Below are 1,153,433 nucleotides of genomic sequence, written 5' to 3'. Positions count from 1 at the left end.
GTTCATTATATTCCATAAATGAGTGAGATCATGTGATATTTATCTTTCTCTGACTGGCTTATTTCACTTAGCATAATGCTCTCCAGTTCCATCCATGCTGTTGCAACATAACATTTTTAATATTAATTACAATTTTTTTCTCTCTCTGAAAGCCATTCTTAACTGTTTCTAAACTAATAAAAGTTTAGTGTTGTCTAATTTTGGTGACTGTTTGCTTACAAGTGAATGAATAGATAAGAACTAGTCATTTAAAAAAGCATTAAGCTATAATTTACAGGCTCTGTATCTTGGCCATTCTGACTTTTAACCAATATTTTAACTTTCTTGGGCTTTTATTTCTTTATCAGTCCTCCTATATAATAAAGAGGTGATATGCAAATTAACCCTTACACCCTCACAAGATGGCTGCCTATGACCAGGCTGGCAGGGGGGTTAGTGAGGGACAACCAAATGACTGAACAGCAAGCTGCATGGGACAACCAGGCCAGTGAGGGGGCCGTGAGGGGTGACCAGGCTGGTGGGGGGGGGGGGGGGCAGTTGGGGGTGACCAGGCCTGCGGGGGGGCGGGGGCAGGGGGGGGTGACCAGACCAGCAGGGGGGGCTGTAAGGGACCACTAGGCCGGTGGGGGGAGGGGGTAGTTGGGAGCGAAAGGCCAGCAGGGAAGGGGCAGTTGGGGGTGACCTGGCTGGCAGCGGGGGTCAGTTAGGGGTGGCCAGACCAGCAGGGGGGGCAGTTAGGGGTGATCAGGCCGGCACACAGAGGCAGTGAGTGGTGATCAGGCCAGCAGAACGGGGGGCAGTTAGGGGCAACCAGGCAGGCAGGCAGGCAGGTGAGCAATTAGGAGCCAGCAGTCCAGGATTGTGAGAGGGATGTCCGACTGCCGGCCTAAACTGGCAGTCAGACATCCCCCAAGGGGTCCTGGATTGGAAAGGGTGTAGGCTGGGCTGAGGGGACCGACCCGCCCCCCATGCACACATTTCATGCACTGGGCCTCTAGTAAAATATAAACAGTGATAACTTATCTGGATAAAACACTCATATTTAGAATTATTTGGAAAATGGCACTTTATACAGTGGTGCCTTGACTTACAAGTGTCCCGACTAACAAGTTTTTTGAGATACCAGCTGTCTCTCAGCTGATTTTTTGCATTGAGTTGACAGAGTAATTTGAGTTAACGAGCTCCTTAACGAGCTCCTTAACGAGCTCGGTCTCCGAACGAATTAAACTCGTAAGTCAAGGCCCCACTGTATTATATCATTTTTACTCACACTCATTTTTTTAAAGCATATGACAACATTTAAACTGAATAAACATGTGTCACTATGCAGGAAAGAGTAAAATATCAGAAAATTTTCTCAAATGTATTTGGATGTCTGATCCAATAAAGTCCACACATATGTGAAGGACAGGATGGGCAGGGCTGGATACAATACTAGTGTTCTGATTACAAATCATCCTGCTTTACATTCATTGCCTAAAATATTTTGACACAGCAATGCCGTGAAATACCCAAGTATCTTGATCACTGTTTATAGTGTTAATGTGAAAAGCACTGTTATTATAATAAACTGAAATAAGCAGAAATACACATTTTTGCTAGATGTTTCTATTTATAGTCTATTAGAACATTTCTCTAGGCTCCAAAATTTATATTAGAGCATTATAAGATTTTAATATCTCAAGAGAATGGTTTTCTTAACTTTTTAGTTTTAATATTAGAATATGTATATATTTTTTAATGAAGGTAATATAATAAAGTAAAGAGCACACTTGTTGGATTGGGTAGAAATCTCTGCACATGGGCAGGTAAATTGGGACTTTTCCATACAGATTTCCTGTTTGCTTCATAGGCATTTACATATGTGCTCATATACTTTGTTTTGTTTTCGTTAGCAAATGAGGACATCCTGTATATTGTTATTCAACCTGGGTTTGTTTTTTTTACTTAATATTTGTGATGAAGATCTTTCCATATTATCAATACATACAAGTCTATCTCATTCTTTTTTTAAAAATATATTTTATTGATTTTTTTACAGAGAGGAAGGGAGAGGAATAGAGAGTTAGAAACATCGATGAGAGAGAAACATCCATCAGCTGCCTCCTGCACAGCTCCTACTGGGGATGTGCCCGCAACCAATGTACATGCTCTTGACCGGAATCAAACCTGGGACCCTTCAGTCAGCAGGCCGACGATCTATCCACTGAGCCAAACCGGTCAGGGCCTATCTCATTCTTTAATGGCCTTACAGTATTTCACAATATCTTCTTAGACAGATGTTGGAACATATGGATCTTTCTTTTTCTTCTAACTCGGTGACCTTAAAAAAGTTATTTTACTTCTGTGCTGCCGTTTCCTCATCTATAAAAATGGGGGATAGAGCCAATTTGAGAATTAAGTGAATTACACACACATGTACAAACACAAAGGCATATATAGTAAGGCTTCAGTAAATGTTAACTTTAATGGTGATGATGATGATGATCTTGTCTCTTAACTTTTCTCCTGTATGTGAATCTCATTGTTCTTTTTCACTATATTCAGAGAAAATTCCTTAATAGGATATTCCAACACATGCATTTAATATTCAACTCTATTTCTCCTGCTTTTCAGTTCATTTATGGAATTCTTTATTGATGATCGCAATTTAATTTTCAAGGTGCAGTTAATATCTTATTAAATCACTTTAAAGGCATTTACACTGAGTCTAAAAAATTCTGTTTGCCTTGTCGACTCTCATTCCTCTGCTTTGTTGTTCTAGAGTGTTATTGTTTGTGTTTTGTCTCTCATAGGGTTGGTTTTCCTTGAGTGTCTGGTAATTCTAGGTTGGCTGTTCATTTTTATACTTGACGGTCCCTGTAGTCCTGCCATTTCAACTCATTATACCCAATTCCATTGATCGTGTCAGGAGACAAGGTGTGTTGCTAGTAAGAACACATTAGTAGCTTGTCAGTCCTTTAGTCATTTGTAGCGACCAGCCCTTGCCTCACTGGGTTTAGTACCTCCTACACGCACTGCTTTAACCTGTGTTCCAGTAATAGCTATATCCTATTTACCCTGCAAGGGAGGTGCCATTGTTCAGCTGCTCCATTCATAATTCCCTATTTAACATTTGCCCCAGGCAGGCCTACCTCCTGTGCTTGGTTTCTACTGACTCTAAAATTGAAGTGCCTTTGGAGTTTCTCCCATATCTGTGTAAGTCTTCTGAATATGATTGGGCTGTGATTTCTTCTAACCATTTTTTCCATAGATTTGAACCTGTATGCTTGCTATTTTTTAAGAATTTCTCAACATTTCTGGTCTATTCACGTTGGTACAATTTCAGAAATTGGGCTCCATATGGAAAAGAACTCCCAGATGAGATTTCCGCAGAGGAGAAAAGTTAAACCCTTATTAAAAGATCTTCTCTGGGAATATTAATACAGTCCTTTCTGAAAGTAGGGGATGCATTGAATACCTTGTCAGTCCTTTTTATTTTTTCCAATTCTTGACCTAATTGATTTTCTCTCATAGGGCATGTAAAGTTCTTCCCTGAATTATTTAAAATCTGACTTAAGCAAACAGCCACAATAATCTAAAAAGTCCTATATCTGTGGAATTTTTAAGTAAAGTCAGTAAAGATGAGAATAAGTTCTCATAATATGCCCTTGACACCATATACTGAATAGTCCCCTACTTCACCCCACATCACCTCTACAGCTGGTCTTCTAATCTCCATCATTCAAATGAAATGGCCATAGGAGGCTTCTTTTCTGAAAGGAGACTTCACTTTAGAAAGAACAACATAATATTTGTGTTAACTTTCAAAGTCCTTTTTATTCACTTGTTTAGGAAATATTCATTGAACACTAACTGTTAACCTCCAAATTTCAGCATCTTAAAACAATAAAAATATATTTTGTATAAGACAAGTTATCAGGAAAGCATTTCTGTTCCTTGTAGAAATTAAGTGACCCAGATTTCTTTTATCTTGTGGTTCACCATCCGTAGGTCTTCTGTTCAGCCAATGAATGGGGAAAGAAAATGAGGATTACATGGGAGTTTTTTATAAGCCAGGTATGGAAACATGATACCCATCACATATGTTCATATTCCATTGGATTGAACTCAGTAAATAGCCCCACTTAACTTCAAGGAGATAAGAACATGTAGTCTGGCTAAACACTCATGAAAAAGAGAATACTAACAATTTCTGTCACTTATACTAATGTGCTCAGCTCTCAAGGAGATGGATATTTCTGTAATGAAGGAATAAAGTATAAACATTTCATAAGGAAGGCATTGAAGTCCCTACGAAGCAAGGAGGGAGCAGTCAGATCCACTTGGGGACATAGGGCATTGATCAGCGAAGGTTTCAAAGAAGAGCATGCCATTTGAACTAAAACTTTCTGGTGAAATTTTCTCAGTGAAAAAGTGAGGTAGGGACCCCAGTAAGAACAAAGGCATGATAATACAAACAAAAGGCAGGATGGCCCAGCAAGGCCATGTATCCTTGAAGTAATGAAAGAAGAGTGGTGAGTGATGAAGCTGGAAGTTACATTGAAGTCAGACTGAGAGGGGCTTTAGATGGCATCTAAAGAGTTTGGATTTGATAAAGATGTGGCTGGTTAGCTGTTGTTTTTTTAAAGGACAGACTGTAACAGGATAAAACTGAGGCAACTATTAAATTTGGCAATTGCAGAGTTTTTAGGGCCTCTGGCAAAAGCTGTGAGGACAAAGTCTGTTTGGAAACAAGAAGAGGCAGTAACTTGGTTGAAAGAAGAGTTAATATTGTACAGGATTTGTGAGCCTTGAATGTATTTATAGTCTAAGCATAGACAAGAGTGAGTGAATCTTAAGAGGCAGAAAGAACCCTAAAGGAAATGGAAAGGAATAGATTCTAAAGCACAGGAGAATGGTTTACTTTCCATTCAAGGCAAAAAGAAGTAAGGGTTGATTAAGATATAGAGGTGAATGGGTGTGAGGCTGAAAAAAATTAGTGAGTTGGGGGAGCGGGTATGAGGTTACTGGCACTTGTAGTAAAGAAAGCATTATAAGTTGTAGGAAATGAGCATGTAAGCCAACCAGGGGTGCTGACTAAGGAGGAACAACAAGGAAGGATCCATGTTAATTTCTAAATCATTGGTAAAAGCAGTAACATTTATATACCATTTTGTAAGCTGCCTCTGCAGCAAAAATAGGAAAAATTGGTCAGATGTATTGGTAACAGCTTGGCAAAACAACAAAGGAATCAGGAAAATAAGGGCATTATGAACATGGAAGTGAAATGGTTGCCTTGTGCCAGGGAAAGAAGCAAATCCCAGAGGGTACTATTAGCCTGGGGGTGGGGGTGGGTTGGAAGAGCCAAGGGATTGGAAGTTGTGAACAAGGTTAGTGGAAGATGTAAGTATTTTTGGTAAATGTAAAATCCAAAGGGAATGATCAGGAATCATAAAAATAAAAAAAGATAGGTCTTACCACTTTAGTATCATTTTTTTTGGTTCATCTAATGAGATTACTATCATCATTTATAAAATGGGATTGCCGCCTTTTAGAGAATATTAAAAAAATTACAATAAACTAAATCATGTATGAATGACCATACATTTGTTCCTAATCCCATTTAAATAATAATATAATAAAGCAGACATAAAGAAAAAGATTTCTTCCCAAGTCCCTTAATAATCAATGAGTTTATCCTAATGTCTCTATTTGAATAAATAAATTTTCCTCAAATGAATTTATTTAGAGTCTTTGTAGAAACGCACTGATTATTAATAAAATTCTCAAATGTGTGCTTTTTAAATTGATTACCTATGCAATTTTGATATAATTCAAAGTTTTTTATATAAACATGCACATATGCACATACTTGGGAATCTTGATTGACAGCATGAAGTTCAATTACATAAAATATTTAACCACAGCACAAGAGCCATTTGCAGTTTAAAAAAAAAAACATCTAAAACAATATTCCAATGAATTGTCCATGTATAACAACAAATCAGTAAGAAAGGACAAACCGGCATAGTGAAATAGATAAATCAGATTTAGGCAGGGTAGTTTATTGAATTTAAATTGTGCCCAGTTGGCCCAAGAGCTATATATAAGCAATCCATCTTACATTGTTAATGGAGGTTCTTGAAATCCACCTGATGTTTGCATTATTAAATTTCAGTTTAATGAGCTCCGCTAATACATATTGAAGATGGTTGTAAGGAGTAGAATGTGAATCTGAGCGGGATCATTTGAAAGAAACATAAGCTGAGCATTTTACATGACTCAAGGGGTATATCTACAATTACACATATAACCAAAATTGAATTTAAATGGAATTTCTATTATCCTTGTCCTTCTACTAGGGAGAATAAAGTGTAAATGAAGTAAAAGTCTTTAGAGTTACTGGTGGTTTGTTTTTATTATCTAATTTAATAGATTCTTGCAGTGATACAGAGTGGCATAAAAGTTTTAATATTTCATGACTTTAAATGCAGCCTAAGTATGTATTAAAGCTTGTAAATGGAAACAGATGTCTGTGTAATTGGATATAGCACTTCACAACACCATTATATAAGTTTTATATTTTAAGAAAGTGTCGATATTAATGGTGAAGAAAAATAAACTTTGAAGAAAAATAGTTATGTATGTGATGTGTATTTTCTTTAAATTCCCCCTTTAAGCCAGGTTTTATACTTCTGAAGGATATGTTGATTTTGCATAGGAAAAAGATATGCAGCAAAAACTGAAGAGCAAGTGTGTTTATTTTTTAAATCACAGTTTACATTACTGTTATTATTATAATAAAGGCTCATCCAAAGTTTAATGCTGGCACAGTTTGATTCTTTTTCTTTTGACAAGGCAATACTTTTTTAACTTAATATTTCATCAACTATAATGCTATTAGAGACTTATTTTCACTTAGTTCACTCATCAGGCAGTGAGACGGCAATAAAGGAGAATCGCTCCTTTGAGACGTTAATGCTTTGGAATAAATGATGTGCTAGAACAGAAATTTAATTAATTTACAGAGTATATTGATAGTCCCTTGTTACTGTGCTGTATATTTTTAATCTTCTTTAACATCTGTAGTAAAGTGTTTGAAAACCCCTGCAGTTGAGCAACTAGTAGATAATTAAGTAATAAGGGAAGAGGTTTCTAGAGGGAAAAAGATTCTTTTTACCAAATGCTGTCATAACATGAATAAAGAACTGCTACTATGATATGCAATGGGGGAAAAAAATAATATGCTACCTAATTTGATACTGTTCCAAAGATACTGTAAGCTTCTCATATTTAAAATGTGAATTGTAGCTTAAGAATTTTTCTCTGAAGTTTAAAACAGATGCACTGTACTGACAAATCAGATGACCAAAAGCTTTCCCCAGTTCATATGCCATTGTTTAAACTTATGCTGCTTAAATTCATTTGCCTTTTTGTACAGAAATTAGCTTGAACTAAGCTTCAAAGTTTTGAAATAAATATTCTAAAATTCTGAATAAGTATTGTAAATGGTATATTTCAGATTTTCAGCCCTTTTGTTTTTTTCTTCTGACAACTTCACAAAAAATATATAAGGAATTTCTTTTCCCTTTCCCCAATATTTTCACTTATGATACAGACATAAAATAAGTGCAGAAATTTTATTGTTTTTATTTCAGCAAAAGCTGATGAAGCATTGAAAGCCAAAGAAAGAAATGAAGAAGAAGCAAAGAGAAGAAAGGAGGAAGGTAAAGGCATATGTTCATTTTGTGTTGAAGCATTCATTATAATGAGGGATCGCTACTGGGCATGTTTTTCTTCATTTATTTAAGAATAAACCGCCCTAGCTGGTTTGGCTCAGTGGATAGAGCATTGGCCTGCTGACTGAAGGGTCTTGGGTTCGATCCCAGTCAAGGGCACATGCCTGGGTTGCAGGCTCAATCCCCAGTAGGAGGCGAGCAGGAGGCAGCCAGTCAATGATTCTCTCTCATCATTGATGTTTCTATCTGTCTCTCCCACTCCCTTCCTCTCTGAAATCAATAAAAATATGTTAAAAAAAAAAAAAAAAGAAGAAACCATAAAATTTAATGAAATTAGGAGTACCTCATGCTACTGCATGAGCCTAAACTATGACACGATATCACACTATACTCAATATCTTAGACACTAATTATTGTTTGTTAACATAAATGTTAGTTTATTAGCATCCTAATATATATTCTGGGGAAACTAGGAAGATATAAAGTTATAAAGTAGAGCTGGTGTTGGCTTGTTTCCTTCTGACTTTTATATTTATACTTAACAAATCATCAAAACCAGTCATAGAAATGGATCAAACTTATCTGTACGTTTTGATGTTTTGCCAGTGATGAAGAAAAGTCCCCATGACAAAAAACAAACAACAAAAAAAACACTTTAAATAGAAAAGCTCTTAAGAGGAAACAATAAAATATGAAATGTCAGAAATAGTCATAGACAAATTAAGAAATTCGTGTCATAGTTTTTTAGATTAAATATTTTCTTTTAATTATATTGAAATCACCATCCAAAGGTACTATGCAAAGAAATCTAACTCATTTTTATCTCCCCTAAAAATTTTTATTTCCCCTTTAGTTTGCTGTGACTTATGTAAGTGAAAATGTTGCGTTCTTTTCTTCACATAGGCTTTATAGATAACTGTTCTGAATTACAGTGCTTAAAGCAAGATCCAGGCAATGCTTTCCCTGTGAGTTAAGTTGATTCACTTGGACTGCAATCATGTCTCTTTACTGGCTAATTAGCAGAGTAACTATTTCCTCTGTGAGCTTTCAAGAAGTTGAAGCCTGATAATGTGTTTTGAATATTGGCTTTGAGTGCCATTTCTAAATCTGAAAATTGAAATTTTTGCCATAATACATATCTTTTATGTATTATGCCAGAAACATTTTTTAATTCCCAACTTTCAAATGTGAGCTGAGAACCAATAGAACCTAAAATGTTTGAGTATGATGGGTTAGAATGATTAAAAGCAGTATTCCATGAGAGCCATGCCCCAAAAGCAAATCAACAAATCAAAAAAAGGAAGAAGATAACATAACCAACCTGTGTAGATTTAAGTGTCAGAACCCAACAAATAAGTAGATTCAAACTACGTGTGGACTATTTAATATATATAAATGTGCAGCATTCTTATCTTATTTGACCCCCATAAGTCTGGCTTTATGTTCTTGTCCTAGATCAACTAATTTTATGGTTTAGAAAACAAGTGAATTCCAATGGCAAAAATCCTAAGTAGAAAACTCTTCTTTGGACTTGCTGAGTGTACATTTTGACACTGTTAGTGGAAGCAATCTATCTGATTTCAGTTATGCTTATGGTCACCCATAGTACAAATAGATATACCACTAGATGCAAAATAGTCCAAGAAAATTAGAATATTTGAGTGCTCCAATAATATGTGGTATTCTGATCAATGAAACTAACTAATAACATAATAGCCCTTATAAAACACTGTGGTACTGTAAATTATAAGTGTGGTACTTCTTACCAACCAACATAGTGAATATATCTTTCAGTAGTTATTAGTCTAATCCCATTAATTCAAATCTTAATTGGAGTTATAATCAGTTGGAAAAGGATGGTACTGTGATTATTTTGAAATATATATATGAACACATGCCCTAGTGAAAGAAACATTTCAAACACTTCAAAATCCCTCATTTATGCAAAGAAATCTAACAAACTTTTAATGGTGACATTGATATTTCTAATAGTCTCTTTTTTTTTCATTAAATTGGTTCAGTGTTTAAAAGGATATTTTGTTAAGGCTTTTTTAAGTACAGTAACTGGAAATACTTGAATGTTGTATTTTAATTCTTTTGAAAGTATTTTTTCACATAGACTTTCACTAAGTCATACAGACCTTGCACTTAGTCTGTCATCTGAGAGTTATTGAAAAAGCACATCCTCCGATCATAGCTATTTCAAGTCTCTTTATCCTAACTAGTGTGGACTTTAGGATTATATAGGATTTAGTATCCACAATGCCTAGCACATAGTAGATACTCAGTTTCTTGTTTATTGCATGAATGAATAAATGATCAGTTCACTCTTCATTCTTTAAATCCATGCTTACATAAATTATCTTGAGCTTGTAGTTTATTCCAAATAACCCAACTCTGTTATGTCCCTTTTCTAAGACAGGACCTCACTCAGTCTATTTCTCAAAAGAATTATAGCCATTCAAAAAGAAGCCAGTGAATTTCAAAATACTATCAATGTTTGCTAGTATGAATTTATCAAGTCTTTATCTGAGCTCACTGAATTTTCTGTGCATACAAAAAACATAAGAAAATTAATACTACAAATGTTGAAGGAAAATTCTGGTAAAATAACATGACAATAATTTTAAAAGATAAAATATGTGTTTTATTCAATAGTTTTCCTTTGCTTATACTTTGTAGGTAAAAGAAAAAGTAAATCACTGGCTACATTCTTTTTTTTAAAATATATTTTATTGATTTTTTTACAGAGAGGAAGGGAGAGAGATAGAGAGTTAGAAACATCGATGAGAGAGAAACATCGATCAGCTGCCCCATGCACACCCCCTACTGGGGATGTGCCCCGCAACCAAGGTACATGCCCTTGACCAGAATCGAACCTGGGACCCTTCAGTCGGCAAGCCAACGCTCTATATCAGGGGTCCTCAAACTTTTTAAACAGGGGGCCAGTTCACTGTCCCTCAGACCGTTGGAGGGCCGGACTATAGTTTAAAAAAAAACTGTGAACAAATTCCTATGCACACAGCAGCGGCAAAAACACCCGGCAGGCCGGATAAATGTTTTCGGCGGGCCGTAGTTTGAGGACCCCTGCTCTATATCCACTGAGCTAAACCAGTGAGGGCACTGGCTACATTCTTTGTTGTTGTTATTGTTGTTGTTGTTTGCTTTCAAAATTTTTTCTTTTCGGTTGCCTAGAGGCTTGAATGCTATCAAGTTGATCTTTCTGAAAATGATTAATGTATAAACTACATTTATTTTCCTTATATAATTAACCTAGCTGCAATTAAAATCTGAGCTAATCTATATGTGTATGTGTATATATTTCTGTATCTGAAAGAATAATAATCTTTAATTTCCAATCTATAAGCCACTAGTAACTCATGCTATCATATCATTAATATAGTTCATCTCTTAATTTCTCAGTATGCTAATATACAGCCAGGATTGAAAGCATTGTTAAAATGTAGATAGATGTTATCTACCCAGCTCCGTTTATCCACTCTCTGTTATCTCAAAAGAGCTACTATTTTAGTATAGCAAGATCTGTGCCTTTCAAATACAATCTATTATGCAACCCTTTTCTTTGAATGTTCTTAAATCCATATCATAATTATATTTGCAAGTATAGTATCCAAGATCAAAGTCAGGCTACTCACCAAAACTTGTCCAGGGTAACTACTTTGCCTTCTACCCTTTAAACGATGGGTCCCCATTTAGAGTGCTCTTCATGGTCATTGTACAGCTCAATAGATGTCCTGAACATCACCAGTACGTTAGAATGGACCCTCTTTCTTGAACCATTTACTCTCTATCTCTTTCCATATTAGCTGTATTATGTAAAGAGTACATTATTTAGTAGTAAAAGTCAACTGAATATTTAAAGTTTAGGTTTATAGTTTCCTTCTTTAAAACTAAGCACTGTTTTCTAATTCTACATTATATTTTAGGAAAAATGAATACTATTAAATCTTTCTTATTCTTTGACCTACTAAATACTTGAATTCTACTTTCACTTTTTTCTCTGTATGTGTTTGAAAATGTTCAGACTACACAAAATTAACAATCATTTCAACCCTTTTGATTTATTTTTGTATTATAAATGCTTTAGCATAACTTTCGATTTTCTGTATTTTATTTTTATATCATTGTATGCATTTAAGCATTCTAATTATGTTTTTTATCCAGTTATGAGCCTAATAGTCTTTTTTGCATTTTAATTTCTAATATGAATTTATATGTGGCATAAATATAATAGCTTTTTCATTCTTTCTCCCCTTGTGTTTATTCACAATAGCTCTGCCCATCTGTTAGTTTCCTATTTCAAATATTTTTGTTTCCAAAAGTATTAGGCAACCCATTCTAAATTATCAAGGCAACAGTGGACAGTGATAATAGGAACATAATATGAGGTAGTTCCAGTTTCATTTGTTTCATTTGAAATTCATCAATCCTTTTGCCACATCCTATCCACAAGAGGGAAAATAGATTAGCCTTAATTTTATCTTTGTTGTTGTTAATCCCTTGGCCAAGATGAAGGTAAAAGTACCATTAGCTAAAAGGAAAAACAGGTGCCAGGCAGTGTTCTAAGTACTTTACATATTTTAACTCTCTTACTCCTCATGAACTCTCTGAGGTTTGTGCTGTATTATCTCTGTACTATAGGGAGGATAGGAAACTAAGGTACGGAGTTTCCTATCCTTGTATAGCTTGCTCTATAGCTAATAAGTGGTGAAGCCAGTACCCAAACCCAGGCAGTATGACTCCAGTACATATTCCCTTTCTTTCAACAGTCTACACAAATCACAACCTTTACCATTAGTGTTCAAATAAATATGATTCAACTCAGTCTCCTCTATCCTTTGCCTTCCTCTCTGGATCTTGCCCTTTAGCTCTTAAGCATTTGTTTACTTTATTTTCTTGTCCTGAGATCTGTACCCATATTAGGTTGACTCACTTGGGTTTCTGGGCACCCAACAAGTGAGGTACTCCAGTAGATGCACAGTTTTCTTTTTTCATAATCTCTGTTTGCTTTTCTCCCTAGTGACTGGCCTGTCTGTGTAAGTCACTCACTTGTCAAATCCACACCAGCCTTTGGAGCCTGGACCAGAGCCAGACCTGAGCATCTAGTTTCTCAGGTTCCTTTCTCGGAGGTCCCGGCTCTCCTAGAACTTGTAAAACATACTGAGTATCAAGTCTTAACCACACTCGGGAGAGAACTGTTACAATCCCTTTTTTGCCTCCACTGTGGTTCCCTGCCTAAGACCAGAGAAGAAGGTGAATGTTTGGGATTCTAACTATCCTTTATTCCTTCTGGAGACCCTTTGTAAGAAGGTTGGAGTGAAGTTAGTAGGGTAAAGTTAACAGGTGCAGAGTTATCATTTGGCATTCACTGTTTTAGTTGGCATGTTGACATAAGTAGGTTAGATAGAGAAGTAAGGATCGTCCTTTTTGTCTTGTCCTGAATTGGCTACCCATTGTAATATTAACTTTGTAATACTATTTCTTTATTAGGTTTAAATATATGAAAATCTATCCCCATCCCCATCCCCTCTTTGTCTTACTATATTAGGTAGTTCTATTCCAAGATTTAAAATATCCCTTTCTGAAATTTGTGTTCCTGTGTATCAGATTTAATAGTCATACATTTTTCATAATGCAGTATTTTTAAAATGACTGAATAGTGCCTTAACACATTGTTAAGAGCTGTTTTCTTTAAGTAAATTAATCTGCTTAGTTTGAATGCATTGCTTTAGTCCATATTTTTTCAAGTTCTTATTTACTCAAAAATCACTCCACAACAAGTACTCAGTTATTCAGCCTCACCATCTGTCTCACTCCCTCGGCAGTGATTTGTCCTTTACTGTCCTCTTGATTCCAAGTCAACTTTTCTTTCATACATAGTTTCATCTGTGTCATATTTCATATCATTTATTCCTTAATTTTGAAGCTTGTGTACTAATAAATGTGTACTAATTCATTTTTAGCTAACTTTTTAAAAACGAAAGACTCCTTCCTTATTTTCTTAATAACTCATCGATAATGTTTTTGCTTCATATGCATTCAGCTGTACTCTGTATGGACTTGGAAACCAGTTTAGATTACATTTTACTTATTTTCAATAAGATGTTCATGTATATGGAACAAAGATGTGCTGATATAGGCCTCCAGTGACCAACCATTGTGCATTTCTTTAACAGTATAAATATTTTCAGTGCTCTACACTCACAAATTTCAAAACAAACTCAGAGCTACAACTTTCTTTTTTAATCAAATACTTCTGAAATAAATTAAACACTAGGAAGCTGACATACATATTAAATGCCCACAGGTGTACAATACTAGGAGTAACCTAGGGAAGCCATTGTGGTATGAAGGTCAATTGTACTCTAGTGGAAATAGCCCTGCTTCTTCTAGCTGAAGGAAATGAAGGAGGTTCAGAATCCCAGCTCTGCCATTTACTGGCTCTGTGACTGAATAAGTCCCTTAACTTCACTATGACTCTAAAGAAAGAATATGATAAAATCTGCCTACAATTGTTAAAAATGGAAATGGCATATAGTATTTAAAAATTACTTCACTACTACATAGTACTGCATACCTCAGAATTACAACACAAAAGAGTATCATTATCATCCTTTTAGCATGAATTTCTTTAGTAACTTTGATAAATTCAAAAAGTACATTCTTGGCACTGTTCTAAGCCATATGAATAGAGCAGTGAAAGGGAAATTGAGGCCCCTGCACTCAAAGAGCTCACATTCTAGAGGGGGAAGACAGAAAATAAACATGAAAACAAAAGTACAGTATATTCAAATAGGGGTTAGTGCAGCGGTTCTCAACCTGTGGGTCACGACCCCTTTGGCGGTCCAACGACCCTTTCACACGGGTCACCTAAGACCATCCTGCATATCAGATATTTACATTACAATTCGTAACAGTAGCAACATTACAGTTATGAAGTAGCAACGAAAATAATTTTATGGTTTGGTCACAGCATGAGGAACTGTATTTAAAGGGCCAGAAGGTTAAGAACCACTGGGTTAGTGTTTTCTCATCCTCTTTAAGGTGGACCCTTTAAATCCACTTTCCCCATCTATACTAATAAAAGGGTAATATGCTAATTAGACCAGATAGACTGGACATCATTCCGGACGTCCTTCCTGACAAAGCCGGGGCCCGGGCAAAGTCGCCTGGGGTCCTGGGTGCCTGCGGCCGGCCAAAGGGAGGGAAGCCCAGGTCCGTGTGCAGGGGCCGAGGCAGAGGCGGTTATGGGCAATCAGGCAGGCAGGCGAGTGGTTAGGGGCAATCAGGCAGGCAGGCAGGCAGGCAAGCAGTTAGGAGCCAGCGGTCCCAGATTGGGAGAGGGTGCAGTCTGGGCTGAGGGACACCCCCCCCCCCCCGCATGAATTTCATGCACCGGGCCTCTAGTCTGTTAATAAATAAGGATGATCTAACATCTAAGAACATAGTTGTGATATAGTAGATTTGAAACCATTGTATAGACTTTATAAAATATTAGTTGTTCTTTTGTTATTTATTTTAAAAATACTTTCACTGGCCCTCCTCAGTATTCATAGGTAAAAAAGGAAATCACAGTGGAAAATATAAAACCATATATCAAAACTTAATGGGAAGAAGGTAATATGGTCAGACTAGCTTAATTGAACTTCCCCTCCTTCTCAGAACAGATAGAAAGGCTGGCCAAAATGTTAAAATATGTGTTTGAAGGCACCGGAGAGTTACTAAAGCAGTGGAGAAGTATGTGTCCCATTTCCAGGAAAGAAGGTGAGCTCAATATTTGGAGCCAGTTTCTCCTTAAAGATGATTCTAGTGGTGGCATCTGTCTGTCACTTTTTAAAATATTTTTATTAATTTCAGAGAGGGAGAGAGAGATAGAAACATCAATGATGAGAGAGAATCATTGATCGGCTGCCTCCTGCATGCCCACACTAGGGATCAAGCCCACAACCCGGGCATATGCCCTGACCAGGAATTGAACCGTGACCTCCTGGTTCATAGGTCAATGTTCAGCCACTGAGCCAGCCAGGCTGTCTGCCATTTTTTGAAGAAGTTACTGAAAGGTTAAAAATCTGGGCAGACCTTTTGAGAGACTCATGGAGCTCTGGGGACAAAATCTAGACTTCAGAGCCAGTCAAGGAAGGGAAAACTCTGATAAAACCACCAGGCTTTGGGTCGGATTCTTAACAGGTTGCTCCCTAAAAGTAAGGATGAACCAGAATTAAATAGGCCCCAATAGGGACTAGAGCCCAGCGTTGAATCTCCATTCCTGATTGATTTAAGATGATTTAAGCTTGCTAGTGCCCTAGTCAATTACCAGAGCAGACATAAATTCTTTCTGAAAGAAGGTAGCATTATAGAAGCCTCGGATTATCTTTATAGTTGTTTCTGTCTGACTTCAATTAAAAATAACCAGGCATATGAGAAAACAAGACAAGATGAAAAATCATGAAAAACAAGAGGACAAGAGACACAACAGTTAATGGGAATAGATACACAGAGGATCAAAATAATGGAGTTGTTAAATACGGATTTTAACATCACTCTGCTTAATTTGTTCATGAAAATAAAAGACAATTTCAGGTGAGAATTGGAAACTATTAAAAAATAAAAAGAGGCCCTAACCGGGTTGGCTCAGTGGATAGATCATCGGCCTGCGGACTCAAGGGTCCCAGGTTTGATTCCAGTTAAGGGCATGTACCTTGGTTGCAGGCACATCCCCAGTGGGGAGTGTGCAGGAGGCAGCTGATCGATGTTTCTCTCTCATCGATGTTTCTAACTCTCTATCCCTCTCCCTTCCTCTCTGTAAAAAATCAATAAACTATATTTTTTAAAAAAAATAAAATAAAATAAAATAAAAATAAAAATAAAGTATTGAAAGTACTGGAATATACATTAACTGAAATCAAAAATTAATGAGAGCTTAAGCTTCAATTAGGCAGAACAAAAAATTAATGAAGAGAAAACATCTTGAATGGAGCACTGAAAAACTACAGCATGGAAAATCCAGGAAGGAGCTAAAGAAACATAAAGGACATGATGTAAGTTTTACATTGAATATAATTGTAGTCCCAGAAGAATACAGAGATTTTTAGGATAAGCAGTATTTGACAGGAAATGGCTGAGAATTACCCAAAATTTCAAGACTTCAAGCTACAAACGAGTGAAGCATGACAAACTCTTATCAAGCTATACAAAGAAAATTGCACCTAAGCACATTACAATAAAAGTTATATAGTCCAAACACAAAGAGAAAATCTTGAAACAGCAGGTAAAATAGATTCTAATTCAAAGGCATTATTCACAGTAGCCAAAAAGTAGAAACAAAATATCCATCAACAAGCTGTATTCGAATAGTATTCTGATAGAATACTATTCGGTGCTAAAAAGGAATGAAATACTGATACATGTTACATGTTACCACATGAATGAAACTGAAAAACATTGTGCAAGGTTGAAGAAGCTAGACACAAAAGACTGTATCTTACATGATTTCATTTATACAAAATGTCTATAGAGGCAAACATATAGAAATCACACTAGAGGTAGGAATGGGGAATGTTTGCCAAGCTTCAGTTGGCCTCTTCCCGTGTTCAAAAAAGAAGGGGGGGTTGGGGACTCCTCCTATAGGGGCTTTACCTGTGCAGCTCTCTATACCTAGAAATTCTCCCTCTTCTTTGCCTGGCTAAGATGTCAGCTTAAATGTTATGTCTTCAGAGGAACTATATTCTTACTTCACAATTGAATCAAGTCTTCTTATGATTCTCTCTTCTAGCATCTCATGCTGTGTTTTTGTAGTATTTATTACAATTGGTAATCATTTATTATTCAACAAGTGCACTATTCCAGTCCTAGGCTACAGTAGAAAACAAAACTTGGAGCGCATTATAGTGGAGAAAGATATATAATAAGCAAATGAGTAAATCTACACTAATAAAAGAGAAACATGGTAATTGGCGTACGACCGCTACCCTTTTCATTGGCTAATCAGTGAGTATATGCAAATTAACTGTCAGCCAAGATGGCAGCCGGCAGCCAGGCAGCTGGAAGCGAACATGAGGCTCGCTTGCTTCAGTGACTATGGACTCCAACTTCCCCACCTCACTTTCCGGCCTCTCAGTTGTAACTCTAAGCAACTATCTACTATGTTGCAAATAAGAAAATAAACAAAAGCCCAGAAACCAGCTTTCAGTCAGCCGGGCTTTAGCAACATTGTATCGATGTTTTCAGCAGCGAGGCCTCAGAGCTAAAGCTGGCCCAGAATAAAAAAAAAAAAAGAAAACAAGGAGCGGTTGGAAGCTTCAGTCACTCGCTTCTGGAAAACAGCCCTCAGCCCCTCACCCAGACTGGCCAGGCACCCCAGTGGGGACCCCCACCCTGATCCAGGACACCCTTCAGGGCAAACCAGCCGGCCCCCACCTGTGCACCAGGCCTCTATTCTATATAGTAAAAGGGTAATATGCCTCCCGGCACCGGGATCAGCGTGACAGGGGGCAGCGCCCAAACCCCCTGATCGCCCTGCGGCTCTGTGTGTGACAGGGGGCGGGGCCACAACCTCCCTATCTGCCCTGCTCTGTGCCTGATAGGGGGGAGCTCCCCAATCCCCTGACTGCCCTGCAGCTCTGTGTTTGACAGGGTGCAGCGCACCAACTCCCCCCCCCCCCCCCACGGGCCCTGCTCTGTGTGTGACAGGGTAGAGCCATAACCTCCCCATTGGCCCTGCCCTGAGTGTGACAGGGGGCAGCGCCCCAACCCCCTGATCCGCCCTGCTCTGTGTGTGACAGGGGGTGGTGCCGCAACCTCCCCATCGACCCTGCCTTGAGTGTGACAGGGGGCGGTGCCCCAACCCCCCAATTGGCCCTACCCTGAGCGTGACTGAGGGTGGCATCGCAACCTCCCCATCCGCCCTGCTCTGTGCATGATGGGGCGGTGCCCCAACTCCCCAATCGGCCCTGCTCTGAGCCTGACCAGGGGCTGCACTTAGGAATTGGGCCTGCCCTCTGCCACCCGGGAGCAGGCCTAAGCCAGCAGGTCTTTATCTCCCGAGGGGTCCCAGACTTCGAGAGGGCACAGGCCGGGCTGGGGGACCCCCCCCCCCCCCGGCCCCGAGTGCACAAATTTTTGTGCACCGGGCCTCTAGTATATAATAATGTTCTATTAGTAAGGAAAACAGTAGAACATGATGACAGATAGGTTGGGGAGGGATGTTGTTTTTATATAGTATCTTCAGGAAAGGTCTATAATAATATGATATTTGAGCAGATTTGTGAATGAAGAATATACATTCTTTTCAAAATAATACATTCTTGGTTTCCTCTTTTTCTTGATATATCGCACTCTTGTAAATCAATATTCTTAAAATTTGAATTGTTCGATATTGTGTCTGTTTGATAATTCTTCAAAGAAGAAGATGCAGAAATGTAACTAGTATAGTTATAAGGCATACCTATATAATAAAAGCCCAGTGACCATTACAGCAAAATGACCAGAACGACCGGTCGCTATGACATGTACTGACCACCATGGGGGGAAGAGGCTCAACACAGGAGCTGCCCCCTGGTGGTCAGTGCACTCCCACAGCGGGAACACAGCTCAGCCAGAAGCCAGGCTCACAGCGGGAGCCTCTCCCACCTCTGTGGCAGCACTAAGGAGCAGTGAGCCAAGCAGTAAGGACCAAGCAGGCGGACAGTAAGGAGCGGTGAGCCAAGTGGTAAGGAGCGAGTAGGCAGGCGGTAAGGAGTGAGCAGGTGAGTGGTTAGGAGCAAGGGGTCCCGAATTGTGAGAAGAATGTCCAACTGACGGTTTAGGCCTGATTGGGCCTAAACTGGCAGTTGAACAATCCCCGAAGGGTCCAGGATTGCGAAAGGGTGCAGGCCGGGCTGAGGGACAGCCACACACACACAAATTTTGTGCATCGGGCCTCTAGTCTATACTAATAATCGACAGATATGTAAGTTGACTGTCCCTCCACGACACCCACAGCCAATCAGGAGTGAGTATGCAAATTAACCAAAGATGGCAGAGATGTGGGCAGTGTGCAGGCACCGAGCGGCCGGGGGCGGGGTGGGACGCCCGCCCGCCATGTAGCCAGGGTGACGCTGTGGGCATCCCCGGGACCTTGCCCGCCCTGAGCCTGTGGCCAGCACGCATGTGCGCTGGCGCCAAGCAGCCAGGGTCCTGGGGACACCACTGGAGTGTCCGGTCCTGTCAGCCTGGCCTGGGGTCAGCTGGAGTTCCCAGTCCTTTTGGTTTCTGCAGCCCCTGGACCGGAAGCAGAAGCCCAGAGCACAGGAGCACCAGGAATGCTGGAAATCATAGTTCTGGTGGCAGGCGCATTGCAGGATCTCCTAGACACTAGAGCAAAGTGAGCCTGGAGCAAGTTACTGTTGTGGGTGGGGGACGGAAGGAAAGCAAAGGTGAGAGACATAAGTAAAGTCAGAGTGTTGAGGAAAAATTAAAAGGAAGATATCCTGCAACTTCTAGGAAATCTCCACCAATGGAGCAAAGAAAAAAAAAAGAGAGCACCAAACCAAACTGGGTTGGGGTCTCAGACAATTCGCTCATATGATTGTAAAAACAGACAGAAACTCCCAGATTGAAGAGGGCTCCCCTGAGGGCTTCCAGATTGGAGAGGGTGCAGGTCGGGCTGAGGGGCCTACTCCCCCACTCCCCACCCCCACCCATTGCACGAATTTCGCTCACCGGGTCCCTAGTATAGTTAAAATGCCTTATAACTATACTATTTACAACTAACATTTGTAAATTTGTATTACATACCATCTTGTCACTCCAACCACTTTGGCAAGTTAAAAAATATTAGCATTTTCTCCAGAAGGTCAGAATCACTTTACATTATTACCAAATTCTATCCCATATCTATGAACTTATATAAAAAAAAACACAATAGTAATTTTTTTTGTAGAGATGTCAGAGAGTCAGAAAAGAGCCTAATTTGCTAAAACAAGAAAAATTCTAATTTTCACACATAATGAAATTGAAACGCTTAAACATCATACAAAAACACAATTCTGATTACTTCTCTTCCCTTCCTACCTTAAGTTATCAATCTACTCATTTTGATGTTCATCTTATATATCTGTAGAGAGCCATATGTCACCTACTGAGAGTTATTTTTACTGGTAAGGACAGTCTTGTATATCTGCAGAGAATATTTCACTTTTGTAACTCCCTCTCCCCTTCTCACCAGGTGTTTTTTTTCAGCAGTAGCTTAAACTAATAAGGTCAAAACTTGGGTAAATTTCTGAAGTAAAGAAAAACTAGTTAGTAGAGATGATTATGAATCACAAATCTGGTCTGTTTTATCCTAGAAATTATTTTCAATTTTAATATATGACTCTTCAGTAGTTATTTTCAGAAAGAAATATATCTAGGGAAAGAGGTTGAGAATGGAGAATGCTATTGATTTCATTATTTAATATGTAGAAGGTTGTTGAATAAAATATAAAAGGGAAAAATTAAGCAGAAGAAACATATTAACAAAAAGAAAACAAATTTATGGAAGATAATCAGCATCATATGTCATTTTATCATTGTGTGTATCCTTATTTTTGTAATGACTAATTATAATAAATTATATAAATCCATTGGATTAATGAGATAGTATCAACCAAATAACAGAAAACAATTGCTTTGTGGGCACAGTCATCAGAATATCCTGAGAGCCTTTTAAATATAAAACACAGATTCCCAGGCCTCGCCTCAGACCAGAAGAATCAGGACAGACCCAGTGGTTGTTGTGATTTAACCAGCTAACCAACACCAAGCCGTCAATGGGCATTTTTGAACCACTGCTCTAAACCACTCAATTTTGCAGCTAAGAATTTGAGGTGGTATATTATGTTCTTTACACATGAGATTGGCTTTAAGGCATCCAAGTTATTTCTCCTTCAGTGGAATGGGTTTTCAAAACATACAATGGACTAAGTCTCATGACGTTATAATGTCACCCAATCTTGTTTTTGTGTTGTTACTAAAAACAGCTTAACCAAGCTTGATATCCCACTTTGTTCACCAGATACGATCCCAAATGCCTAACAATACTGACAGAAATATAATCCAGCCTCCAAAGATTGAGTGTTTGACAACATTTAGATTATTCAAAAGATTGTTTGGTAGGCTTTGAAAATCACATTGTGGTTGTGTGGTAGGCTATAAAAACCAAAGTATTAAAGCATCATCTATTTCATTCGAATAAGTGATATTTGAAGACACTTATGTGTTCTGGTTTGTTGTTGTTTTTTTCTAAAATCAATCACATTATTTTCAGTCTATCTCAGCAGAATTATAGAACCTTAAATACAGAAACCATGTGATTCATACTTACTTTGTAATCTCAGGCTTGCACAGTACCTTACTCAGAATAGTCACTCCTAGTGTTTGCTGATAATATTTTCCCATTAGTGATGCCTCTACACTGAACTAACAAGCCTTTTACCTGTGACATTTTGTAATAAACCACAATGACTTGTTAGGGCTGTCAGGTTGGTGTTATTCCCAGTAGCTGTAAAATGACTTATTTAACTGATCCATCACACCCTTAACATTGGCCTTATTACTAACAGATTTTTGACCCAATAGGTATCAAATGCTATTCTAGAAACCCAGATTACCCCTCATTTTCTCTTCATTTTTAAAATTACAGATCTTGTTTCAAAAAGCTTTCAATGTTTTTTATTCAAAAGTATATTTTCCTTAGCGTAAGTCAAGGGAAACTATTTTGCAGCTGCAGGTTCATCTTTCACATGTATTTTCTTATTGCTTACCTTTGGAACCAGGCAAAATTCTCCTAGCATATAAAACTACACAGGGACCTAACCGATTTGGCTCAGTGGATAGAGCAGTGGTTCTCAACCTGTGGGTCGCGACCCCTTTGGGGGTCAAACAACCCTTTCACAGGGGTCGCCTAAGACCATCGGAAAACACATATATAATTACATATTGTTTTTGTGATTAATCACTATGTTTTAATTATGTTCAATTTGTAACAATGAAAATACATCCTGCATATCAGATATTTACATTACGATTCATAACAGTAGTAAAATTACAGTTATGAAGTAGCAACGAAAATAATTTTATGGTTGGGGTCACCACAACATGAGGAACTGTATTAAAGGGTCGCGGTATTAGGAAGGTTGAGAACCACTGGGATAGAGCGTCAGCCTGCAGACTGAAGGGTCCCTGTTTCGATTCTAGTCAAGGGCATGTACCTTGGTTGCAGGCACAATCCCCAGTAGGGGGCATGCAGGAGGCAGCTGATCGATGTTTCTCTCTCATCGATGTTTCTAATTCTCTATCCCTCTCCCTTCCTCTCTGTAAAAATCAATAAAATATATTCTTTTTTAAAAAAGAAACTACATGTGATGAAAAATCATACAAATAGGAAATGAGATTTTTTCCCCCCTAAAAATTAAAGTTGTTCATCTGTTAGTATATAAGGATGGAGTAAAATTCTAACTATAATTTAAAGAAATCTGTGTTATTTTAGAAGATGTGGAATCAGTTACTTTGGGAGGATAGAGATATATCATAAATTAATATAAATTACTTTGGACTTCTTTTAAAAGACCTAAAGTTGAGGTCAACCAGTTGTACATTTTTAAAGTATTCTAGTCTCGCCCTGACCAGCATGGTTCCATGGTTAGAGCGTCAGCCTGCACACCAGAGGATCTCAAGTTTGGTTCCTGATCAAGAGCACATACCTGCATTGCAGGTCTGATTCCCAGTCCCATCAGGGTCATGCTGGAGGCAACAAATGACATGTCTCTCCCACAATGATGTCTCCCTCTCCTTCCACCCCCCACCCCTACCCCTCTCCCTTTCACTCTAAATAGCAATGAGTAGGGGGGGAATAAAGTATTCTGTTCTCTCTAGATTAATATAGTCTTTAATTAGCCTGGTCATTTAATTAATTTAGAATGTAATGTATTTAAACTCAAAAAGATATTTTAAAGACCTTCCTTTTATTGCTGAAATACCTATGGAAGTATTTGAAGAAAAAAAAAATGTATGCATCGAATTTGAAAGTTCTTTGAGAAAATTGGTGTGTTTTTTTCCTAATTTTTATATTATAGTCTCTTAGATGGAAATTAAGCAAATTATAAACACCCAGCCTGATCATCAGTAACTGACATTTGGGCATAACTGTGTAGTGTATTGAAAACTTATTATTAAATTTGTGCATTTTTCATGAATTGGTCTTTGAACTATTTTACCTTGAATTGTGACCATCACAAAAACTATAAATGCATGTGATTTTGGTTTTGGTTTTGGAAAAATACCACCTTAATTTCACTTCCACTGCAAAATAAAACAAAATTTGTGTGTGCTTTTTCAAACTCTCAGATTGTATTTAAAGTCTGTGACTGATTACAGAGCTATGTTATAATGCTTTTAAAAATGATTTAATTCATTATCATTAAGTGGCCCTAACCGGTTTGGCTCAGTGGATAGAGCATCGGCCCTCGGACTGAAGGTTCTCTGGCTCGATTCCAGTAAAGGCACATACCTCAGTTGCAGGCTCGATCCCTGGCCCTGGTTGGGGTGCATGTGGGCGGCAACCAATTGATGTCTCTCACATCAACCTTTCTCTCTCTGCCTCTCCCCCTCCCTTCCACTCTCTCTAAAAATCAGTGGAAAAATTCATTATCATGAAGTGACTATCCAGGATTATTGTAGTCTGTATAATCCAGAGCATATCATCACGGCTATATTTACATAGGAACTCTGTGAATCTCTGAGGAAGTGAAATTACAGATCCTTAAAACTGCTAATTTGAATCTAACTCAACAAAATTAAGATTTTCACATACAAAATTTAGAAGGAAAGACAGATTTGAACCCTTGGGAGCAGAAAGCCAGCTTGCTATTTGAGGAAAGACACATTTGAACTTTATTCTTATAGGCTGCTAGGAAGAAGTGTCATTTATACTGTCCTCTGACTCAGCCCCAGAGAAAGTTTTCAGTTTCCTTGATCATAGACTGCTCTTTGTTAAGCATATATCTAAGTAATGTTAGGTGTCAAGTAAAGCTGTCTTATGGGTCCCACCAATTCCTGATACCCATCAGGCTAGAATTGGTGATTCTGTTCTGTGCATTCAGGTCACCCTGTACTGTTCTGTTCACATCTCTAAGTACTAAAAGATGAATCATAGGCACTCATTAAAACTTACTCATTGAATAAATAAGCTTTAATGATTTTCTAGCCTAGCTCTCCCATCTTACACATTGGGAAATTGAGTCGAAGGTGGTTAAATTGTTTACACAAATACATAGAAACTAAGTCATATGATTGGGGAAGGCCTGAGTTTGGAATTCAGATTGGTCAATAGCACTGAAGCTTTGGGTTGTTGTTTTTTTCCCTTCACTATATCAGCTACATTAAAGTTGCCAATCCTAAGAGAGGTAGAGCAAAAGCAGCCCACAGAGCTGCTATGTCACAAACTGAAGAAAGACAGGAATTAAGCAAAAGTAATAAAAAAAAACACCTGAGGTTATTTTGAATGTGAGCCTGTGTACAGACAAATGTTGAAAGCTTCTTGAAATTACAGTGTCCTGTTTTTCTTTTCATACTCTTTTCATTTTTAATTGGATCAACTTGCCTTTTTATCATTTATGTAATAACAATAATAAGTGCACCACTAAAATGTGATTTGCAAGATAGTGGAGACCATGCTAGTGTGTTGACATTGGGTATACCCAGCACCCAGAACAGGGCAGTTAGTGTAATAAGTAACAATGATGACTCCCCAGGAATTCTACAAACTCAGAGAGTAATTTAAAATATGTGACATTGGATCTTATCAATCTAAAAAGTCAGCTTAAGAAAATCGTTAGTGTTGTATTTCCTATTTATTGTCTGAATGTGATTGTCTTTGTTTTTGTCCTTAGTTTTATTGAAATAAATTCTTCTTTAATAGTGAGTTACAAATTAGTGTGATAAACTTCACATTTATAAAGAGAAAGCTACCACTCAGTAGAAGGAAAAAGAAATAGGTTTATTTAGGTGTTGAGGATCTTATACAAAAAATAAAACAAAAGATTGAAAACTATAAAATCAAAATGCATTTGCATTTCTGCATATTTTCGTATGATTAAGAAGTCTAATACTCCTTTATGTTTTACCTGTGTAACATAAATCTTAATCCAGCAAATATTATTTTTAATTCAATTGTTAATGTAAACTTTATGATCAAGTCCATGATGTTATAAAGAAACTGAGTTTTCAACTTCTAGTTTTCCATTTAATTATTCTCTTAACTAACATTAAGATGCAGTCTGTTCTCCTAAAATAGCTCTTGGATTTTTCAACAGATGGACATTTATCTTAGATCAAAACAAAGCTTCTGTTTTAGTGTAGTGTTGCCTAAAGGCAGGAGAATGGACTAGAAAACTTCTTAAAATCTCCTCCCTCCATTTCCGTATGTTTTGTTAGCACATCTCACAGCTTTTTAATGATGCAGCCTATGGATGCAACCTATGTGCCCATTAAAGAAGATAGAAATTACACACCTTTCTCATGAACTATCACACTTTGTAAAACATTTTTACCATTATTATTGAAAACTTAGACCTTAGAAATATAGTAAACAAATGTAATACTTTAAATAAAATTATTGCTTCTCAGCCCATTGGAAAAGAAGTTCTTGTTCTCTATTTTACAGTTGTAATGTCCCTACATTATTTTTATTGTAATTGTATTGCCAAATCAGGTGTGAGATTAGGTGCTGAATGTTACATGTAATCTGCACAGAAATCAAATTATTTAACCTCTAAGCCCACAGTACCCCCTCCTGCTGGTTTGCTGTTAAATATTCAGTATTTTCTTGTCATGAATACAAATGGAGGACAAATTAGAATCTACAGACAGCTGACCTGAGCTTCAGATTAGAGACTGGGGGGCTTGTGCTGTTTTAAATGTTTTAATTATCATAGTCCCAGTAGCCAGTTGAAGGACAAACATAAAATCATTTTTTAACAAAAGGAAAAGTAAAAGCTTCATCTTCCTTCCTCCTCTTAATGTGAATGTTTGAGAGTGATTACATTTGCACTTCCATTGGAACTATACTAATTTGCTGCATTAAATTAGGTCTATTAGTAGTAATAATTTTTAAACCACTAAACACTTATTGTAATATTGTCAGTTAATATGTGTTTTCCTTGTAGGAGAGATGATATATATTTCTCATTTTATAGACAATAGATCTGTGTTTATTTGTCTAGCCTAATTTAGATAACAGGTCTGTCTGATAGTTCATATTCAATGTGGCGAAAATACATGGAAATAATAGACTAATTTAGATGTGATAGCATGTATTTGTATCAGCAAAGCATAGAGAACCCAAGTAAAATGAGCTAGAAAGATCATTCTGGGAATTAAAAATATTTAAAGTTTACTTGTTTGAGATTTATTTTTAAATTTTGCTGTTTAATTGAAAACTTTTACAATTCTGAGTTGAAAGGTTATGAGGTAATTAAAATATTGTATTGGCTGATGAAATAAAAAATTTTATTGGCATTTACCCAGCAAAGAGATAAACTTTAAATCTTAAAAAGACAAATTTAAGTAAGTTTTATTTTATTTTAAAAGTAACTTTACATTAATATTCATTCTGAAGAATATATTATTCTGATGCCTACAGTCTTGGATTTGCATTTTTTGTTTCTTGTATATGTTTGCGTAATGTTGATTTGATTAGTTATGCCTGACTAGTAAGCAGTGAAACATTTTTATACACGCTTGGGAAATAAATTTGGCAGAAAATCAGCATGAGTAGATTTAATTATCACTCTGAGACCTTTTCCTTTTCTAGCTTAGTGATCCTGAAACTCCATGTGTCGCACTGAAATCTGTGTGGACGCTAAGCTTCGCTTCCCAATTTGTTCCTCCATGCAATGATAAGCCAAGCAATTACTGGTTTATTGATTTTTCATCATGGCAAATTTAAAGTTGATTTTTTCCTGAAAAGGACGGGGTGATTAAGTGTTTCCCCTCGGTTCAGTACAAGAGAGCTATGTGGCAGAATCTAATATCCTGAGGTCAACCTCTGCAGGCAGATAATACGGTGTCTTGGCCACGTGTTAAAGAGAGGAATCAGGGCTACAAATGTGATAGGATATATGTGGAGACAGTTTAATTTGCTCCATTTATATGAACAAGTCATGTGGCACAGGCTTGGAAAACATCATTTTGAATGAGCTTAGAAGTGAAACCCACGTGGGCAGAAAGAATGAGTGAGTACAAACAAGAAAGATGTTACTGGTTATTAAGGGAATTTCACTATCATTTTTAAATGAAAATAAATAAACCATTGGTATAAAAAGATGTTCAAAACAGGTTGAAATCCACATATACCATTATGAAGATTTGCTGGTCTGTAAAATGTAAGAATAAATAACCTGTCATGTAAGAAAATCATGATTAAGCTGTGCATACTAGCTTTAAAATGTCTACTTCTAATCTCTTCAGGCAGTCCTCTAGCAGCAGTGTATATTTGTGCTTTTCAAAGGCAGAAATTTTTGAATCAAATACTCAATGCTTGATTCCAAATAGTTGATAAAATGCTTTAATCAGTATTTGGAAATAATATTTCCCAGAAGTTACTAATTACTAGTTATAACTAGGAGTATAGATAAATAAGTAGACATTGTTTGGGAAAGCTTTAAATCTAAGAATGGTAAGAAAGTTCATCAATAACATGGTTGAACTTTTATTGTAATCCATAGATAAAGGGAACATTCTAGTTTTCTCCAGTTATAACAAACTAATATATTTGCTAAAATGTAAAACAGAAGACACAACTCTCTGTGTGGTAGTTTTTCTTAATCTATTATTTGAAAGCTAAATATTTTACCCAAATGTTGAACAAATTAAACCCAGTCCTAAATCTATAGAGCCTATTTTTCAGCTGGTTTCATTATTTTTCTGTTTGATTCCTCAGTATTTATTCATTAGCAATCCACATTATTGTACCTTTATCAATATGATTTAGAAAAATTCTAATTGTTTTTCCCTGGTAACCTATAAATGAAGATTGTAGGCCGCTTCATGTATCTTGTTTACTAAAAAGTCCATTTGGTTGTGTCATTAGTCATTACCTGAAGATAATTGTAGGCTGTACTTTGGGAAAATAATTCCATATTTTTAATATTCAAATGTTTTTATTTCTAAAAAAAAGATAACCATTTAAATCCCATTAGAAACAATGGAGCTAAAAGCAAATATGTTATTACATACATTAAGCCAGCTTAGTTCTGATTCTAATATATCTTTTTAAACCTTCCACAAAGGATGTAATATGAATATATTAAGATCATTAATAGCATCTGTTCTCTCACTGAGCACCCAAGCAACCAGAGTCTGCCTCTAATCAAGTCTTTTCCTGTGAATTAAAGCCCATGTGGCTAGAATGAGATTGCACTTTCCATTTAAGAACCCTTTTCCACTTCATCAGTGTATGAGCTCTGAAGTGTTGTGGATTTTATTTTTTCTCACATCTGACAGTAACTATCTGGCTACTTTTTGCAACTGGCGACTGTACCACCACGAAGTTATGTTTAGAAAGATTTGTAAATTATATTTTAATCATATGGTAGATTTACATGAGCTTATTATTTTCCATTACAGGCTCTTATAAATTAGATGGTCATTATTTTCACTGACCTGAAGTTTTTATTCAAAGATGTTTTCCCCTAAAACAGGGGTTCTCAACCTGTGGGTCGCGACCCCTTTGGCGGTCCAACGACCCTTTCACAGGGGTCGCCTAAGACCATCCTGCATATCAGATATTTACATTACGATTCATAACAGTAGCAACATTACAGTTATGAAATAGCAATGAAAATAATTTTATGGTTGGGTCACAACATGAGGAACTGTATTTAAAGGGCCAGAAGGTTGAGAACCACTGCCCTAAAACAATAAAAAACACAGAATAAAACAAATCACTATATCGTACACCTGACAACTTATATAATATTGTATGTCAACTATAATTTAATTGCAGAAAAATTTCTAACTTTAATTAAAAAGAGTTTTCTGCCTAGGTTGATGTGTAGTCCTCATGTATGATTCCCACTCAGTACTTTAAAAAACTTAGATAATCTTAAAGGTTTATTTACAAGCATCAAAGAAAAGATTAAGTTTTGTTTCATCAGATATGCTCACTTGACTATATAGCAGCCATACCAATTATTTCTTTATATGCTAAGGAGTACTGTACCACATCCTCATCCTTTCCCCAGAACCATTACAGGTATTTTAGACTAAGAAAATGCAAATATATTGCTCTTTCTTTAAATGTCCTTCCTCCTACCAGCCTTTAAGTAAATGTGAGTTGATCTCATGAGTAATTGATAAATCACACTGTGATGCCTGACTTTTAGTGTTGACTGAGCAGTAGTGACCTCTTACAGTAAATGGTGGTTTAAAGGGAGAGGTCAATATGGAAACTGGATCTCTGCCTTGCTCTTTCATTCATATCCTTCTGTTAGCAAACCCCATATCTGTTCCAAGGGCTGTGTTAAATGTGAGAGCTCTGCAGACAAATTAGACAAAGTTCTTGCTCTAAAGAAGTTTTCAACCTTTGGCGGGGGGGTGGGGGGGACGTGCAATATATAATGTGCATAAGTAAGTATTAACAGAGTAGAAATAAGCTCCAATAAGGAAATACAGGTAGACTGCGTGTGAGACGGAGGGAGATTACTTGCAGCTGAGAGAATTGGGGAATGCCTTGAGGAAATTGCTTACATTTTTCAAATCTGTCAGTATGAACAAGCCTGGAGTAAACATGTAGGTGGTGGGGGAGGTGAGAGAACATTTTTTTAGTTTATACCAAGTGTTTTTACCAGTGCTGGTACCTAATCACAGATTACCTAATTTCAGCTCCACAACAACCCTATGAATTACGTATTCTCATTTTGTAAATAAGGCAACTCAACCATTTAAGTGACTTACTCAAGGTCATACAACTAGTCAGTAGTAGAGCTGGAACTGAAAATTTATGTTCTAATTTTATATTCAGAGCTCTTTTTGCTATGTTACAGCTAACTAGCCCGCACAGCAATTGGACCTTGATCTAGACTTCCACAGCAACAGCTCTAAACTCTACTGGTACTTTCCAAACCTGGCATATATCAGAATCACCTGAGGGTGGTTTTTTAAATATTTACGTTCCAAACACCTTATATTTTTCAGAGTTTTGAGGGAGTCGACCCAGGAAGCTATATATTTTCTTAAAGTTTCTCCACTGATTTTGATTTTTAGCCAGCAGTGATGCATAGACAAGCATTTGGAAACTCAGCTCTAAGCAGTTGAACTAATCAGTTACAGTCGTGATTTACCGCAAGAATGAATACGTAGTCATGTATTCATATTTAATCATATTTCATTTTTTAACCAGTCACTGATAATTTATTCAGTGGTATGATTTTATAAGTGCCAAAATTTTCGATCAGACTTTGATTTTTTTAATTTCCAATCAAAACTTGCAGAACAAGTGTCAGTAACTTGGCAGAAAACCCCAGAGACGATATTGGAGCACCCTTTTAGGAAAGGTGCCTCACTGTCTTGATGTCAAAGAGAACATTATCTTCAGCAAAAACATAGACACCAACAGGCCTAAGTTGAAAGATTCGGAAAAGTCAGGTTTTGAATCAGAAAAAGTTTTAGAAATACCCTAGGCAATTTGTTTTTCGTTGTTTTATACATAAGAATGATACATGATTTTTAAAACTCTGTTTTTAGCCTAAAAGAGCTATTTTAATGAGTTAAAAAAAATCTAAGTGATAAGAAAGCATCATGCCTTCGTTATATTGACAGCTTTTTCTTTCTTACTGAGGTATAAAAGAATTGTGTATTGCAACCAATGGCATCTTAGTGTCGATGAAATACAATATTAGTACCTGTATCACATTATTTTATTGTACTGTTTTATCATTTAATTTCTCTGTTGTGACCAGTCATGTTCAGCTCTGATAAGCAATTCTCTGTGATGATGACTGACAAAAGGATTTTTCTCAGCCAATGCTAAACATATTGGAAATTTTAGATATTAAAGAGGAGGTGCTTAGATATCAGTTTATCAAGATGTTACTAGAAACTTTAGAAGCTCTAGCAAAGTGTCTGTTATTGAAATAATATTCCCTGGATAATTTTTAAAATAAAATTAATTTCCTTTTTGGCAGGTGAAAGAGGCCATTCCCACATTAACCTCTACTGTTAAATGAGTAGCTTATTTCTAACTAAGTTAAGCCAGGAGTTGATTCTCTTTGTTTAACACTTCTTAAAGTAAAAGTTAACATCCTGACTTTATCTAATTGCGATCAAAGACATTAGCCTATTTGGCTCTGGCATGATTCAATTGTATGAGGTCATGCAGCCTAGCTGTAATAACTTAAAGTGCTTCACTTGGTGATAAGAAAATATATTAAAATGCTCTCAGGTTCATTAGTTATTGCCTAAGGTCATGCTTTATGGTTGTTCCATTTACTAACCTGAACTCACATTTTTGAGTCTTTTGATATAAGAAACATAATAAGTCCTAAGAAATTATGTTTGTATTTTAATCCCCTTAAAGAAAAATTATTTATTTTCATGTTTACCACTTGGTAGAGAAGTTGGAAATATATTTAATGTCGTGTCACAAAAGTACACATAAAAGATTTTTTTTCAGCCTGAATTTTGAAGACAAAATGTAAAACCTTTAACAAAAAAACCCACACCATTTCTGCTATATACATGGGAAGCCTTGGATTTAATTTCATTTTTACTTTGATTTCAAATCCTTCTGTACACTTTCATAAATAACTAAATGAGAGCAGGTCCCTCCAAGTCCACCCTCTGCATCCCTCGTGAGAATGTGTTGCTTCATTAGGCTGGCGCAACCACCTGGTGTGGAATCTTCCATCACCAGAGACTCTCTCAACATCTGGCATTAGCTGTGATCTTTGTATACGTATGCTTAATCTTTTTATTGACATTTTATAAGAAAAAGAATGTGGGACAAATTAGGAAGGTGTATAGAACAATATAAAATAAATCTGTAGTGGATGTGAGATGCCATAGTATTTTACAGTACATAGAAGAAACAAACCAGTAAAAAGAATATCAATAAGTATGTCAAATTACTTTACTTTAAAACTCAGTGTTTTGTATATGATATAAAAGAAATTTATTTTATCTGGAATATTGTCAGTTGAGTTATTGTTAATCTCGTGTCAAACTTCAATCATCCTTTAAAAAAATCACATATTCTTCTATTAAACTATTGTAGCTTTTTAATATCATTTTTAACAGATAAAGACATTTAGGATGATTTGATAGTAAACAGGAAAAGGGGTTGGTATCTTATTAACTTTCTGAAAAATAATGTAGATGAGTTTATGAACTAGGAAATGTTTAGATGATGTATGAAAGTGTTTTCTTATCACACACAAAAAAAACAAAGAACATTATCTATTATGCCCTGAAAAAAAGTAAAAATAGTTAGTGGGTAACTATAACTGAACTAGTTACAACCAAAACAAGAGTACTCTGGTGGCTTCTCTTAATTGAAAATCAATTTTTTTATCACCTTAAAATTTTTTAAAACAAAATGAAATTATTTTTAGTGTGATTCTTTCAGTTATTCTGTGCATTTAAAATGAAACTAAGTGGGCACCTGTGCAGAAAATAAAAGCAATGTGTAGTGATGCAGTGCTATGCTTTTGTTTGTATATTTATAGATATAGTCATTCCCTATAATAGTATTTAATACCTTTATTAGAAAAAATTAAAAATGAATTATCAAATAAGGTATAACAGTCATTTGTGTCTATTTAATTTAGATAAAGTAGACATAATGTATATATTTATTTATGGTACAATGTTGAGATTGCGTGTAATAGATCTGTAGGTGTACTAAGAGAAATTTCAGCCTGGAGCCCAGGACATGGAGACTGACTCTGATTCTAATCTGCTGACCTGCTGAGTGATCTTGATTAGTGTTCATCTACATGTACAGCTAAGATTGTGATGATTGTGCCGCTATTAAATGCATTGCTTTTATAACTTAATGGGACAAAGATTAACAGCAGCATCGAGCACTAATTTAATATAACAGATTCACTAAGTGTAATTTTAGCAGTTGAAGACAAACCTCTCTAATAATTTGTGCAGGGAATGCAGACATCATTTATTATTCTGTTACTTAAGTGAGTTCAGTATGTTAAATTATATAAGACTTTTGCTTTTCAATTATATTTTGCTGCCCTATTTTGAGGTCAACTGAAACCGGAAATTTTATCATGATTTTCCAAGTTATGTGATTTATATAATAGATATCTTATGACCTGTTGTCTGCTAGGATATAGGCCCAAAGAACTCTAAAATAAATAAAATAATAGCTATAGCAGCACTTTCACTGAAAACTGTGCCCATTAAAAGGCATTTGTTTGTTTTTAATTTGGCAGATATATAAATGAGAAGTGTCTTTAATGTAAGTACTACATTAAGTGGGTATATAATGTATAAGTGTATAGTACCCTATTTGTAGAAAGATGTAAACTTAAACTGGCTTTCACAGCCCAATAATTCAGTCAATTTCAAAGTTATCCAGGATATTGGGAGCACCAGGTTTTCTGTTTTTGTTTTTTGTGGAGTTTGGTTGTTTTTTGTTGTTGTTGTTGTTGTTGTTGTTTTGAGGGGGTGGGAGTTGCCTGAGTAGGTGTGGCTCTTTAGGTCCCAAATAAAGAAGGTTAATGGTTTTAATATAATTGACCTTGTTAAGATTCTATATTTTTAACTGACAGGCAATTCCTGAAGGGGGACTTTAACTTAAATTTTTAGTTAGACTTGGTAAGCATTTTAACACTTTAATATTATTAGGCAACTACTGTCATCTTTGATTATCAAATTTTATGCCAAAATAGTAAAAGTGAAGGTAACTCTGTCATTTTCATGTATGATCATAGAACATACCAGCAGTGAAAACCTTTAGTACTTTTGGCACCTAATAGTGTATGGGTTGGAACAATCTCAGTAGAATGTTCTTATATTCTTCATCCAGAAGTTTTGCCTTCTATGTAGAATATAAGGATGAGGGCAATTATATGTTGAAGATAATTTTTCATATCTCAGTAGCATTTGTTTATGAAGGTTTTTTTTGTTAAACTTCTAAGTTGTATCCATTTTAATATAAGTCTTTCCTAACAGTGTTAACTAATAATTTAAGACAATTTTTAAAGTCATAATATATTTTCAGTTAAAGAGTGCTTTCATTCTGAGATTGGATAATTTTGAACAAATCTGGCCAAAGCTACTCTTAGGCTATTTTCATTACAGAATGCTCTCTAGCTAACTGCAGATGGAATAGGAAATTGATCTAAATGTGTTCTGCTCCAGGACATTCCCCAGAAGTAGGCTCGGGGGTGGTGAGGTTCTGTTATTTTTCCTTTCTTTTTTTTTTTCCCCCCCCTGTAAAGTAATTGCCAATAAGTTCTGGTTAAATGACTTCTGTCTCAGGTACTTTCTATTAAAATTTTATTTCTCTTCTAAGTTCCATTTTGTTTTTTCTCTTTCCCATTAGAAATAAGTATTGTCATAAAATAATAGATCTGTGAGGAATCCTAAAGATCATGTGTAGTCCAACTGTCTCATTGCTGTTTTTATAACTGAGAATTCATTTTCCCCCATCTCCTCCACCCTCACCTCAACCCCACCACACCTCCCTACCCTTGAACCATCAGAAATGTGCAGTGCTAAAGGAGAAAAAGCAAAACCAGGTTTAGGGGAGGAAAGTGTTTCTAAGAATATGGTTCAGAGAAAGAAGCTCTAAATGTCACCTGCTTTTTAAAAAAAAAAAAAAAAGTGGCCATTTCTATCAGGAAAATTCATTCTGGAAGGACAAGCTTCATTACAGAAATAGGCAGAAAGAGACAGTCTAGTATTTTATGTTAATTCACTCTACGCAGTGGTTCCTGACCTGACTCTGGGGGGTTTACAATAGTGTACACCTTCATTTATCTTCAGCAGAGTCAGGGGATTCTGGGAAGCAGATTGAAGTAAAGTAAGAGTTGTTAAATCCCTTTTAACAAATGCTACAAGAAGCCCTAATCATCACCTACTGAGCTGAAGCAGTGGGTCATTGTTCACAACTAAGCAATTGCTGAGTGAGTTACCTTGCATTGGAGGCGCCAATAAACTCTCCCACCCCAGGAGTAGGAACCTTTGAAGCAGTTTTAGTCAGGTTCTGCATTCATGCCTTGAGATTGACTTTTAATTTGTTTTCTGTTGGGGGCTGAAAAGGGAAAGAGAAGTCTGAGCAGAGAATATAGGAAGTATTTTTTGCCCTATACCTCCTTTTTGGAGGTACTTCAAAACAACTCTTTCTTTTATAAGAAATGCTCCATACATGGACAAAACTAGAAAAAATAGATACTTTTATCTAGCCAGATCAATCATATTAATAAAGATTTAAGACTAGGATGAAAATCATACTTGAGGTTATAAAAAAAGGGGGAAGAGGGTGCTTAAAAGGTTTAGCAATGGAATGCTTGAAATTATGTTATCGATCCACTTTTATAATATTCTTCCTTTATCTTGAATGCAGTTAGCCAAAAATTGAAATATTTTGTTGAGTAATTTTCCTGTAGTCATACCAATATGACAAGAATTAGGATTCGAACTCAGCTTACATATCACAAACCCTTGATTTTTTTTTAAATATATTTTATTGATTTTTTACAGAGAGGAAGGGAGAGAGATAGAGAGTCAGAAACATCGATGAGAGAGAAACATCGATCAGCTGCCTCCTGCACATCTACTGGAGATGTGCCCGCAACCCAGGTACATGCCCTTGACCGGAATCGAACCTGGGACCTTTCAGTCCGCAGGCCAACGCTCTATCCACTGAGCCAAACCGGTTTCGGCAACCCTTGATTTTTTTAATGTTGTCTCCATACCTAAAAAATAATTAATTTGGCTCTAAACAACAATTGACAAAGTAGACTATTTCTATTGTCACAAAGCCCACCAGTCATTAAATCAGCAAATATAAATGAATACTTATTAAGTACATAACACCTTATTAGGCACGAACAGGCACTTTAAGACCTTTCCCCTCAAAAAGCTTTAACTTTGAAATTTAATTCTGTGGATGCCTTGAAAGGAATATACATAACCTTAATTTATCACATTATCTGTATTTTATTCTTATAAAGCAATATCTCCAGTGTGAATTATTCATGAAACGTTTGGTTCCTGATTATGCACACACGGCCCTCAGTCACTCAGGAAGCTCAGGTAATGGAAATGTGTTTTAATGACAGCTTAAATCAGGGGTCAGCAAGTACAGCTGACCTGCCAAATCCAGCCCACCACCCAGTTTTGTAAATAAAGTACTATTGAAACAAAAGCCACACTCATTGTTTACATATTGTCTATGGCTGCTTTTGTGCTCCAACAGCAGAATCTATTAGTTACGACAGAGACTATATGGCCTGCAGAACCTAACCTATTTACTGTCTGGCTCTTTATAGGAAATTTTGCTGACTCTGGCTTAAATCAACATCATAAGAAAGCAAGTCTAATACCATGATATAATTACAAATAAATGCAAAATATAATTATATGCGTATACACACTATACATCTCCACCCACGTAGATTTCTTAAAAAGTATAGTTTAGTGTGCCTCAATACCACCTGGAAATTGATAGCAGTACTCTCAGAGTTTCTGATTCAGTAGGTCTGGGATGGGGACTGATAATTGCATTTATAACCAATTTCTAGGTAACGATGATGCTTTGGTCTAGGGACCACACTTTGGGAACCACTGGAATAGACCTTGAAGGTGATGAATGGTTACAGGAACTCATGAAAGCATTCTCTGAGATTAGCCTGTGTCTTCTGAAAAGGTAGCATTCTTTCCTAGAGCTGGGCTGTGGCGTTAAGAGGATTTGTTAAGTAGGGATGAAAAAGCATGATACAAAGTATAATATATACAGTAAAAATTAGTAATGGCATAGTCAACAAATGTATGGTAATCAGTGAAAAAAAATGTGTTAAAAGTGGAAGGATGAAATCGTTTGTTACTATTTTATATTATTTTTTCATTGAAAGACATACATGTACACACTGGCCTTTCTACTTCCTGGTTGAGTGACCCTGACCATATCACATAATCACACTGAACTTAGTTCTTCGTGTAAAAATGAAGAAAATAATGCTTGTCTCTCAGGAATTTTGTAAGAACTAACTATATGAAGCTACTTTGTAAAGTTTATCTAAGTGTCAGCTAGAAGCTATATAATTTTATAATCCTGATTTTGGAAGGAAAGAAAGAGCATACCCATCATTAGGATAAAGGAAACATTAAAAGTTTTTTGGGGTAATGATCAACACTGACTTCACTGAGTTATAGGATGTATTAGTTCATTTGTTAGGTATTTCATTTAAATTCTGAGGTTTGCCCTCAAATTTTCATTCATTTGGACTGTTTAGACTTTTGAGGTTTTCATTTGTCAAAATTGTTCGCTCTTGGGTATTACTAACACAAATATTGATGTGTAGCTTTGGCCTCTTGGCTATCAATGGAAATCAGAAAATCAATAAACTTAATAGCTGTTCATTACATAGTTGATGCATTTGCAGTACTATGTTGAGTACTGTCAGTGAGTAATCAATTCAGTCAAAATCTATTACCAGATCACTGCCAGAAATTTTTTATAATATACTATTTTATTTATGACTTTATACAGCTGCTACAGCACTTTTTTATGAAGTAGTTCTTTGTCTTATGGGATTCATACTGCTTAAATTTGTGGTCTTTCCACTCAATTAGAAGCGCCTTCCACCTAGGAGGTATCATTCCTAGATTAGTCCTGTCTTGGTTTAAGTAGGGCTCTAGCTCTCAAGTCAGCTTTCAACCTAGGATTAATTTCATGTAGTCCATTCACTCAGCCAACTTGCAGTTACTGAATCCCTCCTATGTGCTAAGTATTATGGAAGTACACGTATCTTAGCTGTCTGTAGTATGTCAGATAGTGGGGGAGAAAATATATAAAACTATAATACAAGGAAAATAAAATAAATGCCATGTTGGGGTTCAAAGAAACAATTAACTCTACTCAGCAATTCTACTCTTAGGTGTATACCCAAGAGAAATGAATATATGTATCTGTACAAAAATTTTTAGATGCATGCTCATGGCAGACATTAATAATTGGCAAGAAGATAAAGCATTTCAATGACCATCAAATGATGAATGGATAAATGAAATGTGGTAGATTCATACAAGGAGTATTATTCAGCCATAAGAAGGAATGAAAAACTGACATATGCTATAACATGGCTGAACCTTGAAAACATTGTTAGGTGAATGAAGCCAGTCACAAAACACCATATATTGATTGATTTCATGTACATGAAATGTCTAGAATAGGCAAGTTGTACAGGCAGGAAGTAGACCGTGTTTGCCTACAGCTTGGGGGTGAGAATGGGATGAGAAGTGACTGCAAATAGGTACATGGTTTCTTTTACCCTTTTTGCACCTGCACTAATGATTTGCTTGTATAGATTTTTCTTTTTTGTACTATTATTAACTGGTTTTGAAAGCACATTTGTGCTAGCCTAATAAAATAAGTTAGGAAATTTTTGTGTAATATCAAAATTATCTTTTACTTGACGGTCTGGTAGAACTTTTCTATGAAAGTTCTTCTGAGCCAGTGTTTATTTTAAAAAATGTTCAGTGTTCAATTATAGTTTGCATTCACTATTATTTTATTAGTTCATAAAAACATTTTTTGCAAATGATTCTATTTCTTTATGAGTTAGAGGACAACTAGGACTTATTTACTTCATTTTTTTATATTTGTGGATTTCTTACTTTATGTGATCTCAGAAATACATTTAATTTGATTTTTAAAAATATTTTATCCAGTATTATTTGTTGTCGTAGTCACCAGAAGTATCATTTAGACGCAGTGGTTCTCAACCTTCTGGCCCATTAAATACAGTTCCTCATGTTGTGACCCAACCATGAAATTATTTTCATTGCTACTTCATAACTGTAATGTTGCTACTGTTATGAATTATAATGTAAATATCTGATATGCAGGATGGTCTTAGGCGACCCTTGTGAAAGGGTCGTTCGGCCGCCAAAGGGGTCACGACCCACAGGTTGAGAACTGCTGAATCTTATCCTCCATTATCTAGGAAACAGAAGTCTTCATTTAAACTTCATCCCTATCCAAAATGACCTACCATATCACTCCATTGAAACTGCTCTTTTTTCTTTTTTAAGTTTATTTTTATTGTTGACACTATTACAGATGTCCCCATCACCGTCCTCATCTTTGCCACCCTCCCCCCACCTCACTGTCACCACACTGTTGTCTATGTGTTATGCATATATGTTCTTTGGCTAATCCCTTCACCATCTTTCATCCAGTATCCCTTTCCCCCTCCCCTCTGACAGCTGTCAGTCTGTTCCATATATCCATGCCTCTGTTTCTATTTTGTTCATCAGTTTATTATAAGCCAGTAGGTGAAAGACAAAACTGCTCTTTTTAAAATAATCAATACTCTCTAATTTGTCAAATCTAGTATGATTGTCCTCATCATATTCAACTTGGCAGCAGCATTCAACACAACTTATACCATTCTTTATGAAGCACCCCCTTTTTCACTTTATAATAAGTATCTGATTTTCCTGCCAGCTCTGACCAGCACTATCTCTTCTTTTTACCCAATATCCAAGTGTTGGCTTTCACTAGAACTTGGTTCTTTTCTATCGCTATAATTTTTCTCCTGAGATGAATTTATCATTTTTTCATTGGAGTAATTTCTTGTATGTCCTTATTACTTCCAGACATATATCTTAACATACAAGCATCTCAATGTCATCATCATTAAAACTGAACTCTTAATTGCACCTCTAAGTTTTCTTCATCTTAGTAAATGGCACTGCCTTTTATTTAGTTACTTGATCCAAAAAATTGAAAATCAGCTTGATTTCTCTCTTTCCTTCACCCTCAAGAAATTTCTTGTTAATTCTTCATCTAAAATATGTCTCCATCTTCTCTGGTACCCCTGATATGGGTAGTCATCATCTCTTGCTTACACTCCTCTAATAACTGCTCAGTTCACTGGTTACTCTTGTACTAGAGAGTGACTGTGGCCACTTTTCACTGAGTGCTCTGGGAATGCCTCCCTGAGGACCTGGCATTTAAACTAAATCTGAACACTGAGAAGGAACTTGCCATGCAAAGAACATTCTAGGTAGAGAGAACAGCTTCTACAAAGAACCTAAGAGCAAGCACTTTTAGAATGCTTGAGAACCATAAAGAAGGCCAGTGTGACTAGGCCAGTGATGGCGAACCTATGACACGCGTGTCAGAGGTGACACGCGAACTCATTTTTTTGGTTGATTTTTCTTTGTTAAATGGCATTTAAATATATAAAATAAATATCAAAAATATAAGTCTTTGTTTTACTATGGTTGCAAATATCAAAAAATTTGTATATGTGACACGGCACCAGAGTTAAGTTAGGGTTTTTCAAAATGCTGACACGCCGAGCTCAAAAGGTTCGCCATCACTGGACTAGGGCAAAGTTTAGAGATTTGGAGCCAGATGATGTAGGGTTTTGTAAATAAGAGTATGGGGTTTGAAGTGTATTCTAAATGTGATAGGAAGCAAGTGAAAAGTGATAGTTTAAATTTAGGGGGTAAGAGAAAAATCAGGGTCTAGAGTTTGGTAAAGATGTCAAAGACTAGACCTAAAGATTTGAGGGTTATCATCCTATAGATGGTATTTATAGCTATGGGTCACATAGAGAAAGATTAAAGATAGAGAAGAGGAGGAGCCCAGGCTGAATATTGGGAAAACCTAACATATAGAAGGGCCAGGATAGGAAAATGAGGAATTGTGACCAGTGAGAAGAAAGAAAATTCAGAGTGTATGGTATCATAGACGCCAAGTGAAAAAGTTTCAAGAATGAGGAAGTGGTCACTTCTATTGAATGATGGGTTGGAGAAGAAATAGAAATACAACCCTGCTCCTATAAAGCTCATCATCTTGTAGTTCCAAGGACAGTGAAAGGTTCTTTTAAGTACTCACGCATTTCTTGAGGGCAATAAACAAGTATCTGCCATATTCCCAAAAAGAGAGAATCTTCAAGGAGTTTCCCTCCCCAACAAAGGAATGCCGTATTCTTTAGCAGCAATAGCCTATATTCAACCCATCATTCAACAAATACCTACTGTATCTCTTTGTGAATGCTTAGCATGATCCAAACACTGTTTTTGTTAGACTGTCACACATGTTTGGTTCCCTAATGCCTGCTGGTTGGCCCACTGCTGTTTTGTAGAAGAACTTTCAGGATAGTTGATAACCTTTTGAACCAAATCCGATTCCTGTAGAGCTTACAGCTTTGCAGTATCTCAGCCTTGACAGACACAAAGAAATAAAGATGTTCTCCCTGGCAGTCAGTAAACTTGTCTTCTTTAGAAGAACCTTCCTTCAATCATCACTTTTGAAACAAAGACTTTTTGCAGTGAGTAATTATTGTTGGAGGTAGTGACTGGCTTTATGAATGTATTTACTAAATAAGATTTTTAGAAAGGGCAGTGGGGAGAATTTGAAACTTATCTTCCGAATCAATTTTCGGACAATTTTGGTCCAAAGGCTTTCTGACGTGTCAGACAGTAATTGCTTCCAGGGACTTACTTTGCTGTCTAATCGCCGTCTCACTGATTCTGGATCATTGACCTCCTCTGTCCATCTGGCTGCCAGGACCAAGCCCTGAGTCAGTCTGTACAAACTCTACTTGAAATATTTAAAATTAACTGTGGATTCACAGTGGTTTCATTTTCAAAGATTTATTTTTAGTACTAATATTTTTATATGATATCAGTTTGGGTTTGTTAAGTGAGTTTAAGTAGGCCCAGAAGTGTGTGTGTGTGTGTGTGTGTGTGTGTGTGTGTGTGTGTGTGAAATTTATATTTGTAGTCAATCTAAGTGTTCATGCATTAGAATTTTATTCATATTTTTTTACATTTTTTATTCAAAGTTTGCTTATATCCAACATAACTAATATTTCCTGGTTATTTCCGTTACAAGTACTACACATTGGCAAATACACCTTAAGAGGCTTATAAATTTCTCCACTTGTATAGATCCATTATAGATTTTTCTGCTCAGATTTTGAAATACTACAAAATGATTGCCACTAGCACTGCCATCTCCCCATTCCCAAAGATCACAGTTCTTTAAAACACCAATCACATATTGGTAATTGATGTGGATCTATAAGAATTAAAATGTGTGAAGAGTAGATTGGTCAGAAAGGATGTTCCTGTGGGTAGAGATGATGCCCTAGAGCCACTGCCCTCCCACACTGGGCTGTCACTGGCAGATCTGCTTAGATTCAGAACTGTTGTAACTGTTCTGTCACCATCACACTTCCCTTTTTTTGTCCTGCCTCCTCTCCTCACATCTTCAGAACCCCTTGCCCTACCCTATTTCCAAGGTTTACTTCCCACGCAATCCTGATCTTTCTGTCATCACTTCCGTATCTCCTGGATTTTTTTCTTTCTCTAAATGTATCAGTCCTACATGGCCCTGTTCTCTTCTTTGGAACAATAAGCTCATCGCTGCTAAATGCTTCCTCCATCCTTAGATGATATTTGCACTTTGGTAGATCCCATATCTTAACTAAGAAGTTAGAAATTTAATGGTAAGGCTTGCTAATGATAGTATAGTTAGTTATGAAGCTAAATTTTAAGAATAATAATCTTAAGTCACTTTATCTGTAATAGAGCTAGATTGCCTATTATTTTGCAACTTCTCGACTTAAAGCATTGTGTCATGAAAAAAAACACTCTTAGAAGCAAATGAATGGTTAATATTACTTTGTTCTGAAAGCTGATTTCTCTCAAAGTCACAGAGGAATGGGCTAAATTATGTATCTCATTTCCTATCTGTTAATTCCTTTATTTCTTTGTTTATATTCTGCTCCTCATCATGTCTCTACTTATGTCTCAGTTTAATATGGTAAATTTAAGAATTGGGTATGATTTGTTTTATTGATATCATACTGTAATGGAAACAGGCTAGAACATTTGGAAATGTTCTCCATTTTTATAAGAGGTATGATCATTAATGATGTGAGATTTCCAACTTAAATGTTTGCAACTCTCTTTTAAAGTAGAATTTAAAATATCAAATTATTGGGCTATCTCACCAAAATATTTTAATTGAAAAAACTGTAGTTATGCATTATAACTCATAGCTATGACTACCATATAATTTTCATAACATTATAGAGGAGATTTCAGGTCTATGCAAAGTTAACAGCAATAAATTAAACCAAATAATAATTGTATCAATTTCTCGATGCAGCTTGACCAACTATTTCAACATACAGAAACACACAGAGCCTCACACTACTTTAATAACATAGATACTGTGGCTTTTAGGGCTTTTCTTGATTAAAAGCCAAGAGTCTTATTTACATTTCTTGAAGGAAAAACTGTAATAAGGTGAAATTTTTGGCATAATGATTGACCAAATAGAGTAGAAATTATAATTTCAGAGTTCAAGTTAGAATACATATGTACGTTGCTTCTTAAATAATGGTTGAGGAATAGAGATTATTCATCCATTTGGTTTGGGACCTACATATCCCAGTTCTGTTCCCTGTGCAGCTAGAATTTCTCCAAGTAATTCAGACTCTTAAACATATACACTCACCCTGGCCGGTGTGTCTCAGTTGGTTAGAGCCTCGTCCAATGCATCAAAAGGTGGTGGGTTCGATCCCCATTCAGGGTGAATGCGGGAGGCAACCAATCGATGTTTCTCTCTTTCCCCCTTCTTCTCTCTAGAATCAATACACACACACACACACACACACACACACACTTATTCTTGGTTCTTTACAATCTCTGAAAAATTGCTTCTTCTATTAGTCTGTCATTCTTTATTCTCCTTTTTGGTTTTCCTTTTATCAGTTACACCTGTAGTTTATATTTATAAACTACATTCATTGACAAAAACAAAACAAAATCTTGCCATCAACATTTTTTAGTCATTTAAAACATTATTTCATAATGAAGTAGCATGAATGTGGCTCAGTTTTTTATTTTAAAACCAGAAGAAATAAAATTTAAGATAGCAGCATTTGTTTGTGATAAATAACATTTTTACAACTTGGTCAGTCCCAGAAACTATTTTTAAAGTTGATTTAATCAATTGGCAATGTTTTCTTTTCTTATTTTAAGTGTTGTGCTTAACAAACTAATATTTGGAGAGTATCTAATTTTAGTAATCATTTGTATTTCAACTTATCACTGAAACTGAATGTTATTATGTATTATACTTTTGCATCGTAATGCTAAAATTCAATGTACATTGTTAGGAGCAAAGTTTCTACTAAAAAAACTCAAATAACATAGAATAATCAACACAGTTTTTTAAAAGAACAAAGTCAGATGATTTACACTCTCTGATTTAAAGACTTACCATAAACTACAGTAATCAAAACTGTGGATAACTCTAAGGATAGTATATAGGTAAATGGAACAGACTAGAAAGAAATCAACCCTCATATATATAACCAATTAATATTCAGCAAAAACTACCAAGGCAGTTCAATGAAAAGAAGAAACCATTTTCAATAAATGGTGCTGAAAACACTGGGAAGCCTTATGGGGAAAAATGAACATTAACACTATACATAGGAATTAGCTTGATATGTATTGTAGACCTAAATATAAAGGCTAAAACTATATCTCCTGGAAGAAAATATAGGAGAAAATCTTTGCAGCCTTGAGGTAAGCAAATATTCCTCTTTTTTTTTCTTTTTTTTTTTTTATTGCTTAAAGTATTACAAAGGGTATTACATATGTGTCCTTTTTTTTTCTTCCCCGCCCTTGACAATCCCCTGGCCCCCCCTACCCCCCAGTGTCTTATGTCCATTGGTTATGCTTATATGCATGCATACAAGTCCTTCGGTTGATCTCTTACCCCCCTCCCTCCTGCCCCCTAACCCTCCCTGGCCTTCCCGCTGCAGTTTGACAATCAGTTTGAGGCAGCTCTGCCTCTGTATCTATTATTGTTCAAAAGTTTATAATGGTCTTTATTATCCATGAATGAGTGAGATCATGTGGTATTTTTCCTTCATTGACTGGCTTATTTCACTTAGCATAATGCTCGCAAATATTCCTTTGATAGACACAGAAAGCACAAATCATTTTTTTAAATGATAAGTTGGACTTTTTTAATTTAAAAAGATTTTGCTCTTTGTTAGACACCATTAAAAACAAAAAAGCAAGTAACAAAATGGGAGAAAATATTGGCAATACATATTACCAAAGGATATATATTCATTATATCCAAAAAATTCAATAATAAGACAACCTAATTAAATAATGAACAAAATATTTGAACACATTTTTAAAAAGAAGTGAATGGTCAATAGTACATTAACCAATGCTCAGTATCTCTAGTCATCAGGGAAATGCAAACCTACCATATAACCAGCCATTTCAGTATTACATGTTTACCCAAAAGAAGTGAAAACATATCCACACAAAAACTTATACATCAATATTACAGCAACTTTATTCTCAAAAGCCAGAAACTAGAAACAACTCAAATGTCCATCAAAATGTGAATGAATAAACAGATTATGGATATCCTCCTATATAATAAAAGGCGAATATGTAAATTGTCCCCTCAGGAGTTCGACTGCTCGCTATGATGTGCACTGACCACCAGGGGGCAGCGCGGAACAAAGGAAGGCCCCGGCCAGCAACTGGCAGCCAGGAGAAGGAAGGCCCCAGCCAGCAGACAAAAGGCCCTGATCGGCCCTAGTCGTCGGCCAGGCCTAGGGACCCTACCAGTGCACGAATTTCATGCACTGGGCCTCTAGTTCATATAATAAAATTCTACCAGTAATAGAAAGAACAAACAGTAGATGTTCCTAACAATGTGGAGCTATCACAAAAATATGCTGAGTGAAAGACATCAGATGAGAAAGAGTATGCCATTTATATGAAATTCCAGAAAATGCAGACTAATACACACTGGCAGAAAGCAGATTTGTGATTGTCTGGGATCAGGGTATAGAGATAGAGATTGACCACAGAGAGGCACAAATAAATTTTTGGTGTAATAGAAATATTCTATATCTGGGTCATGGCATTAGTGACATGCTGTATACATATGTCAAAATTTATTAAATTCGATCCTTTAAGTGAGTGTTGTTGTTATACATAAACTATAGACCCAGTGCACGAATTCGTGCATGAGTGGGGTCCCTCTGGGTGTTCTGCAGGGATCCAGCTGAGAACTGCAGTCCAACACCACCTGCAGCTCCTACCTGCCGTTCTTGCTCATCCCAGCCCCAATGTGCCTGCCGCAATTGATTGGGAGAGGCTTGGGCATGGCCTGCAGGATTGGGCTTAAACCAGCTCTCTGACATCCCCCAAGGGGTCCAGAAAGCAAGAGGGTGCAGGCCAGGCCAAGGGACCCCACCAGTGCATGATTGGGCCGGAGAGGGATTAAAGGAGGGCTCCAGGGCGTGTCTGGCCCTTCTCGCTCAGTCCCGATGGGCCAGACCCCAGCAGCAAGCTAACCTAACATGTCAGAGCATTTGCCCCCTGGTGGTCAGTGCACATCATAGCAGCTGATTGACTAGTTGACTGTCTACCCCCTGGTGGTCAGTGCATGTCATAGTGAGCGGTTGAGCAGCCATAGCATATCATTAGCATATTACACTTTGATTGGTTGTTTAATTGTTCTGCTGTTTGGTCTATTTGCATATTACTTTTTTATTATATAGGACTAGAGGCCCGGTGCATGAAATTCGTGCACGGGGATGGGGGGGTTGTACCTCAGCCCAGCATGCACCCTCTCCAATCTGGGACCCCTCTAGGGATGTCCAATTGCCCATCGGGCCTAAACGGGCAGTCAGACATCCCTCTCACAATCCAGGACTGCTGGCTCCCAACCGCTCACCTGATCACCACCTAACCACTCCCCTGCCAGCCTGATTGATGCCTAACTGTTCCGCTGCCGGCCCAATCGCCCCCAACTGCCCTCCCCTGCCGGCCTGGTCACCCCCAACTTCCCTCCCCTGCCAGCCTGGTCACCCCCAACTGCCCTCCTCTGCCGGCCTGGTCGCCTCCAACTGCCTTCCCCTGCCGGCCTGGTCACCCCCAACTGCCCTCCTCTGCCGGCCCAGTCACCTCCAACTGCCCTCCCCTGCCGGCCTGGTCACACCCAACTGACCTCCCCTGCAGGCCTGGTCGCCCCCAACTTCCCTCCCCTGCAGGCCATCTTTTGGCGGCCATCATGTGGCCACATGGGGGTGGCCTCTTTGACCACATGGGGGCAGCCATCTTGTGTGTTGGAGTGATGGTCAATTTGCATAGTGGTTGTGACTAATTAGCATATCCGGTCATGACTGTGAGGGTGTCATGACCAATTTGCATATTACCCTTTTATTAATATATTAGTATAGATAATACCCCAATAAAGCTAATTTTTTAAAATTACAATTTGAAATATATAATGGTTTCTTCAAACATTATACTCTGCTTTTAAGAATGAGAAATTAGTATCTTCTATCATCCACTACCATTCTCCCTGGCCCGCTCTCTTTTAAAGTTCAAAATTGTATAAATTTGATAAGCATTTAAAATAAGTATAAGAAATCATAACTATTCATCATACAGGCTATCAGAGATTCGAAGGCTAAGGAGCCACCTGGTGCAATGGGAAGCGTACAAAGATTTGGTTTGATATCCAAACTCAGCCTCTCATAGTATCTCTTAAATTATCAGAGTATCAAATATTTGATTTGAAGAATGGGGGTATCGTTTATTACCAAAAATCATCTCTGTTTCAGAATCTAGTGAAATAACAGGTGCAAAAGCACTTTGTAAGCACAACAAATCCCTATTCTTACCAGCTTATAACTGCCTGCAAGTAAAAATTCTAAATAAAAGTTAGCTCCATTTTGCCCATGGACTCTGTGAGAACAAAAAGCAAGTAATTTTCCACCAGAAATCGCTAGCACCTAGTCTAGCACCTGGCATTAAAAGGCACTAAATATATGTTGGGTGAATTAACTTCAGTTTCAGTTTCTGAACCCCAACATTTTCATCAATATGATCAGGGAAATATGTGAAGCCATGGACTGCCTTTTTTAAGCTCCTGAGCCCAAACACAAAATGCTTATAAGAAGAGCTATTAGAACTCACAACTTTATACCAACAACTTAAATATTCAATACATGTGTGGAGGTGCCTATTTTGCTTCTGACGTAATGAAGGAATGATCACAAAATACTTGAGTTTAGGCTGTCTACTTATCCTGACATTACAAGCCCCTTGGTTCAGAGAATCAAGTCCCTGTAGAATTAAGCCTCACTGTTTCTAACCCATGTATAACTTCCTATTAAAGATGAAATCTAATAACTAGCCATGAAAGGAAACATAAGATAAGGCAAGCCAATCATCACCTTTTTTATATCTTAACTAGAGGCCCCGTGCACAAAAATTAGTGCACTCGGAGGGGTGGGGAGGGGGGTCCCCCAGCCCGGCCTATGCCCTCTCGCAGTCTGGGACCCCTCGGGAGATAACGACCTGCTGACTTAGGCCTGCTCCCGGGTGGCAGAGGGCACATCCAATTCCTAGGTGCAGCCCCTGGTCAGGCTCAGAGCAGGGCCGATTGGGGAGTTGGGGCGCCGCCCCGTCATGCACAGAGCAGGGTGGATCGGGAGGTTGCGATGCCACCCTCAGTCACGCTCAGGGTAGGGCCGATTGGGGGGTTGGGGCACCGCCCCCTGTCACACTCAAGGCAGGGTCGATGGGGAGGTTGCGGCGCCACCCCCTGTCACGCACAGAGCAGGGCCGATCAGGGGTTTGGGGTGCTGCCCCCTGTCACTCACAGAGCAGGGCCGATAAGGGGGGGCGCTGCCCCCTGTCACTCACAGAGCAAGGCCCATCAGGGGGGTTGGGGCTCCGTACCCTGTCACAGAGCAGGGTCGATCAGGGGGTTGGGGAGCTCCCCCCTGTCACGCACAGAGCAGGGCCGATCAGGGGGTTGAGGAGCTCCCCCCTGTCACTCACAGAGTAGGGCCGATAGGGGAGTAGGGGTACCGCCCCCTGTCACACACAGAGCAGGGCGGATCAGGGGGTTGGGGCGCTGCACCCTGTCACTCACAGAGTAGGGCCGATAGGGGAGTAGGGGCACCGCCCCCTGTCACACACAGAGCAGGGCGGATCAGGGGGTTGGGGCGCTGCACCCTGTCACACTCAGGGCAGGGCCAATGGGGAGGTTATGGCTCTACCCTGTGACACACAGAGCAAGGCCCGTGTAGGGGGGTTGGGGCGCCACCCTCTATCACTCACAGAGCAGAACCAATCAGGGGGTTGGGGCGCCGCCACTGTCACACTCGGGGCAGGGCCGATGGAGAGGTTATGGCTCTACCCTGTCACACACAGAGCAGGGCCCGTGGGGAGGGTGCGGGGTTGGGGCGCCTTCCCCTGTCACACACAGAACAGGGCAGATCAGGGGGTTGGCGCACTGCACCCTGTCAAACACAGAGCCGCAGGGCGATCAGGGGATTAGGGAGCTCCCCCTTATCAGGCACAGGGCAAGGCTGATCAGGGGGTTGAGGCGCCTTCCCCTGTCACGAACAGAGCAGGGCGGATAGGGAGGTTGTGGCCCCGCCCCCTGTCACACACAGAGCCGCAGGGTGATCAGGGGGTTTGGGCGCTGCCCCCTGTCACACTGATCCCGGTGCCGGGAGCCTCGCTGCTCCGCTGATCCCGGTGCCGGGAGGCATATTACTCTTTTACTATATAGAATAGAGGCCTGGTGCATGGGTGGGGGCCGGCTGGTTTGCCCTGAAGGGTGTCCTGGATCAGGGTGGGGGTCCCCACTGGGGTGCCTGGCCAGTCTGGGTGAGGGGCTGAGGGCTGTTTTCCGGCTGGCGAGTAACTGAAGCTCCCAACCGCTCCTTGTTTTCTTTTTTTTTTTTTTTATTCTGGGCCAGCTTTAGCTCTGAGGCCTCGCTGCTGAAAACATCGATACAATGTTGCAGTCCAGCTGGCTTTCAGTCCGGCTGGTTTCTGGGGTTTTGTTTAGCTTCTTATTTGCAACATAGTACATAGTTGCTTAGAGTTGCAGCTGAGAGGCCGGCAAGTTAGGCGGGGAACGTTGGAGTCCGCAGTCACTGAAGCAAGCAAGCCTCCCTGCTCGCTTCAGTGCATGGCTGCCTGCTGCCATCTTGGCTGACAGTTAATTTGCATAAGGATATGCTGATTAGCCAATGGGAAGGGTAGCGGTCGTATGCTAATTACCATGTTTCTGTTTTATTAGTGTAGATAAGTTAATGGTTCAAAACCTTTTTTGGGGGGACACAACTCCTGAATATACTCTCTACTCCCTACCCCTATCCTATAGAGTTAGGGGTAGGCAACAGCTGTGTATCTCCAAAAGGTGACTGGGCTGGCACCAACACCAGTGCTACTGACATTTCCCCATTCAGTTTTATTTCATTAATCTTAATGCCATATATGCAACCTTTCTCTTGCTAGGGGGAGGCCAGAACATAACCTGCAAACACATGCTAAAGCATTACTGGCATAATACAAGAAGAGAGTTGTAGATTTTTATCTCCCCTGCACCCAGGAATGAGCATAACCAATGCTTTTGGGAGACTATGGAGAGTCCATCTTATCTACCTTCCCTGGGATGGAGGGCTGAGTGGATGTTGCCTCTTGGTTCAGTATTTTTGTTTCTGGAATTCTGTCTTTGCATTCTATTATTATCCTCTAATAAACTGATGCATCCACTTTGCAAAATATAAGAATATGAAGTTATTATATGTGCTTAAAACATGTTTTTGGATAAATGGTTCTTTTTATTTTCTAGTACTCTTCATTTTCATATCATTAATTTTCAGGTTTCAACAGTTATTTTTTAAAGTAAGGATTTAAACATAAAACAATAACCCTAGGTAAAGAACTAAGGAATTTTGATATTTCATAATCATTCTTTCTATTTTTAGTAATTGTTTGACCCTACAAATGTTTATAATAGCCAGCCACTGTTTCTATTTTCTCTCCCTTCTTTGTTATAATAATGCATTACATTTTAATGATAAGAAACCATAATGAAGTCTTTATATTTGAACATAAATTACAGTATGAATTTGTGAGATCCTATATTTATAATAGTATTTATATTTTGTGATATATGTGATATGTCTATATGTGTATATATATGTTGTACATACATTTGACTACATTTACATGTTCAGAGATTTATATAAAGGCATTAAAATAACAAACAGGCATAGTCATTCATGGGTGTTCGTTATATATAAAGGTTATTGGTGATGCAAAGATATAAAAGATAGAAGAACCTAGTAATTGCCTTTAAGATCAGAGCACAAAGCATTAGTTTGGATTTTACAAGGCCAGCCAGCAACAAAAGAGCAGTAATTTATGAGCTCAGCGTAAAAGAATAGCATAATTGCATTAAAAATTAATGCTAATGAACACTAAAATGGGGAAGGTGGTTATGATGAAAGTTTGTATTCATCTTCTCTGGTTTGAATGATGGCTAGTGGCTTGATTAATGGCTTAATTTCTATCAATTAGCGGGGAAAAATCTCCTGCGAGACAAGGGTAAATTGAGCATTGAATTACATATCTTGCTTTTGTGTGCTAAGAAAAAAGAGCTGCGTATCTCTGATATTAGCCACAGTGACAAATGTGGTGTGCCCTGCGATGTCTGTGTTAGCTCTCCTGACAAGCGAGCTGTGTGTGGTTATGGGGTGTTTGGAGATGGCTGGCAGACAGCATTCACTGCAAGTTCCTTACAAACATACAGTGCTTCCATCTACAGAATTTTAATTAGAGTCAATAAGAATTCTAGAATTAAAATGGACAGCAAATGGCAACTTCAGAGTTTGTATTCTTCCCTATTAATCTTGTACACCTCAAATTATATTTCTTCTATCCTATTAAAATGAGAAAACTTCCAGTAGCTTTAGCTTTGTTGGAATGATTATTTCTTATCACTCTATTGAAGTGGATTTGACTACCCATGTTTATCACATTTGAAACAAGCATAAGGCAGTAGTCTCTGTTGTTGGACTACATAGTGATTATTGCTCAAAAACTATTCTAGATTTTTGTAACACCAATGTTATGTAATAGATACAGAACAACTCTGAAGTGGTAATTTACTCAGGTTGATTTCATGCTTAAGTGAAAGAATGCTAGGTTTCCTAAAATTTTTATTTTTCTTATTTATTAATAAAGGTTTTTGGAATGTGACATTTTTTTAAAACTTTTTCAAATGTGAAAGATTCTGAAAATATACATCTGTAATCTAGCTCAAGATAATACCAGAAGACCAAGATAATTTATATGGCATCTCCTCTACAAATAAAACTACATTGCATTTTACTGAATGAATAGCATTAAAATGTAGAATAAGAACAAAACCAAGAACAGTTATTATTTCTTGTAAATGGATGGGAAGGAGGAAAAAAATAATTTGTTGTTTAGCAGGTGTGGGTCAAGAATTTATTTCAACAGGAAATAATGACTGGATCACAATTCAGAGATTGGACCTCATTTATATGGCTAACTAGTCAAGTGACCTTGGCTAAAGTTACTTAGCCTCAGTTTCTCATCTGTACAATGGGATTGAAAATTGTTCTCTCGCCCTAACCAGTTTGGCTCAGTGGATAGAGCGTCAGCCTGCAGACTCAAGGGTCCCAGGTTCGATTCCGGCCAAGGGCATGTACCTTGGTTGTGGGCACATCCCCAGAGGGGGGTGTGCAGGAGGCAGCTGATCGATGTTTTTCTCTCATCGATGTTTCTAACTCTCTATTCTTCTCCCTCCTCTCTGTAAAAAATCAATAAAATATATTTTTTTTTTAAAAAAAGAAAATTGTTCTCTCTCATGGTAGTTAAATGAGGTAGTTCATGTGAAGTGTTTAGCTCAGCAGACTGCCATAAATGTAAACTTTTGTTACTTCTGCTACCAGAATAGCTCATCTGGCTTTTTTAACAGCCATTTAAATGAAAAATTAGCCTCTATGACCTTACTCACTAGAAAGGCACTCCAAATACTGATGATCAAAACAAAGTGCCTGTCAACCTACGGGCAGTAAACTAAAACATGTTTATTTTATAACACAATGTCTACCACACAACTACCATTTTGGGTAGTTCGTGTTACTAGACATCCATTAGGAAGTGACAGGACCTCCCATCTCTTGAATCACTGGAGCCCAGGAGGCCAGGCATCAGCAGAGCACTGCTTCCCCACTCACCCTGTAGCATTCAGTGAGTCAGGATGGACTCCATGTCCTGGTGGGTGATGACATCCACCTGGGCCTTTTGTGCCTCCTCAAAGATACGCACAGGCCTGGCCCCTCTTCCAATTATTCCCACAAGGCTGCCACACCACAGGTGATGCTGCAAGAAGTGTGAGCTAAAGCTGGTTACTACCAGCTGAAAAAAGGTTGCCATCTTCAAACCATATGGTCAGCAATTGAGTTTCTATGCAAACTTTTCAGCCAACTTCCATGTCTGTGGTACAGTTACTAAATTAGCTCCTTAGCCCTGTACTGAGCACAGGTGTCCTCTCCCTGATTTTCACAACTTGCTCCTTCACATGATTCTTCTCTCTGCTATAATATCATCTTGTCAGAGAGTTCTTCCCTGGTGACCAATCTGAAATAGTGCCCTTCCTCCTTTCTAGCCCTCTACCCTGCTCTATTTTCCTTGATATATTGTGTATTTACATGTTTATTATTTATCTCCCTGATTAAAATATAAGCTCATAAGAGAAGGAATTCTTGTTTCTAAACCCTAACATATCTGACAATGCCTGGTACATTGAATGGGCTCAAATATTTGAAAGAAGAGAGGGAGGGGGGGGGGAGGGAAGGAAGAAGGGAGGGAGGGAGGGAGGAAGGGAGGAAGGGAGGGAGGAAACCTCTTGACTACCCTGTGATGTTTAGCTATTATCCCCATGCCACATTGGAGAAAACAGAGACCAGCACAGCTTGAATCACTTGCCCAAGGTCACACAGCTAGTAAGTAGCAGAGATGGGGTTTAACCCAGATAGTGTAAACCTATAGCTGTTAAAACTAACCAACCAGTTAATGAAATTTAATTTTGTTCAATTATAGTTTATAGTCAATATTATTTGGTATTAGTTTCAGGTGTACAGCATAGTGGTTAGACAGTTAGATACTTTACAGTGTTCCCCTGTATTCCCAGGATCCAACTAGCACCATACATAGTTATTACACTATTATTGACTATATTTGCTATGCAAAAACATTTAATTTTGTAAGTTAAAGAAACTTCTGATATTTGACAATCCCCATGAAGTTTTTTTAATGGTTACTTTAATTCCTCTAATTTTTACTTTTTCAACAAATGTTTATTGACAGTTTACTAAATAGTAAAGCATACGACACTAAGTCCTAAATTGACACAAAAAGGTATGTCTCCTATAGTTGGAGAAATTAAGCTTTCACTCATGAAGAGATTACTATCAGTGCAAAGCAACAAATGGGGAAAGCCAAACGAATTATGGAAGAGACCCCTTTTCTCACAGGTGGCAAGGGAAAGCATCACCAAAAGGATGGCCTAAAATGACGAAGGATTCAGAAAAGTTGAGAGCATTCTAGGTGAGAGGAGCTAAATGAGGTTCAGTGTGATTTTATTTTTTTTACATATATTTTATTGATTTTTTACAGAGAGAAGGGGAGAGGGCTAGAGAGTTAGAAACATGAATGAGAGAGAAACATCGATCAGCTGCCTCCTGCACACCCCCTACTAGGGATGTGCCTGCAACCTAGGTACATGCCCTTGACCGGAATCGAACCTGGGACCCTTCAGTCCGCAGGCCGACGCTCTATCCACTGAGCCAAACCAGTTAGGGCAGTGTGATTTTATTTTTAATAAAGCCTCGCCCGGTACCCAATTCACTTGCACTTATTGAAATGTCTATCAGAAATTCTTCACCGGTACGTCCACATTAAAGTTACTCCTGTGACCAAATCTGATATGGAAAGCAGTTTAATGTAAGACGCGTCTGTCTGGGAGTCTATCCAAGGGGAGCTGCTGTTAGAGATTCTTCAGGAGCCTCATCAACATATGGAACTTGGTTCTGTGTCATAAGCTTCCAGAAGACTAACAAAGAAGCCACATTCTACTGAAGAAGTTTTCTCACCTTTCAAGTTATTTGTGGACATCAGTTCTGAAAATTTATGACCAGGGATATGGGACTTATGAACACAACCTTAAAATGTTAAGGTTGGATGAATTTCTGACATGTACTTTGTATGCTTTGTTTTAAAAGACAAAGCAGTGACTGTCTTCTGTTAAAATTTGTGCTCATAGGAAATTATTTTAATAACTAAAATTTCAAGTAAGTTTTATGGTATATTTTATTTGTTTATAGATTTTATTGAATAGCTTTATTTATTCATTCATTCATTCATTCATTCATTGAATAGCCAGTTTGATACTGTTTGCTTTTTTCATTCTTGAAAATGCCTCACATTTCAGTACTTGCATGTTTTGTGTTCAGTATATATATTTTACTCTAAAAAGGAATTTCAAGGATATTTGCATTCTTGATGAAAATTTAAGTCAGTTTAAACTGAAGAAATCCTTTTGTATTATTCATGGATTTGTAGCAGTGCTATTAGTATATAAATTTTTTTTCCTGGAAGAGAAGAGTAAAGTAGCATAAGTAACTCAATAACTATGAGGCCAACCAACCCAAACTCTTTGTAACATAAAATGCATTTTAACTTTGGATAAATTCATAAAATATTAATATTCAGAAGGAGTCAGTTGAAGATGAGATTTTCATGTGTGAGATATCTTCCATGAAACTCCCATTCTTTTATTCCATGATTACGTCTTGGGTAATAGTGCCATCTGCTGTGTTCAGCCTAGCACTGCTGCCAGTTTAGAGATCTGTTTATGTTTATTGTCTATAAATGGCATACAGATTGAAATTTTGTCTTTTCAAATAAAAGGTTTATATTGGACTTTGTCATCTTGATTTACTAATTTTAAATGTGTATACCTTTTGATAACATTTTAAAAGAAAATTCTGTAAACGTTGTAACATGTAAAATTGTCAAATATATAACGAAGTAGCAGATGAGCCTAATTTTTATAATATAACATCAGTGGTAACTAATAAGCTTTTTGATTTTGATTTTTCATCACAAAAGAAACAAAATGATTTTCCATGCAGTGAGTTAGTATTGATTGTTTTAGTCTGTAGTGACTTAGCTTTCTGACTCCATTATTTGTTATTTTACTACTAAGAAGTATGTCTCCCTTCTACTGACATCTTACAGACAGCCTATGAAAGTCATTATATTTACCAATGGTATGTTTATCAAAAAGCATCAAGTGCTAGATGTTTCCTCCGTATTTACCACGTTAATATTTTTTAATCCTATAATTTTAATTCTCCCAGTAACTTTGTCACTTATGTTTACCTCATGGTTGATGAATGCAAGATACTTTGTATGGTAGGCATTCATGCCAAGTATATAAACAATAACTAGTTTTCACTCACGTTTTTCTCAGTCTTAAAATTGGCACGGGATTTTAAAATGACAAATTGGCATGTATAGCTTAACCTCAATTTAAAATAATTTAGTATATATTATCAATGTGCTTTATTCTGCTGCCAAAAATGACAGGGTTAGACTCAAGGCATACATTTGTGGGCATTGATATTAGAATTTTGAGTATGAAGCAATGTAAACATTGTTGTGCCTGTTGTTTCTAGACAGCATGGAGCTGAGCTATTATGAGACTGAAAATGTGAATCTCCCATGAATCTCACAATCTTTCATTTAAATATCACTTTTACTCTTTAATTTAAGTATCATACTCTTTAGTTTAAATACCACCCGTAAAATGGTTCCCACATGGAAAGGCAAAAGCTTTGCTGGTTTATTTTCAGATTGTGAGTCAGGCAAACTGGCTTTCCCCTATCTGCCTGTCACTGTAGTCCTGGATGATCACTGAAGAACCCAGAGATCATGTTCTGTTTTTCTCTAATCTTTCTCCTTCCTTTCTTTATAATTTCTCCAGTGCTATTTTGTTAAACATACTGGCTGGTTGTATGTCCATATTTAAATCTATGAACACTATAAGCTTTATACAGCAAGTACTGTTGGTGAGCTCACCTCTGACATTTAATACTAATGATGTGCTTTGTAAATCTGAATGAGAGAATATGTTAAGGAAAATTCCAAAGGGTCAAACAGTTGATACATATGAGACATCCTGAAGTCAGAAATATTTGACTTCGCTTGGGAATTAGTGATTTTGAAATAATAGAGAGCTAATGAAGACCTATACAGACAAATTGTTTTCATATTGGCAAATTAAAGTTGGATCATGTGGAATGGTACACATGATAATTTTTCTCTGCTATATTAACACTAATAAACATGCTATCCACTGGTATGGGATGTGTTAATATTAATAAATTCACTGAGCAAAGAATCTCTCATTTCACATGCTCAATTAGTACATTGCATAATTAAAATCCACAGGAGCTTTTATTCTAAAGCATGTGGAGCCATTAGCTCTTCCATGATACTCCAACAGTGCTTGCTTTTATGAGGGAAAATATATTCTTCCAAAGATGGGAGTGTTGGCTCTGGCTCTCGCTGCAAAACAAAAGCTGGATGTTATTTTCACTTTTGCCTTTTCCATAAAAGTGAAATCCTCTTCAGATTTTTCAGTTAACAAAAGCATGTACTAATGTAGATCTTTTGTAAAAGTGGAGTGGAGTGATGGGAACTTTCAAGAAGCAGAGGGAATATTTGTATTTCCTCTCCCACCCACTGACAAGGCTGGCAATCCAGTCGCAGTGAGCACCCCTGCTGCCCAGGCTATTCTCTCTCAATACCATTCCTCACTAAAAGGAGCCCAGGCTCTTTGGAGATATGGCTAATTTCAAGTCCTGGATGGAAACTATTAAATGAGCCTGGAACATCTTTTCAAACCTTAACTACTAGGGATCATATCGAAAGGATGCAGAAACCAACCTGAAGAGGTAGACTAATTTAAAATATGAAAACAACTACCATGGACTAAAATACATTAAAAATACAAATGTTAACTCATATTGGTCATCTTTGTACCAAAATTGATAGAGGGAAATAATTGAAAATACATTCTGCCTTTTCCTGTATAGACTATATTTTACAATCACCAAATCGTCAATGAGGCAAGTTCTTCATTATAGAGGAATTAGAGCTAATAAATGCAGGAAGAATAATAGAATTAGAAATCACCAGTTTCAACCTCTAGTGCAATGATAGATCTAAGCAACAAACATTTATATCTGCTAAAACCTTTCGATGAAAGGTCATAAAGAACTTCATAACAGAAGGGTCAGGCTGACAACACCTTGGACCCACTGCTCAATCTTAGCCTCACTGAAAGTGGGAGAAGCGCATCCTGATATGATGTAATAGGATTGCACAGCACCACCTTTGATGTATTCTTGGTCAGAAGAAATTGAAACTGAATCTAGATCTAACTACTGGTTTACACAAACTACAAAGGGTAAAGGAACATGTTAAATGACACCATGAGAATAAAAATTAGCCAGACCCAGAATGTGGAAATTGTTAAAGGATAAATGATCTGTTTTCTTCCATAAATAAATGGCAATGAAAGGAAGGACAGTGGACAGGAAATGATTAAAAGGGATTTAAGATACTTATTGACCAAGTGTAATGTGTAGACCTTGTTGGGATCCTGTTCCAAACAAGCCAACTATAAAAAGACATGTTTTGGGACATTTGTGAAAAATAAACATGGACTGTATAAGATGATATTAAGAGAATTATCTATAACTAGAGGCCCGGTGCACAAAAATTTGTGCACTCAGGGAGGTCCCTCAGCCCGGCCTGTGCCCTCTTGCAGTCTGGGACCCCTCGGAGGATGTCCACCTACTGGCTTAGGCCCACTCCCTGGGGGGATTGGGCCTAAGCTGTCAGTCAGACATCCCTCTGGCAGCCCGGCAGCCCTCGGGGGATGTCCACTTGCCAGCGGGGAGCAGGCCTAAGCTGCAGTCGGACATCCTTAGCGCTGCTGAGGAGGCGGGAGAGGCTCCCACCACCACTGCTGTACTGGCAGCCGTCAGCCTGGCTTGTGGCTGATCAGAGCTTTCCCTGTGGGAACGCACTGACCACCAGGGGGCAGCTCCTGAATTGAGCGTCTGCCCCCTGGTGGTCAGTGTGTGTCATAGTGACCAGTCATTCCCAGTCGTTCTGCTGTTAGGGTCAGTTTGCATATTACCCTTTTATTATATAGGATAGAGGCCTGGTACATGGGTGGGGGCTAGCTGGTTTGCCCTGAGGGTGTCACAGATCAGGGTTGGGGTCCCGCTTGGGTGTCTGGCCAGCCTGGGTGAGGGGCTGATGGCTGTTTGCAGGCTGGTCACACCCCCTTCAGGGTGGGGGTCCCTCTGGGGTGCCTGGCCAGCCTGGGTGAGGGGCTGATGGCTGTTTGCAGCTGGTCACACCCCCTTCAGGGTGAGGGTCTCCACTGGGGTGCCTGGCCAGCCTGGGTGAGGGACTGATGGTTGTTTGCAGGCTGGTCAAGCCCTCCTCAGTGGGGACCCTCACCCAATGGAGGATTGGCCAGCCTGGGTGAGGGACTGGTGGCTGTTTTCAGGCTGGCCACACCCCCTTTAGGGTGGGGGGTCCCCACTGGGGTGCCTGGCCAGTCTGAGTGAGGGGCTGAGGGCCATTTTCAGGCTGGCTAAGCCCCCCGGCGACGGGAGCTCCCAGCCTCTCCTTTTTTTTCTTTTTTAATTATATTCTGGGATTTATTTGCCTTCTGTAATTGAAACTGTTGCTTTGAGTGGAGCTCAGAGCCAGCCAGGGTGGGCGTGAGGGAAGCCTCCTGCTCGCTCCAGCTCTGTGGCCACGGCCAGCTGAAAGCAGGTATCTGGGGTTTATTTACCTTCTATAATTGAAACTTTGTTGCTTTGAGTGGAGCTCAGAGCCAGGCCACAGCAAGTGGGAAGCTTGGCTTTCTCCATCATTGAGGCAACCAAGCCTCCTGCTCGCTGCAGCTCCGTGGCTGCCAGCCGCCATCTTGGTTGGGTTAATTTGCATATGGTCACTCTGATTGGCTGGTGGGCGTGGCTTAAGGCATAGCGAAAGGCACGGTCAATTTGCATGTTTGTCTTTTATTAGTGTAGATCAGTGATGGTGAACCTATGACACGTGTGTCAGAGGTGACACGCGAACTCATTTTTTTGGTTGATTTTTCTTTGTTAAATGGCATTTAAATATATAAAATAAATATCCAAAATGTAAGTCTTTGTTTTATATGGTTGCAAATATCAAAAAATCTCTATATGTGACACGGCACCAGAGTTAAGTTAGGGTTTTTCAAAATGCTGACATGCCGAGCTCAAAAGGTTCGTCATCACTGGTGTAGGTAATAAAAGCGTAACATGCAAATCGACAGAACAGCAGAATGACCGTCCAAATTAGGACTAAGCCGGGGCTGTGAAGGCCTACTCTTACACAGATTTCACGCATAGGGCCTCTAGTTGGTAATATTGTTGGATGTGAAGATGGTATTGTTATGGTGCTGTTTTTAATTTTTTTTCTTAAGCCTTATCTGAGATGCCTCCTGAAATATTTAGTGGTCACATGGTATGATATCTGGGATTTACTTTACACCTGGTCTACCAAAACACACATACACACTGAAGTGTGATGGATAGATTAATTAAGAATAATGGAAAGTTAATGATTATAGAAGCTGGATGGTGGGTACAGGTGTATTTATTGTGCTCTTATTTTAGTTTTATGTGTATTTTCAAAATAATGAGGATTTTTTTTCACTTGTTTTTTGAAAGTTCTCCCACCAGATTAGCCCAGATTGGCTTAGATCATTATAGCGGTGCCTTCTCAGCAGTATTTTAGGTTTTAGGTGAAAGTCTTAGTATGTAGGGACATTATACTTTCAGATCATAGGGGAAGAAAGGTTTCTTGCTGTAGCCTAACTATTACTATAGCTTTTCATCCAGTTAAATTTTTCTTTTCATCCAGTTAAATTTTGTGAGTTAAAATTACTTCATAGAAATAAAGAACTCTGCTTAGGTGTAGTGTCGTTAACAAGTTTATATGCCAAAAATACACTGACAATTCCCCCCCCCCCCTTTTTTTTTAGACCAAACCACCCTGGTAGAACAAGTAAAAAGAGTAAAAGAAATTGAAGCCATTGAAAGTGATTCTTTTGTTCAGCAGACATTCAGATCAAGTAAAGAAGTCAAAAAGGTAAGTTTTCATCCAGGTATTATGAATAAACCTTTAGATTCCAACTGAAGAGATGCTTTATTAATGGATTTCACTTAAATGTAAGAGCTTCTGCTAATAGATAGATGAAGTAGGGTGAGAGAGTGTCAGCATGTTATTGAGAGAGAGAGAATGAACCAGTGAGAATCAGTTTGTTTAATTTGTCAAAAAATATACTGTAAAAATGTGTCTGATGCCATTTTTATTTTAAAATTCACTGAAAAGACCAAGTAAAATGTCAACACAGTTCTACAACAATAATATGCATTTCATGAACATATATGATTTTCTTTTCAAGCATATATACTGGTATCTACTTTTTGAATTCGCATTGCTAGAGAAAAGTTAGAAAAGGCCTTTAACAATGAAATTATACCCAAATAGTAACATATATTTATACTCTTGCCAGATAGGTATCTAGTAAAAGGGGCTTTGATTAGCATTTTATTTCTGTTGAATATTTTGTGTGTACTTTCAGTCATAATTAAGGCTGCTTTTGGGAATATATGTTCCTTTGGTAGGAAAAGACATTTTACTATGAAAATACATGTAATCTTTAGTAACACATCTGACAAAGACATGGTATACTTACCAATTACTCAGAAATATTCTACATGTATACATAAGCTAATGACTGAGAGAACCAAGATGGAGCAGGGGCCTCTGCCTCCACAAGGAACCTTTTTAAGTCTATGTGAAGGAAGCACATCTTCTGTTTCAACTATTTTTAAAACAGTTTTCCCTTCACAATGATCATAAAAAGCAATAAAATCAATTCTGGAAACCCTAGAAATGCTAGATTTAGGTTGGATAAGTATGACAGAGAAGCAAAAATAGCCTAGAAATGTTATTAATTCAGCACTGTGAGTTGAGTCCGTTAGAAATGTATTTAGTTAAAATACTTTACCAACAATTTTATTTCTTTCCTCCAAAAGCAAAACCAACTTGCAGACATCTTGGGTTTAGCAATTGGGAAGCAGTGGTCAAAAAGCATAAAATGTAGAGTCGGACAGACTTGGAAACACATTCTGATTCTATTTACTATCTACATCCTTAAACTATATAACCTTATTAAACCTTGGCTTTCTTATCTTCAAATGGGGATAATACCCATGGCAGAGGTCTTTAAAAGATAAACAAGATACTGTACGTAGAACAGTTAGCCAAGTGCCTGGCACACAGGAAGACTCCAGAAATGAAAGCTGTTTACTACTCTTCTTCTCCTGCTCCTGCCCCACCTCCTCCTCTTACTGAACACTGAGGGATATATTTGTCGATGGCTTCCTAAAGAGGAATTGTAGGTACAAGGATTCCCATTGTGGTTGGACCAGAGATTGTTGTAATATGGTTTCTATACCTTGACCTAGTGTATTACCAGCAAAATAGTTAAAAATTACTTCAGAGCTTTATGTAGCTTTAAATTTGCTGGTTTAAAGGCATCAGCTTTGGACCAGTTTGTTTCAACACAGCAATTTGAAAACATTAAAGCACTGAGCAAATTATGAGAAACAATGTTGTATCCTAGCCCCACTTTTTAAATTTAACTTAAATGTCTGCCATTAATAGCAGACATTTAACATATATAATTTATCTAATATCCCAATAACCCTTATTTATAGCTAAGGAAGCTGAAGCTCAGCAAATTTTATAACCATGGTCAAACTGCTAGTAAATGACAAGAAGCAGCATCTAAATCAAATTTGTCCAACTCCAGAGCCTCTTTTTCCTATTATTAAATGTCTAGTAATTGTGAATGCAATGAACCTTCCCTGTTGTAATATAAAGAAAGCATGCATTGAAATATAGTAAGTGGCACCAACAGGGGAATATGCTAAAAAGCCTCAGAAGATGGCATTTACCTTGGTGAATGTACAATAGGATTAGCTATACAACACTGGACTTTTATTAGTCACTGCATTTCAAAATTATCAGAAAAGCAGTGATGGGCCAACAATGAATAAATTCACATTCGACTATATATAAAACAGGACCAATCTTAGTTTAGAAAGTGAAATTCTGTTTTTAGTTTCTAAAATGTCTGTGTCTCCAGTATATGGTAGGAATTCAGGATGCCCACGAAGCTGAATTATTTATTAGGAGATTACTTAGCAAAGGGAGGTAAATTATCTTGAGTACTGTTTAATCCAGATCATGGGAGAGGTGATGGGGTATCCCTGATGCATAGCAAAGACTCTCTTGAGGACTAAATTACCCACGACCCAAGTTTCAACATCTTTCTCTCCTGGAAAGTTCTACACTCATTGGTATAAAGTTTATATCTAAAAAAGGCTTTTCTATACTATCCACCCTTTCAATTGGTAGAGTCTTTAGCAATGTTAATTCCACTAATTAAGCTAGGGAGCCGTTACCAGAAAAGTGGCTGTTACTAATGACATGCTAGACACAGTGTCGTCTGCAACACTTATCGATTGGACTAGTTTCACCCTCTGCAATCATGTTTCTCTTGTGAGTAATCTAATAGCTCCCGGTATATCATCAACATCAGGAACAAGATGCAGCTTGTTTTCAGATTGCTGTCCATAATAATATTACCAGTTATTCATCCCTTAAATTGTTATATCTGGCAGATATCCGCCTCTGTTTAAAAAGAGGGTAATTTGTTCTTTAACTTGAAGTACAATTTGAAAACAATTTTTTCCAAACTGAACCACCAGGTGGCAGTTCTGTTCAAAGACGGATGTTTGATAGTGGCCATGTTGAGGGTTTTTTAATCATCAAATTTTATTTTCTTCACTTAAATAAAGAAGCAATTAATGATTGTTTTCACACATTTTGAATTATGTATTATTATATAATAACTTCCATGTTCTGATTCAAACCTCTGAAAACTTCACTTATATTTGCATAAGAACTTCTCAAAAAAATATGTACAGTGAAGATAAAAAATAGAATTAGGTTACTTAGTTTTTATAATAAAATATTATCTCTGCCATACTTTTGGCAACTAGAATAACAGCACGCCACAATTTTTCAAGGCAGTTGCACACAGACAGCTAGTCTCCTAACTAAGCCCTATCAAAGAACGGCCGAGATATGCAGAATGGCATGCTCTTCTAGTCTCTGCACAGCAACATAGACTACCAAACAGTGATGTCCTGGACCTCACTGGATTAGGATACTCCCATTTTTCTCCTTGCAGAATATTGGGTTTAATCTATGTCTTCAATTTTATAAAGAGTCAGTATAATATCTTCTAAATAAGGATTGCGAGTCTTCTAGACCCAGTATGTTGGAGTCATAGAAATATTTGAGACCTGGGGGGGGGGGGGGGGGGGGAGTATTGGCTCCAAAATATAAGAATAGAACTTCCAATTCAAATTTAACAAATATTTCTTTAAATATTTCTTATGTCGCTTGTTACAATTTGTGTTTATATATGTATTATTATGTACTAGAGACCCTGTGCATGAAATTTGTGCATGGGGACGGGGTTCCCTCAGCCCAACCTGCACCTTCTCCAATCTGGGAGCCCTCAGGGGATGTCCTACTGACGGCTTAGGCCTGCTCCGCATGGTTCTCTGCTCTCTGCAGGGCCTGCCTGCTCAACGCCGCAGCGACGGGCAAGCAGGCCCTGCTGTCTGTTCTCTGCAGTGCCCACTTGCCAGCTCGCCTGGTCGCTGTGGTGACCCACAAGCAGACCCTGCTGTCTGCTCTCTGCAGGGCCCACTTGCCGGCTCGCCCCCCGGAGGGACTGAAAGGTCTGGAGGACTCCTGGGGGCGGGTCCAGCTGCACCGCCTGCCGGCTGCTCACCTGGCGGGGCTGAGAGGACTGGGCACTGCCATCTTGTGGCTATGGGCACCGCCATTCATATTCCCTCTTTATTAGATAGGATTATTTGTTAGTAATCTGTCAGTCCCATTAGGAAAATGTAATCTCCAATTGGGACAGGGAACATAACTATTTTATTCTCTTTGTGTACTCAGTGCTTAGCAGTTAGTAGTACTTAATAAATACTGGTTAAATAGATGGATTTTTAATTCTAAAATAAGTTATTCTAAGAAAGGATTAACTCATTCATGCCTATTTCATTTTTTTTCTATATGATTTTCTCAGTGAAATCTGTTTTGCCCTTCATTTAAAGAAGTGAGTGTTCAGAAGTAGACAGGTCAAAAAGAAAATGGAAATTGAAAAAACAATAGGTGTAGAACCAGTAGGTATAGAAAGGGAGCTAAGAAGTTGAATTAATCTCCCAATTGTCTTCATTTTTTATTTTAATTTTTAATTTCAACTTCTCATCTAACCCATTTCATATTATCCCTGAAACCTTGCTGCTAATAACTGCTTCCCTGGCTTTCTCCTTTCTTAGGGGAGGAAATATTGGAACCATCCCGAGTTAGCACCAAACTGCTGCCTCCTTCCTGGCAGGAACGATGATTTATTAGTCTTTTTGTCCCCAGCCCTTAACACAGTGCCTATATTATTCAGCAATAAAACTGAATGAAGTACTGATATGTGAATAACATGGATGAGCCTTGAAAACATTATGCTAAATGAAAGAAACCAGTCACTAAAAAACACATATTGTATGATTTCTTATATATGAAATGTCCAGAATAGACAAATCCATAAAGACAGACAGATTAGTGGTTGCCAAGGGTTGGGAAGAAATGGAGAGTAGTGACTTTTAATGGGTATGGAGTTTTGGAAAGGATGATGAAATGTTTTAAAGTTGCTTGTGGTGATGGTTACAAAACTCTCTGGGTATGCTAAAAGCTATATGATTTTCAATATGTGAATTATATCTCAGTAAGACTGTTATTTTAAATAAATAAATAACCTATGACTTTGCTTTTTATACTTAAAGAGGCCAACTAAAGGCTGGAGATTTGTTGCAACCTTGTTTTGTAATAGAATTTACATATATGAAATATATTTTTTTAATAGTATGGACTCCAAGTACCAATTTCTTAAAATTATGCTGATCATAAGAAATGATAAGCATTTTCCCAATGTTATTGTATTTGTTTGCTTGTTTGGGGAATAATTATTTTTTTTAATAACCTAGGGCTTCTTCATGATGACTTTCATCTCAAAAGAGACTATTGAGCAATTATTATTCAAAATCAGAAATACTATAAAAGCAGAATTGTAATTGTATATTGTGATGCAATTAATAATACGTGTTTTATGTCAGTCGGTGGAAGCCAGTGAAGTGAAGCATGTACCTGCAGCATCAGGACCAGTGTCAGTAGCTGCTGATCTACCCAGTAATGAAAAAGAAATAGATGCGAGCAGCATCCCTACTGCTATCAAGTACCAAGATGACAATTCTCTGGCTCATCCGAACGTAAGATCCTTAAACCTAAGACTGTCAGTTGAAGTCTAGTTGACTGAAATGAATTCAGACTGTTGCCCTTTTGTGCTGGCAACAAGATGACCATTGAAGGAGATGGATTCATATGTTCCAATTTGCTAAAAGTAGGCAACTGACCCCCCACACCCCAGCCCTTGGAGCTGTTACATGTATTTGACTATGGTATGTCCAACTCATGTTGCCTGACTTCTAGAAGAAGTATTTATATGACTAAGAAAAATAGACAAAAAGAGGAGTTTTGTTGTGTTTTTAATCTGGCACTAAAAGATCTGATTCAGGCTCAGCTTAGATGGTTCATTGACTATGAACTTGTCATGGACATACTTTGCTGTCTTCTGTGAAATGCTGTCATTTCACTCGGTCTCTCAGAAAGATTGTAGGAAATGAACTTCACAAAATCCTATATAATAAAAGGCTAATATGCAAATAGTCTGAACGGTGGAACAACTGAACAACCAGTCGCTATAACATGTGCTGACCACCAGGGGGTGTGCGCGGAAAATGACAGGTGTTGGCCGTGGCAGGATGGTGGAGCAGGTGAGCAGGGGCACCAGACCAAGGTGGGGCACCAGTCACTGTCATCAGGGCAAACCTCTGGTGGTTACTAAAAATTCTTTGCTCCTGCATGCTGCGGTCCCACCTGGCGCTCACACCTACTGCTGGCGCCAGCCCCACTCGTAAGGTATAAAATTGTTAACCAAATGATGTTGATATTAGTCCTTTTAATCCAAAACTATCTGATCATTATTAATTCCAAATAGATGATCTTCAGTTAAGAAGTCATAGAGTTAAACAGTATTCAAATCTTGTGCTAAAAGATATATTTCATAAAGGTGCTTTGCATCATGTAAGGTCAAACCCCAGTGATTAGTACACAATAACATTTTTTCTTTTTTCTTTTTATTTCAGTTATTTATTGAGAAAGCTGATGCTGAGGAGAAGTGGTTCAAGAGATTAATTGCTCTTCGACAAGAAAGGCTAATGGGCAGTCCTGTGGCCTAATTAATACATATGGTTGAATTAACAGGAACATTGGAAATTTAGGTTTTTATATCCCATTTTAACTTTTTACTCTTATAAAGAATTGACCCAATTATATAAAAAGGTAATCTCATTTAATTCATTTCTCATGTGGGCTTGAATATTTGTTGACTTGAACTTAAACACTGTGAATATTAAAACTAGTGTAAAATTGAGGAATGCATGAAAATCCCTGCTGTTAATAAAGCTAATCCTAAAAATATCAATGTTAAAGTAAATGGCACACAGTATCATTTCTAAGTACAATTTTTAAAATATCAAACTGTCATTTAAAGACACTATTTGATCATGCATATATGAGAATCAAACTATATGCTATAAATATGAAATTTTATCTTCCATGTCTTTGAATCTTTTATTTCACCTTACTGGGAAATTTTAGGAACAATAAAAAGGATTCTTAACAATCTAAGCAGAATGATCATGTTAGTACTTTAAAGAATAACATATTTATTGAAAAAAATTCTTAAAGATTAAATAAATTGATGTCTTATTGTTTAGAGATCAGCTTTTACTAAGTTCCTTTTAAACATGTTAGCAGATCCCACTCGTTCTTTTAGAAATCACATGCTCATGCTAGACCTAACCACTTGGAAAAATGTCCATGACAGGGAAGTCATTTCCAAGGAAACAGGTAAGAGCTCTCGCTTCAGTCTTACTTAGCCATCTGCTGTTCTCTGTAGAGGAAGCCAACTAGTTGTAATGCTGAGAAGGCTCTGTCACTGTAGAATACCTTTCTCTAGTGGCTGAATGAAAATCAACTATGCATTCCATACTGAACATGCCAGAGATAAGGGCTTTTAGTCCTTGCCTTTAGTTTTCAACAGCTGACATCAATATTTCCCTCCCCTATTTTGTTCTGTTGTTTGCTCTCACTCTAATTTAGTCTCTATGAAGACTGTACCTCAGAATACAATATAAGCATGAACAGTTTGGGGGATAAAATTACCAATTTATAGGACATCTGATGATTTTTTTTTTCTGAAACCACTAAAATTTAATCCTTGTTAAAAATAAAAAATATAAAGCCCTGGCCGGTATTTCTCAGTGGGTAGAGCGATGGCCCATGCACTGGGGGATCTTGGGTTCAATTACCGGTCAAGGCCATGTACCTGGGTTGTGGGTTCGCTCCCTGCCCCCTCCCTGGTTCAAGGCACATGTAGAAGGCAACCAGTTGATGTGTCTCTCACATCAATGTCTCTGTCTCTGTCTCTCTCTCTCTCTCTCTCTCTCTCTCTCTCCCTCTCTCCCCCCACCCCCATGCCCTTTCTCTCTCTCTCCCCTCCGTCCACTCTCTCTGAAAAGCAATGGAAAAAATATCCTATGGTGAGGATTAACCAAAAAAAAAAAGACAAAAGCTATAAAGAGCTTACGTTTAATTGCAAAAGGTATGGAAAAGAGACTGATGATAAATACGTGTTTTTATACAAACATGTTTTCACATTCTAAATAAATGCTAGTGTTCTTTTTCTTTAGCTGTTAGTGCCCAGTATGAACTCAGGTTTGTATGGTTTTTAATCTAGATATATACATTTTTAGTGACTTTAAGAAAAGATTACAGTTTCTGAAATATTTTTTAATTTTATTCTTTGCATAACTTGTAAGTTGTAAAAGTATTTTCACCCTTCTGAAAAGTATACTGTAGTGGTCCAGGCAAGAATGTGGGTTGTCATTGGGCCTATCAGTGATTCTCCAAAGAACCTGAACTAGGTGTTTTTTTCGCAGTATGACTGACATTCCTCGTCTATAAAATAGTGAAAATATTATGATCCACTCTAATTATATGTAACTCCAGTGTTCCTCTGTGGTAAGTAGCTCAAATACAAAAACTTGAACTGCAATAGATTTGTATTTTAAAGGTACATTTTTTTATAGAAATAAAGAATCGGTTATCTTTTTAATTAATTAAACTTTAGTCCCTGCAGGAACTCAATGACTATTCGCCCTTCTTGCTGATTTTCAGTATGATTAATTTTAATGTATTAACTGCGCTTATCTGTGTTCCTATTGAAGACTACAATATTACCACACATGCCAAATCAAATTTAATGAAAAAGACTCATAGAACACCATCAAACACATCACCAAGCTCAGGCCTTCTTTAGTATCCTAACATAATAAGTCTAAAACAGAATAGTACCTTTCATGTCACTTGAATAATGATAACAATTTGGACCTACATGAGACCTCAAAGTGTTTTTTGAAATGTTGATTTTGTGTAAAATGATGAGTACTAATAATACAAGTTGGATTTTCATTTCTGAGGTGAGTACATTCTTAGGGAAAATGAATAAGAGAACTTTCCTGGCACTCCCTAATTAAGAGAATAAGATACATAAGGATATAAGGACAGGACACACTTCAGGCATCCGAGCCTGTGAAATGAGGATACCAATAGTGGACTTGCCTACTGTGATTTATTTTCAGTAAAATTACCTAAAAGAAAGCCATTCATAGGAAAAGTTTACTATTTATGCCAATGTAACATTTTCGCATGGTAGCCATCTTAATGAAATGAGCAAATAGTTGCACGGATAATAATTTAAAAAGCTACATCCTAATTTCAATGTAGTGTACTCCCTCTGTTTGTATTTGAACTACTATGGCCAATAGACCCCATTCCAGCTCTCCCCAGTTTTCCCACATTTCCCTCCCTGCCAAGACCACAGGAAACCCTACTTACTGCACTGTTAGTGACCTAACTGACTTAAGGAATCGTAGGTCTTCTTTGGTCAGATTTACCCACTTTTTAAACCTGTTTTTAAATACCTAGCTTGGGCCAGGCACAGTAAGGGCAGTTGAGTATACAAAGGCTTAGTTGTGAAGCCCAGCATGTATATGGCATAAGAGATACAATATTTAGTAGCAGAGGAGAGGACGTGGTTGCAAAGAAGAGAGAAATTACTCCAAGTTATAGAATTAAGGAGGGCTTAATAGAAGAATTCACAACTGAGCGAAGATCTGAAAGGATAAGAAAGCTCCTGAAGCCACAAGAACTCACATCCATCCCCTTCCTTCCTTCTGATAGCTGCTCTAGAAGGCTGGGAACTGCTGCAGCTCTAACCCAGGGAAGAGTCCCTTTTGTGAAAGACCCAAGTGGCCCTTCCCTCTCAATCATTAAAAATCCAGGCATCATTTTAGATGCCTGGTCACTCTCTGGCATTCTCTGGCCATTCCTTCCTCTTGGTGGAGAATTGGCTGAATAAGCTTACTCTTCATTTGGCCCCTAGCATCAGCAGTCTTGCATCACCCACCTCTGCTTGTCAGCCAAGATGACATGAGCCGAGATGTGCAATAGCACCTGAAAGGAAACTTTCACTACCTCTAAGAATGAATTACATCTGCCAATAAGGCCTTGCCTGGCCATGTGGACCACTGTGTGGTCCCTGATACTCTTTGTCTTTCTACTGTATGTTACAGAAAGCATCAGTTTGGAGTAAAAGACACAGTTCACTTGCCTGTGGTTAGATCCTTCCACAAATTTCCTTTGGTTTGGGCAACAAGTGAAAAATCTTTCAGTGAGCAAATAAGATAGGGAAAAAAAGCTAGAAATGAAACAAGACATGGAAAATTTTGGGTCACTAAACTATGGATGAATTAATCTAGAATTCTTACACCCATGTTACTCCTTTCCCCCTTTTCCCACCCCTTAAATTCCTTGTATTATTTCAGAAGAGATTTTAAATCAGCCCTTGGCCATTACTCAATTGATACCATGCTTGAATTACTTAGTAAATGTTTGAATGCCATCCTTTAGAACTTCCTTATGGAATAACGGAAAAACAAATCATCTTGATCTGAGTCCTGACAGCAGAACAGGAATAAAAGTGGAGGTAAGAAAGAACACAGAATTCTCAAATCATCTTCATCTTTTATCACAGGGATGGACATTGATCAATATATTCAGCTCTGTTTGGTGTGGGGGGAGGGGGGTGCTTCTAAATCGAAAGTGTTCTGTTATAATATATTTCTAAGTTATTTTTGCTATTATTATATCCCCAGAAACTAATTCATGCCTGACACCAAAGAAAGCTTTCAATACATGTTTGTTTTTTTATGAAAGAAGAGTGTATTTGTTCATGTCAAATGGGCAGTCTAATTTACAGTCTGGTTATTTAAATTACTCAAGTTATTTGGAGCCAGTGCAAAAATAAATAGGTGTTTGGGTATACCTAAAATAATTACATTATGCCAAGTGAAATAATCCAATTACAAAAAGACAGATACTTTATGATTCTACTTATATAAGGTTCTTAGAGTAAGTAGTCAAAATCATAAACAAAGAAAATATTATGGTGAAAGTATAATGGAGAAAAAGGTGAATTATTGTTTAATGAGTATAAAGTTTCAGTTTTAAAAGATGAAAACAGTTAAGGGAATGGATGGTGGCGATGGTTGCACAACAATGTAAATGTATTTAAAACCCTGAACTATACACTTAAAAATGGTTAAGATGGTAACTTATATGTGTATTTTACCACAATAAATATATGTAAATATGTATACATGTATATAAGATAAATAAATAGATGAGGTTTATAACCCAACTAGAGGCCTGGTGCACAAATTCGTGCATGGGAGGGGGCGGGGGGTCCCACGGCCTGGCCTGTGGGATCCAACCAAAACCGGCTCTCCAACATCCCCTGAGGGGTCTGGATTGCAAGAGGGCACAGGCCAGGCCGAGGGATCCCACTGGTGCAGGATCGAGGCTGTGTGAGAGATGCAGGAGGTTGGCCAACCAGAGAGGGACCACGGGAGGGCTCCAGGGCATGTCTGGCCCATGTCACTCAGTTCCAATCGGCCAGACCCCAGCAGCAATAAGCTAACCTACCAGTCAGAGTGTCTGCCCCCTGGTGGTCAGTACATGTCATAGTGAGCGGTTGAGTGGGCTTAGCATATCATTAGCATATTATGCTTTGATTGGTTGAGCAGATGACCAGTCGACTGGACACTTAGCATATTAGGCTTTTATCATATAGGACTAGAGGCCCGGTGCACGAAATTCGTGCACTGGGGGGTGGGGTCCCCTCAGCCCAGCCTGCCCCTCTCACAGTCCAGGAGCCCTCGGTGGATGTCCTACTGACGGCCACAGTCTGGCAGCAGAGGCTCGGAGCAGGCGCTGTGTGTGTGTGTGTGTGTGTGTGTGTCTGCTTGGGGCCTGCCCTCAGCCACACCGTGGAGGCTTGGAGCAGGCGCCCCTCTGTGTTGATCTCTCAAGCTCCTGGCCTCCACTGCGTGTTTTTCTCTCCCTTGAGCTGAGGCCAGGGTGGGGTGCTGCCTGCAGGTTGCACTTTCCTGCTCAAGGATCACCAGATCTCTGCAGAGACCGGGGGCAGGCCCTGCTGGGTGCTGCCTGTGGGGAACTTTCCTGCTCTGCCATGGTGATCCCAGAGCAGGCCCACCTGGGGGCCGCCCGCCCTCCGCACTTGCCTGCTCTGGGATCGCCATGGGGTCCCAGCTGGCAGTGGGGCTTAGGCGGCACAGTGGGGTCCCGGCTGGGGTCGGAGCTTAGGCGGCACACGGGGGTCCCGGCTGGGGCGGGGCTTAGGTGACCCGATCGCACCGCCTAAGCCTGGCCTCCCAGGGCCGCACACGGGGCCCGGATGGTGTCTGGCGCTGAGCCCTGCCTGCGGTATGCAAATTAGCCGTCATCTTTGATGGCGTTAATTTGCATATGGCGCTGGTTAGCCTATGGGAAGCGTAGCGAAGGTACGGTCAATTACCCTTTTTGTCTTTTATTAGATAGGATTAGTTTGGTTTTTCTGATTTATATCTCCAAATGTCTCGGAGCTGACAGAGGCCTTTGGAAGGGTACAGAGTACATAGGGACTAACAGGAGGCTAGACTGTAAGCAAGAATCTTACTTATTCTATCCTTGCCCAAACTTTCTTTCTGGTTTAATTTTTTTATTGTATAAATAAAACTTCAAATGATGTGGATGTGGTCATTCAGGGTCCCCCTACTGTCTCCTGTGGTTGCTCTCCATGTAAGCTACAGGTCAGTTTTCAAGGAATAAAGGCTACCAATACTATAAGACAACACTTTAAACTCAACAGTGTCCCATTTTATTTTTAGGTCTCGAAAAGGAATGGCAAAATGATCCTGCTGCAGTTCTCAGAATGATGAACTGAATTGACCCTCTCGTATTTGTATCTTGCAACATGGTCCTCAGGTTTAAATCCCACAGAGTAAAAAACCTAGTATACTGCAGGCTCCCTCTGTAATCTTTGAATAGCTAAAATCCCGTGTTTTCAAAATCCATAACTACAGTCTATCTACCTGTGCATGTTCCTCGAAAATTATGTCATAAACATAAAATAGAATTTAAAACATAAATATTTGAGATAAATGTTTTCCAAATGCCAGCACAATAGATTGAATGACTATATTAAAGATTGAGTAGATTTTTTAAAGCAATTCTGTAACTGGATAATTTAGCCTCAATGTGGCTTCTCTCTTTCCTCTTTCTACTATAGTAAGTCTAATTGACCTGGAGAAGATAACTCATGAGAACTTATTTATTAATAGTTTGAAAAAAAATTTTTTTTCAAATAGCTGTGTATGAAGTAAAAATAGAACAACATCCAAAATTATAATCTCTCATAAATATAATTTTCTCCATATTGAAATATTTCATTTTTAAAAAATGTTATACCCGCCGAAACCAGTTTGGCTCAGTGGATAGAGCGTCGACCTGCGGACTGAAAGGTCCCAGGTTCAATTCCGGTCAAGGGCATGTACCTGGGTTGCGGGCACATCCTTAGTAGGAGATGTGCAGGAGGCAGCTGATTGATGTTTCTCTCTCATCGATGCTTCTAACTCTCTGTCCCTCTCCCTTCCTCTCTGTAAAAAATCAATAAAATATATTTTTAAAAAATAAGATAAAAAAATAAAAAATGTTATACCCTACCATACAGCATAATTGGCATCCAAAGTCATATGTTACTTAATAGTTGTTGAATCAAAAACACTTGAACCTTCAATGAGAAAACCATTTTAATGTTAACAGTTGTTCTCCAACAACCATACAGTGGGGCCTTGACTTACGAGTTTAATTCATTCCGAGACCGAGCTTCTTAAGGAGCTCGTTAACTCAAATTACTCTATCAACTCAATGCAAAAAATCAGCCGAGAGACAGCTGGTATCTCAAAAAACTCGTTAGTCGGGACACTAGTAAGTCAAGGCTCCACTGTACTTGCATTTCAAAGATCATGTGGGCTGTTTTCAGCAAAGGTGCTCAGAGACTTTTAACTCACCTTCTTTATAATTAATAAGAGAAGGTGACAAGTGATTGGTAAATAGGTTAGCATTCACCACAGCCTAGAAAATACCAGAGACTTGATTTCTATTTGAGGTCCTTAACTCAGGCTTACACTTTCTAAGGATTTTTATCTTGCTATAATAACTGTGCATTATAATTCCCAAGAGACATTGTTCATTAATTTCTAAATCCTTTTGAAAGGCATTTACAGAGACCTTAGAACACTTGGAAAGAGTTATAAAAATATTGTGCTTTAAAAAATATAAATATTGTGCTTTTTCTCTTATTTTTTGAAAAACCTGTGTTACAATTCCCACAACCTATGACAAAAATCTGTTCTTTTACTAACAAAGGCAGCATAGATTTGAAATGTATTGTTACTTTTAGAGTGAAAAAAGGCAATATAATTTAAATATCAGTGAGGGGGGTTTAATATTGGATTCCAGTTCAGATATGCAATTTTTAAATTAAATATAAATGACCACCACTTTACTAAACTAATGCTCTTTCTGCTCATTACTTCAACCTGTTTTCAATATTCATTTATATATTTTCTCAAAATTATATAATTTAAACATGACAGCAAATGGTCGTGTATAACTTATTAAATCTGCTCATTTGCTAACCTCAAATAAATACATGCAACCTGATAAAAGAATACACAAAATAAAAGTTACATCAAGAATTCAGCTTTTTACATGATGGTTTCCATGTTTTTGTGATTTGGGTTTAATGTTTTCATTGGAAAATACTAAAAGCACAGAGGGAAAGTTACATTTCTCATATGCAACCAGTTTGTAAACATGAAGAAATGCCTGCCCCTCCTATTCTGTAGCTGCTTTGTCCTTCTTGCCTGGTGACACTGTCCTTCCCAGCCTTTCCCTGTTTAAACAACCACATCTCTGTAGATAGTGACACGTGGCTCCCTATTCAGACCATGAGAACACATTGGTCTGCCGTTAACTCTTTCCCTAAATATATGCCTTGGATAATTTTCCAAATGGTGCTTTATTCTTTTTCATGGCTGAGTAGATTCCTAAAAGTGGCAGTGCTGGGCTACAGGATATGTACCTTTCGCACATAAACTAGTCAATAGCAGCAACCATAAGTAAACTTTCAAATAGGTGATTTCATGCAACAGATCCAGAGACAGAGAAGCATCGATCAGATGCTCAAACCTCAGATGGAAGGTAGGGGAGGGTGGGGAAAAGAAGGAGAGATCAACCAAAGGACTTGTATGCATGCATATAAGCATAACGAATGGACACAGACACCAGGGTGGGGTAAGGGCATAAACGGGGAAGGGGGGGCAATGGGGGGATAAGGACACATTTGTAATACCTTAATTTAAAAAAATTTTACTAATCTCTTCAAATTACTTAAAAACTAAAAAGTCGTTTTATGATTAGAGCATATTGTATGTAGCTAGTTCTCTCCATCATCCCTTCAGAATCATTCTTCACTCTTTATTTTTCTCTGCAGTGTTCCAGAAGTCTGACCTATAAGTTGGCCTCACCCCCTTTTCCTTGCCCTCTGCTTCTGGTTAGGTTCAGCTGATAAGAGGCGCTGGTGGGAAAGCAAAAGAAGAAGGAGAGAAATGGGTATCTGTACCCCCGCAGGGCCACATGTCCCTTGTGGCTGCTTTCCCAAGGCCACAACTCTGGTAGGCCAGCCCCTCTCCCAGGAACACAGCTCTCACCATGTTGTAGTAGCAGCTCCTCCTTCTGCCCCTCAGATCTGGAGGCAGTTTCCTGTAGCTCCTAGCTCTGATTGGTTCCCCTGGCCCTGCTCACAGCCCTGTATGTAATGCCTTCATTAACCTTTGGAGTATGTAATCTGTTTACTGCTAGGACAGCCACTGATAAAATTATCTTCCATGCCAAAACCGGTTTGGCTCAGTGGATAGAGCGTCGGCCTGCGGACTGAAAGGTCCCAGGTTCGATTCCGGTCAAGGGCATGTACCTGAGTTGCGGGCACATCCCCAGTGGGAGATGTGCAGGAGGCAGCTGATCGATGTTTCTCTCTCATCGATGTTCCTAACTCTCTATCTCTCTCCCTTCCTCTCTGTAAAAAATCAATAAAATATATTTAAAAAAAAAAAAAAAAAAAAATTATCTTCCAGGGCAGTGTATCAATTGGGATTAACTAAGTACACCAATTAGTTTTTCCTAAACAGTGACAAAAGCAGCAGCAATGATCAGTGGCTTAAATAAGAAAAATGTTTATTTCTCTCTCAAGAAAAAGTCCTTTAATGACAGGTCTGGTGGGTTCATAAATCCGGAACCCAGGCTCCTGTTCCACCATTCTCAGTAGGTGGCTTCCACCCCTTTGGGGCAGTGCGGCTGCTGAGGCTGAAGCCCTCACGCTCACCTTCCACATGCCTGCCTTCCAGGCAGCATGAAGGGTGTGCTCCCTTTTAAGAAGACTCTGCTTCTTAAAAGGTAGTTGAACATTGACCTATGAACCAGGAGGTCATGGTTCGATTTCTGTTCAGGGCACATGTCCCGGTTTCTGGCTCAATCCCCAGTGTGGGGCATGCAGAAGGCAGCCAATCAATGATTCAATGATTCTCTCTCATCATTGATGTTTCTATCGCTCTCCCTCTCCCTTCCTTCCTAAAATCAATAAAAATATGTGTTTTTTTAAAAAAAGACTCAGATATTAAAATTAAAGGTACTTTGAAGTCTATACCTCATTAACTAGAACTTAGTCAAATGTCTATCCTCCCACCGCTGCTGCAAGAGAGATTGGAAAATGTATTTCAGCTCATCGTAACAAAATATCCTGATAATTATGAATCATAAGATAATATTTCCTTTAAAAAATAAAGCAAAATCCTGAAGAAACCTAGCTATATAGCATATCTACCCATTCAAATGTTCGTTAATTCTGAAAGCTATGGTGCTGGGTGGCATATTCCCTCTCTCAGCTCCCAGCGGCTACTAGACAAGCACCTTCGCATGAGGTTATATTAAGCAGGAACAATAGCTGTGTGTGTACACATTTCAGGCGGAGTAAGTGGCATTTAGACCCTCAGAATCCTAATCACCATTGCTGCTCAGCTCTCTGTTCCAGGCCCATGCTGATCAATTAAGAGTGGTTCTCTGACCCTAAATACTACTATATATAACTTAGATCTGGCATGAATGTTTCAGCTTGTCTTTAAGTCATAAAGGTATGATGCCTTGGGGTAAGAGTCCAGGGGAAAAGAGGCAACAAGTCATCAATTTAACTCTAGTGCCTCATCTTCTCTTTCATTTAAGTAGTTTCTATGTCTTTATTCAATGTTTCATCCGTTAGAGGTTTTTAAAAAACCACCATTCATTGATCTTATATTGTAAGCACATGGAAAATGCTCAATTCCATTCTAATTCTACATTTGTCAACCAGCCTTTGATCAATGATTTCTGTCTCCACCAGCAGGGTCTTCCTGTCAGCAAGTATTTTCATTTACTAAAGATTGATTTAACCAAGTACATGATCTCACGTCAGTGAAGCAATGCATTTACATTTTTTCAGCCTGCTCTTGCTCCTGAAAAGCCAAGAGAAAGCATCTCAGGTGAGTGACAGGCAGATTCTGGCTCTCTCTGGCTCTGGAAGAAAAGGTTGAAAAGGCCAATTTGTCAAGGTAACAGATCAGCTAGAAATTAGGAGCAATCGCCCCCACTAGTAATAGAGGCACATTTGCCTGGAGCATGCTTATATTTCTGGAAAGCAAGTGAGCTGGCAGGAAGGGGCAGGGTCCAACAAGGGACATAAATAAGAACCCCAACTCCAACATATAAGCCACAAGTAGCGATATGAAGTTACCCATTGGGATGCCTTTAAAACATGTCTGCAAATTCTTTGATACTTCTCTCATTGAGAAGTGGGGTCTATGTCCCCTTCCTTGAATCTGGAATATTCTTAGTGACTTGCTTGTAACCAACAGAATTCTCCAGTGGCACATCATAACTTCCAAGGCTAGTTCAGAGATAGCCACCCCTGGAGCCCTAAGCTGCCATGTAAGATGACAACTCAGTGGCTGCCCAATTGTAAGAAAACCAAGGCACTGTGGAAAGTCTGCACATTGGTGTCCTGGCTGACAGTCCCAACTGAGGTTCCAGTTAACAACCAGCCTGTGAGTGAAGACTCCTCCAGCCAGTCTCCCAAGCTGAGGCCCTTAGAGATACGCCATCTTCATTTCCCTGTGAACCTATGAGCATAATCAAATGGTTCTTTTTATTATTATTAATCCTCACCCCCAGGATATTTTTCCACTGATTTTTAGAGAGAGTGCAAGGGAGGGGGAGAGACAGAGAGAGAAACATCAATGTGAGAGAACACATCAATTTGTTGCCTCTGGCACGTGCCCGGACCAGGGCCGGGGATTGAGCCTCTAACCAAAGTACGTGCCCTTTACTGGACTCGAACCCAGGTTCCTCCAGTCCATTGATGGATGCTCTATCCACTGAGGCAAACCGACTAGGGCTCAAGTGGTTCTTTTATACCACAAAGTTTTGGGTGCTTTATTGCACAGCAATAGTGACCAGAACACCAACCCTATTGAGTCACTGGAAACCTGTTTAAACCACATACTGATAAACACTGATGTTTATTGGAGTTCTGCTGAAAACTGGGTGATTGCCACAGCTGGTAGCGAGGCTGCATGACATTATGCTGTTAATATGAGCTATAGAGTTGACCTCCTGACCTCTGTTCCATGACCTAGTAAACAGGAACAGGAATCCTTCTCTTGCAGAGGTCCTTTGTGGATTAGAGTTGATGTGCATAAAACACTCAGCATAGTGCCTAGGAAAGAACCAGAATCAGTTTTTTTAAAACTTAAAAACAGTAAAGCTATAATTTCTGGATTTTACATTTCCTGTCATTTCACTTAGAATTAAAATTACACTCTTGTCAGTGATCTTATTTTATAAAACCAACTCACCAAATGCAGATAAGTTGGACAGACAAATCTATAAAAGTGTTTGGGTTAAATGATAGATATAATTAGAAAAATGAGAGCATGGTGTAAAAACAAATACAGGGCTATTTAGCACCTTTAGCTCAAAATCGGCATGTCCTATAGAGCTGACTGCCGTGAGTGAGATTGAATGAGCTGTAATCGTCAAAATGACAGAAATAAGAAAGAAAATTAATTCCTAAAGGAAATCACTGTAGATCTCATTAGCTCAGGAATAACCCACCTTAGGACTTTAATTAAAAATAATATTTATTCCAAATAAATGAGTGCTGGCAGGTTTCTGTGGAATCCGTAATCTTGGCCATGCTAAATCTTTTCTTATATGAAGGCAGACATCATTAATCTCATGTGAGATGCCCTCCAGTCTGACAGCCCTCGCAGCACTGGTGCGATTCTTGCTGCGGCCTTTTTATCTTCACAAAAGAGTTATAACTCATGCAGATACCTCATGTAAAAAGGTCCAGGCAATTAGAGACATCACTCTGGGATCCATGCTGGCATTTTATCATGTTAGGAAACATCTCATAATGAGTTTGGTCTCAAATGGAGGCCAACATCTCAACACTACCGTCAAATTAACAGTGATATTTTATTGGTTTACTTATTTCTACCAGTCTTTGTTCCAGAAACGTATCGAGTGTTTTATAAACACATATTCATAGAATATGATCAAATAAAGGACATTTCAACAAGTCAGTGAAGAAAATAGGGCAAAGGAGAGAATGAGCGTGGAAAAGGTAGGAATTCCTGAAGTTACAAGGAATGAGGTTAATATCCAAAGTGCATACTGTAAAGTAATGAAATTCTGTAAAGTTAACACACTTTCTAGCTTGACATCTGATTGCTGACTTATATGATGATTCATTTAGAAGGTTTTGTTCTGTCCCTGTTCTTTTTTTTTTTTTTGAGGACATAATCCATATTTTATTTACATTTTTTTAATTGAAGAAAATTTTAAATTTTTATTGAAGTCTCTCAAATAGTACTAAATGCAAAATAATAAAAAAAACAAAAATTCTTTTAAGATTAATCCCAAAATCATACACCTAATTCCTTTTTGCTGATTTCACTTAAACTTATATGCATGGTTTGTCAAACAAAGACTAAACAATTATTTACCAGGTCTGTTACATGTAATGTATAGAAACAGCTTTTAATAGTGTCCCTATTATTATTTGTGTATCTATATATATAAAAGCTTAAGCAACCATTACGAACGAACGACAGAAACGACTGGTAGACCAATCGCTATGACTTGCACTGACCACCAGGGGACAGACGCTCAATGCAGGAGCTGCCCCCTGGTGGTCAGTGCACTCACAAAGCCAACTTCCAACGGCCTCTCCCCACCCCCGGCCAGCTAACCTCCACGGCCCCTGCCCCCCCCCCCCCAATGGCCCTTCCCCCAAGTCGGCTGGCCTCCCAATAGGCCTTGATTGCCGGCCAGGCCGAGGGACCTCCCCCGTGCACAAATTTGTGCACTGGGCCTTTAGTAAGTTACTAAAAGATGTATGCACTGCGTTGAATAATGCAGTCCCATGCCTCCCAGGATCCTGGGAATGTGACCGTATTTGAAAGGACCTTAAAGATATAATCTAGTTAAGATGAGATCATACTGGATTGGAGTGGCCCCAAATCCAGGGACTAGTGTCTTTATAAGAGAGGGAGATTTGGATTCAGGCATACAGGGGAGAAAGCCACTTGATGACTGATAACAGAGGCAGAGACTGGGGAGATAGAGGGACAAGCCAATGAACACCAAAGCTTGTCGGCTAGGAAGAGGCAAGGACAAATTCTTCCCTGGAGCCTTCAGCGGAAACGTGGCCCTGCCCACAGCTTGACTTCTTTTTTAAAAAATATATTTTATTGATTTTTTTACAGAGAGGAAGGGAGAGGGATAGAGAGTTTGAAACATCCATCAGCTGCCTCCTGTACACCCCCTCCTGGGGATGTGCCCGCAACCAAGGTACATGCTCCGGACCAGAATCGAACCTGGAATCCTTCAGTCCCTAGGTCGATGCTCTAGCCACTGAGCCAAACCGGTTAGGGCCACAGCTTGACTTCTAACCTCTAGAAATGTGAGAGAATAAGTTTCTGCTGTTAAAGCTACCCAGTTTGTGGTGCTGTTATGACAGCCTTAAGAAACTAATATGACACTTAATTTTCCTAAGAACCTACCCAGGATAAATATAAAGGTTTGAGGGGAAACAGTGAAGAAAAAGAAATGAAATTCTAAAAACGTTGCCTAGTAACTTTTTGTTTAAAACCTATGGCTCTCCTGTACATGCTGGCTGGTGACAAAATGAGTAGCAAGTAAACATGTGTCTAATAGTAAGAGGGAATAAACAATCTGGGAAGCATCCAGTCACATTGAGTTTAACATTGTTTGTATATGGATGAACAGGCTTTATTGCATACATTAGAGGCTAATATTTCCAAAGCTATACAGGGAGGACAGTGTTCAACAAATACAAAATGGGGATGCAAGCATTTTAGAGCACAGGCAAGATGATTTCAGATCCACTTTAAGACAGAACAGAATTAGAAAGGTAATGTAATACGCAGAACCGGATAAACTTGTGCTACACTTCTGCCGATCAGATGAAAACAATAGTTTGTCATCTAAATATCCTGCAAAAGTGAAACTACTGCCTATTGGACCTGATATTTTAAGATATGGACAGCCGGCGATGAGGTAGTGCCTGGTGTCCACTCACAAAAGCTTCTGCTAGGAGTCGGCGCACCTCCCAACTCTCACAACACAGGGTTCTCCATCAACACGGTTTTGAATTACACTCAGAAGCCCATCGTGGCTGTTACTGGGTTCAGGTGTCCTTCCAAGCCATGAAAACACACTCAGTAACTGGATCACAGGCTCAAAGCCCGTGGGCCAGATTCAGCCCAGGAGCTGGTTTTGTTTGGCCTGCTCCGGTATTTTGTTTTTAAGTAATTGCTAACTAAAATATTGGGAGTTGCCATGTGAAATTCCATATTACCAGCGGGCATGAATTTCTGCAGGACAGCCACCTGGAGCTGAATAGCTGAGGTCAGGCCCCCTCCAGTGCCTCTTGTTCCCCACCCCTCCAGGTGCCCCTGGCTGTACAGACAGCAGAGGGGTCAGAGCAGGCTCTTGGTCTGACTCCAGGAGGTGTGACCTTGAGCAAGGTCTCTTCTCTGAACTTAACTTCCTCTCTTGTCAAATGGACATAATTATACTGTCTATCTCCTTAGATTGTTGGGGGGATTAAGGTAATTAAAACACAAAGCACTTGGAGCAGTGCCTGTCACACGGAAACTCAATACATGTTTGTTTTTATTCTGATGATTATTAATTCTTATCATCTTACCTATCCCATTTCTTTCACCTTTATTTCTTGTGTGCCTCTCACTGGTGTTTATGTTTTTTACTCCAGCTCTAAGTAAAACCTTACCCTCAATGGGAGGGAGAGGAGACATTTAGTCTGTGCTCATTCGGGCAGCAGGGTGGTACTGGGGTATTAAGAGCCCAGATTCTATAGCCAGACAGCTGGTTTCCAATCCCAACTCTTCTACTTCCTAACAGTATGTCCTTAGACAAATTATTTAACTCTTTAAAGCCTAGGTTTACCTCTGTGTCATAGTAATGGAACTGTTTGAATCAGTGTGTCTAGCACATAGCACACTTTAGCTTTTATTATTAAGAACTCACAGCAGGCCACAGCATTTTCCTGCCAGCCAGCAACCTCAGGCCTGACTGCCTCAGTTTCCCCCAACAGGCTGCCAGCACCGTTCAGCAGTATGAGCCTGGTTCGAGGCTGTGTCCACAGGGGGTTTCCAGATCCAAAGGAGAAATGAATTAGAAGGAAAGCAGGTAAAGCTTGGAGCCACTCATTATTTTTTCCCTGTTGCCCCTTTATTTTGTCACCTTAAAATATAAGCCCCAGATTGTATTAAAACTTGCATGCCCTTGAAATTAAGAACAACTCTTCTAAAATGGAAGCAGATTTTCCCCCTACCATTTCAAATAGTAAAAGTATCTAAGCATAATGACAAAGGGATGAAGGCATTCAAAGTTCTTGGTGTTTTCCAAAATAATTTTCTCGTTCCCTAGACAGACTTCTCAAATGATTGCCTTCTCAGTGGGACATTCACCCACAGTTTGAATTCTTTCCAAATCTTATCAGAGACTTAAAAATAACTCTTAAAATAATGCTTTAGACAGTCACATCAAACAGTTCCTGAGGTAGATGACCTCAACAGTATTTCTTAAAGAATGCTTTCTACTGTTCAACTTGTTTTAGGCTCTATGGTTCTAAAATTACTCATTTTCTTAAAGAAGCAACAAAGTATTTCTTCTATTCCATATACAAAAGAAATAGAGACAGTCACAAACATCAAAGTGTTGACTCAATAAGAAAATCCTCCTTCTGAAATTGTCTGCAGAAAAAAAGGTTTTCGAATCTCACTGACAATAAAGATTTTAAAATAGCTGAATGTTAGATTGACTTTAAAAACTAATCAAGACATGCACAAGAATGGTCATAGAGCTTTGGTCTTAAAAGCAAAAGAGAAAGAAATCATCCAAAAATCTATCAATAGTAGATGGGCAAATTACTTGTGGTAAACTCATACAATAAAGTACTACACAGAAACAAAAAAGAGTAAACTACCGCTAAATACAACAACATGAATTAATTTTGCAGGCATAATTTAAGCATAAGAGGCAAGTCTCAGAATACTGGTCACCTTTGAAAGACACCGACTGAGAGGGAGCACGAGGGGATTTTCCGGGGGATTTTGGAAATGCTTAATAACTTCAACTGGGTGGCGCTGGCCTAAGTTTATTCGTCTGTAAAAATGTATTGAGCTGTACACTTAAGGTTAGTGGACTTACCCATTTATAAGTCATACCCCAGTTTAAAAATGAATTTTAAAAATTAACCAGGTTTTAGCTGTGGATTTTCATCAACCACACATGGCTCCATTATGGGCTCTGTGGGAAGTTTGAGTTTTGTTGCTTAATGAAAAGTTAGTGTAACATATTTGTATTTTACATTGTCATTCAAATTCTTTGTCTTTAAAATCTAATAATAGCCTTGATTTTATTAATTAAAGAACATTTTGTTGTTTGTTTATCAGGAAGATTCAAAAACCTTGTGTAATTAAACCCAAAAATCTATGTCAAAATTTGGACAGCCTGACAATTTCAGGTCTATGTAATTTCGCACCATCGAATCCTTTTTCATTATAGCAGCTTACTCTGGGTGTAGTGAAACAAAAATGGCTTTGACATGGTCATACCTGGATCCAAATCCCTGTTCTACCAGTTGCCAACTAGAGGAACCTGGTGACCAAATTGCTCCATCTCCCTGAATCTCTGTGCTCTCACCTGCAAGATGGAGATGATGCCTCCCTCATAGGGTTATTGAGAAGATTAGTTGGGATGATGTTTGTAAAAATCTTGGTAGACACTTTTGAAATGGAAACTAGCGCTAAATGGAAGTGAACACTTTTCGGTGTCTTTATTTTAAAAAGATTATGATATGCTCCAAAGTAGCCAAGCCTCGAAGATTTACATTTAAGAAATAGAAAAGGCCAAAACTTTTGCCCATGTTATCAACAATAATAGAATCTTTGGCTCAGCCCTGTCCCTACTGTGGGTCCTCACACCCTTCCCAAGATTTCCTAGCATCTCCATCCTCTCTGGCCTCCCATCACTAGAACAGAAGATTCTGTGGCTTCTCTCCTACCAACTCCCTCTCTGCCACCTGAACCTTAGGACTCCACCCCAGGGACTGAGGCCTCAGCTTCTGCCCCCAGAGGCCGCCTAGAGCATCTTTCCACATAGGCATATCTCTTGTTACCAACACCCCTGAAGGCGACATTTTCTGATCTTTTTCCAAATAAAATATGACCCAGTTAGAATGTATGCAGAATAAACTCCCAGCCATGAATATAGACATCCTTAGAGAAAATGAGTTGTAAAAGTTAACACAACTGGAAAAGTCCACTGCTTGTTCACAGTTTGGTGTGAACAAGACTCCTGGATCTCACCTCTATAGCAGGCACCAAAAAGGAGATTTAACATTGGGAAATTCCCTCGGTGAACTCAAATTTGCTTTGGATTTTTACTTCCCTGGAGGAAAACCGTGCTCTGGAGAGTGTGCTTCTCAAGGGAGAAGGTGCTGTTGGCATTTAGGACAAGACGATTCTTCATTGTACCCGCCTGCTCCCCACACTGTGAGATGCTCAGCATCGTTGGCTCCACCCAGTGAGGGAAATATAGCTTTTGAAACTATAAAGCATTTCCAAAATACAGCCAACTAACTACACCTTGACATTTTCTCCTAGAAGAAAGGGGGTGTAACTCCCATGGAATGGGAGTAAACTTTATTTATATTAAGTTTATTTGCAGAAAAATAAAACTACATTTTTTGCACAAGAGTTTGTGGATGGAGTTTGGCACTCATACACTCCTGTTAGTGAAAAGGTCTCAGGCTTGGGAGTGGGGCTGCCATGGACAAGTGTGCAATACCTAAGAGGGCCCCCATCATATCAAACACCTTATTGATTTGTATACTTATTAAACAGTTTTTCCCATAATAAAAGTATCTTGAAAAAGGCACCTGTTCCTAGTTGAACAAAGATGCCATATGGCCTAGAGGCAGCCCTGATGGGGAGTATGAAGACCTTGGGACCTATGCTCTTACTAGTTAAGTCATTTAATTGCTATGCACCGTTCCCCATCTTTCATAAGGGAATAATGCAACTCTGTTAGAGGACTGGTAAGAGCTGGCTAGAAAGAAGATAAACACTAAAAAGAAAGATCATACCTTTTAGAGAAAATTAATTCATAAGACAACTTTAAATTTTAAAAAATAAATTTGAAAATGAGAAAGGTTGTGGGGTTAGACAGGGTCCCCAAACTGTAAGTGCCTTGGTAATATTTTCACTGTGCCCCATAGGGCCAAGAAAACACCGAATAGTTCTGTTTATTACATAGGGAGGTCCAAACAAACTTAAGTATTTATGTTCTAAGTACTCAGTAGTCATATAGAAAATAATACACATAAGTCAAAAGGAAAAAAATGTATGTCATTCTTAAATAATCACACTTACTAACGGATGTGTGCTGGTCTAGCACAGCTCAACTTCTCAGACTTTGGAAACGGACTGAACTCTGCCACCAGCGTTTCCTGTTCCACATTGATTTCCACAGGTACTTCCTTTTCATCATATCAACTTTTTTAAAAATTGATTTTATAGAGGGAAAGAGAAAACACCAATTTGTTGTTATTTAAGCATTCATTGGTTGATTCTAGTACAAACATGTCAAACTCAAAGGCTAACATGGGTCAAATAAACAAGGTTTACGTTTATGTGGGTCACAAAAAGACAAAAGCTTCAATTTTCATAGAAACATAGGTTTATTTCAATAGAGACATGCTGAATACAAAGGGCTGAAATAAATGAGTAATCGTTAACATAAAATAATAGAACATTTTAATAAAAATTAATATTTTTTCTTGAACATTAACTTACCAAACACTGAAAAGCTGCACAAATTAATAATCGTAATGCAAATAAACCTATTTCTTTTGTTCTCCAAAAGCAAAATTTTTCCTGTTGCACACAAGTCAGCCCAAAACTAATGACATGGCAATCAGCTGCTAAAATATTCACTACTAGTATTAGTGGAGAGAAATGGTGCACCTGCACATAAGGCGCGTAAGAGAAATGAATGCAACACAATTATAGTAATAAGTCATTAGTGAACATTGTAGTTCGTTATTAATAACTAGAGCCCCAGTGCACAAAATTCATGCACAGGGCAGGGGGTCCCTCAGCCCGGCCTGCACCCTCTCCAATCTGGGACCCCTCGGGGGATGTCCAACTGCCTCTCTCAATCCAGGACTGCTGGCTCCTGCCTGCTTGCCTGCTTGCCTTCCTGATTGCCCCTAACCCCTCTGCCTGCCTGCCTGATCACCCCTAACTGCTCCCCTGCTGGCCTGATCACCCCTAACCACCTCTGCCTCCCTGCCTAATCGCCCCTAACTGCTCCCCTGCTGGCCTGATCACCCCTAACCACCTCTGCCTCCCTGCCTAATCGCCCCTAACTGCTCCCCTGCTGGCCTGATCGCCCCTAACCACCTCTGCCTTGGCTCCACACCCGGGACCCAGGATTCCCTCCTCTGGCCGGCTGCAGGCACCCAGGACTTGGGCTTCCCCCCCTCTGGCCGGCCACAGGCGCCTGGGACTGTGGGGCGGGTGGCTTTTCTCTGTCTCCCGGGCCGTAGCCACAGGCACTGGCACCCGGGATCCTGGGGCGGGTGGCTTTGCCCTGCCCGGCTTTGTCAGGAAGGATGTCCGGAAGGTTGTCTGGAAGACGACTGGTCTAATTAGCATATTACCCTTTTATTAGTATAGATTATGTATAACAGGATATTGTAAAAATTAAGTTATGAAATTTTTATTAAAATGTTTCTTACATACCATTATATTGACTGGACTGCAAAAATAGTCATTGTGGGCCACATGTGGCCCGTGGGCCACGAGTTTGATATGCTTGTTCTAGTAATGACATGACAGGGAAATGAACCCACAACCTGGGCATATCCAGACGATGCTCTAACCAACTGAACTTCCAGGCCAGGTCCTCATAAAAACTTTTTAAAACCTAGCTTTTCAAAGATGACATCATCTAAAGGAATATAGCACAATCTAATATTACAATATGTGAACTATATCAAGCTAGTAGTTTGTACAATGTCCAACAAATGTCAAGTTTCTGTTTCTCACAAAAATTTTAAATGCCCCATGGCACCCCCTGTGAATTCGCTATGATGTCTCACTTCCAGACCACCTCTGTTCATAGTTTAAGACAAAGGGTCTAGGACAATGAAACCCCAGACGCAGACACATTGAAATTAACTGAAGTAAAGGTGTTTATAATGGGCTAACACCCATGGCTTATGGAGCTATAATTAAGTCTGAAAGTCCAGCACTCAAGAGCCTGTTTATTTCTTCTTGGGCACTTGAGATAATGTCTTTAAAAGCATTTGGAAAATTCCAAAGTGCTGTAACAAGGGTGATCGCAGAATTGGCTGGTGAAAGAGCTAGCCACTAGGATGTAAGCTCCAAGAGGCCAGAGAGTTTTATATCCTCGATGCCTACAATCGTGCCTGGGAAATAATTGGGCCTTAAGAAATATTTGGTGAGTTAATGAATAAAGAAAAAAGGACTCATTGACATTTGGAACTCTTAGTGTTTTTAATAGAGTTGTATTGTTGGCTTGGGTTTCATCCTTTTCTCTGTTCTCTCAACTTGGTCAATAATGTTCCAAGTAAACCATAAGTACTAGTGTAGTTATAGCTTATATATCTAAAAGTACCTAGTACATAGAGGTGCTCAGGAAATGGTTAATTTTTTGAGGACAGCAAAGTTGGATGGTGGAAAGAATATACATATTGGAATAGAACTAATTTGGATTTGAACTGACTTTTGGATTTGAATGGACAATCACCAAATTTCTCTGGGTCTCAGTTTTTTCACACATAATGTTGGAGTAAACATATTATAATATACAGGGTTGTGACAAGGATTTCATGAGAAAATATATGTAGAGAACTTAATGCAATGCCTGGAACAAGGAAGTATAAGCAGGAGCTATCGTCCTAATATGTAATTTTCTCTTTACTTGGTTTATCTCATTTATCTGAAGGTAAGGTTCAAAACATATGAATGGACTGCACATGAAATACACCAACTATATGCTCTCTCAGGGCCTTTGCACTGGCCTGGAATGCTCTTCTGATAGATGTCCACTTCCTTCTAGGAAGTTTGCTCAAATTCACCTTCTTAATGAGGCCTACACAAGACTCCCTGCTTATAATTGCACACCTCCATCTCCCTTAACCTGCTCAGATTTTTCTCCTTTTAACACACTACTTTCCATGTCCTTTATTTTCATTCTGCCCTCACAAGAATATAAACTACAGGAACAGGGATTTTTGTTTGTTTTGTTCACCAATGCCACAGTGACTAGATCAGTGCCTGAATAGGTTAGGCACTCAATATTTGTAAAATTGAATAGATTTGAATATATTCTCACTGAATTTCAGACTTTTTGTTTGGTCCCATTATTTAGTTTGTCAGCATGATTTTGAGAACTGATTACCTGCTTTCATACTGAATCTGTAAGTGTGGCCCATCATCCCCATTCCCAGCAAACAGCCCACACTAGGGAGAACTTCAGGCACCCAGCCCAGTTCAGTCACTATCTGTGTGAACCGTGGCAATTTACTTAGCCCCTCTGTGTGTTGGTTGCATCATCTATAACTGGGGATAAACACCATCTCTACTCCATACATATCTTGTAAGGATTCGATGAATTAACACACCTGAAGTGCCTACAACAGTGCCTGGCACACATTCAATAAATATTAGCTATTGTGATTCTGTTTACAGACAAGTCTGGATCCTCTCCCTTTTAGTCTTGCTCTGCATCTCTATTCTCCCCTGCTTACTCATCCTCTCCTGACTGACCCCTTCTTTTCTTTCCCACTTCTTACCCATCAGATCTGAAATGATTGAGGTCTCTTTAGCTTCAACTCTATTTCCTCCACTAACTTTTTTTTAAGCATTTGTCATTAGGCCAAAACTGCTTTTAGAAGCTCCAGGTAACTCCCTGACTAACATGTGCCATTAAAGCTTTCACGGTTTAATGATGTGAGTCTAAGAAAAATCACCATGGGAACAACAGGGGAAATTGTCTCATAAGTTGCTTTATTTGACCTTAATCCAGAACTATTTTAATATTGTCATTCATCATAAATAACTTACCCCATCTCTTTTAAGTTTTTTTGTCCCAAGTATGGCCTCCTTAACATCTTGGGTCATATTATTTTAGAGAGAAAGTAATCCAGGTCTTCTAAAACATTTTTTTTTTGCCTTGAAACTAATTTAGAAATGTCCCAATATGTATATGCCTCCTGAGCTTCCTTCTGAGGCCAGAGGAGAAGAGCTACACTATCTTCTCGTGGGCTGTGAAGTCTGCCCTACCTCATGCCACCTGTCTCAGAAAAAGGAGGCTACCAGAGAACTTGGCTAAAGGTGGGGAGGTAAAAAGTCCAAAGGATTAGATTTCCGGCTCCCAAAATAACCCCTGAGTACTCCTGCCACCTCCAAATCAGGCTCTGCACGCTTCTGCACGCTGGCTGAGTGCCACTTCTCTGGCTCCATCCCAGGAAGCCCTGTGGAGCCAAGATGGCCCTCTAAACCCACAGAACATCACCCTGGAGAGGTTGGGGAGTCCAGGAAACTAAAGGTGGATGTGCAAGGTGCATTTTTCCATCTTCTTACAGTCTTATCATTCTTTCTTTAATGTCCTCTCTTCTATCTTCTCCTCCACCTGCCTCTAGGTTCCTGGAAGACCTCAGGACAGTGTTTTGCAAAACTCAATAATATGAGTACCATTGTCATGATGTCTCTCCCACCATGTTCAAATTCCACCTGTTCTGTTTCTTTAAATTATCTCACTTTTCACTTAAACTGTTAAAGACCAGCTATTAATGTGTGCTTTAAATTTAAAACCAGTGTCACTTGCCTTAAAAAAAACACTCCCATCCTATATAATAAAGGCCTAATATGCTAAGTGTCTGGTTGACGAGTCGTCCGTTCAACCAATCAAAGCGTAATATGCTAATGATATGCTAAGGCCACTCAACCGCTCGCTATGACATGCACTGACCACCAGGGAGCAGACACTCTGACCAGTAGGTTAGCTTGCTGCTGGGGTCCAGCCGACCAGGACTGAGCAAGATGGGCCGGAAATGCCCTGGAGCCCTCCTGTGGTCCCTCCCCAGCTGGCCAACCTCCCACATCCTTCCCCTACCACAATCGTGCTCCCGTGGGGTCCTTTGGCCTGGCCTGTGCCCTCTCACAATCCAGGACCCCTTGGGGAATGTCAGAGAGCTGGTTTTGGCCTGATCCTGCAGGCCAGGCCAAGGGACCCCACTGTTGCACGAATTCGAGCACCGGGCCTCTAGTATAATATAATTAAAATAAAAATGTATATAATGGAATTTCAGTTGGATAGAGTTGCTTGCTGCAAGCTTCATGCCTGAGTCCTGCTGTTAGGTTAAGGAATGGTGGAGCAATGTTGAAGACCTGCCATCAACAAAGTGACACTTGTTCCTTAAAATAGAGACTGGAAAGAGGATCAAAAAGAAAGCAACTTTTTTTCTTTCTCATTTTAAATACCATGTGTACTTATAATTTAGGCATTTCCCACTTTGCTATATACTGCTTTGGGTTTTAGACTTACAAAAGGCAAATACGTTTGTTGAAATTTGATAGGCCCCATCCATCCTGCTACCTTCAAGCACTGAGAACACTATTTACTAACTGGACCCAAAAACATTTGCACATTTTTTAAAATATATATTTTTTTTATTGATTTTTTACAGAGAGGAAGGGATAGGGATAGAGAGTTAGAAACATCCATGAGAGAGAAACATCGATCAGCCGCCTCCTGCACATCTCCTACTGGGGATGTGCCCACAACCAAGGTACATGCCCTTGACCGGAATCGAACCTGGGACCCTTCAGTCCGCAGGCCGATGCTCTATCCACTGAGCCAAACCGGTTAGGGCGCACATTTTTTTTCTCATTATTTGTGCACAGCTTGGACCAACTACCACAGATTACGTCAGTTATAAGACACTCTCGTGTGGGTCACCCAATGTGGCCCGCGGATGGGTCTTTGGATACTATCTGGCTCAAATCTCGACCCATCTCCACTTTCCTGGAAAGAGACTTGGAGTTCGAGGCCAAGGGCGATGTGCCCAAGGTCACGCAGAGGGCGGTCTAATTTTTGTGTGCGGGCGGGCCTCAGAACAAGCTACCTCGTCCCGGGGGGAGGCTGAAGATGGGTTGCCTGGCTGGCACCAGGCCGAACTCGTACCTCGGTGTTGATCCCAGTTGTCATGGCAGCGGCGCATTATCCCCGCCTCGTCTCTGTGACGTCGGGGAACCAGCGTCCAATGGGAAATCAGCGCTGCGTCCGGCTCCGCCTTTCCGGGCGGCCACCACCGACGGAGCCGAGCTAGAAGCCGGGACTGTGCGGGGCCGGCCGGGTCCAGCCGTGGCTGCGGCGAGTTACACCGTCCTCCGACCTGTCCGCTCCGCCGCGGCCCCGACCGCCAGCATGTTCCGGATGCTGAACAGCGGGTTTGAGGATGACCCCTTCTTCTCGTGAGTGTCCCCGCCAGCGCGCGGCAATTAAGGGATTTTTCTAGGGAACTATTTTAAGGGGAAAGAGCGAGTTTGAGAGGGCGAAAGGGAGGCAGTTTGAGGAAGAGGAGGAATTTGGGGGGGGGGGGGGCGTGAGAAAGAAGGGAGAAGAGGACTTAGGGGTGAACGAGGGAGGGGAGAGGAGGTTTGGGGGGGGGGGGCGTAGAGAGAAGCAAGAGAGTTTGGGTCCGTGAGGTGAAGTGAGAAGAGTTTGGGGAGCTGGGATGGGAAAGGACTTGGGGGGGAGGAAGGAGGAGGGAGGATTGGGGCTTGCGGAGAGCCCAGATCTGAGCAGCCCTCCCCTGCACCCCGCACCCGGGGTGAGAGCTGCTCTCACTTGGCCAGACTTCGGTGCCCGCACCCCGCCCTTGGCTTTCCTCCTCGGGAGTGCGGCTTCCCCGCTGCAGGGGCTTTGCAGGGGCGGTAACTGCCTCTGGGTAACGGCCATCCCCCGTGGAACTGATGGCGAGAAGGATGCAGGCTCTCAGGACCTCCCCACCCCTGTGGCAACTCCAAATGAGGGCTGCGGAGTGCCTTGTAGGAGGGCAGTTCTTTGACAAGGGAAACATTCTCTAAAACAGCACTTTTAATCGTGTTTCTGCGCGCACCACGAAGTTCGAGAGGTGTGCTGCCTCTCACCTCCAGGGGCGTGGGAGTTGCCATGTGCAATGTTTGTTTTCCGAGCTCGCTTTGTTGCAAAGCTGGCCTTGTTCGGGAAGGGACTCTGCCTCGGTCAGCAGTGCGAGAGGGCAGGGAAACAGGGAGAGGGAGCATTTAACACCCCAGGCAGCAGGTGCTAACCGGTGGACCGGTCCAAGTGAAATTAATGTGATGCCTTAGGAGGATGACATCCAGAAATGAATTAGTTGTTCCATTATGATCTAGTTTTCTGGTTTTAAAAAAAAATTCTGCTTTTGGTGATTATAGAAAAGTAATGATCTAATGTAATTGCGTCCCTAGAACAGGAAGATTTGTGATCTGTTTTTGCCCAAGTGTTTTGCCCGTTTGAATTTTGACTTGGTGTCCTTAATTTAATGAGCTCTTTCTTTTAATTAAATTTAATTAAATTATTTCTCTAGGCAACTTAGGGACCCTGTTTTTTCAAGGTTAAAATGTTAACAGTTTACCTTCCGTGTAGATTTTCTTAAAGGAAAATATTGACTTAAATGTTTAAAACCGTATAACATCAAAGTAATAATTGAGAGAATAATTAACAGTGGAATAGCTACACCCACATTTAAGGAACCAAAGCTAATGAAACAAAGAGGACTATAGAAAATGTAATTAATACCTTCAGGAGACTTTAATTTCTAGTGTGACCGAGAAAGCTCAGTTGTACCAACTCTTTTCTGAAGGTTATTCACTAAACAGCAAACTCATTGTGCTGTTTTAGTTCACTTGTCTAGAAGCTATCGGGACATTTACAACCAGTGCCATTTTCACAGATTTCAAAGTTTGTATCCTGATCTGCTCTTTGAAAAGCCTCTGAGAGTAGAGACTAAATATATCCATAGATTAGTGGAGCTGTTGAAGTGGTTCATATGAAATTGTGACCTCAGTACAGTAGGTTAAGAAGATTATGATACACAGCTTTTCTGTTGTATTATGTCCTTGATCGTATCAAAAAGAGCAATGGCCTTAACTAAACTGTGGATGTATAATTAGTACCTTCTTTAAGCTGTCTAGCAAAAGTGTAATTTAAACTCTTGGGTGACTCTTTTGAGCAAAGGCAATGAACCCAAGGGTCAGGGTCAGAAATAGTAACAGACCACAAATAGTAGGCATGCCTCAAAGAACACGCTTCCCTGTGCTTAGGGTGGAAAAGACCATCAGTGACATGCCCGTGTAACATCAGTTCAAGTCATCCCTTCTTTAAATGTAGGAAGCTGTATCATAAAAATGTAAGATAAAATTATTGTCATTAACTTCATAAAGCTGATTCATGCTTGTAATTTCTTTGCTCCACAACTAACTATATAGAGAGTAAACACACTTTGAAGAGGTTAGAGGAAAATAAAAAAACCCTGTGAGTTTATATATATTTCAGGTAATGTCATTTGACCTACCCATTTTAACCCAAACTCAAATGAAGTGAATATCCATTAATTAATATAAGTCGAACATAAGGAATTCATGCCATCTTTATATAAGCATTATCCCTATTGCTGACATTATGTGTCTGGTCACTGGGTTCCCTGTGGGTAGTTTAATGTCTGACATGTAGAAAGTTTTCAATAAATATTGTGTAATGATAATCTGGTGTCCTTGACTCTTTGTCTTGTCGTTATTCTGGTATTTATTGCTGAAAGCAATGATTTGCATTCAACAGATGCCCTTACTGATGTGGCACTTTCTAATTTGAACAGTACCATTTCCTAAATAATCAGTTCGGAACCAAGGATATCAATATAAGCACACTTTGTTACTTTACTAGTTATTTAAAAGTGAGAAGATTAAAACTATATAATTCTTGGATATAAAATTATAATTATTAAATAGTTTGGGACTGGTAAAATACTGTGGTCAAATTGTCAAATGCTTAAAATATCTGAGTAAAAACACAGTTAAAATATGTGGTTTTAAGTTCAAATATATTCATTTTAAATGTTTACCTTCACATAATAGCACATATTAAATTTCAACCAAAAATTAAAGGGAAACTTTCAAAGTGATATGTTAGTTTGTTTTATATATTTGGGATTTTTAATATTGGTATCTTCTTACGTTGCTGAGCTGAAGTTATTTCAATGAAAATCGACTTATGGCATACCTTCATATATACCTTGTAAATAAATAATACTTGTAATTTGGTTAAAAACACAAAGGCTAAAAAAAATGGGTGGTACTTCCTGGCATGCAGTTTTCTCTCAAAGATGCTACTTTCCCCTCCCATTTGTATTTGCTAAAGAAGAAATAAAAATATGTGTATATTTGGGCAGGAAAACTAATTTTTTTTTTAAATATATTTTATTGGTTTATTACAGAGAGGAAGGGAGAGGGATAGAGAGTTAGAAACATCGATGAGAGAGAAACATCAATCAGCTGCCTCCTGCACACCCCCTACTGGGGATGTGCCCACAACCCAGGTACATGCCCTTGACCGGAATCGAACCTGGGACCTTTCAGTCCGCAGGCCGACGCTCTATCCACTGAGCCAAACCGGTTTGGCAGGAAAACTAATTTGAGGTTAAAGTTATTTTGGTATCTATCCTATACCCTAACAGAGTTGATTATCTACACTAATAAAAGAGAAACATGCAAATTGGTGTCACTCTGCTACGCCCGCCAGCCAATCAGGATGAGCATGCAAATTAACCCAACATGGTTAATTTGCATATGCAGACGCAGAGCGAAGACTGAATACGACTGAAGACAACTGAAGACTGAAGAGGCTTAGCTTCTCCACTGCGGCCGGAGTGAAGGCCTGGGTCCCAGGTGCCAGAGGAAAACCGGTGCCGGCAACCAGGGGAAGGAAGGCCTATTGCACAAATCTCTTCATGCAATGGGCCTCTAGTTTACTATAAAAGTTTGCATATATTACAATCTAAAAATTTCTACTTTGTACAGAAACATGGTCTTCTGAGCTACAGAAATGGAATTCTGATCGTGCAAGTCTGAATATTTAAGCTATTAAATATTCAAGGCTCAGAAGCAGGTTGACATATCTATCAGCCTTATTTTTAATCATAAATTGTTAGCATTTCCTTAATGCACCCAACTCTTTATATGGGCACCATATGTGTCTTTGGTCAAAGAACTGCATATATTCATAGGATGTTGTTTTTCCATTTCCTTAAGATCTTCACAGAAGCTAAAACTTACATTTTTATAATCTCTACTTAAATTTTTTAAAATTTCATTTTGCAATTTGGAGATAATTGGAGGACACTTCTTTTGGCATATTCATTGACTGAGTTGAAAGTAAATGTATTTCATATACAAGAAAGATATAGACTGATAATTTCTTTTCTTAATATGTTCTTATTGATTTTTTAGAAAGAGAGGGAAAGGGATAGAGAGATAGAAACATTGATGAGAGAGAAACATTATCAATTGGCTGCCTTTCACTGGGGATCAAGCCCACAACCCAAGTATGTGCCCTGACAGGGAATCAAACCGCGACCTCTTGGTTCATGGGTCAACATTCAACCACTGAGCCACACTGCCAGGCTTGACTGATATTTTCTTGATTGAGAATATTGTCATAGCAGGAAATAAAAAGTACCTTACTAGATAAACTTTTGTGAACAATGTTTGAGGTTACTTACATATTTGTTTTCAGACATATAGTTTGAAGTAAGGTCTTCATTAAGATGATGTAGTTTGGTGCTAAATAGTATTCTAATTCTAATCATTTAATAAAGTTAGCTTTATAGTACTCAGCTAAAATTTAAAGTTTTCATTTTCAGGGTCCCATTTTAAGACTCCTAACAGCTACTGTAAGTTTTAGCACTTAAAAATTTATGTTCTCAGAAATACTTTTATAAGGACATTTCTTATAATTTAATTATACATATTTTAGGATATCATATTTATAGAATGAGGTACTATAAACCCTACACTGAAATAATTTTTAAGGTGTACTTGATTTGGTGCATTTTTTGGTTCATTGGGTAGTTAAGGAGTACAGCACATTTATGACATAGTTGGCTGGGTCAAGAAATGCCATTTCATAGCATCTAATCATATCTTAATGCTTAGTTCTATCAATAAACATTATAGCCCGGCTAGTGTGGCTTAATGGTTGAGCATGAACCTATGAACCAGGAGTTCATGATTCGATTCCCAGTCAGGGCACATGCCAGGCTTGCAGCTCAATCCCCAGTAGAAGACCTGCAGGAGGCAGCTGGTCAATGATTCTCATTATTGATGTTTCTACCTCTCTATCCCTTGCCCTTCCTCTCCAAAATCAATTAAAAAATACATCTATGATAATAAAAGCATAATATGCTAATTAGACTGGAAGTCCTTCTGGACGACCTTCCAGACGAAGCCAGGGCTGTGTGGGAAGCCCGAGTTCCGGGTGCCAGAGGGAAGCCCGTGCTGGCAGCCGGGGGAAGGAAGGCCTACTCTTGCACTAATTTTGTGCATCGGGCCTCTAGTATTTAAAAATAAAACATCTATACTAATAAAAGCCTAGGTGGCCCTCACATGCGACATCATCACAAGATGGCCACCACAAGATGGCCACACGCACAGCGGAGGTGGGGCCCAGCAGCTGCTTCATGCAGTGAGGCCTGGGAGTCCCGCGGCTCCATGCAGCGTAGAGGAGGCTGGCCATGGCGTCTTCACCACCTCGCGTGGAGGAGGCGGGTTGCAGTGGAGAAGGCAGGTCTCGGCAGGAGAGGGCAATTGTGAGCAATCGGGCTGGCAGGCGAGGGCAGTTGGGGACCATTGGTCTGGCAGGGGAGGGCAGTTGGGGGCAATCGGGCCGGCAGGGTAGCGGTTAGGGGGCAATCAGGCTGGCAGGCAGAAGTGGGATCAGGCCTAAATCAGGTCTAATCCCCCGAGGGGTCCCAGATTGGAGAGGGTGCAGGCCGGGCTGAGGGACATTCCCCCCCACCCTCCTGCATGAATTTCGTGCACCAGGCCACTAGTTATAAATATTCATGCAAAAGTAGGGGAGTACTTATAGGATGGGAGGGATCATAGACATTCCTACAACTCAGTATCAAAGGTTTATGCCATACTACCATTTTAAACTGTGCTTCTAATTATTGGGAAAATAGATTGCCTGTAGCTATGTAATTCATTCTCCACATATTTCTTAAGTTTATACTATATGCTCAGCCCTGTGGACTCTAACATAAATTTGTAGAAGTTATGGTCCATGCCCTCAAGATTTTCTTGAATGTTACATGTATTATTTCTAGCTTTAAAATTTGGATCGCCTGATGTATTTTCTTTATGTACCCATACACCTCATTGAAACTAGGGAACATTTTTTTATTATTATGTGAATCATAACAATCTGCTGGCTAAGCAATCTTTTGTTACTAGTATGTATAGTGGAAGGAGAGAAGGAAGGAAGGAAGAAATGGAGGGAGGAAGGGAGGGAGGGAGGGGGGAATTTCCTTTGATGAATGGGACTGCCATATCAATCTGAGACCCTTATGTAATAAGTAATGTAATGGTTTTGTTTATAAGTATAAATATCTATATTCTTATACAGACTAAATAAAATTAGAAGCTGTGCCCTCAAATATATATATGTGCGTGTGGATATATACATATGTGTATTTGTATTTGAGTCTTAAAAGCAGGACTTATTCTGAAGTGAAACTATACCAGCCCTTAAAAAAAAAAAAAAAAAAAAAGCCAACTTTCATGCCCTGGCCGGTGTGGCTCAATTAGTTGGGCATCATCCCGTGCACCAAACAGTTGCTGGTTTGATTCCCAGTCCGGGCATATGTGGGGGTTGCGGGCTTGATCCCTTGTAGGGGATGTTCAGGAGGCAATCAATCTATGCTTGGCTCTCGCATCAATGTTTCTCTTTCCTTCTCCCTTCTTCTAGCTCTAAAAAAAAAAAAAAATTAAGTTTTAAAAAAAGTTTATGTTGAAATTATTCCAAACAGGCCCAGAATCAATTTAAGAGTTAAAATTTGATGGGATGGGGGTAATAATTTATTTTTCCTAGCTTGTGATAGATTAATAACATGGAGTAGGAAAAGTACATTAGGACCAAATGTCACTATGTTTGGTTGTGGTTTGTGTCAGTGATCTTGAAAGAGGCAGTATGGCCGTCATAATAAATAAAATTATAATAAATAATAAAATTTAATAAATAAATAATAAAGTTTTCCTGAAAGAATGAAACATTAATTTCAAAGGAGAACAATATGAATAGATAGAAATATATAAAAACTATTAACTTCTCACCTGATAAACTCTGTAGGAGGTTAATTTAAAAACACATTAAAACACTTGGTGACTACTGCAAGAGATTTTTAGCGCTGATGAAAAAGAATTCAGGCTTGAACAAGAGAAATCTTGAAGTCTTATTTGCAAGCTGTTGCTGTTCTGGGTAGACATGAGTTGCACTCACTTCAGGGTCCAGCCAGATTTCTTCCTGAGTGGTCCCGACAGGTGCAAAAGCCAGGCTGCAAGCCCACTTTCATCTTAATGCCTTTTCCAACAGGCTGCCTTTTGTTCATGTCACTCAAAAAATAAAGATTTCTTTTTTAGCATTTGCCCTACATATAAATATACCTACTCCTATTTAAATAAAGAGAACCCTGGGCAACATTTTAAATTAGCCACATTTAGTTGCTAAATTTCTAACCCAATTGTATGTAATGCAATCAGAAAAACAAGACTCACTAAATTGCATGTTTCTATAGGAAACACTTTATTTTCAGAGATGTGTTACTTTGTGTTTAACATTTTTATATCATAAAGGATAAATAAAGATATTTTTATTATTATTCATAAGTGAATTATAGTGAATAAAAAGAACAGTCTGTATTTGTGCATAGTAGGTCTTTATTAGATATCGATTGTCTATAAATTGTATTTATGGATAGTAGGTTTTTATGATATAACTAGAGGCCCAGTGCATGGACTTCGTGCATGGGTAGGGTCCCTAGGCCTGGTCGGCGATCAGGCTGATCTATGGGGCGACCGGCAAGGCGATCGGGAGGCCCCCACTGGCACCCACCTTGGCCGGCGTGGCACCGCCCACTCACCAGCCCCGGCCCCCCACTGCCGCTGGTCACCTTCTCTGCGAGGCGACCAGTGGGGGGGGGGGGGGGGGGTGCTGCTGGCACCCACCTGACCCTTGGTGGTCTGTGCGTGTCATAGCGACTGGTCGTTCTGCCTGTCGTCCCACCATTTGGTCGATTTGCATATTAGGCTTTTTTTGAATAGGATTCTATTATAAAGTGTTCTTTTGTCACTTTAACAAACATCTTAGCTCAGAATACTTCATTGTTGTATTTATCTGCCTATTACTTATTTAAATTCCAACACTTATTTTTACATGATTTTCAACAGTGATTCTTTTCATGCACACCGAGAAAGTATGCGACAGATGATGAGAAGTTTTTCTGAACCTTTTGGAAGAGACTTGCTTAGCATCTCTGATGGTAGAAGAAGAGCTCATAATCGTTCAGGACGTGATGATGGGGAAAATTTTTTGACTGTAAGTTCTTTATTTTAAAGTTAGTGGGAATTTGAAGAAAGGTATAATAGAAAAATGTATCTATCATGATAGGATATGACTAAGACTTATGTTATGGAAATAACTACTCTATAAAGGGAGGGACTTGTTGGAAACCTTAACCCTTTAACAATGAACTGATAGCTATATAGCATTTCACTATACTACCTAAACTTTTAGTATCATATGGTTATATATTATAAGCCAAACTTAAAGCATTGTTTTTCATATGCATATGTATGATTTGTTCTCACCTTAGAAATGCCTCCCATGTCTTAAATTAGAATAGGCAAGGACATGTATTTCCTGTCCCATACAATACTTTCTTTTCTACTTCAAAATAGCAGCCAAAACTCTAGCATAATTATCACTATTGGACCAGGAAGAGCCAATCTTCTTCATAGTCAATTGACTTCTTCAAAGCCAATCTAAAGTTTTAGATCTTCAAAATTTAAATTAACTTTTAACTGTATTCAAAAGTCTTGCATAATTGCAGTATATTTTCATAAGTCTTATCTGAGAGCAAAGCTAAGTTGCAAACATACTCAATAGCAACAACAAATATCTCAGGCCTGGCCGGTATGGCTCAGTGGTTGAGCATTGACCCATGATCCAGGAGGTCACAGTTCGATTCCTGTTCAGGGCACATGCCTGGGTTGTGGGCCCAATACCCAGTGGGAGGCCTGTGGAAGGCAGCCAATCCATGATTCTCTCTCATCATTGATGTTTCTCTCCCTTTCCCTTCCTTTCTCTGAAATAAATAAAAACAAATTTTTTAAAAAATCTCAGGGTATTGCCAAAACCGGTTTGGCTCAGTGGATAGAGCGTCGGCCTGCGGACTGAAAGGTCCCAGTTCGATTCCGGTCAAGGGCATGTACCTGGGTTGCGGGCACATCCCCAGTAGGAGATGTGCAGGAGGCAGCTGATCGATGTGTCTGATCGATGTTTCTCTCTCATCGATGTTTCTAACTCTCTATCTCTCTCCCTTCCTCTCTGTAAAAAATCAATAAAATATATTTAAAAAAAAAAAAAAAAAGATTTAAAAAAAAAAAAAAAATCTCAGGGTATTTAATATATCTTGACTATTTCCCTTTCTGTTTATTTCTATTGCTTTTTCAGCCTTAGGAATGACAGTTCTAGAGTAACAAATCCATAGAAGTTTCTATAAAGATGGATCTCTGCAATTGGAATGTAGATATTTGGAACTCAGTGAACATTAAATTGATCAATTAGAAAACTTCCAGAATCTTCCAGGAAAAAAAAAACAGAAACATCTTTTCATATTTTCTGTTTTCAATAATTTTAAATAGAGCAAAATATCTTAAATACTTCTAAGAAATTTAATGGACGGAATTACATTTACCATATATATATATATATATATATATATATATATAATCAACTTCTATAAAAGTCTAATATTAAAATCAAAGGATAAATTATCAAAGAGGGCAGAAAAATCAAATGTGACATTCTAAAATTTTATCTTTCACATGACCATTGAAATAGTTTGTATATCTGCTATAACCAGAGCAAGGAAAGAATAGAGTTTTATATAGTGCTTTGTATTTATGTCCTAAATGAGCTACTCATAGCTTTTGTGAAAGAAGGAAGAAGTGACAATTTTATTCCCTTGTAAGTAAGTATACTGCATAGATCTGTTTGTAATTCAGCTATAAAGTTCTTACTGAGGCTGCCTGGCCACATCAGCTGTAAGCTGCTGGTCATTCACTGGAAATGGAACCTAATCTTTCTTTTTTGGGTACTTGTGCTTAAAACGAAAATTAGAAATTGACTGCAGACGATGAAAGAGAGTAGTGCTAAGTTTGAAAGAACACAGCCAAAACAACAGTAGGCTTTTTGAGCATGCTAGCTGACCTATTAATACAAAATTTCTCTCTTTTTGTGAAGTTATGTTTCAAAATGAGTGTTTTGGTGGAGCAGTAAGCCATTTTGCTGATGCTTTTAAATAGACACCTTGAACCTGTTTTTCTTCTTTTGGGGGGGCCATTTCTTGACATTTGTCATCTTCACCAGCCATATTATGAGGGAAAACAGAGATTCCTACAAAAGTCGGAGAAGCATCAGCTATGCCATTTCCTTGGGTTTGTATTGTTAGCATTTTCTTCAGTTCGTGATTTCTTTATGAGGCTATTTTTAAGCCAGTTGTCCGTTTTGAGAAGATTAATTTTATTTAAAATTAGATAACTTAATCTTTAAATGTATTTAATTAGGCAATTTATCATTCAAGATGTGACATGTGAGCATCTGACATTTAGATTGAGTGTTGGTACCAGAATCAATAAAAAGAAATAAAAAGAGGTATTATTTTTCTTTCAGTGACAAGAAATAGAAGAATTTTATTGGTGCATCCAAGACACTTTGGAGATTACTGTTGTAGATATACAGTAATAAGTATATATCATTTGATATACAATTTTTAATGTAAACACAGTTTTTTCTATTTTTCAACATAAGTTACACAGGAAAAAAATTATCACTGAATTTTATATATATATAAAATTTTTACCCAGAAATTCAAAATTTATTTTCAACATTTGAAACTCTCAAGTAATGAAAGTTTTTCATTTGTATACATGTGTCTAAAATTTTTTTTCATCTTTACCTATTGAGGAATATAATTTTTGAACTATAAATTTTTATTATTCCATCTATTACACAACATTCTTTTGCCTATTGAAGACCTTAAATACACATCTATGTGTGTGATCCTTTCTGAAGTCTGTATTTTTTATTTCATAAATTAGTTCTTAGGAGGTATTTATTAAAATTTTTGTCCAATATCTCTACTAATCTTTTGAGATGTTATTAATTTAGATAGATTTTTACTTTTAATCAGTTACAGGCAAGATTAACTGATCTTTTAAAAATATGGAATAGCTGAGCAAAGGAAAGATGATATAATCTTAATCATTGTACATTATGGTTTAATTAATTTTGGTGTGAATTTGCTTTTCCTTTGAGATATGTGAGTATTAAGCCATAGCAAATACTTTTTAACTGCCTTTAGTAAATACTAGAGTAGTCATATTTAAAAGTGATATATGGTGTCTCCTATTTGCCTGCCAGGCTCCTGTCAGGCTGTGCAATGAATAATAAGCAGGGAATTTTAAAAATATATGCTGAGTTCTGTTTGATTAAAAGGTTCCATAATTTTACTAGCACTGAACTAAGTGAGTATATAGTGCATTTCTTTCTTTTCCCGGGATTATCGTATAATAAATATCATAACCAAATTAATTGGATTTTTTTCTAGGCAGTGAATTCTCTTGTGCCTTTTGGCAGTTTTGGTGGTATGGTTCGTATCATGAGACAAAACCATTTTAGCACTATTTCCTAACATATTTATTTTTCATTAACTCAAGCAAATTGAATTGGCATGCAGCTTTACTTTTATAGTAGTGGCTTTTTAGTATTTGTACTGAAAACCTGTTTCACGTATTAAGTTTATTTTAGAGTGTGTTAGCATGTGTTTTCTGAAGTAAGTCCTATCCACATATATAAAATCAATCCTCAAAAATAAAAAGTACATTTTAATAGATGAATGAGCGTTCACTTGATTTCCGAAAGGGATTACAAGTTGGAGACGTGCTTATGATGACTTTCCAGCAGGCGAACAGCACCAGCCCTTAGGTGGACAAACACGTTCGGCAAAGCTCAGATCGGCTGCTTTCTCTCGGTCTCTACTGGCAGCTTGTGCTGCTTTGTCTTCCCCATGTCCAGATGTGCCTGCGCTGCACCCAGCTTTTCTCCCACCTTGTTTCTTTGGGCTCGTGTCCTATTTTCTGTAATGCTACTTTCTAACACATTGGAAGGCAGTCTGAGGAGTGGCAGAGAATAGCATGACTTTGGAACATTTCCTGTGGATGCATCTACACTCTCATGAAAAAGTTTTTTTTTAATTCTCTTGTGCCTGACTACAACTATTTGTCTCCTTAAAGTTTAACCTTCCTGATCAGAGTTTTCAGTGGAACAAAGAAAAGAAGCATTTATAACAGAGTTATCAGTAAAATGATAGGAAGTCTGACATGCTGTGGGAGCACAGATAGGAAAAAGCCTGTAACCCTTTGGGGGTGGGGGATAGAGGTCAATCAGAGAAGACTCCAGGAACCTTAAGGATTAGGAGGAGTTAGCCAGGAAAAACAGGGAGGGCAGAAGAGTCCTCAACACAGAGGAAGCAGCAACTGCAAAGACCTGGAGGCTAAGGAGCGCAAAAACATTTAGGATCACTTGGCCCCAGAGTATGAGTTGGAGAGTCGATGTAGAGGAGGATGGAGGGGTAACCGAGGACTTCTTTCAGCCTGGTAAGGACTGTGGACATTATCATAAGAGCAGAGGAAGCGGTTGATCAATTTTCATCAAAATAGTAATAGAGTCAGGTTCTCATTTAAACAGATCATTGTGCTTGAAGGGGAGGGAGAAATTAGAAGGGACCGCAGTGGAGGCAGGGCGGTCATGAGGCTGTTAAAGTGTTGTGAGTAGTATTCAGGATCACTGCTACTTGGGTGATGGCTGTGCTGATCATGAGAAATAATCTCATTGAGAGAATTAAAGAGGTGAATGGATAGAACTTGGTGATTGATAGGGTTACAGGAGCAGAAGAGAAAGAGAATCCCACTGAAATAAGAAACAGAGCATTGATATGCTGTAGATAAGAGGGCAGGAATGGCCAAAAGGATCATTTCACTTTGGGGCCTTTTGTATTTGAGGCATTTGTGGGTTGTCCGGGTAGATTTACCCATCTCGTAAATAGTTGGATATAGGGGCATGAGCTGAGCTAGAGAGAATTTGTTTATTCATTCAGCAAATATTTATTGAGCCTTCCTATATGCCAGGATGTGTTTCTAAAGTATTGGGAGTATAGTAGTGAATAAGACAGCCCTACCTTCTCAGAGGTTCTTTTTATCGAGTGGGAAACAACTGCACGACTTCAGGTCATCCAAGTACTTCCAAGTACTCTGAAGGAGATGACGCAGGGGAATGATACAGTGAGGGAGGTGAGCAGAGATTAGTTTAGATAGGGGGTCTTTCTAAGAAGGTGGTACTCGAATGCTGGGCGGGAAGTACCTATGCTGAGTCAGGGGAAAGCGTTCTGGGCAGAGAGGAGAGCCTGTGTACGAAGTTCCTGAAGGCCTTGCGAGCCCACTGGACTCTCAGCTGTACTTTGTACTCCTACTTTTGTCACTCCAAGGTGCTGGGCCACCCAGAGAAGGTACAAATACATCTCTCGATGGCTGATTTGACAGTGAACTGAGCATAGGGCAGAATATACCCAAACATCCTATCTTCTTTTCTTCCTTCTCCCTCTTCTCCTCCTCTTCCTTGGGCCAGCTCCCTTTCAGCTCTTTAAGAATTGTGTCTCTCCTACAGCCTGGTTATTTAGAATGTTTCCTGAATCTCTGAAATGCAGGTTAATTATATTGCAGCCCAAGGATGTATCAGTATCTCCTCAATGTGCATTTGTGTTCTGTACTGTGTTAAGGGCGTGTTCTAAATATTAACAAAATTATGGGAATATGGTTTTCCCATCCATTTTTTTTTTTTACTAGCAATAAAAACCCAGCAGCAGGCAAAACCATAAATAGGCCTATGATAATTTTTTGGTGAGTCCCAGCTTGGCACACAGCAAAAGGACCTCTAGCAGGGCTGAAATATCAGCATGAATCACAGTGCCTAACAGGACTCGAAAGACTCCTCCTGCTTGAGTGACTTGAACCAAACTTTCTCTCTGTTTAATAGTAGTAGACAGTGCATTGGGTGGCACATTAGAATGTGTGCTTTGCTTTTTAATTTCTGGTGAATATTCCAGTGATAAAACCTAAAATTATTATAGATTTTTCTAGAGCAGTTTCTCAGATGTGACGCTGCTGACACTTTGGACTGATAATTTTTTGTGTGTTTTAATAATTATAAAGTCAGTGTGTTTTTTACTCCTTATTGTTGAAAGTATTACATAGGTCCCCTTTTTCCCTCATTGACCTCTCTCACCCTGCCCCGCCCCTCAACCCAGGCCTTCACTACCTTATTGTCTGTGTCCATGGGTTATGCATATATACATATGAGTTCATTGGTTGATCTCTTCCCACCCACCCATGCTCCCCTGCCTTCCCTCTGAGGTTTTTCAGTCTGTTCGATGCTTCTATGTCTCTGGGTCTGTTTTTTGTTCATCGGTTTATGTTGTTCATTAGATTCCACATATGAGTAAGATCATGTGATACTTATCTTTCTCTGACTGGCTTTATTTTGTGTAGCATAATGCTCTCCAGGCTGGGGGCTGCCCTATGCTTTGTAAGATGTTTAGTGGTATTCCTGGCCTCTACGCACTATATGCCAGTCATACAGCCTCCTCAGTGTAACAAACAAAACTGAGTATTTCCCTGGATAACCCCCCTGGAGTCAGTCTCTCTTGGTTGAGGACCACTGTTCTAGAGGAATTCTCAGCTCTCCTCGTAAAGGAGCATGCGTCAGGCGTCAAGGGTGTGCCCTCTGAGCCCTCAGTGGTAGGCAGCAAATTAGTAGAGTGAGCGAACCTCTATCACCTGGACCCCACAATGATGAAAAGAAGGGCCAGCTCAACTTCTGTCAGCCCTGTGGTCCTGGTGGGGGTGACACAGGTATCTTATGCCCAAGTTTTATTTATTTGCATGGTGGGGTATTAAGAGAGGGACGAAGGAAAGATTTGAAGACTAGTCTATGCTAGACCTGTCCCAGCCCAGAATACATCAGTGTTTATATATTAGCTAAATATGTTTTAAGAAAGTTGATGAATGATACTGTGTATATATTTATATGTTCTTGCACATACAGGGTGGGGCAAAAGTAGGTTTACAGTTGTTCATATGGAAAATAATACAATAATCTATATATATAAAAGCCTAAGCGACCGGTTGGCCGGCCAGCGAGCGGGCCAGTAGCTATGATGCACACTGACCACCGGGGGGCAGATGCTCAACGCAGGAGCGGAAACTACAGATATGGAAACATGGAACAGACATGGAGAGGGCGGGAAGAGATTAACCAAAGGTCTTATATGCATACTAGAGGCCCGGTGCATGGATTCATATACCAGTGGGGTCCCTCAGCCTGGCCTGTGGGGATTAGACTGAAACTGGCTCTCCGACATCCCCCAAGGGGTCCCGGATTGCAAGAGGGCACAAGCCAGGCTGAGGGACTCCACTGGTGCACCAATCCATGCACCGGGCCTCTAGTTAATAAATAATAATACAAGAATAAACTCTGTGTTTTGCATACTCACAACTGTAAACCTACTATTGCCCCACCCTCTGTATCTGTGTGTTTGTGTGTGTGTACATACATGTATGTATGCATGTATTTATAGTGTTATGGCTCCCTAATCATTTATATGTTGGCTATTTGGGATTTCTGTGTATGCTTTAATTATATTCTTTGACAAATCATTTTCATTGTATAGTCTTTAAATTATCTTTGCTTGGTCAATTACTGCATGAGATCCCACTGCATAAATTGAGAAAAAAAGTTTCAGCTGTTTTGGAATGGGTGATTTGTTTCCATCCTGTTATACTTATAGTTAATAACATACTTCCTAATATCCTGTAGCATACAGATGTCAGCCCTTTTCAGGCAGTGGACCGAATGATGTTAAATATGCGAAACAGTATGCAGGAATTACAAAGAAACTTTGTAAGTACTAAAACATTGATGAGAACATTATTTTCAGTTATTGGTACCCGATATTATAGTGGCTTTCAAAATCTTTTAAACCATGATACACAGTAGTTAAAAATATATCTTATTCATAGCATCTGCCTTTGATAGTGATGTGATAAAATGACACTTTCACCAAAAATATATATATATATATGTCCTATGTCATGATACAGTACACAATACTTGTGTGCTAAAAAAAATATACCTGGAAAAAGTTTAAGAAAATGATCATATTATTTACAATATGTGCTGATATATTCTATTTTATTTCAGATTTTAAAAAATCCTGGTCACAACCCACAAAATTGATTCCACAACCAACAAGTTTGAGAAAAATAGCATGAATTAACTGTCAAAATTTTAAAAATTCAGCCTCAAAAGCATTTGTTCTGCTGAAGGTCACTATTGTAAATGAACATTTTAAAAGAATTTAGATTTTTAAATTATTTTATAACTTGTCTACTTAAAAGCAATTGTATCATCTAAGTAATTAAGTTTTAGTGTTTAAAAAATTCTGAAAATTTTGGAATGATGTTTAGACACTGAATTAGATCCATGTCATCCAAATACTAGTCCTACCATTCTTACTTTTCTACTCAATATTCACATCAAAACAATAACTTGATTCAATCTGAAGAAGGCCCATGTTATTTTAATCTTCTAATTTGAAATCTAAGGATCATTTCAGAATGATTTTAGTAATTAGCAATCTGGTACCCACAGGAGGTATAAAACTCTTGGTGTATGATTAATTGGCTCAACCTTGGCAAACTAGCACATAAGCGTCAACCACTGACTAAAAGTATCACAGCATCTATATTTAAGTCTAAGCCATAGGTCTTTGATCCCAAAGACTTAAGGATCTTTGAGTGACGCGCTTGTATTTCTCACTAGGAGGTGGGAATTGGTGGCTAAAAAGGAAGGAAGTTAGGACCTTCCTGGTAGTGCCATTTGGATATACCATACCGATAGCATAGTATCCTTAGGAGAACTTCTGGTTGTGTTATTGCTTATTTGAGTTCTCTGACATTAGTTCTGCATATTTGACTAAACTTTCTGAATTTACAATTTATATTTGTAGGGTAACCTTTCAATGGATCCAAATGGACATTCGTTTACTTCTTCCTCAGTTATGACTTATTCCAAAGTAGGAGATGAACCGCCAAGGATTTTCCAGGCCTCAACTCAAACCCGTCAGGCTCCAGGCGGAGTAAGTATTTTCTAAGCAGTGTTAGAGCTTTATAGAGTTGTGGAATGATTGGCTCTATCAAAGGTTAATTATTCAAACTTGACCTGGTTCTGTGGGGGGGGATGTGGAGGAGAGAAGACCCCTGCCACTATGAAAAACAATAAAGCATTTTTTTGTCTCCCCACCCAACCTTTATTTATGTGAATATCTGTTGATGTTTATCAACTTTACATGTTGACAGATACATAGACACTAAAAGAAATCTTTGTCAACAGGGGGATGAGAGCATGAGTGGGGGGGGGGGGGTTAATGGGGGGATGAGGACACATTTATAACACCTTAACCAATAAAGAAATAAAAAAAGAAATCTTTGTCTCATGAAACAAATGTCTACTTTTAACTTATATTTGAAGTAAATGAATTTTTTAACTCATGGAATATTTCAAGTATACAGAAAGGATATAAAGAATAATATAGGGTCCTCTGCCAGCGCCCGCCAGAGCCTGTTCGCGTCGACTGACCAGAGTCCACGAATTCTCCGCTCCAAGCCGGTCCAGACTGCCCCGACCCCAGCTTTCTATCCTTTGAAACCACTGAGAATAATGTCCCTGCATCAATTTTTACTAGAGCCAATCACCTGTCATGCCTGGAACAGGGATCGTACCCAGATTGCCCTTAGCCCCAATAATCATGAAGCCCACATCTATAAAAAGAACGGGAGCCAGTGGGTGAAAGCTCACGAACTCAAGGAGCACAATGGACATATCACAGGTATCGACTGGGCTCCCAAGAGCGACCGCGTCATCACTTGCGGGGCAGACCGCAATGCCTGTGTCTGGAGTCAGAAAGATGGTGTCTGGAAGCCAACCCTGGTGATCCTGAGAATTAACCGTGCAGCCACTTTTGTCAAGTGGTCCCCACTAGAGAACAAATTTGCTGTGGGAAGTGGAGCAAGACTCATTTCTGTTGTTACTTTGAGTCTGAAAATGACCAGTGGGTAAGCAAAAACATTATAAAAAGCCAATTCGCTCCACGGTCCTCAGCTTGGACTGGCATCCCAGCAATGTTTTGCTGGCTTCAGGATCATGTGATTTCAAATGCAGGGTGTTTTCTGCATACATTAAAGAAGTGGATGGAAAGCCAGCCAGTACACCCTGGGGCAGCAAGATGCCTTTTGGTCAGCTGATGTCAGAGTTTGGTGGCGGCGGTACTGGTGGCTGTGGTACTGGTGGCTGTGGTACTGGTGGCTGGGTGCATGGTGTCAGCTTCTCCGCCAGTGGGAGTCAACTGGCCTGGGTCAGCCATGACAGCACCGTGTCTGTTGCCGATGCCTCAAAAAGAGTGCAGGTCTCAAGTCTGAAAACAGAGTTCCTGCCCCTCCTGAGTGTGTCATGTGCCTTGGAGAATAGCGTTGTCGCCGCCCGCCATGACTGCTGCCCAATGCTCTTTAGCTATGATGACCGCGGCTGCTTGACTTTCATCTCCCAGCTAGACATTCCAAAACAGAGCATCCAGCGCAACATGTCTGCCGTGGAACGCTTCTGCAACATGAGCAAGAGGGCCACAACCTAGGACTGCAATACAGCCTCGGAGACGCTGCACCAGAGTAGCATCGCTCAAGTGTCTGTTTATGAGGTGGACAAGCAAGACTGTCACAGATTCTGCACAACTGGCATCGATGGAGCCATGACAATTTGGGATTTCAAGACCTTAGAGTTTTCCATCCAGGGCCTCCGGATAATGTGAAGCTGAGTGAGCCTCCCAGATCCAGCATGACAAACTGACAGACTGACAGACTGCCCCACGGCAGCTCCACCGTGTGCATGATGGTGAGGAGAGCCAGCCGCAAGGAAACTCTGAAGACACATATCGCGCAAATGTTGTTTGTGTGGTTTTGTTTGAATATCATTGGTGAAAGTGTTGGATTTTTAAAAGCAGCAGTGATTGAGTTTTGTTTGTATTTTGGTTTTCTGGGGGGTTTTTTTTGGTTTTGGTTTTTGCTATTTCATTCCATTTTTGACCAAAGCTTCTCTTTTAGTAGTTTATTATGGAAATTGTCACACTAACTTAAAAGAAAGGGTGGAGAGATATGTAAATTGTTAAAAATTTAAATAAAAATGCTGAATATGTAAAAAAAAGAATATTATTAATATTTATATGTCTTAAATCACAACATTTTTCTCTATTTAAGTTGTCTCTTGTTTTGTTTTGTTTTTAAGCAAAAAACTTTGCAGATTCAGTTAAAGCTTCCAATGCCTTCCTCCCTCCTTGGTCCCTTTTCCTTTTCTCCCTCCCCCAAAGAGCACCATTTTCCGAAATCTGGAATTTATCATTCTCATGCATGTATTTATAATTTTGTTTCTTATATATGCTTCATAAATAATATAATGAATTATTTTCAAGTTTCTAAACTTTATGTAAATGGTGTCATTTTGCATGTGTCCTTTGCAACTTGACTTTGCTCAATAATATGCCTCAGATTTATTCAAGTTGATATGTATGTAGCTCTGGTTTCTTTATCTTCTTAATAGTATCCCAAATATGATTGCATAGCAGTTTTTTAATCTATTTTTCTACTGATAAACATTTGAGTATTTCTAATTTTTCATTTATTCATATTTACAAAAGTCTCCTTGTGCAAAAGATCTAGGAATGGCATTGGCTGGGTGTAGGAGGTATGTATCACTTTGCATTAGAAATTACCAAGTTACTATCACACAGTGATTGAAACAGTCAGCTTCCACAAACTCTGGTGTAAGAGTTAACATTTCTCCATTTCTTTGTTAGTAATTATAGTAAAAGAGTTAGGTTTGCCTATCTAATGGGTGTGAGTGGTTAATTTCTTTAGTTCTTACATATTAGTTATATCTTTTAATGATGCTTTTGCAATAGTGCAGCTAATTCACCTCTGACATTTTAATTTTAACTTGCTGTAAATTACATGCATCATAAACATAAACAGAATACACATGTAGATGTCCCTTAGAGAACCATGTTAATAGCTTTGGCTATCATAGATAGTCTAATAACCCATAGAATTCATAGGTAGGAATCATGAGATTCAGTCTCATCAACATGACTGCTGAATAATTAGCTGCCCTTATTTATAGGAATGCTAGCATGTATTACTATTACATTGTCAAGGGCAGTGTCAAAGGCACTAAGTTTTCTATAATTAAGTTATTCTTTGTTTTAACATTTGATTACAATTTTGAAAAAATTTGGTCCTATTTGTCCTAGACATTTTAATTTCACACAGTTCAGGAAATATCAGAGAATTATTACCATAATTTTACTGCAAGTTGGTAGTGGAACTGAGTGCCCATTATTTTTAGAACAGTAGATTGATGGACTAATCTCTGTAGTAAACAGGGCCTGAGGAGTTTAGAATTAGAACCATTCTATGTATCTATATATATAAAAGGCTAATATGCAAAGTGTCCCCTCAGGAGTTCGACCAGGAGAACGGTAGTTTGATCGCTCGCTATGACGTGCACTTTCCACCAGGGGTCGGCACAGAACATGGCAGGGGACCAGTGGTGGCGGCAGGGCGCTGAGGGAGTGAGAGAAGGAGGAGGCGGGGAGGCAGGGGAAACCGTGTGGTGGCAGCACGTGGGTGGCGAGGGAAGGAGGAGGTGTGGAGGCGGAGGGAACCACACCATGGCAGTGTGCAGGCAGTGAGGGAAAAGGAGCCAGGGAGGTGGGGAACCTGATCAGCCTTGATTGCCAGCCAGGCCTAGGGACCCGACCCATGCACGAATTTTGTGCACCAGGTCTCTAGTATTTAAATAATAGCTCATTTTTATTTCCTTTACTTTTACAGATAAAGGAAACTAGGAAAGCATTGAGAGATTCTGACAGTGGACTAGAAAAAATGGCTGTTGGTCATCATCTCCATGACAGAGCTCATGTTATCAAAAAATCAAAGAACAACAAGACTGGAGATGAAGAGGTCAACCAGGAGTTCATCAATATGAATGAAAGTTAGTGTTTGCAGAAAATAGCGTTCTTCCTAGTAAAGTTAACACTTGGATTGCGGGAAACGAGTTAAGTCGGCTCGCGTGAATTGCGCGTACTCCGCGGGAGCCGTCTTAACTCCGTTCATATAGATTTGCGGTGGAGTGCGGGAAACGTGTAAACTCGGGCCGATTGTAACTGCGTATTACCAAATATTTGTTTGTTTGCCGTTCACAAAGATACCTACCTGCGTATGCGAACCGCCATCTTATATTTTGGCGGGAAATTCACCCGACACCGTAGTGTTAAAATAGCACCTGCACTGGTGGAACTTGAATATTTTTTATAGAAACATTTCATAAGAAGTCATTTTGAGGTAGTTTATGAATGTGTAGGAAATACCTTATCAAAGTAATAACATTGTGGTTTCATAATTTCATAGTAGATCTGTTTTTATAGTAATTTTTGGTAATACTGAGTACCATTTTATGTTTTCTATTTGGGAAATGGAATATTTTGAATTGTTATTTAATAAGATTCAGTAGGCAAAATGAGTTCTGATTTTCAAAGAAGTACATTTGAAAAGTGTAAAAAAGTATAAAGAAAATTATCCATAATTTCAACCCAAAATAACTACTATTAATGTTTTAGTGTATTTCTTCCTAACAATGTTATGTATATATCAACATATATACTTTTTTCAAAGTTAATATTTTAGTGTTTATATAATTTATATAGTGCTTATTTGAATTCTCCTTTATAATTGTGAACAGTCACCTATGATATTTTCAAAAACATTTTAAATGGTTACCTAAAAGTTTCATCATGAATAGGCCATAATTTATTTAAATGATTTGGTATTTTTGGATATTTAGGCTTTTATATCAAGATTTTAATTTCTGGTATTGTTAGAAATAAATGTAATGTAATATATAACATATCATGTATATATCAAGTAAATTTTTTTCATTTTCTAGATTTTACATTCATTTTGAAGTGAATTTGTCTTTCCCATATCCTAATTCTTCTGGTTGTAATTTTAAAGTTATATTCATCTCCTATTTTCAGAAAATATCCTGAACAAAAATATTTTAATACCATAAAGGGTTTGAATTATTATATAATTTTAGAAAGAGAATTTCTCTTAAGGTTGGAGTTTGATAAACTTATTCTTATGCAATGAAATGGAAGCCACAACATCTTAACCTTTCTTTACTTTTAAGCTTTATAATTTTGTCATAGCCTATCTAATAAAAAGGGAATATGCTAATTGACCCTCACACCATCGCAAAGATGGCGGCGCCCGTGACCAATAAGGAGGGAATATGCTAATTGACTGTCACGCCCTCATAGATGGCAGTGCCCACAGCCAATAGGGAGGGAATATGCTAATTGACTGCCCCGCCCTCAAAGATGGAGGTGCCCATAGCCAATAGGGAGGGAATATGCTAATTGGCTGCCACATCCTCAATGATGGCAGTGCCTACAGCCACAAGATGGCATCGCCCAGTCCCCTCAGCCCCCCCGGGGCAGCAGGCGTCCGGCCTTGCCACACGCCTGCCTACAGAGTCTCCCAGTCCCCTTGGCTCCCCAGCCGCCCAGGGCTGCTGGAGACTCAGGTAACCAGGGCTGGCTGAGGCTTGCACTGCCGGCAGTGGCAGCAGCAGAGGTGTGATGGGGGCATCGCCTTCCCCTGATAACTGGGTCGCCTCCCACCCGTGAGGGCTCATGGACGGTGAGAGGGGGCAGGCCGGGCTGAGGAACCCCCCCCCCCCCCTCCAGTGCATGAATTTTCAAGCACCGGGCCTCTAGTTGAAATATAATTAACATACTAAAGAAAGATTTAGTGAAGGAATACATTATTATAAAGGCAGTCTGAAAGAACCAGTATTACCATTTATCAGTTGTTATTATGGAAGTGAGGTTACCTACTTCATAACAACATAAGTTGACAGTCAAAATGAGTAACCTGTCTTAGGAAATTGACAACAGAAGCTTGTGAGGCCAAATTACATAGGAAGATGGTGAGGGTAATAGGAGTGCTAGCCACAGGAGGAGTGCCCAACTACAGAGAAAAAGGACGATCATTACAGGAAGACCCAGGAAGAAAGACTGAAAGTCGGTATAATTGGGTCCAGGGGTCCATTGGGTAGAATAATGTGATATCCAGGCAAATGTGTGAAAAACCAGATCATCAATGACAAAATTATCAATAGGAATAGGAGAGGAACAAACAGAAAAGGAAATATCACCCTGAGCCAAAGACCTTTGTATTTAAAGCAGTTTCCTGCCTCTATCTTGAGGTTAGATTGATGGGAACATCGGGCTAGAATGAAGTTTGTGGGGAGCAAGACATTTACTGACCGACTGATACCTTAGTCTTACTCCTTTGTTTCGATATTTAATGTAGGTGATGCTCATGCTTTTGATGATGAGTGGCAAAATGAGATTTTAAAGTACAAACAAGGGAGACAGTGGTGCAATCTGGAAAACACCAGGATGCGAAGTGTTGGGCATGAGAATTCAGGAGCCCGAGAACTTAAAAGAAGGTAAGAGTTATTTCTAAAATAAATTGTGTTGTTCAAAGAATAGTTAGGAAAAAAAGTTACCTAATTTTACCTCTGTTATCAAGAAGTTCTCATTAACATCCAAGTTGTTTTCATCAACAATTTTTGTGAAAGATGTCATTTACATTACATCTGAGTATTCCACACCAGTTTAATTGTATACCTAAAAAACAATAATATTTCAGGATTACGTGACTAGTAACTCACTAGCAAATTATGCTTCAGAAGATAAGGGCTATATCCTCCTATAAGGAACATGCTATAATGTAGTTATTCATGTGAAACAGATTTTAATGTATGTCAGAAGCCTTGTGCAGAATTTCACATGCTAGCATCTTTTATTTTTAAAATACCTGTTTAGAGTTTAGAGCACTAATATTTTCTGTAGGAAATCTCCCATATTAATTTTAGATAGTATTTGTCTCACTTTGAAAAGTTTATTGATAAAAGCCTAACAGTGGTAAGAGTGACTATGAAATCCAGGTCCCAGTGAAAGAAAGCATGTTCTTTATAAATGACCTATAATTTATGGTCCTATCGGGCATTTTCTGTAAACTAGAACCATGTGATAAGACCTTCTGAAGTGATTTTCCGCAGTGATGAAAATGTTCTATATCTGTACTGTCCAAAAATGTAGCCACTAGTCACATGTAGCTATGGAATCACACATCCTCAGTGGCTGGTACAACTGAGGAACTGAATATTATTAAAATATAAATGACATTTCTAGTGGCTGCCATGTTGGGCAGCATGGTTAAACCAGGCATAGTTAAATCTATCTCGGGAAAGCAGCAGCGGCTTTCTTAAATGTCAAGGGAAATGACATATGTTTTTCAAAGCTATTGAGAAATTGTTAAGATAAAACCTTGCTTAAATCACAGTGATTTTTTAACATGTTTGTATTGATTTGTAAACCGTTGACCATTTAAAAAAATAGTATTAATTTTTATATGTATATTTCTCAGGGAGAAATCTCATCAATATCCAGGCATTGAACGTGGAAGAAGATCAAATGTTTTCGTGGACAAACTCAACATCAAAGGATCACCTGTGAAAATCAACAAAAAATAAACAGTCTTGCATTTGATGTGTTCAGTTTAGGTTGTTTTACAGAGAAAGTAATGGTGCTGGGTAATACACATAAGACCAATCTCCTGTTGTTAAATCAGTACTGTACTTAGCAACTTTCCTCTGATATCTCAATGTTCGTGGAAGGCCAAGCATTGTGTTGTCCCTACTTTAGAAATAAAACTTTGATTTTCAGCAATGTGGCAAAGTTGTTAAATATTTAATCAAACTCTTCACTTTAAAACATACTAATTTTCAAAGCTCACGTGCTGATTTTGCTTTCCCGGTTATTTTCCTGTTGGCTGTGTATTCTTTTATACAAGATTGAATATGGCGCTAGTTCTATATAATTAGTTTTAAGAAAGTTAAATGTTTAAAAAATTGTCTCAATTTTCATTTAACACCACTCGAGGGTCATGTTAATGAGGTTAAAGTCATTTACTTCAAATTTTACAATGTGTTATGTAGCCAACTAGCTTAAAGATTTTTTAAAAATAAAGCAGAGCTATATTAGTACTGGCTTGTGATAAATTTGTTATCATTTTGATAAAATAAAGAGCAATCAAATAGTTCATTTTCAAAGTATTTTAAACTGCTAATATACATGAGTTTTCTTCTTGTAGTGTCTTTATACAGTATATTTTTCGCTCTATATTGCATTCTTAGCATTTATCAGACTTTATACTGACCTTTCTGTGTATCGTCTTAAGATAGCGTATTTCTACTCTCCTTTCCTACAAACACTTAATCTGTCTCCACAGTTAACATTCTGAAGTTGGAGTATCCTTGGAGAAACTCTGCTCAGCCTTTCTGTGACATTTAGAAAAATGCATTTGGTATTCTGCAAACTTGAGTGATTGATTGTCTCAAAATTTCTTAGACAGGTGATGTGTGTGTTTGACTTACTAAGTCAATTGGTCCCTTTTTAATTAGACCATTTAAAAAATCATCTCTAGCATTTTTATTCTAGAATTAAAGCATTAATTCATTTTTATAAAAGTTAGGTTTGAACTCTATTAGAATATAAAATCTTATCTCTTAAGTCTTTGTTGTTTCAAGGGGAAAAATAGGACAAAAAAATCCACTGTCTTCCTTTTTTAACTTGGGAAGTAGAATTACATGATTGTGCTTATACTCTTGTAGTTTTCTATATCATATCCTGTTAATTTTACTAGTTGTTTCATGCCTTTAATGAGTCACTAAGATAAGATGCATATGTATCAATTAATTTTTATAATGGAAAGTGATTTAGCATGTATTAGTTAAAGATGGTAAAATTTTTCTTTTCCATATACTTTAGTGTACTAATAACATAATATAACATATTTAGTGGTTATCAAAAGGCAAAAATTTTAAAGAACACTTTTGCATAAATTCACTTGTTAGAGCAAAATCTCGAGTAGGTACTGTCATTATTCTCCTTTTGCCTAAATCATTATACTGATAACTGGAATCACTATATTCAAATATGAAAACACTTTATAAATAATTGTTCTTAAAACAGTATAACTTCTGTGCATCATCTAACCATTAGATAATTCATGGATACTTTTTTCCTCCTAATTTATCATGGAAATTAAGAAAAAACAAATTAAATATACCTATTTCTTATCCCAGAGTACTTCCTAAGGGGCCACTAGACAAATCTTTATGTTCACATGATGCTGAAAATGACGTTTTTCAGAATTTAGTCTTACCATAATGCTGATGTCAACCAGTATAAAAAAGAAGGCTCTCTGTAGCCTGTAGCTCACATATGATTTTTCCTTAACGGACATTATTGATCTTTCTGGAACCCTGGGTCTTAGGGGGTTGTAAGGATATGAACAATTGGTGAGTGTGGCCTTGGTAATAAGGCCAAGTTGCATAGTTAGGCTCCTTGCCACTTTGGAGGTCTTCCTGGTGCTGGCAGTCTCAGGGATAAGCTTTCCTTACCTTCTCGACTACATTGTCCGTTACTGTCACGGGGCAGTGCTGGAGCACACTGGAGTCAGATGGTGCCTGCAAGCGGCATTGTGATGGTCATTGGAGATGGGGCTGTTGGGTGTGATTAGGTCATGGGGGTGGAGCCCTCATGAATAGAATGAGTGACTTTATAGGAGACCCAGAGAGCTTCCTTGCCCTTACTTCCATGTGAACACATATATATATACTAGAGGCCCGGTGCACAAAAATTTGTGCACTCGGGGGGTGGGGGGGGGGGGCGTCCCTCAGCACGGCCTGTGCCCTCTCGCAGTCTGGGACCCCTCAGGGGATGACCACTTGCTGGCTTAGGCCTGCTCCCGGGGGGATTGGGCCTAAAATGGCAATCAGACATCGCTCTGGCAGCCCAGCAGCCCTCGGGGGATGTCCACTTGCCAGCGGGGAGCAGGCCTAAGCTGCAGTCGGACATCCTTAGCACTGCTGAGGAGGCAGGAGAGGCTCCCACCACCACCGCTGTACTGGCTTGTGGCTGAGCAGAGCTCCTCCCATGTGAGAGTGCCCTGACCACCAGAGGGCAGCTCCTGCATTGAGCGTCTGCCCCCTGGTGGTCAGTGTGTGTCATAGTGACCAGTCATTCCCAGTCCTTCTGCTGTTAGGATCAGTTTGCATATTACCCTTTTACTATATAGGATAGAGGCCTGATGCACGGGTGGGGGCCGGCTGGTTTGCCCTGAAGGGTGTCCTGGATCAGGGTGGGGGTCCCGCTTGGGTGCCTGGCCAGCCTGGATGAGGGGATGATGGCTGTTTGCAGCTGGTCACACCCCCTTCAGGGTGGGGGTCCCCACTGGGGTACCTGGCCAGTCTGAGTGAGGGGCTGAGGGCCGTTTTCAGGCTGGCGGGTGACTGAAGCTCCCAACCTCTCCTTTTTTTCTTTTTTTTTTATTCTGGGATTTGTTTACCTTCTATGGCTGTCACTGGAGCTGAGAGCTGGCTTTAGCTCTGAGGCTCGGCTCCAGCTCTGAGACCTTGGCTGCTGAAAGCAGGTATCTGGGTTTATTTGGCTTCTATAATTTAAACACTGTTGCAGCTCCAGCTCTGAGGCCCGGCTGGCTGAAAGCAGGTTTCTGGGTTTGTTTAGCTTCTATAATTGCAACATTGTTTCTTAGAGTGCAACTCAGAGGCCGGCAGCGGCAGGCGGGGAACCTTGGCTTCCTCAATCACTGGAGCAAGCAAGCCTCCTGTTCGCTTCAGCTGCTTGGCTGCCGCCGCCATCTTGGTTGGCAGTTAATTTGCATATCGCCCTGATTAGCCCATGGGAAGCGTGTCAGAGGTACGGTTAATTACCATGTTTGTCTATTATTAGATAGGATACATACATGTATATATACACATACATACCATTTTAAAACTTAACAGAGGCAATTATGTGCACTTATAAAAATTGAGCTAAATAGTGCTTGGTTTTCTATCTTGCAGTTTTCTATGTAAATAAAACAAAGTTGATTACTTTGGCTACAAGTGGTATTAATAAAATAATTAAGAATATACTTGGCTTGCCCTAACTGGTTTGGCTCAGTGGATAGAGCGTCAGCCTGCGGACTGAAAGGTCCCAGGTTCGATTCCGGTCAAGGGCATGTACCTTGGTTGTGGGCACATCTCCAGTAGGAGGTGTGCAGGAGGCAGCTGATCAATGTTTCTCTCTCATCGATGTTTCTAACTATCTCTCTCCCTTCATCTCTGTAAAAAATCAATAAAATATATTTTTTAAAAAAAGAATATACTTGGTTTAATTACAGAAAAATAATATATATACACACAAGATAATGAGTATGCATTTTTACTAAAGGAAATTTTGTTAAAGTGGTAATAGATACACTTTTATTTAACACTAGTGGCCCAGTACACAAATTCATGCACATTGAAAGGAAATTAATTAGAAGATCTATTTTAATATCGCTATTCATCCTTTATAACACAAGTATCAACCAAATTCATAATTGACAATAACAGATCAAAACACACACGTGTGATTGGTGCCAGGGAGAGCTTTATATGTATCGTGCACATGTGAGTCATCTTAGCCTTTTATAGATATAGAATAAACTTACTTAATTAGACCTGCTTTCTGATGTAGCTAAACTTTTTCCAGCCCAGTGAAGCATGCCAACTTCTCTTTCAGGTAATTGTCAGCAACACAGCAGTAAATATCAACACGAAGCAGATTTATTATTGTAGATCACGCAGGGAGAACAAAGGGTAAAATATTTAACTGCAGCAGTGTTTGACTATATTCTGTGCAGTGAGAAAACCTGAAGTCATTTTCAAGGTCCACCATTTCTTCTTTTCAGTTGGGTCAAGTTTCTAAACTTTCTAAATCTCTGTTTTCCAGCTAATGAAAAGAAAATAGGATTCCACCGAGTCTCCTATCTACCTACTCCAGGACTTATGTGCACATCAAATGAGATGAGGCATGGGAAAACGCTTCACAGATATTTGGTTAAAGTGTAAAATGTTTGCACCTGACTATAAGGCAAGTTGTGTTCCTGGGCTGAAGAAACTCCAAGGAGGCTAGTCGCTAGGGAGAGTAAGCTGGGTGTTGCTACGTGCCATCATTACCCAATGCCCACAGTGACCGTTTCTGGGCTGGGCTGGGCTGTGGCTGCATTTTGCGCCACTGTGACTTGGTAGGCTGTCGCTCTGGGATGGTGGCAGGGCCTGTGTCGCACTTGGGGGAAGCTGAGTGTTGCTTTGTGAGAGCCAGGTCCGTGGTGCCGTTTCTTTGTAAATGGCCAGTGCACATCATGGCAGCTCCTGCGTTGAGCATCTGCCCCCTGGTGGTTAGTGAGCGTCATAGCAACCAGTTGGATGGTCGGACACTTAGCATATTAGCCTTTTATATACATAGACTAGAGACCCGGTGCACAAAAATTTGTGCACTCGGGAGGGAAGAGTGGGGTCCCTCAGCCCGGCCTGTGCCCGCTCGCAGTCTGGGACCCCTCAGGAGATAATGACCTGCTAGCTTAGGCCTGCTCCTGGGTGGCAGAGGGCAGGCCCAATCCCTAGGTGCAGCCCCTGGTTGGGCTCTGAGCTGGGCTGATTGGGGAGTTGGGGCGCCACCCCCTGTCATGCACAGAGCAGGGCGGATTGAGAGGTTGTGATGCCACCCTCAGTCATGCTCAGGGTAGGGCCGATTGGGGGGTTGGGGCACCCCCCCATGTCACACTCAAGGCAGGGTTGATGGGGAGGTTGCGGCGCCACCCCCTGTCACGCACAGAGCAGGGTCGATCAGGGGGTTGGAGCATTGCCCCCTGTCAGTCACAGAGCAGGGACAATCAGGGGGTTGGGGAACTCCCCCCTGTCATGCACAGAGTAGGGCCCATCAGAGGGTTTGGGAGCTCCCCCCTGTCACTCACAGAGCAGGGCCAATCAGGGGGTTGAGGAGCTCCCCCCTGTCACTCACAGAGTAGGGCCAATAGGGGAATTAGGGCACCGCCCCCTGTCACACACAGAGCAGGGTCTATCAGGGGGTTGGGGCGCCACCACTGTCACACTCAGGGCAGGGCCAATGGGGAGGTTATGGCTCTACCCCATCACACACATAGCAGGGCCCGTGGGGTGGGGGTGGGGGGTTGGGGCACTGCCCTGTATCACCCACAGAGCAGGGCCGATCAGGGGGTTGGGACGCCGCACCCTGTCACACACAGAGCCGCAGGGCGATCAGGGGGTTTGGGCGCTGCCCCCTGTCACGCTGATCCTATGCCAGGAGGCCTCAAGGCTCTGATGATCCCGGTGCTGGGAGGCATATTACCCTTTTACTATATAGGATAGAGGCCTGGGGGCCGGCTGGTTTGCCCTGAAGGGTGACCTGTATCAGGGTGGGGATCCCCACTGGGGTGCCTGGCCAGCCTGGGTGAGGGGATGATGGCTGTTTGCAGCTGGTCACACACCCTTCAGGGTGGGGGTCCCCACTGGGGTGCCTGGCCAGTCTGGGTGAGGAGCTGAGGGCTGCTTTCAGACTGGCGATTGTTGACTGAAGCTCCCAACCCCTCCTTTTTTTTCTCTTTTTTTAAATTTTATTCTGGGCCAGCTTTAACTCTGGCTCTAGCTTTGAGGCTTCCGCTGGTTTGTTTGCGTTCTACAATCGAAACAATGTATAACTCCAGCTCTGAGATCCCGGGGTTTTGTTACAAAGTTTCAAACTGCCAGCTCAGAGGCCGGCAGCGCAGGCAGGGAACGCTGGAGTCCTCCTTCACTGCAGCAAGCAAGCCTCATGTTCGCTTCCAGCTGCCTGGCTGCCGGCCGCCATCTTGGCTGACAGTTAATTTGCATATACTCACTGATTAGCCAATGAAAAGGGTAGCGGTCGTACACCAATTACCATGTTTCTCTTTTATTAGTGTAGATAATTATCTTAAAATTAAAGTAAAAACCTTAATTTTATTACCATTTACATAATTATATATTTTAACATATATTTTAGCCAAATACATATAAAAGCTTATAAAGACTACATTTTTAAAAGTCTATAAATGAAAAAGTTTATTTAAAGATATATTCAATTTAATGAATTTGTCAAAGCAGCTTACAAATCCTTTATTGTAAATTAATACATAGATGATATGCATAAAGGTTCAAAATTCATCAGTGAGTCTGATTTTTTTGTCTTTGTAATTTATTTATTTATTTTTTTTGATTTTTTTTTAATTAATTAAATCTTTATTGTTCAGATTATTACATTAGTTACTCTTTTTTCCCACCATAACTCCCCTCCACCCAGTTCCAACCCCACCCTCTGCCCTCACTCCCCACCCACTGTCCTCATCCATAGGTGCACGATTGTTGTCTAATCTCTTCACTCACCCCCACACCCCTTCCTCCCCCACCCCCCAAGAATAGTCAGTCCATTCCCTTTCTATGTCCCTGATTCTATTACAATCACCAGTTCATCAGATTATTTATTCACTTGATTTTTAGATTCACTTGTTGATAGATGTGTATTTGTTGTTCATAATTTGTATCTTTACCTTTTTCTTCTTCTTCCTCTTCTTACAGGATACCTTTCAGCATTTCATATAATACTGGTTTGGTGGTGATGAACTCCTTTAGCTTTTTCTTATCTGTGAAGCTCTTTATCTGGCCTTCACTTCTGAATGATAGCTTTGCTGGATAAAGTAGTCTTGGTTGTAGGTTCTTGGTATTCATCACTTTGAATATTTCTTGCCATTCCCTTCTGGCCTGCAAAGTTTCTGTTGAGAAATCAGCTGACAGTCGTATGGGTACTCCCTTGTAGGTAACTGATTTTCTTTCTCTTGCTGCTTTTAGGATTCTCTCTTTGTCTTTTGCTCTTGGCATTTTAATTATGATGTGTCTTGGTGTGGTCCTCTTTGGATTCCTTTTGTTTGGGGTTCTCTGCGCTTCCTGGACTTGGAAGTCTATTCCTTTCACCAGGTAGGGGAAGTTTTCTGTCATTATTTCTTCAAATAGGTTTTCAATATCTTGCTCTCTCTCATCTTCTGGCACCCCTATAATTCGGATGTTGGTACGCTTGAAGCTGTCCCAGAGGCTCCTTACACTATCTTCATATTTTCGGATTCTTTTTTCATTTTGCTTTTCCGGTTGGGTGTTTTTTGCTTCTTCGTATTTCAAATCTTTGACTTGATCCTTGCGACCCTCTGGTCTGCTGTTGGGAGTCTGTATAATATTCTTTATTTCAGTCAGTGTATGCTTAATTTCTAGTTGGTCCTTTATCACAACATCGAGGGTCTCATTAGATTTCTTGAGGATCTCACTACATTTATCGGCGGTCTTACCAGTCTTTTCGAGGGCTTCTAAACAGTTCTTTAAAGACCTTAAAAGTGTGGTTTTGAACTCTATATCCAACAGTTTGCTTTCCTCCAATTCTGTCATTTGTGTCCTGTTTCTTTGTCTCGGCATTTTTTTATGCTTCGCTGTGTCGATAGAGTGCCTTTCTGTGCTAAGTGTCCCAATTACCTAAGGTAGACACTCTTGGTGCACCCCCTTGTGGGCTTTGTGCACAGTCTTGTTGTGGTTAAGCCTTGATTTTTGTAGTTATCACTGTGAGGAATTGACCTCCAGGTCAATTGGCTGTGAGAATCAGCTGTGTCTGCGGTGGGAGAACTTCTGTGCTGGAGACACCCCTCTGGGGCTAGACTTGCTTCGATGGGGCTTTGGTGCTCACTGAGTCTGCCTCCTGAGTGTGTCTTTTATGGTTCCACGGAGCTTAAAGCTGGATGGTCCCACTCTGACCTCTGGGCTTCCTGGCTCCTGGATCTCTAGGGAGGTGGTAATCTAGCCTTTGCCTGAGGCTATCCAGCAAAAGCCTCCCTGCAGGGCTTGGGCGGGGCCGGTCCCACGGGATCAACAGGGCGGGGTTAGCAATTATGGCTGCTCTCAGTCTTGCCCTCAGAGGCTCTGCTTCTCAGTGTCCCAGTAGTCACTGCAAGCCCCATGGAGAGAAAGCTGCCCTAGGGTTCTGAGCAATGCCAGACAGTCCCGCTTCTCCCGTATGAGTGTGGGTCCTTAGAGACTCGCCCGGACCTGGAGCTCAGAGCCTGAGACTCCCTCCCGATTGAAAACAACCGCACCCTCAGCCTCCAGCCCGCTCCACATGCACTCCGAACCTTAGTATTTTACTTCAGCACTGCGCCTCCTCTGAGCCTCGGTATGCTTTTCTCTTTCCTCCTAGTTGTAGAACATCCACTCAGCCAGCTTTCCTGTGGTTCTGGATGATGTCCGTTCCGTCTTTTAGTTGTATTTTTGAAGTGGTTGTTCGAGGCAGCAAACTCCCGTGTTTACCTATGCCGCCATCTTGGTTTCTCCCCTGTCTTTGTAATTTATTTCTATTTATTTAATCTTATTCATTCATTCATTTTAACAAATACTTCTTGAACATCTAGTACATACAGGGTTACAGCAATTAACAAAACCCAATCACTGCCCTTATGGAACTGATATTCCCATCGGTACTCAGACAATGAACAAGTATGTATAATACCTGGATATATCTAAGAAGTGCTCTGCAGGCAAATGAAGCAGCCTGAGAAATGGAAAGGGAGGAACTTGCTGTTTAGAAGAGTTGGTCAGGGAGCAGCTCACTGCTAGAGGCTCTTTGAACTGATAGAAGAAAGTAGGGAAGAGGCACGCTGCTGCCTGGGAAGGTCCGAGGACTCTGGTCCCGTGAGGGTGAGCGAAGAGGCCATGTGGCCGGAGGAACCCGGCAAGGGGAGTAGAGCTGCATTGGCTTAGCTGCTCAAGCAGGGCCGTAGGTGCTTCCTGTGACATATCCATTTCACTTTATGAAAAATTTCAAATCTACACAAAAGTACAGATATCAGCCACGATGAATTCCTGGATGGAGGGTCTGCAGCAGGGAACGACAGGACCTGGCGTAGTCACCGTGTTGAGAATACGCAGCTATCTGTTGCAGTTTTCCTGTCGAGGTGGCAGTGCTGGAGAGCTAGGGAGAAGGGGCAGCTTCGGATCTATTTTTGAAGGCAGTGCCTATAGCATATGTTGACAGATTAGGGTGTCAAAGAGGGGTGTCAAAGTGACGAACGTTTGTGATATGGGCAACAACGGAGTTTCTATTTATACAATGAAGACTGCGGAGGGCTTGGGAGGAAGACCAGGAGCTCCGTTTTGGACGCTAAGTTTGAGATGCCGCTAAGAGATTCAAGCGGAATCATCCAGGATACTGTGTTCCTTGGACTGGACATATAACGTCTAATTAACAACAAACAATGACGGAACATCTCCAAATGAGAAAATGCACAAATAATGGATCGTTCTTATCTTTCCTTGTTCTCTTCAGGTCATGTTCTTCAGATAATTATTTTTTATATTTGTTATAGCATAGATAAAAAGTTTGCACCTCTTTCACTTAAATTCTGTAATAAACATTTCTCCACATTGCTATGTGGGGAAAACTTTCACGTTTAAAGGCTTGCATCTTTCTGGGAATATGCAAAAGCTTGATTAGAGCCGCAAAGCGATTGCACTTTCTCTTCCGAACCGGCAGAGGGCGCCCGGACAGCGGAGGGCGCTGCTCTGCTCTGACGACCGGAAGCTCCTCCCTCTTTCCCTTCGGTGCCCCCTCGCGTCCTTCGCCCCGGAAGTGCTCCCCGGGCCCTGGTCGCCGGCGTGACTTTGAACGCTCGGGCTGCGGTGCGGGTTGCGGAGCGGAGCCGGAGCCGCGGGACCTTCGTACTTGCTCCGTGTTTGCCATGAGGCTGCTGGGAGCAGCCTTCGCCTCGGCGGTGGGCCGCGGGCCGCTCCCGCGGGTCCCGGCCGCCCTGGGCTGGCGGGGGAAGCAGGTATCCGTGCCGGCGAGGTAGACCAGGGGGCGGCCCTGGGCCCTGGCGGCCCTCGGGGGCCGGGTTGGTGCTGCACCCCTCCCCTCCCCGGCGCCTCCTCTCTGCCTGTGCTGACCAGCCCCTTGTGCCCTCGCCGCTGCTGGTGCCCGGGGAGGCCGGGCGTGCCCTCGGTGTGTGATGGAGCCTGTTCCTCTGGCTGCACCTGAAGGCGGAGTGACTGGAGGGAAGATGAAGACAGCTGAGCACGGAGTGTGCCTGGGGCTCGAACCCGGGGCCTCCGACTCTTCATCAAGTGCTCTTTTCCCTCTAGACCAGTGGTTCTCAACCTTCCTGATGCCGCGACCCTTTAATACAGCTCCTCATGTTGTGGTGACCCCCAACCATAAAATTATTTTCGTTGCTACTTCATAACTGTAATTTTGCTACTGTTATGAATCGTCATGTAAATATCTGATATGCAGGATGTATTTTTTTAAAATATATTTTATTGATTTTTTACAGAGAGGAAGGGAGAGAGAGAGAGAGTTAGAAACATCGATGAGAGAGAAACATCGATCAGCTGCCTCCCGAACATCTCCTACTGGGGATGTGCCCGCAACCCAGGTACATGCCCTTGACCAGAATCGAACCCGGGACCCTTCAGTCCACAGGCGGATGCTCTATCCACTGAGCCAAACCGGTTTCAGCAGGATGTATTTTTTCATTGTTACAAAGTGAACATAATTAAAGCATAGCGATTAATCACAAAAAACAATGTGTAATTATATATGTGTTTCCCCGTGGTCTTACGCGACCTCTGTGAAAGGGTCGTGACCCCCAGCTTGAGAACCGCTGCTCTAGAGTGTGGCTGGTCCGACTGCCCTCCCCGCCCCCGCAGCTTGCACTGGGCCGTTTGATGGGGCTGCGCGAACCCCGGGTGCTTTCCTGTGGTCTGGCTTCTGCCTTCTGCCGGGCGCAGAGAAGCAGGGTTCGGTGGGAGTGGAGCCTGTCCTGTCGTGCAGACCTCAGCCGCCTTGCTCGCTGGTGCCCCCGGGGGTTGGCTCAACTTCGTGCCTGACGCCCGGATTCCATTGAATACTTTACCCACCTTTTCCAAGGCCTCGGCCTTCCTTTCCCCAAAGGTGGCCGCAGTGCATTCTGGATGTACAGTCCTATAGGAAGAGGTATATATTGTGTCTTGATTCCACACATGCAAGATTTGGCCCCCTCCCCCGATTAATAGAAAGTATGTTTTTTTTTTAATGCCCTTGTTTTGGGGCAGAAGGAATTGGAAACTTTTTTGTCAGCTGCCTTGGAGCTCTTGGCACCAGTGCATAGAGCACATGAGGCCTCAGACATTCTTGCTCGCTGTGAACCACAATAAAGGTGTGTGTGTTGGGGAGGGGGGGGAGAATCAGAGTAAAATTTAAACTAAAAGCTATTTCCTAGCCAAGTAGCTGTTGGGAGCTGTCTTTCTGATTTTTATCAGCCCCGGCGTATATTTTCATAAACCTGTAACATTCCCCAAAAGTGTCTGCTCCTTTTGTTTAATCAATTTATTTTAATACTAGAGGCCCGATGCACGAAATTTGTGCAAGAGTAGGCCTTCCCCTGGCTGCTGGCACTGGCTTCCCTCGGGCACCTGGGATCCGGGCTTCCCTCACAGCCCCAGCTTCATCAGAAGGTCGCCTGGAAGGAAGTCCGGAAGGACATCCAGTCTAATTAGCATATTATGCTTTTATTAGTATAGATAGCTTTTTTTATTTAATCCTTTTTAAGAATATATATTTACTGTCCTCTCTTGCAGTCTCTCCTTTGATTACAAGAGTTGCAGGTTGAGACATTTACTCTTCCTTTCCAGATGATCTCAGATGACGTTTTGTGTTCCTTGAGATTCCTTGGAGAAAAGATGTCCACCAACCCATTTTAGTTGCCTGTTGTTACCTTGTAAAATGTGCAATAAGTTGAGCTTTTTATCCCTCCCTCCCCCCCAGGTTAATTGGAAGGTCTGCAGATGGTGTTCATCAGGGAAGATTCCTAATGAGAGGATAAGAAATATTGGAATCTCAGCTCACATTGATTCTGGGAAGACGACATTAACAGAACGAGTGCTTTACTACACTGGCAGAATTGCAAAGATGCACGAGGTAAATGGTTTGTGTTGATCCCGATTAGTTGGAGCTTGGCTTTAATTGTTTTGTGGCTATGATTTAATAAACTTTACAAAACCTGAAAGGTTTAAAGAATGGTAGCAGTGGATCCTTAATCAAAATCATATTACACAGTGTATAGCTCAAGTAGGCTTGAAATATTGCTCTGAGGAATCGATCTAGTGATCATCATTGTAGGTATACTGAGTAGGTGGTCTTTTGAGAATGTTAAATTACGTAATGTGATGTATCCTTAAGCAGCCATTAAAATAGGTATTTACATACTTTTTTTAATGTTATGGAGAGATGTTTATAATGTTAAGTGGCAAAAAAGATTAAAAATGATGCATAGTATGAGCTTAATAGTTAAAAAATTAGGTATCAGGAAAAAAACTTTTAAGAAACTCTCCTGAAGAAATTATATATCAATGAGTAGCTTAACTCTCCATTTAAAAATATTCCTTCAGATGAAGATCATCGTTTTAAATCGCATACTTTAAAAGCTGAATCCTCCCCTCCCGGGCCTCGAAATCCACATATAGCTGAGCAGGCAGAAGCTGTTCTCTGAACAGCTCCTCACAGACCAGCAGAGGGCTGGCGGGCAGGAGCAGTGCCGAAGGGGCAGGGATGGCTCTAAGACTGGGTGACTGCTCTATGGCAGTAGTTGCTGAGAGCGGATGAAAAAAGGGTTAGGCAGGTAATGGAGGGCAGAATCTGTAATCAGCTTTCTATGTCGTGAGATGATACGGTTTGACAAATGAGACTTCTCTGCTAATTGCATCATTTAACTACCTGCGCTCTGGTTCCATCTCTGTAAAAATGTCTTTGCTTCTTAGAATGCAGGGACAGAGAACTCTGAATTGCTGTGCTTGTGTTTAGGTGAAAGGTAAAGATGGAGTTGGTGCTGTCATGGACTCCATGGAACTAGAGAGACAAAGAGGAATCACTATTCAGTCAGCGGCCACCTATACCATTTGGAAAGATGTCAACATCAACATCATAGATACTCCTGGTGAGGTTTCTGCTTTATTGCAGCTTGTTTGGGCAGCACACAGTGAGCTCTTTCCTCTGCTGTGCCACAGCTTATGTGTGTGTATCAAATAATACTCAAAAGCGTGACTGAGTCTCTATCAGAGAAGTTTGACGTGGGACCTAGAGCGCCTCATCCTTTTGTGGTTTCCCTGAAAAATAGTGCTAATCACTTGTGAGTAGGAAGGTTCGTGCCTTTTGCATGTTGCAGCTGATTCCAGAGGTTCCCATGCCCATGTATCTTTTTGAAGTGATCTTGTTGGACCCCTGGACCTTATGGTGAGTGAATGGGATTGGTGATTTTTAAAATTTACTTTCTAATTAGAAGCCTTATGTGATGAGCAGAGATACAGAAACTTTTAATTGTGCATGTTATAAAACTTCAGGCTGCTCTCTAAAACCCTCACACACTTGTCTCATTTAGGGCATGTGGACTTCACAATAGAAGTTGAAAGGGCCCTGAGAGTGCTGGACGGCGCGATCCTTGTTGTCTGTGCAGTCGGAGGGGTGCAGTGCCAGACCATGACTGTGAATCGGCAGATGAAGCGCTACAATGTTCCGTTTCTCACTTTCATTAACAAACTGGACCGAATGGGCTCCAACCCCGCCAGGGCGCTGCAGCAAATGAGGTACTGATCCTTAGAAGAACAGGGGTGTGATGATCTGCATGATAAACTTTATATCCAGAACAATTAATTCAGTGTCATTAAGCTTTATCCTTATATCCCCCCCCCTCCCCCCCTTTTAAATTTATTGAGTGATTTAGTAAATGGTGCATTGAAGTCAGTAGTTTGGTTTTGGATTATGGTGTGACCTCATCAACTGCCTTCTCTGTAAAATGGGGAAAATACTACTTGAATTGTAGGGATGCTGAAGGTGAAGTCAGAAAGTAATCTGGCAATTTATGCTGTTTTGCTATAATTAGAGAAGTTATAATCTAAAGTAGATTCTAAAAGTACTTTGTGTTTATTTAGACAAATCTAGAGGATCCCCTTTAGTTTAACCTTTACTTGAAGAATTTAATTAATGTCCTGAAGTAGTATGCTGTATTTCCTTGCTCTCATGGTCAAATACCTGCTAAGACAACAGGAACACTTCCGCTCTGTGCCAGGGATAACCCAGTGGTATTTATAGCGTGTTGCGTTGCACAATTCTATATATTTTCAGATAGCCTTTGAAAAGAGTCAGTCTCACTTTTCACCTCTTGTAGATGTGTAAGTGGAGCTCATTTCACAAGAGAGAGCTGATAGACACAAGAAAGACACAGGCAGCAAAGTTCATGATAATGGAAAGACTGAGAGTGATGTGTCTGATGACAAAAGATCCGGTATTGAGGAACTTTAAGTGACTGTATTGCTGTATGCACTTTGATAAAAGTGATATATTTGAGAATATGAGAGTAAAATTTGTCCTTTATTGGATACTTGTAAAATTTTCTTGGGAAAAGGAAACATTTTTACTTTTCATCTTTATGACTATATATTAATTGTGGTTTGCAATATAGGTACTCTTTCTACTAAGTCTTTTTCTGAATTTTAGGAGTATTCTCTTTTTGCATCTATTTGACTAATTTGGTTTACTCCACTCCCTTTTTACCTGTTTTCTCATTTTGTAACTCCCTTTAAACAGATTTTGAAACTTCATTTGGTCTCTGTGTTTTAATTTCTGCATCTGGTCTCTGTGCCATACTTTCTCTGTTTTGGACTGGGCAATGACTAATTCTTGAGGTCAGTCTTCTAGTTCACTAATCTGCTATTCATCCGCATCCCTTCAGTTATTTAGCCTGTTTGTTCTTTTTAATTTCAGCAATTATATATAGTTAATTTCCATACACTTTCTCTTTTATTGCAATATTTTTATTAATAGAGATAATTACTTCTCAGACTTTTACATTTTATTTTCTTCTAGTATCTCTCTCCTTGGAGGTTAGTACTATTTCTTGAGCTCAGACCTCTCTTTCAAGCTATTGATTTCCTTCAATTATTTGTTGATTCCTAGTTATCTAGCCGTAATCATAGATGGGCACCTAGAATCTAGGTAGCTAGAACATATTTCTCTTTAAGTGAGAATCCCTGTCTGTGAGTGTAGGTTTTATTCAGTAGATGTGCCTGATGTAGTTATAGGCTGGTAATAAGGGTCTGACTTTAACACCTGCTCTGAGAGTTTTCCCCCAAGAATTTCCCTTCAGATAGCTGTATTCTGTTTCGCTAGAGTCAGCTGTTCAAGAATGAGATGTGGACATAGTTATCCTACTATCCTTTTAGAGTTCTTTTTATTGCCCAAATAGGGTTGTAGCTTCATGAGCATGATGAGTTTGGCTGTCAGTCTGTTCTCAGCTGCTTTATATCTTCTGTTCTGACTGCTGATGACACCCCCTCCCAAAGTAAACAGCATCTACCATTACATTTTTTTTTTTTTAATTTCAAAGGGATTTGGGGAGAAAAAAGGAGGTAAAAGTGTGTATTTTTATTTTTCAGGTCTAAACTAAATCATAACGCAGCATTTGTGCAGATACCCATTGGTTTGGAGGGTGACTTTAAAGGTATTATAGATCTTATTGAGGAACGAGCCATCTATTTTGATGGAGACTTTGGGTAAGTATTAAAAACATTAAATAACTCTTACATTTTAAAAGATATTGAAGAGAAGGAAAAGGATGAGTTATTTAAACAAACAACTTTTGAAATATGGCTGGAAGAATATCCTCTATGATGATTTTGTTTTACTGCCTTTAATCCTAGTTGCTTCCCATTTTGCCTAGTATTCATTCCAAGGGAGAGTACGTTACTTGTTGGGTAATATATTTGAATTGTATTATGACCTGCATGGTATGGTGGAAGGAGGCCTTCAGCCTGAGCTAGTAATGTAATGTTGCATTCATTCATTCAGTCTGCGAACTTTTAGGGGGGCAGCTACATCCTGGATATTGTGATAAAAACTGGAAAGAAAATACGCATCATAAATATTCCCTCTACCTACTTCATGGTATTGCAAAGATAAAAAGACTACTATGTAAAAAGCAATTAAAGATTGTACAGATGTGGTTTAGGCAATACAAGAAGCAAATTGGTAAATGACATGGTATTTGGTTCATCAATCAACTTTTGAGTGACTTTTGCATGTAAATCACTATGGTTTCTCAGTGATTATCAAACCATGGCATTCAGGAAAATCACCTGGAGAGCTTTAACAAACACATATTCCTGTGACCACCTCCAGAGATTCTGATTCAGTAGCTCTTAGGGTGGGGCCTGGAATGTGCATTCTGGAAAGCTCTCAAAGACGCTGATGTTGCAGGTCTACAGACCACACTTTCAGTGCCACTAATCTAGACAATGTGGGGGAATCATAAATGACCCTTTGTTCTGAGTAGTGGTCTCAGCAGCCTGGCAGTTTTTCCAAAGGTACTTCTTGAGGGGTTTCCTTCCTTTGCTATGGAACTAGGATTGCTGGTCTGGTGGGTAGGTAAAGGGTGTCGTGATCAGTTAAACAGAATTTATCTTGATCAGCCACCTTGTGGGCAGGAAAAAGATGGGAGCTGTCCAGCAGATGAAGTGTTTCTCACACCTCTTGTGTTACAACTGAGTAATGACAACAAGTTTGTTTATTGTTCCTTACAATGTAAGGCCCAAGAGGACAGGGATTTTTTATCAACTTTATTCATTGCTATTTTCCCCAGCCCTAGAGGTGTCTGGTACATAATAGGGACTCAAAAAATGTTTGTAAATAAACAAACAAATCCACTTCCCCAGAATTACCAGGGCACAAGTTTCTGTCTTCTAAATTAGAGGCTTTTAAACTTGTTGCACATCAGAACTGGAGATGGCACTTCTTAATATACCTGCCCCCTTTTCCAGCCTGGACCACTGGATTTGTATATTTTGATTCTGACATAAAAGTCTAAGCACTAAAGAGCTTAACAGAAAGGAAGAAATTAAGTTCTAAAGACTATGAAGAACATTCTTTAGAAGTATTTGCAATTGGCTTTTGCTTTTTTATTTAGGTACATGTTTTCTGAAAAGATTATTATTTTTTTTGACATTAGTTTCCATTTTAAAGATACTTTGAAAACTTTCGTACTAATATTTCTAAATATCAAGTATATTCACTTCTTGGTTGTATATATTTTATCTGTGTCTCTTACCTATTTGGCCTCTACTAAGGAATGGAGAATGGGCTAAGGTTGAAGTGTCTGTCGTTTTTATTTTTTTATTTTATTTTATTTTATTTTTATTTTTATTTTTTAATATATTTTATTGATTTTTTACAGAGAGGAAGGGAGAGAGATAGAGAGTCAGAAACATCGATGAGAGAGAAACATCGACCAGCTGCCTCCTGCACATCTCCCATTGGGGATGTGCCCGCAACCCAGGCACATGCCCTTGACCGGAATCGAACCTGGGACCTTTCAGTCCGCAGGCCGACGCTCTAACCACTGAGCCAAACCGGTTTCGGCTGTCGTTTTTAGTAAACCTTTTTTTTCCGTATTTTTTTCCTTTATTGATTAAGGTATTACATATGTGTCCTTATAACCCCATTGCCCCCCCCCAACTCATGCCCTCACCCCCCTGGTGTCTGTATCCATTGGTTAGCCTTATGTGCATGCATACAAGTCCTTTGGTTGATCTCTCCCCCTTACCCCTGCTCTCCCCCTTACACCCGCCCTCCTCTACCTTCCCTCTGAGGTTTGACAGTCTGATTGATGTTTCTCTGTCTCTGGATCTGTTTTTGTTCATCAGTATGTTGTTCATTATATTCCACAAATGAGTGAGATCATGTAATATTTATCTTTCTCTGGCTGGCTTATTTCGCTTAGCATAATGCTCTCCAGTTCAATCCATGCTGTAGCAAATGGTAAGAATTCCTTTTTTACCACAGCGTAGTATTCCATTGTGTAGATGTACCACTGTTTTTTAATCCACTCATCTGCTGATGGGCACTTAGGCTGTTTCCAAATCTTAGCTATGGTAAATTGTGCTGCTATGAACATAGGGGTGTGTATGTTCTTTCTGATTGGTGTTTCTAGTTTCTTGGGATGTATTCCTAGAAGTGGGATCACTGGATCAAATGGGAGTTCCATTTTTAGTTTTTTGAGGAAATTCCATACTGTTCTCCACAGTGGCTGCACCAGTCTGTATTCCCACCAGCAATGCATGAGTGTTCCCTTTTCTCCACATCCTCTCCAGCACTTGTCGTTTGTTGATTTGTTGATGATAGCCATTCTGACAGGTGTGAGATGGTACCCCATTGTTGTTTTGATTTGCATCTCTCGGATGATTAGTGACTTTGAGCATGTTTTCATATGTCTCTTGGCTTTCTGAATGTCCTCTTTCGAAAAGTGTCTATTTAGGTCCTTTGCCCATTTTTTTGATTGGATTGTTTATCTTCCTTTTGTTAAGTTGTATGAGTTCCCTGTAAATGTTCGCGATTAAAACCTTATCGGTGATAACATTGGCAAATATGTTCTCCCATGCAGTGGGCTTTCTTGTTGTTTTGTTGATCGTTTCTTTTGTTGTGCAGAAGCTTTTTATTTTGATATAGTCCCATTTGTTTATTTTCTCTTTAGTTTCCAATGCCCTAGGAGCTGTATTGGTGAAGATACTGCTTCGGCATATGTCTGAGATTTTGCTGCCTGTGGGTTCCTCTAATATTTTTATGGTTTCCCGTCTTATGTTTAAGTCCTTTATCCATTTTGAGTTTATTTTTGTGTATGGTGTAAGTTGGTGGTCTAGTTTCATGTTTTTGCATGTATCTGTCCAATTTTCCCAACACCATTTATTGAAGAGACTGTCTTGACTCCATTGTATGTTGTTGCCTCCTTTGTCAAATATTAGTAAACTTTTTTTACTACAAAATGGAGTATTCTGTGTTAAAATTGTGTGATTGGGTTTGTTACTTTGGGAAGGAATAATTGGGTCTCTAATCCTGCCTGTAAGAGACTGTGATGTTTGGAATAATTTGGTTAATAGAATTTTCAGGTGCTCACATGGAGCCAGGTTGGCTTTGCATCTTGGCTCTTCCGTTTACTAATAGTTCAATCTGGAGCAATTTGCTTTGCCTGTTTTGCCCATTATCTGTCTGAATTTTAAAGATATACATTAGTGTTATTTGCCATATTAATACAAATATATCAGAGCTCTTTCTCATCTAAAAAGATATTTTAGCTATTAGTTTAACATTTTCATTGGTGCTTTATATATTTGATTGTACATCCTTAAAGTACCAATATAAACATTTCTTAGTCAGATTGTTCGCTATGGGGAAATTCCAGCGGAATTCAGGGCTGCGGCAGCTGACCACCGCCAGGAGCTGATTGAAAGTGTTGCTAATTCAGACGAGCAGCTTGGTGAGATGTTCCTGGAAGAAAAGATCCCCTCAATTTCTGATTTAAAGGCAAGTACTTTCAAAATAAGTCCTCACTCAATATTTTTCCATTGATTTTTAGAGAGAATGGAAGGGATGGGGAGAGACAGAGAGAGAAACATCGGATGTGAGGGAGACACATCGATTTGTGCCTCCTGCAGGCGCCCTTACCAGGGCCAGGAATTGAGCCTGCAACCAAGGTACATGCCCTTGACCGCATGCACCCCAACTAGAGATCAAACCCGCAACCGGAATATGTGCCCTAACCAGAATTCCAACCCAGTGACCTTTCAGTGCATGGGTTGATGCTCAGCCCCAAGCCACACCAGCCCGCGTTGTATATATATTTTTTTACCAAATTAAAAATGAGTGACATTTCAAGAGTGTTAAAGCAGCTTCCTAGGCCTGAAAAAGGAACTGTTTTTTTTTTTTTTTCTCCTTTGTTTTGAATTTTGACCTCAAGTTATAGAGGGCCTACATGATCCTAGTCTCCACTAGAGCCAGTACTCCAAAGTGTATTAATTCATTTATTTGTTGGTTTGTAATTGATCTGAAACACAGATGTAATTTTTAAGATTGACTAATCATTACTTTTTTTTTTTTCCTTTTGTAGCTTGCAATCCGCAGAGCTACTTTAAGTAGGTCATTTACTCCTGTCTTTTTGGGAAGTGCCTTGAGGAACAAAGGAGTTCAGCCTCTTTTAGATGCTGTTTTAGACTACCTCCCAAATCCATCTGAAGTCCAGAATTATGCTATGCTCAACCAGGAGGAGTAAGTCTTGGAAATTGATTCTTAGTTTATGCAGAAATAGTTTCTCCACTATTACTCTTTTTTCCCCCCTTTCTATACTGACTTTTACATTTGTGCACTATGAAAGAATGTAAGAATGATTTTTCTAGTTATGTTGTATTTGTGTTATTTTTCATACTTTACAAAAACAATCACCATTTCTATTTGGGTAACAATTTTGGAATATACAAAAAATATTCATTATCCCATTTCCCATATTGTATTTTATTTGTGAGTTAGAAGTGTGATATATTATCCCTCAAGATTTAAATCTTTAGAAAATTCTCTACAAGACCATTTCTGTGCGGTTTTTTCCCCATTTCCTCTGATCTTATCACAATGTAGTAACTGATGTGCTTTTTCTTAGATAATACTCTGATGAAACAAATTGATATAAAAGAAATATCAGTTGTTGCATCTCACAGTTATATTTCTTTTATTTTAAGTGACTCAAAAGAAAAAACCAAAATCTTAATGAACTCCAACCGAGACAATTCCCACTCATTTGTAGGCCTGGCTTTTAAACTGGAGGTAAGTTGCTTGCTAATGTACTTAACTGCTATATATAGAAATCTTCTTTTAGGCTTTCATTCCTATTGCTAAGTGACTCTTCTGACAGATTTGGCTATAAGTTTCTCCACTATTACTCTTTTTTCCCCCCTTTCTATACTGACTTTTTAGAAGGAAGTTACTATGCACATCTCATACTTGAGTGGGGAATTATGCTCTACCTCCTTGAGGGAGCAGTATCTCCTTATTTGATACTAGAGGCCCAGTGCACTAATTCGTGCACCAGTGGGGACCTTCGGCCTGGCCTGCAGGATTGGGCTGAAACTGACTCTCCAACACCCCCCAAAGGGTCCTGGATTGCGAGAGGGCGCAGGCCACGCTGGGGGACCCCACCGGCGCACGATCTGGGCCGGGGAGGGATGCGGGAGGTGGGCCAGCCGGGGAGGGCCCAAGGGGGAGCTCCAGGGCATGTCCGGTCCATCTCGCTTAGTCCTGATTGGCCGGACCCCAGCAGCAAGCTAACCCACCAGTCGGAGCGTCTGCCCCCTGGTGGTCAGTGCACATCATAGTGAGTGGTTGAGTGGCCTTAGCATATCATTAGAATATTATGCTTTGATTGGTTGAATGGACAACCAGACACTTAGCATATTAGGCTTTTATTATATAGGACTAGAGGCCCGGTGCACAAAAATTTGTGCGGGGGGAGGGCGGGGGGCCCTCAGCCTGGCCTGTGCCCAGTCACAGTCCAGGACCCCTTGGGGGATGTCCACCTGTTAACTTAGGCCCACTCCCCGGGGGATCAGGCCTAACCTTGCAGTCAGACATCCTTCTGGCAGCCAGGGAGCCCTTGGGGGATGTCCAACTAAAGGCTTAGGCCCCCAATGGATCAGGTCTAAACCATTAGTTGGACATTCTTAGTGCTGCCACGGAGGTGGGAGAGGTTCCCGCCACCACCACTGCGCTGGCCAGCCATGAGCCAGCTTCTGGCTGAGTGGCACTCCCCATATTGTTCTTCTGGGTCCCGCCCTGCCTTGCCTTTTTTTTTTTTCTAAGACATTTCACTTTATTTAAAAGAAGCCAATATACAGGATATAAAGGGTATGATATTTAAAACAGTACAGTAAACAGGTTGGTTTCCCGGTAGGATCAGTAGTCTTTCAGTAAGTATAAACCTCCCCTTCCCCTTGATGCTCGACCCAGCTTGCAGACAAACAGTAACAGTGGGGTGGGATGGGACTGCAGGATAGAAAGTCTCCCTGAAGGGATTAAAAATCATGTAGATGCTAAAACGTCCACGAAGGGGTCTTGGGGGTGAGGGGTGCCTCTGCCTCATTCCTTTGAGGGCTTGGCAACAGGAATGTTGAGGGATTTGCCCCAAACTAACACATGGCCCACCCTGAGCCTGTAAATCTTCCATCCATGGAATATTCCCTTCCCGAGAGAATCAGCCCTAATCCCTCAGCCAGGGCCTGGAGGAGCAGCCCAGGCCATGGGCACAGCCAGGACTGTGGACATTTCATGGCCTTTCCACTCCCACTCCAGCTGCCTAACAACTCTGCACTGCTCCCCTCACCCACCTCCCCCGTCACCCCATCAGGACACCGTGCACAGGAGGGGACACTGGTTTTCCCATGCCCATTGGGAACTGGCTGTTTCTGTTTTCTGGAGTAAAAAGGTTCCTGTGGGTCGGGTAAGGTCTCTGCTTGGCAAGAAGTTCTGAAACAGAGCCACTGACCACACCCACCTCCTCTGGGCATGGAGCAGCTCTGGCCCTCAGAGCTCATCTCTCCAGCAGAACTGAAGGGAAGGCCATGTATACCCTTCTGTCCCTCACCCTTCACATGCCCAGAACCATCAGTGTCACACTTCCTAATTCTTATCACTGTATTTCATTAGTTCCATACTGTTTTACTAATCCTGAATCTAAACAGATTGGTTCAAAAAGAGATCATTCTATTTTAAAGTATTTAGTGATGTACCTGTGAGCTTTGCGTGGATGAACTAAGCACATGACCCTTTCTTGTACATCAGAACCTGCACACACATATAAAAAGAGGACCCGTTTTTGACAGATGTGAAACCACTGTTTATTTGTAATAAATAATTACACAATCTAAAAAAGAAAAAAAGACCTGGCTTCCGCGTGTTCTAGGTCCCTCCCTGCCTCATCGCCAGGGACATGATCGGTCCCCCACGGCCAGGCAGGACGCCTTCCGCGTGTTCTGGGTCCCTCCCTGCCTCATCACCGGGGATGCGATCAGGTACCCCGCTACCAGGCAGGACGCCTTCCATGTGTTCTGGGTCCCTCCCTGCCTCTAGGGGTCACCGATCACCACCAGGGTAGGGGGCAGGGAAGAGGCAGACACTGGCGGCCTCTTCTCTGCCCCGCCCGGCTTCTCTGATCACCAGCTGGGGGGCGGGCCTTTGCCCGGGTTCTTGGATCCAGGGCAGGGGGTAGGGCAAAGTGCCTTTACCCTGCCACCTGGCTCTTGCCTGCTGCCTGGGTTTCCGATCACCGTTCCTCCGTCCTTCCCCTCTCCCCTCCCATCATTGAGCCTACGTATGCAAATTAGCCGCCATCTTTGTTGGCAGTTAGCCGCCATCTTTGTTGGCAGTTAATTTGCATATCGCCCTGATTAGCCAATGGGAAGGGTAGCAAAGTTATGGTTAATTACCATGTTTGTCTATTATTAGATAGGATTCTTCTGTATGGGAGAGTTGTCTTTTCACCCCCATTTATTTATTTATATCAGTATGAACTAATGGGTATTTATTTTGTACTTTGAGTTACAGTTGAGTAGTATGTTACTTATTTTGGTGCCTAGATTGACTGATTTGGCCATTGCAGCTCTTGCAGTTGGCTCCTGAGTCTCTGATTCTCCAGTGTTTGCTTTCTGACTACTTTCTCACTTGCTGGCACTACAGGATGCTCCAGGCTTATCTGATATATTCCCTGCCTCAGCCTTAGAATCAGCCACTTCTTTAGGGGTCCTGGTTTCTTTTAAGAGAGAATGGTTTTATAAACCAAGATTTGATCACTGGGTGTGCTTTTTGTTGGGGTATTGTTGCTTCTGTTCATAATATTTTAATGTGAGAAGAAAGGTAGATAAGTTGGAAGTATTAACAGTGGTATAGATGGAATTATATTTTGGGGGCTTTTTCCTAGATTTTTATTTTTAAAACTTTACAATATACTTCTTATTACCTCTAAAATGAGGAAAAAGTAATTTTAAATTAAAAAGTAGAAGTAACATTGCAGTGCCAATTTTTTGCATAAAGCTTTTAAAAATGTGTTTAGGAATATATTCTTAGGATCCCTAGAATAGCAATTATAGAATTAAAGGTATGGAATATATTAACATCTGATGGTTTGTATTGCCAAATAGTTTTCATACACTCAGAATTAATGTATTGGATTATTTCAGTGAATCTTTATTAGCAATGAATATTATTTATTAAAAATTATTACTGAATTCATAAATGAAAATATTTTAATATTTCATCTTAATTCCTAATGATAGAGAATATTTTTTTCATATACTGTTTTTATTATGCAGTTGTATTTTCTCTTTTGTAATTGTCTTTATTTCTTTTTCTAAAATGAGGATCAAAGTATCTTACTTATTTGTAAGAACTTTCTCTAATAAAGATGATTTGTTAAAAACAATTAGTACTTTAAGATTTATATAGTCAAATCTATCAGTCTTTGTCCTTAGTCATTCTTAACCTTAGAAACCCTCTTCTTTGAATATATTTAATAAATATTTTTCTACTTTTTTATGGTGGGATTTTTTTTATTGTTAATCTAATTGGAATTTGATTTGCTGTGTGCTATGAAGCAGGATCCAAATGTTTCTCCAATCCAAGAACAGTTGTCCAGTTACCAGTTTTGAACAATGTTGTACTTTTCCATTGACGGTCATGCTTTCTTTATCATTATTGATAAATGAATTTAACATTTTAGACATTTGTACTATATATTTGTGGGTTGTTCAGTCTAATTTGTGCTAGTTCTATACTTTTTAAATTTTGGAATATTTAATATGTTTTTATATTAGTCTTAGTTTCTTCTCATTACCATAGTTTTTCAAAACTTTTTATTTTTATCCATTCTTCTAAGTGACTTTTAAAATCACTAATTAAATGTTTAAAATTTTATCTTGGGATTTTGATTGCTGTTGTGTTAAATTAATATGGGAAGCATTGGCAACCTTTAAATACATATCTAGTTGTTATTCAGGAGAAATTGATCCTTAATCATTCATTTTATATTCAGTCACTTTACAAAACTCTTATTGTATAACTTTCCAGGTGACTATCAAAGTATTTTAAATGTCTTGCTATTTCTAATGATGTTTTTGTTGTCTTTACAATCATTATACCTTATTTTTATATCTATGTTAAACTGAACTTACAAAATAATATTATAAGACAAAAGGATAATTCCTTACATAAGTAATTTTAAAATTTTTTTCTAATAACTTTTATTTCAGAGGAAGCACAAGTAGTATCTCGGATTGTGATGCCGAAAAGAATAACACAATAGTTTAATTTACCTGTGTTGAAAACTACTAAAATTGATAAGATAATATTTGGAGATAGTTGTGAAGTTTTCCTCCTGACTTTGATTCTTATGTTTCTTTTTTATTCTTTCTGCCCTTACCCAATCTTGACTTCTAGGCAGGTCGATTTGGACAACTAACTTATGTTCGCAATTATCAAGGAGAGTTGAAGAAGGGGGACACCATCTACAACACGAGAACAGGAAAGAAAGTGCGGGTACAGCGGCTGGTTCGCATGCATGCTGACATGATGGAGGCAAGTGCCTGGTCACTGAGAGGTCAGAAATTCTCTAGTGCAGGTGAAATAGATCTGTCTTCTTGGTATTCTGAGCCCCACAAGAAAATCACTTCCAGTTGAATGTTTTCCTAGCTTCTTCCTTTTTAGTTAGGTGTGCTGCAGTTTTGATGTAGCATTTTAGTATAGGCTAAATTAGTAGATGTTAAGAACACAGTTTATACCACTATTTGTGAGTTAGCTGTATTTCCTCAATGGCCAAGGTTAAGGAGAAGGGGCAATTAATTCCCTATGACTCAGAACCACAAATTCAACATTTTCCTCAAGAGCCATCATTACAAAGAGGATAATAGGTTTCTGGACAATGGAACTGTTCTTCTCAAAGGTAAGTGAGAGTAGTAAACTCACATATAATTTCACACATTGTTCAGTGAATTTACTTTCTAAAATATGGCAGGTCTGAAAGTTCTGTTTAACACTAAAGCTTTATATTTGTAGAACCAACCCCAAGAAGGGCCATAATGGTGTTAGACTCTATCTGAAGATTTAAAACCTCTCAAAGTGTGGTCTGGGAGATAAATTTCTCTTGAATTCTTGAATTGGCTCTGAATCTGTCCTAGCTTTCTGTGGTCCATAGGATGATTAGGCCTTGGTAGGAATACTGAGTGTGCAAGGTTGTCTCCTACTCTCACCCTTTCCCAGTTCAGCTCTGTATTCCTGGGGAAATTTATTAATTGAGCAGAATCTTCATATGTTCAGTAATTTTTGGTGTCCATAACCTTTGTATCTCCTAGAAGATGAATAGGCAGTCTTTCAAAATTGGACAGAATTACTGTTTTAAGAGATAGGCAGCAGGGGGCAGCCAGAGGGATTAGAGATTGTCACAGCTGTTTCATGGACCAGAAGGTAGGAGAATTGTACAGCTGTATAACTATTGAAGTATGACACACACATACTTGCTCATTCACAGCCACAGCTGTTATGAATGAACTGTCCATATAAAAGGACAAAAACAAGGAAGTTTAGAGGCACAATGCTTTGTTCTTCGATTTCCTGTTTTTTTAACTGCTTGAATCTGTGAGAAATTAAGATTATTTTAAGTAAAGTGGGCTCCATTGTCCTGCCTTTGTTTTCAAAACTTCCTTTGAAGGTTTTTCTTGTACACCTTTGTCATACATATCTGATTATTGGACTGTGGCAACATATAGTACATGCTTTTTAAAAAATATATACTTTTTATTATTTCAGAGAGGAAGGGAAAGGGAGAGAGAAACATCAATGATGAGAGAGAGTCATTTATCGGCTGTCTCCTGCATGCCCCCAACTGAGGATTGATCCTGCAACCTGGGCATGTGCCCTGACCGGGAATCAAACCGTCATCATCTGGTTCATAGGTCACTGCTCCACCACTGAGCCACACTAGTTGGGCTATAGTACATGCTTTTTAATTCCATAGAAATAACTTTAGAACTATGAGACTCTGTTTTTTCCATACTGCAGATACTCCAAAATGATGCCATAACTCTGAGTTTCCGCTTAAAGTAAAATCTTGTCTATTGAGAGGTGGCTTAAATAAGGGCCCAGTTTAAGGTCTGGCTTGCTGTGGTTGATTGTTGATGTTGCATTGGTTTAGCTAATTCTTTATAAAATCCATGGTAAGATTCTGCCATATTTATTTATGTGCAGTGTGCTTATTGTGCAAGTACTCTTTAGTCACCCTGTTCTGATTGGTATTACTTGTAAGTGTCATTTTTGTGTTATTTCTTTATTTAGGATGTTGAGGAAGTATTTGCTGGAGACATCTGTGCATTATTTGGCATTGACTGTGCTAGTGGAGACACATTCACAAACAAAGATAATAGTGGACTTTCTATGGTAAGTCATTTAATTTCAAAGCTGTGTTTCACTTGTGTCTCAAAAGTGTGTGTTTTTATGTGATACATTTAACATTTCAGAAAAACAACCACAAGTTTTCACTGAGTAGTGCTGCAGGCATCAAGTAAGCTTGGTTGTGGCTCTTTAAATGTCAGGTGGACAGGTGTTCTGTGTAAACTAACTTATCTGGGTGTTTTTTAGTAAAGTCATTCCATGATTCTTCAACATTTAGATGCACCTGACTAGCTCTGACTCTACCCTGAGATTTTTTCCCATTGTGGGTACCTCTCTAATTGCTATCACCATCATCAGGCTGGTCCCCATGGGATGTTCCTTCCTTACTAACTCAGCAGCCAGAGTAGACCCTTCCCTCAAGAATTGTAAGACCAGACTAACATTTAGGCAGGCTTGGGATCACATAACAGAAGGGCACCAAATGCAACTAGACTGTCTGACTTAATGGTGACAACCTGCTCTGTGGAACTCATAGGTCCCTTTTCATCACGGAGGGACCCTGAAGGGAAGAACATGCTCTTAATACACGTAGACCCTAGAAAAGCCCTGACCCTGAAAATCTACCTCTGTAAATGGAGAGCAGGGAAAAACTGAAGAAAGAGGCAGGCCACTCCATTCTGGCAACTAACAGAGTTCCTTAAGGGAAAATTACATAGGAGGCACTTTCTGGGCAGCTGCAAGATGAAGTGGACAGTCTCCACCCTCCTTACAGGAGCCAGAAAATTATCATATGGGGTAAAAACGGGGAATAGTCACAGTTACTAGTACATGAATGTTACCTGGTGTGGAAATTACTTAACATGCATGACCAGGTCAGGACAACAACCTGTTCCGGGAACCAGCTCATTGCTTATTTATGTCAGAGTGAACATTAATTACCGTCAGATAGTCTCTAAGGGGGGTTTGCGGTCAAGCAATCTCCGTTCTGGCCCAGTTCAGCTCGTGGTCCAGACAGAGGTCACATCATGGAATAGTCTCTCCTCCACACATGCTTAGGCAGTTCTCGCCTTTGAATTCCCTCACTTTCCATTTGTGCCCCTTTAGGAAAGCAGGCTGTGCTACAGTAAGACTCTCTACTGAATTCAGTAAAGAAAGAGTATGAGTACTTAGGGGTAGGTAACTTGCAGTGAGCAAATTCACAATGAGTCATTTATGTAAGAACTGGTCCATTTATGTAAGAACAGGCACACACTATAATGTTTCCTAGATCATATAACAGATCCATAATTTTATAACTAGTGTTTTAGCATAAAATATTCTCTGATGTCTGGTTTAATGTTGATTTAAGACACTACAAAAGTCATAAATATGTACAGGCTTTTCGGGGTTGTACATAAGAGGAATGCTTTATGAGTATGATTATAAGGCTTTCTCTCCAGGCTTGTTATGAGCAATATGAAGGGACTGGAGGCTGTGGAAAATACTGAGGCTTTGAAGCAAGTAGGCCCTGGTTAGAGACTCACCTCTGCACTATATTACCCACTAGCCTTTAGTCACATTACTTTATATTCTTTCCATGCCTTTAAGATTTTATTTGTATGGTGGAGATAATATCTGCCTTTCAGAGTTGTGGTTGATTAAATGAGGTATCACGTATAAAGAGTCTAGTGCCCTTTCTCTGTTTCTCTTATCAGTGATCATAATAAATTTGATTAAATAACTTACCAGAAGATACCAACAATAAATGTAGCTGCCAGCTGATAAGAATTCCACATCTCAGCATTTGGATTTATTAAATGATTATGTTAAACTGAAAGTGTCAATAAACTTAAGGGTCTTAAACAGTTAAGTAAATAAATAAATACTTTATTGTTTTGGGAGGAAGGAGATCATATAAGTGGACACCTTTATTAAAATATTATATTAATATATTTGTTTATTTAATTCAGACAGACCAAGATATATATATTGTCTAGCCTAAAGATATTGAGTGCTTTTGTTCTTTATAAGTAGAACATTAACACATTAAGCACCATGTCAGTCACCGGTGACTGACACTATATTTTCCGTCCAAACCTCATCACTTACTGGTGAAATCTGATATTGCGGGCTAAACGGAAAGGAAGACAAAACATGCTTAGCACTTAACGTGTTAAAGTTAATCCATCCCTGACCCTGACCCATACAGTGCTATATTTGAATTCTTCTCTTTTTTTTTAACAATATTTTAGGAGTCAATTCATGTTCCTGATCCTGTTATTTCAATAGCAATGAAGCCTTCTAACAAGGTAGGACTTTGATTTAACATTCAGTATATCACAATAAAACTTGAGCTCTTTTTCATCTGTCTCCACAATGCACATGGTACCTTGTGGTAACCAATAATCTTATGATCTCTATTTCTCGTTTGGTGTGGGGAAGCATGGGACTTGGTTAGAAAGGCTGTAAGGAGGATTCTCTGAAAGACGAGGGCCTCTGGGGGGAACTTGCTGAAGGTGGCAGCCCCTCCCTTGACTTTTCCAAACAAGTCCGAGCCCCCGGGTGTTTTGCTGGAATCTCTATGTTTAGTCTTTAAGACTGGACCTTGTAGAACAGCGGTTCTCAACCTGTGGGTCACGACCCCTTTGGGGGTCGAACGACCCTTTCACAGGGGTTGCCTAAGACCATTCTGCATATCAGATATTTACATTACGATTCATAACAGTAGCAAAATTACAGTTATGAAGTAGCAACGAAAATAATTTTATGGTTGGGGGTCACAACATGAGGGACTGTATTTAAAGGACCAGAAGGTTGAGAACCACTGTTGTAGAAGCATGTGCTTTCTCAAGGATACTTACCCTGCTGATTGTTTCTAGAGGTTAATTTTAGTTCAAGCTGTTGTTACAAAAAAAGCCTAAGGAGGCAGGCAATCTGGCTGTTTTGGTTCCTAAAGTCAAACAAGCCCCTTAGCCTTCTCTTTTACAGAAATGAGTGTCAGAGTAATCTATTCATCCATCGCTCAGGGTCTGCTGGTCAGCCCCGGCATTTTGGTATTGAGATCACCTTTTATATAAAATTTACCAGCCAGTCACTAGTAATTACTCCTCAGTATTTTGAAGAAATTAATGGTACTAAAGTGTTTATCAGACTGTGCTTAATAACACTTTACTAAGTAAAGGTATAATATTTGCTCCAGAATGGTAAGTTAACTTCCTAGATTTATAAAGGGATGGAAGAGGGGAAATGGCCATTTGTCCTAAATTGTAGAAAAACCTCACTTTAAAGTACTTTAGAATATTGCATAGATTAACTGCCTCATGGATTAGAATACATCTCTAAATTTGTGGTAGTTATAAAATAAGTGCGTGATTATAACATCGAGAGCCTGCAAATAAGACTGTTTTTTCTCACTTTCATAACAAGCTTATGATTGGATTTTATGTCATTTAGCTTTTTACAAAGCCAAGATTACTTGAATAAGTTCTGTATTCCCATTACCTTGCCCTTAGAATTAGTTCTGATCTTGAACTGTAATCATTTAGTTCTTAATGATTTTGATATGTCTTAGTTTTGACATTCATAGCAGTCATGTTAATATGGTGTATTGAAACGAACTCATTCATGCATTGAGTGAACATTTATGACCTCTTGTCATCTGGGAAATGTCATTTACAGAACATACTCTGGTTTGTCTTATGGATGCATTAACAGCTTCTACTTATTTTATTTTGAGGAACTTGAGATTTTACAGACCCTTTTCATTGTAGAAAGGAGAATGTTGAGGTGTCAAGAAACATTAAATTACTCCATCTCAGAAATCTGAGGAAAGGCAAGTCTTATACCAAATGCCACAGTTTGTTCTGAGTGCTTTGCTAAATTTTTTGCTTTTCCCTTCAGAATATACAGGGCTAGAAGGTAAAGATGTAATGCTCTTCATTCCTGAATTCAGAGTTTATGTAAGACTTTTGTCTTGATAGTTATAATAATGGAGGGAAATCAAATGTATCAATATCCAAAAGGTTGTTTTGGTTTGTTTGGTTGGCTTTTTTGGTGTCTCAGGATTATCTGCTTGCTGGAGTAAATTAAGTTAAATGAATAAATCACTGCACAAAGCTGTGAACCTCAGTAGTGGAGGTAGGGATGATCTAGAAAGCTGAGAGTGCCTGCAGGCGAGTGCAGGGGGAAGGGAAAAGGACTTTGGAGATAGACCAACCCAGGATTCATTCTCAGCTTTGCCATGCACTGTCTGTGTAGCCTTGAGCAAGTCAGTTGAGTTATCTGTACCTAGTTTCCTCACCTGTAAAATGTGGATAATTCCATCTTGCAGGTTTGTGGTTAGAATTTGAAGTAACACATACAAAATACATGACACACAGCTCCAGGCACATGTAATAGCTATTGATGCTGGTGATTCAAGGATGTGTTAGTTTTCTGTTGCTACTGTAAAAAATTACCACAAACTTAGTGGCTTAAAACATCACAAATGTATTATTTTATAGTTATGTAGGTGAGAAATCTGATACGGTTCTTAATGGGCTAAAATCAAGATATTGATTGGCAGCGTTCCTTTCTGCAGGCTCTAGGGGACAATTTATTTCCTGTTTACTCCGATTGCGGGAAGAATTCAGCTCCTTGTGGTTGCAGGGCTGGGGTTCCCATTCCTTGCTGTCACCTGAGGGCTGTTCCTAGCTCCTAGAGACTGGCCCCCTTCTCCTATCTTCAGTGCCAGCAACAGTGAAATGAGTCCCTCTTGTGCTTCAGATATTTCCTGCCTTTTTCCCTCTTCACATCTCTTTCACCTACCCTTCTGCATTTCTCTTCCATTTTTTTAGAAGCCGATGTGATTACATTGGGCCTACCCAAATTATTCATATCTGTGACCTCAATCACATCTGCAAAGTCCCCTTTACCATGTAAAGTAGCATTCACGGGTTTGGGAGGGGTTAGGGCATATCCTTAGAGGGCCATTATTCTGCTTACCACATGAGGAGATTACATCTAAGGAGAATAAAGATGCATGAAACCACATCCAAGCAGATTGTTTTGAAAGTCTCAATGCAGCATTTGCCTTACTGTTGGTCTTAACTGTCCTCTTGAGTCTACAATAGAATCTTGGTAAACATGCTGATTCCTTTGATTATGTAACAGTAACACATATTCTACTTTCTGCTCTACGGGCAATTTTCCACAAAGGGACAGTTTTTGTCAATATAATAGGAAAGGACACAGAGTTAAGTCTTGGATTCTTGTATCTTGTATGGAAAGAAAATTCTATCAGCTAGCAATATCCTCCCTGTTCGCTGTGTGGTGTCCAAGCTCACACATTCAGAGGGTATGGCCTAGGAACTAGATGGTAGAGTATCTTTACTTCTTCACTACATATATATTTAATTTCATTCAGTAAAGTTCTTTCAACAGTGTCATTGCATATCACAATTAGTAAAATATGTAATGACTTTCTTTTTTTTAAGAATGATCTGGAGAAATTTTCAAAAGGTATTGGCAGGTTTACAAGAGAAGATCCCACATTTAAAGTCCACTTTGACACCGAGAGCAAAGAGACAATTGTATCTGGAATGGGAGAATTACACTTGGAAATCTATGCTCAGGTAATGAATAGCATGGAAGTTAAATTAAGTTCACTTTATGTCTGTGCTTTGTTAAGAACAAAAGTCAATAATTCTAATGTCCATAACTAATAGCGGTTGTTCAAGCTCACTCTTGTTTGTATCCAGATGTGGTATACTGCTTCCTCTACCGAGTATTACAAAATAATTATTTGTGATCTCTAAATCTTTTTATTTGTAAAACATGGCAGACTTCCAGAATCAAGAGGCAGGGGACTTGCAATTACACCATCCATCCATCCCTAGGAAATGGTTAGTTCTGTTGAATATATCCTGGTCCCAGCCTTAGGAAGACAACCTATAGGAAGAAACTTGCTGAGAACGTTGGCCCACCAATTCCCACTCTTCAGGACATTTCTTGTTTGTTTTTTTCTCTAAGTCAGTACTTGGAGATCATAATGTAGATAAAATAATGGATAGATGGGACACGTACTTTCCTAGGAAAGATCTGTATATCTGAATGAAAACAAGATATATGATTTAAGATTAAAAATTCTGGTTATGATCATACCTTTGAAGTTGAGAGAGTACAAAATTCTGACAACAGATTCATATACTGTTCCAGTTAATATGTAATAAGATGAAACAAAAATGAAGTTTTAGTGGATATATTAAGGATGTATGTGTAAATTAATCAGTCTAAGTTAGAATTCACTTATATAACAGTTTGTATTTTTTAATATCATGTATCTAATCCTTATAAGATACTTAAATGATTTAAGATTGATCATTTGCTTACCTATTGTATTTAAATGAATGCTTCTAATAATTAAGATTCTTAGGACTTTTCTTCTGCTTATTTTTTAAATTTAAATATACCCATGAAATTATTTCTCCTGCTATTTTTAGAGGATGGAAAGAGAATATGGCTGCCCTTGTATCACAGGAAAGCCAAAAGTTGCTTTCAGAGAGACCATTACTGCCCCTGTCCCGTAAGTATGCAACACAGTCAAACCTATTATGAGGCTGGAATTGAAGCTTTTTATTGTGGGATATACATAGTACTACTACTGTTATTAAGACACTTTTACATCATGACACTCTTTATTTTGGAAGCTATACAGTTCTGTGCTGTAGCTAAGACATTTATACAGAGTGACGTTAGGGATTTGTTTGGCCCCTTCAGCTCGATATCAGTGAAGGTTGACATACACATCATTAGTAAGCATACTGACACTTCATCCAATGTTGGGGGTCTTCTTTCATTCCAGTTGTGCTTCCTTTGGCAGACGGCTATTATGTTTTACTTTAGTGCCATATTGTGGATGCCAGAGAACTTGCATTTGCCAAGGAATAATCTCCTGCAAATAAAGGAAACTAATGCTAGAATAAAATTCAGAAAACCCTTAAAAAAACAGAGTTGGGTTTATGTCTTGTTAGAAACAAAATAGTCCTCATAAAGAAGAGCACAAAACAAGTTAAATTGCAAGAATACTTCAACTTGGTGCCTATTGAATTTACATAAATTGTGATTTAGAGTCAAAATTAATACAGCATACTGTGGTTATAAAACAGGTCTCAATTTTCAAAGTGGCATCAAATAAAAGTAAATAAATGGTACTTTACCTGAGATGCAATGTCATGAAGTAGAATGGTGTAGTCTAACTCAATGAAGTCATCATTTCTTTGCTATAATAAATTAAAAACCTGGTGTATAAAACAATATCATTGGCAAAACAATATTTTAATTTCAAAAATCATGTTTCATTAGATGCTTATAATACTACCACTTAAGTAAAAATAAAAATTGAATGTCATAATTTAGCCTGTCAGAAAAACTTTCTCTTACAAATGTTTTTTTCAAACTACAATTTAAAATTATGACTTTTCATTTGTTACTCTACTTTCTGTTTATAGTGTCCTAGTTGTGGTAGCTCCTTAAGAGTATTACAGTCTATAGTTGGTCATTTAAAATGGCTTAATGTTTACATTGTTCAGAAAAGCACAATTGAAGGGATAAACTACTGAAATAAGTGTTTACATGAAAGGAAACCAATTTTATTATAGAAATTATTTTTAAAAAACTGAAAATAACCCTGGCTGGGTGGTTCAGTTAGTTGGAGTGTTGTCCTGTACACCAAAAGGTTGAAGGTTTGATCCTGGTCAGGGCTCACGTGGGAGGCAACTAATTGATGTTTTGCCTCTCACATCAGTGTTTCTCTCTCTTTCCCTTCTTTTCTCTCTAAAATCAAGAAAAACATATCCTCGGGTAAGGATAAAAAAAAATACACAAAAAAAGCCTGAAAATAGTAAAATGTAGTGAGTATAGTTATCTGAGTTTGTAATTAAAGCTTTAATCTGTGCTTACTGCTTTGTGCATATAAAGTATTTATACTATCAGCAACACAAATATTGCATCTACCAGAGGCAGGACTCTTTAGGGCTTACATCAGGGGTCCTCAAACTTTTTAAACAGGGGCCCAGTTCACTGTCCCTCAGACCGTTGGAGGGCCGGACTATAGTTTAAAGAAAAACTATGAACAAATTCCTATGCACACTGCACATATCTTATTTTGAAGTAAAAAAACAAAACGGGAACAAATACAATATTTGTATTTGCATGTGGCCCGCGGGCCGTAGTTTGAGGACCCCTGGCTTACATAATCGATATACTGAAATAAGCCCTGGACTCCAAGCAGCACAAGCTCCTGTAGTACACCCTTTGGTGAACAGTGATTATAAATGTGGCCCCAGGGTCAAATAAAAGCATACAATTCTCTCCTTATGGTATCCTGAAGTAATTCTTTCTTAGAGTATATCAGCAAAGAATGTCCTTTAAAAGATATGGTAAAAATCAGTATTAAGGTTTCTTACATGTTGGGTCTTACTAGGTAAGATATCCTATATAAAAGGGTAATATGCAAATCAACTGAATGGCGAATGACCAGTCACTATGACACACACTGATCACCAGGGGGCAGACGCTCAATGCTGGAGCTGCCCCCTGGTGGTCAGTGCTCTCCCACAGGAGGAGCACAGCTCAGCCACATGCCAGGCGGACTGCTGGTGAGCCCACTGGCCCACCTCCATGGCAGCTGGCAGCGCTTAGATCAGCAGTGGGCAAACTACGGCCCGCGGGCCGGACTAAAAAAAAAAAAAAGACCGTACCCTTTTATGTAATGATGTGTACTTTGAATTTATATTAGTTCACACAAACACTCCATCCATGCTTTTGTTCCGGCCTTCCGGTCCAGTTTAAGAACCCATTGTGGCCCTCGAGTCAAAAAGTTTGCCCACCCCTGGCTTAGATCCATGGGGAGCAGGCATAGGCTGGACTGAGGAACACGCCTTCCCCCTCCACCCCGCCAGCACGAATGTCATGCACTGGGCCTCTTAGTAATATATATATAGCCTGAAGCAGGGGTTAAACTCTTCTGTTGAGATTTTCATTAATGCCTTAAAACTACATTTGGTGAAGGGTCATAGGAGTTTTCTTTCATAAAAACTACTAGCCCTGTCTTTGTGCATATTTTGCTATTAAGACATGGCTTGAACAATTATGATTATGTAGCCTCTTTAACCTGGACCAGTTATTTGAGGCCACAGTACCCCTATAGGAGTGTTGTAATCAGGACTGAGGTCTACAAAAATGCACTAGAAAAGGGCAGTTTCTTAAAATGTTGTTCTAATATTTATGTTAGGTATCTGACACCACACTCTGAGTGCTGTAATAAGGTATCCTGTCCTCCAGTGCCTATAGGTATCTAGTAACTGGTTGCAGAAGCCTTTGGAGTAAAGGTGCTCCAAGCGCTGCTGCAGTATCAACAAGCTGGAAAGTCTGTCCTTTCTGGAGCCGACTGAAACTGTTGTGGTGGTTTCTTTGTACACTGTCTCCCTTCTTTCCATTAGATACCACAAGTAGACTTTTTTTTTCCTCTCTTTTTAACCCCTTAATGAAGCTAAAATCAAAGAATTTATTTTTATCTCTTTAAGGTCTAGAAAGAGGCAGTTCAGAATAGTCAGACTTAAGAAAACACAAGGCTAGCAACAAGTAAGATAAGAGGTTGTAAACTGTGACTCATTGGGTTATAAAAGAAAATTACATACAGCAAGCTCCACAACCCTAAGATGCTAATATTTTTGGTCTGGCTGATCCCCAGAGAAAACGGCAGCCATGTTTCTAATAGCTCTGGCACTACCATTTCAGTAGAAGAAAACAGCAGAGATAGTTTCTTTTTTTTTTTTTTTTTTTTCAGCAGAGATAGTTTCAATATTGCATGGCTAGTAATTTGTATACAAAACTCAGGTTGCCAAATTATTTATAACAACACTTCACTCTCTTGATACTGCAGCTTCACTTTCTCTGGCCTTGACTGTAACTGACCTCTCCTTCAAATTACTTGGTACACTATTTTAAATGCAAAATTACTAATGGGGCGCTAATGATCTAATAATGAATCAGAGCACTTTCAGTAAACATTAACCCTATTACAAGTGAATTTTATAGACATTACTTACCACTTGCTTGACAGTTTGAATTTTTACCATTTTATACCATGTGTTTTCAGTAGAATTCTGCCATATTATATAACCACAGGCAACCCAGGCTAAATGTCGGATTGGCTTCATTGCTGGAGATATATTTCCAAAACTGTCTGGAGAGGGAAGCATGATAAATGGAATTACTTTATACTTACAGTATTAACCATTTACAAAATCTAAATTCTAAATCATCTCTTTGTTTCCTTCAAATGTGTTTAGAAAATAATTTAATTAGGCCATGGGTCTATAATGTTTCAAGAGATTCTGTTGTTGAATTAGATTGGTAATGGATATTTTTGCAAAAGTCAATATGTTTCCAACATAATATTAACATGTAATAATTTTGAGCATAGATCATTGATATTGATCTTAAAGTTCAAAAAATATTTCTCCGTGCCATATTTAAATACCTGGAATATTTTCTGCTTCTAGTGGTTCCTTCATGGACTTGAGTTTTTGATAAAATGTATTATCTTCTTCATCAGGGTTCTTTCCAATTTCTCCTTCAAATGTGAAGTTGACTTCTGGTGCAGTATCTTGTCCCATTGTAGGGTAAAGAACTTCAGCTGTGCAGTTCACTATCACTTGCTGTTTGAGACATTTTGCAAAAGATCTTTACATGTAAATCCATTACTATTGTTCTCTGAGATATAATATTTAAATCATTGGCCCCTAACAGTGTTGTTTCAGTCTTGACTTCAGAATGCCTACTTCAGAGGTAATCTAATTAGGGCTGGCCTAGTAATTTTCTTAGATGTGTCTAAAATACATCTACATGTGGTCTCATTATCTTTTAAATTTGTCTTAAAACTTGGAATATATTTCAGTATTAATGAGATGTCCATTTTCAATGCTAGATTTTAGTCTGACTATATCCCATCTCCAAACTCTGGTTACTTTGTGTTGTTAATTCTTACCAGAGCATATTTTTCCATTGATTTTTAGAGAGTGGAAGGGTAGAGATGGAGAGAGAGAAACATTGATGTGAGAGAAACACATTGATTGGTTGCCTCCCACATGTGGCCCAGCTAGCGCCAGGGATCAAGCTTGCAGCTCAGGTCTGTGCCCTTGTCCGGAATAGAACCCAGGATCCTTCAGGCTGATGCTCTATCCACTGAGTCAAACCGGCTAGGGCTCTGGTTACTTTTTAATTCTTTCCATTACTCTTACTCTCTGCTCTTGTAATAACAGTAATTTTCTCAAACTCAGATACAGCAACTTGCATCTAGATGTAAAATGAGAAGATTGTAACATTGGTTCTGCTTTGTAAAGATGGTTGTCTAGCAGCTGCCTTTTAATGAATCTCCTTATGTTAATCTGTATCTCTTCTCTTCTGAATATGCTCAACAAAAGGGCAAGCTTTTTTAAATTTCAAGATGGTTGCGGTACAAAGTGCAAGTCCTTCCTTTTAAATTTGTCTCATTAATAATTTGAGAAGTATATAAAAATTTCCCTCCCCATTACTGAAAGATTCTCATGTGAACATGACGATATCAGTTGGCTATTATACTGCTCATAAATATCTAAAAACACTTGCTTTCTTTAATTACAAGAAATTAAAAGCAGAATGAGAAAAAGGCAAAGAGGTGATGATTGGAGAGTAATTTTTTTCACTTGTTAATATTTGGCATGAGTTCAGATTGCCCTATGAGTACGTAACATTTTAAAGGGAATTTATTTGAACTGAAGTATATAGAGTCTACTTTTTAAAAAGCTCAATAGAAATACTTCATGTATCTCAGAATACACAAAAAAAGCAAAAACTGACCCTTGTATGCCATTTTTTTTTCAAGGCAGGGTTTCACAACTTACAAATTTAACAACTTACAAAATACAAATTAATCCTATGATTTGATCAGCCAAGGTGATCTGGATTATTTAGAATTAAATTTTATTTAATAATAAAGGACATTTCACTTACTTTTTGGATAATTTCTTCCACAGAAAACTTAAGGCAATACTTATGTCCTCTTCCTGGAATATCCTAAAATTAAGAAAATGTAGTGAGTTATTATAACAATAACTCAATTCTCTGCATTGTTAGAAGAATCCATTCTTATTCGATTGGGGGGGGACGGTGCCTGACTGGTGGGGGTAAATAATTAAAGCCTTGGACCATAAAAGCATATTGCCATGTATATAACATCTAATTTAGCAGGACCCCTATCAAGTTTATTTTGGATGTGAAAAAAGGGTGGGATGAAAGCATATATAAATAAAATGGGTTCCAATTCACTTTCAGTCAGAGGACTTCAACCTCTGAATAGGTGATCCTAAATCTCTATAGAAGAAATTTTGAAACAGCTTTTAAGTCTAAAGATGGCAAACAGGATACATCATTGAAAAGATTTTTCACAGAGTCCTATGGGTACTTTATGTCCAAACCGTGTTCAGTGATAGTGAATTCCATTTTGAGGCAGATTACTGCAAAGTGATTAGACATGTTAAGTTCTGATTTTACCTGTATATTATTGGGCCTGAAAAATGATACTTTAATAAATTTTATAACAGTAAGACAAATGTTTAGGTATTTCACTTTTGAATCAAGATACAATCGGGCACTTATACCTAATTATGTTATCTAGTGCAGTTAACATCTACTCCCTTTCAGCTCTTAAAGGCTGTTAAACTAATGTCAGATAAATAATGAAAAATCTCAAACCCATGAGATTTTAGTAAAATGGAAACAAGACTAGTGACTGCTGAGGTCTTATGCATTTAATTTAACCCTTTAGCCAGAGAGAGCAAGCACCTCACTTCTGGTTGGTTGTACTAGTGCTTTGGGTGGTTAGAGTGAAGCTTCTCACCACACTGATACTGGTTGTCATCTTGCTCTGTTTCCCCCATCATTTTGGTCAAGGGGCCTAATAAGGGTTGCTCGTAAAATGAAGAATCGTTTGCAAGATAGGGGCTTCTGTTGATCCAGATTGTGTAGTAGGTGAGTAATGTCATAGCAGTTTTCAGATTCTTTTGAATGGTTCCTACAGGTTTCACTTGTCGGAAGGAAAATGCTGCCTCTCATTGGGAACATTTTCCCCAGATCCTTGTAACAGTGCCCATAAAAATATCGTGTCTCTGCCTTCCCTTGAAAACAAACAGGCCCCAGGCTATCCCCAGAGACTGGAGAGTCGACTGTTCCCCAGAAATGTTAACCCCTGTAGACCTGAAGCCAGCAGCCAATCCCAGAACGAAGAGGGAGGGAGGGGACCCTTGGGAGTATTGAGAGCCGGTGTGGGCGCCGCTAGACTCACCTCCATGCTGGCCTGTTTGACTGTCTGCACCAGGAACACCTTGTTGGGGGTCCCTTGCTGGTAGTTGATGCAGTTCTCCACCACCGAGGCCGCCCTCGAGGCTGGGTAGTGGGTCGGGGGGATTTCCATTCTTGCCGAGCGAGCGGCAGCTGGGAGAGCACGGGTCTGTTCGTACGAGTGCGCCGCCTTCGCCTCCCAGCCTGCAGCCGGTTGCCGAGGAGGCAGAGGAGTCGGCTGGCCCCGCTGGGCTGGGCGTGGGCGGGCTCGCCTGCTTCTTCCCTCCTTCCTTCCTTCCCTCCTTCCGGTTCAGGAAGCTGCGCCAGGGCGCCGGCTGCGGGACTGGCAGCTCCTGTGCCCCGCCCTGCTCTGCGTGCTTTTACTCTGGGTTTCCGCCGCCTGGAGAGCCCCTGCATCTGGCGGGGAGGGCCCAGAGTGGGGAGGGGCTGGGGGACTGGTCGGCCGGACGTCACCCTTCGCAGAAGTGCGGGAGGGGCTTTTTGGCCTTAACCTTCATGGAGCCTCTAAATTCCTCTCCGTGGAAAGACAGTTCGTTTGCTTCACTTGCAGGCTGGAACACAACTTCCTTATGCACCACCCACAGTGTCACACACAGGACAAAGTGCAAAGGAGCTCCCTGCAGTGAACAGATGCCTATTACTTCTTAACCCCTCCCATTGTGAGTCCAGGAACAAGCCTGCTCTTACCCAGCTTTTGTGGGGTTGGGCCAGTTCTGCCCAAATCAGGGTATGAGAGACTGCACACTATAGCATTAATTTGGAGGATTATGTAATTTGGATCAGGAGAAGTTTAAAAAATGCACTGGCACCCCTGTCTCCCTTCACTTAGATTCTCAACCTGAGGGTCGAACGACCCTTTCACAGGGGTCCCCTAAGACCATCGGAAAACACATATATAATTACATATTGTTTACAGTAGCAAAATTACAGTTATGAAGTAGTAACGAAAATAATTTTATGGTTGGAGGTCACCACAACATGAGGAACTGCCAACAAGTGTTAAAGGGCCGCGGCATTAGGAAGGTTGAGAACCACTGACTTAGATAAGATTTTGATATAACACTGCTTCCAACTTCCTCTAGTCACTGAAAATTTAACTTTAAGGATTAAAGCACCCTTAAAGACTGAACTTATACAGAGCCAGGACATTGAAGAAGCTTCTAACAAAAGCAGGGGTTTCTAAAGCTCCTTTGTTTAAGCAAGCCCAAACTTTTAGTAGGCAGTGCATTTTCACTCTAGATTTTTTAATTACCTTCTTGGGTCACCTTTAAAGAGGCTATAATTTAGGCTGTTTGGATTTTCTTTAGATCAGAAAGCTAAGGTTTCTTTTCATCAGATGTATGGTCAAACCTGCCCTTTAGCTTGTTGGCTTAGAAATAAAGATTCTTTTGCTCTTTTTCTCAAAAATGTGTTTTTGAAGGGGTATATTTTTGTTTTTGTGTTTTGCTAGGCATATGTTTTGGTGGTACTTTAAAAAAGTGAAAAATGTATTTGTAATGTGTTGTCTTCCTCAAATACCCTTTTCACTTTACTTATAGTCTTTCTTTGGAATAAATGGATTTTTTTTTAAAAAGGAAGCAGTAAGGCATTTCCATCTTTTTTAGTAATATTAGCCAACAACTGTCAAGTAACTAGAGGACAAAGAGGTTAGCTTCTCCTCAAGACTTTTTCTAAAAAAATTGAAGGTTGTTTTTCTTTTGAGGGGAAAGGGTATGAGTCATTCATCGTTCAGCCAACCTCTTAGGGTGAGTGTGTGTGTGTGTGTGTGTGTGAATTGTTTGAATTGTGTGCTCCTTTGATAGTGTCCAGGAAAGAGTGACTATCACCTTTTGATGATGCAGAAAGAGCTTTTTCCTGAAAATGAACTTTAAAGTTTCTCAAATAGCTAGTTAGCATCTGTGTTAGATAAGGTCACCATTTGGAAGCTTTATGAATACAGTTGCCATCTCTGTAGATCAAGGTTAATAGTAAAGGTTGTGATGTAACCAGCATTTATTAAAAGCACACATCTCAATTTAAGTTTTTTAAAAATATAATTGAATTAAAAAATTAACTGCCTATTTAAATGTTAAATAAACTACATTAAGAAAATCTCCTTATATAATTTCTATATTTGAGTCCTTGAAATCTTACTAAAGCTTCATGAATGGTTATCAAGAGATCACTATCCTCAAATAATGTATGGGTTATCTTAAAAAGAACAAAATTATTATTGGTCTCTGGGACCAGATAAATTAAACTATGATTTTATATAACTGTATAAACATAAAACTAAGTAAAAACACCTATGGTTTACAACTTTGGTCCGACTGTAAAGTCCAAATGAATCTATAAAGTAGAAATAAACAACAAAACCAGCACAATTTTAACTAACATTAATTTTAATGTGAGACGTGATGTTTTGCCAAAACGAAATTGCCTTTTGCAGCATGTCAGTGAGCTGACCACAGGCGCCTGGGTTCTTTAACTCTCAGCATGCCTGTAGTCTCCCACCTGTTCTCTATTTGAACTAGTGTACAGTCTATTTGTGCAGCACCCTCTAACGGCTCTTGAAGTGAATGCATCATTTGCAGTTTAAATCACTTTATATTCTTTTTTTATTAGCCTTCTAGAAAAATGTTTGATTAAGAGCATTGGATTTTGCACATGATATAACTATGTCATGTTTGGCAAGTTACATACCTTCTGTGATCCTTAGGTTTCTCATCTGTAAAATGATAAAAACAGTACATTAATTGGTGGTATAGAACAAGTAAGTGCTTGGTACAAACCTGGCACACAGGTGTTTTGTTATTTGGCATCCACTTGATTTTAAATTCACACATGGTCCCCGAAGCTGCATGGGTGACTTGTTTGTGAGTGGGTCTTCCACAGCAGTTCTGCCATAGAGCTTTGAGCAGTGATGAAAATGTTGTCTTGCTGTCCTGTACAGTAGACATTCTCCACATGTGACTACTGTATCTGAGGAACTGAATTTTACATTTTATTTAATTTCTATTAATCTATATATATATAAAAGCCAAGCAACTGGAACCACCAGAAAGACCCATCGCTATGACGCGCACTGTGGCAGCCAACTGGCCCAACTGGAGCCCCGATCAGCGCCCCCAACACTGATGGAGGGCGAGACCAGCTGGCCAGACCTCACCCGTGAACGAATTCGTGCACCAGACCTCTAGTTTAAATATAAATATCGGTGTTTATGGATTACCATGTAGATAGCACAGATCTAGATTATATTGTGTAGATATTATTTTATTATCAAATTGAAAACAAAATGTAAAATGTCTCAAAAACTCAGGCATACCCGAGAATATGTCAGTGGACCACAGTTTTGGAACCTTCAGTAAACCTGTGGTGACTTGGCAGTTGTTTCTCCTCTGCTTTCCTTCTCTTCGTTCTGATGGCTGTTTACATCCCTCCCAGGAATTAACCTTTTAGCATTTTGTTTATCCCAGGCCATCCTGAAGCTCTTGACCACTGGAAGATTATTTAAAGGCATTTTATCAGACACTGTTGGGGCCTCTTTATGAAATCTGCTTATTCTAAGCTAGCATCTCCTACCAAAATTGATACTTATATTTTCCAAACCACTCAAAGATATGTATGCAGGAACATGCACTCATTAATGTCCACCACTCTACAGTTATCTTCAGACAATTTTGAAAGGAGCTGATCTCTTCTACCTGATGTCTTGAGGAAGGTTTTATTTTAAAGGACGAAATGCCTTGTAAACAGTAGATACTCATGAAATGTTTTTTAAATGAAATAGTAGCCTATGTAAATATGCTTAGTATGGCCCTAGCCGGTTGGCTCAGTGCATATGCTTAGTATGTATGTAAACTGCTTACTTTGTTCTACTTATATTGCTCTTTGTGGTTTAAAGTAGACACCAACCTGGGTTTATATATGTGTCTCTTTGAATGACTTATGTTTAGTCATTATCTTTTTGCTATTAATCTTTTTGGGGTGTTATTTCACCTAAAACTCCCTTCTCTTGTATTGCATCAGTCCATAATGTCCAAGTAATAAAACCAGATAGGAACTATCTGAATAAATTAACTGCTGAGCTTCCATTTTCAAATAACTGTCCTTGGTTGTAGAGGTTTAAGGAGAGAATACTATCCCAGGAAAGGGAGGCATTCCAAAGAAATGGGTAAGCTTTTCAGAATGTCGGTTACTAGAATAAGAACCTTAGACTGACTTACTTAGTATTTTCTTTTTTTAATCCTCACTGGAGGATATTTTTCCCATTGAATTTTTTAAACAGAGTAAGGGGGCAGGAGGAGAGAGAGAGGGAGAGAAATATCAATGTGAGAGAGACACATCGATTGGTGGCCTCCCACATGTGCCCCAACCAGGGCTGGGGATGGGAATCAAACTCTTTGGTCTGCAGGCCAACCAGAGCTCTAACCACTGAGAACAACCAGCCAGAGCCTGACTTATTTTAATTACTTGACTTTTACTTTTCTACTTGGGGAATAAATTCAGAATTGGTGGAATTTAGGCCATGGGTTATTTTGGTGGTATATCCCATCCTCACTTCTTAAGTAAAAACAGAAAGGAAAGGATCCTTTTTCAAATAAATTCTACAATAAAATTTTATAGCAAGGCCATCATATTCAAAGAAAAAAGTAAAAATAATGAAATGTGGTTTTTCATTTAAATCGGTAGGAGTGATTTAATTTGGTAAGTACATATGGTAAATCAAATGCTATGTTGATTTTTTTTTTCTCTCCTAAATCTCTTTTAGGTTTGAGTTTACACATAAAAAGCAATCGGGTGGTGCAGGCCAGTTTGGAAAAGTGATAGGTGTCCTGGAGCCTCTGGAGCCAGAGAACTACACTAAGTTGGAGTTTTCAGATGAAACATTTGGGTCAAATGTTCCCAAACAATTTGTGCCTGCTGTAGAAAAGGTGAAAACAAAACAAAAAACACACATAAAAATAAAAAGCATGAGTTTATTAGGTATCAACTCACATTTCTCTCACATTGTCTTCCCTCGTTCATTTTAAAGTACTGCTTCTTTATCTAATTGCTAAGCTTTCTATCCAATTTAGAATCTTCAATTCATTAAGTTCAAGAGCTATAAATGTATGTATAACAATGAAGGGAAATCATTTTGTTTCTTAATCATCATTATTTTCTCTTGTTAAGTTGATAAAGTTATATATTTCTCTTGATAACTTGAAACTACTCCAGTGATTGTAATCAGTGATTGAAATTTGCAGTAGTCATTAGGGATTTATGAAGATTTTAGGCAACTTTGTAGAATGAGCTTTAAGATTCCCAACACCTGGGTGCTGCTGTTAAATCTGCTCTAGTTACTGTGCTCTTTGGTAAATCACAGTGTTCAGAGACAGTTTCTTTATCTGTCAAGTGAGAGTGAAATACTTAAACTTGAACCCCTCACAAAACTGAGGACCAGATAAGACTGTGACATTTCTTTGTCAGTTGTGAAGTGCTCTGCACATGTAAGTGGTTTGTGTTTTGTTTGCTTTCTAGGTCACTGGCTTTAAGACAGCTGTAAACTTTTAACAGCTATCTGTTCTTATAGATTGAGGTTTTTCGTTGTTGTTTTTTTAACCTTGTAACTTATATATCTTTATTAACAGATTATAATTTTGGTATCAGTGGTGATAGCATTTTTTGTGATTAGCATATTTTATTCATTATTCTTTATTTCAAGACAATATTTTGTCATTCACACACTTTTTGAATTATCTTCTATTCCTCAAGATTAATGTAGATGAATGAGAGCCAGATTGTTTTTTAACATACGGAGTTTACAGTTTTTAAATATCAGAGAAATATATTGTAGTGTATGTGCAGTCATGTGATTGTTTTGCCAAGAAAAACTAACTTGAATTGTAGGAGCTCTACATATATATTTTAAGTGGTTGGATGAAAAAGAACTGAACATATCAATTGTACTCTTTAAATATGTGTAGTTTATTGTATGTCATTTAAACCTCAATGAAGCTATTTTTTTTAAAAAGAAGAATTGCAGCTGTTGAATAAATGCCACTTTTGGAGGGGGGTTTCTTTTGGGGAGTTCCTTTGATTTGCCTTTCATCTGTTTCCACCATGTAAAATTAAGATCATGCTGTCTCTATCGTGGGTTATGAGAGTTATATAATTCCCGAAAATGAGGTTTTGAAAAAGTGATTGTTACCACCCTCAGCATCACTTTCAAACCAACTAACACCTTTAACTAATACCCTTTTCCTAGAGATTATTCATCTAGATGCCAAAATAATTAAGTAGGCTGTTCAACTTTTTAAAACTTTTTTAATGAGGCATGAAATATAGCATATATAAAAATGTTAAGCTTCTGAATACTAAAATGTTTGGGGGCTCTTGGTAATGCATCTGCAAGGGAAATCCACTCACTCCAGAAGTGGTGTTCATTCATTAACAGGGGTTTTTGGATGCCTGCGAGAAGGGCCCTCTGTCTGGTCACAAACTCTCTGGGCTCCGGTTTGTCCTGCAAGATGGAGCGCATCACATGGTTGATTCCAATGAAATCTCTTTCATCCGCGCAGGAGAAGGGGCGCTTAAACAAGGTATGCTGTGTCCCAGCACATGCCACATCACTCACTGTTTTTGCTTGCTGGTTTGGTCTTCCCTCCCCAGAGCACTGGGTGGCACACCAGAGAACCTGGCTAGTCCTGAGCAAATATTCATAGAACAAAAGTGAGGATAGAGTACTATATAAAATTAAAAGCCTACTTTGTTCTCCTAAATTACCTGTTAATTTTTATATGTTTAAAATCACAATCTATATGTTGTTTTTCATAAAAAGATAGAAATATTCAGAATTCCAAGAAATATTTTAAAGACACATTAACTACAGTCATAATATTTCTTTGTGATTTAGTCAGATATAAGGAACTCCATAAATTTATAAATAATTTTTTCTTATAGGACATTGAAGGCTTTTAGGCATTTTGAGGATGGCACAGTATTTTGAAAGAATTCAGTAAACCTTATTCACAGTGCAGACTTCTTGCTAAACTGCTAAAATTGCCAGCCTTTCTCACACAGTATAATATGTATATTAAAACGCATTTGAACAGCCCTAAGCAATTGCAAACATATCTGATTCATTGTTTTTAAGACAGAAAAGCAAATGACAACACAGCAGTTTGGCTTCAGGGTTATTTAACGAAGAAATTTCGAAGTTGTGTCCTGAAATCAGGTGGGGGGCAGTGGTTGGAAAAGGTTGCTCAGATCTTGACTAGATTGCTAATTTCTTATTTTACTGAAACTAATGGAAGATATTAGTAATTTGTGTTTTTGTCTCTCAGTTGTGAAAGAGAGAGAATCTTCCCATTTTCTTTATGCCAGCTGTCTATTAAAATTGCATTTGAAATCTGTGATCTAGAAATCCTGTCAGTCTAAAGATTATGTTAAACTAGAGGCCTGGTGTGTGCACCAGTGGGGTCCTTCGGCTTGGCCTGCGGGATCGGGCTGAAACCGGCTCTCTGACATCCCCCGAGGGGCCCTGGATTGCGAGAGGGTGCAGGCCAGGCTGAGGAACCCCACCAGTGCATGATCAGGGCCGGGAAGGGACTCGGGAGGTTGGCCAGCTGGGGAGGGACCGCGGGAGGGCTCCAGGGCGTGTTCAGCCTGCCTCACTCAGTCCTAATTGGCTGGACCCCAGCAGCAAGCTAATCTACCAGTCGGAGCGTCTGCCCCCTGGTGGTCAGTGCATGTCATAGTGACAGGTTGACTGCCCCCTGATGTTCAGTGCACATCATAGCGAGCGGTTGAGTGGCCTTAGCATATCATTAGCATATTACGCTTCGATTGGTTGAACAGACAACTGGACACTTAGCATATTAAGCTTTTATTATATAGAACAGGAAAAGGGAAATAAAGTTACAAAGAAAATAAGACTTTTTAGCCATGGTTGAGATTAAAACACCTGCCTCTTCACTTTAATCTTAAGCTGATAGCTTAGTTGGACTAACGTAATATTCTTTTCAGCTTTATTGGAGTACTAGAGGCCCGATGCACGAAAATTCATGCACTGGGTGGGGGGCTTAGCCTGGCTTGCCCCCTCTCACAGTCCAGGAGCCCTCAGGGGATGTCCTACTGACAGCTTAGGAGCGGGCCTAAGCCGCAGTCTGGTCTCCCTCTGCGGGAGGCGACAGAGCTGATCAGGGGAAGGCACCACCCCCATCACCCTCCTGATGCTGCCACTGCCAGCCTCAGCGGCTCCGAGGCCTGAGCACCAGGCCTCGCAGTTGCTGGGGCTCACGGCTGCCTGAGCCCATGGCTGCCATGAGCCCCAGGCCTCGCAGCCCCTGTGGCTTTGTCTGATAGATGTCCAGATGGACATCCGGAAGACATCTGCCCTAATTAGCACATTACCCTTTTATTAGTATAGATAATTGACAAAATTGTAAGATATTTAAAGTGTGTAACGTGATGATTTGGTAAATGTATGCCTTGTGATACTTTTTAAAAGTACAGTTAAACCAAATTAGAAGTCACCAATAGTTCTATGCTGGTTCTCAACTGGAAATTGGTAGCTTTCCTGGAGATAGAGGTTAGAGGTTACATAAAGCAAGAGAATTGGTATGGTTATCAATTAGCAAAGCCTCGTCTTTTTTAATTGTTCCTATTTGAAATATAGATATAGATGTATATGCCTATAATATACACATATACATCCATGAGAAAGCCTGTGTATTTGTGAATATTAACTAAAAGTTGAATATGTACTATTAATTTTTAATTATTTAAGTGTATAGATATGGTTAAGTATGGATATGCAAAGGAAAAGCACTAGATGATAATTGAATTGAGAAGTTTTTGGGAGGGGGGCCGTTATTGTTGTTTGCCAGGTAAACGTGCAAATAGGCAGGGTGTTAACATGAAAAGTTAATTACTTTGCTGTTTCTTCATCCAATTCTTATTTCTCCATGAAAGACAGAAATATAAAGGGTAAAATAAAGTTTTTGCCAAGCTCAGTAAGAAAATCAGCTTTTAAGCATATATCTCCATTGAATGCCATCTGAGAGTTTTAGGGTGAACATTTTGGGTAACCAAACTTCTCAGTTCAATTATCATCTATTGTTTACCTACAAGAAAGAATTGGCTTACCTTGGTCAAAGACTTAACAGTTAGTGTCTTTACTCCTGCAGATTTTCAGAGAGAATAAGTAACTCTCAACTGCATGATTGAAATGGTAAAGGACTTTAGTATTTAGTATGGTTTTAAGACCCCTTTTATATTATCCTCTGTAGCTTAATGATTTTTAAGGTTAAAAATACAGTAATGAAATACTAAAACTTAGCTTTGTCTTATTGGAATTTCCATTTGAAGAGTGACTGTTACTGATATCAGAAAAATGAGACCAGATTAAATATTTTAACCTTGTCATTTTTGTGTGTACATTTGGGAGAGTACCTTCTATCTCCCTTTTTGTATATCTGGATAGAAAAGTGTTCCAGTTTGTTTAAATATTAATAAACTATTTTTTTTTTAAAATCTAGCCTTAGCAAATGCAACATTATGTATTCTTGAACCCATTATGTCTGTGGAAGTTGTGGCCCCGAATGAATTTCAGGGAACAGTGATTGCAGGAATTAACCGGCGCCATGGGGTAATCACCGGACAAGATGGAGTTGAGGACTATTTTACACTGTATGCAGATGTAAGTACTGTTGGTCACTGCCAGTCTTGCTTTTATTAACCACAGCAGGAAATTAGAGTTAGCTTTTGTTCTGGGAAACTGTAGAACGAATTGACACATTTCCCTGGCTATTTGAGTGTTGAATTTGTGGGTTTTATATATATATGGCAATTTCTATAATTGCATGTGCAAGGGCCTGTTAGAGCCACTCTTAAGTGCAAAAGCTGAAAATATAGTTCATTTCATGTAGGCCTTTTGTGAATATGTTCTTTTCTTAGATATTTAATTATCTTTCTCATTAGGGCTTTATTTGCAAAGGTGCTTTATTTATGTTCTAATTTGTTGGGCTAATATTTAATTTCCTTTCTTGACTTAAATCTCCTGGGAGAAAGTCTTTTATCACATTCCAGAAAGCTTCCTAGAAGACAGTGCGGTCAGCATGTCATCAAGGTGTCCCAAGGAAAGTTGTTTTAACAGTTTCACAGGAGAAACAATTCTGAGTGCTGAGCTGGCCAGAGAGTGGAGTGGGGATGGGGGGAAGGCTGTCCGTGATGGCCACTGTGTGCAACCGAAACATTTGGTCTCTAGTTGTGACTGTCAGGAAATTATATTCAAATAGGATTTCTACTTGCAGTAAAACAAAAATAAGTTTCTCTTTGGCTAAAGTTCTTTTAAAATAGAGTTGTTAGTAGAAACCTAAGTCTATCCAGTGGTCGGCAAACCGCGGCTCGCGAGCCACATGTGGCTCTTTGGCCCCTTGAGTGTGGCTCTTCCACAAAATACCACGTTTTTAGCAAAGGCCAGCTTAGGAGTACCCTAATTAAGTTAATAACAATGTACCTACCTATATAGTTTAAATTTAAAAAATTTGGCTCTCAAAAGAAATTTCAATCGTTGTACTGTTGATATTTGGCTCTGTTGACTAATGAGTTTGCCGACCACTGGTCTAAAGGAATTAAATGGCTATTTTCTGTTTTTATCTCAAATATTTTCAAAAAGCAGTGCTAAAATATCTACTGTGTTTGTTTCTAGGTCCCTCTAAATGATATGTTTGGTTATTCCACTGAGCTTAGGTCATGTACAGAGGTAAGCAAGTGTTTAAGTTTTACTTTAGTGCCCTTTAAGAGACTACTCTACAAAAGCATGGAATTTGTGAAATCTTGTCTTTGCACGACTTTACCTGATAGTTATAAAAAGTTTTTTTGAATCTCTGTTATTTTTTTTTTAACTCCCAGGGGAAGGGAGAGTACACAATGGAGTACTGCAGATATCAGCCATGTTTACCAGCCACACAGGAGGACCTCATTAATAAGTATTTGGAAGCTACAGGTCAACTTCCTATAAAAAAAGGAAAAGCAAAGAACTAACTTTACTCATTTACATCGGCTAACTTCAACTGAATCTGCAGGGCTTGGATATTTTAATAGCTCGCAGTGGAATGAATTCAGGCAGAAACAAGAAATTTTAGAAGCCCTTTCTATTATATTCAGGAGCTCCTATCATATCAAAGTTAATTCTGTGTACCAGGTATATCTCAACTCGATTGAATGGTTTTATAGTTCACTGAAAAAAACTCAAATAAAATATGATTATTACTGTTATATATTTTATATTTATTTTAAGCAGGAAGAGACATATCAGTTACACGTCTAGGCTTAGGATGTGTGTAACCTTCCTTTTCAAATTTTTATCATAAGAATTTTTAACAAAGAAAAACTGAAAGAACAACCATATACCTTCCATCTAGTTTCAACAATGAGCAATTTTGTTAACAATTTGTTAATCTGATTATTTGTTTTGCAATATTTGTTTTATCTGTTTGTTGTCTATATGTCTCATACTTTTATATTTTTAATTTTTAAAAAATTATTTTTTTGCTAAACACTTGAAAGTGAATTGCACATATCATGACACTTCTTGGAGTGTCATCTTTAACAGGCAGGCTTTTTTATTTAAGAGTAGGTTCCATATGGTCTTAATAGAGTACATTTTTCAGATTCTTCATTGGTATATTAAAATGCCTGCTAAATTTCTAGCTGTTTTATGTAGAGCTGATTGTTTTCATCTGCAAATGTGTAGCTGCCTTCTTTTAGGAGTGTTGATGTTTCTTTCTTGTGGACCTATGAGGTGAAAAACAGGCCCTTGCACATGCAATTCTCACTTATGTTCATCTGAAGGTTTCTGCAGCTCTAAATAATGAAATACACGTTTCAGAGTTCCTGCCTAATCAGTTCATTCACCTACTGAGTGCTAGTTGAATTTGGAATTTATCATATTATACTCATTGAGATCATGAAAGAACAAATGTTAAGCTTTTGTTTTTGAAATAAGTTGGACTTCCCTGGCAATTCTACCATATTGTTCAGAATCGCTTCATCCCGAAATCATGTGATGTAACAGACATATCCAAATTATTTTCCTTAGTGAATAATGGAAATAAAATAACGTTTAAATTCCTTTGTTTTCCTTGATTTGGTTTTATAACTTAAGGTTTCTAGAAAAAAGATTTTTTAAAAGTATTGAGCACATGTTTTCAAGGCATTTGCTAAGTGCTTTAAATGCATTATCTAATTTAGTTTTCACTCCCCTGTGAAAGTAGGTACTATTGGTCCATTTTGTAATAGAGGAAGCAAAAGTGCAGAGAAGGTAAATCACTTGTCTAAGACCACGCAGCTCGGTCAGTTTTCAATTGATAACTTAAATTCATCATCTCAAGCACATTTTCCCCATGAATATGTCTGTTGCTACAATACCATCAAGCCTGAAAAATATTGTTGCATTGGCATTTCATCAGCATCTCATGCCATTCAAAATAACATAGAATATTGTTCCTGAGGAAGAAATACTTCCATGGAATTTAGCACAGTTCCTCTCGCTATTGCCAGCAGTCATAAAAATTAGAACTAAGATGGGCAAATGTTGATGTTTTTAACTTGTTAAACATTCTGGTCATAAAGATATAGTGTCAGAAAAGAGCATAGTTATCTAATCCAACACCAACATTTCATAGGCAACAACACAGGTCCAGCTGGTGGGAGTAAGTAGAATAGGATTTCATTGGAACAAATCCAGGACCAGAACCCACACTTCTTGCTAACTCATTAGGTTATAGTTGATTAAAGACCACATATCAGCCAAGGTCTGTAGCAAGAAAGAAATCAATGGGGACTACTACAGTTGTGAAGCATAATTGTTGGTTAATTTAAAGAAAGACGGTATTGCTTGTATTGAAGAATGGTAGCAGCACAATCAGTATTGCCCTGATTCCTGTCCCTACCACCCTTAGAAAGTCACCTGGGGAGCTTTGAAAGAAACACCCAGGCCAACCCCAGGTGGTCTGATTCTCTGGATCAAGATAAAAAGTTTCCCAAGTGATTATAATAGCAGGTAAGGTTAAAGACAACTGCAGTGTTGCCTGCACCTTCAAGATATGAAATGGAAGATTGATTCAGAAGTGTCCTATAACTAAGTCTTTTGTGTGATGTTAGAGTTTGGGCTAGTTGTTCTTAGTTTGGTAACTGAATCTTAAAAGAAATACACGCAATTTTCTGTTATTACTTTCCTCCTTGCTCACTCTCAGATTGTTTAGTTGTGAAATCACTGAAATTTTGTTAATTCTGAAGTTTTATTTTAATATTTTTGAAATATGGATGAGTCTTAAAATTTATGTCAGTGAAACTAGGCAGCCACGAGGTAGTAGTAAATTATGACATGATGGAATACATCTCTTTGTAGAAGACAGCTATTTGTATTGCTAACACTATAAGTTGTTGAATTTGAGCTTTAATTGCTGCTTAAATTGTTTTCAAACAAATAACACTGGAATGCATCATTGAAACAGTTAATTGTATTCAAGACAATTTATTGTGAACATTTATTCAAGTAAGTGCCAGGGAACATTATTCAAATAAGTTAGGTGACTGTAGCACTCTGAAAGCCAGGGAAGGTCACAGAATAGGTTCTAAGCTGAGAAAAAATTGATGTAATAAACTCCTGTCATGAAGGACTATCATTCAAGGGCAACTGTAGAAACTTCCAACTGACTCTGAAAAGAACTTATTTAACTTCTAACAATTCATAATTCAGGTAAGAAAAAATGAAACTGAGTAGAATCAAGTAGAATGTAGACAAAATCCTGGTACTATTGGGTATGTTTTAAAGTTCTGAAAGAGGCTAAGAAAATGAATGTGATGCTCTATGTAACTGTCATTGGCTCAGAGTGATTCAGAATTTGGACTTAATGAAAGAGGGCTTGGGGAATTTAGAGTTTTTCATGTTATGTCAAGGTCAGTGAAGTAATTTTCCTCTGCAGTAAGCTAGCAAAATCAGTATTAGTAAAATCAAATCAGCAATTTTTAGAGTTTTTGTTAGAAAAGATGTTCTAATGTGATACGGAGAAACTTTTAGTAGGTTTAACTTTTGTGGGTTTTGTAAATTAGGTAATTGTGTTTGTACGTTGTCTCTGTGTGTATAATTCCCCTTCATAATCAATTACACTGAAATAAACCTGTTAAAGGGTTACCTTAGAGTTCTTACCTGCTTGAATGATGGTTATACTTGAGTGTAATCTCACTAATTAAAAATGCCTTTATGAGGGTGAGGTGAGACTCTGGAAAGCTGAAACCCTTCTAGCCCTTAAGCTAAAGACCACAGGGCATTGAATATGCCATTCCAATGCTCTTAGCACCATTTTTTAACATTATGTAGGGAACTTCAGTTAGAGGAGTTTATCCTTTGGTTTGGGCATGACTTAATCATTATAGATTGCTATTTTAGAAAAATATTTTCTCTGCGTTATGACACAGGTGGGGAATCTGATGTTTTCTTTAAATGACTGTCTCCCAGTGCTTCAGAATACTTACTGCTCTTTAAGTCGAGTGAGTGGATGTTGGGAAGATAAATGTAGAGGGTTGGGGTTTTAAAAATATATATATATATATAAACTAGATCTACTAAAAAGTAACAGTATCATCCATCTTTCATTTTGTAAGACCCATGACTTTAAATTGTTTCTCTTCTGTGTGAACTTTTCCAATTTTCTAATAGTGCAGACTTAAAATGAATGATTTGGTATATTTTAAGGCTGATGCTTCCTAACCAATTTACTAGCCAAGGAATCTGGCTGCCGGTTTTCACCCACAAATGTAAGCGTTCCATTAAATGACACTAATTTTGAGAGGCGAGTGGTGGCTACATTTCCTAGACCAATTCTGCCTATCTTTGGGGAAGTAGGTACTCCGCAGAATCGGATTACATACATATTGTGTCTGTTGTACATTTTTCCCTTTTTAAAAAAAAATTTTTATTGTTAAAAGTAAAAGATGTCCCCTTTGTGTTTGTTGTTTTTTTCCCATTGACCACCTCCTCCCCACACCCACCCTTCGCCACCCTGTTGTCTGTGTCCATGGGCTATGCACTTATATGCATATAAGTTCCCCGGTTAATCTCTCCCCCCTGTTGTTGTAAATTACTATGCCAACACTGGGTCCAAGTTGTCCTTAAAAGTGAAAACTGTAAATACTTTCTATACTTAAAGTTACATCACTGTCCCATTTAATACATGTTTGCAGACACTAGGCTTTATCTGTGAGACGCTCTATTTTTATTTGTAAAATATGAATTAAACAATATTAAGAGTTCATTTAAATCCATCTTAGCACAGAATTTGCCTACAAATCTCTACAAACATACTTAACACAGTTGATTCAGAAATGTAAACATTTATTTAAAAGTAGCTATCAAGTTATAAAAGAATACCTGCTTAAAATCATAAAAATAGTATAATTCCTTTTAAACAGATAATATTTTCCCTACAATTGGCTTTCATTGAAATATATTATCTTTTAAAAACCCCAGTATCTTTTCATTGTTGAGCATCGCAGGCTTTCCGAATTATTAGGATGCCTGAGACACTGTTTTACTAGAATAATGACTTAGGCTACTTTGTACAGTCACTGTGTTTAGATTTGGGATAGCAGGTCGTCTTCTTTCCTTTTCAGTAATTGATCAGTCCCGTCGTCGGTGCCGCAGCTGACCCTTCTTCAATTCCAGAGGCTTCCTCTGGTGCCTGCGGCCCCTGACAGTGGTACTTCACTTTAAGGGGTTTGTTCGGGTGCCAGACCAAGTGAATACGACAGGAAATGATTTCCTAGAAAATAGGGGTTTTAAAACATTAAGAGCTGCAAAAAATTCTGGTAAAAACAAGTCTATGTATAACGTTGTGTTTTACCTGTGTTGAGAATTCATGGAGTAGGACCGTATAGTCAAAATCAATGGCATCCTCATCTGTTTTCTAGAGAAAGGAAAAAAGAGTGAGTGTAACAAACAGGTAGGTGTAGATCAGCTCAGAATTTGGAAGGCTTATCTTATAAACCGGGTGATGCCTGGACTCTTCTTCTGTCTCTTGGATTTTAGCCGTGTTTCCCTTGGATAGGATCCTGCATCAAGATACGGAAGTCATGGATTCTTATTGTTTTTTCACTGAGTTCTATGACAATCTATTGACTGTCTATCACTTTTTCTTTAATACCTATGGTTTTTGATGGAGGCTAAGGTCGGTGGGGATAGGGAGAATCTTTTGGCAACCTTAGGAATTAGATACTGTATATACACCTCAAGCTGATATGTTAGCCCTGATGTGCCAGGCAATAAGACAAGGGGCAGGGCAGCCAGTCCTTTGAGGCTGCCACATGGGCCAGGTTCTGTGCTAAGCACTGGAGTCAGGTTTTCATGTAATTCTGACTGCCTTACAAGAGTACGTGTTATGAGCCTCATTTTACAAGGGAGATAGCTTGAGGTTGCAGCTAGTAAATGGCAAATGGGGATTCGAACCCAGATCTACTGACTCCACTGTCCGCACTGCCTCTTCCACCAGTGCACTGCTTATTTGTAAAGTGGCAGGCAATCTTTCTCACCTCTTATTCACTTGATTTCTGTAAGTTTTACTAGTAACTAAACCAATTTCCTATTTTATTTTTGACAATTCCTGGTTTATTGGTGGGTTTTTTTGGTGGCGGGGGGAGTGGAAGCTAGGGTCCTTATCTATTGTAAAAATGGAAGGGAAGAAAATAAAATAAATTCAACTTGGATTATAATTTTTTAAAATATATTTTTATTGATTTCAGAGAGGAAGGGAGAGGGAGAGAGATAGAGACATCAATGATAAGAGAGAATCATTGATTGGCTGCCTCCTGCATGCCCCCCACTAAGGATTGACCTTGCAACTCGGACATGTGCCCTGACTAGAATCGTGACCTGGTTCATAGGTCCACACTCAACCACTGAGGCACACTGGCCGGTCCATAGTTTTAATTTTATAATTTCAATCTACTAGGTTTTATTGAGACTATTAATGTAAAAAAGCAAAGTCAAACAAAAGGATTTGATATTAAATTTTGCTTAAAATGATGGAGATTTTTACAAACCATGAACTTTCCAGCAGGTGGGGAGGGTGCTAGAGGGAGAGGAAATGAGAGGGCCTGGTTTGATCAGAAATTGACTTTTTTCTGTGTGTCTGCATCATGGGTAGATTTCCTTCCCTCCTGCCTGGCAGTGAACATGCGAATAGTCAAAGCAAGTATCTGAGGCACAGGCTGTACAGTCAGAACTCATGAGAGGATACCCAGTGTCGCTTTTATAAAAATACAGTTTCTGGAGACCCCAGTGGTCAGTTTGGCATTATTGGGTTTAAGGGTGTAGGTAGCCTTGCTTGACCTTCGTCTGGTAACTATCTTGACCTTGAAAGGAAATGGTGGCCTCAAGATGGCCCATACCAGCAGGCCACTGCATTGTATGACTTGTCTCAAGCTTTTGTGCTGCCCGCACTATTTCTCAAGGCCTCTCTATTAACCATGTATTCTTCTATCATAAAAAAATTGGTTTTCCTTATAAACAACATGTTTTTCAGGTCAATGCCTTCTTATTCTGTTTCTGCAAACAGCATTTCTGAATCATGGCTGTCTACAGATTTGAGGCAAAAAAAACAAACAAACAGGCAAGTCTGGAAACTGGGATTCCAACTCCATTTAACAAACTATTCTGCTACAGTGTTACCCATTTTTTCATACAAAAAAATTGGATTATTATAATGCTTGGAAACCAGGTACTACTTCGTGAAGACCCTCCTCAGTGAAGTCACTGAAACAGACCCTTGCATTTCTGTTTTATGGGTTATTCCTCCTCCAGGTGGAAACACCCTTAAACCAAACAAAACAGCGGGGCTTTTTAGAGAACTACAGAGGGGACAGTGTACACCCCAGCTGGCAAGGTATTCCAGGGTTAAACTGTCCTCGCCGAATGGAGCTCTGCCAAGAAGTCATTATTTTTAATATTATTCAGAAATAATCTCCTTGGCATCTATTCAAATCGTCACAAAATGCCACATCATTATAGTCCAAATTGACGGTGATTTTCTGTGACATTTTCTGGTAACTCAGCACTTTAATCTTCCTAGAGGCAGACTGGAAGTATTTTGTTTGTTCCCTTTTACTTTTGCACCACCCCTCCGCCTCCACCCTTACCCAAATCCCCCCCAAAAAGAGAGAATGATCCTTAGAAGAACCAGTGTGGTTTTAGTAGAAAGTGAGTAAGCTCAGGCTATTAATATAAAGTAGATGTCTTAGCTGAACACATAAGGTAGATAAGATGGTTTCTGTAATGTGCCTTGGCCACCGGGGGCCTCTTTCGACAGCAGGACTTGAATTGATTGATAGTGACGGGCTGCAGATTAGGTAGTCTGGGTTGCTGACAATGTCTGGTGTTGATAAGAGTTGGAACAATGCTCAGAATTACTATTCTCAATTCGTATTAAAGGCAAGAGTGTAGGGAAAGTCCTTGTCCTTTTTCTTTTTCTCTAGCCAGCAAGTATCTCCCCTGCCCTTGGCATAGTCCTCATGGTATTGGGAATGACATCCGTTGTTCGGTTCTAACGCAATAATTGTGCCAGTAAGATGGTCTTACATTGGTATTCAATCCTTTCTTTCATAGCCCGCACGCCCCTCAAACTTTGCTTATATGAAGCTGTGGGTTTATAAGCCTGCACTTCCTGGCACACTGCATTGAAATGTGAGTTTAACCCTAAGTGTAAAGATGGTAATTCCCACCCAGAAAGCATTTGGAAAAACAATAATCGCTATACTTTCTGAGCTACCAAGGGCCACAGAGCACCTCCAGTCACTTACTGTTTCTGTGCTGAACGGCCGTGGCTTTATCAGCCCTGCCATCCTGCTTCTAGTCTCTCGGGACAGTACCTAGATTTTCTGATCTTAGTGACTTTTTAAAAATCGTTGCTTGCCCTACCTGATTTGGCTGAGTGGATAGAGTGTTGGCCCGTGGACTGAAGGGTTGCAGGTTCGATTCCGGTCAAGGGCATGTACCTTGGTTGCAGGCTCTATCCCTGACCCCCAGACAGGTTTTGTGCCGGAAGCAACCAATCGATGTGTCTCTCTGGCATTGATGTTTCTCTTTCTGTCTCTCCCGATCCCTTCTACTCTCTAATAATCAATAGAAAAATATCCTCAGGTGAGGATTAACAAAATAAAATAAAAATAAAAATTATTGTTGGCCCTGGTTGGTGTGGGTCAGTCAGTAGGAGTGTCATCCCATACACTGAAAGGTTCCTGGTTTGATTCCCAGCCTGGGCAAATGCCTAGGTTGTGGGTTCAGTCCAGTCAGGACCTGTGATTGGGGAGCATGTGGGAAGCTACCACTCAATGTTTCTCTTTCTCTCTCTTTCTCTTCCCCTTCCCCTCTAAAATGCAGTGAAAATCACTGCTTTTTGTTATGTTGCTGCTTTTGCTGAAAGATCACAGGAATCTTTAGTGGCCACCGAATGGCAGAATTTAAAAATAAGAGAACTCTGAGCTGAAATGGGTTATCAACCTTGAAACCAAATTTCCCAATTCAGTGATTTAGATTTATGTTAGCTTCAAGGACTTCAGTAAATCCTCCATTAATGGGCCCTAAGAGATGAAGTAATTTGTCTTGGGTGACCCAGCAAGTCAGTTACATATTCACTTATTCATCCAAAACCCAAACCCCACAACGCAAGAAACTCTCAAGCTCCTAATCTGTGACACTGTTTCTGATGAACCAGCGTTTTTGTTTTCCACGACTCCATTGTTCCTACTTTCCCACGTGCAGGGTGGTTGAGGGACATGGATAGACAGATAACGGCCTGCCTAGAACGGGAGAGAAATGGGCTGCTCCCACACTGTGGTATGTCCTGGTGCTTATTTTGGCAATGTGTCATGCACAACTGTAAGAGAAAGGAAAACACTGATGTTAAAAGGTCCTAATTTCCTCTCTGTTGTCTCTGTGTTGATTGGCCCCTGTTGAGTTTTCCTCTCATTATTTCCTTGAGTTCATTATCTTGGCACCGCCTTCCACACCGTAAACAAAGTTTCGTCTGGCTTCTCAGGGCGAAGACTCTTGTTAAGGATATGATTGTCTTGGGAGATGAGAGAGAAAGAAGGAGAGTGTTTTATCTAGTTATATAGCAACAACCAATTAAGTGGTAATTTCTATTAAAAAGCACTATTTAAAGGGAAAGAGGTGTCTATCTAGAGAAAAACTGTGTTTGTAGTTGTCTGATCTACAAGTGGCCTCTGCAAGGCCCACCAGAGTGTTAGGGGCATTCCTAGTGCTGACGTGATGCACGAGTGCAAGGACCCGTCCATGGGTGAATGCCCTGCTTCACACGGCATGAAGGAAGCGATTTGTAGACATTTATACTTGCCGTCAGCTCAGCTTGCCTCTCACCGTAGTTGTTTACTCTGGAAATGCCTCTCTCTCTACATCACACTTGCCTGACAAGAACTCCAACACTGGCTCACTCCATGCCCTCACCACCCAGCCAAGAGGGACTGGTCCTTCTCTAACTCCACGACCACAGATGACCCCGGGGCCTGCAGTGCACTGTGATGCTGAAGTCCTCGCACTCCCAAACCTGTCTCACGCTTGCTCGCAGCTGGTGGCTGCCTCACTTTTCACTTAGAAGACATAAGCCGTTTGAAATAGAACTTCCACACCTACCTCCATGCCATCCACCCTCCTCCCAGCATCTCGGCCACTCTTCTCTGCCTCCTGCCCAGGTGCGCTCTCCACGGTCCTGCCTCAGATCATCTGGATTGATCTTACCTGCTCTTGCCTGCTCAGAGATATTAACTCCAACTATCTCCTTCCTACAAGTCCACTTTGCCCCCTCTCCTGGATTTTTCTCATCAACATATAAATCTACTGCTAAATCTCCTAGAATACAACTGAAACCTAGAAATACAACTGAAACAAACGTTCTTTCAACTCTGTGCTTGCCCATCCTCCAGCTATAGCCCCTCCCTTTCTTTTACTCCCTTTATAGCCAAATTTTAAAAAGAGATGGAGTGTCCACTTCTCCCCCTATTCTCTCCTGAGCCTACTCCAGGCAGGCTTTGCCCACGCTGTGCGGGGGAGACGGCTGTGATAAGCTCCCATTGACTTCCCACCGCCCGAATCAAATGGTTAATCCTCAGTCCTCATCTCACTCGACTTACCATCCGATTTTGATACAATCAGTTTATTCTCATCCTTAAAACACTTTTTCTGTCTTCAACCTCTAAAGTTAGAAGCGTTCCAGGGCTCAATCCTTACATAACTTCTTTTCTTTTCTATGTAACACTCATTCTCTGTGATGGCCGGTCTCGTGGCCTAAAAAAACAACTACCGTGTGACAAGTCCAGCCCCGACCCTTCTCTGTTCTGAGACTCCTATGTACAGATGACTACATATCCTCTACTTGGACACAGAATTTAGTATGCCCCAAATCAAGCTAGTTTCTCCCTAATTCTGTTTTTCCTGTAGTCTTCTCCAATCAGTTAATGAAATCTCTCTTTCCAGTTACTCAGGCCAAGATCCTACAAATCACCCTCAACTTTTCTCACCCTTTGCTGTCCATACCCAACCCATCAGCAAATACTATCAGTCTGTCTTCAGAACATATCCTCAATCCAAGTGTCTCGCCACCTGCACTGCCACCCCCTGGCCCAGGCGCCCGCCAGGCCGTGCCTGGATTATTGCAATGCTTTACTGGCTGTCCTGCTTCCACCTTCGTGTCTGTACAATCTGTTCTCAACAGAGCAGCCAGAATGATCCTATTGTAAGTCAGATCATGTCACTCCTCAGCTAACGTCGCATAATGAAAGAGAGGGAGGGGGTGGGGGGGGAGGGGGAGAGAGAGAGAGAGAGAGAGAGAGAGAGAGAGAGAGAGATCTTCTAACAGCCTCTGGGCCTGACATGAACTGGCCCTTCCTGGCCCGCTCCCCCTCACTGTTCCCGCCACACTGGCTTCAATGATCTCTCTCCAACCCATCGGCCACACCATGAAGTCCTCTTCACTGTCGGAGCAGGGCCCTCTCTCACTTCTCTGGGCCTCTGCTCCAGCGTCACTTCTGCTCAACTCCGAAGGGCCCTCCTTTAGACTATACTTAATTTTTCTCCACAGCACCCACCACCATTTGATACATTTTTGCTTGTTCATCCGTTCACTGTCTTCCCTCACTAGAATTCATCTCCCTATGGGCAGCTGCACTGTGTTTTCTGTCCTCTGCTATATCCGTCCCTAATAGGATGCCTGGCCCATTGCAAGCATTCGCATATTTATTGAATGAGTGAAATGCAATTAAAACTCTTGCTGTGAAAGTGGAAACTCACATTAATTTAGTCTAAGCACACTGCATTTGGTTTTATCTCTCGTGGCACAAGTTAATTTTCCATTTCTCTTACCCACTGCTTCACACTGCTGAGCTGTGCCATGTAGTAGTGTAAGAACTGCGTTGTCTTTTCCCACATCACATAAGAGCTGCCAAGAAAAGCTAAGTCCCAGATGGGTCTGAGCGAGGGATCAATATGTCCATGACTGTCTGAGAACACACACACAAAAAAAATTATATTAAGCATTTTGGGAACAAAACTTCAGAAATTTCAGCAATTAAACAAGGGCTTAGTCATGTCAGTCATCTCTCTCACAGCAGGACCTTGAGCAATATTTGTTTGTTTCTACATCATACTGAGATTTACGTGCTTCAAGTCAGGTTGCTATAAGACAGTTTCATGGCTATGTGCTGTACTATATAAATGCAAAAGAAGAGCTATAATGATACTCAGTTAATCTAACATCTTTTAGTTGAGAAGCCTTTCCTAATGAGATCAAAACATCTCTCAGTGATCTTCGCCACATAACCTGGTTTGGGGTCTACTGTCATTATAGCCATAGAAAGGTCTCTGCCGATCTGCCTGATGTCTTTGTCCATTCCTGATAAACGCATTGGCAACATTTCTATCACTTTTTAACACATCAATCAGGTGGGGTTTTCCTGTGGCATTGTTTTTGTATCTGCAATCTTTTTAATTCAGCAAACATTTGCCAAAAAACTCTACTTAATATCAGACACCACTAGAGGGAGGGATACAGTGATTAATAAAGGACCTCTTGTGACTTTTTGGAACTCACATTTTAGCAAGTAATTTGTGTGATAACTGTTCGTGGACTTGTGAGATGAAAACCCATTAGCAGAGAAGATAAATTAGTTACACTGAACACAGTGACTAATAAGGAAATTTGAAAGTATAAATGCTGGTGGCCCTGCCCTAGAACCCAAAGAAGGACTTCACCTCAGTCCTTTCCTTCGTCTGCAGTATACTTGGGCTCGTCTAATAGAAGCTTCTGAATTCATTAGGAAAGGTGAAATTTTTACACATAATAAAATCCAGACAACTCTTTTAGGGGGAAAACAATGTGGAGCAAGGATATCCTGAAGTGGATTTGATGGTCTCACATCAATGGTAGAGAAACTGCTCTATGATGGCCCAGAACTGTGGACGGATTAACTGCTCAGGAGAATCCGCTGAGATTGGACCTGGCTACTCCATGGATAACTCCATGGTTTTTATTCACTTCGTCTAAAGCCAAACTCTTTTTTTTCCGTTCTAAGTAGATAATTTTATATACATGGACAGGCTATAAACAGCACCATTAAATGTCTCTGCTGAATTGAAAGTGACAAGAGAACTTGTAAATTTTGTGGATGAAAAGGTACATTCTGTTAAAAAAAATTTTTTGATGCTTCATAGCCACATTGAGTTGGCTTGTTATCGAACGACCCTTGTGGGCATACAGGCTTTATTAACTGAACAAGAACCAATTAACCTGCACTAACAAGTGTCCAAAATCTAGTGGTATTGTGGCAAATCTTCAGAGAAGAGGTCCTATACATTTTCTAAAATTTGTGTTTTAAGGCAGATATATAAAACCCTATTTCCCCAACTAATGCCAAGGGGAGAAGAAAAATCCCTAAATAACTATATAAAGTATTTGCCATTAGCCCGTATATTTCAGGCAGTGCTAAATATAAGCAAATTCTATAACATGGGATTTGAGTTGCTCCTCACAATTATTTGGAACAGGGTTTCATCTAAGTCATCAGAGAGCTACAATAGGAGTTATCTGAGCTTCTGAACTTGAGGAACGTGAGGATCCGAGCCCACCTCGGGTTTTAAGAACATTGATGGGGCACCGACAGCTCAGGAATGGAGACCGTGGGCCCCCACGTTGAGGCGGATCTGTCCCAGTCTCTGAGCGAACAAGTGAGCTGTGACAGGCGGTGGGAAGGGAAGTGCTGCAGCACTGGTCAGATGTCAAGCTTAATACCCCAGTGCAGATCCAGAGGTGACTCTTGTGGTTTGGAAATTGAATTTGCTGGTAAGAGCTGAGCGTCCATGCTGCCCGCACCCTGCTGAGAGCCAGAACAGATGGGCTCTGCTCCACGCTGCTGAGTCACTCAGGGCAGAGGGCAAGTCTTTTATTAGAGATGCACCGCTGCCCATTAGCTCTCGCTCTAAAATAAGATCAACTCGATTCCTCTGCGGCCCCTCAAGAAGGCCCCACGACGGTCGGCTCGCTCAGCCCTGGGCCGGACAGCTGCAATGGGCACAGTGCAGGCCCTGGATGGGGTCACCTCGAGTTTCCAAAGCCACCACCAGAAACTGCTAGCAATGTCACTTCAGGTTCTAGACTCTCCCCGGAAAAGTGCACCCCTACATGTGTGTCCTGTTGCAAAGACTTCTACCCATTCCTTGGAGAGGCACCTCTTGCCTTGCCCAGGTCCCGGAGAGCACAGATCCTACATTGTACCGGAGGTGAAGAACAGGAAAATGTACTTCTGAGTTTTGTTTGAATAACAAGTTTTGTTTAAATGCCACATTTTATAGTTGGATTAAAGTGCCATTTTGGGGATAAAAACTTAAATGATCATTCTTTTTTAAGACTTAAGACTTCATAATTTCATGCATTCCTGGACAGAGACATTCCAGATCAGCTGGTCCATACCAGGTATGCTGATGACATCCAAGGGGTCTTTGAGCTGCTTCATGTGCTTGTAGAGCAGGTAATCCTCTTGCTGTCTTTTGCTCTTCTCCATGAACCGCGTACAGGTGACATTGATGGCGGGCCTGGGTTTCTCATTCTTGAAAAACACTTGAGCGGAACATTTTCCCAAACGTTCCTCGCCTTCCTGAAATAAAGAGTTTGGAATTAAATAGCTTGGTTCCTTCTCCCCACCACCCCACTACACAAACACGCAAAACTGAGAAGTTCCTTGTACATGGCAGGTATTACTGGCTCAACAGATGTAGTGGCATTTGCTTTATAGAAAATGATTTTTGTGCTCATAGCTGAACACAATTGTCCTTCATTCTTTGCTGTCATTTAAACTACTGCTTTCTGCCTGGCCTCTGTGGCTCAGTGGTTGAGAGTTGACCCAGGAACCAAGAGCTCGCAAGTTCAATTCTGGGTCCGAGCACATACCCAGGTTTCAGGCTTGATCCCCAGCAGGGGGCATGCAGAAGGCAGCCGATAGATGATGTTTCTTTCTCGTGGATGTTGCTCTCTCTCTGTCCCTCTTCCTTCCTCTCTCTAAAAATCCATTAAAAAATAAAATGATGCCCTTACAAAACAACGCTGCGCCTGTCCCAGAGAAACACCACCCACGCCCATGAGTACTGCCTGCTCAAGCCTCGAGGAGAGCGGGCACTTTACTCTGCTGTGGACCAACATGTCGAGCTGGATCTCGGCTTTCTAACTGGAACCCGAAGGTGAAGCTGGTTCCTGTGAATAAAAATGGCCACATCTTCATGCTGCCCTATGAACTCGGTCTTGTTCCAATTTTACAGATGAAGATACCTCAGTTTAAAGAGGAAGCTACTGCATGTCACGCCAGGAAGTGGTGAGTCATAGCTCCAGCTCATGTCTGTCTTGCAAAGCCCTGGCTCTGTACTAACTCTATGTCCATTCACATCTAATGCAGATGAAGTGGAGGCAGAGGTCACCCAAATGGGACTAATCCAACTACCCGGGTGACCTAGCTGTGCCTGCCTGCATTCACATGTAAATGTGCACGAGCTGAGCATTCTGGGATCACCCTAATGTTCCACTCAGAGACAGCTGGGGCGGGAGAGGGGGTGCTTCAAGGGCACTTGGGCGTCTGACTCATTTCACCCTTTTGCAAAGGTCACACAGTCCATAACCCCACGTCAAAAGCCAGGGAGCCTAGTCCCAGAAAAACCCCATCGACACGGCCTGGAATTTGAGGAAGTTCCCGGGCCTCTAGCCATGGCCCCACTCACACCCATTCGTGGGCCCCGAGGTAAGAACTCCTGTCACAGTGTGGTTGGTTAAGCTGTTGAATTCTTTCACGTTTTCAGTCCCTTAAACTGGTGGAGTTTCAAATGGCAACAACAACCAAAAAGAAAAAGAAAAAAAGCCCCCAAGGAAACAAACTGTTATTAAAACGGGATCTGCTTATGGGCTTTCCAGTGGGCAACTGTTCCTCCGTGAGCTGTGAACCAGAGGAGATGCCTGTGGTGCGTGAAAATCCTGATAAATAGTGCAACGTGGAGAAAGAGGTGGCGGGCGACAGGAAGAGGATTACCAAAGGCAGAACACAGGCCGGCACACAGTCTGCTTTGATGTCAAAGCCATTTCCAAGGAAGAGAGAAAACCAGGTATCGCCCCTTTTTGTTTTCCTCTCCTCTCTCTACCCCCCAGAACAGCGCCACAGAATCAAAGCCGTTGTCTGGAGATGAAAGACTCCTCACCCCCTGACATGGACACTTCAATTAGCGAGCTGTGCTCGTCAGAGACACATATTGTTGATCAAAAATAATCTAGTAATTGTTCCCCTTTAGCTTTAATCCAATGCTTTCAGTTCGCAGCTCTAGAAATGAAAGGCATCTTCCTTAAGCTTTAAGAAACATTTTAATTCTTAGGTTAATTAGCAACGTGGGAGTATATTGTTGTCTTGTTAGGGCTTGTTTCTGAATACTGGCAGCGTTGTTCCAAAAGCATCGGGCTGGGGGGTCACGGCTGTGCCGCCTGACCCCCCAGCTCTGCCACCCAAGACCCTTCAATGCTGGCCGCCTCCTGCTCTTCCCTGGCTGCTTCCACTCAGCACCACGGAGAGGGGATTTTGGCCTCCACCCTGCTGCTGCCTCCCAGCCTCGCCCAGCGCATGGAGGTTCGTCTGGTCTAGTTTCTGTATGTTCTCTGTTTACTCTCTTCTTGGGAACAGGGAAAAGGGAAAAGGGAATTGGCAAACCCTGGCTGCCTGGTTAGATGTGGAGGCCGATGACGCCTGTGGTGAGCACTGGTCCCGCGCTGTGTCTCACAGGAAGCCTCCATGTAAGGCAGCTTCTGGAGCTAGCCGCGAGCTCTGCTGCTCTGCTAACGAGAAATGTCACCAGCTGACGGGCAGAGGAACAGGTTGGCATTTGAGAGTGAGTCATTCGGAGGCCTCTGAGGTGCTAGGGAGGGTACCAGAGGGAGCTGTGAAACTCCCTCCCGGGCCAAGGAAGGAGGGGGGTGCTGTGTGGACTGCTGTACACAGCCCCCCAGAAGGCCGTGACATGGCAGGAGTGGAATCGAGGTCCTGCCTAGCTCTGCTCCTCCGTTCTTGAAAACAAAGGCAGAAAAAACCCACCTCTACGTCACCATATATTAGTGTTCTTACTCAGAAAAATAAATTCATACAAGTTGCTAATAAGATACCAGTTTGGATAGAGTATTTGCCCCAAGGACTGAAGCATCCCAGGTTTGAGTCCAGTCAAGGGCATGTACTTGGGGGGGTGGGGGTGGAGGTTCGATCCCCAGTCCTGGTCAGCCTGTGCAGGGGGCAACCAACTGATGTGTCTCTTTCACATGGATGTTTCTCTCTCTCTCTCTCTCTCTCTCTCTCTCTCTCTCTCCCCCCCCCCCCCGCCCCCTCCACTCTAATAAGCAATGGAAAAATATCCTCGGGTGAGGATTAACAACAACAACAAAAAGACTCCATGAATGACAGCAGCTTACCTCTGGGTTGTAGTGCTCTGTGGTGAACTCCAGGTCAACTTGACATTCCTTCTTTGAATTAATCTGAAATATAGAAACTGACTCTTAGCCGGTGGAAGCTCTGCTAACATCTGCATACCCCAAACTCACACTCCTGGGATAACATGGCACAGAAATGGTTGCTGTCACAGTCGTACCTGAATAATATGGGTATTTTTTTAGGAGAAAAGATCTCGTATTTTGGTCTGATCATACCATGTTGCCTGCTAGCTGACACCCACTCACAAGAGGGAGGATGAGAAAGGGGAACAGTTGCATGGAGGCTGGAGGCTGGCTGTACGAGAGCAGCTGCAGGAGAGTAGATGTGTGTGCAAGGCTGTGCAGGGAGGACCTTCGTCCCCCACCTCAGTGCCCGTCCATGCCCTGCCTGGGCCCAGGGCTGCCACTGAGGGGGACAGACCCCTCTCCCTCCTCTGCTCCTGGTCGAACAGGTGTACCCAGTAATAAATAATGGTTTTCAGATGGTGATAACCAAAGAAATGGAGTGGTGGGGGCAGAGTGACTACTTTTCTCTCATAAGGTGGTGTGGAGGAGAGGCTGTTCCATGGCACAACCATTGCCAGACCAACGAGCTAGCTCAGGGCCAGAACAGAGATTGTCTCCCTAAATCCCTCAGAGACCGTCTGATGGACCCTCTCCCTGTGCCCCCCGAGTGCTGGTCCCTGCCCCGGGCAAGCAGGTAAAGCAGTTTCCGTTCTCTGACACCGGCACCCCACCCATCCTGCCCTGCTCCAAATAATTCTTTAGGCCCAAGTCTTGCCTCGAATGTAAATTTCCTCTAACAGACTTAACTGGCAGACTGGAGTGGCCTGGCCTTTCCTCAGTGTTTCCCAGCCTTCCTTACAGAGGTAGGTTTTCCGTCTCGGGGCTTTTCCCGGTGTCTGTGTATACCAACAGGTGGTTGAGGAAGGTGTCTGGGAGGAGATGATACATTAGCTTCGATCCAGGGGACAGAGGGAGCCAGCCACACCCGTACTCAGGTGTGGCAGAGGGAGCTACCAGTGGGTCGGAGGAGGGACAGGATGAATTCCCGCCATTGGACCAGACCTCAGCTGTTAGGGCCTCTCCTTCCCTTGCAGCTTCCACAAGCAGACATATTTCTACACTTTGGACATGCATGTTGAGCCTTTTTAAACTTTTGAATTGATCCCAATGCATATTTTTAGAGTATATATGCCCAGACCATTAAAGCAATTTGAACTGTTTAGGAGACCTTTATATTGTTTGCCATCATCTTTTTTTTTTCTTTTTCTTTTCAGAGAGCTGCCTCCTGCATGCCCCACACTAGGGATCAAGCCCACAAGCCGGGCATGTGCCCTGACCAGGAATCAAACTGTGACCTCCTGGTTCATAGGTTGATGCTCAACCACTGAGCCATGCCGGCTGGACACCATCATCTATTTTTGCTTCTATCATTTTTTAGTGCGAAATGATCATTCAGTAAAAGGAGAATTTTCTAGAGAAGAGAGAAGTTTGTGCTGCGTGGAGCTGAGGTTATTTCACATAATCCCGATTAAGTTAATGCTGGAAACATCCATTTCCTTTGGCTCATCCCAGGAACGTAATAACCAATCAGGGTTATCTTATCTTAACTAGACCAGATAGCATCCCTTACTGTTGTAGTTTCTTAAAAGATCCCGGGAAACTGGAGAATGGAGGGATAGGATCCTGTGGCAGGTATTTGTGTAAAGAACATGTAAACACATGAGTGTATCTATCAATGTTTCTGGGGGAGGGGAGCACCCAGCGCCCAGGAGCAATTTGCTTAGGACTCATTTTCAATCTTAAAACAAGTTCCAGTGTAAACTGAAACATTTTAACCTCAATTTACAAAATTCATAAACATCTGTCTTCTCACTCATTCGCTGTTTGCCTGCTCCTGTGGCAGGCACCCAGGAGATGTAACATCCAGGCCAGTCTTACCAGTACCTGCTTCTTGAGTGGACACGCGGTGTAGCTAGCTCATCAGTATGGCCGAGGGCAGCCTACAAGCAGGCTTTCTAGGGCAGGTGAGGCCTCAACTAATTCTCTGAGAAGCAGGTGCTGTCCAGGCAAAAGCATGGGAATGGAGTTGTGGACGAAAAGGGGGTTCTACGGAAGTAACTTCACAGGGAGATCTGATCATAAATTCCTAACTGGGCAGGTCATGCACTTCTTTAGTGAAAGTTTTTAAGCCATTTAAGGTGTGCATCTAGGTTAACACACCTTTGAGATGCCAGAAGCAATACCCCTCGAAGGGGATACTACACAGGAGTCAGGGATGCCCCTCAGGCTGCTAGTGGGGTGAGTGGGGTCAGGGCCATTCCTGAGAAGAGGAGGAGGAAGCCGAGTTGGCAGGTGCAATCTTTGGTGCAGGGGGACATCGCAGCCGCCCCGGAGGCAGCTGAGTGTATAGAAGTAGATTCAGGAGGAGCCACTGAATCTGATGCCATCGCCCAGGGAAGACGTGCACAGGGAGAACTCTGAGGACTAGCGACAGTCGCATCAGGACTTAACGGGCTTGCCCACCTGAGGACTTGCAGTTCCGTCAAGCAAGATCTGATCAGACATTCCTGACTGGGCAGGTCATGGTGAGGACGCACCCCAGGCACGTAACATTTTTAGTAAAAGGCTTATCTTTGCACAGGATGGATGCGTATCCTGTGTGGGGGAGACTGGGTGGCGGAGCCTGAGAGTTATTTGCCTTGCCGATTTGATTTCCTTACTTTGTTTTAATTAGGCTTCTTAAAAGCGTCTACATTTTGTTCAAAATAAGATGTTTATATTTTTGATGGTCACTTATCAAGATGCAGCCCTTTTATCTCCCCCTGAGGCCTCTCCTCTCTCGCTTCCTCTGAGTCACAAGTTCCCCAGAGGCTGCTTGGCTGATCTCCTGAGATAAATGGCATCTCGGCCTCAGCCTTCGGGCCTTCATCAAGGACACTGTCTGTGCAAAGTGTCTCATGCTCCCATTTCTTTAGGGTTGTGCTCCGTGTGGGTTAAAGTTATTCTGCCATAAAGAGGTCTTTGTTGTCCAACATCCGCCCTAAGATGTGTTGGGTGTCTCCCTGTTGGGAGCCTGTGCGAGGTGCAGAGTCCAGGGAACACAACGGAAAGCCCCGCCCCTGGGCGGTGAGGTCCGGAGGAGGACTTAGGGCCCATCACTGTGGAATCTGACTGTGGGTGATGTAAGAGCTATGAACGGTCCCCGGAGAACTGATCCAGCCTCGGGATGGGGACGTGAGCTGAACTTTTGAGCTAAACACTGAAGATGAAAAAGGCATTGCCATGGGGGCTGGGGGCTGGGGGCTGGGGGCTGGGGGGAGGGGAGCTGGGAAATCATTCAGCACAGAAGGAGCAGATGGCTGAAGGCTGGAGGAGCAGCCAGGGGGCCAAGGACGGGCTCAGGAAGAGGCAGGAGCGGCCCCTGCAGGCTCCAGCGAGGGTTTATGCTTAGAGAAATGGAAAGCCCTGGGAAGCATTGTGAAAAGATCCCTCCGAGATGGAAGGCGAGAGCTGGTGCTGCAGGGAGGAGGTGTCCAGTGTCAGTGCAGGGACTGCAGGGGGCCAGGTGACCAAGGTGAACCAAGGTGGGGACTGGAAATGGAGAGAAGCATGTGGTGGGCAGACAGGAGTCTTACTAGGATGTAAACACAAACAGTTTTGTAATTCAAGATCAGAAATGATCGCTAGAATGCACGTTTCCTATCAGGACATTATTAAACCAACCACATTTAAATGATGCTTGTATTACAGAAGGCCAGCCAGCCTGCCGGGCCAGAGGGGACCACCGTGAGCACTGCACGGGTCTCTATGCCAAAAGCTCTGAAGGCCAGCTCAGCCCCATGAGCAACTGGAGAAACGCAATGAAGGAAGCAGTGAGGTACCCCTGCACAATGAGCAGACTGCAATGAATTAGAAAGTGGACAGGGCCAGTCGTTTGCCGGAATGGGGGAGATTGCTCCTGCGTGGCTGGTGGGAGGGTGCCCAGAGGCAGCCTGAGGGTGGGGGTGGGGGGCAGTCTGGCCCACTGGGTCAAATCTAGTTACCTACACCCTACGAATTGGCTACCCCACTTCTGGTTATGTCTCCATGGAAACTGGCACAGGCCCTCCTAAGGGCCTCACAGGAGGATGCTCCTGGAGGCAATGTGTGTGTGGTGGGAAGGTGGAGGCAATCTGGTGTCCCCTCCTGGGGGCAGGGGAGGGCAGGTAAACTGGGGTGCCTGCCATGGAGTGCCATGCAAACTAGCCACACATATGGTAACACAGATAGACCCTAAATGCTGTGCTTGAAAACAGAAACAACAAAATGCATGGCATACATATCACGTACAAACATTTTTTAAATTAAAGTTTGCACACAAACCAACAATATCTTTTCTAAGAGCACTTACAGACAGAATAATACACATAAGACCGTTTCTAGTGGTTGCCTCTGGGAGGTTGGGATGAACAAAAAGAGGCACAAAAGAGAATAAATACACAAACACAAACGGAACCAAAAAGCCGCTCCCTCCACTTTGTACCTGGACCACAAGCACACCACCAGGCTTTAAAAAAGATAGAAAGTCCCCGACCTGCGTGGCTCAGTGGTTGAGCGTGGGCCTAAGAACCAGGAGATCCCAGTCAGGGCACATGTCTGGGTTGTGGGGTTGATCCCCAGTGTGGGATGTGCAGGAGGCAGCCGATCAATGATTCTCTCTCATCACTGATGTTTCTCTCTCTCTATTTCTCTGTCCCCCTCCCTTCCTCTCTCTGAAGTCAATAAAAATATATTTGGGAGGGAAAAAAAGATAGAAAGTCATTTAACAGCATATTAAGTCCAAAGCAACTCCTATGGATGTCCCCTCCCCAAATCTTAAACTTGGGTCTTTGTTTTTTACGTTGCTTCATTAGATTTGAGGAGTACAGTAAACTGCCCACTGTGTGTTGGCTTCCAATCTAGAAGCTCAAGGTCAGGTGGTCCTCCCTCTGTGGCTTGTACACCAGTTGCTACAGCCACATGGTGCAAAGCTAATATTAAAAAACAAAAGCTAATCAGACATTTTTTGCAAGAGCCGACCTGGCGCTGGGGAAGGGGCCAGCGGCTGGCTCCTGAGGGAAGGAGCGTTCCTGGAGCAGCGATCACAGCCCCAGCCCCTTCATCCCCGCTGCCAGGACTGCCCATCTGGGAAACAGATTAGGAAGTTCCACAGCCCTTTCTTAGAGCACAGCCGGAGGCCAGCACATTGCTCTAATATTTTCCAGAATTAAGGCTCTTTATATAAAGGAAAACTCGGCAAACAAAGCAAATGACCATGACTGGATACCCTGAAGGGAGGAATGAGCAGCTCTTTGCCACAGATTTTTTAAAAAAATATATTTTATTGATTTTTTTACAGAGAGGAAGGGAGAGGGATAGAGTTAGAAACATCGATGAGAGAGAAACATCGATCAGCTGCCTCCTGCACACTCCCCACTGGGGTTGTGCCTGCAACCAAGGTACATGCCCTTGACCGGAATCGAACCTGGGACCCTTGAATCCGCAGGCCGACGCTCTATCTGCTGAGCCAAACTGGTTAAGGCCACAGATTTCTTTTTAATTAAAGTCCTCCCTGCTTACCTGAGGGGATACCATCCAAGACCCCCAGTGGATACCCGGGACTCCATATATATAAGTTATTTCTATACATGCCTACCTACCTACCTACGATAACGTTTAACTTGTAAATTAGGCACAGGGAGAAATTAGCACCAGTAACTAATAATAGGGGGAGAGATCAACCAAAGGACTTGTATGCATGCATATAAGCCTAAGACAACAGGTGGGGGGGGGGGGGGTGAGGGCCTGAGTGTGGGGGGGATTGGGGAGGTGATGGGGGGATGAGGACACATATGTAATACCTTAATCAATAAAGAAATTTAAAAAACTAATAATAATAAAATAGAACAATGTACTGTAATAAGAGTTATGTGAATGTGGCCGCTCCCTCCCTCCTTCTCTCCTAAAATATCTGATAACGGCGGTGGCTGCTGAGTGACTGGCAGCAGTGTATACAGCTAAAGGATGATTCATGCCTGGGGCAGAGATTTCATCACGCTACTCAGAATAGCACTCCATTTAAACTTATGAATTGTTTATGTCTGGAATTTTCCATTTAGTATTTTCGGACCAGCGTTGACCGCAGGTAACTGACACGGGGGAAGCAGGACTGGGGGGGGGGGGGGGGGGGCGGGGAGTCCTGCTGTCTGCAGAAGAGGGGACTCAGGCACTGTCCCCAGGACTAAATGCTGGACAATCAGGGACCTTTAACGACATGGTTTAGGTTCTAACCTGGTTTTTGTCTTTTATTTATCTTTTTAGGTTTCTTGTTTTCCTTGCTGCCACTGGCCATGAGTAAGGGCAGAATCCAGCCTCCCCCTCGAGTACCTCCCACCGCCCAGGCCTCACCACAGGCTCCTTAGGGGAGCGGTCAGCACTTTGATTGGGGGCTTTGCTTGCAGTCAGTTTGGAGGCTGGGGAGGAGACAGGCCATTCATTTCCTTTTGGAGAAAGTGTATCAGGAATGCCTTCAAAGGACTGAACTCATCGTGTGTGTGTGTGTGTGTGTGTGTGTGTGTGTGTGTGTACTTTCTTTGGTAGAAAAAAATGGCCCTCAAGTCCTTATCAAATCAATACCAAACACTTATTCACTGCTTGTGTGTAAAGCATCCCGCTAGCCACTGGGTGGGAATCATGATAAAAGCAGTAACAGTTGAGCTCTCCCACATCCACACGTGGTTCTTACACGGTACCCGTGTGTCACTCATTACATCACCAGGGCCCTTGGGTGTAAAGACTGTTGCTATCCTTGTTTTTTTCTTTTTCTTAGAGCAGCGGTTCTCAACCTGTGGGTTGCCAACCTGTGGGTCGCGACCCTTTGGGGGTCAAACGACCCTTTCACAGGGGTCGCCTAAGACCATTGGAAAACACATATATAATTACATATTGTTTTTGTGATTAATCACTACGCTTTAATTATGTTCAATTTGTAACAAGGAAAATACATCCTGCATATCAGATATTTACATTACAATTCATAACAGAAGCAAAATTACAGTTATGAAGTAGCAACGAAAATAATTTTATCGTCTGGGTCACCACAACATGAGGAACTGTATTAAAGGGTTGCGGCATTAGGAAGGTTGAGAACCACTGTCTTAGAGGGAATGGAAGGGAGGGAGGAGGAGGAGAGAGAGAGAGAAACACATGGATTGGTTGCCTCCCCCCGGCACCCCAACTGGGGCTGGGAATCGGACCTGCAACCCAGGTATGTGCTCTTGACTGGGAATCCAACCCATGACCCCTCTGTGCCCAGGTCGACGCTTTATCCATTGAGCCACACCGGCCAGGGCGCTATCCCCATTTTAAGGATGAAGAAACGGAAGCACTTGCCCAGTCACAGAGCTAGTGGTGAGGAAGCCAGGCCCCAGGGCTGCCACTCTCCCGCACACAGCAGCAGCCTCTCTCAGGGAGGGCAGAGAAAAAGCTGCCTGGGAGGTGGTGTGCCTGTGTGTGCGCGTGAAGGGGGGGGGGGGGGCTGTGCTTACAACCACCGTGCCTGTAGACAAGACCCCCCAAGCCGCCGGAAGGGAGGCAGCCAGGCAGGGCATGGTTCTGTCTATGAGTTTCCTAGGGCAGCCGTAACAAAGCCCCACAGACTGGGAGCCTTAAACACAACAGAAATGGGTTCTCCATTTCAGAGACTAAGTCCAACATCAAGGTGTGGTCAGGCCGTGCTCCCCGTGAGCCTGGGTAGAATCCCCTGCACCCTCCCCAGCTTCTGGTGGTGCCCTAAGTCCTTGGCTTGCAGCTGCCTCCCCCAATCCCAGCTTCTGACTCTAAGTGGCATCTCTATCTCTCTCCCTTCCCCGGGCCTCAGAAGGACAGTCATAGGATGGGGCCCATGCCCAGCCCCTTTGGTCTTATCAGGATCCCTTCTGCAAACACTATTTTCCAGGTCATATTTGCCACATGGGGGTTAGGACTTCACCCTGTCTTTTTGGAGGACACAACTCAACCCACAGCGGCATGGAAATGGAGATGCTCTTCGAGGAGGAAGGAGTCCCTGGCCGCACCCGTTCAGGTGAGGAATGCAGGGAACAGGAGCCAGTGCGGTGGACAAGGCTGAGGCCAGCGGAGAGGAAGGGGGGCCTTCAGCACAAGGTGAGCAGCCGGGTTGAGGAGATGAGCGTTAGCGGAGGGGTAGACTTGCAGTCGAGGTCACGATGGTGGGTGGGGGCCAGGCCAGAGAAGGTCTCCTGCAGGGACTTGGGTCTCAAACTTGAGCTGCAACAGGATCTCCTGGCGGCTAGACCTGCGTGCTGCAAGGTCTGGTTCCGTGAACCTGGGTGGCGCCTGGGAACGTGCATTTTAACCCGTCCCAGGGGCGGCGGCTGCTGCTGGTCCAAGCACCTCACGTGGAGGAATTCTCTCTGGATGCTGAGACACTGAGGCCCTAAGGATGCGGTAGGAAGTGGGGAGTCGCTCCAGTGATGGTCACGGTCACTAGAATGCAGCCGGGTGCGGACAGGGCCATGCGTTCTCTCCAAATGCCTGAGGGCATCACGAGGACTAAATTAAGTGGAGGAACCTGATCTCAAAGTTGGGTGCCCTGGAGTCTCTGGGAAGTCAGGTCCTGGCACCTTAGAGCAGTGGTTCTCAACCTCCGCTGCCCATTAGAATCACCTGGGAATCTTTTTAAAATCCTGATTTCTGGGCCTCATCCTCCGGAAATTCTGTTTCTTTGTTATGGGGTGGGAGCCACAACATTAGTAACAAAGAAACAGAATTTCCGGAGGATGAGGCCCAGAAATCAGGATTTTAAAAAGATTCCCAGGTGATTCTAATGTGCAGCCGAGGTTGAGAACCACTGGCTTAGAGGCAGGTCTGCCCCCTGCTCCCTCCTAGGATGTGCGCTTCCCCAGCAGAAGGCAGGCTGCGCTAAAACAGTCCGTGAGGAGCCTGCACTCCTGGCTTCACGGGAACAGCCGTCTTCCCCATAAAGACATTTGCATGCGCACCGCGCACGGGGACAGTACATCTGCGCATTCCAGCAGCAACGCCACAAAGTCGGGCCTGCTGTCAGCAGGAGGCTGTTCCCTGGAACACACAGAGCTTTGTTCTCATGTGAATGGATCAGAGATCATCCCTCCAGCGCCTGTCGGGAGTGTATTTGTATTAGATAAGATACACTGTTTGTTTAAGTAACAATAAACCTGAGGAACGAGGAGCGTGAGGAGGGATGGAGAAAGGTGTTGTTTATTCCAAGGGCACATTGTACAAACGTAACACCCCTTGTCAAGTGACTCCAAACCTCGGAGCAAAGGGAACAGCTGGGAGGGTGCCCCAGACGCCTGGCTGTCCGCTGTGGAGGGAGCCACAAAACGCCGGCAGTCTCCCCGGACACGATTCTGCTGGAAGCGACTCTGCAGGCAGAAACGCTGTGCTGTGGGGAGATGCTGTCCCTTGTTTTTCTGCCTTTGGGTGCTAAGCAGGGCCCCTCCATGTTGCCTCAGAGCTGGTGGTGACAACTTCAAATTCACGTTTGCAGGTTGGGGTGGGCGGTGGGCGGTCAAGAGCTCCCAGGTGACGCCCATCTCCCCTCCTGCGCACACTGGGCCTCCCTGGCCTAACAGACTCGCTTCTAAATGTCCCCTGCGGCCCCCACAGCTGGGAAGAGCACATAAATGTCACGTCCTTCCAGGGAGAGCGAACTTCGTCATTTGATAAGGTTAGCTTTATGAGTCAGGCTTAGTTGGAGACCAGTAAACAGCTCATTTGTGGATAAAAACTGCTGTGCTCTTCTTAGGTTCCGGACGGAGCGAGTGTCAGTGTATTACATTATAGCCCAGAATTATCTTACTGCATCTCCCCTCTCTCGGGCACCGCCAGACAGAGCGAACGTAGTGTACAGTGTATGCAGCGGAAGTTGGCGACTTTCAGATCAGGGCCCGGCCCGGGGTTCCCAGCAGATGTTGCACAAGGACACTTGGCTCCAGCAGGTTAAGGCGCAGAGAGAGAGAGAGAGAGAGAGAGAGAGAGATGGTACCCCGTGTATCCATCTTTGTTTTGCCTATTGTGGGTGCCAGACCTTGACCCTTAGACAGGAGCCAGAGTGGGAATGGCCACAGGCAGTGTTCTCTGCTTCGCCTCCAGCTCAGGGTGGGGCTAAGTCGGGAAGTCTGGTTGCAAGAGGGATGTGAGGAGTGGAGTCTCCCTCCCTCCTCCAGTAGGGCAGGAATGGTTCGGCCTGGCCTGGCCTCCTGTTCCAGGTGTCCAATGGTCCCAGCACCTTTCCAGCTACCTTTGCTTTCATTTTTCATTTTAAAAGATTTTTAAATCTTTTAAAATATATATTTTTATTGATTTCAGAGAGGAAGGGGAAGGGAGAGAGAGAGAGAGACAAACATCAATGATGAGAATCATTGATTGGCTGCCTCCCACAGGCCTCACACTGGGGATCGAGCCTGCGACCCAGGCATGTGCCCTTGACCGGAATCGAACCTGGGACCCTTCAATCCGAAGGCTGACGCTCTATCCACTGAGCCACGAGGGCCAGGCCATTTAAAAATATTTAATATTTGTCTCTTGCAGGGCCCTATGCTAGCTAGTGCCGTGGAGGAGATAAAGAGCCATACTGCCTTCTGCCCTGCAGAAGCAGACACACGTGCAGAGCGGAAATAAATTGGCTGTTGAGGAACAAGCAGAAAGCAGCACCCGCCAACAACAGGGTGTGAAGGACAGGCACTGTCAGAGGTAAGGAGATCACCTAGGTTGCAAAGCTTAGCCTGGCAAGAGGTGGAGCAAGAGCTGCCAATCCTTCCCTTGTCCAGCAGTGTTCCTGCATGAGTTCAGCCCCTGGGAGCTGGGTGTGGTAGGCTGACCATCACCCCCAAAGGTGCCCACAGCCTAATCCCCAGGTTCATGTGAATGTTACTTTGCATGGCAAAGGGCACCTGGCCGTGTGATGGGCAGAGTATCCAGGGTCCTTACAGGAAGGAGCCGGTGGGGTTGCAGTCAGGGGACGCTTCGCTGCTGGCTTTGAAGATGGGGGATGGGGCCATGAGCCTAGGTGTGCAGGTGGCCTTTAGAAGCTGGAGAAGGCAAGGAAGTGGATCTCGTCTAGAGTCTCCAGAAAGAGTGCTGTCCTTCCAAAACCTTGATCCATTTTGGAATTCTGACCAGAATTATATGAGAATAAATATGTGCTTTCTTTCACCTACCACGTTTGAAGTAGGTGAAATTTGTTACAGTAGTGAAGCTAATACAGATACAAAATTATGTGTGACCATAAATGTCCTGTTCTGGGTGGGCAGGTCCCCTTGGGGCCATCATGGAATCGCATGCATCAGTACCCAGCGATGGTACAAGAACCCCTTTCATAACTTGGCTTTACTGAGTAGAGACATCCCAAACAACCACAAGCAACCCAGAGTGGAGACCTGCTGTGGCTACTACCCAACCGCCGTGGGTCCAGCTCTGCACAAACCTCTTCAACTCGGGCGCCATCGCAAAGGCAAATAAATGTCAAGGCCGCATAAATCTCTAGGGTGAATCGTTGCCAATATGCTGAGATCAGGGGTCAGGCTGGATTTGGGAGTGTGTGTGTGTGTTTGTGTGTGTTTGACATTCCATGACTAGTTATATCAGTCATTCTGGGGCTGAGTGTTTACATTTGCTTTTCAGCAGAACAACTTGGGCCCTTTGAGGGAGAGTGTGCAGCCAAGCCCGCCTCCTGGTGGTTACATTCACAACCTACCGCCAGTGGACTTTATGTGGGGCCATGACTAACGCTCTGATCACATGCATCCTTGCCTATGACTCCACATGTGGCAAGACAAGTGGGAACGTTGCCGGCTGGTAAAGAACGTTTGTGGTTCAAACACAATTTCTTACCAGCTGGTTAAAGGCATCCAGGAGCAGTTGGCCCGGGCGACCGGGGCAAAGAGCCAAGGAGGCCAAGGCCAAAATTCAGGCCCCAGGGCCAGATGGCCTGTCCTACCGCAAGCTGGACTCAGACTCTGCAGTTAGGGCCTGCAGTCCAGGGGGGTGCTGTGGCCGGAGGCAGGAGGCGGGGCAGAGGCGGTGGGTGCACCTGCGCCGCCAGCAGGAGCAGGGCCAGGGGCGGAAGGAGGGCCAGTGCCTCTCCCTTCTGTGCTTTTAGGATTAGAAGCCTGTGTTCCTCTCGCAACCCCGCCCCCACTCTTGCTCTTTCATGAGGTCTGTAAAAGCACTTAGGAACCTTCCTCGTATGAAAGTAAAGATTATTTCACTTCAGTATTTTATTACTGATCTTCCCCCCTCCATTTTCATTGTGGCCTGTTTCACTCTCCAGTTTTTCCTTAATGTGTTGCTTTCCTATTCTTGTGAACAATCATCTCTGAATTATCGACATTAATGGAGAGAAGACTTGAAGGAGAGCAGTAATTAGATGAATTATGCGGTGCTGTAGTGCTTTCTAGATGGAAAGGCGATAAAGGAAGGTTTTTCTTAGCAGGGTAGGTGGTCACCTAACTGCCTGCGGCTCAGATGACAGACTCCTGTCTGCCGACGGCCACAGGGACAGGCGCCCACAGGAATCGGGACGAGCCCAGCCTGCCTGCACTGGGGCCGCCTGATGCTCGACCAAAGCCATTTGTTTTGCTCCCAAACTTGCTTAAGGCGGGTGTACTTATAATCTCATTGCATAGTTAAATATTATATAAACTGGCATAGAGAGGGCAGCAAGAAAGATGCCATGTCCATGAAATCCAAGTTAAACGCTGTAGAAGGAATTGATAAAGTTAAGTCTCTCAAACTCTGGCTGTTGAATTGGGTGTGGGTGAGTCAAGATTGGGCAAGAAAAGGGAAGGAAAAGTAGAGGACTAAGCACTGTAATCTTTGCAATGTGCTCCCTCCACGGTAAGTAAACAACACAAATCACAGATCCTCCTGGGTGTGTCTTCTTGCTATAAAGACTACAATTCAATAGCCTTAGCCCTACACCCAAAGACAGGTGGTACCTTTACATTCATATGGATTTTAATTTAAATGGAAGCAATTAAGGTATGTGCATAACTTTCCACCACACTTTGATTAATTGTTTCAATTATGTTTCTAACTACAGATCTGGTCCTGGCCAGAGGGCCTTCATTCACCTTGAGCGAGTGACCCAGCCCCAAACACCAGCTGATTCCTCAGTGGGTTGATGTAACGAAGTGTGTGCACACAGAGCTCTCAGCCCGCCTCTCTCCACGTCAGGAAGGGCTGGCCTCTCGCGGGCTGCTCCGGCTGGGCCAGTGGTCCCAGGACTTGCTGAGTGGCCAGAGGAGAGAGTAGTGGGGAGTGGGGCTGACCCAGGGTACCCCAAGTAGCACCACTCACAATCGCCCACCGTTGACTCTGAGGCTGTGCCATGTGGTATCACAAAAGTAGCAGCTTCCCTGGTCATGGAAGACGAGGGGAAGGCCAGGAAGGAGACGGCAGCAGGCGGGGGCAGCGAGGGAACAGAACCCAGGGTCTGTGACTTCTCCCTCTATCAGTAAACAAAGCAAAACAGAAGGCTCACTTGCTCTTCACCAGTTAGCACTGATTTCTTAATACTTAGTTGTGGTTACTGCCACAGCCATTACTACATTTCACCACTAGAGGGCAACAGTGTGTCTATAATGAGGGATTCTTGCAGAACCAAGCAATCACTTAGCATCAGGGCATTTTGGAGCTGGGAGAGATCTTAATCATTTGGTTCACTGGCTTTCAATTTTGTTCAGCTGAGAAACCCATAGAAAGAACCACATTCTTCAGCCACATGAACCAGAAGGTCACGGTTCGATTCCTGGTCAGGGCACATGCCTGGGTTGCGGGCTCCATCCCTGGGGGGGTTGGGGGGGAGGGGGAAGCCGATCAATGATTCCCTCTTATCATTAATGTTTCTATCTCTTTCTCCCTTCCTCTCTGAAATAATATATATATATATATAACCGCATTCTTCATAATGACCTAGTTCATACATATATATTTGAAACATTTTGAGGTACTACTTACCATATTTCTGCAATTTACCCTAATAGTTGGTATTCCAAACGATCACAATAAAAACAAACAAAAACCACACAAAACAACTGCGACCAACTAAACTGATTCCATAACCCCCTAGTGGGCCATTCGTTTGAAAGCGCTGACTTGGCCCCAGCCTCTGGTCTTACACAGGGATGTGCTGACCCCGAGGATGGAGAGGGATCCCTCCAGCTGTATTTTCACCCAACCAGCCACCTGCTCACCCTGGGGTCAGTCCTGGATGCACCACAGACATTGTGCACCAACGGGGCACTCACTCTGCAAATGCACTTGCTAGGTCTGATCAAATAATAGAATCAATACCCCCTCCCCTAGGAACCGACCTTTAGACCACTTCACATGGACATTCCACTTGCCTAGACCACAGCCCACTTGCTAAGACCATTATCTCTCCCATCGAACTGCCCAGAATCTGGACCTGCACAGAGAATTCTCCGCCCAGAAAAAGCCCGCCAAAAGCCCTTTAAAAACTGCTGACTCCTGTCATTGGGCGCTGGAGCCATCCAGGCTCAGCCACCTGGTCTGCGGATGATTGAATAATGAATTCGTAATCCCTCACCCTTCTGGCCTTGTGCATTCCTCCTTTGGTGACCTAACAGCACTGACTGGGTGAAGAATGCAAAACTGAGTTTTGGGGCCCTACCATGTTCACTTATCAATGCCATGACTGCCCTTGTAATGGAAGCAGAAATTCCTAAATCGCTACGTTGAAAGCTTCATGAGGGTGGGGTCGCTGTTCCTCACTAAGGCAGCCGAGTGACTGCTAAACTGAGTGAATCTCAGAGCCTTCCTAATGATCCCACCCCGATCTGGGTTAGGGCCATACTTACTATCTAGCCCAGAGCCTGGCACATAGTAAGTGCTCAATAAACGAATGGATGAATGGACTGTCCCTCAGCATAATGGTAACTAACCTTTTCATACTTTACAATTGGTGCTCAGATCACCTTATACGGCTCTTAAGAATAACTGGCACAGCGGGCAGAACATGGATTATTTCCATTCCAAATGGAAAAATAGCCGGAGAAGACTCATAGGACCTTCTCTGTAAGTTATGTGGCTCATTGGAGGCACAGCAAGGGGCTGGAATGTGGGTTCCCTACAGTACCTCACCTGCTGCTCCCCCACTCACTCTCGGCCACCTCTTCTGCTTCTGCCACCCCCAAGGATCCTGGCATGCTGTTGTCACAAGTTGAAGACACAGCCTGCCCCAGGCTGCCTTGATCACCCTGGAGGTGGGCCCTCTTTAGTGGTGATATTTGGAGGAGGCAGAAAAATGGAGGAAAATAATTCACTAAATTCCTGGGAGAAACTGAAACCACTTTAGCCTCTAGAGATTCTTGGCACTGAAGTCCCTAAAGACACCTGAGCTTGGTATTCTGTAGGGCATCCTCCCTGCTGGTAACCCGGGAGCTGGTATCAGGCACGCCCTCTTGGGGAGGTGCCTGCTCTCTCCCACTTTGATACTAAGTTCTAAGGCTCTGTGTACTCACTCATCTGTTGGGCTAGTAAAACTGAACTGCTTTTTCCTCCCCAAGACAGCAAGGATTTTTAAAACGGGTGACACGAATAGGTTGCCTTTTCCTAGAAACGATTTGATTTCATCATTCAATACATGTAGCCACTTTCGCTGCAGAATTAAGTCTTTGTGGAACCAAGGATGAGCCTCCAGATGGCCTTCCCTACCCCTGTGTCTGGCACCAGTTCGAGAACAATCTTCAACTAAAATCCTACTGCCCCGCTTTAAAACTCTACCCATTTACACACCACACTCAAGCCTAGATTCTCTGAGCCCGAGTCTGCAGGCTCTGTGGAATATTTGAGAATCAGTGGGAAGAGAAGGGTTACGTTGGGGGGCAGACTCAGGGTAGTTCTGTAACTTTGTAATCTTCTAGTTGATGAAGAGAACAATGGAGCGCCACAGACAGCACAAAGCTACAGCCAGTGCCTGGTAATCAGCAACCCAACAACCAGCTGTAACGTTCTCATTCATCCTGTTCACGTGGAAAACAGCCTTGGTTCGCTCACTCCCATCAGATTAACGCAGACGCCAAATCACCAAGGTTCCTACCCAGGAAGATGGGTAAACTCCAACCACATCCCGAGCCTTTGCCTGGTGGCCCGCAATCGTCAAGCCAGTCTGTCCGCGGCCAGGCGTGAGTATTGGCTTAGAATTTGGAAATCCCGCCCAGGGCTTCTGCTAGAGCCACTGGGTGTCGCGCCCGCTGTGGCCACCCCAAGTCTTGCCTTTTGGGTCGGTTCCTCAGTTTCCCCAGACACCTCGCCCAGGTGTAGGAGACGCCCGATGGAAAATGAATGGCCTCGCAAATGAAAGAACCAATCAGTTTTACGCGGACTCTGAGCACCGACGCGCGCCTTCCGCGCCTGGATACCTCGGGGGCGCCCAGGCGCCCCCCTAGCCTCGGTGGCGGACCCGCCGCCAGGCGGACAGGCGCGCGCCCAGGCGTCACCACCCACCCGGTGCGTGGCGCTCCCGCACTCACCCACGCGCGGCCCTGCTGCACGGCGGCCAGCACTCGCAGGGCGCTGGGCGAGCCCGCGCGGAAGTTGAAGAAGTGCAGCGCCGCGCGCGCCGCCTGCTGCAGCAGCCCGTGCGGGAGCTCGGAGTCCCGCTGCCACGCGGAGTCCTGGGGACCCTCGGGTGCCGCCGCCGAGCCCTGGGGACCCTCGGAGCCCGCGGGTGCCGCCGCCGAGTCCCGGAGGGCCAGCAGCAGCAGCAGCGCCAACAGCGGGGCGGTGGAGCGCGGGGCGGCGGAGCGCGGGTCGGCGGGGCGCGGGCCCCCGGGCCCAGGCGCGGGCAGCGCTTGCGGGCGGGGCTGCATGGACGCGGGAGGGCTGGCGCTGCGTTCCACGGGCCGGACTCGGAGCGGCGCTCGAGGAAATAAGGCCGCCGCGGGCCCCTCCCCTCCGCCCCCGGGCGGCCAGCGGCAGGGAGCGGGTCCCGATGGGCCTCGCCCCCTCGGGAATTCCCGCAGACCCGGTGCCCCTGCGCCCCGCCCCACTGCGCCTGGGCAGCCGGTGGCGGGGCCTGGAGCCGGGACGCGGCGCCTGGGCGACGCGGGGTCGGGGACCCGGGGGCCATGGAGACTCCTCCCCGCAAGGGAGCGCGGACCACTCGGCGCCACCCGGCGCCGCGCCTCCAGCCCGGCTCGCGGACCTAGCTTTTCTCCCCTGCGGTGGCTGCGATTTCGAAACCCAGGGTTTTGCTGCCGCAGTTCTCCAGGGCTTGGCGCTGTGACCTCGCAGGGGGTGAAACTGGGGACGGGTTGAGAAGGGGCCGGCATTAGTGGGGTCCCTGGGGCTCGGTGACCTTGGAAGGGGGCAGGTGGCTGGAGCGCTGGGGCCGCAGAGGCTGGAGTTGTCAGCGGGGCAGAGTCAGATAAGGACCGAGAGCCCCACTGGACTTTGAAACAAGTAGGTCATCGATAACCCTGGTGCGAAGCCCATTGGCTGGGGGTGGAAGCCGGATTCCAGCGGTGAGGCTGGATGGGGCTTAGGGCGCTGGAGGGAGCGCGGGTGTTGACAGATGTTTTAGACACGTGGCAGTGAAGGGATGAGCTGGCCATTGTTTTAACCCACGGACAAGAGAGAAAGCCCAGCCCGGCCTGTGTGGCTCAGTGGTTGAGCTTCGACCTGTGAACCAGGAGGTCACGGTTGGATTCCCATCAGGGCACATGCCTGGATTTCGGACTTGATCTCCAGTAGGAGGCGTGCAGGAGGCAGCCTATAAAAGATTCTCTCTCACCATTGAAGTTTCTCTCTCTCTCTCTCTCTCTCTCTCTCTGAAAAAAAAGAAGAGGACCAGGGGTTAGAGGGCAGAGCTGGTACTACTGAGCATTCCCAGCATCCATTTCTCCATCTCTCTTCATTTTGTTCAGGGGCCCACCCCTCCCGGACACCCACTGACTCCGCCCCCTGTGGAGCTGAAGGAAGATCCTTCTCTTTGACAGCGACTCCTGGAGACCTGGCCTGTGCCATTTTGGATGAGATGCTGGGGGAAATCTAGGCGCTGATGGATAGATGGAGGTGGGGGCCCATCTCTGAAACTATCCCCCCTCCCTCAGTTCCTCCAGTGGATGTTGACCATCTCCGGTCTGTCTTTCCTTGCTTCTGCAGATAGTTATAGGACACCTACTCCGCTAGGCCCTGGGGACCGTGAGGGGGGAGGGGGGGAGCGGGGGAGAGGAAGAGGGGCAATCAGAAAAGCATCTCTGTGCTAGGCAGGCGGGGCCCAGACCCTCACAGGCAGGGACTGTGCCCTGTGTTGGATGCAGTTACGCACCGTGGAGAAAATTCAAGCCAGAAAGGGGATGGGGAGTTGGGAGATGGTTATGATTGTAAGTAATGCGGCCAAGGCAGGCCTCGCTGGGAAATGCTATCTGAGCAAGGACCTGAAGGAGCTGGGCAGCCAGCTGCAAGTGTCCGAAGAGCACTGTGGGCAGAAGGAACAGCAGGGGCAGAGGCCCTCAGGCAGGAGTCCACCCAGCACGTTTGAAGAAGAGCAAGCAAGTGCAGCTGGAGGGGGAAGACAAGGGGGAGAGAACGGGGTGAGAAATGGGGATAATGGGGGGTGGGGCTCACACGGGACCCCACAGGCTGTGTCACAGCTGAGTGTGCCACCTGGAAGCACACTCCTGTCTTGCCAGCAGCCGAAGAACGAAGCCCATTTAAAGACTGGCTGAGCAGAGAGAGGGGAGGAGCCTGGGTTCCTGACGACATCATTGAGCAGCCTACTCAACTGATCCTACAGCTCGCTGCTGCTGCTGCTGCTGCTGCTGCTGCTTCTTCTTCTTCTTCTTCTTCTTCTTCTTCTTCTTCTTCATCTTCTTCTTCTTCTTTAACAAATATTTTTATTGATTTCAGAGAGGAAGGGAGAGGAAGAGAGAGAGAAACATCAGTGATGAGAGAGAATCACTGATCAGCTGCCCCCTGCACACCCCACCCTGGGGATCGAGCCTGCAAACTGGGCGTGTGCCCTGATGGGGAATGGAGCTGTGACCTCCTGGTTCATAGGTCAATGCTGAGCTACTGAGCCACTGCAGTCAGGCTGGAGCTCATTTCATATTAAGTTCCTTGAAGTTGGAGTTTGTTTCTTGCCATCAGCGATCGCCTAACACAGACAGCTATCTCCTCAGAACCCCGTCTGCGTCCCTTCCAGAAGGTTACGGTGGAGGGCTTCTTGAGACTGTTTCACCTTCAGGCCTTATAAGGATTAAATTTTCCTTAGTTTATGTCAGTGCTTTGTCCCCTGTGGGCATTAGGCTGCTTTCAGCTGCAAGTATCAGGAAAACAGGTTAACACTGCGGCCTGTTCAGTGGGGTGGGGTGGGGTTGCAGGTCTCGGGATGGTTTGATGACTCTGTGGTTTTTGGAAGGGTTCAGGCTCTCTCCGTCCTTCTGCACAGCTACCTTCAGCTGCTGGCTTTTTGTCTGTAGACTTGTTGCTTCTTGACTATAGAATGGCTGCCACAGCTCCAGACATCACATCTGATAAGTAGCAGAGAGTAGGTTGCCAGGGTGACAAGAAAGCTCTGTGTCATGTACCTGATTTTATTTTTGTTTCTCCATCTGGGAAAAAAAATCTTTTCTAGGACTTCTTTCCTCCAAACTTTCTCGCCACCAGAACTTCCCTATATCTCATTGGCCAGAGCTGGGTCACATGGGCAAAACTTAGCTGCAAAGGAGGCAGGAAAGCAAGTATCCGCCTTTGTTCAGCCTCTGTAGTGGTCTGGACTATAAGTTTGGGAACATATAACAAAAAATCAAATGACATTGGGTTTAAAAAGAGAGAAACTTATTTGTCACATAAAAGAGGTTGGGATGGGGGTGGTGGGTGATGTGTGCTTGGTAATGCGAGGTCCGTGATGTTGCCAGATCTTTTATCCCACATCCCAAAGGCATGCCCCCTGTCTTAGGGCAAGATGAGCTCTAGTCAGCAGCTCCGGACTTCCTACAAGTCCCACAGCACACTTCTGCTATATTCCATTGGCAAGAACTGAGTCATATTCTTAGTTGCAAAGGAGGCTGGGAAATGTAGCCTTTATTCAGGGGGGGCATGTGCCAGGATAGAAGTCAGGACTTTGTTACTAAGGAAGAAGATTGTGTCTTACGTTGGTGTCCCAGAAGTGGGCCTTGAAACAAAGATTGCGTGCACGTGATTTCAGAAGGAAACACTCGCAGGGGAAATCAGCAGAAGGAGAGTAGCAAGCAAGGATCTCAGAGGAAGTCACAGGAAGGGAGACTTCACCTGACCTGCAGGAAAGCTTCGGAATGTAAATCACGCCTTAGAGTTGTCCCCAGCCCAGTAAGGGATCTGGGCTTCCATACTTCTGTGTCTGTCAGTCATGGCTAAGGGCCACCCTGGGTGACAAAGCCCAGGCACTTCAGGCTCTCTTTATGTGAGTGCGAAGAGACAGAAGGGCAGGACGGCCCTCCTGGGGAGTCACAGGTGCCTCAGGTTGGAAGCAAAAGCACACCAGATGGTAAGTTCAAAACCCAGGAAAGGGATCCCAGGGAGCCGGGCAGAGCCCCCATGGGGTCGCTGCAGGGAGAGTGGATAGTGGAAGGCAAGTAGCAATCTCTGTGGCTGAGGTGGGGAAGGGGTCAGGGGTCAGGGTCAGGCACAGCAGCCAAATAGTGCCTGTGAGGTAGTGAGAATCCTGGAGGCCATAACAGGGGGGAGACAGACACAGGAAACACCAGGGGAACACGAGCTGCTGCGAGAGCACAAAGGGCTCTTCCAAGGCCCGCTGTTTTGTGTAGCAGTGATAACTACAATTGGGGCAGATTGATATTGATCAGGAACACATATTCAAACATTTTTAAATTCTAGTCTTCATGCCTCCCCAGTGGGCAGAGGTGAGTTACTCACGCACACCTCACGCCGGTACATCCTCCAATAGTTGTTGGTGAGGTTCACGTGTGCTCATGTCTATGCATATGTACAGCACTCAGGACAGTGCCTGGCCCACAGTAAGGGCCATCTACATCTGTGATCATGATTATTCGTGCTCAGGTAGGGTCCCTCAGCCTGGCTGGTGACCAAGGCCTATCGGGGGCCAGCTGGGGGCAGGGGGGGAGGGAGGGAGGGGGGAAAGGGCTGCAGGAGGTTGGCTATGGGAGCGCACTGACCACCAGGGGGCAGCTCCTGCATTGAATGTCTGCCCCCTGGTGATCAGTGTGCATCATAGCAACTGGTTGACCAGTAGTTCTGGTCATTCCAGTAGTTTAGCTGTAGCAGTCTCTTAGGCTTTTATATATATAGACTAGAGACCCGGTGCACAAAAATTTGTGCACTCGGGGGGGGGGGGGTACCCCAGCCCGACCTGTGCCCTCTCGCAGTTTGGGACCCCTTGGGAGATAATGACCTGCTGGCTTAGGCCTGCTCCCTGGTGGCAGAGGGCATGCCCAATCCCTAGGTGCAGCCCCTGGTTGGGCTCAGAGCAAGGCCGATTGGGGAGTTGGGGCGCTGCCCCCTGTCATGCACAGAGCAGGGCGGATCGGGAGGTTGCGATGCCACCCTCAGTCATGCTCAGGGTAGGGCCGATTGGGGGGTTGGGGCACCGTCCCCTGTCACACTCAAGGCAGGGTCGATGGGGAGGTTGCGGCGCCACCCCCTGTCATGCACAGAGCAGGGCCAATCAGGGGGTTGGGTGCTGCCCCCTGTCATGCACAGAGCAGGGCCCATCAGGGGGTTGGGGAGCTCCCCCCTGTCACTCACAGAGCAGGGCCAATAGGGGAGTTAGGGCACCGCCCCCTGTCACACACAGAGCAGGGCGGATCAGGGGATTGGGGCGCTGCCACCGTCACACTCAGGGCAGGGCCAATGGGGAGGTTATGGCTCTACCCCATCACACACAGAGCAGGGCCTGTGGGGGGGGGGGGGGGGTTGGGGCGCTGCCCTCTATCACCCACAGAGCAGGGCCGATCAGGGAGTTGGGGCGCTGCCACTGTCACACTCAGGGCAGGGCCGATGGGGAGGTTATGGCTCTACCCTGTCACACACAGAGCAGGGCCTGTGTGTGTGGGGGGGTGGTTGGGGGCTGTACCCTGTCACACACAGAGCAGGGCCGATAAGAGGGTTGGGATGCCGCACCCTGTCACACACAGAGTCACAGGGCTATCAGGGGGTTTGGGTGCTGCCCCCTGTCATGCTGATCCGGTGCCAGGAGGCCTCGCGGCTCTGCTGATCCTGGTGCTGGGAGGCATATTACCCTTTTACTATATAGGATAGAGGCCTGGGGGCCGGCTGGTTTGCCCTGAAGGGTGTCCTGGATCAGGGTGGGGGTCCCCACTGAGGTGCCTGGCCAGCCTGGATGAGGGGATGATGGCTGTTTGCACCTGGTCACAGACCCTTCAGGGTGGGGATCCCCACTGGGGTGCCTGGCCAGCCTGGATGAGGGGATGATGGCTGTTTGCAGTGGGTCACACACCCTTCAGGGTGGGGGTCCCCACTGGGGTGCCTGGCCAGTCTGGGTGAGGGGCTGAGGGCTGCTTTCAGGCTGGCGATTGACTGAAGCTCCCAACCGCTCCGTTTTTTCTTTTCTTTTCTTTTTTTTTATTCTGGGCCAGCTTTAGCTCTGGCCCTAGCTTTGAGGCTTCCGCTGCTGAGAGCAGGTACCGGTTTTGTTTCGGTTCTATAATCGAAACAATGTATAACTCCAGCTCTGAGATCCCAGCGGCTGAAAGCTGGTTTCTGGGGTTTTGTTTAGCTTCTATATTTGTTACAATGTTTCAAACTGCCAGGTCTGATGCCGGCAGCGGCAGGCAGAGAACGTTGGAGTCCGCCAGTTACTGGAGCAAGCAAGCCTCCCTGTTCGCTTCAGTGCATGGCTGCCAGCCGCCATCTTGGCTGACAGTTAATTTGCATATACTCACTGATTAGCCAATGAAAAGGGTAGCGGTCGTACGCTAATTACCATGTTTCTCTTTTATTAGTGTAGATTAACTTGCCAATGTAAAAAAATCCAAACTTGTGAGAATTTTTATGAGTTTATTTGAGCCAAACTGACAATTGCCAGGAAGCAAAATCTCAACGGATTGAGAAAATGCTCCAGAGAATGGCGTTTACGCACTTGGTGAAATTCATTGGGGATGGATTGGGGAGACAATAGAAAGCCAAGAGGGGAAATCTCTGCGATTGCATAAAAAGTAAAATGAGTAGACACATACTTCTTTTACATTTGTGGGTATGAGATAGCTCACAGTCAGTAAGTAACATGGTAACAGTGAAAGGATCTGTGGTCTCCGCCTTGGTGCCATAGTAAGGGAAGTCACTTTGACATCCCAAAGGTATGTTATTTTAGAGGCAAAAAGACAATAGACAGGCTCAGCTAAGGTAGAGATTGACCTTTGTCAGGGTAGATACCAGCCAGGACTCCCTTTTAGTTAAGAAGTTTTAATTTGAGATCATCCTATGTGGTTACGTTTGGCCTCTGAGTTTGAAGGACCTTGATGCAGGCATCCCCTGAACTTGTCAGGTTTAGAATGTGGCTCCCTTTTAATCCACACACTTAAAAAAATTAGCCATACTCTTGAAAAGAATGCAATCAGCTGTGGATGTCTTTTCATAAATGATGAGAAAGGATGGTTAGGACTAAAAACTGCTAGGCCATTAAACGAAATCTTGGCTATTACTTTTAGCCTCCTTGATCCTAATCTTGAGCTATTAGCAAGTCAGAAAATGTGTGTGACTCTGTAGTCTTTTTTTATTCTTCTTCTTGGCAGAGGTGCAGGTTGGTGGGGTTGGGAGGAGAATATGAGTAATCAATCCTTGACTATTGAAAGCTGAATAGCCGAGCTCGGGTGTGACTGAGACAATCCTTATCTCCAAGCCTCAGAATTAGGGACACTGGTGGAGAAAATGCAGCTCACCTGGTTCTTTGGGTCTGCATCTTGCATGCTCTGCTTTGTTCCGGTTTAACAAGCCCTGTGAACCTACATATTTTCCATGCTGTGTCCCCGGCCTGTAATGTGTGTCCTAAAAACCCCGGGGGAAAGAACAGAGGCCACGCTTGATGGAGTGAGCTGCTTTCCTAGAACATTGGGCTTCCTGATCTCTTCCTTTAGGTGCTTGGGACTCTTGGGGAATTTACAGGGTCCTAAACCCTGGGCCCATGAGCTGCCTGAGGCTCTTGCTGGCTGCAGCAAGTCCCCAAAGATGGCATTTTGCTTTGGGAGTAAGACCCAGGGCTTGGGACTTTCAGCATGATGCCTACCCTCTCCATTGCAAGCAGTTCCAAGGGCCCCAGAATGCAGGTCTGGGCAGTGGTGGGGCAGCTAGTTATAGTTTCTGAATCCGTGAGGTTATGGAGAGAGCATTTCTAGCCTGAATTCTTTGCGATGCAGATATGGAGACAAGGGTATTAATAAAAGAGATGTGATAGGAAACAGAGTGGTCGCATTTATCTTGTCACCAAGAAAAGACTTGCCGAAACCGGTTTGGCTGAGTGGATAGAGCGTCGGCCTGCGGACTGAAAGGTCCCAGGTTCGATTCCGGTCAAGGGCATGTACCTGGGTTGCGGACACATCCCCAGTAGGAGATGTGCAGGAGGCAGCTGATCGATGTTTCTCTCTCATCGATGTTTCTAACTCTCTATCTCTCTCCCTTCCTCTCTGTAAAAAATCAATAAAATATATTAAAAAAAAAAGAAAAGACTTCACAAGGCATAGTTTAGGTAGAGACTGACAGGGATGTGTTTGGAAGCCTCAGAACCCAAGTGAACAAGGTAACCAGCACTGTCCAATGGAACTTTCCGATGAAAATGTTCTACATCTGCACAGTCCTGCTACAAGTGGCTACCGAGTGTTTGAAATGTGGTTAGTACAGTTGAAGAGCAAAATTTTAAATTTTAATGGATTTAAGTATACATAGCCACTTGTGGCTAGTCATTACCACATTAGACAGCACAGTACAGAGAACTGACTTTTCCAATAATGATTTGGGGAAAGAAAGGGAAAATAATATTTTGGGGAGCTGGGTTTCAGACAGGATGCTAGATGCTTTTGTTATCAGAGAAATTGGGGTACCCTCTTCCCTACTGAGTGCTAGGGGTGAGGTCATTATATCTGGAGAAAAATGTTTTTCTGAGACTCCCATGGGAGGATGAGTGATTTTCATTTACATGGAATTACATTTCTGTGTTTCCAAAGTCCCGTTTCCCTTAGTCCAGCCATAGGAGAAGTATAGCTGAGGTTTCAGTAAAGCTAAAAACAAAGCCAGTGTCCAAACAAAGCCATGTTGGAACCAGGTCCAGCTGCAATCCATGAGTTCACTGCTTGTGGGGTCCATATGGCTTTGTGTGTGCAGGCCCCAAGCAACAAGAGTCCCGAGAGCATAAGAGGAACCAAGAGAGCGAACTCCTTTGTTTAGGGGATTAAATGTCCCAAATGTTGTGCCCTTGCAGTGGTCAGGCCCATTCTGGCCAATGACCTGTTCTCAGGTGTGACTGATAGAGAAGCACCTTCCTGACATCACCCCAACTTCATTGGGCATGCGTCTGACTTCCCTTTGTCTAGTCCCTGGGGAATGTAAAGTTGTAGCTTCCTGGTGAAGCTGCCCATATGACGTGCCTGTAATAGTTGGCCTTCCCTTTGCTCCTTTCCTATAACTAGGTTAATGACAGTGGTATCATTATCTCATTTACTCTCCACAATTTAGAGGAGTAAACTGGGGGCCATAGAGAGGTTAAGTGACTTGCCCAAGATTGCGTCACTAGCAAGGGACAGGGAGGGAAGCCACACTGAGGTCTGGCCACCCTTTCTCAAGGCACTGTCTTCTATGTTGCACCACCAGAGATGCCAGATGGACTGGAGGGATTCAAACACGGCAGCAATGCTCATTAAGGGCTGGAAAAAAAATCCAACTTTGTGGTTAGGAAACTCTGTTTTATTTTATTTCAAGAGAAGAATACTGAAGAAGTCACTCAACCGTTCAGTCAATTTGCATATCACCCTTTTATTATATGGGATAGCTAAGCCCACATGTCTGTCAGATGAGTGGATAAAAAAGCTGTGGTACATGTACACAGTGGAATACCATGTGGCTTAAAAAAAGAAGAATACCTTGCCTTTAGTGACAGCATGGATGAACCTGGAGATTATTATGCTAAGTGAAATACACCGGTCAGATAATAATCAAATACCGTATGATTTCACTTATATATGGAATCTAATGAACAAAATAGAAACAGAAGCATGGGTACCTGGAACAGACGGATAGTTGTCAGAGGTGAGGGGGAAGAGGGAACTGGATGAAAAAAGGTGAAGGGATTAGCCAAAGAACATATGTGCATAACACATAGACACAGACAACAATGTGGTGATGGGCAGAGGGAAGGAGTAGTGGGGGCTGGGTAGAGGTGAGCAAAGGGGGTGTGGGATGGGGACTTTTGTAGTAGTGACAACAATAAAAATGAAATTGGACAAGTAATGGGTCCGGGCTGCCTGTCACTACTTGAACCAATTAAGCAGATACATGGTTGAATCATATATGAGTGTTTATTCCAGCACTTCGGGGAGTATGGGAGAGCAGCAGGTCATCCATGAAAATCTGCTCTGGCCTTCCTCCTAGCTGGCTGATTATATAGGGACTAAAGGCCTGATGCATGAAATTCATGCAAGAGTAGGCCCTCACAGCTCCAGCTTTGTCTGGAAGGTCCGCCAGAGGGTTATTCCAGTGTTTGGCCGTTCGGTCGATTTGCATATTATGCTTTTATTATTATAGATAGGGAAGAAAGGCTGCATGCAAGGAGGAAGAGGGTGGGAATGGCTGCAGGGTCCATGGTACCTGTGTCTACTTCCAGGATCTGAAGTCCTGATAACAAGGTAGATAATTTTCAATGATGTTAAAACCTTGCTCCGCCAGGTCCTGGGATGGAGAATGGTCAGCATTCCTGAGGCAAACTCCCGGAGGAGGTCAGGGTCCAGGCACAGCAGCCAGATCTAAGTGTGCCCAGTCCTTTGTTCTCAAAGTGTGTTTTCTTTTCTGAACAATGGACCCATCCTGGCCCCAAGTTGTCTCTTATACAGCCCTGTCTTTCTCTTTGTAAAACACCCTACAGTTTACCAGGGTCTGTAAGAAAACCTCTTATCTACAGTTAGTAAGGTGAATAATTAAACAATGGTGGTCCTATTCTTATTGTGTGCCCTTCCCCCCCAAAAAATAAAGTATAAGTAAATAAATAATTTCTGTATTGCCCTAGCCAGTTTGGCTCAGTGGATAGAGTGTTGGCCTTCGAACTGAAAGGTCCCAGGTTCAATTCCAGTCAAGGGCACATGCCCAGGTTGTGGGCTCGATCCCCAGTGGGGGGGCTTGCAGGAGGCAGCTGATCAATGATTCTCTCTCATCATTGATGTTTCTCTCTCTCTCTCTCCCTCTTCCTTCCTCTCTGAAATCAATAAAATATATTTAAAAAAGAGGTGAATACTTAAAAAAATAGTTTCTGTATTAAAAAAGACACCATTGTGATTAATACATTGTATAATAGGAATTCCTTTGAAAGTATTACTGCACTTGGACGTTCTGGCTAGAATGAATTTTCTGATGTGTTGTGAGTTCAGAGAGATTTCAGACCCCAGGATATGAGCTCCTGCTCATGCAGACCTGCCGTGTGCTGCTCATTCCTCTGAGAAAGCTCCTCAGGAACCTTAGTCCTTCCTCAGCTGGAGGTCAGCTCTTCCCGTGGGTAACTAACTTCCACCATTGCCCTGGTTCACTTCAGTGCAGCTGAGAATGAGTCCCTCCAACATTTGGGGATCAGCGGGGTCATGTGTCCTGCTGCTGAAAAGAGTGGTTTCTTTCCTGAGCAGGATGCAGGGTGATTTCTTTGCCGGGTTCTTGTCCAGGTGGATTTGAAGAATGAAGCCACAGACAAAGGTGGTAGATGAAAAGGGTGGAAATTTATTGGAAACAAGTACAGACTCCCACATGGGGAGGGGGTCCCAAAGGGGGTGGCCCACTAAGGCCCTTTTCCTAAGGTTTATAACGGCTGCAGTTCTTGGTCTCTTTTTTTTTTTTTTAATATATTTTATTGAATTTTTACAGAGAGGAAGGGAGAGAGATAGAGAGTTAGAAACATCGATGAGAGAGAAACATCAATCAGCTGCCTCCTGCACATCTCCCACTGGGGATGTGCCGGCAACCCAGGTACATGCCCTTGACCGGAATCGAACCTGGGACCCTTGAGTCTGCAGGCCATCGCTCTATCCACTGAGCCAAACCGGTTTCGGCAGTTCTTGGTCTCTTGATGCTCCCTTCTGATTGGTCACTATATCAGCTTCAAAGCTCAAACCCCACATGGTGCTCCCCTCCTTCTCTTCCCCGCTCAGTGGTAGAGTTCTCTGTCTCCTGTGAAAACCTGTTCTCCTCTTTCTCCCCTTTGTCAGCATTTCTCTGTTCCCTGCAAAAGCTTGTTTCCTCCTTCTCCCCATGCCCTGTGGCCTGTCCCTGTCTTCTGTGAATGGATGTCTTCCTCTCCTCTTATCCTGTGGCATCTTTTGCTTTCTGTGAATGTATGCCTTTTGGCAGCTCCAAGCCCCCAACCAACTATGTCTTTCTCCCCCATGGACCCCCTAATTCCTAAAACTCTCTAAGCCTGCCTATTTTACCCCTAAAACTCCTTTCACTGCCACTTCTTACCCCACTGTCCCCTCATCCTAAGGCGGCAGACTGTCCTGGTTTGTCTGGGACTGCCCCAGTTTTAAAATGGAAAGCTCTTTGTCTGCATACGTTCTCAGTCCTGGACACGCTAGGAAGGTTGGCCACCTAGCCTGTGTCTGTCTACTCTTTCTCAGGCTAAAGAATGACTTTCCTCAAGTGTGTGTAGTGGAGTGAGGTGTCTACATCTCCTACCGTCCTGGTCCTCCACTCCGGCCTACACCCAGTCTGTCAGTGTCGCTCTTAAAATGCAGCTCCGGGAACCAAAGGAGATCGTCAATGTTGAGTTCGGTGGACACGTCTGTCAATGTGTTCAGTGTTTAACCAACTGCACTGTGTACCATTGGCTCTGAATTGCATGGGGATCAATTGTTGCTGTCAGGTTTCACACTCCCACCCTGGGTTTGACAATTCTCTTTTTTGTCTAATGGCAGTTTGCCTTTTAACTTATTCTACTTGAACTTTTTGACTTGGGCCCAGTCATTATTCTAGAAAGAGCCCCGAGGCATACCCCTTGAGATACCCATTTAAATTAACATCATGCTGTCAACCAATCAAGAACCTATAGTTTTCTTGCCCAGCCATCTAGAAATAGGTCTAATTGTATTTTGGCCTTCAGGGCCAACCCCAGCGGCTTTGAGCACATGCTCCTGAAGACTTTAGATCCCTTGCAGGCTGAGGCCTTTTCCAGAAAGTCTCAGGAGTCACCAAGCCCACCCCATTCTGCATGAGCACAGGTAGTTGAGGCGTTGACCTTGTAATTCCTTGTAATTACGTGGGTGGTTTACTCCCAGCAAAGCCTAATCTTCAAGTGACTCCCTTTTGCCATTCACAGGCCTCTGAGTCAGCTCCTCTCACCAGTAATTATTTAGCAATCTCCTGGGGAGTTCAGATCAATTTTCTTAGCATTTCAAGGTTTTGTTCTGTCACATAAAGACGTTGGTATAGAGAGTACAGTAACCTTCAAGTGTAACCTTTTAGAACTTGTGTTTTCACTTTTTCAGTCCTCTGCATGTTCCTATAACTGCAATTAAAATGGAATGAATACCCACAGAGACATGCCCAGGTCTTAAATGTATAACTCCATGAGTTTGACAAATGTTTGGATCCATGTAACCTGTACCCCAATCAAGATGCAGATCATGTCCCCAGAAGATCCCCTGCCTTACCCTTCACATGGACTCAGGCTCCAACACTCTGACAGCTCTTAGACATTATCTATAATAATAAAAGGGGAAAATGCTAATTAGACCAGACATCTTCCGGATGTCATTCCGGACGTCCTTCCTGATGAAGCCGGGGCTGGAGGGAAGCCAGTGCTGGCAGCTGGGGGAAGGAAGGCCTACTCTTGCATGAATTTTTGTGCATCAGGCCTCTAGTGCAAATATAATAAGGGTGGAGTAAATGTCCTATAAAATAAGATAGTTATACATGATTTGAAAATACCTAAAAGTTTAAAATTTCCCATATTTCCCCATGAGTCAGGTAACCAAGTGTTTACTACATGGTTTTCCCACAATTCCTATTGTATAACTTTCTTTAAATAGTTCAGTATGCCATGCCAATTAAAACATTCTGTGTTGTAACTTGTAGTGTTTTAAAAATATGTGTGTAAAATTGAACTTACATGGGAACACTCTGCCTGGCCATGGGGGTCATTAGGTATGCAAGGACCAACGTCCTGGTCATTGGCTGGCAGAATCACCCTGGAGGTTTGCAGCCAGCAGAGGTGCACACAGGTGCAGGAGTGGCCGGCCTCCACCGCTGGTTTGTGTTGGCTGCTGTTTATGGAGACCTGCGTTTGCAAGCTTATCACTGACTTTTGTGGCTGACATACCTGCAGGTGTCTGTGGAATGTATGATTGGTGTGGCCTGGACTGAAAAATAATGAAGGCTTCTCTTGTTGCAGGAGATAAACTGGACTGGCCCATTCATTATAAGTGGAGAGAAGACAACTCTATGTCATTCCACTTGGCAAAGAGTGTTCAACATTTACTATCATGGTGCCCTTAAAAAACTCTGGGGAGCTCCTCAAGTCTGATAGCAAATTAAGTCTTAGTTATCCTCCTTAGGTTTTTGCCCAGCTAGGGTTGGGTGCTACTTAGATGACTGGGTAGCAATGAAGACATAGTTGTTGTAACAGCAATAATAACCCCACCATCATGATAGCCATACCTACCATCCACTGAGTGCTCACCACGCTGGGTGCTGTGCTGAGGAGCTTACGGGTGACGTAATTGGAGTCCAACAGGTGAAGTAAGCTGCCTAATAGCTGTCGGAAGCTTGTGCTCCCTCCTGATTGAAAAAGACAACCGCTTTCTCAGTTGCCAGCCCTTTCTGTGCGCGCCTCCGTACCTCTGCACTTCCACACCTCCTCTGAGTCTCAGTGTGCTTTTCTCTTTCCTTCTAGTTGTAGACTTTCCACTCAGCCAGCCTTCCTGTGGTTCTGGATGATGTCTGTTTTGTCTTTTAGTTATATTTTTGAAGTGGCTGTGCGAGGCAGCAATTTCAGGTGTTTACCTATGCCGCCATCTTGGTTTCTCTCTAAATATATATTTTTTCTTTAAAAAAGAGGATTTTAGGATCATAGCAAAACTAAACAGAAAGTACAGAATTTCCGTATGCTCCCTACATGACTCCTGCCTTCCCCCACTACCAACATCCCACGCCAGAGTAGTATATTGGTTACAATTGATGAATCTACAGTTCATCACCCAAAGTTCACAGTTTCCATTAGGGTTCGCTCTTGGTGTTGTGCTTTCTATGGGTTTTGACAAATGTATAATGACATACATTCACCATAACAGTATCATACAGAGTACTTTTACCGTCCTAAAAATCCATTGTGTTCTAGCTATTCATTCCTCTCTCTTTCTCTCTCTCTCTCTCTCATCCCTCTAGCAATAATTGATCTTTTACCTGTTTCCATAGTTTTGTCTTTTCAGAATGTCATATAGTTGGAATCATATACTATGTTTCAGATTGGCTTCTTTTATGTAGTAATGTGTATTGTTTTCTCCATGTGTTTTCGTGGTTTGATGGCATTGAGTAATATTCTATTGTGTGGATGTACCACTAGTTTATGTATCCATTTGCCTACCCAAGAACACCTTGGTTGTTTACAAGTTTTGGTAATGATGACTAAAGCTGCTATAAAACTCTGTGTACAGATTTTTGTGTGGCCATAAATTTTCAACTTCTTTGGGTAAATACCAAGGAGCCTGATTGCTGGATCATGTGGTAAGCATATGACTATAGTTTCATAAGAAACCATCAAACTGTCATCCAAAGTAGCTGTGCCATTTCGAAGATTTGTTGCTTTTTTCAATTGATTTTATTTATTTATTATTGATTCAATTTGTTTTTAAATGTTTAAAGGTCTTTTCAGGGTTTTTAATTCCCCTAAATCAAATTTAAAAAAATATCTGTCTAGCAAATTATCTAATGTATCTAATTATTTACTGTCATATAATTCATTGTATTTTTTCATGAAATTAAATTTTTCTGTACCATTTTCATATTTAATTTTCATATTGATCTGTGCAATTTCTCATTTTTTATTGCCCAGTTTTGTTAGAGTTTTATCCATTTTACCAGTCTTTGTAGAGTCAGCTTATGACTTTATTAAACCTGTTTAGTTAATATGTTTTTTCATCCATTTCTGTTCTTATATTTATTAGTCCCTTCCTACTTTATTTGTTTTATTATTTTCATGATTTCTTGAACTGAATGCTTAGGTTTTTAGTTTTTAATTTTTCTTCTTTTCTATTATATCTATTTTTTTCAAGTTCTGCATTAGTTACCTTCCATATGATACACAGGATTTTCTTTGGCATCCAACTCTAAATATTTTGTAATTTTAAAAATGATTTATTTTTTTAATCATATGTAGAAAGCTGTTTCTTATTTTTCAAATACACTGGTTTATTTTTTAAATTTGTTTTTTATTTTTTATTGTACTTTCCAAGGGTTAGAGAACTTTATCTGCATAGTACCAAGTCTTGGTAGTTAGTGAAAAACAAAATTCCTTTCGCTGTTGGTCAGAGATCAATTTTGTAAATGTTCAACTTTTATAAATGTTCCAAGTGAGACAGAAAAAAAAATATGTCCCTAGTGTTGGTCCATGGCTTATCTCACAGGCTTGAAACCCTGACTCCCTTTTGGTTGTCCCTACAAAGGAGTTTGTCTTTTATGAGATAGCAGGGCTTTGGGGCTCAGATTAATCCTCTGGTTAATATAAATGTGAATCCCATTTCCATGAGTGGAGTAGGCTTGAAGGTTTGATTTCACATGAAAAAAAAAATTACTCTCTTTATCCATAGTTGAGTCAGATGGCAAACTCCCTGGATACCCATACATTGGAGGGAATATATATTTAGGTGTATAGCAACATTTTTATGGAGGTGTTTCACAGGGAGTTCCAAAATTTGTGTTGCATTTATTAGAAATCTGAGAGGCGAATATCTCAATGAACACTTGGTTGGATGATATAGAAGCACCAATTATAAAATATATAAGCTTAGGTGATATATTTTATAGTTAATATCTATATATATAAAAGCCTAATATGCAAAGTGTCCCCTCAGGAGTTCAACAGACTGGGACTTCAATCGCTCGCTATGATGTGCGCTGATCACCAGAAGGTGGCACAGAATGAAGGAAGGCTGTGGCCGGTGGCCGGCAGCTGGCAGCCAGGGAAGGGAGGTCCTGGCTGGCAGCTGGCAGCTGCTAGGGATCCTACCTGTGCACGAATTTCGTGCACTGGGCCTCTAGTTTATACATATAAGCGTAGGTTTTCATTGTAGCATTTAACCTAGCACCTATTTCCAATACTGTTTTTTTAAATAAATCTTTATTGTTCAGATTATTACAGTTGTTCCTCTTTTTCCCCATAGTTCCCCTCCACCCAGTTTCCACCCCACCCTCTGCCATTACCCCCCCCCCCACTGTCCTTGTTCATAGATGTATGATTTTTGTCCAGTTTCTTCCCGTACCCCCCCACCCCCTTCCCCCCGAGAATTGTCAGTCCACTCCCTTTCTATGCCCCTGATGCTATTCTATTCACCAGTTTATTCTGTTCATCAGATTTTTTATTCACTTGATTTTTAGATTCAATTGTTGATAGATATGTATTTGTTGTCACTTTGTTGTTCATAATTTTTATCTTTACCTTTTTCTTCTTCTTCCTCTTCTTAAAGAATACCCTTCAGCATTTCATATAATACTGGTTTGGTGGTGATGAACTCCTTTAGCTTTTTCTTATCTGTGAAGCTCTTTATCTGACCTTCGATTCTAAATGATAGCTTTGCTGGGTAGAGTAATCTTGGTTGTAGGTTCTTGCTATTCATCACTTTGAATATTTCTTGCCACTCCATTCTGGCCTGCATAGTTTCTGTTGAGAAATCAGCTGACAGTCATATGGGTACTCCCTTGTAGGTAACTAACTGTTTTTCTCTTGCTGCTTTTAAGATTCTCTCTTTGTCTTTTGCCCTTGGCATTTTAATTATGATGTGTCATGGTGTGGTCCTCTTTGGATTCCTTTTGTTTGGGGTTCTCTGCGCTTCCTGGACTTGTAAGTCTATTTCTTTCATCATGTAGGGGAAGCTTTCTGTCATTATTTCTTCAAATAGGTTTTCAATATCTTGCGCTCTCTCTTCTTCTGGCACTCCTATAATTCGGATGTTGGTACACTTGAAGTTTGTCCCAGAGGCTCCTTGCACTATCTTCGTATTTTTGTATTCTTTTTTCATTTTGCTTTTCTGATTGGGTATTTTTTGCTTCTTTGTATTTCAAATCTTTGACTTGATTCTTGGAATCCTCTATTCTGCTGTTGGATATCTGTATATTATTCTTTATTTCAGTCAGTGTATGCTTAATTTCTGATTGGTTCTTTTTCATATCCTTGAGGGTCTCACTATATTTCTCGGAGGTTTCTAGAAGATTCTTGAGTAACCTTATAACCGTGGTTTTGAACTCTATATCCAGTAGTTTGCTTTCCTTCATTTCTTTCATTTGTGACCTGTTTCTTTGTCTCTGCATTTTGGCTGCTTCCTTGTGTTGATAGAGTGGCCTTGTGTGCTAGGTGTCCTATAGGGCCCAGTGGCTCCGCCCCCCTAATTACCTGAGGTGGACACTCTTGGTGCACCCCTTTGTGGGCTGTGTGCACAGTCTTGTAGTTAAGCCTTGATTGCTGTTGGTATCACTGGGAGGAATTAACCTCCAGGTCAATTGGCTGTGAGGACCAGTTGTGTCTACAATGGGAGAACTTCTGTGCTGGAGACACCCTTATGGGGCAGGACTTGCTTCAGTGGGGCTTTGGCGCTCACTGAGTGTGCCCAGGTTTTTAGGCGGAGAAAGGCCAGGCCATTCATATGCAAAAGCCTCTGCGCACAGCTTGGGTGGAATTGTAAATTGAGTGGGGCAGGGTCTCAGGGAATCACCAGGACGGAGCAAATGCAATGGCTGCCAGTCTGCTCTGCCTCAGAGAGGTACCCGGGTCTGTGTCCTGCGGCCTGTGCAGGAACAATGACTGCTGCAAGCACCTCTGCGAGAAAGCCGCCCTCATGTTCCGGCCCTATGCCAGACAGTCCAGTTTCTCTCCGTATGAGTCTGGGTCCCCAAATTCCACCCGGAACTGGAGTTCAGAGCATTTGGGAACTTGTATCTCCCTCCCAATTGAAAAAGACAGCAGTGTACCCAGCTGCCAGCCCCTTTCGCGCGTGCCTCCGTACCTCCACACTTCCACACCTCTGCACCTCCTACCAGACTCCATGCGCTTTTCTCTTTCCTTCTAGTTGTAGAATTTCCACTTAGCCAGCCTTCCCGTGATTCTGGATGATATTCGTTTTGTCTTTTAGTTGTAGTTTTAATGTGGTTGTGCGCGGCAGCAAGTTCAGGTGTTTACCTATGTCGCCATCTTGGTTGCCTCCCCCCAATACTGTTTTTGAGCATGATAGGAAGACTTCAATCATATAATATTTTAAAATTATATTTTAAAATGTCTTCCCAATTGGCTGCAGTTACTAATTAGGTCACTCAAAGTTATGCTAAGTATCTTATTCTGTACTTGAGAAATTAGGAACATGCCAAAACCGGTTTGGCTCAGTGGATAGAGCGTCGGCCTGCGGACTGAAAGGTCCCAGGTTCGATTCCGGTCAAGGGCATGTACCTGGGTTGCAGGCACATCCCCAGTGGGAGATGTGCAGGAGGCAGCTGATCGATGTCTCTCTCATCGATGTTTCTAACTCTCTATCTCTCTCCTTTCCTCTCTGTAAAAAATCAATAAAATATATTTAAAAAAAAAAAAAAAAAAAAAGAGAAATTAGGAACTGAAAGGAATTATTTATTGTCAATTTGTGCCACTGTGGACAGAAACTGAGATAGCTTTGACTAAAACAGATTGGCTGTGTACCAGCAGTTTGAGGGTTTTCCTTCTGCTTTTTCAAAAAGGTTGATTTTATAGTATGTGGTATGGGAACTCTTCAATTTTCTCTACTGTAACATTTCCACAACCTTCTGAGCTAAGTTCAGTTTATTTGATCTACCATGCCTAAAGCTAGAAGGCCATTTAGTGGACCTCAATTTGAGAATATAATCACTCTGAATGAAAAATCAAACAAACAAAAATAGTGTACTTTATTGGGAGGAAGTAGGATTGGATAGAGTAGGCTCTTTTTATGTGCTAAAACCAAGATTGTCCTTTAACTTCTTGGTGAAGAGAAGCCATCTTAAATGCTTAGACCATTTAACTTAATGCTTAATAAGAATGTGCATTTAATTAACTTTAATCCATGATAGTTCTGAACTCAATTACTTTTTGACTCATTTATTTTTCTCAGATCATGAAAGAAGGTGGGGGAAGCTCGTCACTAAAACACGCCACATGCATCCCATTCCTCAGAGCTGGCTGACCCCACCCGCTGCCAGCCCTTCTCCTCCTTACTCAGAACAACACCCTGTGACCTGTATCAACATTTCTATCAATAAAATTAATCTGTTAGAAAGACGATTGATATTAGTGGATAGGCAGGATTGTTTGTTTATACTAATGCCAGTTCAAATCACTATCCTGTATACATTGTAGGTGCCTCTAAAGTGGCCGGTTCAGAAAGAAGGAATAATACTACTAAAGATTACTGACATTTTTTGAGCAATTGCTCTGTGACAGATGCTGAGCCAAGAGCTTTAAATGGGCTCTTATTTGATCCACAGGATAATTCTGTGAGGAGAAAGCAGACCCTTTATTCTGAAACTTGAGCTGGGCAAGATTTGATTCCTCATTTACCTTTGCTCTGCTGGCTTGTCCTGTTCAGGTTATTTCTTTTGTTGTTCACTTACACTCCCCTATTTATCCTGTCCTTGACCTTGAAACGTGAGGTAATTTGATTGCCTTGAGAGAATAGTTCTTGAAGATATAAAAATAATTTAAAAAGTAACTCTTTTTCAGTTTGATGTGACCACAGGAGTTTTTCTTCTCTTCATCATGGGCAGCGTGTCCAGAAGGGGCAGGTGTACTCCAATCATTTTACAACAGGTGACAAGGGATGGAGAAGGAAAGGCAAGTCCTGAGCTATAAGGGACGACTGGTTCGTGGAATAAATGAAAAATGACCAGAACTATAGCTTCTCATCCACTGAGGGCTGTGGAACGGAGAGAATGAGCTTTGGGATTAGACCAGGTTGGAAATACATCCTCTGCTTACTGATGATGTCATGCCGGGCATAGCACATAAGCTCTCGCAGCCTCAGTTGCCTTGAGGAAAGTCAGAGTAAAAAAAAATGTTGGTAAATGAAATCTCATATATAAGAAAAGTAGGTCACAACAATATGATATGACTACAAAGCCTTAACAACACTTCAGTACAGCTAACGATGGAGAACAGTAGTTGGGGCGCTCCTCCTGGCACTCATGCTCTTGTGCCCAGATTGGTCTCTAGGAGGAGCCAGGTGTTGGGGTCCAACCCCAACAGGTCCAGGGGTCCCCAAAGGTGTGGACGGAGTCAGCGATGAAGGAAGGACTCAAAGACAGCATTCAGTTGATCAGCATGGTTGGGTTCTCCCTCCAGGATCTCCAGCCAAGTTCTGTCTAGGTTCTCCAGACAAGTTCTGTAGCCAGGTTCTGTCCAGGATCTTTTGCCATGTTCTCTTGCTAGGTTCTGTCTCTAGGTTCTGTTGCCAGGTTCTGTGTAGGATCTCCAGCCAAGTCCTGTCTCAAGGTTCTGTGTCTGTTGTCTTGTTACATCTGTATTTATACCAGTTGATTTTAATCCTATCAATTTCTATTCCAAAAGTTAGGGCGTTTCTTATCTCCATTCCAGGGAGTAAAGATTATGTAGCTTAAGCATGATTGTTTGTAGTTAAAGTGATTAACTACCCGCCTGGCACTTAGTTAAGGGGTTTTATCCCCTCCCCAACTTCAGGGAAAAATCCCTACCTGGGGAAACAACCTTTCTCGGAGAGGTGACCTTGGTTAAAACACATAGCGCTAAGGGGAGCAAACATATTAAGAACAGTATGCTATATACGCCAGGTCCCTTGAAACATATGCTGTGCAGATGTTTCTTCCCTGCAGCGACTGTGTCAAGCAGCAAGGATGGACTGGCTCCCAGCAGCCAGGGCCCCTGGAGGGTAGCTAATTCTCTGTCTTGACCTGAGAAAACCTCAGGATTGATCTGGAACAAAACAAGAGTGACTTCCAGGACTCCAGGGGCTGTGCTAAAAGAACATAGGAGTTGACCTGGAGCACTTCCCGCCGGCCTTCGGCAGTGCGAATATCACAGAGAAAATGGTAATTATAGTTCACTGGAAGAGTTGAGTTTGTAAAAAGCTAGAGATATGTAAAGGCAAAAAGTTAAAACAAAGTGAACACAACAATCATAGTGGAAGGGTCAGTGCCATGGAGTGTGTTTAATGTAGTGTTGTTGGCAGTAATTAGGAGAACAGCAATACATGTGGGCTTTGTATTTCTTCTCTGGGCTGCGTCTACTTACAAACCCGGGGTATGGGCACATGCTTGTTCCTGCCTGGGAGGCGAGGCGGTGAAGAACACTGCTGGGTTTGGCTCTGGCCCTGACGGGGTGGGCTCTGTGTTGGTGGGAGGGTGAGCTCCCTCTTCCTGGAGGCTGTGGTGGCAGTGGGGTGCTTGGGAGCCTCCATACAAGGAGCACCTAATTCTGTGTCGGCAATACTCCCAGTGGGTCTGGTTTTCCCAACCGGACACTGAGTGATAGTGCCTGCCTTTGGCCTGAGATATTTGTATAATACTTGAAAAGGCATGAGAAGTATAGAAATAATTAGAAAATGAATTGGGCTAATATTTTAGAATCATTTTAAGAATTTTGTAGTCATTGTGTTTGTGTGTTGGAAGTATTCAAAAATTAGTTATGCTATAATTTTAATTGTAGCTTAAGTAATTTAAGGTAAGTTAAGTATATGATCATTGCTTGAATGGGTAAGAAAATTTGATTTTCAAGGTTTTGGTTATTAAACTTATAAGTTTAATAAATTGAGCATTAAACAAAATACAAATAACAATGAGTATCCTGTCTCTGAGAAGTTTCTTAAATATAAAAATATATCACTTTTAAAAAATATATATTTTTATTGATTTCAGAGAGGGAGAGAGAGGGAAAAAGAGATAGAAACATCAATGATGAGAGAGAATCATTGATTGGCTGTCCCATGCATTCCCCACACTGGGGATCAAGGCAGCAACCCAGGCATGTGCCCTGACCAGGAATCGAACCGTGACTTCCTGTTTCATAAGTCAGTCATCAACCTCTGAGCCACACAGGTCGGACAAGAATATGTCACCTTTTAATGTGCATGTGCTAGAGATATTCGTGAGTATTAAATGAATTATGGTATGAAAAGCAGGATATAACTTTCTCTTGAAATGAAAACTCAACTTTTGCTGTCTTGCTTTTTTTGGATGGTAAAAGAGCTGTTGGGTCTATTCTGGGTGGGAGGGCAACTTTCTCCAGGGCTGAGAGAGAACCCCTCTCCGCTCTCCTTGGAGTGAAGATTAGACTATTGGGTTTGAGGAAGACTGAGCAGCACTGGCCCTTGAGGACTGACATGGTGATGCCAGTTGCTAACAGCTGGGACTCACCATTGAGGTGGTTGAGAACTTTCCCAATAGGCCAACAATAGATACTGTGAGGAAAGAGAAGAGACCACGGTTTGGCTCAGTGGATAAAAGGGGTAATGGCCAGAAGACAAGAGAGGCTGGGAAATCCCAGAGAAACCAGGCACTCTGGGATTGGGAGAGCCATCCTTGAATGGGGCCTTGGCCTAGAAGCAGCCTCAGTGGGTCAAGTATACCCTGGGAGCCATGACAGACTTCAGCCCTGAACAGGCACTGGCCAGGGTTTGCATTGTGGGGATCTCACATTCTTCTTTCTCGGCTAGTGAAACAGAAGTCTTGGCACTAGTCACATCAGTCATCACAGCCCTAGAATGTATTTAATATTTGGCAGAACAAGCTCATCCATACTCTTCTTTTCAAACAAACTTGTTTTTTTCCAAGACGGATCAAGTTGAGAAGAAAAACCACCTTGAATAAAGGGATTGAGTCAGAAAAGGTGGTTGTTTATTTCAGAGAAAAGGGGGAAAGTGGGCATCAACTACGCAGAGAGCTCTGTGAACAGTAAGGAATGTATTGCAGCTACACATGGTTGACCTCCATGTCCCAGGCAGTCAGTCAGAGGGATGGCACATGAAGAGCAAGGAGGAGTTTCCTTTGTCTGTTGGGGTGAACACAGATCTAAGTGGCATTTGCCTGGGCTTCTTGGTCAGGGAGAGGGTCTCTAACAGTTGAAACATTTAGGAAGCTCAGTTATCTTGACTAGATGGCTTAACATTTGCCTAATGTTTAAACTGTTCAGTCAAAATAACTGAGTCCCCTTTAGCACTAGAAATCTGATGACTTTCTTTCCTTTTGAAAGATGATGCATGGATTGAAGTAATCAAAATACTATTAAATGATAGAGAATCTGATATGATTCAGTCTTTACTGTATTTGGGATAGAGATTTGCATGCTGACTATGCCCGGTGCTGGAGAGGTAGGAGTGAACCCAGATATTACACGTATAAAGGACGGGACAGCCCATTACCACTTGCGCACGCAACAAGCATTCAGTGAGAGCCTATGAGGTACCTGAGCCAGGCATTAGGAAATAATTCTGAGCAAAGCGGATGTGGGCTCTTCGGAGATCACAGCTTACGTGGAGGAGGAAGACATCAATCAGATCATCATGCACATGACTGCATACTTGCATATTGTGATAAATTCTTGAGGGAAAGCCTGGCTTTCATGGCTCAGGGGTTGAGCATTGACCTATGAACCAGGAGGTCACGGTTCAACTCCTAGTTAGGGCACATGCCCAGGTTATGGGCTCGATCCCCACTGTGGGACGTGCAGGAGGCAGCTGATCAACAATTCTCTCTCATCATTGATGTTTCTATTTCTTTCTCCCTCTTCCCTCCTCTCTGAAATCAGTAAAATGTATTTTTAAAAAATTCTTGAGGGAAAGATCATTGGTGCTGGGAGAGGTAAACCAGTGTGGGACCGGACATTTATTGAGGAACAAACCTTTAAGCTGAGAACTGAGTACATGTGTGAGGCAGGCAAAGGCGGGTGGAGGGGGCAGAGTTCCTACCAAGGGAACAGTCTGTACAGAGAGTTCCTGGCAGAGGAGTGGCCTGTACTCTCTGTGGTAGGAAGGAACCCTCATGGAACTGCTTGTGGAGCTTATAATGGTCAGTGTGCAGGAACAGCAAGTAGAAGATGATGCTGGAGAATTGGGCCAGAGGGGATGCCAAGCCCTGAAGACCCTATTATGATTTGATCTTTGTTGAAAGATTGATGTGAGGCCTGAATGTTAGCAGCAGTGTGATGTGAGCAGACTGCAAAGGGTCACCTGGCCCCCTGCGGTGAGCATATGGAATAGGCATACATGGATGCCGGGAAGCTCAGTGAGGAGGGTGTTAGGTGGCACTCAGTGCTGGTTTCTCCCTCCCCCATGCTGTCCACCGGCGTGGGAGACATCAGGTCACATGATATTTGTAGCAACGACCTTTCTCAGCAACTCAGTGGGTAGGGCTTTGAGGGCCTTCCAAGGTTTCGAAAGCACTCTAGGAGTGATAAATTGTTATTATTATGGACTCAAGAGGCACAAGGCCTCCTCAGTCATAACTACCATGTCCTGCGCTCCCCCGCATGCTTTTTGGTGGTGTTTTCTTTGGGTTCTCTCCAACCCTAACTCCACTTTGCCTGAGAACATGACCCCGCAAAGCTCGAGGGGGTATGGCTTTGGGCCACACCTTGAGCAATCTTAATACTTCATGAAATTCATTCCTATTTTCCTCTTTATTGACCCTCAGAACTCTTAAATCACTTGGGGATTAATTACGAATTTTGAAGCAATCTCCCTGTAAGCTGATATGCTGTCTTTCAAACTATAATGAGAAGTGAAGTTATTTTTCTTGGGTGGAATTATTAGTGAAACTATTACTTTTTTGTAGTGTTAATTTTTCATCACAAAATAATAAATGGTACCAACAAAATAATGTGGTATAAGCCTTCTGGAAATTAAAGCTAGTTTTAAAAGAATCTGAGTAAGATTTAGGGCTACATAGATCACTACATCTTCGATTTGACAATCAGAACACTTTACTTTGGGACAAATTGTACTTAAAAAGTACTTTGTTCTTCTCTAATTAGAGAGAGATTCTAATTCTATCAAAAGGGACCAAGTCCACTCTGACCACCACCTTGGAGCCCGTGGAAGGAAGCCTGCCAGGAATAGGACTGCCAGCGCGGTAGCTGTGTTGGGGAGGTTGGAGTCCAAGGGCATTTTTGCTGGCTATCAGCAAGGACTCCAGAACCAGAGGGGACACATAGCTCATCTTAAAATTACAGGTGTTTATGCCCGACATGAAACTGCATTTTTGACGGAGATATATTTTGGGCAAGAGATGTGTTAATGAGCATAAAGTATAACAGTAACTCTAGGCAGCAAACTGAACAAACTGGGGCACCTGGAGAAAATTAACTCGTGTCCATGGACACAGTGGCCTGCTTCCTGTCAAACTCCAAAGTAGCCTTCCTGCCACAGCCATTGCACAGCGAAACCGTGAGATGCTGTGCCCTCGAGAATTTAAATTTATTGAAAAGTATAAAACAAGACTGTGGATTTTTTTCTTTAAACAAAAACAAGCCCAAAAGATATCAAACTCTGATGCGTTCAAAAAGCCGAACAATGGATTATGGAGTTTTGAGATGAGGGCGACAAGTTAGGGTCCTTCCTCTGACCTGCCTTGTGTCACCAGAGCTAAAGAAATGCATTTGGTGAGGACTTTATAGTTTGAAGTTTGCACAAGCTCAGGCTGAGACCAAGACTTCTCCTCCATGAGGGTGTTTCTCCTAGAACAAATAAGGAAGGGACTGCTATGCTATGAATTGGTGGGGCTAGTAGGGGACCTGGTGGATTCCTGAGGACACAGGAGTGTAGACACAGGATTCCAGAATAAGTAAACACCCAAAGAAGTGGCCTAGACCAGGTTCTCTTAGCCACTCCTGGATAACGATTTGGTCATTGTTCCAGTGGGAAGAAATACCCAATGATTTTCATCTGCAGTCACGGAGCGAGTAGAGCTGGCAGCCCTCAGGCAGGCCTCCCCGCCTCCCCACTCCCTGCCCCACTTCCCTCCTAGCAGGAAGGAAAGGCTGGTGGAGAGATTTTATCACCAGAGGAACTCCCATTTCTTTGCCTTAGAATAAAATTGCTAAGGTAAACATGAGAAGGCTTGCAGGAAGCCAACCAATTGCTCTTTGTTGACTTTTGTAAACAAGTGTGTCACTTGGTGTGACCCTCTATTCCCAGTTTCCCACCCTCCGTGTGAACAAAATACTTGGAAAAGACTCTAGGGACTTTGCAGCCAGTGCTGGGAAAGTCACACCTCCCTGCCCCAGCCTCTCATTAAGGTTATGGGTTCAAGTCCACAGTAACTTCTTCCTCTGCACCCATCCTCAACTGTCTGTGGCCATGAGTTTAAATTATCCTTTATTCACATTTTGCCTTCCCAAACACACGGTAGTTCTTTGAAGACAGGCATGTCTTCACATGAGAGGTGCCTGCCTCATATATAGCAAAAATACATAAGGGGCAATTAAACTTCCGAGTGAATCAGAAAGCAGCACTAAAGGCAAACCCTGTGGGTCCTAACATTTGTTCAGCATCTACGATGTGTGAAAATGAATGGGCTCATGGCTGTTCACATGTTGATTCTTTCATTCAGTCAAACATGTCCTGAAGCCACTCAGTTCTTCATGTTGATAAAAACGTAGGTGCAAGAGGCTCAGGGAACAGACCTTCTGCACTAAACCCCACATATTTGTGTGGGCTCTGACTCCTTCCCTATCTGTTATGACACTTTTGGCTTAGAAACAAAGTTCAAGTGAAGTTCATTGTGTGTGTTTGTGTGTTCCTTAGAGCTTACACTTGGTAATTCTCAAGGGAGGACTTTGGCTGAACCCAGTGAAGGAGGGGGAAAGAATCATGAAAATCTGGGGTTTTGGGATGAGAAAATTCCCTGTGGTCTGACATTACCATTTCCCATACATCCTCCTCATCAGAGAAATGAAAATTTCGCTTTCAGTTGGCCTCTTGGCTTCTCCTGACTGTGCCTCCAAGTGTCTACATAACACGCTTCTGGACTGATTTTTCAGATTTAGATATAAACTCGACTTCCTCCCATGAAAGATGAGAATTTAGCACACTTGTTCTCCCCATTCTTCCAAAGTAGTTTTATCATATTTTTTGGTTGAATCAGAAATTAACACTGTTGTGATTATTATAAATATTTCTCCCAGCTAAGGCATGCAGTGTACACTGATAATGTTTCCTTTGTAATACCACGTTTTCCTCCCCTAGAGTTCAACATCCTATATAATAAAAGGCTAATATGCAAATCGACCGGACGGAGGAATGACCGGTTGCTATGATGCACACTGACCACCAAGGGGCAGATGCTCAATGCAGGAGCTGCCCCCTGGTGGTCAGTGCTCTCCCACAGGGGGAGTGCCACTCAGCCAGAAGCCTCTCCTGCCTCCATGGCAGTTGGACATTCCCCAAGGGCTCCAGGTCTGTAAGAGGGCACAGGCCAGGCTGAGGGACCCCGCCCCCCCATCCCCCCCCCAGTGCATGATTTTCATGCACCGGGCCTCCAGTTATCTTATATTTTGACTCATACCTCTCCTTTAATGCTCCTCCAACTCTTTACCACATTGGTTAATCTTTCCTAATAGTTCCAATGTGTCAGGCAATCACTGATGTTTTACTTTTCACACACCCCTCTGGAGCCCACTGGCCTTCTGCTCTGATGATTTCTGTTTCTTGAATTCTTTTCTTTTTTTTATTGTTTCAAGTACTACATATGTCTCCTTTTTCCTCCATTGACACCTCCCCGGCCACTCCCACCCCCAGGACAAGCCCCCACCGCCCCAGTGTCCATGTCCATTGGTTATGCTAATATGCATGAGTTTCTTGAATTCTTTGTCTCATGGTTTACTCCCTCATTTGGGTGGAGTACAGCCTCCAGTAGCTTCCTAATAAAGTATGCTTGGATTTTCTTGAAATTTCCCCTATTTTTTAAAACCTGAGAAATCATTTTTGTTCTATGAATATTTTCTATGACCTCTCTGAAGATATTAATTATGGCTTTCCTAAAAGTTTATTCTGCTGTTTGTGCTGTTTTGGTTTCCTCTGAATTTTTATGTTTGATTAGGATTCCCAGTAAGCATTGTCTAAAAGTCTTTTCTCTGAGGGTCTTGGTTTCCCTAGAGAGGAAAGTTCTAGCCAGGTGTCTAAGCTGGGCCTCCAGACTCTCAGCTGCAATAGTGAGGTATTGGGGTGGATCTCAGCATTTATTCAGCATGCCAGCTTGCCCTGAATCCCCCTTTCCAGTATGTTTTCTGTTGGATGAGTGAGCTGTCTGGCTGGTGGAATGGAGAAGAACTCTAGGGATCCTCTGCATTTAATTTAGTCTTTTAACCAATACCCCACCTTCTAAGAGATTCCTGGGGTATCCAATCCTATGCCTTTCAGGGGCTCTCTGGGGCCAATCTGTTAGCTCCCCGTGTTCTCTCTGCAACCCATGCCTGGTCTTTGAATCACTCATCACTCACCATCTGCTTCCCAGTTGCCAACATTTTGTTCAAAGCTCTCTTTCCATTCTCGTTGCATTTTCTTTCATGTTTGTCCTTGATGATTTTGTTGCCTTTAACAAAATCTTTATATTGTAATAGGTTTCAAGAGTGAACGGAAGCAAAAGATGGTGTTCAATCCATCCTGTTTCCTTGGATGGTTACCCAATCTTTCTTCAGTTGAATAAGAAAGTACTTAAAATAAGCTTCAGTGGAAATTCCACACTGTTTGAAAATGTTGCTGAATCCTCATGTCTCCAGGCCCAGTTCACAAGCCTCACTGGGCTGGTGTCTACCAGCGAAAAGGTTAGCAATTACTGTTTGTTGGCCATTTGAATGGTAGTGCTGTTGACTCCTCTGGAAGCTAAAGGTCTTTGGAAACTCAGAACAGGGGACAGCGCAGCAGGTTCGGTGAACTCCAGGACATTAGCTCCCACAACTGAATGCAAGTTAGGATCACCTGGGAGGTCATTGGAATTGTAGATCTCTGAGACCATTCCACAACGAACTGAATCCTGTTCTCAGGAACTGGTTCCAGGGAATCTACATTTTTACAAAGCAACTGCTACTCTTCTTGTTACATGAGAAAAATAAACCTCTAGTGTTTAAAAAACTGCTAATCATATTTTTTGTTGCTTGTAGCTGAAAGTATTGTTAACATTTAGGGCTCAGAGAGTCCTGGAACACTGAAGGCATTTCCTAAAAGATGGAGCTTGGCAAATGTCTCAGGGATATGCAGTCCTCAGGGATATGAGGGCCTCCTGGGGATGGGTGGTGATGGGGAAGACTCTCAGGGGCTCGCTTCCCAGTCTTCCAATGCTGACCTGCTCTTCCCCACGTGGCCCTTCCTGCTCCTCCCCGTGCTCTGCCCCCAGAGCTACTCTGGGAGGCTTTTGGGGTGTGGCCGCCTGGTTATTTCTATAGTCTGTCTCCTTGTTCCATGTTTCTCCGTGTGCTTCATGCTCCAAGCTTCACTTTTTGATTCTCAAAAGCTGTTCGGGAATCACAAAGCTCCACACTGACTATTTTTGGCCCCTTTCAATCTCTCTCTCTATCAGTTTTTCTCTTTCATAAGGCCACTTGGTCACTGTACAGGGAAGGAGGGAAAGAAAACCCCACAGATTAACATCTCAAGACATTATCTCACCATGTTCATTAATAACAACCCACCCATTATTGCACCCACCCTTAACCCCATCCTTAGCAAGAGAGGCGGGGTTTATCCCCTGAACTGCTGGAGGCAGATTATGAGGGACCCTGCAGAGATGGCAGAAATACAGGGTGTTCTGGGGAGAGGGCAGTAGCTGGAACCCAAGAGAGTTCCCTAGGGACTAAAGAAGAGCAATGGTGTGGTTCCTGGGAGCAGAGGTGAGGATGAACTCCAGAGCCAGAGCCCCATGTCAGGGAGGCAATGGGAGAGGGACAGCCCAGAAGGATGGTGCACATGGATTGGGGGAAGTGACAGGTATAGGTGGGTAGCATCAAGTAGCTCTTTTTATTGAAGAAGTCATAAGGGCCAACCCAAGGGAAGGGACATAGCTCCCACCTCTTGCTGAAAGAACAGCAAGGTTCCAGATGAACATATGAAATCAGAAATATTTTACAGCCACTTTTAGAAAATACATCTGTCACATCAAGCATCCATTCAAAGGCTGGCGATCAATGGGGTGCATGGTTTTATAATGGAAGGGACTGCGTTTACAACAACAGAAAACACCATCAGTGGTGTTTACCATAGTTAACTCCCTTTAATTTGCCCTCTGGTCTTGATCCATAAAAGCAATTGCTATTGGACATTTCCACAGGATGACCCAGGAGTATCTCAAATTTAATGTGTCCTCACTGCCCCGGCTTCCTTCTCTGTACTCTAACTCAGTCATTAGCACCACCATCTGTTAGTACACATGGGCCCAGGGAAAATCTCCGAGACTGAAAAATCTACCTCCATAAACAGAGGACAGAGAAAGACTGAAGAAAGAGGAAGGCCAAACCAGAGTTTATTAAGGGAAACGTGCATATAAGGTGCATCTTGGGTGACTGCAAGGTGAATGAAATTTCCTCTGTGTAGCTTGACAGGTGCCAAAGAATTACATAGAACAAGGCAGGATGGATAGGGACACTGGTATGGGATCAGTCTCAGGTATGGGAAAACGTCTTACATGCTTGACCAGGTCAAGACCACGGCCTATTCCAGGAACCAGCGTGTGTGGGACACAGGGGAGAGGCACTGGTTTATGTCAGAAGAAAAGCATCAATTCTGATCAGACGGTCTCTGGGGATGCTTACGGGAAGCAATCTCTTTCTGGCCTGGCTCTAGCTCACGGCAGCAGTCACATCGTGGAACAGTCTCACTGCTCACCCAGCTGCTGAGCTAAGAATCTGGGGGTTATCGTTGACTTCTTTCTCTTTCTCACCCCTTTCCTCACCAAGTCTGATTGGCCTGTATCCTAAAGGTCTCCCACATCAGTCACATCTCTCTGTCCTCACTGTCTCAACCCTGTCTTGTCTGTTGCTGTATTTAAAAGTGGAACAGTAACTGAACTTGCAGAATGAATGAGTGTCCACTACTCAGGGAAACAAACATTTAAAGATAAACAATGACTTCCCTCTTGCCATATCAATTAGCCTCTTTCCAGATGCTAAAGGGTCCCCCAAGGGCTGTGATGGGAAAGATTAGATACAGCAGGAGGGATTATAAAGAATATAATGTTTTACCTTTCTGTGGGGCCTGTGCTTCTCTCCTCATAGCAGGAAACAGAGCCATCCCTGGAGGTTATATTAACTGAAGTGAATAAACCCTGAAAGCCAATTTTCAATTCCCCAGTGTATTGGTTATCTGGAATTTTCAGTGGACTTGATGGATCAGAGTAATGCAAAAAAAGCGGGACCTCCAGCCCCGGGGTTTTATAGCCCCTATAAAACATGTTTTACAGTTTCTGCTCAATTTTATGCTGTTAAGCTAAACATTTGATATCATATGGCACCTTAAGCACATTGATTTATGGTAAGTCAGCAATTGCATCTGTAATAAAAAGTCCAAAGTATGGGTTTTAAAAGTAATCTACTGTATTTATTATTGACATAAACAGTTACCTGCACTCCATTTGACCATCATCTTAGATTTAACTCATGTATTAAAGATATTATGTTTCCCACTCAGCAAGGTCATCACCAAGGTGAAAACTGTATATGGTTGGAAATGAAAAAGATCAAATGTGTAATGATAAATATTTTTCAAATAAATGATATATAGGATTTCATCTTTCTACAGTCCCGATTAATAATCATGTTCTGTTTAGTTTATTTTTTACACTTACCTCCTTATCCCAGTTCCCAACTCAGGCAACCACTAATCTTTTCTTCATCTTCATAATTTTGTTATTTCAAGAATTATGTATGAGAGGACCAATTTCAAAGGAGACCATCTTTCTTTGAGAGCAACATTTGTTTTCCAACTCTTTTGAAGTTATCTATTTTACAGAAAAATGATTATATCAGCACAAGCTATAAATTTAGGCTGGAAAACTTAAAAAAAATTATGTATAAATGGAATCACACAATTTGTAACCTTTTGAGATTGGCTTTTCTTTTTTTTTTTTTTAATTCAACATAATTCCCTTGAGGTCTGTGTAGTCTTATGCAGATTATCTCATGCTTATTTTGCCAGTGTGGTTACAACTAGGGTGGCGTAATTCAATTAATTCAAAAGCTGCTTCAGTACAAATCAAAGTAAGAGAGTCTACAGTCAAAGTAATTTCGGGACAGGAGAACATTATCTACAATTGAGTCCATGTGAATGAGTGAGAAATATTTATTTCTAGACAGTGTTAGAGCTATTTTCGATAAAAATAAATCTAATTCACCGAACCGGTTTGACTCAGTGGGTAGAACGTCGGCCTGCGGACTGAAGGGTCCCAGGTTCGATTCCAGTCAAGGGCATGTACCTTGGTTGCGGGCACATCCCCACTGGGGGGCGTGCAGGAGGCAGCTGATCGATCTCTCTCATCGATGTTTCTAATTCTCTATCCCTCTCCCTTCTTCTCTGTAAAAAAATCAATAAAATATATTTAAAAAATAAATCTAATTCATCTATGAGATAGTTGGCAGTGTAATTTTAAAAATACCCATTTTCTCTAATGCTAATTTAAGAGATGTTTATTTAAACATTCGGAAAAAATACTAAAAAATTTGGAAAAGATTCTGTTTTTATTTTTTGTTGCATAATGTACATTTTTAAATATGTAAGCATTTATTGAGTTCATCCTGGGTGTACACAGTAATCCCCAAAGTCATGAGAAAACACTATTTGCATGGGCAAAGGCACAGATTCCTGTTGCCTTTCTTTGACTAGCAGGGGTGTTTCTTGCTATTATTCTTAAGATATCATGTGTGGGGTTTTTATTTTTTTCTTTTTAAAAAAAGTTATTTTTATTGTTGAAAGTATTGTGGGCTTATTTTTATAAATAAATTAAAAGTCTGGGGTCTTTCTTTTCAAATGCCTCAACAAAGGACGCTCTGCAGTCTGCAGTTTGGGGTAAGTTTACTTCAGGGAGTATTAGTAGGCCATGTTGTGGGGATCCCAAGACCACCCCCAGGTTCAAGGACTCTCTAGAAAGGGGAAGGGGAACCTTTTCTCTGCCAAGGGCCATTTGGATATTTGTAACATCATTCATGAGCTATACAAAATTATCAACTTAAAAATTAGCCTGTGCCTGGCTGGTGTGGCTCTGTGGTTGAGTGTTGACATATGAACCAGGAAATCAGTTTGATTCCCTCTGAGGGCACAAGCCTGGGTTGTGAACTCAATTTCTAGTGTGATTCTCTCTCATCATTGATGTTTCTATCTCTCTCTCCCTCTCTCTTCCTCTCTCTGAAATCAATAAAAATATCTTTTTTTTAAAAATTAGACTTCTATATTTAGTCAAACATTTGATTAAGTCACCCCTAATGCCTTAGCAGGGCCAGACCAAATGATTTCGAGGGCCTTATATGGCCCGAGGGCCGGACATTCTCCACCTCTGCTCTCGAAGGGTTCACAGAACTCAGCATATAGTGGTAGTCATGATTATAATTTATTACAGAGAAAGGATACAAAGCAAACTCAGCAAAGGGATATGGTGCACTAGGTGAAGTCTGGAGGAAACCAGGTACAAGCTTCTAAGAGTCCTCTCCCAATGGATCATACGGGACACTGCATTCCCCCAGCATCACATTGTGGCAATGCATGTGAAATGTGCCAACCAGGGAAGCCCAGTAGGGAATCAGTGCCCATAGCCTTCCTTGGGGGCTGACCACATGGCACTATTTATCTAGAATATACACAAATTCCAGGCTCTAGAAGGAAAGCAGATGTTCAGTATAAACCACATCATTTGGCACAGTGACCCACATTTGTCAGTTAATGGGTGGGAACCTCCTGAAATCGAAGTTTCCAGATGCCAGTCCAGGACCTACCTTGCAAGCTGCTGTTTTCAAGGACAGCAGCGTAGGCCTGCTATGTTAACTTTTTTCTGCACATAGGCCCACTTAGTGTAATAGCTATCAATTTTAGCTCCATCTCTCTGACTACTCCTGTGTCTTAGAGCACAGGTGGATAAGAGACAAGTGTTATTTGTTAACTCTCAGCTAAATAATATGGCCGGTACAGCCCGGGCTGGGTAGCTCAGTTGGTTGGAGTGTCATCCCCATGCAACAGGTTTGCAGGTTCGATCCCTGGTTGGGGCACATGCAGGAGTCAGCCAGTGAGTGCATAGATAGGTGGAACAACAAAGTGATGTGTCCATGGTTTCTTTTGTTTTACCTCTTTACTAGCTCAGTCTAATTAGTAGGATCAATAGAGGCTTCCTTTTCTACAGAAGGGGTGCCTAGCCTGAGCCTCTGGTTTTTCTCTCAAGGCATTTGACTCCTCCATCAGGCTTCCCACTGAGGGACACACTCTGTATCTGGGTATTGTGTGGGTCCACTGGGGCTGATCCACCCCACCTACTCTTGGTAGAGTGCCTACATTCCCAAAACTCTCTGGCTTACCTACAGTGTGCTCATTCTACCTTTTCCTAGTTTGGGGATGTTTTTTGATTCTTCCCTGACTGTGGCCAGCACTGCACACGGGAACATGTTTGGGCCCACGTCTGGGCCCATGCCGCTGTTATAGAGAGGGAGTGCGTGAACAACTGGGTTAACTAACCAATGCGGGCTACTGAGAGGGGCCTTTGTTAAGCTTTGACTATAGAGTAGGTCCTCAGGTTACATCGGAGATCCATTCCTAAGGCACAACATAACGGGTTTTCGCCCTAAGTTGGAACCCATCTACATAGGCACCGACATCACTCACATGGAGCACATACACAGCAGTAATGAAGTGAAACAGTAAAAAAAAATTAAAAGAAAGGTCCCAATTCCTGACCTTTACTTGTGGTAAATAAATAATAAAAAACATAAAGCACATATGTACATACATCGAAATGGCGGAACTTTTTTTAAAAAATAAATAAATGGGAGATGGTGACGTAACCATGAAACGACATACGTCAAGTCCAACATAACCTGAGGACTGTCTGTATTACCTTGGGCTTTCTTTCACTCTAATCAATCTCTTTCCTAATTCTTTGCAGACTTGTGTTGGGTCCTCCCCCTATCCAATCCCTTTTCTGGATCTTTAAGTGTTTCCTCATCCCTTGTCCAATCTGATCCTTTTCCCAGGCTAGACTCTGCCCCTTTATGTCACCATTTTGGCTCTTACTGCACATGACTCAAGTTTTGCCTCCTCATCTGGTTTCTACTGCATGTGTGCTTACCTCCCCCTGGGCCATCTTGGCTTCTACTGCAAATGTGTCTAGCAAAGGAGATTCCATTTATTATTTACTAGAGGCCCGGTGCACAAAAATTTGTGCACTCAGGGGAGGAGGGGGGTCCCTCAGCCTGGCCTGTGCCCTCTCGCAGTCTGGGACCCCTCGGGGATGTCCACCTGCTGGCTTAGGCCCGCTTCCTGGGGGATCGGGCTGAAGCTGGCAGTCAGACATCCCTCTGGCAGCCCAGGAGCCCTCGGGGGATGTCCACTTGCCAGCGGGGAGCAGGCCTAAGCTGCAGTCGGACATCCTTAGTGCTGCTGAGGAGGCGGGAGAGGCTCCCGCCACCACCGCTGTGCTGGCAGCCATCAGCCTGGCTTGTGGCTGAGCAGAGCTTCCCCTGTGGGAGCACACTGACCACCAGGGGGCAGCTCCTGCATTGAGGGCCTGCCCCCTGGTGGTCAGTGTGTGTCATAGTGACCAGTCATTCTGTTAGGGTCAATTTGCATATTACCCTTTTATTATATAGGACTAGAGGCCCGGTGCACAAAAATTTGTGCACTCGGGAGGGGAGGGGGGGTCCCTCAGCCCAGCCTGTGCTCTCTTGCAGTCTGGGACCCCTCGGGAGATAACGACCTGCTGGCTTAGGCCTGCTCCTGGGTAGCAGAGGGCAGGCCCAATCCCTAGGTGTAGCCCCTGGTCGGGCTCAGAGCAGGGCTGATTGGGGAGTGGGGGCGCCGCCCCCTGTCACTCACAGAGCAGGGCCCATCAGGGGGGTTGGGGCTCCGTACCCTGTCACACACAGAGCAGGGCGGATAGGGAGGTTGTGGCCCCGCACCCTGTAACACACAGAGCCGCAGGGCGATCAGGGTGTTTGGGCGCTGCCCCCTGTCACGCTGATCCCGGTGCCAGGAGCCTCGCTGCTCTGCTGATCCCAGTGCCGGGAGGCATATTACCCTTTTACTATATAGGATAGAGGCCTGGTGCATGGGTAGGGGCTGGCTGGTTTGCCCTGAAGGGTGTCCTGGATCAGGGTGGGGGTCCCCACTGGGGTGCCTGGCCAGTCTGGGTGAGGGGCTGAGGGCTGTTTTCTGGAAGCGAGTGACTGAAGCTTCCAACCGCTCCTTGTTTTCTTTTTTTTTATTTTTTTATTCTGGGCCAGCTTTAGCGCTGAGGCCTCGCTGCTAAAAACATGGATACAAAGTTTCGGTCCAGCTGGGTTTCAGTCCTGCCGGTTTCTGGAGTTTTGTTTACCTTCTTATTTGCAACATAGTATATAGTTGCTTAGAGTTGTAGCTGAGAGGCCGGCAAGTGAGGCAGGGAACGTTGGAGTCCACAGCAAGCAAGCCTCATGCTCGCTTCCAGCTGCCTGGCTGCCAGCCGCCATCTTGGCTGACAGTTAATTTGCATATACTCATAGATTAGCCAGTGAAAAGGGTATCGGTCGTACGCTAATTACCATGTTTCTCTTTTATTAGTGTAGATTCCTCCCCCTCATAGTCCAGGAAGTGGACCAGTTCTTCTCTGGGGAGATTGGAAAGTTGGTCCCTCCTCCCTACATGGGGACGGGAGGATATTAATCACCTTTATGAGATTCAGCTGTCCTCTGGGGTGTCTGAAGCTGTAATTGCAGACTTAAGCCTGATTAAGTATAACTTCCATACTCAATCAGGCCCAGCTAGTCTAGCTCCCTTCTCTTTTGTTAACTCGTAGCTGCTTACACTAACAATATGTGATTTAACAAGCGTAGTGGAAGGAAGAAGACACTCCTGGGAATTCTTTTGTGAAGAGAGCACTTCAGATTGAGGCAGGGTAGCAGAAAGCGAGGAAAATTCCCTGGCAAGTAGAATGGGGAATTGAGACAGATAGCTGCACAAACTGGCTAAGCAATTAGCAGGCAGGTACAGAAGCCTGGGTGACCTTTCCTCCCCTGGCATTTCACTGGTCCTGTGGTTTGGACCCTCCCCTGGCCTTTCCCCCCTAGAGATAAAATCAAGGCCTCAGCTGTATTTCAGCTCCAGGCCCACAAAAGCAGCAAAGCCAGGTGGGTGACACCAGGGCCAGCTGCAATGACTAATGACCCCCTTCCCTGGTGCTGACCCATCAGTGGAGACCACAACTCTGAAAGGGCACATTTGGAAAAGCTGATGAATATTCTACTGAGATCTTCCCTGAGACCTTCCCTAAAGCCCTCACCTTGGAAAAGCAGATACAGCCCCTTACAAAGAAGCCAGCACATCTTCTTTGGAGCTCACCCACTCAAATCTCCTTTTCCAGTGAATTTTCTTTCTCCTAAACTCTAAGGGTCCTCACAAGAGTTGCAACCAAGGCAGCGTCAGCTTCTCTTGGACGAAATCCCTGAGTCTGTTTCCAAGGACCCCTTTTCTCTGACGTCCAGTGAGCCGACAGCAGCCCTGCCCAGGCTCACTTCTTTCCCATAACATTTCTAGAGAGCCAAAGCGGCCTCTCCTAGGCTCACCTCTGGTTGCTTCTTCTACGCTAGGGCCTTCCTTTTTTTTAATGTCCCAGCTTTAATAATACTCTCAGAATTACCTGGCCTTGTGTTGTGAAATCTTTCCTACACGAAGTCCAGAACCCACACACTACTGGCAGGCCTTGGAATGAGGACATGAGCAAGAACTCAGGACTGTCTGGCACTGGAACAAAGGCTGTCGGACCTAACAAGAATGGAGCCTGCAGGTGAGGACGTGTGGCAGGACTTCCACGGTGCAGAGAGTGAAATTCAGGATGGATACGATTTTTCAGCCACACCTGGCTAAGGGTTGTCATGAGGAGAGATTTAACTGTTGATGTCAGAACTCAGTGTCTTTCCTTTGTACTCAGTTTTATTAATCATGGTTATGCTCACTGAAAATTAAACTTATTCTAGAATGGGTGTGTGGGTTCACCCCATTCTTTAGCACACTCTTTCTTACCCAGGAACATGTGTTACCATGAGGGTCTGGCAGCTGACTGGGGTCCGAGGCAGACCGTGCAGGCTCCAAACGACTAAGGCTTATCATGAAACAGAAACTCTGGACACTGACCTTTGTTTTGGCCTTGATGAAGACAAGATTGGACCTTTTCCACGATGGGTTGGGTGGAGATGGGACATTGGGAACGAAGGAGGGGAGCCTTCTATTTCCACCTGAATAAAGCTTGCCACACCACAGTCTCCTGTGTGTGGGTCTGTGAAATGCTTTACTCGAGGTCTCGTGGAAGAACGTGATTTGCACTGGCGACATGGGGAGCTTGGCTTTTCTCAAGTAAAACTAATCTTCTGTGGTCTCCATTAAGTCTCTTAGAACCGTTTTTGAAGTATCCTAATTTGAGTATGCTATCATTTTTTTTTCTGCTGGGACTATTGATAAAAATACCTATTAAAATTTCATCTATATGGAATTTAATGATTTTTTTCTTTTAAAAATATGTTTTTATTGATTTTCTTAGAGAGAGAGAGGGAGAGAGAGATAGAAACATCAATGATGAGAGAGAATCATAGATCAGCTGCTTCCTGCACAGCCCCTCCCCGCTCCCCCCGAAGTGGGGATTGAGTCTGCATCCCGAACATGTGTCCTGACCGGCAATTGAACCCTGACCTCCAGGTTCATGGGTCAATGCTCAATCACTGAGCCACACTGGCTGGGCCATGGATGGGATTTTAAAAGAGAGTTATTGCCCTAAATTATATGAACCGAGAGGGTTGTGCTGGAAACTGACTCTTAAAGTAGCACTGGAGTGACATCCACTGGCCAAACAGCCTTGGTGACTCTGTGAGAGACAGCTAACCTCTGATGAGTGACAGAGAAAGAAAGCATTTGGAGACAGATACTCTACATAGCAGAATACATCTACTTAAAAAGCAAATGACGTCTGCCTTTAACAATTTATATCCACTATTAGATACATTTCTTCATGTTATTTTTGAAAACCTATGACACCTATGCCAAACCTGACTGGTGAAAACTCAAAAGCTTGACAATATATTCTCTTGGTGAGGTTGTGGGAAAGCAGGTATTTTCCTGATGAAAAATGTTACAACCTCTCTAAAGGAAATTTGACAGTGTCTGCCAAAGCCATATATGCATTTATCCTTTGACCTAGCAACATAAAAATATACATGCACAAGATTATTTATTGCAACATGATTTATAATAGAAAAATACTAAAAACTTAATATTTAATTTACATAGGAGAGTGTTTGAATAAACTATATTACATACATACAATATAGTACTATGCAGGGATACAAAAAGAATGAGTAAGGTCTACATGAACCGATATAAAGTGCTTTTCAGACTATATTGTTAGCAGAGAGAAACAACTTTGAACAACTTTTAGCAATGTTGTTTTTGACCTGATTCAGGAGATAGTTGAAATTTCCAGTACTAGAAATTTGTGGTGAATCAGGCATGATACCTGTCTCTGCCTTCCACTGGCCAGCCCTCCTGACCTGCTCACTATTGCAATCTATTGGAGCAGATCAGATAGATAGAAAGGTAGATAGCTAGCTAGATAATAGATGATAGATAGGTAGATAGATAGATAACAGATGATAGATAGATAACTCACACAGATAATAAAATGTGTGTCCAGGTTTAGGTGTATGATTTGAACCGCATGCTGTAGTATCCACAGACAAATCACTTCAGCAGGTGGCAGCAGGTGGACCAGAGTCTAGTAAGTTTTCACTCCCAAGATTTTACACTGATCTGTTTGACGTGGACGTGTGTGGATTTAATTCCAGGGTTAGAGTACTTCCCAAGCTGTAAAATCTGCCGGACTTCCGTAGAGGATTGCTCACATGTCCCTTTCTATGATTGTTCTTCCAACAGACTGGCTATTTTTATTAATTTAGTTTACTTTCTTTTTTCATTCCTTTCTCTTTTCTCACTTTAACTTCCAGAGGTGCCTTTGTTATAAGTACTATAATTCTGTTATGGTGCTTATTTTATAGATTTATTTAGTCTATTAAGCTCTGGGTTTCTTAACATTTTCCTTAAAGGAAGTCCATCGGTGCTACAGGAACTGGGCATGAGATGCTGTGCACGCCTTGGCCAAAGCTGTGAGTGAGCACAAACTGGAGGCAGAAAAGCAGGTGAAGGGTTAGCTGAGGAACAGATATGCATAACCCATGGACACGGACAATAGTGAGTGAAGGCCAAGGGAGCGGTGGCAGGGGTGGGTGGAGGTGTCAAAGTGGGGGCTAAGGGGGAAATCTGCAATAATGTAAAGATTAAAAATTTTATTTTATTTATTTATTGATTTTTAGAGAGAGAGAGAGGGAGAGAGAAAAAGAAACATCAATTTGTTGTTCCACTTATTTATGCATTCATTGGTTGCTTCTTATATGTGCCCTGACCTGGGATTGAACCCAAAGCCTTGGTGTGTAGGGCCAATGCTCTAACCAACTGAACTACTCATCCAGGGCTAAAATTTTTAATAAAAATAAAACACACACACACACAAAAACGCTTTCTGCCTGAGATGTTTCTTCTGCGCCATCTACTGACCAAGCTTAACATTGTGCCAGTTGGCAAAGGAAACATTTAAACATTTGCATAGACTAGGTGGAAAGGGTGACCTTGCAGCTCAGACAGTAAGTCCATAATCTACTGGCAGTGCCATATACTTCCCATGGCTGTTCCTTCAACAACTGAATATTAAAAAATATTTTCTCATCCTCTGTCTTTCTCTTCTTCGATATGTAATTCATAAATATGTGCACAATTTTCACTGCTCAATATTTGTATATGTACACATATATACATATGTATATATACATATATTTTTTCTTCTACCAATCTGGAGATTTCCTTTACATTTTTTCAACCAGAAAATATAATATTGCCTGTTCTCTCCTGACCCCCTTCATCTGTTATGAAGAAGGAAAAATATCATTAGTTTATCTTTATAATTTGTCTATAAAACAGACTTCTATAGTCATGATAAATAAATAGATAACTGTATAAGTAGAGGGAGGCATATGGATGATCGCATAGCTGGACACACACAGAAAGAGAAAAATAGAAATAGATTAAAAGATGAATGCATGCATTGGTATTTTTTCATATGAGGACATTAACATGGTTAAAAATCCCACAATAAGCTTGGCATCCCAATAGAGTATGCAGGTCACAAGTATGCTTTTTACTGATGGGAAAGTTAAGGTGCATAAATGTGCAAAGAGCCCAAATCATATAATATCTTTTCTTATTGAAAAAAGTCTATTTTAGGCAACTTTTTAAATTAAGCTTTACAAGACATCATTTCAGCTGTATAGCATGCTCTAGTTCTTTACAAATGAGTGAATTTTATATTCTAGGCAAAGGAAGTAGGTGTTCGGAGTGGACTGCCTTGCAAACATATTGCTGAGAGAAATGTTAACAAATGAACAGGTTATTTACCTGAATCCCAGAGCTGAGAGGTAAAAGAACAGTCCATTTAGTTGAGTCCTGGAGCTGAGAGGTGAAGAGAATGCTTTCTCCATACTGGGAACAGTCAAAGGCAAGGTACCAGGCAGAATGACACAGGTTAGCACCCATGACACTGATTCTCAGGTCACGGGTGCCCATGCAAAAATGAAACAAGGTAAAGGAGGCAATTGAAGAATGATTAGTAAATATTAGCCAAGACTCCCCAAACCTCTGAGTGTATGTCTTCCCATTATCTGGGCCACTGATTTTGCTTATTCCATTCTAAAAATATAAGGGCAATCTTATACTACGAAACTAAAGCACATCTTTTTCTTTTGAAATGTGTCCCTCACTCAAATAAGAACATAAAAAATTTCATTCCTGTGATTATATAAACTTGACCAGAGACTACAAAATAATGTTCATGAGTTGATATATAGGAAAACCAGACTTAAATTCGAGTCCCATAACTCAGATCATATTCTAGTTATTTTTACCAGACACTCAAAGCTTCCCGTTGCACAGCTTCACAGAGAGTTGGATGAAGCTGATATGGCCATTGATGTGGTTTTGTAGCCCTTTCTGAACCTTTGCATGTGATGTTGCCTTCGCCTGAAATAATCTCATTCCTCTCCCATCCCTCTTCCTTCCCTTCAGTCTCTTCCATTCTTTGAGATCAAGCTTGCTTATCATCGCTTCTGGGCTCCCAGGCAGAGTCAGACACACCTCCCTCTGGTCCCACTTAGAAACTCACACTGCTTGGGGGAGAGGATGAGGTGGGAGCAGACCGGGGAGGGAAAGAAGGCATGGAAGAAGGCTGTGAGATTTCCTGCTGGGCTTCCACATAGCATGGTGAGAGGGGAATTTTTTGACCCACACAGCCCTCAGGAGGAGTGGTAGGAAGTAAAGGCACAAGAAGGCTGAGTCTAGAACTTAGATTTTTGAGAGAACCCAGTATTTTTTTTCTGTCTGGGGGGCTAACTTTGCTCCAGAGGCTGAGGCCATGCCCACATCAATGAAACCGGCTGGTCAATCCAGTGGCTGTGTGTCCCAGATAATCAAGTCTATACCTATCCCCTGAGTCATTCTCACTTTTTCATCACTCGGTAATTACACAACAAGTGCAATTTGCTTTATTAATAATAGGTCAGCGCAGTTAGAACGAGCAAGTTCATTGTGTAGGCAGGAATGAATGTTTCCATGACAGTAAGCTTTCCTTGTTACACCACTCGCTGCTGCAACTCTCTCCTGATTTAAGGGACTCATCTATTCACTTAAGCATTTTTCAAGCTGGGTCCTTTACTAGGTATTTGAGATACAAAGACTCACAAGGCTCTCAGGACGTCAAAGTCTGTGGACAAAATCTCAGACTTACAGAAAAGTTGTAAGACTAGTACAAATAATTCCCATATATCTTGTATCCAGATGTACCAATGTTTACACTTTACCGTATTTATTTTCTTTCTTTTTCTCTGCGTACATATATACATATATATGTTTGTGCCTACACACACATATACACACACAGTTTCACGAACCATTTGAGAGTAAGTTGCAGGTATATTGTTCTTTGACTTGTAAATATCCTAATGTGTATTTTTTCATAATCACAGTATAATAATCAAAATCAGGAAATTAATACTGATAGAGTAAAATGATCTAATCACGGACCTTATTCAGTTTTTGTCAACTATCCTAATCATGTCTCTTATAGCTAAAGAAATCCTGGACCATGTGTTGGGTTCAGTTGTCATGTCTCTTCATCACCCTTAACCAGCAGCAGTTCCTTATGACATTGACTTTTTTCGATAAGCAGAGGCCAGTTATTTTGTAGAACATCCCTTATTTTGGGTTTGTCTGATGTTTTCCTCATGATGACATTTAGTTATACCACAGAGTGCTGTGTTCGTTTCAGTGCATAATGTCAGGAGGCACATGATGTCAGTTTGTCTCAACACTGGGCCTTGGAGCTCTTGAACATTTAGATTTGAGGTAGAAGAGGAGGAGCTGAGAAACGAGATAGCAAATGAGAGGTCCCAGTAAACTAGGAGGAAAACAAGACGAATGTAGTGTCAAGGGGCCAAGAAAGAGGGAGCTGCCAACGGCATCAACTGATGCTGAGAACTCGAGTAAGATGAGGACAGAGAAGTGAGCACGGTAAGTGGGAAGATAGCATTGTTAGTCATCTTGGCAAGAGGTTTCACTAGACTGGGGGCGCCTCCTGTGGAGATGAAGAGAGCATGGGAGGTGGAAAGTGGAGATATCATGTATAGACATCTCAAAGGCAACACTCCCAAACTGATCTATCTATTGACACTCCCCCCTGCCCCCCATATTCCGATCTCTATTGGGGCCCAAGCTAGGAATCTGGGAGACATTCTCAAATTCTTCCTTTCCTTCAGACCTCATATGCTTTTATTTATAAAGTCATCTCCATCTCACCTCGTAGATACTTATTTCATCTTCTTTGCTTCATGCCTGTTTCCCCAGTATAGGCCCTTGCTACCTCCACTTTTTCCAATCTATAATAATAAAAGCCTAATATGCTAATTAGATCTGACATTCCTGACGAAGCCGGATGTGAAGCTGGATGTGAGGGCGGAGCCCCTTGCACAAATTTCGTGCATTGGGCCTCTAGTATTTTATAGTCCTCATGGTTATTCAACCTTTAACCTTGTCACCCTCGAAATTCTGTTGGCAAAGCCTGGGGACAACCAGAAAAAGGGGAGGGGGTCAGGTTGTGTGGCCAGATTGAATTTTTAAACACACAGATCTTTCATTCTTGCTGCTCTGCTCTAAATCCTTGCATGGCTTCTCATGGACCAGGTTTAGTGTTTTCTACTCTTGCGTTCCTTCGCTCTCATTCCCAGATCAATAGGAACTTCCCCCCCCCCCCCCCCATACACCCAGTCCTGTTTTATGTCGGCGTCTTTATTACCCCTCCTAACCGTCTCCCCCAACAGCCCCTTCAAACAGGCACCATTTCTTTGCTTTCTTACTAATCCTGGCTTAGACATCCACTTCAAGGGCTTCAGCGCTCCCCAGCCTCTCTGCTGCCACGTTCCTCCAAGGCTGATTAAACTAGTCACCTGGTCTCCCTTTCCCAGATGGTATCCCCAGGCATTTTAATAGAAGGTAGTGCTCCTTTCTGTCGTCATTCTCATTACATTCATCCATTCCGCAGGTTGCTTTCTAAGTATCAGTGTCTGTTGACCTCTCCGTGAACCCTGAGGTCTGAGACTAGCGCGGGAGTCACTAAGTCGAGTCTGTGAGTATCAGAGCAGCCGACGGGCCTGCGGGGAGCCATGCTGCCCGAGCGTGGCGCGCGGGTCGGTGGGCAGGAGCCGGGCGCTGAGCGGCTGGACGGGGGCCCCCTCTCCCCCCGGGCAGAGGCCGGTCTGCAGTGGGTGCACCTGTAAGCAGGTCGGGAAACCGCAGCACACGCGGTAAGCGCCGGAAGGCGGGGGGCAGACGCCCCAGGGACCGCAGCCCGGAGACACTCGCTGCCCAGCGAGCACACACCCACACCCCGCCTCCCGGGCTCCCCCGCCGGCCCCGCCCACCGCGTGATCACGTGAGCGCAGCCCGGCTGACTTCCGCGGCGTCACGTGAGCGGCCGCGGTCACGTGCCCTCCGTCTTGCCGGGGCTCTGGCCTGGGCGACCGTGTGAGGTTCCCGGTTTGCCGCCGCTCTCGCTTCTCGGTCTCCCGCGGGCGCCATGGAGGAGGAGGAGGAGGAAGCGCGGGGGCTGCTGGCCGACGGCCCCGACGAGGCCGGGAGAGATGCCCCCGCCGTCCCCGGGGCGCTGCCCGCGCTCTGCGACCCCAGGCGCCTGGCGCACCGGCTCCTGGTGCTGCTGCTGATGTGCTTCCTCGGCTTCGGTGAGCTGCCCGGCCGGGTCGGGCGGGGCGGACCATCAGGAAAACCGCGACCGTCCCCCTCGGAGCCCTGAGATCCGCTCACACCGGGGCCACCGGGCCTCCGCGCAGCCGCTGGGTCAGCGCCTGGGCCCCGCTGCTTTCCCCTGGGCGCCCCCATTCAGATCCGTGGCGCCCAGAGGCGGGGTCAGGGGCTGCGCTGGGCGAGCGGCGTCCCTCGCTACCCCTGGGCTCTCAGCCTCTCACTCCGGAGCCGCAGACCGACGGGATCTCCAGGCCAAGTGCCCTCTCCCGGCGCCTTGTGCAGAAAGTTTGAACTGCCCCTCTTCCCTCCGCATGGGAAAGACTTTTTAAAAATCAGGAATTCCGTGGGTAGCGTCATATTTTCTCTCCCGCTTTTGGGACTTGAGGGTGGCTCGCTGGTGGCTTCAGCGAGTAGCTGTGTCCTTCCTCTCCGCCCGGCCACTGCGCTGCCCTCGTGCTGGGTTGGGCTTGCGGTCTTGGCGGTGGTTGGTCGCACTTAGGCAATCTGAAGGCAGTTTTTTGAGATAATTTTTGAAACACCTTCCCGTGTTCCAGCAGCTAACTTATTCAGCAACTTTTCAACGTCACTATTCGTTCGGTATGGAAGTCACAGTGTGTTTTCAGGGCGCCCACCGGAGCCGGTGTAATCAACAAGTGTTAGAGCCTTATGGCGGGTGACTTGAGGCTCCTGCTGGGCTACCTAAGCGGGCGTGGAGGATGCTCTGGGCTTTGGTTTCTTTGCCAGCCTTTTTGAGCGCCCCCCTCCCCCGCCCCATCCTTTAAAAAAAATTGATTTGTTGTTCCAGTTACCCACACATTCATTGGTTGCTTCTGGCAAATGCCTTGACCAGAGATCGAACCTGCAACCCTGACGCATCCAGAGAACACTCTAATCAACGGAGCAAACTGGCCAGGGCCCCCAGTCCCTTTTTGGAAAGAGATGCCCATCCATTAACTTTAAATCATGATGCAATGGCGATTAAAGCAGGAACTACAAGTTGCTGATTTAGGAACAAAAAAGAACAACACAAAACACTTAAAATGATCTCTTTTGAAGTAGACAGGTCATTTTTGGTAAATTTTGGCTATTTGCCTGGGTTTCAAAAGTCAGATTCTTACCCTTCTAAGGACAATTTCCCCCCACTCTTGAATCTGTACTTTCTAATATGTACTTTTAGAGAGAGTGGGGAAGTGGAGGCAGTATTATCTTGAAGCCTACCATAAATCTGTCAATTGTAGTACTTCAGGAATAAAGCTCAGTGAATGAATGTCAAACCTCTCTCCACTTCTCTCTTATCCGTCAACAGATATTTTTATGTCTTTAATCCTTTAGAACTCTCTTTTATTTCTCTTCACTCCTGGCACTGTGTTTGCTGAGTTATTATATTTAGAGCAATCTGTTTATAGAATTAGAGCTCTTGTTTCAAATATTAGTCAGAGTAGTTAAGCTCCATTCCTCTGCTCTCAAGGTAAATAGTGATTTCAGGTAACGTTACCAGGAAACTGCTGACAAAGTTTGAGAAATTTTTAGTGTGTGTGTTTTCATAATTTTAAATAAAGAAAATGTAGTGCTTCATGAAGATGCCAAGAAAGTAATAGATATATGAAGCATCATGAAAATAAAATGGAAGAACAATTAGTTGTTAACTTCATGGTTCAGGTCCCCAATACTTGCTGTATATCAGTGGTTCCCAACGTGGGGCACACACCCCACAGGGGGGCAATTTGATTTTTAAGGGGGGCAATTCGAGAATGAGTTACTAACAGAGAATTTTTTTCATTTCTTATGGTCCTAGGGGGCCTCACATACAGTATCCTATATAATAAAAGCCTCATATGTTAAGTGTGCTGTTGACAGGTCAGCCATTCAACCAATCAAAGCGTAATATGCTAATGATATGCTAAGGCCACTCAACTGCTTGCTATGACATGCACTGATCACCAGGGGGCAGACAGTCGGACTGGTCGACCGGTCGACCAGTTGCTATGATGTGCACTGACCATCGGGGCAGAAGTTCCAACTGGTAGGTTAGCTTGCTGCTGGGGTCTGGCTGATCAGGACTGAGTGAGAAGGGCCAGACATGCCCTGGAGGACCCTCACGACCCCTCCCCAGCTAGCCAACCTGCATCTCTCCCCAGTTTCGATCGTGCACTGGTGGAATCCCTCGGTCTGGCCTGTGCCCTCTCGCAAGCCGGGACCCCTCAGGGGATGTCAGAGAGCTGGTTTCAGCCCAATTCCACAGGGAGAGCACTGCTCAGCCAGAAGTTGGGCTCACGGCTGGCGAGCGCAGTGGTGGTAGCAGGAGCCTCTCTTGCCTCCACAGCAGCGCTAAGGATGTTCGACTGGTGGCTTAAGCCCACTCCCCCTGGATGGGCCTAAGCCATCATTCAGACATCCCCTGAGGGGTCACAGACTGTGAGAGGGCGCAGGCTGAGCTGAGGGACCGCCCCCCCCCAACCGAGTGCATGAATTTCGTGCACTGGGCCTCTAGTATAAATATATTGTGACATATTTATGTATTTCAGTTCTCTATTATATGTTTTGAGACTTTATTTGCTATTTTTTCATGTCAATTCATATTATTATTATTTTTTAACAATTTAGTGATTTCTTCCTCAGTACTTTAACTGTCCTTTTGTTCTTTTAATTTTCTCTTTCATGGATGCCATGTTCTTTGGAAGCCTGTTTAGACAAGTTAATTGCCTTTTAGGCTTCCTCCACATGAATAGGAGTTCACTTTTTGAATAATAAGAATTCTGTGTTATGGGGGGAGGGGAACATCAGGATTTTAGAGATGCTTAGGTGGGGCATGGCCACAAAAAGTTTGGGAACCACTGCTGTATATGCTGGCTAATAATTTGTAAGTGATTTGACATGTGTTCTCTGGATTATTTGGCTACAGCTTAGAAAATAATGATGGGCAGGGAAAAGATTCAAAAAGTTTCCGTAGTGTCAGTCCTCGAACCTCAAGTATAAACATTTAAAAATCACCATTTGAGTAGTAATTACAAGTTGAAACTCTTAAGTGGATAATATTTGTGCTTAGAAAATATTTGTTCTTTCTTTTTTCTAGGCAGCTATTTTTGCTATGATAATCCTGCTGCCCTTCAGACTCAGGTTAAACGGGTAAGTTGATTTTTCACCTTTGTTTGCTTTAGGGAAGGTGTATTTGTTGAGGCTTCATTAGCTCTCAGGTTGCCTAGTCTGCAACAGTCTCCAGTGAGTCCATTTTAATATCTGTAGTCACCAAGGAGTGTTTGTGAGTTGGAATGAGTGGTCACAAAATTCGTTTATAGCACTCATGTGTAACTTGATATTGTTTCACACTCAGATAAATAATTATGTGCTATTTCCTCAGTATTACCGAAAGTATTAGGAGACTTTTGTTTGCCTTCCACTCTCCCTTGGAGTAATCACCTGAATGACAAATGATTTGCTAGTATGTTTTATTGTTGTTTTTAAAATGTGGATACTGATTGCAGAGGATTGTCCATGTTAGTTTTGTAAAAATGAATTTGATAGTCCTAATTTCTTGTGCATTTTGATAGTCTCTTTTCTTTGTCTTTGGACAGGGAGAAATGCATAGATTGGCCCTTCACATTCTAGAATGAAAGGGAAAGAAGGTATGAGTTAGTAGGGGGAGGCTAAGATTATTTTTTCCGTGTGGTGGGGAGCCCCAGTGCAGTTAGTATAGGGCAAAGCGAAGATAGATATTTGGGCAGCTGCAGACAGAGGTGGTCTCCATAGTGGGGGATCTGGAATGGCATGCTGACCCAAGAAGGTCCCAAATGTGACCTTTTTCTCAGGCAGAGGCCATAGCTACCATGAGAAACCAAAGCACTTAAGTGACTACAAATGGTTAAGAAATTCCTGCCCTATACAGAAAAGAAAAAAAAGGTTTTAATTTGTTAGTTACTAATTTTAACTATTTGGAAAAAAATAGTTTTTGTTTTTTTTCCATATAGGATATGCAGGTGAATACCACGAAATTCATGCTGCTGTATGCCTGGTATTCTTGGCCCAATGTAGTTTTGTGTTTCCTGGGTGGCTTTTTGATAGACCGAGTATTTGGAATACGGTAAGCTTGAAAAAAATATTTCACCTATGGCAAAAATCTGATTATTAGGAAAACACAGAACTAAATTAAATTTCTAGAAAGAACTGAATAAGATTCTGTATTGCCGTGATAATCTGCTTTAGTGTTTATTTAAAGATATTTTTATGTCTCTGGAATTGGTTTTTGAAAGTAGGCTGGTATTTCAGTTAAGGTTGGGGCTCATGAAATAAGGTAGCTCAGGTATGCCCCCATTTGGGATCAGGCAGGCCACGGTCTGAATCCCATTACTGCCACTTGCTCAGTTTCCAACTCTCCGAGCTGTTCCTGGCTTTCTGAGCTCCAGTTTCCTTACTGGTAGGATATGGATAATAATTCCTGCCTTGCAAGGTGGTTATGAGGATTGAGATTGATGTACAGTAACCAGCACATCTGTAGTATTTGCCTCTCCCTATTGAGACTTTCCCTTTCTGCTGTTCTTAGGGTTGAACTTTGTGACCACTTCTGTTAGATACTGAGGGAGAAATCACACTAAAAGCTTTGTTACTTTTCATTTTTATGATTATAGGTGTGTTGTTAGTGGAGGCTTTAAGAGGGGTGTAGACTGGGAATATTTTCAGGAGACAGAGGGCAAAATGATGAAGAGTCTCCCAACCATGTCTGGTGGAAAAGAATTGAAGAAACCGAGTGTTTAGACTTGGGGACTAACTTTAAAACATTTTGAAGAGTTAGGGTATAAAGGAAGAATTACGTTTATTTTGCTTGATCTAAAAGGATAGAATTAGCTGGAAACTGCAGGAGGATAGATTCTACTTTGTATGTTACAGGCCTTGCTCACTTAGGTTGACAGGATAGGATGGGCCATGAATTGCCTTGGGGCCATAGTGGGTTTTCCAGTGCTGAGTGCAGTGTGGCCATTTCACCAGGTGGGGAGAGGGCTTGAGTTTCGGAAGGACGTTTACTCCTGTGCTCGTTAAGGGTCTTCTAACACAGGCATGTTATTACTCTGGGGAAACATTAATCAGATGTTCCAAGTGTAGAATCTTTGAGTGAACTGTATTAACATGGTTGATATTTGTCCTTTTAAAAAGAGAGGGGTCAAAGAAAACATGACTGAAAGATGTAGTGACTGACATACTCTTAATTCATATCCTCTCCCAACAGATGGGGCACCATTATTTTTAGCTGCTTTGTTTGCATTGGACAGGTAAGGAAGGCGAAAACATTCATTGAGTAAGTGATAGTGACATGAATTCTTTTATAATTCCGGCAAAGATATCTTTAATGAATGCCTAACTGAATTAAGCAAGGCCCACAAATGCCCATATAGTAGAAGGCATAATTCATTTTAAGGCTTGAGACAGATGAACATTAATGTTTTCTTAAAAAAAATATATTTTATTGATTTTTTTACAGAGAGGAAGGGAGAGGGATAAAGAGTTAGAAACTCAGCCCCAGGAGGCCCTGGAATGGGGGCCAGCCTCTGGGGGACCCCCTTGGGATGGGGCAACAGGGCAAGGTCAGCCCCTCAGCGTTCAGAGGCAGGCACGTGCTGTCCTCACCAGCTGGGGCTGAAACAGGCGCTCTGATCAGTGGGTTCCGAGGGTGGGTATGAAGTCATTCTTCGCATCCAGGCCAGCACCTACCTGCATTCTAGGGCAGGGTGAGCATTAGGTCCTCCCACCTACACCCACACCCTCACCCAGGAAAAAAAAAAAAAAAAAAAGAGTTAGAAACATCGATCAGCTGCCTCTTGCACACCCCCTACTGGGGATGTGCCCGCAACCAAGGTACATGCCCTTGACCGGAATCGAACCTGGGACCCTTCAGTCCGCAGGCCGACGCTCTATCCATTAAGCCAAACTGGTTAGGGCCATGGTCGGCAAACTGCGGCTCATGAGCCACATGTGGCTCTTTGGCCCCTTGAGTGTGGCTCTTCCTAAGCCTTAGGAGTACCCTAATTAAGTTAATAACAATGTACCTACCTATATAGTTTAAGTTTAAAAAGTTTGGCTCTCAAAAGAAATTTCAATCGTTGTACTGTTGATATTTGGCTCTGTTGACTAATGAGTTTGCCGACCACTGGGTTAGGGCGAACATTAATGTTTTAATTTCACATTTTTACTAACAAGGAATACTAAAATTATGGTAGAAGCTGTGACTCATCATAAGTTACTTATTTCTCTTGAATACCTTTAATTAACTTTTTAATTGATTCTATGTTATATTCTATATTATAGGTTATTTTTGCTTTGGGTGGAATATTTAATGCTTTTTGGCTGATGGAATTTGGAAGGTTTGTGTTTGGGTAAGTTATGCATAATTTCATTTGTCCTAATATATTGTTTTTAGTGTTTAGCTATCAGTTTATTAAGGATTTAAAAAATATATTATTGTCTCTTATGGAGAATTACTTCAAGTCCTTGAAAAGTAGCTACATATACACAAGACTGTTTATTGGTTGTCTTAATTTTCCTTTAAAGTAAGTAACAATTTTGAGTGACCATAGTTAATTTAACTCTGTGTGGGTTTGAATATTAGATAGTTCTCTAGAAATGATGTTTTTCCTAGGTGTTTTGCTGTTCTGATACATTGAAGACTATGATTTAAACCTCATTTGTAGATGATAGTGTAGACCATCAGTTTCTAGGTTGGTGATTCACAGACAGTTTGCTGTTTCTTAGTGGCTAAGCGCAGGTCCTTTTGAACCTGTTGAAAAGGCTTGAATGAACAAAATACCAATAGCCTTCATGAATTTCAGTGTTGTTCAGTAAGCCCATTCTGAGTCCAGCCTTGGGCTTCCTAACCCAGATGAAATAACTTATTTAGTTTTTAACTTAAAAGCACAATTCATTCAATATTTTCATTTGTACCAAGGACCTGTAGACACGTGACATACTCCAAAAACTGTTCTAAGCGAGAGAAAAGGAAACAAAATGTATATAAAAATAAAGGATTCATGTGGAACTGTGGTCAGAAGTGGCTTCATGGACAAAGAGGGCCTTGATATCAGTGTAGGGTTTGGATAAGCATAAGAGAGGGGAAGTGTTTTTGAACTAGGACGGAGAGGTGAAGAAGGCTCAGAGTTAGGATATGGAAGAGAAGCTGAAGGCCTGGGTGTGGGGCTGGTCAATGTGTAGAACTTACAGAAAGAAAGTAGGAGAACGTTACATATGGAAGGTATGCACCTGAAAAGTGAATTTTTGTGTTTTCACAAAGCATGGCTCACTCTTCACATGAACATTTAAAAATATATATATATTTTTATTGATTTCAGAGGGGAAGGGAAAGGGAGAGAGAGATAAAAACATCAATGATGAGAGAGAATTATTGATCAGTGGCCTTTGCACGCTTCCCTCTGGGGATCGAGCCCACAACCCGGGCATGTGCCCTTGACCGGAATCAAACCCGGACCCCTTCACTTCACAGGCCGATGCTCTCTCCACTGAGCCAAACCAGCCAGGGCTTCACATGAACATTTTTATGTCGCATAGATGGTGATGTGGTAACTCAGAGTCCTTTTCTTGCCTGTCATGGTTATTATCGCAGCACATCAGGTTCCCCGAAGCTTCTCAGTGGTCTGTGTGGGTCAGGAATTTGGACAGGCTACAGTGTGGACAGCTTGTCTGTGCACCTGCTGCCTGGAGCCTCAGCTGGAAAGCTGCATGGACGGCTCCGGGCTGGAGTCATCTGAGAGCTCGTTGATTCACTTGGCTGGCACCTGGCTGGGGCAACTTGAAGACTTGCACTGCCAGCTGCAGTGCCTGAGGGTGGCCTCTCCGTGTAGCATGGCTTGGCTCTCTCACCACATGGTGAACTCAGGGTAGTTGGACTTGTTACAGGGTGACTCAGGGCTCCATGTGTGAGTGTTTGATGAAAAAGCAGATTCATCTTCTATGACCCAGTCTTGGGTCACACAGCGTCACATTTACCGTAGTCTATGGTGGATTCAGGGGAGGAGGCAGCGACACCACCATCTATAACTTTTACCATCTTCTTATGGACAGTTAGAGGGGTGTCAGAGCTTTAAACCTGCTGCTGCTGACTGTGGTTTTTCTTCAAAAGCTTGACTTTTCTTCCTTTCTCCACTTTTAGGATTGGTGGGGAGTCCTTAGCAGTTGCCCAGAATACATATGCTGTGAGTTGGTTTAAAGGCAAAGAACTGAACCTGGTGTTTGGGCTCCAACTTAGCATGGCTAGAATTGTAAGTACGGCAAACCGAATGAAGCCAAATAGGAAGCACAGGATTGAATATCACAGGGATCTCTTAAAAATTACAGGATGAAGGGTCGTGTATGACAGATTAGGTATTGATTTTTTAATATATTTCTGTAGACCACAGTACATGTACCTTACTTTAAGGCATTTCTAACTTTACTTCTGTTAGAAACAGTCTAACATGGCTAAATGAACATTCATTAGTTCAGAGAATCTGAGCATTGGAATGGATCTTAGCAGGTTTCATGCTCTAATGTCTTAGCCATTTGGGCATCCCTGCTATGAAAGTCCTCACATACGGTCATCTCCTGGCTCTGCTTGCCTGTTTTTAGTGATCGAAGCTCACTGTGTGATGGGGCAGCCCATCGACTTCAGTTAACTTTATGAAGTTCAAGTTCACATAGAGGTGAATCTGCCTGCACAAGTAGCTTTTACTGATTGCTCCAAACTTGCCCTCTGTAGTTAATGTCTACCTCCTTGCTGTGCACCAGCATTTTGCTTATGAAGACAGCTCTGGAGTTGTTGGTCAGACAGGCTCATTTCTTGTGGTTGGCTGTTCCTTATGCCTGGCTTGCTGTTCCCCCAGATGTCCTCACAGCTAACTTCCTTCAGGCTTTTACTCCAAAGTCACATTCTCGGGGAGGCCTCCACTTCTTTATATTCTCCTTCCCTGTTTTATATGTTCCCCCCCTTTTTTTTTCAAGCATTTTTAAGCACTATTTAATATACTATATAGTTTACCTCCTCTACCCACCCCACTAAAGCGTAAGCCCTATGAGAGCTAAAATTTATTTTTTGTTCTGTTCCTTATGGTTTTTCTGATACCTAGAACAGTGATTGACATAAAATTAGGGCTCAGTAATTGCTACATGAATGAATAAACGAATGAGGATGTTATCTATAACTTTTACCATCTTCTTATGGACAATGAGAAGACGCATTCTTTTTCAGATGTCAATTCCAGGAAGAGCTGTGCTTTTTCTGAGCTAAGGTTTTTTTTGTCAATTTTGTAACTTAAGTTTCATGTTTTGTTTAGGCTACTAGGAAGTTACAAATGTACTGTGCTATTTTGAATACTAGGCATTTTCTATAAATTAGCATTTTTTGGTATGTAGTAATCTCATCTGTGGCTTTACTTTAGTTTTTTCCTTTCTAGTGTTTTTAAAAAAATTTACCTCTGTTTAATCTGAGTCCTATATATCTATTCTCTAAGCCACCTCACATCCTAGTTTTTGAACAAGGCAGGGCGATATAGAAGATATAGGTTGATTTTCCCCCCTCTCTTGCAGGGAAGTACAGTAAACATGAACCTCATGGGATGGCTGTATTCCAAGGTTGAAGCTTCGTTGGGTTCTGCTGGTCACACAACCCTTGGAGTCACACTTATGATTGGTTAGTGAATCCCGGTGTCCCACGTTCTGTCATAGGAAGTATCGCGGCGGAGAGGAAGGAACCCTGGAGTCAGGGTTAGACCACGTTGGTTATAATTTTGCCTGCACAATTCATGAGTTACTTGACCTGATTAGATACAGCGAGGCACTCATGCTTTTGGTTTCATTTCTGTGTTCTTAAAGAAAAGGAGGATCTTGTCCTATTCTTGTCTACTTAGCATTGTCCTGATGATTAACTGAGAGCATGTATGTGAAAACTCTGAAACCATCAGGAATTTAGAAATGTAGAGCTTAGATTTTGTAGAGATGATACAATGTGGTGGGAAATCCACTAAGTTGGGGGTCAGGAGCCTGGGTTCTAGTCCTGGCTCTGACAGGTCAGTCACCCTGGACAAGGAAGGTAACCTCTGTGTCTCATTTTTCTTTTCTGTGAGATTGCGGGTATTGGGCCAAAACTGTACAGGTTCCTCCTGGCCCTAAGTTCTCTTAGCTGAGGCTCCACCTGCTGATGGCTGGGCGGGTCACTGGGAAGCGAGTGGATTCCACCACCGGTGCTTTTTCTCTGAGCAGTGAACTTGTCTACCTGAGCCCCATGATGTGAAGAGGGCTGCTTACAGAGCCCTTGAGTGACCTCTGAGGTGGGGTGAATGTCCTGTGCCATCTTTCATTCCTTAGATTTCCTTGCTACAGCCTGGTAAAAAGAGGACAGTGGAGTGGTAATCCTAAACAGGAGACTTGTACCTAGAGACTCCTCCTCCTCCCACGTCTCCTCAAATCCTTTGCCTTACTTAAACCCTCTTTCTTACTCTAAATGCTCTTTAGTATTTCTTCTCGTTCCCTCCATGATGGAGAGTTTGAGAATGTTAAAGAATTTTAGAGCCAGAAAAGACCTGTGCCATTATGAATCAAAGTCTCTTATTTTACAGTTGGAGAAATTTAAGCCCAGAGAGGTTAAGTTCTGTGTTTAAGATCATTCAGCTTGTTAGTGGCAGAAACAGAACTAATGTCTGCTGTCTGTCATTTCAGGAGTTTTTCCACTGGACCATATGTCAGCTAGTTAAAGATGCATTTATTTTACTAAACTTTTATTTTTTTTTTTAAATCCTCACATAAGAATATGTTTATTGATTTGAGAGAGAGAGAGAGAGAGAGAGAGAACGAAGGGAGGGAGAGAGAGAGAGAGAGAGAGAGAGAGATATAAAGAGAGAAACATGGATTAGTTGCTTCCCATATGTGGAATCTGAAACCTAGGAATGTGCCCTGACCAGGAATCGAACCTGTAACCTTTTTGGTGTATGGGACACCACTCAACTAACTGAGCCACCTGGCCGGAGCTACTAAGCTTTTTTTTTTTAAAATTCTTGACAACTGTAAACTTGATTAATTATCTGATTCACAGTAGTAATATGAGGTCAGCGTTAGTGAGTAATGCTGAATATGCATAGGAAAGAGAGTCTGAGTGAGCTATGCGTGGGAAGGTGGGGCCCCCAGGCTGCCAGAGGTTAGGAGCAAGGGTGACGGACTTTGGGAAGGAATCAGAAGGAAAATGAGGTGATCACGGAATCAGACTTTGCTTTTATAACCTCCCCTCCCCCGACATCCATTAACAATTGGTGCTTAGACTGAATTAAGAAAGTAGGACTAACTTGCTAGCTGGTTATCAGCTTTCTTCCATTTGTATTCTGCATTAGAAGAGTGGACTAGTTTGTTCTAATCTTTTCCATCTATTCTCCAACCTTCTACTGGGAAATAATGTAGTAATAGTGACTACTGTTTGTTGAATGCTTACCGCATGCTCTTCCCTCCCTTCTCTCCTCACTTGTAATTGTGGGCTTTTCTTACATGTATCGAAAGACTGTCCCCTTTGGTTGCTAAGTTTTTCGGCTGTTAATGTGATGTGCTGTGTTTTAAGGAACCTTCAGTCTGGCTCTCTTGTAAAAATCTCTCTCTCTCTCTCTCTCTTTTTTTTAATCACAGGGGGTATAACCTGTATTCTTTCACTAATTTGTGCCTTGGCCCTTGCTTACTTGGATCAGAGAGCAGAAAGAATTCTTCATAAAGAACAAGGAAAAACAGGTGAGTCTCAATGTGAGAAGAGTGGGACTTTGGGGAATTATGGCCTTTTTGAAATAATGTACAATTATGCAAGTTGCTGATGCAGTGTTGTAAACCCAGTGAGGCTTAAAACGTGTCTTTTGATCTCTTATTTCCAAATCTATTTCTATTTGTCTAAATTTTGGGGTACACGTTCCCCCTTATATGTTCTTTGTGTATTTGCAAAATGACGAGTATTCCTCATTAGGTAGGTAGATACTAATCTTAGGTTTTGCTTTTTCTCATGTCTTTTTAAGTTATCCCAGAAACTATGTCCCAGTTATTTACTGAGAAAGTGTTTTTCGACTGAATTGCAGAGGTTAATCACATGATCAATGGAAAATGATCTTGTTATGTGAAATTATACTGATGCCTCTTCCCTTTCTTGTCTAAGGTGAAGTTATTAAGCTGACCGATGTGAAGGACTTCTCCCTTCCCTTGTGGCTCATATTTATCATCTGTGTCTTCTATTATGTGGCGGTGTTCCCTTTCATTGGACTGGGGAAGTGAGTATTCTCTAGCATTCCACTTCTGCTGACTAAATTATAATGAGATTCCAATCACATAAATGTAATTGTTTAAGCTGTTAATCTTGCTTCTCTGCTTATAGTTTATATATATACACAGGAATTGTTTCATATCCTGGGATACAACTGATTTTCTTAGCCTAAGGTTTAGTATTGTTTAATATATTTTTAATATTTTTTGAAGAAATACCTAATAACAGTTTTTGATTCAAAATACTGGTTTATTTTACTGCTTGATTTTAGGTTAGTATTTTTTGAAATTTCCTCTTTATTCCTTGGTTAGGAAGCTTCTTATTGAGAATGGAGACAGCATACTGGCTTATAGTGATTGGGCATATTTTTATTTCTTAGGACTGTAATTCCTCCACATTCAAATTCAGGATTCAAATCAAATTTTTCTTGCTTTATCTTCTACCTTTCTGTCTTTTTTCTTTGGCAGCTGCTTAAACAGAACAGTGTGTGAGCGTGAATGTGTTTATGGGTGTGTGTGTTTGTAATAAAATCCTTAAAATTCAGGCTGTAATTCTAAATAATTTGAGACAAGAACCCTATGCATTATATAGCAAAAAACCTGGTCAGTACAGCTTTTACGGAAAAGAAGCTCTCTTAATCCCCTGTGGTAGTGCATTGGTTTTCTGAACATTTGTGTGTACTGTTTGCAGTATATGAAAATAGGGGAAAAAATAGGCATCAGTATATTTTATTTAGTTAGTGAAATATTTACATAAACACTAAAGTTTTAGCCAGTTACTTGAATGTGAATAATTTCAAATTAAGGTGGGAAAATAGTATCAAGAAGAAAAAGTTGACTAAGCTTAGAATTATTGTATTCAGTTTTTATTCTGCCTTTATTCAAAAACAAAACAGAAAACAGAGTAGTTCTCCCTAAAGTGCTTATTTCTCTCTCTCTTTATTTTAGAGTGTTCTTTATAGAGAAATTTGGATTTTCTTCCCAGGCAGCAAGTGCTATTAACAGGTATTTCATTAATTCTGTAAGTGCTTATTGTGTGCCTAGTGTGGATCTTTAATGATAACCAAATGTTATAAGACATATGTGATGTAACATCCACAGTGTGAAATCAAAATTAAATTGGGACTTGATCCTGAGTGGCCATCTTTGCATTAATGGAAAATCAAAGAAGTGTTGGACCACTTTTTATATCTTTATATTCCTATTTACCAATGACCATTTTAGAAGATTGTTAAACTAAATGTGCTAGGGTTTGCTTTGCCTAATGGATTTAGGGACTTGGATTTTTTTTTTTTTTTTGGTAGCTGGGATATGTTTCATTAAATAATACCTTTTATATTTTCTGGGCAGTGTTGTATATGTCATATCAGCTCCCATGTCCCCAATATTTGGGCTCATGGTGGATAAAACAGGGAAGAACATCATCTGGGTTCTGTGTGCAGTGGTGACCACCCTTGCTTCCCACATGCTGCTGGCCTTCACACTGTGGAACCCTTGGATTGCTATGGTAATGTGGCTGTTCACACCTGGGGGGCTCGGGGCTTCAGGGGGACCCTGTAAATTGCATGTCAGGAACCACTCAGCTCCTCTGATAGCAGTGCTTTGTGACAGTGGGGAAAACAATGAGTTGATTTCAGTGTCTACAAAATAACTACTAGTATTTTTAAAGTGCATAAATATTAATTACTAATGCATTGGGTATTTTTAATTTCATTTGACTTATTTAATAGGGTAACCTCAATGCCAAAATAGTATCTGAAATAAAATAGTCTTTTGAAAGCCAAAGTGTTTATTAGTTCCATTTATTTTTCTGTACTTCATGAAAAGTTGTCCTTCCATTATAGGTGGCAAAAAAAACTATCGGCCCAATATCCATGATTTCACATCCTTTTGTCTTTGACGTTTAGCAGGTCAAAAAGTGATAAGGAATTCATCAAATTTTTGTGATTGTTCTTCAGAGTGTCATTTTTAAGACCACAGGGTGAAGTGCTGTTTTCCTTTCCTGTAATAAAAGAATATCTTGAAAATATATATATATATATATATATATGGTGGGGCAAAAGTAGGATTACAGTTGTTCTTATGGAAAATAATACAATAATTAAATAATAATACAAGAGTAAACTCTGTTTCGTGCACTCACAATTGTAAACTTACTTTTGCCTCTGTGCACTAGGTGAGAATTCGGTAGGACAGGTTCCTAGAAGTAGAAATGCTATAGTAGAGGCTTTGCACAGTTAACATCTTGGTAGACATTCAGTAGAGCTCTGTCAGTAATATAAGAATGTATTTGTTTTTAGTGTTCTTTTTTAAAAAATATATTTCTTTATTGATTTCAGAGAGGAAGGGAGAAGGAGAGAGAGAGATATAAACATCAATGATGAGAGAGAATCATTGATCAGCTGCCTCCTGCAAACCCCCCACTGGGGATCGAGCCCGCAACCCGGGCCTGTGCCCTTGGCCGGGATCGAACCTGGGACCCTTCAGTCCACAGGCTGACGCTCTATCCACTGAGCCAAGCCAGCCAGGGCTGTTTTTAGTGTTCTTGTCATTGTTGGATATTGGCATTATTTTAATCTTTACTCACATGATAAGTATAACTCTTATTTTAATTTAAATGCTAAAGTTCCCTTTTTAATTGAAGAAAAATGATGTTGCCTTGGTTGTTTAACTTGAGATCCCTAATAAATATTGGAAAATTAGCTTGTCTAAAACATTGGCAACAATTTTTTACAAATTAGCTTTGTTTTCTTTCTTGGTTCTTAACTGTACCCTGGGCCCAGGCAGTTATGTATATCTATAAATAATGTGATTAAGACAGTGTGCATGTATTTTCTCACTAGAGGGATACTTCTAAGGGAGGGCCAGGACATTTTTGGATTAAATATGAGTTTTAACCTGATTACACTAACATTTGCATGAAGATTCATATGTTAGCTAATATGCCACTCATGCTAATCTGCGTCAAAGGAAAGTCACTTTGGTTAGTATAAGACTTGTACCCTTTTCTGTATCACTTTCTATAGAGTCTCCTGGGACTCTCCTATTCATTGCTTGCCTGCGCATTGTGGCCAATGGTGGCGTTTGTAGTTCCTGAACATCAGCTGGGAACTGCATACGGCTTGTAAGTATTTGCACCAGGAATCATGTGATGTCTCTCTGCTGTACCAACTTATTATCATATGAAACTCCAGGTCTCCTGAATCTAGTCGTCTTTAGGCTTCTGGGACAGCTCTAAACCTGGAAATAACTAAAAAATTCAGTTAACTTGTTTATGCTTAACTTGGAGCAACGAAAATGCTCCAGCAAGGGAGCGGGAGGCGAGCTAACCCAGAGAGGTAATTGCTGCCGTTATCACCCCACTGCCTGTGTATCTGAGGGCTTCTAGTGAGAAGTTGAGTTCTGGTTTGTATTCACTTGGTTTTGAGTTCATAATGCACTTAATAAGGCAAGCTCCCCTACCTTTGAGCATGAAGTTTAGTAGAGGAAACAGTCATGGGATTTAAAAAAATCCCTGGTTGAAAATGTCTCAACACTAGTACCATGTTGTTTGTAGATGTTGATATTTATAGTGAATTGTTCCTCTATGAAGACTTGAAATTGAAATGTGTTTTTATATTCCTTCGATCGCAGCATGCAGTCCATTCAGAATCTTGGTCTGGCGATCATTTCTATCCTTGCTGGCATGATACTGGATACTCGGGGATATTTGTTTTTAGAAGTTTTCTTCATTGCCTGTGTGTCTTGTAAGTGTGCCATGTGGCAACATTTGTTTACTTTCTTGTAATATGTAGCAGAATGTTGTTATTTTGCTTTTAGGTGTTATTGTTACTTTCTGTTTTCCCTTTTAAATCAAATATCTAAGATGCAGCTCTCAGATTTGCCTGATTGTTAGCCTGTGCATCAGAGCTTCCCAGCTGGTGACTTTGTAGTTCTCTGAAGATTCACAGGCATTTTTCAGGAGATTCCTATTCTTAAAGGCAGCAGTAGAATATGTGCTATCTTCTGTTTTAAATATTTACATTAAAAAAAAAATGTACTCCTTTAAAGTAGAACCCTTTGAAGGGTCCTAGGTGTGACTATATGGATATATGTGTGATTTAGGTGTGCTCAGGGTTAATTCATCAGGCAGTTTTAAATTATTTTTATTCTTAGTCCTTTTATGCAATTTTTACCTGTAATGATTTGTTGGTTAAAAATAGCATGTGTTAGAATACAGTTGAAAACTATAAAAATAAACCAGCATTTTTCCTTTGATTGTCTTCACATACACAAATTGTGTTCATCTGAAAAAAATTCTCATATAATATATTAAGATGCCTTTTATACTTTGATAACATGTATTTAAAGAGGCAAATCCCAGTGAAAATATTATCAGGCTTCGTTTTCATTTACAGGAAATAATGACTATCTATACTTGAAGTATGGTGTTTGCAGAGAAATGCTTAGGAATATAGCCTGAATACATTTTATCTCATATTTTAGAAATAAGCACACCAAATTTTAAAAAAAGCTTTATTTGTTTTAAGAAAGTGTTTAAGAGTTTAAAAAACAGTCATGAAAGTGTTTTTGTCTATTTTTTTAAAACTAAATATATTTTTGATTTCAGAGAGGGGGATGGAGAGATACAAACATCAGTGATGAGAGCCAATTGATTGGCTGCCTTCTGCTTGTCCCCTACTGGGGATCGAGCCCACAAACTGGGCATGTGCCCTTGACTAGAATTGAATGTAGGACCTTCAGTCCATAGACCGATGTTCTATCCACTGAGTCAAACCAGCTAGGGCTGTTTTTGTCTACTTTTAATGCTGCAACATATGGTTTAATTTCAAGCTTCAGTTTCATATTATTTGGTTCCCAAACCAAATAGCACATCATTTTAAAATGTTTTTGTTGCCATGTTAATTTTAAATAAACTAAGTGGGCCTTACCTGTTAAGGTAAAAAACCAGGCATCTGACTTTCTGACGTATGAGCTGGCTCTGGGCTTCTGGGAGTCTAATGACCACATCCTAATGTTTTATTAATTTGTAAAATGAACATGGTATTTTCAGACCTATCCCCCCCCCCCCCCGCCAAAAAAAAAGATTTCTTTTGTTTGGCTCTCTGTAAAATAATAGTCTAGGGGCTGGCAGGAGTTTGGGGGAAGTGCTGGGAAGGACCAGCACTTGTAAGTGAGAGGAAAGAGTGGCAAGGATGACCCATGGGTGGGCCCGTCCCTCTCCTGTGGGTGTCTGCTTCTCCTTTTCTGGCCTTGCCGTCCCTGAGCTCAGGCAGCCCCTGGAGAAAATGGTGTATGACTTATTTATAGTGCTTTCAGAAAAATAATGTAAATAATGATTTTATTTTTAAATTCCAGTTAATAAAGGTTTATTTGATTTGTCTAAGTTTTACTTCGTAATTATGATGACATAGGAATCATTGGGAAAAAGTGTATGTCTTTTAAGGGTCCTGTGTTTTTTTACTTCCAGTGTCACTTTTAGCTGTGGTCTTACTCTATTTGGTGAACCGTGCCCGAGGTAAGTAGAAGTTCAGGCATTTTCTTCTTAAACCACGATAGATAATCTTGTGGGGTCACTGGGATGTCTGCATGCCTTTCTAGAAGCCAGCGAGTGTTTTAGGTCAAGTATAACGACATTCTGTCTGTAGTGATGGAAACATTTCATTATGTAACTAGAGGGCTGGTGCATGAATTCATGCACGGGTGGGGTCCCTTGGCCTGGCCTGCGATCAGGGCTGTCCGGGGCTGTCTTGCCCAGTCCCCATCAAGGCGGATCAGGGCTGGCCGGCAAGGGAGAGACCAAGGGAGGTTTCTGGCCTCTTGCCCAGTCCCGATTGGCCAGACCCCAGCAGCAAGCTAACCTACTGGAGCATCTGCCCCTGGTGGTCAGTGCATGTCATAGTGACTGGTCGAACAGTCAACCCAACGGTCCTCTGATTGGTTGGACACTTAGCATATTACGCTTTTATTATATAGGATTATGTATTCTGGACCTTCACGTTCATTAAAATTGTTGTCATGTTCTTTCTGGCCTGTTGAATCTAAGTTTTAGAAAATTTTGGATTTTTAAAAATATATATTTTTATTGATTTCAGAGAGGAAGGGAGAAGGAGAGAGAGATAGAACCATCAATGATGAGAGAGAATCATTGATCAGCTGCCTCCTGCACACCCACATTGGGGATTGAGCCTGCAACCTGTGCGTGTGCTCTGACCGGGAATCGAACCATGACCTCCTTGTTCATAGGTCAATGCTCAACCACTGAGCCATGCTGGCCAGGCTAGATGTTGTTTGTATATGAGCATAAAGGAGCATTTTTTAAAAAATATGTTTTTTATTTATTTTAGAGAGAGAAGGAAATGTTTCAGTGTTCAATCACTGAGCCACACTGACTGGGCCATAAAGAAGCATTTTTAAAAAAAAAATATTTTATTGATTTTTTACAGAGAGGAAGGGAGAGGGATAGAGAGTTAGAAACATCCATGAGAGAGAAACATTGATCAGCTGCCTCCTGCACACCCCCTACTGGGTATGTGCCTGCAACCAAGATACATGCCCTTGACCGGAATCGAACCTGGGACCCTTGAGTCCGCAGGCCGACGCTCTATCCACTGAGCCAAACCGGTTAGGGCTAAAGAAGCATTTTTAGAACCTAAAGCCCTTCCTGTGTTATTGTCTTATATTAAAAAAAAAAAGTAAATAAATTTTCAGCTGAAATTTTCATTTTAAGGTTAAAAGTGTTTGATATAGAATGAGAAATTGCAGATTTTTTCTTTTGTAAATATATGTGAGCTACATGCATTTGTGCTTTGTGTGTGTGAGTTCTTTATAATTTTAGGTCTTTAATTTTTCTAAGTTTTCACTATTACTCAATATCAATACAATGTCCCAATTAAGAAAACCTGAGGTAATACATAAGTTCAAACTTTAAAAAAATGCTAAAGTTAAGGAGTGACTACTTGTATCCTATAAGGATTTAAAAATAAAAACCATTTTTCTCTTGGGATGGTTCCAGGAGATAAACTATTTTTTTCTCATCTTTCATAGTATATCAGTGCAAATATATTTTTGTGTGTGTGAGTGTGTGTGTGTGCTTGAGCTTGCGTGCATGTTTGAATTTTTATAATAGTTATATTGAAAAGATTTTATGCTTATTTGTGTTTTAGGTGGGAACCTAAATTATTCTGCAAGACAAAGGGAAGAAATGAAAGTTTCTCATGCTGAGTAAGTATTGAAAAAGAAAAAAGTTGTCTTTATTTTGAAAATCTTGGACATTAGCATTGTATTTCAAAGTATTAGGGTTGGATTTTTAAGAAATCAGTCTTTTTCTTGTGTTTCGAGAGCTAATGATTATCTCTGGAACTATAACAACATTCTTGTTTGTGTCAGAAAATTGTGAAAGGTGGATATCAAGGTCTCAAATGAAGGCAGGGTGGGAGAATTTGGCTTTAAATTGCCTTCTGAGAGACAGAGATGTGTAGTATTTGTAATTTATTGGAGCAAAGGCCTTTGTCCTAAGTTTCTCTGTTGAGCTCACCCTTCTATTCTCTCTGATGTTTTCTTTTTCTTAACTAGTTGAGATCATTTTTCATCTTTTCTTGGTACTAACATGCTATTCTGTGTTCTTTGACTCATTTGGAACAAATTAAAGTATATAGTGTGTTTAAGTTAAATTAATTTTTTTCATGAGTATATGCTACCATCTAATAGTGATTCTACATGCTACAACATAATGGTGATTCTATTTCCTATCATTTGTACAACATAATAGTGTATATCATACACTATTTCTATAACATAATAGTGATTCTGTTTCCTATTATTTCTAATTTTTTAGACAGTGAATACTTTTTCACTTTAAAAATTTATTTTTAAATATATACCATTTAATTGTAAGTTTTGTGAATTTTGAATAAGTTAAAATCTGGTAGAACAATGCTATTTAGTTCCGGGGGTGATTCTTGATCATGTCAAATTCCCTTTTAACATAGTAATTGTATTTCTAGAAATACATTTTAAGAAAATAATCAGAAGTGTTGTGAGTTTTAAATATATTTACGATAGTCTATTTATTATGTAAAAAAATTGGAAATATCCCAAATGTCCCATGATAGGGAAATGGTTAAATATATTATGATACACCCATATAGTATGTTTTTAAAATTATGTTTTAGAAGGACTTTTAAAGTCAGAGATATTTAACATGCTACATGTTAAGTAAGCAAAAGATAGAAATGCAAATATGATATTCTAATTTAATTATTTTTTAAAGTATGCAAACATGCGTATTTCTTAAACCTATTATTTGTATATAATAGAAAAAATACGAAAATAGGAAAAAATGAAAGAAAAGCCCCCAAATATTAACAGTTCTATTTGAATGATAGGGTTATAAGAGTTTATTTTTTTCTTTGCTTTTCTATATTTTCTAAATTGGTCCTGTGTTACTTTTACAATCATGAGGAGTTAAAAGATTATTCAGCAAAATGTGGACTCTCAGTATTTGGCGCTATGTGTTTTGTAATGCTTCTGGTTTTTATTCTGTAAGCCAGATGGGGCTTTGTGTTTTTTTCTCCCCTTTTTGATAATATATTGCATTCTGTTTTGCAGATGAGAAGTTTAAATGACTGTGTCATGAGAGTGGGCTGCACACATCATTGATCTGAAAACCTCCATTAAAAAATTGTATAGAGTTTAGTCAGTAGGAAAAATAATGGTCTGGAAATTTATATTTATATTTCAAGTACACCTGTTTCTAAGTATATTTGTGAGGACTATTTTACTCTCTGTCTTTTGTGTGTTGCTGAAGAATTTTACTTCAGAATAGGCTAATCAACAGTGAAGTTTAGGAAATTGCTCTGGGACTTGCAGGTGAATTTCAGTAAGGATAGTAAATAATGGAGATCATTGGATTTATGTTGAGATGATTTTTACAAAGTATATCATAGAGATTTGGCATTTTCTTTATCTTAAAGCCAAGAATATTTTTTTAAAGCTTTTGAGGGGGTAAAGGGATGTTTTATAATAGTGTAAACCACCGCATTTTAATAGGCATTCCCTTTGTAATAGGGACTATTTGAAATATACTTGATGAAGTCTCTTCATTTTCACAAATAGATTGTGTTCTGCTCTTTTTACTTATGAGACAGGCTGCTGAGCGGTGACCCTTTTGAGCTTCTCTCTCTCTCTCTCTCTCTGTAACTGAGCACCTTTATTACTTAGGGACACAAGTTTGTGGTATGAGCTTTCTGTACAGTTTTTTAATATAGTCTAATTACTGAAAATGTCCTCTAAATGATGATAATTCCATTTCTACATGGATAAATAAAAACATTGTAAAAGGAATCTACATGATGTCTTATAACTTTTGAGTTTTTAAAAAAATCTTAAAACACTGATTTTAACTCTTATTTATGTGGAAGATTATAAGAAAATCTGTGTTGGACTAAAGAAAATTTACCTAATTATTCGTTGAAAGATTATGGGGATTAGCTTTTTCTCTAGTGTAGGACCTTAAAGTGACATTTATGTTTTTCACATTAAATAAAATGTGGATATGAAATTTCTCTGACAGATTTAAGTGCTTTTTAACTGACTTATTAGTCTTAGTGTATTAAAGTCAAGGACTTTTTCATGTATTTTGCTATCTATGTGCACACAGATATTTTAGACAACTATTAAACTAATGACTTTAGCTGATTATATTGTTTAAAGTACATGGCATAATATTGTATGCCTAAAGTTTCTGGGACAGATTGAAAGTGCATTCCTTTTCAGGGTAAGTTTACTTTCATCCATGTTTCTGATTTACAGTGTATGGTGTCATTATTCAGTTGTTGGTTCTGTGGGCTTGACTCCCCTGTGCCTGTTCTAGCCCCTGGTGAGTGAAGGCTGGCCTCACAGTTGGGGAGGGTGCAGGAGGTCAGCTGCTGCTGCTGCCGGAGGGCTGTGGTCTGGCCCTGCCCTCGTCTTTCCACTACCTCTGCCCAGCACAGTGACCTGCTTACATTGTTTTCAGTTGAATCAGGTACCGTCCCTTCTCAGGGGCTTTGCCCATGCTCCCTTTGCTTAGAGTATTTTGTCCTGGATTCTCTATGACCTGGTTTCACCTGATTTCCAACAATCTTAGCCCCAGCTCAGAACTTATTAGAACTAATTATTCCTATGGTCTTGGGAAAACCCTGTACTTTTGCTTGTGATGGTGTGGGTTTCTGTCTTTTCCTTTAGATTGTAAGCTCCTTGAGGGCAAGAACTGTGTCTGTTAATGTTAATAATGATTATGTCGATAGTGCTCAGCACTGAATAAATATTTTTTGAATTATGCATAAATAATATGAGTAAATTTGAGTATCTTTTTTGAAGGATAAATTGGAAATGTGAATAAGAAGACCTAAAAGGGGTAGAGTGGTAGGCTGCAAGACTTTTGGCTTAGCAATTCCATTTCTAATAGTTTATCTTAAGGAAACCATCAGATAGATACACATTTTTATATATTTTAAGGAAGTATCTTCTTTGCATGATTGCTTATAATAGCCTAAAATAGGAAACCTCCCAGTCAAGTACATCGTATCATGTGCCTAAAGTGAAATAGGAAGCGCCGTTTCATGGTTTCGTTGGTGTGCATACTGACTTAGGCAATGATGGCTTTATTATGTGGGAGACTCAGTGCTGCTGTTCCTGTGAAAGCAAACACCAACGTGTCTGAAGGGTATGCAAATGTCTTTGAGTCGGAAGAAAGTGGTATTAGTGTTTAGAAGGGAGGAAGGTAACAGATAGTGTTTTCCAAAGAACTTTGAGGATACAGGAAGGAGTTAAACAGAACCCTGAGTTAGAAATAGAATTTGCACTTACAGGAAGAAAATTGCAGGATGAGAACTGTAGGAGACAAAGCAATAGAGAATGGGGTATGGGCTAAATGAAATAATGCACTTACATTTTGATCCCAGTGGTAGCAAAGAACAGCTGTAAGTTGTCTACAAGCTGCCCAAGATTTCTGGAATGCCTCCACCTCAGCCTCTTACTACCCCTGGCTTCTTCCCTTTGCTTGTTCTTGGAGAGCTCCCCTGGGGGCAAGGGTGGGGAGGTTGGTGAACACTGAGCAGGGATTTGCTGTTAAGAAGTTGGTGGGGAAAACTTTGATGTTTTGTAAGAAATACTGAAAAGTCCTTGAAAAGTGCAGGTAGGCCAGAGAGCCAACTTAGGACACACTTATTACCACTTATTCCCCTGAGGTGTTTGTGTATATGATCATGTACTCAAGTGATGAGGCATCTCCTTGGTAGATCTTTGTTAGTCTCACATCAGGGCAGCTGTTCTAATTTACAATATTCCCTAAACTGACTTCCCCCATTGGTTTGACTGCAAATCAATTGTGAAATGAAAATCAGTGGACCCATTTGGGATTAGCATGAACTTGGTAGGAGCTGGTCTTTTTGGAATGGATCATCTCTCGCACTTGTCACCTGAGTTTTACTAGGTAGTAGTTCTCTGGGCTTCCATTTCCTGATTAGCAAAGAGTATCAGTTCGCTCAGCTCTCCAAGGAAAAATCTGATGATGTTGGGGTTCTATGTGTTACCACATTTGGGTGGTTTTAACCTTTCAAAGCAGATCCTATCTGCCCTGGGGAAAAGAGGTAAATAAAGGTGTCAGGATAATAGGTGATCCTCTTTCCTCCATCCAAGCCCAGTAGAGCCCAGACTTCAGAGGGTACAGTGGACAGGAGCTGGACACACTGTCAGTGGAATGAGGTGGGAGAAGGATGAGAGAAGCTGGATTTGAACTGGGAGAGCTGGAGATGGCTAGAAGGAGAATGGCCTCGTTAATTAGCAGCAGGAAGCCTGGGTGGGACATGAAGGTAGTCAGCAGATGGGCCTGGAGACAGGTTATCTCAGGTTTTAACAGTCATTGCTCATGAAATGGAGCGAGTGTCAGAGGAGAAATATGTGTCCTCTTTGGATTCTTGTGGGGTCTGTGGGGATGGATCCATTCCAGACCGGGTAGATGGGAGAGAGGGGGAATGGGCGTATTTAATGGGCATTTAAAAATGTTTTATTTTCATGACTTTATAGATCTGTGAATTTCAGTAGATATTAGATTTGTGTTCTGGCTACCACACCAGGATATGGAACAGTTTCTTAATGAACATTTCAAAGGGGGAACTATTTATAATATTTTAAGATAACATATATGTGCTGCCTTCATTTAAGAGTTATTTTAGAAAGTTTTGAGTTGTTTTCCAGCACTTGGACTTTTTAAATGCTTTTCTAATCGAACGACAAAGTGCATAACTTTTTTATGATTCTTTTACTTAAATAAATATGCTGTCTTTCAGAGACTACAATATTTCACCTTTTAATGTTTCTGAAATTGGCTGTATCTTGTCTTTGACATCATCTTATGATTCAAAGAAATGTAGTAATGGGGAAAACCAAGCATCCTATATAATAAAAGGCTAATATGCAAATTGCCCCCTCGGGAGTTTGACCGACTGGGAGTTCAACCGACCGGGAGTTTGCTTGCTATAACTAGCATTGACCACCAGGGGGCGGTGCAAAATGAAGGAAGGCCTCGATCAGCCCTGATTGCTGGCCAGGCCTAGGGACCCTACACATGTATGAATTTCATGCACCAGGCCTCTAGTGAGCCTATAATAATGCTTGATAATGTAAGATATGCAGATTTCTGTGTTATCATTCCTTTCTGGCATCACTGAACCTAGGCTCTTTAGTAGAGGTGGTAATTCAGAGATGTGGAAAATGTGGAACACCTTCCTTAAGGGTCTCATTGATGAAGGGGGGAAACGGACAAAGGACCAGTGGCTGTGATTGTGGTACAGCCTGATGAACACTACCATAGAGCAATGGCTATTCAGAGCAATGGTATTCAGAGATGGTCTTTGAGCTGCATCGTAAAGGATAAGTAGGATGATGCACCTAAGCAGAGGAGGTGTGGGTAAAATTGGGGGAGGGTCAGAGGTTCCAGAGCTAATCCTTAGAGAGTCTGCTGGTTAATGGAAGTGGGATGAAGGGTGCGCATGAAGAGTTTAGGTTGAAAGCTTTCATATGAGGTACATTGCTGAGGGCTTTTCATTCCATGTTCATTTTGATTTTTTTAAAAAAAATCCTCATTCAAGGAAATGCTTAGAGAGAGGAAGAGAGAGAGAGAGAAACATTGATGTTAGAAACATTGATTGGTTGCCTTCCATATGTACCCCAATTGGGGATCGAACCCACAACCCTCAGGCCTGTGCCCTGACGGGGGAATTGAACTGGCATCCTTTCTGTGCACAGGACGATGCTCAACCAACTGAGCCACTCTGGCCTGACTCATTTTTTTAAAATCTTAATCCTGAAGGCAAATGGGAGCTTTTGGAAGATTTTTATGTTGGGGATTAAGAAAGGATTTACATTTGGGAAGATGACTCTAGCAGAAGGAAGGGAATGAATTGCAGGTTGAGGGGGACAAATGTGGAGTCAGTAGGTTGGAGCAGTGAAGCCCACGAATTTGAACGAAGGCACTGGCAGTCGAGAGGAAAGGAGAGAACAGGTTCTAGTGATGCTTCTAACTGACTGTGAGCACGACTGTGATGAGGGGGAGAGGCTGGAGTTGAGGATGACTCCCAGATTTCCGGTGTGGATGGATGGTGTTGCCACGTTACCAGAAAGAGCAGGTTTGGGAGGAAAATGATTTCAGTTTTGGCTTTTTGAAGCTTGCAGTGCCCAAGGGTCTGTTGTATGGGTGGAAGCATAGGTTTGAAATATAAGAGAATTTCCAGCCCATCAGTGAGTCAGTGAGATTGTGCAGGAAGAGTGTGGGAATGAGAGAAGAGTGCCAAGCCCGGCTGGTGTTGCTCAGTGGTTGAGTGTCAACCCATGAACCAAGAGGTCACCAGTTCCATTCCCTGTCAGGGCACATGTCTCAGTTGTGGGCTGGATCCCCAGAAGGGGGTATGCAGGAGGCAGCTGATCAATGCTGTGCTCTCACATCAATGTTTCTCCCTCTCCCTCTTTTTTCTAAAATCAATAAAAACATTTAAATTAAAATAAATCAGAGGACAGAATCCTAAGGCACACCCACCCACACTTACAGGGTGGGAGCAGGACAAGATGAGAAGGGAAGTAGGGGAGGGTTCATTCTGTGGAAGAAAGTGGGAGTTTAAGAAGAGAGTGGGTGACAGTGGCAAATGCCCTGATGCTCAAGCAGGATAGGGTCTCGGTGTCCATTCAGTTGTAACTGGTAAGTCATTGATGCATTGTTAAGAGCAATTGCAGTGGGACGGGCAGCAGCTGACTTGTAAAGATTTGGAGTATAACTTCAAGGTAGAAATTGCACAAAAAAAGAAAAAAAAAAAAAGAAAAAAGTATAATCTCCCCTTGCAAGAAACTAGGCTATAAAAGAAGAGAGAACATAAGGAGTCTTGAATGGCTGTTTCTTTGATTGTTGGGATACACTTCTAAAGTTCTCATTGTTAATGTATTTTTCCACTTGTGGAGTGGAACATTCTCAGACTCTCTGATTCGTTAATTTTCTTGGAGTGGCACTTCTTGCTTTTTGTTCATGATTTAACCACTATAAAAACGCCCAGTTATAGCTTGCTGCAGGAACATAAGTTCTGCTCTTATCATGGAATAATTCTTAAAGCCATTACCTTGGAAGTTGTTTGATACATTAAAAAAAACCAACCCTCAAAAAGTTGAGAAATGGAAATACTACAGAAATTTGGCTTGTTTACAAGAAAGTAAATGATAATGAGCATACATGATTTTATAAGCTTAGGTTATGCTGGATTGCAAATGACTTTGTGAAAAATTTCCCCTCTTTATCGTCTTTGAAATGTGGGCTAAAAAGTGAGAATGCTTGTAGGTATTGTGTGTCCTGGAATTGCAGTGAATTGGAGTTGGTGTTAGAACAAATAAATCCCAAACAACTTGTGATTTAGTTTTATAGGCACACATTTATAAATTGGGTTTAGGCAGTAATTCCAGGGAAGCATACACAGGAGAACTGTTTGCTGTATATTCATTTATTCCACAAAGATTTAGTGAGTCCCCATGTGTTCAAGCCTCTGCTAGATCCTGCAGGAAGGGAGAGAAGAGGATTTAAATGACGCTGCTCAGACCTGGCAGGAGGGAAGGTGTCCCTTCACAGGGATGGCTGATGGGTCAGAGAAGGAATAGGGCCTTCTGATGGGCGATCAGGGGAGGCTCCTTAGAAGAGAACATTTGAGTTGTTTGCTGAGAGACATCTGTTTGTGCTTTTTTTGCCTCGTCTGTTTTATGTAACACCCTTGACAACTCTCTTAAAACCTCATTTGATTTTCCAATGCTCTATTATCTACCCCCACCTCCTATCCCTATATTCCCTGTCAGAAGGTTTTATGATTCCTATATCTCCTAGGTCCTCTGTTTGTTCATTCTTTTTTCTTCTCCCTCAGAGATATTATTTATGTCTGCAGTCGTAAATATTTGCCTGGACAGATAACTCTAAATCCAGAGCTTGAGCCCAAGCTGTCTCAGATCCTCCATCCTACATTTTCAACTCGTCTCACAGGCAGTTCACGTTGCACTTGTCTGAGTCTGAACTGTCCCCCACAATGCACAGCCTCATTCCATTCTTCCCACCCATCCCTCCCTCCCTTTCTTTCCTTTTCTTCCCCCAAGACTATTGAGCACCCACTGTGTGCTAGTTTTCTTCTGGTTCCTCAGGCTGAGAATCTCAGAGTCATTTTTATGTCTCTTTTACCACTTGTGTCCAAATAATCATTTTATTTCTCCTCATTCTTTCCAATATATCTTAAAATCTTGTTAGTTCTACTCGTGCCCTTTATCTGTATGTTTGGATCATTGCAGTGGTCTTCTAAATGTTGACCACCTTCTTCTTCCTCCATCATCAGCATCACCATTGCTTATTAAGTGTCTACTATGTTCAGAATGTTACTAGGATGCCATGTTCTATAGATTGAACAGTCAAATAGTGGGGGAGATAAAACAGACTGAAATGATAAAGGAGCCCATCATCAACTCCAAGGTGATAAGCCCAGTGGGTCAAGATGGTAAGTCAGCAGGCAGAGTGAGATTGGGGGTAGCTGGAGGAAGTAGAACTCATGGTCTGTGAAGATGAGTACTTAGGCATTTGGAGAAGGGATTATTGTTTTTTGGCAGATGGTGGCCCTGTGGTAAATGTGAGGGGTAGACGTCCACGTGGTGTGGTAGGAGACTTGTGAGTTGAACAGTTCACTTGTAGACAGTGATGGGCTTAGTATGCCAACAGGAGAAATCTGAACTTTGTTGTATGGAAATGATGGTATAGGAAGGAAACTGACAAAATTGGGGAGGTGGTGATGTATGAAAAACGCTGTTTTAAGGGAAATCTGGAGGTGTTATGTAGGATGTCTTTGAGGGAAAGGAAGACCAGTGAGGAGACCTTGAAGTCTGCTGTCACATTTTGTTTCTTTTTTCAAATTCATTCAAACATGGGGGCTGCCAGTACACTTCTAAGTCACATCTCTGATCTTATCACACTCTCCTGCCCAAATGCCCTGGGTGGTTCCCTGTGCCTTGAACAGTGGTTCTTTCCCTCCCAGAATTATCTCCCTCTTCCCCTTTAGGAACCACACATTGGCTTTCACAAAAGTGCTTCATTTTCTCCATTGCTTGGGGAATTCCAATAATTGAAATTTCATGCAGTCTTCAGCAGACTCATAATACCTTTCTTGGCTCTCTCAGCTGAAAGTGCTCTCACCACCCTCCCCCAAACTTCCCTGATATTTTCTGTCTGTATTGTTCATTTGGATTAGTCAGTAATTGACATGATTTCTTCCGTAGCTGCTGAAGTTGTTTAGTGTGCGTATTGTTGTTTGGTTTTGTTTTGTCTCTCCTGTAGCCGTCTTACAGACTGGCACCATGCTTGATACTTTTGTAGGTGGCTACCGCATCTAGTACTCCTCCGCATTCATGGTATTTTGAACATGATAATATTCACTGACTTTTGATTTGATTTTAAGCTGCCAAACAACCAGGCAGATCATGCAAGATGCTCGGGACCCAGGGGGATACACATTTGGAGATCCCAGCTTTCACCAGGGTGGTGGGTAGATTCGGGAAGAACTTTTTGTTTTTGTTTTGTTAATCCTCACCCGAGGATATTTTCCCATTAATTTATTGTAGAGAGAGTGGAAGGGACAGGGAGAGAGAGAAGGAGAGAAACATATGTCCTGTGAGAGAGACACTTCTAACATGCTGGGGATCGAGCCTGCAACCCAGGTACGTGCCCTTGACCGGAATCAAACCCAGGACCCTTCAGTGCGCAGGCCGACGCTCTCTCCACTGAGCCACAGCAGCTAGGGCACAGGAAGAACTTTTGTTTCTTCTAGTCTCCTTGTCCCCTTCTATGGGATGGGTTTCCCGTAACCACAGGAGAAACTTATGTTGGACAGTGCGTCCCCTCTTACAAAGGGGACCCACTAGTCTAGTTTGTTTCTTCTGTCTTAACGGTCCCCGAAAACCAGGATACAATGTCAGCTAAGTTGAAACTTTTTGATCCCAACTATCCAGAAAAAAGTTAGAAATGGATGCTTATACTCTTTGCTGTTAAGGAGGTCAAAAGACCACAGAAACAATTAGCATTATATGGATCAGAGAAGTAATTGCAAGCATAGGTTAGCTGGCACATGTTGGCAGGGGTATAAAGCACTTGGTTTTCAGATAAAGGCGATGTATCCTGAGTATTCTAGGTTCATTTTCTTCCCACTTCCAGGACTGGTGGGCATTAGAGGTCATGGCTAAGTGAGGTGTGGGGTGGGTTTAAGCTGCCAGGGGAGTCTAGTGCACCCATTCTCCAGTAATGTTGAACTTCATTCATTTGTAAGGGGTGAAGATTCGGACTCTAAGTTGGCTGAATCTTCCCTGTGTGTTATGCAAAGAAAGAGACAAAAATTAATAAGCTAAGCGAATGTTCAAAAGAGCAAACAGCTTTAAGCTCTCTCAGCTACTGTAGAAGCACTTACTTATGAGGAAACAGCTGACCTGCTAATCAGAAAACATCCTTCCCTATTCATTAAGCTAATTATCCCAAGGAAATCTGCTGGCAACACTTCGTCTAGCTCTAATTATTGTGTGCCCTTGAAAGCAATAAACTGCACTTTTAGAATAAAATTTTATACTCTAGACATATATATGGTTTACTTAGACATTTTCAGTAATTAGAGTGGGGTGGTAATGAGGGGTTTCACTTTGTTTTTTATGAAAAAGGTTTATCCACCTCTTCATAAAGAGATTATAATGAATTCTTAAATAATATATGATTAGATCTGAGAAGTCTTTGGAGATCATTATTGTTTAAATATGAGGGTTTTTTTTAAAGGTCATCTTTTTGAATTACCTTGGCTTTTAAATAATTTTTATTTTAGAGAATGAACATCATATTGTGATTTAAGACAGTGGTAAAACTTATCTGTCATAAACTGAGACAGCATGTTCCAACAGAACCCTTCATTCATGAAGTCACTTTAACCTGCACCCCCCACTTTACCTGCAGAGCTCTCTCTAACCTCAGCCAGAACACTGCTTCGTAAGGTAGTGAAAGAGCTCCTCCTATATATGCATGGTCTGCAGAGAACAGCAATTATGTAAGAGTGAACTGACATAAAACCGGCCGACTCTGTCGAGCACGGGCTGGCTCGGACCAGTCTCTGGACGGGGCCACGTGCTCCCATCTTAGGAGTGTGCCCTTCAGTTCCTGGGTCCAGAGCTTCCAGGCAGCACTGTGGTGTGGGCCTTCCCCAGGTGATCTTGGACAGGTTACCCCGAGCTCTGTGCTATGGTCCTCTTATTTGTAACCGGGGCCAACAGTAGCTCCCACCTCCAAGGGCTGTTGTGAGTATTCAGTGAGTTACTCCATGTAAAGTGCTCTTACTTAGCAGTTCATAGTGATTCCGTAGTAATTCACTCACCCATCCATTTATTCCTTCACTTATTCATTCAGCCCCCTTCTCCTGTGCCCTCACCATGTTTTGGGCCCTGCTGTGGAGACTGGCATTAGAGGCACAGCAGTCAGACCAGGTCCCTGTCCTATAGGAGCCCATAGTCTAGGGGGCAGAGATAGATCATAAATAAGTAAACTAGTTAACAAGCCCAGATACTAATAAGTGTTAACAAGACAATGGGTAGGGAAATACAGTGACTGCGTTATGGGAAGAGATATCAACATTAGCTTTGATAGGCTGGCATGGCTTCTGAGGAGGTGACATTTGAGCTGAAAGACCTGAATGATGAGATAAATGTCAGCTGTCATTAAAATAAAGATTTCCTTTGTGTTGGTGGCTCTCTTCATATTCTTTCTTTTCTTTTGTCAATTTTGTGTATGTTTTTTAAAACTTATTTATTAAATCTTTATTGTTGAAAGTATTACATATGTCCCCCATTGATCCCTTCTAGCCCCCCCGCCCCCCGTCTGTCCCCTCACCCCGCAGGCCTTCACCATCCTATTCTCTGTGTCCATGGGTTATGCATATATGCATACAAGTTCTTTGGCTGATCTCTTCCCACCCACCCACCCACCCTCCCCCGCCTTCCCTCTGAGATTCAACAGTCTGTTCCATGCTTCTATGTCTCTGGATCTGTTTTGTTCATTAGTTTATTTTGTTCATTAGATTCCACATAGGTCTCTCCATATTATTTTAAAATCTCAACTTCAATGTACAGTCCTTTCCAGCAGGACACCAATAGGCAATTGTGAGTCCCTCTCCCACCAGCACAGGACTGTCTTCCAACAAGTCATTGTAACTGTAACATCTTGGAGCTCGCTTCCCTCACCTTCATCTCGGCACTACCCAGATCTGCCCACCCCGGGGTCTCTCTCCCTTGCCTCCAGCTGGGTGCTCACCCACCTTGTCATGCCTCAGTTTTTGGAAGAGCCTGACTCTGTTGTTCCCAACCGACAGGAAGTACAGGACCGGGTTAAGGCAGCTGCTCATGCTCACCAGAGGCCTCCACACCTTGTAGGCCATGCTGCCCACCGTCAGGAGCTGGCAGTCCTGGGAAGCCAGGAAGCGGAGTGTGATGTAGAAGGAGCGAGAGACGTGGAAGGGCACAAAGCAGAGGGCGAAGAGGCTGCACACCAGCAGGATGGTCCGGATGGACTTGGCCCGGGTGGTGTTCCCCGTCTTCTCGAGGGTCTCCTCCGGCTTGGCCAGGCTCCGGACCATCAGCGAGTAGCACACCAAGATGACCAAGGAGGGCAAGACAAAGCCGGACAACGTCAGAATCATACTGTAGGCAAAAAACCGATCGAAGTTCTCCGGACTGGTCATATCGTAGCAGACCATGTGGCCGCTGATGTAGGCCGTGTGGGAGAAGCCCAGCGTGGGTAGCAGCTGGAGGACCACCAGGGCCCAGGTGGCAGCTACACCCAGCAGGGCGTTCCGGCGGGTCCGGTAAGGCAGCGACCTCAGGGGGTGGCACACGCCCAGGAAGCGGTGCACAGAGATGCAGGTCAGCAGCAGGATGCTGCCGTAGAGGTTGGTGTAGAACAGGAAGCGCACCAGCTTGCAGAGCAGCTCCCCAAAGGGCCACCAGTCGCCCAGGGAGTAGGCGACGATAAGGAAGGGCAGCGTCAGCACGTACAGCAGGTCGGCCACCATCAGGTTCACCAGGTAGATGGTGGCACAGCTCCAGCGCTTGGTTTGGTTCCAGGAGAGCCACAGGACGCTGCCGTTCAGGGGCAGCCCTAGCACAAAGATGATGCTGTAGGTCAGGGGGAGGTAGATTTGCTTGTAGTCCTCCGAGAGCTGGCAGAATCCCTGTTCCTCTGAGGCATTCGTATCCAGCTTCTCCATCTCCTGGGAGGCTCCTTCTGGGAGCCCAGCTGCTCCTGCTGCTCCTACTGCTCCTGCTGCTCCTACTGCCCCTGGGGGGAAGCAAAAGGGACCACAGCCCTAGCCAGTTTAGCTCAGTGGATAGAGCATCGGCCTGTGGACTAAAGTTTCCTGGGGTTCGATTCCGGTCAAGGGCATGTACCTTGGTTGCAGGCTCCTCCCTGACCCGGGGCCCTGGTTAGGGCTCGCACAGGAGGCAACCAATCCATGTGTTTCTCTCACATAAACGTTTCTCTCTGTCTCTCCTCTCTTCTACTCTCCCTAAAAATCAATGGAAAAATATCTTTGGGTGAGGATTAACAACAACAAAAAAGGGCCTAGCTGGTTTGGCTCAGTGGATAGAGTATCGGCCTGCGAACTGAAAGGTCCCAGGTTCAATTCTGGTCAAGATTGTGTGCTCGACCCTTAGTGGGGGACTTGCAGGAGGCAGCCGATCAGTGATTATCTTATCATGGATGTTTCCATCTCTCTCTCCCTCTTCCTTCCTCTCTGGAATCAATAAAAAAAAATATATTTTAAAAAAGATGGATTTAAAAAAAGGGGGGGGGGGGGGACTGCAGAGCATCATGACCTTGGCTGGATCAGCCTCTACCTGGATCAGCTCTGTACGTGTGGTTCCACTCCAAAGTGTGGTCAGAGTCCTAGTTTGAGAGAGACCAGCTCCAGGGGGTAAAAAAAAAAAGAATTAAACTCGTGTCTTCAACACGAGGGCTTCTAGGCTTACCAGGTCCCAGGGCTGGCCCTGCACTGGCTTGTATGTTCTCCGCTGTGGGCTGGGTTGTGCTAGGAAGCTCAGGTGCACATGGTAGCCGGTAGGTGCTGCTGCATTTAAACAGGGCACACAGCCTCGTGACTCCTCCCCTGGCGAGAATCCTTTGCATAGAGTCAGGAAATCTCCCAGGGGAGATCTCCCAGGCTCGCATTCTCAGTCCTAAGCCCACTTGCCATGGTGGAAAAGACGGTGATCCTTAGGGGTTAAGGGAGATTAGGGAAAGCACAGGTTTTGCCTACAGGCGCTGCTGGAAGATTTGGATTTGTATCTCTTTCAGGATTTATTAACTGCGTATTTGAATACGGAGACTGATTTGCCTATTAACCACCTCAGCACCCTGAACAGCCAAGAAAACAAGCCTGAGCCATGAAGCCAGGTGCGGCTTCTTCCTTACTCCCATCCCTGCGGACAGAGCAGATCCAATGGGCAGAGCCACCAGCCGAGGAAGCTGTGTGTAGGGCCCGCAAATTTGGTCCCATTGGGAAGTCAGTGGGTTGGTCAGCCAATCAACATGGAGCCTACAGGGATGGAAAGATGTTTATTTCTAGGACTTAACATTCAGAAAGATGAATGAATACAGGGCAAGAGAGAAAAAATTAAGATAGGTAAGTTTAGATACATTGAAGGTTGATTGTAAACTTAAAATATATAGAACTTCATTCACAATAAAAAGAAGAGAGACCTCATTCATTCAGTCAGTCAACAAACATTTATTGAGCATCTATTGAGTCAGGCACTGGGACTGCAAAGTTGAATAAAACAGCCCTTGTGCTCGCAGTCTGGCAGGGAAGACAGAGCCCAGAAGCTAATGGTCAGACAATGTGAAAAATGGTCCAAATGCTGTGAAAACCGGCAGGATGTGGTAGTTCTCCCCCGAGAGGGTGGAGTGGAGGCTCCCTAGACCAGGCGCCCTGTGAGCTGCTTAGCTGCTTGGGAGAACAAAGAGGAGCTTGTGAGGCAGAGAGGCTCGGATGTTCCTGGGTGGGCAGCGCAAGCAAGGAGCTGGCGGGAGGGCTCAGTGTCCTGGGATGGCAGGAGAGCCAGCGTGGAGCACGAAACTCAAGGATGCCACCATAAGGAGGGGGCATATCCTTAAGCAGGACGGTGATGGGAGAGGCTCTGCTTGAGGGAGATGACCGGCGGCAGCAGCACGGGATGGGCCTGGAGCAGTGAGACTAAGGGGGGGCTGTAGCGGTTCATGTGCATGTGCATGCTGAGGACCCCAGGTGAAGCCATGCAGGGTGGACAGAGAGGAGGACCTGACCCTAGAGACGCTGCTGAGGCAGGAGCGACAGGACTGATTGGACATGGGCATGAGCCTGAGGAGGGTTTGGGGGTGTCCCTGAGGCTGGGAGGGGAGTGAGGCCCGTGCCTGGGCTGAAGCCTGAAGCTTGAAGGCTGGGACTGGTGTTCCCAGGTTGTGGGCAGTGGCTCCCTGCTGCAGCCTGCCAAGGAACGGACAGCTTGCCCACTGGCTTTAGAATCCACCCCACTGGGAGGGCAGGACTTTTTGGCTGGTGAGTAAAAGGAATGGAGTTTTCATTCATTTTGTTCCCTGTAATCTTTCATGTGGGAGGCTGGCAGGTGCTTAGTATTTCAGGCGAAGCTGCCTTCCCAGGTCTGGGAGGGCCTCAGAGGGAAGCCGGGAGGGAAGCAGCCTGGTGGAGCCCTGGCTCGGCCAGCAATTCACACCTGTGATCTTATTTAATCTCAGAACAGCCTTGCGACGAAGCATTAGTGTCCAGTTTCACGGAGGAGGGTCAGAGAAGACCGCCCGTAGGCTCACGGCGTCCTCTACTCTAGTGGGCTGTCTCCTGCCGGGCATCCTGTGTCCACCCCTCACGGCGTGCTATGGGTGGTCCAAAGCACTGAAGTCCCACCCTGCCAGGACCACAAGGACCATCTGAAACAAATCACCTTGTCTCAGCCAGGGACTCCTCAGCTGTAGAATGGGACGTCTCTCTGGTGAGGTTGCTCCAAGAATCAGTGAGGAGAGGCTCAGGCACCACAAGGAGAAAGCCAACACATGCTGTTCCCTACCCCCCCATCCCCCTTTCTCCTTGTTGTCCTAGAGACTGTGGTGCCAGGGAACCAGCACTCTTTGGCTTATGTGAGAGGACGGGAGATCAGGTCTGGCTTCACTACTGGAAAGCTGGGTAAGGTCACTTTTCTTCCTGGTTATTACCTTCTGCTGTGATCGGAACTGTGTCCACTACAACATTAGAGGTGGAACGCCTAGCCCCCAGTGTGCATTTGGAGTAAGGAAGTAATTGAGGTTAAAAGAGGTCATAATAATGGGTCCCAATCCAATAGAATTAGCTTCTTTATAATAAAGGACAGTAGATCTCCACCCCCCCCCTCCCCCCAGTGAGAAGGTGGCCTGCAAGCCAGGAACTAAACCCTACAGTTCCTGATCTTACACTTCCTAGTCTCCAGGACTGTGAGAAGTTCATTATCTGTTGGTTAAGCCACCCAGCCAGTAGTATTTTGTTACAGCAGCTTGCAGACTAAGATATGTTCCACGCGCTTGTAGGCCTACCCAGTGTGGAGGGACAGCTTTTTATGTGTGGATATCCATTCTTAGTCACGGCATAAGTGTAAAAGAACTACACAATGTTCAGACTATGCATCATTGAAGTTATTATGGAGAAAGGAAGAGGGAGAAAACCTCAGGCCATGAAGTATTAATTTACCTGCCAAAAGCTGTGACAATGTTGACCTGGAAGGTCCCTTCTCTAGCCTCTGTCCTCCCAGAATTCTCTCCTGCCTCCCTAGAGGCATTCACTGGGATGAAGAATTGGAGGCTATGTAGCTATTCATAGAACCAAGGAAAAGACCCAGAGTGAAGGAGAGGCCAGCTGGGGGTTAGAGAGGAGAGAATTTGGGGGACAGTGGCCATGGTGGATGGGATTCTAAGGAGAAGAGATGTGTACACCTCTAGAAAGTGAATGTGTACTGCAGAATGCAATTTTCCCTCTTTATCACCATTTCTTCAAGAGCTTTAAAAAAGACAGACACAAATTAGAATTGGAATTTGTTTCTTTTTAAATGAGCTCACTGGGGAAGGGGCCTTGAGAAAAGAATGAAGTGAGAATCCAGACCAACTCTGGTTTAAATGGACCCTATGACTTCTGACCTTGGACCCAGTGTTCTTCCCACTGTGCGGCCCCAAGAGCCTGGTTCCATTTCTGGCCCCTGATGAACAGAAAATCCTCCTGGGAGCAGCCTTGGTCCCCGAGTACCACGGTGGGCCTCTTCCAAAGGGGACAAGAGGTCTTTGTCGCTTTAATGGTCTGAAATAGTTATCACTGCTCAGAGAAATGACATAGCTAAGATGAAAGCACTGTTCTCTCTTTAACAAGTGTTTATGATACATGTTTCCAGAGTTTGGATAAAGGAAAAGTTATGAATAAATTTGAGTGACAATAAAATGTTATTGCTTTTCAACTGTAGAGGTGTGATTGGGTCAAAAATTTTGAGACAAAAAAGTAGGCATTGCTCATTTTCATTTTAAAATGCCACTACTGTATCATAAATATGCTTAAATATATGAATTTCCTTTTAATATTAAATATTTTACTTGCATCTGGAGACCTTTCATAAACAACTAAGCTACTTAATGGACAATAAGAATTCGTTTTTAGAAGTTATTCTGAAAAACTATTGATTCATGTATGCGTTTCTTAATTTACAAAGATAAATTAGGGATTTATTGTTCATATCACAACTTAATTATTTGATTTTTCAGCAAGCTTTTAAAAATGGGGGCCCCAAATACATTTAATCAAGTGGTAGATTTAAGTAGTCTGAATTATTTTGAATTACTTTCCCCAAGTCTTTCAAATCCACTGGATAACTTGGTGTTATTTGGCCAACAGACCACTGGATGGCGTGGAAGACCGACAGACAGGTTGCAGTTTTCTCCTGCAAATGGAAGCAGGAATTGGGGTAGGGCTCAAGTCCAGGAATAGCAGCTGTGGGTGAGATATGATTCATTGAGAACATAGAGAAATTCCACCAACAAACCACCTCCTCTGGGTCTTTTGTCTACAGTTACAGTTCAATTTGCACAATGAATTGGTATTACAGTTAGTGAAAGCAATCTGTTCCTGTGATTGATTTTCCAAAGGATCCTGTGAGATAAGCATGGCAGGCATTCTCCCATTTTACAGCTAAGCAAACCGAGGTTCAGAGAGGTTCTGTGGAAGTTCTATATGCTATGATCTGGGGAAAACCCGGACTACTTTTAAAATTATATATATGTTGATTTCAGAGAGGAAGGGAGAGGGAGAGAGAAATATCAATGATGAGAGAGAATTATTGAACGGCTGCCTCCCACACCTCTTACTGGGGATCGAGCCTGCAATCCCGGCATGTGCCCTGGTTCATAGGTAATGCTCAACCACTGAGCCACACTGGCAGGGCTCAGTGGTTCAGCCAAGCCTGAACTACTTTTACAAAGTAGAGAGACTCAGCCAATTCCCAAATTCACACATACACACACACACACACACACATCCTATATAATAAAAGCCTAATATGCAAATTGTCCCCTCAACCGGGAGTTCGACTGCTTGCTATGATGTGTGCTGACCACCAGGGGGCGACGTGGAACATGGCGGGCGTTAGCGATGCTGTGTTGGCAATGGGCGGCAGTGGAGGCACTGCCGGCCTGATTGGCCTCGATGAGAGCAGGACCACTGCGGGATGGTGGAGCAGTTGAGTGGGTGGCGCCAGGCCAAGGTGGGTGTGAACAGTGCCTGATCGCCCCACTGATTGCCCTGCAGATGGCAACCAGTGGTGGTGGCAGGGGGTGGCACCACCACCCGACTCCCAGGTGCTGAGGGAACCAGGAAGGGGCCTGATGACTCAGGTGGAAGGGGGTGTGCGGGGGCCCGGGGGCCCAGGTGCTGCCCAGGGCCCAGAGGTCAGCTGGGACCTGCCCTTCCATGCCAGACGCTCGTGCTTCGATTGCCAGCCAGGCCTAGGGACCACACCGGTGCATGAATTTCATGCACTGGGTCTCTAATCTCTATCTCTATCTCTATCTCTATCTCTATCTCTATCTCTATCTCTCTCTCTCTCTCTCTCTCTCTCTCTCTCTCTCTCCATCTCCATCTCCATCTCCATCTCTATATCTATATCTATATCTACACTGAGTGGCCAGATTATTATGACCACCTGACGTTTGTAGGCAAATTAGCTATTTTGTGCTGAACTTGCTGGAAGGCCAGATCATTATAAACGTCTGAATAGCACAACATACCTAAGTATCATTGCTGATCAAGTTCATCCTATCATGTTGATGGTGTATCTCAATGGAGATGGCTTCTTCCAACAAGACAATGCACCATGCCACGGTGCTTGTATTGTGCAGGAGTGGTTTCAAGAACATGAAGGAAACTTTACCTTGCTTAGGTGGCCCCCACAATCACCAGATCTCAATACAATTGAGCATTTGTAGGATTAAGTTAAAAGAGCCATCAGGCAGCTGGTTCCACAACCATCAAATCTCACAGAATTGGACAGTGCTATTCATCAGGCATGGTGTCAGATTCCTCGAATCACCTTTCAACATTTTGTGGAGTCAATGCCAAGAAGAATCGCCACAGTATTGAAGACAAAAGGTGTGTGTGTGTGTGTGTGTGTGTGTGTGTGTGTGTGTATATATATATATATATATATATATATATATATATATATGGAGAGAGAGAGAGAGAGAGAGAGAGGAGAGAGAGAGAGAGAGAGATGACGTGGAAATAAAAGTGCAGGTGACCCCTACAGTCACTAGATGCAGTGCCTTTGTTGTAGGTGACAGAACCCTATCTTGAAAAGCATGGTATGGAGATAATGGTAAGGAGAGAAGTAACAGAATAAATAGAATTAAAAATCCTGTCAAGAGTGAGACCCACATAGCAAACCTATATAGTTATAGTTTAAACTATACCTCGAGTCTTAAGAGAAAAGGCACTGACATCGCTTTTTACTGAATTTGTTATAAATTTACTGTGTGGGCTCATGCCTGCTGTGTGGCTGGACCCCTCTTCCATGTCTGAATTGTCCCCAAATGTAGGAGTCTGGGGGCTGTGATTTTTTTTCCATAAGGAAAGCAAATTGGAGTCTTTAAATAATTTAGAAGACTACCTAGAGACAGGGACTACTTCATGTCAATAATTAATTTAAATAGCAGCTTGCACCATTTTTGTTTTCTGTTGACAAGGATCTGACATAATTGGCAGCGTCAAATGGGTGAAAGCACAGGGCGTGATGGGAAACACTGCCTGGCATTGTCTTGTCACCACAGAGAAGGTGCTGCTCTGCAACTGATGTGACTGCCCAGAAAGCTTGCTGCTAAAAAAATAATCTCTCGCTCCATCTATGAATGATGATCCCCCAAATGATTTTTCAATCAGAATTTTTTAAAAAGAGAATATTTGTTTATAAAGTCACAGAGGTAGAAGAAGCAATTCATAGAAGAAAGAAATGGGCTTAGGAACACGTTATAGAGGCAAAGGAAGGGCCCTTCGAGCTTGGGAGTGAGGAAGATAAAGGTAACACACCTTGGGTGTGGAAGGGGTGCCTGGGGTGGGAGGGGGTGCCTGGGGTGTGGAGGGGGTGCTTGGGGTGGGGGGGATGCCTGGGATGGGGGGATGCCTGGGTATGGAGGAGGTGCCTGGAGTGGGGAGGGGGAAAGGGAAGTGGAAGGAAAAGAGAAAGGCACAGGTGTGCTCCAGGGAGGGAGAGTGCCCAGCATTTTTAACTTTAATCAATGGTGCAGTAAAAGAACAGTAGCTATACAGTCTTGTGGTTGTAGAAGTCCATCTTTGCCTCTGGGCTCACGACCCTAAAGGGAATCTTTATTAAACTTTTTCCTTTGCCTTTCACTTAGCATCAGACAAAGACCTTTAAAGGCATCACAACTCTTTCCCTGTGTGCTGTGTGGAGAAATGTAGAAAGCTGGTTTGGTTTGGAGCAAGAGAGGAGATCAGTAGCAGAGCCCGGGGCTCTAGGCCTAGCGGTAAGTTGCCCAAGGCATTTCAGAGTAGAGGGCTTGTATCCCAGGACCTCTTCTTGGATCCACTCTTCCCCTCAGGCAGCCAATTCCCTGCACAGCCTGCCCCTAAAATGCCGTTCACGTGGTAACACACTGTGTGTTCTGTCCACCATCATAGCCTTTCCTGTTGCTAGGGTGTTGCTAGGGTGGGGGTGGTGTGGGAAGACTCCACAATGGCTCTGCAGTGGGGGAGGAGGAGAATGATGCTGTCCTCACCTCAGTCACCCAGAAAGCAGAGCCCAGGTTCACTGTGCAGCCGTTTTATCTGGGAGTGCAATCCCAGGGAGCAGGAGTGAGGGGCCAGCGGCATGACCTGTGCAATGAGGAAGGGGGGGCGGGAGACTGGGCGGGGCGGTGTTGAGTTAGCCCACCAAAGGCAACCGAGTGCTCAGGCCCAAGGGATTGTCCTCTGAGAACCTGAATCAGTGAACCTCAGGAGCATCCTCAGAGCCAGAAAGAAGGAGCATTTGTTCAGCAGCTGCGTCTCCCACTGGCCAGGCCATGGTGGGTGCATGGCATGGTCTCTGCAGACAGGAGAGCATCAGAAAGAAGAGCCACACAGAAGAGATGCATTCTCTCGCCCAACCCCTTTTTCCTTTTGCCTTGCAAGGTGCCCCCTCCCTCCCCAGACTCTTCTGTGTTGCTTCTGTGTGGAGGATGAGGGGCTCCTGCTGTAACCTTTTGTGTGAAGTGATTCTTCTAGTTTCTTCTTGCTTATTTTTTTTCCTATTGGGTTGTCTGTCTTTTGGTAACTGATTTCTAGGAGTTCTTTACATCCTATATAATAAAGAGGAAATATGCAAATTAACCATCACTCTGCCACAAAGATGGCGGTGCCCACAGCAGAGGCAGGGGGTTTCTGTAACACAAGATGGCTGCGCCCACACTGGAGGCGGAATTCCCATAATGAGCCTTAACAAGCAATCAGCAGGGACCTGAGGCTGAGCGCCCCCACAACCCATGGGGCTTGACAGGGGACCTCAGGCCATGCCCCCCTCCCCAGCACCAGGCCGGGGACCTCAGGTCTCACCCCCTACCCAGCGGGGCTTGACAGGGGACATCAGGCTGTGCCCCCCATCCAGCAGGGCTTGATGGGGGACCTCAGGCCACACCCCCTACCAGGCAGGGCTTGACAGGGGACCTCAGGATACGCCCTCAGCCCCAGCACTGAGCCAGGGGACCTGTGGCAGTGCCCGCCGCCCAGCAGGGCTTGAAGGGTACCTCAAGGTGTGCCCTCTGCCCAGTAGGGCTTGATGGGGGACCTCAGGCCGTGCCCCCCGCCCTGGCACAGGCCAAGGGACCTAAGGCTGCACCCCCAACCCTGGCGCCAGGCCAGGGGACCTGAGGTCATGCCCCCACCTGGCGGGGCTTGACAGGGGACATCAGGCTGCACCCCCTGCCCAGTGGGACTTGATGGGGGAAATCTCAGGCCATGTCCCCCGCCCCAGCGCCAGGCCAGGGGACCTGAGGTCACACCCCCCACCCCAGTGCCGGGCTGGGGGACCTGAGGCCACGCCCTCTGCCTGGCAGGGCTTGACAGGGGACTTCAGACCGCACACCCCTCCTGGCGGGGATTGACAGAGGATCTCAAGGTGTGCCCCCTGCCCCAGTACTGGGCTGGGGGACCTGAGGCTGCTCCCTCCCATCCAGCGGGGCTTGATGGGGGACCTGAGGCTGCGCCTCCCACCTGGTGGGGCTTGACAGGGGATCTCAGACTGCGCCCCCAGCCTGGCAGGGCTTGATGGGGGATCTCAGGCTGTGTCCCCATCTGGTGCCAGGCCAGGGGACCTGAGGCTGCGACCCCACCGGGTGGGGCTTGACAAGGGTGGGACCGGCCGGGTCTGGATCTAGCCCAATGGGGGTGGGGCCGGCCAGGTCTGGGTCTCACGAGATTTTGAGGCACACTTGGGTGGGTAAGGACTTGACTCTGGGTCCTGGTGCACCCCAGACTCTGACAGGTGGAAAATTTTCATATACATTTTACTAATTTTCTTTCATCTCTGACACTTCTATTATAGAGAAGGGGCAAATAGCAATATTAAAATATTTTCTCTAATTCCCTTTTAATGTGCACAAATTTTGTGCACTGGGCCACTAGCATTTTCGATAAAAGTCTTTTCAGTTACTCATGGCTACAGATATTCTTTCCTACTCTGTGGCTTTCCCTGGCTTAATGATATATATACTTTTTATTTAAGGAGTGAAAGTTCTTAATTTTAACATAGTTGAAATGGTCAATTTTCCTTTATGGTTTGTGCTTTCGTATCTGGATTAAGAAACTTTCTGTACCTTGAGGTCATAAGGATATTGTTCTGTATTAATATATGAAAGCCTTCCCCATTTACATCTAATTGATGTTATCTTACTAAAGCCTTTAGTGTGTGTATGTGTGTGTGTGTGTGTGTGTGTGTGTGTGTGTATAAGAAACAGATAAACATGATGACTAGATTAGATGCTGTTTGGTGAATAGAGATCAGGGAGCACTTGACAGATCAGTAGCATTTGCTCCAGTCTAGGAGGGACATGCTGGTGGCTTTGATGTGCGCGGTGAGGCTGGGAACAGAGAGAAATGGGTGAAGTCGGTGGATATTTAAGGAGTAAATGAATATGACTTGGTGATGAATTAAATAATCGGGGTAGGGGAAGAATTAGTGACTCATTTAAAAAATATTTTTCTTGATTTCTGAGAGGAAAGGAGAGAGAGAGAGAGAGAGAGAGAGAGAGATCAATGATGAGAGATTAATTGGCTGCCTCCTGCACACCCCCTACTGGGGATTGAGTCCAAAACCTGGGCATGTGCCCTGACCTGGAATTGAACCATGACCTCCTGGTTCTTAGGTCAATGCTTAAACATGGAGCTATGCCAGCCAGGCTAGTGACTCCTTTTTTTGCAGCTACCAACCAATGCCTTCACCCTTCTTCTGTCAATTACTTCTCTGTTTCATTGTTCTCTATTCAGTTTCTGCTTCTTCCTTGCATCTCCTGACTCAGCTTTTCCTCTGGGCATCCTTTGGCATTCACTGTTGCAGATGGGTAACTCTGCACAAAGCTATAGAAATTTTCCCAAGAGACTCTGACTGACTGGGTATTCACTGTTATTCCTGTTTGGATAGGACTGTAACAGCCAGGCCTCTTACACACACACACACACACACACACACACACACACACACACACACACACTGTGGCTCTCTCACATATTGGCTGGTGGGGTGGCCCCTCCATCATGGCCTGGGCTGCTATGATGGATCGCAGAGTTGGAAGCAAGACCACACAACATGGTGAACATTGAGAGTTGCTCTTTCTGCAGGGGATTTGAGAAACGCATTCTTCTCAGAGGGCACTGTGGGCAGCTGGCCTTTGGTGCATCCTATGAGTACAGAAGAGCATTAGAAAGAGAAGACACACTTGGGAGAGTGAATTTTCTTTTTCACCAAACTCCATTTTTTTTTAGCATCTAGATTTTGAGCCTGCTTTCTAAAATACATACTTAGACACTTCTCATGGCTCTAAAACAATTGTGGGTAGTAAATATACTATTTGGAGTTGGTCTCCAACACAAAAGAGTTTCATTTATCAATCGTGTACCAGTCAGAGCTTTGACATGGAGATATTTTGTTCATGCATAAACCATACATTCGAATCGACAGTCCTGTTAATGATGGAATGCAGTTATGTATGTTTATCGCAAAAGAACCAAGTGGATATTTTTTTGAACCTCATCATGTGTAAGACCGATTAAAACCAGTAGTTATAGAGAATGAAACAGGCCTTGATGTCATGTTCAGTAAAACATGTCAGCGATGAGGTCTGGGAAAGCGCTCCGGTGAAATACGAGGGGAAGGTGTGGAGTTGCGAGGAGTTTCATTTAAACACAAGGCTCCTGTATTAATTTTTTCACTGATTTATTTTCATGCCAATACATCCTGACATAAATATGGTGATCCATAATGTATTGGCCATAAAAGTCAACATTATTTTTAAAGCTGACTCAGGGAAATAAAAGCTCATTGTTAGTGCTGATATATACAGTATGTTACCACATTGAAAAATTAACCTCTCCCGTCCTGCTCCTGATTGAGATGAATAAGGGATGCGTTTTAACAACTGCTGACCTTTTGTGCGTGTTTTGCTTCATGGCCAACGTCCAGTTTGCCATTGGACTGGTCCATGGTGTGATGTAAAAAGCAGTGCATGATCAACATTTCAGAAAAGACTCTGCCAAGAATGAAAGCTGATCAGCAAAGCACTCTGTCTTTTAGAGGCTCAAGAGGCCCATGAAACTCCTGAACAGACACTGGAGCCATATCTTGTGTCTGGAAAACAATGAGAGCAACAATGAGTAGAAATGGAATACGGACCCCAAAACAGAGAGGACATGTGGGCACAATGTCAGTATGGATGATCACAGAGAAGAGATCAATTTGGAAGCCAGAGCCAGGGGGCACACCCCAGCGCTCTACACAAGCTGACCACAGCAGTGACATGGCCTTCAGTGAAATGCTTCTATGAAATGAAAATTGCGCCAAGGAGAATTTAATTTAGCAGCACAGGAGAGAACCTAGTGAGAATGCTAATGGATGACTTCTCCCATGAAGTTTCAGAACAGAATAACTTTGCTGAAAATAACAAAATACCGAGAATTTTAGTGCTACAGGGCCCCTGGGTGTAAAGCAGGGCTGATTACTTGCTAGGCGAGGAAACTGTTAAATCGCAGGAGGTTAAGTGAGCAGTTTGCCCAAGGCCCCCCAGCTGGTTAGTGGCTGGTCTGTACCTGGAGTCCAGATCTCCTGGTTCTCTGACTCTTCCTGCTCTGTTTTATCAATTAGGAGCCTTGATTGATAATACATGTGCATGGCGGATCTCCCACATGACCCCCTGAATCTGGTTTCCAGCCCACCTGTGCACTGAAGCTGATCTTGCCCAGATTCCCGATGGCCTCCATGTTGCTAAATTCTGTGGAAGCTTTGACTCAGTTTAAACCTCTAATCATGATATGCTGATGTCGGGCACTCCTTGTAGCAGTCACTTCTCTTGCTTTCTCTGTTAGTTAGGACTTCATTGCCGGTCAGAGAAACCCATGCCAAAGATGGCCAAGAAAAATGGTAATTTATTGGCTCATATAATCATTGTCTTGGTGAGGCTGACTCTAGGTATGGTCTGAGGCAGGAGCTCAGGTAATGTTACTAAGACTGCTTTCTCTCTATTTATTTCTTGGCTCCACGTCCTCCAAATGGGCTCCATTCTCATAGACATTCTCCCCTCGTAGAGGAGAGGCTGCCATGAGCTCCACTCTTTCATTTAATTATGTGCAAATCCTGTAGGAAAAGTTATGCCTTCGGCAGGAAGTCCTGAGATTAGCACTGATTGTTCATAGTGTCTTGTCCTAAGCTCTGTGTTCATCCCTGAACCAACCACGGTGGCCAAGAGGATGGAATATATGGATTGGCCTAGGCCCGTGGTTGGCAAACCGCGGCTCGCGAGCCACATGCGGTTTGACCCCTTGAGTGTGGCTCTTCCACAAAATACCACGTGCGGGCGCGCACATACAGTGCAATTGAAACTTCGTGGCCCATGCGCAGAAGTCGGTATTTTGTGGAAGAGCCGGTATTTTGTGGAAGAGCCACACTCAAGGGGCCAAAGAGCTGCATGTGGCTTGCGAGCTGCGGTTTGCTGAGCCTCAGTTTGCCGACCACTGGCCAGGCCTTTGTTAAATTCTCTGCCCCTAGGACTTAAGAGAGAGTTAACTTCACCCACATTCCTTGCTCCTAGAGTGAGCATATCTGTGATCCTGTTACCACAAGAAAGGGACTGAATACTGGGCAGCAATGCCCATTACAACTTCCCTAACACCACATTTTTCTAATGCGCATCCTACTTCACGTTTTTTTCATTCTCCTTCACTCTCTTACCCTTCTCAACTGAGATAACGTTGGAGTCCCTCCAGGCCCAGCTCCAGCCCTTTTTCCCTTCCAGGTCTGTACTTCCTCTCAAGGTGATTTCATCCAGTCTGTAGTGAAAGCTTAGATTAACATAGCCCAAGGAAGGTACGTGGAGTCAACCTCAGCTAGCATGGAAGTTGACATTGTAGGCTGTGGAATTTAATGAGAAATAGTATTTAATGGGAAATCTTGAGAGGAAAAAAGATAGTTGACACAAGTGTATTATATGAGAATGCAAAGCACCGAGCTACTTCTTATCCTTTGCTCCAAAGATAAGGGATAAGGTTGAAGAAGTTATCATATAGTTACCACAGAGAATAAAGTGTATTGGCCAGGTGGGTTAAAAGTCCTATTAAGGTTAGATCTATATGTACTTGCTTTTCTCCTTGTGAAATCGAATTTATGGCTGGTTTGTTTCCTGGGAACGTAAGGAAATCTCTTGAGACATTTCCCCCTTTATTATAGAGGTTTATTATAATCATGTATAGAATACAATCTTTAACCTTGAGGCGATAGTTACTGCAAAACTTGTTTTACATATTTGTTGTGGGGAATTGAATTTACTCACTATATGTCTTATATAAGAAACTGTTTATATTAGAATATGTCTGGGTGGGAGATTGAATTTATATACCTAAGCTGTCATGTACCCACCAACACTGTTAATGACCTTGCTAACTTTATTTCATAACTCTATTTCTACATAAATTCAAAACCCAATTTCTAGTCAGAAACCATAAGGTCCTTTGTCTTGGTTTTCTGGTTATTGATTTAGCTGAGAAAAATAAATTTGTGATTCTAGAAGAATAAATTCTAACAGTATATAAACTTGTTTTCTTCACAGCATTCATGTCTTGATAACTCCCTAATCCACATCCACAGCCTTGTTCTATGCCCTGAGCTCCAGACTTGTATGTCTCCCTTAGCACCATCTGGATATTTTACAGATTTCACCAGTCTAATGTGGCCCAGAGTGAGCTTCTAACTTCCTTGTTTTTTTTCTCCCACTAAATCTGTCTCTGGTCAACAGTCTTCATCGTTTCAGTAAATGGCACTGTTAGGTATCCAGTCTCTCAAGCAAACATCCGGGAAAGCATCTCCATGTAGTCCATCACCAAGTTCCATCAAATACCTGTCAAACCATCCACTTCTGCCTACTCACTGCCACCACCCTGGTCTTACCCACTCTATTCTCTTGCCCCGCCCACTTCAACTGTACCCCTCACTAGTCTCCATGCTTTCTTCGACTCTAAGCACAGCACAGATATACATGAAGCATAGATCAGACCAGGTGCCCTCTAAAGACTTTCATCTCTCTTCCTACTGTTCTTCAGAATAAACCTCAAATGTCTTCCCAGGACTATAAACAAGGTCCTGCATAGTCTTGTCCCTACCTCGAAATTCAATCTCACATCTTCCATTCTAACCCTCAGTCACGGGGCTGCAGCCAACCCAGCTCGAGGCTTTACTGAAATACAATAGTTCTCCCCTTACCCAAAATTTCACTTTGGTGGCAGGTAGGTTATGGAATGGCAACTGGAGAACACACACACACACACACACACACACACACACACACACATGTGTGCATGTTCTGATTGGTATAGTCAGGACCCAGAAACTTTTTCAGGAAAATTTTGGCCACAGAACATGAGAGCAGATGCAGGGTATTCTGGTCGGGCTTTGCCTCATTGCTGGTTCCTCAGTGTAATGTCCACTGGAATAGGATAGGGTCTTTCTGGTCCTAAGAAAACAGCCAGGTTTTTGCTATACAACAACTCTTTTACACATAGGACTCACATCAAGACTTAGCCTAATATTCTGTGTACTGTGCACTTAGATTTCCCAGGTTTGAACCAAATTCTGCATCAGCAAAGCCACATCCTCATTGGAGGAGAGTTAATACAACCTGTGGGGGACACATTTGAAGACTTAGTGAATGCCTGAAACCACAGTTAGTAACGAACCCTATATATACTATTTTTTTCCTATATATACATGCCTATGATAGATAAAGTTTAATGTATAAATTTGGCATGGTAAAATAATAATGACTAATAAACTAGAACAATTCTAAACATATCTATAATAATAAAAGCATAATATGCTAATTCAACCGGACAGCCAAACAACCTTCCAGACATCCTTCTGGATGACCTTCCAGATGAAGCTGGGGCTGCAAGGGCCGAGGCAAGCTGCCGCAGCTGCGGGGGCCGAGCCCCTTGCACAAATTTCGTGCATCAGGCCTCTAGTACTGTAATAAAAATAGTGTGAATGTGGTCTCTCTGTGTCTTTCAAAATGTCTTATTGTACTAAACTCACATCCTTCTTCTTCTTGTGATGATGGGAGATGATACAATGCCCGCAGGCCAAGATGAAATGAGCTGAATTATGTAGGCATTATGACAAAGCATTGGGCTATTATTGCCCTTCTGACGGTAAGGTTACTTGAGCACAATCACTGCAATATTGTGACAGTGCATCTGATAATAGAGATGGCTACTAAGTGACTAGGTGGGTGGTGTTTACAGTGTGGACATGCTGGACAGAAGGTTGATTCACAACCTGGATGGGATGGAATGGGATAGTGCACGATTTCATCACACTACTCAGAATGGTGTGCAATTTAAACTTACACATTGTTTATTTCTGGAATTTTCCATGTAATTTTTTGGACTTCAGTTGACTGTGGATAATTGAAACTGTAGAAAGTGAAACTGTGGGTAAGGGGAGAACTATTGTATTTCAGTTAAGCCTCAAAAGTGTGTCTGCCTTTAGCTGTTAAAGTATTCTAGAAAGTCTGTTTTCCCACAGTCCACAACAACTTGACTCTCATTTAGTCTGGGTTTTGCTGATGCTAAGTTTGGTCCTAGGACCCAAATAAGAAGTCCATTTTTCTAAAAGCTGTTTTCTCCCTGAACATGTCATGCTCATTCATGCCCCAGAGTCTTGGAGATTCCCGCCTCCATTACTTGAAACATTTCCCCCAGCTCTTTCTCTGCATCGTTGAATTCATTGTATCCTCAGATCTTAGCTGGAATGTCATGTTCTGAGAGGGGTTTTTACTATCTAAAACAACCTGTGCTGAAATTCCTTACAGTAGCACCTTGTTTACTTCCCATATTTTTCACAAATGTTTTCATATGTTTGGTTTTTGTCTGCCTCTCATTAAGATATAACTTAGCCCAGGCCGGTGCAGCTCTGTGGTTAGAGCACCAGCCCCACACACTGAAAGGTCTTGGGTTCGATTATCTGTCAAGGGCATGTACCTGGGTTGCAGGTTCAATCCCCAGCCCAATCAGGGCACATGCAGGAGGCAACCAATTGATGTGTCTCTCTTACATTGATGCTTCTATCCCCACCTCCCTCCTTGCCACTCTCTAAAATCAATGGAGAAAATATCCTCTGGTGAGGAATAACCTAAATAAATAAATAAATAAATAAAATATATAATATAAATTAATTGAGGTCAGGACCTTGTCTTCTTCTTATTTATTTATTTATTTATTACATCTTAACAGGCCTAACTGACTTGGATACAGTAGGCACTCAACAGATCTCAGCTGCATGAAGAATTAGAGACAAGTGTCTTGCTCAGGATGGACTTTATTGCTGGATTCCTACAGATGATAGCAGGCTGGCCTCTGACAGAGTGGTTACTGGGTAACTAGGTCATGGGTAGGCATAGAGATAAGTAGCTTGAGCCTTCAGCCTTGAGGGTCTTGGCTCTTGTTGTTTTGAGCTTCTCTATGGCCCCTTCTCTTCAGCCTCCTTTATAGAAACCATTGGTGATGAGGTGGAACATTGCATTTTCACATTCACAGTCTTAATTCCTTTGATATGAGATGTGTGTTCTTAAGAAGAATTAGTGAAAAGCACCTATTAGTGATCCCACAGTCAATGTTTCACACTGCTCCTGGAAAGGAAGTTATGTGCATTGTGGACGTGAATAAATAAAGGGAAAAAGTGAACTATGACTTGCCTTCATCTATAAAAATAACATATTAGGTTGATCTCTGCTCATAATTTACGAATTGTTTTGTGATGACTGACCAAGCATTTTTGTTGTCTCTGCTGTTTGTTAGTAACTGTATCAGTCAGTTTTTACTAGGTTATGCTGCAATAACAAAAAACCCTAATATCTTTATGGTTTAAAATAGTAAAGGGTTGTTTCCATTCACAGTGTATCAATGTGAGTGAGGGTCAGCTCTTCTCTATGCCTCTTCTTCATCCTGGGATTCAGGCTGAAGGAGTGGTCCCTATTTAGGATGTGCTTTTCTTACAGCATGGGCAAGGGGGCGGGGCAGGGGAAGAGAGAGACAGAAAATATGCTTAGAAATGGCATGATTTAATTCTATTCACATGACTTGCCAAAGCAGGTCACATGGTCAAGTCTGTCATGAATGGGACAGTTTAATCCAGGGAGGCAGAGCAAATTATTGAGAATCCTATATAATAAAAGGCTAATATGCAAATCGACCAAACTGCGGAACGACTGGTTGCTATGATGCGCACTGACCACCAGGGGGCAGATGCTCAATGCAGGAGCTGCCCCCTGATGGTCAGTGCACTCTCTCAGGGGGAGTGCTGCTCAGCTAGAAGGTGGGCTTATGGCTGGTGAGCACAGTGGCAGTGGTGGGAGCCACTCCCACCTCCAAGGCAGCACTAAGGATGTCCAACTGCCAGCTTAGGCCCATTGCTTGTGGGGCAGTCGGACATCCCCCAAGGGCTCCTGGACTGCGAGAGGGTGCAGGCCGGGCTGAAGGACTCCCCTCCAGTGCACAAATTTTGTGCACTGGGCCTCTAGTGTTAGTATAATCTTCCAAGGGAACTATCTAATGGTGATCTAAAAGTACTGCTGCTAAAAAATTTTGGCAACTTCTAATGAATGAAAGTTTTAAAATGAATGAATATTTGTAATTGTCATAATGCATTAGCATTATATACAAGCTGCATGATGCAGGACAAAGAGCATGAAACCGAGAATGTGGAGTTTTTGTATGCCAGTAGTTTCCTGTATGAGCTTGGACAAAACATTTAGTATCACTGTGCTCCCATATCTACAAAACAAAGGATTTAAATGAAGTGGTCTCTGAGTTCACTATAAATAAAAAAGTCCATGTTCCTTTGATTCCAAGTGCACACTGGTGGTGTGTCTGAGTGACAGGCAGTATTGAGGGCTTGATGTGCAGGGCCTCCTTGGGCTGTTAGAAAGTGGTGCTCTGCACTTTGCAGGCAGGAGGCGAGATATAAGATTTTCACCCTGAGCCAACATTAGAGAGGATGGATCTGCACTTATTTTCTTCCACTGAAACCTTGCCACTCACCCACATGGGACTTCTGCTCAGCTTAGAAGGATTTTTCATTCTCGGTTCAGTTAGCCAAAGGGCAAGTCTGACAAGGTGGCTGTTTGAGTATTGTCAATGAGTGATGATGAAAAAAGCAGCAGTAGGATGTGAATGGAAACCCTGACACCAGCCTGGCCCTAAATTGTTAGTTTTTGGAAGAAAAAAAATTAAGGGAAAAAATCAGACTTTGAAAAACCCGTTGGTCTGTAGCTAGTTCTGTAGAATTCTTCATGTTAAATAAGCCTCAAGGGTTGGGAAAGTGAGATGCTAACTTGAACCTGTCAAGATTTTTTCTCTCTCAGTACATCTATTCCCATTTTTCTCCTTGCTATTTGGGTCTACTTGGCATATATCTTAAATTAGAAATGCTCAGCTCTTTCAACCACATTTTCAGCTTCAATCGGACCCTGCAGAGCTTCAGCTACTGAATTAAAAACTTGACCAAGTCCTGCTTGACCTCTACATGCCAGTTCTTCATCTCAGTCTAAGTGATTTAATATGTTTTTGAATATAGGTCAAGTAGTGGCTTTGAACTATCCAAACACATCACTCTCATTGTTATCACTACTGGCAATTAGAATATTACTTCAATTTAGTGGACTACTTTCCTCTAATCTGTTAAAACATTTTCCATACATGTTGTCCCTTAGGGAAACTCCCCCACATGTGCATCAAGAGATGGACAAATGCAAGGATGTTCACTGAAGTATTGTTTGTGATTGAAGGGAAAAGAATGTCTACATATTTACCAGTAGGAGAACTGATAAATACATTGTGCTGGAATCATACAATATTTATGCAGCAGTAATATAAATGAGCTAGAACTATATGTATCAATGTAAATATATCTCAAAAACATGGGTGAAAAAGAGCAAGGTGCAGAATTGTACAGACAGTATGAAACAATGTACTTGAAGTTTAAAAACATATAATACAAGACTCAATATTACATATAGCTACACACATTTATAATAAAAATAACATGTAGAAGAAGGATATACAAGAATTTCAGAATAATGGTTACCTCTGGGGAAGGAAGGGAAGAAATATACCAAGGGGGTTAGTTTATGTCTGTAATGTTTTATTTCTAAACAAACAAACAAACACCACCAAATATCATAGATGTTAACCTTGGCTAAATCTTGCTGATGGCCTGACGGTATTTGTTATTGTTTCTTTATGCTTTTTGATATATAGGAAATATCCTATATAATAAAGCCCTGATATGCAAATCTACTGAACAGCAGAATGACCGGTGGAACAACCAGTTGCTATGATGCGCACTGACCACCAGGGGGCAGACACTCAATGCAGGAGCTGCCCCCTGGTGGTCAGTGTGCTCCCACAGGGGGAGTACTGCTCAGCCAGAAGCTGAGCTTACGGCTGGCGAGTGCAGAGGCGGTGGTGGGAGCCTCTCCTGCCTCTGCTGCAGGCAGGCAGTAAGGAGCGAAGGGTCCTGGACTGCGAGAGCCCTGGACTGTGAGAGGGCGCAGGCTGGGCTGTGAACCCCCCGCCCCTGAGTGCATGAATTTCATGCACTGGATCTCTAGTTTAATAATAACAGAGTCATCCCCCTTCCCCATCTTCCCCCTTTTCCTCACATAAACTTCAGAGAGATGGAGTAGCATTGACTGTGAAAAACAGCCTCTAGTAGATGCGCTTTATTACTTCATGTGGTTTTGAGAAGGTGACCTCTTCTTTCTTTTTAATTTAAAAACATCACCTCAAATTCAGATTTGAGATAGGTTTTGAAAAAGAGCTAGACTCTCAGGGCTTTTTCATTCATAATAATTTGTTTCACATGTCCCTGAGGCCCTTCTCCTGCTTCTGCCACCCCCATGCTCAAAACCCTCCATGGCCTCCTGCTGTCCTCAGAATGAATGAGCCTCAGGTGGCCTGCAGCCCTGCAGCATTGGCCCAGGCTTCTCTCCTGCCTGTTGGACTTTTCTCTTCTCCTGCCACAGTCCCTGTTCTCTCCCACTGGGGTCTTCAGAGAGGCTGGTAGTTCTGCCCGGCTTACTGTTATCCCTCATGTTTCTTCAGCTCTAAACTCTGGGTGCTTCTTCACGAACATCTTCCTTGCCTGGCCAGTGTGCCTCAGTGGTTGTGTTGACCTATGAACCAGGAGGTCACAGTTCGATTCCAGGTCAGGACACATGCTCAGGTTGAAGGCTTGATCCCCAGTAGGGGGCATGCAGGAGGCAGCCGATCAATAATTCTCTTTCATCATTGATGTGTCTATCTCTCTCCCTCTCCTTTCTTCTCTGAAATCAATAAAATATATCAAAAGCAAACAAACAAAAAAACAAAGCAAAAGAGAATATCTTCCCTGATTCCCTTTCTTGGAGTCTGTGCTGGTCTCACCTCTGCTGGATCCCTAGTGCTGGGCATAGTTACTAGTATGTATGATCAATACATACTTATTAATTCTCACTAACTAATCTGAAATTAGAATTGTAGAGGTTAAATGAATCAGGTCACACTCTAACACTCACTTATCCCTCTTTATGAATGGCGATATGCCTATTTAATCTTGCTTCATTTTTGCTCTACATAAGATAATAATAGCTATACAGTTAATTATCTTACTCAATTAATAGAAGTTCCTATGTTCTTGGGACATATCTAAATTTAACATTACTTAGTATTAGTAAATGACACCTAACATAAGAGGAATGATGAAGTATTAGTAGTTATTTTTAAGTCCGTTACCTATAAAATAGATGATCTGGCCTCCAATTCAGGAGCATATGTTGGCAATAAAAATTCCCAAGAGTTTCTGTTGAGTTTAATATCAATATTGGCAAGTGCTATGCATGGAAAGGTAATCTCTGAAACACATTCCAGGAAAGTAGAAGTCTACCTAAAGCAGGCTTGTTTTAAACCAAATTGTTTAATTAGTAAAGTAAGGGTAATTTTTGGATTGTTTCATTTATCAGGCACTTCCTTGGAAAGGATTTACAGGGCAGTGATAGAATCAGAATCCTCCGAGCTCAATAGTGCAAGAGAAAATTTACGTAGTGTCTCTCTTGCTTTTCTGTAAGGGGCTGAAAGTCTGTGAATCTTAATAGGAGATGTCTAATAACATGTTAATAACTCAAAAATTGCTGGCTTTGGACTATGGATGTTGAGTGGAAAGGACTTCATAAATTATACATATCTGACAAATAGGTGATACATTTTTCAAATTACATAAGCTCTTTGGAATCAAGTCTGCCCTGTGGAGATAATTAAAGAAAATCGATGTGTGTTGATTGATAGATATTTGACTTGAAAACACATTCTCCATGCTGCCTCAGACAATGGGGCGCCCAGGCTTCAAGGCCACTGTTCTCTGAAGACAGCATGAGAAGGTGAGTGGGGGGCTTGAGTTTGTGGGGTGTAGTGCTGATTTCTCCACTCGCTGCGTTCTCACCTCAGTGCTGGCCCTGACCCTAACTCCCCATGGAACTGAAGGCCATTGACTTGACCTCCTAGCTCTGTCTTCTTCCCCAAGTGAAAGAGTCCGACTCTCTGTTTTAGTCTCACTGGGACCACGTGAGGCTTATTTCATCAATGTTGGTAAAGTGCTAGGAAGATTAGAAGTGCTGTGTCCATTCTAAGCAACATTATTGATTCATTTTTTTCCTTGTGGTTAATAAAAAATTCTTCACATATCAGATAATGGCTCAGCATTGCATAAACAGCCAAGAATTGCTGGCAGAAGAGATGTGGCCTATGTTTTCCCCTAGGAAAATTGATGTCTATAAAATGCCTTCAGTTTCTCTACAAAGACATTATTACATGATTGAAACTGATTATATTGTTATTGTATTTTTAGTTGCCTATTGGAGTATTTTCTTTTTATTTGTTTGTTTTGTTTTGTTTTTCAGTAACTATCTGTGATAATGTGGAGCCCAGTAAAGCTTTACATTATGAAGGTCTGGATTGGTAAAAGTTTTGCTCCATTTTGGATAATCCTGTTCATCAAATAATAGCAGGACACACACATGCATGTGTGTGTGTATGCAAGTGTACATATATAAATGTGTGAATATGTATACATATACACACAGTTGTACACATGTACAAATACATATATATCATTCTAATATACTTCTCTATGTCTACATTATTATTCTACTGAAGTAATAAAACATGATAAATAACCACTAATTATGACATTTAACTAATTCACCATTCTAGAAAACATTTTAGGAATCACACTCTTGAAATTACTTCCTGCAGGCATTTTAAAAGCATATGAGAAATCTAGGCCAGTTACTATATCATTATAGTTAAAAGAAACTGAAATGGCATAGTATGGCTGGATCATCTAATGTGTTATTCATTAGATTTGATCCTGGACCACTTCCCTGCTTCCAAATTCCAAACATACCCTGAAAAGATGGAAGACTCAATACCACTGGCTACTGTAAGGGATGTGCAGTGGGCTGTGAGGATTGTTTTGAAGGTGAAGACTCTCCTTTGGGTACATAGGTTCTGAATTGTTTGCTAAAAAACCAATCTGTTTCTAACGCTGTTATAATCATGGCTTTTGAAAAGTCTTTATTTTCTTATAATATACACTGGAAAAAGAAATCATCTTATGGTCACACTATTTTTGTGTAGCACAGCCATGAAAAAAAAATATACTACATATATGCTACCAAGGTTTTAAGAATTTGCTTGTTTATTATGCATTAATTCTTTCTCTACATCATTTATTGGATGCTCGGTGTGTACTAGATGTCATGAAGCGCAGTAAAGAAGACAGGCCTTATTGTTAAGGACATTGTGATCTAGTTGAGTTAAAGAAAATGTTCTGAAAACAAGAGATTAATTAAATTGTTATGGACAGAGGCTGGTAGTTGTCCACCAACATCTATTTTCCCCCCTTTTCTCGGCAACATAACTCCTACATTTTAGCAAGGCACATGGCTGCCCAGAGTAAAGATGCATCTCTCAGCCTCCCTTGCAGCTAGGTGTGGCCAGTGCCAAGACTGTGTAAGAGGGACTGTTCTTCTGAGAACCTCCCTTATATACCAGCTACACTCCCTTTGGCCCTTCTTTATCCTGTCCTATCTTTGATTACAAGGTGTGTATGTAACTGTGACCATGTTGGACCATGCAGATGAGGGCCTCACCTAGGAATGGAGGAGTAGAGTCTGGAAGAAGCCTGGGTCTCTGCATTTGAGGAACAGCCAGACTGCCCTGAGCAACTTACCCCTAGGCTTCTCTGTGAAAGAGCAATAAACAGATGTTTATCTGTTATTTTGCATATCTGATACTTCTAGCCAAATATTACCCTGACTGGCACATCCTACAAAGTCTGCATTTTAAGTGTGGAGGGGACAGTAAGTAGGGTGGGATCAGAATGGGTAATTGTCATAAGGTAAGTCTCCCTGGAAGAATATGCTACCCTATCCTGACTCTTCTCTGACTTCCTCATTATTTCTTCCATGTCACTGTTTCCTGAACATGACAACCTTTCTCTTCCCTACCTTCACTCATGCTGTTCCTTCTGCAATGCTTTATCTACATATCTTCCTGCCTGTTGAGTCATTTTTATGATTATATTAAGCTATATAATCCACATAAGCACTTAACACAGTTAATTAAACTGTGTAGACACTCTGTACTCAGCTGTTACCCTCATCATCATCACCGGTCAGCTTGAATTTTGCTTCTGTTCTGAAACCCCCCCTTGAACATTCTCCCCCTTTGCTCAGAAATAGCTGTCCCCTCAGTGTCCTAATACCTGGCCCTGAGCAGTACTTTGGGAATTAAATTATTTTGGGGAAGTGACTGGCTAGTTATTTGTGTAGCTACTGCTCGGAGGAACGGAGGGGCAGGAGGAAGGTGGCCCTCTTACCATTCCTTCCTCTTTGCCTTCTGGCTGTTTCTCTGCCACAGTGTCCCTCCCTCTCCCCAGGCTGCTGTTTCTATGGCCACTTCTGAGAAGGAAGGCCATAGCAACACAGCTTCAGTCCTGCTCTAGCTCCACCTCCCGAATCCTGAGCTTTGCCAACATTAATTCTTTCCTCTGCTGTTTGGGGGTCAGGGGAGTGGTGGCAAAGAGATCGGAGTATAGAGCCGGGGGTAGGCAAGCTGTGTTTGTAAGGTTACTCCACCTCCTCTGTGGATAACTACAGGCCTGGCACTGTAACCCCAGCTTTATGACGATCTGTGCTGCTCCTTGCTTTCAGGTGCTGCTGCTCAGATGGGATTGCTAGGTCAGCACGACATGTGCCATGTGTGGGGGTCATGCTCCGACAGGCCACTCTCAGCTCTGCTCAGATGTTCTCCTTGCACTTGCCTCCCTCCAGCCTGTCCTGTCCCTCGGGCTGGAGGCACAGCCACACAGGAGTCTGAGCAGCTGTCCATGGGTGGCACAGCAGGCACTGTTCCGGTGTCTCGGTTGGGTTTGTGCAGAGACTTCTTGCTTGGTCTTCGGGGTTCAGACACACTAAAAAAATCCCCCTGTTGAGAATAATGAAGGAATGAGTCGGATTTCACTCCAGGTGGTGGTCATTGGAAAAAGAAACTGATGCTATCAGACTTGAGTTTTTAGTCATTGAAAAAGAAGGACTGATTTTGAGGTTAAATTCTATCATCTCTCCCCCATTTCTTGGCCTCGTCTCTAGACAACTGAGTGAAGACGTCTGTCCAGCTTCCTCCTGTTGGTGTTGACATACCTGTGCGGGGTAGATTTTTGTACCACATCCCACAGTGGCATGTGTCAGGTTCCTGAGGCCAGCATACATTGGGGACCATATTTCATGAGGCCTTTTAATCTTACCTTCTTTACCTAGTAGGGGGGATTCTTACTTCCTTGTTCAAAAGCTTTCTCCTGATAATAGTTAAGTAGAATAAGTTCCTTCATCTAACCCATGATTCTCAAAGCTCCCAGGTGAATATTGGCTATCTGTTATTTTTTCTTTTCTTTTTAATTTTATAAAGAGGTTAAGAAGATTGAGCTCAAATATTTCTTTCAGTGCTACTTTTTTTGTTTTGTTTGTTTTTGTTAATCTTCACCCAAGGATATTTTCCCACTGATTTTTAGAGAGAGTGAAAGGGAGGAGGAGAGACAGAGAGAAACATCCACGTGAGAGAGACACAGCAATTGGTTGCCTCCCACCCTGACCAGGGCTGGGGGCAACAGTCGAGCCTGCAACTGAAGTAGGTGCCCTTGACCAGAATTGAACCCGGAGCCCTTCTGTCCACAGGCCAACTGAGCAAGGGTAGGGCAGTGCTACTAGTTTTTCAGTCCACATTCAGGCATAAGGGCACATTTTAAATCACAGCTAGTCCAGGCCTCCAATATGAAAAACAGCATAATTTGCATTTAGTAGAAAATACCAATAAAAAAAAGTTGAATTAAAGTGCTTCTGGAATTGTTAAGTTAGAAAATACCCTTAAATGAATCCTCACTGTACAGGTGAGGAACCACGTAACAGCTGACATGCAAACTAAGAGTAGCTGATGTCTTCTTAAGTGTTTTTCCAAAACACCCGATGAAGTAGGATTTTCAGGTCTGGGGGCAAATCTGACCTCCAAATATGGGAAAACACTTTTAGGGTCTCATCTTACCGACGGACAGCAACCGTTTCCTTTTCAATGACCACCACCTGGAGTGATATCTGACTCACCCTGTCCACGTCCAAGCCTTCATTATTCTCAACAGGGGGGCTGTTCTTTTAGTGTCTGAGCTCCCAAGACCAGCTGATTGAAGGCACAGGAGAAATGTCATGATTTTCCAACAGCTCTATTGTTAAATCAGGACAGACTAGATAGAATCTTTCATTTCGTGACATAGGTCCAGTGGTTCTCAACCTTGGCTGCTCATTACAATCACCTGGGAATCTTTTTAAAATCCTGATTTCTGGGCCTCATCCTCCAGAAATTCTGTTTCTTTGTTATGGGGTGAGGCCACAACATTAGTAACAAAGAAACAGATTTCCGGAGGATGAGGTCCAGAAATCAGGATTTTAAAAAGATTCCCAGGTGATTCTAATGTGCAGCCAAGGTTGAGAACCACTGGGTTAGAGGAACTCATCTTCTAATTAACGAAGGCCCCTGCGCACGGAGCTAGAACAGGGCCTGCACCTGCCCGGCTGCGGCAGGCTCCCAGCGCAGAGCATTGTGGGAGAGCCAGGCCCGGCCTGAGCTCGCGCTGGACCAGGAGGACCAGGGAGACAGCCACACCCCAGGCCTCGGAATCCGGAGACTCCAGCCGCCCTGGAAGGAGCTCATGCTGTAGCGCGTCCCCTGTTCCTGTTTGTCGGAAGTCATACTCCAGGATGGAAAGGCAGGTAGTTGAGTTTCTGTTCAGAAACCTGCTTTCCACCCCTCCCCCCCTCCCCACACACATCCCCCCAGCAGATGTGATGTTGGGGTCAGGCGTGGAATGAATGTGATGTTCTTGGTCAGATCCGAAGCCTCTCCCAATGCCGTGCAATGTGCAGAGCAAGACTTGAGGCTTCCGGGCTAGCCTTGCCCGAAGGGATAGAGGGTGGAGATGATGGCATTTGCACCACCGGTGCTCCGTCTTTCCATGCTGGTCTTTATTTTTATTTATTTTTATTTTTATTTTTATTTATTTATTTTTTATTTTTTATTTTTCGCTTAAAGTATTACAAAGGGTATTACATAAGTGTCCTTCCCCCCCCCCCCCCCGCCCTTGACAAGCCCCTGCCCTCCCTTACCCCCCAGTGTCTTATGTCCATTAGTTATGGTTATATGGGTGCATACAAGTCCTTCGGTTGATCTCTTACTCCCCTCCCTCCTGTCCCCCAATCCTCCCTGGCCTTACCACTGAAGTCCGACAATCGGTTTGAGGCAGCTCTGCCACTGTATTTATTATTGTTCAAAAGTTTGTAATGGTCTTAATTATCCATGAAAGAGTGAGATCATGTGGTATTTTTCCTTCATTGACTGGCTTGTTTCACTTAGCATAATGCTCTCCAGTTCCATCCATGCTGTTGCAAATGGTAGGAGTTCCTTCTTTTTAACAGCAGCATAGTATTCCATCGTGTAGATGTACCACAGTTTTCTAATCCATTCATCTACTGATGGGCACTTAGGCTGTTTCCAGATCTTAGCTATGGTGAATTGTGCTGCTATGAACATCTGGGTACATATATATCCTTTCTGATTGGTGTTTCTGGTTTCTTGGGATATATTCCTAGAAGTGGGATCACAGGGTCAAATGGGAGTTCCATTTCCAATTTTTTGAGGAACCTCCATACTGCCTTCCATAGTGGCTGCACCAGTCTGCATTCCCACCAGCAGTGCACAAGTGTTCCTTTTTCTCCACATCCTCTCCAGCACTTGTCGTTTGTTGATTTGTTGATGATGGCCATTCTGACAGGTGTGAGATGGTACCTCATTGTTGTTTTGATTTGCATCTCTCAGATGATTAGTGACTTTGAGTATGTTTTCATATGTCTCTTGGCTTTCTGAATGTCCTCTTTTGAAAGGTGTCTATTTAGATCCTTTGCCCATTTTTTGATTGGATTGTTTATCTTCTTTTTGTTAAGTTGTATGAGTTCCCTATAAATTTTGGAGATTAAGCCCTTATCAGATATGACTTTGGCAAATATGTTTTCCCACGAGGTGGGTTTTCTTGTTGTTTTGTTGATGGTTTCTTTTGCTGTGCAGAAGCTTTTTATTTTGATGTAGTCCCATTTGTTCATTTTCTCTTTAGTTTCAACTGCCCTAGGAGCTGTATCAGTGAAGAAATTGTTTTGGCATATGTCTGAGATTTTGTTGCCTTTGTATTCTAGAATTTTTATGGTTTCCTGTCGTACATTTAAGTCCTTTATCCAGGACTTAAGTTTGGACTTTGAGTTTATTCTTGTGTATGGTGTAAGTTGGTGGTCTAGTTTCATTTTCTTGCATATATCTGTCCAATTTTCCCAACACCATTTATTGAAGAGACTATCTTGGCTCCATTGTATGTTCATGACTCCTTTGTCAAAAATTAATTGAGCATATTGGTTCGGGCTAATTTCTGGACTCTCTATTCTATTCCACTGATCTATATATCTGTTCTTGTGCCAGTACCAGGCAGTTTTGAGACAGGGATGCCCACTCTCACCACTCCTGTTCAACATAGTACTGGAAGTATTAGCCATTGCAATTAGGCAAGAAGAAGAAATAAAAGGCATCCAAATTGGAAAGGAGGAAGTAAAACTGTCCTTATTTGCAGATGACATGATATTATACATACAAAACCCTAGAGACTCCATCAAAAAGCTACTAGACTTAATACATGAATTTGGCAATGTAGCAGGATACAAAATTAATGCCAAGAAATCTGAGGCATTTCTATACACCAATAGTGAACTTTCAGAAAGAGAGATTAGAAAAACAATCCCATTTACCATCGCACCAAAAAAATTAAGATACCTAGGAATAAACTTAACTAAAGAGGTTAAAGACCTCTACTCAGAAAACTACAGGACGTTGAAAAAAGAGATAGAGGAAGACATAAACAGATGGAAGAACATACCATGTTCATGGATTGGTAGAATCAACATCATTAAAATGTCCATACTACCCAAAGCAATCTATAAATTCAACGCACTTCCCATTAAAATACCAATGGCCTTCTTCAAAGATCTAGAACGAACTCTCCAAAAATTCATCTGGAATAAAAAAAGACCCCGAATAGCTGCAGCAATCCTGAGAAAGAACAAAGTAGGTGGGATCTCAATGCCAGATATCAAGCTGTATTACAAAGCCACTGTTCCATGCTGGTCTTTAATGGGACCTGAATCCCAAAGGCTGAGGCGAAGGCTGGGACGTGGCAGAAAAGCTGTTAGTTCTTTGTTAGGAAGCCAGGTTCACAGGTACAGCCCAACTATTCTGTGTGTGTGTGTGTGTGTGTGTGTGTGTGTGTGATAGAAAATGGCTACAAAATAGCTTCTCACTGTGATTTGCTTGTTCTCCACCCACCTCCTGGGGTGGTACAACAGAGCTTGCAAAATGGCAGCTGTAGAATGGCATGCTGTTATTATTGACATAATGTGTCAATTTTAAGAATATAATACATCTTAAAAAATAAAACTATAAGGTTGCTATACTAGCTATGTCTTTAAAATATCCAGGAGAATAAATATATAACTACTAGTTACCTGAAATTACGGCATGTTTGCTACCCTTTGGGAACTCTGCTTCTGATGGAAAAACCATGCAAATTGCAACTTTATATTTGTGTCACTAGTGAGCTTTCCTGGCTCAGTGTTAGAAATGTATAATGCATAATGCAACAGGCCCTGAAAAAAATCCTTGGTGGACTTGACACACCTGTGCAGTTGTCACAAACTGCCGGGTCTTCCTAGGATTTTGTGTGGTGATGGGCAGTGCTGGCGCTTTGGCAGACATGGGATATGCTGGGCAAATATAATGACCGATGTCCTCATGGGAGATCCTGCCCCCAAACTGGGGAGCTGCATTCTTCACCTTGCTTTGTGGAGAAATCTAAGTTCATCCTGGTTGATAACCTTCATCTCTAAGAGGTCACAATAGGAACTGTCATATGAATATTTATTTTCTCTAATCCAAGATGTTAACTTGATTGGTTTAAGAGCTGTAGGAAAATCGTCTTCATGTCTTGAATATATTGAGTTTAAATATATATTAGAGTTGCAGCACTAATTCACTTATCACTTATTTCATATACTTAGACTTTGAGCCTTTGAACTCAATTAAGCAAATTTATGCACATCATAAGCTGGTTATGAATCTTAACAAAATGTTGTGATTTTTAAAAAATAGCATTTAAGTGCTGAAGAAAAAGTGAGAAATTTTTTTTTGTGTATTTGTTTGGAAATATCTGAATACTGAAAGCAGCATTAAAACCAACAGGAATTCTTGTGGTTTATATGGTAGAAATTCACATTGCCTGGATACCAGTGTCTTCTTAGGTACTGACTTTGTTGAGGTATCCATCTGGTTCATCTTAGTAGGGGAAGGTGGGACCATCTTATAGGCTCCAGAAAAAGGTGCCCAGAGAGGTGCCCTCTGGGCTACATAGAGGGAAGAGGACTTGATAGCTCACCCTGCTGTATATATTAGCTCGGCTTTTTGAAGCCCAATAAAACAATCACCATATAACATTGCTTAATACCGTTTTTAAAAAGCTTGTGTTGTTATTTAAACATGTTTACCCATTATAATAGCCGCTGTGGTCTTCTGAAAAATAACTCATAATTTGTAATTTGGAAGTGATTGTATTTTTTAAATGTGTGCACTCAGTACAGAATGGCTCTCAGAGGATATACTGCACATATAAATCCCAGGCTGCAGACAGGGCTTGGATTAATAGACCACAGAGGGCTATTTTTATGGAGAGTTTAAAGTGCATATGATTGTTATTCCTAAACTGTATTAATAATAATATCCTACACATGTCCAGCATGTGTATGGCATTTTACTGTTCTACAGAGTGTCACTGTGTACGTCATTTCATTTGTTCCTCTCAACAAACCTGGGAGGAAAATAGCCATGGTTTCAAGTGTTGACACTGAAGTCTTTTGCTAGAGATAAAGTCCTGGTAATGCAGGGGAAGAAAAGGATGCTGTAGAGACACAAGCATTCTTTTTACTGTGTTTTTGACCAGTGTCATAGTTAGTGTGCAGATTGGTTTTGGACATGCCAGTCCCCAGGGAGAGACCATATTTCATCATTTCTTCTGCCTGGTAGGAGGGAAAACAAGAACAAAATATATACGTAATTTTTTGGTGGAAAAACGGCAAGATTAAGGGAGAAAATTACCTTCCACTTCACAGCAATTATAAGCAAACCCTTGAATTCCCTATTGAACACTTCTCTATATCCCTCTTGTGCCATTTGTGGTAAAATCTGAATACTCGAGTAAGCATGTAGAGATTGTCAGAGGAAACGGATTATTTTGTTATTATAGTCAATAGTGATTAAGTCCAGACTTAATATGTATGGAATATTTTGGGCTTTCCTGTTTTATCAGAGACAACAAGCTGCATGGTGTATTGATAGCTAAGATGGAATAGTGAGCCCAGGACTCCAGAATCCTGGACTCTGTGCTGAAAAATATTTAAATAATTTATCATAATGATTATTTCTACAGGATACAACTCGAGGATTAAATGCTAATTTTATTTGACTTACATAAAGGGGAATCATTACTGCAGTTACTTTTAAAGAGCTCCCTGGGTTTGCTGGGAGTATCTGAATTAACAGTAAATTGAGCACCATTACTTATTAATGGGGCCCAGCTGATTTATTGGTGGTATAGCTGGCAATTAGCCATTCTGCATAGTGTCTTCTGTTTGGCCATTATTTTTTCACTATTGAGTGCAAGTTCAGGGATGAGTACCTTGAACCAATGGGAAGTCTGCCTGTCAACCTAATAGGGCCTTGCATCATCTTAATGGTGAGTTATGATCTGTCTTGAAGGATATCTGGACACACTTAATATCTTTTGGATGGCAACCATTGGAGGCATAAATGAAAGTACATGTTGTCATTGAACCACTAAAAATCTTTATCCAGTCACCAGGTAGCCATTATATGATATGAATCTCTTTGGCTACTTCTTTCATGTTTTTAAATTATACAATTGCTTTTAGTTTCCGTGGCACTTATAGAATGAATTGTTGTGAGTGAACTGTAGCACAGCGAGTTATGGCCAACAGTATTTATTTGCAAGAGTCACTTTGGGGTGCCTAATTTGTCCTCAGGAGAAATATTTTTTGCTCAGCCTGCAAAATGTTGTAATAAAAATTGGTGATTGATGTTGATTATAAGATTAAATGGCTGGGCCACAGTAGCCAAGGTCGTAAATCAAAGCAGCCCAAAGTTGTGATTGGCCACTAGAGAAGGTTCTAAGGGAGAGCGTTTTTTAATGAGTCAATATATTTCAAGTCTTTGTAGTAGTGGCTCCTAAAGTATATTGAAACTGTATTTAAAACATAATTCTACGGTGTTTTTAAGAAGTTTCTAATATAATTTGTTTTTGCTTATCTAAGCATACAGTAATGGAAGAAAATAGATGAAAATTCTCTTCTTTGAGGTAATGCAGTATAAGAGTTGGTGAGAAGAGGTTAATGGGGGAAAAAGAAGGACCTTTGTAATACTTTCAACAATAAAGATTAAAAGAAAAAAACAGTCAATAGGTGATAAGAAAATGGACACAATAAATGTAAGCAACACATTAAAAAAAAGTTGGTGAGGGTGCGGGAGTTGCTTAACCCAAGTTAATTGTTTGACCCTTTGATTGTAGAGTTTTGTATTTGGTTGTTCAGAATTTCTCCCTCCTAACAAATTCCTTGGGGGATCAGACGGACACCTTTCCCATTGTCTATAGTCTGATGCCATTGTTCACTGTCCAAGGGGCTAGCTCCTGACCTGACATAGACCCTCTCTGGAATTTGACTCTTGAACAGAGGGACACACACTGGAAAAGTTTGGAGTCCCTCATTTCCAGTTAGATGAGAATGTTCTGGTCCCTCCCTTTTCCCTGCTATCTGACTGACAATTGTTTTCCAAGTATGTTTCTCTTTCCTTTGACAATTCTGACAGCTTCGTAATAGCATCCCCCACAAATCCCCCTTTGTTTAAACCATAAATGGTTTCTCTTGCATAAGACAAACCCCCCCCCCCCCCAAATCCTTAATATATAAATTGAGCACCTGTGAACCTACAGGAAACAGGGTTTCTGATTGGAACTGTGAATATTTGTTCATTTATTCAGCAAATACTTCTTGAGCACCTACTATGTAGTAGGCATTCTTCTCATCACTTGGGAAACAGCAGTGAATAAAACAAAAAGAAAATCTGTGTTTTCATGACATTTGCATTTAAATGAAAGGAGACAGATAATAAGCAATGTAAATAAGTTAAGCATGTGTATTTATTTTATATAAAAATATATGACATATGTTATAGTGATAAATGCTATGCATATGTAAAATATTTCTCTTAATTAGTTCTTTCCTTATTAAAGTTCCTTGAATCACATAAGCCTATATGGGGGTGGGTGATGACCTGGAATGACCTAGACCCGTGGTCGGCAAACCATGGCTCTCGAGCCACATTCGGCTCTTTGGCCTCTTGAGTGTGGCTCTTCCACAAAATACTGGCTCTTCCACAAAATACCGACTTCTGCACATGGGCCACGAAGTTTCAATAGCACTGTACGTGCACGCCTGCACGTGGTATTTTGTGGAAGAGCCACACTCAAGGGGTCAAAGAGCCGCATGTGGCTTGTGAACCACGGTTTACCGAGCCGCACTTTGCCACCCACTGACTAGACTGAGGCACTGTCACATACCTTGCTTCAACACATATCTGCATAATTCTTAAAGGGGTTTCAGTTGAGTTCTGAGCCATGGCAGAGGGATGCTCTAGCTGAGTGAGGGTGAGTGTCTGCTGAAAGCAAAGAGCTATAGAAAGGGGGACTTTGATTAGACATGGAAGTGGCAGGAGTTGAGCAAGGCTATCGTCTTGAGTGGGGAGGTTATTTCTTTTGGGGCTCTGCCTTGGTTCAGGTAGACAGGTATTGAGAAAGCTAGGCTGTGACTTGGGCCAGTGTCCTGGAACAAGGATCCAAGCTGATATGTGGCAGGGAAGGAGAATCCAGGTTAGAAAGGCAAGGACGCATCATAGGATTGATTGTGTGAGACAGAGAAGGGTAGCAGTCCTCAGAACCTGTCAGGGCTGGTGCAGGGGATGAGCATCTGCCACCATTAATCAAGGGATCCCACAAGGGATGAAAATCCAAAAAGAGAAGCCTCCAATGAGAGGAATAAAGTCTGAGGGGATTAGAAGGAGTGTTTGTCTTACTGCTCCAAATGAAGTGAGGGCATACTCTAAGCAGATGTCCATACTTGAGTCAAAGTGAAGAATGTTAGAGAGTGGTGCTGCACTTTAGCTTCGTAGAGAGAATGAAAAATATGGGGAAGGTGGTTATGATAAGGTAGGAGGGATCAAAACCAGCACCAAGAGTTTAGAAAGCAAGAGAATGTGACAGAGCAGATGGATGAGATAGGAGACTCCTGATGGGTGTGCTGGTCACCCATGGAAGGGAGCTGAATATTTGGGGGAAGAGCACATGCCAACAAGGAAGAGTCCTAAGCATTTTCTGGCCACCCGTCACTGGCCTGGAATGAAGAGAAAAGTCATGGTGTTCGGTGATTTCCTATTGATGGGGAGGCAGGAACAGAACAGGCTGAACAAATACCTGATAGGTTCAGTTGGGAAACAGGTATATGAGATTGTTTTCTGAAATATACTTAACCCTCTCCTGATGTTTTTTTATGGGAACAAATGACACTTATAGAAGAGAACCTGGAAATGACTTTAACAAGCCATGCCACAATGTAGTGGTTTAAAACAACATTTTCTTATTGCCTGTTACAAGTATGGACTCAACTTTGTTCTTGCTGCAGCCAGATTGTGGTTGGGCTGAAGCCATCTGAAGATTTAATGGGATGTAAGATGTATTTTCAAGATGGCTCTTTCCTCACATGCCTGGTATAAGGGCTGGCATCTGTCTCTCTCCATGTAGTCTCTTTGATGGTTATCTTGGGCTACCTCACAGATGAAGATCTCAGCATAGTTGAGCTTTTTACACAGTGGCTGGCTTTTCTCAAAGAGAGTGTTCCTTGAGAGCAAGGAGGAAGTTATGAGCCTTCTCATGACCTAACCTCAGAAGGCACCCAGCATTACTTATACCACGTTCTACTGGTTACACAGGACTGGCATACATTCACTTTGGGAATGAGCTGTACAAAAATGTGAATTCCCAGAGGTGTGATTTATTATGTGTGTGAATACATGCATGTAAATATGCACACGTGCACACAAGGAGTCTGCTATCACAAGCATGGTATTTTTTTTTCTAGTTGACATCTATTTTGACATTGGAAGAAAGAGAAGATATTTGGCCTTGGATTTCTACAATAGGATTTAAGATTCCTTAATGATAGGCTCTTGCAAAAAGTCACTACTAAAATGAAAAGGAATCTGTTTTTCTCAGGTATCCCAAGATTTACTGGAATAGGGCTCAATTTTAGGACATAGTGACAGAAAAGTGAATCACATTTACACTGTTAAGAGGGGAATTTGACTAATATAAAGACTTTTTTTTAAAAAAAAACCTATGTAGATAGGAGGGGATAGATTTTTTTTGGAGAAAGTAAATGGATGAGAATAAATGGAAGAAGAAGAAATAGGGGGAGTGGGTAGAGGAAGGAGGAGGAGGAGAAAAACCAGAGGAATCACATTGCACCCTGATGGAGCATGAAGAATGTCTTCAAGAAGTTCAGAGATAGCTGCCTGATACCTAGCATGGTATCCGATAAATTCAGTTGGGAAATACATTATTCTGGAGTGTACAACAAATTTTTTTCTGAAACATGCTTACCTACTTGTGTGTGTGTGTGTGTGTGTGTGTGTGTGTGTATAAATGACACTTTTAGAAGTGGGTATTGCTTTAAGGCTATGAAAAACTTGGCCCTTGTCATAGCCAAAGACATGATAGTAAGGGGACCTTTTATTCTCTGGGTGTCTGCGGCAGCCACTTTTGGCCTAAAGGAGACCATCTCCAACATTTTTAATGGAATGTATTTTTTTTTTCTCCACTGAAAAAAGAGGCAATCAAAAGGGAACCATCATGGTTCTAATTCTGGCCATTAAAGAAGTTCTGGTTAATGCCATGGGAGAGGTAGAGAGGTCCAGGAGAAAGAGGCATCCCTTGGTAAAGAGTTCATGTTTCCAGGGAAGGAAGCATAATCAGACTGTGTAAAAGATGTTAAGAAGTTCAGAGAAATGAAAGGCATGGGTATGTCAGTGGAATGATACTCTGAAAAGGAAGATGGTCCAAGGAATGGAAAGCTCAGAAAAATTGCATTCTAACTCTGAAAAGGTGGTACCAAGGGGTACTTTGGAGGGACCCCTAATTAATCTCCATTAGCCCCCTAAAAATCCTAATAATGGAAGTAATAAAATATTATTTGTTGATATGGATATTTATTCTCACTACTTTTATTGATCTGTTACATAAATATAGGTAAAATATATTTGCTTATTATTATTGTCACCTCAAAGCAAGACCCAGCACTTATTTCAATCATATTGCTATCAGCCCCAAGTCCCTCCTATAATTTGGAGCCACCACTGTGATTGTCCAATTGCTAATCATCTGGAAGAGCAGTGGAAGAACCTAAAAAAACAAAATTCAGATTCTTAAAACATTTATGAAATAAAAGAGATGGAAGGAAAGCTATGCACAAGAGTAATGATTAGAAGGTGGTATGTGTCTATAAGAATGGTGTTATGGAAGCTAAAATTCCAAATGACTTGGAACTTGAAAAAATGACAAGAAAAATAGAATATTTTTTAAAGCCATGCTCAGAGCAAATAAATGTTGATTGTTTAGCAAAAATCTATCTTTTCAATCCATATATATATTTTTTTTGTATCATGAATAATGTTTTTGAACATCAAAAGGCAGAATAAGTAGTGTTAAAAGGTTTGGTGAGGTGGTATTATAAGAGGACACTGTGATTCATACAGTGAAGGGGCTTTTCAAACCCTTTTATGATTTGTGCCTGTTGATGAGCAATATACTTGACAAGTAGCACAAGGCTTAAAGAATCAAACATATAGACCCGATTTTAGAACTGCTAGTAATTTTTCCCCTTCTTTTTCCTTAGTGCTTATAAATCTCTGTTTAATATGACTCTAGTTTAGAAACTCTAGCCTTGAGGTTATAGCCACTCCTTGAATTCACCCTTGGTCCAGCTGTTCTTGGCTATGATTGAATTTCGATGTTGTAGCACCAATAGTATTTCTATTTAGTGAATGATTTCATTAACTGAATTTTTATATAGCCTTCTACTGAAGTCATTATTTCATAATTCTAACTTAATTGGGTTTTCTTTCTGCTTCCAACAGAAGCCAGAAGGAAAGGTAACATACCTGTTTTCCCCCAGTACCATGTTCCCAGCCAGTAGGATAATGTTCTAATTTCCTTTTAGCAACCGAGAGAGCATTCCTTCGTTCTTCTGTCTTGCCAGGTGCTAGTGGAAATTTGCAGATAATTTAAGTACAGTGGTTAAACATACTCATTAGCCACTTCACTGAAGCTCAAACTCATAAACTTGGTTCAGAACACAAACAACTTTCTGTTATAGGGGTCGTATCTCTTCCTAGTAACAAATCCAAGCTTAACCAGCTTGTATATATCTAAAACACATCCAAAAGGAATTTAAAAGGTTATAAGAACAAAACTACATTGAATTTCCACCCAATATGTTGTTATTTTTCCCAGATCATACTCTTGCCTTTATAGCAGGAACCCTCAAGGACTGAGCCCAAAGCAATGCACAGTGGGGTGATTTTCTAGGACCTGGAAGGATTATAAGAGAGAATGTTTCAGTAGGGACAGTTTTGTTGTCTTTCAAATGCTTCTTTGGGGTTGTTGATTACCCATGTCCAGGTCTTATCTAGAATCCTAAATGATAACAAAGCAAAAATCCTACTGACCCTGATTCCTGAGTTATATAAGAGAAAGCCATGAGAAAAAAAACTCAATGTCCCATGGCTCTGCAAAAATATGACTTATGTCAGTTGAGAAAACCTGCTTGATCTTGGTCTTTCTTTTCCATTTTATGATAGACTGTTACTACACAGTTAGCCTATGGCTAGACAGCACCCAATTCATGATGGGAAGCTCAGGCCTCATGGTCACCTGATGTCCCATTGTAGGACAGCAATTTCTGTCAAGACCCAGGAGCAAACCAGACCTGTTTGTCAAAAGGAAAATAATTACCCACAGAAGGGGGCATACATTTTCTCCACAACCCTAGTGGTCTGCATTGTGAGCTGCCTGTTCATACTTGTCGCAGGTTCTAACAACACGCCGATATGCCACAGAAATTATGAGTGTTACTGAATCTGCTAAATAATAAAGATCAAATGACAGAAAGCCTTGAACTTACTACAAACCTTCTCTTGCTCTGGTTTCCACTTGAAATTGATAGACTCATGGGTGATGCTCTGGAAGAGTTAAAATAACACACTAAAGTATGGTATCTGTTGCTTCCAAAATTCCAAAAGTCCTCGCAAGTGTACTGTACCTTTTATTTGGTGGTAGGTGGTACAAAGTACAGGAACTTACCTTTAACTATGGGGGAAATACCTGGACTTGCTCCATACCCTTAACCCCCTAGACACGCCACTGAGATTGGGAGGAGGGAAGAGGACTAACGTTTTGTGGGGTTTATCATTTATTTGTCTTACTAAGACATTAAGTTCTTGCTCATTCCTGCTTATTAGATTCTATCAGCATAATTTTGTCAATGCCATTTGAATAAGATAGTGGTAATCCACAGTCATTCTCTTAAATCCACTTGACTTCTGCACAGGCCAAATTGGTGAGTTAAATGGCCATGCAATAGTCATCATATGGTATTGTCCTTGCTTCTTCTTTGATAGTAGCGCTAATTTTTGAAATTTCCCTGGGTTTTCTCTCTGGGTAGGGAGGGGAAATTTCAGTAGCTTTCATTCCACAGAGATTCTTCCAATTGCCAAGTGTGTCTATTCTAATGGTACGTTGAGAAACTGGGGAATAACCGTAAGGTCGGTCCATAGACCTGGTGGGCCCACTGTGATTTGAAATGGATGTAATACGCCATCTATCACCTGACCAGTGATATTTTGGTTTCTAGAAATTAGTGTCACTTCAGAGCCAGTGTTTAGTGGTTGAAATATTTGGGTCTTTCCTTTTTTCAAGTGTACAGGCACTCTAGTAAATGGCCACAGGTCCTTGGGGGAAGACTTCGAGGAATATTTACAATGTGAATTTGTGGTCTCTTTTGAGGCAAATTCCATCCCTAATTTAAATAACAAGGAAAAATTCAAGAATTAACTTATCTTTATCTGAAAGCCAGTTTTATTTTTCTCCAAAAGGTAAGGCATAGGAGGAAACCTTTGCCTGACTTTCCAGCTGAAGTTAAGGTCCGGGCCATTTCAAGGGCATCATCACTCAAACCCCGGTTCTGGGCAGACTTGTGGAATAATATTTATAATGACTCAGAGCTGATATTAGAAACAGTAAATGAAAGATGAAAGAATTGTTCTCTTATAGACCAGAAAGCAGCTGGTTATTATGACAAAGGTCTTTGCAGCCAGCAAAGGTCAACTTGTCACCTTTGCTCTAGCTGCAAATCCTTTTCAACGTGTTGCCTTTGAAAAGTAACTGAGGGCAATAGACCAAGCACGCGCTTTCTGACTATCTGAAAAGACAAAGCAGTAGTGAGCCCAGACCTTTTAAACATAAAAGCTGACCAATTTAAGGTGAGCAAGATGCTTCGACAATGTTGCCAAGTTAGGGAAAAACTCAAATCCACACTTGATCCCTCAGCCCAGTTGAAAACCGTGGATTCAGTTGTTCACCCTATTGTCTGTTTGACAAATCACACCCAGATAGCTGGGCCTGAGGGTCACCTTTCCCTTTCTGAACGTACACTGTTGCTGCTAATAAGCAAGGGTATGGCTCAAAGTGGGGGAGAAGAAAAGAGCTTTGGAGAAACCACAAACTAAAAAACCTGAGGAAAAATTGACAGTGTAGCAGCCCATGCAAGTGATACCCAGAAGCCTGCTTCGGCAAGTGCAGAGGGCACAGCGTTACTTTCCTGAGAGGGAAAGTGACCTTTGAATTATGCGCTAGAAGCTTTCACAGTGCAGACTGGGCTGCCTATTAGAGAGAATAATTTATTCAAAATAGCTCATTTGAAATCTTTGTTGCCAAGGTTCATTTGTCCAATGCCTCTTTTAAGAATAATCTCATTTCCAGTTTCAGATAATTTTAGAACCATGGGGTTTCCCCCTCCTTTTCTCTAATTTAAGAATAGATATTAATACTTATTAGATATTTCATCTGATTAAAGCTTAGATCTGGCTTGCTTTTTAGGATTACTTCCATGTGTTTAAAAATAATAAGCACATTGGTGGTAGTGCATTACTGGAGTTGTTTTCCTCTGCTCTTCACCTGTGACCACTATCACTAATTGCAAAATAAGAAATGAACAAAAAAACAAAAACAATGAATTCTTTGACATACCATACTAGGATGTCACACTTTAAAAACCCATTTATATTTTTAAGAATCAGGTTCACATTAGAATATTATGGCATATAGCTTTAGTCATTAGCTTCTATTGTTTTTGAAAATGATAACCATACTGAAACCATTTCTTATACTTAATTTTTGTCCTAATCTTTTTCTTACCTTACATTTGCCTATGTCTATATAATCTCTGCCCATAATGTATAGTATAACTGTCAAATTATTTCATGTGTTGGTGAATTTATTTCAAATTTATATATTCAACAGCTTTGAACCTATCGATATTTTTCACTGACTCTTAAAAATTTATGTTTAAAGGTCACATACAATCCTGTCTTATGAAATTTCTTTCTTTTTTTGCTTATTATGGACATTTGACACTTCTGGAGTGGGGGAGGCATTTTGCAATAGTATAAATTATCACCTTGCTATTTACTTATAGAAATACCTTAATACTCACACTTATTGAGGCACTATAGAATGCCATTTACCTAGCTCTGGGAGAAATAGGGATTTATTCTGAGGAACTCTTAGGTGTGTTTGAGTCTCTGTATGGAGAATAGTCTTCAGGCCATAAGAGCTAAAACACAGTTTCGTATGAGGAGAGCCCGAGGCACACGTAGGCATTGGTAGGAGACTACCCCTCAGTTAGAGTGAACAGGTCTCGGTCGCCAGGTTCAAGCAAATGGCATCCTAAGTGAAGAAGGAACCTGCACAGGTGAGCTGTTAGTTAGAGAAGACCTGGGCAAATATCTTTATTTTTGAGGTGGAAGATGGTCGTTTTTGGACACGACGGAATAGAACCAGTATAGATTCTCTAAGGAAGGTACTGATAACTTCAGAAACGAAACATTCGTTAGCTATTAGGGGAGTGCTTTGCATTAGGTTGAACCACATGAACTTGCTGATAATAGAAGATTTTTGGCCTAGAAAAATGGCAATTTCATAAGATTCAACCCACTAAATACTGTGTTTTTATTTCAACAAAGCATGTTTAAAAAGCCTCCCCAGAGTGAAATGATGAACTGTAACTGGGTTAGCTAACCAGCCCTGAAGCATGGATAATGGCTCAGTGTCACCTTGCCCAGCGCCTCTTGCTGAGTACTAAATTAAAGGGCTCCAACCTTGGCTCCAGCCTGTCCGACGTTTTCATTAATGTCTTAGGTAAAGCTGAACAAGGCTGACTTATTAAATTTAGGGGGAGCATGAATTAAGAAATATAACATGCTGAATTTAGACTACAAGTGACCCCAACTAACTGAATATCAAGGCTGATTTAAAAATTAAGGAGAAAGAAATGGATGGAGGCTGCTGAATTTAAATTTGTTTAGTTCATAAGCCCTTATTGAGTCCCTACCATGTGCTAGACACCATTTCAAATACTGGCCATACAGTAATGAACAAACCTGCTAGGGTCCTGCTCTGGGACTTAGGATAAAAAAATAGACAAAGACCAAACTACCCATTACCCAAAGTAGTATAGGAGAGGAAAGATTAAAAAAAAAAGGCCAATGAAATCTTAGGACTTATTATCACAAATGCAATGTCCAGCCTTTTGAAAGTGACCTGCACACAGTTTTCTGGGCCTCTCAGATCACCACAAGGGTTGTTCAGTGGTGGGGTGGGTGGGAGGGATAACATTTTAAAAGGGATGTTGACAAACTAGTGTATATCTAGACAAGGGGAATCAGGATGTCAAAGGATCTGAAGTTATATATTTTAAGAAATGGCTGAAGGAACCGTAGAAAAAATATACACTAAAGAGACACATGCTAATTGTCCTTAAATATTTGAAGTGTTGACAAGTATGGAAGGAAGCGTAGTCTTTTTTGTTTTACTTAGCAGAAATAGCATAAGGCAGTGGAGACTCCCCGGAGAAGACTTTTTGTTTTGGTATAATAATGACACTCCTCAGATATAGAAGGTGCCCAGTAGTAGAACACATGGAGCTTGAGGTGGTGAGCTTCCTATTTCTGGAAGTATTTAACCAGAAGCTGGTTGATTCTTGGCATTGGATAAGAGTAGGAGGAGGTACCCTGGTGGTGTGTCTCTAATGCCATGTGTGTATGCTTATGTGGAGATGTGGGTACTGTGTAGGTTTCCCAAAGGGAAAAAGACCAGTCTAAGTTGGAGTTGGAGAGTCACTTCAAGTTAGGTATAGAAATGCTACAAAGGGGTGAGGAATGGCCATAAAGCTGCTCCAATGGGCTTTGGGCTAGGACCATAATGGGAACAGGCAAGACACCAGTACCAGGAGGCGAGGCTTTTACTCCATGACCTGGGGCTGGGCGTGGGGTGCTAGTTAAGGCTCTTGATCGCAAGAGACAGAAACCTCAACTCAGACCACCTTAAACTAAAAAGAGAGCTACTCATTCATGTAACTAAAAAGTCCAGGCTTGGATCTAACTTCAGGCATGGTCGAATCCAGATGCTCCAACCATCTGTCTCCTTTTTTTACTCCCTTTTTTCCCCCTCTGTGTGGCTTACATCGGCCATCTGGACGGGCTCCTGGCGGGATAGATATCTAACAAAGAACTGCTGAATGCATACACGGATGAGCCCTTCAGCTTAGCAATCAGGTAAAGTCCTGATAGCTCAAGTCCCAGATGGATTCCAGTTTGGCCCAACCTTGTTCATATGCTTGACTTTAAACCAGAAACTGGCAATGGGGAGGGTGGAACATATTGATTGATTAGGCCATTAGGCTGGACTGACCAGGCTTGGGACTCAGCAATACCTGGTTCCATTTTATCTCTCTCTCTTTTCTGTAGGCTCATTAAGGGAAGAGGGAAGGCCCTCTTACCCTTTATTTTATGCCCCATAGAGACTAGTACTAAATGCATTGTTTTTAATGGACAAGTATTTATTCTTTCCCTCTAACCAGAATGGCTCTTAATAAACAAAGGTGCTGAAATAATGCAAAAACTGTACAACAAAAGATTTAAATGAGTTCAGTTTGATATATTGCTTCCAAATAATTTTCATGTGCATAAATATAACTGGTAAGTAGGAATTCTGAATTTATCCTGGTCACTATGGAAAGTTATCCTTTCAGATTTTTTTCATACAATTAAAAGATTAAAATGGAATGAATATTTTTTACAACAGGAATAATTTTCATGGACAAGTTTATATTTTTATTGGGGGTATCTGACTTCTATCTCTGGAGCAGAATTGAGGGACGATTACTTTTTTTATATTCTTTCACCCAATTTTTAGTTCCTCTGTAACCAGAACCTGTCCCCAAGGGGGACACTGCTCTGTTTGCCAGCAGTAGGGCTGTGCTGCACGAATACTAGAAAATTGTACTGAAAATGAACTCAAGTGAATAAAGGGAACTTTACCAGTAGGCTCTTCTTTTTAAGTCCACGGGGAGCTGACTTTTTTCAAACACTGTACTGTGTCAGTGATCTGGATTGGCAAGGATATGATGGGAAATAGCCTGATACAATGTGCATGGGGCTAGGTTTTTCTAACAGCAAAAGGAAATGATTCTTTTTCCTTAGAGAATCCTTCTATTTTATATTTGAAATGGCCTTGCAATGACGCAATGGAACCACAGTGTGTGGTTCCTTCCTAGTCTAATTTAACAGAAACTAGAACATGCTCATGTTTTATGGAAATAAAGTGTATTTGCAGAATATTTATCCTACCTAATCACTCGTTAGTTTTTTTTAACCATGTTCCTCCCATATCATTATTATAGCGTTATCTTCCGAGAGATACTGCTTGTAAGATATGCGATGATTTAAAAATATTGATTGACACTTCAAATAAAAACAGGCCTGTTATTATTTTATGGGCAGACCTCATATTAGAGTGTCTGAGAATCAACAGTGACTACATTGATAAATGTAGCTCTAGCATTCAGAATGAACAGATATTAAACATCATTTTACTTGTGTATATATTTATCTTTTGTTAAATCTTGTCTTTCTCTGTCAGCTTCTCAGAATTGGGATCAGATAACTGTTTGAGAGAATGAAAACGAGGATAATGTACTGCGGCATAACCAGAACATGTTGGGAGAGTTTTATGAGTGCTATTTTATTTATATTCTGTATTTACATGATGGCCACAGATGCTATTGTTATTCTCATCTATTATGCCAGATGCAATCTGTGGTGGAGAATGTATATATAATTAACTTCTTGCAAATATTGTATTTTTCAGCTAGATGGAAAAAATCTACTTACCAAGTCTGAGTATCTTATTATCTTCTATTCAAAAAGTCTAATGATCTAAACAGCATTGGAGCCACTATTACCAAAAGAACTGAACAGGTTACAAAAGACATGACTAGTGAACTGCCTGTTGGTTTGACAAATAATCTTACCTTGAGGAGGAGAGAGGTATGTCTAGGAGATTGACTGATCAGATTGCTTGTTCAAGCCTTTCACTTTTCTGCGTGTAGCATTTTGTAAGTGCTATCAAACAACACTTTCCACTTGAGGAAATTATTGCTTAATGCCTTCAGAATCTTTACAATTACCACTTGGGTATTCAAATACTTTTTCTAGCTTGGATTTTAAGCTACAAATGTAGCAGGTGGAAAGGGCAAATGGAACATTTCATAAGCTTGAACATTTTCTTAAAACCAGTCTCTAAGGATTTTTATTGTAATTTTGAACATTAGCTGCATCAAGAAGAATTTTAGTAAGTATAAAACATTTTTTGAACCATAGCTTAATTTTTGAATCATTCAGAAACCCACCTTTCTCATACAAACCATCACTAATACATTGCCATTTGAAGCTTGAGTGATCACGTACTAAACTGCGATAAACAATAAAAATTTAGTCAATATTCTTTAGCATTCCTCTCGCTTAGTACCTTGTATTCATTTGTGGCTTTCTGATGTCAACCTGATGGGTTTTGCATAATTTGGGTCCCTGTGCATTTTGAGAAGGAAGGCTAGCTTTCCAGAATGTATTAATATTGATTGTCATTACACTGTGGCCAGAGAGATTAATGTGCACTTCTTAGAATTTCTCTCAGTTTGGTTAGGGTCTTGGTTGGTAGCGTTTGATTTATGTGTAAACATTGTGGATGGTCTCTTGCAGATATATGAGGGCAACAGGAGAGTCTTGCCCAGAAAACTTTCCCATAACTAGGGTACCTGAAATTTAACTTTATGATACTACTTTGGGTTAAGCATTTTCTTTGGCTAATCCTTTTGTAAAACTAAAAACCTTAGCAGAAAGTAGTTGCCTCTAATTGTTTTTGTTCTGTGAAATGAAAGCCATATTGTCTTATTTTATTTAGGACTCTAAAATGAAGAATAGAATTATATAGAAAGAGGTCTGATGAAGGTAAATTCAAGTTTCTTCAAAATTTTTGCTAATGGTCAACATTGATGGGTGAAAGAGATCCTTTCAAGTGGCTCTTTCCCCCCTATTACTATTATTTCTGATTAACCAATACAATAGATTACAAAGCAGTAAACAAAAACCACAGTGACCCCAATTTTGCAAAACAAACAAACAAAAAGAATAGCGAAGGTTACAAATACCGCACTTTAAAACAGATTGATCTCCTTTTTTCTTTTTTTTGTAAATAAAATAAACCCTTTTTATTTTCTGGGAAAGATTAATTGTGTTTTGAATTAACAGTGATAGGCATAATAATAAACAGTGTACTAGTTAAAGAGTAGCATTTCTAAAATGAGCGAAAACATGTATGTATTAGACTTGTCTTTTGGAACTACATGTCACTCTATGATAGTAAATCAATTTTCTGGTAGGGAACAGTTGATGAAAATAACATTAATTAGTGGCTTGACAGAAATGGCTATAAGTTGAGGATTAAGGCACTGAGGGATAATGATGCTGCTATTGCCTGGAGTGATCCTAGCCTGGAGTGATGGAGGAGATGACACTATGGAGGCTCTTGAAGGGGACCTGGGGGCAAGGGCAGAATTCCTGAGAGTGGTGATGGCTGGTGGCCAGTGAGTAGAGACAAAGTCATGTGTAATGCTGGCTTTTATTGTCTGAATTATCTTGCTGGATCCTTTAGAAGATGGAATGATCATTTGCTCACAGATACACTGATGGTGCACAGGCTTTTTTAAAAATAAGGAGAGATCAGCTATGAAATTGAGTAACAATACAAGTTTACATAAGAGCAACTCTAGCATAGTAAATATTTAAAGATGTTTCATCATTAAATGTGCCTCCTATTGACTGGTTCTCTTTTTCTTTTCACTGTGATTTGTGATGGACCATGACTTCCTTCTCGCAGACCCCTATTATTGTTGATTGTGTGTCTAGAATAGACACCAGAGGAAAATGCACCGGTGGTTTGCAACAGTTATCTCTAAATAGAAGCATTATGTATGATTTTTTATTGTCTTTTTTGTTTTTCTCTATTTTCTAAATTTTCTGTTATGAACACTAATGACTTTTGTAGTATGTAAAATAGAAGGCAACAGGTATTTTGATCTCCAGACATGAACATGTTGAACCTAATTCTGCCAGCTGAGGAGGCTGCTTCCTTTGCACAAATTGGACTCGTTGGCAGACAGAGTTGTATTCTTCATAAATGTGTCAAATCCCTCTTCACTACTCTAATTGCTTCCCCAAACGGCTGAAACTTTTAAATTATCAAATGCTTAATTTACTTCAGGGAGTAATTCACTGGCCTGGCAGGACTGTATAAAACAAACATGTCTTACCATTTGTATTAGAAACTTGGCCCATTTATAGAAGGCCACCCCACTGAAAATTTCATTTGGGATTTAAAAAAAAAAAAGAGAAAAATTGAAAAGGGGAGAGGATTTCCATGAGCGAGAAATATAACCGTTGAAGCAAGTTAAGAGCATTACCTTAGTTTTTAACACTCAATTTTAAAAGACTGCTTTTAGTTCACTGTTAACAGAAATGTTTGTGTAGTATTTTGAGTTCTTAAAAATACAGATCGAACAGGGTATCAAAGTCTTATTCTTGCTTTGGGAAGATTCTGCCAAATTGTAAATAGGTATGTATATATACATGAGCATATCTTAAAAATGTTTTACTCATAATTTATTCATAGACTGCTTAATTTTAGAAAGGGATTTCGTGTGGCTTGTCTCTACTTACTATTGAAAGAAATGCAGTTGTTTTGCTTCTTCAAGCAAAGCTGCAGTTAGCATTTTTTATTCACATACCTGAGCGTTTATTGTACTATTTCTAAGCATAAATAGTTAGAAGTAGGGTTACTGGATCAAGTCACAGGCTTATTGGGCTGCAGTTGTGACTATTCATGTTCTCACAGTAGAGTTTGAGGTGTTATTGCTTTTATACGTTGTGCCATGGAGCATTTTAATCATAAACTTTTGTTGATACCCTATGAGTTATAAACAACAAAATCCATCATCTAAACACCTTAAGGGAGTTATGCATTTTTTAAATTTATGTATTTTCTTTAATTTAGCCTGATCCAGGTTCATCAGCTATATCATACATAATCAGTTTACTTTTGACTTAATGCTATTTTATGATATATATCTGTGGTGGCTCACGTAAATGAAATTGTATTGGCAATCTTTCTAGACATAAATATTAGCAAAGAGTCATGAGATTTTATGTACTTGGTAAAGGTTTTTAAATGGCAGAATTCTTATTTAATGTAATATTCTTGATCTCATTTAAGAAGGTAAATTGATTTGAGATTATTATTTAATAGGCTGCTGTCCCACAGATTTACATATCACCCATGTGACTGGATTAAAACCAGTCCTTGAAAAAATAATTCTAGAAATTAAGCAGGTAGACATAGGATCTTTTTACTAGAACTAAGGGTCTTAATTTTCTTCTTATCTTTTAAATTTTGAAGATAGCTAATATAAATAAGTGTTTTAAATTCTTTTTGGTTATTTATTTTATCCCCAATAACTCAGAAATAATCAAGACTAATAAAAGGCTGGGACTCACAGTCAGTGTAAATAGGTATAACTGGATTCTGGCTCTTCTCCAGGCATGCTGTTCAGTGGTGTTTCTGAGTACAGCAGTATTTTTTATTTTATTTTAATTTTTGTTTTATTTATTTATTTATTTATTTTTTTATTGATTTCAGAGAGGAAGGAATAGGGAGAGAGACATAGAAACATCAATGATGAGAGAGAATCATTGATGGCTGCCTCCTGCATGCCCCCTACTGGGGATCGAGTCTGCAACTTGGGTATGTGCCCTTGACTGGAATCGAACCCGGGACCTTTCAGTCCACAGGCCAGTGCTCTGTCCACTGAGCCAAACTGACTAGGGCACAGCAGTGTTTTCTTACCCATGCCTCCTTGTCATGAGCCCTAGTGATAATCATCACTGCTGCTTACAGACAGCCCCTCAGCTGGACACATCCCAGAAGCGATTATTCCTCCCTGTCCCTGTGAAATGAGGTGTTACCATGTGACTTGCTTTGGCCAATGAAATAGAAATGGAAGTGACATGTTTGCTTCTGCGCAAGCAAGTGAGAACTGTGTGCAACTGTCATGTCCTGTCTTCCTCCATTTCTCCATTTGACCGGAGACATTTCTGAGGCTGGAGGTGATGTCAGCCTGGTGTCCAGGGTGTGGATGACATGGAGAAGAGCTCCCTGCTGACCTGCAGTGACATGGAGTGTGAATGGGAGAGAAACCTTTGTTGTGTGAGGACTTTGAGATTTGGAGCTTGTTTGTTGCTACAGCATAGCCAAGTTTATTCTAGATACAAGCCTCTTACTAATGTTGGGAAGCACTGAAAGGCAATAAGTACATGTTTAGGTTTCTTTCAAGCTCATTATGACACCCCACCTCCCACCCTGATCCCCATGGAAATGAGCACTCAGAAACCAATTTTATACTAGTTTCTTTTCTTTTTTTCTTAATTTAAATTCTTTATTGTTTAAAGTTTACCTAAGTCTCCTTCCCCCACCCCTCCATTGACCACTCTCCCCTGCCGCCCCCAACCCCCAGCAATGCCCTCCCCATCTCCCTGTCTGTGTCCATTGGTTATGCTCTTATACATGCATACAAGTCCTTTGGTTGATCTCTTACCCCTGCACCCCCCGCCTTCCCTCATAGGTTGGGCAGTCTGTTCGATGCTTCTATGACTCTGGTTCTATTTTTGTTCAAAAGTTTATGTTGTTCATTATATTGTACAAATGACTGAGATCATGTGATATTTATCTTTCTCTGACTGGCTTATTTCACTTAGCATAATGTTTTCCAGGTCTATCCATGCTGTTGCAAATGGTAAGATTTCCTTATTTTTTACAAGCAGCATAGTATTCCATTGTGTAGATGTACCACAGTTTTCTAATCCACTCATCTGCTGATGGGCACTTAGGCTGTTTCCAAATCTTAGCTATTGGAAATTGTGCTTCTAAGAACATAGGGGTGCATATATCCTTTCTGATTGGTGTTTCTGTTTTCTTGGGATATATTCCTAGAAGTGGGATTAATGGGTCAAATGGAAGTTCCATTTTTAATTTTTTGAGGAAACGCCATACTGTTCTCCACAGTGGCTGCACCAGTCTGCATTCCCACCAGCAGTGCAAGAGGGTTCTTTTTTCTCTGCATCCTCTCCAGCACTTGTTGTTTGTTGATTTGTTGGTGATGGCCATTCTGACAGTTGTGAGATGGTACCTCATTGCTGTTTTGATTTGCATCTTTCAGATGATTAGTGACTTTGAGCACGTTTTCATATGTCTCATGGACTTCTGTATGTCTTCTTTTGAAAAGTGTCTATTTAGGTCCTTTGCCCATTTTTTGATTGGATTGTTTATCTTCTTTTTTGTTAAGTTGTATGAGTTCCCTATAAATGTTGGAGATTAAACCCTTATCAGAGATCACATTGGCAAATATGTTCTCCCATGCAGTAGGCTTTCTTGTTTTGTTGATGGTTTCTTTTGCTGTACAGAAGCTTTTTATTTTGATGTAGTCCCATTTGTTTATTTTCTCCTTAGCTTCCAGTGCCCTAGGTCCTGTATCAGTAAAGATATTGCTATGACATATGTCTGATATTTTGCTGCCTATGGCTTCTTCTAGGATTTTTATGGTTTCCTGTCTTACGTTTAAGACCTTTATCCATTTTGAGTTTATTTTTGTGTATGGTGTAAGTTGGTGGTCTAGTTTCATTTTTTTTTTTGCATGTATCTGTCCAATTTTCCCAACACCATTTATTGAAGAGACTGTCTTGATTCCATTGTATGCTCTTGCCTCCTTTGTCAAATATTAATTGAGCATAATGGCTTGGGTCGATTTCTGGGTTCTCTGTTCTGTTCCATTGGTCTACTAGTATATGTCTGTTCTTGTGCCAGTACAGGCAGTTTTGAGAACAGTGGCTTTGTAATGTAGCTTGATATCTGGTATTGTGATCTCTCCAATTTTGTTCTTCTTTCTCAAGATTACTACAACTATTCGGGGTCTTTTTTTATTCCAGATGAATTTTTGAAGAGTTTGTTCTAAGTCTGTGAAATATGCCGTTGGTGTTTTAATGGGGATTGCATTGAATATATAGATTGCTTTGGGTAGTATGGACATTTTAATGATGTTGATTCTTAATCATCTAAATCGTGAGGAAAATAGTATGTGGCTGATGCAGTACAGTGAAAACTGTTGATTTTTGGTGACCTGTCAGAAAATTTAAGATATCAAAACCATAGAATGTTATTATAATACTAATTTTGGAAGACACCCATTGCATATAGGGTTTCTCATTAGAGGGAAAGAGGTACATGATACGTATGCCACCCTGACATAGAACCACATAGTGCAGTGGTTCTCAACCTTGGCTGCACGTTAGAATCACCTGGGAATCTTGTTAAAATCCTGATTTCTGGGCCTCATCCTCCAGAAATTCTGTTTCTTTGTTACTAATGATGAGGCCCAGAAATCAGGATTTTAACAAGATTCCCAGGTAATTCTAATATGCAGCCAAGGTTGAGAACCACTGACATAGTGGTAGATACCTTTCTGATACTGGGGGAAATTTTAGATTTAGATAGGAAGGACATTGCAGTCAATATCTACTAAGAAAGCCTAGAGGAATAGAGAAGAATATGCAGAATCCAAATTGTGAAATGATATCTCCTACTCAATGAAAAGCCACCTAAATTCCAGTTGCATCCTTGAGGCCTTCCCAGAGCAAGCAAAAAAGTGAAGGTTTGCCAGTGGGGTGGCATTAAGGCTAAACATGTATTTACATTAAGGTTGCTAATTGTCAAACAGTGCCTTGGGGCCAATATTAACAACTACGTTTTAGACTCTACAGTAAAAGTGCACAACCTAGGGAGAGGGCAGAGTAAGAATTGCAATTAACCCTTATATTCAGAGTTTTGTAAAAACAAAACAGAGAAACTTCATTGAAGTTGGGAGGACTTCACCTAGATCTTACACTCTTTTTAAGACTCTTCCAACTAAAATAACATTTTACAGTTTAAGTAATTAATTTTTTCACTCATCCATTCATTCAACAAGTTTTTATTAAACACATACTTAAATACAAATAAAGATATTTGTAAATGTAGATGGGAACATTGAAATGGTTTACTTAAAATCTGCTTTCAAGGCTGTTCTAAGCTATTTTGATTAACAAGTTAACCAGTTTTTTTTTTAAACACCCAGAAGGCATAGATGGCTTACTCCAGTACCAGATGGTATTACTTGAAGGAAGGGACATAGCAATTGTGGTACCTTGTTGTGACTTTCTCTGTGGAGCAGTTATTCTATAGACTGGTCCAGCTCTTGAAATAGTGTGTTACTAATAGAGTCTCCTAAGACTATGTTTATTGGTTGACACTATAATAACAGTATTGCATGCCCAGTGGTTGATATACGGTCTTGGGTCACTGTTTCATATTACAGAGCCTTTATCCAAACTCTCATCCAGCATAGTCAACTACATTAGGAAAGGAAGGCCAGCTTTTGTTCAGCATGCATTTGATAAGTTCAAGTTTCATTGGAACTAGGTGATGATATGGCTAGTCAGTGTTCAAATGGAAAATAATTTATTGTTACTTTTGGCATGCAATTTCACCCCTGCTGTTGGAGAAACTCATTACAAGGTAGAAGTGATTGCTAATCATTCTGGGCTCCATTCTCTCTCTGATAAGCCTTCTCATTCCTCCCACTCTCTGTATTTTATCCCAATTTTGAGCTGATGTCAGCATGTAGCATGTGTTGCCCCATAAGAAATAAAACCTTTAGGAGGGTTATGTGATATTTTAAAGTATTAGGGAACAGTTGTAAATAATGTAAAATGATTTTTCTTTGTTTGAATTTTCTAATCATGACATCTCTGTAATGGGAATGTCTGAATTGGAGGAATTGAAGTATTAAAATGGCCCATTATCTGGAGACTCATTTCCTCGTGGTCTATAAAAGCTTGAAAGGTACCCTATGGAGCCTATTCTATAGCCATTCATTCCTGGAGCCCTGACAAAAGGGAAGAGGGTAGAGGGGGTTGGTATGTACTGTGGTTGGGGCTGACATAGCATTTATAACTGGTATGGGGTATTTCCAAGGCATTTAGAAATACAGGATAGGGGAAATGGTTAAAATGGGATTTAGAGTGGGACCATATGGGAAAATTGTTACATGTGTTTTCACTTTTAATTATTTCACAATTATTATTATTTTAAAAATTGCAATAGGTAGGGTAGTTTTGATACTTGAATCCATTAAAATGAAATTAATAATAGTTAATCCATATTCCCAGAAAATAATAGCGTTTATACTGTTGTATGTTTTGCACAAATATTATTCCTGTTATTATTATTTCAAAAGAGCTATTTATTTTGTAGATCACAGTGTGGCCATTCTCTAAACTTGGAGGGTGTTTGTTGTTTTGATACCTATGTTTTAGCAAAGTCTTAAGGAACAAAGATATAACTAAATAATGGGTGGATGGTTGTACTTTCCTAATATCTTCTCTATATACGAACATGTACATTATATCTCCATAAATTATGTTTAAATGCATTCAGAGAAGGTTGCTATTTAAAGATATCTTTAATGAAAGTTTTTGTAAAGCAAATTCTCACCTCCTAATCAGGATATTACGTGTTGGGTTTGCTTAAAGCAATGCATGCAGTTGTATATAAAATTCAAATAGAGATTTGGAATCCAACAGAAAGCATTTTGGGGTTGGGGATAAATTCCAAGGTGAAGTTATTTTGCTTTAATTCTCAGTAAGATTTTACAACACATTCAGAGTGGCTCCCTCTCCCCCAAAGAAAATAAATCAGAAGGTGAGAGCCTATTTAGATGAAAACGTGGGAGGCAATTTCTCTCCTCAGAGCACTTTGCCCTATAGCCCGCCAGGCCTGTGCGGCAGGGCCCTTGGCGCACAGAGTGGCACCAGGCTGCCATAAGCTGAGCTGAACCCGGGCTGGACATGGGCAAGCCTTGCTGAGCCTCCCGCTCTACTTCCCGGAGAAGCACTTCTGATCATGGCTGCTCCAGGCTGAAGTTTGAAGTAATAGAATGTCCAGGTGTTTTCTTCTTTCAAATTAAAATTATGTTTGCTCCGTATTTTACCTGACCCCACAGAGAGTCACACAGGTCAGGAAGCCAGAACTATATGCAACTTGTTTTTAGATGACCCATACCTTGTCTTCCTACTCCTGCTTTCCCTGGTTTTATGCATGTTCTTAAAACACTTTAACTTCATTTGGATTTCTGGCTCCAAAGCACAACTAAACATCAATAAATCTTTAAAATATTTAAAAAATAAAGGAGCCCAAACCACAGCATAAAGGACAATGGCTCTCACAAAGATGCAGCTGACAATTCTGTCAGGTTTGAGTTACATTAACAGGTGGCTGATTCCATCTTACTTAACATTAGGTAAAATGTCGTTATATCCATGGCAGGCCATGTGCCCTCATATCAAGCTTCCTTGGTAATGTTGCTCTCTGGGTAGAGTGAGAATGGCCTTAACCCCTCCCACTGGGGTCTCTCATTCAATCTTCATTGTGGCTACATTTAAGGACTTTGCTAGAGTTTAGAAAAAAGCTAATTGTTGTGTGTGATCCTCACCTCCATCAAGAGAGTCACAAATATCCAAGTGTGCGTGCGTGCGTGTGTGCGTGTGTGTGTGTGTGTGTGTGTAACCACAATGTGTGGTTGCCTTAGGATAAGGCATTATGATTTATTTAATATTACTAGGGTATTATTACTTAGTAATATTACTCATATTACTAAGTTTCAGTATTAGGATTATATATATTTACTAGAGGCCCCATGGACAAAATTTGTGCACTGGGGGGGAGGTGTCCCTCAGCTCAGCCTGCACCCTTTCCAATCTGGGACCCCTCAGGGGATGTCCGACTGCTGGCTCCCAACTGCTCGCCTGCCTGATTCCCCCTAACTGCTTCTGCCTGCCTGTCTGATCACCCCCTAACTACTCCCCTGACAGCCTGATCAACACCTAACTGCTTCCCTGCTGGCCCGATCACCCCCAACTGCCTTCCCCTGCTGGCCTGGTTCCCCCCAACTGCCCTCCCCTGCAGGCCTGGTCACCCCCAACTGTCCTCCCCTGCAGACCTGGTCGCCCCTAACTGCCCTCCCCTGCTGGTCTGATCACCCACAACTTCCATCCCCTGCCGACCATCTTGTGGCAGCCATCTTGTGATGACATGGGGGAGGCCATCTTGTGCAAGGATGTGATGGTCAACTTGCATATTATCTCTTTATTATATAGGATGATTTATAAAATAGTAAAAAAAAGCACTATTACAAAACAGTAGACAATTTAAACAGGAAGAAAATACATTGTAAAGGCAATGTGGCCCCCTTTCAATGGACTTTGTCAATGGTGTGGAGGGCAGTGATCTCAGGGCAAGCATATCTATGGAGACATTTTCTCCCTAAAACAAGAGTTATTATTCTGGGTTTGGTGTTCATGTATAGAACTCAGGAAGTGCCTGACCCTTAAAATTATGTGCAAACTTTTGTAGGGATCTTTATATATAAACTAGAGGCCTGGTGCACAAAATTCATGCAAGAGGCTCGGCCCTTGCAGCCCCAGCTGCTGCCTTGGCCCTCCCAGCTCTGGCTTCATCTGGAAGGTTGTCCAGACAGTCATCCAGAAGGTCATTTGGCTCTTTGGTCTAATTAGCATATTAGCTTTTTATTATATAGAATATTTCTGGAGATAGGTTTATAAGCGTGTACCTCTTTCTGGGGATAGGTTCTGTAATTTTCATCAGATTTCTCAAAGGGGTATGTGACTACTCCCATACTGGTCAAGCAACCATAACCTAAACTATTTAGGATTTTAGGTCACAGGGATGGTATATTTCATTATTATCCAAAACTATTCACTATACCTCCCTGTTCCTTCCCTTCCTGAAGAAGCCTTAGAGTCTTACTCACTTATGTTGGACTTGGCCATAGATTTGCTTTGGCCAATGAAATGTGAGTAGAGGTGGCACATGCTACTGCTGAAAAAAGCTGTAAGAGCTATTACTCTTTATCTCTGCCACAAGACTGACATGCCCTAGAAAGGAGCTGTGCCTGTTGCCTGGGCTAGGAGTGAAGATGCCAGGGCTGAAGTTGACTCTTGAACATGCTACATGAGTGAGAAATAGACCTTATTGTTGTAAGTCACCAAGATTTGGGAGTTCTTTGCTGCTGGCAGCATAACAACCTGAGCTGACCGGTCCTACAGGTGGCAGTCGTAATTACATTCACAATCCAACAGGGCACACTGGAAAACTCTAGTCTAATGAACTTCCTGTGGTTTGGCGCATTTAGAAGTGACACCTTTTTCCTATGGATTCTGTGTGGTTTTTCAAGGTTTCCCCATGGGGTCAGAAATAAGAACTCAGTCCTGTGGGGTTAGTCTACTAAGGGCCAGAGAGCCCATTTTGTTGGGTTAGAATCCTCTCTGATGGAAGGGAGCCCTCTGGATCTGTTTCTTCTGTCTGCCTAGTGGATAGTGTGAACAAGAATTACTGATACAAGGAGTGTCTGAGGGCAGGAACTGCTCTCTGAAGCATAAACACAAACCACCTAACACTGTACATATGAACACATTGAAAAATTATAGGGTGCATATAATCTGTGGTGCAAAGTATAGTACAGGTTCATTTTCTAAAACGCTCTCTTACTCCAGGCATGACAAGGATGAAGAATAGGTGTTGCTACAATAGAGCACAATGAAAGGCCACCCAAGAAAGAAAACAGATTTCAGAGGTGACTCATAAACAAAGTTCTGCCTTCCAGAAAATAAAGAAGCCATCCATTACCCACACAAAGTGCATAATAATAAGGACAAGTGCTTCATCACCTCATGCTTGACAGCTAGAGGTCAGAACTCCCACAGAGAAACTCTAGAAAACTTCATACTTTAGTGAGAATGGACTGCACCTGAATCAAAGAGCCGTTCTGTTTTTGGAGAGATTTTATTTATACCATACCCCGGATTCTTTAACTATTGCCACCATTAAATTTCAGTTTTTAATACATTTATTGTTTAAAAATACCTGTACTAGGTTAATTATTCCTATTAAAATGGGGAAGGATGATGGTTAGCTCCTAAAAAAATCTGCCCTAAAGCTTTTAATGCAATGGAAAATGATTCTAAGACACCATATTGATACAGTTATCAATACCCCCAGCGAATAATTTTTTCCTAGTCTAGGACATCAAAGAAAATGTTCAACATCTTTCATCCTAGATTATAAGACTTTATTTCATTTACTTGATGATACTTATCACTTATTCAACAGTTATTTATTGAATGCCCACTCGTTGCCAGGGACCATTCTTAGAGCTGGAGCTGTTCTTTGGAGATTCTGCCCAAAAGGTGGTCATATTCTAAGCGGAGAAGACACAAATTAAGTATTAACAACAAAAACAAAGAACTATATCATCTGTCAGATGGTGCTAAATATTCTGAAAGTCAAAGCAGAGTAAGGGAAGAGAGAGAATCATGGGCCTGGGATCCTGATTTATACAGGGTGGTCAGGGCAGCCTCACTGATTGTGGGCATTTGAAGATCCTGATTGAAGAGAGGGAATGGCCATGTCAGTGTCTTTTGGAAGAGTGAGGAGTTGGATTTATGTTTCATTTTACTCAGATATATTTCTGAGAAATTGTAAGTAAATTGAGTTTTAGTTTAAGAATATTATAGAAACTCTATCTTATAGCTGTTTTTCCCTTGTGAATCTTTCTCTAAAATGAAAGATCTCATAGGTAAAATGAAGTTATGCCCTAAATGTATATAAATTGTGAGTGTAAGTTTCCACATATTGAGTTCACTTTAAACAGGTTACATATGTTTAGGATAAGATGCTATAGATGAATGATGGACAAGAAGAACAGTTTGATTGAAAATTCTTGGATGTAGATTTTTAAAAAAATGATTGTTTATTTTATACTATAGAAATAAACAAATCAACCATGTTGCATGGTTGAGGTTCTTACATTACCTCTTTGAATTAATAACCAGAATGCTTTATTATTAGTATATGCAAATCACATAAATGCTTTTGAAATATCCAACAGCCGCCCTAACAGTTTGGCTCAGTGGATGGAACATCGGCCTGCGGACTGAAGGGTCCCAGGTTCAATTCTGGTCAAGGACATGTACCTTGGTTGCGGGCACATCTCCAGTAGGAGGTGTGCAGGAGGCAGCTGATCAATGTTTCTCTCTCATCGATATTTCTAACTCTATCCCTCTCCCTTTCTCTCTGTAAAAAATCAATAAGATATATATTTTTAAAAATAAAATATCCAACAGCCCTTAAAAAATGAATTTGTAGTAGGGTTAGCATTCTCTTTGTACTTTTATGTACCCTAAGGATGTGCTAGAAACACACATGTTTCAAAACAAATGCAAACAATTCAGCCTTCAGACTGGGTATCTCAATTTCCAAATAAAGGTATCTAAACCTATGACATTGTGCTCTGTCCTTTAGGTTCACCCTTCCTGGATTTAGTGATTTTTTTTGGGGGGGGGGTGGTGAGAAAGCGTAAACTGTTAACAGAATACAGTGAATTACTAAACTTGTCATCATTGCATTTTTAAGTAACCCTTATATATAAACTTGGACTTCATAATACAAATTGTGTGATCTAGTGATTGCAGTTGAAGCTTCAGGGAATGTGAGCTTTGATTGCTTTTGCTATTTTAGAACATTAGGGTGGCTGTTAATTTGTAGAACAGCACAACCAGCGTGAGCATGAGCAATCAAGAGAAATATGGTTCCTCATCCCTTTCACTCCCTGAAACCTTCCCCTCACCCCCTTTCAGTAGGTGAAGTAGATGTCAGATGGTAAAGAGGTAGAATCAGGCTCATCCTTTCAGCATTTATGACCAGTGCCAGGATTGGGCATTTCGGGGGAGTGCTTGTGTGACCGTCATTTTCCTCCCGCGCTGACCACAGACCACTCAGTGGATTATGCAGGTTATTACACTCTTGCTGTCACAAGTTTACCATTTATAGCCACCTTTCTGAGGGTTACCTGAGATGGTGTTTTTGCATGTTACTTTCTCTGTTGAGTTAAATAACGCAGCTGTTACTTTTAATATGTAAAAACATTTGTCTCTTCATGGCAGAATGGTATTTTATAAGCAAAACACTTCATCTTTAATTTACAGGTGTACCACACCAAGCTCTTTGTCTTAAAAAAATGCCCAAACTTGGTTTATTTCCCTTTTCTAAGACATCTCTTTTTTATTGTCTCTGTGTGTTGTCTCCTAAAGAGTCAAATTATTCCTATCTTGGCCCTGAAATAGGGCTTGACAGTATTATAAAATAAATGGATCCTCTTTAGGCACCAAACACAATCCAGGTGGTTGAGACTAAGATGTCAACTTTCTTCCTGGTTTCAGACAAACATGCATCCCCTCCCCTCCCCGCCTCTCCCCTGCCCTTACCTCCTCTTCCCTCTCCTCCCCTCCTCTCCCCTCCCCTCCGGATGCTTATTTTTAAAACGGGTTTTCTTTTCCATCACTCTTTTTTTTTAAAAAAAAATATTTTTTTGATTTTTTACAGAGAGGAAGGGAGAGGGATAGGGAGTTAGAAACATTGATGAGAGAGAAACATCGATCAGCTGCCTCCTGCACATTCCCCACTGGGGATGTGCCCACAACCAAGGTACATGCCCTTGACTGGAATTGAACCTGGATCCTTGAGTCCCCAGGCCGACGCTCTATCCACTGATCAAATCGGTTAGGGCTCCATCACTCTTTTAACATACACATTTGGAAATCCTTCATTTTATAATGGACTTTTGGCTTATGGATACCCCCTTGCCCAAATTAGTTCATTATATTGAGGTTTTACTTACTATATTGTTTTCATTACTATAGCTTTATAATATATCTTTATATCTAGCAGTATAAGACTGCCATGTGTGTTATTTTTAAAAATTGGCTTGGCTATTCTTGGCTTTTTGAATTTCAATAATAATTTTTGAATCAGTTTATGAATTTCTAAAGAAAATACCACTGGGAGTTTGATTTGGAGTTATTGAGTATACAGATTAGCTTGAAGAGAACTGACATCTTTATAATGTTGAGTTTTCTAATCAATGTAAAATATATATTTCCTCTATTTCAGGGGTCAGCAACCTTTTAAGGAATCAGTAAATATTTTAGGCTTTCTGGGCTGTATACAATCTCTGTCATATATTCTTCATTTTACAACCTTTTAAACACCTGAAAATCCTTAGTTCATGGATAGTTAAAAAACCGGTTGCAATTTGCCAACCCTTGCTCTATTTATTTAGGTTTTCTTTAATACTAATATATCTTATAATACTTCATAGTTTTCTACGTAAAGTTCTGGCATGGTATTTGTTACATTTACTCTCAGCTATTTGGTAATTTTTGATGCAATTACTAAGAGTATTTATTTTTCTAATTGTTTTTGCTCCTGTATACAATTGAAATTGATTGTGTATATATTTACTATTTATCTAGTGATCTTACTAAATTTATTTATTAGTTAATAGAGGCCCGGTGCACAAATTCATGCATGGGTATGGTCCGGCCGGCCCGCCCTGATGGGGCCTGATTGGGGCTGGGCCAGCAGGGGAGGGGGGACTGTGGAAGGTTGGTGGCCGGGGGGAGGGGCTGTGGGCGGTTGGCCAGCTGGACCTGCCCGATCAGAGTGGGGGGTGCTGATTGGGGCCACAATGCATGTGAAAGCAACTGGTTGTTCTGGTCATTCTGGTGTTCTGGTCGCTTGGCTTTTATATATATAGATACTAGTTTATCTAAGATTCTTTTGGATATGCTAACTATAGAGATCTTTATTTTGCTTTCCAAACTTTATAGAATTTGTTCATTTTCTTATCTCATTGTACTGGCTGGGATGTGCAGTAAAAGAATGAATATAAGTGATAATTATGAATATCTTTGTCTTTTTAAACGTTACAATTAAGTATAATATTAGCTATAGCATTTTTATAGAACTCTTTAACCAGATTAAACAAGGTCCCTTCTAACAATTATTTTTAAATTATTAATAAGTATTGAATTTTATCAAATTCTTTTCTGTATTAAGATGGTGATATGATTTACTAGTTAATGTGATAAATTATAATTTTCAAATTATATTTTAGTTTCAAAGGTTACTAGTAACTTTTTTGTAGATTCTTCAGCATTTCCACATGATTTTTACTTTTAATAGTCACACATATTTTTAAGAATTTAAAAAGATAAAAATAATCTGTTATATTTATCCAGATAATTATGATTTTTGTTGTCTTCTTTCATTCCTGAAGCTCCATGTTTTCCTTTGTTATTACTTTTCTTCATCTGGAAGCATTTTTTTTTAAATACCTTTATTGATTTCAGAGAGGAAGGAAGAGGGAGAGACAGAAACATCAATGATGAGAGAGAATCATTGATAGGCTGCCTCCTGCATCCCCCATACAGGGGATTGAGCCCGCAGCCCAGGCATGTACGCTGACTGGGATTTGAACCACGACCTCCTTGTTCATAGCTTGGTGCTCAACCACTAAGCCACGCCAGCCAGGCCTGAAGCATTTTCTTAAGTATTTCTTTTTTAGCAGATGTTCTGCAAAAAAAAAAAAACTCTTAGTTTTCCTTTGTCTTAAAATGATTTTATTTGGTGTTTATTCCTGAAGGATATTTCTGATAGAATTTAGGGTTAACAGTTATACTTGCATTCTTTTCTGGCTTTTATAGTTTCTGATGAAAAATCTGTAGTCATTCATCTCACAGGTCTTTTGTATATAATGTGTCATTTTCCACTGGCTGCAGTTTGAGTCTAAGGTGTCTGGGAACGATTTTGATTTTATCCTGTTTGAAGTTCTCTGAATCTCTTGAATTTATAAATGAATATTTTTTCCTTAAACTAGAAGTCTGTTCATTTTTGTTTTTCAGTCTTAAGTGTGTGAGCATGTGTGTGTGCACACTTTATTATTATTTTTAAACATTTTTTTATTGATTTCAGAGAGGAAGGGAGAGGGAACATCAATGATTAGAGAGAATCATTGATTGACTGCCTCCTGCATGCCCCCCACTGGGGATTGAGCCTGCAACCCAGGCATGTGCCCTTGACTGGACTCGAACCTGGACCCTTCAGTCCACAGGCCAATGCTCTATCTACTGAGCCAAACTGACTAGGGCCACATTTTATTTTGGATAATTTCTATTACTGTTTCTGATATTTTTACTGATATTTTCTTCTGCAGTGTCTCATTGGATGCTAATCCTACCCAATGCATTTTCATATCATATATTCTAGTGTTTAATCTAAAATTTCTATTTGACTGTTTTTATATAATGTCATCTCTTTCTTTGGTAATTGTGCTCCTGTTTTTCATTACATCATTGAATATATTCATAAGATGGTTTTAGTGTCTTTTTCCGCAAATTCCAACATCTCTGTCATTTCTGGTTCTGTTTCAATTAATTGATAAAATTCTTTGTCATGGGTCATATTTTTCTTGTTTGTCACATGCCTAGTAATTTTTTATTGGATTCCAGACATTTAATTTTCCATTGCTTATGCCCGATATTGTTGTATTCCTTTAAAGGATGTTGGACTTTGTTTTTGCCTTTGCAGATCAGTTTGATCCCTTTGAAGCTTGTTTTTCAGTTTTCTTGTGGCAGGTCCAGAACAGTTTTTACTCCAGGCCTAAGTTACCCACCACACTAAGGCATGACACTTGAAGATTCTACTTAATGTTCTGTATATTATGAAGTTTATCTACTTTGAGTGATGGGTGTGAGCTATTCCCATTACTGTGTGATTTCCGCCAAATTTTCAGTCTGTTGCTTTTAGGTAGTTCTTTCTCCAGTCGTATGGAGGTTTACCTTAGGCAAGTACAGATTAATACTTAGCCACAGACTTGAGGGGACCCCTTTGAAGATCTCTGGAGCTCTCTTTCTGTTTAGTTCCCTCCTCTCCAATGTTCTGACCTACAAATTCTATTCACCATGGATGATTTAAACTCTGATATTTGTCTCTTCAACTAAATAAGATTGTCATGTTCGGTGTGAGTTCCTGCTCTTTGAGCTGCAGTTTGAAAATGTCTCCAGGTGGTTATCTGGGGCAAATATGTAGCACATTTGCATTGTTTCTCTTCTCTTTGAGATCACAGCCCTGATCTGTATATTGCCTACTGAAAAGTTGTTTTATATATTTTCCCCAGTTTTCTAATTGCTTATTCAAGGAGTCGCTGTAGCAATTAATCCTTTATGCACAAGAAAGTCCAAAAGTAGACTTTTGAGCATCTTTCATATACAGGGCACTAGGCTAGAGTCCAAGGCTAAATACAGTCGTAATTGTTTTGAATGTGTGCAAAGTTGAGACACACCCTCTGATGGCATATCTATTCATTTCCTTTTCTTGGCCCTTAATTTTTGGTACTTTCAATTTGTTCATTCTTTCTGCACAATTGATTATGTTTTAGTATAAGTAACTATAGATGCAGGTCAGAACTATTGAAGGTCTCAGCCATTTCATGGATGGGCTATTGCAGTAGACTCCTACTGATCCTGATATTTTCAGTGGCATTCTCTTCCACTCTTGTCTCCCTATTGTCTCCAGAGTGATTTTTAAAATAATGTAATTTCCTGAATAATTGCAAATACTTACTAATTCTCTCTCTGTTTCTACTTTGTCCCCTCCTATACCACAGTCTATTCTCAACACAGCATCCAGAGTGATCCTTTTAAAAAGAATTCCAGTCAAGGTATCCCCCTATGTCTCTCTTGTACATATGTCAATCCTTCAGGGTCTCCCCAGGACATTCAGAATGAAAGTCAAAGTCCTTCAAGGGTCTTTAAGACCCCAGCTGATCTGGCTCCTTCTGACTCTCCTTCCCTTTACTCTTCTCCTCTCATTCTGTTCCAGCTACACTGGCCTCCAAACTATTAAATTCATCAGGTAGGATCCTGCCTTGTGGCCTTTGAACTGACCATCTTCTCTGCCTTGAATGCTCTTCCTTCAGATTTCTTCATGTTCAATTCTGTTAGAGAAAACTACAGGCCCCAAATGGCATCACTCTTGCTAAAAGCCCCTGATACCAAACTCAGATATAATACCTGATCTAAATGTAGTTTCAACCTCCCCCAGAAACACAATCTTAATCAACTAGCCTGAGATTTTCTGGTCAAGCAACAGTAAGTCAATCAATCCTGTGGGCCCTCTCCATCACCCAAAGAATTAAAGTGCAATCTACATCAGAAGTACCCATCCCGCTCTCTTCCTCCAAAGAAAAGATGTCCTGGCCCAAGAATAATCTTTTCTTTTGTTAATAGCTCCCTTGCCCCACTCTTCTCCCTATAAAATCCTTCTATTTTGTACAACCCCTCTGAGTGCCCTTCTAGTTGCTAAATAGGAGCTGCCAATTAATAAATTGCTAATTAAAGTCAATTATATCTTCAAATTTAGTTGGTTAATTTTTATTTTATTTTTTAACAACTCCTCAACTCCTTCCAGTATTTGGTGAAATGTCGCCTTCTCAATGTTGTCCTGCCAGTTTAATGATGAAATCTGACCCATCATCCTCTCTGCTTTAGCACTTCCAACCCATCATACCCTGCTCTATTTTTTTTCCATAATAGCTTTTAACATATTAGATACTAAAAAATTACTTGTTATGTTTATTATTTGTTGCCTCTCTCTAACTAGAATGCAATCTCTGCAAAGGCAAGGGTTGATGTCTGTTTTTTCCTCACTGATGCACCCCCAGTTCCTAGAATAGAACCTGGCACCTCATAGGTCCATAGTAGGTATGCGTTGATTGCATGTAAAGCTGATGTCATTTCTTTAAGTAAGATGCTTTAAGTATTCTTGAACATCCAGAGGGTACAGTCCAAACTCTTCACGAAGCAGAGTACATTTCTTATGAGCTTCTCCCTTTCCTGTGTCTACCTTTTTAGCCTTTCCATTCTGCCACTCCCTGAATTCCACCCATATTTAAGTAGTAATTTCTTAAACATGACTGGCTCTCCCACATTTCTTGGCAATATCTCAGGAGTACCCATTGTTTTATAGTCACTTTTAGGCATTAGAACAATTTCACATTCAGATGTGAACAAATCCAGGCCAATATAACCCCAAAGTTTATTGATTGATTAACTGTTAAGCTTCTTCCTCTTCTCCTGCTAAGGATGTGAACTCAGGGACTTATAGCGGAGAAGGGGGTGTGGTTTGCTCTTTCATTCTCTGTCCTTCTCTTCCCTTGACTTCTTTTCTCCCCAAAGTCCAATGAAGAATGAAAGAGAAAGAGTAGAGACTTATCAGTTGAGGTTATAATCTAGGTCTTGCTACCATCTCTGAGGCAGATGCACAGAAGCCTGACATAGGTGACATCATCTCGACTGATTTCTGGCAGGACGACCTACTTGCCACCTTTTTACTGAGATATTCTCATGTTGATAAAAACCCTCTTGGTCAGGATCCCTTCAAGATATTTTGGAGGAAATATTGGATGTAAAACTCAGTATACAAAGACAGGCCTGATACCTAAAGCATAATTGTCAATACAGATTATTCTATTGCTATTATTCCTGTCCTGGAACCATGATGCCATTAATTAGAACCTAAGGAATTATTTGAATCTATGGATCCAACAGAGAAGTGGAAATAGTTCTAGGTGGGACTCTATCAGTGACTTCTATCTGGATGGGTATAAGTTTCTAAACCTTGGTCTTCTTTTTCTTACTTTTTATCTTTATTGTTGAAAGTATGATAGATGACCCCCCCTTCCTCCCACCCAGGCTTTACTGAACTATTATCTGTGTCCATGGGTAATGCATATATGCATATAAGTTTTTTGGTTAATCTCTTCCTGCTCACCCTCTACCCTCCCCGCCCCCCTGAGATTCATTACCTTGGTCTTCTTAACATTCAGATGAACAAATGAGTATATGCAGTCTTTTGCTACTGGTTAGTTGTGTGATTATAACAAAGTAACTTCATCTCCCTGGGACTCAGCTTCATCATCCATAAAATGATGTTGAATATTTAAGTTAGGATCTGACTGTAACAGCCTATGATTCCCTTTGATTTTCTGTCTCTTGGTTTCTTGGATGCACCATGCAGATTGTGCTTCGCAAGGTGCGTGGAGCTGCTTTGCTTTACTCCTCTGCAAGATGGCAGTTCTAGCACTCTGAAGCATTTGTTTTAAAACTTATATTGAATTATTAATAAAATACCATTTGTGGAGAGTAAGGATATGACACAGTGAGAAAGCCAAGCATGACTATCTCAACTAGAGAATAGCCCATCCTTTTCACTTAGGCAGTAAACTCTGCCAGTGACAGAGTGGCCACTGGAGATGAAGAGAGGACCTTGGTGGCACGGGCTGGGCATGCCTGCCATGGGTCTTGGAAAACAGAGGTTGCTTGGTAGAGGGGGGTGATATATCTTCCCGACAAAGCTCCTGCCAGGAGAGAATGTACATAACGCAGCCCTGAGCCTTTCTATAAGCTCTGCCAAATCCGACAGGCAGGTAACAAAACAATGAAAAGAAAGTAATGTCAGCTTAGCTTAAAGAAGGCCAATACCGCACCTTAATTACTCTACCTAGTGGCAAAAGCTATTCATCAAGCTTGAAATAAAGTGGTTTTAAAGTAAAAAATTTATGTGACAGCCAGTCACAGGTTGTAATTTTTGGAGCATTGGTTTAAAGGGACATAAACTAAAATGAAAACGAATTGAAAGCTAAGCAACTTGACATATGCACAATAGTGCCATGAGTTTTGTCTGGTTCTTTCTGATTTTCCTACTATGTCCTTGCACCCATGTTTCTAATCAATTACTACATTTTATTCAAGCTACAATCCCACCCTGGACCCAAGAGGAAGAAATTCTGTCTTAATTCATTTATCCAGCAAATATTTGTTGTGTTAAATGCGTATAGTTGATAGCAGCATTATTTACAATAGCTAAGATCTGGAAACAGCCCAAAGTACCCATCAGTGGATGAGTGGATAAAAATGATGTGGTAATGATATGTGGGGTTTGGGGTGCAGACTTCTCGTAGGTTCTTGTCCGATGAAGATGAAGAATAAGTTCGTGGACTAACAGATTTCTTTTTTTAAATTTGTTTTTTATTGTTTAATGTATTACATAATTCTCCCCCCCCCCCCCAATTAACCTCTCTCCAGCTGCTCCCAACCCCGAGCACATCCCTCACCCCCCACCCCTGTCTGTGTCCATTGGTTATGCTCATATGCATGCATACAAGTCCTTTGGTTGATCTCTTACTCCTTCACACCCCCGCAACCTTCCCTCATAGGTTGAACAGTCTATTCGATGCTTCTAAGACTCTGGTTCTGTTTTTGTTCATCAATTTATGGTGTTCATTACATTCCACAAATGAGTGATATCATGTGATATTTATCGTTCTCTAACTGGCTTATTTTGCTTAGCATAATGCTCTCCAGTTCCATCCATGCTGTTGCAAATGGTAAGCATTCCTTCTTTTTTTACAGCAGCATAGTATTCCATCTTGTGGATGTACCACAGTTTCTAATCCACTCATCTGAACAGATTTCTTTAATAAAAATGTGGAAGTTTATTAGAAGCATATACAAACTCCATCTGGGCAGGGGTTCCCCCAAAGGGGACCCCATGGAGGGGGGGTCCCCATATGGGAAAAACTGCTCTCTCTCTCTCTAATGGGAAAAAATCTAAGTCCAAAAATCTCTGTCTCGTGTTCCTTTGTCTCTGGTTTATATATGCTGTAGTTCTTTGTCTGAACCTGACTCTTTCCAATTGGACCCTTTCCTTCATTTAGGACCCCCATGCTTTCCTCATTGGTCACTCTGCTACATAATATCAGTTTCAAAGCTCAAAGCCCATGTGGTGCTCCCCTCTTTTTCTCCCCTTGCAACAATCCTCTATCCTCTGTGGAAATATGTTTCCCTCTTTCCCGTATCCTGTGACTTTTCTTTATCCTCTGTGAATGTATGTCTTCATCCCCCCTTATCCTGTGGCATTATCCTTTGTACAAGTAAGATAAGCATTTTGGCGTCTTGGAACTATTAATGCCCTTCACATATGCATTCCTCTCCCATGGGCCTCCCTTATCTCCTAAGACTCCCTGTTCTGTCTCTAAAATTCCTTTCAGTAAGTTTACACCATGGGATACCATGCAGCAGTAAAAAAGAAGGGTCTCTTACCTTTTGAGACAGGACCTGGAGAGTATTGTGCTAAGTGAAATAAGCCAGTCAGAGAAAGACAAATATCACATGATCTCACTCATATGTGGATTCTAATGAACAAAATAAACTGATGAACAAAATAGATTTAAAGATATAGAAACATTGAATCTTAGAGGGAAGATGGGGATGGGAAGAGATTAACCAAAGAATTTATATGCACATATGCATAACCCATGGGCACAGACAATGGTGTGGTGAAGGCCTTGGGGAGGGTGCGGGAGTTGAGTGAAGGGAGTTAGTGGGGGGAAAAAGGGGACATCTATAATATGTTCAACAATAAAGATACATTTAAAAATAAATAAATACATGAGTATAGTTGAAAAGAAGGCTGAAGAATCCTAGAGGAATTAATTCATTTATTCAACAAAGTGAAAGAAGCAGACTTTGAAAAAGCACTAGAGCAGGAATAAACTTGGGGCACCTGGCAGCTGGAGAAAAGAATCAATGTGGCTGGAATGGGAAAGAGTGACAACAGACCAGATCAGATAGATAAGCAGCGGCCAGACTAAGAGGGCCTTGTAGGCCAGGATGAGGAGTGTGGCTTTTATTCTAAGTACAATGTAGGCCATTGAAGAATTTTAAGCAGGGAGCCATGATCTGACCAGCAGTTCATTGAAAGTGAAGGAGTGGAAAAGGTTTTTTGCAAAAGAAGAGGCATTCATTACTTAACAGTTGATTGATTAAAAAAACATTTATTGAACTTTCTCTGTATGAGAAATACTGATGACAGAAAGATGACTAAGACTCCCCTTGTCCTCAAGATGCTCGCAGTCCAGTGGTGACAGTCCTGTGTGTGAACAGGAACAGCATGGGAATAATGAGCAGCCAGGCCTTGTGGGCCAAGTCCTGTGCAGTCACGCTCCCATTTTATTAACAAATAGAACATGGCCTCTCCAAAGAGGCTTTTCTGGGTATGATTTTTTATGCTAGAAGGTACCTACTGTATTCCAGACGATGAATCTGTGTTAGCTCTTCCAGTGGAAACACAAGCATTCTAAAGCGGTACAGGGCAACCAAAAACCGTAGGACTAGTGTTCACTTTGCTGTGTGGCTGTGAGACCAGAGCAGTCTTCTCAGGAATCTGGCTTCACTTTATCTGTAAGAACTGAAACAGTTGCTCTAAGTCCCCTCCAACTCTATCAATCTGTGATTTCGGGGATGCTTTGTCTTGATCATTCCTTTTAGGCTACATTTCTGCCACAATAGTAGGAAAGAATAACTTTCAGCCCCAATTAAGCAAAATGTTATTCCCAAAAAAAGAATTTCAATCTTCTCATTAGTATACCTGTTTTGCACAAAAAAGCCTTCACTTATGATTATTACATTTTGAGTTTTATCAATAAAATAGTTTCAGAAATTTGTCTTCTCTCTTGTATCTAAGTACCTATATTGTACCCTTGGTTTTGCTTAATGATCTGCTACTTTAAGATCTATTCTTGGCAACTTTCTAGCCCAAATCAGCTGTAGTGTCTGGGAGCATGTTTTATTGGTCATTTCTGGTATTTGAAAGGTGCTTACTAGAACCCAAACAATTAGTTCTTAGAACGCTGGACTCACTTTTTGGAAACGACTGCACTAGACCTTATTCTGGAGAGTCTTGCATTTCTGCTTTTGGGGACTATACTCTCGGCCCCGAGTTTTACTGTGTTTTCTTGTTCATCGTCTTATCGTGAAAACACAGTGAAGACAAATGAGCTATTTATAATTTTCTTCCTGGAGCCATTTCAATTAAAAGTTAATTAAATGTCTTCACATCATAATTTTAAAGCATTCTTTCAGTAATAGTGAGACAGTGTGAGAGCTATAAGAATCCCCAAGTCTAAAATAAACTTATGCAAATACCTTTTCAAAATGCCATGGTATGTGTAGACAGCCTTATTTAAACATGATTAGTATTTATTCATTAAACTATTGAAAGTATGAGCTTGTGGATTAGTGGTATTCAGTTAAGACATTCTTGAAATGTTGGAATATAGAGGGTGAGTGGGCTGATGATTCTTCTTTTTATAAATTTCTTTATTGATTAAGTTATTACATATGTGTCCTTATCCCCACATTGTCCCCCATCCTCCCTACTCATACCCTCACCCCCCTGGTGTCTGTGTCCATTGGTTAGGCTTATATACTTGCATATAAGTCCTTTGATTGATCTCTCCCTCTTACCCCCACCCTCCCCTGCCTTCCCTCTGAGGTTCGATGGTGGTCTGATCGATGCTTCTCTGTCTCTGGATCTTTTCTGTAGCTAACTTTGCTTTAGAGTCAGTGGTTCTCACATTCTTGTGACTATAGGAAAACACCTGAAGAGCTGATAAAAACACAAAGGCCTAGGCTCATTGGAGCACGGCTTGGGCCTTTCATATGTGATTTTGATAACCACCAAAGTGTAAAAACCACTGCATTGGAGCATCAAGCTGCTTTAGTGGTTCAGGTCAATGTTTTTGGACATGATAAGCCAAGGGGAAAATCTGTTATGTGTTTCCCAAGGCCACATGGGTGCTTGAGTGTGATATTTTACTTCTTGCATTCTACAAATGTGAGTCTATTGTTTACAAAGTGACTAAAAAACTTCATGCCTAGACACACTTCTTTGAAACTTAGTTGTGGAATTCTGGAGTTTTATTAATAAGACTGCAAATGTGTGGATTTGCAGGTGATGTATTGGCTTGTGCCAAAGCAATTCTCTCATTTCCCTGCCAAATGCATCTCCTGCTGTGGAAGCTCCCAAGTCTATTTATCTGCTAAGGAACCCATGGTGGTTGTAAGTGGGAGCAGCTTCTATGGACCAACTCACGGGGGATGAAATCTTCCCAAATAAAAGGCAGCCAGCGATTATACTCTATAGTCAGGGAGGGTGGGTGTTTCTGCAGGGTTCATTCCTTTAAAAAATGGAGGTAAAGAGAACTTGCCCATGTCCACCTCAGCCAGTTGTGGGACCTGAGATTCAAATCCAGATGGTCTAGCTCCAGAGGTTATCATTTTCACCACTATGCTGGGCTGTCTTGCAGTCTGGGAGGATTTATGCTCCCCTTTTCATTATGCTGGCCTAGGAGTCATAAATGGGGGTGATATAGAGACGAATCACCCTGCAGAGAATTGAGAAGTCTGGTGGCAGGCCAGACCATTGGGAGCTCCAGGAGCCCTCCCTCACCTGAGCAATCAGAGTTGGAGGTGGGTGGGGAGGTGGTGGGGCATGCAGGGTGACATTTAGCAGTAAGGCTGAACTTGCTCTTTACAGGTTGCATCCATTCTGATTGGGCAGTGCCATGACATACCTATTGTTGAATGTTTTGAATATTGCTCCTGGGTGTATGTTTCTCTTCCTGAGAGTGGTGGCTGGCTTGCTGATAAGCCCCTGAAGTCTCATGGCTGCTTTCTGGGCCAGGATACTGAAAGGGCCAGTTTACTGGGGCTGTTCAGGTGCTGCTGGCAAATAGCAAACTGTAGGCCGCAGGGAAGCCTGTGGGTTTCGGGGAGGGAATGGATGGAGGGCAAGGGGGTGCGGTGAAAAGGATGGGTGACATGATCTAGGGCAGGATTTCTACAAGTTGCTAGGGCACTAACTCATTAATCTGAAACAGTAAATGATAAAGAGAAAAGAATCCAGCATTTATTCTGCCATCCTTGTATACACTGTATTTGAAGCCAAGCATTATTAAGGAGGAAAAGTTTCTTATAGAATAATTTCAGCTAAAATGCAGAAGGAAATCTAAAACTATTAAGAAATGGACCTAGGCCATGTTCATCAATGGGTGGTGAAACCATTGAGTACAAGGCAAATGTAGAACTTCATGATGGATGGATCAGGCTGACAACACCTGAACCCACTGATCAGCAGTCTCAGCACCACTCAAGGTCGGACACTAGATGGGAGGGGCTCAGTGTTTTATTCTATTTTTGTGATGCTTGAAACTTTCCATAGTAGATTTTTAAAAGACAAACATGTTTATTCATTAACAAAAATGTTTTATCTGTAACTACAAATAGAATTACACTCCTTATATTGCTCTGCATTTTACTTCACTGAATTGCTTTCTGTGGGTTCGCTATTGCTCAATTTACTAGTCTCTGGACTTTCATACAGGGCTTTACTGAGGGTTTTTATTTATCAAGACTGGTAGTGAGTCTAAGAGATCAAAAGATTAGGGGCAGATTAGCACAGTTCTTCCCAGACAGGTTTGCAAAGTACACTCAGGCAAGGACCTCTGGAATCCTAAGAGGTAAAAAGGAAACTTTAGGTGAACAGTGTCAGGGAAACAAAAGTATTTGAAGCTGTTCCTGAGCAGAGAAGAGATCCACAGACTGTTCATGATGCCATTTGGTGATGTAACCTGGGGAGCTGCTGGGGGCTGCTTCTGAAGCCCATCTTCAGCATCTCCAGCTGTGCTGGCGGCCAATCAGTTTAAAGCCTTTTGCCTGGGTTCCATCTCCAACCTCAGCAGTTCTTCCCAGAGAGTCTGAATCTTTAGGTCTGGAGTTTTGATAGGGGCAGAAATAGAATGTTGGGGACCAGCTATAATTGTAAGAAATATTAATCATGCTCTGTTGACTGTGATTGTTCTGATTAAAGAAGACACATTCTAACCTGGCTGGGAGTTGCACATGGGACCTGGCAGCTCACCTGGAAGTATAGCCCATTCTCCTCATCCGGGAGCTGCTTATTATCATGGAAAGATTAACAGCCTCGTTGCAGAAGTCAGAGCTGAAGACCCCCAGCCTTTGCATACCCGCAGGCCTTTGCAAATCTCCAACCCCCATTACCTATAAACTGCCCATTTGGCATACCCTTTGGCCTACTTCCCCACGTAATCTTTGTCCTTCTAATATAAGCAGCTTATGGTGGGGGAGGGGCGGGCAGAGCAGATCCCAATACTGTCGGCAGTATTGGAATAAACGCTCATGTATGATTCAACCCTGTCTCTGCTTAATTGGCTCAAGTAGCGACAGGCAGCAGGGACCCATTGATTGTCCAGTTACAAACACAAGTGGGCAGGCTTAGATGGAAATCTAAAGAGACAGTTCTGTTGGGAGGTCTTCTGACAGGTAAATGGGAGAGCAGTTGGTGTCCATGGAAAGAGCATGGACTTTGGAGTCAGGCCCGAGTTTGATTGGTGGTTCTTGGATCAGCTGTATTTCCACGGGCAAATAATTTAGTCACTCTGCATTTCTGTTTTACTCCTCTGTAAAATGCTGATGAGAAACCCTCCTTCTTATGGCTGTGGTAGGGCTCCATGATGCTATGTAAGTAAAGCCCATAACTTTGTCAGGTACGTTACTAACACCCAGTCTCTATTTCTAAGAACAGGGCCACTAGAGGTATCAGAAACTATGCTATAGACATGGGGGCCTAAGAGATGGAAGTCAAGGATCATGAGTAGGTCACTGAGAGGCTGGGAAGTGTGGACTGAAAGCAGGTTTCTGAAAGAGACTGAGTGGATCTGGGACAGGGTTTCTCAGTGATGAGGATGCTGCCTCAGGGAAGCTTGCTGTGTCTTAGCCACGAAGTTCCAGGAAGATAGGGGCCCACATGTCTCTTCCTTGCCAAGGTGTCCTGCTGGTTCCTTTGTAATTATCTGCACATGAGCGAATTATATTCATGGAAGAAATTCAAATACAAATCAGAAAAAAGAAAAACTACCCCTAACCTAATCACCAATTACTTACATTATGGATTTCTATCCTTTTAGTCCTTTCTTATAACTTACTAGAGGCCTGGTGCACGAAATTTGTGCACTGGAGGGGGGGGGGTCCCTCAGCCCAGCCTGCGCCTTCTCACAGTCAGGGAGCCCTCAGGAGATGTCCAACTGATGGCTTAGGCCTGCTCCCCACAGGAGGGGAGCGGGCCTAAGCCGGCAGTCAGACATCCTTACCACTGCCGTGAAGGTGGGAGAGGCTCCTGCCATCGCCGCTGTGCTCACCAGCTGTGAGCCCAGCTCAGGGCTTCTGACTGAGCAGCACTCCCCCTGTGGGAGCGCACTGGCCACCAGGGGGCAGCTCTTGCATTGAGCGTCTGCTCCCTGGTGGTCAGTGTGCATCATGGCAACTGGTCGTTCCAACGTTTGGTCAGTTTGCATATTAGCCTTTTAATATATAGGATAATTTACAAAACTGAGGTCTTACTATTTTATAATAGAGTTTTGTAAAAACATATTGTGAACATTTTCCCAAATTGTATATTCTTTCCTATGAAGTCATTTTAATGGCTGTGTAGTATTTTTTATATATGCATATGACAGTTTTTATAATAAACACATTCCTTGTCATTAGAGATTTAGGTAGTTTGTATAACATCTTGCTCATATAAGCAGCATTGTGATGGACATCCTTATTGCTATATTCTTGAACAAAGAGCTGATTAGCTTCTTCACTTCAATACCAGCTCTTTTTTGAGATAATTGTAGATTCACATGCATTTGTATGAAAAAATAGAGTCCTTCCTCATACCCTAAACCCAGTACCCCCCACAGTGGTAAATAACATATTGCATACCTGTAGAACAATATTATAATCAGGAAATTGACAGTGATGCAACCCTTCAATACCTATTTTAAAATTTGTAGTTTGCTGTGGCCAGACAGATGTTGTAGACACACTGTTGGGAAACTCTTCAAGCACATTTCTTTCTTGTATCAACCTTTCCCTTTCCTCAGCTGAGCCTTGTCTACCAGCAAGTCTGCCCTATGGCCACACTTTAGCAGTCTTTGCACAGGGGCATGAGTTTGATTCTCAGAATTCTGAGCACTAATGTTCTCCAGAGCCCTGTGAAACAAGGGCAGAGACTGTTTCTTCTGCCATGAAACTGTGGCCATCTGTTGGTTTTTACTCTTTAATGCCAAGGCAGATATAACGCCCAGGGTATCAGAGCCAGCAGGCATAATAGATACACGCTGCTGCTGATCAGATTCACTAATTAATGCTGTGAGATAGTCTGGAAGGTTACATTTCCTTTGTTCTTATTTCAGGTCCTTCGTAGTCACATTTTATGTACATCTGAAAGCGTGACTATGAAATAGCAACAACATTTCACCTATGTACACATGAAATAATGCAAATATTTCAAATAAAAAATATCAGGAATTATATAATTTCAAAGCTAAACTGGCAGCTTGAGTGACATGGTAGGTGCGTTTATCTTTTGCTTCATGGTGGCCCATTGTAGTGCTGTAAGTGGACATCCCATCAGGCTTTGTCAGAACAGGAACTTCTGCAGGTGATGTTGGTCACTCTTGTGCCTTTATCTGAATATTTACTGTTAGTATAATTGAGTCCTTTTTTGTAATCATAAAATAATATCATACATGAATCAATTTTTTAAAAATATATTTTTTGTTGATTTCAGAGAAGGAGGGAGAGAGAGATAGAAACATCAATGAGAGAGAATCATTGATTGGCTGCCACCTGCACACCCCACACTGGGGATTGAGCCTGCCACCTGGGGCATGTGCCCTGACTGGAATTAAACCGTGAATTCCTGGTTCATAGTTTGACACTCACCTTATGAGCAACATCAGCTGGGCATGCACCTATTAATGAGTGATATTGATGCTGGTTCTAGTTCTAAAAATATGCCTGAAAGCCCTAACTGGTTTGGCTCATGGATAGAGCATGGGCCTGCGGACTCAAGGGTCCCAGGTTTGATTCTGGTCAAGGGCATGTACCTTGGTTGCAGGCACATCCCCAGTAAGGGGTGTGCAGGAGGCAGCTGATCGATGTTTCTCTCTCATCGATATTTCTAACTGTCCTTCTCCTTTCCTCTCTGTAAAAAATCAATAAAATATATTAAAAAAATGTGCCTGAAAACCACTAACTGAAAAGGAAGGTAAATGTGATAAAACACTATTGAGACAAACACATGCTATGATACGCTGTGCTGTTAATTTCAGAGAGAGAGCAATTTATGAAATATTATAGATAATGATGAAATAAAAGACTGCATTAAAGCAAAATATACTACAGTGGTTGTAGATTTATGTGCCAGCATCTTCATACTTTATATTTTTTTCCAATGGGAAAATTAGTTGTGAATTATGCAAGTTTTGATTTATGCAAGTCTTCAGTAATTCATCCCTTACATAAAATGCATCCCCTATACTGGATTTACTTTGTACTTTGTCCATGATTCAAGTGGTATGTACATTTAAGATAGGAGTTTAAAACTTCTTTGTCCTAGTGGAATTGAATTTTTAATTTTATTTTTACAATTTATAAGTGAAATTGTTCAGTCAGTTACTTGACATTCAAGAATACATACATTTCTCAAAGAAACAGTCATTACAGAGAAACTCGCATTTGTTGATTACTTATTATGTATGTGTCAGTGCTTTACATATTAGTTCCATTTTAATTTGTTCTTACAATAACTCTGGGGTTTATAATCACTTTGAATTTGTAGAAGAGACTTCTCAGAATTAGAAAGGTGAAGTTTAAGTCCATACCCTGAAAGTGGGAGGGCCAGGATTCAGATATAGGTCAGATTCTAAAATCCATTTGGTCTGGGAATCCATGGACTCCTTGGAAGTCAATAGAAGGGATGCAGGGGTTGTTCACTAGCTCTAAAATTGTCAGCAAAATTTTGTTGGCTTGTGTATTCATTTTTCTGGGCAGAAGGCTCATGGCTTTCATCAAACATTCATGGTGTTTGTTTACCCTTTCTAGTGTTATAAACCCCGGAACCACACCAAAATCCCTCCTAAATGACTCTCAGAACCCTACTTCACTCTAATCACATATCAGCCACGGCAGTCAGCTATATTAGGTATTAATTAAGCATCGCAGCTTATGGAAAAACATCTCACAACATGCAGTGACTAGAAACAGGGTTTCTCTCTGCCTAACATCCATCCTCTCAACAGGTCAGAGTGCTGGGTAAAAGTCCATTCTGTGGCACGAAACTCATGATGACCCTCACAATGCATTTGCTCCCTGGTGTCTAAGGGGTCCCAGACCTGTCCTCAGTGGTGCTGGCATCCATTCAAATGTCTAAGACTACTAAAGCGTTCATCTGATTCCTTGTCACTCTGCACTTGTTTCTCTCTGTGGCACTTTCCACACACGATGTCGCCTTAAAATGATTATGTTCATGCCTTATTTCCCTATTCAAATCACCTGGCTTCTGAAAGCAGGAGACTTTTTTTTTTTCTAAATTATTTTTTACTTCTTGGAGTTCCCCACATGCCCAGGATCGTTGTTACAGGGACAAACACATTTAAGTATCAGATTCACGGCAGTCTTTCTCTCCAGGTTCTGCGTTCTGTGGAGGCCTGTGTACTTGTTGCTATGGCTCCTGGCCTTTGTGGTGTGGATGTGGTAATGGGTGGGTGGTGCAGAATATCAGTGGTGGGGTAGCACATCAATTTCAACTACTCCTGGGAAAAGAAACAACCAAGGGGTCTGAAAAGAAGGGTAGTTGAGGAAATGAGGTAGTGCAGGATGGAGATTTAAAAGGAGAGGAGGGAGATGGGCCTGTTCTGACAAGGGGGCTCTGGGGAGAGACAGGGCGAAGAGGATAGTGGAAGATTGTTCTCCCCTCCCTGACCCCACCTGCATGCATCTGTTCAACTTCCAGAATTCCAAGGATCTCCATGGCTTCTGGGACTAGGCTTCCCAATACATTTAAATGTGTAGCCAGGCTCATCCTGATGGGGGACATGCAGATTTAAGTTAATCACACATATCCTTTAAGAGCAGAGTAAATTTGGAACAATTGAACAAATTGATTAGGTCGGGTTTTAGTAAATATGGTTGCATTTTAAAAAATATACTTTTTTATTGATTTCAGAGAGGGAGGGAGGGAAGGAGGGAGGGAGGGAGAGGGAGAGAGAGAGAGAGAGAGAGAGAAATATCAATGATGAGAGAGAAACATTGATCAACTGCCCCCTGCACACCCCCTACAGAGGATCGAGCCTGCAACTGCGCATGTGCCCTGAACAGGAATAGGACCGTGACCTCTTGGTTCATAGGTCAATGCTCAACCACTGAGCACCACCACTGGACTGTTTATACTTTTAAAAATTTAAATTATAGAACATAGTATTTTCATGAAATTTAAGCAATAAGGAAGTATATAAATTAAATAGTAAAATTTCCCCATCCCTTCTCCTCCCCTTCTCCTTTTCCTATCTTCGGTAACCTCTGCTAATAATTTGGATTTGCTCATCAAACCTCTCTGTGCAGTGTTTTTCTGTGGACAAAACTCCACAGAGTTTGGAAAATATCTCTTCTTGAGGAATATGAAGTCTGAATAATGACAGACATAGAATTTCTTCACCCAGTTTGACCAGAAATATAATTGCTTCTTCTGTCACACTCGAGAGACCACTTATATCTCTCTGGCAGGAAACCATCTGTGTGCATAGGTCCAGAGTTCAGAGGTGTGAACTCAGAGCGTCGCATAAGGAAATCCCTTAAGTCTTTGTTGCCCTCTCCTGACCACACAAAAATTGCCTCTTCCCACTGCCACTCACTTTGTTAAGCTACAGCTGCTCCTGTGGCTGTTTTTCTTTTCTTCCCTTTTTTTTTTTTTTTGGTTTGACAGTGTCTTCTCAGTCAAAATGTCTTAGCAAATATGCTTTTCTTTGCAAAGCTCCCCAAGGCCGTGTCAAGTAGAGCACCAGGAACATGCGAAATAAAAACATCATCCGTCATGGTGTTGATGCTGACTGTAAATCAGCTTTGGAGAGGTTTACCAACACGGCTGACACTCTTCAGAGGCTGCCCACTCACTGGGGCGAAGACTTCCATACCTAGTGGGACTCTACAGATTGCCAGCACTGTCCCTAGTATTTCATGAAAATACTATGTTCTATAATTTAAATTTTTAAAAGTATAAAGTCCAGTGGTGTTGCTCAGTGGTTGAGCATTGATGGAGGCATATGTTTGGATTGTCCGGGCTCGTCTTGTTTCATCTTACCGCCCACATCCTGGTGGGGTCTTACTCTATGCTCTTGCCTTAGATCTTTTGGACCTGCTGTGTCCTTCCCGGAATGCTTTTATCCTGCCTTCCCTGTTCCCTAGTTTCATACCCTTTTTGCAGGGTACAGCTTTATGTAATTTCCTCAGGTCCCCCAGATCAGGGTAGCTGCCTTTTCTGATTCCTCATGTTATTTAGTACTTTACGCAACACTCTTCATACTTAGGATTCCCCGGTCAATGTCTCTTTTCCTTTCTAGGTGGTGATCATAATGAGAGTAGGAACTGTGTCTGTCTCCATCTCTAGCATCTTTCCCGGAAGTTGGCACAGAGGTGATGCTCAATAAATAAATGATCAAATAATGGGATGAAGTGAAAGCAGGGTTTTCCAGACTTGCTTAATCAGAATCACCTGGTGAAGCTTGGTTAGGCTCTTCTACCCTGGGGATTCTGATTTATCAAATCTGGGGGTAGGGTCCAGAAATGTAGGTTTTTAACAAGAGTCCTTTGTGATTCTTATGCTTGAGTTAATGTGGAGGACTGCTGGGAGACACTTGAGGAGGAGCAGAGAGAGCAGAAAGAGCACTGGCCCGCGACTTCCTTTGTGGGCTCTTGGCCATGGCACATCAACTTTCATAGCCTTCATCTCCTCATCCATAAACCCAGAGATGTAGATTGAATAATCTTTAAATTTCTTTTCAGCTCTGACAATCCCCATTTCTAAAATCTCTGATGAATACTCCATAAATGTATACGTCTTCTCCTATCTCCACCTTCCTTTCCTTTGGGCCCAAGCAATGGAAATGTGACTAGTAGGAAAGCAGGGAGATACAGTGCATCTGGTAGCTCACATTATTCACTAAGTCGTGGTAGAATCATTGGCCTGGGAGGAAGGAGCATAGTAGTGATGACATTGGTCTACTATAGAAAAACTTAAAGTTGACTCTGATGATCCCTGCTTCTTCTTTTTTTAAAATATATTTTTATTGGTTTCAGGGAGAGGAAAAGAGAGAGAGATTAAAATATCAATGATGAGAGAGAATCATTGGTTGGCTGCCTCCTGCACAACCCCTACTGAGGATCGAGCCTGCAACCTAGACATGCGCTCTTGACCATAATTGAACCTGAAACCCTTCAGTCCACAGGCTGACACTTTATCCATTGAGCCAAACCGGATAGGGTGAGCCCTGCTTCTTGGTGTTCATGCCCTTCCATGATCTCTTCTCCTTGAGTGTGGATGGGACCTGTAGAATATGTAAAGGTGATAGGATATCACTATTGTGATGCCATTAAAGTACTTGTGATGGTTTTAAAAACATGTGTAGTAAGATTACATCTTACTAGTAGACTCCTTTAGAGTCTTTTTATTGCTAGCCTTGAAGAAACAAGCTACGAGGAATCCTATAGCTGCAGGGAAATTAATTCTGTGAACAAGCTAAGGAAGGTTGAAAAGAGACCCTTCCTACTGAAGCCTGTGCTGAGAACCCAGCCTTGTGTGACACCTTGATTAACAGCCTTGTAAGACATTAAACAGAGACCATATCTGAGCCATGTCTGGTCCTAGAAACTGTGAGATAATAAATGTGTGTTGTTGTAAGCACTAAGTTAGTAATTTGTTATGTAGCATAGGAAACGAAGATAGAGGTTGACACAACAGTGCTGTATAACATACCACCCCAGAATTCAATGAAAATTTGTAATAGTAAGCATGTATCCTCATGCTCATGAGTCTGCAGGTGTATGTGGCATGGCTAATGTAGGCTAGGCTCAACTGAATTTAGCTCCTGGTTGTGAGTTATGTTTTGGTCTGTTCCAAATGTGTTGGTCCAAGGGAACATGTTTTCTCACTGGTGCTCAAGAACCAAGCAGAAATGTACAAATACATCCAAGGCCAAATGTCACATTCTCTGACATTTCATTGGCCAAAGCCAATCACATGGCCAAAACCACAACATAAACAGTTTTCTGATCAATAATCACAAGTATAAAAATTAGCCAGGCCTCTTAGTTTTGTTTAAAGTGCCCTCATGTACACCAGCTCATTCTGTTTTCTCTGAACTCTTACGAAGAAGGCAGAGAACGGTTTTTTGTTTGTTTGTTTGTTTGTTTGTTTTTTTGTTTTTGCATTTTACAGATGAGGAAAGAAGGGCTCGTACTGATTCAGAGAGAGATTCTCACATCCAGATGGCTGGTTCCTGGCAGAGTTGGGACTATAATGAATGCCAGCCCACTCTCTGTCTAGTGCTCTTCCCGTGGTATTAGGATTTCTGAGATGTAGATTTTGTTAACAGTGCATAACAACACTCAATTTTAAATATTTTGAAATTCATTAAATATTTTAAGCCAAGCTGTACTGCCTCACTTCCCTGAATGTTCCCTCATCCGAGGCCTTTGTGCTGGTCATTCCCTCTGCCTGTAAGGCTTTCCCTGACTCCTGGCAACCTCCAATGCCTTAACCTAACATCCCTCCTTAGTGTTCAACTTTCTGGCCTTAGTTTAGACTTTTACTCCTTTGAGAAGCCTTTTGGACGTGTGCTCTTTCCATCTTCTCCCATCATAACCTGTACTTCTCCCATTTGTAACAGGTAACCCACTGCATTGCAGTTACATTACAGTTACCTGTCTCCCAACAGGACTGTGAGCTCCTACAGGACTGTGGGCTCCCTGAAGGCAGGGACTGAAGTATGCTTCCTTTCACTATCATGGATCACAGTATCTAGGATGTAGTAGACATGAAGTGTTTGTTTACTGATTGACTAATTAATTAATGCTTTCCCCAGAAGCTGCAAATGCTACTGTTTATCTGTGACACCTCTAATGTTTTTATCCTATTGTTTTATTTACTTTGCATAATCTGGCTTTGTTCCCCTAATTATTAACTAAAACCTGGATAATGGAGTCAACTAGCTATTTTTAAATAACTTGTAAAGTCTCCTAGACTAAGAATAATAAAATGTTTAGTGCTGGGTGTGGAATAAAAGTTCAGCTAACCAAATCCAGTTATTGTTTGGCAAGAACCAGGGCCTTAGGCCAGATCATAAAAGTTCTAGCAGGGCATATTTAGAAATTTAGACTAATTTGAGAGCAATGGGGAGTCACATGATCACACGAGTATTCTAGATAGATCTAAGAGGATGAGCAAAGCTGAATGAGAGGTATCTATGAAAAGTTGTTGTCCTGCTAAGAAATCCTGTTGGCTTAGACCAGGATAGTGCTAGTGGGAAAGGAAAGGAGATACAGATTCTAGAGATAATCAACCCTACTCACTAGGACTTTAGGATAAAGATGTGAAACTCCTGCCAACCACAGGCATTTTGTGTTCTATGTAAAAATAAACTCAGTCCAGAAATCTGTGATTTAAAAAGAGCAACTCTCATGTGTAATGCAAGCAGAATGGCCTTTGGAGTCAGAGACAAGTTACTTAACTTCTCTGAATCTCAGAATGCACAATGAGAAAGTTCAAACGCCTGCCACAATTCAGGGAGATATGTAAATGTGATCAACGGGTGCTAACCCACCACTAAACATTCCTAACTCTCACTGCCCTCACACAGGCTTGTTGGCATCCTCCATGGTCGGCTGAAATTGCTACCTCTTTCTTGACCACTCCCATCTGAGTGGTTCCTACCTCTGTGCTCAGAGCACTATTATCTGTTCCAAGCACAGGGCATCTGTTTTGTTTTGTCTTCAAGAGCAGGCAGAGTTGATCACACTCCTCACACCCTGTATTATTAGTACCAGGGAGACCACTCTCTTGCTTTATTTCTTTCTTTTTTTTTTTTAAATATATTTTATTGACTTTTTACAGAGAAGAAGGGAGAGAGATAGAGAGTTAGAAACATCGATGAGAGAGAAACATCGATCAGCTGCCTCCTGCACACCCCCCACTGGGGATGTGCCCGCAACCCAGGTACATGCCCTTGACCGGAATCGAACCTGGGACCGTCCAGTCCGCAGGCCAACGCTCTATCCACTGAGCCAAACCGTTTTGGCTCTTGCTTTATTTCTGTTTATTCCTCTACCTCCCTGTGTCCTGCCCCTGCCCCTCTAACAACCATTCCAATGTGTTTTAGTGTATATCCTTTTGTTCACATGTATTCTTGCAAAATGTCTTGTTGTTCTGCGAACATATATTTTTAAATTGCATAAATGATAGTGTTCTATGTCCCCTTCTGTTTCCTTTCTTTTCCTCAGGACTGAATTTTAAAGCACCATTCATGTTGCCATGGTGTACATCTAAGTTATTGCATTTGGCAGCTGCATACTCTTCCATGCTGGGTATCCCTCGCATTTTACTTGTTCATTTTTCTAATGACAGACAATAGGGTGGCTCCAACTCCTCTTTTCACAAATGATGCTGCAATAAGCATCCTCAAGCAAGTCTCCTCATGACAGTGATTATCAAGTGGGGATGGTTTTGCACCTCCTGGGACACTTCACGGTGTCTGGAGACATATTTGGTTGTCATAAGGACGCTACTTGCATCTAGTGGGTAGAGGCCAGGGGGGCAGCTAAACATCCTGCAATACACAGGACAGCCCCACAACAAAGAATTGCTTGGTCCCAAATATAAATAGTGTTGAGACTAAAAACTCTGCCTTATGGACAAGTAGGAGGATTTCTTGGGACAGTTCCCAGGAGCAGGCTTGCTGGGCCACAGTGTATGTGTATTCTTGATTTGAGCAAGTAGTCATAGCCTGCTGTCCTATGTGGCTATACCAGTCCACACTCCCAAGTGTAGTTCATAAGTCTTCAATGCCCCACATCCTGACAATGCTTGGATTACCCTGCTTTTAATTTTTTGCTATCTAATGTGTATAAAATGAGATTCATTTTGTTTTCATTTACCTTTTTTCCAATTATTAAAGAGTTAGTCATCTTTTCATTACGATATTCTAACTTCTTGGGAGGCCAAAATAACACACTTTTCAAGTTGAAAAGCTTGAAGCCTGCTGTTTTGCTTTCTATAAAATTTTCACCAATTACCTGGTCTCTCAGTTTTCTTATCTGTAAAATCTGGAATAAAAATAGTAACCATCTCATAGTTATTGTTATCTCATCATCATAAATGAGATAATAAAAATAAAGCGTTGCCTGGCACGTAGTAAGCACTAAACAAAAGTGCTATTATTATAATGATAACATAATATGATACCTTTCTTACTAAATTGTATCTTCCAGTATCTGGCACATAAAAATGCTTCATACAGTATTATTGAGTAAAGAGCCAAAAACTGAAGGAAGAAGGGAGGGAGGGTGGAGGACAGGTATTCATATAACCTAACTTACCTTAGAGCTGGAAACTCATTGCTACCACAGCTGCTATAAATCTCAGGGCAGCCAAATCCAGGGCTACAAGAGACAGCTCCATTCTTCTCATCTTCTAATTATAAACAGTCACAAAGACAAAAGAGTTTGCATCTTAAGGGAACTTTCTGTTCCCTTTTACTGGGAGCTTGTGTACCTGCCCAAGCCACTTTGCTTCATAAACAGTGGATTTGAACTTGAGATGTTCTGACTCTGTTTACCCCTGTTCCCTTTTGCCCTGAATTCAGGTGGGCTGTCAGAGAATATGTACTTTAAGTGTTTAGATTACACCACAGAGAACATGATTTGGGGAGTCCCAAGTCTCAAGTTCTTTTATTTCTTTGAAAATTTGTCAGATATGTCTGACTATGTGCAGGGGGAAGAACTCCTAGGAAAACTGGACCCAGAAGAAAAGGTTTAAGAATCTCTGAGCGAAATCACAAACGTATGCCGAAGGAATTTCTTCTCTGATAATGCTTCTAGGGCAATGGAAACTAAAGAGAAAATAAACAAATGGGACTACATCAAAATAAAAGGCTTTTGCACAGCAAAAAAAAAAACCATCAACAAAACAACAAGAAGACCCACTTCATGGGAGGACATATTTGCCAATGATATCACCGATAAGGGTTTAATCTCCAACATTTACAGGGAACTCATGAAACTTAACAACAGAAAGATAAACAATCCAATCAAAAAATGGGCAACAGGCCTAGATAGACACTTTTCGAAAGAGGACATACAGAAGGCCGAAAGACATATGAAAACATGCTCAAAGTCACTAATTATATGAGAGATACAAATCAAAATGACAATGCAGTATCATCTCACACCTGTCAGAATGGCTATCATCAACAAATCAACAAACAACAAGTGCTGGAGAGGATGTGGAGAAAAAGGAACCCTCGTGCACTACTGGTGGGAATGCAGACTGGTGCAGCCACTGTGGAGAACAGTATGGAGCTTCCTCAAAAAACTAAAAATGGAACTCCTTTTTGACCCATTAATCCCACTTCTAGGAATATATCCCAAGAAGCCAGAACACCAATCAGAAAGGATATATGCACTCCTATGTTCATAGCAGCACAATTCACCGTAGCTAAGATTTGGAAACAGCCTAAGTGCCCATCAACAGATGAGTGGATTAAAAAACTGTGGTACATCTACACAATGGAATACTATGCTTCGGTAAAAAAGAAGGAACTCTTGCCTTTTGCAACAGCATGGATGGAACTGGAGAGCATTATGCTAAGTGAAATAAGCCAGTCAGAGAAAGATAAATACCTCATGATTTCACTCATTTGTGGAATATAGAGAACAACATAGACTGATGAACAGGGACAGATCCAAAGACAGAGAAACAGTGATCAGACTATTAATCCCCAGAGGGAAAGTAGGGGAGGGAGGGGGCAAGGGGAAGAGATCAACCAAAGGTCTTGTATGCATGCATATAAACCAAACCAATGGACATGGACAACAGGGGGATGAGAGCATGAGTGGTGGGGGGAGGATGGGGGTTCAATGGGGGGGGGGATGAGGACACATTTGTAATACCTTAACTAATAAAGAATTTAAAATCTAAAAAAAAAAAAAAAGAATCTCTGAGTGTTATGATAGGAACGCCTCTAGTGTCCCCAGGCAAACAAAATACTAAACCAGCAACATGGTGTGTATGGGAGGCAATGTTTTAATTCTCTGTGCTTTGTGCAGCTATGCAAATGATCTCTGAGCTTGGTCTTGAATCATCTCAGATTCAATGCAAATGCCACCAGCAGTTTAGAAATAGAGATGAATAATGTACATGGCTTGTATTCCCAATCCTTGAGTTCCCTTCACAATTGGATTTACAAAATACCTTTATGATTCTGGTGATCTGATGGAAATACTGTTTGCCTGATTGCTATAAAAATTGACTTCAAAAAAGACTAATTCTGGGCTATAAAAGGACTAAATCTTTTCCTTAACAAGCTTATTTCTTGCAACAAATATAATGAGCTAATTAATAAACATGAGACCAATTTGGCCAGTCTTCCTGCAGCAGGCAGATTTTCACTTCTGAGAGTTACAAAAGGACAAGGAGAGCTTCATTATTAAGTGCTAAGTGGAGTCACCTTCCTTTGTACCTGGTTCCTTATAACTTTTCTTATTTAAAGGCCAGAAGCTCAGGTCTGACACCTAGAAGGTTGAGAACTTGCCTACAATACCAAAAGGAAAAAGGGATACTTAATTACTTTCTTGCACCCATCAGCTTCACAGGGAAGGCCGACCCAGGATAATGACATCGACACCCTGAAAATGGTGTCTTTGTGCTTCTTTCTGATAGCTATAAAATGCACTGGCATGTTTCCCTGCAAATTACTTCTTAAACCATTAACCATAACCTAATACAGAGACATTTTGATGGAATAAAATGAGACTTGTTTTTGTACAATGAAAAAGCATTTATGAGTTGATATAAAAGTGCGGTTTAAGTGGCATAGCTTGGTTTGCCTCAACATCCAGCATATGTAAGGCAGGCTCCTCCTTAGAATGGATTCAGTATTCTTGAATTTTTTTTTTGCGATGTGACCTAGGATGAACCATACATTTGGTTTTAGCACAGGATTTTTTGAAAGACCCGGTAGCAGGATGGCTCAAGATAGAGGCAACAAGGTGCAAATGAAAATTTCCCCCACCTCAGAGCTGCCAGGGACAGTAAGACTTAAAAGTTGGAGCTTTGGATGGACATTTTATGAACAGCAAGGTTCTTAGTGGTGGGCTTTGTTTTGGAATGGTTGGATTCTGGGTTCCAAAGCCAGAAACACAGAAACATCGGGCCCACTGCTTTGATAACGGTTCTACAGAGGGCAGGGCCACCCTGGGGTGTGTGGAGACCCGAGAAAACATATTTTGCAGGGCTTCTGACTATAAAAACAAGTATACTTAAAATGTCTTAGAAAATTCTTGAGCCCATGTGAGGTGACTTAGAAGTGGTACTGACTCAGGTGTTGGTTCATTGTCTGTTCAGTGCCAGCGAAGGCCCAGTTGGTGTCTAGGTACCAGCTCTTCCTGTTCACATCCCGAAACCATCCCTTTGTGCTCTTCATTGTTAAATGTGCTCTTCCTGTTTTGTATCTCACACCATGAGGAAAAGGTAGCAGTGCTACTATTGCTCACATTGCTGTGGCCCATTGCAATCGTGTGAAGCCACCATTCGTAGAGAGGATAAGGCTGGGTCCTGTGGGAAGAGTGAGGAAGAGGGTCCTAAGTGAGCAAGGAGAGTTTGTTCTTCATCCGGCACAGCTTAGCACCAATGTCACTATGTCAATGAGGTCAAGTGAGGACACAGATCAGAAGGGCCTGTTAGCCTTGCAGAGGAATTGTCTTGAGAACACTTGGAGATGGACACAGCCATGCTCGAAGCGCTGCCTGACAGGTGGTGCAAAGCCCGAGGGAGTGGGCATGAGGGGATTGGGATGGCCACCCTGCTAGCCAGCAGCGGGGTCACACAGGATAGAAGACCCCTGCTAACACCTGAACCATCTTTGGGTGCTGTAGACTGGAAATGGCATCCTGGTCAGAACACAGACAGGTGAGAACCATAGAAGAGGCCCAGGCTTGCAGCTCAGGCTGTGACCCATTGTATGCGACCTGTCCAACATAAGTGAGAGTCAACCCAAATCAGTATGTCAGCACCTTTCATGGGCCAATCTTGTATTATCTCATGAATGAATAGTCCACTGGGCAGATCACTCGCTTGGAACTGGAGCTTCCCCAAGACAGCTGGAATGGGGGACCTCTTTGCAGCATCTGGTGGAGTGAAAGGAGAGGATGTGAAATGAGAGAGGAGGGATGAAGGGTCTGAGCATGGAGGGATGTGTGGATCACAGTTGATTTAAGTCTCCCGATCTCTCCCAGGCTCCTCTTGGGCATTCCAGGAGTGGAGACTGAGTCAGTACTCTGGGATCTGTATCCACTTGGGTGAACACCTGCTTTGCCGGCATGAATGAATTGTGGGAATGACTGTTCCTGTCATTATCAGGTGGAGACTTCCTTTCCGCAGTAGTCAGTGTGCCGCCATTGGCCATGGGGCAGGAGAGGTACCCACACAGTGGCTTGGTCCTCTCACAGCATGTCAGCACCGCCCCTTCAGTGTTCCTATATGCTTGTGAGCCCTGAGATGCAGGAAGTTCCCTGGTTGCCCAGAGTGGTGCCTGTATTTCAAAAGGTGGAACTTGTATTAGTTTGCTAGGGTGGCTGTAACAAGGCACCATAGACTAGGTGGCTTGAACAACAGGAATTTATTGTCTTACAGCTCTGGAGGTTAGAAGCCCAAGATTGAGGTACTGACAGGGTTGGCTCTTTCTAGAGCTGTGAGGGAGACTCTGTTCCATATCTCTCATCTAGCTTCTGGTGGTTTGCTGTCGACTATGGGCATTCCTTGCCTTCTACTGCATCCACCCCAATCTTTGCCTTCATCTTCACGTGATTGTCCACCCAGTATGCAGATGCTGTGGCTCTTGGTTGTGTACTCAATGCTCAACAGTTACTTGCAATCCCTTTTTTCTTGCTCATGTCCTACTACAAAGGCTAGGAAAATCAGAATTACCCAATTTCTCAGCTTCCTTTGCAGTTAGGGGTGGTTGTATGACCTAGTTCTGGCTAATGAGATGTAAAGGGACATTAGCTAGTGATCTCTGGGAAAGCTTTTCTTCCCAGGTGAAGGGAGAGAGAAGCCAGTGGGGAGATATTATTTTTCTGCTCTTGGAATGTTGCTGGGTGAGACTGTGATGCTTAATGATGCTCCAGTTTTCCACCACCCTAGGAAAGGCCAGCAGAATCACAGAGCTTCATACCCAGCACTGTGACTGCCCTGAGACCCTGGGCCAAATAAGAAAAACCTTCCTAGTGTGATATGTGAGATATGTAAATTTCTATATTGCGTAAGACATTGTTGGCTAGGTATTGCCACTCACGGCCAATAGCATGCCAAATTCTATAGATGTCCTGCAAAAAGTGGTTAAATAGATTAGGGAAATGTTGAATATTATCATTTCTTTAAAAGCATTATAGTGCATAAAAGAAACTCAAGGGCTTTAAGAAGTTCTGCTAACCCATGTTTCCCAAATATTTTTATCCATTAAGGCTTTATTCTCTCTCCTCCCCTCTCCCCATCCTTTCCCTCTTTATCCTCCCCGCCGCCGCTCCTGCTCTCTCCTATGACATTTATTGAGGTAACCATTATCTTTTTAGTATAAAATCTCGATGGAACTCATTTTGGAAAACACTAAAAGAATAGTATCAGAATATGCTCAAGTTCTTTGCTGAAGCCACGCTTTCTGACTTTCGATGCCACCCACACCACCTCTGTAAATCACCAGCTCCAACACATCTCTCTTTCAAGGACAGGGACCCACTTGCCTGGAGGGACAGGGCTGCACATGTCCCCCTCATGTTGGGAAGATAGCTGACTCCACTGAGGGGCTCCTGTGCGCGTGAGTGATCTCCCTAGATGTGGCTGTGACCTCTCCCCCACTCCCCCACCACCTCTGCACTTCTCTCAGAGACAAGCAGAAAAATGCTGGAGCCAGAGGCTGTGCTTAAGCTGTCAGCTCTAGAAGAGCCATGGTCTCCCTGGAGCTAGCAGAGACTCAGTTCGGGGAGGATGTATGTGCTCCCTCTCCAGGAACTGGAATGGAGCAGATGGCCTATTAGCCAGAAAGCAGTTTCATTAGCAGCAGCTAAAACAGCTACAAAGAAGCGGCTTTGGTGAAAACCACTTGCAGCTTTTAGGGGGACTCAGTCGCGTGTCGACAAAACAACAACAAAAACCACCACAGTTTCCTATCTTATGTTTTGTCATTCCTGGGCTGGCGCGGTGGAGAGCTTTATGTGTAGTACGTTCAATGTGTGTAAAATTATTTCACCTGCTTCCAATGGAGAGTTTTCTTTGCTATCCCCTTATCACAGAAAGGAAAATTTACCCTTCTCATCCCTTAAGCCTGTCAGGATTAGAATTTGCACCTTATGAGCTGCTTGGGGGAGGGGGGAAGGGTACTTCATAGAGCCAAATATCTCAACTGCAGAATGAAGTTCACACACTTAACGCAACGGGTAGTGAATCTTGATTTGGAATTAGACCAACCAGACACTAATGTCTTGGCCTATTTAGTACATGTGATTTTTTAGGAAGTGACTAAGCCTTTGTTCTATATCTTTGTGTCCTCATTTGTAAAGTGGGGACGATAGTATCTGCCCTGACTCCTCCATAGCGTGTGAGGGTTCTATTGAGAAAGCTGAGCTCCTTGTCTTATTTATTCTTGTATCTTCAGCATCGAGCTTCTTCCCTGGCATGCAAGAAATACTCAATAAATGAATGTTGAACAAAGGATTGAATGAATGAGTAAGGTTTATTGTTTCTCACTACACCTCTAAATTTTATTCCTAGCATGTATAAAAATTGGCAATTATGGATATAACTGTTTGGTTCGTGAAGTTTAATATTAATATTGTTTGGTTTAATATTTTAACACTTGCTTAACTATAATTTTTTTCTTTTAGCACAGATTATCTGGAATATAGATAATCAAAATAGAAGTTTTATCAATTCCTGCTTTATTTTAGATTCTCTAGCCCATATATTAGTCATATGCATGTCATAACATAGACCCACACCATTTCATGCTTTCTTTCCTCTCAGATCGTACTCTCTGTTTTGTATTTGCTACGAAGTATGTGAAAGTTAAAGTGCTTCCCCCAGGGTTAGGTTCAGAAGATAGTGGGGATAATAGTAATTCTTAGGGTATATAACTTAATACTTTTGTATGATAGCCATTCTAGCTGGTGTGAAATGATATCTCATTGTGGTTTTATCTTTAGTTCAATGAAAGCTGTTGAAAGGTTTTCAACATGGACGAAGGCTTACATTTTTCAAAGATTGTGTTAATGGAGGTATGGAGAATAAATTGGGTCAAGTAAGAGAAACAATTAAGAGGCTAATGCTGTAAATTAAGCAAGGGATGGTGGTATTGGGATGAGAGAGGTGAAGGTTGTTTTGCTTAATCCCTTCACCTTTTTTATCCACTCCCCCAATCCCCTTCCTCTCTAATAGCTGTCAGTCTGTTTTCTGTATCTATGAATCTGTTTCTTTTTTGTTTATTTGTTTACTTTTTTCAATAGATTCCACATATAACTGAAATCATATCGTATTTGTCTTCAGCTAACTGGCTTATTTCACTTAGCATAATACTCTCCAGGTCCATTTATGCTACTGCAAAAGTTAAGATTTCTTCCTTTTTTAATGGCCAAGTAGTATTCCATTATGTAAATGTACCACAGCTTTTTTATCCACTCACTTGAGCACTTGGGCTGCTTCCGGATCTTGGTTATTGTAAATAACACTGCAGTGAACATGAGGTGCATATATTCTTTTGAATGAGTGTTTCAGATATATTCCCAAAAGTGGAATTGCTGGGTCATAAGGCAGTTCCATTTTTAATTTTTTGAGGACACTACATATTGTTTTTTACAGTAGCTCCACCAATCTGCATTCCCACCAACAGAGCATGAGGGTTCTCTTTTCTCCACATCCTTGCCAGAAGTGTTTTAATTTCAATGTAGTCCATTTTACCAATTATTTATTTCATGGATGATGCCTTTGGTGTGGTATCTAAAAAGTCATTGCCATACCCCAAGTAATACAGATTCTCTGCTATCTTTTTGTTTAGGCTTGTGATCCATTTTGCATTTTGCATTTAGGTCTTTGATCAATTTTGAGCTAGTTTTTGTGAAGGGTGCATGTGGATGCCCAGTTGTTCTAGCATCATTTGTTGAAAAGAGTGTTTTTAATCCATTTGTCAAAGATCATTGACTATATTTGTGGGGGTCTATTTTTGGACTCTCTATTCTGTTTATTGATCTATTTGTCTTTTTCTTCCTCAATACCACACTGTATTGATTACTGTAGATTTATAGTAAATCTTGAAATCAGTTACTGCCAGTCTTCCAACTTTGTTCTTCTCCTTCAATATTGTGTTGGCTATTCTGAGTCTTTCGCCTCTTCATATAAATTTTAGAATCAGTTTGTAAATATCCACAAAATAACTTACTGGGATTTTTATTGGAATTTCATTGAATCTATTGATCAAGTTGGAAAGAACTGACATCTTGACAATGTTGAACCTTGCTATCCTTTAACATGGAAGGATATCCTGTCTTTAATATTTAGAAGCATATCTGGGTTGTTTTTCAGATTCAACTTCCCATATTTTCTAAGCAGCTGCAAAATATATTTATTGAGAAGGGAAATGAAATTTACATTTGTAATCCTCATGTTTTGATTTTTAAAAACAAACTTGCCATTGGATGTGTTATGTTTCTTTGGAGCTATAATGCAGATCTTGAGACAGATAGGAATATATTAACTACTGCACATTAATTCTTTTGAGCTATGTCATGAGAAGTGTGGACAAATCACTTGTACTTCATAATGAAAGCAAGTCTACTTGGCATTATATGGCAAAGATGTTGGTTAGATTTCTCAGATTGTAGGAAATACAGAGCAATTAAAGTGGAAATTTCTATTTACTTGTCCAGAGTGTCAGGAAGACCATTAAGGATCAGTCTTATTGAAGATATTTACAGTGGAAAGAAAGGCTGAAGGTGGATTGTGTTCAGAAATGCACAGGTTTCTTTTTAGGTCTTTGTTGAGATTTCACCAGAATCTTCTCATACTTGACAACATTAGGCAAATACCATATATTAGTCATATGCATTCATATAAGGCAGTGGTTCTCAACCTTCTGGCCCTTTAAATACAGTTCCTCATGTTGTGACCCAACCATAAAATTATTTTCGTTGCTACTTCATAACTGTAATGTTGCTACTGTTATTAATAGTAATGTAAATATCTGATATGCAGGATGGCCTTAGGTGACCCCTGTGAAAGGGTTGTTCAACCGCCAAAGGGGTCGTGACCCACAGGTTGAGAACCCTGATAGAAGTACTATGGTAGTCTTGTCTTCGCCTTGAAAGGTGCTATGAGTCACATTGAGTTCCCACTGAAGTATTTACTTTCACAAAATGATTAATTCTTAGGTCTATGAATCAATGCTTATTTACTTGGTAGGGATAAAATACATATTCTTATGTTTCACCGAAAATTTTAAACAAAACTCATCTATTTTAAAACATTTTGAACAAAACTCATCTATTTTAGTTGGGGATGAAATGATAGATTCAAAGGATATTTTAAAAAGAATCATGTAGCTCTGACTGGTTTGCCTCAGTGGATAGAGTGTCAAATTGTGGACTGATGGGTCCCAGGTTCGATTCTGGTCAAGGGCACATGCCCGGGTTGCAGGCTCAATCTTCAGTTGGGGGGCGTGCAAGAGGCAGCCAATCAAAGATTCTCTCTGATCATTGATGTTTCTATCTCTCTCTCCTTCTCCCTTCCTCTCTGAAATCATCAAAATATATATATATATTTTAAAAAGAATCATGTAAGGCACTTATTTGCTCCAGTCAATAATATGTATCAAATGACATTGAAACACATTGCTAGTTACACTGAAATGTCAAAATTGGATACCAATCACCAACAATTCCAGTATCAACATATTTTGGATCATTTAGAAAGTATTTTCCAAGTTGCCTATTTATAGATTGTATGTCAAAGCACATAGTTCAAAAATATCAATTTTAAGGTTTACTTTCCACCTATTGTTTATGCAATGAAAAAGTTAAATCATTATAAAAAAATATTACATTAACTTGATATCCAGTAGGAAGATGTTGAGAATGCCATGTACATTTAAACTTTCTTAAATTATTTAACATATGAAAACCCATCTGTGTTACTCTTTATGTAAAAAAGCTTTTCCTAGTTCCTTGGCAGTAGCAGTAATGCTTCATTTTCCATGTCAAAACTTAATAATCACAAAATATGGTGCAAATGCTCAATAAATTTACTTATGAAGAATACTAAATCTTCCTTGATCAATTATGTATCTTTGAAACTCTCCTCCCTCCCCGGAATTTAGACATTTCAGATTTCTTAAAGGCCATTTGAGAAATAGTAGGGTTAGGACAGAGGAAAAGAGAGTGTAGCTGTGGGCCATAGATTAAGTGTAAAAAATAGTTTTGCAATTAACTAGTCCATTATTGAGAGTAAGCAGAGGTGATCGTACTTGGACACAGTAGAGAATATTCATTTAATTTGTTATTGTAACCTGGGTGATGTATTAGTTTTGTAGTTCTGCCATAACAAAGTACCACAAACTGGGTGGCTTAGAACAATGTAAATTATTCTCTCACAGTTCTGGAGGCCAGAAGTCCTAAATCAAGGTTTTGGAAGGTTAGCTCCTTCCAGAAGACTCTAGGGGAGGTTTCTTCCAGTTTTTGTTGGCTCCTGGTGTCCGTTGACTTGTGGCAACAAAACTCATCTCTCTGCCTCTGTCTGTACTGGCGTCTCCACTGTGTTCCTCCTCTTCTGTTTATGTCTTCTTATAGAACACTTGTTATTGAATTTAGGGTCACCTGGTTCATCTAAGATGATATCATCTTGAGATCCTTCACTTAATTACAGCTAGAAAGACCATTTTTCCAAATAATACCACATTCACAGGTGCTGGGGATTCAGACTTGGAGTTACTCTTTTGGGGCCACAACTCAACCCATGCAATTAATTAAAGGCATTGTATAATATAAATGGTTTCAAAAATTGTATCATGATTGCCTAAGATTCTGATAGTTGGAAAGCTGGGTGTGTTATTATTATTATTATTTTAATTAAATCTTTATTGTTCCTCTTTTTTCCCACCAAAACTCCCCTCCTTCCAGCTCCCACCCCACCCTCCGCCCTCACTCCCCACCCACTGTGTTCATCCATAGGTGCACGATTTTTGTCCAGTCTCTTCCTGCATCTCCCACACCCCTTTCCCCCCCAAGAATAGTCAGTCCATTCCCTTTCTATGTCCTTGATTCTATTATAATCACCAGTTCATTCTGTACATCAGGTTATTTATTCACTTGATTCTTAGATTCATTTGTTGATAGATGCATATTTGTTGTTCATAATTTGTATCTTTACCTTTTTCTTCTTCTTCCTCTTCTTAAAGGATACCTTTCAGCATTTCATATAATACTGGTTTGGTGGTGATGAACTCCTTTAGCTTTTCCTTATCTGTGAAGCTCTTTATCTGACCTTCAATTCTGAATGATAGCTTTGCTGGGTAAAGTAATCTTGGTTGTAGGTTCTTGCTATTCATCACTTTGAATATTTCTTGCCACTCCCTTCTGGCCTGCAAAGTTTCTGTTGAGAAATCAGCTGACAGTCGTATGGGTATTCCCTTGTAGGTAATTGAGTCTCTTTCTCTTGCTGCTTTTAAGATTCTCTCTTTGTCTTTTGCTCTTGGCATTTTAATTATGATGTGTCTTGGTGTGGTCCTCTTTGGATTCCTTTTGTTTGGGGTTCTCTGCGCTTCCTGGACTTGGAAGTCTATTTCTTTCACCAGGTGGGGGAAGTTTTCTGTCATTATTTCTTCAAATAGGTTTTCAATATCTTGCTCTCTCTCATCTTCTGGTACCCCTATAATTCTGATGTTGGTGCGCTTGAAGCTGTCCCAGAGGCTCCTTACACTATCTTCGTATTTTTGGGTTCTTTTTTCATTTTGCTTTTCCGGTTGGGTGTTTCTCGCTTCTTCGCATTTCAAATCTTTGACTTGATTCTTGCCCTCCTCTGGTTTGCTGTTGGGAGTCTGTATAATATTCTTTATTTCAGTCAGTGTATGCTTACTTTCTAGATGGTCCTTTATCACACCATCGAGGGTCTCATTAGATTTCCTGTACATCTCATCAAGTTTATCGATAGACTCTAGAAGCCTCTTGAGAGACCTCAAAAGTGTGGTTCTGAACTCAATATCCTCCCTTGATAGTCTTGTCCTGTTTCTTTGTCTCCGCATTTTTTACGCTTTCTTGGTACACCCCCTAGTGGTCTTTGTGCACAGTCTTGTTGTAGTTAAGCCTTGATTGTTATAGTTAGTACTAGAGGGATTTGACCTCCAGGCCGACTGGCTATGATAATCTGGGTGTATTATTTTCACAACTTTTCAGTAAGTCTAAATATTTTTTAAAAAGAAAGAAAGAATGGTCTTTGAACCTCACTTCAAACTTACTGAATCCAGATCTTTAGGGGAGGGGATGGGCGAATTTAATATTAATAAGTATTCCAGATAGTGTTTATGTAGAATGCGAAATTATAATTATTCTTATAGAGAAATGAAATACAGCATAAAATAAGTGTCTTTTTGTCCAGCATTGGTTAAAGGAGAATTTAAAGTTATAATTTAGTATGTGGCTTTAATGAAAGTGGATGACACCACCACTGGAGTTTGCATGATGGCCTTGGATTCCAAGAGGTTTTCTAAGATTAACACATCAGTGCTACAATATATTTAACACCTTTATAAGCTTTCATTATTTTAGCAGTGCTGGAATCTTTTCCAAAATCTCTTGTACAATCACTTGTTTGATGTCATTACCATTGATTGATTGATTTTGAGGTGGCATTTCAAGCATTTTAGAGGAAAGTATAATTTTACTTTACTCTAGTTACCAAATAATAATGTTTTTTCTTTCTTTTTAGTTTAAGTGCTTTGCATTGCAGCCTGTCTGTTACTTAGTTATTTCAAAAACCTGACTCACTAATTATTGAGATGACTGCTTCTGCTAAATTACCAGTTGGAAAGTGAAAGATTTGACTTAACCAGCTGCTTTGTGGACTCAACATCAATATAATAGGTTCACTGATGTTTTCATTTGAATAAATGAGTTTCTTTGTGTCAATTGCTGGAGGTTCCAGTGTCTACAATCTAAGCTTTAATCTACTCCAAGGTATGCACCATCTAAGTCCATTGCCCTTTATGACTGCATTAAGAAGGCCTTATCCAGAAGAACAGGTAGCATAAGAGGTGTGCTCATGCTAAGTCAGTAAAGCTTTTTCCAAATCCTGGAATAGGCCACCAAGGAGGAGGAGCCTTTGCATCAGTGTGGACTGATATGGGAGCTACATTGGCCAGAGAAATTATATAAATACTAGAGGCCTGGTGCACAAAATTCATGCATGAGGGGTTGGGGGGTGTCCCACAGCCCGACCTGCACCCTCTCCAATCTGGGAGCCCTCAGGGGATGTCCTACTGACAGCTTGGGCACACTCCCCATGGTTCTCTGCTCTCTGCAGGGCCTGCCTGCTCCACACCATGGCAATGGGCAAGCAGGCCCTGCTGGGTGCTGTCTGCGGGTGCACTTGCCTGCTTGCGGGTCGCCGCGGTGAAGGCCAAGCAGGCCCTGCTGGCCGCAGACACTCAAGGGGCGGCAGAGCAGTGAGGCTTGATCCACTACCGGAGTGGGCGGATCCTGCCTCTCCGCTTGGTCCCCACAACTCCTGGCTGGGCTGACAGGCCCAAACACTCCAGCGGCAGGGCTTAGGGGACTGGGCACCGCCATCTTTGCGATGGAGTGATGGATAATTTGCATATTGCTCTTTTATTAGATAGGATTAACAAGCTTCCAGTACCACATTAAGAGATAAAGTGAAAGGAAAGAATAAAACAATTTTGCCTGTGTAGAGATGTGTAGAAGCATTTCCTTCTTGGAGAATGAGTGTAATTCATAGCTAGTGATTTGCAAGTGGAGGGAATGCTTGAGGTTAAAACAGTAAAGATGAAAGGGGGTCTGGTAGAGAGAAGAAGAGAGAATTAGAGTGAAAGAAAGCAGGAAAAGGATGAGTCCCCCTGAGTTGGCCTGAGAAGTCTTACTGTGAGATAAACTGCTCAAATCTTTGAACCTTTCTCTTAAATTTAAACCTTAGGTTCATTAATTACCTATATGATTTATTTGATCACTCCTAATATCCCAGCTTGACATGCTACTTTTTAAAAAATCTTTATTGTTATAATAATAGATACAGAGGCAGAGCTGCCTCACACAGATTGTCAAACTGCAGCGGGAAGGCCGGGGAGGGTTGGGGGGCAGGAGGTAGGGGGTAAGAGATCAACTGAAGGACTTGTATGCATGCATGTGAGCATAACCAATGGACATAAGACACTGGGGGCTAGGGGAAGCTGGGGTATTGTCAAGGGCGGGGAAAAAAAAGGACACATATGTAATACCCTTTGTAATGCTTTAAGCAATAAAAAAAAATTAAAAAAAAATCTTTATTGTTGAGATTATTACAGATGTCCCCTTTTTTCCACTCATTGTCCCCCTCCACCTCATGCTTGAGTGTCCCTTATGGATATATAAAGTTATAATCTGGTATGGTCTGACACTGACCACTGGGTACACTGGCTCTTGGGTCTCCAGGGAGGTGCAAAGTCATCCACAGCCTGGGGCCACCCAGCAGGAGCTACAGAGAGATATGCAGATTCCTCTTCTTTGTATCGGGTTTGGGAGTGCCCAGATGAGGCCCAGCTATGAAGCAAGGCAGGCTGGTGCTAGTGCTGGATCTTGGGCCTTTTTATTGATAGGTTTGGAGCTCCCTGATCCAGCTTCAGTTTGTTTGAGAGATTTTAGCCTGAGCAAAGACAGGCCATTCATATGCAGAAGCAGTGCCACAGAGCTTGGGTGGGATTGTAAGTTGGATGAGGTAGGGTCTTAGGGAATCACCAGGGCAGAGCAAACAGAAATGTCTGCTAGTTAGCCCTGTGACCAGGAGGTCCCAGCATAGGAACAATGATCCCTGCAAGCACCTCCGTCTGGGAGAAAGCTGCCCCTGAGTTCCTTACCCAATGCCAGACAATCCAGTTCCTCCTCATATGTATCTGTGTCCCCCAAAGCCTCACCCTGGTGCTGGAGCTCAGAGGAAGCGGGAGTTTATAAGTTCAGTTCATGTTGCTGGCCTTTTAAGAGGAACAGTTGGGTCTTCAGCAGCCTCTGTGTCACTGAGCCCCAATATGCACTGTTGTTTTTTAAAAAAATATATTTTATTGATTTTTTTTACAGAGAGGAAGGGAGAGGAATAGAGAGTTACAAACATTGATAAGAGAGAAACATTAATCAGCTGCCTCCTGCACACCTCCCACTGGGGATGTGCCCACAACCAAGGCACAAGCCCCCGACCGGAATCGAACCTGGGACCCTTCAGTCCGCAGGTCGACTCTCTATCTGCTGAGCCAAACCGGTCAGGGCTCTGCACTGGTTTTTACAGTCCGTAGTTATGGGGACTTCTCTTCCCCTAGGCTGGGACCCTGGGCTGGGCTTCTGTTGTCGGGCTGAGACCTCTAGCTCCTCCGGGTGGCCTCTGCAGGGACAATCTCCCTCCCAATTAAAAAAAGTGGCACATGTGAGTGTCACCAGCCCAGTCAGTGCCTCCGCACTTCCTACCAGTCTCAGTGTGTTTTCTTCTTTACTTCTCTAGTTGTAGGACTTTCATTCAGCCAGCTTTCCAGTGGTTCTAGATCAGTGATTCCCAAAGTGGGTGCTACCGCCCCCTGGTGGGCACTGCAGCGTTCCAGGGGGGCGGTGATGACCACAGGTGCATTTGGGGGCGATGAGTAACTGCTGTTAAAATTAAAAAAAAATTAATTTCCAGGGGCTGAGTAATATTTTTTTCTGGAAAGGGGGCGGTAGGCCAAATAAGTTTGGAAACCACTGTTCTAGATGATAATTATTCTGTATTTTACTTGTAATTTTGATGTAGTTGTTGGAGGTGGCGAGTACAGGTATTTACCTATGCTGCCATCTTGGTTCCTCCTCTGACATGTTACTTCTTTTAAGTTGTCAGCTAACAAGGTTAAATTCTGTGTTTAAAGAAAACCAGCAGAAGGCTTCATAATTCTTCTCCTGGCACTTAAATCTAATCATGAATTCTGCACTCAACACAGATTACAAGTAGTAGACTATTTTACTCACAGACAATTTGCTAATGTTGAGCCATCTTCCTTCAATGTCTGTAAGTCCATAGTTGGTGGTATCAAAGTCTTTTTCTACATTCCACAGCCAAGGATACTATTTGGAGAGACTTATGGGGATGATTCTTAAAAACTTCATTTTTTCAGTGTTCACTACAAAGTGATGATGTATACTATTTATGGCTAAAATTGAATTATGTTAACATTTTAACATTTTTGCTATGCATATTGGCATCTATAAAAATGATTACTTTCATGTTTTGGGTCACCTCACATTAATTGTTGGCTTTAATTTTTTCTATATATTCACTCCTATAGTAATATCCTTCCCCTTCTCTCCACCTGTCACAGTATCTTGCAAATAGTAGGTGATCAATAAATGCATGTTTAGTAAAAACCGAAAGTGTTCAGTCACTGAAAAGTTTTCCAAACTTTCATCTACTACAAAGTGCATATTTTAAAGGAAAGAGCACGTAATTTGCTTTTAGATATTATTGTGAACTTTACTACATTCCACATATTTTTCTAGGGAACCAATGATGACCTGGTCCTTGAGCTCACAAATTAGGGAGATGTGTATAGGTGCAGGGCTATCAACATCTTCAGTTCTACTTAAGGTTTCTAGTTTCCTCAGTTGGTGAATGCTCCCTACCCCCTATGATAACTCTGGGCTTTCCCTACCACTAAGTGTTCAGGAATCCTTGCCCATATGGCCTATGCATTTTCCAGAGCGTGGAGAGGTTTAATGGGATGAGAACTAAGTAATATCTGGGGGTGTGGAGTGTATTGGGCAGTCAGTGGTGAGTGCACTCACAGATGTGTAGTGAAGCAAAGGAGGGGAGGGGAGAAGGTTGTCCTCTGATGTAAAAGAGGGATTATATGGCTTAGGTCCTGAGTGCAGAAAATAGAAGCCTCTTCTTGAAGGTGAAAGCTGAGCTGTCCTTGGACAAGGACTCATTTCCAATATGGCTTCTATCAGTTTCCAACCCTCAGAGAACCCCAACTCTTTCCATCTCTATCCCTTCACTTACTATCCTTTCCCATAGGCCTCTTGAGTTTCACCCTCCCCTCTGTATTTCTGCACATAAATTCTCTTTTATAACAGAACCTATTGGCAAGCTTTTACCTACCCCAATTTTTCCCTAAGTTTCTGGTCAGAAATAAAATCTTCAAGTCTCTCAGATAGTGAGGGAATATATGGCCTTTCATTCTTGGTTTGCAGCAAAATAGGAAAAGAAAACAGACCATTTACTTTTCCACATTGAAACACCTTGCACATTGATGTTCACACATATATATAAACAGATGATTATGGTAGGAAGCTACTTGAGCTTTGGTAGAGGCGTATAGAAAAGCCTGAGTGCAAATAGGAGGGAGCACAGCCTCCTCTGAGGAAATGATGCTGGAGCTGGGCTTTGGAAGATGTGTGGGGTTTCAGAGAGAATTCCAGGTGGAAAAAAGGAGTGCATGGACCCACAGAGGTCAGAGTTTTGGGTAGGCTGGGGTGGATTTGGTAGGGGAGTGGTGAGCATTGAGGCCGGGCATCTTGGGAGGGGCCAGCTGTAAGATATACTAACCAGTGGGTTTTGACTTTCCAGACAGTGGGAAACTATTACCTAAAATTCTCAGAGGCACCTCTTCCTGCCCTTCCTCTAAATCAGTCTAGATGTTAAAAGCATCCCTCAGTCTCACAATAAATATGGGGTCATCCTGGCAACTTGGACTCACCCTGAGAAGCTAGTGAACATCTGTCATCTAGTGAATGAACCACACTTTAGCTATGCCTCCTCTCATTCCTTTCAGCCTGTCTAGTTAATCTATACTTGTATATCAACAGAGCTGAAAAAAAAGGAAGATAAATTATAGTTGTTGAGTAAGATGGAGCCTTCAGATTCATGGAGGCCTTAGGGAAAAGCAAGGTCTAATTGGCATTTCTTATCTTCTTGGCTTGGGCTCAGGTGATGAATGAAAGTGGATTGATGGACACAGGTGACAAGGCCTGATGCTCCCAGAGTGATGAACTACTGCTGCACTCATCCACTCACTTTCCTGGAAAACAGGGAGTTAGCTCCACTTTTTCCTTTGTTTTCTTCTTGCTGTCACGTAAAAAATTCATTTAAATATGTATTAAAGAGTTATCACTTGTCATGCCATGTTGGTCAAGAGTAGGTTTAAATCCAAAAATAGTTTTAAGATTTAAGTAGTCCGCTTGGAAGTAAAGACAAAACAGTTAAAATTTACCAGGAAAGACATAAAGTTTTACCCTTTTTGGATATCACCTGGGGGGATATTTATCCTTTCAGGTCTCACTTTATCCACACAGTTTTCATCTTGAAACTGTTTCAGAGCCTCTCAAGTCTGCTCTGGTGTATTTACTGTGGTGAAGCTTCTGTAAATCTCTTTCACTGATGGGTACAGCCAGCTATGGCCTGGATGAGTTATTATATATCAGTATTTCAAAAATGACAAGTGTCTGTAATTGTGATTTCAAGTAGGACATCCTAATTAAAGGTGATAGGCATCATATTAAAGTTGCAATTCATATGCTTGAAACTTCACTTCACTTAGAATTCTACCTGAAATTTAATTTAGAAAATTTTCTTGATTACCCCAAAATGTCTTTCTATGGTTGTTTTGTTTAAATCTATCCAAACAAGGGTCAAGCTTTGCAGTTGGATGCGCTATGTCATAAATGTCTATTCTATATGACTCCCCAATTTTTAAGACATTGATTTGCAAAGGGAACAGACCTTTTCTATTTTAATGTGCCTATGAATCACCCGGGGACCTTGTTTAAATGCAGATGCTGACTCAGTATATTTGAGATAGGCCTGAGAGTCTACATGTCTGACAGTCGTTCAGGTGATGCTAAAGCTGCTGAAGGTAAGAATGTCCCACATTCTGGATTTGTCTGAGCCCATTCTTGGTGCTGTATAATTTGTTCTAACCCATGTTGCCTATAAATGGCAACATAGATATAGAGGCTTGATTAGATTCAGTTTCAATAAAAAAAGTTTGGCAGTAATTTTTTATAATCTGAGTTATCTACTTCTTATTGTAGCATAAATTGTATCATATAATGCGGCACATAATATCTATTTCATTTTTTTGTGAGGCTAAGATTGATCAATGGGTTAGATTCCAGGTGATTCTGATTTAGAAGTTCCATGAATGATAATATGAGAAACCAACCTAAAATAGGATTCTGGTTGAAAATGATTGCAATAGTCACTGCTTATTAAGTGCTTATTGTTTGTCAGGGACTATTTTTAAGTATTTAAATATATTACTTAATTCTAACAATAACCCAAGGGATAGATACTATTATTAATTCCCTATCTCAAAATAGGGAAACTGAGTCTTAGAGATGTTAGCTAACTTGCCCAAGTTAGTAGCTGGCAAAGCAGGATTCAAACCCAGGCAATTGGGTGCTATTTACTGCCTATCAATTAAAATCCCAAAGTCTTAGGGCAACAGCATTTATACTACCTGGCCTGTCTAGTGGCCCATTTTTATTCTGTAAGGTGGTATCAATTTAAACACATTTGTATAAACAGATTCCCCTGGTCTTTTCCATAGTCGGTTTTGATAAGTGAGGAGGAGAAAGATGGCAGTGAAATTGGAAGTGGAATTGAGAGACAGGGTAGGGGAAAGGAGAGAGAATAGGGGGACACTCAGTGCTGAGAAAAGTAGGACATACATCAGGTCTACCTAATTCAAGTCAGTTGATAGCTCTGACCTGCTGTACAAGTTAGCCAACTAAAAAGTTAGAGGGAACAAAATTCACGCAAGACCACTCTCACTTCTGGAATTAATTGTGAGTGTGGAGGGAGTTTGAAAACCACCCTCATCTTTGATAACTTGGACGCACAGAACTCACTGACACCATACTTAAGGTTTTTTACAGGGAGGTTACAGATTAAAATCGGCCAAGGGAAAAGATGTAGAGGGCCGAGCCCAAGAAAAGAACCAAACACAGAACTTCTCCCTATGGAGTCAGGATAGTATTACTCTTCTGGCATCAATTTGTGACAATATACAAGGGGTAAGAACGCTCACATGAGTCGTAGAGTTTTCATGGAGCACCATCATGTAGGCATTGCGCCCAGGCTGATCTCAGTCTCTGATCTTCAGCTCTCCTGAAGGTTGGCTGATACCACTGATAAAAAGCTTCCACCCTGAAGTGTGCTGTGAATACCGGATGTGGCAGCTTCCACCTATGGCAAACTGGTGTGGCCAGTAGCTACTCAAAATCCAAATGCTAGGATATGTTATCCACATTCTGTTAGCACATTGGGCGAGTGGTTTGGGTAAACATGGGGTGAACATGGCAGATTCTATTTAATAAGTTTATTTTTCTCAGAGGGCCTCTGAGATATTAAAGCAAAGAAAACCAATGCCATGCTTGATTTTGGCAAAAGTGATGAAAAGCAGCTGCATTATAAGCAGCTGCATTATAAGTAGTGATTAGGTTTGAATTGAGGGATTATAAAATTAATGGATATTGTGGCATCTCAGTTTTTTCCTGAACCTTTAGAAAAGTGATGCAGATTTTACAGCTGGAATTAAAAATATCTAAGGTGACTTAACTCTTCCTTTAGCCTACTAGAACGCCACTTAATCTCCTCAGGTACCAGTGACCTCTCCTAATTGCCAAACTCTGAGAGAATCTGTGAGATGGGCCCCTGTGTCACTCTATCAGATATAACTGCAAAAATGTGCATTAACCATAGGCCACTGAGCAAATACCCGACTGCCTGCCTATGCTAGTAGCATTCTGGCACCCAGATGGGAAGATTGATCCTACACATCTGCCTTTGGCCAGAGGAGGGAGCTTTGGTGATGGATCCTTACTAGCAGAAACCTCTTCTTACCAGTGTCCCTAGTGTCCAGCCCAGGGCTTGGCAAACAGCTTGCCTCTGAGCTTTCCAAAGGAACCCTGATGATAATGGTTTTTATGTAAACTCCTGCTGTGTCCAGGTTAGCGTTAGTTTGGAAAACTCTTTCTAAAAAACTCATTTTATTAGTTACTGAAATAATCCAGACTATGTAGGAAAAAACCCAATGGACAAACTTAAACAAAACAGGAAAACTTTCATAGCATAAAAGGTTGGGAAACCATAGCTCTAATTTGTTCTTAAGGAGCTAAAGTACCACTGAAATAACAGCCAGTTGAGGGGCTGATGTGAAGAATGAGAAGAGAGTATAATAAAAGTTAATAAATTAACATAATCAAGTGATTAATAAAACTTAATATATCAACTTAATTAACTTAATAAAATCAGAATTATTTATTTATTTTTAGTTTTTAAAAACCTATCAAGTGATGAGGCATTGTAGCCTTATTGATCCTTTTACTTAAAAAGTATTTTAAACAGCTTTATTGAGATATAATTTACATACCATACAATCTACCCATTTAAAGTGTTCAATTCACTGTTTTTTATATATGTCTACATATATGTGCAACCATCACTACAATCAATTTAGACTATTTTCATCACCTCAGACAGAAACCCTGCACTCCTCAATTGTCATCCCCTTATCTCATTCCTTCCCCAGCCCTAAGCTACTTTCTGTCTTTGTATATTTTTCTGTTTTGGATGTTTAATATAGCTGGAATCACATACTGTGTGTGTGTGTGTGTGTGTGTGTGTGTGTGTGTATGTGTGTGTCTGAACATAAATGTTTTAAGGTTTGTCTGTGTTGTAGCATGTATCAGTCCTTCATTCATTTTTATGGCTGTATATGCTTCCATTATAACACATTTGTATAACACATTTTGTTTTTCTATTATCAGTTGATGGATATTTAGGTTATTTCCAGCCCTGAAAGCCAAAAGAAGGATTTAGTCTTTTTTTCTGTGGGCTATTGGAAGTGATTAAATGATTGTTATTAAGGGGATAACGTGACTGGATTTCTGTTACTGTGTCTGCACCATGGAAACAAAAGGAAATGGGCCTTGGAGGACTGGGGAGACCAGTATAGACAAAGGCTTAAAAGAGCAAGTTGTAGGGGTCCAATGAGGTAGATGACTCTGCTGGCATGATTTGCCTTGGTAAGACTTGGTTATTTTTTTCCAAGTCATGCTGTGGGCTGTCTTCCAGGTGCCAGCAGGCATCTGACAGGAAAAATCAATTTCCCAGACACATATGCCTGTGACCCAGAGATAGAACATGGAAATACTGAGCCCATCCTGGATGCTGTTCTGTTATAAATCTCAGATGCCCGAGATACAGCTTCTTTCTCAGGGTCATTTTAGCTCTAGGCATCCTGCAGTACCTCACTTTACATCCATCTTTTCCTCAATTTCTTTTCCCAGCACTTTTTCTCCTTTAAACTCTCCTTCTCTGAACTCCTATTGGATTTTGTACTCTAATACCAGTTCGGGCTTTGCAAGGTCAGGGCTTAGATTCTAGGTGGACCTCCTGCTGCCCCTGGTGAATATACCTTCTTCTTTTTTTTTGAATATACATTCTTATGACCTCATGTTTCCAACAGCTGGGTTCTTCACAGGGAAAGGTTAATAACGAGGGATAGCAGCATCCATTTCCACGAAATTACATGCAAGAACAATGGGCATCAGATTTACTTTTATTAGCATCATTGAACATATTAGCTTATGTGAATTATTATTGAATTTAAATAGATTATTATCACTACCATTGAGATAGAGGCTTTTTCTTTTCTCTATGCTGTAATCTGAATACCTAGAAAAGTGCCTGGTACATAATAGTTGCTCAATAAATGTTTGTTGGATGAATGAATGAATAACTGAATAGATGAATGAATGAACACAAGAATGAAGAACTTTCTATATGTCAAGCACTATTCTAGGTGCTTAACTTGGATAATTTCATTTACTCCTCATAGCAACCCTAGGAGCTGAGTTTATCATTATTCCTCTAAATCAGCACTGTCCAGCAGAAATATATGGAATTTCAAATTTTATGGTAGCTATGTTACAAAAAATAAAAACACTATGTAAAATTAATTTTAAGGTATATTTAATGTAATATGTCTAAAATATGTTAACATGACATTAATATAAAAATATCAATAAAGTATCTTACTTTTTTTGGTACCAAGTCTTTGAAACCCAGTGTTTATTTCACAATTATGGCGCATCTCCACTTAGAGTAACCACATTTCTAGAGCTCAGCAGCCGCATGTGGCTACTGGTCTTGTATTGGCCAGCAGAGCTCTGGAATGTAGGATGGTCCATGTGCCCAAAGTCCCGAGTTAGCAGGTGGCAGATCTGGAATTTAAATCTAGGCCACTTGGCTCCAAAGCTGTGGCCTGAATCACATGCATGCTGCCTACTAATGAAGCACTTCAGAGCAGATTTAAGAAACACCTGGATATTATTAGGCAACTTATTAAGTCTTAATCATTATCAGTTTGAATCAGTGTAACCGGTAATTCTCGGAGGCATGGATAGAAGATATTTTTCCAGTTCCCGCTGAACCTTTTCTTGGAGTCGGCCTCCTCTGGGACTGGCTGCCTTCAGACCAACTTGCTGTTAAAACCTTAAATCCACGACTTCAGGCCAGCTTGCTGCAAGCCCTTCCAAGGGGCTGCCTCGAGTCCGGTGTCTCTCTGTGATAGGCACAAATGGATAAAGCATGGCCGTCTTCCTTACCAGACCTGCCTGGTCCTGCTCACTGATCTCTGCTGGGTTCTCCTCACTGCCCGGCTGTTTCCTGTGCATTTATGATCAAATTGCAAGGGGGAGCAAACTACAGTTGCTCACGAATAGTTTTTTCACCAGAAAGAAGTCTTTTCCTATCACTTTGAATTTAGTGTTCTATCATTTCCATATTTAAACTGAATAATTCTTTGTCGACTCTTACAACCCTGGATATGATACTTTAATTTGGACAAAGACTGCTTTTGAAAAGGGGGAAATCTCATTTTTAAATTTTTTTTCTGTTAGAAATTAGTGCTTAAATTTTGTAAATATCAGAAGGCATTACCATTTCTACCATTTAGCACTTGGTCATTGTTCAGCTTTCCATTGCTGAGAAACCACGCCAAAATTTAGAGTCAGGAATTTTGGAAGGGTTCAACTGGGAGGTTCATCTCATGGCTGGGGCAAGATCTACTTCTTGTAAAGCTTTTCACCCACATGTCTGCTTCCTCAGTGCTTCTTTTTAAATTTTTTTTTTATTGAGAGAGAGAGAGAGAGAGAGAGAGAGAGAGAGAGAGAGAGATCGGCTGCCTCCCACACATGCCTGGATCAGGGATAGAATCTGAAACTCAGGTATGTACCCTGATTGGGAATTGAATCTGCAAACCTTCTGTTCACAGGATGATGCTCCAACCAACTTCTTAGCCTCTCTTTCATTCCATATGACATCTTGTCCTCCAGGGTCTCTCCAACATACCTTGGGTCTCACAGAAGAGCAGTTTCATGGTGATTGCTATTCTTACTTGGTGACAGCAGAAGTTGTTAGGCCAGAAACATCCCTGTAACTGGCATTTCTGCTATATTCTTTTGGTCAAAGCAGTCACTAGGCCCAACCAGATTCAAGGGAGTGGAGAAATAGATTTTACTTTTATTTTATTAATCCTCACCCGAGGATATTTTTCCATCGATTTTTAGAGAGAGTGGAAGGGAGGGAGAGGGACACACACACAGAGAAACATCTATGTGAGAGAGACACATTGATTGGTTGCCTCCTGCACTCTCCCAGACCAGAGCTGAGGATCAAGCCTGAAACCAAGATATGTGCTCTTAACTGGAATTGAACCTGGGACCCTTCAGTCCACTGGCTGATGCTCTATCTACTGAGCCAAACCAGCTAGGACAGATTCTACTTCTTGTTGAGGATGTGCTGAAGTCATAATGCATAAGTACATATGGGGTTGGAAATATAGGTGCAGTCTTTTTTGGAAAATACAACCTGCTAGTTATATGACATTTTGTCCATTTGTTTCATATCTTTTCTGTCATTGAAATTGTAAGCATCTTCTTATACTTTCTTTTCTCTTGTTTTATATAGAGGCCAAGCACCCCATAATACACACTAATTAATTATTGTTGATTTGCGGATATAGTATCCAAAGATAAATTAATAGTTGACATTTTAGAGGAAAATACGAATACCTACTTGTACCTTACATGAAAACTAGTTTATCCAAATGGTTTACTTAGTTGCCAGTGTGTTTTCTAATTTTCCCTTATTGTGCCTGCCCTTCTTATTTTTTTTAAAAAAGATATTTTTATTGATTTCAGAGAAGAAAGGAGAAGGCTAGAGAGATGGAAATATTAATGATGAGAGAGAATCATTGTATTGGCTGCCTCCTGCACACTCCACACTGGGGATCAAGCCTGCAACCTTGCATGTGCCCTGACCGGGAATAGAACCATGACCTCCTAGTTCATAGGTTGACACTCAACCACTGAGCCACACCAGCCAGGCTACCCTTTTTATTTTTTTTCACCTTTCTAAATCATTTTTTGACTCATAGCCATCCCTTCCATGAGGACTTTTCTAGTTAACTCAGCTTGCTGTGATCTATCCAATATCACTACCCTAGCCATTTGTGCTGATTACAAAGATATTTTCTTTCAGCTCTCTACCCTGTTTTGTGATATGGAGATTGGTACTATGTAAACTAGATTTCTCTTTTGTAGCTGAGTTCCTATTAGGTTCCACTAATAGAGCACAGTAGGCAAGAGTGGGAAGGAGTGGACTGACTTCTTCCTGTTTGCCTGCTCTTCCTGCTAGACCCTCAACAATGGTTGTTCACCCTGGCAGCAGCAGCGAGTTCTAGTTTCCAATTCAACCACTCACTGTGTGGCTTCTCAGAGGCACCAGTGCCAGTCGGACAGTGACCTCTCCCAGGGAATCTGTAACCTGGCTCCACCAGGCCACTCCTCTAAGCTCCTATGGCCAACATTGTGGATAGTGCCCCCTACCAGAGGTCTGGGTCTCAGCTCCACAGTCCTCTCCTCCAAGTTCCTACATCTGCTATCTGATATGCCAGCTGCTTATTCCCTCATCCTAGGGAAGGTAGATGCAATTACTATCTCTGTGTAACATCAGCATTCCCTTTTTGTTTTCACCACCCGCCAACACCAATCTATGATATTAAATTCTCTGGGTTGAAATACACGGTGGTCTCTGTGTTTCTGACAGTACCCTGACTGATTTGATAATTGTATACTGATTAGTGGTATGTTTTATAGCTGCCCAAGCTGTTAATTACATTTCTAATTAATATTTTCCCATATTGTTCTTGTTTCTCCATTTTATATTTTAAAGCTCATATCTCATGGTTCTTTGTGTTTTACATAAAATTTTGCATGGCTTCTTGTCCTGGCTTATAGTTAGTGTAAAATAAATGTTTATCAACTTTTTGAGTGGATTTGGCAATCTAGGAGTCCAAGTCCTTCCTAAATGGTCAGGGCAAAGGGATTGATTGCTCATAGGGATGGAGACGTTTCCTCCTGAGCTGTCATTAATTGTGAGCTATGTGGATGGAACACAGTTAGAGGATGGTTACCGAGGGTTATTGGTTTGGAGGTCACATTCTGTGTTGGCTGAAACCCTTTAAACCAGTATTTAAAAGAACCCTGGTTTCCTTGAGGTATTTCCCCTCAAGTTGAGACCATTCTGGTTTAGGATCTCCTAGGTTGCTGAAGTCCCATGTTTTATTTGTTCAGGTTAGTTTTGAAAGCAGCTTCTCTCAAGCAAATGTCACACATAGGTTGTGAAAATTGACCCTATTTAAATAAATTAAGTTATTTAAGTTTGAGCTCCTGAAGTGGATAAGGGATGATTTTTGATGTTGGTGATATTTTTCTTATATGAAGGGAAGAAACCTCTTTACACTTGTATTTAATAGCTTCCTTTCAAGACAACATCTGTAATTGCTTATGCATCAGCATTTTATTGTAAAGTGGAAATTACTTTGTTAAACGATATGACTTGTTTTTATTTATTTATTCCAAGAAGCCCAGACCTTCCATTTTGTCAGAGTTTAATTTTTGCTTCCCTGTGTTGAACTTCCAAAGCCTGGCCTTTTCTGTTTCTCTGGGTTCTCACATAGTTAATGGAGGTAATCAAACACATAAGTTCTACCTGATTCTTGACTTTGCTCTGCTCACCTGGATGTGAGTTTTGATAAAATAATGTATTCAATCAGGTGTCAATGTTTGGATAATGGAGATTTTTGCGATGTCTTTTACTTTATTTTTTGTCAAATGTGTTGATGTCTTTCTTGTTAATGATTCATGCCCAGATAAATGTATCATTTGGAGAAGGACTAATGACACTGTGGCATCAACACTAATTGTAAGCCCAGTCACCTGATGGGGTGCATCTCTGCTGAGTATCAGAGTGAGTAGACAAAATTAAGAATTCTCACCTACATGGCTTTCTTGTTATTAAAAACTACAAATTTAATCATCCGTTTCTTAAATTTGGCATTATTAAAGATTATGTTTCATTTTGCTTTAATTAGATTTTAACTTGAGGAACTATATCCATGAAATAAAACTAATTACCAGTCTTCATTATTCATTTTTTTTGCAGCCATCCCAGCACTTCTTTTTGCCTGAAAGGTAGATTCATTTTTTGTGTGTTTATAAATAATTTCAGTGCTTTAATAATATTTAGTGTTTTCTGATTTTATGGTGTGATTTAAAATAAATCTAATTTATTAAAAATTTGGGGTGCTTGCACAATTGTTTGTGAATCAGAAACTAGTAGTGTGTCCATGGAGGGATAAATCAAAGCACCAGAGGAAAGTTCATGGACTGTTTTAAAGTTAAAAAGAGGTGTCTTTATAGCTTTCAAAAGTGCTTGGAAATTAAATGTTTGATTTATAAGGGCTGTGTACACACAGGGCTCAATTTATTCATGTATCATTTGGAAAATGTAAAATGCTTAATGTTCTGACATTATGTGATAATTGCTATTCTAATATAGAGTGTCTACTAAATCTTTCTGGGAGCGGGTAAGGGTGGCATTGATATACAGGAGCACATGTTTCATGTGCTAGTAAATCAGTCTTCCATTGAATTAAGGCCAAGGAGGGAGCATTGAGTGGAACTTAAAGTGATATTATAGTATCTGGTGCTGTTCTAATCAAGAAATATGTAGCAGTGCTAGTGAAAAGTGGGCAGAGGCACACAAAAATCTACTAAGGAGAAAATGCAATCAGAGATGTATCAGTGATGCTTTTTTGTGAAGTTTTCAGGAATCATGGTCATCACTCAGAAGCGTTGCTTGTCAAGGTTGATTCCATCTTAATTCTCTCTTTTGGGTTGGTACTCCTCTGATGACATGTAATAAAATTAACTGCTCTTTATGGTACTAATTCATTAATGAGTTATGAGTCCTCTTGGCTCTATCACTAGCCAGCTGGGTGAATTTGGACAAGTTCCTTCACTCTCAAAGCTTCAGTTTCCATAATAGTCATAGTTATCTCATAGGATTAATATGAATAAATGAGATAATTCATGTTAAGCACCTAGCACACAGTAATCACTCAATATTTCCACTATCACTATTTACCTATGTAGATACCTGTAGAACTGCTGCAGATATAATTATTTTGATTAAGAGTGAAAGGGTGGCCAAAACCAGTTTGGCTCAGTGGATAGAGCGTCGGCCTGTGGACTGAAGGGTCCCAGGTTCGATTCTGGTCAAGGGCATGTACCTGGATTGCGGGCACATCCCCAGTAGGAGATGTGCAGGAGGCAGCTGATCGATGTTTCTCTCTCATCGATGTTTCTAGCTCTCTATCTCCCTTCCTCTCTGTAAAAAATCAATAAAATATATTAAAAAAAAAAAGAGTGAAAGGGTGCATTGTGAAAGGGACTAGAGAAAGAACTATGGAGGCCCTACAGAATTGGTAACTTATCCCCACATTGCCAATGTATGCAGATGGAGCCATCTAAATAGGCAAAAGGATATAGGAGGCTCAAACACAATGTATGTAGGAGCTGGTTGACTAATTCCAATTCTTCTTTTTGGGATGTAAGCAGCTCTAGATGTACTCTTTATATATTCTAGCCTGTTCCAGGGAGCTCAGTTCCTGCCCTTGATAATATAGTGCTCAGTTCATATGGGGAAGGGATGTGCTCCTTAGCTACAATCAATCTCTTTTTCTTTGCTGGAAATCAGAAGTCAGGGAGACAGGCAGTACATCTTAATTGAGGAAGGTGATATAGGAATGTGTATTGGGGGTGTCGGGGTGAGGAATGAGAGGTGACAAATTAGGTTAGGTACTCTATGTCAATATTAGGGTGGTAAATTCATTAAGCATCTTCAAGAGCCAACTCTACAAGGAGTATTTTACCAAAAACAGGAGAAAACACAAAGATAGGAGATGAATTCCTTGTTCTTGAGATTTTACCACATAACAGCTAACAACTAGAGGTTCTGAGAGGATCCAGAAGTGAGGCTATCACCCCTTCTCCCGCCACACACACACACACACACACACACACACTCACACACTCACACACACACACAGACACACTCAGATGGAAATACGGGGAAGGTCATGACACTACGCACACCCATCTGGATTACTCCATCCTCCTTGTTCTTTCCTTGTCCTTTGGCACCAAAACTGTTAAAGCCCTGGCTTGTTGGTCTTGGTTGGTGTTGGGGAGAGAGAGAACCTAGACTCTAGTGGAGCTAAGGGTAGTAGTAGATCCTCTAAAACAGTGGTTTTCAAACTTTTTATCCTCAGGACATATTTACACTCTTAAAAATTATTGAGGACTCTGAAGAGCTTTGTTTGTGTTTTATCTGTTGAGATGTATCATGTTAGAAATTTAGAAGAGTGGTGTTGTTTTACATTTTTGTGCAAGTCTCTTTAATTTCTGGCTTAAGAAAAGACAGACTCTCAGTCCATTGCGATCTCACACATTAACTTGGCTCTGGAAAGCTCCAGTGTACACTTGTGAGAGAATGTGAGTGCAAAAGGCAAATAACATCTTAGTATTATTATGAAAGTAGTTTTAACCTCACAGACACCCTGTGATGAAGGCTGGAAACACACTCCTTTACCTAATTTCAAAGGTAGGATAAAGGGCGGGTTATCTATCTCTTACTTTGGGGACTGTCAGGAAGCTGGCAGGCAGTGCCAGACTGAAAATAAGGCTGTAACTCTAGACTCAGAGCCCTGATACAGCTATGTGACCTTGGGGGAAGTTATTTAACTTCTGTATGCCTCAATTTTTCCATCTTTAAAATGGAGTTCAGAATAGGTCTTCCCTCTAATGGCTGTTTTGAGGCTTAGGAGATAATGTAGGCAAAGTATACAGCTAATAGTAAATGCTTAATACTAGTTTTCTTTTTAAAAATTAATATTAAGGTATCAATCTATTATGAACCTCAGTTTTCTCATCTAATAAATGAAACTATCCAGATATTTTTGAAGGTCTTACCCAACTCTCACATTCTGTGGTTTTGCTCTGAAGATTTTCTTCCTCCATTAGGGGTGGACAGTAGGGAGAAGATATATATCATTCTAGTTTTCTTTCTTTCTTTTTTAAAAAGCAAGCAAGAATTTATTGACTGCAGCAAAAACATAGGTCAGTGAAACAAGGACCAATGAACTCCTGTCCCATAGAAAGTGTGTTCTCCCCTGGTTGCAGGTCTTATGTGGTCCCTTAAAGGTAGGGGGTACCTGCCTGTGAGGGAAGGAGAGGGGGAAGGGAATGACACGGGCATGCTCCCTGGGACCTTCATTTTCAGGGGTTTTCCAATTCTAGTTTTCTTATCACTGGAATTGTTGTTAAACATTAGCCACTCTCAGCTCCCCCCCCCCCCCTTCCCGCTTATAAATGTATTAAAAAGTTTCAGGGGCTTTAAGAATCAAACTTGGTGAAAAAATTTGTTGTTTCCTTGGAAAAAATTAATTTTAGCTCTTTCAGTTGGAACCAACATTGATATCAGAGCAAACAGAAATTTAAAAATTTGTTTCCAGGTTCCATGGTGGTTTCAGATCAAAGTCATAATAGGGTTTATCTCGTGTGTAAATTTAATTGGAGGCAAATGAAACTATGTTGTGAGATTTTGCTGACTCCCCAGTTTACAGAAATATACTTTTAATGGAAGAGAAAAGCAAGGAGCCTGGATTCATGGAACCTACAGGAGAAAATACAGGAGTGGAAAGGCATGTTGAAAAGGCATACCTTAGAACTACAGTTTCACTGAGGAACCAGATTAAAAAAAAAATCAATACAAATGCATTGGTTTATATTTTTTTCAGTTTTCACTTAAGTATTATTCTCTAATGCAATGACAAGATATTAGGAAGGAAATAAGACAAATGGTCTCAGAAGTAATAGGAAGCGCAGCACGTGTTGTATGCTACTTAGTTTAAATGACTGGATCCTTGCTGCAGAGCCTGGTGGGAAGCCTGAGGATTTGCCTTTAAAGGACTTTAGTGGAGGGGATTCTTAGAGCAACTATTGAAAACACCGCAGCGAAAACACTATTGCTCGTCACGGGCTCTCAAGGACAGTATAATAGCAAGGCTTGACTGTGGTTTAAAAACGTACTAGAATACAAATCACAGAAACTTGTGTTGATAACAAGAAATAATAGCACAATGCCAAACAAAATGGAATAATGCTAAAAATTTACACGAATCGGCGACTGTCAGGATAGCATCTTTAGAGTTTATAGATAGAATTGTTTATCTGATATGAGATTATGTTGGTAATTTTGATACCACTGACATTACTAGGGTGATGCGTAATGTTGATTTTTCCATCAAAAGTCATCTGATATAATGATGGAAATCATGGGGTCTTGCAGGGTGAGAAATGAGTTCAAATTGAAGCAAACTGCTTCTGACAAAGAGGGATGTGTTTATGCTCAAAGGAAAAGGATAATAGCCATAATTAGATAAATTAAGAACCCCTTTACTTGTGGTAATCACTGGAAAAATGAATACTATTTGTCATCATTTTTAAAAAAATGTAGATCTGAAGGAGTCAAATCTGGTTTGTTGCCATTTGCAGTAATTATCTCTTGACCTTACCTTATATAGAACGAGAAGTCATCCTCTTGCAACTTGTTTCATCATCAGAGCTGTTATCTGTCCGAGTCTCTCATCTTTCTTAGTAATGGAAAGAGTTCTAACGTGGCAGAGTCCCAAATGCACTCTGTGCATCCTTCTTTTTGTGCTGAGCCATTATGTTCCGGGCAGCTCACCTGAAGTGGAGATGCTACAACTCTAGCTGATGCTTTCAGAGCTTGGAAGTGGTTCTGTGGTTACCTGGTGCCACGGCAGGTGTGTACCCTGATGGCTGTGTCTGGGAGCAAGCATCCAGGCAGCAGCCCATCAAAATGTCAAGGGGTGGGGATGAATAGGAAGAGGAGCAAGAACAACTTTTCCCTCTGGAGGACTGGGTTAGTGGACCTGTGGAGCAGACAGACTTCTGTTGATGCATTAGAACATGCCTCGTATTCTTCTGGGCACGTAGCATGTGCTCCTGTAACAGCTTCATTGAAGTCTTCAGACAGTGCAGCTGAGTTGGGCACATCCATGCATTATGTTCCTGTGATGATGAATTCAGAGGAAAGGTCACAAACTGGTTTCTTTTCTCTGTTTATACACTAGACAATCTGCTTCACAAAGTAAATGATGACATTTATATTCCAATACTGTCTGTCCTTTGTGACAAATGGCACTTTACCAAAACTCTGCTGAAATAGGAAGGATTGTAAGATTTCTGCTTCCTTGAAATTGGACAGAATTTAGAGAGGAGGGTTCCCAATATTGATGTCAGTATTCATTTGGGAAAGTAGCTTAACTTCCCTGTCCCTCATTTTCTATCTTTTGAAAATGAGATGCTTCCCTGGGGGAGATGTCTCTAATGCTTAGCTTACCCACATCTAGTTCTTTTCACCTTTTGGATAATGTGAAAAGTTTGCACTTCCTAACCCATTTTTGCAGTTTGGTGGCACCAGGAGATCAGTATTGGCCAGACTCGTGGGCAGAAGTATTGTGTGTCATTCCCCTACCAGAGCATTTCATTGCTTGTAGATGACCTCTAGCATTCTCTTGCCCTTGCTGCTGCACCCAGGGGTGTTCCAGATGGTGGAGCCTCCACCAGCCAGGATACCAGTGAGAAGATGTAGAGAAGAGGTCCCTCCCACTTTTACCCACATCACCATTAATGCATGCAGGACATGTAATGTGAGCAAAGCCTAAAGTTTTGTTTCAAGTCTCTAGGGTATGAAGGCCAGTTGTCACCACAGCATAACAGTTGATTCTGATTGATGCATGCCCATTGCTTGATTCTTTAATTAGAGGAATATTTTATTAGTTTTAAAAAATATATTCTTGTTGATTTCAGAGAGGAAGAGAAACATCAGAGGATGAGAGAGGATCATTGATCAGCTGCCTCCTGCATGTCCCCTACTGGGGATCGAGCCTGCAACCCAGGCACGTGCCCTTGATTGGAATCAAACCTGGGACCCTTCAGTCCGTAGGCTGATGCTGTATCCACTGAGCCAAACCCCCTAGGGCTATTTTATTAGTTTTTAATCCCTTTCAACACACATGCCTCTGGTTCTCAGGCTTAAGAGTACACTGGAAACACATTCTGTTGGTTTAATTTACAGATTCCTGTACCTTATTTTCAGAGGGTCAAACCTCAGTGTGTCTGATGTGAGTTCCAGGAATCTGCTTTAAAAAACAAAACAAATAAATAACAGCAAAATACTCCAAGGTTTTTATGTGATGCTGATTCAGGAGGGAGGACCACATTTCAAGAAATGTTGTCAATCTGTATGATGCTATAAAGACTCTGGCTATTATTTCTCAAGTTCTCCTAGTCAGATATCCTCAGGTATTAGTAAAAGATTAAAAGCATTTAGGACACATATGTAATAACTTAATCAATAAAGAAATGTAAAAAAAACCCCCAAAACCCTAAAAAATAATAAAAATAAAAGCATTTAGGGCAAAAGTAAGTGTAATGAATACAAAGTTCATCAGCTCTGTTTCATTGCTGCGTGAAGCAGAGATAAAGCCCAGAAGTGGTGGTTAATATACTTAACCACTTTCTAAATGAAAATTCTGAATCATTTGGAATTTGAAGGGATGACCTGTAAAACAAGTCAGAATTAGGAAATATCAACTAAGAAATTGATTGGAGAGGTAAAAATAGAAAATGTAGACAATTCCCTCACCATTGATTTGGGAGGGAGGTAGAGAGCAGGCCATGGGGAACTTAGTGGAGGGTGTGAAGGAGAAGGAAGGAGGATGTTATGTTTGGCTCCACTTTGTGGACTCTGTTTTATATCTAGAACTCTGGGGTTGACTCAACATTTTGATATAGTACTGCCATTTACAAAGATTATAGTTTTCTGTGGCTCCAAAGGAAATGGTTTTTGGCCCCATGGAGATGGGTTTGACTTAGTTCACAGAAGGAATTTGCTCCTTTAAGTTATGAAACTGGCATGGCTCAGTGGTATGAACCAGGAGGTCACAGTTCGATTCCTAGTCAGGGTATAAGCCTAGGTTGCGGGCTCGATCCCTAAATGTGGAGTGTGCAGGAGGCAGCCAATCAGTGATTCTCTCTCATCATTGATGTCTCTATCTCCCTTTCTGAAGACAATAAAAACATATAAAAATATACAAAAATTTGAAACCAAAAATTTTGTGTGTGAAGATAATGGGAAGGCAAATATATGAGGAAACTGATGGAAGATAAGGGCTAGTTGATAAGGTATTTCTGTGCCATCTCATCTCCAGTGATAAGGTTGTTATCCCCTTCCTGGTATGGGCAATGGGGTGGGGAGGAGACACCTTCACAAGGGGAATTTACATTGTGCTTTCAGGCAGGTGGGGGAGGACCAATAATTCATCCTGTGTCTTTTTCTCAACTGCCTTCAACACAAAATAATCCTATTGCCAGAATGTCATGTTTTAGATTAGCATACTCCAAACCCCTGTAGGTAAAGGTGGGGGTACAGAGTGGAAAACCCAGGTCAACACTCAGTATGGAATCCAAGCAAATAATGCTTTCCACAGCTTCTAGCCCCTCCTCAGATGTTTATACAAATAAAGTTTGTTTACTAGGAACAGCAATGGTAGCCTTGCAGGGGAAAATTATATCAGTAATGGTAGGGCCAGGTAGAGCCCGGGTGATTTGCCTTGAAGACTGTAGGGGATGGAGAAGATGAGCTGTTCAGTGTGTAAGACCATGATTTCAGGACATCTGAAGTCAGAACCAACTCCATTTTTGCTAGGCTGTCTCCTTGATTTAATGCCCCAGATAAATATTGCTTCCTGCTTCCCTCTACCAGAACCCTGACAAACTCTTCTCCATTTCTCATGGATGGTTCTGCTATGGGCAGTTGGTTCTTCTCTAAACATAAAATTCTGAAGCAAGTAGACCCCACAGGTTCACCTGGACTACACTACCTTGAAACACTGTGCTGCTGCTGGCTCTGCCTCCACTGCTACTTCTAGAAGTTGTAAATAGTCACCCATGATAAGCTGCAAGGGGAAGGATCCCTAAATGTTTTAGAAATCATGAGAAAATTTGCATAATAGGATTAATATTGTTTCTTATTAGTAATGTTAACATAAAAACATTCAAACCTATAAAGAATTTTTGTGAGTTTATTTGAGCCAATCTGTCGACAATTGCAGGGAGGCAGAATCTCAACGGATTGGGATAATACTTCGGAGAATGGTAGGTTACATCTATATTTATACATTGCAATCAAAGGAAGGGATGTAGGTAGGTTACATGAAATCCATTGGTGATAGCTAGAGAGGTGAGAGAAAGCAAAGTGGGGAAATCCCTGGGATTGGATAAAAAATAAAATGATAGACACATACTAGGTGGGTGCAGGAACAATTAACATGATAACAATGAAGGAATTTGTGGTATCTGTCCTGGCACCCAGGCACATTAGGTTGTGCCCCAAGGGGTCCATAAAAAGGGAAGTTACAAGTTACCCAGACATTTCAAGGGTATGTTATTATAGATGCAAAAAGAAAGATAAACTCAGTTAAGGTAAAAGTTGACCTGGTCAGTGAAGATACCAGCCTAGGATGTAACTGCCCACCATAATTGCTTTTAGTTAAAGTTTAATTTCAGACCATCTTTTGTGGTTACTTTAGGTCTCTGAGTTTGCAAGACCGCCAGGCAGGCCTTCCCTGAGCTTGTCAGGTTAGCATGTGGCCCCTTTTGTCCACAGTACCACAGAGTCTAAAGCTCTTTAGGATTTCTATTATGAACTTTATTTTATTCTAATATCCAAATTTGTCATTTTTGTCAATGAGAGTTATATTGTCATATGCATGGTGTATCATGTATGTCATTATTTTATATTTGGTACAAGACTCCTGACTGCTTTTTATAATGAAAGCCACTAGTTATTATTCTGAGAGATGTGAAGTAACATTTACCTTGTTATTGAGGAAATTTCACTGGAAATAAAAATTCTACAGAGCTTTTCTGTGACAGAGTCCTTTGCATTCTTAAGTGTAGTATTAAAAAGGTGGGCTCTGGTCAAACTCCAATCCCCCACTGGATGAATGACCTGGGTGACTTCAGTCAAGGCACTTAATCTCATCTGTAAAGTGGGATATAAAAGAACCTCTCTCCTAGTGCTGTATAAGAACTGAATGAGTGAACACATGTAAGGCCATATGAATAAATATATACTCCCCAGGTGGAGAGATGGAGAAGGAGGAAGGCGAGGAGAGAGACTAGGATGCCAGTTTGGGGCTCGTTAAATTTACTCTGTTGTGTTTTCTTCATTCTACATTCTACTCTGTGGTGTTACTGACCCCAGTTTTGTGATCTGACTTGAGTCTTTCATGTCTCCCTTTTCCAGCTTCATGATACTGAACTGCTTCTGAGTCAGATTGACTCTGACATGATACCGTGGGTCTGTGTGTGAGTGCTTCAACCCAGGATCCAGACCAGCACATTTGGTTAGGTCAGAGATGTGGAAAAAATTCCTTCTTTAGTTGTTTAACTAAAGTGAGCTTTGAATCTAAGAGAAAGGGAGGCTTGATATTTCCATTAGGACTTAATCTCATGTGACCAATAGACCAGTGAAAGTATTGTGGTTTAGGAATTCATCGATATCAGCATAGCATCACAAATAATGGGACTATCCTTCAGTTGGTTAGTTTAGTAAAAAATGTCAGTTGGACTGAGCATTTAAATGAATTGGCCCTTGTGATGCTTGCTCACATACTTTTTTTCCTCCAAGCTTTTATGCTTCAAATTTGTAGAATTTCCCTAGGAGGAACATTGGATTATCTTGGCATCAATGACCAGGTTACTACAAGATCTGTATAAAAGCAGAGAACAACCCAAATAATTTGTTAAAATAAAATACAGTTGTCAATGAGTCTCTTATTTCTTGTGTGAAGTGGTTCGTTATGTAGGATAAAACTTAAAGAACTGTCTAATGTAATGGGCTTCAATAGTTATCTATTCTTACTTATTTTACCCTGATTTCCCCAAATTGGTTTTAAAAAGAAAGCTCTTAAAAGCCATTTCTTAGTGTATTTTTTAAACAATAAAAGTGATAAATTTGGAACACTACGAAGCTATTAAAAACAATATACAAAATTTACACATAACATTGTAGATAGATCATAATATAGTTCTGACTGATAAAAAGTAAAAATGAAAGAAATATCACAACACCATTTATGTAATTAAAAATACAAAATCAAAGCAACAATACACATTTTACCACACAGTAACCATGGTTTCCCTGAGAAGGAATAGGAGTGAAAGAGAAGAACAAGTAGAAAAGAGAGAGGCCTTGTAAGAACAAATGGTGATAATGTATATGCTCCTGAAGACCAATAAAAAGAAAATTTAAGTGTAGTAAATACTTACTGTAAAAAGGTAAATAAAAACTTATTCATCTTACTCTTCTAACAATAACCACTATTGGCATTTTTAATCTATGCATTTACAGCCTTTTCTCTTTTTTTTAAGAGAGAAATCATGAATGCTTTCTACATGATTTCCTAAAGGACAAAAATGTATAGACTTATTCATAGCAACTTGAAATTTGTGAGCCTGTGGAGCCAACACAAGCTACTTTATTCTATTACCTGGTGTCACCCCTGCTAATTTACAATTCCCCTTTCTTTCTATCTTCCTGCAAGAACATCTGAGTTGAAATGTCCAGGGGCAGTTGGAAATAGGCTCCAGACCTCAAGGCCTGGGTCATGATAATGATGTGGGTTGTCAGCTTTTAAAGGACATTCATTTAGCATATAGTTATTAAAAACTGCATTTATTAATTATTGTACAATTAATTCTACAGTTATTTATTGAGATTTAACTGTGTGCCAAACACTGAAATAGGAGAGGGGACTAAAAGAGGATTAACAATTCTGTAATTGGTATTTAATGTGTATTTTCCATGTGCACAGCTTCCTAATTTGCAATTTTTAAGGTAATTTTCAATTTTTAAAAAATCTTCACTTGAGGATATTTTTTCCATTGATTTTTAGAGAGAGTGGAAGGAAGGAGGGTGGGAGAGAGAGAGAGAGAGAGAGAGAGAGGGAGATTGATTGCCTCCCGCACATGCCCCAACCACGGCCAGGGATCTAACCTGCAGCTCATGTACTTGCCCTTGACTTGGAATTGAACCATGACCCTTTGGTGCATGGGCCAACTCTCTAACCAGAGCCACACTGGCCAGGGCATAATTTGCAATTCTTAAGGCAAAGTATTTGGGAATAAAGTGAACATGAAGCGAGTGTTCTTTCAGGAGGGAGGCTTTTCTGATGGAGGAGTGTCTTTCTGAGCTCTAAAACACTTCAGTCTACAGGTGGGCCATAAGAATTCTCTTAAGAAGGCTATGCAGACTTTTACCTTTGCTTAAACTGGCTAAGAAAAATTAAACTGCATACAAAATTGTGAGGCAGTGTTTGAAATTACCGAAGCACATGTTCAAGCATCTTTGCACATTTTTTTTAAACTGTGGGAAAATACACATAACATAAAATAATACAATTTTAATCATTTTTAAGTGCACAGTTCAGTGGCATTGAGTACATCCACATTCTTGTGCAGTCATCACTGGGATCAGAAACACCACAGAGCAGAATGTGGAATGAATTTCATCTTCCCAAACTCCATACCCATTAAACAAAAACTTTCCGTCTCTCCCAGTCCCTGAAACCATCTTTTTGCTTTTTCTCCCCATAAATTAGACTGCCTAGTGCCATAGACTGAAGTTTGTGCCCCATCCCCAAATTCAGATGTTGAAACCTAATCCCCTATGTGATGGTATGTGGAGGTGGGGCCTGTGGGAGATCATGAGGTTAGATCCCTTATGAATGGGATTGGTGTCCTTATAAGACCCAGAGAAGGAGCCCCATGAGGACACTGTGAAGAAGGCTGTCCATGAACCAGGAAATGAGATCTTACCAGGTGCTGGATCTGCCAGCGCTGTGATCCTGGACTTCCCAGCCTCCAGAGCTGTGATAAATATTTGTTGCTGTGTTATTTTATTACAGTAGCCCAAGTGACTAAGTTACCTACGTACCTCATATAAATGGAATCATACAGTATTTGTCTTTTAGTGACTGGCTGGGTTTGCTTAACATAATGTCTTCAGGGTTCATCTATGTTGTGGCATGTGTCAGAATTTCCTTTTTAAGGTTGAATATCCATTGTATGCATATACTACATTTTGTTTATCCATTTATTTGTTGATGGACACTTGATTGTTTCCAACTTTTGGCTGTTGTGAATAATGCCACTATGAACATGTGTACAAATATCTGACCGAGTGACCGCTTTCAAATCTTTGGGTGTACACCCAGAAGTGGAATTGCTGGATCATATGATAATTCTATGTTTAATGTTATGAGGAACCATTATACCATTTTTCACAGGAATTTTACATTCTTACTGGCAATGCACAAAAGTTCTGATTTCTCCACATCCTTGCCAACATGTTATTTTTATTTTTTAAATGATAGCTGTCCTATTGGGTGCAAAATAGTAGCTTATTGTGGTTTTAATTTACCTTTTCCTAATGATTAATGTTATTGTTATAAATTTTATTCCATCAAAAAGTGTGTCAATTCACCTCTTTATAAAATTCTGACTGAATTTACTTTTTAAAAAAAATCACTGCACTTTCATTTTAAATGTCATTTTTGTACCTTTATGATACAGAATAAATAAAAAGTAATTCTCAGCTTACTTTGTCATTACCATATTTTAAATTTGATCAAATGTGAAACATTATTCATACATGATATTTAGAATTTCAGCAAGAAGGTTAGTATGAATTTTCTACAACTTCAAGTGATTGCTTTTAATATTCTAGAAAGATTTTGATAGAGTAAACATTCCTCTATTTTAAAAGCTGACAAGAGGTGTTGATCATGAAGAAAAAATATATGTAATACCATGATTCTAAAGTTAGACTTAAATTTTCAATCTTATCCTTAATTTATTTTAGTCATTGAACTTTGATTTTGCTTATCTGTTTAAGAATTGATTTTGGGTAGCATTATTCTTCCAAGGAGACAAAAACAGAGCAGATAAGTCAGATTCTTTCAGTGCATAAGTGTTTTTTTGTGAATACATTAGATGTACAGGCTATCTATAAGGCTGCTTATTAGTCATACATGATGATAAAAATGATGATGGATAATAGCTATGTGTTTTTTTATAGTTTACAATGCACTTTTGCCTATATTATTTCACTTATTCTCATAGGAGCTTTGTGAAGTAGGTATTATTGTCATCACTTTCACTTTGTAAGTGAGGAAATAAAGGCAAAGAGAGTTTAAGTGACTTGCCCAAGATCACTGGGCAAGAGCTTGGACCCAACTCAAGCCTGGGAACTGCAGACTGGATACCCTTTCCATCAATGGCCACATCTCCTTTTATCTCTCTTAACACATGAGTTGGCTTTTCTTTAACAACTTAAGAAGCCTCCACTGACCTGAAAAAAAAAATCACTTATGATAGCCTTTAGCAGTGTCTTATATGACAAAGTAGACCTGTGTCATTCACAGGAATAATTTGGTTATTATTGTAGAAGGAATGAATTCTCAGTGCACCAACTGAATTATTTAACTTCTAGTTCATGGTCCCATGTTGTTTAATGTTTCCTAATGGGAAAAGCTCAATAAATTTGGGATACATATATTCTTTTGTTTTCTTAGTTCAAGATTTTCTTCTCCCATCCTTCTCACGAAGGCTGCTTCTAAAGCCTAGAGTGAGGGCATTTAGGGCAGGTGGGGGAAGGAAGCATTAGGTCTGTGATTTCATCTGTCCTGCCTGGCATCTGCTAAACAGCACATTGGCCCATCTGGTCCCCAAGCATCATCTCTCCCTGCCAGCATCTGCTGAGATGTCTGAGCTCCCAGATGGCCTCTGGTAATCAGCTTCCTCTGGCATCCGCTGCACTGTCTTTCTTGTTCTTACAACAAGGCCCCTCAGGTCTGCTTGCCTTTGGTGCCAAGTCTTCCTGCTCCTTAGGTCTTGCTCAGAGCCTGTGAACCTATGGTGGGGGTGTCTGTGCACATTGCTATGCAACTGTTCAACAGTTCTGCAAGGCAGGGGAACTTTCTACATGGCTTGCCCCTCACTGAGCTGGACCTGGGAAGGGTGTTGCCTTACCTGTTATTTTCTCCCTTTTCCCAACTGTGGCTCTGCTTGGTGGTGGGCAGTGTGCAGGCGTCTTCCCAGGAACATTCAACATTGGCCATCGATCTTGCTTCCCCAAGACTCTGTTCCATTCTCTAGTTCAAAGATTTCTTTTTTCCTATATGATTCCCTTGAATGTTTAATTTAATTGTTACTTAAGTATTAATATTAGTTACTTACTAAATTATTGAATGGACATTTTTTAAAAAATCCCCATACCCTATTCCTTTTTTCTCTTCCTTATAACCATTTCAACTTGTTTAATGTGTAAATTTTTGTTGGTATATATTCTTCAAAATGCATATTGTTTTGTGCGCATGCATTTAATTTACATGGGTTAACATTTTTATTAATAGCACATAGTATAGTCATTAATAATATTACAGCTAATTTTATTAAAATAGCATCTTTTTTTAAATCTGTTTTGTCTTCATACTATGTAGGTACAGATGGGGAATTGGCACAAGAACCAGATTGCTTTAATTTTCCTGTGAGCACTTGAAATGTTTTTGCTTATTTAGATAATTTATTTGTTTTTAAACAGATATTGGGGACTTCATATTAGTTGGACAATGGCAGAAAAACAAATACAGTCTCAGCTTTTAGTAGCTTCTAGTCTTGAGGGCTTTAGTGTGGATGGGTATCATGTTGACTGTGAGACACCTCACATGGCCTGCCTCCAATTCCATTTCTGAAGGTGTAAGAGGAGCCAGTGTCCCCCGGCTCAGGTTGAGATGAGATGCCATCACTGCAGGTTCTGCAGACCCCTCACTGCCGAACCCTGTGAGTCCGTCGGCATCAGAATGGCTGCTGCTACCAGTTATGGAAGCCATAGTCCTGGAGTGGCTCAGTCCTGGTTTAAGTGAAATAAAATGATTCCAATTATCAGCAAATAATCTAGAAAGGTATATTGTGGATCGAAATCCTTCTCCACACTTAAGCTCTATAAATACTAAACTCTGAACTTGAAACCCGTGCGATTCATGCTCTTCTGGGTTGAGTGTATTCTCTTTCTGCTGCTGTGAAAGATGCTCCAAGGCCAGATGTGAATGTGGGGTAATTTAAGCACTGCAGGGATTAACCATTTTAGCCTCATTTTTCTGGCTGCCAATGTCATGGGGGTCAACATATGGCTCTTTTGCCTCTCTCACCGTTAACCTTCAGCATAAGGATGACCAGGCCAGAGAGGAAAAATTCCTGTAAAAACTGAACATGTACATACACACCTCATAAGACTGAGAGATGGGATTAGAATAGGGGTCCATATTGAGTGTGTGTGGGGTAATGATTATTTGAAATAAATTTTTTCCCCATTATTTCTTTTCCTTGCTTCCTGGGTACTCGCAGGAAGTCCTGACACTACCCCCTCCTCCCAGCATTCTATGTGCCTACATTCAGGCCACTCAAAAACACATGGTAGACTATGCCTTGTAGAAATAATACTTATTTTTCTTTCTTTTTAGGAGATTTTACATTATCTTGGGAAATGGTGATGCAGAAGCCTTAGTCTATGGTGATTTGATTTACATAAAACTCAATCACTCAGATGTTTCTGTGATATTTATGCTCTGGTTAAAAAAAATATAGTCTCTCAGTGAGTGTAGGATGGTTTCTGTAATAAGTTTCCAAATTTCTTAAGAAATTCAATTGGGAGACCATCTGGCTCAAGGGTTTATGTCCTTGTCTTGAGATAATGAAATTATCTATACATCTACAGTGGCATCCTCCTTAACTAACAGAGTCATCTCACAATTTCTGAAAATATTTTTATCAGGTCTTTATTTTGGATTAAAGGACTCATCAGAGCAATGAAACCTTCTCAAAGGATGTTCACAAAAAAGATTGAATATAGTATTTTTCTGGCTTAATTTTTTAAGTAGAGCTAGATGGATTTCTTTTGCTTTTGTGGTTTCTTCCCTTACCCAACTGTAATTTTGGAGAAAATTTTACAGGACATAGCAGAAAAACAAATTAGTAAATAACGACAGTAGGTAAAATGATCATTTAAAAAATTATAGCCCTGGCTGTTGTGGCTCAGTTGGTTGGGCGTCATCCTGGAAAGGTCTCTGATTTGATTCCTGGTCAGGGCACATGCCCGGGTTGCTGGCTTGATCCCAGTACGGTGGGTGTGTGAAGGAGGCAGCTGATATATGTTTTACTCTCACATTGATGTTTCTCTCTCTCTCTCTGTTTGCAATTCAGGCATTTAATGAATTTTGACTAAAAGAAAGAGAGTTGGCCCTGGCCTGTTTGGCTCAGTGGTTGGACCAAAGGGTCATGGGTTCAATTCCACGTCAAGGGTAGGTATCTTGGTTGCAGGTTCAATCCACGCCCCTTGGGGTGTGAACGGAGGCAACCAATTGATGTCTCTCTCTCTCTCTCTCTCTCTCTCTCTCTCTCTCTCTCTCTCTCTCCCTTCCCCCGACCCTTCTACTCTCTCTAAAAATCAATGGAAAAATATCCTCACTCCTTGGGTGATGATTAAAATAAACAAAGAAAGAGAGTTGTATGTATATATACTGAGATGAAAGAATGAATCATGGTGGACAGATCTAGGTAAAGGAGAAGTAAAGGGGATGGGAGGTGAAAAAGGAAAAGCTATTTAGGGAGTGAGAGTGAAAATGAGGTGGGGTTAATAGGAGAAGCCTGAGCGTAAAACATAAGGGGAAATTATTATTACATAATAAAAATTTCAATTCAAAGTTTGTAATTAAAAACATTTTAATTTATCAAAAAAGTGAAAGTAGGAAGGAAACCAACTAGAGGACAATAAATCACCACACTCATAGTCTAGTTATTTATTTTTCTATTGGAAACACTGATATGGGCCTAGTTGATATGAAAGCCTGTGATTTAGAGACCAAAGCCTTGTATCTCATTCACAATTTTTTCAGTCACCTTAAAGAAAGAAAATTTGAAGGGCAAATGAAACATGACCCAGAATAGCCTGGAACTATGAACTGAATGGGAAACTGAATGAGAAATCTGACCTGTTGAAGTGAAAAAGCAGGTGCCTCGTATGTTTTTCTCCAGTATTTCACATTTGGCATGACAAATGTGAGTGGTGTGTGGATAAATTGTTTTGGTAATGTTTCTGAGTCCTGCTCTCCTACACAATGGCAAAGAGTTTTACTTCTCAATCCTTCTTCATTGCCCTTCCATTTTGACTTTTAAGTTTTGCAAATATATTTATTGCAAAAATATATTTATCCATAAATATAAAGTTGTTAGAAATTCCTTTATAGGATTGTCTCCTCAACAAGCTCACACAGACAGCCAAATATGTATGCCATCCGTGTAGCATTATTTGTAACCACAAAAGAAACATGAGATGTCTACCATCTGGTAGCATCTACAAGCAACGGGGGTAATATTTAGAAAATTATTATTATACTTTTTTCTGTTTTCTTTTCGGGCCTGTGAGCTTCTCCAGTTAGTCTGAAAGCCCATGCCTGGTGAGGGAGCATAGTCAGTTTCTGACAGGCAGAGTAGTGTAGCAAGGTGATGGCCTCTAAAGCCAGGCTCCTGTGTCAAGAGAGGATTTTGCAAATATCACTGTTTCCCTCCGTCAGCGTAGGAAGGAATCAGGAGTGATCCTCCTGCCGCTGACAGCAAAGCCACAGGGCTTCCTTCCGTATCTTTCACAGTAGAAGGAGCCTTTAAAGCAAGGGAAATCAGACAAAGCCTGACCCTTTTCTACTCTGGGAGATTTGGGGAAGAAGAAAGGAAGGAAGTCAGTGGAATAAAAGACATGTGATCCAGTGTTCCCCCTTCCTGAGTCTTGCAAATGAGGAGCAGAACATTGGGTAGGAGAGGCTAACACTGAGGGTGCTCTGCTTCCCCTCCCCTGATGGGGTCCAGAGAGCCACCTCCTGTGCCCTCATGCATCTGGGTGAGATCATTGATATAGCACATCTGCAAATTCTATATGGTTTCAGCAAACAGGACAAAAAGAACTGGAGGATTTTTTGTTTGTTTTCCTTTAAGAATTCTTCAGTCAAAGCAGAATTCAATGCTATCATTCTTACCTAAAAGCATTGTGCCCTGCGGCCAAGGAGGCTGAGTTTGGGCAACTGGCCACTGATGTGAAATTCCAGAAAGAAATATTCCAATCTTCATTAGTGACTGCCAAGGCTCTTTACCTATAATTAGAAAGGATTATCAAAGGGGAATGTTAAGGTGTCCCCCTTCATCATTGGGGGGAGTTTGCAGTCATGATTCCAAACCACTTAGACTGTTAGTCCGTCCTCTAGGCCTCTGTTTGTCCTGGTGACTCCTGCCCTTAGCTGGAGCCCCTCCCCTTCCCAGCAGGCTGCACTGACATTGCTCCACACCATGTCAAGGGAATGAAGATAAGTCACCACTTAGAACATTCCAGCTATTTAGAGCATCGCTATTCTAAGTAACTAAAAGGTTTACACTAAGAAATAGATGGTGGTTTATCTTCATTTTTTTTTTCTGCTGTGGGATGGCATGGGCACTCAGGCCCAACAGCAGCTGCTCTCCAAATGCCTGTACCCAGGAGTCTCTGAGAGCTGGGCTCCATGCCCAAAAAAGTACAAGCACAAAAAATGAAAATACACCCAAGAAAGTTGGGCAGAAAACAACCTCAGCTCAGAATTAATGAGCCCAGCAAATCCCTTTCCTAAGAGGAGAATTTCACGTCTACTGTGTCTAGAGGTTGATTTTATTTTTGAATAAAATTCTGTTTCATTTTAAGGAGAGCTTATAGATATTTCTTATATGCGTGATATTTCTGAGTCTGGTGGCAAATACTGATTCATAATTCTTTTTTTTAAAATAAAATTCTGGAAATAGAGGAAAAGCACACTTCTCCCCTCTCACCCTGAGTTAAAATACAGGTTTTAAATTAAACACTTCATTGATAAGTAGACTAGGCTTCTGTTTGTAGATTTTCTATCTAGTTCTGTGACCTTGAGCAAGCCACTTAACTAACCTGTTTGGACTTCAGTGGCCTCACCTTAGCAATAGGAATGGGTTTTGAGGAGCTTACTCCAAAATGTCTTTCAGCCCTGAGAGCCTCTGGGTTCATGCACACACCTCACCTCCCGCTTCTGTGACCTTTTCCACGCTCTGAGGTGCCTTCTTACCTTTCCAGGCATTCAGTAACCTTAGGCTTGTTGCCTGTCCAGACCCAGGCCCTTACCACTTCCACAGTGTTTTTGTTCCCTGTCCCCCTGCTTTGCACCTGATCTCAGATGGTTGAGGAAGCCAGAAAGCATTTGAGTCCGATGACCCCTGAGAGCTTTAGTGCTTACCTATTTCAGTTTCCTTTGTTATACTTTCCATAGCAGTCACCAACTGTAACCCTCTATTTCTGTGGCTGTGTACTTGATGAATGCCTCTCTCCCTCAGAGACAGTAAACCTCATGTGGGCAGACACCACGTGTCTTTGGCTTGCTTGCATTCCTAGTGCCCAGCAGTGTCTGGTACATTGAAGGGGCCCGGTAATTTGTTTGAATTAATTAAATGCGTCCTTAAATCACATTTGGCAGGCAGCTTAAGGTGGACCTTGCTGGAATTCTTGGTTTATGTAGGTTCATCCTGACCCCAAATCTAAAATGGTCACCAGTCTTCCTCCCTTCCACTCATCCCCACTCATCTACCATTGGACTTTCTCTGTTCTTTGATCTTGTCTTATTTCATTACCCAGCACTTACACTCTTAATTTCATTTAATCCTAGTAAGCTTCATGAGGGAAAGGACTTTCTGCACCTTACTTAAGTTTGTATCTTCAGCACCTAAAATAGCTCCAGCACATAATAGGCCCTTAATACATGTTTGTTGGCTGAATGAATGAAAAATGGCTTCTTGTTTGTGGCTTATTCAAATGACATGGACTCTCTGGTTTGATGTCAATTGGAAGCCTCTTCCTTACAGTATCCCAGGCCATTACCAGGTACTATTCTTCTCCCTGCTCTTAAGAGCATATTGGCTTGTTGTATTTTTGCCATTTCCCCTACAAGGCTCAGAGCAGACGCTGTGTTCTTGAATGGGCGGTTCAGAATAGACTATCTTCTCTTTCACTTACTTTACTCTTTGCCTTTATTTTAAAATTTTCAGAACTCTGATGAGAGAGAGAGAGAGAGAGAGAGAGAGAGAGAGAGAGAGAGAGAGAATAAGAGACTTGAACAGAATGTACTAACTCTTCAATCTAGTAATACTTCCTTCGCTGGGCAGGCAGGCATGCGTGGTACCCAGGCCTCTCTGGTGAACAAGAAACATCTGCTCTAACTAAGCCTGATGTCTCGCAAAAACACTCAAGGCTCCTAGCTGCCTGGAGCACAGCACCCAGGATACCCTCCCTGCCTGCTGTTACTGCTGCCTATTTGGTGGTTGATTTTCTCATTCTTTTGTGCCTTTGGGTGTGCATTTTTTGTTGTTATCTACAGAACCTCTGAGCTTTCTTATTGTAAAAGCCAAAGAGAGGAACTGGATTAGCAGATGTTTTTGCTTTGCTGTGCAGAGGAGAATGAATGTTTTCCTTGTTCAATAAAGAACATTTCCATACTGTGTTAAATATCTTTCTTGCTTAATTATGTACTTAAGAAAAATGGGGGATATGAGAGTAGGTGTAGGGGCAGTGGAACATTTAAAATTATTTCTAAGGGAAAGACTTTCTGGCTTCTAATATATCATAAACACACTTCTTCATGCTTCTAATAAACTCTTGTATTTATGTAGCAGGCACAAATGAATTTGAATTTAATCCAAAGTGGCTAAATGATCAATTCATACTGTCCCTAAAAGCATGATAAAAAGTTTTAAACATTGGGAAAATAAGAGGGAATTTATAAGGTAAAAGAAAAATGCTTATGTTGCAAACTGTTTATAATGAGTTTGATAGAATTAGAAGTCACACACTGACTACTCTTCATATTATGTTGTCCTTTAGTGCTGGCTTTCCTGGGTTAAAACCAGCTTTAGTTTAGAAAAACATTCTACTTTAAAAAAGTACAGTTAATTTTCAGGACTGTTTGACTTTATTAAAAAACAGGTTATTCTTTTAAGAAGAATAATGGGTTATTCTTAGCAATAAAGTGAATATTGAAAACAGTTTCTCACTAGTATGATATGGATTTGATGAAAAAGGCCTGGTTTCTGTAAACAATACAGTAACACCTTAAAGAAACTGTTGTTTAACCTATTTACTCACTTGCTCTGCATTGGAGTAGTACCATATAAATTACTTCTACCAAGGATGTGCTGTTTTATGACTTTATTGTTAACCTTCTCCTTCAGATTTCTTCTATAGTTAATTTAGCAAAAACTGCATTTAAATCAGTCCCCGGTGGGAGGACCTGGAGTTCACATTTTTGCTTTTAATAGACACATTAGTCTTCTTCCTACATGGTAAGATTTCCTAAATGGCTCCTTATTCTTTTCTGGGGAGATAGCTATTATATATCACTCAGTGCATTTCTAGTCTTACCTTAGGGAATTTTCAGGGGTTGTCATTGCTTTGGCTTCAGCTGAAACACACAGTGTCTTAAATTGGATGTTGTATTTGTGTTTAGGATTAGTAAAACTCTCTGCGTACATTTTAACATGAGTCCTGTAAAGGTTATGTTGGCTAAGCTAATTTGAATAACCAAATATTACTTTAACACTTAGTTATTTGCAGGTTGCTTCCCCCCCACCCCCAGGAAGAATAGGAAAGAAGGAAGGAAATAGAGGTAGAGATGAGGTGAGATTACTGGGAGGGTTGTTTACATGTTGGCCTTGGGGCATAAAGTCTGTGGGAGGTTGAGGGAGGTGTTACCTTGCCAGGTGAAAAGATATAGTTTATTATAAAACATTACACAATGTAATTCATGTTCATATTAGAAAAAAGGCAGTACAAATTCATAAAAATAAGAAAAAAAGATTATTCATAATGTTACCATCTAGAGATAACTACTGTTAAAATTTTGTATGTAACCTTTTAATGATTTTTAAAACATTTGTCTTTTTTAACACAAAAATGGGATCCTCTGACTAGTTAGTGAAGAATATATATTTTTATTTTAGCTATTTAATATATAACCCTCACCTGTGCCACATAACACAAATAGTGTTTACAAAAAGAAGAATGCACCAATCATCCCAGCTCCCCAGCCCCACAAGTGACTGGTCTGAGATAAATTGGAAGAGCACATGTTAACACCAGAGGGTCTTCAAGAGAGAGAGAGAGTAATATGCAAAAGCTGCCTCAGTGAAGCCTTTGGTTAAAAAACACACAAAAATCCTAATTATGTATATTCAGGAGTCACAAAGTAGGATTAGGACATTTACATGAAGACTCATAAGCAAAATGTTTTGGCTGAGGAAAGTGGAGAGATGGGTGTTAGCCTATATAATAAAAGCCTAATATGCAAATTGACTAACAGCAGAATGACCATCAAAACGACCGGTTGCTATGACGCGCACTGACCATCAGGTGGCAGGTGCTCAATGCACGAGCTGCCCCCAGCCCACAGGCCCCAGGCCAGCCAAGGCAGGTGTCAGCGTGGGCCCCCGATCGCCTCTCTGGTCACCCCACAGATCAGCCCTGATCACTGGCCAGGCCTAGGGACCCTATCCGTGCACGGATTTCATGCACTGGGCCTATAGTAAGGTCTATAATTCTTACCCATTTACTTGCCATTTGTTAGGAAGTGGTGAGGGTGGGGAATTAGATCCTACTTGCAAGCTAATAAATTAACCTGCTACTGTTTCATGGATGCTGCCAGAAGACACGAGAAGTTTGGATCAGAGGCAAGGGATGTGTTTCTCATGGCACAGCAAGAAGCATGAGCTTCCTGTTCACGTCACCTCAGGTCTAATGAGGTGACCCAGAGAGCCCCAGGCGGATGTAGCCCATAAAAATCAGGCACCTCTTTTGGTTTCCCCATAATGGTTGTCTCTTAAAACTTAGGCCTCAGTCTCCTTCTTTGTATATCTTTACACATATGTTCCTTCCTGGTAGAATGTTTTCTACCCTCGTAGAGTTTTCCCTCAAAAACGTGTTATTAAAATTTGGTTGCTGCTTTTCAAAACAGCCATCAGCTTTGAAGGACAATTAATCTAAACATCCATGAATGCAAACAAAACTGGGTAAGTTCCCTGTTAAAAAAGAATGTGCTGGGTATCTGGGCCTCCTGCAGAATTTAAGGGGCTATTTTAGACCTTGGTTGGGGAGAATCAGTGATTAGGTTACTGCTTACTTAACAGGATACCAGATTATTAAGTCTCCCAGGAGACCCAGGTAGTTTACAGTTGAGGCTAACTGCTCCTTTTATGACTAAAGATGGCATCTAATTTGGAGAATAAACACCTTTATAATTAGCTCAGAGGCCTGGAAAGCTATTTGTTATTTGCACCTTTGTTATCAGGATTTGGCTCTATCAGCCACAGTGAGTTTTGAAACTCAGAAGGTAGAGCATGTATCTATTCAAGAAATTCCATCATGGAATCTGTAATTTGGATTAATTTCCACCCTGAGTGTTCAACTAACGTAATTAATATAGTGTATTGTGACTTGGTTTGAGGTTAAGAATTGTGATATTTCTAATTTCACAGTGTGAGTCTGGGGATGATGAGGGTTTGGGTTTGGGAGATGTGATTTCAGGCCTGGGGATATCCATGAGTCTCACCAGATTCTACTTACCTTTTTGGTGAGGGGGGGTGTCTTTAAAAAATAGCCATAAATTCTTGTATTAACCTTCCTTCCCAACCTTATTGTTTATTATTCCCATTGAAAGGAGTTGCACAGCCAGGCTATTTACTATGTGGCAACTCACAGTGGGTATTTCTATCTTCATGACTTTGCCCATACCTTCCCCTTCTCCTCCTTCATGGAGGAAATTCCTAAGAAAGCCAAATCAAGTCTTGATCCTTCATAAACCTTTCTCTATTCATATCATTTCTCAGCGATTGCTCTCAGATCCAAAAGCATCTGTTTTGTTTCCTTCCTTCCTTCCTTCCTTCATTCAAGTATTTTATATGTATTGTATCCAGGGAACCATATAGATGCTAGCTGTTTTTGCATTTTGGAGTTTATTTTCTAAGGGAGAAGACAGACCCTACAACACAATTATAGCATTAATAATTTAATTATTATAATAAGCTCTGGAAAGGAGAAAAATGACACTAAGAGGGTCATTCACATTTGGCATGTGATACTATCTTTAGGGAGAGAGAGATTATTTATAAAATGTATGAAATACCGGGACAGGCACAAGGCACATATCTCATTCCATCCTGCCAACAACTTTATGCATAAGATAATGTTACCACCATATTTCAGAAAAGGAGCCAAGGGCTTGCCGAAGTAAAGGCACTTCATCTTTTAAATGAACAGTGGAACTGAAATTTGACTTTCGGATTTCAAAGTCTATGGGCCTACTAGTATTTGTTGTTCTTGTAGGTGAGTTTCTTAATTGCCTCAACTAGTGAGTAAGAAGTTTTGAAGAAGGAAACTCACCTTGCTCCTTGCACAACATGTTGCCTTGCAAATAGGAAGATCTCAGTGACCAGCTGGCAACATAACTGAATTAATCATGAAATGAAATAATAGTGTATAGTAGATTGAAGGACTTAGGCGCTGATTCAGGAAAAAGATAGGGCCACAAGAGGCAATGACACAAGTTTTATTGCATGGTTCTTAGGATTGCAGGAGAGGGGAAATCCTCTCAGCATGAGACTGACAGGGACAGAAATAGAATATTGGGGACCAGCTAGAATTGTAAAACATATTAATCATGCTCTGTTAACCATGATTATTTTACTCTGATTAAAGAAGGCACATTCTAACCTGGCTGGGAGTTGCATGTGGGCCCTGGGAACTCACCTGGAAAAGCAGCCCATTTCTCCATTTGGGAATTGCCTATTATCATGGAAAGATTAACAACCATGTTGTAGAAAACAGAGTCGCCAGCCCTTTGAAGACCCCCAGTCTTTGCATACCTGCAGGCCAGTTGCAAATCTCCAGCCCCCATTACCTGTAAACTGCCCATTTGGCATACCCTTTGACCTACTTCCCCATGTAATCTTTATCCTTCTATTCAATATAAGCTTCTGGTTTATGGTAGGGTGCAGAGCAGATTTTTGTGGATGACCTGCTGCTCTCCCATACTGCCAGTAGTATTGGAGTCAACACTCATGTATGATTCAACGCTGTCTCTGCTTAATTGGCTCAAGTAGTGACAGGCAACGTGGACACATTGACTGTCTGGTTACAAGACCACACAGAGGCCTAGGGCAGTGGTTGGCAAACTGCGGCTCTCGAGCCACATGTGGCTCTTTGGCCCCTTGAGTGTGGCCACGCCACGAAGTTTCAATCGCACTGTACGTGCGTGCCCACACGTTGTATTTTGTGGAAGAGCCACACTCAAGGGGCCGCAGTTTGCCGACCACTGGCCTAGGGTATGGGGATCACCATCCAGAAAGGGAGAAGGGTAATGAATTCTGGGGAAAAGGGGGATCAGGAAAAGGTTTGTATATATACATGATGTCATTCAGCAGCCAGATGGGGAATCTCTGGGTCAGAGAGCTCTGAAAGGCAGCCTTGGCTGGGGCCTAATAGTTACAAGGTCCTGTCTTATCACAAGGCAACAGCTGTTAGGTGAGGTTTTGTGGGTTATGCAAAACAGGCTCTGAACGACTAAAATTTGCTGGTTTGGGCTATTTTAAAAAAAATAATTGGAAGTGTTAAAATTTGAGTCTGGCACTGGTGGGCTTTTGAGCTAATGAGTTTCAGATTGCAATGAATACACAGAGGCCAATTTAGGCTCATTTATATAACAGTGAAATGTGGCTGTTCTGAAACTCAGATTTAGGCTGAGTAGTGGACAATTTTATGAGAGGAGTTACTTCTGCTGTTGATTGTCTGCCATCAGCACCAAAAATTGTGTTTTTATAAAAATACTCACCAGTGAAGGATTTGGTGGTTGTGAGCTCTGCTGGCTCCAGGCCTTGCCTTTTTTTAATGAATATTCACTGAAGACTAAGTGAGGGAGGAAGTTGGATAATTGTGGGCACTGAAGGAAGCCTTTGCTTGAGATGTGAATGGTCAGTTCAGGCCTGGTAGTGGTGACTGTGGGTAGTCCTGCTGTATGATGGGCAGAATATTGGAACAGGTTTGGATGTAAAACATTAATCTCCAGGTTATTTATTTTATTTCATGGTTTCTACACACTTTACTTCAGGAGCATGAGTAGGACATGCATTTGGCTTCAAACTCTCCTTTCCTAGTCTTCTTTCAAGAAGGTTAAGATATTCTGGCTTTGACAGCTATTACTCAATCACAGTATTGTCACTGCATTAAATAATCTTCCTAATTTTTACCTTGCGTTTCTTCTGTGGGGCATTAGAACTCAAGAAAAGATAATAGTAAAGAATTAATAATTCATCATACTAAGTTGAAATAGGCATTGGTTCTTTAAACAAAAGCATGAATTGAATATTGACCATTCCAGTCTTATTCTTCACTTCTCTAAGAATTCCTAAAGATCTCTCCCCTCCCCTACATGGAAGATTTAATTCGTATAACCTTGCTAAACTACTGATAGGCAAATAGGTGGAGATTAAACAACATGCTTCTAAATAACACATTTCAAAGAAAAAATCTCAAGAGAAAGTAAATTTTTTGAACTAAATGAAAATGAAAAGGTGACTTATCAAAGTTTGTGAGATGCAGCAAAAGCAGTGCCCAGAGGGAAATATATGGCAATGAATGCATATGTTAGGAAAGAAGAAAGATCCAAAATCAATAATCTGAGTTTCCACTTAGGAAACTAGAAAAGGAAGTATAAATTAAGCAGAAGAAAAGAAATAATAAGAATGAGAGGAGAAATCAATCAAATTGAAATCAATACACAAACCCAAAGAAACCCAAAGCTGATTCTTTGAAAAGATGAATAAAATTGATAAGCTCATAGCCAGGGTAACTAAGGAAAAACAGGGATGACACAAATGACTAAATTTAAGGACATCAAATAAAAGCTAATGCCCAAAATACCAGGTTTCCATGTACTTCTTGTTTGACTACTTTTGTAGTTTCATTTCTTTAAGTTTTCATACTATAGCTTCTGGTTTCATCCCTATTCCCCCTGCCTAATCACCTCTAGCTAAGAGTTAAAGGCAGGAGAGGGTAATGTTCAGAGAGGTTAGAGAGCGGCCTCAGCAGTGAAATTTGCCTGCCATTCATTCTTTGATGCCCGAAATCACTGTAATGGAATTTCCTTCTTACATTGAATTAGTTCTCTTTGGAGGGCAGAGGTCTCAGGTTATTAGTGTAAAGCAGCCTCTCTTATAGAGCAGCCAGGGAACAGGCCTTGATAGGGAAGAGGTGAGAGAAAGTTGGGTGCTTAGCAAGGTCAGGCTGGAAGGAAACTGATTCAGACCTGGGAGAGAAACTGAGAGTGGCATTGGACAGTAGTTAATCATGGGCTTCCCTTCCTCCCATCATACCTCCTTTGCCCCTCTTCTCTGATGCTGCTGTCACAGGCCACCCTTCTCCCAATCTTGCCTCTCTATCTCTCCTTAGGCACCATGCCCCTTCTTTTCTTTGTTTTTCAAGGGCCCTGTGAGCTCTCCAATGCCAAAGGCCTCTGTGCTCAGCTACTCAGGATGGTAATGGCTCAACATTACTGACCATGATGACCATGAGGACTGGGTCTGTTGACTCGTGATCTTTTCAGCCACAACATCTGTTAAAACCACCGGGGTTGGGAGATGATTGGGATGTTTCATTTGAGATGACTTTCTTGCTCTTCCGCTAAAGAGATCTATTCTGTTGAGAGAGGATGCCTTTGTACTTTTTCTGACCCAAGTTTTGCCTTAAAGAGCTTAGGGAGATATAACTCCTTTCTGGCTTGCTCGCTGGGCATTTTGACTACAGTTCAACTGTAGTTATGGTATTTCTTGGCGGGGGAGAGGGCTCATTTCCTCTCACATTTTTTATTTTGGTGAAATCTTGTTAAAATTAAAACCAGGGTAATCTTGGGGAAAGCTATACCTAAAAAAGGTGTCAAGCAGCCTGGTACTCTGCATGTGAGAAGAAAAAGAAGGGACTACTTAGGCTCCCCAGGATTGTCCTTGCCTTGACTGTATGAACATGAGCACCTCAGATCCTTTATTTCTCTAGAAAGGCAGGCAGAATAGGAAGAGGTTAGAGTACGGGCTATAGCATCAAAGTACCTGCATTCATGAGGGTAAGCAGGTAGGGTCTCCTCAAAAAACTGAATAAGATCTGAATAAGAAAGGGGGCAGCTATGCACCAATATGGAGGAAAACATCCTAAGTAGAAGGACACAGTGAGCGCAAGCATTGTGAATAAGCACGTTATGTTTGAGAAAGAACAAAGCGTGGAGTGGAGCTGGACCACAGTGAATGGGGAGAGAGTAGCTGGAGAGGAAGGTGGAGACAGCTTGTGTATGGCCTTATAGGCTAGGTCAGGGAATTGGATATTACTGTAAAAGCAAGAAAAAGTCCCTGGAGAGTTTTAAGCAGGGAATGGATGATTTGATTTGGGTTTTTAAAAGATTACTCTGGTTATTGTATGATGAATGGGTTGGAGAAGAATGAGTGGAAGCAGGGACACAGTTAAAAAATGATTATAATAGTCTGAGAAAAGAGAAGGTGGTGTCTTGGACCGAAGTGATTCTGGTGGAGATAAAGTGAAGTGGGTAAATTTCACTAGAGTTTGGATGTGAGGTCCCCAGGGTTGCTCATGTATTGAGTATGGGAGGGAGAAAATGGAAAAGGAGGAATTACTGATAACACTAACATTTTAACTTGAGCAGCAATTGGGTGGGTGTTAGTTAAGATGGAGGAGACAGACTTTTTTGGGGGGTAGAGGGGGCAGGAGACTGTAGGTATAGTATATGGAATTCAAGAGTTCTGTGTTAGCCATAAATGTGTGACATTAAATCTTAGACATTAAACATCTAAATGGAAATGACATGTAGGCAGTTGGATATTGGATTTGTAGTTCAGTGAAGATATAGGAACTGATGGTACACATTTGGGAGTGATTGGTATGTAGATGGTATTTAAAGCCTTGGGAATAAATGTGATCTTGTAGGGAGAGGGTGTAGAGCAAGCAGGTCAAAGTCATGGCCCACGGGCCGCATGCAGCCCACAATATTTTTGTGGCCCAGCTAATATAACGGTATGTAAGAAATGTTTTAATAAAAATTTTGTAACTTAATTTTTACAATATCCTATTGTACATAATTATTAATAACGAACTATAACATTCACTAATGACCGATTACTACAATTGTGTTGCATTCATTTCTCTTATGTGCCTATGCACAGGCACATCATTTCTCTCCACTAATACTAGCAGCGAATATTTTAGCAGCCGATTGCCATGTCATTAGTGTTGGACTGACTTGTTTGGTGTGTGCAACAAGAAATATTTTGCTTTCAGAGAAAAAGAAAAATAGGTTTATTTGCGTTACACTTATTAATTTGTGTGGTTATTCAGTGTCTGGTAAGTTAATGTTCAAGAAAAAATATTTTTATTAAATGTTATATTATTTTATGTTAACGATTACTCATTTATTTCAGCCCTTTGTATTCAGCATGTATGTATCAAAATAAACCTACGTTTCTATGAAAATTGAAGCTTTTGTTTTTTTGTGGCCCACATAAACTTAAACCTTATTTATTTGGCCTGTGTTAGCCTTTGAGTTTGACATGCTTGGTGTCTAGAGGGAGAAGAAAAGAGGGCTGAGATTGAGCTACTGCATTTAGAGGTCAAGCAGAAGAAAAGAAAACTTAGAGGACTCAGCCAGCGTGGTAAATAATGTACTTCACCTAGAGCTTGGCATGTAGTATGGTAGGCACAATTACAATCATTACCACTGCTACTGTTTTATAAAAGAACGAAAATGTATAAATTTGTAATTTCACTTTTCCTTAGACATTATCTTTGATTATACAGTGCCAGCATTTCATGCATGTTCTTTAATTTTCTTATTTGTCTTCACAGTTGAAGTCACAGGCAACTGGCTTGAGTCCAGTGAGCTTCCAATTGAGCCTAAAGATTTGTTGTTTTCAGCACACCTAGTGATTTCCAAGTTTGTACCGATCATTTTAACTTTATGAGAATTGTACTTCCTATGACTAGTATCAGCACTTTCATTTTTACATTTTCCACTCATTTTATAAACCAATAAGGACAAAATGCAATAAAGTAGTCCCGTAATTGCACAAATAGCTGTACAAAGATGGTGACTGCCAAAATGGAACTGGATGCAAGCAGGCAGTGCCATAGTGTGATAGATTTAAATGTGTATTACTCATCTGAGGTATGAAAATATGCATATGAAGGCAGTTTTGTGAGGGCCTATGCATTATCTATAAATGCACTCCCCCCCTCCGCAGAAGTCAAATGTATAAGACAAGACCCATTTGTATTTGTTCATCACCAGGCAGATAGACTTCCGTTCATGCACCTGTCTAACCATTCTTCACAGAAGCCAAAAATCAAAAAATATGGCCCCCATCTGTAGCACTGGTACTTGACTCAGTAGTCAATAGCTCAAAATATCATTTAGTTGATAGTCCTCTTGCTTAATAAGGAGTTAGAGATTGGCTAACAAAAGGCATCACAGATGGTGAGCAACAGACTTGAAGGAGCCATGCCAGCCACTAATTACTAAGACATATTTATAAGAGCTCTGGTAGTTGTCTTAACCCACAAGTGAGAACTTCCATGGCTTCAGGCTTCCTTCCATCCCCATAGTGTTTGAGACATGGATTAAAATCAAATGCTTTAGCAATTGGCTTGGCTTTCCAAACATCAGGCCCATTTCAATTCTAAAAATATAATACTCTTGCTCCACAATAGATTAAAGAATTTTAATTTCTCTAAGAACTCAATTTCCTCATCTGACTTACCTGCCCCCCCACCCGCCCCCCGATATCCCCAAGCAATGGCAGTTTACTAAGGCATTGTTTATAATCTGTGCAGACTTTCCTTTGGAATCTTTACATTGATAAAAAGAAGCCTTCAAATTTACATTGGTGACCCATTTGTGAAGGCTGATAATTTTTGTAAGGGTTATTCCATTTTACAGATTTTGCTGGATATTGTAGTATTTATTTACAGATAGGTGGGGGTGAGGAGATAATTTCTTAACACTCCTTAACTCTTTTTTTGTTAATCCTCACCCAAGGATATGTTTTCCATTGATTTTTAGAGAGAGTGGAAGGGAAAGAAGGAAGGGAAAGAGAGAGAGACAGTTAGAGAGAGAGAGAGAGAGCGCGAGAGAGAGACATCAATGTTAGAGAGACACATTGATGGGTTGCCTCTCATATGAGCCCTGGCCAGGGTTGGGGATAGAACCTGCAACTCAAGTACATGTCCTTGATCGGGAATTGAACCTTTGACCCTTTGGTGCACAGGCCAGTGTTCTGCTCTGAGCACACTGGCCAGGACAACACTCCATAATTCTTTAAAAAAAATGTTTTAAAGTGTTTTAAAAATATGTATCACATATGTACATTATCTATGCTAATAAAAGGGTAATATGCTAATTAGACTGGACATCTAATTTTTCAACCATAAAATCTTGTTGAGAAGTTTGATTTTAATTTTATTTTCAACCATAAAATCTTGTTGAGAAGTTTTATTTTAATTTTATTTTCTGCCCCTCATATGTGACCTGGTCTTTTTGTTTGAACGCCCTAATAATTTTTTCCTTTTCTTTGAAATGTGGTAGTTTTAATAGAATATTTCTTGGTGTTAACTATTGTAGAATAGTTTTCTTGGATATTTGGTAGGGCCTTTTTGTATGATGATTTAGTTAAAAAAATTTTATTTTATTTTAGGCATGCGTTCTTGAATTACCATTATTTTTTTATGTTTTATTTGTTTTGGTTTTATTTTAGGGGACTTTTATGCATGTTTAGCATTTTTTGTCCTATCTTTTGTTTGTCTTTGATCTTTTAATCACTTCTCTATTTTCATATGATTTTCTTTATATTTCCCTTTTTATTGTATATTTAGCTCCTTGACTTTCTATGGTGATCTATTTTCTCTTGTGTTCTTTTTATTTTTTTCCCTAATTCTATCTGATTTCTGATAGTCTCATTTTATTCTCTTCTTGTCTAGCCATTTTATTTATGACTTTATAGCTGATATGTACTACATTTTTTAAAAATTATGCTTTCTTGCCAAAACCGGTTTGGCTCAGTGGATAGAGCGTCGGCCTGCGGACTGAAAGGTCCCAGGTTCGATTCCGGTCAAGGGCATGTACCTGGGTTGCGGGCACATCCCCAGTGGGAGATGTGCAGGAGGCAGCTGGTCGATGTTTCTCTCTCATCGATGTTTCTAACTCTCTGTCCCTCTCCCTTCCTCTCTGTAAAAAATCAATAAAATATATTAAAAAAAATTATGCTTTCTTGATTTCTTTCAGTTCATTTTGAAATACTAGATTTTAGTTTTCATCTATTTTGAGTCTGCATTTTTTTCTGGTTTGTTTTCATTATTTGTTGGGATATTTTATAGTTCATTTAAATGTGTTTTTTTCTGGTAATCTATAGGGAATTAGAGTGTATTCCTTTCATATGTAAATGAGATGGGTTTTCTTGGGCTATGAGGAGATTTCAGAGGGAATGGTGATTGTCCAAAGTAGCCTTCATACCTTCATAGTTTAAAGGCTCCCTCTTCTATTGTTACCATAAGGAAGTTAATATATATATGGCCTTTCTGTACAGCTATTTATGTGTCTCTTGGAGCAAAATCTGGTTCAAGAACATTTTCTATCTCCAGCCCTGTTTTTCATAGAATTTTAAAGACCTCGTCTTCAAGAGAAATGCTCTTGCCTTTAGATGCACTATTTTTGCTTATCAGAACTTTTTGGGTCCTGCTTCCTCTGGACTCTTGAAACTTTTGATCTCCATGACCCCCAGGGTCCTGAATTGCTCACCTTGTTTTCCTTTTTTACTTCCAGCAAAATTTCCTTGAGTGAGGCTCTGTCTTTCTAGAAAAGAATTTGCTATATAATACTTTTTTTGTTAATCTCTCTTTTTTAAAAAAAAAAACACACCTGATATGAATATAGCTACCCCAGCTTTACCTCACTTAGTACTTACATGCTATATCTTAGTCCATACTTTTATTTCAACCTTTCTGTAGCCTTCTCTTTTAAATATGTATCTTGTAAGCAGGATGTAGTTTATTCTTTTACAATCAGACAACTTCTGTTTGTAACCAGCAAGTTAATTTTATTTATATTATTTTATTTCTGATAGTATCTGGAACTGTTCCAACCATTTCACTTAGAGTTTATATATGTGCAGTTTCTACCTTGTGCTCTTTCCCCCCTCTTGCCTCTTTTTATGTTTTGTTTATTTTTCTTTTACAATTTCGCCCTTTAACAGGTTAGAATATATACAATATTCTATTCTTTTAGTGTTTTTTCTTGAAATCTTACCGTGAATATTTAACAATCCAACAAAGTCTAAAGTTCCTTAGTATGTCAAGCTCCCTCCAAAAGTAATAGGAGCCTAAGGTTTCCACCCATTTCTTAGCAAGGAGAAGAAATTAGATGTTGACATCAGACTCTTGTGTGCTTTTGGTTGTTCTACTTATCTATGTTCAAGTTAATGTGGGGTAGATGTTATGTAGTTCTCATTTTAGATTGTGGGATCATTCATCCTTAAAAATGTTTTATACATTGCTTTATACATTAAGTGGTATAAGTTCCATAGAATATTTCCGTAACTGTAATTTTTCATTATGGTATGAAATTCTAATGAGAGCAATAAATCATAATTTCCTTAGCCATTTCTTCATTGTGTACATTTAAACCATTTCCAACTTTTGACTATAATATGTAAATCTGTAATAAACCTTGGTGTGTTAGACATTTTTTCCAGTTTTAGCTTTATTTCTTTGCACTTGGATACTTAGATTTGGAGTTATTGGAAGGAGTGGCATTGACACACTCCTGATGAGGATTGTCAAATTGCTTTCCAAGAGGCTATACCAGCCGTGGGCAAACTACGGCCCGCGGGCTGGATCCCTGCCCGTTTGAAATGAATAAAACTAAAAAAAAAAAAAAAAAGACCGTACCCTTTTATGTAATGATGTTTACTTTGAATTTATATTAGTTCACACAAACACTCCATCCATGCTTTTGTTCCGGCCCTCCGGTCCAGTTTAAGAACCCATTGTGGCCCTGGAGTCAAAAAGTTTGCCCACCCCTGGGCTATACCAATCCACACTGCTGCCAGCAATGTAAGAATATCATTCAGGGCACCCTGGTCAGCATTGGGCATTATCATTTATATATTAGCAATTAGTGTTCCTATTGATTTTTTAATTTTCAGCTATTGGATTCTACTGAGTTTACTTAAAGAGTTTTCAGAAAGAACAGGGCTGAGTGAAGAGGGAAGAGATGTAGGTCAGAGAGCATCCCAATTGTTTGGTCATACACCATAGACTCTAACCAGCATCTATTTCCACTTGATCTACTAAAGTACAGGTCACTTCTTTTTCTTTCAGCTTCTCTTTTCTCGTTTATGAAATGAAGAACTGCCCCAAGATCCCACTTGGCTTCAAGGTTCTGATTCACCCCTTGGTGTGAATCTCACATTTCAAATCTGTGCAGATTTCTCTGTTGTCTTGTCAGAAGCTATAGGAATTTGTCTGTCTACCATGCATATTATATTCTTTTCTTTGGTGTACTCAGTAGAATGTATTTTGTTCCTTCTCTGTTCTCCCTCCCTCTTTGGAAAATTCTTATTAAAAAAAGAATGCAAATATGGTATATGAATATTTAAAATGTGATTTGCATTTAACAAATTACATATGATCAGATAATTCCCAATGTGATTTTGCATTAGGGAAGAAGTGAGAATATGTATTTTATATTAAATGCACAGCACTTAAATACTTTAATACAAACAAACTGTATTTGAATATTAATCTCTCCCCAAAAGACCTTGCCAGGCATATTAAATATTTAAAACTTTTCCTCATTACAAAGTTCTTGAACCCCTTAAACATTTACACTTTTCTATGTAAGTTTAGAGAATCTCGTTTTTTGTTGTTTTTAGAGAGAGGGAAGGAGAGAGAGAGAGAGAGAGAGAGAGAGAGAGAGAGAGAGAGAGAGATTGGTTTCCTCAGCTTACATGCCCAAACTGGGGATTGAACCTGCAACCCAGGTATGTGCCCTGACCAGGAAGCAAACCATCCACCTTTCAGTATATGGGATGATGCTCCAACCAACTGAGCCACACCAGCCAGAGCAATCTCAGTATTTTTTAATGTATTATTGTGAACTGTGAATCTTTACTTGTGAAGTGTTTCTTCCACCAGAACAAGGGTGGATTAATAGGCCAAGAATTCCCCAGGGCACAGATTATAAAACCCATCTAATGAAATGCAGCAATCAGGAGAGCTGAGTGTGAGGTAAGGGAAAGGAAATTGTCTGCTATCAGGTGTCCTGCCTAAGAGTGACAGAAACATAGAGTCTTAGTGTTGGACATGACCTTGGAAATCATCAAGTTGAATCATCTATCTAATGCAGAATTCAGATATCACATCTCCAGGTGGTTGATCAGCTAATCACTTCTTGAATGTTTTTAGTGTTTGGGAGCTCACCACCTAACAAGCCAGCCCTGACTATATTATAATTGGGCAATGCGTATTTTGGGAAAGTTCTGATCATCTTGAGTTCAATTCTACCTCTAAATGAGTCACTAATTTTAGTTTATTCTCCTATATCAATTACATGGGGATTAAGTAATTGCCAAAGTGATTTTGAATAAAATAATATTCTAAAGGCATGTTTGCTGTTCTTAATAATGATTAAAAGTAAGTTCCATTAAAAGGAATGATTTTCCAAGTATGCATTGAGGGAACTGAATTCAAGAACAAGTGAGATGATTTTTAAAAAATTTGGCACCAAAAGCAAAGACAACAAAGGCAAAATAAACAAATGGGACTACATCAAACTAAAAAGCTGCTGTGCAGCAAAGGAAACCATCAACGAAATGAAGGGGCAACATACAGAATCAGAGAAAATATTTTCAAATCACATATCTGATAAGGAGTTAATATAGAAAATATATAAAAAGAATTTATACAACTCAATAGCAAAAATAAAACAATTTGATTAAACATGGGCAGAAAAACACAATAGAGACTTTTCCAAAGAAGACATCCATATGGTCAACAGGTACATGAAAAATGCTCAAAACCTCAATGTGATATTATATGCCTGTTAGAATGTCTGTCATCAACAAGGCAAGAGATAAGTGTTGGTGAGGATGTGGCGAAAAGGGAATGAACTCTTGTATACTGTTGTTGGAAATGTAAATTGGTTACAGCCACTATGGCAAACAGTATGGAAGTTCCTCAAAAATTTTAAAATAGAACTATCATATAATCTGGCAATTCCACTTTTGGGTATATATCCAAAGGAAATAATATCACTATGTCAAAGAGATATCTGTACCCCCATGTTATTGCAGCATTATTTATTTACAATAGCCAAGACATGAAAACAACCTAAGTGTCCCTTAGTATCCATTGACATATATATATATATATATATATATATATATATATATATATATATATACACACACACACACACACACACACACACATTTATATATGTATATATGTATATATTGTGTTTATCCTATATAATAAAGATGTAATATGCAAATGATCATTACGCCGTGAAGCGTAACGACCGACCACATAATGACCAGATCATGGATCAGCAGGAGGGTGGGGCAGCAAGCTACAAGTGGGCGGCGGACAGCTACAGGAGAAAGCAGGGCAGCAAGCTATGAGGGGGGCAGGAGGAGCTACAGGAGGGTGGCAGCGAGCTACTGGCACACGGATTCGTGCGCAGGGCTACTAGTATGTATATATGTATATATATGTATATATTATGTTTGATGTATGTGTATGTGTGTGTATATATATATGTATATATATAATATTATTCAGTCATAAATTAGAAGGAAATCCTACCATTTACAACAACATTGATGGACACAGAGGGCATTATGCTAAGTGAAATAAGTCAGAGAAAGACAAATACTTTATGATCTCATTTATATCTGGAATCTAAGTATACCGATCTCATAGAAACAGAAAACAGATTGCTGGTTGCCAGAGATGAGGGGTGAAGGGAGGAGAAATTGAAGGAAGGTGGTCTACTTATAAGGTAAATAAGTTCTGAGAATGTGATGTACAGCATGGTGACTATAGCTAACAATAATGTCTATTTAAAAGCTGCTAGGAAAGTAGATCTTAAAAGTTCTCATCACAAAAAACATTAACTGTGTGAGGTGATGCATGTTAACTAAATGTTAATCGTTTCACAGTATAAGCATAATTCAAATAATTTTGTTGTACACCTTAAACTAATACAATGTTATATGTCAGTTATATCTTAATCGAACTGGAAAAAAGTAACCAGAAGTCAATAAAGATCTTTAAATCAGTGATCATGACATACTAATAACCACCATAGAGTGTAGCTCTTTATGGCCACAGTACTTTCTCATAAAAACTTAATTGTTTTTTTTAAAGAACAAGTTAAGCATTAATAATAATGACAACAACAAAAACAAAAATCTAGCCTGTATTGTTTCCTCTGTGCCAGCCACTGCTCTAAGTGTTTTATGTATGTGGACTCATTTAATCCTTGCCATTTATGAGGTATGTATTATTATCCCCATTTTACATATGAGAAAACCGAGGCACAAGGAAGTTAAATAACTTTCACCAGTTACTTCTACATAGCTACTTAATGGCAGTGATTGATTTTAAGCCCACTACTTTGATCCAGAGTTTCTGTTCTTATCTATGATGCTACACGTAGGGTGGCCACATTATTTACCATTCAAACCAAGACACTGTTGAGAGTGAAATGAGGTGCTAACAATAACTACTCCAGAACAACACCCCAGCTATACTACTTCGCAAATGACAGGCAGGCTGATAAAAACACATTGAGCCCAGCCCAGCATGGCTCAGTGGTTGAGTATAGATCCAAGAACCAAGAGGTCACAGGTTTGATTCCCAGTCAGGGCATATGCCCGGGTTGTGGGCTCAATCCCCAGTAGGGGGTGGCAGGAGGCAGCTGATGGATGATTCTCTCTCATTGATATTTCTATGGTTCTCTCCCTCTCCCTTCCTCTCTGAAATCAATTAAAAATTATTAAAAAAAGAAAACATATTGAAAGTTCTCAATATCACCATGAGAGGCAGGTCCACGTTTTCTAAGGACTGGATATTATGCATTCTTGAGTGCTCCCTGTTCAGAAAAGGAACACAAAATGACAAATACTTACATATCAAAATGAAATTTTGTTGAGTGAGAAAGCAATAGTAACAAATTAGCAGAAGTGTGGGAATTCAGGTCCCTTTCTTCTGAGACCTGTTTGGGAAATGTACCCGAAGTCCTTGATTGCAACTTGGCTTCCCTTTCCCTCTGGAACATTCTATAACTTCCAGATTTCAGATGGGTGGTGCAAATCAGGGGTCTTGAAGCTTTAGCTTCAAGGATCACCCCTACTGGCTGTCCTGCAAAAATAAATATGAGAAAAAAGTTCCTCCTTACTGTCCTAATACCTTTATTAGATATGAGACAGGAAGTCTGAAATCCAAAACTAGCTACTGCTTGTCGCCCACATTGTTCATTATATTCTTGTTTGTCTTGTTTAGATTATACATCCCCTGGGCAAGAGGCCGGGTGGTTTTATTACAGTACCCATCGCTCTGTCAACACCATCGAAATTAAAGCAAACACTCTTCTCAAATGGCACTTTTGATCACATGTCTCTATGCCCAGACTGCTTAGGACTGGGAGGTTTGAGTTAGCTACGTCACGATGAACACGGACTGAACCCCAAATGACAGGGATGGTCTTGAGAAAATTCATTTTATTTTTCTGACACGGGCTGCGGAAGACACATTGAAGCTGTAAAACACAGCTTGGAAATGACTGGACTAATTTTAGAACCCGTTTACACAGCTGCTCCACTGAAAAGCTGACTTTCATCGCAGTTCTTGCTCGGGGAGGGCTTGCCTTTATTTAATTAAAAGTGATCAACAAGGCAGGCTTTGCTATAGCAAGGTCCACGGCAAAACTGCCAGGCGAGCGTGGTTGCTCTCTGACATTCTGCTTTATTAGATGTCAGTTTATAATTAAAAGTTTGAGTGGCAGAGCTCCGAGTACCCAGCAAAATGATTTTGAGGATCTTAATTATTTCCAGCTATCTTCCTAGCAAATAAATATATGAGACTGTGAGATTTCAACATGGAGGGAGACTTTTGGCATTGCCCATACATTCCCTTTGAAAAATGCAGAAATAGAAAATGCTCTAGGGTTTAGAACCCGAGAGAGGGAAATTCATATTTTGAAAAGCAATTGAAGTCATCCCCTGCCAGGGGAAGGAGGTATATGTTTGAAACAACAGATATTAGAAGCAAAACAAAGGGAGTCAAATATCCTAGGGAAAGACATCAGTCTCGCTTATGAAGTTAATTAGGAAAATAAAAGTGCCTTTTCCTTCCAGGTATGTTTATTACTTATGCCTCCATATTCATTTAACAGGATTTTTTTTTTAGAGATATCTAGATTTTATTGAAAAAAATGGTTTGAGATTTTTTTCCCCATCTGTGCAAACTAATACAACAATTCACTGAACTTTGGGAATAATCAAATACTCTTATTATTTATTTATTGTCAACTCATCATGGTGTATATTTCATTTGTTTCACTTTATTTTTCAATTGCAGTTTAATTTATTTTGTATTACTTTCAGGTGAACAGCATAGTGGATAGACAATCATGTACTTTACAAAGTGGTCCCCCCGATATTTTTAAGTACCCACCTGGCACCATACATAACAATGTTGGAATGCTCTTTTATTTTTTGACATCTAGTTGCCCTGAACTGAATCACAATCATCAAATGTTTTTCTCATAAGGGCTATTTATATGTCTGAAATTTTGCACATCTAAAACTTTGCACTTCAGATGTGAGCCAGTTAAAAATTTCTGGAGAACCAACCAATTCAATTGTTAGTATTATTAGCAAATGACATAATATAATAGTTACATGTAATTTATATTAAAAAAACTCAAGATTACTTGCTATTTACTTAAGATTGCTACTTCAATACTACCAAATTTTAAAGACCAAGTCAAGTTTTATATCAAAAAGGATTCTGGTAAAGGTGGCAGAGTAGATGCAGTACTTACATCCTCCCACAACCACATAAAAAATACAACTAAACTACACAACAACCATAATTCAGAACCACCTGAAACTTATCTTAATGGAAATCCTACAAGTAAGTTTATAAAGAAGACTCATCCAGACTGGTAGGAGGGGCAGAGCCCCAAAATGGGCTGGTCACACCCTATGTGAGGCAGATAAAAATTGGGAGGGATATTTTATCTGCCCAGGTTTCAAGTGCTAGCAGGGATTGTGGTTGAGTGAGGTGGAGGGCTGCTGGAGTCCCAGGCAGTTCCTCTTAAAGGCCCAGGCATGGACTTACTCAGCCTCATTCCCTCTGAGTTCCAGCACTGGGATAGCAGCTCAAAAGACACCAGGGACATCCTATATAATAAAACGGTAATATGCAAATTGACTGAACGGCAGAACAACCGGTCACTATGACGTGCACTGACCACTAGGGGGCAGACACTCAGTGCAGGAGCTGCCCTCTGGTGGCCAGTGTGCTCCTACAGGGGGTCCGCCACTCAGCCAGAAGCCCTGAGCCAGGCTCATGGCTCACGAGTGCAGTGGTGGTGCCTCCTCGGTGGCAGCGCTAAGGATGTCCAACTGCCGGCTTACGCTCACGCCCTGTGGGGAATGGGCCTAAGCCGACAGTCGGACATCCCCTGAGCGCTCCTGAACTGTGAGAGGGTTCAGGCTGGCCTGAAGGCCCCCCTCCCTGAGTGCACAAATTTCGTGCCCTGGGCCTCTAGCATAGTCAGTAATATTCTAATAACTACATATGGTGTCATGTGGGTACAAGATTTATGAGGATGATCACATAGTAAGTTATATAATGTCTAATCACTGGGGTGTACACCTGAAACTAATATAATATTGTATGTCAACTGTAATTGAAAAATATAAAAAAAGATAAAAAAAAGACTTATCAACAAGGCTACAGTTGAATCTATGTCAAAGCTATTTTAATGGATCAAAGTTGAGGTTTATGGACTTCATTGCTCCTTTGTTACCTAATATTGTTTAATATAGAGACTGATTAATTGATATGGCAGAAACATTGTAAAGAGATGCTACAGATTCTAAATCACAGTAGACCTGCTTGGTGATTTGGAGTTTTTGCATCCTTGTTCTCTAGATCGAAATAGTAGCAAGCAAAAAGAAAATGGCCATTTTCTATGCCATCACATTAACAAGTAGCTGAAATGTCTGCAAACTAAATGTGTAAGCCAATGTTCAGAAAGTATTAAACCACACATGTTTGCAACAACCACAAAATGGCACATTTTTAGAACTGGTAAATTCAAACATGAGAGGTAAATTACATTTTTAAATGAAGTACATGTGGTGTTTGGAGATGACTTTTCTAGCATGCGAGTTCTCCACTAATTAGCTCCCAGGAGGTGAATGAGAGTTTTTGTTGTTGTTCTGGGTTCAGCTTGAAAAAAGCAAACCAAGAAAGTTAGCCACCCACGGGCATTCAAAGTATTTCTTAAAACACCTCCATCCCCCCAAAAGAAGAGAGAATATGCTACAGAGGAGGTAAACTAACTTTGGTTTACAAAATATACTTTAAAAAAAATTGTGTTTATTACGGCATCTCCTCCCTAGAATTGTCATATTTTTAGAATCATAAAATTAAACACTATATTGTCTTTTAAAAAAATCTGGCATGCCCTTTCAGAATACTTTCATTTGAGAGTGAGTCCAAGTTCTACCATGTTTTAAGGAAAAAGCTCTGTGAGCCCCAGGTGGTGGCATTATAAAGGTTGAAGAAACTGTTAAACACACTGGCAGAGAGCCTCTTGGCCAACTGTTGGAAAACAGTGCCCCTCATCAAGTCCTTATCCAAATTCTGTATTGTAGGGGCCAGCTTGACTAAGTCCCTCTCATTAGGTTAATTGGTAATGCACAGAAAAAACAAAGAAGAAATTATCTTCTATAGTGCGGGTATGAAAGACCAGATTGGGCTTTAAAATTCTTGGCACAAAGTGATAATGCTCCATGTACTTTCTGACTCTTTATTCTTTGTCATTTCTTTCTTGATGCACAGTATGTATTTTTAATTTAGGTTTCCTTTAATTCCATAAAAATAACACTCAAATCCTATTGGGATGAGTTAAGCCTTTTTTCTTCTTCCAATTTTAATGACTGCATGCATTAGGTCTAGCTAAAGACTTTGCTTCTGGAAAGCTCTGAACTTTTAAGGTTGGCCCTCTCTTTGTTAAAAAAGGAGATTTCTGGTATTAGGGAGGTGTCAGAGCTATACTAGCACCACGCTGAGACTGTCTCCTTGACCTTCTTAGAAAAGTTAAAAAGAGCATTGAAAAGGAAATAACTTTCTTGTTTTGAGAGTCTATATTATTTAATACTTTTTACCAATTCACTTATTACTTCTACTTGTATAGATCTTAAACTTTGAAACATGTTAACTTAGTTTAATGTCCTTAGTTTTCAAAGTAAAAGACAGACTCACCAAGATCACTTATTGGGCAAGTCAACTCTGGAACCTGGGTCTCCTGATCCCTAGTTTGTTCCCTGCAATTAAAACAACAGAAAAGTGTGATGCTTTATTTAGAGTTCACCTGTCAATTTAGGGGACAGCCCAACTGAACTCTCTTGTAACTGGTTATTGATGATGCCTTTGGTAATGGAGCGACTGATCATTGCTTTCTTGCCTTCTTTGAGTGGATTTACTATTCCCTTTAAACACCTGCTTGCTTATTTGTATATACTTATTTGTATTTAAACATAGAATATGTGGAATTTGAATTTTGGAGGTTCTTGAAATTAAGAGACTGAATTCAACTCAACAAATCAGCAATAAGGATAAGTACAATACCTTCCTCCCTGCTACCTTCCTACACTGCCAATAGGAAGTGATGAACAGCTGGAGTTTTGCTATTACCCTGGGAATGGTTCATTTTGACCTTGTCACAGTCTACCTGCTTGCTATTCCTAGTACAGTACCTCTTCTCATCAGAGAACTTGAAGCAAATATTATATTATGCTCTTTTAAATTAAAGCTAAAGTAGGGCTTAGGACTACACCAAAGCAATACACTGGGGGAAGGGAGGGCTAAGGCACATTACCATTTTCTCTGAGACACATTTCATCCCATTTTTCTTAAGGTATTTTACCCCTTGCTCCTTACTATGAAAGAAAGATGCTACACAGTAGCCCAAAGAGGATGACTTTAAGATCACAGAAATGCTTTTGAGTTTTAGGTCTTTTTTTCCTGGAAAACAATATTATTCTATTTGGGCTTTGTTGTTATTGTTACTTTCATTGTTCTTGTTTTGGGTTTACTTGTTTTATTGATGTTGCAAACTAATTTTTAAAAGTGTGTATTTTCTTTCATTTTTTAGTGAATTTGAGATTAATGTCAAATAAGTAGTAAGTCTTAAGGCTTTTAATATGTTGAGTATTTGTATTAGCTTTCTATTGCCGCTATAAAAGGTTACCATAAACTTAGTGTGTTAAAGCAACACAAATGTATTATCTTACACTTCTGGAGGTCATAAGTTTGACACAAGTGGCACTGGCTAAAATTAAGATGTCAGCAGAAAAAATAAAGAAGGCATCAGCAGAGCTGTGTTTCTTTCTGAGGCTGTAGATGAGAATCCATTCCTTTGCTTTTTACACTTTGCGGAGACCCCCACATTCCTTGGCTTGTGGCCCTCCTCTATCTCCAAAGCCTCTAATTGCTGGTGAGTCTTTCTCTGACACTAGCCCTTCTTCTTTGTTCTTCCAATTTTAAGGCCCACTGTGATTATGTTGGTCCCACCTGGATAATCCAGGACACTCTCTAAAGGTCAGCTGATTAGCAAATTTAATTGCATCTATAACCTTAATTTTCATTTGCCAATTAATGTTATGTAGTTATAGTTTCAACGATGTGGACATCTTCGAGAGGCCATTATTCTGCTATTGCAGTCTTTTCTTCATACTTTTTATACTTTTAAAATAAGTGTATCTTGAACAAAATATTAATTGTTTGTAAGGTGATTATAATTAATTCATTTAAAAATCAAATATACTTCATTATGTAAGTTAACATTTTTCTGTGTGTGTATTTGCATTTTAAAGGTTTGACTCATTATGAAGTCTGATTTTTCACAATAGAATGGCATCATGGTATCATTAAAAATTTTTTTCTGACTGGCTCTTCATTCTTAATCTTTTTTATGCTGTGTGTATTTGGAAGTGAAGTTTGAAAACTATTAGCCAACTCTTTGGTAGATGGATTTGTGAAGTTTGGGTATGATGTGCTTTTCAATCCATTGGGCTTTCCTTCTCTCCCCCAGTCCATTCTGTCCATATCATTCCTGTGTTTCATTCAAAGTTTTTCCTGTAATTATTGATACAAATCAACCCTAGCACTTCCAATAGAGGTCTCAGATCCTCAATTATAGACAGAAGACTATATTCTAGTTTGGATTTACTTTTAATCTGGCTTGGCTTAATCTAAAAAGATTCCAAGATTCTGACCTTGGCTGGTGTGGCTCAATTGTCTGCGTGTCACACCATGCACAGAGAGGTCAATGGTTTGATTTCCAGTCAGGTCAGATGTCTGGGTTGCAGGCTCGATCCCCAGTAGGGGGCATGCAGGAGGCAGCCGGTTGATGGTTCTCTCTCATCCATGTTTCTTTCTTTCCTCTCCCTTCCTCTATCTTTCTAAAAAAATAAATTAAAACATATTTTTTTTTTTTGTAAAAAGATTCCCAGATTCTGAATTCATTGATTACATTAACAGATATTACAATTAGGCACTTATTGTGTGCAAAAGAGCTTTTAAAGAAGTCAAACATGTTAGGTTTTTTGGTTTGTTTGGTTTCTGTTCTCAGTATTAGAGAGGCAAGATGAAGAAATTAAACCAGCATAAGAATAATGTATTAATACAGATTGACAAGACAGGAAATGTCACAGGCAGCACATGATCAATGATTAATTGGCAAATCAGTGGAATAGGAAATAAGTATAATGAGTTCTGAGAAAGTAGAACTCTCTTTGTGTACCCCATGCCCATATATTACTCATTGCCACTTAATTAACTCCATCAAGCATGTTCCCAAAGCCTCCACATCATCATTAGCCTGTCCTTGCAAAAAGAAAAAATCTGGTACCAGATGCAAGTACCCTTACCAAGCTTATGCCCAGATTTGGAGTAGTTGTAACTATTTTCAGATATTGGGGATTAATTGGATCATTTGTAAGAGGTGGTCAGCACACTCATGGTGAGTGCTCAGCAAATATTTATTAAAATGAAATGATATTAACTCAGCTCTTATTTTTTTTCCAAGTTGATAGACACTTTCCTAATTTTCTGCTATACATTATTTTAATCTTTTCATGACTTTCATTTATTTATTTTGGGGAGATGTTCAAGTTGTTATATGCATTACTCAATTTAAAATCAGTGATAAATTTAATTTACACAGTGTTTTCTGGTCATTAATGACTATTATTTAAATAAAATCCAGCCTGATATCTTAAGTAATATTTTCTGTTGAAGGAGTACTTGGACTGTTTTCATTTATCCCAAACATTGATTTATATTTATTCATAATGTTGCTATTATTTCTGTATGAAGGGGGTCATTTGACTTTATATAATTTTAGCTCCTACAAAACTTAAAACTAGAATTTGTAAACCATAGACTTTGTTTATATTTACGTCTAGAACTATCCTTTGGTAATTGTGTTTTTCTTAGATATGTATTGCTTTTGAAAGTTTTAATTGGTCTTTTTTTATATTGAAAAAGATTTTTATAGAATAATCCAGTTTAATTACAAGGCTCTAACTTCTTGCCTCATTAACACAGATATTTTCTTTCCATTACTTGTAATTGAATTTTATAACAATAGTGACACCTCAGTTTTTTTTTTTTTTTTTTGGTTTGTTTGTTTTGCATATGTGACCTCCATATGATCCTCACAATAATCTGTTGAGATGCTGGAGTAAGAAAATGTAGAGAGAGCAACTGGTTGTCGGCTTGCAGCTCTTGTGAACCAGTGGGGGCAGATGAAGTGGGGTGATATGATTTCCTGTCTATGAATTTTCCTTCATCACAACATATCTCTGTTTGACCCTTCACTCTGTTATAGGTGTCTCTCTTTCTCCATTATTCCAATCTCAGTAAGATTAAACTACTTGACCAATAGAATGTGTTTTAGCTGGCAGCAGATAACTCGGAATTCTTCTTTCTCTTTTATATTGTTACTAAAGGCCCGGTACACAAAATCCCTAGGTGGGTACAGTCCCTAGGCCTGGCCTGCAATCAGGGCCATCTTCCCCGGCTGCCAGCAGCCTGCCCTACCCCCTGCCGCCACCCACCCGCGGTTCCCCATTCGCCATTGGGCTGGCTACCGGAGCCTGCTCGCCAGGGGGAGGGACTGAGAGGTCGGCTGTTCCCATCTGCTTGCCAGCCTCGCCCCTGCCATGGGTCACCCTCTGTGTGTGGGGTGATCTGTGAGGCAGGCCTTGGCCTCGCGCTGCCTGTGTCCCCCGCCACTCACTCCTGGTTCCCTGTTTGCCATCGGTGATGGGAGCCTGCCGGCTGGGGGAAGGGACTGAGAGGTGGTCAGTGTGCCTCATAGTGATTGGTTGAGTGGTCATTATGGTTGTTCCGCTGTTAGGGTCAATTTGCATATTACCCTTTTATTATATAGGATTAGCACCAACTATCACTAAGACAGAGATAACTTTATAGAGAGCATTATATCATACCCACATATGTGTATTGCAAAGGAAGAATGCACAGGCTAGGAGGAAGGTGACTTGACCTGCTAGAGACTGGCTAGGTGCTCACCAAATCCCTTTTCATCATTTTTCTGCTGGACTACATTTTCCGTCTCCTTTGTTGTAAGTGACTAAACAATAGCGAAAATGGAATTGATGGTTGACACTTCAAGGCATGGCCTATTTTATACTCTTCCTATATGTGATCCTTCATAATCTCTTCCTGTCGACACAAGAAATTGACACCTGGAGTGATCCTGGAAGCTGTGGAGTTGCAGATGACAGAGACACAGTATGAGGGGATCCTGGGATCCTGAATCACTGCTTGAAGGAGAGTTCCCCGCTGCTCTGGAATGGTATATGTCTTATTTACAAAAGTAAGACATATACTTTTCTTGCACTGGAGTATTTGTTCATTTTGTTATAGCTGCTACAATAACTGATACACTTGGGTCTGCCAAAGTTATTTCTCTAGGCCTTAATTTCCTCTTTTATAAAATGAATGAATTTGCCTTATTGGCCTCCTTGATCTTCCCAAACACACTGAACTCTCATGCTTCTTCACTTGCTGTTCCTTTGCCTGAAAATTCTTTCCTCAGAAACTCACATGGCTTATACCTTCAATCTTCAGTTTAGCCTAAATATAACCTTATCATTGAGTCCTCCCTGGCTACTCTAAGTATAATAACATTTCCTGTTCCCCATCACTCTTTTTTCCTCTTATTTTTCTCTAGTTTTCTTTATAACACAATCACCAACTTATTTATTTATTTGGCCCTCAATAAAATATTTGTTGAAGAATTGTGTGAATAAAGTGCTCTCTAAGGTGCCAAACAACTATAAAAGATTATACTCCTTAAATTTGAGAATTTATAATCCAAGGGGAAAAATAAAACATTAAAAAGTCACAAATTTATATACACAAAAGGGCCCTAGCCAGTTTGTTCCTGTGGTTGGAGTGTTGGCCCGAGAACTGAAGGGATGTCGGTTCGATTCAACTAATCAATGTGTCTCTCTCACATCGATGTTTTTTTCTCTGTCTCTATCCTCCCTTATGTTCTCTCTCAAAAGAAAAAAAAAATCAAGGAAAAAATTTCCCTGGGTGAGGAATAATAATAACAACAAAAAATACACAAAAGGCATGTAAATTTTGTCAACATTATATTGCCAAATATGAAAGTAATATAGGAATTCTAATAATCATTGAATACTTATTAAGTATTATATAATAAAATTTTCAAAACATTATTTTATTTGATGACTTTGCACAGTAAGTATTATCTTATTCACTTTATAAATGAGGAAACAGGCTAATAGGGCTGAAATAGAAGCTTCATGAGAGTAGGATTACCACTTATTCACTATTGTATTTCCGGCATCTAGCAAACCTCTGACAGATAGCAAGAAACAATTTTTTTGTACAACATAGAAATGAATTAAGTAACTTGTTCGTGGTGGGACAATTGAGATTAGAACCCACACTTGCCTGAATACAAAGTCAGTGTTTGTTTTACTATTTGAAGATAAATATGTGGCACACTGATCCCCTTCCTGACTCTGGGCTGTTGCTTTTGCTGTTCCCTCTGAAGAAAGGCTGTGCCCTTAGTAATAACATGTCTGGGTTGTTTCCACTTTTTAGGTCTCAGCCCAGCCATCACCTCAGTGGAGAGGCTTTCCCTAACCACTTGGTTGGAAGTAGCCCTCTCCATTTACTCTATGCGTCACCTGTTTGTTGCCTTCATTGTCTTCATAGCATATATAAAATTATCACTACATAGATTACCTTGTTTATTGGTTTACTTTTAAATTGTCTATACAGCTAGAATGTGAGTTCCATGAACATAGGGATTTTCACTGTCTTCACTCTATCCATGGGGCCTGATACATAGTACTCAATAAATATTTTTAAATAAATCAATGAATCATTAATAATTTGATCAATGTTGCCATTCTCTATTCCCATGCTTATGGCAGACATTATTAATTGATAACGTCACTCTCTCCTGATAAATCCAAACTCATACTAAAAAGAGTTTTGCTATATAACCTTCTAGGCACTTAGTACTCTAAGTATAATCCACTGATCAATAACATCACCATCATCTGAGAGCTTGTTAGAAATGTAAATTCTCAGGCCCCACCCAGAATACTATATAAGAATCTGTATTTTAACAAGATCCTCAGATGGTTCCTGTACTATGTCAAGGTGTGGGAAACATGACTCTAGGAATATAGATACTAATATCAATCCATTAGGCTTGGCAAATTAACTGAGTTCTTTTTACCATCTCTGTGTGCTTCTCTATTGTACTCATACAGAGCTAGAGCCCCAACTTTGGAGCTGTTATATATTATCTGGAGTGATTAGGTCTGTGGAAATAGTTCATAGAAAAGATGAGCTTCAAGTGTTTAAAAACAAACTATGGATTTGAGTTGCTGAAAATGTGGAGAGGAACGCTATGGGTCAAAGAAAATTGAATAAGCATGCTTGGCTCAGCTAACCATGGGAATAGATGAACACCTACGTGTAGAGTTGGAAGATACTTGGTTCATAGCAGTGCACTGAATGGATGTAGGAGGAAGAGAAATAAAAGTAGTGGCAGAGGAAATGAATGATGTTAGCATGAAAGGGGCACAGGGGCAGAACAAGGCTAGATGGAGGGAAAAACACCTGCTGGGGGAATTTGAATTTGATAAGGCGAAAATCCTGAGTGTTCTTAGAGAAAATAATGATGCTCAGTGGTGAGGACACAGATTATAATGTGAGAAGTTGTAAAATTAAAGGCTCTAACAAAGAAGAAGCTGATGAAGAAATGAATCATGGATATAGATCACGTATTCATCAAGTTAAAGGAATCATAGGGAGAAGAGTTTAGCTGGAAAGATAATGGATTTCAGAATTAGACCTAAGGAACCATGGTCCTTGCCCTGAGCCCTGCATCTAAGAGGGCCTGCCTTGTGACCTCTGGGCATGCCCTTTCCCATGGGGTGAAAAGTCAAGTAACAAAGGAGACACCCACATAGAGTCTGTGGTCACTTTTTAGAGCCTGGTTCCACAGGCTAGATTGCAGAAGCCCCTATATAAATGATGGAAGGCAATTTCCAGGGCCTTCTGGTCTAAAATGTTGAAGACAGGACTGTGTAACTAGTATGCACATATATAAGCCCAGGAGGTGTACAATGTGGGCATTTTGGACGATGAGGTTGGGGTGGTTTGATCAGAACTTGCACCTGTCTTCTGGGTTGTCTACACACATGCATATGGGGCCCCACATTGCTGAAAGAGGTGGCATGTGAAGAATGAGAGCCAGGTCATGGGTTAAGGGTGGCAGGTTCCAATTGCATAATTGCCTGGCCTGGTAATGGACTCAAAGCAGTGTTGTTGCTCCATTATATACTCCACAATTTTCCCCCCTTCGAGGAAAAGATGTCTTAATGACATAGATTTAATTAATTTTATTTGAATCTTCAATTAAGGAAGTCGAATGATATACTGCCGAATGCAATATATTTACTGATTCTTCAAACATTCAGAAGGCACTAATGTGGTATCTTCAATAAATATTTGTACTTTAAATGCAGATGTGAGATTAATCAGAGTGCTATAGGGAAAAATATAGATTAGACTGAGCCTCTATTTTAATGCACATTCATTTTTAGAAAAGATCTTTTATCATGAGAGCCATTCCTACTATACTAAAATTAACCACCATGTGATTGTAGCATTTACAGTAACATCATGCTTGCATCTGGCATCTGTGTTTGTCTCCTTGTTAATTCCTCAACCTTTCCATTTACTTTTCATGTTCACAAAGGTTAATTGACGTTGACTACTGTTTATATGAAGAATTCCTTGGTGAGTCTTAGTGGTGGCCACTTTGCAATGCTTCAGTTCAGTTGAGCAAGAACTTTGATAGTCTGTCCATACAGCTCTCTGTAATTGAAGTATACTACCCCCGACTGGGCTGGATTGTTAGGCACAACGGGGATGTTTGATTTTCTTGGCTCTGTCTTTAATATGGCTTAATCCTTCACACACTGACTTCCTCTTAAGGTTCTTATAGGTACTTTCTCCTTTCACAAAGACATTGTGTTGATGAAACAGTAATGATTTTCAATGATGCTCTCATGCCTTGTGCTGAGGTAGGGCAATAAGGCCTCAATGCATTTGTATACTGCAAATTAGCATATGTGTTGTTCTCTGTACATTAACACTAAGAAGTAGGCAGGGCTGACATGATCCCATGACACTGATGGGAGATCTGAAGCTGAGGTCACAGTGCCAGGAGATGGAGAAGCAACTGAGACCCTGGGTCCTCTAACTCCTGGTCCTGTGCTTGCCCCCTACACAGACGGCACGTGGACCCATCTTCTTTGGCATGAGGATCACTTGTGCCTGTTGTGGACACCCCCCTGTTCTGTACACTCTGAGAATCATAGATGTCACTTCTTGACTCTGAGTTGGTAATTGACTCCTGGTTACGTACTTTCCATGTCTTAGATTTCCATAGGTGGTGCTTGCACGTTGTTCTCATTTTCTTTTATTGGCTGGCCTTTCAAGGCTTGGAAGTATTGTCACTTGCTGTTGTCAAAGATTACAATATATTTCCCTTATAGTAAAATATGTAAAAATAAATATAGAGTTATCCTATATAATAAATGCCTAATATGCTAAGTGCCCAGTCGACTGGTCAGCTGTTCAACCAATCAAAGCGTAATACGCTAATGATATGCTAAGGCCGCTCAACCGCTCACTATGATGTGCACTGACCATGGTGGGACAGTCAGCTAGTTGACCAGTTGCTATGACATGCACTGACCACCAGGGGGCAGATGCTTCAACTGGTAGGTTAGCTTGCTGCTGGGATCTGGCTGATCGGGACTGAGTGAGACGGGCCAGACACTCCCTGGAGCCCTCCCACATCTCTCCCCAGCCCTGATCATGCACTGGTGGGGTCCCTTTGCCTGGCCTGCACCCTCTCGCAATCTGGGATCCCTAGGGGGATGTTGGCGAGCCTGTTTCGGCCCAATCCCACAGGCCAGGCCGAGGGACCCCACTGGTGCATGAATTTGTGCACCGGTCCTCTAGTGTGTGTTATAGCTCATCATTTTATATTTATCATTACAAGCTGAAATTGATGTAGAAAACTAGGTTGCAGGTGATTTAGCCTAATTGTTTGATGGTTTAATGGATAGGGTTGAGGTATCTGTCCAGCATGGTATCTCTCATAAAACCTCCTTATCCTTTGTCCTTTGGATCTGGAGAAAAAACATTTGTAATGTCAGGGAAATGGGGCTCATACCACTACCCAGGTTCCTGTTTCACATCCACAGGCCCAGGATTGGTGCCCAGCAAGCATCTTGGGTAAGGCTCTACATAGACCATTGGCAGCCTCTCTCTCAACTGTCTTAGTAGGGTACCACCTGTGGTTGCCGGCCCTATGAAGTGCCACAGCCTCTGGGGATGGGAATACCAGAAGTTTCTAAGCTTCTGGCCCTGCTACCTGAGGTCATCTGCCAGCTGCTAATAGGCCTTCCACTATCCATTTCACAGTACTTAAGGACCCCAGAAGGGCCTGAAATGGGCACGAGTCACCCCTGCCCACACCAGTGTGGTCGTAGGACTTTCGGGTTCATTGAAAAAGCAGGTGGCTTTGGAGCTCACTTTTCTGTAGCCCCTGACTGGCTTGACGAATGGGGATTATCAGGGACTTTCCAAGCAGCAAGCATGAATTTATGAAAACAAAACAAAACACGTGGGTGGAATAATCTTGCCAAACTGCCAGGTATGCTATTGGGGCCTCATTTTATTTTACATTTCTTTACCAGTGAGTGGCGTAGAATTGCAGTATCCCACATGGTGCCTTTCTCTGAGGTCTGTGGTAGACATCTGCTGACCGGCACTTGGAGAAGTTGAATTCTTATCTAATGCTGTTTGCAAGGGAGTCTTGTGGTTAAAGCCTTTTAAATCAAAGGGAGTCATCAGGGAAAACAAAAGATACTCTCCTGCTCTCAAGAGACAGGCCTTTGTGTTGTTCTACTAACTGTCTGCCTTAAATAGGTGGATGGTTTAAGTAACAGAGTCTCCCTGACTCTGTCCTCATTATGCAGGCTGAGCATTATACACGCACACACGTGTGCACACATGTACACGTGCAAACACATCCATCCTGCAGTCTGGTTCCTTTGAGGGTTCAATCCATGTCACTTTTTATCACTCATCACAATATATGAAATCTCTGTTATGAAATGTTCCATCTCCAAAAACAGATATTGTTTCTCTTTTAGAAAAATATCCTTGGTTGGGTCCCTGAACTTTAATTAAAATCCAGGGTGCTCTTTAAAAAAAACTTATTACATTTCAGACAGCTTGGATGTAAAACAGTGAGGCCAGGAACCAGAACGTTTTGCCGGTGGGATGGAAGGGATGGTGAGGACAGATCAAAGGCTGCCTGGGCTAGCTATCCCCTGAGACAGCTCCTAGGGAGAAACCTGCCACTTAATGAGAGCCAACCATTAGCCCCAAGTCTCAGGTTTGAAGGTAATTATCAGAAACAGTCACAAATTTTCTTCCATTTGTGCCCTTGACATTGTCTGGGCTGTTGTAAACAAAAGACTAACAAGATTTATCATTAACTAATTAGTTAATTCATTTATATTTGTTATGGAGAGAATGTTGGTGTCCTTCCAAAATTCATATTATTGAAATCCTAATCCTCAATATGATGCTATTTGGAGGTGAGACTTTTGGGAGATGAGGTCATGGGGATGGAGCCCCATTGGGATTAGTATCCTAGTAAGAAGAGGAAGAGCTTCCTCTGTCTGCCATGTGAACAATGAGTGAGAAGGTGGCTGTAGACAAGCCAGGAAGAGGGCCCTCACCAGGAGCCAAATCTGCCAGCACCTTGATCTCAGGCTTCTCAGCCTCCAGAACTGTGAGTAATAAGTGTCTGTTGTTTTAGCCACCCAGGCTGTGGTATTTTGCTATGGCAACCTAAGATAACTAAGACATATATTTTAGTTATTCATGGAACTTACTTAACTTTTGTGTCCATCACTGGGCTGTGAGCCACATGAGGGCTGGAGCCACCTGTCTTGTCCTCTGCTATGTCCCTGGTACCTAGGTAGGAATGTGGGAGTGGTAGGTGCTCAATAAAAACTTGTGGAATGGATGCAGAGGCACATGGCATAGTGTGTATGAGGGATATGAAAATGATTAAGACATAGTTTCTGTCCTCACAGGCTAATGGGGGTATTGAAGGCATTTGGACACTTTAAAAAATGTTTTTATTGATCTTTAGAGAGAGAGAAATGAGAGGAATAGAGAGTTAGAAACATTGATGAGAGAGAATCATTGATTAGCTACCTCCCACATGCCCCCTACTGGGGATCATGCCTGCAACCCAAGCATGTGCCATGATTGGGAATTGAACCAGTGACCTCCTGGTTCATGGTTCGATGCTCAACCACTGCGCAACACCAGCTGGGCATTTGGGCACTTTTTTTTTTTTTTTGCTAGAATGTTTTTATTTCATTATTACATTTGTAAGACATCTTTATTACTTTTAATAAGCTGAGGGTTAATTAAATATATGCAAATGCATGTATTCATTTAATTACTATTTCATAAATATCTACTCTCCCTCATACTGTGCTGGTCTTTGAAAAACAAGGACCCTAGATTTTAAAGAATCTCAGAAAAGGGAATGGCTTATCTTTTCCTTAGGGGACATTTAAGGGAGGTTCTAAAGAAAAGGTAGCTCTTGAATTTGACCTTAAACATGAGTAGGAATGTGGGCACTTTTGATTATTATAATTTGAACTCCTATTTCTTGAGTAACTAATTTTGTGCCAGCATGTGCTGACAGTCAAGAAGGGGTGGAGTGGTATGGCCATAGTCTTAAAATTTTTTTAAAGGGCACCCTGGATTTTAATTAAAGTTCAGGGATCCAATCAAGAATATTTTTCTAAAAGAGAAGCAATATCTGTTTTTGGAGACAGAACATTTCACACAGATTTTAACTCCCCAAATAACTTGATAAGGTAGATATTTTTTCTTTTACAGAGGAGGGAGTAGTATGAGGGAATTTAAATGGCTTATGCAAAGACATGTGGCCACTAAGTAGAAAATCCTGTCTACATACTCAGGTCTGTCTGTCTTCATTCTCTCTGCAATGCTACGCTTTTGAAAAGTTGTGCTTCAAGGTTGAGCTTCCCTGATTTTCTTAACTGAGAACTAGAGGAGATAGAAAACATTTGTTATTTAGTAGGGTTATTACATGAAGAAGTTTATCTTTTAGTTGGTTGCATGAACTTTGTCTTTAAAATATCTGTGAAGGTTGGCTTCTTCCTGAGTGAGTGACAGTGGAGCTGAGCTCAGAGCAGTCAGTGGGGGAGGCTGGGTGAGCGTCCCCTCTGAACTTCTTTTATTGTCACCTTGGGTGGGCTTGCAGGACACAGAGTGAGCCTATGCTGACAGACAAGGAGGGGCGGAGTGGTATGGCCATAGTCTCCTCTATACCTCTGAGGAGTGGCATGGGACACCATGAAAGATTAGAACTAGAGCCTAGAGGAGCTGTTCTTCTAAGCCATAAACCTTCCTCCTCAGGCTCTCATACTTATTTGAAGGGGATTGGCCATGGAGGCTGTGGGCTGGGTGGCAGCCTGGCCTCTGGCTAGGTGACCACTCTGCTTGAAGTTTCCAGAATCTGTCACTCACTAGGGTTCCTTTGGGACTGGAGCTGAGGCCACTGCTGAAGCAAAGGATGGAGGGAGTTGACAGATAACAGGCTTGTTCTATGCCCTGCATTCTTCAGTGGCCCTCCATGTGGGGAAGTGGAGAAGGATAAGCCGATGATGCTAGGTCCCTCGTTCTCTGGCTGAAGCTTCACCCTCATGAGATTCTTTTTTGCTGAGCAGGTACCATGAAGCAGTAAGTTAGTAGAAGTCAGGACTTTTTAGCTCTGACCTTGGGATTGTACTTGTATAGGTGCCAACATAGCATAGAACCGGCTTCCTCAGAGAGAGCACTGCCTGCCCTATCCTGTCATTGTATAGATAAGGAAACAGCCCAGAGAAGTTATATGAATGAACCAAAAGGCTACCTTTTCTCTTTAGAATCTTGCAGACCCAGCCTGTGGGTCACACTGAGTAGGCATGGGCCTCTGCCATGGTCCCATGATCAGCAGAGAAACAGACGTGCAGGTCAGCTTGAGTAGCTGTGTAGCTTGAGTCTACCTGCAGCAGTGGGTGGCACACCCTCCTCTCCATGGTTAGAGGGCTTCTAACATTTCCCTTGAATTGTAGTTCCTCCTATGGAGTGAAGAAAGAGACCAAGGCTCACCTGGGGAGATTTTTTCAAAACAGGTGCAAATTCTGCTTGCCTCACCTCCCCAAAAGTGAATCCAAAGTGGAAAAAGAGATGGCAGTGGGTGTGGGTATTTGTAAGTAATTATGATATGCCCACCCCTTCCTGAGACCCGTTGTGGTACTCTTTAACAATGGGAAGCTTCTTGAGGGAGGGTCTTATCTTAAGTGTTCTTGTGTTCTTCATAACATTAGGTGGAGTATCTACTTCACTGAATATTTGTTGAATGAATAGATGAAGAAGATGGCAGTGGAGAGATAAGGGAAAAATCTCCCAGACAAAAAGGACTGGGTACTGGAACGTGAGGAGGCCTGGAGGCTGCTCAGTCAATATGAGTTCATTGAGCATGCTTAAAGGGGAGCCTGGCCATCTTTAGCGGTCTTGCCATCGACCCTTCATCAATAAACATAAACATTGTTCTGCCCTTGACTTCAAGAGTTAAAACAATAAATAGCTTAATTGGTCATTATTAATTCCACTTTGAATTTATTATAGATAAATGTGGCCTTGAAAATAATCACTCCCACACTCAACCCAGACATTTTATCCTGAATTCTGAGCCTCCCAAAGGTGTGTGTGTGTAGTAAAACAAATAAAATCCGCCTCCCACCTCCACTCTCCCATCAATAGCACGTTTGCTATTGAATTCAGGCAAATGGCCATCTGCAAGGTTGGATGAGTAGTTAAGCCACACAGGCACAATGCAACATGACAACATTTTTCATGGTTATATTGTCCTTTCTCTCATTACATTTGAATATATATTGCCAGTGTGTGATGCTTCCAAGCTCGCTCTGTTAGTCAGCTGAGGAATTCTTCAGGCAAGGTGAGGTCCACGTGTGCTTCCCAGAAATTGCTAGCCTGTTTGTAAGCCCAGACAGAGTCACAGCTATTGTCTGTGAGAACTTAATTTGCCAAAGCTCTTTTCTCCATTCCCTTAATTATGTATATATTTATAGACTTGAGCCACCTGCCTGCTCAATGCTTGTGTGTAACCATTTCTCTTATGTGCCACTGAATGGCTCAGGGCTCTTCCTTTATACTCGCTTTGCTTCATACACCACATTTAAATATATACGTACTCAGCTCAGCTTCTGAGTATTAAAACATTTTTCTCCACTTCCTTGAAAAGCTGTGAATGAGCCTTTTGGCATTATTTTTTTTTTTCTGGACAAAACAGTACTGGTTTTACACAAGAAATGAGAACTCTGTAAGTAAATCTACGTTTTTATATGACTAAAGTGCATTATAAAGACAAGCAATAAATCCAGTTTTCTACATAAAAGGAATTAGATTTTCTAGCTTACCTCTGCACTGGGATTAATAAAATGTGCAACAAATAGCTAATGGAATGATCCATTTGAAGTTTGTAAAGGCATCTTGGGAAGCTGGCTGGAGTAGCCTTTTGATTTTTTCAAAAGAGGATGCCTGTTAATTTTTTGATCCAGTCTTTTCCTGAGTGACTGCTTCAAAATGAGCTGAGAGACTGTTACCTGCCCATTTCTGCATGGCTGAGCAAACCCACGCGTAAATCCAAGTTTCTCTTCATTTCCATCACTATGCGTCTCCAAATTACAGAGAATTCATTCCTGAGCTGGAGAGGTGCCAGAAGTTTCTCATCTAGCTGTCTGTGGGCTGCCTTTTTCTTTCCCCTCTTTGAGGCTTTCTGATGCCTAGAGTGAGCTCAACTCAAAGGTTTCCAGCCTCACACTCGCCTCATATTCCCCCACAGACTCAGCGAGCTCTGTGATTCTGAGGAATACCGTGTGCCAGCATCTGACTCACAGTCTGCTTTTACCTGCAGGTGTTCCAGAAACTTCAAAATGCGTCTGGTAATGTATTTGCTCCTCTAAACATGTCACTTTGGCATGCATTATATGCAGCTGCTTATTAATTTTTTAAAGATCTGTCTTCTGAATAATCTGCATGCTAAAAAAATGTCAAAGGGGGCTTATAGAACAGTGTAAGCTTAATGACTGGTCTATGTGTGCGTGCGTGTGTGTGTCCTTGTTAATGTAGGCATGTTTGCATAAGTATGTATTATTTATGTACACATGTGTCTGTGCAGGCAGATATCACTGAAGGAATCTCATTGAAAGCACTACTTTTTATGTACATCCAGGTTCTCTAATCAGATCTGTAAGCATCTTACACGGCAGCAAGTAGAGGAAAAATATATTTTTCATCCCCATGCAAGTGGCATGTTTTAGGCATCTATTTGAAAAACCCTCCTTTCTTTCTTAAAAAAAAAGGTGAGTGTGTCTGTGTCTATAGGAAGGGAGTGTTGTTTTTGAAAATTTGGAGAGAAGAGTTATCTTGCTGCTGCACGAGAGAATTTCTACCCCGTGTTGCCTGCCTTCTTAAAACTCAGTAATCAGCGAGGGGAAAGATGTGGTTCTGCTTCGGAGTCACCTCAGGGGATGTTGAGCTGCAGTGTTCAGCAGGCACTTTAGGTATTCTAAATACTAGTGCTTGAATAATAAGTAGATGGGCGAGACTTGCTATCGCCGGGTCCTGCTATGTTTCTCGGCTTGCAGAAATCACATCCACAGGGCGCATTTAGGATATCCGTGTTTCTTAACTCTAGTGAAGCAGTGTGAGAGTGTGGGCTCATAAATCACATTGTTTATTTGCCAATGTTGGGTGCTACATCCTAAAATTAAGAAATTTAGCAATTAATTATACATTCAGCATCTCTTGTCTCATTCAGTGAGACTTACATCCTTGCGACTTGCTTTTCTAGTTATAGAGATGAATGATTTAAGGTTCTGATTTAATTGCTATTTCAAATCCTTAAGCTACAAAGATGCTTACGTTACTTGGCTTTATTTAAAGGACTTATTTTGAAAAAATGTGTATGTATATTTCTAACTGTGGTGAGGAGATAATTATGACTGTCCTGTGCTATATGTTTAGAATAAACATCTTGTCTTGAGTATTGTTCACTTGTAGAGTAGAAATTAATTCTCTTGTCTTCATATTATAATTCTTTCACTTTGCATTATGTTTTTGCTTTTGGAGAGATAAATAATTACTAATTGTTGTGAAGATGAGAAAAAAAGTAGGAACTCAGAATTCATAAGGTAAAGTAGGTTAAACTAGGAGTTTTCTAAGAAACTAAATAAAATAGGTTTTTCATAACTGGGTTTTCTAAATGCACAGTGGGTATTGATATTGGAAATGGAAGAAGCTTAAATGTAAATTTGTTAAGTGGAATATATTAGGACATTTTATAGTTTTTCACTATATTTAAAATGAGGTAGTATATAGGTTAATTATTTTACATTTGCTATTATTTATTTTTGCATAATGATGTTGATTAAAAAACAAACAATTGCTTTTGATTTGCTTTGAATTGTCAACTTTGGTAAAAGAGTTTACCGAAGTGTAACAATAAAAATGTATATTCTTGAAAATAAGTGTGGAAACCACTTTTACTTTTTAGTGTTTGAGATCTAGTAGTTTATCATTTATAGAGCTCTATGCTTATAGAGGATTATGTGTATTTCAAACAATTACATATTTCTAAAGCTTATTTTATCAGCCATGTTCCATTCATAATTACTCAAAGTAATATAGTAAAAATGAACTTCAGTATGTACTAAGGGTTCCTTGAAAGGGCATATTATATTAGGAGCCATTAAAAATCTGTGTAGGCTATTAATGTTATACTCATGTATTGCTCTATGTGTAATGGATTTTTTTTAGGTACTATTAATTTACAATATTTAAGTACATACACCTAAGATTGCAACCTATTTGATGTAGGAATCTTGGCTTTGAATGTAAACAGCTTGATGAGAATTTCAAATTGAATGTACAGGAAGGCTGAAGCTTTAGTAGTACTTTTTTTGGTATGTATTGCAATATGCATTAATGCATATATGTAAATGTTAAGCTATGTATAAATATTTATTCCATTTAACTCCATACAAATCATGTTCATCTTACTTTTGAAGTTGGTTATTTTGTTGGAAATCAGTTTCATAGGCATATAAAGAGCTTTATTCTTTTGAGCTTATATGGTACTGGGTGGTCACATTCAGTGCCATTTTATAGGGAACATCATATGTCCAAAATAGTGAGAGGAAAGAATACCATGTTTGCCATCTGTCTCTAATTATGATTTTTTACTGGATTTTAGATGTATTATAGACCCGGCTTTTATTTTATAGAACAGCTTTATGTTAACTACAATACCTAAAATGATTGTAAAACACTTCCCCCATATAATTGTTTCCCCTTTATATGACCAAGATTGTCTTATAAAACATTTATTTTTTAAGGCTCACATAATAGAAAGAGGATGTAAAAAATATAGTTGCAGACTGACCATGCATCCATAGCTGAAAACATTCATCCTTAAGTAAGCTTTTATGAGCATTGCTTTGCCAACCATCTCAGCCTTGGGCAAAAGGTTAGGTGGGAGAGGAGAGGTCTTGCCTGTTTCATTACTAACAGTTGCTTATGGAGGCACAGAGATCTTCAATATGGTTTGAGAATTAGTTTATTTTTTGTTCTAGTTTCAAAATGATACCATTCTTAGGCTTTGCCAGTAGAGAGGAATGATCATAGTTGGGGAGGGGAGGGAAGGCTGGTCAAGGAAACTCTGGAGAAGGTGGGTTCTCAACCAACTGGAGAAGGAGATTATTAGCAGAAACGGATGGAGAGATGAGGAATAGGCACTGTGAGGGGATAGAAAGGAATATGGGAAGAAACAAATCAGGGCAGGAGACAGCAAGGTGATGACATTGGGTAGAGAAGAGGACCTACATTTGTAATTAGAGGAAGTGTAACTGAAAAAAAAAATACAGGGTTGGGTTTGAAATGTTTTTAATGAATTCTTGTTAGCCTTATTATATCCTTTGGGAAACCCTTTGAGAAAGTGAAAATTTCTTCTATTCTATTATATCCAACAAGCTCTGTAAATGGCATTTCTAAGTCTGTAAAATAACAATGAATATTTCTTGAACATTTATTATGGGCCAGGTACTGTGCTAAATACTTGAAAATGCATTATCTCACCTAGTCTTCTCTTGCTACTGAAACCCTCATTTTACAGATGAAGAAACTGAAGTACTGAAAAGTTACATAATCTGTAAAAGGTTATACAGGTCAGAAGTGGTAGAGCTGGGATTTGACTGCAAATTCAGGAGCCCAGCCTCCTAAACACTATATGGCAAGGCCATTTCAGCATATCAATCCATCTCTAGCTCCAGGTCCAGGCTGGCAGGACCAGTTGCTGACTAGTTATGTCATTTATGTTTTCTGGAAACAGATACTGAAGCAGAGTTACTGAATAAGTAGTGTATTGGAGGATAAAAATAAAAGGAGATAAAAGGAGATAAAAGGAGGAGGAAGCCAATTCTGTTTCACACCACAATGCAGTCGCCTCCAGAGGAGATTGCCTTATTTTATATTAATGGAGCCCCATGTTGTACAGAAATGGCCAGGCCTAGTACCCCTAACATGCTTAGTCACTGACTGGTGGTTCCTAGGAAGAACATGGCTATGACTCAAAACTTGAGACAGATCCTGAATGTCCTGTAGCTGGAGACTGGCAGCTAATTGCACTTTTTGCAGCTGAATAGCAAGTTCTTTCTTGAAGGGAGATCTGAGTGGTGGGCCTCCTTGGCCAAGGGAATATCTCTACAAAATGTACCATAGAAGCTCAGGGTGGGGCAAGCTAGCCACTTAGGGTGAAGAATTTATAGAAGCCCTTACTCTTAAGAGCATTTAAGTGCAGGGTGGGCACCTGAGAGTGAGTGCCTCCTTAGTTTTGCAATTCAGGAAATATTCCTGGGAAAGCAAATCAGAATCGATCAAATAACTACCCATGGAGTTTAAGTCTTCCCTGGAAAGTGTTGGAGCAGAGAAGTGATATGATCAAATGGTCTTGTGGAAGGTGAATGTGGTCATGATGTAGAGGCTACACTGAATGGAGAGCCATTAGGAATCAGGGAGATTAGTTAGAAGGCAGTTTTGCGATTATAGAGAAGAGGAAATGAAATCTTGAACTAGGTGTGTAACAAATGAAAAAATATGAAGTAAGGGTGAATAGGATTTCAAGATTGATGAAAGAAAGGGAGTAAGGGGAAGAGAGAACTCAAAGAGGACTTAAAAGTTTGAACTGGGTGGCAGGAGGCAGGTGTATAGGAACCAGAAATGGACAGGAAGGGGGTCTTGCTAAGGGAAGCTAACAAGAGCCCCAAAACTGTCTCCTTTATTGCCCCAAATAATGACATACAAATCTTTATTTTTTTCTTATCTTTGACACTGCTTATTCAACCCTCAAGTTTTGCCTGATTTTTAGTTCACTGTCTTAATCCCTAGAACAAAAGATTAGGGCATGGAAGACAAAAGTTATCTTTATAGACAGCAACCATTCTGACAAAATGTAGCTTTCTTTTTAAAATGCAACTGTGAAAATACCATTTTTGGATCTACACAATTTCTAACAGCCAGTTTGAGAAATTATTATTATTATTTTTATACTTTATTTTTCAAAATGATGTCTTGACTTCATATAGATCTGATTCTGGCCATCAGAGCCTAGCAAGACTGGCATTGCTCATTGAAAGTCTTTGTTCACAGGGTGATAGAAGAGCAGACACCGATCTCATGAGATGCAGCTATCTTCTCATAGAGAAAACCTTAAACAATTGCTGCTCTCTGCCCAGCTCATATACCTCCCTACAGAGGTAATCGATCTCACATAAACAGAAAAAAGACTAAATTTATTTGCAAACAGAGATTCACATAATATAAGTCATGATGTATTACTGAAAGCCCAATTTTCAGTGAAAGAGAAATAATGGCAATAACTTAATGCTAAATAAGCTTTAGGGACAGAAATGAATAGTAAGTTTTTTATGGATTTGCAATGCAATGTGAGGAGCTCAAAGTAAATATTTAATTGCCCTTAAAACTGGACAGCATAATGGAAAAATTTGCATATTCTTCCAGGCTGACTTATTTTACTATATACAAACACAGGAAAACACTTGCAGTGATATTACATTAGCATCCATGGTGTACAAAAAAATAAACTTTTAGGAGACGATCAAATTAACCTCCTAAGCCTACTAAGCAACCATACTGAGAGACTTATGCCTAATACACTATGATAAGGAAAAGATAAGCTCTGATGACAGGTTTGTTTGTTTTGTGACAGTAACATAGCTCTGATGCCCCATTCATGACCTGGGCTGCCAGACACAGAAATATAGGATTTGCACACTCTGACCTCAAGAATATGAATCTGTCATAAGAAGATGAGTAGACATTTTTCCCCAGTCTCCGACTTACTAGTAGATATAGGAGAGTGTTTTTCTGATTGCATTAACCCAAAACTCAGTAAGACACTGCAGCATGAAAGGGAGGGGATCCCCCCAGGTGGGCTTCTGTGATCTGTGCTTCACTCTCAACCTTCAGGGCAGTGATATTGAATCTTCATGACAGACTAATGAGGTAAGGACTATTGATTATCCCTCCCTTTACAGATGGGGAAACTTTGGCTAGGGAGGTTCAGTAACTTGTCCCAGGTCACACAGTGGGTAATAAGCCTAGCAGATTTGAATCCAGGGCTGTGCTGGGCTTGGTGGGTGTGAGCAGAGCAGTAATTGGTGGGCTTTCCCACCCAGAAACCTCTTCTCTGAAGCTCTCCTTCATCTCTTGGGTTTTCTGTAGACAGTAAGGAGATACAGTTGTAAGCTCAGGAACCAGCACCGGAGATGTTTTTGTTATTGTCTTTTGATGGGCTGATAATGCGTTGCTCACTGAGATTAAAAATACGTTGCTATCGCATTGTAGTGATGTATGTCCCGGAGCGTGGGACCTGCTCATCCTCACCCAATATGTCACATTTCCTAAACAGGCATTGTTGACATTTAGAATCAGGAGACCTCAATTTTGCCTTCATTTTTCGTCCAAATTGGACAATCTGAAGACACACTTTATAAGATAGAGCAAGTCGCCGTTGTATGACCACAAGCATGTGATTAAAAGTATGTGAGCATTCTAATGTATAGAACTATGATAAAGGAAGAATTAGGTGTGATGAAGCCCCCAGTAAGTGCTATTTATTCACAGGATGGCTCTCATTTAGCCTCCTTATACATCTCATTGTGAAGAAATGGTGTAGGAGGATAAATATAAGCTTCTGGTACAAATCCTCTTTCTGTCACTTTGGTGAGCCATTTTAATATCTCTGAGGAATAGGAATAATGCTTTGTATTGCTGTGAGGATAAGATGGTGCATGTATTGTTCTTGGCATAGAGTCTGTGTTTAACAAATGTGATTAGCACATCAGTAGGAGCACAGAGGCAGAGGCATTCATGGTTAAAAGTGCCTGACTCTGGACTCGAACTTCTGGTTCAAACCTGAGCTCTATCACTTATGAGCTGAATGAACTTAGCTTCTCATGCCTTAGTTGTCTTGACTGTAAAATGGAAATGATGAAGTACCTTCCTCAGAGGATTGGCAGGAGGACATGGGTTAGTGTAAGTAAAGCACTGAGAACAGTGCCTGGCACCCAATGAGCACTCGGGAGTGTTAACCTCTTTATGAGACGTGGTTCACTGCAGCCTTGTTTCTCATCAGAGTGAGAAGCCTGGCAATTCACAGTACACCTCACGCAGGTATTTCCAGTTTTTAAATATCTAAGACCTAGAAATGCTTATTTTAATTCAGTGTTCACAGAATCATTGATATTATGCACCTCAGTCTAATAGTTTCTTGTACAGTCCATACCCATTGTTGGTGAAGGTCAGGCTCTCACATTCCAATTGTGGGGAAAGGAAATTAGTATTATCTATCTATCTATCTATCTATCTATTTATTTTCTTTTAAATGAATCCATTGGGGTGACGTTGGTTCTCAAAACCACACAGGTTTCAAGTGTACAACTCAATAAAACATCATGTGCACACTGCATTGTGTGCCCATCACCCTAAGCAAAGTCTCTTTCCATCCCTATTCCCCCCTCCCCTTTGTCTACACCCACCTACCCCTACCTCCTTTCCCTTGGCTTTTACCACACTACTGTTTGTGTCTATATGTTTTATATACATCTATAATAATAAAAGCATAATATGCTAGTTAGACCAGATGTCCTTCCGGACAAAGCCAGGGCTTAGAGGGAAGCCTGGGTCCCGGGTGCCAGAGGGAAGCTGGTGCTGGCAGCTGGGGGTAGGGAGGCCTACTGTTGCATGAATTTCATGCATCGGGCTATATATATATATATATATATATATATATATATATATATATATAATTTTTTTGCTTAATCCCTTCACCTTCTTTCATCCAGTCTCCCAAACCCCCTCCCCTCTGACAGCTCGTAGTCTGTTCCATGAATCCCAATTTTTAATATCTATCAACATTTTAAATGCACATCTCTTTTGACTTATCAGTTTTACTTCTAAGAATTTTCCTACAGGTTTACTCATATCACCGAGCAAAGAAATGTGGTGGAGTTGGTTGTAGCATTGTTTGTGATATTAAAAATCTATGAACAACAAAATATACATCCAGAGGAAAGTACTGAAATAATTTATGATATTTCATGCAATGGAATACTGCAGAGATTAAAACTGTCATAACTGTACAAGGGGACACACTTGTAGGAGAAGACGGGCATTTTTCAGAGCATTGACTATATAGTATGAATTATACTGTTTTGTGTTAAAAAGTAAACAGATGTGTGCTTACATCCACTGGCTTGTTTAATCATAGAAAATTCTCAAAATGTATATGAGAAATCATTTGTAGTGTTTACCAATGGGAAGTGGCAATGTGCATTGAGTTGGTACTTTTACCTTTCACCATATGCTTTCCATTTGAATTGTTCAACATGGGCATGTAATGCTTTTACAATTTAAAAATGGTTAGGAAATCCCTTCCTGTTTCTTAACCCTAGATACTAGTTTTTTAAAAAGATTAGTCCTTTATGCAAGTATAATCCTTAACCTTGGCATAATATTTTTGAATTATTGAGCCAAGTATCATCCTAAATTCAAACAGAATGTGTATGAACTCACTGCCAAAGCTCCAATCCGCCCCCGGGGAGCAGAAAGCACATGACTAAGGAGATTTCCTAACATCAAGTCACAGGAGAGTCTTAAGTCCTGTGGCAGAAATTCCTGTTGTTCAAAAGTTCATGCACTTAGAGAGAAATCATTAAATAAAGAGCATTTATTGGGAGAAGGGAACACTGAGTAAATGACTTTTCCTCAGAACTTAATAAACTGAATTCTAAACAAGGGGGAAACATTACACATGGGATTTTTTCACATTAAGGTTTCTCTGTATTTCTACAGCCCCTCTCTGTCTTTTGCAAAGTGGTATATAAAAGTTGCATTGCCTTTGGGTTTTCCAGCAAAAGCGATTTGCATGCAGGGTTAATCAAGATTCCTTGCCCTTTGTACTTTTAAAAGTGCTTACACATACGTTGTCTCCTTTGGTATTCACAAATGAGGTATTTAGGACAAGTATTATAAAGCTCATCTTCCACAGAAGGCCCTGAGGTTCAGAGAGGTTAAGTGATAAGTTTAAGCCAGTCAGTGTGTAGCTGAACACGAAGGACCCTCGGTTATGTCTTGGCTGTCCTTGCCTCCAGCAGCCAAGGGCACTGCGTGTAGCAGAATCACTCCTCTGGTTGTGAAGGCGGTTTAGTATTTTCTTGGAATCACTTCTCCTCTGGTTTAGGAAGACCCAGGAATGGCCAACTGAACTTTCTTCCCAATGGGAATTATGAACATACGGACTTTAAATGGTTAAGGGGCATCTAATAAAATCCAGATGGTATGGGTTTCTATTTCAACTCTACCCCTTACTACCTGTGTCATCTTGGGCAAATTGTTCCCTCCTCTATAAATTGGGAGTAATGAGGGTATTAATCTTCCAAGGCTGCTGTTAAGAATTTAAGTAAAATAATGTATGCAAAGTGTTTGACAGGGTGCATGGGAAGGGTTAATATGCACTAGCTACAATAATAATAATCCTATATAATAAAAGCGTAATATGCAAATCAACTGAACAGCAGAATGACCAGTTGCTATGACACACACTGACCACCAGGGGGAAGACGCTCAACGCAGGAGCTTCCCCCTGGCAGCCAGTGTGCTCCCATAGGGGGAGCGCCTCTCAGCCACAAGCTGGGCTGACGCCTGGTGAGTGCAGTGGCCCACCTTCGCGACAGTGCTAAGGATATCCAAATGACGGCTTAGGCCCACTCCCCGTGACATCCCCCTGAGGGCTCCCAGACTGTGAAAGGGCCTCTCCCAAGTGCACAAATGTTGTGCACTGGGCCTCTAGTAATAACAATAATAATAAGTTAGATTTCAGGTCAGTGCAGCAGGCATAGCAGCCAGAGCTTGTGTCCATTTGGTGACAGCAGCCCAGAGTGGGCACTAATCAGTTTCTTTCCTTTTGAAGGAAACTTCCTTGGAACCACAGAGAACTGAGAACGGGCAGCAAAGCTGCCTAAAACTTCACTGAGCTTCAGGGCACGGGCTTGAGTATCTCTGACAAAGCCACCCCCATCTTGACACCAGTTTTCCAGTTTATGGTCAACAGTAAGATGAGGTCGGTAAAAAGAGCCCATCACCCAGGTCTTTAACACAAGGATAGTCACCTCCCCCGAGAGAGCAGCCCTAAGATCTCCTTGCTCTGGGAGTTCAGCTTCGCCTCTTAAATTTTTAAAATAAGGAATCTCAAAAGCCAGAGCTGAGAATTCACATAATAAATGAAGAAGTGATCAATTTGCTATTTAGCTCAGAAGTACTTTACTAGTTCTTCTTTTGAGTTTTTGAAACTTATTTTTCTTACTATACAATTAATTTATGCTTACTGCAGAAAATACACAGAATCAAAACAGAATAAACGAAAGTCCTTAGAAAAAAGCATTGTTCATATTTATTTTGGTGTATAGTTATTGAGACATTTTAGGCATAAATATATTTATTTTTAGAAAACCTGTGAAGCACTGTGTATATAGTTTATGACCTTTCAAATACCAACAATATCTCATGCACCTCTTCCCATATCAATAAATGTTTTTCCATAACTTCATTTTCAGCAGTTCACAGTATTCCTTTGGGTGGATATTTCAGTTTTACGAATCTTCTAGTATTAAATGCTTAGGTTTCTTTTTTTTTCTGCAAGAAAAATTCTTCTTGAAAATCACTGTAGAAATTCTTGTCTTTTGTTAAAATAAATTTCTAGAAGGAGATTTTCTAGCACACATTGTGTGAATGCATTTTTAAGGCTTTTTGTGTCAAATTGTCTTCTAGTTATATTTTACCAATTTTATCCTTACTATTTGTACAAGAAAACAACTAGATCAATGACTGTCTAAGTGTAAACATGACTTCTATTCATTTATCATAGAAGGTAGATAACTTTACAAACACCTTTATGCCAAGAATAAAGAATCCTTCTTGTTAATGCCAACTTCTTCTTTTGTTTTTATATTCCATGCACAACATATCCATAAAATAGTCGTTAATTATGTTCAGGAGGTTGGAAATGACATCAGTATAGTATGATTATCTTTTGATGGAATATAACAGAAAATGTGGAAATAATTTGGAGGGAAAGTTACTATAAGCACACTTGCCCGCAAGCCCATCAATTCCACCCACTTGCCCTTTTTAAGATGTGAGAATAAGACAATCAAGGGCATATAAACCCTTACACTGTGGTTATCGTCACATCAATTTTCTCTAGGGTTGAAAGTAACCCGCCCGATCCCTTCTGTTGCACACTAGGCTTCACAGCAGAAACGTTAAGATTGGAACCTTTTCAGTAGAAATTACTCTGGATGACACCGGCCTGCTGTCAGAGTAATTCCTGTTGGAAAGGAAGTGTCTGAATTAATGGTCTAATAAACAGAGTTAGTGTTTCATCTTGGCACAGGATTAATTATGGGAAGAGAAACTAATATTTATTTGGGTTCTTATTTGACAGGCCTTTTATTACATTATTGCATGTAATACTCCCTATAAACCCATGGGGTAGGTATTCCCGTGGGCATTTTACAACACAGGGATGGAAGTTCAGTCAAATAAAGGGTCTTCCCGAAGGCCACACAGCTGGTGAGCCTTAAAGGTGGGGTTTGCATTTGGGTTCCCTGCTTCCGGAGCCTGTGTTCGCTGTACTGCTCCTTCTCACCAGTTTAGGCAAGCCTGAGTGTTTCTCTTCTAGAATAGTCATTGTCTATATGAATACACTTTTAGCCAATGAAACTATAGGTTCCCTTGTAAAAATAGGTGTTTAGGCAGACTTAGAGACTCGATCCACTTATCAATGCTGTGTCAGTTAAGATACTGTTGTAAGCCAGAAACGGAAAGTCTGCTGTCTTGCTTATCAAGATATCCTGAGGCAGAGCAGTTCTGGGTTTTGTCAGAGGCTCAGTAATTTCATTAGGGACCCAGGTATGTTCAATCTTGCTGCTCTGCCATTCAATGCTGGCTTCTATTTCCCTTTCATGTTGTGTCGGAGCTCTGAATACATATTCATAAAACTATATCCAGAAACAGGAAAATGGAATGGTGACGGTGTCCTCCTCCTCCTCCTCCTCCTCCCCCTCCTCCTCCTCCTCTCCTCCTCCTCCTCCTCCTTCCCCCTCCTTCTCCTCCTCCTCCTCCCCCTCCTCCTTCTCCCCTCCTCCTCCTCCTCCTTCCCCCTTCTCCTCCTCCTCCTCTTTCTTCTCCCTCCTCCTCAGCCTCCTCCTCCTTCTTCTTCTTCCTCTCTCTCTCTCTTCTAAGAGCAAGACAACTACCCAGCAGAGTCTCTGTTGTGCCGCACAGTCCAGAATTGTGTCATAAAGTCCTTTCCTGACCCAAACATTGCTTTGGAGAATGGCTGAGGCCAATTAAGACTCACTCCCAGAGCTGGGGAGGGTGAACCTGAAACCAGAGCCAGGCTCAATGACAGGAAGAAGCAACCTAAAATGCTGCCAACGTGGCTTTCATGAGATTTCTTCTCCTAAGTAATTGAGCATATACTCAATGGGAGAAAAGTGTACTATTGCTTTACTATAAAATTTTACTCCTGTGCAACCACCATGTACAAATGAGCATGTCAGTTTTTCAGTGTGCTCCACCATATATTCCCATTTCTATCGTTTTTCTCTAATATAATTCTGTGTTGTTGTTTTTCACCAGAGTGTTCAACTACTCTAACTCTTCTGCATTAGTCCTTCTTGATATAACTTCTAAGAATGAGAGTAAAGTAAGATTTTAATGGAAAGTGAAAATGGCTCCAATAGTATCTGTCTATGATGTCTAGCAACAATTTGTTGCTTTCTTTCTTTTTTTTTAAAGAGTATTGCCTTAAGTAGAAAAAAACCCACCACACTTTCTATAATGAATAAATACTACCTTTTATTTCCACAAGTAATTTAACCCTCATGCTTGTATTAGCACAGTAAAACAAAAATGGAAGTGTAGGGATGTCTATCAAATGCCAAAATAATTAGTTCAGTAAAATAATTTGGTGATTGAAGGGGGAGAAAATCAGCAAAATAATTTTTAAATTGAGTTGGCTTATTAATTGGATTATAACAGTCAATTCAGTTCAAAAATGTTTTTTAAGAACCTACAATGTACTAACATAGAATAAATAATATATGCCATACAAAACCTTATAATCTGGTGGAGGAGAATGCTGCTGGGATAAATGGATGACTACAGGTGTAGAGTAGAAACAATACAAAGTGAGTCTGTAGCACCGGAAATCAAGGCACTTCTCTTCCTGATTTCAAACGGTATTACAAAGCAATAATAATCAAAACAGTATGGTACTGGTATAAAAACAGACACATAGAGCAATCAAACACAACAGAGAGCCCAGAAATAAATCCAGGTATACAAGGCTAGTGAATTTCCAACAAAGATACCAAGAATACACAATGGGAAAGGATAATCTCTTTAATACCAGTAAATGGTGATGGGAAAATTGTATATCCATGTGCAAAAGAATGAAATTGGACCCTTGTCTTACACCACACACAAAAGACTTAAATGTAAGACCTGAATATATAAAACGCCTAGAAGAAAGCAGGGAAAGGTTTCTTCACATTGGTCTCAGCAATGATTGCATGTGGGTTTTTTATTTTTATTTTTTATTTGACACCCAGAGCAAAGGAAGAAAAGCAAAAATAAATACACCAAACTAAAAGTTTCCATACAGAAAAAGAAACAATAAAATAAAAAGTCAATCTATGGATTGGGAGAAAATATTTGCAAACCATATATCCAGTAAGAGATTGATATCTAAAACATATAAGGAATTCATATAACTCAATAGCAAAAACCAAATAACTCAATTGAAAAATGGCTAAAGGACTCAGACATGTCTCCAAAGAAGACATACACACAGCCAATAAATATATGAAAATTTGCTCAACATCACTAATCATCAGGCAAATGCAAATTAAAACTATAGTGAAATATCACCTCACATCTATTATCAGAAAGACAAGAGACACTAAATGTTGGTGAAGGTTTAGAGTACAGAGAACCCTTGTATACTGTTGGTAGGAGTGTAAATCAGTGCAGTCATTTTGAAAAACAGTATGGAAGTTCTTCAAAATATTAAAAATAGAACTATAATATTATCTAGTATTCTCACTTCTGGCTATATATCCAAAGAAAATAAAATCACTATCTCAAGATATCTACTCCCATGTTCATTGTACCATTGTTCATCATAGCCAAGAAATAATCTAAGTGTCTGTTTATTGATGAATGGTTGAAGAAAATGTGATTTACAAAGAATGTTATTTAACCTTAAAAGAAGAAAATTCTGCCATTAGGACAACATGGATGAACCTGGGGGGCATGATAAGCCAGAGAAAGACAAATACTGTGTGGTTTCACTTATATGTGAACTCCTAGAAATAGAGTAGAATGGTGCTTGCCAGAGACTGGGGGGTATGTGAGAGCTTGGTCATGGACACAAATTTTCAGTTATAAGATGAATAAGTTCTGAGGATCTAATGGACAGCATGGTGACTGTAGTTAATAGTACTGTGTTGTATACTTGAAATTTGCTAAGAAAGTAGATCTTATTCTCACACACACAAAAAGATAGCTGTGTGAGGTGATGGATTTGTCAACTTGATTGTGGGAATCCTTTCACAATGTATACTGGGTATCCCAAAAAATGTATACACACTGTATCAGCTGATAGCTCAATTTTGAAAATGAAATTTAATAAACACTGTCTTTATATTATTAGAAGTGTGTGTATACATATTTGGGACACTCATAAGTATCAAATAATCACATTGTACACTTTACTAGTAAATTATTACAGTTTTATTTGTCAATTATTTATAATAATAAAAGGGTAATATGCTAATTAGACTGGACAGCCAAATGACCTTCCGGACAGCCTTCCGGATGAAGATGCCATGGCCGGGGCCGAGGCAGAGGTGGTTAGGGGTGATCAGGCAGGCAGGCAGAGTAGTTAGGGGCGATCAGGCAGGCAGGCAGAGTGGTTAGGGGCAATCAGGCAGGCAGGTAGAGTGGTTAGGGGCGATCAGGCAGCAGGTAGGTGAGCAGTTAGGAGCCAGCGGTCCCGGTTTGAGAGAGGGATGTCTGACTGCCAGTTTAGGCCCCATCCCGCAGGTCTAAACTGGCATTTGTACATCCCCCGAGGGGTCCTGGATTGTGAGAGGGTGCAGGCCAGGCTGAGGGACACCCCCTCCCTGTGCACGAATTTCGTGCACCTGGCCTCTAGTATCTCAATAAAACTGGAAGAAAGAAATCAAGGCAGTTTTTATAATGCATAGATGTCATTAACCCTCCGCACCCCCATGGACCCACACACATACATGAGAGACAGGTTGAAGGGACTTCGTTTGGCAAAATCTGGCAAAATCTGAACATCAAAAACACTAAAGTATTTCAACTTATTAAGTGAAATTTTCAAAAGTCCAGGGTCATAGTGATACTAAAAAGAGAGAGAAAGGAGGAAAAATGGGTGAGGAAAGCTAGTCCTCAGCTGAAGAAATGATGGAATTAGACAAAGCGTTAATGTTTTGCACAGCAAGAAAATTGATGGCTACATATTTTGAGTGCCTTCCTTTTTCTAGTTATTATTATAGTTCCTAATTTCATACCATTAATTACACAATTCTCCCTCTAAAATATTCTCATACCTTAGAACATGGCAAACTGACTACTAAAACTATTCAAAATCATGACATCAAGTGAAAACTCAGTCTTAGTAGTTTTCTAGTTAAAGTGATAAAATTAAATGTGTATAATGTTCATATTCCTGAATGATTGACAGGGAGGCTGCCTCTTTTTAGAGTACAGATTCTGTCAGTCAAGAGGAAAATTAGGAAAGAATCAAGCAGAATGTAGCCTTGCATACTTCAAGCACTCCATGCTTGTTGTTAGATCATCCTATGGGGAATGAGGCTATTCCACTTGGAGGGAAGAGCTGATGAGTGCCAATCTGTTTTTAAACAATGGCAGCCTTCCCCAGTCATTGAATTCTCTTGACTCCATCTTTGTCAATAGAGCTCTAGGAGTTGTCTTTAGCTATTTTCTCTAATGATCTTTCATGAACCATGGCCTCAAACTTATTTAATGCCTTCCAGATCTAGACTCTCTTTGTCTACTGGTTTCACCAGAAAACCCTAGGTCTTTCTAGGATCAACACGTTCATATGTCAATGCCTCTTGTTCCTAGCTCATGCTCAGTTAAACATGTTTCTTAAGTATATGAAATGCTAAACTCATTAAATTATTTTATAGTCCAAGTGAAATGTATTTCTATTCAAGTCTCTATGAGAGTATGCTTCTTTATACATTTATTTTTATTTATCTACTATTTATACATATCAGCTGCACATTTTTAGCTACTGGGGTATTATATTGCCATTCAGATTCAGAAAAAAAGTAATTACAGTTGGCATGAGAAGTGCAGAAGAATGGCTCTCTTGGTATTTTCTCTTGCTCTTTTGCTATGATGAGAGTCAATCATAGCCAGTCAAGAGAATGTTCACCTGAAATGGTTCTTTTTACAAATAAGAAACTTTGAGTGCTGTACATCAGTTGCCAAGTTAATAAGATAATCCTCTTTTCATTTCAAAGCCTGTACTCTAATCTTAAAACAGAAGTCTCCTTTTCGCTTCTTTTTGCAAGTTACTGGATAAAGATTCTGTTATCGTAATCCTATTAAAATGTATTCACTTTTGTAGTACACTTTGATAATAATGTTTATTCTTCTAAGCACCTAGGGAGAAGAGTGACAAAAGACAAATCTGTTCCAAATTTTGGGAAAAAAATAGTTGCAGAGAGAGGAACTATGTTAAAAGCATAGAAATGAATAGCAACTAATATCCATAGCAGAAAAGAACAATCATTAATTCATGAATTAAGCTTCTGTTGTACCTCTGTTTGGTAAAGATAGTAATTTTCCAATTGAAATGCCCTGTACCTGATAACATATGTCCACACAGGCAAATGTTGGCTAAACTGAATTTCCTGAGCACTGAAATATTAACTGATCCTCACCTGTGACATTTCTAATACATCACCACATCACCTTTTATTGGCACTAATGGCTTTGAAGCTGCTAACACCATTAAAAAATAAACAAATAATTAGCTTTGACAGAAGATGGGTAAATGGAGCCATAATTAATGAATTTATTCTGTTGAGAACATTAGCTGGTACTCAGTCTCTTAGTTAGTATAGATAGTGTGCTTTCTTATTTTCATTTTGTATAGGAGCAATGAAAGTTCCTGGGGACGTGTGACATTTTTGCTTTGAGTGAGGGGTTCTCTTTCTCTCTCAGAACCAGTAGTAGTAAAGTTTAGTTCTCTATTCCTGATGTGATCATCCTGTATTCCTGTGTTCATCCAACTTCATTTATGTAAAAGCTGCCTGAAATGATTTGCCATTTCTACAAGCTTTCCTCTAATTTTTTTTGTTTCAAATCCAAGTGCATTTCTAAACATCTATATATTTAACCTCTAGTATTAGGCTTTTCATCTATTTTTATGCCAAGATTGAGGCTAGCCTTTATTAATGGTTTATTTCAGGTGTGTCTAGTTCAGATCATTGAGAAAATATTAACTTTGGTCACAAAGATTCCACCTGAAAGTTATCTACAAGGTAGTACACACTTAATGTTTATTTTTTTCTATAAATTTACTCATTTGTTTTTTTAAATTAAATTAAATTTTTAAGTTAAACTTAATATTTTTAAGTGTCCTTACAGTTGTAAAATGTGTACATTATTATATATCTGCAGAAAATCTGTGCAGTGTCCATTTAAATTTCTTATTGTTGTCATTCATCCTTACCCAAGGATATTTTTCCATTGATTTTTAGAGAGTGGAAGGGAGGAGAAGAGACACACAGAGAGAGAAACATCAATGTGAGAGAGACACATTGATTGGTTGTCTCCCACATGCATCCCCACTGGGATGGGGATTGAACCCTTCACCCTTAAATCTGCCAGGCTGACAGTCTATGCACTGAGCCAAACTGGCTAGGGCTGTCCATTTACATTTTTAACACCTAGAGAAGTACTTCTTTTGTAGGTGAATTAGGACTTATGCTTTCCACTTTTAGGCACTGCGTGTGATTTGATAGACAATTATAAAGATACCTGAAACATGTCATATTCCACTCTTGAGGTATTTGGTGACTAAATTAAACACAAATGGAGTTTTAATAGCTTATGACTTGATTTCAGGATATTTTAGGATCTGCATTCTCCTTGACTAAAGAGCAAATATGTTTTATAGGGCAATTAATGGCAAAAGTCCAAACTAAAGCTTACCATTTTGAAATAAAATATGAAACAAGTTTTATATTTTTCTTTTCTCAGCTAAGTCTAAAATTCCATAATACTATTTCTTATAGCAGTTTGGGAGGGATCTTCCCCCAGCTGACATTTAATCACTCACTGTCTGCAGTGTTTTACATCTGCGTTGTTGGTTGGCTGGGACACATGCATTCCTCATTTCTCTTTATATCAGGCAGAGATACTTTAAATTCCTAGTAACTGCCGAGGCTTAAACATGCAATAGATATAACTTTTTCGAGAAGTAATAATGCTGGGTAGATTTAGATTCCCATTTTTGAATGGAAACCCTGAAGTGATTTAGTTTAATGTATATTAAAATTGCACACACCTATATGGGTTTCTTTGTTTCATTTCAAGACCAAGCTAGTGAGGCAGAGAGAGCCTTCATTCGGTCTCTGTGCTTCTTGGCCATGAAGCCTCAGCAGGGCTGGTTGGTGGGGAGTCGACAGTTCAGAAATGAGCAAAGCAAATGTGGCCTGTGACCTCAGGGGATGGGGCGGAAGTATCAAGCCACACAGGACAATTTGCTCTTCCCCAGCCTTAGAGTTCTCGCCTTAGCTCCTGGAGATCTAGTTACTGGCCTCCCAGTCTATTCCTCCTTTTCTTCCTTCCCTTTGGACTTGGATTTAGAAGTGAATTAATCTCACTCCTCAGTTCATTAGCAACCTCAGTAATGGGCCATGGAAGGTCCTTTTTTTATTTTGTGTATTTATTTACCCGTTAATCCCTAATCACAACTTATTCTCCCTCCCAAGACATCTACTCAAATGTGTTTGATGTTAGTATGATGATACTGCTGACTTCTCATTGTATCCATGTTTTTGTGTGTGTTTAAATTTGTATAAGTGTTATGTTGAAGCTCTCATTCTTTTTTACATTTTCTCCTTAATACAGTTTAAATATCTGTGTGTGTGTGTGTGTGTGTGTGGGTGTGTGCACTATAAGCTAGTTCATTTCTTCTAATTCTGCACAGTGTCTGTAAAACCACCGTACTTATCTATTCTCCTAGAGTCCTGCTCTCTGCATGCGATTCACTGGCCTCCCTCCCTTTCTCCACACCCTGAATTCTAGACACATTGACTTCTTTACATTACTCTAAAGCAACAGAAGTCATTGCATATCCTCCTTGGCCCCATGCTCACCACCCATGTAATACTTATTATTACACATCTTTTGTATTTCTCCTTAAGTGTAAATTCCTGATCTCCTCTCCAGAGTATGCTTGGGCTCCTGTCCTTTGCTCACTGTACGCAATACTCTCCTTATTGAAACTAAGGTGGCACTTGGTTATAATGATATATTAGCCAAAAAGCTCCCAAGGGTCTGTATTATGTCTGCTTTGCTCAGTGTTGAATGGTTAACTTCTCAGTAATTAGCCCAATGTCTAGAACACGGTAGATACTCTATAAAAATTTTGTTGTTGATTGAATGAACAAATGTATAAACAGAATCAAGACATGACTGCTGAGTCCCAGAGGCTCTTAGTGCTCTTAATGATATGGCCAGTTGGTAATAATATCTCATTTTATTTGTAACCGAAGCTTAGAAAGATGAATTAAATTGTTAAAGTTACAATTTAACTTTAACATGAGTCATGGAGATGGGTTCAAATACATATGTCTTTGTGTACAGTGGTGGAGGTAACAAGCAAAATATTTGTTGCAGTGGCACTGACATACTCATGGGAGAGACAATGAGTAAGTAAACATATGGTTTTAGGTGGTATTAAAGGGCTTGAGAGAGATCTTGTGGGGGTAATGGATAATTTGAATTGGATGGTCAGGACATTTGAATAGACAGGAATGAGAAGGAGCCAGTCACAGAAAAACCTAGGGCAAGAGTGTTCCAGGCAGAAGGAAGAGTAAGTGTAAAGGCTAGGAGGGGAGAACAGGCTTGGTGGGTTGAGGAACAAGTGGGAGGCCCCTGAACTTGCACTGTGGTTAACAAGAGGTGGGGCGGAGGGGAGTGGAGATGAAGTAGATGGTTTCTTAGTGCATTTGGGCTACTATAACAAAATACCATAGACTGGGTGGCTTAGACGGAGAAGAAATGTATTGCTTACAGTTCTGGAGGCTGGGAAGTCCAAGGTCAGGGTGCCAGCATGGCTGGGTTCTGGTGAAGACCCTTTTCCTGGCTGCAGACTGCTGACTTCTCATTGTATCCTCACATGACAGAAGGGGCAAGAGCGTGCTTTTAGGCCTCTTTTATAGAGAGTACTAATCCCATTCATGAGGGAAGGCCTCCCAAATTCCTCACTTCCTTATGGCATCGCCTTGGGATTAGGGTTCAACATATGAATTTGGGATGAGCATGAGCATTCACACTACGGCAGGTGAATAGTATGTGACACATCACATAGGACCTTATAGGCCGTGATGAGGACATTGTGAGTATGTCAGGAAGTCTTTTGGAAGTTTTAAGCCAGGGAGCTACATGACCTGACTTATGTCTTAAACAGATCACTTTGGCTGATTATAGCAGCAAAAAGATTGGATGAAGAGAGACCAGTAGGAGACTCTTGCTGTAACTCAACATGGTAGCTGTAGTAGTCAGATCTGAAATATATTTCAAAGTAGGACAAATATGAATTGCAAATTGGTTGAATGTGTGTGTTTGGAGAAAGAGAGGAGACTGGGTGTGGGGGAGGTGAGTGAAAGGAAGGAAACACTTTCAGTTGCCTATAGAGAATGATGGAGCCATTGACTGAGATGAGAAAGACTGAGGATGGGACAGATTTCAAGTAGAAAGTCAGACAATGAGAACTGTCTTGGAGATGCTTGGTTTGAGATATCTCTAGATATCCAGGGGTCTTGTCAAATAGGCATACAACCCAGGCCATGGAGGAAAGGTTAGGTCTTGGGATATAAGTGTGAGAGCTGTCTGTGTAAAGGTAGTTCTAAATCCAGGTCTCAGGAAGCGAGGTTAGTTAGAGAAGAAAGAGAAGAGGGCTAAAGGAATGTCCAGTGAGGTAGGCAGAGAGAGAGAGAGAGAGAGAGAGAGAGAGAGAGAGAGAGAGAGAAGAAAGTGTGTTCTAGAACAGCGGTTGCCAACCTTTCAGACCTCAGACCACCAGTGGTCCTCAGAACACTGGTTGGCGACCGCTGTTCTAGAAGGAATGTGGTCAGCTATGCTGTATGCTGCTAGGTATCATAAAACGAGGAAACTGTTGACTGGGTTTGGCAAAAACTGTGCTCATCGATGACTTTCCCAAGACCCACTTCCCATACTGCGGCCGAAAAGCTAGAGTCCATGCTTTTTGATTTGTTGTTTGTATTTTTATAAATCAAATTCTGTTTTATAGGCATCAGAGGATTCTGTTACTTAATATCATTTTCTAGAAGGAAGTCATTTTGTGAAGTTGAATATTGTTTTACTGCAAATTAATGCCCTCTAATTTTTCTAAGATTGTGAGTCATGTAGCGGCTGTTACTTCTTTTTTCTTTCTTAAGTAAAACTCATTTCTTTATCCGACCTACCTAACTGCTTGATGTGCTTAAAGTCTTTAAATTTATTCTCTTTAAAATAACATTCTACCAGCTAATGAAGCTTCTGTCCAGTGTGTTTAAGGACAATGCTAATGAACCTGACAGATATATTAATAAGCTTATAAGTAATATCAATAAGTCTGATAGTAATAATGATTGTTTATTAAGCATTTACCATGTGCCAGGCATTGTTCTAAGTGCTTTAAATTTATTTACTCATGTAATCGTCACAACAACCTATGAGCTAAATACTGTTATTACTCTGTCATATGGATGAGGAAACTGAGGCCCAGACAGGGTAATAAGCAAATTGTCAAGGTCAGGCATCTCATAAGTGGAGGGCCTGAGCACCCAGAGCCTGAGCTTTCTAACCACCAAAGTAGAAAGTCTTCATTTATTCATTCTCTCATTGGGTGCTCTCGATGTGTTGGGCACTGGTAATAGATAAGGATAACAGGCTTCCATGCCCTAAGAACATCTCATGCTTACCAAGGTTTTCCTGAATAGTTGTGTGAACTGAGAATGTACATGTTGCATCTGTGGTTTTCTAAAAAATTTTCTAGAAAACCACTTGATAGGCATGAAAAACTTTAATATTGGGTTGGCAAAGATGACACTAGTTCAAGTTAATGAAATGAGAACTTGCATAATGTAAGTGCCTGTCAGGAGCCCTAAGAAGCTGCCATTGTGATTGCTGTTTTATTTAGAGGTTGTAAATATTGACAAATTGTGATTAAATTTCCCAGCTCCCCTTTTCTGTCAGCAAGAAGGACACTGAAGATCTGGTTAAAATTAATTACTTGATTTGCATGCATTTTGTTAATCACTCATTCCCTGCAAACCTGAATATTTTCTCATCTTGTAGAATAAAATAAATTTTAAAGATGGCAACAAGACTAAAGGAGATAAAGGCTTAAACTTATAATAGTGTCTGTTTATTTAAAAGTAGATGCCATTCTTTGGCATCTCAGTTGTTTAATTTTTGGGGTTGAAAAGGAGTTTCCTCCTCCCTATATAAATAGGTGATGAGGAAAGAAAACAAAAAAGAGGTATTATTATTTTTTTTGATTGTTGTAAAAATACCTTATGTTCTATTTGGTTACTTAAATTGAGTCTTATTAAAAAACTGTAATTTACATAGGTGTATTAGCTGCGGTGATTTATTGGTTAATTTCAAGCCCCAAGATACCTGTCATCCTGAAGCCCTCCCAACAGCTACCTCCAGGTCGCAGAAGCAAATATTTGAAGTCACATCTGGACAGTGTTCTAAGCAACTGAGCTACTTCCTTTAAACACATAATCTAAATTAATCATCCCAACAACCCTGAGAGGTGGATAAAAAAAAAATCACTCCTAATTTACCAATGACAAGCACTAAGATGAACCGAAGTTTTCAACCTGGGCATTTCTGCTCATCTCCAGTCTTACAGCAATCTGGAACCCAGGTGCAATGAATTTTGCACCTGGTCCTTACTGAGGAGGTTGAAATTTGTTTGCCTTCCTGCTGTTTTTGTTATGATTTTTCCCTTTTGTAGGGTAGAAGGGATTAGATCCCCTACAAGGCCTTTCTCCAACTGTGGTAATTTGAATATGTAAATCCATCCTTTCTGTCAGGCTCACTTGAGGAGAGTAGAACATTTATAAGGAAATGATCATATAACCCACAAGAGGTTTACTAAGGAACCTTATGTTAATTACATTTACAGTCACAAATAGGGAGACAACTGTACTTTAATAGCCAAATTTAAAAAACAGCAAATATAATTTCTCAAAGACTAAGAAAGCACATAGTGCCATGGGCTATTTTTTTATTGCTTTAACTAAAATTATGCCAGTTCTTGTGATTTTGTGTTGTATGCCAGCTAAAGCTCTACTTTTCTAGAAAGAAAGTGTGTGTGTGTGTGTTTGTGTGTGTGTGAGTATTTCTGAACATGGAATTGGGACACATAGAATAATAAAGGATTTGTCTAATTGGTGATTTATTTACACATGAGATGTTCATCAAATCCACTTCAGTATTTAAATAATAAGTAAACAAACAAAATTCCCACCTTTCCTAAGAAGAATGAAATCAGAAGTTGGCATAACAAACATCTCTAATATTTATAAAAATTAATAACATGGATTATGTGTGATGCATCACTCCTATCTTTGGCAACAACATCTGAGAGGGTTTTATTATCTTACCTAATAATAGACAAACATGTAAATTGACCATCCCTCCGCTATGCTAACCAGCCAAACAGGAGAGTATGCAAATTAACCCAACAAAGATGGCGGTTAATTTGTATACGTAGGCATGAAGTGGCTATGCTCTCCGGCTGGAGCAAAGGCCTGGGTCCCAGGTTCCGGAGGAAAACCGGTGCGGGCAGCCAGGGGAAGGGAAGGCCTATTGCATGAATCTTTTTGTGCAACGGGCCTCTAGTAGTTCATAATCATACATATAAACGTTGATAGAAATGTAGTATTCTAGCAATCAGATGTGTTTTTTCTTTTTGCTTTTACTTCATCCTTTAGCAATGTCAGACTTTTTATAGTTTCCTGAACAGTAGAGCTGAGAGGTGGAGATGTAGGCTGCAAATACCTTGTTTCTGGTTTGACCTGAACTTTGCCACTTATTAGCTGTAGGATCTTGGGCAGATGAATCTCTCTAAGGTTCATATTTCTCATCAATAAAATGGGGGATAGGTCTGTTTTGAAGATTAAATGAAACAGTGCACCTAAAGTGTTTAGCACAGTGCCTGGCACACAGATCCGCTCAGTGAAGATTAACTAATATGATTATCAGCACTGTCATTGAATTATAAACTGGTTTATCCTTATGTATCTTTGTATCTGTGCTCCCTTTGCATCTTCTCCCACTTGGTCTTTTTTCCTAGTGAACTCCTTTTCCTTTTTTCAAAGCTGGCTAGAATGTCACTTCCTCTGGGAAGTCTCTCCTCACCTCTAGCCCAGGTATAATAACTTGTTCCTCTGCAGGGCTCCTTCCTTACCTTGTGCTTGATTCTTCTGTTACATTAGATGCCCTGCCATGATGATGGTTTATGGAGTCAATCTCCTCTCCTTGTCTAGATGGTGACCATTATGAGAAACTGTTTTTTCATGTTCATTGTTGTATCCCCAGCGCCCAGTGCATTACCTGGCAGACAATGGACACTCCATGGATGATTACTCAGATGAATTTTTAACAGACAAGTGGAGCTGTGCTGCACTTGGTGTAAAAGAGACCAAGGACTGTGAATCTGAAAATCGAGGGCATTTAACAATAAAAAATATTTTTCCACCTGCTGCGTCAAGTTGAGATGGTTTCCATACCCAGAAAAAAAGGAAAGTATAAGATCTGAAATTGTGGTCGAAAGGATTTTCATGTGACATTGGACACAATGGAACTTAAAAGAAAATGACCTGCATAAGAAAATGACTAGATCCCTTATGATAATAGAAGAGGCTAACAGCAGACCTTATTGGTGTGGTTTTGCAAGACATAGTTTCATATGTTTGTCCTAGGCCTCACCTGCTCTTACTACACGTCTCAAGGTGGCTGATATTCCTACCCAGTGGTTTAGTCCTCACTGGAGACTTATATGTAACTGCCACAGTTTTTATTTATGTTTATGATTTTCATATTCTCCATAAGCTCTAGGACAAGCCTTTTGAATACAAAGTGTCCTCTAATCTCTTAACAGAAAATGGGTGGAGTACATTTGTGGTAGGGGATGGAGTTCAAGTATTAAAATGATGCTGTAACTTGAAATGATATGAAATTATCCAATTGTCTTGTCTGGGTAACTCAGTTAGTTGGAGCATTGTTCTGATATGCCAAGGGTGTGGGTTCTGTCCCAGGTCAGGGTACATACAAAAGTTAAACAGTGAAAGCATAAATAGGTGGAACAATGACTCAATGTCTCTCTCTCTCTCTCTCTCTCCCCTCCCCTTCCCCTCTCGCCCCTATTTCCACCCCCTCCCTCTCTCTAAAACCAGTAAGTAAATAAATAAATAAATAAATGGTAAACTATCCAATAACATTCTTTTGTCTTAATCATATTACATTGAAAATATTTCTATTTGAGCTTGTTTTATACTCTGATTATATGATTTAAAATGGAAAACAATGAAAAAAAATAAAGTAATAAATTGACCAGTATCTCTCAAACTGGTCTGAGGCTATATTTTTGAGGCACAATGGATGTTCGTTGAGAATCTTTAAAATTAGGTCTTTTATTTTTATGATAGTCTGATAATTAATCTCAGCATGTTCTGGGCCATTCATTCTGTAGCTGAATGCTGGGCTTGCATTTCTGCTTGTGTTGGTGCCAAATGACCCCAACATCCTAGACTGGGCTAAGGAGGAAGATCAGAGCTGACCAGTTGACATCTGCACATGGCAGAATGGGCCTGCTCAGCCCAGAGAAGCTGTACCTGGCAGGCAGTATAGGTACATTCCCAAAGAGATTTGGTTTCAGTAAAAGCACATACATTTGTCACACTAAAGTAATGCTATTAATTGGATTTTATTGGTTTTGTAGTCTTATTTGCATCTAATTTGAAAATTTGTTCTGGTTTGATAGTTGCTTAAAAGAACAAGAAGCATAAGGGGTTTAGTTTTACATTCATACATATATAAATAACATAATTTTTAATGTAAAGCAATATTGTGTCTTGAGGTGTATTTTCCCTTCTAATTCTTTGAAAGAAAACCATATAACTAGTCCATTTTGAGAGATGCTATAATGGGTTCCACTTATGATGCTGATTTTGGAGGAAAAGTTTGTCAGTGACCCAAGAGCCCCTGGCTATATGGCATACCACAGGCCATAGGTGCTCAACAAATCCTTACCAGCTTGTGGAGATCCCTCGATTCTTACCCTCATTCCGCCACCTGCTCATTGGGCAACGGTGAGCAAGTTGCAGATAAGTTTCCTTTTCTAACCTATTTGGATTTATGGATCTCTAGCTCCTTCTGTCTCTGAAATTTGAGCCAAGCCCTGCAGATTTCTACCATTTGTTTACCTTTCCACTGCATCACCCAACCTGACCCATAAAATTGGATTTTTTCATCTTCTTAGACATCACTGACAACACTGCAATGTTTGAGCTCTTTCCATCAATTTTATTGAAACATGAACTCACCTTTCTTATTGGAAGTTGTACAGTCTTTTATTTTTTTCCCTTGAAATAAAAGAAATATGAAAGGAAAGCACTTAGCCCAGACCTTTGGGCATATAGAACTAATATATCCCCTTTGAAAGAACTTTAATATCTCTACAAACGCTGCTGGACAGAAGGCTGGGGAGTGTTAACTGTCCCCTTCCTCCCTCTGATCCCGGGGCCATCAGTTCTCTTAATTGGTGTGAAATCTCTTGGGCACCATGGCAGACCTGGGGCTTGAACCACAGCTTTGCACATCCTTGCATTGGGGCTCTGGGGAAACTGGAGCAACTCAGCTATGGGCAACACAGTTTTGGTGTCTCAGGGCAGATCTTGTGCTTAATGAACAGGGGAGCTTGTTTGAGCAATCTCCACGCAGTCCCAGGTTATTAGCTTCTCTAGTCTCTCTGGGGTGGGACCTGCAGAGCTGGAGGGAAAATGAGAAAGAAAGAAGGAGCCCTTTCCCAATGGGCTCACCTCTGACCCAGTCACCTAGCCCCAACTAGAGGCCTAAATCCACTGTTGAAAGTTTCCAAATAAAGGGCCCATTTAAGAACAGTTCTCTTCTAATGTGTGATTAACTCAGGCTATTGTGTGCTGGGTGGCAGATTGGAAAAGGGGAATGCAATCTTAAAATAACTTTGTGGTCGATGGGCTGTAGGTGTACTCAGGTTTGATTTGAAGCAAAAGGCCATGCCATGAAGAAAAATGTTTATAGTTGCCGTTTGGTTTAAAGAGCCCTGGGGCTCCCATCTTTATTATGAAATATAGTCTGAGAGCAAAAATATTTAGCTGCACTTCTGTAAATTAAAATCTAGTTTCTCCTCAGGCTTATGATTTGAAGTCAAGTTTCTGACTGAAGTGAGATAATTAAAGGAAAACAGAAGCACGAGGATGATGGATGGGGCCCACAGCCTCGGCATACAGAAAAGCCCCAGCTATTTTTCTTCTGCTCAGCGTCGACTGCAGATTTATCATCAGGACAGCAAACATAGTCAAGGGAGGAAAAGAAAGAGAAGTTACATAGAAGCCTCGTGACAGCATCTGTCACAGAGAAGCAAATGAATATTCTTATAGGAGCATTCCATTTAAAGAATTGCTTTTTATTGTCCTTTGAGTTGCTTTATGTTCATTTAATAAGCAACACTGAGTCCAAAGATAGCTCTGCCCTTACAACACTCCCAATACAGAGTGATGTTCTTGGCACCTTGATCCAGTGGGCTGAGATAGTAATTACATCATCGGTACCTGTCAGAGGCCGGAGCAGCCAGGGGAGGGGTGGGTGGGAAAGCACTTAGGGATGGAAGACTCGCAGCTCTAATTAACTACTGCTTACTCAATGATCTCTGTTCAGATAAATTGTACGGACTCAATGGAGCCTGGAATAGCATATAAGACGGATGGCGCCATAATAGGGGGAAACGTCGAAAAACATTTATTTTTATACGCTGAAAAAATTAAGAGGCAGTGCTAGCTTAAGGATAGATGTAAATACTTGACAGCATAAGCTTGTTGGAAACAATGGAAAGTCAAATCACAGTTCAGGGGGATTGTTCCTTTCAGCTCGGCACTTGGGGGCCAAGGGTGAATTTGCTATTATTTCCTTCTCCTTCTCTCCATCCTGAAGAAAAAACACAAAGACATTATTCAGAAGTTTGTGTACTTAAAATCGACACTTGTTAATTTGCTGTCCTCATTTTTATCAGTTGAAGAGCGACTGAAACAGGTCCCATGTTCCCTGAATGCACTGGGTTTCCGGGTAGTCTTTGCATAGAAAAAGTACCCTGTATTTTCTGCGGGTCTTCGGTGAGTGAATAATTCTCTTGTATTTCACACTTATCAGTAACAGAGGTTTAATTTCACGCAAGACTTCTTGTTTCTAAATGGTTTTAAGTTGTTTTAAGTTGTTTCTTTGGGCTAAAGCCTGAGTTCCTTTGCACCCTCCACCTAAGGAAAGAGGACTGGGGGAGCAAGGAAGAAACCACGGCCTCTGCCTGGCCTCCTGGGTGCATCTGCAGTGGAGAAGTGTGAGCTGCTCCTGGTTTCTCAAACTGCCCCCAAAACAGTATCTTTTTTAAAAATTTTTCTTAGCTTTTCCACTTCCTCTTTTTCCCCCTGCTCTGTTCCTGAATCTTAGATGAAGATGAAGACCTTTGGCAGTAGAATCAAGCAAATCTAAGAGGCCAGGTCTCTCAGCTCCCTTCACCTTGGATAAAGAGCCAGTGTATAAACGACCAAGTCAAACCAGGTGACCAATTTGAACCAAGAAAAAGGAGAATAGAGACATGTTTACTCTGAGGATCTTTAGAATGTCGCTTTGCTCATAGATTCTGTAGCGCATGATTTTTTTTTAAAGGCGTTAAGCAATATGATCCTCTTTCTAATTAGAGTCTCATGCAAAACCTCAAGACTGAGCCTTCTCCTCCCTTCCCTGTGTAGCCTCACTTCTTGGGGTGTGGGACAAAGCGAGGTGGGGTTTTAGACTCCTACCCTCATTAACCAGAGTCGCAGTGCCACACCTGTTATCTATACTCTCCTCGCATGGATGTTCTCATTTGAAGAACTAGTTGTGTAGCTTTAAAAAGTTAAAAAAAACCCTCTAGAACAATGTTGTGTGTTTTTAAAGTATTGTGTATCCCATTAATAAAAAGTTGAGCATACTTTCAGTATAAGCATATTTATTGTTTTATACATTTAGCACTTTACCAACATATTGTGTGCATTTAAAATGGCCAAAATTGGTTAAATTAATTTAAAAATGCAATTAAGTGGAAATTATAATATTTTATCCCTACCCCATTGGATCATTTTGTGTCCTCCCTCCCCGCCCCCCAGTGCTTGCCTTCCACTTTGGAGACCATTCCTAGAGTTCTATAAGAGCAACCTCAAAATCTTGGTGACATAACATAGTAAATGTTTCTTCTTGTGTGTGTCCCCTGGGGCAGGGACCTGGATCTCTTCCTCTATGTGACTGTCATTTTCCATGAACTTGTCCTTCACATTCCACTGGAGGGTAGGGAAAAGTGAGCATGGTGAATGGGGGGAGTAGGCACTGAATCTGCAAATGGTATATATACATCGTTTCCTTCCCTGACTCCCTGGCCAGAACTCAGCCACATCTGGCGAAAGCTCCAGAATGTACTCAGCCGTGAAAGCAGCGTTTGGTGACTACCTACAGCGTTTCTGCCAACAGAACGAATGCTCCACCAAAGGGGAGGTTCTCTTCTGCGTCTCCCTTGTGAAGTCTCACTTTACTTTTGGTTTGTTGAATGAGACACTCAGAGAGGCGGGTCTGTGCCTATTTTTCAGTTAAGGAGTATGTTGTGCCTATTGTAACAAAAGCCCACCTAGACTGGCTGACTAAGAAGGGTTTCGTTTTTCTCATGTTATAAGAAGTGTGGTGTGAGCAGTCCAGACTGGTGGGCTGCTCGAGGGAATCAGCAAGGGACTCAGGCTCTTTCCTCCTTTTCCAGCGTTCTTATTTCTGTTGTTTAGACTCCTTTACCCAGATGGCTGGTCTTTTCCCAGACATCTTGCTGTGTTTTTTGTTCCTGTTTTTTTTGTTTTTAAGATGAAGGATGAGAACAAAAACAAAAGCAAAAGCAAATGATAGTTGAGTCTGTCCTATTTAGCAAGTCTCCCAGAGACCCCTCCTTGTAGACTTCGCTCATACCTCCTTGGCCATAACTGTGTCTCAAGACCAACCTACCCAGCCATTGCTGCAAGGGAGTATGCAAAACGACTGTTTTAAGCTGAGCATTTTGCCAACCTGAACAAATTAGCATGTCTGTTACCTAGAAAGAAGAGAAAAAATGGCTATCTGCATGCAGTCCTTTGATAATTCAAAAAATCTCAGCTTCTGCATGAGTCCAGCCTGGTGAGAGGAGGCTGTTCTGCAGCCAAGTGGAGTGTATATCAAGGCGTAAGTTATGCTTTTGCAATTTATTGGTCTGAAGTCAAGTTGGCTGCTAAGATCTCTTATAACTGGTTCTGTAAATGAAGCCATAGTTTCTTTGAGGTTGACATTCTTTACATGTGTATTTCCTCTTAGTTAACTATCATGTACGTCTTTTGAAGCACATTTTCTAAGTAAACTGGAGCACAAGCATTTAAAGCCCCATCTTGTATTAGTTACCAAATGCTCCTCCTGACAACTGACACGAGATGGAGAGCATCAGGGACTCCGCACCTGTCCCTCCCTATTCTGGTTTCCCCGATATTGACCCCTGCAGCAATCAAGTGCTTCAGGAAGCATGTGCTTGGCATTAGCTTGTTCTCTACAAACAGGCCTTCTTGTTACACATTTAGATTATATACAGGACTCATGATGAAACGAAGAGAATTTTGCAACCCTTATTACTGCTACTTGGAGGGAGTGTTTGGTATAACTTTGATGACAAGAGAAAATATGTCTCTTTTAACAAAATGGAGATTATGTTTATTAGCAGGCTTTGAGAGATATGGTGCTCTCCTCTGTTTTGTTTTTTTCTTTGCCTTGGCTGCTAGGAAACTCAGAGCCAATTTAGTGCTCACATGAATAATGTCTTATTTCAGATTCCCGATAAAATTATTTCCTTTTTCTCTCTAAACAATTTCTGATATCTTTTTCTTAATTTCACTTTAACTATCTGCTGTTGCATATGGATTTTTATCATAAGCCGCCTTTTGAAATATAGAATAGAAATGACAAATAAATAAAGTAAAAATAAATGAGGAAAATTCATATGGTTTATTAATGTCTTATTCTATCAAAACCATATTGTTTGGTAGGGAGTAATTTGGGCTGTCAGATTTGTCTTAAAGTCTTTGGATTGAAGAATAGCACTTTTACTTTGGAAGTAATAAGCTACATTCTTCAATCTGTTCATCTCTATGCATTTTAACTAGAGTTTAAATCTTGAATGGGTAATTACCACCAAAATGAATAGTGATGATGTTTATTATGATGGTGGTTTTTCTTTATATGAACTTTCAAAGGAAAGCAATGTTTATTTCAGTCAGTCATGAGATTTGGAAAGGTAGGGACATTAAATTTTCCCCTTCTTTCAAAATAGTACATTTTAAATGTGACAGGCAGTAGGTGAGTTATGATCAAGGTCATACAACAGTAGTGTTAATGGGGAATGCAATTGAAATAAGCGCCAGTGGGAGAAGAGTTCACACTGCCCACCCGGAACATAAGATCCTCTTACAGACCTCACCACAGCTGCCTAGCACCCTGGACACTCTTGTCTAATTGGCTCCTAGAATCTGTGTGTAAGTGGCTAAGGAAGGGGTGGGCAAACTTTTGACTCGAGGGCCACAATGGGTTCTTAAACTGGACCGGAGGGCCGGAACAAAAGCATGGATGGAGTGTTTGTGTGAACTAATATAAATTCAAAGTAAACATCATTACATAAAAGGGTACGGTCTTTTTTTTTTTTAGTTTTATTCATTTCAAACGGGCCGGATCTGGCCCGCGGGCCATAGTTTGCCCATGGCTGGGCTAAGGAATGGCTGCTTTTCCTGGGGGTGGTGAAGGTGCATGTTTTGGAGCTTGAATGAGTTGGCTGGATCATCCGTAGACTTGCACTTGAGGTCTTTCATGATACAGGGTGGGTATGGAGATAGGCCAGAAGGAGCAGGCAGGCCAGGGGCTAAGGGCCAGGAGTCCTCTGGAATGCCCTGGAGTTTTTCCTTTTCTCATTTCTTCGTGGCCACCTGTCTGATGCAAGTTACCATCATTTCCACATGGATCCCTGCAGTAGCTTGGCCTCCCCACATCTACTATGACCCCATCCAATCCCAACTGTATTCTGTGGCCAGAGCAATCTCTTTGAAACTGATACTGAATCAGGTCACTCCTTGCTTGAAATCTGCAATCAGCCACAGGCTCCACCTGGTCTCATCCAGCCTACCTGTCCAGCCTCTCCTCATACCACTCTCCTCCTCACTCTCTGCACCCTCATCATACTGCCCTTATCACATTGCTTTCATAGTTATGTGTCCCCCCAGGACTCCATTCTTCGGCTGCCATCTCAACTCACTTCTTCAGAGAAGAAATAAGTAGGTTCCCCTGGAACATATCCTCATAGCACCACATGACTTTTCATCATTGCACTTCTTTCTATTTGAAAGTATGGGTTCATTTGTGTGATTACTTCATTAATATATCTCCTGCTAGACTGTACTCTATTCTGTAGGTCAGGGGCTGATTTGTTTTTGCTTATCATCATAACCCCAGGCTCTATCACTGTGCCTGGCACAGAGTCAATCTCAAATCATGTTTGTTGAATGGATGAATGAATAAATGTATGAATGACTATCTCAATGTGTTTTTCTAAAAGGAAGCTGGAATAAAAGGAAAATAACAGTAAGAGTCATTAATACTTACTGTTTATTCTGTGCCAGCCTCTGTTAATAATGCTTTACATATATTAACTTAATATGTACAACATATCCACAAAGTATGTTTATTATTATCCCCAATTATACAAATGAGGAAATTGTGGCACAAAATGGCAAAGCACCCACTTTTTCAGTGTGGGCTGCACATAGTGACTTGCTCCCAAACAGTACACTATAAAGACAATAAAAAAGAGTACCTATGTAGTGGAGGACCCTGACAAACATGACCTCAGCCAGGCGATCAAGGTCAACATCAACAGTCATCATCATCATCGATAAGTTATATTGATAGTATGTTCCCTTGATATGATATGATGAAAATAGTGCTTTTCTTCTGTGATCTTCCTTCCCAAACACAAGAATAATCATGAGGAAAACATCAGCCAAATTCCAACTGAGGGACACTCTAAAAAATACCTGATTTATCCATCTCAAAACTGACAAGGTCTTTAAAAACAAGGAGAGCCTGAGAAACTGTACAAACTAGAGGAGCCTAAGGAGACATAAAGATTAAAGTAGTGTGGCATCCTAGATGGGGTCCTAGGACAGAAACAAGACATTCGGTTAATACTTAGGCAGTCTGAAAAAAAGAAAAGAAAAAAGATTGGCTTTCATTACTAAGAATGAATCAATATCAGTTTATTAATTGCAAAAAATGAACCATACTGATAATATAAGATGTTGAAAATATAGCACACTGGGTGGTGGGTATATGGGAACTTTCTGTTCAATGTTTGCATTTTTTGGTAGACCTCAAACTGTTCTAAAAACTAAAATTTAATTATAAAAAAATGCAAGGTCACAGAGATGGCAATGGACATAGCCAAGATTTGGTTCCCTGTTATCTGACCACGTTCCTTGCTCTTAACCTCTGCACCACTCTGTGAAGTTCTTTTTAAGGCTGTCCCTGAAAGATAAGACAACATGCCAAATTCCAGGGTGCCAATTTGGCACCATCAGTCCAAATCTGGACCTGATTTGTGGTATTCTCAACTCCCCCAGTGCACCAATCTGGGGACTGAGCCACGGGTGTGCTTTAGGAACAATGTTCTAAGCAAGTTGGAGCAGGATTGTAGGTAGTGACTAATGGGACATGGGGACACTCCTTACACTTTGATCTGGGCTCATCTGAGGCTGCTAGTATGGCAATTTCCCCAACAACTTATGCTGAAGAAGGAATGGATTCCTTGCTGATGTCTCAACCATCTTTTCCTCAGTTTCCTTTTGTTGAAATCCCACCTATGTCATCCATGAAACTATTCTGATCCTCCTAGAAAAACTTAACCCTAGTAGTGTGAAGTCACCACAACATGAGGAACTGTATTAAAGGGTTGTGGCATTAGGAAGGTTGAGAACCACTGTCTTAGAGGCTCAATTTGCTTCTCTAAAAAGCAGGGATAGAAATCCTTACCCTTAGGGTTGCTGTGAAAAAGGAAAGAGAACAGTGACTGTGAAAGCATCTAGCTCAGTGGCTTGGACATAACATGTAAATGCTGAGTAAGAGAGTTCCTTCGTCTCTTTTCCATTTTCCTCTTTATGGGGTAATAGTACATTGTATTATTAAGAACTGGTTTCAGTCTCTGCTATCAGTTATAATGACTGTGCCTCCACAAGACCACAAACTCTTTAAAGGGGAGAATCATGTTTAATTCATCGTTGTATTCCCAGTGTCTGGTAGAGCAGGGTGGGTTCTGAACAAATGATCCATTTAACTAAACTGAATTGAATTGAATTAAACTGAACAGAAAAGGTTGGGTATTTTTCAAGTGATGCTTACTTGTATGGAGTTAGATAAAAGTGGATAAACCCAACTAATGACCCCTGGGAGGTACCCAAGGCTTTCTTTCAACTTACGTAGAGATTCTTTTGACTGACATGCTGATATTTGTTTCAATTGGTTGATAAAGAACTTTTATCATCAGCTGTTAATAAAATGCTTCCAAGTTATAGAAATCAACTCACAACTACACTAATGCATTTGTTTCAGCCTGAGCTGATCTACTTGGAGGGCAGATAAGTAGGTCCAGCCAAATACTGGTGGTTAACACAGGTGAGTCAGTCAGTGGTAGACAATGCCTAGCTGGAAGCCCTGGGCAGATTCGCTTGGCCATTGGCCACAGTGGGCACTAATGCTTCCTGGGTACCATGTTCATGTGTTTTTGGTCCCTGCATTGCACAGATTAGAGGGCACCGAGGTGAGGCAAATGGGCATGATGCTAACATGCCTCTGTTAATTTGGTAACAAGGAGTTCCATGAAGTTAACAAGCATGTTTTGAGTGTCTGTTGTTGGCAGAGCATCAGCATAGACAAGTGGATGTGATGTTATCCAAGCTTTGGTTCATTTGGCCAAATTACTGCCTTCCTCGTTTATCCAGTGAGTGAACAATGTTTACCTACAGAGGGAATTGGTGAGCTGTGCAAAGGGCACAGTCTTTGGGATTCTGGCTCCACTAATCAGCTGTGGGACACTGGACCAGGTAGCTAACCTCTCTTTGCCCCAGTAGGCCTGTGCATATTGTATTGATTCTTATTTTATAGTGAGCACTCATGACAATGCTCATAAAGATTCCTAGCACAGTGCCTGGTACAAAAGAGAGCTCAGGAAACCAGTTTTAAATCTTGGCAGTAGCTATTTCTTTAACCATGTGACCATCAATTTCACGTGATTTGTGTTTTAAAGCTCTAGAAATGGAGAGACTGATTGCTCTTGGACACAGAAGGCATAGTACATTTAGTTTAGACAATTAGAGAGAATATTATCAAATTTATGATCAGTAATTACAAAATATAGTTTGAACCATTATTATCAAAACTTTAAAGGAAAGACATGTTTTGATAGCATTCTTGTTAACTCAGTGGGAATGACACTTAATTAAAAACCAACAGGGGCCTGCCTTTGGGTTTTCTGTACAATGTTTACCACAGATTTTACTGCAATGCTGAAGTGTAATAAATGCTTCTCATTTAATCTGGGAGTTCTGTAACTTCACAGTGCATATTTATGTGATAAATGGTTATCATTGATCTCTCATAAGTTATTCCTGCTCTCTATGTAAAAGAAGAGACCTTGGTCACTTTTATTACAGTGTTTTTGAAAAGCGATAGAAGGAAATATTGGAAATCATTGCTTCTTGGTTACCATCTTCATAAACCTATAAAACAGTTCAGAAAATTTTAAAATTTCATTTTGGCTGAATAAACCATAGACTAGCGAGAAGGCTCTGTTTTATTATCAGGTAACCTTACATGTTAAAATTCATGGGACAATACGCTGAGACTATCAAAGAATACATTTATAAGAGAAATTTTGGAGTCTGCAAATTTGAAGTATATCCTGGGACTGAAAATTAGTAATAACTGAGATTGGAATTGCTTATGGATATGCCTATAAAGGAGTCAGAGAAATGTCTAGAAATCCAGATATCAAGCATTAATTTCAGACTGCTTATGTCATTTCATTTAGTGCAGACAGAATTATTCCGATCCATTTGATAATGAAAAGAAAGTTAGAGATATATTATTCCTCTCTTGTTATCTGGGAATACACAAGCAGAGTTCACAAATATTTTTCTAGTAATGGCTGTTAGAATTTCCCTTCTCAAGTGGAATGTGGAGTTTCATCCCCACATTCCACATTCTTTGCGGTGTTGTTCCTAGACTTACACGTCCCTCTGCTGGAGGCTAATTCCAGCATGTCATAAATGCAAGAAGTTTTATCCAAAAGGTTGGGTGGAGGGAAGTTATGGTGGGAAAAAAGAGGAACCAATGTAATAATCTGAACAATAAAGATTTAATTAAAAAAACAACAACAAAGGTTGATGGAATCTTGAGCCTTCAGCAAGGGCTGAAGATACATATTATTGCCTGCTGGAATAGCTGAAGGCATTTCCCCAAACCTGAAGATACATAAATAATTACCTGTTGCCAGACAGCTGAGGGCATTTTAATCTACATGTTATTGCCTCCTGCTGGCCAAACACCTGAACAACTGAAGGCAGTTCCCCCAAAACTGACAATGCCTACTGTATACTAAACCTTACCTTTGATATGTATATCTGCTTTGCTATAGGGCAAAATGTAGGAATAAAATGAACCCTGGATCCAGAGATGGAGAGAATTTAGCTACTACAGCTAAGCTTCCTCTGGCTCCCCCATGGATTACAAATTTATATTATATTCCTAGTCTCTTTATTAATTTATGCCGCAGTGCCTTCTCCAGATTCCTGAACCCTTCTAGATGCTGGATATCACCCTGGCATTATCCCTCTTGGTTATGTCTTGCCGGGCCTCTGGCGGGAGAGGCCTCTCACTGCCATTCTCATCTTCCAGTCCACAAACATTCCAGTCCTTCTGGCCTGCCTGTGTGGCCAGATCAGTCTCCCCAAAGCTTCAGTCGAAACTTATGGCTCCACTACATCTCCAAAACACACAGAACACTTTTCTTCCTGCAATGCCTTCCACACAGACTTCCTCTTCATGATACAGCCCAACTCAACTTCTTCTACAGCCCAACTCACACATACTCCTTCCTGTTTCATCCAGATGGGGCTCCCCTCATTTCCTGAACGCACACTCTCTTTGCTTTCCTGCCTCAGTGCCTTTGCTCCTCCTGCTCCTTTAGCCTGTAACACCCTCTTTGTTATCCCTATCTTCATCTGCGAATGTCCCATCCACTGGAAAAACCAACTGCAGGTGCCAACCCATCACATATTCAAACATAGCAACACATGTTTTATTTTAATTAGAAAATTCACAATACCAACCTTACTGACAAGTTGGAAACTAGAAAAGAGAAAAATTACAACAAAGTCTGATGTAATTATTAATGCTTCCATTTTAAATTTTGAGGTAATTGTGGATTCTTATGCAGCATTAAGAAATATTACACATAATAATCCCATATTCTTTTCCCCCAGCTCGCCCCCTGTAGTAACATCTTTAATATTGCAACCAGGAAATTGACATTGCTACAATCCACTGCACTGACCTTATCTGGATTCACCAGTTTAATATACACTCATTTGTATATGTGCATCTGTGTGAGCATGTATGTGCTAACATGTTTATTTAGTTCTATACAATGTTATACACGTATAGACTGGTTTGACCACCGCCCCAGTCAAGACACAGAACAGATCTAGCATGAGGATTCCTAGTGTAGCCTTCTGAATTCACAGCCACCTCCCTCCCATCCCCTCCCCTGACCTCTGGGAACCATTAATCTGCTCTCCAGCTCTATAATGTGGCTGTTTCAAAAATGTTATATGCATGTAATCATACAGTAAACAGAAAGCTTTAACAGGAATATTTTTGGGAAGTATTGTATTGGAAGCTCCTCCACCATCTTCCTCATATCATCTCAAGACAGTCTACGCTGCTCACTGTTGCCTTTACAACTGATGCCATGCAGAGAAGGTATGAGATGGAATGTGAGTTCTTGTGAATTGGCAGGAGTTTGCAGGAGCTTTGACTTTCAAAGACATAGATTTAGATCCTAGACCTCCTAGATCACACCTAGATCTACAAGGGGCAAGAGGGCAGAGGTGGCATTGCATTAAATAATGTTTGCCATAGAGTGCCTTCTAACTACAGCACTTGCTAGCTGAGTAAGCTCAGTTTCCTCATCTGTAAAATGGGGTGATAATCACGTTAACCTCATAGGGTTGAAGTGAAGATGAAATGCATACTTTGTGTTCCTTCTCTGGCACATAGAATTTGAAACACAGTATCTCCTCAGGTGTATTTTTATTTAACAAAAGTGTATAGAGCATATGTTATATGCCAAGAAGTGCCAGGATCAGATATAATGATGGGCAAGGCTAGATGGAGCTCTGTGAGATATCCACTTTTAGTTAAGTGGGGTCTGTTTTCAGATAACATATGAAAGCAGGATTAAAACATAATATAGTTTGATCTACTTTTCTACAGAAGAGCTGTGTTGTTTATCTGTTTGTTTTTTTAGCAAAATCATACTTCTGGATAAGAGTATTTTATAAATTAAAAGTACCCCTTGTTTGTTACCATTTTATAATCCTTTCCAAGGTAATTAAGAAAGATTTAGAATGGGAAATAGTTTTGCATCACACCTTGAAATTTGTTTTACTGGGTGATCTTTTTTTAGAAGTCATGCCATTCGAATAGCAGCACTTGGCTAGATGTTAATTCTTATCTGTGTTCATAAATTCCTAGGGAAAAATAAAATTTAGACAATGATGAAAGATGCATGCAAACCTAACAAAGATTATCATAATAAATAACTGTTAGTTCCTTCTTCATTTTAAATTTCGAGTATTATCAATCAATGCTTAATCTTTTCTATTTTGCTAACTTATGTACCAGGCAGCTCCTACCCTCTATTGCCTGTTTCTTTCTCCTGTTTGATCAAAGCCATTAATTATCACCCACCTTTTAGAAGAAAAGTGTTAATTGCTTCTTTGATCTTTACCTCCTTCATCTGTAAAATTGAACTAAAATCTAACTTTCTTACCCCTCAGGGTTATTCTAGGGAACAGACATATACAGTACGTGAAAGAATTAGTAAATAGCAAAGGGCCTGCAAATGTGAGGTATCACGAGAGTAGCATAGAGGAATGAGCACATATTTAGAGCCAGTCCTGGGTTCAAATCCCAGCTCAGCCACCTTGTGCTAGTTTGTGGCCAGGAACAAGAAGTTGAGCCTGTTTTCTAACATGTCCCCCAGGAATGCCATTGCATATATATGTCTCTCTTACGGTTGTGTTCTGATTACTCTCCCTGCCGCCTTCCTCCCTATGCCAATCCCATCTCTGCTTTTCTCTGTATCTCAGGTGTCTGATCCCTATCAATACATTATCCAGGCTTCTTTGCCAGTTGGCTACCCATTGAGTTGGCCAGTGGGAGGCACTGGCAGATCAGACAGTGATAGGAAAGAGGTTGGGCGCTTCTTTGATCCCTCTAGCTTCAATGCCTTGTCTCTGGCAAAGGATGTGTCTGTCTTCTAGAACTCAGCATCCTGGACAGCCACAACCCTCCCCTCTCCCCCAGTTGCGGTTCTGCCTGGGTTCTAGAACACTATCCTTTCCTGGAGGGTGGTGATAGCTTCCTCCTGTGGCTAGTCTCTGGGTGCCTAGCCAGCCCTTACTGGTTCCCTTAATCCTATCTATACCTCTGTACCTTCATTAGGTCTGTTCCTTTGAACCAGCTGCACTGATTATTATTCCTGCTGAAATTCCAACTGGTACAGGTGGGAAGGGCTTACACTGAAATATAAATGAACATTATTTAACTTGGACCTGGCACATAATGATAAACAAGGGTTGATAGGCTCTCATTTTGTTTATTTTTTGTGCTTCATTTTTGTGCAGAGTAACTGCCTTTTGTTCCTCATGGCTTACATCAAATTCACTCTCTTACACTAAATGCACAAGAAGTAGAGTAAGCCTTAGACGGTTTGGCTCAGTGGATAGAGCATTGGCCCACAGACTAAAGGGTCCTGGGTTTGATTCCAGTCAAGGGCACCTACCTCGGTTGAAGGCTCAATCCCTGATCCTTGGCCCTGATCAGGGAGTGGGCATGAGGCAACCAACTGATGTCTCTCTTTCTTTCTCTCTCTCTCTCTCTCTCTCTCTCTCTCTCTCCCTCTCCCCCTCACCTCCCTTCCACTCTCTCTCTAAAAAAATAAAATCAATGGAAATATCCTTGGGTCAGGATTGGAAAAAAAAAAGAAGATGAAGAAGTAGAGTGAGCCTGATTGCCTGATTTCCCACACAGAGATTGTGCTGTCTCAGATTTTTCCTCTACCTGCCCTTCTAGCCAACCCTAGACCCTCATCCCCACCCTAGTTTTTAAACTATGATTTTTTTTTTGTATTAAGTGCTAAAGGTCATGTGCTACTTAGCCTCCCTTCTATAGTTTTTAGAGCCTGTTTTAAGGTAGAGAACATTCTGTTGTTGCTTTTAAGATTCAGGCTCAGAACTGGAAGCTACCTGGGGTGTATGTCCTTCAGCTTCCCTTCTTTATACAACCTCAACATCACTCATGGCAGATGGGCATCCAGTCCTTTCAAACTCTAGGTAACTAAGGAATATGATTTGGAGAAAAATGGAAAGAAATCTATCCCCTTCCCCATGATGTCCAGGTAGGGATTAAGTGCTGCTGTTTGAATACCTTTCTGATTAGATGTTTCTTCTTCCCCTAAATGATTGAATGAATATAATTAATTTTACAAATATCCTTTGGTAATTGGAAATGATTTTTTGTTATACAATTTCTAGGAAGAGAAAGACTAATGAAGTTGTGTGACCAGAGACAAAGAATATGATTGCTAATATTCAGGGTCTAATTCAAGTCTGTTTCTACCTTTGGATACTTAGAGTCCTGGGATTTCAGAGATGGGAGGAGCCTTACTGCTTACAGAAAGGCAACTGTGAGGCTCACAGTCAGGAACACACTCACTCACTGGAAAGATGTCCTTTCTAGTTTGTAAGGATAGTTGTGGGGAAGCATGGGACTTGGTTGGAAAGTCTGTAAGGAGGAATCTCCGAAAGGTCGGGGGACTTCCAGGGGTATCTGGCCAAAGGCTGCAGCCCCTGCCTTGACTTTTCCAGCTGTCAGCTGGAGGCTGCCCTTGACTGATCCCCTGGGAGTTTTACTGGAATCTTTATGTTTAGACATTCTTTAAATGTCCTTGCTTAAAGGACTCTGCAGACGCATGTGTCTTCTCAAGGATGCTTACCCTACTGCTAGTATCTAATAGTTAATTTTAGTTCAAGCTGTTGTTACAATAAAAGCCTAAGGAGGCAGGCGAATGGGGCTGTCTGGTTCCTTTAGCCGGGCAGTTCCTTTGCCCTCTCTTTCACAGAAACATGTCAGAGTAATCATTCACCCTTCGCTCAGGGTCTGCTGGTCAGCCCTGGCAGGTAATGAATTCAAAAGTGTAACCTAAGTGTTGCTATTGACCTCAGGACCTTGAGCGTAGAGAAAGTTCCCATTTTCACAGACTCTTTTGGAAAGAAAAACAGAAGCTTGAGAATGCCAACCCACATGCCTCTCAGTTTAAAATTAAGATGAAAATCCTGGTGTGTGTGTGTGTGTGTGTGTGTGTGTGTACATGCTTGCTTTCTTTGTGTTTTTGGCTAACAATCTCTGAAAACTAATTATTGGCTTCAGTTTCCTTTATATCTGAATGTGTGTATCCTTTCATTTTTTTTCTTTAATAACTTTATCTTTGACCTATTCATGGCATTTGCTTATGTGAAAAATTATAACTTTAATTAAAAAGGAAAGATATCTGCAAGAAAAACGGGGTATTTTATTCATCAGGTATGACCAGCACAAGGTCCAGGTCAGATGATGTTCTTAGGAGAACTCAAACAGACTGAGATCTGAAAGAGGAATAATTGTCTCCAAAAATGCTTAGAGAATGTCTCAAAAATGAAATTAATAAATGTTTAATTAAACATCTCCCAAAAATAACATCATGTCAACTTCATTAAGTGTTCAATCAAGTATATATGAAAATTCCATTAGATTGTAAAACATTTGAAGGTGAGAGGTTCTCCTTTCACAAGTTCCCAAGCATGCATGATAATTGCTACGAAATCGCTGACATTCTAAATTAAATGAGTTTTTGAGCCAAATAATTTGCAAGGTAAAATTGTAAATTAAAAAAAATGTTATGTTCATTTTCATTTTCTTCCAGAGAAAAATATATTTAATGTGTGACGTGGGTGCAATTGATATTATTTATGTGATGTGGGCTGAAGCCTCCAAAAATATTAAAATACATGGGAACTTTGAGGGACTTAAAATGTGTTCGGGGGTGACGGGGATGTAGGAGCAACATTTTATAGTTTGCTAGAATGGAATTCTCTAGCTGGAATTGTGGTCACTGTTTCTGTGAATAGAGTGTATCAGTTATCTCTTGCTGTGTAACACATGGCCATGCACGTAGCAGCTCAGAACAACACATCAATTATCTTATGGTTTTTGTGAGTCAAGATTCAAGGCATCACTTAAAAGGGTCCTCTGCTTAGGGTCTCTCTCAGGCTGCAGTCAAGGTATCACCCAGGCTGTGTTCTCTTCTTCAGCCTCAACTGCAGCAACATCTCCTGAGCACATTCAGGTTGTTGGCAGAATTCATTTTCTCGTGGTTGTAGGACAAGACTGAGGGTCTTGCCCTCTTACCTGCTGTCTGCTGGAGGCTGCCCTTGGCTTTCAGAGGCTGCCCAATGTTCCTAGAGGCTGCTGCCATTTCTTGCCCTTCTGGCTTTCCCAGTATGCCTGCTTTCTTTGTCAAGTCAACAAGAAGAGTCTCCAGAGTAAGTCTGATAGCAAGACAGTCTTATATATCCTAACGCAATTGAGGATGAAATGTTATTGCCTTTGCCATATTCTGTAAATTAGAAGCAAATCAAAAGTTCCCTCTACACTCAAAGGGAGATGATTACATAGAATTGTCGATACCGGGAGCTGGGAGTCACGGGGGAGTCAATTTAGAGTCTGTCCAACACAAAGAGAATGCTAAGAATCTCTTCATTTGCATGAATTGAATCAGCCTTTTTGATTAGGCATTTAGAACAGTTCTGCTTGTCCAGAGGACTAATCTGGGAGTGACCAGAACCACACTTCTACGAAAGGCTTATATATCCTCCTTTCAGTGCCCTTGCCTGTCTTCCTGGGACCCTTAGCAGAGGCTTGCTAGCATTCAAATGACTCGTATTTCCCCTAAAAGTGACATACCTAAAGTTGCCTTTCTTGGCAGCATCCACAGAGAAGATGAGCCCTCCTTCCATCAACAAAAATAGCCCTCACTTCCTTCCATTCCCTCAGGTCCCTATAAGCCAGTGTTTCTCAACCTTGGCTGCACATTAGAATCACTAATGTTGTGGCCTCACCCCATAACAAAGAAACAGAATTTCCAGAGGATGAGGCCCAGAAATCAGGATTTTAAAAAGATTCCCAGGTGATTCTAATGTGCAACCAAGGTTGAGAACCGCTGCTATAAGCAATTAGGAAACTGTTCTTATAAAGCAACAGAACCCAAGAATTTAGAGTTGAAAACAACCATAAAGACTGTATTTGTTATGTAACACAGATTGCATTTCCATGGTAATAGGGGACAACACTATTATTGGCCCATGGTTGTAAGAATTACAGGGATTTTACTCGCAGAGGCAAACCCACTTGGGAAGATGTTTGGGCACATTATGACAAATGAAGGCCTAGAAAATTATGCTTCAAAGACAATTGGCTGTTCTCATGGGAATAGGAACTCTGGCAAAAAGAAAAAGACTGTCTTCTAGGAACTACCTGAAGCCAATTGGATCAGTGCTTGTTCTTATACCCTTGGCAGCTTTGCTAATGCAGCCATCTTTCAACTCGTACCTTCTCCTAGTTGTCTGTGCTTATCCTTTGGATTTGATATTTCTTGCATGGTTTACTTTCTATCTGTCTCTGGTTTCCCCATAACTCTACTTTGATTTCTAGATAAGGCTTTTCTGTGTCATCCATGCTTTCCTGGCATTTGATCTTGGCTCAGCCCCAGTTTTGACCCAGCCATCCCCTCTAGGCACTGAAGGATGTAGTTATTTACCTCAATACACAGTAATAAAGAAATATCAGACTGTATGGTTAAGACAGCATTGCTAGCTGCTGAAACAAAATATCAGGAAATTAACACAGTTATAATTTATTTCTTCTTGACACAACAGGATAACGCAGACATTCCTGTCAGGCATCTCTCTTATAGATGCAGAGATGGTGGGACCCAGGCTCCTTCCATTCTGTGGCTCTGCCATCTTTGACACACATCTGTCCAATTACTATGTTTATAGTCATAAAGCCATGGGAGATTATGGAAGGTTAGGCAAAGAAGATTGCATGGGCTGAGGTTGGAGGAATGCTCATCACTTCTCATTTTCACAGGCCACACCAAGGGGATCTGGGAAATGTGGCTAGGAAAAAGGGGAAAATTTAGCTAGCAATTTCTGCCACATGGAACCTTTTGGCAGCCCAAATGCATGTTGGGAAAACTCAGTAAGCATCACCTTTGAGAAAAAGAACAATAACCAATGCTTTACTTATTGAACATTTATGTAGAACTTAATATGTTCCAGATATTGCTTTAAGCGATTTTCAAACAATACCTCATTTAATTCCTATACGGCCCTACAGGGTAAGGTACTGTTATTATCCTCATTTACAGGCGGGAAAACTGAAGCGAAGAGAGGTTAAGTAGATTGCTGAAGATAATGGCACCCGTATGTGGCAGGAGTGAGAGGACAGACACAGGCATCCTGGTTTCAAGGTCTGTGTTGCACTGCTATGCTACATAGATTCTGATTTCATCAGCACTGTGACTCTTTCATCACAATAACATCTTATAGGTAAGGAAATTGAATATCTAATGCCTCCTGAGGAGAGACAGTGTGTTCCCATTTTATAGATAATGCAGGAGTCGAGGAAACTCCCCAAACACACAACCAGAGCAGTACATTGCTGTGTCTCTGTCAGAAGAATTCCACCCTGCACTGAACTTGACATTTCTCATGGCCACATATAGTTTTTATAGATTGAGCTTTGAGTGTGCACCCCTCAGCATTTTGGTGTTACTTTTTTATTTTATTTTTCAAAATATATATTTTTATTGATTTTAGAAAGGAAGGGAAAGGAGGGAGAGATAGAAACATCAATAATGAAAAAGAATCATTGATTGGCTGCCTCCTGCATGCCCCCTACTGGGGATTGAGCCCGCAATCCAGGCATATGCCCTTGACCGGAATCGAACCTGGGACCCTTCAGTCTGTAGGCCGACGCTCTATCAACTGAGCCAAACCAGCTAGGGCTGGTGCTACTTTTATAGGCAAAAATATGAGTATTTCATCTGAGGCAAAAGAGCATTTAATCCAAGAGGGACAGGGCAGGACTATGAATTAACTTCCGGTGTTGTTACTGTCAAGCTGTCATGAGGTCTTCAGCATGGTGTGAATTAACAGCACAAAGACTCAGAATGTTTCTGTCGGGTGATGCCTGCAACCCCTGGGATTAAGGAATTTAGTAAGTAATACAGAATCCCTCACATGACTCACATGTACTTATTGTTAAAAAATAATACATAGAGATATTGATGTGACCTTCATACTTCTGTATGACTGAAGGTTACAGAGTATTAAAGAATATTCTGCAGCCGGTGATCTGACCTTTACACTTCATGCAGCAGTCTATGAACAACACTTAAAGATCTGTCTTTTAAACTGTTACCTTGAACTTTCAGATTTTTATCAGAGTTATCATAGGAAAATGATACCTTTAAACAGAAAAATTTGCGATAGTATTTTTGCTTTTGCATTTCAATTACATTTGAAATAAATCTAGAATTCTAGCAATTTTTAAAATGTTTCACATAACTGTCTTAGTCCACCTCTATAATAAAATACCAATGACTGGTGGCTTATAAACAACAAGCATCTATTGCCTACAGTTCTGGAGGCTGGGAGGTCTAAGGTCATGGTGCTGACAGATTCAGGCTCTGGTGAGGAGCTGCTTCTTCATTGATGGCTGTCTTCTCTCTGCTTCCTCCCATGGTGGAAGGGAACTGCTTTTATAAGGGCACTAATACCATTTTTGATGGCTTCATTCTCACAACCTAATCACCTACCAAAGGCCCCATCTTTAAGTACTATCACATTGCGGGTTAGGTTTTAACATGTGAGTTTTTGAGGGGGACCTTTTAATTAAGTTCTAAGACCATATACCTGATCTCTTTGGATTAAGTTGTGAGCATATTAGAGCCTATCTTATAAATGACATGATTCTACCATCATTAACAAATGAGTCTACTTTATGAAGTCATTTTTTTTCATCTCTAATGCTCTCAATATAACAGTATAATGAATCTCTTAAAAAAACACACAAACACCAAAGTTTTTGTTAACCTTACAAGATTTTAAAAGAAATTTAAAAGGCAAAACAAATAGGTATAGGGTACTTGTCATTCCAACATAACCCTTTGAATGTTTTTATATCTCCCTTTTGTCTTGATCTGTACAAAAATTCACAATATTTTCAAGGTTCTTTGAAATTGATTTCATACACATAATTCCATCTCATATGTTCACCACAATTTTGGGAAGTAAAAGGAATTATAACCCTCGGGCAGGAGGGAAGGGTTATCTGCATCTTCCCAAAAATCTGCCAGGAATTCAGCCCTCCTCAGAAGAAACTTCATCCTCATCATAACACTTTGGAGTTGGTGCTACTATTATTCTTTCTTATAGGTGAAAACCCCTAAAATTAAGAAAAATGACACGACCTACCCCAAAGTACATGGTTAATAACAGTAAAATCAGAATTCAAGCCTCTGTTTATCGATAAAAATTCTGTGTTTTTCCTGTATTTCTTTCAAAATAAAACTTTTATTCTAAGTACTCTGTGTGCACTTAGACCTACCTGTTTAGAGTTTAACATTAAAGTTTAGGTGGCTAGGCACTGGTACTGGTGTGGGGCTTAACCAATATTTGAGGGAGAAAATGGTCATTTGCATATGACCATGTGGAGGTCATATGTGCATTATTTGATTGAGTGGGTGTGCCTATGTTCATGCTGTATTTCTTTACACCTAGCGTCTGAGCTTACCTGCTGGGTGTGTTCCAATGTTTTCAGATGAAACTGTTCCCTTTTATGTTAGGGACTGATACTCTTGATCTGATATTTCATACTTGATTTTGCATATATATTTATTTATAGTGCTCTTTAATTAGAAGTAATTTGGAGATTTCTTCATAAATTAGTGATTGTTTTTATATGAAAGGCAGTTATTTGTTTCTAAGGATACTGAAAACAAGATCTAGGACTTATTTGTCACTCAGACTAGAATTAACAGTTATCTTTTCTCTGATGCTTTGAAACAATATTTTATTTCTGTAAGAAGCCAAACTAACACATAAGGAAATCTATACATTTGCATTCATATCTTTATAAAATTAATTTTTCTGAGTGAGGAAAGGATATGAAAATCAAGAAAAAAATTTTCTTCCTTGGGTTCTGCTTAGTAAGAATGTTGGGTTTTTATTTAGCAGCCCAATTAATGAAAAGTGAATTCTAAGTTAGTTCTGTTGACTCTTTGGCCCTGCAGTAACAATTTAAAAATTAAATGAAGTAGCTGTTTTGTGTTTATTTCCTTTTTTATGGGGCTGTATTTAAAAACAGCTTTACTTGGAAAAATGCATTTTGTATGATGGCATATTATTATTAGCTCTTTTACTGTGAGACTGTGTGACCTGGGTGTGTCCCAACTTTTCGCTCCTGGGTCATAGACAGTTCCTTATTTTCTGGGTTTATTTACACATATCTTTACTGTGAAGCTGCTAAATGATCCCATTTCATGAGGCCTGGCTCTATGCTCTTCCCCTAGGCCAGTGGTTCTCAACCTTCTGGCCCTTTAAATACAGTTCCTCATGTTGTGACCCAACCATAAAATTATTTTCATTGCTACTTCATAACTGTAATGTTGCTACTATTATGAATCATAATGTAAATATCTGATATGCAGGATGGTCTTAAGCGACCCCTGTGAAAGGGTCGTTCAACCGCCAAAGGGGTCATGACCCACAGGTTGAGAACCGCTGCCCTAGGCTGAAGCCCACTTTCCAAAGTCCTGTGTGGCTGGCTGACCCCACACAGCAACCCAGGGAGAATGGGCACCAACTGTTGGGACAATTGCAATAAAGACAGCAGGAAAAATGGCCTGTGGGCTTGCAAAGGAGCCCAGGAACCCAGCAGCAGTGGGCAGATACATCTGTGCGTGGCAGCTCAACAGAGCGATCCTCCTCATACACTCACCTTCATTTGAGGCAATTGACAACAAGGCAGGCCTGGAACAAATATTTATTGAGAACTTATAGTCTCTACTAGGCCCTGCACTCAATGCTCTCCTATACCTGTGTCACAGATCATGAGAAGATTGGATATAGGCTCATTTTATTAATGAAAAATATATCCTATCCTATATCAGATCATACCCTACCATATCATAAACCTGTTCCCCAAAGTTCCACATCCAGGGATAAGCAGGGCCAGGATCAAACCCCAGGTCTTCTGACTGAGCACCCTAAAGTCACCTTTTTAAAAATGGTAGCATAGAAATTGAAAAATAGATTTTATCTTTTTGAACAGCTTTAGGTTCACAGCAAAATTGATTGGAAAGGACAATTTCCCCTGCCCCCGCCTGCACACCCATAGCCTCCCCACTATCAACAGCCTCCCAGAGTGGGACATTTGTTACAATTGATGAACCTACATCGACACATCATTATCGCCCAGAGTCTATAGTTTCCATTAGAGTTCATGCTTGGTGGTACCCATCCTATGGGTTTTGACAAATGAATAATGAGAAGTATCAACCATTTATAGAATCACCCAGAATAGTTTCGCTGTACATTTTTTAAAGAGGGACAACAAAGGTCTTCTGACTCAAAGTTTAGTGACTCTGCCAGGGCCCAGCAACCCCAGGAGTGGGCAGGGAAGGCCCAGGGATGAACAGATGTGGGTGGACTGCAATAGAGAAGCTGGGTGCAAAGGTCTGTGTGTCAGACACTGGGCTTGTTACAAATCCTAGCACCTTTAGTTTTTGAATAGTACTATATGTAAGATATGATCACCCATTTTCAATGTTTACACATGTCCACAGTGTTAAATCATTAGATAGTTTCCATAGAGACACCTAAGAGCAAGGCATGGGATGTGAAAGAAAGAATTGAACACAGAGGCTGGATTCTATAGGGGTTTCGAGTGTAGGCTGTGGAATAAAAGTGCTTGAGTTTCTCCCTTGACTCGGGCACACACGAACTGTGAAATGTTAGGCATGTTGCTTACAGCGCCATGCCTCAGGTTTTTACCTATAAAATGAGAATGAGGGTACCTACCCGTACCAGTTTTCTAGGGCTGCTAGAACAAAGTACCACAAACTGGGTGGCTTAAAGCAACTGACATTTTTTTTCTCTCACACTTCTGAAGGCTGAAGTCTGAAATCAAAATGTCAGCAGGGCCATGTTCCCTTTGAAACCTGTGGCAGAGAATCCTTCCTTTCCTCTTGTTAGCTTCTGGTGGTTCACTGCAGATCAGTGGCATTTCCTGGCTCGCCACTGGAGCACTTCAAACGCTGCCTTTGTCAGCACCTGGTACTCTCCCTTTATGTCTTTTTGTCTCTTTTGTTCTCCTCTTTTTATAAAAACACGAGACATATTGGATTAGGGCCCAGCCTAATTAGGATTAACTTCATTTCAAGTTGATTACATCCTCAAAGACCCTAATTCCAAATAAGATTACATTCATAGGTTCCAGGGATTAGGACTTCAACATATTTGGGGGAGGATACATAATTCAACCCAAATATGTTGAAGTCCTAACCTCTAGAATATATATATATTCAGGGATAAACTTGGCAAAAGGTAATATGGGGGAGAAGATCCCGTGCAGCGAGTAGAGCATGAGGTATCTCATGTTGGGATATTGGGAAACCTGGAAGTCCAGGGAGGCTGAGAGCATCAGATGAGGAGCTGGGATGGACAGTGATGCTGGAGAGGAGGGCGGGGACAAATCTCGAAGGACCTGGTAGGCCATGTTAAAGGTTTTGATCTGCAAAATTGATGGGAAATCTTGAAGGGCTGATAACGCTTTAGAATTTTGAAAATCAAGAAGAATTTTCCATTGGTAATTACGACTATAAATAAGACAATAAAGTTGCTTACATCATTTGCAACGAAGCCCATCTTTGCTTTGAGAAATTTCTGATTGACTAAGAGAGTAGAATAAATTCTCATCAAATATTGTAAAAACATCATAAATCTTTTTAGGTAATTAAAATTGAAAGTTGGTATTTTAATAAGTTCTCCTTACAAGTTAGATATATGATTTTGATAAAGTAGTTACTAACCATATTTTTAATTACTAACCATATTACTACTAAACCATATTTTTATTCCAAATCAGATGAGCATCTTACTATACAGAAAGCACTGTGATAGACCCTAACAGAATCACTTAAATATCCTATACACTCAGGTTTTAATTACATATTATGTTATGAATTTATCTACTCTTATGGATCAAATTATATATGCTGAAATATTAGAATATGTCCCATTGCTCTTTGATTACTTGGAATACATATAAGCTAATCAGCTCGAGTTGTACCTTTGTTGTTGCTAGATGAAATAAAAATAAAGGATTTAGCGTCCTTCTTTAGTCTGTTCTTCAGTTGGATTGAGTAATTGGAAGCATGGAGTAGTTGCTTACCTTGCATTCTGTAGAATCCTCACCAGTCATGCCTCTGAAGAGTCTATGTTATTCTGTGTCCTCCATTTCAACAGCTGATTGTCACAATTCCTTGTAATGGAGGATAAATATTTGACTCAGTTTTCTAGTTTGCAGTCTTAGTCAGAAACTTGTAACTATCAATTGTACTGATCATGGTTCAATCTATTTCCTGAAGGTTCCCAAGAGTCATTCAGGTGAAAACTGCTATTGTTGGTACCTGCACGAGAACATGGGATCTTATGTTCTTCACAGCAGGCACACATGGCCACAAGGGCTATCAGTGAGAAGGTTGTGTTGTTTAGTTATTGATGATGGTAAATGCTAGAGGTGCAGTTTGTCACCTAGAGCCATACCCTGAGAAGACAGTACTTTTACTTTATTTTTGGACAGTATTGCCAAATGATACCTAAAAATCTATAATATTGACTTTCACCTCTACCACTGAGTCTTCTTTTAGTCTTAATTTGATCATTACAACAGATTTTTTAAAATTAAAAACATATAGCCTAAGAAGGTTCTATAATTCATATTATGTATATATACACACACACACATAGATATGTATATATACACACACATATATGCATGTGACATATATTTCTATAATGATATATATTGGGTTTTGGTCATTTAAGTGGCCATGTGTTTGTCATCACTGTGCCCAAAAAGATGTCTGTGAAAATACAAGATTCAATCATATTTGAACAAACTGTTTTGGCTATGTTACTGCGTGTTTTAACCATCAGAATTCTACGGTGACAGCCATACATTGACTCTTGAGAAAGGAAACTTGTGCTTTTGGATCAAACACTGTTGTCACCATCTCAGTGTCACAGTCAACAGTGAGCTGTGAAGTCACTCACAGCATTTGGTAGGCACTGCCCACAAAGCTGTGACACATGTGGTCCAGAGCAGGGCTGCACTTAAGGAATCAGGGCCTAAATGAAATATTTCTATTTCTCTCATTCAAAGAAATCAATGTACTTCTCCCCACAAATTCCTAGGGTGCTTTCTATTCTTTAGTAGCCTGAACCTTCTGGTACCTTCTGAGCCCCCATCCCAGAAGAATCTCCAGGCTCACCTTTGCTGACTTTTGTTTTTATCAGTCAATTCCTCATCCTTTCGTTGAGCTTTCCTGAATGATACCCCATCGTATTCTCTTCTCCTCACAAGCATTCCATGGACACTTGTTATTGTTCTCAGAGAAGCAGGGTAAGGGTTGGCCAGGTGAAGCTAAATAGTACCCGCCCAAGTGGTCTTGACAGTTGGAGGAAGAGAAGAAAGCTATGAAACTCCACTTCTACATAATTACCTCCAAAATAAGGAGGAACAAGTGTTTACTTCAAAATTATAACCAGTCAATTCTTAATGTGTTCTCCAGGAATGTCAGCTCCAGGAGGTATAATAGGCACCAGGGGGACATTGGCGCTCTCCTAGGTGACCCGTCCCATCCCGTGCAGGCGTGAACATCTATTCACCTGCAGGTCCAGGACTAGAACCCAAGCCTTTGACCCCTCACTTACTATGGTTATGCAGAATAGTCACCTGAAGAGTTCTCAGTTATGAGCAATCAGGCTAGATTGCAGGTTTTGTGTATGCGGTATAGAAGAGCGAGCAAACATTTGCCATGGTTTCAGAATCAAGAGGGTCTTTGACGCTGACCACAGATGGAGCAGTGTTATGGTGGACACATCCTTTTAGGCACACTGTGTCTTGAGTCCTCACCATAGCCTTGCAAGGTAAACTGCAGACGTTGTTAGCTTTAATTCACTGATGGAAAAATCAAGGATCAGAGATGCTGCCAGACCTGTTTCTGGTCACATTGCTGGTAAATGATTGAGCCACAAATAATTCCCAGATATCTTTTGACTTCTGGTCTATTTTTTCAACCTATCTGCTATATTCTATCCTACACACACATACATACACACATGTACACATACATACATATACACATACACACTGTTGTGTCTAGAATCGTAGTGTACAATGGGGAAAACTTTGCAAGATCTTGGTATCTTCTTTGGGTAGAAAAAGACAACTTCAGTCCCTACTGGAGGATATTAATCAGTGACTTTTGTCATTAAAGGAAATCTTTTTATCCTTAAAGAATTTGGACATAAAGAATTGAATGGCCTCATTTCAAATAAGGAAAATGTTCATCCTCTTTCAATTTGCTTAAGTTGTTTCCACCTTTTCTTCCAGCACTGCCCATAGATGGTTAAAAGTGTCTAGTGATCCTCTTCTTTCCTTTTTTTTTTTTTTTTTTTTTTTTTGCACCTGTCTCACTCTGAGCTCGAAGTGATGAGATCACCTTCTGGTTCCTTTCATTGGTGTTATTCAGGTTAGCAGAAAATTCTGCCTCCTTTATCTGTCAGGAGCTTCAGTCTTTTGCTTTCTTTGAAATCTGACCTCTGAACAAGGCTGTAACATCCAGAAAATGGTAGCGGAATTGATTTATTTCAGATTGTTGCTATGGTGATTTCAAACCAGTACAGATAGAAAATGAAGAAAGGGAAAGAGTATGTTGAAGAGAATGGTGGAGAAGCTGGTCAGACCTAGAAAAAGGGATGCAGGGCTGTAGGGGGGCATTTCTGGCCCATGTGCACTCACAGGGTAGAGTCATAGGTTCTTCTCAATTTACTGTTAATTCATCCACACTGATCACAATCTGTTTGCATTTGAGAAGAAGCAGTGAAGTGTTTTTGTTACATGGGTAGCAAAATGTATTCTAAGTACCCTTAAAAGTTTCCAAAGATTTTTTTTTCTCTAAGAACAAGAGAAGTGAATATGAATTGTAAAAGAAATTTTTGTGACAGGGAACATTTGATTTTTGAAATAGTTTTCAAGGTTATGCTTTACTAAATGTTTTTTGAAATCATAGGAGAAAGACTTATCTTGGGGAAAAGTGGAGGAATCAATACATTTTTATGTGCTTGTCATTTATTAATTGCTCCAACTTTTCATCTATTCTTTCATTCAAAAAGTACTTACCATTTATACTAGGTTCCATACATATGAATAAATTCAGGAAGTATGAATAAAATGAAAAGATATTGATTGGGCATTAACTACCTGCACTATAATATGTGGGGTGCATAGCTAAGTAGAGTCAGTCTTCCAAGTGATCATACCAGGGATAGGTGGGGAATTTAGACCCACGACCACCATAATGCAGGATATCATCATCAGAGCCACGGAGAAGCTATTTCCACCTCAGGGAAGGGTGCCTGAAGGAGACATTTGGGACATTAGGGCGAGAAGACTCTTGATAGGAGGTAGGAGGGAAGGAAGAAGGTGAGGGAAATTCATGCAGTTGTGATTGGAAAGGGTCGATTACATTGGCCTTGGAGATTGATGATGTTTGTAGAAACCCTCTTAGCTATTCACTTACTGGCCTTTGGAAGGCAGGAGCTCAGCTTGGCATGGTGTTAGCTCTAGACTGAACATATGGCAAATTGATGCCATTATTTGGGTGGATGGAGAGGCTTTGGAAATGAACACGTGGAGCTTTAGATTTGGAGGTTTTAGATTTGAAGGCTTCAGATTTCAGCCACATGAAATAATTAAGAGGCGAATTCCAATCCTTCAATTTGTGATACAGCCTTCCCTTCACCCTGCCTCCACGTGGAGTGGTGCCATCGACAGTGAGGGGCAAGAATCAATAGTGCAGTCATGTTTGGAGCCTGGCTCTGACACTTACTCTGCGTTTAACCTTGGACAAGTCATTTAACTTCTTAAGACTTGAGATTTCGCATCCGTCAGGACAGACCAACCTCTAAGCCAAAACATTTTATGAGAGCATGCTATTAGATTTGAAAAGGACATGATGTTTTAAAATATATTTTCATGTGTGTAAATAAAAGCCTCAGACATAAAAGAAATATGTTAATTCTAATTTCATTAATTCATAAGCTATATAATTCTCTCTAAGAACTTTTTTATTACATCACATTTTTCAGCCAAAATTAAATAGTTAAGGGCTGTCAGGTGGGCTCAGCTTCTTAAGACTTCATTACTATTAAAAATACACTTTGAAGAATTATCATAAATAATTAAAATCAATGTCAGTCATGAAAACAAATGAATAAAGTCTGTGTCCCTGTTTTTCAGCATCTATGAATTAAGTAATATTCCCCATTCAGTGCCAGGCTTTAGCCTTGAGAAAATTCTATTCGTTTTTCAAGTTTGTGTCATTTTATTTTAGTATCTCAATGTATAATTTATGCTAATTTTTACTGGAATCAAGCATTCCAGTCAAGATGATGTTCCATTTGCTCTCCTTTAAGGGTGGAAGAATGTATAGAAGCACTTGTTTAGTGGAAAGGGGAATGATTTATTTATTTGCTCCAGGAATTTGGACTGAGTTTAAACTATTCATTAAGGGAAAAAGACTATCATTTGCTGCAGATTGCAAAGTATGTGATCAGCTGAAGATGAGCACTTTACTTTTCAATCACCACCTTTGTTTTTCTCCTTCCTCATTGTATCTAGACAGAATAATGGGTTATATTCTCACAACAGAGTAGAAACAACAAGACTTCAAAAGAACAGATGTTAATTCTGCTGACAGATTTCCTCTTTCTCAGAACTTTATACTCTTCTGAGAGGACTGACCTTGACCTAGGTCCTGAAACATCCTGCAAAATGCCTCGGTGACCTTGGACAAATTGCAGGCAAAACTTCAGCAACGTTTTCTTTCTTCTTGGTGAAGGTTAGGTTGGGGAGGGGAGAGGTTAAGGAGTGAGAAGCAACAGAATCATTAATGTTACAAAACTAATTACTGTTACTGAATTTTTAATAAGCTGTCTTGGTTTATTCCAAGATAACCAACATATGAAATCTGTGCGTGTCTTGTCTATATAAATTTTTACATCTAAATCTCTCTCTGAAACTTACTAAAAAGGGTATGACATATAGTTTCTAGGGATGCTAACCATAGCAAGAGAACTGTAAAACTGTGAAATCTGTTTATACCAATGGCCCTGAAAAGGGGGCCCTGAGCCAGCAGCATGGACAGGATCTGGGAACTTGCTCAAAATGCAAATTCTTGGGCCCCACTCCAAACCTACTGAATCTGAATCTCTGGGGGTGGGACCCAGTACGCTCTGCCTGTGCAAACCTTCCAGGTAATTGAGATGCATACAAGGTTCAGCATGCTGTGCATTCTGGTATGTTCATTTCTTGAACTGAAGTTGAATGGCATCTGACTTTAGGAAAGTTAGGTTACCTGGCTATATAGTTTTATTTTCTTTATTCTTTACTTACTGTTCTTGTTTTCAATGGGTTCTGTGAACCTTCTGACTAACCTTAAAATGAATGTGTTTTCCTATTTATTATTGTCTGCTAGGAAGCTGACAGCCAAGTTTTAGGCCTGGGCAAGATCCTATGGTCCCTTTTTATTTTCCATTTTTATTTTCCCATTGCTCCACTTTCCCCGCACAATTATGCTAGCATGTTGAATATTTTGAAAGACCAGGCATTAAATAACAAACTTGTCCATCAGCATGAGTAACAAACAGACAGCATTTTCCCATACAATTTCCTGGTGTCAGTTCTCTGTTTATTTTATGTACAAAGTGAGATCTTCATTTGTGATATTCTCAAGAAAAGCTGTTTAGACATAGCCAGGCTCCTTTTATCAGATAGCTCTCACATACTGACATCTTTCCAGCTCAAGGATCCATGAACTTAAATACTTCGAAACGGAGAACTCCTGTTTACCTCTCAGAGGCCCTGTCTTTTCCTAATCGTAGTGACATTTTTCATCAAGGATTCCCTTGCCATCAAAGTCATTCTTTTTGACATTGAAAAATCACCTCCACCTAATGGCTTTATGAACACATTGAGAGCCAGAAGTGATTATAAAAGAGGGATTTTTCTTACAAGTGCCTTTATTTAAGGTGGATGATTTCAAAGGGTAAGTAAGATGTCAGCTTCCAGGGAAATTCACATACACAGCATCCATGCCTTCCAATGGCTCCGACAGACTTTGGCAGCAAAGCCATCAGTAGCCGAGTCAGGGTGCAGCTTGATGGCAGCCATATCATCTGGGCCACGAAAGCCCTATTTTATTTAACGTAGGGACGGATGACACCTCTAGAGGTTAATGGTGTCAGATCTGTGCGGCAAGCACACATATTTAGGGGACGATTCATCCTCCTGGATGGTTTATAATGATGCTCGAGAGCCCACTAAATAATTAAAATAAACAAATGAAGACTAATTTGCTTACTTTTAATTTTTGCCCAATCCACATTAGTTAATAATTTACAAGGTAAAAATGAATAGAAGATCAAAACGACCTCTCTTCTGGCGCCCGCATCAGCCTGATCGCGGGGAGACTCTGCCTTATTGACTGCTCATTCCTGCTCATTTGTAGTAGAAATAACCCCAGAGAAAACAGTGTTCAGTGTGAACCAGGCTTTAATAAAAGGAGCGGCAGACTGCGGAGGGTTTTTTCTATTTCCATATAATCCCAAGATCATTTGTCTGGAGCTGTTTTTGAATTATTCATACCGACGGTAGCTCTTTCAGATATTGGATGCGAGCAGCTTCTTTTGTAGAGTTTCACAGGCAGCGTCTTTTTTTGCTGGGGGTTTTTAAAAATAGAGCTTTTTTTCCCCCTTCTATTCCCGATTTCTCTGGGGTGCTCCTGGGTGGGGTTGTATTAGCAAAACATTAAACATTAAGAGGCTGTTTGGGGGCTAATTCATAGACTTCCCCAGGTAGAAGAGAAAATGAACTATAATGGGAATGTAATATTCCTGAGAAAGTGTTCTTTCTTTTAACTCAGCCTTTGAAAGCCTCAGCGCAGTCTTCTGGTGTAAGCATTGCTCAGGAGATGAGAGTTAACGTTTATTCTCATTCGCTGAAGTCTTAACGCAGGTAAATTGGATTGAAGGGATTTACTCTGCTGATCCTATTGTTCTTATGCCCCATTTGACACCAAGCTTTGAGTCTGCAACCAAGGCTCTCCAGGGTGTACCCCTCTGTACCTCCAGTAAGTCATCTCTCCTGCCCCCCAACCCCTTTATATCCAAGCCCTTACAATGTCCTTTAAGTTCTTTGTCCATCAGGAAGGTTCTCCTTGTCTCTTTTCCTTACACTTGTCATATTTGCCTAGTATGACAGCGTGTCCTACCCACTGACACCCATGCTCCCTCTGTTACCTACTTTCTCTTCTTTAAACCTAGGTTAGTGCTCATCGCCTCTTTCCCAGAATTGGTAATTGATTGAATGTATTGGAGCATTTCCCCTGAAACCAAACCTGAGCCAGAGATTTTGACTGAAAATCATTTTTGGAGAAGTGATTCCAAGAAGTACTGGTAGGAAAGTGGGTGAGAGAGGGAAGTGAAGCAAGCCAATGAAAGGTGTATTATACATAAGCAGTTAACGATGAGCCACCGAGGCTGGAACCTGCTGGGGAATGCTGGGTGCCAGTGCAAAGTCAGGCCACATGGGGCGAAGCAAGTATACCCTCCAGTTCCTATCCATCACTGGCTGAGTGCTACTCCTAGAGGCATCGAATCCCTGTCGGTTCTGGCCTGTGCAAGGCTGTGAAAAGAAGACTGATGGAGTGTTGCAGATGTGGTCAGTCGGACACATAGGTGTGTGCTGGAGTGCTGGGAGCAAAAGGGACACATGGTGGTGGTGCACATGGTGTGGTGGGACTCTAGTCAGTGGGCTCTGCTGAGAGAAAGACACGGATTCATCATCAAGCGGTGGAAGATGAATGCACCTTGATACATTTTTATTTAAAATAAAATAGTTAAATTATTCATGAATCATTTTTAAAATTTTTCATCTTTAATCACTTTGATGAACCAACCTTGTATCAGTCAGCCTTTTGTCAAGTGCAGAGATTTCCATACTATTGGAGGCCTCTGGCATGTCCAAGGGGGAGCTTCCTGCATTGCCCCACCATTGGCTTCTCTGGGCCTCCCCCGCTCAGGCAGTTCTAGGGCTCTTTGAACAAGGCCATTTTAAACTTAAGAGATGCCCTTTCAGATCTGATAGCTCTGGGAGCTCCAAGCAACGCCTCTTTGGTTGAAAAATCTCTCTCTGAAGTTATTGTGAATTCAGGTCATATCTAGTCAGGGTGTCATTTAGCATTGTAGTCACAGCAGCCTGGTGTCATAACTACAGCCAATAGCCATGTTTGACACTCAGTATCCTCGTATACATACATAGATCTCTTTTCTTATTTTCTCAGGTTTTTACCTTCTAATTTTCTTTCCCCTTTCTCCCTTCTCTTCTTCCTTCTTTTCCCTCTCTTCCACTCTACTTTCTCCTTTATATTTGTCTCCCTTTCAGGTTCTCCAGCAACCCCCTCTCCCAGTGTCCACACTTCCATCTCCTGGGCCAGTGAGACTAAGATCTTGGTTGGAAATGAAGCATATATTCCCTTCATTGAGCACAAGGGTTTATTTTCTAAGGGATTTTCTGGCTGGTCTTTAATGAAGACAGCAACCAGTCTGTCATTTCTTCTTGCCAAACAGTTAATCTAGATACCTCCTGTGTAACCCAAAGAACTTTACAGAAGGGGACGTGTATTGCTTTAAAAATATGGACACTGTCTTCATGTAGTCTTTTATGGTGTTACAGAAGATTTAAATACAGGGAATTTGTAAACAAGATAATTTTTATCTCAGGCTTTGACATAAAATAATAAATACTGATCATGGGTTTTCAGTCACTCAGGCTAATTTTTATATGCCAATTTCAATTTACCCTTTTAAAGGGTATTGTAGAAATGAATGCCATAAGGCATTAAGAACATAAAATCATTTGAAATTTTTTTGGCTAATATTTTAAGCAAAGAGAAATGAATATTAACTTGTAGCTTTTTAAAAAATATATTTTTACTGATTTCAGGGAGGAAGGGAGAGGGAGAGGGAGAGAGATAGAAACATCAATGATGAGAGAGAATCATTGACCGGCTGCCTCCTGCACACCCCCTACTGGGGATCGAGAGCCCAAAGCCCAGGCATGTGCCCTTGACTGGAATCGAACCCAGGACTCTTCAGTCTGCAGGCCCATGTTCTATCCACTGAGCCAAACCAGCTAGGGCTAACTTATAGCTTTTTAAAGTAACATTTATTACTCATTTCACCAAACAGCAGCACAGGCACCAGCCTGGCACTCAGCGAACATTACTAAGTGACTGTACATCAGCTGTGAGGTAGTGGAATTTGGCTTTTCTAGCTAGTGTTGAAATTACCCACCCTATTTTGAAAATTGAACTGCAGCCATAACATGTACCTGGAAAGGAATGCCAGAGATGCTGAATACGTGCCATCTCATTTCTGAATATATACACATTATCTAGCACTCTATGCATTCCGACAGCCTCCTGACTTCATCTAATTCCCTACATGTTTTCATCAAATATTTCTTAAGCTCTGCTGTGTGTTAGATCTTGGCAATGAGAGAAATCTAAGATGAAACTGGATTTTTTTCTTTGAAGAGTTTCTGATTTTATTGAGAAAATTGCATGTGTTTATAAGGAGATGAGTAAAATGACCAGTTCGATGTGAAGAAGCAAGAGTTCCTAAAGGAAGGGGGCATTGATGAAGGTCTTAAGCTGGGCTTAGAAGGCAGTGATGGGGTCTAGTACTAAATAAAAGTATGAAAACCAGTGTCACAATTAATGAAGAAACATGAAAGGTTTTTGAGCCCATCCATGGACCAGTAACATAAAAAGACTCAACTCCCAACCGGCTACCAGGAGAGCAGCCAGTGGCTGTTTTTCATTCTCTTAAGTCTTTACAACCTACACTTAGACTATTTTTACCAAGGGACTTAGTGTTTCCAAGCAGCAGATAATCCAAAAGTCAGTTGTATTTGGTTTTGTACTATGCTGCCTGATCTCTTCAATAACAGTTACCTTCCTAATTGTGTTTTGCTTAGTCTAATGTTGAATTTAATTTGCATTCCCTGAGCACACAGTGGCTGGACAGTTGGAGAGAAGGGGTGGAGGTTGAGAATAAGATAATGAAGAGAGAAGGGTTGTTGTCCAGGGAAACTGCCACAGGATTTAGAATTTGTCACACATCATTTGCACTGTGGACAATCCCCTCACAGGTAATTACAATCAACTGTGGAATGGTCAACCCGTTTATAAGTTGTGGTAGTCTGCTCAAAAGAAATGTGTTTGAAAGTGGCTCCCATTAAAATTCATGAGTATAAGGGCTATATCTTTTGCCTCTATCCTGCATGTGGTTATTTCTGGTGATTGTCTTTATCTTCTTCAGTAAAAACAAACATTTAATACTGTTTCTGGTCAGAAGAAGCCTTGGGCAATATTGCTTTGTAAGCAAACATTTATCTTTATACAGTGTGAGTAATAAACTCATTCTAGCCTATTAGTAGGTGTGAGGTAAAGCCATGAAGGCATTCTCTGAAAGATTTTTTTTGGTAGGTGCTCCCTCTATATGTCTATAGGTATAGATATAGGTTTGGGTGTATAGATATAGACATAGGTGTGTATAAAGGTAAAAGGGAGCAATTTCCCCTCTCAGTTTTGTCTACCAGCTAGATGATTCCCATTTATCCCCATACAAATAACCACTGTTATTGGGTTCTTGTGTATCCTTCTGATTCTAAACGGTTACTCATAAGAAACCTTGTGTGTTTGGGGTAGTGAAGCTTCTTGGTGATTTCATTAGCCTTCCTTCCCCAGTAGCTATTTAGAAGGTAAGTTTCAGAGAGCCACTGGCTTCATAAAGAGTACAAAACGAGTCACATCTGTTTACTGGGGTTCTTAAATGAAGATCAACAGATCATAGAATTCAGGGATCTAAGAACTTAAATGAGAAGAATTGCATTTTTATTTGTACTAACCTCTGTCTGAAATTAAACATTCTCTTCAACTATGAATATAGGCAAAATGATAATAGAATTGAGAGTACCTGTGATTTTGTCACTGAAGAAATCACAGTTATATCCATATCACATTATGGCCATTGCAAATATTCTGAAACATCATTTATACTCATCATTATGTTGAAATGATGAAGTTATTAGACCCACAGCTAGTGTTCTAAAATTTGTGCCCAAGACTTGAAAAAATTAGGTATGGTAAAACACTCAGACACAGAAATGGTTTTCATAAAGGAAGTTTTCTAATCACAGATCTCTAGAGATAAAAATCATGCTACTCCATGCAAGACTACAAGGGGAAACACAGGGTCAGTTAGGAGGCAGAAGGGAGAGAGGGGACAGCATGGCTCTGATCCTTTATTGGAGTTTTCAAGGGAGGAATGGGTGAGGCAGTGTAGGTATGCTGAATAAATTTAGGATTGGATAGTTAGAATAATTTTGGCAAGTTATGAAGGTGGTCCCTAGGTATCCTGTACCTGGCACTTGGGGTGGTTTTGGGTAGGGGGAATCTTGGCTTGGTGTGTGGGGATTTGATAAAGCAGATGATTGGGGTGTGGCTCTGGATTGGTTGGTTCCTATATCAAAGGTGTGTTTGCAAGGGAGTCATTTGCTACCTCTAGGGATTAGCTAGTCCAGGGAGGGGCAGTCCTTCCAGGGTCAAGGGCCCAAATGCCAGAGCATTAAAAATACAGGAAATAAATATACTTGGTACAACTAGATATTTATTATGTAATGCATTCATAATGAAGCACAGGTACTACATTATCATTGTTGTGCTTCTAAAAATATTTTAATTACTCTATTTCAACCTAGCTTCCTTTGTAAGCCTTTGTACTTTAGATTCTGTATTTATGAACACTTCTGAGAAGGAGGCTATGGTCTTCACCAGGCTGCCAAGTGTTCCGTGGCTCAGAAGTGTTAAGCTCTGAAGAGAGATACAGTTTCTTGCCTTATAACCTCTCCTGAATTTTCTGTTTTTACTAGAAGCCCAGCGCATGAAATCGCGTTTCCCTGCCCACCCGTGCTGCCTCACCGTGCTCGCAGCCCCACCCACTCACCTGCACCCCGCCATGCTCACAGCCCTGCCCACTTGCACCAGTCTTTGGTCCTTATGGTGTTAGGGCCGCAGGCTTTTTTATATAGATAGATTGTGGACTTAAGTTTAGCCAAACTCAGGACCAGAACAAGTTACTGCAAAAGATGCTCCCCTAGCCCGACCAGCAGCGCCCACGCCCACTCCTTCACCTGTTCTTGACCCTCCCACACCTGACCTTGTGCTAAACAGAGGAGATAATCATTATGGCTGTGACTTATTGAGCACTTATCTCATACCTGGCACAATTCTATATATTTTATATGTACTATCTCATTTGACCCTAAAAATTCTATGAAGTAGATGTGGTTATCACTTTCACTTTACAGGTGAGAAAACTGAGGTGTGGAGTGCCGATTACAGAGCCAGGTTGAAGTTGGGCAGTGTGGGCCCAGGTCCCACATCCTGAATCCTGCGCACACTATGCTTGAGAGGCAAGCAGGATTGGGATCCAGGCTCTGAATATGTGCACCAGGAACAGGGCATTTTCTCTCACCAGCACGTCATAGCGCTTAACTGAATTTACAGAGAAGCTTGGAAGCCAATCTGAGTGCAAATCTGGGAGTACTTACCCTTGGGTTCAGAAGGCTCCAGACTTAGGATAAATATTCAAGGAGACTTAGAAAAAAAATCTGGATATGAATTCAAGGTGTGGTTAACTATATTTGTCCATAAATTAATTGGCAAGTTAAACTACCCAAGTGGTAACCTCTTTGAAGCTTACTTTCTATAACTTATAAGGGGCCATAACACCCCGAAGTAATTGAGTCATAGCAAAAGCTTGTCCCTGGTCGCTCTGCCAGAACCATGATAACAACTGGCTTTACCGTAGGAAAGAAACCGAGGTCTCAGGTTAGATGAGTTACTTTCCCACTGACCTCACTTTTACAGTATTGGATGTGTATAACTCAGATATTCATAAAGTAGGGAGTGGCCATATCTTCTTTGCTGCTTAAATTAATTTACATTGCTTGATATTATTGTTTTTAAAAGTATAAGGGAAAAATAAGCTCCTACACTCTTAGTAAAGCTTTACCTTACTGTACAAGCCTACTATAATTAGGCTTAGATTTAGTTGCATGAGACAGAAAACCCAACATAACAGTGCATTAAGTACATGAGAGGCGTGTTTTTCTCCAGTCATTCCAGAAAGGTTTTGGAAGGTATGCCATGATTAAGAGCTTTCAGATCTTATAACTACTATCCTTACATTTGGCACTTGACCTTGTGGTCTAATGTGGCTGCTAGAGTTCCAGCAATAACATCTTTATTCCAAAGAGCTGGATAGAGAAAGAGAAAGAAGAGGGCAAAGAGTGTCTGTTGGCAGTGTTTTAAAGGAAGCCTGTTGCCACACAATACTTGTGCTTATGTCTTATTGGGCAAAATTAGGCACAAATTTCATGTTAGGCAAGGGAGAGTGAGGAATGTAGTAAACTAAAAGCTAGGGGGTCTACAGCAGTGGAAGAGAAGGAACATGGATATAGGCATGCAGTCAGCAGCCTTTACCACATTCTGTCTTCACACCTTAGCTATGACTGAAGCACCACTAGGGCAGCAAAGCTACACTCAGTTCCCTAATGGGGCAAATCAATATCTTGGACATTGTGTCTGCAAGCCCAATAAATAACGTGATGATAGTGCATATCACAAGGTGCTAGTGCTTGCCCTTCCGTGCACATCAGGTTAACAGGGTCTTCTGAATAAAAACTCGACTCAGAGACTGCCTCCAGGGGTGGTTACTTTAGGTACCGCATGTCAGTGGGAAGTTTGGGGGATGGCAGAACTTTCTGGGTCACACCTCTGATTATATCACACAGGCAACTGTATATTGTCTGAATATAAAGCTTTTTCTGTATTTCTTGAGTTACAACAGAAAGTGTACTGGAACATTCAAAATACTATCCTGAAACAAGGCTTATTTTGGGAATCCTGGGCTATAGTTAAATTTTGTTAAAGTACATTTTGTAAAATATAACAGCTAGTTTTTTAAAAAAGTAAATGCATATGTGCCTTTGGAAGTCTTGGGAATCTTGCAAGTGTATCATACTTTCATTTGAGTCAGTGACTCATTTTCCCACTTTTCTGATTTGCAAAGAAATAATTTTATTGATGTTTTTCTCCTGCAGGTGGAAATCATAACAGCATCATGCGATGCAGGAAGCAGTTGCTAAGCAACCATTTCAGTGTTTTAAAAAATCAAAACCAACCTTCCTTTTAAATGTCCGCAGTATGTGAAAAATTAGATAAACTCTCCATACAACTTGAAGCAAACTCATATTACTTACAAAAATTATGTCATTTTTTGTTTTTCTGTTTCCTACTCTTGTAGCTTTCATCAGCAGTGTCACAGTCTTCAAAGATGCAGTTTCAGACCTGGGTCAAGCTAACTGTGAAACATAGCAAATACAGTTAGAAGTCCTGCTCCACTCAGTTATGGCATTGCGAGGCTGCCATCCATCCACATGAGGATTCTTGTAATCCATTTTTTATGTCCTTTGAGTTAAAATTATGTTAGCCCAAGTCTTGGGTGCTTTGAAAGAGTGGATTCTTTGCAGGCACTGGATTGTAATTAAACTTTAACTCCCTCACTTCTTTAAATAAGTCAAGTGATCCTCTGTGAGAGAATTAGCCCAGGAATTTGGAAACACTACCCTTCCCAGCACCAAGTATAACCACATAACTGGGGGCATTTACATATACTTATTAGAACTGCTGCTGTTTGAAGGTTGGCGAATGGTTTCCTAGGTTACAGGGTGTGTGTGGGGTGTTACTTTGTGCAAAGGAAGAGTTGGATGACCCAAGCTAACCAGTCTATAGTTGATCGTAAGACCCACAGAGCCTCAGAATTTTCCCAGGAGGAAAGATGGGAAAATATTTTGGCATCCAAGGTGTGTCTCCCCAGCATGGCTTCCTAGAAGTCATTGGGAGTGACCCCTGGCAAGCTGGGGAAGATCCTAGTGCTAAGAGTCCTGTGTCTAATACATGTGAAAATGTGAGGGATGATGGAAACTTATCTCTAACCATGTATATATAAAAAGCCAGTGTCTGTGATGACCAGGATGACCAAATGACCGGTCACCATGAGGTGCATTGAGCACCTCTCGGTCCCTCCCCGTGGCCCACAGGCTCCGATCACAGCAAGATGGGCAGTGAGTGGGCGGGGCAGTGAGCGCAGCAAGCAGTGGCAGGCGGGTGGGCGGGGCTGTGAGCAGTGGTGGGCTACCACGTGCGATTTCACACACTGGGCCTCTAGTGCCATATAATTAATTCCACAAGGAGCAATCTCAGTATTTCCTACCCTGGATGATGGTCTTGTACATACAGGCTTTCTTTGGTCAAAATGGACAGTGGCAGTTTTTCTTTGGTATTTAATTCCTCTGCTGTGTCTCCTTGTATCCGCATCTGATGTTTCATTTACCTATAACCCTAGCACAGGTATCTCTTGCCATCGAAACATGGGATTCAGCTAGTGAGGAATTCTTGTATTTCTATAGCTCTTTATAAAATGTTTTCACATTCCTTATCTTATTTGCTTCCCATGGGAACCATATCAACAAGGCAAGGCAGAATACTTTATTTACATTTTCCAAAATGGTAAAAACAGGTCACCAACTTGGTGGAGCTGAAATTAGAACCCAAAACTTCCTACTTTTAGACTAGGGCTCTTGCCACAGAGTTGCAGTTCACAATTTCTCTGTCTTGTATCCCTTTTTCAGTGATCTCTGTTGAGTATTTGCTTAATTAATATAATAAAATAAGTTGAGTTAAATTCTCATCGAATCATCGTAGCTTAAAATGTTATCCTTTACAGATAACATTTGAATCTCAATCCTGGAATATAATGCCATACTTTAAAAAAATCCAATAAGGTGAGAATTTCAGGTGTCATGAATTGTTTAAAAGACAGAAGATACCATTTTTAGGCAGAATTCTTGAATTAATCAATTAATAAGTCAATATTAATTGAGTTTCTACCATGTGACAGGCCCTGGTATTACCATAGGAAACAAAACAGACACAATCCCTGCTGTCATGAGTCTCACATTCCAGGCAGCTCATTTGTATTTACAGAATAGATTTATTTTGTCTATATCTAAAGCTACCTCTGATGGGAAGGCCCTGGGCAAGATGATTGGATCCTAGCCATGACAGAGGAAGGAGAGGAGAAAGGACAAGAGATAAAATTTTCCTGCACAGGGTTTCAAACTATTTTTGGGTTATTATTATTATTTTTTTAATCCTCACCTGAGGATATTTTTCCATTGATTTTCAGAAAGAGTAGAAGGGAGGGAGGGAGGGAGGGAGAGAGAGAGAGAGAGAATTGATGTGAGAGAGACACTAAGAGTTGTTGCCTCCTGCATGCTCCTGGACAGGGCTGGGAGGGAACCGAGGTATGTGCCCTTGATTGGGAATCAAACCCAAAATTCTTTGATTCTCAGGCTGACACTAACTACTGGTCCACACCTGACAGGGCTTGTATTTCTTTCCTACAAGGAAACCAAGACTCAGATGGCTAAATAACTTTCCAAAGACATATACGTTAGAAATAAATGTTGGAGGTGAGCCTAAATAGAAGAACATATGCTTCTAGAAATTTATCCATTTTTTATAGATTGTCAAATTTATTGGCATGTTCACAGTATTTTTTAATGATTCATTGTACATCTGTGGTGTTGGTTGTAACTTCTCTTTCATTTAGGATTTCCAAAGTCCATGTTTTGTTTTTTTTTTTTTAAATATATTTTATTGATTTTTTACAGAGAGGAAGGGAGAGGGATAGAGAGTTAGAAACATCGATGAGAGAGAAACATCGACCAGCTGCCTCCTGCACACCCCCCACTGGGGATGTGCCCGCAACCAAGGTACATGCCCTTGACTGGAATCGAACCCGGGACCCTTGAGTCCGCAGGCCGACGCTCTATCCACTGAGCCAAAGCAGTCAGGGCCAAAGTCCATGTTTTTAATCACACCACAGTTCTAGCTAGTTGCCAGAATAAACATAAGGGATAAAGAAGGGCATGTGGGAGCTTTGGCTTATTGCCCCCCCCCGCCCCCCCCCCCCCCCCGTCAGTGTCCATAACTTCATTTCTAAACCTGAACTCCTGAATATAGTCTGAAGACTCAATGCTAGAAGGAGACTCCTTTCCTCTCAGTTAATAGGTTATTAATCTTTCTTGATGACCAGATAGCTTTGATAATCTGATATACACTGTAATTCTCCCTCCTCAGAAAAAGATGCACAATACACATGCACATAACTCAACATTTACAATGTTAGGGCATTCAGAGACTTCTTACAGTCAACTCGGAAGAAATATTAAGGTATGTTTAGTGTCAAAGATGAGTGGGGTTTTTTAGTATTTTTTTGAGATTAAAAAGTAAACTAGGAAGAAAGGAAAAAGGAAGGAAAGAAGGAAGGAAGGAAGGAAAGAAGGAAGGAAGGAAGGAAGGAAGGAAGGAAGGAAGGAAGGAAGGAAGGAAGGAAGGAAGGAAGAGAAAAAAGAGAGAAAAAAAGAAGTAATAAGAATTCAAACAATATGATGCCTCTTTTTTATTCTGCTAGAATGCTCCCATATGTGAACAACTTTTGAAGACGTGTCTAACCAGGACAGTTCTAATGACCAGGAAGGACACAAACATTCAATTTTGGCTAGTTTGCTATTTTGAAATCAGACTACAACTATTGAAACCTTAATGAGCATTTCTTTTATACTCTTCAATGGATTAAACAAAAATTTAGTGAGTGACAGGAAGATCTTCAGAAGATGAAAAGCCAGGCATCCCTCTGACTCTCAGCCTAATGTTCAACTAGTATTCTCACTGATCTTCACTCTTCCTTTTCTGTTTTAGTTTGATTGTGATGGTTAGAATCAGAGATTGCCCTGGCTGTGGTTAGATGCTAAGATGGTTCTGGTCACCATGGCTGAGGGGGCAGTGAACCATAGCTCCTCAGAGGGCCTGTGCCCAGTGTCAGGCTGGCCCAAAGCCTCAGCCGTAGACTCATCATCAGCCTTCTCTAAAACCCAAGTTAAAAAAAAAAGAGCAGTGAAAGTGAAGTCATCCTTCGTTTTAGTATCATCTAATATTAGCTTTCCATTCTCAGTTATTTAAGGTGCAATGTTTTCCTTAGTCATTCTCCTGGGCATGATTGCATTTACATAATTTTTCTGGTCTCTCCTTATGCTCCTTGTTTCTCCTTATGCTTAAACAAAAGTTTCACCTCCTCTGTAATCGTTTAGTTATCAGCCAATTCATTTTTTTAAAGTTTCTATAAATCAAAACATCCAAATTCTATCTATGTTTAAAGTCATTATTCTAGGAAATCAGTGGGTAAAAACCTATGGATCATGATTAGTTTCACTAGTAATTAAAGAGATATAATAAAATCAGCAACGAGGTACCATTCAACACTCTCCCATCATGAAATTAGCCAATATATCTCTCTCTGTCTTAATGTATCTCCTGAACACAACCATGTATCATTCATACACACACACACACACACACACACACACACACACACACATATGTATATACACCCAAGGGTAGGTGACAGGTTTAATATTTTATAGTACATTCCCATAATGGAATAATCATTAAAAATGATAGCTGTGGCCGAAACCGGTTTGGCTCAGTGGATAGAGCGTCGGCCTGTGGACTGAAAGGTACCAGGTTCGATTCTGGTCAAGGGCATGTACCTGGGTTGCGGGCACATCCCCAGTGGGAGATGTGCAGGAGGCAGCTGGTCGATGTTTCTCTCTCATCGATGTTTCTAACTCTCTATCTCTCTCCCTTCCTCTCTGTACAAAATCAATAAAATATATTTTAAAAAAATGATAGCTGTGAAGGTTGGCATCATGGAAAAGTATGACTTAAATTCAAATAAGCCCTAGCCAGTTTGGCTCAGTAGATAGAGCATCGACCTGCAGAGTGAAGGGTCCCAGGTTTGATTCTGGTTAAGGGCACATGCCTGGGTTATGGGCTCAGTCCCCAGTAGGGAGCATGCAGGAGTCAGCCGATCAATAATTCTCTCTCATCATTGATGTTTCTATCTCTCTCTTCCTCTCTGAAATCAATAAAAAAATATATTTAAAAGACTCAAATAAAAATGTATAAGTGTTATGACTCCAAACAGAAATATATATAATATATATTATAGGCTGTATATATAACATGCATAATATATAACTTATAGTATATACAAGCACTTGTGTGCCAGAGACACTGAACACTGTCCTTTATCCAAACAGATCATTAGATAAGTGATTCTCAAGCTTTAGCATCTATCAGCATTATCTAGTTGGCTTGTTAAACATAGATTCCCTAACCCCATCCCCGCTCCCCATCTTCCAAGGATTCTGGGCTGAATATTGATGATTTGTACCACTAACAGGCTCCCAGGGGATGCTGATGCTGTAGACTTGAGAATCATGGGTCAATCAGTATTGCTTGAGGCTCAATCAGCACTGCTTGAGGCCCTGGCTGCATATTAGATCACTTGAGGGGACCTTTTAAAAAATACTGATGCCTTTGTCCCTCTCCAGACACATCTGGGACTGTGTCCCGACTTCAGTAGGTATTAGGAGCCCCATAGGTAATTATTATGTGCAACTAAAGTTAAGGGCCATTGCTTTTAGACCGGGGTTCTCAGAGTTGGGTGTGAATCAGCCTGGAGGACTTGTTGAAACACATACTGGTGGGCCCACCTTCAGAGTTTCTGACTTGTTAGGTCTGTGGCTGGCTGGAGAACTTGTATTTCTAACGAGTTTTCATGTGATGTTAATACTGCTGGTCCAGGGACCATCCACTGAGGGACATGGCTTTAAAGTTTAGATGCTCCTGATCTATGCTGGCAGACTGGATCAAAATACACTGGTGTCACTACAAAGTGCAACATTTTTGGGAAATACTATAGCAATATATATTAAAAATCATAAACACATTCATGCTTGTTGATGCTTTAGGGAACTTATTGTAAGAAAATCGACTAGATATGGAAAACAGCTATAAGCTTGATGTTCACAGAACTGATTTTTATAATGGTCAAATACAATCTAACTAAAATGTCTAGGAGTAGATGATTGGTTTAATAAATCATGATACATGCTCATAATGGAAGAGTCATTAAAGATGATAGCTGTGAAAGTTGGCAACATGGAAAAGTGTGTGATATAAATCCTCATAAAGACATGTATAAGTGCTATGATTACAACCATGAAAAAGTACACATAAGAAAAATATACCAGAAGGAAATAAACCCAAACAATAAATGTCATGTCAAGATGTTGGCATTTCTTTTTCTTTCATTCACTTGCAAATTTTCTATGACTGTGTTTATCAATTTTATTACTATAATTATAACTGCACTTATACATGATAAGTTACATATATATATCCTATCTAATAAAGAGGGAATATGCTAATTGACCCTCACACTGTCACAAAGATGGCGGCGCCACAGCCAATAAGGAGGGAATATGCTAATTGACTGCCACGCCCTCAAAGATGGCAGCACCCACAGCCACAAGATGGCGGCGCCCACAGCCACAAGATGGCAGCACCCAGTCCCCTCAGCCCAGCCAGGGCGACAGGCGTGCAGCGTGCTGCCTCCAGAGACCCCCAGTCCCCTCAGCCCCCCAGCCGCCCAGGGCCGGCCCAAGGTGCAGGCAAGCCTTGGATGGCAGCTGCCCAGCCGCCCAGGGCCGCCCGAGGATCAGGTAACTAGGGCTGCCGAGCTTGCGTTGTCAGCAGTGGCAGCAGCAGAGGTGTGATGATGCATCGCCTTCCCCTGATTGCCAGGTCGCCTCCTGCCCCTGAGGGCTCCCAGACGGTGAGAGGGGGCAGGCCAGGCTGAGGGACCCCCCATCCAGTGCATGAATTTTCATGCACCGGGCCTCTAGTATATATATATTTGGCATCAAATTACTCATTACCGCTTCTTTTCATGATAATGTGGTTTTATCTTGATTTTAAGTGAAATTTCTAAGAATTCCATGTTTGCCTGCAGATCCTAATTGCAACTTTTCCAAGGTGACAGCACATGCTCTCTCTCCTACAGCTCCTGATTTGAGTGATGTTAATTACCTCTGAGGTGACATAGAAAGAGCTTAAAGGTTCCTATTAGGCAGAGAGCAGCCAAAAAATGAGGTGGGGCATGTTGATGTTTCCTTTTTATGATGAATGATAAGGCATTCATCTCTAGTCATTATGCGTACAATGTCTAAAGGATTTGTAAGAAACTCCAATTATACTCTTGGGTTCTGTGTTGGTTCACCAAAGGAGCTGTGAGTTATTTTTCTTAGTCACCATGTAAAAAAAAATAAAACATCAAATCCCATGATGGGGGGTATTATTTCAGGAGTTTAGCCACCACAATTAAAATAGATATAGCTGAAACCGGTTTGGCTCAGTGGATGGAGCGTCAGCCTGTAGACTGAAGGGTCCCGGGTTTGATTCCGGTCGGGGGCATGTGTCTGGGTTGCGGGCACATCCCCAGTGGGGGATGTGCAGGAGGCAGCTGATCGATGTTTCTCTCTCATCGATGTTTCTAACTCTCTGTCTCTCTCCCTTCCTCTTTGTAAAAAATCAATAAAATATATTAAAAAAATAAAAATAAAATAGATTTAAAACTTAGATGGCTTGGGGGCAATCTTGCTTTGCAGACTCTATTAAGACCAGGTTACCTGCCTGCCATAAACACCTATGTCATCCTTAGGATGAGACTGTGGGCAGCCCTTAGTATGGTTCCCAGAACTTAAACTGGCAAGAATGAGTATATTCTGCATTTGGTCTTTAAGCATTCCTTTTTTAAAAAAAATTTAAATTATTTGTTGTTTAAAGTATTACATGAATCTCCTTTTCCCCCATTGACCTCTTCCTGGCCACCCTCGCCCCCAAGCGCAAGCTCTCATCCCCCTCCTGTCTGTGTCCATTGGTTATGCTCAAATGCATGCATACAAGTCCTTTGGTTGATCTCTTACCCCCTCACCCCGCACCCCCCCCCCCCCACCTTCGCTCATAGGTTGTACAGTCTGTTTGATGCTTCTATGTCTCTGGTTCTATTTTTGTTCATCAGTTTATGTTGTTCATTATATTCCACAAATGAGTGAAATATGCGATATTTATCTTTCTCTAATTGACTTATTTTGCTTAGCATAATGCTCTCCAGTTCCATCGACGCTGTTGCAAATGGTAAGAATTACTTCTTTTTTTTTTTTTTTTTTTTTTTTTTTACAGCAGCGTAGAATTCCATTGTGTAGATATACCACAGTTTTCTAATCCACTCACCTGCTGATGGGCACTTAGGCTGTTTCCAAATCTTAGCTATTGTAAATTCTGCTGCTATGAACATAGGGGTGCATATGTCCTTTCTGATTGGTGTTTCTGTTTTCTTGGGATACATTCCTAACAGTGAGATTACTGGGTCAAATGGAAGTTCCATAATGCTGTTTTTGTTTTGTTTGTTTTTTTAAATTGTACCAGCCATTTTTATAGTTTCTTTTCTAAGCTATTGACGTTAACACAGTGTTCAGAAATGAGATGTCCTTGGAACTCAGGATGATTTTTATATCTTTAACCAAAGTGTTTTATGTATTTTTGGAGGATATATTTTCTGTTAATATTATTGCAATTTTAATGGAAACATATTTTTAAAAAATTTTACCAATGTCTTTGTTAACTGTTGTTCCTTTTATTGCACTCTTACCTACCAGGATAATTTCTCTTCTTGCTGAAGTCCATCCCTTCTTTCACAGATCTGTGGGTAAACACTCTCTCATACACATGAAAACACTGTTATTCTCACCCTCTCTAATTAATTAGGGTAAAGAATTCTAGATTTTCCGACGATACTTTAGAGATACTCTCCTTTTTTTTTTTTTTTTTTTCATCTCTTGTTGCTGATGAGTTTGCTGCCAAATAATTGTCATTCCTTCTGGGTAATTTTTCTTTGCCTTTCTTAGCTCTCTTTCTTTGATATTCTGAAATTTTCTTACAGCATGCATGGATGTGAATTTAATTTTATTTATTCTGCTTGGATATAATGAGTTCTTTTAAATCTGATGACATGCTTTTTTTCTGCTATTCTGAAATTTCATGCATTTATATCTTTCTGAAAGTTCTATTACACACACTTGAAATTTCTCAATAAATTCTCTATATATATCAATTCTTTTTCATAATTTTTAATCCCTTTATATTCCTCTGTTGTATTATTTGAAATTTCCTCAGTTCTAATTTCTAATTCACTAATTCTTTCATTGCATTTCCTTTTCAATATTCTCATCTACTGATTTTTAAAAATTTCAATGACCATATTTTTATTTATAATAATTTTAATTGTTTTTTAAAATCTTTCAGTTCTAGTTTTGTATTATTTTATTTTTGTTTCATAAAGTCCTATTCTTGTTTGATGGTTGCTATTTTCTAATTGTATCTTTAAAGATTTTAAAAAACAAAATAATTTTGTGATTATTTAAATATTTCTCTTTCCTTGAGTATAAAGACTCCTTTGCTTATAGTTCTTATCTATATTTTGTGGTTAAAGAAAGCTTTAAAAATTATTCTTGCCCTGGCTGATGTGGCTCAGTTGGTTGAGCCTCATCCCATGCACCAAAAGTCGCAGGTTCCGTTCCCAGCCGGGGCACATGCCTGGGTTGCAGGAGGCAGCCAATCGATGTTTCTCTCTCACAGCAATGTTTCTCTCTCTCTCTCTCTCTCTCTCTCTCTCTCTCTCTCTCTCTCCTTTTCTCTCTCTCTAAAATAAATTTAAAAAACACATTTAAAAATTCTTAAAAAAATATATTTTCAATGTACACAGAAGCACAGAGATTAGTATAAACACCCATATTTCCACCCCAGAAAAAAAATGTGATAAATGTTTATTTATAATGAATATTTCTGATTATTTTTAGAGTAATAATCATTATAGATACTTAAAATTTATGTTTAACATATACTTAAAATATATGTTCTATTTATCCTCCATTTCCTTTTCTTGCCTGCAAAGGCTGACCTTTGTCCTAGAGCTATGGGTTATAATACTTATTCATACTTATCCAGATTTGTGCACATTTATTACACAACAATGTATCTATAATAATATTTATTATTTTTTATATTTCTCAAATTTTACAAAAATAATATGTTGTGCTATTTTGAAATTTTTAAAATCTTAGCCATATTTTGAGATCTATGTTGATGCATATAGAGCACACATTCTTGTACATGTCTCACCTTGTACATATTTGGGAATCTCTCAAGAAAATATACTCAAAATAGAATATCTGAATCTTAAGCTGGACTTACCATCAACTTTGCTAGACACTGCCAAGTTGCTATCCAAATCACTGTATCAATTTATACTCCCCTCTGCCAGCAATGCATGACAATTCCTATTAACTTCACATTGTCATTGATAATTTTATTGCTGATTTTACTTTTTAAATCAGCGCTATTGAGGTATAATTTACATACAATTAAATTTGCTAAATTTAATGTACAATTCAATGAGTTTTAACAAATGTATGCAGTCCCCCACAATTAGGATAGAGAACATTTCCATCATTCCAAAATGTTGTTTCTTGTCCCTTTTTGATCAGTCCCCTTTCCTACCCCTGACCCCTAGCTATCAGTGGTCTGCTTTTAATCATTAATTTTTCTCGTTCTAGAATTTGGCTTAGCATATTCATCCAGTTTGTTCATGTATCAGTAGTTTGTTTCTTCTTATTATTGAGTAGTATTCCATATAGATAGTCTACATATTGATGGCCCATGATGGAAATTTGGGTTGGTTCCAGTATGGGACTATTATGAATGAAGCTACTATTCACCCTGGTGCACTTGGTAAAATACTCAGAATTAGCATTTCTGAATTGTATGGTAGTATATGTTTAACTCTATAAGAAACTGCCAGGCTGTTTTCCAAGGTGGCTGTACTACTTTTCATTCCCACCATCAATGCACAAGAGTTCCAGTTGCTCTACATCTTCATCAACACCTGAAATTGTCAGTCTTCTTAATTTTAGTCATTTACTAAGTGAGTGTGTACATTCTCAAATGACAAATGCTGTTGAGCATCTTTTCATGTGCTCATTTTCATTCATGTAAGCTCTTTGGTGAAGCTCCTGTTCAAATATTTTGTTCATTTTTAACCAAATTGCTTGACTTTGTAATATTCAATTGTAGGAATTATTTATATATTCTGAATAAAAGTCTTCAATGAGATACACATTTTGCAAATATTTTCTCCCAGTTTTTGGATTTCCCTTTTATTTATTTGCATGCTTTTTAAATAGCTAAAGTTGTCCTTAATTTTAAATTTTTGATTATTTTTATTTTTACTATTCAATATTTGATTTGTATTGTCTATTTTACTTTTAAAGTATTTTTCCTTTAAATTTGATATATCCATTTTATTTTTAATATTTTTTACTTACAGTTGATATACAATATTATATTAGTTTTAGGTGTATAACATAGTAATTAGACTTGTTATATCCATTTTAGAATACTGATATAGAATGAATGAGTTTTTATAAAAAAACAATATTTAACCAGTACGTATATAACTTACCTTACTACACTTAATAACACTGTATATTTAGTTAAAAGTAGCACTAGATTTTGAAATGCCCCATAGATCTTGGAGACATAACTAAAATTTAACTCTCTTTAGCAGTAGTTCTGTATTCTACAGCAGTGTGGCCTAGTAGAAATGTAATGCAAGTCACATATGTAATTGCATATGTAACTTAAAATTTTCTTGTAACTACATTAAAAATTAAAATAAATAGGTTAAATTAATTTTAGTAATATATTTTACTTAACCCAAGTATAAAGATTAATGAGATATTTTGCATTCTTTCTTTTATACTGCTTCAGTATACACTAGGGGTGTATCATATTGGCCAAAGAAGTTCCAGAGGAAAGGCAAAATTTATTTCAATTGAATAATCTATCTTCTGCAGGGTGCACAATACTGTACAAAGTGTTGATGAAATATATGAGATTCAACTGTGTAGCCAGGTGAATATCAAAAAGCAATTTCAGCTTTGATGGTGTCCTGGAAATACCAGTGGGTAGTTCATTAAAGCTCTATTTGTTTGTTATATCCTGGAAAGAGAAGGTAGATCTCAAAAAATCCCATTAGTGACAGGAATTCTTTTACCATTAAAAGAAAAGCAATGGGGAGGCATTTGGTTAGAAAATGCACCCTCAAGTTTCTTCCTCCAGTCACAGGGATGAATAGTTTAGCAATATTATTGTTCAGTGACCCCTATCAATGGGATTCCTTCTGAATGGTCATCATTGGTTTAATTATAAAAAAATTTCTTACCTATATAAGAATCTGGGTGTGTCCTCTTCTTTCTTCCCCCTGCTCAACATTCCACATATAGCAATTTATGGCACCACTGAGTGCCTATTAAGATATCTGAGCCCTAACCCTTTTAGCTCAGCGGATAGAGCCTCGGCCTGGGGACTGAAGGGTCTCAGGTTTGATTCCAGTCAAAGGCATGTATCTCGTTTGCGGGCACATCCCCAGTAGGGAGTGTGCAGGAGGCAGCTGAATCGATGTTTCTCTCTCATCGATGTTTCTAACTCTCTATCCCTCTCCCTTCCTCTCTGTAAAAAAGTCAATAAAATATATATTTTTAAAAAGATATCTGATTTAAAAAATGACTAACAATACCAAGTGCTAGCAAGGATGTGGAGCAATCGAACTCTCCCACACTCTTGGTGGAAATGGAAAGTGAAGTGGCACAGACACTCTGGAAACCAGTGTGGCAGTTTTTAATCAAGTTAAACTTATATCTACCATGTGACCCAGCAATTCCACTCCTATGTATTTACCAAAGTGAATAAAAACACTAGTCGCACAGATTAGGGATGCGAGGAACTGGAGGTGGGAGGATGCAATGACTGAAGAAGCTCGGAGAATTTTTTGAGGTGACAAAACTCTTCTTTACCTTGAATATATTGGTAGTTACACAATTGTAGGCATTTACCAAACTCACAGAGCTGAACACAAAAAAGGAATGACTTTTACTATAGATGACACTAAGAAAATATGTATTGTATAACGATTAAATGCCAGGACCAAAAATGGGGTGAAGGTAAGAGAATATAAATATGATACAATACCAGTTTATACCAGTGCTGGGATTTGACCTGGAAACCAACATTGCTTCAATTTAATTCAACTTAGTAAGTAAATGCATAGTGAGTGCCAACCCTGTGTCAGGCACTGTGCTTGCTCTAGGGATAGTAAGACACAGCTGCTGACTTCAAGAAGAAGCAATGTTCTTTTCTTATGAGACATATGCAAGCATATAATGAACATTATTATAATTTACTATCTTTTCTAAGTATGCTTGGTACTTTAAGCAAATCCAAGGAAACTGTTCAGAAGGGATACCAGACAATAACAACTTTTGAAACATTTCTTCATTTCTAGCCCCTCTCATATTTAGGGTGTCAGTACCCTCATATTGAATTCACTGGGAGGTGGGTGACATGCAGTAAGAGAGTGTCTTGCTACTAGCAGTAATAGTCAGAAAAGGACCCATCATGGGGCAAGGATGTGCTAGGATATAACACAGGTCTCTGGAACTGATGGTTCCGTACAAGCTTCTGTTTGACTGACAACCACTTAATCTTGGGTGAATGGTTACCTAGTGATGCAACCACTCACTCTGATGACTGAAGTCATTGCAGACCTATAATCAGCAACAAAAGACCTTTCCTGGTGGGAATGCAGCAGGAGTCCTGGCACAAGTGAATATTCAGAGGGCAACAATACTAGTAGCTTTATTATCTCAGAGTGCAACACTCTCTGTGGGTTAAGGTTATATGCATTTGTGCTTTATACCAATACCATTTTTCTTTATCTGACTCTCACGTTGCACCCGTGTTGTATGCTGTCTCACCTATTCATTGTATTCTGCTCTGATGGAAGGAAACATCAAGATAGATAATGGCCCCTTCATTTGCATAGCACATACCTGTAGAGTACTTTAATCCTCAGAACAGCTCTGGACAGTAGTTAAGGGCAGTATTATTATCTGAGTTGTAGAAGGAAACAAGGGCCCAGAGGGGTTATAAGCTACCCAAGTTGCCCAATAAGAAAGAGATGGAGTCAGCTCTCAAGTTTGACTCTTCTGATTCCTACCTAGTCCAGCATACTTTCCTCTCTATAATGATACCTCACCACTAACTGTGTTGGTTTTTGGTTTGAGAGGCCGATGAGATATAAGGGAGCTTATAGAAGGCAATAAAAGTTTACTGAATTTGCCCGGCTGGTGTGGTTCAGTGGTTGAACGTCCATCTATGAATCAGGAGGTCACAATTTGATTCCGGGTCAGGGCACATGCCCAGATTGTGATCTCGATCCCCAATGTTGGGTGTGTAGGAGGCAGCCGATCAATGATTTTCTCTCATCATTGATGTTTCTATCTCTCTCCCTCTCCCTTCCTCTGTGAAAACAATAAAAATATATATTTTAAAAAGTTTACTGAATTCAATAGGACTGGAGAAACAGAATCTGGGTTGAGTTTGTAAGAACATCTCCAAAAGTCCTACTGTGAAATTATGCCACCAAAGGAACTACTTCTTTTTCTGTGACAAGAAGTTGCATGTTGAATTTTGAGGCTTCCACTTAAGTTGCTACTTTCAAAATTATGGCCCCAAAGCCACAAGTAGGAAGCATCCAAAGATCAGTTAGCTTCCATGATCTCAAACCCTCTCTCTTCCCCTACTACTGTCAGCTCTAGAGCTACACCAGGCCCAATACAATCCACAAAGGAGAAATGGATGCTCTGAATCCTGACTCTTGGTACACACAAGACTAGTAACTGGATTTTTGGACCTCTTCTAGAGCTGCCACCCAAAAACAAAACAAAACAAGAAAACCTCTACCACTTTGCTTGCTAGTAGAGGCAATAGAAATAAGCCTTTCCTTTCTTCTGAGTGGTGCATTCTGAGTGGTAGAGTCTAAATCACATTTGGAACACTCGCTTCAAGGATGTTTCAGAAATACAGTTTTTAGCTTTCTAGTGTCGGTAAACAGGAGGGCACTCTAGAAGAAGTTTAGAAAGGATCTTGAGTGCCAGTCTACTATATTCACATAACCTATTGGACAATCATATTACTTATCTATTGCTGCATAGCAAAGTGTCCTAAAAGTTAGCAGCTTAAAACAACAAATATTTATTTATCTCATAGTTTCAGGGTCAGGACATCAGAAGTGCCTTAGCTGAATGGCTCTGGTTCAGCATCTGACAAGGTTGAGGCCAAGATGTTAGCTGGGGCTATAGTCATCGAAGTCTGGAGAATATACTTCCAGGATGGCTCATTGACATGGCGTTTTGCAGGAGCCTCAGTTCCTTGCTGACTTTTAGCAGGAGGTCTCTGTTTTTAAGGGAAAGAGATTGAGGTTCTACTTTTTTAAGAGAATAATATCACATAATTTGTGAACATATTTAAAAATCACTACAATTACCTTTATCTATCAAGAGTTTACAGGCCAAGGGGATGGATAATCAATATGAAAATAATGCTATAGTGAAGATTGATTCAGTGAGGGCTGAACTTTTGAGGTTTGGGTTTGATCTAATTATTTATGTCAGCTTAAGCAATTGTGTGTCTCCTAGCACCATATAAACACTACAATGCCTGTAGACACTATGGATGTTAAATGAATAAAGGAAGGAAGGATTGATTGAATAGGTAGGCAACGGCTGGATGAGTAACTCCCAACTTTTAGGATCCCAAACCATAATTAAATGAATCCTTCAAATATGATGATACAGTGGCCAATCTGGTTGCATAGGTTATGAGTTGCTTCTTTAATGGTAAGACAGTTCACAAAACCCAAACATTGTAGAAAGCCAGGTTGAAACCCTCATGCATTTGTTGTTCAGGATTTATAATCAGCAAGTGGAAGCTACAGTCATGAGCAGGTCAGTAGCTTGACATGCTCTAGATATTAAGGAGACAGCCATTGCTTTGAAGCAGCAGAAAATGTGCTCACTCTCTCAGCTCAGCAAATTCAGATGGGAGGAAAGGTGACTGTAAATGTTCTGTCTTACTTTCTTTTTCACCAGCCTGAATTGCTTGCTATTTTTGAAGAGTTGCTTCCTGTCTAGCAAGATGCAGCTAATGACAGAGCAGCAAATTTCTCACTCATCAATCTGAACTAGCAGGTCTAAACCAGCACAGCATTTTTGAACGTGCTGCTGGTGAAAGAAAATGGAATGTCAGATTGGTCATCTTTTAAAGGCTATCTTGAATCACATGATTAGTTTTCTGAAGAGTGAAGACAAGCCTCAGTGTGACAGCATCCCCTTTGCTCAGGCAAGAGTTCTGAGAAATCCACTGAGCTCTCCTGGAAAATGTTAATTTTGAGTGTCCAGTCCTGTGACCTGCCTCAGTGTTTCTGTTTTGAAGACACTCAATCAGACATCTACACTAATAAAAGAGAAACATGCAAATTGGTGTCGCTCTGCTATGCCCACCAGCCAATCAGATGAGTATGCAAATTAACCCAACAAAGTTGGCAGTTAATTTTCATATGCAGGCACAGAGTGAAGACTGAAGACAATGTAGAAGGAAGCCAAGCACTGCAGAAGGGAGCAAAGCTGTGGAGAACAAGCAAGCAGGGTGGCAGAGACGGGAGGGAAGCAAGCGGGGCGGCGGAGGCGGGAGCGAAGCCCGCCTCTGTGGGTTTCGCTCCCTTCTCTGCTTCGCTCCAGCCACAGGAAGCCCTATACTTGCAGGAATCTTCCTACAACAGGCCTCTAGTGCTATTATAACAGAATATAAATTGAATCTAAAAAGTTATTCTGCTGTTAAATAAAGGCAATTGGCAGAACTCTATTTTACTCAGCATACATTTGTCGATCTCTTAATTAGACACTTGCTAGTATGCTAAGCCCTGGGGACACAGGAAGGACAAGAGAGAAATGGTCCCTGCCTCCATGGCTGTTGAGGTTCAGCTTTTTATTTCTGACTCAGTGCAAACTCAAGTAAAGCCTGACCTTTTGACCTGTACTTAGTCTTGTGTAGAACTGAAAGGTAACTTGATTGTGATAGACCTTTTGGAAAGAAAACAGAGGGACCTATTGCCTAACACTACCCACTCTTCTTGTTGCTGTTTTAAACTCTTAAACAAGCAACATGAAATTGTGAAAAGTGTGCCCCTTTAAATGAATTTAACTTTGCCACAAGGCTCAGTGGCTTGAGCATGGCAGGAGCTTCTCTCTGGGTGTGCCCTTCCCTGCTTAATCAGGTGGCCACCATGGGCAACACTGTGAACTGTGAACATTCCTAAGATGAATAAGAATTTTTCATGTTGTAAGTAGCAAAGACCCCAATGCAGTGCTGTCCTCAGGAGCAATCATAGTCTGGAAAGCTCAGACAAGGGCACCAGGCCCTATTTCTCAGCTTTGCTTCCTTTGGGATGGGAGCTCTCTCATTGCATCTCTACAATTCATTTTCTTCTGGTAGAAGATAGCTGCAGCCTCAGAAGCCTCATGTTTTCATACCCAGCCCCAGAGGAAGTATTAAAGCTTTCTTTCCTAAGGTCTCAGCAAGCACTTTCTAGACTCTCACTGCTCTGATTGGTTATGTGCCCATTTTTAAACCAATCACTGTGGCTGAGGTGGGTGGGATATACTGATTGACTTAAACCAACCAGAGCTCTTCACTGGAACTGGAATCAGTCCCAAGCTGCTGACTGAGGTTAAGGGAGAGGAGATTTAAAGACACTATTGGGAAAAGTAGGAGGTATGGATTCCTATGCCACTCACTTTGGTGTTCTCAGCCTTCCTTTCTTTTCTTTTTACAATAGACTTTATTATTTAGAATAGTTTTCCATTTATGGGAAAAAAATGGTAAGACAGCACAGAGGGTTCCCATATACTACACACCCAGTTTCCCCTATTATTAACACTTCACAGTGTATGGTACATTTATCATAACTAATGAACTAATATGAAACATCATTATTAAATATGGCCCATATTTTATTCTGATTTTTAAATTTTTACCTAACATCTGTCTTCTGTTCCTGGATGCCATTCAAGATACTATTTGCAATTTGTTGTCATAGCTTCTTAGGCTCCTCTTGGCTGTGGTAGTCTCTCAGCCTTTCCTTGGTAACCCCCTCCTTCACTTTGTGACTTAAAACCAAGGGTTACCTTTATCAAATCAGTATGTCCAGCTCATAGTAGGAGTTGAAGATATTACTTGTTGCATGGTTGAAAGCTACTTTTATAGTCTCAGTTCATTTAAGGGGTTTAGGAATTTTTCCCTTTAGGGGGATTTACATCTTAAACTGGAATTTGACTTAAGCCAGAGGGGACAATGCTCTAAGCATGAAATTATAGGTTCAGTTAGAGACGGTGGTGGTAATGAGATTGGAGAAGAAGGAATTTAGCCATTGGGGATTTTGTGGCACAATCTGAATTCATATTATAGAGATAGTCTTATGTAAACTCCCATGTCATGAGTAGAATCTATAATAATAAAAGCATAATACACAAATCGACTGAATGGCTGAACAGTAGAATGACCGTCCGGAAGACCTCCCGGATGATCTTCTGGATGAAGCTCGGGCTGTGAGGACTGAGGCAGCCGGACCTGCAAAGGCCTACTCTTGCTTGAATTTTCGTGCATTGGGCCTCTAGTTTTGATATAATAGAGGAAAGAATTCAGAAGATAGCAACTATGGTAGAATGTTCTTTGGGAAAATACTAATCAAATAAATAACAACTACTACAGGTGACTTGCTTTGTTCTGTCAAAGGAAATTTGGAAAGAGAGGCTGGGGCTATCGTGATTTAAATTTAAATTTTTTTTTTACATTTTTGAAGCCTCTAGAGTGAGAAGCATTGATAATACTTTTTAGCTTTGTTTAGCTATTTATAGTTAGGAAATCAATGTTTAGCCCATCATAGTATGTTAAGAGTCAGCTGTAACCTTTAGCCCTGGGACATATAAGTCCAGGATTAGTCTGGCAAATTCTGGCTCTTCCATTGTTTTATGCTGCTCATACTTTATCGTCTGGTGCTAGAGGGAGATAGTGACAGGCAATTCCTGAAACTGACGGTGATAATGAATGAAGCTCTAGACCAGGGGTGGACAAACTTTTTGACTCGAAGGCCACAATGGGTTCTTAAACTGGACCGGAGGGCCGGAACAAAAGCATGGATGGAGTGTTTGTGTGAACTAATATAAATTCAAAGTAAACATCATTACATAAAAGGGTACGGTCTTTTTTTTTTAGTTTTATTCATTTCAAACAGCCGGATCCGGCCTGTGGGCCGTAGTTTGCCCACGGCTACTCTAGACACTAATTGTATGGAGTTTGCAGCCCTAAGTCAGTTAGTGGTTAGTCTTGGCCCAGGACAGGATTTTTTGAGTCTTCTTTCAAGGAGACTCATGTTAGAATAACACAGGGAGGCTGTCAATGGCTTCCTCCTTCTATGAATAGGCATCTAATTCTGTGAGGGGCCAATCTTGGACTTAGACCCACCTTGGGCACCTATGAAGCAGACAAACCTGGTGTTCCATGTCCCATTGTTCTTTCCCCATCTGTCCCTTCATTGCCAATTCTGATCCCTCAGTCAAGCTGAAGGGCCCTTACACTGAGGTTCTCATACTCTCTGTCTCCTTTCCATAGCCCACTCTTTAGAAAGAACCTAACAAACCCATTTGCATCAGTTTGTAAATATCAGAAAATGTTTAATCTTTATCACGAATGAACACTTACTGTAGAATTTCAGGCATCAGTCAGCTATGGCTAGGGCATGGAAGGTAGATACAGTTTTAGGTAGCAGCCCTTCCAGTCCAGTGCTTCTGAAACGTGACCATAAGTACCCAGCTCCCGCCCTGTGTATGACCAGAGCTGGGAACTGGAGTCGGGATTAGCACCTTGCTCAGCTGCAGTGAGTTGGAGAAAGCCTCTCCTTTGCCTACCCAGACTCTTCTGGGTTTGATACAAGGGTCTAACAGTTCTCTCTGCATGTTATTGAGGAAAATAACCACTTGTTTCCCCCTCTGTATTTCATGTGCATGTGTTCAATTCAGTAACCGCTTCCTGAGCACCTGCTTCTGCCAGGTAATGTGTGAAGCTCTGAGCTAAGGTAGCATTGGCTCCCCAGGTGGGAGGGACATCAACACATGGACAAGTCATTCTGCCAGGAGGCCCATCAGGGAGGGCATTCTTCTCTGGTGACAGAAGGACAAGTGGAGGACAGAGTGAGGCTGAGGGGATGAGGGGTGAGTCCTGACCTGGAAGGATGGCTCTAGAAGCATCTGGAAATTCCCCAGGGCCTTATTGGATTTGACAGGAAAAGATGGAGGAAAGGAAAGCCATCCCCAGGAGTAATATTTGTGATGAGGTGCATGACCTGGTGAGGCTGTAGCCCAAGGAGAAAGGAAAGAAGATAATTGGAGGCAGCATCTTGGGGCTGGTAGGAATCCATCACTGCTTACCGGCAGTATGACCTTGGACATTTTGCTTAAAATTTCTGTCCTAACTTTCTCATCTGTAAAATGGGGGTAATAAAGTAGCTAACTTGTAGGCTTGATGTCAGGATTAAAGAAATCTAGGATACACGCTTGGAAAAGTTTGGGACACATACCAATGGCTCAAATAGTGTTCTTGTACAGTTAGGGTACCAGTAGACATTGTACTAATAAGCCCGATTTCAGTGCTGAACACAATAAAGGTCCATTTTTTACTCATCTAACTGTTCTATGGGGCTGTTGCTGTTCTTAGGGGTTCTTCTGCTCAGCGACTCCACCATCTCCTGGGATGTCAGAGCCCTTGGCAATTTGTCAGCAGACGAGGGTGGGAAAAACACAACTCTTTTTAACCTTTACCCAGGCTTTAAAGCAACACATATCGAGTGGGATCTGATCCCACAGCCCTACCTGGTTGGCATCTGCTTCCCAGAACTACTCTAAGCTCAGGATGGAGAGTGTAGATTTTGGTATGTACTTAGCTACCCCTGTCTCTGTTAGTTAGGAGGTTGATGTGGAAGAAAAGGAAAAGATGAAGGAGGAGGAGGCGGCGGCAATAGTGGCAGCTGGGGTCTGATAATGAGCATCTTGGTTGAAGATATAGATTTTCTCCAAAAACACACTATTGAGGTGAGGGGAGCAGCAGTGATAATACCCCCATTAGGCACCATATGATATTCATCGCTCAGTCTCTCTGGCTCCCCAGGCTGGGAGTCTGACACTTCCTGAGGCCCTGGGAGCAAGTGGTCATCTTGTTTTCCCTATCATCACTGAAATGAAGTGGGCCATGGGAATTATGGCTTATATAAGGCTTTTGAGTTGGTTTATTAGAATGAGTTCATGCAGAGGGTTAGCCAAATAGCCCTCCAAGTAGAAAAATAATAACACTGCTGTTTTATCTCCGCTTTTATCTGAGAAGCTACAAAGCACTTTACAATGCCTGACAGCATCCCCCTGAGGTGACTAATATTATAGCTCTTTTAACAGGGAGATTTTATCTCTGTTACAAGTTAGTATAAAGCAGTTCTGCAAACACCCTGGCCAAGGTTAAAGATTCTGTTCAGGAAACAGAGGAGGTTGGACACAAGCTCTGTTTTCCTTTCTCCCCATTAGGGACTATATAAAGAACTATGTTTTATCATTATGATGATTTTATTGTTTGTATCTCAGGTACATTTCTCAATACAGGAGACCAGTGGGGCCATTGAAACCCTTTCAGACATTTTAGCAGAAAATTATTTCCCCAGAGGAGAGACACTGTTCTGTATGTCCAGAGGGTAAGAGCCAACTCTTCCCTCTTAATTATGCTCACACATGAATCTGTGCTGAAAGTAGTAGGGGGAGTTTGCTATCCAAGGTATTGTGGTTAGTGATTATTGGGAAAATCAGAATTTTCGGGGAAACTCTCCCTGGCATCATTGCCTTTTTTCTTTTTATTATTATATTCTTTGGATGCAGAAAATGTCCCTTAGAATTCAGCCATTGCCACTCTGATCAAGAGCAGATTTGGAACTTCTCTTTTATCCATTAGGTACAAAAACCTTTATTTTGGTGCTTGAAGTCCACTCCCTCAGACTCTGAGATGACTCTTTGCATTCAAGACATTTATGGGAGAGTGCTCTCATGAATCACTTATATGAGGGAGCTCAGGAAGTTAGGATCGGCAGAGGGAGAAGTTGTACTGTGAAGTATTTGTAACAAAGGCCTCAGCTGGAAACTCTGGAATTATAATGGCCCATTAGGCTTGTCCAGAGTTGAGGTAAGAGCACCTGTTTTTTTTAGGCCTGCATTACCAGCCATTGGATATGGACTGCCTGTGGAGGTGGTATAACTTTGAGCAAGGAAGCCCTCTTTAGTCAAGAGCAATTCCTGCAAGATACTCTGCTGTGCATTGCCAGTGGCCAACACTCTTGGCATCTAGGGGTATGGGTGTCTTGGTCCTGGACAGTGCACCCCAGCATCTACAGCAAACACCCATTCCATGTTCAGATCCACTGTATTCAGGTATTAAGTTAGCCACATTTGGAAACAGGCCTCAGGAATACTGGTTAGCTTCTTTCCAGGGGAAATCTCAGTTCCTCCACTGCCTCAGGTTTCAGAGTCACACTGATACTCATCATTTCTCTCTTCTAATACTCATCCCTCCTCACCCTTACTCAGCACTTCTGCAGGTAAAAGTGGCTCTTTTTGTGAGGCAACCCTTTACCCTCATCCTTGAGGGGTCTGAATCCTGGTCTCCATGTCCTTCTTGGTCTGTAACAGTGACATTTGACCTTTAAAATTGGGTAGGAGAGTATCAAGAGACACACCAGTAGGCATCTACTCAGAGGGAAATACTTCCTGTGTGAAAGTCAGGGCCTGGACACCTAATGAGCCCAAAGTTGTGAAGTTGGTTAAAGGCTCCCAGTTCTGAGCCATCATCAGCTACAACTCCTGGCATCAGGAAAATGAGTGTCTTTGTCCCAAAAAGAGCATCCTGGGAATGTACCACAGCATCCACCACTCCTGTTATAGATGAGCTTGAGCCTCCAAGTTGGGCCTGAGGCACAAAATCTGTCACTGTCACAGGGCACAAGAGCACAAGACTCATAACTTGAAGGTCTATCAGGTCATCTCTCCAGAGCAGGGGTGGAGAATGTCTGGCCCGTGGGCCATATAAGGCCCTTGAAATCATTTGGTCTGGCCCTGCCAAGGCAACTGCAGGTGGGACTCGAAATTCAATAAATCTAGGAGCTTTTTTCCTAGCAACATAAATTTATATTAAGTGAACTATATTAAGCGAATGATTTTATAAATATCCAAATGGCCCTTGGCAGCAATAAGGCACCCTGCCCCTGCTCCAGAGGAAAAGATGCAATTAATCTTTATTTTTGCTGAGGAGTCCTCAGTAGCAGAAAGATGAGACATGAACTATTATCTCAGTAATTCACTCTGTTGCTTATAAAGTGCATGGCAGAAGGTAAACACGACAATAAGGATAATAATAGCAAAGCTTTATAAAGTTCTTACTCTGTGCCAGGTACTGTTCTAAGTTCTGTTCATATATTGGTGATTTACCCCACAGATAACCCTGTGGAATAGAAGTGATATAACCCTAAAGAACAGAAAGATGAGTAAGTAACTTTCTGAAATTCACATAGTGAAATTGGTGGAGCTGTGATTTGAATCCAGGCCTATTGTCAGAGCCCATGCTCATTAATCAGTACTTTATTTTACTCTAATTGCTAGTAAATGGCAGCTATTACTTTTATTATATCTTTTAACAAGTCCTTGACATATGGTAATGTCATATGAAAGGACTTTGTTGGAATTTACATTTAGATCTACATTTTGATGGATAGAGCCCATTTAAAAAGAGAAATCCTAGCTCTTAGGTGTCTTCCTTTAGGGATGTGCTTCTTAAAGTTGGCAATATATTAGAATCACCTAGGTAACTTTTAATACTCCCAACACTCAGGCCACTTTCCAGATCAGTGCAATCAGTACCTCTGGAGATGAGACCAGACATCATATTTTTGGAAGCTCTCTAGGTGATTAACATATGCAGTCACATTTGGGAACTATGTAGGGCTCCAGCTGCCTCTCTACCTGTTAGCAAGGCTCTGCACTTGGCTTTCTTCCCTCTCCAGTGTCTTCCCAAGGGAGCATATTTATTGTCCATACCTATGATGGCACATGTCTCTTTCTAAGGTCTCAGACTTACCCTGGAACTACCCTTATGAATTAGGCACAATTATTAACTTCCCCCTGTATCCCCCAAAGTGAATCAAGACTCTGAGAGGTTAAGTAACTTACTCAATGTCACAAAGCTAGGAAGTAGTAGTGTTAGAATCCAAACCCAGGCATTCTGGTTCTAGAGTCCATGTGATTGACCATTATACCACTACTTACTGCACATCTCCATTCATTGTTTGATCCTTAGGTGCCAAACTAAACCTTTTACCGTCCCCCATCTTTAGTCTTCTCCCATGCCCCAACCCTCTGAAATAGGCAACAGATGTTGCCCACACTCCTGCATTATTTGTCTTTACTAAAGGCACCTAAAATGTAAGATTCATCCCTAATGACTCCGTTTCCTTTGGCACTTGTGTATAAGTGACTTGTTACAATGTTAAGCAGAAATTAGAAGATGAGCAGTAGAGTCTGATTAAAGTGAGGAGTGTGAGTGTGGGAAGTCCAGTAAGATTTATGGAGTTGGTGAAGGGCAGGTACATATTAAAATTCAATCAATTGTTAATTTCTATTGTCTGCCTCCTCAGAATCTCTCACATCATGCATTTCTCCATTGCTGCTACCACTGTCCTAGTTCAAACCTCCATTCCCTTTCTTCTATACTATTGCCCTTGTTTTCTGTCTTCCCTCCTCCCCACTACCAAATCTACAGTTGATCCAGGTAAAGCTGGCTGAAACACGGGCTGGTCATGGCATCTGAGTCAACCCTGGATCAGCTAGTGAGAGTTACATTCTCAAATGTGAGAAAAGTAGAAAATTCAGAAAATGACATGACTTGATCTGACACATTTTCTCCTGAAGGAATAGATACTATATAAGTAAAAAACTTAGTTATACCTTATAGGCCGCAGGCTCCAGAACAAGAAGCACAAAGTCAGTTGCCTGCTGAGGCCAGGCAGATGAACATAGGTAAATATGGGGGTGGGGGTGTTGGGGAGCTGAGGCAACTGGAGGGTTTTTTTTCCCCTTGTGCAAAGGAAATAGCTACTCTCAACTAAGCACATTATTACCTCGTGGTGCTGTGGACCTAAGATGGCCGTTTTCCCATTTCTCTCCAGAAGCCAGAAATTCAAATTTAGTATGATACTTCCTGGCTTTTAAATGTTGGAAACCAAATCAAATTTTTACTAGCATAGTACAGACAAACAAACCATGCCTATGGGCTGATGTATTCTGCCACTTCTAGTCTGAAGCCAGTGGTCTAGGGAAGGTTGTTTTCTCCTCCATGTACTCCAGCTCCCTGGTTGAATTGTAAATACCCTCAGGCCTTACATTTTGGAGTAGGTCCTGCAAATCCTACTAAAAAGTGCTCTACAGCAATCTCTGAAATGAGCTTTATCCTATTAAGCAAAGAATGTGTGGCAGAAATGGAGACCTTGCCTCAGTGGTTATAGGGTAACTAGATGGACTGTGAAATTCTAATCAAGTAGAAAAGCATGTATACTTGACTGCACCAGCATTTCCTCACAGAGGCAAGTTTCTCTGATTCTAAACTGGAAAGGGAAAGGAAAAGATAATGGGATCTAATATTATTGAGCATCTAGTAGATACAAAGCATGCTGCTAGGTATAATAAATATAGGATTCATTCTCCCACCTTAGAAATGTAGCTGGGTGAGCACTTACTTCCCCTGGGCACATTCTTCATAAAAGCAATAGGTTGACATGATGATGTTAAAACAATGATGAAAAGCTATTAGCTTTGCCATTAAAATATCAGTAGTTAGAAGGAGATATGTGGAAACGGTAATCATTGGTACAGTTTTTTTCTTGAAAAAAGAGCGGGGGGAGGCGGAGGTCAAAGAAATAAAGCAACTCATCAGAGATTAAATAGCTAGTAAGGGGATAAGCCCAGGATTCGAACATAACTACTAAGTGCTAAACTTTGTATCCTTCCCATGCTCTCCACCATTTCCTCACTTTTAATGAAAGGAATTTGAAAATTGGGTAATGCTATTCTGAAATCAGTGACCTGAAGAATGTTATAAATGGAAAATCATGCGATCTTAAGGCATGACTCCCAGGTAACCTCCTCTACCTTCTAATACAGAGTAGAGAAAATGGGGGCAGTCACTGCGGAACTCTCATTTTGGTGAGCTGATAAACCACATAAATGTATATTCTCCTTTTCTTTCTGGAATGAGAAGACTATATTTCCCAGCTTCCCTTGGAAATAGATCAATATAGCAATATGACTGGGTCTTGACCAGTGAAATTTGAATGAACAGAATTCTACCATTTCTGGGCCAAAAAACTTAAAGGTGTGGCTGTGTGTTTTTTTTAATGTTATTTTCCCTTTATCTGAGTTAGATATAAATGATGACAACTAGAACCTGGGGACTGATGGCAGAGCTGCAAGCTGAAAAAACCCAGGCCACTGAATTATCTCATGAAAGAAAGCTACTCACCAACCCAGAACACTCACATTAGCTCATGTAAGTAAGAAATAAACTTCAGTGTGTAGGAAATCTCATTCCCTTTCAGATTTATTTGTAACAACAACCGATATTACCCTAATACAGAAATTGGACCATGAAGTGAGTATTGCCATATAAAAACCTATAGTATGTGCTTCTAAATTTGCAGTCGGGCAGTAAGGAAGTAAGCACTATTTCAGGCTGGAAAGTTGGAAACCCATTGCAGAACATTTGGTAATAGTTTTTCTTGCTTCATTAGACAAGATATTCAAGCAAAAATTGATAATTCTAGATTATAAAAAGGAAGTGAATATAGAGATTCCAAAAATTTGGGGCTTCACTGGGCTTGAAAAGCCAACTGCTTCTGAATTTAAACAATAAAATGCAGACTAAAGGAAGCATTGAACAATAAAAGCTCACACAATTTTTTCAGTTAATCAAAGGGAGTCCCAACTTCTGATTTTCCCTTCTTCTGGGTGTCTGCCTCCACTTCTCTAGCATAATGAGAGGGAAGACTAGACTCTTTAAGAAATATGGAATCCTGTCATTATTTGTGGATTTAGGAATCTAAAGTACTTTTCATTGGTGTAGAAGATTTAACTGTTGTGTATTCAGAAAATGTGGAAGGCAGATTACTGGTCCTCAAGGTTTCCACATCTGAGTACATTACCTTATAGGGCAAAAAAGGACTTCGCATGTATGATTAAATTAGGGCCTTGAGATCAAGAGACTATCTAGGTAAGCCTCAAATGTAATAATGGCCCATAAAAGAGTCATAGAAGATGTGATGACCAAAACAGAGTCAGAGTCAGAGACAGATTTGAATCCAAGCATGTCAAACTCGCTGCCGGCGGGCCGCATGCCTCGTTTAAATAACAGCTACACTGTTGGCTTTGCTGTTACAAGAAGGGGCCATGAGCCCAGGAATGCAGACAGCCTCTACAAGGTAGAAAAGGCAAGGGAGTGGATTCTCCCTTAGGTGCCTCCAGAAGGAACACAGCTCTGTAATACTTTGTTGTTAGCCTAGTGAGATCCATTTTATACTTTGGACCTCCAGAACTGTAAAATAAATGTGTGTTGTTTTAAGCCACTACATTTGTGGAATTTGTTGCAGCAGCAATTGGAGAAGACAGTTACGGTCAAGATTAGTGGTGTGGCAAGAAGGAAGCTTTTCTATGTCTTGATTAAATAGGTTCTGAGGGCATTATTCAGGACATTCGTTGGGAACTTGAGGGGAGACTAAGGTCTTTCAGAGAGGCTAACACTTCGAACAGTCACTTGTGTAGCAGTGTTGGACCCAATCACACTGGGTTACATTGATCTATAATTAGAGCATAAATCTCTTCGAGACAGAGACTAAGTATCATCCAAGTAGTTCAGTTACAATCAGCCCTCAATATTCATGTGATCCACATCCACAGATTCAATCAACTGCAGATTGAAAATATTTTTTTTTTAAAAAGTTACCTTGTTGTGTCCTATGTAGTTAGGCCTACGATGGTTGTATGTGTACTGAACATATACAGACTTTTTTTGTCATTGTTCCCTAAACAATATGATATAACAACTATTTACATAGCATTTACATTTTATTAGGTATATAAGTAATCTAGAGATAATTTAAAGTATTGGGAGGATGTGTGTTAGGTTATATGCAAATACTATGATATTATATGTAAGGGACTTGAGTGTCCGCAGATTTTGGTATCTGCAAGGGGGTTCTGAGACCAATCCCCTTCAGATAATGAGGAATGACTGTACAATTGAGAGAAAAGGACACTGAGACCCAGATGGGAAACATAGTGTAGTGGCTAAGGGCATAGACCTTCATATCATCTGGATTCAAGCTACTTCCTAGCCATGTGACTTGGAGCAAGATACTTAACATGCTCAGTTTTCCATCTGAAAAAGGGGGTTAACTGTAGTATTTTCATAAGATTGTTGTGCGGGATAAATCACTGTATATGTAAAGTTCTTATAATAATGCCTGGCTCATAGTTAGTGCTCAATGAGTATAAGTAGCATTACACTTGCAACTTAGAAGGTGAATGAATACCACTGAGACCCATAGCAGCCAGGACTGGCATCCAGGTATTTCATTTCCTAGTAGAGGGATTTTTATCCCAGTACACAGAGGGACTTCTTGAAATATCTTGAAGAGGAGAGCAGTTAATTCCTTTCTAGGGGCCTGATGGGGCTGCAGCATTAGAGAGGAAGTGAAGTGGCCTGGTTCCGTCTGCTCCCTGGATTTCCCCATAAATCAGTAAGGCTTCTTGAGATGACTTAAATGAAAGAGAGCTGATTAACAGGATTGGTAGTGGTGGGCTCTCAGGATTGATGGAAAGCTGGAAACCCAGGGGCAGAAGCCATAGCCATAGTTCTCCAGCAGGAAGGGCCAGGTTAGGATGTGACTTCTAAGTAAATCTGATTCTTTTGTCCTGTGTCTCTTGCTCAAGAATCAAAATCTTGGAAGACAAGAGCTAATTCTTTGCACTCTAGCCACATGCTCCTCCCCTGGCTCTACTGGGGCAAAGAGGAAAAGAATCTGGCCTCTGAACTACCCATCATATCAAGGCTATATTTGAGACTCCATCACATCTGTACTGACTTCTCAAAGCCTCATGGACAGATGAAGGGAGAAAGTAGGCTGATTGGAGTGAGAGAGTAGTGTGCTGGTGAGGGAGGAGGTTACAGAAGGAAGTGTAGGGAGTTCTGTGTTCTGATGAGGAGCTGCCATGGTTTAGTGACAGTTGTAGAATCTGAGAGTGAAGACAAAGATCAGTGTCAGAAAAAGGTGAAGAAGGAAATGAAATAAAGGCTCAGAGACATTCATCAGGAAGCACAAAGAGGTCTTGAAATTGACCTGGTTGGGTTATAAAACGAGAAAGGTGGGGAACATACATTTTTGCACAAAGAAAAGGCACCAGTATAGAAACTGAAGAGTAATCATCTGATTATCTACACCAGTGGTTCCCAAACTTATTTGGCCTACCGCCCCCTTTCCAGAAAAAATATTACTCAGCGTCCCCTGGAAATTAATTTTTTTAAAATTTTAATAGCAATTAAACAGAAAGATATATGCCCCCAAATGCACCTGTGGCCATCACCGCCCCCCTGGATCACTGCAGTGCCCACCAGGGGGCGGTAGCGCCCACTTTGGGAATCACCGATCTACACTAATAAAAGAGAAAGATGCAAATTGACTGTACCTTTGCAATGCCCACCAGCCAATCAGGAGTGAGTACGCAAATTAACCCAACAAAGATGGTGGGTTAATTTGCATATGCAGGCCCTGAGCGGCTGGGGGCTGGGGGATGCTTGCGTTGTCGCCATGGCGATGATGCAGGCGTTCAGCCCAGCCCCAGCTGCTCAGGGTCTCTGGGCAGCGTGGGAAGGTGGAAAGGTGGCTCCAGGCTGCAACAAAGGCAGAAAGGCAGCTTAGGGCCAGAGTGAAGGCGGTGTCGGCAGCTAGGGGAAGGAAGGCCCAACCTTGCATGAATCTTCGTGCATCCGGCCTCTAGTCTATATAATAAAAGCCTAAGAGGCCATTATGGTGGAACCACTGGAATGACCAGTTGCTATGATGCACACTGACCACCAGGGGCAGACACTCAATGCAGGAGCTGCCCCCTGGTGGTCAGTGTGGCCTGGCTCATGGCTGAGCACAACTGCCACTGTGGGAGCCTCTCCTGACTCTGCAGCAGCACTACCAAGTGGCAACAGCAGGCACAGGCAAGGGGCTTGTGCCTGGCCCTGATTTGGGCTCCTCCCTGGCTGCCTGCTGCTTGGCACACTGCTACATCCCCTGAGGGATCCAGGACTGCGAGAGGGATGTCCGGCTGCCAGGTTAGGCCCGATCCCAGTGCCATTCTCTGTAGAAGGCAGTCAGTCTGAATAACTTAGTGACTCAGGGAAGCGCAGGGAATTCAGGGTGAGCCTGCCGCCTCACTTGACTCACCCACTCGGTGGTGTTGGTAGGACAGACTGTGGTGGCCCAGCCTGTGCATGTGCAGCAGCTGCTGAAGCTCAAGCAGCAGGCCGTGCAGCAGCAGAAGGCCATCCAGCCACAAGCTGGCAGGCGGACATCCCCCAAGGGGTTCCGGACTGCGAGAGGGTGCAGGCCGGGCTGAGAGACTCCCCCCCACACCTCCCCCGCCTCCCAGTGTATGAATTTCGTGCACTGGACCTCTAGTAGGTAATAATTATATGAAGACCTGTGCTTATTATTTGTATATACACACAGAAGTTAACAGTAATTGTGTCCTGATTTAGTAATTCTATATCCAACGGACTCCATGCTGTAATTCTTAGAAAAGATTTGGATTTTATATAGTAGTATGATTTTTAAAAAAATATAATCAAAGGTATTTGTGAGAAATTAAACATGCTAGTGGGGTAAAGTAGGATTTAGAAAAAATATCATTAAAATATGATTCTATGATATGCTTAATATCAGTGCATTTATGTAAACATGCCTAGGTAATTTTTTACAGATGTAGTGGGTACAGGTGTGCGAAAAAATATGTGTTTTGAAACAAGTTGAGTAGAAAACCAAGTCTGCTGAGAGCTGAAAGTATAAAATGTCATTATTAAAAACAAAACTTGATAATGGTTCTTTTTTTTTTTTTTTGGATTTTACTTTTCTTCATTAGTGAATGAATGAGTCAATTATGATCTAAGTTGGAAAGAAATACCACCATGGTTCCTGCTCTCATGGGGCTTACAGTTTGGTTGATTTCTCTTGGGAAGTCTGTTTTTCCAATGCATAGAATGTGAGAGCATGAATTCACTGCACTGGAAGCTGGAAGTTGTGGATTCTCTGTCAGACCCTTTAATTAGTGTGTGGCTTTGGACACGTCACTTAATCCCAATATACTATAGGCTTATGGGTTACCTGAAAATATATGTAAAATTTGTGTTTAAGTTTGTGTTTATATTTTTAGAAGAGAATGTATCTAGCTTCATTTGCCTCTCAAAGATCCATTTGGAACTGGACTCTTTAAGTTTCTAGTGGCTAAAATTTATTCTTATCTATAAACCCTAGTTTTCCTTTTGGGATGTTCCAAAATGAGAAGAGTTGCCATTCTGAGAGCTAAAAGGGAAGGGAAAATCACTTGATGCATTAACATCATTTTCTAACCATGAACACCAAGGCCAGGTGGTTTATCAAGACAGAAGCAAGTAAAAATATAAAGAAATGATCCAATAGCAGGCTCCTCAGTTTCTGTTTCCTGGGGGTGTTTGTAGCCATTTGTCTGTTTTCCAGCTGCCTCTGGGAGATCCCCTCACAATCTTTCTGACCGGGTCCAACTTGGTCCTCTCTTGAAGCAGATAAGCATAAATGGTGATTGTTCCTTCCTGGTTCCTATGGATCTTGTTGGCTCTCCCAATCGTGCACCTCAACTACCAAAGCATAAGAAGGCTCTATGATGGCGAGCTAAGCAAATTGTAAGTGCTCAATCACCACGTGTGTTCTGGGGCAAAGAGACAGAAAAGCATAATTGTGCAGATTGCTGTGTGTGCCATTTGGAAAAAGAAGGAGCGGTCTCAGCCAGCTTTCTTTTTAGCTCGATAATCACATTGAGCCTATAGACAAGTAACACAGATTCTTTTTGATAAGGTACAATGGGTTTTTAATTGACTCAGATTTCTAACTGCTTTTTGACCCATACCTGATAGCCAGCTGTTAGCAGACCTAGCATTCTAGGAAATTGTCATTAACTAAACCCTTTTCTTTTGGCAGTTTATTCTTACCCAGAAATTCAATACGTTCTGATAGTGTATGAAGACTTTTCTTCCTGCCCTAACCGGTTTGGCTCAGTGGATAGAGTGTCGGCCTGCGGACTGAAGGGTCCCAGGTTCAATTCTGGTCAAGGGCATGTACCTTGGTTGCGGGCACATCCCCAGTAGGGGGAGTGCAGGAGGCGGCTGATCGATGTTTCTAACTCTCTATCTCTCCCTTCCTCTCTGTAAAAAATCAATAAAATATATTTTTTAAAAAACCTTTTCTTCCTATGTTACAGACATAAAAGTCCAGCATCACTGAAGAGTTGAGGAGGTTCTGCTCGCTTTTCCTGGGCATCTGGTAGAGGGTTGTCTACTGAAGGGGCTCAGGGGACTGGTTTGAACAGATCAACAGCAGTGATGGAGGGTGCAGTGTATGAAGTGATTGGGTTGTTTTCACTTTAATGACAAGGAAGCTGTGGGAGCCTCTCCCGACTCCGTAGCAGCACTACCAAGTGGCAACAGCAGGCGCAGGCCAGGAGTAAGGCCACTTATCAAGTTCATGGTGGTGATCAGGAACGAAAACTCTGGGTTTTGGGTGTTCTGGTTTAGTGTGTGCTCCTTTCATCAAAGCATGGTCTCAAACATCACTATCAACCTCCACTTATTTGCCCAGCGGTCTACCCAGTGGTCGGCAAACTGCAGCTCGGCAAACCGTAGCTCGCGAGCCACATGCGTCTCTTTGCCCCCTTGAGTGTGGCTCTTCTACAAAATACCAGCTCTTCCACAAAATACTGACTTCTGTGCATGGGCCATGAAGTTTCAATCGCACTGTATGTGCGCACCTGCATGTGGTATTTTGTGGAAGAACCACACTCAAGGGACCAAAGAGCCGCATGTGGCTCGCGAGCCGCGGTTTGCCGACCACGGGTCTACCCGATCCCCCCTGCTCTTCCTAAGAGGTCTGAAATATCTGTCATCAGAAGTAATTTATACATCAGACTCCAACAGGCCACTGTTAAGTGCAAGTTGTAGCTTAGAGAGAGAGACAATGTGTGAGGGGACTGCTGTGTGTGTGTGTGTGTGTGTGTGTGTGTGTGTGCGCACGCGCATGTGCGTATAGAAAGAAAGAGAGAGAGGGGAGGGGATTCCTGTTGGGTGGACTCCAGAGATTGGTGACTAATATAGGTGTGTGCTGGAGGTAGGAGAATCTGACAGGATGGAGAGGTTTCTGAGTGAAGCTGAATGAATGCTGTGCATCTGCCTTCTGCACATTACGGGCTGCACCTGCTGCCTCTGGTTCCCTGGGTGGCAAACTGATTCTCTGAAGGTGGCAGTCCAGGCAGGTCCTCCTGTGGAAAATCTCAGACTGAAAATAGCCAGGTTGCAGGTCTTCCTTAGCTTCCACTCTGGGCCAATTCCCCTGGTCTCACACATTCTTTTCTAGGTTGACAAGCAACAAACATTTCTGCACCATGCAGTGTATCTCTGTGAGGAGTATGGCCAACTGAGAAGTTAGAGGGAATAGTACCCAAGACTGCAGGCTCAAGGGGTTCCCCAAACCACCCTCAGTTTCAATAATATGCTAGAAGGACTCATAGGAATTATGGAAAGCTGTTACGCTCATGGTTATAGTTTACTACAGGAAAAGCATACCGATTAAAATCAGCCAAGGGAAGAAGCACATAGGCAGAGACAAGGAAGTGCCAAATGCAGAACTTCACTCTTCTCTGCCTGTGGAACCGGGCCATGTTACTTTCCTGGCACCAATGTGTGACAATACATGCAGAGATTTGCCAATCAGCAGAGCTCATCCAAGCCTTGGTGTTCAGAGTTTTTATTTGTGGCTCTATTACATTGGAATGATTGATTAATTTTCCACATGGTTGATCGCAGTGTCCAAGTCAACTAACACTGTGTCACACAAAGACCCTACCCTAAATCAGATTAATGGTCTGTGTTGAGTGGCCAGCCCCTCCCTGCCTTTATTCATATTCTTAATTATGTGGCTAGCTCAAGGACCACAGCCAAACACAGATTGCCTTGCAGGAGCCAAGGTAACCTTTTGGTGAGGTTAAATTCTTTACTACACAATATCATATTGTGAAGGCAGCCAGCAGTGTGGATGGGTTTCTCTCGTGTGAATACTCTGTCTGAGGGGCATCCAAGAATTAGGATGACGTGTTTCTTTGCAGTATGCAAATTCTGGCAACTTTAATGTTTCTAGTTCCAAATTGTAGAGTGTTTCAAGTTTTCTTCTCTTTTTCTTTGTAAGCCCATCTCCCCAACCCTGCTCACTACCTTTCAATTGTTAGAAATGTTACAAAAATGAAAGGAATGGGCAGTTCCTTAATGTCTCTTTGTCACAAAGATTTTCCCTGTGTTCTTTATTTTCTGGTCCCTCCTTCCCAATTCTAGATGGGAGTGCTGGCCTGGGCCAGTCCCTCCATCCTTGAAAGGCCATCCCCCATCCACTCTCTGGATCCTTGTTACTCAGTTATTCCTATTCTCAGTTTCCATTTTCCCTGCTACAGTGGAACCCACCAACTCTCCTTCTAGCCACCATTTTCTGTATTTTGGTACCTTCCACTTTTAAAATAAGGAATTTTCTACTTTTCCTTTTTTTCTAATCTCTCCACTGATCGAGTCATAATTAATGTAATGGGCATTACGTGGTGCTGTGTAGTTTACCAAACATTATTGCTTACCATGATGGATTCCTTGTTTCTGTATACCTAGCAGTTGCTTATTTTTCTTGAGGTAACGGCTCCCTAATTTCACAGAACAATGTCTTCCTCATTTGAGGTTAACAGTCTTACTGGGATCGTCAATCAAGATGCCCACCTGTTTGTGTAAAGGGGTGGCTGTGTGATCCTATGCTTTCTCTCTGGAACAAGAATCTTAGTTGAGAAATCCACAATTGAAAGTGGTCAAAACACATTCATCCCTGTGATGAATGGAACAGACAGACCATTAGATTCTGCCTTGGATGTCCTTCCCCAAGACCTTGTTCTTTAGCTTTTCTTTTAATTTTATGAGCTACCCAATAATCCTTTTGTTAATTCTTCCTTTCCCCTAAATTAGCCTGTCAGTTTCTGCTGATAGCAACCACAGAACCCCAATGACACCTTTTATTTGACCCTCCATTAATCTTGTAAATAAATTTTCTACTTTAACTAGTTGAGTAAATTTAAATTCACAAATGTTATGCACCTTGTGAAAAGTCCCATTAAGTTTTATTAATTGCAAATTTCTTAAAGCAAATTGTATTTTCTGTTTTTACTATCTAGTACCCTGTCAATTCTTGGACCCTAGTAATTTGTTTTCTCTACATTGCTGTCCTCTAAAATCCTAAGATATCATGATTCAATGACCAGCATTGTAATATACTTCTAAACTCTAGAATTACAGTATAAAGCCTCCTTTGGGCCTAGCAACCTGTGTTCTACATGCTGTTCTAGAAAAAGGCATATTTACACACAGTTTATTTACATGTTTTCTTTTTAATCTTCACCCAAGGACATATTTTTAAATTTATTTTAGAGAGAGAGAGAGGACGGAAGAAAGAGAGAGAAACATAGACTGGTTGCCTCCTATACACAACCTATGTATGTGCCCTCACCAGGAGATGAACCCACAACATTTTTGGTGCACAGGATGATGTTCCACCTGACTGAGCCACCCGGGTGGGCCATGCTCCATTTTATAACTCTTTTCTACTTTCATGCCATAGACCTAAACAGTTAATTTCATACTTGATTTTCTATGATTTTCATCATGTTCAGAACTTTACTTCAAAACCCAAGTGGTTATAGCATTCAACTGTGTATAGTCATGAAAAACTGTAGATAAAGTCTGTGTTATTTTATTTTCTGTCAGCTTTTTTCTTATTAATAAAATATGAAAGTTAAAAGCTATAGCATTTCAAAACGAAGAGCTTTGGGGAAATTCAAGATACCATAAAATGATCAAAAAGAAAAATGAATGTCCAGTGTACTATTTTGGGAAAAAAAAAAAAAAGAGATGACTTTGAAAATCACTTGACGGTTGCATTGATGGGTTTCAGAAGATCACTGCTCTGGTGTCATGGGGGTAAGCAGGCCTAAAGGAGTCATATTCTCACTTGCAGAAGTTGTAAATAAGATTTCTTATCATTCATCAAAAGCTGATAAGAAGGGAAGTTCAGGGTTTGGGGAATGTAGCAAACAAGGCTAGGAAGTTGTTTTTGAAAAGATCTATCTTTTTGGGGAAATTTGTGGCATTTATTAGAACTCTAGCTTTCTCTGGTTGGTGTTGGAAAAGATAATAGCTAAGCTCCTCCTGAACCTTTGGGGCTCTCGGAAATTGCCCCGATTTTTCCAGGAAGCATCCCCAGCTGAACAAGCAGAAAAACAAATGCAGCCAGGTCTTCTGACTTCATTTGTACACATGCTAAGGAAGCAAACACACAAATAGTTTGGAGGCAATTAGGGCTGTGGTGCAGAGCACCATTATTTTAAAATTTACCCCTTAGTATAGTTGTGACAAGATAATGAATGTGCATTTGCTTCTGTGGGAATAGAGCAACTTAGGAGGGAGGACAAATGAGCTCATTGAGTCTTCATGGACTATCACGTCCAGAGACTTTTCACTGTGAAAGGGTCCTTTGTTAGTGCTTCTGGGAGCTCCTGACAGATGATAGAAAAGGGCCCAGACTATTCCTCAAGGAAAAGGCATCCCCGGAACAACTGTGCCATGCTCCGCCTTTGCTCCTAGCTTCACCCGCCCAGCTCGTCCTACTGAATGCCCTGTAGTTTCCAAGCTGCTCCCCCTTCTCCCCTCCATCACAAGAGGGACCAGGTGAGCAGTCTCCTGCATATCCCATGAGCTTCAGGATGCACAAATTGTCCTGTCCACACTCTGCCCTCCCACAGTATTCTCTGTGGTACTTCTGGCTTCCATTGCTCTCCTATAGGGAGGCCAGGTGTAAACCTAAGCATGTTTTTTCTTGGCCTTTTGGATTTCCGATATTTTTCAGCCTCCTTCCAAGGAACTTGTCTCCAGGACAGAATTCTTGGCCAGTAGGCTGGAATCTACTTAATCTGAACAATCCTCATTTTGCAAAGGGGAATTCTCTTGTCTCCAACTTCTTATTTCTGGGAGGTTCTTGGATTAACCCAATACTGTCACTGTCCATGTCCTGACCCTGGGAGCATGCGAATGAACCTCAGTTGCAAAGAGTTTTTGCAGATGTAATTAAAGATCTGGAGATTTCTTGAGATGACACCATCCTGCATTAGAGAGGGCCCTAAGTACAATGGCAGGAGACCTTATAGGACACAGACGTGAGGAGAAACACGGACATGAGGCCATGTGAGGACAGTGGAAGATGGAGTAATGCGGGCACAAGCCGAAGAACACCTAGAGCCACCAGAAGTCGAAAGAGGCATCAGAGGATTCTCCCTTAAAGTCTTTGGAAAGGGTGTGACCCTGACAACACTTAGGTTTTGACCTCCTAGTCTCCAGAACAATGAGAGAATAAATTTCTATTGTTTTAGGCCACCAAGTTTGTGGTAATTCATTATGGAAGCCTTGGGAAACTAATTATATTTGCTTTAGGCAGGGGTGGCCTTGGATGATACTTCTCGGTTCTAACCTAGACTTTCACTATAATAACTAAGGAATGGGGGGAATGGTGGGCATTGGTGGTAACCATAAAACAGATCACACAAGTGAAGACTAACTAGTGAATTCCCACTCTGAGGCTGAAAGAAATGAATCTGCCTCCCTTCAGACAAGTAGAATATAAACTCCCCAAGAGCCTGGCAGGGATGGCTCAGTGGTTGAGCATCGACCCATGGACCAAGAGATCCCAAGTTAGATTTCCAGTCAGTGCACTTGCCTGGGTTGCAGGCTTGATCCCCAGTAGGGGGAATACAGGAGGCAGCCAATCAATGAGTCTCTCTCATCACTGATGTTTCTCTCCCTCTCCTTTCCCCCCCCTCTAAAATCAATAAAAACATACTTTAAAAAAAGTTATTCCATTTTGGTTGTCAAATACGTAATGTATGCTATTGTGTGGTTAAGGAAGGACAGATGCAGAATTTAAGAAATGGTGGGTTTTAAGTTCATTTCTCCAAATTTAAATATGTTATTTACATCTAGAGTTCTGGTGCATGGATTTGTGCACAGTTGGGGTCCCTTAACCTGGCCTGCGCCCTCTCGCAATCCCAGACCCCTTGAGGGGTGTAGCAGTGCCAAAGCATCAGGTGGCCGGCGAGGAACCCCAGCTGGGGCCAGGTGCAGCTCCGCTGCCGCTCATCCTGGCGCCGCTGCACCTGCTGCTGCCACCACCGCCACTGTCACTGCCACTGCTTGGTAGTGCTGCCATGGAGGTGGAAGAGGCTCCTGCCACCGCAGCTGCGCTCACCAGCGAGAGCCTGGCTTCTGGTTGAATGGTGCTCCTGCTGTGGGAGCACACTGACCACCAGGGGGCAGCTCCTGCATTGAGTGTCTGCCCCCTGGTGGCCAGTGCACATCATAGTGACCGGTCGACTGGTCATTCTGGTCGTTCAGGCATAACGGTTGCTTAGGCTTTTATATATATAGATTATTCGGGTGTTATAGCACAGATGGAGGTTATGTAGATAGTTAGATGACCACAGATCCTGGTTTGCCCAGGACACTTCCAGTTTAAGACTGTTGCCCAGCATCATAGTTAATGGAGCTCCTTTCCACTTTCCAAAGTGTTCCCATTGGTCATCCTTTAGATGAGGGGTAAGTTGTTTCCACACAGAACAAAGTTTAGAATCTAAAATATTCTTTAGAGTCCTAAATGAGTGATTTTCAACTAGTGTGCCACAAGAATTTTTAAAACATGCCATACCTGACTATTTAGTCAGGGGCACTGTCCCCTTTTCCCTTAGAGTGTCATATACAAAAATGACAGCTAACACAACAATAGCTGTCCAGTGTGAACGTATAAAAATTATACCTATTTTTTGTCAGATCAGCAAGATATGTATTTTTGGGTGTGCCACAGAATTTTAGTACTTAGTTTATCTGTACCCTGAGATGAAATAGATTGAAAATCACTGTTCTAAATAAGTTGAGATTAAAGATCACCTATTAATAAGAATGGCAGCCCTGGCCGGCTTGGCTCAGTAGATAGAGTGTCAACCTGCAGACTGAAAGGTCCCGGGTTCGATTCCGGCCAAGGGCACGTGCCTGGGTTGCGGGCTCGATCCCCAGTGCGGGGCGTGCAGGAAGCAGCAAATCAATGATTCTCTGTCATCATTGATGTTTCTGTCTCTCTCTCATTCTCCCTTCCTCTCTGAAATCAATCAATAAATTTTTTTTAAAAAAAGAATGGCAGTTGGCAGCCTTCCTGTCAATTTTGAATTATAAGCATTGCATAACCATTGAATAATGAAGGGAGATTATGAGTCTATTTAAATGGCAACAAATTGCAATTCTTTTCATTGGTTGGACTTGCCATGAGTAGTTTAGAAGGAAAGCACTGGTGTGGATCATCAGGTTTCAATTTCTTTGCTTCACAGTTTTAGAAGGCATGCCAGAGTGGTGACACAATCCAGACAGAAGAGAGGTTTTAGAGTGGAATTGAAAATTGTCAGAGCTGGAGCCAAAGCAGGCAGAGTGGAAGGGAAGACAACAAAAGGTGCTGAAGGAGCAGAGGAGTTCTTGTGATGGGTCCTATGGGGAAAGGCAGCCCGAGCTCAGTAGAATGTGTCTGACTGTCTGAATTAGACAGAAGATAAGAGTGGGATGACATAAGCCATGAGAGAATTCCCCCCGCCCCCAGGGTAGTTGTGAGTGAAACCCAGCATAGCTTTGCCTGTTCCTCCATGTTTCTTTGTATTAGTGCATTCGCTTCCTTAGATTATGAATAAGCATGCCCATTTCATCCACTGCATGACTTTTAAACTGTCTTTTAAAAGGCAGTGTAGTGCCCTAGCTGGTTTGGCTCAATAGATAAAGCATCAGCCTGTGTACTGAAGGGTCCTGGGTTCGATTCCGGTCAAGGGCACGTACCTTAGTTGCAGGCTCATCCCTGGCCTGGGCCCTGGTTGGGGCTCCTGCAGGAGGCAACCAATAGATGCATTTCTCTCACATCGATATTTCTCTCTGTCTTTCCCTCTCTCTTCCACTCTTTCTAAAAATCAATGGAAAAATATCCTTGGGTAAGGATTAAAAATAATAATAAAAAATAAAAGGCAGTGTAGTATAGCAGGTTTAAGCATTGATTTTGGAGGCAGAGTACTCAATCTCAGCATTACTACTTTCTAGCTGTGTAATCCTGGGAAAGTCAACTTCTGTATCCCATTTTCATCTGTGAATTTGGGTCATGATAATGCTTACCCTACAGGTTGTTATGAAGATGAAATGAGTTAAATGTGTAGTATTTACAATGGAACCCGACTCCTGATAAGCACTACCTAAATGTTAGCTATTATATTTTTAAACGCAGTTCATGAAATCGGTTCCTCTTGGGAGCACTTTCTGACTCCACTTCCAGGCTTTCATAGGAATCCTCCCATAGGTCTTTGCACATGGACTCCTAGACTGTAACTATTTATCTTATTTTCCCCCTCAGTTTAAAATCCTTCCACTAAAAAATAGATCTCACTGATTCTTACATCCCACTGCCTGGTAGAATTCTTCATAAGAGCAGGCACTCTATAAATACTTGTTGAATGGATAAAAGAATGAATGCTGACAAATCACCTGCCCAAGTTTCAGTCTTTAAGAGGGATTTTTTTATTTTTATTAAAAAATTTTTATTTACATATATATTGGTTATATTAGTTTCAGATATACAATAGAGTGGTTTAACATTTTTATACCTTACAATGTAATCACTCCACTAATTCTAGTAATCACATGTCAGCATGTAAATTTATCACAATATTATTGACTATACTCCCCTTCCCTTTACACCCTTCCCCCACCCCCTCCCTTCTGGTAACCATCCCTTTGGTCTCTGTTTCTGTGAGTCTATTTTGCTTTGTTTTGTTTTGTTTTAGATTTCACATATAAGTGAAACCATATGATACTTGTTTTTCTCTGCCTGACTTTCACTTAGCATAATACCCTCTAGATCTATCTATGTTGTTTCAAATGGAAGATTTCATTCTTTTTTTATTGCTGTGTAATATTTCATTGTATGTCGGTATGTGTGTGTATAAGAGGGATTTCTTAGAGTATTAGAAACTTCTTACAGATAGGTTTCTTAGGAAATCTTAGTTTCTTAGGGAGAAATAAGTCAAGATTAGTGGCAGGGGCCTCTGTAAACAGGAATTTATGATTCAACCACAGAAATCTGGCATTTACCTCAATACATGAATAGACCAGAGGAGCGAGCCTTGCTGTCAGCATTATCTCCTTCCTCCTTGTGAAGACCAGTAGGTAGTTTTCAATTCTCATCTTCTTGATCATTTTTGGCTTCTTATTGGAAACCCCTAACTTGGCTTCTGTGACCCCATTTTCTGTGTTTTTTTAATCTACTCTGGTAGCTTCCCTTTTTTAACTCATCCCTTACATGTTCATGTTCCTCAGAGCCATCTTTGCTCCTTTTTAATTCTCACTTGACACACTCCTTGGGGAGTCCCATCCTTCCCATTACTACCTGCTGATCCCCAACTTTCTGTTTCTATCCTGGATCATCCCTTAAATTGCAAACCTATTTTCTAAACATAATAGATAGACCTTAAACTTGACATGTCCAAAACAACGAAACCTATCATTACTCTACCCCTACCCCAACCTGTCCTCTCTCTCTCTCTCTCTCTCTCGCTCTCGCTCTCTCTCTCCATTCTTATAAATGGCACCTGTTAATGGTGTAAAAAACTCAGAAATTACTATAGACAATTCCCCCTCGTTCCCTGATTTGTTCTGGACCTAGCCCTTGCTGTTTGGCCTCCTAAACATCTCTTGGCTTTATCTCACCTTCTCTAGATCCTCACTGCCATTGCCCTAGTTAACCCGCAAGATATCTTGCTTGACTATTCTAAAATCTTTCTCTTAGGGTCCTCACAGGATTTACTGGCTTTGTATGATTTGTAAGTTTTTTTCTTGGATTTAAGTTTTTAATTAAAAAAAAGTGTCTCAGAATCAGACATCTCACCTATCCAGTATAGATTTTAGATCCCCACCTGTCAGCGACGACTCAATTTCTCCATGTGGCCAAGGGCAGGCTGCTGGAAATGATTCGCTCCTACTCATTCACAGATATTGTAACTTCTTTCCAGCTCCAAGCTCTATGGAAGAGACCCTTTCCACCTTTGTACCAGGTACTGGGCGTGCACAAACATAAAAATGCACCTGTGAGGCATGCCCTCACCCAGTTTCCCTGAGAGTTCCAGGATTTCAACTCTGGCTCATAGCTATGGCTACTTGTTCCTTCTTTGTCTGTGGCAGCCAAGTTTTGAGCTTGGCTCTGTATCTGCAATTAAAAAAATTTACACAAGTCTAATGTGTTTGGAGCCAGAGGGAATATTGCTACCCCTTCTCAGTCTGAAGGGAAATCTACTTTTCAAAGAAAGTTTTGAAAAGGATAAAATAATCCTCGTATCAACCTACAAATGAATACCTGTTAAAGATTCTATTTAACTCATTAATGAGAAAACCAGCAAAGGTGTTACACTAACTCAGAGAAGTCAGAAAACACACATTTATAGGAATGTTGAGTGAATGTCCAAATAGAAGGAAAAATGACTTCTTTCATAGCGAAGAGAGAAGTCAAACCTCTCTACTGGACAGGACAGACTTTGCATGTGACAAAGATTATATTGCATTATCAGCTATCTATGATTTACAGAGTTGTAAAATAGCTCAAAAGCAGTGAACAGCTAGGTCAGATAACCCAGAGGGTGTGCTGGGCCCAAAAGATGTGGTGGATTAGATAATGCATCGTTTTCCACTGACGCACAACGTTTCCTACACTAATCTGTAATTCTTTGTTTCATGTGTGCTTCAAGTTTCTCTCAGGAGCAAGGTTTGTTTCAAGTCATTGTTGCACACTCAGGGCCTAGAATCACTTATATCACTTGGAAACAACTCACTATTTGAAGATGGAAAGAATGTTAAGCGTTCCTTATAAAAACTGGAGGTTTTCTCCTTAAAGAGGGAGGAATTTTGAGAAAGAAAGGAGAAAAATATATACTTCTATATTTACATCATTTGTATGTGACTCAGAAAAGGAACGGAGGAGTTCTGCCCTCCACGTGCTCTCTCGTTAACTCCAAGCACCGACAGGCTTCCTTCAGATTACACAGTGTCCCTGCATCACGGATGCATCACAGGGTTGTAGGTGAACTCTCAATAAAAGACCCTTCTTTTATATTGTCTGTCAAAATGTCTAATTTCCTCATATTTGCCAAAGTATCTTTCTTTTGATAAATAACTCGAGTTGGCCTCCTGGAATCCATGCAAAGAAAATTTTTAATTGCTTTCCTTTCAGATGCTTCTGCGTCTAAAGTGCTTAATGGCTGCAGCCCTTTAGGTCCTGCCTTATCAGGGGGGCTCAGGGGTCTTGCCAGCAACAACATCAGTCAGGTAGTTTGCATGAATAGTTCTTTAATAAACATTCAGCCCCCTTATCACTCTTCCCTGCAGGATCCTCATTAGTCAGTAACCTAATTCAAGCTTGAGAGATTTCTATTATGGTGCCCTTTGTTTCCTGCCCGTTGCTTAATTTTCTGTTCAGCAGGACATTTTTCTGCAGCCTATGACTTGTTTCTTGACGACATACATGTATTTTATTTTTCCTTCAAAATAAATGAGTGCATAAATGCACACAGTCCATTTCCCATTAATGGTGTATTCAGTTTGCCAATACAGACCGGTATCATCAAACCAATCCCTAAAGCTATCTTTAAAAACAGAATAAATGCCCTAACTGGTTTGGCTCAGTGGATAGCACATCGGCCTGTGGACTCAAGGGTCCCAGGTTTGATGCCGGTCAAGGGCATGTACCTTGGTTCTGGGCACATCCCCAGTGGGGAGTGTGCAGGAGGCAGCTGAATCGATATTTCTCTCTCATTGGTGTTTCTAACTCTCTATACCTCTCCTTTCCTCTCTGTAAAAAAATCAATAAAAATATATTTTAAAAAAATAAAATAAAAACAGAATAAAGCCCGGCTGGTGTAGCTCAGTGTTTGAGTGTTGACTTATGAACCAGGAGGTCAGGGTTTGATTCCCAGTCAGGGCACATGCCTGGGTTGTGGGCTCGATCCCTAGGAGGAGGTGTGCAGGAGGCAGCAGGTCAGTGATTCTCTCTCATCATTGATGTTCCTATCTCTCTCTCCCTCTCCTTCTCCCTCTCCCTCCCTCATTGAAATCAATAAAAATTATTTTAAAAAATTAAATGATAAAAAAATAGAATTCAATAACTTGACTAAGAAGTAAAGAGACAATCCAAACCACAAAATCAATCTAATAATTGAAAGATAGCTCCCATTTTATAATTTAGGAGCTCAATTATCTCTCCCTTTTTTGCCCAACAAATTTCTATTGAAACAGTAATCTAAACTGGAATATATAACTTAAAATAAAAGTTTAGAATATTTCAAAACTGTTTAAAGTCTTACAGATAGTACTAAATCAGTAATTTTCATCCTGATTGCACATTACTGTCACCTAGGAAAGTTTTAAAACATGCCAATGAAATGGTTCCATCCATAGATATTCTGTTTTAATTGGTTTGAGATGAGGCATGGGAATAGGTAATTTTCAAAAGCTCCCTAAGTAATTTAATGTTCAAATGGGGTTAAAAACCTCTAGAAATATTTTCTCTGTAGAACTCACTTATAAATAACATTAAATTGTGATGTTTCTTATTGTTGGATGACTGCTGTCATCTAGATTTCAAGGTGGTCCCTCAAGACATTTTCTTTAGAAAAATCAAATGATATCTTTTGTGTTTGTTGAGCATTTCTGCCATGCATGGTTGGATTTAATCATGGTGGCCTAAGATTTGTGAGTCCAATACTTTCTGTCTTGTAAGGATCAGAGGTGTGGATTCTCAATCTCTGTTATTTAGGAACAAGGGTCTTGAATTTTCATATTGTACTGAATAATGATTCAACTTGCAGGGTTCCAGTAAATCAATAGGAAGTTGCTTCTTTCCTTACTGTACACATTCTGTCCCCCTTGCAGGGAATACCTTTCTACTTAATTTCCACCGCCCCTCACATTTTTGTCCCTTTCTCTTTTATGTCTGCTCCACACCATAGCCTCTTCCCTCAGTTTCTCTATTTATCTGGCCAACTCCTTTCATTTTTCCAAGTTCCAGTGCAGGGATAACGCTCATTTAGTAGCCTTACTTAACTGTTCCTCCTCTAGCCCAACAGTTCTGCATCCCTCTATGTGCTCCCAGAGCCTGTCCATCGAAGATTTCACCCTGAGTCAGACTGGCCTCTTCTCTTACCCCAATCTCCCAATAGAAAACTCCTTGATGACAGGGACTGTGTTCTCTTCACATTTGCAGCATTGGTGGCAGTTGCTATTCTAAGTACTTTATATAATCCATCTATGTGAGTATCATAAACAACCCTGTGTGGTAATTATTGCTATTATTCCCATTTTAAACATGATGAGATGAGGCAAAATAAAAGTTAATTAACTTGAATATTTAAGCTCACACTGCTAGCAAGAGTTGTTGCTGGGCTTTGAACCCAGACAGTCTGGCTCCAGAGTCTGAGTTCTTAATAAATATGCGGAATTAATAGTAACTGTGAGTTGATACAGAGTCACAGGTACCTAGGGACATGGTGAACATGGCTTCCACTTAAGTGTGCCCTAAGTAATTATGCTGAAATATTGAGACAATGATAAACAACATTTTCTCAAAAGGCGTGTGTGTGTGTGTGTGTGTGTGGTAATTATGCTGAAATATTGAGACAATGATAAACAACATTTTCTCAAAAGGTGTGTGTGTGTGTGTGTGTGTGTGTGTGTGAGAGAGAGAGATAGAGAGAGAGAGAGAGAGAGAGAGAGAGAGAGAGAGGCACTCACATAGAGATAACATAGTCAAAATTTCAACAGAAGTTCAAACACACAAGAAAGATGCAAGATTATGACAAGCTAGTCAATACATGTTTGGGGTGAAGCCAGGGGTCAAATCAGAAACATAAAAATGCAGTACAGCCCAAGCTGGTTTGGCTCAGTGGATAGAGCGTTAGCCCATGGACTGAAGGGTCTCAGGTTCAAGTTGGGTCAAGGGCACGAACCTGGGGTGTAGGCTCCATCCCCAGCCCTGATCAGGGTGCCTGCAGGAGGCAACCATTTGAATTGTCTCTCTCATATTAATGTTTATCTCTCTATCTCTCCCACTCCCTGCCACTCTCTCTAAAAATATCAATGGAAAAATATCCTTAGGAAGATTAACAAAAAAATAAAAGTGCAGTACTGTGTCATGAGCTCATTGAACCACCTTGTCTCTTTGTACTTTATAAAAGAAGAGGGAACAAGAAATACTGTCAGAATCTACTTTTGGTTTAATTGGACCATTTGAAACTCCCTAGGTGAGCTTGCATGAGAAAAGGATTTAAGAATTAATATGTCTCAGGATCATTTATATTGTCGGTGGAGTAAATATAAATAAAGCAGGCAGAATCCTCAATTTCAAACTCTATTTGGGGGCTATATGAATTGAACCTTTCTATTTGTTTTCTATTGCTACTTAATAAATTATTACAAACTTAATGGTTTAAAACAGCCCAAATTTATCTTATAATATGATAATCAGAAGTCTGAAATGGTGTCACTGGACTTAAACCAAGGGTGATAGAAACTCTAGAGAAGACTGCATTTCTTAACGGCCGCCTGCATTCTTTGGCTTCTGGCCCCTTCCATCTTCCAAAGCCATCAAAATAACACCATCAAACCTCTCTCTTATAACTCTGCTGCCTCCCTCTGATAAGTACCCTTGTGATTGCACTACATCTGCCAGAATAATCTAAAATAACCTCCCCATCTCAAGATCCTTAACTTATTCACCTCCACAGTGTCCCTTTTGCCATATAAGGGAACATATTCATAGGTCCCAGGAACATCCTGGGGGGTGGGAGACATTATTCTGTCTACCACAACTATTAATAATCTCTAAGAAAAAACATGTCTAGCCAAAGGACACTCTTGCATGTTGTGTCTGGTTGAGGATACTATAGAAAGTAAAACCAAAGACCAAGAATTTATTTTTAACTAAGAACTTAAAAAGAAAACTGATCTTTTTAAGAATTGTGTCGCAGGAAGGATGGAGGGCAGTTTTCCTTAGCCAGAAGCGTGGCACTACCACTTCTCAATTCCATACACATCAAAATCACTGGCCTTCTTCTACACGGGAGAATAATGTAGGACCTCCTCTGAGCAATGACCTGTGGTCAGAAGGGAAGACAACCTCCTGACCCTCAGGAGAGACATGACCACTTGATACTCAGCAGAGCAGGTGAATTTTGTATTCATAAGTGAACAAACTTCAAAAAGGTTATTGGAAAAGAAAGCCAATTCCAGATCTTTAAAACAATCTCAGAGTTTTTCCAATAAAATATCAAAGATCTCTTCTTTGATAGAGATTTTAATATTTTCCTTCTGACTGTATTGACTTGTATTTCTGTCTCAATAATATGAAGCAGCTGGTCTCATTAGGAGAGATATGCAAGCTGGTTCGTGTTTCCGTATTTGAGAAATGATATCTGGTCTGGTCTAAAAAAACATCTTCATAACTTTCACATCACATTTAAGTCTGCAATATCCTCCTGTTATCAGTCCCACTGGATGAGGCCCTGGGTGAGCAGAGAAAAAAGCCTAGTTAAGTGGGATGTTTTTCTCTGCACTCAGCAGTGTCCCTGGAGAAGTTTAACAGGTTTCTCTTTGCCCTTTATATTTTTGAAATTTTTCTCTGTTGAGACATGAACAAAACCTAATGGACAAGGGGTGAGTCTACAATGGGTATGCTTTTATTCCTTCTATATCTCAGATTTTCATAACATGTGCTCCCCAATAATTCCTTTTTCACTCTCATGTTGTCAGACTTTAAAAGGTAGCCTTGGCAGTGGGTTAAACATGGGAGTAAAGTTATGGGATCGAAGCCAGTGCACAGTTCTCCATGGTCTTTGTTAGGAATTGCATTTTGCTCCACCCTCCCAAAAATTCGTATGTTGAAGCTATAACCCTCAATGTGACTATATTTGGAGATAAGACCTTTAAAGACATGATTAAGGTTAAATAAGGTTATTAGGGTGGGGCCCTAATCCAATAGAACCGGTGTCCTTACAAGAAAACAAAGAGACACCAGGAAGTGAGCACACAGAGAAAAGGCCATGTGAGGTCACAACAAGGAAACAACCATCTACAAGCTAAAAGGGAGAAATCTCAGCAGAAACCAATCCTACTGGCATCTTGATCTTGGACTTCCAGACTTCAAAACTGTGAGAAAATAAATTTTTGTTGGTTAACCCACCCAATACGTGGTATTTTGTTATAGCAGCACTAGAAGACTGATACACTCTCTTCTTTCTAGTCATGCGGACTGCAAACACTACAGATGGTGGCTGCTCCATTGGCCTGGGCTCCAACATCAGCACAACAAAGACGCAGTGTCCTAACAGTGGTTCCATGATGAACATGGAGCATGAGTGAACATTAACTTGGTGATTTTAGAACACTAAGATTTGGGAACTGCAAATCTTGGCTGCTGACTATAATTCTTGTTGTTATTTTCATCTTAAATACTAGAAAACAAAGCTGATAGTTAGGTGACTTGCCTAAGTTCTTCTGTCCCCTGAACTAAGCCATCCATTACTGTGCTATACCAGTTTTCCTTTACATGTTTGGCTTGTAGAGGAGTGAAAAAAATGTCTTCCCTATGCTCACCGTAGGTTCTCAGGCTGGGGCCCTGTATATGAGGCTGGCAAACAAAAGATTAACAGAAAAACAAACAGAAGTTAATTAATATGTGTGTCGCATGTACACATGGGAGTACTCATGAGGGAGTGCTCAGTTATGAGTAAATCGAAGAGTCACTTAGAACTTGGACTTATATATCATCTTAATAAGAGAACAATAATTTTTTAGAAAACCGACAAGATAAGGGAAAATAACTCTGAGTTTCTAGCAAATTGTGGAAAGGTAAATATATGGAGGGACAATGCAACAGTAGATAAGGGCTAATTTTTACAAGATGAGTTATGTAGATTCCTCTGGTGGTTTCTGGGCTGCAAAGGATCTAGAATTGTTTCTGGGTATTAACTTCTGTTCTTCCTGGTAGAGAGGGCAGGGAAGGCACCTTTACAATTTTATGGCAAATAGGGAAGGACAGAGAGCCTTCCTTTGACCTGCTTCATCTCAATTGCCTTCAACTCAAGATAATCAATTTACATAAGTGGCATACTTTGGGGGTGGCATATTCTGCTACCCTTCAAGTTCTCTCAGAATTTGAGAAACCTAATTATACAAAGCAAAAATCTGTTATGGAGAGAATAACAGTCAGATTTCTAGCATGTGGAAGGCAACTTAGAATAAGACAGCCGAGAGTAGGTAAATTTGGGAGTTTTTTGTTTTGCTTCAAATTTCAAACAGAAGGCAACCTTATTTATGGTCCTGGAGTTAGAACAGGCGGGATTCAAATGCCCACTCTTCCGTGCGAGCCTAGACAAGTACTTAACCTCTTGGAGTCATAGTTTCTTCCTCTTTAAAATGGAGGTGATTAAAGTAGTCTCATAGGCTTGTGGGGGGATATTTAATTTATAATAAATGTAAGTGCCTGATTCTATGATTACCAGGCTCCTTTCCCCAATACCACAGATGCATAACCAGAGACCTTCAAGGGTTAAGTGATGCACTTCTGAAAAGTTGTTCTTAAAATGGTCTCTGCTGCAGTCCTAGAATTCTGAAGGAAAGAGCCTGAAGGTAATTGTCCCTGAGTGTTTTCCTGCAGAGAATGAAGTCGTAAATTACAACTATTTTCTCTTAAGTAGAGGCAAATGCAGGGGTTTGAAAGGTACATAATGTCCTGTCCAATATCCCAGAGACTTCATGGAGATTTGAATATAGAACACTGTTAGCTTTCTACTTAGTCCAAATGCTTCCGAGTGGCAAAAGCCCCTGCTATCTCAGTCCCTTAAGCCATACCAAATTAGTTTTTTTTTTAAAAAGTTTCAACTTCATCCACTCTTCCAATTTGGTGGGTTTGAGAGCAAGCTTTCTGCTAGGGAGGTGACAGAACCCCAAAAAAGTATTAAAAATTAGAGGAAAAAATCACTTCAGAATTGAACACTAAGCTGAAAGACACACAAGAGTGAATAAGCACATAGATGGGGAGAAATAAAAGGCCAAAAAGAGGATGCAGCTTAAAATACAAAAGAAATGGAGGAAGAGAGAAAGAAAGAGATTTGGGAGATTATGCCAAATACTGAAGACATGCGAGGAAGATCCAACATACTCAATCCCTAAAGAAAATCAAAGTGAGGGAGTCAAATAATAAAATTATCCTTCATTAGAGAAACTTTCCTGAAATAAAAATGATTTGAAACTACCCATTGAAAGAGGACCTTGTGTACCTGAGACTATCAACCCCAAAGGGCAACTACTAAGACATATTCTAGTCATCTTTTTCAACCAAAAGGAAAAAGAAAAACAGCCATTGGCTATCTAGGTAAGAAGAACATGTGATTTGTAAGGGGAATTGGGTTACCACATATTTTTATTAGACCCAAATAAAATGGAATGACATATTTAAGATACTAAGAAAAGAAAATGTATCCCAAAGATTTTATATATTTAAAAGCAAAACTTCCAAGTAAAAGGGGAGAAAACACTGTAGGGGAGGAAAAACTTTCCTTTACCATCCTAGGTTCGATAGCTGGGGCCATGAAATAAACTGATAACAGGCAGATTAACAGGGGCAAATTAATACAATAAATATTTATTAAATGTTCATATTGCATGTACATCACGGGGGGGGGGGAGTGAATACCCAAACGGCAGTGAGATTTGAGAATTTATATATCCATTGTAAGGGGAAGGGGAGAAAGGATGGGGTGACATAGGGAACTTATGGAAGAGCAAAACATGTTTAGGAAAGATGAATGGGCCCTTAGAAGAATAGATAGGGGGTGTGATAATTTCTGACACCATTTGTCTGGATGTGGTGTGAATTTTCTGTCCTCTCTTCTGTAATAAGAGTCATCTTCCCTTATTGATGGAATTGCTAGGGAGAGGATTCCTGACAATTAGGCTCCTTTTGGAGAAATGATCTTTAGGCAGATAAGGGGAGTTCAGAGAAAGCCCCTTCCTGCATTTACTGTTTTTCTAGTGCTTCAAGCTCAAAATAATCAATATACCAAAGCAGCATGTTTTGGGGTGCCATGTTCCAAACTCCCTCAGTAAAACTCTTAGAGATGTAAGAACTTAGGGAATTGTGTTTCTAAGAGTAATTTATGAGAAAATAGGCTTCAGACAACCAAACTGACCAGAGAGACAAGCTGATGGATTAGTGGTATGCGTTAAATATATTGTTACTAAAAATTAATATTAAACAAGGGTCAAAAAAGAGAGAATATAGTATATAATGTACATATGAACAATGTACATGTAGTAAAACTATTAAAATAAGTGAGGGATAAAAATGAGGATAGCATATGTTTTAACTGTTTTTAGTAATCATAGTGGGCAATGTTATATGTATAACTTCTTATAATTATGTACTATTCTATAATATAATTATGTACTATTATAATTCTGTTACCTCCTATGTCCTTGAGAACCAGGACTTGAGTGTGGAAGATAGAGATACAGACACATTATCTGTTAAAAGAGGTTAAGTTAAAACTCTGTGGTCCTGGAAATTGAATTGGAAGTCTCAGTATGGAGCCCATGAGATATTTTATTATATATCCTAGCTCTTTTACTTAAGTGTCCTAGAAATAAGGGCCATTGCAGTGATAATGAGCATTCTGACTACTCAGATTACATTAAAATAACACTTCCAACAACAAAAAACCCCGGGTCTTTTTGAAGAAATGGCTGATCCCTGGTTTTGGCAGGAACCGCATAAGTCTGCATCATCTTGTCAGAGCAAATAACCAGGAAGGTACCAGAGACTACAAGTGTATCACAAGGACACAAGAGCCAACTTGAAGAGGCTCCCACTGCCCCCCAAATGAAACAATTTAAATTTTAGTAAGACAACAATAATAATCAGAAGTACTTAATATCTAATAATAAGGAAAACCTCATCAAATTTGTTTCCATTCATGAATTCCTAGTGATGTTAAAAAAAATAATTGGCCACCTTTGCAGGATGATGGAGAGCCACTTCAGCTTAAAAACTGATAAAAGAAAATAAGATTTATCCTGCCTCTTCTCTATGAATGTACTAGTAGGTAAACAAATAGTAAATTTAAAAGAAAGTTTCTTTATAAAATTATTTCATATAATAAACCCAATAAAATCAAATAATTAGCTCATAACCATTTTGCGACCTCCTCCTAAATTTATGGTTGTAGGCACTGAGCTTCAGTGGTTACTGTCCTCAGACATTGAGAGACCACCAGACAATAATGAGCCTCTTGATGAAAGAGCACACTGCTTGCCTAGCTGGTTTGGCTCACTGGATGGAACATTGGCCATGGACTGAAGGATAGTGGGTTTGATTCCAGTAAAGGGCACGTACCTCAGTTGTAGGCTTGGTCCCTGGCTTTGGTCAGGGTGCATGCAGGAGGCAACCAATCAATGTGTCTCTCTGTCTCACATTGATGCTTCTCTCTATATATCTCTAAAATAAAAATGAAAAAAAGAGCACACTGCCCCCTAAATCCCTGCCAAAAGGATCAAAATAAAATCTTATCAGGCCTCTGGATCCAGTTGCATGCATGAACCTCACCATGAGCATGTAAGTCACTACAGTCCAGACTTGGAAACTCTATAGTTCAGCATGCTCTGTGGTGATGGGCAGTTCTGTATCTTGGTTGTGGTGGTGCTTACACAAAGCTGCATATGTGATAAAATTTCATAGCACTGCAAAACACACAAATGAGTGAATATATAATTGATGGAATTTGCATAAACTCTGCAAATTGCATCATTGTCAGTTTCATGGTGCTCATGGTATAAATAGTTATGCAAGATGTAAATATTGGGGGAGAAAGAGTCAAGGTGAATGGGACCACCATGTACATTTTTTTGCAACTTTCTGTGAATCTATCATTAATTCAAAATGGTTTTTAAATGGGCAAAGCTAAACAATAGTAGTTAAGGATGCACAATTGAGTGAGCAAATTATACTAAAATGTAAGGAAGTGGTTGTTTATAAGTTATAGTAATAGTGGTTAGTTCTGGAGAAAGGGAGTTGTAATAGGATGGGACATGTGAAGGGGCTTGTCACGTGTTTGGTGAAGTTGTTTCTTGACTTAGGACAGTGGTTCTCAACCTTCCTGATGCCTCGACCCTTTAATACAGTTCCTCATGTTGTGGTGACCCCCAACCATAAAATTACTTTCGTTGCTACTTCATAACTGTAATTTTGCTACTGTTATGAATCATAATGTAAATATCTGATATGCAGGATGTATTTAGGCGACCCCTGTGAAAGGGTCGTTTGACCCCCAAAGGGGTCGCGACCCACAGGTTGAGAACCGCTGACTTAGGAGATGGTTATAGAAATTTACCTTATGCTAATTCACCAAACTATGCATTTTTGTGAAAGTTTTGTGTGTGGTATGCGTGTACTTGTGTGTGCACATTCTCTTGATTTGTTTTTGTTTATGGATCAGAGGAAAAGGTGAACAGGGGCCATTTAAGTACACAGTAGATTGGTTCCAGCTAATACTAGACAGCTGCTGAAATCGGAGGCTTAATGAGCTGGTACAATGCTCTTAGGTTTATGTCTTTGCATTAACAGGGAAAACCTCCAAATGATCCAGGTTTAAGTAATGGGATGCAATTCTGAATTGTTAAATTAGACTATTTTGGTAGCAGTGAACATAGACAATGTCATGCTTCACCTTGAGAATACATGTTTTTAAAGATATGAGAAAATCCATAGGTTTGGCTATGGTGAATTATAATCTAATGAATTTACAATTACCATAAATTATTAATCCACCACAAAATTGTAGCTAATTGGATTCCAAGGTCTATTAAAGCTTATAACCACTTATATTGATATTCTCAAGGCCCTCTTACATAGACTACGCATCTTTATTATTTTGTGTGTGAGATGGGGGGAGGGGGAGCAGATGAAATAGCAGGACTTTTCTTTAAAGGAATGTCCCAGGATGCATTTGGCCTCCTCAACTTGCATATGGGTAAATGCTGGAATCCTATATAATAAAAGGCTAATATGCAAATAGACTGAACGGCGGAACAACCGAACAACTGGTCGCTATGGCGTGTGCTGACCACGGCACGTGTTGGCCACAGTGGGATGGTCGAGTAGATGAGCAGGGGCGCCAGACCAAAGCAGGGCACCAGTCATTGTCATCAGGACAAGCCTCTGGTGGTTACTGGAAATTCTTTGCTCCTGTGCGCCGCGGTCCTGCCTGGCGCTCGCACCCTCTGCTGGCGCCCTCCTCAATCATAATGTGCTGTCAGCAGGTGCGAGCGGCAACAGGAGCAGGGCTGCCAGCATACAGGGGACTGGGGGCTGCAGTGGGAGGGGCCAGATGGGGGGGCCGTGTGGAGGATGGGCCAAGACTTGCCCCTGTGCCCACCGCAGCTTCTCAGCCCACAGTTTCTTTCAAGGCGCACAAATTCGTGCACTGGGCCCTTAGTGTATTATAATGGCCTTTAAAACTAGTGCTGTGGATTCAATGGCTGTTTCCCACCTTACTAATTCAAAGCAGCTGTTGGCAGAAAATGGCCAACAGAGTGGACTTTAAGCACAGGCTGGCCGGATGAACCCCATTGCATACCTCTAGTTTCTCTTGAAGATTCTGCCTGGAAGCATTTCTCAAAGAAGATTCTGCCAGATTTCCACACAGAAAAGGAGAAACATTTATCCCTAAAGTGTGGTGTAAATGTTTTATCAAAGAAGAAATGCATTTTCTGAAGAACATTTCAGTGTATGCGAGAAGTCTAAGAACAGTTGCTGGAAAATTCATGGTGAAATCCTCAATTTGAAGATTTTACAGATATGGAGAGTGACCATTTCAAATTGAACACAGAAGGGAAGTGAGAGTCAGTAAGGTCATTTAATGTGAAATCAGGAGAAGAGTAGTCTAGTTACCCGGCTGGAGATGGAAGCTTCAGTGCGCTGTGGTGGGGAGTTAGTCCACATCAATTAGCAATCCTCAGTAGTAGAGACGCATTCCATGTTCTGTTCCAATAATTACTCATTCTCTCTCCTCTTTCCTTCCTCCTACTCTACCTTTAGAAGACCACCCATTTTCCCCTTGGGTATTTACACTTGTCTTTTAGATAAGAGTTGTGTCATTATATCTTGAGTACTTAGAGATTACATGTCTAAAAGATGTAATAGTAGTTTTAATAACAGAGTGCTGCACTAAGGTTTAATTTCCTATTTGGGACTTTGGTATTCTTTCTGAACATTCTGCTATAGCTGTCTGAAAGAAAAATGTCAATTCCAAAGCACCTTGGTTTAGAATAAAGTAATTCTTCTTTTAAAAGAATGTTTTTATTAATTTTCAGAGAGGGAGGAAAGGAGAGGTATAGAGAGATAGAAACATAGAGGACAGAGAAACATCATTGATTGGCAGCCTCCTGCATGCCCCTTAGAGAGGATCGAGCCCACAACCCAGGCATGTGCCCTGACCAGGAATCAAACCTGCAACCTCCTGGTGCATAGATTGTCACTTAACCACTGAGCCACACCACTGGATGAATAAAGTAATTCTTATCAAGGTTGTTCATCTACTTGTAATGCAACAATTTGGGCAATTATTAGCGTCATGACATATTGAAATTTCACATGTGAAGAAAATAAAGTCATCTCATTGGCAATTTCTTGTTGGTTTTGCGATGCTCTGTTTATACAAGACTTAATATTTTCCTTTCCTTTCTTCTATTTATCTATAGGAGACTTATTCCAATGCACAATCTGCCTTTGTTGTTACTAGACTTATGTGATACTCAGTTGTCAATAGATTATAATATGTAAGGGGTAAATGGGCATTTCCATTTGTAATGATGCCATGGCTCATCATGTGACAAAACAGATGTAGACACCCTATCTTCTGTTCTCTTGTCTGTCTGCCTGCTTTTTCTCTGTCTCCCTCAGCTAATGTCATTTTTATTGAATAAGCCCCTAACCCATATCTTGGAATTTTGCATTTCAACTTTGGAGACATTTCTATCACCCCTTCCACATCCTTCCCACAGGCACACCTACCTGGTCAGCCAGGAGGAGCCCATGGATCCCCACCTCCTTTTCTTGGCCCTCTAGAATGTCATCTTTGAAGCTCTATTATCATACACACAAGAGTCAGGCTTATTCAATGGATGTGCATTCTGTCCTGAATGTCAAAATATTTAAGCCAGTTTTTTAAAAAATATTTTAAAATATATTTTATATTGATTTTGGAGAGGGAGAAAGAAGAACATCAGTGATGAGAGAGTATCATTGATCATCAGCTGTCTCCTGTATGCCCCCTACCGGGGTATTGAACTATGACCTCCTGGTTCATAGATCATCACTCAATCACTGAGCCACACTGGCCAGGCTAAGCCAGTTTTTTAATAAAAACAGCTTTGAACAACTTCTTGACTACTTAAAACATCTTTTCTCCTTTGGTTATATTGGGCCTCTCAAGCTGCAGGAGAACAGGAGCTGTGTCTGCTTGTCTTTTCCCCTCCCCCATTGTATCCTCATGCCTAGCACATATGACTATATTTTTATTGAACATTGAACAGAATAATGAATGGATAAGTAATGAAAGGAAAGTTTGCTGACTTGCAACACCTTTTTTCTCATGTTCTTTCTCAAGTCTGCTTTCAGCTTCATGATTGCTGCATTGTAGCTTCTGTTGAACTCCTAAATGTACTTCTCTTCTTTTTATGACTATTGAATATTCCTCTTAACACCCAAGTTATTGCTGTGTGCCCAGAATTATGCTGGCTGCTAAGATTTATCATGCTTGATGTCCCCATGATATCATAACCGAGTCCCAGAAAGCTCAGTGGGTCTGGTGGGCAGTTAGGTGTAGAAGTGAGTTTTTCCTTCTTTAAGTAGGATGATGTCTACTTCATACAATCTGATATGGACAGAAGGCATTAGACATACATGGATTCCACCTCCTCCTCCACAACCAGTGAGTAGCATGAGAGAAATATAAATGAACTCCTATAGCATCAAAAATAAGAATATTATGCCCTGACAAGTACGAAATGCTTTTACTTATTCAGAGTTGATAGGAATCAGACTATTGCACACTTCCCAACAAACTTAATTTAAAAAATACATGATATTCACTTTCCATCCCGACTAGAGCATTGCTTATCAAATTCTCCGTCCAGAAATCTTGAAGGCAGAAAATAGTGAGCATGTATACCATTGGGGTGTGGGAAGACATAGCCACAAATAAACCTGAACTTTATCTGAGGCCTCCTGTTTTTGCTTTAAAATGAATGCAAACCGTGGTTTCTATTTAAAATCATGCTTTTGCTCGGAGGAACAATGACAACTTGAAAGGATGTACTTCAATTTCAGGCTCAATGTACCCCTGGCCTATTGTTGGCAAACCCCAGTTTGTGCAGTCCAGGAGTAGGGTAAGTTTGAAAGATTCTTAGGCTTATTGAAAAAACAAACAAATAAACAAACTGCCCATAAACACTTAGGCTATGTTAAAGAAAATAAAATACAACTTAAAGAGATAACATAAGGTCTGTATCCAGCATAGACAAATACAGCTTTAAGATTTCAGAGAGGCAAAGTTTACTTCAAATGAGGGGAACTTCCAGGAAGATTTCAAGAGGAGGCAACATTCTGGGAAGTAAGACTCTTTCTTTTGGGTACTCGGTGAAAATACAGAACAGGATCTATGGTTTACTCTTTCTCTTTCTTCCTCCCACATCTCATCTGTGATCCCCTCACTTCACATCTTCTGACAATATCCTTATGAACTAGAGGCCCCGGTGCATGGATTCATGCACCAGTGGGGTGGGTCCCTCAGCCTGGCCTTTGGGGATTGGGCTGAAACTGGCTCTTTGACATCCCCCGAGGGGTTCCAGATTGTGAGAGGGTGGTTCTCGGGTGACACACCCTGAATAGGGGCTTCCTCCTCTCTGGTTCCGGGTGCGTCACCTGAGAACCACAGCTGCCAAGTCACCGCAGCTCGGCAGCTCCTGCGTTGAGCGTCTGCCCCCTGGTGGTCATTGCGCATTGTAGCTACCAGTCGTATGATTGAGCAGTCGAACAGTCACTTAGGCTTTTATATATATAGATTCTTTTATTTGCTGCAAGTTAGGAAACAAAATTAAGCTTAAGAATTGTGTTGTAAAGAACACTCTAAATAAAGACTTTACAGGTAACATGGGTGGGTTTAGGTTAAGGGTTATGGAGGGGTATTTTGGGACTTACTATTCAGGTATGAAGCATGTTCCAATGTAGAAAACTTCTGATACCACTCTCTAGATAACTGAGGTGATGCTGTACAATTTGATAATAATATACACTTTCTTATTTTAAAGATTGTGTCATTGTTTTATTTCAACACGTGGACTGACTCATTCCAAGTTTTTGAGTGCCTGATCTTAACTGTTTTTTTTTAATATTTTATTGATTTTTTATAGAGAAGAAGGGAGAGGGACAGAGTTAGAAACATCGATGAGAGAGATCGATCAGCTGCCTCCTGCACGCCCCCCCACTGGGGATGTGCCCGCAACCCAGGTACATGCCCTTGACCGGAATCGAACCCGGGACCCTTCAGTCCGCAGGCCGACGCTCTATCCACTGAGCCAAACCGGTTCGGCTTAACTGGGGATTTTAATGACATTATGTTCCAAGATGATTAAGTGTAATGGGGGTGGGAGAGTTAGGGAAAGGGGCTGGAAGGACAGATGGGGCCAGTCACATGGAACCTCATAAAAGGTCTTGTCAGGCCAGGGAGTTTAGGCTCTAACTGTTGGATGAGGGGAGCAGTTTCAAACCTAATGATGAGGTTGGCCTATTAGGGTGCTCATTTTAGCTGACGATAAATCCTCAACTAAGGACAGTGAAATCAGAGAGGGTATGCTCTGGAGACAGTTAGGAAATAGAATTGATAGATATGGGTTTAGAGTGAGTCAGGAGAAGGTGTCTAGGTGCATACCCATGTTTTGGAGGGACTGGAAAGATAGAATAATAAAAACTTAATAATAATGAAAATAATATTATTGAGCACCTACTATGTGCCTGGTATAAGATTTACATAATTTTTTAATCATCAAGCCTCATGGCAATCCTTGGAATTTGGTATAGTAGTGTCCCCATTTTACAGATGATGAAACTGAGACACAGGTGGGATTACCCAACCCAAGATAACACCACTTAGAATGGAGCAGAGCTGGGCACCACAGGAAAGATAAGACAAGTGAGACATGATTGCTGTCCTCAATAAGATAGATGCTTAAAGAATCTCCTTATGGTGACCAGCACTTTAGAGTAAACAAAACACTTTTAAACATTATATTTTAGTTGATTCTCACATAAGAGAATGTCTTCATAGGCATTGCTATCATCACTTTACAAATGAAGAAACTGAGACCTAGAGTCAGTTGTCTAGGATCACACAGTGGGTAGGTGACATGCCTGGTTCAGATAAGAAACCTGGGTACTTCGTAGGACACTATGGTTTCTTTTTTACCACTGGTGCACCATTGGTGAGATATCATCGCTGCTCATGCTGTTGTATGTTCCATGTCATTCGTGGAAAGAGCAGAGAGGATAAGGTTCAGATTCTGGAATCAGACTGCTTAGGTTGGCTTTCCATTTCTCCTATAAGACCTTGGTCAGGTTTCTTAATTTCTCTGAATCTATTTTCTTACACAAGTAATGGGAATAATAATTGCATCTTTTGCTATTTTTATGGGGCTGCAGTCATAATTTTAAAAAGATAATTTATGCAAAGTGCCTGGAACCTAGTAAAATTCAATAAATGTTAGTAATAACGGTAGTTCAAAGAAATGACATGCAGTTAGCTATGGGAGGCAATATTAAAATATATAAAATCACATTGGAGATGAACTTTAAAGGAGTTCAGAAGATGTAGAAGGAGCAATACTGGGTTTAAGGAATTAAGAGTATTTTTAATCCTGATGATTATTTTTATTTAGGCTGGCAGTAGGGTTTATGAGTAAGAGAATTAAATGATCGGAAATGTACTCAAGAGAAGCAATTAGGTGACCCAGTGTAATAATCCTGATGAGAGTCACCAGGGTCCTGAACATAGGTGGTCGTGCAGGGAATGGAAAGGAAGAGCCTGACACATCTGAGGTGCTACAGAGCATGTTAGAAGACTTCTTCCCAGCATGCATTTGGGTTGCTTCCCCACAATATTACTTGGTGAGTACATAAGAAATGCAAACTCATTTTCCAATTTGACTAAGCCAAAAATCTAATCTGGACAGTATTTGCAGTTAAATGCATTCCAGAATCAGGCGTAAACGTTGGGGAGTTACATGTCCTGATCACCGGCACTTTGTTTTTATCCTTTGGCACAGGAAACTGGAGTTAGGGTATGGAGTCACTTAGCCATCTTTGCTATTCTGTCTGCATTCTGAGGGATATTTATTTATTTGCTTGTGTGCTTATTTATATTTTGAGTTCTCACCTTGAAGCCTGATCTCCAGTATATATTTTTTTCAGAGTGCAGAAATATATAAGATGCAAAAACACCTACATCCTAATGGTTGTACCTGGTATTTCAGTCTTAGTTGTATTTTCATAGCTGTCCTACTATTGAGCTGAATTAACTTTGAGTAGAGTGACCACTTTAAAATTATTACTCATAGTGTTTTAATTTCTCATAGATGTAGTGGAAGTGGCTGAATTTTTTTGTAATGAGCTCTGTCTTCATCTAGAATCACTTTAGAATGTTTGTGATTTAAAACTAGCAGAAGAATCTTGAGAACATGTGCAATTTTAGGGAAAGGAGAGGAAGGACATGTAAGCCTAAAGGGTATTATTCAACCTAACACGGCTGGCTCATCCTATCTGACAGTCCTGGGTCCACTGGGGCTGTCCACCCCCGGCACCTGGGTGAAGTTTGCATGCATTTATTCAGATAAGCCAGCCCCATGATGTGGTTGTAGGTATACCCTTCCAGATGGGTACAATTTCACTCATTCCTCCAGGAGAATATCAGGGACTGAAGTCATCTCATGTCCAAGGTGACCAATGATTGAAACAGTCACAATTGGGTTTTACTTGCTTTTATTTGGTATCTGTTAAAATGAGCTCAGATGTTTGCATTTTCAGAGTTGTCAATCAAAGACTTTTATGTCCTAATGTCTAGGAACATCGTCTGGTTGGTCAAACAAGAATAAAGAATGAGTTATCAGCCTGGCCAGTGTAGTTCAGTGGGTGAGCATCAACCTATGAATCAGGAGATCATGGTTCCTTCCCGGTCAGGGCACATGTCTGGGTTTCAGGCTAGATCCCCAGTGTGGGGCATGCAGGAGGCAGCTGATCAATGATTTCTCCCTCATCAATGATGTTCCCTACCTCTCTGAAATCAATAAAAATATATTTTTTAACAAAAGAATGAGCTATCACAATGATTCTCATTATCATATCTTATGGTTATAAGTTAGTAAGTTTCACTATGTATGAGGCAGCAAGTAATAATATCACTGAGAATTCACATAGGGAGGCTTAGGACTACCTTGCTCAGTGATTGTCACCATAAAATCACAGTCACTCTGCATCTCATCAAACATTCAAAATGTCCTTAAAGTGCTAGAAACAGGGCAAATCTCTGTTTAAGCCTGCTACCTCATATATGCCCATTGTGCTCATAACTTACCTGAATGAATTCTTTAAATGAGCTGTTGATGTCCCATTAGCCACTTTTTTCCTCCTAAAGAAATTCATGTTCAGCTGCAAGGTAACTTCCCTGTGTGAAATTTACAGATCTGTCAACCATAAAAAACATTAATGCATAATACATAAACAAAACGTATGCTCTTTTTACAAAAAAAAAAAAAAAAAAAAAAGGCAAGAGAAAAAAGAAAAGAATTTACTTTCTGCTTTCCAAAGGGAGAAGCCATGAATTTTACATTTTTATTTTTGATGCCTTTTTGCCTTTAAATATATGAGATGACTATTAATGTCCATATTCACAGCAGGGGTGGAAGGGAAATGGCAGTAAATTGTAAAGCACATTTACATTATAACAAGGCCTGTGGAAGCATTGTAATTCACACAGTTATTTCAACAGCGGTTTGGACTCCCTCCAATTTAATTTTCTGAAGTTTGGCTATGCAGCTGGGTCATTCCTGGTCTAATCTGGGAAATGTACCTCTTAAGGCTGTGGATTAGAATGCCAGCCTCCCAGCTGTCACCAAGGAGCATCATTTACGGCCACTGAGGTCCGAGGGCAAAGCATCAGAACCACTTTATGTGGACACAGCAGCTCAGCTAGCTTCATAAACTCTGTTACAAAGAGCAATAATCAATATTTCATGTTTAATGATGCAGAGCTAAAATTAGTATGGATTTTATGTCTTCTACTTTTCCAAATTAGGCAAACATTAGTAACCCCTTTTTTTTAGTGTTCTTATTACACTGCCATTAAAAAGGAGTAGTGGGGGCGGGGACAGTGGGAAGGCTGGTGATATTTAATTGAATGGTTGGGTAGTTGAAAGTGTCAAAGTAATTTTGGCTTTTAACCTTTGTTCAGTAGTTACCCTCAGGTTAATATGAAATTATCAAACACCCGCACAAAAAGATGATATATGTAAGGGGCACAGGCCTTGTTACCCATAACTGCACAGGGAGGTAAACTGCAGATTGTTTTCACATTTTAAGTTACCTTCCATGTTCTGGAACATGCTGAGAATAAAATGGCCAGGGTATAAGTAAGAATAATTAAAGGGCTGAGGTTTAGGCAGAAGTGCATTTTAGAGAAAAAGCAATTTTGTGTGGACTTCTCATTTTAAAGTTGTCCAAAGAACAAGTTTAGACAGTAGAAATGGCAGGGATGGGAAAACATAAGAACAGCGTGTTCTTTATTATTGGGCAGGTTAAGGGGCTGATCAAGTGGCCACAGAGATAAGCTTGTCTAACCTTTTGTTATGGTCTCCTGTTTGTGACAGGAGAAATACCTGCAGGATTAAGGTGTGAGGGGAAAGCCAGACACAACAGAACAAAATTCAGCATCCACCATCCAGTCTAACAGTTAACTCCCAAGTCACTTCAGAACAACTCTTATGACAGTGGGAAGCATGGCTTTGGCAAGTAGTCATCAATTATCCACCCTAACAGCACAGCCTACATTTCACAGCCACTCATAATGAAGATTTCATTTGGAGAAATGGGATTACAGAATATGGAATGCTATATGTTTGGGTTGTACTTGAATAATTCAACTTATATTTTGCAGAGGGGCTTAGCCAAAATTTCAAAAAAGGTAGAAGTTAAATAGAGCCTGGTAGAAATTATCCCCTCACCTAGTGAGGCAAACTGAGCCAGAAACTTGGGGTTAGGCCCTTGAGTTGACAACTTTTCTCTTTGGCTACCCTCTAATTTCATGCCAGGGCCTCCCACTGTGCAAACTCTATCCAAAGCCACAGAACAAAGGGGACTGCTTCATAAAGTCCCAAATTACGAGCCTCACAGAGCACAGAGGAGACTGGCAAAAGGGAGAGAGTATAAATGGGGAGATGATGGTCAAGGGGTACAGAGTTTCAGTTAGGCAAGATGAAAGAGTTCTGGAGATTTAATGTACAATGTCCTACAGTTAGCAGTACTGTAGTGTAGACTTGAAGTTTGCTAAGAAGGTAGATCTTCTCACCACACCACACACACACACACACACACACACATACACACACAGAGAAAATGGTAACTACGTGGTGAGGTGCTGAATATTTTGATTAGCTTGGGTGTCATGATTTCACAACATATACATATATCAAATGTACACCTTAAATATATACAGTTCTGTCAATTATACCTCAATAAAACTAGAAAAATATAATCTACACTAATAAAAGAGAAACATGCAAATTGGTGTCACTCCGCTACCCTTCCCATTGGCTAATCAGGGCGATATGCAAATTAACTGCCAGCCAAGATGGCGGCCGGCAGCCAGGCAGCTTGAAGCAAACATGAGGCTTGCTTGCTTCAGTGACGGAGGACTCCAGCGTTCCCCGCATGCCGCTGCCGGCCTCTGAGCTTGCAGTTTGAAACATTGTTACAAATATAGAAGCTAAAAAAAACCCCCAGAAACCTGCTTTCAGCCAGCCGGGATCTCAGAGCTGGAGTTGAAACAGTGTTTCGATTATAGAACCCAAACAAACCAGATACCTGCTTTCAGCAGCCGAGGCCTCAGAGCTGGAGCCAAGCCTCAGAGCTAAAGCTGGCCCGAATTTAAAAAAAAAGAAAAAAAGGAGCGGTTGGGAGCTTCAGTCACCCACCAGCCTGAAAACAGCCCTCAGCCCCTCACCCAGACTGGCCAGGCACCCCAGTGGGGACCCCCACCCTGAAGGGGGTGTGGCCAGCTGCAAGCAGCCATCATCCCCTCATCCAGGCTGGCCAGGCACCCCAGTGGGGACCCCCACCCTGATCCAGGATACCCTTCAGGGCAAACCAGCCGGCCCCCACCCGTGCACCAGGCCTCTATCCTATATAGTAAAAGGGTAATATGCCTCCCAGCACCGGGATCAGCGGAGCTGCGAGGCCTCCCAGCACCGGGATCAGCGTGACAGCAGGCAGCACCCAAAGCCCCTGATCGCCCTGCGACTCTGTGAGTGACAAGGGGCGGGGCCCCAACCTTCCTATCCACCCTGCTCTGTTCGTGACAGGGGAAGGCACCCCAACCCCGTGATCAGCCCTGCTCTGTGCCTGATAGAGGGGAGCTCCCCAATCCCCTGATCACCCTGTGGCTCTGTGTGTGACAGGGTGCGGCGCCCCAATCCCCCCCCCCCCCCACGGGCCCTGCTCTGTGTGTGATGGGGTAGAGCCATAACCTCCCCATCGGCCCTGCCCTGAGTGTGACAGGGTGCAGCGCCCCAAGCCCCTGATCCGCCCTGCTCTGTGTGGGACAGGGGGCGGTGCCCCAACTCCCCTATTGGCCCTACTCTGTGTGTGACATGGGGGAGCTCCTAAACCCCCTGATCAGCCCTGCTCTGTGTGTGACAGGGTACAGAGCCCCAACCCCCTGATTGGCCCTGCTCTGTGCGTGACAGGGGGTGGCACTGCAACCTTCCCATCCACCCTGCCTTGAGTATGACAGGGGGCGGTGCCCCAACCCCCCTATCGGTCCTACCCTGAGCATGCCTGAGGGTGGCATCGCAACCTCCCGATCCGCCCTGCTCTGTGCATGACAGGGGGCGGCACCCCAACTTCCCAATCAGCCCTGCTCTGAGCCCGACCAGGGGCTGCACCTAGGGATTGGGCCTGCCCTCTGCTACCCGGGAGCAGGCCTAAGCCAGCAGGTCGTTGTCTCCCGAGGGGTCCCAAACTGCGAGAGGGCACAGGCCGGGCTGAGGGACCCCCCCGAGTGCAAAAATTTTTGTGCACCGGGCCTCTAGTCTTATATAATAAAAGCCTAATATGCTAAGTGTCTGGTTTTCCAGTTGTCCGTTCAACCAATCAAAGCTTAATATGCTAATGATATGCTAAGGCCACTCAACCGCTTGCTGTGACATGCACTGACCACCAGGGGACAAATAGTCAACTGGTTGACCAGTCGCTATGACATTCACTAACCACCAGGGGGCAGACGCTTCGACCAATAGGTTAGCTTGCTGCTGGGGTCTGGCCGATCAGGGCTGAGTGAGACAGGATGGACACACCCTGAAGCCCTCCCGTGTCCCTTCCTGGCACTGATTGTGCACTGGTGGGGTCCCTGGGCCTGGCCTGCGCCCTCTCACAATCCAGGACCCCTTGGGGAATGTCAAAGAGATAGTTTTGTCCCAATCCCGCAGGCCAGGCTGAGGGACCCCAATGGTGCACGAATTTGTGCACTGGGCCTCTAGTGTTAAATAAAAAAGAAGGCCTCAGAGTGATTTTAGAAAGTTGAAATAGAGGGGCAGAAAAGAATCAGCAGAGGACATACAATTTCTTGGGATTTGGGAGAGGGGCATTCAGCTACTAAGGTTTCGTTTCATTCCAGTCATATCAATGCATTCAACTCATTTATTCAACAGATATTTATTAGGCTTCATCTGGAAATTAGGGACCTTAAGGTAAGTCACCATCCCTGACTTCAAGGAACTTAGCTGGGGGGGCAGGGGAGGCGGGGAGTCAGATAAAGAGATAATGCTAATAAGGATCAGCACAGGTTGCTGAGGAAGCAAGGTGGGTGCCCAACCCTCCTGTTGAGTTCTGAAAACCTGTATGGAGGAAGGGAAAGTTGGAGGCTTCTTAAAGGGAGAATGGGAGCGGCCAATAGAACGGTTGGGGACGCATTGTCCTCGAATGTCCAATAAGAAAGCATGTAAGTTCTGGGACTGGGTGAAGTTTCAAATGACCGGACTTGGAGAGGGAGTGTATGGGGCAGGGCTTGGCGGTGCAGCTGGCAGAGACAGCCGGGGCGCTGGTACATCAGACCTTGGCAGAGACCCTGGAAACCATCTGAAAGCACCGGGGGGCTATGTTGGTTTCTAGTAGGGAAACGGCATTGTTAGATATAAAATCAGAGACAAAGAGGACTAGCGGGAGAAACCAATGAGAGGGAAGACCGATTTGTATATTTTTAATGCCAAATTAAAACAAAACTATCCCAAAGAGTGAAACTCCAAGCGAAAATCTGTTGAACAAGCCGTCTTCCTTATCCATCTCTGAGAAAATGAGGACATGGTTTGGAACTTCCGGGCCAATTGAATTGAAGTGTTTTTGTATAGTTAGCTTAAATAACCAAATGATGAAATCCATCCTCCAAATTGTCAGCAGAGCAGCTGTTCAGAAAGCTCTTGTTAGTCATTGACCTTATGTTTAATATGATTTCCTAGAGCATGGATAGTCAGATTGAAAAAAGTACCACTTCAAAGCCCTCCCCACCTGGGCAAGCTCCCCGCAATGCAAGAACCAAGGAAAAGAGAGTGGTGGGCAGAGTGCAAAAGCCCTTTCCTTCCTGCCCCCCAAATCTCCAGGGAAAAAGGAAAGATGAAAGCACACCACAGGCACATCTTAGAGAAGAAAGTGCCGAGACTACCAACACCTCATCTCTTTCCTAATCATAAAGGAGGGGGTAAATAAGAAAATGTTTATGACCTAAAAAATCCTCCTCTGTTTTTCAAGAACAACTAAGGCTTCTTGTCCAGTCTGTTTCCTTTTGGGAAAGTGACTTTAAGCGTGACCTTTTATCTGACCTGGATTTATTGCTTATGTCACTGGTGGTGGGATGGGATATGATGAAGGATTAGGTAAGAGGGATGGAGAGTTGGTTCAAACAGAGAGTAGATGTGGAGACTTATTCTTAGAATAAGGATCCAGCATATATATTGATGAAAAGTTTTACCTTGAAAATAGAAAGTCATGTATACTATTTAAAGAATGTTCTATCTTTAGGTATTATCTATCTATCTATCTATCTATCTATCATCTATCTGACTAGATATCTATCTATCTATCTATCTATCTGCATATCTATCTATCTATCTATCTATCTATCTATCTATCTATCTATCTATCTATCTATCTGCTTATCTATCTATCTAACCATCCATCTATCCGTCTACCTACCTATCTGTCATCTCTATCTTTCTGTCCATTTATCATTTATATTCTGCCTATATAGTATTTGCCTGTACTTTGAAAAGCACACATGTAGGAGGATTAAAATAAAAACAAAGAAGTTTGCACATCATGTAGTGAAGGGGAGGGGATAATTGTACTAACAGCCTGGAAAAAATAGTTCTGGCAATTGAATATTTAATTTAGCTTAAGCTTCTGGCAACCAAGGCAAATTAAACAACCGCTATAAGACATAAGTAATTATTGTTGGTGAAAAGAAGTGCACTATTATATCAAAATGAGACAATATCCCCTAGCACTAAATCCTAAAATCTTATTCATTTACATAAAAGAAAACCTGTAGCAAAAAATACAGGGCTTTATACAGCCATTTTGCAGAAGATGCAGAAATGTTTTTCACTCGAGCTTTGTTATACCAATGTTGGGTATAAAAGCAGCAGCCTTTAACAAAAAGGAACTGAAGACCATAACCTGCTTTATCCATTAGTCTTCTGAATAAAAAAAAAATTTAAGAAGACGCCAAAATAAAATGAAACAAAACAAAACAACAACAGCACCTGTCCAGCTCTAAATTTTTATAGTTCTATGGCTCATCAAGGTAGGATTTTATATGTAGCATTCTTAGGTTATAGCTCAGACTGTCACTTCTGAGTTAGGATTCTTTCAATTGTGAACAAACAAACCAACAAGAAAACACACACAGAGAAATAGCAACCAAGAGTGCCTTGAGAAATTAAGAGAGTCACTTGGCTGGGTTGCTCAGTGGTTAGAGAATTGGCCTGGACCAAAGCATCAAGGGGTTTGATTCCTGGTCAAGGGCACATACCTCAATTGCAGGTTCAATCCTTGGCCCTGGTTGGGGCTAGAGCGGGAGGCAACCAATCGATGTGTCTCTCTCATGTCGATCTCTCTCTCTTTCTTCCCTTTCTCCTCCTCTCCCTCGCTTCAACTCTCTCTAAAAAAATCAATGGAAAAAATATCCTCAGGTGAAGATTAAAAAAATAAAATGAGAGAATCTATTGGCACATGAAACTGAAAAATCCCTCAATATCCTAGTTTCAAGCCGCAGTTTGACCCTAAAGTTTGCAGCATCACTAGGGCTCTGGCTCCTTGGCTGTTTTCCTTGGCCTCCATCCTCTTTGATCTGTTATCTTTTCCTTCTGGTTAGCCTTTCTCACAACAGCAAACACTTCTATTGCAGATCCTGGTTTCCTCACATTTCAAATCATATGCTTTTAAAATCAGAGGAAGGAAACAAAAGTCTTCTCCAAATACTGAAGTGAAGTTTAAACAATTAGCATCAGTTAAGAAACTGATGTCAAAGTATAATATTGAGTAAATTAAGCCGGATACAGAAGAATAGATAATTTCATATGACTTTCTAGAACATGGAAAATTAATCTACCATGTTAGAAATCAAAACAGGGGTGCCTTTAGGAGAGGGAAATTGACTGTACAGGGACACAGAGGAACTTTCTGGAGTGAGAGAAATGTTCTATATTTTGTTCTGGGTGGTGGTTCTACCAATGTATTCCTTTGTCAAAACTCATTGTACTATAGACTTGTGATATATGCATTTCACACCCTTACAAAAGAAAGCCCCGATACTAAGAGAACATGCTGGCTGATAGAGGAGAAGTGACTGAAGTGGGCTGACATCTGAGCAGGGAGACAGGAGTCTGGTATAGTTGGCTTAGACCACGCTGAGAGGTGGTGGTCAAGTTCTGGACATATTTCTAATCTGGGCCCAACAAAATTAGCTGATTGAATGACTGTATTGTGAGAGAAAGAAAATAATAAAGTCTGACTCCTGGGTATTGGCTCTGGCATCTAAGTGAATAGTGATACCGTTTACTAAGATGAGATAGAAGTAGTGACAATGGAAGTTCGGGTGAAAGTATAGGTGGGGAAATCAAGACTTTGGTTTTGAACTTAACATGTGTATCAGAAATGAACATGGAACTGTCAAGTAGGCAAGTGGGAGTATAAGGGCGGAGTTTAAGGGCAGCTCGGGTGCAGATATAAATTTAAAATTATGGGACTGGTGAAGACCTCCTGAGGAGAGAGGATAGGTAGGGAAGAGAAGAGGACAGAAGCTTGGGACAGGCTGAGATTTTTCCAGAAGAACTAAGATTTTGTAGGCATGAGGAGTTTCTTGGAGCAGCAATGAGGAGCAAGAAGGGTTCTATCGCTCCTGCGGACTGTGTATGGTATAGCAGGTGGGGAAGAAATGGCCACTTCTTAAGAGGACTGCAGGGGATAAGTGTGATTTGGGACTCAGCCAAGTTTGTCATCAGCAAAATTCTTTAGATCCTAGAAGCCTTTTTCTAAACAGTTCTTTGATCTTCTTGCTCTAACAAAAAGTTAGCTGTCCTCAGAACATCAAGGCAGGGTTCAGTTAGAACAAGATACTCCAGGGGATGTTCAAAGAAATTGAGGAGATAGAGAAGTTAGGAAGTTAAAGAGATTGGGTAATGAGGGATGACCTAGCAGCCTTGCATGCCTGGTGGTAGAAGCACGTTGAGACTAGCTTTGAGGGCCTTTTAGGGGCACATGAGCATTTAATCCTAATTGGGGCTTTCTCTTGGCACCTCAGCAGTTTGTGGTGATGAGTCAAAGAGTATGACCTCTAAAAACTGAGTCCCGTGGGCCTTCTTTAAATGCCCTTGGACAGGTAGTCTCACCAGGAACCTAGGCTGACTCCCATCACATCCCTGAATCACTGTGGCTAGGAAAGTGGGACTATAAAGACTAGGCTTGCCTGAAAGTCAGGAAGGGATGTGGGCTTGTGTTTGTGTGTATACGTGTGCCTGAGCACTGGGTCTAACAGAAGAGGTTGCTGAGAGCTCTCAAGAGACAAGAAAAGATGGTTACTGACTGGCCAAACCCAGCTCATCTTCATCAGAGCCCCTCCCCCAGCAACCAGCAAACATAGTACAGATGGCAGAGCAACTTGAATGGATGGATCCATATAAACATGTCCTCCCTCTAGGAAAATGACAGGAAGCATTACCTTTAATGATGGAAAAAATCGTATGATTTGACTGGCAGTGTCGTATTCTAATTGGATCAAAGAGGAAATTGTTTTGTAAGTTTAAGCACTTATCCATTGCAAAGTCCAGAACATCTAATGGTGTGTTATCTCATTTTTGCTAATAATTGTCTTCAAACATAATTGCTTATAAGTACATGGGTCAATTTATAAAACACTTTTTTTCCCCCCACAGGAAGAAATGAAAAGATTGCAGAATCCTTTAGAACAAGTTAATGATGGAAAATATTTACTTGAAAAGTAAGTAAAAAAATACTTCTCACCACCACCCTGGAAATTCAATTATTTTCAAGCTTGAAAAGCTTGTATGAAAAAAAGAAACACTACCTGGCAAGGCAAAAATAAATAAGTAATTTGGCAGTTCCTTATGGTATAATTGTGGTCAGGACCCAGAAATGTGTCTCATTTGAGATATAGTTAGATAGATTCATGACTAGTCGAGCTATGATACACAAGCTATCCTGATTAACAGAGTAATATGATGCCTGCAGATATCTCTGGTGGTATGTTTGAGGGCTTGAAACTTAACCCTGCCCTGTCTTTGGCTTTAAATCATATATGTGTATAGAAGCCAATCATAAATTTGTAAAAAAGTACACAGGTTACACTAAAACTAATAGAATGAACATTCAAAGTAATACCGCAGAATGGAACAAAACTGAGCTGAAAAGAAAGCAAGAAAGAGTTGAAATTAAACAGAGATAAAAATACAGTCTTCCATTTAGGCTTTTTAAAAATTATGCAATTAGAGCATGTGAGAGATATATTCTGATTTCAGTTTGGGGGTAAATGTTTAGAGATTTTTATCTGATGTTAACATGAGACCATGATTTTATGTGGCTTCTAAAAATATTACCACAATATTAAACTGTTTAGTAGTCATGCAGTGTCAAGATAAAAGAAGAAAAATTAGCTATCATTTATTGAATTTTTACAGCGTGCTCTCTATTAGTGCTTACAGGTACTTCCTCATGGAACTCTGTTGATAGCCTTGTGATATAGGCATTGTTATTTCCATTTTACAGACCAGGAAAGAGGCTCAGAGAGCTTTCAGCACTTGTGTAAGCATGCTCAGCTGAGTGGTGAGGAAGGGTGGGAATCAAACCCTGGTCTGAATGCCACCAGAGCCTCTGCTCTCAACCACTCGCTAAGTCTGAATGTCAAGCCCTGTGAGTGTCACGCTTGGCTCTGGGCACCACATTTTAAAGGCACAGTTTATTTATTTATTTTTCTTAATCCTCACCCAAGGATATTTTTCCACTGGTTTTTAGAAAGAGTGGAAGGGCAGAGACAGAGAAACATTGATTGGTTGCCTCCCGCTAACGCCCCAACCAGGGCCTGGATCTGGTCTGCAACTGAGGTAGGTGCCCTTGACCAGAATCAAACCTGGGACCTTTCCGTCCAAGGGCCGTCGTTCTGACTACTGAGCTAAACTGGCTAGGGTTAAAGGCATATTTTAAAGGCACACCCTCAAGAGTACCAGAGGAGGGCAATTAAAATTTATAGGATTCTGAAATCATGGGAAACTACTACAGAGAATTGAGGATGTGAGGCTGGAGAAAATAAATCCCAGAGGAGACATAATGGCTATCCTTAAACATTTGAAGGGATTTTCCTTTAAAAGAAGGGCTAAATTGCTCTTCTTACTCTAGGAAGAAAATGAGGATCAATGAGAAGGGTTTATGGAGAAACAGTTTGTGACTCAGAAAAAGGATAGCTTTTGTGAAAACCCAGCCTGCCCAACAGAAAGGACTTCTCCATTAAAGAGTGAGCTCACAGACACTGAAAGGGCCCAGGAGAGCATAGATGACCATGCGTCTGAGATGCTGTGGGCAACATTCCTGAAAATGGAAAACCTTGGGCTTCATTCCTCTTTCTGCTTTTTCCTAGCTTTGTGGGTTGCGAAAAATCACTTAACCACCCTGAGGCCCACTCTCCCCATCTTTAAAAATGAAGATAATAACAGTGGCTTGACAGTCTATCGAGAGCATTAACGGAGACACGTATGACAAGCATGACAAGTGTGTCTTCAATGTCAGCCCCTTCCCTTTCCATCTGGGGGCGGGGGGTTGTTTGGGCTAGTTTCTCAGGTTTATTCCATTTTCATGACTCTAAGGATTTTCTGTCCCCACTTGAAGGACAGCTTGAGCCCTTTGATCAAGCCAAGTTTCTGTGTTACCTATGGATTTACTTTATCCTTTTTATGTCTGTTCTCATTAATATGCATAAACAAGAGTAACAGTTCAATTATTCTACCCCTTCTCACCACCACCATCATTAGCTCTATGTAAGCAATTGTAACTGGAGAGCTTTTTGCTGACCTAGAAATAAGATTTTTCTTCAGTGGAGGTTAGTGTTGGAATGACAAGATCAGTGGTCCTTCACCCTGGCCGCACTTAGAATCACCCAGGGAGTTTCATAAAGATGTCCTGCATAAGCCCCACCCTGACAAATTGAATTTGAATCTCTGGGGGTGAGGTCCAGAGATCAGTATTTCTTAAAAGCTTCCTGTGTGTGATTCTAATAAGGAGCTGGGGTTGAGAACCAGTGGTCTAGATGCATTTTAGAATCCGTTTGGCCATTCAATACTCACGTGCAGCCTAATTCTCTGAGGACACACTTGCTCTGTGCTTTTCAGTCCATGTATCTATTAAATCTGGCTATGCTGTTTTTTCATTATTGATTTCAGTGTAAGAAGTGAGCTCGGAAAGTTTTTTTCCTGTTAATTGACCACAGCTCTATATTAAACCTCTCACCCACACCCCCACACCGGCACGTACCTTCCCCATCCCCCTGTTCTCAGGAAGATACGTGAAGTTAGTGGTATATATGTGGGCTTCTGCCTCCTCCTCGCTCCCCTGTTCTTTCCTCTCATGATCTAGAGGCCTGCGAAAGCTAAAAGCTTCTGGAAATGGCCAGCCTGCTTTGTATGCTTGCTTTCTCCAGTCACGATTGAGGAATTTGAGGGATGGGAGTTAAAGCTACCCCCAAAGCACGCAGGCCTTTGGGGTAAGCTTCCCTTCCCTTCTTGTCCAGGACAGAGGGAAGACAAACAGTGGCTGCCTGCCCTAACAACTAGACCCATTTGCCTGGAATTCTGGAGACTTTTCTAGTCTGCTTTTAGGGCAGGGCTGTGTCCTTGAAAGCTGTCAGATTTGATTGAAAAATTGGTGTACTTTGAGTGAGCCGATTAAGCATTTCATTAAAGCTGTAGCTGACTTAGGTGCTGATGTAAATCATCTCAGCTACTTGAAATGACCATAAGTTAAGTGAGAGCGGTGTCATAGCACTTGATGGGTTATTCCCCCTTGGAACATTACATTTATTCTGAATGCTCAACAGGGTTTTGTGGTAGGCAGTTCGTGTGAAGGGAGGGGAAGCTATAATTCCATTCTGCTTGAGACCACGTATAGGGCCAATTGAGTGTATTTGTGTACATGGACACACACACACACACACACACACACACTTTGAAGGCAACAGAGAAGAGCAATTGACTAGGAGACTGCTTATGACTCTATTGTTTTTTATAATCATTCATTAACTTATGTAGGACCTAAGGCTGACAGCTATTTTTTGGTAAATATTGGATTGGGCTGGGTCTTTGGTATGAAATGTGTGATTGCAAGTTGTGTATTCTCCTGGCATATAATCATGTCATCACCCACAGGCAATTATTGATACCATGTCCTAACGTTATCCAATTTAAGCCTACAGGTATTTGTAGTTTATAGTGTGCTGAAAATGTATAAATAGTAATCCCAAATTAACAAATTTGTTAATACTATTAAAAAATGTTCTCTATGAAAACTTGGTTGCTACAGGCTCCCACAACACCTCACCTATATACCTCTATTGCTCAATTCAACAATTTGTTATTTGGGGGTTTAATTTACAAAATCTTAAAGTATCCTTGTTATAAAGCTGTTGTCCCTACAAGAACATAGAATTACAAAACTGAGACTTTATATGCCTGCCAACCGTTGATTAGGTCCCTTTAATAACGTCCATTGCATTTATAATTATGTAATATTCATCTTCTAGATTGTAAAACCCTAAGAACGGGGACCATGTCTAGTGCTTTCGCCGTTGTGTCCCGCATGCTTTACATCATTCCCGGCACAGAATATAGCCAACATATCTAAATGAGAGAGTAAGGATGGAATATATAATGGACCCTGAATACCGACCACACAGAGCAAATGGGTGCTTTTTTCCTTGCCCCTCAACTTCCCAGCTGGGTAATTACAAAGCTATCTTGGGCTGATGGCGCCACCTAGTGGCCATGTGTGAATTTATCCGCTCTACCGTGTTTTCCCCATCACTTGCTTATTCCTTTCCAAGGAGGGGGAGATAAGTGCATTATCCTAATAATGCCTCCAGCACAATGTGTTTTTTTTCCTCTCATCTTTTTTTTTTATTTATTTACTATCACCATAATCGTGGTCCTCATTATCTGGCCAATTTGAATACCTTTCTAAATATATATATTTTTTATTCTCCTTGCTCACTGCCACTGCAAACCATCCTTAAATATCCATCCAGCATGTTGTCTTGGTTAAAATGCTGTATGTTTTCCTGCAGCAATGATTTCACACTGCAGATCACAATTCATTGATGGTTTATTAAATCAATTTGATGGATAACCACTGACCTTTAAAAAAATTTGAAATATAATAAAAAAAAATACCAGAGAACAACATATGTAGTTGGGGAAATAATGTTTCATTTAACTTTTGTTTCAGTTTTAAACACACACATCTTTATCACATGCATGTGTATTGGATTGGGCTGTCAAATACTTATGAAAACCACAGTTAGTAGAATTATGTTTAATAAGTCTGATATTGAAATCCTCCAAGCAGTACTTTGTGGTGGTGAGACTTGAGTTTTAATGTGGTTTCTTCTAAGTTTAACTTAAACTCTCTGAACTTCAGATTTCTCAGCTCTACATTGGGGAAAATAATAACTGGTAGAGGCTACTGTGAGAATCAAATGATGCATGTAAAATGTCTATGACAGCTGTACACATTATGTGGCCAATGACTATTTGTTTCCTGCTTATCCAAACTTATTCCTTTTACATTACTACTTTTATCCTCCACTTCCATCAAATAGGTATCTTTATGGTCTAACAATAGCCTGAATGTTTCACCTCTATGTCTTTATTTTAAAGTCTTCCTCATATGTATTACCGTTCACATAGCAATTTACCTAATTCTTGTCCATTCTTCAAAACCCAGCTCAAGTGCCACCTTTTCCATGAAGCCTTCCTTGACCATTGTAGCACCCAGTGATTGTCTTATAAGCTCATTGGGAGCAGTTACTGTCTACCTCTGCCTTTCTCCAGGGCAGAGAGATTCATTTGCTGTACACAATGGGAGCTTTGGAAAAGCTTACAAGATAAAAAGGGGGAAGATTCGATGGCAGTGGCACCATTGGAGATGAAGAGATCCTCACTACAACTTACTAGTTGGACATTGCCATGGGATTTATAACGTTCTTTTTATCCACCCGCCCCCCCCCCCCCCCCCCCCCCGCTGCAATGGTTCAGTATTCTGCTTTTTTCTTCTCTTAAGGGAAATGATTTTCATGACTTAGATATGAATGTTGAACTGAGTGGTTGAAATAAAAAGAACAGAAAAGGTAACAGGAAAATCAACATTTTATTTCAATGGTATGGTAATTTATCCATCATCCATCAATAGGAACTTTTAGGACTCTGTTAATAAATTAAAATGAAAAAAAAAGAATATGTCTGCTTTTTAAAATAAATTGGCAGTATTACTGCTATAAATGTTACTTTTCTGGATTTAGCTATATTGAGATATTATTTCTATTTGCAGTCACCAGTTGGCCATGGATATGGAGAATAATATTGAAAACTATCACCTCAATCTACAGCCCTTGGAATCAAAAGTGAAAATGTAAGTTATTTCAAAGTTTACATTAAAGCAACAGTGTTAAAGTTCTTGTTTTATTAGTTTCCGAACTACTATGGAGTTTTGTGGTGTAAGAATGACACATTTATTTATTTCACATTTATGTGTTACACATTATTTCCTCTCTGGTCTAAGCAGCAACAAAGCTGTTTTGGCCACACAGCACCATCTGCTGGATGGTGTAGGGAATTATTTGATTGTCATCACTTCATTTCTTGGTTTTCCTCCTTCAGGCAGAGTACTGTTCTGCAACTTCCACTAGCATTTTCCACTTTCTTTTATTTTAGTGATCAAGATGGTTAATTCCATCTTGGAACAATGTGGTTATTTTCACCTCAGGGTGTTTCTTGATCACACACACACACACACACACACACACTTTTTTACTTTCTTCCTTCTTCCTATGTCCATTCCAGCTCTCATCTAAATATTTTGGAAAAACATATCTTGTCTTTCTCATTTTCTATCCTTTTATTTTTTATTCTCTCTTACTAAGGCCAAATATTAGTCCCCTTTCCCCACTGTGTGTGACTATTGCATTGACTGTGCCAAGAAACACCTCAATATCAACAAAACTGGAACTAATAAGATACAAAGTGAGACAGGCATATTAAGGAACAAAATGACAACCTTTTAAGACCACTTTTAAGTAGAGAAGGGGCTGTCATAATTCCCTCAGAAGCAATTTTAAACTATTCACGCCTGTTCTCTGTGAGCCTTCCCATTCTGATTTTGCTTCAAGGGCGCATATAAGAATTGCCACTGAGGGTATGTATAATACACACACACACACACACACACACTCAGCTTAATGCTCCAAGAAGCATTCTTCTGAGAAATGAAATATACCGGAGCTTGGCCAGGATCACGGATCATTTGCAAAAAGCCCAGAGGAATCTTTACAGAAGAAGCCACCTGAAGAAGGGGGCCTTGCCATGTACAATAAGCCGTTGCTGGGTTTAGGAATGAAGACAGAAACCATGCAGATATATAATGTCCTGCTGGATGAAGGCAAATATTAACACACACCACTATAAATCTGTGTTAACCTTGGTTACAGTAAAAGGCTTGCCTCTGAGCGAGCACAATGGGCTACCTCTCCAGGTGAAGTTCAAACATGGTTTCGGAACCCGTGGGGTCCCCCCAGGAAGCTCTGTGTTACACTTACTCAATGAATAATGAATCAGGCTACCAAGTCGTTCTCTGTAAGCAGTATGTCAGCCCCACTACACAAATGTTAGTTTCCAGCCATCGGCTGCTTTATCCTTAAGAGCTTTTCTCTTATAATAACATTCTCTTAAATGAAAAAGCTGGGAAGGAGAGTTGGCTGGGTCAGAAATTGGGGTGTTTCATTTGAACGCTGAAATGAAGTTAGGAAACCTCCCTGTTGTTTCTTAGCTTTCATCATCTCTAATATGTAGAGGCAGAGGGCCAGGTGCCAGGAGGAGGAACAGGCAAGGAAAAAAAAACCTCTGTGTCTGAGAGTCTAGCCAACTCAGAAAGTCTGAGATTTTATGTGTAGCTGGTTTGATGGAGGAGTCTCAGCTCAGTGAGGTGCAAACTGAATGGCTTTATCTCTTCTAATAACTCTGGACCCCATTTCCACTCACTGGAGGGGGATGAGGGAGAGAAAACTTAATCTTGGCCAATAATGGAATTCGAGTCCCATTGGAGAGTTTAGTCCAGTTCAGTGACTCTTGTCTAATCTGGTTATTAAATTCTTAACTGTCATGACAGGTTAAACATCTCCCCTCCACACACATCAGACCTTTCCTACAGCTGTGCAGCCTGCTCCCCTCTCCCCCTTCTCCCTTTTCTAATCTCCCCATCTGCCTTCCGTCCTCTTCTCCTCCTGTCTTGATGTCATCTCACTCACCACTCATTTGCTAAACACCAAGGCTTCCCAGTCTTCTCATCGATGGTGAACATTCGAGCTACCAGATAGTTGAAGCTACCAGACAGTTATTTTTAAAACAACTCTGCGGGGTTATTTTATTGCTTGTAGGAAGGGCCATTGGATTCCCCGCTCCCCTCTGAACTCCCCACCAATGGTGTAGGCTGTCTACCCCAGGATGACCTTGGCATCATCCACAGGGAGAATCTTGGCATACCTCTACGTATCCTCACTTTCCAAGAGATGTTCTTTAGACCTGCAGAGTATAGAGTGTGAAAGATGGGGCCTTGCCCCAGGTTGCCGAGTCACTGCCAAATGTCACAGGATTTTTCTTAGGGTCTTCTCATTTCTGTTGGTAGGATCCAGCCGGACATCTGCCTTCCCCCAGGGGGTAGAGGGAAGTGAGGTTACTACACCATAAAATCCGCTATTCTGCAAACTCTCCTCCCCCTTCCCTGATGAGGAGGGGCAAGTAGTAGGTTCCAATTAAGGTTTCTGGATAGTCCAGCCCCTGCAAGTCCTGAGATGGGATGTATGTTGGCAGGTCAATCTTTGAACGTAAAAGATAAAGCAAGATGAGAACTGTTCTCAGGTGTCGCTGCCTTTACTGTATAGCACTCTAGCGGGAACCCTGGGTGGGGGTTGGATGGGTCAGGAAAGGGTCTCAGTTGTTTCCTCATATTCAGGGCAGCATAAAAAGGAAATAATATGATTAAGAAAGGCTCAACCTACATGTGGCTGTTCCAAGTATAATTGGAAGGAAGGAGGGGTGGAATTTAGAAGAAATACCAGGAAGAGTGCATTGCCTGGTTCATGAATGTTAAGAGACAATTTTGAGTTTTAGACTCGGACGATCAAAGAACTGCATCAAAAGGGCAAAAGCAATCAAGATTGCACAGCTATTAATAAAACGTCATGTTGGGGAGGGAAAAGGCAGGTTTTCTGAAGATCAAGCAAAGGCAAGCCTCTCAAATCAGAAAACTTAGCTAAAGCAAAAATAATACTGAAAGCACCACAATGAAGGCTCTCAGCACAACGCTAAGACTAAGGATGAATGTGCTTAAGAGCCAAGACTGGATCAAAGGTCTGAGAATGACACCCACATCAAAGGAGTGGGGGTTTCAGCACAGAGGCCTGACTGGCAAGGAAGGAAACAGACTCATCAGATCCCATCATTGAAAAGTTGTGCATTGACTGCGTGCAACCCCTCTCCTTGTGTTTTAACAATATGTTTATTTTGTGATGAACAACATAGAGATCTATTGAATCCAAATCTCCTTTTTTTCCACTTCAACTTTGTTCTTTTTATTTATTTTTTAAAAATGTATCTGTATTGTTGAAGGTATTACAGATATCCCCTTTGTTTGTTGTTTTTTTCCCATTGACCCCCTCCACCCTGAACCTGCCCCTCCCAGGTTTTCACCATTCTATTGTCTGTGTCCCTGGGCTATACATTTATGCATATAAATTCTCAGGTTAATCAGTTAATTATTCCCCCTCTCCTCCCTCTACCCCCTTCTGCAGGGGAGGGGGTCCCATTCCCTGACTGGAGGCAACACATACAAATAATCTTTTTTAAGTTTTCTTATTAAATTGTTCAATTCCTCTCATTTTTATTAATATGTGCGATTTAATGATGAGACATTTAGATTCTAAAAAGGAGACACACACAGGAGAAAGAAAAGAATTCCCTCCAAAATGTCAAAGATAATTCTCACTAAAGCCTTATTAAATTGGGTTTGCTTAAGAGTAATGCCTAACAACTTTAGTCAGAAGTTTAATTAAGAAAAGAGAGGTTGAGAGCATGGACTTTGGAGTTAGAGAAACCTAGGTTCAAATCCCAGCTCTGCTCCTTACCCCGTCACCTTGGGAGCACTGTTTCTCTCTCTGGGCCTCAGCTGCACTCCTCTATAAAATGCGAACACTGACCATGTCGTAAATGATTATAGTGACCTTTCAAGGAGAAAATCCAAGAAAAGCATTTAGCCTAGTGTATCTTCTCCATGCAATTACACCTTTTCAAGTACATTTTTACATCAAATTGGGCTAATAGAATAATGCCAGTAAAGATCTTCAGGAATCCTGCATATCCTATCAATGGATACAATTTGCACATGTTACTTAAAAATACTTGAAAGTGATTGATAGTCTTAAGCAATTATAATGACTTATCCAGGAGCTCTATTTGTCAAGTTTGGGGCTAAGTGACTTAGAAACCTTGACTTTGACTCCTTGCAAGAATTACAAAGAAGTTATTATTATTCTCATTTTGTGGATAAGCAAAATATAGGCCAATAAGCTTAGTACTTTGCCCAAGGCCACAGCTAATGAGACATAAAACCTATACCACTCTAAGTGCACTTACTTTCTGGGGGGAAATGATGAACTCACCTCCACCAGTGCACACAACAGAAGCTACAGCTACAGAGGGAACTATTTCCTCTGAAAGCAAAACCCTAAAAACTGGCAGAGCAACCCCTTCACATTGACCAAACAAAATGGAAACCTCACAGAAGCAGGTAGGAAAGGCCATTAACCACCCAGTGCAATGATTCAAAGTTGGGAGGAAACTCAAAACCTGGAGCTTCTTCCTGAGGAGCAAAAGGTTCACACCCCAACTTCTAAGACCAGCACCAGAAAGATAACCCCCCCAAAATCTGGCTCTGAAGACCAACTGGGCTCATGCCCAGGAGACCCATGGGCTAAGGCAAACTGAGGAACAGCTCTTTTTGTTTTAATCCTCACCCAAGGGTATGTGTTATTTTTTAAAAATTGATTTCAGAGAGAGGGAGGGAGGGAGGGAGAGAGAGAGAGAGAGAGAGAGAGAGAGAGAGAGAGAGAGAGAAACATCGGTGGGTTGCCTCCTGTACATGCCTGAAGCTACAACTTGCGTATGCGCCCTGACCAGGAATTAAACCCACAGCCTTTTGGAGTACAGGAGGATATCCAGATAACCGAGCCACTGGCCAGGGCTGAGGAACAGCTCTTAAAGGGCTTGTGCCAGACTTACCCTCCCCAGGGTCCAGCGCAAAGCAGCCCTTTGAAAAATGCCCAGAGGCTAGGTGAAAGAGATGCATTTGCTAATTTTAAAGCACAGGTCTGAGGGGCAGGACCTGCTGGGATACTCTCCAGGGATGGAGTCTGGCTGGTGCCATCTTCCTGCCTCCCTCTGCCTTGCTAAAGCAGGTAGGGGCCGTCTTTTTTTTTTTTTCTCTCTCTCTCTCTCTTTTTTAAATTTGTTCTTTTTATTTTTCCTTTCTTTTTCTTTTCTTTTCTTATTCTTTTTTTTTTTTCTTCAGTAAGTACTCCCCCCCTTCCTGGCTCCAGCCAGGGAGCCTCATCTTCACCTCATCTTTGCCCCCTCCCTCTGCCGCACTCCAGAGTATCAACATCTCCCATAGCGGGGCTTCTACATATGTCCTGTGTGCTGGTTTTACATCTGGTGACCTGGTTTTTGTGGCTGCTTCTCAGGGGATAGCTTTTGATTTCCTGGCTCTAGTGGCCAGAGGGCTTGAGTTGTTTGGACTCATGGGACTGTAACAATTGTAGAGACAGTTCTTGACAGGCTACCACCCCTTGGGATGCTGCATAGACAGTCAGAGGGTGAGCAGAGGTGCACTCTTTCTGCGAAGGAGGCCTACTTGTCCTGGAGCTTCCAGGCAGGCTTCAGTGAGGCACACAGCTAGAGCCTGCGAGGGTGCTTGCTCTCAGAGAACGTGGGCTGGGGGACACAGCTTTGCGCTCTCCCTTTGCCTTGCTACCACTCACTGGTGTCTCCCGAAAAGGAGCTTATACACTTGTCTAGAGCCCTGGTTTTTGCAACTGTCACCCAGAGCATATCTCTAGCTGGCCGGGCTCCGGTGGATCATGGGACTTATGCTTGTGGTCCTGCAGGATGTATATTTGTATTCTTTAAAAACTGGGGCCTGTGTCTCTGGCTTCTAGTCAGCTGGAATCCAGCTGCTGACTGAGATCCTCTTCTTTGAATCACTGACTGGTCTTGGCACACCCTCAACATTGGGGAGCGGTGAAAAATAACATTGGCTGCCTGGACAGTCACAAAGGTTTGAGAGACAACCAAGAGCTAGGGCAGGATTGAGTGATGTTTATCTCCTTCAGAAGGCTGATCTTTGACTAGGAGAGGTGGCTGTTTTCATCTAATGCAGTGGTTCTCAACCTTCTGGCCCTTTAAATACAGTTCCTCATGTTGTGACCCAGCCATAAAATTATTTTCGTTGCTACTTCATAACTGTAATGTTGCTACTGTTATGAATTGTAATGTAAATATCTGATATGCAGGATGGTTTTAGGCGACCCCTGTGAAAGGGTCGTTTGAACGCCAAAGGGGGTCAATGTGCTTCAAATACAGCTGCAAATACAGGTTGAGAACCGCTGATCTAATGCATAGAAACCAATGCAGAGTCATGCAAAATAAGGAAACAAAGGAATGTGTTCCCAATGAAAGAAAATGATAGAACCTTTGGAAAAACCCTTCATGAAATGGAGCGAAGTAGTTTTCCTGATAAGGTAAGGAGCTGAAGTTAGGAATTGCAAACCAGGCAGAAACTGGAGTGGAGGAGAAACAGGCCAGAGGTGCGGGATGCTGTGGGAAACCTGAGGGCTATGCAGGTGCCCCTTCCTGGCATTTGGGCAGGTTTGTCAGGACACAGGCTTGGGGCAGACACCAAGTAATGTAAACATGACCTATATGTTAGAGTCACTTTTAGTTGCATGTAGACAATTTAACAGAGATGTAAAAAAAATAGGCGTTCTGCTAACCCACTAAGTCAGAATGTGACGACCACGCCCACGTCTTGCTCCTGCTGTATACCTGTCTCGCTGAACCATGAGGAGGGAGCACAGTGCGGTGGGGACGCAGGGAATCTGGCCCAAGTGTGGGTCTGTCCATTAGTTCCATCTTCTTCCCCGAAACTTGGCCAGGACTCTTGTTACAATTCAGACTAATGTGTATAGAAAGAGGTTATATTGGAGCCACTGACAGAAAGACCCAGGGCCTAATGGGCCTCAAGCACAGCTAGACTCAGGTGGTGGAACAAGGTCATCAAACACCTGCATTTCTTCTTCTATAAGCTCTGCTCTTCATCTTCTTCATTCTCACAGGGGCTCCCTAACGTTGTGGCAAAGTGGCCATGGACAGCTCTAGGCTTATCTCCTACCAGCTGAAACTCTCCAGGTGAAAGGGGGCTACTTTCTCAGCAGTCTTGCCTTGGTCTGACTTGAGCCATGCCATTGCCTCCTGGCTAGTCAGCCCCAACACACAGGCTGCTCTCTGCAGTGCAGGGGTAAGATCTGTTCCACCCAACGCTCATGGGAAAATGGTGCTGGAACAAAAGAAGGAGAGACTCATGTTGGGCAGGCAAAACCTACTGCTATGGTGTAATAGTGCCCTCCTGACAGCTCATCGGTGGTAAGGATTGAGTGGGAGAATACACACAAAAAGAGCTGTGTGTAATTAGACATTGTCTCCTGTGGCCGTTTTTGATGGTGTCCTCTTTTCCCCATCTCCAAATTCAGCCTACTTGATAATAATGTGTTTTGAACTTTTAAAAATTATTTAGTAAGATGGGAGAGCTAGTAACGTTCATGTGAGAATCCAGATTTCTGACTGTGCTTGTAAAGGTGACAGAACCCCATTATGGGGTTCTTCTTTACCAGAAGCAGGCACTGCCCAGCCGACCCTCACCTGGCCTTGGATGACATCTGGGATCCTCTTCATGTCTTTAGTATTGCCACATTCTCTTGTAAATTAAAGAAGGAAGAAACTGTCCATCCACTTGGAAGAAAAGAAGATTGAATACTTAACCTATGACTTAAGGAAAACTGATACATCACTTTCCAGATTCCATAGAGCTAGGAGGGGTGCCTCAGTGCAAATCCACCTGTGCAGACCTCACCTCAGTTTTGACCAGCGGTGTTATGTTCTTTAAAGGTGTCACACTGCCCTCTGGTGCTCAACAGGCTAAAATGTACTATCTCAAGTGGCCACTATTCTCTTTCTATATTCTCTGAATAATCAAGGTGAGAGAGTGAGAGAGGGAGAGGGAGGGAGGAGGGAGGAAGGGGGTGGGGGTGGGGAGAGAGGGAGAGAGAGGGAGAGAGATCGAGAGAGATCATTCTATCTTAAAAATCACTTTTAAAATGTCAGAAGTTTTTAAGCCCTTGAGGGGCAGAATTTGTCAGCAGGACCCTGGGAGACACTCAGCTACTCAGCACTTCCAGCGCTTGGGAGAATGTGGAAACCACTAACAGCTTCCAAAAGATTAATACTCCTCAATAAAATGTGTCCCCCGAAGAAGCAACAAGACCCAGGCATGCAGTCTTCTTACAGGGCCTTCTTTGAGAGTATGCGTAAAATCTTTAAACCAAAGAAAAATAACAAAGGATGCATCACATAATGAAACAGTGACCCACTAGAACCCACACCAGGGTCAGATCCTACTTTAATGGGATCTAGAGTATATATAATTCGAAGGGCCCTTTTAAAAAAAAAAGCATAAAACATATCTACCTTTGCAATTTTATATAAACCATGAAGAGCCTTGTAGGCTCTAGCAGAAGCTTCTGGCTTCTAAGTAAGTAAGGGCCCCTGAGAGATAAATTTCATAGTTTCAGAGAAATTGGCCTTGGATACCAAGGTATTGTTTCACTGCAGCTTCAGGACTTTTCCTTGAGCGTTGTAATTCGCAGAGACTTAATAAATTAGGGAACACAGACACACTCAATAAGGTGGTAGCGTTTTTTGTGTTCTTTATATCCCCTGACTGTTGAAAATTGATCGTCTTTGAACCATTCGAGCCAAATGAAAGAAAATCAGTTTGTTTATACAGAAACAACTTTAATGACTTCAGTTGTATGTGGAAGAATTATAGGAGATCAGACGCTTCTGGGAGTCTAGAGGAGATGGTGAAAGAATTAGTGCAACTATTTTAAAAAGTTGAATCCTGACACTTGGTCTTTATGTTCAGCTCAATCCCTGGAGAGGACAGATTGTGTTCACTGATCACTTGTAAAAATCTAGATGTTAATCACTAAGATTACAAGCCAGTCCAAGTGGGAAAAAATCACCTAGCTTTCACAAAGAAGAGGTTTCTAAGATGCAGAGACAGAGAAGCAGCGATCAGACTGTCAAACCTCAGAGGGAAAGTAGGGGAGGGTGGGGGTTAGGGGGAGAGATCAACCAAAGGACTTGTGTGCATGCATATAAGCCCAATCAATGGACACAGACTACAGCGGGGTGAGAGCATGAGTGAGGGGGGGTTGGGGATTAATGGAGGGATGAGCACACACATGTAATACCTTAATCAATAAAGAAATTAAAGATTGAAAAAATAATAATAAATGGAATTATATAATATATATAAAAAGAAGAGGTTTCTATTACCCAGAGCAGAAGATGACATTTTTTAGATACTAAACATAGGAAATAAGTTTTTTTAGAGCCTTGACGGTGTTGCTCAATGGTTGAGCTTTGACCTAGGAACCAGGAGGTCATGGTTCAATTCCTGGGTAGTGCACATGCCCAAGTTGTGGGCTCAATCCCCAGTGTGGGGCTTGTGGGGGGGCAGCTGATCGATGATTCTCTCTCATCATTGATGTTTCTATATCTCTCTCCCTCTCCTTTTCTCTCTGAAATCAATAAGAAGTATAAAATAATTAATAATAATAAAAGCATAATATGCTAATTAGACCGGATGTCCAGAAGGACATCCTTCTGTCCTTCCAGACAAAGCTGGGGCTATGAGGTGAGCCCGGGTCCTGGGTGCCAGAGGGAAGCTGGTGACGGCAACCAGGAGAAGGAAGGCCTACTCTTGCACGAATTTCATGCATCAGGCCTCTAGTAAAGTAATAAAATAAAAAGTTTCCTTAGATGAAATCTCAAGCAGCCACTTAATCACACATTACTTTAATTTTCTGAGTAGTACATAATGCTCTCAGATATTTTTTCTTCTCCATTTCTTTATTTATCAAACATTCTCTATGTCTGTAAAATCCGTGACCACAGGGCTCTTGCCTATATTGTCCCAGAGCAGGGCCACTGCATCATCCAGAGCCTAGGGCTGACCCTGGCACAGAACAGTCCTCCACAGTGCTGTCCTGAATGAACGAGCAAGTGTTCTGTCAGCCTGTGCATTATTTTCATTTGAAATATAAGATGAGAAATGGAAAGATTTTGCGTTCCATAGATCACAGTACATTTACACGAGCAGAGCAGTTTCACTTTGACGGATGACTTTTTCTGACTCAGTTGATGCTTGTGGACTGATTGAGCTTAGTCATGTCTGTGAAAGTCAAACCAGTAAAACAGAGAGACAGTCGGGTCTTCTGATTTCTGTGCCACATTCTGTGTGTGCCATTTCCCCGGCTCCAAAGCCACTTCCTTCAGACTCCTTGTGCTAAGTCTGTGTGCTGTGACAGTGCATGTGCTGTTTTATTATTATTATTATTATTATTATTATTATTATTATTGTAGCATTCAGCGAGCGTGGCGCGAGTACCTGCAGCGGCAGGACCCCCTGGAGAAGAGGTGCCCATCCCCGCCCTCCGTGTCCTCGGACAAGCTGAGCAGCTCCGTCAGCATGAACACCTTCTCCGACAGCAGCACACCCGTGAGTGCCATTTTCCTTTCCATGGTCTGACCGGCCAGGCCAATCCCCTGATCACCGGGGCTGTGGCTCCAAGAGAGCAATCTTGGGATGTGAGCGGGTGGCTTGTGATTGGAGGACGTCCATTGCTTATTTGCTGAATGTGAACCCACGGTGAGGGTTTGCTGTCGCCAAACGAAGACATGATTCATAAACACAGAGTGAACTCTATCAACTCTGAGGGAAATGATGCCTTGGACATCAACCTCATTTATGTGTTTGCCTTCCTCTATTACGGAGAGTACCTTCCTTTTCTTTATAACAGCATGCTCCATTTAGTCTGTGCCTCTGGTGGTGTTTTGTGGTGCTAATATCATAGGAGATTAGTTTGGTTGTAAACATTATAAAGAGAACTTTTACAGAAAGTATTGAAAAGGATTACGAACTCAGAGGTTACAACTTGAATGCCTGCAGGGGCCAGGTAAGTAACCCATGTGACTGATGGGGGCCGAGTGTGAAGGACACAGGCCTCCCTGAATGGCAGCCCCGTGGAGCTCCTGGAAGCGGGTTGCTGTGTAGGGATACAGGATGGCTCTTGTCAAAAGTCATCTTCTTCCTTCAGGGGAGGCCAGAAATCCAGAATTTTAAATGTCGGCAACAAGAAAATTTAAAACATATCTAGACCATGTCTGCAGACCACACTTGTTCCAAGGGCCACCAGTTTAAGATCCCTGGGTACAGAGTTAAGGAGTAGAACAACCTGCTGGAAGTCTTTATTTAAACAACAACCACAGCCAAGTGTGGTAGGAAATAAATGATTAGGTGATTATAATGTAGAATTTTGCAGATTTAGCCGTTGTCATAATTTATGAATAGTCACTGGAATACTGGAAGAAAAATGAAGTAACTATCCAAGGGTATTATTTTTTTAAAAATATTCCTTAACAACTTTGTAATCCTCTTATTTGTCAAAAGGCTTCCCAACAGCCAAAATAACGTAGACACATTGGGAGCACACAAAGGTTACTTCGAAATGTTTTCAGATGATTGCATTGTGTATTCTTTAATGAACAGTTTTATCTAGCTGTTTATTCTAAAGAGAGAGCAGTAAGTTGAGTTTATAGCTGTGCAAATAACAGTGGCAGAAAATCTATTTTTAGCTGTCAGCAGAAATTGAATACTTAGTGAATCGGCACTTTTTAAGAGAGTTTTTGGGGGGAATGAATTGTCTTAGTTGCCCTTAGTACATCACTAGAGGGCGCGCATGAACTACATTGGAAAATGGTTGAGTTCAGTAAAGTTTATATTTAAGTCTTGATTTGAGAGTGAAAAACAATGTGAAAATTGAGTGTTTGGGATACCTTCTCTGTGGAGGTCAATAGAAGGTGAAAGTTAAAAGGCTTTTAAGACTCTATGTGAATGATGGACACTGAGTATCAGAAATCAGTGCCTGTGGGTTAAAGTTTGTGTTTGCTCTCTGTGCACTCCCACCTTGGCTAAGCCTGTCACAAACAGATGCACTTCCTCTAATAACCAGCTGACCTGGATGACTCCCTGTGCTGAGCAGAGAATGAAGTCTTTCACATACTTCTGCTCCGATTGTTTTGGTTACGAACAATGGTTAATATAGATTTAGAATAGTTCTGCTTGCCCTGCTGGTGTGGCTCAGTGGTCGAGCATCGACCTATGAACCAGGAGGTCACAGTTTAATTCCCAGTCAGGGCACATGCCCGGGTTGCAGGCTCGATCCTCAGTGTGGGGCGTTCAGGAGGCAGCCGATCCATGATTCTCTCTCATCATTGATGTTTCTATCTCTCTCTCCCTGTCCCTTCCGCTCTGAAGTCAATAAAAATATATTTAAATAAAAAGAATAGTTCTGCTCTACAACATATATCAATAGTAATGTTTCAGTATGAGCTCCCAAATTCATCATCTTGATAAGAATGGAGCCCTTACTAAATGCAGGGTGCTTTGCCCTGGCTGGTGTGGCTCAGTTGGTTGGGCATTGTTCCGTGTACCCTGTCGGTCACCTGCCCAGGTTTTGGGCTCGATCCCCAGGGAGGGGCTTGTGAGAGGCAGCCAATCGATGTTTCGTTCTCACATTAATGTTTCTCTCTCTCTCTTTCTCTCTCTCTCTCTCGCTCTTTCTCTCTCTTCCCCCCTCTCTAAAAATCAATTTTAAAAATCTTTTAAAAAAATACCAGATACTTTACTAATGCTTTCTGTGGATTATTTCATTTAATCCTCTCAATGACCATATGAATAATTATTATCTCCATTTTACAGATGATGAAAATGAGACTTAGAGATATAATTAACTTGCTCTGGGCTACACATCTGACTGGAGCCCTCACGCTGCACTATTCTATCACACTGTGCCACTTGAAAAAAAGACTGTTTAGACATGGTCAAGCATCGGAAGAGACAATCAGTTAATGAATTTTAAAGATTATTTTACAATTTAATAGGTATAAACAGTGAATTAAATAATTGAAAAGAGAATCCTTGCTTGATTTTATAAATTGCCTAATTTAATGCTCTTTGATTAAAACCTCAAGCCTCAGCTGCTCAATGCCAAATTGAAAGAGCAACAGGAGGGAAGATAATATTAAGTATTATTAGCAATTTGCATATTAAGTACCATTATACCACCATGTATCATGCGGTAACAGAAAAATTTGTTTTTAGAAATAGCAATTTTGCCCTGACCGGTTTGGCTCAGTGGATAGAGCATCTGCCTGCGGACTGAAGGGTCCCGGGTTCGATTCTGGTCAAGGGCATGTAACTTGGTTGCAGGCACATCCCCAGTGGGGAGTGTGCAGGAGGCAGCTGATCAATGTTTCTCTCTCATTGATGTTTCTAACTCTCTATCCTTCTCCCCTCCTCCCTGTAAAAAATCAATAAAATATATTTAAAAAAAAAAAGAAATAGCAATTTTGAGCCTGGCCTGTGTGGCTCAGGTGGTTGAGCATCGACCTATAAACCAGGAGGTCACATTTTGATACCAGTCAGGGCACATGCCTGGGTTGTGGGCTCGATGCCCAGTAGGGGACATGCAGGAGGCAGCCAATCAATGGTTCTCATCATTGATGTTTCTCTTTCTCCTTCCCTCTCAACTTCCTCTCTGAAATCATTTCTTTTTTAAGAAAGGAACATGCTATCTATTTAAAAAAGAAATAGCATTTTTGAATAATAACTGTTACCATAGGTATCAAAATGAGAAAAAAGTAATTAAAAATAAAAAAAACACTAAAAATATTGTGATTGCACCGAGGAGAACAGTGGAAAATGCTTTGTGTGCTTTTTATTAATCAATTTCATATGACCAAACACTTATCCTTTTAGTTCCCAGCTCTGAGAAATCTGTAATTTGCCTCATAGGATATCATAGAAAGAAAGTATAGTATGATATATTCTAAACTAGATTGGTAACCTTTTCACAAATAATTCGCCTACTCCTGCAGATAAATCCAGAAAAATCTTTGAATTGTTTGGAGACATTCTCAGTCACATTTGGCTTGGATTGGCTCCATCTACCTCAGCCTTTCTTCCTGGCGATGCCCCCTTTCTGCCATTGGTTCCCCATATTTTATGGTCTGGCCTGTAGGGAGCAGTGTGGCTTATCCAGTAAGGCCCTAGACCACCTGACTTAAAAGAGCAGCTCTCTACTATTTTTGTGAGTCTAAGACATAACACCTGACAGGTCCCTTTTCGTCGGCAAACTGGAAATAACAACCATCTCAGAGATGGGTTAGACTAGAGTCACTGTGAAGATTAAATGGCATTACATATGTAAAAGAAGACGCATGATGCTTCTCCATAAATGTTAGCCCATTCTGAATCTGCTCTTAGAAAACACTCCATGTGTTCAAAATGCTGAGGAACAGTTGTGAAGAACAGAGGCGGAATTTTTAACTTGATTCCAACTGGGGAGGCACAGTGCCTGTTTCTGATTCACCAAATGAATCCGTGAGAATCAAATTGTGCCATAGAATATGAATATATATATATATATATATATATACACACACACACATATAATGTGTATTCAGAATGTATATGTATATTATGAGATTGGAGCTGCACATTATAAAAGTAATAAATTAAGCATTTATTTTAGTGTTGCTCCTTTTAAAGACTAATTTTCAAGATCCAAAGGTAAAACCAGGTACAAATCCTTTTGCCTTTAAATGAGTGGCCTCTTCTGAGAGGACACACCTGTATACTTAGTAAAAGCAAGCCTAGATCATTTTCCTCCCTTCAGACCTGAGGAAGAAGACATGGGAGGATCTGCAGCAAGGTGGGGAGAATGGGGCTACTTGGCCTCACCTCTCGGGCAAATCAGTGTAGGAAGTGCCATTCCAGTAGCTGCACACCCCAGCCTCCAGGTTTTGCTTCTCTCCTGTTCAGGAAGAATTGCAGTTCTGAGCAGGTTCAAGGGCAATGGTTTGGGCCAGTTGAAGACCCTGTTACCTGGAAAGAAGGCCGTGGAGCCCTCATATCGATGGCACTGATTGAGTGGCCCTGGCTTTTAGCAAGAGTAGCTGGGTAGTTAGCAAGGAGCATCCAGGCGGCCCCCAAACCTTCCCAAGTATACTACCAGGAGCCAGCACTGCCCATCTGCCAAATGTGCCTGTGCACCTACATTCAAACTCCTTCATTAGCCTTCAAGTTTTATTTCCTTTTTTTTTGGCTTTAAAACACATCAGGAAAACTCTAGTGACTGAAGGGAGAAAGTATTTTTACAAAATCGCACTTGTTTTTGGGGGGAACTCAGGCCCTAAAAGGAATTCCCTGGTACCCGTTCCAATATAATCTTGAAAGCTATAAAGTTATAGAGAATGTAAGCCTTGTGCTACCTAATAATTTAGTAACCTAGATTTTCCAGGTCACAGCCAAGTTATAGTATTATGGCCAGCTATTGTTATAAACTTAAGCCCCATGAGTTCTAATGTCTGAGCACCCCAATTCTCAGACCCCTGAATAGCAAATTCTTTGTTAGTGTATTTGTCTTAAATTTTGGTTCAGGGAATGCAGTATAGAATCATATGTGGAACAGAACTGGATCTATTTTTCTTTGAACCAGGCACTTACAGAACCAATGTTTTCTCTTCACAAGTCTTAGAAATGATATTATCTGACATATAATTATATATAACAGTTTGAATGAATATATGTATGTATAAAAATATCTTTACATCACAGACACTCTTCTTTTTATGTCTTTGAATATGGGTGATAGTATACATTTATTTTCATAATTATCCTTTTAACTTAATGATTGGAGGACATTTTTCTTGATAGGTTTAAAAATGAGCATGTTTTTTTTGAGGCACTGCTAATATTGAGCATTTCCAGGGTTTAGAATGATATACAAAATTGACAATTTGCTATTTGATATCTGACTTATTCATCTACTAGAGGCCTGGTGCACGAAAATTCATGCACTGTGGGGGGGGGGGAGCAGTCCCTCAGCCAGGCCTGCCCCCTCTCACAGTCCGGGAGCCCTCAGGGGATGTCCTCTGCAGGAGGCAACCAGGCTGGTCAGGGGAAGGCACCGCCCCCATCACCCCACTGCTGTTGCCACTGCTGGCCACAGTGGCTGCAAGGCCTGAGCCCCAGGCCTCGCAGCCACTGTGGCTTTGTCTGGATGGGCGTCGGAAGACGTCCACCCTAATTAGCATATTACCCTTTTATTAATATAGATAATAATATAATAAACCCTCCTTAGCAGCCTCAGAGTTACTGACCTGTGAGTATAGATTCAAAAACCTAGGCATTAAGTGCCCCATTTTGATAGAGAGAATGGAGAAAGAACTTGTTCTCTTTGTAGTTTACCTCAAGTCCAGTGTCCACATTTGTCCTCACGTGAGTCCTGTCTTTATTCTGTAGCTTAGAAGAGATAAAGTATTGAACCCCTAGTTTAGACCCAGAGTGCACCCTCTGTTACAAAATCCACTTTCATTGTTACAAATTGGCATGATACCCATTAGGTGGGCATGAAAGATGCTTTAGGATCCAAGGAAAAACTGGGTGGGGTGGAACTGGAAAGCTTATTGCAGGGGTGGGCAACCTTTTTGTGAGTGCTTGCCAAAACCAGCAAAATCTCTGACTCAAAATTCTTCTGCGTGCCAACCCTAATTTTTTGAGAACATGTTACACCTACTTGATATCTCTTAAGGTGTACGTATGTGAAGAACCTTGAAGAAATAATAAAATTCATTCGAGCGACAAAAACACAGTATGTGATGATGAAAAATACATTTATTTTTTAATGTATACATGTACACTGATAGTCCAACAGAAAACTTTATGACTCCGTTTGATTTTTTTTTTAAATATATTTTATTGATTTTTTACAGAGAGGAAGGGAGAGGGATAGAGAGTTAGAAACACCGATGAGAGAGAAACATCGATCAGCTGCCTCCTGCACACCCCCCACTGGGGATGTGCCCACAACCAAGGTACATGCCCTTGACTGGAATCGAACCCGGGACCCTTCAGTCTGCAGGTCAACGCTCTATCCACTGAGCCAAACCGGTACGGCTCCGTTTGATATTATCAGTGGGACTTTTGCTGCTGCATCACTGATGACAGAGATTTTACATCAGGTTTATATTTCGTGACCTTCAGAGATATGCACGAGCTACTACTTTCATCCGTCAGGCTACTCCTATTACGTGACTTAACAAAATTCATCACTGAGAACAAAGATTCACAATTGTAAATGGAAGATTATAAGAGAGGGTTTCGCGTGCCAGCAAAAGTTACTGGAGTGCCATATTTGGCACGTGTGCCAGGAGTTGCCCACCCCTGGCTTATTGGCATAAGGCTCTTCTAAACTTTATTTTTTAAAAATAAGACATCTTGCCCTAGCTGGTTTGTCTCAGTGGATAGAGTATCAGCCTGCAGCCCGAAGGGTCCCTGGTTCGATTCTGGTCAAGGGCATATGCCAGGTTGTGGGCTCGATCCCCAGTAGGGGGCGTGCAGGAGGCAGCCTATCAGTGATTCTCATCATTGTTGTTTCTCTCTCTTCTCTCCCTTCCTCTCTGAAATCAATAAATATAAATTTAAAAATTAAAACTAAAAAAATAAAAAATAAGACACTCACATCCCTGAGTTGGGTCTTTATTATTTACTCACTCATTCAACAAATATCTGAGCTGGGCAGTTGCTAAGCAATAGAGGCACAATGATCATCCAAATACATACAACCTTTACCCTTGCAGAATTTACATAATTCCCCAGCCATGGTTGGAAATTCTCATAAATGCACTGATAATTTATAGGAAATACTCGATATTTTACTGATCAATTGTATAGAAGCTTTAGGTATTAACAAAAACTTGACTGCTGAAACATCTTCTAGAGCAGAATTTCCCAGCATGTGGTAGTTGGAATAGTAGTTTCATAGGATATTAATGGATGGCAATTAGGGGAAGGGTGAAGTAAACCAATTTATTTACTTCAGGACTTCTTAGAGCAGTGGTTCTCAACCTTGGCTGCACATTAGAATCACTTGGGAATCTTTTTAAAATCCTGATTTCTGGGCCTCATCTTCCAGAAATTCTGTTTCTTTGTTATGGGGTGAGGCCACAACATTAGTAACAAAGACCAGAATTTCTGGAGGATGAGGTCCAGAAATCAGGATTTTAAAAAGATTCCCAGGTGATTCTAATGTGCAGGCAAGGTTGAGAACCACTGTCTTAGAGCCTTCTAGTTAACAAACATTTCCAATCTGCAGGAAAGGTATTTTGATTTTATGTTTTTCCAAGCTTCTCGGACCATGAAACTCATTAAGAGTCACACCTTACTGAACTATTGATCCATGGAAACTTTAGGAAACACTATCCTAGAGTTAATAGTTGTTGAAGAAAATTCCAAGTGTTAGAGGTTTTTTTTTAAAAAATGACTCAATAATATATATGAGCTGAACAATGTATTTGGAAAATTTCCTATGCAATTTTAACATAGGACATCTCCTTTTCATTGGCCTGTATCATAGAGCTGTATTATGCAAATGAAAAGTTTATTAAGTTATATCACGTATAAAACTTGTTACAGCAACTGGCTAGTGGGTAAATAAAGACCAAGTCTTGGCAACAGGATAACAGTGTTAGAATATGGTCTTTTAGGGAGTCAATAAGTAACTGTTTTTAGCTTCTTAATTTCAGAACTTATTTTGAAAGACAAGAGATTTAGGCAAAGTGATATCAAAATCTCAGCTTTATTTTCTGTCAAAGCTGGATTTGAGGGAATAACTCTGACTTGTGGCTCCAGTGGGCTTCCAACTACTGAACTTTGGACTTAGGGAAGCCTACCCATCATAGGACACACTTGAAAACTGCCGGCCTCCCCCACAGATCTTGTGCAGGGAGGTGGATTCCATAGAAAAATGAAGGGAGAATAATCCTGGGCTGCTGAGTTCCTTTGCCTAATCCTTTAACCAGTTAACTCCTTCTGCCTTCATGGAGAGCATTAAAGGGTGGAAATCAGGGACTAGGAGTATTTAGGAAAGTGCTTCCTCCTAGAAACCTGATGAGATGGGAAGATGAGAGCGACCTGCCCCCCCCCCACCCCCTGCACTGGATGTTTCATGTAGCAACAATCGGCCTTTTAGCATGACAAATGTCATAAATATTTTTACTGATTTGGATTTTTATATGATTGTATACAATTTAATATATTAATTATTGCAGTGTTTTTCAAACAAGAATTACTTTGGGAACTTAAAAAATGCTGATTCCAGCACCACAACAGATGTATTACATCAGAATTATCTGGGAAGAGGCCTGGGATTCTGTATTTTTAAAAATATTCTAGGCAACCTTCTCATTGTGAAGGCATAGAAAACACTGATCTATAGAAATTTCAAAAAACATCAGCTTTAGTAAGGAAGCTTACATGACCAGAACCTCTCGGTAGTCAATATTTTTCAGGATTTAATTTTGAGGTTTTAGCATTGCATACCTATAGTTTCAGGAGGTGCTGAGGCAAAATTCTCCCGATCTAATTCCGAAACAATTACGGTTGTTTTAATAGAATTTTCTCAGTGGCAGAGTTTGTATAGAAATTCAGTTTTCTCTTCCTCAGATTTTTTATTCTTGATAAAAAAAAACTTGGCAGAGTACTACGTTTTTCAAGGAAGGTATCTGTTGTTTGATCCATTTCACCGTGTTTATTTCAAGATACAACAGCACTTTATTTTTTCTTTTCAACATCCTGTTCTGCAGTTTCCTTGACTCTTTTTGCCCAGATGCCAAAGAGCCGGGCATTGGTGCAGGCCATGCAATGACTGGCGAATGCCTTGAAGTTTTCCTCCTCCTCTGTGATGATGCTGGCTCTCTCCTTCTTGTAGACGTTCCATATGGGCACAACTGGTCCGATCAGCTGGGTGGCCGACCTGAGTTCTTCAGTAGCACTGTCTCCCTTCTTGGGGCCAAGGGCTTCCTGGGGAAGAGTATGAGTCGGAGCGGTACTCCTTCAGCCACTGCAGGTTGGCCTGCAGGGACTCGGTGGACTTGTTCCACTTCTTCAGATCCACTGAGATCCCGATGATCTGGGCCACCTTTTCGTGGAGGCCGAAACCTCTTGGTGTGGTACCTCATCGTGGGCCATCTCACTAGGGGGCATCTCACTAAGGAGCATTTCACTAAGGAGCATTTCACTAAGGAGCATTTCACTATGGGCCAGAAGATGGGTCCAGATACAGGGCATTTTGGTTTTTATGAAAAGGGGATACATTCAATAAACACTGCTTAGATTAAAGTTATTCTTCTCTTTGACTATCAGGATTATTGAGAGTTGGCATGATGGAAATGAGATGATTTAACTATTAGCTGACAGGAATGTCAGCTATGACTAAAAATCCTAAATTATGATGTGTCATACATAGCTGAGAAAGATAAAAGGAATACATTACACAGAATGGAAATGGGCATTTGTCATTATTACACATCCTATAATATTATATATATTATTTTATAGGAAGCTATTACTTTACATGTACAGATGGGTTACAATGTAGTTAAAATTTTAATTGTTACTTTATTCAGAGCTAGAAAACATCTAAAAATAATGAGTTAAAGAAAGTTTTCTACCAACATTTGAAAACATACATTTTTTCAGAGATAGTAAGATTTTTTTAACATCTATAAAACATTTTTTTAAGTTCCATTAAGTAAAATGTTGTCAGGAGTTGAAGACAGTTGCCTTCATTTTTATTTTGTAATCTTTATGGATTGATTTTTAAAAGAGTAAGTTGTTTTTAACCTGCTAAAAATTCTGTCATGTTTTAGAAGCAGATTCTATGTTTCTACAATTCCTCTAGTTCCCAAAACAGCTCCGTGGGGGAAAACCCCTTCTTCACTGTATTCACCATGAGTTAGTTACATTATTCATTTCCTAAAGCAGAGCCAGAGCTGATCTTACATTAAACAGAGACTCTGCTGCATATGTGAGCAATCAATTGATTTTCTCTTCATGGTACTGTATTGATAGGGTTAAGTATATTGATAGAAGACTGTGCTATTTAATACAAGTAGATTTTCAAGAAAATCACTATGCCAAGCACTCCCTGGAAGGACTTCATCTACATACAGCAGCAACTGTGACCTGCTTTAGAGATGACATCATTGGGTGTCGTGTGGCTCCTTACACGTTTCAGCCTCAGAAGGAGATAATCTGTGAAAGCCACAAGAGCCTGATTTCTGCTGCAACAGTCTTCAGCAGACAGGAGCCGGGCTGGAGGGACGCATATCTGTTTACATGGTGTGTGCAGTGGCTTGTGGAATTCTGAGCTTTATTTCATTTCTTATCAAAAAGTGCATGTTATGATGGGATGAAGCGAATTGGCTGCTTTGGACTAATGAGAGCTCGTTTTCTGCATTAAGATCAAGAACTTTTCTGGAATCCTCTGTTCTCTGAGTAGCCTTGTATTCTGTATGTGTTTTTTCCATTTGAAGAACACTGACAAAAATCAGCAAACTCCAGCGCCCAAGAGCTCTCTCTCTTTTGTCTATACTTGAAGATTTCTGCCCCAGAATCTTTGAGCTGCCCGAGCATCGAGGTTGATAACTGAAGGGCAAAACCTCTCCTTTGTAGTATGTGTTACAGAAAATTCTCAGATACCTTTACTTGCTAACTCAGGCGGCCGGCCCTCAATGGATTTCTTTCAAAGCTGGTTCCAATAAACTCTTTCCTCTCAAATGGGCAAGAGTAATTGTTCAGCACCATGGAGAGGTCTGGACAGCATGCAAGGACGTGGGACTGTGGCCACAGCAAGCAATTGGACAGTGTAAGTTTTACAAACACCTGCCACCTACTTTAGGTGAATAGTATTTTTACAGATAGAGAGAGGAAACTCCAAAGTCTAACCAAGCCAGGCTAAATTTAAGCTATAAAAAGTGATGGCCTTCATTAGATTTTAAATTCAGGGTTAACCGTTTAAAATATTATATTAGAAAGTGTTAGTACAGTAATTTGAAAAATTACTTTCTCATTGTATATGTTGGTATGTGGATGCTTGGTGCTTTGAATTTTGAGTATCTGAGTTTTTGTTTTAATTCACCACAAAGTAATTGCCTTGCAATTGCTTTGGAAATAGCATTTTCACATACCCATTAAATAGTTTGAAATGTACAGATTGTTGCCCTTGGTAAACACAAGGCTCTCTTTTAGAAAGTAGTTTCTGATTTTTGCTCATTGGGAAGGACAGTTTTAAACTTTCTAACTGCTGATCATACTTTCAGTTACCAAAGGAGAAAATATCTAGGTATTCTAATGTCAGGACACATAGGGAATATTTAATGACTTATAAATTTTAAATTTACTGATATACGATATATAAACTATAGACTATACTAAGTGGTAAGGATAGATCTTTTTATAAAATTATTACATATGGGCCACTGCAGAAGGACTTGTAGGAATCATTGAAAATATGTAATTAGTTTCAAAAGAGTCCAATTTAATTATTCAAACCAGAAATTTAAAAAATGGTTTATTCAAAAACCTTTTAATGCTCTCTTTAAAACTGTCAAAAGTGTAATTTCATGATATCACCCAGACAATGAAGAAAGATACTTTGAATTGCTATCATGAATGCCCCCAGTAGATATTTTAATTAACTATTCAAATTTGTCTAAGAGAATATAGTGTCGTAAAAATAATTTGACAAATTATTATCTTTTCTCAGGCCTGTTGTGGGGTTTGGAACATTTATTTATGCAGAACCATTTATTTTAAAGTCTAACTAAGCTATCTTTTTATATTATTATAATATGTAATTTATTTCCTTCAATAGTTCTTCTCATATGTACAAACCAATAATAATATGTAATTTACTTAGCTAAACCTCTAATTCTTTATATAAAATTATAATAAATTCTTTCTATTATATAGGATTTCCAAGTGAATTTGCTGCTGCTTCTTAACTCTTCAATAATTTGGCATTTGTTTTTGGGTAAATTTTGTCTGGAGTGTAAAATTTTGGAGGAAGTGACAATTTAAATTTGAGTTCTTGTTATACATTTTTGTCAGCTTTGCTTAATAGATCCACTGATGATTTCTTTAATTGATGTTAATATTTAAAAGAACTCTGTCTTTGAAAAGAGTGAAAGGTAGATTTATTATTCCAATTCTTTTTGTTTAATTTCCCCAAATTTTATAATTATGCTTTGATTTTTACATATGAATAAGTAGCGCTTTTCACATACTGTTGAGTGCACTTCTCTGATTTTAAAACTTAGATTGTTCTTTTATGATAAACTGTCTCCATTCCCTGCGGGTGGTGGACTTTGGACAAATCATTCTGGTTGATTAGACTGTAGCATTCTAATTTAGAGGATTTGCAGCTTATGTGATAAGATGCATCTGCTTTATATTCTGAAATGGGGTAAATGCACTTGATTCAGAAATTTATTCTCTAGCAATCTTTGTCTCTGTCACCGTCTCTCAAAGATGTGATTCACTTATGATACTATCAGAAGTGTAATGTTTTATATTTCTTGTTTTTCCACACATATTTTAGTGATGTATCTATAACACCAAACAATCTAAAATAACATTGTGCAGTTGAGATATGGTTGTCTATGTATTTATTTAAACAAAAATTGTTGCTGTATGACAGACCACAAACATGTTTTGGTTTGATGGCCTTTTAATCATTGTTGAAATCATCTGAACAATAGAAAAATATCCAGAACTATTTATGTGAGCAATTCACATTTCCTTTCTTTCTTTTTTTCCCCTATAACAGTCTGGTGGTAGCAGATGTGCATGAACAATCTTAAATTTAGTTGAGTGACAGTTTGCTTTTCTTGCCAATGTAAAAATGTGCTCATGGATCTCTTTTGTGTGCGTGGTCCATACACCCTTGCAAAGGTTTTAGAGCCTTTGGCTACAAGGGATTTAAGGGCATATTTAGTTAATGAAAACCACCCTATTGAGGATGCTTTTCAGGGTTGCTGAACATAGAGGGAACTGATTGACAGGTGTGATTCTTACTACGGATTTCAACCTTTCTTGACACTAAGAGAGATACGCTTGTTTGGGGAATAGTTTTTACATCTGAGATACTCACAGACTCATTTCTGCTGCATTGGCCCCACCACAGCTTCCTACCAGAAGCAGCTCTTCTAGCTACAGTTCCCGCAGGACCAGGTTCAGGAGGGTAGAGACCAAAAGTGGAATGTGTTGTAGGAAGGTCCCAAAGAGTAGATTCTCAGAGGGAAATGGGGATTCTTTGGATTATTTCAGTGAAGCAGGACCCCCGTTTGTTCCAATGGATTCTAAGCTTGTTTTAGTGAGTTTCTAGCATTATGAACATTATGGGTAGGGCTCAGTTAACATCAGGTGTGCAAAGGCAGTTCTCCAACTTCTTAAAGAATCATCTTGGGTTGATGCTTCTGCACAGAGATTTCCATCAAGTGATTGCTGTCCTCTGTTGTCATGTTTTACTGTCAGCGTCCCTTCTATCTCTGAATTGTACTCCCAAGGGACAGTCCTATTTGACAGTGCATGTGGGTCCTAAATGGATATGACCTAACTGATTGAAGATTTTATATTAAATATTGCTAGAAACTGTGGCGTAAGCTGAACTGTTTCAGAGAACTGAAAAGAGCTTAAAGACTTTCCAAGGAAGGCTTCCAAATAGTTGGAATATCTTCCAGAGAGATATAAGTCAGTATATCATGCTTTTCTCCATTTAACTAGTCTTTCAAATGCCAGTTCCTCTAAATGAACCTGGCTCCCTCCCATAAGTAAACTCAAGCTGGAGCACATGAAATACAAGCACACATCTAGTTGGGCAGTTAGGAGAAGAATTCAGGCCATTTCCATTTTACCTAATGGATCTTGTGCTAATTCTTATGTGGATCATTGACACCATCTCATCTGCTCTTCTGCACACGACACAGTGTATTACACAGCATGACTCCATTAATAAGACCCATCTTGATGGAAAAACCCATTTTAAATTTAACATTATGCAGTGATCTCACCACTATGGTCAAAAAGAGACATCTCTCCATCTGGGGTTTCATTTTGGGGGAATTGGAATTGACGGGCAGATCTGTACTGGGCAGATAATGGTGTTGGCATAGAAAACATGTCCTTTGACTATCCATGATTTATAAATAAGTATCTTTATATCTTAAGAAGTGGTCAAATCTAGACTTAGCCTAAATTTGAGGATAGTTAGAAAAGAAGATCAAGCTTCAATACCTTAGAGCAGGGGTGGGAATGTCCATCCTGAGGGCTGTATAAGGCCTGTGAAATCATTTGGTCTGTCCCTGCCAAGCACTGGGGTGAGTTAATTAAATGTGTGACCAAATATAGCAGGCACATTTCTAAGATGATAATTTTGTATGGCCCGCGAATGATGTTATAAATATCCAAATGGCCCTGGGCAGAAAAAAAGTTTCCAACCCCTGCTGTACAAATATAAGGATAGCATTATATATGGACTTTATGACTCTGAAGGGCTTTTTTTTTTATTTAATCTCTGTGGAAAAAATAAAGAATGATGGGTGGAAAAACAATAATATATTTTTGGCTGGTTAAGTAGCCTTCCTGAAATTGTGTTAACTAATGAATCAGAGTTAGCCTGGAGGTGCGTATCTAGTGATGTGTAATAGGTGTCTGTCATAAATATTGTTTTTTATCAATGAACTTGAATATAATCTTTTTCCTACCTCTCACTTAATAGTTGGGGAAATTTCATTCAGGAGAGGAGAAGCAACTTCCTAAGGTTAGATAGCTGGTCAGCTGCAAAGGTAGAGCTAAAAAACAGATTTTTTCTGACTCCTGGGCAAGAGAATTTCTACTGGGATGTGGGGTCACCAAGGAACCCCAAATGCTGAGCAATCAGTTGAAGTTTTATGGAGAAATTTTCTTAATTTAAAATAAAAAACAACTGTTTAAACTTTGGAGCTGTTGTTCAATGGTATAGGCTTTTCCGTAAAGCAGTGAGCTTCTCATTACCAGAAATATGCATGCACAGACTGGATGGTCCATGTTGGAGATCCTGTAGAAAGGGATTCTATATTGTTGAAGGGTGTGTGTATGTGTACTGGTTGGACTATATGATCTCTGAAATCTCTTTCAACTTGAACATAAATAAAACATTAGTAAATGTTGTCTCATTAAAAGCAGAAAACAAGAATAATTTCTTTATTCAGCAAACATTTATTAGATACATACTTAAGCCACTGGTGTTTCTATGAACTGATATGACTATCCAAATCTGACTAAACCCTCCAAGAAACCACCCATTTGAGGACTAAGAAAGGGGGAGATCGGGGGAAAAAGCACACCCAGGAGGGAGAGTAAGACATATCTCTTGGACCTATTTGAGAAAGGAAAACCAGGTTCGTGGGTCAGGGGGCGGGGGGAAGCAAAATCAGGGTTATAATCTAGCATGGAGATATGCAATGCATAAAACAGAAACAAAAAATGTTAGAATTTACTGATCTCTAATAAATTCTATGATTCTATTCAGGAATGTCAAATCTCTAATGAGCTTTTTTTGCTTGCATATTTTCACCTGTGTAGTTGTAGCTGCATGATCTACCCTTAGAGAGTCTATCTGTCCTTTTCCTAATCAGGAAAAATTCTGAAGCTATAGACCATCAATTCAAGGGCTCAATATCAAGTCAACCTTACTTCTGGCCCTGCTCTGAATTTGAATATTTCCTTGATTAACTAGATTTTTTACTATACATGGTATATTTTGGCTATTCTGTAGCAAATAGATCCCCCAAAGTATAATAGCTCAAACACAACAGGAGTTTATTTCCTGATTAGGTATCAGTGCTGGACCAATGAGCAGGTCAATGTATGGACCCTCCTTCATACAGTCATTCAGAGAACCCAGGATGGTATAGGCTCGGTTACCTTTAACATATGGCTTTCACCCTAAAGCAAACCAGAAAGGGAAAAAGAAATGGAGCAGTGTATGTGGAAGATTTTAATGGGCCAGGTCTGACAGACACACACGTCACTCAGTTCACACTTTTTTTACTGAACTCAGTCACATGCCACACCTAACTGCAAGGGTGACTGGGAAATAGAGTCCTACTTTATCTATTGGATACATAAAAATAAGACAAAGCATGCATTTTAGATCACTTACCATAGTTATTTCTGCCCTATCTGGACTTCTGTTCTACCTGGGAGGAATTCTTCCTTCAAACTTGTAGTTCGTGCTGCTACAAACGTAACATGCACTACTAGCTCTGCTCAATGTTCACTCCTCTACGACCTTGGCCATGCTTGTTTCAATCTTCCTGGTTGAAGACTACAGAACCTGGCCCTAGTTCATTCCAGCTAGAAATGAATTTGTTAAAAAGATATCATCTATCTAATTGAATTCACAGGGAAGCTGGAGAATCAGGCTCAGAAAACAAGGAGGCACTAAAGGAAACTGGTTGGCTGGAACCTCAGGCAAAGGCATACCGCAGGGACAGCCTGGCTGGAGTGCTGCTGACCTTATAAGACAGTGGCTGCCTTGCCATGAGGAGTTCTAAACGTGCCTTGCTTCCCTGAGATACTTCCTTTCAGACTCAGAGCCCTCAACCAGGGCTATCTCGGTGACTGGCTTTGATCATGTGTTCAATCCAGATTGCTAGGATTCACAGAAGGGATGTTATTTTCATCGTGGGGAGTAGAATCCTATCCCTTGCAGTAACTCCCATAACAGTGGAATCTGTAATTATGGGAAGGGGGCTTAAATGTACTTACAAAAAAAGAAAGAAGAAACAGATCCACTGTGCCTGCTGTTGTAAGATGCCCCTTATGCCACATTAGCTCTACCAACGGTGCATGCCAACATGTCAGTTCTCACTGATTCCAGTTGGCCACATGCCTAGTCTATGCCTTGTTGTCCCTCCTGGGATGTTTTTATCACTTTCACCAGTTTATTACCTCTCACACACCCCACTCCCCACCCAGCATCCTGTGTGAGACTTATATTCTGGCCCTTTCTAATGCTCACTGAGCTTTTCAGATTCTTTCCTATAACACTTGGCATTGTTTTGAGAACAAAATCCAGACCTTGGACCTTATGTGATAAGGTATACATGGTCATTGCACAGACATTTGACCCTTTTCATCTGTAAAATGTGTAAGTCAGCTGGCTCAATTCCTACTAGTCTCAAAGGGATGCCGAGAAGCTTAACAAGATGGTGCTTCGAGATATTTGGAACACAGAGTGGCATTATCACATTATTGTTTTTGCAACTGTTCACTTGAAGGGAGAAAATAAAGAGTGGGAATTTAATGCCAGAGAGGTTTTGGCACTTTGTCAATTCAACACTAGCTTTGAGGGCTTTTGGAAATTTGCCTGAAATTTTTCAGTACCAAGCAGCTAAAAGCTGTGTTTTTCTGGGCTTGTGATAGGATGGCTTTAAGCATTTGTGAGAGATGAGCTGTGCCAGACCCATTTTCCAGTGTCCCACCAACAGACACAAAAGAGCCATGCACACGCCGTATATGGCTGCCTATACCTGCATTCCACACTTGGAGCAGCACCTCTGACTAGTGCCAGCAGGAAAGGGATGGGAGAAGAATGATCCATGTACGCATGTGTGGTGGGAGCTCTCTATCTGACATGTGGGCCGTGTGGCTGGGAAGCTTCTATTTGAGAGGCTAGCTAGATGGACCCTATTGAAGGTCATGGAACCTTCCATAGACTGTTCAAAATCTCCCACATCGGTTCTCTTGGAAAGAGAACTATTCATTCTGCACATGTCACATTTGCCAACTGAACAAAAAATGGGCATATTAGAAACAGGAAGAAGTATATACTCGTGGAACTTCATTTTAATGTTTTTGGAAGGAAGAGAAAGGCAGGAAAACTTGTTGGGATCCAGGGAAGCATTTATTCATGTGAAGTTTAACCAGTTAACTGCCACGCATCCAAAATGGAAACCATCTCTACATGCCACGATATTTTGAATTTAATTTAAAAAATCAATTTGCAATGAATATTATAAAAATAAATATATTACTCACAATTCGGGAGTTCTTGAATATTTTCAGTTGAAAAATCTCACGAAAAAATGATTTTAAGTTGGTCTATAGACGCTTATGGCAGGCAAATGGTTAAGCTATGTGATCATAATTACATGGGAGAGTTCTAAATAGTTTCTTTATTTGGATCAGAATCATTTTCAAAAATGTAGGCTTCCACATATGTGCCTATATATATATATATATATATATATACATATATATATACATATATATATATGTATATATATATGTATATATATATATATATATATATATATTTCAAAAATAGTAATATGTCCTTCATATATTTGAGAAAACGGTGCTAATAGGGGTTTTTCAGTGTAGAGAGTGAAAAAGTACAGTGTTGAATCTGCTTCCTCTTAGTAAAGATACTTTGCATCTTTGCAAAGACCAGAAAACCTGAGCTTCGTCCGTGGAAGGAGGGAGCTACTTGCACTTTAAAACTAAGTACAGTGACCACTAGTTTCTCTAAAACTGTTTAGGAAATGAGGCTTTTAGATAAATGAAATCTACCAATAATGGCAGGACACCTTTTTAAAAATCAACATATTTTGGAAGATAATGTTCTAAATTACATTATAAAAGACTGTCTCATTTTATAGCAATGCTTATTTCTTTCTAATTATAATGTGTATCTATGGTTATTTTAGAAAATATGGACAACATCTTAAAAGTATTTCTTACCCTTAATCTAATAGACAGAGACCACCATTATTAATATTTTGTTAAATTTCCTTAGAATTATGCACATACACTGGAGATTATATATTTAATATTAAATATAAATATATAAAATTATATATAGAGAGATATTAAATATAAATATTTTCTTAAGAAATATTTCCAATATTTTTGAACTTTGCTTTTTAAACTCCATGTTTTAATTTATATGCCATTAAAATTCCTCAAATTCTTATAGGTATATGAGCTGTAATTCACTGAACCATGCCACCTACTCATATCAACAGCATCATATTGGGGGTGTTTATATATTCTTACACTTCTAGTTCCTTAAAAGAGATTCCCATAAGTAGCACAAAATTTTTTATACATTTTTTAAAGGATCTTAATACATATTGTTACATTTCTGGAAATGTTTTGCTAATACCATTAACCTGATATATTGAAAGTGTTATAAATAAACTAGAGGCCCAGTGCATGAATTCATACACGGGTGGGGTCTGGCCAGCCTGGCCCCAATCAGGGCTGATTGGGGCTGGGCCTGTTGGGAGGAAGAGATAGTGGGAGGTTGGCTGGCCAATCAGGGCCAGGCCAGCTGGGGGAAGGGCCGTGGGCAATTGGCCGGTGGGCCCTGCCCCCATTGGGGTTGGGGGGCCGATTGGGGGCAGGGCCAGCCCACTGCTCCTCCCCATGGCTGACCCCACCCCCGAATGGGGTGGGTGGGGGGTGCCAATTGGGGGTGGGCTGATGGGGGATACGGCTGGGGGGGAGGGAAGGGGCATTTGGTTGGCAGGCCCCGCTCTTTTTTAAATTTTTTATTGATTTTAGAGAGGAAGGGAGAGAGAGAAAGAGATAGAAACATCAATAATGAGAAAGAATTACTGATTAGCTGCCTCCTGCATGCCCTCTACTGGGGATTAAGCCTGCAACTTGGGCATGTGCCCTTGACTGGAATCAAACCCAGGACCCTTCAGTTTGCAGGCCGACGCTCTATCCACTGAGCCAAACCGGCCAGGGCAACAGGCCCTGTTCTTGATCGGGGTGGGAGAGTCTGATCAGCGGCAGGCCAGCAGGGGGGAGGGGCCGCAAGGTGGGCCACCAGCCCCACCCCCTGATCGGCTGGTTCGCTGGCCACAGTGGGCTTCATAGTCACCAGTTGTTAGGTTGTTATGGCTGTTACGGTAGCTGCCATATTTTGTGGCCACTTAAATTTATTTTGTGAATTGTCTGGCCAGTTATTTGCCTATTGTTTTTATGTGGTTTCACTGTTTTTATCAACTATTTGTATAAACACCTTAAAAGTTTTGTATATTAATCTGGTGCCTTCATATTTGTGGGAAACAGTCTCTCAATAGAAGCAATCATCTTATTTTATTCCAACTAGCAAATCCATTACCTGAGCACCATTTGCCAATGAATCCTTTGTTCTCCACTGGTTTGTGACATGATCTTTACCACATGTTAAAAATCTATTAGAATTTCTTTCTGAACTGCTTTCCTGTTATATCTTTCAATTCTAGTGCCCTTATCAGACTGCCTGAAATATTACATTTTTATTATAGACTTTAGTATCTGGTAGAAAAGTTCTCCACTTTATTTCTTTTCATGTCTTGGTTAATCATGCTCATTCCAGATAAACTTTAAAATTGTGTAGTTAAATTCGAAAATAAACCTTCAACGACTTTAATTAGAATTCTATTAAGTCTATGAACTCATATGATAAGAATTGATATCTTTACAAATTTGTTTTTCTCTCTAGGATTATAGCATACTCAGAGAGATATGGTTATAAATACAGATAGAGATACCAGGATTTGGAATTTCATTATGTACATTTTCTACTTTTCTTATTAAGATTATGCATATTAAAAATTAGTTACCTTTTCAGTTCCTTCCTTGTTTGCCCATTTGCTGTGGCCTTTTTAACGGAAAGAATGGCCTCAGGTCCATTGCCCAGCCATGCTCCCCATGTGGAGCTGGCCACCAAATCAGAAAGCATCTCCAAAAGGCTGATCAGACCATGCAAAAGTGTTGTGAGGCCTTTAGGAACTTATCTGGGCAACCAAATATGCTCTATGTATTCACCTTGACGAATGCCAATATTTATATAGAGGCAAGAAGATGGTATGGAAGTGAGAAGGTGTTACTCAAGTCACAATTTTGTTTCTTGCTCTGGCCTTCATGTATTTCAATCTGCAGTTTGAAACTGCACTGCAATTCTGATAGGCCATTGTTGACAAAGCCAAGTAGCAGTCTGTCTGCAAGTGAGAAGTGAGCCAAAGAGCAGGTAGTTAATGCAAAGAGACCTCAGAAAAATAGGTGTCTTCTGCCTCCATACTTCCTTTCCTCTGTTTGTTGTCCTGGATATCAAATTAGCTGCTGAGCTTTCTTGAAAGCCTATTACTCTTTAGATGTCATTCAGACAATTTGCCTGAACAGTGATTGGATGAAAAATAGTTCTCTCTCTTTCTTTTTTTAAGGGGGGGAGATGAGAGGGAAATAAAATCTTATTTCAGATAATTATTTTCTTTAGAAGGAAATTAAAGCAACACGGGAGATTTCCAAGAATCAGGGGCACAAAGATTCTGAGTTAGACACATGTGTAGAATCAGGCTCAGAAACTACATGGCAAGATGATCTTGGGTCCACTCTGACTCCAAAGACAGTGCTCTGAAGGTGCCATGTCTCTGGAGCTGTGTGATCATCCATCTGCAGCAGATAAGCTGGTGCTGGGCAATGTGGACAAGTCATTTAACCACTCTAGGACTCCGTTTCCACATTTATGCAATGAGTAGGCTGGATTAGCTGCTCATTTGGATCTCTGGGAAGTGCAACTTTAAATGGCTCCAGGTACTAGGGCAAGTAGCATGCTTCCAAAACCTGCAAACATTTGTTTTAGCAGTATATGATGAATGTGGATTGTGTTTATCTCACTACTAGCAGCATGTCTATTTGGTTCCATCTCTGCATCAACAGTAAATGACAGGCACTGATATCGTCAATTTGATTTGGGGATTTCAATGAGCTCTCACAAGCTGGACCTGCTAACGAGATACTTTAAGATATCCCCCTTTGTGTAGTGAAACAACTTTGGAAATTGTAACTTGAGAATATATAGGTCTTTATTTATAGCCTACCTTTTGGCTGAGATTTGAGGTGACATTTTTCTTTCAGTAAAACTCTCAAGTGACACACCATGATTTATAATTTTATTTGGTTGTTGTTGCATATGCTGCAGAAAGTTGAAAAATTATTCAAATCCTGCCAAAATCTATTTACAGTTATTTTTCTGCTACTGAGATTTCCACCTTCAAAACATTTTAAAGTCTTCATACAGAATCAAGATTGTACTTTTCAGAGAAAGAGAAAGAAAGATAATGAGAGAGACTGGGTTTTGTCTTTACCCAGAGAAGCCTGAAGTACATTTTAGAGTCTTAAATTATAATCAAATATTTAGAATGGCAATAAATCTCTATTTTAGCAACTTTTAAAAAATTGACTTGAGAGAGAGAGAGAAACATCGATTTGTTGTTCCACCCATCCATCCATTCATTGGTTGCTTATATATGCCCCAATTGGGGAGCGAACCCGAAACATTGCTGTATTGAGATGATGCCTTAAACAACTGAGCTACCCAGTCAGGGCCTCTATTTAGCAACTTTAACTGCCCAATCTCTATAGGTATTTCATATCTAGGTACTTCTGGTCCATAAGAATTAGGAATACTTTTACTAAGCGTCTTAGAATGGATCAGAACCAGACAATTCCCAGAAGGAGACAGGTAGTTTTCTCTTCTTTATCCTACCTTTAGGCCTTACAAAGTCACGCTTATGCTACAAACAAGGGAGTCCACCCACTCGACATGCAGAAGAGCAAACACTGAACACCAAGTTTTACAGTGGAAAAATTAAAGCGGTTTCTTGGCAGGCACCAAGCCAGGAGAATAGCCGGCTAATGCTCAAATGCAGACTCCCCAATGGTTTTTAATCAAGGGTTTATAAAGGCAAAGATTGAGGGTAAAGGGGTAAGGGTCACAGACAAAGCTGATTGGTTAGTTCTTGTGTAAACTTCGGCAGTTTTCCTTAGTCTGGTTAATTCAGTTCCTGACCTCATCTTGTCTGGTGTCTTCATCACTTTGGTCAGGTGATCTAACCAGGTGTAAGAATCAAGATGCTGCAAAACATCTCATGCTTGTACTTTGTTGACATTATCTTTGAAGCAAAAAGCAGAAACTAAACATCTTGTGATCATTATTATTGAAGCTGCCATTGTTTTGTGCTGAATTAGCTATATTTTTCTATTACCTCAAGCAAAGTATACTTCTAAACATTTCTTCTGGAACTTGCTTTATAGGCAGGCCTCTAGGACATGACTAACATATTTTCTTAGTCTTTGACTATAAGCTACATGACAACCAAAGCAATGGAAACATTTGTTTAAAGCCTATACCTATGTCTTGAGACTCTATGATCTAATACCCAAACATGTTTTCTGTTAACTGCCCCTGAGAGAGCTAATGGGGAGCCATCTTGTCAAGTGATGCCCCCATGGCCCCTCCCTGCCCTTGTACCTTCTTCTTACTCAAATGACTCATCTCTCCCTTTGCCAGGCCACTTCTATACTTTGTTACTACTTCTCTTAATGCCCTCATCACACTGCTGAAAACCCAACAACTCACCCTCTCTTTGAAGTTGGTCATGCCCTCCTGAGACATGTTCTCTCTCTCTGAAATGTCCATTGCATGTCTTCATAACCTGTCACATCCCATCTTAAAGGAAGTAATGGTAGACATGTATATAGCACTTGCTATGTGTCAGGCCCTAGTCTAAGCACTTTATGTAAATTAACCCACTTAAGCCTCACATCAGTCTTTGGAAATAGGTGCTAATCATTTCACAGGTGGGGAAATTCAACATACAAAAGCTAAGTGACTTATGGAGCCACACCACTACTAAGTAGTTCCAACATGCTCTGAACCATTATTCTATGTACCCTCTCTATATACTTTATATTTTTGTAGTTATTTGTGTGCTTGTCTTATGACTTTTTTTTTCTTCCATGTTTGTCTCTCTGTGTCTTCTAGCACATGGGAGGCACTCTCTAAACACATGAAAAAATGGAATTATATGAAGATGACTTTTTGTATGTGGTCCTTGAATTCCAAATTTTGGAAACCCCTAGGAAAAAAATACTTCCAATATATCTGAGAGTAGAATTTCCAGTGGTGATAACAGGCAAAGCATAAATCCCTTTTGGCAGTTAGCATTTCCTCATGATTTTTCTTCTGCTGCATACCTTTCCAAGCAGTCTTCATTTGTTTTCCATCTTCTTCAGATATGTTCACACTTAAATTTTAACGATTGGAAGAAAAAGATCACTTGCAAATGCCAACTGGGAAGAGTGTTTATTTTAAACAATGCTGTTCCAGGCACCAGCTGCTATTGCTATGCTGGCATATTGGTAGTGAGGAGAACTAAGCATGTGATGTCAAGATGACAAGTTGCTTTAACTCCAGGTTCTATTGGCTAGAGTTTTCCTGGGACAAGGAATCCTCAGCCCCAAATAAGTAGGAAAGTACTTGGTTTCAACTTGCAGAAGTCACTCGAACTACAGAGATAATTAATTATACTCCAGTTGTTTTCTAAGGGTAGAAGGAAATCTGACAGCTAATACAGATTTAAATTTGTACAAGCATTTTTAAAAGGCTATCTAGCCTGAAAAGATGATATAAAACCATTGCAGAAGCCCAATATGTGTTGCAAAATCAGAAAAGGCAAAGCTGCCTTTAATATCAGGATATGTTACCAGTCCACAAAAGAATTTTTAAAACACACCAGTTTCTATACCCATACAAGAAAAGAGACCTCTCTGTTTTAGAAATTGTCCGACAATGAATGCAGATATTCCTGTTTATTTGGGGAATATGTGTGTATGTATCATGATTTTGTCTATATTTTACATACAAACTCATTTAATGAGAATTTCTTAAGCACATACTACATGTAAAACAATGTCTTAGACAGGGTGGCAAACATCCCAATTTGCTTGGGACTTTCCCAATTTTAGCACCAAAAATATCCTGTCTTGGGAAACCCATAAGTCCTGGGAAAATAGAGACATTTGGTTACCATTCAAGGGGAAAACAGAAATAAGACTAAAACAGTCCCCAAAAACTTTCACTGTGGATAGGAAGACAAGTTGAACACCCAAGTAATCAAAGAACAAGAATAATAAAAGCTTGCGTTTATTGAGTGCTCGGGAGGTAAATTCTATTGTTATACTCATTTGAAAGATGAGTAAACTGAGACAAAGCAAGGGTAAATAACTTAGTTAGTGCAGGAGCCAGAACATAAGCTCAGGAGGTCAGGCTTTAGAGCACACACTCTGATAAATGCTGTATGGGAACGTTCTCAAAGGGAGATTCGTAGAGGCAGCAGCATTAGGGAGAGTATCACAGAGGAGCAGGATGACTACACCTTGGCTCTAAAAAGTGAGCAGGATTAAGGGAGTTAGGAAAGTGTCACAAAAAACAAACCAAACAAACCAACCCTTTCCACCCCCACCCGGAAATCACACAAGCAATGGTCTAGAGCAGAGGTTCTCAACCTGTGGGTCGCGACTCCTTTGGCCAGTGGTTGGCAAACTGCGGCTCGGCAAACCATGGCTTGCGAGTCACATGCAGCTCTTTGGCCCCTTGAGTGTGGCTCTTCCACAAAATACCGACTTCTGCGCATGGGCCACAAAGTTTCAATTGCACTGTATGTGCGGCCCGCACGTGGTATTTTGTGGAAGAGCCACACTCAAGGGGCCGAAGAGCCACATGTGGCTCGAGAGCCGTGGTTTGCTAACCACGGCTTGGCGGTCAAATGACCCTTTCACAGGGGTCACCTAAGATCATCCTGCATACCAGATATTTACATTACGATTCATAACAGTAGCAAAATTACAGTTATGAAGTAGCAACAAAAATAATTTTATGGTTGGGGTCACAACATGAGGAACTGTATTTAAAGGGCCAGAAGGTTGAGAACCACTGGTAGAGGGAAGAACAGGATGAACTTTTTCTCTCCAAACTGGAAGGGGTTCCCCTGGGGAAGAGGACAGAGTCCTTTGTGGGATATTGCAGACAATTGAGTGCAAAGACAGACAGAGATGACAGATGGTAGCTTTCCCTGGAGAGATTTAGCCTATCAGGTCAAAGACAAGGTCACTTACTGGGTGAGGAGATGGGATTGAGGCTGAAAAAAAGGAATGAAGTTTGCAAGCTCCTTTCTTGAGCTGTTTTAGGAAATTCACAGGTGTCCAACAAGAGGATTTTTGAGCAGTAGGAAGGAGTTGAAATTGGATAATATGTCTTAATTTAAAAAATAACCATCTATAATAATAGAAGTATAATATGCTAATTAGACTGGATGTCATTCTGGACAAAGCCGGGGCTGCAAGGGAAGCCCGGGTCCTGGGTGCTAGAAGGAAGCCAATGCCAGCAACCAGGGGAAGGAAGGTCTACTCTTGCACAAATTTCATGCAATCAGGCCTCTAGTATTATTAAAAAATATATAAAATAGAAAAAATAGAGAAACCCTCCATAAAATCCACTATAATTTTCGGTCTTCATCTGTATTTTCTATGTTATTGTACAGTCTTTATAACCATTATTTTAACAACCAGATGATATTCTGCCATGGTTATATTTCACAGTTCCCTTAACCATTGAATTTTGTTGACATTCAAGTTTCCAGTTTCCCTTTCATAAATGAAGCTGGAATGACATCTTCATGCTTTTATTTTTCCCACGGTCTAATGAGTTCGCATGAGTTTTTCATATTGTTTTTCTTTAGCTGTCATGTAGCTATGAAGCAACAAGATTCACTTTTCACACAAACGTACACATGCTAAAATATCCAAGTGCATGTTGTCTCCTATAAAGGAATGAAAAGTATTTCCTTGGGGAAGTATTTACTTGTTTCATTGTCATTTCCAATTATTTAAAAAATTTTGGATTTATTTCCTTTTTTGACATTCACAGCTTGAGTCACAAAAAAATTAGTGTTGTATCTTGTCCTCAATCATTCTTCAGCCATGTCATGCCCTACTTTAGAGGACTTGGCTCTGAATAACTTTGGGGGTGACCAAAACCCTGTTACTAACCAGAATAATTCACCCCAAATCTTCACCTTTTCTGACAACAGCCCATACCCCTTTGTCTCTTTCCTCCCCTTATCCCTACATGGATTTTGGTTTTGAGTTCATGGAGATCTCTGGTTCCTTGACACAGCCTGTTACTTCAATGCTTTAAACCACCTCATGACTTCAGCACTTCTCTCTCATACCCATCACTTCATCCTCTCTTGCAGTACCTCCTCTCCTGCATCATTTTTCTACTGCCACTGCCCTACTGATTCTGATTTCTGGATCAGTCCAACTGGGTGCCTTCTTCCTCATCTGGCCCCTCAGGCTTACTGGGGTCAGATAGCAAAGGGACACCTTACAAGTGTGGGCTCTCATAAAGCTATGTCCTCAGGACTGCTAACTCAGTAATTCTTCTCTTCTAAGATCCTCCCCAGTTCCTTCCTCCTGTAGCTCCTGGCTCTTGAGCAAAAACATTTTGTTTAACATTACAGAGAAAACAGAGGCTGTCAGTGTGAACTTCTTGCCTTTCCCACCCAACACCTGCAAATTTGTCTTTATTTAAATCCTACCTTAATTCCTTCTTTCCTTTCTCAGAGGAAATATTGTTCCTCTTCTTGTCCTAAGTGAACCCTTTCATCGTCAACTGATATCATCCATTGCACATTGCAGATCACGTTCCATCAATAATAACTTCTCTTTCATTTCCACTGGCTCTGTCTTTCAACATGGGAATGCACTTAGGATTTTTCTATCTTAAGGGTGAAATGAAAATATATTTATACTAGAGGCCCGGTGCACAAAAATTTGTGCACTCGGGGGGAGGGGGGTCCCCCAGCCCAGCCTGTGCCCTCTCACAGTCTGGGACCCCTCGGGAGATAACGACCTGCTGGCTTAGGCCTGCTCCCGGGTGGCAGAGGACAGGCCCAATCCCTAGGTACAGCCCCTGGTCAGGCTCAGAGCAGGGCCGATTGGGGAGTTGGGGCGCCGCCCCGTCATGCACAGAGCAGGGCGGATCAGGAGGTTGCGATGCCACCCTCAATCACGCTCAGGGTAGACTGATTGGGGGGTTGGGGCACCGCCCCCTGTTACACTCAAAGCAGGGTCAATGGGGAGGTTGCGGCGCCACCCCCTGTCACGCACAGAGCAGGGCCCATCAGGGGGTTGAGGAGCAAGGCCTGTGGAGGGGGATTGGGGCGCCACCCTCTATTACCCACAGAACAGGGCCGATCAGGGGGTTGGGGCGCCACCACTGTCACACTCGGGGCAGGGCCGATGGAGTGGTTATGGCTCTACCCTGTCACACACAGAGCAGGGCCCGTGGGGACGGGGGGTTGGGGCGCCTCACCCTGTCACACACAGAGCAGGGCCGATCAGGGGGTTGGTGCGCTGCACCCTGTCAAACACAGAGCCGCAGGGCAATCGGGGGATTGGGGAGCTCCCCCCCTATCAGGCACAGAGCAGGGCTGATCAGGGGGTTTGGGCGCTGCCCCCTGTCACGCTGATCCCAGTGCCGGGAGCCTCGCTGCTCCGCTGATCCCGGTGCCGGGAGGCATATTACCCTTTTACTATATAGGATAGAGGCCTGGTGCATGGGTGGGGGCTGTCTGGTTTGCCCTGAAGGGTGTCCTGGATCAGGGTGGGGGTCCCCACTGGGGTGCCTGGCCAGGCTGGGTGAGGGGCTGAGGGCTGTTTTCCCGCTGGCAGTTGACTAAAAGCTCCCAACTGCTCCTTGTTTTCTTTCTTTTTTTTTTTTTTTTTATTCTGGGCCAGCTTTAGCTCTGAGGCCTCGCTGCTGAAAACATCGATACAATGTTGCGGTCCGGGGTTGACTGAAAGTCGCTTTTGTTTAGCTTCTTATTTGCAACATAGTAATAGTTGCTTAGAGTTGCAGTTGAGAGGCCGGAAAGTGAGGCGGGGAACGTTGGAGTCTGCAGTTCCTGGAGGAAGCAAGCCTCCCTGCTCACTTCAATGCATGGCTGCCGGCCGCCATCTTGGCTGACAGTTAATTTGCATAAGGATACGCTGATTAGCCAATGGGAAGGGTAGCAGTCGTACGCCAATTACCATGTTTCTCTTTTATTAGTGTAGATTAAGTGCCTACTACATGTTGGTCATTTCAGAACATGTTAATCTTTTTTATTCCTCTTAACAATTTTATGAGTTAGATGTTATCCCCATTTTTTAAGATAACAAAACCAAGACTCAGAGAGATTAACTAATTAGTATTTTAAGTTATACTGGCTTGGTCTAATGGCAAAACCATAAATGCTACTTCCATTTAACCCACTCTGGGTTCTCTTCTCTTTCCTCCATAACTGGATCTGTTAATCAGGCAACAAATTGCTCACTTAACTCGTATTTCAACATGGTTTAAAGTGATTTGTCTGTGTGGGCATTACTTAAAATGTAGCAAATACACTGACTATGCAGCCAGTAGCTTCTTAACTACCTTAGAGCACATTTAAGTCAGCTATACGAAAGAAACCCCAATGACCGCTTGTTTCTTTAACTGTTAATCACCGTCTGCAGCAACCTTTTTCAGATGAAAGATACTGCATATATGACTAATAGTAATATGCTAGTAAATATTTAACATCTCTGAGAAAAAATCTTGATTAGTAGTGTTTGCCAATTTCTATGGCATAAATACTCCTACCAGGAGAAATGTATAATAATGGCTGTGTTTAACAACTATAATTCCTGAAAATTTAGCAATCACAAGCCTGTCTGAACTGGCACCAGCACACCATTGAATTATCTAACATTTACTGAGTGCTTAATAAGCTGAGCACCATTCTAAGCGCTCAGAGGTGTTATCTCAGTTATTCCTATAACACATTATGTCCATTTTACATGAGTAAAAACTGAAAGATTAAGTAAATTGCCCAAGGACATGCAGTAAGTGTGGGAGCTGAGATTGTACTGGGCACCTAAAAGTGCTATCTTCCTTTGTGGGGAAAACACACGCACAAGTGTCTTACTTCTTTAGCCTTCTTTATTTCTAATAACAGAGGAATCTGGTTTGAATTTTGTCATCATATAACTTATGAAGAAAATACTAGTATATATTTAAAATAAATATGTAATTTTCTACGTTAGCAGGATGAAGTACCAGGCAGGCAACTTCTGGGGGTTTTGTAGCTCAGTACCCAGCATGCAGCAAGCTCATAATGAATGTTCAAAGAATGTAATATATTCTTATCTCTTCATTAAAAGTTCTCTAAAACCTCTGTAAGGTTTTGTAAATGTATTTAAGGTAATTTAATAGTTTGTATTTATATCCCTTGACAAAGTAATATCACTCCTGAGAATTTATCTTTAAGAACTAATTCAAAAGGAAGAAGAAAAAAGCATTAGACAAGAAAGTGTTCATTGTAGTGCTGGCTACACAGGCAGAGAAATGAGACCTACATAAATATCTAGGAATAGTGAGCCAGTTAAATTATGATACATTTCTTCAAATGAATTTTGTGCAGCCAATACAAAAGATAAGAACAAGTTCATTTAGCAAGTTGGAATATAAAGCAGGCCAGAAAAGTCCATCCAAGACTTGATCACATAGACAGGTGCCCCGTTACAAAGTGGCTAAGTACAGATATTAGATTTAGACCCACCAGAACTCAATTCCAGGATCTTTTAATTTCCCACACAATGTGTAGCAGGTTGCTTAGTTTTACTAATTCTCAACCTCCCCTGTGCAGTGGGGACTACACTCTTAGAGTCATTGTGGAGGTTAAATGAGCTGTATGGGCAGTGCCCAAGATAACACTGGGCACACTAATCTATTACATATGCTTAAGGATGAAGGTGGGCAGGGAATATGGACAAGTGAAAGTAATTGTTACTTTGGTGTGGGTGATTGTGGGTTATTTTTTTAAAGTTTTTAAGAAATTACATGACATATGCAATAAATAAGAACTAATGGTTAAAAAATTCACTTTTAAAAAAGCCTATGAATTAGGTTTACCTCTAATTTAGACTCCCTTCAGTACAAACAAGTGAGTTCACTCAATTAGTGCCCCCTGATTCCTCTCAGGGACCTCATGAGCAGGACCGATGCTTGCACTTCCTGCTGTTCATAAACTGTTGAGACTCTGATAGCATTTATTGGTCCACTTAATTTCTCCCAAACAGAGGTGGAGTTAGACTCATTTTCATTCTGCAAGGATACACATAAAGTCATGCTCATCTGATCGTGATGATGGTGTTGCCTGGCCCTTTGCATTGCTGCTCACATGTGAAAGGTATCTGCAACCTTCCAGGTTGTCAGACCCCAACATTACTGTGTTTTTTCTTCCTCCTTGTTCACCCTCCTCTTATCAGACTGAAATTGGTGAAGACGAATTAAAGGTGCCTGCATTCTCCCTCGACCTATCAACAGCTCAAAATGTTTCAACACTTAAACCTTAGTTTTAATAACTCTAATTTTGGTGAACATCTTGCTGGATCCACAGTGCAATATTTGGAGCACAGTTTTACTAAAACAAAATTGTTGGGTGCATAATATATCTGAAGTCATTATGATAGAGTTCGATGTAGCAAAAGTCAATTAATTATCTTGGTATAAAACATTTTCATTCTTTAGGGCGTCAAAACTCAGAGGAATTTTTAGAGAAAATAATCTTCTGAGTCTTCAACTCAGGCAGAAATATAATCCAGTTTAGTGTAAGCTCGAGGCTTGTCACCACCTGCTCAAATGTGAGAGTGGTGCTGTAGGCATGCCCAAGCCTGCTTAGCTTCCTCTTATTAATGGGGGCATTTAATTAAATCAAGCCAGTCTTTCTGTCTGACCAGGGCAACTACTGATGAGAATAAAATTGATGGGAGATGAACAGTTAACAGCAGGAGATACATGGGAACGAGAAATAAAAGAGCCATAGTCAAACTGAAGAATATTGCCGTAGTATATTATATTTGACATTTACTGCTGTGTCTAATAATGCATCCTTTACTTCTCTCCAGCATGTGACTTCATTATTTTAAATTCTGGAAGCTTTTGTTTTTTTAAAAAAATGACAAAAATCTCAGTTCTCCATTCCTCATTAGGGTGCATATTTAATTGTCTTTCTCTGTTCATTATATTTGAATGTTGCCATTCAACCAGAGGAAAGCTGGCAAAAATCATGTAAATGGCTATGCCTGGCTTTTCCAAGGTATTTAAAATTCTATCGTTGTTTCCATAAGCCACAGACAGTGGGTTATTTTTCATGGACAGACAGCACATTCTTCTCTTGGGGTTTTTATGGACAGACTGTATAAAATGATAACACAATGAATGGGGTACCGGTTCTACTATATCAAGGGCCTAAATCAGCGATTTTAGACAGAAACTCAATGGGAAGAGCATGTTTCAAATAGGTTTGCAGGTACAGGCTATAACACAAAATTTCAGCATCTTTTGTGATTAATTCTCATAAAAGGTTAATGACATTTTTTGAAATAATAAATTAGCGCTAAGGTGTGGGAAATTTCAGTAATGTAGGTTCAGGTGGTGACCTGAATAAAATGGATAAGATTTGCATGCCAGAATTAAAATAGAGATGTGATCCATCTTCAAAATGGCCAGGGTTTGGATTATTGTGGAAGGTATAACAAAGGTAAATCTTCAGTTTGCCTACTCAAAGTCCCTTCCATATCATGTTATAGTTTTTACAATTTTATAATAAGGTACCATATTCACTAAACCTCACCATATTCTCCTTTCCTAAACTGGAAGTTTCTTCACTATAATTGTTCAAAAGGAAGCTATTTTAAAGTTAATTTATAACAAACCTTAACTTAATCATATTCATTTGAGCATCTATTTTATTGTTTCTTTTATATGCCTGTTATGGAAAAATAGTCTAAGGTGATTTCTTAAAATTGACTCTAAGGAGTTTAAAGAAATGTCTGTTTGCAGTTAATGATTCAGAAAATCAAGAATTACCCCCACTTTGCCAATGAAGAATATTTTTGTGAGTGTGAAATTCTTTTTAATGGAAAAATTCACATGGAATTAATTTTTATGCATAGCCTCTACTGTGAACTTAAAGTTGTAGCCACCCAAGTGTGACATGTGATCCAGATCTTTTTCTAGTTCTATTTCTTCCAGGACTCCTAAGTTTGTACATAGAATCCTTTTATTCAAAACTATTATGACCATACTTTGGTAATTATTAGTATTTAATAATCAGATGTATCACTTAATAAATTATAATGAAATTACATAACACACAACAAAACAGTTCGTTTTAAATCATTGGAAGAATGTTAGCATTATGTTCTACAGGCTTCCCATTTACTCTTTTGCTAATCATTGTGATGAATAAACTTGTAAAGAAACAATATTATACAGTACACCAGAGATAAAGTACCATATTTTTGGCTTTCTAAAAAACAATAGGGGGAAAATGCGACTGAAAATACTCAAAAAGTATAATTCTCTTCATGATTAATCTATTTTATTGACTCTTCTATTTATGTGTCATCTGCTTTCAAGAAGGAGATGAGGTGGCTGATCATTAGGGTGACCCTATAATTTATCATCCAAACATTTGGGAGTGAAAGGATTAATATTAATCATAAATCTGGGGCAGCAGGCATAAACTAGCACCGTCCCTGAAAAGTTGGGACATACAGTCATGCCACTTACCAAAGAACTCAAGTACAATAAAACCATAGCCTAGGCAACATAAAACCAAAGGAAAAAAGAAGGAATAAGAAGGAAGAGGTAGTGGAAAACCAATCAGGAATGCCTGCCTGAATTTGTTCCATCAAAACACAATATACATCACATGGCAAGTTGAGAGTTGGGAATCTCCTATATCACTATTTCCTAAATTAGGAATACTGTATTAGTCAAGGTAGGGTAACTGCTGTAATAAATAAAAATTTAAAATTTCACTGGCCTATATAGTAAATGTTTACTGCTCACTCACATCACAGTTCAGTGTAGGTTGGTAGGAAAGTGGTGATTGAGGAGCTCAGGAACCTAGGCAGACCAAAGATTCCTTTCTCTTGAATGTGAGACTAGCAAAGTAGCCTTAGGTGAGAGGTGGGAGAAGAAGGAGGGTATGGAGAATCTCATGGAACTTTTGTCAGGAGCCAGTTCTGAAAGCAATATGCATCACTTTCTCCCACATTCCTTAGCCAAAACTCCATTGAATGACCCCATCTGACTTCAAGGGAAGCTGGGGAATGTGGTCCAGTCATCCACCAGGAGAAAGTGGAAATGGAGTTTGGTGAACACATAGCAATCTTTGTCACTCTTCACCATTTTGGTTACCAAGTACTCATTTCACTTTTCCTCCTATACATAGACTATGGAAATCTTATATATTTCCTGCATGGAACTCAAACTCTAGAATCTCTGGAAGGTGCCCAACACTCTCTCACAGCCTCAGATGTGGCTCCTTATGATCTGATGACCTATGACTTATCCAGGGCAAATTATCCATTCCCCATCCTCCTTTTCCATACTTTCAGTAAACCATGGTGGAGCAGGGATAAACACCATGGTTGACATTTGCTGTTAGGAAACAGATAATCAATAGTGAGCCAGAAACCATTTTTCTTACCTTGGTTTCTGCAGAACCTTGCATTATTCTTTAGCTTCAATCACAAATGTCATCTTCTTTCCTTTATGCTATTATTTCTCTTGAAAAATCGCCTAAGTATTTGTATCATAGCAAGAACACATATTTGTTTGCTTTCTTGCAACTCAGATTAGCGACTATCAACTACTTAGTATGACTCTCTGCAGTCCTCATTATTTAAAGCATATAATGGAGTTAATAAGAAAAAGTGCTTCTTTATCAGTGATTGTAAGGATTATGGAAGAAGATTTATGAGCTCTAAAAGAATTGTGAAAATTACTTCTGAACCAAGATATACAGGAAGGAGGAAATAGGATAAGAGCAACGTTATTTGGTTTCCTGACATTCAAATTATCGTTAACTGGCTTATATCTTTCTATATCTCCCCAAACTTGAATACTTTTTGTGTGTGTGTTTTATATTTAGTGCCTAGGAACCATAATGATATCACTTCATTTTGTTGGTACAAACACCATAACTGTAGAGAACTGCGGGAATGTGTGAAAGTCTGGTAATATTTATTTAAAAAATTAATCTAGAAGAATAGCAAATAGGCAGTTAAAATTTTTTTCTAAGTAATTTTAGACTTATAAAAGAGTTGCAACCATAGTACAGAGAATTTCTGTATACTCTTCACCCACTTTGTAATGTTAACATATAACATAACATAACATAATGTTAATGTCTAACAATTTTTAAAAGTAAGAAATTACTTTGGTATAATACTATTAACCAATCCACAAACTATTTAGATCTCATTAATTTTTTCTATGAATGTCCTTTTCTGTACCAGCACATGATCCAGGAGCCCATGTTGCATTTTGTTGTCATGTATCCTTAATCTCCTTCAGTCTGTGTCTATCACTCATTGTTTCTCTTTTGAAGAATATTTTCAGGTATTTTGTAGAATGTGTCACAATTGTGGTTTGTAGGAGTTCTTCTCAGTGTTAGACCAAGGCTATGGAATTTGGAGAAGAATACCACAGAGGTAAAGGGCCTGCCTCATTGTATCATACAGGAATCCACATGATATCAGCATGACATCACTAGTGATATTGTCTTTAGTCACTTGTGTAAGTGCTACCTGTAAGGTTCCTCCATTATAAAGCTACTGTTTTTCTCTTTATCATTAGTAAACATTTTGGGGGAGATACTTTTGGTTAGTATTTGTGTCTCATTTTTTCACTGCTTTCCTATAGGCTCTGGATAGTTAGTTGCCCTACAATCTTAGCCATCTGATGGGTAAGGGAAAATTTGTGAACTTATTGTTTGTTCAGATTTTTGTTGTAAGTTTGAGAGCTCCACAGTTCTTGCCTTTCAACAAAAACCAGGTATCCAATATTTGAGTTTTAAATAAATGCTGTTAATATTAACTGTTAGTTGTCATGGTGCCCAATACTCCAACATCCATTCCATTCCAGAAAACAGGTCTTAGTGATTGGTTTGGAATAGCATATACTCACTTTTATCCAATGATACTAGTATATGAGGGAAAGTATGTTATAGTCTCCTAAGGAAAAGTCATTTTCTCCTAAAAAAAAAAAAAAAAGAAGATAGTTTACCGTTTTTACCCTTAAATGTGGCTATTTCTAGATATATTGCCCAAAACTATGATCATTATCTTGTTTCCAGTATGAAAATAAAGCCAATACAGAGACAACAGAACAAAAAAGTAGAAATATCCTGAATCTTTATTGGCATTTCTCAAATGTCATTCCAGCCAAACATGGAACTGAACCTATCTCTGTATTTCTATTTATGTGTTATAGGGCTTATGATTGAAATCCAATTTGAGTCTTGGTATTTCATTTCATTAAATCCAATGACTAGTGACTGTTATCACCACTTTAAGTGAAGCATGATTTTTGTGAAAATATACTACAATCTATTCATTCTACTGTTCATGCGCATTCAGGTTGTTTCTAGGTCTTAGCTTTTAGGAATAGTGCTGCTATGAATATTTCACACATATCTTTTGGTGAATATGTCCACATTACTTTTTTGTGTAAACTTAAGAATTAAATTACTCAGTTATAAACTATGTACATGTTTAACTTTAATAGATACTGTACTACCAAATACTTTCTAAAGGGGCCATATCAATTTACCCTCTCACAGAAATGTGTGAGTTATAGCTGCTCCATATCCTTGTCAACACTTGGTAGCATCAGTCTTTTCATTTAGGCATTCTGATGTGTGTGTATGTGTAGTAGTATCACATTGTGCTAATGATATTTATATATGTATTAATACTTACATTCATATCCATTATTTATCCACTTCTATATTTTTTCATCATTTTAGAATCATAGCCTGAATATAAATTGTTGGGAAACCACCCAGAAACATTAAATATTCCTGCAAATTAAAGGTCTTTATATTTATTTGAAAGTAAAGTGGTGAAAAGGAAGATGTATTAAATGTAAGTATATGTTGTCCAATGAATAAGCTCTAGTCTGTTTCTAAGGTTAGAGTTGTTTTATAAAGTAGAATAGCAAGATAAACAAAAGACAGAAGCTGTTTCAGCTTATAACATATAAGAAATTAGATATGCTCACCAATGGGAGAGATGTAAAAAGGCACGATGGAAAGGAAGGTCTTCATCAAATCATTTAGTCTTTTTGGACTCATCTATAAAGAGCAAAATTAGATGGTTTCCATACCTCCCCCCATTCTATGCTTATTTATATTCTCAAGAGTTTTCTTTATATTATTTTAATCCAAATATTGGTTGCCATCCATACAAAACCCTCAAACCAGGTGTGGAGTCAGGAGGGCACCCTGAGGCTCAAGTTATTGCCCATAACCCTTGGAGAAGAGGCGCCTTGATGGAAGGATCTTTTTGGTTCTCATTTGCATGTTGGCAATGGTGATATGGACCTTTCACTGAAGAAAGTTTCATTTTCTCTTTACGTTTACAGTCATACTGGTGAGCAGTAGTAAAGGCCAGTGTCTTGCAAATTATAGTATGGAAAGTCCTAGCTGTCGGTTTCTAGAGGAAAAAGCTAATCATAAGACAGACAGATAGCTATTTGGGCCTCAAAACCACTAACAAATGCATATAAGCATGTAGGTAACCTAAATATCTGTTATGAATGTCTGTGCAAGTCTGTGTGTTTCTTTAGGGTATGCTTTTAAGATCATGATTGCAACTGAGAACTGAGCCAAGATCATTGTCCAGTGAACATGTTAAAGTTCTATTAAGATGTCAGTGGGAACACCTTTTTCTTGGGCAGTGATGTTAATATTTAGTAAAGTCTGTTTGTATAAGCAGTTATCTTCTCTGACATGAATGCCTCGTTTTCCATTTGCTTTGAAATCTGTTGCTCTTTTTTTTTTTTTTTTAAAAAAAAGATCCATTCTTGTGTTGGTGTCTAGTTTTCAAGTGTAATTAATGATCAAAGCATTTCCTCCTCTTTTATAATCATGGTTTCCTCTTCATTTGAATCTGTCAGGCAGTACTTAATGCTGGCCAATTAAGTGTTTGAGTATGTCACAGGTTTGCTCTGTTGATGCTCTAATAGCATCCCCCTGTACAGGTAACGAGACATGGGTTCATTCACTTGGCAACCTGGTTCCAGTGGTTCATCTCTAGCCATCAATCTAATGCAGGCCCAGAGCCTCTTGGCATTTTGTACTCAAGAGCCATTTATTTCAGACATTCGATAGTGAGTCCTGGTTTTACCTTAGAAATAGTGTAATCTTAGTTTGTTGAATCATGGTCATTCCTATCTGTGAAACGCATTTTTGTTTTTATGATACTTCATTAATTTCCTAATATTTAATAGTGTGCAGAGGGCAGTATGGAATGATTATACACCATGAGTATCATGGATGTGCTTCCCATGCCAGCTTCTTATTCATGAAACAGGTAGCCTTTGGAATTGTATTTAATCTCTCCCCATGTCATCTGAAAAATAGAGACTATGAGATCTACTATGGAGGGATTTTGAAGATTTAGATTTAATAAATTTAAAGTATTTGACACAAAGTGAGCACTCAACCTCAGTGCTTATTTTAAATACAAAAAACACCTCTTTTCCTCATGTATGCATTGTGTCCTTAGTGACAAGACCCTCCATCTTTCTTCAGTGACCTAAGGATCATTTCATTGGGATAAATAACTAGGAATCTTAGAAATAAAGACTAATGATAGTCCAGAGATAGCTAAATATAAAGGTACTAGATACCCAGTGCACAAATTCATGCACAGGTGGGGTCCCTCAACCTGGCTGGTGATCAGGGCCTATCGGGGTTGTCTTGCCCAGTCCTGATCGGGGCCCATCGGGGCCAGCCAGCCGGGTGGAGGGACTGCAGGAGGTTGGCTAGCTGTGGGAGGTTGGCTGTGTGAAGCGCACTGACCACCAGGAGGCAGCTCTTGCATTGAGTGTCTGCCCCCTGGTGGACAGTGAGCACCATAGGTACTGGCCAGTCATCCGGTTTTCAGGTCATAATGATCACTTAGGCTTTTATACATATAGATGTTTTATTTCTTTTATGAAGCACATTCTATAAGATCAATACAGCACTTAAATATAAACAAATTATGCCAATTTCTTTCAGGCAAGAATTGAAATAGACAAAAAATGGATTTTTATTTTTAAAGACTATTATTTTATTGACTTTTAATTTCCTTTTTTTTTTTTAAAAAAAAAAAGCCATTTGTAGAAGATAACATTATCATCTACTCAAATAAAATAAAAAGGATATCTTTAAGGTTTCTAGACAATGGCACAATTCCTCAACATTGTTATTGAGTAATAAAGATTTTGGAATTTATTTTTATTATCCTCTGTGAGTTTGACATTATATTTACTAATTATTTTTGACACCAGGGACACATATCATTTAGTGAGCTACTTTTTCTAGGTAGTGTTTTAGTTAGAGAGTACATCCATATCTTTTGCTTAACTCCATTTTATCAGCGTGGACAGAATTGTTCCAGGCTACATCTTTGTTAATAGTTCTAATGCTTGGTCTAGGCAGAAGACACCAAAGTTGTGTAGCATTTGGGGCAGCATTAGAGGACTAGATTTGAGTGATTAATTAATAAGAACTTAAGTCCAGCTTCTTGACCCTGACTGTGAGATAACTTGTATTTTGAATGATCTAACTTGTATTGAGCACCTACTATGTGGCAGACACTATTTAGATGCTTCAGAAATATCAGTCAATAAAACATAAAAATCTGCAGAGCCTATATTCTGGTGTGGGGGCCATCATTTATCCTTATAGTGATAATAGCATCAAGTCAAAATTATTGGGTAGGAGCAGGCACTGACATCTTAACATGGTCATTCTGTCTCTTACTTCTTACAATTTACTGGACACCATGGGATCCCACGTCCATTTTGCTATTTCTGTCTTATAACCAGCTCTATTTTCAAAGTTCAAGGGAGAAATCCCAAACCTACTTCCTACCCAGAGTGCTGAATGTCACTGAGAGCCACAGGGGGTGAGACGAGCCTGTGTCCAAGTGAAAAAAAAAAAATTAGCAGAAGGTCAGGTCAGGCCCAGGCTGAGCTAGATAATTCAGTCCCAAGCAGGGTTTGTCCTCTTTGCCAAGCATAGCAATTGTCAGGGATGCTTGTCAACTTGCTGAGTCAGACCAGGAATCTGTTCTTTTAACAACACCCTCCCTCAGGGCTCCCCCTGCCCCAGTCAATGTGATGCAGGGCATCTGACTGACTTGAGAAAGACTTTGAGCTCTGCTCTTTCCTGAGTTGGAAATATAGGCTAGACAAGTGACTATTAAAGTTCCCTTATATTTTAAGTGTAGTTGTAAGTGAACAGATATAAAGCTATGGGACTTGGTTGTGAATTTAAAATTTAGGAATACCAGGATCTCCTCTGTCTGTGATTCCTGGTACCTCAGTGATCACCAGAGTTGATTTGTCAATTCCTTTTGTCACCAACTGCTCCAGCTATAACTGTTTTGTTGCAAGGGCAACATTCCCAATAGTGGAGGACCAGGAAGCCTTCTGTGCATGATTACCTTGGGTCTCTACTCAAAGGATGAGCATTAAAATTATTTTTTTTGATGCATTGCCATATTTTTAAGGCTGAAAGTTATCAATTTGAGTGTATTTATGGGAAAATGGCCACTCTGTTATTACTCCAGGTATTGAAAAAGTTAGATTTTAAAAATTAATCTATTTATTTGAATAAATAATTCATAAACATAATACAAAATTCAAAAGACACAAAAGGGTATACATGCATACTAATTTTGCACCTCATCTTTATTTCTCAGTTCTTCAATTCATCTCCCCTTAACAGTTCCTTATGAATAGATTTAAATCTATTTAAGCACATTGTTTACCTCATTTTTTTAATTTAGTTGTTTGTTTGTTTTTGTAATGCTGTACCTTGGTAGTTGGTCCATGTGCACACACAAATATCTACCTCTCTCTCATTAATAGTTGCACAGTATTCCATCTATGGATGGATCAGTCTCCTATGAGTGGAGATTTGAGTGCCTTCAGTCTTTTGCTACTTGAAGCAATGTTGGGATAAATATCCTTTTACATACATCTTTGCACTCTATGGAAATAAACAAAGAGCAACCAAATGAGAAAAGCCAAAGCTACTTATTCAAGGCTTGCTATAGCAAGTGGGTCAGCACTTGTATTTTGGCAGAGACTCAAAGGCAGGCAGAGGAGTAGGAAACTTTATATTGAAAAAAAGAAAAGAGGAAGGCTTCAGATGTGCCCTGATTGGGGAGACTGTTGGCATAGGGAAGCTGGAGTTGGGCATCTAATGTGATTGGTTAGGGGAGCATATTTGGCTTTTGCAGATTGGTTCTAAGTTGGAAGTGAGGACAAAAATGAGGGAATCTGTCAGTTTATAATCAAGTCCTGGACATTTTGAGCTCATTGTTACAGAAGTTATTGTTTAGTTTCCTGGGTTGTTACTAGAGATGGCTATCTGGCATTCTGCAAGTCTGACTTACAGCTGGCTGGCTTCCTAGGCTTTTTATTAGAAATAAGAAATTGGTTTCCTGGACAGATTGCTATAGGATGTGGGTCAGAGTTCTCATCTTATATATGGGTCAACCATTGTTCATTTGTACATTCAGTCTCTTAATACATATGCAAATATACCTATAAGATAAATTCCTTAAAGTGGAATTTCTGAATCAAAGATGTATGACATTTAACTTATATAAACTTGTTTGGATTGCTTTCCATAAATTTTGGTTAATTTTTGGAGTGATAACAGGGTGTATTACCAAACTTTTCATCTTTGCCAGACTGATAGGTAAAAAATAATTCTCAGTGTAATTTAATTCTTACTAAGATTGAGAGGTTTTTTCACATATTAAGTCCTGTTTTCCTTTCTCTGTGAATTGTCGGTTCATGTCCTTGGTATTAGCATATTTTTAAGTGCTCCCCTGCTAGGGAAGGTATCTATAAGAGAGTAAGTCTTTGGAATTTAGAATTATTACCTTGAAAATTCAACCTAGAATCAGGACAGGACAGCAATCTGTTTTAGTAAATCCAAGTACATAATACAGAATTGCTAACTATCATCACCATGCTGTACAATAGATCCCCAGACTTTATTCACCTTATAACTGAAAGTTTGTACCCTTTGACCAACACTCCCCATTTTCCTCACCCCTAGCTCCTGGCAAACACCAATCTACTGCTGTTTCCATGAGTTTGAATTTTTTCTGTTCCATATGCAAGTGGGATTATTTAGTATTTGGTGTTGTTTTTTTCTGTCTGATCTATCTCACTTAACATAATGCCCTCAAGGTTCATCCATGTTGTTGTAAATGGTAGAATTTTTCTTATGGCTGAAAAATATTCCATTGTGTATATTGGATAGGTAGATAGGTATATAAATAATACACCCTTTTTAAATCCATTCATCTATCAACAGACACTTAGGTTGTTTCCAAGTACATGGGCTTTGCAATTGAGCAACTGAGGCTGTATTCCCAGCTCAGCCACTCATGACCTTGGGGAAGTAGTGACCTTTCTCATCCTCCTTTTCCTCATTGTTTCAAAATAAATATTAATGCCTACTCAGAAGTTCTGGGGGGGGGGGATTTTTATTACAGTGCCTGGAATGTTGTAAATGCCCAGTAATTGTCGGCTCAGGTCCTCCTCTTGGGTACGTAGAGAACTTTCTAGCCACCTGGAAATCTAGGCAATACCGAGATTATTAGCAAAGATTTCAAGTCGAGCCCCCATGAACACGAGTAGCAGACTCTAAAACTTTCTAAATTGGCAGGATTTCTTTAATTAAAGAATCCCAGTAAAACCATGGGGAGGAAGGGGGTTGGGAACCATGGTGGATATGTGTGGGGTAATTTTGTTGCAGAGGCAAATTAGTTTTCGTGTTATTTGTTAGCAAGCCCACTGTTTATAACAGCTATTCATAATGAATCAGGCTGATATTTTGTCCATACATTTTCCCTTGAGGCTTTAATAACTCTGCTTCTATGTTTTATGGTTACTTGTGGAATGATACTCTGGTGGAAATACAATCCTATTTTATAGCCTCTGTAGAAATGAGAGTCAGAAAAAAAAAAAAGCAAAGGAAACAAATTAGTGGTCAGAAAAGTTCCAAGAAACAGAGGGGTCCTCCTCTGGCCAGGCCTGGAAAGTATGGGGAGATGAAGGATCACCTCGAAAGTCTCCACCAAGGAAGTGGTTGAGCAGAATTAAAAATATAGCAAAGGCTCTTGGGCTTGGGTAGGTGGAAACCTTGGGTGACTGAACTGAATGGCCATGCCATTCAGCAGATACTTACTGATACCTGCTATGTTCCAGACCCTTTATAAGCTCTAAACTGCAATATGCAGTATGATAGCCATTAGTCACTTGTGCCTATTTGAATTTAAAATACTTAAAATAAAATAAAATTCTAAAATTAAGTTTCTCAGCTTCATTAACCACATCTCAGTTTCTCAAGCCACAAAACATGTGGCTAGCGGTTACTATTTTGGACAAGCATAGAGGAACGTTTCATTTATTGCAGGAAGTTCTACTGGGCAGCGGTACATAGAAGTATGATATGAGGTACACGATGACCAAGACATGACTCCTGCCCTTGAGAAATTTATAATCTTGGAAGGCAGATAAATATGTTAAGCAAGTTAATTACTAGAGCTATGATAGGAGTATGTCCACATATTGTTGTGGGGGTTGGGTTAGGATGGGGAGGCTTAAGAGAGATGGATGGGTTATAGGAAATATAGGAGGGCAAAAGAAGAGCAGCTGTTAAGAAAAGGCTTCACAGAGAGTGGAGAAATGATGTGACTCATAAAGGTGGCTTTCCCCAGGTGGACAGGGTGGAGGAGAACATTATAAGCAAAAGGAGTAGAAGAGCAAACCAAGAAAGGGTGAAGCAGTGTGGAGTGTTCAGGAAAATGACCCTGGTTTAGTGTGGCCTGGAGTACTGAGCCCAGGGAGGGAAGGGGGGCCAAAACTGGGAGGATTCTGGCACCACACCATGGGGCCAGGACTCTATTTTGGGGGCAGTGAGGAAACAGTGATGGTTTTAAATAGCTAGGGAATTATATGATCACTAGAGGCCCGGTGCATGAAATTCATGCACTTGGGGGGGGTGTATCCCTCAGCCCAGCCTGAACCCGCTCCTATCTGGGACCCCTCGAGGGATGTCCGACTGCCCATTTAGGCCTGATCCCTGTGGGCAGTTGAACATCCCTCTCACAATCTAGGACTGCTGGCTCCCAACTGCTCGCCTGCCTGCCTGCCTGATCACCCCTAACCAGTCCCCTGCCAGCCTGATTGACGCCTGTTCCCCTGCTGGCCCAATCACTCCCAACTGCCCTCCCCTGTAGGCCTAGTTCCCCCCTAACTGCCCTCCCCTGCAGGCCATCTTGTGGTGGCCATCTTGTGGCCACATGGGGCTGCCATCTTTGACCACGTGGGGGTGGCCATCTTGTGTGTTGGAGTGATGGCCAATTTGCATACTGGTCATGACTAATAGCATATCTGGTCTAATTAGCTTATCCCTCTCTTATTATAAGACTAGAGGCCCGGTGCACAAAAATTTCCCTCAGCCCGGCCTGGAACCCCTCTGGGGATGACCACCTGCTGGTTTAGGCCTGCTCCCTGGGGGATTGGGCCTAAGCTGGCAATCAGACATCCCTCTGGCAGCCCGGCAGTCCTCGGGGGATGTCCACTTGCCAGCGGGGAGCAGACCTAAGCTGCAGTCGGACATCCTTAGCGCTGCTGAGGAGGCAGGAGAGGCTCCCACCACCACTGCTGTACTGGCAGCCATCAGCCTGGCTTGTGGCTGAGCAGAGCTCCCCCTGTGGGAACTCACTGACCACCAGGGGACAGCTCCTGCATTGAGCGTCTGCCCCATGGTGGTCAGTGTGTGTCATAGTGACCAGTCATTCCCAGTCTTTCTGCTCTTAGGGTCAGTTTGCATATTACCCTTTTACTATATAGGATAGAGGCTTGGTGCATGGGTGGGGGCTGGCTGGTTTGCCCTGGAGGGTGTCCCGGATCAGGGTGGGGGTCCCGCTTGGGTGCCTAGCCAGCCTGGGTGAGGGGCTGATGGCTGTTTGCAGCTGGTCACACCCCCTTCATGGTGGGGGTCCCCACTGCGGTGCCTGGCCAGTCTGAGTGAGGGACTGAGGGCTGTTTTCAGGCTGGCAGGCGACTGAAGCTCCCAGCCTCTCCTTTTTTTCTTTTTTCTTTATTCTGGAATTTATTTACCTTCTATAATTGAAACTCTGTTGCTGTCACTGGCGCTCCCAGCTCTGAGGCCGCGGCTGGCTGAAAGCAGGTATCTGGGGTTTGTTTAGCTTCTATAATTGAAACTTTGTTGCTTTTGGAGCTGTTGCTTTTGGAGCTCAGAGCCCGGGCTGCGGCAGGCAGGGAACCTTGGCTTCCTCCATCATTGGAGCAAGCAAGCCTCCTGCTCACCTCAGCTGCATGGCTGCTGGCCACCATCTTTGTTGGCAGTTAATTTGCATATCTCACTGATTAGCCAATGGGAAGCATAGTGGAGGTACGGTTAATTACCCTTTTTGTCTTTTATTAGATAGGATATTTATGTGAATTGGAATGGAAAAAGCTTGGAGTTTGTTGTCAAAGGGTTGATGTTTTGAATGCTGCACATTTCACTATGTCTTTGGTCAAGTTATTTAATTCATCTGAGTCTCAGTTTTCTCGTGTGTAAAATGAGACTTATCTCCATCTCATAGGGATGATATGAAGATGAAATAATGTGATATAGGTAGAGCAACCAGCACAGTCCCTGGTACATAGTAAGTGTCCTATAAATCTTGGATTCTTTTCTTTTGGCCCCATTGTTACAAAGGAAAAAAAATGAGTGAGGCCCATCTGTGCCCCCAGAGACACATTAATATATTAATTAACTAATTAACTAATGTTCCTTAATAATGTTGCGTAGAGTGGGAATGTATGGAGGCATAGGACAAGGACATAAATATGGTACACCAAAGGCACACACACACACACACACACACACACACCATCTCTCCTGCCCAAGGAGATATTCTAAACTACAAAGGGATAGTGGCATCTTGTGTGTGTCAGGGGGTGTTTGTTGGGGATTATTTTTCAGTGAGGGAATGGGCGTGCTTAAAAGCAGAGAATTGATTGAGCCAAGGAGAAGCTAATGATATAGAAGTAGAAAATAAAAGTAGTCCCCAGTGCAATCATGAGACAGAAATGAACCAAAGCCTACAGTAAAATACCCACATCCTCCTCCTCTCCCAGAGATTGTCCTGGGGGCTGCTAGGCTGGAGGAAGCATGAAGGGCTGGTGGGTTATGCATGAGGGTTGCAAGTCTGGAATATAGAGCCCTGGCTGTGGAGTTAGTTGGATTTCCTATTCATTTCTTTGAAAACCTTCTGTCCTATGATTTTACACCAAAGTCTACTTCTTTTCTCTGGCCTTCATCTCACTTCCATTTTTTCTTTCCAACATTGCTTGTTTCCTCATAACAGTGGAAAATGGCACTCAGTGCATTAAAACTCTAGTTCTGGTTGTAAATCTATAGCAGTGTTTCCTAATTGAGGACTTTCTACTCGCACTGCTAGTGGAAATAAAAGTGAGGGCGCAAGCACCCTCAATATAGATTAAAAAACACAACTTTGGCTAAAGGTCTATCAAATCAGGGGTGATGGCAGTGGTTGTATCTTATTGATTGAAAGCTCTGAGTAGATTTATTTAATATCAGATTAATAAAACATTGAAATATTGTCAATATGTGCAGTTTGATGCATAACATCTTTCAAAATACCTACCCCATGGACTTTAGGAGGTGAATAAACTGTGAGTCACAGGCCTGCAGCATGGTGGTTGTGGTAGATGGGAAGGTAAAACCAACTACACTAGCTTTTCTTTAAGATTGCTGAAAGACGATCACATCGTTACCTATTTCCCCCCAGATTTTTGGAGTAGACCATTGTCAAAATATGCATAGATTATATGTGCCTTTTTATTTCAATGTTTTGTTTAGAAATGTAACTGGAGATATGGCATCCCATAAAATTGCACACTAGTCTGGAAATCATTTGTCATGAGAAAGGTAGTGAGAACAGCAGATCAGTCTAAGGTCCATTAACACAAGAGAACTGTTGTAGTCCTAAAATTGCAGAGCTAAATTTTCTTCAAGTCAATTTAGTGATTTGTCTCTGTTTCTTCTTCTGGTGCAGTGAGGTATTTTAATAAATATTCAACTTAGGACATTCCACTTAAAATTTTTAATCTTTGTAGATTTATAGTATTGCAATTCCACTGTCAACATGACAGATACTGATACGTATTTTAAGGTAATCTTATATGATTATTTTCAGTGCCCTGTATCAATCAATGCCCTGACAGGCCATAAAATGTTACAGCTCATAAAGAACCTGTAAATACTCAATTTTCAAGGTACAGCAGAAGAACTATAAATTAAGACTATAAAATAATTAGTCCACTGTCTCCAGACAATTTCGTTTGAGAACTTCTCTGTCAAAGACCACTATTTGAAACGGAACTAGTACTTAATAATGCCTGTTCAGTTTCACACACTGTGCATGAATTTTTTCTTTTTTACTTTATGTCCTAAATATTTTGCCTCTTCTCCTTTCCTCAAGGTGAGTTCATTTCCTCCTCTGGCTTCAACTACACTAGCTTTTTTTTTTTTTTTCGTATATGCTGATGGTTCCTAAATTCATATCTCCTCCCAGACATCTCTTTCCCTGGACAGATCCATATGCCCCAGTACCCACTGGGCATGGCTTGAGTGGGATTTCCCCTTATAATAGCAGACCAGAGAGAATGGTTTGAGTGCAAGCACTTACTTTTCACTCTTCTTTAATCCTTAAAGCAGTCCTATAAGATCTCATTATTATCTTTAATAATGTTGAGGTCAGGTAGGCTAACCACCTTGATCAAGATCATAGAGCTAATAAATGATCAAACTAGAATTTGAACTCAAATCTGCCTCCAAAGTTTATGTTCTTTCCATTATGTCAAATCAGTTTTTACCAATATAAAACATTAAACATTTTCTCTATTTCACTTTTTATGCGTTTCAAGAAAATAACCTGAATTTTTCATTCTTTCTACAAATGAATGTGTTTACAGGTTGGAAATAATCAGCCACCAAGAATATGAGTCCTGCAAGGTTTTATGCAGAGCTTGCTGAGAGGGGCCTGTGACTTTGCAGTGGAACTTTTATGTGTGGGGCCAGGGTTAGACCATGGCAATGAATATCCATGCTTAGATTGTGATGCCTCTGAGTTTGTGGAATTTAAATAAGCATCAGTCAGTTTGACAGTCAAGAGGATATATGTGAGGACCTGGGGGTGGGCAGGGTAAGGAGATTTGGAAATATAAGCAGTAAATTTACATACATCACTGATTGTGGAAGTAAAATGATTATTCATCAATTACAAGTCAGTTTTGTGGATGTGTTTCTGGGGTTTTACTGCACTATTTATGTATCCCTGTCTCCTGCAAGAGCTGCTCATGCACCACAGTTCTTGCTTGACAGTTGGTGTCAGTTTCAGTATATGTTGGAAATAGAGTGGTCATTGAATTGAGACATAAAAAACAAAAACGAAAGGCTGTACTGGAAAAATGTTACTTTTGAAATAAAGCCTGTATCTTGGAAATTATAAGAAATAATTTCTCAAAATAAATTTAGGTCAGCTTCACAAGAATATTTTTTGTGTTGTGGAATAAGATACAAACTTACTTATTTATAAGTTATTAAATTATCTATAAATCCAAGTCTCAAAAAAATATGTAAGTTCTGAATCAGTTGGATCCCTGATATAAGAACTTGGAAAATGTAAGACTTGGAAAATCCAAACATTGTGTGAAAAATGTAGGAAAGGAAAGAAAATTAATGTAAGACACTCTAATAGATGGAATATAGTAAACAGTCAATAAAGGTTTGTTTATCATTAATTATCATTACTGTTATTATAAGAAAAGGCAGTTGCTGAATGAGGTCTTGTTCTTCTGTGGTGCTGGTATTAGTTAACATCCAGCTACTACCAATTATACCACACACACACACACACACACACACACACACACACTGACTTCCTCTGAGACTGAAATTAATGATTTGTTACGTGCTCACAATTCTACCCTCAAAGACCATAGCAAACATGAAAGAAAAAAATTAAATATCAAAGACTATTTTTATACATATGGGCCTTCTTACAACATGTGCTTTAAAGGTGTTTGCTTGAATTAAACCTTTAGGTTGAATTTTTGTATCAGTCTGATATCATCAAAGTGCAGTAGAATCCCTTTTCCATCAACTCTGTCTTTAAAAATATATTTTATGTTAAATTGGAGACAGAAAGTACTAATATTAATGGGATTTCTCAAGTAAACATTAAAATTTAAGAGGTGATTAATGGGTCTTTAGTCCTGATAGGCCAGGCCTATAGCCCAAATGCTTTATCCTGAATTCCCAGAAGGAATGATATCATTCCAGTTGAACCAAAAAAGATAATTAATAGAAAAGAAAGCAAGCATTAAAAATATACCTTCCATGACCTGACCGGTTTGGCTCAGTGGATAGAGCGTTGGCCTGCGGACTGAAGGGTTCTGGGTTCGGTTCCAGTCAAGGGCATGTACCTGGGTTGTGGGCACATCTCCAGTGGGGGGTGTGCAGGAGGCAGCTGATCGATGTTTCTCTCTCATCAAAGTTTCTAACTCTCTCTCCCTCTCCCTTCCTCTCTGTAAAAAAACAATAAAATATATTTAAAAAATAAATAAATAAAAATATACCTGCCAAACATAGACTCAATAGCTTACTCAAATATGGTGCTGAAGATCATACTCTGTGGAGAAAAGAAAACAACATTACATGCCTCTAAATTTGTAAAGTCACAAGAAATAATTTCATTCAAGAATCAACATTATCATGTAGAAATGTTGCTTGATAATATCTGCTCATTCTAATTAGGTCTTTCAGATCATCTGAAAATATGTCAGAAAGTTGTGGGTGACACTGTCTCACTAGTTGATTTTATTTCATACTAGTAGCCCAGTGCACGAAATTCCTGCACATTAAAAGGGAATTAATTGCCCTAACCGGTTTGGCTCAGTGGATAGAGCATCAGCCTGCAGACTCATGGGTCCCAGGTTTGATTCTGGTCAAAGGCATTTACCTTGGTTGCGGGCACATCCCCAGTGGGGAGTGTGCAGGAGGCAGCTGATCAATGTTTCTCTCTCATAGATGTTTCTAACTCTCTATCCCTCTTCCTTCTTCTCTGTAAAAAATCAATAAAATATATATTTTTAAAAAAGGGAATTAATTAGTGGAGATATTTTAATATTGCTATTTGCCCTTTCTCTATAATAGAAGTGTGAGAGATGAAAGGAAATTAGTAAAATGTATATGAAAATAATATATAAATTTATTAATAAATAAACAGTAACAAAAGGATATAACAACAACAGAGGCATGATATAAAATGACAAAAACATGATATGAAAACAACAGTGATGCAAACAATGACTGATAAAGTGATTAAACTTATTCTAATATCTCCCTGTACACCACATTAAGAGTGAAAACACTTTCAGAGTGCTTGACTAATTTCCCTTGTGATGAAGTACTTAGAATTTTAACTGTAACATCACATGATCTTCAAACTCAAGGGAAAGCAACATATAACTGACCATGTGCAAAAACGGATTCAGGTAGGAACATACCTACTCTGTCTAGAGTTTGTCCTTGTGATTTATTAATAGTCATCACAAATGCTGGCATCACGGGAAACCGTCATCGAATCAATTTAAATGGGAGGCCAGTGTCAGATGGGGACAAGTTAATTTTTGGAATCAGAACAGCCTCTCCCTCTGCAGATCCTGTTAATACTTCAGCTTCCATAATGTTAGGTTATAATCTTTTGATAATAAATCTGGTACCATTACAAAGACCCCATTTACTATTGAGATTTCTCAATAGCATGATGATTGCACCCACTTTCAATTTTAATTTATGACACGGCATTCCCGAAGGAGTAATACTATTAAGAAATTCGATGGGGAAATTTTCCTTTGTTTCTTTGTTATGGGGTGGGGCCACAACATTAGTAACAAAGAAACAGAATTAAAACTTTATTGTGGGGAGCCACTACAGTGTTTTGGAGGCTTGGACTGATGAGAGGGCACAGTCCTCTCATTGCCACGTGCAAATCCCAGCTTGGAGGGCAGGGCCCTCCCAGCACAATTATAGCCAACAGCTATAGTTGTAAGCTTGAACCTATGGTCTGAACACGTAGCCCCACGTGCCTGAATGATGTGGGCTTGATAGAGTTCAGGTGCATGTAGTTGAGTAGGATTGAAACCCAGGAGAATGTTTGTAAACATCTTGGTCACGCCCTTACTTTGCCTCGTAGCATCTGCTGTAAAATATAAGCATGGCTGTGGGCATGGTCGCAGTCTCTCAGAGAAGCAGTGTCCCACTGAGACCCGGCTTTCATTCTCTTGTCTGTCTTTTCTAAGCCTTTCAGCCGCCCCAATCAGGTTCACCCCATGCTGGGGCACACTTTAGAAAGATCTGCCTCCACACTCCCAGGGTGGGTTCCTGCCTCAAACTCCACCCTTACAGGAAACAGCTCTGGGAAACAGCTTTGGGGGAGGGCACAGCTGTTGCCAAGACAACCCCTGTAGGACTGACTTCCTTCCGCTCGGTCGCTGTTCATCCATATGTGACGAACACCACCCATGGTTTTTATATAAGTAGACTAGAGGCCTGGTGCACAAGATTTGTGCACTGAGGGAGGGTGGGGGAAAGGTCCTTCAGCCTGGCCTGTGCCCTCTCACAGTCTGGGGCTCCTTGTGGGCAGTTGGGCATTCTTAGCTTTGCTGCGAAGGCGGACTCCTGCCACTGCTGCTGCACTCTCCAGCTGTGAGCCCAGCTTCTGGCTGAGCTGCTCCCCCTGTGGGAGCACACTCCTGTGTTGAGCCTCTGCCCCCTGGTGGTCAGTGCATATCATAGCGTCATAGCTTGGTCTTTCTGCCATTAGGTCTATTTGCATATTAGCTTTTTATTAAATAGGATGGTACAGAGTAGGAGCAAGTAAAGAAGATTTCTATAGGTCATTGATCTAAAAGAGACAACTGTGTATTGTGTTTCCTATGACACCACTAGTACTTTAGCTTTACCCCAGAACCAGTGCTGACAAATCCTGTCCTGTCTTTTTAATTTTTTTTTTAGCGCAGAAGGTTTTAAAATTAGATAGTCAGAGAACGATAAATACCACATGATCTCACTCATTTATGGAATATAATGAACATAAACTGGTGAACAAAAAAAGACCCAGAGACAGAGAAACATTGATCAGACTGTCAAACCTTAGAGGGAAGGTAGGGGAGGGTGGGGGTAAGGGGGAGAGATCAACCAAAGGACATGTATGCATGCATATAAGCCAAACCAATGGACACAGACTCCGGGGAAATGAGGGCAAGAGTGGGGGGGGGGCGGTAATGGGGGGAAAAGAACACATATGTAATACCTTAATCAATAAAGAAATTAAAAATAATAATAAATAAAACTGGAGAGAGGAAAAAATAAGTAAAATTAGATAGTTTGTTGTGTGTGCGTGTGTGTGCGTGTGTGTGCGTGTGTGTATACACTTCTATGCATTTGCAAACATGCATAGATTCAGGTAACCACAACCACACTGAGGATGTAGAACAGACCTATCTCTCACCCAAATTCCCTCATGCTACCTCTTTATACTTTCCCGTAACATCTACCTCCTGATAACCACTAATCAGTTCTCCATCCCTGTGCCTTCTCAGGAATGTTATATACATGGATTTATTCAATACGTAACCTTTTAAAACTGGCTTCATGTATTCAGTATAAAACTTTCGAGAGCCATTTGTATTACATGTGTGAGTAGTTTGGTCCCTTATGTTGCTGAGTAGTATTCCATTGTATGGATGTACCTCCATTTGGGTTGTTCTCAGTTTTTCACTACTATGTTTAATGCTTCTGAAACATTCCTGTATGTGTGTTTTTTGGTTAATGTAAGTACTGATTTCCTTTGGGTAAATAACTAAGAGCCAAATGCCATATGTTTGGGTTTATATGAATCTACCAGACCATTTTCCAGACTGGCTATACCATTTTGCATTCCTCTAGCACCGTATCAGAGATCCAGTTCCTGCATATCCTTGTCAACACTTGGTATGGTCAGCATTATTTATTTTAGCCATTCTAATAGCTTCTCTGTCTTTAATAATCAGGTTTCTATTTTCTGTGCCATCAGGGACCTCCAGTGGCAGCCAAAATTATCTGTTAAGAAATCTTGTGACATATTCTCTAATTTTAAATACTGGCCTCATTTCAACCCAAAAGTATACGGTGGCATGAGATACTTCTGAATACTCTCATGCATTGTAAAATTATGATCATCTTTGTCCTATGACAACTAGAATGCTTTCTCATTGTTAGTGATTAAATATGCCCTGCTATTAAACACTATCTTAAGTGTTTGAATTGGAAAATGTCAAAGAACACACATAAAACTTTACATATCCTTTGATCTTATCTTAATACCATTTGTGATAAAGCCCCATTGCTTTCTCACTAGTAGCCTGCTTTCAACAAATATTTGTTGAGCTCCCTCTTTGTGCCAGGAACTTTTTTTAGGTGTTAGGAATATGGCAGTGAACAAACAGACCAAAATACTTGCCCTCACAATGCTAAAATTTTTAGATTGGGTCAAGCAAGAAAAAATAAATAATTTAAATAAATAATTTTAAAATGCCAAGTGCCAAAAAAATTAAAGCACACGAAAAGTTTGGAATCTTAAATAGAGAGGCTAGGAAGAGCTTCAGTGAAAAGATGTTTTTTAGTAAAAACTTGAGTGAGGTGAGGGTGGACCCTGAAGATACCTCCATAATCATGTTCAAGCAGAGGGAACAAGGCTTTGGGGCAGAAGCATACAAGGCATATCAAAGATCTGCAAAGACCCAGGTGGCAGGTGGACAGCATGAGCAAGTAGATGGTCCAAGATGAGATGAGAGAATTAATGGTTGATGATATTGTGTAGGACCTTGTAAGCCACTATAATGGTTTTGGCTTTTATGCAAGTTGAGAAAGCACTGGAAGTCTTTGAGAAGTGATGTGATGAAACTCTTCCATGTGTAGTATAGACCTGGCACCAAGAATGGAAGCAGGATGACCAGTTTAGAGGCTATTACAGTAATCCAGGCAAGAGATGTGCTGGTTTTTGCCAGGTGGCACCAATGGCAACATGAATCTATCTAAGGTGAAGAAACATCCTAACAATATATTGAATGCTATTGCTATTTTTAAGGTAAAGAAGCCTCATTTTTAACATGCTGGCATATTACGTACATCTGAATTTCATCAAATATGGAAGGCAATGCTTGAAGAATCTACGTAGTGCATACTGCAGTTCCAATCACAAGAAGCTACACCAATCATAGACCTTTGAACCCAGGTACTCTGGAAAATGCTGCATTTATCGGTTATAGCTGAAGTGTAGGGCCTCAGTCACATGACACACTTATCCCCAGTACTGAGGACACTTCTAACATTTTGTAGCATTTTGTGGAGATATTGGCAGATTCAATGGGCATTCATAGGCAGCCCAGATAAAACCATCAAAGGAAGCTCACTGAAGGTTTTTCATTTCTTCTGTGCATCCCTATTACGGTGAAGAATTATTATATTATGATCCCCTTTTAGAAACTACAAAGGCCTCTGACATATTCCAAATGAGGAGAAATGTATTATCCAAGCAAACTCTTGCTATCCTTCACTCAAATGGCAACACTGTGAGGCTTGATTGCACATCATTTTTTTTTGTAAAGACAGAAACTCCTTGTTTTCCACATAAGCAAGCACTGGTGTTAGTCTCTTCCAACAGGCTTGAAAGGATCTTATCCAAGGTCACAAGCATGACCTTCTTCTTCAGAGCCACTTTTTCAAGAAGTTTCATCATGAAGTGGAAAGAGAATATGAAGCTTTTCTCCATACAAAGAGGTTCTCTGGCTTTCTACTAAACATCTTCAAACATGAACCTGCGCTTCAGAAAGCATTTCATTTATTTGAGATAAGAACAAAGTCCCCTTAGGTAACAGTTTGATAGAGAGGCATATATTTATATGTGAACTTATATAATGGATGTTTTAAGCCCAAAGTATTCTAACAGGGGTTCACAAAGATTTTCCTAGGAGAATAAGGGCATGAGTGGGTTTTAACAGAAAAAAAATCTCAATTTCAATTTCCTATTAAATTTTTCTCTAGAACTGATCGAGATTATTTTCTCTAGAACATATTTTAGATTATTTTTTCCTACTTTTCCTTTCAAAGCTGCCCTTCTTCCACTTAAAAAAAAGAAAGAAAGAAAGCATAGTTTTCATCCACCCCAAATGTATGCACTTCATTGTCCCACATGTAAAAACCTCCTCTGAGCTGTTGGTCAGCAGAGCTTGGCTTCAGCCTTAGAACTGGGTCTGTGTCTGCTCCATGTGTTATCATGCTCTTCTCAGACCAGCAGCTCCCTGAGGCGTGTTTATCTTATGTAAAATCACAGGAGCGTAACAGTACAATTTAAACCATGCGAGCATGTTTTAAACTTCTTCTTGCATCTCATCTGCTCTTAGCCCATTGGCCAAATGAGATCATAGGGCTAAGCCCAAAGTCAGTGGGGCAGAAAATATATATTCTCCTCTGTGAGTGTATATATTTCTTCCCCAAGAGAAAGAATGCTTCTAACATAAATTCAGTCTATCACATATTGCTTGTACAATGCTATGGATAGAATTGTTTCTTTTGTTATAGTAAACATTGTGCATGCTAAATCAATGCAGTGAAGATGTGTATATATGAAGATCCTACATAGAATAGGAACAGAAGCATATTATAAAATATATAAGTGGTGTTTCTGTTTTTTTAAAATAAATCTTTATTGTTCAGATTATTACAGTTGTTCCTCTTTTTCCCCCCCATAGCTCCCTTCCACCCGGTTCCCACCCCACCCTCTGCCCTTACCCACCCCCCCCCCCCCGACTGTCCTCATCCATAGCTGTACAATTTTTGTCCAGTCTCTTCCCGAACCCCCCAAAACCTGACAAACAGTACTTCAACTCAGTGTTCAAGTCTATTGTAAGTCTATTTCTTTCACCAGGTAGGGGAAGTTTTCTGTCATTATTTCTTCAAATAGGTTTTCAATATCTTGCTCTCTCTCTTCTTCTGGCGCCCCCATAATTCGGATGTTGGTACGCTTGAAGTTGTCCCAGAGGCTCCTTACACTATCTTCGTATTTTTGGATTCTTTTTTCTTTTTGCTTTTCTAGTTGGGTGTTTTTTGCTTCTTCGTATTTCAAACCTTTGACTTGATTCTTGCGATCCTCTAGTCTGCTGTTGAATCTCTGTATATTATTCTTTATTTCAGTCAGTGTATGCTTAATTTCTAGTTGGTCCTTTTTCATATCCTCGAGGGTCTCACTAAATTTATCGGCGTTTTCTAGAAAATTCTTGAAAAACCTTATAAGCGTGGTTTTGAACTCTATATCCAGTAGTTTGCTTTCCTCCATTTCTGTCATTTGTGACCTGTTTCTTTGTCTCCGCATTTTGGCTGCTTCCCTGTGTTGATAGAGTGGCTTTCTGTGCTAGGTGTCCTCTAGGGCCCAGTGGCTCAGCCTCCCCAATTACCTGAGGTGGACACTCTTGGTGCACCCCTTTGTGGGCTGTGTGCACAGTCTTGTTGTAGTTAAGCCTTGATTGTTGTTGGTGTCAGTGGGAGGAATTGACCTCCAGGCCAATTGGCTGTGAGAATCAGCTGTGTCTATGGTGGGAGAACTTCTGTGCTGGAGACACCCCTATGGGGAAAGACTTGCTTCAGTGAGGCTTTGGTGCTCACTGAGTCTGCCCCCTGAGTGTGTCCCCTATGGATCTGAGGAGTTGTAATCTGGATGGTCCCACTCTGACCACTGGGTACACTGGCTCTTGGATCTCTAAGGAGGTGCTAATTTAGCCTCTTTCTGAGGCTACCCAGCAGGAGCTACGGAGAGATCTGCAGATTCCTCTTCCTTGTTTGGTATTTGGAGGTGCCCAGATGAGACCCAGCTGTGAAGCAATGCAAGCTGCTGTGGGGCCTTGGGCCTTCTTTTGGATGTTCTGGGTCTCTCTGACCCAGTGAAGTTTGTTAGGTAATTTTAGATTGCAAAGGGCCAGGCCATTCATATGCAAAAGATTCTGTGCACAGCGTGGGTTGGGTGGAGTCTCAGGGAATCAACAGGGCAGAACAAACAGTTATGGCTGATCCTCAGCCCTGCCCTAAGAGGCCCTGGGTCTCAGTGTCCTGCGGTAATTGGTAATCGCTGCAAGCACCTCTGAGAGAAAGCCGCCCTTAAGTTCTGCCTGATGCCAGACAGTCCAGTTTCTCCCCATATGAGTCTGGGTCCCCAGAGACTCGCCCGGAACTGGAGTTCAGAGCCGTCGGGAGCTTGTGTCTCCCTCCCAATTGAAAAAGACAACCGCATCCTCAGTTGCCAGCCCTTTCCGCGCTCGCGCCTCCGTACCTCTGCACTTTACTTCCGCACCTCCTCTGAGTCTCAGTGTGCTTTCCTCTTTCCTTCTAGTTGTAGAATTTCCACTCAGCCAGCCTTCCTGTGGTTCTGGATGATGTCTGTTTTGTCTTTTAGTTGTATTTTTGAAGTGGTTGTGCGAGGCAGCAATTTCAGGTGTTTACCTATGCCGCCATCTTGGTTTCTCCATGTTTCTGTTTTTATGGATTAAATTTCAGTGTTTATGCTAATTCTTTAATTTTTTAAAATAAAACATCTGCTCCTATTTGGAAAAATAACTCTAATAAGGCTTAAAATTATTTTAAAACAGGATGGGTTATTTAACACACATACATATATGCATATGTATATATATGTATATGTGCATGCAAATATATACAAATAAAAATTAAATTGCTTCTTGGTTTCTAAGGCCATTCTCCAATAAAAGGGAAAAGTATGAAAAGGGGGGACAAAGAATAACTTTACAGGGGACAAACCTGACAAACAGTACTTCAACTCAGTGTTCAAGATTAACATTAACCGTCATGTCATATTGCTGGTATGTACTCTTGCTATGATGTGGTGGAGTGGCACTGTCATCTTCCTCACAAAACGCACTACCCGAGATAAACATCAGGAAAATTCCATTTGAGGGACATGTGACAAAATACCTGACCAGTAGTTTTTAAAACTGTCCACATCTGAGGAACATCTGAGAAACTGTCACAATGCGGAGGAGCCTAAAGAAACACGACAATTAAGTGTAATGTGGTATCCTGGTCAAAACTAAGAAAATCTGAATAAAATATAGACTTTAGCCAATAATGATGTATCCACAGTGGTTTATGAATTGTGATAAATGAACCATAGTAATATAAGATGTTAATAGTAGGGGAAATTAGGGATGGGATATACGGGAACTCGGTACTGTTTTCACAGTTTTTATGTAAAAATAAAACTATTTTAAAATGATAAAAGTCTCCTTAAGAAAAATGATAAATTGCAGTTCTATAAAGTAAAGAAAAATAATGAAAACAAGTTAAAAGACAAAACCAAATACTGGAAAAAGATTTTTTTTTTTTTAAAGAAAGAAACCCACAGTGATATAAATAACGGGTCTTAAAGCATTCCAGCATCACTAAGAGGAGACTGACCAAGAACATTTGAGAACTTTTCCAGTACCATTCCTGGTATAGAATGATTGAAAACCCCCAATAGTCACATCAAAAAACGAGACCTAAACAGCCTTTTGATGTTTCTTTTAAATCAATAAAACACTCATGAAAAGCTTGGGTTGGATTTTAATGAAGCTGAGGGGGCTTCCGGTAGCAATCCTCTTTTTTGCTACTCTCTGCATTTTACTGTTTCTCTTGAGAGAAACAATGACATTCCTTTTCTGGTTCATATGTTTTAGGGGAAAAAATGAAAGCATATTGTCAGTCATGTAATTGATATACAGTGCTTCTTGACATGTCTATTTTTAATTAAAACATGTTTTAATTAAAAAAAGGAGAGAACAATTTTAAGAAGAAAGCTCTCTGCCAGATGGTGATTCCTAATTTACCTCAAATGTGTTGGGAGCCACATGATTCATGTTTGATTAGCTTGGGTTTGTGCACTGTAGAGAATAGTAATTTTATTATGAAAAATAACCACCCACAGCATCCCTTCTGAGGTAAGTAGGTGTGTATGGGTGTGGTCATTGCCATTAGTGGATGTATCTTACAGTTTATTCACCCAGAAATGTAATGGCATGCAAACGTTTTGGGATAAAACTTTAATGCATACACTAGTGCTTTTGTTAACAAATAAAACCCATATAATATCAGATTCTGGTTTGCAAATGCAGGGTCAGATTTGAGTGCCAGGCCTCAGAGTCAAGAAATACTGCTGGACAGGGGTCTGCTCACAGTGGTGGTCAGGGCTTCCAGTGAAGCAGGATGGGAGGAATAATATTGTTTCTCCCTTGCTTTTTTTCCATAGTTTCACACCTGACTGGCTTCATGACCAACCCAGATTTCTCACAAGCTCTGTCCCCCACAAATACACATACCTCACACAGTCCACTTCTACAGCCTCTAGCAAGTATATAGAGTACTATATGATTGTGCTTCATATAGTATACTGTACATTAGACTATAGTAAATATACCTCTGCCTCCATAGACTATAGTGAGATAAAACAAGGTGGACCAGAGGGCAGTAGTTGCTCTAAAGAATTGCTTCCTGGTTAGAGGGAGCAGAGTGAGACTACCACTGAAGCATTCTAAGCAATTACAGCATGTGGTTAAGCCAACCCTAAATGATCAGATTTTAACTATCAGAGATGATACCAGAAGCAATATTCTCTGGATGTGTGACTTGTATGAGCCAATTAACTTCTGTGAGTCTTATTTCCCCAACTGTGAAAACAAAGAATAAAACCTGCCTACTATAGTAATTGTAAGAAATGAATGGGATAATGACTATTAAAACATTTTGTAATGGTCAAATACTGTAATATACTTTATTAATACTGAATTCAGGAACATTATTTTTCTTGGATTTGAAGCCTATTGTCTGCAAAGAAGTCCAGCGGCACTGATGTTGTTTGTTGTTGGAAGGGTTTTTTTTGTGTGTGTGTGTTCTAAAATATCCTCTCCGAGACTAAGAAAGAATGAAGCAAAAGAAAATAAATGTTCCAGGTATTTTGGACCTTAAATAAACCAAAATAGTTATTTTTAAATCAAGCTTTTGGTTTATAATTTTAATCATTTATGAGAATCTCACAATTTTCTTTTTCTTGCCTAGATTTAATCCCTGAATCATGATTGTTGTTAAAATAGCTCAAAAAATGAGAATAACAATTGAAGGCATTGTCAAAAACAACCATGCCTTTCAAAACAAGATGCCATTTTATTCAAAATCCTGGTATGAAATATATCCCAATTTGAAAGAAGGAATTGTTCAATGGACTTGTTGAGAAGCGTGTGCTTTTCTAGTGTCTTTAAAATGATGTTTTTAGAATTTAAACACTGAGTTTCTAACCACAGTTTTAAGAGATGACAGGGTTAGGATATTGTATTAATTCTTACAAGTTATTAAAACAGTGAGATAAAATTGATCGACAAGTTATAGAAACTTAAATTTCAGGCTTAATGATCTTCAATAATAATAAAACATTAATCCTCTTATAACTCAAACTCACTTGTGATGCATGCCCCAAATTTTCCATTCAGTTTTGAGTGCAGCAAAGATACCACATACCCTACATCACAGAATTTATCAATGATGAAAATTAGTATGAGAAAGGGGAGTAAGAAAGTTAAGTATCCTTGAATGTACCTCTTAGAAGTCAGATATTTGTCAGATGTCACACACATCTTGAAGTTAGTTAACATTAATCTTACCAAAACAGTGTTACTTCTAAATATTAAAGTGTATTTACACAAAGGCTATAAAGACATGGCTCATTACTTTCACCAAAATGCAGCTCATATGACACTGCTGTAATTTATCTATCTAACTCCTACTTTTTATATTAGTTTACTTTGCATTGGCATGATTTCTAAAGTGTTCAAATCTTTTAAATTTGCATTTCAAAGTAGCTATAAAATATGTATTCCATTGCAAAACATTAGCATAAAGCTATTCAGTATTATATATTCTGTCGGAAATGCCAAGAAGAATTCCACAACTATTGCATTTCCATCTGGCAGCATCTTCCTACACTGATATTTGCATAAATATTTCAGCAATAAAGTAAAGTTATGAAACATAAACTCTTTAGGTTATATTCCAAATTGATAACCTCTTCAAAATTTAATAAGCAAAGGAACTATGCAATTGCAAGGAAATTACTATAGTACTTTCCACCTATTTTGAACTGTCCTGGGGAAATAGTTCCTTCCTCAATACATATTTCACTCATATCTTACCTTTTCTGTCCATAAGGAATAAGTGTGCAGTTGTTGAAAATATGAATTCCTACCCATAGAGGTATGAATGTTTAAGTAGCCTAGCCGCCTTTCCCAGAACATTGTTCAGCCTGAATGAAAGAGATACGTGCCGAGTTAATGACAGGTGACTGCTGTGGAATTGGGATATTATAGAGCGGGAACCTTCTATTCTATTTAAATGAATGTCATCTTTTTTAGTGAAAAGATAACATTCATCCTAAGAGCTCCATTTTCCAAGATTAGAGATGATTGGTGTGCTAACCAAATTTCCAGAAACTCATTTATTTTTCACCCTGATAACAGATAGCACCTATGTTTTCACCCATATTATTCAGGTAAAATTCTTATTTTCAAGTGTAAGTGAGGACATAGGTAGGAGAGGTGCTACTTTATTTTAATAATCTAACTCTGCAAATGTACATTAGGAGGTAGCTAAGAGTCCCTCAGTGGAATCGGACAGAACTGAACAGCAATTTGGTTCTGCCTCTTATTGATTCTGTGACCTTGGACAAACTTCTTAAAATCCTTAGAATTCTTTTGCTCATCTTGAAAACAGTGGTAACGGTAATGCCAGTTGGTTGGATTGTTCCGTGAAGTAAGGGAGATAATGAATATTACATGCTCACTCCATGGCCTGGCCTGGGAAAAGTTGAGAAAATGTGAGCTCATTACAATGAAAGCTTTTCTTGTTTTTATTGTCATTGTTATTATTCATCTGTCCAAACTTTATCAATGACTTCTATCACATATAGTTATTCTATGTGATTTAATAGAGAAAGAAACAGCTGGTAGTCCGGGCACCGGGGCTCTAGTACCAGCTCTTTTACCTACTGGAGTCTTTGGCTCAGTAAGTTACATCTCTGAACCTCATCCCCATATATTTAAACAGAGTGTTAGGCTTGAAGATGACAGGAAAGATCTCTTCTGGTTCTAACTCTCTACTAGACTAATTCAACTCTTTCACAACCAAGCAGTGATGTTGGCAGCATTACCTAAACATCGCAGCCACCTTTCCTCTTGGGCTCTGTGGACCCTGGTTCTACTCTTGTCAGAGTATAAATGAGTCCATGAAATAATGCTTAGTCCTTATCAAAGTAAGGAGGTTTTCAGGTTGTCAACTAAGGAAGTAAATAAATTAATAAGAATGCTGGGTAAGGCTGTCACTACATGCAGCACTAGTTTTACTAAATTGTTTCTGTTTTGTAATATAAATCAGCAGAACAATGGAATCTATAAACAGAGTGTTAACCAACCAGTTTGATTGAATATTTCTGTTTATGTGTGTATGATTTTGACATTACATATACATCAAGAGAGAATTAATTTCTGGAGAATGCTTTTGACACCCAAATTTATGTATTGAAAAGGAGAATAACTTAAACTTCCTTTGCAGTATGGTCACTTTTCGCAAGAGGCCCACCATAGTCTAATGTTCTCATGTCCTCCAAAAGGGACACTTGTGAGGGTCTGGTGGACTAGAGCTCTATAATATATATTTCATTTTAGACGGCCTGATCATAGGGTAAACTTCAGGACTGTAATGTTGTAGGCACATACATAAGACATCGTTATCCTCTTCTTCCACTAATTATTTGCAAATTTTTGTCAAGTATTTTTTGCCATTTTGTCAACCATGGAGATCTGAACACCACTATCAAATTATATTACTGGCTATCATTTAATGATCATCTACTATGTGCCCATCACTAAGCTATACATAGCCTATGACCCAGCAATTCTATTCCTAGGTATATATTTAACAAAAATACTTACATATATACAGCAAAAGACATATATGAGAATGTTCATAGCAGCAATTTTTGTAATAACCTCAAAATGTAAATGCTCCAAATGCCCAGCAACAGTAAGATGGATGAATTATAGCACGGTCACACTGTGGGTATAGCTCATAGATATGCAACAAAGCAAGTGAAGTTCTGAAGGCTAAACTGACTTGTCTAAAACTGATTACCTAGTAAGTACTGCATCCAAATAAAGCTCTGCTGGATTCCAAAGACCAGACTCTCAATTACACCTAGTGATGGCTTAATAGCCACCACTTATTAAGCACTTTGTGCTGGGCCCCTGGATGCTTTACATATATCATTGCATTTAATCTAATCCCATTTTAATCTCACAAAAACTCTGCAAAGTTAGGAAACTAAAGCTCAGAGAAACAAGAAAGTTGAGATTAAAACACCAGGCCCCTTTGACCTCAAAACCCACATTCATCTGTCAGCACAATGTCTCAGATGGTATAAGCTGCATTCATTTTCCTTTAAATGAATTTATGAAGCTTTGGGTAGAAATTTTTTATGTGCAAACATCAGAGGTTGTATCATAAAAAGGGCTTAAATGTGTTGTCATTATTTCTCCTAAGTTTAGCAAAATTGGTTCTATTAAACTAAATAGTCTGTTCTGATTTTTTCTTGATTTAAAAATATTAGTGATAATAAAAAAGAATTGGGGAAAATTGATGTTTTCCTTATAATGAACTTGATATTTTTTAATGTTTATTGTCAAAGAGTAATAGTAAGACTGCCTGATGTTTTAATCTGAAGTTTGTTGGGAAAAATTGATGAATGCTTTCAAGGTTATTTTCATTTCTTAAAAAACAAAACCCAGCCCAGCTGGTGTGACTCAGTGGTTGAGAATCGACCTATGAACTGGGAGGTCATGGTTCAATCCCTAATCAGAGCACATGCCCGAGTTGCAGGCTCAATCCCCAGTGGGAGGCATGCATAAGGCAGCTGGTCAATGATTCTTTCTCATCATTGATATCTCTCTCTCCCTTCCTCTCTGAAATCCATAAATATTTTAAAGCAACAACAATTTAAAAAACCATAACTTATACTCAATATAGATTAAGAGAAAGTACCTAATATCTATAATAATAAAAGGGTAATATGCTAATTAGACTGGACGTCCTTCCCTATGAAGCTGGGGCCAGAGGGAAGCCCAGGTTCCAGGTGCCCGAGGGAAGATGGTGCCGGCAGCCTGGGGAAGGAAGGCCTACTCTTGCATGTACTAGGTGTACCAGTTAATAATGCAAATTTTTTTTTCAATAGATGGAGTTACACATATGTTGACATATATCTGATTTTATATGTATGTTATTTTGATGTGTTAATAACAAGCTTCAAAACTTCATATGTCAAATTTGCTGAAGGTGTTAACAGATATTTTTACACTTAAAAATGTTGAATTTCGTGCCCAAAAAAAAGAGCATTTGCGGGAAGTTTTAATTCATTACTTTATTTTGAAGAAAAGTCTGCTAAATACTTCAGGAAGCTTATGGTGAACATGCTCCATCTCAAGATACTTGTGGTTTAAATGCTTTAAAAATAATGATTTCGATGTGAAAGACAAAGAACGTCCAAGTCAACCAAAAAAGTTTGAAGACCAACAATTACAAGCATTATTGGATGAAGATGCATGTCAAACTCAAAAACAACTTGCAGAAAGATTAAACATTGCTCAGCAAACAATTTCTGATCATTTACAAGCAATGGGAAAGATTTTAAAGGAAGGAAAATGGGTGCCACATTAATTGAACGAAAGACAAATGGAAAACCGAAAAGTCATCAGTAAATTGTTGCTTCAACGGCACGAAAGAAAGTCTTTTCTTGCTTCGAATTGTGACTGGCAATGAAAAGTGGATTTATTTTGAAAATCCCAAATGCACAAAATCATGGGTTGATCCAGGTCAACCATCAACATTGACTGCAAGGCCAAATCGCTTCAGAAAGAAGACAATGTTCTGTGTTTGGTGGGATCAGGAAGGTGTGGTGTATTAAGAGCTTCTAAAACCAGGTGAAACCGTTAATACTGATCACTACTTACAACAAATAATCAATCTGAACCACACTTTGATCGTGAAATGACCAGAATGTTCCAGAAGACACAGCAAAGTAATTTTGCTTCATGATGACGCACCATCACACACTTCAAAACCAGTTAAAGACACGTTAACAGATCTTGCCTTGAAGTATTAACCCACCCTCTGTATTCACCAGACCTTGCTCCTTTAGATTACCACTTGTTCCGATCGATGGCACTTTCTGAGCAGCACTTCAAAACATATGAAGAAGTAGAAAATGGGGTCTCTGAATGGTTTTCCTCAAAACAAGAAAAGTTCTATTGGGACAGTATCCACAAATTACCTGAAAGATGGAGAAATGTATAGCTAGCAGTGGACATTACTTTGAATAAAGCACTTTTGATGCTTCTCTTGAAATTATCGTGTTTTCTTTGATTACAAAATCCATTATTATTAACCAGTACACCTAGTATTTCGTGCATCGGGCCTCTAGTAACAATATAAAAATTCAAAAATATATTTGTATAGAATTTAAAATTAGGTCCTTAGGGAAAAAAGTGTCATGTCAGCTCCTTAGTGATTCTCAGAAAATCTTTGGAGTAACTGAAATATCAGTTTTTGCCTGAACAGTTCCTCAGACCTTCTTGCCCCTACAGGTCTGTAGAGCTGAGGATATACAGATTTGTGATGACAGTCCCTCCTATTTGTGTAAAATTTCCCAGGCAACAATGCAGTTTCCCACTGGGTCAGCTGTGCAGGTATGAATATGCCCATTTTACAGATGAGGAATACAGTGTTTGAGGAGGTAAAAAGACTTAACCCAAATTCTCCTGACTGGTGCATGACAGAGCCAGGAATCAAATTCACGTTTTGGAATCCAACTCCATTCTTTTCCTAACACACATAAAACTTATTCTTGTAATAATCCAACACATACTTGCTGATGTTTTGTGTTCTCAAAGAGTTGGGGCAAGTGGTCAGCGTTCTGTGTCCTTGATAGCATAATTACCACAGAGTAACTATTGGATTTAAATCATTTTTAATGCTTCTGCTGTAGGAATTGATGCATTTCATGATACATATTAGTGAATAGGAGATGAAATGGAAAGGTAATTTCTTGCATCAGTTGTGTTCTAATATATCCTACTGGTTTGGCCCTAGTTTATGGTATATTGAGTGCACAGCAAGATGGATAGAGAAATCATAGACCATAGGATCTGGAAGGAACCTTAGAGTTTGTCAAACCCCTTGTTATACAAAAGGGGGAAACCAAAGCCTCAGATATGAAGGGAAAGGACACAGACGACACCATGTTTCTAGGGCAGAGTGAGGCAAAGACTCATCCACTGTCTCCAATAGCATGGAGGATGCAGACCACCACCAATACACTGGTAGGTTTGGGAGCTACTAAGGTGAGAACTTTGTAAATTCACTAATATATTTATTCATTTTTTATTCTCACTGTTGAATAAGGCATGAAATAATAAAAGATGTTTTCCCAGTAGTTGGCAAGTCTTGCCTCCTCTGGCTCCCTTGTTGCACAGGATCATGAGGGACTTTGGAGCTGCAGTGGGCACGACAGTGGTCACATCCCTATCTGTTCGGGGGTGTACCATAGGAGCCTCAGAATCTTACAACTTCTCACCTTATTCTATTGTTCACAAGGCTACATTTAGTTCTATACTAAACTATGTGTCCCCTTATCTTATGCCCTTTACACATGTGATTCCCTCTACCTAGAGCCCTCTGATGCCTTAGAGTCACTTAGGTCTTAGGTTAGATAAGGTTTAAGATTCCCAGCCAAACTTGAATATCAGAAAAACAATAAATATCTCTTTTGTATAAATAGGTCCCAGCCCTAGCTGGTTTGGCTCAGTGGCTAGAGCATCGGCCTGCAGACCAAGGGTTCTTGGTTCAGTTCTGGTCAAGGGCATGTACCTTGATTGCAGGCTCCTCCCCGGCCCGGACCCTGGTCAGGGCTCCTGCAGGAGGCAACCAATCGATGTGTTTCTCTCACATCGATGTTTCTCTTTGTCTTTCCCTTCTCTTCCACTCTTCCTAAAAAATCAATGGAAAAAATATCCTCAGGTGAGGGTTAACAACTAAATCAATCAATGAATCCCAAATATATTATGGGACATAGTTATACTAAAAAACTACCCATTGCTTATCTGAAACTCAAATTTAACTATCTTGTATTTTTTAAAATTTTTTTGACATAGTAGATTTATGTGCAATTGTAAAACATATACACGAGTTATAAGACATCATACAGAGTTTCTGTATAACCTTCAGTCAGTTTCCGCAATGGTGACATCATGTATAACTATAGTACAATATCACAACCAAGAAACTGACAATAGCATAATCTACTGACTTTATTAAGATTTCACCAATTTTACAAATGTTCTCTGTGTGTGTGTGTGTGTGTATGTGTGTGTGTGTGCTCTATGCAGTTTTACCATATGTAGATTTCTGCAACCACAGCAATCAATAGACATACCAGTTCTATTACGAGGCTCCTTCATGTAACCATTTATAGCAATATCTATAAGTAGTTTTTCAATAACATATATTGAAAAAATGAACACATCAAAAACATGATTTTTGAGATATTGTTTAAGATGAAGGTAACTTGGGTATTCAAGTTTTGTAAAGGAGTCAATTTAAAGAAACATAATGTGTAAACAATAATTCAGGTTGTGCACAGCTATCATAAAAATTGTTCAGATAATAAGTGATGTATTTGAGAAATAGCCAAATTGAGCAGTGTAGAAGAAGTGGGTTTAAGGGGGGCATCTGTTCACCCCTTTTTAATTATAAAAGTAAGCCCTAAATGTGGACTAGGCATTCCAAGCCAGTTCTCCTAGTTCAGTTTTCAAGGCCCAATTACATATTCAGCTGGTTATCCCCAAACATTTTATCAAGCATGAGTTATTTGGTACAAGAAAGTTTAAATATATCCTGGCTGATTCTCTGCTAATAGAATAGAAATGATCATTAGATAGGCAGAGTCTAAACTTTTACAGTTTTCATTAAACATACTTTTGCTTTTCCTCCTTGTAATTTATAATTACTTAGTTCTTTATAGGGAAAAATAAGGTAGCAATGAGAATACCTGAGCAGAATCTAACTTATTCAATAGGGTTAAGGACAGGAGTTTGCATAAGTCTACAGAACTCACATTTATCTTCACATGCAAAAAAAAAAAAAAAAAGAGGATGAAGGAGCAGAACTAAAGATGTATCAGTGTTTAGGTCTAAGATATTATTGCTTGCTCCATTCTTCCTCTAGGTGTGATAATAAAAAAATAAATTTTAAAAAGAGAGCTTAAGTACTGCTAAATTAACTTTTCTTCATCAAGGCAGCCTTTGTAGTAATAAGAACAGTCTGCACTCAAAATGTGCTTATGTGTCTTCTATCTGGTAAACTAAGACTATCATGGGGGATCTGAAGTCAGTTTTCATTCAGAAGAAATACAACATCCATTCCTTCCATCCTGCTGTACACAAAGTAGGCATTTGATAAATGTTTGTTGGCTACTTCCTTGATTTAATTTACGATAACTTTTACTAGTTTAACAATGAATCTAAATGTTATAAATGATTTCACATCCTAGTGAATTTGATTTTATAAAAACTGTTAGCACTAGAGTTATTTTAAATTTCTATTTGTTTTCATTTCTCGTGAACTTCTAAACAACAACAAAATCAAATGAAAAATTCTGTTACTGACTTATAACACTAAAAATAAATTTGTTATTTCAACTAGATTCACTCCATAATTTCATTACTTTTTCAAAAAATAAATTTAGTCAGCTTTTACTGAAAATATACAATAAAAGCAGGTTGGTGCTACAGCTAGTGTAATCTCTAACACAAGTTCTAATGCGAGCTCTTAATATAAAATAATTTCATGCTTGAGAATTTTGCTGTATCTTAATTAGAAACTTCATGTTACTATATATCTAGAGGCTATATCTATAATATTTATCACTGCATTAATTCATAAGAATTTTCCCTTGGATTTTATGAAATGAGGCAAGCATATTCTCTTTCAGAAAAAAATGCATCTGGAGTTTCTGAATGACTATTTTAGATAGACGAAAGCTTCATTTCATGCTTTGAATTTTATAAACCAGACTTCCATAACATTCTTCTTACTGGAATTTTGAAGACTATAAAGTGATTATTCTCATGGGGAAAGACTATGGATGAAAATGGCTTAATGGTGATTTAAAATTAAATCGAAAGTCTATTGATGACTGGGTTATTCTTACTTTCAAATCCGATGGGGGTACAGGGGAAAACTATACTAAGTGGGGTTAGCATTTTTCAAAATGTTGTGCACGCTAAATCCAATACCTATTTATAAGAAATGAATTGTAGCATTTATTCCACATCTAGTACTAGAACTGTGTTAGATAGGAAAATGCAAATAAGACTGTTTTGATTCCTCATGGCCATATTAAAAGAGAGAGAGAGATGGATCCCATTGGAAGGATTTCTTGCCTTTTCTGCCCTGTTAATATACTAAATTTAAATAGGTTGGCAAGGCTGAATCCATTGCCTCCCAAGGACGGATTGAAATTTTGGCTGTGTTTATTGACAAAGCATTTGGCAAATCCACTAGCTCTGTCACCGTTGTGCCCAGCGTACAGACAAAGGAGGCTTTGGGTCACATGAGCAGTTCTCTGGAGTTGTCCCACTTCCAGACATCACAACAAACCAGGCCGGGCAGCGTGGACTAGCTGCTTTTATACACACAGAGACACACATGTGCATACATACACATATCCCCAAATTTACTGGGGAAGAGCTTGAAGAAACTGAGCAAGTTCTCTAAAAGGATGAAAAGGCACCTAATGATTTACTCCCTGGAACTCTGCCAGAGGGTATAAATCAATGATACTCATCCCAACACAGCATCTCTCCTGCACTGGACCCCCAACACCATTACCGTGTTAGGGTAAAACAAGGAAATGACTAGATCAAAAGAGCTGGGGCTGCGGACATTTATCTTAGTCGTGATTACACAGGAAGGTGACATTAGATAAGATCAGAAAGCTATGTACTCAGAAATCTGAAAATCAATTTCTTCAGACGCATGAAATAGAAACTTGGTAAGCCTCTATTGCATTTCTGGTACTCATATTTATCCTGGACTAAAAATGATATCCCATTTCTTAAAGAAATAGTTTCTCTATTCCCTGTGGTTTATGATGTCGATTCTTCTTGGCCCCTCCTATGTGCCACCCTCTAAACCCCCCGCCTACATCCTCACCCACCCTCTGCCCATCCCTGTTACCAGATCTCTGCCATTTTCCACCTTACCATATTTTTCCTGGTGAGGATAAATTTGAACTGGGCAAGTTAAATCAAAATTTCTGTAGGGAAATTACAAACTCTGGGAAATTAGAGTACTCTTTTTACTACTGCTTAAGTCATTTTTCACTGATTTATTTTAGAAATTCAAAGGGGTCATTTAACTTAAAATTTTTTGTTGAAGACCAGTCTGTTCATAAAAAAAAAAATTCTCTTAGAGTTGAGGTTTTTGTTGTTGTTGTTGTTTTAATTTACTCCTGTGCTATATCTGTGATATGCTTTTTGTAGGCAATGAAAATTCTCAACACACCCTGGCACATAGGAGGGGCCAAGAAGAATCGACATTATAAACCACAGGGAATAGAGAAACTATTTCTTTAAGAAATAGGATATCATTTTTAGTCCAGGATAAATGTAACATGTGTCTTTGGCCAGCTCAGTCTCTCTTTTCTCTGTAATGAAACCATAGTTAACTCCCTCAGACTGGTAGGTCAATGTTTGGGCTTTGGTGGAATTTTCTATTTCGTTTTGGAAGTAGTCTGCCATTGAGTAAGTCCTTGTTGCTACTACTGTCTTGAGAGTAGTAGACAGAGCAACCTGATAACAATTTTGATTTTGTTGCTAGAGTTTGAATTAGGCATTTGAACTTGGAAAAAATGTAGTCTGAGGAAATTCTGAGCTTAACTACCACTCACTAGCTAATTAAACAACAGTAAAACCAAGTCTCTTGACTTTATTTTTAATGTGCCTCAGGATCTGAAAGGGTTAAGCATCTAAAGATGCCTAATTTACTCCCAAAGAGTAGGCTCTGGGATAATTTTGACTCACTATAGTTTTTAATTTCTGTCTGAAGGAGCAATTCACACAGAGGCAGACAGACAGAACAGAGCCCTCATTATAGCAGAAACATGCATTGTGAGCCCCCTTTATGCCTTGTGGAGGCCAAGCAAAAGAGAGAGCAGTTCTAAATTATACTTCTCACAATGCTTCCCAAAGAGGACATGGCAAATGAATTCAATTCTTTTAAACCAAATTGAATATCTAAGGGAAAATAAATCCGAACAACCAACCTAGTTTTATGTGTTCCTTTCCCATAATTTCACCGCATTATTTGAATTGAGTTAGATCAAATTTAAGATAAAACACCTTTACACAAATTGTAGAATGAGCTTTTAAAAGAGAGAGATTTGTTTCAGGATGGAGAGATAGCTTTCCTATAATGGAATATCAGTTGTATTCATAATGTTTTACTGTCTAGCACTGGTGGTTTTTGTTATTAAAATAAAGCTAAGAAAAATCTAAGTTCAGGACAGAGACTCCACAGAACCTACTAAGATGTTATCAGATGCCCACATGTAAAAATACAGAGCAGACTAAGGATAAAGCTCTCTTTTTTGTATATTTAAAAATGACTGATAAAAACTGAAATTCTAGGGAGATGCATATTTTTCAGATACTGAGTGAGTTAGGCACAAAATCTGTGCATACACACACACACACACACACACACACACACACACACACTAACTGGCCATCCCATTGAGACAGACTTGGGTGAGCTTTATCAATGAGAGGACAGGAACTATTGCTTTTTGGAGCAGATTGTTTCAGGGGAAAATTACTGTATAAACTAGGGTGAGTCAAATATCAAATTAAAATTATGAATGAATTCTCATAGGGGATTCCCAGAAAGTGTTTTATTGATCTTGTTATTGCAGGCAATATTTTTACTTCATTGAAGTCCCCCCTCTATTATATCAATATGCATAAAATAGTCTTAAGAAGGAGTAAGTAGTATTTATGTATTTACTGAAGCAAGAAGTATTTGTTGAGAATTTGCTAAGCATCAGGTACCATCCTGGATATGTAATGAGACATGGATAAATATAACACAGCCACTATTCTTGGAATCTCACCTTCCAGAAGGGCTACAAGATATAATGAGATGATGAATAATGTGAGAATTCCATGAGTGCTAATGTGGCAACGGTCATAGTAGATCACATTAAGAACAACTGTTGCTGCCCAGCAGGTATGGCTCAATGGTTGAGTATCCACCTTTGAACCAGGAGGTCAGGGTTTGAGTCAGGGCACATGCCCGGGTTTCAGGCTCAATCCCCAGTGCGGGGCGTACAGGAGGCAGCCAATCAGTGATTCTCTCTCATCACTGATGTTTCTATCTCTCTCACCCTCTCCTTTTCTCTCTGAAATCAGTAATATATATAAAAAGAACAACTGTTGTTGCTCCCATGGGATAGGCAGAGAGGAAAGCTTCTGCTGGGGTGGGAGGGTGGAAGTGCTGGTATTTGAACCAAACTTTGAAGGATGAGAGTTGGTACATGGGGGATGTTGGTGTATGAGTAGCAGCCAAAAGACAGAGTTAATCAAAACCAGTAACCAGCAGTGGCTTCCACTGGGGCAAACACAGAGCCTCAGAAGAGGTAGGAAGAGGGGTGGGCACAGTCAGATAGAGAATATCTGTTGGACATGCCTGGCGGCTCCACTGTCTCTTATAATACCCAGCATTTGGTGTAGTAGGTCCCCTCTCTGTGGCCACTCCATAAAGGGGGGTGAGAGGTCCTGCAAGTCCCCAGAATCAGCAGAAGAGAAAGGCAATCCAGGCAGATGGAACAACCCACGCAAAGGCTAACCTGTACAGTGTAATTGGGAAATGGCAAGTGGTAGTCGTGTCTGGAGTGAGGTGCAGTGCCATGGAGCTACCTAGTGAAGATCTGTCTGTGACAGGAATTGCTTTCCCTACACGGCCAGGGCTCCAAGGGGCCAGTGGGAGACTCAGGGTCCTAACACAGTCTACACTTCTCAAAAAGAGCCACATTCTATTGGTGAAACTGCTTCAATGAGAACTGTGTTGGCTTTCAAGCTTCCCAAACAGATATTTCACAGAATGTCAAAGACATGTGCCCAAAACAGATGCTTAAACCTGTTTGGTACACCATGTTGGTATGTCATGTAGGCCTGAAATGAGGAGATCTGTGAAAAATCCACAGGGCAGCCTAGAAAATAGGTGAGCTATAGGTGACTGGGAGATATTGAGGCACATTTTTGAGGGATCCCTGGTAGAGAAAATAAAAAGGCAAGCACAGTATTTTGAGTTGCAGTGCACATGAAATTTCATATGCTATTTGAGTCAAATGTCTATATAACTTAGTTCTCATCAATCTTTTGAAGGATAAGGAGAAAAAGAACATGATTATATGCTGATAGATTTCACAGTCGCATAAAATGGTGTGAGAATTCATTTTTCATAAAAGAAATGAGGGTTACTGATCCCTTATGTGTAACAGGAATCCAGTCCTTCTCCTGCCTCTGATGGGCCACATGACCTTGAGAGAGTTACTTAACCATTTTGAATCTCTGTGTCTTTATTTTTTTAGATGGAAATGATACTACCTGCCTGCCAACTTAGCTGATTACTATGAAAATTAAAAGATGCCTCATAGATACAAGTGTATGGTAAACCGTGAAAGACATATTAGAGATAAGGTATTATAAAAATAATGCATGCCCTAATCAGTTTGGCTCAGCGGATAGAGCGTCAGCCTGTGGACTCAAGGGTCCCAGGTTCGATTCTGGTCAAGGGCATGTACCTTGGTTGTGGGCACATCCCCAGTAGGGTGAGGGCAAGAGGCAGCTGATCGATGTTTCTCTCTCATCGATGTTTCTAACTCTCTATCCCTCTCCCCTCCTCTCTGTAAAAAATCAATAAAATATATTTTTTAAAAAATAATTCATATGATAACTTCAAAATTTTCAAGATGGAGTGATTTGAAAATGAGTAATATACCAGATGAATCAGGAGTTAGAGTAGAACAAAAATGCAAGGTGGGGGTGATATAGGGGTAGTGAAAAATCAGAAAGAAGCCTATTCTTTAAACCAATAATCAAGGGATTGAATGCTATTCTAAGAAAATATGTCCTCCTGTAAGAAACTGAGTCATCTCATCATGAGTAGGTAAATCTTAGAAAGGGAAAGTAGATCTAGTCTCACGCAGGGATTGTGGACAGCAGGCCTATTGTGAAAACAAAGACCCATGGGTGTGACTTTTGTGTACCGCCCTTGCTTGGTAGCTGAAAGCACAAATGTGGAGGTGACAGGCCAGGATAAGTTTAATAGCTGACACCTTAGAGCAAACACATACCCAGAACTTTTCACTGCCAAATAGTGCATGACTGGACAAATGTAAATATCTGGACCCAGAGGGGCCCTCTCTGGTTGTTTAAAGATGCTGGGTACAAACATCATAAGGAGCCCAGGGACCATTAAGCTTCTTCTTTCATTCAAATTTACGAGCATGTAACCTTACAGCTTAGATTTTAGCAGAGCATCAGCAGTATCTTGTAAATGGGGAATGTCATCCTAAAACATTCACATACAGTGGTATTCACTTCTAGTGTCTAGTACTATGAGTTTTAACAACTACAGAGATCGGGTGACCATCACTACAACCAGAAAACAGACCGATTCTAATGTCCTTTGCAGTCAAGTTCTTCCTTTATCCCTAACCCCTGATCTGTTCTCTGTTACTATAGTATTGCCTTTTTCAGAATGTCATATAAATGGAATTTTCCAGTCTGCAGTTTTTGGCTGGTTTAGGTTTTGAGCTATAACAAGTTACTATAAAAGGGCATCTAGACCTGGCCATCAAAAGAAAGTGCAGCTCAGATTCAATTGGAGAAAGGATTAGTTTTAGTGAACACGTGCTTCCTCTGCATTCTTTGTTACATGAGGTTGACAGGATTATGTCCTCATAAATGCTTTCTGCATTGCGCCTTTCATCTCAAGGGCATCCGTAGCTTTCTATCACCGACAGAGCCAAACTTAATTCCATAGCCATTTACTGACTGCTTGTTTTTAAACCAGGATGTGGTCCACAATGCTGGTGATTCAGAGGTGAGCAGCCTTAGTCTCTGCTTTGATCAGGAAGTAAGTTCTCCATTAGTTACTTGCTCCCTGGTGCCAGACATCTGCTATGAAATTCTCTCTTTCCCTCAGACAAAAAATCTGGCTTATTTTCACCTTTATTGATTTGAGCAAGTACTGTGTGCCAGGCACCTTTGTCAACACTTGGAATGAAACAGCAAACAAAATAAAAATTCCTAAGAGAGTTTACAGTCCAGCTGGTGGAAACAAATATTAAACCATAAATATAATAAATAAGTAAATTACATCATATGTGAGAAAGTAAAGAATGATATGGAAAAAAGAAAAGATAAAATGAAACAAGGGAGTGCTAGAGGGAGGGTAGAGTTTCTATTCAAATGATTCATTTTTATAAAAGGTGACATTTGTTGATGGCGGTGAGAGGATTATTCATGAAGGTATCTAAGGAAAGAGCATTCCCGGCAGGGAACACAGACAGTGCATACTGGTAGGTCCTGAGGTAGGAAGATGTCCAGAGTGTTTAAGGAAGAGAAAGGACAGATTGGTTGGAGCAGAGAGAGCAAGGAAGTAGGAGATGGGTTCATAAAAGTAATTAGTGGATGGGGAGTGAGAGCATAGGGGACCATGCAGACCATTATAAAGTATCTGGTTTTCACTCTGAGGGAGATGGGAACCATTGCGGGGTTTTGAGAAGAAGTATTGTTTGACTGGACTTACATTTTAAGAGGATCTCGCTGGAAAGTGTTTTGAGACTAGGCTATGGAGAGCAATGGGGCTGCAGGGAAGCTACTGTCATAATCCAGGAGAGAGACGATGGTGATAAAGACCACGGTATTAACAGTGGAAGTAAGAAAAGTTGGATTCTGGAAATATTTAAAGTACATCCAACATGATTCCCTAAGAGTTTGGATGTGGGTTGCGATTTTCATAAAATAAAGTATTAAAAAAGGACTCTTTTTATTTTGGGGCCAAGAAGCTGAATGATTGGTATTCCCATCAAATGAATTAGGGGTGGGCATGAATATAATATAAAAGATAAGGGGAAAATTCAGAGATATATATCTGGAGTTTGGGAGAAAAGTATGAGCTAGTGATATACATTTGAGAGTTCTTGGCATATAGATGGATTTAAAGTCATATGACTGGATCAAAGGGAGAAGGGACCAGATCATTTTTCGGTCTTGGGTTTCTTAGCTAAACTGAAATAGAAACCTGAAACAAGATGTGAAACCTCATTCTCTCAGATATTAAATGTCTCCTGCAGTTTGGCCTGGGTTTATTTAATAGTGGTCTTCCTTCCCTCCTTTCCTCTTTCCTTTCTTCCTTCCTTCAACTGAAAATTTCTCCTATTTTCAAAGTGATATATTTGTCAGCCATTAAATATATATGAGGATTAGTTAATAATGAAGATGATTTTTAATTATTCACATGTCTAAAGAAACAGTTGTTCATTTCCACTGCACTTCTGCATTCTCAAGTGTTTGGATTGTGGTTTTTTTTTTTTTTGGTGTTATTGTTTTAAATATATTTTTATGGCTTTCAAAAAGGAAGGGTGATTGAGAGAGAGACAGAAACATCAATGATGAGAGAGAATCATTGCTCGTCTGCCTCCTGCATGCTCCACACTAGGGATTGAGCCCATAACCCAGGCATGTGCCCTGACGGGGAATTGAACCGTGACCTCCTGGTTAATAGGTCAACATGATTAGATACATGTTAGCAACAACTGCTTTTTCTTTCCTTGAAACCAAAACCAGCATCACAGGTGAGCTGGGAATTATATGGAAAGTGTTCCTGTGTTCACCATTCTGAAGTAACTCTTCCCTGTCCATGTCATCACACCCCCTCACAGGAACACTAGGCAGGCCCTGGAAAAGCTCCCTCTCAGAGAGCAAGGCCCATGACTTGCACATCTTACCATGAGCCTGCGTTCCTAACCCTGAGCATGCTCCTCCATCAGGGGGACCTAGGTGCTTCTGCTTTCGCCTTGCCCACTGCCTCTCTCCAGACGCTTTTTCTACACTGCTGGGCCCTGCAGCTGAGTCCTCCACAGAACTCTCCCCAGTCCTTCTGCAGCCCCTCCATCCGTGATGTTGACTTCCTTCTCTGTACCCTTCTGGAAAAAATTACATAAACAGAAGCATAGTTCAAAGAACCTCTGTAACACTCACTCTTGACCCCATTTCCTTCTCCCTCATCTCAATGTTCTACATCCAAATATTCCTTTACAAACCTTTTGAAAATAAACTTATAGTTGCTCTTCTTAGCCTCCTTTGAGTGTGTATGGTGGGTGATGACGAAGATCCGGGTTAGGAAAACTTAACATGGAAAATAAATAGCTGCAATGGAATTGTGTTCATTAAAAAGTGAAAGGAATAGCACAAAGAGATTTTTAAAAATGAACCTAATAAGTAAGTAAATCACTTTAATAAATAATAGTTATTTTTATGTGGTATGTAAGAAAGTAAACAATAACCCAGTACCTTGTATTTAGATAGTAAGCAAAATTTCCTCTTTCATAGAGTACAGATGAAATATGGATAGAGAGATGAAAAATGAACTCAGCAGCTGCTACGTGGGTTTGAAAGCTAGTAATGTGATAGTAATGAACCCAAAGAACGATAGGCCCTCACAGTTTGTCCAATAATGAAATATTGAATAAATACAACAGTGATTGCTCCACCCCACCAGACAGATACACATCTGTGCAAGTAGCCATCTGGCAGGCTTCGGTGGATCAAATTGTCATGCTTCATTATCTGTGTTTCTGGGAGACCCCTAACAAAACACCCACCAGCTCAATCACCCCCCAAACAACCATTTTATCTAAAACCAGGACAATTTCCTGGCATCTCTGCTCCATAGACCCTAACATTTGGCCAGGAAAAAAATCAACTCATTTTGAGGGTGGTGTTTGGGATTGCAAATTGATATGGTCTTGTTGAAGGTCATTTCTTGGCATTATTTAACCCTATTCTGCCAGACAAATAAAGGTATACTTTTTGATATTGATAATGAGTTCTGTTTTTACTAGGTGCCTGGGGAAGAATAAAAAGGAAAATCAGAACATACCTGAATCAAAATAGGAAAATAGATAGAAACTCTTCAGCTTTTATTTAATGAAAACTGTGAATTTCTTTGGACAAGCTAATTCTAAAATAGCTAGCTTTGCCTCTTTATTTTTCTCACAATGCTGCTGCATACCTGTTTTGTATGTTGTTGGTTCCAATAATAGATTAATACAGAATTTGGGATCTTTCAAAAGGAAAGGCACTCTGACTTTTTTACATTTTTTGCTATTATTACTCTGGCTGCTATCCATTGATCTCAAGATAAAAAGCTATATATTAGCAAAGCTGTGAAATAGGAATTTAAAGTTTGATGCAGCCTCCTATGTAGTCAATAAAATATAATCTGTGAGAATGTTACTTTTAGAAGTTGAGCACATAGGAGACACTCAGTAAAAATATTTTCTGATTTGTTACAAAGGGCTCTATGGCCTTAAAGATATGGATTTCCCAGAACTATTGGTATAGGAATTAAATCATAAGTTATCGATGGCAGCAATAAAAGCAGAACTCACAGAGAAAAAAAAATTTAATATATTTTTATTGATTTCAGAGAGGAAAGGAGAGGGAGAGAGAGATAGAAACATCAATGATGAGAGAGAATCATGGATCAGCTGCCTCCTGCATGCTCCCCACTGGGGATGAAGCCCGCAACCCAGGCATGCACCCCTGACCAGAATCGAACCTGGGACCCTTCAGTCCGCAGGCTGACGCTCTATCCACTGAGCCAAACCAGCCAGGGCCAGAGGGAAAAAAATTGTTTCTGTTCCTTGTACTGCAAAGGAGAAGTTTGTGTCTTTGGGACTTTGTATCTAGCACGTAGTAGGTGTTCCATGAACATTTCTATAATGAATCTATAGCAGGAAATGTTATAATATCTTCCCCGTGGCTTTCCCAGAGACAGTATTTCCTCACTTCTGTCAGAGACTTTAAAATGCTTTGTGGTTTGGAATGGAAGGAAAAGGAGTGTCACTCCTAATGAGGGGTACAGCTAGTGCAAAGAATTGGGCGGAGGGATAGGGAAGTAAGTGACTGGTGAGTTCAAAGCTTAACTTAAGTTCTCTGATGAACTAATTAATCCCTGTATCACCCAGGAGCATATTTCACCCTTTTCTTCCAGGGTGGGATAGAATTGAGGTTGTGCTTATCAAGTTCATAGTCATCTGAGACTTTTATAGCTAGTGCACATGTATGAATAGGATTGGGCAGGTGGGGAGGGGGGGTGAGAATGGGGAAGGTCCCTTCATTTCCTTGGATATTTCGGATTTGTTGATAACGTTTTAGAACTGCTTTAGTGAAAAACAAAGCACCTCATGGGCTTAGAGTTGAGACATCCTCCACACACTGACTCAGATCTGATATTTAGTCCCATGACAAGAATTGAGCCTGACGGTGATACTGTAGAGTGATGCCTGTGGCGGGATGAATTCATTACCATCTTTGCTCCCGAAAGAGAAAGGGATGGGGGAAGGTCCTTGAGAGATGGCAGGCTCGACAGGACTGCCTTCTAATATAAAGCATAATCATATTGGTCTGTCTCTATTGATATTGCTCTGTAGACAGATATTCTACTTTTAGAATATTCTATAGCAGAAACTGTATATTTACTCTGTTAGGGGGTAATACTAAGTTTCTTAAGACTGAGAGTTGGAGTATGATGCATATCACCACTAAGGGCCTATAATAGCAGCTACTCTATTATTCTCTATCCCTTTATCTGATCACTTTTCCATATTATATATATTTACTGTTTATTGTTCTTCACACTAGAAAGTAAGATCCATGAGGGCAGGGGGTTTGTCTGTTGTACCCTGGTATCTAGCACAGTCCCTGGCATATGACAAGCACTTAAGACATTTGTTGAATTAATGAACAATATACTCTGTGATAGTCCTAAGTCTGAGCACAGGTCTTTTTGCTTTCATTTCTTTTCTATGCACCGCCTCAAATTGTTTAGCTGGTGGCTCTGATCTAGAGCCATCAATTAGAATTCAGTGGTGCAGTTAGGTTGAATCAGTAGCCCCTTCTTCTTTCCAGTATGGCTTTTGTACAACCAATTCCATGAATAGCTAATCCTCCTTGCCTCCAGTGACCTTAGCTTGGCCAAAAGCAATAGCCCTTGTGCTTTAGTACCTCACACATTAGACATATGAATTATCATTGTGACTTGCTGACACCCTACTGTTGGCTGAGGACCCCCTCTCTTGGTTTTTAACTTATTCCTCCACATTGGAACTCTCGGCTTTTCTGTACTCATGGTTTTCAGCATTAATGAAAACATTAATGAAAGCCAGAATAGCACAGTGAGTAAGAATTCAAGCATTAAGTTCATGCAAATCTTTGTTCAAAACCTAGTGTCAGCACATGTCAGTTTGTGCCCTTGGGCAAGTTACTTAATCTCCCTAACACTCAGGCCCTTCATCTGTAAAACTGAGTGGATGTAATATCCCCCTCACATAGTGGCTTATAGAGTGAACATTCAATAGCCATTGCCTATTATTACTAATAATTTGTGTCTAGACATGACTCTTTAGGTTTATGTATTTGCTGACTCTTTAGGCCCATCTCTCACACCCCCCACCCCGGATTTAAAGTTAATAATCATCTAGTAAAAGCTGAGCTACCTTGTCTCCCTGCCTGCATCTCCCACCATGCCCACTAACCTAGGGATTGCCCACCTATAGATTACATAAAACAGCAACATTTAGAAAGACATTTTTTGATAGGGCAAAAGGAATGTCATAAGAATGTTAATCTTTATTTAACTAGTAATGACATTTTAAAAATACCAATTTCTACTATCAGCAGGATTTCATTAAAACTATTTTAGCTCTCTGAAAATCTAGAAAGGAAAAAAATATTGGAATACAGAATGAAAAGTCCTTCTTAAAAAGAATATCTAGCAACTATGTCTATACTGTGCCATCTGGGAGCCTATATCTTTATCTATTATACTGCCTTTGTTTCACTGTTCTCACTTCACTGGATAACTGTGAAAATTTTGTACAGATAAGGACTGGTTCCCAGTCTGGCATTTGAAATCCCTTCTCGACCACGCCAAGACAATCTCAAGCTATCCCTTTAAAATCTTCCAGGGCAATCTCTCTATCCTTCTTTGAAAACTCTTCGAATGGTCAGTCCTACTCTCTGCCAGAAATATTAATCTCACATGAAACCTTATGGCACATATGTTGTAGCTTGTGATTTGTCTTAATTTACTTTACTCTCTCCTAGCTGCCAGTCAAATAATAAATACATATCTATATACTTAACAGTCTGCTTGCAAAACCTGCATTGAGTTGGGATATACAGACTAAATTGGATATTTCAGATGAAGCCAGAATTTTTTTTCTTTCACACAAAATTGTGAGACTTTCCTCCCACCAACTGTATACACCCACAATGCCCTTACTCCAGAACATCCTGAAGAGATAAGACACAATCAGATAAAAAGTTAAATAATGCAAGAGGTAATAACTATTTAAGCAACAATGTAAAGAATGGTATAAGACAAAATTAATGGCATTGAAAAAGCTATGCTATAATAGCCCAAAATTAGTGAGCATTCACTGGGACTTTGACTGTGTTGTTTGTAAAATGGCACATTACTGTCTTCACTACATTTTCTAGATATCTCTATTTCCTTTCCAACTTTCTGATTCTTTTCTAAGTCCTGATCTTAGCAGGATTTTTTCTAACCATCATATCCAGCATCTCCCCTTTTTTCCTGTCTTGCATTCCTTCAACTTCTTTGATCAGCTTCTCCACTTCTTAAGTGCACCTGATACAATGATTTTCATCAAGCACCACCTTATGTTTGTCATATCCTCTATCATTTTTCATAGACTCCCTATTATTAGCTTTCCAAATGTCACTTTTCCAGCTGGTTTGAGGCTACCATAAAGACATCACCTCTCTCTTCTTCCTTGACAAAACAACCCTCACCCACCAATCAAGCCCCACCACACTTTTTCTCTTATTTCAGATATATAATTATGGTGATTTTTGGTTACTAGTTTATGGTATTTTTTAGAACTAAATTGCTCTTTTTAACATTGGCTTAGGAGTCAGAAAACCAAGGTGTAAATCCTGAAGAGACTCATATTGGCAAACTTTGAACAAGTTACTGACTCGTTGAAAACAGAGTAAAGTGGTGGATTCTAGAAATTGGTACTTTTAACTTTCATTACTTGATCATATATAAAATTGGCAACCCTATGAAGTAGCCTTTGTCCCTAACAACAACAGTAATGACAACAGAAGGCAACAACCCATCTTCTGAAATGTTGCAGTCTGTATATTTGACAACTCCTATGTTAGCAGTCATGGTGGGAGATGTTGGTGGAGAGATAATGTATCTGGGCTTTTATCAGATAATGCTTAACTTAAATCTGGTGGGGCATGTGAGAGATGGGTCTGGAGAGTCAGTGAGTGATGAGGCCTGAAGAAGTATGTTTAGACACAAACTACTAACGATAATAATAGGTAAGTTATTGAGTACAACCAAATTGATGCAACAACAAATAAGATGATGAGGGGTGACTGCACTTTGTAACCTCTAACCTTTAATAAGTAACTCCATTCTACAACTATTCTGCAGCTGATTGCATCCTACTGATGTTTCAATTGAGTGCCTGGTGTTTTTGGATAAGTCAGTGGTTCTCAACCTTGGCTGCACATTAGAATCTCCTGGGAATCTTTTTGAAATCCTGATTTCTGGGCCCCATCCTCCGGAAATTCTGTTTCTTTGTTATGGGTTGGAGCCACAACATTAGTAACAAAGAAACAGAATTTCCGGAGGATGAGGCCCAGAAATCAGATTTTAAAAAGATTCCCAGGTGATTCTAATGATTCCACATTTGCAAATCCATCATTGTAATAAATCATGTTAACAAAATGGATAAAAATCACATGATCATATCAAGAAATGCAGAAAAAAAACATTTGACAGAATTCAATATTAATTCATGATAAAAATTCTCATCAAACTAAGTATAGAGGGAATGGGCCTCAACATAATCAAGAACATATATGAAAAGCCCAAAACTAACATCATATGCAGTGGTGAAAAGCTGAAAGCTTTTTCTCTAAGATCAGGAGCAAGATAAGGATGCTCAGTCTTGGCACTTTTATTCAACATAGTACTGGAAATCCTAGCCAGAGCAATTAGGCAAGAATAAAAAATCACAAGGCATTCAAATCAGAAAAGAAGTGAAACTGTATCTATTTGCAGATGATGTGATATTATATATAGAAAATCCTAAAGACTCCACCTAAAAGCTGTTAGAACTAGTAAACAAATTCAGCTGCAGGATAGAAAATTAATATACAAAAATCTATTGCATTTCTATATACTAGCAATGAACTATCAGAAAGAGAAATTAAGAAAACAATTCTATTTACAGTTGCATCAAATAATAAAATACCTAGGAATAAATTTAACCAAAGAGATGATACATGTGTACACTGAAAATGATAAGAGATTGATGAAAAGAAAAGGAAAAGACACAAATAAATGAAAATATATTCCATACTCTTATATTGGAAGAATTAATATTGGAAGATGTTCTAAAGCTATCCCTATCAAAACTCCAATGGCATTTTTCACAAAATAGAACAAAGAATTCTAAAATTTGTATGAAAAGAACAAAGTAGGTGGGATCTCAATACCAGATATCAAGCTGTATTACAAAGCCACTGTTCTCAAAACAGCCTGGTAACTGGCACAAAAACAGACATATAGATCAATAGAACCCAGAAATCGACCCAAACCACTATGCTCAATTAATATTCAACAAAGGAGGCATGAAAATACAATGGAGACAAGACAGTCTCTTCAATAAATGGTGTTGGGAAAATTGAACAGATACATGCAAAAAAATGAAACTAGACTACCAACTTACACCATACACAAAAATAAACTCAAAATGAATAAAGGACTTAAACATAAGACGGGAAACCATAAAAATAATAGAGGAATCCACAGGCAGCAAAATCTCAGATATATGCTGAAGCAATTTCTTCAGTGATACTGCTCCTAGGGCAATGGAAACTAAAGAGAAAATAAACAAATGGGACTACATCAAAATAAAAAGTTTTTGCACAGCAAAAGAAACCATCAACAAAACAACAAGAAAGCCCTCTGCATGGGAGAACATATTTGCCAATGTTATCTCCAATAAGGGTTTAATCTCCAACATTTACAGGGAACTCATACAACTTAAAAGGAAGATAAACAACCCAATCAAAAAATGGGCAACGGACCTAAATAGATACTTTTCAAAAGAAGATTAAAGGAAGGCCAAGAGACATATGAAAACATGCTCAAAGTCACTAATTATCCGAGAGATGCTAATCAAAACGACAATGTGATACCATCTCACATCTGTCAGAATGGCTATCATCAACAAATAAACAAAGGACAAGTGCTGGTGAGGATGCGGAGAAAAAGGAACCCTCGTGCACTGCTGGTGGGAATGCAGGCTGGTGCAGCCACTGTGGAGGACAGTATGGAGTTTCCTCAAAAAACTAAACATGGAACTCCCATTTGACCCAGTAATCCCACTTCTAGGAATATATCCCAAGAAACTAGAAACACCATTCAGACAGGATATATGCACCCCTATGTTCATAGCGGCACAATTCACCATAGCTAAGATTTGGAAACAGCCTAAATGCCCATCAGCAGATGAGTGGATAAAAAACTGTGGTACATGTACACAATGGAATACTGTGCTACTGTAAAAAAGAAAGAACTCTTACCATTTGCAACAGCATGGATGGAACTGGAGAGCATTATGCTAAGCGAAAAAAGCCAGTCAGAGAAAGATAAATATCACATGATCTCACTCATTTGTAGAAAATAATGAATAACATAAACTGATGAACAAAAACAGACCCAGAGACAGAGAAGCATCGATCAGACTGTCAAACCTTAAAGGGAAAGTAGGGGAGGGGGGGTAAGGGGGATAGATCAACCAAAGGACTTGTATGCATGCATATAAGCCTAACCAATGGACACAGACAACAGGGGGCTGAAGGCATGAGTGTGGGGGGTGTTGGGGGGTAATGGGGGGGTAAGGACACATATGTAATACCTTAATCAATAAAGAAATTTAAAAAAAATAAAAAATAAAATAAAAACCTCAAAAAAATCACAACTTGTACATTTCTTTTTTTTATTCTTTTTTTAAAAAAATATTATAATAAGTATTACAAATGGTATTACATATGTGTCCTCCCCCCCCCCCGCCCTTGACAATCCCCTGCCCCCCCTTACCCCCCAGTGTCTTATGTCCATTAGTTATGTTATATGCATGCATACAAGTCCTTCGGTTGATCTCAACTTGTACATTTCAAAATAAAAAAATAAAATAAAATTTGTATGAAACCACAAAAGACCGCAAATAGCCAAAGAAATCCTGAGAAAGAAGGACAAAGTTGGAGGCATCATGCTTCTTGATTTCTCTCACTCACTCTCTCTCTCTCAGCCACAAGAAAGAAGGAAATCCTGCCATTTGCTTGAGGGCATTGTGCTAAGTGAAATAAGTCACACAGGGAAAGACAAATACTACATAGTATTGCTTATACGTGGAATCTAAAATAAAAATTTAAAAAGTCATAGAAAAACAGAGTAGAAAAGTGGTTGCCAGGGACTGGAGTGGGGGTGGGGAGAGGGGGCAATAGAGGCTGGTAACAGGTTACACTCTCAGCTAGAAGATGAATTAGCTTTGCGGATATAAGGTAAAACTTGCTGACTATAGTTGACTATACTGTTTTGTATAATTGAAATTTGCTAAGAGAGTAGAACTTAAATGTTCTCATAAACACAAAGAGATAAATATGTAAGGTGATAGATGTGTTAATTAACTAACTGGGGAGAATTCTTTCAGAATGTGTACATATTAAGTCACCATAATGTACACTTTAAATATCTTACTATTTTATATCAATTATACCTCAGTAAAGTTAAAGTTTTTTAAAAAATTAATGATATCAATCACTATTAATTTTTAGGTGTTTTATCCATTGTCCTTAGTGAAAACCTATTAAATACTTGCAGTTCTTTTTCTGTTAAAATCCTTAGTCTGGCATCATTTTTATTTATTTCAGTAATTTATTTAACTTTATTTAACCATCATCCATAATATACTTTTACCAATGAAATGATAAATAATATAAATGTGCTGTTCAGGACTTTTATTCAATAATGGCAATTTAACAATATTATAATACTGCTAATACCTTGTGTTGTGTATCATTTGTCAGTTGTACAAGTGGATACTATTTCTAATTTCAAGAATAGAGATTTGGTATTTCAGGGAGATAAATGATCAATGATATATATATATATATATATATATATATATATATATATATATATATACAATCACCTATATATGAGGTTGATCATCTATAGCTAAGGATTCCAATGCAGAGGAGAAAAATTTGTTTTATACTGTTTACTTACAAATATATTTAATTTTTTTTTTTAAAAGGAATGCCATATAGCTTTCAAATTCATGGATAACTGCCCTCAAGTGGTACTTGTCAGGAATATAAATAAAATTGAAGAGACAAATTTGGTCCATAAATAACCCAAGAGCAGCGACATGAAAAGTGATTTCTCATTTCCAAATGTATTGTCTAGACAATGACAGACATGCACATTTTAAATATTCAACACATGTGGAGTGGGGCTAGCCAGTTAAAATATCAGGATTGATTTCTTTCCCTTTATTCTTCTTTCAAGTAATCAACTGGCCCTAGACATAATCAATGAGCAGTTTACAGGTTAACAAAATCATTCTTTTCAACCATATTCAGACTCCTGATAACTACCTCTGGACAATGTTAGAAAAAGGATCAGGCTGAGTTCTAGTCCCATATCTTCCAGCTTAAGGCAAAATGTTTTCTTCTTAATGCTTCAGTCTCTCCCTGTGTACATTCTTTTAATGAATGTGATCAGACTAAAACCTAAATCGAAATACTGTGTCACTACTCTTCTCAAAACCCTCCAATGGATTTCAATTGGCATAAAGACCTGCTGTTAATAGCCTTTGGGGCTGTAGCTCTGGCTTCTCATTTTTCCACTAACCTTTACCCATGCTGTTTCTCACTCCATCCCAGCCACACTAGCCTCCAGGAGACCAAGCACACTCCCTCCTTTCCCTGATATCTATGTGGTTTGCTTCCTTTCTTCCTTAAGTCTTTACCTAAATGTCACATTCTCAATGAACCAGTCATGTCTCAACACTACTTACACCCTTCTCTGGTTTTTCTCCATTGTATTTATAATTATCGAACATAGTGTACACTTTACTGGCTTGTCTGGTTCATTGTCTGTCTCCCCTCATAGAATGAACATTCCACAAGAGCAAGGATTTTGGTGTGGTGTGTGTGTGTGTGTGTGTGTGTGTGTGTGTGTGTGTGTGGTTCAGTGTTGCATCTCCAGCACCTAGAATCATAACTGGAACATATAAAGCACTTCACAAGTATCTGTTGAATGAATAAATAAGTTGATGATATATTTCCTGAGCACATGTAACTTGCCTTATATCATGTTGGTTGCTGTGGATCCAAAGGTGAATAAAGTTGCAATTCTAACCCTTAAGGAGGTCACAGTCTGCAGATGTGATTCAACTCTTGGCCAACAGCTGGATAGCTTTAATAAGATAATTAAACACAAGGAATATTGGTTAGATGGAGGTGGGAGCATCAAAATCTCATAGAGACAGGAAGGGTATTTGAGCTGAGATGTGTAGCATTCCATAATTTGGATAAAGCCAGAAGTACTGAGAGGAGAAAGAGGTTAAGTATAAGGGCATTTCCTGCATCACAGGATTTTTAAAATTAAAAGAATGGAAATGTTTTGCCAATAACTGCAATAGTAGAGTATATGTGTTACCATTACTTACCTGTGTTAATTTTCCTTTTCCCATTGGCATCATCTCACAGAATATTCCATGACATAATTTATGGCAAAAGACAAGCATACATATTTGAATTTTCCTGGAACAGATAATTAAAATAGAGACATCCATATTGGTCAAATAATATATGTCAAAGAATATATGAAATATTTAGCATGTCTAAGCATTTTTAAAATCTGCTTTTCAGTAATTAAAAGCTGTTATCTCTAACTTCTCAGGCTGAGTACAAATTAAGTAGGACACTCTAAAAAAATTAGTCTTAAAATAAGCCATGCTATATTTCTCAAGTGTACAAATTGTTAATTAGAATCGGGAAGTGAACAGAGGGGCTTAAAATAAAGACCTTCAATTTCAAATTATAACTGAAAATGGACCATGCTTATCACTGGCATTTAAAAAAAGAGCTAAGAATTATGGTGGCTGAAATGGAACTTGAGAATTTTTGAGATCGTTAAATTATTTTCATTTAAAAATTTTATAACTATTGATTGAAATGTGTATTTTGCCTTTTTATTTTAGTAGGCAATTTTGAATATATTTTAGAATAAAATACATCTTTAGAAGATAGGAAAAATGATTTATTTTTGAATTCTTACATTTACTTTAATTTACATTTTTATATTATACTCAAACTTTGTACACTTTGAAATCAACTGCATTTTTTTTAGTCATTTAGATGAGGAGTCAGCAGATTATTCCCTATAGACTGTTTTTGTATAGTCTGCATGCTAAAAATATTGTGTATATTTTTTAATAATTTGGAAAAATCAAAAGAACAATACTTGTGACATATAAAAATGTTATGGTATTCTGATAACATTTCTATTGGAGCATAGAGCCACACTCACTTATTGCTGTTTTCACTTTACTGACTAGTGGCTATAGAGATGCTATTGCCCACAGAGCTGAAAATATTTACTATTCGTCATTTATAGAAAAAGCTTGCTGACTCCTGCTTTTGATCATTATTGTCAATAAAGCACAAAGTATGTGAAAACCTTGATTATAATAGTATAGTATAACTGCAAGAAAAATAACATTTGTATTTTAAATAAACACTAATTTTTTCAATCATTTTTTATTGGTCTTCTAAATATTACTGGCTCATTAACAGAACATACAAAACCATAAATTTGCACATATCTGTTGATTTTTCATATTTTTAATATGTGTTTGTCGATGGGGGAGGAATGAACAGAGTTTGTTGACTTGATTTATAACTTTCAGTTTTTAGACACAGGATAGGCGGGGCTCCATTGGAACTCTTGCCCCCAGCTCTGCAAAGGTAGAGGGACTGCGAAGCAAAGCAGGCACAGAAGCAGAAAGTGTGGAGGAGGTGAGCAGAGTGACAGCCAAGCAACTGATTCAACAGAAGACACTTAAAAAAAAGAAAGAAAAACTGAGTGAATTAGAGTCAAAGAAACTCGCATACCTCTGTGCCCTGTGGGAACGTGTGGGCCCTAAGAAGTAGACTAGCCCTAGGAAAAGCTTTCTCTTCCTAAGTACCAGCACACATCATGGAGAAGCCGCCTGAAGCACAGTAAAATTATTAGTCACACCCGTAACACGATGAGACCTAAGTGAATCAACCCATGCACCCAGGAATTACTAAGAATCCAAAGGTTATAGAAATATTTCATTCAAAATCACCTATCAGAAACACCTTACATGGAACTTTCAACCTGTACCATTAACAATGCCATACTTAATGTTGCTTGTGCCTGAGACTCTTTTGTCAGCAACATTGGTTGAGTACCGTTGGGCTTCAGACACTGCACTAAGAGCAATGGTATAAAATTATGTCATTCAATAGTGACTCTAGCCACACATTGTCTATTGAGCACCTTACCTGTGGCTGGCCCAAACTGATGTGTGTTCAAAGTGTAAAATACACACTGGATTTTAAAGGCTTGCTATGGAAAAAATAAAGAATGTGGACATTTTCATTCATAGCTTTTTATACTGGTTATGTGTTGAAAAATATTATTTTAGATACATTGAGTGATATAATGTGTTATTAAAATTAAAATTATCTGTTTCCTTTTACCTTTTATAATGTGGCTACTAGAAAATGTAAAATTACATATGTGGCTTTCATTGTATTTCCATTCAATAGCACTGGCATGGAAGACAGAATGAGTGTGATCAAGGAGTTCACACTCCAGGTGGACTGAAGAGTAAACAGACAGTGGCACATTAAAAATGTAAACATGGGCTAGTTTGGCAGCAGTAAGGCAAGATGAGGGATCCGGGAGGGCCAGAATGGCCTGCGGCAAGAGGCCATGCGGGGGGTCAATCTTCAAGGGTGAACAGGAGATAACCATCAGTCAGGGGACAAGATTCAGGTAGAAAATACAGCATGTGCAGAATAGTTTATCATGTTTTGGAAATTATTAATAGTTTGATATATTTAAACTAGGGTGGGTTTGTTGGAATGGGGGAAGCAAAGCTAGAGAGGTAAGCAGAGGCCACCGATGAACTGCTTTGAAAGTCAGGCATTAAGGAAAAATTTGGAAGGAATTTGGACCTGGTCTGACATCTAAAAATATGCCATCTTCCAATAATATTGAAAAAAAAAAAACACTTATAGGCTTTGGAGTGAACCTACTCCAAAATAGCCTAGTGTGTATTCTAGAAATGATATTGATTGTTTCTTTGCATTTGACCCATGAATGAACTTACGGCTAATCAACCAGAAGAGAAGTGCCCATAATATTGTTGTGTGCTGTATAAAATGCAAATAATGCTTAGAAAGGTGCTGAAAAGCCAAAAGACCCCGTGAGGTAACAGAGAAAATGGTTTCTGGGGGATGCAAAAATTACTTAGACAAAGGCTAGCTACTTCCTTCAGTTGTAATCCACTGATTATTTATGCAAAAAGTAAGCAATATTCCACTGTCTAGGAGATATAATGTGCATTATGCAATCTTCAGGAGAAAGAGACAAATGACTATATCAAGGACTTTGTAGAGATTCTGCACTGGGAGCTGATCATCCTGGCATCAGCATTTCTTGGCTCCTGCTGGAAGGGCCCTCTTCTGCCAATAGTTGTGGCCACCTGATCCCCCAACAAAAGCTTCAGCTCTACCCCTCATCATGGAACCGGTAGATTCCTAGGTAAAAAATAATTTAAGGACCCTTCATGAAGCACATTATTTGACTATCACTTTACATATGTTCTGACCTTAGACCCCTGATCTAGTAACTAGGCTTTAAAAAACACTTTGAACCTTAGCATCTCTGGAGTGGGAACATACCATTCTCTTTGATCTTATGAAAGTGCTATTTTCATATCTTGGGCTGGACCCTCAATCTCTCCATGCTTGTCCTATCCAGGAAGTGTGTCATGATTCTTGGTCTTGTTCTACTTCTGGGCCAGTGCATCACAGTGGGTGGACCTGGACACTTATCTCTGCATTAGTAGCCCCAGTTTTAGACTCTACATTGAACATGATCACTGAGAAGAACATACCGTGTAAGGAGTCGGGAAAGCATAGGCTTTCATGGAAAAGGCTGTATTTGACCTTCACTATTGTAGTTTTTTGATGTGGTATCTGTTAACTTTATGAGCTTGGACTTTCTCTTCACAGGCTATTCCATTGTAATACCAACATTGAATCTTCAAAGGAGGTTGAACTCTTCAGTTGTCACTTTATTCTTTTTCAATTCCTTAATTCTTTTGAACCAAAAAAACAGTCTTGATTGCTAGGGGTTGGAGGTAAATTAATTGTTTAGCTGGATTGTGGAAAGTGCATTCCACTTTCTGAAAGTCAAGCACTCCCACTGACACAAATAGCCCATTTTCTATACACTCCTGTTAATTTGCCCGGTTTCCAACCAAGACTAGCTGGATAACTTTAGGCCTGTCACCAAATAACCCAGAGTCTGATCTGAACCTGGTCTTCATTTCCTAAAGAACAGCATGGGTGAAGAATTTTCTTCCAAGTTCTGTCTTACTTGGACTGGACCTTCTTCTTACCTTTTTCTTGTGCAGATGATTTGTGATAGCATATAAACCCTATAAGCATGCTGGAAATAAAGTTAAATAGGAATGATAGTCAATCACAAAGCTATTCCTTTGTTCAGACTTGGGCTGTGAGCTGCTGTCTCAGTCATCTATTTTTTGGTAGTCACTTGAGATGCTCAGTAACTTGAGGAACTGGCTGTTTTTTAAGTAACTGAAGAACAATACTTCTCCTGGGGATAATGAGTCATTTACATTGGAGTGATTTTTATTCTTTCATCTGGAACTATATAATGCAAAATTAATTTTGTGTTTTTAGCCTCTCATCATCCTGGGGTATTAAACATAAAAAAGGATATTATTAACAAGGCTGCTTCCTAGGATAAATCTTACTGATTTAGAACTTATAAACCCAGGGAAGAGCTCTATAAACCACAAAGATAGTACAGAGGAATGAGAGGAGTAACCATGCCATCTAGACTCAAGGAAGATGAACATGCACTGCATCATCTATCCCTTTGGTGGGCACTACTTTTGGTCAGTTTGCTGCAAAGCTCAGTTGGGTAGTGTGGAGCCAGAAAGTAGGGATAGATTTTAGGAGAGAGTAAGAGCTTAGGAAGGCAGAATCAATGACTGAATTCTTCCTTTGAAAACAGGATCCATCCCTAACCATGAAAGCACTTCAAAGGCAAACATACTTTCTTGGGTGCCTTTGGGCTGACAGAAAAACTGTTTTCAGCAGCTCCACATGTGTCCTTTCTTATTACTTAATTTGCAGCCTAGGCGGTTTTTAAGGTTAACCTGAGTATTTGTTTGTCAGTGGTAATTTATTCTGTAGAGCAGGGGTTTGCTGAGATTTGCCATGCCAGCCACTTACTACAATAGGTGGTAAGTAGAGATATCTGGACAAAAAGATTGGTTCTTTCTAGGATGATGTTGTAGATTACCAGGAACCCTTTGACTCCTGTGGTAGTTGTTTCTGTTGTAACTTTCAAAATGTCTGTGAGTTGTTATGTTTCTAACAAATCCCACAGAAGAATGCTCTCTGAGGAAGAAGAGGTAGTGACTTTGCATGTTTCTGTTGTGTGGTTGCCCTGGTTAGTATCAGGTCATGGGGCTTGTGAGCACACCCTTGTTTTTATGTCGTGCTGACATGGCACTCTTTGAACTCCTGGTACAGGGCTTTCGGGAAGCCTCTGAACTTTCCCAGGCAGGGAAGCAGGTAATTGGAAGCAGCTCTGGAAGCTGAATCTGTTCACCATCATCTGTTATTATCACCTACACAGCCTCTTGTGAAGGCTTGGTATCTGAAAAGTCTGCCTCTGAAGTCTCAGTGGCAGTTAATAATGTCCACACCTAAATCAAAATTCCTACTGCTGCTCTTGCTGGTAATATAAGATCCTTCCTGTTTCTTTCATAAATTAGTTGATAACTGTCTCCTCTTCTTTCGAGTGAAAGGATTTTAATTACACAATGCTCAGGAGCACAAAGTGTCATCTTGCTGCTGGCAGACAATGGAAGCTCGTGATTAAAGCACATTAAACCTTCATGCAGGCTGTTTACACATTCGCAACAGTGGCTGTGGTCATTTCTGATAGCAGAGACAATAAATCAAAACCTTAGGATGTTCTTTTTTATTAGCCAATGATTTTATAGCCTGCGGTGGCTTTTTAACTATCCATGTGTAAAATGGGGTGATATAATTTGTAATTAAGGAATTAAGTCGTTTTTATTCCCCCAGCAGATATGTAGGGCTTTCATATAATTTGGAAGATCCAAGCTGGCTTTGAAATAGTGCATTGATAGCCCCCTGTTAGTTAATACAAAGCACTGTGCATGCTGGGGACTTCCATAGGTATTTATTGGGGATTACATTAGTCCTGTAACTCAGGTATGGCCACCATAGTGGTGGTGTTGAACTCAAACAGGTGATAAAAAGAAAAGCCACCAGATGTTCTGGGGGAAAAGATGAGATGGGGAGGGGAAATGGCATGTGGAGAGAGAACGCTCTGGGAAAGCAGGAGAGATCTGTGTTCTTATCCCAGCTGTACCACATACCAGGGTGTGGACTTAGGCTTGTTACTTAATCTCTCTAACCACAGTTTCCTCATCTGTAAAATGAGATAGTCTTCCACAGTGCTGGGCTCAGTTACAGGTTCAGTAAAAGATGCCCAGTAAATCTGGAGACCTTCATTTGTTCACCATCTGCAGCCTGTGGTAGAGTGGCCTGATTTTTCTTGTCTCTTCCAAGAGAACTGCATAAAAAAGCAAGAATGCTGTGGCCTATTTAAATCCCCCAAACATCATCTTTTTGTCTTCTAGCAAGGAATCACAAGTGAAATTTTGCAGAATCCTAGTTTGATGCCAAGGATATGGTTTTAATTTATAATTTGAACTCAAATCCCAATGTCACCAATTAATGTAAGGGAAAATATAGCAGAAAGGAGAAATTTTTAAAACATGCATATCTTCTTTGAAATGCTGAGTCAAGTTTCCTTGAGTTTCAGAAGGTTTCTGGAAATATTTGCAAAGTGTTTTCATTGTGATTGTTAGAGAGACAGGCAATCCTGAAATCCTGGGGGGTGGTTGACAGCACAAACCCCATTTGCAAATTGGTCTAGGATATTATAAGCTCTCTCACTTCCAGCTCTTACACTCTCATCATCACATCAGGAAACAGATGTTAGTTGCCTTGTTTACCATCAGTTGCTGATGTGTTTAAGGCTGCTACATTTTTAATTTGTGTTTCTTCTTTTCATCCAAGCAACTAGCAATATGTAGGCCACCAAAGCTGTAGACATGACATGGTCAGATAGAAATAAGTTTTTTATTTCTTTTAAGAAAATATATTAGGATTTATTCTGCTTTGAATCTAAGATGTTATTGTTACATTATTACTAATATTATTATATTAATACTTAAAACTTAATATGTTAATACCAATTTTAATATATAATTTTCTATAATAATATATAATAGTATAGTATATGAGTAGTCATTAATACTCATATTTTATATCCGATATAAAAAAGGGGTAATATGCAAATTGACCCTAACTTCAGAATGACCAGGAAGGACCGGTTGCTATGATGTGCACTGACCACCAGGGGACAGACGCTCAACACAGGAGCTGCCCCCTGGTGGTCAGTGTGCTTCCACCAGGGGAGCGCTGCTCATCCAGAAGCCGGCTCATGGCTGGCCAGCACAGCAGTGGTGGCAGGAGCCTCTTCCATCTCTGCTGTAGTGCTAAGGATGTCCGACTAATGGCTTAGGTCTGCTCCCCGAGGAGGAAGCAGGCCCAGGCCATTAGTTGGATATCCCACAAGGGCTCTAACTGGGAGCGAGCCTAAGCCAGCAGATGGACATCCCCCGAGGGTTCTCAGACCGCGAGAAGGTGCAGACCAGGCTGAAGAACCACCCCCACCCCCACCCCCGAGTGTAAAAATTTTCATGCACCGGGCCTCTAGTATTACCATAATATCACTATTTGCTTATCATCTCACAGGTACCAGACCTAATATACATTGTTTAAAATCCTCACAACATCCAAGCAAGATGGAAATTATTGTCCTGAGGTTACAGGTAGAGAAAGTGAATGAGGCTCAGAGAGGTTTAGCACCTTTCTCAGTGCTGCATAGCTAAAGTTCAAAGCTGGGATTCACATTCAGCCTGGTCAATTTCCAAACCCAAGCAGCTTTCCCATACCCTGCTGCCTCCCTTCTTGGAGAGTGAACCACATGTGTTCTATGTGAAGTAACAGTGCACAGCCATTCATAGCAGAGCTCTTGAGCTGTTGCTGTTTTAGTCTCTTTTAAGGCTGCAAATATTCCAAATAAGTGGCCCTGTCCTCTAGGCAAATTTTAACCACCTCATGAATTGTATTACAAGGATATGCTTAATTTATCATGGGTTGTTTATGAGTGCTCTTGAGTGAGGTCAGTTTATTTTCAGCTACACAAGGGGTAGATTAATAAAATACAAACATAATTTCAAGGAAACTCAGCTGGCACTAGGTGGGCATAACAGATTCTGAGTGATGACAGCTACCTTTGCCCCAATTCCTATATGTACCCTAATGCAAATATAACTGACTTGTGTTTCACAAGACCAACTTTTCAGGCAATATAAAGATTTTTTCTTTTAGAAAATCTGAATTGAACCTTATTTACTATAGGTTTGCTTTCTTCCTGATTTTTTTTAACCATATTTAGTTTAGGCCTAAAAACTTGGAATCATCTTTGTCACTGTTGCCTTACATGCCATACCTAATCTATCCATTAACCCTGATGGCCCATCTTAAAGATATACAGAAAATATGAACGCAGCACCTCTGCAGTAACACAAATATGTCAAGGCATTGAGGTAATTTGTAGTTTTTGTAAAGTGTATTTTATTGAGACAGATACTCCAGATATAGAGAATCCTGGTATTCTGTTCCAAAGAGTAATCAAGTAGAGAATCTAGAATAATCGTTTGGCAACTATGAGAATCTTCAGACTCTTTATAATGTTAAGTATTTACCTAGACTTTTGTTAAGCAATTATTTCAGATAATTCAAATTAAAGTATACAAGCAGTATTTAATGATCAAGAAAAGATGTACCAAATTGGTAGTAAACCCCTGTAATTATAGATGCATGTAGCTTTGTTTTGAAAGTTAAAGAGTTTTATTTCTTTGTACATACATATATCTGTTCCCTGAGCAGTAAAGGACTAAAGGCAAAATTCCCAAGTACAAAAGCAATTTGCATATGCCAGGCTCTCAGAGAATCACCCTAGCTAAGACTCCAGCATCCAGTGTCATGGAGGATTGAAGAAGTGACTGACACAAAAGATTTTTTAGTATAAGAGTCAATCATCATCTGCCTTTATCATAAAAATCCCTAAAATAATCCATTTTGAACAGGACAGCTTCCACCAAGATAAATTAGTTGCAAAATACAATCCCACATAATGAAAAAAGTTAAATATGTATGTTTAGTATTATCTATCTGATCAACAAGCATTTGCCCAAAATGAAAAATCTGGTTTTAGCTTTTTTAATGAAGACTATAAGCATTCTTAAACAACAAACTCATATGTGTTTTAAGGGTTCTATGGAATGATTCAAGGTAGGAAAACTTTTTCTACAAAGGCCAGGTAGTAAATGTTTTTGGCCTACCAGGCCATGTGATCTTGGTTGTCACTATCCAACTCTGCAAAACAAACAATGTAAATAAATGGGCATGTGTTCTCAGAAATCTGTATTTACAAGACAGATAGTGAGTTGGAATTGGCCCATGGGCTGAGCTATAGTTTGATGATTCCTTCAATACACCATCATTAGAGTAAGCCGTGCTTGCTCTAAATAATACCAAGTGATATAGGTATAGACATTAAGGGAAGTGGACAGGAAAGTCACTTATCACAATAGCTGCCATCTTTTCCTCTAATAGATCCATTCCTAAAAAAAGAAGAGCTATTTAAAATATATGAGAAATAATTTAGTTAATGGCAAAATATTTGAATCATTTCCACTATCATCAAAGTAAAGAACATGATAATGCCTGGCATCACCTCCATTACTCAAGATTTTTATAAAAATCTTTATTGTTGCAAGTATTACATATGTCCCCCTTTCCCTCATTGACCTCTCCCACCCCTTTGAGAATCCTAGCCAATTGGAATAAGAAAGAGAAAGAAAGGTGGTATAGCTATTGGAAAGGAGACCAAGCTATAATTATTTATAAGTGATCTGATATTTTACCTGGAATATTTAAGGAAATCAACTGCAAAACGTGTGGAATTAGAAAACCAACCATAAGGTAAACATTTAAAAAAAAAAATCAATTGCTTGGTTGTATACCAACAATAACAATGAGAAAATGTAATGCTAAAATATTTCACTCCCAATAGGTCAGAAACTAAAAATGCCAAACTAATAAAAAGCTTAAATAACAGAACTATAAAAATTTACTAAGAGGAATAAAATAATACCCAAATAAATAAAGTAGTGGTTGAGTTTCTGGGAGAAAAAAAGGCAATTTAACTAAACATTTTCAATTTTCCTCAAGTATATTTATAAATTCAGTGTAAATCCACTTAGAATCCTTACAGGCTTTTTGTGGAACTGGATAATGTGAAGGCAGAATTAAGCAAAATGTCGAAAAAAATGTTGAGGGGGTTTGCCTCTCTAAATAGCAACTCCTATAAGGCTACAGTAATTAAAAAAGTGTTGTATAGTTTCAAGAAATAAATAATAGATCAGTGATATACAATATAAATTTCAAAGATAGCCTCTCATAAAAAGACATGAGTAATAAAGGTAGTATTTCAAATTGGTGAGGAACAAAAACTATTCAATAAATTATTTTGAGACAACTAGTTTATTCATCTAAAACAGACATAAATTTACATTCTGTTTTTATACTATGTGTGAAATAAATTCCAGATGGATTAAAATCTAAATATATAAAATAGTTATAAAAATATATTTATAAATTTTGGTTGGGAAATACCCAAGAAGGAAAATACTACTGAGATGCTCGACTTAAATGAATACGTATGTGTGTGTCATGATATTTGTCAAATATCTCAATATACTAGAGGCCCGGTGCACGAAATTCGTGCACGGGGTGGGGGGTGTCCCTCAGCCCAGCCTGCAACCTCTCTAATCTGGGACCTAAACAGGCAGTCAGACATTCCTCTCACAATCCAGGACTGCTGGCTCCAAACCACTTGCCTGCCTGCCTGCCTGCCTGCCTGATTGCCCCCTAACCACTTCCCTGCCAGCCTGATCAATGCCTAACTGCTCCCCTGCTGGCCCGATTGCCCCTAACTGCCCTCCCCTGCTGGCTGGCCACCCCTAACTGCCCTCCCCTGCCAGCCCAGTCACCCCTAACTGCCCTCCCCTGCTGGCCTAGTCACCCCTAACTGTCCTCCCCTACCAGCCTGGTTGCCCCTAACTGCTCTTCCCTGCTGGCCTGGTTCCCCCCAACTGCCCTCCTCTACAGGCCTGGGTCCCCCCTACTGTTGTCCTTCCCTGCAGACCTGATTGCCCACAACTGCCCTCCCTTGCAGGCCTGACCCCTCCCAACTGCCCTCCCCTGCTGGCCTGATCTCCCACAACTGCCCTCCCCTGCCAGCCATCTTGTGGTAGCCATCTTGTGTCCACATGGGAGTGGCCATCTTGTGTGTTGGAGTGATGGTCAAATTGCATGTTACTTCTTTAATATATAGGACTAGTATGTATTGGACAAAGGTTTAATATCCCCAAAATAGACAGAGCACCTTAAGTTAATTAAAATTACCAAAACAATCCTTTCAAAAGAAAATGAGCAAAGTGTACATATATTGAGTATTTTATTAAACAGCAAGGATTATTTTGTATGCTTTATTTATTTAATCCTCACAACAACTCTATGATATATCATTTTTCCCAAAGTACTACTTATTATGGAAAAGCATGTTAAAATAATTTCCTCTATCAAATTGAATTTTTTTCAACGATTTATAATATTAACTGTTAGAAAGGTTTGCAGATATGGTCACATCCTATACTTTTTATTGGGAATAAAAATGGCTCAGCATTTTTGGAGAACAGTTGGCTGTTTGGTCCCTCTTTAAAATGGTCATGGCCTTTGATCTAGTAATTCCACTTACAGTAGACTTTCCTGTGCAAAAACTAATAAATATGTATTAAAATATATGTGTAAGAATAATCAGTGAAGTATTGCTTCTAATAGAAAAAAGTTGGAACAATCTAAATGTTATGCATTATTTTGACAAACCAAAAGTAAGGTTGGAAATATAATCTCTTACCTTAAATTGTTTGGAAAACTTGTTCAAGAGTTGGAAATAGGCAAAAGAGATGACTAAGTGTTCTTTCAATGGAGTGTAGATGTTGTCTAGTGGACTCTCCATGAATTATCTGAATCCATAAATGGATGCCCCTATATATTTCTATTGACTAGGCTATTGTATAACTCTGGAAGGGTTGAAGTTAAGTTGTAGAAAATGGATATTAATACAATGATTCACGTCCATAGGAATGCAAATGAACTATGTCCAATAGAAATGTGATTAATTTCCACCCTATAGAAAAAGATAACCTCAAACAGTACATTTCATTGCCCCATGGAATATTAACTAGTTTTGCATCTATTAGCTCATTCATTTCAGCATTCCTGATTTCCTTTGTGTATAATGGTTGTTCTTTAAGTTCTTCTCTGAACTAGTCTTAGTAACTTATGAGTGGAAAACAGTCTTTGACATATGGTCATTTTATATTTTCATGAGAGTCAGGATTATACCTTTTCCAAATTATACATTATCATATTAAAGTAGTTGCTTTTTATGAGATAAGAAGTTCTTTATTGCATGATATTTGGTATGGCTTAGTCATCTGATCTTATTCAAAATCAAAATAAATTTTATTGCTCCCTGGACAACATTAAGATTTTATTTGATGATATTGTTGAATTCTATGTTGAGACAAGGATAAAGCTTAACTATTGTACATGAAAACAAGGTGAGCCAGATAATATTTACTGGACATTATGTCTTATCCTAAGATTCTACAACACAGACTTCACAAGAAATTTATGCTGAAGGAGGAGGAATTGTGGACAACAAAAAATTGAGACATTGGAGTGCACCCATTTAAAAAAACACAAACGCCCAGCTCCCATGATAATTAAAATATTAGGAATGGTCCTTGAAATATATATTTTTTAAATTTTGTATCTTTAACCTTTTTTCCCTTTGGCAAGATAAAACGCATAATGGGTATTAAATTTCAACTAAATAGACTTGTGCCCTGTTCTAATCCCTTTTGCCATATGTGGGCTGCCAACACTGGTATTTGTTGAGGTAGAAGTGAAAGCACAATAACACAGACTTTTTCATGCAGCCAACTCATTCTTCTTGTCATGTATGCAGTGCCTCAGGGAGGGAAAAATCAAGGTGCTTAAGGAAAGAGAAAAGTAAAACAGAAGTGAGAACTCAATCTGTAGAGCTCTGTGAAGTGCCACTGCTTCTTCCCTTCATACAATCAGTTAATCACCCTATAGAATGCCGGAGTAGTCAGAGCCTGAGCTGAAACAATGAATTCAATTTTTTTTCTCCTTTACATGTCTCCTTTTCAGTTATACAGTATTTTATGAAAAATTGATGTCTTGCTAGTCAACATGATGAATGTTGGGACATGCAGGGAATAGTTTAAAGAGTTTGTTTTAACAGTTATGCATTTAAATTGTCCCATTATAGTGGACATGTTTCCTCTGCCAACAAAAAATCAGTTCTTAAAGGTCCAGTTCTATTAGAATTTTTTTCCTGCTTTCAATCATTTTGATGGCAATTCTGATGAATTCATGAATTAAAATTATTTCATCCAAATGTTAGATTTGAAGGTGGCAGTTTGGGACCTTTTTTTTCTTTTATTGCAGGTTTTAATGCATAATGTGGAAGACATTTAGAGTTTAAAATATGACATATTCTCTAAGGAAAACAGATATCTAGGCTCAGTGGGGCATTTGTCTGAAAGCAATTAAGTTGTGCAGTGCAAATCAGTATAAAAGCCATTTCTGCACATCGGTGTAGTTTAGTTTAAGTCCAGTTCTCAGGTCAAGGTCCCAGACTCAGATATTGCTCATAGAAGATACAGAATAAATATTTATTGAACAAATGAGCACAGAGAAAGCATCATCCATTACTCTAGTCCATCAATGGGAGAACTAAGGTAAATTACCTTTTTCACTTCCTTTGTTCTTTTTCTACTTACCCCAGAATCATATATATATATATATATATAAGCCTAAGTGACCGGAACGACCAAATGACCGGAATGATCAGAACAACCAGAACAACCAGTCGCTATGACGTGCACTGAACACCAAGGGGGAAGATGCTCAATGCAGGAGCTGCCCCCTGGTGGTTATTGTTCTCCCACAGACAACCTCCCGGGTGATCCAACCTTCCACGGTCCCTCCCACTGGCTGACAGAACCCGATCACCTGATCGAAGCTGGGCCCCAGACTGGGACAGGGAACCGGGGGTGGTTGGCAGCGGACACGGGCCCTTTCCCAGGGGGTCTGAGGGTCAGCTTCCTCCTTGGGGCCAGTGGACAACCTCCCACGGTCCCTTCTCCCTGTCCCTCCCCCCAGCCAGCAGGCCCTGATTGGCCTGGCCCCAATCGACCTGGCCCCGATTGGCCCTGATGGCCTGCCAGGCCTAGGGACCCCACCCATGCATGAATTTCATGCACTGGGCCTCTAGTGGATTTATAAACTCACATGGCTGTAGCTTAGAGAGCCATTAATGCCAACTTTCGCATTTTACAGATGAGACAACTAGAGGTTTTAAGTGGCTTGCCCACAGCTGCATAACAAGTTAATGGCATGACCACCAGATAGCAAATCCAGGCCTTCCAGCTAAATCCAATGGCCCTTTTGTTGTGCCAGCTTGCCTTTCAGGTGTTTCTATAAGACTGGTAAAGGGGCAACTCACCACCTCAGAGCTGGGTCATATCTCCTTGGCTGCCTGTCATGAGCTCTTAGCTATTTCAGTTCATAACTGTGCTATTTCTGAGTCCTCAATAAGGGGGTGATCAGTGGCAACATAATTGGGCCAGTGTCTGAGTATTATTCTAATAGACAGATAAACATGACTGAAATTGAAGAAAATGTCCTTATTGGAACTCTTCTCAAGATGTTCTATGCTTATAAGAAGTCAGCAAAGGCTTTAAGAGTCACAGTGAAGGTTCTGGTAGGTCAGGGGTAGTCATGGAGGAGTTTTAACATGTGATTGCTCTTTTGAAAAAATAACTTTGAAAGAGTAACTATGGCAATAGAGGGGTAGCATGAGTTAGCCTAAAAGTAAAAAGGCCTTTCAAAGTTAGAGAGGCAACAAGCATTTATTTGAAATCACTAAAAATAGAGCTATTGTACCAATAACTAACTATTTAGGACACACTGATTCAGGCAGAAACCCAAATAGTGTTCACATTAGGAGACAAAGGCAATAGGTATTTATGAGAAAGGGAAGGGATATTTTTTAAAGCATCACAAAGCACACAGTACTTATCTCTGGGAGCTAAACATTCCTACAGTCATTCAACAAATATTTATTGAGAATCCATTAAGTGTTCCAGGAAGTCTTCTAGGAGCTGGGGATGTAACAGTGAACATGACATATTCTCTGACCTCATTCTTGAGTATGTTAAATGCTTTTATGGGAAATGGCACTTTAAAAAGGATATTTATATAAACAATTATTTTCAAGTCATGAAAATTATATCCCCTCTCTAGCCTCAGTTCCCACCAGTGCAAAATGATGGCACTGACCTGGACACCTCCCCAGGCTTCTCCGGGCTCTAAATTCCTATGACCACTGTCACTTCATCAGATTGGTGTGAAGGGCAATGCAACACGTTTGACATTTTTCCACACACTGAATACAAATACAAAGGTTAAACACATAAATCAACTGAGGAGCTAATCGGGAAGTGTGGTTAGGCACCCAACATGTACAAAGGTTTCCACTGGCCTCCTCTCTGCTCTCTCAAGCCTTATGTAAACCAACACCCCAGAGAAATGGGCACCAGAGTTAAAGAATAAATTTTATTTCCCTTTTTACTATTTTTAGTATCGAAAATGGAGAAATAGACTCCAAAGATGACTGCCCTTTTTCAGAATAAGAAGAAAATTTTGCCATTTCAAGGTCAGAACTAGGGAGGGAAGAGAGAAGAGGAAGATTAATGCTCCCATTCTACATGTCAGCACTATGTGGTGACTTGTCCATATGACCTCTATGTCTACAGGAAATCTGTCTGTTAAGCACTATTACTTCCATTTTAAGATGAGGAAACTAAAGATGAGAAAAGCAAACTGTACATGATTAAGTAGCTAGGATGTAGTGGAGTTGAGATGCTATTTGAGTCTAGAACCATACTCTTTCCAAATACTCCCTTTTTTCTGTCATCACAACATGTTTAATCAAGTTTAAAGACTCCAAACTTAATAATATATTCAGATTTTAACTTTTGATTTATTCATATTTAGCCTCAGAGTAGTATTATATTAAAATAATATATAGAAGTGCTTCTAATTACAGAATTTCTTTAAAGTCTTTATCAGATAATTCTGACATTTGTGTTATATTGTCATTGGCAGCTGATTTTCTTTTCCCAGGTGAGTTGTGATTTTCCTGTCCTTTTGTGTGTTGAGTAATTTTGGATTTTGTTCTGGATATTTTGAATGCTGTTTTGAGCCTCTGAGTCTCATTTAAATCCTATTGAGAATGTTGATATTTTCACGTTAGTAGACAACTGATCCAGTTGGGTTCGGGCCACAAGATTCTAACAGCCTTCTGCATGTTATGGTTTCAATGTTAGTTCTGTTTCTCAAAGCCCACCCAGTTGTGAAGATACATGTAAGTGCATATCACAGTGCCCATTACACAGAGATGCTCCAATATTGCTAGTTATTCTTAAATTGTCATAGCCTATGTCTACCTAATATAGCTAAATCATATGCTTGAGAATTGATTGGTTTTGAGATCAGACTAGGAATTAGGCCAAATAGATTAGGAAACAGTTGATTTGGCACCAGGATCCTGAAGAAGAATGAACAGAGTCTGTGGACTCAAGAGTCTAAACTTGAGTACCAGTTTGGGAACTTTAATAGCAATGTATTTTTTGTGAGTTATTCTAACTGAGTTTCTGTTTTATTGTTTGTAAAACGGAATACATGAAATATTGCAGAATATTTTTTTGCAGTGTAAAATTTTTATATTTAGAATTAGGCAGCTGGACTTCGTTTAGATCAGCGGTTCTCAACCTGTGGGTTGCCAACCTGTGGGTCGAGACCCCTTTGGGAGTCAACCGACCCTTTCACAGAGGTCGCCTAAGACCATCGGAAAACATATATATAATTACATATTGTTTTTGTGATTAATCACTATGCTTTAATTATGTTCACTTTGTAACAATGAAAATACATCCTGCATATCAGATATTTACATTACGATTCATAACAGTAGCAAAATTACAGTTATGAAGTAGCAATGAAAATAATTTTATGGTTGGGGTCACACAACATGAGGAACTGTATTAATGGGTCGCGGCATTAGGAAGGTTGAGAACCACTGGTTTAGATGATCCCAATTTTGTTGGCAACCTCCAAAGCATCATAGTCAGGAGCCAGTAGAACATATGCCTTCTCTTCATCAGGCCTGAGCAGGGTGTGACCTTGTCCACACGAATGCCATAGAGCTTCTTTACCACCTGTTTGATCTGGTGCTCATTGGCCTTGACATCCACAGTGAACACAAGTGTATTGTTGTCTTCTGTCTTCTTCATGGCTGACTCGGTAGTCAGGGGGAGCTTGAGGTGGCATCGTGGGCAGGCTGGTTTCTCATGGGGGTGCTCCTCCAAGGATATTTAGGCTGCCTTCGGAGCCTCATGTCTTTGGCCATTGGAAGTTGGGTCATGTGGGGATCTTCGTGTGTGTGTGTGTGTGTGGCTGGGGACACCTTTCAGCAGTGCTTTCTTTCCCCTAAATGTCTTTGCTTTGGCTTCGGCTTTGGGAAGGGCAGGAGCTTCCTTCTTTGCTTTCAGTGCCATCTTCGTAAAAAGGCAATTTCAGGATATTTTTGAGAATCCTATCTAATAAAAGAGAAACATGGTAATTAGCCGTACCTCTGCTACCTTTCCCATTGGCTAATCAGGGCGATATGCAAATTAACTGCCAGCCAAGATGGTGGCCGGCAGCAAGGCAGCTTGAAGCGAACAGGAGGCTTGCTTGCTTCAGTGACGGAGGAAGCCAACGTTCCTCACCTGCCACTGCCGGCCTCTGAGCTTGCAGTTTGAAACATTGTTACAAATATAGAAGCTAAACAAAACCCCAGAAACCTGCTTTCAGCCAGCCGGGATCTCAGAGCTGGAGTTGAAACAGTGTTTCGATTATAGAACCCAAACAAACCAGATACCTGCTTTCAGCAGCCGAGGCCTCAGAGCTGGAGCCAGGCCTCAGAGCTAAAGCTGGCCCAGAATAAAAAAAAAAGAAAAAAAGGAGCGGTTGGGAGCTTCAGTCACCCGCCAACCTGAAAACAGCCCTCAGCCCCTCACCCAGACTGGCCAGGCACCCCAGTGGGGACCCCCACCCTGAAGGGGGTGTGACCAGCTGCAAACAGCCGTCATCCCCTCACCCAGGATGGCCAGGCACCCAAGTGGGACCCCCACCCTGATCCAGGACACCCTTCAGGGCAAACCAGCCGGCCCCCACCCTTGCACCAGGCTTCTATCCTATATAGTAAAAGGGTAATATGCCTCCCAGCACCTGGATCAGCGGAGCCGCGAGGCATCCTGGCACCAGGGTCAGCATGACAGGGGGCAGCGCCCAAGCCCCCTGATCGCCCTGCAGCTCTGTGTGTGACGGGGCGGGGCCACAACCTCCCTATCCGCCCTGCAATGTTCGTGACAGGGGAAGGCGCCCCAACCCCCTGATCAGCCCTGCTCTGTGCCTGATAGGGGGGAGCTCCCCAACCCCCTGATCACCCTGTGGCTCTGTGTGTGACAGGGTGCAGCGCCCCAACCCCCCCCCCCCCACGGGCCCTGCTCTGTGTGTGACGGGGTAGAGCCATAACCTCCCCATTGGCCCTTCCCTGAGTGTGACAGTGGCGGTACCCCAACCCCCTGATCGGCCCTGCTCTGTGGGTGATAGAGGGTGGCGCCCCAACCCCCCCCCCCCCCAAGGGCCCTGCTCTGTGTGTGACGGGGTAGAGCCATAACCTCCCCATCAGCCCTGCCCTGAGTGTGACAGGGTGTGGCACCCCAACCCCCTGATCTGCCCTGCTCTGTGTGTGACGGGGGGAGCTCCCCAACCCCCTAATCGACCCTGCTCTGTGCCTGACAGGGTACAGAGCCCCAACCCCCCTGATGGGCCCTGCTCTGTGAGTGACAGGGGCAGCGCCCCAACCCCCTGATTGGCCCTCCTCTGTGTGTGACAGGGGGTGGCGCTGCAACCTCCCCATTGACCCTGCCTTGAGTGTGACAGGGGGCAGTGCCCCAACCCCCCAATTGTCCCTACCCTGAGCGTGAATGGGGGTGGCATCGCAACCTCCCGATCTGCCCTGCTCTGTGCATGACAGTGGGCCATGCCCCAACTCCCCAATCAGCCCTGCTCTGAGCCCGACCAGGGGCTGCACCTAGGGATTGGGCCTGCCCTCTGCCACCTGGGAGCAGGCCTAAGCCAGCAGGTCATTATCTCCCGAGGGGTCCCAGACTGTGAGAGAGCACAGGCCGGGCTGAGGGACCCCCCCTCCCCCCAGAGTGCACAAATTTTTGTGCACCGGGCCTCTAGTTTAGTATAATTACATAAACTGAGCATTGAAGTTAAAATATATAAAACCCCTGGTGTAGTACCTGGCACATAGTAAGTACTCAATGATTATTTTTTTTATTAATTTAAGAAAACATGTACTTCAGTAATAAAGTTATTTAAAATAAAGAACAACAGTGATATTTTCAGTACCTGTGCCAAAGGTCTACATCTGTTTTGTTTTGCTCTGCTTTACAGGTGTATGTCATTAGTGGAAGATGCTTATGTGGTTATATATGGGCTAAAACCTTTCCAGTGACAAACACGGTCAAACAGATGACCTGCCAGACTTCACATGCCTTGCCCTTTCTATCTCTCTGACCTCATTTCATACCACTACCCCTTCATTTACTATTCTTGGAATATTTTCATATTTTCCCAAATTCTCAACCCCCGTACCTATGCATCACCTGTTCCCATTTTGCCAAAATTTTCACATGCTTCTTCTGGTCTCAGAGCAAATGTGATCTCTCCACAGAGACCTTCTCTGACCATCTCATCTCAGATCATGGCCTCATCTCTTCCAATTACTGTCCATCCTATTACCCTGACTAATTTTATTTACAGAACATATTACTATCTGAAATTACTTTAGCTATGTATTTAGTTTCTTGTTTATTGTCTATTTTCACCCAGTAAAATGTGAACTCTATGAGGCAGGCATTTTTTATTTCTACTGTGATTTTTCTAGAGTCTACAACAGTGTCTGGTACATAACAGGCTTTTAAATATTTGTTGAATGAATAAGTAGCATACTTTCATTTTGTAGATCATAATTTCTTGAATTGTTTTTTACTCTACTAGAAGAAAATCTATAAGTAATATTTGTTTCTCTAATTGGACTTTTGAATTTCTGGTCCTCCCCAAACATTCAATAATTCATCAACACACAAGAATAAATTTTACATTTAAATTGATTTCCACATTTAAAATATAGAGTTAGTATTTTTATTATAGAAGAATCCAGTGAAAAGGGGAAACCATTAATTGTGTGACTTCTGGGCATCTGACACAGGCATGTCGTGAGAATACATGGGTTCCTGTGGAAGACATTAAATTATGTAACATCACTGAACACCAATAACACATGTAAGGTTGCATCAGACAGGATGGTCTGTTCACGTGGGGTTAGGACCATTGCTCATACAAAGGAACTTGACTGAGATCAGTGAAGACTTTTAGCTACTGCCCCCACACTTCCATTTGACCCCGTATGCTTGGGGAATGAACTCTATTATATAGCCACTGAAGCTGATAGTTATTTGTTAAGCAATATTATTTTGACAGCAGGTAACTGATTCATGTCTTGTTACTCTTTTCATATTGGCGCATAAAGACTTACCTCCTTTGTGTTAACTACTGCAAAATATTTCATTATATATAAGTACCCTAATTTATTTAATTTATCTTCTATCAACAGGCATTTATGTTGTTTCTAGGCTTTTGTTAGCCAAACAACACTGCATAGAATATATACAGACATATGTCTTTGCATACTTGGCACCTTGATCCAAAGGATAAATTCCTGGAGGTAGACTAGCAAGGTCAAAGGACAATGCATTTTAAACTTTGCTAGCTATTGACCTAAAAACTTGTTTCTAAAGTGTCTATGCCAGCTCTTGGTTTTATTTTCATCATGAGAAAGCCTTCAGCCTCTTTTAACGTAATGCATCTTTTTGAAAGAATGTTACAGGAATTTGTATATTTATTAACTTCTGAATTTTATTAACTTTAGCTTATAATGTTGTGTCTTCAAATTACATAAAATATTACCTTTTGCCATTATTATTTATGTTTTAATATGTAGAGTTTTCTTTTTTTACTTTAAAATATAAGAAGTTATATCCTCAAGGTCAGACTTCATTTGCTCAGCATGTCTGGCCTGGCAAATTCCCAAAAAAGACTGGGTGTCCACGGCATCAGTTCCAAGATGACAACAGCATGAAGGCTCAGGGGATGCTGATGATAGAACTCAGTGGCCACCGTATTGAATCTCTCTTCATAACGTCGTCATCTAGTCGGTGTTAGGTAATGGAAAGAATAAAGGCATTGGAGCTTCCCCAAATTTGGTTTAAATCAGGGTTTTGCCATTTATGCACCATGTGAATTTAAGCATGTTCTCTAAATCCATGTGCCTCAGTTTCCTCACCAGCAAAACTTTATCTAGAAGATGGTGATACATCTTATCTTTTTATGACATCTAGTCTACTTCTCATATCCGTTGCTGCCTGGGAGGAAACAAAAACATGAAGCAGCCACGAGGACAACTCACACGGCAGGGAAGAGGAAGCAAACTAAAGAGGAGAGAGCACCACAAACCTGAACTGAAGAGGCAGTGCCTCTCCCTGGTTGAGTGACCTTGAGTAGGGTCAGGTCATCTCTTGCACTTTTTTCCTCCGCTATAAATGGAAATGCGGATCCTACCTTGCAGGGCTGGTGTGAGGATTAGAGGCACTGTGTCTGGAGCACCTAGCACAGGGCCTGACACACAGTAGGCACTCAATATTTGCACTTGGTTCTTTTATTTGTGACTTGCATCACCATAAATAAGTGGTTGATACTCTCCCTCACTGTGTTCTTCCTTGGTATTTTATCTATTTAGGGAGCATATTCTCTATATTTTCACATCTCTGGAAATGCTTTGTGGCTTAATTGCAATGACGTTTTGTAAGCGCTGTCAGCCAGGCAGATGTGATAGCATAATTGTCTTGCCTGTGCATGGGGAACGTGGTGACATGAATGAACAGCTAGAACTTCTCAATGTCTCATTTCAGAGGCCATTTAAGGACCCTGCAAAGAAGGACTAGGATTCTTACTTGTTGTCTGAAGATGGGATATTTCCACTAGTGCCATTATTATGATGATCAGTTACATCAAGCATTTATTAAACACCTAGCAGATGAAGGAATCTGGGCTAAGTCCCAGAAATGCAAAGCCTTTGAGGGTCTTACAATATCACTAGGGAAATAGGACACAGACATGAAACATAATTAACTGTACAAGGCAGTCTATGGCTGGTGCCAAGAAATAGTATAGACACTACATAAATGCTTCAGAAGGCAAAGAAAAGAGATGGCTGGGAGGGTGAAGATTTAGGGACAGCCTCACACAAAAAGAAAACCATCATGAAGCTTTAAAATGAGAATAGGGCTTAGGAAAGAAGTGGGGGTATTCTCTCTGACATTGGAAATGGCTGGAACAGTGGAGCAATGTGAAAACTCCTAAGGGGATGAAAAACTGTAAGTTGTGTCTTTAGGTTGAAGCACCTGGTAAAAGGAAGGAGGAAGTAGTATGGTAAACAAGCAAGGTGAGAGGGTTAGATGCAGGCTAGACTGTGACCTTGCAGTCACATGATGTGTTCCTCCTTATTTTTAATTCATAAGTTAATGGTGTGAATGCTCTTGAATGACTGCCATTCAGGCCGTTGAGAATAAGAGGGAAATCTCTTCTTCATGGATGATTTGATCTGATTGTTCAGAACTAGAAGAAGTCTCAAAAGACAATTTGTCTGACTATTACTGGAAGCAATGGCATAATTATCAGCCACTCAGAAATGAAGATCGTTATTTTTGGCAGATGTCCTTTAAATGTAATTGCTTTGGTTTGATAACCCCAGAAAGCAAGTCGATTAATTTGGTTACAAGAAGCTTTATTAAGACATTTCTGTGGCCATGTTGGGCAGTTGACAACATGTGCTTTGAAGATCACACAAGTCTATATTATCCTGGCCATATGATATATAACTTTGGAGATATGTATAACTTTGTTTATGTAGTAGATCCAGGCCATTTCTTAAGACAGGCCTGCCTGATGCCAAAGAATGGAGCCCATCAATATGAGAGTTTCACCTTATTAAGGCCCCCCAATGTCCATCAAGGATAAACCTCACCTTTTCAGTGAGATCTGAAATCTGGACCAGTCTGTTGAAAATTGCAACCTCCCCCTTCTTCCCTCTATGACCCTATACTCTAGACTCCTTTTTCTGTTTCTTCCTGTAGAATTTGTTACCTTCTAACATGTTTACTAAATGTATTGTTCATAGTCCGGCCTTATCTGGCTGAAATGTATAATGCAAAAAGGCAGGGATTTTCGTCTGCTCTATTTATTACTGTATCATGGGAGTCTACAACAGTGCCTGAAGTCTGGAACCTTCAAATATCTGAAGAACAGTCACTGGGATGAGTTATCTCGGCAACAGGAAGCTGGGGTGTTGTAGAGAGGACTGTCACACACTCCAGGGATCAGTTCTGCCTCTGGTTCTGTGGCTTCACTGTTGTTTTATTCTTGGAATCTATGACTTTATACTACAAAAAGGAGAACCATTCAAGTTAAATAGAATTTTAAATATTGATTGAGATGTGACAGACAGAGCAATGTGTCATAGTGGATGTCTGATGATACCAGGGCAGGTCTTTTTATTTGATAAATATCCAGGATGGAGTTTTGATTTATAAAATCCAAGAGAAGAGGACCTACGTCTTCTTATATCTCTCCTTGACGAAAACTGACTCTCCTATTGCTCAATCCCACTGGAGTTTGGGATTGAGATTGTACATACAGTCCGTCCTCTGTACCCACAGGTTCTGCAATCTCGGATTCAACCAACTGAAGTTCGGAAATATTTGGAAATACATGTTACGTTTTTGCTGACATGCACTTTGTATGTAGGCCTACCATGGTTATGTCTGTACTGAGATATACAGACTTTTTTTTCCCTGTCATTATACCCAAAACAATACGGTATAACAACTATTTACATAGCTTGTACATCATATTGGGTATTATAAGTAATCTAGAGATGATTTAAGATATAGGGCAGGATGTATGTAGGTTATATGCAAATACTGTGCCATTTTACATACGGGACTTGAGCATCTTTGGATTTTCTGAGGAATGACTGTACTGATAAAATAATCAGATTAGATACACCAGTTGGTTTACAGGATTTCGGCTTTTACAAGGAATTCCTAACCCACTATCACCCACTACCATGAATTAAATTCACATTAAGCCCACTGCATGTTTCACTCAGGCCCTTCAAGGGCTCTAGTGAATCACGATGCAACTTTATCAGCAGCATTCAAAGAGAGGCTTGTGATGAACACTAAGTTGAATGAGGACAATTTCCCAATGTTAGTTGACTTCTGAGAGTGTGTGCCATATACGTCGGTGAGAGTTGCATTATATTTTGTTGTTTAGTTGATCCATTTAAACTCTGTGGGTCATTTTCAGCATCTTCTCTATCAGGAAAAACATCCCGTACATTTGATCTGGTTGGCTCTCAATCTAGCACATGTGGACAGCGCTATGCCAAGCAGAAATCTGAGGGAGCCTTGTTCTGGTTTCTCGTAGGATTGCTAGCTGGGGAATGGAAAGAATAGGAGCATATTACTCTAATTTCACAAAAAGTCTCCCAGTTTATATCACTTTCACCAGATAAATCTAGCAAATGCTTTGCTATGCTAACCAAATTATAGGCCAGAAATAAAGGGCACCTGGCACTTTAAATTCTTTTTGAATCTCTTATAGAAATTTGTTATTTTGAAAAGCTTACAGCTCAAAGAGTTTTCACTACCTGGACATACCTGTGTAACAATACCCAGATCCAGAAACAGAACATTGTCAGAAGTTCAGAAGCACCCCCTGTGGTCCCTCCCAATCACTACCCATGCCCCAAGGGTAGTCACTTGCTTAACTAGTCTCTGCTTTGTTGTTCTTTGTATAGTAAATAGAATCATACACTATGTATTCTTTGTGTTGGCTTCTTTCGATTTTTTTAAGTTGGTGATATATATTTTTTATTTCAATTTATAGGTCATTCATTCTCATTACTACATAGTAGTCCATTGTGTATTACCACAATTTATTTATCATTTCATCTCTTGAAGGGAATTTGAAAAATTTCCAGTGTAAGGCTGTTGCAAATAATGCTACCATGGACATTCTAGTACATGGACTTAGGGTGCAAATATGTAGGCACATCTGTTAGTTTTATACCTAAGAGTGGAATTCCAGGTTCTAATTCTTCTATAAGTGAACTGCTTGCGCTCCAAAAAGGAAAACATACATAGGCATGAAGGAGAAAAGAACCTGTGATGGCAATGGAACCCAGTGGAAGCCATAAACTCTTGATGATTTCATGAGAGGGCTGCAAACCAGCTGCCACTGGCCCCTCAACTACTGGCACCATGAAGAATACAGTCACATGTCCTCCACACTTTTCTCTCTTTCCCACAGAGGGGTGGGATGAGGTATAAATATTCCCATCACCACGAAAACTGGCAGAGAATTTCACTCTCCAGAATCAAAGCATCTAAAGTGGTAAGTTAGACCATTGCTTCTCATTCCAAGAAATTATCCTATTTGTTTCTGCCAAGGAGGGCAGGGAACCATAATTAAAATTCACACTTGCATATCACTCTCCATCTGCAAAGCACTTCATAGATGTTAACTAATTAGTCCTCCACCTCTCGCCTCCTGCTCTGCCATCTTTCCTTCCCACCATGAAGCAGGTGACATCTCCCTGTTATGCCGCTCTTTTGCAAAGAGATAAACACAAGAGCAGGTTATGCCATTTCCTGATGAGGTCCAGGAGTGTAAAATAAATACTTTGCTGCCCGGGGCCTTTGTGGAATACAATTACCCACATACTTGGAGCCTTGCGATCTAAATTGCATAAATAAAGCCGCTGAAGAATTTTTGTCACATATGACAGGAAAGATGGATTTATCATTGGGTTTGTTTACCAAACTGTCACAGTGGTGGCTCATGAATATCAATGATGCGGTGGCTCTTGGGAAAGCTGCGTAAGAACCCTAAGAAGAAAAAAATGGCTCAACGTTTTCAAACATGGGATTATGGAGGTGTTTACTATGGATTTTTTTTTTCTCAATCCAAACAGAAACATTTTTAAATTGGTTGGAAAAGAGAGCATGAGTGAAATAACAGATTCCTAGATAGAGAGAAAACAAAGTGTTGTCTATCCCTGCACATGTTTGTGATGAGGAACGAGCATTTTATTTGAGATTTTCTGTCTTTTTTTTTTAAAAAAAATAACAATATCGTATGTAAGTTGTAGTTGTCCATATCTATAGATTAACTAATCCAATTTGGTTTAAGTTATTATTTTCTAAAGGGAAAAAGCCTAGGCTTGTGAAAAATCTGTCATTGTATATTTGTGATGTGTAAAAATGGAGAGATCCACTTTAATTTTAGATACAACCTACATTTGTAAAACTGGGAACCAGGAAAGTAATCAGAACTAGTGATTATACCAGACAAAAAGGGTTCTTCCCCAGGCTACATTCTGCTCTGGTTCTGTGCGCCCAGCCTGCTCTGCTTCCCTGGATTCTGTGCATATTGAGGACACTGCAGGCTCCTTAGGGCATCAAATAGACAAAAATAAGGAGGGGAAGTACATGGTTATTAGGCTTGATAAGTTTGTTCAAAAGAGAAATTAAGATGCTTAATATTTGATTTTTTTTTCTACCCGTCTTAGCTCTGCTGGGGTGAAAGCTCCGTATCAGAAGCTCCGAAGGAGAATCAAACAGTGTTGCCCTGAGGGGATCTCTCCACAGTGGGGGGATGAATCGAGTAGGCATATGTCTAAATTATGAACTAGACCAAGGGAACAGTCTTCTGCAATAGAATGGACTGTATTACTCAGAAAGGCCTTCACTCCTGACCCCGTACAATAGACAGAAATGCCGCCAAATAAGGACACATTTAACAGAAATACAGAGACGTGCTCCAAGCAACCAAAGGATTTTTTAAAGAGAGAGATTTAAAAAAAACAACAACAAACTTATATTTTTATTGATTTCAGAGAGGTAGAGAGAGAGAGAAAGAGAGAAACATCAATGATGAGAGGGAATCCTTGATCGGCTGCCTCCTGCAGGCCTCCTACTGAGGATCAAGCCCACAATCCAGGCATATTTCCTAACCTCTTGGTTTCTGGTTCCATGCTCAGTGGTTAAGCTGGGCCAAAGGATATTTTTAAGATTTTAGAAATTAAGAGGGAACTCAAAGCTAGAATAGTAAGTGGGAGTTGAAACCAAAGTCTCAAGAAGAGACACCTATCTTAGGGCTGGGACTTCGAAGACTAATTTGAGGTGCCAGTGAAGGAGATGTGAGAGGGCGGGTAGTGAGATGGGCAAAGTAGACGAGGCTCACAGCGAGCAAGGGCCTATTCTGTCATTTCAGGTGCTACCACAGGTCTTGGATAATGAAGTCTGAGAGTCCCTTAGGTTTGACAACTAGGAAGTCTTCCATGATGCCTGGGAGTTTTTTAGTGTGTAGCCTGGGGCGGGAAACATCTGAAAAGTGTGTGGGGCTGTGAGGGAGGAGAGATAGCTGAGGGGGAGGAGAAAGTGGGGCAACAGGAAGAGCAATGAAGGGGAAGTCAGACCCATGAAGAGTTTCATTCATCGGTGGATATTTTGTTGTTTTATGCTAAAATAAATCTTTATATGTTTGTAAGCAAGAAGTCAGAGGGAAAGAAAGAGGCCTTGAAATACAAATGGCAGTAATAGATTGAGCAAAAACCAGGAGGAGGCAGGAAAGATGGCCCTCAAAAGTAGGTGGAGGAGTTTACAATGGGAAAGAGTAGATAGGACAAAGCAATGACTTTTCAGCATTTCCATGTATTTTATTATCTTTGGGCTTTATTGTGGCTGCTGAGAAGTCTGCTGTCAGACTGGTGCCATTCCTTTGTAGGACATCTACTTTTTTTCTGGCAGAATGCTAATTATCTGTTTTTGTATCATAAATTATTCTAAAAGGTAGTAGCTTTAAATAATAAGCATTTGCCATCTCACACAGTTGCTGTGGATCAGGAAACTAGGAGTAGATTGGTGGGGTGGATCTGACTCAGGGTCTCCATGGAGTAGCACTCAATATGTTGCCTGGGACTGAGGCTTCCCTGGGATGAAGGCTTCCCTGGGACTGAGGCTTGCCTGGGATGAAGGCTTCCCTGGGATGAAGGCTTGCCTGGGGAAACCTCCCTCCAAGCAAGGTGGCTCACTCCCACACGTGGGACATTAGTGCTGGTTGTTGGCAGGAGGCTTAGGAACTTCCTGTGGATCTCTTAAAAGTGTATGACATCTGGCTTCCCCAGAGCAGGTCATCTAGTGGGGGAGCAGGTGGAGAGAGACAGAGAGAGAGAGAGAACAAGAAGTCACAAATTTTTTCAATGACCGAGACTTGGAAGTCAGACACTTTCACATTTACCACATTCTGCTTGTTAGAAGTGAGCCCCTGAGTAAAGCCCACGTACAAGGGAAAGGAATTCCACTCTAACTTTGAGGAGAGAATTTTCAAAAATCTGTGGACATCTTTTTAAACTCCCACTGGCAGCATGGATAGAGTTAAGAAGTTTTGGGAGTCTCACATTGGCAATGAATGATGTGCTTAGATGATCTGAGACTCATTAGGTGTGAAATAATGAGTCATGTGTATACCATATCATGTTATTCTGCTATACATGCCTGAGAAGGTCTGTCATTCTGAGCATATTATCAGTACATTGTATCTGCGGTGGCAGCTAAGATAGTACAGTGCTTACACAGATAATGGGATAGATGACAGGGAAGGGGTGGATGCATTCATGGCCTCATTTGTTACTTCATTTCCTGGCAGATCTTGTCAATGACTGCCTTATTTTTTTTTTTATTTTTTTTTTTCACACTGTGAGTCGCAGAGCTTCTGTAAGTTCTGACCTCGCTTTTCTTTGGCTGGTCAGAGCAGGGCAGCCCAGTATGAATGGAAAGAGCCAGATTTGAGGTGATGCTTCTCATATACTAGTAGACACATTGCAAAGAGAAGGATTTGCCCTGAGTTTCGTTTCCATTTTCCTTTAGTGAGCTGGGAAGGCAGATGAATTAATGAGGCTCATTGTGTATGCAAGGGTAGGCTCAGTTTGTGTTGAGCTAAGTCTAGCAGAAGCTGAAAAAGCATATCTGGCCCAGCTAAGTAATTAGACTTCACATTTCTCCAATTTTGTAAGGAAAAAAAATGTCTTTAGTGGAACGTGTCTTTAAACTCGTATTCCACAGACAGAGAGGCCTCTCTGAGCCTAGTCCTAGGCTTGGTTCTTTGTTGATCACATTAAAAATGAAGGTGAAAATCACTGTTGTCATGGTTTAGGTTTTGGTATGTTCTGCAAGAAAGAAGGGGCTGTTTGAGGAAGAACCTGGCCAAAGCTATGTTCTTGGTTACCATTGAAATCCAGCAAAATATGGGTCTTGATCACCCCTCAGGAGCAGGGGGAGGTGGAGAAGCCCTCAGGGGCAATCGGGTCTTGATGCAGGAACCAAGGCAGTAATGAAATTGCCTATTTCCCTTCTTCTCAAGTAACTGGAAATACCTGGAAAACAGTGAGCACATTTTCCGTATGCTGCCTAATACTGGCCTGTGGAGCCTGGATTCAATTCTGGCTCTGCCACTTACTGTCTGTGTAAATTCACTTCATATTTCTCTGTCTCAGTTTCTCCATCTGTAAAATGGGGACAATAGCAGTGCCTACTTCATTGGGCTGTTGTGAAGAATATATGCAAGTCACACAAAAATAGTGACAGGTGCACTATTACCAGCGTAAAGCTATTTTTATGATAATTATTAACTATAACCAAGATAGTGTTGTGAACAGAGTATGTGCTGAATAAATATTTGCTATTTGAACTGAACACCAAGACTTAAAATTAGAGCAGAGTCTGTGAGGAGAGGGTACTCTGTCATCCCTACCCTGCTCCCATTTCAGCATTAGTTACTCCACTCCCCATGCTCTAGGAATAGTTGTACTCGTAGTACTCCTGTTACAGCATGTTTCACACTGCATCATAACTCCTGTCCATATACGCCTCTCCCATATGCACTGCCAGCATATTAAGGGTCCAGTGCATGTCTTATTTATCTCTTAACTGGAGATAATTACTGTGAGCAAGTTGCTTTGAGGATTAAATGAGATATTTGGTGTAATTTGCATTTTATTTGTTTATAGTCTGCTAAGTTTCAGGGAAGATTTAAGGTGGATATTCCTTGTGTGCTGTTGTTATTATTACCTCATTTTTTTTTTTAAAAAAAAACAGCTTTATTGAGGTGTAATTGATATACAAAGAACTGTACATATTTAGTGTGTACAATTTGACACCCATGATACCACAATCAAGATAATACACAAATCCAACACCTTTCAGTTTCCTTATGTTCCTTTTTTCCTCCTGTGGTAAGAACTTTTAGTGTGAGAACTACTCTCTTAACAAATGTTGAAGTGTGCACTACTGTATTATTAACTATAGGCACTATGTTGTACAGCAGATCTCTGGAACTTATTCAGCATAAAGGAAACTTTTTCCATTTAATAACAACTGCCCCCGGCCCTTGGCAACTGCCAATTTATTCTCTGTTTCTATGAGGTTGACTATTTTATTTATTTATTTAAATTTATCTTTATTGTTGAAAGTGTTACAGATGTCTCCTCCTCCCGCCCCCCCATTAACACTCTCTATCCCACTCCCATCCCCTCCCCAGGCCTTCCCTGCACTGTCTGTCCATGGGTTATGCATATCTATCTATATGAAAAGCCAGTGTCCGTGACAACCAGGACGACCGAATGACTGGTCCGGCTCTCGCAGCCGGGCGGGGTGGTGGAGGCCAAGGAGCCTCTCAGGATGGGGGCTGTGAGTGTGGAGTTTTGCAAAGCAGCTGAGGTGGAGGAGTGTCATGGGGCGGGGGCAGCAGAGGCCGAGGAGCCTCATGGGGCGGAGGCTGTGAGTTTGGAGCTTTGCGGGGCAGCTGAGGTGGAGGAGCATCACGGGGCAGCGGAGGCGAGGCGGAGGAGTGGGGCAGGGCGGCTGAGGTGGAGGAGTGATGTGGGGTGGCGGACATGGCCCTGATTGCGGCTAGGCCTAGGGACCCTAACCATGCACAGTTTTGTGCCCTGGGCTTCTAGTATGCATATAAGTTACCTGGTTAGTCTCTTCCCACCCGCCCCTCTAAAATATGTCAGTCTGTTGCATTCTTCAATGAAATTGAGTTTGACTATTTTAGATACCTCATATAAATGGAATCATGAAGCATCTATCCTTCTATGATTGACTTATTTCGCTATCCATGTCTTGCCGGCTCATCCATGTTGTCACAAATGGCAAGATTATTTATTTACTAGGGGCCCAGTACATGAATTTGTGTACCTTGAAAGGAATTGTGGGCCATGAGGTTGGAGTGGACACAGGAGCAGATGTCAGCCCATCCTCTGTGCTCCCACCCGGCCCCTCTGGCCAGCACCCCCGGTTCCCTGTCTGCTAGCAGCCCTGCTCCCACCGCCACCGCTCCCATGCACTGATGGCACTGGCCCCACTCTCACCCACTGATGGTGTGGAGCGATTGGGGCCAGTGCCAGCAGTGGGTGTGAGCGGGGCCAGCACCCTCAGGGGTGCAAGCGGCAACTGCTGACCCAATCGCCCCTCAGGAGCAGGGGGAGGTGGAGAAGCCCTCAGGGGAGATCGGGGGCAGCAGCCGCCACTCACACCTGCTGGTGGTGCGGAGCAATTGGGGCTGGCGCCAGGCCCAGCAGCTGGTATGAATGGCAGCTGCGGTTGCTGGCAGTGGGTGCGAGTGCTGGGCGGGACTGTGGCGTGTGGGAGCAAAGAATTTTCAGTAACCACTAGAGGCTTGCCCCTATGATAGCGACCGGCACCCCACCTTGGTCTGGTGCCCCCGCTTACCTACTCCACCATCACACTGAGTCTGACGCCCTCTATGTTCCATGCTCTGCCACCTACTGCCGACGCCTGCCATGTTCCACGCGCACCCCCAGGTGGTCAGTGCACATCATAGCAACTGGTTGTTCAATTGTTCGGTTGTTCTACCATTAGGTCTATTTGCATATTAGGGTTTTATATATAGAGATATTTTATTTATTCATTTATTTATTTATTTATTTATTTATTTATTTATCCTATATAAAAAAAAGCCTAATATGCTAAGTGTCCGGTTGTTTGTTCATCCATTCAACCAATCAAAGCATCATATGCTAATGATATGCTAAGGCCGCTCAACCACTTGCTATGACATGCACTGACCACCAGGGAGCAGACAGTCGACCAGTCGACCAGTCGCTATGATGTGCACTGACCACCAGGGAGCAGATGCTCTGACCGGTAGGTTAGCTTGCTGCTGGGGTCTGGCTGATCGGGACTGAGGGAGATGGGCTGGACACGCCCTGGAGTCCTCCTGAGGTCCCTCCCTGGCTGGCCAACCTCCCGCCTCCCTCCCTGGCCCTGATTGTGCACTAGTGGGGTCCCTCAGCCTGGCCTGCACCCTCTTACAATCTGGGCTGAGGGACCCCCCGCCCCCTGAGTGCAGGAATTTTGTGCACCGGGCCTCTAGTTTATTTATATGTATCTTCATTGACCTCCCATTGGATGAATAATGTTTCATTGTATGTACGTACCACATTTACCACATTTTCTTTATTTATTCACCTGACAATGGAAGATTTAAAACTCAATAGCAAAAAAAAAAAACAACAACAAACCAAATACTTTAATTTAAAACTGGGCCAAGGGTTTGAACACACATTTCTCTAAAGAAGACAAACAAATGGCCAACGGGTATATGAAAAGATGCTCAACAGAAAATGTAAAACAAAACTACAAGATATTACCATATACCTATTAGGATGGCTATTATTTAAAAAAAAAGAAGAAGAAGATAAGTGTGGGCAAGGTTGTGGAGATAAGGGAACCGTTGTACACTGTTGGTGAGAATGCAAATTGGTTCAGTCACTATGGAAAATAGTATGAAAATTCCTCAAAAAATTAAAAATAGAACTACCATATACTCTAGCAATCCTACTTCTGGGAATATACCCAAAAGAATTTAAATCAGGATCTTGAAGAGATATCTGCCAAGGTGTGGAAATAACTCAGTGTCCATTGACAGATGAATGGATATTATTACTTTTTACACAACTCTGGTAACCAAACAATAATATCAAAAGAACAGAACACTCCAACAAGCCCCAAATACTTCCCCCTGCACCTACAGTGACAAGTGCTAGCCTCCTGAGGGACCTTGAGTTGTTGCCATCAGAGGTGTTGCTTTTCTGACTCCAGGCCTTGGCCTGTGAGGTCCTGTTTTAGTGCCCCCCTTCCACTTCTGGGATCTTCAAGATGATTAAATGCAAGCCAAGAAAAGCAGGTGAAGAACTCTGCCTTAGGCGCCTCACAATTTCAAGGTTCATTCATAACAGAAGGCACATTATTTCAAACATTATGCATGTAAATGTAGTCTTGTTCTTGCTAAATATTTGAAACATGCTAATAAGAAGGCCGTGTTTGCATTCAGTTATGCTCATGGAAGTGCCACACTTTGTATGATGTCATCTCCCCAGACCGAATGTGGGCTGCTCCTCACACTAAAACAGGTGTGAGTATCTCTCCTGTCAGGCTCAAATCCTTGGAGAGATTTGAAGAGACGTGGGGGTGTAATAGTTTCCTAAAATCTAACTCAATTTCTCTCACAGCCAAGCTTATTGAATCATATCACCCAGCAGGAGATACAGCCAGGCCAAAGGGAAGGAAGAGCAGATTAGTCCTGTTTGCATGATAAGAACCTCCTAAGGTGTGTCTGAACTGATGGGATCTGACAGCCCAGCCTGAAAGCTTTAGCTGGAAAATGATAGTGAACAAAAAGCTGCTAAAAATGCTCTACAGGTGTGGTCACCTACAGTAACCCTGCCATCTGATAAGCGAGATAGTCAGCACCGGTATCCAAATTGTAGTGCCGGAATTTTTCACACATCCATGCACATTCTCAACATAATCTCTCTAGCGTTTTCCAATCTTTTAAAATAAGCTGTGGGTGGAGAGTGGTAGCGTAGGCTCTGAAGTAAAGCACACCTGGGCTTGGATCCCTTCAGCACTAACTCATTGGGTGATATTTACTTCTTACTCTTTGGGTGATATTTACTTCTTACTCATTGGGTGATATTTACTTCTTACTCATTGGGTGATATTTACTTCTTACTCATTGGGTGATATTTACTTTTTTGTACTGCGGTTTTCTTATCTGTAAAATGAGAAGAATATCTGCTTCACCAGTTTGCCTTGAGGATTAAGGGAAATAATCCCTAGAGAGAATTTAGCATAGAATCTCTCTTGCAGTAAATGATCAATAATAGTTCCCTTCCTTTCCCTTTTCAATGGGACTAAAGGAGCTTTGTACCTTTTCTTGGCTGTGCTCATTTTCTTTTTCCAAATATTAATGGCTAAAATAATTAATTTGGGAAAAGCTAATGAGCATGCCTTTATTATGCCTTAAACTTGGAGGATAGGTATTTGCAAAGGGAATTACATACTGAGAGGCCAAATGGCACATTCGTTATGTGAGAAGTAAGGGCTTATGGGCCAGATACAATAGAATGAGGGTTTCATGGCCTGAATTTCAGTTTGCCTCCTGCTCAGTCAGTGCATATGACATGTGCCAGGGGTCTGTCCTTCATTGGCTGTCCACTCTCAGGTGCTTTATCTGTCTTCCAGGCAGTTCTAAAGAGCTATTATGTAAAATAAGCCATGGTGACCTACCAATTCTTAGCCTTGAATTATAGATACCCAATTACTGTTGATTGATTGATAATAGAATACTCTTCATCCTTTCTGCTCCTATCTCCTGCAGCCCTTTGTTACATTCATACTGTGCTTTATGAGACCCCCCCTATTGTCTTATGAACAAAATTCAAGCCCCTTCGTAGATGAGGTCTTCCCTTACCAGTCCTTGGTCTTCTCTTGAGCCACTTTCATTGCAGTCCAAATACCTAATAGCTACTAGTCATGCCAACTACTTGAAGGGCCTTAAGGATGCCGTATTATCTCCCATCTGCGTGACTTTGAAAATGTTCTACTTTATTTAGCCAGAATTGACCTTTCCTGCTTTGTCTCTGGCTGAATCCTTCTGTGATTATCCTCAAATATGTAAAGGTTCCTCCTCTAGGATTCTTTCCTGTGTTCTTCTTTATTGACATGTCATCCTAGCCTATGGCAGCCTTAGGACTTATTCTATGAATTAAAGATTTTTATTCCACTGTAGACTCTGAGATCCTTAGTGTAAGGAACTGTGACTTCAATTTCCTATATCCACTGTTTAGTTTAGTTCCTGGACTCTGGCTAATTGTCAGTAAATGTGAAAGGAAAGAGTGAAGAAGGAAAGTTAATCCTCATTTGTCTTTCAAAACTCTACATCCTGCTATGGAAATCCAAAGCCATTCTCTTGCCCATCCTTGGCTAAAGGGCAATAAGCCTGAATACTTGCTCAAAGAAAACCTTCTAGTAGAGAATATTTTAGATATCAAAGTTAGTTTAACAAGACAAGGTTTATGTTTAAAGATAAGACCTAGTTTCTGATATTGCAATCACGAATCTCTGAGAAAGATACTAGTGAGAAGCAATATAGCATAGGCATTAAAAACACCAGTCATGGAGCCAGACTGCCTTGGTTCAAATCCCAGATCTGCCACTTACAAGCTTTATGAATTGGGCAAGTATCTAAATAGTTCAGTTTCTCCAGCTATAAAATGGAGATAATGATAGTACTTCATAGGAGTTGCTGTGACGATCAAATGATTTGATGTATGTAAAGTGCTTAGAAAAGAGCCTGGCACATGGTAAGCACTATATGTGTTCTCATTCACAATTGTCTAGACAAGAATTTTCCTAAATATTTAGCTGCAGTCTTTTGTTTCACACAGTCTTGCATAGAAGCCTATATACATAACATAAATACAGAGCTGTCTTGCTGAAATGGGAGTAGAGGGGCTGGGGTGAAGTCCAGAGCTCTTCCCTGCTACTCCTGGAGGGGTTCTTCAGAACTTTAGGGCTATGGGAGTCCAGTGGAGAAACTCGAATCACACCCCAAAGCTCCTCATTTTCCAGTAGGAATAAGACCCAGCTTTGACCTGATTTGCCCAAAGCCCTACAGGAGCATTCACTCCCCTGGGCAGTGGGGACCCTCATGGGACTGAGGTCACCTGGTCCTCCACTCAGAGGGATTCTCCTCCCTGTCTTATGGCCCACAAAAGACTCAGAATTGGGATAGAAGGAGCTGGGCTCCACTCACCCTCCTGCAGTCATTTCTGAGTGGCCCCTCAAAATTTTTGTCAATGATATGACTGCCTCCTCCTTGTCTTCTGCCCAATGGAAGAGTGTGTTTCTGCGGACTCCACTGCATGATTTCACTGTGCAATTTGTGCTACTCATTTTGGTAAAATTAGAAATGGAATTCAGTCTTTCTTCCTTTTTCCAAATAGCTTAAGAATTTATCTCACTTAATTTATCATTAAGCATATTTTATCACTCTTAATTTGCTATCATTTGCTCACCATGTTCTCCCAAAACAGATGGGCTATGACCATATTGTATACATCTACACCATGTAATTAAATCAGAAATTTTATCTTATTATATAAGAGACACATGCAAAGTAAACCAGCCTTTTCTGTGGTCCTCATTGCTCATTTGATTGATTGAGCAGAGATGTTCCAAGCAGGTGAGCATCCTCACTGAACAGCTCCTGTACTAGTAACCAAAGTCCACTGGAACTGTGGGCAAGGAGTCTCAAAGTGGAGAAGGAGGCCTGCTCAGAAATGGCATGAACAATTGTGGGACTCTATGTTGTGTCTAGGGCGTGGTGATGAGGCAGGTGTGGCTAAAGTGAAAATGGGCGAATGGGCAAGAGCTCAGATCGTGAGTCTTTATCCTCATAGGTGAGCTGTATCAGCCAGGGTTCCTTGCTTATAAGCTACAGATACAGACTCCATGTTAAGCTAAAGTACTCACAGGAAGTATGCTGGAGACTTACAAGGTTCACAGGGAGGCTGGAGAACCAGGGTTCCGTGGAGCATAGCAGCTCCAGAGACCAAACAAGAGAAGCATCAGCAGTGGTCTCCCAGTAAGAAGTCTGGCCAGGAAAGAGGCCTCAACCACGTGTCTGTACTCCAGTGCATGTGGAAGGTCTAGAGTCTAGAATTATAAAAGCAAACTGTCAAACGTAAGTCCCCTGTTCTCCCTGGGCCTAGAGAAAAGGGTTGTGAGAAGGGCATCCAGAGCCCCTTTCAAGTTTCCACACAAAAAAAGAGAGTAATTGCCCAAAAAGAGAAAAGAGGGGCTCCGCTGGGAGGAGCAAGTGGATGTGGGGTGTTTTTTTTAATAAAAATTCATCTATAGAAACTCTGAGTGGTGTCAGAGCAGGGTAATCACATGGTCAGATGTGTGAGCTGGGTGTCCCATGACAACGGGGAGGGTGTTTTAGAGAAGTCTGAGAGGGCCAGCGGTCTAAGAGGCTGCTGCATTGGTCCAGGTGAGAACTGTGAGGCTTCAGAGTGATTGTGAAGATGGAGGTGAGAAGACAGACTCACAGGGTGGTAGGAACCGCGCTCTTCTGCCCCGGGTACCTGTTATGTCCCTCACTCAGCCGTGTCACATTCATCTGATGAGAATATTATTGATCTAATGAGGGATTATCCCAAGGCTTATGATTTTATAAATGAGAAGATAACACACACTCCTGGGAGACTTTGCTGTTACATTAACAATTAATAGGAAAATCTGACAAAGCCAACGCTTGGAAATCATGATGATCATGAATAAAATAGAGCTGGGAGAGTTGGTCTGAGCCCACATACATTCGGAGTGATTTTCCATAAACCCGCCACCTTCAGTTTGAAAATATTTCATGTGTGAGACTGCAATTTTCTCTGTCAGGCTAGGATTGGGAGGAGAGGAAGCTGGAAAAGTAAATTGCTCCTTTTGTAATGGTAGCAATGTCATTACCGTGAAGAACATTAATCGCCCTGATCAGGTATTAGATTTTGAGCTGAGATTCTGGTCTGTACTAGTCAGCATTATAAGCAAGCATGTATGGGAAGTCCTAAATATAGGATAACTGGCCTTATTTTATTATCCAAACAGTAATAGGTCTATTTTTTTTGAGTTATTCAGTGCAGCCAAATTACTTTTCCCAACCCTGAAAAGAGCAGTAATTTCCAGATGAAATCACTTGGGCTGCAGCCCCGTCTGGCTCTTGTGGCTCCAGGGAACTTCCTCCCCCAGCCCTGCTGCATCTCTTGTGTCCTCTGCACAAGTCCCACCTGGTCGGAGCTGCCAGGGGTAGTAAGGTGAATTTGTGTGGGTCAGTCACACACACCCTGGCTGATACAGCTCACCGATGAGGATAAAGACTCACGATCTTGGCTCTTGCCCATTCTCCCATTTTCAGGTGCACCATGTCCCACATTCTAACCCCAGATTTAATAACTAGAAGGCTGTAGGAAGGGGTGAGAAATTGTCTTAGTTTGGGTCCCCCAACTGCAGACCCTGAGACAAGAATTTAGGAACAAGTAGTAACTTATTTAGGAAACACTGTGAGGGGTAGTGAAGTGAGAGGAGGAGGGAAGGAAAGACAGTGAAGGGAACATTCGTGTGCAGTACAGCTGTAGACACGGGGAGCTCAATCCTACCTAGGCCCCTCAGGTGAACACACTTCAGAATTGTTCTGCCAAGGGGAGAGGAAACCGGGGCATTGATCCACCAACACCTTCCTTGTTGAAGGTCACCCCCAGGGTGCTATATCCCCACAACTTTACGACCTGTCCCCCACACCACCTCAGGCCCTACTTGACCCTGCAGTCAGAGAATGCCCCTGAGAAGCCATTTGCATGCAAAGAAGCAGGCGCAGGCCACCTCCAGGCAGGCCCAGAGCACAAACAGCAGGTGATATGAAATGAACTGTGAAAAAATTAATTGCTGCGCCTCAAATTGGAACATAGCAATGCATGTCCTTAAAGAACTTCCCATTATGTTAAATAAGATAGATTGATTTCTTTGAGTGAGGCAGTCAGTAGATATTCAGCCATGGATCTTATTTTAAAGCACTTATAATTTAATAAAGGGCTTAAGATGTATTTACAAGTAAGTCTAATGCAAGAGCCAACATGATGAGAAACCAAGTACCTGCAGAGAGTGAGAGGTGGGGGGGCTGATCTCCAGGTAGGAGGAGAAAGATTTAAGAGCAACTTCTTGGAGAACCATTTGAAGGTTTTTCAGAAGAAAGTGATGTCTGACCTTAGCTCTGTTGTTAAAAGCATAAGCAGTGACATGGGTTCTCCATAGTCTCCATGGGTGAGGGGTTTTCTGTTCATACAACTGTGTTGAGGCTATTTGTCCCACTGCTTATGCCTGAGGCAAAGAGGGAAACAGATTTGGATATTCCTGGACTCAGACAAATCTCCCTGTGATACAGGTAGAGAAGAAAGAACCTAAACTCTCATATCAATGTTTCTCAATATACATTTGACCATTATGTACCAACTCCTATGTACACAAAGGCCACTTTAAGTGCTAGGTCAGAAAGACACTTACTACTCTGTGACCTTGGTAAGTTACTCATCTTGGTCTCAGTTTGCTCATCTGTAAAATGGAGATAATGAGAGCTGCCTTGCAGAGTAATTATGAGGACTGGATGATACAATTTATTATAATTCTGGGTTCTTGGTAGAAGCTTAATAAATGAGAAATTATAGATATTAATCCTCTCAGGAGAAAATCTCAAAAGCCATTCAAGGCAAATCTTTTAGGAATTCTAGGCGAAGCCAGAACATCCCCTCAGTTAGCTATGGTCTTCTACATATTGGAAATTCCTAACACACTGCAGTTTATATCTGTTAACTTTGGATGTAGTTCTTATGGGAAATGGAATATATATTCTTAATTAGCATCAAATGAGACTGAAATTTATGAGAATCAATATGCTTTGTAGAGTACAGTATATTATCTCACATACTCCTTTTAATTATTTATTCTACAATGATTTTTTGAGCATATACTATAAATGTTAGGTGTAAAGGAGACACAGGGAGGTGTAAAATTTCTTTAAGTATCTTACAGTCTATATGTAAAGACAAACTATATATACATGTGTATATATAATATCACTTATACTAGTTAAGTAATGCTACCAGATAGTATAGATTAAGAACAAACATGAACTGTGTGATAATGAATATTGTACTGGTTAGAAGTGGAAATGATCACTGTGGGTTGAAATGGTTAAGAAAGTTTCATGGAGGACACAGGTCTTAACTAGGCCTTGAAGAATGGCAGAGATATCATCATTTAAGGAGGAACAGGAGCCTGGCTGCTCGTATGACTAAATGGGACAGAGTGGAAGTCAAGATAGGGAAGATGGTTGCATTAGAGATTAATGGCAAATAAGGCTATAAAAGTAGCAGGATTGAGGCTAAAGAAGGATTTTAATGCCAGACCAAATAATCTGGCCTATAGATCAATATCATAAACCAAAATGGTTTAAAGAGACAGTAAAAGTTTGGGGTGATAAAAAATAAGAAACAGGGTATTGGCTCTAGCCAGTTTTTCTCAGTGGTTAGAGCATTGGCCCCTGGACTGAGATCTTGGGTTTGATTCCTAGTCAAGAGCAAGTACCTAGGTTACAGGTTCCATCCCCCATCCAGGTCAGGGTGGCAACCATCAATGTGTCTCTTTCACATTGATGTTTTTCTCTCTCTCCCCCCATCCTTCCTCTCAAATCTCTCTAAAAATCAATGGAATAATACCCTCAGGCGAGGATTTTTTTTAAAAAAAAAAAGAACAAAGAAGGAATGTGGTGTTGGAGACTAAGAGATCTGACAAGAATAAAGGTCTTCAAATTCAAAAATATTAAAACATTGCGCTCTCCAAATAAATCACATCTACAGACCAAATTTTGTCAGTCAGATTCTGGTTTTTAGACCATTATTTGAGCTAGCTATTGCCATGTCACGTGATTGATGACATTACCAATCAAACAAGTCACTACTTCTTGCTAAGACTAGATGAGCCCTCACAATCCTTCTCAATATAGTTGTCATGAGCATTAGTTCTATGTTGATTCTTCTCCAACCCTGTCCCCAGTCTCAATATGTCCATTACAACAAGTTTGCATTAAATGTACTTGCAAAAATGCATTAACTTATGAGTGAGGGGGGGAGCTGTAGTTATTATATAAATTTGTAGTGCCTTAGTACCCCCTTCCTCTAACTCACAACTGCTCATGTCTAACCTTTTTTCTTTTGCATTTATTTTCAAATATGTGTTGTTACTGTACTACTAAGTCTTTGGGGTTATAAGGTTACTCTTCCCTGAAGGGAATCAAGGTTTTGTGTCATCCTGTGGATCAAAGAGTATAGGGATCCAGGCAGGAGTAAACAGTGAAATAGGGTTATTTAGGGAACTGAAAAACCAATTCCTCCATTGGTTTGGCTCCATTGATGGCTGACCTCTAAATTTCACTTTCCTCAGCTCCCACTGAAGGTAATCATCTCTTCCTTGACCACCCAATAATGTTATTGTGAGGATCAAATGAGTTCACGAGTGTGCATGGGTCTGGCAAACTAAAAGCCTGTCAGCATTATTTTTCTGTCTATTCCTCTTAAGCCTCAGTCACAAGGGAACCACAGGGGTTAGGTAGGGAGGGTGGGTATACTTGTCTAGTGAGACTGCTATGTACTGTTAAGTCATATCATTTAATTTTTTAAAATTTATCATATAATATGCTATTTTAAAGGGCATCCAGGAAACCAGGAAAGCATTCTTTGCAATGCTTGTTAGGTGATAACAAGCCCAAAGACAGACGTAAGACAATGAAAGAAAACCATTTTGCAGATTGAATGTGTCATCGTGTGCAACAGACATGGAAACTTTCTCCATCTCAGCCTCTACCATCCTAACAACTTGCACACTTATGAGCTCATATGGTCCTCACAGTAGCATCATGAGGGGGTCTAGGAAGTGTGAGAGCTGACGAAACCAAGATTTGGAGAGGGAAAGTTACTCATGCCTGGTGAGCAATAGAGCCAAGAATCAAATCTGGGTTTTCTGACTCCCTGTACAACCCTGTCAATTTCCCTATTTATACCTATCTAAAAATATTATTCAACACAGATTCCAAAAGGGTGATGGAGAAAAAGAAATAGAAACATGGCCACTCCTCACCCTGACTTCAGCTGAGAACCTGAGTTTGCACTCCCAGATGTCAGCTACACTCAGTTTACATAGACATGCCCTGTGTGAGCATTTGTGTGACGGTGGCCTTAGCTGCTGCTAACCCGATGCCTTGCTTTGCCAAATGCTAGAAGGTATAGAGTTCCATTCAAATCAATATTTAATCCAATGTACCTCTCGTGACTGCATTTGTAAAGTCATGTGTAGATCTTGGATAGAAACACTAGCCTGTGAGCTGAATCAAAGCCATTGCCATGACAGTAAACTCTGGAAGGAAACATGGTAATAAAGCAGAAGCGGAGATGGTCCTTGCTTGTTTCCTTGACAAGAACCAATGTATTTCCTTACCTTTCCCTCTTTTTATTAGAGATATGAAAATGTAGTCAATAGTGATTTAATTGTGTCCTGTTACAAATGAGTCTCAGGATTCCAATAGGCCCACAGGCATTAGCAATAATGAAGAAAAATACCCTAATAACATGAGTAGGAATTCTTTTCAGTCATAAATCATAATGATTCATGATATATTTTTTATTATTTTCAGGATAAAAGGTCCCATGTATACTATCTTTCCATATCATAAAACAAAGTAAAAATAAACACATGGATACTAAATGAAACTTAAACCCAAATATTTTATTTATTAGGTCGAACCTGAAATCTTTGGGTACCTTTAAAAAAGCCCCTGATTCAAATGATTTTTCCAATGCCATTTAGACTTAATTTCAAAGTAGAAATGGAATTCTCAGCTCTTTCAGAAACAGGTTGAACCTCAATTTCACAGTCTGGGAAATAAATTGTTGTGTGTGAAATGAAGATGATGAAGTGAATTTAAAGCATGAGGGAGGAATGAAAAGAAAGGAAAAAAAGGAGGAGAGAAGAGAAAGGGAAGGAAGGGAAGGGAAAAAGAAAAGAGAGAGGAAGGTGCCAAGGGGAGAATATACCTCTAGTGACCTGAAGGAATAAAAGCTGCTTAAAGTAAGCTTTTACCTCTTTCTCATTGACACGATCAGACTCATTTTCAATAAACAGATTTCAAGGTTCCAAGTTTAGTGAATTGGTCTACTTCACTCAAAAAGGTCTTCACTCTCCGTATGCTAAAATATTGTCCCTCACTTAGTAATGTTCTACAAGGCCATATTTTGGAATGACAGTAAAATCACAGTAAGGTATTCATACCAACATTCACAATCAAATGTCTCTATGAGGCATATGAAATGAGCAGTATTTCATCAATGAATCCTATTGCCTGCATCTAATAAAGTGCCTCTAACTACAGGATGCCGTTGGAATCACTTGCTATGTTGATAGAAAACTTTAGTTATATGCTGCTAAATGCACCACTCATAACTAGTATTTTCAACATTAGTAGTCATGGTACTAGCGTTTTGGGAAGTCAAGTCAGATTCAGGACAAGGAGCATGTGTTGATAGCACATCTGTTATGAAGCATGAACTTTGTGTTTCTATGGTGGTGAGATGCCCTCTCATATTCTCTTTGAGCCTCTGACCCCAAAGCCTCACTCAAAGCAGAAGCAGGGTGCTTGCTAGGCAAATGCAGCTTTAAGCCTTTCTTCCCTTCAATCCAGTAGCCTCCTCTAAGCCCATCCTATATAAAAATTTTAGAGCCTTTATTGGAACAAAATCATTACATTTGAGAATGTACAAAATTCCTAACTTTTCACAGTTAGTACTCTTCTAAACTACTTCCATTAATTCATTGTAATACGCTGAGATTTTTATGTAAACATACCATTAGGAACACCATTCTCTATCCAGAGGACAAATGTTATAGTACACACGGGTAGTCATTTGTTTGTAAGTGATGCTTACACAGCACTCTTAACCTTGATGACACTTGTCTGATTATGTTAATGGGCAAGAGAGTGTTAGAGCCACGGTGGTCAAAATAACAGGGAGAGCAGATGGATACACCACAGAGAGTCACAGCCATTCATCCACGTCCTCTTTAGGAGCAGACATTTCCTCGGTGACTGTGAATGACATTTGCTTTGTCATTTTAGGTTTAACTAAACAGACAGTCCATTAGAAAGGTATGAACTGTGCTTTAACTGACCTTCAGTGTAAATTAGATTCTATCAATTCAGTTATGTTCATCCAAAAAGATTAAATCAATACTTCCTTTAAAATTCACATCCAAGAATTTTTAGTTAACATCTGGAACCATTCACAACTATTCAAGTACTTAGTCAACACGTTTATTGACTGAGTAATCTGACTAGTGCTGTGGGAGATGCAAAGGTAAAACAGACTGTCTCCCCTCTGGGAGTTTAGAATCTAGAAGGGAGAATAAGATGCACGTAGAGACCCATGTTTTACCATATATGCATCTGATAATGAGGTGGAACTTTTATAGTTTACAGGGTTTGACTGGAGCCTGCCAAGAACTAGAGATTAGAGGAGGCTTGAGAAACAGCTGATATTAGGGTGGATACCGAAAAGGGGATTGGATTTTGACCCCCAAATAAATTTACTTCTGAAAAGGGAATCCCGGCTTTCCCAGTCTTACTGTGAAGATGGTTACACAAAGGAGTGCTTAAGAAATGAAATCACATGGGCCTCATGGTCTGTGCTGTGCGCAGTTATTTAATCTAAATGTTCTAACTTCATTTAGCCATGACAATAAAGGCCCCTCCCCCTCCCAACAAAACCAACTTGATATCTCTTATAACAGATTTGCTCCACTGCCAATGCAAGAGAATACAAAAATGCAAAAAGAAAGTTAGTAAAATATTAGATGACAGAAGTTAAATTGCTAGAACTTGACTTAGGGTTCTTAGAAAACCAAATTTTTCTTTATTTGACTTTGCCTGAAATGACCACTCACATATAGCCTTGACCCAATAAAATAACTTAATGGAATTTTCCACTCTGATCAGATGGTTTCAGGCCCAGTTTAGGATGACTGATCACATTGCCCTCTGGTTCCTCATCCTTCCTTCCCTAGAGCTTGTTGGATAGGCTAGCAGCAGGATCTGAATGATGTTGCCTTATGATTTGTGTTTCTGTTTAACTTGGATGAATATTGTGGGACTTACATAAATTGTTTAACATAAAGAATAAAAGTATTTCTGCACCTTTTCTCTATGTTGAGAGAATGGTAAGAAAATAATAGACTTCATTTGAGAGAAAATCGGATAAATTGATCTTTTCATTTGTATGGATACTGGGAGCTTTCATACTAAGGAAAGATGAGCGAAACACATCGCCAACTAAATGCCTTATGCCCCTCTTTGGGAAAGTAATCTTATATGACATCTGAACACCTCTCCCCATCCTGTGAAGATTGTGATGTGTCCTCACATTTAAAGTGATGCATTTATATATCAATTAGCACAAAGGATCAAACATAGAAAAATAAACCCTGTGTTTGTGAAAACAGGACATATATTTAATGCAGATTCTGGTGCCTGTTTGGGTTCAAATTCAGCTCTGCCACTTCCCACCTCTGAGCCTGTGGGCAAGCTACTTAACCTTTCTTTACCTCAGTTTCCTCATCTGTAAAATGGAAATTACCTTATAGGGGGGTTGAAAATATTAAATTAGTTAATTTATGTAAAGTGTTAGAGGCCCCAATACTCAACAAAAGTTAGCTTTATTATTATTATTTTTCAATTATAATTCTCTCATCCTGGATTATTTTAGTGGTCTCTCACTCTTGTTTCTCTCTCTCTCTCTCTTTTTTTGTTAATTCTCACCAGCGGATATATATTTTTTTCCCATTGATTTTTTAGAGAGAGTAGAAGGGAGAGGGAGAGACAGAGAGAGAGAAACATCAATGTGAGAAAGACACATCAATTGGTTGCCTCCTGTATGCACCCTGACCCAGGCTAGGGTTGGAGCCTACAAACAGGGTATGGATTGGAATTGAATCCACAACTTTTCAGTCCTTGGGCCAACACTCTAACCACTGAGCAAACCCGGTAGGGCTCGTATTTCTCTTTAGTCTCTCTTTTTTCAGTCCAGACCCATTCTACATCCAGTTCCTAATGTAATATTCCAGTGAACAGTGTACATAGTTTTCCTATCCAAGAATTCACATTCAGAAGGTCTTATTATAAAAGAGCATGGAAAACACTTTTGCATATTGTACTTTTCACGTATAATAGTTACATGACCATTATATATGCCTGTACACATGTAAACTGTCTAGATTACTGGGCAATGGGAGCACAGAGGTCATGAAAGTACATAAAATGTTAGGGAAGTTGTTAGTAGATATTCAGAATGAGATTAGAGTTTAACAGGGTAACAGACTTCCACTTCATAAAATAATTCATTAAGAATTTGATGGGCTTTTTCTACTTAAAACCTGTTGATCATCCTGACCTGGACCTTAGAGTATCAAAGAGTGAGAAAGTCACAGATAGTCATTTTGAGTAAGTGTATATATATATATATATGTAAAAATAAGTATACTTTAAAGGCCATAATCCTATATAATAAAATGCAAATAGACCGAATGGCAGAACAACCGAACAACCAATCAAAGCATAATATGCTAATGATATGCTAAGGCTGCTCAACAGCTCACTATGACATGCACTGACCACCAGGGGGCAGATGCTCTGACTGGTAGGTTAGCTTGCTGATGGGGTCCAGCCAATTGGGACTGAGCAAGATGGGCTGGACACACCCTGGAGCCCTCCTGTGCTCCCCCCAGCCCGATCCCACAGGCCACTCCCCTTGGGAGGGCGCCCGATGCAGGGCTCATGGCTGGCTAGCACAAGCCTCTCCCAATTGGGACTGATTGGGCACGAGCTGGGATGAGCGGGAGCAGCAGGTAGGAGCTGCAGGCAGTGTTAGACTGCGGGTTTTGGCCTGATCCCTGCAGGTCACCCAGAGGGACCATCCCTGTGCACGAATTCGTGCACTGGGCCTCTAGTTTCTAATAAAAGGTTTTATAGAAGTATACAACAGTACCAGGAAGGATTGTTTAAAAAAAAAACATTATCTTCACATAATACTATTTATCAACCTGGATTTTTTCATTAAAATGGCAAAATAAAGCACTCAATGTAATTATAATTTGGGAAGTTTTTAAGATAAGAATTTCTCCCAAAAATTAAATTAGCTTGTAGACACCACTATTTACTTTTTCTCTTCTCTCTCTCTCTCTCTCTCTCTCTCTCTCTCTCTCTCTCTCTATATATATATATATATATATAGTTATCAGATATATGTGATATTTTTAGAATAAGAAGTGATGAGAAATTCTGGACATGGGTACTGACAAGCATGTCTGTAATTAGCTCAACTTGCTCATTAGCAAATGCTGCTTTTAAAAAGTAGGAGATTACCAAGAATAATAGTTTATCTAATTAAAGATCATTATAAACAAATTAGCAAGTATCTGTGAGTTGTGCTAATGATGCATGTTAAATGTATGAAGTGATGTTGTGATGTAGAAATATGGTGAATTATCTATCTTTCACATTCTTAGTAATTGTTTTCATTATGTATGTGTTGTTTCCATTTTTTATATGTATGTGTCATTTTGGCAGTAGGGCAGTTGCAGGATTTATGCTGTGCTTTGGAGAAATTAATCTAGTGAGAAAGTGTGAGTTGACTGGATAAGCAAAAGGAGATCTTGATGGAAGATCCTTTGATGAAGGGAAGAAAAGAGATTGTAAAAAGAATGCTTGGTTTTATTAATATCTGATTTTAAATGTCATGCATCAGGTATTGAAAAGATAAAATATCAAAGGAAAATATATATGCTGGCAAAAGTATATTAATCCTCAAAATTAGCTTAGCAATTAATATAACTTTTGAAGATGTCTTTTATGTAGGGAATTTAAAGTACTTTATCATGTATATATTTGCAAAGTGTTGCAGAGTTCTGAAGAAATAACCCAGAAGAAACTTCAAAGAAAAAATAATATGAAGTCATCATGAGTTATTTTCATGCTAAGGTGTTTGTCCGTGAGAATCTGTGAGTCTGATCCAGCGACACCTCTCCTATCCTTCCCAGTGGTTGTGCTTTCTCAGGAGCAGATGGCCAAGCCTGTCCCACAAGCATTTCTTTCATGGAAAAGATCCACCTCCTTCCCAACCCTCCCTCTGGCCTCAAGTGTACGATGTGTTTAGCTATATCCTCCCAAAACCAAAAGAGAACTGAAGCCCAGTGGGCACTCCCATGAGGCATGCAGACATCAGGAGGCACTCAGGACACAAGAATGGCCACTGGGCTATTTTCCTTCTCTGGCTCTTGGAAATAAAGAATAAAGGAGTAAGTACTCAACATGGGTGATTGTCAAAAGTTACACATTTCGCCCTAACTGGTTTGTCTCAGTGGGTAGGGCATCAGCCTGCAGACTCAAGGGTCCCAGGTTCGATTCCGGTCAAGGGCATGTATCTTGGTTGTGGGCACACCCCAGTTGGGGGTGTGCAAGAGGCAGCTGATTGATATTTCCCTCTCATCGGTCTTTCTAGCTCTCTATCCCTCCACCTTCCTCTCTGTAAAAAATCAATAAAATATATTTTTTTAAAAAGTTACACATTTCGTTCAGCCACATAACAAATGAACTGGCATTTTAAAAAAGTTAATGGGTTGGGATGATTGTAATAGCTCCTCATAATAGGTAGTAAAAGAGTTTTGTGGATTGAAGCCAAATTTATCTCGAGTGGCAAAGCACACAAAGGTAATTGCTCAGAGAACTTGTGCACTGAAGAACAGTTCACGACATTCTAACACAGTAAATGATGGGGAAATGTCATCTGGGAATTAATCTTTAATCCATATGAGCTAGAAGGGTGACAGACAGAAAAGGAAAATTATTTTTTCTATCTGGCTTTGCAATGAAAAAACAAGGTCCTGGTAGGGGAACAGGGAGGGAGGCGGCTACATTTCCCCTGAAAGGTGTAGGCACTTCCCTGAGATATAGGTGCTCTGATGAAAAAAAAGCTTTTATAAAAATGCACTTTAACATGTATCTTTATGTTACTTGTATGTTTTTAGATCTTTTGTTATTTTTGTAAGCACTGAAAGTCCCACATGCTGGGAATTCCCTTATCCCAGGAAAACAGACACAGGAAGTCCCACATCCTAGGACCCCTCAGGCCTGGGTAAACCAGAAGGTCACTCTTTGTTTGGGGAGTTATAAGCAAGGATTATGGGGCAAAGCAGCTGGAGGTCAGATTAAAAGGTTGGTTGAGACTAATTGGGTCTTTCATGCACACTAGTTTGCACTAGAGAAAAAATCTGCAGTGTTCTTGTTGGAAAGTAAGTTGTAGGACATTTTTCCCTAGGCCGTGGTCAGCAAACCGCAGCTCTCGAGCCACATGCGGCTCTTTGGCCCCTTGAGTGTGGCTCTTCCACAAAATACCACGTGCGGGCACGCACGTAAAGTGCAATTGAAACTTTGTGGCCCGTGCGCAGAAGTCGGTATTTTGTGGAAGAGCCACTCTCAGGGGGCCAAAGAGCCGCGTGTGGCTCGTGAGCCGCGGTTTGGCGAGCCGCAGTTTGGCGACCACTGCGGGGTAAAGGGACTCTGTGATAATCATATAAGTCTGTGGGCATTTTGCAATTTGACCCATTTCAGTAAGTTCATGGAATTTGAGAGCCATATAACATTTGGGAGTAGCAGGAAGTTGCAAGCCAGCTCTTCTGACTCAGAGGCACTGATCCCTGGGGTCAAAGGTCAGAAATGCACTTGCGAGGTAAAAAAAAAATATATATATATATATATATATATATATCTTTTCCTATTCCTATATCAGAATTTCAAAACATTTTAGCTGTTGTGAAAGATTGTGATCTAGGAACCAGCTGGTTGGACTGTTCTATGGCCTTGTCTCCCACTTATAACCTCCCCCGGCACTGGCAACTGCCTGCACATTTGTCTTCCTACCATCTCAAACACACTGAGTTTTGAATTGACTGAGTTCTGGTGAATTCTTGGCCACCAAGTTGCTGTGCGACCCTGAGCAATAAATGATGCTTCTGATGACTTGCATTTCTCAGTCTATAAATCAGACCCTTCCAGCTCTAACATTCAGTGTTTTTTAACTCTAAAATAAAAAAAGAGTAACATTGTGTTATTCTGACTTCTTAGATTTTGAAAACAAATGTACACATGTGAAGGGTTATTTTGCCTCCCCTAGGGTTCAGATGGTATGGTGATAAGACCATATTAGCAGCATTTATAAAGGTCTATGGTAAAGAGTTCATTATGGTTCATTAAATCCCTTCATGCTTTTATCCACTTTAGTTACTGTATTTCCTGTAAATGGGATTTATGCCAGGGCCACGTTAACACCATTTCACATTCTGCTGTGCTATTACCCACTGAGCTTGAATCAATTGAATGAAAGAGGCCTTTTCAAGTGTATTGATTTTCATTTATCCAAACTCATCTGTTTGCTTTGCTGCATGCTTGTATATGGGAACTTCTCCATGGTGTTGCTTTAACCCTTAACCATTTGATTAATACTAGAATATACATAAGACAAACACTGGTATAAGAATTGCAGAAAATTTGCTGTAAATACAGTTTTATATGTGCAATACAAGAGCCTAAATCTCTTTCTCATGTCAGAAAACTCTGCCTAAAGCAAGATATGACAGCCTCTTCCCCTGCATCAAGGCAGACACCTCCCACCCTCCCAGCTCCTAGAGAACCCAGTCCAGGGGTCCTGCCCTCCTCCTCCAAACCAGGGAGAGGGATGTTGTCAAAATGGTGGTTCTTCTGAGTAAAGTTTTGCTCACTGTCAGGAAGCTGAGTATTCCACTGCTGCTCTGCACAGAAACACTTGTGTGTCTTTGGCTAGAGCTCAAACTGAAGTGTGGACAAAACGATGTGTGTAAAGAGAAACACATGCTTTAAATGAAAAGTTTACTGTCCTTTCTCTCCACTCCTGGCTTGTGTTTTTGAGAGAGAGAAAGAGAGTGTGTGTGTGTGTGTGTGTGTGTGAGAGAGAGAGAGAGAGAGAGAGAGAGAGAGAGAGAGAGGTTATTTATTTAGATCCATAGTTACTATGTTTGAGCTAGAAAGCATTTTAACTATTTGCATTGACTTGCTGTGTTATTCACTAGATATGTGACCATGTGATATAGATTAAATAAGATTCCCTAGACTTTTAGTAAATGAATCTTGACTGCTGCTCAGGTAAATACTGAAATTTATTTATTTACCTGGGATAAAAATACTGGCTAAGGCAAAACCAAGGTCAATATTTCCTTTGAGTTGCAATAAATATTTCTATGCACTGAAATAGGATTTTATGTTATGATTAAACGTAATCGAATGCTACAGCAGAACATAAAATTATCAAGCTAATTCTAAGAAATCTTTCTTTTATGCTTAATGCTGCAAAGAATAATAGCTGTTGGTTTAGGCAAGATCTATTGATGATAGATGTTGGCATAAAGACTGGCTAAGCCTGAATCCTCATTGTGAGAAAGAAGATGAATAAAATTCACTATGAAAAGCTCGTGTTATTTAAATATACCAATGATCAGGCATTATTGACTAAATAAAAGAACAATTAACTCTAACAAAAGTTTAAATATGACACTAATTAATAATTGAGCAAAGTACTTTTCCGCATGCATTTTCATATCATATGCAGTGTTAGTCAACTTTTGAGAGATTATATTTCAAATAATGCATAACACATAGACACAGACAATAGGATGGTGAAGGCCTGGGGTGGGTGTGGTGGGGAGAGGTCAATGGGGGAAAAAGAGGACATATGTAATACTTTCAATAATAAAGATTTAAAATAAAAACAAAAATATTTTCTTTAAAAATATAACTACATCTTAATAAGTGAAAAACATTTGAATGTCACCTGGTTAGGGACTAAGAACAATATAAAGATATATTTTCAAGAAGATTACAATCTAGGGAAAGCAGGAGATACATGCCAATACAATGTTTTGCAGTTGTTAAGATCATGAGATTTGGAATAGTAATAAGTTCGAATTCCAGCTCCAGCACAATGACCTCCAACAAGATTTTCTGAGCCTTAGTTTCCTAGTCTATAAAAATGGGAGAATGAAATTGACCTCAGACAATCATGGTGAGAATCAAAGGTCTGTAAAGCACTGACAAGGTGCCAAAGGTGAACCCTCCAGAAGGGTGGCTATGTAATGGTGTATTGTTGAAGTGACAGCTGAAAACACTCTCATGGAGACACTCCCAGGAGGTTTCCATCACTGGGTTTGGAAGGGAACTGATAATTTTTGCCTTGATTTCAGAGAAGAGAGCGCTTACAGCTGAGTGGCATGATCAGTCAACTCTTCAAGGAAGAGGTAGGATTTGGATGAGAGGTTGAAAGAGGAATAGGGTGTTATTGGTTGGTAGATAAAACTGGAGGTAATGGGCATCACAACAGCCAGTAAAATAGCAGCCATCTGCTCAGCCATGACCCTCAGCAAATCCTCCTTACATAATGTATGATTCCGTTTATGTGACATTCTGGAAAAGGCAACACTAAAGGGAAGGAGTTTAAATCAGTGGTTGCCTGGGGCTAGGGGTGGAGGGAGGAAATTGGCTATAAAAGAGCACAAAAACTTTTTGGGATGGTGCAGGTTATATGACTATATAAGTTTATCCAAAATTATAGTACTATATTCCTAGGAAGGGTCGATTTTACTGTATGTTGTTTATTGAGTTATACCTAAATAAACAACAACACACACACACATACTTTTAAAAAGTGAACTATTAAAAGTCCTGCCTGGAAAGGAGTTGGTTGCCTCTCGTTCTACAAGGCAGTAAAATGTATTTGAAAGTAAAAGAATTAAAGCAATGACTTGCTGCTGATGGCAGACATTTGTACATCTCATTCAGAAAGACACTTCTGAAATATTAAAGTGTTCCCTCTTCTGATCATTGCCTTTACCTTATTAATATTTCAAATAAAGGAAAACAATATTTACATAAAGCTATTCATTGCAGCATTATTTATAACAATGTAAAAGTGAAATCAATTTGAATGTTAACTCATATTAGATAGAATAGTATGCAGTCATTACAATTTTAATTATGCAAACTATAAAACAGCATGGGAAGCAATTGTTATGATCTTAAATGAAACAAACATAATACAACATCGCATGCATTATTATCTACTCAACTATGTGCTTAAAGAGTCATGTAGTAGTGAAAAAAGAGAACACTGCTTAAGGATACCCACAAATGCTTATGGAGCTCACACTGTGCCAAAGCAGTATTCTAAAATCTTTATGTGTATTAGCTCATTGAATCCTCACAACTCCATGAATTCCATTTTGTCAGTTAGGAATTTGTGCTACAGGGAGGTTAAGTAACTTGCCCAAAGTCACATAGGTATTAAGTGTAGTTGCCTGTATTTGAACATAGGCAGTTTCTTCACTGTCATCCTATAATTGTCTCATTGTGCTGTATTTCCTGAAACATAAAAGAGGATGTAGTTGTGTTAGCCTATAGTTGTGTTAATACTACAATTGACTTTTACTTGCCAATGTTTCTGTAATATTCTTCCTTTTTTAAAAATATGTTTTTATTGATTTTTAGAGAGAGAGGAAGGGAGAGAGATAGAGAAATAGAAACATCCATGAGAGAGAAACATCATCGACCATCTGCCTCCTGCACGCCCCCTACTGGGGATCGAGCCCCTGACCCAGACATGTGCCCTGACCAGGAATTGAACCTGTGAGCTTTTGGTTCATGGGTTGATGCTCAGCCACTTAGCCACACTGGCCTGGCTGTTGTATTCCTAATTAAACATGCTCTTTAAAAATGTTTGCAAGGGAAGCCCTTAAGAACTTCAGGGGAAGGAATGGAAAATGTGAAGGGAAATGAAGGAGTCATAACGAGTCTATACCAAAGGAAATTGCCCACAGGCTACAAGGCTGAGGGATCCACCTGTCCTTCTGATCTGACCAGCGGGGAAGCCATTGTGTGCTCTGCATGAGTCTGTGGGGGTAGGGGGCAGTAAGACTATCCCCCTGAAGTCAGACTCAGTGGAAGAACCAAGTATATCCTGTGGGATTACATAGTGGGTTGTGATGCAGCTGAGTCACATGTTTGGTCCTCTCTGATTCACCTGCATCAACACAGTAGGTAGCAGGAATCCTGAATTACTAGTCCCAGTGCGTGATCACGATTTTCTATCATATGGCAAAAGAGAAAGGGTACTGGATATGGTTCTGGTTTCCCAATGAACTCAATAAAAAACATATTTCCACAGGTTCATTTGGAACAGTTATAGCAGTTGTATGTATAGCTTTAGGCTAAATTACGTCTTAAAGTCCATCAGAACAGTGTCAACTAAAATTATGTAATTTATTGCCAGTTCAGTTATTGAAAAAGATGAGACAATTTGCCATTAATGCTTTAGGCTACAATTCGGGGGAGAATCAGAATTATAAAAATTGCCCATATATTTTAAAATACCACTAGAAGAAGAAAAACCATTGATTCTTTTACTTTGTCGTCTAACTACAAAACATGTTTCTTTTTTGGCAGAAAAGCCAGCAATTCCTGTAATAAAACTTACCCTAGAGGATATGTAAGGATAAGCTTAGGGAAACGTGAATAAAAGAAATCATAAAGAATTACTTGGAGCTATAGTTGTTGATCATGAGGATTAGGTTTGACAGGAAAATATTTCCTTTGGGAAATCCTATTAATTCTTAAAAGTAAATTTTACTACACCCTGTACAATTTTTGCAGTGTGTCTGATGTTGAAAACCTATTTTTATTGAATTTGGGGAACAGAAGTTTCTAGTGCCCTGAAATCTACAGTATAGGCAATATGACTACAAGATTCTAAACATTAAGCCATAATGCAAAAAGAAAAACACCAAAACATCCAAAAATCTAAAATTTTGAAATCATTAGATGAATAAAACACCTGGATTTGCAGAGCTGTTGCTTTGGATTTAGCCATATACTGAATTTCAAACAAAAACTTGCTGAAATCAAGAAGAAACTGGCAGTGCTAAATATTTCAAGTGCTAAGTAGTTTATACACCATATTTTGAAATGATTATTTTCTTTGTGAATAAGTTAATTCTCTTCTTCTCTCCCACCCCACTTGTCTTTCAAGCTTTAGTACAGATAGCCTCTTATTCCAAAATTCAGTTTAAAATAGTCTCTAAATAAAAAGTATCTGGTTTCTGATGGACACTGATTCACTCTGAAAACGGGCTATTTCTTATCTCTTATTAAGTGTATTGATCTCCTTTGAAGGATTTTTCGGGAATCAATAGTCTCTACTATCTGTTCGATGTCCTAGAATCCTGTTATTACAGATATAAAGCCAAAATGCCCCAGTTCATAAAGAATGCCTCAATGATTTGTTTTATAAATGTAAGTTCAGCTTTGTATTTTTTCTCACCATTCCTCAGAACTTGAAAACATCAAGCGTTCTGAAAGGGAAGAGGGCCTGTTTCTGAAGTGTGTTCCTGGTAGTCTTTGGTCAGTGAGCCTTCAGAATCCCCCACATGATGTGCCATCAGACTACAATGGGAGAATGAATTTTAAGGCCCTGATTCAATAGATTATCCTTTGGATGAAGAATACTTATTAATTTAAATTTTGCATTTCAGAAGGCATAATCTCCAAAACTCATTATTTCAAAATCTTTAAGTTCTGTCCAGTGTCAGTGTTATGACAGTAATAGAATAAAGATGTGCAGATACAGAAATTGAAAGCATAGATAGTATCCCAAATTCATGCCCACAGGATCCAGGCAGCTAATATGAAAGGCTAAATCCAGCCAGATGTTAGATAAGAGTGGGGAAGCTCTAATGCACTTGAAGGACTGGCGAATTCATGCCCCACCTAATGGCCAAAAGAAACCCATCCGCTGGCCAAATATGGCTCCTGAAGGACACTTGCATGGCAGATAATCAAACTGAATGTATCCTATGCCCATCCTGGGATGTCTTTGACCATTATTTTTAAAATCTTTATTGTTGAGAGTATTACAAATATCTCCCCCACCATTTTTTACTATTTCTTTTAAAATTAAACCATGATGACAATGAGATACCATTTCATACCACTAGAATAGCTATAATAAAAAAGATGGACAATAAGTGTTCGTGAGGATGCAGAAAAATTAGAACCCTCATGCTGGTAGAAATGTAAAATGATGCTTTGGAAAACAGTTTGGCAGTTCCTCGAGAAGTTGAGCAGAGCTACCGTATGACCCAGCAATTTCACTACTAAGTATATGCCCAACACAATAGAAAACATACATCCATACAAAATCATGTGCAATAATGTTCATGGCAGCATTTTTCATAGATAAAATGTAGAATCAACCCAAATCCCATCAACAGATAAGTAGGTAAACAAGATGTGATCTATCAGACAATGAGATATTATTCTGTCATAAAATACAAATGAAGCACTGGTATGTGCTACAACATGGATGAGCCTTGAAAACATTGTGCTAAGTGAAAGAAAACAGACCACAGAAAGCCACATATTGTACAATTCCACTTACATGAAATGTCCATGATAGGCAAATCCATAGAGATAGAAAGTGGATTAGTGCTTGCCAGGGGCTGGGTAATATGAGGACTAGGAATGACTTCTGATGGGTACAGGGTTGTGGGGTAGTGAAGAAATATTTTGGAATTTATGGTGATGGTTTTACAACTCTATGATGATACTAAACACTGCTGAATTGAATACTTTAAAAGTGTGAATTTTATATTATTTAAGTTAGATCCTAATAAACATAACTAAGCCATGCTATGAGCTTATTTATTTACTGGTTTTATTATCTCTTAAAAGCTTTATGCTGACAAATATAGAACATCCCCTACTTCAAGCCTACTTACTACTCATCTTTGAGTTTCTTATTCTTAACTTTTTAAAATATATATGGTCTCACTTCTGCATCACATTTTGGTAACTTCAAAAATGCTGTTCCATTATCTGGGAGACACCTCAGTAGGAGGTAATTAGGAAAAGAAAAAATTGAGAGCTGGGAATAGAAACAGGAAGTAAGACAAAAATGATGGCAGGAGTTGAAATTTTCACAGTAAAGTCTCAGAGGAAATAAAGGAAGCTGTGGGCAAGTAAACCCTGGCAGAATCCACACCTCTGCACCTGTAGTGGGGCAGATGATGAGCTATATAAGCCAGGGACCAAGGGGCTGTGCCTTGAAGCTGCCACTTGGGGCCTAATCTATATATATAGCCTAAGTGACCATTCAACCGGTAGCTATGATGTGCACTAACCACTAGGGGGCAGACGCTCAATGCACAGGCATGGAAACATGAAAAAGACTGCTGAATCTCAGAGGGAAGGGTGGAGGGTGGGAAGATATTAACCAAAGATCTTATATGCATACTAGAGGCCTGGTGCACGGATTCATGCACCAGTGGGGTCTCTCGGCCTGGCCTGTGGGGATTGGCTCTCCAACATCCCCCGAGGGGTCCCAGATTGTAAGAGGGCGCAGGCCAGGCTGAGGGACCCCACCAGTGCACAAATCCATGCACTGGGCCTCTAGTAGGATATAAGAAGCCTCCTGAAGTCAACAGGTGTGAAAAAACTCAAAAGCATCTTGGGTTGAAGTGCCAGTCAGAGAAGAACAGCCATGTCTCTCAGTGGGCAGCCCATCTGTGACAATTCAAAATGACTGTATAGGCATTTTAATGAGACTTCAAGGGAAAATCCAAGATGTTTCAAGGCAGTCAGGGCTGGTAAATCAAAACTGGTCATATTGTTCTCACTAGCATCAATTTACAGCATGCAGCATGCCATTGGTATGATCTTGAAATACAGACTTGAGTTGTTGTCCTCAATGTTTATAGTGCCTTTAATCTTCATACCCCAGGCCTATTTTTCTTCTGTAAGGTCTTAAATTCTTCAGCTGAAGATTCCCTTATAACAGCAAGATTTGACAAGAGCAGATTCAGTAGTTTAAATTTTCATTTAAACTCTCAATGTGCACTATGATATAGGCTACACCATCAAAACCAGAACAAAGCAAAACAAAAACTAGACCTCTTTATGAAAAAATGGACATTTTCTAAAGTCTCAAAATAAAGTAATTGCCATAAATTATGGTAACTGTATAAAGTGGATTATTATCCAGCAATTTTAAAGGATTTTAAAGCATAGAGAGATCCACACATATTGATAGTGTATTAATCTAGAAAAACAGATTGCCAAATTGTATATATTGTGTTATGCTAACATCAGAAAAAGTTGAAAATACAGACTAGAATTTAATGTTATAGTTTTAATAGTCATTAGTTCTAGAGAGTGGAATTACTAATGATTAGTACAGGGTGAAGCAAAAGTAGGTTTACAGTTGTTGGTATAGAAAATAATGCTATAGATAATCCTATCTAACAAAAGAGTAATATGCAAATTGACCATCACTCCAACACACAAGATGGCTGCTCCCACGTGGACACAAGATGGCCGGCAGGGGAGAGCAGTTGGGGGGGACCAGACCAGCAGGGAAAGGCAGTTAGGGGTGACCAGGGTGGCTGGGGAGGGAAGTTAGGGGCAGTCAGGCCGACAGGGGAGCAGTTAGGTATCTATCAGGCTGGCAGGGAAGTGGTTAGGAGCAATCAGGCAGGCAGGCAGGTGAGCAGTTGGGAGCCAGCAGTCCTGGATTGTGAGAGGGATGTCCAACTGCCCATTTAGGCCGATCCCACTTGGATCGGGCCTAAAAGGGCAGTCGGACATCCCTCAAGGGGTCCCAGATTGCAGAGGGTTCAGTCTGGGCTGAGGGACACACACCCCCATGCATGAATTTCATGCACCAGGCCTCTAGTAGATAATAATATAAGAATAAACTCTGTCTTTTGCATACTTACAACTCTAAACCTCCTTTTGCCTCACCCTGTATGTTTCCTTTTATATTTTTCTGAATTTTCTAAATTTTCTCATGCATTACTTTTTAAAATATATATATAATTTTAGAGAGGAAGAGAGAGAGAGAGAGAGAGAGAGAGAGAGAGAGACATAAATGATGAGAGAAAATCATTGATTGGCTGCCTCCTGCCTTGCCCCCACTGGGGATCAAGGTCACAACCTGAGTATGTACCCTGACCAGCAAGCAAACCATGACCTCTTGGATTCATAGGTCAACATTCAACCACTGGGCCATGCCAACAGGGCTCATGTATTACTTTTTTTACTCAGAACCCACCCACCCACCCCCATTGTTTGATAAAGTTCAAAAATTCTAAATGCTGAATTTCTCAGGTGCCATTGGCACAGTTGTTGAGCATCTACAAGAAGACTAAGACAGCAGGAGTATCTGTTCAGGATGCAGAATAGCCTTTGTGGTCACCCTTATGTCAAATATGTTGCAATATTCCGAGAAGAATGTCCATTCATTCCCCTGTGATCAGACTGAGTCTGTATATGGTTAGATAAGTTGCTTAGCTTTCAAATAATCAAGTCATTTATTTTTCATAATGGTAGGCAACTGGTTGGCTAGTTTGTGTTTGATTCAATCATTTTACCCTGGATATTTAGACATATGAGCCATAACTTCAAAGAGGGGTTTCCCTGAATGTCAGTTCAACTCTCCACCCACATGTTACAGATAAGAACACCTAGGCACAGGGAAGTTAATCAACTGGCTCCAGGATGAAGTCTGCTTAGTGAGAGAAGGAAGACTAGGCTCCAGCAGTCCTGGACTGGCTGTGACAGGATCTATAAAGCAGAAAATGACAGATAAAAATGATGGACATAATTTGAAAGTTAATTTCTCTATTCATTGAAGATTGCTTGAAATAACTTGCCATTTTCTAGTTATTAAAACAAACGCCTACCAAAAAAAAGGCTGGTATTTTTGGTCAGAGGAAAAGCTAGGGAGGATAAGACTCAACAACTACGTCTGTGGGAGAGAAAAAATCATCCCAAACAGCCATAAATCAGATTCAAACTGCACCCGATACAGTGGGTTTTGTGGTCCAAGTTCTTTTATTCTGTAAGATTGTTTTCCCATGATGACCTGGGCAAAGTTCACCTTGATATCTACAATGGCCAGCAGCATCAGCATGACTTGGGATCTTATTAGAAATGCAGAGTCTAAGGTCCCACCCAGACCTCCTGCATCAGAAATTCTGTAGCTGAGGTGCCAACAAAATGTGTTTTAAGAAGCCCTGCAGGTGATTCTTATGAGAGAGCCTCCTCCATATAAATCATTTCCTTTTAAAAAATGTTTTCAGTTATATTGTCCAGAGCTCTTAAAATATCACTAAAACAGAGTGAGCCTAGTAATCTGGTTCTTGTATATTCAGTAGCCAAGTTTAACAGATAAAAACAAGATGCCCAGTTAAATTGGAGATTCAGATAAAGAACAATTTTCTTAGTATAAGTATGCCCCGTGCAATACTTCGTATATACTGATATAAATATAAACATAAATATCCATGTAAACATATACATATATATTTATTATTGATTTGAAATGCAAATTTAACTGAGAGCTCTGTATTTTATTTACTACTAGAGGCCTGTTGCATGAAGAGATTCGTGCAATAGGTCTTCCCTTCTCCTGGCTGCCGGCACCGGTTTTCCTCCGGCACCCGGGACCCAGGCCTTCGCTCCGGCCAGAGCCGCCTTCCGTCTTCCCTCTTCACAGCTACGACTCACCTTCAGTCTTCGCTCCACTGCTTGGAGCCTACGTATGCAAATTAACCACCATCTTTGTTGGCGGTTAATTTGCATATCACGCTGATTAGCCAATGGGAGGTATAGCAAAGGTACGAAGGTACAGTCAATTACCCTGTTTGTCTATTATTAGATACGATTCTGGCAACCCCATCATCAGCCTGTTCTTCTACAAGTGCACTCTGAGAGGCAGGAGTGAGTAGCTGCCACTTTGGTGGGACTGGGTCGCCTCTCTTATTTTGATTCTGCAGCAAGTCAAGCTGGGAAGAAAGTACCATGTAATTCATGCCTGTGCCTTCTATAAGCACTTGGCTGCATGCTGTGATTTGAGAAAACAGCAATTACTACACTTAACATTACTTGTTTATTTTGTATCACAGAAAAGATAATGCCTTTTTCTCCCTTTTAACCTAATAGCCTATTAGGAAAGCACAAGGTGTCCTCCCCATTAATCCCTCCAGGGAATTTGAGAAAATCAGACCAAGTGAGACAATATAAACTGGAGGTTGGGGTAGGATGATTTGTAAAAGAGCAGAATAGCATCCAGCATGCCGTGAATGAGTGGGGGCTGAGTGTTTGACTGTGTGTGTGTGTGTGTGTATACACACAGGTACATACTTGGATGGGAGGTGGGAGGATCCATAACAGATTAGGAAATTGCCCTGGCTGATGGTCCCAGTGGTTAAAGCATCAGCCCATGCACCTAAGGGTTGTGGTTTGGATTCCCAATCAAGGGCACCTACCTGGGTTGCAGATTCAATCCCTGGCCCTTTCCACTTTCTCTATAAAGGAAAATGTGTCCTCCCATGAGGAGTAACAAAAAAACAAGCAAGCAAACAAAGAAAGATTAAGAAACTAATACTTATTGGGTTCCTGCTGGTGTCAGGCATTATGCATGAGTCGTTACATAAATTACATTCCATCTTGATGTTATTACAGAAACATTCTTTGAGGAAGGAATGTTGGAGACAAGAGAGTTAAGCACTGCTGTCAGTATTACCCCTCTCAATGCTACTGTGCTTTTTGGGAAGCCATCAGCTCTGTTCTGCCCACTTAGATAAAAGATTGTGCCTACCTATATTTACTGCCCATGCCCTTCCTTCAAGAAGAAGACAGAAATACCTTTTCAAAAGAGAGAACAATTATTCTAAACTATACAGAGTTTAGGATTAAATTCTGGGGCTTCCCTGAGTGAGAATCTCCTAACAACAAGCTACGGAAGCCTTGAATGATTCCGTGAGATGCAGCAGGAGTCAAGAGAGACCGGCTGAATGTGGCTCACGATTTAATCATCCTGTTGAGTAACCCGACCTACAGGTACTCATTATAAGGCACTTGAAAATTATGGCAAATGTACTTCTCATTAACTAGTTTACATAAATATGTATTTCTTAGCCAGTAATAGAAATAGTTTACATTGTGAATGTTTTTTTTTTTTCTAGTACATGTATGCTTTTGCTGCTAAGGATTACGGAGAGAGACATAAATAGCCAAATGCCAGTCCCATCCCCTACCTCTGAAATGCAAGAGAATTTAAGGTGGGAGAGTGATTCATGTTATGGTCAACGTGGAGACCAAGTAGCCTCTGCCAGCCTCCAGCCCCTGCCTCAGGCCAGGAGTCACTGACAATAGAAAGGGCTGCAGGCACATCTCTGGCAGTGCCCAACAGCAAGTACTGCATTTTTATTGAGTGACAAATGCACAAATGGTCAGGCAGTGAGATCAGGGGCAGTGGGCGAGGGAAAGGGGAAAAAGGGAAGGGGACACTTAATGGTTGGGTCGGCCTTGTCTTGATTTAAGGAGGAGCAGGTCAGGACTCTTACACCATTTGTAACTTTCCATGAAATGTAACCAATATATTGTATCTGTCTTCAAAGCAGCCTCCCAAGCAATTAGTTTAGCTGCAATTTGGGGATCGCTGACATAGCTCCCACAGTTTTTCACTAACCATTAACCAAGCAGCTGTTTGGGGGAAATTCTTTTCCTAAACTAATTCAAATTTAGGAATGACTTTAATGGGCACTCAAACTGTTCTTATTTTCCCTTTCCAGCAAAGATGCTGCTTTTGTGATTTCTAACTGAAAGACAAAGGATTGCTTGACATAATGACTTTGTTTACTTAACTGGATCTAGATGTAAGGCAGTTTAATCTGCAAAAAGCAATGGGAAAAATAAGCACAGTCGGAAGTTTTCAGAAAGCTTATAAAATATAAATTATTTTTTTTAGCTTCTTATATTCTACTTTCACTAAATAAGCACATTGGTGTTTGGAATTAATTGGAAGTGAAATTTGTGATAAAGTTGATAATGTTTTGCAAGTCTTCTGAATCAATAACAGTCTTGATGTACTGGGTACATGTGGCTGTACTAGTATATGGATTTATATATGTAAATAAATTCCGGTAAACATACATATACAAACATATATGTTTATGTTAGATATGTATGTAAGTATATACAAACATATACACTGAGTGGCCAGATTATTATGTCCACCTCATCAGTACTTCATTGAGCCACCTTTTGCCTTCAGTATTGCAGCGATTCTTCTTGGCATTGACTCCACAAGATGTAGAAAGGTGATGCGAGGAACCTGACACCATGCCTGATGAATAGCACCGTCCAGTTCTGTGAGATTTGATGGTGTGGAACCAGCTGCCTGATGGCTCTTTTAACTTCATCCCACAAATGCTCAATTGGATTGAGACCTGGTGATTGTGGGGTCCACCTAAGCTAGGTAAAGTCTCCCTCATGTTCTTGAAAGCACTCCTGCACAATATGAGCACCGTGGCATGGCGCATTGTCTTGTTGGAAGAAGCCATCTCCATTGGGATACGCCATCAACATGATAGGATGAACTTGATCAGCAACGATACTTAGGTATGTTGTGCTATTCAGACGTTGTTCCACACGAATTAAAGGGCCCAAATCATGCCAGGAAAACATGCCCCAAACCATAACACTGCCCTCACCAGCTTGAAGGGTTGTACTCATGCATGTGGGGAGCATGCTTTCATGCTGTTTCTGCCAAATTCTCACTCTGCCATCTGCATGATGCAACTGGAAATGTGATTCATTGGACCACATGAATTTTTTCCAATGCTTGACTGTCCAATCCTTGTGTTCCTGTGCAAATTGGAGACATTTTATCTTGGTAACTACAGACAGCAAAGGTGTTCAAACAGGCCTTCGGCTTCCATATCCCATATGATGCAGTGTATGGCTAATTTGCCTACAGACATCAGGTGGTCATAATAATCTGGCCACTCAGTGTATGTTTGTAATGTTCTGTCACATTGTAGTTGCTCAATAAATAGTAACCATTACTATTACTGAGTACAGCAAAACCCCATCATGATGTGGGCAGAGGAGTCAAAAACATCCAAATGTGGAGTCACTTTGTTGTGCAGTGAATTAAAACAACAACAGTATTTTCAGCTGGTCTGTAATGGTCTCCCAAAGCCCACAAAATAACGTTAAAAAAGAATTGTACTTTGAATTGTACTTACAGAGAATACTGCGAACTAAGACAGTTCCAAAGAGGCATCACTTGCCTTTAAAAATGGAGGTGGCACCTATGTGTCAGGATGGCCGAGTGGTCTAAGGCGCCAGACTTAAAAATGGAGGTGGGGTGGAGGGGGACCAGAGCCAATCACCAATTACATTAAATGTTAGCAGGCATACTCACAGAGGTTTATGTTGTATTCTGAGTAGTTGAAAATTATGATTCGTGCATATTGTATGTTAGTTGACAAACAAATCATTCAACTAACTAGCTCATTTCTTAAACATTTAATACAAGTGAAATATTTATTATGATTTTATTAAAAGTACTAGAGGCCCGATGCACAAAGATTCGTGCAAGAATGGGCCTTCCATCTCCTGGCTGCCGGCACTGCCTTCATTTCGGCCGGAGCCGCCTTTCTGCCTTCGCTCTGGCCCAGAGTTGCCTTTCTGCCTTCCCACGCTGCCCAGAGGCCCTGAGTGGCTGAGGCGGTGTAGAATGCCTGCATCATCGCCATGGCGATGACGCAAGCATCCCGCCCCACCCCCAGCCGCTCGGTGCCTGCATATGCAAATTAACCCACCATCTTTGTTGAGTTAATTTGCATACTCACTCCTGTTTGGCTGGTGGGCATCATGAAGGTATGGTCAATTTGCATCTTTCTCTTTTATTAGTGTAGATATTCTAGTTTTTACCTGTAGACTATATAATTAAAACTACCTGAAAAGTGAAAATTCAGTTAAGGGGGCAATTAGTGTGGTTAGACCTACTGTGGCATCGATGATGATGGCCAGAGTTCAATTCTCATGGTAATCAGGGTCTTCTAAATGCAGACAACAATCTCAGGGGCATAAATGGAAATGGTCAACAGATGCAAGAAGTTTTTCTGATTCAGAATCAGAACCAAGTGGGTATGCCATCATATGGTAAGAAGGGACCTCATCTATATTTTGTTGATATACCCAAACAACAGTTTCTGTTTTCTTAAATGCAGGCATTTATCTTTGAAAAATCAGATGAAAGGCTCTACTTAAATATTGCTCATGTTGCAGAATCTGTGGGGGAAAAAACCCTGCATAAAGTTGCCTTGGCTGATTAAAATCATGTATTATGTACAAATTAAAACTATTGACCATTTAGGGGAACAATTACAAAGCTTTACAATGTATTGGCACAGAATTCCATCAGTGTTTTCTGCCTGAGCCAAAGCAAAATGACTTTTGATTCCTACAACTCATTAATTTCCAAGCTGGGCTATTCAGGATAATAACATTTAGTTTTTCAGTGTGTTGGTTTCTCCTTTCTCTTTTGGTTTTTAAAAAGTAAATGGACATTTTACATCCAGGTCACATCACAGATCACAGTTTCTCAGGTCAGTCTGTAATATATATATATATATATATATATATATATATATAATATATATATATTAGTGGCTCAGTGCATGAATTCATGCATGGATGGGGTCCAGCTGGCCCACCCCGATGGGTGCCCATTGGGGTAAGGGCCGGCCAGGGGGTGGGAGGGTTGCGGGAGGTTGCCAGCCGACCCGCCCCCAATCAGGCCGGTTGGCTGCTGCAGTGTGCATCATAGCTACCGGCCGTTCCAGTCGTTCCAGTTGTTCCATCATTCTGGTTGCTTGGCTTTATATATATATATATATATATATATATATATATATATATATATATATATATATTAGAGGCCCAGTGCACAAAAATGTGTGCACTCAGGGGGGTCCCTCAGCCCGGCCTATGGCCTCTCACAGTCTGGGACCCCTCAGGGGATGTCCACCTGCTGGCTTAGGCCTGCGCCCTGGGGGATTGGGCCTAAGCTGGCAGTCAGACATCCCACTGGCAGCCTGGAATCCTTCGGGGGATGTCCATTTGCCAGCGGGGAGCAGGCCTAAGCTGCAGTCGGACATCCTTAGTGCTGCTGAGGAGGTGGGAGAGGCTCCCACCACCACTGCTGTACTGGCAGCCATCAGCCTGGCTTGTGGCTGAGCAGAGCTCCCCCTGTGGGAGTGCACTGACCACCAGGGGCAGCTCCTACATTGAGCGTCTGCCCCCTGGTGGTCAGTGTGTGTCATAGTGACCAGTCATTCCCAGTCGTTCTGCTGTTAGGGTCAATTTGCATATTACCCTTTTATTATATAGGATAGAGGCCTGGTGCATGGGTGGGAGCTGACTGGTTTGCCCTGAAGGTTGTCCTGGATCAGGGTGGAGGTCCCGCTGGGGTGCCTGGCCAACCTGGGTGAGGGGCTGAGGGCTGCTTTCAGACTGGCCACAGCCCCTTCAGGGTGGGGGTCTCCACTGAGGTGCCTGGCCAGCCTGGGTGAGGGACTGATGGCTGTTTGCAGGCTTGCCAAGCTCCCCAGCGGGGACCCTCACCCCATGAGGGTGTGGCCATCCTGGGTGAGGTGCTGATGGCTGTTTGCAGGCTGGCCATGGCCCCCTGCCACCCAAGCTCCCAGTGGAGGCTGGCTGGAAGCAGGTATCTGGGATTTATTTATCTTCTATAATTTAAACTTTGTTGCCCTGAGCAGAGGTCACAGCCGGCCAGGGCAGGTGGGAAGCTTGGCTTCCTCCATCACTGGGGCAACCAAGCCTCCTGCTTGCTTCAGCTCCGTGGCTGCCAGCCGCCATCTTGATTGGGTTAATTTGCATATAGTCACTCTGATTGGCTTGTGGGTGTGGCTTTTGGGCGTGGCTTGTGAGTGTAGCAGAGGTATGGTCAATTTGCATGTTTCTCTTTTATTAGATAAGATAACCTGAAGGAACAAATCCCAGACTTGCTTCTCAGCCAAACAGAAACAGAGTTCTCAAATTTGACTTTTGGTTCCAAGGAAATTTCAGGGAATTCTTTTTCCCCTACTCCCTCACGCTTTCTGAGTAACTATGCTTTCTCCCCATCCCCATTACCTGAGAATGGCTTGATAGTATCTGAGAGGCATGGAGATGATGAGAAAGTCTGAGGAGCCAGCCACCTGGGTGCAAATCCTCAGTCACACTCTTACTCCTCTGGGTGACTTTGAATAATTACTTAATCTCTGAAGGCCAGTTTCCTCAATCATAAAATAAGAATAACACACTTAGTACCAGGTACCTAGTAAGTACTTACTAGTAATACATATTAGTGGGGGTTAGGAGGAATATTCCAGAAATCTCTGAGGAGCTACATTTTGGTGGAATAGAAAGTATGGTGCTTTTGGAAGCTAAAGTGATTAGTTGTGAGATTTTGGGCCTGTAACTAAACTTCTCTGGGCAGTTACCTTCTCTTAGGTAAAATGGGAAATATAATTACCACATGGGCTTGTTATGGGAAGAAAATAAAGTAACATACTAGTACTTATGGGCTACACTGCTGAGAGAACATGGGTCTTGAAGTCCAATGGAGGATTTGAATCCCAGCTCTTCCACTTATTAGCTCTGTGATTTTGAGCAAGTTACTCTCTTTTTGTCTCCTTATTTATAAAATGGTCACCATATACCTCCATTGCAGAGTTGCCATTTGGATTTTGAGTTAATTTTGATAAAGTTCTCAATGCCTCATAGGGACTTGATAAATGGTAAATGCATTGTTTTGTAAAATATTCTATAATCTATGTAGCACTATACAGATATGAGCTTCTAACCTCATCATTACCATTTCTTCTCTCTGGAAGATGGACCAGTAAGCTCTTTCCCCCAGTCCTCATTACAGCCTACAGAAACCTTTGATAGTTATTACTTCCCAGGAATGCCTGGTCTATGTACCATGAACTTTGGAATTTAAAGTTTTCTTTACTTTTGAAGTCTCAGAAACACAAAGAAAGCTTTACCTCAGGAAAATGCCCTTCAGTGACCTGGTTTCTGCAGTATCAGAAATTTGACTAAACATGAGAGGAATTATTTATGTCACAACAGAGAAGACTCAGGAAAGGCGATCTGGAGCTGGTTCAGCCACTCTAACCATTAGGGGCACAGGCTCCCACCCATCTGCTTTTTCTTTCTCTTTGTGTAGCCTTTTTCTTCATGGTGCCTGTGCAAACACATTTTTGGAAGGAAGAAGGGGTTAGTGGCACAGCAACTTCTACTTGTGTCTCAGAGGCCAGAAATGGGTTATTTAGCCACCTTTAGCTGCAAGGGAGTCTGGAGGGAATATTTAATTGAACATATTGTTGTCCCAAATGAAATTGGGATCCCAGTAGGAAGGAAGTAGGGGGGAAATAGATACTGTTTAGCAGCCAACATTGTCTGCCATAGTGGTCTGGACTCCTGAAGAGTGTGCCAGTGAGAATGAGCTGGTGGCACTACTAGCAAAGCAGAGGTCTGTGTGGGTTGTTTCCAGAGATGACTTTGCACTGAAAATTCTAGTAACTCTGAGATTCAGACTATCTTCCTCTTTTAATTTTATTATTGTTGTTGTGTGTGTGTGTGCTGAGAACTAATAACATGAGATCTTCCCTCTTAAATTTCTAAGTGTACAGAGCAATATTGTTACACGTGGACCAAGGTACTGTTTGCTTCCCTTATTTTACTCACAGGAAATGGGAATGTGGGTCTGCAACTGAGAAAAGCAGTTCATATCTATGGTGATTGGTTTGTTTTGTTTTAGTCATTTTTGTTTTTCTGAGGTTTACCACAGCCCCAGGTGTTCAGCTGACACACTTCTCTCAGGAGCTCTGTCCCCATGGTCCATGCTGGCGGTGTGCCTCCCCAAGATAATTTGTAGACATTCCCAGTACTAGCCTAGACTCATCCCAGGGCTCTGTATTGCAATGTATGGAAATACTGCTGGGCAGAGCACAGCAGGCAGTGTGACAAGCCCTGCATTTCATGGTTGGAGCTGCTGTCTTCAATGTGAAGAGGGGAGTACTTGACTGAAATATAAATTCTATTCAAATAAGTTTGGCCTAACTTCACACAGGCCATGGGTATTGCTATGAATTCTCTGTCTGCGAAGGGAAGATAAATCATATACATAAAACCAAGATTGGCGCCGTCAGTACAGAAAATAAATGTTAACATCCTGAACAGGTCTGAGTGATAGAAGCCCACCTAGGAAAAGTGTCTGTTCTTGTTTGGTAGAAAGGATCTCAAAGGGAGGTGGAGTCACCTGTTCTTTATGAAAGTGGCTCTCAACATAAGGGAAAATCAAAAGTGTCCTCTACTGGCCTTGATCGATCCAGTGCTTAAGTTTTTATATTCTTTCATCTTTTAAGGTCCCTATTAAACTATGGGTGTTATATGTAATAAGTGACTTCTTCATTATACTTTATCTTCCATAACACTTGATCTTAAATAAGTTTACAAAATTAACTCTAGAAAATTTCACTAAGTTGAAGTTTTCCTGGGAGTAGGAATTGGGCTTTCTTCTTGCTTCCAAGGACCTGGCATGACGTGGGGAGCTGAGCACAGAGCAGGTGTCAATGAGTGTTGACTCAACTTAATGGAGAGAGTGGGATGTGGAATAAAGGAGGGAGAATCTGAGGAGGGCAGAGTTGACAAGGCAAATGGCTTTCTAGGGGCAAGCCCTGGCAGGTATGAGGAGATTAGATGTCTGAGCAGAAAGTGCACAGCAAGAAGGCTGTAGCAGCCCCATAGAAAATAGGCATCCTATTGCGTACATTTGGCAAGAATTAAGCTGCCCCTTGAAGTCATCAAGTGGGGGTCAGGAGACAATGGTGCAGTGCCACAGGAGAATTAAAAACACCGTGAAGAGAATAAACATTTGTCACCAGGTCCAGTTCTGCATGTGCTTTGGATTTATTTTTAAATAAAGTAGATCGTATTAAAGTGCTCAGCCTCGCTGTGAGAGCTTTGCCACATTTTCTGGAGTTCCCAAGATAACAGATGCACGTTGACTAAGAAGATAATTCTAAGCCTCCATGGTTCTCTAGGGCCCCTTTTTCAGTACATGCTTCTTGCCCAAATTTGTAAGTGTTGAGCTAATGTAAAGTTTTAATTGCTCTTGCTCCTCTGTATGCAGTGATAAAATGCAAGCCATAACTCTGATTAATTTTATATTTTGATTGAGTGATATAAAAGTCCTTCCCAAGTTTCATTTTATTCATGTATTACTTTTAGAGTATATTCTTTTAAAATTTTGTCTAAGAATGAGGTATTGATACTCATGTCTTAATGAATAGTAAAATGTTTGCCCTACCCTTTCCTTCTGCTCATGTGCGCTCCTTCTAGCTCTATGAACTCATATTCTTATAAAAATAGACATCTGAATTAGAAACATTTTTTGTTTAAGGATATTTTTAAATATAAGTTTGATATAAAGGGCCAATATCCTGTGCTAACTCATTGCAAATCACACACACACACATTCACTCACTGAATTTATCCAGGTGTGACTTATTCTGAACTCTGAAAAAAATGACAAGAATTAGCTAAGCCTTGGGGGAAAGCAATGTGGCAGCATGTATCAACATTACAAGTATGTATGCTCTCTGACCCAGCGTCCGTGCCTAGGAATCTGTCCTACTGAAATGCTTGCACATACAGACAATGAACATCCAGCACTGTAGTATAGCTTATAGCAGCCAAAAATTAGGAAAAAATCTAAATCCTATATAATAAAAGGGTAATATGAAAATTGACCCTGACAGCAGAATGACTGGGAATGACTGGTCACTATGACACACACTGACCACCAGGGGGGCAGATGCTCAATGCAGGAGCTGCCCCCCGGTGGTCAGTGCACTCCCACAGGGGGAGCTCTGCTCAGCCACAAGCCAGGCTGATGGCTGCCAGCACAACGGTGGTGGCGGGAGCTTCTCCCGCCTCCTCAGCAGCGCTAAGGATGTCCAACTGCAGCTTAGGCCTGCTCCCCGCTGGCAAGTGGACATCCCTCAAGGGCTCTCGGGCTGCCAGTGGGATGTCTGACTGCCAGCTTAGGCCCGATCCCTCGGGAAGCGGGTCTAAGCCAGCTGGTTGACATCCCCTGAGGAGTCCCAGACTGCGAGAGGGCACAGGCCGGGCTGAAGGACCCACCCCCCCGAGTGCACAAATTTTGTGCACCAGGCCTATAGTATGTATCATAAGTGAGGGGATCAAATAAACTACAAGACAGCCACACTTCAGATTATCCTGTACCCACTAAAATAAGATAATCAATGCGTACAGAGGTAGTAGAAAGAGTGCCAAGATAAAAAGGTGGTAGCCTAACAATGCATATGGGATGGTCTCCTTCAAATGAAAAAAAAAAAAAATATATATATATATATATATATATATATATATATATACATATATATTTGTATATGTTTATACACATTTGTAATTTCTTTTTTTTTTAATTAAATCTTTATTGTTCAGATTATTACATTTGTTCCTCTTTTTTCCCCCCATAACTCCCCTCCTTCCAGCTCCCACCCCACCCTCCACCCTCACTCCCCACCCACTGTGTTCATCCATAGGTGCATGATTTTTGTCCAGTCACTTCCCGCATCTCCCACACCCCTTTTCCCCCCAAGAATAGTCAGTCTATTCCCTTTCTATGTCCCTGATTCTATTATAATCACCAGTTCATTCTGTACATCAGGTTATTTATTCACTTGATTCTTAGATTCATTTGTTGATAGATGCATGTTTGCTGTTCATAATTTGCATCTTTACCTTTTTCTTCTTCTTCCTCTTCTTAAAGGATACCTTTCAGCATTTCATATAATACTGGTTTGGCGGTGATGAACTCCTTTAGCTTTTCCTTATCTGTGAAGCTCTTTATCTGACCTTCAATTCTGAATGATAGCTTTGCTGGATAAAGTAATCTTGGTTGTAGGTTCTTGGTATTCAGCACTTTGAATATTTCTTGCCATTCCCTTCTGGCCTGCAAAGTTTCTGTTGAGAAATCAGCTGACAGACATATGGGTATTCCCTTGTAGGTAATTGAGCCTCTTTCTCTTGCTGCTTTTAAGATTTTCTCTTTGTCTTTTGCTCTTGGCATTTTAATGATGATGTGTCTTGGTGTGGTCCTCTTTGGATTCCTTTTGTTTGGGGTTCTCTGCGCTTCTTGGACCTGTAAGTCCATTTCTTTCTCCAGATGGGGGAAGTTTTCTGCCATTATTTCTTGAAATAGGTTTTCAATATCTTGCTGTCTCTCATCTTCTGGCACTCCAATAATTCTGATATTAGTCCGCTTAAAGCTGTCCCAGAGGCTCCTTACACTATCTTCACACTTTCGGATTCTTTTTTCATTTTGCTTTTCCAATTGGGTGTTTTTTGTCGAATCTTTGGTTTGATTATTGTGCCCCTCTGGTCTGCTGTTGGGTATAATATTCTTTATTTCAGTCCGTGTATGCTTACTTTCTAATTTCTTTATCGTAGCATCGAGGGTCTCATTAGTTTTCGTGAGGCTCTGCACAAATTTATGGCAAGCCCTCAAAATTGCGATTCTTAGCTCCATATCCTCCATTTCTGTCATGTTTTTTTGTCTCCGCATCTTTTATGCTTTCTTGGTGCACCCCCTTGTGGTCTCTGTGCGCAGTCTTGTTCTAGCCAAGCCTTAATTGTTGTAGTTAACACTAGAGGGATTTGACCCCCAGGCCGACTGGCTATAGGAATCAGCTGTATGGAAAAGGTCTGCCTTCTGGGGAGGCGCTAATCCAGCCTTTGCCTGAGGCGATCGGCAAATGGCTGTGCGCAGGGTTTGGGCGGGGCGGGATCAACAGGGCGGACGGAGGGAGCAGTTATGGCCACGCTCAGTCCCGTTCCCAGAGGCTCTGCTTCTCAGAACCCCGGCAGCCGCTGCAAACCTCGGAGAGAAAGCTGCCCTCAGGTTCCAACTGATGCCGGATAATCCCGCTTCTCCCGTTTGAGTCTGGGTCCCTAGAGACTCGCCCGGATCTGGAGCCCAGAGTCTGAGACTCACTCCCGACAGAAAACGACAACCGCGCCCTCAGCCACCAGCCCGCTTTGCGCGCGCACCTCGGTACCTTTGTATTTTCCACACTGCGCCGCCTCTGAGCCTCGATTTGCTCTTCTCTTTCCTTCTAGTTGTAGAGTCTCTCTTCAGCCAGCCTTCCTGTGGTTCTGGGTGATGTCTGTTCAGTCTTTTAGTTGTATTTTTGAAATGGTTGTTTGCGGCAGCGGTCTCCGGTGTTTACCTACGCCGCCATCTTGGTCTCCTCTATCTCAGTGTATTTCATCAATAATCCACATTTGTAATTTCATAGAAAGGAGATTGGGAGGACGCACAACAGATTGTCAATTATGGTTCTTCTGGGGAGCGTAAGGATTAAGTATAAGGAGGACCTTTAGCATTTTGCTAAGATAATTTTTATAATTTGAATATTTTATAATGAGAATTATTTCATGTTTTTTTGGGTTATGTTTAAAAACATCTTGGTTCTTACCTTCTTCAGGTTTAAAAATAAAACAGTATTGCCTGGCTGGCATGGCTCAGTGGTTGAGCATCAACCTATGAACCAGGAGGTCAGGGTTCAATTCCTGGTCAGGGCACATGCCCAGGTTGCAGACTCGATCGCCAGTAGGGGGCATGCAGGAGGCAGCTGATCAATGATTCTCTCTCATCATTGATGCTTCTCTCTCTCTCTCTCTCTCCCTCTCTTTCCTTTCTGAAATCAATAAAAATATATTTAAAAATAAAACAGTATGCACAGTTGTTACTTTTATATAATAACCAACATCTGTGAGTACCATGAGTTGATGTACAAAGAAGAAATATCTGGAATATAAAACAGAAACAAGAGTAATTAAATGAGCTCTTATAGCTAGATGTATTACCAAATAGCGTGCACGCGTGCGCACACACACACATACACACACACACACACTTATACACTTTGTTCAACTTCATTCAATCATTTATCCAACTATTATTTATTATGTGCTTACAACTTGTCAGTACCAAGATAAATGTACAAGTGCATGCACACAAAAATATAAACACTGGAGAAATGATGAACCTAAGATTGAATTAATGTTCTTTTAAAGTTTACCAAGTTGTGGATATAAAAAGGAGTCTCTGTTAGTAGGGAGGAAATAAATTCTGTCTAAAATTTATACTGCAGTCTCTAAAGGAGGGAGGTTTGGGTGTTGTGGGGTAGAGCGAGAAAACGTACATTTTAGATTTTTAGCTGTAAGATAAACTGCAAAATGACCAGTTACACAGAGAGATGCCAGGAAGGGAAGGAGAGTGGATTCAGTAAGTGGGTATGGATCTACACCAAGAAGTTTAGAATCTGATTTTTAAGTTATTTCTCAACGTAACCAAATAAGATCCTGGCTTGAATTTCAATATCAAAGGAATCATTCAGTAATAAGAAGTCCCATTTAACTTATAAGTTTATAAACTTATTAAAATTAGTAGTAATTTAGAAGTAGATGTTTTGCAAGTTCTGACCGGCAGAAAGAGAGGAGTATCAGGGCTGAGCTCCAGACTCCACACATTGGAGAGGGTCAGGTGTATCAAGATGAGCCAGGGGTTAACTCCTTCCACATTTCAAGTTTACACTGCTCTGTATATGGAGAAAGGACTTCACAAATGTTCTATTCATGCTCTTCCACAGCCACATTATGAGGTAATGGTTAGCATATATTGGGGGTCTAATATGTGCCTATGTCATACCAGCTGCTTACATAGGCTATCTCACTCAATCTTCAAAATCACCCTGCAAGTATGTATTGTTACCATGTCACAACAGAGGTATTGGGCCCCAGAGAGGATAGTAAACTGTCAGTGTCATCACATAGCAGAATTAAGACATCAAACAATATTTGTCTCATTTCAAAGCCTGTATACTGTTTTCTAAAAGAAGACTATGAAGAAGAGGAAGATGAAGACCAAGAAGATGGGAGGGAAGGAAGAAAGGAGTCAGGAGAGGAAGAGAAGAAAAGGAAGGAAGGAAGGAAGGAAGGAAGGAAGGAAGGAAGGAAGGAAGGAAGGAAGGAAGGGAGGGAGGGAGGGAGGGAGGGAGGGAGGGAGGGAGGGAGGGAGGGAGGGAGGAAGAAAGGAAGGAAGGGAGGGAGGGAGGAAATGCTATTATCAATTACATTGTTTTATGTGTTTACGATTGAGGACTAGAAAGGTTAGTTGAATTTGTCAAGGTCTCAACAAGCAAGTGGCAAAACCCAGAACAAAGCTCCTATCCCAGAAGTACTCTTCCCACTACACCACTACTGGCTCTCCAATGTCAGGAAATAATAGAACCATGATAAATCTGACAATTTATTACATGCTCGTTTTACATCTGTTTATTTTCTCTAAACAAATACTGGATGGGTAGAAAACTGATTCAAAATATTTTATCTGTCCCTGATAAAATAGTTTTTTTCAATCAAGCTATAATGCAAAAGTGAACAAACTATGTATTATATATTCAGATTATACAGAGCCATAAATAATTCTCAAAGGAAATAAGCAATGATTTTCAGAAATTCAATTGACATCCCAAATTAGATCTACATAAGAACATCAGCCAATTAACTCTGCCAACAGCTCTTTCTATTCAGTTATTCTCACTTGCATTCTAAAATTTTGTTTATATAATTGCTTCAGAATCATAGGGGAAGTAAACTCATTTCTATTTTTTAGGAAATAATTGTCTTGTTCAAAGGGCAGCAGTTTGATCCATGAATATGAAAAAGCTGCAAAAGAATAACCAATAATTCCTTGTACTATGAGAGAAAATTGCTTCAGGTTGCAAAAGAAAGAAAAGGTTATGAAGATTAACTAAGATAATCTAATCATTTTACTCAGATAAATATCAGAGTGAAAGGAAATAGAATGGCCTCTGGTTTCTCCTTCCTAAAGCAATAACCCACAAAGCTCAGTAGGGGAAGAGGCAGCTGTGATGGATTCTTTATATGGAAATTCAAGAATGTTCATCCTTTAACATTGGGGAAAAGGGACAATGTTGTGTTCCTACCTATATATCTTTAAAATTCTCTTTCCTAAAGTCTAAGTCACATTTTGCCTAAGGAAAATAATCAGTTACCAAAAAATATTTAGGTAAAAATATGATCAAAGCAAGTTCTATTTGTGCTAGCAATAATTGCAAATTACTAAATATAACAACAGTATGGCTAAATATATTATGGTTTAAATATATACCGTGTTTCTTTGATCCTTAATGTCATCAACTGCAAGGTGCAGCCTTATTTTACCGGCTTCTTTGGAGGCAAAAGACACAGTATATTGCATGTTCACCAAATAACCAATATTGCTAATTACCTGTACAGTTTCACACTCTTACAACTGAGGTTGGAATCATCATTATCTACTTTTTTAGGATAAAGTTACCTATGAGTCTTGTGGCCTTGGGAAGCTTGTATAGTTCAGCATGGCCATATGGCTTCTCTAACCCAGGCCCTAATCTTATTCCCATCCTATTAATATCTTTATGACTGACTATTTAATTTCTAGACATCTGAAAAGGTGTCCAAGTTCTGTCCGCATTCCTCTTTCCTCTCCCGAATTACTCACACCACATATGAAATAGCTTTTCTTCAAAGCAATTTGGAAGTTTCTGACAGAGACATTCAGTATCTGAGTGATAGATCATCACAGTGCATAAATTAGGGACATCTATTTTCCCAGCTTGGAAAATGCTATGGTCTGCTCTAAAGAATGTGGTCGTTTCTACTGCATTTAATTCTATTACTGAGGGCATGGCAGGCCCCCTTCTGCTTGCCCAGTAACTTTTCCTTTCAAAGCCCTATCAGATTGTGATATTTCTGAAGTCATTAGGAAAATATTAGGATTCCATATTTAAGTTAAAACTCAAATATATTTGGTATACTCCCTGCTTTCTGTTTTTCCTGGTTATTATATCAATTCATTTGAAAAACTAGTCACATCAGTGTAGCACTTACTGTTTTTTAAAGCATTTCATATGCATGATTATTTGGATCTCACACAAACCCTGTAAACTGGTGTGATAGATAGAGGGCTGCTCACTCTACAGATGAGGAAACCTAATGAGAATCTGACTTATTCATGGTCACACAGCAAGTTTTGAGTTAGGTCTCATAATAATTAATCCTTTTCAAACTTCAGCAATCCATCATGATAAGTGAGGTCACTGTTCCTTCCACTAATTATTTCCACTAACAAATTTGATAAATAAAATGTTCAGTTTGTAGAAAGCCAGTCAATGTGAATTTGAGAAAACAGATTTAACAATTGAGTTAACATATAATTACAAAAATGGTGTGTGTGGGGGGCGGGGGGGGGGCGGGGGGGGAGGAGAGTCTTCTAGCCAACCACTAACCTTATGTCAAATTTGCATGAAATGGAGACATATCCACCTAGTGATACTGGTTACTTCTGGGGAGAGGGGGAATGGATGAGATGTAAAATTTAGGTTTGTCTGAAATGTTGCACTGTGTGAAGGCAGAGCGGTGGAGGGGAGACTTCTGAACACTATCTTTCATCTTGTTTACATATGAATGGACCTAATGCAGTGGTTCTCAACCTTCCTAATGCCACGACCCTTTAATACAGTTCCTCATGTTGTGGTGACCCCCAATTTCATTGTTACAAATTGAACATAATTAAAGCATAGTGATTAATCACAAAAACAATATGTAATTACATATGTGTTTTCTGATGGTCTTAGGCGACCCCTGTGAAAGGGTCATTCGACCCCCAAAGGGGTCGCGACCCACAGGTTGAGAACCGCTGGCCTAATGGGTGACTATAGTGTTGGGAAAGGGTGTTGAGTGAGGGACCATAAATGACATCTCATGTTGTCCTCCCAAATTTCTAACCAATTGAGTTACAGGAAGCAGAATACAGTGCCAAAATCGGCTCTATTATGGACAAGATCTGGGCAGGTGCATGCACCTGAAATCTGTGGCCTTGATGGCCTTTCTAACCTATGAATTAGATGGACTTGCCAGGGTACAGTGTATTTAGACAACCACAGGGTCCCCACACTTAGCAAGACCAGCCCCTGTGGGCTTACACATGGAAGGGCAGGACACACAAGCAGATAGGCTGACTGTCAGAAAAGAAACTATTTTTAAAATTCATATATTGCTTTCTGTTTTATAACCCGCATATGAGTAAAATCATATGATTCTTGTCCTTTTCCATCTGACTTACTTCATATTTAAAAAATAAAAGGAAAAGAAACTCTAGAAGGGTAAGTGGAGCATGGTCCGTTCCTTCTCTACACTCATCAATCAGATGAGTTATGCCTTCTGCCCTGGGGAGCACTAGAAGTGTTCCCTCATGCTTTTTCTCCCAAGGAATGGGCAATTCCATTGCTCCATGGCAACATGGAGAAGTGTTGGAGGTAAAGTGCTCCTCCTTGACATTAGTTAAGATTCGAGAATAAGTGAATAGCATCCCTTATCGGCAGGTGGCTCTCCTGGGCTTAGTGTTATTTGGAGGTGCCCCCCTTTGTTAGGAGACATGGTGACATGTCTTTATTGACAGCTCTTAGACTTCTTCTTTGCTTGTTCCTTCCTCCTTGGCCAAGTTCCAGATAGATGAGGCAGTATGAAATGTTGGCCTCCCCCCAGTTTGCATCTATGGAATAGCTTTTGTTTTCCTTTCATCAGTCTTACTATGCATGGTGAAGAATAGCAAAGACTTGGTGACATAATTATGTAAATTTCAAACCAGGCAAGGGCATTTTTCTTTGACATTTACAGATGCTATTTATCCAATGCATGTACACATTCCTCTGGCAATATCATAAAACTTCAGACGCCACTAATCGTCACATCAGGAATGTGACTGTGGAAGCCACGAGGGGAGCTCCCTGGCTTCCTGGACTCAGTCCTTCTGGCTCAGCCCCAGCCCAACCCTTTCATATGATATTCGGAGTGTTAGTCACATGAGTGGCTGCATGGCTCTCAGTAAAAAAAAGAAAACAAGAATTTTACTAAATGAACTTCCTTTTGACCAAATAACACCAATTATGCCTTTTCAACATTCAATTAAGAAATATGACATTCTCACCTGGCCAGTGTTGCTCAGTAGTTGAATGTTGACCTATGAACCAGGAGATCACAGTTCAATTCCCTGTCCAGGCACATCCTGGTTGCAGGCTCCATCCCCAGCAGAGGGCATGCAGGAGGCAGCTGATCAATGATTCTCTCTCATCGCTGATATTTCTATCTCCCTCTCCCTTCCTCTCTGAAATCAATAAAAATATTTAAAAAATAAACATGACATTCTCAACTTTATGATACCAACAATCATTCAGATTTAGAGAAGCCTCCCAAGTCACATAAAAGTAATCTCCTAACAGTTACTTAGTAGCCACTAGGTGCCAGGCACCACAGATACAAAAAGAAACAGCACAGGGTTCCCATCTTTGAAGAACTCACAGTCTAGATAGGGAGAGGATTGTAAAAGCAAAAAATATGATAAGAAGTGGGATTTGGGGAAGGAGAGATAAGTTGATACAAAAACAGAAGGACCTTCTGTGCTGAATCAAAAGTTTGGACTTGACCCTTTAGCCACTAGCCGTTCATTACAGGCTGTTAAGGAAAAGCACAACACAGATTTGTGTTTGCAACTCTCAACTTTGGGGTCATGAGGACAATAGACAGGGGAGACAGAAGGGAGCAGCATAGCAATAATCTGGAGGGAAAATAATAAGGGCCCAGATTCAGGCAATGAAAAGATGAAATTGCCACTTTCATTGTTTTAAAATCATGTTTAAAAAAATATGAAGTTCCGTACTAAAGGTTAGAATTGTCATGAAGAAATAACGTAAGAAGGCTAACCAGAAATTGTTTTGCCAAAATTCTTCACCGCTAGCCTATCTCACATCTGAAGCCAGAACCAATTCCTACCTACCGTGGAATTGGAAGTTTCTGTAATTTTAACAGATTGTGATGGTTGCTGAAATTATCTATGGAATATTAAAGCACATTTACATCTAAAATAACTTAAAACATCAGAAATTATAATAACACTACATACATTCAATAGAAAAGTGATTGTAATAAGTCTGCGAAGCCAGCTTAACACCCTAGCACTTTATATGCTTATCTTTAATCCAGTAATGCCTACATTTTATAATGTAATTCTCACATTTTATAATGTATATTTGTGTTATAATTTATACTTACAGGTTTCTCCCTGAGGGCTTGTTAAATTTTTGTGTGCCCCACATTGCCTGCCACAGGGATTTGCTTCTAGTACAGATTCAATATTCATACACTGGGAGAAATATTTTTTCATTGAGCACCAACCAGGAGCCCAGTGCTGGGAATCCATCAGTTCTGGAGAGACTTCCATGGACAACATACAATGATCCCTGTCCTCCTTGGGCTGACAGACCATTGGAACATAGGGAGTTTCCATCCCATGTGAGGAAGCTGATGACAGGGGAGGCATGGGAGATGCTAAGGATTTCCAGAGCATAGCATCTAACCCACACTTAAGGGGGCAAAGAAATCTTCTTAAAGAAGTAAGACTACAAGCAAATAGGAGGTAGGGGAGTGAGGAGGGAGCAAAGAGTGTGTCGTGCAGAGAGAAGAGCATCTGGAAAAAGCAGAGGACAGAGGAGAGTGTGATGCACTTGCTCCCAGGGAAGAGATTCCTGAGGGCTGGGGCACAGCGAGCCAGATGGGATGTAGGGGCAAGGATGACAGGACAAGCCAGGCCCAGATCATGAAGTTGCTTACATACCTTCAGAGTGCAGGGGCGGCACAAAGTAAACACTCAGAATGATTGAATACGTGAATCGCTATGTTTGAGCTTGTGTTAGCAGCCTATCTAACTAAATCAATCTATACATTTAGTGCAATCCAATGGAAATCTCAATACGGTTTTTCCAAACAACTTGGCAATATGGCTTGAAATTTTAGATAGAAAAGAAAACATATTAGCTAAGATAACTATGAAGAGCAATGTTGAAGGACATGCCAAATCTGAAATCAAAACTTATTATTAAGCCATAGCTATAACAGTGTGGTTTTGATACAAAGCTAGATGAATAGATTGACTAAACAAAAGCAGACCGGGATGTGTATGTGGGCATGGCCTTTGACAAAGCCTGTGTTGCAAATCAAGAGAAAGGGATGACTATCATGAGTGGTGCTGAAACTATTGATTTTCTGTAAGGAAAAGAAAATATACCCTTCTCTCTTATATGCACAAAGTCAGTGATAGAAGAATTAAAAACTGAAGCATAAAAACCAAAAGCTTTTCATTCTTTTATACAGAAAATGTTGTTGGATGTATTTATGAACTAGAGCTAGAGTAGAATTTCTTAAACACAACACACACACATAAAGCTCAACCTACATAGGAAAAAATAATGAATTTGACTGTGTTAAAAATTTTAATTCTATGCATCAAAAGACACCATTTAGACTTACCAAAGTGATCACTTTGTAAGGTACATAAATGTCTAATCACTATGTTTTACACCTGAAACTAATATAATATTGCATGTCACCTACAGTTGAAAAAAATTTCAAAATTTTTTTTAATATATTTGATTGATTTTTTACAGAGAGGAAGAGAGAGTTAGAAACATCGATGAGAGAGAAACATCAATCAGCTGCCTCTTGCACGACCCCTACTGGGGATGTGCCCGCAACCAAGGTACATGCCCTTGACCGGAATAGAACCTGGGACCCTTGAGTCCGCAGGCCGACGCTCTATCCGCTGAGCCAAACCGGTTAGGGCTCAAAAAATTTTAAGTGAAAATACAAATAACAGGCTTAACCAACAAAGAATTGGTGTCCAGAATATAGAAAGAATTCTTATAAATCAACAACAAAATATATAGAAAAATGACTAGAGACAGAGCAAGAAGGAAGAAAGCAAAGAGGAAGGGAGGGTAAAAGAGAAATGACTGGGAAAGGAAGCCTGAAGAGCTAGTAAACATGAAAAGATGTTAATCTCACTAATCAGGGAAATTAAAACTATAATGGGATAGCATTTCATACCCATTAGGCTGGTAACAATTCAAAATTCTGACAATACCAAATGTTAATGAAAATGTGGGGCATCTGAACATTGCTGCAGGTGGTAGCAACGTGGTATTGCAACCATACAACCACTTTGGAGAACACATTGGCAATAAAAATCAAGCTTCTAAATGTGGTATCTACCCCACAGCCCAGCCCAGGGCAACCAAGCCACTGCCTAAAAGCCCTAGAGCCCCTCTCACACTTGCCTACAGGGAGGTGTGTACATGCTGGTCACCGGGTGTTGTTTGTAATAGAAAAAAATGGAATGTATAAATCACGATTTAGTCATACCTGTGGATTTAATCATAAATGGATGACACGTTTGCATGTATCAAAGTAGATAATAGTAAAAAATGTATATTATTGCACAAAAAGTAAATTGTAGAATCATACAAAAATATTTATTTAAAATATTCAAGAATACATATCATTTAGAGCATTTATACATGTAATTGCATTTTTAAAGTACGTTTAATGAATAAACTGCAAATTCTCAATTGTAGTTACTCATACGCAGGGAGGGGAAAGGAGTTTTGATGGAGGGAGGGAACAGACAGTATATTGTTTTCTTTTCAAGCTGGGTGAGGAGCTGTACACAGATGTTTGCTATATCACTCTTAACATCTTTTCATACGCCTGAAATCTTTCATTATTATTTTTTTAAACCTGATAAGCTCAATTCCGACATTTTTCTGTTTGAGTCACAGGTTTCTTAAACATTTATATTAACATTTCACACAAGAAGGATTTTCACATTTCTTATTTCATTTTACCTTCCTAGCGGCATTATTCCAGTTGGAGGGCAAGGGGAGACTTAGATTAAGTGACTTTCCCCAGCAAACTAATTGAATGACAGAGCCAGGACTGTAACCAGCTGTTTCGCCCTCACCATGGCTCCCACCAGCCCAGCTGCCACTCAGAGTCAGGGAAAGAAGCGGTGCCGTGGAGACAGTCTGCAATGGCTTGATTGAAGCGAGACAGGGGCTCCAAATTGCTCTAAATAGTGCTCTCCAGAAAGGGCAGGGCAGATAGCATGTTTCCATAGCAGATGCTGATGGTCGGTGAGGTGAGACTGTGTACCACCCACTGGAAAAGCTACAGAAATGCATCAGCGAGGGGGGGCGAGCCTGATTGCCCTCCCTCTGTCCACATTTCAGGGCCCTAATCCTAACAGTTCTTGTCACCAACTTTGCAATGTTCCAAATCCCCACTCAGAGCATGATGAAGGATTGGTCTCATGTAATAGTGTGTCTATTTGACAAACTATTAAGACATCCCATTAAGACAAATTGGGTGAGCTCAGTAGTATTCAGGTGCAAGATGGGAAATGAACCCAGCCGTTAGGCAAAAAGACGCCATCATGATTTCAAAGCGAAGTCAACTTATGGGCATTCCGGGAAGCAGCCCATTTTTCCAGCTCAAGCACCACCTTCCACAGGCAAACCGGCTTCCCCAGCAGGCAGGCCCAGAACACAAGGGACCAGAAAACCACCACCATCATGGAAAACTACAAATGTGCATATCAGAAAGGCCTTTCCATTTATTTTAGGCAAAAAGTACATTAAATGATGATAAAATGAAACTCTTGTTTGCTGACACATTTTCATAGCTACTAGGCTTGTGGAATTAGTCACTATGATGCATTCAGCTAGTTCAAATAAACTCCTGAAAGGAATTACATATTTGTTCACAAAGTAATTTATAAGGTATTTGTAACAAGACCTCAGTTCAGTGCATACACAGTTGATTAGCAGATTGAGATTGTCCTTCCCCGAGCGGTCAGCATGGCCACACGGACATGTCTGCCGGTGTGAATGAGTGCCACAGCCAACTCTGCATTGTCGAGGAGGATGTGCAAGAAAGCTGTGGCTCTCTTTTCTCCTTGACTTCTCTGAGCTTCTGCAGTTGCTGATCTTCTATTATAAAAAGGATACAGGTAGAATATTTTTCACTAAACACTATTTTTGTTGAAGACTATTTGTTCATTGCTTCTAAATACAGTTGGAATTTTAACCTGCTTCCTGGCTTCAAATACACCTAATATGTTGCACCTTTCCCCTGAACTGCAGGGTTGGGTATCCAACGGCCCATTTAGTATCTTCATTAGGATGTGTAACTGCTGCCTCAGTCTTGGCATGTCCAGACAGATCTTCTCACTCCTACCCCAAAACTGCTTCCTAAGTGGTCTCTCCCAAGTGGTTAGTGGCAACTCTGTTCTTCCCATTGCTTAGGCCAAAAAACATTGTGTTTATTCTTCTTGACTCTTCTCCTCATATCAGATTTATGTATCTTTTAAAAAAATATGTTTTTATTGATTTCAGAGAGGAAGGGAGAGGTTGAGGGAGAGGGAGAGATAGAAACATCAATGATGAGAGAGAATCATTGATCGGGGGCCTCCTGCATGCTCACTACTGGGGATCGAGCCTGCAACCTAGGCATATGCCTTGACTGGGAATTAAACCTCCTGGTTCATAGGTGGATGATCTACCACTGAGCCATGCTGGCCAGACATGATCTATGTATCTTTATATCCTAGAGACCCAGTGCATGGATTCATGCACTGGTGGGAGGCGTGGCCTGTGGGGATCAGCCTGCTGTGGGAGTGCCGCTTATCCCCGTCAGCCAAGTGGCCCTCCCACTGTGGGAGCACACTGACCACCAGAGGGCAGCTCCTGCATTGAGTGTCTGCCCCCAGGTGGTCAGGGCACATCATAGCAACTGGTCGACTGGTTGTTCTGGTCGTTCTGCCATTCAGTCGCCGGGCTCTCATATATATGTATATACACTTCAAGAAATCCTTTTATCATCTATCTCTAAGACATATCAAGAATTTGACCACATCTCAGCACCTCCTACACTGTAACCCTGTTTTAATCCCCTACCATCTTTTGCCTGGATTATTTTAGTAGTCTTCAAACTCCTGTCCCTCCTTCTTCCCCTTTAGTTTATTGCTGTTTCTCCCACAACTCTCCCAACACACCCCTCATTCCAGACTAAGCCTCCACTCAGAGAGGCCATCCCTTCAGGCTGTCCAAACACTGCTCATCACGTGAGCCAGGGATGTACAAAAGGACACGTGTCACTACTGAGGTTGGGCAAGATAATCTATTTGGGGGCAGAGTTAGGATACAAAATTCCATTTCTGTTTATTTCTTATACTGAGCTTTACTAATATGCAATATGCAAACTGATGCTGATGGCCTCACTTAGGTGTAGAAACAGGAGGTGTTCTGAGGGTAGGAGGATGTTCCCCAAAACAAGAAGTGTTGGGGTGCTCACACTCATGGTTCCAGCAGACTGTGGGAAATTTTAGTCTAAATATGCCTGATTAAGTGGTTTTATGGATCATATTTTCAGAAAAAAAAGGAGAATTTTATTATACTCAATGCTGAGATGAGCAATGATCACAAAGTCTTTTTATCACACAAAAGTTTAGTAAAAAAGGTTGGTAAATTTAAAGCTAAGTTGGCAATTTTTTTTCTTTAAAAAAAGATAAGTGTTTTGACATCTCTGGCCTTTTCTGTGAGAAAAACTAACTCTCAGGACCCTGTTCCTCTGCAGAAACTTTAAAATATAGATACACACACCTTCAAAGAAGGTGATATGTGGATCATGAATAAAAAAATGTCCAAGTAAGTTTGATATGGAGAGAGCATTTTAAGAATGGAAGTTTACAAATGTTTTCATTATTATAAGATGTCATTGGTGATTGATGTGTGTAACCTATCAAAATGCCTCATGTGACACTTTAAAAACTTCTAATTTAATTACCTAACCAACTTAACTTTTTATAAATAAGCAGTTTAGTGTTTTAATCCATTTGTACATGTATGTTATACATGCATATGTATATGTGTGTGTGTGTATCCCACACCATAACTGCCTGTTTCCCAAAACAATTGATTGACATTCAGTGAAGGTACATATTCAGCAAATGTAGCCAATTTTTAAAAAAGAAAATTGAAAACTTGAACATAACTTGTAGAAGGGATCGAAAAAAAGACTTAGGTGCAGCTATGTCAGGGCACTTTCCCATTTGTAACTACACAACTGTGAGCAAACGTTCAACAGGGCATTGTTAGTAATTACAAAAAAAGATGAATTAATCTAAGTGTACATCACAATGGAAATGAACAAATAAATTGCGGTCTATTTGTACAATGTAATTCTATACAACGACAAAAATGAGGGAACTGGAGCTATATGCAATAATTGGATCATTTTCAAAATCATTTTTTTTGAGCAAAAACAAGTTGCAGAAGAATATATAAACATTGAGACAATTTTTATGTTATTTAAGAACATATAAAATAATATCAAATGATATTTTAGATATGTCCATATGTAATAAAAGTAAAAACACATACATGGAAGTGAGACACCAAATTCAGGCAACAGTTGCTTCTGGAGATGGGAAGGGGCCTGGGGAGGGTGCTGGCAGAGCTACGTTTGAGTACTCATGCGGGGCAGTGGATACCTAGGTTTCCCTTTTATTATTCTCTGTGCTTTTATGCCCTCCTGAAATATTTCATAATGAAAGATGTTTTGGCTATTAGAGATGGTTTTCTTTAAAATCACTTGGAGGAAATTATAGCAATGACAAATTTGTAGACTTATATCCATGACAAAAAAAATTCTGAGATGCTTTATTAATTTTAGAAAGCTGACATGAAACTGATGAGGGTTTTTGAAAGTGTGGGTTATCAGATTTTTCTAACCATTGAAGAAACTCCCTCCAAGTGGTCAGTATAAAATACCTAGATGGCTATAACCTTTTAGAATCTAAAAGCAGATAGAAATGTAGGGAGGGTGAGGGTGGGAGCCAGTCAGTATTTTCTGCTTTGGACTTGAAGCATCTTTCTATAGTCCTCCAACAATTTCTGTCTTCCATATCCATAAGAAAATCAAACAAAAATGCATTAGTAATGGTAAAAATCCATTCTCATTAAGCCATCTCGAGGTCAATTTCAGATTAGATTTTCCAAGAGACCCAAGTAAACCTTAGGTAGAAATCTACATGTCTAAGCCAAGATTAGGAAAGCTTTCTATTTGTCTAACTTGGGGAAATACTTCTTTTCAATTTATGTAATATGTAACTTCCACTTAAGAAATTAAACTCTATAATATTAACATTGTTCACCTATGTCTTAGAACTAAAAAGGCAATATTTAATAAAACAAAACATTACCAATTTAGCAGAAGTAAGCTAGGTTTAAAGGCTTGTGATTGAATCTCAACCTAAAGATGAGGTGAAGAAAATGTAGATGCAAAGTCTTTTGACAAAGCCATGTTAGTTCCTTTTAAATAAAAGAGGAGAAACAATTGAAGAAAGAGTTCATGTATGTAAATAGGAGAGGATTCGTGCTTAGAAGTATCCAATTAAATGCATGACTTGGACAAGTCATTATAAATTTACTTAGCTTCACTTTCCTCACTTGTAAAATGACAATAATAAGATTATTTTGAGGCTCAAGTAGAAATAAAACATACAAGACTTCATTACTTGACTTTTTAAAATGCCAATTTGCCCTAAGTAGCCAAAAGATCCCAACATAAAAAGTTGAAGAGATCCCAACAGGGATTCATTGTCATTTTCTCAATTGCTACACTCATCTCCAAATTATTTAGAAAAATAAAAGGTCACAGAAGACTTGCTTTTCATAAATAAATACTAAAAAAATGTTTTTTTGGGGGGAAGCAACAGCATATTTCTGTTAATAGCTCCTTTTTTTTTTAAGTAAAATTATGAAGGCCTTTGTGCCCCAGGTTTAAAAATGTTTGCGTTTAGCCCTAACCGGTTTGGCTCAGTGGATAGAGCATCAGCCTGCGGACTCAAGGGTCCCAGGTTTGATTCTGGTCAAGAGCATGTACCTTGGTTGAGGGCACATCCCCAGAGGCGGGTGTGCAGGAGGCAGCTGATCGATGTTTCTCTCTCATCGATCTTTCTAACTCTCTATCCCTCTCCTTTCCTCTCTGTAAAAAATCAATAAAAAAAATTTTTTTAGTTCATATGATAAAGATATATTTCATTAAAAATGAAAAGCTATGAGCCTTGAGGTTGCAAAGATAATACTCTGGGCAATAACTTTCAGGAATTACTCTCTGGGAAGGCACAGAGCAGGCCCTCAAGGCATTGCCAGTCACGTAAGAAAGACAAACATATACATGAAGTTGAAAACCACTAGGGTCCAGGCCACCACTTGCAGTTGTGCAGATGGGACATGGCACAACAGCAGGTCGTATAGTTTCACATAGATTAGGATGGGAAAGTATGAAGCTGTTTGCTTATGTTGGGTATCAGATACTGTGCTATTGCCGCATACAAATATGAGGATGACTCAACTCCCTCTTCAAAAACATTCCAGTTCAGTGGGGAAGACAGTGCAACGACAGACACATAAACAGATAATTACAAAAGAAGGTGCGAGTAGTAAGACAGCAGTAAGCACAGAAGAAGAGAACCGAACCCAGCTGAGGACTGACGGAGAGTCGATACCTGAACGGCGTCTGAAAGCATGAATAGCAGTTAATGCAGAGAAGGTAGGACAGGAGTGTTCTAGGGCCATGGGCTGTCACAACTGAGACAAGAAAGAGTCTAATGTATCTATGGAGCTGCAGGCAGGTTGGTGTATGGGACTCTATGGGGTGAAGCATTGGGCAATAAAGATCTGACTGCTCAAAAAGCCAGCTCTGACTTGGTGATGTGGTCCATCATTACAGCCACAGAGAAGATCATGAGCTTTGGACTGGCCCAAATCAGTTAAGTCCTGTCTTCCCTGTGTACCCTATTAAGCCTAGATGAGATTAGCTTAGCCTAAAACTAGATGTTCTGCTTATAACCATGTTTGTCTTCTCGTGTGCCTTCCATTGGACTCATGAATCCTCCTGATTTCTTCTATCTCCTGGTTTACTGGTACTTTCTTGAGTCATGTACCACAGGCAGTTTTCAAATAACTCTCCACCCCAATGAATTAGACCTAGACACTCTATATGATGTTTTAAAAGATGCCATCCACATACAGCTCATTTCCTTTCATTTAAAATAATGCATATTTGTGCTTATCTAATTATAGAAGTGATTACATAATTTACTTAACCAATTTGATATTGTTAGGCATTTTGTTTTTCAGTATTTACTACCATAAATAATGTGAGATGAGCAACCTTATATGAAACCTCTGTGATTTTAAACATATGTCATTTAACATCTGTGTTTTTCTCCTGAGAGTATATTTATCGAAGTATAATTGTTGAGCAAAAAAAGGGTATATTAACAATTTTTTAGCATATTGTCAAATTGCTCTCCATAAAGGTTGTTCCAATTTACCCTCCTGCTCTCATGGGAAGGAAGTGTCTATTTCTCCACCTTCTTAGTTATTGTGGGAATTCTAGAATAGCAATCAGGTGCTCTTTATTCTAGATCAGTGTTTGCTCCCTGCAAACAGCAGACATGACTTTTTTGGACCACATTTTAAAATCAGGAGATTTAACATAAAAATTTAGATTTATGGCTTCTCTAAAGGAAATATATATATATATATATATATATATATATATATATATATCTGGAAACACTTTGCCCACAAAGTACAACCAACTAGAGGGAGGGAATGTTGCCCCCGTGAGACAGGGCAGATACCTCCAGGTGATTCCACCTACCTGGCTTCACTCATTTTTGTTACCTGCCTGGCCCCTGTCAGCATTTACTTTTGAAACCCACCCTAAGTACTGCTGCTTTACAGAAATAATAGTAAAATACTGTTGGAACAGAATTCTAACACAGATTTAGATATACTGAAGATCAGATCATGAACCTGAAATAAATCAACAACATAGGGTTGGCTTCTGAATTGGTGTATCCTACCCAGTTCTATATTATAGATTTTACCATAATATGTTTACATAAATATACACATAATTTATGTAGGAAGTAGTCATAGCTACAAATATAATTGCTAATCTATTATTAGAAATATATGCAATTATAGATTTCAAATAAGAAATACAAGAACTTTATTCACACATACATTCCAATTTAATTCAAACTCAAACTGCAATAAGTTTACTTGGAAAAATAATAGCCAATTAAAATGTTTAAAAATGTACCCTGTGATCGGAGGACAGAAGTATATTCATTTCATTAAGTTCAAACGTGTAATTAGACATATATTTATGCATGGTGTCAGGATTTTGTAGGCAGCTAGTTGTACAAGACCATGTGGGAATTAAAGCCTGTAAAATAGATATTCTGGAGTCTCTTCAATTACAACGTAAATACAAGCATACAGAATAAAGATGGCAAAACCCTCAGGAGAAAGCTGAACAAATGATAAGAATATTAGCACATACCTTTGTCAGAAGAAATGGGCCTGAGGTTTTATTTTAGTAGATCTTAGTTAAACATATCAAGAGAATTTATGCCAAGGTTTGCAAGTAATGTAGAGTTCTTTTAAAGCACCGGGTTTGGGTCTTAAGATGTCCTATATAAAGTGATTTACATGACAAGTAGGAAAGAGAATGTTTTACAGGTTTGCTTTATTTCAATGACGTTTAAGGTAAAAATAAATGTCTTCTTCACCAGGCATCTGTTTCACTGCGAATATGCATGTAACAGTAGCAATAGATTAGATGAATGAAGAATTTAGAAGTGTGCCTAATGTGGTTAACTTAAATTATCACAGTGTCTGCTCTACCACTTTTCCAGATCTTAATATCACTTTAGTTTTTAATCTCTTAATTATTTATCAAGGAGAGGTTCAAACACATACAAAAACAGATGAGTAGCATAAGGAATCTCCATGTACCCATCACCCAGCCCCAGTGACCACTAAACAGTCAGTTCTGCCACATCCCCATCCCTAACCACCTTGCCCCTTCTGTATTAATTTGAAGTAAATTCCCAGTTATAATATTTCACCCATAAATGTTTCAGTATGTATCTCTAAAAGATAAGGATTCTGTTTTTCTTAAACTCTACCATGATCACACCTGAAAAAAGAAATACATCCTAAGTATTCTGAAATATCATATTAGTGCTGAAACTTCCAGTTGTCTCACAAGTGTCATAATTTTTATGGCTCATTTTTAAAAATCAGGTTTCAAATAAGGTACTTTCATTGTAGCTGCTGACTCATCTTTTATGTTGCTTTTTACTGATAGGTTCTCGTTCTCTCTCTCTCTCTCTCGAAATTTAGTTCATAAAGCTTAGGCTTTAAAATAAAAAATTATAGGGAATCCATTTCAAACTTGTTTTTTGTCTTTCAAAACACTAGTATCTGATTAAAATGGGGGGAAGGGAATCAATGTACGGCAGCATATGGGTATAAGTGTGTGTGTGTGTGTGTGTGTATGTGTGTGTGTGTGTGTGTGTGTGTGTGATGCAGCATTTTAAGAACATTTCACATCAATGTGATCACTCATTCACTCTTGCACACATTCATTCATTTACTTTTCCTCCCATCCATCCACCCATCCATCCATTCACCCACCTATCCATCCATAGAGTGTCAACACTCTACCTGCCATCACTCCTCTGCCAGTGGGGCCTGCCAAGTAAAATCAGATACTAATCCTTGCTCTCATGTGGCTTGTTCATTTAAGAGACACAACTACAAACAAATAAAATGTGATAGATGCCCCAATGGTTCTTGCAGCCCAGTTGCACAGGAAAGAAAGAATTGCCTCTTGGTGCTTGATTTCTGACTCTGTTCTTGATTTCTGAATTCCCCCAATAATCTGGTCAACATGGGCATTCTGTGCTTGGGGGATTATTTCCAGCTTAGCATTTCCTATTGCAGGAATATCGGCCTCTTCTTATACAGCTTCTGTTTCTTTATATATATACTAGAGGCCCGGTGCACAAAAATTTGTGCACTGGAGGGGGGGGGGGTCCCCCAGCCCAGCCTGTGCCCTCTCACAGTCTGGGACCCCTTGGGAGATAACGACCTGCTGGCTTAGGCCTGCTCCCGGGTGGCAGAGGGCAAGCCCAATCCCTAAGTGCAGCCCCTGGTCAGGCTCAGAGCAGGGCCGATTGGGGAGTTGGAGCGCCACCCCCTCATGCACAGAGCAGGGCGGATCGGGAGGTTGCAATGCCACCCTCAGTCACGCTCAGGATAGACTGATTGGGGGGGTTGGGGCACCACCCCCTGTTACACTCAAGGCAGGGTCAATGGGGAGGTTGCGGCGCCACCCCCTGTCACGCACAGAGCAGGGCCGATCAGGGGGTTGGGGCGCTGCCCCCTGTCACTCACAGAGCAGGGCGGATCAAGGGGTTGGGGCGCTGCACCCTGTCACACTCAGGGCAGTGCCAATGGGGAGGTTATGGCTCTACCCTGTCACACACAGAGCAAGGCCCGTGGAGGGGGGTTGGGGCGCCACCCTCTATTACCCACAGAACAGGGCCGATCAGGGGGTTGGGGCGCCACCACTGTCACACTCGGGGCAGGGCCGATGGAGAGGTTATGGTTCTACCCTGTCACACACAGAGCAGGGCCCGTGGGGGCGGGGGGTTGGGGCGCCGCACCCTGTCACACACAGAGTAGGGCCGATCAGGGGGTTGGTGCACTGCACCCTGTCACACACAGAGCCACAGGGCAATCGGGGGATGGAGCTCCCCCCCTATCAGGCACAGAGCAGGGCTGATCAGGGGGTTTGGGCGCTGCCCCCTGTCACGCTGATCCCGGTGCCGGGAGCCTCGCTGCTCCGCTGATCCCGGTGCCGGGAGGCATATTACCCTTTCACTATATAGAATAGAGGCCTGGTGCATGGGTGGGGGCCGGCTGGTTTGCCCTGAAGGGTGTCCTGGATCAGGGTGGGGGTCCCCACTGGGGTGCCTGGCCAGGCTGGCTGAGGGGCTGAGGGCTGTTTTCCCGCTGGCAGTTGACTAAAAGCTCCCAACCGCTCCTTGTTTTCTTTTTTTTTTTTTTTATTCTGGGCCAGCTTTAGCTCTGAGGCCTCGCTGCTGAAAACATGAATACAATGTTGCGGTCCTGGGCTGACTGAAAGCCGGTTTTGTTTAGCTTCTTATTTGCAACATAGTAATAGTTGCTTAGAGTTGCAGTTGAGAGGCCGGCAAGTGAGGCAGGGAACGTTGGAGTCTGCAGTTCCTGGAGGAAGCAAGCCTCCCTGTTCGCTTCAGTGCATGGCTGCCGGCCGCCATCTTGGCTGACAGTTAATTTGCATAAGGATACGCTGATTAGCCAATGGGAAGGGTAGCGGTCGTACACTAATTACCATGTTTCTCTTTTATTAGTGTATATATATATATATATATATATATATATATATATATATATTATTGATTTTTTTACAGAGAGGAAGGGAGAGAGATAGAGTCAGAAACATCGATGAGAGGGAAACATCGATCAGCTGCCTCCTGCACATCCCCCACTGGGGATGTGCCCGCAACCCAGGTACATGCCCTTGACCGGAATCAAACCCGGGACCCTTCAGTCCGCAGGCTGATGCTCTATCCACTGAGCCAAACCGGTTTCAGCCAGGTTCTGTTTCTTAAAAGGCACTGATTCCTGTCTCAGCATGCACCTGCATGCATTATCTCCTTCCTCAGTTAATTCGATGTTTGCCAAGTGTCCATTGAGATCCAGTCCACGCTGCACCCTGTAGAAATGTTCACCTGCTGCACGAGGTGGGCATGGCTGGCATATACCTCAATGGTGCATATGTGTGACCTGCCTACACCCTCAGCAGATATTCCTCCACATGCTTAGAACAAATTGGTTTCATAGTGTTGACTTCACCAAACAGTGAAAAGTCTCCTCTTCCTCCTTGGTATATCTGAGAGCTTCATATAATCCTTTTCAAGAGCCTACATCAAATTTTGATGCATCGTTGTCAGGTCAGGAAAGCCTTGAAGCCAGGTCCCCTTATCAAACATGGTAAGACTTTATCTTGCCCAGATTTCGATGTCTAGAGTCAGGTTCTGCTTAACCATCCAATTCTAACTCAGTGGACCCAAATACCTACAAATACTCCTCCAGGAGTCCTATGAGTTGCTGCCTATGTCAGGCCAATAAGTGCCCACTTACACTTTTCCCCTTAGCAGTGTCATTTGCCTTACATGTGCAGAACTAGGAGGGCACTTAAAGGGATTCCCTCACCAGAGAGTTCTGTGTCAGTGTGAGGTTAATAAACAAATGAGTGACCAAACAAATTATCTTAGCTGTGAGCACTTATGGATTTAACATAGGAAATTCCCACTGAATTAAACTGTTCATTACTGCATGCTCTTTGGTGTGATTAGTACATAATACTTTTAGAAGTTTTGTTTTTTACTTAAAGTGTCAACTATCTATCAATAAAGAATTTTGACAGTGCAAGAAGAGCCCAAGTTTAGGTATGGCCAGTTGTTGTTCATCTTAAAAGGGGCAGAAAATCTATTATACTAATGTGCATTTAGAGTAGGCAGATTTTTAAATAAATTGTTTATGAATTAAATGGGTTTTAATTGGGGAGGATGAGTGATGTCCAGTGTGGTCGATCTTATTAAAAGGATAAATCTTTCATGCATGAAGTTTTAATATTTCAACCATGAGATTAGAACTGTTGTGTTGCAAATCTCATTTAAATTGTTTGCCAAAGGCTTGAATTAAAAACAATTTATGATGATATAAAGTCATCGTGGACAAAAAGCAATGACAGATAATTTTTAGTGGGTTTCAGACTAATTGTTCATCTAACAAAATGGTTTCCCAGTCAAATTTGATGCATCTGTTAAAGAAAATGTTTAGTGGTGTGCTACTTACCTTCAGTAGTTTATTTCTTTTAAAAAGTATTAAAATTAGTTATATCTAGAGAAGGAACTCCGATTCTTTTGTTACAATGAATAATGCAAAGGTTTCTTTAAATGCATTCCGTCCTATTTATAAAAGAACACCTGGGTAGCTTTATTTTGAGCTTAGAACAAAACAAAATTGTTGGGAACTTGATATTTAAATGTGCTCATTTGCATTCTTAGGCAGATCAGCAGTGTAAAATAGCCTTGCTGAGGATATAGCAATCCAGACCAGTGATGTTTTAACTACCAGTCACCTTCAAGGAGAGGGAAAGAGAATATAAGGCCATCAAGATGCCAGTAGTGACCCTATTGCCCTCAGAAAGAAACAAAGGCCAGATCTTGATCTCCCCATTAGTGATGGCAGAGAGAGAAGAGCTGCTGGCAGCAGAGACTCGACTGTTACTCAGGTCTTTGTCTCCTTTCTTTCACTCACTCCTGGTTTAAATGTGTTTCTTCTTGCACCCTGCCCTTCAGCATGCACATAAGTGCACTTGCAAGCAAACACTCACACACGCACACACACACACACACACACACACACACTTATTTCTGTTGAAATCTCCTCTCCAGAGTTATCTTCCCACATTTTGGGGGACAATTGGTTTCAGGGACCATGCCAGCTTCAGAATACCCCATACCCTGAGCTGAGTCAAGAGCAGGGGTGCTGGGCAGCTGCCTAGAGCACCTGCCTACAGTGGGAATAAGATGGATCACCATGGCAATAAATCCGACACATTTCCACACATGACTCCTTAACCCAAAAAATGCCATTTGATTTTGCTCCTAGGGAAGAAGAGAGAATCCTCAAATGAAATGTGGAAACCAAAATAAAAGTCTTTACCTGAACACTCCACCCTCTGTTAAATAAATTTTCTATGTGAACACAGCAATATCTATGTTCGGAGTAGATTACCAACTCGACTGGCTACCTAACAGCCTCTGATGTCAGCTGTCAGAGTCCATGAAAATTTGGAAACTTAATAGGGCTGTTTTCTAGTATCATTCTTAGTATCCACAACCATGTACACTTGGCCATTGTTACAGGCTGTGGATGCCAAACACTTCCCAGGTATGTATGATGGAAAAGCTGTGGAAGTAAAGGGAAATCCAATAATTTAAAATGGTGGTTACTTCAGGTCACAACAATCTTTCATTCCATACATGCCACTTTTATTAAGGGAAAATCATTCCTCCTCTCCTTAACTAAATAAATTATGAACAAATAGTGAATAAATAGTAAGTTGAAGGATGATCAAATTATTTGTCAAAGTGGAGGCCCAAGGCGTTCATTAAAAACTAGGCTGGGCCCTAACTAGTTTGGCTCAGTGGATAGAGCGTCAACCTTCAGACTGAAGGGTCCCAGGTTCGATTCAGGTCAAGAGCATGTACCTTGGTTGCAGGTTCCACCCTTGGTCGAGGTGTATGCGGGAGGCAACCAATTGATGTGGCTCTCTTACATTGAGGTTTCTCTGTGTGTGTGTCTCCTCCTCCCTTCCACTCTCTCTAAAAATCAATGGAAAAATATCCTCAGGTGAGAATTAACAACAAAAAACTAGGCTGGAAGTAAGGATGTGGTACCTGAGCGATTGATAAAACACCTACCTTTGATGACTGCCACCTGCTCTCCTGGTCTTTCAGGCTGATGGTCACTCCTAAGTTATCTGGGTTGCAGCTACTTTGCCTCCCTCTCAACTCTCCGTCCACAACATTTAGACTGGTAGCCTCCAGTCCAGGCCTGAGACAGAGCTGCTGAAGGAGCTCGTGCTGGCTTGACCTCCATAGTGGGACTGGCTCCATCATCCTTCTCCCACCCACTTTCATGGGAGCTCTTGCCCCTTCCCCAGACCCTGCAGGGGGCTGGACTTTTCTCTACTCTTACAGTCTCTTCTACCACCAGCCTTACAGCTTCCCCCTCTCTCATCTCCTCTCTCGTTCCGGCTGCCACCTCTCCATAGTGTGCTACCTCCCTCTGCTATGTGTCCTTGGAGTGCTGCTATAGAGGACCACCCTGGGAGTGATGAGTCAGTGAGGGGCTCACAAAGCCCGTTTTCTGCTTTCTCGAACACCTCCTGGAGCCTCCCACTGCCCCTCCACGTGTGCACTCTGACTGCGGAACCCATCCTGTCTCTGTGCCTGTTCCATGTGGACACTGCCTTGCCCAGAATATTATTAGATTCTGCTCACAAGAGGCCAGAAAGCTGAAATTCACATGTAAAGGGTTATGAGTACCTTTGTGCGTCACCCGGAAAGCAATGATTTTTAACAGGGAAACAACAGCCACATTTCTGCCTCTAAAAATCTTCAGGAGTAAAATCCTCTTCTGACAATTCATTGCCCTTATCCAGAATCTCGCCAAATTGAACCTCACCAAAATATATTGGTTTGTGGTACATAGTACTTGGATGTACCCCAAGAGACCCTAACAGACTTCAAGATTATATTATAATGAAAGTTGGGTAATTTTTAATTAATAGAACCTTTATGGAATAATTTTTAACTAACACTCGTGAGAATCAGGCACTACTTAAAATGATAAATTATCACTTAAAATGCAAAGTGTGCAGACATACTAGGGAATAACCACATTAATTACTCACTAAAGCCATTAAAATGTTTCCTAGAGATGCTTCATGCAGTCTTCACCACCTGGGATGCCCTTCTGCTTTCTCCCTGATAATGTAAGTCCATCATTTCTTTCAAGATAGAACTTAAGTCTCATCTTTTACAGGAAGCCTTCTCTTTCAACCCCACTACCACATACCTGCATAGAGTTTGCTTTATAGCTAAGTTCCTTTTGGGTTAACACTCTGTCTTCTTCTTTATTTTCTTCATGGAGCTTAGTAAAACTGCTAGCATGCAAAAGATCAAATACACTGTAGAATTCAAGATACCACACTTACAGAAGCTGATGGGCCAATGGGTAAATGATCAAGAAAATAATTCATCAATCAATGCAAAAATACATACATTTGAAAAACCAAGAAAGACATACACTGAAGCTTCCGTTTGCCAAACAGAAGTATCCTTACCTAAAAGTACAGATTTAGGTGTGAAGGATATGAGTTCAGGCTGTATTTGGCCATTTAACTGAACATCAGACAAGTTATTTTACATGTCTTGGAAATCATTTCCATCATCATTTTTTTAAAGCACAATACCAAATCAAATGAGAGAATGCATGAGCAAAGCCCTCATAAGTGATGTAAATGTTGGTAATCACCAGTATTATTTAAATGAAGGAGGAGGAAATCAGGCACAGGAAAAATCTGTGCCCTACGCTGGGTTCATCTAGAGATTCTGAAATATGCACTTAGAAATATAATATTTGAACCAAATAAAGATATTGTTTTTCCTTAATATTCAGCATGTTTGTATTTTCTAGCTTATTATTTTGTAATTGATAGCAAAGCTATAAATGGCTCTGGGAATTGTTGCATATCTCACATTATTGCCTTGCTGTGGAGTAACATAATCAAGTGGAAATGGAGAAAATATTTTGTCAAAAAAAATTTTTTCTGTAGATAAGATGCCGCTTATTCCTAAGTATTTTTTTAGCCGTTAACTATCATGTAATCATCGACATAAATATGAAAATGGTAAACAATGTTTATTGTTTGCACACAAGTGAGTCTGAATTGGGGGCTCTTACTGCCAGTCATTCCCAATGCAATCTCAAGAACTTAATAGGCAATCGGACAGTGATTTATCTGACCCATTATTGAGAAAGAACCAAGAAAAAGCTAAACATCATTTGGCTCACTCATGTGCACACTGCAGATGCAAAGCAGTGAATTATCTGAGCTTTGTCATGATTTTCTCTACACTATAAACATATTTGGTATTTGAAAATTTGTTTTTATTGCTGCCCTTAATTTTTCTTTGTTCAATCATAGGAAGAAATACAGGAGCAAAGTAAATGGAATGGGGTTTCATAAAGGAAAGGCATCTAAAAATCAAGCCGATGGCTACACTAGAAAAATAATTCCCTAGGCTTTCTTAGGGTCAGATGTGTTGTTCCAATGTCATGACCAAATTTCAGCTAGGATAGTTCATTCAGTCTATTGTGCCTTCAGGAAATGCCTCCTGTGGTCTGCACTGGTTACTAGACTCTTTGTCATGTCACTAAAACTACTGGGGAAAATAGACCCAGAGTCATAGAAGCAGGAACAGACTGTTGAACCTCAGAGGGAAGGCAGGGGAGGGTGGGTGGGAAGAGATCAACCCATGAACTTGTATGCATAGATGCATAACTCATGGACACAGACAATGTGGTGATGAGGGTCTGAGTGGGGAGGGGAGGATGGGAGCAGGCTGGAAGAGGTTAATGGGGGTGGGGGAAGGCAGACCTATGTAATATTTTCAACAATAAAGATTAAAAGAAAAAAACTATTGGGGAAGGGGTCTGTTAAGTAACTGCCATGTGTTTACATTTCAAGTGAAGATGAAGAAGGGCTGTATAATGAGTTCTGAGTTCAAAAAAAAATCCACATCACAAAATGTATTTTTAATTATTTATTTCAGGACCAACAATTATGTTCATTTGAAAAACACAATACAAAGTGTTATACCATGTAAAGAAAAACAAGCCACAAATTACTAATTAGTTTAGTAGCTAATTAGTAATAACTTTCATGCCCTTCTTATGGATTCAATGTCTGGTGAGCAAGATAGGCATATCCAAATAAAGGTACAAATGAGTGTGTAAACTACTCACTAAGAAAAGTGATGCAAAGAAAACGAGCAGTCGGTGAGAGCACACAGACTGGAGATGGAGGACCAGAGGAGGCTTGAGTTGGGACTGAAAAGTGAGAGGGAGTGTGGCCAGGGCTGGGGATTGAAGAAGGGAGCAGGGACAGTAGGTATGAAATCTTCCTGGTGAGAGAGAACACAGCACACTGATGAGCAGAGGAAGGCTTGCGTGTAGGGTGATGATGAGGTGCAGAGGGAGGCAGGTGCAGACCATCCCAAGCCTTGTAGGGTGGACAGTGTTCCTAGAAGGTTTAACTCCTGAGCTTTAATGGGAAAGATCATCATTGTAAATAAAATTAATTTGTAGAATTCAGAATTCATCATATTTTATTACCTTTATTTCTAATAATTAAATATTATTAATATTTAAATAAGTAAACATTGGGCAGTTATCTAAATACTTACTTAATTGGTATTTAAATGATTAAATATTGAATAATCAGAGATTGGGCACTGCATTAGGTACTTTAATACATGATTTTGTTTTCACAGCAACCAACAAGGTAGACATTTTTCCCATTTGGGCATTGAGGAAACAGACTTCGTAACCTGCCCAAGGTTCACAAGTAATATATGGCAGAGAAATAATTCACACCTTGGCTGGCCCGACTCCAGAGCCTCTTTATTGATCTGTCTGCCCACGTTTGTTCTCTGCCCTGAATACTGAAGTAGTGTGTGGTCATAGTTCCAAGGAAACAGTATCCCTTTAGGTCAGTGATGGGCTATTAACAATGCAGTTTTAATCTTGTGGTTTTCAGCAGCCAGAATCCAAGCCAATTAAAATGTGCCCCTAATTCTGGAGTTTTCTACTAAACAGAGAAGAAAAGATGCAACGTTTAGTGTTGCAGGGGTCCTCAAACTTTTTAAACAGGGGGCCAGTTCATGTCCCTCAGACCGTTGGAGGGCCGGACTATAGTTTAAAAAAAAACTAGTCGGCTGCTAAGCAACAGGCAGCGGCGGCAAAAACACCCGGCGGGCTGGATAAATGTTTTCGGCGGGCCGCATGTGGCCTGTGGGCTGTAGTTTGAGGACCCCTGGTAGGGTCTTATATAAGTCAAGAATTGGCCAGAGAGATATGTATGTCAAATCACTACAAGGTACACTTTAATAACTTGCAATTTTATTTGTCAACTATACCTCAGTAAACTTGGGGAAGAAAAGAATTAGCCAGAGAAAATAGATTGGAACAATTCGTAACACAGATCCTGAAATTATCAACAGTGCTAACCCTAGGCTTGGAAAGTTCAAACTTAACTTCATGCCCAGAAGTTGCCAACCTTGATCTTCTCTTCGATTGCTGTTGATTGGGATATCTTCATTCTTTGGAGAATACAGCCCATTTCAAGGTACATTTGGTAAAAGAAAACTGGACAACAATCTAAAATATTGCTGTTTTCAAAATAATGTTCATTATGCTTATTTCATTCAAAAATGCTGTCCTCTTAAATAGTTTGCCTTGTCCAGGGGTCTCTGGATTATTATAGGATTCAGTCAAGGGTCAGTTTCTTTCCAAGGCAAAATGGTCTGCTCCAACTTCTGAACTTTCTTCAAAATGAAAGAGCCATATTTATTCATGCCAATAATAGAACTATGTGTCTATGGTGTAGATATTAGAGCAAAGTAGGTGGAAGCCATGGTGGAGGAATGGATTTGTTCAAATGTACTGACTGCTGTGACAAATAGAATCTGAAATCTCCATGTTTGACTCAATAGTAATTAATTTCTTGCTTTCAAAATCTCAACAGTGACAGGGGGTGGACTATGTTCTGTGCATCAGGCCCATAGAAATTCTGCCATCTTCAATGTGATCTTCCCCAGTTTGTCCTGGGTTTCAACATCCAACCAGCAGATGGGGAAAAAGAGGAAGAGAAGGGTCAGGTGGGAGGCTCCGTTGGCCCAGCTGAGAGTGGTGTAGGTGACTTTCTGCCACATTCCATTGACCAAAACTTACCTAAGTAGGCAAGGGAGAATGGGACATCTGGTCTAGCTGTGTGCCATGGAGGAGAGGGAAATAATGTGGGAGTCGGTCTCTGTCACAAGAAGGATTTAGGAGAATTGCTTCTCTAAAATTCCGTCTCCTAATTTGGGATATGAAGAAAACATAATCCACACCTTTATATCAAAGTCTATATATATCTAAAAATGCTTCTCTGTTTATCCATCTCCCCAAATCTGACAAACATTCCACATTTCTCCCAATTCTTCCTTTCACAATAAGGAGCTTAACAATACATCCTCTCAGATACAGACAGAAAGAAATACAACTGTTCCCCATTCTTTTGTCCCCAGTTTTCTCCACTTTAAAATGAGTATATTTAATTTAACATTTATTGAGCACCTTTTATGTACCATGATTCAGAGCTAAAGTAGGCACCATATGTGAGAAAGACAATGACAACAGTGTTATGATAGAGGCAAACAAAATTGTATAATACAGTAATAGTAAACACCCATGGTGGCGCTTAGCACACAATATGACAGCCAATATTTCTTGGTAATTTCCCCATTTCTCTCAGATTCTAAACTTATTCACCAGCTCATCATTCTTCCAAAGACGTATGATATATATTTAGAGGAGGATCCATTACTTTTAGAAACACCTCTCAGGCCACTATTCTAACCCTGAAAACTAGACCAGCTTAACTCCTACCCGGAGGCTCAGCCCGTTCTAGTCACAGCTAATAATGCTTGTTGTCCCTCCAGTCTTTTCTCCTCTGGATTCATCTCATCCTTTCTGATCATTATCTTGCTATTTCTAGACAAATAGATGACTTGTCGTGCTGTGCCCACCGGCCCTTGTCTAACTTGACAACCTAGTCACCTGACCCTAACCTTCCTGGTCTGGATGGTGCTGCTGAGGTCCTTTCCATGTCTCTTTCCATGATGTGGGTACAGCTAGCGAACCATCCATATGGCTTCTATGGAAGGCAGGGGAAAGCTGGCCTCAGTATATAACTCTGAATGGCATCTTAGCACAAGATTAACTTTTATGGCTACATTTAAGTTTGCAAAAAGTATTTTTGTAAAAATAGAATGGCTTTTTCAGGGAGCTGAGAAGAAATTAACTGTTATAAGTTTTAAACAGCCCAGTCTAAGTATAGTTATAAACAGTGGAAATGAATATATGTATTGCATTAAAGGCAATTCACAGAAGATTAAATTAAATGGATGCATAATACAGAAGCCAACAGGCACAAACTCTTGACACAAATTATTAAACATCATTCTTTTTGTGTGGCCTGATCCATATGCTGTCATGGATCAAGGGAGATTAGCCATGTTGCTGAAGTGAGGAATCGATGTTCTCAGGCTGAAGGGGACCACGGAGGCAGAGCACATCACTTACATGTGATTATGATGATTACAGTGAAAATCCCTTGGACTTAAAAAAGGGAGACCCATGTAATATAAGAAGTCACTCTTTTGAACAAGATAATCCAAGCATTAGCCAAGGTTGTTGAGAAAAGGGAGGGACATTTAGAATACTGCCCTAAATAACTCAAGTACAACAAATGATAAAAAAAAAAAAAAACGTGCCATAGCAGTTTGTTGAAGAAAAAGTCATATTGGACTCAAAGTTGTATTATTTTTTCCCACTGGTGACTTAAAGAATTGACTTTTATCTGACTTATCTTCCTTACTTACAAATTGTTTATAAAATAATAATTAGATAAATAAAAAGATATTTTTGTGCTCTCTTTCAAATTCTTCATCTACAACTGAGACTTGGGAACTTTTTGAGGAACATTTCTTATTTCTAACCACCTACTGCCTCCTCTTGTGTGACAGTAGCAATAATTTACTGTGCGTAATTCCTTGCATTAGCCAAGAAGCTGAAGACATATTTCATAGCATCAACCTTGACATAGTGGAGGCACATCCATAGAAGATAAGGGGAGCATTGCAGTAGCCTTAGGTGCTCACGTTTTAGAAAGTGTTGATTTTGTATGTCTGTGCCTCCCAGGCAATGCTGCTGTCTTTAAGTATTGGTTTTGGGCATCATATTGAGAGCGACTGTTATGTATAACTGTCTACAATTTTATTCACTGGTCAGACTATTAAATGAAAAAGTCAACGTTTTTTTATTCTTGCTCGGTTTCCTGTACCTAACTTAGAATGGCTTTTAATGAACAGATGTTATTGATGCTTCATAATATATTTGTCCTTATTTTAATAATCCCTTGCATATATGATATCTATGCTTCTATAAGAATATGTTTTATTAGACAAGGTAACCTTATAGACAAGTCCTCCATCTGCCAGGAGTGTGGTGTATTTAGTAACAGCCATCCTCCCTCTTTCATGGATGCTCATACAAGTGCATGTGCACTCTCTCCAAACAGTATATATATATCCCTACAAATACCCGACACTAAGAATAGCCTTGAGTTTAAACTTCAAGATAAAAATCACTACCTATAATTCAATATTGATCCATCAAGATGATATATAAGAAAAAAACAGTGCCCATTGAAAGTTAAAATTTATGTGAGTCTACTCTTACTCTAAAGGAAAGTTTTTTTCTGTCTTATTTTGGTAGTCAGTCACACTAATCAGTTTTCAAAGATAAGCAATTAACTTAGTGTTATTACTTTTTAATTATAACAATCCTTGTTTTGAATGGGATTTAACATGCAAAGATATATACAAGGCAAAATAATATTAGAACAAAAATAAAGTAAGTTAAAAAATAAAAGGGGAAAACAAAAATAAGAGAAAATAATGCATATGCCATAATTACTTTAGTACATCAGAGTTTAATGACTTGGAATGGATTTAAGATAGAGTAAAGGAAGGAGGATCAAGGGAAGGGTAATGGGCCACTGAATGTTTGTGCAAAGTGTGGTGGGCATGTTTGGTGCACATTTTTCTGGCCCTTCCTCCTTTGTAAATCTTCTCTACAATGGCAGATCCTTGAAGCCAGATATACAGTCCTTAGGTATCTACCAATGCCTATACTGTGTCTTGGGACCATGTACGATGTCTGAATAATGATACGAGTACAGAATTTCACTTTAATTCTGACTTTTTTCTGTTTTCTTTTGCACATTCTTTTCTTCTCTGGATGTGCATCCCTTCCCTCCCCCCTGTTTTACTAATCATTACTATGTGAGCCAGATAATAAAAGGGAAAAACACCCATTATTATTGCAGCATATGCACTACACCAGAGAGGAAATAAAAACCGTGTTTGCTACAAATCTTCCCATGAGAACTGTAGAGACTCTGAAGAGATGGTTCCTCTCCGAGAGACACTATCATTTCATGTTATTCCAGAGAGAAATGTTTCTTTAAAATTAAGAAAGACATGTAGGTCTCTACTCATGCCCCTTTAAGTTCAAAATCTAATCAAAATCTATATATATAAAAGCCTAAGCAACCATTCATTTGACCATTTGACCAGTAGTTATGATGTGCACTGACCACCAGTGGGCAGACGCTCAATGCACAGGCATGGACACATGGAACAGACTGATGAATCTTAGAGGGAAGAGGGGAAGAGGAGGAGAGGCGGGAAGAGATTAACCAAAGATCTTATATGCATACTAGAGGCCTGACCTGCGGGGATTGGACTGAAACCAGCAGTCCAACATCCCCTGAGGGGTCCCGGATTGCGAGAGGGCACAGGCCAGGCCGAGGGACCCCATTGGTACACGAATCCATGCACCGGGCCTCTAGTAAATATATAATTGTATATGGACATACAAACATTTTTTTCTTCCTTTCTCTTCTTTTCTTTTCCCATCAGTATTTCTGAAGTATAGAAATCAACTACTATTTCAAAGAAGAAATTCTTAATAGCATCATATTCACTGCCTTTTCTAATGTCACCTCTAGCTTTTACATTTCTTGAATTTTAATGGTGTCTGTGTTATAAAACAAGGTATTTTTCTAAAAGAGCACAGAATAATGCATTTCTCTCCAAGAATTGTCAGTGCCTCGGCCATTTTCCCTTCTTGTCATCTCAGGAATGCATAAGTCTTTCTACTCACAGGAATTTCCCTACCTGCTACCTGAAATAAGGTAATTAAGGATTAGGCTCTCCTAGGAGCACGTTGAAGAATTTTTTAACTCCCTGAAAATTAATTTCACACTGAGTCACTAAAGTTAGTCCCTCTTCCGTTTTGCCCTTCCAGGAGGCTATCTTGAGTTCATTTCAGTGAAGTCCCTAAATCCTGGTACACGCTTAAAATTGCATCTAGAGGAAGTGGTCAGCATTGCATTTTCAGAAACTTTTACAGGAGAAAATTCAGTGTTCTATTTACCAAGGAAGGCTTTCAATGTACATGGAACAGTTCTTTTTTTTTTTTCAATGAAATAATAGGAAAGACCAGGAATATATAACGGTTTTTGCTGCATTGCCTGAATGTAAAAGACTTAAACATCAGTTTTGTTTATTTGTTTTTAACATATAGTGAGTGGCCAGAAGATGCATGGGCATATTTTAGAATTGATGGAAGCAGAACAGAGACGCTCATTAAGCTATCTTAGCTACTCTCTGGTATTGGCTGAATAGATTCTCTAAGCTCAAACTAGAAAAGCCATCTCATGTGCTCTCTCTTGGTTCCTGAGAAAAGCTTCCCATAGTCCTGCAGGTGATTCCAGCTGTGTCTACATCTGCAAACTGATTTCACTGTCCTACTTCAGACAGTCTTGCTTACTTTACAACAAAAGCAAGTAAAACAATAACAACAACAAATCTCTTAAAATCCTTTTTAAACTTTCCTGGGCAGGCAAACACTCCTCCAACTACTGAGTTTTTTTAATAATGTTCTTTGGTTTTTAAAAATAATACCTGTAGCCCTAACCGGTTTGGCTCAGTGGATAGAGCGTCAGCCTGCAGACTCAAGGGTCCCAGGTTCGATTCCGGTCAAGGGCATGTACCTTGGTTGCGGGCACGTACCCAGTAGGGAGTGTGCAGGAGGCAGCTGATTGGTGTTTCTCTCTCGTAGATGTTTCTAATTCTCTGTCCCTCTCCCTTCCTCTCTGTAAAAAATCAATAAAATATATTAAAAAAATAATAACTGTAAGCAGGGAATTAAAATGGGGGAACCTACCCTGTCAAACTATTTCTGTAGATCTGAAATATTTCAAAAAATAGAAATATGCAAATAATCATATAAGGCAGCTTACATCAAATTGAAGAGCTGTGAATCAAAGTTCATCCATACATCAAATTGTAAGCATTTCAGATAGGAAATACAGTGTTTATTCAAAAACTGCTGCCACCTTGTTAGAAGTCTTATCAAGACAACTATAATAGTGTTTCATTTTGTACAAACTGCTATGAATTGTAGCTTTTAAAAGATTCTTGTCGTCCTTGCTTTTCCTTTTCATCCTCTCCTCTGCATCTCCCTTCCTCCTCCTTCCCTGCACCCCTCCCACCTCCCCTCCCTCTACCCTCTGCCTCCTCCAGCGATTTGCAGGTCCCATCCTCCCCCTTCTTCAGAGAAAGAAAGAGGCCCACTTTGTGTACGGTGTACAGGCATATTGTAAGGGGGAAAAGCCCACTCAGTGACGGCCTAAAAATGCACTTCCTGTCCTCGGACCTGTGAATTTTCACTGTAGGAACAGCTCTTATATCGTCCACTTTTCCAGCAAAGTAGCTAAAAGGAGGCTAATGCACTGAAACCATCACCTCTGTAAATGAGCAAAAGTTGGAGCCCCAAACTGGTGATATAATGCAAATATTTTGAACATATTTACAGTATATGTAACCTCATATGGGTCCTTTGTCCCAAGGGAGGCAGATTTTCCAAATGGCCTGGTTTATTTTCAGAAAACACAGACAGACCTTAGGTAATTTTTTAGCAAGACCACCATGGCACCATTTTGGCCTCAGCTGTATCTCCTGCCTCAAAAGCAGGGAGGGAGGTGCCAAGTAGGGGGAACGTTCTTCTAGTTTCTGGCAACAGGAGCCATAGATGGTTAGAAGAGTATTTTTGCACTAACCTTTTCTTTTACTTACATATAAGGCACAGGTGTAGATGACTCCAAGAAAAGAAAAGGGAAATATGGTCTGGGTAAACATTTACTTTTTAATTTTCTCTTAATTTCTTGAGGCCCATTATGTGTTTATCAAGGCGTGTAACAGCTTTAAGTTAACAATGCAACAATGCATCGTTAAGTGTACACCAGATGTTCCTTTTCTGGCACCTATTACTAGGAGCCCTCAACTTGCCTGTCAAGGAGAGGAAAAAAAAATGTGTGTTCTCCTTTAATAACGAACACTAACCCATCAAAACAAGAAGCAATAACAGAAAGGCTCTGACACATTGCTTTGATAAAATACTGCCTGGAAACTCATTAGTGTAACAGGCTACAGATGAACCAGCATACCCACGCCTCAGCCATATTCTTGAAGAGCTGAGTAATAAAGACACTTGACAGAAGGTTAAACCTAAGGATTGAAGTGCTGATGCAGTTGGAAATGATGGGTACATCGGTTGCCCTTGTGAATCACAAACACAGAGACTTGGGAGTTAGATGAAACTGACAGCTAAGAGTATCAGCAAGCCCATTCAGAAAACGGGCAGTATGCGTTTTGAGATCATAAACTGAAATGATACCCGGGAAGTTGGAGCAGATGGCTACAGGGGCATAAACGTTCTGAAACTGTTTCTTGGGTTTTTTTTTTTTTTTTTAAAGAAGCTTTTTATAGAGGATGTGCAGTTGGATCTTGGAATGCATTAAAAGTGGGGAGTTATAACTAGTTCTTCGCTTTTTCTTGTCTGATTACCTCCCAGAGAGAAGTTACTTAAATTGGCTTTCATAGATCCACAGTAGCAAATCCTATGAAAAGATGACATATTTCCCCTGTGACTGATAGATTTATGGATGTTTCTCCAGATCAAATTGCAATCTGGAAAACGGGTGGTAGAGATGAGGTGGAGAGGAAGTGGGTGGGTAAGTGCTATTCCTTAATTGAACCAAACTAACTGAGACAAGTTGGCGTTCCTGCTTTGCAGGCAATTTTAATTAATTTTGGATCACAGATGTCTTCAAAGTAAAGTAGAATCAAAACCTCTTCAAATGTTAAAATGTTTCATGCAGCTTGACTTCTATAAGGAAAAATGTTCTCTTTTACCAAAACTGATCAACTCAGGGTTTATTGGTGGCGGGGGACGGGGTGGGGAGATCAGGAATAATAAAGTTAAAAGAGGCTATAATATTGCTTTGAAATATGTAGAGCACACATATTTCCAGGCCAAAGCTTTGCCCAGCTATGATTTATGGATGAAGTTCGGAGCTTTATCACACTACAGCATGAAAGTGGCTCTGGGAACCTTTGGTTCTAGGGGTGGAATATTTGAAGTTTCATTTCTCTTCTCCATTAATTCTCCTTTCCTCCTATTTTCTCTTATACCTGTAAACAAAGTGCATCAGTGTTCTGTTAACGTTGTGATAGTGAATTGAAGCTCTATGCTCAGCAAGGAAACACAGAAATCCTCTGTTGGGCGATATCCCAAGGGCCTGTATCCAGCCTTTCAAAGTGCTATTTAGTTTGTTCCAGGTGATAGTGGGCCGTCTATTGAAAGGAATCCAGGAACTTAGTTGGTGATAACAGGAATCATGCCACCCACAGGTCCATTCAGCATGAGCCGTGATGCAGTGCTTAAGGATAAGTTAGATTTTCCCACAAAGGAATTTCTGAACCTGCCATTTGAGCAATGCCACTGAGCTATGATTCCTGTTATTGAGAAAACGAAGTTTCGCCTCCCACTGAGTGATCCTTGGGACACTCAGTACTGAGATGAAAATAAAGAAATTAACATAAATAATGCAGTTTACAGATGTAGTTGTTTCCACAACAAAATTAATAAAAGCAACTAACCCAGGTATTTTGGGACCATTTCCAAATTCTGTTGGTTTGAATGCATTTAAAGGGTTTACTTTTTTTAGCACTAGGAACTAGGATTCAAAGAACTTATCTGCATATCCCATAGGCACAGACAAAAGTAGTGGTGAAGGCCTGGATGGGGGTGGGTGTGGGCTAGAAGGCATCAATGGGGGAGAAAAGAGGACATCTGTAATATTTTCAACAATACAGATAAATTTTAAAAAAATAATAAAAGGACGGCTTTGAAAAAAATGAGTTCAGAGCAATATACATATATATTGCTTTGAAATGTATGTGAATATATATACATAAAGTTGTTCACTTGTGATTTATGATTTCCGTATGTTTTTGTGTATAAATAATATGAATAAAATGAACACAAACATACAACTATCAGTTAAATCTAGAAATAGAACACTACCTCAACCGTTATTACTACACTCTCATCCCTAAAGTATCCACTAGTCTGACTTCCATCACAACAGACTAATAACTACCATCATGCATTTTGTGTGTGTGTATGTGTGTGTGTATCTGAACGTTTTCACTCCTCATTATGTTTATGAGATTCCTCCATGCAATATCTTTTTTTATTTTCACTGCTGTGTAGGTTCCATTGAGTGACTATGCCACACTATTTTTCATTTTTGTGAAAGCAGAATACTTATGTTATTTTTTAAAAAAAGAATGAATATGTCATTACTTATCTATTCCAATGTTTAAAGGTATATGAGCTCTTACAGTGTTAGCATATTATGAATAACTAGAGGCCTGGTGCACAAAATTCTTGCACTGGGGGTGGGGAGTCCCTCAGCTCAGCCTGTGCCCTCTTGCAGTCGGGACCCCTCAGGAGATGTCTGACTGCTGGCTTGTGACTGGATGGCCTTCTGCTGTTGCATGGCCTGCTGCTTGAGCTTCAGCAGCTGCTGCACATGCAAGGGCTGGGCCACCATGGTCTGTCCTGCGAACACCATCGAGTGGGTGAGTCAAGCACGGAGACAGGCTCATCCTGAGTTCCCTGTGCTTCCCTAGTCACTGAGTTGTTCAGACTGACTGCCTTCTACAGAGAACGGCACCGGGATCAGGCCTAAGCTAGCAGTCAGACATCCCTCTCGCAGTCTGGGACCTCTTGGGGGATGTAGCAGTGCGCCAAATGGCAGGCAGCCAGGGAGAAGCCTGAATTGGGGCCGGGTGCCATGCCACTTGTACTCATCTCAGCCTGCTGCTCCTGCTGCCGCCGCTCGATAGCATTGCTGCGGAGTTGGGAGAGGCTCCCGCCATGGCAGCTGCACTCGCCAGCTGTAAGCCTGGCTTCTGGCTAAGTGGCGCCCCCACTGTGGGAGTGCACTGACCACCACGGGGCAGCTCCTGCATTGAGCGTCTGCCCCCTGGTTGTCAGTGAGCATCATAGCGACTGGTCGTTCTGCCATTCAGTCAATTTGCATATTAGCCTTTTGTTATATAGGACTAGAGGCCCGATACATGAAAATCGTGCATGAGTAGACCTTTCTTCCCCCAGCTGCCGGCACCAGCTTCCCTCTGGCACCCAGGACCCGGGCTTGGTTCTCTCCGGCCACCTGCAGGCACCCAGGACCTGGGCTTGCTTCCTTCTGGCCACTGGCAGGCACCCGGGACCTGGACTTCCCTCTGGCCCCAGCTTCATCTGGAAGGACATCTGGAATGACATCCAGAAGGATGTTCAATCTAATTATCATATTGCCTTTTATTATTATAGATACTTCAAGAGCATTCTTATACCTATTGGACATATACCTAGGAGTAGATAGGATATATAAGTTCAACTTTAGTAGATAATGCCAAATAGTTTTCCAATGTGGGTTGTATCAACTTACAGCTTCACCATCAGAATATGAATCTGTTACTCAACATGGTGTGGTAGGGATATAGTGTAGCTCATTGATTTATATTTCCTGATAGTGTATTTGAGCATCATTTCATACTAGAGGCCCGGTGCATGAAATTCATGCACTGGGGGAGAGGTGTCCCTCAGCCCAGCCTGAACACTCTCCAATCTGGGACCCCTCAGGGGATGTCTGAATGATGGTTTAGGCCCGATCCCTGAGGGGATAGCCCCCAACTGCCCTCCCCTACTGGCCATCTTGTGGCTGTGGGCGCCACCATCTTTGAGGGCGTGGCAGTCAATTAGCATATTCCCTTCTTATTGGCTGTGGGTGCCGCCATCTTTGAGGATGGGACAGTCAATTAGCATATTCCCTCCTTATTGGCTGTGGGTGATGCCATCTTTGCGATGGTGTGAGGGTCAATTAGCATATTCCTTCTTTATTAGATATATATTTACTGTCAATTTGAATTATTGCCAATTTGTAAAGTTAAATTTCCTTTTATCTTACATGTGGGAATTCATTATATATTCTACATTAGAGGCATGGTACATGAAATTCATGCATTTGGTGGAGGGGTGGGGGGGTTGCTCAGCCTGGCCTGCACCCTCTCACAGTTCAGGACCCCTCAGGAGATGTCCAGGATCCCTGGCTCCTTACCGCTGCCCGCTCACTCCTTACTGCTCGGCTTGCTGCTCCTGTACTGGTGGGAGATGTGGCCTGTGGGGATTGGCCCACAGTGGGAGCGCCACTCATCCCAGTCAGCTGAGCAGCTGTGGACCTGCCCTCTAAGCAGCTGCTCCCACAGTGGAAACAGCCACTCATCCTGAGCAGCCAAGCAGCACTCCCACTGTGGGAGTGCACTGACCACCAGGGGGCAGCTCTTGCATTGAGCATCTTCCCCCTGGTGGTCAGTGCACATCATAGCAACTGGTCCACCAGTCGTTCTGGTCATTCTGCCATTCGGTTGCTGGGTTTTTATTATATAGGATGTGTCCTTTGTTAATAATATGTATTGCAATACCTTCTCCCATTACAGATTCTTTTAACTTTTTTATTATCTTTATTGTTAAAATTGTTGCAGATGACCTCCCTTTCTCCCCCTTGCTCCCCACCATCCAGTTCCCACCCCAGGCCTTCACCATCCTATTGTCTGTATTCATGAGCAATTAATATCTATATATATAAAAGCCTAAGCAACCGTTACAACCGAATAACCGGAATGACCAGTTGACCAGTCGCTATTAGGCACACTGACCACCAGGGGGAAGGCACTCAATGCAGGACCTGCCCCCTGGTGGTCAATGAGCTCCCACAGCCAACCTCCCACGGCCAGCTAACTTCCCTCCCCCTCTCCCTCCTCCTGTCCGGCAGCGAGCAGGCCCCCAGGTGCCAATCAGGAATGGGCGAGATAGCCCCGATAAGCCTGATCACCAGCCAGGCCTAGGGACTCCATCGTGCAAGAATTTCATGCACCGGGCCTGTAGTATGCATATAAGTTCTTGGTTAATCTCCTTCCTCCCCTGCCTTCCCCTTGAAATTCATCAGTCTGTTCCATGTTTTCATACCTCTGGTTCTATTTTATTCATCAGTTTATTGTATTCATTAGATTCTACATATAAGTGACATCACTTCTTAAATGTGCCTTTGATTAAAAGTTCTTAATTTTAATGTGGTCAACGTTTCTTTCATATATAGTGTCTTTTGTGTCCTTTAAAGAAATCTTTGCCTCTCTAAGATCATAATGATATTCTCCTATGTCACATTCTTTATTTATTAGACTTTCACATTTAAACCTGTAATCTACCTGGAATTGTTATTTGTGGATGGTCAAGGAGTATTTTTTCCCCATATGGATATTCAATTGGCCCAATACTAGCTATTGAAAAGATCGTCTTTTGCATGCTGCTGCGTAGTGCCTCCTTTGTCATAAATGACCATGCATGTGTAGATGTTAGGATACTGAAATTACTCTATATTTGTATATCAGTTTGGAATGATTAACATCTTTACAATATTAAAACTTCCAACCCATGAACTGAATATGCCCCTCTATTTCCTTTGGTCTTTTCAATTTTTCTCAAAACTATTTTATATTTTTATAAGATTTATTCATAGGAATTTTATTTTTCTGATGCTACTATAAAAGTTACCTTTGTTTGTTTCATCTTATGTTTGTTGCTTATATAGAGACATACATGATAACCTTGATAAAATTACCTTTTAATTCTAGTGGTTAATCTGAGTCATACGTATTTTCTACATGTACAACCATATCATCTATGAATAATAACAGTTTATTCCTTTCTTTCCAAGTCTTATACAGTTTCTTTCTTTTTTCTTCATCCTACCCCCAGTGAAATTTTGAATAGAAGTGGTCATGGCGGGCATACTTTCTGGGTCCAGGTCCTAGGGGAAGGAAAGGGAGGAAGAGTATGAGATTTATATTTTACCATTTTATATGATGCTCCCTGTGTGTTTATGTAGGTCCCCCTTATTAGGTGAAAGGAGTCTCTCTTACTCCTAGTTTTCAAAGATTTTTTAAATCACAACAACAAATGGATATTGAATTTAACAACTGTTTTTCCTCTATTTATTGATATAATCTTATGATTTTCTCAATTATTCTGTTAAAGTGACCAATTATACTATATATCCACGCTTCCATCTGGGACCATTTTTCTTCGGCCTAAACAAATCCCATTAGTGTTTCTGTTAGTGCAGATTTTCTTATAACAGATTCATCTAGTTTTGGTTTTTTTATCTATTTTATCTTTTATCCAAAAAAAAAAAAGTATTTTTGCCTCCATTTTGGCAGGTTACTTTTGCTTGCATAGAGTTCTGGATAGGCCATTTTCCCTCCCGGTGTTTGAAGATATTCCAGTGATCTGGCTTCTATTGTTCCCATTGAAAACTTTGCTGTGATTGTTACTATTGTTCCTTTGAAGTTAATACGACTCATTTCTCTAGCACCTTAAGATGATTTTCTTATCTGTTGTGAAATCCATCTATGAATTCCTAATTTTATTTTTCTGGCTTTCAACACTAGACTTTCCATTTGATCTTTTAGACATTTCTGGTTCTCTTCTAAAATCCCCATCTTCCTAATTCATCTCTAAGTCTTTTCTGACCTCTGAAATATAAAGAAATCCTCTGAATATATTTTTCTATTGTCTGTTTTACCTTCTTCTTTTTAATTGGCAATATATTTCAATGAAGAAATTTTTAAACCTTAAGATCGTATCAAGCTTAACTGAACCACAAGCTAAAACTCATATTTTGATACGTTTTAAAGAACCAAATGTTAGCCTTTCTTTAAATTTTGACCCAGTTTGTTTAAATGACTTTATTTTTTATAACGTTAGCCCACATCAGTCTGGTCATGAATATGTGACAAGCATTCCTCTAAGAATCATGATGTAGTAGTGCGCAGGGCAGAGAGGGTTCCCGCTCTCACACAGCGCAAGGTTTTCTGACTGTCTCACACTGAAAATGCCATATTGTTTTAGCAGTGAAGTAGCTATTACAATGAGGAACATATAATAGAACACATCCTCTTTCATTGCGCGAGTCTGTTTCAGCTTGGAACTCACTAGGAAAAGACCTAACCATGGAGGCAGGTGGTGGGTGATGTAAGGGCCCAAAGTAGTGAGGTAGATCCCATACCAGGGGAAAAGCCATGACTTGACAAAAAAAAAAAAAATAGAAAGAAAGAAAGAAAAAAACAAACAAACACAAGAAACAGAGGACTTGATTGACCATATTATTAGGCAGCAAAATTTCAGCATAATCAATTAAGCCCAATTCTGTACTTAGAATGTACTGAAAATAATCACACTTGTAGAGGCAGACTTAGTTAACTATTCCAAGAAAAACTATGGCACAAGGAAATGACACCCTGACATGTAACAAGACTGGCATGTGGCCCACACCAAAAGTTAAGCCAAACTTTTGTATTTAAAAAGGAGAAATCTGGACCAGAGCGGTAAATCATTAGAAATTAATATCGCCTCATTATATAATATTTCTACTTATCTGTAATAATAAAAGCATAATATGCAAATCTACCAAACAGCTGAACAGCAGAACAACTGTCCGGACGACCACTCTATGACACGCACTGGTGCCAGGCCAGCCAAGGTGGATGCGATGTGATTGGTCGGAGGGCCCCGCCATCGCCCCATGATTGCCCCACAGAGGGAGGCCTAGGCCACCAGCCAGCGGGGTGATCAGTTGGGAGGGCTCCACAATTGCCCCGCAGAGGGAGGCCCAGGCCACCCTCTGTGAGGCGATCAATCGGGGGGCTCTGCGATTGATTGCCCCAAAGAGGGAAGCCCAAGCCACGGACTGGCAGGCTGTGGCTAGTGGGTGGGACCTCCCTCTGTGGGGCAATCAATCACAGGGCTCCCAGCCAAGGCTCCAGGCTGGGCTGAGGCCCCCCCCACTGAGTGCATGAATTTCATGCACTGTGCCTCTAGTTGTAAATAATTATTGAGTATTGGGAGCTAACTTTATATTCTTTTATTTCATAAATTATTTTCTTCTCAATGAGATCTTTTTATGTTCACAAATATCTCAAGTTAAAGAACCACTCCAAGTTATCTAATACATCAGGGATGGTTGACATGAAGTCTGCAGAGTCAACATGTCACTGAAAACAAATGCTAGGGCATAGAATTATGTGATTAGTGTTTTAAAAGTACTTAATCCCTTCTTGTTTTTCAGTTATTTTGTAAAGGAAAATTATTTGCCTAAATATAAGCAGATGCAGGTCTAGAAATCTTTGAGTTAAAATTATAAAATAGCATTGCAATTATACCTGTAATCAAACCCCAGCCCCTTATGTAACCTTACCATTGATTTGAAGAACTTCCTTTATTACCTGACAAGCTTGCTCGTTCTCTACAGTTATTTCGATTTTGTTGGGCTCTCAGCCATGCCTGTAATGTTGCTGAGGAGTAAAATATCCTTCATAACCAGAATCATAAATCTTTCTTATAACCATGAGACTATATCTCTATGGCCATAGATCATTTTAGTTACTGTCAAAAAGTGCCATCATATCACATTACAAATTAGAAAACTGGAAGAGTGTGTGGCTGACAAGACCTATTAGGTGTGGGCAAGGAAAATAATTTTCCTTTCTCATAAACCAACATTTCTAATTACAAATAATTTTGGACACATGGAAATTATTTGTATATGTGTTTATCTGAATTTTGTGAACACAACTAGGTTGATGTGAGCAAATAAAACTAGTATTTATAGCCCTAGCTGGTTGCTCAGTGGTTAGAGCATCAGCCCACAGACTGAAGGACTACAGGTTCCACCTTCGATTCCACCTGGGGAGCACGAGGGAGGTGATTGATGTGTCTTTCTCACATTGAAAATAACTAGTATTTATAAATTAGTATTCACCCATTCAAATGGAGAAGGTAAAAAGACATGAAAAAAAAAGGGAACTGACCCTTTTATTTTATGAGGGATGAGAGAAGAGGATTACTCTTCTGATTTCCATCTCCCACACAGAGGTTGAGCACAGACCCAGGAATGAGATAACTCTTGAACTGATGGTCGTCTAGATGTTCCAGGTGTGACTTTTACTGATATTTTCAGTGGATGCTCTTTGTTGAGTTATTCTTCCTAGGGAAAGAAAATAGAAATTTTTATGAATAGAACTTACTTTAATAATAAAATCTTTAACTTAATGTTTTATTTAAACTTTCCTCTTGCTTTTAAACGTGTAGCAGTACTTACATTTTTAAAGCACTTCACTTCCTTAGAATTCCTAAGAGCCTACTGTATCCTAATTGAGCTGTTCTGATGAAAACTGGATGTCATAAAACCATAGGCGAGAGTTAGCCACAGCATTTTACATGTTGTGCCTCTCTTTCCCAACATAGCTGTGCAGGGAAGAGCCTTTCTTTACACAACCTTGGGCTTCGAGTGAGAGGTGGATGAGAAAAGAAATCAGGTGAGCTTTTGAACCTTCATTGTCTCTTCATCCTTAAATACATTCCCCACCTTCCTGCCGCCCGCCCTGTATTGCAGGAATGCTGACCCTGAGAAATCATGTTAAAGAGGCTCCTATGCAATGTAGCTCTAGCCAAAGGAGGATACTGGAAGGAGATAGGATGCAAAAGAAAGTGGGAGGCCAGGGTGTGTCTTCTCCGCTCACCGTGCTCTGCTGGCTACCCTAGCAGCAGCTGCTTCTTCCCCATGGCTCCCGCCTCCTCTGGGCAGATCCACTGTGGCTGAGTCTAGCTTCACCTGGTGGCCCTTACTCCAGGCTTTGATGCACCACTTCCTTCCTTTGTCTCTTCGCCTGGGAGAGATAGTGGTGTCTGCAGCTGCTCATCCCTGACTGCCTTACCTTTCCCTGCTTGCTCTTTCACTTCCTCTAACACAAGCATGTCAAACTCATAGGCTAACATGGGCCAAATACACGAGGCATGTCGCCTGCAGGCTGCGAGTTTGACATGCTTGCTCTAACACCCTCATAACTAGGGCATCTCCACTTATTGCTCCAGTTGCCGATACAAATACTAGGCCCACTCCCGCCTATATTCTCCCTCCTCCAGTTTCTTTGTTGAATCAAAATGCATTTGCAATCCCAGGAGAGGGAGAGAGAAAGAAGAAAGGACCCTGATTGATATGGATAAATAAAAGTGTGAAGGAAAAGGAGAATTAAACTAAAACTAATAGTTACCATCATTACACATGCACATATAGACACACTTATACAAACTTTAATTTTTTTAAAAGGGGCACTTAATCTTTCCTACATAATTGGTTCTTCCTGACCTCTTCTTTCTTTAAGTCAAAAGCTTAGATAGGTGGATTCAGAATAGTTCTGTGCCACCATTTTTCTGTCTAGCTCCCTAGGTCCATGGGTAGAGTTAATTGCCCTCTTTGACTACCAAAGATGCAAAGAATATCCAATATTGATAGGGACTGTGGCCCTGGCTGTAGGGGGAGGCTAATGAAGCCAGGGACAGGGAGCCTGAAACTCCCGCTGAGAGTTAATTTTGTTTGCCCATTTCCTAATGGTCTTTGCGGTCATTAGGCTTAGGCTGTTTGGCACTTGATGCATGTTCTTTTTCCTTTTGGCTTTTGTTATCCAGGGTCCAGAGCTGGAAGCATATCCTTCTTAAAACTACTCTTGGTTTCTTATGGTCACAGTGTGTGGGAACTGGGCACTCTGCAAAGCTAAATGTCACTTAGCACAAATTATACTGTAATTTATAACCAATCTAACAGCTCTTTCTTGCTGAGCAAATTGTGTGTGTGTGTGTGTGTGTGTGTGTGTGTGTGTGTGTACATGCATATATGTACATGAAATGAGAGTCAGGTTTGGTGTTTTGAATAAGACTTTCATTTCTACTGAAGGAATATGAGTTGACCTAAAATTCATAGCCATCATTATGACATGAAATAAACATAATTCTTGTCATTCAAATTGGGAAACTAAGAACATGTTGTAATCTGGGCCACATGTTTCTATCTCTATGGTGACGGTGTTCCCAAAACCAAGATCTAGGACATGTGTTATGGCAAAGAAATCCTTTAAAAATGTTTTTGACTGCTACTTACATAAGCATCCTTATAAGGGCATAAAAGTTAAATCATGTTTTATGCACATTTCGTAATTTTCAAAGAGAATACATTATTTGTAAGTAAGAATTACTCTAGAAAGTCTCTGATGTTGACTCATACTATTTCTTCTCATTCCTCCAAGGAATGATTCTGTTTGTGGGCCTTGTTTAATCCTTAGGAGGACTAAGCAAGAATAGAATGGTCACTGGTTCTTTGCTTGTTACACTGGGATAGTAGTTATTTAAGAATCTAAATTCACATGCAATTAAAGCTTGGATTGGATCTTTTAAAATATTCCCCATGTTATGAACTGCAATAATATGCTCCCAAGAGTTAAGAAAAAAATCACAATACACAGTCTTTCCCCTACAAAGGAGATATAAACTAGCCTTTTCCAAAGCCATATTAACATCATCTAGTAAAAATAAGGCAAATCCAATCCACATCTTTTTTCTCTCTGCATGTGTTTACTTCTGAGGTTCTATTTTATAGACATATTTATGTATCTGACAACTGTTATTTTCAGGAAATAAAGTAGAGGTGAAGGTCCAGACATCTTCAGCTGTGGCTCTGGGTGTGGCACTATTTTCTTAATATACCTTGGCTTTCTTGGCTGCAAATTTATGTTTGTGTTTAAGTGGTCTTTGATGTGCACAGGTGAACAAACAAACCCCTTTAGTTCAGTAACAGCAATTTAGTGGAAAGAGCTTAGGTTTTGAATTGGCTTGAGTCTTTGCTGCATGATCTATGTGCTATCAATCCACAGCTTTTGTGCAAACAAGTTTTCCAAGTGAGTAAAGGTTTAAGGAAGTAGTTCCAAGGTTGGACATGAAGACTGTTGAGAAGAGAGTGGCTGGCCAGGGATCCCCAAGATATAACCACCTATTTGAGAACAGTGTGAACCTAAATGGGATATGCCTTATACACTCACTCTGCACCTTCACCTCAGATGTTCATGTAAGGAAGAGCCTGTGAAACCAGATATCAGGGGTCTGGAAAGGACAAGCATCAAAAGCAACAAGGAGTTTTGAGGAACAATTTCAAGAATAACTGTTGAAGGCAGTTCTCCGTGGTTTCTTAATACCAGCTAGAAAAGAAAACAGAAAATAGACACCAAGAACTTTTACTTTCAGCCCTGGTAAGAGTGGCTTAGTTGGTTGAGCATTGTCCTGTACACCAAAAGTTCTCCAGTTCAATTCCAGGTCAGGGCACATACCCAGGTTATGGGTTCCATCCCTGGTTGGAGTGCATACAGGAGACAACCGATCAATGTTTCTCTCTTTCTAAAATAATAATCAAAAAAATTTTAACTTTAACCTTAAGAAGTTGTGGGACTTCTCAAACCTTTATAGCTTCTCCATGTCTGTTACTTATTAATCTGCTTTTTTGGTAATAAATAAGAACAAACCCTTAAAAGGAAATCCTGCTTCTTCTTGTGTATAGGAAAAATAAGAAAGAGAATTTGGGGACCTATATCTAACTTGGCATCTCAGCTTGGGAGTAAAGCATTCTGAAGATAAGAGGGGCAAAAATATAGTAAATTCTTGAAGTTTGAGGAAAGGTACTAGAGGAGACTTACCAACTGAGGACATGAGAAAGAGAAGGAGCCCAGTGGTTAAATATCTGGAAGTGGCCCCTTTTCTCACATAGGGGTCCCATCAGTAGCCCCTTAAGGCTCACTTTTCAAGCTTCCCAACTTCCCAAGTGCAACAATGCCAACATAGCCCATAGGAGAAAACATTTTCTATTAGCAATTTGGTTATTAAGGTTTTCTGTCTTCTTTTCTAATCCACCTCCACTGCCCTATTACCATCCCATTAAGAGCAGAAACTGCTCCACTCCTTTCCTTTACAACTCCATATTATCTATAAATCCAGCGCCCAAGCATTTTCCATAAATACAGTAGCAATACTTCTCATGCTGTCTTTTCAGCTGAATGCCATTCCCAAAAGTAATGAATAAAAGAATGTCCCCAACGGACAAAAGAATGGGATGTGGGCAAGATGGATTGGGCTAGCAAGTGCTGGGTACATTTATTAAAAAGGAATTTCTCTCCCAGAACTGAAAGTAACTTCCCAAGAGATGGAGACCTAACAGCTGGAATGGAGAACCCCTGCCTGGGTCTCCAATTTGCATGCAAGGCCTGGATCTCAGCTCAAAATTCTTTCCTGTTCGAATACGGATTTGTCTTCCATACAATCATTTTCAAGGAGAGAGGAATTTTTTCTTCTTTTAGCCCAACATTTATTATGAAATTTTCAAATATACAAACAATATGTTAGAGTGACGGTTCATATACTCACCAACTGCATAACCCATTAATATACTACTGTGCTTGCTTTGTCACCTATCTGTCCATCTATATATGCATCCTTCTAGCCACCAATAAACCTACTGTTTTATGTACTTCAAAATTCAGTCATCAAAACATTTCTCCCTAAACACTTCAGCATATATATCATTAGCTAAAATTCAATATTTATTTATAGATTTTAATGTAAAACTTACATATGATAAAAATGTAGAAATCTTAAGTGTTTATCCACTGAATTTATTTTTAATCTGCTGAGTTTTCACAGATGTATACATCTGTGTAACCTTAACCTCTATTGAGATATCTATATATATGAAACCCTAATATGCAAATAGACCGAACGGCAGAACAACCAAACAACTGGTCACTATGATGTGCGCTGACCACAAGGGGGCACACGCAGAACATAATGGGAATCGGCAGCAGGCGGCAGAGTGCGGAACATGGCAGACATTGGCCGTGGCGGGATGGTGGAGCAGGTGAGTGGGGGCGCCAAACCAAGACGGGGCACTGGTCACTGTCATCGGGGCAAGCCTCTGGTGGTTACTGAAAATTCTTTGCTCCTGTGCACCACGGTCCCTCCCGGCACTTGCACCTGCTGCCGGTGCCAGAGCTGCTGCTCACACCTGCTGACAGCGCTGGTCCCACTCACATGCGCTGCTGGCACCGGCCACAATCACTCCATGCCATTAGCGGGTGCGAGCAGGACCATGGGAGTGGTGGTGGGAGCGGGGCTGTTGGCAGACAGGGCACTGGGAGCCACATCAGGAGGGGCTGGGCAGGGGTGCGGGGGATGGGCTGAGACCCGCCCCTGTGCCCACCACAGCCTTGTGGCTCCCAGTTCCTACTAGGGGCTCAGTGTACGAATTCGTGCACCTTGAAAGGAACGGTGGGCCGCGAGGCTGCGGTAAGCACAGGGACAGTCTCAGCCCATCCTCCACACCCCTGCCCGGCCCCTCCTGCCACGGCCCCCAGTCCCCTGTCTGCCAGCAGCCCCACTCCTGCCACTGCTCCCACACACTGACAGTGCCAGCCCCGCTCTCACCTGCTGACTGCGCGGAGCAACTGGGGCAGGTGCCAGCAGCGCCAGCATCGTCAATGGGTTTGAGTGGTGGCTGCTGCCCCGATCGCCCCTCAGGAACAGGGGAAGGTGGAGAAGCCCTGAGGGGTGATTGGGGCCAGCAGCTGCCACTTGCACCCACTGACAGCGCCAAACAATCAGACCAGTGCCAGGTGCTGGCAGCGGGTGTGAGCGGTGGCTCTGGTGCCGGCTGCAGGTGTGAGCAGGGACAGCACTGGCAGCGAGTGCAAGAGGTGGCTGCCGGCCCCGATTGCCCCTCAGGAGCAAGGAGAGGTGGAGAAGCCCTAAGTGGGGAATAGGGGCCTGCAGCCGCCGCTTGCACCCACTGATGGTGCTGAGTGATCGGGTCAGCGCCGGCAGCAGGTGCAAGCACCAGGCGGGACCGTGGCGTGCGGGACCAAAGAACTTTTAGTAACCATCAGAGGCTCGCCGATGACAGCAACTGGCGTCCCGCCTTAGCCTGGTGCCCCCACTCACCTGCTCCACCATCCTGCCGTGACCAACGCCCACCATGTTCTGTGCTCTGCCACCTGCTGCCGACGCCTACCATGTTCCGCACGTGCCCCCTGGTGGTCAGCGCACATCATAGTGACCAGTTGTTTGGTTGTTCTGCAGTTCGGTCTATTTGCATATTAGCCTTTTATTCTATAGGATTACATTTTCTCCAGCATGACCATCATTCCAGAGAGTTCCCTCATGTCCTTCCCAGTCAATATCCACCCTCCAATCTTCCCCAGAGTTATCAGCTCTTTTGATTTTTTTTTCTTAGATGAGAGTATGTTTCATGCTTGCCAGAGAGCCATGCAAATGACGGTTCTGGTGATGAACCTTTGTGGCCAAACTTTAGGGACATTTGGCTTCAACACAAGAAAAATTTAACATTTCTAAATGACTGATTATTGTAGATAAATGAGTAAAAGGAGAATCATTCCATTGCGTAAATCATCTTCATCTCCTGCCCATTCATATCTAATAGCCTGGATATGACATAAAGTACACATTGTCCCTGCTTGACAAATCAGCGATTTCATTTGTCTCATAATGAAGGGTCAAATAAGAAGTTCTTCAATTTCTGAATATGGTCCCCATGGGATTCTGGGTATCAGGATACAGAACAAAAGAAAACAGATGTTGATATTACCAATGAGCTCTTTTTGGCTCATTGTTAGTAATATTCACTTATTAATAATATTATGACACCCTAGAAAAATGTAAATATAAGAACTACATCTTGCCAAATGATTAACCACTCATTTTGGAAGAACCATAAAAGGTACATTTCTTCTTCCAAGCTGGGGAGGAAGTTACTGTGGCACTGTGCTGGGTAATGGTACCCTAATGGCTTATGAGCGAGCATTCCACTCCTAAAATGTCAACAGAATAGCTTTCTGGCCCATTGTTTTGAAAATTAAATGGAAAGTTTCATTACTGTGGTATCACTACACCAATCACACAATTTCCACCCCCCCCCCCCCCCTCTGGTTTTTGCTGGTTTTGTTTTCTGATTGTTAATATAATTCTTCTCTACCCTAGTGAATCACAGTTCATTCTAGTTTCTCTTTACGGAGTCCTTTCCCCAACACTCTACCCCACGATTCCTTAACCCATCACTGCATGTTTTATTCCCATCATAGAATTTACCACCTCTTCATGTCAATTCCCGCCACTGCCATTCTCCCCACAGCTCTCCAGCCGCCCCCTTTCACTTATTATGCTTTTTGTTTCTCTTTCCTGCTGCTTAATGATTTTTCCTGCTGATAAGCTGTGCTCACAATACTGAGAGGCCTGAAGCACTTGCAAGATAGTTCATTGGGCTCATTGCTCATCGCATGTTCCAGAACAGATGGAAGTGGAACTCCGCTCATGCAGGACAGCTCTGCCGTGATTGCAAAGCTTATACCATTTCATCAGCTTTGAATTTAATGAACATATATGCTTTCCACTCTTATTTCCTTTGTTAAAAGTTTGAATTTGATACTTTGGAAAAAATTTTGTTGGAGACTTATTTTCATTGCCTTTTTTTTTGGATGCAGAAGCAAATCCAATGTTGGTTCATTTTATACACCAGAATCAAGTATTTTGTTAAGATTAATACAGGGAGGGTGGAATAATAACAGTTATTTATAGTTGTATAGTACTCTTTTGTATAAACGCACTCTTGTGCATTGTCCCATTTGATTCTAATTGCATGACCCTTGCCATTATTTCCATGATTTTCACTTTAAGTCAAAATGTTTGATAATTTCTCCGAAGTATCAAATGTTTGCAGGAATTCCATTGAGGGAGTGTCTCTGAACAACTACTACTTCGTCAGTACAGAAGCTAACCAGGATAGTGCCTCATTTAATAAAGCCAAAGCAGAATTTCCCTTGCTCCTTCCCTGCTGGGTTTTCCTCCCCTGGATCAGCCGTTAGAATATAAAGCTTTCTATGAGGCTGGTCTCTTTCTTAAACACCCTGCAGTGGTCAGGAAGTAGCTACTACAATAATTCATCTGACACCAATACCTCATGTGCTGGGACATTTAGCCACATCAATGGCCATCATGATCATATAGGCATTCCATTCTTGACCCCAAAGATGTGCTCCTGGAAAAATTGTGATCAAATTACCGTACATGATATCATATTGTAAAACACACCAGGGTAATTTGCTATTTAAGGACATCTTGAAGTTTATCCTTGTGTAAAGAATTCTTTCATGATGCAATCTATATTTTATTTGTAAATGTAAAACTTCAGGCATGAGTTTGTGTGAAATGAAGGACACATCCATTTTAATGGTCTTAGGTAGATGGTGACCTAAGGCATATTTTTCTGAACCACCCAGGGGATCCCAGCAACTGTTCAGTGAGACACGGGGACAAATTAGTCCCTCTGGACCAATAGAACTCTGCCATTATTCTCAGTAGGAGTTGATATGAGAATAGGAGGTCCTTTTTCCCTCTCCCACAGTGGTTTTACCTTTCCCAGGAATTGTTTCCTCAGAGTGAACTAGAGTTTTATATTTGTGAAAGGCACGGGAATCCTTTTCTAACAAACCACATGAGCATCAGATGCCCTTGAACTAAACACTCAAGGGTACACACGTGCTTTCCCTGCATTTCCTAGAATGTTACCTCTAATCTCTGAATGCTCTTTAAGCATGCTTTGTACTTCCTGATTTATGACCTTGGATTTAACCCAAAAATTTCCATTTTCAGTTCATGGACAAGCAGCAATCATGTCCTTGGATTATTTACTTCCTCTCTATTTTCATCAATATTTGCTATCTAAATAATAAACAATCACCACCCTTACTGAGGATGGTATTTATAAAATGCTCACTGGATTAGGAAAGTATAGGGTATGGCTAAATTGGATTCCCGTGTAGGTGAGTATCTTTCCCAAAGAGCCAACTTCAAGAACTTTAGAGCTGCTGTTCTTGAGGAAGGGAGGAACCCACCTGTTATCATAGCTGTGTACAGAAACAACTGAGGATGGAGTAAATTTGTCTCTGCTATCAAGATTCTTTGGAGCTGTGATTTCTGGGGGGTGGGGGGTTGGGATGATAAAGACAGACTGAGTGTCCAGATATTAGGGAATTTTGTTGACAATGTCAAGTTGTACCCCAAGTCATGAGAAGTAAGTATTGCCTTGGTTGATGCCCAGGAGGGACTTTGATGAAGATTTTGTAAGTTCCCTACTTGCAGTAACTTCACAAGTTTGCTCCCAATTTCACCCCCATCAAACACAACAGCATGGAAGAAGATATGGAAATTATACTAAGAGAGAAAAAATTAATGAACTTGGTTTTTACCTTTTTTCCTTGGTGGCCTTTCATCCTATCTTATTCTGTGGCCTCAACCTATCCTTTGGTATTGTAGCCTGACCATGGTCAAGATCCTTTGTTCCCCAAGCCACCCTCTAAAGTTCTAAATTCTAGATTTGATAAAATGCACAGGAAGAGACGAACATTCTTCGCCTTTCCTATGGATACCTTTGTTTGGGATGGATGTAATTTGTAACTGGGTTAGAGACCTTGGACATGTTTGTCTTAATAGAAAGATTATAACTCAATTAGTTGAGAGGAAAAATGAAAAACAGGTCTGCACCGTGTAGAAGCCTTTCTTAATATAATGTCAGCTTCTTGGCAGCAAGTTGGAGTTGGGGAGCATGCAAAGCTTAAAGGTCTTCTCACCCACCTATTACTTCAAGTTATTTCATATTAAACTTCCATATGATTAAAATTAATCCTCAAATCATATCTCCACAATTTTCAATATAGAAATATAGAGGATGCCACAATCCTATATAATAAAAACCTAATATGCTAAGTGTCCGGTTGTCCAGTGACCAGTCAGCTGTTCAACCAATCAAAGCATAATATGCTAATGATATGCTAAGGCCACTCAACTGCTTGCTATGATGTGCACTGACCACCAGAGGGCAGACACTCCAACTGGTAGGTTAGCTTGCTGCTGGGGTCCGCCAATCGGGACTGAGTGAGATGGGATGGACACGCCCTGGAGCACTCCCACAGTCCCTCCCCAGCCCCAATCATGCACTGGTGGGGTCCCTTGGCCAGGCCTGTGCCCTCTCACAATCCAGGACCCCTCAGGGGATGTTGGAGAGCTGGTTTCAGCCCTATCCCACAGGCCACTCCCCTCGGGAGGGTGCCAGATGCAGGGCTCAAGGCTGGTGCAAGCCTCTCCTGATCGGGGCTGATTGGGTGTGAGCTGCGGCAGGCACAGTGGAGCCGGGATGAGTGGAAGCGGCAGACAGGAGCTGCAGGCAGCGTTGGACTGCAGGTTTCGGCCTGATCCCTGCAGGCTACCCAGAGGGACCCCATCCCTGCACAAATTCATGCACCAGGGCTCTAGTGTTCTATAAGGAGAATGGAGTTATAGGTAATTTTTTGTCTTTATGCTTCTCTGTTTTTTAAATTTTCAACAAGTAGGTAGCATGTGTATAATTATACTTATATTACCTATATGTAAATACTTACATTATATACTATCTGTGTAATTATTTTTTAATTAAAAATTGTGAAAGGAAAAACAGTAGTTCCCCAGTACATATCAAAATCTAAATTCCTTCCTCATTGTATCTCATCCTATATACTTCTCTTTATATATCATTATTGGATTTCTTCTTCAACAAAGCACTTTATGTCCTCTGCCTACCCCAACTTCTCCCCTCCAGATTTCTCAGCTGAATCTCAAAATTCACCTTCTTCAACCCATCATTCTTAATCATCCCATCCCAGAATTCACTTTGCCAAATTCTGTATTCTGCACTCACCTATATTTTCCCATATGTTGCCCTTTTAATATACAAATTTAATGAAAAATAATGCATAATGAACAAGTGCATAAATCATAAGTGTACAATAGACGACTTTTCACAGAGTGAAACAGCCCCATCAGCAGCCCAGGGGCCTTTAGCTTGCTCCATTCCCGTTATGTTCCTCCCGCGTCCACCAACAGGAACCACTGTAGATTATTTTCGCCTGCACAGCATATACTTTGTTATGTTTGGCTTCTTTCACCCAACATTATAATAAGATTAATCCATGTTGTTCCATGTGGCAGCACTTTGTTCATTTTTGTTGCTATATGGTATTTCATTGACCAAAAATTCCTACACATTTGTATTCTAATGGACATTTTTAAAACTTTCATTTGGGACTATTATGAATAGTGCTGACACAAATACTCTTATACATGACTTTTGGAGAACATAAGAACAATTTCCTTTTAGGTGTATCTAGGAGTCGAATGGCTGGGTCATATATGTACATATATTTAGCTTTAATACATAATTCCAAATAATTTTCCAAACATGCTATGTTAATTTTTAAATTATCTCAAGCTGGAGATCCCCACTGGTAAATCATGATTAGGCATTGACCCCCAGCCTGGTGGACAGCCAGCCAGCATGTCACCTAGCTCCCGGAGCTCAGCCTGTGAGTAGGCAGTCACACTCTCATGTCTCCATGAGTGCATGTGTGAGAGATCCTTCAGGGTACATAACTCCCACATCCTAACGGCTAGCTTACTTCATTGCTTCAATGCCAGCTAGTGAAAAGGCATGTCATTTTGTCCATGTGACATACTCATAATCAGACACAAACCCTTGAGAGCAAGAATGTTGCACTATTTACGTTTTTAGAATTTCTCAACTCATCTACCCACTTTCCACCTGTCTTAAAGAACACAGCTTTAGACACTTACAATATGATATGAACACCTGACTGTGAACTTCTGCCTGGGGCATTGGTGTGTCCCCTTCCTCTCTAGCAGCCCATTTGTCGATTTCCCATCACTATAGCTACATGTTGATTTTGTCTCTCTCTCCTCCCTTCTCTTCTCCACAATTATGGATACAGGTCGACTGTGTTCATTGCATGTCTTTACACTAAGAGGATTTTTTCATCTTTATATGCGCTCATATGTTCTGTTGACACTGATAGCCATTAGGTGTTTTTATGGAGTATCCAGTCCTCTATATTTTATAAGGAAAAGCTCAATGGTATTCTCCTCGAAATATATTTTTTCTTTCCTTCATTTCAGGCTTCAGACAAAGTGGAATAGATAGTCTCATTTGATGAAATGATTACCATAGTATATGGTTACAGTAAGTGCGTATAATATACAACATTTATATTCCCAACATTCCTCACATGCTTCATATAATAAGCATCTTACTAGTATAATTTTTACCAGTAAAATTCACAGTAGGATAACCACTTTCCATATATACATCTGGACAGCATGACTGAGAGCCTTTTGCATTCTATTTTGCTTGAAGTAATTCTTATTTATAAAAGAAATAGAAAAATCGTCTCCAAAGGAATACATTTTTAGAGGTTACACAATGTTTTAGGGAGTAAACCGATTTGTCATTCTAATATTTTTCTTACTAGAATATATTGGACTGTGGAATCTGTTTAACTCACAGATCAAGCAGCCTTCTCCACTTGAGACTGTGCTGGATACTGGTCCTGGGACTCTGGACAAGCTTTGTAACCTCTCTGTGTCTTGTCTCCTCTCATTGCACAAATGGGGATGTTACTTATCCTACTCTGTTTCACAAGGTGTTGGAAGGATTACAAACAATGCTGTAATAAATATTTGTATGTACATTTATTCATATAACAAGTACTTATTGAGCAGCTATTGACCAGGTATTTCTCTAGATCAGTGATGGCGAAGCTATGGCACGCGTGTCAGAGGTGACACGCGAACTCATTTTTTTGGTTGATTTTTCTTTGTTAAATGGCATTTAAATATATAAAATAAATATCAAAAATATAAGTCTTTGTTTTACTATGGTTGCAAATATCAAAAAAATCTATATGTGACACGGCACCAGAGTTAAGTTAGGGTTTTTCAAAATGCTGACACGCCGAGCTCAAAAGGTTCGCCATCACTGCTCTAGGTACTGCAAAAACTACAGTGAACAAAAACAAACCAAAACTCTGACTTTATGAATTTATATTCCATAAATAGTAAATATATAAAATATGCAGGTATACCTTCAAAATATGGTATTTAAGGTTTAGTTCCAGACCACTGCAAAAGAGTGAATATTGCAATAAAGCAAGTGACATGAAGTTTTTGGTTTAACAATGTATATAAAGTTTATGTTTGCACTATATTATAGTCTATTAAGCATGGGATAGCATTATGTCTAAAATAACTTATCTACCTTAATTTTAAAACACCATTTTTTTAAAAGCTAACCATCCTCTGAGCTTTCAGTGGGTCATAGTCTTTTTACTGGTGAAGGGTCTAGTCTTGATGTTGATGGCTACTGACTAATCAGGGTAATGGTGAATGGAGGCTGAGATGGCTATGGCAATTTCTTAAAATAAAACAGCAATGAAACTTGCTGCATCAATTGACTTTTCCTTTCACAAATTGTTTCTCTGTAACATGAAATGCTATTTAGTAGCATTTCACCCACAGTAGAACTTATTTTAAAATTGGAGTCAAACCCTGCCACTTCTTTATCAACTAAGTTCATGTAACATTCTGAATCCTTTGTTGTCATTTCCACAATCCTCACAGCATCTTCACTGGGAGCGGATTCCATCTCAAGAAACCACTTTCTTTGCTCATCCATAGGATGCAACCCCTCATTTGTTAAAGTTTTATCATTAGATTGCAGAGTTCAGTCACATCTTTAGGCTCCACTTCTAACACTAATTCTCTTGCTGTTCCTACCACATCAGCTGTTACTTCCTACAATGAAGTCTTGAACCCCTCAAAGTTATCCATGAGGGGTGGAATCAACTTCTTCTAAATACCTGTTAAATGTTGATATTTTGACCTATTCCCATGACTGGTTTTAATGGCATTAGAATGGTGAACTCTTTCCAGAAGGTTTTCAATTGACTTTGCCAAGATCCATCCGAGGAATCACTATCTATGACAGCTATAACCTTACAAGGTGTATTTACTAAATAATAAGAACTTGAAATTACTCCTCAATTCATGGGCTGTAGAATGCATGTTGTGATAGCAGATGTGAAAACATCAGTCTCATTGCACATCTCCTCCAGAGCTCTCGAGTGACCAGGTGCATTGTCAATAATATTTTGAAATAAATCTTTTTTTCTGAATAATAGGTCTCAATAGTGAGCTAAAATATTCAGTAAACCATACGTAAACAGATGTGCAGTCTTCCAGGCTTTGTTATTCCATTTATAGAGCATAGGCAGGGTAGATTTAGAATAATTCTTAAGGGCCCTAGGATCTTCAGAATGGTAAATGAGCATTGGCTTCAACTTGAAGCCACCAGCTGTGTTAGCCTCTAACTAGACAGTCAGCCTGTCCTCTGGAGCTTTGACACCAGGCATTGACTTCTCCTCTATCGCCATGAAAGTCCTGATGGCATCTTCTTCCGATAGAAGGCTTGCTGGGGTCCAGCCCCATGGGGTCCAGGAGTTCCCAAAGGTGTGGATGGAGTCTGCGAAGAATGTTTTACACGGAGACAGTGTTCAGAACTCTCTAGCTTTCCTTAGTCTCCATGGATCTTCCTGTGCCTGGCTGAGGCCACAGAGAGAGATCCCAAGGCAAGCTGAGGCTTTATTTTATAATGAGACGTAAACAAGGTAGTGGTTTCTAGAGTTACACAGTTCTTGTGAGTTTCACTTGTTTTGACCATAGTTACACTTGCCCACAGGTCAGTCCGAGGCTTAACCCTATATCAGCTCCCCACAAAGGCTGTTTTGTCTACACTGAAAATCTGTTGTCTGGTGTAGCCACCTTCATTAATTTTCTGAGCTAGATCTTCTGGATAACTTGCTGCAGCTTCTACATCAGCTCTTGTTACTTCCGTTTGTACTTGTATGTTATGGAGACAGCTCCTTTTCTTAAACCTCATGAACTAACCTCCACTAGCTTAAACTTTTCCTCTGAATCTTCCTCACCTCTCTCAGCCTTCATAGGATTGAAGTGCATTAGGGCCTTGCTCTGGCTTAGTCTTTGGCTTAAGGGAATGTTGTGGCCGGTTTGATCTTCTATCCAGAACACAAAAACTTTCTCCATATCAGGAGTAAGACTGTTTCTCTTTTTTATTGTTCATGTGTTCACTGAAGTAGTATTTTATTTATTTATTTATTTTTAAATATATTTTATTGATCTTTTACAGAGAGAAAGGGAGAGAGATAGAGAGCTAGAAGCATCGATGAGAGAGAAACATCGACCAGCTGCCTCCTGCACATCTCCCACTGGGGATATGCCCGCAACCAAGGTACATGCCCTTGACCGGAATCGAACCCGGGACCTTTCAGTCCGCAGGCTGACGCTCTATCCACCGAGCCAAACCGGTTTCGGCACTGGAGTAGTATTTTAAATTTCTGTCGAGAGCTTTTGCATTCACAACTTGACTAGCTGTTTGGCACAGGAGGCCTAGTTTTCTGCCTACCTCAGCGTTCAACATGCCTTCCTCACTAAGCTTAATCAATTCTAGCTTTTGATTTAAAATGAGAGATGTGCTATTCTTCCTTTAATGTGAACACTGAGAGGCCATTGTAGAGTTATTAATTGTCCTAATTTCAATATGCTTGTTTCTCAGGGAATAGGGAAGCCTGAGGAGAGGGAGTATGATGGGGAAATAGCCTGTTGGTGGAGCAGTCAGAACACGCAACATTTATCAATTAAGTCTACTGTCTTATATGGGTGCAGTTTGTTGTGCCACAAAACAATTACAATAGTAACACCAAAGATCACAGATTACAGATCACCATAACAAATAATAATGGAAAGTTTGAAATATTGAGAGAATTAACAAAATGTGACATAGAGACACAAAGTGAGCAAATGCTCTTGAAAAAATGGTCCCAATAGACTTGCTCAATGCAGGATTGTCACAAAACTTCTGACTGTAAAAAAACAAACAAAAACAGCAAAGTGCAATAAATAGAAATGCAATAAAATGAGGTATGCCTATCCTATATAATAAAGAGGTAATATGCAAATTGACCATCATGCCCTTGTACAAGATGGCTACCCCCATGTGGGCACAAGAGGGCCGCCACAAGATGGCTGGCAGGGGAGGGCAGTTGTGGGCGACCAGGCCAGCAGGGGAGGGAAGTTGTGGGCGACCAGGCCAGCAGGGTAGGGCAGTTGGGGGGACTGGGCCAGCAGGGTAGGGGAGTTGGGGGTGATCAGGCTGGCAGGGGAGCAGTTAGGTGTCAATCAGGCTGCCAGGGGAGTGATTAGGGGTTGATCAGGCTGGCAGGCAGAAGCAGTTAGGGGCAATCAGGCAGGCAGGAGGGTGGGCGGCTGGGAGCCAGCAGTCCCGGATTACGAGAGGGATGTCCGACCGCCGGTTTAGGCCCGATCCCTAAACCAGCAGTTAGACATCCCCCAAGGGGTCCCAGATTGGAGAGAGTGCAGGCTGGGCTGAGGGACAGCCCCCCTCATGCACAAATTTTGTGCACCAGGCCTCTAGTATATTATGTTAATGATATGTGCTCCGGTGAAAAAAATAGGTTGGGGAAGAGGATGGAGAATAGAGGAGCTAGGAAGACATTAATGAGAAGTTGACATTCCAGTAAAAGCTGGAAGGAAATGAAGAAGAAGCCGGAGAGATAACTTGAGGAAGAGTGATTCAGGAAGAGAAAACAGCAAGTGCAAAGGCCCTGAGGTAGGAATGTGCTGGTGTGTTCTGGAAATAAGGAGGCCAGAACAGCTGAAGCAGATTGAGTTGGGGGAAGAACTGTAGAAAATAGTATCAGAGAGGTAATCTGGAGTGGACCACAGAATGCCATATCTCCATGAGCATATGTGAGAGTCTCTTTAGGTTATGTAACCTAGATGTTGTATTGCTGGGTCATAAGACATGAGCACCTGCAATTTTGCTAGATATTGCCAAGTTGCTTCTAAGTTTACAATTTTACACTTTCCTGAGCTTTTATGTGGGTCCCTGTTGTTCTACATTTTTCCAGTTCTTGGTATTTTAAGTCTTTTAGATCTTTGGTCATGTGCTAAATATGAAATGCTGTCAATCACAGTTTCAGTGGGTATTTTCTTAACTACTAGTGACTTTGAAAATTTTTCATCTGTTTATTGTTCATTCCAGATTTTTCCTTTAGTAATTTTTTTATTTTTTAATTTTATATGTTGTTTTTTTTCCCACTGACATGGACCCTTTTATATATTCTGAGTATTAATTCTTGTCAGTTAAATATGCTGCTACTGTATTCTTCATACCTGTGGCTTCTGTACTTTGTTCTTATGATGTTGATTGATGCATAGAAATTTTAATGTACTCAGATTTGGCAATCTTTTCCATTATGGTTTATGGTTTTCATCTTCTTTAAGAAGTCCTTTCTATACACAAGATATTTGCTACCTCTATAGTTTCTCCTAATGACTAAAATTTTGTTTTTTTGCATTTAAGAATTATATCTCCCTAAATAATGTGAGGTAGAGATTTTTTCCCTTTGCCACATAGCTAACCAAGACCCAGTCCCACTTTCCTCTTTAGAGAAATGGCAGCTTTATAATTTATTAGAGGCCCAGTGCATGAAGTTTGTGCACTGGTAGGGTCCCTAGTACCTGCTGGCCAGGGCCTTCCTCCCTATTCCCTGCTGGCCCTGCCCCCTGGTCCAACTCCCAGACAAACTCCCAGTCCAGGGAACAATTTGCATACTACACTTTTATTATATAGGATTGTTTCTATATACTATGTGTGGGTACCTTTCTGGACTTTTTTAACCTCTCCCACTGGTCAGATTTTCTTTCTCTACAACAGTGCCACATTATTTTAGTTGCTACAGCTTTATAATAAACCTTGAGGCATATACCTTGAGATATATTGGGCAATAAACCTTGAGCTATATTGGACAAGTGGACAATTTCCCTTACCTTGTTTTTCAAAATTTTCTTGGCTATTCTTAACCTTTAGCTTGCCCACAAAAATTTTTAAATCATTTTATCAAGTTTCATAGAAAAACCTCTTGGGATTTTTATTGAAATTGCATTGAATTTAGGGGTATTAATGTCTTTATGATATTGAGTCTACTTGTTAGAAATGTGTCATATTTTTGTTTGTGTAGTTATTTTTAATTTTATTATTAAAGTTTTATAATTTTCACCACATACTTCAACACATCTTTTATTAGATTTATTGTTAGGAGCCATTTTTGCTATTGATTATAAATGGTGCTTCTTTGTATATTTTTGTGTTTTGTCACTATTTGTTTCTGGCAAATAAGGAATGCAATTTGTTACATTGATCTAATATCCAGTAAGCTTGCTGAACTCTCTTATTAACTCTAATAATTTTAGTATAGATGCTCTTGGGTTTTGTATGTAGAAACTCATATCACCTCAGAATAAGAACAATTTTATTTCTTCCTTTGTGACTCATATACATTTTATTTTTTATCTCATTCTAATCACTGGATTAGACTAGGGCCTCAGTGCAATCTTAAAGCAGAGATGGGGTATTTTTTGTTTTATTGGTAATTTTAAAAGGAATAAGTCTAACATTTTACCACTATGTACATACTATGGAGGCCTTTTATTGTACCTTTATTAGCTTAATGAATTTTCTTCCTATTCTTAGTTCGCTGAGAATTTTTATCATGAATGGATACTGAATTTTAGCAAATGCTTATTCTGCTTTTATTAAGATGATCATATGGTTTTACTTTCTAAATTTGATAAGGTAAATTTTATCGGTGTTTATCACAATGACCTTTCTAATGGATTGCTAGACTTCATTTTTTAAGATTTTGTAATCAGTTTTCTTTTTAATACTCCCTTTGGTTTAAGGAAAAAAAATATATTTGTTAGCCCTGGTTGGTGGGGCTCAGTTGGTTGGGCATTGCCTTGTGCGCCAAAAGGTTTTCAGTTCTATTCCCAGTCAGGGCACATGCTCGGGTTGCTGGCTTGATTCTGGGCAGGGGGCATGCAGAAACATGATGTTTCACTCTCATATTCTCACACTGATGTTTCTCTCTCTTCCTCCCTCTCCATTCCTCTCTCTAAAAATCAGCAAAAAAAAAAAAATTTTTTTTAATTGGAGGGTGTGTCTGTTGAGTGTGTGTCCTATTATATTATTTTCTATATCCTTGCCAAATTTTTATCTGTTTCCCCTACTAATTACTCAGATTAATATATTCAGATCTCTCCTTCAACAATTGTGAATTTGTCCATTTCTCCTTATCTATACTAATAAAAGGGTAATATGCTAATTAGACTGGACATCTGGACATCCTTCCAGACAAAGCTATGGTGGCGGGGGCAAAGGCAGAGGCAGTTAGGGGCAATCAGGCCAGCAGGGGAGGGCAGTTAGGGGGCGATGAGAACAGCAGGGGAGGGTAGTTAGGGGGTGATCAGGCCGGCAGGGGAGGGCAGTTAGCGGCCGATCAGGCTGGCAGGGGAGGGCAGTTAGAGGCCGATAAGGCCGGCAGACAGAGTGGTTAGGGGCGATCAGGCAGGCAGACAGGTGAGTGGTTAGGAGCCAGCAGTCCCAGATTGTGAGAGGGATGTCCGACTGCCGTTTAAGCCTGCTCTCTGCGGGAATCAGGCCTAAGCCATCAGCCAGACATCCCCCGAGGGCTCCCAGACTGTGAGATGGCACAGGCCAGGCTGAGGGACACCCCCAAGTGCACAAATTTCATGCACCGAGCCTCTAGTAAGTATATGAATTTCATATTTGAATGCTGTTACTAAGCATATACAAGTTAGAAATGTTATATCTTTCTAGTGAAGTGAGCCTTTTATCATTATGTTGTAATTTTTTAGCTCTGATAATGTATTTTGCCTTAAAAACTATTTTATCTAATATTAATTTAGCACAAAAGGACCTTTTTGGTTAGAATTTACAAATGTGTTCTTTAGTATCTTCTTCTTTTCAACAGTCCTGTGTCCCTGTGTTTTGGGTGAGTTCCTCAAAAGCAAACTCCTGGTGGATTTCTTGTCATCTAACCTATCTCTTCATTAGCAAGCTTAGACTGTGTAGAGTCATTGTAGTTGTCCTTAAATTTGCATTCTACCATATTATTTTGTGCTAGTTTCCCTGAAATTTTCTGTGCTTTCTCCCTCTTCTTCCCTCCCTATTTAGATTGAATTATTTTTATTCTATTTTGCCTCCTTTATTTAATGTGACTACTAAAATTTTAAAATACCATGTATAGCTCATGTATGTGGCTCACATTGTTTCTATATTAGTTTCCACTTGTTGCTGTAACAACATATCACCAAACTCAGTGGCTCAAAACAAACAAACAATAATTACCGTCTTACAGTTCTGGAGGTCAGAAGTCCTAAAATCAAGATGTCAGCAGAGATCTAAGAGAGACCGTTTCCTTGCCTTTTCCAGCTTCTGGGGGCACTTGCATTTCTTAGTTAATGGCTTCTGCTTGGAAGTCAGCAGCACACTATCTTCAAATCTCTCTCTCTCTCTCTCTCTCTCTCTCTCTCACACACACACACACACACACACACACACATGTTTGTGCTTCTAGCTTCATTTCTCTCATTCTGATTGTACTACCGCCTTCTTATAAGGACCCTGTGATGACATTGGGCCCCCTAGATAATCCAGGATAATCTCCTGTCTCAAAATCCTTAACTTGTTCTCATTTGCAAAGTCCCTTTTGCCACATACGATGACATATTTACAGGTTCCAGGGATCAAGGCACAAAAATATTGGTGGGGGGAGCATCCTTTTACCTATTACACTTCCACTGGACAGCACTGATATTCATAAACGATATTTTGCATTAAACAATAGCGAGTTGTGTGCCTTAATCACGATACAAATGAAGTCAGGAATATTAAATAATTATTTTATATTTTAGTATGCCAATGCCAAACACCTGGATTGATTTTTAAGTGGAGTGCTTCTGATTTCAGGATAGCTTCAGTGTCATATAAATAGGTGTTGTGGTAGTAAATACTGGCAAAATTCCAGATTCCTGGATACTCTTTTTAATTCAAGAGATTTTTCAGGGGCCTTCAGTTAATCCCCCTATTAATTGACACACGAGGAATAATGAATATAAAGAATTAATGAGTGTAAAGGGCAAAATCTGGGTAGATGAGTTATAATCCAGTTATAACATAATTTGTCTGAAAGACTTAGAGTATCCTTTGGGACCAATTTGTCTTGTAAATTATTCATAAATGTCTTCAACAAATATTTGGTGGGGCATTGCTATATGCAAAGCATTATGGGAGGACTCGAATGTGTTTGGACTCTAGAAGCTCACACTATAGTGGGAAATAAGACATGAACACCAATGGCAGGCACCCCAAATAGGAGATGATAGATATCACCTGTGTGGAGGTGATAATAAGGATTTGAGAGGAAGGAATCACTGCACTTTGATAGGCCCTCTTAGCTGAGAATAATCAGGGAAAATTCCTTGGAAGAAGTAGACTATAATAGGGTCACCCTTAAGACTAGAAATGAAACTGGATACCTTAAGCATTGATTCCGAAAAATTCCATAACTCCTATTTTGCTTAAGAGGCACATTGTTAAATATTGAGGTTAATAACATTGAGTTTCTCTTTTTTAAAATCTCTTTCACTTCTTAAACATTAACCTTGGAGGTTAGATCAATGGAAGGGGGGAAGGACACAGAAAATGAGGGCAAGGGGAAAAAGAGGAAATGGAAATTATTGCAGTATTTCCCCCGCATACTTCCCACAATACAAAATAACTTGTGCTTAGGTTTGAGGAATACCGCCATAAACTAGCTTATCAAAATAACAGAAACTGGCTGATTTTCCAGATATTTAAGTCCCATCATTTAATTTACTATACATTTCAAAACATTTAAGATTCTGCTACGGCCTAAATATACCCCTCTTGCAGCAGATTTCCATCTTCATAAATTATACATAGATCCACATTCTCATCCTATCTATGTATTCATCCACCCATCTATTAAAGAGCAACACTATCCTGGAGGCTCTATCGGAATTCCATCGGAGGAGCCTCTGGGAACAGCCTGAAAATTCAAAGCCCTGTTTTTTCATGGTTAATAATCAAGCTTCCATCATGCCAGCCTCTTCCAGAACTTGCACAGGCACACAGCCTCTCCTTCTGGCTTGTGTTGGAGACGAGGCAGCAATTTGTCCCAACTGGGGGAAGAGCTAGGAGGACAGTGCCTGTGCTGAGCTGTGATGGCTCGGCCTGACCCAGGTGTGGGAGCTGCTTCAGACACTCCAGAATAGAGTGATAACTACTGTCTCTTTACAAGGCTATTGAATGTCTCATAAAATATTTATTGGGTGAAATACAGAATGTCCCACCAATGTTATCAAATATTTTCAACAAAGAAAATGATAAAATAAAATAAGGCTAGAGGAAAGGTGCTCTCTTCCATGGAAATTCAATTTGATGGAGACAGAGCTTCAGCAGGTGGTACCCTCTCTGCTCTTCTGAGAGTGGCAGAATTCGGTCACCTTAAGGAACCGAGATAGACGTGTGAGGGCCCAGTGATCTCCGATGGCTTCACCAATGGCTCAGGGTTAGCCTGAGCCTCCCTAAGAGTGGTTTTCTTTCCCAGAAACAAAATTAGTGGCAGAAAGAGAGTCGGAGCCAGGATTCCTTCCTGAGCACTTCCCATGAACCTGGTACTTCTCAGCAATGTGAACCAGTTTAGCATTCACGCCACATCTCGTGGGTAGAGTGGCAGGGCATTCTGAAAACCTTTTCTTTTTAGAACTTTAACCTACCCCACCCTTAAAGCCTGCCTTGGGCTATGCCACACCCCTCTTTACTACCTCCGTTTTATAATTCATGTTAAAAGATACATTTTCTTGTAGATAAATATTAAAAATTATTGGGGGAGGACTTTTCTACTTCTGGGCATATGGAATAGATGTACTAACCCCTATTCCTCCCTAGAAGTGCAACAAAAAATCCTGGACATTGTACATAAAACAAAAATGGGAAGACTCTCAATGGAGGAGACAGAAGACAGAATGGACTGCGAGACCCAGGCAGCAACAGAGTGCTGAGTTTCCTGGGTCTTCTTTTTTTTAATGCTCACCTGAGGGTATATTTATTATTATTATTATTATTATTATTATTATTACTAGAGGCCTGGAGCACAAAAATTTGTGCACTTGAGAGGGTCCCTCAGCCTGGCCTGTGCCCTCTCGCAGTCTGGGACCCCTCGGGGGATGATCACCTGCTGGCTTAGGCCCACTCCCCTGGGGATTGGGCCTAAGCTGGCAATCAGACATCCCTCTGGCAGCCCGGGAGCCCTCAGGGGATGTCCACTTGCCAGCGGGGAGCAGGCCTAAGCTGCAGTCGGACATCCTTAGCGCTGCTGAGGAGGCGGGAGAGGCTCCCACCACCACCGCTGTACTGGCAGCCATCAGCCTGGCTTGTGGATGAGCAGTGCTTCCCCTGTGGGAGCACACTGACCACCAGAGGGCAGCTCCTGCATTGTGCGTCTGCCCCCTGGTGGTTAGTGTGTGTCATAGTGACCAGTCATTCCCAGTTGTTCTGCTGTTAGGGTCAGTTTGCATATTACCCTTTTATTATATAGGATAGAGGCCTGGTGCTTGGGTAGGGGCTGGCTGGTTTGCCCTGAAGGGTGTCCCAGATCAGATGGGGGTCCCGCTGGGGTGCCTAGCCAGCCTGGACGAGGGGCTGAGGGCTGTTTTCAGACTAGCCACACCCCCTTCAAGGTGGGAGTCCCCACTCGAGTGCCTGGCCAGCCTGGGTGAGGGGCTGATGGCTGTTTACAGGCTGGCCATGGCCCTGAGCCACCCAAGCTCCCAGTGGAGGCTGGCTGGAAGCAGGTATCTGGGATTTATTTATCTTCTATAATTGAAACTTTGTTGCCTTGAGCAGAGGCTACAGCCATCCAGGGCAAGCCAGAAGCTTGGCTTCCTCCATCGCCGGGGCAACCAAGCCTCCTGCTTGCTCCAGCTCCATGGCTGCCAGCCGCCATCTTGGTTGGGTTAATTTGCATATAGTCGCTCTGATTGGCTGGTGGGCGTGGCTTGGGGCATAGCGAAGGTATGGTCAATTTGCATGTTTCTCATTTATTAGATTATTATTATTATTATTATTGATTTTTAGAGAGCAGAAGTGAGAAAGAGAGAGAGAGAGAAACATCGATCAGTTGTCTCTCTGGCTGGGGATCAGGTCTACAACCTTTTTGGTATACAGGACAGTGCTTCAACCAATTGTGCCACCTGGTCAGGGCTCCTGCATTTTTATCTTATTTTATTTTATTTTATCTTATTTTATTTTATCTTATTTTATTTTGTCTCATATGTCCCAGACTAAAAAGGCCTGGTCTCTCTAGCCAAAGGAACAGCAAGGGGCAGTAAGAGAGAAAACTTTTAGATGATAACCATTCCACTCTAGCCTGACTCTACTGAAGAAGCTATGGCCCCAGGCCAACCCACGTCCATCCTCTCAAGGTTGCAAGGAGCCAATGCCTTCACCCCAAGCTGTTCAAGGAGGCTGAGTAAGGTTCTGGGCTTCCCTCCCCACTGAGCAGCAGTTACTGCTACCCTCCCCTGCCCTATGACAGCAGTCATGGCAGTAGCCGGGACTTCCACTCCTGCCTCCTTGGAGATTGTTCTAAAGTTTATATGGAAAACAAAACAAAGTCGAATATCTGAAACAACTTTTAAAAACAAAAAGAAAGTGAGAGACAACAGTCTATACATTTTCAAGACCTAGTATCTAGCTACTTCAATCAAGACTTGGTGGTATTGGCAGAGGGATAAACATATATGGATCGATGAATGTGAATCTACAATTACCTCAAAATGAAAGGTTTAACTTTTAAAAAATCAATTGGGCTCTAACCAATATGGAAAGTATTACTGAGGAATTAAGGAGTTTTCTCCCTATACTTACAAAATCTTCACAAATTGAAGAATCCATTATCTTAGTATGTAAGTTAGAACTGAACTGAGTCACAGTTACATTACACTTAGCCTTATATTTTTAATTTTGAGTATGATTTGTGAAGTCAAAATCCAGGCACAAAGCCAAAATTCAGTCAACTAGCTAGATAGTTTTAACTAGACTAGATTTTGCAATATGACCAAATAAGAACAATTTGTAAATTCAGTAACAAAGGTTCTATATATAGTTGTACTCTGAAGAGAAATCATATGGTAGTTTAAGTGACACCCTGAGTCTGAATTACCTGTGTCAACAAATAAGATTGAGATGATCAGGGCTACATTGTAAAATATACATATATGATATATGGCATACATTTTTTTCTTTAAAAAAAGCATGCTTTCAAAATTCATAGCCATTCTTAACTCATGGGAATACATTTTAATTCAGGACAGCTCACTAAATGCAAACCGATGTTAATTAATAAGGTTGGTAATTATTTTCTGATACAGGGGCCTATATTCAGTTTTAATCGTTGATCAGTTAGATGTGTCCTCATCTAACTGGTTAACTCGGTTTTCACTCCTAATGAAATTTCATTGATATGTAAACAGTGAATTTATTTAAAAGTTGTGTGGACACAACATTTCTGCAATGTGTAAATTTTGATCCTTATATATAGAGAATATTAATATCAAACATTTGTATAGCACTTTAGGATTTAAAAAGACATTTACACCAGTCAACATGTATATTCCAACAACTCCTTAACTTGGAATCACTGTACAGATTTTCCAGAGAAGTTAAGTGACTTTCCCAAAGTCTCACAGCAATGGAACCCAGCAAAGACTCTAACCTGTGCCGTGCCAGCACAGCCAAGGGTTCGGTGAGCCTGAGGGGGGGCGGCAAAGGATGTAGAAAAGATAGACAAAGAGAATAAGCTATGTCTAGGTCAGTGGTTCTCAACCTTCTGACCCTTTAAACACAGTTCCTCATGTTGTGACCCAACCATAAAATTATTTTCGTTGCTACTTCATAACTGTAATGTTGCTACTGATATGAATCGTAATATAAATATCTGGTATGCAGGATGGTCTTAGGCGACCCCTGTGAAAGGGTCGTTCGACCGCCAAAGGGGTCGCGACCCTCAGGTTGAGAACCGCTGGTCTAGGTGGATCTTCCTGTGCTGGCTGAGGCCACAGAGAGAGCTCCAGATGGCAAGCTGAGCCTTTATTTTATAGCCAGAGGTAAACAAGGTAGTGGTCACCATAGTTACAATGTTCTTGTGAGTTTCACTTATTTTGGCAGCACTTGCTGCATCTCCCTCAGCCCATTAGCTTCCCAGATAAGATCTAAGGAGCATCATAAGGTCAAGCCTAATTATGCTAAGAGAGCTGTGCCCTCTAAGCTGAGACTTGTTTGTGGCTTTGCCAACAGGTCCGTCCGAGGCTTAACCCTATAGCCGCTCCCTACGCTAACCCATGTGCCATAGCCCCAAGTCGAGCAACTTTTCTGGTCACCACACTGACTGCCTGTAGGCGAATACTTCAAATCCGCCAAATAATACAACTGATTGAACAATCCTTTCACTAGGAATTGATAGTTCTATGGCAATACCTTCACAAAAGATGAATAATTACATTTTTTTCCACTAAATTTAAGTATTTATTGAGTAACATTTACAGTCATACAGATCAAACTTATACTTCAAAAGCAGTGCTCCACTGTTTCTTCTCATGAGTACAATATCAGCTAAGCACTATGGACATCTGAGGCAGGGACTTAGCTGAAATGGACAGTACATTATCACACTGACTTCAACCGGAAAAGGGGAACTATCTCTGAACCTAAGGAATAGCAAAGCAGAGAGAAGTGAAGAGAAATGCATGTCTGAAAATGACTTGGTAATTGCTCCAAAACATGAGCCGCTGCTTTGTAATTTAAATCTCCCTGAGGCCTGGTATTCCTTAATCAGTCATACTCGGAAATCAGTCTGAGTCCATGAATGCTTTTGGCTGCTTACGCTTCTCCATGGTAGGAACAGTGTTTGTCAGAAGGACATGATTACATTAGTTTTGTGCATGTTTTTAAATCATTCCCCCGTTGTCCTTCTCGCCCATCAGAGCATGTCTGTGTCCTCACTCTTTGCATTCTTAACATGTCAATTGCCTCTTAATTCTTTCTCTGAGTACCTCTTTCTAAGGTGTCCCAGCAATGCATAATTGCCCATGTCCAGCCTATAGATCAAACTCCAATCTAATTTGCAGACCCAAGTAAATACAAAGTAGGTTGCCAATCATCAGACCTCATCTTGCAATGATTAAATTATCTGATTCTAGCTTTTGCATTTTCCTGGTTTCCACTTAATATTCTCCTCACTTATCTCTTCAAAACAAATACTTGCCAGGTCATTTTGTTTTTACAAGTGTTATTTCCACCTCTCTTTAAAAACAATCACAAAAAATCTGATACCATTTAGAAGCCTAGAAAATTCATTGCCTCCTTTCCCTTAACGTTGAGTACCACCCTGATGAGGATACAGGGTGGCACTCCAGGTCCTTACTCTTCCCCTCATGAGATATGAAAAGAGCCGTGTGTTCTTTAAGAAGGTGATAAGTTGAGTCGATATTGTGTCCTATGGAAGGGCTTTTAGTGCTTCTTTTTTTTTTTAATTATCTTAAGTTTTACATATGTCTCCTTTTTCCCCCAATTGACCCCCCCCTCCCCCCGGACACACACAACCATTCCATAGCAGCACAATTTACAATAGCTAAGATTTAGTACTTCTTAATCTTTTAAGAGGCCCAAATTTATGTTTGTAACAAAGTACTCCACAAAATCTTATTAAGTGAGTAGAGTAAAATGTGATTATAGCAGGGCGAAAGGAGCCACCCTTGTGGCTGCGAGTTAAATTAGAAACGTTATCAGAAGCTTTTCTCGCCTAACCTGAGTTAGAGGTCCAACACCATGATCTTCACCTGGTGGGAAAGATGAGGTTATAGGGCCTTCAGCACTGTCTGTGGATGAGTGATTTAGTCCTACATTCCCTAGGGCCAGACTTGCTCCACTGTGGTCCCAGACAGACATTAGGAGCTCAGAAACACTGTTTAAACACGTGTAAAATAAGGTAACTGTTCTAGGTGAGAGGCTCTCAAAGTGTGGGCCCTAGACTAGCAGCGTCAACATCATCTGGGAATTTGTTAGGAATGTTAGAAACTCCGGGTGGGGCCACCACAACTTGTGTTTTCCTGAGCCCTGATTCGTGCTAAAGTTTGGGAACCTCTGCTCCAGAGAAAGGGTGGAGAGCTTTCCTCAGGCCATCAGACCTAATCTCCCACCGCTCCTGGCCTTGCTCAGCTCAAGCCACACTGACCTCCTCGCCACCCCCTAGGGACACTCTGCCTGGGAACTCTGCACTCGCCATTCCCTCTGCTTCAAACACTCTTCCCTCATATATCTGTGCAACCAACTCCCTACCTTCTTCACCACATAGCTCCAATGTTACCACCTCAGTAAGGGGTACTCCAGTCACCCTACTTTTAATTATACTGTGTCCCTCCCCACCCCTGCCAGCATCCCTAACTCCCTTTCTTCAGATATTTTGGGTTTTCTACAGCTTATATCACTTCTTACATATTAAATAATTCACTTGTGTATTATGCTTCTTGCTATTGTCTATCTCCTTTCCCCCAGAATATAAACTCCACAGGGCAGCAATCTTTGCTTTGTTCCCTGAGTGCCTGGAATGTTTAGCACATAGTAGGTACTCACTAAGTAATTATGAAATCAGTGAATGAATACTCAAAAGAATCCATTGACGCTAAAAGAGAGAAAAACACTGTTCCAGAGGCAATTTGGTAATCTTCCACAGAGGAACGAACCCTTGGGGTGTGTGTGTGTGTGTGTGTGTGTGTGTGTGTGTATTTTATTGATTTCAGAGAGGAAGGGAGAGGGAGAGAGAGATAAAAATATCAATGAGAGAGAATCATTGACCGGCTGCCTCCTGCTCGCCCCCTACTGGGGATCAAGCCTGCAACCTGGGCATGTGCCCTGAACAGGAATCAAACTGTGACCTCCTGGTTCATAGGTTGATGCTCAACCACTGAGCCACACTGGCCGGGCAAGGAACCTTTTTTATAACCTATGTACTTACCACTGTCTTTGTGCTATTACCTGTGTGCTATTTTGGGAGGCTGGAGGTCAAAGATGTAGAAAAGGTTCAGAATAACTTTGGGAAGATGTTAGAAATATTTGTTCAAACTCCTCATTTGGTTTTATGTTTGCATTTCATGTCATATTTTTGGAATATTTTAAATGAATATATATTAACTCATTTAATCCTCCTATGAAGTGTATAAGATAGATACCTCACTTATTCTCCTTCTATAGATAAGAAACTGGGGCACAGGAAGGTTAGTATTTTGCTCAAGTTTACACAGAAGATGTATGGGAGAAATAGGATTTGAAACTATCAGTCTGGCTCAATAGTATATCTCTTATAGCTATAGTGTACTGTATCAACAACCTTCTTATGTTAATGTTATACCTATGTATTAGCATTTAAAATATTTTGTTATAATTTTTTAGAGTTCTATCTTCCCTGCTGGGCTAAAAAATCTTAAAAAGGGTATCATTTTTTATTTATCATCTCTATTTACCCAGTGCTTAGTATAATGTTACTAGGGGCCCAGTGCATGAATTCATGCACCTTTAAAGGAACTGTGGGCCCTGAGGGTGCAGTGGGCACAGGAGCAAGTCTTGGCCCATCCTCTGAGCCCCATCCCGGGCCCTCCCACCGGGGACCCCAGCCCCTGTCTGCCAGCAGCCCCACTCCCACAGCCACCACTCCCACACGCTGATGGCGCCAGCCCTGCTTGCAATCACTGATGGTGCGAAGTGATTGGCCAGTGCTGGCAGCATGTGTGAGTGGCGGCTCCTGCACCTGCTGCGGGTGCAAGTGGGGCCAGCACTAGCAATGGGTGCGAGTGGTGGCTCTGGCACTGGCAGCAGGTGAGAGCAGGGCCATCACTGGCAGCAGGTGCAAGAGGCAGCTGCTGGCCCCAATCGCCCCTTAGGAGCAGGGGGAGGCGGAGAAGCCCTGAGGAGTGATCGGGGCCGACAGCTGCTGCTCGCATCTGCTGATGATACCGAGCAATTGGGGCTGGCGCCAGGCATCAGCAACAGGTGCAAGCAGTAGCTCCAGAACCGGCAGCGGGTGTGAGCACCAGGGGGGACCATGGTGCACGGGAGCAAAGAATTTTCAGTAACCACCAGAGGCTCGCCCTGATGAAAGTGACCGGTGCCCTGCCTTGGTCTGGCACCCCCACCCCCACTCACCTGCTCCACCATCCTGCTGCGGCCGATGCCCACCATGTTCCACATGTGCCCTCTGGTGGTCAGCACACGTCATAGTGACTGGTTATTCCGCAGTTCGGTCTATTTGCATATTAGCCTTTTATGATATAGGATTGGATGGGTGGATGGATGGATACATGGAACTACTGACTCGTATATAAGTTTCAGACTGGTGGCTCTACTCAGCTCTAAGATAACCTGTTCCTTGAAACTTCTGAAATGAATTAACCAGCTTTGGTTTTTCCCCAACTTAAATCTGTCAAATAAGCCTGAGGTTTTGTAATTGGAAAATGTGTAGGTGATCAGATAAGGGAAGCTGAATGATAAGGACATTTGTCTCCAGGGACTTTTTGTCCATAGAAATGTCTGTTTCCCCAACTATCCTGCTTCCTTCCCCAGAAGATAAAGGGCAGCAACAGCAGGGGACACAAAAGGTTGCTGGGCTGTGCCCTTTTCCTCTCTGTGTGAGTTTGGAAGGATTCACCTCGACACTGGGCCCTAATTCCCACATGTAATCTGGACCCAAAGATAAAAGTAAATTTTAAAACAACAACAACTATGCCTAGAATGAAAGAGAGCAGAAGGAATGCAAATTGCATAGGGCTGCCTAATCATCCTAGTGAGTTCTTTAACACTATTCTTCCTGCCTCTGTCTTAAGTTATAAATGCTGTTTTCAGAAGATGTTTGTTAACTTGTAAACCTAACTTGTTACGAATGGACGGCATCTCAGCAGAGTCCCTGAGGATGCTGCAAAGCCAGCTCAGCCTTCTCCTCACCCAGGATGGCTCCAGCTGGCTGGTCTCCTCTCCTGACTCTGCTCCTGGGTTGCCTGGAACAAGGACTGATCCCCTTTCCACGCCGGGCCTGAGGCTGGTCCAGGGTCTCCTCAGCTGGGATGATGAGGCTCAAGCCCTTCCATCACAGATTCCAACTCTTTTAAAAGACTTCAGTAACTCTTTGAAATAAACAGAGTGGCACGAGTAAAGGACCCACATTTAGGAAATTTACTGGGCAGCAGCTATCAGCAGAGAAGTGGCTATTTATCCTCATTAGAGTTACAGCCTGCACATCACAGGGGCGGGGGGGGGGGGGGGGGGGGGGGGTCTCTCCACACCTGGGCAATCCAGGCCTGCGCATGCTCTTTCCCAGTCACTGGCTCCTGAGTGCTAGTCCAAGGGCAAATTCTGCTCAGCTCTGGCGGAACCACTTGGGAAACTTTTAGAAAATACAGGTTCCTAGGCCCAGCTCCAGATATTGTGATTCCTAGGTCAGAGGTGAACCCCAGGAAGCCATCTGCATTTTGTAAGAGCTCCTCTGGCAATTCTGGCACACAGACCAAGTTCAGGGACTATGAGAAGGTCTTTTGTTGTTGTTAATCCTCACCAGAGGATATTTTTTCAGTTGCTTTTCAAGAGAGTGGAAGAGAGAGGTGGGGAGGAGAGAGTGAAACATCAATGTGAGAGAGATACATCGACTGGTTGCCTCCTGCACAGGCCCTGACCAGGGTGGGGGGCAAACCCTCAACTCAGGTACGTGCTCTTGACTTTGAATCAAACCTATGACCCTTGGTACATGGGCCAACACTCAAATCATTGAGCAACACCAGCCAGGGCTACAAGAAAGACTTTTGAGGCATATGTCATCTTAAAATATAATTGACTTGCTTTCACTTAAGTGAAATAATATTTTTATTATGAAATGTTACATTCTCATGTTAACATTTTTTAAAAATCTAGAAAAACATAAATAAGAAACTGTCACTCAAAAGTTTTCTTACCCATAGGTAATTACTGTACAATTTTTGGAGAATATTTTTTCAAACAACATGTAATATATATAATTTTAAATAGATGTCAGTTTTCTTAGATACATTTTATACATGTGTAATAATCATTCTATTAATCAAAAGTATGTATTCTAACAATGGCTTTGTCAAAACATTAATAGCAGAATTAGAAATAATATAGGAGCCTGCATAGGACCTCAGATAAAAAGAGTACACTGTGAAAAACTGTCACTTGTTAAATATTTACTGAGTGATATTCTCCTTTGTTCCATGCTAGAATTTTTCAGGTGAGAACTAATCAAAATATCAGCAAGTGAAACACAAACTATCAAATATTTATTCAGGGGTCTCAGAACAGAGGGAAGAGAAGACAAGTGTTAGGGGAAAGAGGTATTATTGCCAAGATAAAATACAGGATTCCAAATCTGAATCCAGATAAATAATTTTTACTGTATGTTCCAATTTGTTAATCTGAAATTCAAGTTTAGCTAGGCATCCTATATTTTTATTTGCTAAATCTGGCAACCCTAAAAGAAAGGCACCCAAACTTTGCTAGGGCAGAGTTGGCGCTGGATAGAGGCAGAAGGTGGGCAGTCTAAGAACAAGGTCAAGGCAAAAGTTCCCTTGGTCTGACATGTCTCAGGGTCTGGCACAGCTCAACCACACTGAGGAGTCAAACCCCAATCCAGCCATAAACCTCATTACCCCCATTTCAGTACAGGTGAGGAGCCAAACCATGAGAACCCACCATTCATCTAAAGCAGTCAGCGTCCTTACCTGTGTTTGCTCCATTTCTATTCATTGTGTGTTAAATCTCTCTCACCTAGTGCACTCTCTCGGGCTAAATAATTGCTTACCTCAGCAAAGTTTCCTTTAGTGATGACTTTGATTATTTCTTTAGTTCTAATTCTTCTGGTTTCTTTCTCAAGAAAACAAAGTTTAGACAGGAGTTTCATTTATTGTCCTCAACATGTATCATTGTCTCATCATTTTGACCTTTTTCCTTGACTCTGAATCCTGGGAAAGCTTCCCAAATTTGCCCAGAACTTGATTTTATAACTTCAATTCTTATTTGACTGCCTCCAACATGGATTTCATTCTGCCGTTGCATGCTTAGCATCCTCACAATCTAGACTTATCTTACATCCCTTTTCATTTCATCCTGTTTTCTTTTTATCTCTCTTTATGGCATCTGCTCTTGTTTCTTAGAGGCCCCAGAGAGTATTCTAAAACTGTCTTCTAGTTCCTAGGGCTGACTGAGTTTTCGCCAATAGAAATTATGTGTGGATCACTCTTGGTCCTGCTTTCTGTCTACTTGCAGGCTGGTCAGAGGCCTTTCTCACACAAAAGGCAAAGTGGGTAGATGTGCCCAGCTGGTGTCCTCTTACTCACTAGAGCAAAACTTTCATCACAGATGGGTTTTGCTAGACCAAAATTGGGCCTTCATCTTGTATGGGTTCTGCTGGACTGAAATGGGACCATTAATGGGATGAGAAGATCCCATTTCCAGCGTCTTTGATTTGCTGAGGCGATCCAACCCATGAAAATCTATAATCTCCAACGTGTTGTGCCGCCAGGACCTTTCTTGTGTCTGCATTACCTGTAGGGAAAGTATGTCCCAACATGCATTTGCCACAATCTTTTCTTTGCCCCCCACCCTTTACCCTGTGTTCTCGCTACCTTCAGAGATTCTAATTCAGGAAGTTTGGGAAGACAGATGTAGAAAGACCCCAGTTATTGGTATGGAGGTTGGTATAGACCTCTCATACCTAAAACAGAAGACCTCAAATATAAGAGTGTTGAAGGGGTTTCTGTCACCTTTAAGTTGAACAAGTTATGAGTGAGACCCCAGTTGAATTTGTCAGTTGGGTTCTCTGGGCCTTCTGGTTAATTCTGGTTGTTTCGCTAATCCTGGCTTTTGGTAATGGTGTGAGTTTCCATTTTAGGATGAGTTTCCTGTCTTCCTGGGCACGTTAGATCAGAGGAAGCTAACCAGATTCTATTTGAAACAGAACCCAGAGAATATTTTTAGCTTGTTTCATTTCAATGTAGCCAACTTTGTATAAAGAGATTTTGCTGATTGGGTAGCATTCATTTGACCATTGGTAGGAACAACAAAAGCACACCATGTCTTGGCAGGTAGATGTAAGTCAGAGAAGATAATGGAGACAAAGATACTTGACTGTGTCCTATTGGGTAAAATCTTTAACCCTACCCTAAAGCATTGTATCATAAACCCCACAGTATAATAGAAAAAGACAACTGGAGGACCTCAGGGCACAGAATGCAGTTATCAGTGTGAAAATATATTGGTTTCAATTGTTTTATGCTAGATCCAAATGCCCTCAAGTTATAAGGTTTTTAAAAACTTCTCAGGTAATAATTCTATCCTCACTATAAAATATAGTTTGGATAAGCCTTCCTAACTTCTTAACAGAGTTTAAGGCTCTTTCACGGTTGAATTTTTCCTTTTCTTCTCCTTCATGTCCTGAAAATCCCTAAACCATGCATCCCCTACCCAATAGCCACACCAAACCTCTCCTTTCCGCAACCACATCAGGCCCTTTCCCACCACCATGTCTTCACAAATGCTGTTCCTCTCTGTGCATGCCCCATGCCCTCCTGCACTAGGAGGACTCCTACACATCCTTCAGGACCCAAGTCCAAGATGTCTTTCTCCATGAAATCTCTTTTGCTGTTCCTGGCTCATAGTAAATGTTCAATAAAAATTAGCCATTCATGTTAATCAGTTGGAGAAGACAGACACATCGAATATACCAGGATGGATGTCTAAGTGGAATCACAGAGACGCACTTGTGTGTTGAGGGACGACAACAGGCCAAAGGGGATGGTACTTGACAGAAGGCTCCTTGAAGAAGATCCCCTCCCAGACAAGCAGGCTGCCCTCACGTGGTACCTCCCCCAGCCCAGCATGCTGGAGGACTAATCCGAGTTAGGCTACCACTCCCTAGGGGTCAGGCACTCCTGTGTAGAATGTCCCAGACCCTGGGCAACAATAGGGAATCTGGAGGAAGCCCCCTCCATCACCAACCTGCTGTGTGTGCCTGGGAGAGCAGCACAGCCCCTCTGGGCCTCCAGGGCCTCATCTGTGATGCTCCTCTCAGTGCAAGATAGTAGGTTGATGAGAAGTCCTTAAGGCCTCCCTCAGCAGATCAGCTTGCTCAATGCAAAGCAGAGATAAGTGAAGGCTGTCCTGGACAGGTGGACACTCACACCATCCCCTGTTCCCCTATCTGGGTGCAGAGATCAGAAAGGGAGGAAGGGGAGCACGTTTGGAAATGCTGTGCCTGTCTCAGCAAGAGTCAGGATGGGAAAAGCAGGGCGTTGTATTATGGAAGGTACCTGGACACCTGTTACTCTCTCTCTGAAGTAACGCAGGTAAATGCCAGAGGACTGCATCCAGAACTCCTAGTTCCACTTGGCAGATGTGATTCTTTCCTTATCACCTGTGTGACCATCTCTCCTACCAGCCCCATGCCTCACCTGCTCAGCATAGAAACTCCGAGATTACTCACAAATTCGCTCAAGGAATGCCCTCTAGTGACCCCTAGCTGCGCCCTGTGTGGGGAAAAGAACCCTGACACCTTTCCACAATGCAGCTGCCCACAATGCAACTGTCTCCAACCCTTTGTCAAAGTAGAGGTTAAACTAATTCATTGGCTCCCTGTGCTTACAGGGCTGAAGAAATGGCAACTTTGTACGAAATGGAGAGTGGCCAAACAAAATCTGGGCGCAGGCTTTGGTGGCTGCGAAATAAATTAAGAAGAGAAAATCACCAAGTAATTTTCCCCAGGCATGTTTGCTTTGTCTTTGAACATTTTTTTTCTTATGTTATGTCAGTGGGTTAATTGCCTTCTGACACTGACTGGCAATAAGCATGTTCGCCTGCTAAGATAAAGCGAAGTTAATTGAAGGAAGTTAGTGATGAAAATATTGGACTTGGTCCATTCCAGGTAGAATATGACACTTAAAATTATAGCCAAAATGACTCCTACATGACATAATGTTTCCAGGAGCCTGGCTTCCAGGAAACCAGCTGTCAGTCACCCAGAATTCTGTGTCCATCACAGACGAAAACACTGAAATCCATAAACCATGACTCCTGCGCATCAGTGGAGTACAGAAAGCCCATCTCTAGAAAATTCATTCCCAACATCTTTGGCATAGAGGAAAGCCAATCGTTTCTATATTTATCCATAATTTTATTCTTGGATATAAACTCAGATGGCTGAGTGCATTCATTTCTGAAATATGTTTATCCCAAATACACAAATTGTTCATTCCGTTCAGTCCTTCAGTGATGGAAACAGTGCCTGATAAGGCACACAACCTGATTGTTCACTTAATTGGCTGTTGTGTTATTGGATTTGTTGAGAAGAAAAAATGGGGAGGAAGTTAAGTCTCCAACCCTGTGTCTACTAAGGAGCCTCAGAGCCTAATTCTCTTAAAAGGCCAAAAATATTCCAGTTTCTAAAGGGCTCTTTGGCCAGCATCTGTCAAAAATTCAAGGGCAAGTACTGCAATCACCCAGCCAGCAATGAAGCCAATGAGATGCAATGAGTCACTGGCTGGAGCATCATCTGCTGGTGGTGAGAACTGCATGCAAGAACATCAGTAAATGCTGGTCCTTGGAGAGTGGGTCCTCACTGCGCAACTTACCCAGTGCAGCTTTACTGGCAGAGATGGAGCAGTTCTTCATCCTACTGACCTTCTGCTCCTCCAACCACCCTCAGAGTGGAGGAACAGGTGTCCTTGGCTCTCAAATAGAGGAATGTGGGTGGTCTAGAGGAGTTCTTTCGCTGTTCGCTGAATGTTATTCCTTTATCGATGGCAAAGGCATTGTTGACTAAATTGATAGCCTACATGAGTGAGTTCAGGGCATTGTTTAAGATTCTTCAATTTTAAAGGGATCCACAAACTTACTCCACTAGTACCTGAAACTTACATGAGACTTTCAGTTCCATAATCAGAGAGATATGATTTAAAAGGGTGAGTCAAACAAGGGTGAGCTCAGAAAGGAAGTGCCATCTATGGAATATATACTAGGTATTCTGTGACATATCTTACAAATATAGTCTCATTTAATGGTCACAATTGTATTTCCTGGGGTTAGCAAAAGTGAGGAGTGTCCTTCATCCTAGGCCTGCAGGGCAAGCATTCCAAATGCTTACCAGAACCCCAAGAGAGCAAATGTATTAAGAGGGCTGCCAGGCAGGAGATATGGCCTGGTATTGATGTGTGCAGTCAGCCAGGAGTGACCCAAAGTGGGAGCCAGGAGAATAAATACCCCACCTCTCCTCCCATCCTCCAAACTCGTGCTGGTGCTCTCCACTGGCCAAACCCAACCACAAACTTTAGGGCAGGGAGGGCTATTTCTGTGTCTCTTATGAGCAGGCAAAGCAGAGTCTGTACTTGAGGGTAAGTATAAAAGCTTGAGAAGTCATTCAGTGGCAGAGGACCCAATAATGCAATCACAGGGTTAGGGAAAAAGAAACAGCTATCTTAAACTTTGAGGAAGTAGACTTAATCAAAATGATTAATTAAAGTTAAGGCTATTTAAATAATTAATGAGAATCCCTTAATTTAGAACGACCATTCTTGTCAACTCTGATCATATAAAGAAATTACTTCAGGTGAGAGGGTAGCTACAGGATCCCGGAGCGGCCTACTTCCCAAGGCATTGGAGATTCCCTTTCCAGGAAAAATAAGGATGATTCTGCCCACTCTCATGCCCCCAGGTTTGTGGGAAACTCAAATGCAAGCCCTATCTTACAGGGCTCTTCCCTGAGAATCCCTAAACTCAGTCCCAGCCCTTTAGGAGGAAAACACTGGCCTGAGATGATGGAAGCCACCTCCATCGAGGAAGGCATTAGAATGTGGCCCTGGGCAGCGAGTTCTCAGGTGAGCTTCCCTAGGTAATTCTGTTCATGAATACTGCAGAATCAGCAATCTCTGTAAATGTCTTTCTGGGAGATTTGACTCATAAATACTGTAAATTGCCTAGAGTTCAGTGGCCACTCAACTTTTGGATTTTACAGACTATTATATTTTCAAATAAATTCAGGGTACTCACTGGCAACTCTACTTTGCCAAGTAAGTACATTTAAGAACATACATTGATGTTACAAGAAGGATATTTTAATCCCAGAAGGTAGGAAGGCAGTATATAATGGAATAATATATAGTACTCCAAGTTCAACTTTATGAAAATCTATATTGCCCTTCTTTTTTAAATTTCATGCTAGACCAGTGAAAACTTTATCATGGTTACCTCCAAACAATCCACAGACAGCATTTGGAAACCAGGATCTTATTCCATTAGAAAATACCTCTACCACCACATGTGCTTATTCAGAATATCTACTGACTGCTTGTACAGGAAACAGACCCCAAGTAAGATCATTTGAGAGACTTTACCAAAGGCACTGCTACTTAGAGAGGTGCTGGCAGAGTTAAGGAAACCAGGGAGGATGAGACACCCAAGACAAGCACTAGCAGGAAGCTTTACCACCGCCAGGCCTGTGGGCCACAGGAGTGTTACCAGGAGAGCTGGAACTATAGAGGAGGGGCCAGGCTGACATTCTAGTCATGCAGTAACACAGCCACTTGCAGGAAATGCCACCCAGAATGGGGAAGGAGATGCAAAAGCATGTCTTGACCTCTTTCTCCTCCAGACTCTTGCTGGGCCTTCCTTTGACCAAACCCACCTGGAAGCCAGGAGGCAGGGGGGCCCAGGTGATGATCACCAGAGGTCAGTCTCCTAGGCCTGAAACAGAGACAATACTGAAGAATGGATCTGATGGTGGGGGAAGAGGAAAAATGGAGAAAAGTCAACACAAAACCAATAATTCCAGAATCAGAATAGGTGATCTTGCTACTTTTGAGCTCCTTCAGTTGTTAAAAACTCAAAACTTTTATGGGCTAAACAGCAAAAGAGCAGGCATTGAGGGTGTTTTCATATGCTTACCTTTTTTATATACCACTGTCTTCTTTCTAGTGCCATTTTCCTGTTAAAGATTTCAGTGCTGATATATGAATTAAATTCTAGATACCATAAACTTTGCTCTCTAAAACTTGCTTTTCCTGAATATGTTTGGGATTTATAAATATTAGTCATTCAGTACCAATAATTGTTTGCATATTTTGTCTTCTTGATTTGCTTTTAAACCAAGTCATATGGAAAATCTTTTTATTAAAACTGAAACTGATTTTAGCTATTTCTAAGGCGGTAGGTAGTACAATAGCAGAAGGTTAAATCCCAAACTATGACAGAGACTGAGGAGGGAGGGATAGAGAAGACACTCAACTCTCAAAAGCCTCTATCAATTGTTCTTGGTGATAATAGGTGGAAGCTCTTTCTTTCTCTAAACATGTTAAAGAGGCTCTGGGTATCCCAAGGGAGACCCAGGTCCACAGAGAATGGGTGCGCAATTACTCTGCATAAAAACGTGAAAGAGACAAGCTTTGCAGAGGATGTAGGAAATCTGAACGAAGAGGGAATGAGCAACATGGCAGGAAGCAGCAGGCTGTGGAGAACAGTGGCCACCGGTGACAGGAGGAACAAAAGGCTCCGAGAAATAGGATGAGTGCTATCTAAGTGATTTTGTATTCCCTAATGTAATGCTTCCTCCATAGAGACAAACTTCAGTAGCATCTGATATGTGTATTAAATGTCTTGTAAGGATAGTCTAAGGAAACACCAAAGAGCAGAGTTCCACTCATGGCTCAGAACACCAGACATAAAGAGCTACGAGGGACCACGAGAATAGGGGCCCTCGGAATTCACAGAACTCTTGGGGAAGCTGCTGGACCGCCCTCAGAAAGTCGGATAGGGGCTCGAGCCAATGCTATTTAAATGTCAGCAAGACAGAGTGAGCATACAGGGCATTGAGTTAAACACCGAGTTCCAGAAAACCACAAATATGGATCTGCTTTTGGTCAATGGGATTCAACTGGCTACCTTTATTGAAGTGAAGTAAAACCTAAATTCATGGATTGAAAACTTTCACGTTGCCTCCAGTGCTAATAGCCTGCTTTTTATAAGTACACGACTTAAAATTTATATTTGCCAGAAATTAGCCCTCAAAATATATAAATGGAAAGAGTCATAAGTGACAGATATTTTACTTTTTACTAGGCCACAAAACTACTATGACATTTAGATTCAGCTACTGTTTTGCTATGCAGTATAAACTACATACTGTTCATTCCCTTTCTTCTCGTTTTCAAACAGTAGTCTGTCCTATTATGGTTGAGTTTTTGTGTCTTACTAACTTACTCTAGGTTTTTAAAATGCTTTAAAATAAACCCATCTAACCTCACTATCAGCCTGTTCAATATTTCAGTATTTGCAATTGCATATAAATTATTTTTTGCACAATGGGATATGCCAATAGTTCTACAAAGGAAGTTTGGAGACCTTAGGAAGAGGCCAGCTCTGCTTTGAAGACCTGGATGAGCACTTTCCTGGACCTCAACTTCTCCATCAACAAATGAACGGATTAAGCACTGACTGCCTAAGGCTCTGTGAGCAAAAGATAGCTGGTGTTCTAAATATGTAAATCCATGAATGACTCCAATTTTCTTCCTCTTTTGCTTCTTCTTCCATGTACTTGCTCTATCAATTTACTAGAATTGATGAGAGAATTCAATGTTCAGCCAGCCATCTTAACCTTCATAGCAGTTAACACTCCGGTGTGGGGTGAATTTCCCGCCAAAATATAAGATGGCGCGGGCAATTATTTAGGTTTCCCGCGCAAAATCAGGGATTTTTATGATACCTATTACCCCAATGGGTATGAAACGGTTCGCATACGCAAGTAGGTATCTTTGTGAACGGCAAACAAACAAATATTTGGTAATACGCAGTTACAATCGGCCCGAGTTTACACGTTTCCCGCACTCCACCGCAAATCTATATGAACCGAGTTAAGACGGCTCCTGCGGAGTACGCGCAATTCACGCGAGCCGACTTAACTCGTTTCCCCCACTCCAAGTGTTAATATGGAAACACTGGTTTGACTGTTCTCCTTTTATTTAAACTTCACCCATTCGTCACATCTAGACTAAATATGATCCAGGCAAATACTAAATTTTAGGGATTCAAAATAGGAATAAAATAAACCCCTGATCTTGAGGAGCTTCCAGCCTAGAGAGAGGATGGAGCCATACATAATTAAAGTCCTGTAATGAAGTTATATATAAAGCCCAAGGGAAGATACATGTAGTGATTAGACTTTCCAATGGCGTGAAGGCATCAGGAAAAGCTCTAAAAGGGAGGGCTCTTTAAAGTGGCCCTTCCACAATGAGTAGGAGCCCACCAGGTGGGCAGGAAGAACCCGCACATGCCAAGGTACTGGCACATGCAAGCAGGGTTGGATTATAGTAAGTAGCCTAGTGTTAACAGACCATGAGGTAGGTAGAAGGGGAGGAAAGTGAAGATAAAGTTGCAATGGTAGATGGAAGGATAGTCCTTTATGTCATTGTGGCAAAGGCCATCAACTGCTCATAATTGTCCATTTCTTTAATGTTTTAGCTGAGCATGTGGCCATCCAGCTAAAGACTACATGTCTGTTGGCCTTTCTGACAGATTGATGTGGCCATGGGACATAGTTCTAGACAATGAGACTGTAAGAAGTGGCAAGTGCCACATCCAGAATGCAGAATGTCCTACTCAAAAGCCTGGGTATGAATTCCCCTGGCCCAGTTCCCATCCTACTGGCTAGAAAATGGAAACAGTAGCAGCCATTTAAAACCTAGAGATGGCAGAGTTGCCCTACTTAGCCCTCGTGACTCACCTCTGAGCATTATGTGAGAGAGAAACATCTCTCCTATTTAAACCACTGTACTCAGCCTTTTTATTACAGCAGCTTACCTTTGTGTGGGCTAAAAAACATGTTAATATGTTTTCTCCCACCTTCTAAGTTCTTCTAGGCTGGGCTAATAATAATCAAATCAACAGGGACAGATTAACAGGGGGAAAAAGTTTTAATATATGCACATGGGAAATCTACATCGCATGAAAATTCCAAAGCTAGTGGAGCAATGTTGGGTATATATGACATTTTGGAAAAAGAAGAAAGTGGGGGAATGGGGTCTTAGAATTCAGAAGTGAGAAGGGGTGATTTACAGGTAACTGAGGGAGAGTGGAACACACATGGTAGGCAAATCCTTGATAGGCAACTCAGGGACAATGGGACACAGGCGGTGCCCAGCTAACAGGCTTGGAGTCTTCTTGCTGGTGAGGATTCTTAAGGAGATTAAGCCAAGGCTCCCTTCCCAAAGCAGGTTGCTCTGTCTGAATCTCTTGGGCAGGAAACTGGGGGTCAGGGAGGTGGGGTGTCAAGGGTTTTTTCTGAGCCTATTTTTTTAATAAATAGCTTAAAATCAATATTCCCCAAAGCAGTTTCATGGTGCCCTAAGTAACGCAGCCACATTCTAGAAGTTAGAATTTATCCAGTAAGTGGTGGGAAAAGCACAGAAGGCAGGGAGGAGAATAGCCTGATTAGGCATGTGTGTGTGAGGGGAGAATGGAAGTAGACAGACTGGAAACCAAGAGACAAGGATGGCGGAACCCATGCTGCCAGCGGCTGCGCTATGACGGACGCTGCCTGAGCACTTTCCTATAGACAGTCTCATTTAATCCTCACAGTAACATTCAGAGAGGCCATTATCATTTCCATTTTACACATGAGGAATCCCACACTGAGTCTCACAGCTGGTAACAAACAAAGTTGGCATTCCCATCCAGGTTTGTTTCTTTCCAAAGCTGGAGCTCTCCCTCTGCGCCAGCCTGCCCCGTGGGTAAGAATGACACAGGGGTGGGCATGGGGAGGAGTCATCCAGACTTGAACAGTGGGGTACAGCGGGTGATATGAAATAGGTTTCAGAGATAGAAACCGACAGGTGCTGATGACTGACTGAGAGACTCAGAAAACAACAATTACCCATTCACTAATTCATTAGTAAGGAATGAACCCAAGATTTTGTGGATTTTGTAGACTGTGGTGTTTTTTCCTAAATTGGATTCAAGGTGTGTTTTTTTTTTCTTTCTTTCTCTTTTCTTGTTCTTTTCAAAACTCACTGAGTTTATTTTTCTTTCTCTCTCCAGGAGTCTGGTGTCTTAGTGTTCAGAGACATGGGAAATAGGTGTTTCCGAAGGCTTATCACCTCATTCCTTCACATTAGGGTGTCCCTCTCTTCTTTTCCACATCAAACACATACCATGTGGAGCTTGAAACCACATTTATTGACAGACTTTTTGGAAAGCTGGAGGGTGGCTTATTTTACTCCAGGCCATCATTAGCCAGGCATTTCATCCTCTCTTGGACCAGTGGTCGGGGCTGGAATGGCATTTCAAAATCTGTTCCGCTGGTCCTCACTTGCACAGAAAGTGGTTTAATTAAAGTTGGTATTCTAAATAATGCAGTGACATTGACATATAAATGTCTGGTCATTGTTCAGCAGAGAGCACAGGGAAACACCCAGAGGAAGAGTTTGGAAACCAGCTTAACCCTCCATGGCAAGTTTATTTGTGTTTTTAAATATTAACCACCAAATGTGATATACCTTGCACTTCCCAGGTTTAAAAACAATTCAATATTTCCTATGACTCTTTACCCTCTTAAGAACTCTAAGAAGTAGGCAAGGTAAGAATTATTATCTCCATTTCCGAAGAAGGAGCTGAAGTGGTGAGTTGACTTGCCCAAGCTCTCTTGGCTAGGGTAGTCTTAAAACTCAAAAAAGGTCACTATCTCCATGGTCTGATCTTCCACAACCATGGAACAATATATAGTAACATCAGAAAGCAAAAAGATAGAATCTTACATTTCATGATGGCTCTGCCCTCATACATTTGCTCTCTTTCAAACAACCCTAGTCATTTTGCAAACAAATGTCATTATCCCCAAAGAAATGAAAGCATCTACAATATTAGAGGAACACTCTAAAAGCACTTTCCAGATATAGCAAAGGTTGCACTGTGTTGCCAGGGTTGGAGTTTCTCTTCAGAAACTCATTTAGGGGGTGTCGGGGGCGGGGGAGAGTCAGTGACTGGCCATGGGCTACTTGATAGAAAGCCTATGTAGATAGGCAGAGCAGAAATGTAATTCAAACGCAAAATGTTGCTTCACATTTTGAAGAGACCATTTCATGAACTTCTAGAAAAATATCTCACCTACTTCAGCACAGTCAAGCTCTGGGAAGTGGTTTCTTATGTATGTCAGAGGTGAGACCACTGAGAGGTTGTAGGGCACATTCAGTGCACCGTTCTACAAGGTTACCTTTCTCCAGAGCACAGACACTGTCTTTGTCTTCTTTGGACTTCTAGTGCCTAAGACTCTAGGTGCTCATGAAATGTATGTGGGATTATAAGTAACCCAGATGAAAAATATGAGTCTCTGCCAGTATTTTGCCAAACTAGCATAGATGAAGCCACTCCAGTTGTTTACATAGGAATATTTTGACCCCAACAGTCTATTGAAGAAGATGCCTCTGCATCTGCCCCCACCTGTGTCATTGGGCCGCACTCTGTCATTCTGTCCACTCCTCTCTGCCCTGTGACTCCCTGTACATTTCTGAATCATTCTCTCTCTCTCCTTTACTCCCTCATTCATTCATATTCTCTCTCTCTCTCTCTCTCTCTCTCTCTCTCTCTCTCTCCTCTCTCTCTCTCTTCTCCATAAAGTCCTTGCTATTTTTCTCATAAATTAGCTAAGAAATAAACACAAATTATGAGTCATTTATAAAATGTATTATGAATCATTCCTGCTAGGAATGATTAATACTACTATTAAAACCAAAACTTTACAAGTATTAAAATTGTAGCCCATAAAATGTATTAACTGAAAATTAGTGAAAAAAATAAAATATTCCTGATAAAATTTAGTAATGAAAACTCTGACACATGAAAATTGCACTTTGTAGAAATAATGGTCTTAAGAGAAAAACTCATTATGGCCAAAGCTATAATCCTTTTTAAAAAATAACTTATCGGTGACAAAAATGAATGCTTGACATAAAATTTAAATGGAAAGAATTGATCCCAGTGAAAATAATTTCAGTAAAATAAAAATGAAAATGGGAAAATATAAAAAAAAACATTAAATGCACTCTTTAGAATATTAATCAGAGAATTAAATTGTCCTAATAGTTTTCACTACAGAAAAAAAAAAAACACCCTGCTTTTTAGAACCAAATTATTCAATGCTGGTATAATCCTGACTGAAATGTTTATATTAAAAATATCCTTGGGGTCAATTAATTGGATTAAAATAGTAACTACTAAAAATCCTCTACCAATAACATCAAATATCTGGAAGGCTACAAATTATTTCCTTAGCCAAGAAAATCTCTTATCTAGACATGAGGTTTTGCCTCTTTCACATGGAGAAGTTGAAATACATTATTTTCCCCTTATTTCTAAACTTCTATAATTCTATGATTAGCCAGATAAGTATTAAATTCTTTTAATTTTATAAAACTACATTCCAAGCGAGATCATAAAAGTAAGTCAGAAATAAACCAAGGCAAAATTCCTTCTTGGACACATAATATGAAGACTTAGACAATTATATAAATGCCATGGATAAAACCATAAAATACTTTGTCACTTTGATAAATTACAAAATAATGATTTCTTTATAAACTGAGAAAAAATGTTCACTTTTTTATTCATTTCTGAAATTTTGCAAGATAGAGTATAATAAACACTGTTGGATATATAAGAATAGGGAGTTTGAGGCAAATCTGATTTTTCTGTGTTTTATACTGCTGGCCAGAGACAATATTTAAGTTACACTTAATATTGAGCTAGACCAGCGATTTTCAACCTTGTCTTCTCATGGCACACGTAAACTAATTACTAAAATTCTGCCAAACACCAAAAAAATACTCTATATTTTGTCTGACAAAAAATAGGTATAATTTTGATTTTCACAGCTGGAGGCTATTGTTGTGTTGACTGTTGTGATTTTTTTATTTGATAATCTAAGGGAAAGGAGGTCAGTGCCCCTTACTAAGTAATCAGGTGTTGCAAGTTTTAAAAATTCTTGTGGCACACGGGTTGAAAATCCCTGAACAAGACACTTCATCCAGAGCAATCCTGAGATAACAAAGCACATGCAGGCAACTTATGAGCAAAATAACTAATCAGGCCATCAGTGTAAAATGGGTTAATTGAGCAGCCAATAGGTTTATGAATTCTTTTTGTGTAAAACTATTTTCCTCTAGTTTTGGCATGCATTTCCAATTTTGCTTAAAACATTAACATTCTAAAAGATATCCCTGTTTGAAAGCAGTTTCATTACTTCCCATTTTCTGGTATGGTGATTGACATGACCCGCAGGTTGAATTTGACAACTCTTAGCAGAGCATGAAGCACACACCTTAGAAGTTGCTGCCCTGCAACAAACTGCCTGATTGGAGTAGCTAAGACCCACTGCTAGGCAGCCCTGCCATTCCCAGGCTGGATGGAGTTGTCAGTCACCAGAAAGAAGTTAACAAACAAATGTGGCCATTTTTACTCATTTTTCTATACATATAATATACTTGATATATAAAACTAAAGAGTCAAACAAAAACTTGTATTTCATACAGAACCATTCATTTTGTTAAAAACGGTTCAATGACCATTGAAATATTATATTTTTCACCTAATCTGGGTTCCTTTGGATATCTTAATAATTTTGATCTTCAAATAACAATAACAATAATTTCAGCTAACACATCCTGAGGCACTCACTGTTCTAAACTTCCTTGTATTTAATCTTTACTAAAACCCCATGGGATAGGTACCATTCTTATACCCATCTTATAGAGGAGGAAATGGGGCTCAGAGAGGTCTTGTAACTTGCCTAAGGTCACACAGCAAGGAATTGTCAGACCCAGGATTTGAATACAAGCAGTGCAGCAGCAAAGCCTATGCAGTGCAGCCACCCAGCACAGTGTGGGTTGGGTGGGACGGGGAGGATAATTGCATGTGGAAATTTAAAAGCCTTTTCTACAGCAACTGATTGAGAACGTGAGGCCTAAATTTTCTATTTAATATGGAAGGCAATTCTCTTGCAACTGTAAATCTGAAGACCATGAATTCTTGAGTCAAATTATAATAGGTCCTTTCCTACATGCGGTTTTATTTTCTCATCTTAAAGTTTCCCTTTCCTGTTTGATTACAATTTAATTGCTATTCGAAGTTCAGTGTCCCTTACGAATTCTAGGTGAATGTCCTTATCTTTCCTCCATTCCATTTACGGGTCAGGGCTGCCTTATCTCTTTAAACCTAACCCGAGTTATTTTATCGATTTGCATTTGGGGACAATCTAGAGAGAGGAGTGATGGAATAACACCAGCATACTCAATTATATCTCGTTCATCCCCACCCCCTCCCAGCTCAGCCCTTTATAATTCTGACAAGTCTTTGAAAATGACCAAGTTCAGAAAGGCAATTGTGTAGCTTAGACCACTGTATTTAAGTGCAAAGCTGAGGTGGCAGCTTAAAATTAAAATAAATTCCATTTTTGTTAAGTTTCATTGAAAAACCATGCATTCAACCCCTAATAATAAATGGAACAGCATTTTATTCGTGTATTCATTTATTGAGTGTAGATGAAAAAGCGCCTGCTACCTGCCGGGTTGTGCTTGGTGCAGGGAACACAAAGTAAAATAAGGCATGACAGGACAGACAATGTGAGGATGCAGGTGCCTTGATAGGTCAGTAAGGGTGTGAGAGAGGAAGGTCAGTTCCTCTTGTTGCTGGTCAGGAAAAGTTTCATCAAAGGTAGGATACTTTGGTTGTGTCTCAAAAGAAGAGAGTGTACAGGGGAGCCCATGAATTGGTGGATGGGGGTGCATTCCACACAGCAGGTACACAGGGACAAAGATCTCCAGGCTTAAAACCACAGTCCTGTTCCTGGTTCTACAAGGAGTTCAGAGCGTGTTGGGCGGGGCGAGGAGAATGCGCAGGGAGGGATGGAGGAGAAGCTGGGCATAACCCGGCCCAGGTCACAGCAGGCCTTGCAGCCACATGCACACGTGGGCACTTTCTGAGGGCAGTGGAAAGCCCCTTAGGGCTTTAAACAAGAGAGCGCCAGTATACACTCACGTTTGTGCACAGTCACTCTGGCTGCAGTGTGGACAGGAGGAGGAGGACTGAGGGCAGGAAGGCAGATTCGGAGGTTGTTTCCTTCAAGTGGAAGCTGTTGAGGCTAAACTCAGGCCGTTGAGAGAGCTGCAGACACCTTTATAGGGTTAGAAGAAGGTGCCCCCTTTGGGCTGTGAAGCCCACTGGCTGGGATGCAAATGACTCTCTTCTCCCTCAGCCAGTAGCCCGGGCAACGGTGTGAGGATGAAGAGGAAGGAGGTGGACGTGAGAGAATTAAATAAAATGTGGGAGATGAGGAAAAGATGACTCCAGGATGACTGCCAGATTTTTAATTTGGGTAAATATGTGAGTGATGGTAGCATCTACCAAGAAAGAAAATTTAATAAAAATAAATTTGAAAGAACAGAAAACCGTTTTTAAATCAGTGCTGTCAGTGTACACGTGCTAGAGAATCCAAGCATATTTGTGCCTCGAGGGGATCCTCTTCATGATCAGCAGTGCCTAGTTCTACTGCAGGAGAGCTTCCTCTGTACCTGCAGCTGCCCCCACAGCTCCAGGGAGTCTGTGTGTGTGTGTGTGTGTGTGCATGCATGTGTGCACATGTGTGTGCATGTGTGCACATGTGTGCGCGTGTATGTGGTGAGGAAGGAAACTTTATTCAGTACAAACAGCTCAACAGTGGTACCACATGGCTGTGAAAATCTGAGGTCTGTATCCCATCCCCCACTGCATCAAATCTGGAGTTCTCTTTTCCCCCTTAAGTGGTGGAAATGTGGAAAAGCAGAGGATAAGTCGACTGCACATTCCCCCTTCCTGAGAGCTGACCTAGAATGTTATAAACAGAGTCTGGGGCTCCCAAGCCCTGGGACAAGGTGGCATTTCTGGTCCTTTCTCTTGTATTCAGCTGGCACAGAGCCAGGGGCCTGTTCATCTTCTGCCAGAGCATAGTAACCACCCCAGACATTTCCAAGGAGATGATGAGACATAGGAGGGCTCAGGTCATGGATGATTCCTTTCAGGAGCTCTAGAACTAGATATAGTGTCATGTAGAGGGGATAGTGGTTCAGGAATCATTCGTCATTGGTTAACATAAGACTGCAGTGAAAGTAGCAGTATCTTCCTTGGGTCAGTATATCAGTCAGGATAGGCTGGACCATGCTGTGGTAACAAATAATCCCCAAACCTCAATGGCTTAGAACAATAAAGCTTTGTTTCTCACTTGTGCTACATATCCCTAGAAAGTTCTACTATACCTGCTGAGTTAGAGCACTGGGATTTGGGGGGTCTTCCACCAACAATTAAATGTGGTCCCATCCAACCACTAGGGTTCAAAAAGTGAAATTTCTCCATGTGCATAGAAAACAGAGAGCCAGAAATATTTGGTGAGCAGCATTAACAACTACCCACTTGTGGCTTTAGAAAAACTCACCATTTGCCCCTAACTTTGTTATCATCCAGGATAGGAACAGGGAAAGAAGCATGAATCAGTTGTGAGTTCAGTATTAAATTAAAATAACAATTATAGCAATGACATTTCACAGAGCTCTTCCTCTAAATTATGCACCTTGTTTTAGCCACAAAATGATCCTGTGTACTAATAAGTATAATTCCTACTTTAAAATGAGGAAACAGAGGCTTAGAGAGATCAGCAACTTGACCAACTGGTCCACCTGACCTCAAAGTGCCAGAGATGCTATATATGAAAATGGAATATACTATTTTCAAGGGTCTTGTCATTTACCCTTCAATCCCATAATGCCACTTAAATTCTAACTTGTAATTCCACACAAAGGCCTTAAAAAAGCTAGGCATATATGTTTGGCTCACTTATAAATCTATTCCATTAAAAGCATATGGGCATGCACTACGTGAACACAGAGATATGGAATGTCTATTTTATATTTTCAACTGCTTGAAAAAAGTGTCTACACATATATTTATGAAATTTTTCTGTGTGCAATTAAGCTCCTTGGAAACCTTGAAAATTTAAGAGCAAATTTGTACAAAGTATTCAGCTATGATGATGAGACCATGAAGTATGCTGCATTCCTCTTATTCCACTTTTGTTTTCTTAGTTGTCCTTGTGCCAACTTGCCATCCTTTTAGATGTCCAAATGTCAGTCCACGGTTCCTGAATCTTTAGCCCTGGAGCAGAAACGTTGTTATTCATATAAGTATAGAGTCGGAGAAGCGTGACCCTGACAGAAGCCCTGTAGCCCCTGCAGTGCTGGCCAGAAACTCTCCGACCTTCGACCCTGGTTCATGAGCTTGTCTGGGTGGGAGCCCAGGGCTGCTGGCGGTGGCCTATTGACAGCCTCCCAGAAGCTCCACCATGAGTCCATCCATCATTCTGATTGGCCAAATAAGTCACGCCACCTCTCCTTGGTACTCCTGCTCTCTCTCCCTTTGCATCACTCCTTAGCAGGGTAAATAGCACCATTTCAGCAATTTTAAAGGTGACTTCCAATAAAATACATATGCAGATTTATTTCATGGCTGGTAGGCTGAGCTCTAAATTTATATGAGGTCAACCATGGAAAGCCTTTCAATTAAAAATGAAGAAAGAAAACATAGAAAGATCAACCAAAGGACTTATATGCAAGCATATAGGCCTAACCAATGGCCAGAGACAACAGGGGAGTGAGGGCATGAGTGGGGGGGCTGGGGGGTAATGTGGGGCTAAGGACACATATGTCATAACTTAATAAAGAAATTTTTAAAAAGAAAATATAGAAAGTAAAGTTTCCATCAGCATTTATCTTTTTTTTAATTTTTTTTTATTGCTTAAAGCATTACAAAGCATTACACATTATATATGTGTCCTTTTTTTCCCCCGCCCTTGACAATACCCCGGCTTCCCCTACCCGCCAGTGTCTTATGTCCATTGGTTATGCTCATATGCATGCATACAAGTCCTTCGGTTGATCTCTTACTCCCCTCCCTCCTGTCCCCCAACCCTCCTTGGCCTTCCCAATGCAGTTTGACAATCTGTGTGAGGCAGCTCTGCTTCTGTATCTATTATTGTTCAAAAGTTTATAATGGTCTCTATTATCCATGAATGAGTGAGATCATGTGGTATTTTTCCTTCATTGACTGGCTTATTTCACTTAGCATAATGCTCTCCAGCTCCATCCATGCCGTTGCAAATGGTAAGAGTTCCTTCTTTTTTACAGAAGCATAGTATTCCATCGTGTAGATGTACCACAGTTTTCTAATCCATTCATCTACTGATGGGCACTTAGGCTGTTTCCAGATCTTAGCTATGGTGAATTGTGCTGCTATGAACATATGGGTGCATATATCCTTTCTGATTGGTGTTTCTGGTTTCTTGGGTTATATTCCTAGAAGTGGGATCACAGGGTCAAATGGGAGTTCCATTTCCAGTTTTTTGAGGAACCTCCATACTGCCTTCCATAGTGGCTGCACCAGTCTGCATTCCCACCAGCAGTGCACAAGTGTTCCTTTTTCTCCACAACCTCTCCAGCACTTGTCGTTTGTTGCTTTGTTGATGATGGCCATTCTGACAGGTGTGAGATGGTACCTCATTGTTGTTTTGATTTGCATCTCTCGGATGATTAGTGACTTTGAGCATGTTTTCATGTGTCTCTTGGCTTTCTGAATGTCCTCTTTTGAAAGGTGTCTATTTAGGTCCTTTGCCCATTTTTTGATTGGATTGTTTATCTTCCTTTTGTTGAGTTGTATGAGTTCCCTATAAATGTTGGAGATTAAATCCTTACCAGTGATAACATTGGCAAATATGTTTTCCCACGAGGTGGGTTTTCTTGTTGTTTTGTTGATGGTTTCTTTTGCTGTGCAGAAGCTTTTTATTTTGATGTAGTCCCATTTGTTCATTTTCTCTTTAGTTTCAACTGCCCTAGGAGCTGTATCAGTGAAGAAATTGCTTCGGCATATGTCTGAGATTTTGTTGCCTTTGTATTCTTCTAGAATTTTTATGGTTTCCTGTCGTACATTTAAGTCCTTTATCCATTTTGAGTTTATTCTTGTGTATGGTGTAAGTTAGTGGTCTAGTTTCATTTTCTTACATATATCTGTCCAATTTTCCCAACACCATTTATTGAAGAGACTATCTTGGCTCCATTGTATGTTCTTGCCTCCTTTGTCAAATATTAATTGAGCATATTGGTTCGGGCCGATTTCTGGGGTCTCTATTCTATTCCATTGATCTATATGTCTGTTCTTGTGCCAGTACCAGGCAGTTTTGAGAACAGTGGCTTTGTAATACAGCTTGATATCTGGTATTGAGATCCCACCTACTTTGTTCTTTCTCAGGATTGCTGCAGCTATTCGGGGTCTTTTTTTATTCCAGATGAATTTTTGGAGAGTTCATTCTAGATCTGTGAAGTATGCCGTTGGTATTTTAATGGGAAGTGCATTGAATTTATAGATTGCTTTGGGTAGTATGGACATTTTAATGATGTTGATTCTACCAATCCATGAACACGGTATGTTCTTCCATCTCTTTATGTCTTCCTCTATCTCTTTTTTCAACGTCCTGTAGTTTTCTGAGTAGAGGTCTTTTACCTCTTTAGTTAAGCTTATTCCTAGGTAGCTTAATTTTTTTGGTGCGATGGTAAATGGGATTGTTTTTCTAATCTCTCTTTCTGAAAGTTCACTATTGGTGTATAGAAATGCCTCAGATTTCTTGGCATTAATTTTGTATCCTGCTACTTTGCCAAATTCATGTATTAAGTCTAGTAGTTTTTTGACGGAGTCTCTAGGGTTTTGTATGTATAATATCATGTCGTCTGCAAATAAGGACAGTTTTACTTCCTCTTTTCCAATTTGGATGCCTTTTATTTCTTCTTCTTGTCTAATTGCAATTGCTAATACTTCCAGGACTATGTTGAACAGGAGTGGTGAGAGTGGGCATCCCTGTCTTGTTCCTGTTCTTAGGGGAAATGGTGTTAGTTTTTGTCCATTTAGTATGATGTTGGCTGTGGGCCTGTCATATATGGCTTTTATTATGTTGAGGTATGATCCTTCTACTCCCACCATGCTGAGAGTTTTTATCAAAAATGGGTGTTGGATTTTGTCAAATGCTTTTTCTGCATCAATTGATATGACCATGTGGTTTTTTTCTTTCAATTTGTTTATGTGATGTATCACATTTATTGATTTGCGTATATTGTACCTTCCTTGCATCCCTGGGATAAATCCTACTTGGTCATGGTGTATGATCTTTCTGATGTACTGCTGGATCCGATTTGCTAAGATTTTGTTGAGGATTTTGGCATCTATATTCATGAGGGATGTTGGCCTGTAATTCTCTTTCATTGTGTTGTCTTTACCTGGTTTTGGTATTAGGGTGATGCTGGCTTCATAGAATGAGCTTGGAAGTGTTCCTTCCTCTTGAATTTTTTGTAGTAGTCTGAGGAGGGTAGGTTTTAGTTCTTCCTTGAATGTTTGGTAAAACTCCCCTGTGAAGCCGTCTGGTCCTGGGCTTTTGTTTGCTGGAAGCTTTTTGATGACTGCTTCAATTTCTTCCATAGTTATTGGCCTATTGAGATTTTAAAATTCTTCCTAGTTGAGTTTTGGAATGTTGTATTTTTCTAGGAATTTGTGCATTTCTTCCAGGTTGTCTAGTTTGTTGGAGTAGAGCTGTCCATAGTATTTTTTAACAATCATTTGTATTTCTGTGGGGTCTGTTGTTATTTCGCCTCTATTGTTTCTGATTTTGTTTATTTGGGTCCTCTCTCTTTGCTTCTTGGTGAGCCTGGCTAGAGGCTTGTCAATCTTGTTTATCCTTTCAAAGAACCAGCTCTTGGTTTCATTGATTTTCTGTATTATCTTTTTGGTCTCTATGTCATTTATTTCTGCTCTAATCTTTATGATCTCCTTCCTTCTGCTCACTCTGGGGTTTTCTTGTTGCTCTCTTTCTAATTCTTTGAGTTGTAGAGTTAGATGATTTACTACCATTTTTTCTTGCTTTTTGAGATAGGCCTGTAGAGCTATAAACTTCCCTCTCAGGACTGCTTTCATTGCGTCCCATAGGTTTTGGATTGTTGTGTTTTCATTGTCATTAGTTTCCAGGATGCTTTTAATTTCTTCTTTGATCTCATTGGTAACCCAATCAATATTTAATAACATGCTATTCAGCTTCCAAGTGTTTGAGTATTTTGGGTTGTTTTTTTTTGTAGTTCATTTCTAATATTATGCCATCGTTATCTGAGAAGATGCTTGGTATGATTTCAATTTCCTTGAATTTGGGGAGACTTTGTTTGTGACCCAATATGTGGTCTATTTTTGAATATGTCTTATGAGCCCTTGAGTAGAATGTATATTCTGTGGCTTTGGGGTGAAGTGTTCTGAAGATGTCAATTAAGTCCATCTGATCAAGTGAGTCATTTAGGGTTGCTGTTTCTTTGCTGATTGATTGTCTAGAGGATTTATCCAGAGATGTCAGTGGTGTATTAAAGTCCCCTACTATGATTGTATTGTTGTCGATCTCTCCTTTGATATCTTCCAGGAGTTTTTTTTATGTATTTGGATGCTCCTGCATTGGGTGCATAAATGTTTACCAGGGTTATATCTTCTTGCTGTATTGATCCCTTTAGTATTATGAAGTGGCCTTCCTTATCTCTGGTTATGGCCTTCACTTTGAGGTCTATTTTGTCCAATATAAGTATTGCTACCCCAGCTTTCTTTTCCTTTCCATTTGCCTGGAAGATATTTTTCCATCCCTTCATTTTCAGTCTGTGTGAGTCCCTTCTAATGAGGTGGGTCTCTTGTAGACAGCAAATGTATGGGTCATGTTTTTTTATCCATTCAGCCACTCGATGTCTTTTGGTTGGAGTATTTAGTCCGTTTACATTTAAAGTTATTATTGAAAGGTACTTGTTTGTAGCCATTTCTTTTTTTGTGTGTGGCTGTTTTCTTTCTGAGCTTTTTATTTCTTCTTTTTACACCAGTCCCTTTAGCATATCTTGCATTGCTGGCTTGGTGGTGATAAACTCCCTTAGACTTTTTTTTGTCTGTGAAGCTTCTTATTTCCCCTTCAAATTTGAGTGATAGCCTTGCTGGATAGAGTATTCTTGGATTCAGTCCTTTGCTTTGCATCACTTTGTAAATTTCCATCCATTCTTTTCTGGCTTGATGTGTTTCTGTTGAGAAATCATTTGATAGTCTAATGGGAGATCCCTTGTATGTAACTTTCCGTCTCTCTTTTGCAGCCTTTAAGATTCTCTCTTTGTCCTGAACACTTGCCATGGTAATTATGATGTGTCTTGCTGTGGGTCTTTTCGGGTTCACCTTGTTTTGGACTCTCTGTGCTTGTGTGACTTTTTTCTTCCCCACGTCAGGGAAGTTTTCTGATATTATTTCTTCGAATAGGTTTTCTAATCCTTGTTCCTCTTTCTGTTGTTCTGGCACCCCTATTATTCGTATGTTGTTTCGCTTCATGTTGTCCCAAAGCTCCCTTAGGCTCTCCTCCTGTCTTTTAATTTTTTTCTCCAATTGCAGTACAGTTTGGGTGTGTTTTGCTTCCTTGTCTTCTAATTCACTAATTTGGTCCTCCACTTCTCCTAGTCTACTGTTGATGCTTTCAATGGTGTTTTTTATTGCAGCTATATCGCTCTTCATTTCTTCTTAGGTCTTACATAAGTTATTGATTTTTTTCATCTGTTTCTTCTTGCTTCTTGCATAAGTAGTTGATTTTTTCATCTGTTTCTTCTTGCTTCTTGCATAAGCTGTTGATTTTTTCATCTGTTTCTTCTTGCTTCTTACATAAGCTGTTGATTTTTTCATCTGTTTCTTCTTGCTTCTTGCATAAGCTGTTGACTTTTTCCTCAGTCCGGTGTATGCACTCTAGGACCCTTATTCTGAATTCTTTTTCTGTCATGTTGCATGCCTCTGTATCACTTAGCTGCTTTTCTGGCGAGTCCTCCTTTTCTTTCCTTTGGGGGTTTCTTTGCCTACCCATGTTTGATTTCGCTGATATATGTAGATGTTGAGTCGTTCAGTGGCTGCTCCCTGGGTGGCAGGGGCTCCTTGGGTCATGGTTGCTGCTCGGACGGTTGCGGTAGCAGCTGCTTCCCAGTTGGCAGCAGCTCCTCTGGTGGGTGCTGTTCACAGCTGTGGTGGCTCTTCTGGCTGGTGGGGGGAGGCTTCACGTACAGCTGCTGTTCCTCAGACAGAGGGTGTGGTGATCAGGAGGCTGCGGTGATCAGGGGGCTGCTGTTGCTTGGATCTGCAGCACTGCATGATCTGGGAAACGCTCCTCTCTTATGGGCACTGCATGGTCTGGTCAGTTCCTCAGGATGCCCCCTTTAGTCTCAGTTTTCCGCAATCACAAAATCCAAATCTCAAATCTCCCGGTGCCCGCAAACCTGGGGAACTCCTTTCCCCAGTCAGGGGCTGTGTCTGTCCCAAGAGACGCGGCTGTCTGCCATGCGGTCTCCCTCCGACCCTCTGGGCTCAGGTCTGGCAAACTTTCCTGCCCAGATCCCTGGTTTTTAACCTTTCCAGGGGAGCTCTGCCCTTCCTAGCTGCAAACCATCTCACCAGCTGAGTAAATTTGCCAATTCGGGGTGGGTGTTATTAGTTTCAGCTGCTTACTCTGTTTGCTCTGGGACAAGACCTGGGACGTGTCTGCCTATATCGCCGCCATCTTCTTATCCCCCAGCATTTATCTTTAGAGGAAAAAGTTGTTTGGGCTTTTTTTTTATTTATGGGAAGGTATTTCTTCTCTCTTTTTTAATGGAAAAGAAAAAAAAAATGCCCTTGAAAAACAACTGACTGGAGCTTTTCAATCTTATAATGCCTGGAAACAAAGAGAAATCCTCAGTGTCACCAACCATGGCTTCCCATGGACCCCATGCTTTGGGCTGACTCCCATGCACAGCTGACAGCATCACCTCTCTGGCGATTTGAAACGCTGCCAGTGGTCCCCTAGCCTTGCTTATGGAAACTGATGGATTAGCAGAGTCTGAGGCAGAAACCCTGCTGAGCCGCCAGCATCAGTGGGCTTTCTTCTTTTTCTTTCAAACTGGGGTACGCATGTCTTTCAAGGAACTCTGTCCTCCATCCCCATAAATGGGTACCCTTTGGCCTCTGCCAAACAAAGACTGCAGATTGCTTTGTACTTTTTATTTGCCAAGAATTTACTGGAGCCCATAAAATGAATTCCTGTAGCTGGGGAAACTGTGCCCTTTTTGTTTGTTGTTATTGTTGTTGTTTTTAATCTAGGCTGTGGTCCAAAAGTTTGCAGCATGAGCGAACTGTTATGCTCTGCTTTCTAGTTTTATTTGGCCTGGGAAAAACAAACAAATGGAAGTGCTCAGTGTAACAGTATATGTTAGAAGTTGTTCGTGTTTGGTGTTTGCCTGACCATCTTCAAAATAAAATTTTAAGGCTGAATTCTAAAACCTTAAGTTTATGATATATCACACAGTTCTTTGCCAAGTAGCAAAAGCATTAATCAAATCAAACTTATCTCTGTAACAGCACTGTATCTAGGTGAATGAGAGATATGTTTATCCCATTTTATAGGTGGGTATACTGACCGGGTCCAGGATCCATTCATTCTAAGGTCACCCTAAAGTGTGAGGTGGATCAGTGTTGCCACTGTCCTAGAGCCCTCGCCCTTGTTGCTGGTCCCCTGCCTTACAGGATGTTGGGGATTAATTTAATTTTGAAGCATAACACTTCATGTGAAAGCCACTATGGGCAAAACTTGTGACCAGGCCCTATTCATTTTCCAGCTATTCAAATGTACCTCTGCTACTACTGGATGTTCCCTATTTATCAGAGCTTTTGTTTTAGCCCAAAATGGGAACTGAAGAATAGAGACAACAATGACACTTAGAACTATAATGACAGGTCATGCTTACTGTGACATAGTATGTTCTTTTGAAGATTTAATTCATCTGGGAACTATGGCGTACATAAAGCCCAGTTTCAACCGGGGAAGGAAATAGAGAATTGCATTTGTCAGAGCTTGGCGGAGTCTGGAATGATGTGCCATAAAAGTAACATAGCAACCATGTCCCTTTCATGCCCGCGCTCTTTCACGTGCACCGACCTTGCAATTCTTGGAAATAATACACTTTGCAGGATGTTGTGAGGAGGGACCACTGGAGGCTGAGAGAATGCTATGGACTGTGTCGCACTCGGCTCCGTCCTCATGCCTGGCACATCCTGTGTGACCAGGGGTGAGTGGTGCCTGTGGGTGGCTTGCTGGGTGTTGAGAGTGTCTGGCCAGTCAGGAAAGTAACAGAACCAGGGAGGAGCATCAGCAAACCCTTTCTTTCCCTTGGTCATGGCTTCAGGCTTTGCTGTTGTTGTTGTTTTTAAATTCTTCTTATTGTGGCATCATTTAAACTACCTAAGCATGGAATTAGCCTGACAATCTGATTATACCTCTAAGCTTGTGTTTTCTGCTGTTTGTACAAATGTGTTAAGCACATAAAGTAGATCACAGTTTATTTGTTTGTTTGTTTGTTTTACTTTTTGTTTGTCCTCACCCGAGGATATTTTTTCCATTGATTTTTAGAGAGAGTGGGAGGGAGGGAGAGAGTGAGAGAGAAACATCAATGTGAGAGAGACACATCAATCGGTCACCTCCCGCATTTACCCCAACAGGGGTCCGGGATCAAACCTGCAACCCAGGCACATGCCCCTGACCAGAAATTAAAGCTGCGACCCTTCAGTGGGTGAGCCGACACTTTAACCACTGAGCACTCCAGCCAGGGCCACCATATCACATTTCAATATGCTCTTTTAAGTAAGCAGATGCTCGACCCTTTTCTGACATCCGAACTGAGCCGTCTGTTACTGTGTTCGGAAGAAAAGCGCAGGCCTGCAGAGTGATGGGGAGTGAGAGTTGATGAGGTATCATCCTATCACTGGCAGGTGTGTCACACGTTCTCACCTAAAATCCTGAGGAAGTTTCCATGGAAGATAGAAAGGTAAAGAGAGGACAGGAATCAGCAAGTTATACATCCTCCAAAGATGCAACAAGTGTGTCAACCCCAGTGCACTATAAAGACCATAATCTATAAAGACCATAATGAGAGAGGATTTGAGAATTGCAGACAGAAGTGCTTCCTGCTCTGAGTGCTTGGCTGAAAGGACCCAGGGCCTCCAAAGGGCAGAAAAGTTGTTCATGGGCCCTGAGATTTCTTCACTGGCGGAATTCCACCTTCCAGTATAACTCAAATATCTCTAACTCTTGCAGATTCCTCACTGGCATCTCTGAAACCTTGAATAACATCAGCTTGGAGTGAAACTGTGTCCCCCAGTGAGGTTGCTAATCCTTTCATTTTCTAAGAAGGTACCAGCTATATTGGCTTCTTTTGAAAGGGGCAGCTGAAGCAGAAGGGGTGTGCGTGTGTATTTTACTAAGGACGGCTGTCTCCCAGGTGCTAGGCCCCCAGCTCAGCCTCTGACCCTTCCTTTCATTGCAGCAGCAGCCCATTTTATCGAGAAGTGGAAAAGTAAACAGTTCCAGAGCTCTGGAAGATGACCCCAAAGCAGCTCTGCTATCTGCCAGCCTCCCCACACCCTCTCCCTGCATCAGGCCTGGGCCCAGCAAGCTGACACTGTGCTTCCTAAGCAGGCAGTGCGCCGCCAGCACCCGGCAGGGCTCGCTGGCCAGATGCTCGTGGGGCCACAAGAGGCGATAGTCCAAGCCTGCAATGTTAACACATCTGCCGGCCTGCAATCATCCTGTTCCAGGTTAAAGGGCTCTGCCAGTTTCAAGCTCACATAATTATGCAAACAATAGCTTCTCTAGGCAGAGAAAAGGTGCTTGATCTGAAAGGAAAGGCTATGCATTTCTGATGATTTTTCTGGAAGCTGGACATGACTCTATTTCACAGAGTAATATATCAGGCTTATGGTACAGCCAGAATTCTCTTTATCCCAAGATTTTAGAGGCCTTTGTAATTTCATTAACCCTCATGAGTAGATGCTCTAAAATATTGGCTTCTATGCAGATGTTCTCACCCTTTGACTCAGTCAGTATTCCCCAATATAAGAACTGTCTGTGAGGGAATAATGCAAATGGAGAAATAATGCAAATGGAGAAAATGTGTGTGTGTGTATACATATACATACATATCACATATATATGCACAGAAACATAACATGTAGAAATGCATAAATATTCAAAGATGTTCCTTGTGGTGTTATCTTAAGATTAGAAACAGAAACTGCTTAAAATATTAGAAAAACATTGATTGAAATTTAATAGTCTCTCAGTTGAATAATGTTCAAGCATTACAAATAATACATTTGAATCCATAGAGGCCTTGAAAATGTTCATGATGTAATCATTTTTTAAAAAGAAAAATTGTTTTTATACTATAGATACACTTGTATAAAAATAATGAATGCATATGGACAAGACCTGAAAGGAAGTGAGAACAAGGTGGGGGAATCTTTACTTACAGGAGTGGGAAACTTGAGAAGCATACTCCTTTGATAAGTGTTTATTTCATGTCATCATCATGTTGTTTGAGTAACAAAAGAGCAATGTAAAAAGAATAGTTTTCTGTCCGGTCAGTGTGGCTCAGTGGTTGAGCTTTGACTCAGGAACCAAGAGGTCGCTGGTTTGATTCCTGGTCAGGGCACATGCCCGGCTTGCAGACTTGATCCCCAGTAGGGGCCATGCAGGAGGCAGCCAATCGATGATGTTTCTCTCTACCCCTCTCCCTTCTCTCTCTCTAAAAATCAATAAAAACATATTTTAAAAAAGAATAGTTTTCCACTTTACACTCTACTGCTTGCTACATTGTCTTTAAGGGGAAATATGAATGTTCACGGTGTACTATAGGGTGCTGTTAGTTTCTGGCTTTTTCAAATGTGTAAAACTTGGAAGGTTTGGGGTAAAAGAATCCTGCAGAGAGAATATAATGTATTCCAAAACGCTCCTGGGTACATGTCTGAGCTCAGCCTTGATTTAAAAATAATCTATTCTACCCACACCCCAAGCTTTTATCCCCACCAGGACAGGACACCTTAGGGGTGCTAGGTCCATAAGTAGTCTTCCCTATCCCCACAGCCTTCCCCCACCTGAGTCTGGACCTCTCGGTTATAGGAGGATCAGGATGCTCCTATGAGGCATAAATTTGATGTTTCCAAGTTAATGTGTAACTAAGCAATCAAAGCACAAATGGTTATTGAGCATCTGAGATGTCAAAGGCACCTTGTGAAATATTATGTATGGTACTACATCCTAAGAAACAAGCATTAGACATGCATTATCACATTCAATCCTTAAAGCAAGCCTCTAAGATTCATTCCATTAATAGCCCCATATTACAGATTAAGAATGTGAGATTTGAAGATTAATCAGCTGTTTAATGGAATGAAAATTAAGTGGCCTGTGGCTCCAATACTCTAATAGACCATACTCTAATACACCTAATCACTCATTTCCAAATACTCGCCCAGGTACTTTTTAACTTCTTACAACATCAAAAGCCATGAGGCTTTCCCTAGATAAGCCAGTGATGTCCCTTAACTCAGAGATGTATAATAATAATGATGAACTGGGGACCCTATAGAGCAGGCTTTAGATCCTCCCGCGTGAAGGTGATTTGTATCTAGGATGGACACTCCTGCAGGATATTTAGAGAGAAACCACACAGAACAAGGAACTGGAAGAAGACAGCAAAATAGATGGATGCAGGGGCGTGTTTTACCCAAAATTTACAGACCATGGACTCCTCAACTTAAAAAGTGATGCCTAAGGCGATGGAGATTGGAGGTGGAAGACAGGCACCTACTTACCCAGAGGTCAAAAGACAGTGGCAAATAATAGCTCAATTTGAACAAGGATGCAACCCCAGCTAAGCCAATAAAAAAGACCACCATTGGGAGGTTTGGAGCCTGGAGAAAGGGCCACAGTGTGTGAGGGGCTTGTTCAGAATTTGGGACTTTGGCAAAACTCCCTAAGTAGCTTGAGTCTAAACTTGCAGCTTCTGCAGGGTGCAAGGTGTGTACCTCTAAAACCTCATACTAGGATGAAAGTTAGCCATGGACTTGAACCAGTGCTGCATACTGGGCTTTGGAATAAAAGGAGAACTGTAGAAGAGGAAGAGACAGAGAGGACGACATCATGGGAACAGGGGTTTTGATGGAGAAAGATGTCCTTGGGGCGGAAACAATCCAAGAGGAACTTGGAATGATGCAATGCCTCCCTTCTCCCCTCCCCATCCTGGGATGCTGAACCTTTGCACTGGGTCACAGTGGAGCAGGGGTTTGTTCAGGGCCCTGTGGTGAGCAAAGCATGGGCCCTGAAACCAAGAGAGACCAGGTTTCGGTCCAAATCTCCTACTTCCTAACAGTGTGACCTTAGGAAAGATTTCCGATCTCTGAACCTACCTTTCCTCATCTGCAGAATGAGACCAATTATACTTGCCCCTGGTGTTGTTGTGAGTTGTGAATGACATACAGTACATGAAATACCTGACACACAAGTACTCAACAAATTTAGGTCTCTTTCCTTCTTTGCTTCTGAGAGTTGCCCATATTAGCCAGGAGTCGCACCTGGACCAGTCAGAACAGCATTATATTACAAACACTGTGTTCAAGAGCTGAGGTAACAGGATTCTCCAATTCTTTTTCTCAAAGAACATTAAAGGTGATTGAAATAGTTTACCTTTTTTCTTCTCTTTACTTCCCTCCCATTTAGTGGTACGCTGAATTTTTCAAGCTAGTTGACTTCACATTGGTAGCTTCCTATCAGCCATCTGGGAGTATTTACACCAGGGAAATCGGCAGACGCCACAAATCAGGTCTCTTTTTTGGTTTCCAGAGAGCTGGTTTATCAGCACATCACAGCTCCAACCCCACAGCTGCTTCAAGGCCATTCTCCTGAACTCTCAACTTCTCCCATCCACCTGCCCCCAAAGAAACTCCTCTTCCACACTCATAAGCTTCACAGCTTCCTTCCTGCTACACTTCCCTCCTTCTGCCTCAGACTTGAACCTGTGGACCCACTGTACTTCTCTCCAGATGTGGAGGGAAGAAGAGAATAGAGGCAAAGGCAGAACTGTCTTTGTGGATAGGAGAGAGATATTTAATAGTAGTTATCCCCAGGAGAGTTTGACATGAATAAACACTGATAATAGGTACTCTATACCAAACTTGTCCCACCTTCTAAAACTAGGACTGAAGGACTCTGTTCTGGAGCCTAGCCCATAATTAGTTGTTTGTTTGGGTTTGTTGTGTTTTTTGTTTGTTTGTTTGTTTTTTGCCCTAAAAAAAATCAAACAAAGCAACTCATATATTTTGTGAATAGGCGTGTTGAATCTACCTTTACTTCACCCCTTGTGGCCATTGCCTGAGATGGTACCTAGAATCAATCATTCCTGCCTGTGTTTCTTGGAGGGCCTCACCACACATGGTTTCACCGATATCCATCAGTGGTCCACCAGGGCTCATCTGGGCATGAATGACCCATTATACTATCCTATATAATAAAAGGCTAATATGCAAATCGACCGAACGGTGGAACGACCGGTCACTATGACACACACTGACCACCAGGGGGCAGACGTTCAATGTAGGAGCTGCCCCCTGGTGGTCAGTGCACTCCCACTGGGGGAGCTCTGCTCAGCCAGAGGCTGAGGGACACCCCGCTCCAAGTGCACAAATCTCGTGCACCAGGCCTCTAATATAATAATAAACCCAAAAGGTTAAAACCCAAAAGGAGGTGACAGACCACCAAACAAAACTTAGGGAGCAATACAGTTTGCCCGGGGTATAGATAGCAGTTTTCTTTTTCACACTTAGGCCAAACCAATGAGACCATCCAGTTGCAAGGGGAGTCCTCCATGCTGGTATTCTACAGGCTGCCATGTGGTTCTCTCCTGAGGTGGTCCCTGAGAAAGTTGGTCTCCTAGATGGCATTTCTGTGCTCCCTTTTGTACATACCTTGAGATTGGCAAGTGTCCTGGGCAAGATAGTGTTGGCAGTCAGCTGTCACTTGGCAGTGGGATTTTCGTAATTATTAGTGAAATTACAGACCATAGCCTTCTCAGAGCCACTGTGGAAATGAGGAACCTCCTAAGTTCGCCTACAAGATTTATTTCATTTTTTTCTCAAAGTACATGATGAGGCAAATATACTTAATCCACAGGGATGGCCTTAGGCAGAGGAAGGACAGGAAAGCAACACTTACTTGGCACTCAGAGTATGTCAAGCACTGTTTTAGGCATAGTACCTCATTTAAGGCTCACAGCAACCTTACAAGGAAAAGACCATTCTAAACGAAAACATGCTCCTGTGTGTCTCTCCTTTACTCTCACGCTACTCTGCAACACTATTTCACTCTGACTCCAGATGTGTGGGTTTTCTACACATCAGGCGATTTTGCAATTCTAGCTGACTGTCCTACAATTTAATTTCACTCTGGTACTGTATTCATGGAGTTAGCATCAGGTCCTACAAGGCTGCCCCAGCTCCCACATTAGACATTAGTCTCAAGTCCAGGTTGTCACCCAGGCATTGTCTATAAATCAAGGGTTTCCATGATTCTCACCTTGGTTTCAATTAATTTACTAGATGGGACATAGAACTCAGTAATAACAGTTTGCTTACTAGATTACCAGTTTATTATAAATGATACTAGAGGCCTGGTGCACAAAAATTAGGGGGTCCCTCAGCTCAGCCTGTGCCCTCTCACAGTCTGGGACCCCTCGGGGGTGACCACTTGCTGGATTAGGCCTAAGATGGCAATCAGACATCCCACTGGCAGCCCGGCAGCCCTTGGGGGATGTCCATTTGCCAGCGGGGAGCAGACCTAAGCTGCAGTCAGACATCCTTAGTGCTGCTGAGGAGGCAGGAGAGGCTCCCACCACCACTGCTGTACTGGCAGCCATCAGCCTGGCTTGTGGCTGAGCAGAGCACCCACCTGTGAGAGCGCACTGACCACCAGAGGGCAGCTCCTGCATTGAGCGTCTGCCCCCTGGTGGTCAGTGTGTGTCATAGTGACCAGTCATTCCCAGTCTTTCTGCTGTTAGGGTCAGTTTGCATATTACCCTTTTACTATATAAGATAGAGGTCTGGTGCATGGGTGGGGGCCGGCTGGTTTGCCCTGAAGGGTGTCCCGGATCAGGGTGGGGGTCCCGCTTGGGTGCCTGGCCAGCCCGGATGACGGGATGATGGCTGTTTGCAGCTGGTCACACCCCGTTCAGGGTGGGGGTCCCCACTGGGGTGCCTGGCCAGTCTGTGTGAGGGGCTGAGGGCCATTTTCAGGCTGGCGGGCGACTGAAGCTCCCAGCCTCTTTTTCTTTCTTTTTTTCTTTTTATTCTGGGATTTATTTACCTTCTATAGCTATCACTGGAGCTGAGAGCCGGCTCCAGCTCTGAGGCCCGGCTCCAGCTCTGAGGCCGTGGCTGGCTGAAAGCAGGTATCTGGAGTTTGTTTAGCTTCTATAACTGAAACATTGTTGCTTTCGGGCTCAGAGCTGGGCCGTGGCAGGCAGGGAACCTTGGCTTCCTCCATCACTGGAGCAAGCAAGCCTCATGTTCGCTTCAGCTGCGTGGCTGCCAGCTGCCATCTTTGTCAGCAGTTAATTTGCATATCCTGCTGATTAGCCAATGGGAAGTGTACCGGAGGTATGGTCAATTACCATGTTTGTCTATTATTAGATAGGATAACTCAAGAACAACGAGATGGAAGAGATGCATAGGGCAGGGCAGGGGAAAAGGGGCGGAGGATAGAGACATGGAGTTTCATGTTCTCTGTGAGCACAACACTCTCCCAGCTCCTCCACATGTTCACCAATCCAGAAGTTCTCCAAACTCTGTCCTTTGGAGTTTTTATAGAGACTTCCCTACATAGGCATGATTGATTAAATAGTTGGCCATTGGTGATTGAACTCAATCTCCAACCTCTCTCTCCTCCCCAGAAGTTGGGGAGCGGGGCTGAAAGATCCAACCCTCTAATTGTAGCCAGTGGGGAGAGGTCCTCATCCCTACCTGTTGCTCATGGGAGTAGAATTCTTGTGCTATCCCAAGAAAAGGAGTTTTCTGAGATTCACATGGGAGGATGAAATAGTGTAGAAAGCTTTGTTTCTGTGGAATTAAACCCCTGAGTTTCCCAGGTCCCATTGCCCTTTGTCCTTCCAAGGAAGAAGTGCAGCTATGGCTTCAATAGGACTAAAATAAATGCCAGTGTCCAGAGTTTCCATTCCACATTAGGGCGTAGTCCAATCCAGCATCAGGCTAGTTTAGTTTGTGTTTCCCACTGCAGTCTGTCAGTCCATTGCGCGTGGGGGCAGCATGGCCACATGGCTATGGAGGGAACACAGGCAGGAGCAAAGCCAAAGGAACCAGGGAGCCAAGAGCCAAGAGAGTGAGCTCCTTTGTGTAGGGCAGTGGTCAGCAAACTCATTAGTCAACAGAACCAAATAGCAACAGTACAACGATTGAAGAGCCAAATTTTTTAAACTTGAACTATATAGGTAGGTACATTGTTATTAACTTAATTAGGGTACTCCTAAGCTGGCCTTTGCTAAAAACGACCTCAATCTGATTGAGGAACATTCACTGAGGTCGACCCCTTCCAACTCTCCCATCTACACTCGTCTTGTATACTTGTTTCGTCTATCTCCTTTCCGAAAACTGACTTTTGCGCATGGGCCACAAAGTTTCAATCACACTGTACATGCGTGCCCGCACGTGGTATTTTGTGGAAGAGCCACACTCAAGGGGACAAAGAGCTGCATGTGGCTCGCAAGCCGTGGTTTGCCAACCACTGGTTTAGGGGATTATGTATCCCCCAGATTTTCATGGGCTTTCATTGGCTCCACCTCTTCTAGCCAATGATTTCTGTTCCCAGGTTTGATTGACAGGCACCTTCCCTAGTCACCCCAACTTCACTGTGCATGCATCTATCTCCTCTTTGTTGGACCCCTTTCCCGAATGACCTTCAGGGAATGGGCTGGTGGTTCCCTGGGGAGTGTGAAATTGCAGCTCCCTGGTGAAGTTGCCCAAATGACATGCCTATAATGTCTGTCCTTCCCTTTGCTCCTTTTCTATTATTAATAACTAGCTAATTACAATGGTATCATAATCACTTTCTTTGTATTCCTGGCAACTAGCCCCCAACCTAAGGGCTTTCTAAAAGTCACCTCATTATCATAAACTCTAGTGTGTTTCAAAGGGGCTTGTTATGAATAACAAGAGACAGATGCCCCTTTCACTTTTATTGCTCTTATCGTTTAAAAAATTCCAAAGGTTTTAGAAGCTCGGTGCCACAACTGGGAAAGAAAACTAAATATATATTTCTGTGTTGTGGGTAACAATATTATAATCCCCATTTTACAGATGAACAAACCAAGGACATGAAATAATTGCCCATGAGCCTATGAATGGTTGATTCGTGGTTAAGCCAGGATTTGCACCTAGATCCATCTGGCACAGAATTCCATCTGCCTGTCTGAGAGTTCACCACCGAGTGAGATGGCCTGATTGAGTAGAGCCTATGACAGAGTAAAAGCTGGCCTTTGCAGGTATTCAATATCTGTGTGAGCCAGGACTTCTACTCCCACTACTAAAGGTACTTTTAGCAGAGCAATACTCATCTGAAGAACAACTTGACAAGCTGAATAAAATTCCACTCCTAGGACTTGAGACTGAAACTAGGAACTCAGATACTTGTAGACCAATGCTCACAGCAACATTATTTATACCATCCAAAAGGTAGAAACAACTCAAATATCCACCAGCAGATGAATGGATAAACAGAATGTGGTAAACACAAACAATGGAGTATTATTCAGCCATAGAAAAGGAATGAAGTTCTGATACATGTTACAGCATGGATGAACTTTGAAAATATTATGCTAACTGAATTAAACCAAGCACAAAAGGATAAATATGATATGTCTCCACTGATGGGAGTTATTTAGAATAGGCAAATTCTTAGAGACAGAATAGAGGTTACCAGGGGCTAGAGGGAGTAGGGCATAGAGTTATTGCTTAATGATTACAGGGTGATGGAAAAATTCTGGAAACAGATGGTGGTGATGTTAACACCACATTGTGAATGTAGTTAATGCCACTGACTGGTAATACTTAAGCATAGCTAAAATAGTAAATTTTATTTTATTTCTATTTTACTAAATATAAAAAACCTTCTTTAAAAAGATTGAGCAGTAAAAAATGATTGGGAAGATATCTGAAAATCTTAATAATGGTCTCTCTCTCCTTCTTTCCTTCTCCCCTCAACCTATTTATTTGCATTCTCTAACGTTCCTTAATGCACATGTATTCCATAATATTTTAAACTCGACATTTTACTTTTCAAAGAAAGGAAGGGGCAAAACCAATATGGTAAGATTCAAAGAAATCTCTGCACAAAATACCGTGGGGATACAGAGAATACCATCTGGATTTTATTAGGCCTGGCAGCAACCTTGATTGGAGAGTTTGTTCAGGGGGCTCATAAAATGTGGCTGTGTATCATCTTGCCCTAGGAAACCTCTCCTGGAAGGGACATAGCCTGGGTCTTGATTGTTCTGGTCATTCTGCAGATCTTTAGCTCTGTGCTGAAGCCCCACACAGGACAAGACATCCACAGCCTTCAACTACAAAGAGACACCGCCTTGCAAAGCAGGTGGGCGGACTCTGCAGAGATGGAAGAGTCAGGCAGAAACTCTCCCGTAGAGAGAGTAGACGAGGGATGGAAACACCAACTAGTTTCTTCCCAGAACCCCTTCTCCCTAGCAGCAAGGCTTCTCCCCTTTTGCTTTCTCCCCTTGATCTTTTTAGAAAGATTAGGTTAAAATCAGAGAAAGGAGAGAAGCTAGTCTTGTGGTCTTGGTAAACGGGTCTCTGGCCCCTGCAGCCCTTCCCTTTGTGGGAGAGAAAGCACAAGCTGTCCTGTAGCCATGCCTCTCAATCTTGGAACAAAAACTTTGGAACTGGGCCCTTGGCATTGGATTATCAGCCAAGGGCCTGGGGCATTGCTCGTTTGCCCAGAGTGTTCCCCTGATCTGGTTTGACTGAGGGACCAACTAAAGTGCTAGGGAGGAGGGGGGTGTGACGAGCTCCCAGCAGACCTGTCACTTATGCTGATCATGCTCACTACCTTTCAGAAGACAGGTTTACACCATATATCACAGGGATGTGCACCCTTCATTTGAAAGACCCTTAACTGCATATGTCAGACTTCTTAATAAGGTGCTGAGGATTAAAGATGCCATTTCTTTTGGGATTATACCCAGAAGGTTAAATCTGGATTGAATTCAGTCATCCAATATGGCCCCAGAAAACAGCTACCAATTCGAGAAACTTCTCTTATGTCTGTGAAAATTTCTGGCCACACCCTGGAATTCATTCCTTTGTTTTCATCCTCTGAGGTCCTGTGATTTCAGAATTGAACTCTCATTTTCCATGTATTTCCTCCTTTGCAATATCCAACTCTCTACTGTAGCAACTTCTACACATATAACGTATGTAGAAGTTTATTGTCTAGAGAACCTGAAACAGAGACTCTGGGCTCTGAGACCCAGAGGTGTGCTAGAGATAGTGTCTAAGGGCTTGCAAGCACCAAGTGTACACATATTTCCCAACTCTGTTCATGCATTTATATCACATTGGAAGTTTGAAATAAGCCAAGGGAGGGTATTTACACTTAGAAATCAGCAAAAGTAGAAATCGGGCTGAGTTTTTTGTTTGTTTTTGGAGGCCAAGTGTAAAGCTCAGAAATAGAAAGATTAGGTTTAAATCAGCATATTGATGTTAGGTCCCTCAAACCAACTTTTTCCCTTTTCCCTGCCTCAGAATGAAGCAACCAGGCATTCGCCCCCAGGCAGAAGATTAGAAGTTTATCTCTGGAAAACTGAATAGTCCCAGAGATAAAGACCTATCCTATATAATAAAAGGCTAATATGCAAATCGACCAAACGGCAGAACAACCGGTCACCATGATGCACACTGACCACCAGGGGGCAGATGCTCAATGCAGGAGCTGTCCCCTGGTGGTCAGTGTGCCCCCACAGGGGGAGCGCCACAACCAGAAACCAGGCTCATGGCTGCTGAGCACAGCTGCAGTGGCGGGAGCCTCTACCGCCTCTGTGGCAGCGCTAAGGACGTCCAACTGCCAGCTTAGGCCCATTTCCAGCAGGGAGCTGGCCTAAGCCATCAATTGGACATCCCCAAGGGCTCCCAGACTGCGAGAGGGCGCAGGCCAGTCTGAGGGAACCCCCCCCCCCCCCCGCCCAAGTGCACGAATTTCGTGCACTAAGCCTCTAGTAGTTACTATAAATGGTGTCCCTTAATAAACAACAAAAGCTGAGGTATCACTCATGGTCAATAAATCCCACAAGACTTTCAAGTAGCTTTATGAACTTTTACCTAATTTTTATCAGAGATTTGTGGGAAACCTCCAACATGAAAGTAGTAAAAACATTTTTTTAAAAAATAGAGGAATCAAAGAATTAGGAAAGCAAAGAGATATTCAGAAAGATAAAAGATGTTATTGCAACCATAGGATAGAATAGTAAGTTCCTGTATTATTACATAATAAATCACCACAGTTCTATTTATTATTTCGCAGTGTCTGTGGGTTAAGACTCCTGGCATGGCTTAGCTGGGTTTCCTGCTGGGATCTTAGCAGGCTGCAGGGAAGGTGTCAGCTGAGCTGGGTTCCTTTCTGAAGCTTGGGGCTCCTTTCCAAGCTCCTGTGGTTGTTGGCTGAATTCAGGTTCTTGTGGTTGTAAGGGGTTGTAGGTCCCTGTCTCTTGCTGGCTGTCAAGGGGTTGCTCTCAGCTCCTGGTAGCCGACAGCAGTTCTGTGCCAGGTGGCGCTCTTACAAGCTCTCTCCCAAGTGGCAGCCTCCTTCTTGGAGGCCAGCGGGAGAATAGCCCACTCTCCTCTTTACAGTATGACATAACCTAATCTAAGGAGTGACTGTCGCATTGGCTTTGCCATAGTCTATTGGCCAGGGGCAAGTCACGGGATCTGCTCTGATTCATGGGTAGGAGATTACATTGGAGGATTACTCATTGGGTCATTTTAGGGTATGTCTGCTATAATTGCTATGGAAAAGGACCAGAGAACAAGAAAGATCCTAACAATTTAAATCCCAAAATAAAAGCATTAAATAGAAGAGTTGGAGGGGAAAATTGAGAAAATCTCCCCGGAAAGAGGATAACAACAACAAAAAGAAATTTAAAATACAAGACAAAAGATTAAAAAAAGTTAGAAGACCAATTCAGGAGGCCCAACATCTAAATAACAGAAGGTCCCAACAGAAACAGAGGAGGACATGTATCAGAGATCTACCACGTAAACATACCCCAGACCTAGACAGCACAAGTCTTCAGACTGAGGTGCCACCAATGCCCAGCACAATAAATGGGAAAGAGAGAAAAGAGCCCTGGCCCTGTCAATAAGGCACAGTCCCATGAAATTTCAGGACACCAGGAGTGAAAAGAAAATCCCAATGGATTTTCAGAGAGGAAAAATACATTAGACACAAAGGATCAAAATCAAAAGATGTCATCAGACTTCTCAGCGGCAGTTCTGGAAGCTAAAAAAGAAGGGAGTCATGCCTTCAGAATCCTGAAGGAAGCAATTGTCACATGAAATTTCAAGCCAAGTATACCAAAACTCAAGTGTGAGGGCAAGAAAAAGATATTTTTTTCATATTCAAGGGCCAAAAGCATTATTTCCCATGCATTCCTGATTAGGAAGTATATTGTGCATTCATTTATGATCATACACGGGAGTATGCCAGACAAGAGGGGAGCATGGAGCACAAGAAACACGGATTCAAGTCAAAAGAAAGATGTAGGAAAGCCCTGGACGTTAGCATAGAACAGGCTCACAGAGAAACAGTCAAGTCGGAGCAACAAGAATGAGCATTATAGGAGAAAAGTTTCCAATAAAGAAATGATTAGAACAATTAGATTATCTGATGTGATTAAGTATGTGGAAAATATTAGTAATAGCCAATTTGGTAGATCTTTTGAAAATTTTGGAGTGGGGAGAATTGTAATACATACATGGACCTACATCTAAGTGGGGTGGGGGAAGCAACTCAACTCCTGGAAAAAAACAAACACCTGTAATCTTATGATACTCATTAGCTCAGTAGTAAGTAATATTTAATCACAAAAAATGTAAACACAGACTGTTGATTTAACCAAATCTACAGGTTATGGGAAAGTTTGAGATTTGTTTTTTAAGGATTTGAGGGGGGTAGGTTAGATTGCTTAATAACAGAAAGTAAATAAATAATGTTTAAAATTGGCTAAGCAAACAATAGCATTGTTAACATGCTAGTAAGAAATGTAGAGAAACTGTATATTCCAAAATAAAAAGGTAGTGAAAGGGTTGAAATGAATTGTCTCTGGGAGGTAGGAATGGGGAATGGAAAGAGCATTGGTTACTTTTCATACTATTTGGTACAGTAAAAATAGAAAGAAAAAGAGAAAGAAAGAAAGAAAGAAAGAGAGAGAGAGAGAGAGAGAGGAAGAATAACTATGTAAAGGTATTACTTTGGTTTAAAAAATATTTTTTAAGCTGGTATATCAGATTTCATCAAAATCTGTAAGTTTTTTCCAGCCAGAATAAACAGGAAATGCTGAACAGTCAGAATCAGAGGCCCACCTCTCTGTTTAGTCAGTTTTAACAAAGACAAACAAACCAAACTTATCTTCCTTTTGTTACAACTTCCACACTGATTTTGACAAATTTCCTTGAGCGCTTGTGCTCCACTACAAATTACTTCTTTTTCTGAGTCACTCTCGTCTAGACGGCAGAGCAGCCCTGCGCAGTGCTTGGCGAATGGGAATTGCAGGTTCTGCTCAGATTTGTTTGTACAGCACTTCCTCCCGCGCACGAAGTGGACATTATATGTGAATGAGGCTCTTCACAGCTCTGCATAATTTCCACATTTGGAGCCATTCTTCTCTCCAGAGGTTGGGCTTTTTTTCCTCCCTTTTTTTTTTTTTTTTTTTTTGATTTCTTCTATTTTGCAGTGACTGTCATCATTATTTTGATGCTGTGGTTTAATAGTAGCTTCAAATGCAAATTTGACAACACAAGCTGAATGTTACGGGTAGCAAACAAAGAAACAACTTCATGGCTGTTTTGAAAGGCTCCACCTGATCTATGAAAGCAGACGTGTTTTAGTAGCAGGCCCAGCATACAACCCTGGCTTTTGTATCACGAGAAGAGCCAGAATTTTCTGAAGACATTCCCCAAACCTGGGCTCCAAAATAGAATCTCAATTATTTCCTCTTGCTCCATGTTTTTTAACTCTGTAGGTAGTTGAGATCCAGTCAGAGACTGTTTTCCAGTGAGTCTGTTCTCTTTGGATCATCTATCCAAGGGTGATAAGCCAAGTATGTCACAACCAGAACTGCCCAGGCAATGGCCAATCAGAATAGAGCGGGAGCTCCTGATTGGCACAAGCTTTCAGCCTGTAGCTGCTGGTCCATAGGAGAGTTCATAGGAAGGGTGTCTCTATCCAGGAGCTAAGGGACAAGATGGTGACTTGGGAGACGTGGAAAGCAGCTTCTACTAATCTATATGGGAATATTTAAAAGGTTGACGAGCTGTATCTGTGCATACTGAAATATCACCCCTGCATGATTCACTTCCAGTCTATAATACAGTTACTCTTGTTCATGACTCTCCTTCCCTACTGTCTGATAAGATCCTTGAGAGGAGATTGGGAATCGGAATCTTCTGTGTGTGATAGAGAGCTTCCTCTAGATGAGTGAATGAATAAATAAATGAGTGACAAATTCTTCTCCTATTGAGGTCTGGCTTCCTTATTCTTGACTTAAGTGTTCCCTATTGAAATTAAAACATGCCAAATGCTAGGTAGGGCGGGACTTTTTATATTCACAAATCTAGACCTTTGGGAGGACAATGAGACTTAGAAGTAAGCATGCAGAGATCAAACTTTGTTTCTTGAAAAAAGTTATCATTGGCATAATGGATGTTTGGGGAAAAGATGAAAGTATGTTCTTTGTTAGAGTGTGTTAGTTTTGTAGGTGGATATGGAGTACAGTGGGAAAGACTTCATGCTAAAAAATTTTCTTTAGAAAAGAATGGATACTACGTTGCAGTGTTTTAATTTTGCAATAGTTCAGGTTTAAATTAATACAAGAAAACCAGGCCATAAGATCACACTGGCAAGTCTTTGTTTTTTCCTGCTAAAACGAATTGAAAAATAGGAAGAGAAAGAAATCCATAAAGAGGAAAGAGGGAATTAGGTGTTTTTTTTGTTTGTTTTTTTTTAGATCAATTATCAGAACCTAAGAAGTTATCAAGCTACAAGGATAGGGGATATGTAAAGGATATGATTTGTATCTAGGTCATAAAATTGACAGCTGTTTTCCTCCCTTGATTTAAATGTAGAAGTGATGGGCGTCTATAATGTGCCAACCCAACAGGATAATAAACATAGAATCACAGGTTAAAATATTTATTTTTCATCCAAAGAGAAACTAACATGAACTAAATTTATCAAGGGACTACATTTTTAAGCCATGCATTCATTGCATGGCTGCCTGGGACAAAAAGAGAATTCTAGTATATTAAAGTAATAATTCCTTTTGAACTATAGGTATGAATGTAAGATGATAGGAATGGACCAAAATAAACAATTTTCAAAGAAGAGGCAGAGGCCAGAGTATTATCTTGCCTCTCCAATATTTTATTAGTTGTACTTTTAGCTACTTTTGTTCTCAAAAGATAATTACCTAGAATTCTCTCAGCTCATCTGAAGCTCAGAACAGAGTTAACTGACTGATATCGCACAGTTGATAATAAATCAAATGCAGGATTTTCCTTTCAAAACAACTCAATGGCTTTATTTAATGCAAGAGCTATTGATGATTTGAAGTAAACAGTAAATTACTATAACTAATCTACATTAGACTTTGGAATATTTTTAGTTGTACTTTAATAAGATTCTGAAAAATAATTTGTGTTTCTCTAATAACAAGTTTCAGGAGCAAGTGGCAGACTATTGCTAGGCACTGAAAATGTAGAAATAAATAAAGAAGATACTCTGTAATACTGGAACTCAAGACTTAGTGTAAGGAATAGACAGTTCCACAGAGCATTTTAGCAGAGCCTGAGACGTTTCATAATAAAAGTACCCCAAGAGAAAAAGACTCCTTCTCTCTGCTAAGGGGAGGGGCAAGAGTAACCAAGGAGGTCTCTTAACCTCTGAGCTAAGTCTGTAAAGAAATAGAGACATTAGCCAGGCAGGAAGGACATTCCAGACAGGAGAAATAGAAATGTGGGAAATGCATGTGGAATTGCAGAAGCACAAACTCAGACTGGAAGTCCTTAGAGGAAATACAATATTTAAATTAATGGGACACAAGGAGGTTAAAAACTCTTCCGGAAAAGTCATACGGAGTAAAATAATTAGCATTTTCCTTTTCAGTTATTATTGCATTATGTTCTCCATTGCTTTCAATAAAAAAATATATGGAAAACTTCCCAAGAACTAGCCACAAAGATACTTGGGAAAATTCCAACATTAATGTTTAATCTTTTTGTGTCTGAGAGGTTAATTAAAATGCTAAATGGCTTATACCCATAGAATAAGACCAAGATTGGCTATTTTTAAAGAGTTCATTAATAGTTCGTCCATGTCTGATAACATGTACTTTTCCAGAATTGTCTCCTTATAACATAGTTTCCCTATACAAATGGAGGAAAAAGTATGCTAATGTGAGTCATATGGAATTTGCATTCCTTATAAAGTGAAATGTTTCCTGTTCTCAGGTACCAAAGACTTCCTTCTGAGTCCCTTTAAGAGTTGGGCGGGCTCAGGAGACATTGGGCTGCCCTGGCTTCCTGCATTAATGAGACAGAGTCTCATATAACAAAACATTATATCATATTCTGACTCCATATCTGTGGACCTCAGTTTCCTTACTATAAAATGAGAGGGTAGACCAGATGTCCTCTAAGGTCTTTCAGCTATAATGGTCATTCTACAACTTTTGTATTTCATGCTTGGCATTCCAAACTTGTCATCTTAACAACTTTCCCAGCACTAGTCAATGAAACCATGTCTTCAGCAAGAGTCTCAGCCATGGCGATCAAGGTCTTAGTAACTGTAGGCTGCCTTGTCCATCTCACTTAGGTCATAATCGTATTTCTCCACCCCCAAGTGGAACACATTAGACTATGACTTTCTTTTACAGGCTTTCACCCAGCAAGGGTGACTCATTCAATTACATCAGCCTAAGTCCAAGTTACAGTGCAGAAAGGATATGAAAGACTTCTTCGGTGGTAAACAACCAAAGCATTAAAAAGCTTTCTAGCTGTGGTACATTTACACAGTGAAATACTACTCAGCAGTAAAAAAAAAATAAATAAAAGAAGAAGGAAATCTTACCTTTTGAAACAGCATGGATGGACCTAGAGAGTACTATGCTAAGTGAAATAAGCCAGTCATAGAAAGACAAGTACCATATGATTTTACTCATATTTGGAATTTAATGAACAAAATAAACTAACAAAGTGAAGACAGACTCTTGTATACAGAGAACAGACTCTCAGGTGTCAGAGGGGAGGGAGTGAGGACTAGAGGGGAAGGATGAAGGGATTAGGCAAAAAAAATAATATAGAAACTAATGGACACAGACAACAGTACGGTGATTGCCGGAGGGAAGGGGATATGTGGGAAGGTAGAAGAGGGTAAAAGGGGGGATAAAAAAAAGAGGGTGAAGGAAGGAGACTTGACTTGGGGTGGTAAACACATAATATACAGATGATGTATTATAGAATTGTTTACTGGAAGTCTATATAATTTTATTAACCAATGTTACCCCAATAAATTCAATTAAAAAGAAAAAAAAAGCTTATCTCCAGACAAGCTCTTATGGCTCTGTTACAGAAAAAAAATCACCTATAGGGGGTGCTCTGTCTGCCACTTGATAGCATTATATTGTGTATAATGAGCCTGTCCCACTTAGTCTGTCCTGACTGGCTCTAGAGCAGTGGTTCTCAGAGATTTTTTATCACATACCACTTAATTAATATATAAATACATTGTAATCTTGTGTTAGATATTGTGTGTGCCTATTTATTTATTTATTATATCTATGTAATATTGAACTAATAGGTTATATAGATTATAAAATATATAAAAAAGTAGAAATTTTAAAAGGAAAAGATTTTTAAAAATTAATAGATAGAAATGGAAGTTGCAATTTTCCTCCTTGAGTACCCCCTTTGAGGTCATTGATTTAAATGACTGTTCTGAATGACCCAAACATGTGTATCCTAAATCTATCCATCCCTTTATAATCTTTCGTAAATCTTAATAATTTCTTATTCAAAGTCTTAAAATATTTTATTTTTTTTTAAATCCTAAGTTTTAATATTTTTATGCCAGGCAGTCAGTTTCCCCTTTTTCAGTGAACAAAAAAGGTAACTGAGCGTCAAGTTTACCAAGCAAGTAATATCAGATCAGTGAGATCCTTGATCCAGCCCAACCCTCCAAAATCTCACTCTCATTGCTCATTTCTTTTCTGGCTGTGACCTTGAACAATTGGCTTGCTTAAACCTTTGAGTCTCAGTTTCCCAATCTAGAAAATAGGCCACTATTAAACTCTTAATCTTGTGAAGATGGGAAGTTCATAAACTCTTAGTACAGTGCCCAGAACATAGAGGATACCCATTAAATGGCAAATATTTGTGCTACTCTTTTAAATCCCTAAAGTTTATAATTTGTAACTTTTTTTCCCCCATTTAGTCCCTAGCATAGTATCTTCTCTGGAGTTAATGTTCAATATTTTCCATTGACTAATACCTGTAATCTTCTACACTTTAATTTTATTTAACTTCATAGATGTAAGTGATGCTTCTTATATTTCAGAGATTAAAGACAAAATAGTTTGACAACGACAGAACAATAACAACAAAACGTCTGCTTGTGCAGCCCTGTCCACCTTTCCCGAATATGGAACATCGACTCCCAGGGTCTGAAGTTATCTAAGCTCTGAGGTACAAATGAGAAATTGAGGTCCTCTAATCCTGATTCTACCAGCAACTGTGTATGATAGATCCGCAAATCCTTTCTCAGGGTCAATCCCACAATGCAAGTCTCTGCACCTGGGGTGGTCAAGTCTAATCTTCTCCGTTTGGTGATTTGGGTAATCCTCTGGCCTCCATCTTGGGGGATAAACCTTATCTAATTGCTGAGAGGGAAGCAGGGAACATTCGTTTTCCACCCACATATGGCCAGATTAGAGTCTACATGACAGTGTCTATGTGTTCATGAAAGGAAAGCAGGAATAGTCAACTGACTCTTCTACAGCTCTCTGCCTTAATTTATAAGAAACCTGGGCCTGAATGGTAAATTGCAGCCCCAACCCAAGAAAGCAGCTTTTACAAAACTGTTAGACAGAGAAAAGGTACAGCCTTGTGATCTAAATGGAGAGGCTCCCGAGATACACAACCTGCCTGGCTGCTGGTGTCACCACCACTGAATGACCAGAAGGACCCACACCCCTTGCCTCCGTGGAGACTGATAAATGCTGTGAAAAGACCAGCCTCTCCAGCTGACAGCTCCCTCTGAACAGAAATACCTATCAGAGTAATGTGTTTTGAAGTAGTTCCAGCCAACATCAGAAAGGCAGTGCTTACCTGTGCATGATCTGTTTGCAGATTGTGGCATGTCTTAGTGGATAGACATTCGACTTAGAATCAGATTTTGGTGTTTTTCACTTGCTATTTACGTGACCGCAAAAAAGATGCCTAAAGTGTGAGCCGTCTTTCTTATCTGTAAAATGGGGGAAATAATACCTACCTCACAGATTTATTGGGAGAACTGATTGAAAGAACAAGTGGCATAGAGTAGCTGTTTAGTAAGCATTGTTAAATCTGCATCAAATTGTGAAATAAAATTTCCTGTTTTGGTTTATGTCCTACTAGAGGCCCGGTGCACAAAATTTGGGCATTCGGGGGCGGGGGGGAGAGGGTCCCTCAGCCCAGCCTGTGCCCTCTCACAGTCTGGGTGCCCTCGGGAGATGTCCGACTGCCGGCCTAGGCCATCAGTCAGACATCCTTAGCGCTGCCACGGAGGCAGGAGAGTCTCCTGCCACCGCTGCTGCACTCACCAGCCATGAGCCCAGCTTCTGGCTGAGCAACACTCCCCCTGTGGGAGCGCACTGACCACCAGGGGGCAGCTCCTGCGTCAAGCATCTTCCCCCTGGTGGTCAGTGTGTGTCATAGCGACCAGTCATTCTGCTGTTCTGTTGATGTGCATATTAGCCTTTTATTATATAGGATGTCTATCTCATTCCTCCAACCTGGAATTTTGACAGAAATGCTAAATTCTGTTTTAGAACCATTTATCATTGACTTGTATTTGTATTCTTTTGGATGGTTAATTATTCTGCATTAATGATTTTGGCGGCAGCAAAGATAGATTTTGAAGATTTACCTCTGCATGAATATTAATAATTATGTCATCTTCTCCTATTTGCATAGAGCTATGCTCTGCGAAAGGCTTTCCTGCCTATTTTCTCATTTGTTCAACAGTTAGTACAGTGATGCTCTTAAATTTTAATATCAATTTCATGGAGATGAGTTTAAATGCTTTTCTGTGGCTGGATTTGAATAAGGCTTTCTATTTTCAAATCTTCATTTGAAAATGGCAACCATATCCCATAACCTATCACAGAAATGACACCCAAATAGTGTTTCAAAGGAAATTCAGTAAAATTGCAAGCGTACATTACGGGACCAGTGTCTGACATTTGCCTTGGCTCCTAACTGAGTGTAATTCACCCAAATGGGTGATGCGTGTGCAGTTTGCCACACGCTGGAAAATACTCAGAGGCCCACTCTCCACAGTGGACAGCCTGCCAGGGAAGAGAAACAAATGGCAGTCTCTAAGAAAAGAAAATATTGGTGCTAATTCTATTACGGACATTTTATTGAAGCACAAAGAAAGTCCACAAACAGAGTTCAAGTTCATTTTTGTAGCTTTATTGTGTAGACAGTGCAGCTGAGGGGAAGGACCTGGTTTTGAATCCCATCTCTGCCAATTACTGACTCTGTGATCCATGATTTTTAACTTCTTTGAGATTCTATTTCTCTGCATGTAAAAAGGATAAAAATTACCTCATTGTGTATTAGGAGGACTAAATGAGATAATCCATATAAATAGCCCTTCATATACTCGAAAGTACTAAACAAACTTTAATGTCAGTGTAGTATTATTACTATTAATAGGGTTCATCGTAATACTATTACCAAGGTGTTTGCATTGCCATGTTCTGAGGAAGGATGATCTAGTCCCAAGCCCATTCCCCTAAATTCACACCCACGTCTACCTCCATGAAACTTCCATCTACTCCTCCCTCAGGTTCAGCACATACCAAGCTTAATTCCTTATTCACACAACACAATACTCACTGCATGAAGACTTCAATGGCATGTTGCTAAGCCTGCTCATCTCTGTTTAATTTTCTCCAAAATATTTATAGATTATTCAAATGATATTGTTAATGTATTTAGTCAATTTAGATCATTGCCCCATCAGCTATCCCAGACCAGCAAGGTTCAGAAGTTCTAAGGTATAGCTGGAAATATAAAAAACACGTGGAATATCTGAGGATATAAAATATTGGGTTGGACACAGGGACAGACTGTGGAGCCAATGGAAGAGATGGTATTGTGGACCATCTTCTGGAAGTCAGCAAGCCAAGGATACTTGGCCGATGGGAGGGACCATGAGTACAAGGACTCAGGAACAGAAACAGGGCAGTGTGAGGTCCATAGTGTAGAGTATGAGGAGCCTGGGGAGACGGCTGTAGCACTCAGTAGAATAACTGTTCTTGGGTGGGGTAAGGAAAGTGCTGAGGAAGGGGCAAGGCCCGCTGGTTTCAGTGGGGCAGAGGGATGGAAAGGTGAGTAAGCCCTGAACTTGAAGAAGAGCGGTAGTTAGGTCTAGGGTGGTCAGGGACAGGCTCTGAGTTGGTTGGTGAAACTTCTACATGCTGTATATTGTAAATGACACAAATGTAAATCACATTCAGTCCCTTCCAGGAGAGAAGTCAAGATTTAATGAAACAATATCTAAGAATCAAATGGCAACACCTGCTACAGGTGTTCACATGAAGGGTATTGTTCTGACTGTCAGAAGAATTTCTTGTTTCCCAAGAACTCTTAGGGAAGTAGATCTTGTTACTGTGGCGAATTTGATCCAGATTCTGTGGCTCAGCTTTGCAATTTATGAAACCGGATTCTATAAGCACATCAAGAGTGGCTCTGACCCTCTGAGGCAGACTCCCATCAGCCAAGCCCATGAGATGCAGAATGCCAACAGACTCATTTACAATGGCAGCTATTACTGTCACACATCCCAGAATACTCAGATGGCACACCAGCACATTCCCTCCCTGTAGGCAAGATTATATGGGAAGCCCATTTGTAATCAGAAAGTAGCTTAGTGGACACAGAAACGGGACACAAGGAAATAGATTATTTGAATGTTCAATGGCATCAGGCTACCAGAGCTGGTTGTATTCTTCAATCATAATAGAAATGTCCTTGACTATCTGCAAAACTCCATAACTTTGACCCTTCTGCCCTGGACTGGGCTTGTCTAAGCATGACTGGTCATTTTCTCTATGACTCATTTTTTCCATGTTCCACCTTTCTAATTGATGCTTTCTTCCTTAGACTTGTTTAGTGTATTTTAATACATATAACTGGTCCTTTATATATTGTTTCATGTAGACCTAGAACCTTTCTCTTCTCATCCAACATGTGTTGACTCTTACAGTATGACTCTAAGAGACCTATCTTATTTCCCTACTTTCTTTATCTAGAAGCAGAGGTGGGTGAACGGGACAAAGAGTGCACCTCACCATAGTCCCCTCTTACTGATAACAGTGAATTGGAACACACTCTTCACTTTCCCTGTTCAACATAGAGATATTTCTAGGTTGTTAATGTCTGTCTTTAAATACCATCCCTGGAATTAGTTAAACACAGTATTTCAGGTATGGTTTGATGTGCTCACAAAAACTACAACCAGTACACACATTTTCTCAGGCAGTATACTTCCAGTGATGCTCCCTAGGATAGAATTTGTTTTCTCAGCAGCAAAATTGAATTGATTTATCTTGAGCTTCAAATAAACTAAATCTCTTAAATTGTCTTTTTAAGTTAAGCTACATCCCCCTGGCTTTCAAGTAAGCTGTTTCATTTGTCCCCATTGAATTTTATTTTGCATGTTTTGGCCCATCACAATAGCCTATCAAACATGTCAAAATTTGTCACTGATCAGAAACTGTAAATACCTAGGCACACATTATAGACTGAATTTCTACAACAAGTGATTATTCTCTCTACTTTGTTCAGACTATTTGTAATGCTAGTATGAATACATGCATCAACCACGTACCTTCCTGATCTTTTTCTCTTTATCCATTTGGATATTTTTATGAGCCATTTTTCTATTGCACAGATGACTACAGAAGGATTGAAACAAGATTAGCTAAAACACTCATCTCACACTGACCAATAAACAGGTTTGTAAGGGTACTTATTGCTCCAAAAGTAAACAAGGTAGAACACAATTCTGCAAATCAAATAATGCCCACTAAATTCAAATTAAACACTAGTTTTATTATTTTAAAAATGATAAGATTATTCCTGTTTTCTTTACTTTTTCAATTTGGTGCTTATTTTGCTGTTGAAATATAAGCATTCTGCCACATGGGGTAGAAAGAGTTAGATTATCCATCAGACAAAAATATTCTAGAACCTGTAGGGAATAAAAATGAAACAAAGACCCCGCCCCCAAGGAGCTAACACTCTAGTTTGGAAAAAAAGACTGTAATGAATATTGATACTTCTCTGACTGACTGGTCCCCAAAGCATAGCTAGGTTAGTAACCTATAAAATTTTGAGGTAGATGATGTCCACCAAACATTGCTTTGATCTTATTTTCTGTTTTATCAATCACTCTTCGAATGGGCAGTAGGGGAAGGCTGAGGCAGTTGTTTCTGTTTTTAGAAATTACTAAGAGAATAAAACAATTCATATAGGCTAGAGTTGGAGAAGCCATGATCCAAGCATGAACTTGAGAAAGATCCTTCCTTCCATTTACTATCCCCCCAGCCCAGGTTCGCCCTCTCATTAGACTTATCTGAAATGAGGAATGCTGCCTATTATACTTACCAATAGCATCTAAACCCTAGAATCTGGGTGAGTCAAAAAGTGCCTATCACATTGACTTCTGAAAAATGGTGGGTTGACCCTTGTCTTATATTTACATCACCAAAAGAAACAATTCAAAAGGTTCTTTCGAGAACAAAGTGATAAGCTACTGTCAAAGTAAATTCCATTTAACGTCACAGAATGAAAGACTGCCTGCAACCTCCAGAATGGCCATTGTACTCTCCCAACAATTTACATATTCTGCCTCCACCAGACACCCCTGTATGTTTAGGTAGCTCGTTCTGTCCACAGTGTGCACAATGGATTGGAGAGAGGTATCCTAGAGGCCAAGATCAGTGAGGGAACTGTTGCCATAATCCAGCAAAGAGATGGTGATATAGTATCCATGTCAGTACAATTGGAAAGGAGATGATGGATCTGAGAAATATTAATGAATGAAAAGAAAGAGGATTTGTGTATTAGATGTGCAGAATAAGGATATGAATCAAAAAGTCGTACCCAGACTGCAGGCTTGGGTGACTGGTGGGTGGAGGTGACACTTGCTATGAAGAAGAGAAAGTCTAAGTGAGAAGACGATGTGTCAGTTTTGAGAAGGTTGTATTTATAAGTTCTGCAGAATATTTAGAAGGATGTGTCTATATCTTAGGTTGAGTTCTCCCAAGTGGATTATGAGTCAAGAATCATGTGCAACTGATTTATAAAGGAAGTGATGCCAGGGGGAGAGTAGTAAGAAAGTGAAGAAAACAAGACAAGGAAGGAGAAGGAGCCACATGAGAATGTGATCTCACTGGCAAAGATTCCACAGAACACAGGCTATAGCCTGGATTCTAATGGGTAAGGTACAGCTCACAGCTTCCCCCCCTGCGGCAGCCATGGAATCGAGTGAGCAGCTCAGACCTCTCTTCAAAAGAGAACCTTCCACAAGCAATGCTTTTAGCCTCAGCTTTCCAGCTGAGACCATGTGTCTCCCAGGCAGCCTCCAGGCAACCACTGAGCATAGAAGTGTAATTATAATGACTTGCCTTTTCTGGGACTCCTCTACACACCGTCTCTGCACTGGACCACCTGCCCCCCTGGACTTGCTGAGACCTTCTCAAGGGTGCTTAGCAGCCTGAGGTTTATTCTACCCAATCCTTCCTCCTCTATCTCCTTTCACAGGGCTCACATAAACTCCCAGGAAGTTACAACTCTCCTGGCATGTAGGCATAGCTGCTCTGGTAATCTGAGGACAGCCCTCTGAAAAAGAGTCACCTGGTTGGCATGGAGAGCACAGTGGGGATCTGTGACACACAGAAATGCTAAAAAGGAACCCACAGGGGCACCATCATTGTCTGCTACATCCAGTAAGGGAGCTGGGTGTCTCTGTGGTCTGGAACACCGGAGAGAAATCTGGGCTAGAGTGGAAGCTGTTAGTGTTTTGGGTAAAGCCTAGAAAATAAGGTAACCCAGACTGAATAAATAGAGGGTACGAAGGCAGGAAAGACCACAGCCAAGGAAAGAACCAGAATGGCCTTTAAGGGGCAGACAGAGGAAAGAGAAGTTAGTGAAAGGGAGAAAGGCTGAGGAAATTCAGAAGAGGGTCCTGCCAGAGAAAGCCAGGAGGAAAAAAAGACTCTAGAAATAAAGGAGTGGTGGACAATGACAAATGCTTTCAAGGTCAAGCAAGGCCACGAGTGAAATGAGTTCAGTGGAGAGGATGGAAGCCTGGAAGGGGAGAGGTCACCCTGCCAGACAGCTGAGAGTTGAATGGGAAGAGGTGGAGACCCAAAGTATGCTTTCGGGAACCTTGTCATTGACCGGAAGGAGAGAGACAGGGCTTTCATGGAAAGGAGCGTGCATCCTTCTCTGATTCTCTGTGGGGAGAGGGACATGTGCTTGTGAGAATTCCCAGTGATCACAATAAACTTCATATGGATAAACGACTCCATACCAGCTCTGTCCCTCTATGAAGTGCAGTGTCTATCAGAACAAATGACTTTGCTAATTGTGTGTCTTCATAACCATTGCACTTTGCCCTGGAAAACCATTATAGCTAATGTTCTGATGCTTTTTACTGCGTTTACCCACTGAGCTGGTCTGAGATAACACAATTGTTCAGCACTGTTCATTTTCCTGTGTCTTGTCTGGAAGCTCAATTGCATGTAGTTGCTGACAGAAATAAAAGCGGGAAGCCATCTGAACTAAGTCAGTGTTCCTTCCAACTTGGTTTCTTTGGGAAGCAGAACAGATTTTACAATTTACAGGTTCAGGAAAGTCCCCCTGACAAATCAGGTCCCTGGAAACTGATTTATACTGAGGTCTCGGCAAGGCAGGTGAGAGGCAAACTGCTTCTTCCTCTGAATCCCACCAGACCAATGAGATGGGCCTGCCCATGGCTGGGGTTTCTCAGAAAGTGGCCACTAAGCCAGAGCCGAGGGAGGAAGCTAAGAGCTTCCTGAGGTGAACAGCAACGGAAGGTGGAAAACTGGGATTGTTACATGATCCCTGCACACAGCCTTCCACTCCCAGCCTCCAACTTCCCTTCTTTGAAAAACTGAGAGGAAAGAGTGTCGGCCTCACCCTCGACAGGAAGCTGGAGTGAGGCAGCAGCACACGTCCACCCTGAGGCATGGGTCCCGCTGACCTCCAGGCAGGAAATCCCAGGGTGTTTGAGGGCAGGACTATGGGGCCAGACCGACCTGTCGAGAGCCTGTCACTAGCACTCGCTGTACACACTCCAGTCAGCTCTTTCCATCTCTCAGCCTGGATCTCCCATTTCCCAGAATTAGAACAATTGTGCCTCCCTCACAAAGATGGTCACGAGGACTGACTGGGTATGCCTGGAGGGCCAAGCTCATCATAGCCGTCCAATCAATTGTAGCTAATCATAGTATTATGGAAACTGGTACTTTACTTATGATACTCATTGAGCTTTGTCTCATCTTGTTGACAAGTCAGTTTATGTCCTCCTGCCTGGATAGTCCCTATTTACACACACACACACACACACACACACACACACACTGCCCTTCTCTGGGTCCTAGTAGCTGACCCCTATGGACAGCTTCTGCCAGGCTCCCTTGCTGTCTGGCTTAGATGTACCAAGATCCCACCAGCCCAACCAGAGGAGCACAGCAGCCAACCAGGTAGTGAGAGGAGAGCTCAGTCAGAATATTCTACACCCCCTCCCCCACACCGAGTCTTGGCAGGCTGGTTCTAGCAGTGGCGAGGTCCCTCTTTCAGGCAGCACCCCATCACACCTGCAGCTCTCAGGGTTCCACGTAACATTCCTCACTGCCTTCCTCTGGATTTCTTGTAGGAGAGAGAGAAAAGGTTCTATCTAGGTGCTTTGGGTTTTCTGTCACTATTGAAGCTAATCCTAATTAAGGTACCCACCTCCACCTTCCTGGCTTCTTGGAGAGGGAAGACAGAATGGGACTTGACTATCCTGGTAGAGAACTCTGGAGAGAGGATGCCAGGAGAGCAGTAGGATATTTGGAGATCTTCGTTCACCTCAGCAACGAGGAAAAGAGAAGTTAGTGAAAGGGAGGGTTTGAGGCTGCCATTTGACCCCAAGGGCATTCACCTTCATCCCTTTACACCTGTAGCTGTTTGGGCCCTTCTGTGCATTCAAGAGCTCTGTGTCTCTCAGTCTCCATTTCCTATTATGCGCTCTCTCTCTCTCTCTCTCTCTCTCTCTCTCACACACACACACACACACACACACAAATGTTCACAATTCTATCATGGCTTAGCTAGGAGATAAATGCAAACCAGTCTTTTATTCAGATTCATATAAAATGATGAAGGTTAATGGTTGAAAAATCAATATAAAACTGACAATGACTAAAACTGTATGTTATAAAATTAATATTGAGTAAAAATGACAAAAGGACCAAATCTTCTTCACAAAATTTTAAATTTTAGACCTTCAAAAGTAGACAAAAAAATGAACTTTGCGGAAATAATGGCCATCAAAAAATGACAGAATATAGAATCGATGCAATTTTATATAAACAGAAAACTGACTCATGAATCAGATCTGTCCCATTTAAATGGGAAAGAATGGAGTCCAATGAAAGCAATTTCAGTTAAATAAAAATTAAAGTTAAACAAAATAGATATGATGCAGCTACATCATATGGAAATTTGATTAAGGGATTGACATGGGCTTCAATGAAGTCCATTGAGGGGCAGTCCATTTCCTCAATGACAATTTATCAATGTTGTTCTAGTGCCGATTAAAGTAGTTCTATTTACAATATCCTTTGAGTCAAAACAGGACAAACTCGAGGGTCCAAGTGTCCCTAAAACAACCCTGAATATATTGTTTCATTTGCTGCCATGTTTCCAGAAATTTCATTTTCCCAAGACACAGGCACACACTCCTCTTGTTTTAACAGCATGCCTACATTTTTGCTTTTATAAAACCACACACAAGCCCTATAAAATCACACGCCAGCAGCCTGAGTTTGTAACTCGATTTTTTAAAATTCGTATTTTCAAAGAATCATTGAGCTGGAAGGACTTTGAGAGATCATCTGGTGTAAACTATTTAGGACAGATGGTGGTCTATCCCCTCTCGGTCCTCCCTGGAGCATGATAGAGATGGAAGAGAAGGAGTAATAAGAAATGAACGCGGTTGGCAGGGAAAAACAAACACTGCACATTTGAAATCTGGAAAAAGGGGAAAATTCCAAACTGCCATTTATAATTCCACCAATAAACTATTTTATTTGTGTTTAGATAATCAGTTTATGACCGGCCCTCCAATGTTTTCTCAGGAATAGGACATAATATCACAGCTATAGAATAAATTATTTGTTATAAAAGATGCACATTCACAAAATTACTTTTATACAAAGTATTAGGTAATGAGAAAAGTCTTAGGGCAGCTTAGGGAGCAAGTACCCTGATTCACTCTTGGTACAGCTATAAATTTTCACAACCTTTGGGGAAGATAAATGGGGAGTATTTATTAGGATTTAAAATGTGCATAGTCTTTGACCCCCCAAAAGCCCAATTCTGAGGAAAATAAAAGTGGTAGTGCATAGAGATTTATGTTCAAGTCTGTTTTCTGTTTGTCGTTTGTAATGGCTGGAGAATGGAAACAATCTGCATGTTTATCACAGGAGAGCAGTTAAAGAAAGTGTGATGCATCCACATGACAGAAGTGGGCCACCATCCACAAGAATGTCTTAGATCTATCTGTCGTCGCTGCAATGGAAAGGCACCAGTGCTATTTTGTTAGGTATGCAAAAATGTTACAAGACACATATGCTGCAATCCCCTTGACATAACCAACCAGGAAAGCTAAGTGTGAGTGGCAGTATCACTTAATAATTAAGACCTTCTGCACTTGCCACATACTAGCAGTGTAACCTTTGGCAAATTATTTGACCTCTCTGTGCCTCAGCTTCCTAATCTATAAAATGGGGCTAATACTGGTACTCATCTCATGGGGTTACATAGATAGCAGGATATAAGTCCAGTCCTTTAAAAATATATCCTAAGCACTACAAGAGTGTCATTTGCTATTATTTTTTATTATTATATTTAATGTTTACATTTATATAGGCAAAGGAGAAAATAAATAATTTGCAGCCTAAAAATTTAGCCCGGGTTATGAAAAGAGCAGAATTGGAGGGGGAAGCAAAGAGTATACATTTTATGTGGATATTCACTTTTATTTGAGCTGTTGTAATAAATGTGTTGCTTTTGTAATTCAGGAGACTGAAACTTTTTAAAAGAAACAACAGGGAGAAATTTTTAGGGAAGTGTGGCAGTTAAATCTCGTCATGTCAGCAAGCATTGCCTCTTCCATAGATGAACGACACCGACAGCCAACCTCCTGCAAGTCTTTCATAACAAAGACGCGCCATCACTTTTCCATTTGTAAGAGCGCAGCATCCTCCAGCCTCACCGCCATTACCACGAATAATACAGTTGTTTGGTTATTGCTTCAACCACATTAAAATGCATTTTTGTTTCTATAAGTGCACTGAAGGTTTAACAATTTCCATTAGTACCTCTTTAAAGAGCAGTTGCAAGATAAAAAGCAAATTGCATAATTATAAAAGCATTAGAACCATTTTTATTATCATTTTCTATTACTTTTTAGTAAGCAAACTTTTATGTTTACTAAAACCCTACTGTAAAGTGAGTTTGAAAGCCTAAAGTATTTTATTGTTAAACTACTCAAAATATTACCATAAGTATAGCAAAAGTATATGTTACACTTTAAGAAACTAGGTAAAATGTAATTTTCCTACTTTCTTGTCTAGTTGGCTCATATTTACCTAATAGAAGCAGTTTATTCATTATTCAGGCTACCATTTTTATTAGGTCTATTAAGATCCTCAAGATATTAATTGAGAATTCCTGGAGGAAAAATATATTTGCTTTTTTTTTTTTTTACTAATAAGGCAATTATTGGTGGTCTTTAATACATTTAATGTAGGGATAGCCTTGTCGAAAGATACATAAATTTAAAAGGAAATAAAACCAACAAAGTCACCTCTAATTTTCAGACTTTAAAATTAGCTTTATATAAGTTAGCAGTAAACTTGCATGGTATTTTCATTGGGGTCCACTCTGCTAATTGGTGAGTAGGGTGGGACCTGGTTCAATAGAGTTACATACTAATGGGGGAGAAACGAGGAATCAGATAAGTAAATCAGACTATTGCAGCCTCTGGTAAGTGTCATGGAAGGCACTCCAAGGTGATATGAAGGGAAGTGGCCATGGGGTTGGGTAAGTGGAGGGGTGTGCAGTGACAGCTACCAGGAGACCTTTCGGAGGAAACGACATCTGAGCTGAAGCCTGAAGGCCAAGAATGAGGCAGACGCATAAACTGATGAGATATTGTAGAAGCCGTGGTGAAAACAAGGGTGAGCTGGTCTCTACAATGAACTGCCTAGGATTAGTTTCTAATGACTGTGAACTCTTTCCTCTATAGAAGTGATCGATTTAAAAGTCTAATCTCAGATTTTGCTAAGAAAATCGAAACTATGCCAGCGTATGTTCTTACGAAATTGTTTTTAATCCTTGGTGTCAGTCACTATTTCCTGCTTTTAACTTTCGTATTTTATAGAATTTTGTTCTTTATATTGCTAGCAAATAATTAGGACTGTAGTCACATGCAAATTACACAAAGATGTCAGAGAACCGCCCCCCCCCCGGCCCCCCCCCCCCCCCCCACACACACACACTCCAGATGCCAGAATACCTCTGAGTTAGGGGATTTTAACATTAGGATGAAATGGGCCACTCTTACTACCTGGCACGCTGCTCTCATCCCTTTGCAGCCCTGCTCACCCGCCTCCTGTCGGCCCACTCACCTTTCCTACCCTCCCTCCGGTTCGGCCCTCACTTTTCATTGCCATGTGACTGTGCAGACCCACTGAACTTGCTGGGTCACTGAGGACCGCAGTTTCCTCCTCTACAAAATGAGGAGGTTGGCTCAGATGGTCTCTAAAGTTTTCCAATTCCAAGTCTGTGGTCTACAGTTCACTATCTACACACTCCACCTGGGCTTATCAGTCATGCCCCACCTCCTTGCCCTCAGAATGCATAGGCCGGTATGCGTCCGTGTGCAGTAACCTGAGCATGGGGTCTGTGTGAAGGGGGTTGGGGGTGGAAGTAGGTGGGAGGAAGGACTGAGTGCATGTGAGTTCCAGGAAGTTAAGAGGAGGAAGCAGGGCCCATGCAGAGTCGGGCTGTGGGTATGGATGGAGTTACAGGACACTTCCATTTCAATCACTACCTCCTTAAAAAATGAAGCTACTTTATAACATGGACAGTGACTTTATTTTAAGTAACAAAATACCTCATACAGCATGCGAAGACAATCTGCACACATGCAAAGTGACACATTGATTTGTTGCCAATCAGTGACCGTGAGCAGTGCTGACCAGAGGTGCCGGGCCCAGCCATTCTCCACCCCCAGTCCCGGCCCTTTATGTCACCTCGGTGCCTGCTGCCCACTAGCTGACTCCTTTCACAAACCAGGAAGGCTGTGCGGCCAGTCACTTACAGTCGCTGTTCAGCGCAGTACAAGGTAGTAGTTAACAAGATGGACTCTGGGTTCGAATCCTGTGACCCTACCACTTATTCTCGGTGTGACTCTGAGCAAGTCATTTCAGTTCTCTCAGCTTCCTCATCTCTAAGGTGAGAGCAATAATTACACCTACCTCATAGGTTTTATGAAAATTGAATAGAAAAATATATGGCATAAAACTATTTTATTAGCTCGTTCAAGTCCCAGATGTAGAGATCAACGCTCAGAGACGTTTGGAAACAGCCCAGGCACACAGCTTCAGGGTGTGGGGGCAGGATTCCCAGCCTGGTCTTCTGCTTCCAATGCCAGAGCTGCCTCCCCTCCACACAGCCTATGGTGTGTTCACGTCTGGGGACCCTCGATTCACACGCCTACCCTGTGGTGCTCACAGTGTGGGAGAGGGGAAGGGTCTTCCTTGAGCACCTCGAATGCACAGCAAATAAACAACTAGAAACGGCACGGTCCTCCCTTGTATTACCACACGAGCTATGATAAGCCTACCCACGTTAAAAGGGCCAGAAACCTCACATCAATTATTTTGTCTAAAACAAAATTTTGAGGAGAATAAGAAATGCCAGGAGCCTGGCTGTGTGGCTCAGTGTTTGAGTGTGGACCTATGAACCAGCAGGTCACGGTTTGATTCCTGGTCAGGGCACATGCCCGGGTTGTAGGCTCGATCCCCAGTGTGGGGCGTGCAGAAGGCAACAGATCAATGATTCTCTCTCATCATTGATGATTCTATCTCTCTCCCTCTCCCTACTTCTCTGAAATCAATAAAAAAAATGTGTGTGTGTGTGTGTGTATATATATATATATATATATATATATATATATATATATATTATATGTAAAAGAATTACCAGGAAAGAGATGCAAGCAACTATCCTCAGAGATGGTGCTAATAGATGGTGCGAAACACAGACTGGTGACCACAGTTACCCAGCTGCCCCTGAAGCCAGGTCAGCCGCCAGAGCCCATGCATGGCCCTCCCTGGACTTGTGCATGGCGGTCGCCGTGGTGTTCATTTACTTCAGCCGTTATATAATTAGCCCACAGACATGATTAGATGGCGATAATGTACGCGTACATCACGCTCCGTTTACAGGCTTGTAGTTAAGGCTGTTAGTCACGCTCCATGTGACTACAACCACATCTGTCACAGAGGCTAAACTGACCAATAAATCCATGTCAAGTGGAGAGAATAATTTGAGTGATAATAAAAGGCAACTGGTTCCGATTTTTATTTTATTGGCAGAAGTTTCCTGCTGCCTGAATGTCATTTAACTCTTTGGGAAACAGGGCGGAGGGTCCTGAGCCTGCCAGCCCTACGTGCAGCAGTGGGGATTACAGAGATATTAGCCTCCTGAAGACAAGCGAACAGTGAGATCTGATTTTCAATTAATAAGTGCGTCAGTGGGGGAGAAGCCGTGGAAAGGATGTGAGGGCCACGGGGAGGTGTGCTAGGTGGATGCGGTTACTATGGTGATGGGTTTGTTCTCCCGGAGACAGAGCTGGAGCCCAGGACAGACACGTGGAATCAGAACGTCATTGTCCGCAGGAAGCCCTCCCCCTGACCTACAGCTATGAAGCTTCCAGGGTCTCATTAAAGGCTTTCGCTTCTGGCGTTGCCGTGGCAGAACCAGCGGCTTATGGACTAATGCCACCCAAGGCTGGCAAGTGTTCCGAGAGCAGTGCCTGGCCCACTCCCTCCCACAGTTACTCACCTAAAAAGAACGGCAATTGCCTGTCCATGTGGAGAGGAGGTGAACAGCGGCCCTGACGTTGTAATGGGAGGTGTGTGAGTTGCTTTATAAACCTCTGCAGAGCTTAATACCGACATGCTTTCTGATTCAGAGGAGAAAACATGGTATATGGGTTTTTTTTATAATCCTCCCCCCGCCCTAGGACTATGATATTCAGGTGACAACATCATGGACTCATTTCCAAAGCAGAGGCTGGGGAGCCAGGTTAGATTCTCAAGTCTGCAAGGAAGGTGAAAAATGGCAGACATGACACATAACTGTTGAAAATTCCTTACATTGCAAATCAAGCACAGCACACCCAGTTTTATGTGTTGTGTTCAAATGTTCTTAAGTATATTGAAATTTGAGAATGCCTGAGATAGATTGATGGGAAGAATGATGTCCTGTCTTCTCTAGCTTCCAGGACCCCCTACTTCTTTTTTTCATTGATTTCTGAGAAGAAAGAGAGAGAGATAGAAACATCAATGATGAGAGAGAATCATTGATTGGCTGCCTCCTACATGCCCCCTACTGGGGATCGAGCCAGCAACCCCAGACATGTGCCCTGACTAGGAATTGAACCGTGACCCCTGGTTCATAGGTCAACACTCAACCACTGAACCACGCTGGCTGGGCGGGGACCTCCTACTTCTAATAGCCCTCCTGGCTTCTCATCTCCCCAGTCCTCATAAGTGGGTCTGCCCCCAATCAAGTCCTTGAGGCCCTGTTCATTGCTGTCCACAATCACTCGCTGGGAGATGTAACCCAGCCTCATGGCTTTCAACCCTTCCACATACTGACTACTTTCAAATAGGCATCTTTAGACTCCCACACATCCCTCCCAAACACAGATTCACATATCCAGCTGCTTCCTCAACAGCTCCGCCTGGATGTTTACCATCCAAGTAAAGGAAAGCAAGCCCAGCACCAAATTTCTCATCTTTCCCTTTCAAACTTGTTCTTCCTATGATCTTCTCCATCTCACTAAATGATTCTATTTTAGTGGCATGAGCTCAATTCCTTGTCTCTCCTAGTCAGCATTTCCTGCTAGCTCATGCCTCTGCGCTCGGTTTGGACCCCGTACTTTGCAGTGATCCAGGTGATCAGAGTAGAAAGGTCGATGAGGACAAAGCCCGTGCCTGCCCTGCTCTCTGTTGGGTGCCAGCACAAGGCCTGGCACAGAATGAGCACGTGAGAAGCTCGGGAGAGCAGTGAGATTGCTGGTGAATGAGTGGAAAGGTCATTGGGACGAGTCTGCCCTCCACGTAGCCAAATGGTGCCTCCTTTTTTTGATGGTTACAAGACTGCAGCAAGTGCCTGAGATATTTACCCAGATGGCACTTCCCCAAACCCTGTCAAACCAAGCAGCTTCATTTCCAAGTGCCATCATGCGCTAAATGGGATTGTTCACTATAGCGCCCTGAACTGGGGCCATTTTCAGTGCCTACCTTTCTAGCATTCAGTGCTTCTAAAATTGCATCAAGAAGACTGAAAATAGCGAACTAAAAATATAAATATAATACTCTTGTTAATGAATCTTATTACCTCTTTGTGGTGCTTCACAATTTTTAAAAATCTGAAAAGGCTAGATGAAGGAAAGTCATGACATATTAATGATTTCAAATGTGTGCTGGAATTGGCAGAACAGAAAGTGGCATGAATAATTTAAATAAGACACCATTTTTTTTTCCTTTTTGCAAAGGTTGAAGCATGAAAAACGGGGGAGAGGGGCCTCTGGAAAGACAGAATTATATATTGAGTTGTCCAGCGATCTCCTTGCATGTGGAGGGTTAACGCAAGCTCAGATAACATAGGCTACCATCTAGTCATTTTGCGGGGATTATATTGAAATCTTTTGACACCACATTTAGTTCCCTCTGACTCTGGCAGCTGCTGGGGAGAGTTAAGACTAAATGTTTGATGCCCAGTGAATTAAAGTCTATTTCTGAACTCAAATCTCCAAATCCTGAAGGAATGGTCACGGAGAAAAAAAAAAAAAAAAGAAGAAGGCAGGAAACAGCACCGGGGCCTTTGGTTTAGTGCACCTCCTTATTGCCACCACACAAATGACAATGGTAATTGAACAGGAAATGTCCTGAAAGGAAGCTCACCACACGGATGATAACTGTGAGCGGGTCAGGAATAAAGGCCAACACAGCCACCTTGTTGCTTTAATACCTTTTCTCCATTGTCTTTTTTTCCTTAAACTACCTGAGAGAACATAGCTATAGTGTGCTGAAGAGGAGTGGAGTCTATTTCATCTGAGCGTAGTCATGACTTCAAATGCTTAAGTAATTTTACATTTCTATTAGCTCTATGTAACATACATTCCATATGCACATACACACAAACATGCACAACCATACAAATAACATACACACATATTAACAGTGCAGGAGAAGCACATTATAAAAGAAAACTACTGTGAGTATGTTCAAAGCTCAAATTAATAAAGAATAAGGATTTCAGTGATTAGGGCAACACCAAACCTCAGGAAGATCATGAATTTCAAGTTTCTTTCAGAGATTCAGTAGAGAAGATAGATCAATAGATACTTGAATTAATCCATAAATTATCTGCTGCAGGTTGTCTTTTAGAAGTTGGCCCCAAAGGGCTCGAACAAAGGGAAAAGTAGAGAAATCAGCCCACGTGATCAGGCAGGGCAGCAGTCTGCACCTCGAGAAAGGGTTATCCATCCATCCATCCATCCATCCACCCACCCATTCATATACTGAGTGTATGCTAATGTCAGACACTGTGTGAGGTGCTGTGAATATGAAATAAACCTGTGTGTAGGGGAGTGGTAGGTGTGGGGATGAGGCAACACATCTACCATTTTCCAGGTCACCCACTCAGAACCCCATCCCAAAGCTATGAGTTGTTAATGATCGCTGAATCCTGGTCCCGGCCTTTCCTTCTATGAGTAAGAAAAAGGATGCCCAAGGAAGTTAACTCACTTCTCAAAGTCATAGCATTCAGTGGCTCAATGGGCTTTGCTTGAGGACTTGGACATGTAGATATGGAGACAACCTAAATCAAGGAAACACCATGACTAGGCAGACCCATGTGGCCCGAAACCCAGCACACATCAGAATCATCTGAGCAGCTCTTATCTATTTGTTTTTTCATTTAAAAAGGACACTGTTTGCTTTGTATTGGGAGGAAAATGTAATAGCTACATTTGTTTTAAAAGAATCTAACCATTCAAAGGGGTATATCATGAAAAAAATTCTAGTTTTTTACCTTCTAGGTCAAAACTGTTAATAATTGCTTTGCATCCCTCTGAAATATGTCCACACATAAAGAAGCAAATATGTGTATAGGTCTCCTCTACCTCTTTAAACAAATATCCTGAGTTTTTCTTTTTTCACTTACTATATCTTGTAAACAGTTATAAGGTTCTGTGGCCTTATTGGAAGTTCCATAATATAGTTACCCAACCCCTGTTGATAGACATCTAGGTTATTTCCAGTATTTTATTATCACAAATACCTTTCTAATACATATTTGCTTATATATGTAGGTACACATGTTAGTAGGATAATATCTCAGAATTTCTGAATCAAAAGAAAATACGACTTCTTAAAAAAAATTTTTGATAGAGATTTCTGAATTGCCTAATATTAATGCACTAAAACCCATCTGAACCAGCTCACAAGTCAATTGTTAAATATTCAATAATCTTGTGAGCCAGTTGTTAAATTTCTTATACTGTATCTTGAAATCAGCCACGGTGGGAGTATTTATACCATGAAAATCTGGGCTATTTGTTTATTCATGGTCTATAAAGATAATTATCACTCATATTGGGAGGTTTTTTAAAGTGCAGGACCCATCCCAGGCCTGAAGAATCAGAGAGTCTAGGGATGGGAACAGAGAATCCAGACTTGTAGAGAGAGTCTCCAGTGGGCATTCAGCATGGCCTGAGAGGAAGCTCAGCGGTGTTCAGAGAAGGAGATGAGGTTGTCAGAGGGAGATTTCTGGAGAAGATGCTAAACTGGAACTCGAGGACTGTTTAGGAGTTAGATACACAATGGGTCCTTTAGAAGGATCCACATTCTGGGGGGAGGGGGAGTCCTCAACTATATGAAAAACAGACTTCTGCAAAGCAGAGGCCACGGTCACTTGCTGTGGGGATTTCTCTCACTCAGCTGTCCTCATGGCCATGTGTCTGCTCCTTCCTGGCAGAGCTCACCTCAGACTCCCGGACCCTCCTCACCTGTCCTACCAACACTAGGTCACATCCATGTGCCAGGGATGAGTCATGCTTTCCCCCTCTCCCCACCTACAAAGCCTACCTCAGATCTGGTTGAGTTAACTGTGAGTGACCTTGAGGATATTAATATGCACTCACACCAAGAGGGGCCATCCCTCTGGATTAAGTCCAGAGTGGCACATGTCTCTAGAGACCTACAATCTTAGAGGTCTGATAGGGTCTTTCTGACCAAGATCCTCACAATCACCAAAACAAAACATCTCGCTCTTGGTCCCCACCTTCCAATAAATTCTAGGAAAAGTCTCCTAGGGAGGCCATTATAACCTTTCTACCCAAGACACACGTCCCACAACATTGCTCCAATGTCATTTCAGCTAAAGTTATAAAGCAGTCCAGCTGATGCTGGATCTAGATAAAAGCCACACAATTCAATGAAAAGTTGAAATTCTATTGTCTGCAGTGGTCGGCAAACTCATTAGTCAACAGAGCCAAATATCAACAGTACTTCTTCAAAATAGACTCGCCCAGGCCGAAAACCAACTTCTGTGCATGGGTCACGAAGTTCTAATCGCACTGTATGTGCACCTGCATGTGGTATTTTGTGGAAGAGCAACACTCAAGGGGCCAAAAAGCCGCATGTGGCTCACGAGCCGCAGTTTGCCGACCATGGGCTAGGGCATAGATCCTAGAACTGGACTGTCTGAGCTCATGTCTCAGCTCTGCTCTTTATTAGCTGCTTGACCTTGGGGACATCACTTAACTTCTGCATGCCTCAATTTCCTCATGCGTAAAATGCAGCTAATAACAGTACCTATATCACATTTTTTGTGAAGTTTACATACCATAATATATGTGTATATATGATACACCACACATACATCGCACTTAGAACAATTATGACGCATTAATTCTATATGCTGTAGCTATTTTGATTATTTGGACAATCTTTCAAATATCAGTTCTCTATTTCAGATTGTTTCTCTCTACATGCACAAACCCTGAGGCAGGAAAATTAAAGCCAGTTTCATTGCAAAAGATGAAAGAAACAGAAAGAGACATAAAGCGAGGGAAGAGAGAAAGAGAGAAATAAAAAATATTCATTTGGACAAACTATTGTGGGCACAAAAAAAATAAGGTACAAAAAAATTGCTTTAGACCTCAATTTAACAGACTTATATGAGATTTCCTTACTTAAAAATTACTAGTTCAGTGTGAAAACAAATGAAGTTTAAATTGGGCAGTATTTCCTATTCCATCATTTCAGGTTTATTTCTCCTCTCTTTTTATTTGGAACTTTTGAAGTAATTTCATGAAAGCCAAGAAGAGTCATAGGTACTGACTGACCAGGAAAACTTGCACACGAAACTGCAAGAGAAAAGGGCATTCATTCATCTCTTTCCTACTCAACATAGTGCCCTTTCCCCAGAGGCAAAACCATCGCGAGAAAAATGAATGGCTAGTGTAGGCAGAGGCTGGAAAGACCCGGAATCTATTTTATATTTACTTACACTGACACATACTCACCCAATGCCACTATGGGATTCCATTATTAATAATTCAGCAGTTCAATTTCCTTATTTTTTCTTACAAATTAGGATTTTAAAAGGGTGTATCATGCCTTAATGTAAAATGTATTAAAACATCCCAAGTGTGGGAAAAAAAGCAAGTACAGCCATAGTTTATTTTTGTATTCACGTCAACGTAGGGAATAAAACCTTATATAATGAAAAACCACATGTTGTAAAAGTGTCTGTATTAACATTAACAAGTTGAGTATAAGTTCCCTGATTTATGTTTGCTGGAGGAAACATAATGCCAATTAGTGAAAATTGAATTACAGCCTCTTTTCCAGGAAGTGTGTTTTGTGACATGGGGAGGTGTTGCAGAAAAAGGAAAGGCACTTCGGAGACCTGTGGGGTGCAGAGAGCTCCGAGTATTGATTGGGGAACATAAGGAGTTCTGGATGGGGTCGGGGGTGGGCGGAGGGCAGCGAATAAAAATGGCGACAGGCAAAAATAAGGCTTGGGGTGGTTAATTTTATGTTTCAACTTCACTGGTCTAAGGGATGCCTGGATAGCTGGTGAATCATTATTTCTGTGTGTGTCTCAGAGGGTGTTTCTGGGAGAGATTAGCATTTGATTCAGTAGACTGAATAGAAAGATTGCCCTCCTCATTGTGGGTGGGCACCATCCAGTCGGTCAGGGGCCAGAGTAGAGCAAAAAGGCAGAGGAAGGCTAGACTAATTTTCTCTCCTTTTGAGCTAGGATGTTTATCTTCCCCTGCCTTTGGAAACAGAACTCCTGGTTCCGGAGCCTTCAGACTCCTGGACTTACACCAGCAGCCTCTCTACCTCTCTCCCTCTCCCCAACCCCTTCTGAATCACACCACCAGCTTTCCCAGTTCTCCAGCTTGCAGACAGCAAGTTGTGGGACTTCTCAGTCTCCATAACTGTATGATCTGTGTGTACAAGTGATCCTCAAAGTGTGGCCTGGAACCTGCATTATCAGCATCACCTGAGAACTTGTTAACAATGCATATTCTCTGCCCCGTCTCACATACACTGAGTCAGACAGGCTGGGGTGGGAACCAGCAGTCTGTGTTTAACAAGTCTAATGGGTGATCCTGGTGCTGTGAGTCTAATGGTTTGAGGACTGGGAGTGTAGACCAAGCTACAAGGTTTAGCCCACACAGTGGAATCATCTGAGAAACTCTAACATGGGTGTCAGTTCCCCACCACTAGCCAATGAAATTTGGGAGTCAGGCTCTGGCGTGGGTATTTTCTGAAAGCTCTCCAGGTAATTCCAATGTGGGACCAGGGTTGAGAATCACTGGTTTAAACTAAGACTTTGTAATCTGTAACGTGCTAATGTGGAGGGGGGCAGAGCGGGGGAGGTTACTCTCAGGGAAAACTCATTGATAACAACTCTCTTCTAGTTTAAGCCTTGGTCACATTGACCTGTAATTAACATCATCCATTTCCTAATGGCCAACACCAACTTGCCCATACCCTTGGCAACCATGTTTCTGTGAGACTTAATAACAGAAAATCCTTTCTGCATAGATAGCATGATGTAAGCTTCTACTTAGTGCAGACTAAATCAGCAGCTGAACAGATAACGGGGCCCAAGGTAACAAGATTTTAAAAATTGAATTTACAATGCATTTGTTGGGAAGGGGTTGAGAGAGGGGGAAGTGGTGGGAGCAGGAGGAACACAAGGATCTATGAAGTAAAGAAAACGTCCATACTTTGCCTTAGGAATAAAATAAATAAAGTAGCCATAGTCCCTTTGGTCTAACCAGCAGCTATTTCTTAAATTTCAAATATCATCTTCACTCATCACAAATTAATTGGACACTTGTTAATTGAGCAAACTTTAATAATGATAACTACCATTTACTGAGCACTTACAATGAGACCACATCTTGGAGGAGGCGGTTTGGGATCTAGAGACAATATGTAAGTTGAAACTCAAATAGTCAGAATTACCCTTCAACATCCCGTAATGGCTGAGATATAAGAGGCACCTAGGAAACAAGTCTCCGGGAGCTCAGCTGATCACATCTCCAACCTCCCCCTGCTCACCGAGTGGGGTGGCATTTCTCTTTGTCAGCCAGGGACTCACCTTGAGTGTTCCCCCTGCGCTTTGTGTTGGTATTTTATATACATTAGCTTTTTAAAAATCCATCGCAACCCCACAATGCAGATATTGTTAGTATCATTCCTATTTTCCAGCTAAAGAGACTGAGATTTAGGGAAGTTAAGTAAACTTCCCAAGATTGGGTATTGGAGCCCAGATTAGGATAGCGTGTGCAACCACAGGACTCAGACCCTTTCCTTCTCTAAACTAGAGCCAATTTAAACATAATTTTTCTTTAGCAAGTCTTTTTACCTTTATGTCATTTTTAATAACAGCAAACCTTTTCTTAGTAATTAAGTATGATCCCAGAAAGAGTGTTGAGGCCAGCGCTATGCAATTAAATCAGAACTTGGTCCCTTCCCTCCCACCCTTTCCCAGTAGCAGCTCTTAGAGGAGCCTGTGTTCCCATTTTGTATTGGCATATATGTGTATGTATGTATATTCATACATATATACATACATAAATATATATTTTTATTTTTATTTGTAAAGAGAACACAAGTGTTGGTGAGGTTGTGGAGAACAGGGAAACTTTGTGCATTGTTGGTGGGAATATAAATTGGTGTAGCCACTATGGAAGACAGCATTGAGTTTCCTCCAAAAACTATAATAGAACTTCCATTTGATGCAGCAATCCCACTTCTGGGTATATGCCCAAAGGAAATGAAAACAGGATACCAAAGAGATATCTGCACTCCTATGTTTATTATTCACAATGGCCAAGATATGGAAACAGCTCAAGTGTCCATCAACAGATGAATGGGTAAACATATACATATATGCAATGAAATAGTAATCAGCATTGAGAAAGAAGGAATTCCTGACATTTGTAACAACATGGATAGGCCTTGAGGGTACTATGATAAGTGAAATAAGCCAGACAAAGAAAGACAAATACTTTAGTCCAACTCATAAAAACAGAGAATAGAAAAATAGTTACCAGGGGCTGGGGGTGGAGGGAGGGAGAGATTCATAAATGGTACAAACTTTCAGTTATTAGATGAATTAGGTCTGAGGATCTAATGTATAACATGGTGACTGTAGTTCATAACACTGTATTGTATAATTGAAATTTGCTATGAGAGAACTTACATGCTCTCACCTAATAAATAAATAAATAAGGTAATGCAATAATTGACTAGATGGGAGGAATCCTTTCACAATGTATACCTATACCAAATAACCACCATGTACATTTTAAATATCTTACAATTTTATTTGTCAGTTATACCTCAATAAAGCTGATAAAATAAGCAGTGAATAAAATAGGCCATATATTTGGCACCCTTATATAATCCCCTCCATTCCCTGCATGGTGGTCTCCAGAGCAAGAAGCCCAGGAGGAAAGAACTCCCCTTGCAGGTGACAGGCCACATGTGCAAGCCCCCCAAAGCGAGACTCAGAGCAGGAAGCCATGGAGCGTGCCAGTAGCTATCGCGTCCCTCCTCAGCATCCCAGACTCAGCATCCCCAGACTCAGCTGGAACCTTCTTGCCCTTCCAGTACAGAAACAGACTCTGAAGGGGTAGGCATTTCCAGTAAATGCCCCAAATAAAGCCAGAAGAAACTCTAGAGAGGTTCTGAGATGATTGATTCCCTGCTCAGTTTAGCATCTCCCTGGGCCCATTCTCCTCTTCCTCCTGTCTCCCAACCTCCAGGCTCCTGCACAGACACAGGGAGGAGCCCGCCTCATCATTTTCCAGGGACTGCAATCCAGAGCGAGGAGGAATGGCTTTGCCTGGGAAGAGAAGCAGAAGCGATGGAACACCTCCCTGCTCCACAGCCACCTTCTCCTCAAACTGCTCCTGTCCCAGTCAGTGGTTGGTAGATGAAGAGTAGAGAGCGGCAGGAGCCCAGATAAATGCTCTGAGCTGCTGCACACAGATGTGCAGCTTGCACACTGAGCGACTCCATAAACTGCGATGTGAATGGCATGCCCTGGAGTTGGCAGCCCATAATCCGCACAGCCGTATGTGGCAGCCCTGCCAACCATCCCTGAGGTTTTGCCAAAGCAAATAGAAAAGCATAACTCTGTACATCCATTTTTTCCAAAGCAACGCAGGAGTAGAAGAAGTCTGCTGTGCACAGTTTTCCATAATGATACTATCGAGGCTTCTTTTAAGTAATTCAAATGCTCAGGACCATTAGGGGACTTTCCAAAGAACAGAATATGCTTATTTGTTTATTTCCTTTCTTGTTATAATTTTGAGGTAGTTTATAGTTAAACATATATGTTCACATAAATAGAAGTGAAAGGTTAAAGCAGTGAAAGCAAGAAATTATGCCAACCACAGAATTAACATATGATAAACATTTAAACTTAATTGTGAGTCTCCTGGAAACCAAGGCAAAACAGGAAAATATAATTAAATCATTCTTAGCTGATGAATAAAACATACCAAAAATTTGGAAGAAAAACCCTTTTCCTGAATCTCAGTCCTTAAAGAAATGCATCGTGATGAAGCTAATGCGCTTTTCTATACTGGCCAGGCAGCAATGCTGAGACTGGAGTGGGAGGGCAGAACTTGGAGGGCAACATACAACCAAACCTGCATGATGTGGTGGTCAAGCTTGTCGGAATGGAAGCCAGCTGGCCAGGTACAGATCCCAGCTGACCCTGGGCCAGCCACTAGCATGGATCATTTCCTTGTTGGTAAAATGGGGTGAAAACGTTACCCACTTATAATGGGGCTGTGAGAGTATGTAGAATAATGGCCATGTGTGCTTAGTACAGTGCCTGGTTCACAGGAAGCCCTTAATAAAAACGTTAGTTCTCATTACTGAAGCCCAGGCGGGGAGCTGTAGCTGGAGGCTGGGAGCAAATGTCAACTTACACACTGAGATGCCCAAAGAACGACACACGGCACACGAGGAATCGGTCCAGAAAGCCAGGGTGAGGCGCCTTCTGGAGAAATCCTGAGAGATGGCCAGCCTTTGTGCTCTCAACCCTTCACAAGGCCCAGGTTCCACCCCATCGGGCAAGCCTTTGCTTCTCTTTAAAGCATCCCTCTGTGCAATCAGTGGGGGCCATTGTAAAGCCATAGCTATTAGGTTGACAGTAGCTTCGCTGTGAATGCAAAAGGGTGGGTTCTTGACTAGTCCCTTCATCAATAGTCAGGGCACCAGTGTCCTGGCCAGGCTGGAGCCTCCAGCCACAGCCGCCTGTGTGTGGTGGGTGGCAGGGTGAGGAATGTGCTGGCACAGGGAGTGGATGGGGCACAGGAACCAAAGTCCTAGTCGTGAGTCAGGTGGCTTCCGGAAGGAAGGAGTGTGTCAGATGTGGAGTCTCAGAGGCAGGCACAGAGCCACAGTGACCTCCAAAACCAAGGGTCTGCAATGGTCTGACTAGAAGACGAGAGTGGTTGGGAAGTAGAGGCACCAGTAGGGTGGTGCCACAACCCACAGTGAGAAATGAAATGCATCTCACATCCATTGACATGTTACACACACAGATAGCTAAACTAAATTTTCACAAAACAGTTTACTCTTAATGAACATTGCACTCTCATATTATCATTTTCATTCTATTTTTTCAATGCTGTTTTATTTCACAGTTTTCAAAACCACTGCTGTAAGGAAAAGTTGGAAAAGGCCCTTTTGGGGGGACCTTGAGTCCAAGACAGTGAGAGAGAAGATTTATCATAATAGATACTGAGTAACGGCAAAGGGCTTCACACTGCAGTGTGGCCCCAAATGTTATGCTGTAGGGGGTTAATTCATTGAGGATCTATATTAAATCGCTCATGCCTTACACACAGTAGACATTCAAAAAAGTTACATTAACCAAACTTGATCTGTCTTAACTAAATTGAAATTATCCGCCTCAAGTATGCCATCTAATGACTTGATGGTTTGATGGGACTTGGAGGAGTGGATGAATGGCATGCCCCAATATCTTCCCTAAACGTGTCCCTTCTCATCTGAGCTTGCACAGGGGCCTTGGTAACAGAGAGGTCAAGCCCGCATGTTCCGGTAGGGCCTGGGGCTCTGGCCTTCTCTGAAGATACGCTCCTCAGGGCACTCAGAGCAATTCCCATCAGCTTAGTTCAGGCACCCTGGCTGGGTGCTCAGTTGGTTGGAGTGTTATCCCTTACACCAAAAGGTTGCGGGTTCCATCCCCGGGCAGGGCACATACCTAGGTTTCAGATTTGATCCCCAATATACGAAAACTCTCTCTTCTTCTTTTTTGTTTTTAATGTATTTTATTGATTTTTCACAGAGAGGACGGGAGAGGGACAGAGAGTTAAAAACATCAATGAGAGAGAAACATTGATCAGCTGCCTCCTGCACACCCCCTACTGTGGATGTGCCCGCAACCAAGATACATGCCCTTGACGAGAATAAAACCTGGGACCCTTCAGTCCGCAGGCTGACGCTCTATCCACTGAGCCAAACCGGTGAGGGCCTCTCTCTTCTTTATAAAAATCAATTTTTAAAAATCCTTGGGAGAGGATAAAATAATAAATAGTTCAGGCCACTAAGTGAATTTTCTAGACATTCTTTTCCTTCCACTCCTTCTTTCTTCCTCTTCCTCCCTTTGTGCCATTCGACTTTTCCAATAAAAAGGTTATGGTGCTTTTTTACAAGCAAGCAGTTGCTCTTACAGCTCCAGAATGCTAATGTTTACCAATGAAAAAAAGTGTTTATGAGACAGTGGGCTCTACCCCAGCACTTGCAATTTCCATCCGAGCAATGCAGCCCCGGTTCCTCCCACAGCCCTTTCCTTAGTGCCCCCAGAGGACCTGAGCTTTCACCCGAAGCTCCCATGGGAAGAGGGGCTGCCAGAGAGCAGAGTTCTCACTGAATGAAGGGCTACAGGGGTGGTCATGAGGGCAAGCTGTGCCTGAACCCCAGACTTAACTTCCTGACATTTCATTTCTTTTTCAGGAAAACTAGGATAATCATAAATATCAGGCAGGGTTGTTATAAAAGAAAGAAACTGTGTGCAAAATGAAGGAGAGTGTAAGCCACATGGAGATACTGAAAAGTAGTTGTAGAAATAGCAGTGTTATAGTAGCCATCGTCATAGTTACAGTAAGTTTCTTCCTAGATGGACTCAAAGGAAGCTAGGCTCATTTTGATTGCAACCAGTAGGAAATAGATCAGTACTGTCGCCACCATCCTATATAATAAAGAGCTAATATGCTAATTAGACTGAACAGCAGAACAACCATCCGGATGACCGTCCGGATGACCTTCTGGATGAAGACGGGCTGGAAAGGTCTACTCTTGTACGAATTTCGTGCATTGGGCCTCTAGTTGTTAAGTATTGATGAGTCAGCATTAGCTCAAATCATTTACAAAGAGTATTGGACCTAGTGTCTATCTACTGGGAAGGTCTTTAAAGTGGATAACATGGTGTGAAGTGACAGCATTCTGTGTAGTGATGTAAAGTGAGTCGGTCACAAGATCATAGGAAGCAGGGATGAGGCGACTGGCCTCATCGGAGCAGATTTTCTGCACACACCTTTTCTGTCCCACCAATTCAGAGCCCTCTCATCCCACCCTAGGTTTCATTTGTCTTCACACTCTCCCCACCCCCTCACCTTGCTATGATCCATGCACAAAGCAGGTATGTAGCAAAGCTTTCTCGGATGGTAAATAGAAGTATTAGACAATCCCATGGCACTGCATCACACACCAGGCCACTTAGTGCATTCTTGGTGACTGAGGTAGAGAACAAATGCTGAGACCCTTTTCCAAGTTAACTCACCATGTCCTGTCCTGAAGCCTGAGGTGAAGCAGTGGGGGGAATCTTTTCAAGTCAGATTTGGTGAGAGGCATATGGGAGGAGGCAGTGCCTGAACTTGTCATAGCTGAACCTATATGAGACCTGTCTGTTGTGGGCAACTCACTCCTTGGTGAGGGGCTCTCTGGGAAAGAGAGATTTCTCAGGCCACAAATCTGAGCCACTAAAGAAGCATTCACCTTGAGGGAGCATGTCGACAAAAACTCTCGGAAAATTGTCTGATACAGAGAAAGTTTGTATCTGCAGAAAGGACTTCATATTCCACATGCGGGCAAAATTTTGGTTATCTAGATGCATTTGTCCACTTCTCAGCTGGATTAGAACACTCAGGTATTAAAACTATTACATCTGCTTAAGCTACGCAGAATAAGCAAAACCATGACCAGGAGAAGCTCAAATGGTTTCTCTTCGCTAATTTTCAACATCATCAACGTTAGATCTCAGAGTCTGAGAATCAGTTGTTTCCATCTCTCAACGAATCACAGGTACAAGAGCATCTGCATCACTTTTACAAAATACACCGCTGTTAGTTGGATTAAATAACCCAGAATGATCTATCTCCTGTTCCTTTTTGATGTTTGTTTTACAATTTAGTGTTTCTTAGATCAGTATAGATTATATATTTTATATGCACAACTAATACATTTTATTTTTCTCAGGGAAAAAAGAAGCCAAAGTGTGTCATATTTGATGTGACCTTAGAAGAAACAGGATACTTTACTGTGTTCCTCTAAGACAGTGGTTCTCAACCTTCTGGCCCTTTAAATACAGTTCCTCATGTTGTGACCCAACCATAAAATTATTTTCGTTGCTGCTTCATAACTGTAATGTTGCTACTGTTATGAATCGTAATGTAAATATCTGATATGCAGGATGGTCTTAGGCGACCCCTGTGAAAGGGTCGTTCGACCGCCAAAGGGGTCGTGACCCACAGGTTGAGGACCGCTGCTCTAAGACCTTTCGGCACAATGCCCTGTGCGTCACCCCTGTGTTACTCCTGGGGCCGCTCCCAAAGAGCCCCATCCTCCCTGATGCCCAGAGTAATGTGAAGATGGCATGTCACAAGGGTGCATGGGGACAGCATTGACCGCTGCCTGGGACCAGCTATTTAATTCGTAGATCCAAGCATAAAAGGGAAATATGGAGACCCTTACTCAAACACTTTTAAGAACATAGTGGCAGGTGAACATTAATCCAAGCATGGGCCCTTCTGAGCTCAGGCCCTGTGCATCTTCACAGACTGTGTGCATGAAGCGGGCCCACCCCCGGCCACAGGAGCAGGTTGTGCTGAGCCTGAAGCACCATAAGTCTGCACACTCCCCAGAAGCCCTCCCTCGCTGACACTTCACGCTTTCCCTGAGCTCCTCCCCACAGCTACATTTGTGCACAGCCTATTAATTCTACATATGCCCAATTAACACCTTCTGTCTTGGGGAAGGGAGGTGAGTCCTGTGGGTATAGTGAAGCCACAGGAGGCCTCTAGGCACAGATCTGAGTAATGTCTCCCACACTCTGAGCCACACCAGTTTGGGTTTCTTCTCCTCATTGATTCCTCTTTATATTCCCCTCTCTTTCTTCCTCTCTTTCTTCCTCTCTTTCTTCCTCTCTTTCTTCCTTTCTTTCTCTCTTTCTTTCTCTCTCTCTTTCTCTCTTTCTTTCTTTCTTTCTTTCTTTCTTTCTTTCTTTCTTTCTTTCTTTCCTTTCTTTCTTTTTTTGGTTAATCCTCACCTAAGGATATTTTTCCATTGATTTTTAGGGAGAGTGGAAGAGAGAGGGAAAGACAGAGAGAAACATTGATCGATGTGAGAGAAACACATCGACTAGTTGCCACTTGCACGAGCCCCGACCAGGGCCCGGGTCAGGGAGGAGCCTGCAACCAAGGTACGTGCCCTTGACTGGAATTGAACCCAGAACCCTTTGGTCTGTAGGCCGACGCTCTATCCACTGAGCCAACCAGCTAGGGCGGTTCCCCTTTATTTCTTACCAGTGTAGGTATCTTTTGCTTTAGAATTAGCATGCCTACCCCACTCTCCCAGGCTTTTCTTTCTTCCTGTCCCATGTTCAAGTCATTTTATTCCATAAACCAACCCTCCACCATGCATGCCATAAAGAGTTTCAGCTTTGTGATTGAGCTGTAAGTCAGAATTCTTCTCCATGTGAACCCTAGTAGAGTTTGGTGTATTATCAAGTTCTTAGACCAACTTCTAGACCAGCCTTCATTCATTTGGAGCTTTCTTCTGCTGGCTTTGGACTTTAATTTCTCCCCCTGAAATGATTACTTTTAAGTCAATGGTTTAATTTAACCTAATGAGCTCACAGTGTCGTTTTTTTCTGGGACTATCACTTTGATTTAGAAAACATTTTCAAAGCCATTTTCAATGGCTTTTTAGGGGGGACAGTGTTAAGGAACCACGAGTCTGAAAAATGCAAAAAGCCAGTTTTGATTTCATTTTCCCATCAGGCTCCATGCACTCCCCTGCGAGGGGGTGACAGCAGTTCCACACCAGATACCAAAAAGGAAGTGATCCTATGAACTAATTGGCTGACCCCATGAAAATTGTTCAGAACAATCCTTTTCTGGCAGTGCAAGTTTGACCAGGTACATTCCATAGTTGGGGATAATTGGAACCACAGATGTCATTAAAATCTAATATCTCACAAGAACTTGGAGTTGAACTTAGAAAGATTATTAGCCATTGCAGCATGCTCTCACGTGCTGCAATGGCAGCTTCCTTTTCTGAGTCTGTCTTAATGTATGCTGAGTCTGCAGGCACATCATTCCTCAGAAGGGCGCAGAGACGATTAAATGAGCAAATGTGTAGGGCGTGTTTGGCGTACATCTGGGAACATAGCAAGCACTCGATGAATGTTAGCTGTTGTTTTTATATGCTCCTTATTTTTGAAATGACATTAATTTCTGTGACAACCAGGGCACTGGAAGCATTCGGCAGCCCTGCAAGCCGGTCTCTTCGCATGAGTGCTGATGTTCACATGCTAATGTTGTTTCTAGCTAAGGAAGGAGTTTCTAGTTACAGATTCAAAGTTCAGGTTAGCCACTTACGCTATGAACAGTGATTCATAACTAGAAATTTTTTTTAAGTATATTTTTATTGATTTCAGAGAAGAAGGGAGAGGAAGAGAGAGATAGACACATCAACGATGAGAGAGAGAGTCACAGATCAGCTGCCTCCTGCATGTCTCACACTGGGGATCAAGCCCACAAGCCAGGCATGTGCCTTGACTAGGAATCAAACCGTGACCTCCTGGTTCATAGGTCAACGCTCGACCACTGAGCCGTGCCGGCCAGCCATACCTTGGGATTTTTACTCCCAAGGACACTTGGCAATGTCTAGAGATGTTTTCAGTTGTCACAACCCAGGGAGGAGCTGTTGGCATTTAGTAGAAGCTGTGGAGGCTTCTAAACAACCTACAGTGCACAGGACAGCCCCTCCCCTCACAACAAAAAAATGATCTGGTCCCCAATGCCATGTTCCAAGCCCAAGAAACTCCGATCTATGAGAGACTGGTGGGAGATTGACCTCCCTGGGCCTCCGCCTCCTCATTTTGAGACAACAAAAGAAATAACATTGCTGGCAAGGTTGTTATAAATGATAGCAATAAATATAAATGAAAAATGCACAGTAGGATCCCTGACATCTGGTCAACCCTAGTGCTGACATGGGTGGTAATGGAAGTGGTGGTGAGTCCTGGCATTTTTACAACGTATGGAGCACCTGGGGGGACAGGTGAGACACTCGGAACCACTTAGGCGTTTTTTGTTACTGAGATAAGAAAAAAGTAGCAATAATCGTCTCTTTACCTTTGCTCACAGTTTCATCCCTTCTCACACACAAAATCTAGGCCAATCAATGATGTGGACCTTGAAACAATTTTTTTGTTCCGTTGTTTACTCAATTATCTTGAACACTCTGTCTCTGCCTCAGTTAAGGTTATACCTTCACTGAGACAGTGACCTGTGGGAGGGTGTGTTTTGGTGTTAATGAGGCCACATCTCTGCAGGCCAGGAGCAGCGGGGCCCCACACACACCAGCTTGAGTCTATCTCAGATCATGGTCTCTGTTTCTCACACCCTAAAAATAGTTACACTAAGTAGAAGGGACACAATGCATACCACTATGAATTGTCCCACCAAAGGGACACAATGCATACCACTATGAAATCTCTGGGGTCTGTCCCACCAAAGGGACAGGAAACTGCCCTCGGACCTGTGTGGGCTTGGTCCACACTATGGGTTTCGACAGAACTGTGTTTGGGCAGCTCTGGTGAGGGCACGCTGACAGCCCTGAACGACTTCACTTACCGGTTAGTGTTAGCTTTCCATTCACAACAATCCTCCCCAGCACACCAGAGGGAAAACAGAAACCCTCCTACTTGGAAATTAAAATCTATGAAAAGATTTGAGGCATAGCCCATGGACACAGACAATAGTATGGTGAAGGCCTGGGGTGGGGCAGGGGCTGGGTGGAGGGAGGAAAGGGGGGAAATGGGGGACATCTGTAATACTGTCAACAATAAATAAGTAACTAACTAAATAAATAAATACACTGTGCAGAGAGTAGTGATGCCTGCCCCTCTTGTCCATGGCGGAGAACTTGGAGTCAGGTCTCAGGCCCGAAGTTTGTGTTCATATTTATACATGGACTTGAAGTGTTGCTGTGGATATGGAGTGGGTACTAGGCTCTAGAAGAGTGATTTTCAACCTTTTTCAACTCATGGCACACATACACTAATTACTAAAACACTGCAGCACACCAAAAAATATATTACATTTTTTGACGATCTGACAAAAATATAGGGGTAATTTTGATTCATTCACACTGGGCAGCTATTGTGTTAGCTGTTATCATTTTTTTTCCCAATCTAAGGGAAAAGAGGTCCATGCCCCTGACTAAATAGTCAGGTATTGATGTTTTAAAAATTCTTGCGGCACACGGTTGAAAATCGCTGCTCTAGAAGGGTTTGCCCTTTATAGTTATTCCTCTCAAAAATAATCTCCCTAAGGAAACAGATGGCAGTTCCTCTATCTACATGGAAGTTCGAGAGTAGTCAATTACTCAGATTATGCTGACAATAAACAGTGTCATTCTGTTCAGTTCTTCAAAGCATCTTCTATTTAAGTCATAGCTAATCACTGTTTAACAAATTAAACTCCTTGAGTACTTCAGGAAGGTCTATTTTACTGTCAGAGTGAAGGCTTTGGGGAGCTCCCGTAATGATGAGTTTGTTTTTTCATTACGTGAAATATTATCTATTTAGCTTGAATATGCGACAATAATTTTATTTCAGTCCTGGCTGAGTTGCGGTTTTGATCCTCAGTTGGGGTGCAACTGATCAATGTTTCTTTCTCACATTGATATTTCCCTCTCTCTTTCTCTCTAAAATCAATATACACATTCTCATGTGAGGATTATTTTTAAAAATATTTTTTTTTAGATCCCTTAAAACAAACAATACAGATCATGCTTGGAACTTTGAGCCTTCAAGTAGACATTCCTTTAGCACATGGAGTTTCCTGGATAAAACAGTATCTTGTCAGTATCTCTACTGTGGGCAGACCCTCAAAAGGTGGGTGTCAAGAGGTGGAGTCAGGAGTGGAACGGTGGAATGCTTATGGAAAAGTACTCTGCAAGAGAGCTTTCACCTGGCCTGCGTGCTCCAAGCTCCACCATCCTTTGGCCACGCAGCCTCCCTGCAACTCAAAGGAAGTCTTGCAACTCCAGATCTTAAAGAATTCATAATAAGGACTCCTTGTGAACAACTAAATCCACATTATGGAATAAAAATTCATTAATTAGCAATTACTACATATACAAACATACTACACACAAATAGAGGCATGCCTGAAGTAAGGTTAGACCTACCAACAGCACTGCCCTTAGGCGCTGGCAAGAAGGGCCACATGCTTTAGAGGGTCCCTCTCTGGCCATCCTCTAGCCACATTCCCAGCTACCTCCCCACCTTCCAGAGCAAGAAGTTCAAGGGACTGTGGGGTCTGATGTCCCCCTGGAACCCAAGTCCCCTCCCCTTCTAGGCGATGATCAGTGTATCTAGGACCCGGGAATTCCCTGCTCAAGTGATCCCAAGCCTACGTCCCGGACCTACACAGGCTTCTACCCCACGTCCTCTGCCACCAGTGTGCATGCTCAGAGGCCCACAGAGTGACTTGGGGAGGAGGAGCCATTGGCATGGATGTGAACAGAATTTGAATATAGAATAATAGGGGCACACACATGTACACAAAGCCCCTGCAAGCTGAGGACCAGGGAGCCAGCTCTCCCTGCCTGGCTGAGTCCTAAATTTGAACCTAATCTTCAGTAGGTTTAAGACAATGGTATGCATTGTGTCCCTTTGGTGGGACAAAACCTAATGTTTGTTAAGATAGTAAGAGAGAATATATATATCTAGCAGCTTACCAGCCTAATTGACAACTTCTAAAGATTTTGACATATGGTCTGTGGGCCTTCCATCTGTACTCACATCCTGGGGCCCAACCATGTTAGAGTGGGAGTGGCTAGGCAGATCTCCAGTTCTGGTGGCAATCCTCTTTTTATAGCATCACCTGGGTGTGCATGACCTGCAGGTCTGCTTCCTGATTCCCCCTTGGGCCCTCAGTTAAACTGGACACAGAGAATTCTCAAGGTGTACATCTGTATTTGTTCAAGGTCCATCTTTGAAAGGACTTTTATCCAATATGTTTCTATTACTCTAATTAGTTCACAAACCTGTGAAAGTTCTAGGAATTGAGGCGGGAATATTAGCAAATAAATACTACCTATCTTTTATGTGCATCTCATCTTCTCTTTTGCACTCATAGGTTTTGTGCTATGTCTAATTACCCAACATTTCCACTACAGAATAGCATTTACACTCAAGCCTGCATTCCCATAAATTGTCCTGTTCTCTTCACTCACAACTTTCTTACAAAGTCCCATTTCCTCACTGGAGATGATTTTATTCAAGTGAAAGAAAAAGTGTGCAGACACTAATTCATACTATGGTATGAATGATTGATAGGCTTCTTCTTATCATTTTGAGTACAATTACTATTTCAAAACACCCTAGTTGAACAAAGTGAGTAATTTCAGCTGCCAGCTATTGTGGACATATATATGAGGAACAAAGTAGGTAAGAAACTTTACTTTTTTATTGGCAGAAATTTTTATCAACAAAAATGTATTGACATTAATAAAATATATTTTTCTTTTTATAATTTATCTATTTATAATGAAGACCAATATAGTCCAATACCCCATATAATAAATATCCCAATAAAGGAAATAAACTAATTAAACTTAATTTATTATTTATTAAGTCAATGACATTGGCTGGCAATGCAGAGGACAAACTTACATTCTCCATACTGAACATTGCCCAAAGGATTCTATTGATGAACTATTTCCTCTAACTCCCAGTTTAATTCTCACAGAGTATAACTTTAGAGTCTAGTAATTAAGCTTGAATCATGACTGTCTCTGCTCTTCAAGCCTGCATGAAGGTGATTTTAACTCAAGAGAGTTACTTTTCAATTTAGAGAAGGCTTGTTGGCAAACATGTGTTACAAAGGGGAAGAAAAATCCTGCGAATGGGCTTATAATATATCTAATACCCTGTCAAAGACAAAAATGGAACAAGGAAGGAAATTGATTTTATTCTCTCAGATGCAATCAGGAGAGCACTCCACATCCGAAAATCAGAGCATCTTGGCAGCGTGGTTTTGCCTTGGACTTGTGTAGAGAGTAGACAAGTTATGAGCAACTGACTTTCCAGCTGGATGCTTCTGTCATCGGGGAGCCTCCGGCAGTTGGGAACAAGGAATGTTTGCCTCTGTGTCTAGCTAGTTTTAAGGGGACAGTTAAGCTAATCATTTATGAGACGAAGAATGGAAATTTGGAGTGTCTGTCTCTGTCATAAGTACACAAGGGGGTCATCCGTGTGCCTTCTCAGGTCATTTCAGGAAGGGTGGTTCTTTGCAGTAAGCCATTCATTCCCAGAACACAAAAGGGGAGGGGTGTTTTTCAACTGTCACTGTTTTCCAGAAGTACAGGGCTCAGGGGAAGTCCACATTGTTCACCCATTTGTGGAAGTGAACATTTCCTTATGCCCTGCTGTCTGTCTCCTACTGTCCTTCCCTCACCAGCCTCGCCCTCTGTCTCCAGCACCCCAGGCATCGTCCCTCCAGGGTCTTTGCACTTGCTGGTCCCTCTGCCCAGAGTCCTGCACCCCAGAGATCCACCGGCCACCCTCCTTCAGATATTTACTCAAGTGCTACCTTTCCCGGGAAATCTTCCCGCCCACATTACCCATCTCCCTTCCTTGTTTTATTTTTCTTCTTAGCATGTACCACGATGGAACACACTGTATACTCTAGTTACTTTTCTGCTTCATTCTATATCTTCCTGTTAGAACAAACTCTATGAAAATATGGATTTTTCACATAGTAGGCATGCAATGGTTTTAGATAAATATGTTAAAATACTTAGCTCATTCTTTGCCTCACACATAATGAAAGTTATTTATCACATAAATAACTTTCTCTGAGGATTTCCACAGAAACCCTAAATAGCAAGACTCAGGAAGAATAGTATTCTTAGTTCTCTTCTGAACGCTCATTGTCAAAATATGTATTTTTATTTATTATTTTTTAAAATTTTAATATTTTTTAATTTATTTTTATTTTGTATCATGATGACAAAAGACCCTAACACCAGTATGTAGCTACATATGTTCCAAATATTAACTTTCAGAAGTTAGGCCTCGTAATACACTCATCCAATTTTTCTGAAAGAAGGCAGCAAAGTGACCATCAAAGAGTGGTCACTCATCCCTCAGTGTCTCCTGACCTGCAGAACCACATTTTAATTATGTGCCACTCGTGGTCTGTGCACAAGGGTGTTAATCTCCTCTCTGCAGCAAGTGAAGTTTGCACAATTTAATCAGAAATTGCTTTGGGGTGTTTGGGGTGTTTGGGGTTTTCTTTGATGGAAGAAGTAAGCATAGCAGCATTTTCCTGAACTTATTATTATGTAGAATGTTTGGGTTCCCACAGAAGGGGGAAGAAAAAAAATTTTTTTAATGATAATGAAGAGGAAATGAAATTCTCGGGTGACATTTCTTTACTTTTCTTTTTTGTTTTTGTCTTTTATTAGTAATCCTTGCCTGAGAGGAAGGGAGAGAGAGAGAGAGAGAGAGAGAGAGAACACCAATGTGAGAGAGAACAGCTGGTATGTGCTTAATCTTGGAAAATCTAGAGGAAGTTAGGCACTTCTAGACATGACCCAAAGACAGTCTCATAGAAAAATGACTGGAACTGATCATCTGGTGACCTAAGCACACCAGACAAAGCATGGCCTCTGAGCATGACCTTACTTGTTCTGGGTCCCTTGGCAACTGGAGTTATTTCTATCAACACACACCCCATAAAATTTCCTTTGGGCTCAAATTTCACAAGTGACAGTCAAATCATTGTTCTATTTGTATATTCCACTGATGCCTTCAATTTAAGATGGTTTTGATTTAAGTAGTTCCTTCCTGTTTATTCCTGTTACACCTTTAACTATAAAAGTGACCAAGAGAAGCAAAGTAGAAGTGAAAAATATTTAGTTATACTGTATTTCTGTGACTTTGATCTTGCATCAGATTTGTCATATCCCTGAGCCCCACCTCAAACCTATTGAGCAGAATTTCTGGAAGTGGGATTTAGAAATCTGCATTTAAATAAGCTGCCTCAATAATTCACTTGAACATTAAAGCCTCAGACCCTCACAGCCCGTGCCTGGGTCACTGCAGCTATCTCTCAGCTGTTTTCCTGCCCTTGTGTTTTCCTTTAATTGTTTTTGGAGTACTCGCCCTCAAGGTCCTGGATGTATCATGCCATCCCCTCTATGAGAACCTGGCATGGCTCCTTTGGGTCACCTCATTGTGTTTAGACCTATCCCGTGATGGCGCAAGGCCTTCCCTCTGCCCTCCCAACGCCCTCTCACTGGCCTTTCCCCAGCTGCTCCCCCAGCCAATTGTCCAGTTGGGCCAACCTAAGCTGCCTTCAGACTGTGCTCACAGAGCCCTGGAGGCACTGGAGAGGGCCACAGGGGCTGCCTCTGGGGAGACAGGGTGGCCGATGGGCCTAAGGGCTTTCCATCTCCATTCCAATCAGAGCTCCACTAGTGCTTCCTCATAAAATTCATTTGAAGATAAGATTCTGGAGCATAGAAAAATGTTTTAAAAACACCGTCCTAGATTAGATCTACTATATGTCTTCCCTGTCTGCAAACATTTTATTTCCTTCACACGAAACCCCCTCACCTCTTGCCCGCTTCAAGGCTTTCTTGTCAATAATCACTGGTCCATCCCTCAAACTTCAAAACCTTCCTCAAGATGCAGCTGTTCCTACCTAACCTGCCAACCTCAGGGATGCAAATGGGGTCAGTTTTCTTCCCAACGGGTTACATTATACCCATGTCAGTTATTTCTTCCATGCAACAAATATGTATTGAGCCACCCCTGTATAGCAGGACCTGCCCTCAGCCCTGGAAATACAGGATGACGCAAAGCAGAGCAAAGTGCCTGCCCCTTTCTATGTGCATGTCTTCCCCCCAAAAATGATAAGTCCCACAATAGGAACTCTGTCTCATTAGTTTTGCATCCTTCCACAGAATGAGAATTTACTAATTTTTAATTAGTGAAATCATTAAATCCATTATAGGAAACATGATGCAAAATTCATAAGAAAGTTATTTCATGTCTTCATGTCAAAGCCTAGAGTAAAGGGTTCTTATTTTCCTGGTTGTTTAAACATTTATTATGAATAATAGTGTCTTTATCTGTTTCCAACTTAGGTTTTAGGTTCTGTTTAGAAAAAAATTTGAGGGGAAAAATACACCAAAATTTAAGGGGAAAAATAAATGCCAGTTATTTACAGTTCTTTAATTCTTGACTCAACATACCATTCCATTTTTCTCACAATTGCTTCATAAATAGCTCTCCCATGCTTATGAAAAGCGCTTGTTTCAATTCCCAAACTTATCTAACCGATTTGCTCTACTTGCAAAAACTGCGAGGAACTTTAAAAAGGGAAAACATTACTCTATCAGTTCCCTTTGTTCCTTCTGGAGTTCAGAATACTTTTTATTTTCCTTGCCGCACTATCAATATAGTGAGTGTGAATTTCACACTCACATAACTCAGGTATGACTTCTGACGTTCAGCAATGCTGAGCTAATTTATTCAAACCAATCCTCCTACTGAAAATTACTAAAAATACTGAATGAAATATGTTTCGTCTTTATTAAAAACATTAATAAACCAAAAATAGTAAGGCATTACCAGGCCAAAACCTAGAATTAATGCGGACACGGAAAAGTAGGCCAAGCACTGGAAGCTGCTTTTGTTCCAAAGCCATTTGCCTACTTGGTCTATGAATCAGCTATGGCTTCAATGGATTCCCAGGGTGAGAGGGATGGAAACCAGACCCCAAAGCCCCCCAAATGTGGAGACTATAATAGGAGAGCCCCATATTAAGGTGGAACCCAAAGGGCTACACCAGAGGCAGCCCCTCCTCCCATCCGCCTCAGAGAGCCACAGAAAGACTTGCTTTGCCCAGGACAGAGCAGAGCAAGAGAAGGAGAAAAAAGAAACCCAGCCCCGAGAAGCTGTAACCATAGGAACACTGAAGCCCAAATACACAGCCCCACATTTGTGTACTGCCAAATATCTAGTTTAGAGTGGTACCAGGCTGATAAGATGCCTAAGTCCTCCAAAGAAGCAAAAGCAAACCTTCTCCAGAGGGAGGTAACTTCATCTTATTGGGCCTTTGAGAAGTCTCACATACACCTTCTCAAGTGGTATGAGCAGCACAGAGTCAAAGGTAACCACACGCAAAGCAACAAGGCACCATGAGCAAGAAGCAGCAGGAAGGACAACAGAATCAGACTCTTGGGAACTTCAGACATTAGATTCTCACACTCAGACTATTGAAAGAAAATGCTTATTTCATTTAAAGAAATTTTTAAAATTTGAAAAAAATATCTGAAAGGAGTGATCTAAAAAATGTCAAAGCAATTTTGAAAGTCAAATAGAATTTCTGGAATTTAAAAAGACAATAATCAATATGAAGAGAGAGTGAGCGAGTAGTTGACATCTGCCAACTTTATATTTGGAAAGAAATTCAGAGATGATTTTCCTGCCAGCAGTCTGTGGTGTAGCCCAAGTAAATAACGTTATAAGAAAGGATAATAGGATTCCAATCTATATGTAACTGAGCTGCCACTTTCGGCACTCTGGCTATTAATGTTTGACTAGAGTGTACAGTGACTATTTCCGCTAGAATGGAAATGTGCCCAAAGACCAACTGGAAAAAGCATTAGGAGTACAGAGATATACAGGATTTTGTTTGCATATTCTTGATTGTGACTTTAGATAGAGCCCACATCTCTCCAATGGAATCGGCATCTATCCTGTTTATCTGCATTTAAAGCAAACAACAACAAAAATCCTCCAATTTTTAGAGATTTAGGAAAAATTCACCTAGAGCTCAAATTTATAAAACAAAAGCTATAGAACTTTCCCATTTTTAAATATTTCAGTAAATAAGTTTTAGACATTGTTTCCAAAATGTGAATGCATCCATTGTTATTTACAGAATGTTAGAGCTCAGGGTATGTGTGTCATGAAGATCAGTGCTATGGTTTCCACAGCAACTACAGCTCTGTCTTGCTTGAATTCTCATAGTGTACTTTATTCAGCCAGTGCTAGTAAATTCAGGCCCAGGGTGAGTACAATAGATGAATATAGGCACACACGCACCCCTGTGTGTGGATAGGGTACTATCTGTAAGAACTGGGTTTTCCTTGTTATCATGGAATGATATACAGAGTGTCCCCCCAAAATGTATATACACTTTAACAGCTGATAGCTCAATTTTTAAAATGAAATGTATTTTAATAACCATCTTTATAATTATTCAAAGTGTATATATACATTTCTGGGGGTCACCCTATATATAACCTTTAAGATTAAAATCAACAGAGCTTTTTTCAGGGCTTTCCACTTCCACTCATTGTACTAAAATATTTCTGTAATGAAAAGTATGACCAACTACTTAGTTAAAAAATCAAATGACCCCATGTGAAATAACCTGGATTCCCTAAGTTTATGGCTGAGCAACAGTCTTCTCATTGATTCAAGTGAGAAACGTCTTCTCTTGAGCACAATGCTAATTCCAGAAACTAGGCTGATGGGACAAGGGAATACTTCAGCTAGATTTGCCTTGAAACCAAGTGTCTGAGGTTCACACAGCAGCACCTCCGTCCCTTCCAACTGAGCTTCTCAATTGCTTTGTGATTCTTGATAGATTAGTTGATTGGGCTCCGTGTATCTATCACACCAGGCTCAATGTATCTATCACACCAGGTCCCATAGTTGACTGGGTGCTGTGTAGTGCAACTAACAGGCCATCAAGTTATTTAGAAGACTTGTCTTCCCCACCCCATGCAAGACAAGCTCCATCAGGACTACTCTAAAGCTTAGTGAAGTTTTGCTTCCCTGTTTTCCATGGCAAGATTTCTTCCTAAATAAAACCACTGATTATACCTTTGGTGTTCTTTTATCAATATATCCAACAAATATTTATAGAGCGTCTGCCATATGCGAAGGGCCATGCTGGGCACTGAGGCCCTAGGCTGGCCTGTAACTAAACACCTTGAATGAGGTTTAACAAGAATCCACAGCATAGTGAACAGTGTTAGAGAAAGACTTCCACTCATAGCCCACTTGCAGCTTCCAAACACTTAAAATGGCTTTAAAATGGCCACTGCCATGTCATTGCAGGCTATCATCTTGCTTTCCAAGGTTCTGACCCCTACTGAGCCTTCCTCCAGTGTCCTCCTTCCTTCCTAGTTTTCCTGTCCATCCAATTGCCAAATAAATTGCCACGTGGTCCCTACTCTCACCTCACCCTTGCCTCCTAGCCTCTTACTCCTAGAACCACCCAGCTGCTCCGCCCCACACTTGGTTTCATTTTTTTCCTGCCTTCATCCCTCTTCTCACTGAGGGTTTGGAAGTGTTTAAGACCCAAGGCACCCTGTGGCTTTGTCTCTGAATAGTTCAGAGCTTGATGGGGTTTCAGAAATTAGTTTGGGGCTCATATTTCAGCCTCCTTGGCTACATTCTAGTTAAATAAGCTTTGTGGTTGGGTATGAGGATGTAGCCACTATTCGTCTCATTGCGTCAGTTGGTACCGGTAAATGTTTCCCTGTTCCATACAACCCATTACCTTCTTCATCTTCACCCCAAACCAACCTGAGCTCTCAGTGAAGAGACCACCATCCAGACATTCACCTGGATGATCCTAAACCCTCCCTGTTCCATAATCCTTCCTTGTCCTCTCCATCACCAAGCCCTATGGGTTCATCTTTACTGCCACTGCCTTACTCAGGTTCTTATCACTGTGGGTCTGAATTATTGCCTTTATCCCCCACCCCACTGATTAGTCAAATCTACCACCACCCATCACCACATAGTACATTTCTGCCTCCACTTCCACCCATCAAATTCATCTCTCTGAATGCAACTATGGTATTTTTTTCCAAAGGGCATGTCACTTCCTGGCCTGAGTCCCTACATCTTTCAGAATACCGTTCAAACTCCTTGGTTTATGACACATGGTTTATGACCAGGTCCTGCCTACATTTGTAGTTTCCTTTTCCAGTACCTGCCATCCACCCATGCACTCTTTATTCCACCCATAGAACAGTGTGTAGCTCGTGTTATTTCTCCTGCTGGTTTACACCTCCATTATTTCACATGAGCTAACATTCCTCTCCTGGAACGCCTCTCTTCCCATTGTAGGAAAGGAAAAAAATAACTTTCTCCATCCTTCTAACTTCTCTGGGTGGGACTTCTGTAACAAAAGATAGATTAACAACAACAACAACAACAAAAACAGGTTTATTAATATGTATACCTCATGTATACTTGGGAAATGTCAAGGGAAAAATGAATAACTCAAATTCAGGCCAAATACCATTTTAAGAAAATAAAATAAAAATAAATGTGTGGAGGAAGCCAGTTATGGGAGATGACAATGCAAAGTAGGACTTGTTATGCAGATTTAAGTTCTCTTAAGTCTCCATGGATAAGAGTTTTGCTGATTTAAAGTTATCCTTCTCATCCTGGGAGAGAGAGTAGGGAGGGGGAAGACCCTTACAAATGAGATTTCATTTATAAATATAAATTTCTTATAAAAGGGTAACCCCTTCTCTGTTTTCAAAGCTTCCCCTGTGTCTCAAAATAATCAGTTCATCAGTTATAATGCCAAAAAGTCACACTATAGGGTGGCACATTTTGCTACCCTTCACCAGGAAGAGTCAGATTAACTGAATGAATGATTGAATGAACAAATGAATGAACAAATGAAATACAACCAAGTCTAATTTGAAAAACTGCCTAAATATAAAATATTAAAATTGTTATGGTTATTGATACACATCAGCCAAGTTTTTAGGAAAGCAGTATTGGGATAGATAATCTTAAAAGTTGGGTGAAATAATAACTACTTTGAAGATAAATGAAATACATTTCATTTGTACAAATTAAGGCATAGTTACAGTCCCAAAATTACCAAAGCAGATTGCAAATGCTGTTTTATTATCATCATTTGTATGGTGTCTGTGACGGTGCAATTAAAATTTGATAATCATATTTGTGTATGCATAATAATTAGCCAGAAACAAAGAGATTCAAGGGATAGTTAAAGAGAAATGAAAAATAAACAACCTTTAACGTGCACACTTGGCACCATGAGAGCCTCCTTTCAGCAATGGCCTGTCATGGTGGCTTGCTTTCCATTTCCCACTTGCTCCCCTCACAGAGCTGAAATGTGGGGATACAACAAAACTCCCCTTGTGTATTATCATGGTAATGTGGCAATTATTCTCAAAGGGAACTCTTTGAAGCTTTTTGTTCTTTTATTGAACATAGCATTTAAATATAGGAATAGATTCTTTGGATCATAGCAGTGTCTGCCAGCAATGGTATTGGATATTGGCTCAACTAATAAAAGAATATGTCCCATTACTCTTTAAACACCCCTCTTTTCTTTTTCTCTTGATTCTTTCATTCATTAGAAAACTTAGGAGATACAACTCAGATTCCCCCCCCCCTAGTTTTTGCATCATAATCCCAGTTATTAATTCAAAGCCAAAAAGATACATCTCATGTCATTCATTATCAGGTGAGTGCATCATGGGGGGAAAACATCCTGGCCCAAGTCAGACATAGGTTCACATTGCAGTGTACCTGCTTGGCAGGTAGAGGAACTTAGAGAAGATCAGTCAACCTGTATGGGCCTTATCATCTCATCTATAAAGTGAGAGATTGGACTTGATAATTCTTAAGTTTCCTTCCAGGTCTTTAATTTTATTATTCTACCCTCAGGAACATTTTATTACTTTAAACTATGTAGGCTTTATTAAATTTCACTTTGCCACATTTTTTATTATTATATCTATTCACTATTAAATAGCAGTTTTTGACAAACTATGTCTCCGTACCAGTGGAAACTAAAGGTCTAGAGACTTAGCATGATTATGGGAATATGATAACACCAAAAAATAATGCCTCCCTTCTTTGGGCTTTTGCCATGAGGGAGGCTTTGGTGTAGGCATTTACTCTGTTTCATTTAATCTTCACAATAACCATATCTAATAAAAATTGATGTCTCCATTTTATAGAACATGAAATTTACACTTGTATATGTTGATAATCTTACAGCTAGAAAACACTGTCTCCAGAACCTATGCTCTTAACCACTGTGTTATATCTTGATTTCTGGCTGGGTCCCACTCTGAGGGTTGTAGTGAACCCAGTAGAAGCAGGTAGCATTCTAGGAGGAGCATTGAATAGAGCCAACAGGGATATTTAGTCACAAAAATGTAGACTTGAGAGGTGAGCAAGGAGGGAAAAAACAAAATAGCGCTGGAGGGCTGCTCAAATTGTGGTTATTGGGCTACATGAAGTATCATGTTCAAGGGGAGAGGCAAAGATGGACATGAGAAAATGTACTGTGACTTGCTACCCTGTAGAACCTTAGAATTTTCTCCAGGTCTTCATCACTAAGGCCAGGTACAAAAGGATTACGTGGAAATTCTCCTTCAAACAGTACCTCGTGGTGGCACAAAGAAATGGAGTGAAAATAGCTGTAAGACAGTGGAAATGGATCCCAGGAAACAGGTTCAGGTGGTTTGTGCTGACACTTCTCTCAGTGGCTCATGAGAGGCACATGACAGAGGCGTCCCAAATTGGTCAAAGAAGGAATGAGAGGTGGAAAAGATGTACTAGGCAGAGATCTCATGGGTCTGATCCTTACAACTAGGAGACACAACATGTGTCTGGCTGCTAGTGTTCTGTAATGCCAGGCTATCTGACTTCACATGATGAAACTTCACAGGTCACCATGCCCACTGTTTCGAAGGTTTGCAATCTTAACCAAAAGTGAAACATCAGAAGTAAGTGGATTGTTTTCATCAGAAGACACACTGGCTCTTATAAAGTCTTCTTGCTTTAAAACATGCAGCTGAACCTAATAAAAACTCTATTTTAACTACTGTTTTTCAGAAAATAGAAGGGATAGAAAAATATCACAAGAAATGATATCAACCAAATCCTGAATATAGAATATTTTATAAGGCAAGTGATCCAGTTTCTCCAACCACAAATGACTCAATTTCTCCAATAAATTAATGGCATGGAATAAGGACAGATGCATTATAGAATAAAAAATACTTAACATAATTTTTTAAAATAATTGATGTAATAATACAACTAGGCATTTCAAGTAAATAATTGAACAAGAGTTCAGGTGTGTGTATGTGGGCATCCATTGCTCTCTTGTTTGTAGAGGTGGAAATACTATGCATTGAAAAAGATGCAGTACTTAGACCGAAAAGTAAATCAAAAGAAAAGGGAGGAAAAGCAAGTTACAGGCTGTATGTATGGTACGATATGGTATGGTAATCAAAAAACCTAGAGTTTAACCTATGGCTACTTCCTACTGTTGGATCTTGAGCTAATTAACCTCTCTGAGACTCGGCTTCCTTCTGTAATAAGGATGTCTGTAGTTTCTGCCTCATTAAGATGCTATGAGAATTAATATAGCAATGTTAAGCACTAGACCTGGAATCTTCTCAACATTTGATATATCCTTCTAGAATGTATACCAGACTATCTCTGGTGGTCATGGCTATCTAGAGAGGAAATTATGGATCTTTACATTTTTTATTTTAGATAGATTTTTATTGTTATACTAGAGGCCCAGTGCACGAATTCGTGCATAGGTGGGATCCAATCAGGGTGGATCGGGGCTGGGCCTGTCAGGAGGAGGAGATGGCAGGAGGTTGGTTAGCCAGCCTGCCCCAATCAGGGCCCGATCAGGGCCGGGCTGGCTGGGGGAAGGGGCCATGGGTGATTGGCCAGCGGGCCATGCCCCCGATTGGGTTTGGGGGGCTGATTGGGGTGGGGCCAGCCATGGGGAGGGGCTGTGGGCAGTGAGCCAGCCGGCCCCACCCTGAATGGCTTGTGGGGTGCCTATGGGGGGCCAGCAGCCTGGGGGAGGGGCCATGGGTGGTTGGCTGGCCGGCCCTGCCTCTGATGGGGTGGGGGGGCTGATCTGGGGTGGGGCCGGGTAGAGGGAGGGGCTGCAGGAAGTTGGCAGGCTGGCCCTGCTTCCTATTGGGGTGGGGGTGGGGGGGCGATCAGGGGTGGGCCAGCCGCGGGGAGGGGCTGAGGGCCTATCATGGTGGGGCTGGTGAGGGGGGCGGGTGAGGGGGGACGGGAGGGAGCATATGGCCGGCGGCCCGCTCTTAATTGGGGTGGGAGAGTCTGATCAGGGGCAGGCTGGCAGTGGGGAGGCACTGGGAGGTTGGCCAGCAGCCCCACCCCCTGATTGGGCTGGTTCGCTGGCCACAGTGGGCGTCATAGCGACTGGTTGTTATGGTCATTATGGCTGTTACGGTCACTGGCTTTTTATATCCTATATTCCGTATTCCTGAATCATTGGTCCATCATCTAGCTTCAGAGGTGCTAGAGGAGCTTGGGATAAAGGAGAAATTCCCCCAGTTCTTTATTTCAATACATGTTCCAAAGGTCCAAAGGCAAAAAGAAAGCTTTCCTCAGTTCTCACTTAGTGAGTAAATTCTGACTAAACCAAAATAATTTTTTATTCAGTCCCAAAAAATTAATAAGTCAAGTAACAATGAGATTTTACATAATACCTGTTCCTTTCATTTTCTTTTCTTTTTTTTAAAATATATTTTATTGATTTTTCACAGAGAGGAAGGGAGAGGGATAGAGAGTTAGAAACATCGATGAGAGAGAAACATCGATCAGCTGCCTCTTGCACACCCCCTCCTGGGGATGTGTCAGCAACCAAGGTACATGCCCTTGACGAGAATAAAACCTGGGACCCTTCAGTCCGCAGGCCGATGCTCTATCCACTGAGCCAAACCGGTCAGGGCACATTTTCTTATATAAATTATTTAAGACCCTCTGTGCATCTTTTTTTTTTCCCATGGAAGTACATAAAGCCAAACCTAATCTTCTCACAAAATACAACAAAAGAAGTAAGCTTCAGAGTCTCCAGGTGGTTAAAAGGACTGCTCTTCCTGGAATGGACACAGCTGTAATAGTTGTGAATGTTTAACTTTCCAAAGTATCCAGATTTAGTAAGTTTATATAAACAAACAAACAAAGAACCCTTCTCTCGCCCTCATGTCTTCAGTGCTCAGTTCAGTTTAATAACTGCTATTTGTGCCTCTGCAATGTGCCAGGCACAATTGCAGGCTTTGGGGAAACCAGAGTTGATAAGACATAGTCCATGGTGAAGGGGATCCTCATCTATTTATTAAACAAGCAAAGCAATGAAGCCATACAGGTTTATAGCAGAGGTTGAAAACAGGTAACCTGCAGGCATTTGGCCCACATGGAATTTTTATTTTTAATCCAAAGATTTCAGATAGAAATAGAAGTTTTAGGTTCTCTAGAAGAGTCAGCAAATACAAGAAGTACAGCATTTCAGACTCACTTTCCTGTATGGCTACAGCCAACCAGAATTCAGAAGCCCTGCTCTCCTTAGCAGGGACATGCACTCCTCAGATGGCCTTAGTCTGCACCCAGCCTGCCTCACACCCTGGGGGTATCTGCTGGCTGCTATAGGAACAGAAGCTTGTGACCCTTGTCCTGTACCAAATAATCACAAACAAGGTGGCTTTCTGAATATCAATGATCATCTAGACCAGCGGTTCTCAACCTGTGGGTCGAGACCCCTTTGGGGGTCGAATGACCCTTTCACAGGGGTCACCTAAGCCCATCAGAAAACATATATAATTACATATTGTTTTTGTGATTAATCACTATGCTTTAATTATGTTCAATTTGTAACAATGAAAATACATCCTGCATATCAGATATTTACATTATGATTCATAACAGTAGCAAAATTACAGTTATGAAGTAGCAACGAAAATAATGTTATGGTTGGGGGTCACCACAACATGAGGAACTGTATTAAAGGATCGCAGCATTAGGAAGGTTGAGAACCACTGATTTAGACAGTGCTTACAAGCTGTCTTGAGATTTCTTTGTATCTAAAAGACAAGATTCTAAGTAAAATTATTTTAACAAACACAAAAACCCATGTAGCATCGTTAATAAGGCTGCAGGAGACCTTAGGGCAGCAAGGAATGACCGCAAGTTCTCTTTAATTAAAATGGAAAGGCACTAAATATATAAAACTGTCTACAGCGAGTTAGGCCAGATTACATTATAAAAGAGCAATTCTTGAATTGGTGTTTGTTCACTATGGCAACCTACGCGTTGATAATGTTTTTGAGATCTTTTCAGCAAATAACTTGTAAGTGTTGTACATGGGTAAAAAAAATAAAAATAAAAAATGCTGTTCAGCAAAGAACATCTGTAAAGTAATTGCCCGAACAGTTGTACCCTAACTTCAAATGTGTGGTACAGAGCTTTCTGTTTGAAAAAGTCAGCCACCAGGAGCAAAAAGCTAAACTGAATTTTGGAAAGAAAAAATGCACTCTGAAAATAAATTCCCTAGATTTCTCCTAGCAGATGAATTCAGAACCTGATGTTAGTTTCTGATTGAAATGTTCAGAAAATGAGTACAGCATTAGACACTGATAGTTCAATTGCATTCCTGCCCTTAATTTTCCAAGGTTCAACTACTCAAACTTTGTTATACATAGTTTATACATTTCAATACTTTAAAAATATTTCTCCAGTTTAATGAAAGGATTATTTTCAAAACCAAAGCACAGCAAAAGATTGTGATGACCTTTTGAAGCAAGTAGACTTGTAGGTTAAAAACAGTCAATGATACCATTTTTCTTGCATTTCCATTTATAGAAATGGCAATTCTTCCTTAAACAATTGTCAGTATAACTAACAGAGAATATGCATTGATTCTGTGTCTGCCATTTTCAGAGTACTGAGGTGTAAAGGAGGACACTAGCATTTGGAATCTTGAGCTGAATTCATAACTCTGATCTTAATTCAACCAGTGATTAGAGTCCAGCATCATACCTTTCTGCTTGGATTGGAGCAGGGAAGTAGGGTTTGCCCTAAAAAATCAAATGAACCTGGCCAGCATGCTTCAGTGATTGAGTGTTGACCTATGAACCAAGTCAGAGTTTGATTCTCAGTCAGGTCACATACCAGTTGCGGTTGCAGTCTCGGTCCCCAGTGTGGGGAGGTGAGGGGGGAGATGAAGGAAGCAGCTAATCAATGACTCTCATCATTGATGTGTCTATCACTCTCTCCCTTTCTCTGAAATCAATAAAAATATTTTAAAAATAAAAGAATCAAATGATTCAAGAATGTGAGCTTCAGTATAGAGCCCTAGGGTGCTTATAGATGGAATGAATAAAAACTTTATTTCATTAATCATTTGCATTGAAGGAAATTGTTTTTTTCAAATTTTTCTTTCATAAGTGTTCTCTTTCCAAAATCATTTCCAGCTTAGAAGAGGAAAAGTTGAGTTAAACCTTGACAGTGCTATTTGCCAGTAGCCTTGAGATGGATTTCACCAAATATGTGTAGTTGACCTACTACAGAGATACGGCTATATTATGTCGCAAACAACTGCAAGATTGAACTAGAGTTCCCAGAGCAGGACCTACCACAGTATTTTAGAAAAATTGGATTCCCAAGCAATCTCGCTGCTGGAGCCCACCCCGACACTTCCCTGCTTTCCAGTGCCCTGAAACATTGCTGAGGCACTGGTGTCTCTCGGCATAATGCAGTTCATCATAGCAGCAATCGTTTGAGTGGCATACACTCACACAGTCGAGCTTGTATTTTTAAGAAAGAAAGAACACAGAAATTCAGAAACTTGAGTTCTTTCTTGTGTGTTGAACTACATGTAGACAAAAGCCTTTCTACGTGGCCTAAATTCATGCAATTTGTCCTTCTCCAAACATACTCTTGCTGCTCTTGCCTCTGTGTGTTGCATGATCTAGAGAATCTATCCCATGCTCCCTCACTTCATAAGTTCCCACTCATCCCCACAAGTAAAGCCCATACCTCACCTCCTCTGGGAAGTCCTCCATGACTCCCCCCCACCCCTCACAGGCCTTTATTGTTAAAATACCTTAAATACGTTTAAAGTAATTATTGTTTTATCTGCCTATTTGTTCACTACACAGATAGGTGCCATGTCTTCTCTATGTTTAGTGCCAAAGGTTAAGCTGGGGCTCACAAAACATGTCAAATGAGTAACTGGACGAATGAATATATCCATACTAAAATCCCACCAGAATACTAGCTCCTTAAAACAGAGACTGTCTTGTTTATTACCAAATAGTATGTTAATTCCTGTGATGCCCAGGTACCTTCTCTTTACATACGGGAGACAGAAAAGCAAACTTCCTGGCACCTAGAAGTAACTTAATAAATGTTTCTTAAATGAAGGTGCTTTTTGTAATTAATGACTATTTTTTGTATTAGAAATTGGAAATTAAAATGAGAATTTTCTTTATAGAAAATAAGCTTTTTCTTCAACACCAGTAAGACCTCTGTTTAAAAGTATTCGGATCCTATTATTCAGGCCAAAAGAATGAATTGCACGAATACTGAGAGGACGTAGCAGTGGTACAATTGTAACTAGATAATATCTTCACAAATTAATCTTGTGCTTTTCTTTTTCCAACTTTCTTTCACATGATCACATCATCTCAAGGAGAGTAGGATAATTAGATTGAGAATAAAAAAGAATGGTACGTGTTCAGCTTTGAGACTCTGAAGCAGGCTTATGAGAATCAAAAGAACATCTTGAGGGAGCCCAGAGACCATGACACAGAAAGAGAAGGAGGTTAGATGAAGAGCCAACCCACCAGCCCCACCCCTCCCAGAGAGGACCAGCAGATGTAGAAATGGAATCTCTAGTCAAATCAGAAGACTGAACGCTGGAGTTCAGTACAGGGTTGGGCAGGGAGGGAGCTGAGCTAACTCATCACCACTTGAAAGATCACTGCACAAGGCACATGCAGAGGTATTACCTTGTCCCTTCTTCTATCAGTGGGTGTACTCTTGCTTCCTGTGGTTTTCTCAGCCTAAGAACATGAATGTCTATCACAAGGCTTTAATGAATTTCATCTATATTGCTCCGTGTTAATAACCCAGAAGCCTCCTACCAGTCCCTTAAATAGGATGAATGAGAATCCTTGGCTTCCAGTGAGGCAAGGGGAACAGAGTGGCATAGAAGAGAGAAGCTCAGCACAGATACTGAGAAACAGTGGACAGTGATCAAATAATTACCTCCATCATATGCATTTTAAATGGAAATTTGTATTTTCTTCAAACTCTATATAAATCCCAGGTGGGTTAAATTAGCATAATCTTATTTAGGATCTAATCAATCTGCTCAGAATTTATCTAAAGTTCATGTCTTTATCCTGTATACCAAGCAAGTCAAACTCAAAGGCTAACACGGGCCAAATAAACAAGGCTTAAGTTTATGTGGGCTGCAAAAAAACAAAAGCTTCAATTTTCATAGAAACATAGGTTTATTGCGATAAAGTCATGCTGAATACAAAGGGCTGAAATAAATGAGTAATCGTTAACATAAAATAATAGAACATTTTAATAAAAATTCATATTTTTTCTTGAACATTAACTTACCAGACACTGAATAACTGCACAAATTAATAAGCATAATGCAAATAAACCTATTTTTCTTATTCTCCGAAAGTGAAATATTTCCTGTTGTGCACACCAAACAGGTCAGTCCAAGACTAATGACGTGGCAATCGGCTGCTAAAATATTCACTGCTAGTATTAGTGGAGAGAAATGGTGTGCCTGTGCATAAAGCACATAAGGGAAATGAATGCAACATGATTACAGTAATCAGTCATTAACAAACATTGTAGTTCATTATTAATAATTATGTATAATGGGATATTGTAAAAATTAAGTTATGAAATTTTATTAAAATGTTTCTTACATACCACTATATTGACTGGGCCCCAAAAAATATTCATTGTGGGTCGCGTGCAGCCCACGGGCCGTGAGTTTGACATGTTTGCTGTATACCGAACTTGAGGAGCACACATTTAAAAGAGTGTTTGCTAGATCAAAGAGTTGTGCTACATCAAGGAATTCAATCTCAATCAGTATTGGATTCCTCACCCTCCCTAATCTTCAGTCTGTCAAGGTCATTAGTGATCAATTCACTGTCCGAGATAGCTTTACCCCTTGAAGACAGGCAACTCAACTGGCCAAAGTCTCTGTCCATTTTCTCATCTGGGGCATTCTTTCCTCTCTGATGGTAGCAGTGGTTCTCTTCTCCACCCCTTCCTGAGGCCTGAGGGTAGGATGCTGGCACTAGGAGTTACTTTCACTTCTCTCTTCCCCCACTCCCTTCTTCTGCCAGCACCTCCAATGGCTGATCCAATTGGAAGCCAGAGGACCAGGGAGCCTGGGGATGTATTCCTCAAAGGTTGGCCTTCTCAAGACAGAGGAGGTGAGAGAAGGGAATAATGATTCAAAGTGGGGGGAGGATGATGGTAAATGCAGTGTAGTCACTTGTAATGAACATTTATGCCATCAAAAGAAATGAGCTATTCTTGAATTGAAAAAAAAAAAGTATAGAAATGAAAGAAAGATTAGTGGTTGCCAGGGGTTAAGGAGAGGCTGGGGTTGGGAGGGAAAGGAGTGTGGCCATAAAAGAGCCACAGGCAGGATTCTTGTGTTTATGGCAATGTTCTGTAATGTTCTATATGGATGTCAGTATTCTAGATGGGTTAGTGTACTGTAGTTTTGCAAGATATTACCATTGGGAAAAGATGAGTAAAAGTTACAAGGTACACAAGATTGCTCATATTATTTCTACAACAACATGTGAATTATAATTATCTCAAAATAAAATGTTTAATTAAAGAAGGAAAAAACAGGTTAGCTTCTGATCAGATGCTAGATATTCCTGGCCTTATGTCATCAAAAGAAGTATAATTGTTTGCTTCCCCACAAGACTGTATCTTCCGTTTGGTTTACCAGAAATCTGTAGTTCCTGGCATTCTTACTTGGCTTTCGCTTAAAGTCATTAATGTTAGGTTGCAAAATCCCAAGCACACCCATGAATAGCCTTGATTGTTAAGACATTTGCAGAAATACATGTCCAAGCACTGAGAGAACTGAGGAACAGTTATCTGCTAGATAAAAGGAATAAAGCAGGGGAAATAAGGGCAGTTTATCTAAATATTTATTCATTCCCCCTAAAAGCACAAGAAGGATTTAAAATAGGTTTCAATGGATAGACCCAGAGAACATTATGCTAAGTGAAATAAGCCCATCAGAGAAAGACAGGTACCATATGGTTTCACTCAGACGTGGAATCGAATGAACTAAATGAGATAACAGGTAAAATAGTGACAGACTCATAGATAGAGAGCTGGCTGACAGCTGTTTGGAGGGGGGCTGGGTGGTGGTGAAGGGATTGAGCAAAGAGAGAGAGACACAGAAAGAGAGAGAGAGAGAGGGAAAGAGAGAGAGAGAACTCATGGACACAGACACCAATGTGGTGATGGCCAGAGGGAGGTGCAGGATGTAGGGAGGTGGCAAAGGGTATAAGAGAGAAGGGGAGATAAATGGTGATAGACAGAGACTTGACTTGGGTTGTGAACACACAATGCAGTGTACAGATGATGTGTTATAGAATTGTGCACTTGAAACCTATATAATTTTGTTAGAGTCCCCCCAATACATCTACACTAATAAAAGAGAAATATGTAAAGTAACCATCACTCTGCGACGTCCACCAGCCAATCCGGAGTGAGTACGCAAATTAGTGGGACAAAGATGGCGGCAGCCACAGAGCTCGCCAGAGCAGGTGGGAGGCTTGGGTCGACCTCGGCGATGGAGGAAGGCAAGCTTCCCGCTCACCCTGGCCGGCCGCTAAAGGAGGGGCCTGTAAACAGCCCTCAGCCCCTCAACCAGGCTGGCCATGCCACCATCGGAGTGAGGGTCCCTGCTGGGGGGCGTGGCCAGCCTAAAAACAGCCATCAGCCCCTCACTCAGGCTGGCCAGGCACCCCAGCAGGGACCCCCACTCTGCAGGGGGTGTGGCCAGCCTAAAACAGCCCTCAGCCCCTCACCCAGGCTGGCCACACCCCCCAGAGAGGATCCTCACCCCATGGGGGCATGGCTGGCCTGCAATCTGCCCCAGCCCCTTGCCCAGGCCATCCCACAATCTGAGGGGTCCCAGATTGGAGAGGATGCAGGCTGGGCTGAGGGACACCCTCCCTGTGCACGAATTTTGTGCACTGGGCCTCTTAGTTTAATATAAAGGACAAAAAAATAAAAATAAATGAAATAAAATGGGTTTCACACATAGTAAAATAGGATCTTTTTAATGCATGAAAAAAATCTGGGTGAAGAGAAAACCAGGGTAGCAGCAATGAGACCCAGTGAGAAGTGGGGTTAGTACACACGGACGTGCCTGAAGTCATGTACACTCTTAGAAGTCAACCACTCAGGTGGCCTCGGGCCCCTCCTTTCTAAGAGCCAATGCAAAAAGCAGAATGTGGTCTATTACATGACTCTAAGGAAGATGAAACTTGACATGAAAGAAACCTGTGTGCTGTGTCCTCATAGATGTGACATTACAGTTTACTCAGCAACATCCTTAGGGTTAATAAAACAACTAGTTTCAGTAAGAGCAGTTCTGTCAGGGACCTAAACGATGCCGTTTGGGTGTACAGCTTTCTGGCTTTGATTTGGAGGATATTTGGGAGGATATTCAAATTAGAAGAATTGCATCCTTTAAGAAATCAAAACATGTTTTCAACCAAGCGTTAGGTAAGTGTGAGCGGGATGGCAAACCCTAATCCCGACAGGGTACAGGAAGGTAAAATCACTTAAAAAAGTGAGATGACTGTTAAAAACAAACTCTTGTTGTAAATACAATGGAAATGGCATTTGACGTGTGGCCTCCAGTTGGGGGTGCTGGGTGGGGCAGTGTGCACTAAGTTACTGTAGGATCTACGCAGCCTTGAACCCACTGCTCATTACCAGCCTGTTGTTGCCATAACCAAAGCCGGTCCGGATGTGACCAGCTCTCGTTTTTCCTGTGTATTAGAGTTCTGTTACAGAAAACAGAAACCACTCCAGCTGTTTTAAGCACGAAGGGCAAAGGGCTTCAAACAGGGAATTAGGTGGCCTTCAGGCTGAGGGGCCAGAGGAACAATGAAGCACCCACCCCCAGGGAAGCTGGCAACTCTGCCTCGGTCAGGAAGATGGGGAACTTCCTCTGAATTGTTGTTTCTGGGGACCATCTAGAGATGAGGGAGCTACTGATTCTGTGACTGCTGCCTCCAGAGCCTTATCCCTCGCTTGCTAGGTCCACACTGGCAACAAAACAACAGCAGCTTAAAAGACGCTGCCGACTTCACCTTGACCCCCACAAAGCTGGTGACAAGAATGCTGCTCCAGAAAATCCCAAAGAAACCTTCATGGTGCCTGCTTTTGAAATGCTATTTGAGTGCATCTGATTGGCCTAAGCAAAAGCTGAGTCACTTCTAGACACCCAGCTTAGAAAAGGCATTTTTAGCAGCCCAAGCTCTGAGGAAGTGGGGGAAAGCGGGCATGTGGAATGTATGCCATGTATGTATTTTATTCGCCGTATTGTATTTCCATGCAAAAACCACCTGAGCTTTTTAATGCTGGTAATTAAATCATTTTTTAAAAAAACTAATGGGAGGCCAATAATGTGGGAGTCGGTCAAATGCATTTGTGAACAGCTCAGCTTCACAGCAAGGAACTGGAGGGTGGTTTGGGTCCACTTGAGCACATGGAAGAAGAGAAACTCAAGCTCTGCCTACATACAAATAGCAAGCTGTGTAGTGCTGTGCTATGTTCAAAGCACTTAGAATTGTACTAATTATTACAGAAGTAGGTTCGTGCTGGATAAAATAATATTCCAACAGCCTGTGCTCACACAGTACAAGTTTGTTTTTCTCCTCTCACTTCCCACTGACTCCCCAGATGCAACCTCAAATAACAATGTGAAATAAATCACACTTCTCTGTGTTTTATTTATCTTATGATGCTTCTCTTTCCAAACAAACGAATCTAGAAGCATCGTTCATCTCAGCTGCTCTACCGAGAGAAAGCTAGAACCAAAGCGTTGGAAGTGTTTGGACTCTGAGAACCTATCTGATATATGTCACAGGGACTTAATTGGGCTAGTGAGTCTATTGACTGAAAAGTAGGCTAAATGCCCAAAGCCGAGAGTTTATATTCAGCCTGGGAACAGATATAATTTCCTATAATACAGATTATAGCCAAGTGAGCAAATACAGTTTCCTATACCAGACACGTTTTACAAGCCTTGTGGTACCCTCAAACTTTGTGGTTAATGGTCATATTTATTGCCAATATTTGAGTATCTTAGAGAGTGTCTTCCTCTTCTCAGTAAATATTAAAAGAGAGAACTCATATTTTATTATAGTCCAAAACACTATGGGAAAATATTTAAATATAAATGAGACCTTTATTTCCCTGGCTTGCCTTTTAACAATGTTCCTTGCTTACCATGCTCCTATTTTTACCAGAAAGTAAATATTCTCTAACTTTCTCTTTCTAATCCAATGGAAAAGAGTAATAATCTGCACTTTCCAAAGCACTTAGGTCAACAAGACATTTCCGAGAGAGAGAGAGAGAGAGAGAGAGAGAGAGAGAGCAGTTTGTGTGCGTGTATACACACACACATGCATATTTATAAGAATATCCTTTTCCAAGCACTTTCACATATTATCTCATTAATTGTAGCAACAACCATATGAGGAAAGTAAGTTACCTGTTATTATTCCAAAGAGGCTCAAAGAAGTTGAGTAACTTTATTAAGAGAACTCAACTAGTGAACCATGAGACCAGATTTGGGTCCTCTATTTGAGTCCAGTTTCTTTTCCCTAAATGACATGTCTTTATATAGAAATAGTAAAATGTAATTTAAGACTTAAGCGTCACATTCATACTCTTGGAGGAAAGTGGGGATCAGAAAGAATTCCTCTCTCAGGTCTAAAAGCTGCTCATGGCCAAAGCCCTGTGTGTCCAGTGCTCCAGGAACTGGGTAAATATTTTGCAGCCTCTTGTCTGAGTCTTTGACCTTAGTTCATCCAGAATTTGTGTTCTAATGTTTCTTTTCAGTCCTCTTAGAGATCGGAAAGCTACCCCTGAAACTTAATGTTGTTTTTCTTATTGAAATACTTTCACATGTTTAGTAATTAGTTTAGAAAAAGGTTTTCATGAAGATAAGAAATTAGAAATAATCTATAATTCCACTATCCAAATATCTCTACCATTAAAGTGTTGATATGTATTTTTTTTCTGCCTTAATCAGTTTTGGCTACTGCTACTATACCAAAATACCATACATGAGGTGGCTTAAACAACAACAATTATTTTTTCCTCACAGTTCTGGAATCTGGGAGTCCAAGATCAAGGTTCCAGTAGATTTACTTTCTTTCTTGCTGTGCCCTCCCCTGGTGGGTTCTGGTTTCTTTCTCTTGTTATAAGGGCACTAATACCATCATAGGGGCTCCACCCTCATGATCTCATCTGAACCTAATTACCACTCAAATTCCCCACCTGCAGATACCATCACATTAGGGCTTCAGCATATGAATTTGGGGCTGGGGACACACAAATATTCAGAGTCCCTGTAGCTGGGATTTAGTCCAGATCACTTTTTTTCTTTCTTTATAAATGTAAACATTGTTGTAAATGAAATTAGGCTGTTTATTTTCTTTCACAACATGTTTTTTGTCTTCTAGAAATAGGAATGCACCACAAATATATTTTCACTTCATGAAATAGTCTTTGACAAGAAGACTATATTTTTTAAATGATTATCTCACTGCATGGTGTCAGAGTTTACTTTATATCCTTTACTGGGCTTTTAAGTTATTTCTGTTGATCACCATTCTAGATATGCTATGCTTATTTCATTTTCTGTATCTGATGGAGCACCTAAACATAACCCCATATAGAGCCTCTGAAAGAAGTAACCCTATCATCCTATGATGCTTCTCTTTCCAAACAGTAGTTGATTGGATGAAGCCTATTAATCTCTTAGCATGCAGTGAGAGGAGGCATTTCAAATGAAAGATGGCTTGCAACCTAACACTTGCAACCACAAGAACCTTGACTGAAAAAATATGGTAAAATTTGAGGTTGAATCTCATAATTTTTTAACATCTTTATGGTTATTCCTCAGAATAATTCTTAGAAGTGGGATTGCTAGCTCAACTTTAGAGGTTTTTAAAAAGGTATTTTATGCATATTGCCAAATTGCTTTCTAGAAATGTTAAACCAGTTTATTCTCTTCCCAGTCACTACTAAATCACTATTAAATTATTTTTCCAATTTGATATGGTATCTCATTATTTTAAGTTGCACATCTATGATTTCCAAGTAACTTTAATATATTCCATGGGCATTGGCCATCTGTATTTCTTCTTTAGTGAATTGCCTATTCATATCATTTGCCCCTTTTTTCTGTTGAAATAATCATATTTTTCTTTTGGATTTAGAATAACTCTTTGTGTGTTATAGACTTTAGTCTTGATCAGGATCTTTTTTATTGTGAGCTAATGGGAGTTAGAAGGAAGAACAGGAAAAGATGGACCAAGAGTTTGTGCAAGAGGATCAGGTCGTTGGGCACTCCATCTCCTGAGTCTCCTTCCTCCTCCCTAGACACATCTTTAATGTGGGGTACAAGTGTCACTGGGCATTCATAGATACTTTCAAAGGAGTATATAAACATTGATATTTAAGGGAATTAATTTTCATATCTTCAAATCTCATATAAGTTATTCCTAAATTGATGAGAAATCCTTTCCTACTTCTCTTTTCTAATAGTGTTCCTCCCATTTTAGAAAATCTCAATATGGTGATTTGCACTGGAGGTGGTGGTGCATCTAACTCGATGGGAATTGAACAACATTACTATAATTGCCTTCATTCCCATATACATGAACAAGATTTTTCAGTGTTTTAATATATTAAGAGATGCATTTTCAAGAATTAAAACATCTTTTTCTTAATAATGACCTATCAAAAGTTGTCATATCCATCTTGTTTTGTTCAGCTTCACCATATATTAATCAAGATAGTGTAAGCTACCTTACAGTAACCATTAACCTACAACTTTAATGGCTGCCTTAACCTAACCAGAGTTTATTGCTCATTCACATCACAGTCTGGTGCAGATGAGGAGACTCTCCTTGAGGACTCTTGCCAAGGGCGACCTAGATAACTCCAGATAACTCTGCTTCCATCTTGCATCTCTGCCCTCTCAGAGTGCCAAGCTTCCAAGTGGGAGGATAAGGGAAAGAAGAGAGAGAGAGAAGAGGTGGTGATGGTGGGAGTGGTGGTGTAGGGAGATGGATTAGAACTCAACTCAGTCTTGACTACCTAGGCGAGAAAACAATATATCATCTGCTCACTCTCGCACTGGAAACCTGAGAAACACAAACTTCCTGTACCTCTGGGAAGAAGGGTGTGGTGGGCACAACATTGTCCCTGCCACAGGTACGCCCAATAGTAATTGTAATGACAACTCAATACAGATGGGTGTTTTTTAACAGAGTCTTATGGCTACAGGTAAGAAAACAATAATTTCACTTTATTTTTATGGAGAAGTATAATAAGGTAGATAATCAAATACTCTTAAGCCCATAAAACCTTTTTATTAGGGTAAAATTCGGGGAGTGGGGAAAAGAAGAAGAAAATAATTCAAGGAGAAGATGAAAAGATGTAAAATTTGCAATTCTTACCTTAGTAGATGATGGCAGGTATCAAATTGCTATCATACATTCCATTGGATATATTATAACGAGTTATTTAATTACACTTAAAAGCCAATATTTATAATAGACTATACATTATATCCTTCACTACTACTCAAGCATTTGATTAAATATTTTTATATACAACATCAAACTGAAGGAAGGTGCATAGTTTTTCAAAATTCCTTTCGGAGATGGTGAACAAAAATGTTGAAGCCCAGTTGCCTACAATACTATCCATAGGAAAACACCCACCCAATTTTATTTCATTATTTAAAAAAAAAAACTAACAATAAAGAAAAATAAACAGTGAAACTGTTTCTGCTGTACTGGGTTTGCAACTGCCATGGGCACCAACCTCCCAGGGACCCCAGAATAGAGTTCCAGATACAGAACGTATTTCTTGGCGGAGTTCATGTGTCCAGGTAACAACCAGACCCGCAGCTGGCCACACCCTGCTTAGCTTTGTGGTCAAGCTCCCTTGTGATTTAAGTCTTTTGCCCTGAAGTGGGTGAATGCTTACTGCCTTGCTCATCAGCGGGTCCTATTGAACCACTCTCCCGGCTAAATAAACATCCTACCACTTTCCAGAATACTCTAAAGCAACCTGTCTTTTTGACTGCCGAAGATGGCAGTTTTAGACAGGAGTCTAGCTCTCCTTCCTAAAAAGGCCCATTGACCTTTATTGCAAGTGAAATAGCTTATGGGAACAGTAAATGGCTAACCTTACTGTACCATAAAACAGAGCTCCTTACAGCCTCTCCTCTCAGCCCTGGCGTAATAGCACGCCTCATAAAAGCCTCCGTGCCGCTTCCCAGGTACAAACCTTTACACAAGTACGAGGGAGTTTCCAAAATGGCTCGAAGAGAAGATTGTCTGAGGATAATGCCAACTGGTTAGCAGATGTTTCTTGACCAGAATTTGAGATCACGTTCGTTCTGCATTTGCTCTTTTTGTAACTGGTGTAAGTGAGGAAGCTTACATGAAAAGGCTACCGAATGCCATCTGAATTGGGGATTAAAAAACAAATTCTATTCTCTTGAACCAATGAAGTTAAAAGCCATGAAGAAAAACTATTGCCAGGTTTCAAAAAAATCACTAAATGAACGATTCCATGATAACTCACTGAGCACCAACCATTTGCAAGGTGATGTGCTGCAAAAATTAAGCAGCAAGAGGAAAAATTAAAAAAAATTAAGCAGCAAGATGTGATCAGCTTAAAAGTCAAGAATTCAGAAAGTACTTTTCTGGCCAATGCCCAGACACCCCTTCATATTTCCTATTTTATCTTCATCACAGAATTTACCACTAACTCACATTTTCTCCTATATTTCTTTACTAGAGGCCCAGTGCACGAAAGTCATGCTGGGGGGTGGGGGGGGGGGTGTCCCTCAGCCCAGCCTGCACCCTCTCCCAATCCAGGACCCCTTGGGTAGGGTCCCTAGGCCTGGCCAGCAATCAGGGCCTATCGGAGCTTTCCTTGCCCCCCCCCCGCCCCCCCCCCCCCCCCGCTTGCCAGCAGCTGGCCCCGCCCCCACTGCTGCCACTGCTTACCATCTGTGTGGCGCTGCCCCCCTCCCCTGCCACTGGCCACTTCCCTCTGCAGGCGACAGGAGTGGGGTGTCATCTCTTGCCTGGCCTGGGCCTCCCTCTGCGGGGCGATCGCTGGCCAGCCCCGCACACCCACCACAGTGTTGCTGGCCAGTGGCCTGGGCCTCCCTCTGCAGGGCAGGGCTCCACAATCAATCACCCAGGAGAGGGAGGCCCCGCCCACCCAGCCGGAGTTCCATGATCAATCGCTGTGCAGAAGGAGGCCCCACCCACCTGGCCAGTCTGAGCCTCCCTCTTTGGGGCAATCATGGAGCCCCCCCATTGATTGCCCCGCAGAGGGTGGCCTGGGCCTCCCTCTGCAGGGCCATGGCAACCGCCTGACCAATCACATCACACCCGCCTTGGCTGGCCTGGCACCAGAGCATGTCATAGCATGGTCATCTGGAAGGTCATCCAGACGGTCGTTTCGCTGTTCGATTGTTTGGTCGATTTGCATATTATGCTTTTATTATTATAGACTGGTCTCTCTCCCACAAGAATGGAAGTTCCGTGAATGTTGAGAATTGGGCCATTCTGTCTGCTGCTGTATCCCCGGAGTTCTGAACATAGCTCAGCATGTTATAGACTGTCAACAAATTTTGCCAAAGAATAAGTTCCCACCCTCAGAAGGAGCATGGACTCACAGGGACAGAAAACAAGCCCCCTGGATATCTACAATATTCATGTATTTATTCAGTAAACAAGAGCTCAAACAAAGCAATAAGGGCTTGAAAAATCGAAGGATCTTATTTTACTGAAAGAATCGACTTTCCTACAGGAAGTAATTAGATTGGGCTTCCACTTCCAGGGCTAGTGTGGGGCTGGGGGCAGGGAAAACTGTGAAGTGCCCATCAGGAGTATTGGTCCCATTCCCATAAGGTCAAAGGAAATGAAGAGCTGCTAGCAAAACCTCCATGATAGTCAACACATCTCCTGTACCCTGCATCATGCACTGGTCAGTCCTTCCTCCAAATGGGTATCCAAATAATTCCACGAATGTAAGCTCCATGAATGTTGAGACTTGGCCCATTTTGTCCACTGGCCTCTCAGCCAGGTCACACCCATGGCATCACCTGATAAAAAATTTCAGTCTTTAAAAGGAAGACAATCTGTAATTTAAGAGTGAAGAGGCCTCCACCTGGTGTTAACTCCCAAGGGCATGAACTCAGATTATGCTGTGACTGTCCTGCTGGTACCTTCAGGATAAACCATATGGTTGTAGGTGTGTTGGTGAGCACTTCCCAGAAGGGAATGGATCTTTCTGGAGGTTATCAATCCTGGGCAGAGAAGAAGGACTCTGGAAGTGGGCCTTACACTTAAGTCAGAGATTATCTTTCTCCTCTTTTTGGGTAGGTAGTCAATATTGTCCAAACTCCAATAAGTAAATGTTCTCTTGACATCTGGAGACAGATGGAGGCTGAAGTGGGTACCAGGCCCACAGGGAACCCTAAGACCAGTCCAGATGTGCTGTACTATGCTTTTTCATTCGCTTCCAACTTTCAATAATGTCTTGTTGTGTTTTATCCTGGAGTTAGCTATTGTGAAATAAAGAGGAGAATCTGTCTCACAGTGGTTGGAGAGACAAAAAAAGAGAAGTGTTCCCCTTTCTATCTCATCCCAGATGAGGCCAGGATGGGGTTAGCAGCACTGGTCACCAGCCCAGGACAACTGGGCATCTCTTGAAAGTCATGTGCAGTCGCGATGCAGGGCAGAGAGAACAAAAGAGGCCCTGCCTGCCTCGGGTGTGCGTGAGCTGGCCTCTGAGGGCACCTGGAAACCGGAGAACCCGCTGAGGAGCAGTTAGAGGGAGAATTATCCCTGGCAATGAAGCCAGGGGATTTTTGAGCTACCAAGTTTAGACATTAAAAATAAACTTGTTCCAGATAAACTCTTAGTAAGTTGAAATTTCATACATAAATTATTTTTATAGTGGTAAGGAATTATCCATTTATTCTAATTTTTCTAAGATGGCATCTTGATTAATGGTGAAATACAAAAAGGTTTTTCATTAAAGTAGAGAAAAGACAATGTTGTTAACATATTTAACTAATATTCTTTAAGTGCTACCCAATTGGATTTTTTAAAGTATAAACAATTTAAAAAGATGAACCAAAAGGATAACTATTTCATATGATATAGTTACATAGCTAAAAGAGAGCCACATGAACACTATTGGAAATGACAAGATAATCCAGTAGGAAAACTGGTTATAAAAATGCAATAACCAATAGCTTTTCTATATTAGAACAAGTTAGAAAATATAAGAAAATTCCATTTAGAAGAGTTCTCAAAATGCCTTACAATTAAAAATAATGAACACGCAGGATGTATTTTACTGAATAGTGAAAGAATAAAATGGCATTCCCTATGTTTATATTAAAAGTTAAATAGTATAAAGATGCCAACTCTCTTGAAATTAAATTATTGACTGAATGTAATGGCAATAAAAGTGACAACAAGATTTGTTTGGTTATTGTTGAGATCATATGTGTAAGATAAAGATATTCATTACACATTTATTATCGTTGCAATAGCCTAGAAGCAATCTGAATGTAGTCAATAGGAGACTGGTTAAATTAAGGTGTGTTCCCACAGGATACTTCTAAGATATCATGCTTTTTTTAAAAAAAATGGGGAGATTTGCAGGCCTGAATGTGGAATAATCTCTAAGATATATTGTTAAATAAAAATACCAAGGTGCAGAAATATATACATACATATATATACAAATTATATATATGTATATATATCTATATGTGTGTATGTAGATATAACACAGACATATAGATGTACACACAGATATATAGATTTATTATGATGTCATTTCTGTAAATACACACACACACACACACACACACACACACTTCAAAGAGCACCCAAGAAACCTTGCCATTGGAGATGAGGAGTAGGAAATAGGGTAAGAAAGACATACCTTTTTACCATATGTCCTTTTTATGCCATTTGATGTTATTGTATGTTTTAGCTATTCGAGAAAAAAATAATTGTTTAAACAATAAAAAGGAATAAAATGCATAGAACTAAAAAAGAATACTTGTTCAATTTAACAATATCTGTTAACATGTAACCAAGCATTCCCATCCACACACCTAGTCAACTTCTACCCGTATCTTGGAGAAATCCTTGCCATGTGTACAAGGAGAGAGAGGCATGGCATGGAGGGGGAACTGAAAATGATTTTCCTGTGTGTGGTACCTACTATTCAGAATGTGAATAAATATTCAGAATAACCAAAAATTGGAAACAAATAACCATTGGCGGGAAGATGGTTAATACATTTTGTGCAACTTAATAGTCCACAGTTCAAGGGAGTGCACTAAATCCATATATAGCATGAAAAGATGTTCATTATAACATTTTAAGTGAAAAGTTAAATTGTAGAATAATATATGTAGTTTTTTGAATAAGCATAAAAATGTATGGAAAGAAACATCAGAATATAAATAGTAGATGCCTAAGACATTGTTCTGTTCATTAGCTCCGAGCCGAGCCTGCCTCTCCCCATCTCCTTCCAGAGCCTCCAGAGAGGGTCAGAGGTTTCTGCTGGGGCCAGTGAGCTGGTCACTGATGCAGTCCTGGCTCCAACCTGGCCTGTAGCCAACTCCACATTGGGGTGCAGAGCTCTCCGCAGCCACAAGCATCATTATTCTATTTCCTATCCTTCAGCTTGTGTGTCTTGGTTTCTAGGGAATTTTGCATAAGGGAGAAATTATGGGAGTGATGGTCCCCATGGCCCCACCATAACCCCTAACCGCTACTCCAGATACCTCCGGGGAGAACTTTCCCTTTTTACTTTTTACACTTTTAACAATTGGCAGCTATGTGTTTAAAAATATAGTTTATAAGTCCTATAAAATAAATGTTAATGTGCAAAAAAAGGGAAACTATGACCTGTCTAAGAATAAATTTAACCTTAAAATGAATATTTAAAAACATATAAAATGATATATCTTTACCGATGCCTCTCACCATAATGTGCAAAGGATTTGTGACCACAAGAGAATTAATAGTCACTGTAGTAAACATGATGTTTAGTTTATTTTGTTTGGTTGGTTTTTGTTATACACTTTTATTGTTTTCCAACCTGAGTAATATATTATTATATATATGTATTTAGTTTTAAAATATTAAATAAATTAGATCCATCTATATCTTTACTAGATACATTTTAATTCACACCATTAACATTTTAGCAGGCAAAAAGAAAAGCTGTTACTTTCCTTTAAACATTTTATTAAGTTTGTTAAAACCTCAGTTTATTTATTCATTCATTTGGAATCACATGGCCTCCTCTCCCTTCTCCCATGGGGGACAAAAAGAATCTCTGAAATAATTTTAGAGAAGAAAAATGTGATCATTAGGTCAAAGGCCAGAAAAATATTAATGTCTCCTGTTGCAAGCTTTCAGTTTGCTTTTTATTGCTTAACTTCTTTGATTTTGCAATACCTTATAAGGTATAAATGCATTAATTTAATAAACCTCAACAGCTTCAGGCATTACTTGTAACTTTTTAATTGCTAGTTTTCCCCTTTATTCATAGAATAAGCTCATCTTCTGAGATATACCTGTTTATTTACTGATAAACACTTTCAGATTAGAATCCCTTGCTAGAAGCCTTTCCATACAAGAAAAAATTTTGGTGAAGCATCTTTCCTGAAAATCACTATCACATATGCTTTGTCTTCACCAGGCCCACAAATCCCAATATATCATGTGAAAAATGGACATTGTAAGGTATCACTTTGACATACAGTTATTTCCAGGGCGAGTAAATGACTGTGCAGGTGTGCAAGGTGTGGTGCATCCAGGCCACACACCCCACTAATGAGTCACTCGGCTGGCAGAGAGCCCCCCTGGGATAATGGCACCATTGAGAGAACCTCGGGACACTCATTAACCTGGCCTATAGCATTGTTTAGAGAGGCTTCGAACAGGACGGAGAAGCTAAGAGAAATAAGAATGTTAAGAAGTTTTTGTGTCAAGGATCAGTTTTCTATTAATTTCTAAATAAAAACAAGTAAATAATGTTTAAGATAATATTAGAGAAATCATACCATAGTGCAGCACTATTATACAACTGTTTTCAGCTTTGCATGTTGCCTTTCATTTCTTACTGTTAGCTAGTTGCAATCATACATATTTTATATTCTACTTTTCTCAGTTAACTTTATTTATATCATAAGCATATTTTCATGTCTGTGTGTGTCTGGCCTGCCGTTGAGTTGACTCCAGTTCTGGCGGCCCCAGGAATGACTGATGTCCACAGTGTCCCCAGCAGCCCTTCTCAACTCCCATAGACTCAAGCCTACAGATTCTTTTATGGTGTCAATGCATCTCACATTTGGTCTTTCTCTTTTCCCGTTACCTTGCTATTCTGTGTTTGTACATCTACACTAATAAAAGAGAAACATGGTAATTAGCGTACGACCGCTACCCTCTTCATTGGCTAATCAGTGAGTATATGCAAATTAACTGTCAGCCAAGATGGCGGCTGGCAGCCAGGCAGCTGGAAGTGAACATGAGGCTTGCTTGCTGCGGACTCCAACGTTCCCCGCCTCACTTGCCGGCCTCTCAGTTGCAACTCTAAGCAACTATCTACTATGTTGCAAATAAGAAGGTAAAAAAAACCCCAGAAACCGGCTTTCATTCAGCCAGGCTTTAGCAACATTGTATTGATGTTTTCAGCAGCAAGGCCTCAGAGCTAAAGCTGGTCCAGAATAAAGAAGAAAAGAAAAAAGAAAACAAGGAGCGGTTGGAAGTTTCAGTCACTCGCTTCTGGAAAACAGCCCTCAGCCCCTCACCCAGACAGGCCAGGCACTCCAGTGGGCACCCCCACCCTGATCCAGGACACCCTTCAGGGCAAACCAGCCAGCCCCCACCCATGCACCAGGCCTCTATCCTATATAGTAAAAGGGTAATATGCCTCCCGGCACCGGGATCAGCAGAGCAGCGAGGCTCTCAGCACCAGGATCAGTGTGACAGGGGGCAGCGCCCAAACCCCCTGATCGCCCTGCGGCTCTGTGTGTGACAGAGGGCGCGGCCACAACCTCCCTATCTGCCCTGCTCTGTGTCTGATGGGGGGGAGCTCCCCAATCCCCTGATTGCCCTGTGGCTCTGTGTTTGACAGGGTGCAGTGCACCAACCCCCTGATCAGCCCTGCTCTGTGTGTGACAGGGTGCAACGTCCCCCCTCCCCCCCCGGGTCCTGCTCTGTGTGTGACAGGGTAGAGCCATAACCTCCCCATTGGCCCTGTCCTGAGTGTGACAGGGTGCAGCGCCCCAACCCCCTGATCCGCCCTGCTCTGTGTGTGACAGGGGGCGGTGCCCCAGCTCCCCTATCGGCCCTACTCTGTGAGTGACACGGGGGAGCTCCTCAACCCCCTGATCGGCCCTGCTCTGTGCGTGACAGGGGGTGCCGCCGCAACCTCCCCATTGACCCTGCCTTGAGTGTGACAGGGGGCGGTGCCCCAACCCCCCAATCGGCCCTACCCTGAGCATGACTGAGGGAGGCATTGCAACTCCCCAATCAGCCCTGCTCTGAGCCTGACCAGGGGCTGCACTTAGGGATTGGGCCTGCCCTCTGCCACCCAGGAGATGGCTTAAGCCAGCAGGTCGTTATCTCCCGAGGGGTCCCAGACTGTGAGAGAGCACAGGCCGGGCTGGGGAACCCCCTCCCCACCTCCCCGAGTGCACAAATTTTTGTGCACCGGGCCTCTAGTATTTTAATAATTATTATTTTTAATGGCTGCATGAAGGCCATTTTTTTTAACTTTGTTAATCTGCCTGCCCCCTATTATAATGCTAATCCTGAAGAGACAACGGAATGATGCTCTAAGACTGTAAGTGCTGGTGCAAGATACTTAAAATCAAATGCAAGTTTCTTAACCTCTGTGCCTTAGTTTTCTGGTCTATAAAATGGGGTGATGGCAATTCCTACTACATTAGTTTGTCATGATTAAATGAGTCAAGTTGTGTAAAGTTCTTAAAACAGTGCCTGGTACATGGTGAACAATCAATAAATGTGAGCTATTAGTAATGGATGTATAAAGCCTTTGGAACCTTTGAGTCATTTCCTGTTTTTGCTATCACAGAAAGCAGTGCAATGCACATATTATTATATTCTTATATATAATACTAGAGGCTTTTGCACAGATTCGTGCACAGGTAGGGTCCCTCAGCCTGGCCTGCACCCTCTCGCAATCCAGGACCCCTTGGGGGATGTAGCAGTGCCAAAGTGGCAAGCAGTCAGGGAGGAGCCCAAGCCAGGCTGGGCGCCCTGCGGCTCCCACTCGCCACTGCCACTCGGCAGGAGTCTCTCCTGCTGCCACAGCTGTACTCACCACTGTGGGAGCGCACTGACCACCAGGGGGAAGCTCCTGTGTTGAGTGTCTGCCCCCTGGTGGTCAGTGCACGTCATAGCGACCAGTCGTTAAAGTCGTTCTGGCCTACCGGTCATAATGGTCGCTTAGACTTTTATATGTATAGATTTTGCTTCTGCTTAATTATTTCCTAAGATTAAAATATTAGGTATCAGATTGCTGGATCAAAGAGTTTATCACAATGACTACCTTTTAAAGAAATCATGGATTTATTTGATAACAATAGTAATTTAGTAAAACCCCATTTTATTCATAAAATTATGTAAATTATGTAGACATCATACAAAAACCTTGGGTTCTATTCAATTGATTTAATCCAACAAGTATTTTCCAGCCCACTATATGCTTGTACCATGCTAGGTGTTAAGCAGATTGTGGGAAAATATGAAGTGGTCTTTGTCCTTAAAGACTCAAAATCTATGCAAGAAAGTAAGATGTGAAAGGAGTATGAGACTATATAATGAGGTGCCAATTCGATCCCAAATCGATGGTCCAGATACCTAGTATTAGGCATATTAGCTAGGCAATAAAGAGACAATATCCAGTTGGCAATAAAGAAAAAAGGGTGTGACCACCCAAGTGATAACTAAATTAAGCTTGACTTTGTTCTTAGAATCTAACATTTTATCATTGCTTCTAATCCACCCCAAACCTACAGATCAGACTTGCATTTGAATGTCATTAGCAGAAAAACGGTTGCTCTTGCTAAAACACACTCTCGTCCCTGCCTCTTGGAAGATAAAAGCCATCTTCCAACTTCAGCTGTGGCTTCCGCCCAGGGAGCACAAAAGGGGCGCTCAGGAGTGGACATGGCCTTGATGGAGAACAGTGTCTGCTTATCTGCTCAGGAAGGGCCTCTGCCTGCTGCAATAACAGTCATCTCCATGTCACTGGCTTTCCAGGTGCGCTGCTGATATGTCTCAAAAACCTGGGTCTCACACCACAAGCTTCACCCCTCTCCAACCTTCTCTCCTTTGTCTCAATGTCGGGAGGAGGGGGGTCCAACTGTCTTTTCCTCTAGAGCAGTGGTTCTCAACCTCCCTAATGCCGCGACCCTTTAATACAGTTCCTCATGTTGTGGTGACCCCCAACCATAAAATTATTTTCCTTGCTACTTCATAACTGTAATTTTGCTTCTGTTATGAATCGTCATGTAAATATCTGATATGCAGGATGTATTTTCATTGTTACAAACTGAACATAATTAAAGCATAGTGATTAATCACAAAAACAATATGTAATTATATATGTGTTTTCCGACGGTCTTAGGCGACCCCTGTGAAAGGGTCGTTTGACCCCCAAAGGGGTCTCGACCCACAGGTTGAAGACCGCTGCTCTAGAAGATGAGCAGGATCACTGGTTTTCAGGAAGCCAAACCTGAAAAAGAAACAGAAGCCCTTTCATGGAATTGAGGAAAACTTCCCAGTCACCCTGAACCAGTGATGGCAAATCTTTTGAGCTCGGCGTGTCAGCATTTTGAAAAACCCTAACTTAACTCTGGTGCCGTGTCACATATAGAGATTTTTTGATATTTGCAACCATAGTAAAGGAAAGATTTATATTTTTGATATTTATTTTATATATTTAAATGCCATTTAACAAAGAAAAATCAACCAAAAAAAATGAGTTCGCGTGTCACCTCTGACACGCGTGTCATAGGTTTGCCATCACTGCCCTAAACCCTTTCTGGAGGGACAAGCCCCATAGTAAGGGTTTTCTGGCCTTTGAAATGAGCCTGCAAAACACCATTCTTGTGCCTTATGCAGCAGTTATTAAACTGTCTACTACATACAGATCCTCTGAAACTGGGAGCCTTCAGATTCCCCCAGAAGGTTTAAGCCTCAGCAATATCAAGAGAAGGAGCTGGTTTGCCCAAACAGGTTTCAAAGCAGGCAAGTGAAACTGTCTTCCTTATATGGTGAAAAGCGCCCTGTCGCTTTAAGGCTAAGAGACTTGGCTGCAGAAGGTCCCTGGGAAGTTTGTGGGTAGCTCCATCCTATGTCTGATCCTTGCAGCTGTGCAGGTGAGTTCCCAAACCGCTCTCCCCAATTTGCCCTCTCCAGTCCCTCTGGTCTTGTGGTGGGTGGGCGATGCTGTTATAGAGGACTAGAGAAGGTCAGGGTCAGGAGATTCGGTGTTGTTTGGAGAAGTTTGAGTTGAAGGAAAAAACAAGGTTTCTAGGGAAATGTGCAGTAGCGCAGCCAGTGAAGATGCTTCTAATGTCCAGTGGGGAGCAGGCAGCAAGGTTGCAGAGGCCCTGGGGCATTCCAGGACAGGGCAGGGTAGACAGACTCAGCAGGGGGACAGGAGCAGATTCCAGGTAAGACCCTGCAGGGGTTAGTTTGGAGACTCCTGAGCTATAGAACCTGGTCAAATGCAAATTTAAACCAAACAGAGCCAGAGCCGGGAGGAAATAATGTGTCTGCAAAGTGCTGAAGGCTTTGCAGGAGCTGGAGCTACCGGGCTGACTGCAGCCGAGAAAGTAAGCGTGAATGTTTGCGGCGGCTGCTGGCATGGAAGGCTGCAGCCTTAACCCTCGGTGCAGCCTGGCTGGTTTGCACAGGCTGGTGGGGGCGGGGTGCCTGTGTGGAGTATTGCGGTAGGAGACTAAATGAATGGATAAGACTGGTGTGGTGGAAATGCCTCTGGTAGCCCCACAGGACCACCTGCAGAGAAGAGAGCTCTCTAAGCTGGAGGAAATTCTGTGCCATTAACAAGAAAGGGCTGGAAGAAATTTCATTTAAGCTGATTATTGCTCTGTCACTTACGAATTCAGTTTCCTGATTTCTTTTCTCCCATGGCCTGGAGCCTCCAAAGATATTAATTTGGAATTAACTAATAGAACTTGTTAACAGTTAAAGACGTGCTAGCAGAAGTGTATGTCTATGACAGGCTGAGATGAACACAGTTAGGGTTAGGATTGTATCGTTAGGATAACAAGAGGTGGGCATAGCTAGAAGGAGAAACACTTACTGGTCATGTCACAACGCATCCAACGCCCTGTAACTGAACCCATTCATGTGCTACAGTGAAAAAGAGATCCGCCCAGGAATTTAAGCAGAGAGATGCCAAATTATAGGGCTTGGGGTCATCTTCCTTCCTCCTGGTGAGTCTGGGCCATTCATCCTTCGGGGGCCAGTGGTTTCTCTACAGTTGTCCTGTGGGGGAGTGAACACAGAGGCGGGATTAAAATTCCTTACATATTCCATGCCTTTAAAATATCCCTTCTTCTGAGTAGTCACTGACGAATTCTGTTTATTATTAACTAACAAGTGCTCTACCCACTTGTTTTCTAAGGACAGAATGCTGCTGGAAAAGGCTTTTGTTTTACGAACAGGGGTTTGTAAGTGCCAGGGCCCCTCTCTCCTCACTTCTGATGGGTGGCCAAAGTGCTGGGTATCGCTCACCGAATAGAAAGATCTGTTCTTGACTCCAAAAATCACAAGGGACTCCACCGGGGCCGTCCCCACTCAGCGACGCTGGTGTCCTGAGCAAGAAAGTTAACTTACGCGTTCACAGTCTGGAAGACGGCAGAGCGCGTGGGTTTAACTTTGCTTCGTTTTCTATCAAGCTAAATCCAGAAAGCAGCGTCAGATATACTGCCTTCAACTAGGAATGCTGCCAAGAAAAACAAAATCCCATCCCCGAGACTGGAAAATCTCGAAAAATAACATGCTGTGATCTTTTATAAGCTAAAGCAAGGAATTTGAAAAGAAAAAAGAGGTAGCCGCCTGGACATTTCTCACACTGACCTGGCCCCCAGTCGCATTTGGCTGTACAACTTCATGCAAGCTATTTATTTTATCTGTGCCTCAGTTTCCTCAACATTAAAATTGTGCGTTCTTCGGAGGGACGGTTCCTTTTTTGGGGGGGGGGGGCTTTTTTATTGAACCTGTAATTGAGAAGATAGGGGTTAAATTTACAGTCTTCATTTATTTCATAATCTTAGGCAAGTTACACAGCCAGTCTGACCCTCAGTTTCCTTATCTGTAACGAAAGAAAATAACGCTGTCATTAGAATGAAAGGAACCTGCAGCCCAGTATAGCCTTTGTAAATGTTATTTTTCATTTATTTATTTCTCTGTGACTTAGGAGACTAGGCCATTTCTTGAGGGGGGGGGGGGCGAGGGGGAGGAAATGAGTTTTGAGAACAAGACTAGCTCTGCCGTAGCACAAATTTAGGACCACAGTTCACCTCTCTTGTCACCCTCCTTCAAAAAAAAGGATGCCCATCCACCCAAGCCAATTTGGTTCAGTGGATAGAGCGTCAGCCTGTGGACTGAAGGGTCCTGGGTTCTATTCCCCGGTCCGGACACATGCCCAGGGTGAGGGTTTGATCCCCAGTAGGGGGCGTGCAGGAGGTAGCCAATCAATGGTTCTCTCTCATCATTAATGTTTCTAGCTCTCTCTACCTCTCCTTTCCTCTCTGAAATCAATAAAAATATATTTTTTAAAGGATGCCCATCCAAGACTAGGCTTTTGAAGGATGCCCTGCATAGATCATTGTTCAGTGCCACAAATGAAAAGCTTCCATATTTAATGTTATCCTCCTACTAAATAAGTAAAGCAAATATGTTTAGGCCAGGGTCTCACTGAGGGGGAGCTGCCCTGTCATCTGTTAGACCAGTGGTTCTCAACCTTGGCTGCACATTAGAATCACCTGGGAATCTTTTTAAAATCCTGATTTCTGGGCCTCATCCTCCAGAAATTCTGTTTCTTTGCTATGGGGTGGGGCCACAACATTTGTAACAAAGAAATAGAATTTCTGGAGGATGAGGCCCAGAAATCAGGATTTTAAAAAGATTCCCAGGTGATTCTAATGTGCAGCCAAGATTGAGAACCACTGTGTTAAACTAAATGAAATATTCTATACACATGCGCAAAGAGCCCTAAATAAATCTAAAAAAAGCAAGAAAAGGGATGCCCGTCACCATAGGAAACCCCACTCCTAATTACTAACCAGGCTCATTGTTTGGAAGTTCTCCTTAAACCAAACCCACTTCCACTTATTTTGTGTTCAGAGACATGAAGAACAGGTGGCTGTTTTCCTTTGTTATAAAAATACTCCGTTCGCCTGAAGAACAATAGTCAACCATCTTAGAATTTTAATAGGCATGGTCTATACAAAAGTTAACTGAAACATTTTTAAAGGCACTTTGTTATTATAAGGCACCTCCTGCAAGTGTCTCAATAATATGCAATCACTACTCTTCTGTAAAGTTTCCTGACACAGCTGTGTTTAAACACATGACTGGGGTTACTTTCAGAGTTTTCATTGTTTACTTAAGGTCGTTCAAAGAGCAGGTTTGCCATACTTGCAACTCGGCTGTGTATGACCTGCTTGTAAACTGAACACATTCTCTCCACCAGTTTACAAAGTTGGTGATACGTTTCAGCCGCAGAAGCATTTCATCAGAAGTACAGATCGCAGCACATATACCAGCTGAGGGTTGAGAGCTGTCATTTATTAACGAAAGGAAGGGCAAGCCACCCCCATAGCCAATCTTCCAGTCACGGATTACCCCCGCCCCCCCTGCCTGGGGACTGGTGTTTAGAACCCACATTTGACTTGCCTTTAGGTGGTGAGCACAAAATACAATATACAGATGATGTATGATAGAGGTGTACACTTGAAACCTGTATAATTGTATTAGCCAATGTCACCCCAATAAATTCAATAAAAAAAATTTTTTTTAATTCACACTTGGCCACTTACACTGGCTGTGGACTCTGGGCTAGTTCATGCATCTGAGCCTCAGTTCCAGGGTCTGGGCCTTCTGGGAATGATAATAAAAGCTGTGCACATAGTGTGGGAAAGGCAGGAATGTTGGCCGGATAGGTGTTCAATAATTTTGTTGGATCCATGTACTTTAATAAGAAGATACTAACCTTAGGTCTTCTCTACACCCTTTAGAACACTCTGCAAGTATGCATGTGTGTCTAAGGAGTTGTAAATTACACTTTTAATGAAAATTTAAGTTTCTAATTAGGTGGGACCAAAGAGAAGTAGGTGCTGAGCCTATCATAGATCTCACGGCAGGGGTTAACTTCAGAAACAGGGTGAACATCTGCTGGGTCACACGGGGCTTTGGAATGATGATGTTCGTTAAAAATATGTTTGACCATTGGCCACATGGGAAGTACCTCTGTGTCCTGTTCACCGGCAGAAAGACCTGGGGTGGAGGAAGCAAGTTATCTAGATTGGACCGATGGAGTAGAGACATCCTGGTGGGGTTTCATCTTGATGCCCTGCCCCCGCTTTTCACCTGGAACTTGTCCCATGTGATTCATTCATGAAATCACCAAGCTGAGGAAGCTTGGGGAAATGTCTAGACCAGCCTCTTGCCTTCAGTCAAAGTGGCATTTGAAACAGTCAGGAACAGTGGCCATCGACCTCTCTCTGCTCAGGGAAAGAGCCATTTAAGTCCAGTCTTTAACTTCCTGCACAGGGGCTGCATTTGGGAAGTTATCCCTTCAGCCAACTTTGTAATACAAGCCCATTTCCTCTTGGTGTGCTCTGGGTCTGTCCTGCATGTTGTGACAAATTGCTTCACTGCCTGTGGGAAGTGGCCACTGGGGTGGGGCGTGCTGAGATGGCCACAGCCTCTCTGAGGGGCAGCACTCCTGGTTTCCTCTCTGGTTAGTCCCCAGGTGAGCAGACATTCTTCTCCTCTGATGTCATCACATCCATTTCCCTCCCCGGTCCCCTCTCTACTGCATTAATTCCCAAACTACATCACCTCTATTCCCCCCACCCCCACCCCCTCTCTATTGCAGTAATTCCCAAACTAGAGAGAGCTTGCATCAGAATTATTTGGACGGTTTATTAATACAATGCTGGGACCCATCCCCAGAATTTCTGACATGTAGGTCTGGGCTGGGGCCTGAATATTTGCCATTTGTAACAAGTTCACAGGTGCCCCAGGGACCACACTTTGGGAACCACTCCTCTAGTTCAATACTCAATCTCACTCGCCTCATCCCACCATCCCAGATAACACTGATTCCATTCTTCGGGGTAAAATAGAGCCTTCTTCTCACCACAGTTATATGTTCAATGTTCACTGAATCCTAATTGTAACAAGCAATGTGCTAAACACTTTACATACACTATTTGTAATTTTCCCCATTAACCCTGAGGGCTTGGTGTCATGAAGCCAACAGAAAGAGGGTGAGTAGCTAAGATCTCACAAGTGATGAGGAGCAGATATGGGATTCCAGCTCAGATTGATCTGGAAAGATCTGCTCTTTCCTCTCTTCCAGGACTGGCCAACAGATGTTTAACTCTGAGGTATTGGTAGCAGCTGCCTGGAGCTGTGGGTGGAGGAGTCCCCGGTGGAATGGATGCTCAGCACGAGGGAGGTCTGGAATTGGTGGCTGTACCCGCTGAACGTGTGGGAGTGCAGAGTGGTGGCATGGGTGCCATGTATTTGCTGGCCCCACACTATGCCCTGCTCATGGATCAAGTTTTGTTCACTACTAGAATCAGATGAGAAATGGGTAGTCGAATGTGTTCCATAGGGAACAATAAAATGTATACTTTTCCTCCCCCTTCTGTGAAGGGTGAACCTAAGTTTTTGAGCGTAGATTTGATAAAGTGTCATAATCTGTAAAGTAAAAATAAAATGCAATTGGTTTATAAATAGTAGTAACCACCAAGGACATTGAGCCTTAAAATGGTGGGGACAAGAGAATTATATTAATTAGACTTCACATGTTAAGTGTCTTTCTGTGTGACCTATCTAATGGGTCGCCTTATACTGAAATGACCACTGTGACTTAATCAGGAGATAATGGCATCTCCAGTTTTCTTCCTCCCTCCATCTTTAACACTCAGGTTGGGATTTGTTACTTTTAGTGTCTTCGTACTTGATCTGAAAAAATGAGTTGGATCATGCTTTTCCGCTTCTTCCTAACATTTGTTATATATGAGATTAAATGTATGGCATCTATTATTTAATCAGCAAATACTTTTAAAAGGTATCCCCAGGCACTGGAGATATCGTAGCAAACAAAACAGACTGCGCTCATGGAACTTACATCCTAGGGAGGAAAGGCAGACAATAAATAAATGAACAAACAAAGAAGATAAACGTGTGTGTGTGTGTGTGTGTGTGTGTGTGTGTTGCTATTTTAGATGGGGTGGTCAGGGAAGGCCTTTCTGAGGAGGCTACATTGAAGGTCAGACTTGCATGTGGAAAAGAGCCAAACGGGAATAGTCTGGGATTTCAGAAGTCCAGGCAGAGAAAACACCCTGTGCGAAGGTCCTGAGATTGAAGGCGGGCAGGGGCCAGATCAAGTAGACTAGTAGGAGTTTCCAGCTGCGGGTGATGCAACCTGCTTAGATGGTATTTGAAGATGTGCAGGCGGTGATGTGGATGCCCTGTAGTGTCTCTTGAGAAATCCTGAGAGCCTCCAGGGCCAGGGTAAGAAGTTGGAATTTCACCCTGTAAGTGGGCAGCTGTTGGAGAGTTGGAGGCTTTAAGAGATGACTGGCTGCTGACTGGAGAAGGAATTGTGAAGGAACAAGGTAAAAAGCAGGCAGCTGTGTTGGTAGTCCAGAGTGGAGATGATGGTGGCCTGGGCAGGGGGAGTGATGGTGAAGGTTTTAAGAAGTATTTCTACCTTCCAGAAGAAGACTGCTAGGTAAATACAAAATTTTTATTGCCATGACATCCCTATCTTATCTTTTTTTTTCTAGAGATTTTTCAGTTTCAGAATCTGCTGGTTTCCTCTGTATTCTTTAGAGAGAATCTTTCCAGCAGCAAATTACAGAAGACTTTGCTCTTTCGAATGCAAGCCCTTATCCTCTTGCTCTTTAACCTTGCGGATCTGTGTGCATTTCAAGTTGTTCATAGCTCAGGAAGGTAATCTATTTGATTTGGGCTTGTAAAAAGAGATAAAATTACCTGTGCTCCCTGCATAATAATATGTGATTTCTCTCTCTGAAGGGTCAATAGGAATTAGCCTACATGTTTCATTTTACAAAACCAGGGCCTCGTCACATGAATCACAGGGACCAAGTCCACATTTATTCTGCTGAGAGAGGAACATTAAGCGAACATCGAAATCTCTTGAAGAGATTGCAGGCATTTCAGGACTAATTTTACTTGAGCATTAAAGCCTTGCAAATTGTTTTCAGGTGCATCAGCTCCTCCCCCACAAAAGCAATTCAGTTCCCCAGATGTTAGAGAATCCTCACACTGATGTCTTCTCTCTCTTTACAACCATCACTTCTTACTGTATCTCCATGGCAGGTGGGCCCCAGGTGCCCCTCAGAGTTCACCTGCAGAAGGAGCCACTTCCCACAGACTTGAGGGAAGGAGCATCCTGGGCCCCGACTAAGCTGAAGAGGGAGGGAGGAGCAGGAGAAGAAGAGAGAGGAGGCAGCTGGCTTCAGGCCATCCCCGAGCTGGTGGGTGGTTCCTCTGAGTGTGGAATTCAGGCAGTGGGTCTTCCCACCTTGATCTTGTATCCTGAGAGCAGAGCGGGTCAGACACCAGTGGAATCCTGGGGACGGGACGGGACAGGATACGGGTGAGGCAGAACAGCAGGCCACACCTTCAACTAGAGCTGATGGAGTCACATCCTGACCCACACCCTGCCTTGCAATTTCTGGATGAAACTGATGAACAGAAACAGAAAGTAGATGGGCCCATCCCAAGAAAATCAAATTAAGATTTTAAAACCCGTCACCCAATCTACATAAACCGAACTCCCAGGAATGAAAAAGAGCAAGTGGTCCCCCTTAACTGTGAAAACCAAAGAAGAGGGAAAAAAAACCAAAGAAGAGGAAGCTCTGCCTTCGTCTCTGGGTCCAGGTGTGGTCCTGCAAGGGCCCGGCTACTCCGCTGCCCACCGCCAAAGGTGGAAACCAAATGCATGCGTTAGAAAGAAAGAGCCCGGGCTACCAACTAGCCATGCAGATTTGGACAAGGTCTATTTCTTGGGCTTCAGAAATAAACTTGATCAAAAGTTCTTTCAGACTCTAATATGCTTGAAGGCTGTAATTCATAATTCAGCTCAAGATCTTCACTGCCCCCATCCCCTAATGCCACTCATAAACCAAACCATCCACCTCAACCAGCTCCCACTTCTCTCTCCTGCTCTGAGTGAATACCTTCCTTCAGGCCATCCCCATAGGCTCCCAGAAACGCTCCCATCGCACCCTGGAACGCTGCTGTGTTTCTTTCTTTGCATCTCTCTCTCCCTCTACCAGCTCCGAAGCTCCCCTGTAAGGAGGTGCCAAGGCCAGTTTTTATCCTTGACTCTCCAGCGCTTAGCATGACACCTGACATTTATTAGCTGTTCCAGAAATGTTTGTTGTTGAATGAATGGACGGGGAAGATAGAAAAATAGAGAGGAATGAACCCAAGCAATTTACAGCTCAAGAGCCAGCTCTTGCTAAAAGGCACATATGATGCCCATAAGATCCTGGACTTCTAGGAATGAGAGAGAGAGAGAGAGAGAGAGGAATTTTAGATATTGTAGCAATAATTTTCAGATATCACAGTTGCTACTACAATATGTCTCCACTGAGACACACCAGTTTCACAGGATCTTAGCAATACTAGCTTTACCTAGCCTTTATGGAATGTCTTATATTTGTACAGAGCTAGCATAAAACTGCTGAGTAGAAATTTCCAGATCCCTTACTCCATGACTTCATGCCTCTTCAAGCTGTTCCCAGGGAATAGGACACAAAAACAAAAACGGAAATCAGAAAGTTTAAAACTGACCACATATGGTCTTCTTAAGCCTTGATCCTTTCACTTATTTAAAATTCATAACCACCATTCAGACCTGCTAAGGAGCCTGGAGGAGGCCACATGGGTGAACCCCAAGCCTGTCTCACCAAGTTGCCAAAAGTGGTAGAGCCTTGCTGGTGTGATGCTGGGCAGAAGGGAGGGAGCCAACAGGGCTCACAGCAGAGGGGGCCCAGAGGAGGACAATCCAAGCCTGGTCCACTTCCAGGAGTTTGGGTTTGAGGAACTGAGATAGGATACAGCATCAAAACTTTTGGGCAGCGGCCAAATGTTTGATGAGCTTTGGCCTAATCAGGGAGGACCATGCATGAGCAATTTCAGCTCAGGAAGGGTCACAAGGAAAAGGGAAGATGAGTTGACTGTGCCTCTTCCTTGTACCAGACCCTCTGCTGAGAGGATGCTGCCCCGGGAACAACGCAGGGCTGAGGCCCAGAGACACTGCCCAGAAGTGTTGCATCGCTGGTGGCCTCTCTGAGGGATACTGAATGAGCATTTCTTCCAAAATGTTGTCTGCAAGGCAAACAGTGACACACACCTCCAGCTTCATCACGGTGGTGTGCTGTGCATGGTTCTTCCATCCACTTGCCAAGCTCTGTTTGCAACTTGAGTAGCCAACGTCATGAACTCCGTTGTTTTTACTTTTTTGTCCACGGTGAAAAAAAAAGCCCCTCTGGCCCTTATCAGTGCTGTCCTGGAAGCAGGGCAAGAGACCCTCTATGAAAGCATCATATGACTATAGGTGTCATGACAATGAAAAACCTTATTCTAACCATAAAGAGCTGGGCACAAAGGGGAAGGCTCTGGGGAGTGGGGGAGACTGTTTGTCCCAAGGGCTGGTGGGGGAGTCATATCAGGAGCTCGCATTTGCTTCTGCAGGTTGTGGTCGGGGCATGAGCTTGTGTGAGAGGCTAGTGGCAGTTTCAGCCTCCCTGCAGGCCTCCAGGCCAAACAAAAGGCATACTGAGGCAGCAGCACCATGGAGTAGCTTTTGACAATACTCTATAGTAAAGCTATAAGGAAAGGCAAGGGGTTAGGCTAAATTTTAGGATCATGTTGGGGGTTGGAAGAGAGACACAGAGAGAGAAATGTGATCAGGGTGGTACACGCAGGAGGGGTCCAAGGTACCAGAATAATCTGACTTAAAATGAAGGTCAGGAGATGCTGGTGTTCATTTTATCATTATTCTTTAAGCTGTTCATATGTGTTTTTATACCCTGCTTTGTATGTATGATAGATTTTAAAATAAAAAGATAAATTTTACTTTCTCAAAAAAATAAAGACCCATGGTCTGAAAGAAACTGATCAAGAACTAAAAAAACTGCCAATAAGACCTTAAGTGAAAAGTTAGAACCAGTACAGATGCCTCTCTCTCCCCCCCGCCACCCCCCCCCCCCCCCCCCCCGCCCCACTTTATCTCTTTGCCTTCACTGGTAAAATTTTTGCTGAATGGAAAATTGTGTGAGTGAAGAGCATTAGAACTTACGAATTATATTGGAGAGAAAATAATTTTCACCCCTCCACGCCCCGCCCCATCCTGCTTGTCAGGGCAGGACCGGGCAGGACTGATTTCACACACCTTCTTGTCCAAAGTTGAAAAGTTAAAAAGAATGCCTCCTCCCTGGACGCTGGGGTTCTAACCCAAGGCAGCCATTGCACAGGGGCCTGTGAAGCCGCCGAATGTGGTCTGGCTGCGTGCAGAGCTGAGCCAGGTGAGCACCTCAGCCTGCTGTCGCCTGCCATTGCCCGTGTCGCTCTCTGTCCTAAGGCTCTCCATTACGCTCTGTGTACCAGCTCCATATTTCCTATTTGCTTCACTCTTTACCTGCCTCAAATAGCTCATGTTTTCCCAGAGACCTCACTTAGCTGAGCTCCCTGTATTGGGTTCCTTTGATCTTTCTGTTAAAATCAATCTCTTCCTCTAATTATTTTCTGTTCCACTTCTTTGAACCCGTTCCAGTTGCCTCCATTTCTCAAGGAGCCAGGTGTTTAATAAAGAACCTGGATGAAGTTCAGGCAGAATCAGGTAGATGCAGCTACTTGCCCCCTGGTCCTTGCTGCCTCTTCTCCATGCAGCAAAGGTAGTTTGCTGAAGTCACGTGACATTCCAGAGACCAGAACAGTACCCTGCACAGGGCAGGTGCTCAGTAAGTAATTACCGAGTGAAGCAATTAATTGGGATCTCTTTTAAATGGGCTGGACTGCACTATAATTTAGACTTAATTTGCTTCTCCATCTCATCATCAGCCCAGGTTTCTTCCCGCTTTCAGGCTTTTCTTTCCGGTCTAATACTTATTTCATAGCTTATTTCTTGGATGCTTTAGTTTACACATTCTTAATTAAATTTTCCTCTTTCCTGATCATATATTTAACCTCATTAGTTTAATTCATGTCATAGGATTTTGTTAGTAACTTTGTTTACCAGATTAGTGTTGTTTATAAATTATTCTATGTTGCCCTTTTCTCCACATAACTGATAATTATTTCATACTGTTTTATTTTTAATTTCTCTTTATTAGAGAGTAGACTTTGCTCCTATATGTGTTAATTTTCAGTGTTGTTGTTTTTTTACTTTCTATGATTCATCACATTCTATGATTCTGACACAGGTTTGGGTTGAGAATAAAGACCATTGTCTTAAAATGATATGATGTCTGGGATTTTCTTCAAAATAATCTAGTGAAAGTTGGAGGAGTAGTAAAGTGATAGGGGAAATAAGATTACCATGGGTTGATCCTTGCCAGAGTTTCATAATGGATACATGGAGGTTCGAGGTACTATTCAATTATGTAAATGTGTGAGTGTTTCTATAATAGAAAGTTATTTAAAAAACAACAACAACAACAACAAAGTAGATATAAAGTTGATTCTATGAATTATCTTAGGACTTTAGAGAAAGGGAATTCTTCCATCATCCTCCACCATCCTGGTCATTGTCATTGATTAGCAGTTTGGCCATTCTGGTGCTTTCACTGCAAAGCTTAGCACATGCTCCTCCTCTTCCTTTCCTCCCAAACTCTTCTTCTCACCTGGGAGAGTTTATTTAGTTGATGTATGGCTGGTCCAGTGCCTCACAAATGCAATGCTAACACCTGCACTTACACTCCCTCTCAGCAAACCACTATCCCCTGATTGGACTTCAAACCATTTTTAAAATGAGGCAGATCTCTATATGCTGACTATCTCACACTGTGGCTAAGACCTTCAGATTATGTTTTGTTACAAAATTTACTTTTCCTCAATATCAATCAACACTATATATATATATATATATATCCTATCTAATAAAAGAGAAACATGGTAATTAGCATACGACCGCTACACTTCCCATTGGCTAATCAGGGCGATATGCAAATTAACTGCCAGCCAAGATGGCGGCCGGCAGCCAGGCAGCTGGAAGCAAACATGAGGCTTGCTTGCTTCAGTGACGGAGGACTCCAACGTTCCCCGCCTGCCTTGCCGGCCTCTGAGCTGGCAGTTTGAAACATTGTAACAAATATAGAAGCTAAACAAAACCCCAGAAACCAGCTTTCAGCTAGCCGGGATCTCAGAGCTGGAGATGATACAGTGTTTCGATTATAGAACTGAAACAAACCAGATACCTGCTTTCAGCAGCAGGGGTCTTGGCCCAGAATAAAAAAGAAAAGAAAAAAAGGAGCGGTTGGGAGCTTCAGTCACCCACCAGCCTGAAAACAGCCCTCAGCCCCTCACCCAGACTGGCCAGGCACCCCAGTGGGGACCCCTACCCTGAAGGGTGTGTGACCAGCTGCAAACAGTCATCATCCCCTCATCCAGGCTGGCCAGGCACCCCAGTGGGGACCCCCACCCTGATCCAGGACACCCTTCAGGGCAAACCAGCCAGCCCCTACCCATGCACCAGGCCTCTATCCTATATAGTAAAAGGGTAATATGTCTCCCAGCACCGGGATCAGCGGAGCCACGAGGCCTCCCGGCACCGGGATCAGCGTGACAGGGGGCAGCGCCCAAACCCCCTGATCGCCCTGCAACTCTGTGTGTGACAGGGTGCGGCATCCCAACCCCCTGATCAGCCCTGCTCTGTGTGTGACAGGGGGCAGGGCCACAACCTCCCTATCCGCCCTGCTCTGTTCCTGACAGGGGAAGGCGCCCCAATCCCCTGATCAGCCCTGCTCTGTGCCTGATAGGGGGGAGCTCCCCAACCCCCTGATCGCCCTGCGGCTCTGTGTGTGACAGGGTGCGGCGCCCCAACCCCCTCCCCCCCCCACGAGCCCTGCTCTGTGTGTGATGGGGTAGAGCCATAACCTCCCCATCAGCCCTGCCCTGAGTGTGACAGTGGCGGCGCCCCAACCCCCTGATCCGCCCTGCTCTGTGTGTGACAGGGAGAGGTGCCCCAACTCCCCTATCGGCCCTACTCTGTGCGTGACAGGGGGGAGCTCCCCAACCCCCTGATGGGCCCTGCTCTGTGAGTGACAGGGTACGGAGCCCCAACCCCCCTGATGGGCCCTGCTCTGTGAGTGACAGGGGGTGGCGCCGCAACCTCCCCATTGACCCTGCCTTGAGTGTGACAGGGGGCGGTGCCCCAACCCCCCAATCAGCCCTACCCTGAGCGTGACTGAGGGTGGCATCGCAACCTCCCAATCCACCCTGCTCTGTGCATGACAGGGAGCAGTGCCCCAACTCCCCAATCGGCCCTGCTCTGAGCCCGACCAGGGGCTGCACCTAGGGATTGGGCCTGCCCTCTGCCACCCGGGAGCAGGCCTAAGCCAGCAGGTCATTATTTCCCGAGGGGTCCCAGACTGCGAGAGGGCACAGGCCGGGCTGAGGGACACCCCCCTCCCCGCCAAGTGCACAAATTTTTGTGCACCGGGCCTCTAGTATATATATATATATATATATATATATATATATATATATATATGTATATATATATATATATATATATGTATATATATATATATATTCCAGCCATTTCTGGCTTAAAATTCTTCAGGTCTCTCCATCAATTTCAAGTTCAGTATCCTTCACATACAGCTCTTACTTTCCTACCATCCTCAGATAGTCTATGCCGAGCTTCCTTAATTTGTAGGCAACAGACCATGCCTTCTCAAACCTCCAAACTTTTTTAAAAATATATTTTTTCATTGATTTCAAAGAGGAAGGGAGAAGGTGAGAGCGATAGAAACATCAATGATGAGACAGAATCATTGATCAACTGCCTCCTGCACCCCCCGCAGGGACTGGGCCTGCAAACCCGGTTATGTGCCCTGATGGGGAATCAAATCACGACCTCCTGGTTCATAAGTTGGCACTCAACCACTGAGCACACTGGCCAGGCCAAACTTTTGACCATACTGGGTCCTAAGATCGGAATGACCTGTCATTCTGCCTTTGGGGGACATTAGCAACTTTTGTTTATACCTCAGACTCAATTCAAGCATCACTTCCTTTGAAAGACTTCCCTGCGCTGTCCACATTGAGTTAAATGCCCCCACCTGTGCCTTTCTTCATTGTACTCTTAGACTATACCCATCCTAATCCTTTGAAACTCAACTATAATCAATGATAATTCTTTGTTCCCTTTCTAGACCATGAGCTCTTTGACCTCTTTCAATTCTTTCTCCCCAGAACCCAAACCAGTGCTTGGCACATAGTAGGTATTTGAATGAATGAGTAACTGAATGAACAGAGGAATGGATACATGAATGCTGCTATCTCCTTAAAGCAGCACCTTTCTACTCAATGGCCTTCTCTTGAGGACTGAGCCATCCTTCCATTTGCCTCCCAACTATCCTTCTTAACCCACCTGACCCATCTCACTCTAACTGTAACCCAATTGTCCCTGTCTCTGCTGAGTCCTTCCTACTCGGTGTTTCATCCAGACAAGTGTTTCCCAGAGTGTGGTACACAGTAATCTTTGGATGATACCCAGACAAATGTCTTTGACAGTTTGTATTTACATTCATATATGTTCAGCAGGGGGAGGGGAATGAGCACATAAAACCTGTGATTGCACAGAGGATATTTCTTAGGATGAGACAGTGCCATGGTAATCAACCTTACCTGGACCTTGTGAATCAGGGCTGAGGCACAGTCATAAATGTTCCAAGCCCTCTATAAACGAACCTTCGGCCGTGTCCATTGGCAGCAGACAGCAGGAATCACACCAATCGGGAAGGACTCCCACACTGAATTCCACAGGCACTTCTGTTTTATTCAGTGACGATATTGAAATGTCACTTCTGGAAGTTGCTTTAAGTGTACATATACATTTAACAGTTAAAATAGTTAAACATCTTTTGAGCTGTCCAACCACATCCTCATGTGAGTTCAGATTTTAGTGTGGGTTATAAAAAACGGACAGATTTGTCAGATTTGTCTCATTGATGTGAACCCTCTTCTTTGTCAAAAACTATCAATTAGGATATCTAGCTATTTTGATAAGAAAGTTTTATTCTTCTCAATAGGAAACTTATTTTCAGCTATACATTTTATAAGTCAATTTGATTTATTCCATTTTTTTGTTTGGCATTTTTACTTAATGATTTTGGAATTTCAATAACTTCATTTTTATAGAATTTACTATCTTTTATAAGATATAATATACCATTGATATATAAAGCATCATCTTGTATGTGCTACCAAGAATAGCAGAGCTGTTATCAATTATCATTGCAAGATGCCATTGGTTCAAAAACATATCCCAGTTTCAGAGGTGTTAAAATTATTTTTAAAAGCATGTCTTAAAATTGATGAAATGCAGTATATGTATACTTTACTTTTATTTTAGCAGATAGTATTTATATTGCATTTATCATAGTGGTATAAAGTTCCCTTTTTGGATGAATTTAATTTAAAAATGAGTTGACTTAAAGAAGACTATTATGTAAGTAGAGTAGAGGTGGAATATATTAAGACCAAGTCCTGGAGGTGGCCAAATGATTGTGACTCAGCCTTACTTCCCACACCCAGGTACTGCCCTTTGGCCCCACTGCCGGCTCACACCAACCCACCACCCCCAGCACTGTGCCCAGATCCCTTCTGAGACACAGCCTGTGTCCTCCACTGAGCACAGAAGAGGCATTTGCACAGTTATAGCTATGCTCAGGTTGAAGACTGTGGCTATACTTCACTGAAGTCATTTTATGAGAGAAAAAGGAAATTCCTAGGAATTGATTCATTATAAGTATTGGAATAATCTGAACTTGCAGCTGTTTAAATAAAAGCATACTCAGAGGTTTCCATTTTGTTTTGTTTTTAACCCATTTTCTAAGAAGTGAAGAAGAGAAAAGGAACATTTTAGTCTCCATTACTAGGTAATTTATTTACTAATGATGGCTACCTAAACAATAGTTTCAGTGACTATCAAACCAAAGAACGGTCTATTTTGTTTTTCATAATAGATTTCCCATTTGAAAATGATTATGAGTAACCTGAAGCAAAATGTATTTCATTGAGAAAGTACAGAAGTGTCCAATGTCCTACTTTCAGAATAGAAACAGTGAAGAGAAATTACTTAGATGGAGCTGGGGAAAAGTGTTCTTTCCATGGGTAAACGCTGTGCTTCTGAACACCATCATCCTGGCTGCTGCAGGGGGTTTGTGTGCATTATACATTCAGCTCCCACCTGTGCTGGGTCCGGTCTTGGACTGCTGGGCGCTGTGTGCAACATTTCCCTGAGAGCCATCCAGAACCCTTTGATTTATTCTGTGTTTATGCTTGAAGGTTGTTGAGCATCATTAACCAGAATGCAATAGAGCAGGAGGTCACAAGTCATATAGGCTCCACTGCTTGCATAGAGCCTGTTTTCTCAAACTTAATTTTGCAGGTTTTAATGTAGGTATAATTGAGAAGATAAACTGAACACATATGCATATCCTAATAAAGGTATTCATCAGAGTCGGCAAATATTCACATCTTATTAAACATCAATGAACCTATTACAGTATAATAAAAAGGAAAAGGTCTGATAACAGAAGATTACTTATAGGCTATTAGTTATTGGTATAATTTTAAAAATATAATCAGTAATAATTAGCAAAATTGATAATACTGGAGCTGCAGCTGTTTCCATGCACTGGTATTAATAATGCCAGCAATAATTCTATACTGTGATGCCAATTGAAAGCTAAATCTTTTGCAAGTTCTTGTTTATCCTCGTGGATGTTTTTATTTATCAGAACATTCTTGCCTATTTTATAAGGATGATTTCCTGGTATTCATAAAAGTTATTGGCATCATACACTAAATTTTGAAATGTATTTATAGACTGGAATAAAATTACAAGTGTAACCTGGTTCACCATCCCTTCTCCAAGCAGAGATAGTGGTAAAAAAACAAATATATTCAGGAAGTAGAATCCCTGGGACTTGGTGTCTTAGGTAAGGTTCCCTAGAAGCAGAGCCTGAGACAGGGATTTGGGTGCAGGTTTATTGAGGGATAAACAGGTAAGGAAGTGAGAGAAGTAGGATAAGGAGGGGGAAATGCCAAATAGGATATTGATCAGATGGTCTATCTTTGGCCTGATGAAGGCAGAGGAATACATTGTACCACAGAAGATGCTGTTGGATTTCATAGCTGGTACTCAAGCAGCTGGCGGTGGGTGTAGCCGCCAGGAACAAGAATCTGCTTGGAGCACTAACAGCACCAAATACATCTGATGTTGAGGGGCGGGGGTGGTGGAGGGGAAATGCAGAGAGGGGAACAAGGACGGCTCCCAGGTTCCTGGTATGAACAAGTGAATAGAGTTTTATTATTATTACTAGAGGCCCGGTGCACGAAATTCGGGGGTTCCCCAGCCTGGCCTGTGGGAGCCCCGCAATTGATCTACCCAAAGAGGTAGGCCCCGCCCACCCATCCAGGGCTCCTCAATGGATTGCCCCAAAGAGGTAGGCCAGAGCCGGGGTCCGCCCCGACCCAACTGCACGTGCCTGCTGCGCACGCAGCCTCCTGGTGATGGATTGTTATGGCATGAGGGCGTGATGACCACATAGTCTTTTATTAGTATAGATTATTGACTTCAGAGAGGAAGGGAGAAAAATAGAAACATCAATGATGAGAGAGAATCATTGATTGGCTGCCTCCTGCATGCCCCCTACTGGGGATTGAGCCTGCAACCCAGGCATGTGACCCTGACAGAAATCAAACCTGGAACCCTTCAGTCCACAGGCCGATGCTCTATCCCCACTGAGCCAAACCAGTTAGGGTGTGAATAGATTCTTGTAAATAGTAACACTCCTCTCATAATACCAAAAATCTAAGATTAATATAGAAGAAATCTAAGATTAATATAGAATACATATCGAAGAAATAAGAAAACAAATACGTTTTCTTTTAGCTTTTACTTTTTGGGTGAAAGATATCAACTTGACATATTTGCATAAAATCAATTTCCATTTAAAAAATAAGACTTTTTTGAAAAGTTTGTTGTTTAGAATTTTTCCACTTATCCTGCTTCCTGTTGCAAACAGGTCCAGACCTGGTTCTAGGACTTTAGTAATTGAAGATTCGCCTTCCTACAACCCCAATGCTATGTTAGGCTGTAATGAGAAAGCAGCTGTGTTGTTCTTATGCATTCAGCCCAGAGGTCAGCAAACAGGCCTGCAGGCCAAATCCAGACGGCAACCCGTTTTGGGGTAGCTTGAGAGTTAAGAGTTTTTACATTTATAAACTTTTGCTTAAAATTTAAAAAACAAACCGTTATGCTAGAGACTGTATGACCCACAAATCTGAAAATATTTTTTATTTAGCCCTTTACAGAAAAAGTTTGCCAACCCCTGGCTTAGTTTATTATAACCCCAAACTTTATTTCAGAAGTGTGTGGGCTCGATCTATATTTAAAAAAAAAAATCTGATATTTAAAAACTTAAATGAATAAGTGATTTATGGAGCCATAAAATTATTTGTTTTATGAAAGACTACCTCAAATAATTTATATAAATAAATTTTCACTCATCCCAACAATTATTTTTGATGGAATTCTTCAGCAAATTCAGAATCATTCATTTTAAGTTAAATAAATATATGTAATTTATTCCCTATTGCATAAATATATTATCTCCTATTTTGTGATTATTATAAAGAAATTAAAAAACACAACTAGATACAAAGGTAAAGAAAAAAATCACCTGAAATATCACCTGTAGTTCAGCACTGTTAACATTTAGCTACATCTTTTTCTAGGCATAGCCATTTAATTTTTAAATTGTGGGTCACATTATATGTATAATTGTATACCCTCTTTTATTCATTTAATGTTATAATTTTCAAAAACATCTCATTTGACTGCATTTATTTCACAGAATGAATATGAGACTATTTATTTCAACATCTTCCCATTTTTTGACATTTAGGTTGAAGCTAATTTTTCACTATTGTAAATGCCACAGTGAGCATCTTTATGCATAAATCTCCATCTTCCTTTCTGTGTCCTTGGGCTAGACTTTTTAAAAAGACTTAAGTATTCTCTCCCCCATTCTGTTCCTTGTCTTTCTTACAAACTCATTCTTCTTCTCCAAGATCTTTAAATGACGGAATTCCTCAGACCTAGAAACTTGGCCTGTCCTTCTTACTCTTTACACTTGTCTCCAGATGAGCCTATTATACCCAAGATTTCAAATGCCATCTATGTACTCTGATGCCCATATTTACCTCTCCAGCCCCCATATCTCTCTTCATAAGCTCCAGACCTACACATCCAAATACTTACTTGTCATCTCCACTTGTATGTGTCACAGCATCTCAAATAGAAAATATCCAAAAAGGTTTCCATAGCTTCCCTCCTTCTGCTCCCCTACCAAACCCCACCCCTCCTTTTTGCCCATTTCAGTAAAGAGGCACCACCTTCCACTAGGTTGCTTATGATACAACCGGGAAACCATCAGTAAATGTCTCTCTCTCCCACACCACCCCCACCTATTCAGTCACCAGGGCCTGTTGATTCTACCACTTAAATATACCTTTAATGTTTCTATCTCTCTCCATCTCCCCAACCCCTCCTAAGCCACATTCATCTCATTCCTGGGCCACTTACTATATTTGCTTCCTCATTGGTCTCTCAGTTTCCATTCCTGTCCTGTTCTGTTTTTCTATCCCCTTTGCAAGTTTCCACCACGGAGAACGTTTCTAAAAATGTCAACCTGCTTTTACAACCCTTAAATGGCTGTTAGGAGAAATATCTTCATGGCAACCCGCCTCTTGCCACCTTGGCTCTTACTCTCTTGCTCCAACCTAGTGGTGCGCTTTCAGCTATTCAACTTGCTCAGCTTCTTCCCTTCTCAAAACCTTTGTGCAAGATGTTCCCTCTGCCCGTAACACCCTTCCTCCCCTCTTCAGCAGATCAATCCTCTTCCGGATGCCTCCCCCAACACAACACTACCTACATGCTCTCAGCATCCTGAGTCTACTGCCCGGGTACCTCCTACAAATTGTCATCTAAATTGTTCTATGCAGGGTGGGGCAAAAGTGGGTTTACAGTTGTGAGTACGCAAAACACACCATTTATTCTTATATTATTACCTATTAACTATTGTATTGTTTTCCATCTGAACAACTGTAAACCTCCTTTTACCCCAGCCTGTATTTCCCCGATGAAATGTCTGTTTCTTCACTGGACTCAAATTCCATTTGGGGCAAATAGTCTTTGTCTCTTTCAACCACAGTGTCTTGTGGTGCCTGGCATGTAGTAGGGGCTCAATAAATTTGTTGAATTAGTAACAGGTCATGGGGTACAAACTTTACAAAGACACATGTGAATCAACACGTGATAAAACATGTTATCACATCGTATTCCAAAAAGTTTGCATCGACCAATTTATAAACCCACCAACAGTATATGAGTGTTCTTTTGATCACACCCATCATGATACTTAGTATTATGGTTTTAAATAATTTTTAATTAGTTTTATGGGCAAAACATTACCTCATTATTATTGAAATTGTTGTTTCTTTGATTGTTAGTGAAGATGAACATTGTTTACAAATTGACGGGCTCTTGTATATTTTCCTGTGCTTCTTAAATTCCTGCCATACTGCTTTTATTGAACCATTTCTGTTAGGAATTTTTGGGAGCTTCTTTAGATTAATTTCTACCTATAAAACACCACCACCAACCCTACTTAACTCCATCTGAAGGTATGGGCAGACTTGGGAAATATTTGTATTTAGTCATTGGTGATTTCCCTTTACCTTGGGTGATAATATAATTTATCATGTAGCCTGGGACATTTTGGTGAGTGAAGGAAGGCACCATTAATAATTATGCCAGGACAACAGGAATAAAGCAGGACTGTCCTGTACAAGCCAAGATGTATGGTCTCCCTATCTCATTTTCATGCAGACTTAGAAGTCTGGGGATCTTGAGCTGAGAGCAGAGGTCCAAGTGGTGATCCAGGGATAAACCGAGAATATATCTGCTTTTTGTTCTGAATTTTAATATGGATGCTTCTGTGCTGTGCTGTGCTGTTCAGTGACTCACCCTGGACCGCCCTGTTGCCAATACTGCCTAGTTCACTCATTTACCTCCCCGTAACTGAAGGTTGCAGGCATCTGACAATTTCATGTAAATCTCCTTTCTTGCCCATAAAGGCAGAGCTCATCAGAGTCAGAGCCTTGGAAGGTCACCCCTGGTCCACTGCGCTGCTCCCTCTTCACTTCCAGATGCATTTCTGGGGCTTGCACTGCGTTGACAATGCCAGAGCTATTTTCTGATTTTATAATGCTTCCAGAGTTGTGTCAACAAGTGACCAGAATAGAGTTTTCACTTCCTAGTGTCCAAGCCTAACACATCCAAATATAAAGCACATGATTTCTGAGGCAGCCCATCTTGCCTGGGGTGATGTGCACATGGACTTATCGCTTGTAATGCTTCCCTAAGCTCATGCCGTGCGTCTCCCAGCTTTCCCAGCTCTTTGTAAATGTCCTTTTATGTCATTCATACCCTTCAGTGAAGCTCAAAAAATAAATTCAGAGTTGCTTATAGACTTGCATTTTCAAGAATTGCTAGGAACTTAAGGAAAGTAGACTACAATGACAGAAAACTTCTGGAAAAAGAAAGATTGGGAGAGTGTAGATACGTTGAATTTTTGTCAATGCCATCCAATCTGAGGCCTGACTTTATTAGGAAAAGAACAGCAGCCTTCCTCTTCCAACCTTGTCAATAGGAACAAACTTCCTACCAATGGAATTGCTAATAGAGCTTCTATGGACTGTTGGGCAGATTGTGCACCGCACAACTCCAGGGGGCGTTCTTCATGCAAAATTACATCTCTGTGAATGGTGCCAGGTTGTCCCTCCTGGCAGGGACGTGTGGTGCAGTTCACATTCTGTGTGGCTATATGCTGAGTTCCTGACTGACACCGTCTATGTGGCTTTTCTCTGATAGAGACACTGTCTCTTTGCTGCAGTTAGAGTTGCCTTACTCACCAGTGCCTGCAGAATTTTTGGGGTAATCTTCATTTCAAAGAGACATTCACCTGGTTTTTGCAAGCACTGTATTTGTCAAGCCAAGTGTCCTGGTTTCAGGTTTAGAAAATAGGTCATTGGAGCTATCTTTTATGGGCCAAGGTTGCCTAGATTTTGCCATTTCATTTTTATTGAGGAAAACATAGGAGAGAAATGCAATCTCATGGTTTGCTAGAAAATCAAAACATTTAAGATGTTAATGTTTTTAAAAGTTTTCTTTTCATTAAAGTATAGCTCTGAAGATGGATCCTATTTACAGTGGGGCCTTGACTTACGAGTTTAATTCGTTCTGTGACGGAGCTCATAACTCAAATTACTCATATGTCAAATCACTGTGACGTTCGCTGCGCCAACTAGCAGTGGGGTATCTGAAGCTGGCTCATAACCCGAATTTTTTTGAGCTTGCAACTCAAAGCAAAAAGTCAGCCGAGAGACGGCTTGTATCTCAAAAAAACTCGTTAGTCGGGACACTCATAAGTCAAGGCCCCACTGTACTAGTACACCTAAAATATAATTGTTTTCTTTCTTTCATTTACAAAGTATCTCTACATATAGACTAATAGTTGAAATCAACCCATCGGATCTACATAAATAAAGAAGGAATACTATGCATTCAACCCACCTAATGGAGAAGGACCTTGGTTTTTAGTTAGTGGAGGAATCAACTTTGTATCTCCTAACAAGGAAGGCAATGAAACTCAGAGATGCTTTTATACTATACTAAAGGCCCTATGCATGGATTTGTGCACTGGTGGGGAGCATGGCCTGTGGGGATTGGCCCGCTGTGGGAGTGCAGCTCATCCCAGTCAGCCAAGTGGTGCTCCCATCACTATGGGAGCATACTGACCACCAGAGGGCAGCTCCTGCATTGAGTGTCTGCCCCCTTGTGGTCAGTATGCATCATAGCGAGTGGTCGACCGGTCGTTCTGGTCATTCCGTCATTCAGTCGCTGGGCTTTTATTATATAGGATATCCTAGTGTCTAGGATGAAATCCCAAGAGTCTTTAAGCTGGAAGAAGCTGTTAGTTCATTCATTCATTCAGTCTTTCATTCAATGTATTCTTACTATTTGCTTAGCACCATGATCATGCAGTTCAGCCTCCTTCATGAGGAAACTGAGGTCACAAAGCTGGTTAGAGACAGGGCAGGGAACTAAGCCCAGATGTTCTACACCCAGGACTCTTTGCCCACAGTGCTTTAAAAGTCTCACATAGTTATATTCAGGTGATGAAATAGGAGAGCATCTGTGTACTGCATGTGATTTGCATGCAATTCATGTAATAAAGGCGAAATACAAACCCCCTTGCCAGCCATTGCTTTGTTACTCTAAATGCCAAAACTTAGAGAAGTTTAGCATTAGGGTTAGTAACTTTAGAATTTGTTTGGGAATTTTTCAAATACATCTGTTTCCAACCTATTTATACTCCTTAATATTTAAGTATTTCAATCAGGTCTTTTCTCCAGTGTTGTCCGGATCAAAATCCTGTAAATAGCACTAACTTCTGAGGAGCGTGCCCTCATCCCTACTCTTTGAGTATTGCTGCAGTTTCCCATCCAGGACAAAACTGAACAACCCAATCTCACGGTGACTATCTTCTTCAAGGATTTGTTCTGAGGGGAACTGAAGGCATGTAGTTCAGACCAATGGGGAGTTTCATTTTCTGAGCCGTCTGTACTCTCTGCACAATGAAATCTCCCAACTTGCTGAATACTGAACTTGTTGACAGTTGAGGAGGTCGAGCACATGTGAGCAGAAGAGAACAGCTGCTCTTGCCAGCTGCCTTCCTCTCTGCATAGACACAACTGCTGCCCGAGGAGCCGCTGCAGGACAGGAGGCGGAAGGAGTTTGAGGTTGCTGCAAGGAGACCCCTCTGGTATTTTTGCCGGGTAAATTCGTCCATATGCCTCTGGGCCAAGGGATACTGAATTTTAGCTGAGTGACTAAGAGCTAGGATGATGAAGCCAAACTACCCAGGTTCAAAGCCTGACTCTGCCACCTGGCTTTTCAGCTTTTTTACATTAAGCAAGTGACTTAACCTCACCATCTTCAGCATGCTCACCTATAAATCTATAAATGGGGAAGAGAGTTTCTTCATAGGGTTTTTGAGGATGAAAGGAATTGAATGTTGATATAATAATTCTAGCAATCACTATTGATGAAGCTCCTATTCCACTCCAATTACCATGAACAAGATAGAAATGGCTACACCCTTCATGGAATTTAGAGTATTTTCTAACACTAGGAGCCCTGACCCATTTAAGGGTTATGAAATCAATGTAATAAAGTGTGCCTAGATTTTGTTTTAAATGAAGTAGGATAGGATTTTACAAAATAAGAGTATATAAAACTTTTTTTCAATTACGTATGTTTTTATATACGTAAAGGTATATGTGGCCTGGGTCTTAATATAAAATGGATTTCTTGAGTTGTAGCAAAGATAAGCAGTTAAACAGCAACCTCCATACAGCACGTGTGATAAGTGCAGTGAGTGTCATGGAAGCTTGGGAAGGTCACCTGACTCCACAGGGCAGGTATAGAGAATCAGAGAAGCCTTTCAAGAGAAAGTGACATTTCACCTGAGACTTGAAAGATGAATAGAAATTTTCCAAAAGAAGTTGGTGAGGGGGGAGCAGTTCCTTTAAGGGGAATGAGGAGTCCTGGTTGGCGGTGTTGGGGGTGTGTGTAACGAAGCCTGAGAGAGACTTGCTCATATTTGCATTTGAGAAAGGCCACTCTGACTGCTAGAGGAGAATGGGCGAAGATTGTTGGGAGACTGTTCAGTAATTTCAAGACACAGGGTCTAGACCAGGGTGGGGGACAGTGGATATATGAGAGGGACAGGACTTGGTGATTGATGGAGGAAGGTGCTGATCTGGGATGCCTCTCACTTTACTCACGTCTCTGATGTTTAATTTACAAAGGTTGCTGGGGACAAATCTAAGTCTGTAAGCTCCAAGCCCCTAACTTGAGGAGACTTTCTGTAAACAGGAAGACCGGACCTTTCAATCACTTGGCAAATCATCTCTCCATCCTGCTGGACATATCTGTCAACTGTTGCTGGCCTAGGAGTTGGCAGGCCTTCCTGTTCCAAAGTGGGATGGTTCTTGGCAGGCGACGGAAAGCTGGAAACAGAATGGAGACGGGGCTAGCCAGGCACCTTGCATGAAGGGAAAAGAAGAAAGGAAACATGGTAGTTTCCCATCTGATCCAGAATATCTAGTCAAAAAATAATTTAAAAGGACAGGTAATTCAAAGATGTTCAAAGTTGGCTTCAAAATGCCATGCATTTTTGGCAGTGAGTTTACCTTGCCAAATGTTTTCTTAAGGCTTAATTTTGCATTCCCCAAACACAGACCATCTGGGCAGCAGGGGGATGAGCTGAAGCCCAGGACGGAGACTGGGTGAATGGTTGAGGAGGTCCCAATGTCTGAAAATTGCACGGAGGCCACAAGTCTCTCTTATTGCCACCGTTAATCAATACTTCTCTGTCTACCTGTGTCCTGCCACCGCGCAGGGAGCTTGTTCTGACCTAAGCCTTGCCAAGTGACATGGTGACTTGAAAAGCAGCTATCTGGTTCCCAGCACACAATGCTTTCTATCCGCATCTCTGTACACTCATAGGGCCACCTCCATCCCACAGCGGGCAGCCAAGCTGACCCAGGGCTCTGCAGCAAACCATATTTGGAGCACCAGGCAGGCTCTTTACAGATCTTACCGTAAAAGACATTCTAAGTTATAATCGGCCCTGTAAAGAGCTCCAGAACACAAGGCCCCTTTTCCTGTTATTCATAGGATTGCTGTTTCCAGAAAAGTCTGAAGATTAGCTTATCTTCCCTGGCTCAGGCCTACCTAGGAGAGGAAAGAGTCTCACTTAAACACAGGGTCTCTGCACCCCGTCCCCATTAGGACCCTGAAGAAATGGCAGCCACTCCCTACTGAAGAATCCTAAGCATGCCCCTGGTTCTCTGCCTGGCATCTGGACTGTGCCAAGCCAGGGCAGTGGCCTGGTCCAGGCTACAAGTCCCTGGGGATAATTAGCAGCAGGACCAAATCTGGAAGTTTAAGGAAACTGGTTTTCCAAAATCCATTGTAAAATTAAGTGCTATTTCTCTTTTTAACCCCCACCCCCATAAAATTGTAAGATATTTAAAGTGTACACCATGGTGATTTGTATGTACGTGTACATGGTGAAAGGATCCCCCCCTCATCTAGTTCAGTGGTTCTCAACCTTCCTAATGCCGAGACCCTTTAATACAGTTCCTCATGTTGTGGTGACCCCCAACCATAATATTATTTTCGTTGCTACTTCATAACTGTAATATTGCTACTGTTATGAATCGTAATGTAAATATCTGATATGCAGGATGTATTTTCATTGTTACAAATTGAACATAATTAAAGCATAGTGATTAATCACAAAAACAATATGCAATTATATGTGTTTTCCGATGGTCTTAGGCGACCCCTGTGAAAGGGTTGTTCGACCCCCAGAGGGGTCGCGACCCACAGGTTGAGAACCGCTGCACTAATTGAAAACCCCAGCATAGGGTTCTTGGAGTCAGTTTCCTAAAAAAATTGAAAGAAGCAAACCATCAAATGTGCCAGAAGCAGGTCACTGGCTATCCTCTCTTCCCCTCCTTTAATGTCTCCTTGATTGGAGGTGGCCAAAGGGGGCTTTGGAGGCTCATCCGAACAGATTCTCCACCTCGGTGCCGGGTATCAGTCCCATCTCACACTGACGCCTCTATTCCCCATACACACACCTCACCGAGGTCGTCATCCTCAGCGTGCAGCCTGGAGGGAAGGAAACTGAGCTAAAGCAACAGGTCCCACCCACAGTCTGAACTTGGAAGGGGAGTCGCTGGGCGACTGGAGGAGCTGAGCGGTGGAGAGGAAGCGTGTAGGAAGGTGGAAGGGAAATGATGGTGCATGACCACCGCTCACACGTCACTCGGGCTCCCACATGGGCTTGTGTATGTGCGCGAGTGGGGGAGGGAGGTCCTTCGCGGGGTCCCTCGGGGACTTCCGCGTGGGTTAGAAAGCGTTGAGCCCGGGCTTTGGGGTCTCCGGAGGCTTAAGCGGGGTAACCAGCCCCGCAGAGAGAGCTTGGGACGCGCCCAGGAAACGCGAGAGTGTCTGGGTGTTAAAATTCACCACCCTTTCCAGGGCGCCACCCCTTCTAATGGGCCGGGTCTGCGCCCCCCAAACCCCGCGCCCCCTTCGTTCGGCCTTTCCCCAGCCTCTCCAACCCCATCCCCACCCGGCCTCCCGCTCGTCTGCCGCCGCGAAAACCGGGAGAGCGGACTGCGCCGCGCCCGGCATCCTCTGGGCATGCTCGGTCGGCGGGACCGGCTCGCCGCCGGGAGGGCGCGTCCTTCCTCCCAGGGCGGCGGCGGCGGCGGCGGCGCCTGCAGCGACGGCGGCCGCGCCCCGGCCGGCACACCCTGGGGGGCGGTGGGAGCCGCCCGGTTCGGCAGGAGCCCAGAGCGCCCACCTACCCCGAGCCTTCCGGCGAGCGGAGGAGGGGCCAGCCGGGGAGGCGGGGAGGTGCGGAGGCGGGAGTCAGACCTCCGAGCTGCCCGCGGCTCCTTAGAAAGTAAAGCTTATCCGGAGCTCCGAGTCAGGCCCCCCACCGCCCGGCGGGGCGGGGCGGGGCCGGTGGGCGGGGGCCTCCGCCCGGAGAGCGAGGTGCGAATATAGTATCCGCCCACCTCCTTCCCAGTCCCCACCCCCAGGGAATTCTAATTCTCCGGGAAAGTGTCTGCTTCCCCGAGAATCCTCGGGGCGGGGTGCCGGGGCGCGCCTGGCGCAAAATGGTTAAAACAAAGTCCACGCGCGCCCCGCGGCCCCTCTTACAGAAAGTGTGCGCGCCGGTGGCTGGGCACCCCCTTTGCTGATCGGAGGGTTAGTTCCCCGGAGGAAGTCCGGCTGTGTCAGGGGAGGGATGCCGCAGGCTGGTGCCGGCTCCCGCCCCCAGGCCTCCGGCGGGGCGCACCTCCCGCCAGACGGGCGCAGCGCGCCGGGCCGGGGCGTCTGCGGCGGGCGGCGGGCGGCCGGAGCGCGCTCGACCCGGCAGCTCACTCTCTCTGCCTCCTCCCCCCAGGATTACCGAGAGGATGGGATGGATCTAGGCAGTGACGCCGGCAGCAGCAGCAGCAGCAGCAGCCGCGCCAGTTCGCAGTCCAACTCCACCAAAGTGACCCCTTGCTCCGAGTGCAAATCCTCGTCGTCGCCGGGGGGCAGCCTGGACTTGGTGTCTGCCCTGGAGGACTATGAGGAGCCCTTCCCGGGTTACCAGAAGAAGGTGATTGATGAGTGGGCGCCGGAGGAGGACGGGGAGGAGGAGGAAGAGGAGGACGAGCGCGACGGACGAGGGTACCGGGATGACCGCTGTCCCGCCCGGGAGCCGGGGGACGTGAGCGCCAGGACCCGCGGCTGCGGCGGCGGCGGCGGCGGCGGCGGCGGGGGGAAAGGAGCCACCACCGCCATGCCGCCCCCCCTGCCCAACGGCAACCTCCACCCGCACGACCCCCAGGACCTCAGGCACAATGGCAACGTGGTGCTGCCCGGCTGGCCCAGCGGCGCTCGAGTCCCCCGCCGGGCGGTCCAGAAACCCCAGCTGGCGGGGGGCCTGCGCGGCGGCCGGGGCCCGGCGGCGGGGAGCCTCTGCCTTCAGCCAGCGGACGGCGGAACGTGCGTCCCAGAGGAGCCCCCGATGCCCCCAATGGACTGGGAGGCGCTGGAGAAGCATCTGGCTGGACTGCAGTTCCGGGAGCAGGAGGTGCGGAACCAGGGCCAGGGGAGGACCAACTCAACCTCAGTAAGTTGGCCGGGGTGCGTGCCCACGCGCGCACACCCGCGCACACGGCCCGCACGCGCCCTCCCGCCAGCCGGCGGCCCCATTCATCCCTCCCCGAGGCTGGGGGGTCGGGCGGGAGAGCCTGCCCTCTGCTCCCCTGGGGTACCGTGGCTCAGTCTGCGAGCCGTTGGGTTTTGTTGGATGGGCGGAGTGGAGGGAGGGGCAGCCGGAGAGCAGCGGAAAGTCGGGTTAGTGGAACCGGCGACTCATTTTAATGGAATTACTTAGGGAGACGAGGTTGTGAGTCACTTGTCTGAAAATAAATCCGGGGAGATTTGGGCACCGCAGCCGGTGCCTGCGGGTGATATTTGAAGTCGTAATCGCCGTGGCTTTGTCAACCGTGGTGGGTCGCCCTGCGTGGCCACTGATGTCTCGCCCATAGGCAGGCTGTCCCTGTGCTCACGCACACACGCGCCTGCCCACACCTCTGGTCTGGCGGCGCGGTGGGTTCCATCTCGCGTTTAAGCGGATGCTCCAGTATTTGAAAGGGTGGCCGCCCTCCTCCAAGACGCTCCCTTTCTGAAACCCCGGCCTGTTGTTGACCTGGGGGAGCCGGGTGAATTGATCTGCTAGGATGCGGGAGGCGTTTGAGCCTCTGTCCCCTGACTCCGATGAATTCTCCTTGCTTTAATAAGGAGCCGCTTGCACTTCCTCACCGGGAGGTCACTGCCTCCCAGCTGGAAATCCAGAGGGGGAGGGGTGCTGGAGTGGGGCAGAGGGAGGGAAGGCAGGAGGGCAGGAGGGCTGCATCTAGAAGACGCTCTGGCAGGTTCGGACTTGTCTCAACATCTTTTGTGCCCCTGAGGGGAGAGCAGATACATGATGTAAAAGAAAGCATCATGAATGTAGCTCCCCGATTCATCACTGTTTGGAGAGACAGCAACAGTTGTAATTTGAAATCATTAATGATGTCCCTAAGTGGGGCTGAAGGGCACTGTTGAAATGAGCTGCTTTCTGTGTGTGACAGCTGTGCGGCAGTGTGGGAAAAGTGCTGGCTTGCAGGTGTAATTTTCCGGCTCCAGGGCCCTGGGGCTACTGGAAATTGGGTGCATGCACTTCTGACTTCAGGGGTGAGGATGGTAACTGCGTTTCACAGAGAAATTGGCACGGTTTCCATCAGAGAGAGCCCTTCGCTGACAGAGCCCACTGGTTAGTGTCCCCTGAGAAATTACCTATTAAATTAACACACTGGTTTTAATCCCAGGTTTACCCTGGCCACTAGCAGATGTGGAATCTTTCTATTATAGCTGGTGTAGCTCCTTGTACCTTGCAATAGAAAACAACCTTTCCCTGCTTGGTGCTTGAGAAAAAAAGACCTCATTAAGCTCTCTGGACTTAAACAATGACTTGGAGATAAATAGGTTTTCTTTAGTATTGCGTGACGTTTATATATTCCAGGAGAACGTGATAACTGGGTATACACGTGAAGTTAGGATTCGATGGTGACAATGAGCTCCATTTTTCAAAAGTTATTAGACAACATGTTATTGAGCACCCCTTGTGTTATGTACTAAATTTGAAGTATGATTCTCAGTGCTACAGTTACACATCTGTCCACGTGGAACTGGGATTGTGGTGAGGGGAGGCAGCCAGTCCTCTGGGCACTTACAATTTAATGGCTTGCTGACAGCTTCCCCTCTACCAACACACATACACAAACGCACACACACACACAAAGTTTTTGTGAAGACTTTGTGAATCTTTCCTTCTTGGGCAATCTTGCAAACCAAAGCTTATGTCCTCACCTAGTGAACAGTTTGTATATTGGGGATTCTCTCCTTCCCCCACCCCACTCCCCAACCTTCCTGAAAAATGTCCCTTCTGGGCTTTTTCTCCACAAGTCACAGAGAAATTTGGGTTCCATTGCCTTAAAGCAAGTATGGGTACAGAAATAAGGGGGAGGGGAGGTGGCCTTTGAGGTTGTTCAATATTGAAATTTTCCATGTTTTTGTTTGTCTTTGAACAAAATTACTAGCTAACGTTAGTTTAGCGTAGTGTTTTTCAAAGTGTGAATTACCTTTGAAGTCACCTTATCACTTAAGAAAAATGAAATATAATAGAATGTACAATAATGCCTTGCTCGTGGTTAGCTTGGCTTTTTAAAACTTTCGTTTCATTTTTATGTATACATTGGGTCACAGTGTAGGGTTTCTTTCTTATTATGCATCGTTATCATAACACTGGTTTAAATCCTATTTACTTCTGCCTGGAAGAAGTGGGAAAGTTTATAATCATTAGGATGGAAACTTAGAAATAATGACGGAGTTAGGTAGAAGAGAATGCCCATCTTGAAGGGGTTGTTCCAATAAATGATATTGTAGCTACTCTTTAAAAAGTTGTGTGTAAATGGAATTTCTCTATATTACTGGGTGGAGGGGGTATACGTGAGAAAGAGAGTGTAGGTTTCTTTTCACCTGTGAAGAGAACCACATAAGTTTATTGCCCATTCTCTTTTGGAATCAGGTGGCTGGTTCCTACTCATCATTCCCGACTCTGTTCCACTCTGACCTTCTCAGAGCTGCTGTCCCTGACCACACTCCCTAAAGTAAGGCACTCCACCCCCACTCAGGCATGCCTGGTGTATTTTCTTAGAGCTTATCACTACCTGACATTACCTTATCTAGTTCTCCTTCATTTTTAGTCTCTCTGGAGTCCATTGGAGTGCAGGGGTCTTGCCTATCTGCCACAGTGCCTAGTATGCTTTGAAAGATCAAATGAAGGAAGGAAGGAAGGAAGTACTTATATGACCCACACACCACAGAGCTAAACCACTCCTCTCATTTTACAATTGAGAAAACTGAGGCCCTTGGAGAAATCACTAAATGACGCTGGGCCTCAGTTCTCTCAGGTGTGTAAATGCTCAAGGGCAATTGTCACACAGTTAAGGAGTAAAGAAGGTTACTGGGTGTTGGTGCTTTTGCTGTCAGATTTAGAACCAGGGAGGTGAGTTTAAGGGAATTGGGCTCCCAAATGTTTGTATTCATCCTACATTCTCATCTCCCTGCCTGTTCCGACCCTGGTGGACTTACTTGTATAATCCTGAGGAAAACCAGGGCTTTATCTTACTCCTGCTTCTCCAGGACCTCAATTTGTCACAGTATCACTCCCCGCTAACTCAGGGAGCTACTGCACACATCACCAAGTGCTGTGGGGGTGCCCAGTGCCTCCGTGGACTGTTTTTCTTAAATGGAGTACAGTTTCTCCTCTCTCTCCTTGATCTTTCCATGCCATTTTCTCTCTTTCAGGGTCTGTGGGCCTCCATGTTTAACCCGTTCTGTCTCTGGAAACTCACATTTTTCTCCAACTTCTCTCTCCTTTGGCGGCGGCTTCTTCTTCTTCTTCTTCTTCTTCTTCTTCTTCTTCTTCTTCTCCTCCTCCTCCTCCTCCTCCTCCTCCTCCTCCTCCTCCTTCTTTTTCTTCTCCTTATCCTTCTTTAAAATAGCTCTACTTGCACATATTTGAAGTGTACAGTCTGATGAGTTTTGACATATGTGTATGCCTGTGAAACCATCACTAAAATCAAGATAATGAACATAGTTTCTCACCTCCAAAAGTACCCTTGTGCCCTTTTGTAATTCCCCCAGTCCTGTCTCTTGGCAGCCACTGGTCTCATTTCCATCACTATAGATTAGCTTGCATTTTCTAAAGTGAATGTAAGTGGAATCATATAATACATACTAAGTTTTCGTTGGGCTTCTTTCACTCAGTGTGTAATTGTTTTGTGATTCATCCATATTACTGTGTATGTTTATAGCTCACTGCTTTCTGTTGTTAGGTAGTGCTCCGTTTTATGGATATACCCTATTCCTCTGTTGATGGGCATTTGAGTTGTTTCTAGTTTTTGTCTATTACAAATAAAAGTGCTTTGAACATTCACATGCAAGTCTTTGTAGAGACATAGTCTTTCATTTCTCTTGGGTAAATATTTGAGAGTAGAATGGCTGGGTCATATGGTAAGTGTGTATCTAAAGATCACTAGGCCATCACTAGTTCTTCCGGTCACATATGGTAGGTGTGTTTTCCAAAAAAGTTGCACCATTTCACATTGCCATCGCCATGATTCTGAGTACAGTCACTCTAACCTTGGCTTTCTCTCCCCCTGGCTGCTGTATTCCATCTGGGTCCTTGGGCCCTGCAGGACATCGCTTTTCGGGTGACTGAGGTGACTGCCACCCTCTCTCTTAAGAGAATGAGAAAGCACCTGGACCACGTCTTACATTCAGCCCAAGTCCTTACACCTATTGTTCAAAAAGTAAAGGACTCATTTTTTAAATTAGAGAACAGTTCTAGTTGTAGACCCAACCGACACATTTTAATTCCACTTTTATTATAGTTTATTGCCAGCGACAGGTGCATTTCCCCCTGTTCAATGAGAAGATAAGAAAAATTTTAATTGACATGTTAATTGAAAGCAAATTCTCCTGATGAAGTTATTTCCAAAGTACTTGAAAATAATTTGTCTTTCTATTTGTTTGTACTATTAACTAGAAGCAAACTTTAAATTACCTACATTTCTTCCTAGAATGGTACTAATTACAGGTTATTTTCAATGTATTATTCTGTGAGAATTACAGCCCACTTACTCCCTCCCCGTCAATGACACCACTAAAGAAGCTTGAATGGCTAAGTATTTGTTTCCTCAGTTACTTGGGCTATATTTAAATTCCATGAATTCCCATTTTTATAGACTGAGTTAAGAGGCCTTTATTACTTCTACAAAATATAGTAAAGTTTATAACTTTAATAAGTGGTGTGATTTGGCAGCCAGGGACACAGCAGTGAAAACATTCTGTGTGGTGTGCAGTTAACACTTATTTCTGTTGGCTAGAGAGCATTACATGACTGGTAAAGTCATTTTGGTTTTTTAACCATGACCAGAAATTACCAGGGCTAAGTGTATTGTGTGCTTTGACCTTTTCCCTTGGAATGTTGAGTGCCATCTTTGCCTGCTTTTCTAATTTACGTTGCATTTTGTTGAAGAGCTACAAAGGCTGCTTGTATCCATTTGCATGTACTCAAGACTTTGAAGAAATATGATTGGGTTTAAAAAATAGGTTGCAGGTAAACCACAGTTCTGGGGCTGTGTGTGTATTGAAGCTACCATCAGATGATTCACCCTATGGTGGAACAGCCTTTGGAAATGTTGTAGTTAGATTCAATGAAATCTTTGCCTACCAATTGGTGTACACGTAGTGGTCCTTTAAAACATCTTAAGGAAAGTTTTCAGGGTGCATATCTGAAAAGTGGACGTAGATATTCTCATCACATATTCTCTGAGCCCTTTGAACATCTCACCACTGACATTGTTCACTGTCCTCCATGCTTCCTGGTTCTGCCGGCATTTGTAACTCCCGGGGCCTTTGACCTTGCACTCCTTTTTCACTCTGGGGAATTACCAGCATGAGCCCTTTGCTAAGTCGGAGGTCCAGGCGCTATCAGCCCATCACACCACTCGGCATTTGCTACTCCAGGGCCTGCTCTGATGCAGAGCCCCACCTCTTTGGGGAAAGCTGAATCTGATCATCTCCGCCTGAACAACCTCTTCTGAACTTGTGTTCCACTGTGTACCCCTTCCTCACACTTAGGTTTTTAAAAGTCTTCCTAGTTTTGAGTATTTTCTTGTTCATTATCACATTTGCTCCTCATGACATCTGGAAATTGATCAAAGCATTTCCATTTTAGAGATGAGAAAACCGAGGCCCAGTGAGGTTCAGGGATTTGCCTGAAGTCTCATATCTGGCAAGACTCAGGCTAAACCTGTCAACTTCTGGCTCTGGTTCCAGGCTCTTTTAGTGGCATTGTCTTATATTCGTGGTCTCTTATCTACCCTCTTCTCCATAAAGACATTAATAATATAGGCTCAGGTGTTCACTGAGGAATAGACATCGGATGAATACCTGGTTGGTTAACCTATTTTATAACACTCTTTAGTTTTAAAATTTACTAGAAACTGCTACACTCTGAACTTGCTTATTAGTGCTAATAATAGTAATTCTAGGTCCTTTCTTAAAAGCGCATCTGTAGCATTACATTTGCATTTTAAAACAGAAATTTGTTTTTACTCCTGGACCTTTGCCCCTGAAGACATGAATGGTTTTGTTTTCTTACATTTGAAATTCAGTCCTAAGTATTTTAACAAAAAGGGCTTTTGCAAATGCTTTTCTTTAGCTGCTTTATTCCCCTTGAGCTGTTAGGACAGATACTGCTTTATGATGCTTTATACTGCCATTGGCTGGGCGATGATTTTGCACATAACTTCAGTAGAAATTCAAGAGTCAATTATGAAATTGAGCATTTTTAGTAGTAAAGTAATAGGATTTTAAAGATAGGAAGGATCAGAGAGGTGATCTCATCCAACCCTCCTCACCATTTTCAAAGAAGGAAACAGGTCTGTGAAGGTTGAACTTCACCCAACTTTCTCAGCCCAGGCCTGGCCCAGCCTCATGTCCCCTGGCTCACTATTCCCACTTTTCATGAGCTTGCCCCTCTTCAGCTAATGCCACATTTCTTAAAATAAGTGTTCAAAACTTAATTTGTAGGACAGATCCAGTCTCATTTAAGATTTTCAAGTGTAGGAGTGTATTCTAATTTTTATCCCTTGGTAGAACAGTATTTCAATGTGTTGTTTCTCGTTTTCTATTTTAAACCCATGTTGTCCGACATTTATAAACTTGTTTTCTCCCATTCAGACGTCAGGCCATCACTGTGTGTATTTCCACCAACAGAACAGTGCTCTCTCCAGATGACAGGTGTTCTTTCTGTCTTTGCTCCTTCCCCACCTGTAAGCAGCTTTTCCTGGCTGCCCACCCTGCTTTCTAGCTCTGGGCAACGCATAGTCCTCTCCTGACATGGGGCCAAGGGATGACCAGTGATGGATGGCTCTTGAGAACTTTGCCACCTGAATTGTAGGAGGCAGAGAAGGCAGCAGCGAGGGTTCAGGGACCGCTCTGCACATCACTGCCATTTACAAAGTCTGTCCATTGACTGCCAGGGCCATGTGGGGATGCTGGATTCAGAAAGATAGAGGAGGAAAGATCTCCCTGTTGTTTACCCTGACGTGGAAGCATATCTAGACAGAATTGCAAGTGAATGTTTTATTATAAGCCCCCAAAAGAGGGAAACTAACAAAACCAAGAAGATTAGAAAGATGAGAAAGGTATTTGTGGAGTTCAGAAACAGCTCATACAACAATCTCCATCGGAACCCCTGGCTTCATTGGTATCTGAGTGAGAACAAGGAACAGAAAATGGGCATCAGGAAAGGGTGATGCTTTGGGTTTTTATGTTCCCTGAGAGATGTTTCTAAGGTTCCCAGTTGAATCTGCAGAGCTAGGTCATCGCTAGTTCTTCTGGTCACACCCAGGACAGTTGTAGTTCTCACTCTCCTCATCAGATCTGTGAGGGCCCTCATTGTTCCAGATGCGCTTCGTTTGTTTCCTTTGTTTTGTTTCAGGCTACTTTTGTGAATAATGTTGTTATTTTTCTTAAATATTTGTTAAATAATTATGTCAAGCATGTTCTGTCACAACCTTTATCACTTGCCTTTCTCTGTTTTCATTCATACATAAAATCAACCTAATTTTATTCTTGCCACCGGACCTATTTTTCAGTATTTGTTGTGTCATTTTAGGCTATTCTCATTTTTTCCTACTTTTGCAGCATTTTCTATATAACTCAAAAGGTGGTGGTTTAGGTGAGGAAGTGCCCAGGTAAGAGGAATGGACTTGATTAGAGTTTGTTCGGCCCCGGGATGATGCTTTCCAAAAGTGCTCGTACAATATTTTTAGTTACGTCTAACTGACGTGAGGTTGCATTAAAGCAAAGCTTATTGGAAGCTAAAAGAGTGATCTGTTTTCTTTAGTCTGGTTTGTATATCTGATTTCCTAATAATTGCCACTTGTATCTGTACATTTTACAGACACCCCTACAACTCCCCCCAAATATTTTATATTTATTTGTAGTTGAATGTCCTCTTTTGGTATATCCATCAATGGCAATATCATGTTCTTTTTCCCCTCCCTTCCATTTCATAGTCTCTCCTTAGTATTTATGGTTCATGAAAGTGATTGTGAATCTTTCTTCCTTGGAATATTCGCATAGTATACCGAAAAAAGAAAAAGCTTTCATTTTTATGGGTTACAAGAAGCAATGCATTAGTGGGCAGCTGATTTCTACAAATTCATCAATTCCAGAGGGTTTTATTGTCCATGTCCTAATAGAGATGATTGATCCTTCAGAATTCTTCCTTGTAGAAATACATGTCTGAGTTATTCATGGACTTGTGTTTTTTTGTTGTTGTTTTTTTAAGTCTTACTAAAAGCTTCTAACAAGAAAGTGTGCGCCGGTTGGGCTTTTGCTGGCGATGCTTCGTTTGGCAGGCGGAGGGGCTTGTTCAGGGTGTCTGAGGGAGGGCAGCGGACAGAGCACAGCTCCACAGCTGCACAGCCAGGCCTCCAGGCAGCCCATTGTCTGTCAGCACCTCCCCTGGCCCAGGACCTACCGCTGACCAGATCCTGTTGTTATCCCCTCAGAAGCACACACCCACTGCTTCCTCCTCTAGGATCCCGCTGTCTGTGGTCCTCAGCATGCCTCAGTTTCCCCTTCTACTCCTATGCAGGTTTACCTGTGTGCACAGAGAACCAATCCAAAGTCCATAAGAAAGTGACTCATTAGTATCGGGTACCTCTTGTGGCAAAGGCTCCTTGCCAGGATGCCTCATGGACCATGTGGAGAGAGAGAGAGAGAGAGAGAGAGAGAGAGAGAGAGAGAGAGAGAGAGAGAAGGACAGGCACTCTCCTTGGCCAGCTGGCTATGGCCAGGGTCCACTTGCTCACAAGCAGGTTGTAGGCATGCCCAGAGCTAAACAACAGGTAAGTTGTGGCAGCTACTAATCTAGTGTAACTTGATTCTGCTTCCTTCTTGGTTTGCCATATAGGGAAAGAACTCTGCTGTCTCAAACAGTTTAAAGGGAATGAGGTAATTTCCTCATCATTCCTAAGATCTTCAGCCGTGTTATAAATTTAGATCTGAGGTTAGAGCATTAAAACGTAAAAACAAAACCAAAAAAGCTGCTGTGTTACGAAATGCTATAGCATTTTTAATGTCAAGTCCAGCAGCATAATAGCTTGTAGCCCCTATTCCCCTCCAGAAAAAGATTAGAATTAAACTTATTTCCAAAATAAGAAGGGCCTGGCCCTTGGGAACCTGGCACAGTGTCTTAGAAAAGAACTCAAAGGCTAATCTCCACTCCTATAAAAAGAACATGTTTTCAAATAGTTTCAAAATCCATTGAGCCTTCTGTTTTTCTCTTTACGGCACCAGGAGCTAAAAATTATGCCACTTATGAAAATTACAATTTTTTTCTTTGTGAATGTCACACAATTTGGGGTCCATTTTGACCTCATCTGACATTGTATTATGAGCCCTTGCATCTTATGCACTCTGTCCTTTTTATTTCCACTCTAAAATTGGTTCTGTAAGGGGTAAGAGAGAAGGCCGCTGGGATTTTATTTTTGAATACTTAAATTATGTAACCAGTGATCTCCTGTTAGAGTAGTTATCCAGCCTACAGTGGCTCCACAGTCTGACCCAAATAGCCCTTAAAGAAAGACCTCATTCTAGAAGAACAACGTTAGGCTGCAGCAATTTGAAAACTTTTTGAATACCTACTCTACTGTGGTATGGTGGTTTCAGTATTAGGTTTATTGTTCTTGGGTTTCATATGGAAATGCTCAGCAAAGTAAATATACCATTGTTGTGCTTGTACTAACACATGAGTAAGACCCAGGGCACTGGAAGCATAGTTAAAACCTTCTATTACTGGTAAACAATGACCCTGGGATTCAGAATATTAGAGCTGGAAGGGTGGCAAGGATGGCAAAGCCAGATGCATGCAGGGGCCATGTAGGTAACCAATGAGAGCAGTGAGCCAGGTGGGAGTAAGACTGTGGGGACCTGGAGGATGGGTCCAGGGGTGAAGGGCTGCTGTTCTTCCATCCTGGCTGGCCTTCCATCCTGGCTGACCTTCCATCCTGGCTGGCCTTCCATCCATGTCTGAATATCGTCACAGTCCTCTGTTATGTCAGGAAAAGCCCAAGACCCAGGCCAGGATTTGATGAGAAATATCTTCGGTATGAAATTTTGGCAAGTAACTTCAAAGTAACACATAATTTGGGGGCTAACGAACATCTCTAGTGCAAAATATGGCCTCTGGGCTCCCAGTTTCTCATCGCACACCCAACCCAATCTACTCATTTTACAGAGGAGAACACTGAGACCCAAAGAGGTTAAGTGACTTCATTGAAGCCTGGATGAGGGGAGGTGGAGCCAGGTGGGGGTGGCTTGCTGAGAGTCTGGTGAGATTTAGAAATGAGAGATGTTAGGGAAGAAAACTCCTAAAGGAGTGTTCATATTTTGTGACACCAGAGTAGCTTTCTCCCTCCTTTCAAGTACTTAAAACAATTTGAAACAATAACATCCAGGGGGGAAAAGTAAGTACTACCTTATACAACGTACTCTTATTTCTCTTAATTCTTATTTACATCCCATTTCTCCGAATGTACTTGTCTCATCTTCAAAGCAGTTAAAAAATTGAGTTGTTATTTGGATTTAAAGAAATGTCTCAACACTTGTTTTTTATTACTTATGAATAATGAAAAGAAATAGGTTATCTTAATCATAAATACACACACACATGCACTGCATGATATGTGGCCTCATTTCTTTTATATGCTGGAAACTCACCTGGGAACATTTTACTTCCAAGGGGAGGTGGAGGGGTGAGTTTGATAACATTTCTTGTTATATGGCATCCAATGAAACTTCAGTATTGCTGATTCATTTAATTGCTGCTGTTACTACATTAATATTGAGTGGGCCTGTTGAAAATATAGAGGTTGGGACATTATATTTTTTCCTCTTGAAAATTACTGACTTTAAGTACAAAGTCAGCATCAATTTCAAACAAACGAGACAAGTTTGGTGTGTTTTTTTCACTTTCCTTTAAAAAATAGGGAACATTATTCACTTTTAAAAAACACTTTTAGAATAACTTTAGATATACCCAGAAGTTACAAACACGTTACAGAGTTTCCAAATATCATTTACCAGCTTCCCCTAATGTTAACATCTCTTCTAACTGTGGTACATTTGTCAAAACCAAAAAATAAATATTGGCACAAGAGTATTACCTAAACTACATGCTTTATTTGGATTTATATTTGCTTTTAAAATTAAAATGGTTGTATTAAAACTATAGGTAATAAGTAAAGTATCCTCATAGACTGTGGCTTGAAGAGAAAGGTGAGGGTTTCTCGGTATTCTCCATCATGTCCCCACAAAGTCATGTAAGCAAACGTAAAATGTAAGCAAAATTTCCACTGGTGAGTTTGCTTTATAAATGCATTTGCATTTTGAAGACCAGTCTCCTTGCCCCTCTTCCAATCAGATTGCTGTCCCTCGGTCCCTCATATGTAGAAAGTGCAGCTGCCTCTGGGGGGAAAGCGGCTGAAAGAAGGGGCTGAAGAGCCCTGGCCTGTGTGGCTCAGTGGTTGAGTGTTGTGCCATGCACTCAGAGGTCAACCGTTGGATTCCTGGTCAGGGCACATGCCCTGGTTGTGGACTCGATCCCCAGTAGGGGGCCTGCAGGAGGCAGCCAGTGGATGGTTCTCTCATCTCATTGATATTTCTCCCACTCCCTTCCTCTCTCTCTCTCTCTCTCTCAAAAAAAAAAATATATATATATTTTTTTTTAAAAAAAGGAAGGGGAAGGAAAGAGAGAGGCTGAAAGGAGGGTGCAACTCCTTTACCAGGAAGACTGGAGTGAGGGGCTGCATTGTGAACCCCCAATTATAGAAATAAACTACATGCTCGCCCACTCTCTGCTTTCATGGACAGCCACAAGTTGTCACCATCCTTTGGAATGTTGTTTTTTAACTCAGACGTAGCTTTTCTGCTTAGGAGTTTACTTCTTTCAAGTTAGGTTTCTGGTGGGATTACAAAGGCTCTGATTATATGGTATGAAAATTGCACAGAAGGGAGAAAGTTCCAATTGATTGTAGAGAGCTGTCAGTGACCTGAGGGCCAAATGCTACTCAAGAAATAAAATGAGCCCCAGCCAGTGACTCGGTTGGTTGGAGCATTGTCCCATACACCAAGTTACAGTTTGATCCTGGGTCAGGGTGGGTGCGGCAGGCCAAGCGATGGATTTCTCTCTCTCTCTCTCTCTCTCTCTCTCTCTCTCTCTCTCTCTCTCTCTCTCTTCCTCTCTTTCTAAAATCAATAAATATACCCTCAGGTGAGGGTTTTTATGAAAATGAGTGCTAAGTCATGAGGGACACATTTGGGAGATTTCACTGATTCGAAATTCTGAGGAAGGAGGTTTGAGATTCTTGCAGGAAAAGGAAAGGGTACTGGCATATCAGGACCTTCACTATTTGTTGACTGATTGAGTGACCCAAATTTGAAAAACTCAACTACTAATGGACACCAGGGACAGTTTTGTCAGCAATGGGAGTATGTCTCATGACTCGGCGAATTCTCGTAGAGAGGGTTTCCCAGTTACTCATCTCTGCCTTTGTGTGTGGCCTGGTTTGTCTGGCAGGATCAGTGATTTCCTCCTAAGGCTGGTTAAAATTTCCCAGAATTTCCTCACTAATTACATGTTCAATGTATTGTGGATTATGATACTACTATCTAAATACTTCTTTCAGCAAAACCCATATCATCATATTGAAAACTGCTTTCTTGATCAAATGTTTTTTGTTTTTTTAAAATATATTTTTGTTGATTTCAGACAGGAACCGGGGGGCGGGGGGGAGAGAAAGAGATAGAAATATCAATGATGAGAAAGAATCATTGACTGGCTGCCTCCTGCATGCCCCACACTGGGGATCGAGCTTGCAACCTGGGCATGTGCTCTGACTGGGAATCGAACCGTGACCTCCTGATTCATAGGTTTATGCTCAACCACTGAGCCACACCGGTTGGGCTAGACCAAAATGTTTTAAATAGCTGCTTCAATTTATGTAGTTTCTGGATATTCCTTGGAGGCTGTGCTCGAGAGCGGGACACACGGGCATCACTGACCTCTGAACTCTTAGGTTCTTCCTTCTCTGGTGGGTGTCCATGGGTTTTGCACCCAGGGTGACTTACCTTCCTGATGACTCCAGGTTCCTCCTAGGGCCATGGTCGGCAAACTGCGGCTCGCGAGCCACATGCAGCTCTTTGGCCCCTTGAGTGTGGCTCTCCCTAAGCCTTAGGAGTACCCTAATTAAGTTCATAACAATGTACCTACTTATATAGTTTAAGTTTAAAAAATTTGGCTCTCAAAAGAAATTTCAATCGTTGTACTGTTGATATTTGGCTCTGTTGACTAATGAGTTTGCTGACCACTGTCCTAGGGCATTACCTTCTCTATTGTGTGTGATTTGGGTGGGAGGGTAATTATAAGTGGCTGACTCTCGTTCTGGGAACCTCAGCCCTGGATTCTCCCTCCCCTGGCTCTGCTGGAGAGCCTACCCCCCGCCCTGTCCTCCCCCAGGACTTGGAGTCTAGAGCACTCGCTGCAAGGCCCAGGAGCAGTCGGGAGCCTCTTAGAACTCTGTGTCCTGAGCTCCAAGGTTTCCCCTTGTTTCCAGTTGCTGTTCCATGTTCATCTCCGGTTGATTCTGTGAGTTTAAAATCAGTGTTGATTTTATTGCTTTCAAATCAGGAACCCTAACTGTTAACAGCAGGCACTCTCTTGACTTATGACTCAAGTTCAAATGTGACAGTTGTGGGGCCTATATCACTATAAATAGAAGTCTAAGGTTTTTTGAGTCTTTCACAGAATCATTGAATATCAAAGGTGGAATGGACCCTAAAGCTCCTCTCCAGTCCCTTTTGTGCTACAGGAAGGAAATGAGCCCACACAGAGGAAGAATCTCTAAGGTGTTTGTAGGTGGAACATCCACACTGACATCCTACAGGGAGACCTCATGCCCATCTGCCCGGTCATCTTGTCTCTACAACCTCGCTCTGCCCCCTTGCCCCTGTAGCCCCGGTACCCACTTACAGGGTAACTGGGCAGAACTAAGGGTGGCATCAGTGACCTTGGAAAGAATCAAAGCTAACGGGAACACATAGGGACCCAGCCTGGGGCTGGTGGCGTTAATACCAAGATGCAAACACTGAGCTGAAACGTCAGCTTTTAGACACAGTCACGGGTTACCCCAGTGCCCTCTGATGACAATTCAGATGTGCCCTCCTCTCATTTCAGCTGAGACTTTGTCTAAGGAAGTGGTTATCAGCAGTTTTGGGAATCTGACAAACCTAGCCCAGAATAGTAGTATCCTTATAATTATTGGGAAAAAACCACTAGTATTATGGGTGAATCTTGCGGAGTGTGTGAGTGTGTGTGTGTGTGTGTGTGTGTGTGTGTGTGTGTGTATCCTATCTAATAAAGAGGAATATGCTAATTGACCCTCATGCCATCGCAAAGATGGCAGTACCCACAGCCAATAAGGAGGGAATATGCTAATTACTGCCCCACCTTCAAAGATGGCAGCGCCCACAGCCAGAAGATGGCGGTGCCCAGTCCCCTCAGCCCCGCCAGGACAGCAGGCGCATGGCAAGGCTGTCTGCCTCCGGAGTCCCCCAGCCGCCCAGGGCTGGCCTGAGGCACAGGCAAGCCTCAGATGTCAACTGCCCAGCTGCCCAGGACCACCCGAGGCTCAGGTAACCGGGGCCGGCCGAGGCTTGCACTACAAGCAGTGGCAGCAGCAGAGGTGTGATGGGGGTGTCGCCTTCCCCTGATCGCCAGCTTGCCTCCTGCCCCTGAGGGCTCCCGGACTGTGAGAGGGGGCAGGCTGGGCTGAGGGACTCCCCCTCCAGTGCATGAAAATTCATTATATATATATATGTATGTATATATATATATATATATATATATATATATATATATATATATATTGATTTCAAAGAGGACAGGAGAGGAAGAGAGAGATAGAAACATCAATAATGAGAGAGAATCAAAGATCAGCTGCCTCCTGCACATCCCCTACTGGGGTTCAAGCACATGACCTGGAATCAAACTGTGACCTCCTGGTTCATAGGTTGATACTCAACCACTGAGCCATGCTGGCTGGGCTGAATCTTGTGTTTTTAATGTGAATTAAAGATTGCCTTCCAACCATTCCTAATTCTGGAGAAACTGTGGTACTATGTAGGCTAAGTGTTGTGCGTCTCTGAGTTTCTAAAGGGTAAACTTTCTGAATTCACTTTTGAGGAAGAGCTGTATTGGTAAATTGTTTACATGAATGAATCTTTTCAGCAAAATCACAAAAGTCCACAAAGTGATGTCTGCCAAGGATTTCTTTAATGTATGTCATTATTTTTCTTCATAGCTCTGTTGAGTCTGTAAATACCTATTAAGTGCCTGCTGCATGAAGGATAGGGATGAGCAGAGGCTCACGTAGGGCTTCTCGTGTCCCAGAGCCTCCTACCCTCATGGAACTTTCGGCCAAGTGCAAAAGCGGATAGAAGACCCACGAGCGCACATGTAGCAGGTGGTGCTGAAGGGCCATGATGCTGTGAGATTAAACCTGTTTTCACAGTTATAACACTAGCCGTTACTTATTGAGTGCCTGCTGTGGGCAGGCGCTGAGCTGGCTGCTTTCCCTGACTGGGTCTAAAGCTCACAGTGGGTGAGGTGGATGCTCTTACTCCCATTTCACAGGTGAGGAAACTGAAACTCATGGTGGGATCCCAGAGATGGTGTTTTCCACTTTCAGTTAGGAACCACTACCCCAAATATTTGGAATTTAGCTCCTGACTCATCACACAATAATTGCTTATCTTTGCTAATATCTATGGCCTTGTCTGAATACCTGTAATCTCTTGATGTGTAATATCCACTTATACCCCATGCAGTTCTATTGGAGAATTTTTGGTAAATGGAAACTTTCCTTTAATTAATTAGAAACTCACTTGAACATAACTATATGGCTTTAATTTTTCTCTGTGCTTCGAAGGTCCCCACTACCACCACTCCTGTGCTTACTTCTAATAGTCAAACCCGTTCAGTCTCTTAAGGCTTAGTCAGAAACTTGCCCTACAAAATTTTTTTTAATGAAAATAATAAAATGTGCTGACTTTTATCAGTGATGCTAATTTTCATCGGTTTTAACAAAAGTACATATTTATCATTTCTACATGTATTTTTTCTTTTATTCAATAAATATTGATTGAGAACCTGCAAAAATAAAGAAAAAAAGAAACAAACCAACTCGCCCTACTTGAAGGGGGTCCCAATGATCCTCTGATTGAGTGGAGGTACAGAGATAAAATCGTATATTCACTCTCTCTTGACACCCCATTTTCTTGTACCCAGAGAATCAGGGTACTGTGGGCAATGGCACCTTTTCGGGGGAAGAAGCTATTTGAATTCAGTAGTGAATTAATGTTAAATTTCTCAGGCTCCAGGAAAGATTCCCTTGACTTATGCTAGATTCTGTTTTGTCTTATAATGACAATAAAATATAAAATTTTTTAAACCTTTTTCAGTGTCTGGATTCTCTGAAGCTGTTTCCCATTGAAGGGGAATGCTTTGGAGAAGCACTATAAATGCCATTTTTAAATTAATCATGTTTACCTTGGGGGGGAAAAAAGAACAATTTGTTCTTGGAAGACTAAAATAACGGTATTTTTGGTTAATTGTCATTTTATTTATTATATTGCAATAAGCCATTGGAGCAAAGCTTGTAGTTATTTTGTCAATTGTTCTCTTGTCATTTTATGCCTGTTTGCTTCCTCATTTACATGACCACCTGATGCTCAAAAATTGTTCCAAATAAAATGATGAGCTTGGATTTTGAACAGGTGCATTTAACCTGAAATGATTCAATTCAAACTATGATGCTTTGAAATTAGGATTTTTCTACTGAACTCAACTTCCATTGACTCCTATTAAAAACAAACAAGAAAAAATACACAGGTAATATATGCACATTGTAGAAATGCAGATAAATAAAAAGGAAAACTTTCATCATACTTTGCTGTCTACCCTCTTAGACTTTCTCAGGACACGTTTTATATATACAAACACTTGTTCACCCTGATTACACTGTTTTGTGGTCTCCATCTAAGACTTTTTAAAAATTTAAATTGCTAACATCTTTCCACGGCAGATATTTCAGCAACATTAATGTGTGCACTGTATTTAATTGAATGGATTTACCATAACTTGTTTAGCCTATTCTTATTATTGGCCATAGTAGTATAACTAAATTTTAGTACATTTTTATTTTTCTTAGAAGAAATTTACAAATGTGTAAGGTGTATGTCATCATGGTGGCAACAAAGTTTGTCAGCAGTTTTTCATAGTGCAGTTTACATGCTTACCGCCACTGTCATTGTGATAGGCAAAACCTGGTCTGTTTAAAATTTTCTTTATTAATATTGTATTTTGTAAATTACTTCCATTGAGATGCTTGTCTTGTTTCTTGCTAATTTGTAAGAATTCTTAATAGGTTACTCTTATGTATTTTGCAGGTAAATTCCCCAGTTTGTAGTTTGCCTGTTAGTGGTACATTTTTGACATAAATAAAAAAAAAACCACAAAAAACTATTCTTATGTAAACATAAAAAATTTCTCAGGCTCCAGGAACTTCTTGAGTATTTTGGTTTAAGGGAGTAGGAGAGTCATGAGTTTTCCTGATCGGGTCTACCGGATGCCTTAGGCTGGGAATATGTTAACACAGAGGCCCACTCAGCCTTTTCCCTAATGAGCTATTGGTGTTTTACCTGAAGCCTTAGTACACTAACCCAAGATGGGGCACAGATGTTGAAATGCCAGGTGCTGGCAGGATGGGGTGCAGAAAACCAGGCACGCTAATGCCAGCCACTTGTGTACCCTTTCGGACTTCCTTTCGGAATCCCCGACACTCCTCAGACAAGTCCAAGGAGGTTAGAAAAACGCCTTCCTTCCCCCATCCCTCTAGGACCGGTTACGATTGGACCAGAGGCCTAGGTTAGTAGCCAAAGGGTAATTATTCTGTCATTGCAGGACCGATGACTGGAAAGGGCTGAGGTAAAGGGTAATTCTCTCCTCTACCCACCCACAATGAAAAGCTGTTGAATGTCAAATGTGGTTTACAGCTTTGGAGTGAATAATGTTTCCTGCCACACGTCATCCAGCTGAGCAAGTCCATACCTGCTCATCTGGAGGTTGGTTAGTGTAAGGAATGAAAGAGAAGAACCATGTGCCTTTGCGCTAAGGCGTTTTCAGTGCTTCATACTCTGATTTGCTTTCCAGCCTCAAGTTCACCGCAGTCCTCCTTTCATCTTGACCCGGTAAGTAATGCTAGAGCCTTTCCTGTGGACCATTGCAGATCTTGTTAAAATGGTGAGACCATCTCCAGCTCAGGTGATCAGCTTGGTAGGAGAGCTATTTGCTACTCGAGAAACGCAAACTGTTTTTGTTGGGTTGGAACCTAAGGACTCCCTGTCTGGTGGGTGTCTCCCATCAATTTCTACTATTTTCTTTTTTTTATATATTTTTATTGATTTCAGAGACAAAGGGAGAGGGATAGAAAGATAGAAACATCAATGATGAGAGAGAGTTATTGATCAGCTGCTTCCTGCACACCCCACACTGGCGATCAAGCCTGCAAACCGGGCATGTGCCCTCACTGGGAATCGAATCGAGATCTCCTGGTTCATAGGTCAATGCTCAACCATTGAGCCACGCACCCTGACCGGACAACTGCTGTTTTCTTTTGACTGATGGCTGGGGCAGAGAAATTACTTACAAATCTCTAACAACAGCAAAACTTCGAAGTAAACATTTTGAAACAGTCAAAACACCAATTGGAATTTTCTCCTTAGTATGGCTACTTGGCTATGTAACCTAGAGAGTGAACTAGGGCTGGAGATTATGAAATAGACTAGATGTTTTTTCTCTAAACGCCCTTCTCCATTTAACAACAACAACAAAAAAAAGCTTTAGAGTGAACCCAAAGGTTTATAATACTTAAAAAATTATGGTGATGTATTATTCCTTTTTTATACCTACCAATGACAATGCATTTAAAAATGCTATATCAGAACAGTGGTGTAATCTCTCAATTTGATAGCTTTTCTTAAAAAGCATAAGTGTGCTTCCATAAATGTAATGAAAGCTTTTCAGTTTTTAAGCCATGTTATCGGGATATGGAATGTTTCCTGCTCCCTACACAACTGCACCGTGATTAAATATTGACAAAGAGCCAGTAGCTGACAGCCAGCGGCCTCACCCTGGTAAACGCTGAGGTGTGAGGCGGAATGTAAATACAGAGCCATCCCCGCAGGGCCATGGTTTTCTGTTGGGAAGTGGGATTGCACAAGCCCTGAGTTGTCCATGAGCTGTCAGGTTTGAGAGCCACAACAGAAGAATGTAATCTGAAACAGGAATTTCTTAAAAAGCAACCCAACTCTGTCGGAAGAAAACAACATATTTTCCCAACCAATCTGAATGATAAAAAGGATGCGATAAAGTTCTAACAGCACATCCAGGGGGCCCACTCAGGCTGCTGCTCCCATCCACAAAAGAGCCATCTGTCCCTGGAGCCGTGTCTTCTCTCGCAGACAGTGGTTTATGTGAAACAAACGAGTTGAAATCATCAGATTCGTTTCTGTGATACTAATGTGCTTGGGAGGTTTCAATGCATCTTCTATAGTTTTGTTGTGTTTGTATATCTTTTGTTGTTGTTGTAAACAGTCTGACCATTTAAAATACATAATTAGCCCAGCCGTTGTGGCTCAGTGGTTGAGCATCGATTGACCTATGAACCAGGAGGTCACTGTTAGCTTCTTGGTCAGGATTGCGGGCTCCATCCCCAATGTGGGGGCGTGCAGGAGGCAGCCGATCAATGATTCTCTCTCATCATTAATGTTTCTATCTCTCTCTCTCACTCCCTCTCCTTTCCTTTCTGAAATCAATAAAAATGTAAAAAGTAAATAATATAAAATACATAATTAGTTATTTCTCCCTCAAAGGGAGAAAAATGGGATTTTTTTTTTTTTTTTTTTTTTTTTGCTTAGTTTCTGGAAGAAAATAGTTCTCATTCCTTTTTTCCTTGTTAAGAAGGTTCATTATAGATCTAAATGTTTTTGTACTAAGATCTTTAAACTGCAGCAAATCCTTGGAATTTGTTTCAAAATAGCTCCTCTCTGGGTTGACGGTAATAAGCCCCTGCTTAGCCTCTAACCCTTCATGTTTGCTTTGTTTGGGGTGTTGATTGTTTTGTAAACACTAGAAGTTGCTGAGGCACCTTGTCTAACTTTCTATTTCTAGCTCTTTACCCCACACACCCTCTCACACACTTAGCTCAGGCTTGTGTTCAGACCCCAGAAGATAAGTGACTGTCAGCGTTGACCGGGCCTGCCCCAGGGTCTACCCTGTGCTAACACTTAGTGAGCTGAACAGATTTATAGTGAAATGGCAAATCCCTTTCCTCAAAAAAAGGGGGAAAAAAGAAAGCTTTTTTCAAGTGAATAGAGAGCAAATTCAACAATAAATTCTTAGTGCTTTACTCCTCCCCCCAGAATACCTCTGTGGTTTCACTGGGCTTTCTAAGATTCCACCTCAGACTGACGGCTGTGTTGAAGAGGAATCTGTCAGCCCTGAGCCCCCCCTTTCTGCCCGCCTCTGCCTACCTCCTGCTTTGGGCCAGCTCCCTCCGCCAGCCTGGATCAGTCAGCCAGGCTGAGCATCTGGCCTGGTTTTGATGAGACTGGACTTGGGCTTTGGTAGGGGGAATGGAGAAGGTTAGCTGAGGAAGGTTTACCTTTTCCCATTTCATGTGGCTGATAAAATTACCATCAGAGAGGAATCAGATTGGCTAATCAAGATGACTTTTGACCTGTGTCAGGACAATCCCTTCAGCTTGGAGGCTAAGTCCTGCCTTTGTCCTTTGTCAGCTGCCCCCACTCAGTGTCCACCCTGGAAGTGAAGGGGCGTGTCCTTGTCCCCGAATTCTGTTCCCCTCTCTCAAGAAAGCACATTCTTTAATCTGCTGTCCCTAAGCACCCCTTTGAGATACTTTATACAGACAATATTTGAGACTGTCTTCAATTTCATGCTTTCCAGAAAAACAGTGTACTGATAAGGATCGACTCTGAAAGCGTGCTCTACATACGAAACATAACAGGAACAACACGAGGCAGTAACTGCACTCGTGGCATTTAAACAGCAGGTACTGTGGATAGAGCAACCCTTAAGAAAGGCCTGCTGAGTGTTGGGTATTTCTGTCACTTGTAAGAAATTAACCTCAGAACCAGCAAACACAATTCCTGGTTGTGACTTCCTGTTGGTTTTATCTCTATTCTCTGGAAGATTCCTGAGGAGTGGTTTATTGCTCACAGGAATTTAGTGGAGGTGACCTCACGGTTGACTGTTTTCAAGGCTCTCCTCTCAGGGCCAGCCAAATGATCCACTTCCCTTTCTCAGTGAGTTCCACGCATTCATCAGAGAGAGTCTACTGTGTGCTAAGTACTGAGCACATAGTATTGAAAAAAACAGGTTGAATTCTAATCCCAGTGTAGATACAGCATTAGACCTATGAACTCCCCGTGTTATTCAGGGTTCTCCAGAGAAACAAAACCAAGTGTGTGTGTGTTTGTGTGTGTATGTGTGTGTGTGTGTGTGTGTGTATCTATGTCTATCGAGAGAGAAACATAGAGGGAAAGAAAGAGGGATTTATTTTAAGGAACTGGCTCTTGTCGGCATTGGCAGGTCTGAAATCGAGAGGGCAGGCTGGAAATCTGGGAAGAGTTGGTGCTGCAGTCTTGAGTCCAAAGGCAGTGTGGAGGCATCAGAACCCCCAGAGTTGATTGCTAATACAGAATGCTGGCCTCCACACCCTTGATTCAGAAGGTCTGGGGTTGGGCCCAACAATTTGTAGGTCTAACAAGTCCCAGGTAGCCAGCTGTTGCTGATCCAGGGACCCCACTTTGGGAACCACTGGTCTGTGCAATCCAGGGTCTGCCCCTTAGCCTCCTGGCTCAGAAACTGATTTTGTGGTCATAAGAAAGATAATGTTATTTCTCAGGGTGGGTCCAAATAAATCAAGATTACCAAATTGATATGTAAAATATCAATGCTAATTTATTGATTTATAAAAAGAACTAAACAACCACAGGGAGCAGAATAACCATATCAGCATGGGAACGATAGTCCCTCCCAGGCAGCTCCATGGACCACTGAGCAATAAGCATGAGGAGCTGAGGAGGCAGAGCTGAGGAAAGGGATGATTGACAGCTGCATCCACCCCACCACAGGACAGTCATGTTCTCAGGTCCATTGGCCAAGGCCCTCTCTCCCTGGACTTGGATGTGGAGTCACACAGAGCCATTGTTTGGGGGATGGATGCTTTAAGTAGGAAGCTTCGCCTTTTACTGCAGTGAAAGAATGTGTCTGTCTGCAAACTGCACTCAGCTGTGGGGCTCAGAGTCCACTGAGATTGGAAATACTTTTAGTGAATCATTAAAAATTTAGTTTTTATAGTAACTTTTCATTAGATGTAACATATACCGTTTTTATGAGAGAGGAACCTGGGCTGCATTAGAATTTGTTAATGTGAGCCCTTTATACAATGGGTTTCCTCTCTTGGTTGTAATTTGAGTGAAGTTACAATCTCCCTTTAAAAGATATTTTCCGTCTTTCTTTGAACATTAAGGGGACTTGACTTTGAAAAAACATTTGTACATTTCACTAATTGAAATGTATTTCAGAATGTTCCATGTCCACATAGAAGCCATTTTTCCCAAGCTTTGGGCTTTCGGCCTCTATTGTGCTATTTTTAGATTTTACAGTAAGAATGGGGTTCCTTCCTGACCTTTGAACCAAATTGTGTTGCAAAAACTTTATGTTTATATTACTTGTTTTAGTGTTCTTCTGTTAGAATCCTACAGTTGCATTCCTCAACATGAAAAGTGTGGCCTTTGAATAAGGATAGACCCTTAAAACTGATGCTGAGGAATCAGAATGTGGGTGGAGTCGGCAAACCCCTCACACCTTGCCTGCTTGACCTTCTCATGAAAGACAATAGAGTAGATTGTCTGGTGGCTCTAGAACTGCCTCTGGGTGGTTGTGAGTGGTCCTCAGTGAGGATGAGAAGTACATCCACACCAGGCTCAGTGACATCCCACGAGGCAGGTTCATTCTCGCATTTAACCTTCCAGTTTCATTGTTGTATTCGTTCAGGGTTCAGTCAACAAACAGAAACCATGCTACAATTTCAGGGAGTAGATTCAATACAGAGAATTGGTTATACAAGTGAAGGAAGGTTGAAAGAGCAAAAAATGGACACCAAGTTAACACAGAAACTAGTAACAAAAGGGAAGAGATGGGGTTACCAGAGTCTGAGAGATGCCTCATGTGGCTGGGTACAGGGCAGGGCGGTGGGGAACATAGTTGTGCTTGGGAGCACCCTTGGGGACACGTGGCAGCCACAGTCAGTTCGCAGAAGGGTTGCCCTGGGACTGGGGTCTCTGCAGCTGCTGGAGGAATGACCTCGTGAAGTGCATACCCCTATCCTCCCAGTGGCTTCCTCCCCCTGGTGCCACCCATGGACAGGATCTCACGGAGCCAGGTGGCAAAGGAGCCTGGGATATACAGTTTGCAGAGTGTCAGCCTCAGCATCATAGAGCAGAGGCCTGTGGCTTTCCTCACTTCTCTCTCTTCCTGTGTTGGTCTTTACTATGAATTTTGTGCATTTAGTCTATAATAAACTTAGTGATAAAGAAATCTTACTTGTAAGGAACGAGGGAGGGAATCTTTTAATCTATTTAGATTATCCAGCAGATTGTTTGCCCGTTGTTATTAGGAAATACTTTTATATTAATGAAGGAAACAAAAATCTCAGTGTATTTTTAATATCATCACATTTAAATGTCCCAGAGACTAGAATGGTGTGGCAGATTCTCAGTTCACTTTCATGATTTCATTTGAAGTCATGTTCACATTTGGGTGTAAAAGCGCTTCCTTACAATAACCATTCTTATCTGTGTGAGTCTGTCTTGTGTCCAGAAAGAAATGACTCATTTTCTCCTAAAGATTAGAATTCTATGGGCATCTCTTTTTGCAACAATTCCTTTGTTCACTTCTAGGGATGATAGGATTGATAATGTAATGCCTTCCTTGTATCAGATTCAGCTCACATCAACAGCCCTGTCAGATGTCTCCGCTTTGGGCCTAGGACAGAGTTGGCTTTGATTACCACCTCCACCACTGAAGTTTCTTAACCCCTCAGTCAGGTTCTTCATCTGATGTGAGGATAACCATCAGTGTCACAGGGTTGTTAAAGGGTTATATGTGGTAAAGCATTTGACATCCTCTGGGACATAGTAAGTGTTCCAACAATGAATGGTAACATGCTGTTATTGTTTTGATAATCATTTATAGTTTGAGTAGGCCTTTTTAGACATTAGTAATTTTTTAAGTCTTTCTGTTTATTGTTCCACAAATTTGCAATATGTGCTGCATCTAGAGACATTAATGGAGCCCTTCAAGAATGCAAATTTTCATTTTCAAAAGAAAAACTATCAGTGGGTTTAGATTTTTCGTCAAGTTTTATATCAATTTCTTAACTTCTATGTGATTGCTAATAATCTATGTCTTTGTGTTATTTTTAAATTTTTCTTTTTCTTTAAATATATTTTTATTGATTTCAGAGAGGAAAAGGGAGGGAGAGAGAGATAGAAACATCAATGATGAGAGTGAATCATTGATCAGCTGCCTCCTGCATGCCCCACACTGGGGATCAAGCAAGCAACTCAGGCATGTGCTCTGACTAGGAATCGAACTGTGACCTCCTGGTTCATAGGTCAATGCTCAATCATTGAACCATCCCAGCTGAGCCACAGTGTTTTTCTTGTAGATGATGCAATGTAGTTAGAACAAAGACTTAAATGAGAAACTACTGAATTACCCATTTTTCTGTGACTACCTGGTTTTTCCTGTTGTGTTTGGTCTTTGGCTTTCTGCTGCTCAGGTAGTCCATAACTACTTGTTCAACCTCAAACCCTTCAAAATTATTGACATGGAGAGCTACTTTTTCCAGTCCTTCAAATTGGTGGGAGGCAGTGGTACCATTCTTTTCTGGAGGATGGTATTGATAAGCTGATGAGGTATTCAGCAGGCCATTGCAAAACTTGATTTTATTAGCTGTCCTTACATTTCTCTTAGGTTAAAATGTGGAAGTCCTGCATCACTGTTTTCTAAGGATTTTCTCTTTTTTACCTCTTCTGTTGTTATCTTAAAAGATGTGTGTGTGTGTGTGTGTGTGTGTGTATGTTATAAAGTTTCTTATTGCAGGCAACACATTTATAAGCTACAAATTAGTATTGAAATGTTGTTTGACTAACTCTGTACTACATTTTTCTAAAAAATATATATCTATTAAAAAGTATCATGTACAGTACTATTACACAAACTAGAAAGTTGGTATTGGATAGTGAGTAAGAGCAGATTTTGGAGCCAACTGGGCTGGGTTCTAATACTTTTGTCCCTTCTAGCTAGGTGACCTTGAGCAAAGTACTTGACCTATCTGTGCCTCGACTTCTACATCTGTAAATGGGGGTTTAATAGTGCCTACTTTACAGGCTTGTTAGAGGATTCAATGGCAATGTGTATACCTGACTCATAATTAATGTTATTTTTCTTTATCCTCAGCATCATCCTTTTCTCCATTTTCTAACAACCGAACAAGGCTCATTTTCCCAGAGGCCTACTGCAGTTTTCCATACCTGTGTGGCTCTTAAACTAATGAATCTGAACTTTCCAATTAGAATGATTGTGAGCTAAAACAGAAAGTGATTTTAAAAGCCTTCCCTTGATTTCTTGAGCTTTTGTTTTTAATGATAGTTACGCAGCTCCTGGAATTTTCCACTTAGTTATCTTCCACTTGTGGCCTCACACATGCAATGGGAAGAGTTGGGTAATAGAGGGAGACGCTGGCCCGGGCAATTTGTTTGACCTACATTCCTTTCCTCTGGTGTTCAGGAGGCTGTATTCATACTTGTGTAAGCAGGCTTGAGTAACCACCAAGAATTCCATCTCCTCAGGCATTCTTTCTTCCTGAGGTAAGAGGCAAACACCATCAGGGGCGCCCAGACACAGGTATGTGGCCTGGGTTGCTCTCGCGGAAGAGGAAGGCTCGGGCGCCACATGGCTCGGTGGAAAGAGAGCAGGCTCTGGGACGCACTGACTCGAATCGAATCCTAACCCAGGGTCAATGACTTCACCTCCCTGGGCCTCAGCTTTCTCAGCTATGAGGTCATGAAATGGAAGATTACAAAGAGCCTGGCCCTGAACCTGGCACAAAATAAAACCAGTTTATCCAGTAAAAGAGTCCTCACTGCCGCCTCTGTGCTGGGCCCTCCTGAGTCGGGTGCCAGGGACACAGGTGACCAAGGTGACAAGACGGACAAGCCTGTCAGTGTTGACGGGCCAGCGGGCACAGTGTGGCAGGTTGTCACAGGGGCACAGCAAGCACAGTGAGGAATAAAGGGCAGTGATGAGAACACGGGTAAGACCTAGGCTGAGACCTCGTGGATGAGTTAGGAGTTTGCTACCCAGTCTGGTGGGCGATGGGAAGGAGGGTGTGCAGGACAGTGTGGGGCATGTAGAGGCATTCAGTGAGGCTGGCCAGGGCAGGAGGGATTGGTTGGAGCCTCGTGAAAAAATTTGGATTTTATCCTAAGAATCATGAGAACCCTTTTGCAGGATTTTAAGTGGGGATGTGGTTGAGTGGAGAGGTGATATACCGAGGCCTGAGGTTCGATTTCGTTGGGAGACACTTGAAGTTTCCCAGGTGAGAGATGATGGAGGCCTGGTCATGGGAAGTGGAGGCTTCTCAGAAGAAAAAGCGGTGTTATCATCCATTCATTCACTCCTTGCACATTAATTGAGCATCAGTTGTGTGTCACGTACTGTTCTAGCTGCCAAGGGTACAGTCGTGAACAAAGTCTCTACCTCGTGGAGCTACACTCCACATGAGACACAAATGAATAGAATGAAACACAGGCAATGCTCCGATTTTATGACCGCGTTGATGCTCACCTCCCAGATTCTACTTCTAGAAGGAGAGGTCCAGCCCAGTGGGCAGGCTTAGCTCAGGCCAGCCTGCCCACTGCATAGGGTCAGTGCATATCTCTGACCACAGTACTGATAAAGGCTTGCCCGAGTCTCAGGAGCCCTTCTTGCAGCTGTCCCCTCCCCCACTGACAGGGACAAGAAAGGGATGATTCAAAGCTACTCAAAGCCAGGGTCACAAACTCAAACATGCAGAGGCACAGAATATTGTTATCAGCTTTATGCTACACGGATGGTATCTGGAGCTAGAAGGTGAATTTTGCCGAGACCACTGTCCTGAGGGCCACCAACTTCCAAGGGTGACTGCTCCCATGTGGCTGTGAGGCCATGATGCTCCAGGTGTGGTTTTCCATGACTGGTGCCCCAGTGACAGAAGGAGAATTGAACCTCGCCAGATCCTCCTTTTGTTTCGATAGGCGCATCGTCTGCGGTTGCAGGCCTTTTACACAGGGCAGAGGTATGTGTGTGCAAACTCAGACACCTTAAATTCATACATTCAAATCTGTATGCCTTAGATACAGATCAGCAGGTCTCTAAATAAGGGAAGCCCCTGCCAGTGGGGAGAGATTGTAGACTTAAACCAAGGGGACCTACAAGGTACTGGGTGTGGCCAACAAGGTGTGGCTGTGCTGAAATGCAGGGTGTGGGATTTTTATGTTAAATGTTGGCAACTAAGTCCTTTTATTTTTAGAGAAGTGTCATTTGTAATCGTGTGTGTGTGTGTGTGTGTGTGTGTGCACACAAATATGGCAATAACCTTTTTTTTAGTAGCTCCTTTGCACACTAGGACCTACCTGAAAAATTACATCCTTAATGAATCACTAACTCCAGACCTGCAATTATGTACTTGCAGAAACTTGCAACTTCCATTGAAGGTCTGAGCAACCTGACAAGGGGACACAGATTTTGAAGTTCTTGTGACCTGCTCTCACCAGCACACCCACACCTAGAGCATCTTGTCATGGGTGGGAAGCAGACACTATATTCATTGGGAAGAATGTTAGGGAACTGGCTGCTTTTCTGTCATAGTGCTCTTTTATCCCAAGGATATTGAAATAATAATCCTAACAGCTATTTTTTTAATGCCAAACTCATTACATATGTTATTACACTTAAACTTGAGAACAACTGTGAAAGGTAGGCTTTATTCATTCTCATTTTACATGGGAGCTCAGACAAAAATCATATAACTAGTAAAGGAAGTGGCTGAGATTTGAACTTGGGTCTGATGAACTCTGAAATTCATACCCTTTTTATAAAAATATATATTTTTATTGCTTTCAGAGAGGAAGGGTGAGGGAGAGAGAGATAGAAACATCAATGATGAGAAAGAATCACTGATTGGCTACCTCCTGCATGTCCCACACTGGGGATCGAGCCCACATGTGGCCTGACCTCCTGGTTCATAGGTTGATGTCAACCTCTGAGCGACACCGGCCGGGCTGAAATCCATCCCCTTTATCATCATAGCCTCTCATCTGTAAAAACTATGAGAAGGTATAAGGATCCCGTCAGTGTTTTTATATACTAGCCTTAGGAGAATAGACCTGGAGTTGTATGAGGGCTCCCTGGACCCTCTCATTGGTTCTTTACTGAACTAATGAACTATTGGTGAAACCATACAATGAACTGTAGGAAATACCAAGGTGTTCGTGCTGTGAGGATGTAGATGGTTAGGGCTGAGCAGGTGAGGGAGGTCAGTTGCAAAGAACTGAAGCCCTGTGCTCTCCCTAGTTTGTTGCTTTTCATAGGTCTTTCAGCACTCTGCTGGTGTTTTCTGTTTATTTGTTTTGTTTTGTTTTTGCAGTCACCTTCATCTTGTAGCTGTCCCTCCACACCTGGTGGTTGCCAGATGATTGTCTCTACCTCTAGGGCGTTGGGTTTTGTCATTCTCATGGGGGAGGGGGTAAGGAAAAAGGGAGAAAGAGAGAGAGAGGTAGATATTGTCATAAGAAAAGCTCTCCAAGAAAAGCAAGGAAACTACTTTCCCAGTCATCCTCAGCAAATTTCTCCTCAATCTCTATAGGTCCAAATAGGATCATGTGTTTATCCCTGAGCCAATACACAGAGGCAAGGGTGGGAGAATGCAAATTAACTTAGGCTGAGCCACAAATCCCATCCCCAGATCAACATCCCCCAAGCACCTGCACTTTCTTTGGGTACCCTCTTAGCTGAGGGTACCCTCTTAGCTGAGGGTACCCTCTTAGCTGAGGGTACCCTCTTAGCTGAGGGTACCCAAATAAAAGTTAAGGTTGTACTAAAAGAATGGGAGGAGTTGGGGAAAGTATCCAGAGTGTCTATCAGACGCTTCCTATTGTGAGACTCAGCCCTGCCCTGCTCCTAGCGGCACCCCAGAACTAGGGTTCTTGTCTGGGCTCACGACTTTTGGAAGGCTGCTGACCCCTAGTGTTTGGAGTACAGAATTGGACAGAGAATCCAGAGATTTGGGTTAACCATTGAAATGAAAATCACAAGAGCTGTGTCACCCCCTCACACACAAGGAAAGTGTGAGCAAAATGAAACTTTAAGAAGTGCTTGAATGGCCTGGCCAGTGTTGCTCAGTGGTTGAAGTGTAGGCTTGCCCACTGAAGGGTTCAATTCCTGGTAAGGTCACGTGCCTGGGTTGCAGGTTCCATCCCAGGCCCTGGTTGGGGCTCTTGCAGGAGGCAACCAGTCGATATGTCTCTCTCACATCAACGTTCCCCTCCCTCCCTCCATCCCTCCCTCCCTCCCTCCCTCCATCCCTCCCTCCCTTCCTCTCTCCTTTCCTCCTTTCCTCCCTCCACTCTCTCTAAAAAGCAATGAGGAAAAATCCTTGGATGAGGATTTTAAAAGAAAAAAAAAGTACTTTAATGAATACACAATTTAATTAGAAACCTTCCAAAGACCCTTGGAGACCCAGTACACAGGCCTTCCCTGACCTTGCAGGGCAGTGCCCTCAGAGTGATCCTGTAATCCTTGGCACACCTGCAAATAGTCATCCAAAGTGTGTCTTCCTCCTTGGACAGAGGGTGTACTCTGAGGGCCTGGCCTGTGTGCCTTTGCACACAGTACCCGAGCTCCTGGATGCTTAGTGGATATTTGTATGAGTAAAGGAAGAGCCCATATGTTGCTCAGCTTTCCTGTCTCCTTCCCTAGCCACTACTTTCCCTTATAAATATCAACTATATCAGCCTAGTTGTACTCACAGTAAAAAAACAAACAAAAAAAACTATTGTGTTTGGAAAATGTGCATATATATGGTGTCCTAAAAATGTATATGCACACTTTGAATAATTATAAAGGCAGTGTTTATTAAAATACATTTTATTTAAAAATTGAGATATTATCTGTGAAAGTGTGTATACATTTTGGGGGACACCCTGTATATATGAAACTAGAGACCCAGTGCACGAATTCGTGCATGGGTGGGTTCTGGCCAGCTTGCCATCGAGGCCTATCAGCCTGGCCTGCGGGGGGGGGGAGGGGGGGGAAGGGGGGCTGCAGGCGGTTGGCAGGCTAGCCCCGCCCCCTGGTCGAACTCCCGTTCAAACTCCCGGTTGAGAGGACAATTTGCATATTAGCCTTTTATTATATAGGATGACTCCACCAACCCCAAATACAGGTTTTGTGATGCAGAATAGCCACCAGGTGGTGGGACAGCAGAGCAGCACTTGTAGGACAGGGCGTTTTGTTATAACCGAGTCAGCCGAACTGCTTCGCTGAGCTCTGCTGTGAGTTGTGGGCGAAGCTGTGTTCTAGGGGGCCCTTCTTTGGGGCAACAGGACTTTCCCTGTGTTTCATGCTTGGGGTGGAGAGGAAAGGCAGGAGCATGGTAACTATCATATAGGATGACACTCAAGAAAATAGAGAATAAGGTATCTGTGTTATTTTGCTTTTACTTGACTTCTAACTCAAGTGTAAAGGTGAGAGCTCACAGGACGAGAGATTTTGCATAAACCCCTAGCAGAAATGCACTGCCATTCTCTGTGGAGGGCATCGAAGGACAGATAGGGTTTCTCAATCTGTCTGGGGAAGAGTTCTGGGAAACGGTGGCAGCCCCAGCTGCAGAAGTCCCCACAGCTGTTCGTTTTGGCAGGCTGAACTGCTGCTCACCAGAGAGGGAGCCAGGAGAGCCGCTTGCCCCTCCTCCACTCCCCCCGCCCCAGAGCCCTTGGGACAAGACACCGAGGTTCTCCTCCAGAAATGGGTTGCTTTCTATTTTCTCTTCCCCTTTTCTCAATGGGCAGGTGGATATCATACAATATTGGTCAGATCGTTCATGGGATGTGACAGAATTAAATCCCTGATACAAAGTGACTGGAAAACCCAACTGTATCATTGTACCCTAAAGCATTGCATCAGTTTTCCCAGCCCGCCCTTGTCTCTTAAGTAAAGGAAATGCTATTTTTTTTTCTTTAAGTTGTCTATTTATTGTAAAATGCTTTTACTATCATCATTAATACAATTTTGGTATTTTACAGCTAATGAAGAGAGACACGGAATAGTTCTTCTAGCTTTCAGTTGACACGTTACCCAGTTCTGCTTTGGATTCATTCCTTTCATTTGAGATCCATAGTGTTCTTATAGAAATACAGGTTTTATTCCGTCAGTGTTTAACTGAGATTTTAGAAGCTACTAAAATTGCAAACCAATCCCAATCAGCCAGTCTCCTATTTTAAGCTGTGTTCGTGCTTCGGGAAGAAAGTGCAAAAAGAGGCCCCAGGTGGCTTCATCGAACTGATTTATGAGTGATGGGCAAGTAATGGATGACCTGGGGGGTTCGTGCCAACAGGCCCACCTGTGCAACTGCTTTCACAAGTACTTGCCCCAACCCCCACCTTTTTAAAATGTGCAGAGTACATACATTCTGTTGGTATGTTTTTCTGAATGCTCTCTGATTCTGTAAAAGAAGAATGAACTCTTAGGAAGGTTACAACATCGAGCACAAAAATAAAGGTATTTTGAGAGGTTTGTTCTCCAGAGGTTAACGCTTATCTTCAGTGTGATTTCTTCTGTTTTGCTTTGTTTGCCCCTCCCCCCCGCCCCCCCCCCCCCCCCCCCCCGTTTATAATTTGTGTGTTTGTGTTGAATGGATGATATCTAATTAGGAATTCTCCTGAGAAAAGTCTCAACTTGAGCAGTGGGGGAACCATGGCTTGAGAACTCTGAGACAGCTGCTTAATTTTGGCAAGAAAAAAATAATAAGATTTCTCCTTCTTTGTTGGGTGTCTGAGGCACCTCGGACCACTCTGCAGTGTGACTAATGAGGGAGGGAAGCTCATGTGCAGCTTAGTGCTTTATACCTGCTGTCTTACTAAGTTCTCCCAAATAAGCTTTTGAAGCCGGTATTGTTCTCCTTGTACAGGTGAGAAAATTGAGTCTTCGGTAAGTTAAGGATTTTGTCCAAGGCATAGTTACCAAAGGGTGTGGCCAAGTTTTGAATCCAGACAGTTCCAAACTCAAGGACCCTTTCTACTATGCTGACTGGGTCAGCTCTCAAGTTTTTGTCTTAGAAATAAAAATACGAAGAATGAACATTTGTTCAGTTTAGTGTTTCTTAACAGAGTAGTAGACAGTCTCTCTGGAACCCTTACGTTTCATTTCGATAAGAAACCATTAATAATAAGTGTACTCTGGATCATTTGGATTATCACTTGATAACTGAGTACTCCTCTGCTGGTTCTATTTGTGTTCACACTGACACCAAGAAGTATTTCTCCACTGCAGAGATTGCTAGCTGCTCTACTCATCCACTCTTCCTTTCTTCCTTATTAGCAGGACAGTTATTTGACTGCAGGTAGTAGTATTCCTACATTTCCCAGACTCCCTTGAAGTTAAGAGTGGTCATGTGACACTGTTGTAGCCAATGATTTATAAGAGAGTTATTAGGTGGGGCTTCCCAAAAAGATCCTTAAAGGCAGCTGACTTAGCAGGCTGAAGCTTTTTGCACTCTCTGTTCTTCTTTTTCTAGCCTTGAGGCAAAAACACTTGACTGAAGATAGAAAGAGTCTGGTTCCCTAATAACTACAAAAAGCATCATAACAGCCCTGGACTTGGCTATCTATAGATGTCTCATATGGGAACAACTAGAGGCCCGGTGCACGAAATTCATGCATGTGGGGGAGGGTCCCTCAGCCCAGCCCGCACCCTCTCCAATCCGGGATCCCTCGAGGGATGTCCAACTGCCTCTCGCAATCCGGGACCACTGGTTTCTAACTGCTCGCCTGCCTGCCTGATAGCCCCTAACCACCTCTGCCTGCCAGATCGCTCCTAACCACCTCTGCCTGCCTGCTTGTTCGCCCCTAACTGCCTCTGCCTCGCTCTGGGACCCGGGACCCAGGATTCCCTCCTCCAGCTGGTCGCAGGCACCCAGGACCTAGGCCAGCTTCGCCCAGTCCGGCCACAGCTGCAGGGGACAATGGGCGGGTGGCTTAGCCCAGGCTGCAGCTGCAGGCTCCTGGGACTGCAGGGCGGGCAGCTTTTCCCTCTCCCCACTCTCCCAGGCTACAGGCACAGCCCCAGCCGCTGGCGCTCTGGACCATGGGGTGAGCGACTTGTCCCTCTTCCCAGCCGCAGCCCCAGCCACTGGTGCCTGGGACCATGGGGCAGGCGGCTTGTCCCTCTCCCGGGTCGCAGCCTGGCTGGTCCCCATTTCTCTCTCCCCAGTGTTGAGTGTCTGAACCGTTAAGGCGTGAAGGTGTGAGGGCATGACAACCATTTGCATATTAGCTCTTTATTATATAGGATAAGCTCCCTAACTGTTAAAATAGCTTTATTGAGATATAGTTTACCTTTTCTTAAAATTCACGTTTTAAGTGTACAATTCAACGATTTTTTTAGTAAGTTTTCAGAGTTGTGCAAACATCACCACAATGCAAATTTAGAAAATTTTCATCACCCTCAAAAGATCCCACTTGCCCATTGACAGTCAATTCCCATCTCCACTCCCATCCCTAGGCAACTATGATCTACTTTATGCCCCTATAAATTTGCCTTTTCTGGGCATTTCATATAAATGGGATCATACAATATTTAATCTTTTGCACCTGGCTTCTTTACTTGGCTTATTGTTAGGTTCATTGAGGTTGTAGCATGGATCCTTATTGCTGAATAATATTCCATTTTATGGGTATCCGTGTTTTGTTTATCCGTTCACCAGTGGATGGACATGTGGAGTATTTCCACTCTTTTTGATATAAATAATGCTGCTATGAACACATATTCATCTTTGTGAGACATGTGTTTTCACTTCTCATGGGTAGATACTTTGGAGTGGAGTTGCAGGATCATATGGTAAATTTAGGTTTAATTTTTCTTTTTTTAGGAAACTGCCATGCTGTTTTTCAAGTAGCTGTACCATCTTACGTTCCCATCAGCAATGCATGAGGGTAACAGTTTTTCCATGTTCTCACCAATAATTATTTTGTCTTTTTTATTATACCCATTCTAGTAGAAATAATAATATCTGATTGTTCTTTTAATGGGCATTTCCTTAATGATTAATGATGCTGAACATCTTTTCAAGGGCTTATTAGCCCATTTTATTTTTTAACCATTTTTCTTTTTTTAATATGTATTTTTATTGATTTCAGAGAGGAAGGGAGAGGGAGACATAGAAACATTAATGATGAGAGAGAATCATTGATCGGCTGCCTTCTGCACGCCCCTTACTGGGGGATGGAGTCCGCAACCCGGGCATATGCCCTTGATCGGAATCGAACCCTGGACCCTTGAGGTTGCAGGGGGGCGCTCTACCCACTGAGAAAAACTGGCTAGGGCTATTAGCCCATTTTACAATTGATTTATCTTATAAGAGACCTTTATATATTCTGGATATAAACCCATTATCAGAAATAATATTTGCACGTATTTTCTCCCAGGCTGTGGTTTATCTTTTCATTTATTATTGGTGATTTTTAAAGTATAAAAGGTTTAATTTTTATGAAGTCTCTTTTTTAAATTTTTTTCCTTTTGTGGATCATGCTTTTGATATTGTGTTCAATAACTCTGTCTAACCTAAGGCCACAAAAGTTCTATATTTTCTTCTAGAAATTTTACAGTTTTAGCCCAGACATTAGCTTGTGATCAATCTTGAGTCCATTTTTATATGATATGAGTTAAGTATATAAATTCATCTTTTTACAGATACCCAGCACCCTTGTAGAAAAGACTGTCCTTTCCCCCGTCAAATTACCTTGGCACCTTTATCAAAAAAAAATCAATGGGCTATAAATGTAAGGCTTTATTTCTGGATTCTCAATTCGATTCCATTTATCTATATGTCTATCCATATGCCAGTACCACACTCTCTTGATTAATATATCTTCACAGCATGCTTTGGGAAGTGTTAGTTCTTCAACTTTGTTCTTTTTCCAGGTTGTTTTGGCTGTTCTGTGTCCTTTGCATTTTCATATAAAGTTTAAGATCAGCTTGTCAATTTCTGCCAATAGAATTTTGATAGGAATTGTGTTGAATCTGCAGATCAATTTGATGAGAATTGCCATCTTAATAATACTGAGTCTTCCAATCCATGGATATAGCATGTCTCTCCATTTATGCAGGTCTTATTTAATTTCTCTCAGCAATATTTTATCATTTTCATGGTATAAGTCTTATCCTTCTTTTGTTCCTTAATTTTTGAGATTACTGTTTTATGGACTTTTTACTAAATTAACATTGTGATATATATTCTAATCGGCACATAAAAAATGGAAAGTTAAAGGAAGGAAGTGTATTTAAGATACATAAATGATATTTTTATGTGAAGTTCAAATGATGTCATGGTGAATTGTATAAATGATCGATTTCATATGGAGAAAATGGAGACAAGGGTTGAAAAAACAGAATTATTGCATAGCACACAGAATATAGGCATATCCAAACCAAATGAACCTTTGCTCTACAGTTAGTACCATATGTATAAAAGCCAAACAACCAACATCATCTATTACAATAACCCAAGTTTTGTCCATTGAAGTTGATGGTATAACATATTTATTTATATTTATTTGTAAAACTGTTTCTGTTTTATAAGTATTAACAGCATAAAGAATGTATACCTAGTTTTACATTTACCGGCCCAATATTTTTCCCCTTGAATGGGGTGTCTAGTACTCAACATTGAAAAACATTGGTTTTAGTTTATTAGTTTACAAAACATTTTCAGTTCACCATCTTACTGTTCTCACAGCAACCCTCTAGCTTGGATAAAATAAGGATTTATTATTCCCACATTATAAATGATGAAACTAAGATTTATAGAAATTAAGTGATGTATATAACTTTATCCATTTATATGTGGTAATTCTAAGATTTAAAATTAGGATTTCAGGCTCTAAATCCCTTACTTTTTTTCACTACATGTATTATTGATCACTTTCCTATAACCTGTGGATACAAAAGAAATATAAAACTTTGAGGGGGCTTTGCAATCAAGGTAGGGAGATAAAACTCATGAACCATGCTAAAAGTAAAGTTAGTATAATAAAGCCACTGCACAGACACTAAATTCTGTTGGCATCTGCAGGATGCAGACAAGCAAATGGACCTGAGTGATGGAGTAGGAAGCGTGACCTGAACTACATGGAAGAAGGACACTCACTGCCGGGCAGCCCACCCTGTGACACCACCCATCCCCTCTTCAGAAGTAAAGTATTCATTCCCCCCCAGATGCTGGGAGTGTTTGCAGCTGACATTTCTCATCTGAGACCAAGGGGTGGCCCAAGGTCATGCCCCCTTCTAGGCGCAGCCTATATCCAATGTCGGGCCTGGCGCCTTTCTCCCAGCTGGGGTCAGCTCTGAAAGACCAGCCCAGCTTCAGAGCTCCCTTCTGGGATCTGTGAGGCCTTTGCTGTAGCAGCTTCAGAACTCAGCTTCTCCCTCTGCCCTCAAAGGGATCCCCAGAGCACTTGCCAGTGAGTTCCTGCTGGTAACCCGCTGCCTGAGGGACCAGTCTGCACCAAATGATCTCTAAGGTTTCCAGGCAGCAGAAACAGCATGAACAAAGGCCTAGTGGCCAGAATTCCTCTCAAGGGTGTAGCATAGAATAAACAAAGTAGAGTTGTTTTTAAAAGCTTAGAAATAATGGGCTGATAGCAGTGTACTCTGAAAGGCAAGATGAGATATCAGCCTGAAAGAACTCCCTGGCTGACCCACATGCTGTAGTTGTTGCCCAGCAAGAATATTGGGACTGAGCCTGACATGCCCTGTGAAATGAATGTGTGACCCAGATATGTCAGCCCTGACCTTTGACACACACTGACCTGTCCATCAGTGATCCTGTGAATTGGCCCCGAAGCTGGAAAGGGAAGATCTGGATTTAAGATCTCCCTCGCCCTGCTGTCTGCGTGATTTTAGAGCTTCTATTCCTCATTTAGAAAGAGAATATATTTTGAGGACTAAAATATTCCTAATTTCAGTGGCATTTCATTGATGTCATGTGGTAGGAGAATTCCAGCACCAAAATAACTCTGGATGATACAGGGCTAAACTCAGTTAAATGGATGTCTTTACTGTAGGATTTCTCAGTCTTTAATACGCTGCTGTGCTTTGATCTCAGAGAGGGGGATATAATCAAAATCATCTTACCTTAACTCATCAGGAAGACCTTTCCTCACTCCTGACACCTTCCTGGGAGCATCTAATAGGCTTGTGTCCTGCTGAAGTCATATCACCTAGTAGGCAGTTAATAAATGATGAACTGGGTTCTATTGATCACTATGGCCCACCCTGTCTTGACCTCAAACTAAGTTGAAAATCTCTCAGAAATATGTTGACTTCCCAATGACTCTGGTCCTCAAGATCTATTTGGTCTTGCTTACTTAAACTTGGTAAGGTATAATTCACTTCAAGGATACCTCCCAATCATGACATGTGTCTTATAAAGAAGGAAACTCACTCAAGCCTTTAGGGGGAAACATGCCTGCACTCTCCATTGGACTGGTGGTGCCGCCGTGGTGTGCGGAAATATATGCTGGCTGCCTTGTGTGGACAGAGCGATGTGTTAAGAAGGATGCAGAAGCTAGGTCTGGGCTGTAGCAAGAATGCTTTAATAGATTAGTGATGTTGTCTATTAACACAGCATTTGCTACCTTTATTTTAGACCAGAGTTAAATTGAACTTATATATTTCTTTACTTTTTTGAAGACAATGGGAGAATAAATAAATTATGGAAATAAATTATATAAACCAACTCAAGTGCAGCATATTCAAAATGAACTCATCGGCATCTTCTCCTCTAACTGAAGTCTATGCCAGTACCTTTATCTCAGATAACAGCAGTGGCTTCCATCAACATTCGTGTGACTCCTCCTTGCTCTTCATTTCCTGGAACCAATCAGTCACCAAGTCTTGCTAATTTTACCTTTCAACTGTGTCTCAAATCAGTCCTCCTCTTTATTGCAGCTACTACTCCAGTTCTACAAATCTTTTCATTCTCACCCCAACCGATATAGCTTTTCTCACCTGGCCCTTCTGCCTCCAGTCCTGCACCCTTTAAGTTTCTCCCCCAGTTGACCTATCTGTTCAGGTGGGTCTCCTTCTTAAATCTTTTAATGACTTTCTCGGGGTAAAGCCTAAACTCCTAAATTTGGCATTAGAGGACTTCCACATCTTGGTCCCACTTAAGACTTGTCTCGTTTCTTGCTATTCCCTATGCTCTAGCAAAACCAATCTGCTGAACTGCCTAGTTCACACTAATTCTAGTTTCCAGGCCTTTGATGTTGCTGTATTCTTTGCCTGAAATGTTTTCTCCACCCTGCCCGCTCTTGTCCTTTACCTGTCCAGTTAATGCGTCCTCATCACTGAAGCTCAACTCAGCCATCACCTGCTCCAGAAATCTTTCCTGACCCCTCTCTCCTCCAGACTTGGTTAGTGCTTTAACCAATGTTATATTATCTCTATATATAAAAGCCTAAGCGACTGTTACAACCAGTTGACCGAATGACCTGTCAACTGGTCGCTATGACACGCACTGACTACCAAGGGGCAGACACCCAATGCAGGAGCTGCCCCCTGGTGGTCAGTACACTCCCACAGCCAACCTCCCATAGCCAGCCAACCTCCAGTGGTCCCTCCCCCTGGCAAGATGGCCCCAATCAGCCCGATCACCAGCCAGGTCGAGGGACCCCACCATGCACGAATTTGTGCACCAGGCCTCTAGTGTTATATATAAATAGTATACATCTGTAATGCATCATATAATTGCCTGTTTATGTGTCTGTCTGCACCTTGAGAGTGGGGATATGTCTTATTTCATTCCTATTCCTTGCACCTACTAACATGCTTGCTTTATCTTAAGCATTCAATGGATATAGGTGGGCTAATGGATATGGATAGCTCACTTGGTTGGAGTGTCATCCTGTACACCAAAAGGTTGTGGGTTCGATTCCCAGTCAGGGCACATACTTAGGTTTCAGGTTCAATACCCGGTTTGGGTGCATAAGAGAGACAACTGACCAATGTCTCTCTCTCTCTCTCTCTCTCTCTCTCATTCTCTCTCCCCCTTCCTCTCTCTCTAAAATCAATAAACATATCCTCAGGGGATGGTAAAAAATAATTTTTAAAAATACCTATGATGAATAAAACTAGGCTAACAACAGCCCAAGCACATCAAGAATATAACTCATGCTCAGGTAAAGAATTTTCTTTGCGGATTAAGAATGATTGCCATGCATGGCTGGTGAGGTCTGAAAGGGGAAAGCACGCAGCGGGGTATCGTTGGTGAGAGCAGCACCGAGCAGATTCTAATAACCTGCAGTGTCAGACAAAGCAGTGTGGACACTGATCGCGCCTGGTTTCTAGGGGGAGAAAATCACTCTAAGAAGTGCTTAGCTGGGTGTAAAGTGATTTTCCCACTTTTGTGTGGCCATTCTGGGTGTTTGCCCATACCGGTACCTTTCTGGCTGACTTTTTTTAATGCCTACAATTTGGCTTGTTGTCCTCATGGATTACTATAAAAAGAACCTTCTTACTACCGATTAGATCAGATTTAAGTTAACCCATGTGACCCTATGGTGACGTGCCCACTGGATTAATACATCTTTTCAACTAAAGCTTTTCTGTGACAACAGAGGAGGCATTGAGTGTGACCTCTCACCTTTCAGTTGAAGTCTTCATGGTCCTTTGTCACTGTACTAGTATTGTTACTATGTGTAGGACTCCAGCCAGTCACAGCCTCCAAGCCTTGGTTTTGAATGTCCTCAGAAATACAGTCTTCCAGGCTCTCTCTAGTACCCTCATTGTTTTGATTTTCCTGTTTATACACACCACCCACAATGTGCTACAGTCTGAGAACACCATTTTAAAATAAAGGTGCAGTCCCCTCTTGCTCTTCTGGTGGTGATATCTTCAACTGTAGTCTACTGAAGCCTAGAGATACACCCTAAAGTCAGACAACCCACTCAGTAGTAATCAGCAAAAGAGCATTTAAGAAGTCCATGTACATTACCGTCAAGTGGGACAAGAGTATGCATAAAGGAGTAAGCTGCAGTTGTGTGGAAATTTCACTCATCTATACTAATAAAAGGGTAATATGCTAATTAGAACAGGTCGACCGGCCATCTTCCGGACAAAGCCATCTTGGTGGGGGCCGAGGCAGAGGCCATTAGGGGTGATCAGGCCAGCAGGGGAGGGCAGTTAGCGGCAATGAGGCAGGCAGAGGCAGTTAGGGGCAATCACATTGGCAGGGGAGGGTTGTTGGGGGTGAGATCAGGCTAGCAGGGGAGGGCAGTTAGGGGCGAGACCAGGCCTGCAGGGGAGGGCAGTTAGGGACAATGAGGCAGGCAGAGGCAGTTAGGGGTGATCAGGCCGGCAGGGGAGCAGTTAGGCATTGATCAGGCTGGCAGTAGAGTGGTTAGGGGGTGATCAGGCTGGCAGGCAGAAGCAGTTAGGGGCAATTAGGCAGGCAGGCAGGCGAGCGGTTGGGAGCCAGCAGTCCTGGATTGTGAGAGGGATGTCTGACTGCCAGTTTAGGCCTGATTCCTGTGGGACATCCCCCAAGGGGTCCCAGATTGGAGAGGGTGCAGGCTGGGCTGAGGGACACTCCCTCCCCCCCACCCAGTGCACAAATTTTGTGCACTGGGGCTCTAGTCCTCAAATAATGCTACATGAAGAAAGCATCATATACCAAGGCTGTCCCTTCAATGCTCTGACCTTGAAGCCCCCAATCAAAGAGCCCTGTCTAACACAAAAGTTCTAGAAATAACAAGCAGTTGGAAAGCTGTAAACCATAGCTGGGAATGCTGTAAAGTGGAAATGGTAGCAGTCTGAGATTCCAAAACAAAGTGGAAAAGAATGTTCACGTAGTGTGGCAAGTCCGGTCACTTATAAACCTGAACGTCATGTCATCAGCTTCTCTTATTTCCCAATTACAGAAGCTTCGTACCCCCTTCCCCAGGAAGGGGCAGTGTTGTTGCACTGGGGCCAGAGCATGGTCTGGGAGTCTGCAGGGCCTTTGAATCTCAGTAGAGCAGCCTGAGGTGGGGAGTCACTGCCACTGACATTAGCCTTCTCAGTGCCAGGAACAGAACGTTGCCAAGGGCTTGGCTCTCATGATCTTATGCAGCCCCTGTAACCACACTGTGAGGGTGTGTGTGGGGGGAGGGGGGGGGGCGGGGACTGAGGCTTGACCTGCCCAAGGTCACAGAGTGAGGGTTAGGTGTGGCCACCTAGAGACCCTGCCCTAATCTGTGGAAACATAATAGGCACTTTTCCTTTCTGGCAACTTAGGACTCTTTTAAGTTAATAAAATTATGTATTTCATGTAAATCAATAAGTTTAACTGCGTGGTCCTTATACCCTCTATCTTAGTTACCAATTACTTTGTAACATCTTACTATATAACTTAACAGCTTAAAACAATACTCATTTATTTTCTCACAGTTTCTGATGATCAGGACTCTGGGAGCTGCTTAGCTGAGTGGTCTGGCTAAGGGTCTCTCAGGAGGTTCAATGAGAATGTCCATTGGGGCTGCAGTCATCCAAAGGCTCAAGTGGGGCCGGAGAGTCTTCTTCCAAGATGGGTCATTCATGGGGCTGGAGAGGCCTCAGTTCCTGACCACGTGGCCCTCTCCGTAGGCTGCTTGAGAGTTCTTGCAATTTTCCCCCAGTACAAGTGATGGGGGGGGGGGGGGGGCAGAGTTTTTTTATTAACCTATTCTCCAAAGTAGCCATTGTGTCACTTCTCTTTTTTTCTCTATTTTATAGAAGAAAGTCACTAAGTTCAGCCTACCCTTAAGGGGAAGAGAATTAGGCTCCACCTCTTCCTGGGAAGAGTATTGAAGAATTTGTGGACGTATTCTAAAATCACTTACTGTCTCTAACCCATATCCATGTAAACAAAACAAAACAGAAAAAAAACCCACCATCACTTGGAGTAAACTGCTTTGCTCTTCCTCTGTGTCACTTTCATGTTCTGGCCACCCAGTGGCTCCAGTTAAGAAAACATTTCCCCATCCCTGAACTGTTTCCTAAGGAAATGGTTGCTTGTATTACAGAGAAATCTTTACTTTTCCAAGGAATGTACAGGGACTAGAAAATGTAGAGATAATATACTTTGTCTTCTTGATTAAGCCCTGATTTTGGACCAGGCAATCAATCTATCTCGAATCTGCCTCCTGCTCTTTGTCTTGTAGGCCAGTGGCATAAAGGAGGCCACCAGGAGGCTGAGATGGTGCCTGGGTCACCCCCTAGATCTCTCCCCACATGCTTTTCTCTTGCTGTCTCCTAGGTGGAGCCTGGGCCACAGAGTGGGGCGTAGCCCCCACCTAGTAGCCCTAACCTCGGGGCCAACGCTCAGGTGGTCAGGTCCTGGGAGCCATCTCTCCCTGGGCCAGGTGGTCTGGTCCAGAGATTGGTCAGTTATTTCCAGGTTTGAATGAAGGTTGTAACCAATGTTGAACACCTGGCTGGAGACTTCTGCTGGTGGCCTCTCCCAGCTCGCTGACCAGATTCCAGATGGATATTCCCTGAGGGGAATTCTATAATGTAAAGTGATTTCCTCAGAATAATGAATCAGTTTTAGAATCATGGTGTTTTTACCTTTTCCCCTACACCTACCTTAATCAGTAGGTATTAGGAACTTTTGCCACTTAAAGATAAATCAGACACCAATAGTAAATACTTGAAATTATGATTTTTTTCCTGTGAGAGGAATGATTAAAATTCCTAAAAATTATAGTTACAGATAAGTTATTTTTATATATGTGTAAATATAAAAATGAACAAAGAATTTATATATATATAAATTTTCAAATGAGTTTATCAGTATAGAATATTTAAAAACCTTTAGCTTTCATTCTGTCTGAAATTAAATGAATTTTACCATAAAGAGGTGGAGGTAGTTACTAGAGCAAAGTAACTGAAACCTGAAGAAAAGTAAGAAAAGAAGGAAAACATGCATCTCTGATCATTTGTTCAAGAAATGTTTATTGAGGTGAGTGCTGTGTCTTAGTTTGATAGATGCTGGAGGCAGCTGAAAACAAAACACAGCCCCTGACATCCTAAAGCTGATATGATACTGGAAGGTAAGCAGTAAACAAAAAGTATATATGTAGTTTTGTTTTTTTTAGTTTATTTTTCAATTATAGTTGAAATTATTTTTATTAGTTTCAGGAATATTGCACAGTGGTTAAAATAATCATATACAGTACTTTACAAAGGGGTCCCCTGATATTTCCAGTACCCACCCATCTGTAATTATAAAAGCATAATATGCTAATTAGGCCAGATGGCCGAACAACCTTCCAGATGAAGCCAGGGCTGCAAGGGCCAAGGCAAGCTGCCGCAGCTGCAAGAGCTGAGCCCCTTGCACTAATTTCTTGCATCGGGCCCCTATTAATATTATAATATTATTGACCATATCCCCTATGCTGTACTTTACATCCCTGTGACTATTTTGTAACTACCAATCAATACTTCTTAATCTTCACCTTTTCACCCAGCCCTCCACCCATCTCTTGTCTGGCAACCTTCAGTTTTCTGTATCTATGAGTCTCTTTCTATGTTGTTTGTTCATTTATTTTGTTCTTTAGATTCCACATATAAGTGAAATTGTATGTCATTTGTCTTTCTCTGACTTTTTTCACTTAGCATAATACCCTTTAGGTCCATCCATGCTATTGCCAATGGTAAGATTTCATCAATTTTTATGGCTGAGTAATATTCCATTATAGACATACACCATAGCTTTGTTATCCACTTGAGTATTTATGGGCATTTGGGTTGCTTCCATATCTTGGCAATTATAAATAACACTGCAATGAACATAGGGATGCATACATCCTTTCTAATTAATGTTTTGGGTTTCCTTGGATAAATAGCCAAAAGTGGAATCACTGGGTCACAAGGCAGTTCCATTTTCAATTTTTTGAAGAACTTTCATACTGATTTCCATAGTGGCTGCGCCAGCCTGCATTCCCACCAACAGTGCACGAGGATTCTCTTTTTTCCACATCTTCACCAACAGTTTTTGTTTGTTGATTTATTGATGGTAGCCATTCTGACAGGTGTGAAGTGATATCTCCTTGTGGTTTTGATTTGCATTTCTCTGATGATTAGTGATGTTGAGCATCTTTTCATATTTCTGTTGGCCATCTGTATGTCCTCTTTGGAGAACTGTCTATTCATATCCTCTCCTCATTTTTTAATTGCATTGTGGGTTTTTTTTTCATGTTGAGTTGTGTGAGTTCTTTATAAAATTTAGATATTAGGTGAGTGGGGGTAAAGGGGGCCAAATATATGGTGATAGAAGATGATTTGGCTTTGAGTAGTTGGCACACAGTACAATATACAGATCATTTATCATAGAAGTGTATATAATCTTGAAACCAAATACCTTATTAACCAATATCATCCAAATAAATTTAATTTTAAAAAAATTGGACATTTACCTCTTATTGGATGTATCATTGGAGAATATCTTCTTCCATTCAGTAGGTTGTCTTTTTGTTTTGTTGGTGGTTTTATTTGCTGTGCAAAAACATTTTAGTTTGATGTAGTCCCCTTTATTTATTTTTTTCTTGTTTTCCTTACTCAAGGAGATATGTCAGAAAAAATATTGCAAAGGTAAATGTCAGAGATTTTACTGCCTATGTTTTCTTATAGGAGTTTTATGATTTCGAGTATTATATTTAAGTCTGTAATCCATTTGGAGTTTTTTTGTTTTGTTTTGTTTTGTTTTGTTTGTTTGTTTTGTTAATCCTCACCCAATGATACTTTTTCCATAGAGTTTTAGAATGGAAGGGAGGGAAGGCCGGAGGGGGAGAAAGCAGGGAGAGAAACATCGATGTGAGAGAGACACATTGATTGCTTGCCTCCCACTGTATGCGCCCAACCAGGCCGGTGATAAAATCTACAAACCGGGTACATGCCCTTGACCAGGAATCAAACCTGAGACCCTTCAGTGCACAGGCTGACGCTCCAACTACTGAGACACACTGGCCAGGGCTGAATGTTATTCTTAACTGCAAATGAAGCATGACATCAGCCATGCCAAACAGAGCATTGACTCCTTCCTCGAGAGCATTCCCTACCTGCTTCTAGGAACTCTTGTGTTGTCTTTGCAGGAGCCACCCACTTCCTGCAGTGTGTACATCCAAGAGCGGTAGCCGTGGGGTAGAAGAGACCACGTGGGCAGGACAGGGCAGGGATGCATTCCAGACTGAATCGTCATCCATCTGGGGATAGATGGCATACCTGCCTCACGCGACCCATCGTGTTGGAGAAGTAAAGTCCCTGCGCAGATTAACCATCAAACCCAGATTACGTGACTGGTGCTAAATGAGGCATCCTCGTGGGCTTTCTGGATTCAGCAGTGTCAGACCTCTACCCTGTGCGCTTGACCCAGATTCGGGATTAATTAATTTATCATCAAAACAGGGCAAGTGAGAACTGAAACTTCAGTAATTCTCTTACTGTGGAACTGTAATCAGTGAGGATGCTATATTCTAGAACAGCAAATGGTTCTACAGAGAGGAGCACTTGGATTAGAGACTCAAGTCACATCCAGCATTTCTTCTTCAAACATGAGGATACTTTTTGGAAAGCCACGGCCTAAAGGTCGGTGGTTGGTTCTAGCTGTCATTTTCATTTGCTTGATTTCCTCTGTCTAAGAGAGAAAACATGCTAAATTTTTCCGTTTTTTTTTTTTTTTCTAGCCTAAACCTCCAGGGTAGGCAGGCAAATTTAAAAGCATGTCTCAAACCCCACTCACCTTTCTACCAGTTATTTTGCATCCTATTCTTTTGATTAGAAAATAAGGTGGAACACTTGATCATCCCTTAAATATAAGAATTCTGACTTTGCGTACTTATCAATATCCTCTTTTATGGAGTGCACGAGTTGACAGTATCAAATTGTTTTCTATTTTGCCAGGCTAGCCCAGCCATGGGCAAACTATGGCCCGCGGGCCGGATCCGGCCCATTTGAAATGAATAAAACTAAAAAAAAAAAAAGACCGTACCCTTTTATGTAATGATGTTTACTTTGAATTTATATTAGTTCACACAAACACTCCATCCATGCTTTTGTTCCGGCCCTCCGGTCCAGTTTAAGAACCCATTGTGGCCTTCAAGTCAAAAAGTTTGCCCACCCCTGGGCTAGCCTCTGGACCAACATCTATCTCACAAGGTAGCAAACTGAGAAGGGGAAACAAACACTGGGCTGTTTTTTTCTTTTTAATTAATTTTGTATGCCGTTGGGGGCAGCGGTCTAGTGGACGCAGTTTAGAAAGTGCTAAGTGTCCATGGGGAGCTGTAAATGAGTGCTTTGCCCTCAGGTCCAGCTGGCACAGCTGGTCATGCCCCGGGGGCAGTCTGCAAGGACAGGGGCCCCTCTGAGCCTGCCAACACACAGTTCATTGCGAGGAGGGAAATGAAGCCCGAGGCCTCGCTGCCTGGCTCACCAGCTGGCACTCAGCCTCCCAGGGGTCCAGGTGAGGCTTCCCCGCTGTCTTGAGATGAGGATATCTCACTTGGCCAATTTGGCCGCAGTGGTGAATTGAACTAACAACAGCTGGTTGTGGGCACACTCCTGCCCTGGATCCCAAGGCCCTGATGTTAGAAAACTTCATGATTTCATTCGTTTATTTAAATATTTACTCAACACCTACTCTATGCTAGATGCTGGACAGACAATGGTAGACATGTCAGATATGGCCCTTCCTCTCTCATGGAGTGTACAGTCTCATGGAACAAGCTGCTGCTTAACTGGCCCGGCCAGAGTGACTCAGTTGGTTGAGTGTTCCATGAACTACCAGTAAAGGTTGCCAGTTCAATTCAGGGCACATGCCCAGGTTGTGGGCTCTATCCCGGGTGGGGGACATACAAGGAGGCAGCCAATCAGTGTTTCTCACATCTATGTTTCTCTCTCTCTCTCTCCTTCCCTCTTCCTTTCTCTCTAGAATCAATATTAAAAAATCACAAATTAACTGATAGTTACAAATTGTGCTAAGTATTAAGAAAGAAGACACTGTGTGTGCTAAGTGGATTTGAGGCAGGACATTAGACTGCAGGTTAAGGAAAGGCCTGTAAGCAAGGGAATTTACTGGGCGGAAGAGGGAGGGACGTTCAGATTGAGAACCAACTCATGTGAAGGCCCTGAGGAGGGGCAGGCTTGGCCTTTCTAGGAATCTGATCGGCAGCCAGTGCGCCCAGAGCTAAGTGAGCAAGAATATGCGAGGAGCAAAAGAAGCCTGGAGGGTAGAGTAGGGCCTGTGGGGATTTAGGGTTTTATCCTAAATGTTGTGGGAAACCAGCAAGGAGTTTTAAACCAAGATCTGACATAATCTGATTTATGATTTCGGTAGACGTATTTTTCATTCACAAAGAATAACTAAGGCTGCAAGCGCTTAATTTTTTTGCAACAGTTTGGGAAGTAAATCAAGGAGCATGCTGCTACCCAAACTATCAAATCAGGGGCAGCTGGGTGAGTGAACGAGTCTAAAATTCGTTTTAAATGATGTTTTATAAATTTATGCCATCCAAAGTTAGGGTCGGAGGCCTGATTGCTCAGCTGCAGTGACAGCTCTGCTGAAATAATCACTTCTGTCCTTTGGAAATTTGATTTTAAAAACCTCCAAACAAAACACAAGTAGTTTACCCATCACTGTAGGTTCCCACTGCTGTCTGCAGAGCAGATGCGTGCCCTTCCCGCTGGCTCCCATTCCTCCCAGTCATTCCGGGAGTCAGGCCGTGAGCGCAAGAGAGGGCGCATCGGCGCAGAGGCAGAATGGATCGGGTTTATTTTTCTAGTTTTTTCTTTTACTTTGAATGTCAGGCATGGAAACCAGCCAAGTCTGCGGTCCCTTAGCGTCATCTCCGATGAGGAGAGAGGTGAGGTGCTAGGTGCTCTGCAAGGTGCAAGACCTCAGAAGGACTGCTGATTTCCGTCTCGGCTTCTCAATAAATGATGATTAAAAGTCTGAGCACTTGCAATAAATGCACACTTTGTTGGCCCAGCTTGTGTCTGAAAGAGGCTGTCTTTGCCCTTCACCGAGGAAAACTGGTTCGTTACGGGGTTTCAGAAGAGTTGCTATTAACCTGCAGATTAATGTTACTGCTCATGAATTATCCGTGACCGATTTTAACGCTCCCCTCTGAGAATGAGTGCACCTGTTAGGAGTACAGTTCCTTCCTAGTCAGTGCCTTTACATTCTGAAAGAATTTATTTTTAAAAGACGAGGAACTTTCTTGACTCAAGAGCTTTAAGATCAAGGGAGTTAAGGAAATTTTTTAAGGATAGGCTGGCATTTTTATTACACTTCAGAAAACCTTTTATTAAACCAGTGTTTGCTTTCCTACCCTTCAGCAACTAAAATCACTGGACACCTCTTTTGAGGCTGAGAACGAGAAAGATTATAAAAGCGTCCAGGAAAAGCTGGTTAGAGAATCTACCTGAGAAAGCTCTTAAGTACTAAATCCCATTATAACTAATAGCATTTCAACACCACTCTTATATTGAGGGTGGGAAAAAAGATTTAAGGACCACTAAAGAATTTTAATAGTTTCTTGGAGATTATGTTGAGTTGAGTCATAAATTATTCTGCCTTGTCCAGAGTTCAGTGGTGAACTAGGGAAATACATGAGTTGATGAGCAGATAGTTTTCAGAAGAAATGGACTACATAAAATATTACACATCCCTTCTTTTCATTATTATTTTGTTTTATTCTGTAAATAAATCTGTCAAAAATAGTAGCTATTTTATAATAAAATTAACTTTCATGATAAACTGGTGATCCAGTGGGTTTAGTTTTGGAAATATATTTTTTCACAATCAATATAAAAAGAAAGGAAATCAGTGCCTTTACATTCATATGTTTATATCAGGAAGACCTTAAATTGAAATCTAATCGTTTTTTGCTGACTCACTCAGTGGCAGTATGTGATGGCATTAATTTTGTTTTGTTTTGTTTTGGCTGTTGTTGCTTATTTGGAAAACTTATATAAAATAAACCTGATTTAAAATTTTAAAAAATTAAAAGCATGAAAAAAGGGGGTAGGGTTGTACAGGAAGATGGCTGTTTATGAGTCAGCCCATTTTTTAGATTAGGAAGTACAGGCTCTGAGATAAGAAGTTGCCCAAGTGCACCTAGTAAGAGGCACTGTCCAGCCCAGAATCCGGATCTGGGACTTCTGGTCCACGGCTCTATCAACTTCAGAACCATCAAAGATGGCCTAGATTATAACGTTGGATGTGTTAGCATTAGTGGAACCTTTATACTCTTTTTTAAATGTAACTTAAGACATATATTTATATTTATAACTGATACTAAAACGTCATTGTCCTACGCGTAGTTTGAAGTGGTTGAAAAACACAGTTGTCCACTAGAGGTCACCTTCCTTCAAGATGAGGGTCAGTCCCCTTTCCTAATTCTCTATTGATCTGGTTTTATTTAAATAAACCATCACCACCTCAGAGAAATGAACATAATTTTTTTGTCATCAGAGATTCCAAATATTGCTTGAGCTAAATGCCCTCATATTGTAGATAAGGCTACCTGAGCTACTAAAAAGCTGGGAGGGATGAATGGAGGGATGAAGGGAAGGTCTGCCCCCTTCTTTTCCTACACACACACACACACACACACACACACACACACACACACACACTTTGTGCTAGTTCTAGCTTTGCCTCTCTTGACAGATCAACTTATTTTTATTTGGAAAGACTTGTGTTCACCCTGGCAGGTTGTACTACCCTCACTTTTTCTGCCATTTCTCTCTGTGACTCCAAAGTCAGAACTAAATGTAGACTAAAAGAAATGATCGTTAAACATTGACATAAATTTGAGGTGAAACCATGTAGACGTCACCCAAGTTTATCTTTGAGTCAGTTACTATTTTTCCACAGCGTGCGCATTTCAGTCAGCATTGGCCAGAAAATACTATGGGGAGAGGACTAGGACGGTGTCCAATAAACAAGCACTTTGGCAGATTCTATTGAAATATAAACCATCTCATTATTCTAGAGGGAGAGGGAGGCTGCCCGCTATAGCACTGCCTGACACATCAGGTTTCAAACTGTGTCTGTAGAAACCCAGGGTTGCGGGTGGTAATTTTAGAGGCTCATTTTCACCTATTTATATGAACTGCTAAACATCTCGCCCCCCCCCCCAAAAAAAATCAAATTGGAAATCAAAATCAAAAGTTCTGAGACATGAAAATCGTTGAGAACAGAAATATAATTGAGATTGTCTGGGCTTTTGGAGAAACGTTGTCCTGTCAAGCTGTGGTGAGAAGATACCACTTCAGTCCAATTTGTAGTGATGTAGTCCCTCATATCCAGGCAGAGTATTTTTCTCCCTCCCCCCCACCCCCCACCCCTACCCCCGCTCCCTTGAAATCAGCCTATTAATTTGCCAGGTTAAGAAGTTTTTTACAGTCTTCAAAATTGAGCTTGAGGATGTGTCATGGACCATGAGAGCTCTGTAGTGGTCTTGCTGAAAACTCTTGCATGTCCAAACAGGAAAAATTATTTGAGTGGTCCAAGAACCCCAGCTTGACGCCATGCCAGGTTAGAGTAGTGCACATCTGTTTGGCAAATTCTCTCATCAAGCCAAATAAGTGAGTTGTGCAATGACTAACAAATGCCCAATATATCAAATGAAAAAGTCTGGTCCTAGGTTGATGACCTGTTATGGGTTGGGCAACTCTGTGTTAATCTTGTTGACAATAAGAAAGTGAGCAACTGACGTATAATGTTAGTACATCAGTTTTGAAATAAATGTCTTATTACTTTGTTTTCAAGCTTCTGGATGTAATTAATGAAGAATATTCAGAGATTGCCACATGAGCTATTAAAAAAGTCTGTTACCATTTCCAAACTACTTACCTGTGTGAAACAGAATTTTCTTGATGTGGCACAAATAAAATAAAGAAAGAAAGGTAAAAATACAGTTGGAATAAGGCTAGAATTGACTTCTTCGAGTTCTATTTTTAACTGTTTGTGTTTAACAAAACAGCCTGATGTTCTCATTGAAGGATATATAATCTACATATATAAAAGCCTAATATGAAAAGTGTCCCCTTGGGAGTTTGGCCTACCGAGAGTTGGATTGCTCGCTGTGACATTGCACTGACCACCAGGGGGCAGGATGGAATGAAGGGAGGCCTCAGCTGGCAGCCGGCAGCCACTAGGGACCCTACCTGTGCACAAATTTCGTGCACTGGGCCTCTAGTAAGTAAATAATATAAAATTGAACTAACAATAATTTTATCTTCATTAAAAACACTTGATTATTTTGCATATTGGTTTTCATTTTCAAAGCAGATTCTAATACTTAAAGAAAAATAAAAGAAAGAGTGATAACCATTGATTCACACTAATAATTTGCTTCGGAAACTATTTTTTAATATCTGAATTAATAAACATAAATGTAGCCAGGATTAGAATAGTCAATTTACATAATTTACAAGACTCTCAGATAAGTTTCTTATTTACAATTTTTAGGATAAAATATTACAACTTCTCTTATTTTTATCTTTCTCTCACTTCCCATTTTTGGGGCTCAGAGTACGTGGGAAGAAGTTGTGGGAATATCCTGACACCAAGCATCATTTGCTGTGGGAAATGACCTTGATGCAATAATGAAACCAAAATGTGGGGTGTTGAGTTCGAGATCATTGTCTCGTGAAATCGAAGAATGAAGTTGCGGACAAAAATGGTTAACGGAGGAGGCAAAGTTTATTGAGAGAAGCCAGTCCTGGAAAAGGTGCAGCTGGGGTTCCAGAGCATTCCAGTGTCCAGGGCTTCCTTTCCATGTTGCAGCTGGGTGTTAAAGTCTGCAAGCCCGCGTGTAGAGCCCCACATGGCCATAAGCCACATGAGCTTATCTCCTGCCATAGGGGCGCCCAATGCACTGAGCGGAGAGAGAGAAGAGGAAGCACACCGCTTTTTTGGATATATATGCTTGTTAGTCCCTGATTGGTCCTTCCAAAGAATTTTGCCTTAGCAACATCCTTGGGATTGGTTTATACGCCTTACTATCTTGTGATTGGTTATCTGCAAGCTGCCTGTCTTAGCAACATTCATACATTCTAAAGTTCATGTCTCCAACATTCACCCTTTCCTTCCCTGCCCAATTGGAGTACCTTAGTAACTCCGCCTAGTTGGGTTCCCGGTTTTATTCTCTCCTCCCTGCCGGCCCCCCCACCCCCCCCCAAGGTCCCAGTCCCTGTCTATCTAGTTTCCCTCTGTCTCCACAATAGCAGCTTCCAAGTTCACTACCAGGCACTCTCCCAGAAATCTCAGACCAGATTAAGATGCTCAAATCATAGTTCATTAAATCAGTGCATATCAAGCAGCAAGGGCTCCAGATGGAATGAGCTGATATACTTAGTGTGATATTCTGATTTGGTCTTCATCCCCATTCTGGCACTGAGCTCCTAAAACCCTTGGAATTTCCTAAGTGAGGGTATCTCTTGTTATGTTAACGAGGTGACTTTTAGAAGGCACCAGAGTTTAGGGACTGATTCCCAGGGGCTGCCAACCACAGGATCAGAGGATGGGAACTTTCATTCCCCTACCCTGAGGCCCCTGGGGAGGGGAGAGGGCCTGGAGATGGCATCTATCACCAATGGCCAGTGATTTAATCAATAGTGCCTATAAAATGAAGTCTCCATACAAACTCTAAACAATGGGGTTCCGAGAGCATCTGGGTGGGTGAACATGTGAAGATTTGGGAAGGGTGGCATGCTGGGAGAGAAAGGTATGCTCTTTCCCCCATACCTTGCCCTACACATCTCTTACATCTGGCTTTTCCTGAGTTGCAGAAGTGCAGGTGACAACCTGGACTTGCAATTGGCATCTGAAATGGGGAGGAAGGACAGTCATGTGGACTAAACCAGGGGTGGGCAAACTTTTTGACTCCAGGGCCACAGTGGGTTCTTAAACTGGACTGGAGGGCCGGAACAAAAGCATGGAGTGTTTGTGTGAACTAATATAAATTCAAAGTAAACATCATTACATAAAAGGGTACGGTCTTTTCTTTTTTTTAGTTTTATTCATTTCAAACGGGCCGGATCCGGCCCGCGGGCCGTAGTTTGCCCACGGCTGGACTAAACCCTTAACCAGGTAGATAGTGTCAGAACTGAGTTGAATTGGAGGACACCCAGCTAGTGTCCAAGAGTTGCTTGGTGGTGTAGGAAAACTCCCACCTCATCATGAATTGGAGTTGGTCCCAGTGTCACTGGGCCAGTTCCATGCCCTGGGATGGCCCTGCCCCAGCACGGTCCAAATCTTTCGCATGTCACCCAACCTCCAGACTCTTGACTCGTGTGAGTCAAAGTGAGAATGAGAGCAAGTTTTATTCAGGTAGAGAAAAAGAGGCCAGGACACACATGCTCCTGGAAAGAAGTGGAAGTACATCTCCAAATGGACTCGGGCCAGTGCGAGTGGATTGCACACTGTGGTCAGGAGTTCTTGGGATTTTATGTGTTTCTGAGGGTGGGATGTTTCTAAGCTTTGTGGTGCCAAATTCTGACCGCACCTTCTGGTTGAGAGGGGACCTTATTCCTAACATGATCCATTCTGGAAGTGTCATGGTATTTGCCCCCCTGGACTCCCTACTTATGTCAGTTTTCATTATAACGATGGTATGAGGAGCTTTGGAGGTGCTCTCTGGTCCTTTTTTCCTCCATCTTAGAATGACCTGTGTTAGCCTTGTTGTTGTGACTTCTGTGACCACTGCAGGGGTTTTCTGCCATAACCTGTTTCCCTCTGATCATGTGTGGGGGTGGGAGCTCAGGTGAGAGGACCTAGTGCCTTAGGGTCCTGTGAGGAGGACTCCTACTTCTTCGCTCCACTTGTTGGGATTTTTCCCTAACTTCTTCCTCACCAGAACACACTGAGGATATGGTGCAGGAGTGTGGAAGGACCACACTACCTGAATCTTGGGTCATGCAGTATTTGTATGCCCAGCCTTTCCGCCGCAGCCACCTTCCCTGTTGACGATATGGTTACGAACCAGAGTTGAGGTTTGAGAAAGGAGCCCCAATTAGACAGAAGGTGTCTGCTAATGACACACAACTTGCTTTAGCAGAGATGCGGGGGCGAGTCCCCTGGCTCCCTCTGCAGCTTGCCCCCTCACCTGATGAGCAGCTGTAGATTGTATTATTTGGGCAAATGACACAGAGGACCAGAATGGGTATCTCAAATGGGCAGCCGCTGTACCGTCCAACGAATATTGAGTGTCTCGTGTGCTTCAGGTTATTTAGTGTGCAGTGAATATTAGAGGATTCTTTAGTCTTTCTATCACTTTCTGTGCTCTATGCTCAGCACACATGCTTGATCTAATCTAAGACATCCAGGTGACTAACTTTGCAATACTTAGTACATCTCATGAATTCTGCCTCTGTGTACTTGCTTATTCATTGTCTAAATCTAACAGTTACCCATTTTACCTCTGTGTGACAAGCTACTACATATTCATTACCTATACTTAACACATCTTATAAGTTTTATCCATTCCATTTGTTTATCTTGTTCTCCGATGGCATTAGTTGAATATTCTCAAGCAATACAGCAACATCCCCTACAACATCTCTTGGAAAAGCTGGTCCAGCCTCTTTGGTCCCACCACCCTAGCCAGCCTCCCTGTCCTTGCAGTTTATAGCATCACTATTCCTTCAAAGACCCAATCAAGGGTACTTACCCATCCGTGCTCCTGCATCTTCCCCATCTAACCTGCAACCTCCTCCTTCCTCAACATTGGTGGGTAACTTTACTCATCATGTCCTCAATTCCAAGGCTGAATGAACTTCTGTCATGTGCTCCTGATCTCACTCTGCCGGGACTTGGCCCTTTCAGTTATTTTCCACTCACCATGGTCGGTTTCTCGCTACTCCCTGGCTCCCTCTCTGCTGCCCACATATATGTTTGGATCTCCCCTGTCTTAAAAATCAGCCATAACCACAAACTCTCTAATTCTATTACATACTCAAGCTACTACCCTAATGCTCTAATTCAGTGGTTCTCAACCTTCCTAATGCCGAGACCCTTTAATACAGTTCCTCATGTTGTGGTGACCCCCAACCATAAAATTATTTTCGTTGCTACTTCATAACTGTAATTTTGCTACTGTCATGAATCATAATGTAAATATCTGATATGCAGGATGTATTTTCATTGTACAAATTGAACATAATTAAAGCATAGTGATTAATCACAAAAACAATATGTAATTATATATGTGTTTTCTGATGGTCTTAGGCGACCCCTGTGAAAGGGTCGTTCGGCCCCCAAAGGGGTTGTGACCCACAGGTTGGCGACCCACAGGTTGAGAACCGCTGCTCTAATTTATCCACATACTTTACAAACTACTCTCTACTCAGTCCCTCAACTTCTTAACCACTTATAGCCTGGCATTCACCCCTAAAACACTACTACCAAAATTATTCTTTTAAGGGAAACTGATGACTTTCCAATAGTCAAAACTAATGGCTTTCCGTTGGGTTTCCCGTTCAACTATTAGTCTTTTCAGTTTCCCAGCAGAATTTGAAACCGTTGAGCTCTGTCAACCTCCTCTCCCTCTCCTTGACCTCTCATTACATTGCCTTTCTGTCTTCTGTAGGCCTCTCACATTCATTGGCTTATGATCTCTTCCTCTGTCTTCAAAGACAACCAACCCTAGTCTTTCCTACACTGCCATCTCTCTGGTTCTTCCTCTTCTGCCTCCTCCTTTTACCTTATCAGGATTCTTGTGATACATTGGACCAATCAGAATAACTCAGGATAATGTCTCCATTCTCGAGGTCAGTTGATTAGCAACCTTGATTGCGCTTTCCCAGGTGGGGATTAGGATGTAGATATTTGGGGGTGTCCTTATTTTGTTTACCATAGAGATGTCATTGTTTCTCATTAGTTCTTTGTAATCGCTTCCTTAATCTAATCCATTTCTATAGCTTCAACTATTCTCTCCTTGAAAAAGACCCCCAAATTCTACCTGTTGGCCTGACTTCTCTTGTGAGCCTCCTGCACCTCCAACTCATAACTTTATGGTGAAAAATAAAAGACCTCATTACTGCAACCCAATTCCTCAGAATTAGTTCCTTCTTCTAACTTCCTTATTTCTTTTCACAGCACCAGTGTTCCTCGGCAGGGGTCTCCGAACCTTATGATTCCTTGTCTTGTTTACCGCCCCCCCCCCCCCCCCCATGTCTCATCATTGCCGAGGTGCCTACAGATCATTTTTCATGGTGTTTCAGGGAATACATCCCCCTGTCTTTTCCTTCCCATTCCCACTATCACCTCCATCCTTCAGGCCTCTCTTTATTCCTTGGACTGTTGTTATTGCCTTTAATTAGGAGAGGACAAAAAATCTATTTCTGATCCTTTCCCGAGCAACTAAAGGGCTATGTTACATGTTATTCTCATTGCACCCTAGCATCAACCCAATAAGTAAGGAATTAACATCCTTAGTTTAGAAATGAAGAAACTGAGGCTAAGAGCAATGAGGTAACTTTCTGAAGGTCATAATCATTCATTCAAAAATATTTATCAAGAGTCTATTATAAGCAAGGTACTATTTTAGATTCTGAGGATAAGAACACTGAATAAACCAACCAAGATCCAAGTGCTGAGGAAATTGACATTAATCTAGAAATAGACATTTAAGAAGAGAACAATCAAACGAACAAGATTATTGCCGACTCCTGGTTTGCCCTAGCTACGAATTTTCTTCCTCTTCTGAATTCTAGTGAGTGAACAACAAATCTCTTTGGATGCACTTAATTCATTCACTCATCATTATATGCAGCTATTTGTGTATTGCCTTATTTCTCTTACCAAAGCCTTTGAGGGCAGAAACACTTCTTCACATGGCACATAATAGAAATTTGTTTCAACTACAGGGTTGTATGAATCAAGGGAGACATTGGGAAAAGCACTTTGTAAACTGCAAAGCCATTTTCTCAGATTTGTTGTCTCGGGTGATGCCAGTTGTGTTCTTCTTTGGGTGGGTCACTCAAAGACCTGTTTCTCTCTGAAGTGAACAGGATTAATTTCCCCTACCATTGCTTTTCTTCCATTGCCCTATAAAACTTAAAAGCTATATAAAATTTCTTCCTGCCTTTCCAAAATTTCTAAGGAAAGTTTAAAAGGCTAATACTGAGAACAATGACTTCCTTTTTCATCTTCTGTAGCCCGCAGTAACTTATCCCCCCCCCCCCAACATTTCTTTAATAATATTTTCAAACTGAAAAATGTTTAGGTGAATACCCATTTATGCACCATTCAGACTGAAGAATTCATGTTTTACTAAACTTGCTTTGTCACAGCTTTCCATCAATCCATCCCTCCATCCATCAATTCATCTTATTTATTTGATTAGTTTCAAAGTAAGTTACAGACATCAGTGAGTCTCCACCTACATACTTCAGTCTGCATATCATTAAGTAGAGTTAAAATTTGTTAACAGAACCTTTGTTATTATTTTAAGATACGTTTTATAAAAAAAAAAAAAAAAAAAAAAAAAAAAAGATACGTTTTATATACAATGAAACGCACAAATCTTAAATATACTATTCAGTCTGTTTTTGACAAATGTATACCTGAGTAAGCCAAGTCTTTATCAAGTCATACAGCTTGTGCCAGAAAGTTCCCTGTGTCCCTTCCAGGTCAGTCCATAAACCCAATAATTCACTTTTGAAACTGTAGGCTCAGATGACCTGTGGGTGTGTCTTTTTATCACTATATTTACTGTAAAAAAAAAAACAACACACAAAAACAACCCTCATTCTGTTGCTATTAATTGCTGTGATTAAAAAATACTTTTTTGGATTTAATTACACAATAGTTTGCTTGGTGGCAGAAATATGAATAATGGTAATTTTTCCCTTTTAAAACATAACTTGGGTTGAGATTTAAGTAGTACTACACTGCAGCCTCACTTTTACTTGATGATAAATTTTTATTTCAAGGCCAGACTACATTGGCTCAGTCAACGGGGGTTCATTTCTCCAAATCTACTCTACTGGGTCCTTTTTAAAAAAAAATTGATTTTAGCCCTAACTGGTTTGGCTCAGTGGCTAGAGCGCTGGCCTGTGGGCTGAAGGGTCCCAGGTTTGATTCCGGTCAAGGGCATGTACCTTGATTGCGGGCACATCCCCACTGGCAGGTGTGCAGGAGGCAGATGTTTGATGTTTCTCTCTCATCGATGTTTCTAACTCTCTATCCCTCTCCCTTCCTCTCTGTAAAAAATCAATAACATATATTTTAAAAAATCGATTTTAAGGAGAGAGAGGAGGGGGAGAGAGAAACATCAGTTTGTTGTTCCACTTATTTATGCATTCAATGGTTGATTCTTGTATGTGCCCTGACCAGGGATCAAACCTGGAACCTTGGTGTACTGGGACCACACTCTAACCAACTGAGCTACCCAGCCAGGACTCCTGGGTCCTCATTTAGCATTGTTTCATTTGAACACACTCATCAGGTATAAACCAGAATATCTGGGATTTTTTTCCTCTCGTACTTTGATGCCTTTTTGTTGTTGAAGGAGGATTTATATTCTTGAACAACTTTTCTTAGGCCTACTTAGAAAGTAACAGTGTATCTCTTGAGGTCCTGCCTAAATTTGAAACCCAATACTTCTTATGGGAAGGGAAGTTGTGAGGACTTGGGGAAAAAGAACTGAATCTCTAGGTTATATAACCCATATTTAAACAGTTCATCAATATTTTTAGTTCAAAAATAACAAACATTACTGTAGTTCGATAAATTATTCTAGCTTAAATGTTCTTGGAACAGCTGGTTTCTGTTTAAAGTTTTTTGTACAAGCAAATCATAATTTAAATTGTAACAGAAAGTCCTTTTCAGTGAATGACTACAAAGGGAAACTTGCTTAATATATTTCTTTCTTTTTTTTTTTCAACTTGTTTATGCCACTTGAGAAGTTCTTTTTTTTTTGGTCAGGATTTGGGATACAATTGTCAGAAATCTGTTCTGCCCAGAGCCACCTCTGAGTCATTTCCACTATTTATGGAACAGCAACTGTGAAGAGTGGGATCATGTTTAGGTTTTTTTTTTTTTTTTTTAACAACAGATGATAAATGTCTTCAGGAGCTTATGTAATATGTCGCAGAGCTTCCAGTTTTCAGAGGAGAACAGAGTCCAGGAAGTGGCCTGGTACAGCTTTTGAAAGCATGTTCCCGAGTCTTAAGGTCACAGACTGTCAAAGTAGTAACTTGAGTCAAGCTTGAACAGCCTTTGAAGTTAAAACTGTTCTGTCTTGGAAAGTTGGGATTATGCCTTTTACTTTAGGCGTAAGATTTCCATTTCATCTTATTTGCTACCTTGCAAAAGAAGCCTTTGCTTTGGCCTGCTTGTCCTTGCACATACCTGGGATTCCAGAGCCTGCATCTAGGTGGTTGTGTAACAAACACAGCACTCCACACAGACAGCCGTCTCTGCCCCTCTCTGTCCTGCGAGGAGTGCTCAGTAGGGAAGCATGGAGATTGGGGTGGGGTTATGTGGCACACTGTTTCCTTTCCCTGAAAAGTTTCTGTCCTCTTTTCTTCGTCCTGTATCTGAGAAGACTCATAATCTAGTTCAGGCTTCTGCTTCATCGTGCCACCTGCCAACCAGGAGGCCTAAAACATCCTGCACATGTTACGTGCCCTGTCTTTCTGCTGTGTTCCGGGGAGAGGAGCTGTGAGCTGAGGGTGCGTCTCCAGAATACTTTCCTTTAACCTGTGAACCCAGTGCTGAAATGTGAGCCTGTGCGATTGCCATGTGGGCCCTCCCTGCCACCTTTTCACTCCCCTGACCCGGAAGGCTGAAGCCTTGCATGTGAGTGTGTCAGTGGCCTTGAATTGAGGTAGTCAACTTTTCTCCTGTTTGAATCTCAAAGAGCAAAAATGAAGAACAGTTCTAAACCAAAGAGCAAAAATGACGAATATTTCAAAATATAGGTTTTTCTCTTTCCAAGTAACAGAGATGTTTGTTATACAATTAAAAATATGTCACCAACTATTCCAAATGGAAACTCGCACCATTCCTTAAGATAGAGCGTGATATGAACGCTTGTCAAACATGTTGATTGCGTTCCGTGGGCAAAAAGTACTTGTTTTTCTCTATCAGCAGCACAATGAAGGCTGCAGTTATTAATAAGAGTTTTGGGGAAGATAAATTGATAGATAGATATTAAATATAATATCCCTATTGATTTTTTTTAATCGATGGTTTAAATTCAGTCAAGTTTTTATTGAGTACCGTTATGTGCTCAGGGCCACTTTATTAGGAAACAACAAAACAAATTGCCTATGGCAACTGAGAAAAATAGATAAGAAAATTTTTATTTTATTGTGTTTCTTTTCTTAATCTTCCATCATTAAGCCAGCTTCAAAAATTTACAGGCCTGGGTGATCCTTTTTATAAATCCTAAAATCCTAGAAAGGCCCTGAAGCAGTTCAGAAATTGGATCCTTTGATCCCCAGAAACTTATATTTCCTTTGCTTACCATCTGCAAGTGCAGAGTTCTTTGCATTGCTGCTTGTTAAGCACAGTGGTTGGTTTCTAGGATCATGTGTTATACTAGAGGCCTGATGCATGAATTAGTGCACGGGTGGGGTTCGGCCAGCCAGCCCTGATCAGGCCAATCCGCTGGGCCTGCTGGGGGGAAGGGCCTCTGGCTGTTGGCCCGCCAGCCTGCCCCCTGGTCAAACTCTGGATAGAGGGGACAATTTGCATATTAGCCTTTTATTATATAGGATTGGGGATGTCTACATAGTCAAGTCACAGCATTGGACCTATATAAAGATAGATAGGTAGGTAGGTAGGTAGATAGATAGATGATAGATAGATAGATGATAGGTAAACACACACACAAAGCCTATAAAAAACTTGCAATTTAGGTTCATTTTCATGAAATGAATTAAACTGACTTTAATAAGCTCTGTCCCTAAAAAAACAAGCAAACCAAAACTATGGGAATAATTATTTCACCTGATTTCTGGTGGACTTAAAAAGCAGGTGAGAGCCAAAAATCAGTGGGGTATCAAAAGAATTACAAAATAATATTTTTTTAAAGAACGAAGACCCTTCATTTCGTGATAAAGTTGACACACACTTCATAAACTCAGCGCAGAAAACATCCTTTCCGTGTCAGTATTCAGAGTGGGTCGTTTTCCCTCTCGCACGTTAAAAAGTTCTGAACTGAGCCCTCAGGCCTCTCTGTCCATAAGCACCATCCAGGCAGCCTCAGTGGGAAGGCAGGGTGATGCCGGCGGGGAGGGAGGTGGAGTGATGGGGTGGGGGAGTGGGGGGGGGGGCGGGGGTGAGAAATCTAGTTCAGCTGCAGCCCTGGTTTGCGCCCATCTCTCTCCCTCGCGGGCCTTTCCCCTTTAATGAGGACTAGAATGTTTCCACGCCCGTTAACCGCCTGCCTACAGCCCGTTAACCGCCTGCCTACAGCACCAGAAGGTCACCCCAGCCCCAGCCCCAGCCTGATCCCTTTCTTTGTGCCGCTAATATAATTGGCTGATTGTGCCAGTGATGAGCGCCCCCTCCCCCAGCCCGGTCCTCGCTCCATGTTTGTGAGCCTCACTGCTGGTTTCCGCGGAGAGAGCAGAGCAGCTCAGCTCAGCTCAGCTCGGCTCCGCTCGGCTCAGCCCAGCTCGCTGCGCGCCTCCCGCACAGGCGGTGCCACTGCGCAGGTTGATCGGGAAACAGCATCCATTTTCCTCTGCGGGGAGCCCTGCCTGCCCAGGGCGTGCTCTCCGCCGCGGGTGCCCCGCGCGCTCCCGCAGCCTCGCGGAGCCGTCCTGCTTGGGGTCTGCGCCCTAGGATGCACTGAGATGGTGCATCAGGAGAACTGTTCGTACCAGGTAAGATTTACAGCCGGGCTGCGAGGCCGGCATCCTCTGGGAGGGGAGGCCTTCCTCTTGCCAAGCAGCAGGTTGCCTCTCCGGATTTTCCAGGGATTTGCCATCCTCCACTCCTGGCCTCCATCGCATCCAGTATCTGAATTGTAATTAGGTTTCTGGGACTAATGGGGCAGAAAACACTGTTTCCTTGGCCTTGAAGGCATATGTGAAATCCACCGAGGTGATCTGTGCTTTGCGTGTTCTGTATGCCTGAGAATAAGAGGAACTATTTCAACTGTAATTGAATTTAAGGGGCTTGGGGGTGGGGCGGGGGGGGGGGCGGGGGGATCTGGTCCGGAGAATATGGTGTTTGCTCATTGCATAGGATGTGAGTTGATTCACGTCCAGTTTTTAGGATTGTCTTTAAGGAAATGTTGTAAATAGGGAGTAATCGATGGTCTTAGACATTTTCAAAGATTAGCCAGCGTATCTTTTATGTTTAAAGTTGCACTTGTGTTTCCAAACTTACTTTTACTAATAGATTGTTTTTAGATGGTTAGTGAATAAGAATGAAGGTACCAGCCCGCATGCATAAAAAAACTCCCAAGTAGAAAATGTTTTACAATGCATATTCATCTATATGCTAATTTGCTGTCTGGAGTTTATGAATTAAACACGTAGATGCCTTCCAAAGACCAGTTCTAGAGTGTTAATAACTCCTTCCTGTGTGGAGACAACATGGCAAGTATCCTCCTTGTAAACAGACAGCGAGAATGTTCCCCGAGAAATTGCTCTTTGCACCTCTGGCATGGCTCATCGAAGTCCTGGATAGGTAATATCGGGCTTTACTCAGCTGACCGAGTTTAGAAGCTCTGAGAGACCAGCTCTCTCACTCAACAATGCCTCTTCCTTGTGTGAGGTAGGTTACCTGAGACGAGCAGGTGTTTCTCCCCAGGTCAGATTTCACAGGGGTAAATGTATGCAGGCGGAATAGGACATTTCACAAGACTTCAGGCAGTGGTTTCTCGGGTAAGTGAAGGGTGCCTGTAGAATATATTTATCCACCTCTTTCTCTGCTTCATAATTGCAATTTTGTAATTGTAGTAGAGGATTTCCCTTTATGGTACATTTAGGTCCATATAGAGCCTACGTATCAAGATGTGTGCCTCACAGAAATTCTTCCCAAGAGAAAGGGGTCAAGATGCTGAGGAAACAACAAAGTCCTCATTCGCACATGAGACCGAGCTCGGGAGTGGAGAGTGTCAACATCTCTGCAGAGCCGGCCTAGTTCTGGCACGGCTCCAGATGATTAAATGACTATCATAATTAAGATAATTTTTCTCCTCTCTTTTCAGAGAAACTCTGTAATTTAATTTTTGAGAGGCAAGCTACTCCAGGATGATTCCCTATATCTTTTCATTAGGTTGAACACGAAACCACTGTTTTTCTAGGTCAAACATTGGTCAAATGTCAGCAGTTTCATCTGGAAAGGAGGGATGTTGTTAGCCTACTGCCTTTTCCAGAGGAGGACAAATTGACTTTCTTTTATATGATCTACAACATGTAACACTGTCATTGTGTGTTTGATAGTTTTGAAGTGTTTATGGCTCATTTTCACAACGCAATTAAGGGTATCAGGCACATAGTCATAGTCGATAGATCTTGCACCTCCATGGGTTCTGTGGTAGAACTACCTTCATTTGTTTGTTCTTTTGAAACCCCTCCCTTTATCCGTAGCTCAGCAAAGACAAAAACAGTAACCTGGAAGCAAAGTCTCGATCCCTCTTAGACACCTGAATCTTAGAACCCAGCTGGCACCACTGAGATTGGATTCAGAAAAAGCGGTTTCTCCAAGTCCTTGGCCTGATGTTATCACAGTCACTCGTGATGCCATATCGACAGTCTGATGTGTTTCAGAAACTTCCCCCCTTGGGGATGATGGCGTATTCAGTTATTTATTTTTAAGAATGATAATGTCGTGGGTTAAAGCAACTTCCCGAGGTTAGCATTGCTACTGAGTAGATAGAATTTATTTCTAGGACTGATTCCTTTCCTACCATAAATGTATACCAACGTTTTTTAATGGAGAGTTCATGAATGCGGCTTCAGGGGCCATCCCCTCCCCTCCTCCCAAATTCCATGCTCATTTTGGTGCCTATGTCTAGATGTATATTATCATTGTCATCATTATCATTGCAGCAGTAATGGCCTCCTGTTCTTGCTGCTCCTGCCCTTGAATGATCTTTTAAAACCTAAGTCAGAGCGTGTCACTCCTCTCAAAATCCTGCTCAGAATAAAACTCTGGGCCACCCAGGGCCCTGTTTCCTCTTGGAGTCCCCTCCCACATTCCCCCTTCCCATCACCCCCCCCCCCCCTCCCTCCTACCTGGCATATGCTGCTCCACTTAGGGCTGCCAGATTTAGCAAATCTCCTACAGTGTTTGAGACATGCGTATTCTAAAAAAAATCGTTCACTGTTTATGAGGAATTCATATTCAACTGGCCATCCTGTGTTTCTCCTGTCAGTATCCCCCATAGCTTATTCAAGTCTTTGCTCAAATGTTACCTTCTCTAGACTTATTATGTCAGCTTCCAACTTTCCAAATCTATCCCAACATCTCTGTTACACTTATGTAAGTTATTTGTATACTTGGCATTCATTACCATCTATCAGAGTACATATTGATTTGTGTATTTTCTGTCTCCCTCACACCATGTAAGCTCCATGAGGGCAGGGATTTTCATATTTGTATCCATATGCTTTCCTGGTGCTTAGAACAAGCCCTTAAGTAATATGGATGGATATGCCTACTATATATAAAGTACCATAGCATCATGGTTTCTTTTTATAAAATTTTCTTTATTGGAGAGAGAGAGAGAGAGAGAGAGAGAGAGAGAGAGAGAGAGAAGGCGAGAGATGAACCTAGATTTGCAGCTCCACCCATTGATGCAGTCCCTGGTTGATTCTTGTGTGTCCCCCAACCGGGGATGGAACCAGAAACCTTGGTGTATCAGGTGGATGCTCTAATGAACTGAGCTACCAGGCCAGGGTATATAGCCCCCTGGTTTCTTATGTTTTGATTTTGTCCTCCCTCCCCCAACACCTGCCGTTAACCTGAAAGTTCTCATTGAGGATCAAATGATCCCCATATTTCCTGTTGCTTTTCTTATCTGGGAAATGGGATTTTTCCTACTTATCACCCTGGCATGGAAGTTGGCAGGTCCCCTGTGGGAGGCCACCTTTCTGCATAACCAGGTCTGTTACCAGAAATTAAGAGCTCGCTCCTTCTCTGGTGCACAGCAGGGACCCCGTGAAGGCTGGGAAGCAGCCAGGGAGAACCATGCACCACTCCCGCTCTCAGTTGTTTGTTGCTAATATAGGAAACTGTAATTGGTTCTCGTATATTGCTTTTCCAAGAAGATGATTGCTTTGAAAGAGAGTTTCACTGCTACCGGGAGCCCGAAAACCTCGGTTGCAGGTGTTTTACAAGCACTGTGCATAGAACAACTTCCTCCAAGGAGGGACCATCAGAGAGAAATGCTGGGGCAGGATTTTCTGTGGGTGGTTGTGTTTTTAAAGGCTCTCACGTCATCGCCATGTACTTTTCTCCCTCGGGATTTACATTAGCGAAGAGGTCACTGAGGCATGTGTTGTCATTTTCCGTGGTGGCCGTGTTTAGATAAAGCTGTGGACCTCCATCTTCCAGACTTGGGAGGAAGCCAGTCTCTTCAGGAAAGAGCCTTGCCCACAGCTCCAGGCCTGGCAGCCTTCTTAGGCCACATTCTTCTAAACAGCCCCTGGTAGAAAAGCTTGGCGATATTGTTAATGTGACGGCTCAAGTTGGGGTCAGAGGGTCCGTTTTGCTTCAAAGCTCCCAAATATTTTCTCCTCTTTCCCAGCAGTTGGTTTTTGGGGACTTGTGTGTGTGTGTGTATATACAAACAATGACGTGCTTTCATCCCTTTCTTTCCATCGCCCCAATTGTCCTCGACCACCTCAGATACAGATCATGCCCTCACATTCTTTGCTACTGTGGGAATCTAGCCTTGAAAGAAAAGAAAGTAAGGTGATATGTCCGTGACTCTCATCTCCTTTCTCCCTGGGGAGCTTAAAGAGGCTCTTCCTCAGACACACACCTGGTCTTGAGGAAGCCTGTTAGAAATCTAGAATGCCTCCCCATTTTCCATGGGATACAGCCCAAACCCTTTTGCATGGCCTTTAAGGCCTAACCATGACCTGAACCCCCAGCTGGACACAGTCCTCCCTCCAGATCCCACACTCCTGCCCCTCATTGCCATCACTGCTTTGCTTTGGTTCCTCAGCCTGGTACAGTGGTCGGCAAACTGCAGCTTGGCAAACCGCTGCTCGCGAGGCACATGCGGCTCTTTGGCCCCTTGAGTGTGACTCTTCCACAAAATACGGGCTCTTCCACAAAATACCGACTTCTGCGCATGGGCCACGAAGTTTCAATCGCACTGTATGTGCGCGCCCGCACGTGGTATTTTGTGGAAGAGCCACACTGAAGGGGCCAAAGGGCAGCATGTGGCTCGAGAGCCGAGGTTTGCGAACCACAGGCCTGGTATGTCTCCTGCTCACACTGCACCTGCTTCGACCTGTTGTAGGCTGATGCAACTGTCAAGGCTCAAAGGGCACCTTCCCCTCGGGCCCCCAGTCAGAAGTTCTCAGTGCACTTTGGTTTTACCTCTGAGAATCCATTTGCAGCTAGTGACGTATAAGTCTGTCTCCCCCATTAGACAGCAGTCTTCTTGGAGGACAGAGCCTTATTTTCCTTTCCTGCCCTACACACAGGGTGTGTGTTCGGTACATGTCTGTTGGGTTGAATTGCATTTTCTGCGGTTGGTGATGTTCTGAGTTCTCAGGATCAGGATTTCCCATCACAATACCAGAGAGAAGCTCGGATCTCTGCATTGCAACAGGGAGTTGGTGAAGCTGACCCCAGCAGTCCAGGCACCTGGCTTGTGAGCCTCTTGGCCAGTTGCCAGAATTTCTAACATCCCATCTGCCAAAATGGGGGCTAGGGGAAGACAAAATGAATGAGAGAAACATCCCAGCATTCCCAGCGGCAATGCATTAAGAATATACCTCCGTACCTACTAATCCTTCACCCATGAATTTTCCCAAGGTGAACCTCATGGTCTGTCCCCAAGCGCTTTTTCAAAACACCTGTGATAGGTTGAGACAAGCACTCATATCCAAGCTGCCTTTCTTAATATGTTGAGTTTTGCAAAGTTATAATAAATATTTTTACCATATGGAGGGATAACTTAACTGTCTCCTGAAACACCAAAGTTTTCTTGGGCAAAATGTTTTGGCCCAGTGAAAGTGCTATACCCAGCACATAAAATAAAAGGTGGCCTATATTGGTCTGAAATGATAAAGCAAGGGAGTATATCAGTTTAAGTAGTACCAAGATGTGAAAATTCTTACTAGAGAGAGTAGTAAACAGCCTTCACGCTCAAATTCTAGTGGGTTATTTAATGGTTAACAAAGGAAAGGAAATACATTCAGTCCCTACTGACACCAGGCCAAGCGAGGGTTCATTTCCCAATCCCTTGTTCCTGTGAATGAGAAAACAAAGGTATCAAATTTGAATTCATTTAAGATTCCACCCAATTTAAGCCTGTTTCATCCAAAGCAGGGAAAAATATATTGACCTAATGGAAAAGGGAATTTCAAGGCATTGTAGTGCACTATTTGATGCAGGTGTTTACAGCTGAGTTCATTGGAACAGTTTTCTGTCTGATTCTATAAATTTTTTTACTGGAAACATTTTCCCCATAGTCTATGGTGTTGGATAATACTTTGTTTTCATTGTTTTGCCTGGATATAGTTGTGTTTTGCCTTGCTGAAATACAGTGTGTTTTTCTGAGGAGGCAGTAACATATCTATCACCTTAAAAATTAAGAAAATAATTCTGGATATATAATTCTGCACTTGTTTTTAGCCAAGAAAGATATCTGAAAATCTAGTTTATATGTTTTAGCACAGAGTGAACAAAGCAGTAAGTGTCCAAATAAGAACAAACAAAAAATCATCTCAACAGAGCTACATTACACACCTGATCTGAAATAGAAATTTAGTAAAAGCACAGACATTGCTATTTAAACATCAAACATCAGGATTCAGACATCCAGTGATTTTAAGAAATAAACATGCAACACCTATTTAAGCCAAACATCTAGTATTTTCTCTTGGAAAGAGGATGGTGATGGGGGAGGACAGGAAATAGGAACATCTCTCTGGTACATGTCAGTGCTTTCATGATTTTTGAAGAGTAGAGACCCCATGTCCACACACACACACACACACACACACACACTCACAATCTTGGGTAACTAATTACAACTTCACATGAAGAGGCTCAGCATTAATACAGCCATCTCCTATTATTTATTTATATCCACTATGCCAAGGGAAGATTTGAAATCTTGGTGTACTTAGTATTATCCTTTGCACTATCTAAAAGCATCAGAAATTATCAAGCTTCCTGAAATAGAAAGCACTTTGACAGAACTGCTTGAATTCAGAAGAAAACAACTCTCAAAAAGGCATAATGACAGTCAGCATAGGAGAGCCAGTAATGGGGAAAGAATGCTCAGAACACAGAGAAACGTAATGAGGACATTAATCCTGGTTCCGTTTGGATGCCGTGCTGTGGCCCACAGAGTGACCTCAGCTGAGTTCCTTGTGCTCAGGTTTTCAGTTGGGCACAAAGATTTATGTCTGTGATCCTCAGTCATTTTAATACAGGTGACTGTTTGGCACTCTCTGTACTCCCAACACCTTCACCTCCTCTACCCCACACTCCTAATGCCATTATTTTAATTTTTTAACATACACTGAAAAGTCCATTTAAAAAGTTTCCTGCATATTTTCATGGCTCATCTAGCTATCAGAGAGCCTTAATTGAAAAGCAAAGCAAAGGAGGTGGGTAGGTGGGTGGAAAGAGATCAACCAAAGAACTCATATGCATATATGCATAACCCATGGACACAGACAATAGGGTAGGGAGAGCCTGGGTGGGGGATGGGAGCAGGATAGAAGGAGTCAATGGGGAAGGGGATATATGTAATACTTTCAACATCAAAGATTTAAAGCAAAGCAAATTTAAATGAACTTTGCACAGAAAGAAAACAAATAATTTGAAAAAAGATTACAACTTAAGTATCACTTTGTATAGCAGGTGGAATTTGGATGTTCAGGCTGAAGGGCAGGCAGTGGATGCTGCAGGCTTAGTCGGGATGAATTAGAGTTCCCATCTGTGAACTGGAAAATCTTTTGGCAATGCCTAAGTGATTTCCCAGTAATGTGGTCAGTGTTCTCAGAGTCAATAATTTCCACCAGGGCCCGATAATGATCATTTAAAAGCATTAGCTCACGTGATCAATGCACCTTGCAGTTGAGGGCATGGCTTGACAGGAAACTGAAGCTCTCCGGTCCAGTCCTTGAATTTCAGGGCAGAGGAGGGGGTGAGAAAAAAGCCCTTTAAACCTCAGGGATTGTCAGTGGCTGTGTGTATGTTTTCTAAGGGATAGCGTCAGTGTCTGGGCCCATGTTAAGCCAGCACCGTTCATTTTGGAGAAGGTGGCAGTGGAGAAGGAACCAGAGAAAAGTCTCTGTAGAAAGGACGCGAGTGGCTTTATCCCCTTGTTTGCATAGCTACTGCAAAACCACCACGCATTGCATACGGCTCATCTTCCAGTGAAGTGGTTTGTTTTTTCCTTTCCTGTATTCATTTGGACCTCTTGGGAGTGAAATTAATTACAGTGTTGACCCCAAACATCTAAAGTCAGAGTCTTGCCACCAAGCACAGAAATATGATCTAACGTAAAAGAATAATGGCTTTATAATAAATTTTTGCAGGGTCTGCATCTAGGCTTCTAAAATTTAAGGTGCATCCACAAATCCAAGAGCTCTTTTTAAAAATGTGTTTTCTGATTCAGTAGGTCTGGGTTGGGACCTCAGCGTGTTCATTTCCAGTCAGCTCCCAGGAAATGTCAGAGGACACACTTTGAGTAGCAAAGCTGCAGAATACATCACAGGTCAGTCCGCATGATAGGAAATGACCAGATATTTTAAGCTGGTACAAGCCACCCAGACAGTGGTGGTACAGCTCCTTCTGTGAGCGTGTCTGTGCTGAGCACCTTCTGGGGGAGGGTGCAGAGAAAATTCATCACCACCGGGGGCCACCCTGCACGCTGTTGCATCCGTGTTTCAGGAGGGAATGTTCTGTCACTTGCCTCTGGGTAGTGCTTATTAGAGAATCACTTATGACCTGAAAAGGCGTAGTGGGTGGAGGAGCAGAATGGTGTTCATCCTTCACTTAGTGCGAATCCTTGTTGCTGTAGTTTGGCTGGGAAATTTCATCTTGGATTTTAAGGTGCCTTCTCCAAAAGAAAATATATTATTAAAGTGTGTGTGTGTGTATATATATATATGTATATATATATATATGCAGTCAGTATATTATTACTGTATGTTAATTTAAATATGTATATACATATACATAGTTAATAATGAGTTCAAGAGTTCAGTCATTTTAACTGTATATTTAAGCCCACCCTGTTAAAATGAAAGGAAAACGACATTAGTGATGAGGCTTATAGTGTTATGTATCTTACTAAGTCTTACAGTTTCTACATTTTTATAATTTCATCCATGTTAGCTCTTGGTTGTCAATTGCTAAGTGGACTAGGATGCTAACCAAGGTCAGAGACTGAAGTTCATGGTAGCCCCCCTCTTTCAACCAAAGCAGACCCATATTTAACTTTGAACATATGTGGTTTCCACAGAAAATCTCGGTTGAAAGCAGTAATGTGAACTATTAATATTTCCTACCATGGACAGCATTTAGAGGAAACATTTTAAGCAACACTTACATTTCTCCTGCTTTCATCTATTTATGCAACAGCTCTTCACTGTTCCCTTAACGTGTGTGAGGCCATGTCTGGGTGCTGTGTGAGAAACAAGGTGAATAAGCAAACCCTGCCCCCTTAGAAGCAGCCTTGAAACCCCGTGGCTGACGGGAAGGATCCGAAGTGGCACCAAAAGCACCGTGTTGAACTGGAAAAGATCCACTGTACCGCGTGTTAGGTCATGGTACTCGGTAGAGGCGCTCTCGTTTTATTTCTTGAGGTCTAATTGGCAGGGGATAGCGGTGATACGTCCTGGGTGTTCCTGAAGTGCGATTGATAGTCAGTATGTGATATTGTCATAGAAGTGCTGCTGGAATCCTCTCTGTACTAAATCTTAGTTTTTAAAAGCTGTGCCTGATTATTTTAGTGTGGGCATTTGTTTCTTACCAAGGCAGTCTGGCACGCCCACTTAGAATGTGGGCCACAGAAGCAGAGGGCCCAGGTTCACCCTCTGGCCTGCACATTCATAAGCAGTCTCACTGTGGGCAGGTTACTTACCTCACTGAGCTCTCACTCAGCTATAAAATGCAGATGATAATAGCATCTACTCCATAGTGTGACTGTGAGGATCGAAGACGTGTAAGACACACATGGAAAGTGCCTGGCACATAGCAACCCCTCAGGAAAGGTAACTATTGTTATTATGTTAATATACTGGTATGTCTTATAATAAGATGCATGCTTCCTTCATTTCAGGTGACCTCCTTTGACAGGATTTAATATACACAGATCCTTTACGTTTCAGATGCTTCATTGTAACCCCAAAGCCTTAGCCTTGGTGAATGCTCCGGTGTTGGGAACACCCACATTGGGGCAGCACCCTGCATTGCCTCACAGCCCTGGGAGGTGTTTTGGGTCCCTTGTGTGCATATAGCGGGAGCCTTACTTAGCATGGGGGTCCTGGGGTCTGGAAGAGAATAAGACATGGGAGGCTCTGCTAGGGAGAAGCCCTGCCCAAGTGCAAGTGGGGCTCCTGAGACACAACCTGTCATTGTTCTGTCTGCAAATGTGCAGGTCACTCTCTTGGGAACTGAGGGGCGGGGGTGGGGGGCTTGAGGGTGGAATGCGGGGAGGATTTGGATTTGGGTCAGGGGCTGCAGAGGAAGGTATTTGCTTTGCAAAAGTTGGGCTACACTCAACTACATCGAGACACATTCATGCCACCAGTCTTGAGCAAACAGAATTTTTAAAAATGTGTGGAAATAGACAATAGAATTCCAGCATTTCAGCAGAGGATCAGATGCCAAAAGGCTACCTTATGGCGTTTTTTGGTTGATTAGGGTGTTCTTCACAGCATGGAACTTGGTCAAGAATTCATCTTGGAAAAGGTATGAGCTAGTACATCTGCTGCTTTCTGTCTACACTTGTCAGAGGAGGAGATGGTGGTGTTAGATGGAGCTTGCCCTTGGAGCTCTTTGGCCCACTTCTGCAAACAGTAACGTCTTTTTTTTTTTTTTTTTTTATGAGCAGTGGGTATATATTTTAGTCTCTGGCGCTAGTCATTCAGCATTGATGAGTGAGTGAGTGAGTGAGTGAGTGAGTGAGTGTGTGTGTGTGTGTGTGTGTGTTGTTTGTCTGCCTCTTGCACCCAAACATCCTCCAGCTGTGAGTCTTTTCCTTCTCTGTATGTAAAGCCAGTAAACGAAACCAAAAGCCCTCGGGAAAGGGTGAGGAGAGCAACAGAAAGGAACCTTCTCTTTTGTGAAAAAGCCCGCCACTGGCTGAATCTTAAAAAAAAGCTGACGGACCTTTTTCTCTTGACCATGTTCGTAGAGCAAAGCGCCGATCCTCCGGCGGAGGGTCCTCCCCGGGTTGGAAATATGTTTCGTCTTTGTGCTGGGGCTTCTGCCACAAGGTGAGGCATTTACATCTGACGCTAAGAAATGATTGGTTGTGGGGAAAAGAAAAAAGGAAAAGCAAACATCTGCCTTACAGGTTAGCCTTGAAATTATACTGTTTTCGTTCTGTCATGGGATACCCGGCTTTTAACTCGCTGGTGAAGTCTGCGAGGCTGGGTTGTTTGCATCTATTTTTATCTCATCCACTCTGCCCCGGGTTCAGAATAAGGTTGCTGGTTTCCTCCCAGAGCTCCCAGCCACAGTCAGCCCTGACCTGGGCAGCCGGGGAGTGGAATCAGCTTTTCCTTGGTTGGGAAGAGGAAAGGTGCTGTGGAGTGGAGCCCAGGCGGGATCATCCAGGGGAAGGCCACGGCAGATGGTGGCAAGGCTGGGCTTTCAACAGGCCGAGCGTCAGTGCCGAGCGAGCCTCGGAAAACGGCAGCTGCCCCTGTGCCAGCGCACAGGGCAGACCAGGCCGGGCGGGCGGTGTCTCCGAGCCAGAGCAGGACAAGGACACGCATAGCCGGGCACAGACTCTTAGCTGGCTCTCCACGTCAGCATGAGCAGTGAGCAGGGTCCTGAGCAATTGGCACATCAGCCTATCAGAATCCAGGAGAGGTTCTTTCTCAAGTAAAATTCTAAAGAGTCAAAGGATGAATTTGGACAGTGATGGAATGGATGACATCATCAGTCAAGAATCCCCATTGGATATGGAGGGGAATTATAAAAAGGTAAGGGGGGGAGAGTTCTTTTGTTTGTGAACAATTGGACCATTTTTCTAACTGGGAGAAAGATCACCCTTGAGAAGTGGCCAAATTCCACAGTCAGTGGCCATGGCCATAATATATTCAGGAAAGCTGAAATGCACAGAATTGAATACATTAAGCTGGGAAATCACTTCTTTCTGCTTTTCCCAGCTTGTATTCATTAATGTATTTTAGCAGTAACTGGAATACACATGTTGTTATTCTGAAGTTGAAAAATTTATATTATACATTTACTTGCTAGGCAGGCTTTTTATATAAAGGGAGAATTTTTTAAATTACTGACATGTTAAAAATTCACCTGCAACTAAAAATTACTAGAATGTTTAACCTATCTTTCTAATTTTGACTTTTTTTAAATATTAAGTTTTACAAAGAGAAGATGTGGGATTTTCAAAATTTGATACGGTATCTACTAATTCTTTGCTTGCCTTTTCCTTTGAAAGCCAGTGAATATATTTTTGGAATGTTTTATATGGTAATTGTCTGGTAATAAGAGGCCCAAGTAAAAATAGCTTTAGTTATATGGGCGAGGTCATGAAATTAAACTGCAAGTGTGTGCTTGTCCGTCCACAGAAGGCTAAACACATGCTCCGTCCTTCTCCCTTATTATTTTCCCTAAGTCAGATGTAGGTCACGGCACAGCACAGGATGAAAGAGAAGGGCCCTTCCATCATGGAACTAACACAGGAAGACTTGCTGCTAAACTTCTAATTTGATCAAGTATGTCACCAACTTTTTTCCCCAGAGTGAGAGACAGAAAGAAGCTTCTGTCTTAATAATAATGCAAAATATGGCAGTTTGCATCTTATATGCATAATTGTGTGTGAGAATAGGGGCTGATTTGAGTATATGCTTTCTTTCTTAGAGCAACCCAGAATAATTTATGCTCTTTCTCCAGAAGCTGAAACTTAAATATGTGAGAGAGATTTAAATGACCTGCCAGGTTGCCCTGCGTGGGTTTTGTCCCTTGCGATCCCCAAGGAGGGAACGAATGCCCGAGGTGGTAAGTGCACAGAGCCCTGAAACCCTAACACCTCTCAGCAGTCCCCTCCTGCCGGCAGTGGGTGCAGCAATCAGAGTCGGTCACTTACCCAGCCCCGGAGAGCCAGTGCACGCCTCTCACCCTGCCTCTTACGTTCAGGGCCAAAAGGCGGCTCTCGGTTTTCTTTGTTAAAACGTCTCAGATAGAAAAGTGTAGGTCAGTTTGCACTTAGGAAAACATGAAAAACATGCCGTTGCTCACGCAATAACAATAAAAGAATGGCCCCTGTAGTTTCATGCTCCTTAGAACCTGAGAGCCCAGATGCCTGGGATGAGTGAGCGATGATAGGAGGCAACCTGATACAGCACGGACTAAAGCCACAAGCTTGAAAGGTTCGAGTCGCTTTAAAACATCAACAACAACAATACAGAGTTGCAGTGTGAAGCCCATTATCTAACTGAGGCAGTGGGATGCCACGTGAGCTTTCAGGAGACCTGGTGTCTGATAGGTCAAGTACGAAGCACCCCTAGATGGAACCCCTCGATGAGGAGGATGCCAGAGGTCAGGCGATGTTGTTCTGGACCCTAAACATGAGAGTTGTTCTCTTGTCGGTTCAGCTTTCTAACTGCCTTGCTCGGGCAAATGCTTTCAAATTTATGCATATCGTGTTTACTATGAAGGCTTCATTATGCTAAAAAAAAAAACAAAACCTAGTCTTAATTTCATTAAGAACGTCTAGCAAAACAAGGCAACATATGTTTTCTTTAAAATACAAAGAGCAGGAAAAGAATTAGGTAGTATAAAAATCACTTTTCCTAATTGGAATCTTCTTTTTCTAAGTTTTTCCCCCAAATGTTTTGTTTTTGCTGTTTGGTTGACTAAGTAGAAAATTAAATTAGGTGCCATAAAGCAGGGGTCTGCAGGCTTTTTTGATCTTGTACCCATCAGTAAAATGTTTTTGAGCCCATGCCTCTAATATACATATATTTTATTCATAAGTTACATATACATATCATTGTAAAAATATGTTACATACATGTAAAATATATAGAAATAGATATTTTTAAATAAATGTTTAAATATAAATTCAAGTTTTCATAATTTCTCTTTCCCCTCCTGTGACTATGAGGTCAGTTGTCAAAAAACAGTTGGAAAATTGATATACCCCGGCCTAGATATGACAGAACTTCCTATACCAGTTGCACTAATAAATACCACATGGGTACAGGGATTATTTTACAAGATTGTAATAAAGTCAGGCAAACAGCCTTCGGGGGAAAGGTCACTTTCCGATACTAAAATTAGATTCCACCAGGCGGGGGAAGGAAGAGAGTAGGCATCTGTTCCCTTTCCTGGGGGAAGGTCCCGGCGGTAAGCAAGATGTCTCATTAGGATCTCTGGTTTACTCAGTGGCGGTGAAGCTGTACTCAACAGAACACAGATCTCAGTATTTAGGAAGAAGGCCTGCACCCTGGCAGAATCCAAGGTGTGTATGTTCAGTCGTCATTGCCCTGCCTTGCTCTGTGCAACCCTCCCGACCCTCTGGTAAAGCCCACACAGCTGATTGTCTTTAGGAGCAAGCACGGAGCAAGTCGAAGGCCAGGATCGCAGATGGGAGAATGGGCTTTCCCTCAAGGAGTTTACAGTGTGTGTGTGTGTGGGGGGGGGGGGGGGGGGGGGAGGCAGGAAGGAGGGAGCACACAAACAAGCTGGTAGGGATGACGCTGCCTGGATGTTCGGACAGCTAGTGTGGACCGAAAAAACACGCAGCTTGTGTCCTCTCAGAGCCTGGAAAGATCCAAGTTACACTGATGGAGAGAGAGGAAATCAAGAAAATGTCACATAGATGGCAGAAGGCTGGCTCCCACTGTGTCCGGGAGCAGAGCAGACCCAGGGAAGCCGTCCGGCCTTCTGTCCGCAGGCTGCCCCTCGCAGAGAGGAGCGGGGACAGGCCTGTGCAGTTGAGGACAGGATGGGGAGGCCTGCTCGCCTCACTTTGTTCCTCCGAGGTGCTGTCTCTAGTGTTGTGCATCCAATTACAGTGAAAGATTAGGGAGGAGCCCGTGAAAACATTAAAAGGCTGGAAGGAACAATATTTAAAGTGAAGCCACAGCTGCGCCTCATGTTTTTTTTAAAAGGTGAATGGGAATGACTGCTGGAGATAAACTGCAATAAACAGGAACACAGAATGCCAGCTGCCATTCCAGACAAGAGCTCTGCCCTCCCCACTCAATTACGGAGGAAAAGCAGCCGTCGACCTCCATTAACCCTCCCGTCTTCCTGTCTGCGAGGGCTGAATGCGCTGGAAGGACTGCTCAGTTACTGAACCCGGAGCCTGGGCCCACCTCGCCACCTGGGGACAGTCGCTCCCACTCTCTGAGCCAGGGTCTCCCTTCCTTTGAAGGGAGGAACTGGCCTGGAGGGTCTTAGAGGATGTAAATATGAGGCCTCGGCTCCTACTTCAGGCTTCTTCCCCGGATATCACCCTGTTCACCAGCATAGTCAGGGAACGGTTGTTTCAAGTAACTAGATTTTCTAGGCATGTGGTATGTGAATTATAGCACAATAAAAGTAATAAACCAGCTGAAACCAGTTTGGCTCAGTGGATAGAGCGTCGGCCTGCGGACTCAAGGGTCCCGGGTTCGATTCTGGTCAAGGACATGTACCTGGGTTGCGGGCATATCCCCAGTAGGAGATGTGCAGGAGGCGGCTGATTGATGTTTCTCTCTCATCGATGTTTCTAACTCTCTATCTCTCTCCCTTCCTCTCTGTAAAAAAATCAATAAAATATATTTTTTAAAAAAAGTAATAAACCACACACACGTAACAACAACAAAAAAATGTGTATGGTTTATTTTTCAATTGAGATATAATTTATATACCATAATGTATAAGGCACAACTCACATACCATTTCAAATTTTGATGGGTTTTAATATATTTATAAGGTTATGCAAACCACTATTGGCTAATTCCAGAATATTTTCACCCCAAAGAAACACTGTATCCATCTGCAATTACTCCCAATTCTTTCCTCCCCATACATTAATCTGTTTGCTGTCTTTTTATTTTAATTTATTCATTTTAGAGAGACAGGGAGAGAGAAACATCAATGATGAGACTCATTGATCAGCTGCCTCCTGTACGCCCCCTACTGGGGATTGAGCCTACAATCCAGGCATATGCCCTTGACCGGAATCAAACCTGGGACCCCTTTAGTCTGCAGGCTGACACTCTACCCACTTAGCCAACCAGCTAGGGCTGTTTGTTGTCTTTATGGATTTGTCTATTCTGGCTATTTCTGGCTCTCTTTAGTCATATATATATATATAATTTTTTTTTTGCTGATAATACTACAGGTGTCTCCCGTTTTCCCCCCTTTTACTGTCTCCTCCCAGCCCCTACTCCCCGCCCCCCAGGTCTTTACTACCTTATTGCCTGTGTCCACGGGCTGTGCATATAAGTATATAAGTTCTTTGGTTTATCTCTTTTCATCCCCCCAACCCCACATCGAGGTATGGCAGTCTGTTCATTTCTCCCTTTAATATTCACAGCTACCATTTAATAAGTTTCTCTCTGGGCCAGGCACCATGCCAATTACTTTCTATATAGCATTTCATTTGATCCTTAACACAACCTAAAAGATAGTAGTATTATCTCTTTTTTTTTTTTCAGAAAAAGAAACGGGGCTTAAAGGGTTTCTGTAATCTGCACTAGGAGGTGTCAGAGTCAAGATGTGAACTTGGGTCTTCTTGACCCCAGTTTCCCTGCCCTGGCCTCCTGCTCTCCTTCCTGGTCACGTGCCTGTGTCTGGCTCCCCCAGACCCTGAGTCCACCGTGAGGTGGGAAATTGGGGACACTGGCTTCCTGGCAGCTGTTTCATAACCATCCAGTAGGTGTTTCAGACTGTTGTGTCCTGACAGTGACACTGAGTGACTGCGATGGGTTTGCAGGCCTCTGAAACGCACCTGATAAAAATAGAGCTCCCAGATAACAGTGTGCTCGGTCACCTGAGGACCAGAAAGAACCCAGGATGCTCCCAGCAGCTCATGTTTGGGACACGCTGCTCATAAGGGAGGAAAACTTGAGTTTTCAGCAGCATCTCCCTAAGACTGAACGTGGAAACACTTGCACTACAGTCGTCAACTTTGTGGGCTGCACCTTGGGCTCCGTTACCGTCGCCAAAGTTCCCATTCAGCCAGTGAGTGGCTCCTGAAACTTCAGCCCTAGATGAGATGTTTGTTAAGTCCCTTTGCTCTGGTCCTTAACAATGAGAGTATTCAGGTCTTCGAGAGTCTGTACAACAGCACCTCTATCTGCCTGCCTCTGTGTATACCGTCCCTGTAGCGTGGGGACAAGCAGTGCAGTCAACAGGCAACGCCGTCCTCAGGGCTAACAAGTAATTGCAAACATCTCCATTCTGCACTGGCTCCCAGCACTATGATTGCCCGCCCGTTCTCAGGTAAAGCACGTCCTGGAATCCTCCCCCGTGGGTGCCCTCCTGGACTTTGGGTGTCCCAGGCCAGGTCTCAGCACTGACCAGCAGTCCGGCCTGACACCTGGATGTCCAGAGGTGCAAAGTTAAAAGATTTCAGTAGCCTTTCAGGAAACCTTTCTGGACTGTTTAGTGTAAGTGTCAAATGGAAACCATGAGAAATGCAAACTGAAAAGAGAGTATCCAGGCTTAGTATCCATTCAGCCCCACCCCAGATCTTCTGAATCAGAAAAATAGTCTATGTTTTTGTACAAGCCCTCCAGGGATTCTCATGAAGATCCTAGGGTTATTCAACTTATGTTTCCACTAGTCATCAAAATCTTCCCCGGGGATAAAATAAGGTGCAAGAACTTGACATGACCCACACAGTGCAAATAATGATGCATGTGCCATTCAAAAGTGTGAGACGTATTTTCTCATAAAGTGCTCTTTTTATATTTTGATCTTGTGACAAAACCCATGGTTGTTTCAGAGAGAAAATAATTAGAAAATGCCACCAGTATATTTGGGTGTTTGCGTGTTAAGTTTCTATTTTAAAGAAAATCTGCCTAATGAACAAATAAGTTGTGTACCTCTGCTCCCTATGTTTAAAAGGACTCCACACTGCAGTGCTGCCCCTACATGTTCGAGGAAAGCCGCCCTTCTTAACGAGCTGTGGAGAGAAGAGTGACTGTCATTTTTCTAAAGGAAGAGCGCTTCTCCACAGGGGGCTCCGGAATAGAATCCCAGTGCATTCCCGGCGGATGCTGCTAATGGCGATGATGCCAGATATCACTAGGCAATGGATTGCCCTGAAGCCAGGGGATCATTAATTGCTTCAGAACAGGCATCCTGGCAAGGCCTGGGCAGGGGCCAGACGGCCACAAATGAGATCCACCTGGATGCAGAGTCTGGCCATTCCTCATGGAACAGATTCGTGCTCAGATAAAGAAGAACCAACCCTGTTTCATCCGGCTACTTGATCTGCTCCATTGGTGGAAGCCGTGGTTCTCAAAGTGTCTGGACTAGCAGCATGAGCAGCATCTGGGAACTTGTTTGAAATGCGCTCTCTCAGCCCCACCCCAGATCTCCTGAATCAGAAAAATAGTCAGTTTGTACAAGCCCTCCAGTGATTCTCATGCATAACCAAGTTGGAGAACTACCGGTATAAGAAATGTGTGACAGGCAGAGGACCACCTGTGCAGTTCTCCTCTTGGCACACCTGTGTCACAGCCACCTCCTGGCATCCTGGGTTCCTTGATGGGCTATGGACGACCAGGGTATTCATCAGCTCCTGGCACAATGCAGCCCAGTCCTGAGGAAGGTTTTCCTCAATGGTGCATTGTTTTCCTCTTCCCCTTGGTGGACAGTGTTGTCCTGGTCATTTATATGCACCCTGATGTATGAGAAGCACTGACCAGGTAACAGTTATGCAATGCAGAAAGGAGGACGCTGGAGGCGGTATCTTCCAGGGCCAGTAGTGAATTGAGTATTGTCAGCATTATAGAGCAAGCACACCCAATAACCAGTAAAAGTAAGAAACCAATGGAGCTGGAGAGGAGGGGAAGATCAACCCAGGGAAGGGGTGGGAGACAGGGCATTTGGGGGAAACCGTTCCTGTACACCTCTTCCCTTTCCCACTACCGAATCCCGTGTGGGTGTTGTGGCTCCAGAGCTTCCACCCGCCTTTAGTCCCGCAGCACCCCCTGTGCCATTTGCATCAGTCGGGTCCCCCAATGATTCTCCAGACCAATCCTCTTCACGCATCTTCCTCCTTTGGGGGGTTTAAGAACCTCCTTCCTCCTGGTCAGACGGGCCCTTTCCGGCTACGCGGGCTTCATCATCTGCACAAGGAGCCAGAAGGAAGCAGCTGTTGGCAGCTCCTGAGCACCGGCTGGCTTTAGTTTAGGGTTAGGATGTTATTTCCTGAAGTGTGTTCCTGAGAACCCCAGTGGCCCTGTAGCTGTCCCCACAAAAATACAGTTTATCCATTAAATAGAATTTAGAATGCAGAAGATTCTCAGCATTCCGCCTGTAAATGTCTGTGCAGATTAGCAGGTGAAAGCCTAGGTGGCCCTGCCCCAGAGACCAGCACCACCAGATGCTGCTGGCGAGGTGGGCTGGGCCAGAGGGATGAAGGCAGGACCAGAGGAGGGGACTTGGGAGCAGTATCCGTGTGGAAGGGACGGTACACGCCACATCCTGAAGAAAGAATGGAAGGGACTTGGGGACAAACTAGATGTGGGGACAGACGATATCTACCCAGGCAGAACCAAACACCTCTCTTTGTTCTTATCAAGTTTGGGGGAATCGCTGCGGAAGAATGATGCCATGGGAAAGGCTGAGCAGCACCAAGCGGCGGTCTGAACGGGCTCCCCAGTCTGTGTTCTGAGATAGTGGCTCACAGGGCACCCCCAAAAGCCATTGTGAGCCTTATCTGCCCGGGCACAGGGGTGGCAGGAGGGAATTCAGCGACAGGCAAAGACAAAAACTGCCTTTCCAAGCACATTGTTGTTCTCGTCTTGGTCTTGGATAGCTTTTGTCTCCTAGTGATGAACCACTATTCCTCAGTTGCCCTTGTGCTTTTGCTGGCAGTATCAATTTTAGATGTTTTACTTTTGTTTGATGTGGGTATTTCCCAAGGCCGTTTTAGGAGTGGATGGGGGCTCCCCTTGTCATACACACAAACTGTAGTTTTGAGCCAGCCTCTCCCATTCCTGTACACCTCACTCCTCCTCATCCTAGGGTATCTTTGGGCTTTGGGAGGAGGGGACTGGAGGACATACTTGCTCTGCAGGTGTAATTCCTTAGAAAACAAAAAGGCTTTGAAACCACACACACACACACACACACACACACACTTCGCACGTATGGGCAACCAAAAGGAAATTGGGTTCCAGTTGTTGAATTTTAAGAGAAAAAGTATTTGCTAGTCAGTTGCATCATAATTACTTGAAACATTGGGAATCACATTTGTTCCCAAAGGAAGAGTGAGCAGTGGTGTCAAGGAGATTGGCTCTGATGAGAGGGTGTTTGCGTTGTAATTATCTGTGGTTGTGATTAGGCCTTGGTATATGCTTTGCAGCCCAGGGCTTTCTCCTTCCCTGAGAAAGCATCACATCCGTCTCAGGAAAGTCGTGGATCTCTAGCTCTTTAATTCTCACCTTGTGTCTAAGTGTCCAGCTGGGCACCTTACTCACCAGTGTGAAGGAGCAGAAAGATGTCGCGCTGGGAGGATGGGCTGGAGTCCTAGCTCCTCGATATCCGTGGGTAACCTTCCGTCCCCTCGTTTCCTCACCATCAAAGCAGGGATTGTTGGAGGATTAGCCACAACAGCTACCATTGATGGTAGGTTTACATGAGCAGGGACCAGGTACAGCTGCTGAAGAGGTTACTTAAATTCTCTCATTTAATCCTCCAATGTCAAGTGAGATCCTTTACCTCTGGACTGGGAAGGGCTGTGCAAGCCCCAAGACATCAAAGACAGGACAGAGGAAGCCAGCTATAGACTTAAACTACAGAGTAGTTAGACTTAAAATTCAAAAGGACTAAGACCCTTGACATAAAAATTTCAAAACTCTCAGAACTTTATGGAAAAATAAGCAAAACTAGGAGTAAATAAATTCAGAGGAAAGCAAGTACTATAACTAAAAATATTTAAATATTTAATCTCATTGGTAAAGAAATTAAAATAAAAAGAATGCCTTTGACCAACCTATCAAATTTAAAGTGACAGCAGTTTGTTAAGTGAAAATCCTCAGTGTTAGCCAGGATGTAAGAGAAAGCTGTACCCTTCCGCGTGGCTCGTGGGCATGTAAATTGGAGCAGCTTTCTGTGGAGTCGTGTGGCAGAATGTGTCCAGAGCCTCAACAAATGTTCACACGGAGCTGATCTGGCAATTCCACTTCCAGGAATTTATCCTGAGGGAATAATCCGACATGTGGGCAGGGTTTATGTAAAAATGCTAACTTATGTTGCTTTTCATTGGAGGTAGCCTAAATGGTTAACATAGGGTAGAGCGATGGACAGCCCTTAAAAAATTGTTTTTAAATAATTTTAAATGAAATGTGGGACATTCTCAAAATACAATAAACACTATAAACTCAGTTTTATAAGAAGAAGAAAAAATGCACACATTAAGATTTAAAAACTACAGAGAAATATACTGAAATGTTAGCAATGGTCTGTGTCTAAGTGGTGGGATTGTGCGTGACATTTATATTCTTTATGCTTTTCTTGATTTGTTGGATCCAGAGAGAGAGAAGGGGGAAAGATTGTGTATTATAGAACAGTCCCCTTCACACAGTTAATGAAGTATTTGGGTAGAGAGAATTGTAATTCGTGCAAATGGAATTCTTTTTAAGGCCTTCTCCTACATCTATAGTTCAAGTAGATCAGAAAAGGCAGACATGGGATCTAGGGCACGTTCACACGTTCACACCTGGAGTAGGTGTCTTCTTCAAATAAACCTCTTCCAGACCCCAGGCTAATGTTGGACACCAGCGAGTTGTTGAGCACAAGATGTTAGGATCTGTTGTTATCTACTGTTTTTATGTTTGGGTACTCAGTTCCATTCAATAGTTTTCTGATTAGAGGACATTGAGTGAGACTCTCTTTTGTCTATTGTATGGATTGAGAAACAGGTTCACTGACTACATTCAATCTTCATGGCAGATTTGGGGATTTTGAAATGAATTTATTTTAAATAACGATTGATAGGGTTCTATTTTGGCAGGGCCATCACCAGTTCCAGCCCTGCTTGTTTGGAAGGGCAGGTTTCTTTAGTTAAGGTTCCCAGCAGTGCACTCAAAAGTATTTATGAAATTAAAGGCATTCTGGCTTCCCTTACAACCTCATGGCTATTGTCTCAGAGCTCAGTGCTGTGCTAGCCCAGTAAACCACATGAAATCAGCTGTAACTGTGTAAAAGTAGACTTTTGCTTTGTGGCTGTATTATACACTAAATTAGGGTTCCCAGACCCAATTCCAACGTGGGGGAATTCCCTGCACCCACACCAACAAATGGTTCTAGACACCAGCAGGGTGCCCAAGAATTCAACTAAATTATGACACTGTCTGCCCAGAGGGTTCAGTCCCAGAAGACTCCCCACCCCCTGACACACACACACTTGAGATGCCAGTTGCAAGTCCAGGCATTGACCTACTGGTTATAAATCAAAGATTCCCACAACCCCCTCTTTGGGTTCAATTAATTTCTAGAATGGCTCACAGGACTCAGAGGATCGTGTCACCTACCAGAACACTGGTTTACTAGAAAAGGCTATGACTCAGGAACAGCCAGATGAAGAGAGACATGGGGCAAGGAGTGTGGGAAGGGGCACAGAGCTTCAGTGCCCTCTCCAGGTGCCCCACTCTCCCCACATCTCCATGTGTTCACTAAGTTCTTCAAACCCCGTCCCCAGAGGTGGGGAGAGAGGCAGAGACTGCAAGTTCCAACACTCTAGTCACATGGTGGGTTCTCCTGACAACCAGCCTCACCTTAGGTACTTTCCAAAAGTCACCTCATTCACATAACAAGACACCTGTGTCCTCATCACTTAGGAAATTTAGGAGTTTTAGGAGTTGTGGGTCAGGGGTATGGGCCAAGTCCACATATATGTATCATATAAATGATAAGATGTCTCTCTCTGCTTCTCTCTCTCCCTCTCTCTCTCTCCCTTTGTTGTTGTTGTTGTTGTTGTTGTTGTTGTTCTTCTTCTTCTTCTTCTTCTTCTTCTTCTTCTTCTTCTCTCTCTCTCTCTCTCTCTCTCTCTCTCAGTATCTACTAGTATGACTCACTTCCCTTAGTATATGCCAAAATGGGGGGATGGATAGATAGATAGATAGATATGCCATCAATAACTATGATAATTGAAAGAATGCTTACAGTGTCCAAGGATTTAAAAATGTTAGAGGAAAGGAGAATAGAGATGAGCTTTCCTTGAATTAGAAGCTCTCAAATCTCTTGAAACAAAATATCTGGTCCTAGAGCCGAGGGAATGTATATTTTACACATGATCTTAGCCAAAAGGCTGAGAAGCAATGGGAATGTCTAAAGTCTCTACAGGAAATTCTGACGCAGCTGTTGAAGCTGTTGAAGTACTGGCTTAGCGGTACTGCTCTGACATATATTTATTCTGTGCTCTCCACCTGTGGCTGTGGAGCTCTTCAAATGCAGTTCATGAAATAAAAATGGAACTTTTATTTTAATTAATTTTAATTAGAATGTAAACAGCCACATGTGAAAAATTTCTACCATGTGAGAGCAGCCTTGACCTAGGTGCACTGCCCTCCACTTGGGAGTGAAATGAAGCCATTTTCAGCCCATCCTTCCAGCAGGTGTGCTTTTCGTCACAATGACGCTCAGACGATGGCTCAGACCTTTCACGGTTAACTTCTGGGTTCCGGTAGCAGCAGATGTGGCTCCAGAACCTCCTACTGGAAGGATCCAGGGGCCACTGTGCCTTCTGTAGCCGCCACACCCAGGCACGTGAGCTGGGTTTTGTAATCTAGTTTGCTCAGCATAGTCTTTAGCCTCCCTGCTCAGAACGTACAGTGATGCTGCTCACAGCCTTCATCATCCCACAAAGCAAAACCAGGACCTCTTTCTCATCCAGGATTTCTAACTCATGATGTTCGTTTTCTTAGTTGTTTTATTTTTAACTAAGAAAATCATTCCTAATCTTCTCTCCTGTTGTTTAAAGGGTTTTAAAGTTCAGCATGGTGAGTTTTTATGGGACTTTTATGGGAAGCCGAGTGTTGTAAACATACCCAAATTATCTCCGTAGTGCCGTTTGCCAGATCCTTTCCTTTGCACATCGACCTGACTTCCCTTCAAAATATGAACCAGATGGGTTCAGTTAGCATTCTCCAGCTCTTCCACACAGTATGTTAGGGCATCTCGTATTCTGAGCCTGGTGAGATCAGGATGAGTCCTGAACAGAAACGAGACAGATTGTGGTGGCAGCAGAGGCTGTGTCCATCCGTCCAGGACCCTGTCCCCGTGCCATAGTGTGGCACCCCCTTCTCATAGAGGTTCAGTGCATCCTGGTTGAATGAATGAGTGAAAATGTTCTTGCTGTAGACAAAGTGGGCTGTAGGGATGATCAAAGGAAGAGAGAAGACAGGAATCAGGGAGAGGCCCCGTTTGGGATAAAAGCGATTTGATTTAGGATGAAATTCTTGCCCCCCACAGTGTTGCTCTGTCGAATCTAGCAGGTAAGAAGAAAGATCACAGCTCCAGGAAATCTAGCTCAGTGCTGGTGACGATCTTTAGCACCGCAATGGTGATTCCCTAGACCAGTGGTCCTCAACCTTCCTAACGCCGCGACCCTTTAATACAGTTCCTCCTGTTGTGGTGACCCCCGATTTCATTGTTACAAATTGAACATAATTAAAGCATAGTGATTAATCACAAAAACAATACGTAATTATATATGTGTTTTCCGATGGTCTTAGGCGACCCCTGTGAAAGGGTCATTCGACCCCCAAAGGGGTCGCGACCCACAGGCTGAGAACCGCTGCCCTAGACTAACGATCGATCGGAAAGGCTCCAAAGAACTGAAATTGTTCGCAGAGGTGGAACCAGGAGGGGCTGGTTTAATTCCAACTCTTAATAATTCAAATGCTCTTGGCTGTGGCCTATGTATTTATTTTTCATCTAATGTTACAGTTCTAAGAAACTTAGCAGTTAGACCGCCTACGGTTGTGATGTATCTGCCCGCTTATCGGCATTTTTTATTTTCCTGAAATTTTAGGCACAGAAAAATGAGAGAGAATCTATCAGACAGAAGTTGGCACTCGGGAGCTTCTTTGATGATGGCCCAGGAATTTATACCAGCTGCAGCAAAAGTGGGAAGCCCAGCCTTTCCTCTCGGTGAGTGTTCCTTTGAATTGATTCTCTGATATGTGCACCTAATGGGTTTTGTCATCTGACCACTTGTCTAATAAAAGATATCCTTTAAGTCCTTGAGTATTTTTTTTCATAATACTATCAACTTTATTTGGATTCTGGACAGACTTCTCCCATTTGTTGGGTTTGTTTATTGGGGTTTCGTTTTGGGGCTTTTTTTGGCCAGTTTGCCAAGCCACCTGAGGTCAGATTTCTATATTTCTTTTTTTTTTCCAAGACACAGTACTATTTTTGCACTGTGATGGGGGAATCAGGGCACACTCCAAAGCTGGCTGATGCTAAGAGAAGCATGGCAGATGACCAGATTTCCCATTAAGCAGTCCCAAAGCACCCAGCATTGCTCCCCTCTTCCATTTGATTGTAGTAAATACCATAGCTGAGAAATACAGTTCCCACTTTGAGCATTTGATGGTTATTACAGAGCTTAGCTTGTCCTCCAGGCGGTTTTTCATATATATATATATATATATATATATATATTTAATTGATTTCAGAGAAGAAGGGAGAGAGAGAGACAGAAACATCAGTGATGAGAGAGAATCATTGATTGGCTGCCTCCTGCACGCCCCACACTGGGGATCGAGCCTGTAACCTGGGTATGTGCCCCTACCGGGATTCGAACTATGACCTCCTGATTCATAGGTTGACATCCAACCACTGAACCACACCAGCCGGGCCAGGCAGTTTTTGTTTATCTTAATTTATTTCAAGATTTCATTGCTTATTTATCACTATTTCAGGATATCTTTGATTATTTGCATAGCTTCCAACTCCAATTAAAATTATAATTTTACCTGAAAAATAAGGCTATCAGCCAGAACTTCTCAAACTGTAATGTGCATGTGAAAACCCTGCGGATTTTGTTAAATTCTGAGTCACTCTGGGTGGGGCTCAAGATGCTATATTTCTAACAAGCTCCCAGCTGATGTCCAGACTGCCCATCCATCAGTGACACTTTGCTATGTGAGGATATAGACAATCTCAAAAATTAACTGTTATAAATATGGATATTCCAAGTGGTTAAAACACATAGAACTTTGTTTTAATAAAGGTGGTAGTAACTGAAGATCCATCAGTGTTCTCTTGATGCCTCCTCAAATGGCTGTTTCTGGTTGGAATGCCTGCGTCTTCCTCTGGGCTCTCTAAGAGTAAATACTCCCCGTATAAATACTAGCTAATTTCACCATGTTAGGCCAGGGGTGGGAGACACATGATGGCATTTACACACTCATTCAGCCAATAGATTACCACTCTGTCCTTCATCTGAAGCCTGGAATTAGGCACCTTCATATCTATTTACATTTCTCTGGCTCTCATTACTCCTTGTACTTCAGTCTGATCCTTAGACTCATCTAAATCAGCAAGAATCAGAAAGCACAAGAATGCTCACGTATATGCATGTTTAGGGTCACTGCAGGTGAGTTAGCCTGTGCAGAGCTGAGGCACCTCTTCCTCATTCCTACGCTTTTCATGTGCCATTTCAGAGCTGGGGGTCAGCCTTCCCTTCGCTGCAGAGCCACCTGTTCCCCCCACAGTGGGGTGTGGCAGGAAGAGCTCAGGCCTGGGCACCTGGACACCTGAGCATTAGTCTTAGTTGAGCTTCTAATTTTGAGACTTGGTTTTATCATGCCTTAGTTTCATTTTCGTAAAATGAGGGGGTTGGACCATAAGTTTTAGTAGATTTCTGCTACTGCCCTCTAATGTTCCCCAAAATGCCAAAAAGTTTTCTTCTAGAAACTCCATTTCTCTGCTCAGCAATGTCAGATCTGTCGGGTCCAAATGGAAGATTCTTGTTTTTTAAATGAAAGTTAGTTCAATAGATATAGATATAGATATAGATATAGATATAGATATAGATATAGATATAGATATAGATATAGAGATATAGAGATATATACATGCACATACATGCATACATATATATGGCTGTGAAAGTAAAATAGAATCAATGAAAACTGCAAGGCATATAATAACACAAAATAAAAATAACAGCCCTCTCTATCCTTGTTCCCTCTCCAGAAACTTTTAACTCTTTTTTTTTCTGGTATTTACCTGCATATCTCTAAGTAAAATGCTTATCTTCTTAGTGATTGCTTTTAAATAACCATCTTTTGACCACTTTCTGTGGAAATTTGGGATTCAACTCTTTTTTTACTGCCCCCTCACAGGTATATCTATAGTTTATTCCAAACTCTGTTCTCTTCGTGGCCATTTCACAACTTGAGGTCAAATAACTACTCAATGTTGACTTTATGAAGCTCATGTATTATTCATACTGAGCCATATGCTAATCTATGATTACTTGAGAAATTATGTTGTTTGTCCTGAATTTAAAATTGCCCTGATTTTCTTTTTGCTGGTCTGTGATTTCGACTGCTATATCATATTCCACTGTGTGAATATAATCAGTTTCTTCTGCCACTTTTCTGATGATGGGCAGTGGGTTGTTGGAAAGTTTTCGCTCTTGTAAACAATGCTGCTTATAAATGTGCTTGTACGTGTCTTTTCCTGTCTGTGTGCAAGAGCTTCTCTTTGGTGTGTACCTAAGGGTGGAATTACTAGGAAAATGCATGAATGCTCACATTTAAACGATAATGCCGATCTGATTTCCAAAATGGTTGCAACAAGTTTCATGCCTCCTAGCAATGTCTCAGAGAGCCTGTGGACCCATAACTTTTCTAACACTTGATATTGCCAATTTCTTTTAAACTTTTGTTAATTCAATAGATATAATATGGTATTTCATTGTGTTTATTAGACATCCTGTTTCCTCTTCTGCAAAAAGAGGGTCTTACTGGATTCTCTGTGCTTTTTAAAATTAATTTATCCAAGTTGTGTAGTCATAATACTAATCCTTAATACGTTGTAGGTATTGCAAGAATATCCTCCCAGGTTGTAGCTTATTTTTTCAATTCTTCAATGTATCTTTTATGACCACAAGTTCTTAATTTCAATACAGTAAATTTTTATCAAACTTTTCTTTTAGAGTCAAGCTTTTCTGTGTCTAATATAAAAAATTTTTCTTCTACCCCAACGTCCAAAAGTCACTAACCTAGATGTCAATCCAAGAGTTGAAAGTGTTGATTTTTTTAAAAGTCTGTAGTAAAGTAGGAGTTGTTTTCTGTATATGGTACAAACAGAGCAAGGTGAGGGTCTAGGTAGTCCTGTCAGGTGTTGTCAGATACCTCTTATCCATCTACATTTTATCTCCCAAATTTTTTCAAACTCTCTTGTGTGCTATTATCAACTCTTCCGTTTTCTTTGTGTAGGTTTATACCTTTTTTCTTCCTTTATCATTATAGTAGTAGGGTTTCAGAGGAGAGATTCAATAGCTGTGTTCAGTATGCCATGCTTAAATAGAAGTCTCACGAAGGTTTTTATTTTATTTTTTAATGATGGTTTATATTCAGTATTATCAATATTATTCTGCATCAGTTTCAGATGTACAGCATAGTGGTTAGTCAATCCTATACTTTACAGAGTGGTCCCCCCAAATATTTCCAGTACCCACCTAACCCCATGCTGTGGTTTACATCTCTGTGACCATTCTGTAACTACCAATTTGTACTTCTTAATTCCTTCACCTTTTTCACCCAGTCTCCCAGCCCTCCTTCCTTCTGACAACTGTCAGTCTGTTCTCTGTATCTCTTGAGTCTGTTTCTATTTTATTTTCTTTAGATTCCGCATATAAGTGAAATGATAAAAGAAATATCTTCTCCAATAAAACCCTGCGCAGAAACCCTATGTGTAAAACCAAGCAGCCCTCCCCTGGCTCAGGAGGACTGAAGGAGAGGGACTGGGAGAACCCTGCCCGGAAGGTGCCCCCCCCCAATCCTTTCCCTTCAGTGCCCCTCCCCGCCTCCCCTGCCAGTCCCCAGAGCCCACCTGAAACCCTTCTGGCAGAGCAAACCTTGGAAATCACTGAGTCATCTACCCCCTTTGGAGACACAGATATCGAAGCACATGTATTTCACAGCAGCTCAGAACAAGCTACACTTGTTGACTCGCCATAAGGAAGATTATTTTTATCCTGTTCTTTAGATGTTTTTATCTGCACACGCTGGGATGAGCTCATCCTCTGTGAGAACAGGATGACTTCTTGGATACCCCTTAGGATGATGATTAATAATGACACAATGTTTCTAAGAAATATCTCTTTATTGCTGTAAGTTTAAAGTCTGCAAAGACTGACTGTCATTCCCCCTCATCAGTAATAATGTAGGAGAAAAGCCGTAGGAAATGTTCAGTTGCATTTGTGTAACCCATATTCCCCATCCCTGTTAGAATTAATTTTTTCCTAATGTATCGCAGTCCCCGAAATTCTTCATTGAGCCAGAAATACCTCACCTCTTACTTAACAAGAGTAGTTGAGGGATGTTAGACCTTTGAGGTCGCCGTAGTGCTCACATGTGTTGAGTTGGTTAAATAATCAGAACTAGGTAAATCTTATATGAATGTACTACTCTGAAGAGCTCAGAACTCAATTTTAAATGAGGCTGAGGACTAAAAATTAATTGGCCAAACAATTAAAAAGTGCTGCACTTACTTTTAAGGCGGGGACTGGCTACCCAGATACGTGGGATATTTGGCAGAGTAATGGAGTACTGTCTATTTTAAAAGATGTGCATTTACCTGTAAAAATTAACTTTATACACACATTATGTGAGCAATTATGAAGTAGCTTGAGGTCTTCCGGGAAGGTGTGTTTAAGCTGCTCCTGTGAGTATCAGTCCTTCTCAGTTGTCCCCACTGAATTTTTCTAATTGGTGTATCTCCTAAAGCACTCTTTTTAAAGAGTGACACCCTGTTAAATGTAAGCTTGGCTTACAGTAATCCCATAAAGATATTTCATGCCTAATACTGTAGCAAAAGAATTTTTTATACTGATTCATAACTTAACTAATTAAATTTGACTTATACTGAAATGTGGCAAATATAGGAAGTGCCATTTTTCTCTTCAAAATTTGCTCATCCACACAGAATCAGCCTTGCACACTGAGACTGTCTGACCTTTGTCATTTTTTTCTATTTAAAAATGTTGCAGCAAAAAGCTTTTAAAAGCTTAAAAGGAATGAGAAAAATGAATTACCTATTTTTGAAAAAAGGTTTCTAAGAAATACTAGGTATAATTATGTTCTTAAAAATAAATATTCTTTTTATTAGGAGTGTAATAATGTCCTATAAAATATTTTTATTGACCACATTAATCTTGATCAGCACTGTAATTGGGATTCGGAGTTTACCAAGCTCCGTGTTATAAAAGGAATGGAACCTGGCTTGGCTGCTGGGGGACACAAGGCAGAGTGGCCGTTCGTGGGAGCCATCCAGGAGACCCTTCATTGTTCAGGCATTACAACCTGGTCGACACTGTGGAGAAGACGCTCCGCCTTCCTCCTGCTCCTTTTCTCAGAGGAGCTGCACAGTAACCTGGCTCCCCCCTCTCTTCTTACCTTACCCCAGGATAGGTTTCATTTACACGCATATAAACATAAATGCAATCTCACACAGGCTTTTTCATAAAGCATATGGTGTAGCCTAGAATAGGTCATACTCTTCGCTGCAAATATTGTGAATGTTGTGAAAAACAGGAATTCCCCAGAGAGCTTTGGAGCAGCTGGTTTGAATAATGATTACTGTTTTCTTTATTTCAGCCACTCCAACATCCCCAAATCAAAATGCATTCCATTCCTGTTGTTACAGGTTTATTGGTGAATGGCTGAGACAAGGCCAGTAGTAGATACCCACCATCTCCTTTGGTGTTTGGGTTAGGGGGTGGGGCGGGAGGTGGTGGTGGGGGGAGGGCACCATAGCCTAGGGCAGCCATGGGCAAACTACGGCCAGCGGGCCGGATCGTTTTGAAATGAATGAAACTAAAAAAAAAAAAAAGACCGTACCCTTTTATGTAATGATGTTTACTTTGAATTTATATTAGTTCACACAAACACTCCATCCATGCTTTTGTTCCGGCCCTCTGGTCCAGTTTAAGAACCCACTGTGGCCCTCGAGTCAAAAAGTTTGCCCACCCCTGGCCTAGGGAGTGGTATCCATTGGACAGGTAACATTGATCTAGAGAGCCCTTAAGGAAATTAGATTCACAGGAGCCTTGACTATGAGGAACTGGGAATCTGTATTATCTGCCACAGAATCACAGGTCGAACCAGCATCATTTTGCCAGGAAAGCGAATCATCCTTCTGTCTCGAATGGTAATAATGTTTGCATAGCTTCCTGGAAGAAGTGAGCAGAATGGTCATACATACCCAACATGGGTGAGGAAAGAGGTTGTCCTCTTTCATGGTAATGACATTTGCTTTCTGTGACATCTTTCTTGCAGTAATAAGTGCATACTATGGCAACCTGTTTACTACATGCAGCCTATGTTTTAAATTTCCTATTGATCTCATACATATGTACTAATAATTAGCTTAGAAACCCTTTGTGTTAGTAATTCCAAGGTATGCATCTTTGCAAATGGAAGTTTATAAATTCTTAAATATTATTTGAAAAGTCATCAGGTAATCTACAGAAAACCTATCATTTTTTTATGTTCTCTAAGTATTACCTCTAGTATTTTAAAATGTTACACAGTTTTAAAACTGAAGCAGGATTTGAAGTGGATCTTTTGAGGATCAATAAGATTTAAATGGCAAAACAAATTTAATTATGTCAGCAATTCTTCTCTTTCACAAACCTGAAAGAAAAGCAAATTGGTATTTGAGAAATTTTCTTTGTCTAATAAATAGCCTCGCTTTATAATAATGCCAATGACCCCAGTTTAATTAGGTGCAATTAATTTTGTGCAAGCGAAATTTGACATCTTGCTAGAGGCATAACCAGCTGTACCCTGTCTTATGAATTTTTTTTTTAATCACCAATGAGAAGTCACTGTCTGAGCTATTGCGAAAGGGTGGGAAGCAGGAAGAAAAAGGCCACAGGGCTGGGGTTTATATTTAAAAATGGCTCCAGCGGACAGCCGAATGTTTAATTAAAAGAGCTTCTGGGGATAATTTTTCATTGGTGCATCATCTTTGACAAGTTGTCACGACTTTATTACTGCAGTTCACACTCCCCTTGGACACGTGTCGGGACACACGCTGCTCATGTGAAGCTTGGGCTCCTTTGAGAGCTTCCAAGAGCATTCACTGCCACTAGAAAACACTCTCACTGCCTTAGGGTGAGCTGTCCTCTAGGGGTTGAACACAGTCTCTTTGTTCGATCCTATCGAATGTTCTGTGCCCCTCAGATTACTCTCATTCAGATTGTCACAGGCATGAAAGACCCATGGAAGCTATTTCCGAAAACCACTGCCAATTAAATGATGACATGCCTCCTCACACTTAGAATTTTTATTTTAGTTGTTGCAAGAGTCCTTTCAGACTTATTAGGGTATATGCTTCTATCACACATGTCTTTGTGCATGCAAAAAAAAAGAAGAAAAAGTGAAATCTGTTGGTTGAGTTTTTCCATAACCCTTTTCACATTCAGAGTCCAATTGTCTGTGTAAGCACGTTCCCTCAGAGTTGTCCGCCTTTGCCTCTCGCCTGGCTGTTGCCTGTGGTGGTGAGGACACTGCGCATCACCTTCTGAGCCACTGTCCCCGGTCGGCAGGTTGTGGTGCTGGGTCTTCGTTGTTCTCATCAGAGGACAGGACTGGTCAACTCCCAGGGCCGCCTCCGCCTCACTGGTCCTTAACTGGCTTGTTGGCCGACAGGGTTACAGTTCAGTCGAGCAGAACTGCCACCGGCTGCCTGGGTGGCCAGGATCGTGAGGCGCATCCTGATTTTAAAGATGGCAAGATGCACATAGCCACGCTTCACAGAGCCCAGACGGTTCAGCACATCTACTGCATTCTGTGCCATGACTGCTTAGAATCCGAATGACCATGAATTAAATCATGAAAGAGAAGGCCTTTGAGATAAAGCTTACTGCGCAACCAAGCCTAAATGGCAGCCCCAACACTTTCTTAAACATGAACATAAAAAGTGGTGAAGGCAGTGATTCAGCATTCACCAGATTAAGAGACTTGGCCATTTTCACAAAATCCAGGCACTGACTCTCCAGCTGCCATAATGTTGCCCCCACCACAGGAATGTTACCCAGGTCTGGAAGGGGAGAGCAGCTGAAAGTCAGCAGCAGGTCGGGAAGATACAGGTTTAAACTCTGTCTGGGCCTGGGCTGAGCGGGATAAATAGGCAGGCTGGCTTTCACAATACAGACGGTTCGATGCATATCGATTGTTCTAGAGCAGTGGTTCTCAACCTTCCTACTGCCACGACCCTTTAATACAGTTCCTCATGTTGTGGTGACCCCCAATTTCATTGTTACAAATTGAACATAATTAAAGCATAGTGATTAATCACACAAAAACAATATGTAATTATATATGTGTTTTCCGATGGTCTTAGGCGACCCCTGTGAAAGGGTCATTTGACCCCCAGAGGGGTCACGACCCACAGGTTGAGAACTGCTGCTCTAGAGGCTGTTATCTACTGCGGGTCCAAGGAGAGAATGGGGTTGAGACTGGGCTGGAAGGATGTCAGTAGTTGAATCAAAGAACCCATCCTTCCTCCAAGATGATCTCCTACCACCCAGCACCCTGTCGAAAACAAAATACCAGCCTGACTCATCCGTGAGTCATGGTCCCTGCAAAGGCACTGTCTGACTCAGACTCCCTGCCACCCTCTCCCAGCTGTCAAACATTTAATCCCACTCACCTTTTCTCCAACACACAAGCGCTAATCAACTCGCCCATTTTCTCTCCTTTTCCTTTTTTAATTCCTGCGAAATGCCCACATGGCAACTCAGAAGCACTCAAAAGAGAAAAACATAAAGTCAGTTCAATTACTCCGACCGAAAAATGCCTAGGTATATTTACTTTTTGGTGCATATATCTCCGTGTTTTTGTTTACAAAGTTGAAATCCTACTATACCTACTGTTTAGGCTGTTTTTCAATATATCGTGAACATCTGCCCATATTCACAACTTTCTACTATCGTATAGATTTCATATATTTCATCAAAATATACTTAATTCATCTCTTAGACATTGGAGTTGGTTTCAGTTTTTTTGTTTCATTTTCATTTTGCTTTATTGTTTCATCTTCTCGTTTTTTCTTCCATTCATGAATTTATTCTATTCTTCTTAAAGTGACCCTGTATAATTTAACCTCTGGGCCTTAGTTTTCTTGTATGTAAAATGGAGGTCAGAATACTTACTTTATGTATGTCTGAGGATCAGCGGTAACTATAAAATACCTAGCACTCAGTAGATGCTCAAAAATGGTCACTCTTTTTATTTCGAATGCAGATTGCTTTGGAGTCATTAGGCTTTCATTAGGATGGGAGAAGACCACATTTGGTGCCTAGGAGAAGCCTCGTTCTGGGTCTTCAGCCAATGCTAAAGAACAGTTGTGGTGAAATGCATTTTCCTAACATTAAGATCCTGTAATTCCGAATTTAATTACGTGCAAGTGGTCATTAGTGAAGGAACCAGACACTGGTGTGGAATCAGGCCCCGCAGCTGCCTGAGAAATGCGGTATTTATAGTTCTCTGGAGAACAGGTTAGGGCGGGTGCTTCACCAGAAAAGCCAGTGACACCCGGAGAGGGCCTTTCACACGTCCGCACCTTTGCAGCTGCTCTCAGCTTCTGCTGAGGGAGCCTGAGCCCTGTAAGATGTGGGTCAGGACAGGCCACAAAGAGGGAAACGTTTCCCTTCCCCCCAGTCCTCTTTAGCACATGGTTTGAAACTACCCTTCACATCTCTGGGCTCATAACTGCTGGAGGGTCGGCTTTCCATCCCTCCCCTGCATTTAACCCCTCCAACCCCCTTCACCAGGCCCTCCTTTCTTCTGCACTTTCCTGGTTGTTCACTCTTCTTGGTTAACAACTTATTAATGCATTCCAGGTTACTAAAGTATGTCTTTTCTCATATATAAGACTAGAGGCCCTAGTCTTGGCCTGCGGGAATCGAGTGAAACTGGCCCAGTACACGGATTTGTGTACCAGTGAGGTCCCTCGGCCTAGCCTGTGGGGATCGGGCTGAAACCGGCTCTCCGACATCCCCCAAGGGGTCCCAGATTGCAAGAGGGCGCAGACCAGGCTGAGGGACCCCACCCGTGCACGATCGGGGCTGGGGAGGGACTGCAGGAGGGCTCCATGTCCACCCAGTCTCTCCAAGTCCCCATCAATCAGCCAGACCCCAGCAGCAAGCTAATCTACCAGTCAGAGAGTCTTCCCCCTGGTGGTCAGTGCATGTCATAGCAACATCGAACAAATGGTCAGGCACTTAGCATATTAGGCTTTCATATATATAGATAGGGTTTGGTCTTTTGTTTTTAGTCCTCTTCCAATGCCCTGTATATTCCACACTTGCAGTTGTACATCATGATGTAATGATCCAACCACCAGTACCTGTTAGAAGACCTAGTTTCTATTGTTCAACTACTACTGTACATGCACTTACTATAGGGGTCTTGAACTATAAAATGCCTTCAGGGGCCAGCAATAAATATAAAAGAGTCAAGTAGCCTAGATAAAAGGCCATGGGTGGAACTGTAGCAAACTAGGAAGTGTATGTGTGCCCTGGGCAAAAGGGACAGCAGCTATGCTATGCTATTGGCACTGTGGCGCTTGCAGAGATGTCATTACCTGATCATCAAATGAACGAGTGGATGAACAGTTAAACATCCATTTCTCTCTAGCATAGTTATAAAAATCACTGACAGGCCTTTTGTGTGAGATGATACGTGTTGGACCAGCAATATTCTCACCAGTTATATGAGTACATCACACAGTCTGTAGCAAAGAAAGTTCACACAATCCCACTAAAGTAAAATAAGAAATAACTGTATTTTGACAATAACAAATGTCAGGAAGCAAAATCTTTGCTTTTTTTAAAGAAATAGTAGTAGGTATTTCTATTACTGTAATGATAAAAAATCAACATGGAACAGTCAGTAGAGAAAAGAAGAGGAAGATGCAGGGTTTGGGGGATGGGAAAAGTATTTTATAATTTATCAACCCACCTCAGCACAGTCTACAAAGATACCATCACACGTGGTACATCCACAACTTGTCCAGAGCTCAATTGTTCTCACGTTCTTTCTTTACAACTCCGTAGGAAAATGAAATGTGTTTACAGCTACCCTTGGGTAATTGCAACCTACATTTTATGTGCCTTCCCTTTTGAAATTCTCATCAAAGAGAAAAAGATAGGGTCTAATAATATGGGTGATTATTCATTATGTGTAAAGTCTTTGAATAATGCATCAGAGATCCATTAAACTAAATGGAAATAATATATTTTAACTGCCCATCCACAAACCAGTTGAGGATATTGAGTAATAAATGGCACAGCAGGGCCCGTGGTTCTTAGTCACTCTGGTTGTGGACAGATAATGAGCAAGGCATGTTTCAGATCCATAGGGACACGGGAAGTTCCCTCTCACTCTGTTCTTAAGGAAACTGTACAATTGCCTTAAAAGTATTAGCAACTACAGGAGGTATCTGCCCTTTAAAATGATATGGCCATCACAGTCAGGATCTAATAAATCCAAACCTAAGGTCAAGTGTAGTATGGAGGAAAGGACATTGGATTCCAAAACCAGAGGTCCAGCCTGTAGTCTCTTGCTTTGTGACCTTGTACCAGTTATCTGTTGCCACAGTGATGGTACGTAATAAACCACCCACATCAGTGGCTTACAACAGTAAGCATTGGTTTCGGCTTGGGAGCCTGTATAGGTCAGCTGAGCAGCTCGTATGTCTGCGGAGACTGTGGGTTGGTGAGGTGCCTCTACTGCTCTTAGCTGAGCTCTGTCATGCGTCCCCAGACTCAGTTGCGACAGCTGCTGATTGAACTCTGTGCTGTAAAGTCACCCATCTACCAGCAGGCTAGCGTGGACGTGGGGCAGGTTCCCCTGAGAAGGCAGGCTTGGAGCCGGGACAAAGTCCCTTCCTCTGCATTCTGTGGGCCAACACAAGTCAGGAGGCCGGCCTGGAAGGAGCCGCAGAGTCCTATTACAGAGGGGAGGAATGGGGACCATGTTTATGATCAGGCTGTCACGGTTCCGGGGCAGGTAGTTTGACTTCTCTGAGTAGGTGTTACCTTGCCTGTAATCCACAGGTGGTTGGCTGTCCAGTTAACAAAGGGGTGGTGTAGGGGGTAAAGTCAACGAATTTTAAATATATGAAAATGCTGGTGGCCATGCTGGTCCTGGGAGATTCCAATTTCTAAAATCAGAAAACACCAAATAGTTCTGGAGTTCAGAGCTGGCTGCAGGCGCCCAGTCCCAGTCACCACACCCGAGGCCAGGGACTAAGGCCCGACTCACCATTCAGCAAACTTTAGGACCATTACATTGTTTGTCACAGGAAATAAACTGGTCTTTTCCTTGCGTTTTGGGGAAAAAAAGTGTCGTCTTTATTCCAGTAACCACTGGCTAAGTTTTTGAAGCATTCTCTTCTCATCTCTACCACCCTCTCAGTTTTGTGCATATTTTTGTAATATCCCTGGTAGCAGTGGTTGGAAGTCAGCACAAGCGTTTTTCAAGTAGCCATCTTCCTCTCTGGAAATGCCAAGCAGATGTGGGTGCTGAACATCCTCTCCACTAAATAAATGCCTCCGCGCTCCCGGCCAATAGGCAGTGGCTCGGAAAGCCACTTCTGCGCACAGTCTTCATCTCTTCATCTTTGAGAGCATTCCCCGTCCAGAACACCCCCTCTCCAGATGCTCTGGCTCCCTGTCAGCAGCTCTGGTCAGCAGTGTGGCTTTCTGTTGTCTCGTGGTGCATAAGGAGAAGAAGGTTCTGGGAGAACCAGGATGCAGACCCTTCAGGAGGAAAATCCACAGGCGAGGCAGAAGTCAGGCAGCCCTTGCAGGCAATGCTCTGCCAAATGCCACTCGAAACATCAAGCAGCCTTGGTGTGGATACCTTAAATCATATCCCTAACTAACAGGATGAGCGGTGTGTTTTGTTTCCACCTCAGACTGTGCTTGAGAGATCGACAGGTTAGACCCCTCGCAGCTTGGATTTTGAAGACTGTGTAGCCTGGTTGTGAGTGAGGCTGGATGGATGCCCTGCAGTGTGAGGGATGGAGACCAGGCCGGCAGGGGCCAGGACAGGGGTTATCGAACTTGACCCTGGACACAGAGGCCTTCAGCAGCACCGGGTGGCCCTGCTCACCCACAGCCAGGCCGCTGCTTGGGACTGTGGGTGAATTTCCCCCAAACCACCTTCATCTTAAAACCTGCTTAAAGGCTAAAGGCAAACAAATCCTTTTTGAAACTTGAGTCCGTTTTAAGACATCTTTACAAAAATCCCCTCTGAACCGTTAGCTGTTATGTCACATAATTTCCTTTTCCTGAGAGGAACATTCTTGGTGATTACCGCTATGAGGAATTATAAGTCTCACCCTGTAAGAAGCTCTGTTCGGTTTCCCACGGAGATAATGTGGTACTAAGGAGATTTTCTGAATTTCTACCTGAGGTGCTTTTTCATTTTGCTCTGACTGCTAAATCCTTTCCCCTCCCCCTCCCCCTTTCCCCTTGCCTTTCTTGAGTTAGAAAAATGTGGTGTGAGATGGTTGATTTAGGACTGAGTTGATCCTAGCACAAAGTTCAGTTTGGGGCAGAACAATAGAATTTACAATCAACTTTCTTCAGAATATATATCTTTAGATGTTTTCAATATTATTTTGTAATTGTATCCTGGGTTGTTTTATGTTTTTATAATCTGTGTATCCTGTGGCCAGCTGCTTCTTTTCAAAACTTTAGCTATTCAATAAATAGAAAGTGTTACCTAATCTTAGATTCAAATTAGGTTAATTTAAAATGCCTTTTTATTTTTAAATGTTTGTTTTTAATTTGCAGTTTTATTTCCCATTATCTTCCAATCCATACGTCTTGGGTTTTATTATTAAAAATGGGTTGATATTTGGGTGTTTTTTTGTGTTTTTTTTTTACCAACTACAGACAATAAATTTTAAAACTTAATTTATATGGGATCAAAGGGTAACCTATACATATCAGATTTCTCCAGAAAAAAAATTTCTAGAAGAAAGTTAAAGGAGACAACTTCCAGGCCCTAACAGAGCTGAGTGTACATAAGGGAATTGCTGTGACCAGGCAAGGTGTTGCAGTACGAAACTTTAGAGGGCCCTTTGCAAAGTCACCCCACTTTTAAAATTCTGTGTTCCTTTGGGCTTTCAGACAGAACAGAAAGGAGGGTAGTTAACATGCACAGAGCACCTGCCTTGTGCCCGGCTCTCAGCTAACTCTTTTCATTCTTCCTACAAAACACTGACTTATTCACCCCATTTTACAGATGAGGAAACCGAGGGTAATAGAGTAATCTGCCTAGGCATAGAAGTGAGGAATCAGAACCCAAGTCCAACAGAACCCAAGCGCCCTGAGCTGATCACACAGCACCTGCCGGCTCCTGTGCCCAACCCTGGGCCTGGCTCTCCTTGCAGCACATGAGGTCAGGGAGGGAACAGACCCCGCCTACTGGGGGAAATAAGCTGGGACTTTCACTAATGATGAAAACGAACAATAGGTGGCAGTATATACAAACAACAAGCGTGGTGCCGACTTAAACCAGTAGATTTCTTTTTCTGGATCCTGTATCATTTTCAAAGAAGCGCTTTATAGAGTCATCTGAGCAGTTTGTACTAAGCATCCCTACCCATTGGAACTTTTTAAAAATCAAATACAAATGTCCACCATCAGGCCAGTGTTTCTTTGCCTTGTCCCTGTGAAGCAGTGATGCTGGTTTAGACAAGCCTGCGATCCTGGCAACCCAGGGGCCCCCATTTGCCTTTTCTTTCTCTTCTCTTACACACAGTCCTGGCTACTAGGGATGCTAAGAAAATTACTTCTTTAAAAACTCCCCATCGCCAGACAGCAGTGAAATGTGTTCCACTTCGAGAGGGGTTAGGACAAAGAACTGGATTCCCTGTCTGGCCTGGTGGACAGCAGAGACACAGCTGGTGATCCTCTGTGACCCCACCTCTAGCACCCTCACGCCTGGAGCCTCAGGAGCTCCCAAAAGCGCCCCCTGCGGCACTGAGTGCACCAGGCAGGCGGCTGCGGAGCCCACTGGGTCGCTGTGCTTCTGCCTGGGTTGGGGGTTTCCTTACATTCCCCTAGGCAGTGGTCGGCAAACTCATTAGTCAGCAGAGCCAGATATCAACAGCACTTCTTCAAAATAGACTCTCCCAGGCCGAAAACCAACTTCTGCACATGGGCCATGAAGTTTCAATCGCACTGTATGCGCGCCTGAGTGTGCTATTTTGTGGAAGAGCCACACTCAAGGGGCCAAAGAGCTGCATGTGGCTCACGAGCCGCAGTTTACCGAGCACGGCCTAGGGGGAACCGTTGTGGAGGTTTTTTGTTTTTTAGATCTTTATTGCTAAAAGTATTACATAGGCCCTCCTTTTCCCCCATTGACCTCTAGGGGGAACTGCGGTATGTGTTTTTCTTAATGACAGAAGTGAGCTCCCTTGGTTGGCTTTTGGCAACTGCCTTAACTAAAACTTTCCTTCAGTTGACCCTATTCTGTCTGTTTGAGGGAGAAAGGAGTCTTCAGAGAACTGTGGCCGGGGTGCTGGCTCGGAGAGCGTCCCAGGGGACGGGACACTAGACGACACCGTGCGGCTTCATTTGGCCAAGGACCCCCATCATCTTCGTCAACAGGAATATAAACTCATTGACTCACACATGTTTATTGGGCACCAACTGTGTGTTTGGCATTGTGCTGGGGGCAAAATATGTGGCCTAAATTATTTTTCACCTAATGGGAAATGAGTGTGGAAAAAGTAATACAACATTAGTAAAAGTTGTGATGTTATCACTTACCAAGTTGTCAAGTGATCATTGGTATCCTCTGGTATGTTACTGATGATGAATTAGGAGTCATATTGGTCACCTACTTCTCCATGTGAAGAATACATAAAACTGCTTTTTATTAGTAAAACCAGACAATTCTATTGGGTGCGCCCAGATCGCAAATAGCTGAGTGGATTGGTGTCCTGTCTGCTTCTGCCCAGCCTGCAGAGTGGGATGAACCTGCAGATCTGCTTTGTCAACGACAGCGGCAGTGACAAGGACAGCGATGCGGATGACAGCAAGACGGAAACCAGCCTGGACACCCCCTTGTCGCCCATGGTGAGTCAAAGCTGCCGCCGACGCTCAGTGGGTGTGCTTTGCTGGCCATGCAGCCTCTCTGCATTTCCTGACGTGGCGTGCTCCTAAGATGTGACAATGATTGGAAACCCAAACCTGTGACACAGCAGTGTTACATAAGCTCTGTTAAAGTTTTAGCAACTACTTTCATATTAGACCATAAGAGAAATTGCACATGTCCTAAAAAATTTTTAAGGACCATATGCTACACACAAATCCTTCCCCACTGGGTGTAGAAATATATGAGTACAGACCAGTAGTAGGACACATTTTAAAAGGATGGGTGGCAGGGCTCAGGGGAAAGCTCATGCACAGAGGTGATGTTCAGAGAAACCAACAGGATGAAGTGCATATAGTATTTCTTACTCATTCCTTGCCCACATGCTATAACAGACTGCCTTCTGATCATGGGAGCCTGTTGCTGGAATTCTTACCACTCAGTGAGGTCTGCACATCTCTTTTCTCACCAACCAATCGTGTTTTCTTACCAAGGAACCCATGTTGGTCACTGGGTACCTGAGGTCCTGTCCATTCCAGAGAGCAACACGCTGCCTTAGCTCTGGGATAAATACGTTGTTGTGTCTTTTGAGACCAAATCAAAGAAATGTCTCAAGTGTGTCATAAATCTGTTTCTCCTATTATTTATTTACTAGAGGCCCAGTGCACAAAAATTTGTGCACTTTGGTGCGGGGGAGGGGGTGTCCCTCAGCCCGGCCTGTTCCCTCTCACAGTCTGGGACCCCTCGGAGGATGTCCACCTGCTGGCTTAGGCCCGCTCCCCGGAGGATTGAGCCTAAGCTGGCAGACAGACATCCCTCTGGCAGCCCGGGAGCCCTCAAGGGATGTCCACTTGCCAACGGGGAGAAGGCCTAAGCTGCAGTCAGACATCCTTAGTGCTGCTGAGGAGACGGGAGAGGCTCCCGCCACCACCACTGTGCTGGCAGCCATCAGCCTGGCTTGTGGCTGAGCAGAGCTACCCCTGTGGGAGTGCACTGACCACCAGGGGGCATCTCCTGCATTGAGCGTCTGCCCCCTGGTGGTCAGTGTGTGTCATAATGACCAGTCATTCCCAGTCGTTCTGCTGTTAGGGTCAATTTGCATATTACCCTTTTGTTATATAGGATAGAGGCCTGGTGCACGGGTGGGGGCCGGCTGGTTTGCCCTGAAGAGTGTCCCAGATCAGGGTGTCCCACTGGGGTGCCTGGCCAGTCTGGGAGAGGGGCTGATGGCTGTTTGCAGGCTGGTCACACCCCCTTCAGGGTGGGGGTCCCCACTGGGGTGCCTGGCCAGCCTGGGTGAGGGGCTGATGACTGTTTGCAGGCTGGCCACAGCCCCTTCAAGGTGGGAGGTGGGGGGTCCCGCTTGGGTGCCTGGCCAGCCTGGGTGAGGGGCTGATGGCCGTTTTTAGGCTGGCCACAGCAGCGGGCTGGAAGCAGGTATCTGGGATTTATTTATCTTCTATAATTGAAACTTTGTAGCCTTGAGCAGAGCTCAGGGCAGGCAGGAAGCTTGGCTTCCTCCATTGCCGAGGCAACCAAGCCTCCTGCTGGGTCCAGCTTCATGGCCGCTGCCATCTTTGTGACAGAGTGGTGGAGTGAGGGTGTGATGGTTAATTTGCATATTACTCTTTTATTAGATAGGATTCTGCTACTCTTTATGCTAAAAATCACAGTCTGGTATTGACACTGAGGCAATAAACTACCTTTTTAGTTGAGACTGGTACAGATCACATTGTGCAGCGAGCTGAGTGGATGGAGGGGAGTCTCAGGAGGGCTCAGGGATGCTCTGGCCCCTCTCCCCAGATGCTACCTGGCATGCAAAGCTGAGGGCTGCTCTTTTTCCCTTCGCAGAGCAAACAGAGCTCTTCCTATTCCGATAGAGACACTACTGAAGAGGAATCTGAATCCCTAGATGATATGGATTTCCTCACCAGGCAAAAGAAATTGCAAGCTGAAGCCAAAATGGCCCTTGCCATGGCCAAACCCATGGCCAAAATGCAAGTAGAAGTGGAAAAACAGAACAGGAAAAAGTCTCCCGTCGCTGACCTAGTAAGTAGCAGACACTGAAACACAAGCGATTGCCTGGTGGCTGCAAAGGGTTGGCACTGTCCCTCTCCTTTGCCCGAGTTATGCAAACTTGGGTTTCTCCAAGGCAGTTTGTAAGAAGTACTGTCATTGAGAAATGTTTGTTTCCTTTTCCTTTCTGCTGCATCACTGAAAGATACATAAGCAGCAGATTTCACAAAAGTAAACTTTGCTCTTGATTCAGGTCTACTTTGTTTGTTAGGGACAATATTAGCTGTCATGGGACCACTTAAATTCCTTTAAAGCAATTTCAGTTTAAGAACCTGTTGGTTGTGGCAGACTCACTACTGCTATGCTCTCAGTCCCACCTTCCAACAAAGACAGTGTAGCATAGTGGATAAGAGCCAGGCACTTTGGAGTTTAAATCTATCTCTGCCACTGCCCTAGTGTGGGGCTCTGGTCAGGTTACATAACTCTCAGCTTTCTCATCTATAAAATGGGTATAAACAATAACACCCGTGTCAGAGCACATAGCACAGTGCTTGTGGCGTGCTATGAATTAATACACAGCTGATATTATTAATTTCATCCATGTCATCGATATTATTTGAGCTCCCCGGTAATTCATTTATGTATAGAATAATGGACTCATGGTTGTCACAGCCTGTGTAAGAGCCAGTCTGAAAGCTTTTGGTTTGAGTAGGATAGCATTTTGATGCTGGTAGTGTTCCAGACATTGTAGTCTGTAGGGCCTCACGTTGAGAAAGTTAGACTGGGGAAGCTTTTAAGGCCAGAACTTGAAAGTGGGTGAATGAGTGGGGCGGTCTTTATGGGTGAAACTGGGTCTTGGGTTCAATGTACTTGCTGCTCTGTTCACACGTCCATCCCTTCCCTCTGTCTCCGCAGCTGCCACACATGCCTCATATAAGCGAATGCTTGATGAAGAGGAGTTTAAAGCCCGCTGACCTGAGGGACATGACTATTGGGCAGCTACAAGTGATAGTCAATGATCTCCATTCTCAGATAGAAAGTAAGTGTCAGGTGTGCTTGAAAAAGGAATAATAAGTGGGAAAGGCAATGGGACAGCACCACTTCCTCAATTTAGACCCTTTGTACAGCATTTCATTGGGCTCCTCCTATGTGTGCGCCTGCAAGTTCTCTCTCTCTCTCTCTCTCTCTCTCTCTCTCTCTTCTCTCTCTCTCTCTTTCCTTAGAAATATTCAGAAACTTTAAGAATTTTTCAAGGTTAGGTCCTGATTATTTATTTTAAATAGCAAGTACTTGGCAAGCATCTGGCTTGCAACACCTTGTTTCTAGAATACAATTTAGTAATTACAGGTCATTTGTTATACAATGATATCCTCAACTTTACTGGTACGTACATTCATTTTGGGTCATCAAATCAAAGTCGACTTATTTGTGGTACTCCTCCAGGTGGTAAGAGTAGATAGGACCAATATGTGAAAATTACAGGGTGATGATATGTGGGCCTGTTTCCCCCAGAATAACTGCAGTGGGGAGGGGTCGTGAGTGAGTGGTGCTCGCTCGCACTAATTAGAGGTGCAGACAAGGTCTGTTGCTTGGCCCAATGAAGGAGAGAGCATGCTCACCTGGGCAGAGTGGTTAGGCCAGATGGGCTCACGAATCCTCTGGAACATATGGTGGCACTTACAGAAAAAGCCACCTAAGAGATATGCCAACCAAATGCATTCAGACAAACTAACTATAAAAAGCATTTTTAGGAGCTAAGTAGGGAAAGTGAACACTGACTAAATGTTTTACTAAAGATTTATTTATTCAGATACGATGAAGATATTGTGGTTATGGTAATTTTTTAAAAAAGAGCCCCATCTTTAGAAATATATACTGAAGCATCAACAGATGAAATAATATGATGTCTGGAATTTGCTTTAAAATAGTCCACTAGGAGAAAGGGAGAGAGCTGCGTCAAGATTGGCTAGTTGAAGCTAGATGGATGCATGGGGCATTCTTAAACTATGCTCTTTGCTTTTGTATCAGTTTGGAATTTCCCATAATAAAAAGTTAAAAACTTCATATGGGGAAGAAATTCCTATGCACAATGCAGGCACTGTACTGGGTACTAGCATAAAAGCCTACCCCAAGAACACATTGGAAAAATTCGAATTGGACATCTTCAGTGTCAAGTTAATATATTCAGTATTGTTTTCAAATCAAGAAGAGATAAAGAATTCTTTCATCTGCAAAATAAGCCAGTCAGAGAAAGACAAATACCATTGATCTCACTAATGTGTGGAATCTAATGAACAAATGGAACTGGAGGCATGGATAATAGATACATGGCACAGGCTGGCAGGAGCCAGAGGGAAGGGCTGTGGTGTGGCTGGATAAAGCAGGCGAAGGGATTAGCTAAAGAACATATATGCATGCCCCATGGACAGGGACAATAGTGTGGCGAAGGCCAAGGGAGGGGGAGGCTAAGGGAGGAGGGGGAGGCTGAGGGAAGTGAGGGTGGCCAAAGGGGGTGATGGGGGAGTCAGCAATAATGTCAACATAAAAAATTTTTAAGCGTAAAAATATTTTTAATCAAAAATAAAGTAAAATTGAGAGGAGGAGTTTAACATTTTAAGAAACCATAGATTCAGTGGATTTCTAAAAATTCTACATTTTCATTTAGTTGAGTAAATTACTGGGAGGTTACTCTGTCAGGTGATATTTTACTACTGAGGCATTTTCCTTGGATTTTTACATACTAATAAATTGCCATCTCGTCCTTTTCAGGGGCTGATGATGCTTCAGGCCTCTTTGTATGGTTCTTTCTCTCCCTTTCTTTTTAAAATTGGAAACTAGTCTGAACTAAAGGCAGACAAATGCATCATTTGAAGTCAGGATCTCTAAAAGCACTTCCCGGGGGGACCTGGCTGAGTACCCACTTCCTTTCTTTGGTTTCTGGGCCCAGAGCTCTCGCTAAATGGGTGTTCTCCCCTTGTGTCCACGTGTCCAGACTCACATGCTTTGATTCTTAGCTGAACTGAGGGGAAAACGCAGGAGAGAGCCCTTGCTTGTTCATCCCCTTCAGAGGCAGAAGCCAGATTGACCCGTGCACTGATTTCAGGAAGATGAGAAATGTGTCCGTGCATTTTTTTCCCAGCATAAGCCCTGAGGAATATTTCCCTTGGCACCTGTTGTCCAGAGACTTCGGGGCTGATTTCCTCAGGCCTTACACCCTGGCTTTCCGATCGCTTGAGCTGATACTTTCCCCAGAGCAACCTGCACACGGGGCTGCTCCTTCCTGGGCCGTGGAAGCCCGGAGCATCCCTGAGGCACCTGAGTCAGGCCCTGCGGCCCCTCCGACTCTCCGTGTGGCAGGTGCAGTGGAAAACTTAATAAGCCCCAGACATTTTTGTTTTTTGTTTTTCAGACAAAACGCCACTTTTTCTAACAAGCTATTTCCCTAATAGTGAACAATTTTTCGCACTCTAATGTTAATGTATTTGGAAATCCTTTGTACTTTACTCCTTTCCTTCCAGTACTCTTATAATTATGCAGATTAGTTATGTTCTCAAATTGATGGCTTCCCCTGAGCTTATGAGAAGCTCATATAAAAATTCTAAATTTTAACAAAAATGATATAAATAGATGAGAGATAGATAGATAGATAGGTAGATGATAGATAGATAGATAGATCTGTGATACATGTGCCCAGAAATCGTTACCCATTCTGACCTGGATGCAGTCTTACTTGGATACAGTCCTGCCTGTTTTTAAGTGCTCTCTTCTCTCTGCCTCAGGCTTGAATGAAGAGCTGGTCCAGCTGCTGCTCATCCGAGATGAGCTGCACACGGAACAGGACGCCATGCTGGTGGACATTGAAGACTTGACCAGGTTGGTGATCTTTTGCCCTTTCTAGAGAAGGTCTGAAGTTTAAGAGTTAGGGCAAGAGCGAGCTCTGGAGAACTCCCTCCCTTCCTCCCATGGGTTCCTCACCTAATCCCTGTTTAGATGGAGGGGAAGTGGCCAAAGCTGCTCCTTTCCAAATGCATTGCTTGTCACAGCCGTCCTCCCAGTGTGATGGGCGCCAGAGCACTGGACCATCGTAGGGCGCACCCAGGTCGATCAGCGGTTCTGGCCCAGGAAGACTGTGTGGCCCCGGGGAGTAGGCTCTAAGCCATTCCAGGCTGGCGAGTTTCCAGCGGATGAGCCGCCACGGGGTGGGTGCCACAAAATGGCACTTGCTGGTTTGTGACCTGACTCTTGATCGCATCTGCTATGCCCAGAAGGCAGGGGCACTGGCATCTTTCCACAGTACCAGTGCCACCAGATTGCTCTCACCGGGGGGAGACTCCGGGACTTGAGTCTCTAGCCGGACCTGGCTCCAAGTGCCTCTCTGTGAAGCAGTAAAGAGTGCCTCTTTCCCCAGGGGACAAGGAAACAAGGCTAATGCTGGCCAAGGTCTTGCATTTGTTAGTTTTCCTTACAGAAAAGCTCGTCACCGTAAGTGTAGAAAGTACCCAAAATACTGCGAGCATTCCTGGTATCTCACATTTACTTAGGCACCTTTATATAGACAGTTTATCTGAAGTCTTTAAACCAGGAGGCAACGGTTACTATTAATCCCAGAAATGGTATTCAGAGAGCAGAAGGCTCTCCAAGGAAAGAAAGAACACTTGCTTGTCACAAAACCATCAGGCATTGACCGCATGACCCACCACCATCCTAAAGGAGCTTGAAAACGTATGTGGTGAAATTGCTCCTGAGGACCCCTTCTCGGTGTGGAATGCTGGGGAAAATATTTTTCTAAATGCAAATGTTATAAAGATAGTTTGGGTGGCAAAATAAATGCCATGGAACTCTGTTTAGGCTTTTTTTTTTTTTTAAGACCTATCCAGGGGCAGCACGCTGTTTCGTATGCTTTGAATATTATCCTGCCTCATCCCTAACAAAAAGACAAAAACAAAAACCCAAAAAACCAGAAGGCCTTCCCGTACCTTCTTAGCATATTTGCCTGCATCTGAAATAACACTCAAATTGCAATAACACTCAATAATATTATTGCCTTCTACAGATGTATTCAGGCACTGCACCAATAGCTATAAGACACAGCCCTTTTTGTCAATCTACGAAATTTGTATGCATGTATTGAGATTATGGGAAACCACTATTGAAATGTACACCCGGGACCTGCATCTTTGAAAAATATGTGAAGTCTTTGATAAATGTATGATCTGCCTGTGGGAGCAGAGGCTTTTCTCTGCCCCTCAAAGCAGCATTGACCTCACTCGTTGCAAGGAGGACACTGAGAGACTCCCCTTCTCTCAAAGGGTTAAGTTATTGGGATTGCAGTGTGGTGTTTTGTGTCTACTTTCAGATGGTGTGATCCTGGGAAGCAGGGCAGGCAAAACCAGGGGGTTAAAAGGAGAGCAGTCGCTAATTTAAAAGTGTTGGAGGCATCCTTTAAATTGGAGTCAGTAGGGAGAAGTTTTTACGTCCATTCCCGACTGGTGGATTTTTACTTTGCTTATGGGGGAAAAGGAGGGTACTTAAACGTCCCTCACCGTAGCAGTCCCAGAGCTTTGCAGCCAGGTCTGAACTGGCGAAGAGCTTGGCTGTGGGGCTTTCAGATTTGGCTGCACACTGGAACCCCGGGGACCGTTATAAAGTGTGGATGCCTGGGTCTGACCCCCAGCGATCCTGATTTAATTATCATGTGGCGTGGCCTGGGCATTAGGAGCTTTTAGAGCTCCCCAGATGATTTCAGTGCACAGCCGAATGAGGACCACTGGTTTGTATGAAGCCTCTTTGGCGACGTGCTCCCTGGCTCCCTGAGACGGGGGTAGGACACTCCCATGTGGAGCCTAATCATCCGTGCTACATTGTCTGCTGTCTGTCCCTGCCTGACTGTAAACCCCCTGAAAGCAGAGACGGTGCCATTCTCATTCATTGCTGCATCCCCATAGCTGAGGACAAGGACTGCCAGGTACATAGTAGGTCCTCAATAATGATTGTTGAGAAAAAGGAGTCCTTTAGGGCTTTTCTATAAATAACTGATGAGTACCTTTTAATTGTATGGACTGAAACTCTTTTCCCTCCTTTGTTTGAAATGTTAATGAAATACACCATTTTTAAAACTTATTATTAAGCATAGTTGTTATACAATCTTATCCTATCTAATAATAGACAAACATGGTAATTAACCATACCTCCGACATGCTTCCCATTGGCTAATCAGGGTGATATGCAAATTAACTGCCAACCAAGATGGCAGCCAGGCAGCTGAAGCAAACAGGAGGCTTGCTTGCTCCAGTGAAGGAGGAAGCCAAGGTTCCCCGCCTGCCGCTGCTGGGCTCTGAGCTGCACTCTAAGAAACAATGTTGCAATTACAGAAGCTAAACATACCCCATGCTTTCAGCCAGCCAGCCGAGCTGGAGTTTCAACAGTGTTTCAATTATAGAAGCCAAACAAACCAGATACCTGCTTTCAGCAGCCGAGGTCTCAGAGCTGGAGCCGAGCCTCAGAGCTAAAGCCGGCTCTCAGTTCTAGTGACAGCCATAGAAGGTAAATAAATCCCAGAATAAAAAAAAGAAAAAGAAAAAAAGGAGCGGTTGGGAGCTTCAGTCACCCACCACCTGGAAAACGGCCCTCAGCCCCTCAGCCAGGCTGGCCAGGCACCCCAGTGGGGACCCCCACCCTGATCCAGGACACCCTTCAGGGCAAACCAGCCGGCCCCCACCCATGCACCAGGCCTCTATCCTATATAATAAAAGGGTAATATGCCTCCCAGCACCGGAATCAGCGGAGCCGCGAGGCCTCCCGGCACAGGGATCAGTGGAGCCGTGAGGCCTCCTGGCACCGGGATCAGTGGAGCCTCCCAGCACCGGGATCAGCAGAGCAGTGAGGCCTCACTGCCCCTGTATCAAGTAGAGCCGCGAGACCTCCTAGCACCGGGATCAGCTGAGCAGCGAGGCCTCACTGCCCCGGTGTCAAGCAGAGCCGCGAGGCCTCCCAGCACTGGGCTCAGCGGAGCCGCGAGGCCTCCTGGCCCCTGGAGCAGCGTGACAGGGGGCAGCGCCCAAACCCCCTGATCGCCCTGCGGCTCTGTGTGTGACAGGAGGCAGGGCCACAACCTCCCTATCTGCCCTGCTCTGTTCGTGACAGGGTAGGCGCCCCAACCCCCTGATCGGCCCTGCTCTGTGCCTGATAGGGGGGAGCTCCCCAAACCCCTGATCGGCCCTGCTCTGTGTGTGACGGGATGCAGTGCCCCAACCCCCCCATGGGCCCTGCTCTGTGTGTGATGGGGGGCGGTGTCCCAACCCCCTGATCTGCCCTGCTCTGTGGGTGACAGGGGGCAGCGCCCCAACCCCTTGATCCGCCATGCTCTGTGTGTGACAGGGGGCGGTGCCCCAACTCCCTGATGGGCCCTACTCTGTGCATGACAGGGGGCAGCGCCCCAACCCCCTGATCGGCCCCGCTCTGTGCGTGACAGGGGGTGGAGCTGCAACCTCCCAATTGGCCCTACCCTGAGCGTGACTTGGGGTGGCATCACAATCTCCCGATCCGCCTTGCTCTGTGCATGATGGGGCGGCGCCCCAACTTCCCAATCGTCCCTGCTCTGAACCCGACCAGGGGCTGCACCTAGGGATTGGGCCTGCCCTCTGCCACCCGGGAGCAGGCCTAAGTTAGCAGGTTATTATCTTCCAAGGGATCCCAGACTGTGAGAGGGCACAAGTGGGGCTGAGGGACACACACACACACACACACACACACACCCCACCCCCCCGTCGCCAGTGCACAAATTTTTGTGCACCGGGCCTCTAGTATTGGTTATATTAGTTTCTGTACAATATAGTGATTCGACATTTTTATACCTTACAATGTGATCACTTCACTAATTCTAGTAATCATTTGCAAACTTATCACAATATTGTTGACTATATTCCCCTCCCCCTTTTCACCCATCCACCTAACCCATCCCTTTTGGTAATCATCTTTTTGGTCTCTGTTTCTATGAATCTATTTTTTGTTTTATTTATTTGTTTTGTTTTTAGATTCTACATATAAGTGAAACCATATGGTATTTGTATTTCTCTGTCTGCCTTATTTCACTTAGCCTAATAGCCTCTATCAGTGATGGCGAACCTTTTGAGCTCGGCGTGTCAGCATCTTGAAAAACCCTAACTTAACTCTGGTGCTGCGTCACATACAGAAATTTTTTGATATTTGCAACCATAGTAAAACAAAGATTTATATTTTTGATATTTATTTTATATATTTAAATGCCATTTAACAAAGAAAAATCAACCCAAAAAATGAGTTCGCGTGTCACCTCTGACACGCGTGTCATAGGTTCACCATCACTGCTCTAGATCCATCCATGTTGTCACAGATGGCAAGATTTTATTCTTTTTTTTTGCTGCATAATATTTCTGTGGTGTGTGTGTGTGTGTGTGTGTGTGTGTGTGTATGTGTGTGTGTACCACATCCTTATCCATTCATCTATTGATGGACACCTAGGTTGCTTCCATATCTTGGCTGTCATAAATAATGCTGCAGTGAACATATGGGTGTTCATTGAATTAGTGTTCTCATTTTCTTTGGGGAAGTACTCATAAGTGGAATTGCTGGGTTGTATGGTATATCTGTTATCAACCTTGTATATATCTCTCAAAATAATACCCAATTTTAAATATTTCCCAAAGCAATATCCTATCTGTTCTTTTCTTCTTTCTCAGAAAAAAACCCTTACTCTGTGTGTGCATACGTGTGTGTGTGTGTGTTTGTGTGTGTGTGCACATGCACTCATAGATACATATTTTAAAACTGCCATAAGAACTAGAATTCAGTTAGCAATAGTGGAATCTTAGCTCACTGTGCATCAAAATATTTCTTGAACTGAATTTGTTAAGGGGGCCCAGGAGCTACTTTATGAATATGATCAAGATTCTTTTATATATAGAATTGGGGCCATGAGTTGGTCTGTTAAAGAGCATTTTTTTTTTTAGGGAAAGAGGGTATCTTTTTCTTGAGTTTCTTTATTCTTAAATGAATATCACCAATTATTTGTGGGCTGTTGACTGTGGCAAGGACTCTTTTGTGACTTCCCTGTTTCTGAACGTATTTGTGGTTTCTGTACCATAGATATGAGACATTCCACATAGAACAGCGAGTTAAACTTGACGTCATTGACCACCCAGATGAGGGCAGCACACAAAACTGCCCGATCCTTTGGGTACAGCTGGGAGCCACACCCCGAGATGCTTTTCTCTTGCCAAATTTACAATTTCCTAATATCCTTATCTTTCTTCAAAACACGTGTCTTTTGCAGCCTTCAGATGCCACCATTCTCTGAGAAGACGGTTAATTAGTGCCCATGTAAGTGATAGAAGCAGCTTAGCCATTCCTCCCACCGTCTCCACCGACCACATGCCGGGTGGACCACACTTTGGGCTCAAAGGCCTTAGTAAGGCTGGATGAATAAGAAGATTCACCCCATCCTACCCCTACCCTCACTGCCACGATCATGCCCTTTGGACTATTTGAGGGGGAAAAAGTATACAAACATGGACATTCTTTACATCAACAAAAGCCTACCGTTTGCTAGGAAGACATTAGCTTTGTAAGAATGGCATTGGATTGCTGGCTTCTGATTCCTGTCAGGAGCCTTGCCAATACGTGTGTCTGTGTGTGTCAGGAGCCTTGCCAATACGTGTGTCTGTGTGTGCACGTGTTCAGATAAAGTAGTTACGAAGTTACTTTCTGTCACCTCCCCGCCCTTGTTTTGACTCTCTGCTTAGCACTTATTTTTCTGTCTGCTCACTCCTTGTTTGCTACTTGTTCCTTTCTTGTCTCTCTCCTTTGGAATATTCATTCCATGAGAACAAAGACCTCGTTGTCTACTCACCACCAAATCCCTCACGTCAGCAGCCATGCCGGGCACATAGGGAACATTTGTTGAATAAATGATCCCAGAAACTTATCTCTCCTCATTTTTAAACACAGCACTTTAACCGGTCTGAGGTTAATCCAATGGCTCATTAAATAAAAGGACTTGTGCATAGAAAACTGAAGAGGGCAAATCCATTTGAATTAAGATCTATTTCTTGATTTCACCATGAGTAACTGAACCTCAGTTTGGAGGATGTTTTAGCTGTTGATTGGAAAGCAGCTTGGATCTTCCCCCTTCACACTAACCAGTTGATTTATTAATTTTGCAGACATGCCGAAAGTCAGCAAAAGCACATGGCAGAGAAAATGCCTGCGAAGTGAAGAGGAGCCATCCCATCTGTGGTTGTAAAAATGCTGTTGCGCAAGGTGGCGCAGAAACAAACAAACATCAGTGTTAGTCATTGATAATGTCTGAAGCTTCATGTCCAGTGATTGGCCTTTGCTTCTTTTTCTTTCTTTTTTTTTCCACATTTTACCAGATGAATTTAATTGACATTTTCGGAGCATTACACCCCAAAACTGCAGGGCACACGTTCCCCTCAACTCACATGGAACACCCTCTAGGACAGACCACATATTAAGCCATAAAACAAGCTTAAATGAACTTAAAAAGATTTAAATCATTCCACACACCTCCCACCCCACCCCCAGCCACAATGGCATGAAAGTAGAAATCAATTTAAAAAAAAATACCTGAAAAACACATAAACACATGGAGGCTAAATAACATGCTACCAAACAGTGAATGGGCTTAACAATGAGACCAAGGAAGAAATCAAAAGATACCTTGATCCCTGGCTGGTGTGGCTCAATTAGTTGAGTGCCATCCGGTTCAATTCCGGGTCAGGGCACATGCCCGGGTTGTGGGCTCAATCCCCAGTAGGAGGCGTGCAGGAGGCAGCCAATCGATGTTTCTCTCTCATATTGATGTTTCTCTCTCTTTCTCTCTTCCTTTCCTTCCTCTCTCTCTAAAATCAATAAAAACATTTTTTTAAAAAAAGATACCTCAAGACAAGTAAAATAAGAACATAACCCCAAATCCATAAGACACAGGGAAAGCAGTCCCAAGAGGGAAAGCAGCAACAATACAGCCCCACCTCAAGAAACAAGAAAGTCTCAAACCAGCAATGGAACCTTTCACCAGAAGGCAGGTTTTGAATGAGCCCATTGGATTATTTTAAAATGTGTACCATGATCGTCATTGGATTGATTGATTGTTGTTATGGAAGTATTCTTTTTTTTTTTTTTTAGTGAGTAAAGTTCACCAAACATAAAAACTATTTTAAAATGAAAAATCCAATAGCATTAGATACATTTATAATGTTGTGTGATGATCACTTCTATCTAGTTCCAAAACATTTCATCACACCAAAAGGCAACCACATACCCATGAAATGGTCACTCCCCATGCCCCCTACCACAGTCACTGTCAGCCACTTGTCTGATTGCTGTCTCTATGGATTCGCTTATTCTGGAAATTTCATATAAAAGGAATCACACAATAGAAAAGACAAGTTTTCCCTTAAAAACCATGGTGCTGGTCCAAATGCAGTGGGCATCGACGGCAACACTGCTCTCCACTAAAATTGAATGATAGGCAGACCCCTACTAAAATTGAAGAGTAAGTGGTACACAAAATTATTCAGAGAAGGAAAATCAATTTCACTAGGGAGCACTTCATCTTGAAGTCTTCATCATCCGATGTAGGCCAGGAGTTGATTAATTCCAGGTTTGCTGAAAGCCCAGAAACAGCGTCCACAAGCTGGAGTTTTGTGCAGCCTGTTCTGCTCCTTAGTCTCCAGAACTCTCATTTGCTGTTCTTGAAATTGTTTTTCCTGATACTTGGATAGATTCCTGTAGACCAAGATTGCTACTTTCAGAACACTTTTTAGGTCTTCTTCATTTCTAAGTTAGTTGGTCATTGCTTTCCATCTGATCGACTTTTGTGCCTCAATTTAATAAAAATCCCACCATTTGCTCTTTGCTTTCCTTTAGAGTAAGTGAAAGTGGTCCGAGGTCATCCTCATGTCTTTCTTCAATATTTGCCTTGTAGGAAAGCAGCTGTGCTACTATAGCTGTATTTTGTCCAGTGGCAGCACAGTGGAGAGCAGTGTTGCCATCGATTCCCACTGCATTTGGACCAGCACCATGGTCTAACAGAATAGTTGCCCAGTCCTCTTCCTGGCATCATATGGCCTTAATCAGAGCTGCTCTGTTTTCATTGTTACAGGGGTGCAACAGGCATTTTCTGTCTTCTAGGAAGGAGAGTAGCCATTCCCAGATGGCCATTGGCACAGGCCGGATGTAGAGCAGCCCTGTTCTTGTCTCTATCATTCAAGCCACTTCGCCTGAACAAGACAATTTTTCACTCTCCATACGTTGCCCAGGCCAGCAGTTTTGTGAACAGGCATTTTCTGTTGGCTAGGAGGGAGAGTGGCCACTCCCAGATGGCCATTGGCACAGGCCAGACCTAGAGCAGTCTTTTTCTTCTTATCTCTATCATTCAAGCCACTTCACCTGTTCTGCTTCTTAGTCCCTAGAACTCTCATTTGCTGTCCTTGAATTTGTTTTTCTTGATACTTGGATAGATTCCTGTAGACCAAGATTGCTACTTTCAGAACACTTTTTAGGTCTTCTTCATTCTAAGTTAGTTGGTCATTGCTTTCCATCTGATTGACTTTTGTGCCTCTATTTAATAAAAATCCCACCATTTGCTCTTTGCTTTCCTTTAGGTTCTAAAGGAAATTTGCTCTTTGCTTTCCTTTAGACTCCTTAAGTGAAAGTGGTCCGAGGTCATCCTCGTGTCTTTCTTCCATATTTGCCTTGTATGAAAGCAGCTGTGCTACTATAGCTGTATTTTGTCCAGTGGCAGCACAGTGGAGAGCAGTGTTGCCGTCGATGCCCACTGCATTTGGACCAGCACCATGGTCTAACAGAATAGTTGCCCAGTCCTCTTCCTGGCATCGTATGGCCTTAATCAGAGCTGTTCTGTTTTCATTGTTACAGGGGTGCAACAGGCATTTTCTGTCTGCTAGGAGGGAGAGTGACCATTTCCAGATGGCCATTGGCGCATGCCATATGTAGAGCAGCCCTGTTCTTCTTGTCTCTATCATTCAAGCCACTTCACCTGAACAAGACAATTTTTCACTCTCCATACATTGCCCAGGCCAGCAGTTTTGTGAACAGGCATTTTCTGTTGGCTAGGAGAAAAAGTGACCATTTCCAGATGGCCATTGGCACAGGCCAGACCTAGAGCAGTCCTTTTTTTCTTACCTCTATCATTCAAGCCACTTCACCTGAACAAGAGAATTTTTCACTTTCCATATGTTGCCTGGGCCGGCAGCTTTGTGGATCTTTCCCAGATCTTTGTCTGGAATGTGGTAGCGTGCCCTCTGTCTCCCACGCCACTCCTCCCGGGCTGGCGGAGGAGCCCAAGGGCAACACGTCCAGCCTCCTCCTCTCTTTCACACGAGAGCCCACGAGCTTCAGAGAAGCCTCACCTTCCCTCCGCTTTTCTCGACTCCTGAGCCCAGTACTCTCTCTAGATAAGCCGACCACCTCACGCCACAGCATTCAAGCAGGGCAGTTTCCTGGCCTTTGCTTCTTAATTTATTTTAATTTTTTTTACTGTGCCACTAAATATCAGGCATTTTAATAAAATATTGTTACAGAAATGTACAGTGCTTACACCATCACAAAATCCAAAAGGATAGTTTTTATTTTTATTTGTTTAGAGATTTTCAGTTGAAGCAGTATTTTACCATTGACTACTTTCATTCTTCACTGTAGTTTTAAAGAACTGTAAATGACGGTGCTATACAAGTCAAAAATACATGCCTGCCTCGTAGTGAAGTTGTAGCTCTCCGTAATATGTATATTTGAATCAGTTTTCAACATTTTGTGAATGTTGACTACCTGAAGTTCAGTTTTAGATGTGCTATTAACATTCTGTTGGATTCAGAGGGTTCCTTGAAAGTTTTATGTATAAATATGTAAAATAAAAATTAAAACTTTGTTTCATATGATATGTCTTTTTGCTCACTAGCAAGCCCTACCCTGGCTATATTTCTTCCCTTTTCACTCTTCCTCAACCATATTCTCCACCAGGAATTTTTTTGTGGTTTTAACCACTTCTATTGGTCTCATGAAGAAAATTGCCAAGTCTAATGAAGTAGGTTATAGGTTATTTTAGCAGTGAACAAACGAAGGGCTCTCCAGAGGACAAGCAATACAGTGATTTGCCAACAAGATGGGGAAGAGTGTGGGGGGGGGGGGGGCAGGGGGGCGCTGTTTAAGAGTATGTGAGGGTATGTGTGAATGAGTGTGTGTGTGAATGAGTGTAAGTGTATGTTTGTGAGGGTATGTTTGAATCAGAATGTATATGTGTGTGTGACAACATCCAAGCTGGTGCTTCTGTTACTGCTCAGAGTTACCAATCTGGAATTCTAGCACTGCACCATTTCACAGCTGCTCGTCTTGTTAGAGCCCATGACTGCATCAAAACTCCTTTTACCAAATTTGCCACATGAATACACAGTGTTGGCACTCATGATTTTCTTCAGGCCAGCTGTGGCCATCTTTCCAATTTTAATCACTTCCACTGGTCTCATGAAGAAAAATGCCAAGTCTAGCCCAGCGTGGCTCAGTGGTTGAACATTGACCTATGAACCAGAAAGTCACGGTTCAGTTCCTGGTTGGGCACATATCTGGGTTGCAGGCTCAATCCCCAATGTGCGGTGTGCAGGAGGCAGCTGATCAATGATTCTCATTGATGTTTCTATCTATCCCTCTTCATTTCTGAAATTAATAAAAATATATGTTTAAAAAAAGAAAAATGCCAAGTCTAAAGAGTATTCTCCAATAAGTAGAGAACTTCAGAAAATCAAAATGATTAGCTAGCATCCATGTAGGTGTTAAGGAACCATAAACTAAAGCAGAGGTGAACAATCAACATTCCAGAACCACCCACACTCGAAGGTCCATGATGTAACCTGAAAATAGAAGTTTAGACAACTGCTACACTTTCCTTTCTTAAAAAATACCCAGCTAGATAGTGCCCTCAATGGTCCTGGATCTGTCTCTTGCTTCAACAGTGTTTGCATGGAATAGACCACGGGGACCGCCCCTTCTTCCAGCGTCTTAGTCACCACCTTCAGAACCACCTCGGAGACCAGCCAATATAATGTTTTTTTCCTATCTTAGCTCCTTATTGCCGAACAACCATAAGCTCCCAAATTCCTCAGAATTATTCCAACTGGGTGGAGGCTGCGGTCAACCGCCCAGCCAGCCTGCATCTGCGAGCCTCCCACACCTACCTCCCTCTGGACGATGTGGCTCTGGAGGGCTGGGGCCACTTCTTCCTTGAGTTGGCGGAGAAGAAGCATGAGGCCTCCGAGCATATCTTAAAGTTGCAAAACCAGAACGGTGGCCGCATTCATCTGGGTTGATCCCAGCCCTGAGAATCCAGGCCTGGCAGCTGGGTGAGAATATTGGTCAGTAAGCAGTGACTCCCATCTTTAGCTGCACAGGGAATCACCTGGGCAACTTAGCAAGGACCAGAGCCTGGGTTCCATCCCCAAAGGTACTGATTTAATTGGTCCAGCATGTGGCCTGTGTATCAGGATTTTTTTTTTTTAAGGTCCCTAGGTAATGCTGATGCTAAGAATACTGATGCTACCTTAGACTTTCTTCCTTTCTAGCTTTTGTTTAAGCAATTTAAGTATCTAGTTTTTTGGGGTTTTTTTATTAAGTTTATTGGGGTGACATTGGTCAACATGAACATATAGGTTTCATGTGTGGGTTTCTATGTTACAATATCTGTATATTGCACCATGTGCCCACCACCCAAAGACAAATTCTAATTTTTTTCTAATTAAAATGTATTACTATTAATTTGGACTTCTGGGGAGAGCCGGTCTGGAAGAGTGCCAGTGCCAAGTAAGAGCGGTAGTGTGTGACCTAAAAACTTCCTTCAGTGACATCTGCAGCCTGGGGTTCCGACGCTGGAACTCAACCCACCAATTCTTGCTAGAATTGCCCATTTTAATAAAAATTTAGAAATGAGTTTTCTCTTTGTCTTAAGCAATGTAAACTCTCTGGCTAGAAATATGTTCTGAAGAAACCCATAGACTCTAAACTCTCCAGTTGTTTGAAGCCCACCATCATACCTAGAGCCCCCACTTGGAGAAGGAAGAAAGTGAAGTCACATCACAAGGGCCCCTGGAAACACCCCCGGGGTCAAAGCCAGCCGAAAGTAGAAGAGAGTTCTCCCCACACCCGAGACCCTCAAAGGAGATTACACTTGGTGTCCCACGTTCCTTCCACACTTCTCAGCCCCTGGCAGAGATGTCACCACATGACTCACCTCCAAGGGGATTCTTTCAATCTTGGGTCTTTCTATCGCCGGACACTTGGGTTGTTTCCATGTCTTGGCCACCGTGAATAATGCTGCAATGAACATAGGGGTGCTAAATTTAATTTTTAATTTTATTTTTTAATTGGGTCTTTCTAGTCCTATTGCTTAGGGCAGTGGTTCTCAACCTTCTGGCCCTTTAATACAGTTCCTCCTGTTGTGACCCAACCATAAAATTATTTTCGTTGCTACTTCATAACTGTAATGTTGCTACTGTTATGAATCATAATGTAAATATCTGATATGCAGGATGGTCTTAGGCGACCCCTGTGAAAGGGTCCTTCGACCGCCAAAGGGGTCACGACCCACAGGTTGAGAACCGCTGGCTTAGTGTGGGGTTTTTTTTTATCAAGGACTGGGATTATTCACAACAGGATTCCCATCTGCACTGTTTTATGTGATCCCATCTCTGTAAAAACAAATTGAAACACAAAACCTATTGGTTGTTATCTATTTGTGTCCGCATGGAGAAAGGTGTGTGAGAGTATACATTCCAAGTTTTAGTGTTGATATCTGGAGGAGTGATGGGCTTGAAGAGTGACATTATTTTTTCCATAAGCATCTGTTTTGTAAATTATATAACAAAACTAGGACCCTTATCCAGTCTTACTTGGAATGCTAGACTACCTGACCTAAGAAATAGGCCCTCCTTGCTTCCCAGTTTTAAGAAAATGAGTGAGAGTGCACCAGCTCTGGGGTCAGATGGGGTAGGATGCCAAAGCTGACTCACCATCTTCCTAGTGATTTGACTTCGAGCGAGTTACTACAACTCTATTTTATCTTACTTTACCACCTGAAAATAAGCTGTTTGGGGATTATTCTAAAGATTGAATAAAATAGTGTCCATGAAAGCACCTGGCACCCAGTAGATTCTCACTAAATAATTGTTGCAAGAAGTGAATGATCAGGATTTGGGTGAAGGAGGAATTCTGTATTTTACCAGTTTCTGATTTAACACATCCTTATGGGATTTTTTTTCTTGTTTATTAATCATTAATTTACAAAACAGATGCTTAAGGAAAAAATAATATCAATCTTCAAGACCCATCTCTCCTCCAGATATTAATGTTAAAACTTGGAATGTATGCTCTCACACACCTTTCTCCATGCTGATACAAATAGATACAACCAATTAAGTTTTGTGTTTCAGTTTGTTTATAAAAGGTAGGATCATATAAAACATAGTGCTTTGAGAAAGATAAATATCACATGATCTCACTTATTTGTGAAATATAATGAACAACATAAACTGATGAACAAAAACAGATCCAGAGACAGAGAAGCATCAATCAGACCGTCAAACCTCAGAGGGAAGGTAGGGGAGGGTGGGGGTAAGGGGGAGAGATCAACCAAAGGACTTGAATGCATACATATAAGCCTAACCAATGGACACAGACACCAGGGGGGTGAGGGCATGAGTGGGGGGCTGAGGAGGCAATGGGGGGATAAGGATACATATGTAATACCTTAATCAATAAAGAAAAAAATAAAATAAATAAAACATAGTGCTTTGCAACCTGCTTTGTCCATGGACACCTCTCCAGGTGAGCCTATACAGATCTAAGTCATTTTTAACTGCTGTATAATCACCCCCATATGATAGAACATAGTTTATTTAGTTATCAGCTATTCCCTTTAATTATGGGCATTAAGATCTTTCCATATTTCTTACACCAAACACAGTGATGCAATAAATATGCTTGTACTTGCATCTACTTGTGCTTTTATTCTGTGATAATCTTTCTTCTTTAACCCTCACTTATAATTATGTTTAGACTAGAGGCCCGATGCACGACATTTGTGCACTGGGAGTGGGGGAGTCCCACAGCTCGGCCTGCACCCTCTCGCAGTCTGGGACCCCTCAGGAGATGTCCAACTGCCGACTTAGGTCCACTCCCCACGAGGGGCCCTTAGTGCTGCTGTGGAGGCAGGAGAGGCTCCCGCCACTGCCGCTGCACTAGCCAGGCACAAGCCCGGCTTCTGGCTGAGTAGCGCTCCCCCTGTGGGAGCGCACTCACCACCAGGGGGCAGCTCCTGCGTTGAGCATCTGCCCCCTGGTGGTCAGTGCACGTCATAGCAACTGGTCATTCCGTTGATTTGCATATTAGCCTTTTATTATATAGGACACTGCAGAGTATAGAGAGAAAATTAAGATAGGGAAGACCAGATGAAGCCATTGCAGGAAAGTTTGATTTCTTGCAACAAAATTGGACCAATCCCCTTGCCTGACAAACACAAACTCATTTTCATCTTTAAAGAGTATGGGTATCACTTCCTTGATGCAAATGTTTCTCTCTCTCTCTCTCTCTCTCTCTCACACACACACACACACACATGCACACAGCCTCCAAGGACTGTCATCTGACTTCTGAATGCAGATTTTTCTCTATTTCCTGTTTGAGAGGGGAGGCAAACCTGTCACCTTTGTAACTATAGCCCTCAGCACAGAAGCAGGCAGTCTTCCGAAGAGAAACTCTATGATCATTGGGATCTGCCTTTTCATCACTTCTATTAACAGGTGACCCTCTTTATGCTGCTCCTTGAAGTTGAGCCTAACTTCCCCACAGGTTTAGTCTCTCTGCTCTCAAACTTGATCCCCCATGACTTGTTGACTCTTCCTTAGGTCCCTGATCTCTCCAAAGTTTTGATTATAGTCCAGAGACTTTCTTTTCACTCTCTCTCTAATTAAACTGCCCTATGGCAGGTACAGCTAGCCATTTGCTAAAACTTATGCCTCCCATCATGTTCACAGTTATAGAGTTGTCCCTGGGAAATGGCTAAATAGCAACTACATTTCTCTCCCACCACCCCCTTGCATTTAGATGTGACACATAACTGATTTTCATCAAGAGAATGTGAGTGGGTGTGATGTGTCTTAATTCCAGCCAAGCCTTTGAAGAAGGGATTTGCCTTCTCCATGTTTTCTCCTTGTTTTATCAGCTGCAATCACAAGAACCTAGGGCAGTGGTCGGCAAACTCATTAGTCAACAGAGCCAAATATCAACAGTACAACGATTGAAATTTCTTTTGAGAGCCAAATTTTTTAAACTTAAACTATATAGGTAGGTACATTGTTATTAACTTAATTAGTGTACTCCTAAGGCTTAAGAAGAGCCACACTCAAGGGGCCAAAGAGCCGCATGTGGCTCGCGAGCCGCAGTTTGCCGACCACTGACCTAGGGTATGGCAGAGCCACAATATGGAAGGAGTCTGCATTGGGTCCTGGAGCCCACTGCATGGGGACAACTGTCTGCTGTCCGGCAAGATTTGCCTCAGACATTTACAGGCATGATTATGTTAGAGCCATTATACTGCATCACATCCTTTTTTTACAACAGCTGGCACTACCATAATGGATGCAGATCCTTAACAAGGAAAACCATAGTCCTCTAAAAAGAGCTAGAACACAAATCCAGGTCTCTGAATACAAGCCCTCAGGTCTGTGTTCTTCACCATCGTGCCACAATGCTTCTAGAGGTCCCACCTCTTCCCTCTGAAACATCTTCTCTAGGTCAGTGACTTAGCCTTTTTCAGTTTATGGACCTCTTTAGGTTAGTTCATATCCTGTCCCCTCTTCTATCTTCTCCTTTAGTGATTGGGTCAGAAAGAGATTTGTCATAAACAAACAATTCACATCAGAAATGGATTTTATTATGATGCCAGAAACACAAATATTTATCAAGTGGCTACAGGAGACTTTTGTTGGTGTCCCACCATCCTCAAGACCACACTTTGATTGTTTAGTCCCACAGCTGAATTCTGATGCTTAGAAAAAGCAATTACCTTTTGTACTGGTGTTCATTTATTTTTCCTAAATAAGATATGACACATTCATTATAAGATAGGTTGATGGGTAATGAGTTTTTCAGGATATTTTAATTGAGGCTTATAGTTCATTGTTGGTATAAATTAATATTATATTAAATAATTTATGAATTAATAGTCTGGCTATGCAAAATGAAAATTTCTGAGTGAGAATCCAAAAGGTCTTTCATTTAATAGGAAATAATTTACCAGAATGAATTAATTGGTTGTAAGAAATTCTTTCCCATCGCATTTTCTCTTCATACATTTCTCTGTTCTAAAACAATGCTCTGCCTATGGTTGTAACACTGCCCTTGTTTTAAAAAACCATTGAATGACCAGATGATTGGGAAGACAAGTGAAAACTAATCTTGTGAATTTGATACATATTTATGAATAAAAAACAGTTGAAAAATATATATAAAAATAGAAACCATTGAATGAACTACCTTGCACCAATATACAAGAGCACAGGATAGGAAAGCGACAGTTATGGGAAAAGAGATTTTATTTCCACCCTCCAGACTAGGGCAGTTCAAACTTTCTTGGTGATTATTTACAACCACAGTCTCTTTTCTCTTATATTCAATCGATACCTTATTTGCTTTTTGACTTTGCAGGAAATAGTGGCATAGAACCTGGCTCTGGTAAAGTATAGACAAGGCTGAAAATAAGTTCTTTAATTTTCTGGCTCATAAAGTTACTTCCTTCCAGATGTCTGTTAGTTCTCGGTAGAAATTAGTCTGTAATGACATGTCATCTCACCCTGTGGGGTTGTTTTAGGTCCGGGAGCATCCCTGCGTATTAGCAATGGCATTTGAAAGACAGCGGGAGCCCATTCTTCACCTGAGGACAATTTAGATGTGAGGGTTAAAGATGCCGTGTTGACTCTTACAGGCAAAGGGAAGAAAGGACTTTACTAAATTCTCACAAAGAGTCCCATTCCTCTTTCCAGTGATGTGAAGGACTCTTGTCCATGTGCCTTTAAAAGGCTGGTTTTAAGATGAGTCATTGTCTCAGATGCAAATCAGACTGAGAATCAAGCACCAGGCAACTCCGTTGAGCTAACTGATTTGTTAAGGGAAGTCATAAATGCCTTGGGAAGAATAATTAGGTCTGGGGATGTTTTGTATGGGACTAATGAATCCATCTCCCCGCAGTTCTGGCTAAATCAAGAGTGGGAGTGAAACAGTACCCGGGCCTTTTCCGAGTTCCCAAACCAGTCTCACCCACGCTGCCAGTGGGGGTGCTGGGTCTCTAGAGAGGTAGCAGCTCTCACCGCCTGGACCAGAGACCCAAAGCAATAGAGTGTGAGGACTGGAGAATGGAAGTGCAGTTCACTAAGAGGCCCTGAGAACCAGGACAGCATCTGATGCTCCACTTTTGGCCCTGCCACAGCACTTCCAATGCATTTTAGTGCCTGGAACCCCTGTATCAAGGAGCCACCTGATAGGTGTTGCCTCTGTGAGAGTCAGAGCTAGAGAACTGCCCGGAGGCAGTGACCTGCACTTTCCTATGAGAACATTCTTCATCCCTGCAGTGGGACCCCTCGGGGCCAGGCCCACCCCCAGGAGGCCTGAGGCCTACAGGGGAATTGCCAAAGGCAGCCTTGACAGGGCTGAAGGGGCTGAATAATCTAGGTTTTATGAATTTTGTAGGCAATATGTAAACAATTAAATACCTCTTTTGAGTTTCCTCTACTTCTCTAACTGCTCTTGAAGCTACCTCCCCCAAACACTTAGGCAACAATCAGGAAATATAAATTAATGGGGTTGAGAAGGAAGGGGCAAATCCAACAATAAAAAAATAAATCATAAAAGTTTTAAATTATGCCCTTTGGGGCCACACTTAAAATGTGTTGTCTATTTGCTCCTTATAAGAAAGAGTCCTAGATAAATTGTCATGGTTTTGATATCTAAGTTGTATTTCAAGTCTTATTTTCTCTCTCTTATTGTTTTTTTTTAAATATTAGCCCAACCCCCTGATTTGCATAGCTGGTAAGCCAATATTGTACTAACAATGCCCTCCCCAGCCCACTAAAATAAAAAGTTAAATGCCCACTACCTCTTTTTTCAAAGTACACACATGTGTATCACTTCCTAAATTATACTCATTGTCAAGAATTTCGAACTATAAAATTATCTAAGTGTTTGATTTTATCTGAGGCAGTAACTGCTCCTTTAAAACATCACAGTTGACTTCATTTCATATCTTAGGAGCCTTGTACTTACTAGCTTGGGCAAAATACACTTCCTCATTCTCAGAATTTTGAATTTTAAAGAAAACAGGATTAGGCTGTACACCTGCAATTAATACAAAATAATACTGAATATAAACTGTAATTGACAATTTTTTTTAAAAAGCAGGAAGTTCACATACAAATGACTCTCATTTCAGGAGCATGCGTGGATCTTCCTCTACTGCCAACTAACTGGGCCAGCAGCACTGTTTTCACATCACACCAGAAAGTGAAAGCCAAATCTTAGGGCGACTTCAGATTTCTGAGATTCCCGACCCACAGTTATCCCCGGCTTCTTGGCTCAAGATGAAATCATTTTCATCAGGAATTCCTTGGCTTCAGTTTCCAAGTCAGTCATGCGAACTGTCCAAAAACATGGACCAGTCTCACCACACTGCAAGTGGGGGTGCTGTGTCTTTAGGAAGGGGGTAGCTTTACCTTCCAGTCCTGAAGTCCAGAGCAGGAGAAGGGAGAATGCAAGGACTTGCCCAGGGCAGACTGGAGGAGAATGGAAGGGGTATTTGATAAAGCTAGTACTAGAGGCAGCTGGGACGGAGAAAAGAAGATGCAAGGCAGGCAGTATGCTAATAGGTAGGTTGAGATGCGTAGAGGGGAAAGGAGTTGGACCACTGGTTATATGCATCTCTTCCAGAGGTCACATATACAAATGCACTTAGGGGCCACACTGGTAATACCAGTAACAGAAACGAGTTGGCTGTAAGACAATGAGAGGCACATGACTTGACTAAAGGGATTCACAGTCAAGGAAATGCTATCTAACTGCTGGGCTGAACTGGCTTCTGCAGGACTTTTCTAAGATTTCAAAATATTCTACATTTGTTACAGAGCTCATTACTTCTATTAACTAATGTTTCAGCCATATGACATTAGCCAGCACTGAAAGTCATTCTAAAAAGAGCCCCACTAAATGTATTATGTTTACAGACAATATTACTACCGCACTGCAGAATGACAAGTTTATGAGTGTCTGAGGGAGAGATTCCTTTCAGATGTCAGTACTAATACTAGTCAAGTTTCTATTGTAAATTTTTTTACACATAATGTTGCCTCTTCACATTGGCTTCTAGGAAGCAAAGAACTAAATTTGCAGCCCACCTATGACAAGTTGAAGAAGAGCTTGGAGTAATGTGATTCCTAGTTTACTGTATTATCCCTTTAAGTTGCTACACACCTTTTGGGAAACAAACAAAAAAAAAGGCATCATAAGAAAATAAATATCTCTATGTATTTATTTATCTTTACATGTATCTGTATTTTTATTTACATATTTATCCTTATACTAGAGGCCTGGTGCCTGAAATTTGTGCATGGACGGGGGGGGGGGCGGGTTGGAGGGGAGGTCCTCAGCCTGGCCTGCACCCTCTCCAATCAGGGGCCCCTCAGGGGATGTCCGACTGCCAGTTTAGGCCCGATCCCTCTCGCAATCCGGGACCGCTGACTCCTAACTGTTCGCCTGCCTGCCTGCTTGATTGCCCCCCACTGCCCCCCTGCTGGCCTGGTCCCCCACTAACTACACCCCTGCCGACCTGGTTGCCCCCTGACTGTCCGGAATAAAGTTGGACATCCAGAAGATGTCCAGTTACCTGGTCTAATTAGCATATTACCCTTTTATTAGTATAGATATTTACTTAGCCCTCTCTGGCTACCAACACCTGGAATCTTCTAATTACAGCAACCAGGTACCTTCCAGAGGCAGACTCTATTTTGTTTTAGAAGATCAAGTGAATAAAAACCAAGTTCCGATGCCAATTACATGCCCCAACCCTCTTTTGTCTGTCCTCTTTTCCATAGTTCCACTCTTATATTGTAATCAAATTCTATTCTTATGGTCAGTGGTAGCTACAGTCTTTATAACCCCAGTGCATGTTCCCATTCTTCTTCTGGTTTCTTTGGAGATCTCTTTCTTTATGTGGTTCTGCTGAGGCTGTCAGGCTTGTGTCTGCCCCTTCTTTCACAGAAAGGAATGACCCAGGCAGTCACCCAGAATGAAATACCTAACCCCTATCCTCCATCAATAATTGGTTCATTAATGTACATGTGTCCCCAGAAGAACCAATCAGAAGCTTCCCGGGATTGGTCTATGAATACTGGATTTGCTAAACTGGGGCAATTAGAGCCTGGCAGCCATATCGTCTACTATGTAGAGGGAAAGTTTGCATCAGAAGCTAAAAGAGCAGCAGAGGTGAGAGATGGCCAGAGGGAAGGAGAGAAGCCCTGATGACATCCTACAAGTTCTTGGATTTAGTCTGAAGTCAGATCCTCCCCTTGACATTTGTTACAGCAGCCAATAACATCCCATTTTGCTTATGCTGATTTAAGTTGGATTTTTGTCAGGACTGAAAGAGTCCTACTGATTATACTCTTATCTCTAGTCTTGTGGCCCTGGCCCTATCACCTCAATCCACCCTCCACAGAGCTAAGTGACCTTGTAATGTTTCTAACAAACATTGGATCTTGACATGTCCTTGCTCAGTGTCCTGAAAGACTATCACCCGCAAGATAAAATATAAACTCTCTGCATGATATTCAAGACATGTTGTGATCTCTCTGTATGATATTCAAGACTTCTCATTGGGCCTAACTCTTGCCACCCCCCTCTCAGATTTTGAGCAGGTGACATTTGAGCTCCTGATTGATCCCAATTTCTCCCTGGCCTCCAGGCCTTTGTACATGGCATTAGTTTATCTCTGAAATTCCCTCCCCCTGCTTTGAGCTCAAATGCCATCTTCTCTAGAAAGTCTTTCTTTGCCTCCTTAGATAGAATTTGCTGTTTATTCTCCTCTGCTCCCACCATATTCTCATAGCTCCTTGAGAACAAGGAAGGGCATTTATCTGTGTTTCTTAATGTCCAGCTAAGCAAATGGCACTCAATAGGAGCTAAATAAATATATGTTAAATGAGTGAATGAATAAATGTTCAATGCCACCTCATAGAGAAAGCCTTCTCCTAATTTCTCTTTTTATATATAGTTCTTCACCGACCAATTTCCCCACAAGTTCTTAGGCTTAAGCAACAACTTATGATCCCATGTCTTATCAAAACTGCGGCTGTCTTAAAAGTCTTCGAGATTCAATGCACTCATAAGGCCTGTGAGGAAAAACCAATTCTGAAGCCCATTCGATCTGCTGACATCGCAACCTGATGTGCTTTATGAACTTGGATGAGAGGCTCAGGTCTAACTTTCCATTCATTGTTTACAAAATTATAAGCATCTTTAAGAGGAAAGGAATTTAATACACGATATGTCAGATGATCCACCACACTAAAGGGGGGCATGTGGTGAGCATGGACCACCCACAGTTCCCTGAAGAGGTGTTCATAGTGGCAGTACTCACAAGCTCAGTCACTATTCTTTGGGCTAAGTAACATGTGTTCTCACTGCCATTTCTGTGGTTTCTCTTGCCAACCATCAGAGTAGAATCATGGACAGAGACCAGAACTAAAGTTAGATCCTTCTTGATAATCCTATGATGCAGAGATGCAGAAACTAACTTTACAGTGTTAGATGGCTTTCGTGACGTTCCAAAGGCTGAATCAAAACTAGGGGAAATGGGATGCCACGGTAAAGTAGAGGTAGTAATAAGAATACCTTTCATTTATACTTTCTGGGGAACTAACCAGTATCCTGCTAGCCTCAAAAAGTCATTGAAACTTCCCAGAGGTGTCCAACTTACTGCCCAGGAAATAAGCGAGGCCTTTTCACATTGTTTCATTGTCTTGTATGATCTCAGAATTTTCCTGAGAATAAGGAAAAGCGGGCAGGTGTGCTTTTCATTTTGCAGAAAGAGAAATGGGCACAGAGGGATTAAGAAGGGCATTTCCCAAGGCTTGATAGCAACCGTGCAGCCAAGATTAGAATGCCACACTTGTTTTATTAGCCCCGGGGTCTTCAAAGTTGGCTGCCTACATAGCTATGTTTGAAACTACCTACTCCTCATATGTTTCTAAACTGACTTCAAAATTTGCCCCTTATATTTTTAAAGGATTGCAAAAATAAATTATCTCCAGAACTTTCTAAATAAAAAGATTTAAAAATATATCTGGAATATCCAATTAAACATATCTTTTCTTTGTATCCGGTGGAATTTAAATACCAAAGCAATTTGACTATCATATCCATTTTTTTTAAAATAAATGAACAAGCTCTTCTTTAACTGTTGGAAATTTTATATCATTTATTTATTCTTTTTGTTGTTGTTGTTAATCCTCACCCGAGAATGTTTCTTCCATTGATTTTTTTAAAGAGTAGAAGAAAGGGGGAGAGACTGAAAAAGAAAAATATCATTGTGTGTGTGTGTGTGTGTGAGAGAGAGAGAGAGAGAGGGAGGTTGTCTCCCACACTCACCCCAACCGGGGTGAAAATCGAACCTGCAACCAAGGTACATGCCCTGCTGGCTAAACCGGCTAGGGCTCATTTATTTATTCTTGAACTTATATTTTCATTCCAATTTCCCCTCAGAATTTAGTCCTTATGTAATTTTTAAAAACATCTTATTGATAATCCTATCAAAATTCCTTATACAAAAAAGGTATATAAATATGAATTTAAATTTTTAAGTTTCCTGTGACCATGAGTTTCTAAGTAACAAAATTCTTTAATACTGAGTTTCTGTTACAAATACTATTAATAAATTGATTTTAAAAAACAACATAAATATACTATAAGGTTTGATGAATAATTATAGAAGAAAAAGGAAATTGTATTGGAAATACATCTTTTATTGAAAGGAGGTTGATTTCTTTTACAATTCAGTCATGGACCTGCTGATGAATATTTCTTATTGACAGAATGAGATTTAGATTCTCCATCATTTCTATTCTCACTATTTGTATGTGTAGATGTAAACCTTGAGGAAATGCGTTCATAAATAAGTAAGTGGAAATGGAAGGAGTCTTGTTATAACAATGTTAATTAATTATTTGAGTTCCCTTTGAATGATATGCCAAAATTTACATTTGATCTATTATCAAAAATCATTTTAATGATGTGTCAAATGACAGCTCCATTAGGTTCTACTTGAATTTTGTTGACAGCAACCACTTGATCTGCAAACATTTATTAGCCCATCATTAGAGCAGTTTACCTTCTCAATCCTGTCTCTCTACCTTCAAGGGTTTCTTCTCAAGTGTTTCTTTACCACCTGGGGGAATGCATCTCAGTGAGACTGGAGAGGAAAGCCATTCATTGCTAAGTAAGAAAAAACTGTGAAAGGGAAGATGGGAAAGAAGCCAGCAGGACAACTTTCTCAGTGGCTCTCAGGCAGATGGTTCCTACCTAAGTTGAGCATCTGGAAATTGATTCCCCCAAAGCTATCTATGACCACCTACCCCTTGGAAAGTTTGTAAATTGTTTGGGAGTAAGCATACTTCAGTTTGTATTAGCTTGGGCTTCCACCACTTTTGAATAAATCCTCCAACTGTGTGTCCCATCATTACACATTGTACATCAATCACCAACAATGTGTTGGGCATTTTTCTAAGTACTGGAGATACAACAACAAAGAAAATATATTAACTTCACACTACTGGACAAGAGAAACAATAACTTATCAGAATTTGACTCTGTTTTTATATTGAGCACACTGGGACATGACAAGTCAGAAATAGAAAGCTCGGGCCATTGTGACCCTGAAACCTGGCTGGCTTGTCTCCCCTGTAGCTGCAAGGACAGGGTGCCATGCCCCTGTCCTAAGTTTCCCTACACCAAACACAATGCCAGGCACCTCATAAGCTGTCCATACATATACGCCCAATTAATTGAGTGAAGTTGAAAGTCAAAGAAAATTGTATTTATCTTTCTAAAGCAAGCATATCAAACTCGTGGCCCATGGGGCACATGTGGCCCACAATAAATATTTTTGTGTCCCAGCCAATATAATGGTATGTAAGAAACATTTAATAAAAATTTCATAACTTAATTTTTACAATATCCTGTTATACATAATCCACACTAATAAAAGAGAAACATGCAAATTAACCATCACTCCATCACTCTGCCACTATACCCACAAGCCACACCCATCAGCCAATCAGGAGTAGGTATGCAAATTAACCAGACTAAGATGGCAGTTAATTTGCATATGTAGGTGCCCAGTGGCCTGGGTCCCAGGAACATCATCGGGCACCCAGGTCACTCCAAGGTAGACCTGGTGTGGGCCCTGAGCAGCCTAGGAAGGGCCTGAGCCAGAGGGCTCCTGGGCCAGAGGCTTTAGGCCTAGGCAGGGGTGGAGCTGGCGATTGGAGGGGGCAGGGGTGGAGCCGGCTCCAAGGGGAGCAGGGAGCTGGCCTATGCCATCAGTAGGACATCCCCTGAGGGCTCCCAAGATGTGAGAGGGGTCAGGCTGGTCCCAAATTTCGTGCACCGGGCCCCTAGTTATTAATAACAAACCAAAATGTTCACTAATTATTGATTACTATAATCATATTGCATTCATTTCCCTTACACACCTTATGCACAGGTGCACCATTTTTCTCCGCTAATACTAGCAGCAAATATTTTAGCAGCCAATTACCACATCATTAGTTTTGGACTGACTTGTTTGGTGTGTGCAACAGGAAATATTTCGCTTTTGGAGAACAAGAAAAATAGCTATATTTGCATTATGCTTATTAATTTGTGCAGTTATTCAGTGTCTGGTAAGTTAATGTTCAAGAAAAAATATGAATTTTTATTAAAATGTTCTATTATTTTATGTTAACGATTATTCATTTATTTCAACCCTTTGTATTCAGCATGTCTCTACTGAAATAAACCTACGTTTCTATGAAAATTGAAGCTTTTGTTTTTTTGCGGCCCACATAAACTTAAACCTTGTTTATTTGGCCTGTGTTAGCCTTTGAGTTTGACATGCTTATTCTTAAGTGTCTGATACAGTTGTCTTTTAAATGAAGAGTACTGCAAAGTTGTTCATAAAACCATAGCAGTTTTAGATCCCTAAAGAAACTTAGTGACCACATGATCCCATTTCCCCTTTTCTTTTTTTTTCTTTTTTTAATATTTTATTGATTTTTTTTTCAGAAAGGAAGGGAGAGGAATAGAAAGTTAGAAACATCAATGAGAGAGAAACATCGATCAGCTGCCTCATGCATACCCCCCACTGGGGATGTGCCTGCAACCAAGATACATGCCCTTGACCAGAATCGAACCAGGGACCCTTCAGTCCGCAGGCCGACGCTCTATCCACTGAGCCAAACTGGTCAGGGCCATTTCCCCTTTTCTTGAGGAAAAAGAAATGAGGCCTGGAAAGGTGAAGTAACTTATCAGAATCATGAATCTACGGAAAATTTTTAGATACCTTCAATCCAGGCAAGTTCTGCCTCCTTTAAAATAGCCCCAGCTTGGTAGCTGCCACTAAGGAATGTCCCTGACCCATACCTATGTAAACTCACAACAAAGCCTTAGACATCTATATAAAAAGTGAAATAAGAAAATACTTCTCTCTCCCTCTATTTAATGAATTCCCTTGGAATTCACAGGGCAGATCTATAATAATAAAAATGTAATATGCTAATTAGACTGGACAGCCAAACAACCTTCTGGACGTCCTTCCAGATGAAGCCGCGGTGGCAGGGGATGAGGCAGAGGTGGTTAGGGGCGATCAGGCAGGCAGGCAAGTGATTAGGGGTGATCAGGCAGGCAGGCAAAGTGGTTAGAGGCAATCAGGCAGGCAGGCAGAGGAGTTTGGGGTGATCAGGCAGGCAGGCAAGCGGTTAGGAGCCAGCAGTCCCAGATTGCAAGAGGGTGCAGGCTGGGCTGAGGGACACTCCCCTCCCCCTGCACAAATTTCATGCACCAGACCTCTAGTATAACATAAAATAAAAAGTTGTTGTTCAGTTGTGTTATTTAGAGTGGCTACTCCTACACCCCAATATGTAGTTTTGTGTTTTCAAGTTGGAGAATATGAATGGAATTTTTAATGAATGTGAGTCTTCCATTGTTTCATTGTGAATTTAATATCTGTGGTGCTCAGAGGTCAAATTTCCCATCATTGGTTAGCAGGATTATTGGTCAGGAAGATTCCTTAGGCAGAGAAATAATAGTGCAAGTGGAAATGGAGCTGCTTCTGTTCTGAGGTCTCTGGGGTAAGTCCTTGGAGTGGCTGCTGGCTGACCAGAGGGAAGTCCCCAGTGGCCAAATAGAAGGTTCCAAGTAAAAGAAAATGTTGTTTAATTACACTGGCACAAATGGAAACCAAATGAGTAAATAAAGAGCTTCTGAGAGGAGAATTTGTTGGTTTGGTTTCTGAGTCAGTTCCCAACGTTTCACTTTGCACTTCTGTTGCATTTGGTGGAGGTGGTGAGTCGTGAGAAGTTTCTGCTGATGGCCTTCGAATAAGAAACCCTGGAAACCACACTCGGTCGGTGAGGACCAAAGGAGCCCAGAAGAAGAATCATTTCATAGCTGTCTGTCCACCTCTATAGATGACCCCCAGGTCACCCTAGATGATCAGCTTAGTCCCTGAGTGCTGTTCTTCATTTTCAACTGGCTTTTCTGGAAGTGTCTACTATAAAGTTCCAAAGCCATCTCACATCTATTCTTTTATTATTATTATTACTAGAGGCCTGGTGCACAAAATTCGTGCATGGGGGGGGGGGGGTGTTAACTCAGCCTAGCCTGCACCCTCTCCAATCTGGGACCCCGCAAAGGATGTCCAACTGCCTGTTTAGGCCCAATCCTGGTGGAATCGGGCCTAAACAGGCAGTTGGACATCCCTCTCACAATCCAGGACTGCTGGCTCCCAACCCCTCACCTGCCTGGCTGCCTGATTGCCCCTAACCACTTCTGCCTGCCAGCCTGATCACCCTTTAACCACTTCCCTACCAGCCTGATCAACACCTAACTGCTATCCTGCCAGCCTGATTGCCCCTAACTGCCCTCTCCTGCTGGCAGGTTGCCCCCAACTGCCCTCCCCTGCAGGCCTGGTCACCCCTAACTGCCCTCCCCTGCTGGCCTGGTCCCCCCCCCCAACTGCCCTCCTCTGCAGGCCTGGTCCCCCCCAACTACCCTCTCTTTCAGGCCTGGTGCCCCCAACTACCCTCTCTTTCAGGCCTGGTCCCTCCCAACTGCCCTCCCCTGCCGGCCATCTTGTGTCCACATGGGGGCAGCCATCTTGTGTGTTGGAGTGATGGTCAATTTGCATATTACTCTTTTATTAGATAGGATTACTATTATTACTACTACTAGAGGTCCGGTGCATGAAATTCATGCATGGGGGGTTAGGGGTCTTTCAGCCCGACCTGCACCCTGTCTCAATCCAGAACCTCTGGCTCCTAATCACTCTGCCTGCTGGCTTGATCCCCCTAACTGCCCTCCCCTGCTGACCTGGTTGCCCCTATTAACTTTTTTTTAATCTTCTTCCTTATTGGCTTCTCCCTCTCACACAATTTTTCTCTCATTTATGTAACACTTTTTCCTACTGACTCATCATTTATAAACTTTTCTTTCCTCCTTATTTCCTACTTCTGTTCCATCATCCTTCTTCCCATCTTTCTCCTATCCTCCCTCCCTCCCCACATTCCTTCTTTCCTTTATCTTTACCTCTGCCCTCCCTCCCCTTTTCCTTCCTTCCCACCTTAATTTTTTTCTTCCGAGGGAAGCCTCGGACCTGCTTTGCTCCCTCCCCCATTTCTTCCTTCTTCCCATTCTCCTTTTAAGCCCTACTGGCTCCCCCTTTAAAACGTTTCTTCCCTCCCTCTTTCTCTCTCATCCTACCTTTCCCATACATTCTTCTCTATTTACTTCCACTGTTTTAATATCTATCTATCTACCTGCCTAATTATTCACTATCATTTATCTTTTTTCTTTTCTGATTCCTACTTTTAAAATCTGTCCCCAGTACACAACTATACTTTATTTTCATTATAGCTCCTACAGTTCATTCACACATCCTCTTTTCTTCGTTAACTCTGCTCTCTACTGACTCCTTTATAAAGTTCTTCCCTCCCTCCTTCCCTTCTTAAAGCTTCCATTGGGGGAGGGGAGTGTTAATCCCCAGCCCAGGGATCAACCCCAGCCAGGTGTTCACCGCCCCCCCTTCCCAGGCCTCCCCGCTGCCATCCTGCTCCCATTCTCTGCCCAGGACACCCAGCCCAGCAAGGGTGGCTGAGGCCCACGCGGCCCAGGTGCCGCTGCTTCTGCAAAGCAGGAGCGCCTCCACCGAGAAGGCCTCGGGCCATCCACCACTCTGTCCCTGACCCATGGACGCCTCCCCACCAATGGCCCGCACCGGGGGCCACCGCCCTCCTCCCTTGTCTGGGCAGGGCTCCTGCCCCGCCTCTCGCCAGGTGCACCTGCTCCCTCCTCTCGCGGTTACCATCTCCTCCCGCATTTCCTTCCCTTTTCCATTTCTGCGTCTTTTTCTTGTTCCCTTTCTGTATTTCTGTTTCTCCCCTCAGCCTGTCTGCATGTAGGTCTGCCTTCCTCTCCCTCTCCTTTCTTATCCCCACCTATCGTATCCTATCCTACCCTGGGTCTTGCAGCTGCCTGAGCAGAGGGCGGGGACGCAGCCTGCAGATCCGGTTGTGACGTGGCGCTGTAATGGATAATTTGCATATTTCTTTATTATTAGTATAGATTATTATTATTATTGATTTCAGAGAGGAAGGGAGAGGGAGGCAGCAATAGAAACATCAATGATGAGAGAGAATCATTGATCAGATGCCTCCTGCCTGCCTCACACTGGGGATAGAGCCTGCAACCTGGACATGTGCCTTGACAGGGAATTGAACCAGGGACCTCCTGGTTCATAAGTCAATGCTCAGCCACTGAGCCATGCCAACTGGGTTCACATCTATTCTTGTTGTCTTTGTCCCTGCAACTGCTCCTTCTCCCATTTTCTCTTGTTCAGCAAACAGCCCTACCATGTATCCAGGCACCCAAGTCTGTAACTTTGGACATATTCTTAACTCCTTTTAGAGTACCACTTCAAATTTGGTCACCACCAGGTCCTGTCATTTCTGCCTTTAAGTAAATTTCACACCTTTCTCCTCCTCTGCAGGCCTAGGGCCAATGCCTTAGTGGAGTCATCAATTCTCACCAGGGCTGATATGAACACCTCCAACCAGAGTCCAATGTAGCCCATCCTCTACATTGTTTCTCAGGGTCTTTCAAAAATGAAAATCCAATTACCCACCTTTCCACTCCTGCATGTCCTTAAGGCTCTGGCAGCAGAGGCATCTATGAAATAGGATAAAACCTGTAAGTCCAGACACATGGGTAGAAATTCTAATTATGCTCTTCATCTTGGGGAAGTCACTTTGCCTGTCTGAGCCTCCATTTCCTTATCCATAAAGTAAGCTATTTTGAACTAGGACAATGAATTTAAAACTTTTTAGTCCAGGACCAACAGTAAGAAATACATTTAAACCCCAAAACACACATACCTATGCATAAGCACACAACACATACAAAGAAGCACACACGCAAAGCACATTTATGCATATACAGACCACACACATGTATAGGAACACACACCACACACAGACACAAATCATATTGTAAAACACAGTTTCCCAATAGGAAATGTATAACCTTTCTATGTACAATGAACTCTGATACTTCTGTTTTCGTATATCTTACTCAATTTTTAAATTTTTAATGAATAAAATAATGCTGTTGTGACCCACAATATTGATTTCAGGACTCACTGGGAGGCTGTGGCCTGGTGTTGAGAAATCCTGAATTACATGATTTCTTAGATTCCTTCTACTATTTAAAATTAATAAATGTAGGATCTATTTTAGAAATCAAGCAACAACTTTCTATAGCATACATTTCTATGTTTTATGTTTTTTGAATGTGTATTGGTTATTTTTACATGGGAAGATATTTTTTAAATATGTAAACTAATTTTTAATTGTTAAAAGAGAACACATGGTCATTAAGAAATTATTGGCGAGAGTGCCCTCGGCAGTCCTGGGTCTGTCTCCAGCTCCAACGGTGTTTGGATGGAACAGACGCAGGGACGCCCCTTCTTCCAGCCTCCGGCCACTCTCCTGTGCCTTATCCAGTCACCACCTTCAGAACCACCTCCAGGACCAGCCAACACGCTGGGGTTTTGTGTTTTTTTTTACCTTTACTCCTTATTGCCAAACAACCGTGAGCTCCCAAGTTCGTCAGAATTATTCCACCGAGGTGGAGACGTCGGCCAACCACCCGACCTGCTTCTGCCGGCCTCCTGTACCTACCTCTCTCTGGGCTTCTATTTCAACCTTGAGTATGTGGCTCTGGGAGGGGGGTGAGGGGCGCTACTTCTCCCTTGAGTTGGTGGACAAGACGCATGAGGCCTCCCAGTGTCTCTTAAAGATGCAAAACCAGCATGGTGGCCGCATTCTCTCCAGGATGTGCTGAAGCTTCCCAAGATGACTGGGGCAAAACTCAGGGCCCATGGAAGCCGGCCTGGCCTTGGAGAGGAACCTGAACCAGGCTCTTTGGGAGCTGCAGGCCCTGGGTTCTACCTGTGCAGACCCTCAGCTCTGCGACCTCCTAGAGATCCACTTCCAGGGTGAGCAGGTGAAACTCATCAAGAAGACGGGTGACCACCTGACTCACCTCTGCAGGCTGGCTGGCCCCCAGGGTGGGCTGGGCGAGTATCTCTTCGAAAGGCCCACCCTCAAGCATGACTAGGAACCTTTGGAGCCCAGAGGCCTTTGAGGGGCCCCTCTACATTCCCCTGGTGTCTGGCTTTTGCCTGAGCCTCTTCCTAAAACTACTAGCCATTCTTCTAACCACCCTGAAGCCCTCTCCAATGCATTGGACCAAATGGAAACAATAAAGCTTTTTGCAGGGGAAAAAAATTGTTTTGGAAATTTCAGAAACAAAATGATCAAACATACACACACACACACACACACAACTTCCATAATAGCCTTTCACTTTGGTGATAATATTTAGCAGAAAAATATTTCGGCTTGTATCCTTTCATCTTTTCTCCCTGCAGGCATGCACACATTTTTCTCTTCAATGCGATATATTTGAACATAATGATGTTTTCTCTCAACAGTATGTCATAGCTTCTTTCCAGATCAATAAAAGAAATATCAACTACTCTAAAAGAATAGATTTAATATTCTCTTCACAGAGCAATAAAATTGGAAATCAATATAAGAAGGTAGGAAAAAATACATTTGGAATTTTAAGGACAGACATCATTCTAATAATATGTGGATTCAAGAAGGAATCACAATAAAAATGTCAAAATGTGGGAAACCAAAAAATAACCAAAGCACTACAAATCCAGAATTGTAAGAGACAATGAATGTTGTATTTATATGAAAATTTGTAGTCTTAAATGCGATTATTAATAAATAAATCTTTAATAAATAAGAAAGATTAAAAATTAATTTGATTTTTCAAAGCTGGGGAATAATTACATGGGTGTTTATTACATACTAGTGGCCCAGTGCATGGGATTCATACACTGGTGGGGGGCATGGCCTATAGGGATCCGGCCTGCTGTGGGAGCTCTGCTCATCCCAGTCAGCAGAGCAGCTGTGGACCTGCCCTCTGAGTGGCTGCTCCCTGGTCGAGCATCTTCTCCAGGGGACCTGGGTGGGGCCGGGCCCAGGGACAATAGCACTGAGAGGCGGTGGAGTAGGCCTCAGTCCCGCCTCCCAGCCTCTGGGGTCAGCTCTGTGAGCCCAGCGGCAGTGCTGCGTGACCTGCAGGCATCCAGAGGAGGCAGCAGGGAGTGAGGAGGAGCCTGAGGTGAGGAGGCGATGATCACAGCCCAGGTTCCTGCCTGTGGGACCGGGTTTCGCAGTGGGAGCAGCTGCTCATCCTAGTCAGCCAAGTAGCACTCCCCCGGTGGTAGCACACTGACCACCAGGGGTCAGCTCCTCCATTGAGCATCTACCCCCTGTTGGTCAGTGCACATCATAGCGACTGGTCGACTGGTTGTTCTGGTCGTTCTGCCATTCAGTTGCTGGGCTTTTATTATATAGGAGATATGGGTTTGTTTGTGTTTGCTCTTATGGGTGTTTAAGATATCTCATAATTAAAACTTTACATATATACAAGTTTCAAGGGCACAGCATTATGCTTTGATATTTGTATACACTACAAAGTTTTCAAAACTTTTTAAGAAAAATAAATGAGCTAATTCAGGAAGCATTTGACTCAAAGTAAACTCAAAGAAAAAATAAGTAAATTTGAAATCAGAAATTAATGACCATCAACAAAACTAAAATCTACTTCTTTGAAAAGACAATAAATAAATCATGACCAATAAACAAACAACAAGAAGCCACAAGGTTTTAACAAACATTCAACAGATTATTCTTATTCAATACAACTATCATAGAAAAAAGAATTTTTAAAATATATATTTTATTGATTTTTTACAGAGAGAAAGTGAGAGGAATAGAGTTAGAAACATCAATCAGCTGCCTCCTGCACACCCCCCACTGGGGATGTGCCCGCAACCAAGGTACATGCCCTTGACCGGAATCGAACCTGGGACCTTTCAGTTCCCAGGCCGATGCTCTATCCACTGAGCCAAACCGGTTAGGGCGAAAAAAGAATTTTTTAAATAAAGAAAGCTACCAACTTATTTTCTGAGACAAACCTGTCTTGGATTGAGTTCCCCAGAAAACAGAGCCTAAGATACAGGCTTGCGTGTATGTTGGTAGTTTATTTGGAGTGTGATCCTCAGAAGCAGAATTGAGGGGCAGAGGTTGAAACAGGGAAGGGGGAAAGCTAAGATAAGGATGCATCACTGAGCTGACCTCCACTAAGGGAGACTGGGACCTTCTACGAAGTCTTATTAATTTTATCGCAGGACTATCAACCTGGGGAAAGAAAGGAAGGTGCATAGGTTCTCCTGAGTGCCGTGGGCAAGGTCCCCCACTGGTCAAGGGCAGCCTCTCTCCCCAGCACTTCCAGGGGCACTTGTGTGAGTGTGAGCAACTTTTGTAGGCATCTCATACCTGTGCATTGGGGAAGCCCTAGGAAGGATATGAGAGGAACATGAGACAGTTAGGTTGTACCTGCCCAAAGTCAGAGTCAAAGCCGGCATGGGAAGCCAGAGACAAAGCAGGAAAGGCTGGAAAGATTTTTAAAACATGCTCAGAAGATGTCAGATAATAATAATAATAATAAACCCTGGCTGGTTTGGCTCAGTGCATATGCCTGGGTTGTGGGCTCAGAGGAACATGCTGGAGGCAATCAATGATTCTCTCTCATGATTGATGTTTCTATCTCTCTCTCCCTCTCCCTTTCTCTCTGAAATCAATAAAAATATTTTTTTTTAAAAAAAAACACACACACACACACACACAAAACACCCAGATACTTTGGGTTTTGCTACCACAGCCAGATCAACACCACATAAGAAAAGAAATCTATGGGTCAGTCTCACTTATATACATAGATACAGAAGTCCTACATAAAATACAAGCAAGTCCAAGAGGGGTTTATCTCAGGAATGCAAGAATTTGCCATTAAAAACATCATTCAGTACGACTTAACATGTTAATAAATTAAAAAATAAAACAAATATAATCATTTATATGGATGTAGAGAAAGCATCTGAATTTCATTAAACACAAAATTTTAAATCTGTTAACAAACTAGAAATGCAAAGAAACATCCATTTATCAAAAACTAATGGCAGCACCACAAAAAGGTGAAGGCCTAAAAGTGTTCCCATTAAAATGAGGATCATACCAAGATGCTTGCTATGACTTCTATGTTAAATAAAGAAAAGTTCAGAAATAAATCCTCATATTTACGGTCAACAAGGGTATCCACTGATGAGAAAACAGTCCTTTCAACAAATGGGTTTAGGACAGTTGGATAGCCACATGCAAAAGATAAAAATAACATATTTTTAAAATAAACTCAAATGGATCAGACATACATGTAAGAGCTGAAATTAGAAAACTCTTTAAAGAAAACATAGGTACAAATAACCTTGGACTAGGCAATTATTTCTTAGATGTGACACCGAAATCACAAGCAACAAAAGAAAAACAATACATAAGGTAACATCATCACAATTTAAGACTTCCGTGCTTCAAAGAAAACCATCAAGATGGTGAAAACACAGCACACAGAATAGAAGAAAAATTTTGAAAATATAAAAACTATTACAACTCAATACTAAAAAGACAACCCAATTTAAAAATGGGCCAAGTATCGGACTAGACATTCCTCCAAAGAAGATATATCAGTGACCAGTCAGTACATGAAAAGATGTCATTAAGGAAATGAAAATCAAAACCACAATGAGATACTACTTCAAATCCACTAGAATGGCTTTAATCAAAAAGTCAAATAATAACAATTGTTAGTGAGTAAGTAGAGAAATTGAAACCCTCATAGCCTAATGATGAGCATGTTATACATAGTAGTGCAGTCACTTTGAAAAACAGTATGGCAGTTCTTCAAACAATTACTGCATGACCCAGCCTAATTCTACTTTAGATTTATGCCCAAGAGAAATAAAAACATACATCTTCATGAGAATATGAATTTAGAAACTTTTAAAGTAGTAATATTCATAATGGCCAAAAGGTAGAAACCAACCAAAAAGTCTAACAACTGATGAATAGATAAATAAAATATGGCATATCTATATAATGGAATATCAATTGGCAATATAAAGAAAGGAAATGATTGGCAATGACTTCATGGATACGGCAATAAAAGCACAGGCAACAGAAAATAAGTTGGACTTCATAAAAATTAAGAACTTTTGTGCATCAAAAAATACTGTCAATAAAGGGGAAAGAAAACCCTTCCTGAAAGGGATAAAATATTTGCACATCATTAATATCCAGTATATACTGAAAACTCCTAAAACTCTACAATTAAAAATTAAAGATAATTCAAAATGGGTAAATTACTTAAAGAGACTTTCTCAAAGATATATATCCAATAAGCACATAAAAAATGATCAACATCATTAGTTATTAGAAAAACTAAATTCAAAACCCACAATGAGATACCACTTCCCACTAAGATGTCTTTTATGATGATTTTTTAAAAAAGAAAGAAAGAAAATAAGTGTTGGTGAGCATCTGGAGAAATTGGAACCATCATGATTTGCTAGTGAAAATATGAAGTAGTGCAGCCACTGTGGAAAACAGCTTGGTGGCTTCTCAAAACATTAAACATGGAACTACCATATGGCCTCTCAAGTTCACTCCTAAGAACTTGCAAAGAATGTAAAGAATTAAAAAGTAGAGACTCAAACATGTATTTGCACATTGATGTTAATAACATCATTATTCACAAAGGGGGGAACACCCAAGCACCCAGATGATTTGTTAAACAAAATGTGGTGAATATATAAAATGAGATATTATCCAGTCTTAAAAAAAAATGGCATTTTAATATGTACTATAATATGGACGGACCTTGAAAACATTATACTAATGAAATGAGCCAGACATAAGAGGACAAGTATTGTATGATTCTGCTTACATGAGATATCTAGAATAGGCAAATTCAAAGAGACAGAAAGTAAAATAGAGGTTACCAGGGGCCAGGGTAGTGAAGGATATAGGAGTTACTGTTTAAAGAGTTTAGAGTTTTTGTTGAGGATAATGAACACGTTTTGAGTATAGATAGTGGTGATGGTTACACAGCATTGTAAATGTGTTTAATGCCACCAAATTGTCTACTTAGAAATGGTTAAACTGATAAATATTGTGTTATATATATTTTACCACAACAAAAATATAAAATCTTGATACATGCTCCAACATGGATAAACTTTGATATGATTATGATAAATGCAAGAAGCCAGTCACAAAAGGTCAGGTATGATATGATTTCATTTATATAAAATTCCAGAATAAGAAAATTTATAGAGACATAAAACAGATCAGTGGTTGCTGAGGGCTCAAGAAGAGGAAAGGGTGGAGGGTTGATGGTTAAGGGGCATGCAGTTTTTTATGGAGTGATAAAATGTTCTTAAAATTGATTGTGGTGATAGTTACATAACTCTGTCAATATAGTAAAAGCCATTGGATTTTTTAATTTAAACAAGGAAATTGTATGGTATATGAATGATGTCTTGATAAAGCTGTTACAAACAGGAAAAAAATGTTTGAAAATTACTCAGATTTTTAAAAAATAATTAAGTAACACCGGAAATTTTAAAAGAAGAAGAAAAAGAAAAGAAAGATGCAAAGAAAAAGGTGCAGGGAAAGGGGGGAGTGAGAATGAAAAGGAAGAAGAATAGAAGTTCTTTGCATCAGTAAATAAACAGAAATTGTTATCTGTCTACGATATACCTGTCTATATAGAAAAGTTGATTCTTCAGACAAACTCTTTATTTTTTAAAAAAAATATATTTTATTGATTCTCCATAGAGAGGAAGGGAGAAGGACAGAGAGCCAGAAACATCGATGGAAGAGAAACATCGATCAGCTGCCCCCTGCACACTCCCACTGAGCATACACCCGCAACCAAGGCACATGCCCCTGACCGGAATCGAACCAGGGACCCCTTAGTCCGCAGGCCGATACTCCATCCACTGAGCCAAACTGACCAGGGCCAGACAAACTCTTTAAATGTTGCTGAATCCAAGGTTAACACACCCAAATCAATAGCAGTCTGTAGTAGTCCTACTAGTGCTCCCAATGGCATCAGGTCTTAATCCCTGGAATGTAATAAATATTGCCTTATGTCAAAAAAGGATCACTGCATTCCAACAACCTAGATGAAATGGACATATTCTTAGAAAAATACAAGCTCCCAAAACTCAATCAGGAAGAATCAAAAAACCTGAATAGGCTGATAACTACCAAAGAAATTGGAGCAGTGATCAAAAACCTTCCAGCAAACAAAAGCCCTGGTCCGGACAGCTTTACAGGGGAGTTCTACCAATCATTCAAAGAAGAACTAAAACCTATCCTACTCAGACTATTCCAAAAAATTCAAGAGGAAGGCCCACTTCCAAGCTCTTTCTATGAAGTCAGCATTACCTTAATCCCAAAACCAGATAAAGACACCACAGAAAAAAGAGAACTACAGGCCAATATCATTGATGAACATAGATGCTAAAATCCTCAACAAAATTCTAGCAAATCAGATTTAGCATTACATTAGAAAGATCATACACCATGACCAAGTGGGATTTATTCTGGGGATGCAAGGATGGTACAATATCCACAAATCAATAAATGTAATACATCACATAAACAAATTGAGAGACAAAAATCACATAATCATATCAATTGATGCAGAAAAAGCATTTGACCCAATCTTTCTTGATAAAAACTCTCAGCAAAGTGGGAATAGAGTGATCATACCTCAACATTATAAAAGCCTTATATGACAAACCTACCGCCAACATTATACTCAATGGGCAAAAACTAAACTCATTTCCCCTAAGAATGGGAACAAGACAGGAGATGTCCACTTTCACCACTCCTGATCAATGTAGTACTGGAAGTGCTAGCCATAGCAATCAGATAAGGAGAAGAAATAAAAGGCATCCAAATTGGAAAAGAAGTAAAACTGTCTTTATTCACAAATGACATGATGCTGTACATAGAAAACCCCAAAGACTCCATCAAAAAAAACTACTAGTAAATGAATTTGGCAATGTAGCAGGATACAAAATTAACACCCAGAAATCTATGGCCTTTTTATACACCAATAATGAACTCACAGAAAGTGAAACTAAAAAAAAACAATTCATTTACCATTGCATCAAAAAAAAATTAAAATACCTAGGAATAAACTTTACTAAGAAGGTAAAAGACCTGTACTTAGAAAACTACAGGACATTGAAAAAAGAGATAGAGGAAGACATAAACAAATGGAAGAACATACCATGTTCATGGGTTGCTAGAATCAACATCATTAAAATGTCCATACTACCCAAAGCAATCTACAGATTCAATGCAATCTCCATTTGGCATATTTCAAAGATCCAGAACAAACTCATATGAAATTTTAAAAAGACCAGAATTTTGTTGAGAATTTTATCATCTATGTTCATCAATGATATTGGCCTGTAGTTCTCTTTTTCTGTGGTGTCTTTATCTGGTTTTGGGATTATTTGTCTCTCAAATAGCCACAGAAATCCTGAGAAAGAATAACAAAGTTGGAGGGATCACAATACCAGATATTAAGCTATATTACCAAGACATGGTTCTCAAAACTGGCTGGTACTGGCACAAGAACAGATATATAAACCAATGGGACAGAACAGAGAGCCCAGAAATTGACCCAAGCCATTATGCTCAATTAATATTTGACAAAGGAGGCAAGAGCATACAATGGAGTCAAGACAGTTTCTTCAACAAATGGTGCTGAGAAATTTGGTCAGATACATGCAAAAAAAATGAAACTAGACCACCAACTTACGACACACACAAAAACAAACTCAAAATGGCTAAAGGACTTGAATGTAAGACGGGAAACCATAAAAGTCTTACAAGACTCCATAGGCAGCAAAATAGCAGACATATGTCGTAGCAATATCTTTACCGACACGGTCCTAGGGCAATGGAGATTAAGGAGAAAATAAACAAATGGGACTACATCAAAATAAAAAGCTTCTGCACAGCAAAAGAAACCATCAACAAAACAACAAGGAAGCCCACTGCATGGGAGAACATATTTGCCAATGCTATTTCAGATAAGGGTTTAATCTCCAAAATTTACAGAGAACTCATACAATTTAACAAAAGGAAGAAAAACGATCCAATCAAAAAATGGGCAAAGGACCTAGACACTTTCGAAAGAGGACATACAGAAGGCCAAGAGACATATGAAAATATGCCAAAGTCACTAATCATCTAAGAGATGCAAATCAAAACAACGATGAGGTACCATCTAACACCGGTCAGAATGGCTAGCATCAACAAACGACAAGTGCTGGTGAGGATGTGGAGAAAAAGGAACCCTCGTGCACTGCTGGTGGGAATGCAGACTGGTGCACCATTGTGGAAGACAGTATAGAGTTTCCTTAAAAAGTTAAAAATGGAACTCCCATTTGACCCAGTAATCCCACTTCTAGGACTATATCCCAAGAAATCAGAAACACCAATCAGAAAAAAATATATGCACCCCTATGTTCATAGCAGCACAATTTAAAATAGCTGAGATTTGGAAACAACCTGAGTGCCCTTCAGAAGATGAATGGATTAAAAAACTGTGGTACATCTACAGAATGGAATACTATACGGCTATAAAAAAGAAGATCCCAAGAGGAGGAGATCATCCTGGATTATCTGGTAGATCTTAAATGCAAGCACAGGTATCATAAGAGATCTCTCTCTCTCTCTCTCTCTCACACACACACACACACACATACACACCACAAGAAGGCAACATGAAAACAGAGCAGAGAGGGCTTTAAAGGTTGACCTTGAAAATTGGAATGACATGGCCACAAACCAAGGAACACAGCAGAGACCAGAAGCTGGAAGAGGCAAGAACTCCCAGAGGGAGCACAGTAGTGCCAACAGCTTGATTTTGGCCCAGTGATACTGATTTTGCACTTTGGCCTCTGGAACTATGAGAGAATAGATTTCTGTTGTTTAAGCCTTCGTTTTTGGACTTTGTTACAGTTGCCATGGCAAACTAATGCACAGTCCTATAGTGCCTACCAGAAGAAACTCATTGGAAAACACAACGATCGGATTTCTACTTACCATTGCGATAAACACTTTAGCTTCTCTGAACTTTTACCTGCCCCCTTTTCTAATTTGAAATAGTTACCCCTGATCTTGAGTTTCCTCTACATCTGTCCTCCAAATCTCTCTGGACTGACTTTGCTTTAGATATCTGCTGTTCTGTTGGAGTAAGGCAACTGAAAATGGTGCTGACTGCGTTAAACAGGAGAGTATTCCCGGGTCTACATGGGGAAACCGCTAATCAGGCCCAGCCAACTGTTACCATGAAGGATTGCGGCCCAGAATTGCTGGACGTTTCTATTTTCCAAGAGAAGCCATAACCTCAGATAATTATGTAAACTGCCTAGTTTGTAATGTTGGCAATTAATTCAAATTAGTTGTGGGAGTTCAACCAAGCACACCTACCTGCAGAGCCATGAGACACTCAAGCCACATGAGACTCAAGTTGCCTGTTGTGGTCCTCACCTTAGATCTTACAAGAAGCAAATGAATGATAAATGAAGAAAAGTTTTATTCCTACATACTAAGGCATAAAGTAAGGAAGCCCATTAACCTCTAGGGCATGGTTTAGGTTGAGAATAACAATAAACTTCCCCTAAAGTCACACTAAACACATGGAACACTAACCAAAACTAGAGTTGTGGAGGACACTCAGGATGTCAGGCACATTCCTAAGTGCTCAAGAAGGACAAGCAGGCTACTGACAATACAGCCCTTGGTGACCTCATCAGAACAGACCTTGGTGAGGAATGGCCCACGGGCAATGATGATGTCACTTGTCAACTCAGAACCAGGCTCTTCCTAGGATCAGGATTGGGGTGGCGAGAGAGGAAAAACAGAACTAGATTCCGTTTCCTTGACCTCTGGGCTGAGCCAGAGATCTCTCTGCAGCTCTTCCCACTCTGTGATTTGCTCTGAGGTGGGGGTGGGGGGGGTGATTTGAATTCATTTCTGCTCCCCTGCTGTGACACAGCATAGTTTTCTGACCAGCAGGAGCCAGCAACACCTCTTTGATTTGATAAAAAGCCATCACCACAGGCTTCAACCAATCAGCATTCACAGTGAGCATCTTGGGGGAAAAAACAAAAACAGTGTCAGAAATTTATCTTCAGCCCTGGCCAGTTTGGCTCAGTGAATAGAGCATTGATTGGCCTGTGGACCAAAGGGTTCCAGGCTCAATTCCGGTCGGGGCATGTACCTCGGTTGCAGGCTCCTCCCTGGCCTGGGCTCATGCAGGAGGCAATCAATCAATGTGATTCTCTCACACTGATATTTCTCTCTGTCTTTCCCTCTCTCTGCCACTCTCTCTGAAAAGCAATGGAAAAATATCCTCTGGGAGGATTAAAAAAAAATTCATCTTCATAACTAGTAAGTAAAGTTTGACAAGAAAGAATGACAAGACTAAAGGGCATAATTTGTTTGGATTTGTTTTTTATTTTGTTTCCCAGCATCCTTTCTCCTATTAAAATGAGGGAGACAACTTAAGAAAAAAGTCTTTTCTAGAGGAGTAAATTGCACTCATGTATGCATTCAACCATTCACTCAATTTCTTATTGAGTGTCTGCAGTCCTCTGCACCAGGCAATTCATGCACTCCTTCCAATTTCCTGAGTGCATGCTACACTGGCAGGCACTGTGTCAGGCCCTTTAGGGGTACAGAGTTGACCCAGGTAAGTCAGTCCCTGACCTTAAGAACTTCCAGCTGGCCAATGGTGGAGTCAGGATTTGAACCCAGAAAGGCCATGAATTTTATATTGAAAGGGTTCTGAGTTCACTGGGTCCAACCTCCCATTTTAAAGATGAAAATGCTGTTTCAGTATTTGCTTGGTGCCAGGCAGAATTCTAAGGACTTTAAATATGTGAGATAGTTACAAAGCAGAAAAGGGAGGCAAGGAAAGTACTACAATCACATAGCCAGGCATAAATGGCAGCGCTGGGATTCGACCTAGACATTCTGGCTTCAGCATTCACGCCATCAACCAGTCTCAACGAGTAAAGAGTAGGATGCCACTAAGAGCTGCAGGCCTCAGGTCCCTCTGCCGGGATGCCCCCATCCCACCCATCATCCAGCAGGCTAGACAAGGCCCAGCCTGGAGCCAGAGAGCAGAGATGCTGTCAGTGACAAACCAGGGACCAAACAAGAGAGGAGTTATTCTCTCCATTTTGTCCAGCTCTTAGTCCGCCTGCGAGAGTGGTTTTCCAGCATCTCCAAGTCATACAGAAAAGCCCGAGCCACAGTGGGACCAAGTAAATAGCCCCCCATCTGTCCAGCTGAGCCCTCCCCACAATTTCCTCACCCATCCTGCAGGCTCCTTTGTCCTTTACCTGACTTTGAGGGAACAAATCATCAATCTCCAATTAGGATGACATTTAAGTGGAGGAACCTCAACAGATGGAGGCAGATCTACTGAGGGGACCTAGGGGGTTCATGAAATGTGGTGTCAAAAGCCCCTTCCAGGGGGCTCTCACGCAAAGCACTCCAGCTGGCCCTGGGCAAGGCAGACCCGTGGAATCTGGACAGAGGCCTTGAGCCGGCCAGCCCTGAATCTTATTGAGCTGCAGAAACACTCTCTTCTCCCCATCAGTACCTTTTTGCAGCTCCTTCCTGATGCCAGAGCACAGACTCGGTCTCCTCTGCACAGATGTCTCCAGGTCCCAGCTTTGTCAGCATCAGCCCCTTTCATACCCCTGCAATACAAGGAACCTGGCCTGAAGAGAGCCCTGACTCCGCTGCTGCTTTTGGGATCTTACAGTTGCTTTCAGGTCATCATTTGTCCCATTTTTGTTGTTGTTGTTGTTGTTAATCCTCACCTGAGGATATTTTTTCATTCATTTTTAGGAAGAGTGGAAGAGAGGGAAAGACAGAGAGAAACATCAATGTGAGAGAAACACATCGATTGGTTGTCTCTCGCAGGAGCCCTGACCAGGGCCCAGGCCAGGGAGGAGCCTGCAACCAAGGTACGTGCTCTTGACTGGAATCAAACCCGGGACGCTTTGGTCCACAGGTCTATGCTCTATCCACTGAGCCAAACCAGCTAGGGCCATCTATATTTATTCAGCATCTACTATGTGCCAGGCATTGTGCTCAATGCCAGAGATCAAGTGGTGAATAAAAAAAATATGGTCCCTGACCATAAGAAAGTTATAGTCCAGTGGGGACATGAGAAGTCAGGACAAGAACTAACAATTACAGGGATAGGAAACCTAGGCTTTCCTGTGTGGTCAAAAAAGGCTTCCTGGAGGAAGAGATATCTAAGCTGAGGTCTGAAGGATTAGTGGAGCTAACCAAGCAGAAATTAAAGGAAGGACAACTGAGTAGGGAAGTATTCGTGGTAGAGAAAAGGATATATGCAGAGACCATTATGAGAAGAAATGCTTGGCTTTCAAAGAACAAAAATTGTGAAAAGCACAAGGGGTAGGAGGGCAGTGGAATATGGAGAAAGGCCTTGTAGACCCAGTAGAAGGTGGATTTATGAAGACAATAGAGGTCATTATTGGGATTTATATAAGCAAGAGAGTGTCTGGCTGACTCTTCACCACACCACAGCATGAAGGTTGGAAATTTTGATTGATCTAGACCAGTGATGGCGAACCTATGACACGCATGTCAGAAATGACACGCGAACTCATCTTTGGGGTTGATTTTTCTTTGTTAAATGGCATTTAAATATGTAAAATAAACATCAAAAATATAAGTCTTTGTTTTACTATGGTTGCAAATATCAAAAAATTTCTATATGTGACATGGCACCAGAGTTAAGTTAGGGTTTTTCAAAATGCTGACACGCCGAGCTCAAAAGGTTCGCCATCACTGATCTAGACCATGATTGATAACTTATGGGATCTGGCTGGGCTGGATCCTGTCAACAGAAAGAAAGCTAGGTCTCTGCACATTTAAGAAAGAGTCCTTTCCTTTCCTCAGTTCTAAATGGGGGTCATCAGGGCTCCATCAGTCACAGCTCTTGGGAACACTGAAGCCTTCCAACTTCTAATCAATGGTTTGAGGCTCTTCATTCAAACCAGTTCCTCAAGGTCAGGGACTATCTGGTCCCTTACATAGCGAACAGCAGAGGGAACCAAAGCCAGGTCTTTGAGGAAGAACTCTGAAGAGAATGTGGGCATGTTCACATAAAAGGATAAATAGGAACTTTCATTTTCTCTTGGCCTTGGGGCAGGGATGAACAGCAAAACCAAAATATTGAGTCTTTTCACCAGAAACAGGGTTATTTTCACAAACAAACCACCCTGACAGAGTCTCATTACTCAAGTTAATGGTTTAAAAACCCCACAGGCTTAGCATAACCCTGAGAGAAGTGAGAGAAGGGGAGACCTGTGAGGTCATCCCAGGTGGGGATGGTACTACAGGAAACCTAGCACAGCCTTCTGTAAGAGTGGGATTTGGCACGCATTTTGGAAACCAAAATAAAGAAGAAGCATCAATGCTAAGTTGGTTGGAAAAAAGCTAGTCACCTCACAGAGAGGGAAACTAAAAATTTCACAAATGTGAGCTGTGGCTGTCTGAGTGGAGCTAGGGTGAGTGGAATTTATTCTTGCTGTTCAGGAATGAGGATTTCATGAGGCAGGTTGCCTGACCAGACAGAAAGCAATGAATGATTCATCACCATAGCACTCTGTTTCTGCCTGTGCTTGGCTCCATACCCAGAGGACCCTGGGAAGAAATGAGGCCCTAAGGCTCAAAAGTTTCCACTCGACTTTACCTTTGAAAGGCCATCTTGAAAAGACTGATTAAAACTTGACAGATGTAAAAATGAACCATGTCTTGAATCATGAGCACTTCTCATGCAAGACACTAGCAGTTATTTTATAGATGTGTGTAAAATAAAAATTGTCCCATGGAAGCATATCGTCCCATTTCTGGCACCACAACTCAAGTGCCAAAACTAGTGGTCCACCCAAATATGGGACAAATGATGGCCTGAAAGCAAGTGAGAGATCCCAAAGCAGCAGCCGAGTCAGGGGTCTTTTCAGACCAAGATCCTTGTATTGAAGGCTCTGGGCTCAGAGAGGAGAGTTTTTCTTGATGCAGGTAAGACTCACATGAACTGGCTTCTAAAATAAGTTCATAAACCAAGGGACTCTGTTGGTAATCAATGAAAATGATAAATGGGCTGGGAAATTGATCAGTATGTGGGAAGGCTACAGAAATTGAGTTCATTTTTTGTTCTAGAGAAATAGGTTAAAGAAGAAAAGCCCAGGGAAGCTGACTGTCTTTGGGGAAAAGAGCACTTGATAATAGTCATCAGATATATTAAAAGTTACGTGAAAGATGGTGAGTAAGGTCTTTTGAAATACACCAGGAAAAAATGAGAACATGCACTTAACCAGCAATTCAGTCCTCCAACCCATTTTGCACAACTCCCTTCCCCCAACTATTATCCTTTGCTCCAAAAGCTGTTTAGAGAACCTTGAAGTTTGTGTGTGTCTCAAGACCACATGTACTCAACTCATCCTACAGCTTTATTTCTGTAGCTATCATTTTTCAAAATGGCTGCCAAACAACTGTTGACTGGTGTTTAACAGAATATGAGATCATTAGTAAAATATAAAATTTCATATGTTTGCACAGATTATCTTAGCTATCACTCTGTCCTTAAAAGCCCCCTTGCTATTCATGGCCAAGGTCCCTGCTGCCTTATAAAAGATATGATAAACAGGCTTCAAAGACGTCAAGGACTCTCTGGACTTCCCTCACATCACATTTGGATGCAAGACCCCTTGCTCTAGTCTGGTTCCCTACAGTGCTCTTCTGTTACCCTAAAGCTACAATCTTCTCAAAGCCTCTCGATAAATGTCCGTGAAACTTAGGTTTTGCTTTTTTTGTTTCAGCCCGCTTACTGTCTCATCTTTGGTGTCACATTTCACAGCCTATGGGAAAATCCCATCCAACATTAACTATCAGCTCCAACACCACAATTCCGCTCCCTGAGGAAGGCCCAGAAGGAGAAGCCCATGAGCACTGTGGCTGGAATGCTAACATAAAGTCACAAATGGTCACAAATGCCATTAGCATTTAATACAGCTGTGCCTCGGTTGTGATGGGGGAATGGCCCTGCAAAATGATCCACTCACCTCCTTGTCCTGCATGGTCTTGTTTTGATAGCTGTGGGTTCTATCTCATCACACCTGTTAGTCCCACTGATGTCTCATGTCTGGAAGCCATCCTTCTTGGGAACAGGATAAGGAGCTCAGGGTCAGTTCCTCAGTAGCTCAGCATCACACTGGTCTTCAAGTCCTGCTCTGACTGCAATGCCCCAGTTTGTCTGAGTTCCACCACGTTCTGGAGCTATATCCCTGCCTTATATCAAAATCATCTCCAATGAAGTCAGATTTGGCCTACCTTAGGACATAACTAATTTGTAAGCTGATTTTTTTTTCCTTTAACAATGAAGACTCCATTTTTCTAAAATAAAAATTAAGGCATAAAGTCTGATGAAAAATTATTTTCTGACTTGTGTATCACATTTAGTGGCTCATTTAATAAATTATCTTTATTGAAGCAAAACCCATACAAAGAAATAAACTCAGCTTTATATATTCATACTAGATGCCCAGTGCACAAAAATTTGTGCACTCAGGGGGTCCCTCAGCCCAGCCTATGCCCTCTTGCAGTATGGGACCCCTCAGAGGATGTCCACCCCAGTGGGGACCCTTACCCCATGGAGGTTTGGCCAGCCTGGGTGAGGGGCTGATGGCTGTTTTCAGGCTGGCCACACCCCCTTTAGGGTGGAGGGTCCCCACTGGGGTGCCTGGCCAGTCTGGGTGAAGGGCTGAGGGCTGTTTTCAGGCTGGCCAAGCACCCTGGCAATGTAAGCTCCCAGCCTCTCCTTTCTTTCTTTTTATTTTTTTATTCTGGGATTTATTTACCTTCTATAATTGAAACTTTGTTGCCTTTAGCGGAGGCCTGCGGAAAGCTTGGCTTCCTCCATCACCAGGGGCAACCCACTCCTGCTCGCTACAGCTCCATGGCCACAGCTGGCTGAAAGCAGGTATCTGGGGTTTGTTTACCTTCTATAATTGAAACTTTGTTTTCAGTGGAGCTCAGAGCCGGGCCGCAGCAGGCGGGGAAGCTTGGCTTCCTCCATCACTGGAGCAAGCAAGCCTCCTGCTTGCTCCAGCTCCATGGCTGCCGGCTGCCATCTTGGTTGGGTTAATTTGCATATAGTCGCTCTGATTGGCTGGTGGGCGTGGCTTAAAGCATAGCGAAAGTACGGTCAGTTTGCATGTTTGTCTTTTATTAGTATAGGATGTAATCAGCTATACAATTTTTAAACACTATAAATTAGGATTTTTCTTTAAAATATAGGTTATATCACCACCTTTGTCCTATATACTTATATATAGGTATATTTGTTTCTTGAATTAACTTTATTTCTCTCTGCTATGGGGATATTTTTGTGTATAAAAACATGGTCAAGCATTTTAGTTTCTATGGCACTAAGGAAAAATGAAACCTGTTTTCTTTATGGAAAAAAAAATAGCTCATTCCTATGTGTCAGCATATGTGTCTTCCTCTACAGAGAGGATCTGTGGGTTCCTCACTAAGTCAAACAGACTGGCTTAGTGCAGAGGCCTTTACAGTCTGAAGATTTGGGTTGCATTTGTCTCTTCTGTGAAAATAAAGCCCAGAACAAGGGCTACTGTCAGTTTCAAAGAAGAGAATATGTCTGCTAGTGCTTTGAGAGGAGCCATAATAATACAGGGCGTATTATTAGCCATGGAAGAGGTTCCAGCTAAGCGCCATGGTCAATGTGGTCAGGAAATCAGGGGTAAAGACTCCTAGGAAGCCCCTGAAGGCCATGCCTGCCTAGTCCTTAACGTCAGGAAGGCCACATCCTGACCCTGTCAGGATCTGAGAGAGACTCAACCTGTCCTGTTCTGCTTCTTGTGGTCTTAGAACTCTGCCCCTGCCCCCCACTCCACAACCATTGCCTGAGGAGAGAACGTAAAGTAAAATAGATTGCGATAGAAGAAAGCAATTTATACCCATTCTTATGAGTCTTGCCATGTTAACACTGATCCTCTCCTGGGTCAACAGCTTTCTACCTATAATTTCTACCTATAACTCTGGAAGTGATCCACCTTGGGAAGAATGGGGCAAAATAAGGATCTTTGATATAGCTTCATATGTTGTTCCTATAAAGAAGTATTTATACATAAGATACACACACACACACACACACACACACACACACACACATATTATAAAAGGCCAGTGGCAGTAGCACCGTAACACCATAATGCCGTAACGACCAAACAACCAGTCACCAGGAGGTGCATTGATGGGTCTCGCGGCACGGCAGGGCGGCAGGTCTGGGGTCCCATGGTGGCACAGTGGGTCTGAATCTTGTGAAATTTTGCGCACTGGTCCTCTAGTATATATATATATATATATATATATATAGAGAGAGAGAGAGAGAGAGAGAGAGAGAGAGAGATACACATAGATATAGATATAATATAGATATAAGATATGGATAAGTAGATATAGGTCTATAAAGTTAGGAGTTCTGTATTGATGTCAACCACAGGCACCTTATACTTCTTCCATAGTTTTTTTTTATGTCGCTGTAGATGGCCCAACCCAAGTATCTAACTAACTAGTTCTCTACCAGAGCAGAGTACATGGACACCAGAACAGTCCACATCTATCAACAATACAGCTAAGGCCAAGACTAGCTTTCTCAGCATTTCCTTGTGTACAAAACTTACTGTAAATGATGAACTCTCTCTCCAGACTGTATGTCTATTTCCCCCTGAGTTTGTGCACTCTTCTTTACCTTTGTACATGTTCTTTAATTACTTCTTTATTCATTCACCAAATATATATTTATCTAGGGTTTATCCCACTTTCAGAAAATGTCTACAACTCACAACACATTGTGTCAAGTAAGAAACAGGAAGCATCATTATCCAATGACCCATGAGTTCTCTTGAGTAATTTTTATGTCTTTACTATATTTTTTTATTGATTTCAGAGAGGAAGGGAAAGGGAGAGAGAGATAGAAACATCAATGATGAGAGAGAATCATTCAATGGATGCCTCCCACACACCCCCCGACTGGGGATCAAGCCCACAATCCAGGCATGTGCCCTGACAGGGAATCAAACCAGGGACCTCCTGGTTCATAGGTCAACACTCAACCCTTGAGCCACACTAGCTGGGAACTCTTGGGTTATTTTTTAGAAGTTAATGTATAAATATATTTTAACTTTCAATTAAATGGTAATCTCCTAATGGTTCAGTGCAACATGAATGGGAGACACACAGTAAATGTTTTGCATTAAATGTTTTTCAGAATTCAGTTATTCATTGGACCCTATCTCTCCCCATTGTCCCTCTCCCCAAGTCACAGAGCATTATTGTCACATTTTAATCCAAATTCAGGCAGATTTAGATTCCCCTCTCAATATCTCTCACTTAGGGGGAGTTTTCTACATGGAGGACATCCCTATGAAAATTCATATAAAGATAATTATCCTATATAATAAAAGGCTAATATGCAAGTTGTCCCCTCGACCAGGAGTTCAACCAGGAGTTCAACTGGGAGTTCGACCAAGGGGTGGGGCCGACCAGCCAACCACCCACAGCCCCTCCTGCCGGCCGGCCCAACCCGTGCATGAATTCCTGCACCAGGCCTCTAGTTTGATATAAAGATATGGGAAGTTTGAATCTGGCACCCTTGCTATGTGTCCTCTGGAAGAGCAATGGAGTTTCACTTCCTTGTTATTGTAAAGTTCTCCTATCTTTCAATAAGTGAAGGAGGTCACCTAGGGAGGAACCGAGTGGGATCTAAACAAGGAAGTCTATATGTCAAGTATCTACAGTCAGAAAAACTGTCTCCCAGAGCCACGGGCAGAGACTGCTGACCTGAGCAAGACAGGGAAGGCAACAGGTTTTGGAGCAATGCAGGATGGTAACACCAATGAATCTCCACCACCACCGTGCATCTGCCATAAGCCAGGCACTCTGAAAAGTTCATTACAGTCACACTATCATTACTCCTTACAACACTCCCGTGAAAACAGGACTGGTATTACCCCCATTTAACAGAGGAGCAAACTGAGACACAGACTTCCAAGCATAAACCTGACCACTACACCACACTGAATGGGTTTTTATAACACTACTGAGGCTCAAGTCCAAGAAATGAAAACATATTAAACATGACTTGAGTATTCTTTATGAGAACAAAGTGATTCTGAGGTTTATTTTTCTAAAATAGCTCCAGAGGGGATGGGTGAAGGGATTAAGAAGTACAAATAGCCAGTTATAAAAACAGTTGTGGGGAATCTAAAGTACATTATAGGGAATGTCATCAATAATATTGTAATAACGATGCATGGTGTAAGATGGGAATTAGGCTTAACAGGGTGATCACTTTATAAGTTATATAGATGTCTAATCACTTTGTTGTAACATGAAACTAATAAATATTGTATGTGAACTATAACTGAAAAATAAAAAAAAATTGAAAAGCAAAAATAAAATAAATAAAATGGCTCCAGATACTATTTGAAGTAATTTCCAAGTGTTTAGTTTTAATGTGCCAAAAACGCTCTGGGTATCTATATATATAAAAGCCTAAGCAACTGGCCGACCAGCCAAATGGCCAACTGGCCAGTAGCTATGACGCACAATAATCACCAGGGGGTAGACGCTCAACGCAGGAGCTGCTGAGCTGCGGTGACTTGGCAGTTGTGGTTCTCGGGTGACGCACCAGGAACCAGAGAGTAGGCTGCCTGATTCTGGGGTGTTTCACCCGAGAACTGCCCTCTCGAAATCCGGGACCCCCTTGGGGGACGTCGGAGAGCTGGTTTCAGCCCAATCTCTGCAGGCCAGGCTGGGGGACCCCACCAGTGCACGAATCCATGCACCAGGCCTCTAGTTATAGAATAAAGCTGTTACATGATACATCAAGACCAACTGCCTGCTCTGGCCAGTTTTGAAAGCTTCACCAACCACAGGCAGAAAAATAAATTCACCCAATTTTACAGAACAAAATGGTACTCTAGGTGAGCCATCCTGACCCAGCCAGTGATCCCACCTGGGC

General features: G+C 41.3%; 7 protein-coding genes, 1 long non-coding RNA gene and 2 pseudogenes across 17 annotated transcripts in view; 6 read left to right on the top strand and 4 right to left on the bottom strand.

The window, feature by feature from the left end:
* Positions 1–68,913, top strand: part of RSRC1 (arginine and serine rich coiled-coil 1) — a 342,233-nt gene extending 273,320 nt beyond the window's left edge. The window contains exons 7-10 of one of the 2 annotated variants that reach the window (XM_070406915.1): positions 7,641–7,709; positions 62,032–62,138; positions 67,313–67,465; positions 68,402–68,913. In XM_070406915.1, the coding sequence (XP_070263016.1) occupies positions 7,641–7,709; positions 62,032–62,138; positions 67,313–67,465; positions 68,402–68,494 (422 nt within the window). In that variant the 3' untranslated portion in view covers positions 68,495–68,913. The remainder of the gene's footprint in view (positions 1–7,640; positions 7,710–62,031; positions 62,139–67,312; positions 67,466–68,401) is intronic. The other variant, XM_070406914.1, reaches the window with a different exon arrangement.
* A 24,932-nt stretch (positions 68,914–93,845) lies between these two features.
* Positions 93,846–118,881, top strand: MLF1 (myeloid leukemia factor 1). 3 transcript variants are annotated; one of them, XM_070403649.1, is made up of 8 exons: positions 93,849–93,994; positions 102,026–102,173; positions 105,469–105,510; positions 109,791–109,874; positions 110,983–111,111; positions 114,914–115,073; positions 117,458–117,596; positions 118,580–118,881. In XM_070403649.1, the coding sequence occupies exons 1-8, from the start codon at positions 93,948–93,950 to the stop codon at positions 118,683–118,685; spliced, it is 855 nt and encodes a 284-aa protein (XP_070259750.1). In that variant the 5' UTR covers positions 93,849–93,947; the 3' UTR covers positions 118,686–118,881. The 3 variants fall into 3 exon arrangements, with proteins under 3 accessions (XP_070259752.1, XP_070259750.1, XP_070259751.1); XM_070403651.1 differs by lacking the exon at positions 105,469–105,510 and having other exon boundaries at positions 93,846–93,994; positions 118,584–118,881; XM_070403650.1 differs by lacking the exon at positions 105,469–105,510 and having other exon boundaries at positions 93,850–93,994.
* On the top strand, positions 111,421–113,269 carry LOC139002279 (actin-related protein 2/3 complex subunit 1A pseudogene; annotated as a pseudogene).
* A 9,878-nt stretch (positions 118,882–128,759) lies between the features above and the next one.
* GFM1 (G elongation factor mitochondrial 1) lies at positions 128,760–171,846 on the top strand. Its single transcript, XM_070406908.1, has 18 exons — positions 128,760–128,938; positions 130,912–131,064; positions 131,947–132,079; positions 132,521–132,725; positions 134,574–134,690; positions 138,339–138,489; positions 139,073–139,230; positions 139,695–139,779; positions 144,439–144,576; positions 146,329–146,430; positions 148,617–148,673; positions 151,839–151,976; positions 152,844–152,926; positions 164,498–164,660; positions 166,166–166,310; positions 169,251–169,411; positions 170,423–170,476; positions 170,626–171,846. Exons 1-18 carry the CDS (start codon positions 128,849–128,851, stop codon positions 170,755–170,757), a joined length of 2,265 nt encoding a protein of 754 aa, XP_070263009.1. The 5' UTR covers positions 128,760–128,848; the 3' UTR covers positions 170,758–171,846.
* On the bottom strand, positions 152,953–160,098 carry LXN (latexin). The gene is made up of 6 exons (XM_070406913.1): positions 159,728–160,098; positions 158,398–158,460; positions 156,887–157,064; positions 156,453–156,589; positions 153,561–153,623; positions 152,953–153,295 (listed from the first exon to the last, which is right to left on the bottom strand). The coding sequence occupies exons 1-6, from the start codon at positions 159,854–159,856 to the stop codon at positions 153,197–153,199; spliced, it is 669 nt and encodes a 222-aa protein (XP_070263014.1). The 5' UTR covers positions 159,857–160,098; the 3' UTR covers positions 152,953–153,196.
* Positions 171,847–175,094: 3,248 nt separating the features above from the next.
* On the bottom strand, positions 175,095–204,722 carry RARRES1 (retinoic acid receptor responder 1). Its single transcript, XM_070406912.1, has 6 exons — positions 204,365–204,722; positions 187,764–187,826; positions 184,749–184,932; positions 182,147–182,283; positions 175,620–175,682; positions 175,095–175,538 (listed from the first exon to the last, which is right to left on the bottom strand). Exons 1-6 carry the CDS (start codon positions 204,701–204,703, stop codon positions 175,386–175,388), a joined length of 939 nt encoding a protein of 312 aa, XP_070263013.1. The 5' UTR covers positions 204,704–204,722; the 3' UTR covers positions 175,095–175,385.
* A 45,868-nt stretch (positions 204,723–250,590) lies between these two features.
* MFSD1 (major facilitator superfamily domain containing 1) lies at positions 250,591–273,427 on the top strand. Of its 3 annotated transcripts, none has more exons than XM_070406909.1 (16): positions 250,591–250,824; positions 253,920–253,972; positions 254,812–254,924; positions 256,065–256,107; positions 257,141–257,208; positions 258,996–259,104; positions 260,408–260,510; positions 262,487–262,585; positions 262,998–263,109; positions 264,050–264,106; positions 264,452–264,608; positions 266,128–266,225; positions 266,735–266,847; positions 268,572–268,619; positions 270,268–270,325; positions 271,712–273,427. In XM_070406909.1, exons 1-16 carry the CDS (start codon positions 250,662–250,664, stop codon positions 271,713–271,715), a joined length of 1,398 nt encoding a protein of 465 aa, XP_070263010.1. In that variant the 5' UTR covers positions 250,591–250,661; the 3' UTR covers positions 271,716–273,427. The 3 variants fall into 3 exon arrangements, with proteins under 3 accessions (XP_070263010.1, XP_070263011.1, XP_070263012.1); XM_070406911.1 differs by lacking the exon at positions 250,591–250,824 and adding an exon at positions 254,419–254,469 and having other exon boundaries at positions 253,958–253,972; XM_070406910.1 differs by lacking the exon at positions 271,712–273,427 and having other exon boundaries at positions 270,268–270,329.
* A 9,499-nt stretch (positions 273,428–282,926) lies between these two features.
* LOC139002689 (P2Y purinoceptor 1-like) lies at positions 282,927–295,972 on the bottom strand (annotated as a pseudogene).
* A 158,684-nt stretch (positions 295,973–454,656) lies between these two features.
* Positions 454,657–1,112,309, top strand: SCHIP1 (schwannomin interacting protein 1). 5 transcript variants are annotated; one of them, XM_070406902.1, is made up of 11 exons: positions 454,657–454,722; positions 591,498–591,562; positions 597,169–597,249; positions 607,650–607,785; positions 992,112–992,828; positions 1,080,011–1,080,129; positions 1,096,210–1,096,327; positions 1,098,195–1,098,392; positions 1,099,275–1,099,398; positions 1,102,139–1,102,232; positions 1,108,559–1,112,309. In XM_070406902.1, exons 1-11 carry the CDS (start codon positions 454,714–454,716, stop codon positions 1,108,608–1,108,610), a joined length of 1,713 nt encoding a protein of 570 aa, XP_070263003.1. In that variant the 5' UTR covers positions 454,657–454,713; the 3' UTR covers positions 1,108,611–1,112,309. The 5 variants fall into 5 exon arrangements, with proteins under 5 accessions (XP_070263003.1, XP_070263006.1, XP_070263004.1 ...); XM_070406905.1 differs by lacking the exons at positions 454,657–454,722; positions 591,498–591,562; positions 597,169–597,249; positions 607,650–607,785 and adding an exon at positions 991,606–991,696; XM_070406903.1 differs by lacking the exons at positions 454,657–454,722; positions 591,498–591,562; positions 597,169–597,249; positions 607,650–607,785 and adding an exon at positions 991,832–991,912.
* Positions 988,147–991,622, bottom strand: LOC139004144 (uncharacterized). The gene is made up of 3 exons (XR_011470338.1): positions 991,507–991,622; positions 990,599–990,802; positions 988,147–989,130 (listed from the first exon to the last, which is right to left on the bottom strand). It is a non-coding gene; the product is annotated as an uncharacterized lncRNA (long non-coding RNA).
* Positions 1,112,310–1,153,433: the final 41,124 nt, after the last annotated feature.

The sequence above is a fragment of the Myotis yumanensis genome, unplaced genomic scaffold (assembly GCF_028538775.1).
Source record: "Myotis yumanensis isolate MYYU_CA2020_CCGP unplaced genomic scaffold, mMyoYum1.0.hap1 SCAF_2, whole genome shotgun sequence".
NCBI classification, from domain to species: Eukaryota; Metazoa; Chordata; class Mammalia; order Chiroptera; family Vespertilionidae; genus Myotis; species Myotis yumanensis.
This window is presented reverse-complemented; position numbering and strand designations above follow the sequence as displayed.

Excerpts from the sequence above, each read along its gene's own strand:
- MLF1 (XM_070403649.1), top strand. The coding sequence starts at position 93,948 with ATGTTCCGGATGCTGAACAGCGGGTTTGAGGATGACCCCTTCTTCTC. Across the intron at positions 102,174-105,468 it reads ATGGGGAAAATTTTTTGACT|GCAGTGAATTCTCTTGTGCC; the intron begins GTAAGTTCTTTA and ends ATTTTTTTCTAG. Across the intron at positions 109,875-110,982 it reads AGGAATTACAAAGAAACTTT|GGTAACCTTTCAATGGATCC; the intron begins GTAAGTACTAAA and ends TTATATTTGTAG.
- GFM1 (XM_070406908.1), top strand. The coding sequence starts at position 128,849 with ATGAGGCTGCTGGGAGCAGCCTTCGCCTCGGCGGTGGGCCGCGGGCCG. Across the intron at positions 131,065-131,946 it reads GAATTGCAAAGATGCACGAG|GTGAAAGGTAAAGATGGAGT; the intron begins GTAAATGGTTTG and ends GCTTGTGTTTAG. Across the intron at positions 152,927-164,497 it reads ACCATTACTGCCCCTGTCCC|GTTTGAGTTTACACATAAAA; the intron begins GTAAGTATGCAA and ends AATCTCTTTTAG.
- LXN (XM_070406913.1), bottom strand. The coding sequence starts at position 159,856 with ATGGAAATCCCCCCGACCCACTACCCAGCCTCGAGGGCGGCCTCGGTG. Across the intron at positions 158,461-159,727 it reads TCAAACAGGCCAGCATGGAG|GATATTCCAGGAAGAGGACA; the intron begins GTGAGTCTAGCG and ends TCTTAATTTTAG. Across the intron at positions 153,624-156,452 it reads TTCAAACTGTCAAGCAAGTG|CAAAGAAATGATGACTTCAT; the intron begins GTAAGTAATGTC and ends AATTTATTATAG.
- RARRES1 (XM_070406912.1), bottom strand. The coding sequence starts at position 204,703 with ATGCAGCCCCGCCCGCAAGCGCTGCCCGCGCCTGGGCCCGGGGGCCCG. Across the intron at positions 187,827-204,364 it reads TGCAGCAGGGCCGCGCGTGG|ATTAATTCAAAGAAGGAATG; the intron begins GTGAGTGCGGGA and ends TCTATATTTCAG. Across the intron at positions 184,933-187,763 it reads CAGAGCACTACAACCCAGAG|GAAGGCGAGGAACGTTTGGG; the intron begins GTAAGCTGCTGT and ends TCTTTATTTCAG.
- MFSD1 (XM_070406909.1), top strand. The coding sequence starts at position 250,662 with ATGGAGGAGGAGGAGGAGGAAGCGCGGGGGCTGCTGGCCGACGGCCCC. Across the intron at positions 264,609-266,127 it reads GGAACCCTTGGATTGCTATG|AGTCTCCTGGGACTCTCCTA; the intron begins GTAATGTGGCTG and ends CACTTTCTATAG. Across the intron at positions 266,226-266,734 it reads CTGGGAACTGCATACGGCTT|CATGCAGTCCATTCAGAATC; the intron begins GTAAGTATTTGC and ends CTTCGATCGCAG.
- SCHIP1 (XM_070406902.1), top strand. Across the intron at positions 597,250-607,649 it reads TTGGAATCAAAAGTGAAAAT|CATTCAGCGAGCGTGGCGCG; the intron begins GTAAGTTATTTC and ends TTATTATTGTAG. Across the intron at positions 607,786-992,111 it reads TCTCCGACAGCAGCACACCC|GATTACCGAGAGGATGGGAT; the intron begins GTGAGTGCCATT and ends TCCTCCCCCCAG.